Source organism: Ambystoma mexicanum, chromosome 10 (assembly GCF_040938575.1).
Source record: "Ambystoma mexicanum isolate Mex_15411 chromosome 10, UKY_AmexF1_1, whole genome shotgun sequence".
In the NCBI taxonomy this organism is placed as follows: domain Eukaryota; kingdom Metazoa; phylum Chordata; class Amphibia; order Caudata; family Ambystomatidae; genus Ambystoma; species Ambystoma mexicanum.
In genome coordinates, this window is record NC_090932.1 from 88665194 (window position 1) to 89818626 (window position 1153433).

Here is a 1153433-nt window from a genome sequence, read left to right on the forward strand (position 1 = left end):
GCCACTCGTCACTGTCTTTGATCACTTTCTGGAATAGCGAAGTGGTTTATGGACCACATGATTGCCTGTAATTACTTTTAAGGAAAGAAAAAACTCTTTTCATTCAGGCAATCTCATGAAATACTCTCGCAGCTGTTGAATCTGCTCCACAAGTTCCACAAGTAGCTGGCTGATTGCAGGACAATTGATAGGATTTTGAATGAACACAAAAGTGTTATTCTTGCGCCAAACAAAATAAGGATGAGCTTCAAGCAAATAGCAAAAGATCAGGGCCAGTAAATTGTGAATATCGTCACTCGACAGAACCATTTGTGCACTCAAAGAGATGTTCAGGTAATTGTCTAATCTGGTCTAGAATTGCTGCCAGAAGACGTCTAATCGCTGAAAGTGCGCACATCAACGCTGCAGCCAACAAAAGCAGGGAAAGCTCTGAGTATAAAAATAAAGATAGCAAGAAGTAGTCTGTGTACGTCGACATCAGTGAGCACCATATGGCCCACCAAAGAGAAACTTGGTTTGAAATGAGTCTTTCAACTGCTCTCTCTTCCAGTCGTCAAACACGAAGTCCAAATCTGGTATCCTTTGCTTTTCTTTTGCACTCCAAAGTTCAATGTCAACACACTTCTTTGGCTTAAGAACAGTAACTTTCTCTCTCCTTGCTGTAGCAGCTACAAAGAGTGCTTTCATGGAAGCCACAGTCCAATGTCACCGAATTCCTGTGGCTCAAGAACGGCTGTTTTGCACTCCTACCAAGTATTAATAAGAGTGCCTGCGAAGTAGCCACAGTCCAAAATACTCTTTGCCTATCTATTGGATAGTCTCTGCGTCCTTCTTCCTCGTCATAGATCTAGTCTGAACGTGCTGAACTGCTTCATCTTGTCTTGCTTCCGAAAGGGTTTGGGGTGTGGGGGTCTCTACAGCATAGATTTTCACATCACCTTGATGAATCCAGGCTCGTCTTCCTTGGACTTTGACTGCTAACGGTGTGATGTTTTCCATGAGGAAAGGGCAGTATAGATAGTTCATGTTGCTGAATGTGTGCTCTTGAGACAGACACCCCGTCCGCTTGACTTGATCTGAAATGACAGAGATACTAGCCGTCAAACATGCCAAATATGCATGTAGCTCATCTCGTAACAATTCTGAAGTTGTCTGGGCATCACTCCTAGTCCTCGATGGAGGAGTTAGAGGCATTCTCATTCACATCCCTGTGACTACCTCGTGGGATGTGAGGTGGTGTTCTGACCCAGGCTGATTTCTGAATGCATATAATGCAAGGGGCAGGCAATGCAGCCACCCATTTTTCAGTGTTAGCTTCAATTTGGCTATCCTCTTTTTTGAGCAGACAGTTAAGTCTCTCACATATTCCATTCACTTGCGGGTGATAAGCAGAAGAGAACTTGTGTTTTATGCTGAGCAATAAACTGATTTGCTTGAATACTTCATTCAAACAATGGGGGCCATTATCTGATCTCAGCACCTCGCATACTCCCCATCTAGGAAATACTTCTTGGACTAAAAACTTTGCAGCGCAAGTGGCATCAGGGTGTGTGCATGGACCGGCCTCGATCAGCCTAGAGAAGGGGCACACTACCACTATCATATACCTATAACCCTTACAGACCTGCAGCATATCAACATAGTCAATATGTAAATGCTGAAATGGACCATTTGGTCAAGGAATAACTCCTCTGACTGTTTGCAGCGTGTGCCCAGCAGTAAACATTTGACCCATGAGGCAATTTACAACATAAAAAGCAATGTGTTCTAACAGGTTCAGCACGAACCAGTCCTATGCAATGGTTGCTGCCAGGCTTTCCCTAGTGACATGCGCAGGGTATTGTAGCTGTTCTAATATGGCTACAAGTATCAACGGTTTACCAGTGCTGTCTTGTCGCCACAGTGCTTCAGTAGAGGATAAAGAAAAACCCCTTTGTGCCCTCAGTTCTTTCTCTTCCTGTGGAGCTCCACCTTGAATTTCCATTAACTGAGTCTTTGGCAAATGATTTAAACCTTCGTTCATTATCACAGCCATAATGTCTACTTGCTTGCATAAGGAGAATCAAAACTCTAAATGTCTGAAGAAGTTGCAACTCTTTTGGCTTCTTCATCCGTGGCTTGGTTTCCGCATGAAATAAAGTCAGTTCTCTTAGTATGTGCTGCACATTTAACTATTGCTATGGCTGCTGGGAGCTGTAGTGCTTTTATGAGTCTATCCAATAGCGCATCATGTTGCAGTGGAGTGTTGTCTGCTCAGAGGTAGCCCCTCCTTTTCGAACGTGCCAATCCTGCGTGCACGGTTGACGTCACATAGGCAGAGTCACTGTACACCGTCACTTCATCTCCTTCGTATTTCTCGAGCGTGATAATAAACGCTACCAATTCTGCACCCTGTGCTGAAAAATGAGATAGCATCCTTATGGTTGCCACTATTTCAAATTCTCAATTTTCTCTGTACCTCACTACAGCTGAATCAGTAAGTTTTTCCCCATTACTTTGATAACTTTTCCAAGAACCATCAATAAAGAGGGCCTCTTATCAGGTAACGCATTCTTTTTTACACGCGGTACGTCTTCATATGACTCTTCATAACTAGCACAGTCATGCACATGCTCATCTTCTGCCACAGGTTCAGCTACAAACTTGGCAGGGTTCACTATTCTGCACCTGATTATTTTAATGACAGGATTCGATATAACCACCTCGTAAGCAGAGGCTCTTTGAGATGTCAGTTTACCTTTAGGTTTTTCCAAAACAGCAATTAAAGCATGCTAAACAAACAACGTCATAGAACACTCATTACTATGCTTGCAGACTTTTCAATGGCAAACACGGCTACTTCCAGCAATTGTTCGCAAGGAAGTGACCCCTCATTACTGGGTCTAAAATCCCACTGTAATATTCTTAGGGCTTGTACCCCAATGTAGTTCTCTGTGTCAGGACTGCTTTCATGACTGTTCCATTCGTGTTAGAGAATAAAAAGAACTCCTCAGAATAATTGGGGGTCCTAAAACTGGAGCTGTACAAATTGCTTTTTTCAACTCATCAAACCCCTCCTCCATCTCCCAGTCCATTCAATATTTTCCCTGTTTCCCTGTGCCTTCTTCAGGGCCTGCAACAAGGGTCTTGTGTTTGAACTGTAATCAAATACCCATGCTCTTACATAATTACACAGTCCCAAAAACTGCTGCATGTGTTTTATTGTATGCGGTTTCTGCGTTTTCATAATCGCCTCAACTCTTTCATGTGTAACCTTGTTTCCTTCATGCGAGATTAACTGGCCTATGTATAGCAGTTCTGTCTGACAATACTGTAATTTCTCTTTATCCACTTTATAGCCTTTGTCTGCTAGGATAATCATTAACTGAATTGAGCCTCGTCTGCAATCTTCCTCTGTCGTGCTGCAAACTAAAATATCATCTACGTACTGCAACACAACACTTGGCAAATCAATATTGCTCAGGTCCATCTGCAGGACCCTATGAAAGATCAATTGAGACTCACAGTACCCCTGGGGAAAACGTGTGCTTTTCAGCTTAGTCTGTCTAAAGGTAAATGACGTAAAATCCTGGGAATCTTTATGCAACAGGATTGAGAAAAGCACATTTTTCAAGTCAATCTCCGTGAAATAGCGTGCTTCTGGAGGGATACTGCACAGAATCATTGCTGGATTTGGAACTAGAGGGAATCCTGCCTCTACAATCTGGTTAATTGGCCTCATGTCTTGAATTAAATGCCACAACCCACCTTTTGATTTCTTGATAGGGTACACTGGGGTATTGCATGGTGACTCTGACATCACTAAGATGCCTTGATCCATCATGGCTGATATTGTCTTTAAAATCCCCTCATCTGCCGCTCTAGACATAGGATACTGCCTCGCTTGAGGTAAAGTTGCTCTTGGCTTTAATTAATCTTGACTTCTCCCACCCCCTTCAACAGGCCTACGTCATAAGGGCCAGTAGTCCATAAGGAGATTGCTATTTTCTCCATGTCGTCATCAGAAAATGTGGGTCACTGCCACACTAGCACCATTCGCTGTGGGACTTCACGCCTCTCTGTCTTAATCCAATAAGTGATGTTCATCTCAAACACTACTTTGTCATCTGACGGGTTGTCTCTAAACATATCCTCATCAGTGACGTCAGTCAATCTATATCCTTCGCCAATGGTGATTACTGTTCTTCATGGCCTGCCCTTGTCATCGAATCCTTAGAGGATGGCCAACTCCCCTTGCACTATGGCTGCCTGTAATTCCAAGGGAAATATCTGTCACCCCTCTTCGTCCATAGGTATCTGTGGTCTGACAAAAAATTCATCAGGTATTCTCATAATCTTACCCACTAGCCCAGATAGCAATGTTAACAAAATCCGTACACCATAATGAAAAACCTCAGGCTCTAGCAGCTTTCTTCGCAAGGCTATTTGCCAAGTAAATGCCATAATGAATTCACTTGCATTCAACTAATGTTTTCCTGGTGTAGAACAGACTATGCCTTCATCAATGAAAGAAATTGTCATATTTAGCTTCGTCATTAACTCTCAACCCAGTATAATAACTGGCATCTGTTTTTAATACAATAAAGGAACAGACATATGACATTCTCCTATAGAGACTGGCAATTCCTCAATAAAAGGAACTCTACTTGTAGCTCCTGAGAATCCTTGAGCATTCATGGCATCACCCGACAGTAAAAATGTTCCCTCTCGTATACATGAGCGAGTTATTCCAGTGTCTACTAAAAAAGAAAAGGATTTGCCTCCTATTGTGACGTCAACCCTTGGTTCCTCTTGAGGATTAGGCATCACAGACAGTAGTGAACACATCAAGTCACACAGTCAGCTGTCCTATTGTGGGTACATACGTATTCCTGTGCCCGTGAAAGGATTCCCACCCTCGACAGTGACACCCCCAACTCTAGGAGTCAATAACTGTCCTGTGTTTTATTTCTGCTGTATCTAAATGGGTGTGTGCTGTGACTTCCCTTGTGGCTGATTCAATGGTGCTTGTTGTGGTTGCAAAGCCTGTTGTATTCTCAGCGCTTGTGTCTGATATACTATCTGATCTTGGGTGAACCCGTATCTGCTTTGTGGGCTATATGCTGGAGGATACTGCCCCCCTTGAGAATTGCCCATTCTGTACATACCCTTGGCTCCCACATGTTCGCACTATATGTCCTGTCATTCCACATGTCCAACATATGATATATGATATGATATGGCATTTATAATGCGCTTATACACAAGTTTTTCAAGGCGCGACGAGGCAAGGGAAGGGAACAAAGGGAGGACGGACAATGATCCTACTAGGCCATGTCTCATTCAGATCGCACATGTGCGTGGGAAGGGGGCAGGGAAAGTGCAGTACAAGGCAAGATAACAATAAGTAAGTAGCTGCCAGCATGTGGCAAGTGCATGGGTAAGTGCAGACATCAGGTGTTAGGGCTGGGCGAGGGACTGTAGGGATACAGAGACAGTCCCATGTGCGGGGGTTGCCAGGTCGGCAGTGCAGGTGTGAAACGCTGGTGGGGAGAGGACCTGGTCCCGAGATCAGAGGGTGTCCACGTAGCCAGTTTCCAGTTGCACTAGGAGGTCAGGAGAAAAATCAGAAGTAAAGAGAAAGGTTTTGAGGAGCTTCCGGAACCACAGATGGTTCTTCTCAAGTTTAAGGGAGGCAGGGAGGCTGTTCCAGAGGGAGGCACCAGCCAAGGAAAAGAGATCTACCACCAACTCGTTGCTTGGAGAAGCGACTGATCCTGAGGGAGTTGGAAGCGGATGAGCCAAGAGCTTGAGAAGGGAGACATTTAGGAAGAGAGAGTTGAAGGCATTGAGGCCCCAGGCCCCAGAAGTCCTTGTGGATGATGCAGAGGGTTTTGAACTTAATCCTCACAGCCACTGAGAGGCAGTGCAGAGATTTCAGTCCTGGAGAGATACGATCCCTGGGCTTGAGGCCAAGGACAAGTCTTGTAGTCCTGTTCTGGATAAGTTGCAGAGGTTGGAGAGTAGAAGCAGGCAGATTTAGAAAGAGGCTGTTGCAATAGTCCAGCCTAGAGAGAACCAGAGCTCTGGAGACAGTGAGCTTCTGGGGGAAGGAGAGGAAATGAAGAATACCTCTAAGGGGGTGCAGCTGGTAGTGTGTCTTCTTAGAGACGTCAGAGATGTGAGGAGAGAAGGAGAGTGTGGAGTCAAAGATGACCCCAAGGTTCGTAGCCTTGCAGGTGGGAGCAGGAAGAGGGCCAAGAGAGGCCGGGATCTCCATACAGGAGGGAATCTCCTAACCTGTCCTCCCTGCATGCGTTGGTTATCGTTTTACACATTTTGAAAACCACCTTGATTATTCTGAAAGCCTCTCTTTCCCCTGAAACCTGTTCCGCTGCCTCTAAGCATGAATCCGTTTCATCCTTGATCTGACTGCCGTTGGTTATTCACCTGCAGCATACCTGATGTCTGTTGTGATCCTGGCCCTTCTCCACTAGTCAACATTGCCCCTTCTATAGCATATTAGGACAATTTCTTCTGTACTCACTTAGCTTCCTCGATCTTCCTAGTGTCCTCTTTCTTCCGATTTTTCTCTTGCAACAATCGGCAATGTTGCGCGATGGTCAGTTGTATTTCTGGCCATGGCTTCGCCTCCATACCCACCAGCTTTTTAAGCTGTCTCTGTACCTGTTCTGGCAATCCCTGACATAGAATATGATAGAATACCAGTATAGATTTTCCCCACGGTTCCTGTGTTTCCGAACACCACTGCTCTTGAAAATTCTGACGTATCAGGATATTGTACTCTAAGCGCTTTCCAGATTTCTGCTCTACAATTATTAAGTGTGTGTGCTGTGTTTTGTGCTGTGTCACTCGATTATCCTGCTCTCGTGCAAATGTCATCAGCCATCTCAGCAATGATAGCTGCTAGAAGACCCTTAATGTCCCCTATGGTGAACATATTTCCTCCCGTCATCTTCTCTAACTCATATATCCATTTTGGTGTACCCAACGTTAAGCTGGGTAACTTGCATCTTAAATTGTCCTTGTCCATTTGGGGCCATGGTATATACTGTGGTCTGGCCCCTCCTTTTTGTAACAGGAAACTGCGAAATCCCAAAATCACATCTGGCTTCCATCATCTGCCTATCCATAGTAGGTACAATGGTTCCTGATTGCCTTCTTCCTGGCAATGACCTTAGTCTGCTCAAGTATGTCGGCGACTACACCCTCACACTATGGGATTGCCCTTTAGGTCGATCTGGCCATGCCAGAGGCTCTGGCATCCTGGATTTAGGTAGGTCCAGATCTGACCAACTACCTTGTCTGGCTGAAAACACCCCTCAGACCTACATGCACCAGCTCCCTCCTCCACACGGAAGGTTTCCCTTTCTTTGTCTGACACATCTTGTCCCGAACTCGTATGGCTGTCCTCTTTCTCATCCCTGTTTAGAGTCAGCCTGTCCAAAAACAAAGCTCGGTGCTCAAGACTGAATGGACTTCCCTCCTTGCCTCATGACTGGGAAATCTCAACTTGATCATCTTTCCCCTCGTTTTTTAATTACCTTTTTGTTCTCATCTGGTGATATGCTTTTGCGATTCTGTCGCCTATAGTTCCTACCTCAAATTCCTCCACTAGATTTACCTTAGAGGTCCATGGCATCAGTTCCTGTGACGGGCCCTTGGGGGACCCTCGTGCATGGAAACAAGGCACAATCACCACACACAAACTGATACGCCAGACATAAGGTTCAATTCCCAAAATCTAGGGTTTATTGCAAAGCAAATAGTCTCAGTCGGCTGACCGGATCTCACGTCCCGCAACGTGTGTTACCCAGACCTCGTGGGACGCAAGAGAGAGAACATTTTACATCAGTTACATATATACAAAAAGACCATCATACTATCAGTAGTGATACATCAAAAAAACGCCCATAATGTATCTTCTTTAGCAAGGGTTCGGTGATTGAAAATATGACTAATATGACACCTTTAAGACATTTATTCAGCAATAGTTGCAATCTGCAAAGGTGCAGACACCATTCTTTGTTATAAGGAACATAGTGCTCTTGTTCTGCAAGCAAGCTGTGTTCGTAGGAGAGACAAATTCCAAGCCCTATTATCTCTGGGTTTCTATTTGTGGGCTAGAGGTCAGCTTGATCTACAGGGGCCCAGGAAAGGGGGGCCATAAAGCAGAGCATAATTCAAGCCATTAGCTGTCTATTTCTACAGTTTCTGCCATTTCAGCGAGACTAGCTGGCGCCTGCTTGGTGATTAAATGCATTTCTGCTTACTTCCAAGGACTTGAGAGGGAGGGAGAACAGTGTGGTGCTGTTGAGGCTGTCTGGGCTAGTCTCTTGGCATGTAACTTGTGGCCTTGCTCTGTGCATGAGCAGAACAAAATAGAATTCACTTTTAGCACAGCATTAGAGCAGAAGAGCAAGAAAAAGCAAAATTGCAAAATGGCGAATTCTATTGTTCCAAAATGGACGCTCTATGGTTATGCTGGCGATTCTGTACTGACAATGCTAGACATATGATGCGGTTGGTTTTCGGCCAACATAATATACTGTCTATGCTATGGTACGGTTTTTTCTAGACTAACACCTGTGATGCGAAGAATTCCTCTATGTCCTCCCATGCTACTACTGGATTCGGTTCCATTAGCTCTTTCTGAATGCAATCAATATCGCGTGCTCTCTTTCTTCTCTTTCGTTCCATTTCCTCATCAAATGCCCTTCAGTTCTTTACTTCTTTTCTAACTCTCTCTTCCTCCTGTCTCTTCGCTTCTTTTCTCTCATTTGCCCTACAAACTTCTTCATCTCTGCGTCTTTGCATTCTTTATCTCTCAATTTCTGTTCTTCCTCTTCTCTCTTCTTTTCTAGCCTGTCCCGTTCTTCAATTGCTCTCTACCTATTGTTGTATTTTCTTTGCTCTTCGGCCCTTTCTTCCTTTCTTAACTGCTCTTCCTGATACATTTCTTCTCGTCTTTGTTTATTCTTTCATTTAGACTCGTCTTCTGTCAATCGTTTCTCTCGTTCCCTGTCTTTTTTATCTTGTTCGTCCTGATCTTCCCTTTGCTGCACTTCCTCAATGCTCTTTCCATCAAGTTTGAGCAATATCTGACCGCCCATCCACTCATTCTGTATTTGTGCTATTTCGTCAGTTTCATCTTTCTCTCCTTTCCATCTCTTAATTTCTCTTTCTATGTCCAGGGTCACAACTGGTTGTTCACTTTTCTCTTTGTCCCGTGGGACATAGAGATCACATCTTTTTCTGGAGCCCTCTCTGGGCTCTTGTCACTGCTATAAGCAGGGGCTCATACGTCAGATTGCTATATCCTGCCGCTGCTTTAAGCTCTCTGAGTGGGTACGCTCCATCATCTTTTGTACTATCGCCATTTACTTCAGGACGGCAGGAAGAGCAGAAGGCTCAGCACCCCGCTCTTTACGCTTGTTAAGCATCCAGTCTTCAGGAGGTGGGTCTTCCCTTTCCTCCTGGTACATTTTCCAGAGCTCTTAGCTAGCTAACCTCTTTTCCAATTTCTTTCCTTTGTACGCAGCGTGCAAGTATGTGGTCATATGTTTCAAAACTGCTTTTGACAGCGATCCCCCTTGTGGCCATGGCATGAACATTTTATCTGATGTACCCTTAACCCATTCTGCACTGTATTGCTTAAGCTTGGGTTCGTGTTTTGGCAGCTGTTTGCACAGTTGTATGAGTGGAGTAACCTCCTCCATTATGACAAGTCTCACTCGACTGTCAATACTTACCATCCGTTACACAGAAAATACTTGTTCAGAAAAATAATACAATATGAGCGTGTACCAATCGTCGCAGCTCCAAACCTATATGTCTCACGTTACTTCAATCTACCTACTCAGTCAATAGTCTCGATGACTAAATAAATAAATCATTTTTTACTCATCTTTTAAACACAATTGCTATTTGTCGATCTTCAACAATTCACTTTTTTCCTTTACACATAAAAATATATAACATACAATACACATAGACAAACTGGCTGGCCCACATATATCTCTGCCAACGCTCCTCGTGGCTACTCTCTTCCCCTAAGTGACTCCTGATAGGGAGTTTAGATTGTTTCCTTTAACAAAATCTATTTTGTTTGTCACCTAAATATAAATATCAGCTTCGGATTCTGAAACAATCTCTTTGGAAGTTCCTGAACCCAGAGCTCTGGGCTTGTCTTATGGATCGCTCCTCCTCCATATACTCTTACTCAATACTCTTTCTCATTAACCTAATACCCAACCAACCCTCTGTTACTTTTTCAAATGCAATTATTCTTTTGCCACATTTCTCAATTTACTCACTATTTGTTTTTCAGCTCGTGCCACGCAGGATCGTGTCCTCCTTAACCGTCCACTTCAGCCTTCAGTCCGCTCAGCTGCCTGTAGAAACCGGGAGGGGATTCCGTGAAATGAGGGACCCGTCCCACCTGTCTTCAGTGACTTGGAAGTTTTTACTAGTGGCCGCTATCCACAGGGAGCTTCACGTTCCTCCAGCTAAATGGCGGAGGACGTCCGATATTTCCAAAACTCTTAAAAGCTTACTAGGTCGATGGGGACTTTAACCATCACCTCTGCTACCACGTGAACTCATAGACCTAGACTTAGAGACCTTTAAGACAAGGTAGCAATACTTAGAGGTGAATGGGGATGCAGAAGTTACTCAAACATCAATAATCAAAACGACTCAGGAAGTTGTCAAAACTGCATTCTGTTTTATTATTAATTGTCTAAAACAGGGAGTACAACGGACATCATCCGACGTCGCACAGCACGATCTCCACACAATTTAGAAAAAACATAGCTTATTTATCAAAAAATCATCATTACTGATGTCACACTACGTGGCAAACTACAAAACCTGTGGGTAATTGTGGTTGGTTTACAAGGAACATCTAAGTATACGTTCCATACTGATGGGGGTTGTAATTGGGTATCTATGTCAGGTGGGCAACTAAGCCCATCCCAAGTAAATGGTCATCTTCATCGTCACTAAATACACTACAATTAATTGGCTACACAAACTATAGTGCTCCTAACTATGTGGCCGTCTACAATTGGTTTGGCACACTTGTACCCTTCTGGAATATTCCACACGCTAGCAGCATGCAGGCTACCATCCCAGGTGCATGGAGGGTTGGTGTGGTCTTGCCTCGCCACCAATTAGCCCAACATCCATCATCACTCCTAAAGTCTGCAAGTCAATTAAGACTTTCAACTTGGCCTTGCAGTAGCTGTCTGTGCCTGAGAAATAAAGGGAGTGTGGCATTGCTCTGTCTCCTAGTTTCGGTGTAGCTTGACCCAAGCTATTTCGATCTCGACCATGTGACTGAATACCACCCTTTTGAGCCTCTTTTTCTGCATTTAATACCATTAAATGATGAACTCTTGAAGCCTTCAGTGTTTTTTCTTTGGCTTCAAACAGACGTTTGTTATTTTCTTACGTTCGTTGTAGCCTTTTTGACAGGCGCCCAACTCACTGTGGCCTTGTCTTCTTGGTGCTGGGCCAGCCAAGCCTTTCTCAAAATTCTCCTTCGCCATCATCTTATTTCCAACTTCGTCACACTGAAATCCTTTCCAATCATGGGGTTCCAAGCCTTGCTAAAGTGCATTGTGGAATATCCATGTTCTGTACATTCCTATATGTATAAATTGGTGCATTGCCTCAATCCAATTCACTTCTAGGCAGCCTTTAAGATTACTTTACCCTACTTGCATTGCTGCATCTGTTCAAATGTAAAACTACTTTTTCATTTTATTCAGTGCTTCTTTGCACAAGCATCTTCATTTCAATCCTGAAATGTTGCATAACCTCGACACTTCATCTTCAACTTATAGAGTGTCTATATCTGTTCATCTTGCGTGTTATTTCAAGGCATGTCAGTTCTTACTTCGCATGACGTCACCAGTCTCCTTTTCTGTTCCAATGCACATTTCTTCTTGCACCCCAGCCAGAAAGGCACCATTTCTTGGTGCATTTATATATGGTTTTCTCAATGGGTACCTTGTCTCGAATGTTCTTTGTGGTGCAGGCATTCTTACTGGCACTGCTCATGTAGCAACATATAGTCAACATGGTGGCAGAGCTTTTGATGGGGGCACTTGGCTCCACCTCTACAAAGGAATCACTCTTCAGTACGTAGTGTTTACCATCTTTTGAAATGGTTAACCTGTAAGAGATGAGCTAGATTAAGCCTTCTCCAAGCATTTCCCATTTAACTAATACTTGTTCAGTAAAACCACTCTTTCCTCCAAAATCGGAGTATAAATCATTCCACTAATGTACTCTCACCAATCCTTCATTGCAGCCTCCAAATGAAACAAGAAATCTTCTAACATAAAAGATACACGCAGGAAAAATAAAAATTGTCATTGTATCTACAAATACTCACGGTGTAAACCACACCTCAAATCCTAGATTGTATCCCTCATCTACCACTGGGGATGTGCATGGATGCTAGTGGTAGATGAGGGATCAAATATGGGTTTGAGGTGTGGTTTACACCATGAGGAGTGTTTGTAGGTACAATGATAATTATGCTTTTTCCTGTCTGTTTGTATCTTTTGTATCTTTTATGTTGGATGATTTCTTGTTTCAATTGGAGGCTGCAATTAAGTATTGGTGAGAGTACATTATTATGATGATTTATACTCTTCTTTTGGAGGTAAGAGAATTAGTTCAATAGGAATTGCTTGGAGGTGGCTTAATCTAGCTCATCTCTTACAGGTTAACTGTTTCAAAAGATGGTAAACAGTATGTACTGAAGAGTGATTCTTTCAATGAAATCAATAACAGGTTAGTGACAGTGCCTCCCATATCTAAATTTTTAGGATAATGTAATTATTTAGGAACATGTAGCTAATATTTGAGGTGTGGTTTACAACGTGAGTATTTGTAGGTACAATGACAATTTTTCGTTGTCCTGTCTGTTTGTATCTTTTATGTTAGATGATGTCTTGTTTCAATTGGAGGCTGCAATGAAGGATTGGTGAGAGTACATTAGTGGAATGATTTATGCTCCGATTTTGGGGGTAAGAGTAGTTTTACTGAACAAGTATTAGTTACATGAGAATTACTTGGAGGTGGCTTAATCTAGATCATCTCTTACAGGTTAACTGTTTCAAAACATGGTAAACACTATGTACTGAAGCGTGATTCCTTCAAAGACATCATTAACAGGTTAGTGACAGTGCCCCTCATATTGATATTTTTAGTGTAATTTAATTATTTTAGAAAATTAAGCTAATATTTTGTGTGCATTATTTGGTAGGAAGGTAGTTTAAATTCTCCTGAAGATGGGACAACTGTCCTGAAACGGGTTGAGATGTTCCCAGGGATTCAAGTGGAACTTCAATTTTGGAGAATGCTTATAAATTTCACAACAAGGATGTCATTGAGAAATTGAATTCTTGAATTGACAATCTTTTCTATGATTATATATGTAGATCAAAATTATGCTAAGGCAAATGTATGCACTTGAGACATTTTCAATGTGGAATTGTTTTTGATGATAGATGAACATTTTTTATGAAGCTAATATAAAACTTTATTTTGCTTTATATAACCAAAAGATATTTGTCTTTTGATTTTTTTAAATTGTATTTGTATAACATTTTATTTTGAATATTGTTTGACAAATCACTTGAACTTAAGTGAACATTTTTTGTGAATTATATGTGAATATTGGAATATTTATATGTTTGATTTTGAATTATATGAAGGGTTTTAAACCTGATAGGAGGGAGTCTGTGATCCTCCTTCTTGTTAGGAGGAAAATGTTTTGTCTTAGTTTAGGGTACCAACTTCGGCCTAATTGCTGCTTCCCACTCAGACCAGAAGTTAGTTAACGTACAGGTACATATATTATTTGAAGGGTATATATTTAATTTGAAGGTCGTGTGCCACTCCCATTTGTTCTGTTTTGATGACTTAAAAAGCCACCACAGGGCTGCATATTATATGTCATGCGTTATCAAGACAGCACAAGGCTGCACATTATATGAGATGCTCTAACAAGCCAGCAAAGGGTTTCATATTATATTTCATGCTCGACAGGACCACAGGGCTGCACATTACATGAGATGCTCTAAAAAGCCAGAACAGGGCTGCATATTATATGTAATGCTCTATCCAGGCACCACAGGGCTGTACATTATATGAGATGCTCTATCTGGATGGTGCGGAGCTGCATATTATATGAGATTCTTTATCTGGGCAGTAGAGGGCTGCGTATTGTATAAGATGCTCTATCTGGGATGTGAAGAGCTGCATTTTATATGAAATGTTCTAACTAGGTAGTTGACGGCTGTACATTATAAGAGTTTCTCCCTCCAAGCAGTGTAGGTGGAACTTTATATCAGAAACTCTCTCCAGGGAGGCCGGGGTTGTCTATTACATGCCAAGTCCTTTACCAGCAGTGCATGGCAGCTGCACGTTTATATTAGTCCAGGAAATGCAGGGCTTTGGTAGTGCAGGCTTTATATTATACCCAATGCTCTAACTGGGTAGTGGGGGGCTGCACATAATATAAGATGCCCTATTTAGGTAGTGCAGGGCTGCATATTATATGAGGTGCTCTATCTGGGTAGTGCAGGACTGCATATTATACAAGATGCAATATCTGGGTAGTGTGGGGCTACACATAATATTAGATGCCCTATTTGTGTAGTGTAGTGCTGCATATTATACGAGATGCTCTATCTGGGTAGTGCAGGGCTGCATATTATACAAGATGCTCTATCTAGGTAGTGTGGGGCTAAACATAATTTTAGATGCCCTATTTGGGTAGTGCAGTGCTGCATATTATATGATGCGCTCTATCTGGGTAGTGCAGGGCTGCATAGTAAAGAAAATGCTCTATCTGGGTAGTCGAGGGCTACACATAATGGTAGATGCCCTATTTGGTCAGTGCAGGGCTACATATTATACAAGATGCTCTATCTAGGTAGTTAAGTGTAGAGGAGGAACCAAATACCTCTACCGGAAGTCCTGCCTCAATTCTTCCTATATGTTGGAAGCCGAAAATTGCGACATACATTACGCCAGTAATGGTACCTATCCCACGAAGAATCCTTGAAGCAAGGTATCCATTCAGAAAGCCTTATATAATGTACCCCCAAAGAAATGACACCCTCTTAAGGGAGGTCCTTGAAGAAGTCTGAAGCAGTGAATGCAAGAGCCTGGTGACGTCACATGAAGCGAAGAAGAAATGCCAAAGAAGAAAGTATATAGACCTTATAGATTCAGATGACGAAGTAAAGAATTGAGTGATATTTTATGTGCGGAACGAAGACTGCATGTACGAAAAGCACTGAAGAAAATACAAGCCATTTTATAAATGTACAGATGCTGAAACGCAAGTAGACTAAGTAATCATGAAGGCTGGATACACATAGTGAATAGACTGCAGGCGGTGCCGCCATTCTATGTATGTGTATAGAATCTAGATGTTCCACATCGTGTTTTAAGCAAACTAGGACCCCATGAACAGAAGGGCTAAAAGTGTGGCGCAGTAGAAGAAAATCGCTGACAATGAAGGAAGAATCGAGGAGGCTTGTCTGGCCCATTGTCAAGTGTTGGGGCAGCCAAGAAACTGGTTGTCTATTCGAGAAGATACAATGAACGTGAGAAGCGAGACGAGCTCCTGTTCAGGTGCAATGGAAGGGCATTATGATGCTGGCTTTTGTCATTTAATGGTATTAAATACGAAGCAAGAAGCACAAACACGGCCTTCCGTCACATGGTCTTGATGGGAATAGACTTTGGGCGAGCTGCACCGAGACTTGAAGATAAGACCATGCTCGCACTCCCTTCTATTCTCAGGAGCATTGTTACTTTGCAAAGCCGAGCTCAAAGACATATCCTGTGGCAGATAGTAGAAGTGATGATGTATGATGGGCTAATTGAGTGGGGAGGCATGATCAAGCCAATCCTCCAGCACCTGGGGTGCCAGCTTGCGTGCTGCTAGTGAGTGGAATATTCCAGAAGGGTACAAGCGTGCCAGCTAGTTGTGGATGGCCACTTGGCCAAGGGCCCTGTAATTTGAGAGCTGGTGAGACGTTGTGTATTTTATGACAGTGAAGATGATTTGCACTAGGGTTGGCCATAGTTGTCTACCTGATTAGAGAGACCCAATCACAATCTTATTCCCCGTAGAAAGTATACCTAGATGTTCCCCATAGACCAATCACAGCCCCAGTTACGTTTTCTTATTTTGGCATGTAGTATGACGTCACTTATGATTAATTTTTAGTATAAAGTCTGTGTTTTTTATGAAATGCATTCAGTGTGAGTTGAGGAGACTTGAGCGAACGTCTGTTGATGTTTGTTGTACTCCCTGTTTTAGACAATTGCAAATAAAACAGCTATGTCTTGCTAACTTCCTGAGTCGGTCTTATTATTGGTGCGAGAGTAACTTCTGCATCTCCATCCATCTGAGATAGCGCTGCCTCGCTTAAAGGGCCTACCGGTTCACATTGCAGCTGAGAATGGTTCAGACCCATCGACCAGTAGGTTTCCAGTGTTTCGGATAATCGGACACCCTCTGCCATCTAGCCGGAAGATCGCAAGGTTTCCTGTGGAGAGCGGGTGACATAGAAAACTTGCAAGAAAATCAATATAGGTGGGACGGATCCCTCTTTGACGAAATCCCTCCTGGTTTCCACAGGCGCTGAGCGGACGGAAGGCAACGGTGGTTGATTAGAGGAGGGGAGATGATGCCGAAGACCTGCAACTGAAGAGCGAATGGTGAGTAGATTGAGGGGAATGGCAAAATAAGGGAATGGGATTGTGGTAACATAGAAAAGTAACAGGGGGTTGTTTAGTATGACCGAAGACCATTCAGTATAAGACGAGGAGCGTCTAGACGAAGAGCGTCTGTAGAGCCCGGTTTCCTACCTCAAGGCAGGTTTAGAAGGAGTCATTGCAAAACCCCGAGGGGGTAAATAGGCGGCACATAAACAGGTTTATGATAGGGAATTACTCAAACTCCAATCAGAGTATTTTAGCGGCTAGGTGAAAAGGAGTACCATGGTATATGGACGTCCTATGTTGATTTGTGATTGGTGGTCTGAGTCGGAAGCGGCTGTGCGACGAAAGCATGTCTTACCGTATGTCTTGATTCAGTTATGTTATGTTTGAGTTCCCTAAGTCCTTTCCTCTAATTGCTTGAGAGGAAGATGAGAGGAAGACGAAAGGTGCCAGCAGCGGTCTGGCAGTGGTGTGGAGCTGCCTTGGAGCCTTGGAGGTCTGTGGACCCTCCTTGGTGAGCTGTTGGAGTTCCGTGTTGGGAGCGCCCGCAGGCAGGTACCTGTCTTCTTATAGACAGAAAACTCCATTTGCACCCGCAGTGTACACAGTGCACATAGTACACAGCTCAGCTGAATTGTCCAAAAAGCTTCCACAGCGTAAGTGGGAGCCCAAGCGGGAGTAGCATTAGAAACAATTTTAGCACTGATAATAGTGTGGGGCGTGCTGCGGTGCAGTACGCTTTGGAGGAGTGGGAGACTCTAATGAGCTGTAAGTTGCTGGGCAAAGTTGTTGGGCCTCAATGCTGGAGGGGTTAGGAGGGCCAGTTGCAGGAGCTTATAGGCATAAAATTCCAATTCCAAGTACCAACTACCAACTACTTACTCGCTGGTCATATGTACAGTCATATGTACAGTAAATACTAAACACTTTCCTGCCCGTAATCTGCCTATATTTGCACCGAAAGGACCCAGACCACAGCTCGGGCAGGCAGCCTAAGCCTTAGAGACATAGAGCCTCATTACACGGTAGGTGCTAAAAAAACGGGATTTACAGGCATGGCGCTATTAGCGTGTCCGCCCTCACAGGAGACCGCCAATAGCGTAACATTACGAGTAAGCGGACACGCGCATAGGGCCATGCCGGTAAATGACCCTACCGCCATGCCGCAAAAGCACCTTACCGGGCCCGCCCAAAGTGCTGATAGCACCTCCGCCCTCACTGTACATGCTATTAGCGGTCACCGCTATTAGCGGTGACCGCTATTAGCATCGACCGTTAAATTGCGGAATCGGAAATAGCGTCATTGCACCGGAACGGGAAAGAACACGGCGGCCATCTTTAAAAACACAATCCATTTCCATCCTCTGCCCCCTGGACCATTTTGGAGTTGGGAGCTGTGTGAAATCATCCGTGACACCTGCATCATGCCCAAGGCCTTGAAGAAAACCTGTGACAGGCAGCGGAAGGAAAGGTATACTAACGAGGAACTGGTCATGTTGACACAGACCCTTGCAGAGCATGCAGAGGTAGTCTTTGCCAATGACATGCGCCGCGCCACCTTGCTCAAGAAGAAAGCCATCTGGGAGGAGGTTGCTGTCAAAGTCAGTGCCGTGGGCAGCAGCACGCGCACTGTGCGTGAATGCAGGAAGAGGTGGGACGACCTCAGGCTGCGGGTGAGGGGCATCCTGGCGGAGAACCACCGCATTGCCAGTGCCGGTGGAGATGGCTCCCCAATACGCCTGAAGGAATGGGAGGAGACATGCGCCAACATGATTGCCACCGAAAGCATCGAGGGAGTGGGCAGCATGGAGGTCGGCGTGGCTACCACTTCCGATGCAGGTGAGTGTACACATGACAGGATGCGGTGTGAATGTACAGTCACCCCCATATGTGAGCACAGACCCCACTCATGCATGGACACACATCCACACATGCATCCATCCATCACCATGTCAGTGTCAGACCCAAACACACACACATGCACACATCACCAGAGACAAGTCCCAAACTCAACCATGCATGGATGAGGCACTGAACTGGCACATCACCTGCATCCACAACTGCTAAGTCCCAATGGCCACAACTGCATCATTCCTGTAATTTACATTGAGTATATTGAAACGCAACCAATGCCATCCCCCTTCTCGTCCCTGACAGGCTCACATACAGATGGGGAGGATGCCGCTGATGCATCAAAGGCACCACCTACATCCAAGAGGCCAAGGGCACAGGAGCCGAAGGAAACCCCTGCAACATCCAGGGGCAAGGGGGGAAGGCCACACCTGAAGAGTGGCAGCCTACGTCACAGTGCCACTGCCATGGCAGCAGTAGCTGCACCACCAACTGTGGCCCTACCACCGGAGGCAAACCCACTGTCAACAATGCCAGACACCCAGGGCCCACCATCAGCTGCGGCAAGCTCTGCTGGTGAGGCAGCCGCCACTGGCCCCCAGTCCGATCCAGAGGACACCCTACTCCAGCACATGGAGATGCACACCCCAAGCCCCCCAGGAAGCCCAGAGCCCGTGGCATCCCAGACCCCTGGTTCTGATGGGACTTACGAGGACACCAACCCTGCAATAATGTCACCCATGCTACCATCACCTGTTGCATTGGAGCCATCTGAGGGCACGGCATCCAATGCACGGTCACCCGGCACTGACCTCCAAATTTCCGCCATCCTGCAGCGCCAACAGGAGCTGACCGTGCTGGTTGGCCGCATGTCACTGAGGCTGCCAATCTCACTGAGAACATAGTCCAGACGGTGAGGCACTCCACTGAGCGCATGGACGCCAACATGGACAGGATATGCAATGAAATTGCAAGTCTTAGGGAGGTGCTTGTCCACATGGCAGACACAATGGACCGCCACTTTCACCAACAAAGCCAGTCTGCCCCATCCTCGACTTCCGGGTCGACACAAACAAGCCCCCTCAGGCGCTCGATGCGAACCACCAGACGCACGTCTGGCAACCCTCAAGATCCTTCCAAGGACAATTGCAATTAGGGGGTTTATGGGGATACCTCGGTGTGCATTGGCCATGGCAAAAATGGCAGAGACATGAGGGACTGTTGTGGGGGGTGGGGGGAAGGGTGTTATGGGTCTGTTGTGGGGGGTGGTGGGAAGGGTGTTATGGGTCTGTTGTGGGGGTGGTGGGAAGGGTGTTATGGGTGGGTCTGTTGTGGGGGGTGGTGGGAAGGGTGTTATGGGTCTGTTGTGGGGGGTGGTGGGAACGGTGTTATGGGTCTGTTGTGGGGGTTGGTGGGAAGGGTGTTATGGGTCTGTTGTGGGGGGTGGTGGGAAGGGTGTTATGGGTCTGTTGGGGGGGTGGGAAGGGTGGTGGGATGTTGTGGGGCTTGCACTTCTTCAACTTTATGTTAGTCAATACACTGGTTTCTGATGAAAACACAGCCTTGGACATCTTCATTGTGTGTGTGTGTACTTCATTGGCGACATTGCGTGCTCTGAGACATACACCAGTGCATTCCTCCCCATATCCATGTGACAGTACGAAAACATTTTCTGCAGATTGATTGGCTGATCAGATGCTGTCTCACAGCACGTGCCTCCTGGCCATCCCCTCTTGCAACGCCTGCATCCCCTTCACCTCCGTCCACATCAACATCATCATCCTCATCATGTGCTTCTATCCCAACGTCAGGGGGCAGTGGGCCATTCCGTCTGTCACACATATTGTGCAGCATGACACATGCCATGGTGATCTTGGCCACCTTCTCATGTCCATACAGGAGAGCAGCACCAGACCTGGTAATGCACATTGAACGTGACTTCAAAAGTCCAAAGGCCTGCTCAGTCACGATGCGGGTACGGGTATGTGCACGATTGATTACCTCCTCGTGCCTGTTCTGTGGTCTCCATACAGGTGTGAGGAGCCAGGTTTTCAGGGGATAGGCCGCATCACCTGTATGGGGGGATGAATGGGGTCCTGTTACTGTTCACCTCAAGGGCGGCCTGTTCACATCACACAAATTGACATAGCATTGTGATGCAAGTGCTAAAATGAGCGCATACATGCAGATGGTCTGTGTGACAGCAACGTGCAAGTGTGTGGCCGACCCTGCAAGTAGAAATGGCACAATAATCGCTACAACAGTAGTTTTCACATGCCCTGGGTGTGGCCAGGTCTTAGATGTCCCTGGCCCAGGCAAATTTTGTAGCACACTGCTTGTGTACTGACATTCTGACACCAATGTTGCCATGCTGTGAAGCATCACTTCCGTGGTGCTATAGGTGTGTGGTTCAGTGCCATGTCTAGGGGTGTTCCCTTTGCATGCATTCAAGGGTACATTGCTGGATTGATGCTGTGATGCGCTGCTTCTGTATTACCATCTTGACGCCATGTTGCTGATTTGTGTAATATGTGGCGTGGCATGATGTGCAATGGGGATGGATGTGTAATATTTTGCAGCCTGCATTGTTCTCACAGTCGTGCACCTTCAAATTGCATGTGGATTCTTCTCAGGTACATCGTGGCCTTCCCTGAAGGACATTGGCGTACATCTGTATGTCCATTTTCCCTACGGACGCCAGTCAACACCCAGTTGGAGTATGTATCTCTCCCCCCCATTCACACCCAGTTGCAGTATGTATCTCTCCCCACCCCATTCACACCCAGTTGGAGTATGTATCCCCCCCCCCATTCACACCCAGTTGGAGTATGTATCCCCCCCCCAAATCACACTGCCATGTGCTTGCCCTGCTACTCACCAAGTAGCCACGAACGTTGTCTGGTGTGTCGCTCCATGTAGCGTGGCATACTTGAGTCCCGCAGAACCATGGAATCATGTGTTGATCCTGGGAATCTGGCACAGCAATGTGTGATTATCTTGCTGGCGTCACATACCATTTGGACATTGATAGAGTGGAATTGCTTCCTGTTTCGGTACACTGCTTCATTGTGATGTGGGACCACCAATTCCGCATGGGTACAGTCGATGGCCCCGATGCAACTTGGAATGCCTGCCAGTGAATAGAAGCCAACTTTTGTGTTTGCAATCTCCTGGGCAGTCTGTGGCATGGATATGTGTTCAGGTGCATGCTTCAGGAGTGCATCGAGTACCTGGTTCAGCGTGCGTTAGGATACTGGTTGTGAGATGCCATGCATCTGTCCCACTGTATGCTGATGGGTGCCTGTGGGCAGGAAGTGGAGCACACTCACCACCTTCAGTAGCGGGGGGATGGCAGTTCTGATGTCTATGAGGCTCGCAATGTTGTCGTGGATCATGTCCACGATGCTGGTGATGGGAGCCCTGTCCAGATGGTACAGGGTGTGTATCTGCTCAGGGGTCAGGTTGAATGGACTGGCTCTGATCCTGGGTACTGGTGGGTGCCTCTGTGGTATGATTAGGTGCCGTTGTGGTGCCTGCTGTGCCTGTCTTGCCCTCCTCCTCCTCCTCCTGCGTCTCCTTTGTGCTGCCTGTTGTTGTAGCAGCTGCGCTGCAATGAGGTCCTCCAGGCCATGTAATGCTGCCAGAATCGGAACCATCTTGGTGTGGGGAGGGGTGTGGGAAGGGGTGTGGTGTGCTCCTTTTGAGCTGCCACAGTCTCCATTGCCTTCACCTGTGCTGATTTGGTCCACCTGTGGCAGGTAGGAGCACTGCCCATTTCCCTTAACGGGTGGTCCGCAATGCCGGTATTTGCACCATGGCGGAAAGGGGTTTGGGGGGATTTACCATGCCGCTATTAGCATGTGCACTGGCCTTGTGATGCTGTGCTAATAGCGGCATGGCGTAATTAACGGAATGGAGGGTCGCGCGCACGCGGCCTGCCCGCTATTAGTGGCACCGTAATTAGCTGTGCCGCTAATAGCGGTGTGCCGGGTTGTGATCCACATGGGGATTTAACATTACCAGTAATTCATTACCGGTAACGTTAAATCAATACCGCCTTCTATGTAATGAGGCCCATAGACCTTTAAGTTAAAAGACAGAAACTGCCAAAGACAGAAACTGCTGTGTTCGTAAAATTTGCACACACTTGTTAATTCTTGAGGGTGAACTTAAGATTGGTGCCTACGACCCACGTGTCTCTGCAGCTCTACTTGGTTAATCAACTATCGAGTGGAAACATAAGAGGGCGCAGGCAAGAAATTAAGTTGCGCTGTACAGCGCTCATAGACACCTAAGAACCCCAGAAAGGGATGGGTCATATGAAGAGTTACCAGCTATGCCTGGAAATCCTTCCTTGGCAGTCAACACAGTTAATTCCCTCTCCAACACCCCCCTAATGATCCAAGCCCAAGTCCACGGGCAGAACCCCCACTTTACCCCTCGAGTGGGGGGTGCCTGATAAGGAGACACAATCTGAACTGGTCCATTGTTGGAAACGTGGGCTGGAATATACCACCAACACAATCCACAAACAAATCAAGGACCATTTTGTGTGGAAAAGGAATAAGAGCATGAATGACGTAGAAGTGGAGGCGAAATCAGAATGGTCCCTGCCCCCAATAGAACAAGACCTACTGGAGGGTGAGGTAGAACATTCGGCAATTAGCTTGGAAAGGAGCGTAATACAAGAACTGGGCTCCCGAGAGGAGCTCCTCAATACGCAACACGATACTACTCCAGAACAAGAAAGGAGAATGGACAATGCAAGTAAGAGAATGGCCTCATCAGCCAATAATGAAAAGCTTGTATAACCACAAACCAACAAAGGAACCCTTTCAGTGCTAAATTTTGTGTTGAATTCATTGGTTTCAATTTTTGAACTCCTCAAAATGGAGGTTCAATCCCAAGCAGGGATACTCCTTGAAATACTAAAGAAACGGCAAATTGCGAATCAGCAATGGTGGGTTTTAGCAACGCCATTAATTCGACAATCATTCCCACCATGAAAGATGTTAGGCTTGAGGTGACCAAACAAGGGCTGCACATTTCTGCAATTCAAGGATCTCTTCAAGTGAAAAAGAAAGAGGAAGAAGACTCTTACCAGCTATTACAAGAGATGCTGAAACACTTCACACTGCCACCAACCTCACTTGAAGGAGAAAGGGAGGTGGGGAGGGACAATAATTCAAATTATCCATTTGATGACCCCCCTCTCAGGATCCACATTTGTAGGAATTCAGAGGACTAGCCAATGTAGTGGAGGGGGCTGTGGAAATGGGTTCAGACTCTCAGTAAATTCGAATAGAGGCAACCTCATTGGAGTTGGAAGAGGCTGAACTAGACTGGACAGATGCAGGTCATCAGAACTCTAGAGGAGGAGGAAGAAGAAGAGTAAAGAGAAGAGAGGCAAGCAAAAAGAGATCGGGAACACCCCCCCCACCAACTAAGAGAGATTTGAAGAAACCTAAGAACCAGAAGAATTCAAGGATCAAGAAATCAGAGGCAAATTATTTTTTTAAGAAACAGAAAACCAAACTTTTAGAAACAACTAAGGAGGTCATGCAAGAAGCAAACTCTAGAGAATGTAAGCTGGTAAAAATAGGAAAAAAGCAAAATATCGCAAACGACAATCGAAAAGGAGCACCACAACATGTGATTGAAATCATAAATGTGAGTGTGGGTCTACAAACAGATTTACAGGAGCAATCCCCAAAGAGACAAGATGCAGTGGCTAACAAAGAAAAGCTAGAGGAGATCAAAACAACAGAGAAGGTCCGTCAGAAGAAAATTACATCTCTGGACTAGTTAGGCCCTTCAACAAAAGGGATACCATGGGCCCCAATGTTCCTTAAGAAAAAATGCCCCGGACAAAATCTAAGGATGTCTATTGACAAGGCAAAATGCTACCCACAGGGGGAAAGTATGAAATTGGCTCCAATTTTCTTAAAACCAAGGAAAAAGGTTAATACAGTTGCTGACGTGCCCGGAACATCTACCACTGCCTTAGAAGTGGGGTTCGGCAAAGGAAATCAATCCGCTATTCCTGGAATGTGGAATGGCAGTGGAAAATCAACAGTGATTCCTGCATCAACGGAAAAAGATAGCACAGCTCATTGTGTTCAGAGCAGTCAGCCACCGCCTATGAAGAGTAACAATGAGGAAATATCTGCCTTTGAAGTCCCGAAAATCTGGCTTAAACTACTTGCAAAGAATACACAATGCAAGTCTTTTTGCAGAAGCGTGATCCTATCCTAGTTAAAATAAAAGTGCCAAACCAGTATCTCCTATTGCCGAGGACATAGGGCCTCATTACGCATCAGACCCAGTCCATTCAATCTAACCCCTGAGCAAATCCACACCCTGTACCAGTTGGACCGGGACACCATAACCACCATAGTGGACATGATACACGACGACGTTGTCAGCCTCATAGAAATCCGCACTACCATCCCTCCTCGACTAAAGGGGCTCTCTGTGCTCCACTTCCTAGCCACAGGCACCTACCAGCAGACAGTGGGGCAGCTGCATGGCATATCACAACCACTCTTGTCCCGCATGCTGACCCAAGGGCTTGATGCCCTCCTGAAGCATGCAAGCATCCACATTTCCCTACCACAGACTGGCCATCAGCTCGCTGACACCAAAGTAGGCTTCCATGCACTGGCAGGCATGCCCAATTGCGTCGGTGCCCTCGACTGCACCCATGTAGAATTGGTGGCCCCTCATGCCAATGAGGTGGTGTACCGCAATCACAAGCAATACCACTCCATCAATGTGCAGATGGTATGTGACTCCAGCAAGATCATCACACATTGTTGCGCCCGATATCCCGGATCTACACATGATGCCATGGTGCTGCGTAACTCGAGGCTACGCCGCTACATGGAGCGACATGCTAGACGACGTGCCTGGCTGCTCGGTAAGTTGCCTGACTGGGCCATGGCAGTGCATTGGGGTTGCGAGGTGTGGGGGATGCATACTCCACCTGGGTGGGGTTGCGGGTTTGGTGAGATGCATACTCCACCTGGGTGGGATTGGGGGGGATGCATACTCCACCTCGGTGGGATTGGGGGGTGCATACTCCAACTGGGTGGGATTGGGCTGTGAGTGGACAATGCACTCAGAGCTAAACACTGTTGTCCTGAACATCCCAACCTGAACATGACATATCAATGCCATACATAAGACCAATGCCGCACATCAATGACAACATGCCAGACGCACAAGCAGGCCACCATGGGTATGTCAAGCGATGCATGACTAAACATGATTACAACTGTGCCAATGCCGCTAGTGTGATTAGTTACAGAGTAACATTCACTGCAATAATGGGTGGCAAGACATTGTTCCGCATCCACAGTACATCCGCATCAGCATGCAAGTGAACACCCTGCATCATCTGTACAACGCATTCCACACTTTTAGACCATTGTGCAGTACACAATGCATCAAATGAACCTGTGTGCATACATCCAGGGACATGTGCATGTCAACACCAAATAGCTGCAGCCCTGGCTGTTAATCCTAAAGGTATCAGCTCAGATTGACTCACACATACCTCTTTGTGCTCCCATGGAGGCTATCCCTTGAAGCCGTGGCTACTTACCGCTGTACAGACCCCGCATAACTGGCACGAAGAGGAGTACAATCGGGTTCATACCCATATCCGTGTTGTGATTGAGCACACCTTTGGCCTGTTGAAGGCACGGTTCCGCTGCCTAAGCAGGTCTGGTGGAGCACTCCTTTATGGCCCTGAGATGGTGGCAAAGATCACCATGGTCTGTGTCATGCTGCACAACATGTGCATCCGGAGGAACGTACCACTGCCACCTGACATTGACATGCATGCACTGGGTGAGAATGATGATGAGAATGATGATGGAGGAGAAGCAGCACCCCTGCCAGTACGTCATGCACAAGATGACCGTGATGTACGCCAATCACTGATTGACGATTACTTCTGAACCACAGGGACGTTTATGGTTATGTGTCAGTACTACACTGAGCACTGGACCGTGTGGACATGGACACAGGGTGCATGGGGAGTTGGGCACTGTGTGCTGTCATGAATAGAATGAACACACACAAAATGAACAATGCCCAGGCATGAAATGATTTTGAACACAAGGGGTGTATTAAGAAAAATAACAATATAGTGCTTGCTCCCTCCACCACTCACACGCCCTCCCTCTCCCTTCCTAAACACTCAAACACCTCATACCCCCCAAACACTCCATAACCCCCCAAACGCCCCATACCCCCCAAACAACACATACCCCACAATAAACACCCCCTTAATCCCCTCAACACCACCTCCCCCCTAACCCATTGTCATCCCACACCTGATGTGGTTGGACCGGCTATTTCCATACATTTTTTGTGTCAGAGGGTAGCATTTCTGTGTGCCTTGCACTGCGCCTCGTCATCCGCACAGGGGGTTGAGGGAGTCGAGCTTGCAGGTGTGGTCGATGGGGTGGAGGTGGATGGGTTTTGCACTGCCGGTGCAGGTCGTTGGTGCTACATGTGTTTCAGCATCCTGTTTAGGACCTGTGTGACTGCCCCCCAAACTGTCACGTATGATTATGGCACTCGAATTGATGGCCGCAATGGTTCCGCTTCTTGTGCACGCGGGGGTAGTCTTGCTGGTAGCCTTGGACATGATGGATGGTATGGCCCTGCTCTCTCCTCTGTAGCACTGCTGGATTTTGAGGATTGCAATGGATTGTGTTTTTAAAGATGGCCGCCGGCGCATTTCACGTTCCGACGCGATGATGTTACTTCCGGGTCCGGTATTAGCATGATTTATTAAGGGGTTGCTCCTTGGCGGAGGCGGTATCGGTGGGTGCCGTGATGGTGCTATCGGAGGGTTGGAGGGCCTTTAGCGGCATGGCGGTGCAGCCTTTACCGGAATGGGTGTTCGCGCGTGCTTGCGCACTCGTAATCAGCCGCTATTTGCGGCATTAAGGGTGCGCAGACGCACTATTACCTCTATGCCTGTAATGACTGTTTTTAGCGGGATTCTCATAATGAGGCCATAGAGTTTGTGCGGTTCCCCAGAAGGCAAAACTCTTACATTGTGGAAATTGGCCTTACCTCAAGAAAGGCACAAAAGGCTATTTTTGGTGCCTCAAGAGATCTAGAGAGACAGGGAGTAAAAGTGTTCTCCACATTGCCTGCGGAAGTTAAAAAGGGACGCCACTTAGACTCAAGATTGGATAAGCTGGAACCCTTGGGGGCAGGGAAATGCTTGAAGGAGGCAGGTTCCAGCGGGATGAGAAGGGATGTCGGAGAACCTAAACAAGAAATCGCCCTTACTCTCCTCCCAGAAATACTGACCCAAGTACTTCAGAAACTGGCAGTGGGAGTTCAATTCCTTTAGACAAAATGAGTACCGTCTGATAAGTTGGAACACGCAGGGTTCCAGTTCCTTCAAATCTAAAAAAATTAGAGAACATCTATTTGGAAATACCGACATTATACTCTTTCAGGAAACATGGCTTGTCAACCCAATAGAAATCAAAGGCTATACAGTACACACTCTACATGAGGGGGCCTGCTGATTGCATTTAAGAATTCTACAAGAAAAGAAATAATTCCCATACTTAACAGTTCAATGGGAATTCAGGCCTGTAAAGTCTGTTTACTATCTGACACGCCAGACTCTGACTTTGTCGTTATCAATGCTTACTGGAACCCTGCCTGGATTGAACTGCAGGCTTTTTTTGTAATTCTGTCCACTTTGCTGGAAAAGATCAAATTAGAACTTGGGGGAGTTCACATAATTTTTGCAAGAGATATGAATACTTAATGTGTCCACTTGATAAAGACGAAAGAAACAACGAAATTGCAAAGAATTTCCAGAAGGAGACAAAATTGGGTGGACTTTTTGGACTCATGGGGGGTCATTACAAGTAGGGAGCAAAGGGATACCGGGCACCGGTAATGACACCGGTGCCGGTAATCCCTTTGCGCCCTACTACGAGTTCCCTTTGTGGGTCCTTTTTTACGGTACCGTTATTGCCGCCTGCCCCCTTCCCAGGACAATTCCCCATTCCCAAACGGGAATGGGGAATAGCCCTGGTGAATGGGGAATTGCCGGTCCCTCCGACCTCGGAATGGACCAGTAATTACTCCATTCACCAGGCCGGAGTCGGAACGATTTTGGAGGCAGCCATGCCGCAAATAGCGGCGTGGTTACCTCCAAAATCGGAATGAGGCCCATGGTGTCTGAAGATGACAACGGGTCTATTGGGGTTGACATTCCCTCTGTCTCGACCTGGCATCGTGGGCATTCATCATCTACTCTGGATTTCATATTTCTGTCGGCAGGCCTATTTTCTCGCTGTTCATCACTCTCTATAAAACATGATGGGGGGAGTGATCACTCCCGTTTAGAGCTGCTGTTCTCCGATGTACCTGTAACAGTATCAGATACACAGTCACAAGGAATAACAACTTAAAAGGGGAAAATACGGCTCTCGAAATACAGATTAGAGGGGAAAAATTACCAGGTTACTCACCGTAGTGACCACCTTACTCCTAGTCCATAGTCCCCTTTCCTCCATACTTATGGGACATCTCTCCGTCCTGTGGGATGGGACTGGAGCACTTTGTAAAAAGCATCCACATTTTTTAAAAAAATGTATCCCTCCTCTCTTTCCTGCGCGGGGCCCGGCACGTGGCCGTAACCCCGCCCACCTTGGCTCCGCCCCGCGCATCGCCCATCAGTCCTTTTCTATCGCAGGGTCAAAGACCCATTAGCAATAACAGAGGAACCTTATTAGAGGGGACGGCGGGCGGGCGTATGGAGGAAAGGGGACTATGGACTAGGAGTAAAGTGGTCACTACGGTGAGTAACCTGGTAATACTCCTACGTCCCGTCCCCTTTCCTCCATACTTATGGGAGATTTCCAAGCACTCCTTACAGGAACTATGGGTGGATGGAAATACCCCTTACTGAAACAGGTTCTTCAGCACAGCCTGGCCAAACTGAGCGTCAGCTCTAGAGCTCATATCGAGGCAGTAATGCTTACAGAAAGCAGATGGGGAGGCCCAAGTAGCCGCTTTAGCGATGGACTCCCAGGGAATATACTTCTGAAAAGCAACCGCGGCTGCCTTGCCTCGCACCTGGTGTGCATGGATACCTTTAGGAGGTTTCAGCTTTTGGACGGTGAAAGATTCCGTGATACAGGTGGTAATCCATCTGGAAATAGATGCCTTAGACGCCGGCCTGCCCTGAGGCTTACCGAAGGTCACAAACTATTGGGAAGAGCTCCGAAGCTCGGAAGTCCTGTCCAGGTAGAATTTAAGAGCTCTTTGGACAGGCAGGGTTCAGAAAAAAGACCGGAAGGGAAATTGACTGATTCAGATGGAATTCGGTCACTACCTTTGGTAGGAAAGCTGGTTTTGTCCGAAGGACTATCTTGTCCTTGTGAAAGACCAAGAAAGGATGCTCCACCGTCAATACCTGGAGCTCACTCACTCTCCTCGCTGACGTAACGGCTACCAGAAAGGACACTTTCCAGGACACGTACTTGAGGTCAACCGTAGCCATGGGCTCAAAGGGTTTATGGCACAGCGTTGTCAGGACTACATTTAGGTCCCAAGGTGGGTGCGGACTACGAACCGGAGGGTAGATGCGTGTCAAGCCAGCAAAATGTCTCTTCACCACCAGGTTAGTTAAAGAATAAGAACCCTGGTCTGTAGAGAGGTAAGCGGAAATCGCAGAGAGATCAGTCCTGCAAGACAGAACATGAACCCCTGACTCTGCTAGGGAGGATACAAAGGACAGCACTGTGTCAATCGTTGCCACCCTCGGGTCCAATTCTTTCTCAAAACACCAATGAAAGAACCTGAGCCATTTACTCTTGTATTGGGATCTGGTCGAGGGTTTCCTGGCTGCCTGGATAATGCGCATGTTATCCGCAGACAAACCCAAATGCTCTAGAGACGTGAACTCAGGCACCATGCCGCCAAGTTGAGCGATTGTGGGGAGGGTGCCACATCTGCTGTTCCCCTTGGTGAAGAAGATCGGGAGTTACTGGTAACCTGATCGGCGGACACACCGACAGGTGTTGAAGTTCTGAGAACCAAAACCTGGCCGGCCACCACGGAGCTATCAGTAGAAGAGAACAGTTGACAGAGCTCTTTAACTTCCAAATTGCTCGATGAACCAGGGGGAGAGGCGGGAAGGCGTAAGCTCTCATGTTGTGCCATGGAATCTCGAGTGCGTCCCCCAGAGAGGAGGCCCCCAGACCCCCTCTGGAGGCGTACTGAGGAAGCTTCTTGTTTACCGCCATGGCGAAGAGGTCCACCTCCGGTGTGCCCCAAAGTGAGAAAAATCCATGAGAGGATCTCCGCCTTCAACTCCCACTCGTAGCTGACCACTGTCCGCCGGCTGAGGGCATCCGCAGTGACATTCAGCTGGCCCGGAATGTGCACTGCAAGCAGCCAGATCCCATGAAGCACGGCCCACTCCCAAATCTGGATGGACAGGTCCACAAGAGGGGGAGACTTCGTTCCCCCTTGCTTGTTTATGTAATACATTGATACCACATTGTCCGTTCTTATGCGGACCACCTTGTTGACAATGAGAGGTCTGAACGCCTTGAGCGCCAGAAAAATCGCCAGAAGCTCCAAATGGTTTATGTGCAGGAGCTTGGCCTGAGGTGACCAGAGGTCCGAGACCTGAAGAAGATCTAACGTCGCACCCCACCCCAAAAGGGAGGAGTCTGTTGTGATCGTCACCATAGGGGCTGGGTCCTGGAATCCCGCGCCCACTGACAGGTTGATGAGAGATGACCACCAGTCCAGGTCCACTCTCATGAAATCCGGAATCATTATCCGCTTGGAATCCGAGTCCATAGCCTGACGCCAGGAACTCCGAAGAGCCATCTGGGTCCATCTCATTTTGAGACGAGCAAGAGGAAGAGCCAGTACACACGAGGCCATGAGGCCCAGAAGCCTCTGGAACCACCAGGCTGACATGCTCTCCAACTGCACAAACATCTGACACGTGGCCAACAGATCCGCTATTCCGTCCCCGGTCAGATACACTCGGCAGTCGATCGTGTTCCAACGAAAACCAAGGAAAGTCAGGTCCTGTGAGACCGTCATGGAGGATTTCCTCCAGTTCACCGACAGCCCAAGATGGAACAGGAGCTGAAGGAGAGACTGGAGGTTTTCCGCTGCTGCCAACGGACAAGGGCTGCGTAGGAGCCAGTCTTCCAAATAGGGATACACATGGATACCCTGGAGACGAAGATAGGCCGCATTCACCGACATCATCTTCGTGAAGACACGCGGCGCCGAACTGAGGCCAAAAGGAAGCACCCGAAACTGGAAGTGCTCCTCTCCCAAAGAGAAGCGGAGGTATCTCCTGTGTGGATTCCAAATCAGGATATGCATGTACGCATCCTGAAGATCCACCACGCTGAGCCAATCGCCCATCTGCAAAAAGGAGCGAATATGGCCGGGCGTGATCATCTTGAATTTCTCTTGGGGTAGGAAAAGATTGAACTGGGAAAGGTCTAGGATGGTGCGCAGGCCAGCCTGGTTATGTTTTGGCACCGTAAACAGCCGGGAGTAGAAGCCCTCCCCTCGCTCCCCAAGGGGAACGGGTTCCACAGCTCTCAGGTGCAGAAGTTTCTGAATCTCGGCCTTGAGGGAGGGTGAGCCCGACAGCTGAAAAGGAGGGTTGAGGGGTGGGGTAGGGGGTAAAGGTAAGCGGAAGCCCGCTCGAGCGATTGACAAGACCCATCTGTATTCTGTGATGGCCTGCCATGCCTCCCAATGAGACGCAATGCGCCCTCCCAGCGGGGTCTCATGCGAGCGTGGAAAAAAACCCTCATTTGGCAGGCTTATCGGTGGCGGTGCCACCTGAACCTGATGAGGCTGAGGAGCGGGAGAAAAACCGTGTACGCTGTTGTCTACGGCGGTTATTCCCTGCAGGAGCATCCACTCTGCGAGATTTGCAGTTGAGGAAGCCCCTAAAACCAGAGAAAGGTCGACCTTGCGACAACGGCCTTTGAGACTTGAAGGGAGCTTTAACCAGAACAGACAATGATTTAGCCGTCTGAGTGCTATCTTTGGTTTTGGTGAGCTCTACATCAGTAGAAGAGTGAAAAAGCTCCTTACCATCAAATGGAAGGTCCAGAACCTTGTCTTGCACCTCCTTCGAGAACTTAGTGGCATGCAGCCACGCTTGCCGCGAGGTATCAACCCCAAGCATCAGACCCCGAGCCGAGGTGTCTACGTGATGAGCCGCAGCCTCCAGGAGATCCTGGGCCAAGACCCTGGCATCGGAAAGGCCTCCTCTGAAATCCTCCAACTTCTCAACCGGAATGTGCTCCTCAAGCTCTGACAGACCTCCCCACATCCGCATGTTAGCTCCCGCCAAAATCAATTCTGCATTGGCCTGCCTGAGCTGCAAGGCCGAATTGGCAAAGATTTTCCTCCCTAGGGAGTCCAGGAGCTTGTCCTCCTTTCCCAAGACCTAAGTAGCCGTCGCGTTGGAGGATGCTGCAGGCCTGGATTGCAACGGAGCCGCAGCCACCACTGTGGAGGAGGGAGGCGGACAAGACGACAAGGCCACTTCCTCCGAAAAATGCAGCCTGTACCTCGCGTCAATCTTTTTATTGATAAAAAGTCCCGAGTGTCACCTTTCCCAAACTCTTCGGACCTCGGCCAGAACGTCCTTCTGCAAGAACAGGCCGGTACGCTCCAAAGGAGACAAGGTGAACGCCCCAGAAAGCATGCTCGGGCACCGGAACATCTAAGAAACTAATCATGTCCAGCACCCGGTCATGGAAAGCTCTGATAGAGCGGGGAAGGTCCTCGTAGTCCTGATCACCTTGAGGGTCATCTGACAGGTCAGGATCCTGCTGAGCCGTGTCAGGCACTGCCATGTCCACTGGGGACAATGGTGGCACAGGCGGAAGCGCAGGGGGAGGCACCACGAGCAAGGGAGGCGCCGGCTGACCCACCAGCGGAACGGGTGGAGCCGGAGGCACGGGTGGACATATCTCCTTGAAAAGCACTTTGAAATATTCCCTCATGGGGTCGGTGCGCATAAGCGCTTGAAATGTACCGAAACAAGCATCCTCAGGAGATTGTTTCGGAACCTGAGGAGGCCTCTCATGTGGTGGACCAATCCAGGGATGTAACGGAGAAGGGTGCCACACCGGCCCCTCCACCGACGAATCCACATAAATCAAGGGAGCCGCCCCCGCGGGCAACGTAACATTGTGCGGAAGAGGCATCCGGGCGTTCCAATCATAAACCGGCCGGTAAGGATGCGCACAAGGGACCTTAGGTTCACCCGAAGGACCAAACCCTACACCAGGGGCCGATGGTGTAGTTGTAGGGGTAGTACCTAAAATGGCTGCCGTGGTCGTGGTGGGAACGGCCGCCATTTTGTCCTCATCTGAGGGGAACTGCGGCACGTGAGGAAGTGAGGCAGGGGTCCCCGTCGATGGGTCAGGGGTCTTAATTTTAGCCTTAACGTAAGGAACCTCGGCAGAGCTGGTACTATGAGGCCTGGAATGTTTCTGCGGCATACCAACCGCCAACTGAGCCTTTGAAGGAAGGGCCTCGGCACTGCTGGTAAAAGAAGAAACTTTCTTCTTTGCCCCCTCAACAGGTTTGGTGTCACCACAAGAGCGGGAACGGTGCGCGTTCACCGACAGGGCCTTGCCTGGCCCCTCAGAACTGTTGGTATCCTTAGCCTCTGTACAAGGGACCTCGGACCGAGGCCCGGTAGGAGCCTTATCGGCACAGGCATCGAACATCCGTTCGGTAACCTCAAGCCCAGCCAAGACCTCGGGGCGCACCCCGGTTTTGTCTTTGAGGGAAGCTGAAAGAGCGGCCTCAGAGCAAGCTCCGATACCCCACGACTCAGTAGAACTGGGTCTACAGACAGCCCCCACAGGAGGGGCCTCGGAGCATACTCCAGTGGACACAGGCCCCTTACGGAGACCCTCAGAGAAAACTCTGGTAGAATTATTAGGCCCGACAGGCACCTCAGGGCGAACCCCGGTAACAAAGCGATCAATGCCCCTCCCGGCTCGAGAGGAACCCGGAAAGGTATCCCCCGGCCGGGGTGCTCTGAAAAGTAAAGAACTTACCAGGCGTTATTTCTTCTCGTCGATGAACGCCTGAAAATGAGAAGGAGGAGTCCGTCCGAACACCTCCTCCCACCACTCCAACCGACGTTGAAGTGCCCAGACCGAAAGGGAGTCACAGTAAAAACAGGAGTCCCAACAGTGTTCCGTACAGAGAAAAGGACTGATGGGCGATGCACGGGGCAGAGCCAAGGTGGGCGGGGTTGCGGATGCACGCAGGAAAGAGAAGAGGGACACATTTTTGAAAAAAATGTGGATGCTTTTTACAAAGTGCTCCGGTCCCGTCCCACAGGACGGAGAGATGTCCCATAGGTATGGAGGAAAGGGGACGGGACATAGGAGTAAATAAATAACAATTTAGTGAGAATCCCCAAACATATTCAAATAGAAAACGGTCAGCTGGCCAAATTTGTAAAATGTATCTGGTCCACCCTTCCACCTAGTGTGGCCAAAGCTGGGGGGAAACAACTGCTTTACCACATATTTGATGAAGAAACCTGGGCGAAAAAAAAAGGTGCTTAGGCAAAGGCTGCGAAAGCTGAAGAGATTGCAATATAGTCCTGAGAGCTATAAAATAGAGTCCAAGATATTAAATCAAGAATATCAGCACTGGTCACTAGGTCGAAGAATGCTGCGCCTGCAACAAGATGGAGAGCTGATGTTGCATTTAGTTAATAAAAAGAACTCTAGAAACTTCTAGTTGGTTATCAACCAGCTGGAATCTCATCCCAATAATACTCAATGTAATTTGGTGTCAGAGTCCAGGTGGGTTGAATACTTGACAATAAACTTTGAGAACCCCCAAAGATACCTACATAGAGCTAACTTAGATGCTCCCTGGCATCTGTCTTTTGACGAACAGGACATAGTGGACATAATATCCAAGTCATCTGTCTCCAGAGCGGCTGCCCGAATGGGCTGACATACTAAGTTTTAAAGAACAACTTGGCTCTATGGTCCAAGTTGATAAATTGGCTCTTTAAAGAGATACTCAAGCGACAATTGTTTCCCTCTTCATGGAAGATCACAATAGTTATTCCATTCTTCAGGGGGTGGGGGGACGATGGGATACAACTGGCGAACTATCGCCCGATCGCCCTCCTTGATATTGTAAGCAAAGTGTTTAGGAAACGTTTGTTAAGAGATCCTGTATATTTTGTTTAGCCATCAAACAGGGTTAGGATGAGGTCTATCTACTGCTCTGAATGGGTTAACATTGAGCCTGATTAGTGAGAACACTATGGGAAAAGCAGATCCGTCGCTATACAGGGCTTGGGTGGACCTCTGATAGGCCTTTGACCAGGTTGACAGGGCTCACCTATGGAATAAACTGAGGAGCTGGGGGATACCTGAGGGCATGCTGTCACTGTTAGTTGAACGACATAGGGACACCACGCTGAAAGTGAGACTTGATGAGCAGGGACACTTGTCAGAACTCATCAGAGTGGAGAGAGGAGTGAGACAGGGATGCTTGGGTGCTCCTCTTTTCTTCAACTTGTATCTGCCAAATATGGGCATTTTTCTAGAATTGTCAGGGTTGGCCAGCCCAGTGATAAATGGAAGGAGGATCCATTGGCTGGCCTACGCTGATGATATTGTTCTGTTGGATAAAACAGCAATAGGGTTGCAGATTCTGCTGGCCCGGTTAGGTGGGTATGCCAAGATAAATGGATTGTCCCATCAATCCAACAAAATCTAGGACCCCTTGCTCACTATTCTTAGAGAGGCACAGCTACACCCTACTGATGAGGTTCAACCAGACTGAAACACGTGTCTGGGGTTGCTGTTGGTACTCTTGTTCAGAGGAGAATTGCCTAGCATTTCGGTGCTGGACTACCCCAGGGCAGGACAAAGACTGATATGTTTGGGATATTTCTTCTCTGTGAAAGATAGTGAGCTAAAGACTCTGGGTAAGGCTCTTGTAACCAGGACTCATGTCTGGCAGAGAGTCTCCCAGGACCCCCCTTGTTATCTGGTAATGAAAAAAGGAAGGTGGAATGGCATTACCGGCATCGTTAACGGGTCCGGGCCATTACGAGCCGACAACCCGCCAATACCACCACCGCCCATACCGTGCCCCTTCTTACCTTTCGCGGCGCCAGTACCGGGATGCCGTTAACAGGAGGACATTACAAGTTACGCCGTCATGCACTTACCGGCATCCTGAAGGCTGTAATCGGGGCCTGCACAACGGCGGCAATACAGGCATCGTGGACCACCAACGGTAAATAGCAACCTGCAGTGCAGGCAACTGCCACAGGTGCACACAATCACCACAGGTGGAGTCAATGGAGCCTGTCCCAGTACAAAAGGAGTACACCCACACACCACATCCCTTCCTACACCAAAATGATTCCACTAGCTGTTGCAATCATGGGGCTGGAGGACATGCCTGTACTACTGCAACGACATCGACAAGTGAGACAGGCCCAGCAAGTTCCACCATTGCTGCCAGTGGTACCACGTAGGCAGCCACCAATCCCTTGCATCAGACCCAGTCCATTCAATCTAACCACTGAGCAGATCCACACCCTGTACCGCTTGGACCGGGACACCATCACCACCATAGTGGACATGATACACAATGACATCGGCAGCCTGATAGAAATCCGCACTGCCATCCCCGCTCTACTAAAGGTGGTGTCTGTGCTCCACTTCCTGGCCACAGGCACCTACCACCACACAGTGGGGCAGCTGCATGGCATATCACAACCACTCTTGTCCCGCATGCTGACCCAAGGGCTTGATGCCCTCCTAAAGCATGCAAGCATCCACATTTCCCTACCACGGACTGGCCAGGAGCTCGCTGACACCAAAGTAGGCTTCCATGAACTGGCAGGCATGCCCAATTGCGTCGGTGCCCTCGACTGCACCCATGTAGAATTGGTGGCCCCTCATGCCAATGAGGTGGTGTACCGCAATCGCAAGCAATACCACTTCATCAATGTGCAGATGGTATGTGACTCCAGCAAGATCATCACACATTGTTGCGCCCCCGATATCATGGATCTACACATGATGCCATGGTGCTGCGTAACTCCACGCTACCCCGCTACATGGAGTGACATGCTGGACGATGTGTCTGGCTGCTCGGTAAGTTGCCTGACTGGGCCATGACAGTGCATTGGGGTTGTGAGGTGTGGGGGATGCATACTCCACCTGGGTGGGATTGGGGGGGATGCATACATACTCCACCTGGGTGGGATTGTGGGGGGGGGGAATGCATACTCCACCTGGGTGGGATTGGGCAGTGAGTGAACAATGTTGTCCTGAACATCCCAACCTGAACATGACATCAATGCCATACATTAGACCAATGCCGCACATCAATGACAACATGCCAGACGCACAAGCAGGCCACCATGGGTAAGTCAAGCGATGCATGAATAAACATGATTACAACTGTGCCAATGCCGCTAGCGTGATTAGGTACAGATAGCATACACTACAATAATGGGTGGAAAGACATCGTTCCGCATCCACAGTACATCCGCATCAGCATGCAAGTGAACACCCTGCATCATCTGTACAACTCAATCCACACTAGTAGACCATTGTTCAGTACACAATGCATCAAATTAACCTGTGTGCATACATCCAGGGACATGTGCATGTCAACACCAAATAGCTCCAGCCATGGGCGTTAATCCTAAAGGTCTCAGCTAAGATTGACTCACACATACCACTTTGTGCTCCCATGCAGGTGATGGAGGCTATCCCTTGAAGCCGTGGCTACTTACCCATGTACGAGACCCGCATAACAGGCATGAAGAGGAGTATAATCGGGTTCATACCCGTACCCGTGTTGTGATTGAGCAGACCTTTGGCCTGTTGAAGGCACGGTTCCGCTGCCTAAACGGGTCTGGTGGAGCACTCCTTCATGGCCCTGAGAAGGTGGTAAAGATAACCATGGTCTGTGTCATGCTGCACAACATGTGCATCCGGAGAAACGTACCACTGCCACCTGACATTGACATGCATGCACCGGGTGAGGATGATGATGATGGAGGAGAAGCAGCACCTCTGGTAGTACGTGATGCACAAGATGGCCGTGCTGTACGCCAATCACTGGTTGACGATTACTTCTGAACCACAGGGACATTGTTGGTTATGTGTCAGTACTACACTGAGCACTGGGACTGTGTGGACATGGACAAAGGGTGTGTGGGGAGTGGGGCACTGTGCACTGTCATGAATAGAATGAACACACACAAAATGAACAATGTCCAGGCATGAAATGATTTTGAACACAACGGGTGTATTAAGAAAAATAACAATATATTGCTTGCTCCATCCACCACTCACACGCCCTCCCTACTCCCCCCAAAACACCCAAACACCCCATATCCCCCAAACACCCCATACCTCCCCAAATAGCTCATACCCCCCAATAAACACCCCCTTAATCCCCTCAATGACACCAGCACCATCTCGCCCCTCACCCATTGTCATCCCACACACGATGTGGTTGGACCGGATATTTCCTGACTTTTTTTGTGTCAGGGGGCAGCATTCCTGTGTGCCTTACACTGCGCCTTGTCATCCGCACAGGGCTTGAGGGAGTCGACCTTGCAAGTGTGGCCGATGGGGTTGGAGCCGGATGGGTTTTGCACCGCCGGTGCAGGTCGTTGGTGCTGCATGTGTTCCAGTATCCTGTTAAGGACCTGTGCGACCGCCCCCAAACTGTCACGTATGATTATGGCACTCGAATTGATGGCTGCAATGGTTCCAGCATTCGCCTCCGGGATCTCACAGCGTATTTGCTCACCCTTGGCCACATGCTGTTGCACCAGTTCGATCATCGAGTCCTGCCGGGCCTCTACCCTCGACAGATGTGCCTCCATGTCAGTGGGGGCTGTGGAGGTGGAGGGTGCTGCGGCTGGGTGTGCCATTGCAGAGCTGGCCTCTGAGGTGCTTGTCAGATGCGGACTCTGCAGTTGAACTGCTGGTTGCTGCATGGGGCTGGACGGTGTGCCCTGTGTGGAGTGGTGTGGGGTGGACGGGTGGCTTGGTGTGTGGGGACATTCGACATGGATGGTGCCATCAATGTCCTTGTATTCCTCCGCGTGCACATTCACATCGCTGAGGGGGGCTGTGGCTGCTGCCTCACCCACTGAACTGGTGGCAGCGGACTGCATGTCATCAGCCTCGCCTTCAGCAGTTGTTGCCAGCTCAGTATTTGCAGTCTCGTCCGCTGCTGTTATCTCCTCCTCAGCCGGCCTGGCCTGTACAGGTGCCCTGGGTTGCACTCTGGCCCGCGGTGCTGCCCCGGAGGTGGAAGCCCAGTGCCCGGTTGTCTGGCCCTGGATGTTGATGCCCTTGGGGCAGGGTCCTGCCCTTCACCTTCTGCATACTGATGCAGAAGGTGGGGGAACAAGAGATGCAGGGCATCAGTGATGGTGTTACATTGAAGATGCATGAGTTGGTGCTATACAGTATTTAATTTCTCATGCATTGCATTCTTATAGATGTGTCACACAGGGTACTTTCAAGGGCGGGGGCATATTGGCATAAGCCGTGGCGTCTCCATTCGGCACTGATGTGTACCAGGTGGCATACCTTTGTATTGCGGTTTGTGTGATGTGTGACATGCGAATGGTCCTTATGTGTTGGGTGTCTGTTGGTAATTGGATTGGCACACAGCATGCATTTCATTGTGCCAGGGTTTAGGCCTCTATCTTTGTGTCATGGTTTGGCCTACTGGGGTTTGCAGGGTCACTCACCTCCATCTCCTGATGTCACCGGACCCGTCTCCATTTCACCAAAGCCCTCTATGGACTCCATATGTATGGTCGTGCTGCAGGTCTCTTGAAAGCGCATAAGTTTTACTGGTGAGTGGGCACCCCCGCCTGTGGCCATGGCCTTCCTGCGATTAGATGCCAGGATGTTATGGACCCGGAGACATAGGTCATCCCATCGTTTTTTACAGTCTTTAACCGTGTGGGGGGTGGTGCCAACCGCTTACACCTTACGTGCAACCTCCTCCCATATTTCTTTTTTTCTTAGTTGGACTTCCCTTTTGAGGTTGTTTGCAAACACCTCATCTGCATGGGCTGCAAGAGTATCAGCCAGCATATTGAGCTCCTCATCAGAGAAGCGCTTCTTGCGCAGGCGGGGGGTACTCTTGCGGGTAGCCTTGGACATGCTGGATGGTATGGCCCTGCTCTCTTGTCTGTAGCAATGCTGGATTGTGAGGATTGCAATGGATTGTGTTTTTAAAGATGGGCACCGGCTCATTTCCCGTTCTGACGCGATGACGTTACTTCCGGGTCCGGTATTACGAGCCCGGTATTAGCATGATGTTATTACCAGGTCATTATTAAGGGGTTGCTCCTTGGCGGATGCGGTATCGGCGGGTCCCGTGATGGCGCTATCGGGGGGTTGGAGGGCCTTTAGCGGCATGGCTGTGCAGCCATTACCGGCATGGGGGTTTGCGCGCAATCAACCACTATTAGCGGCATCAAGGGTGCACGGATGCGCTATTACCTCCATGCGGGTAATGACTCCATTTTTAGTGGGATTCTCGTAATGAGGCCCTATGAATTATCTACTATCCACACTGTTTAAGAAATGTGTAGTGTATTTTTGTGGTCATAATTTAAGGAAAAATATATTGGGCCTCATTACAAGGTTGGCGGTAAGGCAAAAACGATGCCGGTATGGTAATACTGGCATCGTTTACCGCTCCGGTGTATTCCAACCCACAAACCCGGTATTAGCGGCACCCTAAATAACGGTGCAGCTAATAGCGGCATAGGCGCGTACACGCGCCCCTTCGGGGAGCAAATACCGGCATGCCGGTAATAGGGGGACATCCCAACCCACGCAGACATGCAAATACCGGCATTGCAAAGCCGGTAATCACGGGCTGCACAATGCCGGACATACAGGCATCGCGGACCACCCGCAAACAGCAATCAGGATACAAGGCAACTGCCACAGGTGCACACAATCCCCATTGGTGGAGTCAATGGAGGCTGGGCCAGTATAAAATGAGCACACCCACACACCACACCCTTTCCAACACCAAAATGCTACCACTAGCTGTTGCAATCATGGCGCTGGAGGACATGCCCATACTGCTACAACTACAGCAACAACAGCAACAAATACAGCAGCAACAACAACTACAGCAGCAGCAACAACAACAACTACAGCAGCAACAACAGGCAGCACAGAGGTGATGCAGGAGGAGAAGGAGGGTGAGACAGGCCCAGCAATTACCACCAGCACAGGCAGCAGTGCCTCGTAGGCAGCCACCAATCCCTCGCACCAGACCCAGCCCTTTTAACCTAACCCCTGAGCAGATCCACACCCTGTACTGGTTGGACCGTGACACCATCACCACCATAGTGGACATGATACAGAACGACATTGCCAGCCTCATTGAAATACGCACTTCCATCCCCCCACTACTAAAGGTGGTGTCTGTGCTCCACTTCCTGGCCACAGGCACCTACCAACACACAGTGGGGCAGCTGCATGGCATTTCACAGCCACTATTTTCACGCATATTGAATCAAGTGCTGGATGCCCCCCTGAAGCACGCAAGCACCCACATATCCCTACCACGGACTGCCCAGGAGATACCCGACACCAAAGTAGGCTTCCATGCACTGGCAGGCATGCCCAATTGTGTTGGTGCCCTCGACTGCACCCATGCGATACCACTCCATCAATGCTCAAATGGTATGTGACTCCAGCAAGATCATCACACATTGCTGCACCCGATTTCCCGGATCAACACATGATGCCATGGTACTGCGCAACTCCACGCTACCCCGTCACATGGAGCGACATGCTGGACCACGTGCCTGGCTTCTTGGTGAGTTGCACAACTGTCCCATGGCAGTGCTTTGGGGTACTGATGTGTAGGGATGCTTAAGGCGGGGCATACTCCACCTGGGTGGGAAAGGGAGGGGGCATACTCCACCTCAGTGGGAAAACGGGGGACATACTCCACGTGGGTGGGAAACGGGGGGTATACTCCACCTGGGTGGTAATTGCCGGTGATTGGAGAATGCATGCAGAGCTAAATATTCCTGACCTGAACCAGCCAAATGGAACATGACACATCACTGGGCCACATGTCACAAATTATGCATATCGATGGCAACAAGTAAGAGGCACAACCAGGCCACCATGGTGATGGCAAGCAATGCATGAATGAACAGGATGGCAACTGTGGCAATATGGTCAGTGTGACCATGCACAGTGAGGAATGAACAGCATGAATTGGAGGCTAAACATTGTTGCACTACCACAGCACATCTGCCTCAGCATGCATGATTACACCGTGCATCATCTATTGAACGCCATCCAGACTATCACACCTCATGACAGTATAGATTGCATCTAGGTGACACATTTGCATGCGTACAGGGACATGTGCATGGCCACACCAAATAGCTGCCGCCATGACTGTGCTCCCTGAAGGTGGCAGTTCAGAGTGACACACACCTATGTGTATCTGCTTGCAGGTGATGGAGGATATCCCTTGAGGCCGTGGCTGCTTACCCCTGTGCGGAACACGCAGAACAGCCATGAAGAGGAGTACAATCGTGTGCACACCGGTACCCGTGTTGTGATTGAGCAGACCTTTGGCCTGTTGAAGGCGTGGTTCCGCTGCCTCAGCAGGTCTGGTGGGGCACTCCTATATAGGCCTGAGAAGGTGGCGAAGATCACCATGGCCTGTGTCATGCTGCACAACATGTGTGTCCGGAGAAATGTAGCACTGCCACCTGACATTGACATGCATGCCCCGGGTGAGGATGATGAGGATGGAGAGGGAGGTGAAGTAGCCCCCCTGCTAGTACATGATGCATGGGATGGCCATGCTGTACGCAAAGCACAGAATCATGAATACTCCTGACCCACAGGGACTATGAAAGACATGTGTCAGTCAGACACTGGGCCAATGTGGACATGCACACAGGGAATGTTGGGAGTTGGGTACTGAACACCGTAACACATTAAATGGATGCACACGAAAATAACCATGTCCAGCCATGGATTTTTCTTATCACAATGTGTGTATTATTTACAACAGCACAAATGTGCCCACTCCCGCCTCCCTAACCCCCCCAACAAACTCCCAGACCCCCCCAACAAACACCAATACCCCCCCATAGACTCCACAAGATGCACCCCTTCACCCCCAACCTTGTGTCCCACTCCCATTGTCCCCCCACACTACTTTCGGGACTTCTTCCTGTGCGGAGGCGGCATTTCAGTGTGCCTTGCACTCCTACGTGTCTGGCGCACTGGGCTGGTGGGGACAGATGAAGCTGGTGTGGAGGTAGTAGGTGAGTCGCTGGCAGGTTCCACACCTCCTGCAAGCCATGGCCACTGCATATGAAGCAGCATTGAAGTCAGCACCTGTGTCACCACCCCCAGACAGTCCCTCATTAGCCGAGCCGATGCATTAACAGCGGCTGTGTTTGCTTCGATGGCCGCTGTGGTCCCGGAAATTGCTGTGGTAATACCCCAACTGGTTTCCTCCCCGTCCGCTATGTACTGGCAGAGTAGGTCTAACATGGCCTCCTGTTGGGCCTCCACCATCGACAATCGTGTCTCCAGGGTTTTGGAGGGGGCTGGAGTGGTGGGTTGTGCAGTCACGTGGACGGCATTTTCAGGACTGTACTCCTCAGAGGTGGGTAGGTCACAGTCACCTAGGCAGGGATCAGCTTCATTGCAGGTAGGTGACTGCAGGTGTTGGGGCGAGGGGGTGGGCACAGGGCTCGGGGTGGCCGGGCATGTCACCTTGGTGTCTCCCTCAGGCTCCACACTGGCATCAAGTTCTTCCCCAGTGGAGGCAGGTGCTTCCAGGGACTCCCCTTGGACAGGTGTGGGTGTGGCCTGCTGGGTCAGTAGTGTGTCAGGCACACTGGCAGCAGGTGTTGCTGGCTGTGTCCCAGCTTGCACAGGCACACTGGCAGTGGCTGTGGCCTGCTTGCCTCCAGCGGAGGTGGTGGTGGTGGTTGCCCTCTTCTTAGGGTGTGAGGTGGATGCCCTTGCGGTGGTCTTCTGGGTTGCTTCTTCCTCATCGGTGCCTGGGGGGGTAGAAGAGATGCAGGGCATCAGTGATGGTGTGACATGGCAGAGGCATAACATGGTGCTGTTCATTATTCATTTGATCATGCATTCATGTCTTACAGGTGTGTCACGCAGGGTATTCAGAGGGGGCATGTTAGCATTCACTGCATGGCAGGTGGAATGCCATTGACTTTGGGTTTGTGTGATGTATCACATGGGCAAGGTCCAGGTGTGTTGGCTGTGTGTTGGTTATGGGATTGGCACTCAGCATGCATTTCAGTGTGGCAGCGTTCGGCCCGCCATCTGGACTTGCATATGGTCATGTGGGTGTTGGGACATGCATTGCCTTGCCTAGACTCTCTACCACTTCACTTGTGCTACGTCATGGTCTCCCCTACAGGGATCTGCAGGGTCACTCACCTCCTTCCGCGGTTGATGCCGCTCCCGTCTCCTAATCCCTCGATGGACTCAGTAGTGATGAATCTGCTAGCTGTCTCCTCCCAGAGCATCAATTTGGCAGGGGGGTGGGCACCCCCGCCTGTGGCCATGGCCTCCCTCTGATTGCTGACCATGATATTGCGTTCCCTCAACCGGAGGTCATCCCACCGGTTCCTGCAGTCCCTCACACTGCGCGGGGTGGAACCTACGGCTGATACCTTGCAGGCTGCCTCCTGCCAGATTTGCCTCTTTTTTTGCTGCACCTCCCGCTACTTGTCGTGGGATTGAATTATGTCTGCATGTGCAGCTAGAGTGTCCGCTAACATTGTCAGCTCTGCGTCTCAGTAACGCTGTTTCCGCAGCCGGGGGGGTGGTCTTCCTGGTAGCCTTTGACATTCTCGATGGATTTCCACTGTGCTCTCCAACTATCGACTGGTGGTTAGGGAGGATGGCAATGGATTGTGTTTTTAAAGATGGCCGCCAGCCCATTTCCAGTTCCTGCACGATGACGTTATTTCCGGGTCCGGTTTTGCGAACTCGGTATTAGCATGGTGTTATTACCGGGCCGGTATTTAGGGGTTGCTCCTAGGCGGTGCCGGTATCGGCAGGTCCCGCGATGCCGCTATTGGGGGGTTGGAGGGCCTTTAGCAGCATGCCAGTATTTCCATTACTGGCATGGGGGTTCACGCGTGCTCGCGCGCTCATAATCACCTGCTATTAGCGGGTTCATACGAGCACGGACCCGCTCTTACCGGCATGCAGGTAATGAACCAGTTTTTACCAGGCTACTCGTAATGAGGCCCATTGTTTTGTTGTTAGAATGCTTTCATTATGATTATTTCTGTTTTTAATTTCTATGTAACTTTTTTTGTAAACGGTTCTTGAAACCATATACAAATAAAAAAAGAAAAATTATAAAAAATATATGTGAAAAGTTGACTAGTTTGTCTGTGTATTTTGTGTCTGAAGAGGTGCCGAAGAGCGACAAGAATAAGTTGTATTAGGTTGAAGTAGACATAAAAGTTTACTTATTTTCAAAGTCATTGTCGGCGCTGACCAGAAAAGTAGATTGAGATAATTGAGAAATAGAGGTTATGAGCTCGAAGGTTGGAGCACGCTCATATTTGTTGTTTTTCTGAAACGTAGCTCTGTAAACAGCGGTACGTATTGACAGTCAATTGAGACTCGTCATAATGGGAGACATTACTCCACTGATGCACCTGTACAAGACGCTGCCAAAACGTGCGCCTAAGCTCAAACAGTATAGTGCAGAATGGGTAAAAGGTACAGCAGACAAAAAGTTTAGGCCATGGCCACAAGGGGGATCACTGTCAAAAGTGGTATTGCAACACATGACCACATACGTGTACGCTTTGCACGCAGGGAAGAAATTGGAGAAGAGGTGTAGAGAAGGAGCCAAGTACCCTCATCTCAACCACGTCGCCCATATTGCCTATATGTTGGGAGCCAGGGTGTGAGACACGTGCGGTACCAGTAAGAAAACCATATCTGCATACGAGAAAATATGATAGCCATTTTAATGAAATCCCAGAGGAAGCAGAGCAAATGAATGGCCAAGATGAATGGTGACGTCATGCTGAATCGAGCAGACGTACATAGAAAAGATGCAGAGACAAGAGAATGTAGATATTCTATAAGGCATCAAGAAAGAATCAAGGATAAGTGACATCTTGGGACCAAGGTGAAGAAGCTTATGCCACAGAAATGATGAAGATATCAAGCTGTTTTACACGTGTACAGATGTAAAGAAACGCAAGCAGACAAAGTATTCTTGAGGCTAGCTGTATAGTGAATAGATTGCAGCATGCGCTAATATATACATAATGCATAAATGAGTAAAGGATGGATGTTTCCACTACGTGTTATAGCAGAGTTGGACTAAAAAAGGAAGGCCTCATTTTCAATGTGTCGCAGTAAGAAAACAAATGAATTAAAAGTGAATCTCAGAAAGGCGATGTTGGATGAGCCATGATGCTAAGCCAAGAAACCAAGGTCTTATCAGGCTGGAGTGAGCTGCTGACATTAGATACAAAATCATGTGAAAGAACAAACTCCTGTTCAGAAGGCATGAACAAAACAAGGAAGATGTCAGAGGTTTATTAGAAAATAGTATTTTAATACACGAGAAGCTTGAAATCATGGTCTACAGTCACGTGGACAGGTGAAGTTGGACGAACACGACTATCACACCTACGCATGAGGGCAGAGCGTGCCTTCAATCTCCTGAATTCTCCAGAGCTAAGAACACTCCCAAGGACCAGTTCAAAGTCTTAATTGCCAGCAGACAACTGAGCTGATGATAGATGGATATGCTAATTGGTGGGAAGCTCTGTTTTAGACAAGCTCACCAGCACCTGGAGGTCCGATCTGCATGCTGTTAGAAGTAGGTGGAAAAGTACTGATGGAGGTTAGAGTGCCAACCAATTGTAGGGGACCACATAATTAAGGGTCCTATATTTTGTGTAGCCATTGGGACGTTGTGTATTTAGTGACGTTCATAGTGGCCATTTTGAAGGGAGGGCTTAGTTGCCCCACCTGATGTTAAGAAACCAATTACTTTCACTCACTTCCCTAGACTAGTAAGCATCATATACTTAGGTGATCCCATAGAACCAATCACTTTCTCCAATAGGTTTTTGTAGTTTGCCACGTAGGATGACGTTAATAATACATAGGTTAACGTCACCAATGACGATTTTTTGCTATATTAGACTGCTTTTTTTGGATTGCATTCAGGGATTTTGTGCTGAGATGTCCGCTATACTCCCTGTTTTAGAAGTTGAACACACAAATGGTAAGTAGAACTGAGAGAGGTGGCAAAATTGTGTATGGGCAGTGAATGGAGAAAGTGATATGGGGAAAACGAGTAACAGAGGGAGGCTGGGGTAAAAGTAACGTGAGAATAATGAGTGTTAAATATTGAGGGAAATTGGCTTGAGGAGAGGCCAAGCAATTAAGAGGTATCGTGATGGCTGTCCACGATAAAGAGTATTCCTAGATACCTGCGTTTTAAAGAATGTAACAGAAGGAGCAACGCCTAAAATCCCATAGTGGATGGCGTAGGAGGCAAACCCGGTTAAAGACGGGTTTAAGGAGGTCAGTTCAAACTCTGTAGCAGTATTTTTAGAGGTAGGAGAATTCTTGAGGAAAAAGGCTAAAATATATGTGGCTGGCCGAGTACGTTTGTTTGTCCGTCTGTTTTATGTGATTGTGTAATGATGACGAAACAATAGACGAAATTGATAAATGTAAAGATGTTATTTTTAGCAGATTAAAGTAAAAAACGCGATATAGAGGGTTTGGAGCCTGTGACGATTGGTGCTTGGTCATATTGTTTTGTTTTCTTGAAAAGTATTATTGAAATTTGCAAAGAGTAAAATGGTGAGTATTGATGGTCAAAGAGTGACGTCAAAATGGGGGATATTACTCCACTTATACACCTTTGCAAACAGCTGCCGAAACACGCACCTAAGCTTGTACAGTACAGAATGGATTAAAGGAACCGCAGACAAAATGTTCGTGCCACGGCCACAAGGGGGGTCACTACCGAAGGTAGTGCTGCAGCATATGATGACATATTTGCATGCTGCATATACGGGGGAAAAGCTAGACAAGCGACTAGCGAGCTTAGAGCTTTGGAAGATGTATCAGGAGGAGAGAGAAGGGCCACCTCCTCTAGATTGGATACTTAATGTATGCAAAGAGGGGGGTGAGAAGCCTTCTGCTCCACCCGCCACGCCTGAAATAGATGGCAATAGTAAGAAAGATGATGGGCTATACCCATTGAGGGAGCTTAAGGGTATAGCAACTCGGCATATGAGTCACCTGCGCAAAGCGGCGAGAGCCCAGAGAAAAATACTGAGAGAGATGTAATCTCTAAGGTCCCAAGGGACAAGGAGAGACGCGATAAAGAGAGAAGTGATCGACCAAGTACATCCTTAGATATGGGACGAGAAATAAATAGATGGAAAAGGTGCAAAGGAGAAAAGGATAAGGCTGAGTTAGCTCTTATACAGAACAAATGGATGGGTGGTCAGATTTTGCTCAAACTCAATGGTAAAGGCATCAAGGCTGTAAGGCAAATGGAAGATCGAGACGAGCAGGATAACAAGGATAAAGAAAGGGAAGAAAGATTGAAAGACGATGCAGCAAAAAGAAAGGATAGATAAAGACAGGAACAATTGCATCAGGATGAAGAAACAGGAAAGAGCAGAGGTGCAAAGAAAATATGAGAATAGAAAGAGAGCAATCAAAGAGCGGGAAAGACTAGAAAGGAAAAAAATGGAAGAAGAAGAACAGAAATTAAGGGAAAAAGGAATGCAAAGACATAGAGATAAAGAAATACGAAGGGCAAATGAGAGAAGAGATATGAAAAGAAGAGAGGAAGACAGGGTATGAGAGGAAGCGAGGAAGCAAAGAGAGTTTGACGATGACTTAGAATGATAGAGAAGACAGAGAGCATGCTATCTTGATCGCATGTAGAAGGAGGTAATGGATCCTGATCCAGTAGTGTCATGGGAAGATTTAGAAGAGTTCTTCCCAGAACAAGAGCCAAAAGCAAGTCTGTCTAGAGCAAATCTAGAGGATGAATTTGACTCTAGAAGCATTGGAGATGCTATCGATGATGTCTATCATGATATGAAAACTAAAAAATCTTCCAGGGGAAGGGTAACAATAATCGACTTGAGAGTGCACAGTTGTACAGCAAAGAGCGAGCCTCATGTAATTTTGAGCACAAAGAGCTGTCTCTATATAGACTGACTCGAAGCAGAGAGAGGTCACACAAGTTGGGCACAGGAGATGTCAGACGAAGACAGAGAAGCCTTCCGTGAGGGGGAGGGAGGTAATGCATATGGACCTCAGGGATGTTTCACAATCGATAAGGAAGTAAGAAGGTTGTATTTAGACCTACTTGCGTCTCGGCGTCAGAAGCATTGACGCAGCTAGATCTACCACCTAAAGGGCAGTCCCATGGGCAGAGGGGGGACTCGCCACCTTATGTGACCAGGTTAAGGTCATTACCATGAAGAAGGCGGTGCAGAACCATTGTCTCTGCTATGGATAGACAAACAATGGGAGATGAGAGCGAATTTGGGCTCTCACAGGTCCTTTGTTAGAGATGGGAGGGGCCTGACCACAGTTTGTACCTTGGCCACAGATGGACAAGGATAATTTATGGTGCAAACTCCTGAGTTTAACTTCTGGTGATGGGGAATGGATACATGAATTAGAGAAAATGACAGGAGGTAACACTTTATCTATAGGGGACATTAATGGTCTCCTAATTGTTATCCTTGGGGAAAGAGCTGATGACGTTTGGTCAAGAGCAGGATATTCTGGTGTTACCACGGTAAACACTGCTCATGATGCAGCACCGTTCAATAATTGCAGAGCGTCAGTTTGGAAAGCGCTAAGAGTGGTGTATCCGGACATGTCAGATATGGGAGCTATAATGATGAAAAAGATGCAGGAAGAAGATGAATGCCTTGTGTACATTCTGCATTTCTAAGAGCAATGGGCTTTGGAAACACGGGAGGCTTGGGGTAAATCTATACCTGTGTTTTATCATATTATGTCGGGTTGCCAGACCCAGTACAAAAACAGCTCAAGACGTTAGTGGATATGAAAGCCAAACGTGGTCGGAGACAGAGCTGACCATCCCCCGTTATTGCACACTCTTGCAAGAAAAGAATCGCAAGAAAGACAATATTAGGAAAGGCTAAGAGGCAAAGTTAGTGCAGAACAAATCTCCAAGTACGCCATTGAAGGGGCAATGTTAACTAGTGGAGACGGATCAAGATTGCAGCAAGCAGCAAACATGCTGCAGTTGAATAACCAAAGGCAGTTTGACCAAGGTAATAATGGGTTTATACCACGGGGAGGGGGAGGTTTTCGAGGAAGAGGCTTTCAGAATAATCAGGGGAATTTCCAGAATAATCAAGGTGGTTTTCAGAACATGCAGAATGATAATCAAAACATGCAGGGAGGACAAATGGGAAGACCTCCGCCTATATGTTGGACTTGTGGTATGACAAGTAATTTTGCTCGCACATGTAGAAGTGAAGGATTCATACAGAATAATCAATTTTCGAGAGGGGGGACTTCAAACCCGCCTTTGTACTCGCAGCAGAATGGAGATGGTTTTGCTCAGAATCAAACAGTGCAGCAGACACAAGCGCTGAGAGTGCAGCAAGATTTACAGACACAGCATGCAACAATGAGTCTACCAAAAGGGCAGTCACAGCATTTGCCCATGCAGATACAGCAAAGTACGAGCACAGGACAGTTAATGACTCCAGGGGTGGGGGTGTCACTGTAGATGGAGAGAATCATTTCACAGGCACAGGGATGAGGCTGTATCTGCAGTAGGACAGCTCACTGGGAGACTTGATGTGTTTGATACTATCAGTGATGCCCAATCCTCAAGAGGAACCGAAGGTTGACGTTAAATATAGGAGGCAAGAACCTTTTAGTAGAGACGGGTGCAACACGCTCATGTATACTAGAGGGGAAGTTTTTGATGTCTGGAATTGCCATGAATACTCAAGGTTTCACAGGAGCAACAAGCAAAGTTCCTTTTACTAAAGATTTTCTAGTCTCTATAGGAGATTGTGAGATGTTGGTGCATTTCTATATTCAAGGCATATATATTCACCTGTTAATGTATTGGGTTGAGATTTAATGACCAAGTTAAATATGGCAATTTCGTTTACGGATTAAGGCAGAGCGTGTTCAACACCAGGTTTGCACTATTTAAATGTGAGTGAATTTATTATGGCATTTGCAGGACAAGTGATCATACGAGGAGTGCCGTTAGAACCAAAAGTGTTTCACTATGTTGTATGCATTTTGTTAACATGGCTGCCAAGCTTAGTGGGCAGGACTATGAGAATACCTGATGAATTCTTATTCAGGCCAAAGATACTCATGGATGAAGAGGAAGGGCAAATCTTTCCTTCAGAATTACAAGCAGTCATAGTGCGGGCAGAAATGGCTTTGCTTGATGGGAATGATCATGATGGCAGACGATGGTGCACAGTGATTTCCATTGGGGAGAGTTACAGATTGACTGACGTCACTGATGAGGATTTGTTTGGAGATCATCCATCAGATGACAAAGTGATATTTGAGATGATTATTACTTTTTGGGTGAGAGCAGTTAAATGAGAGGTTCCTCAGAAAATAATGTTAGCACAAAAACGACCCGAGTATTTTGAGGAAGACATGGCAAAAGTGGCAGCTTAATTATGGACAACAGGCCCCTATAACATAGGCCTATTGAAGGGGGTTGGAGAAGGGAAGATTAAATTGAAACCAGGAGCAATTTTACTTCGAGCGCGACAGTATCCCATGTCTCGAGAGGCAGATGAGGGTATTTTCAATACAATATCAGCTATGATGGAACAAGGCATCTTAGTGACGTCAGAGTCATCATGTAATACTGCAATCTATCCAATCAAATAGGAATAGGGGGTTGTGGCTTTTAATTCAAGATTTATGCCCAATTAACCAGATTGTAGAGGCAGAGTTCCCTCGAGTTCCTAATCCTGCAACAATCTTGTTTAATATACCCGTTGAGGCACGATATTTCACTGTGATTGACTTGAAAAATGTGTTTTTCTTGATCCTATTGCATAAAGACTCGCAAGATCTGATGTCATTTTCATTCAGACAGACTCACCTGAAAAGCACTCTTTTACACCAGGGGTACTGTGAGACTCCATCGATTTTCAGTAGAGTCCTGCAGATGGACTTAAGCAATATTGATTTAGAAAGTGTTGTGTTGCAGTACGTAGATGATATATTGGTTTATAGCACCACAGAGGAAACGCGCAGACGCAATTCTGTTCAGCTAATGATTATTCTTGCTGATAAAGGATATAAAGTTGACAGAGTGAAGTCATAGTATTGTCAACATGAAGTGTTGTACATTGGCCAGTTAATTTTACATGAAGTAAGGAAGGTTACTCCTGAAAGAGCTGAGGCTATTTTGAAAACAGAAAAGCCACAGACGATAAAGCGCATGCAGAGATTGTTGGGGCTATGTAATTATGTGAGAGCATGTGTCTTTGATTACAGTTCATACGTAAGGCCCTTATTGCAAGCTCCAAGGAAAGCACAGGCAATGCAAGAGAAAATTGTTTGGACTGAGGAAATGGAAGAAGGGCTTGATGAATTGAAAAAGGCAATTTGCACCGCTCCAGTTTTAGGTATTTCCAGTTATGCCGAGGAATTCTTTTTGTTTTCGCACACGGATGGCACTGTTATGACAGCAGTCCTCACGCAGAGAACCACGTTGGGGTACAAGCCCCTTGCATGTTACAGTGGGATTCTAGACCGAGTAATGAGGAGGTCAGTTTCCTTGCAAACTGTTTTTGGCAGCCACCGCATTCGCCATTGAGCAGGCTGCCAGTATAGTGATCGGGTGTTCTATGACGTTATTTGTTGAACATGCATTATTTTGACATTTTGGAGAAACCTAAGGGCACGTTGACATCTCAAAGGGCTTCTGCCTATGAAGTAGTTATATCGAATACAGCGATTAAAATAGTCTGATGCAGAATAGTGAATCCTGCCATGTTTGTAGCTCAACCACTGGCAGAGGACGAACATGCACATGAATGCTTGAACTATGAAGTGTTCTATGATGAACTCCCAAGAGTAAAAGAAATGCGTTGGTAGCTGGGGAGATTCTTTTTATTAACGGTTCTTCGAGAATCGTTCAAAATGATGGACAAAGGTATACATGTGCCGCTGTGGTAAAGTACACAGCAAATGGGGAGTTTCAGGTACTGATAAGTGCACGACTACCATCTCATTTTTCGGCACAGGCTGCAGATTTAGTTGTGCTGATTGTAGCGCTCGGGAATCACGCAGACCAGGAAGTAACAATGTATAGTGACTCCGCCTATGTGACTTTGATGGTGCACACAGGGCTAATGCGCTGGAAAAGGAGGGGCTACCTCCGAGCAGACGGCAGTCCAGTGCAGCATGAAGCTTTATTGGACAGGCTTATTAAAGCACTACAACTCCTAGTATCCATCGCAGTCGTTAAATGCGCAGTGCACAATAAAAGGCCAGATTTTATTTCACCACGGACTCAAAAAGCAGATGAGGAAGCTAAACGTGTTGCACACCGAATCTGAATGAAAGCATGGTGGTGATAAGTGTGTCCGATTGTTATAATAATCTGTTTATAACTCAATTGAATGAAAGACATCCAGGGGGAAGCACCTGAAGATGAGAAGGACTTGTGGACGCAGAGAGGGTGTTCTTTAAACCCCTCTGAAGTGATGTGGCGACAAGACAGTACTGGTAAACCAGTGATGCCTGTAGTCTTATTAAGGGTGGCGTTGGACCAGCTACACTACCATGCGCACACAACTAGACAGAAGCTTGCAGCAACTATTGCAGAGGATTGGTTCGTTCCAGATTTGGTAGAACACGTTGCAATTTATGTAGTAAATGGTATTGTATGTCAAATGTTTACTGCTGGGCACACATTGTGCACAATAAGGGGAGTTATTCCTACTCCTAGTGCCCCCTTTCAGCCTTCGCATATCGACTATGTCGACATGCTGCAAGTATGTAATGGATATAGATACATGATCGTAGTGGTATGTCCTTTCTCGAGGTGGATTGAGGCTGGACCGTGTACACACCCAGACTCCACCTGTGCTGCAAGATTTCTAGTACGAGAAGGTTTTCCCAGATGGGAATATGTGAAATATTGAGATTAGATAATGGCCCTCATTTTGTTAACACAGTCTTTGAGCAAATAAGCTTATTGCTTGGTATAAAGCACAAGTTTTCATCGGCTTATCACCCGCAAGCGAACAGTGTCTGTGAGAGACTCAGCGGCTTGCTTACAGAAAGAATAGCCAAATTGAAGCTTACCTTGAAAAAAGGTTGGTTGCATTGCCTTCCACTGGCATTGTACGCATTGAGAAATCAACCAGGTTCAGACCGCCATCTTACCCTGCACGAAATAGTGCCAGGGAGGCGAATGTGGACACCTCTCACACCTCCGGCTAGGGTAAGAAGTGATGCCCAGTGATCTGCAGAATTGTTAGGAAAGGAGCTACATGATTTCATTATTTGTATGACTTCAAGTATCTATGTACTTTCAGATCAGCTCAAGCGAAAAGGGTGTGGGGAAACGCAGAAGACAGAAGGGGATGCTTCAACAAGTGGAACTAAAGAGTTCTGTCTTTCCAAACTTTTCCCTGGAGATACGGTCCTAATCAGCAATTCCACTAGAAGGTGGCACAATCCTCGTTTCAATGGCCCTTTCTTTGTGGAAGACATCACGCCGTCTGCAGTCAAGGGCAAGGCAGACGTACTTGGACTTTCCTTGGTAATGTAAAGGTCTGTGCTGGAGAACCGCCTTTACACCAAAACCCCTCGGAAGCAAACATCGGGGAAGAACCACAGCACGTGCAGACTAGATCTATGGGGAGGAAGAAGGATGCAGAAGCTGCTGAATAAGGATAAATAGTTCATTGGACTGTGGCTTATTTCGGGACACTCTTTTCAGTCATTTAAATAGGAGTTAAGGGAAGTTATTTTGTTCTAGAGCCACAGGAGTTTGTTGACATTAGACTGAGGCATGCTTAAGCCTTGATTGAAAAGAAAAAGATATGCCAAATCTGGAGTTCATTTTCGACAACTGGAAGAGGTAGCAGTACCTAGATTAATTTCTCACTGAGTTCATGTTCAGAAGCACGCATGGTGGTGCCCATTGACAACGTTTCACGGGTCATTCTTGTAGTTTTTGTGTTCATATTGCGTGCTTACCCTGCGCTTGTGGGGAGAACTACTAGTGTTCATGTTTTCTTTGCAAGATCATAAGAATGGTCCAATTGTGAAGAGATTGCTCATAGCAATTGTTGAACAAATTCTCCAGCTTCCTCAGTTCAGTGGAGAGAACACAAATGCCCCTGTCTCCGGATAATGCACATAGACTGGTCAGTCAAGTGTTCTACTACCTGATTGAAGAGTGCCCACATCTTGTTGGGAGGCAAACCGACGTCTGAACATTCCTCAGAGACCCGAGAAAAAATGCAGCGCTCAATGAAATTCTGAGAGATATTATAATTAGGCTTTCCTGTTTTCAGTGAAATCTGATAAACACTGGAAAAACACCCCGGAAGAAAAAGGGGCTCCCAGGTTTAAACCAAAAAACACTAGTTCACCTATCCCAGTGGTGCCTTTGTGTGATCAGGGATGGGAGGAAGTATGGGGGTGTTGGGGTGGTTGGAGACGAGGTTTGGCATACAATAGGAAAAGGGCCCTACTCCCTCCATGTATGCTTGTTTGCTTTCTCCAATTGCTTTCACTCCTGTCCCCTGACCTTATTAAAAACCACTGCACATTCAATTGTACAGTGTTTTCTTTATTCGTATATATGGTCAGAGCTATTTTGTTTCAGTCTCTGTGATTGTGGCCACAGATTCTCTGCGTATGTCTATCTGCCTGGATGGGTGCTGAAAAGTGTCAGCTGCCTTTTGGCTTTAAAAGGAAAGCCACGTGAGGATTCCATGTATGAGGCTCGCTTGAGGCAACGGTGTGAGGGTCGCCTCCCAATCTCCTGTGGCTCTCTTGAGCACCCACACCCAGCGGCCCATCAGAAGATGCAGGCCCCTTAATTGCTGCTTAGCACTTTATTTCTTCAAGGAGAGTTTTAAATTTAGGAGTGATGTATAAATGATGGCTCATTTAAGGGTCCATTGTTTTGGCCAGGACGCTTGTATCTTTTTTGTGTGAAAAAATGCAAATGGGCATTTCATTCTGAAAGCACAAAGAAAGCACAAGTTAGCTGCCTAAATCTATGCTGTCTTCCAGGCCAATATCACACAGAACAGTAACACACTACATTATTTTCGGATTTACATATTTAACACCAAAACGTGTTTATTTTTGATTGAATGTAATATTTTTATCACATCATAGAAATCCTGCATTTGTCAAAACACAAACCAGTAACTCTTTCACACATTACATTTTGTGATAAGCCTTTGAAAACCCAAAGACCATTATTTGCCTTTTGCTGAATTGCATTCTGGTATTTGTATCTCCCAGTCAAGATTGGGGGAATAATGACACAATTGTACACATTTTCCCTAATATAGTTCTACAAGGATTTTTATATTTGTGCGAGTAGCTTACATTTTTTCAGAGGGCAGACACAACCCCTTGGTCTTTTTTGAGGTTGGCAAGTTTGCTCAAGTATTTGGCTACCAGGATTTTACCCAGGCTGCCAAGTTCCTAGAGCAGACGCTTATCCACAAGAAAACAAGCACTTGTCTCGTATTGGGATTTTGTTTTCCAGGGAATATTTCACACAGATTGCGTAGTTTAAAAGGTGAGCACTTTTTATACTTTGCCAGCATATTTATTGGAACATTTCCTCTCTTAGGTTATTCTTCTGGTGTTCATTTGTTTTTTTAAGTCCATTGCTCTTTTGTCTTGCACATTATCTTCCAAGGGGAAGGTCAATTGAACTACATTTGTACATTTCACTTTAAGATATGTTCACTTACTGTGTGTATATTCATGGATGCCAGCTTTTGATTTTTGCTATGGGGACGAAAGTTCCCACACACAGTGAAGTGAGAGAGATGTGCTCATCCCCATTCAAAACAGCACATTTTACAGCACATGTTGTAATAGGAATAGGAAAAAAGCCATATGATTTACAGGAAAGTATAAACATATAACATCTCAGCAACAATCACCTAACCTGCTGAGTAGCCTTTCCAATATTCTGCTATAGAATGCCCTGATATTCCCACACCCAGCAAACAGTTTTGGCCTGATCACCCCCTCCAATCAAGTCTCAGGGTGTACATTAATAATACTCCCTTCTCATTTTGTAGTGAGGAGCACTTGATAAACTGTTATTATCTTCTTGCAGTTCATTTCTTTTGACAGGCAAAATAATCCTTTTCTCCATGAAAGTGAGTGCTCCCGGCAATATCCTTTTACCACACTATGCCTTATCTGCTAAAATTAGAAGCCTCTACAATGTGGAAATTTTATTTTTACAAATCAAAGTCTTCATGGAAAGAAAAGAAATGTTAGATATTACTGGATTAACACATTCATCTTTATTCTCCAGAAAGTGTTCATAACATCTTACTCCAAGAGACATTACCCTACCTATGCACGCAATGAAACAATTAAAGAGTATTTATGTGTTTACACTGGAAAAATCAGTTATCTGCAATTGTTTGAAGAGGGCAAAAGGGAAAACAATGATAGACACAGATTCTGAAATGTTTTGAAAATACTGGAAAAACACTGCCTGAAGGAAAAGAAAATAAACCCCTAAAACAGGAAACCCTAATTATAATCCAAGTGAAGGGGTACTCTGCAATAACATTAATAACTAAATGAGACTTTCTTTCGAGGGACAGATCCGAGATCTACTGGTTAAAGAACTTTTGTTTCATGCTGAAAGAAAATCATCATGTGGTCTGGTGAAAGTGCAATTCGTGGCATTTATTGGGAATTTGTGTTCCTCGTTCAGTGAGCAGTCTGCTGATCGAGGAGATTTACAGAGCTGATTCAGCAAATTCCAGAAGTAGTGCATAATGTTGCCCCATTAAAAAGTGTTTTTCCTTCCTTAAAAAAGAGAAATGGGTGGTATTAGTAGCAATATTGCCATGTCAGATCCTGAGTGACGTCCACGATGTATAAAATGTCGTAGTTGCAAGTTGATGTATCGCTGCATGATTTATGTTTGCATTTTGTTCATAGTGATATTGCTTTCACTTAAAGTGTGCACATCTTATTACACAGATGTAAGTGGAGCAAAGACTCCAGTGTATCCTCCTGTACAAGAGAAGGGTACCAATGTGGCAACTACAAAGCAGCCAAGACCTTATGTGATTATTCCTACTTTAGAGATACACACGAGAGCACCTGGTCCTGTGATGAATAAGCCTGGTTTACCGTTTAGAAAGCAATCATGTATGGAGATTATGCAAGACATCTTGTTGTCTAAAATGTATGTTGATAGGATGAAACTTCTAGAACTTTCTCCTACACAAGTAGTACACGTAAACACACCCAGTCCACTGACGAATGTGTCTATAAGTGGTCTAGTAAAGAGGAACTATGCTGACATGTTACATGATATGGTCAAAGAAGTTCATAAGAAAATAACCAGACCTAAGAGAAGTGCCAGGGAGGATGATTACGAGCTCCAGCACACTTGGAGAATAACATATGGTATCAGCAAATGAAAGAAGTGGGAACAAGGACCTCGAAGGAGGAATGCTTTGTATGTGCACTCCTGTCTTATAGCACAGGGAAGTCTAAGATCTTCATAGCTATTAAAATAGACGTCCAGACAGCACATTGTCTATCACACATAGCACTTTGCTGCACTAGAGGCAAGTTCATGGGTCAAGATGCCTATCTCAACTGGGCAACTGAATGGACAGATCAGATGAAGATGACTATGTCCAGGACACAAAGACAATAAATAGGGCGCATACCATGAATCATGTGATCAGATATGAAAAACCTGGAATAAAAGGAGCTGGAATCAGATGGGAAGTAAACAGAAGACCTGAGAGTCCAGGAAAATCTGCAGAAGAAATTCAAAGATGGAAGAACAGAGGCCAAATGCAGATTTGGGTATCAGTGCTATCAACTGTTGGATGGGATGAAGGAGTGGTCATCTGCAGAGCCTGGGTGGTCATTGGTTGCTATCAGCCAGTCATTGATATAGTTCAAAATTAATGCAAACCATTGTGGCCGAAACTTGCTAAACTACTGACCTGGATCGAAGATAGAGGAGGACCCTTGCAGATAGTGCCTTTGGAAAGTCCAAAGCCATGCTTCAGAAATAATGGCACACGAAAGGTGGGAGAGAACCAGAATTGTGGCTGAATCTTTGATGTACCAGGAATGAAAATTGGTGCAGTGATCATGGATCATTATTGGGCTTGTGGATCCAGAGCATATATGAGCCTACCCAAGGATTGGGGAGGACGATGGTCACTGGTGAATGTTCATGTTCCAGCGTTGGTGATTCCTAAAAGTGACCTGAATCTTTACAGTTTCACGAAAGCAGATGCACATCTGAGGAAGAATAGATATGTGGAGCTGATTAATCGAATGAAATGGGGAAATTATTTCTCTACCAAGTCAATAGAAGCTTTTGACTCTATTCCGTATGAGCACAGCCGAGAATCCAGGTTGGAGAAAATACCAGATGGCTGCAAGTTACCAGATGGGAATTGCTGCAAACAATCAACACAATCATAAAGGGATTCAATGCTATCAGAGAGGAGATGAGCCATACGACTGCTGACTATCGAGAGCAGATATGTCTTGGACATGATCACAGCTATGGATGGAGGTGTTTGTGCAAAAATCGGAGAATCATGTTGACCATTCATACCTGCTCATGACGACGAGAATGGAACCTTGAAGGAGGCTACAGAGTTGCTAACAAAGCTACACGTCCAGATGATAGACAAAGTAGAGGACATTGCTGATGACAGTTGGTTTGGATCACTCTTTTCATGGGTTCCACAATGGATGGCAGATATGTGCAAGTTTCTTGGAGCACTGATCATATTGGTGTTACTTGGATTCTGTGTGATAAAGATAATAATCACACAATGCAGGAAGACAGAGAAGAAAGTTATAGGGAGAACATCATGATTGATGTTGAATCAGGGTAGAAGGCCAGAGACTTGACAGATGAAGAAATCAGAGGCTTCGTGAAGGCCAGTATCCATGCTCCTGAGGGAACAGAATTCCTGTATCCAAAGAACCATAAGAAGTATGTGGGAAGATGGATCTATTGCAGTCCAAGTGGACAGTGCATGCCCATGACATCGAGCAAGGATGAGCATGTGAAATCAGCTGGATGCCTGAAGGGAGTCATAAATATATGGATCCTTAAGAAGCATTTCTTCAGACAAGAATGTCTAGATGTAAAGTATGATGGGAGAGTGGGGAGTGTATAGAAGGAACCAAGTACCCCCACCTCAACCACATTACCCATATTGCCTATATGTTGGGAGCTAGAGTGTGAGACATGTGCAGTACCAGTAATAATACTGATACCAAAGAGAATCCTGGAAGCAAGGTTCCCATTGAAAAAACCATACCTGCATACGAGAAAATATGATGGACATTTGAAGGAAATCCTGGAAGAAGCAGAGCAAATGAATGGCCAAGATGAATGGTGACGTCATGCAGAATCGAGCAGATGGACATGGAAAAGATGCAGAGTCAAGAGAATGTACATGTTCTATAAGGCATCAAGAAAGAATCAAAGATAAGTGACATCTTGGGACCCACGTGAAGAAGGGTATGCCACAGAAATGATGAAGATATGAAGCTGTTTTACATGTGTACAGATGCAGAGAAACCCAAGCAGATGAAGTATTATTGAGGCCAACTTTATAGTGAATAGATTGTGGCATGCACCAAAAATATACATAATGCATAAATGAGTAAAGGATGGATATTTCCACTACGTGTTATAGCAGAGTTGGACTAAAAAAGGAAGGCCTCATTTTCAGTGTGTAACAGTAAGAAAACAAATGAATTGATATGATATGATATAGCATTTATAACGCGCCTTTACGCAGATGTTTCAAGGTGCGACGAGGGCAAGGGAGGGGGAACAGAGGGAAGACAGACAGCGATCTTACTAGGCCAGGTGTCATTCAGATCGCACACGTGCAAGGGAAGGGGGGAAAGGAAAGTGCGGGGGGAGGGGAAAGTGCAGTACATGGGATAATAAATAACAAGATAAATAAAAGAACGGCCAGCTGGTGGCAAGTGCAGTTTGGGTGACATAAGTGCTGGTGGGGGGACTGTAGGCATACAGAAAAACAGTCCCCAGGAGCAGGGGTTGCCAGGGAGGCAGTGCAGGCATGCAACTGGCAGGGCATGGGCCCGGGATCTGAAGGGTGGCCATATAACCCTGCAGTATCGGTATCAGCAGGACTTCAGCAGGAGAGAGGGGGAGAGAAAGCAGAAGCAAAGAAGAGTGTCTTAAGGTGCTTCAGGAACCGAAGATGGTTCTACTCAGGGAGGCAGGGAGGCTCTTCCAGAGGGAAGCCCCAGCCAAAGAGAGAGATCTACCACCAACTCGTTGCTTGGAGAAGCGACTGACCCTGAGAGAGTTAAAGGCGGATGAGCAGAGAGCTCGAGAGGGAAGATATTTAGGAAGAGAGAGTTGAAGGTATTGAGACCACAGGCCCCAGAAGGCCTTGTGGACGATGCAGAGGGTTTTGAACTTAATCCTCGCAACCACTGGGACCCAGTGCAGAGATTTCAGTCCTGGACAGATACGATCCCTGGGCTTGAGGCCAAGGACAAGTCTCGCAGTTCTGTTCTGGATGAGTTACAGTGGTCGTAGAGTGGAAGCAAGAAGATTTCGAAAGAGGCTGTTGCAATAGTCCAGCCTAGAGAGAACCATAGCTCAAGAGACCGTGAGCTTCTTGGGGAAGTAGAGGAAGGGAAGAATACCTCTGAGGAGGTCCAGCTGGTAGTGTGCCAGAGATGTGAGGAGAGGAAGAGAGTGAGGAGTCAAAGATGACCCCAAGGTTTTTAGCCTTGCAGGTAGGGGCAGGAAGAGGGCCAAGAGAGGCCGGCCAGAGAGCTAAAGGAAACGGAGGAATGGGTGTGCCGATTAGGAGAATCTCAGTCTTATTGGCATTAAGGCAGAGTTCATTGGTGGTGCACCACTCCTGGATAGCCGACAGACAGTCAGAGATTAAGGACGGAGAAGAGGTGGTCGAAGGTAGCCGAAGATGAGCTGAGTGTCATCCGCATAGCACTGAAAGTTGGGGCAGAGAGCGGCAATGCAGTGGGCAAGGAGTGCCAGGTATTGGTTGAACAGCCAGGGAGAGAGGTTAGACCCATGGGGAACACCACTGGTAGGGGAAAAGATAGCAGAGAGGAAGGACCCAAGTTGGACCTGGGAGGGTCGGTCATAGAGGAAGGATGTCACCCACGCCAGGGCCTGATCAGTGATACCTAGGTTATCACAGAGACAATTAAGCAGGGTGGCATGGTTGACAGTGTCAAAAGGAGAAGAGAGATTGAATTGATATTTTATTTATATCACGCTCATACACAGGTGTTTCAGAGCACGACAAGGCAAGGGAGGGGAAACAGGGGAGAACCAAAAAAATAAAAATAAGTAGAAACAACAATCTTACTAGGCCCAGTGACATTCAGAACGTGCAAGTGCATGGGAGAGAGGGAGGGGAAAGTGCATGGAAGGGGGAGAAGTGGAAAGTGCAGAGCAAAGGAGAAACAGAATAAATAATAATAAAATAAATAAGAGGCAACAGTGGTAGTGCAGCCAGCAAGTGGCAAGTGCTAGGTTTATGGCAGCAGACAGGGTAAGTCTGATAAGTACAGGAAGAACAAAGGGGGGAACGTATGGGTACAGATACAAACCCCAGGGCCAGTGCGGGAGGGTGGCAGCGTGAGCAGGTACCTGGGCCCAGAGGACAGAGGGTGGCCAGGTACACAGTGCCAGGAGAGGAGAGAACAAATCAGCAGGGGAGAGTGGGAGCGAAGGCAGAAGCATAGAGGATGGTCTTGAGGTGCTTCCGGAACCGGAGATGGTTCTCCTCGAGTTTTAAAGTGGCAGGGAAGCTGTTCCAGAGGGAGGCCCCAGGTGCAGACAGTGATCTAGCCCCAGATTGTTCCTTTGAAAAACGGCAGACCCTGAGGGAGTTAGAGGTAGAGGAGTGAAGGACTTGAGAGGGGAGGTATTTGCAGAGGGATAGCTGAAGGTATTTTGGACCCAGGCCCCAGGAAGCCTGGTGGACAATGCAGAGGGTTTTGAATGTAATCCTTGCATCCACTGGGAGCCAATTGAGTGATTTCAGAGCTGGATATGATCCCAGGGCTTGAGGCCAAGGACAAGTCTCGCAGTCCTGTTCTGGATTAGTTGCAGAGGGCGGAGAGTAGAGGCAGGTACCTCTGAGGAGGTGTAGTAAGAGGTTTGACTTTTTAGAGACCTCAGAGATGTGGGCGGAGAAGGAAAGTGTGGAGTCAAAGATGACCCCAGTGTTCTTAGCCTCGCAGGTGGGGGTCAAGCAAGATGAGGACACAGTGGGTGTTAGACTCAAGGTTGGAGAGCAGGTCTTCACAGATATTCAGGAGAGCAGTTTCCGTGCTTCTGGCAGCTCTGAAGCCAGACTGATGGTCGTGAAGACAATCAACAGAATAAAAGTGAATCTCAGAAAGGCATGGTTGGATGAGCCATGAAGCCAATCCAAGACGCCAAGGTATTATCAGGCTGGAGTGAGGTGACATTGGATACAAAATCGTGTGAAAGAACAAACTCCTGTTCAAAAGGCATGAACAAAACAAGGAAGATGTCAGAGGTTTATTAGAAAATAGCATTTTAATAAATTAGAATCTTGAAATCATGGTCTACAGTCACATGGACCGATGAAGTTAGATGAACAGGACTATCACACCAACACATGAGGGCAGAGCATGCCTTCACACACCTGAATTCTCCAGAGCTAAGAACACTCCTAAGGACAAGTTCAAAGTCTTAATTGCCAGCAGACCGCTGAGATGATGATAGATGGATATGATTATTGGTGGGAAGCTCTGTTTTAAACAAGCTCACCAGCACCTAGAGGTACAATCTGCGTGCTGTTAGACGTAGGTGGAAAAGTACTGACTGAGTTTAGAGTGCCAAACAATTGTAGGGGACCACGTAATTAAGGGTCCTATAGTTTGTGTAGCCAATGGGATGTTGTGTATTTAGTGACATTCATAGTGTCCATCTTGCAGGGAGGGCTAAATTGCCCCACCTGATGTTAAGAAACCAATTACTTTCACTCACTGCCCTACACTAGTATGCATCATGTACTTAAATGATCCCATAGAACCAATCACTTTCTCCAATAGGTTTTTGTAGTTTGCCACGTAGGATGACGTTAGTAATACATAGGTTAACGTCATCAATGACCGTTTTTGCTATATAAGACTGCTTTTTTTGTAATGCATTGATTGATTTTGCACTGAGACGTCCGTTGATGTCCGTTGTACTCCCTGTACTCCTACGTCCCGTCCCCTTTCCTCCATACTTATGGGACATCTTTCCGTCCTGTGGGACGGGACCGCAGCACTTTGTATAAAGCATCCACATTTTTTCCAAAAATGTGTCCTTCCTCTCTTTCTTGCGCAGGACCCGGCACGCGGTCGTAACCCCGCCCATCTTTGCTCCGCCCCACGCATCTCCCATCAGTCCTTTTCTCTGCTCGATTGGGGCCGGACGCACTTGCATCCACGGAAGATTTTCTTCCCTTTTTACCTCTCTGGCTCTCGCTAGAGTTCGTTTATTAGCCTGTCTATGTCTTTCAAGTTAGACTTTCCAGATTGTTCATCGTGTCACCGTCGCTTCGCGAGGGCGGATCCCCATCCTCTTTGTTTAGAGTGTTTGGGTCCGGAACACCGTTGTGACTTCTGTTTTTACTGTGACTCCCTTTCGGTCTGGGCACTTCAACGTCAGTTGGAGCGGTGGGAGGAGGTGTTCCGATGAACTCCTCCTTCAAATTTTCAGGCGTTCATCGACGAGAAGAAAAAACGCCCGGTAAGTTCTTTACTTTTCAGAGCACCCCGGCCGGGGGATACCTTTCCGGGTTCCTCTCTGTCCGGGAGGGGCGTTGATCGCTCTGTCACCGGGGTTCGCCCTGAGGTGCCCGTTGGGCCTAATAATTCTACCAGAGTTTTCTCTGAGGGTCTCCGTAAGGGGCCTGTGAACACCGGAGTACGCTCCGAGGCCCCTCCTGTGGGGGCTGTTTGTAGACCCAGTTCTACTGAATCGTGGGGTACCGGAGCTCGCTCTGAGGCCTCTCTGTCGGCTTCCCTCAAAAACAACACTGGGGTGCGCCCCGAGGCCTTGGCTGGGTTTGTTGTTACCGAACGGATGTTCGAGGCCCGTGCAGATAAGGCTGTTACCAGGCTTTGGTCCGAGGTCCCTCGTTCAGAGGCTAAAGCTACCAACAGTAGGCCGGACAAGGCCTTGTCGGTGAAAGCGGTTGCTCACCGTTCCCGCTCTTGTGGTGACACCAGATCTGTTGAGGGGGCAAAGAAGCAAAGTTCTTTATTTACCGGCAGTGCCGAGGTCCTTCCTTCGAAGGCTAATTTGGCGGTTGGTATGTCTCAAAAACATTCCAGGCCTCATAGTACCGGCTCTGCCGAGGTTCCTTATGTTAAGGCTAAGATTAAGACCCCTGATCCATCGACGGGGATCCCTGCCTCACTTCCTCACGTGCCCGTTCCCGCCACGACCACGGCAGCCATTTTAGGTGCTACTCCTACAACTACGCCATCGGCCTCTGGTGTAGGGCTCGGTCCCTTTGGTGAACCTAAGGTGCCTTGTGCGCATCCTTACCGGCCGGTTTATGATTGGAACGCCTGGATGCCTCTTCCGCACAATGTTTCGTTGCCCGCGGGGGCGGCACCCTTGATTTATGTGGATACGTCGGTGGAGGGGCCGGTGTGGCACCCTTCCCCGTTACGTTCCTGGATTTGTCCACCTCATGAGAGGCCTCCTCAGGTTCTGAAACAATCTCCTGAGGACGCCTTTTTCGGTAAATTCAGGCGCATATGCGCACCGACCCCATGGGGGAATATTTCAAAGGGCTTTTCAAGGATATATGTCCACCTGCGTCTCCGGCTCCACCCGTTCCTCCGGTGGTTCCACCGGTGGTTTTGCTGGTGCCTCCCTTGCCCTTGGTGCCTCCCCCGGCTCTTCCGGCTGTGCCTCCGTTGTCCCCAGTGGACAAGGCAGTGCCTGACATGGCTCAGCAGGATCCTGACCTGTCAGATGACCCTCAAGGTGATCATGACAACGGGGACCTTCCCCGCTCTATCAGAGCCTTTCATGACCGGGTACTGGACATGATGAGTTTCTTAGATGTTCCGGTGCCCGAGGCACCCACTCCGCAGGAGGGTGTTCTTTCTGGGGCGTTCACCCTGTCTCCCTTGGAGCGTACCGGCCTATTCCTGCAGAAGGACGTTCTGGCCGAGGTCCAAAGAGTCTGGGAAAAGCCACACTCGGGACTCTTTGTCAATAAGAAAATTGACGCGAGGTACAGGCTACATTCCTCGGAAGAGGTGGCCCTGTCGTCTTGTCCGCCTCCCTCCTCCACAGTGGTGGCTGCGGCCACTTTGCAATCCAGACCTGCAGCATCCTCTTCCACGACAGCTACTCAGGTCCTGGGTAAGGAGGACAAGCTACTTGACTCCCTAGGGAGGAAAATCTTTGCCAACTAGGCCTTGCAGCTCAGGCAGACCAATGCTGAGTTGATATTAGGGGGAGCTAACATGCGGGTGTGGAAAGGTCTGTCGGAGTTTGAGGAGCATATCCCGGTCGAGAAGTTGGAAGACTTCAAGGGTGGCCTATCCGACATCAGGGTCTTGGCCCAGGATCTCCTGGAGGCTGCGGCTCATCACGTAGACACCTCGGCTCGGGGCCTTATGCTGGGGGTTGATACCTCACGGCAGGCGTGGCTGCATGCCACTAAGTTTTCAAAAGAAGTGCAGGACAAGGTGTTGGACCTTCCATTCGATGGTAAGGAGCTCTTTCATTCTACAACAGGTGTAGAGCTCATCAAGACGAAGGATAGCACGCAGACAGCTAAGTCATTGTCTGTCCTGGTTAAGGCTCCTTTCAAAACCCAGACACCGTTGTCACAAAGTCGATCCTCCTCTGGCTTTAGGGGCTTCCGCAACCGCAAATCTCGCAGAGTGGATATCCCTGCGGGGAATAACCGCCATAGGCAACAACGGACGCGTTTTTTCTCCCGCTCTTCACCCTCCTCCTCAGGTTCAGGTGGCACCGCCACCGATAAACCTACTAAATGAGGGTTTTCCACGCTCGCACGAGACCCCGGTGGGAGGACGCATTGCGTCTCATTGGGAGGCGTGGCAGACCATCACAGAAGAAAGATGGGTCTTGTCAGTTGCTCGAGCGGGCTTCCGCTTACCTCTACCCCCTACCCCACCTCGCAACCCTCCTTTTCAGCTGTCGGGCTCGCCCTCCCTCAAAGCCGAGGTTCAGAAACTTCTGGACCTCAGAGCTGTGGAACCCGTTCCCCTCGTGGAGCGAGGGGAGGGCTTCTACTCCCGGCTGTTTACGGTGCCCAAACCCAACCAGGCTGGCCTGCGCACCATCCTAGACCTTTCCCAGTTCAATCTTTTCCTACCCCAAGAGAAATTCAAGATGATTATGCCCAGCCAGACATGCTCCTCCTTGCAGGCGGGCGACTGGCTCAGCGTGGTGGACCTTCAGGACGCGTACATGCATATCCTGATTTGGAACCCACACAGGAGATATCTCCGCTCCTCTTTGAGAGAGGAGCACTTCCAGTTTCGAGTGCTTCCTTTTGGCCTCAGCTCGGCGCCACGCGTCTTTACGAAGATGATGTTGGTGATTGCGGCCTATCTTCGTCTCCAGGGTATCCATGTGTATCCGTATTTGGACGACTGCCTCTTACGCAGCCCTTGTCCGCTAGCAGCAGCGGGCAATCTCCAGTCTCTCCTTCAGCTCCTGTTCCATCTTGGGCTGTCAGTGAACTGGCGGAAATCTTCCATGACGGTCTTGCAGGACCTGATTTTCCTGGGTTTCCGCTGGAACACGATCGACTGCAGAGTGTACCTGACCGGGGACAGAATGGCGGATTTGTTAGCCACATGTCAGATGTTTGTGGAGTCGGAGAGCATGTCAGCCTGGTGGTTCCAGAGGCTTCTGGGCCTCATGGCCTCGTGCATGCTGGCTCTTCCTCTTGCTCGTCTCAAGATGAGACAGACGCAGATGGTTCTTCGGAGTTCCTGGCGTCAGGCTGTGTACCCGGATTCCAAGCGGATAATGATTCCAGATTCCATGAGAGTGGACCTGGACTGGTGGTCATCTCTCAGCAACCTGTTGGTGGGCGCGGGGTTTCAGGACCCGGCCCCCATGGTGACGATCACGATGGACTCCTCCCTTCTGGGGTGGGGTGCGACGTTAGATCTGCAGGTCTCAGATCTCTGGTCGCCTCAGGACAAGCTCCTGCACATAAATCATTTGGAGCTTCTGGTGATTTTTCTGGCGCTCAAGGCGTTCAGACCGCTCATTGCCAACAAGGTGGTCCGAATACGCACGGACAATGTGGTGTCAATGTATTACATCAACAAACAAGGGGGAACAAAGTCTCCCCCACTCGTGGACCTGTCTATCCAGATATGGAAGTGGGCCGTGCTTCATGGTGTCTGGCTGCTTGCAGTAAACATCCCGGGCCAGCTGAATGTCACAGCGGATGCCCTCAGCCGGCAGACAGTGGTCAGCTACGAGTGGGAGTTGAAGGCGCAGGTCCTCTCATGAATTTTCTCGCATTGGGGCACACCAGAGGTGGACCTCTTCGCGACCGCAGTAAACAAGAAGCTTCCTCAGTATGCCTCCAGAGGGGGGCTGGGAGCCTCCTCTGTGGGGGATGTTCTCGAGATTTCATGGCACAACATGAGAGTTTACGCCTTCACGCCTCTTCCTCTGGTTCACCGGGCAATTTGGAGGTTGAAGAATTGGGTGAACTTTTCCCTTCTGCTCATAGCCCCGTGGTGGCTGGCCAGGTTTTGGTTCTCAGAGCTTCAACACCTGTCGGTGTATCCGCCGATCAGGTTACCAGTAACTCCCGATCTTCTTCACCAAGGGGAACAGCAGCTGTGGCACCCCTCCCCTCAATCGCTTAGCTTTGCGGCATGGTGCCTGAGTTCAAGTCTTTAGAGCATCTGAATTTGTCTACGGATAACATGTGTATTATCCAGGAAGCCAGGAAACCCTCAACCAGATCCCAATACAGGAGTAAATGGCTCAGGTTCTGTCATTGGTGTCTGGAGAAGAAGTTAGATTCAAGGGTGGACACAATTGACACAGTGTGGTCCTTCGTGTCCTCCCTAGCAGAGTCGGGGGTTCATGTTCTGTCATGCAAGACTTATCTCTCCGCGTTTCCGCTTATCTTTCTATGGACCAGTGTTCTTATTCCCTGACTAACCCAGTGGTGAAGAGGCATTTTGCTGGCTTGACACGCCTCTACCCTCCGGTTCGTAATCCGCACCCGCCGTGGGACCTAAATCTGGTCCTGACGGCGCTGTGCCATAAACCCTTTGAACCAATGGCTACTGTGGACCTCAAGTACTTGTCCTGGAAAGTGTCCTTTTTGGTCGCAGTTACGTCAGCAAGGAGAGTAAGTGAGCTCCAGGCATTGTCGATGGAGCATCCTTTCTTGGTCTTTCACAAGGACAAGGTAGTCCTTCGGACGAACCCGGCCTTTCTGCCGAAGGTTGTGACTGAATTCCATCTGAATCAGTCTATTTCCCTACTGGTCTTTTTTCCGAACCCTGCCTCTGAGGCTGAGTGGGTTCTGCACTGTCTTGATGTCCGAAGAGCTCTCAAGTTCGACCAGGACAGGACTTCCAAGCTTATGAGTTCTTCTCAACTTTTTGTGACCTTCGGTAACCCTCAGGGCAAGCAGGCGCCTAAGGCGACTATTTCTCGGTGGATCACCGCCTGCATCACAGAGTCTTTCACCGTCCAAGGGCTGAAAACTCCTAAGGGTATTCATGCACACCTGGTGCGGGGCAAGGCAGCCACGGTTGCTTTTCAGAAATATGTCCCCTGGAGGTCCATCGCTAGGGCAGCTACTTGGGCCTCCCCATCTGCTTTCTGTAAGCATTATTGTCTCGACATTAGCTCAAGGGCTGACGCTCAGTTTGGTCAGGCTGTGCTGAAGAACCTGTTTCAGTGAGGGGTATTTCCATCCACCCGTAGTTCCTGTAAGGAGTGCTTGGGAATCTCCCATAAGTATGGAGGAAAGGCGACGGGACGTAGGAGTATTACGAGGTTACTCACCGTAGTGACCACCTTACTCCTAGTCCATAGTCCCCTTTCCTCCATACGCGCGCCCACCATCCCCTCTAATAAGGTTCCTCTGTTATTGCTAATCGGTCTTTGACCTGGCGATAGAAAAGGACTGATGGGCGATGCGCGGGGCGGAGCCAAGATGGGCGGTGTTACGGCCACGTGCCAGGCCCTGCGCAAGAAAGAGAGGAAGGACACATTTTTGGAAAAAATGTGGATGCTTTTTACAAAGTGCTCCGGTCCCGTTCCACAGGACGGAGAAATGTCCCATAAGTATGGAGGAAAGGGGACTATGGACTAGGAGTAAGGTGGTCACTACGGTGAGTAACCTGGTAATTTTAGATAATTGATATTAAAACAATTTTCCTTTTTGCCAAATATCTGAGTCGTTTCGATTATTGATGTATGAATAAAATCTGCATCCCCATCCATCTCCAGGGTATTGCTTCTCATTTTAAAGGGCTGGAGATCAACCAGTTCAGAGGTTAGCTATTTTAGAGATTTGGAAGATGTACCAGGAGGAGCGGGAGGCTCTGCCTCCTCAGGATCGGATGCTCAATCAGTGTAAGGATGAAGGTGTTGAGCATTCTGCTCCCCTTACCTCACCTGAAGTTAAAGGCATTGACACAGAAAGCACAGGATTGTATCCATTGAAGGAACTAAAAGTGCAACAGGGTATAGTAACATGATATATGAACCACCTGCTTATAGCAGTGACGATAGTCCAGAAGCGACTAGAAGAAAGGAGGAGATCTTTAAGGTATTACAGGACAAGGAGGAGAAAAGTGAACGATTGAATGTAACCACAGACATAGAACGAGAGATTAAGAGATGGAAAGGAGAAAAGGATAGAGCTGACAAGGTCAAGTTCACACAGAACGAATGGATGGGTGGACAGATATTGCTCAAGCTTGATGGGAAAAGTATTGAGGAAGTTAGACAAAGGGAAGATCAAGATGAAGAGGATAAAAAAAGACAGGGAACAAGAAAAAAGACTGAAGGAAGATGAGCATAAGAGAAAGGGCAGGCAGAGACGGTAACAGATGCATCAGGAATAGCAGCAAAAGAAAGAAGACAGAGCAGAGGAGCAAAGAAAGTATGACAACAAAGAGCAATTGAAGAACGAGACAGGCAAGACAGAAAGAGAGAAGAGGAGGAAGTGCAGAGATTAAGGGATGAAAGAATACAGAGACGAAGGGAAGAAGAAGAGTTAAGGGCAAATTAAAGAAGAGAAGAAAAGAGACAAAAAGAGGAAAGAGTTAGATGGGAAGCGAGAAAGCAAAGGGAATTAGATGAAGAAATTGAGCTGAAAAGGAGACAAAGGGAGCGCAATATTGATCGCGTTCAGAAAGAGTTAATGGAGCTGAGTCCAGTGATATGATGGAGCGATATAGAGGAGTTCCTTCCATCACAAGAGCAATGTCAGGGCCATCTAAAGTTCCAATAGATGAGAACTTCGAGACAGGGAGCATCGAAGATAGGATTGATAAAGCCTATAAGGATATGAGAGCAAGAGGTGAGACAGGAAATAGAGGAAAGGAAGATCGATCTATAATCGCCAAATCATGAGGCGAAGAAGGAAGCCCACTTGGTCTTGAGCATAGAGATATGTCTCTTAGCAGGTAAACTTTAGATAAGAGCGAAAGAGAAGAGAGTCATAATAGTTGCGGACTAGATATATCAGACAAATAGAGAGAATCCTTCTGTGAGGAGGAGGGAAGAAGTGCATGCAGTCCCGAGGGATGTCTGCAGACAGACAAGGAAGTACGATGGGCTGATCTAGAGCAGCCTGAAGATAGAACGCCAGATCCTATAGCATATCCAGAATGACCGAAAGATCGATCGCATAGCGAGAAGGGAGAGTCGCCACCATATGTAAGCAGAGTGAGGTCATTACCAGGTAGAAGGCAATCAGGAACCATTGTTCCCACTATGGCTAGACAGACAATGGGAGCCGATTGTGGCTTTGGGTTCACGCAGTTCCCTTTATTGGAGAAAGGAGGGGCCAGACCGCAGTATATTCCATGACCACAAATGGATAAGGACAATTTAAAATGTAAACAGCCCTGTTTAACGGCGGGCGTGGGAAAATGGATTTATGAGCTAGAGAATATGCCAGGCGGAACTACCTTAGCAATATGGAACATTAAGGGTATCCTAGCAGCTATTCTTGGGGAAAGGGCTGATGACATTTGGAAGATAGCAGGATGTTCAAGTGTCACAGTACAGAATAGAGCGCACGATGGAGCTCCATTTAACAATTGTAGGGCAGAAGTTTGGAGAGCACTCAGGGTGCAGTATCCTGATACATCAAATATGGGTGCAATCATTAATTTATTATTTTTTAAATTGTATTACTTGGTTTAATTGACATGCACATTTTACAAGTTTACTTTCCATTCCTTCCAGTCTCTCTGAAACAAAAACAAATATACAAAGCACGAAGGCAAATCAAATCAATTCAAGATCAAAATCAAGTCTTTCATGATTACTATCCGTATCCGTACAGAGGAAGACTATTTCCTCAAGTCTCCATATCACAGAGCTCCAGTTTTTGAAAGAACTGTGTAACTGCTATAACAAATGATGCTTCGTCATCTTCAATTAAACGAGACCACCAATCCTCCTCGTTCCAGATCCGCAGATCTTTGAATAGGTGGCTCATATGTATATTTCTTGCGGTAGTTAAACCAACACATGATAATAGCAAATGTCTAATTGTTTCTTTGTGTTCCTTATTCTTACAGAAACAACACGCATCTCCGGACAACAGCCCTCTTATCGCTCTTATTTCATTTGTCATCAGAAGATTCAATCGTATCTGCAAAAAAGGTGTTTCTCATTGTTTTGTTTGGAAACTTCTTCATTTAGTTGGGAAGTTTGTTTATTTTTCTGGTCACTGGAGGCAGATGACTTATCAATTTACTTCTGGAGGTCAGAGAGATGGTCTGAGTCCAGTCCCAATGTAGTAATTTTCGTTTTTTGTCTTATTGGGGTTTTGGATTAGTTCATTTTCCGTGCTGTTTATCACCTCTAGAATCTTCGTATTTCTTTCTACCCAGCTCAGCACTAGATTGCTCCTTTTTTCTGAGATTTCTGTATTTACAATGCCTAGAACACTTGCACGCTTGCTTGTAATTGTTTTTCTGTATAACATTAACAATTTAGTATTTGCCATGGATTGCAGCGATGGAAGGCATAATTTGTGGGGTATTGATGTTGCCGGTGTTGATGTTGGTAAGTTTAGCACTCCCCGCCAAAAGAAGCCTTCCAATCGAGGCCAGAACTCATTTGGAATCATTGGCAGGGCATCTGAGCCATATATCAGTGATGGAACAACCTTTCTGTTACAGAATTGTATGATTGGATCATAGTGAAACGGCCATATTTTCTATCACTCGGTCTGGCTTGTGATACACATCTCTTTGTTTTTTCCATTAAGTTAGTTTGCATAGGAACTTCACGTTTGCTATTGCTTAGGATCACCCCAAAGTATTTAAATTCTTTTAACTTGTTTGATTTCTTGTCCTTCTAATTTCCAGCGGAAGGGCTCCTTTTTCTTTGTTGGTTTCTCCACAATCATGATCTTAGTTTTTGTTTTGTTAATTACTAAGTTGTTTTTATTGATTTAATCAGCCAGTTTGTTTAGCTGGTGTGTAGTCCAATCGATGTATAGTCCAGTAAGATTAGATTGTCCGCGTAGAGAAGTTGGGAAACTTTTACCTTCCCTACTGTTGGAGGGAACTATCTAATATTGGTTTCTGTACCTTTGATGTCTGATAAGTACGAATTGAAAAGGGTAGGTGCTAGGGGGAATACTTGTTTAACCCCTCTTGCTGTGAAGATTTCTTTTGACAGTCTACCTCCCTTATTCAAACGTACTCTCATTGATGTATTTTGATGTAGTACTTTAATTGGTTCCAAGATGTTATCGGGGCAATTTTGTACTGATAGTTTCTCCCAGAGAATTTCTCGGTTGACCTGGTCAAACGCCTGTACCAGGTCAACGAATACCAGGAAAATTCTAGGGCTTCCTCCTAGAATCTTACGCTTTAGCGCACTCAATAAGAGGATGTTTGATGAAGTTCAAGCGTCTTTCACAAACCCTGCTTGAAAAGGGTCTTTGGTACCAGATGTTCTTGCCAGGATTGGAAACTATCAAGCATTAGGGACCCATAAACCTTGCACAGAACGTCCAGTAATGCTATGGGACGATAGGCTTTTTGCCAGGTCTCTCGGTCCATTTTTGTAGTTGGGCACCACAATTGATGTCCATGAGGATGGCATAGTTCTTGTTTCCGTCATTTCCTGATCACTCTGTGGATGAAAACAGCCCATTCCTGCGGATGTTCTTTTAAAACTCCGTTAGTAATTCCATCTGCGCCAGAGGCCCTTGAAGTATTCAGTTTTGACATTTTCCTCCTTATGTCTTCCATTTCACAAGGCACTGTCCACGTTACGTTGTTCTTATTCAACGTTGTTATCAGAGAGTCCATTGGTTTATGAAATAGAGCTGTGAAATGGTCCGTCCAGACTTTTTCTCCTACACTATTTTCTAGAGAATTGTTTTTGTCCTTTGCAGTTGTTTTTATTAAGGTCCAAAATTCCCTGGATTTCCGGCTACATACTGTTTTCAACATTTCAGCGGCATCCACTTGATATAGAATCACTCTTTGTGGCTTCAGCCAGTTCTTATACAGCTTTGTTGCTGCCATAGCCTGCTCATGATATTCGTAGGAGTTTGTTGTCTTGGCTAGACACTTGATCTTTCTAAGATGTCTTTCTTTCTATAACGTGTTGTTTATTGAATTTATCAAAAGCGCTGGATGTTCAATGGAACCTATTAATCCTCCCTTGCTACTAATACTGGTGGTATAATAATAAGTAGTGGTTGGCTCTGTGATTGATTCCACACTTAATCTGAGGCATCTACCGTCATTTCAGTTGCCATTTTCAATCGAAACTCACAGATTGTGGTCCATCTAGCCCTCAGGAGATTATGAGAAAGAAATGCCAAAGCATACAAAGAGATCCAGGACATTGCGCCTTTATCGAGGTAAATGCAGATGTCTTTTATTCTCATCTCTAATATGAAAATTGCCCTTTTAATTACACGTGTTTCGGCCCTTATTGGCCTTTTTCAAATTAGGGCTGATATAATCAAACCACACCAGGGGTCTCTGGTTTCTCAAATGTATTGGTTCAAATCCCATTGTTATTTGACAAGGAGAATCATCTCTCGCATCGGCTCACTATTTTTGGCAGATTTGTTGTGGCTTACCGTCGGTCCAGTGATCTGCGACAAATTATTGAATGTGAGGAAGAGAGGAACAGAGGGTTGATTCCTGTCCCCAGTTTGGATTTAGCTACAATTATATATAGACTCTCTGCACTTAATTATCGTTGAATGAGTCGCCCGACAGACCGGCTGTAACCCCAAGCCCAGCACTTGTGCCTTAACCTCAGGAGATTATGGTCGCTGTTATGGGTTCTAATTATTTCAAAATCACTCTTTCTCGAGAGCAGTTCTCTGGATACAAATGTATGATCCAAATTTGCACGCTGTCCATTGCTTTCCAAGCTGGAATTTGGTCGGTATCTTTAGTTGATAAAATTTGAAGATTGTGTATATCTCGAGAGGCCATCAAAGATGACCAAAAGTAGCCTTTCACCATATTCAGTGGAAATCTTTTGGGGTTTCTCTTTGTTTCCTTCTATGTCGGGCAAATAGCCTTCAGATCCCCACATATTATGATACATTTTGGTTGACAAGTTGTATATACTTCATCAAGGATGTTCTCGGCCATTTCCAAAAATGTATCATTTGTGATTGTCGAGGGGTTCCAATATGTATTAATCAAAATCAGTACATTTCCTTGGTCAATCTTGTTTTGGCAGTTTGGTAATGTCCAGTTCAGAAGCGACACTTGAAAGAACATGTTTGTGGTCAGTGGCTTTATGTATTGGAATTCGCTCCCCAAATGTATAGCTGTCAAAAGTTCGGATGACGGACGTCCTCTTAGACCCTGTTCCCGCCAGTGATAAGTAGGTTTCAAAGCCGTCCAAATATGGCTTTTTGGTTAGCCAAGTCTCCTGAAGATACAGGATGTCAAAGGCTCCCAGGTTGACATCAGCTAGTTCCAGGAAGGGACCAAAGCCTCTGGTGTTCCAGGAGCCCATAGTTATTTGTTGTTCCGCCACTGACCTATCTGCAACCTCCATTTTGAGTTCCCATGGTGTTAGAAGCCTTTTGATTGGCTATCTTCTAGATGTCAAGGCTTGTGAGATCCAGGTCCATTTGAATTGTTCATTTACTTGGGCTTCTTCGCCTTGGACCTTTGTATTCTTCCCTGTTTGTTGATAAGATTTTTTCCTGCTCAAAGGTTACTGTTAACTTTGGAAGTGGGCCTCTCGGTACTCATCCAATCTCCAGTGGGTCCTTGAAGATTGACCTCTCAGTAACCATTTTCCCCCCACTTCTTCCTCCTCAATTCTTAGGGGTCTCAGCCCAGTCTCCTTTGCCCAATCTTTACTAGGTTTGCCATTTCCGCCTTTAATTTTAGTGTTCTCTACCCCTTATTTCTCTTATTGTGTTCTCTGGGTTCTTATTTGACTTGGGTCTCTGTCGTTGCTCTTGAAGATAACTGGTTGATCTATTTTTATAGGTAGGCTGGTTTTCTTTTTGCTTGCTCCCATACCCTTTACCACTTGGATATTCAGTTAGGTCATATCCTAACATTTGTAAACTTTCCAATGCCGCAATCAGCCTAGTACGAATTATCGGTGAGGGTTTGTGTGAATACACACAATCCCGTCTTCCTGATGTACCAAATTTCATTATCTTGACGTCATCTGTTTGGGTCTGTCGTAGGTTGGGGGTACACTGAAATAAGATCATAACGTTCTTCCTATTTAGGATTATCTCGTCATGTTTATTTCCTATTCGCTCCAGCTTAAAAGAGCATTCACTTTTTAACTTTTGACTATAAGGAACGTGTCGTTCTTTCTCCCTCTCTTGCCTATGACTAGATCTCTGTTTAGAATTTGCTGTGGTCCTGCTACTAGAGGTATACAATACGTTTTTTTTTTTTTATCTGTGACTGCAGCGAATGCGGCCTTGATCTTTCTATTGGCTTACTTCTGGCTCTGTTATATTTTGATCTGACTATCATTATTCTTTCTAGATAGATTTGCTGCCTTCTTAGGAGTGTCCTTGGTCTCCTCATCTCGTGATGGTTGTGACTTAACTCTCAGTTCAAAAGGTCACTGATCCTTTGAAAGTTTTACACATCCCTCAGCCAGAGTCATAAAATTCCAAATTGTTTTTCCTCTACTGGTTTGTCAGAGCCATACATGCTTGTTTTCGGTGGTGTCTGTATGTTGTTAGGTAGCATTTGGAGTTCTGATTCAGAAGCCTCCACCGAGAACTCAGATAGATCAATCAGGTCTATGCTACCCTCTGAGTCTTCAAGCAGAATCTTGGCAGAGTTACCCGATTCCTTTTCTCGTTATTGTAATTTAGGAACCAGCGTTTTTTTCTGAAAGTACCACTGTCCGTTTTCTTATAGCTGATGTTCTCTGTGACTTTTTAGTTTGTTTCTTCTTTGAAGGGGTGTCACGATGTTAGAGGCATCCACTGAAATCACTACTCTTCTCCCTTCAGGTCGATTTGTTTTCTTTCTCTTTTACAAACAGTGGGTAATTAACAGTTTTTCCGTTCATATTCTCTTCTGGACAACCCTAGTGTAAATTATCTAAGCTCGGGACAACTTCATGCAGACTCAGGACCACACATCCATTTGCAACTTTTCCTTTTCCAGCTGCAGGTGGTTGGACGGAAGCAACTTATCTTTGTAGAGTATTTGCTGTCAGTTTTGCATGATATATGCTGATTGTAGGCTTGGTTGTGATCCTTGATTTTATTGGGTGTTCCTTCCAGACAGTATTCGTGGATTCTGATCTGAAAGTCTTTTTTAACTCCTTTTCAGTCTGGGAAGCCACAGAAGTTGTTGACAATACCCAAGGTCCTGCAGCTGGTTGGTTGCGTGATGGAGTTACTGATTGTGCAGTTTGATAAGGATTACTTAAAGTTGAGTCCCGCCCTCTCTTTGTTTCCAACGCTGTGATATATCCTCCTAGATATATCATTTTTGTGTGTAGCATTGCTGCAAGTGTTGTATGGTCCTTAAGTGTATAATTTAAGGATTCGTACAATTTGCTGAACGGTGCCAGGGCTATAGTTACTGCCGACATTATGGCAAAGAGATCTGGGGTTTTTGATGGTGTCTCTTTGCCACTCTGTGACTGGAGTGTGGTTGATCTCCGATTTGGCAATGGTGAGCGAGCCAAGAAGTTCTCACTAATGCTCGCCGATTGGTTTGAGCTCTTCTTTGAATGTATTGACGATTCACCTCTGTGTATTTCTTCTGACTCTTGGGAGTTACTTGTTTCAGTCCGTGGAGATATGCATTCTCACATCCGAGGAAAGACTGGTAGGTCTGGGACAATTGAGGCAGCTTCTTTTGTAGGGTTTAAGTCAAGGGCCCTGAGATCATCTGTCAAGTTAGAGTCACGGCCATTTTCCTTACTACACCTCATGCTTTCCCGGATATCAAATATATGTCTCAGTTTCGTCCAAACCCTTGTTAATTTCACTCGGAAACAAGGGAGATGTGGGATTAATCTTCTGTGAAGAAGCCTTTGCTTCACAGGTCCAAAATGCCCCCCACACTCTAGTCACATGATCCATAGAATTGGTCAGCTTACTTACGCCTATAACATTAGACATTATAGCTCTTAAGCCGGAGCAAACAAAACCATGATTCACTTGGAGCGTTTCATTACTAGGAATAGAAGCCCCTTCCAAGATCTCAGCATCTGATAATTCGTCTGAGGGTGAGGATGGCTGTTCTTGGGGTGTTTGTTTTTGGAAAAGCGGGCCACTGTGCCCGCAGGTACAGATGTTGCAGTTCTTAATGGAATAATGTTTTGTAGTGTTCTCTTTTTTCTTGTTGTTTAATTGCTTTATTGCTATTTCTCATTTGTATAGATTTATGGGTACCTCTTTATCTTAGGTGCTGAATTGGGTATGCCGTGTTTTTGAGAATTCCTGACTTTCTGTTTCTGGTCTGTTGCAGTTTCCCTTGGCACAGAACTTGTTGTCACTTCCAATGTAGAAAGGTCCCCCTGTTCCATTGAATTCAAGGGGTCCTGTAGCCGGTCAGTGGGATCCATAGAGTCATTAGAATATTCTCTCTCTTCAGAGGAGTCATTCAGTGTCTCTAGGCATTTTTCCGCGAGATCCTCGATAGAATTCACAGCTGTAGGGCTGGCTTCTGAAAGAGCTTTGTTTCTTGGGCTCATGCAGTTAATTGGACTCGAGGGGTGGGGGGTAGTTGGGCTTATTAAATCGGGCCCATTCGGCATTGGATAAACTTCTATGTGGAGCTGAGGTGTTTTAGGTACACATATTATTTCAGCCGATGTTTCTTCCAGTATTTTCTTAGATCCGTTATTTGCGTTTGTCAAGTCAGTTTCACCCTCTTTTGCTGCCGGGGAAACGTGAACAGAAGTGCGCATGCCAGGCTTTGATGTTTCTCGTGAGGCAATAGACTAGATGAGAAACCTAGTCACACAACCGCTCTCCGTTTGTACCCAGTCTGGGCAATTTTGTTTGAAAAAACAGTTCTAAATGGTGTAGGTATTGTTCATAAGAAATAAGTTCCAAGACTGTGTTTGTGTAATGTATATATTTCTTTATGAAAAGAATCAAAAGAAAAATCACTAATCAAATCTTAGTGAGGACGCAGCTGACATATTTCATTATACAAGTCGACTTAAGATGCCAATGCATTTCGGAGTATAAACTCCTTCATCAGGGCAAGTCTGTGTTGTTAGGAAACAGTAACATCAACAAAAACATATGTAAATGTATATAAAACAAGAGATACACAATGAAATGTAATGGTAATCGTAAAGCACATAAACAAATAATGGTTACATACCCCAATAGGAGAATTCAAGTCAAGGTGTAATATGTAAAAAACAATAGAAAAAATAGAGATCAGTACAAAAATCATGGTGGCAACCATTCAATTATTGTCATGTGCTCGAGAGGAAAGGAATTTACCTTGCTTAAAGAATGGAGTCAGGCGCGGTGAAAAAGTAAAGAACAATATCTGACGTATGTTTCCACAAAGAAAACGATCGGGAGCTGGAAAGTATCCAGTATACGCTCTGTAAAAACTAAACCAACTTTAGTGGGTGCGGTTAAAGGAGGTAAGTAAACGGAGTAGAATACGCCACAAGAAGTTTGGTTACCTGGGTTCACAGAATGGTGTCGGCGGTGAACGCAGCGAGCAGTTGTGCATCGCTGACTGAAACCGTTGTTAGGGAAACGGTGAATAAAATAGACACGTGACCGCAACACGCTGGGTGAACCCGCGCAATGCGGCATACAATTCAAGAGGCAGCAAACTGCCGTTAGGGACATCAATAATACAAAAAAAGAAATTAAGGAGGCTGTGGGGGCTAAACCATGAATACTAAAAAGAAAAAATGTAAAAATTATGCATGACATAGACATAGAAAAAATACTATTATCATATCCAAGAGAAAGCCACATTGTAAACCAAACATAGCCTGTGAATGAGAAAAGTAATCAAAATTCATCATATTAACAAAGTGTTGCACAAAACTGTAACTCCTTGAGATAAAAGGAAAATCAAAGCTATTTTAAAAAATGTTCTTGCGAACACTAAAAAATACCTAAGATGTCTAAACTGATAAATGTATACAATAACATGATGAACATTAAGAAAAGCATAAAAAATGTATAGATCGATCTGCAAGTGGTGGTGCCGGGTGGCCCCACCTTGGGTCCCAGTCGGATGACCAGGAAGAGCAGACTGGTTGTGGTAAACCATAATGTACCTCATTAGCAAAATATAGGTGGAACGCTAATAATAACCATGTGTGTCTACGCTTGTTCACATGTATAACAAGCACTCAGGGCAACGTGGGCAAACATGCAACAGGACTGTAAACGGTGGTACGGAGAAGTACCATCCTGGGACACAGTCATGTGACCAGGAAAAGCAGACTTGATGTGATGAACCATGTTAACGGTGATACGGAGAAGTGTCACACTGGGACACAGTTATGTGACCAGGAAAATCAAACTTGATGTAATGAACCATGTTATACCTTATCAAGAGAGTGAAAAGATACATCGACAAGATAACCTGTGCATGCCAATGGTAACAAATATACTGCAAGTTGAAACATTAAATATAGCAATGATAGTTAATCTCATCGTTGAGACCATTGGGATACAGACTCCCAAGTTTATCGATCCAAAATGTTTCTCTTTGGTTAAGGCGAAGACTCAAATCCTCATCCTCACCTTGGAATGAGAAACGGCATAGTTTGACACAAATCAGGTTCTTGATTTTGGAAGTACTGACCAAGGTTAATCCTCATGAGAATTTGAGTCTTCGCCTTAACCAAAGAGAAACATTTTGGATCGATAAACTTGGGAGTCTGTATCCCAATGGTCTCAACGATGAGATTAACTATCATTGCTATATTTAATGTTTCAACTTGCAGTATATTTGTTACCATTGGCATGCACAGGTTATCTTGTCGATGTATCTTTTCACTCTCTTGATAAGGTATAACATGGTTCATTACATCAAGTTTGATTTTCCTGGTCACATAACTGTGTCCCAGTGTGACACTTCTCCGTATCACCGTTAACATGGTTCATCACATCAAGTCTGCTTTTCCTGGTCTCATGACTGTGTCCCAGGATGGTACTTCTCCGTACCACCGTTTACAGTCCTGTTGCATGTTTGCCCACGTTGCCCTGAGTGCTTGTTATACATGTGAACAAGCGTAGACACACATGGTTATTATTAGCGTTCCACCTATATTTTGCTAATGAGGTACATTATGGTTTACCACAACCAGTCTGCTCTTCCTGGTCATCCGACTGGGACCCAAGGTGGGGCCACCCGGCACCACCACTTGCAGATCGATCTATACATTGTTTATGCTTTTCTTAATGTTCATCATGTTATTGTATACATTTATCAGTTTAGACATCTTAGGTATTTTTTAGTGTTCGCAAGAACATTTTTTAAAATAGCTTTGATTTTCCTTTTATCTCAAGGAGTTACAGTTTTGTGCAACACTTTGTTAATATGATGAATTTTGATTACTTTTCTCATTCACAGGCTATGTTTGGTTTACAATGTGGCTTTCTCTTGGATATGATAATAGTATTTTTTCTATGTCTATGTCATGCATAATTTTTACATTTTTTCTTTTTAGTATTCATGGTTTAGCCCCCACAGCCTCCTTAATTTCTTTTTTTGTATTATTGATGTCCCTAACGGCAGTTTGCTGCCTCTTGAATTGTATGCCGCATTGCGCGGGTTCACCCAGCGTGTTGCGGTCACGTGTCTATTTTATTCACCGTTTCCCTAACAACGGTTTCAGTCAGCGATGCACAACTGCTCGCTGCGTTCACCGCCGACACCATTCTGTGAACCCAGGTAACCGAACTTCTTGTGGCTTATTCTACTCCGTTTACTTACCTCCTTTAACCGCACCCACTAAAGTTGGTTTCGTTTTTACAGAGCGTATACTGGATACTCTCCAGCTCCCGATCGTTTTCTTTGTGGAAACACACGTCAGATATTGTTCTTTACTTTTTCACCGCGCCTGACTCCATTCTTTAAGCAAGGTAAATTCCTTTCCTCTCGAGCACATGACAATAATTGAATGGTTGCCACCATGATTTTTGTACTGATCTCTATTTTTTCTATTGTTTTTTACACATTACACCTTGACTTGAATTCTTCTATTGGGGTATGTAATCATTATTTGTTTATGTGCTTTACGATTACCATTACATTTCATTGTGTATCTCTTGTTTTATATACATTTACATATGTTTTTGTTGATGTCACTGTTTCCTAACAACACAGACTTGCCCTGATGAAGGAGTTTATACTCCGAAATGCATTGGCATCTTAAGTCGACTTGTATAATGAAATATGTCAGCTGCGTCCTCACTAAGATTTGATTAGTGATTTTTCTTTTGATTCTTTTCATAAAGAAATATATACATTACACAAACAAAGTCTTGGAACTTATTTCTTATGAACAATACCGACACCATTTAGAACTGTTTTTTCAAACAAAATTACCCAGACTGGGTACAAACGGAGAGCGGTTGTGTGACTAGGTTTCTCATCTAGTCTATTGCCTCATTTGTTTTCGGGTCAGGGTGACTCCAGACCCATCACAGCCTGCTCCTGTAAGTGTTTTGATTCTTTGGACGAAGGACACCAAATAGCATTTATCTTGTGGTGCCCACTTATTTCTCTTTTTCTTGCCCTTTTTTTTTTTTTTTTGATGTTTCTCGTCCCCGTTCCCTTCCCACCCTCTGAGCCATTGAGGGCCGCCTCTTCAGGGTTAGGCGCATCCCGCTCCGAGTAAAATCCAAGAAGTGTGCCCTCTCCTTCGTCCGGCACATTTCCTCTTGGAAGAAGCACAGTCCACTGCTCCCTCACTGTTGATGAGTTAGGCAGAACCACTTCCACACACCGACCTGCCCCCTGAGGGAGCTCCTCTCTCCATGCTTGCTCATCAACCCTCATGGGGGGCAGCTCTGCCATTCTGCAATCTTCCTGTGACGGAGGGGGCCAGTCCCGTCCAGCGTCCTGCTCCTCCTTATCTCGGTTCACCGCCTCCGAGGCTCACCCCGCCCCACTGTCTGTGGAGCCATGTTCCCCCTCCCCCTTGCTCACGGCCCGCCAGCCCGCCCCAATCGCCACCAAAGCAGCTCCGCTCCCCCAACCCCAAGAAGGTAAGTCCTGCCTCGGGTGCAATGTGGTTAAGGCGCGGCAAGCAAGCTGATTGGGGAGTTTCTCGAGTCCGGGGCACTAGAGACACTAAGGGCAGGAGGGGTTATAATAGATAGTCGGTTGCGTGGTGAAGTTGAAGATATGTTGACATTGTCCAGTTTGTTCATACCTGTTTCTGAAGTAGTTCTAATATTTGAGAGTGTGGGTGCCGATGTAAGCCTTTTTATTCATAGTGGAGTTTTCAGAGGACTTCATAATTCCATACCCAGGTCATCTCATAGGGAGCGCTGACTTTGGCAACATCTCCACTCTTCTTCCATTCTCCTTTCTGCGCACTGCAGCAGACTGCTGCAGACTGCAACCAGCTCCGTGGCGCAAAGGGGTTTTTGTAGGAAACTCCTCCTTCTCTGTATGTAAAGGTAGTAGACAGACTACCAGAGGCTTCCAATGCAGGACAGAATAACGAACTGCTGCAGACTACAACCACCTCAGCAACCAGCTGTGGGTGCAATTATGGCACGGGAGAAGATGAGGATCCGCTTGCTTATATTCAAAGCATTCAGGAATGGTGGACTCTTGAAATGCGGGAGCCATGGGGAATGACAGTGGCAGTATTTTACCACATTTTATGTCAGGGACTACCTGAACAGGTACAAAGGAAGCTCAATAAATTAGTGGGAATGGAGGCGAAGCCATGGGCAGAAATACAGTTGACTATAATGCATCACTGTCGGCTGCTGCAAGAGAAAAACAAGAAGAAGGAAGAGGCTAGAAAACTTGAGGAAGCCAAGTTAGTTCAGAAACAATGTTCAAAGTACTCCATAGAAGGGGCAGTATTAACAAGCGGAGAAGGATTGAGGACACAGCAAGCAGTGGGTACATCGCAGGCGAACAATCAGCTACAAATGGATCAAGGAGGAAATGGGTTTATGTCACGAGGTAGAGGAATGGGATTCAGAGGAAGGGGTGGTTTTCACAATACCCAAGGTGGTTTTCAAAATGTGCAGAATGATAATCAGAATATGCAAGGGCGACAAATCAGAAGATTTCCTCCTGTATGTTGGACAGGTGGAATGACAGGACATATTGCATGAACATGTGGGAGCCAAGGGTATGTACAGAATGGGCAATTCTCAAGAGGGAGGACAACTTATCCTCCAGCATATAGTTCACAGGCTGGGGATGGGTTTGTCCAAGATCAGATGGTGTATCAAGCACAAGTGCCGCCAATGCAACAGGCAATGCAACCACAGCAAGAACCATTGAATCTGCCACAAGGGCAGTCACAGCACGCACCCATGCAGATACAGCAGAATGCAAATACAGGACAGTTATTGACACCTAGATTCGGGGTGTCACTGTAGTGGGAGGAAGTCCTTTCACAGGTACCGGAATAAGCATGTGCCCACAATAGGACATCTCACAATGCGACTTGATGTGTTCAGTACTATTTGTAACACCAGACCCCCAAGAGGAACTGACGGTTGATGTAACGATGGGAGGCAAATCTTTTTCTTTTTTAGTAGACACTGGGGCTACTTGTTCATTATGCGAAAGGTCAAATATCCAGTGTCTGGAAAGGCCATGAATGCGCAAGGGTTCTCTGGAGCTACAAGTAGAGTTCATTTTACTGTTGAATTACCAGTCTCTGTAGGAGAGTGTGACGTGTCTGTTGAATTATTGTATTTGAGGCAGACACCAGTTAACATTTTAGGACTAAATTTAATGATGAAACTTAACATGTCAATTTCTTTCACTGATGAACACATAGTGTGTTCTACTCCAGGGATACATTATATGAACTTGGGTGAGTTAATATTGGCATTTACAGGGTAAATGGCTCTGCAAGGAATGCCACTGGAGCCAGTAGTTTTCCTTTATGGGGTTTGCATTCTGTTGACATGGCTACCCAGACTAGTGGGAAAGGTTATGAGGATACCTGATTAATTTTTGTTCAGATTGCAGATACCTATGGACAAAGAGGGGAGACAGATTATTCCCCTAGAATTAGATGGTGCCATAGTGCGAGGGGAAATAGCCATTCTCGAAGGAACGGATGAGGGCAGGCCATGGAGAACAGTGATTGCCATTGGGGAAGGGTATAGATTGACTGACATCACTGATGAGGATATGTTTAGAGACAATCCATCAGATGATGAAGTGGAATTTGAGATGAGTATCACATAATGGATCAGAATAGGGAAAAGAGGAATCCCATAGTGAATGGTGATAGTATGTCAGCATCCAGCATTTTTTGATGAAGACTTGGAGAAAGTGCCAAGCGCTTTATGGACTACAGGCCCCTGTGATGTAGGACAATTGAAGGGGATAAGGGAGGTTAAGATTAAGTTGAAACCAGGAGCAGTTTTACCTCTAGCCAGACAGTATCCTATGTCTCGAGAGGCTGATCAAGGTATTTTCAAGACCATTTCAGCCCTGATCGAACAAGGTATTTTGGTGACATCAGAGTCACTGTGTAATACCGCAGTGTATCCTATCAAAGAATCGAGAGGTGGGGGCATGGAGATTCATACAGGACATGAGACCGATTAACCAGATTGTAGACGCAGAGTTTCCTTTAGTTCCAAATCCAGTGACAATACTGTGCAGGATCCCAGCAAAGGCACGATATTTCACTATGATTGACCTGAAAAATGTATTTTTCTCAATCCCGTTGCATAAGGACTCACAAGATTTGACGTAATTTATGTTTCGTCAAACTAAATGGAAGAACACTTGTTTGCCCCAAGGGTACAGTGAGTCTCCATCGATCTTTAATGCGAACACCATGCCAGCACAGCTTCGGTCCGCCTCTACTACGGAAAATGATGAGGAGATGTGGAACACCCCCCCTGTAACTATACCGGATTGTACGGAGCCTTCTTCTAATGCGGCAGACATTCAAGAGAAAATAGAACATTCAATCTTGTTCTATTCTAGGAAACAGCAACGGCTGACTAGAAGAGCGGCCGCAGGAAAGTACTGTGCATGGTGGCCTCGCCTTTACTTGATACTGTGGTACCGGCAAAGAAAAGTAAAAAGGCAAGGAAAAAGGCAGTATGTGCTAAGAAACGTTTGCTCAAGGGTGCTGGTACATTAAGCAGCTGGATCTTACCTGAAAAGGAAGATGTAAGATCCAGTGTGAGTGAGGACAATCAGGACTTAGTTAAAATCTCATGGAAAAGAAAAGAGTGGGACGACAGATGAGTCGCCGGAACCTAGCCCTGTAAAGGCCCCTGTAGAAAGCAAATTTGCAACATCGAAATCTTAAACCAAAAATCGCGAGGCAAAGGGTTGGCCAGAACTGCTTTACTCACTAAATTGCACCTGGTGCCACAACTTCGGGTATTGTTGTCCAACGACTTCCGTTTTGTTGAACCCCTTAAAACTATCAACCCGTATGTTACTGCTGTTTATTGTAAAGTATTGGCAATGGCCCAAATGATCAGGAAATACCGCAAAAGCCTCCATCAAATTGGTGTGGAAATTGACGCTAATCCTGATCAAGAAGATCTTAAATTGCAAGCGACAGAAAAAAAGGCCAACGGGGGAGACCGTATGGTGGTTTGATAATTGGGGTCGACATCTCCATGAAATCCAGGAGCATTTGGTCCTCGCTGGAGGATTATATCAAAGCAATCGAGGTTGATATGTTTGTTAAACATCGTATGGAAAAAGTTGTGTTAGTGAATATATACAATGCTCCTATTGAGAATTTGAGAGGTCTGTTACAGGATGCCTTACATTCTCAACTTAGCAAATGGATTTTTGATTCCAAAAGTAATGACATCATTATTGGGGAGGGGAATATCATCCAACCCCTTCTTACAAGATAAGAGCGTAATGGAACACACTGTGGAGGACCAGGAAGGGCGAGCGTGGTTTAATTTTTTCAATGACTTGGAGCTGGAAATTGTGAATGGGGTGACTGTTCGGGCAGACATACGTGGAATTATACTGCTGCCCACAGTACCCTCAACTACATCTTTGTGAGTAGGGAAATAGCTTTGCTTGTTAATAACATGAGTATTAGGGGAGATGATTGGAGTGACCATCAAACATTAACACTGAACTATGATAGCTGTGCTCACTTGGTCACGATGGTAAGGCTAGATGACATGTTAACTAACCATGCCTTGACACGTAGTATATGGTCAGAGAAGAATGTACGCAGTGCCGTAAACGTTGTAGATAGCCTGAATGATGACAGTCTGCAGTCATTTAAATACCTGAATATAGATGACATAATGAGATGGATTACTTCTTTTACCGGTGCCCATGCAACTTCTAACGTATGCCATATTTTAAGAGAAGACGGCACACAAGCGACATTTTATAGAGAAATCAGAGATGCAGAACGATTTCTAAGATGTAAAGCCCAAAGGACTAGCAAATCTCGTTTAGCTTTCTCTATTATTTCCAGAAAATTAAAACAACATTATAGGCATTGGTTAACCCATTAAGTGCCAAGGACAAGATATCTTGTCCTCGGAAGTGCATGCACAGTGCCAAGGACTAGATACCTTGTCCTTTTTTGCACCTTGTTTTGTGTGATCCCTGCAAAACAGTAATCCAACCCCTGGGCTATGTGAGGGGGAGGTCCCCCCTCACTGCCAGGGGGCTGGATTACCTTCAGGTTCACGTCAGCGTGCATAATGCACGTTGGCGTGAAACTGAAAGTAATTTTCACCGCAGCAGCCATTTCGGGCTGCTGCGGTGAAAATAGAAGGTGATTGTTCACCTTTCTCCCCCTCGATCTCCAGCTGTATTTCAAGCCGGAGATCGGGGGAGGTGTCGTGGAAAGGGGAGATCCTCCCCTTTCCAACGACACCCTGTGTGACAGCATTGCGGCCGCGGATCGGGCGCAGGGCGCTCGATGCGCGGGCAGCAATGCCCACTAGACACCAGGGAAACGTTTGTGACGTGGGGGGAGGGGGGTTGCTTACAGTAAGCATCCCTCACCCCCCGCCCCCGAAAGTATGGGGGCACATATATAATGACCCCTGGGGGCAGACAGGTGACCATCTGCCCCCAGGGGTGGGGGCATAACAAAAAAAAAAAAAAAGCAAATTAAAAAAAATGTGATGGGAAGGGGAAGGGGTTTTGGGGGCCCTAGCCACCATGGATTTTGTCGGAAATGGTGTCATTGGAAAGGGGAGACTCTCCCCTTTCCAATGACACATTTGTGACAGCATTGCTGCCCACGGATTGGGAGCAGGGCGCTCGATGCGTGGGCAACAATGCCCACTAGACACAGGGATGTCTTTGAATGCGGGGGCTGACTTACAGTAAGCATCCCTCACCCCCCCAAGCCCCCACAGCATGGGGGCACATATATAATGACCTCTGGGGGCAGACAGGTGACCATCTGCCCCCAGGGGTGGCGGCATAAAAAAAAGCAAAAAAAAAAAACGTGATGGGAAGGGGGAGGGGTTTTGGGGGCCCTAGACACTACGGATTTTGTCGGAATTGGTGTCATTGAAAAGGGGAGACTCTCCCCCTTCCAATGACACCCTTTGTGACAGCATTGCTGCCCGCGGATTGGGCATTTCCCAAAAGAGGACACCCGTGGGCATGCACAGAGGTCTGACTTGCGCGAAGCGGCCCAGAATTTATTACCCAGAACCCCAGACAAAGTGAACATTGTCTTTTTTGCCACCAAATATTACACTTTGTCGGGATTGTGGCTAATTAAAACTGGGGCAATTTGCGCAAGGCAGACCTCTGTGGATTCCCACGGGTGTCCTCTTTTGGGAAATGCATTGGGTTCCCTGTTTTCCTTGCTGGCTTCGACACCCTAGGCCCAAATCTGTAGGTTGCCCACATGAACAAAATGGTCAGTGGCGAAAGGCTTGGGGTTACCAGTGGATTACCCTTTTCCTTTTGCTCCCCCAGTAGGTGCACCCAAACATGTGAGGTACCATTTTCATCGGGACACGTGTGGGGACGCGGGAAGGTAGGCCATGTGTTGTTGGCGGTGTGTTTCGGTGGGTGGCCAGAGCGAAATGTCTGAGAATTGTCTTCATTTCCAGCCAATTTCAGAGACATTTCCCTGTTTCCACTCACTGAAACACGTCGCCAACAACAGATGTCATACCTTCTCGCGGAACCCGGCTAAGCTTCTGGAGAGGCCCCAGTCGATCTCGGAGTAACCGGCCGAGGGTGAGCGAGGCGGTGACCCTCCCCCTAAGGTGAACGCCTTGATTCACCCAGCTAAGGCCTCTATCGAGGGAGTCGCTGCGGCCCTGGCAAAGCCTGTCGAGGCTATCCCAGTGGAGGTGACCTCGGGGCCCAGAGTTTCCCTGCCTCCGTGGAGGGAATCCTCTTTTAGGCCCATCGAGAAGACCCCTGTGAAGACCCCAGTGGAAAAAGAGGGGGGGGGTGGTGGCTGTCACGGACACATCCCCTGAGGAGGAACTGGCTGAGAATTTGGAAGAGGCCCAATCCCACGGGAAGAACCCTGAGGAGGGGGACGACGAGAGCGAGGGTGGCAATGACGACATGGTTCCCGTGGAGGAATAACCGCTGCTCCCGGCATGCCCGTCGCAACCCGAGCCTCAGGACAACTCTGTGGCCATTTTGACAGCAATCCAAGCCTTATGCACAGAGATAAGGACGAGACTGCCCCTGCCCCCGACGGACGACCCAGCTGCACCGGGTCCGTCGGGAAGCCCTCCGAACAAAAGGAGGAGAATTCATCCAGTGCCCCTTCAGCCCTCATGGCCTTCTCAGCCTTTGTCGCCTTCCCCGATCCCGAGGGACAACACGGGAACGGACACAGCCACGACAGGGACGGATGACAACGACGGCGGTGACGACGGGACTGGCCTCCCGTCTCCGATTCCTCAGGCGTCCCCGCCCAACGAGATTGGCTCCTTCCATGATTGCCAGGGCATCCGAGCTTTTTCAACTCTGCCCTGAGGAGAAGAAGAAGGAAGGCTTCCTCTACCAACGGCGCGAGGCCAAAAGGAAGACGGTCCTCGTGGTGCCGTTGCTGGATGACATCTGGGATGAGGGACTTGCCCTCCTCAAGAACCCGTCCACGACACCTGCCAAGAGGGACCGGTACGAGAAGAAGTACCGGGTCCCCGACGCCGCCCCGTTGTGCCTTAGGGCGCAGCCGACCCCGGATTCGGTCGTCTCAGCGGCGGCCAAGAAGAAAGTGGGGGGGGCATCGGCATCATCCTCAACTTCCCCACCGGACGGCAAGGGAAAGAAGATGGATGCCATGGGACGACGAGTCATCTCGTCGGCGGCGACGACGATTAAGGCGGCCAACGCCCTAGCGATTGTGGCCCGCTACAACAGGGAATTGTGGTACAAGATCGCCCCCCTGTTGGATTTCCTCCCAGACGACAAGAGGGCAGAGGCCCTGGCGATCTTACAAGAGGGTGAGGTGGCGTCGGACCACGCCATAACTGTGGCCACGGACATTGCCGACACCGGTTTCCACCAGTTGGGCAACGGCGTTCGCCTTCGACGGCGGGGTGGCTCAAGGCGACGGATTTCTGCCAGGATATGCAAGCCAAGGTTTTGGACATGCCCTTCGATGGGAACAATCTGTTTGGAAAGACTGTGGATGAGTCGCTGCAGGCCATCAAGACCGATATGGAGACGGCTCGGGCCTTGGGAGTTCTGCAGTAGCGGCGGCCGCCCTTTCGGAACTCCGGAGGCAAGCAAGGTGCCTCCAAAGGATTCGGCGGTGGCTCCTCGACCTACCGTCAGGTGGCCCGCTCCTTATCGCAAGACGCCTACAGGGGACGAGGCAAGTCCGGTGCATCTCGCTGTCATCATCAGGGAGGCCAGGGCGACAAGGCTGCTTCCAAGCAAGACTGAACCGGCCGTCGCGTCGGGCCCCCACCGAAGCAGCCCGGTGGGAGGCCAGCTGACAAGGTTCGTCAGCATGTGGAAGTCCATCTCCACCGATGGTTGGTTGCTGGATGCCCTGGCCCACGGGCACACTCTGGAATTTCTAAAGAAGTGCCCCCAAATTCCTCCCGTGGCCTGGAAGGAAAACCACATCCCTCAACCACTGTTAGAGGTAAGAGCGATGCTCAAGAAAGGAGCCATTGAGCTCGTCCCAAAGAGGCTCCGGGGCTCCGGAGTATACTCAAGATACTTCCTCGTCAGAAAGAAGACAGGAGGTTGGCATCCCATCCTGGACTTGCGTCAGCTAAACAAATACATCAAGGCACAGAAGTTGCGGATGGTCACCCTCCAGCACATGCTGTGCCAGCTGGAGGAGGGCGACTTCCTATCGTCGTTGGATTTGGAGGATGCATACTTTCACATCCCCATCCTAAAAGGACACCGAAAGTTTCTCAGGATCGTAGTCCAAGGGCGGCACTACCAGTTCAAGGCCCTCCCATTTGGATTGAAGTCGGTGCCCAGGGTGTTCACCAAGTGCCTAGCACCAGTGGCTGCACCTGCAGTGGATCCACATCTACCCCTACCTGGACGACTGGCTCATCCGAGCAGGGACAAGGGAACTCGCCGTAGAACACAAAGCAAAGACCGTCCGGCTGCTCACGGACCTGGGATTCTCCATCAACTTCCCCAAATCCCACCTGGTCCCGTCGCAGGTCGCGCTGTTTCTGGGAGCCAAGCTAGATACAGTAGCGCAGTTGGCCTCGCCGTCGGAGGAAAGAACGCAGGCCATCCTGGGCGTCTGCTGGCCACGGACATGGCCAGAGTGAGGTCCATCAAATCCCTTCTCAGGATGATGTCCTCTTGCATGTATCTGGTGCACCTGTACAGGCTTCGGATACGCCCTCTGCAGGAGTTCCTCGACGCACATTGGACGCAAGCGACGGACAGCTTCGAGGACAAGATCTCGCTCAACTAAGCATTCTGCCATGCAATTCGATGGTGGGGCACCCGCGCGCATCTCGCCGCGGGCATGGATTTTCAGACTCCAGCATACCAGGTGACGGTGATGATGGATGCCTCCCTGGAGGGGTGGGGAGCGCACACCGGAGATCTTCACGTGAGAGTCCTGTGGCTCCGGGAGGAGAGGCCACTCCACATCAACATACTGGAGCTCCGAGCAGTGTTCTGGGCCCTCAAGTCATTCCTCCCATCCCTCAAGGGCAAGGTGGTAAGGATCTTCACCGACAACACCACCACGATGTTCTACATCCGGAAGCAGGGAGGAACCAGATCCCCAGCCCTGTCCAAGGAATCCCAGGATCTGTGGTACTGGGCCGTTGCCCAGGGGATGTTTCTGGTACCTTTTCATCTGGCAGGGATAAAAAACACCATCGCCGACTCACTCAGCAGGGAGCTGCGCTCGTGCCACGAGTGGGAAGTACGCCAGGATCAAGTGGATCGTCTCTTCCGGCGATGGGGCAAACCACAAATCGACCTGTTTGCGACGGATACGAACTCCAAGTGCCAGAAGTTCGCCAGCAGGTTCCCCCAGCCGAGGAGCATGGGCGATGCTTTCTCGTTTGCCTGGGACGGCCTGTTCCTGTATGCGTTCCCGCCGTTGCCATTGCTGCTCAGGCTCATTAACCAACTCAAGAGGTCCCAATGCAGGATGATCCTCGTCGCACTGAGGTGGCCGAGACTGTTATGGTTCCCGTACCTTCTGGACTTGTCAGCGTCCCCACCAGTCAAACTGTCGACGGACGCAGATCTTCTCCCCAGAGAAGGAGGCGCCATTCTTCATCACGACCCGGAGTCGCTGAACTTGCAGGCCTGGCTCCTGCAGCACTAGAGTTTGGAGGGTACGATATCCCAGCTGACTGCAGAGAGGTTCTTGCAAAGGCCAGGGCGTCCTCAACTCTCAAGTGCTACGGACACAAGTGGAAGAGGTTCTCTGTCTGGTGCCATGCACAGAAGATCAACCCTCTACAGATTACAGCCCCTCAAGTGCTACCGTACTTACTGTCACTGGCCAAAGCTGGACTAGCGCACGCTTCCATCAAGATACATCTGGCAGCGATTTCCCGATACACCAGAACTGCAGGACAGCCGTCCCTGTGGTTCCATTGCCTGGTGAAGGAGTTTATGAAAGGACTGTTCCGTTCGTTCCCGCCAGTGAAGGCTCCAACCCTGGCGTGGGAGCTCAACGTGGTGCTGACCAGGCTCATGGGCCCGCCATTCGAGCCCTTGCATTTGGCTCTGTTGAAGTTCCTGTCGTGGGAGACAGCGTTCCTTGTGGCCATCACCTCTGCACGACACGTGGGAGGGATTCAGGCCCTTTCCTGCAAGCCTCCATACTTGACTTTCCACGAGACGAGGGTGATGTTGAGGACGCACCCCTCCTTCATGCCCAAGGTGCCGTCGGACTTCCATCTCAACGAGCCCTTGGTGTTGCCAGTCTTTTCCCGTCGCCTTCGTCGCCGACCGAGAGGACTTTGCACTCGCTGGATGTAGCTAGAGCGCTGAAGTTCTACGTGGACCGAATGAAGAGTTTTCGGAAGACATCACAGCTGTTTGTGAACTTTGGACCTGTGAACCAAGTGAAGGCTCTCTCGAAGGCTTCCATTTCCAGATGGCTCTCCGGCTGCATCATGCACTGTCATCGGTTGGCAAACCGACCGTTGTCCGGCCGTCCGAGAGCCCATTCGACCAGAGTGATCGCTGCTACCACGGCGTTCTTGTCTGGTGTGCCCCTGCTGGACATCTGCAGGGCTGCTATGTGGAGGTCGACGCACACCTTCACGAGATTCTACTGCGTCGACCGGGATTCCAGGGAGGAGTCCAGAGTCGGCCAGGCAGTGCTGCGCAACCTGTTCGCTTAAGGTGAGCCTGGTGAGGAGGTAAGAGATGCTTAATGTTGAGTTTTATGTAATGCTTAGTGTTGAGCCTTGCCACCTCCCGTGGTTGTGCATGTATGTACTGCTATGTATTCTTATATTCATGAGCATGTGAATCTATGCCAGACCCCATGCTGGAGAAGGAACAAGTTACTTACCTGTAACTGTTGTTCTCCAGCATGGGTCTGGCATGGATTCACATGCGAACCCTCCCTCTGCGGCTCTTCACTTGGTCATATTGCCACATTACCTGCTACCAAATCTGAGGATGGCTGCCAGGGGCAGGGTTTAGGGAGAGGGCAGTCATTGGCTGGGGGCAGTATGACCCAGAGACCAGTGATTGGTTACTACTAAGAAATACAGATCAGAAACGAAACTGATACCGATTTTTTCATTACCGAGGATTCCCAGCCTGACGACGGGGAATATTCAAGAGCATGTGAATCCATGACAGACCCATGCTGGAGAAAAACAGTTACAGGTAAGTAACTTGTTCCTTCCTCTGCCCTATGACGAAGGGGAGGCGAAGGGAATTGATGATCCCGACGCTCACAACGAGCCTGCTTTGATCGACACTGAGGGTGTCATGAAAGCTCTTCCTGAGCCCGTGGGGCATGGGGAGATTGTTGCTTCTTCTTCAATTTCTTCTTCACCGTTGATCGATCATTTTTCTGCTTCTTCATCTTCTTCAGGACATGACGATGCTTTCTTCATTGATCATTCCGTACCCGGAATCACAAGGTACGATCTGCGACCACAGAACCGGATTTAGATTTTGCTAAATTACATTAATGTAAATAGGATAGGAAAATACAGCTAGGCTGTGCCCACAAGAAACCCAGAAGAAACCACTGTTGAGCCAGATGCTCGTCATTCCTCTACTGCATATACTTAGAGGCAGGGACCGGCAAAGGGTCAAGTGCCACCAACGGGTGAACTAAAAAAGCCTTACAGTGAGGCTTCTTAACGGACACTGAGAAACAATGCCTATTTTAGAGGCCACTCGTACTAAAAAGGATCTTGATCGTTTTGTTGATAATTAATCCGTTCATCGAGAGTCATGGTCCCGTAGGATCAAATGGATACTTGTCACAATAGCAGCTTGTATTACAATTGCATTTACATTTGGCTTTCGGTATCTGGAAAATGCACATTGTTTGATGTATTATTGCCAACTGCAAGTATCTCCACTGTGCCTCCTCCTTTTGTGCATTTGCACACGCTTCATCCTCGAGACCCCCAACATAGAGGGGGTTATCATAACAACGCACTCTTAATGATCATGAATGCAACCCATGCCATTTTAAATAAGACCAATTGCTGGGTATGTTCACATCTGCCACAACATGGGGAAAAGGGACGGGGCTGGTATATACATCCTCCCCCTTTAACTACGCTTGTTATGCTTCGCTTACGACATTATTCTTTGGCTGATTGAACGATAGCATCACTGGGAATTTTGATGGAACTAAGCATCGCTAGGAATTTTGATGGAACTAACCTTAACGAATTTGAGAAACAAGTCTTAACACCTTTAGGATGTTCTCTGTTTGTGAATAGGAGCAAGCTAAATGTTGCTTCTATCAGGCCTTCTGACAGACTCTCTAGACCTTTCCAATCAATGATTACCTTCAAAATAGCTCATGTAGGTAATAGTGATGCAATGCCTCCCTCCTATACCATCAACCATAGTCCAAACTCCGTTCCATTCTGCATTTAACGAGAAGGTTCCCAACAAATGGGTACACTTGAGGGTTGTACGAATGATGTTCAGACGATGAGATATGGTTTTCGGATGATGCTAATGTTTAATGCTCTTGGCTTAGGCCACAAGGAGTGTTTGTAAAAGCATATTTCGCATAATACTACCTGATAATGAACATTGGCATAAGCACATTCGCATTGTACTGTAAATCGCATTTAAATGAACTTGCACTAAGTTGTCTACGCCACCATCTAAAAGTTATCCGCCATTTTGATTAATTCCTGCTTTCTGCCCCACGCTAGAAATTGTGTTTTTGGCTCCAGCAGAGCAAAATGAACTTTGTACTATGTCAACGTAGATAAGCATGTTGAAGCTGCTAAAGTGGAATTGTTTGTCCTGCACTAAGAAACCTTGGAGCTAAACAAGAGCCGTATTTAAACAGTAATCTAGAGACCATCTGTTTTAATAGTGTCTTCTCCATTCAAACAGCAAAACAGAATGTTAAATAGCTGAATATGTGCTTTTGCAGAAATCTGTGTTTGACTAGTGTTTGAGGAAAACATTGAACAATGTATAGTTGTTTGAATCTGTATTAGTTATATGAACTGGCCAGGAACCCTAGTGAATGGATGACACGAAGATGGCCTGGACGATTTGTCAGGAATTGTGAGAGAAATGTATAAATATGCATGCTTTGTAATGTCCAGCACTCTCTCGTCTCACAGTGTCCACCATCCAACAATTTGCGAGGTGTTGAGAGAACAGACAGCTGTTCTGCAAAATAAGTGTACTTGTACCATTGTACTCGTGCCTGGCATATTTCTATTAAGTGGTATTAAGCCTTGATATTTCTTTAATCTTTCAATAAGATGATCTATCTGGGTAGTGCAGGCTTGCATATTATATACTATGCTCCATCTGGGTAGTGCAGGGCAGTATGTTATAAAATTATCTATCTGGGTAGTGCAGGGCTGCATATTATATACAACGCTCTATCTGGGTAGTTCGGGACTGTATGTTATAAGATGATCTATCTGGGTAGTGCAGGACTGCATATTATATACAACGCTCTATCTAGGTAGTGCAGGGCTTTATGTTATAACATGATCTATCTGGGTAGTGCAGGGCTGCATATTATGTAAGATGATCTATCTGGGTAGTGCAGGACTGCATATTATATACAACGCTCTATCTGGGTAGTTCGGGACTGTATGTGATAACATGATCTATCTGGGTAGTGCAGGGCTGCATATTATGTAAGATGATCTATCTGGGTAGTGCAGGCTTGCATATTATATATTATGCTCCATCTGGGTAGTGAAGGGCAGTATGTTATAAAATGATCTATCTGGGTAGTGCAGGGCGTCATATTATATACAACGCTCTAGGTACTGTGGGGCTGTATGTTATAAAATAATCTATCTGGGTAGTGCAGGGATTCATATTATACAACGCTCTATCTGGGTAGTTTGGGACTGTATGTTATAAGATGATCTATCTGGGTAGTGCAGGACTGCATATTATATACAACGCTCTATCTGGGTAGTTCGGGGCTGTATGTTATAACATGATCTATCTGGGTAGTGCAGGGCTGCATATTATATACAACGCTCTATCTGGGTAGTGCAGGGCTGTATGTTATATACAACGCTCTATCTAGGTAGTGCAGGGCTTTATGTTATAACATGATCTATCTGGGTAGTGCAGGGCTGCATATTATGTAAGATGATCTATCTGGGTAGTGCATGGCTGCATATTATATACAACGCTCTATCTGGGTAGTTCGGGGCTGTATGTTATAACATGATCTATCTGGGTAGTGCAGGGCTGTATGTTATATACAACGCTCTATCTGGGTAGTTCGGGACTGTATGTTATAAGATGATCTATCTGGGTAGTGCAGGGCTGCATATTATATACAACGCTCTATCTGGGTAGTGCAGGGCTGTATGTTATATACAACGCTCTATCTAGGTAGTGCAGGGCTTTATGTTATAACATGATCTATCTGGGTAGTGCAGGGCTGCATATTATGTAAGATGATCTATCTGGGTAGTGCATGGCTGCATATTATGTAAGATGATCTATCTGGGTAGTGCAGGGCTGCATATTATGTAACATGCTCTATCTGGGTAGTGCAGGGCTGCATATTATGTAAGATGATCTATCTGGGTAGTGCATGGCTGCATATTATTTACCATGCTCTGCCTGGGTAGCACTAATCCCAGTCCCATGCCCATAAGCACATCAAAACCCATGTGTTCCAGGAAAACTCCACATTTCCCCTGTGGTGAAAAACCACGAGGATCAAAGTGGGCCTTCCTGGCATTAGCTGACCTTTGCACGCTTGATCTGCAGGAGCATTAACCCACTGAGCTCTCTTGGCTAAAGCGTATCCATGGAGTGTCCACGAGAGCATTATATGTCCCGGGGAAGGTCGTCGTGTTTGGCCTTATCCAGCGTTCTTGCCTTCGCCGATGTGTCCTCGAGGACATAGGTTTTACAGGCCACGGTTTCCTGCATGTTGTCTCCCAACACGTATCTGAAACCCTCAGAGCAGAGGCAGACAATCCCCTTTAAAGCGCATCTTTCTACGATCTGAATGTATTTAGTTTCCGTGCGCGTTTGGCCCTGCAGCTGAATAGCCACGATGTGCGTTTTTGGTGAATAAAAAAGGTGCGCACCCTTTTTCCTGTACAATTCCCCCCACAGCTAAAGCAGGTCTCCCTCGCGGTTTGAATGCACATTGCTAGTGAATAAACTCCTATGGGTCTAACCTAATGTGATTCACTTCAGGCCCAACACGCGGCAATAGCGCCGAATGAAAATGCACGCGTTTCAAGGAGCTATAACTTGGATGGGTAACAGTGGGAGGAGTCATAAGACATCACGCGTAAAGATTTCTGAAATGCTGGACATTTAAATAAGTGCATAATGTAGCTAAATAAAAACACCAAGACACTAGTGTGGTTATGGAACAAATGAAGGCCGTGGGCTTTATTCTTGACAACATATTAGGAGAAACCACTCGTACTGTGCTTTTGGGCATCTCGTGGTCTGGAAGAGTAGCTCCACTTTTCGCCAGCCCATCTCCAGGCTTCACAGAGCGGGTCCTCCTTTTCTCTGGTGATTTCTCAGCTGGTGGTGAGCTCTGTTTAGAGGTGCATCCCCCCTTTAGCGTAGAGCAAGCGGCTCAGGGCCTTGAACACGTTGCTCGTAGACACGGCCATGCCTGCTGTGGGTTCAGAGCTAACCCTCTAAAAACATGCGCAGGTAGCCATGCGCTAACCCCCCCCTTCCATGCATCTGCCGCCCGCGTTGCCGGTAAATTCTTGTTTTTATGACCCCAGGTATTGGGGATGCCCCCGGCTAAAGTCCACTTCAAGGGAGGGTCGTGTGCCGGTGGTGCTCTGTGATGACCTCGGGGAGCGGGGGCGCTATGACGGGCTGGTCATTCGGTGCCTGAACCTGCATTCGCTACCCCACTTGCAGAACCCCTTAGCGAAGTACCAACACGTGTCTGTTCCCCATCCCCGAAAACGCGGGTGCCTGTTCCGCCGCCGCTTGCTGGCGCCGTATGTGCGGGAATTATTGCTCTCATCTCTCCCAGAGTTAACTGGCGTGGCATGCTGCCCGTGTTCCAATAAATTCCAGATGTACAGACCGTCATCCTGCTCTTCCCACCCTAACTCGGGGTCCAATTGCATCTTCATCCTAAAATCTAGATCATAACGACGCCACGCCTCTCCTCCAAAAGTGTAGTACAGCTCGAGGATCCTGTTCTGGTGGGCTATTAATGCGGCGCCTTCCTCCGGGGACTTCTCCAACACTATCGTCGCCAAAATATTAAAGGCCCGCAACCAATTAGGAAAGCTCCTCTCCACTGAGGCTTCCGTGGAGTCATCGCTGTCATCTCCCCTGGTTCCGCCAGAGCCCCATTTCCCACATTGCAGCAAAGAAAAGATGTCAATACACTGCCTACTCCAGATCACATTCTTAGCTTTGTCCCCTATGCCCCACGCTAGTGGGAGCTGGAATTTCCTGTGCACCCTTTTACCAACTGAGTAGCTTGCATATTGTGCGCCAAAGCTTCCTTGCATTCCCTCGCTGGTACTTTTAGCTGGTTCTACCGTCAGTGTTTCCTCCTCCTTCTTTATCCAGGCCCCTGCATGCTGCTTCTCCTCTTCCTGGACCGATTTACGAAGTGACATCGTAGCGTCCGTTGCAAAGCCCACAGCGCCTTGGATCTGGCGGGCTACTGGGTTAGGCGCTCTGAAACTCCACACTGTACTCCCGCAGCTGTCCTGTCGCCGTCCGGGGCACGGACACCTCCAAAGGGGTGTGTGGCCTCGTCCAGATGAGCACTTGTCCGCTTCAGAAATTCCACTGGACAGAGCCACGGGCTGCTTTTCCGGGCCCCTCTAAATTGTTGCTTCGCGATTAGACCACCGTACCCGGTTCCACGGAGGGCACAGGTGACCAGATGCGCTGCTGCAGCGGGATTGCGCACTTCGGGTAGTGGAAACACCGGCGAGCCCGGCGAGCTTTACGCAGTCAGATGCAGAGCTCTCCGCTGGCACCGGGCGTTTCTGGGGACAGGGCAGCGCCGCTCTCCGCTTACATGCGCCGTTTCGATCTGGGCCGGTCAGGATATCGCCCTGCGGCCTTCTCTCTCAATCAGGAAGAGCGTCTTCACAGCATCGGACTCCTTGCGGAGACTAGAAAAGTCACTGGCGGGCCCAGCCGCGTTTGGCATCCTTTTATTCCCTAAATATTGCCCGAGGCGCCGGGTCACCCGGGTGTCCCTTCGGTGTAGCACCCCCCTCCCCCTGTCCTATTGGCGTCTCCCTGGCTATCCGCGCCCTCTCCATTGACTGCCTTCCGGCTTTCAAGCTTCTAGGTGCTACCAGTTTCAATGGCCCCCGTGCTGTGCCAGCTAAGTGCCCAGTGCTGCCCCCGCCCCATCAATTTCCTGCCGCTCCTGTTACGCTTCCCCATCTGCATTTGCAAGGGGGCGGGTGGGGATTGGGGTGGGGGTGGAGGGGGGGGGGGGGGGGGCTCGGCGAGCCTGCGGCCATTCCGGGCTCCAGGACCGTCTTACCTAGATTTGGACGTTGTGGTCAGAAAATATAAATGTGTACAAACGAAAGACCAACGACTTATTTATTACATGCAGCTAAATGCTGACCGGTGTGTCAGTGCCCTTAATTGAGGCAGATGCGGGGGGAGAAGAATGAGTAGGCGGGACTCTGCACAAGATCACACAATGTGCTCGAGCGTAGAGCTGGGTTTAAAACGCGGGTCACTTGCGTGAGCGCCAGCGAGGTCAGCCAGGGCCGCATAAATTAGAGCGGAGGGCGCCGCTCCCCATACCTTTTGGGAATTGTGGGCGCTACAATTCCCGGGGGCACAGTGCCAGGCGCTCTAGGGCAGGGCACGGGAGCTGCACTTGCATAATAACACCCAGGACTGATGTCTCGGGAAGACCTGTGCACCTGTCGCAAGGGTATGCCCGATCAATGTGCGTTAATTAGTGACCGGCCAATCGATGCCGGACGCTGTGTTTTCTTCACAGACGAGATTCGTTCAAAAGGATGTGAGGTGCTTCTTGATGCAGCTAAGGGGGGCGGGTGACATCATCGCCCCCGGTCCCCACAGCCTGACTGGGGTGGAATAATATGGACCGTTTTATATGAAGCATGTCACACACTGAATTGTGAGAGTGTTTGGTAAACAGGTGTTCACCAAGCACTCCCTGGCTCAAGGCGGCTTAACCTATGGACTTCAGAAATATGAAAGGATGAGTTGGTCCTGCAAGGAGACAAGCCAGTGGCCAATAGGTTGCACTTAGATGGCTGCAGGAGGTGCACAAAGCAACTGAGCTAACTTGCCGAAGGGGTGCAAAGACAGCATCAGGAAAAGAGGTGAAGTATTCCAAAATTCCACAGAACCTCCAAGCAAACTGAACTGTGATTTAGCCAACATTTCTCCCCTACCCAGTGGCAGAGCGGGAATGCACAAGGCTCATTTCCTACAGACAAAGGGACACATTGCTGCAGCTGACGCTCAACAGACTGAGCTATCTCACGATTACAAGGTATAAGTAGGCCGGGGCCTGCCAGGGCTGAGCCCCGGCAGTCTCCAAAAAGTGAGGCTGAGCCGGGGCCTTGCCGGGCCCTCCGGTACCACCACTTGACGGCGGGTCATTGTCCCTCCACTCATCAAGTCAGGCAGCTGTGACTGACAGAAGTGCAGGGGAGTCACAGCTTTGCTCAAACTAGTTTGCAAGAAGCTGTGACTGGCTGGCATTTGTGTTGCAGCTCAGGAAACGCACCCCACCATTAACACCCCTTTGTCTCCACTCCCTGTTGTGCCTTTTACAGGGTAAGGCTGAGAGTAAGAATTCTATTACACCCATGCACTGTAACAGGCACAGGTGTTAATGTTTGACCCATTTACCCCATGACAGAGACCTGCTTTTAGTTTTCCTCATGGCTCTCCCTTCTTCAAGGCTGGAAATGTTATGCTCTGGGCCAGTGGGGTGGGTTCATACAGAATTAAAAGGGTGGAGGTTTAACGCGTTTAGTTCAAAGTATGAATCAGAAGGATTTTCAAGTGATTTGGATGCCAAGTGTACCCTATGCATGTCTCCCTTCCTTATGCTTTCTTCAACCTTAGTTTAATGGACAGTTCCTTGCTGAGTTGCACTCGGGAACCACCACCGTGACCGTTTGAATGCTAAACTTTCTATGGAAAGGTTGGAGGGTGTTGAATGCTTTATTTATGAAGAAGCCGCTCTCACTTATTCACATTTTGAAATTAATTTTATGTAGAGTTGTTAGCACCTAGTGTAGTCCCAAAATTGCTCATTATCAAAGGGTGCATGTACAAGAAATGCACGAGGTATGCTTGCCGTGTAGCCTGCTTTGTGAAAGTCAATTCAGCGTTTGGACCTTAATGCTTCAAAAAGCTGATGGATGCTAGATTCTTAAGTCATACATGACTGGCAGCTGCCTGTGGCAAAGTCCCCTGGTGAAGTCTGGGTGGTGGGCACTGTACTGGGGTGATTCTGGGAGGGAGGGCAGGTGCGTCCAGGCTTGGAGAGGGTACACAAGGGCTCCCCAGGCCCCCAGTCCGTCACCAGTGCAAAGCCATGTCAGTAGGCCTCCTCTTATTGCATCAGCAGTGTTGCATAACCTGGGCATTTGTCCATTAGCTATGCCATTTGCATAAAACATTTCTCATTTGCAAGCCCCCTTTCTTTTCCCCTCCAGTAAGGTGCTGCATGAGACATTCCTTTTAGTTTGGCATAACAAAGCCGCAGATTTATTTTTACATATACACAACCACTGCAAACAGATATTAAAAATAGCTCCAAAAAGTGTGGCGACTGCTCCTCGTCCTGCTTCCTCCTTTACCTCCATGTCCATTGCAGGCACAACTCCCCCAAGGCCTTCGAGTCTGAGAACCGCCTGCTCTTGCAGGTCTTTGCGGACTGGGGGAGCGCCGTTTGTTGGGGGGAAGTTGAGCCCCAATTGCAACCGCCAGACACCCCCGCCGTTTAGGCTCCCAGGAGGCGCTGTCTAGACTGGGCTAAGCCCCTTCCGGTTTAGCAATGGCTCATTCGGAGTCTTTGTCTTATCCTAGGTTGCCATAACCCGTCCCTGGTCGTCCTGCGACAACGACGTCCAGGCTCTGCCATAACTGTTGGGTGGGAAAAAGAAATCCTCCGACGTTGACATACACTAGAAGCAAACTTAAACATGTTCCTCAGCAATGGGTGAGCCAAAACAGCTGCACTGATCGGGATGAAAGGCTGAGCCAGTTGTGTTATGTTTCAAACCAATGGCCTGCAGCCTCCAAGCAAACACCCTGTAGCAAGCGCACAACCCACTAGGCTAATTTACAGGCTTGGGTTGCCAGCTGGCAGGAGACAGAAGAAAAACATACACCGTGGCAAAGAGCGAGGGAAGAAGGGGAAGTGAGTGAGAAGGTGAGTGGGTGTAGTATGAGTGTGTGAGGAGACGTGCACCTCGCAAATCCACACACTAAATCTCGTTTTTGGCGGGTGCGTGTTTGCAAATATATGGCCATCTTATAAGATGGTGATTTTGGGAAGTGAATATTCACAAACCAAGGCGCGTAAGAAACGCAACCAAAGACCGAGCTGAGCACGAGCTCCCAGCCCGAGATCAGTTCATTTAACAATACACCCTTTATATAGCGCTTAAAAACGTTACTGTGGCTTCAAGCACCGTAATATAAGATATCACCACCCACTGACACAGTGGCCTTCATGTTACCCATAACGGGCCGAGTCAGCTAATCCATGGTTCAAACCACTGCTCTGCATGTGTACGGCACACACGCCTCTTGATCTGACACCTAACCGACTGAGCTATCTTGCTTCTCTCTAGTCGCTTGACAATTTTTCGACTCTGTTTAAACAGAGAATAATGTGGAATTATGAGGGGGCAGGGCACACATGTATGCACACCTGTGTTGTAGCACAGCTAAGCACATACGTGTGTGCATGGGATAATGCGCGTGTGTATGTGCACGCGCACCCATCCATGCAAGCTGGATGGTTGTGCAAAACTGTGTGAATACATGACGCTGGCAAGTCTTCGGAGGACCACTGTATGTTGTAATCTGTAAGTAAGATGACGTGTGCATGTATCTGGGTACGTTTGAAGATGTCTGCATTTGACTGCATATATGTACCAGGTTGCGTCCACGTGTGCCTGCATTCGATGTGCAAGCCGAGTGAACTGTGTGCACATTTATATAATTCAGTGTGGACTGTGCTGCACATAGTGCGGTGTGCATGTGGATATGCCTCAGGGGCTGAGCCAGACTCAACGTTTTGGTGGGCTGGGTGGGAGTTTTGAAAGCTGGTAGTGAGTTTGGTCCTTACCTACATGTCCCTCTTCCTCGTCCCAGTACTTACATTTGAGGCCCGCCTCCTTTTCAGGAACCCTTCTTCCAAGCTTTCTTCTCATAAGCCCTGCCCCTCCTGGGAGGAACAATCTGTCTAGTGGCCAAGAGTGGCCAATGGGAGCCAGGCTGCATGATAATCAAGCCCACGCCCCAACCCCAGGTCACCAAGACGTCTTTAACCCTCTGCAAACCTGGGGGCTCGCTGATCTAATCTGCTCTGTGCAAGCGCACACAGAGCAGATTACATTACCAAGCCCCCAGTTTCTCGTGTATCCCCAAGCTTCACCTAGGGACCAGGTTAACACACGCAAGCTGGGGGCTCTTGATCAGTGCCCTTTCCTTGAAATGGATTTTGCTATTTGTAGTCTCTCAAGATGCGGTGGGAGGATTTCACAATTGTAGACGTTTTGCCTAACATATTTCTATGTTTATAAAAGATGGCTTGAAAAGTACAAAAACTATAGTAAGGTCCGAGCACAAATATATAAATCTGTATATTTATATATTCATGTGCGTACCTTACTATGGTTTGTGTACTTTTCAATCCATCTTTAATAAAGCAGGTCATTGTTGAAAGCCATACAAGGTGGTCAGTAGGGGAGATGAGGAGGGTGAGTAGCAGATATTTGCCCAGGATGTCATGTGGCAAGATTTCTTGCAATCCTGGAGACTGCACCTCATCAGCTGATGGGACCCCAAAGAGATTTTAAATTAGCAATGATAATATATTTTTGAGTTAAACCTCGCTCTCACAGAGACGTGGTTCACGGCCAGCTCTGTAACAAGGTTTGACACTCTCCTCCCTGAGGGCTACAAGATCCTGTGTTTTATTACTTGGGACACTCCAGCCAGGGACTCCTTCCCCAACAATGAATGGCGTACAATAAAGTGCTTTTTAAAAAAAATAAATCCCAGGTTCTTTTATTTGAGTAAGCCTCCAACCCGTCTCGCACCCAACCTCCACAAACACCCTGTGTCACAATGGACCAGGAATCAGGCTGCTGTGTATCAATACGATATTTATTAATTTATTTTTTAATGGAAAAGGAAAATCAAACAAATGTAAAGCCACTACTGTTGTGGTACACAATTGCCCTAATCTCTACAAAACAATTCAGTGGAGATATACTGTTGCAATTCTTACAATATTTAATGGCAACACAGAAAAAGAGGACTTTTTAGAAAGAGATAACCCCAATGGTTTAGCACTCCCCCTGCAACACTCACCCCCCAAACATTAGCTAACTTGATTCCTTTGAATGGAAGGCAGTGGCATGGAGTAGGGATAGCTAGACAAAATAGGATTTTGAGTTCAGCCCACCACCCCAGGATGGGAGGCCTGCTAAGAAAGTGAAAACCTGTTTTTGGAGCAAAACGGCAGAATCGGATTTGGATTATTACTCACATGGCTATGGGACAGAATGAAAGGAAATTTGTGTTGCTACACTTGAGGAGATAGGGAAGCTTAGAGACTCCTAATCAGCACACCAGGGCAACGTAGCAATAAAGTAGGACATTGGTTTTGGGGAGAAAGCAACTGCAAAAGGAAAAATACAAACGGCAAATGGAAATTCGTTATACACTGGATTTACGATGACAGGCAACTCAGGGAAGGGGTGTAGCTCAGAAAAGAAACGTTTTTCATTAACACAGACAGAGACACTTGACGGATAGATTTGTAGGCAAAAAGGATTGCTCTCAATGGGACTACAGTTTGGGACAGATGCAAATAGGAATTTGTAGGGTAATGCACACAATGCACAGGCAAATTTGGTTTTCAGTTACAAGGAGTCTAATTCTTTGAGGCAACACTTTAATGACTATGATCATTAAAGAAAGACACTAGGGACAAGGGGATTAATTTCAAATTTTAACTGACTTGTACAGTGAATTTCAATGGGGGAATTAATTGATTTACTTAAGAATATGCTAAGGATTTACACAGCACTGAGAGGTTTACCAAAGGGAATATGTGAACATATGCGAACATACACAGGCTAAACACAGATTCTTCTATGGAAAGGTGACTGAATTACACTAGCAATGTGAGGTTTTCAATTGGGGTTTCAATGGGTGCAATGCTACAAAAGGAAGGGCTCATGCAATTTAGGGCTGGGGTTATTTGCTACTTACAAAGTAAGCATTGGTTTGGGATTCTGGAAAGTCAGCTGGATCTCAGAACCCTCTGCACAGCTAGGCAAGTGGTCTGGTCACTGCACTCTCCTGGGTTTGGGGTTCTGGTCAGCCAGCTGGATCTCAGGACACTCTGGACAGCTAGGCAAGGGGTCTGGTCACTGCACTCTCCTTGGTATGGTTCAGCTGCCTCCTCTCCGTCCTCCTTCTCCTGTCTCACCCAGATTTGTTTGTGTGTCCCCTGACTTAGTTCAGTCCCCCATATATAGCCCAAATGACATCATGCATTTTACAATCTAGGGGGAGTACTCTATAATGACCCCTACCACTCGGATATGACAGTTTACCATTCCTCTCTCCACCCCCTGGCATGATTGGTCCAAGGGAAGAGAGCACCATCTGTCTATTGGCATTATATTACCATTCTTTGTTCTCTTGGCCACTTTTTGACAAAACCCAGTTATGCCTCATAACTTCATATTTCTACTAGCCCCTGACATATGCATTAGATATGTGATTTGAGGGGGTCATAGGAAATTAGGTAAGGTGATCTCCAGCTCCGTACGAGGTAGCATGGCCCTTTGGCACATTTTTGTTGTTTTCTTAAAATATATAATAGTTATGACTTTGCAAATGATCAACCATATTCCTAATTTCACCTTCCATCTTTCCATCAAATCTCATAATTTTCACATCTTCTGAGCAGCCAGAAACTAGTTTTAACTGGCCATTTCAGTCCCCAAAGTCCTATGAAAATGCACTATAGCTCTTAAAAACCTGCTGGAAATTACATAAAAACACAGCATACAACAAAATGATTTCTCCTTATAATTGCTAGAAAAATGCCTAAAAATGGACTCAGTCCTTTAATGTGAATTTGGAGAATCTGTCCCCCTCTGTGGGATGGGCGCGTTATCCCCCACAGCCGGTGACCAGATATTGTTATTATCCCCTTTAAAGTTGTCAGTTTGTCCTTGGTAGTGGGTGCAGGAGGAACTCACACTTCCCAGTCATGTTTTTAGCCGCACTTGCTTTCCTTAAAATTCCTGAGCCCCTGCCTTCAAGTCTGGAGGAGCAGGGAATTATAACACCCCCAGTACATCACATGTCCTTGCAGGCTGATTTACTAGTAGGTGCAACTTTCAGTGGAGAGCAGGGCCCTCAATTGAGAAGTTTTCTACCTGAGCCCAAGAAATGTTTTTTCCGGTATTGTGAGCCTCTTCCAAGGTGATCGAAGTCTTGTGGATGGAAACATAAGGTACATTGCTTAGTCAACCCCCCACCCACTGCATTTCTATGCGAGCAAAGCTATCCTTTCAGAGTGGCTTTTTAAAGTAATTTCTTAATTTCTTTACACATGTGCAAGCCGTTCCTGCGTCTGATGTTTGAACTCCTATCTTGTTTGTCACAGGATTGTTTAATTTGTCCTTTTTTGAGTGAGTTGGCATTTGCTGTTGGTCCATTGACAATGAGGGGTAGGCCCCTCCCAAAGGGTTCTTTGATTTGACACTGAATAAAAGAGAAAGCCAAGCCATGTTTTATGTGCAATGTTTTAAAGGGAAGATGTTCAAGAGAAATGGAAAGCAAAAGCCGTGTCTCATTGTAGGATTGCAATTCTTGCCCCTCATGTGAATGAAAAGTACAATAAGACCGGTTTTGATGCAGTGCATGACTTCATGTCATTCAAGTGAAACAAAAACCATTCAGGGACGTTTTTGGATTGCAGGGTTCAACTGCTTGCCACTCAAGTGACAGGGAAAGCAAAGCACAGCCATTTTTGGTGCAGAGTTTCAATGCATTTTTTTCAAATGATGGGGATTTCTGTTTGGGCTTTAACAGAAAATAGGTAACCATCTTCGTAAGCCTGCAATTCCTGCAACCATACTCGTAAGCATGACTTATCTTTTTTCCGTCATAATGTCATTCTTAACTCCGTGAAGATTACTCAACAGCACTGCACTTTAAAATGTATGTTGCTAAACACGAGATCTTTACCAAAACATGCTACAAAGCTAGCAGCCATTATTCAGAAACTAGACATGGAAATATGTGCCCTCATGGAGACATGGGGCCACGAGGCAGCGGACCCTGTTTTGGAGTTAGCTATCCCAGAAGGTTACTATATAATTAGGCAAGACAGAATGCTGAACAGAGGGGGAGTGTAGCCCTCATTATTAGGTCCAAGCTTAAATCATGGGACATCAAGATCGACATCATACCCGGCACCAAACTTCTCTTGGTCAAACTAGCGGTTAGCGCTGAAATCACATTGAACATTCTCTTATTATATAGAGCCTCCACATCTGACGCAACTTTCCCAGCCATTTTGAATAGCCTTTTATTATCCCTTCTAAAGCCTAATACAAAAGTTATTCTACTGGAAGATTTCATTCTTTGGCTGGGGTGTGCACTGATGCTATAGCAAAAGTTATGGAGAATACCCTGGGCTCGTTGGGCTTCTCTTGTCATATTAGTGTTCCGAACCATATCAAGGGACACACATTAGATTGTGTGACCTCCCTGACTCTGACCCTTACTAACATAGAAGTAAATGCATGTCCTTGGTCTGATCATTCTTGTATATGTTTTCAAATGCAGATTGATTATTTTCAAAAAAGAGCTATCTTGCCCAAGCTCTTATTAAAGCTGAGAAATCGCAAAAAGTTGAATCTTACGAACCTTACCGATTGGGCTTCTGCTCTCAATAGCAAGATTTGTACCACAGATGATCTAGAAGAAAGTTCCACTACATTTATGAATTCTCTAGGCGCAGAAGAAGAAGCTTGCGCCAGCTAAAAGTAAGATACAATCTTCTGTGGTGCGCAATCCTTGGTTCAACGATGACCTTAAGGAACTTAAATCTAAGAAATATATCAACTTGTTTATGCTTGGCGCCAACTTAGAGATCTGCTCAGTCTTGCAGCATACAAAAAAGTATCAGCAGATTACAAATTGGCTATATACACTGATAAAAACTGTCTTTTAATACAAGAATAATGAATGGCAAATCTGACAGCAGAGAACTTTTTTAAAATCTTAAAAGAGCAATCTCATACACCTGGCCCTACCCAAGATGTCATTCTTAAAAATGAGTCATGGTGTACGGAAAGTCAGCAGTCTCTGTCTAATAAGCTGGAAACTTGTCATGCCAAAACAAGTCATGAAGTTCAACCTACACACTGTAAATAATGTTGAGGACCAACCCACCTTCAGTTTTCAGCCAATTTCGGAACAAGAACTGGCTAAGGTTATCACTAAGCTCAAACGTACAAGCTGTAAAGGCGAACCGTGTTCATCCATCATTATAAAGGAATTGGCGGGGTAATTTCCCGGGGGCCGGCAATGCTGTCCGCGGACCTCCAGGGTTGGGGAGGCCCCAACTCCTCCCACGTCCCAACAGAGTATGAGGCACAGACAAGAGCAACAAGTTACTGCTGTTTATTGCATAAAACAGGCAGGGACGGGCTCAGTGGTCATAGGCATCCGACAGACCTCTTGCTCATGGTGGGCTTGCAGGCTCTTTTTCTAGCTGTATGACGTGGCTACGTGTGCCCCCTAGGAAGACTGGCCCAAAAACCTAACACCATCTCAGGTTGGCTCCCCGAGTGGTAGGGTCAGTATAGACACATATAGAGAAGACGGTTAGTGGTGGAGAAAGGATCAGGTGGTACGCTTGGGCCGTCCCTAATAATTGTTACAAGAAGATTGTTACAAGGGGACAATTAGTGATTGGCTAAACTATAGTGGGGTCATGGTGAGCCCCTCGTATTCTGATTGGTTCATCCGCGATCCCCCAAGCCTGGGACCATCGCTGTTTCAAGCTTGCGGTGTACCTGGTGCTGGCAACAAAGTATGACTGTGTGTCAGTGGCAGAAATGGACAGGTCTGTCTATTAGCTGGTGTGCATGTCTTTCCCATCGCTGTCGGTGTCCAATTTATCACTTCATTGTTGCAGTCTGTGTCCCAGACGTGAGACCCCAGGGCTCCTCTGTCCCGTAGGGCTTGGCATCATATCAGGTCAGCCTGGTCACGTGTTGTGAGACTGTGGCTGGAGCAGAATTATGAGCATTTGATTTGTATTTCGGCTCCAAGGAGCGCTTAGCAGTGGCAGGTGTAACCTTGGCGCGGGGAGCGCGGCCTGTAGAATGCAACATTGAGGCCTTGGCTGTGGGGCTCTCGTCGGGGCTCGATGTGTGATCAGCACCTTGCAGCTTTGTCTGTGATGCTCCGGCCTGGGGACTCTTGCTTTGCGGCCTACCTTGGCCTGGCTTATGGTTGGCGGTACATGGTCAATAATATGCGGGTCGCGAGGGGCGACAGAGATTCATATGCATTAGTCCATATATGAGGTTACATCTACAAAGTTTTAGTGGCGAGGAAGCGTCTGTAAGCATGTACACGAGCTCTACTGGTGACTTGCGTTGCTGCAGTGCTGTAGGTGGCCTATGTGAAACATAACAACGATGCATGAGTGGGTGTAAGTGGTCCTCTATGTCATAGCACTGAGTATGTTCTTCGTGTGGATTGGTGTGTGGGTGTCCAATGTGCTTGGTGGCACGTGTTTTCTTGTCCGTTGGCTATGTCGTCATGGCATCTCTAACAATGGCAGTATTTTGTGGTTACTGTCTAATCGAGTTGATCCATATGGTCGATGTCAGTTCCACCAGAGGTTCCCGCACATGGTTTGATTGACGGGCAGGTTCCCTGGCTGTATGGGGCATGTCTACAGTGGATCTTGACATCTGGGGCGGCAGTGAGCAGGTCGAATGCCTCTCGCTGGGAGTGCTTGGGTCATGACGCCCTAGGCCATGGTCTGGATGAGAATCGGGGAAGGGGTCATCCCATTTTCCCTCTTCAGGCCCCTCTCTGGTCGACTTGTCGACCACATAATTATCCACTCTCTTATCTCCTCGTACTCGCCATACCTTCGTTATTCCTGCCAAGTGTCCGTACCGGTCGACATGATCTTCAAATGACCAGTACATGTAAACACATCCGCCACCGGGTTTGCAATAAACCCATTTTCCAATGTAGCTTTTCAGGTTCCTTGGGTTCTCGACCTTTATTGATGGTGGATACAAGTCTGCTTCTACTATCTGCTGGTGCAACCGTTCACGTTCCTTAATAATGACGTCTGTGTGTTGGTCGTCTTCAGCTGGCATTAGGACATGCATACCGATCATTTCCTCAGCAGTACGCTTTGATCTTTCCTTCCATACCTTTATCCCATCATAAAAGCCACTCCTAAAATTATGCATCCTGCCACAATTTTAAGACCATCTGAGAGCCATGATGGCATCCAGGACCAGATGTAAGAGAACCAGCTACCGTCCTTCTTCACTCCCTTTGCTTCTTCTTCCATTTTGGCATGCATCTTGGCCAGCTATGATACTGCCTCAGACAGCGTGCCGTTGTCCTCGTCTTTGGCAGGAATAAACGCGCAACACGATCTCCCAATTTTTGCGCAAACACCTCCTACCATTGCTGTCAGGAGGTCCAGCACATATCTGTTCTGTAGGGCCACCATCCTTATTGCCCTTAGTTCTTCCTTTATCATGTTGAATCCGTTAACTGTAGAGTTTATTGTCAACATTAGCTCCCAGCTTGTTATCTGGACCCACTTCGCATTTGCATATGCCTGCACCCCTGGATGTACGATGGAGGAAAAGAACGTCGGCACTCTGCTGAATAGCCGGTGTGCTGGTGGAATGTCACTCAGAGCTGTTTCTGACTTTCACCATAGATAATTTCCTGTTAGTGGTTCTCCTTGTCTTTTTACTCTGGACAGGTGGGTAGTGTTGTTCTGTTGCTTGCTTCCTCCCATCTTTAGTGACCTTTTCTTCCTTTTATTCCCTTTGTCGATCTTAGGGAAGTTCTCCACGTTGATGTGTTTTTGCGGTACTACAAGGGACGGTACGTTGATGTGTACCATTGTGCATACTCCATTCCACAATGGTGGCAAGCTGTAGTATGCCTTCGCTCCGCAGGCCCAATAGTAATCCATCAGAACTGCTGTTCCTGCACCCCCCTCAGGAATCATTATCGTTCTTTTGCAATTATCTTTTCTCCCAACATCAACTTCTCTGTCATGCTGATAACACAGTGTTGGTGCAGTGAGTGGAAGTTTTGTTATTGGTTCCTCCTCCTTATCCAACCATGTGACCAGTGCTGCACTCCTTGTCCATTCATTGTAACATTTGTCGTTTTCTTCTGGAACTGGCATTACTGATTACTTTACCAAAGTCAACATTTTACTTCCTTCAACTCCGTCCACCCACCCTTCTTTAGTGTATACTTTGCCATATATTAATATTAGTGGTCTTTCCCAGCATCCTTCTTCACCAGCAACTTCTTTTGCGTGCCACTCGCATGGTAGGTAGTTCAATGTAACCTCCTTTGTCGGGTCCATCTGTTATGTACTGGAGCCCTTGTGTCAGCTGCCAGTAATTGTCATACATTGGTAGTGTTTTGATGAAGTTGTCTTCATAGGGGTATGTTGACCTTGATTTCCATCTTAGTGTTGCTTTTCCCCCTTGAACTCGGCCTCGTGTTTGGAACAATGCTAGGTATATCAGGCAATCCACTGATGTTGCAGGTACCTCAGTTGCCAGGAAGGTTCTTGAGGCGCTCATGGTGTATGGGATCAACAAGCACACATAGCAGTTGTCCATAGTCATGTCCTTACCAATTTTGGACATATGCTTGTACCAGATGTTGTTGGCAACGTGTGCAGATTCTGTAATGTATGTGTCCACCCCATGTACGTCAATAGAAACACTAGCTTTATTCTTCTTTATTTTGGGCCCTGTATCACTTGTACCATGTGATGCCGTGCACGTTGCAGCCATTGTAGGGGAGATGTTAGTAGAGGGAGATGCCATCACATAGAAAGCATAGTAGGCCTGCCAGACAGCAGGAGTAATCAAACCAGTGGGGAAAAATATCCCTAGCATTTTTATTACAGTTGCTAATACCACTGGCATATCAGTCTTACCTGTGCTGCGGTCCTGCAGTTACTTTTCTTTAGATGATATAGGTGCCCGCCTGAAGACCTCTCAATATATGCGTTATTATTGTTAGTATTTTTATTCAAGCCCTTCTTATCAAATAATCGTTCAATGCCCAGGCGAAAAGCTGTTCCCACACTTTCCTTACCGTCCTATCCCTTAGGGCGGGTAATGCTGCGTCGAGATGTGGGAATGATTGGGCTATTATCATAAGGAACGTGTTATAATATACATGTATTCTTCTTCTTCTTAAGTGTTTTGGCCTTTTTATAACGTATACAAACTGATGTGACAGTGCTTCTGGGGTGTTATCGTCCGCGGGTAGCATTTACTCCTGGGCAGTGACGTATATTCCTTGTTTTTTGTTGCATACACAATAGCAATGCGCAATACCTGCATGTGCGAGACAAAAAGAGAAGAGAGCATGCATGTGGTGTATATTGCAGATTGTTTCACAATGTTCTTCATTAACTGGTGGTTGGTGGGGTGGGGGTTAATTATTTTGCTCACTTATTTGCTTTGTCCGGGATCTCATGATCATGGGGTGGGCTATCAGTGGTTGGTCCTTTATGTTCTTTGGGGTATCTGGTGTCTGTACTGTGTCATGTTGTTAGTTGTCATTGCTGAAGCGTTGGCCCCTTCGCTGAGGTGAGGGAGGGTCTGTGTTTTGTAGGGCTTGATGTTGCGGATGTATGTCCATACGTCTTTGCCTTTTATCTTTATGGCTCTAGGAGCTACTTTGTCCACCACATGCAGGCCTGTAAATCTAGGATTGTTCCATGTTCGTCGATAATTCTTCAGGAGAACCTGGTCTCCCTCTTTGACTGTCCACTCTGCTGGTTGCTCCTGTTCCTCGTTGGTTGCTTCTCCTTGTTGATTGTTCTTCAACCTGCCCTGTGTCCGTTCGATCTGTTGAGAGATAAAAGCGGCACTAGTAACCAAGGAAGAGGCATACTCATGCATTTCTTCACCAAAAACAGTACTTGTGGCATGGCAGTCAGTTGTGGCCCTTGATGGTATTGTGAGTGGAAGGTGCATTTGGCGTCCAGTCACCACCTTGTGGGGTGTGAGGTGGTGGTCCGACCCTGGCCTATTTCTCAACTCAAATAAGGCCAAAGGGAGGCAGTACAGCCAACTCTTTTTGGTTGTTTGTCGGATCTTTGCTATCTCTTCTTTTAGGAGGCCGTTGAGGCGTTCGCATACTCCATTTGCTTGCGGGTGATATGCGCATGCAAACTTATGTTTGATTCCCAAAAGGGCAGTTACGTGCTGGAACAGTTAATTGGCAAAGTGTGGGCTGTTGTCTGACCGCAACACTTCGCATACTCCCCACCTCGGGAACACCTCCCTCTCCAATAATTTGGCTGCTCTGAACGCATCAGCATGGGAGCATGGACCAGCCTCGATCCACCTTGAAAATGGGCATACTAGTACAATCATGTATCTGTAACCTTGACATACATTGATCATGTCAACGTAGTCAATGTGTAGGTGCAGGAAGGGTTCTTCAGGCCAGGGTATTGTACCTTTGATCACTTGCAGTCTGTGACCGGCCATAAATTGCTGGCATGTGAGGCAGTTGCTAATGAAATTTGCAACATGTGAGTTTAGCTCGGGACAGAACCAAGATTCTTTTATTCATGCAGCAATTACTTCTTTCCCTGTATGCATGGGACAGTGTAATTGGGTCAGGGCTGTTTTCAATAGGGCAGGGGCATCACAACTTTTCCTGTATTATTCTGTCACCATAATGCATCTGTGGGGGACATGGAGCATCCTCTTTTGAGCCATAGTTCCTTCTCTGCCATTGGTGCTGCTGCCTGTAATTCCATGATCTGTGTCTCTGGGATGTGTGTTTACCCATCCTTCATCAACATCTGTCTAACCCCCACTTATTTTTTGTTTTTCTGGGAGGGCCCATGTCTCGCCAAAATAAGCAGCATGTTTTGCATGTGCGTCTGCTGTTTCGTTACCTCTTGATATTGGGTCATCCCCATTAGTGTGGCCCTGACATTTTACCAATGCTACCTCTTCCAGGTAATTAATTACTTCAATTAGTTCAGCCAGTAGGAGAGCATGTTGTACCGGGGTACCGTCTGCTCTTCTTAATCCCCTTCTTTGACATTTTATTAGTCCTGAGTGTACTGTTGATGTAACATATGCACTGTCAGAATATATAGTTACTTTTTTCTCATTGCTTTCTTCTAAGGCCAAAATGAGTGTTACTAGCTCTGCTGCTTGCACAGAATAGTGTTGTGGTAATTGTACACATTTCACTGGAACCTAAGTCCAGTCTTCCCTCAATCGTACTACTGCTGCTCCTGTCCTTCTTACCGCATCGCTCTGATCAATCGTTGATGACCCATCTATGTACATTATCTCTCCTCCCACTAGGGCATTGTCTTCCACTCTCCTGGTACTTGAGTACATTTAAATTGCCTGTGTGCAGTCATGTGCGTGCTCTCCATCTTCCACTTCTTCTGCTATAAATCGGGCTGGGTTAACATTACTGCATCTTACTATTTTCAGCTCCGGTCTCGAGAGTATGATCATGATCTCGTAACCTGTAGCCCTTTGAGTGGTCAAAGTGGATTTTGGCTTGTTCAGTATTGCAAAAAGGGTGTGCTCCACGTATAGCGTGGTTGGGCATCCCATGGTGATTGAGGAGGATGTTTCTACCGCAAATGCTGCTGCGGCTAGGCTCTGTTCGCACGGGAAATGACCCATCATTACAGGATCCAAATGGCCACTGTAAAATGCCACTGGCTTGTGTCCCATGCTTGTTTTTTGTGTCAGTACTGCTTTCATTACTGCAGTATCACAATGGAGAATATGTAGAATTGCTCTTTGTAGTTGGGGCTGGCTAGTACTGGTGCAGTTGAAATGGCGTGTTTTAATTCGTTGAATGCCTCTGTCATTTCTCTTGTACATCCCAACTTCCTTTCTCCCATCTGTGCTTCTCTAAGAGCCTCGAGCAATGGTCCTATGTATGAGCTATAGTCAAAGACCCACGCCCAGCAGTAGTTGCAAAGGCCCAAAAATTGCTGCAATTCTCTGATTGTCTGCGGCTGTGGTGTATTTGTTATTGTTAAGACGGATTTCTGAACTCTGTCCTGGTGGCACAGAAGTTCAGAAGGCCAACCTAATTACTTGGAACAGGGTAACCTCTGGACAAGCCAGACCAATCAAGGTAGCGATCGCGGCGGTCAAGACTAGGTCTCAAGAGGGGTGAGGGTGACTGAAGGCCCGCAATGAGCACACAAAGCAAGAGCGCTAACAAACTGCTCCAAACAGTTGTTATATCAAAAATAGATACACATTTATTTTAAGGCCTTTAAAATAATGACCGTAGCGAGAAAATCACAATATCACAATATTAAACCAACACATACCATATCAACACAATATATATACAAATACACAGTCGCAAGCGTTTAAAGCACGAAATATGTAGTCCACCTGCCAGGGAAGGAAAACAGGCAGTGCGATAATGCTTTCGACTCAGTTCGCCTTCATAGGCACCTAACTAGATGGAAGTCCAAGCCCTGCGAAGAGTGGAGCCTTGTGCTCAAAGTACCTGCCACGCCGGTGCCGACGGGCACAAGGGGAAGCTCTTCGGAGGAAGTCAGGCGGTTCACGTTATTGCACAGCAGAAGAAGAACAGGTTCCGCAACTCAAGCGCAGCCTCCACAGCGGGCAGAAGCAGAGCGCGAGCGCGGCAAAAGGGTGCTGTTTTTACACAGCAGGGAAAAGCAATGGGATACTGCAGGAGGGCGACCAGATCCTAGATATACTACTCACCGGTCCCCGAAGCAAGCAGACCCAGGCTTCTCCACGATAGTTTCAGCAGCTGGCAGGTTCAGAAGAGCAGGGAACGCTTTGTAGTCGTGTAGAGCAAAAAGACGTCCCAATCGACGAAACCGGCACAGTTTTGTTGCCGCACAGGACAACGGAGCGGCCGTGTGTATTCGAGCCAAATGAACCCTCCTCCCTTCAGACCTGGGAACGCCAAGTGCACGAAGCGTGGGAGAGGGACAAGGACTCGCAATACAACACAACCTGGCGGCGGTTGCAGAGCCAAACTCCTTTGTAAGCTGGTCAGTCAACTGGATGGCCCAGAGACGCTTCCGAAGGCTTACTTGGCAGGGGATGGTTGAAGATGCCGGGAATAGCTGTTCCTGCTATTCCAAAGGTCGAAGCACCAGTACAGGCCTTCTGGTTCGATCAAAGGAGGACAGGGGCGCTCCGGACGACAGCAGTGCAAAGGAGGATTCCTTCAGCGGGTCACCAGCGATTCCTCGGTCCAGCCTCTTGGTTGCAGGATACTTGGCTCCTGTATTCCTTCGTTCGTGAGAACTCAGGAGATCGACATGGTAGTGGTGTTTTCAGCCCCCTCTTATCCACGGTTCCCTTCGCGCCAAAACGGAGGGGAGCCAATGGGAGATCCGCTCATCAAAACACATACCATACGTGGACCAATCACGGACCACGGTGGTCCCAGGCATTCACACCACCCTAGACTCTCTGGCACCCATGATGTGTATTGGGACCAGACATCCCAGCCCACACCCTGGAGGCACACAAACGACATGTAGAAGCCCGCGAAAGCAACTGCGTTTCGCGGGAAAGTACATGCCCAAATAAGGAAGGCCCCGGGTCGCCGGACCTGGGGAAGGTGAAGGGAGCAAGACGGACAGTGGACAGGACAAAGGAGCCTCGCGGCCTGGCCATTTTGGGAGCCAGGCCACCATTTTGGGTTCAGTGCAAAAACGTGCTCAGAACGCCAAAAGGAGCTCAAAATAAACCAAACGATCGCTGCCACCATTCCAGTCCCTGAATGACTTGCACCGATCAAATACCATCCTAAAAGAGTATCTAGGGCCTGTAGAAGGCTAGAGACCCAAGAGAGCTGTAACTTAGCTTACAGTGCCCTCTTGTGTCGTGTTGCACTAAAGCTGCGACACGATAAAAGAAACTACGGGAAACCATGTTCCCCGGTACTGACTGTCTTAAGGGCATGTCAGTTTCCCCATAAGAAAAGGAGCGAAAGCCCAGAGGAGTGCGGCAGAAGGCTGCACTTCTCTGGCAAAGTCAAGAACAAGGTTAAAAACAATAGCAAAATGTTTAGGGGTTGCCACATGGAAGGAAAATTCCCTACAATTACGAAATCTTTCCTAACACTCGCCCCTCCCAGACTATGGACAGGGGGAACTAATCCACCCCTGGATGAGTCTCTTGTTCAGGTCGGTAAAACATTCTGGACAACCCATCAGCATTGCTATGTTGGACACCTGGCCTATGCTCAATGGTGAAGTCGAAGCCTTGTAGACTTATGGACCACCTAAGCAACTTTGGATTCTCCCCCTTCATGTTCATTAGCCACTTTAACGGCTTATGGTCAGTTTGCACAGTGAAGTGGGTCCCATAGAGGTAGGGCCTCAGCTTCCTTAGGGCCCACACAACAGAGAAACATTCTTTCTCTACCGTGGACCATCTGAGCTCTCTGTCCTTAAGCTGGCGACTAATAAAACCGATAGGGTGTTCCTTACCCTTCTCATCTACTTGTGATAGTACAGCTCCTATCCCAGTGTCAGAGGCATCCGTCTGCACGATAAAAGGTCTTTGATAATCAGGGGCCCTTAGGACAGGGGCCTGGCACAAGGAGTCTTTTAAGCCATTGAAGGCCTTCTCACACTCGTCGGTCCAAGTTACCTTCTTGGGTTTCTTCGGAGTTGTGAGGGCAGTCAGAGGAGCAGCTATGGTGCCATAGTCTGCCACAAAATTGCGGTAATACCCCGTGAGTCCTAAAAAGGCTCTCACCTGGGTTTGCGTAGTGGGGGTAGGCCAGTCTTGTACTGCTTGTACCTTACTGGGTAGAGGCTGTCTCCTCCCTCCACCTACTTCATGTCCAAGGTAAACCACTGAGCCTTGTCCATTTTGGTGAGGGGCCACTCGGACACCCTCAAAAGAGCTTTCTGAAGGACTGCTTTTGAACAGGTCGGGGAGAGGTTCAGACTCCTCTTCCTCAACGTCTGAAGCCAATAGCAGTGCTGCGATTTCGCCGCTTGGGACGAAAGCCTTCAGCCTATTCACGTGAAACACTTTTGGAGCCTGTCCAGGCCTTCCAAGGTCCACTGAATAGTTAACCTCACCCAGGGGCTCCACCACTGGGCAAGGGCCTGACCATTTGTCCTGTAAAGCTCGAGGCCTTATGAGATTCATGATCAGGACTTGCTGACCAAGTGTAAAGTTGATGAGGGAAGCTTTCTGGTCGTACCGATGTTTCACCAGCGCTTGCCCTGCCTTCAATTTATCACTAGCCAAGCCCACCAGAAGTACCATCCGTTTTCTGAGCCCTAGCACATAATCAACTACATTGGTAGTAACAGGGGGAGTGGGCATCTCCCATCCCTCTTTGACGATGGCTAAGGGTCCCCGTACGGGATGACCGAACAGAAGTTCGAAGGGGCTGAAGCCAACACCCTCCTGTGGTACCTCTCGGTAGGCAAACAGTAAGCATGAAACAAGAAGATCCCATTCTCTTCTCTGAGGCTCCTCCAGAGCCCCAATCATGCTCGTTAACGTCCTGTTGAAACGCCCCCCCAGACCATCTGTCTGGGGGCGGTATGCAGAAGAGAACCTGTAGGTGACCCCACATTCTTTCCACATAGCCTGCCTATACTTCGACATAAAGTTGCTGCCATGATCCGACACAACTTCTTTAGGGAAGCCAACCCTAGTAAATCTGCCGAGTAAAGCTTCTGCAACTGACTTGGCAGTTACAGTTTTCAATGGGATGGCCTCAGGATACCTGGTTGCATGCTCGACCAGCACCAGGATAAACCTATTGCCTGAGGATGTTTGCAGGTCAAGGGGACCAACCATGCCGATCCCTACCCTTTCAAATGGTACCCCCACAACTGGGAGCGGTACCAACGGAGCTTGGATTGTCGCGCCAACCTTACTAGACAACTGGCAGGAGGCACAACTCCTGCAGTGACTTTCTACTTGCACCCCCATCTTGGGCCAGTAGAAGTGCATGGATAACCTTTGCTTGGTCCTCTTCATACCAAGGTGACCAGCAAGGGGAACTTCATGCGCCAACTGCAGGAGGAAGGGCCTAACAGCAAGGGGAACCACCAACCTCCTATGGTCTCCTTCTGTAGACTCTGTGGGCTCACTATACAGGAGTCCACCTTCCCAATAAATCCTATGCGTCCCAGGAGGTTCACCCTCAAGCTGGGCGCAGGCCTGTCTCCTTAGGCCTTCCAGAGATGGGCACTCACGTTGGCCTTTACTGAATTCGTCCCTATCAGGACCACCTTCAACTAACAAGTCTTTTAGTTCAGGATGATCGTTGGGGTCGAATACTTCAGGCATCGCCACCTCCTCGTCAGGCTCGGGCGATTGACCAACTTCCTCCACCGCAGTGGTAGGCGATCTCGGGGGAATATTCTCTTTCCCCCGTCTTGACTTGTAGACTCCTTTCGCCTTGGGTTGCCCCTTCGGCTGGGGCGGCGTATTGGACTTGGCCAATGCTGCCCGTGCTTGAGACCGTGTGTAGGGTCGTTCGGCAGTGTCTCCTACGAGCCCTAAAGCTCTGAGATCATTACCTAATAAGACCTTTCCCGGGACGTTTCTCTGAATGCTCACTGGAATCCTGACTGCTGTACCATTTAAAGTTAGATTAACAGGGATCACGGGAAACATACGGAGGGGGCCGTCAGCCAACTTAGTGGGCATCAGAGTAGCTCTGGCAACTTCCTCTGAGTCTACCAAGGTAGAATCCACTACAGTTCGACTGCACCCACTATCCCTAAGAGCTGGAGTATCCACTCCATTGATCAGCACACTGTCTTTAAAGTAGTGCTTGGTATTATCCGGAATCCTAGCATACGCCTCTGCGACTTTAGGCTCCCAGGAACCCAGGGACACTAAAACTACCTCTGCCTCTATTCCGCTGGGAAATGAGTCCGAGGAGAAGGATGCTCCTGTAATCTCTTCTTCCTCGTAGGAGGAGAAGGCCAGATTAGCGGAGTGGACCCCCAAAGGTCTAACCTTACAACGGGGATCCCCCTTCACATGGTCAGTTGCTCCACAAGAAAAACAAGCCCCAGTGGGTCTGTTTACGTAGGGAGGCTTATTGTAACCAGAGTTCTGTTTCGGAGGCGCACCTCCACTACCCTGTGAGTTCTCTTGTGTCTTACCCTTGTTTTTCTTTTTGTGGCCCTTTTGGGAAGAAGATTTAGCAGATTCCCCACCCTCCATATCTTTGGACTTTTTCCCCTCCTCCTGCTTACCAGGATGAGTTTTGTCCTTATGGGACACTCGATGTGACACCCATAAGTCTGCTGCAATGGCCAGCTTCTTAGGATCTATCTCCTTCGAATCGGCCAAATGCTGCTTAAGCTCCGGGGAAGAAGAAGCAAAAATGTGTTCCAGCATGACAAGATTTATCATGCCGTCGAAGGTAGAAACCTTATAGCCTTCGACCCAGCCAGTTAAGTTTTTCAAAGATTCAGCGACATAAGATACCCAAGTACCACCTTCCTTTTTCTTATACTCTCAAAAACGCTTTAAATATTGGGCCGGAGTCTTCCCAAACTTTAAAATGAGAGTCTGCTTTAACATTGCGAAATCAGCCCGCTCAGCCTTCGACATTTCCATAATGGCACTACAGCCAGAATGGGGCAGTCTACTGAGCAACCACGCAATCTTATCAGCATTGTCAACTTCCTGGACCTCGCATGCATACTCAAACGCATTCAGCCAGTCCATAATGTCATTCCTCTCTTCATACACACTGAGCAGATCTTTTGGAAACCGTGGATGAGAGGAGGCCCCAGACCCATGTCCAGGACCCTTGGATCCCTTTGCAACCTGAAGCTTGGCCAGTTCCAACTGGTGATCCCTGTCTTTTTGTTTTTCTGCCTGTTCGATTTTTAGTTTGGCTATGCTGAATTCAAGCTCCTGCTGCCTAAACCGCAGCTCTTGCTTCTTGAATTCAAGCATAGCCTCCCCATCAGCACTGGCAGAGGAAACATTAGACATTACATCCTCCCTGTCCTCGTGGTCGCGATGGATCAGTGCAGCGGCAGAACCGTCGGTTCTGCCAGTGAGAGCAGCCCCACCACCTTCTGCACTGTCCTCGGAAGTTATAGCGTCAAGCTGCGCTTCCTGCCACGCCACGATTCTCTGGATCATTTCCAATTTAGTGCCTTGAGAGGAAACACCTCTCTCCGCACACATCTTTTTCAGCGTTTCTGATTTGGAAGCATTTAAAGTTAACAACGTATTTGTTTCCATACTGTTTGATAGGACTATGGCCTTTTTAAAGTTATATTACAACAATTCACTACGTGCACTGTTTGGAATAACCTGAAATGCCTTAGTTCGAGCGCAACACTGGATACCTTCAGTCGTATCCCACCGCTGTACACCAATTTGTTAAGACGGATTTCTGAACTCTGTCCTGGTGGCGCAGAAGTTCAGAAGGCCAACCTAATTACTTGGAACAGGGTAACCTCTGGACAAGCCAGACCAATCAAGGTAGCGATCGCGGCGGTCAAGACTAGGTCTCAAGAGGGGTGAGGGTGACTGAAGGCCCGCAATGAGCACACAAAGCAAGAGCGCTAACAAACTACTCCAAACAGTTGTTATATCAAAAATAGATACACATTTATTTTAAGGCCTTTAAAATAATGACCGTAGCGAGAAAATCACAATATCACAATATTAAACCAACACATACCATATCAACACAATATATATACAAATACACAGTCGCAAGCGTTTAAAGCACGAAATATGTAGTCCACCTGCCAGGGAAGGAAAACAGGCAGTGCGATAATGCTTTCGACTCAGTTCGCCTTCATAGGCACCTAACTAGATGGAAGTCCGAGCCCTGCGAAGAGTGGAGCCTTGTGCTCAAAGTACCTGCCACGCCGGTGCCGACGGGCACAAGGGGAAGCTCTTCGGAGGAAGTCAGGCGGTTCACGTTAGTGCACAGCAGAAGAAGAACAGGTTCCGCAACTCAAGCGCAGCCTCCACAGCGGGCAGAAGCAGAGCGCGAGCGCGGCAAAATGGTGCTGTTTTTACACAGCAGGGAAAAGCAATGGGATACTGCAGGAGGGCGACTAGATCCTAGATATACTACTCACCGGTCCCCGAAGCAAGCAGACCCAGGCTTCTCCACGATAGTTTCAGCAGCTGGCAGGTTCAGAAGAGCAGGGAACGCTTTGTAGTCGTGTAGAGCAAAAAGACGTCCCAATCGACGAAACCGGCACAGTTTTGTTGCCGCACAGGACAACGGAGCGGCCGTGTGTATTCGAGCCAAATGAACCCTCCTCCCTTCAGACCTGGGAACGCCAAGTGCACGAAGCGTGGGAGAGGGACAAGGACTCGCAATACAACACAACCTGGCGGCGGTTGCAGAGCCAAACTCCTTTGTAAGCTGGTCAGTCAACTGGATGGCCCAGAGACGCTTCCGAAGGCTTACTTGGCAGGGGATGGTTGAAGATACCGGGAATAGCTGTTCCTGCTATTCCAAAGGTCGAAGCACCAGTACAGGCCTTCTGGTTCGATCAAAGGAGGACAGGGGCGCTCCGGACGACAGCAGTGCAAAGGAGGATTCCTTCAGCGGGTCACCAGCGATTCCTCGGTCCAGCCTCTTGGTTGCAGGATACTTGGCTCCTGTATTCCTTCGTTCGTGAGAACTCAGGAGATCGACATGGTAGTGGTGTTTCCAGCCCCCTCTTATCCAGGGTTCCCTTCGCGCCAAAACGGAGGGGAGCCAATGGGAGATCCGCTCATCAAAACACATACCATAGGTGGACCAATCACGGACCACGGTGGTCCCAGGCATTCACACCACCCTAGACTCTCTGGCACCCAGGATGTGTATTGGGACCAGACATCCCAGCCCACACCCTGGAGGCACACAAACGACATGTAGAAGCCCGCGAAAGCAACTGCGTTTCGCGGGAAAGTACATGCCCAAATAAGGAAGGCCCCGGGTCGCCGGACCTGGGGAAGGTGAAGGGAGCAAGACGGACAGTGGACAGGACAAAGGAGCCTCGCGGCCTGGCCATTTTGGGAGCCAGGCCACCATTTTGGGTTCAGTGCAAAAACGTGCTCAGAACGCCAAAAGGAGCTCAAAATAAACCAAACGATCGCTGCCACCATTCCAGTCCCTGAATGACTTGCACCGATCAAATACCATCCTAAAAGAGTATCTAGGGCCTGTAGAAGGCTAGAGACCCAAGAGAGCTGTAATTTAGCTTACAGTGCCCTCTTGTGTCGTGTTGCACTAAAGCTGCGACACGATAAAAGAAACTACGGGAAACCACGTTCCCCGGTACTGACTGTCTTAAGGGCATGTCAGTTTCCTCATAAGAAAAGGAGCGAAAGCCCAGAGGAGTGCGGCAGAAGGCTGCACTTCTCTGGCAAAGTCAAGAACAAGGTTAAAAACAATAGCAAAAAGTTTAGGGGTTGCCACATGGAAGGAAAATTCCCTACAATTACGAAATCTTTCCTAACAGTTATTGCTTGTGCCCTTTGTGGTGCAATGTTTCTTCCTTTTTGTGAAATGATCTGCCCGATATACAGCACCTGTTCTTGACAGTACTGCAGCTTTCCCTTGTCAACCTTGTATCCTTTCTCAGCTAGCACTGTGAGCATCTTTACAGAGTCCCTTCTGCACTGTTCCTCAGTGATGCTGCAGATGATGATGTCATATACATATTGCAGCACCGTACTCGCCATCTCTATATTTCCTAGATCCATTTGTATTACTCTGTTAAAAATCGATGGTGACTCGCAGTACCCTTGTGGCAGTCTAGTGTGTTTCCACTTTGTGTTGCGGTATGTGAAACTTGTTAAGTCTTGTGAATCAGGGTGTAGGGGTATTGAGAAAAAGGCATTTATGAGGTCGATCACAGTGAAACATGATGCCTCAGCTGGTATTCCGCACAGTATGGTGGCTGGGTTAGCTCCTATTGGGTACTCTGCCTCTACAATGTGGTTGAGAGGCCTGAGATCTTGTATGAAATGCCAGGACCCTCCCTTTGCCTTGCGCACAGGATACACCGCAGTGTTGCATGGTGATTCTGATGGTACTAATATCCCTCTGTTCACTAGGGCAGTTATTGTCTCATATATCCCTTCATCAGCATCCTTGGATAGTGGGTATTGCTTTACCTTGGGCAGCATTGCACCTTTCTTTAGCTTTATTCGTACTCCCCCAATGCTCTTTGCACAGCCTACGTCATATGGACTAGTGGTCCATAGAGAGGCGTGTACTGCCACTAAATCTTCCTCGTAAAAGGGTACCTGGGTAGTGGTTGGTGTTTCTTGTGTCATTGCCATTGTTTGTGCTACCTCTTTGTATGTCACTCTCAACCAAATATAGACGTTCACCTGGAACACCATCTCCCCATCTCTTGCTTCATCTGAAAACAGCTCCTCATCTGACACCTGTGTTAGCCTGCATCCTTCTGCCAGTGCTATTACTGCTCTCCATGCTTTCCCCTCCACATCCCGTGTGTGAACTGCAATGTAGTCTGTGGTTGCCACAGTGCTTTCTATATCCACTTATATTATAGCGCCTTCTGAAAATGTCAATCCTGGGCCTGGGCGTTTTCCCCCACTGTCACTGTTCCTAAGTCTATGTCTGTGTACTCACCTGCCTTTCCGCGCCCCTCTGTGCCGGTGTTGTTGCTACCTCCTTATTGCTACACGTGTCTGTGGCTACCTCCTTATTGCTACACGTGTACGTCTTGGCCCCGTGTTCCTTGCACGTCTCTCTTTGTGCTGTATTGTTTTGCTTGCCTACTTCACCACCTACTTCCGTTCGGACTCTGCAAAGCTCATGCATTATTGCGTCGCTTACCTGTTCTAATATCTTTTCCTCTTCCTCTTTGTTGCCCCATATTCCGCCCTCCCTTGCCAGTATACTTTCTATAACCTTCCCCTCCTCATATTTGCGTGCGCTTTCTGATATAATCTTCTTCCTCCATAGTCCCATTTACCTGTCATTTTCTTCTTGTTCCTCTTCTTTTCTCCTAAACTCCCGCTGCTTCATGCGTGCCACCCTTTCTGCGATCGCCTTTATGCAGTCCTCTTCTCATTTCCTCTGTTCTTCCTCTTGCTGTTTTAACCCTAGCTTGCCCCCCTTGCTTCCCTTCCTCCTCTCCTTCCTTTCCCGCTCTTCCTGCTCGAACTGTTTGATCAGTGCGCTCCATGCTTCCCTCAATTCAGCTAACCTTACCTCCAACATCTCCTCTTCCTCCTGTGTCATTCTCCCTTCCTCCTTTCTACTTACCTTGCACCCCCTCTATGTATTCTGTTTCTTCTTTACTTACCTTCTTTACCGCCTCTTCCTTATCCCCTGTTAATGTCCCTCGAAGCTTCATTAGCACCTGTGCAGCTATCCATTCATCTGATCCTATACTTGCTAAGTCTAGCTGCACCCTTTTTTCACCTCCGGTGCTTACCTCTGTTTGTTTTGTATCTGCTGCACTCCTCGCGCCGACCCCCTTTTGGTAGCTGTCTGCTGGCGCATAGGGTGGTGGGCTGTATGCTGGGTTGGAATATCCCTCTGCAGCTGTTAATTGTGATTGGGTAGCTTCCCTCAATTCCCTCATTGGATACAGCCCTTCTGCCTCCTTCTTCACTTCTTTAGTTACGGGCGTCTCGCCTTCACCTTCCTTTTTTATCTCTGCAACTGTGAATGATTCTTCTGATTCTTCCTCACTTTCCTCAGTACTGGGTGTATTTTGGGGTGCTTTGCACCCGCCCTCTCCGCTCACCTTTTCCTCCTTTACTCCCTACATGGTGAACATCCCTGGTACATCTGGTGCGCACCCCTGGAACATTTTCCAGAGGTCGAAAACTTCCAAGTGACCTGCTAGTTTCTTCCCCTTTTATGTGTTATGTAAATATGCTAACAGCGAATGTTGGGTGCACATGTCAAAACTGCTGTTGGGCAGCCAGGTTATCCTTATTTTGTTGTCTGTCCCTTGTGTCCATTCAATACTGTACTTTACTATTTTATCTCTATGGCGGTATTTTGTGGTTACTGTCTAATCGAGTTGATCCATATGGTCGATGTCAGTTCCACCTGAGGTTCCCGCACGTGGTTTGATTGAAGGGCAGGTTCCCTGGCTGTGTGGGGCGTGTCCACAGTGGATCTTGACATCTGGGGAGGCAGTGAGCAGGTCGAATTCCTCTTGCGGGGGGTGCTTGGGTCGTGATGCCCTAGGCCATGGTCTGGATGAGAATCGGGAGTAGGGGTCGTCCCATTTTTCCTCTTCAGAATGTTCTCCCATTCTTATCCCAGCACTGACAAAATTTGTTAACTCTTCCTTTACCCTCAATAGGGTTCCAGATAATATTAAAATTGCGTGGATTACTCCACTTCTTAAGAAGCACAATCTTTGTCTCAAGAGTGCATTGAATTATAGACCTATCACAAACACCAAAAATCTAGGACAGAGTAGCATACAATCAGATCTCAGTTTTTCTGGAACAGAATCACATTTTTCATGATTATCAATCGGGTTTCAGAATAAATCATGGAACCGAGACTGCGTTGCTGGCTCTAAAGTCCCATCTGCTTCGCAGGATGGATGGGGGTCACATCTCTCTTCTTATGATTATTGACCTTTTGGCAGTTTTTGACCTGGAGGACCATTCCATCTTGTCCACCAGGTTAAAGAATAATGCCAAACTCTCCAAGGCAGCCACCGACTGGACTAGCGTGTTTTTGGAGGGGAGGCAAGTTAGGGTAGCTAGTGACAGCACAGAAGCAAAACCCATTACTCTTATGTACAGTGTCCCACAGGGAGACTGTGTGTCGCCCTGCTTCTACAATATCTTTATGATCCCATTTTTTCAGATGTTGGAAAAGGAAGGGATCATATTTGCGAACTACGCGAATGACGCACATACATGGAGGATGAAAAACAAATAATAAAATGTATCAAAAAACTCAGCATTGGATGGTGGCTAATGGTTTACCCATTAACCTCTCCACAACTGAGCTTCTATTAGTTGGGTCAGAGACTAAACTCGAGAAGTTGTGACCCAGCTATAAGAATTTTAATATAGACAATTGTAAGATCAATGTCATGAGTAAAGTGAAGACCTTGGCCATCTATTTAGATGAAAATCTGAATATGAAAGCACAGGTCAACAGCTTGATATCCTCTGCATCATATTTCATTAAATTGTTTCGCTGTCTCAGACCGTTTATATCTGAAAAAAACTCAGACACTGGCAAGGGCAATCATAGACTCTAAAATAGATTATTGTTGTAGCCTTATGGTAGGCCTGCCCTATCAGAATTTCACCATCTCCAGGTTATACAAAATGGAGTCGTAAGAGTTGTTAAACATCTTACGAAAAGAGATCATGTGTCGGAAGCAAGAAGAAGTCTGCACTGGCTTCCCATTCAGGCCAGGGTCTCCTTTAGGCGGTTTCGTATCACCCATAAATGTGTGCAGGGAGTAATGCCTTTATATCTGAAAGAAGTTATCATCCTAAATCAGAGCACTAGAGCTCTCAGATCAGATGGGTCGAATCTTCTTACTCTCCCCCGCTGTAAGACCAAGAAGTCCAGGGATGCTGCTTTTGCATGGACAGCTCCCCAGGCATGGAACACTCTAATGCCTTCATTAAGAATTATTGCATCCCCTTTATTCCTTCCCTTCCAGGTCCCCGTGGTCCTCTCCAGGCTGGAATTTAAGGATGTTAATTCTCTAATAGAAGATTTAAAAAAAACAAGTTTCAATACTTTTTATAAACATTTTTCCTGGAAGATTTACTAAGATTTTACAACAAAAACAACTTGCAATGTTTATAAGACATCAACCTTTTCTATTTTCTCTCAATTTTTACAATAACACCAAGAGAATATATATATACATATATATATGTATATATATGACACGGGCCGCGGTATTGGGCGTGTAGTTATGGTTAAGTTGCTAAACTCATAGGAAGAGCACTTTTTCGGTGGCTTATAACTTCGCTGCCCCTGGACGAATCCTCACCAAACTTTGCAAAAAAAGTATATGGCCAGGTCTGAATTTTTTACACCAAGTTGGGGGAGGGAAGTTATAGGGTGAGTCCCACATTTCCCCCCCCCCCCATAGACTGAATGGGTCAAAACTTTGCGCACAACTACAGGCCGAACGGCTGGATGGATTTTCACTAAAACTGCAGCAGGAGCGGGGGTTTGGGACAGAAAGCGTGCTTTGTGTGTTTGGTGGAAATCGGACTGGTACATTTCTTGCTAAACACTGAAATGCACATCCCCAAAAAGTAGTGATATCTGGGTCTGCTCCGCGGACCCATTTCCCTGTTCGCTCCGCGGACTGATGTCTCATTGGCCGGCGGTACGCCGTGCTGTCGGCGAAGAGTGGATGCGGCCGGTGGTTGGCTGGAGGGAAGCGTGCTGTACGTCAACGTTTTAGGGAGATGCTGCCATGGTGTAGCGGAGGATAGTGGCTCGCCGAAAGGCATTGGAAAGAATGGTTTGCAGGATCGGCCGGGTGAAAGAGGGGGAAGCAACGATATTGGCAATGTTATGTGCTGAAGGCTACGGCTGCCAGTGGTTATGTTGTTGACGTCGTGCTTTGCGTTAGTTTGCAGCACTTGGTTTGTGACAAAATATTAACCTGCTTCTTTAACTTGGCTTGCTATAGGTCAGGGTAAGGCATACCATTTTCACTGCATGGCCATGCCATGTAGAAAGAGCCTAGGGCTTGGGTACCACCCCCGTAATGTAATGGCTGTATGCTTGCGAGAGCAGTGAGGCACTAAGCTATCAGGTAGGCGGGCGAGTTTGCTCACACCGTTGCTGCAAGGGAGACCATAGAGACACAGAGAAAAAGAAGGATTGTTTGGCAGCACAGTGTTGCGCTATGGACCATTCTTGCAGCTTCTGACATGTAGTACGTGTAGGCAGGAAAGCACTGTGGGAAATGTTAGCATGCATGCCTCTATTGCCTTCCAGTGGGTGTGGAGTAGGACTAGGCAATTGTGTGCATGAGGGGAGGCTGTAGGCCTCCGCCTATGTACCGAAGAGCTTCGGCCTTGGGCACAGGCTTGCATTATGCAGGGCAGTTAGACATTGACAATATGACGATATTTGCAGTTGGAGTGCTATGTACAGTGCTTTTGATATGTAGATGGCACTCATATGTTCCAAAGGTAGCGTAGGTGTTGGGCACACTACCTGAAATGCATTGTAGGCATGTATGGGAGGACTGTGAGAATGGTGTGTGAAATGCACACATGCATAGGAAGAGTGCATTGAGTCCAGGTAGACTGCATTCCCGCAGCTACTGACATACAGAGGATTGGTGGTTAGGTCCACAGGGGACTATGATATGTTGGTCACTGTAGGCAGACTGTATAGGGGATGGGGAGTCCCTTGGAGATAGTATGAGGATACTTGCAGTCGATGTACTATGTTGTGTTGTTCCTCCAAAGGGCCTACTGCCTTGTGTGTATGGCAATGGCCCTTGCCTGTTACAGTGTAGGCACTGATTGAAAGGAGGTGTGCGAATGTTGCTTTGGTTGGCTCCTTCAATGTAAGTGTACGTACGTGTAGGCAGGAAAGCACTGTGAGAAGTGTTAGCATGCATGCCTCAATTGCCTTCCAGTGGGTGTGTAGTAGGAGTAGGCAATTGGCTATGTCTTCGGCACAGGCTTGCATTACGAATGGCAGTTAGAAATTGACAATATGACGATATTGGCAATTGGAGTGCTATGTTGTCTTGTGCTTGCAAAAGCCCTAATGGCTAGTGTGCATGGCTGGGTCCCTTGGACAAAACGGTGTGGCCACTGGTTGGAAGTAGGTTACAGATTGCTCCCTTGGGCTCTTGGGCATACCAGGGTGAACACTGTTTAGAAGTAGGTTACAGAATGTTGCCTTCATTGCATTAATTACTGTACCAATATGTACCTGTGGACAGGAAAGGTAAGTGGTCACATGTTTCAATGAATGGTTCCATTGCTTTGCAGTGGTTGCGGGGAAGGAGTAGGTTGTTGGCAATGAAACCGCAATGAAATGCGGCAATGTATGGGAGTACTATGCTATTGGTATGTGGATAGTACACATATGTACAAAGAGTAGCGTAGGTGTTGGGCACACTACATGAAATGCTTTGTAGGCATGTATGGGAGGACTGTGATAATGGTGTGTGCTTTGCACACATACGTAGAAAGAGTTAATTGAGTCCAGGTAGTCTGCGTTGGGGATGGGTAGTGAATTAGAGATAATATGAGGGTATTTGTAGTTGATGTTTGACGGTGTGTTGTGCCTGCAAAGGTGTACTGGATTGTGTGCATGGCCAGGGCTATTGGATGTAACAGTTTGGCCAGTGGTTCGAAGTAGGTTGGAGAATGTTGCATTGTGTGACTTCGTTACTGGACCCACACGTACCGGTAGTCAGCAAACGTACGTAGCCACATGGTAGTATGCATATCTATATTGCATTTCAGTGGGTGTGTTGAAGGAGTACGGTATTGGGTGCATGGGTGGAGGCCGTACGCCTCCTCATATGTAACGAAGACTGTAGGGCTTGGCACAGCCTTGTTTTAGGGAGGGCAGTTAGTCATTGGCACATGGAAGGAATTTGTATGCAGGTATTCACATGTACTTTATCGGTGGGTAGTTGTGGAGGCGAGTATCATTTTTTGGTGAGTGCAGGCAGACTCTATTGGGGATACGGAGTGCGTTGGAGACAATATCAGGATATTTACAGTGGGAGTGCCATGTTGTCTTGTGCCTGCAAAATCCATACTGGCTTGTGTGATTGGGTACGGCCCTTGGCCGTAACAGTGTGGGCTCTGGTTGGAAGTAGGTGTGAGAATGTTGCCTTATTTGAGTCCGTTGCTGTATCTATATATACTTGTAGGCAGTAAAGCACCGTGGGAAATGTTACCATGTATGACTTTATTGCCTTCCAGTGGGTGTGTAGTAGGACTAGGCAATTGGGTGCATGGGCAGAGGCCGTAAGTACTATGCTTTGAACCAGTGTACTGTTCAATCAGCACAGTTCCTGTGGTTCTGTGGATAATCATTGGGTCTGTGGGGAAAAAAATCCATGCTGGATTTAAAAAAAACGGTACTCTTGAAGTAGGAGGAAATGTAATGGTGTACGATTTCTGGACTATACATGTTGGTAGGATGGGTGGCATTCTATAGCAGGTGGTAATTTGTGAATGTTTTATTGCTTCCTTTTTGTACCATTGTTTCTTTATGCATTTGGTTTGTGCTGATGGGTTGCAAGTATTATGACATTATTTTGTGGTAATGCAGTATTATGACTGTAGTTACGTAGCTGTTGGCGTATTGTAACTGCGTATATTTTGGAAGTTTTTGAAGCTATGTTTGTAGCACAGTAGTTGTTGACGGTTGAGTTGGGTAGTTGTGATGCTGCAAATACCATTATTCAGGTTGCAGTTAGATACCAGGTGGCGTATTCTAACTGTTTACAGTGTCCTGTTTGTGAAGGGTACGTTGAGTAGCTTGTGCATTTGTGTGGTTATTTGGACATCTGTGTACATTGTGAAGTGGAAAATACTGGTGCTGTGCTTTGTGTAGACGTACTGTTTGCGTGAATGTACTGCTTGGGTTTATTGGGGATAAAATTGTCCAACACACACTGTAGTGCATTTCATCAATGCTACCAGTATGGTACGTTGCTTTAGGTCGATAGTGTGGAAGGAAAAATATTTTTTGTCCACTTACGAAGGTAGTGGTTGGTGCTGGGGAGTAAGGTATAGTAGGTTTATACATCTATGATTAAAGTTTGGCTACCAGAATATTAAGTAGGAATTTCCAAGATTTGCAGGTAGTCTGTGCTTTGAACTGATGGAAGTTTCATTGCATGCCCATTATGACTGTTTACGAATGTATGCAGTATAGCGGACTCCATTGGTGGAGTCTCTGCTAGTGCAGAATTTGGACGGTAATTACGTACCTGTTGGCCTACTGTAACTGCTGATACTTTGGAAGTGTTTGATGCTATGTTTGTAGCACAGTTGTTGAAGGTTCAGTTGGGTAGTTGTGATGCTGCAAATATCATTGTCGTAGTCTGGTTGCAGTTAGATACCAGGTGGCGTATTCTGTTTACAGTGTCCCGTTTGTAAAGGGTACGTAGAGAAGCTTGTGCATTCCTGTGGTTACTTGGACATCTGTGTACATTGTGAAGTGGTACAGTCCATTTGCAGATTGACGTGCTGATATGTCCATATGTGTTGGAGTTGTACAACTATTCTTGGAGAGCTGGTGACTGATTTGCATTAGTGGTGATTTTAGAGGTTACAGAGGATGATTTTGAACCCTCACGCTCAGCACTTTCCCTTCCACGTATCCAGTGGAAAATACTGCTACTGTGTTTTGTGTAAACATACTGTTTGTGTGACTATACTCCTTGGAATCATTGGGGGTAAAATGGTCAAACATATACTGTAGTGAATTTCGCAAGGCTTCGTGTATGGCACAGTGCTTTAGGTCTATAATGTGGAAGGGAAAGACATTTTGTCCACGTACAAAGGTACTGGTTGGTGCTGGGGAGTAAGGTATAGTAGGTTTGTACATCAATGAGTACATTTTGGCTTCAAGAATATTAAGTAGGCAGTGGCAAGATTTGCAAGTGGTCTCTGCTTTAGACTGATGGAAGCACCATTGCATTCCCACCATGACGATTGCTTTCTAATGTATGCAGTATAGTGGCCTCCATTGGTGGAGTCCCATGTGTGGTAGATTATGGCAACAGTTGTGAAGGTTTTTTTTTCCAAGTGATACCTGTCCGTGTGTGAAGGCAGTAAGTTTGCAGTTGTTTTTGGTACTGTTGGCTTTGTATCTTAAGAACATTAATATCACATATTGACTATGTGAGTGTATATGTAGCGTCGAACGAATATCAGAATTGCACAGCGTACACAACATGCTATGGTTTGCATTTTGCATCAGTTGCTGAAATGGAATGGAGTCACAGTTAGGTATTGATACACACACAAAGCATTTGTTAGGGACTTTTTCCTGAACTATGTGGTTGCACAGAGTGCATGTATGTTTCCACATGTAGGGAATGTGAAAGATTTCATTTTTAAGTAAGTATGTTTTTCTTTCCAGTATTTGTAGTAAGTACATTAGAAATTCATGAGGATCTTCTTGTCGGTTTAAAGTGAATTTTACCATTACAGTCAGTGGCGCTGGTGAGTTTGAAACCGGGTGGGGCGTATATTTCCCCAGGGCAATTTTCGAAAAATAGCCTCCAAAATGTGCAATTTACTGTCCAAAAAACCCACCGAAATATGAAAAAAACACATTAGGTTTTACATTCTAATGGTGGTACATTATTCTTATGTGTGCAAGTGTGTGATGGTGTATTTTACAGCAGCTTGTATTGAGAATAGCTGGTACTATGGTGTATGCATAAAGACATTCATTATATAGTCAGTAATGATGGAAACATATATGTATGTCATGCTGTTACTGGCATTCATATGTCTTCATCCTCTTGCTAAGGTGGGATTTTAGGCATTTTTTGAAAGGGGAGAAACTAAGCTAAAATATGACATTTAAATGAAAGTCCCCCCAGCCCCTGCCAAATGAGGGGGACAAAATGGTGTGCTACAAAAGTTAGGGGTGACAAACACCTTTGTCCCCCCTGAAATTACTCCCATGAATTCAAGGTGTTCAGACACTGAAATTGTCTTCTCCCTGATACTAAAATGATGCACACAGAGCCAATGAATATATTCACCTTCCAAAGGGCATTCAACCTACCAGCGCTTTGAAGTCATACCAATGATACATAAGGCGCTATATAAATGCCAAGTAACATAACATACCAACAATTATGAGACATTTTCTTTGAAAATCATATTCTCTCTGGCACCAAAAAGACGTGCACTCAAGTCTTAAAGAACTATAAGGTTTGCTATTTGCATCTTTGCAAGCAACAAGAGCTTGGTATGGCCACTGAAAATAATCCACATCTGCCGACCAAGAATTTAGTGACTTTTCCTATACATTCAACAAGTTTGCTCTGTCAAAGTGAGCATTGAGGAGGCCTGTAATGGTTGCGAGCTGTAACAATACGTTTTCCATTATAATATTTGATCTCAGTCACCAACATGATATTTTTGCCCTGCTTGATAGCTCGATGGATGGCTGTGTCGCAGAGCCTCCAGGGCCAGGCTCAGTCCAACAAGCCTACAATTTATTGGACTCAATACTCTTTGCAATTGCAAGTACTGTGGCAACAAACACGAACAGTCACGCTGTTCTTTGTAAAGTAAAAAGGGTCTGCATCAATGCAAACAGCGTGAGCGGATCAAAACATAATGCAGCAATTCACTTGGGCGCGTGCCTGCTTCCAACAAGCAATACATTTCCCAAGCTTAATGGGACGCCTACAATTTGCAGTAAGAAGACGAGGCAGTATTATTTAGCCATTTTGGTGGCAGTGGATGGAATTCCCCCTCTGCAGAAGGGCCAGGTTACCCGTGATTGTATTCACAGCATGGGAGGCCAGTAGTAGGCTGGGCCTCACTTCATTACATTACTAAAGGGAGGCAGCTCGTTTTCTTTGTGCTGGAGCCAGCGCTTGCCTTCACGGTGTTGGGTACCCGTCACTAGCTCAGGCTGAAGATCATACCGGAAGCACAATCTGAGCGAAACAGGTTTCTGGAAAAGGTTGCTGTATTGCAACCGCAACAGTAGATCTCAGCTGTGCAAACCTCTGGGCCTTCTGGGTGGGCCACCCTGAAGTCCGAGAGGGTTGCACAGCTGAGATCTACTGGGGTGAGTAACTTCCAGGAAGCAGTGTTCAGTACTCACTTAAACAGTGTAATATGGTAAAAGAAGACGACAAGCGCGCGTGGTTCTTTGGTGCAGCTCTTCAAATTTATGGGAATCAAGGAAAATAGCTGTCGTATGACTTCAGGCACACGAGGACCCCACCTGGACACAACTTCTTCCATCCCCTTTGTGGCAAACATCTAGAAACAAACCCAGAAACAGAAATCTGACATCCCTGTACTGCATGCACAGGCCAACTCCCAGAGACATGCTATTAAAGTGGCATACAGGTGCTATACATGACTATTCTATGTTACATTATGAACTCTACACCTCCAAAACTCACACCCATTTATCCTACTGCCACTCCAACCTGTGCACCCTATCACCATGCGCACAACAGGCTCCTATTTGGACACAAATGCCTCTATATGAGTAATAGGGCAAACCACGGCCCTCTGGACATTATGGGGGGCCGTGCCACTCCCATCAGCCCTAGCTAGCACAGTCAATGGGTCATCGAATCGTAAGAATTGTGAACCAGAGTATATGGGGGACTGCAGTTTGCCCACCGCTGCTTTATTCACTCGAATTAAACCACACAAATAGACCAACAATACCCCGTGACTCCCGAACTGCTCACATCAATACAGCAGCAAAGCTACCTTGCTTTTCCCTCTTTCCCCACAGAGCTAACCCACCTCCTCTTGGAGGTGCGCCAGAGACCCCAAGACCGAACCTTGCCCAAGGGCGCCTCGGCCACATTTAAAACAGTAAATGAGCACTATTTATTTCAAATACATAGTGGTCATTTACTGTTTTAAACTTGGCCTTCACCAGGATTCCAATCCTGGTCCAGGTCAGGAGGACATGATTGCAATCCTGGTGAAGGCCGGGTGGAAGGCCAGAGGCACAACACAATGGTCAGCGGGCCGCGGTGCAAGCTGTGACATGCAGCATCTTGCATTCGCAAGAAAGCTGAGTGCTGCAGTCTGCGGCCCGCAGCCGCTGGCCACGCCACACACAACAAACCTCTTAGTCTTCACCATGCAGCATGTCGCATGGTGAAGACTAAGAGTTTAGCAGCAGCATGCAAGTCCAACAGGCCAATTATAACACGACTTGTGTTATAATGGGCCTGTTGGGCTTGCATGCTTTACACAACGCCGGTTACGGTTTGTTTCACTTACCTCAAATCACTGTTGGTGGAGTTGGTCTTCGCCAGATACTCTGTCGGCATAGGGCGGGCAGCAGGCAGCAGGCACAGCAGCACACATGGATGGGCCTACTCGGGAGGGACAGCTGGCACGCACACGACCACCACACCAGCAAGGCCCTGTCGAAAGAACGAGAAAGAGAAGGTGAGGCACCTTGTGCCCACCTAACTCCGCCCACACTAGTCCACACACGGATTGTCATTGGCTGGCAAACAGCCAATGACAATCCAAAACTACCTGTTGCAATGCTGCATGGCCTGCCAGCATACAGTAGGTAGGAGGGGTTTGGAATCACTGGTGGTGCGCTGTTTGTGCACAATTCCAAGAGTGCAGGGCCACCCCTCCAGCGCCCCGCCAGCCTCCTGAATGGCAGAGTGGCAGAGTAGTTACGTAGAGTGCGTGGAGCTACGAGCTCCACGCACTCTACATTACAGATTTTTAACTAAATCGTGACGCGCCCCTCCGGGCCTCCGCAGCAGCAGGCCAGGCCCAGCCAAACATCACAGCATTGCAGAGCGGCAGATTTATAAATACATTATTAATCTGCCGCTCTGCACAAATTTAATTTGCATTTTAGTTGAGAAGAAGATAAATACTCTCTTCTCTTCTTCTCTCTCTGTGGGGGTGGGGGTGGTGCCCCCCCGCCCATTGTAAGCAGCCGCCACTGATTACAGTACTGCAGTCCAATTCTTACCTTATTCCTGAGACACTGTAAATGGTGTCAGGATTACTTACTGCATTTCTGTGAAGGACCAGCATTTGCAAACACAAATGGTTTGTGCCATTTAAATACATTTTGTCAACAACTGATGGTATTTGGAATAGAACATTGATTGTTACATTCGCATAGCAATTAACAACGGTTGTATTGGAAAATCGGAATGGTCCAGATACTTCTGTGTCTGAGCCCTTTGATGAAAGGGTAGGTGGCTTCTTTGCTGAGGCATTTTTTTTGTGGGTGGAGTTGGACATGGTTTGTCTATTTTACTCCTTTTGTATTTGCTTTTGGTAGTTGCTGTAGTATCAGTTTCTTTTAATTTCTTTGATGGTACTGTGCTGAAATCATTTAGTACTTCTGATGGAATGAGCCTTCTTTTGAAAGCTTTTGGTTTTTGAGGCATATGGTACATTTTTAGATGGGGTGTGTACAGTGCACATAGTCTATAGCACTCCATGATGCAAGGAATGTCTGCCCTAACTGCAGTTGTTTCAAAATTAACTAGATACAGTCCTTCAAGTGTACGTAGTCGTGACAGTGCTACGTAACTCATGCCTTCTTTGAAGACTGTGTTGCCAATATCAATCAATGCTTGATCTAAGGTTAGACCTTGCGATTTATGACTAGTTACTGCATAAGCTAGCGACAGAGAAAACTGCTCTCTGCGTACATACATGTCTTTGAAAAGAAAGACCCTCGCAGTTGTGCCTGCTATATTTTTGATTTCTGAAAGTTTATCAAACTTGATGTTTACAAACTGAATGCTGTTGTCCCGTGGATGTGTCTGGAAGCCAACAACTGTACCAAGCGCTCCATTCACTAAACCTTGCTCTACGTCATTGTTACGCTTTAGCATAACTCTACAGTTGACACATACATTTAAAATGTTCTCCAAACCTGCTCTGTTGGAGATGGAGTTTTCCAAGGCTTATAGTCGTGCTAAGCCTTGTTGACACATAGATATTGTCATACCATGTGCGTCCAGTTTGTCTGTGGCATGAATTTGCACTATTGGTTGTTTTTCTTTTTGCAGCATTGTTGCATTAAATTGTGCACAGATTGCTATAGTTGGCATTAAGGCCATACAGCTGACATTTTTCTGATTTAATTGTTCCATGACATCAATGGCATATGTTTTACAGCCATACAGCTCATTGATGCGTCTACTATTGAGGGTAGACTGGGCTTCCTTTGAAAGTACACCAATCCGTATGTTTCTTTTTAATGTTGGCATAGGTGAGAGCTGCAGACAGATGCATTTTTTGAGTTAGTTCTCTGTATTGGAAATGTTGCCAAAAATGTACATTCTTGATGCTTCCTAGACTGTTATGGCACTGTTTGTGTCCTAAGGTTTTGAAGATAGGTTCACCCTTGACTGGTGTCAATTGAAGGAGATCTCTGAAAACAATGACATATTTTCCTCCAAAGAGTTCTTCGTAGTCTGTTTTGAGTACCTCTTGCACTCTGAGATGAATCAAAGCCAACATTAGGTCGGAAACCATGCTCACTTCATGTATTAGGAGCATTTTCATTTGTTTTAAAACTTTGCGTGGCTCCATAGATGATTGTGGTGAATGTTTGTAGTACTCTGATTTGTTTTGGTGTTCTACTGGAAGGAGTAGCAATCTGTGTACTCCACCTATGTTGTAGGCAGCCAAACCTGTAGGGGTGGTTATAACCGCAGAAAGGTTGTTGTTTGTTAATTGTTGGACGTATTTACTGATTGTTTTTATTAAGAATGTTTTACCTGACCCAGCTTCACCACTTACATATAGCAGTACAGGTTTGTAGGTTTCACGGGTGCAAGTTTTACTTTTGTGCTGTAGACCATGTTCAATGGTTTCACTTACTTCTACAAAAATGGTACGCTGTTCATCGTTTAGTTGGGATTTAAGTACTGCCAACTCTTCTGTAGAGTGCTCATACTGAGCATAGTGGTGGTTACCTCCATAATGGCTAATTCTGCCTCATTTGCTATGAGTGGCTCTCCAAGCGGTTCCTCAGAAGTGTCTACAGTTAGTTGTAGTTGAAGTTCTTCTTCGTGTTGGCGTTCATTGTCCAATCTGGTTGTGTACCCTTTAAAATATTAATCTGTAATTGTACATTCAGTGGCTTTGAAAGCATCTTCATAGGATGTGTAGGTGGCTAATAAATCTTCTTCATTTCTCCATGGTTTGAAAAGTTGGAGTAGAGCCATGTAATACAGATCGTTGTGTTGAGGAGTTTTTAAGGACAATGTTTTATGATTCATTAGGCTGCATTTGGTACGTCTCACCCTTTTCCTCATTTGATGTAATGTTGTTTTTGTATGAGACATTTTGGGCTACTTGGTACAAGGACAAGGCTTCTAAAGTACTACTTTGTTTGGGTGGTATGCGTCCAATAAGTTGTTCTTCAAAATGTCCTGTGGGGATAGCTTTTGGCTATTGTTTGTATGTCTTTGTACGATTTAAGTATTCTTCTTCTGGATGCAGCAGGCCCAAGGCTTAGCCACACTATGTTGTCAGATTTCCCAGATAAGGCTGTGCCGGTTAAGCGGTCAGTGGCTTCGTAGCTGCCACATTCTCTATGGCAAAGCATTTTAATACCAAAGCTGTACAATTGTTGTGCCCGTGTTTTGTCAAAGGATATGTCATCCCAGAGGTTTTACAGCTCTGTTTTCTCTGCTTTCGTTAAGTAGGTGGTGACACATCGTGCAACAGCAGTGGAGTTGTCTGCAATGTACTTTACATCAACATTGGCATTCCATAAGAGGGCAATAATTGCATTGTAATCATTTATTTACATTCCTTTTTATGCAGTATGTGTTTTTATGAGATTTTGCTTTCACACTGTGTCGAACCGAAGACATGAAGCTGTTTACTTGGCCTGTTGTTGAAACTGGTCTAAGGAAAACAAAGCAGCATTTGGTGTAGTATTTGCCTCTGTTCTTATATTTGCATCGACAATACTTGCCACCCTTGTGTCTTTGGAATTGCAGAATTTGTGCTCGTAGGTCACTATAGGTACTTTCCGAAGGGATTTAGCAAGTGGCATATTTGTGAATGAACTGCAAAACAGTTTCATCACTCTCGCCAAATTTAGGAGCATTTTTAATCTACAAATCATGTTGATGTGTGGTGCTCCTCTGGCTTGATATTCTTTTCTCCATAAGATGTGTTCCACTTCTCTGAGGGGAGGAAGTGCTTTATTGCAAATGAAGTGCAGCATGGCAAGCAAGCAATGATGAAAGTAGAGTGAAACATTTACTGGATCGATAGAGCACAGCTCTCCAGGTGTTTTCATGTCTACACCTGTTTTGTTTTTGTTTGCTATGTTTAAGAAAGTGTGCAAGTCTTCCCATGCATACCCAGCACAACTTAAAGTGACAAACCATGTGGGAGGGCCAAGGTTGCATAGCATACACTGTACATCTGCGTGTCGTCGGAACCAGTACTCTTTCGTACCAAGCATGTTTGCCTAGAGATTTGTAACACTTGATTGTAAAACGTTGTCCTTCTCTTGCACCTTTCTTTTGAAGTAGTTGTGTAGCAGACATGTTTTGGAAATGGGAACCTGTTTTTAATATGTGCGTAACTCCATAACATAGCGTTGCTAGTTCACTTTCAAAGAGCAGTTGGAATATGTACTCCACGTTCTGTCTAACTCTAGGGTCTTCAGAATACATTTGTAAACAGCGGTATTCTTATGCTGTCATGTGTGTGCATCTTTCATCATATCTTCCACCATATCCAGTGGGGAAAATTAGAGGAAAGGCTCGTGCTCCAACACTTTTTTCCCATATACTTATTGGGGCTCCTTTGGCTTGCCACATTTGATGTATTTCTAGTGCATCGTCTATGGTGTCTTTGGAGTGCAGTGGGTGAATTGTATAGTGCTCTAAAATACTGGAGGCTGCACTAGGATCTAGATGTTCAAATTGCCCACTTGTTGAGGAGTCCTGAATCATTTCGGTTGTTTCTCTCAGGTTTTCCTGAATGTTTATTTCCTTCTAGTATTCACTGTTTTCTTTAAGGTACTTCAACGCCTCTCTAACTTTGGTTAAGTCCACTAGGTGTTGCCAATTTTTTTGTCTTTTGTAGGTATACCATTTACCAGGATAATCAAAGATTTTTGTATTGGCCTTTGCACTCTACATTGTGTCTACATCTTCTTTGAGATCTAATAGTAAATAAACTACTTTACCATGAATGCCTTTCAGTATTTTGGGGGGAGGTAATTTTGCAGTTTTTGGTTGAAGACGTATTATTGCTTGAAATGGGTGCACTGTTTGTATTATGTTCTCATACAAATGAAGCTGCTGCAGTGCGTTTGGCAGTGGAAACAGTTCCAAATTATTACTAATTTCCCGTGAAGGCCTTTGGTTATTGTCAAGTTTTGCATTGCAGTATGTGCACAGTATGGAGGTGCTGGTAATGTCGTAGTTGTTTTCTGCTAGAAGGTACAGAGCTAATTGAAACCATTGGGATTCCTCATTGCCTTCTATTTTCTGCATTATATCAACAGTTTTGGTGCTCTTTTTATAGAAAGTTCTACGACAACACACACATACTTGGTTTGGCATTTCAGCAGAAGTGCTTTTGAACTTTTGTATTTCTTTTCTGTATGTGTGATGTAAAATGTTGATAGCTGCACAGTTGTCAGTATTGTTGTCTGGCAATGTTGGAGTGGGTAAGTGTGCTTCAGTTTCACAGTATTTCTCCTTTGGATGTGCTCAATTTCATCAAGCACTTGTTTGGCTGTACCGTGTAGGAGAACATCACTTAAATGTTGGAGTGCTAAAGCTGGAGTTTTTGCATAGTACAGTTTATACACTAGATTTCTAATTGTTGAATAGTGGGTTGCTAACATTTTAATACAGTGGAATGTGCTTTTGCAAGCTGCTCCAGAAATGCAGGCTAAGGAATGTCCTCATATTCCAGTGTACTTGTGCGTGCAATGGACAGGAGTCCATAGTTTGTAGTATTTTTATTTTTCTTTTGTCAGTGCCTTTGACATACTGATTGAGGAATTGCTGCAAATGTTTTATTAGGCATGGGCGAACGTTGCACATTGATGTGCAAGGCCATTTGTAGGTGAGGAGTGTTGGATCGGTGGATCTAAGTTTGATGGGGATATTTCTGAAAGAAGTGTTTCCTCTTCTATTATGGTATTCTCTATCTTTTCATACCCTTGTCCACTCTGATGGAAGGCAATTTGGTTAGTTTGTTGTTGTTTGTATGATTCTTCATTGAAGTATGGCTCTGCGTTGGTGATGTGACTCCACTCACCTGTACATATGTGGCCAAAGGTATCTATGGTCACATTGCGTTTGTTTCAAAGTAGTGCTTGCAATTTACCAATTAATCTTGTTAGTTGTTTCCTTCTCTTCAAAGTTACTAAAAACAATGTCCGCTTCACACTTATAGCAGTGTCTACAAGAGCTTCTAGGATGTCTTTTCTGCGGTAGGTTTTGAGGGTTGAGCGTGATTTCTGCCCTCTAATTGTAAGGTTCTGAAGGACTCTGTTGTGGATTTTTTTTTTACACATGTGTACATGCTCTTTTAGGAGTAGTGTGCGTTGGACTGTATTTTGTGGTTTCCTGAACATTCGCACATTTTACCAGATCACCTACACTGTCTTCACTGGTAGATGAATATGTTTTCTTTGATGATTGCATTACCTCTTCTCCTGCACCTTTCTGTTTAAGTTGACATTGCAGTGGATGGCTACTTTCTGTGTTTGTAGGTTGCGTGGTTCTCTTTCTGCGTTGCTTTCTACGGAATTGCCATTTGGTAGGCATTGTGCAGTAGCTGTTGGTGAAGAAAGGGAAGTGTGGGTGTGCACATTTTGACATGTATATGTGTGCAATGTGTGTTAGTGGGTGAATGGGAGGGTAGGCAGCTATTTAAGTGCAAGTGTGTAGCTGTGCAGTGGTGTGTAAGGTTAGGTTGGGTACACTATGTTAGTATGTGGGTATTATTCTAATGGTGGCGACATAACAAACACTTAGCACCTGTAGTGGTGTGATCAGTAACAATGAAGTACATACTGCTGGATGGGCACACATCTATATGCTACAGTAGAACATTAGTGCACTAATTTAGTAAGACATACAAGAGTATGCTATTATTGTACTTACTTTGTTGATTGCAGAGAGTCAGTGTTTTCTAGTCTGTATTTTGATGTCTACACTCCAGTAGCTTTCCAGAGACAGATGGGTACTGCTCCTGTATAAGAAGACGGTAAGAAAATATGTTGGCTAATGGAATAGTGCTTACATTTGCAAATTACATTCTTCAGAACTGTAGGGGGATGTCTTGGCAGGAAGACAAAGTGTGTGTGTATAAATGGAAGGTGTACAATATGAAGGGCGCTTGGGAGTATAAGCATGTTTGTTAAGGGAGTAGGTGGGCTACTTGGGAGTTTAGTGTATCACAGGTTATTAAAAACGTGTGTGTATTAGTGTAGGCCTATTTCCTTGACAAATGCAGTACTGCGCAGTGTGGAAGGATGAGACAAAGGCGCGGAAAGATGTACAGAGTGGAACGCACAATGTTTGTGGGCGTCCATTTGCATGCAGTTCTGTGCATATGTATGCTTAGTACATGAGTGTAGACATTGTTTCGGGGTTTTCATTTGATTATGCACATTTACGTATGTTAGTGTTTTGCACGTGGTGATAACTTTTTTTGTTGTTTAAGTGTTGTTATGTATGACGTACGGGTGGAAACTGTCGTTATGCTTGAAATGTATGCATTTTGCACAGTTTGGTGGAAAAAGGCTGCCTGGTAGTTGTGTTTGTGATTTGTACAAATTTGCTAGGAGATGGTGTAATGGGGGAAGCAATGTAAAAAAAGACGGAACAAAAGAACACAGTAACCTTTTTCGTCTACCAATGCATGTTGTGGCTAAATGGAACCTTTGCCACCACCTACCACTATGGGAGCAATTTAATGGTAGGTTATGGAAGGCACAACAATACAAATTTTGAGTACATTATGGAGATTTACTCCTAGGTACATTGTTGCTACGCACTGGGATGTATAACACAGTTGGCACTGTACTGTAGAAAAAATAGTAATACCTACTGGGTGGGCTGATGGGTAGTGATGCTGATGTTTATGGGTGCAGAACGAGTAGATCGTTGATCTGTACATTCTCGTGGAGGTGCTTTTGATTTAGAAGATATGTCACCTCTGCGTGAGTAACGGCTGTTATACATTGTTCATTAGATGTGATAGAATTACATGCACAGTTCTTGGTTGTAATCGTTGGATGCGTATGTAATACTTTAACAGTAGCCAATCAGAGAGTGCTGCTGAAAGACTACTTGAAAGGAAAGAAGGACTGGCCCTGCTCTACTGGGCCGCGGCCCTCGCGTTAGTTGGTGAAATCGCACGTGCTAAATACTGTTCTGCGTAATGTGCTTGGTATGGAAATGGGACTACGGTTGAGCGATTCACGTGTATGTCTGCTTTTGTGTTCCATGGTAGGATGTTTTTTTGTGGCCATGATAACGTTAGTGCTTGTAGTGTGATGTTTGTTAGTGGCAGTGAATTTTGTTTTCCTCTATTGCAATTAGTAATCTGTTGCTGTATATACAATGTACGCTGCAGACACACATCTACTAATGTACGGAGCACAAGCCGAGAGTGATCCATAACAAGGAGTACAGAAGAAGATGTTTCTTGACACGTCCCTTTAGCAAAATTAGAAATAAACACTTTGCATAACTTCTACGAAGAATCCCATTTTTAATTATGCTTAAAATGTGTTTGTGTAGCCCCGTACAGAGGGCAATATGTTGGCAAAAGCCGCGCCTTTTGGGGGAGTGCACATGCTACTTCCGGGTACTGTGAGGGTGGCTGCAATGGAAATGGGACTGTGCAGGAGTTGGGATTGGTCAATATGATTTTGTGGGTGTGGTGTGTAGCAACAGATTGTGCCAGAACGTCTGTTTGCTAATAGGAGTGGACATGGCTACGGGGCAGGTGTGCCGTTTAGTAGGTGGATGATATGGCTGTTGGGCAACTCGTGGATACATTGGGTACAAGTTTACGCAGAGCGTTGTGCACTAGCAGCACACCTAGGTTTCAATAATCTTGCTGTGCACTGGTAAGGAATACGTGGAATGCAGTGGTTCCACGTGGGTCCTTTTTGTGCAAGTTTGCTGACGCGTCCTCATCCAGACATTATTATTATTCATTGTGGAGGGAACAGCTTAGGTCATGTTAACGGCATTTCACTGCAGTTTCCAATGAAGGAGACATTTCGGCAAATAATGGAAATGTTTCCAAAATCAAACATAATCTTTTCTCGCATTGCCCAGAGGCAGATGTGGCTGCGTTCTTCCTTGTGTGGCCCACAAATGGAGAAAGCGCAGTGCAATGTGAACAAGGCTGTGTGCGCTTTTCTGCGCAACGTTGGCATGTTCTCCTTCCGCAATGAAAACATTACCTTTCGTAGTAGGAACATTTTTATTTCAGATGGAGTTCATCTGACTAATGCTGGCAATTATATTTTTCTGCGTAATATCAAAAATGCCGTACAGCGCCTCCGGCAAGTGTAGGATGCATCTTCCCAGTGGTCATTCACCAATTTTAACGTTCAAAATACAAACAGTACCAAAAAGGCTCTTTTCAGAGCCACCACTTTTTTGGGGGAAAAATGCATACAATGCGTTTGATGGCGTCCCACTGCCAATTGGTGCCATCTTTGTACGCAGCGCTTATCGACAGCGTCAACGCCTGCATGTTTGAATTGAACTTCTATTTTTAATGAGTGCAAGGTGGCTCTGAAAAGTGCCTTTTTGTTCCCCCCATCTTCTTGCTGTGTAGCATTCATCCTGGTGTTATAAGAGATGCCAGAAAAGACAGCAGTGGAAGTGGGATTTGACAAAGAGTACCAACCACAGGCATAAGAAATCGTACGTGGAGAGCAGATGATGTAGGGTGCACCTTACTTGGGTAGGGGGCAGTGTTTGCCATGGTCCCGGACCACAGCCTCAAAAGTACTTTGCAAATGTTCTCCCCTACACAGTACCGCATTGCAGTATATGCACAATACAGTGACCTTTGAAAGGTAGAGGTCTGTTGTACTGGGCATGTCCTCCAAGGTTGCTTGTTGGATGAAGTGGCCCACTGGAGTGTCCCTAGTGGTGGTAGCAGCAGATGCAGAGAATGCTGTAGAGGACAATAGCCTACTGCCTGCTTGGAAGGGGACAACCCTCCAAATAGCTGCCTGGTGGTTCGCTTTCAGGTGCCGACGCATGGAAGTGGTGCCATAGCTGTTGCACTCAGTGCACTGTACTTTGTTAGCACAAGATTTTGGCACATTTCCAACAGTCCTAAATAGTTTCCACACCCAGGATTTCCGCTGTAAGGGTGCACTATCACTGTAACACTCTGTACATTGCAGAGAAATGTCTTCTTTCAATGTGTATAGATCTGGCTTGTGTCGCCAAATAAGGGACAACGGGCACCGTTGATAGGTTACCATGGTGACGTCGCCATTGTTCTCTATTTGCAAGCTTGTCTGCTGTATGTACATTGGATGTTACACTTTGTGGCACGTGCATAGTTCTCCTACCGATACGTTTGCCATCCCCAGCCTACTTAAACATATGGCTCACGTACATTACACATTTCGACCTACGCTTGCTGTGAGCACTATACAGTAGGTGGGATGTTTACGTGGAATATTACTCGCAGAACGTGGGTGCACGCTTCCAGCTAGTACAACTATACCACACGTTTATTCCATTATGTTCACCACGAAAAGTGTTACAAGGCGACACGGCGCAATATACGTATGTGCACAGTTGTGCTACAGATAAATGGACGCTCCTGTTACTATTTACAGATGGATGTGTGCCTGAAAATATGCGTCCCGTAGTGGCGTCCTATGGATGATTGTATTGTGATTGCGCATAGGGCAGCCAGGTGTGGCGGTAGTCCTCTTCCTCCATTTTTGTCACTTGCAATAATCCCCACTCGTGCTGTGCCCTTCTCACTTACAATGGCCTTGTTAAACAAACAAAAAAAGGGACATACACAATCTGTACAAATTAACAATTCAATCTTTATTAGCACACATTCATAGCGACCAATCGGAAAGGAAAGGGGGACAAGAAACAGATACATATATTGGGGATGTTTCCATTTCAACAAGCTGCTGCTGATGGGAAGACGGGATTGATCTCTCATCGAAGCATATAGCATATTTCATGACACTGATTTTGTGGGGAAGGGGGCCTTGGAAATGGGGAAGGAGGACATGTGCAAGTTCGGCAGTGATATCTTATTTTGCCCCTTATATGTTCTTCTACAAATGTTCTCAAGGCAGCAAATTCGAGGAGCAACTGCTCGATTTTGGCATCCATCTGGTCAATTTTCATTTAATTCAGTTTCGCTGGCCGTGTGTTCCTGTGGAAAAGGTGCGGCTTCTGGTGTACAGCTTGCTTCCGGTATGTTCTGTTAAAAGAAAACAAATGTGGTTATTTGATATGCATTTTTACATTGTGATTGTGTTCTTCTTGCCACTGCGTTTCCTACCTATGGGGTTACTATGCTCACTCATTTGGTTATGCAGAAAATTCTCCTCCAGCCATTCCAGGGTATTTGCCCTTGCCGTAACTCTTTCCCTTTTCACAGTGCAGCAGGTAACAATGGGCCTATTGTCATCACTAATTTCTTCAAGCTGAAAATACTCCTCCAGCCATTGTTGCACACAAACAGAAAACATCATGCTTTCATATTATTGCACATTACCGGACCTGTGCAATTACAACATAAACTTTCATGTACTTACCACGTTGCTCTGACGCTCTGTTCTCGGCAGTTGTTGTTTGCTCCTCTGCCCCTTCGCTCTTTGGATGATTGTGGAGCAGGTGTGCTGTAACATTGATGAAGGCACACGTTACTTCTCTTGTTGGTGCTTTCCATTATGTTGCATACCCTACGCCTTTGTGCACTAGGTTGCAAAAGTACAGATTTTGTACAGCTACGCATTTTCCTTTCCCTTTCACACACTTGCTGCTGTTTGTATATGTTTTTTGTCTTTGCTGCATGTTACTACTTTTTATGACCACCCCTCCCTTTCTGGGCACGTTGGACTTCACCCGATCTGCACAAATGGACGCTGTGTTCCCAACATTTGTGCCTATTACTATCCAGTCACAGGTTTCAGTATTTTGTACAATACATGTTTACAAAGTAAGTGTATCCTGTAAAAAACTAATGCAATTCACTGAAAGACACATTATTACAGGGACACTATGGTTCACTTGTGCAAAGAATTGGCTAATCCAGCAAGGACGTAAATTGGAGGCGTGGAAGGTGTCTTCGTCAGGTTCTCTTACCATCAGGGCGGGCAACGCTCTGGCCATGACCGCACCGCTGGACCGTGAGCGAATACTTCACATGTCTAAATTAGCCAAACACTTACCAGCAGAATTTCAGGAAGAAGCTAGAACAATCCTATCGGACGATGGAGCTACTTCCGATCATATGATTGACGCAGCAGTGGACGTAGCAGAATCAGACTTTTGGCAAATATCCCATGGTACTGTCCTGAGAAGACAAGCCTGGATGAAGGCAACACACTTTAGACCAGAGTTCCAAGCACAAACATTGGATATGCCTTTCGATGGACACAACCTCTCTGGGAAAAAGATTGACGACCATCTCAAAGGAATAAAGACAGCCACTGATACAGCGGAGCCGTCAGTTCTCTTAAAGACAAGGACAAGGAGCACAGACGCTTTCGACCCTTTCGAAGTTCATCATCCAAATACAGAGGCTTCAACCACCCTTCCTAAAGTGAGAAGACCGAGGGCAACACTTTCAAGACAACAGATACCATCAGTCAATGAGTAGGTACACCCAAAGGGGGAGACGTGGCTCTAACCAAGCCAAAACCCAAGGCATCGGACAAGTGAGTGTTGCAAGTGATTCGCGAGGATCACACTATTGAATTTCTGGATCAACCTCCATCTCTTGCTCCCACCTCATGCAAGGTGCATCTCATAAAGCATATCATGTTGGAAGTTCGTAAGCTGCATCAAAAATCAGCCATGGAACCGGTCCCAGATCAACAGATGGGAAGAGGCTTCTACTCCCGGTTTTTCCTTGTGAGGAAGAATGGTGAGTGGAGACCAATACTGAATTTGAGAGCGCTCAACAAATTCATCAAGCGCATCAAATTCAAGATGACATCCCTGCAGAATGCCCTACCTTGGTTAAACCAACACAACTTCCTAACCACTCTGCACTCGGAAGACGCTTACTTCCACATTCCCATTCATCCTGCCCAGAGACAGTTCCTCAAGTTCGCAATAGGGGAGTCACATTTTCAATTCCGCGTCTTCCCGTTCGGACTGAAGTCAGCACCAAGAGTTTTTACCAAGTGTCTTGCCCCGGTAGCAGCAAAACTCAGACGAACAGGAACCGAGGTCTTCCCATACTTGGACGACTGGTTAGTAAGGGCAGGCTCGTTCAAGCTAGAAAGCATGGTGGTTGCAGAAGCGATAAACCTCCTGAAGGGGTTAGGCTTCTCAATAAACAAAGCAAAATCCTGTCCAGTGCCCAGCAAGACAGTGCTCTTTCTGGGAGCAGAGCTCAATACCAGCATACACAGGGTAAGGCCCTCAGTAGACAGAATATCAGCATTACTCCATCTGAACGCATTGTTCCATGAAAACGTGACAGCCATGGTACGCTCTTTCAAATGTTTCCTGGGCATGATGTCCTCATGTATATTTCTCATACCAAATTGCAGACTTCGCATGAGACCAGTTCAAGAGACCCTGGACCTCCAATGGAGACAAGCACTCAGGTCGTGGGAAGATACCATCCAGCTTCCAACAACCTTCCACAAGGCTCTCCAATGGTGGAGTACACCTCAAAGTGCTGGGATATAATCAAGGCCTCCAGGGCCCCGTCCACGCGGATCACATACATTCCGAAATGGACTCGTTTCACCAAGTGGTGCGAAACATCATCGGTGAACTCACTCGCTGCATCTGTCGAGCAAGTACTACCTTACCTATTGCACCTAGCTAAAGCAGGGCTCTCCCTATACTCCATCAAGGTGCATTTGTCCGCCATATCTGCATACACGACAAATCCAGATCAATCATCCTTACTCACCAAATCAGCTATCAAGATATTCCTGAAAGGATTGATGCGTACTTACCCACCAACACCAGAGCCGGTCACTTTGTGGAGCCTGAACACGGTCCTGACAGTGCTCATGGAGCCACCTTATGAACCGATGACATCACATTTTTATCCTGGAAAACGGCTTTCCTGGTAGCCATCACATCAGCCAGGAGGATTAGTGAGCTTCAAGCCCTCTGGTCAGAACCTCCATTCACTTTGTTGCAAAAGGACTGAGTCATCCTGGGGACGTACCCTAAATTCCTACCCAAGGTGCTTTCAGAAATGGCACTCATGGAGCGCATCGTGTTTCCGACCTTGTTCATGAATCCCACATCTAATGTAGAGAGATCATTACAGTCGCTGGATGTAGCAAGGGTCCTAAAATTTTATATACAAAGAACCAAGGAGTTCCCCTCCTTGACGAGACTTTTCATTGCATTCCCTGGTCGCACAAAAGGGCAGCATATCTCGAAACAGAGCCTGACACGTTGGGTAACCCAATGGATCAGCCACTGCCATCAGTCTAAAGGTGATCCTCTCGCCAGACCTCCTTCAGCTCACTCCACCAGATGGAGAGCTGCTTGGGTTGCATTTCCCACAGGAGTGCCATTAAAGGACATCTGCAGAGCCGGCGACCTGGAGCACTCTGCATACGTTTGCCAAGAATTACTGCCTGGCAGAAGATACCAGGAGAGAATCAGCAGTTGGTCAGGCGGTCCGCCACCACCTCTTTGCGTAAGGTAGGAGCAGCCTTCTTTTCCCACTTTTTCCAAGTAATGTTACTGACTGAGTTGCTGTATAGTAAGGCACACAGAAGGGTCTGCAGAATATATATATATAATGTTTTAGGCATGTTTTAACTGCTTGGTATTCTATTCAAGCATCTGAATCTTTGAAAGATACAATACTGGAGAAGTCTTAGTTACTTACCTGTAACGGTATTTCTCCAGCATTGGTATCTTTCATAGATTCACATGCGCCCACCCGCCTCCTCTAAGAGGCTGCTCCTACTTCCGGCATTAATCATACATGTAGTCTTCTACGGCTCAAAATCTTAAGATGGCTGCGTGGGGCGGAGCTTAAACCCGGCCACCTCATTGGTTAGGGTAAAAAATGACCAAAGTGAGGTGGAGGGACTACACAAGTGTTTTCCTCATTGGGCATAATGGGCGATCGACATACACTTTCCTATAGAAATAATGTATATATATTACCTTTTTTAAAATAATTATTTTTTATCACAGAGGATTCCTGGTCTGACGACGGGCAATATTCAAGCATGTGAATCTATGAAAGATACCAATGCTGGAGAAATATAGTTACAGGTAAGTAACTAAGACTTCTTCCGGAACTTCCTTCAGAAGGTCATCATTTCTTCGTGGATACATATAGGGTTTTCTCAATGGACACCTTGTTTCAAGGCTTTTTCTGTGGTATTGGTATTCTCACTGATATTGCGAATGTTGCACTTTCCCGTTGCCAACATATAGGCAGAATAGGGGCGGAACTCTCCCATCAGTCTTCACATCTAGACATCCTTGTTTGAAGAAATGTTTCTTTGGGGTCCATATCTTTACTACTCCTTTCAGGCATCCTGCTGACTTCACATGCTCATCAATATTCCAGGTCAAAAGACTGCACTTTCCATTGGGACTGCAGTAAATCCATCTTCCCACATACTTTTTGTGGTTTCTCGGATACAGGAACTTTGTTCCCTCAGGTGAATGAATACTGGCCTTTACATAGTCGCTGATCTCTTCATCTGTCATCTCTTTTGGTTTGAATCCAGACTCAAAATCAATCATGATTTTCATTCCTGTCGCTTTCCTTGCAGTCTTTCTGCACAGTGCGATTATAATTCTAACCACACAGAATCCAAACATGATCATCACTAACAGGGCTCCAAAGAACTCGAAAATGTTCGCCATCCATTGTGGAACCCATAAGAAGATTGACACAAACCAGCTATCATCAGCTATGTCTTCTACTTCGTCCTCCATCTTGACATGCAAGTTTGTCAGCATCATTATGGCCTCTGTCAAGGTGCCATTCTCGGCATCGTGATAAGGTATGAGTGTGCGACATGATTCTCCGATTGTAGCACAAATACCTCCATCCATAGTTGTAATCATGCGAGAAAATATCTATTCTGAAGAGTCATAAGTCGTATGGTTCCCAGTTCTTCCTTGATAGCATTAAATCCCTTTATAGTAGTATTGATTGTTTTCAGGAGCCCCCATCTGGTTATCTGTAACCACTTGGCATTTGCCATCGTCTCGATCCTAGGCATTCTGCATCTTAAAACTGTATCACTGCTAGATAGTATGGCATAGCGACTATGAATTAGCACTGAAAGTCTGTATCACTGTGCACCTGTTCCCCGTGCTGTTGCCATGTATCTATATCCCCCTATACACCCTATATATTTGTATATCTGTATCCTCATATATACCTGTATTTGACCCCTGTCGCTGTATATCTGTTTGTTGCTATGTACGTCCCCACATTCCTGTTCTCGGGCCTGGTCTCAGGCGCTTTACAGATAACCACCATATCACAACACTATGCTTACTCTCTACTATACATCATCATTCAACTAGAACACAGCTATACCCCTGATAATTCGGCCTAGCTGCTCACATACGAATACAACCCCATGAACACCTCACCACCCTGCTAAAACGCAGCTAGCTGAGCATATTCCAGCCTAGCTGCTCACATAGGCTTTCCTCAGGCCTAACGCAGCCAGAACCCAGTCTGGGTGTCTACCCACCAGACTGCACACATCCAACTGATATCCTCCGCACCACACCTATCGCTAGGAAGCAGCTATCATCAGACAACTACACCAGCTGCACACATATCCGGTGCACCCACGCACCATACAACATTATCTCTCTCTACTGACCTGAACTACGGTTCCCGAGGGCGTTCAACCTACCAGTGCTTTGAAGTCATACCAATGCTATATAAAGCGATATATAAATGCCAAGTAACACAACATAACATAAAGATAGCAGTAAAAATGGAAGCAGTTTTGCTGAATAGTCTGTGCTCTTACGGAATAGCATCAAAAGCTTCTATTGACTTAGCTGAGAAATAATTTTCCCTCTTCATTCAATCAAGGAGTTAAACAGATCTCTTCTTTCTCAGGTGAGCATCTGCTTTTGGAAACTCACCAATGTTCAGGTCACTCTTTGGAATCACTAATGCTGGAACATGAATAATCACCATAGAACATAGTACTCCCCAATCACTGGGCAGCATCATATATGCTCTGGATCCGCAGGCCCCGTAGTGATCCATTATCACTACTGTCCCATCCTTCATTCCTGGTACTTCAAAGATTTGCCCACATTGTTGGTTTTCTCCAACTTTCCTTGTGCCATTATTTCTGAAGAACAGTTCTTCACTAGCCAGAGGCACTACCTGCAACGGGTCTCCTTTGTCTTCGACCCATGTCAGCAACTTCACAAGCCTTTGCCAGAGAGGTTTGCATCCTTTTTCCACACAGTCTATAACTAGTTTATGATGTCTAGTTACTGCCACATCTCTTCATACGACTATGCCTTGTTTCCAGCCATCTGGGGAAAGTTGTGTTCCCCAGATCTGTGTCTGTCCTCTTTCCTTGCATATTTGTATTTCTTCATCAGTCTTTCCTTGGTAATCGAGCTTTCTATTTATTTCCCCTCGGATTCCTTCCCCTTTCATGCCTGGCTGTTCATATCATATCACATGATCTTGGGTGGTCTTTCTCTTGTCTTTAAATCTTGAACATAGTCGTCTTCTTCTGGCGCTGTCCATTCAGTTGCCCAGACCAAAGATGCTGTTCGACCCTGGAATTGACCTCTTGTATGGCAGAGTGTAAAATGAGTTAAGCAAATGGCTGTTTGGACATCTATCTCTATAGCTATGAATGTCTTAGACTTTCCCATAACATAAGGTATAAGAGCACAAATATAACAATCCTCTTCAGGGGTCTCTTTCCTACCTCTTTCATGTGTTGATACCACATGTCATTCCCCAAATGTGCTGTGCTTTCCAAATAATCATTTAACTCATAATCATCTTCCCTTGCACTTCTCTTAGGTCTCTTTCTTTCCAAAAGAATACGTGCAAAATGCTCATGAGGTACATTTGTCAGTGAAATAGGTGCCCTTACATGTGTCACTGGTGTAGGGATAATCACATATGGTCTTGGATTCCTTACAACCTCTAATTCTGCATAAGTCACTGGAGTGGGGAGAATCAAAGGGACTTCTATCTTTCTGGAACCAACAAGATATGCAGCATGAATTAGCAAAAATAGAAAAACAATAACAGATGCTGCTGTGCATATATAAATTATGCACCAATACATAAAGCCACATCATTGATGTCTCTCCACACGTTGTTGAGTCTGCTCACTTTCTGGAACCACATTATGCTCAATAAATCTCATTGAGTCTGTATACTTATTTTTTGAGGAAAGAAAAAACCTTTTTAATCATGCAGCCTCGTTAAATGCTCAGGTAGCTGCCATATTTGCTCGATTATTGCTGCCAATAATCTTCTAATCGCAGGGCCCTTTTTTCGGATCCTGCACAAAAGTGTGCACATCAGTATTGCAACCAACAAGAGCAGGATAAGCTCTCACTATAAAAACAAAGACAGTGAGAAGGAGTCTATGGACATCAACAACAGACAGAATCATTTATCTGGCCCAAAAGAAACTCAGTGAGAAACGAATCTGGGAACTGCTCCCTTTTCCAATCATCAAAAAGGAATTCCCGATCGGGCATTTTCCATTAATTTCAGCACTTCCTAAGATCCAATTTAATGAATTCTGTGGCTCAAGAACACTAGCGTTCTCACTTCCTGCTATAATATCTATAATAAGTGTCCATGGGAGCCACAGTCCAAATGCACACTTGCATTTATGTATTCAGTAATGTTTGCGTCCTTCATCCTCATCATCGATCGAGTCAGCACGCGCTGAACTACTTCTTCTTGCCTTGCTTGTGAATCGGGTGGGGGTGTTCCGGTCTCACCAGCATATGGCTTCACTTCATTAAGATGTATCCAGGCACGTCTTCCTTGAACATTTATTGCAGATGAAGTAATATTCTCCACAATAAAAGGACCACTAAGACGGGTCTCATGCCACCTCCTAGTGAAGTTGCAGATTAGCACAAGATCTCTGTTAAATAGTTTTGGTACTGATAAAGGATTTCTGACTCGGTTGCTGAATGGTCTTCATCTGTGTCCTTAGATCAACACCCCTTACGCCTGAGTTGATCTGAAATGACAGAGATACAAGCGGTCATACATGTTAGTTAGTGTGTTTTTATCACCACGAGGAGACTCCCACTCAGTGGCTGTATGCACACCTTCATAAAGATGGCCGCCACCATGAACTGCAATTTTGTTTAGATCTGTTGCCTAGCAACAGGCACCTATGAACTTCATTATCCTATTGGGGTCTGCCGGAAGGCGGAAGCCAGCCCCCACGCCTAAAGCTCACAGATCAAGGCCCCTCCTGTCTGTGTCTATTGTCCATCCTGCAGAATAAGGTCAGGTGTCCCCTCTTACTCACACACTGCTGGAGAAGCTTTTCCTCCCTTACTCCGAAGTGCGTCGCTGCAGGAGCAGCTAGACTTCTGCTCCCCGACATGTCTGCCGAAGTCCGTCGCTGCAGGAGCAGCTAGACTTCTGCTCCCCAACGTGTTTGCATCCAGCCCTAACGACAAAGAACTTACTTAATCCCAAGGTACCCCAGCATCTAATCCTGCTAATAGAAGTGCTCTTGCATTGTGCCTTGCCACTAAAAGCACCTTTTTACTCAAAGTACGTTTTTATCACCACAAGGAGGATTCCACTCCGTGGCTGTATGCACATCTTCATTCAGAAGGCTGCCGCTGTGATGTGCAATTTTGTTTAGATCTGTTTCCTAGCAACAGCCTCCTACCAAATTCATTATCCTATTGGGGTCCGCCGGAAGGTGGAAGCCGGCCCCCACGCCTAAGGCCCACAGATTAAGGCCCCTCCTGTCTGTGCCTGTCCGTGGCGGATGTGGTCCATGTCCCTACCCCTTACTGCCAACTTCGTAAGTCATTTTCAATACTTTGTTCCCTTATGCTGTTTCCTTAAAATCTCTGCCGAGACACGCTTGCAGTGTTGTCTCTCTACCAATTGCCAACACCAGCCGCCAGCAGAACGTTGAGCACCCGCTTTTTGGCCAGTGACATAGTGTTGTCATACGTGTGCATGGGTTACCATTATAAACATTTCCCTGCGGGCTATTCTTCCCATGCTGACTGCACCTGCTGACTAACTTCTACTGATTGTAAAGAACGTATTACACTTACAAAAAGTATTTGCTATGCTTCCAGTGCCCGCCCCGTTAACTCACCCTACCTGCTCTCACATTACTGTTGCTACATCTCATCTAACAATCACCACTCCCACTCCCCAGCCCCTCAGCACTACTACCATGCCACAAGCAAATGTCCATGTGTTGTATGCCTATGCCTACGCGCTCCAATCCTGCTTGCTGCTCGGCGCCTAATGCACTGAAAACTTTGATTGTGCACCCCGCCAAATGTACTGAATATCTTGATTGCGCACCCTGCCCAGTTTACAGAACATTTTGAGTGCTGCACCCTGCCTAATGTACTGAATAACTTAATTGCGCACCCTGCCCAATTTACAGAAAATGTTGCGTGTCGCACCCTGCCTAATGTACTGAATATCTTTATTGCGCACCCTGCATAAGTTACAGAAATATAGAGTGTCGCACCATGCCTAATATACTGAATATCTTGATTGCGCACCCTGCCCAATGTACTGAACATTTTGAGTGTCGCACCATGCCTAACGTACTGAATATCCTGATTGCGCACCCTGCCCAATTTACAGAACATTTTGAGTGTCGCACCCTGCCTAAAGTACTGAATATTCGGATGGCGCACCCTACCTAATTTACAGAAAATGTTGAGTGTCGCACCATGCCTAATGTACTGAACATTTTGAATGTCGCACCCTGCCAATGTACCAAATATTCTGATTGCGCACCTTTCCCAATTTACAGATAATTATGAGTGTCGCACCCTGCCTAATGTACTGAACATTTTAAGTGTTGCACTCTGCTTAATGTATTGAAAAAAATGATTGTACACTCTGCCTAGTGTCAAGACTAATCATGGCCGTGGACCAGCCTTGCTCATTAGGCTCATTCATCCTGGTAGGGAATGGCCTCCCCCGTTTATGGTGTGTGCGTCACCACCCCCTCCCCTGGCCTACCCCCTTCCTCCCTAAAACTTCCCCTTTTCTTGCAACAACACTTCCACCCCAGATCACTACACCAGCACACATTAGCGAGACATCAGGCTTCACCGTCTCAGTCAGCTCTGACTCCACATGCCCCGTCATTGGACCTATAAGAAAATCTAGACTATCAGCTCGGACTAGCCCTCATCATACCCAAAGGTATACTCCAGCCCCTACACTACAAACACCTAAAATACCACAGATGCTGGACACTCCAGTCGTGATGCCAACTACACCTCAGCAATCCCATAGATCACCTCCTCCTATAAGGTTGAACCCTTCCATTCCAGTTCACCTAATGTCACACACAAGGGGAAACACATTAAGAACCACAATACTAATATTAAGAAACTTGACCACACTGATTCTGTGCTACATCTGAAAGCTACCCTTAACAATGCTAGATCTGTTACAGCACACGCATTAGACATTGCAGACCTTATCAAAGTTAATGATCTAGATATTCTGGCAGTCAAGGAAACATGGCTCCATATTGCCTCAAGACCATCCTATCACTAGGCATCCCAGAGGGATACACTATTTATAGGAAGGACAGAACCACAGCTAAACGAGGCGGAGTAGCTCTGCTTGCTAAAAATACCTTCGACATTAGAATATCAGGAGAATTCCCCATCACCTCGGGGGAAGTAATCACTTTCAAAGTTGAACGTACACGTACGTGCACTTGTACCATCAACAGTGTCTATAGACCTCCAGGTCCCTTATCCACCTTCGAAGATGACATTACCTCTCTCCTAGCCTTCAATATGAAACAACAATCCAAAGCCATCATCCTAGATGACATTAACCTCAGCTTGAACGATCACGATCCCTTGGACACCCATGCAGGCTTGCTAGCCAAATCCATGAAATCCCAAGGATTCTCTCACCGCACCTGCTCACTGACTCATGAGAAAGGACATACCTTAGACTGGATTGCTGACACTAATTGCATCACGGACATCCTATCTAACACCCCTTCACCACTATAATGACCAAACTTACCAAACCCTCCTTACTCAAATCCATGTTACCGTCTAGAAGCTTAAAAAATATAATCTGGGACAACATGCTCCCTCTCTTATCACTAATAACAAACTCCACTTACCCTGACGCTGATCCGTCCTTACTAGTCAATCAATACAACAAAATAATGCTAACATCCATTAATAAAGTTGCTGCATTGAAACCCAAAAAAGCGAAAACCGCAAGTACACACCAATACCTGGTTCACATCAGATTTGCAATCCTTGCGAGCGACCAAAAGGTCTGCCGAATGTAGTTGGCTAAAATCATCAACACCTGAACAGAGCCCTCTTTCAGACTCTAGCCAACAATTACAAGGAAGCTATTATCAAAGCCAAAAGTGACTCTTACAATCAGAGTATTCAGAATACCCAATCAAGCTCCAGAGAATTATTCGCCATTCTATGTGAGTTGGAATCACCAGCTCCAACCCCTGACCATTCCATCAAAGATCAGCAATGGTGCACTAATGTGCAACAGCCTCTAGCAGACACAATCACCCTTTTTCAAAGTAGAATTGAAATAAGAAATACTAAACTTAACTTAGACCTTGCCCCCAAACCACACTTTCGACCTTAGAACCACATGTGATGAATAAATTACGTTCAAGCCTGTGTCCATAGCAGAAACCAGTAACATCATCAAATGATTAAAACCTTTGAGATGCAAAGGCGACACTTGCCCTGCCTCCTTTAAATAGAATGTGCTAATGAATTGGCACCATTTTATCACCTCCATCATTAACAGCGCATTTGCCTCCAGCTTAGTACCCAATGACTTAAAAGAAGCCTGGGTATTAGTTTTGCTAAATAAAAACACCTTGGACCCACATATCCCAACTAATTTTTGACCTATCACTACAGTCCCATTTTTATTAAAAATCCTTGACCGAGCAGCCTGCCTGCAGATCCAACAATTCTTGGAAACCACCAAACATTTAAGACTGAGACAATCCGGGTTTAGACCTCGTCATGGAACCGAGGCGGCTCTGTTGGACTTAAAAACACAAATTGACCAAGTCAAGGACAAGGAAACCCCTGTATCCTTCTCCTAATGGACCTCTCCGCAGCTTTTGATTTGGTTAATCACAAAAACGTATGCCACCACCTTTAAACTGCGGCTCACTTCTCCCCTGAAGCCATCAAATGGATTGAATCCTTTTTGTCCAGCCATACAATGAGGAACTTCTCTACAACATCAGCAGCCTCACCAGACCCAGTAACATGCAGATTACCTGTGTTTCACCGGTTTCATGTGTTAATATACCCACAAAAATATTGCCATACAAAAATATTGCCATGTTTTTGCGGTGGTATTAAGGCATGGAACCTGTGGGTGACACCGACGACACCCCAATATTATTTTAAAGAGGCGTGGGACACCCCCGCGCCCAAAAACCCCACATATCCCCACTAAAAATATCACCTATAGCCGTTCCCGATTACCATATATACGGCGATATTTTTTGTGGGGATAATCTTACCTGATACCGTTTCACCAACATTGTATAACACTTTCATATAGTTACTATTCGACAAACTAGACAAAATGTGTATTACATATACAAACAATGCAGATGATACGCAAATACTCTTACCTATCAATCACAGTTTGCTATGCCACTGACGCTGACAACCTCAACAAAATCTACCTTTCCATTCAGGCCTGGATGGCTGAAAATGAATTATGCCTCAATGATGACAAGACTGAGGTAATCTGAATAGGAAACAAATCCAAGTTAAATAACCTCCCAAAACAATACAAATCTTTCAACATCGATGGCAATACTATCAATGTCGCCAACTAAATAAAAACCCCAGGGATCTACATTGACTCCTCCCTCACTCTTACCAGGCAGGTCAATGCCATAGTCTTGTCGGCAACGTCTAAACTTAATAGACTGAGTAGACGTATCCTCTCGACAGATAACACTATTACCGTAGCAAGAGCTTGGATCCTCTCAAGGATAGACTATTGTAATTCCCTATTTGCAGGATCTAGCACCAGAAACATCAAAAAACTCCAAATAGTACAAAATAATGCTATTAGATCAGCGCTGAATATACCCAAGAATGAGCATATGTCGTCAACCAGACAAGACATTCACTGGCTTCCTGTTCAAGATAGAATCAAATTTAAAATCCTTATCTTCATTCACAAATGTCTTACCAACAATGCACCAGTTTAGCACAGTTATCAAATTGTCAAAACTCAGTCTAATAGACCTACTCGAGCCTCATACGCTAACCTCATTGCTACACAGAGATTTAAGAAACAGAAAGCAGGTGGGTCCAGCTTCCCGGTAGAAGCAGCCAAATTGTGGAACACCTTGCCACCCCAACTAAGAAATGACCCATCGCTCTGGTCATTCCGAAAATGCCTGAAAACTAGACTTTTCAGCCTAGACTCCCAACATTGAGTCACTAGGCCTATACTAGACAGTCCAGCCCCAGCCAACCACCTAACTCTACAATGAAGGTTTGCAGGTACACTTACCCACGTATCAATACTCGTTACTTCCAGTACCAGTTGCCATGAATAATAATTACCTAGGCGGTATCTAGTTTAATCATACATGTCATGCCTGCTTTGTATATCTGCATACCTGTATTATGTAAGTCTGTAATTTACATGTCAAAGTGCAACTGTAACTGGAAGTTCTCTTATGTAACCAATTTCTTAAATTCTAGCACCTAGATATCTCTGGGCTATGTGCGCTTTATAAATGTCAAAATAAATAAATTAATAAATACGCATGTAACTCATTTACTAACAATTCTGCAGTTGTCTGGGCATCACTCTAAGTCCTCGAGGGAGAAGTCAGAGGCATTCTCATTCGCCTCCATGTTACTAATTCATGGGGTGTGAGGTGGTGTTCCGACCCGGGCTGATTTCTCATTGCATATAATGCAAGGGGCAGTCAATACAGCCATCCCTTCTTCAGAGAAGGCTGTTGAGTCTCTCACATATCCCATTCATTTGCAGGTGATAAGCAGAAGAAAAGTTATGTTCTATACTAAGCAATAGACTAATTTGCTGAAACACCTCATTAACAAAATGGGGCCCATGTTCAGGTCTTAGCACCCCACATACTCCCCATATAGGAAATACTTCTCAGACTAAAAACTTTGCAGCGCAAGTGGCATTTGGGTGTGTATATGGACCATTGGTTTTCCCCCCTCGCCCCACCAGGACAATATTGTGCTTTTGGAGGGGAGTTGGTTCCTGGTTACCAAAAACAGACTACATCTACCAGAATTCCTTGAGACCAATTGAGATTAATTTGTAACACCTGAAAAGACTGCCTCTGTGAAGATTGTTAGAGACGTGAAAGCGCTTGGAGGAGAACAGCAACTTGAAATGCAGCAGGTATTCAACACTGGGAACTAGAGTGCGCGCCTCACCCACCCTCTGTTTCTCTACATATTGGTTCAGATGTCCCGGGCTTTAGAGGCAGTGGTTAGAGACAGCGGCACCGGGGTCACCATGCCCTACCCAGGAGAGTCACATCATTGGTTTTCTCCCCTTCCCCCACCATGTAAAAATTGTGCTTTTGGAGGGGAGTTGGTTTCTGGTTACCAAAAACAGACTACAGCTACCAGAATTCCTTGAAACCAATTGAGATTAATTTGTAACACCTGAAAACACAGCCTCCCTGAAGATTGTTAGAGACATGAAAGCGTTTGGAGGAGAACAGCAACTTGAAATGCAGCAGGTATTCAACACTGGGAACTAGAGTGCGCGCCTCACCCACCCACTATTTCTCTACATATGTGTATATGGACCAGCTTAAATCCATCTCGAAAAGGGACATACCACCACTATCATATACCTATATCCACCACATAAGTGCAGCATATCAACATAGTCAATATGTAAATGCTGAAAAGGACCATTCAGTTGAGGAATCACTCGTCTAATTATTCGCAATGTGTGCCCAGCAGTAAACCTTTGACATACGATGCAATTTACTACATAAAAAGCAACGTGTTCTAACAGGTTCAGTACGAACCAGTCTTCTGCAATAGCTGCAGTGAAACGCTCCCTAGTTACGTGCGCTGGGTAGTGTAGTTGTTCTAATGCTACCCTTAATAAGGCTACAGGCATCACTGCTTTACCAGTGCTGTCCTGTCACCATAACGTTTCAGAAGGGGATAAAGAACAACCCCTCTTTGTCCACAGCTCCTATTCTTCCTGCGGAGCACAACTTTGAACTTCCATCAATTGCGTTCTAGACAAATGATAAAATCCTTCGTTTACAATCATAATTGTGAAAAAAAATGTCTTTCACATTAGGAGTATCAAAACTAAAAATATCCGGTGAATATGCAACCCTTTTGGCCTTTTCGTCTGCGGTTTGGTTTCCGCATGAAATAAAGTCAGTTCTCTTAGTATGTGCAGCGCATTTAACTATAGTGATGCTAGTGGGAGTTGTAATGCCTTAATATGCCTGTCCAATAATGCAGTATTTTGCAATGGAGTGCCACCCGCTCGGCGGTAACTCCTCCTTTTCCAATGTGCTAACCCTGCATGTACGGTTGACGTCACATAGGTGGAGTCACTGTACACCGTCACTTCCTGCCCTGCGTGATTCTCGAGCGCGACAATAAGCACCACCAATTCTCCAGTCTGTGCCGAAAAAGAGACGTAGTCTCGCACTTGCTACCACTTCAAATTTCCCATTAGCTCTGTGCCTTACCACAGCTGAACCTGAATGCCTTTCTCCATCGTTTGATCAAGACCCGTCAATAAAGAGAACCCCCCCGTGCCAGAGCATTTTCCTTTACCCTTGGGATTTTGTCATAAAACTTCTCATAATTCGGGCAATCATGCACTTGCTCGTCCTCTGTCACAGGTTCGGCTACAAACGTGGCAGAGTTCACTATTTTACACCTGACTATTTTAATTGCTGGATTCGATGTAACTACCTCGTATGCAGAAGCCCTCTGAGACGTCAATGTACCATTAGGTTTCTCCAAAACAGCAAACAAAGCATGTTCAACAAATAAAGTCATAGAACACCCCACTATAATATGCCACAGGTTTTTTTACTCAACTGTGGTTCTCTGTGTCAGTACTGCTGTCATAACTGTTCCATTTGTGTGCGAAAGCAAAAATAACTTGTCAGGATAACTGGGAATTCCTAAAACTGGAGTAGTACAAATTGCTTTCTTCAACTCCACAAACCCCTCCTCCATTTCCGCAGTCCATTCTATTTTCTCATTGTTCACTTGGGCTTTATTTAAAGCTTGCAAAAGAGGTCTCGTATAGGAACTATAATCAAATACCCATGCTCTAACATAGTTACATAATCCCAAAAACTGCTGCATTTGCTTTATCATGTGCGGTTTTGCAGTTTTCATAATCGCCTCATCTCTTTCAAGTGTAACTTTGTTTCCCTCATGTGAAATCAACTGACCTATGTACAACACCTCTTTCTGGCAATATTGTAGCTTCTCCTTATCTACCTTATATCCTTTGTCTGCCAAAAAAGTAATCAATCGAATTGAATCTTGCCTAAACTCATCTTCTGTCATGCTACAAACTAAAATATCATCTACGTACTGCAGCACTACGCTTGCCAGATCAATATTTCTTAGGTCCATCTGCAGGACCCTATTAAAGATCGATGGGGACTCGCAGTACCCTTGTGGCAAATGAGTACTTTTCAGCTTAGTCTGGTGGAACGTAAATGACATGAGGTCTTGAGAATCCTTATGCAACGGTATTGAGATAAACACATTTTTCAAGTCAATCACTGTGACATATTGTGCATCTGTAGGAATACTACATAAAATTGTTGCAGGATTCGGAACTAAAGGAAACTCTGCCTCTACAATCTGGTTAATTGGTCTCATGTCCTGGATTAAATGCCATGACCCTCCTTTAAAATATTTCGCAGGATACACAACAGTATTACACAGTGACTCTGATGTCACCAAAATGCCTTGTTCCATCATAGCTGATATAGTCTAAAAGATACCTTCATCTGCCTCTCGAGACATTGGATACTGCCTTGCTCAAGGTAAAATTGCTCCTGGTTTCAGCTTAATCTTAACTTCTCCCACCCCCCTCAAAAGGCCTACGTCATAAGGGACTGCAGTCCATAAGGAGGTCGGCACCTTTCCCATTTCCTCATCCCAAATTCAGAGCGCTGCTGCGCAATCACCATTTGCTGTGGGATCTCCCTTCTCTCTATTCTGACCCAATATGTAATACTCATCCTGAATACTATTTCATCATCTGATGGATCATCCCTAAACATATCTTCATCTGTGACGTCAGTCAATCTGTATCCTTTCCCAATGGAAATTACCGCTCTCCATGGCCTTCCTTCGTCATCCAATCCTACAAGCATGGCTAATTCCCCTCACACTATAGCTGCCTGCAGCTGTAAGGGCAAAATCTGTCCCCCCCTCTTCGTCCATAGCTAAATGTGGGCTGAACAAAAATGAATCAGCTATTCTCATAATCTTTTGCACTAAGCTAGGTAACCATGTTAACAACATTCGTATCCCTTAAAGAAAGACTTCTGGCTCTAATGGCACTCCTCACAGAGCTATCTGCCCTGTAAATGCCATCATAAATTCACCCATGTTTAAATAATGTATCCTTGGGGTGGAACACACTATTCCCTCATTAGTGAAGGGAATTGTCATATTTACTTTTGTCATTAAGACTCTGCCCAGTATATTAACTGGTGTCTGCCTTGAATACAATAAAGGTACAGACATATCACGCTCTCCTTAGAGACTTATAATTCTTCAGTAAAAGGAACTCTACTTGTAGCTCCAGGGAAGCCTTGAGCATTCATGGCATTTCCTGATAACGAAAACATTCCCTCTAGTATACATGAGCGAGTTGCTCCATTGTCTACTAAAAAAGAAAAAGATTTGCCTCCTACAGTAACATCAACCCTTGCTTCCTCTTGAGGATTTGGTGTCACTGATAGTACTGAACACATCAAGTCACCCTATGAGCTGTCCAATTGTGCTTGCTTATTCCAATGCCTGTAAAAGTAATTCCTCCCGCAATAGTGGCACCTCCTACTTTAGGAGTCAATAAATATCATATATTTGCACTCTGCTGTATTGGCATGGGTGCATGCTGTGATTGTCCTTGCAGCGGATTCAATGGTGCTTGCTGTGGTTGTAAAGTCTGTGCGTTTGCGGCATTTGTGCTTGATACTCTGTCTGATCTTGGGCAAACCCATCCCTACTTTGTGAGCTATATGCTGGAGGATAAGCTGTCCCCCCTCTTGAGAATTGCCCATTCTGTACATACCCTTGGCTCCCTTGCAATGTGCCCTGTCATACCACATGTCGAACATATAGGAGGGAATCTCCTCAATTGCCCTCCCTGCACATTTAGATTATCATTCTGCAGATTCTGAAACCTGCTTTGGTTATTTTGGAAACCACCCTGATTATTCTGAAAACCCCCTCTTTCTCTTACACCTGTACCTCTGCCTCTCGGCACAAACCCATTTCCTTCCTCGATCCAACTGCCATTGATTATTCACCAGTAGCAAACCCGCTACTTACTGCATCCCCAGCCACTCTCCACTTGTCAGTACTGCTCCTTCAATGGCGTACTTTGATAATTGCTTCTGGACTAATTTAGCTTCCTCAAGTTTCCTAGAATCCTCCCTCTTCTTATTTTTCTTTTGCAGCAATTGGCAATGATGCGCGATTGTTAACTGTATCTCTGCCCATGGCTTTGTTTCCATTCCCACTAGCTTCTTGAGCTGTCTCTGTTCTGGCAACCCTGACACAAAATGGGGTAAAATACTTGCACAGATTTCCCCCAAGGTTCCCTTGTTTCCTAGGTCCATAGTTCCTGAAAATGTTGAATATAAGCAAGCAGATCTTCATTTTCTTGCATCTTACGTGCCATAATTGCACCCATATGTGACGTATCAGGATACTGTACTCTAAGCTCTTTCCAGTCAGCCAACCTACTGAACCTGTAGACCTGGGCCCTTTAACACGAGGCAGCAATACCTAGAGATGGATGGGGATGCAGAACTTACTCATACATCAATAATCAAACTGACTCAGGAAGTTGGCAAAACTCAGTGCTGTTTTATTTGCAACTGTCTAAAACAGGGAGTAACAACAGACATCAACAGATGTCGCAAAGCAAGATCTCGATAAATTTCATAAAAAACATAACTTTTATAGTCAAAATTCTTCATCATTGACATCACACTATGTGGCAAGCTACTTGGGGATGCGATAGGCTTACATGGAACATCTAAGTATACATTCCATACTAACGGGGGTTGTGATTGGGTGTCTAACATCAGGTGGACAACTAAGCCCTCCTCTAGTGCAAGTCATCTTCATCGTCACAATATACATGACGATTCATTGGTTACACAAACTGTAGGGCACTCTATTAAGTGGCCCTCTACAGTTGGTTGGCACGTTTGTACCCTTCTGGAATATTCCACACGCTAGCAGCACTCAGGCTGGTAGCCCAGGTGCTGGGAGGGTTGGTCTGGTCATGCCTCTCCACCCAATTAGCCCAACATCTATCATCACTCTTGCTGTCTGCCATTCAATTAAGGCTTTGAACCTGGCCTTGCAGAAGCTCTTTGTGCCTGAGATTAAAAGGGAGTGTTGCATGATCTTCCTTCTGGTTTCGGTGTAGCTCGACCCAAAGTCTATTTTCATCTGACCATGTGACTGGAGACCACGTTTTCGAGCTCTTCGCTGCTTATAATACTATTAAATTATTAACTCTTGATGCCTTCAGTGTTTTTTCATTCCACCTCAAACATATGTTTGTTTCTTTCTCACATTCATGTATCTACTTGACAGACAACCAGGCTCACAGTGGCCTCGACTCTTGGTGCTGGGCCAGCCAGCCTTTCTTGACTTCTCCTTCGCCATTAGCTATTTTCCAATTGCGCCACACTGAAGCCCTTTCCATGTATAGGGTTGACGTCTTGCTAAAGAGCATTGTGGAACATCCAGGCTCTCTACATTCCTATGTTAATACATTGGCTCATCACCACAATCTATTTACTACATAGCCAGCTTCAAGATCACTTTGTCTACTTGTGGTACAGCATCTTTACAAGTGCAAAATGACTGCATTTTCTTCGCACAAGCATCTTCATTTCGATCCCGAAATGTTGCTTATCCTTGACACCTCCTCTTCAGATCTTATAGAATGTCTATGTTTTTTCGTCTTGTGTATCTTTTCAGGGTGTGTCAGTTCTGCTTCACATGACGTCACCAGTCTTTTTTCTCATTCGTTTTCACAATTATTCTGGGACTCCGCCCAGAAGACCATCATTTCTTCATGAATGAATATAGGGATTTCTCAATGGAAACCTTGTTTCAAGAATACTTTCCGGTACAGGCATCCTCACTGGTACTGCACATGTCACAATTTCTGGTTCCCAGCATATAGGCAACAGGGCGGCAGAGCTTCTGGTAGGGGTATTTGCCTCCTCCTCTACACTCCGCCCTCTGGGCGATTCTTATAATACTATTAAATTATTAACTCTTGATGCCTTCAGTGTTTTTTCATTCCACCTCAAACATATGTTTGTTTCTTTCTAACATTCATGTAGCTACTTGACAGACAACCAGGCTCACAGTGGCCTCGACTCTTGGTGCTGGGCCAGCCAGCCTTTTTTGACTTCTCCTTCGCCATTAGCTATTTTCCAACTGCGCCAAACTGAAGCCCTTTCCATGTATAGGGTTGACGTCTTGCTAAAGAGCATTGTGGAACATCCAGGCTCTCTACATTCCTATGTTAATACATTGGCTCATCACCACAATCTATTTACTACATAGCCAGCCTCAAGATCACTTTGTCTACTTGTGGTACAGCATCTTTACAAGTGCAAAATGACTCTGCATTTTCTTCGCACAAGCATCTTCATTTCGATCCCGAAATGTTGCTTATCCTTGACACCTCCTCTTCAGATCTTATAGAATGTCTATGTTTTTTCGTCTTGTGTATCTTTTCAGGGTGTGTCAGTTCTGCTTCACATGACGTCACCAGTCTTTTTTCTCATTCGTTTTCACAATTATTCCGGGACTCTGCCCAGAAGACCATCATTTCTTCATGAATGAATATAGGGTTTTCTCAATGGAAACCTTGTTTCAAGAATACTTTCCGGTACAGGCATCCTCACTGGTACTGCACATGTCACAATTTCCGGTTCCCAGCATATAGGCAACAGGGCGGCAGAGCTTCTGGTAGGGGTATTTGCCTCCTCCTCTACACTCCGCCCTCTGGGCGATTCATCGACCACTCTCTCATCAGTCTTCACATCTAGACATCCTCGTCTGAAGAAATGTTTCTTCGGAGTGCATACCTTTATGACTCCTTTCAAACATCCTGCTGATTTCACATGTTCATCAATACTCCAGGTCATAAGGCTACATTGTCCATGTGTACTGCAGTACATCCATCTTCCCAAATACTTCTTGTGGTTCTTCGGATTCAGGAACTTCGTTCCCTCAGGTGCATGAATGCTGGCTTTTGCAGGGCCCATTACACGGACGGCGGTGGACCAAGGTGGTATTAGCACCTTGGTCCATGCCGGTAAAATACTGGCACCGCCTTGGTGGAAAGGGGAATTACTGCCCTATTCCAAGGTTGGTGGGGCGGTAATTCCCCCTTCCCCCATTGCCCTTCCCCATTCCCATTTTTGCCCCATAGGGCATAATGGGAATGGGGAAGGTGCTAATTACGGCACCGCAAATTGCGGTACCGTAATTAGCTCCCTGGTCCCTTTGCGGTTTGGTTTTTAACGCCTGCAAAAAGCAGGCGTTAAATTCTCCAACCTGAAAAGGGACCTCGTAGTAAGGCGGTAAGGGTTTACCGGTACCGGTAAAATACTGGTACCGGTAAACCCTTACCGCCTACCGTGTAATGAGGCCCATAGTCTCTGATTTCTTCATTTGTCAGCTCTTTATGTTTGAATCCTGATTTGAAATCAATTACAATATTCATTGCTACTGCTTTCTTCGCAGTCTTTTTGCATTGTGTGATTATTATCCTGATCACACAGAATCCAAACATGATCATCACCAGCAGGGCTCCAAGGAACTTGAAAATGTTTGCAATCCTTTGTGGAACCCATGAGAAGATTGATGCAAACCAGCTGTCATCAGCAATGTCTTCCACTTGTAAGTTTGTCAGCATTGTTATGGCCTCTGTCAATGTGCCATTCTCGTAATTTAGAGAAGGTATGAATGTGGAACATGATTCTCCGATTTTGGCACAAACACCTCCATCCATAGCTGTAATCATATCTAAGGCACATCTGTTCTGCAGAGTCATCATTAATATGGCTCTCAGCTCCTCCTTAATACCATTAATCCCTTTCTGGTGGTGTTGATCGTCTGCAGACGCTCCCATCTGGTTATCTGTAACCATTTAGTATTCGCCATCATCTGGATCCCAGGCATAAAGATAACAGTAAAAACTGAAGAAGTCTTGCTGAACACTCTATGTTCATATGGAATAGAATCAAAGGCTTCTATCAATTTGGATGAGAAATAATGTTCTCTCTTCACTCGATTTAGGAGTTTAGCAGATCTCCTTTTCCTCAGGTGAGCATCTGCTTTTAGAAACTCTCCAATATTCAGATCACTCTTTGGAATCACCAATGCTAGAATATGAACGATAACAATGGAACATGGTCCTCCCCAGTCTCGGCAGCTTCATGTATGCTCTGCATCCGCAGGCCCAATAGTGATCCATTATCACTACTGTACTGTCTTTCATTCCTGGTACATCAAAGATTCGACCACACTGTTGATTCTCTCTAACTCTCCTTGTGACATTGGGCCTCATTCCGAGTAGGGCGGTACCTTGGAATGGACCGGTAATTACTCCATTCACCAGGGCGGAGTCGGAACGATTTTGGAGGCAGCCATGCAAATAGCGGCGTGGTCACCTCCAAAGTTGGTATGAGGCCCATTGTTTTTGAAACATAGTTCTGCACTAGCCAAAGGCACTATCTATAATGGACCTTGTCTGTCTTTGACCCACGTCAGAAGCTTTGCAAGCCTCGGCCAGAGAGGTTTGCATCCATTTTCCACTTGTTCAATAATTGCCTTGTGATGACCAGTTACTGCCATAGCTCTGCACAATACTGTCAATACTTACCATTACTTCACACAAAATACATTTCGGAAAAACAATCAATATGAGCGTACACCAATAATCACCGCTCAAAGCCTCTAGTTCACCATTCACCATTCACAGTACATGTAACGGCATAAAACAGGTGAATACCGGAGTGAACGAGTGCCAGAGTGAACGGACGTGTTGCGTAGAGCGGACGAGTTCGTAGAACCAACAAGCACAGATTGCATCCAATACTGATGAGTGCATAGAATAGATGAATACGTAGAGCTGCCGAATGCGTAGGGCATGGGGCAGACAGGAGTGCATGCGTGGGATGGACAGGAGTGCATGCGTGACGCAGACAAAAATGCATGCTTGGGGCACACAAGAGTACATCCGTGAGGCAGACAAAAGTACATGCATGGGGCCGACCCGAGTACGCATGTGGACTGGAGCGCGCGGAGCGGACCTGAGCACGAGCCGGAATGCATAAGTACCTGGCACGGACCGGGTGTATGGAGCAGACTGGGATGCATGGAGTGGATAGGAGTGCATGGAACGGACTGGAGCGCATAGAATTGCATGACGTACATAGTATGGTTTAGAATGCAGAGAACGTTGGAATGAGCATATAACCCATCATATCACACCACCACGCTTACTCTCTACTTTACATCACCACTCAACTAGAACACAGAGATACTATGACACCATTCGGTATAACTGTTCTCATACCAACATCCGCCGCTCACTCCACATCACTCTAAGTAATCACTGCTGGTTACACACCCCCCAGCTAGGCATTCTCCTCAGGCATAACGCTGCCACCTCCGGCCTGGATAAACCCAGCCGGAACGAACACATACTCCTGATCTCTCAACCACCACACCTACCGCTGAAAAGCAGCTATTAGACGGATACCGCACGAGCTGCACACATACCCGGTTCTCACACGCACCTTTTTGACTCTCGCTACTCTCTCTACTGATCTGAACTTCGGTTCCCAAGGGCGTTCAACCTACCAGCACCTTCAGATCATACCAATAGTATATAAGGCGCTAAATGAATGCAAAATAACAATAACAATTCTACTCCAATCTAGCTACTTTGATCGGCACCAATAATTACCAAAAGAGATAGATAATACCATTTTGATCTCTACTCAACACAACCTGTCCTTGTCGTTCTTCGGCACTTCACCGCTCCTATACATAAAATATGCAAACAGACAAACTAGTCGACTTTCAACATATACTTCCTCAACGCTCTTCGCTGCTATTACATGCCCCTAAAACACCCTGATAGGAGTGTGAATTATTCCCTCTCACAGACCTTGTCCGTGTGCAGCCTAGTTTTACCCACTTGGGTTTTGGAATAACTCCTTCTAAACACTCCTTGATCGTAGGACACTGGGCTCATCTTAGACGCTCTTCGTCTCTGACGCTCCTCGTCATATATATATTTACTCGATCAGCCCCCCGTTACTCTTCACTACTAACACAATCCCCCGTTCTCACATTTGTTTGCCACATCCTTCAATCCACTCACCATTCGCCTCTTGACAAGTGGGATCGTCTCCTCGTCCAACCGGCCACTTTCGCCTTCGGTCCGCTCAGCGCCTGTGGAAACTAGGTGGGATTTCGTGAAAGAGGGGCCCGTACCACCCCTGTATCTTCTTTACTTGCAAGTTTGTCTATATTCGGCCGCTCTGCAAAGGAAACCTCGCATTCTTCCAGCTAAATGGCGGAGGACGCCCAATATTCCGCAGTCTCTAACAGCTTACTGAGATCGATGGGTCTGAACCATCCTCTCTGCTACCAAGTGAACCCGAAGAGCGAGTCCTTTAAGACGAGGTAACAGTATCTGAGAAGGATGGGGATGCAGATCTTACTCATACATCAATTATCAGATTGACTCAAGAAGTTGGCAAAAGTTAAAGCTGTTTTAATAACACGTCTTTTAAACAGGGAGTACAAAGGACATCAACGGACACCGCACAGACTTATCTCGACGTATTTCATAAAATCATGCCTTTGTACTAAATATTCATCATGAGTGACGTCAGGATACGTGGAACAATAAGAAAACCTTCTAGGGATTATGGTTGGTCAATGGGAACATCTACATATACTTTCTATGGGATACAGGGACGTGATTGGATCTTTAAGATCAGGTGGGCAACTAAGCCCATCCCAAGTGCAAGTCATCTTCCATGTCATGAAAATATACAACACACTAATGGCTTCTCAAACTAAAGGATTCATTAATATGGAGCCCTCTATAATTGTTTGGCAAGCTCGTACCCTTCTGGAAGATTCCACTCGCTAGCAGCACACAACTGGGACTTCAGGTGCTGGGGGGGATGGCCTGGTCATGCCTCCCCACCCAATTAGCCCAACATCCATCATCAATAATGCGGTCTGCCATTCAATGAATATCTTTGAACTCTGACTTGTAGAGGCTCACTGCGCCTGAGAATAAAAGGGAGTGAAGCATGTTCTTATCACCGCGCCTGAGAATAAAAGGGAGTGAAGCATGGTCTTATCACTGCGCCTGAGAATAAAAGGGAGTGAAGCATGGTCTTATCTTCTGGTCTCAGTGTAGCTCGCTCCAGAGTCTATTCTCATCCGACCATGTGACTGGAGACCATGTTTTCAAGCTCTTTGTTGTATTTTTATACCATTAAGTGAGGAAATCTTTGCACCCTTGATGGTTTTCATTACACCTCAAACAGGAGCTGAACTTGCGTCTCATGTTCTGGTATAACCAGGCTCTCGGCGGCCCTGACTCTTGACACTGGGCCAGGCAAGTCTTTCTCGAATCTTCCATCACGCCAGCTATTATTCTGCTGCATCACACTTGCAGCCCTTTCATTCACGGGTTCCAAGTTTGCTAAAGTGCGTTGTGGAAAATCCAGATTCTATATATTCCTATATGTATACATTGGCACATTGCCACAATCTATTCACTACATAGCAAGCCTTATGATTACTTTGTCTACCTACCTTACTGCGTCTGTACAATTGTAAAATAGTTTTGCATTTTCTCTGGTGCTTCTCTGCACGTGCAATCTTCATTTCGCTCCAGAAATGGTGCATACTTCATAACTTCATCATCAGGTTCAATACGGTCTGTATTCTTACTTTTTTTTATATCTCTTCTGTGTGCGTCACCTCAACTTCACGTGATATTTTGTGTGTATGATCTGATAGGAAGGTAGTTTCAATTATCCTGAAGATGGGACAAATGTCCTGAAAGGCGTTGAGATGTTCCCAGGGATTCAAGTGCAACTTCAAATTTGGAGAATGCTCTTGAATTTGACAAGGATGTCATTGAGAAATGTGATTCTTGAATTGACACACTTTTCTATGATTATATATGTGCATCTACATTTAAATGTGTGTGTTTATGCTAAGAGACATGTATGCACTGGAGACATTTTCAATGTGGAATTGTTTTTGATGAGAGATGAAAAATGTTTGGTGAAGAAATTATACACATTTATTTTGCTTTATATAACCAAAGATAGCTCTTTTTTATTTGTTTTAATTGTATATGTATGAAATTGTTATTTTGAATATTCTTTGAAAAATCACTTGTACTTAAGTAAACATTTTTTGTAAATATTGGAATATTTGATTTTGTATAATGTGAAGGGTTTTATACCTGATGGAACTGTGTCTGGGATCCTCCTTCTTGTAAGGGGGAACATGTTTTGTCTTAGTTTAGGGTACCAGCTTCAGCCTAATTGGTACTTTCCACTCGCACCTGAAGTTAGTTAACATACAGGGACATATATTATTTGATGGGTAGATATTTAATTTGAAGGTAGTGTGCCCCGTACATTTGTTTTGTTTTGAATATTTTAAAAAGCCACCACAGGGCTGCATATTGTGTGACATGCATTGTCAAGACAGTACAAGGCTGCACATTATATGAGATACTCGATCTGGGTAGTGCAGGGCTGCATATTATGAGATGCTCTATCTGGGTAGTGCAGGGCTGCATATTATGAGATGCTCTATCTGGGTAGTGCAGGGCTGCATATTATGAGATGCTCTATCTGGGTAGTACAGGGCTGCATATTATGAGATGCTCTATCTGGGTAGTACAGGGCTGCATATTATGAGATGCTCTATCTGGGTAGTGCAGGGCTGCATATTATGAGATGCTCTATCTGGGTAGTGCAGGGCTGCATATTATGAGATGCTCTATCTGGGTAGTGCAGGGCTGCATATTATGAGATGCTCTATCTGGGTGGTGCAGGGCTGCATATTATGAGATGCTCTATCTGGGTAGTGCAGAGCTGCATATTATGAGATGCTCTATCTGGGTAGTGCAGGGCTGCATATTATGAGATGCTCTATATGGATGGTGCGGGCTGCATAGTATGAGATGCTCTATCTGGGTAGTGCAGGGCTGCATATTATGAGATGCTCTATCTGGGTAGTGCAGGGCTGCATATTATGAGATGCTCTATCTGGGTAGTGCAGGGCTGCATATTATGAGATGCTCTATCTGGGTAGTGCAGGGCTGCATATTATGAGATGCTCTATATGGATGGTGCGGGCTGCATAGTATGAGATGCTCTATCTGGGTAGTGCAGGGCTGCATATTATGAGATGCTCTATCTGGGTAGTGCAGGGCTGCATATTATGAGATGCTCTATATGGATGGTGCGGGCTGCATAGTATGAGATGCTCTATCTGGGTAGTGCAGGGCTGCATATTATGAGATGCTCTATCTGGGTGGTGCAGGGCTGTGTGTGGGTAGTGCAGGGCTGCCTATTATAGACGATGCTCTATCCGGGTAGTGCTGGTGTGCACATTCTATGACATGCTCCCTCCAAGCTGTGTGGATGGGGCTTTCTATCAAACACTCTCTGCAGGGAGCCCGGGTCGTGCATTACATGACAGGTCATTGTATCGCAGGTCCGCTGCACGTTATATGGACCAGGAAGTGCAGTCTGCATTACGGGACGGTCTTTGGACACTGTCTGGGCAGCTCAGGGTTGCTCCGGGGTGTCTCATTCGCGGAGGGGCGGTTCCTGTCAGTGGTTGCTGTTGTGTGCTGAGGGTGGGGCTGGCTGACTCCTCCGCCCCCTGCAGGAGCTTCTTAAAGACGCCGCTCTCCGCTCTGCTCAGCGAGAGTTCAGCCTGGAGAGGGCTAGCTCTGCCTTACAGCGCAGCGCAGCGCGGCACTGGAGAGGTCTGCGCGGCATAGAACACCGCTGCACTGGGGCTCTGCATCTTGTTGATTTGCACTGGACTGCCCCGCGCTGTTCTTGGAAGCTCTCTGCTGGAGACCCTCCGCTGCACCTGCACCTCCGGCCCTGGAAAGCAGTGCACTGCTCTTAGTGGAAAGCGCTCGGCTGCAAGGCTTTGCACTGCGGAGCTCTGCGCTGGAGGTTACCCGCTCTCTCTAACACTCATCTGCACTTCCTCGCAGCTGGCGCTCTCACACGCGCACCCAGGACTTGCTGGTCCCTTGTCACCCACCCACCCTCGCGCTTACCTGGACCCGCTGAGCCCGCTGCTCGCTCCGATACGAACTTGGAAATACCCACTCGCAGCTAGAACTGGCAACCGACCCTAGCTGGACCTGGTCCTCTCTGGTACTCACTGATAGCCCGACTGCCTGGCACCCAGACCTCGGCCCCTGGACTCCTCGCTGCCTGGAGATGCTGTTCACTCGTTGCTGGGATTGCTGACACTAGTTGCTGGAGCTGCCCCTTCGCATATGGACCCGGCACTCACTCGTATGAGGCTCTTTGGGACGCTCACCCTTTTCTGGAGGTGCTCCCTCACGCTTAGGGGCCCGAGATGGCGGGGAGCTCTCTGTGGATCCCCCACACCCAGAGCCTGAAGTTCGGGAGTGAGGAATCTGAGGGCGCTGAGGCACTCGCCGTGCACTGAGGTAAGCTTCACTCTAGACGCGTTGAGGGCAGGTGTCTGAGTGTGATCATCCAAGTGAGGGCCCGCTTCTGAGCTCACACGGGTGCCCCCTGCGCATAGTCTAGGTCCGGGGGGACCTTCTGTGTCTCCCTGCACCGCTCGGAGTCTCCCCAAATGTATGGCAATAGCGCATTTAGCCCCCCTCCCCACCCTCCAAACACTTCCCCTAGAGCGCTAGAGACTGTGCTCGGTGTGTTCTGGGCACTGGCAGTTCAGTAACTCTGTAGCGATCGGGTGATGAGGAGGTCACAAGGGTGCACATTTTATCCACTAGTGGTGAGGAGCCAACACACTCCTTAAATGCCAAGTGACGTATGGAGTTTCCAGTTACTCCGGTTAATCTCCAGCTCTCCAGCGAAGCCAAAACCACCTGCAGCAAAATGCACCTCCATGTGTCCTGTCAGGTGACCTCAGAGTGTGGCCCCCATGACGCGTGAGCGTGACATGCACCTCCATGTGTCCTGTCGGGTGACCTCAGTGTGTGGCCCCGCGACGCGTGAGAGTGAAATGTCCCCTCCATGTGTCCTGTCGGGTGACCTCAGTGTAAGGAAATGCCCCTCCATGTGTCCTGTCAGGTGACCTCAGTGTGTGGCCCCGCGACGCGTGAGAGTGAAATGCCACTCCACGTGCCCTGTCAGGTGAACTCAGTGTGTGGCCCCGTGACGCGTGAGAGTGAAATGCCCCTCCATGTGTCCTGTCGGGTGACCTCAGTGTGTGGCCCCGCGACGCGTGAGAGTGAAATGCCCCTCCATGTGACCTCAGTGTAAGGAAATGCCTCTCCATGTGTCCCGTCAGGTGAACTCAGTGTGTGGCCCCCATGACGCGTGAGAGTGAAATGCCCCTCCATGTGACCTCAGTGTAAGGAAATGCCCCTCCACGTGCCCTGTCAGGTGAACTCAGTGTAAGGAAATGCCCCTCCACGTGCCCTGTCAGGTGAACTCAGTGTGTGGCCCCGTGACGCGTGAGAGTGAAATGCCCCTCCATGTGACCTCAGTGTAAGGAAATGCCCCTCCACGTGCCCTGTCAGGTGAACTCAGTGTGTGGCCCCATGACGCGTGAGAGTGAAATGCCCCTCCATGTGTCCTGTCAGGTGAACTCAGTGTGTGGCCCTGTGACGCGTGAGAGTGAAATGCCCCTCCACGTGCCCTGTTAGGTGAACTCAGTGTGTGGCCCTGTGACGTGTGAGAGTGAAATGCCCCTCCATGTGCCCTGTCAGGTGACCTCAGTGTAAGACCCCGCGACGCGTGAGAGTGAAATACCCCTCCACGTGCCCTGTCAGGTGAACTCAGTGTGTGGCCCCGTGACGCGTGAGAGTGAAATACCCCTCCATGTGTCCTGTCAGGTGACCTCAGTGTGAGAGTGAAATGTCCCCTCCATGTGTCCTGTCAGGTGACCTCAGTGTGAGAGTGAAATGTCCCCTCCATGTGTCCTGTCAGGTGACCTCAGTGTGAGAGTGAAATGTCCTCTCCATGTGTCCTGTCAGGTGACCTCAGTGTGAGAGTGAAATGTCCCCTCCATGTGTCCTGTCGGGTGACCTCAGTGTGTGGCCCTGTGACGTGTGAGAGTGAAACGTCCCTCCATGTGTCCTGTCGGGTGACCTCAGTGTGTGGCCCTGTGACGTGTGAGAGTGAAACGTCCCTCCATGTGTCCTGTCAGGTGACCTCAGTGTGTGGCCCTGTGACGTGTGAGAGTGAAATGTCCCCTCCATGTGTCCTGTCAGGTGACCTCAGTGTGAGAGTGAAATGTCCCCTCCATGTGTCCTGTCGGGTGACCTCAGTGTGTGGCCCTGTGACGTGTGAGAGTGAAACGTCCCTCCATGTGTCCTGTCAGGTGACCTCAGTGTGTGGCCCTGTGACGTGTGAGAGTGAAATGTCCCCTCCATGTGTCCTGTCAGGTGACCTCAGTGTGAGAGTGAAATGTCCCCTCCATGTGTCCTGTCGGGTGACCTCAGTGTGTGGCCCTGTGACGTGTGAGAGTGAAATGTCCCCTCCATGTGTCCTGTCAGGTGACCTCAGTGTGAGAGTGAAATGTCCCCTCCATGTGTCCTGTCGGGTGACCTCAGTGTGTGGCCCTGTGACGTGTGAGAGTGAAACGTCCCTCCATGTGTCCTGTCGGGTGACCTCAGTGTGTGGCCCTGTGACGTGTGATGTCCTGTCAGGTGATGAATGTGCGCCATGGTTGGGTGCCAGCCGGGTGGAGAGTGTCCCTTGCACGGGGACCCAAACACTCTAAGGAGGTTCGCTGTGTAATCAGCGTCTCCCTGCTCTTTCTTTCCCACAAGCCTCCCAGCCTAGAAGAAGGGGAGAAGAACAACGAAAGAAAGTGTCCCGTGTCCACAACAAGTCGTGGGACAAGGAATGCGGCACAGGCCAGAGGGGGTAACCTCAGGACCTGGTGCCCAAAAGTACAATATTATTACAATATGTGATATATCCATATCTGTATTAATAAAAACCTACGGCCTTTTATTGCCAAAACTTGACCAAATTGTTGTCATGTAAAATTTCATGGGAAGGGCAAATGCCGTTAGATATGACGACATGACACACACCCCAACACAACAAAGGTAGGTCTGCTGCATATGGGTCCAACAGTTACCTTACAGGCGCATTTTTCTCCGATCTGAATTCATTTAATTTCCAGTGCGCGTTTGTCTCTGCAGCGGAATGGCTACGATGTGCGTTTTTGGTGAATAGAAAAGCCGCGCCCCTTTTTTCTGTACAATCCCCCACAGCTGAAGCAAGTCTCCCTCGCGGTCTTAATGCACATTGCTAGTGAATAAACTCCTATGGGTGTAATCTCCTGTGATTCACGTCCCGCCCAACACGCTCTAATAGCGCCGAATGAAAATGCATGCGTTCCAGGGAGCTATAACTTGGATGGGTAACAGTGGGAGGAGTCAATACATCACCTGTAAAGATTTCTTAAATGCTGTACAATTTAAACAAGCGCATAATGCGGCTAAATAAAAACACCAAGACACTAGTGTGGTTATGGAACAAATGAAGGCCGTGGGCTTTATTCTTGACAACATATTAGGAGAAACCACTCGTACTGTGCTTGTGGGCATCTCGTGATCTGGAAGAGTAGCTCCTCTTTTCGCCAGCCCATCTCCAGGCTTCCAAGAGCTGGTCCTCATTTTCTCTGGTGATTTCTCAGATGGTGGTGAGCTCTGTTTAGAGGTGCAGCACCACCTGTCTCTGCTGGGACCTTGAACATGTTCCTTCGTAAACACCGTCCTCCCTGCGGTGTGCAAATGCGCCCCATCTTGGTGAAAAGGGCCCGGGTTGCTCGGTGTTCATTACCCGTGCACCCTCCGCAACATGCGCAGGGAGCCATGTGTGAACCCCCTTCTGCCTGTGGTTCTCTGTGATGACCTGGAGGGGGTGTGGGGGGGGGGGCGCTACGACAGGCTCTGCGTTCGGTGCCTGAACCTGCATTCGCTACCCCACTTGCAGAACCCCTTAGCGAAGTACCAACACGTGTCTGTTCCCCATCCCCGAAAACGCGGGTGCCTGTTCCGCCGCCGCTTGCTGGCGCCGTATGTGCGGGCATTATTGCTCTCATCTCTCCCAGAGTTAACTGGCGTGGCATGCTGCCCGTGTTCCAATAAATTCCAGATGTACAGACCGTCATCCTGCTCTTCCCACCCTAACTCGGGGTCCAATTGCATCTTCATCCTAAAATCTAGATCATAACGACGCCACGCCTCTCCTCCAAAAGTGTAGTACAGCTCGAGGATCCTGTTCTGGTGGGCTATTAATGCCGCGCCTTCCTCCGGGGACTTCTCCAACACTATCGTCGCCAAAATGTTAAAGGCCCGCAACCAATTAGGAAAGCTCCTCTCCACTGAGGGTTCCGTGGAGTCATCGCTGTCATCTCCCCTGGTTCCGCCAGAGCCCCATTTCCCACATTCCAGCAAAGAAAAGATGTCAATACACTGCCTACTCCAGATCACATTCTTAGCTTTGTCCCCTATGCCCCACGCTAGTGGGAGCTGGAACTTCCTGTGCACCCTTTTACCAACTGAGTAGCTTGCATATTGTGCCCCAAAGCTTCCTTGCATTCCCTCGCTGGTACTTTTGACTGGTTCTACCCTCAGTGTTTCCTCCTTCTTTGCCCAGGGCTCTGCATGCTGCTTCTCCTCTTCCTCGCTACTGGGTTTTGGCTCCTGGCTGGACTCTTCTTTCGACTCAGAAGAGCTTTCGGCGTCAGTACTTTCATCAGAAGAGCTTTCGGCGTCAGTACTTTCATCAGATGAGCTTTCGACGTCAGTACTTTCATCGGCGTCAGTACTTTCATCAGAAGAACTTTCGGTGTCAATACTTGCATCAGAAGAGCTTTCGGCGTCAGTACTTTCATCAGATGAGCTTTCGGCGTCAGTACCTGCATTGTCTGTATCGCAGCTCTCCCTCTTGGCTGCCTTCTCGGCCTCAGCTCCCGAATCCTCTCTTTCACCTCTCCCCATGCCGCCCTGCCTCTCGCAGCAGTCTCATCACCCACTCTGCTATAATTGCATTCCTTTCGGACTTGACCGAATTTGACATCGTAGCGTCCGATGCAAAGCCCACAGCGCCTTGGATCTGGCGGGCTACTGGGATAGGCGCTCTGAAACTCCACACTGTACTCCCGCAGCTGTCCTGCCGCCGTCCGGGACACGGACACCTCCAAAGGGCTGTGTGGCCTCGTCCAGATGATCACTTGTCCGCTTCAGAAATCCCACTGGACAGAGCCACGGGCTGATTTTCCGGTCCCCTCTAAATTGTTGCGTCGCGGATAGACCACCGTACACGGTTCCACGGAGGGCACAGGTGACCAGATGCGCTGCTGCAGCGGGATTGCGCGCTTTGGGTAGTGGAAACACCGGCGAGTCCACGTGCTGGGCGTTAATGATCCCTTAGAGCCCGGCGAGCTTTACGCAGTCAGATGCAGAGCTCTCCGCTGGCGGAGCGTTGGAGTCCTGGCACCGGGCGTTTCTGGGGACAGGGCAGCGCCGCTCTCCGCTTCCGTTCGCCGTTTCGATCTGGGCCGGTCAGGATGTCGCCCCGCGGCCTTCTCTCGCAATCAGGAAGAGCGTCTTCACAGCATCGGACTCCGTGCGGAGACTAGAACAGTCACTGGCGGGCCCAACGTTTGGCCTCCTTTTATTCCCAAAATATTGCCCGAGGCACCGTTCACGGGCGCTGGGGGTCCCTACGATCTAGCCCCTTCACCGTCCCTCTGGCGTCTCGCTGTCTATCTGTGCCCTCTCCATTGACTGTCTTCGGCCTTTCAAGCGTGTAGGTGCTACCAGTTTCAATGGCCCCCGTGCTGTGCCAGCTAAGTGCCCACTGCAGCCCCCCATCCATTTCCTGCCTCTCCTGTTACGCTTCCCCGTGTGCATTTGCGAGGGGGCTGGCCGGGATATGGGGTGGATGGCGAGCCTGCGGCCATTCCGGGCTCAAAGACAGTCTTACCTAGATTTGGACGTTGTTGTAAAAAAAATACACAATGCACAAAGTGCACAAATGAAAGACCAACGACGTATTTATTACATACATCCAAATGCTGACCGGTGTGTCAGTGCCCTTAATTGAGGCAGATGCGGGGGGAGAAGAATGAGCAGGCGGGACTCTGCACAAGATCACACAATGGGCTCGAGCGTAGAGCTGGGTTTAAAACGCGGGTCACTTGCGTGAGCGCCAGCTTCCTAAGCCTGGACCGCCTATGCTCCATCGAGAGAGGAGCCGGGCGCTACATACCTTTTTGGAATTGTAAGCGGTTGAATTCCCGGGGGCACAGTGCCAGGCGCTCTAGGGCAGGGCACGGGAGCTGCACTTGCATAATAACACCCAGGACTGATGTCTCGGGAAGACCTGTGCACCTGTCGCAAGTGTATGCCCGATCAATGTGGATTAATTAGTGACCGGCCAATCGATGCCGGACGCTGTGTTTTCTTCACAGCCGAGTTTCCTTCAAAAGGATGTGAGGTGCTTCTTGATGCAGGCAAGTGGGTGGGGGTGACATCATCGCCCCGGTCCCCACAGCCGGGAAGGGATGCAATAATCTTGACCATTTTATATAAAGCATGGCACACACTGAATTGTGAGTGTTTGGAGAACAGGTGTTATCACTCCCTGGCTCCAGGCGGCTTACTCTATGGACGTCAGAAACATGAAAGGCTGAGTTGGTCCTGCCAGGACTCAAGTCAGCTGCCAACGACTTGCACTTAGATGGCTGCAGGAGGTGCATAAGGCAACTGAGCTAACGTGCGAAAGGGGAGGAAAGACAGCACCAGGAAAAGAGGTGAGTTATTCCAACCTTCCACAGAACTTCCAAGCAAACTGAACTGTGATTTGGCCAACATGTCTCCTCTACCCAGTGGCAGAGCGCAAATGCACAAGGCGCCTTTCCTACAGGCAAAGGGACACATTGCTGCAGCTGACGCTCAACAGACTGAGCTATCCCATGATTACAAGGGATACACTACAAACAAACAAAAACATGTTCCGCAGAAATGGGTGAGCCAACTCAGCTGTACTGATCGGGATGAAAGGCTGAGCCAGTTGTGTTATATTTCAAACCCATTGCCTGCAGCCTCCAAGCAAAAACTCTGTAGCAAGCGCACAACCCGCTAGGCTAATTTACAGGCTTGGGTTGCCAGCTGGCTGGAGACAGAAGAAAAGCATACGCCGTGGCAAAGAGCGAGGGAAGAAGTGGAAGTGAGTGAGAAGGTGAGTGGGTGTAGTATGGGTGTGTGAGGAGACGTGCACCACGCAAATCCACACACTGAATCTCCTTTTTGGCGGGTGCATTTTTGCGACTATATGGCCACCTTATAGGATGGTGATTTTGGGAGGTGAATATTCACAAACCAAGGCGCGTAAGAAATGCAACCAGAGACCGAGCTGAGCACCTCATTTAACAATACACCTTTTATATAGCGCTTAAAAAACGTTACCTTGGCTTCAAGCACTGCAATAAAAGAAACCACCACACACTAACACAATGGCCCTCATGTTATCAAAATATGAAGCATAACGGCCCGAGTCAGCTAATCCAGGGTTCAAACTATTGCTTTGCATGTGTACGGCACACACTTGATCTGACACCTAACCGACTGAGCTATCTTGCTTCTCTCTAGTGGCTTGACGACTTTTCGACTCTGTTTACACAGATGATAATGTGGAATTATGAGGGGGAACACATGTGTGCACACCTGTGTTGGAGCACATACGGTGTGCATGGGTTAATGCGCGTGTGTATGTGCACGCAAGCTGGATGCAAGCTGGATGGTTTTGCAAAACTGTGTGAATTGATGACTGGCAAGTCTTCGGTTGACCACTGTATGTTGCAATCTGTATGTAAGATAACGTGTGCATGTATGTGGGGACGTTTGAAGATGTCAGGACATTTGACTTCATACATGTACCAGGTGGCATCCATGTGTGCCTGCATTCAACGTGCAAGCCGAGTGAACTGTGTGCCCATTTATGTAAGTCAGTGTGGACTGTGCACATCTGTGCGTGCTTGGGTGCATAGATGTAGCTGCAAACGTCTTTCAATGCTCACAATGTGAAGGACGTGGAATCCGGGACTGTGCACAGCCGCTAGTGTGTATACTGCACACAACATTTCAAAAAAGGTAGCAGGCACTCCTCTCCAGAAAGAACATGGCATGATAACCTGTTCTGAGATGAGAGTTTGCAGCACACGCTTTCTGCTCACTGTACCTTTCACAGATGGGAAATATCCATTTGCATATCAGTCTTTGTCCCGCCCACATGGGCAGCCCAGCATCCAATGCTATGGCAATTCCTCTCTGAACAAGAGTACCAACAGCAGCCCCATACACGTGTTTCAGCCTTGTTGGGCCTCATCAGTGAGGTGAAGCTTTGTCTCTCTGAGCACAGTGAGCAGAGAGTCCACGTCTGTTTGCCCCCAGGTAACTCATGGTGATCAACCCCAAGTTCCTTTCAAATATTACAAAAAAGGTAGCAGGCACTCCTCTCTAAAAAGAACATGGTATGATAACCTGTTCTGAGATGAGAGTTTGCAGCACACGCTTTTTGCTCACTCTGCCTTTTTAAATGGGAAATACCCATTTGCATATCAGTCTTTGTCCCGTCCTATGGCAGTCCAGCACCGAAATGCTATGGCAATTCCTCTCTGAACAAGAGTACCAAAAGCAACCCCATACACGTGTTTCAGCCTTGTTCGGCCTCATCAGTGAGGTGAAGCTTTGTCTCTCTAAGCACAGTGAGCAGGGAGTCCATGTCTGGTTACCCCCAGGTAACTCAAAACATTTCAAGGAACTTGGGGTTGGTCACCCTGAGTTACCTGGGGGCAACCAGACATGGACTCCCTGCTCTCTGTGCTCAGAGAGGCACAGCTTCACCTCACTGATGAGGCCCAACAAGGCTGAAACACGTGTATGGGGTTGCTTTTGGTACTCTTGTTCAGAGAGGAATTGCCATAGCATTTTGGTGCTGGACTGCCCATGTGGGCGGGACAAAGACTGATATGCAAATGGATATTTCCCATCTGTGAAAGGTACAGTGAGCAAAAAGCATGTGCTGCAAACTCTCATCTCAGAACAGGTTATCATGCCATGTTCTTTCTAGAGAGGAGCGCCTGCTACCTGTTTTGAAAAAAAATTCAAGGAACTTGGGGTTGGTCACCCAGAGATACCTGGGGCAACCAGACATGGACTCCCAGCTCACTGTGCTCAGAGAGGCACAGCTTCACCTCACTGATGAGGCCCAACAAGGCTGAAATACGTGTCTGGGGTTGCTGTTGGTACTCTTGTTCAGAGAGGAATTGCCATAGCATTTCGGTGCTGGACTGCCCATGTGGGTGGGAAAAAGACTGATATGCAAATGGATATTTCCCATCTGTGAAAGGTACAGTGAGCAAAAAGCGTGTGCTGCAAACTCTCATCTCAGAACAGGTTATCATGCCATGTTCTTTCTAGAGAGGTGCGCCTGCTACCTTTTTTGAAAAAGAATTGCTGCACACAATACAGTGTGTATATGGATATGCGTCACGGGCGTAGCCAGACTCAACATTTTGGGGGGGCAGAATGGGAATTTTGAAAGCTGGGAGTGAGGTGGGTCCTTATCTCCATGTCCCTCTTCCTTGGGGTGACCAGATACAAAAATAAATAAGTGACAGTCCATAGACATAGAGATAAACACAAATAAAACTGTTGTCCTACTTCTATGTTGCTGGCCTATTGTGGGAGGGGAGTGGGGGGGTGCTCACAGGCGCACTTCTCTCATTGGAGGAGAACGGCCGGAGAGGGCAAGGGGGAGGAAATGGGGGCGTGAAAAGCATTCACTCCCCCATACACACGCAGGAAGAGTCACGCCGGGCCTGATGTTGGGATTTCCAAATCGGGTCCTGACAAAAACCAGGACTGTCGCCACCCACACTTCCAATCCCGGGACGGGGTTTATAAAATTAAAAAACTCCCTGGACGGGGGACGACTTCCCAGGACTGTCCCAGGAAAACCAGGACGTCTGGTCACCCTATTCTTCCTCCTCCCAGTACTTACCTTTGAGACCCGCCTCCTTTTCAGGTTCCCTTCTTCCAAGCTTTCTTTTCATAAGCCCCGCCCTTCCTGGGAGGAATAATCTGTCTACTACCTAGCGCTGGCCCTCTCTACGGTCCCAGATCCGGCATCAGATGTCTACCTGATCTCGGGACCCGGCCTGTATGATAATCAAGGCCGCACCCCCACCCCAGGTCACCAAGACGTCTTTACCAGTCGGCAAACCTGGGGGCTCGGTGATCTAATGTGCTCTGTGGAAGCGCACACAAAGCAGATTACAATATGGAGCCCGAGTTTCACGTGTAGCCCCCAGCTTCGCCTAGGGTCCAGGTTAGCAAAGGCAAGCTAGGGGCTCAGTCATCAGAGTGCCCTTTCCTTGAAATGGATTCTGGTATTTGTAGTCTCTCAAGATGGGGGCGTTGTCACAATTGTAGACGTTTTGCTTAACATATTTCTACGTTTATAAGAGATGGCTCTAAAAGTACACAGACTATAGTAAAGTACGCACACAAACATATAAATACTTATATGTGTACATTTGTGTGTGTACCTTAGTATGGTTTGTGTACTTTCAAGCCATCTTTCATAAAGCAGATCATTTTTGAAAGCCATACAGCAGGGTGAGGAGGGGAGATGATGAGGGCAAATGAGTCACAATATTTGCCCAGGATGTCATGTGGCAAGAGTTCTTTCAATCCTGGTGACTGCACCTCATCAGCTGATGGGACCCCAAAGCGATTTTACAGTAGCAATGATAATATCATTTTGAGTTCACCACTGCCATGGGAGTGATTTAAACCTCGCTCACACCGAGACGTAGTTCACGACCAGCTCTGTCACAAGGTTTGACACTCTCCTCCCTGACGGCTACAAGATCCTCTCAGAGCCCAGAACCAACCGGCCCAGAGGTGGAGTGGCTCTGATCTTTCCTGAGTGGATCCCTGCTTCCGTTATCCCAATGCAGGCCTACTCTACCGTTGAATGTCTTGTCTGCAGGCTCTCTATCTCTCCTGGCCTCTCTCTGACTGTGGCCACTACCTACAGGCTGCCTGGCCAGGTCACACTTCCTCTCGGAATGGGCGCACCTCCTTTCTTCTCTTCTTGTATCTTCCTCTCGACTTCTCCTGCTCGGAGATTTCAGCATCCACCTGGATGCCTCTGACCCCTCCTCCGGGCTCTTCCACAACCTTTGCGACTCTCTCTCCCTTTCCATTCTACCCTCTGGTCCGACACACTCTGCCAGGCACACCTTGGATGTTCTCATCTCCTCAGACACTCCCCTCTCTAACCCTCTCCCCATTCCTCTCTCTTGGACTGACTACTTTCTGCTCTCCTATTACCTGAAACTCTCTGCCCCTCAGGAAAAACCCACCCCAGCCCTGCCACATTCCTTCTCGGTCATTCGGCCCATGAAGCAAGTGACAGTTGCCACCTTTGCCTCCACTTTTTCTGCTCCTCCTTCTCCTGCTGCTGACTCCCACTCTGACACAGCCCTCACGAACCTGCATTTTTCTATCTCCAACACTCTGGACATCCTTGCCCCTGTCATGAGGATCCACCTGAAGCCTACCTCCAAGTGTATTTCTTGGTATGACTCTGGCTTGGCCGCCCTGAACTTAAGTGCAGGATAGCTGAGCTGAAGTGGAGGACATCAGGCGCTTCCTCTGACAAACTGGCCTGCTGCCTGCTCCAAAGGCAATACAGACTCTCTGTCTTCTCCAAGAACAGAGTCCATATTCAAGCCCACATCTCTGAGGCCTCTAACAACACATACAAACTCTTTAAAATCTGCAGGGAGCTGGCGAATCCTACTGCAGTCTCCCCCTCTCCTATTCCCTCCCAGGCCCTCTGCTCGGCCCTCACCTCTCATTTCACCACTAAAACTCATGACATCCTGTCCTCGCTCTCCTCTTTCTCCCTCTCTCCCTCTACCTCTCACAGGCTTCCTTTGGCCACCTCTCCCCCTCCTCTCCTTCCTTCCCCCTCTCTCTGGTAACACCTGATGATGTTTCTACACAAGTCCGATCTATGAAAGTGTCTTCCAAGCACAAGCTCCCCTGCTTCTCCAGAACTATCAAGCACCACATTGCTTCCCTCGCTCCAACCTTGGCCGATTTCTGTAATCACTCTTTCACCACTGGATCTTTCCCCTCTCTCCTCAAGCACTCCCTTGTGCACACCCTTCTAAAAAAGCTTTCTGCCAATCCTTCCTGCCCAGCAAACTATCGCCTGATCTCCATCACTCCTTTCCAGGGCAAGCTCCTGGAAAAGCCGACCGTCTCCCAGCTAACCTTCACATTGAATCTGTTGGTTGTTTACATGACCATCAATCTGGCTTCAGGGCAGCCAGAGGCACAGAAACTGCTCTTCTAAACCCCTCTGATGATCTGCCCTCTAACCTTGACTTCAGCTCTCCCGCTGTCCTCCTCCTCCTAGACCTCTCCTCTGCCTTTGGTACGGTCAATCACGCCATCCTGATTAATCGTCTCTGTGAGAACCTGGGCATCACGGATCAGGCTCCGGTGTGGCTGACCTCCTTCCTCTTGGACCGACCCTCCCATATCCAACTTGGGTCCTTTCTCTCCACCACATCTCTCTCCACTTGTGGTGTCCCTGAAGGCTCTATCCTCTCACCCTGGCTCTTCAATGTCTACTTGGCCCCTTTGGCCCACCTGATTTCCAATTCTCCTCCAACTTCCATTGTTATGCAGATGACACATTTCTCTCTTTCAGGCTTCCCTCAGCCTCCTCTCTTTCCTCACTAATTTCTGACTCTCTAGCCGTGATTCAGAAATGGTGCATCTCCAATGACCTCTGCCACAATGCCAGTAAGACTGAGATCCTGCTCATTGGGACTCCCGCTTTCCTGCTCGCACTTTGGCCGCCGTACTTCAGAGGCAAAAATTCTTGGGGTAAGCTCCGATTCCACTCTCTCCTTCTTTCCTCACATAATGGACCTTATCAAGAAGGCCCACTTCCAGCTGCACCTCCTCAGAGGTATTCTACCCTTGCTTACTTTCCCCCAGAAGCTCACTGTTTCCAGAGCCCTGGAGCTCTGATAGTCTTCTAGACAGTGTTACGGAACCGGGCGAGTGCGGGCTAAAATGCATCCAAAAGCAACCATCAGTAGGTGGATCAGAACCACCTTTCTTCTCCAGCATTGGATCTTTCATGGATTCACATGCTTAGAATATTCCCCGTCGTCAGACTGGGAACCCTCGGTACACTTATAAAGCCTTTTTCCATGGGAAAACTTTTTGACACTTTTGTGTCCTATCCACGTCGTTTTTGGGCGCTCCCGCATGCCCCAATAGGACGTGGTGGTATAAATGGCCCGCCCCGAAGTAGTGGGATCACCTCGCGTCATCTACTATTTTGTCATGGTTGTTCGTTGTGGTTTTTTCCTGATGTCTGGAAAAGCACTGTTCCGCCCGTGCGCTACATGCGGGCTGAAGAAAGTGTATGAGGGGGATGGACATATGGACTGCATATATTGTCTACACCCTCACCACTCGGCAGACAAGTGCGACATATGTAAGGGCTTCTCCCAAAAGACTCTTAAAGACCGGAGTCAGCGGTTGGTGGCCTGGTTGAGCGATGGAGCGGGTGCGTACCCGCCTTCGGAGGTAGGCTCCACGCGCAGCGTGGCCTCGGCTTCAATATCCGCAGGGGCCCCCCGCCGTTCGGCATCGGCTGAACCCCCGGTGAAGAAACCACGCCCTGCGGAGAAGGGGTCTTCAGGAAATCATTCCGCAAGGGAATCTTCACTGAAGAAAACCTCATCATCATTGTCATCATCGAAAAAGGAAAAGTCGAGATCCTCCTCAGGTGATCACCATAGATCATCCTCGATTCGAGAGTCTGAGAAGCACAGGTCAAGTGCAAAAAAGGCGGGAACGCCTCAGGGAGCTGCGCAGATAACACCGTCGTCGACAGCAGGGCGATCGTCGACTTCCGCACTACCAATGACGCAGTTGGCTTTGTCTATTGTTATGCCGCAGGTGGTGGCTACAAGGACGGCTGGCCCAACTTTAGCCTCGTCGATGGAGATCCCGCAGGAGGCCTGGCGACTGGAGGTATTCGACCCGGTTTTACCGGAATCCTTGCTGCAACAGGAGGCAGCCTTGTCTGTGTCCTCTGTGGACGAAGAGTGTGAGAGGATATCTGGGCCTGCAGAGCTCGGTTACAGGGGGTTAGCAAGCTGACTCTTTTCAGCGGGACTGATATCCCGGTTACAACCCCTCTTCTTAACCCGCAGTCTGTTCTATCACTGGAAGTTCTATCCACGTTGCAGTCCTTGTTAAAGAAATTGGATGAAAAATTGCCTCAAGTGGCAGCTCCGACCATATCGACCGTTGACGAACCTGGCCCTTCCAGTCGGCCAACTCGAACGATGTGGACGACTGTACCGGCACGTGATGACCTCACAGGTGCACGCCCGGAGGAAGGAGAGCTGCTGGACTCAGACTCAGACAGAAGGTCCTTATCGGATGTTTCGTTATCCCCCTCTAGGGATCCAACCTGGGAGTCGGAGGCAGAATTCGAAGCCCCAAGGAGCCCAGCTCCGCCGTCTCCCCGGACGACATTGGGTCATTCCATGCCATGATGAGCAAAGCCTGTACCGAATTCGGACTGGCCCAAGAGGAAGAGAAAAAAGACTGTTTTCTATTTAAACACATGGGAAAGAGAAGGAGGTCGGTGTTCTCAGTACCCATCCTGAATCATGTGTGGCAGGAGGTTCTACAGACGATGCGTCATCCTTTCTCGGAGCCCGCAATAAAAGGTAGGCTAGAGAAGAAATGTAAGGCTCCAAAATCCACCCCCAAATGTCTGTCCTCCCAACCAGCCCCAGAGTCGGTGGTGTCAGAGGCTGCAGCGAGAAAAGCAAGGTCCCAGCACAAATGCACGACTCCTCCGGAGAACGAGGCCAGGAGACAAGATGCCTTTAGCAAGAAGGTGTTGTCGGTGGGTGCAACGACGGTGAAGGCGGCCAACTCTCTGGCTATAATGGCCAGGTATGATAGAGAGATGTGGCACCGGTTGGCACCCATTCTAGAACATCTCCCAGAAGAGCACAGGAAAGCAGCGATGTTACTCGTCCGAGAGGGTGAAGAGGCCTCAAATCATTCTATAAACATTGCTGTGGACCTCGCAGAATCAGGATTTAAGCAAGTCAACAATGGGGTGGTTCTACGGAGACAAGCGTGGCTTAAATGCACCAACTTTAGACCTGAGGCGCAATACAAGGTGCTGGATATGCCCTTTGAGGGAGACCTTCTGTTTGGCAAAAAAGGTGGATGAGGTCTTAAAGGGCATGAAGGAGGACTCTGACACAGCACGTTCTTTGTGTGCCCTCCAGAGTGGAAGGAATTTTCGTCTTCTTTTCGCCCCTTTAGGGGAGCATCAGGGAACTCCCGATTCTCAACATCAAAGGACAGGTCTTTCAATAGGCTGGCGTACTCCTCGCAGGGCTACAGACGGGCTTCTCAAGCCGCGAAACGACACCAAGAAAACCAGACCTCCAGGAAGAAGACGGGCTACTCGTCGTCGTCAAGAGATAAGCAGGCCAAAGACCAGCAATGACAGGCGTCAGAAAGTCCTGGGAGGCAGGGTATCGCATTGTGTCGACGAATGGGAGCAAATAACCACGGATCAGTGGGTGCTGGACACTGTAAGGTTTGGGCATTCCCTGCAATTCAAAAGCAACCCTCCGCATGTTCCACCAGAGTTTTTGGCTCAACCACACCTGAGCGTGTTGCAACAGGAGGTGATGCTTATGCTACAAAAAGGGGCTATAGAATTGGTTCCTGCATCGCAGAGGGGTCAAGGGGTTTATTCCCGATACTTCATAGTGAAAAAGCCAAAGGGAAAATGGCGTCCCATTCTCGACCTTCGAGACCTCAACAAAACGTTGAAAAGCCTAACATTCAAGATGCTCACACTCCAGGAAGTGATCCGGTCTGTCCAAGAAGGGGATTTTCTAGCATCGCTGGACCTTCAAGACGCGTATTTCCACATACCAATGTGTCGGCGACACAGAAAGTTCCTAAGATTTGTGGTAGGACGGACTCAATACCAGTTCACAGTGCTTCCTTCTGGACTAAAATCCTCTCCCAGGACGTTCACGAAATGTTTAGCTCCAGTTGCAGCATGGTTGAGAAAGCAAGGCCATCACGTGTACCCGTATCTCGACGACTGGTTGGTAAGGGGATCCTCCCCTATGGCAAGTCAAACAAGTCTGAAAGCCACCATTCAACTTTTACGACGGCTGGGATTTGCAGTAAACTTCGAGAAGTCTTTGTTGACTCCGTCGAGAAGCTTAGTGTTCTTGGGCGTGCAGTTCGAAACCCAGTCAGGGTTGGTGAGGCCATCCGTCGACAGAATCCAAAGACTCAATCAGCTAGCAAGTCAGTGGAGGATCAATACCAGAGTATCAGTGAGGAAATATATGTCGATACTGGGCACTATGGCGTCGTGCATTCCTCTGGTGAACAACTGCCGCCTTTTCATGAGGCCAATTCAGGAGTTCCTGGCGGACCGGTGGACCCAGACCCAAGGACTCTGGTCGGACAAACTGGTCGTCGACAACAACAAGCTCCTACGAGCTCTTTGATGGTGGCAGAGCTTTCAGAACCTATCCAGGGGGGGTACCCCTGCAGGAACTGGAATTTTGCGTGACCATAGTGACGGACGCGTCGCTGACGGGCTGGGGAGCGCATATGGGCACTCTCCAGACGCAAGGTCAATGGTCTATGAGAGAGTCGCTCCTGCACATCAACGTTCTAGAGTTGAGGGCAGTGTGCTGGGCCCTGAAATCTTTCCTACCACACATAAAGGGCTTGGTAGTGAGAATATTGACAGACAACATGACAGCAATGTTTTATTTGAGAAAACAAGGTGGCACGCGGTCCAGAACCCTTTCCACCGAGGCTCAGAAAGTATGGTGATGGGCTCTGAAGCACAATATAACCATCGTAGCTCACCATCTCCCTGGAGTAAGGAACGAGCAACCGGACTTCCTCAGCAGGAAAATGGACGAAATACACGAATGGGAGATAGACAGTCTTCAGTTATCGAAGATCTTCAAGAAGTGGGGGCAACCTCCTCTGGATCTCCTTGCAACAAAGGAGAACAAGAAGTGCGAACTGTACACCAGCACGTGGCCACAGAGGGGCTCGCTGGGGGAGGCGTTCTCCTTCCCGTGGACGGACAAGTTTCTCTACGCCTTCCCCCCGTTTCCTCTGATACGGAGAACCCTGCAATGTATTCTCAGATACAGGTGTCGAGTCATCCTAGTGGCTCCGTATTGGCCGAGGCAGGCGTGGTTTTCCGACCTGCTTCAACTATCAATAGAGCAGCCGATAACATTTCGGAAAACCCCGAACCTCCTTTCCCTGGACAAAGGGACAGTGTGGCATCACGACCCGGACAGTCTCAATCTCACAGCTTGGCTCCTGACTTTTCGGAGTTTGGTACCCTGAGCATTTAGTCGGATTGTCGGAGAATCCTGCAGGCCGCATGGGCCCCCTCCACGAACACGTCGTATGCATGCAAGTGGAGGAGATTCTGTGGGTGGTGTCAAAGTCAGCCAGGATTGCACCCCTTGCATATAACTCCGGAACAACTTCTCCCATATCTGCTGCATTTGGCAGAGAGCGGAATGTCCTTTTCGTCGATAAAGGTACACCTGGCGGCCATCTGAAGGTTCACGAGGAAAAGGCAGTCGTCTCCCTTGTTTAGTGATAGGCTGATAAAGCACTTCATGAGGGGTCTATTCCGTACATTCCCACCTATGAAGCGCTTTCCACCGACATGGAGTCTTAGCTTGGTGTTAGCGGGGCTAAGGAAAGCTCCCTTTGAAACCGATGGCTTCCTCGTCTATGAAGTTCTTATCGTGGAAGTTGGCTTTTCTTATAGCTATTACGTCAGCTCGACGGCTCTCGGAGATACAAGCATTGGTCATACATCCGCCGTACTTGAGGTTCTTTAAGGACAAAGTGGTGCTGTCGACTAATCCTCATTTTATTCCAAAAGTTCCTACTGTTTATCATAAACATTCGTCAATTGTTCTACCTACCTTTTTCGCAACTCCTTCATCGGCTGCGGAAAAGGCTCTCCATACTTTGGACATGAAGAGAGCTCTGAAATTCTACCTTCATCGGTCTCAGCAAATCAGGACTACGCAACAACTGTTTGTGGCTTATGGTCTGTCGACGAGAGGAAAGGCAATCTCAAAACAAGGACTAGTTAGATGGTCTCGTCGACGATTGCTTTTTGTCACTCCAAGGTGGGAAAACCGCTAGAAGGTCGTCCGAGAGCTCATTCCACAAGATCAACTTCGTCCTCGGCGGTGCTGTGGGCAAGGATTCCGCTGACAGACATTTGCCAAGCGGCGTCCTGGTCGGTGCTACACATGTTTACCCGCCATTACTGCCTTGAACGGCAGCATGCGGACGATGTGCAAATGGGAAGAGCAGTCTTGCGCCATCTGTTTCAGTGAGGTAAGCCCTGTCCAGGGGAAATGACCTTTTATATATACATTTCTGAAGCTTGTTGAATCTGCTTAGATCACATGCTGTGCATAGGCCGACATCTAGTGGAAGCTGCAGAGTATTACAGTTTGTTTTTCGAAACTCAAAAATGGGCGTCGACACAGGGCGTGCCAGTAATACTATCCCTAGTGTGACGTCCACTGTACCCATGACCCCTCATGCGTCTAGGACCCTCAGATTGTTTTTTTCCGCCATACTGGTCGGAAGCATTCCGCGGAGTTCCCTGTCTTTAGCCATACTTTTGCTAAAATATTGTTATATTTCCCCATTTCTCCACCCCAACGTCTAGTCACCGAACATCCACACTAGACGCCGGCACGGAGAAAGAATCGACCGTCGAGAACTGCACGACGGATTTGGGCCTCGGAAGGCCTCTGGCCTCAGCCCGGGCCTAGGAAGGCCTCTGGCCTCGGCCCTCCAAGTAGGGAGAGTGGGGGGTGGACATACTCTACACTCTTTTGGTATATAGGTACATTCTTATAGCGGAGGGCCTTGGTAGCGGAGGGCGCCTTCAGCGATGGCAGCAACGCCATGCTTTCGGACGGCGAGGGCAACGTGGCGTCAATTGACAGCCAAGCACAAGTCCCTGACCTCGGAAGGTCGTCCGGGAGGGCGGCTATGGGGAAGACCCCCGGCGACACAAGCGCTACCCACAGCACTTCCACAAAACACATGAAGTCCAACCGAGATTCGACACGCACGCCAAGTACTCGGAAAGAGGCACATACAGAACGGTCCGATTCGGTGTCCTCTGGGAGTTCTCGATCTAGATCTCCGCATGACTCCAGCAACCATCCACTGTTGCCAGAAGTGCCTCGCTCCCCAAGGTAACAGAGGTTCGATCGTCAGAAGACGAAACCGACCTCTATCCCCAGTCCGCACTTTAGGAGTCGGTGTCAACAGGCCGCGCAACCGCTGCTCCCGAGTCCCAACCTCCACTACACAGAGATAGGGACACTACCCCTGAACCTCGGCGCCAGGCGTCGTAAGACTCCGGAGGGGCGAAAAAACAGGGTAAACACTATTCCACACACGGGGAAGGTGAAAAACAACAGATGAAGCAGTCTCAGCCTACTACCACACCTCAAAGACTTTCTACCCCACTTAAACAGATGGACAAGTCTCGGTCTTCTGTTATCCCAAAGACCCCTGTTCAAACCAGTAGGTCTAGTTTAGATAAGACAGGGAAAGGCCTTCAAGAAAGAATCATTCCCAGTTCAAGAGAGTGGTCTACTGATTACATAGACAGAGTCATGTCAAGGATCATAATTGGCAGATTTCTACGCCAAAAACCCTGAACACTTTCTCTCTTTTACCCCAGACGGGTCAACTCCCTGAAGCTCTAGAGATCCTATACCCCCAAGTAAGAAGTCCCGGGTTGAAGCTCCTACTTCAGACCCCTTCAGTATACAGCCCTATTCTCAATATCAGGGAGATCCATCCCTTTATGAGGATCCAGATTTGGGCATGTTGGAAGAACAAACTGGGACAGGCTACTATGGGGATGACAAGGACCAAGAGGAGGAGGAGGACAACCCAGAAACCTACAGGCTAGATTCCCCGGTAGATAAAGAACCCCCGGTTACTGACTCCCCTATCGATAACCAGCCTCTTTTGAATAAAGTGCTGTCCAGAGCGGCAGAAAACCTCCACATTGACACCCAGGGTGCGCAGGAATAGAGGGATTTTGCCGAGGAGTTAGTGGGAGAAAGGAGACCTGTTGCCCAGGCCATCCCTATCCTTAAGTCTATACAAAAGAGGATATACCCTTCCCTTGTTAATCCCTATCTCACAAGGGCGGTAAACCCTGAGTTGAGAAGCTTTTCAGGGCAGCCCAAACAGACCCACTGTACATAAGAGGGCATCTGAAACCGGACTCCCTGGTAGTTACTAACACCCGTAAGAGGGCGGGAACACCCTTGTCATCGTCGGAAGCTCCTCCCGACAAGGAGAGCAGGAAGATTTATGGCTTGGGCAGGAAAGTAGCCTCCACTTCCGCCTGCCAGGCAAGGATTGCCAAATCCACCGCCCTACTGGCGAGTTACAACTGCCACCAGTGGGAAGAAGTCGCAGCACTCATAGATTCCACCCCAGAACCCTTAAAAAGCCAATTGGCACGAGTTTCGGCGGAAGGAAGAGCCGTGTCCGGTTGCATATTAAAAGCAACCTTTGATGCCGCGGATAAAGCTGGAAGATTGATAGCAGAAGGTACTGTTATCAAAAGGCATGCTTGGTTGCGACAGTCTGGGTTCAAAGCCGAAACCCAGGCTTCATTGATAGACAAACCGTTGGAGCCGGATCTATTGTTTGGAAAGGCGGTCGAGGACGCGCTGAAAAATGCAAAGGACGAGAATGAGACACTCAAATCCCTAGGCCAACTAACCAATAAACCCCCTAACCAGAGAGGGAATGGCAATTTTCGTCACCAACGCGGACAAAATTCCCAGAGAGGGTCTAACTATTCCCAGGGGCAGGGTACACAATGGAACAACAACAGCCAGCAGTCTACCCAGGGTGATGGCAGAGGTAATAATAGAGGGCATGGTAAGGGTAGAGGCAGCCCCAGTAGAGGCGGCGGCACGCCTCCACCAAAACAGTGACGTTCTGTTCAGGGTCCCTTCTCACACATCCCCAGTAGGGGGACGCATTTCCAACTTCACCCAAGCTTGGGAAGGGATCACTTCAGACAGATGGGTGCTGTCCACAGTGTCCGCAGGATACTGCATAGAACTGTTAGAGCGTCCCCAAAACCACCCTCAACGACAAAGAATAGATTCTTTGGACCACCAGAAGATCCTCCTCGAGGAGATTGTCAATCTTCTAGCAAAGGACGCGATAGAACTCGTCCCGGGACACCAGGTAAACAAGGGTATTTATTCAACTTACTTCCTTGTGCCAAAAAAAGATTTGACTATGCGCCCAGTATTGGACTTTCGGCCTGCAAAAGTATGTCAAGCCCCAAAAACTTCGCATGACTACTCTCCAGGAGGTAATCACCCTCCTAAAAAAGGGGTATTACATGGCAAAATTGGACATGAAAGATGTCTATTTTCATATTTACATGTTCCCAGCGCACAGAAAGTACTTGCGCTTCAAGGTGGACAGTCGGCACTACCAGTTCAAGGTACTGCCCTTCCGGATAGCCTCGGCTCCAAGGGTATTCACCAAGGTACTGGCGGTGGCGGCAGCACACCTACGCAGGGAGGCAATTCCGGTGTACCCTTACCTGGAAGACTGGCTCATCACGGGGGATACCCCAGTAATCTGCAGAACAAACATTCAAAGGACGATCGACCTCCTCTTCGAATTAGGCTTCTCAATAAACGAGAAGAAGTCAAGTCTGGTGCCAAGCACCTCCAAACAGTTCCTAGGAGCTATCCTAAACACGCAAGAGGGGTTAACCTTTATATCAGAGGAAAGAATTCGGAATATACTGCTGCAAATTCCGCAATATCAGGCCGGTCGACAGATAACGGTACACAAAGCAATGTGTTTGCTAGGCATGATGGCGTCATGTATTTACCTGGTCCCCCACGCCCGCCTGCGCATGCGTCCCATGCAGGAATGGTTGGCGTACAAAGCCTTCACTGGTGGACAAGAGAAAATCTGTCCAAGGGGAAACCCTTTTACGATCCAGAGATACAGGCGGTAGTCACAACCAATGAAAGCCTGACAGGGTGGAGAGCTCACCTCCTCCACCACACAGCTCAGGGTCTCTGGTCTCACTCATTGGCCAAGAATCACATCAACCTGCTAGAGCTTCTGGCAGTATTCAGAGCGCTTCAAGCGTTCGAGCCCTACCTGCTGAATCTGTCAGTGCAGATCCGGATGGACAGCACTACAGCCATGTTTTACATAAACAAGCAGGGAGGGACTCGTTCGCCAAATCTGTCCAAGCTTGCCCAGAAAATTTGGATATGGGCACTCAGACGGAAGATCTTCCTGTCATCTCAACATGTTCCAGGGGATCTCAATTCTCTGGCGGATGCTTTGAGCAGAGATCCCCTCCCAGAGGAACACGAATGGTGTCTACACAGAGAAATCGTAGAAGATATCTTCTCTCAGTGTGGTTTCCCCACTATAGACCTATTCGCCACAAGCGAAAATAGACAGTGCCCAGGATTTGTATCCAGGTTCCCCCAGCCAGAGTCCCAGCGGAGCGCCCTGTGGATGAACTGGTCAGGGATGTTTGCGTACGCTTTTCCACCAACACCTCTCATCAGGAAGGTGGTCAACAAGATGAACAGAGAGTCAATGACGCTCGTCCTAGTTGCTCCCATGTGGGCGAGACAACCGTGGTTTCCACACCTACGCAGACTAGCGGTGTGCGTACCCATCAGACTCCCATTCTGGTACAACCTACTGTCCCAGCACCGGGGTCAAACAGTGCATCGTCAACCCAACTCAATGAACCTAGCAGCATGGCTCATGAGGTCATAGAGTTCGGACATCTCAGATTATCTCAGAGGTGTATGGACATCCTAAAGGAATCTAGGAAGCCAAACACGAGGCACTGCTACTTTGACAAATGGAAACGATTTGTTATCTGGTGCCAGAACAAGCAAGTCAACCCAGTTGATTGCACTCCTTCCACAATTGTCACTTACATGCTCCACCTGCTGGATGCAGGACTGGTATTTAACTCACTGAAGGTACACCTGGCAGCACTGTCAGCATACACCACATCCCATAACAAGGTGTTGTGGTGGAAGATACCAGTGGTTAAAGCTTTCATGGAAGGAGTAAAGAGACTTCACCCTCCTATTTCAAACCCACCACCAGGATGGGACCTTAACCTGGTGCTATCTAAACTCATGGGCCCCCCATTCGAACCCATGCATAAAAGCAGTCTCAAACACCTGACTTATAAAACTGCCTTCTTAGTAGCAATAACATCTAGAAGAAGGGTCAGTGAAATTGAGGCTCTGTCAGTGCAGGATCCATTCTTTACAGTTCATAAAGATAAACTGGTTTTACGTACACACCCTAGGTTCTCACCTAAGTTTATTTCTAAATTCTACGTGAACCAGTCCATCGAGCTTCCGGCTTTCTTCCAAGACCCACAAAGCTCGGCTGAGGTGAAACTACACACCCTAGATGTGCGCAGGGTGGTCCTCTACTATTTAAACAAGACCAGACCGCTAAGGAAAAGAGATCAGCTGTTTGTCTCCGTAGCTACAGGAAGAGAGGGAGATCGCGTCTCTAAAGGTGCCATCTCTAAGTGGATTGTTAACTGTATCCAGCTGTGTTATTCTCTTTCTGAAAAAACTCTGCCTTTCACACCAAGAGCCCACTCTACTAGAGGCATTGGGGCCACTCTGGCTTTAATTGCAAATGTACCCCTTGACACGATTTGCAAAGCAGCTACTTGGAGCTCTATTCACACTTTTACTCAGCACTACTGCATTGACACCCATTCCAAGACATATACTCAAGTGGGAAAAGCGGTTTTAAGACATTTATTTGCTCATGACCCTTCTCACATCCCGTAGGGAATACAATGGAGAGAGCCCAAATTCCACAAGTGTGGAGTCCTATCTTGTTTTTGGGACTTAAGACTACACAAGACTCGAAAAGATAGGACTTGGTCCTTTATCAACAGTTATCCATTCATCTGAATGCCATCAATTAGTTCAAAAAGTATAAATTTTAATAGAAATTACAAAATTGTCTAAAAACATGATTAGACCCTCTAAAAAGATACATTTGTATCGTGTTAACAAAGACAAACATCATGCACAATCAATTCTAAAAAATCTTAGAGATACTGACGTTACTGATCTCTAATTAAATCCCTGTTGTGTAGTGCTTCTAGATCAGAGTTACGATTATGATTCATCATTATCTTTTCTATTCTTCTATTCTAATTCTATTCCATTATTAGAATTAGAACATACCTTCACTGGAATATTCAATTCACTCAGACAGTTTAATTAATTAGACTGACAAAAACATTCTCAACATGTTTCAGTCCTCTATGTGGGTCTTGGGACTTTCTTCAGGAGTGGTCAATGTGAGGGGTTACAAGTGGGCTTTGGCCAAGTTAGGAATCCTCTGGCCTTCTCTTAGAGATGATAGTAACTGTTGATAAAGAAACAATAAAAAAGAATCAATTTATGTTTCTTCCGACATCTTTAAAAGTGTCAAAGAAGACTACAGGGTCCTTTTGGTTACCTGGTCTTCTTAGTGTGCGGGCTTTCTTGATTAGCAGGTGAAAATTTATCCACATAGGTTGGGCATTATTTTCTTACGAGGAAGGATCTTCCTACGGAATCTGCAAACAAATAAAGGTTTTATTTGCAAGAAAGTTTCTTACAGCCTTCAGGTTAAAAAACGCAATGCATTCTGGTGATCGTAGTTCCTTTGAGGGGTCATTTAGTTAAAAGAGGTGTAGTATCCTTTCAGTAGTGATAGGTACTAGTTTATATAGATTTCTAAACATTGTGGCGAGACCTTAGTGGCATTTCCATTGTGCATAAGCTCTTAGAAAAGGTCGCGTGTTGTCCGCTTACCATTAGGTTTAGTCCAAAAAGCTCTCTTCGTGGTTTTCCTTGCCGCAGGGTTTTGCGTATGTGCTAATAGTTTTCTAGCTTCTGTCTTGCGGCTTCTACAGGTGGTTTCTGAAAACAAACCACAGGGAGTATGTCCATTAGTTATAAAGGGATTCCTGTTTTCCGTTACTGCAAACAGATCGAAAAAGGCTGCAGTTCAACCCTTCTACAGCTGTTCTCAAGCTAAAATTTAGCAAATCAAATGCTGTGTTATATCTTACTTCTATTTAGCTCAGTATTCGGAGCGGGTTGCTGCGTGTGTAGTGATTTACCTCTCACTTGATCTCTTGATATACCCAATGGTGCCGCTGAGGGGTGAAATGGTATCCCTGTGAGCTGGTGTATTATAGGAGCTGCAATTGGCTCCTTCTGCACGATCCTACTTCATAGGAGCTCGCACTTGTTGTGGTTCGTGTCTACGTTTCGGCCGCCATTTTAGGAGGTCTAAATATAGCTCTCTAGTTGTCCTTTTTTAATGTTGTTATAATTAAAGGACCTCTAGTCTTTCTAATCCTCTAACTCTGCCACTGACAGACGAAAAATGATTATAAATTGAGACGGTCAGATTTTTAACCAATCTATATACTCATTGAGTCCTATTTTATCACTTTTTGCTATAAAAATGAGTCTCTGTTCTTTTTCAAGCAGAATTCTCCTTTTTGTATTATGCTCTCTCCCTTGTACCATTAATAAAACGGTCCAGCTGAAAGTTTCATAACCGTGTTGTGCTTCTCCAAAATGTTTTACTAGAGGAGGATTGATGACTTTATTTTTCAAACAACTTTTATGTTCCAGCATCCTGGTTTTAACCTTCCGGTTTGTTTTCCCTATATAGTGTTTATTACACGGACATGTAATCATGTATACTACATATTCAGAGTTGCAGTTAGTCATTAGCTTTTGTTTCCAAGGGGTGGGTAGCCCTATGTCTATTTTTTTGGTTTTGTGGGTTAATTTACACATTGCACAGTTGGTGCATGGGTAATGTCCACTTATAGGTTTTAGTCCCCAGGTTTCGGTAAGGCTCAAGGTTTTGAGTGGTTTTTCTTTAAGTTTGTTGCTGCTCACTCTGTTCCCAATTGTCTTGGATTTTTTGTATGCAAAAAGAGGAGCTGGAATCCCTATTTCACTCTTCTCAAAAATTTTCCATTGGGTTTTGACTATTTGACTGATTTTCAGACTCAAATTCGAGAAGGTATTGACACATACTAGCATGTCTTGTTGAGGTTATTTAATTTTTACTTCTAGGAGGGCTTCCCTGTTGTTATTCGCCGCTCTTTTGGCTGACTTTTTAATCCGTTTTTTAGGGTATCCTCTCTGTTTTAATTTGGCCGTTAGATTTTTTGCTTCTGTTTCAAAGTCTGCATTTTGGCTACTATTTCTCTTGAGTCTTAAAAATTGGCCATATGGAAGGTTATCTCTCAAGTGTTTTACGTGATGGCTGGAGTAGTGTAATAGTGAATTTTTTTCTGTCTTTTTATGGTAGGGTTTGACCAATAGGCGCCCATTCTCATGGAAAATAGTGAGGTCTAGAAAGTCGATAGAAGTTTTTTGAATGTTCATGGTAAATTGTAAATGTGGATTACAATTGTTTAACCGGATTAAGAATTCCTCTGCTTTTTCTACTGTTCCCGCCTGTCATGCACAATAGGTCAGTTACACACTCACACAACACCTTGCATAACACTCCGACACAAAGGACTGTCAGGCTCCCCGGGTCACAGTCAAACCCTCCAGTTGTCCCATCACCTAGGGTGCAGGGGAGTCACCATCACCGATGGTTTCAGGTCACACGCAGAGGACGACGTTGTTTGTTTCCTCATCTCCAATGGCAACTGCCATGGAGATTGCAATCGGGCTGGAACAGCCGATCGCGATTGCTTCCTGGTTTCACATCAACTTCCCGATCACGTGCATGAAGCCCCGCTCACGTGATCAGGAGGCGGCTCACATAAAAGCCGGGAGCTTTGAATCACTCGCCGCTTCACAGCTGTTTCACAACACTGTTCGGCGTTCTTGACTCTTGTTTTTGACCACATCGGATTTCGACTTCAGGCTTACACATCACAGATTTGGTTAACTCTTGCTCCTTGGATACGGTTGCTGATACTCTGCACGGATACTGGTACTTTGGACCTTTGGCTTACGCATAACGGACTGCTTTGGATTTTCCCTATCTGCTCACTTGCTACAACCTGGATTTTGACCCTTGGATTGTTTACGACCTTCCTTCCGTTCTTTCTTGGAAACCATTACGTGCACCTTAAGGGTTACGGGTGGTCAGCCCGTACCTGCCTCCAGGTACTTGACTGTTTGAATCGTTGGCGCTCCCTTGCACCAATATCTCAGGCTCCCTTCCACTGAACATAGGTAAGAGAGTATCATTTATTTGCATTTAACTAAAGCACTGTCTTTGCCTGTATTAACCCCGACTTCCTTCCAACAGCCTCTGGGGTCCTCGGCGCCATCTGATTCAACAAACCAACAACCACCTGTGGCCTCAAAGCTCGCACAGGGAGTGTTTATCTTTCTCTCCCTGTGGGTGATTTGTGGACAGAGGCTCAATACTCTTCACTTCGTGGCAAGTCACGACAGACTGTGAAGCCGTTGCGCTGTGTCGAGTATGGAGCCTGTAGCCGAAGACCCCGTGGCTGCATTGGTACAAGCACTCACAGTACTGAGGGCAGACATGACAGCCGCCAATGCGGCTATACATCAGAGATTAGATTTGATCCAAAGTGTACAACACCCGTTACCCGCTGATGTAGAGTTCGGGGAAGCCGCCGCTCAACCCCCAGTTGTCCAACCTATTGTTCCCCCTGTAGCACCACAAGTTCCTGTACTCATGCCTGCGCCCTTTACCCTGGCCGCCCCAGAAAGATTCCACGGAGACCCCAGAAAGTTCCGCACTTTTGTAAATCAATGCAAACTCCATTTTCTTTGTAGACCTCAGGCCTTTCCCGACTCCACCACAAAGGCGGCTTTCACCCTGTCTCATCTGGCCGGCACTGCTGCAGCATGGGCCAATCCCCTACTGGAAAACAACAACCCTGTCCTATATGATTTCGAGTTATTGGTCACAGAAATGTCTCATGTATTCGACACACGTCATAAAGCCCAATCCCGGGATCTTGAGCTGTTAGATCTGACTCAAGGAAAGGGGTCACTCATAGAGTACATTGCCCGATTTAACCAACTGGCTGCTGAAACATCTTGGCCCGAACCCAAAAGGGCAGTTGTGTTTTACAGAGGGCTCAGTAATACCATGAAAGATGCTATGGCCGTCGTTCCTTCTTTGCCCACATCTCATACTGACTTAGTGGACCTCGCCCTACAGATCGATGCAAGGCGTTCCGAATGCAAGTTCGAAACAGGGTTCCCTACTACTAGTTTGGCCTCCCCCTCCTCTGATACAGGTGGTGAACCTATGCGAATAGGCGGTATTCGTAGCCCGATCACACAACTAGAGAGGGACCGCAGAAGAACCGACCACGCCTGCTTCTACTGTGGCCTGAGTGGGCATTTTGTAAAGTCCTGTCCCAGACGCCCCAAGTTAAAAAATCCGGTTTTTCAGAATGCTCGACCCTAGATCTGGGGGCCGGATCGAGCAATCCTTCAATTCCCTCGGACAAGTTCCCCACCTTTGGCAGGATCAGGCCGGTGATGGTAAAGGCTACGTTAAAACCCACACCCGACATCGTTCATGCCGTTTCGATCTATATCGATTCTGGTGCCACTGGCAATTATGTCGATATAAACCTGGCCGGGTCATTGAATCTGCCCCTGATTACCAAACAGCATCCGGAATCAGTACAGGCGGTGGATGGCACAGCACTGATTTCTGGCCCAATTCAACAACAAACTGCCCCGATCACCCTGACTATACAGAAAACACATCAGGAAGTCTTATCCTTTGATTTAATTACGATGCCCCAATTCGGGATTATACTAGGGCTCCCATGGTTACACCAACACAACACTTTGATCGATTGGAAGTCTGGGCAGGTTCACTTTGAATCAGAAATCTGTCAGAATTTTTGCCGCACCGCACCTGACGACACTGAATCTCCCTCACGTGCCTTGGGGGCCGTCGCACAACTTACACTATACGAGGACGCTTCCACGTCCTTGGAGCCTCACATGGTGGGGGCGGTTGCAGCAAGTATCCCTATGGAATATAAGGACTTTCATGAGGTCTTTGACAAGGGTTCTTCGGAGGTACTACCACCACATTGTTCTTACGATTGCCCTATTGACCTCATCCCTGACTCCAGCATCCCTTCGGGATGTATTTATTCCCTGTCCCCCTCAGAGGAACAGGCATTGAAAGAATACATTCAAGCGGCTCTGAAGGTTGGCCATATACGCCCTTCCACCTCTCCGGCGGCTAGCCCTATTTTTTTTGTCCCCAAAAAAGAGGGTGACTTACGTCCTTGTGTGGACTACCGCCGCTTGAATGCTATCACCATAAAAAACGGTATCCGATTCCCCTGATTACACCATTGTTGGACAGGTTGAGTCACGCCAATATCTTCACGAAACTCGATCTCCGCGGAGCCTATAATTTTATCAGAATTTGCCCCGGAGACGAGTGGAAAACAGCTTTTTGCACTCGTTACGGACTGTTTGAATACGTAGTCATGCCCTTCGGGCTTTGTAATGCCCCCGCTACGTTTCAACGTTTCATGAATGAGATTTTTCATGACTTGTTGGACATCTGTGTAGCGGTATATCTCGATGACATCCTGATATTCTCACAGGACCTGAAGGAACATGTACTACACGTCCGCGAGGTATTGTCTCGACTTCGCCGTTTTTCACTCTATGCTAAGCCAGAAAAATGTCAGTTCCATACTGAGAGTGTGGAATTCTTGGGATTCCACATTACCCCTGGGGGTTTAGCAATGAACCAATCCAAGGTTCGGGCAGTTTTGGACTGGCCAAAGCCCTGTAATATTAAGGCATTACAATCATTCCTTGGGTTTTCAAATTTTTACAGGCGCTTTATCCAGGATTTCTCATCTCTTGTAGCACCTCTTACTGCCTTGACCAGCCCCAAGTTACCTTTTATCTGGTTGGAAGAACACCAAACGGCTTTTGATGCGCTAAAAGCTGCATTTACTACTGCTCCTGTACTGAAGCATCCCGACCCGGAACTCCCCTTCATTGTAGAGGCGGATGCATCCTCCTTTGCTCTTGGTGCGGTATTATCCCAACATTGTCCTTGTTCAGGTCAGCTACACCCGGTGGCGTTTCATTCCCGAAAGTTTACTCCTACGGAAACGCACTATACGGTCACGGAGAAAGAATTGTTGGCCATCAAGGATGCCTTTCAGGTCTGGCGGCATCATCTGTTGGGGGCAAAACATGCAGTCACAGTATTCACAGACCACCGTAACATCCAAGACTTGGCCTCACCCAAGTGCATCAATAGTCGGCAGGTGCAGTGGCATTTATTCTTTGCAGCCTTTGACTTCCAGATAAAACACCGGTCAGGTCTGTCCCACGGGAAGGCGGACGCTTTGTCTCGTTCTCCTGGTGGGGTATCCTTGCCTGTTTTCCCTGAAAAACTACTAGATCAGCACGTCATTTGCCTCTGTACTCCTCCTTTGCCACTTCTAGAGTCCATTCGCACATGGGTTTCGTTACATCCCGAACAGGCCTCCGAGTGGGATCCGGTGTTTCATGATGGGCTGCCATTTATACAGAACAAATTATGGTTACCAACAGCCGACACTCGCAATCTTGCACTGGAATGGTCCCACGACAGTGCCATTAATGGTCATCCTGGACAGAAGCGTACGCTGGACCTCCTCAGACGGTGGTGTTGGTGGCCCTCCATGAAACGCGATGTTGAAGGATATGTCAACACGTGCGCTGTATGTGCCTAATGCAAGCATCGCCGAGGACGTCCGGTGGGGCTCTTACTCCCATTACCTATACCTCCTAGGCCCTGGCACACAGTGTCGATGGATTTTGTGACAGACCTACCTCGAACCAAGGGCTTCGACACCATTTGGGTGGTGGTCGATTCCTTCTCCAAAATGGCCCGTTTCGTTCCCTGTTCTGGCATCCCATCATCACCGGCTCTGGTCGACCTTTTCTTTAGATCAATCTTCTGTCTTTTCGGGTTACCCACTATTATAATCTCAGACAGGGGACCCCAGTTCACTTCTCGGTTCTGGCGGGCGCTCACAGGCCTCTTGGGCTTGATTCCCATTTTTCCTCCACATATCACCCGGAGACAGATGGCCAGACGGAGAGGGTGAACCATGCAATGGAGCAGTATTTACGTTGCCTCATTCTACAGCACCAACGATCCTGGCTGAGTGTACTGCATCTCGCTGAATTCTCATATAATAATGCTCTGCATACTTCTACTGGCTTTTCTCCCTTTTTTGTCTTGTATGGCCAACACCCCCGCACCTTGCCTGTTCCAGACCTTACACATTCTGCTAACCCTGCCGCTGTTACCTGTGCACGTGACCTATCGGCCGTTCATGCCCAGACTCTCGCTCACCTTCGTGAGTCCCAAGTCTCTGCTAAGTCTGCGGCTGACCGGCGGAGGGCTGTGGCACCTTCCTATGTAGTGGGGGACAGGGTTTGGCTTTCCTCTCGTCACCTTCGGCTGCCTGGTTGTCGCAAATTGCTACCCCATTTTGTGGGCCCTTGTAGGATATCTGCTGTGATCAACCCTGTGGCTTATCGCCTCTCAGTTCCCGCCTCCTGGCGCCTTCACCCTGTATTCCATACATCTTTGCTAAAGCCTTGTCCTGCCCCTACCCGTCTCAGGTCTACGCCTAGCCCCGTTTCTGTGGGTAACTCTGTGGAATATGAAGTGTCGGGTATACTGGGTTCTCGTATGGTTCGTGGTTGTCTCCAGTATCTGGTGGACTGGGCGGGTTATGGTCCGGAAGAACGGTGTTGGGTCCCCGAGAGTGACGTCCATGCCCCGAGGCTTGTCTCCCATTTTCATTTAGACCATCCCACCTGCCCACGTGGTCGTGGGCCATTGAGGGGGGGCTCTGTCATGCACAATAGGTCAGTTACACACTCACACAACACCTTGCATAACACTCCAACACAAAGGACTGTCAGGCTCCCCGGGTCACAGTCAAACCCTCCAGTTGTCCCATCACCTAGGGTGCAGGGGAGTCGCCATCACCGATGGTTTCAGGTCACACGCAGAGGACGGCGTTGTTTGTTTCCTCGTCTCCAATGGCAACTGCCATGGAGATTGCGATCGGGCTGGAACAGCCGATCGTGATTGCTTCCTGGTTTCACATCAACTTCCAGATCACGTGCATGAAGCCCCGCTCACGTGATCAGGAGGCGGCTCACATAAAAGCCGGGAGCTTTGAATCACTCGCCGCTTCACAGCTGTTTCACAACACTGTTCTGCGTTCTTGACTCTTGTTTTTGACCACATAGGATTTCGACTTCAGGCTTACACATCACGGATTTGGTTAACTCTTGCTCCTTGGATACGGTTGCTGATACTCTGCAACGATACTGGTACTTTGGACCTTTGGCTTACGCATAACGGACTGCTTTGGATTTTCCCTATCTGCTCACTTGCTACAACCTGGATTTTGACCCTTGGATTGTTTACGACCTTCCTTCCGTTCTTTCTTGGAAACCATTACGTGCACCTTAAGGGTTACGGGTGGTCAGCCCGTACCTGCCTCCAGGTACTTGACTGTTTGAATCGTTGGCGCTCCCTTGCACCAATATCTCAGGCTCCCTTCCACTGAACATAGGTAAGAGAGTATCATTTATTTGCATTTAACTAAAGCACTGTCTTTGCCTGTATCAACCCCGACTTCCTTCCAACAGCCTCTGGGGTCCTCGGCGCCATCTGATTCAACAAACCAACAACCACCTGTGGCCTCAAAGCTCGCACAGGGAGTGTTTATCTTTCTCTCCCTGTGGGTGATTTATGGACAGAGGCTCAATACTCTTCACTTCGTGGCAAGTCACGACACTGCCCAAATTAACAGGAAGAGGAAACCCTAACTACAGACAGAAAAGGGGAAACAGGAACCAAGGGACACGGCCTTCTTTATACCACGGGCACAATCGGGGCCAATGGAATGGGGACCAGAGATACCTGAGGAGCGGAAATCAATTCTAGTGAACCTCTCCACATACACACCTACCAATATGGAAAAACAAGTTCTGGAAAAGGGTCTAGGTTTCGTAATTTCGAACAAACATGATCCCTTTCTGTTCCGCACAGATTTCTTTAAATTTATGCGTAAAATAAGACTTAAAGAATTAACGAAACGAATAGAGAACCCAACATGATTAACCACTCAGGACTAAAAAATCCCTCTACTTTCTGTCCTCCCTCATACACATACTCGCCAGAATCAATAATTTTTTAAAAAAGAGTTCTGGCGGAAGTAACTAAGTTGGAACAACAAAATATCCCTATGTATCAAAACTTGACCACAAATGAAAGAACAGCGATCGAATCATTAGCGTCCAACGAAAAGATCGTGATCAAAAGAGCAGATAAGGGTGGAGCTATAGTGTTGCTAAACAAGAAAGAATACATAGAAGAATGTCACATACAACTAGAAAATGAGAACTATTACAAGAGATTGTCTGTAGATCCCACAAAAGAACTGGAAAACCTCATTGAAACCAAAACGACCAAAGCTTGTGACAGAGGATGGATTAGCAAACAGGAATGTGCCTTTTTAAACAAAATGGAACCAGCTACACCCAAATTCTACTGTCTACCCAAAATCCATAAAACGCTACACTTGAAACGATCAGCAAAATTCTACTCAATAGACTTGACAACGACCCAGTACCCAGCTCGTTTATTATGTGGTGTATAGAAATAGCCCTTACACGAAATTATTTCGAGTTTCAAGGCTCTTACTTTCAACAAATAGAAGGGACAGCAATGGGGGCTATGATGGCCCTGAGCCTAGCCAACCTTTTTGTAGAATTCTTCGAGAAAAAACACCTGTACACAATAAATCCTTTTGAAGCGCATATTCATTCATGGGCGAGGTATATTGATGATGTCGTGTTAATTTGGGCGGGAACAGTAGAAAAAGCAGAGGAATTCTTAATCTGGTTAAACAATTTAATCCACATTTACAATTTACCATGAACATTCAAAAAACTTCTATCGACTTTCTAGACCTCACTATTTTCCATGAGAATGGGCGCCTATTGGTCAAACCCTACCATAAAAAGACAGAAAAAAATTCACTATTACACTACTCCAGCCATCACGTAAAACACTTGAGAGATAACCTTCCATATGGCCAATTTTTAAGACTCAGGAGAAATAGTAGCCAAAATGCAGACTTTGAAACAGAAGCAAAAAATCTAACGGCCAAATTAAAACAGAGAGGATACCCTAAAAAACTGATTAAAAAGTCAGCCAAAAGAGCGGCGAATAACAACAGGGAAGCCCTCCTAGAAGTAAAAATTAAACAACCTCAACAAGACATGCTAGTATGTGTCAATACCTTCTCGAATTTGAGTCTGAAAATCAGTCAAATAGTCAAAACCCAATGGAAAATCTTTGAGAAGAGTGAAATAGGGATTCCAGCTCCTCTTTTTGCATACAAAAAATCCAAGACAATTGGGAACAGAGTGAGCAGCAACAAACTTAAAGAAAAACCAATCAAAACCTTGAGCCTTACCGAAACCTGGGGACTAAAACCTATAAGTGGACATTACCCATGCACTAACTGTGCAATGTGTAAATTAACCCACAAAACCAAAGAAATAGACATAGGGCTACCCACCCCTTGGAAACAAAAGCTAATGACTAACTGCAACTCTGAATATGTAGTATACATGATTACATGTCCGTGTAATAAACACTACATAGGGAAAACAAACCGGAAGGTTAAAGCCAGGATGCTGGAACATAAAAGTTGTTTGAAAAATAAAATCATCAATGCTCCTCTAGTAAAACATTTTGGAGAAGCACAACACGGTTATGAAAATTTCAGCTGGACCGTTTTATCAATGGTACAAGGGAGAGATTATAATACAAAAAGCAGAATTCTGCTTGAAAAAGAACAGAGACTCATTTTTATAACAAAAAGTGATAAAATAGGACTCAATGAGTCTATAGATTGGTTAAAAATCTGACCGTCTCAATTTATAATCATTTTCCGTCTGTCAGTGGCAGAGTTAGAGGATTAAAAAGACTAGAGGTCCTTTAATTATAACAACATTAAAAAAGGACAACTAGAGAGCTATATTTAGACCTCCTAAAATGGCGGCCGAAACGTAGACACGAACCACAACAAGTGCGAGCTCCTATGAAGTAGGATCATGCAGAAGGAGCCAATTGCAGCTCCTATAATACACCAGCTCACAGGGATACCATTTCACCCCTCAGCGGCACCATTGGGTATATCAAGAGATCAAGTAAGAGGTAAATCACTACACACGCAGCAACCCGCTCCGAATACTGAGCTAATTAGAAGTAATATATAACACAGCATTTGATTTGCTAAATTTTAGCTTGAGAACAGCTGTAGAAGGGTTGAACTGCAGCCTTTTTCGATCTGTTTGCAGTAACGGAAAACAGGAATCCCTTTATAACTAATGGACATACTCCCTGTGGTTTGTTTTCAGAAACCACCTGTAGAAGCCGCAAGACAGAAGCTAGAAGACTATTAGCACATCCGCAAAACCCTGCGGCAAGGAAAACCACGAAGAGAGCTTTTTGGACTAAACCTAATGGTAAGCGGACAACACGCAACCTTTTCTAAGAGTTTATGCACAATGGAAATGCCACTAAGGTTTCGCCACAATGTTTAGAAATCTATATAAACTAGTACCTATCACTACTGAAAGGATACCACACCTCTTTTAACTAAATGACCCCTCAAAGGATCTACGATCACCAGAATGCATTGCGTTTTTTAACCTGAAGGCTGTAAGAAACTTTCTTGCAAATAAAACATTTACTTGTTTGCAGATTCTGTAGGAAGATCCTTCCTCGTAAGAAAATAATGCCCAACCTATGTGGACAAATTTTCACCTGCTAATCAAGAAAGCCCGCACACTAAGAAGACCAGGTAACCAAAAGGACCCTGTAGTCTTCTTTGACACTTTTAAAGATGTCGGAAGAAACATAAATTGATTCTTTTTTATTGTTTCTTTATCAACAGTTACTATCATCTCTAAGAGAAGGCCAGAGGATTCCTACCTTGGCCAAAGCTCACTTGTAACCCCTCACATTGACCACTCCTGAAGAAAGTCCCAAGACCCACATAGAGGACCTAAACATGTCGAGAATTTTTTTGTCAGTCTAATTAATTAAACTGTCTGAGTGAATTGAATATTCCAGTGAAGGGATGTTCTAATTCTAATAATGGAATAGAATTAGAATAGAAGAATAGAAAAGATAACAATGAATCATAATCGTAACTCTGATCTAGAAGAACTACACAACAGGGATTTAATTAGAGATCAGTAACGTCAGTATCTCTAAGATTTTTTAGAATTGATTGTGCATGATGTTTGTCTTTGTTAACACGATACAAATGTATCTTTTTAGAGGGTCTAATCATGTATTTTAGACAATTTTGTAATTTCTATTAAAATGTATACTTTTTGAACTAATTGATGGCATTCAGATGAATGGATAACTGTTGATAAAGGACCAGGTCCTATCTTTTCGAGTCTTGTGTTGCCTTCTCACATCCCACCTCCTTCTTCTAACACTGCTCGCTAATCTATGCACAGCATGTGATCTAAGCAGATTCAACAAGCCTCAGAAGAGACACATTACTCACCGTAATCGTATTTCTGATGCTTGTATCTGCTTAGATTCACATGCAACCCACCCTTCCTCCCCTCTGAGAGAAGGCGCATGGATGCTTGTAGTCTTATCTATCTATCTGCTTGGATTATCTGTACTCACGCTACTCCTCATGCTGCCTCATGTCAGAAAAAATACAATCTGAGAGTCCTAGACGCGTGAGGGATCATGGGTACAGTGGACGTCACACTAGGGATAGTATTACTGGCACGCCCTGTGTCGACGCCCATTTTTGAGTTTCGAAAAACAAACTGTAATACTCTGCAGCTTCCACTAGATGTCGGCCTATGCACAGCATGTGAATCTAAGCAGATCCAAGCATCAGAAATACGATTACTGTGAGTAATGTATCATATATATATATATATATTGGTGTTTATATATGTGTAGATATGTGTAAAGATATGTAGATATATACTTGTACCTAAGCGCATATAGTGATTATGATGGTTACTGTTGTGGTCGTTCTGTGAACTGGCCATTTTTATTTATATATTTATATATATATATATGTATATATATGAAGATGAAAGCAAACAGAGATCGCAAAGTACTGTTTCTTTAGAAGCTGCACTCCAATCAAAGATTGAAATCCAAAAAACTATATCCAGCAGTAATTGCTCGCAAAAAGGTTCAAGCGTGGGACAACAACAGCAAACGACTGCACAGCAACAATTTTGCTTTAAAAGTTGATGTTTTATTTAAGAAATCTTGCAGTAAAAAACGGCTTCCCAGTGGCAAGGAGGCTAACTAACGCGTTTCGCCACACTCCTGTGGCTTGTTCACAGTAACTCCACCCTGTTGTGGGAGCTCTTTTAACCCATGACACACCAATAGACACAGAAAAGGTAACTTACAAAGATGTGATTTTTTGCATTTGGCCATCTTATAAGGTGCAAAAGTGCATGTGTATCATAATATCTACACGGATTACATTAATTCCCCTTCTATTAGGTTTCACACAAGGATCTCTAATGTGTATTCAGTATAATTAATGTTACAATTTTATAATAATTTATAAAATATAGAATAAAATCTTCAATGTTGCCCGCATGGACTATTCGAGCAATGAACAAGAAATCACTGTCTTAGTGACGCTGTCTATAATAATATAAAGATGGATAAAATACACGTTCTCAAGTTCTAAAGAAGCCAGTAAAAGATGTAATAGTAAAGGGCAATGTTATGCAATTCTATATATATAAAAAACATTTTATAATAAAGTGCAAAGTGCTACATAGCAGCCTAATATGATGACCAAAAAATTGAATTTCAATCATCAATTTAAAGTGCAAGTGCTTTACTAAAACCAATGTTTCTACATAGCATAACATTACCCTTAATCTGCAAAAGCTCGAAGGCCCTCATGTGGCTACAGTCAGATCACCATGTTAGAAAGGGTATTTAGCTGATATGGCACCCAGCATAAAAATGCATCTCAGTTAAATTATTCAATTATAAACTGTGTATATGGGTGTCATATAGGGAGAAAAAAATAAGATAAAAAAATAAAAAATCAATACCGCAAAAAACCCATAGCGGAAAGGAAGGCAAGAAAAGGCAGAAAGATTTATAAGGAAAGGAAAGGAATCAACATCCAACTTCAAGGCAGAGACGATTTGTCTCCCTGATCAGTGAAAATCATAGACAGAACAGCCAACAAATATAATGGTTTGCTGGGCCAGGCAACATAGAGAGCAAAAGTACATAGTAAACAACATGGGTGATGATTTGAGGAGCAAAATAACACATTTTAAGTTCCCAAAAAAGTGTACAGCTCCTCGTCGACATTGTGACCCGTCAGGTTTTTGCTCTCAAAGTCTATGATATATCTGGTCTCCTCCTGTCGTAGAAGTTTCTCATTATCGCCTCCTCTCGGGCCACTGATAACTTTATGGACACCAAAAAACCTCAGAGTACTAGGATCACCATTATGAAACACTGTGAAATGTTTTGCCATGGGATATGCATGGTCCTTATTGACGATTGCTCTGATGTGTTGCAAAATTCGTATTTTTAATTTACACTTGGTGCTGCCACATACCATTTTAGGCATGGGCACTTCAGGACATATACCACAAATTCAGACTCACAGGTGATCCTACTTGCAATTTGTATTTGTGTCAACAGAATAGGATGAGTATAACTGTTGCAGTTGGACGCGTATTTGCATGCTTTACATTTGCGGCATTTAAGGAAGACTTTTTGTCCGTCTGAAAGCCAATTGCTGACTGTGGATACCTCTTCAGAAGCGCTGTAACTTTGAACCACTAAGTCTTTTATGGCCAGGCTTTTGCGAAAAGTAATATCTGGTCGTGCATTTAGCATATTGCCTAGGAAAGATTTATAAAAAGTTGGTACAACAATGTTTTATTGAGTATTGAATATAAAAATTAAAAAGATTTAATGTCAAAAAAGTTTTGTGTTATAATCCTAGTCCATTTTGTCAGGACTTAAAGGTATGGGTGATTATTGGTCATCCTTTTTCAGACAGATGAGCATTCCAACTATCTAAGGTTTCATACCTGATCTCCTTTGTGTATACATATTTATCGTCTACCCCGGAGAGTGGAGCTAGGTCTTCTACGGGGCAACGCAATCTTATGTATAATGAATATATACATAGGTATACATATTGGTATAGAAAGTGTGTGCTCATAATAATGTTGGTTGCATTCACACCGCCATATCAGAGTTACTGCTGTGCGATCTATTCTAAGCATGTGAATCCATGAAAGATCCAATGCTGGAGAAGGGAATAGTTTCTTACCTGTAACTCCATTTCGAAGGGATTGTGTCCTCCGACGTATTCCTTATCTTTGATAATACGTTTCCAGCTTGCTGGCCTCGGAAATGTTTTCTGTAGAGGGCGCTGCGCGTCGACGTCTGCCGAGTCGATGTCCCTCGACGGCCACCGTATCGGTGCCGACGTCACCATGCCCATAAATAGCCACGCGCGGCGTCCGTTGCTCAGTTCCGTTTTTCCGCGCTTCGTGGGGCCTCGGAACATCGTTGCTCAGTTCAGTCAGATAATCTAATCTACATCTACTCGAATATACCAACTCGTTCTCGATGGCATCTTCATCGGAACCGACAACGCCGCGATCCGGTTTCAAAAAATGTCGAGACTGCGGTAAAAAAATGTCAATAACGGATCCTCACAGGATCTGCTTGTGGTGCTTGGGAGCCGAGCACCATTGTTCGGAGTGTGAGGATTGCATGTCCATGACGGCGAAAGCCTTGAAGCAGCGCAAGGGGAAGTTCGAGAGAGGTAAGTCAGTCAAAACCTCCTCGAAAGTTTCTTCAGCTGAGTCGAGGCATCCGTCTCCTCGCCGTCGAAAACATTCCCATTCTAGATCTCGAAGTAGCTCCCACCATTCGTCGATATCAAGACACTCAAAGAAGAGACGTCGAAGATCCCCTTCCTCGTCATCTTCTGTTTCCCCAGAAAGGGTCTCCTGCCCCACAAAACACAGCTCTCAGGCTGAGTGGGAGTAATTCAGGAAGAAAATGTTAAGCGTCTTCGAGAAAGCGGCCTCGACCCCCTCGAAGACAGCCAAGAAAAAACCCAAAAAATCAAAACGCCGCGAGTCGCAGCACCCGGCGAAACATTCCACCCGAGAGCACAATGGGCCATCGGGTAAAAAGGCACCGACTTCGACGCCGTCGTCGAAGATCCCTTCGACGCAGAGATCGGCGGCATCAACGCCGTTGTCGAAGGGGTTCTTCGACGCATCGGTCGATCGACTCGACGCCATCGTCAACGCCGACATCGACGCCAATGAAAGAGAAGACCAAGGCTACTCCACAGCCAACGGTGATTCCAAGAGCCTCCGGCACGACGCCGAGACCGTCATCGATATCCTCGAGTAGGATCCCGATCCTCTCGAGTTCTTCAAAACCTCTTCTGGTTCTCTCGACGCCGTTCTCGGCGCCTTCGAAGCCTGTCACATCGGCGTCGACGACATCGACGTTTTCTTGCCTAATAATGACGAGTTTGGCTCCTTCTGCCTTAGAAATGGGTTTTATACCATTTCAGAGGTCAGAGTACCCTGGATTATCTTCAATTTATGAAGGAAGATTCTGACCAGGAAACCTTCGGTTTGCAGACGACCACACTACCTGTTTCAGAGGATTTCACCTCTGAGGAAAGAAGGTTGAAAGACCTACAGGAGTCATTACATGAGGCAAGTGGGCTGGACACTTCCCCAGAAGTGGATTTTGTTAAGCCAGACCCAGGGGAATATGCCAAAACACCCTATAGAACCCTGATGGCAAGAATTATTGAATTTATGGGTTGGTCTGCGCCTTCGCCTGTTTTTCAACAGGATGACCTGACAGACATATTAGACAAAGGTCCACCGGAGGATCCTGTGGTCCCCTTCCATACAGCCTTACAAAGAAAGATTGCATCTAACTGGGAAACTCCTGAAGTTATCCCTGCTGTCAATAAAAGATTATCAGCCAAGTATAGGGTAGCTGCAGCTGACCCTGAATACTTATCGAAACTCCTGACTCCAGAAAGCCTGGTGGTCCAAGCGGCAATTTCATCAAGCAGCAGGACCGCTTACCCTACTGTCCCACAGGATAGAGATGACAAGAGGTACGATTCTATGGCAAAAAAAGTCTTCTCTGCTTGTAGTATGGCATTGAAGTCCATCAAGCCACCTGTACGCTCGCCAGGTTCAGTCACACACTGTGGGAGTGTGCTTCATCAGCGGCTGACTACATACCCGAAGGAGAGGAAAAGGAAGCCTTCCTTAACATTATTAAAGATGGCAAAAATGCCATGTGCGAGTCACTTCAAACTGGCATCGATTCCTCTGACAGTATCAGCAGGGCCATGGCGGCAAGTACAACAATCCGCAGGCATGCGTGGTTGCGAAAGTCTGGCTTTGCTCCAGATGTACAGGCCAGACTTTTGAATATGCCCTTTGACGGCTCTTCATTATTCGGAAAAAAGGCTGATGACAGTCTGGAAAAGTTGCAGACATCTAAAGCAGCAGCAAAATCTTTAGGAGCTGCTATCCGCCAAACTCCTTTTCGCGCCTCAGGAACCGCTGGGAGAGGAAAGTCCTTTCACTATTATTCCACATTCGGGAAAGGCAGAGGACAGCTGGCTCAAAGAGGCCAAAGGAGATCCACCTGAGGTGGACGGGTCAAAAGTACTAAGGCCACAGCAGCAGCAGGTGCCTCTTTACCCTCGGCATCTGCATCAGCCGCCCCCAAACCACTCTGAGGTCTTTCCACACAAGACACCTGTAGGGGGCAGGTTAACTCACCATCTGACGGAATGGCAGGCTATTACGTCAGATGCTTGGGCATTGGAGACAGTTGCCCAGCATTACTGCCTACCCTTTCTACACATCCCTCAGAGTCATCCACCGGGGAACAGCTCTCTAAAAGTTCCAGATCCGCTCCTCTTGCAGGAAATTATAGACCTGATAGAGAAAGGTGCCATAGAACGGGTACCTGTAGCGTACAGGAACAAGGGCTGGTACTCCCCCTACTTTCTCATACCAAAGAAGGACGGAGGACTGAGACCCATCCTGGACTTATGAGAATTGAACAAGTTCCTCAGGAAGGACAAGTTCAAGATGGTAATTCTCTCTCAGATCCTTCAGGCCCTCCAGCTCCAGGACTGGCTGGTATCTCTGGACCTCCAGGATGCTTATTTCCATGTGCCAATCCATCTCAAACACAGGAATTACCTGAGGTTCGCAATTGGCGACTCTCATTATCAATTTCGAGTTCTGCCATTTGGGCTGACCTCCGCCCCGAGGGTCTTCACCAAGCTAATGTCGGTAGTGGCTGCGAGTCTAAGGAGGGAAGGGATCCACGTCTACCCCTACCTGGACGTTTGGCTGATCAGGGCTGTATCTTCGGAACATGCTCAGACCCAGCTAGATTATGTCTGCCACTTCCTTCACAAACTGGGCTTCTCCCTCAATTTAAAGAAGTCACAGATGATACCATCACAGAGACTCCAGTTCATTGGAGCGTTCCTGGACACTTCCCTGGGAAAAGCCTCGCCACCAGAGGTGAGGGCTCAAGATATTCTGCAGATGGTCAACAAGTTTCAAAATGCCCAACGTCTCCCAGCCTTCAACTTTTTGAGGTTGCTAGCCCTTATGGCATCCTGCATCTTCCTTGTGCCAGAGGCTCGCCTGAGAATGAGATCTCTTCAGTGGGCACTGAGAACTCAGTGGTCGCAATTCTCAAGGAGAATGACAGATCTCCTCCGGATTCCGGACAAGGTAGCCCGCGACCTTCAATGGTGGGCCTATCCAGAGAACATCTTGAAAGGAGAACTGTTTTGGCAACCATGACCGGAGATAACAGTAGTCACAGATGCCATACTCACGGGGTGGGGAGCCCATGCCAACGACTTGACCATCAGCGGTCGTTAGTCTCCATCGGAGTCCAGACTACACATCAACCTATTGGAGCTGAGAGCGATCAGACTAGCGCTGAAAGCTTTCCTGCCATCAGTACAGGGGAGAAATGTCCTAATAATGATGGACAACACGGTGGCCATGCACTACCTCAACAAAAGAGGAGCCGTAGGGTCACTGCCACTGTGCAGAGAGGCAATGCAGCTCTGGTTTTGGCCAATTCGGGAAGGAATCTCTCTATCAGTAGTCCACCTAGCCGGAGGGAAGAACTTGACAGTGGACGCTCTGAGCAGGAAGAGCACAGTCTCCCACGAGTGGGAGCTAGCTCAGGAAGTCCTTCAAGAGATCTTCGCCCTTTGGGGAACCCCTCAGGTGGATCTGTTTGCCACAAGCACCAACAGGAAGTGCGATCTGTTCTGTTCAAGGGAATTTCCCCCGAGAGGAGCTCTAGGAGACGCGTTCGTAGTGGACTGGGAGTTTCCACTCCTTTACGCGTTTCCACCAGTCCCTCTCATTCCTCAAATGATCAGGAGGTTGAGAAGATTCCGGAAAACCATGATCCTAATTGCCCCAGACTGGGCCAGGAGAACGTGGTACCCTGACCTTCTAGATATGTCCATCTGCCCTCCAATCTGTCTTCCACTCAAAGAGAATCTTCTCTCGCAGAAGGGAGGTCAGGTTCTCCATCCAGACATCAGAACCCTCAACCTTCACGCTTGGCTTCTGAAAGGGTGAGGTATAAGGATTGGGATCTCCCTGATGACATCATGGAGGTGTTGCTTACAAAGTCTTTATACCGCTGCCGTTGGAACAAATATTGCAGCTGGTGTAGAGAAGAGAATATCGATTCTTTTTCATGTGGTACACCAACGGTGTTATCGTTTCTACTCTACTTGGCAAACTCAGGCCTTCAAGTTGGCACTGTAAAAGGCTATCTCACAGCGCTTTCAATCTTCAAGCGCACTGCGGAGGAACCATCGTATTTCAAACTACCTCTAGTGATACAATTTCTCAAGGGATAATGTTTATCCTCCAAAACCATTCCAGGTTCCCTTATGGGACTTAAATTTAGTCTTAAACTTCCTAATTGGCACTCCATTCGAACCACTTCACTCTTGTTTGTTGAGATTTCTCACGCTTAAAACTGTTCTATTGGTAGCACTAACATCTGCTAGGAGGGTGAGCGAGCTACAAGCTCTCTCCTGTAAACCCCCACATACAATTTTCCACAAGGACAAAGTTGTCCTACAGGTGAAGCCTAATTTCCTCCCAAAGGTGGTTTCTGAATTTCACATTACTCAGAAAATTACCTTACCTTCGTTCTACCCTCCTCCCCATCCGGGGAAAGAGGAAGAAAGGCTACATAGGCTGGACCCAAGGCGAGCTCTAAGCTTTTACATCAGCAGAATGGCTAGGATCAGGGAAGCAGACCAACTGTTTGTAGGATACTCAGGTCACAAATTGGGATTACCCATAACAAAACAAACCATTTCCAGGCGGATTATTTTGGCCATTCTGGAATGTTACAAACTGGCAGGGAAAGAGCCACCCCAAAATCTTAGGGCTCATTCAACCAGGGGTATCGCAGCCTCTTCGGCCCTCTAAAGAGGGGTACTGGTCAGAGACATATGTGCGGCTGCCACATCGTCGTCCGTACATACATTCACAAAATTTTACAACCTGGATTCCTCCACTAGTCAAGAGACCAGATTTGGCAAAGCTGTATTACATTCGGTCCATCCCTAAAGGGATACATAACATTCTCACTCCCACCTCCAATTACATGCCACTGCAATGGGAGTCTATCAAAGATAAGGAATACGTTGGAGGACACAATCCCTTTGAAGAACAAGGTACTTCTTACCTTGTAACGTTCTTTCGATGGGATGTTCCTCCGACGTATTCCTTATCGCCCCTCCCAGCCATCCCCGCAGTAATACTTCCCTTGTGGTTGCAGCTTACGCTCCTTCAAGGTCAATAACCAATTCAGTCATGACTTTTCTTATGCTACAAAACGGAACTGAGCAACGGACGCCCCGCGTGGCTATTTATGGGCATGGTGACAACGGTGCCGATACGGTGGCCGTCGAGGGACATCGACTCGGCAGACGTCGACGCTCAGCGCCCTCTACAGAAAAATTTACGAGGCCAGCAAGCTGGAAATGTATTATCAAAGATAAGGAATACGTCGGAGGAACATCCCATCGAAAGAACCTTACAAGGTAAGAAGTAACTTGTTCTTCTCCAGCATTGGTATCTTTCATGGATTCACATGCGCCCGCCGGCCTCCCCTGAATGCAATGTACATGCTGTATCCCCCCATGCTACTTTGGAGGGTCGAAGTTTTCCTATGGAAAAACGGCTTTATAAGTGTACCGAGGGTTCCCAGTCTGGCGACGGGGAATATTCTAAGCATGTGAATCCATGAAAGATACCAATGCTGGAGAAATGGAGTTACAGGTAAGAAACTATTCCCTTACGGCCCATGTGATAGTGGAACTGCAGCCCAGGGGCCCTATTCAGGGTAGATCTGCGAGGGGAATAGCCCCCACACGGGTCATCTTGCAATATGCATCATCGCTGTACATCTGCAGAGCTGCTACATGGGCCAGTTCCAATATGCTTATTCAGCACTTTATGTTGAATGTAGGTGATCCAAGGTCTACCTACCTCATTTGGTGTGTGGGTGCTGCAGGCTGGGGCTCGCTGAATCCCTCTTCATTGTTCCTTGGAAACTCATCAAAATGGTGGTGGTGGGCTACGCATTCTATTGGTGTGTCCAGGTGGTTTGTCATAGGACCCTTCCCCATCAGCTTGGATTTGGTAATTCTCAAAAGTAAGTATTGGGACGAGCAAAGTGGAGGTAATCATTAGATTTCTATTAAAAATGTATTTATAGGTTATTTATGAGGTCACTATGCATCAAAAAAGGTGTCAGATTACATAATCTTCATTACTTTTAGTCCTACTCTTGCTCGTCCCAGTTCCTCCCAGTTGCTCCGCTCCTTCCCCATTGGGGGGAGGTCCCATGATTTCGCTTGATATTCTAAAACTGGTTAGGCATGGGTAACAGGGAGGTTATTCCTCCCAACTGCGGCAGGGCCAATGAGAAGAAAGCTTTATAAGAAGGGTTCCTGAAAGCGATGGCGCATAGGTAATTAAAGGGACGAGGAAGAGTGGGTCTAGGAGTAATAAAGATGACTGGTAAGTAATCCAATCATTAAACACATTGCGATGTTGACTCCACATCCCACGCTGGACACCCCTGCTCCAGAACCCCTCCTTCTTCTGAGCCCAGGAGGTTGAAAAGCTATTTCAACTTTCTTTGGCCTATAATATGCATATTTCAACTCTTTTCAGTGGGTATTTAATTTCACTAAAATGCTAATCATTGGAAGTGAGGGCCAACAAGAAGCTGTGACAAGGCCTAGCCCGGAAGCCATTGGCTTAATCATGGGGCCTCTGTTTACATTTATATGCCCTGGACAGGCTTTTGTCCTCTGCCACTGAGAACCCTTTGCTGGTGCCGCCCATGATAAGAGTGTGCAATAGACACGTGGGCGTGGGGGTACCAGAGACTGCGGGCACATACAAGTGTGCCCCCTGGCCTGTTTGTATAACATAAACATGTGTGTGTATGAGAATGGACTGTGCACGTATATGTGGCCGAGAAGCTGTGTTTCTTACACTTTCTTTGAGCAGGTTGATGGAATCTTTTGCATGATTCAACTTGACTCTGCACTGCTGAAAAGTGACTTTGCACTGCTGAAAAGTGACTGTGCACTGCTGAAAAGTGACTTTGCACTGCTGACACAAACCCTGATTCATGGAACTGTGCAAAGTGTATTTTTGCAGTATAAAGTCGGTACAAAGTCATTTTGTACTGCAAAAATGACCATGCACTGATTTTGCACTGCATAAATACAAGTGTGGTGCAGTCAAGAATAGACTGTGTGTAAAGGTGGGTGTTGTTGGAGACAGAGGTTAAGGGAAATATAGTGATCAAAACGAATGCTATAAAATTGAAAAGGCCTTACACTTTAATATCAAAGCAATTGTTAGGAGTGTGTTCTTTGTTATATCACGCTAGACTTCATCTTAGGTCACAGTCTGACAGTGCAGTGCCTGTGTTGTGAGCAGGCTATCACAGTACAATAATACTCATATTTTGTGAGCTATCTGTGCAGGCTGTGTGCATTAGACTGTGAGAAAGGCAGATGTGGATGTAAGGCAAACAGGATGGGGGTGCGCAAGTTGCCTGTCCTCCTGTACGCAGTAGCAGCCTATCACCTTTTGTGTTAAACAATGATCTATGTGTTTGGCTCAGGCGCAGTCAGGCTTTTAAGCATTGCACAACACCAGGGTATCATTGTGAGTCTTGCTGGACAAGGAAACTGGAGAGGACATATCCTTCTACTTCCTCCCTAGCACCCAAATGAGCACGAACAGCCAGGCTCGATGCCTATCAGGACACCTGCCCCCCGTTTCCCTACTGCACTCTGGCCATCCTCTATGGGCTCTCCTCCTTCTCCTTCCACTGAGGCCAGAAGCCTCGGGGTCATCTTCGACTCCTCTCTCTCCTTTACTCCTCACATCTTGGACCTTGCCAAGAATGCCCACTTTCAACTTCATCTCCTCAGAGGCATTCTCCCTTTCTTCACCTTCCCCCAGAAGTTCACTGTCTCTAGATCTCTGGTCCTCTGGAGGCTGGACTACTGCAACAGCCTCTTACTTAATCTGCCCCTTTCCTCCCTTCACCCCTTCAACTGATCCGGAATAGCTCTGCGAGACATATCCTTAGCCTCAAGCCCAGGGACCATATCAATCCAGCCCTAACATCTCTCCGCTGGCTCCAGGTTGTTGCAAGGATCAAATTCAAGACCCTCTGCATCATACACAAGGCTTTCTGGGGCCTGGGACCCCGCTGTCTGCAGCTTTCTCTCACTAAATACTCTCCTTCCAGATCCCTTCAATCTTCTAGCTCCAACTCTCTGCTAATCAAACGCTTCTCCAAGCAGGTGGCTGGGGCAGGTCTCTCTCCACAGCTGGCTCCCTCCTCTGGAGTAGCCTCCCTCTCTCTCCGTCTAAAACTGGACCACCTCAAGTTCTGCGAACAACTCAAGACCTTTCTTTTCTCTACCTCCTTCCCTCTCTCCCTCCCTTGCTAATCCCCCACTGCCGCTGAGACTGGCGGTCTGGTTTCTCCTTCCTCCAACAGGGTTCAGGCCATTTGCCCAGTCATCTCCAGCACCACCGCCTGCACTGCCCTCTGGGCCCCCACCTGACCACCGGGCGGCAGACATCTGCCACCCTGGATCATCCCCGCCCTTGCACTTCCAGCCAGGAAGCAGACCTCCCCCTCCTCCTCCAGGGACATCTCAGCCCTCACACTTACCCGTTGCATCCCCCACAGGCACTTCTGTCACTTCACCCACCCAGGGGACTCCTCCACCACTACCCCCCCAGTGTACATCCTGTGACGAATCAACTTCCGGGGCACCAGTGGTCCAGGGATGAATATCGGTCTTTAAACCATCTCATAATCCCACACCTCTAGTACACCAGAAGGGATCCAAACAGATTGAAATACAAGTAAATTGTAAGACCTCCTTGTCCAATTCTGGTAACGTGGACGGAACGGCAGGCTCATCTCCGCAAGGTCGTTGATCGTTGTTCAGTTGCAACACAGCGAATATACAATTATTACCCAATGATAAAAGGGACTGTCCAGTCAATGTTGTATAAAACATATCTACTTTATTATTGCTACAACAGACAGTTCTAGCACACTACAATTACAACCCACCCTGTAAAGGAACACAGAGGACAGGCAGTTTCACAAAGGAAAGGGATACACTCTGGATACTGACAGGAGGGTATTTGGTAAAGTAATCAGTCTTAAAGTTCAATGTTATTGGTTTCAACACCAAAGGGGCAAAGGGTCGTAACTGTCTCTAGGGGCCTTCAGAGACGGACCAGGAGGGCAGGACCACAATTTACCTGGTGCTGAAGAAGTTCTTGGTGCTCGACAGCGTCGAGGCGGTTCCAGGCCGCTTCCGCCCAAGAGACAGAGTTAGTGGCAGGAGACAGCTGCGGGCAGGCAGCAGGCAGTTCGGCAAGCAAGGCTGCACATATGTCTGCAGGCTGTCCGGCGTGGCTTCTCAGGGCCAAGAATCGTCTATGTGCTGGTTGGTGGATCTGGAATGCTGGTCGAGGCGTCTCAGATGGATCTGCTGACTGCGTCGTGACAACAGTCAGCGGTGCAGCCAGATGCGGTTTGAGGACTCGACTGTCTTGAAATTGTCCTTAAAAAGATGGACGCTGGGTGATGCTTGTGAACTGGAGACTTCCAGCCCTTTAAGATGAGTAGCAATACCCTGCAGATGGTTGGGGATGCAGATTTTAATCAAACATCAATAATTCAGATGACACAAATAGTTTAGCAAAGGTTTGTCTGTTTTCATGCAAATAACTAAAACAGGGAGTACAACGAACATCAGCAATCGCTCGATACTCAACTCTCAATCATTTCATTAAAAAACTGGGTTCTTAAACCCAAAATTGGTCATAGCTGACGTGTTGACCTGCGCCACTACCAATGTCATCCTACTTATCAAACTACAGAAACTTATCGGGAAGCAGGATTGGCTCTAAGTGAATAACTAAGTATAGGTGTTATATCTATCTGGAGTAACAGAGAGAAATAATTGGATACTTAAAATCAAACGGGGCAACTAAGCCCTCCCTTCAAAATGGCCACTATGAACGTCACTAAATGTACGACGTCCCATTGGCTACACAACTATAGAACCCCCAACTATGTGGTCCTCCACAGTTGGTTGGCTTCTAACCCCCTTCAGTAACTTTCCACCTACATGAGCAGCATGGGTACACTCCATCATAACCTCAATGGTTCAGAGTCAATTAATGTTTGAAGTTGGCCTTGAGTCTGTACTGTTCTCTGGAACTTTTTTAAGGAGTATGGGTACTGTCTGCCTTCCGCGCGTAAGTGTGATCTTCTCATTCGTCCAACTTCCTTCCATCACGTGACTGGACACCACGATTTGAGCCTTTTCGTGTATTTGATTTTATTCTTCAATAGTCCTGTGAAGTCTTTTGTTTTCACTTGACCTTCTTCAACAGGAGCTTCTGTTCTTTCAAGCTAATTTTATCCATTGTCAGTCAATTCCAGTTCTGATAAGACCCTGGCTTTCGTGGCTCAGCCAACTCCTTAGCTGAAATATATTTTGTTTAATTTGATTGCTTTTGTAACTGCGACACTGAATTGAGGCCTTCCTCATTGTTCAAGACTACTATATACGCAGTGGAAACATTCATTCTTTATTTAATCCACATGTATCTATAAGGTATATATGTATATGTTGGCGCTTGCCGCAATCTTTTCACTATAAGCATTTGGCTAACTTCATGATTGCTTTGCTGCTTGCGTTTCGTTGTATCTGCACACGTTTAAACTAACTACACATATTCATCATGTTTATGTTATGTTATGTTACTTTGCATTTATATAGCGCCTTATGTGCCATTGGTATGATCTCAAGGCACTGGTAGGTTGAACGCCCTTGGGAACCGTAGTTCAAGTCAGTAGAGAGAGAGAGAGAGAGAGAGAGTCGTAAGGTGCGTGTGTGCACCGAATATGTGTGCAGCAGGTGTGGCAGTCGTATGATAGCTGCTTCTTAGCGGTAGGTGCGGTGGTTGGGATATCAGGAGTATGTGTTCGTTCTGGCTGGGTGATAACAGACTGAATCTGGCTGCGTTAGGCCTGAGGAGAATGCCTAGGCAGGCGGGTGTGCACAGCCACATGTGTTTAGTTAGGATGATGGGGAGTATGAGGCAGGTGTTGGTATGAGAACAGCTATACCGAACGTGTCATAGTATCGCTGTTTTCTAGTTGAGTGGTGGAGTATCGAAAAGAGTAAGCGTTGTGATGTGATATGGTGGTCTTCAGTGGGTGCTTGAGATCGAGTGCCTTCATGCTCCATGCATTCCATGCACTCCAACCGTTCCATGCACTCCACCATTCCATGCACTCCTAACCATTCTTGCACAATGCGCATTGCATGCCCTCTATCTGTTCCATGCATTCCATCCATCGCATGTACTCCCTCACTTCTATGCACTCCATCTGTTCAATCAGTTCCATGCGTTCAGTCCGTCCCATGCACTCCATCCGTCCAACGCACTCCATCCGTCCCACATGTTTATGGCATATGTCTCTTTATCTTGATCCCAAGATGTCACTTATCCTTGGTACTTCTTTGTTCTTCATAATTCGTCTGCCTCTCTGGTCTGGTTATCTTCTCGTATGACGTCACCATTTATGCTGGTCATTCAGTTTCTTTGTTTCATCAGGAATCGCATTCAAATTACCATCATATTGGGCCTCATTACACGGACGGCGGTAAGGGTTAATCGTCACCGTTAATGGTACCGGTGACTGTTAACCCTTACCGCCTTACTACGAGTTCCCTTTGGGGGTTGGAGACTTTAACGCCTGCTTTTTGCAGGCGTTAAAAACCAACCCGCAAAGGAACCAGGGAGCTAATTACGGTACAGCAATTTGCGGTGCCGTAATTAGCACCTTCCCCATTCCAATTATGCCCTATGGGGCAAAAATGGGAATGGGGAAGGGCAATGGGGGAAGGGGGAATTACCGCCCCACCAACCTTGGAATAGGACGGTAATTCCCCTTTCCACCAAGACGGTGCCGGTATTTTACCGGCATGGACCAAGGTGCTAACAGCACCTTGGTCCACCGCCGTCCGTGTAATGAGGCCCATTGTCTTGTATGCAGGTATGGTTTTCTCACTGGGTACTTCACTTCCCATATTCTCTTAGATATCGGTATTCTTATGGGTACTGCACAGAGTTGTTGCTCTGCTTCTTGCTTTCTTATTGGTGTAGTATACGTCACATACTTTGGTTCATACATCTCAGTTAATGTAGGAGGAGCAGGTGGATTGGGGGTACTTGGCTCCTCCTCTACACTCTCCCCTCTGGGCGATTTATCGACCAATCTCACATCATCTTCTATTCAACAATTGTGCAACTTTAAATATAGTGCATTCAATGCCTTTTATATTATATTTGAGAGTGTTTGATCGGCATGTACAATGTTCTTGTCTATTTGCACAAATCAGGATGTAACTGGCAATTTCTTCTCTAGCATAGTGTGTGTTTTTATTAATTGTGGGAAATTTCTACTTTGGCATATTGTATGCTTTCAACAAGTGTGCAACTTGAAATATAGTGTATTCGATGCCTTTAATATTTGAGAGTGTCTCTTTTTTGGCATGTACGATATTTCCTAGGTTATTTACACAAATCAGGATGTCACTATACTAACAACAAACCAAAGATTGTTTTTTACATTGCATCAAGACGTAATATTGGTTTATTCTTAATAGACCTTTTTTGTATATGGTTGTTTGATTTAATTCTCTTGATCTAAATCCTTAGGTTATGGTAACTAACTGTGTCTTTTCTTTGATTCCGAATGAGGAGCGCTTGTCTGTAGGGTTTTCCAGATAAAAGAAAAATCTAGCCTAGTCTGTTAGGCTCCTGCCCAAAACTAGCTACCCAGGTTAGAAACTTGGCTATCCTTTGGGATTCGAAATTGACGGTTGGATTAGCTTTGGTAATAAATTGGCCTGATTATGACAATGGATTCTATTTGGGTTTGTCAGATAAATTATTGACCACACTTCCAAGATTACAAAACACTGCATCCTGCGAGCTTACACAGACAACTAAAGACACATGGGCAACCCAATTGCTTGGTTCGATGCATAGGTTTCCAGCTGAAAAGACAATCATACATAAAGACATGTGTGTTCCACACTTAGACGTAAGTTCCTTCAGAGCAAGTACTCTCCAGCACATCAGCTCCCTTCTTCTCAACATTCACTGTTGCTTCAACCATAGAGATTTACAAGACCCAGGATAGGCGGCTGTGGTTTCACAATTGGGAAGTATAGGGGGCAGGGGGGCAGGTCGTGTTTGAGTTGGGGTTTGAAGAGTTGCATGTTGGGCTGGTTCGGATGGCCAGATGGAAGACATTCCAGTGGAGGGTGGCAAGTAGGGAGAAAGAGCAGACACGGGAGGAGGCACAGGGGGGTCAAGGAGACCAGAAAACCTAAGAGAAAGAGAGAAGGAGAGTAAAGGGTGATGCAGTCAGTGAGGAATTGGGGGAGCGGGCATGGATAGATTTGAAGGCAAGGAGTACAAATATGAAGAGGAAACGATTATGCACCCCGCTTGGTGTCTGTAGGTGGAGGTGGGGGAGGTTCTGGGTAGATTGTGCGTGGAGAGACATCCAGCTTGGTGCCTGTAGGTGGAGGTGGGGTAGGCAATGGGTAGATTATAGAGGGAGTGATTGTGCATAAAGCGGTAGCGATTGCGTATGGAGAGGCATCCGGCTTGGTGTTACTCTGGGTAGATTATAGAGGAAGGGATTGTGCGTGCAGAGGTATCCAGCTTGGTGTCTGCAGGTGAGGTGGGGGCGGCTCTGGGTAGATTATAGAGGGAGTATTTGTGCATGGAGAGGCATCCAGCGTGGTGTCTGTAGGGAAGCTGGGGGAGGCTCTGGGTAGATTATAGAGGGAGTGATTGTGCATGGAGAGACATCCAGCCTGGTGTCTGTAGGTGAGGCGGGCGAGGCTCTTGGTAGATTATAGAGGGAGTGATTGTGCGTGGAGAGGCATCCATCTTGGTGTCTGTAGGTCGAGGTGGGGGAGGCTCTGGGTAGATTATAGAGGGAGTGATTGTGCATGAAGAGACATCCAGCTTGGTGTCTGTAGGTGGAGGTGGGGGAGGCTCTGGGTAGATTATAGAGGGAGTGATTGTGCATGGAGAGGCATCCAGCGTGGTGTCTGTAGGTCGAGGTGGGGGAGGCTCTGGGTAGATTATAGAGGGAGTGATTGTGCATGAAGAGACATCCAGCTTGGTGTCTGTAGGTGGAGGTGGGGGAGGCTCTATTATAGACGGAGTAAAGCCGTAGTGCTTGCGTATGGAGAGGCATCCGGCTTGCTGTTACTCTGGGTAGATTATAGAGGAAGGAATTGTGCATGTAGAGGTATCCAGCTTGGTGTCTGCAGGTGAGGTGGGGCGGCTCTGGGTAGATTATAGAGGGAGTATTTATGCATGGAGAGGCATCCAGCGTGGTGTCTGTAGGGGAGGTGGGGGGGGCTCTGGGTAGATTATAGAGGGAGTGATTGTGCATGGAGGCATCCAGCTTGGAGCCTGAAGGTCGAGGTGGGGGAGGCTCTGGGTAGATTATAGAGGGAGTGATTGTGAGTGTAGAGGTATCCAGCTTGGTGTCTGCAGATGAGGTGGGGGCGGCTCTGGGTAGATTATAGAGGGAGTGATTGTGAGTGTAGAGGTATCCAGCTTGGTGTCTGCAGATGAGGTGGGGGCGGCTCTGGGTAGATTATAGAGGGAGTGATTGTGCATGGAGAGGCATCCCGCGTGGTGTCTGTAGGGGAGGTGGGGGAGGCTCTGGGTAGATTATAGAGGGAGTGATTGTGCATGGAGAGGCATCCAGCTTGGTGTCTGTAGGTGGAGGCGGGGGAGGCTCTGGGTAGATTACAGAGGGAGTGATTGTGCATGGAGAGGCATCCAGCTTGGTGTCTGTAGGTGGAGTCGGGGGAGGCTCTGGGTAGATTACAGAGGGAGTGATTGTGCATGGAGAGGCATCCAGCTTGGTGTCTTTAGGTGAGGCGGGGAAGGCTCTGGGTAGATTATAGAGGGAGTGATTGTGCAGGGAGAGGCATCCAGCTTGGTGTCTGTAGGTGGAGGCAGGGGAGGCTCTGGGTAGATTATAGAGGGAGTGATTGTGAGTGTAGAGGTATCCAGCTTGGTGTCTGCAGATGAGGTGGGGGCGGCTCTGGGTAGATTATAGAGGGAGTGATTGTGCATGGAGAGGCATCCCGCGTGGTGTCTGTAGGGGAGGTGGGGGAGGCTCTGGGTAGATTATAGAGGGAGTGATTGTGCATGGAGAGGCATCCAGCTTGGTGTCTGTAGGTGGAGGCGGGGGAGGCTCTGGGTAGATTACAGAGGGAGTGATTGTGCATGGAGAGGCATCCAGCTTGGTGTCTGTAGGTGGAGTCGGGGGAGGCTCTGGGTAGATTACAGAGGGAGTGATTGTGCATGGAGAGGCATCCAGCTTGGTGTCTTTAGGTGAGGCGGGGGAGGCTCTGGGTAGATTATAGAGGGAGTGATTGCACATGGAGAGGCATCCGGCTTGGTGTCTGTAGGTGGAGGCAGGGGAGGATCTTGGTAGATTATGGAGGGAGTGATTGTGCATGGAGAGGCATCCAGCTTGGTGTCTGTAGTTGGAGGCGGGGGAGGCTCTGGGTAGATTATAGAGGGAGTGATTGTGCAGGGAGAGGCATCCAGCTTGGTGTCTGTAGGTGGAGGTGGGGGAGGTTCTGGGTAGATTGTGCGTGGAGAGACATCCAGCTTGGTGCCTGTAGGTGGAGGTGGGGTAGGCAATGGGTAGATTATAGAGGGAGTGATTGTGCATAAAGCGGTAGCGATTGCGTATGGAGAGGCATCCGGCTTGGTGTTACTCTGGGTAGATTATAGAGGAAGGGATTGTGCGTGCAGAGGTATCCAGCTTGGTGTCTGCAGGTGAGGTGGGGGCGGCTCTGGGTAGATTATAGAGGGAGTATTTGTGCATGGAGAGGCATCCAGCGTGGTGTCTGTAGGGAAGCTGGGGGAGGCTCTGGGTAGATTATAGAGGGAGTGATTGTGCATGGAGAGACATCCAGCCTGGTGTCTGTAGGTGAGGCGGGCGAGGCTCTTGGTAGATTATAGAGGGAGTGATTGTGCGTGGAGAGGCATCCATCTTGGTGTCTGTAGGTCGAGGTGGGGGAGGCTCTGGGTAGATTATAGAGGGAGTGATTGTGCATGAAGAGACATCCAGCTTGGTGTCTGTAGGTGGAGGTGGGGGAGGCTCTGGGTAGATTATAGAGGGAGTGATTGTGCATGGAGAGGCATCCAGCGTGGTGTCTGTAGGTCGAGGTGGGGGAGGCTCTGGGTAGATTATAGAGGGAGTGATTGTGCATGAAGAGACATCCAGCTTGGTGTCTGTAGGTGGAGGTGGGGGAGGCTCTATTATAGACGGAGTAAAGCCGTAGTGCTTGCGTATGGAGAGGCATCCGGCTTGCTGTTACTCTGGGTAGATTATAGAGGAAGGAATTGTGCATGTAGAGGTATCCAGCTTGGTGTCTGCAGGTGAGGTGGGGCGGCTCTGGGTAGATTATAGAGGGAGTATTTATGCATGGAGAGGCATCCAGCGTGGTGTCTGTAGGGGAGGTGGGGGGGGCTCTGGGTAGATTATAGAGGGAGTGATTGTGCATGGAGGCATCCAGCTTGGAGCCTGAAGGTCGAGGTGGGGGAGGCTCTGGGTAGATTATAGAGGGAGTGATTGTGAGTGTAGAGGTATCCAGCTTGGTGTCTGCAGATGAGGTGGGGGCGGCTCTGGGTAGATTATAGAGGGAGTGATTGTGAGTGTAGAGGTATCCAGCTTGGTGTCTGCAGATGAGGTGGGGGCGGCTCTGGGTAGATTATAGAGGGAGTGATTGTGCATGGAGAGGCATCCCGCGTGGTGTCTGTAGGGGAGGTGGGGGAGGCTCTGGGTAGATTATAGAGGGAGTGATTGTGCATGGAGAGGCATCCAGCTTGGTGTCTGTAGGTGGAGGCGGGGGAGGCTCTGGGTAGATTACAGAGGGAGTGATTGTGCATGGAGAGGCATCCAGCTTGGTGTCTGTAGGTGGAGTCGGGGGAGGCTCTGGGTAGATTACAGAGGGAGTGATTGTGCATGGAGAGGCATCCAGCTTGGTGTCTTTAGGTGAGGCGGGGAAGGCTCTGGGTAGATTATAGAGGGAGTGATTGTGCAGGGAGAGGCATCCAGCTTGGTGTCTGTAGGTGGAGGCAGGGGAGGCTCTGGGTAGATTATAGAGGGAGTGATTGTGAGTGTAGAGGTATCCAGCTTGGTGTCTGCAGATGAGGTGGGGGCGGCTCTGGGTAGATTATAGAGGGAGTGATTGTGCATGGAGAGGCATCCCGCGTGGTGTCTGTAGGGGAGGTGGGGGAGGCTCTGGGTAGATTATAGAGGGAGTGATTGTGCATGGAGAGGCATCCAGCTTGGTGTCTGTAGGTGGAGGCGGGGGAGGCTCTGGGTAGATTACAGAGGGAGTGATTGTGCATGGAGAGGCATCCAGCTTGGTGTCTGTAGGTGGAGTCGGGGGAGGCTCTGGGTAGATTACAGAGGGAGTGATTGTGCATGGAGAGGCATCCAGCTTGGTGTCTTTAGGTGAGGCGGGGGAGGCTCTGGGTAGATTATAGAGGGAGTGATTGCACATGGAGAGGCATCCGGCTTGGTGTCTGTAGGTGGAGGCAGGGGAGGATCTTGGTAGATTATGGAGGGAGTGATTGTGCATGGAGAGGCATCCAGCTTGGTGTCTGTAGTTGGAGGCGGGGGAGGCTCTGGGTAGATTATAGAGGGAGTGATTGTGCAGGGAGAGGCATCCAGCTTGGTGTCTGTAGGTGGAGGTGGAGGAGGCTCTGGGTAGATTATAGAGGGAGTGATTGTGCATAAAGCTGTAGTGATTGCGTATGGCCAGGCATCCGGCGTGGTGTTACTCTGGGTAGATTATAGAGGAAGGGATTGTGAGTGTAGAGGTATCCAGCTTGGTGTCTGCAGATGAGGTGGGGGCGGCTCTGGGTAGATTATAGAGGGAGTATTTGTGCATGGAGAGGCATCCCGCGTGGTGTCTGTAGGGGAGGTGGGGGAGGCTCTGGGTAGATTATAGAGGGAGAGCTTGGTGTCTGCAGGTGAGGTGGGGGCGGCTCTGGGTAGATTATAGAGGGAGTATTTGTGCATGGAGAGGCATCCCGCGTGGTGTCTGTAGGTGGAGGCGGGGGAGGCTCTGGGTAGATTACAGAGGGAGTGATTGTGCATGGAGAGGCATCCAGCGTGGTGTCTGTAGGTGGAGGTGGGGGAGGCTCTGGGTAGATTATAGAGGGAGAGCTTGGTGTCTGCAGGTGAGGTGGGGGCGGCTCTGGGTAGATTATAGAGGGAGTATTTGTGCATGGAGAGGCCTCCAGCGTGGTGTCTGTAGGGGAGGTGGGGGAGGCTCTGGGTAGATTATAGAGGGAGAGCTTGGTGTCTGCAGGTGAGGTGGGGGCGGCTCTGGGTAGATTATAGAGGGAGTATTTGTGCATGGAGAGGCATCCCGCGTGGTGTCTGTAGGTGGAGGCGGGGGAGGCTCTGGGTAGATTACAGAGGGAGTGATTGTGCATGGAGAGGCATCCAGCTTGGTGTCTGTAGGTGGAGGCGGGGTAGGCACTGGGTAGATTATAGAGGGAGTGATTGTGCATGGAGAGGCATCCGGCTTGGTGTCTGTAGGTGGAGGCGGGGTAGGCACTGGGTAGATTATAGAGGGAGTGATTGTGCATGGAGAAGCATCCAGCGTGGTGTCTGTAGGTGGAGGCGGGGTAGACACTGGGTAGATTATAGAGGGAGTGATTGCGCATGGAGAGGAATCCAGTTTGGTGTCTGTAGGTGGAGGCGGGGGAGACTCTGGGTATATTATAGAGGGAGTGATTGTGCATGGAGATACATCCAGCTTGGTGTCTGCAGATGAGGTGGGGGCGGCTCTGGGTAGATTATAGAGGGAGTATTTGTGCATGGAGAGGCATCCAGCGTGGTGTCTGTAGGTGAGGCGGGGGAGGCTCTGGGTAGATTATAGAGGGAGTGATTGCGCATGGAGAGGCATCCGGCTTGGTGTCTGTAGGTGGAGGCGGGGGAGGCTCTGGGTAGATTATAGAGGAAGTGATTGCGCATGGAGAGGAATCCAGCGTGGTGTCTGTAGGTGGAGGTGGGGGAGACTCTGGGTAGATTATAGAGGGAGTGATTGTGCATGGAGAGGCATCCAGCCTGGTGTCTGTAGGTGAGGCGGGGGAGGCTCTGGGTAGATTATAGAGGGAGTGATTGCGCATGGAGAGGAATCCAGCGTGGTGTCTGTAGGTGGAGGTGGGGGAGACTCTGGGTAGATTATAGGGGGAGTGATTGTGCATGGAGATGCATCCAGCTTGGTGTCTGTAGGTGGAGGTGGGGGAGGCTCTGGGTAGATTATAGAGGGAGTGATTGTGCATGGAGAGGCATCCAGCTTGGTGTCTGTAGGTGAGGCGGGGGAGGCTCTGGGTAGATTATAGAGGGAGTGATTGTGCATGGAGAGGCATCCAGCGTGGTGTCTGTAGGTGGAGGTGGAGGAGGCTCTGGGTAGATTATAGAGGGAGTGATTGTGCATGGAGAAGCATCCAGCGTGGTGTCTGTAGGTGGAGGCGGGGTAGGCACTGGGAAGATTATAGAGGGAGTGATTGTGCATGGAGAGGCATCCAGCTTGGTGTCTGTAGGTGAGGCGGGGGAGGCTCTGGGTAGATTATAGAGGGAGTGATTGTGCATGGAGAGGCATCCAGCGTGGTGTCTGTAGGTGGAGGTGGAGGAGGCTCTGGGTAGATTATAGAGGGAGTGATTGTGCATAAAGCTGTAGTGATTGCGTATGGACAGGCATCCGGCTTGGTGTTACTCTGGGTAGATTATAGAGGAAGGGATTGTGAGTGTAGAGGTATCCAGCTTGGTGTCTGCAGATGAGGTGGGGGCGGCTCTGGGTAGATTATAGAGGAAGTGATTGTGTGTGGGGAGATATCCAGCTTGGTGTCTTTATGTGGAGTTGGGGGAGATTCTGCGAAGGTTATGAAGAGCATATTTGGCAAAGTTGAGGACTTTGTTCTGAAAGGAGAAAGAGTAGGTGGGGGGTGAGGATTATGGTTGAGCAGTAGTCCTGTTTGCTGAGTATTAGGGTTGAGATTAGAGTCTTGGCTGAGTGGTGGGCGAGTAAGCTACCTGTTTGCCTAAAGGTGACATATGACCAAATGGCATTTGGCAAACTGCTAAAAACACATCTACCTGTAGCCATCTGGTCTGCCATTAATGGTGTTTCTTTTTAATCATACTGTACATGTTCTCTTTTTCGCTGTAAGTGTTTGCTCTGCAAATTCTTGATAACGTGATATAACATACTAGTTGCACACAGAGGCATATCTACCAGCACATCTAGTATATCCTTTCTGCGCCCTGCTACTTCAGGGTCTGGTGCGCATTAGAAATTCAATAAACAAACAAACAAACATCATGGGGGGCTTTATTCCTTACTCCCCTCCCACATTCCTGACCCGTAGGATGTATTGTATGGGTTGTACTTTAAGGTATTCGCTGCCTCTCAGTAGCAGCACTTCAAATTGTGTATCATATTAAGTGCCCATGCTTTTCCAAGCTCCAGTAGAGTGCAGGTATTCAAATATGCAATGCTGTGCATGATGTTACAAATTCATTAAATCATACCACTATTAACGAGTATGCTCGTCCTTTTTGCATAGACTTGCATAATAGCCCGGCATTTCACTGTGGGAAGATGCGCTCCTTGCTTCCTCCCTTCTCCATCAGCCACTTCACCACTGCATTCTTCTCTTTCTTTCATACAGAAGAAAACAAAAGGAGAGCCAACCAATCTGGTCTGCCTTCGCGCTCATGCGGCCATCCATCAAGCGAGTCAAGGGCCCTTACAGCAGACAGTGCTTCGAGTCTCTGAATGAGAAGGCTCTGCCAGGCAAGCTATTAGCCTTAAATGGCTGCACACTGGGTCAACATCATCAACTCCTTTCTCTCATATGGCACCATCCTCTCAGCACCCCAAGCAGGACAAACCTCCTTCCTCCCCAATAAAGCATCCATCGATCCTGCACTTTTTAAAAACTACCGTCCCAGCACAATCCTGCCACATCTCACCAGAGATACACTTTGTGCCACAAGCCAAACGTAAAAACACATCATGACAAAACAAATCCTCAACCCCTTTCAATCAGGTTTCCAACCTAGCGACAGTGTGGGGACTTCAGAACTTTGCATCCTTGATGACCTCCACAACATCCATAACATCACTGGCAAAGGAGACAGAGCCGTGTCAGTCCTCCTTGACCTCTCCTCACCGTCCGCCTCTATTGACCTCATCATCCTCCTAAACGTCCTCACCGACAGAACACACTCAGTCTACATGACCCCTTATAGATCAAATTCCACCCTGTAAAATATGCCCCATCTCCCTTCCATTTCAAAGCATGTGTTGAATGCCTCGGGAAGACTTTTAGCACCCACAACATCCCCTTTCACCAGTATTCAGACAACACGCATTATACGTCCAAATTACCTTCTCCTAATTACTCCACTCCCTCTGAAACAGTCACTCTACCATCATCAACTGAATGCCCATTCACTTCCTCAAACTCAACCCACCCAAAACCGAGCATCTCCTCATCTGCCCGTTGGTGCTAATTTGATCTCAACCCCTAGATCAAAGAACTCACTACGGACAACCCACACATATCTCCCAGGTCCCTAGGCTTCACCATCAACCCCGCCTAACCTTAACACAGCACATATCTGCTGTCACAAAAACATGCAACTACGCAAGATCAGACACATCCTTCCTCTTGACGACATCTGTACCGCTGTCCAAGCACTGGTTCTCTCCAAGCTGGACTTTGAAAATGCTATCCTCACTGGACTGCCGAGCAGCACCCGCATCCCCCTGCCATTCAGAATGCAGCAGCAAGACTCATTCTACAGCTACCTAGACAGTCACACATCACGCCAGCTCCCTCCAAGGATCCACTCACTCCCACTCACTCCCAAACCCTAGATAATTGCTTTCAAAGGACTCTGCATCATATACAAGGCCATCCATTCTACTTTCAGAAGAATCTGAGAGCCATCACCCACACAAACACCAGACAAGATTATCAACATCCCCCACACATTCCACCCTGCAAACTAACCTTCACACAAAGCAAGCCTTCAACCAATGGGCACCCAGAGCCTTTAACACCCTCCCATCCCATATCCCACTCTGCAAGCTAACCTTCTCACAAAGAAGCCTTCAACCAATGGGCACCCAGAGCCTTTAACACCCTCCCATCCCATATCCCACTCTGCAAGCTAACCTTCTCACAAAGAAGCCTTCACCAATGGGCACCCAGAGCCTTTAACACCCTCCCATCCCATACCCCACTCTGCAAGCTAACCTTCACACAAGAAGCCTTCAACCAATGGACACCCAGAGCCTTTAACACCCTCCCATCCCATATCCCACTCTGCAAGCTAACCTTCTCACAAAGAAGCCTCAACCAATGGACACCCAGAGCCTTTAACACCCTCCCATCCCATATCCAACTCTGCAAACTAACCTTCACACAAAGAAGCCTTCAACCAATGGACACCCAGAGCCTTTAACACCCTCCCATCCCATATCCCACTCTGCAAGCTAACCTTCACACAAGAAGCCTTCAACCAATGGACACCCAGAGCCTTTAACACCCTCCCATCCCATATCCCACTCTGCAAGCTAACCTTCTCACAAAGAAGCCTCAACCAATGGACACCCAGAGCCTTTAACACCCTCCCATCCCATATCCCACTCTGCAAGCTAACCTTCTCACAAAGAAGCCTTCAACCAATGGACACCCAGAGCCTTTAACACCCTCCCATCCCATATCTGTGCCACATCAGCCACCCTCACCTTCTGCAAAACCCTTAAAATATACTTCTTTGCCTCACCAAGTCCAGCCAGATCACTTCCTCTACTTTCCTTTTCCTCTCCTAATCATCCTATCCTCTAACATTGTAACATCTTTTTCACCCCCCCACCCACCCCTTTGACCTTTGTAAGGTGCTCTGCGACCCTTTGGGTAGAGTCAGTGCTTTATAAAAATTCAAATAAAAAAAAAAAATATTCATGACTTAGAAAATCAATTTTCTCTGATGGAAAATCTTCAATGCAGCTCTTTAGAATGAGCTGCAACTTGCAGCCTTTGCGTCTTGCTATCTCAAGGAACTCACCGGATCCTGGTGCCACGTGCTGAGGCTCCATTGAAAAGACAGACATACAGCGAGTGAGAAAAGTGTGTGGAAACGAGAACAACTGAACGTGGAAAAGAAAGAGGGTAAGAAGTGGAAAAGAGACGAGAGCGATAATGATGAGGAGAGAACAAAAGACAGTGAGTGTGAGAGGCAAAGAGCAAACAGATGGACACAAATAGTGAGTCAAAGAGACATTGAGAAAATAGGTAGCGAGACAGAGAGGAGCATGACAATAAAGGACACAGTGAGATAAATGGTCAGTGAGAAAGAGAGGGACAACAAAACAAAGATACAAATAGACAGTGAGACAGAGAATAACACAAACAATGAACCACACAGATAATAAGAAAAAGAGTGAACAAGATACAGTGAAAAAAAGACATGAAATAAACAGACAGTGACAGAGAGTGTGACACACACAGTGAGACAGAGAATGACACAAATAGACTACGCAAAGATACAAATAGAGGGTGAGACAGATAATGGCACAAATAGACAATGACACAAAGATACAAATAGAGAGTGAGACAGAGAATAACAAACATAAACAACGAGCCATAGAGACCGTGAGAAAAATAGGCAACAAGACACAGTGGAAAAAAAGACAACAAAATAGACAGTGACAAAGAGAGGGACAGAAATAGCGAGGCAGAGAATAACACAAATACACAATGAGCCATGGAGATAGTGAGAAAAATAGGCAACAAGACAGAGTGAAAAAAAGACAATGAAAGAAACAGTGACACAAATAGCGAGACAGAGAATGACACAAATAGACAATGAGGCAAAGATACAAATATACAGTGAGACAGAGAATAACACAAATAAACAATGAGCCACAGAGACAGTGAAAAAAAGGCAGCAAGATAAAGTGAAAAAAGACAATGAAAGAAGCAGACAGTGAAAAAGAGAGGGACACAAACAGTGAGACAGAGAATGACACAAATAGACAACAAGGCAGAGATACAAATAGATAACAAGGCAGAGAACAACACAACAAACAATGAGCCACAGAGACACTGAGAAAAATAGGCAACAAGACAAAGTGAAAAAAGACAACGAAAGAAATAAACAGTGACAAAGAGAGAGACACATATAGCGAGACAGACAATGACGCATATAGACAATGAGGCAAAGGTACACATAGACAGTGAGACAGAGAATAACACAAAGAGACAACAAGGCAGAGTTACAAATAGATGGCAAGGCAGAGAACAACACAACAAGCAATGAGCCACAGAGACGCTGAGAAAAACAGGCAACAAGACACAGTGAAACATGACAACGAACGAAACAAACTGTGACAAAGAGAGGGACACAAATCGCGAGACAGACATTGACGCAAATAGACAATGAGGCAAAGATACAAATAGACAGTGAGACAGAGAATAACACAAATAGACAACAAGGCAGATACAAATAGATGGCAAGGCAGAGAACAACACAACAAACAATGAGCCACAGAGACGCTGAGAAAAATAGGCAACAAGACACAGTGAAAAAAGACAACAAAAGAAACAAACAGTGACAAAAAGAGGGACACAAATAGCGAGACAGACAATGACGCAAATAGACAATGAGGCAAAGTTACAAATAGACTGTGAGACAGAGAACAACAAAAATAGACAACAAGGCAGAGATACAAATAGACATTTTTCCTGTGTATTGGTTAAACAAAACAGTCAACCTTAACAATACATAACAGTATCATTACAATAATGTGATTTCCATATAAGGGTACTCAAAGAGAAAGGAAAGAAAGAAGGAGAAAACTCCATAACATTGCTCTTGTTGTCCATATAGCAATATAATAAAAATGGGCTTCCCATGCCCCAGGTCTATTCCTCTACTAAAAACAAATCTGTCCAAGTAATACAGCATACAATGTACAGCACAATCGTGTAGGAACGTGCAAGGATCTGATTAACCATAGTAAAATACATACGGTTAAAACAATTATGTAGAAATGTGCAAATCTCGAAAGGGTGCAAAACAGCATTTGAGAAAATGCAATAGTATCATGTGCAAAAATGTGAATACAATTCAAGTCATTCCAACTCATCCATCAAATGCAAGTAGCGAATCAAATACAAAACCTCCATACCACTTACCCTGTGTTACATTCTTTATACTATCTGCTGTTGCCTCGTGACCAACCGGCAATCCGCCCCGCAGTGTTGCAAGCATAATGATCTAAAAAAATGTGCCACTGCGCCAACCATGGAGGGTAAGTAGCCCCTGAGACATGCATGCCAAAGTTCAGTCCTGTCCACTGAATCCCCATGTTCTAACCATTTAGGGAAATGCACTGATCTCCTTTCAATCCGTGATGGGCAAGAGACCAGGAGATGTTCCAAGGTCTCTAATGTTTCCCCATCTTTGCAGTACCTACAGTTGGCCTCTTCTTTGGTTATTTCTTTTTGTCTCAGGGATACTTTTCCTGCATGGTGGAGGTTCCATCTAAACCTCATAAATCCACGCCTTTCCTTAGGATTTATACTCAGTTTCAAGTATGTTGCTAATTCACCCAAGTTCTTATGCTCCCCTTCAAGTTGTCTCAAGCCCACGTGCCCTTCCAAAGCTGGTGAAGTATGGCACCAATCATTCAGGTACAAAAAATGTTGACCTTTGATGGATCACTAATTAAGTCTATTTTGGTCAAATTACAATGAACCAATATTCTGTTAGATTTGTACGGGTACTATAGCTCAGTGGCAATGTGCTCGTCTTGGAAGCAAGCCAACGCACAGCAACACAGGTTTGAATCCTGGGTCTGCCCGTAGAAACCTCTTCGGTATCAAGTGCGTTATAAATAACCAATAAAAATAATTATTTTATAGTAAAATCTTGTAACACCTTCATTGTTTCATTATCGTTTGATTGTCCCCTTGGAAACAAGATGACACGACACAACACAGGTTCGACCCCCGGGTCTGCGCTTAGAAACCTCTGGGTAATACGCGCATTATAAATATGCACCTGAGACATATTCCTGTAACAGCGTCTCGATGCCCCTGGGCTGTGTGAGCGCTTTAAAAATGCAAATAAATGACTGAGGTCATGGTAGATAGTAATCATGGTGGGACAGAGCATTTTGCAATATAATGATAGTACTCTCCACTGTCAGTTTGATTTTAATGAGTACCCAATTCAAATCTAATGGCAACAGTGGGCACCGCATTTGAAACACTCAAAACTCTCCTCCATGCCATTTCCTCTAAGGTGTTCATATACTCCAATACCCTCTCCGAATATGATTCAACTCCATACATTGATGTAGTAACGCATTTCCCCACATACAACTTGATTAATGGCAACAGCGTATACTCGCATTACTTATTTTCTTTTATATATTTCATCTGTTTGATGAGCCCAGTTCGTTTTTGCATGAATAACTCCTTAATTTAAGGCTTATCTGACTTATTAGACAGTGAGAATCCCAAGTAGACCAGGTGTTCCACCTTCTCCAATGTCACACCTTCTATTACACATTATTTTAATATTCACTCTTTTGTGATAGTCATGGCCATCACTTTCATCTTTATTTAAATTGATTTTTAGATAACGTTCTCTTGCGTATTTTCTAAGTGCAACTAGACGTTCTCGTAGCCTCACACTGGCACAGTCTACGAGTATAAAATCATCTGCATAAGCCAGCCATTTAATGCCAAGGGTTCCAATCCTGGGTGGGGCAAATGCAACTGCCTAGAGACAGTCACTTCAGCAGAAACATAAAGATTAAAAAGGCAGGGGGCCAAAAAGCAGCGTGCCTCAGTCCATTCCGAGCAGAAATCTTTTGGGTGAGAGCCCCTTCCTGATTTAGGCGCACCTGCACATTCGAGTTTACATGAAGCCGCATAAGCAGTTGCAAAAGTCCCTCTGGTATCCCCCAGTTCCACAATTTGAACCATGAGCGATTTCCGTCCATCAGGTCAAAAGCACAAGATACACCCACTGCAGCCAGGTGGGTCGTGTCACATCGTTTCACTTGCATCATTTGATACAGACAATTAATTATAAAGGCGTTCTGGCAGGTCCCATGGCCCTTTATGAACACTTTTGGGGCTTTGTGTATCCTGTCCGTTGTTATTGGCCAATCCTATATGCCGCAGCAAATAGACAGTGAGACATAGAACAACAGAAATAATCAATGAGCCATTGAGACAGTGAGAAAAATAGGCAACAAGACACAGTGAAAAAAAAACAACAACCAAAAGAAACAGACAGTGACAAAGAGAGGGACACAAATAGCGAGACACAGAATGGCACAAACGCACAATGAGGCAAATGGGACGGTGAGACAGACATTGTCACAAATAGACAATGGGCCTTATTACACATATACACTAGTAACCCTGCTGGTGCGACCGGAAGGTTGCTACCGGACCCATACAAATTTACCGGCGCCTGCCCGGTGCCACCGGCGCATTACGAGTCCGGCACACAGGAAGTCAGGCGCCTGTAAATTTGTTTATCCCTATTCCTATCCATGGAAGCACCGGCACCATTGCTAACGGTGCTGGTGCTTCCGTGATGGGTTTTGCTTACCGTGACCGCTGCGCCCTACAGGCATACCTGCCTAACCTCCGGAATTTTTCCAGAGACTCCGGAATTTTAAGCCTTTCTCCGGGTCTCCGGAAAAGTCCCTTGAATCTCAGAAATGTTGAGATTCTTTCCCGGTCCCCTCATATTCTCCACCTGATTGGCTGCCGCCAGTTGCCAATCAGGTGGAGAATATGACGGGACCCGGAAACGGCGCGAAATGTTCGTACCCACTGCCTGCAACACTATAATAATAGTGCTTTCAATCCATGTCATTGGATTAAAAGCAGTATTATTACGACGGTGGTGCTACGTTCATTTTGCTTACCACAGCACTGAAAATCATTCATTCAATGCTATAGTAAGCAAAATGAAGGCGGCGGCGCTGCCGAAATAATGCTGCTTTCAATCCAATGACATGGATTGAAAGAACTATTATTTCGGTGTTGTCGCTGCCTTCATTTTGCTTACTATAGCATTGAATGAATTATTTGCAATGCTATAGTAAGCTAACTGAAGGCTACAACAACCGAGTTTATCTTTTTGACAGGTGGGCGGGGCGTGTGGCGTAGCCGTGTGCAAATGGGCAGATTCTTGTGTGGCTGTGGGCGGGGCATACATCTCAGGAATTTTGATTTTCAAATGTAGGCAGGTATGCCGGCAGGGTCAGACCTGTCGGGCACAGCGGCTCTGGCAGGCAAAAACACGTAGTTTGCTGGTCCAGAAACAAGGGTGCCGCTGAGCTTACCGGCACCCTTATTTCCGGACCGGCAAACTTGTCTTGAGGCCCAATGAGGCAAAGATGTAAATAGACATTGAGACCAAGAATAACACAAATAAACAATGAGCCGTAGAGACAGTGAGAAAAATAGGCAACAAGACACAGTGAAAAAAGACAATGAAAGAAACAGACAGTGACAAAGAGAGGGACACAAATAGCGAGACAGACAATAAGGCAAATAGACAATGAGGCACATATATGAATAGACAGTGAGACTGAGAATAACACAAATAAACAAGGAGACATGGAGACAGTGAGAAAAATAGGCAACAAGACACAGTGGGTAACAAATAAAAAATAGTGACAAAGAGAGGGGCACAAATAGTGAGAGATGAATGACACAAAAGCACAAACAGGCAGTTATAAAAAAAGGACAGTGAGAGAGTGAGAGAGACTGACACAAATGAGACCAAGGGACAGAGAAAAAAAAAAGATGCCTTGAGCGACAGAGTTACACAAAAAGACAATGAAACAGACACGTGAGATAAACAAAAAAAGAGAGAGGCATAAATAGCCAGGCAATAGGATCTAGTAGAGAAGATAATACTGATGCAGTGAGACAAATAAACAGTGAGAGACATAGAGAGGGCAACACATATACAATGAGCAAATATTTGGTGAATTCCACATATAAGCATATGTGAAGCAAAGGTATATTTCAGACCACTTTGGCAGCGGGGGGTCAGGCGGGAACACCATGCACACTTATCCAGCAGGCCCAGGTGGCTGCGGAGACAGCGGCCCTGCAAGCTCACTCAAAGGTAACTCTAACATGGCACATATTTAAAGCTTTGAAGGTGGCAATTGAACATCGTAGAGGTACTTTAGATCTTAATACTAAAAGAGTTGCAGCCAGGGTACGACAACCCTATTATTAAACCAATGGAGCAAGAACCAATCAATGAACCTGAGCCAGGTCGCCCATTGAAGAGACCAATCCCTGGCCAGTTTAGAAAAAACACTCCAACCCAGATATAGAACAAAGGCACAGGGAAATCAACTAAGGCGGGAACAGGCACATGTGCTACACCCTGCTCCCTGCACTGCATCCAGGAGGGGTGCGCTACCTGCGCTGAAGTAACAGACACAAGACAGAGCACAGCACGAGGACCAGTGATATACAGAAAGAAGATTCCAGAGCAAGGTTCCACCACAGACGCATGAAGGGAAGAGGACCGTGCTCGTTCACGAGAACCTTGAGCTGAAGAAGGGGTGACCTGGCAGAAGGGTTACAACATTATCTACCTGAAAAGGACCCTGTTTTAAGGCTGAGTATTGCTATTTATATCTAATGGGCATAGTGTGCAAAGACAGAAGACTGTGGAGGGGTCTAAGAGCACTTTGTGCTGAGGAGCAGAAGAATAGACTGGAACGATCTTACAGATATCTGCACCCAGAGATGGTGGAGAGTTCTGATAGAAACTTGCGATAAGAAAAGGAATATTGTGCTGAGAAGAGGAAGAGACCGTGGAGATAATCTAGAGAAACCAAGAGACTGTTCAGAGGTCAGAACTGCGAGCACCCCTGGAGGGGATTGCCAAGTGCATACCACTTTTGAGGAAAGAGGGCACAAAGACGTCAAAAGACTGCAGAGAGATCTAGAGAAGACACAGAACTGTGGGAAAATCTAGCGGAACCCTCTCTGGAGGGGACTGCGTAGGGGTGCATGTTTGATAGTTGTTTTCAGAAGTACAACTGAGTCTGTGGTTGGCTGAAGGAAGCCACTGACCAGACACAAGCAATGAGTACCCTTCCCTAGAAGAAAACCATACAGAGGAGAAACCAAGACAGACTGTGGAAAGGTCGAGAGAAAACAACAACCTTGGAGATGTCTGGAGAAGGAACTACAGAGCTCTGTATAGGCTTGGCAAGTAGACAGTCTACGAATGTCTGCAGAAGGAACAGAAGGCCCCTGTATAGGCCTGGAGTGTGGACAGACCTTGGAGAGGTCTGGAGAAGGAACTGCAGGGCCCCATATAGGCCTGGAGAGTGGACAGACCTTAGAAAGGTCTGCAGAAGGAACAGAAGGCCCCGTATAGGCCTGGAGTGTGGACAGACCTTGGAGAGATCTGGAGAAGGAACTACAGGACCCTGAATAGGCCTGGAGAGTAGACAGACATGGGAGAGGTCTGGAGAAGGAACTACAAGGCCCACTATAGGCCTGGAGAGTGGACAGAGTTTAGAAAGGTCTGCAGAAGGAACTACAGGGCCCTGTGTATATCTGGAGTGTGGACAGACCTTGGAGATTTCTGGAGAAGCAACTACAGGGCCCAGTATAGGCCTGGAGAATCGACAGACCTTTGGGGGGTCTTAAGAAATAAAATACCCTGAAAAGTTCAGTACTGTGAATACTTTCTTACCAAAATATCCTCTGTGTGTTTGCATGCAGAGTAGTGCTGGGCATTTAAATGACAGGTGTGTGGAAGTTCAACGTGCCCAAGGCGTGGAGCATTTCTGTTTGGAAGCACAGGGCTTTAGTCAGAAGGCTAAAGGACCTGCTAAGAATAGGTTTGAACATTTGTGTTGGTCACCTTTGAATCTTTGCTTAAGAGTGTAGGATGGCCCCACAGGGACAAGAGACTGGTTAAGGCTAGGTTTAAGAGTTTCTGCATGCTCGACTCAGTTCCTCCAGGTGTAGACCTTATTATTTTTATAATCTTCCCCTCGCTCCTCTAGGCATTTTTCCAACCCAAATCACGAGCAATCAGCATTGAATATATGCTGCTTAATTTAGCACATTATGCCCTCGCTCTCAGATCTGGGCATCATCACCCAAAATGTTCCTGCCATGGCTCAGTGACACCACTGCATGGCTCTTCCAAACACTGAATTGCATCCCGAGCTAGAGGTTTGGGAAATCAAAAAGGGGATATGCCCCAAAGTAGAAGTGCTGTGGCCTGAGCAACTGCCTCACAGTGGGAGCATAGGCATCTCACGCCAGGAAATTGAGCACCGTCAACACCGGAAAGCAGAGCACCCCTTCAGGTGTCCCTTTCCTTCAGGTCTAAAAGGTGAAGGAGGGCATCTGGTCTTTTGAACACTCCCTCTTTCTCTGTGTCAAATCCAGGACCAACAGATCTTCCATAAGCACTTTAAGACCTAAGTATGTCCCAGCTAGCTTAAAGAGCTCACCATGAAACGAATCAACAAAGCACTTGTATTGTAAGCTGTGCTACACAATATCACTTATCATAACAAACCTTCTCCAGAGCTGGTACTGGGTACATCACACACCTGCTGGCAATGTCCTCAGGTGACTCCGTTGGCAGTGCAAGCTCATGTGTACTACATAAAATAACACAACATAATGGCACTAAATAACTTAGGGATGGGTGGGACACTGATTGTACTCACACTACTCTGTGGCATGAGGCTTTAGACTATGTCACGTCTGCGAACTACAGCTATCTGTATGTTTCGGACTACGGCTCCCATGATCCCTCACCATTGACTAAATTGACTAGGGTTGATTGAAGATGTTGTACAACATACCTGGCCAACGATTTCATTCATACCCCGGCGGCATGTTCACAGTCAGTCACTCTGAGTAGCTGTAACACAGTCATGCCAGTGACACGAATCCCTCACTCCATTTCAGGACCGCAGATTGCCCAGGTCACGGGCTACAAGATTCATTACTAGAGAATGGATGACCTCGTCACAGTCCATTTCCGTTTGATGGCGTGGAACGCGCCGACTTTGCATGTGCCACTCTCTGTGGGGGGACGTGTTTTCAGTGAATGCAATAACCTTGGCCTGGGGAGAGACCCTCACTCTTATCATCAATCCCCTGTAATCAAGTTACTGATGACGCCGTGGGCCCCGCATGGAGAGAGCAGGCTGCACCCCCCTCCTGTGCGCCCTCCCCCATCAGCTTACTGGCAGCACAGTATACAACAGGAGAGTGTGTGGGGTCGCATTAATCCTTTCTAATGAACTGAGGGTGATACTTTTCATGTAGGCAGCAACTTGGACTGCGAGCTCCAGCTGATAAACACAGAGGCTCTAGGAATATGCGCCATGGACATTGGAACGTGCCAACTCACACCCGAATGTGTACGCCACACACATGAGCACGAATACACACACGCACAAATACACGCTACCGGTGGACAATGTCACACACGTGCACACATAAACACAACGTAGCATTCCCTCCTGAGTGGAACCATCCCACAGAAGACGTCATTGTTTGTGTTCTTTCTCACGAGAGAGGCTTCCACAATTTTGCAAACCCAAACGTTCCCATAAGGATACCACCAAGCACATGCACACACATTCATGCACATACTATGCATGCAAACAACATAGCTATCGCACCGTCTACACATGCACATATTACACACACACACACACTACAGAAATACATACCACACATGCAGATGCATAGCGCATTCAGATGCAACAAATCTCCACACCACACCCACATGCATATACTGCAAGCACACACCAGGAAATATATCGTACTCAGAGACAAATTTACACACAGCTCCATCCCCCATATGCACACACCCTGCAAAACATGTACCACGTGCATACTAAGGGCCCGATTCATTGAATGTTGTGCACGGTTCAAAGTGACTGTGCATCGCTGAAAAGTGACTTTGCACTGCCGACACAAACCCTGATTCATTGAACCGTGCCAAGTGTTTTTTTGCATTGCAAAGTCATTGCATAGTCATTGTTGCAGTACAAAATGACTTTGCACAGCAAAAATACAATTTGCACGGTTCCATGAATCAGGGTTTTTTTCGGCAGTGCAAACTCACTTTTCACCAGTGCAAAGTCACTTTGAACCGTGCAAACATGAATCGAGTCCATAATATACAGACAAACTGCACCAAGGCCCAGCCTGGTGAATATCCGCTCACGGGGTGCAGCTGCTGTGCAAGTGACCACCCATGGCGCAGGACGCCTTGCCTCCAGCTCAATGTCATGTAAACAGCGTCCAATAGGCGCTATTTACATGACACTGGGCTGGCGGCAAGGCGCCCTTAAACACATTTGACAAGAACAGCAGGGGGGTCCGTTCTATTTTTTAGCCGAACAACAGAACTGAACCCCCTGATGCTCTGCACTTGTGGTGGGCGAGAGAGGGAGTGGGGGTTTGAGGGTGGCGCACATGGTGCTGGCAGACCTAGGGCCGGCACTGCCAAGGCCTCACACAAATCTGATAAACTGATAGCAGGCCCACGCATATACTGCATAAACCCACACAACACAAACAGAATAACACATCACATATACTACAGCTATTGCGTGCACACATAAAAGGCGAAGGCCAATGTATGGGGCATCCCCTGAGTCCCATTGGGGCACCGGGTAGCAGGAGGTTAACTTTGGCAGCAGAAGGGGGCAGCAGACCGACCTTTGACTTTTCAGCAAGGCACGGTTTGATGCACGCACTTCGTGACACGACTAAGCTGCCCCTTTTCCATCTATTTCTCCAAAGACTCCCACGTGGCCCGCAGAGGCATACATCTGTTATGGGGCCCAGGGGGTGGCTGTGTGCTGCATGCCTTCACTGGTGACCTGGCATCACTGCATGCCTTGCGGCCATGTCTCCTGCGGGTGTCATTGAAGCATTGAGACATTAGTGGGGCTCCCATCTAGGATAGACTGAGTAGTGTGGGCTCACTTTGCTTCTCTTACCAGATCCCTACCTAAGTAATAAATCGCAGACAACTTATGTGTATGGAAAAGTTGTAGGCCGTAGGCATTTTATTTTCTTACAGAAAATACAACACAACAAAATATTTACACTGCCATATGCTTTTGAGCACATTGTGTCCAGTTCCGAAGTTGCCCAAGGCTCCTCCTGAGTCCTTGTTATCCCTGAGCCTTCGTTTCTGGGCACATGCCGCCACACCTGAGTGGGTGTTCCTTACGCCCGCTCAGGTCCCCCCCAAAAGCAGCTTACCTACAACCCCGTTCCTGGAGTGCCCTAAAAATGTTGTTGGAAAAACCCCCCATCCCTTCCTTTGATGGGTGCACCCCCTCCCAGTGAAACATGTCCAGATTGTTCCGGTGTAAGCCATGTCTGTGCTCTTGCAGTACTTTTCTACTGATTTATTTAGTTTCTTCCTGGCTGTTTCAATTGCGTGCCTCTTCTGTGCCCCATACCAGACCCTTCTTGGTATTATCTCTGACATAAAAATCTCGGTTTTCCACCAGCTGCGGGCTATGCTATTCAGTGACTCGCAGATGTTTCTTTGTAATTTACCCCTGTTTGTACTCACCAGGTTGTTCCCCCCGAGATGTATAACCAGGTACTCGGGGGGGTCCCTGAAAGCTATCAGGTCCGACAGCCTGTCGTGGATGTCCTCCCAGTGCATCCCCAGGAGGCCCCACCATGACGTAATTGTGTTCCTGAAATGTAGTCCTTGCTTCACCTCTTCCAGCCACCTGCCCGCCCGGGACACGAAAGAGTGCCCCACTATCCATGTCGATTTGTATGGTCCGGCCTCTGTGGAAACGGGGGAGATAAGTGTCATATCAGTTCCTCCCTTATGTATTTTTTAAAACATTGCGACTTCCATCCCCCAATTCGTCTCACCCCCTTTGCTCCCAGGCCCCCTGCCCACGCAGAGGTTGCTGCCCCTATCCTGAAAGAGTGTGTCCCAAATTCGGCTGGATCCCATCCTGCTTTTGCCACCGCCTGTTTTAATACTGCCTGAAACTGGTACCTGCTGAGTGCGCTGCCGTCCCTATGAATCAATAACTGTCCATCGACCTCTGGTCACAGATCTAGGAATTCTTGGGTGATGCATCTGGGACAGTGGTCCTTTTCTCTGATGCAATTGAGATCTATTGCTCTCCCCTTCCCCATTTGGTCTGTCTTAGATTTCCTTAGCATTATAGACATCCCCTTGATACCCATACTAATGTCTTTCCTTGCCAGGCCGTCTCCTGCCCCCGTATTCCTGGCCACCAGTTCCCCTATTCTGAAAGCTCCATAGTATGGTAGCACAAATGCTGCCCTGAACAGCGCGGTTTCGTACGTGCTGCTGCATGTGTCTTGCAGCACTTTTAACAGAATTATCAATTTCCCAAAATTTACCCTCCTTCTGCTATCTGGTTTCTTCCCCTCTAACTTCGCCCATCCCCTCATAGCGTATTTGATCTTAGCGCTGTCAGTCGGGTCCGGTATGCCCGCCACTTTTGTGGTATATGCCACCGCCGCCAGGTGCGCTGCTGCCCAGATTTTCTTTTTCCCTCTGGCAAATGCCCCTTCGAGAAATTCACAAATATTTTCCGTTGACATTTTTTCCACCTTTTTTACACCTGTTTCCACCAACACATCTTTCACATGCTTTTTGTACTACTTACCCGTTTTGTACGTCAGGGCATTTCTGGTCAGCTTGTCGATGACCCTTTCTTTTCTCTGTTCTTCTCCCACTTCTTTTGAGTCGACCTTGTGGCCAACCGTGCATTCCTTTCTAGTGCCTCCAACGGGACCCATGCCTTACGCGGCGTGGGCGTTCTTTCCTTGTCGGCGTCCGGTCTCAGCTCCCTGAATTTCTCCCACTGAAAGCGAGAGATTGCATCAGCCACCACATTTTCTTCCCCAGCGATATGCCTCGCCTTTATGCATGTACTCATCTTTAGGCTTTCCAGTGTGATTGCCCTCATTAATTCTAATACTATCGTGCATGACGCATTTCCTTTGTTTAACACGTGCACCACCGCCATGTTATCTGACCATACTGCCACTCCTTGTTCCCCAGCTCTTCCCCCCGTACGCATAACGCGAACCATATCGGGAAGAGCTCCAGCAGCGTTATGTTCTTTGTCCATTCCGCCACTTGTCACGATTTTGGCCACTTGCCTGCACACCATTTTTTTCCCAGTATTGCGCCAAAACCAAAGCCACCTGCTGCATCAGTGAACAACACCCTTTTACCTTCCTCGTTCACCGGTGAGCGCCATATTACCGCCCCTTTGATGTTTTTCAGAAATTCTGCCCATACTTCCAGATCTCTATTGATTCCTCCCCCTAGCCTGACTCTGTGGTGCCCTTTGGTAGCACCTCTCGTTTTCAGCTCGATACTTCTCTGGAACACCTTCCCCTGCGGTATGACTATTCCTGCGAAGTTCCGTTTTCCTGCCAGCGCTTGCAATTCTCTCACAGTTGCTTTGTTTCTTCCTTGTATAAACCCACACAACACAAACAGAATAACACATCACATATACTACAGCTATTGCGTGCACACATAAAAGGCGAAGGCCAATGTATGGGGCATCCCCTGAGTCCCATTGGGGCACCGGGTAGCAGGAGGTTAACTTTGGCAGCAGAAGGGGGCAGCAGACCGACCTTTGACTTTTCAGCAAGGCACGGTTTGATGCACGCACTTCGTGACACGACTAAGCTGCCCCTTTTCCATCTATTTCTCCAAAGACTCCCACGTGGCCCGCAGAGGCATACATCTGTTATGGGGCCCAGGGGGTGGCTGTGTGCTGCATGCCTTCACTGGTGACCTGGCATCACTGCATGCCTTGCGGCCATGTCTCCTGCGGGTGTCATTGAAGCATTGAGACATTAGTGGGGCTCCCATCTAGGATAGACTGAGTAGTGTGGGCTCACTTTGCTTCTCTTACCAGATCCCTACCTAAGTAATAAATCGCAGACAACTTATGTGTATGGAAAAGTTGTAGGCCGTAGGCATTTTATTTTCTTACAGAAAATACAACACAACAAAATATTTACACTGCCATATGCTTTTGAGCACATTGTGTCCAGTTCCGAAGTTGCCCAAGGCTCCTCCTGAGTCCTTGTTATCCCTGAGCCTTCGTTTCTGGGCACATGCCGCCACACCTGAGTGGGTGTTCCTTACGCCCGCTCAGGTCCCCCCCAAAAGCAGCTTACCTACAACCCCGTTCCTGGAGTGCCCTAAAAATGTTGTTGGAAAAACCCCCCATCCCTTCCTTTGATGGGTGCACCCCCTCCCAGTGAAACATGTCCAGATTGTTCCGGTGTAAGCCATGTCTGTGCTCTTGCAGTACTTTTCTACTGATTTATTTAGTTTCTTCCTGGCTGTTTCAATTGCGTGCCTCTTCTGTGCCCCATACCAGACCCTTCTTGGTATTATCTCTGACATAAAAATCTCGGTTTTCCACCAGCTGCGGGCTATGCTATTCAGTGACTCGCAGATGTTTCTTTGTAATTTACCCCTGTTTGTACTCACCAGGTTGTTCCCCCCGAGATGTATAACCAGGTACTCGGGGGGGTCCCTGAAAGCTATCAGGTCCGACAGCCTGTCGTGGATGTCCTCCCAGTGCATCCCCAGGAGGCCCCACCATGACGTAATTGTGTTCCTGAAATGTAGTCCTTGCTTCACCTCTTCCAGCCACCTGCCCGCCCGGGACACGAAAGAGTGCCCCACTATCCATGTCGATTTGTATGGTCCGGCCTCTGTGGAAACGGGGGAGATAAGTGTCATATCAGTTCCTCCCTTATGTATTTTTTAAAACATTGCGACTTCCATCCCCCAATTCGTCTCACCCCCTTTGCTCCCAGGCCCCCTGCCCACGCAGAGGTTGCTGCCCCTATCCTGAAAGAGTGTGTCCCAAATTCGGCTGGATCCCATCCTGCTTTTGCCACCGCCTGTTTTAATACTGCCTGAAACTGGTACCTGCTGAGTGCGCTGCCGTCCCTATGAATCAATAACTGTCCATCGACCTCTGGTCACAGATCTAGGAATTCTTGGGTGATGCATCTGGGACAGTGGTCCTTTTCTCTGATGCAATTGAGATCTATTGCTCTCCCCTTCCCCATTTGGTCTGTCTTAGATTTCCTTAGCATTATAGACATCCCCTTGATACCCATACTAATGTCTTTCCTTGCCAGGCCGTCTCCTGCCCCCGTATTCCTGGCCACCAGTTCCCCTATTCTGAAAGCTCCATAGTATGGTAGCACAAATGCTGCCCTGAACAGCGCGGTTTCGTACGTGCTGCTGCATGTGTCTTGCAGCACTTTTAACAGAATTATCAATTTCCCAAAATTTACCCTCCTTCTGCTATCTGGTTTCTTCCCCTCTAACTTCGCCCATCCCCTCATAGCGTATTTGATCTTAGCGCTGTCAGTCGGGTCCGGTATGCCCGCCACTTTTGTGGTATATGCCACCGCCGCCAGGTGCGCTGCTGCCCAGATTTTCTTTTTCCCTCTGGCAAATGCCCCTTCGAGAAATTCACAAATATTTTCCGTTGACATTTTTTCCACCTTTTTTACACCTGTTTCCACCAACACATCTTTCACATGCTTTTTGTACTACTTACCCGTTTTGTACGTCAGGGCATTTCTGGTCAGCTTGTCGATGACCCTTTCTTTTCTCTGTTCTTCTCCCACTTCTTTTGAGTCGACCTTGTGGCCAACCGTGCATTCCTTTCTAGTGCCTCCAACGGGACCCATGCCTTACGCGGCGTGGGCGTTCTTTCCTTGTCGGCGTCCGGTCTCAGCTCCCTGAATTTCTCCCACTGAAAGCGAGAGATTGCATCAGCCACCACATTTTCTTCCCCAGCGATATGCCTCGCCTTTATGCATGTACTCATCTTTAGGCTTTCCAGTGTGATTGCCCTCATTAATTCTAATACTATCGTGCATGACGCATTTCCTTTGTTTAACACGTGCACCACCGCCATGTTATCTGACCATACTGCCACTCCTTGTTCCCCAGCTCTTCCCCCCGTACGCATAACGCGAACCATATCGGGAAGAGCTCCAGCAGCGTTATGTTCTTTGTCCATTCCGCCACTTGTCACGATTTTGGCCACTTGCCTGCACACCATTTTTTTCCCAGTATTGCGCCAAAACCAAAGCCACCTGCTGCATCAGTGAACAACACCCTTTTACCTTCCTCGTTCACCGGTGAGCGCCATATTACCGCCCCTTTGATGTTTTTCAGAAATTCTGCCCATACTTCCAGATCTCTATTGATTCCTCCCCCTAGCCTGACTCTGTGGTGCCCTTTGGTAGCACCTCTCGTTTTCAGCTCGATACTTCTCTGGAACACCTTCCCCTGCGGTATGACTATTCCTGCGAAGTTCCGTTTTCCTGCCAGCGCTTGCAATTCTCTCACAGTTGCTTTGTTTCTTCCTTGTAGTTCCTTTATTGTGTTCAGCAGCTCTGTCACCTTGTCCTCCGGGATCCAACACCTCCCCTTGTTTGAGTCAATTTCTATACCTAGGAATTGGATAACATGCGTTGGCCCCATCGTTTTCTCCTCCGCCAGAGGAAAACCCCACTCGCTTGTTATTTCCACGAATTTGTCCAGGGTTGCCCTGCATAGTTCCGCACCTTTGGGGCCGAAGAATAAAAAATCGTCCAGGTAATGTACCATCATGGACTCCCTCATCTCCTGTGTTACTGCCCATTGTAAGAATGAACTTACCCTCTCGAAATATGCGCACGAGATGGCGCACCCCATCGGGAGGCATTTGTCGATGAAGTATTCCCCCTCCCAATGCATGCATAACCATCTTTGTGATCCGCTGTTGACTGCCAACAGGCGAAATGCCGATTTAATGTCTGCTTTTGCCATCCATGCCCCTTCCCCCGCTTTTCTGACCAGTTCCACTGCCTCCTCAAAGTCTGAATATGCTACCGTCGCCTCGCTCTGAGCGATGCCGTCGTTCACCGAGGCACCCGGGGGGTAGGATAGGTGGTGTATCAGCATGTATTCCCCATCGTCTTTTTTCGGCACCAGCCCTAGTGGTGAACATATAAATTCTTCGAATGGTAAGGCCGTGAACGAGCCCTCTACCGTCCCCAGTTCTACTTCTTTCCTGATCTTACTGGTCACTATATCCCTGTTTTCGATTGCCGATTTTAGATTCCTAGGAATGTCTTGCGCTCCCTGCCCGGTAAACGGGATGTTAAAACCTTCTCTAAAGCCTTGCCTGATTTGTTCTGCCACTTCTTGGTCTGGGTATTTCTGGAGCCACCTTTCCATCCTCTCAATTTTTACCGGCTTGGCCCCTTTCCTGCCCCAGTTCTTATTTCCGTGTCTCATCTCTTCTGCTGCTTGGAGCTTCAGCCCTTGTGCACTTGGAGCTGCTGTGGTCACCCTTGCATCTCTCGCACTTGTGGCTGAACTTGCACTTCCATCCCCAGCTACAGGGCACCCCCTTTTCAAAGCTCCTGCATTGACCTGGTTCCGCTTGTGCTGCCCCCGTGCTCCCACTGCCCCCCCTCCCTGTGTTGTCAGGGGAAGGCTGCTCTGCCACCCTCTCTGTGACCTGTAATTTCTGCTCCGAAAACTCTGGTCTCTATTTCTGTCATAGCTGGATTTGTACTTTCTGCTATTGTATCTATAATCCGCTTTGTAATCGCTCTGGCAATACTGCCTTCTCTGCTGTCCCCCTGTGTCCGCTCCTTGGAATCCGATTTCTCCTTTAGCAGGTTAAAAATGTAGAGGTTAAAGTTTTCTTCATCCCAGCACATATCCGGAAAGCAGTCCATCTCCTTTCTGAACTCGTGGTCATACTCCGGCCATGCATCCCCTCCAAACGCTGCGTGGACCTTCAGCACCCTCTGTTGATACGCAACTAATGCTACCCCGTCTTCCGGGAATTTTTGTAATATAATTGTAGACATTATGGTGAAGGCCGCGATCCAGTTGTCAAAGCTCCTCACTACTGGCCCCTTTCTTAGTAAGCTTTTCTCGTCCTCCTTCATGTCCTCTAGGGCCACATTCATCCCCCTCTTTTGACAATGTAACAATGTAAAGATATCGGTCAATTCCTTCCTCCAGATTTTGTCTTTTACTTTGTCATTTATGTACCAAGCCATCGCTTTCATCGACCTGCCCTGTGCGTCTTTACCCATGGTTGGCCTGCCATATTTCGTCATGAGTGGCCCAGCATTTTCTGCCGCTGCCACCGTCGGTGCTGCCCCCGGTGGTGTGGCCCCTGCCCCTATGTTTGGCCCTGCCGGTACACCTTGTGGTGTCGGGATCATTGGTGCTCCTTTCGGCACTGGGAGAACTGGTGCCCCTTGTGGTGCCGGGACCGGGGTTTCCCTGGGCTCTGCTGGTGCCCCCTGTGGTGCCGGGACTGGGGCTTCTCTGGGTTCTGCCCCTGCCCCCCCTGCCCCTCTCTGTCTTTCCTTGTTCACCACTCCTCTCCATTTTACCCAAGCCCTTAGATGATCCCTTTCTTCGTCATCACTGCTTGATTCATCTGATGAACTCCCCTGCTGCTCCTCCCTGGATTTCTTCCCCCGTCTGCTCTTCTTGTCATTGGTTCTGGGCGACTTACCCGAAATCATGACGCGATTTTTTAACATTTTTACTATTTTATTCCCCACATTATTATTCACAGTACCTTTCTTTTTATCTTTTTTCTTTCTCTTGGTCTGTGCCTCCGTCTGTCCCTCTGCTCCCTTCGACTCCGCTCTTCCCCTTCTCTGTCCTTGCGGTACCTCGTCTTCTCCTTCGCTGCTGCTGGGCTCTATGAACAGCAGCGGTGACGTTGCCTTTGCTCTTTCCTCTTTCTGCATTACTTCCAGCACCCATTGTGCCCCACACTCCTTCTCCGCCTTTCTTGCCCATTCTGAGAACTCTTGGGCCCTTTTCGCTCTTCCTTCCGCCATCCTTCTCGTCTGAATTCTGTCGGTCACGCTTCTGTTTGACCACGGCGAAAGTCCTTCGTTCGTTCGCAGCTGGTACTTCTGGGTTGCTCCTGCTCCGGCACCGTTGTAGCCACTGCGATCAGTATGAACTCTAGAGAGGTAGAAAAATGCGTGAGCCCGCAAGAGCAAACGTTTTTCCTTCCCCTTGTCCAGGTACTAAGAGCCTACCCTTAGCCTGCTGTTACATTTCGCACCTTCCCAGGTGCTGTTTCCTGGCCTTCCTGGGCTTTTGTTTCTTGTGGCGCCATTCGGACGCCCCTCCCTACGCTTTTGCACCGTTTTCCCCCACCCCGCGCCTAAACTCCCAGACTCTCTATCATCCCGCATTTCATGCGACCCGGGGCCTGGGTCATAGGCTGAGTAGTGTGGGCTCACTTTGCTTCTCTTACCCAATCCCTACCTAAGTAATAAATTACAGACAACTTATGTGTATGGAAAAGTTGTAGGCCGTAGGCATTTTATTTTCTTACAGAAAATACAACATAACAAAATATTTACACTGCCATATGCTTTTGGGCATACTGTGTCCAGTTCCGAAGTTGCCCAAGGCTCCTCCTGAGTCCTTGTTATCCCTGAGCATTCGTTCCTGGGCACATGCCGCCACACCTGAGTGGGTGTTCCTTACGCCCGCTCAGGTCCCCCCCAAAAGCACCTTACCTACAACCCCGTTCCTGGAGTGCCCTAAAAATGTTGTTGGAAAAAAAAAACATCCCTTCCTTTGATAGGTGCACCCCCTCCCGGTGAAACATGTCCAGATTGTTCCGGTGTAAGCCATGTCTTATGAAATGCAGCCCTGTGCTCTTGCAGTACTTTTCTACTGATTTATTTAGTTTCTTCCTGGCTATTTAAATTGCGTGCCTCTTCTGTGCCCCATTCCAGACCCTTCTTGGTATTATCTCTGACAGAAAAATCTCGGTTTTCCACCAGCTGCGGGCTATGCTATGCAGTGACTCGCAGATGTTTCTTTGTAATTTACCCCTGCTTGTGCTCACCAGGTTGTTCCCCCCGAGATGTATAACCAGGTACTCGGGGGGGGGTCCCTGAAAGCTATCAGGTCCGACAGCCTGTCGTGGATGTCCTCCCAGTGCATCCCCGGGAGGCCCCACCATGACGTAATTGTGTTCCTGAAATGTAGTACTTGCTTCACCTCTTCCAGCCACCTGCCCGCCCGGGACACGAAAGAGTGCCCCACTATCCATGCCGATTTGTATGGTCTGGCCTCTGTGGAAACAGGGGAGATAAGTGTCATATCAGTTCCTCCTTTATGTATTTTTTAAAACATTGCGACTTCCATCCCCCAATTCGTCGGACCCCCTTTGCTCCCAGGTCCCCCGCCCACGCAGAGGTTGCTACCCCTATCCTGAAAGAGTGTGTCCCAAATTCGGCTGGATCCCATCCTGCTTTCGCCACCGCCTGTTTTAATACTGCCTGAAACTGGTACCTGCTGAGTGCGCTGCCGTCCCTATGAATCAATAACTGTCCGTCGACCTCTGGTCGCAGATCTAGGAATTCTTGGGTGATGCATCTGGGACAGTGGTCCTTTTCTCTGATGCCCCCCCGGCCTTTTGTTTCTTCCTGGGGGCGGCCGGGTTACCCCCTGACCCCTTGCTGTTACATTTCGCACCTGTCCAGGTGCTGTTTCCTGCCCTTCCTGGGCTTTTGTTTCTTGTGGTGCCATTCGGACGCCCCTCCCTACGCTTTTGTGCCGTTTTCCCCCACCCCGCGCAAAAACTCCCAGACCCTTTAACGTCCCGCATTTCATGCGGCCCGGGGCCTGGGTCATTGGGCCAACGGGAACATACTCCATAGTAAGAAGTTGGGCAGGTCATGCAGCCAATCCTCATGAGACACTCTAGGCATGCAGCCGTGCCCGATAACAAGGGATGGACTGAGAAGCTGCTCCTGTCCAGGACTAGAAGACAGCTCACCATACAGGGCAGGGCCAGCTCAGTGCAGGGCCAGCTCAGACCAGGGCCAGCCCAGTGCAGGGCCAGCTCAGGGCAGGGCCAGCCCATTGCAGGGCCAGCCCATTGCAGGGCCAGCTCAGGGCAGGGCCAGCCCAGTGTAGGGCCAGCTCAGGGCAGGGCCAGCTCAGGGCAGGGCCAACCCAGCACAGGGCCAGCTCAGCGCAGGGCCAGCTCAGGGCAGGGGCAGCTCAGGGCAGGGCCAGCTCAGGGCAGGCCCAGGTTAGGGCAGGGCCAGCTCAGGGCAGGCCCAGCTTAGGGCAGGGTCAGCTCAGGGCAGGGCCAGCTCAGGGCAGGGCCAGCTCACTGCAAGGGCAGCTCAGGGCAGGGGCCAGCTCAAGGCAGGAGCAGCTCAAAGCAGGGCCAGCTCAGGCAATGGGCTGCTCAGGGCAGGGGCAGCTCAGGCAAGGGGCAGCTCAGGGCAGGGGCAGCTCAGGAAGGGCCAGCTCACTGCAGGGGCAGATCAGGGCAGGGGCAGCTCAGGCAAGGGGCTGCTCAGGGCAGGGGCAGCTCTGGCAAGAGGCAGCTCGGGGGAGGGGCAGCTCAGGGAAGAGGCCGGGCAGGACCAGCTGAAAGCAGGGGCAGACCAGGGAAGGGGCCAGCTCAGGGCAGGGGTAGCTCAGGGCAGTGGTAGATAAGGGCAGACCGAGCTCAGGGCAGGGGCAGCGCAGGGCAGGGACAGCTCAAGGCAGGGGCTGCTCAGGGCAGGGTCAGCCCAGTGCAGGGCCAGCTCAGGGCAGGGCCAGCTCAGGGCAGGGCCAGCCCAGTGCAGGGCCAGCTCGGGCAGGGCCAGCTCAGGGCAGGGGAAGCTCAGGCAAGGGGCAGCTCGGGGAAGGGGCAGCTCACGGAAGTGGCAGTTTAGGGCAGGACCAGCTCAAAGCAGGGGTATATCAGGGAAGGGGCCGGCTCAGGGGAGGGGCAGCTCTGGGCAGGGGTAGCTCAGAGCAGGGGTAGCTCAGATCAGGGACAGCTCAGGCAGGGGCAGCTCGGGGATGGGGCAGCTAGGTAAAGGGGCAGCTCGGGGAAGGGGCAGCTCAGGAAAGAAGCCGGGCAGGACCAACTGAAAGCAGGGGCAAACCAGGAAAGGGGCCAGCTCATGGCAGGGGCCACTTATGGCAGGGACCGCTCAGGGCACAGGCAGCTCAGGGCAGAGGCAGCTCAGGGCGGGGCCAGCTCAAGGCAGGGGCAGCACAGGGCAGGGCCAGCCCAGTGCAGGGCCAGCTCAGGGCAGGGCCAGCCCAGTGCCTGGCCAGCTCAGGGCAGGGCCAGCTCAGGGCAGGGGAAGCTCAGGCAAGGGGCAGCTCGGGGAAGAGGCAGCTCAGGGAAGTGGCAGCTCAGGGCAGGGCCAGCTCAAAGCAGGGGCAGATCAGGGAGAGGCCGGCTCAGGGCAGGGGCAGTTCAGGGCAGGGACAGCTCAGAGCAGGGGCAGCTCAGGGCAGGGGCAGCTCAGGCAAGGGGCAGCTAGGGAAGGGGCAGCTCAGGGAAATGGCAGCTCAGGGCAGGGCCAGCTCAGATCAGGGGCAGATCAGGGAAAGGGCCGGCTCAGGGCAGGGGCAGCTCAGAGCAGGGGCAGCTCAGGGCAGGGGCAGCTCAGGGCAGGGGCAGCTCAAGGCAGGGGCAGTTCAGGGCAGGGCCAGCCCAGTGCAGGGCCAGCCCAGTGCAGGGCCAGCTCGGGGCAGATCAGGGAAGGAGTAAGCTCAGGGCAGGGGCAGCTCGGGGCAGGGCTGCTCAGGGACAGCTCAGGGCAGGGGCAGCTCAGGAAGGGCCAGCTCAATGCAGGGGCAGATCAGGGAAGGGGCAGCTCAGGGCAGGGCCAGCCCAGGGAAGAGGCCAGCTCAGCGCAGGGGCCGCTCAGGCAGGTGCTGCTCCGGGCAGTGCCAGCTGGCCAGATGCTAGGCGTGATGAAGCAGAGAGAGGACCCTTTCCTGGCAAGATGCTGTCAACCTGCTTATCTTTACGAGCTATGTTTATTATTCTGGCTAGAAAGAAATGGAATTCTGTAGCTTAGATATAGCACCACGAAAGTGTACGGAATTCTCTAGCTGGGATATAGTGCCACGAAAGTGTATGGAATTCTCTAGCTGGGATATAGTGCCACGAAAGTGTATGAAATTCTGTAGCTTAGATCTAGTGTTGTGGATGTGATGGAATTGTGTAGCCTGGTCACAGTGCTTTAAGTGGGCTGGGGGCTAGCCGGGGCCGAGCCCTGGCATACCTTGAAATTTCGTTTTGAGACGGGGCCCTGCCGGGACTCACTAATCTCCCCTGGCAACTCCGGCCACTACATGAAAAGGCATTTTTTCTAAAGTCTGAAGCTCTCGCTTGTGTGCGAGAGCTTCAGGCTTCAGAAAGAAATGCCATAATGGTGGCGCCGCATCTGGGAGGAATCCCTTCAAGGAAGAGATGCCCGTGGACGGGCACCACCAGTATGGAGAGAAATGTGTGGCCGCTGGAAGCAGAGGCCTTGCTTTCTAAATCCTGAAGCTCACGCAGATTCGCGGGAGTTTCAGTTTTTGGGTAAAAAGGCCTCTGCTTCCAGCCTTAATGGTAATGCTGCCCCTCCCCAGCTGGCAAGGGTCAGCGCCGTCATTAAGGCGCTGTCTCCCCTATAGAAAATAAGTCCAGAGATCAGCACCCTCCCTCTCCCCTGCTGGGGAGAAGGTGCTCATCTCTACAAAAGTCTGCCTGGCAGGGGTGCCTGTAGCCCATTGAGGCGGGGCGTCAAGGGGCATGGCCTAATGAGCCAGCAGGTGACCCCGCCATTAGGCCACGCAACCTTGATGAGCCCCCGCTCATTTTGCAATGCATCTTAAGGCACTGAGCCTGGATGTAGTGCCGCAAAAGTGTATGGAATTCGGTAGCCTGGATACAGTGTCACGAAAGTGTATGGAATTCAATAGCCTGGATATAGTGCCAAGAAAGTGTATGGAATTCTGTAGCCTGGTTATGGTGCCATGAAAGTGTATGGAATTATGTAGCCTGCATATAGAGTCACGAAAGTGTATGGAATTAAATAGCCTGGATATAGTGCCACGAAAGTGTATGGAATTCTGTAGCCTGGTTATAGTGCCCCGAAAGTGTATGGAATTCTGTAGCCTGGTTATAGTGCCACGAAAGTGTATGGAATTCTGTAGCCTGCATATAGTGTCATAAAAGTATTGCCATTTTTAGCTTGGATATAGTGCCGTGAAAGGGATACAAATATGTAGCCTCGATATAGCGTTCTAAAAGTGATGGCATTGTTTAGCTTCGATGCAGTGCCACTCTTCCTATTCCCCGGAAAAGTGGAAGAAGGGTTTGTCAAAAGTTTCTTGACACAAACAAACGTAATAATTCTTAACAACTCCATGGTATAATGTTTTACTGTAAGACACATATGAAGGTTTAGAATTAATGTGTTCTGTTTTTAGACTTGTTCACAAATGGTGTGTTAAAAGGTATGGCACTGTGTCTTCCAAGTAGAGGCCTGGCATTCTCCGGCATGGCGTTACACCTTCAATGCCAGTCTCTCATTGACACAGTGAGTCTGTGAACCCCCACGATTTTATCGAAGTGATGCCACTATCCAGGGCCCCCACTATCAACATTGTTCCAGAACCACAAACATAGAAACAGTACTCCTGGGCAGAATGCTGTATAGGACCGGCAGGAACAGAATAGCGACCGGTTCTTATTCTGGAAACAGGGCCCAATCCACCCTGAACAGATGTGGTGCTCGAGACAACATCCAGGGGTTAGACAAAGCCAGGGACAAGAGAGGGACTGATGGGGGCCACGGGAGTCAACTGCTTGACAAACAGACATATAGGCAGGAGAGGACAAAACAGAAGCACCAGCTGCCACAGGAAAAACCACGACAAGCATTAGCAATGCCAACAGTGTTGGTTTTTGTGTAGGCACGCACTGGAAAGGAACTTACCAGGCACTGCCATAGTCGTAATAATTGCCCATTGATGGGAGCAGCTGCAAAATGGTGTGCGCACCTGGGCATCTAAATAGCAGTGCCTGGTAAATGCCTAATACTTTTACACAAGCCAGAACTGTTGGCATTGGCAATGCTTGTTTATAACAGTACTACTTGAAGGATACACTTGCTGCTTACGAGATATTTTTATTACACCAGTAACGCATTTACAGCTCTGATTAAGTCATTAACTCTCTGAAGACTGCTTTGCTAAAACACTGGCAGGCAATTTGAGCACACCGTTTGATTGTAAGGCCTGATAAAGCTAGCTCAAAGAGGGGCAGGAGGGGAGTGGGAATGGCTAGTGAACGAATAACCAAACAACACCTGCAGGCTTTCCGTACCTTCTTCCAGTACTCGAATGCCATCGTTTTGGTTTACAGTAGCCAAAAAAAAGAACAGGAAAGGCTATGGCACCTACTGGCTTACTACGATTGAAAACATGACACAGGGAGGGGAGGAAGAAATACAAGACAAGAAAAGAGGTCTCCGGCTAAAGAAATAAGGAAAAGGAGGGAGCAGGAAAGCAGGAGAAAAGCAGCTACAGCAGCAGCAGACTGGTGCAGCAGGTGCACTGCAGATGCGAACAGAAGCACTGAAACTGGGAACTAGAGCGCTGCCAATGGGGAATAAGAGTACTGCAGTCTGGGAACATGAGCGCTGCACACTTTAATTGGACTTTGAGCACTGCAAACTGGTAGCAGGGGCACTCCGCAATGAGCACACAACCACTGCTGTTTGGGGACAACCAAACAGATCTATCCTCCCGAGCAGTGTCTCGGGAGGACAGCTCAGAGGCAACGTGCTCTCCTTAGAAGCAACACAACACGGAGCAACACAGGTTCGATCCCCGCGTCCGTGCTTGGAAACCTCTGTATTATACTCTATCATATCATATCACCAGCAATGCAAAGTGAGAACACTGCACAATGGGAACACCAGCCTTGCACACAGGGAAAACGAGCACTTCAAACTGGGAATGAGAGCACTTCAAACTGGGAATGAGAGCACTACAGTTTGGGAACCAGAGCACTGAACACTGGGAATAAGAACACAGCAGGCTGGGAAGCAAAAGCAGTGCACTCTTAGTTCTGAACCCAGCAAAAGGGGCTTTGGAGACTGAAGACAAAGGCACTAAACACCCGCAATGGCTCATCCAGAATAGGTGATGAGACTCCGACACACCACCAATTCTGGATGAGTCATGCCAGCCCAGAAACACTGTGCCTTCCCACAGCTGCAGCAAGCACAGTTCTCCTGGAATAGTCAAAGGAAAACTATGTTTTGCTTTGACAGTTTCTGTTCCACAGCATGTATGCCAATCCACCATGCAAGGCCCAGGCTGGCTTGCTTCCCCAGTTTTGAATGGCCCATTGAGGATGACGGCTGTGAAACTGCAGTTCTGAAAACTGCAGGTCTGAATGTGTGAAGGTGGTGTTCCTGCACCTCCGTTAAGCTATGAGTGCTCTCGCTCCTCCTCACATGTTCAGAAACCATCAAACTCTCCCTGATTCCTGTTCAGTGCTGTCCGGGATACCAAGGGCCTGCATGGCAGTTGGCGTGAGGGCAGGTGAGCAGAGTCTGGAAAATGGCTGAGGGTAAGGAAAAAAGGATGCAAGTTTGCGTGTATGTGTGAGTTTGTGTCTGTAAGCACATGTGTGAATGAGGGCATGTATGGTGTAGCCTTCTCTGAGAGAAACCCTCTCCTCTACTATGAGAGTTCTGCCTGTACACAGCCAAGCAAGCAACAACTCCTTGGAGCGACATTCTCTCCTGTACTATGACTGTATCCTTACACAGCCAAGTACAGACTCCTTGGAGGCCTGTACCTGTGCACAACCAATTAGAGTCATTGGAGGCCTGTACCTGTACACAGTCAAGTGAAGAGTCATTGGCGGGAATTTCTCCCCTGTACTATGTGGACTGTATCTGTACACAGCCACGTACAGACTCCTTGGTGGCCTATACCTGTACACAGCCAAGAGCCAAGTACAGAGTCCTTGGATGGCCTGTACCTGTACACAGTAAAGTACATAGGTCTCAGAGGGAATTGTTCTCCTGTACTACGAAGACTGTACCTGTACACAGCCAAGTACAGACTTCTTGGAGGCCTGTTCCTGCACACAGTTAAGAGCAGAGTGGAGAGTCCGCAGAGGGAAGTCTTCTCCTGTAATATGAGGACGGTATAGGTACGCAGCCCAGTGCCGACTCTTTGGCAGAACATACTCTCCTATTCTATGAGGAATGTACTTGTACAGAGGCAAGTACAGACTCCTTGGAGGATGGCTGTACCTGTACACAGCCAAGTGCAGACTCCTCAGATAGGAATCTTCTTGTGTTATTAGGCCTGCATTTGTACACACCACGGTGTAGCCTAATCCGAGGGATATTCTCCCTTTTATTTTGAGGACTCTACCTGTACATGGCCAAATACAAACTCCTCAGAGGATAACCCTCGTCTGTACTCTGAAGACTGTAACTGAACAGGGTACAGTGCACCCACCTCAGAGCAACAACCTCTACAGAGGTCCTTGCAGGGAATCATTCTCCTTTACTGTGAGGACTATACCTCTTCACAGCCAAGTACAGACTCCTTGGAGGCCTGTTCCTGCACACAGTTAAGAGCAGAGTCCTTGGAGGACTGTACCTGTACAGCCAGGTGCAGAGTCCTCAGAGGGAAGTCTTCTCCTGGAATATGAGGACGGTATAAGTATGCAGCCCAGTGCAGACTCTTCGGCAGGACATCCTCTCCTATTCTATGAGGAATGTACTTGTACAGAGGCTGAAAGACCAAAGAAATATCGAGGCTTAGTACCACAAAATGAAATACACCAATCACGGGTCGAAAAGATACAAGTATCTTTTATTACTGTACAGTTACAAAGCAAAACAGATAGCTATCTGGCTCCCAACACCTCGCAGTGTGTACCAGCACACACAGTGAGGGGTGAGAGTGGTGGACATCTTAACACAGGTTCTTTTATACAGTTTTGAATCATTGTCCAGTATCTCTCCAAACGAATAAGTTACATGCTAGTGTTCGTGCCCAGTTCACGTGTCAAATAATACAATATTGTACAATGGATTTAACAAGTTTGCATGTCCATAAAGTTTCAATGAAGCCGATTGTTCTCTGATCCACAGTAAGCCTTGTTTCAAGAATCGCTACAATGCAGTTCAGCAAAAACTCACGATCTGAGTTTGTTCTTCATTGTCTTGTTGTTTATATGAGGATGAGGCTTGTGAGCGCAGACAACACTTGGATTGCAGTTCATACAAGTCACAAATTTCTTTGCATTGAACAAACAGTCTGCTCTTGGATGCCTAAATGTTGACACAACTAAAAGGTTGTTCGGCTCGGCTGCAAGTTGAAAACACAGTCCACCATTTTAGAACACAAAGCAGGAGTTGAAATCAAAATGGCGGAGGAGTCTTAAAATGGCGGCGAAGTTGAGAAAAAATCGGAACATTTTGATTGCGGTTTCCCGTGCAACGCGAATGGGTTTAGGCCAATATTTATAACAAGGCGGTTTTATATGAATACAGTTTAACAAGCCAAGTACAGACTCCTTGGAGGATGGCTGTACCTGTACACAGCCATGTGCGGACTCCTCAGATAGGAATCTTCTCCTGTGCTATTAGGCCTGCATTTGTACACAGCCCAGTGTAGCCTAATTCGAGGGATATTCTCCCTTGTATTTTGAGGACTCTACCTTTACACGGCCAAATACAAACTCCTCAGAGGATTACCATCTTCTGTACTCTGACGACTGTAACTGAACAGAGTACAGTGCACCCCCCGCAGAGCAACAACTTCTACAGAGGTCCTTCCAGGGACTTGTTCTTCTGTACTGTGAGGACTGTACCTCTACACAGCCAAATACAGTCTCCTTGGAGGCCTGTACCCGTTAACAGTCAAGTGCAGAGTCCTCCGATGGAATCGCTTTCCTGTACCATGAGGCATATACCTGTACACAGCCAAGTGCAGAGTCCTTGGAGGGAACTGTTCTCCTGTTCTATGAGGACTGTACCTGTACACAGCCAAGTACAGACTCCTTGAAAGCCTGTTCCTGTACACTGGCAAGTTCACAGTACTTTGAGGGAACTGTTCTCCTGTTCTATGAGGACTGTACCTGTGCACAGCCAAGTACAGACTCCTTGGAAGCCTGTTCTTGTACACAGGCAAGTGCAGTGTCCTTTGAGGGAACTGTTCTCCTGTTATATGAGGACTGTGCCTGTAGACAGCCAAGTACAGACTCCTTGGAAGCCTGTTCCTGTACACAGGCAAGTGCAGAGTCCTTGGAGGGAACTGTTCTACTGTACTATAAGGACTGTACCTGTACACAGCCAAGTACAGACGTCTTGGAGGCCTGTTCCTGTGCACAGCCAAGTGCAGAGTCCTTTGAGGGAACTGTTCTCCTGTACAATGAGAACTGTACCATGCTAACTCTTCAGCCTGGTCTTATTTTCCTGAGTTCTCCATGGAAGATGTCTCTAGGGCAGCTAGTCTACTGAAATCGGCAGTATGTTCTAATCCGGTGCCTCTGAAGGTACTTCAAGATAATATGCCCTCAATCATCTCCCGGGTCACCACAGCAGTTCATCTTTTTTGTCAATTAGGCATCATTCCTATTAATCCTAAGCAGGCAATGCTTATCCCCTTGCTCACAGAAATGTCACAGGAAGCCTCTGTTCTTGCTAACTATCATCCTGTCTCACTTCTTCCATTTCTCAAGAAACTGCTGAAATCTTTGGTCTCTCCACTACTGTCTTCTTTTCTTGAGTCTTCTCTCCTCTTTGACTCCTTTCAGTTAGGCCTCCGATCGGGACATGTAACAGTGAATGTCCTGGTGTCAGTTGTTGATGATCTTACCATGCTGGTTGACCATGGTGGAGTGGGTGTCCAGATATTGCTTGATTTGTGAGCAGCCTTTGACACTGTCAACCACTCCATCCTTGTGTCCAGCATGGAACCAGCAGGCCTCTGTGATCCAGTCCTAGTGTGGTTTACATCCTTCCTGTCTCATAGGGGCCAATTTCTTTCTCTTCCCCCATTCTATTCTTCTTCCTCTTCTCTTTCTTGTGGAGTTCCTCAGGGCTCTGCCTTGTCCCCTATACTATTCAACATCTATGTTCAGCCACTGATTTGTCTCATCCACTCCCACAGCTTTTGGTGCTACACCTATGCCGATGACACCCAGATTTTGGTCCGTCTAGATCTTCACCATTCTGAGGTGTCCTCCCAGCTATGTGAGTGCCTATTGGCCATGAGGGGCTGGATAAACAGTAATTGGCTGAAACTGAATGGGGACAAGACTGAGATCCTGGTGGTGGGCTCTCTCCTTGACTCTGCTCCTTGGACTTGCTCTTTCTGGCCCATTCGGTGTCTTACCTACTCCAGTGACGGTATTTAAGAATTTGGGGGTTTACCTCTCTGCCTCACTCTCGATGTCTGCTCAGTGAATGCAGTATACAAAACGGGCACTTCTTGTTACGTGTACTCTGTGGAGTACTACTGTATCTACCTATCCAACTTCGTCCTTGGGTGGTTGCCTCGATCCACCTTCGTCCTTGGGTGGTTGCCTCGGTTATCAGCCAAATTGACTATTGCAATGCCCTGTTTTTGGGTCAACCACTTGGCCTTATTCATCGGCTGCAGCGCCTTCAGAATCTGGCAGCTAGGGTAGCCACCTCTACACCTCATGGGGTGCACATCAGTCCTGTGCTCGGTTCCCTTCACTGGCTGAAAGTAGCAACAATGATTGAATTTAAGTATCTGTGTCTGGTGTACAAAGCATTCTACCACCAGGTGCGGAATATCTTCAGGATATTTTTTAGCTTTATGTGCCTGGTCAGACCTTTCGTTCCGGAACCGCACATTTAATGGTTATCCCCAATTTCTGCTGTTTAAGGACTAGGGGCGTGCCTTATCATTCTCTGCGACTAAATCATGGGATAATCTACCTGTCGCTCTGAGACAGGTCGAGAACAACTTACATTTTCGCCATCTCTTAAAAACTCGACTCTTTTAGGTCATTGTTATCCTTTTGCCGACTGTGTCCTTCGCGCTATGATGCCCTTGGGTGACTGTGCGCGTTACAACTTTTGATAACATAACATAACATATGAGGACTGTACCTTTAAACAGGCAACTGCAGAGTCCTTGGACGGAACTGTTCTCCTGTACTATGAGGACTGTACCTGTACACACCCAAGTGCAGAGTCCTTGGAGGAAACTGTGCTACTGTACCATGAGGACTGTACCTGTACACACCCAAGTGCAGACTCCTTGGAGGCCTGTACCTGTACACAGCCAAGTTCAGAGTCCTTGGAGGGAAATGTTTTCTGTACTATGAGGACTGTACCTGTACACAGCCAAGTCCAGAGTCCTTGGAGGAAACTGTGCTACTGTACCATGAGGACTGTACCTGTACACAGCCAAGTTCAGAGTCCTTGGAGGGAAATGTTTTCTGTAGTATGAGGACTGTACCTGCACACACCCAAGTGCAGACTCCTTGGGGGGGGACTGTTCTCCAGTACTATGAGGACTTTATCTGTAAACAGTCACGTGCATAGTCCTTAGAGGGAACTGTTTTGCTGTACTATGAGGACTGTACATGTACACCGCCCATCACAGTCTCCTTGGGTGCACGAGGAGACAATGGCTGTACACAGACCGGAGCAGTCTCCCTGGTGCCGGGAGAGGTGGCACCCGCCTCTATTTGCTTAGTTGTCTGCACACTCATGACCTTTCCTGCTGCACTATGTGGGCATTATCGTGGGCAGCCCCTGCGCTCTTTCGTGGAGGCCGGTGCCAGGCCACGCTGGGTAGATACAGCTCTTTCATTTGTTGTCAGGCACAGGCCGTGAACCGACTACGATAACCGTTCACTTGCCAGCAGGCAGGCCGTGCCACGGGGAGACAGCAGCTTTGAAATAAAGCCCGGCCGTCGCATGCATCAGTGCCCTCCCCGTTCCTCCCTGCGCGCGCCGCTCCTCTCATGCACTCTCCACTCCTTCTCCTCCAGGTTGCTCGGCGTTCTGCTCCTCTTCTCATTGTCTTCTCCTCTCGATTACCCTCCTCTCCTACGTTCGCCTTTGCTCTGCTCCCCTCTCTTCACCCCCTGTCACCGGCTCCCCTTGTCTCCTTAATGTCCCCCTTCTTTTCCCATTCTCCTCTATTCTTCTCTATTTTACCCTCTTTTACTCTCCTTTCTCTTCTCTTTTCTCCATTCTTCTCCCTCCTCCATTCCTCACCCCCTCCTCTGGTCTCAATTGACTCCCCACTTCTCCATTCCCCTCTTCTTCTGTCACTCTCCCCTGCTATCGTCTATTCACCTCTCATTCCACTCCTTTATTCCCCCCCTTTCTCTTCTCCTTTCTCCACTCTATCCCTTTCTCCACTTATCTCCCCCTTCCCCTTGTCTCATTCGCTCCCCACATTTTCATTCCCCTCTTCTTCTGCCACCCCCTCTCCTCTCGTCTATTCACCTCTCATCTCCTCTCCTTTACTCCCCTTTCTCTTCTCCTTTCTCCACTCTTCCCTTTCTCCACTCATCTCCCCCTTTGCTTGTTTCATTCGCTCCCCACTTCTTCATTCCCCTCTTCTTCTGCCACTCTCCTCTCCTCTCGTCTATTCACCCATCATCTCATCTCCTTTACTCTCCTCTCATTTCCTTTCCCCTTTTCCACTCTTCTCTTTTCTTCACTCCTCAACTTCCCCCTCTCTTATCTCCTTTCACCCCCCTATTCCCCCTCTCTTATCTCCTTTCATCCCCCCTATTCCCCCTCTCGCCTCGTCTCCAAAAGCCCCTTCCCTCCCCCAATCTCCCCTCCCTATTCTCACCTCCCCTCCATCTTCTTTCTTTAACATTCTCTCCTTTCGTCTCTGCTCCACTGCTACTGCCACCCCTTATCCTATCCTCACTTCTGCTTTTCTGTACTTTTATGTCCTCTGCTCTCATACCATCGTTTTCCTCACAGCGCTTCCCTTCCCTTCTCTGCTTCTGTCATCCCTTATCCTCGTTTCTCTGCTCATCTCTACTCCCCCATTTACCTTCCTCTCCTCTCTTTTCTCTTTCTGCCCCCTCTTTCCTGTCCCCCTTTCTCGCCCTCCCTTCTTCTTTCATCCCATTAGCTTCCTTTATACTGTTGTTGCCCACCTGCTTTTCTCCCCTCTCTTCTCCTGGTTGCCTTCTCTGTACCTCACATTCCAGCCCCTCTAATCTATCCTTTCCTTCTTCTTTCCGTCTTACTTCCTTTTACTCTTCTTCTCTCATGTCTCTTCATGTCCACTACTCATTTTCTTCTTATCTTCTCTTTCATTGAAGATAACCTCTTCTTCATTTCCATCTCTTCTCACCCGTCCCCCTTCTTTCTCTTCTCCTCTCCTCGTTCCTTATTCCCTCATACCACTTTTGTTTCGCATTTAATTTCTCCACTCCTGCTTTTGCATATAATTTCCCTTGCCTTTCACATACCCCTACTCTTCTCCTATTCTGCTCCTCGTTTTCCTTCTGCTTATTCTGCTCCTCGTTTTTCTTCTTTCTTTCTTATCTCTTTCCTCCTCCTGTCTTTCATCTTCATAGTGTATCTTCTCTCTCTCTTCTTTTCTCTTTCTTCCTCACCCCCTCTTCCCCCTCTTCTTCTTCGACTCCCCTCTCACCTCTTTCTTTATTCTCCCTGTGCCCGACCTGTACCCGAGTGTCACTTTTGCGCTGGTAACCTCACTTCTTTTCACCTGCAATCAAGAACAAGCAGAGTCTGTGCCCGTGCATATATTTTTTTCGGATCAAAGACAACACATAATCATGCTTAGCACACGCGCGCACAAACACACGCACGCACGCAGAGGCGCACACAAACACACATGCACACATGCACACGCACATGCCACACACACACGCATGCATCCCCGTTTCTTGGCCCAGGCAGACCGGGCGACGGCCCAGTGTGCAGAGCTAAATAGCTCAGGAGGTGGGTGCAGTAAGGAGATCCACCCAGAAAGCTGCTTCTGACTTGCAGGACAGCATATTTAAGCAGCCTTCCATGCCGGTGAGTGCCCCTCTGGGATGTGCGGCTGGCCACTCGACTTGTGGATGACTGCATGCGGTTCGGAATATGCAAATAAAGGAAGGCATATTCCAAACGCAGCACGTGAGGTGCTCTGGAGTCGCACACCCTGTGACCCTCATTCTTTGTGCTGACAGCCTTTCAAGTGTGGCAATTTATAAGTGAAGCTCACTTAACAAGCCGTTGTTCAGGGTATCTTCCTAACATTTCAGTGTTAAGACTTGAACATGGGGCATTTTTATTCACGAGGCCAGCACAAGTATCAGGAAGATGATCAAACCCATGCATTCTTCAAAGAGAATTAATTTGCCACACAGAAAGGTTTTAAACTATTTTCTTTACGTTTATTTGACACACCAAAACTTTTTTTAAAAAAAAAAAATATATATATATATATATATTACTTTTTAGTTACATATGGCGCATCTCTGGGAAGATTAACTCTGATTTTCTTGCTTAAGTATTCTAGTGGCTGCTTTGGGACATGAACTAAATGCATCTGCTCAGTTTCAAAGGTCTTTTAATTGTCTAAGCAAGCCAGCTGCTGCCTAGTGCACAACAGATGGCAACGCAATGTCACCTGGCACCGTGATTAGGAAAGTAGAGTTCATTGTGTGTCACCGTGCAGGCAGTAGTCCATGGCAAATCAATGCAGTGATATGTGTGCAGCACAAGTCACCACCCTGTTGGTTAATGGCGTCTATGTGGTGCTCTCTTATGTAACAGCACATATACCTTGTTTTTGTCTGATGTGTCCAATGTCCATACAAGAGCACACTGGAATGTTTTGTGTATGTAACTTTGACGAGCATGCCATACTGTGCCCCCACTTAAACACATAAAGCAATCAAAGAAGTTGCCTCAAGTTGTACATCCACTAGGCCAAACACCCTTTCTATACTGCTACACCATCAATTTCACTAGCTGCAGGCCAGCACCAAGAGATGCTAATGTCAGCCCTGTTAGATAAAGCATGGGCCTGCTCTTTTTTTTTCCAAAATAACCCCTGACGCCTACGCAATAGTGTAGAGGTAGTGGTTGAGGAACTATGGACACTTTACCATGCATTAGATGCAGGTTTTGTTTAAAACGCTTCATCAGCTTATTACAGGCAGCTTATTACTGGTCAGGCTAAAGCTTGAAAGGGGTACAATCATTTCTGTGTAGCCTTTCTGTGCATTGTTTATTGGGTCCCTCTTGTGGGGTATCCTGCCCTGTCTGTAGGTATAATTCCCTAAAGATGTTTCTGTATTGAGGTTGGGCATACCCACACTGAGGCCCAGCCTTTCCTCTGCTAAAATTCTTCAGAAACAAGAAGCAAAAGAGCTCTTGTACCCCATTTGAGTGGCTGATGTTGCAGCCATTTTAAACTCGCATCCAAAAATGTAAGCTGTCCAAATGAGCATGTATGGTTCATGGTAACAAACATTTTAATGTTAAGGTGAGTATTGTGAACGTGATGTGAGCACCAAAGCATGAATCAGTTATGAATTTAGAGATTCACACATACAATCCTTTTTTCACAGACTTGTTTATCAAATGTATACATCTCTGATCACTGTTATAGTCCTGAAATGCTCTGTGATTTAATGCAAAGCATACAGGAATCCTCATTGGTGCTATTTGTCCCCTTTCCCACTCTCAGAGAGGTATTTTGAAAAAGTACAATAAGAGTGTACCAGACTGTCCATCTTGGAATGATAACCTTCTATCAGAAAATAATTAATATGGTTAGTCTAGTATTGCCCCTTGTGAAATACAGGTGAGGTGGTACGGACAAAACACCTGCAACACAGAGCCAGGTCAGTGGGCCCTTAGACCCCGGTAGGCTGTTCACACTGCAGTGTGCCAGTACAGACAGTTTGAAACTGCATTCAGGCAAGGCCTTCCCTAAGAGCCAAATAGTAGGTGACAAAAAACATTTACACATGTACGTGCACACATGGACAGATGCACACGAATGTGTGCACACACACCCATGCACACATGCACATATGCACATGCTCACACTCTCACACACACACATGCACACACACACACACACCAACACACGCACACAAAAACATCCACCCAGGCACATGCGCGCACACACACATGCACACACAGGCACACACAGACACACATGCACATGTGCAGAAGCACACATGCACACAGGCGCACACAGACAGTCCCAACGAAAGTATAGGGACTTTTACACAGATGGCCTTTCCTGCAGAGGCTCGGGCCTCGGAGCACCTGCGTACTGGGCAGACCTGCACACACAGCACTGTGTTGCCACTAGTGTGTGTGTATATAGATGGATAGCTGTTGGAAATGATAGCCAGATGGCAGCAGGGTGGGTACTCATACAATTACCAGTGTATTTCATGCTTTGCACGTCATCCCAGTGTGACATGTTGGCGTTGATAGCAGATGCTTATTGCTACCCAACAGACTGGTAGTCATTTTATGGACTACATATGGATGAGGGGGTGGACCAGGCCTGCCAGGATTGGAACCTGTGAGCGTGAGGCCAAACACATATCATTATAGTGGATGCATTAGCCCACTGAGCAACATCCCCTTGCTCTCTGTGATGAACGAGGAGGGGGCTGCACAGTTAAGGAAGGTTGCAGATGATCTGACAGTTTGACAGCCCCACCACAGTGGGATAATCCGGATGTGTTTGAAAGCTCTGGTGGGTGGAGTCCTTTGGCTGTTCTGCAATGCCTGGTTCAGGTGTGTCCTTGTGTTACCTCAGACATGATTCTGCCGTTCAGAGGCCCAGGATCAAATTTAATTTCAAGAAGAAGGGGATTGAGGCTTGGACTGCAGATGCTAAGTAGGACGGGGAGTGATCTCCCGGGTAAATGGAAGAGAGTTCAGTGGGAGGGCAGCTGCAAATGGACATTTGTAAGGCATCCACTTCATGTCCGGCAGAATTTCTCGAGCTTGTTGGTTGGGTTGCTGGTGTTCCCACATGACCTTCTGTGCTGCCCACCGTGTTGCAATCCATGTTATCATTTTGTGCCTCCAGACCTCTTTTGCACAGGCGTAGATTTGATGTCTTAAGGGTCACCACGGTGCCACCCGGGCGCTCCTAGGCTGGGGGCGCCCTGGGTGGACTCATTGAATGTTCTTATTGTACCACTAGTCCTGAACATGCCCTCTGGTTCCCAGGGATGTTGTTGGACCAAAATGTCAGAGGTGGCGTTCGACAAACTGATGCCATATCACTAGAGTGATCTTGCAAGTGTGAGAACGACCTACAAATGCCCAAATAATACAATAATAGTTCCTCAAAGCAGACAAAATATTGTTTTAGTTACTAATCATTTTTTAACTAGGGTGCTGGCTTGCTATGCCATGGGTGGGTTTATGATAGGTCTGGAGTGCACCCAGCTGAACTAGTATAGGCTTGTGGCATTGCCTTCAAACACAAATACATCCTGTTCTAGCCAGTTAATGTCATATTAAGGTAGCCACTGCCCCATAAGTAAGGTATATTCATGACATGCTTAATGCAGTCCCACATGCCCAGGTACTTCCATGTTATGCCAAGTATAGCTTACTATGTGCGGATACTACTATTTATATAGCCTCACATGCCAGGTATGCGATTATATATAAGGTAGATCCGGTTAGGGATATTTATGTGGCAACAATCAGTACAGGGAGTTCAGCCCTCCACCCACAATCAAAAGCGCCACACTAATATTCCTTTTCATTTTCAATCTAGCCCTGTCTGTGATTCATATAGAACCACATACGCCCCTCACCCCTGTGCCACAGATAAGTGAAGAAGCAGGCCGCTATATCAAAAGAATGTATATTGATTACAGCATTGGAAAATTAATATTTGTATAAAATCACTGCTCACACCACCTCATTCTGTGTCCCAGATGCTTTTCTTTCTTAATAATTTTTTTTTCTCACAAACTGAAAACACCAGTTGGTTCAGGATACACAGAACACAAACCCTTTAGCCCCACAACATGTACAGTCAACATTTTGCCTGGGTTTCACTTTTAATAGCGTATAGAACCTTGAAACATGACAAGATCATAAACACTCTACTTTATAGAAAGTTCAATTTAAATATCATGCAATGCTTTTCTTTTGGCAAAAACTATTTCACACATACAACCCTCTGTCTTTTTAATCTCCCTGTGCAATTGGAAGTGCTAGCAGTTTTGTTTAACTTAATCACATGTAAAAAGAATTTTGACTAGTGTGGCACTCTTAGCAATGCTGACAGTCTTATAGCAGAACACGCTTTTCAGAACAAACACTTTTTACTTATATTTGAAACCCTTTTGTTCTTTCACCACTATGAAAGACAAAACCACCTTCTCTAATGAGCCGCTTTCTCACTTTCAGTCGAAGGTATGCTTTTAAATCAGTGACTTCACTCTGTTTAACTTTGGGAAGACACTGTTCTGTTTCAGCACAAAAACACAGGTATTCGGTTGATCATTTGGAACCCCTCTGCCTTAATGCAAGGTTCAGGGGAATGGGAAGCAGTAGGGAATTTCCTTTTTAATGCACCATTCCCTTTAGGGAATTTTGGGGTTGGTATAATAAATAGGAGTACCCAATTACTTTACAGACTATATTTCTATCCACACTGGGAGCAATATAGTTAATTTCGAATTTCAACAAAATCACCATTTGTAATTTTGCTATGTGGGAATCAATTAATTTGTTGTTTAGTCAAAATACTAAGGATCTATTTTGTGTGCCCACCCAATCAATAATAGGAAAACTATTCAATCATACAGATCCCCACCATGTGGGGTTCGGTTGAACAAGTTTACTTACATAAATATCTCTGGGTTTATGCTCAGGAAAAAGGACATCAAGGCTCAGGTCACCTTTCAGGTACAGGACAGGGACCATCAGAATCCAACATCAGTCATGGATATTCTCCAGGCTCAATCCCTCTATTTTGTGTATCCTTGTTCATAGATCCCAGTCTTTGTCCCCTCTCATGGGTTCCTCCAGCAATTCTGTCATCAGTTCCAACCCAGGTAATTTCAGGCAGTCTCGCTGATTTCCATTGTTTGTCTCCTTATGAATCTTTCACCACTTCCACAAAAATGCCTAAATTATGAGATGCCAGCTTATTGGCTCTTGACAGAGATTGGACAACTATCATCCATCCCCTTATCCAAGGCTGACACTCTTTTCTTTGATTGTCCTGCTCAGTTGCTAAGCCCACATTTTGGGAGGGATAAGGCCACCCACGTGAATTTACATTTTTATACACTCCAATTCTGTACTTAAAAACTCTAACGTGGCAAATATCTTTAATTTAAAGTGAAGCATGCCTGAAACAGTCTGCCCATGATGGACCTAATGAAATAAGTTGTGTGAATGCATGAGGTTGCAGGTTTGAACAAGGGGTTTTCTTGATTTATTCAACAATTATAACAGTTATCAACCCAAAATATTCTATACAAAAATATAATTAATTAAGCCATCTCTCAAAATCTCTGTTTCGTGACATATTCTGGGTAGTCATAACTACGTTTCAGGTTGTAACTCTTGTTCCAAAACTCAAATTATTGTGAGAGTTAAATCAACAGTTCCGCCTGTTCATCGGCTTTTAATGATACTTGAACCATTACTGTGCGACTTATGGTTCCTGAGAAAATGAAAAAAATATGATTGTCTAACTAAACTAATGGCAATCTCTAAACATTTAACAATATAATAAAAGGCCAGATGTATGTTTATCCTTGTATGTTTGTCCGATATATAGATTTGCCTGTTGTCGCTGTTAGAGGGAGCTGTTGCCTTATGATTTATAGTGGTCTACCTATGTTAATGAAAACCTGCACTTTGGCCCATGTACATGGGCTGTTTTACTAGTGTATGAATATTTAGACTTCAATTGCACATTAAGTTTCCTTTCCCCACTCAACATGAGATCTGTACACCTGCTTTCTGTGTTGGTTTTGCCTGCAATCAATCCATTAGCATTCTTTCTTCCAGTGATAATGGATGATTTGTTGAATCATCTTTGAGAGCAGGCCCCACCCCACCATACATTGCTTCTTGGTCACTGCTATGGCTCCAAAAGATGATAGAAATCAATGATAGAAGACAGGGGGGAGGTCACTGCTTGAGTGTGCTGATTAGAAAATGGAAAAGAGTTCAGTGGGAGGGCAGCTGCAAATGGACATTTGTAAGGCATCCACTTCATGTCCGGCAGAATTTCTCGAGCTTGTTGGTTGGGTTGCTGGTGTTCCCACATGACCTTCTGTGCTGCCCACCGTGTTGCAATACATGTTATCATTTTGTGCCTCCAGACCTCTTTTGCTCAGGGGTAGATTTGATGTCTTAAGGGTCACCACGGTGCCACCCGGGCGCTCCTATGCTGGGGGCACCCTGGGTGGACTCATTGAATGTTCTTATTGTACCACTAGTCCTGAACATGCCCTCTGGTTCCCTGGGATGTTGTTGGACCAAAATGTCAGAGGTGGCGTTCGACAAACTGATGCCATATCACTAGAGTGATCTTGCAAGTGTGAGAACGACCTACAAATGCCCAAATAATACAATAATAGTTCCTCAAAGCAGACAAAATATTGTTTTAGTTACTAATCATTTTTTAACTAGGGTGCTGGCTTGCTATGCCATGGGTGGGTTTATGATAGGTCTGGAGTGCACCCAGCTGAACTAGTATAGGCTTGTGGCATTGCCTTCAAACACAAATACATCCTGTTCTAGCCAGTTAATGTCATATTAAGGTAGCCACTGCCCCATAAGTAAGGTATATTCATGACATGCTTAATGCAGTCCCACATGCCCAGGTACTTCCATGTTATGCCAAGTATAGCTTACTATGTGCGGATACTACTATTTATATAGCCTCACATGCCAGGTATGCGATTATATATAAGGTAGATCCGGTTAGGGATATTTATGTGGCAACAATCAGTACAGGGAGTTCAGCCCTCCACCCACAATCAAAAGCGCCACACTAATATTCCTTTTCATTTTCAATCTAGCCCTGTCTGTGATTCATATAGAACCACATACGCCCCTCACCCCTGTGCCACAGATAAGTGAAGAAGCAGGCCGCTATATCAAAAGAATGTATATTGATTACAGCATTGGAAAATTAATATTTGTATAAAATCACTGCTCACACCACCTCATTCTGTGTCCCAGATGCTTTTCTTTCTTAATAATTTTTTTTTCTCACAAACTGAAAACACCAGTTGGTTCAGGATACACAGAACACAAACCCTTTAGCCCCACAACATGTACAGTCAACATTTTGCCTGGGTTTCACTTTTAATAGCGTATAGAACCTTGAAACATGACAAGATCATAAACACTCTACTTTATAGAAAGTTCAATTTAAATATCATGCAATGCTTTTCTTTTGGCAAAAACTATTTCACACATACAACCCTCTGTCTTTTTAATCTCCCTGTGCAATTGGAAGTGCTAGCAGTTTTGTTTAACTTAATCACATGTAAAAAGAATTTTGACTAGTGTGGCACTCTTAGCAATGCTGACAGTCTTATAGCAGAACACGCTTTTCAGAACAAACACTTTTTACTTATATTTGAAACCCTTTTGTTCTTTCACCACTATGAAAGACAAAACCACCTTCTCTAATGAGCCGCTTTCTCACTTTCAGTCGAAGGTATGCTTTTAAATCAGTGACTTCACTCTGTTTAACTTTGGGAAGACACTGTTCTGTTTCAGCACAAAAACACAGGTATTCGGTTGATCATTTGGAACCCCTCTGCCTTAATGTAAGGTTCAGGGGAATGGGAAGCAGTAGGGAATTTCCTTTTTAATGCACCATTCCCTTTAGGGAATTTTGGGGTTGGTATAATAAATAGGAGTACCCAATTACTTTACAGACTATATTTCTATCCACACTGGGAGCAATATAGTTAATTTCGAATTTCAACAAAATCACCATTTGTAATTTTGCTATGTGGGAATCAATTAATTTGTTGTTTAGTCAAAATACTAAGGATCTATTTTGTGTGCCCACCCAATCAATAATAGGAAAACTATTCAATCATACAGATCCCCACCATGTGGGGTTCGGTTGAACAAGTTTACTTACATAAATATCTCTGGGTTTATGCTCAGGAAAAAGGACATCAAGGCTCAGGTCACCTTTCAGGTACAGGACAGGGACCATCAGAATCCAACATCAGTCATGGATATTCTCCAGGCTCAATCCCTCTATTTTGTGTATCCTTGTTCATAGATCCCAGTCTTTGTCCCCTCTCATGGGTTCCTCCAGCAATTCTGTCATCAGTTCCAACCCAGGTAATTTCAGGCAGTCTCGCTGATTTCCATTGTTTGTCTCCTTATGAATCTTTCACCACTTCCACAAAAATGCCTAAATTATGAGATGCCAGCTTATTGGCTCTTGACAGAGATTGGACAACTATCATCCATCCCCTTATCCAAGGCTGACACTCTTTTCTTTGATTGTCCTGCTCAGTTGCTAAGCCCACATTTTGGGAGGGATAAGGCCACCCACGTGAATTTACATTTTTATACACTCCAATTCTGTACTTAAAAACTCTAACGTGGCAAATATCTTTAATTTAAAGTGAAGCATGCCTGAAACAGTCTGCCCATGATGGACCTAATGAAATAAGTTGTGTGAATGCATGAGGTTGCAGGTTTGAACAAGGGGTTTTCTTGATTTATTCAACAATTATAACAGTTATCAACCCAAAATATTCTATACAAAAATATAATTAATTAAGCCATCTCTCAAAATCTCTGTTTCGTGACATATTCTGGGTAGTCATAACTACGTTTCAGGTTGTAACTCTTGTTCCAAAACTCAAATTATTGTGAGAGTTAAATCAACAGTTCCGCCTGTTCATCGGCTTTTAATGATACTTGAACCATTACTGTGCGACTTATGGTTCCTGAGAAAATGAAAAAAATATGATTGTCTAACTAAACTAATGGCAATCTCTAAACATTTAACAATATAATAAAAGGCCAGATGTATGTTTATCCTTGTATGTTTGTCCGATATATAGATTTGCCTGTTGTCGCTGTTAGAGGGAGCTGTTGCCTTATGATTTATAGTGGTCTACCTATGTTAATGAAAACCTGCACTTTGGCCCATGTACATGGGCTGTTTTACTAGTGTATGAATATTTAGACTTCAATTGCACATTAAGTTTCCTTTCCCCACTCAACATGAGATCTGTACACCTGCTTTCTGTGTTGGTTTTGCCTGCAATCAATCCATTAGCATTCTTTCTTCCAGTGATAATGGATGATTTGTTGAATCATCTTTGAGAGCAGGCCCCACCCCACCATACATTGCTTCTTGGTCACTGCTATGGCTCCAAAAGATGATAGAAATCAATGATAGAAGACAGGGGGGAGGTCACTGCTTGAGTGTGCTGATTAGAAATAACTGAAGCCATTTCTCCTGAACAGAAGCTGATGGCAATTCTCCTGAACAGAAACTGATGGCATTTCTCCTGAACAGAAACTGATGGCAATTCCCCTGAACAGAAACTGGTGATTTTACATGTTACAATGTCTTGTACACAGGAGGCCTTTTAATACTTGCCCCCAAATCATATGTAGATTTCCCCTGCGCCAAGCCATAAATGCTCATTTTTAAATTATACTTTATATTAAACTGGTACAGGCACTGGAGTGTCACTGGTAAAAAGTTCCCTTCAATCCCAGATGCAAAAGTCTTTATTTTTCCATGCTGCTCGCTTTTTGCGAAAAAAGTGCCTTTCATTTTTTCATACCGTAGTGAAAGGCAGGCCTCTGATTGTAGTTCTCTGTCATTCATACATATAAGACACTTAAATGTAGTCTTACTTCTTGCAGTTTCTTTCAAAACAGTTGTGACAAGCCACTCATTTCTTTAATATAATCCTTTAAATTTTACTTCTGCAGTGTCATTTCATTTTCCATGTTCCTGGTTTCAAGCTGCAGAATGCACACATTTTCCACGGTCTCTCAGTTTTATCAACAGAAACATCGTTTTCCTGTTTTGCAGTTTGAAAATTAATTGCTGGCCTTTCAGTCTACCATTTAAAATTGTGCTTTCACATTTCCAAGACATTATTTCTGCATTTTTAGGCCCATTTAATTTTTGCTTCTCTGGAAACAGCATTTTCACTGTCATCTCTGTGTATTTTTAATGCCCTGCTATTTAGGCCCTAAGTAGCCAAATGCAGTTTCCTTTTAGTCTGGGGGCTGTCTTTAAACTCCACAATCCTGACATGTCCACTTGCTGCCAACCTATGCCAAGCACTGCCACTTAATAACACAAATCCCTAGTATGATCGCTGTATAGAAAGTGCGGCGTCACATGTGCTTGTGCTGTCATCATATGCCAGGTCCACCCTCACAAGCTCCAGGAAGGCCATCTAAATACAGCAAGCATATTCTCAAATGTCTATGAATTTCCATCTTATGCAGGTTAATGTCTGGTATTGTCATCATATGCAAGGCACAGCCTCACGTGCAGTTGCTGTGAACAATTTCCAAATGCAGACTTGATTGCCCGTTTAATGCCATTAATGTATTTATTTATTTATGCATTTCTAAAGTGCCTTAGGCCCAAAGGCAAATGGACGTGAAGACATTCAAAAACTAGGAACCAGAGCACAGAGATACAACAACTATGCAATAAAACAGATCGGTCAGAATAAAAACTCTAAAAGACAAAGGACCTCATCAGGAGTTGGGCGGTTTCCCGGCGGTAAATCTGCTGGGATACCACACAACGCAATTACCGTTACTGCAACTTGGTCTGGTGCTATTAGCGCTGGATCTCAAGTTGCAGTGGCGGTGTAAGGCCCCATTTTCTTTCAGTCCATAGGGCTCAATGGGGCATTTTCTGTGCAATTACAGCGCAGCAGTAATTGTGCCACGTTAATTGCACCGAAAATGGGCGGAAAGTCAGCACATTAACCTCCAGCTCAGAGCTGGAGGTGAATCCTCTGAGTTTCTCCCAACATGGGATTGGGCAGTGCGGTAATGCCACAGTAATGGCATTACCGCTGCATTTTTACCGTACCGCCCAACCCCTGATGAGGCCCAAAGAAATGAGCCATCAAGTAAAGAATACTAAAAACAGTGCATATTAAACCGTGTTAATATGCAGACACACAAGATAGCAAATGGAAGAGAACCCGGCTTTAGGTAAAATAAAATGTTTTGTGCATTTTTTTAACTGTTCAATGACGACCAGAGATGAAAGGGCAATCCATTCCAGAGATTAGGGATACGATAGTCAAATTAACATTTGCCCCCTTTTTCAAGTTTGAAAGTTTGGCACAGAGAGCATGTTGCTATTGCTAGATCGTAACACAAGATTACATTGGCTATAGCTCAATATTTGCTTCAAGTAGCTGGATTGTTGCAAAAGAGGCATTTGTGCATAGTTGTCAAAAGCCTGAATTTCATGTGTTCTCTAACAGGAAGTCCATCTAGGGCTCTCCTTGCTGCCGTAACACGTTCTCTGTGCTTTAAGCATGCAACTGTTCTCACTGCTTGATTCTGAATGACTTGTAGCCTTGAGAAATTGTGTTCCAAGGTCCCAACTAGAAGACTCCCGCAGTAGTTAATCCTGGCTCCTACAACTGCCCGTGCAACAACGGACTGTTATCTTCTGAAATGAAAGGCCAGATCTTACGAAGTAATTGTAAATAATGAGCTGAGGAGGAAGTGACAGAATTTACATGATCCTTCATTGACAATGTGGTGTTGAGGTAAACCCCCAGGGGTTAACCTTCAAAAGTACCTTTATGAGACAGCCAGATATGAGGAACGTCTTGTAGGAGCCAGAGAGGTTATTCAGTCGTTGTTGAGTACCAACCAGGAGCAGCTCCGTCTTTGATTCATTAAGGGCCAGTCCATTGTGCACCATCCATCTCTGGATGATATCAAAAACAGAGTTAATCCTGGCAGTGTCATCATCATAATTACCCTACAGTTTAAACAGAATGTGCATGTCATCGGCATAGCTTGTATAGTGGATGCCTTCCTCGTCAAGCACGTCAAAAAATGGTTTCATAAAAATGTTAAAAAGTGTGGGAGAAAGACACAAAACTTGAGAGACACCACACTGAAGATTAAAAGGATCAACTGGCACTTGACAATTAAACAATCTAGCCTTTCTGTCTGTTAAAAAAGATAAAATCCAAGAGGCTTCTGATCTAGATAAGAAGGCTTCAGATAGAACTCTGGTAAAAAGAACATTAAAATCCACCAGGACACATGCTGCCAAGAGATCTAACAGTAAGAGCAATGACACATGGCCCTGATCCATATTCATGGACAGATTAGCTTTTAGATCAAGGAGGGCCAACTCAGTGCTTTGATATGCTCGGAAGCCCGACTGTCTTCGGCCTATAAGATTGTGTAATTCCAAATGTGCTGCATTTGCAAATATTCTACACGGTCTAAGAGCCTTAAAAGAAACAGCACATTAGTGATCGGTCTGTAGTTCATCGCGATATTCAGATTCAGAGATGGTTTCTTCAACAGGGGATTAATCCTTGCCTGTTTAACAGCTATAGGAACCAGCGTAGTCTTGATAGATGAACTAACAAACAGAGAAATTGCTGGAGCAAGACTTGAAGCACACTTTTATATCACTTTTGAGGGGAAGGGATCCCCTGGGCAGCTAGTTGGCTTAAGACTCTTCAGTATTTCCATTATTTCACTATCTGTCACATTTTACAAAACAAAGTGGAGGTATGGCGTTGCTGGTGGGAGAACAAATGTTAACGGGTGCCATCATGTTGGCTTTTTGAAGAGCTGCAGCCTTCAAACTGGCTACTTTGTTGAACATGGCCTGTTGTATTCTGACACACCAATCTTTGTCCTTGACCACAAGATCCATTGGAATAATATCAGGATTTTCCAACTCTTTCAAAATCTTAAACAGCTTCTTTGAGTTAGAAGACGCATTACACATTCTAGAGAACCCTCACTAACTGAGCTGGGAGCAACATGGAGCTCTCCCCAACTCCACCAAAGGCACTCTTTCCATATACCTGAGGCTGCCTGCAGAGACCAGGGGACACCAAGGACAAAATCAGGAAGACCAACCACTGATAGACTAGGGGATCAAGTGACGAGAGCCTGCAGCATCATTTCTGAACTCCCTTGCGGTGTCCAGCCAGGGGCGTCCCATTGAAGGATGAAGACCAGCCATTAACTGGCCTCTTTGTCTATGAGCCTATGGTTTTGCCTTCCTACCTGCTGCACCTGTGAGTACCCTAAGTTTGTTAATTACTGTGCTGTCTCTCCACACTGCAGCGCTGGCCTATAATGCATTCGCTCGGCTTTGCCGGCTCCTACTCACCCCCGCCCTGTGCTTTCTCCAAAGCCTGCTTGGGCTACCTAACTTACATCCTCAGGCATTACCTGATCTGGTAATGCCCCCCAGCTTGTGATGTTTTGCTTGATTAGCACATGGAGATGGTAACTGTCCTCCTCATAGACAATATTCTGTATACCAATCTATGGTAGGTTTTCCCCTTAACCCTTCTCACCGGGGATAGATAAACTAAATACAACAAGAATTGTTGTCTGAATGAATAGATTAAACACATGCAATGCACTATAATGTACTATAACGTTTAATGAATCAGGATGCTTAAAAAGCTATCCCTGCAAGAGTAAAGTCACATTCTCCTTAAACAATCGAATGTGTAATCCACATAAAGAGAATAATGCACTGCCGTTAATACAACATAAAGACGAATACACTGTTAAAACAGTACGACGGATAAAGTGCATGGTCATGAATTAATATAATTATAGTGAAAGGTCTAAAGTGCTAAATGTTGAAATATAACTCTCTCACAACAATAATTAAAATAACCTTATAAACATCATGGGGTATGTAGTAATTAAAGGTTTGTTTTAGAAGTCGTTGTAAAAAAAGTTTTTTAGAATTTTTTTTTTTAGAAGTCTGCTAGTCGAGAAAATTGGGAATTCTTAAGTGGTGTTCTAAAGGTTGGAGCTCAATGAGTTGTAGCTCAATTACAACTCAATAACTAGTTTCGACATTATAAATCTCCATTTTGTAGGGATGGACCTTCTTCAGGACTTGCATCTATAAACATGAAAAAACTAAGTTTTGTTTCAAAGAGTGTGTGACCCACATCTGCTTACTTTTTAAATTGTTAATATCAAGGACAAATGTACTAGTGTTGCAGAAGACGATTGTTTCAATACTTAGTCTCATGGCCCTTAGTGGCTGAGAAGATACAAAAGGAACAAATGGTTTTGAGCACATCTACCATGTTCCTAGATCAACAATCCCTACTACTACCAAAAACAAGAATTGCTCTCACTTTTGTATTTTCTCAACAAGTACTGTCCCTGGGTATAGTAGAATAGTGTATGCATCACAAAGTTTTTAAAGCAATACACAAACAAGTTGTAATTAGAATAATGTGGCTGGAGACGCAATAACAACACCAAAAATGTTGTGTGCCATTTTATCTGCTGATACTGTGATTAATATATGCGCTCCACCAGACCGTTAATTTTCCTGCGTGTCATAATGGGATTTTGCTGAAAAGTGCTTGGCGTCCTCCAATAAGGGTGTGTTGTCTGGGTACATTCTTTGCATAAGGTGTTACTCGCTCCACAAAAACAGGGGGGACCTAGAAAGCAGCGATGTTCCTCCCATGAATTTGTACAATGCACCATAAACATGCTGGAGCATCATAACGTAAACTAAGGAATGACGTAAATTGCGTACAATTGTGCAAGCAAGTAAATCACATGTTCAAGGTCAGGCATAACAGCTAGAGTGACCAACACAGTTTTTTGAGTTCTTTATTGAAGGAAGAGATGAACTCAAAGCGTTTGAGTTACATTAACAAATATTTCCCATCACTAAAGAAAACAACTCATACGATGCCATCCCTCCTTGTCATTGAGGCGCTAATCTTTCTTCCACTGTTTGGTTGTCTGTAGCTGTGAACCTATCAATGACCGACCATTGTAGAACATCTGAACTGTGTCCCATTGTGACAAAATGGTCCACTAATGGAGCTGAACGAGTTTGAGTTATTATCTTACAACGATGTTGTGTATTGCACGTCCTAATTTGTCTTGATGTTTTGTCTATGTCATGGGCATTCAACAATGTAAATTACATTGTTGCTTTTGCAAGTGCTGTGGAAATTGAGTATCCAGTCTGTTTCTCTAAATCTGAAACTGTTTAACAAACGTGAATTTACATACACATGAATTTCCACATGGGAAGTGCATGGCTGCATTCTTTTTTTGTTTTTATTTAGTTCTTGGTGAGCTTCAGCGAAAGCTTTTCACCCCAACATTCAAATTAATTACATATACATTAGCATAAAATGATTGATTTATCAGCATAACAACACGAATGAACACAACAAACTACGCCACCTTAGCAATCGACAAAAGTTCATGTAAAAAAAGTGCGATCTTTCCTATTCGTAGCTGTTACAATAAAAACGCTTTTAAGTCATCGTACAAATTCCTTTCCTATATTTCGAACGTTGATATAAAACGATTCGATCAGCAGAGAACCACAAGATAAATGTGCACGAAAATACACGCAACATTAATTGGACATAATCCTTAGAGTATTAATAATACTGTCCTTCCTACTATACAGCTCATTTGTAGTTCTTAGTGAGCACAACTTAATTGTTTATACCGATCGCCCTAGTGGCATCCGTTATCAGGGAAAGTGTAACTTCCCAGACATTCATCACTGCAACTGGTACCGCCGGTGTAGGGTCTGCCAAACAACAGCCACAAAACATCCATGTTGTCCATGTGTTGCTATTATGCACAAAATGGCCTCCGAGTTCAGTGAGTTTATTATCCAGTATCGGACACTGGGTGAATATATACCTTAGTGTTTCTACTTCGCTTTTCGCTTGGCATAGACGGCAAATGTTCCCATCCCTCAGCGCATACAGGCAAGCGCCCATGACTGCTAGGTATGGGAGCTGGTTCAATCTTGCCAACATCAATACCCGCCTAATTCTAAAGCTAGGGAATTTGAGTAAATAGGGCTGAAGCGTACCTGGAAAACGTTCCTGAGTGGACCAGTAGACTTTTAACAGGTCTATGTTAGTGCAAGAATCCCAGCTGGTGGCGTTAGCATGTAGTTGGGAAGTAAGTTTGTAAAGCTCTAATGCCCAGTCGATGGACCATTCAATTCTCTCTGTGAAAGACATAGAGGAGTCTCTGAACCCCTTTCGTGCTTTATTACCTCTTTCACTCAACTCTTGGCCCAACAAAGCAAATATCGGAATTGTGGGTTGTTTAATGATTTTAAGCCACATAACATCCTTCTGTTGTTAGGCATGTTATCAGTTGCGTAACACAAGATCTGGTGGGCCCCCTGCAAGCCATGCTGAGGGGGCCCCCCCTCAACTCGGCAACAAATCACGAATAGCGCCACACTCAGGGCCGCCCTAGATTACCACGCTTGTGCAATACGCACAAACGTGTTGATGAAGGGGTATGCCACACACTGCACTAGGAGAAAGATATAAATATGTGTTTTAATGCAATCTACAGCACACTTTCAGAGAAAATTGGCTAAAAAGCCAGAGTGTTTGCTATTGTTCTGTAGGGTAACAGCAATCCAATACATGCAAGTCACCAACAGTGCACATGAACATTAATGCTTTGCTATTAAAATTGCCATGCCACAATGAAAACATGTCCAACTGGCTGCACAATGTAGCCCAGAGTAGACACATAATAACATTACAGTAAAGCATGCCAGGCCACATTAAGACATGCCTAGACTGGTTGCACCAAAATGCCAGTCGAAGCAATAAGACTCATCAAGAAGAGAGCACGCATTCAAGCCTGCGTCTATGTGGCCTCTAACAACACAGCCAAACTCTTTAAAATCTGCAAGGAACTGGCCAATCCTGTTGCGGTTTCTACCTTTCTCCAGCATTGGATCTTTCATGGATTCACATGCTTAGAATATTCCCCATCGTCAGACTGGGATCCCTCGGTACACATATATAGCCTTTTCCCATAGGAAAACTTCTGACACTTTTGTGTCCTATCTACGTCCTTTTAGGACCCGCCTACGCATGCTCCGTAGGCCGTCCCAGTATAAGAGGCCCGCCCCCGCGGCTCCCCTTCAGATTTCAACCGTCTCCAAAGTAGTGGGATCTCCTCGCGTCGTCTTACTATTTTGTACAAGGTTGTGTACCTGGAGTTGGAGTTAGGGGAAATTTTCCTCCATGTCAGGAAAAGCGCTGTTCCGTCCGTGCGCGACGTGCAGCTTGAAAAAAGTTTACGAGGGGGATGGACATATGGATTGTATATACTGTCTCCACCCTCATCATTCGGCTGATAACTGCGACATATGCAAAGGGTTTTCTCAAAAGACCCTCAAAGACCGAAATCGATGGCTGGTGGCATGGTTGAATGATGGAGCGGGGGAATACCCCCCTTCGGAGGTAGGCTCCACACAATCGGCAAAAACATCACACCGCGCTGCCTCGTCGGAACCACCAGCGAAGAAATCTCGACCGACGGAAAAAGAGTCATCTCGGAGTCATTCAGCTAGAGAATCCTCGTCGAAAAAATCGTCATCTTCATCAAAAAAGCATGACAAGGAAAGGCCAAAATCCTCCTCGGGCGATCACCATAGATCGACCACGAGTCAAGAGTCGAGTAAAGGCAGGCCAAGTGTGGAAAAGGCGGGACCGCCTAAACCACCTGCTAAGCCACCGTCGTCGACGGCGGTCCAGTCATCGGCCTCCACCCTGCCACTGACGCAGGTGGTATCCACCGTCCCACCGACAACGACTGCGACGGTGGCCTCGTCAACAGAGGTTCTACAGGAAGCCTGGAGGCCTGAAGTTTTTGATCCGATCCCCCCGGATACTTTACTGCAGGAACAGGCTGTGTCGCTGTCCTCGGGGGAGGACGAGAGCGGGAGAATAGCTGGCCCGGCAGACCTCGGGCTACGAGTGGTTGACAAGTCGTCGACGAGGGGATCCGGAATTCCGCTGTCTGCCCCTCTTCTCAATCCTCAATCTGTTTTGTCGTTGGAGATTCTGTCCACGCTTCAGTCTTTAGTACAGTCGTTGGACCAGAGACTACCTCAGGTAAACCTGCCACAGTCACCCGTCGACGAGCCGGGCTCGTCCCGTCCACCGACGCACTTCCGCACGCCAATCTCAGCACCACTGGCACCCCAAGAGGAAGGTGAGCTGCCAGATTCGGAGTCTGACAGGGGAGCCATGTCGGATATCTCATCATCCCCCTCCAGGGATCCAACCTGGGAGTCAGAGGTGGAGTTAGAAACCCCAAGAAGCCCAGCTCACCCGTCTCCCCCGGACGACATTGCATCATTCCATTCTATGATGGAAAAGGCGTGTAAGGAATTTGGTTTGTCCCAGGAAGAACAGAACAAGGACTGTTTTTTGTTCAACCACATGGGTAAGAGAAGGAGGTCAGTGTTCTCAATACCCATACTAGACCACGTGTGGAAGGAGGGTTTGCAGACAATGCGTCACCCCTTTTCGGAGCCGGCAGTGAAAGGACGCCTTGAGAAGAAGTTTAAGGCTCCAGAGTCTACCCCCAAGTGTTTATCCTCCCAACAAACGCCTGATTCAGTGGTGTCGGCAGCAGCGGCGAGGAAGGCGAAGGCCCAGCACAAGTGCACGACTCCGCCTGAAAACGAGGCAAGACGTCAGGATGCCTTTGGCAAAAAAGTGCTATCCGTGGGAGCAACTACAGTAAAGGCCGCAAACTCTCTGGCTATTGTAGCCAGATACGACAGAGAAATGTGGCACAGGCTGGCATCGTTGTTGGATCATCTTCCGGAAGAACATAGGAAGGCAGCGATGTTACTTGTCCGAGAGGGTGAGGAAGCCTCCAATCACGCAATAAACATTACGGTTGACCTCGATGAGTCGGGCTTCAAGCAAGTCAATAATGGGGTCGTATTACGACGACAGTCATGGCTTAAGTCTACCTACTTCATACCAGAGGTACAATACAAAGTATTAGATATGCCCTTTGAGGTAGACCTTCTATTCGGAGAGAAGGTAGACGAGGCCCTTAAGGGAATGAAAGAGGACTCGGACATGGCACGTTCATTGGGTGCCCTCCAGAGTGGCCGAAGCTACAAGCCTTTTCGTCCCTTTAGAGGGGCTTCAGGTAATTCCAGATTCTCTGCGTCAGGAGACAGATCCTTTGGCAGGTCGGCTTACCCCTCCCAGGGATACAGGCGTGATTCCCAAACTGCAAACCGACGCCAGAACTTCCAGACGTCCAGGAAGAGACCATCCTATCCGTCGTCGTCGAGAGACAAGCAAAATAAAGATCAGCAATGACGAACAACACACCATTCTGGGGGGAAGAGTATCAGCCTATGTCGACGAATGGGAATGAATAACGACGGATCAATGGGTGCTGGACACTATAAGGAAGGGGCACTCTCTACAATTCAAGCACAGCCCTACGCACATTCCACCTGCGTTCACCTCTCATTCCCATCTGAGGATACTGCAACAAGATGTAACACTCATGTTAGCAAAGGGCGTGATAGAATTAGTTCCAACATCACAGAAAGGTCAAGGAGTCTACCCAAGATACTTTGTCGTAAAAAAGCCGAACAGCAAATGGCGTCCCATCTTAGACTTACGCGATCTCAACAAGTCCTTAAAGAGCCTGAAATTCAAAATGCTCACGCTGCAAGAAGTGATCCGAGCCGTTCAAGAAGGGGATTTTCTAGCGTCCCTGGATTTACAGGACGCGTACTTCCATATTCCAATGTGTCGGAAACACAGGAAGTTCCTGAGGTTTGTAATAGGGCGGACTCACTACCAGTTCACGGTTCTTCCCTTCGGGCTCAAGACCTCCCCCAGAACGTTCACGAAATGCCTGGCCCCAGTAGCGGCCTGGCTAAGGAAACAAGGCCACCACGTATACCCATACCTTGACAACTGGCTGGTAAGGGGATCCTCCCCAGCGTCGACCAACACAAGTTTGCAAGCCACCATGAAGCTTCTACAACAGCTGGGATTTGCCATAAACTTCTAAAAATCATCTCTGCGGCCATCGAGAACGTTGGTGTTCCTGGGGGCACAGTTCGAGACCCAGTCGGGGCTAGTGAAGCCTTCCCTCGACAGAACCTCAAAACTCAATCAGCTGGCGAGCCGACTACGACGAACCACCAGGCTCTCAGTGAGGAAATACGTTTCGGTCCTAGGAGCCATGGCATCCTGCATCCATCTGGTGGCAAACTGTCGCCTATTCATGAGGCCAGTCCAAGAATTCCTCGCGGACCGATGGACACAGGCCCAAGGATCGTGGTCAGACAAGATAACCATCAACGACGACAAGCTGCTTCAGACCCTTCAGTGGTGGCAGAGTTTCCACAATCTGAACAACGGTGTACCCCTACAGGAACCGGAGTTCCAGCGAACCATAGTCACGGATGCGTCCCTAACCGGATGGGGAGCTCACATGGGTACTCTTCAAACGCAAGGTCGTTGGTCTCAAACGGAGTCACTCCTACACATAAACGTGTTAGAGCTCAGAGCAGTATGATGGGCCTTGAAGGCATTCCTACCACACATCAAGGGATCGAGAGTACGAGTGCTGACGGACAATACGACGGCCATGTTTTATTTAAGAAAACAAGGAGGGACGCGATCAAGGACTCTTTCCATAGAGGCCCAGAAAACATGGCACTGGGCATTAAAGCACGAGATTTCCATCGTGGCTCACCATCTCCCGGGAGTGAGAAATTCGCAAGCAGATTCCCTCAGCAGAAGGATGGCCCAGATACACGAATGGGAAATGGACACAGTTCAGCTGATGAAAGTTTTCGAGAAATGGGGTCACCCCCCACTGGACGTTTTCCCAACCAAGGAAAACAAGAAATGCGAGAAATTTGCAAGCAGATGGCCTCAGGAGGGTTCCAGGGGGGAGGCATTCTCCTTCCCATGGACGGACATGTTCCTTTATGCTTTTCCTCCGTTTCCCCTCATACGGAGGACAGTACAGTGGATACGCAGATAAAGTTGCTGGGTAATTCTAGTGGCACCGTACTGGCCGCGGCAACCGTGGTTTTCCGACCTACTTCACCTGTCGCTGGAACATCCAATAGTGTTTCCGAGAGTCCCGAACCTACTGTCCCGGGAAAAAGGCACGGTGTGGCATCACGACCCGGACAGTCTCAACCTTACAGCCTGGCTCCTGACTTTTCGGAGTTCGGTGCCTTAGACGTTTCGGAGGATTGTCAGAAAATTCTGCAGGCGGCTCGGGCCCCTTCTACCAACAAATCTTACACCTATAAGTGGCGGAGGTTCTGTGAATGGTGTCGAGGACAACAAGGCCTACAGCCGTTGAAGGTGACTCCGGAGAAAGTTCTACCTTACCTGCTTCTCTTGGCAGAGGGGGGTTTATCTTTCACATCGATAAAGGTGCACCTGGCAGCCATCTCTAGGTTCACAAGGAAGAGACAGTCGTCTCCTCTAGTCAGCGACAGACTTGAGAAACACTTCATGAGGGGTTTATTTTGAACCTTTCCCCCGGTAAAACGTTTCCCACCAACATGGAGTCTCAACACAGTGTTGGCAGGCTTAATGAAACCACCCTTTGAGCCTATGGCCACGTCGGACATGAAATTCATATCGTGGAAGTTGGCATTCTTAATTGCTATCACATCAGCTAGGAGAATCTCGGAACTGCAAGCGTTGGTCGTAGACCCGCCATACCTAAGATTCTTTAAAGACAAGGTGGTCCTGGCAACTAATCCTACGTTCGTCCCAAAAGTTCCTACAGTGTATCACAAACACTCGTCCATTGTTCTCCCTACTTTCTTCGCGACCCCATCATCGGCAGCAGAAAAAGCTCTTCATACCTTGGACGTTAAGAGGGCCCTGAAATTTTACCCACATCGTACACAGGGACTCAGGTCTACTCGACAACTGTTTATCGCATATGGTCCGTCGACAAGAGGAAAAGCAATCTCTAAGCAAGGATTGGCTCGATGGGTCTCATCGACGATTGCGTTTTCCCACTCCAAGGCCGGAAGGCCGCTGCAAGGGCATCCTAAAGCCCATTCTACGAGATCAACGTCCTCTTCAGCAGCATTATGGGCAGGAATTCCGCTAACGGACATATGCCAGGCTGCGGCATGGTCAGTGCCCCACACGTTTACCCGCCACTACTGCCTTGCCAGGCAGCATGCGGACGAGGTGCAGATGGGAAGAGCAGTCCTGCGCGGGTGGTCCTCTTATACTGGGACGCCCTACGGAGCATGCGTAGGCGGGTCCTAAAAGGACGTAGATAGGACACAAAAGTGTCAGAAGTTTTCCTATGGGAAAAGGCTATATATGTGTACCGAGGGATCCCAGTCTGACGACGGGGAATATTCTAAGCATGTGAATCCATGAAAGATACCAATGCTGGAGAAATGGAGTTACAGGTAAGAAACTATTCCCTTCCTGTTCCCTCAACATGCCCTCTGTACAGCTTTGGCCTCTCGCTTCTCCGCTAAAACTCAGGACATCCTGTCCACTATCTCCTCTTTCTCTCCCTCTTCCTCTCTTTGCCCCCTTTGGCCATCTCTCCCTCTCCTCCTCCTTTCTCCTCTTTCTCTCTAACACCTGGCGAGGTTTCTAGACAAGTCTCATCTATGGAAGTGTCGTCAAAACAGGTGCTCGCCTGCTCCTCCAGAACCATTAAAGACCACATTGACACCCTTGATCCAGCCTTGGCCGATTTCTGTAGTCATTCCTTTGCCACTGGAACTTTCCCCTCTCCCAAACTCTTGGAAAAGCTGGCCAACTGCCAGCTTACTCTCCATACTGAATTGGTTGGTTGTCTCCATGAACATCAGTCTGGTTTAAGAGCTGCCAGAGGCACAGAAACTGCTCTCCTGAAGATCTGATATCTGACCTTGATTCCAGCATTCCTTCTGTCCTCATCATCCTGGAACTTTCCTCTGCTTTCGATACGGTCAACCACGCCATCCTGATCAATTGACTCTGTGAGAACCTGGGCATCATGGATCAGGCCCTGGAGTGGCTGACCTCCTTCCTCTTCGACCGCCCCTCCGAGGTCCAACCTCTCTCTACATGTAGCGTTCTCCAGGGCTCTATCCTCTCACCCTGGTTTTTCAACCTCTACTTGGCCCCTTTGATCCACCTGATTTCTACCTTCTCCTCCAACTTACAGTATTATGCGGATGACACTCAGCTTTCCTTCAGGCTCCCCTCAGCCTACTCTCCTCTCTCGGTCATTCCTGGTGTCATCTTCAAGTCCACTCTCTCTTTCTCTCCTCACATCTTGGACGTCGCCAACAAGTCCCACTACCAGCTGCACCTCCTCAAAGGGACTCTTCCATTTCTCACTTTCCCCCAGAAGCTCACTGTCTCCAGAGCTCTGGTTCTCTCTAGGCTGGACTACTGCAACCGCCACTTTCTCAATCTGTCTTCCTCTACACTCCGCCCTCTGCAACTAATCCAGAACAGGACTGCAAGATTTATCCTTGGCCTCAAGCCCAGGCACTGTATCTCTCCAGCCATGAAATCTCTCCACTGGCTCTCGGTGGCTGCAAGGATCAGGTTCAAGACCCTTTTCATTGTCCACAAGGCTTTCTGGGGCTGGGATCCGCACTACATCCGACGCTATCTTCCAAAATACCTTCCGCCTAGCGCCCTAAGGGTTAGATGCATCTCCAGGCAGAGAGTGGGGGGGTAGATCCTTCTCCCCTGCAGGTGCCTCACTCTGAAATGGGCACCCTTACCCTCCAAAACTTGAACCAGACCACCTGAAGTTCTGGAAGCTGCTCAAAACGTTCCTCTTATCCTCTGCTGTCTCTCTCTCCCTCTCCTGCTCACCTACCTGTCCGCTGTACCAACTGGTTGCTTGGCTACCCTCTGTCTCACTGAGTCCAGGCTCTTTCTTGATCAGTCACCCTTGCACTGCCTCCAGGCCTACCACGCAGTTAGGGGCTGTAACTGTAACCCTACAGTCCCTTGTTCTCCTTTCACTACCCAGAGCCGTGCTGCCCTGGCGGCACCTACTCTGAGCATTGCTGCCCTGTTTTCCCCTCCCCTCTCCCTTGCACTTCCCCCTTCCCTTTCCCCTTGCATTTCTCGTTCTCGCATTTGCACGATCTGAATGACACAAGGCTTAGTAAAATCATTTGTCTTGTCCTCCCTCCGTTTTCCTTCCCTTGTCTTGTCGTGCCTAAAAACACTTGTGTACAGGTGCGTTATATATGACTTATCATATCATAACATATCATTTTATCCCAGATGCCCAGAAAAATATACAGTGCCGCAGTAAGAAACGGCTAGACTGGCAGAACCCAAACACCAGTCCAGCCAGGTAATTACACTTAGCAGGCCTGCTTTATCAGAAATGCCCAGTTAAAAAAAGTCATACCAAACTGAGAAATTACTAGATTGGCTGCACCAAAATGCCTCTCTAGCCACTAATACCACATATCATGCCTACTTAGCATGGATATGGACGACCATTATGATTTATTGCATAACCCCACCCCTCCACACATCCCTTCTCCCTCCCATCCCCATACCCCAACCTCCAAAATCAGCTCATTGGCCCAGAATTACCTCCTTATCCCAGTGCTTACGCATGAGGCTCCTTGCCTCACTGGCAAGTACTGGGATGAGGAACAGTGGGACTAGGAGTAATGAAGATTACCGGTAGCTAAATCAGGCATTACCTTCATGTACCTCTACCGTATCCCAGTACTTGTGTATGAGGCATAGTGCCTCATACACAAGTAATTCCTCATTCACAGGTACTGGGATGAAGAAGAATAGGGCTAGGTGTAAAGACGATGACCAATAATTAATCAAGGCATTAAACATAAGTAGTGGTCCAACACCATTGAGCTGACTGGGCTTCAGCACTCCCCCCCCCCCCATTGAAATTGTGGGCTATGTTGACTTGACCCGGCAAAGCAGTTGCCGGACAGAAAAGGACACAGATGTTAAACGGCACCTGGGTTTTGCCGTTAACAAGGGCCCGGCTCAACAAATACTAATGTACAGCATTTCAATGTTAGTACCTGCATTCAAATGCCAAATGTTTTAAGCAATTGAAATTGCGATGTGGGTTTAGTACTTGCATGCCAGGGGAGTGATTGGGAGGGTAGAGAGAAAACAGAAGACCAGTCATTCTCACAGCAGCCCATAAGTGGGTGCTTTCAGACCTAAAGGAGAGAGTTAACTGCTTGAAACATTGAAGATGCACTAGAATAGTCTCATTAAAATGTGTAAAGAAGTTAGATACCCCCACACAAATAAGTTTGCTCCTCCCCACCACATGTGAAGTTAGTGCCTCTCGCCAACATTCGAAGGATTAGCCCCCCTGATATGTAGGTTTTGTTGCGCCCCTGAACACAAGCACACACACCATTCACCATATATACACACATACGCACACACACATACACCCAGCCATCCATCCATATATTTAAACGTGCACTCTTTCACCCTACAGGAACACCCAGGCAGCCACCCATACATTTAAGTGTGCACCCTTTCACCATACAGGCACACCCAGGCAGCCACTCGTACATTTACGTGTGCAACCTTTCACCACACAGGCACACACACCCAGGCACCTACCCCTACATTTATGTGGGCACCCTTTCACCATACAGGCACACCCAAGTAGCCACATACATTTAAGTGTGCATCCTTTCACCGTACATGCACACCCAGCCACCCATACATTTGTGTGCACCCTTTCACCATACACTCACACAGGCAGCCACCTATACATTTAAGTGTGCACCCTTTCACCATACCCTCACACATTCACCTATACATTTAAATGTGGACACTTTCACCATACAGGCACACCCAGGCAGCCACCCATACACTTAAGTGTGCATCCTTTCACCGTACACACGCATACCCAGCCACCCATACATTTGTGTGCACTCTTTCATCATACACTCGCACACGTCATCGGTTGAGGGGAGCCATAATACTTCAAAAAGACATTGGGCCTCATTAGGACCCTGGCGGTGACGATATGAATGGTAGCGGTAAGGCACTGGCACCGTTCATACTCTCCCGCCACATTACGAGTTCTACTCGCGGGTTCCTGACAGCCTGCCAGGTCTTACCTGGTGGGCTGTACAGCACCAGCGAGCATAACTCGTAATTGCGCCGGCACCGTTATCAACGGTGCCGGCGCAACCATGCTCCCCACTCCCATTCTGGGGCAGAATGGGGATCGGGAGCCCGGTAATACCGCCACCCACGAATGGGCAATTACCGGCCCATTCATCTTGTAATGGGCCGGTTATTGTCCAATCGCGGGAGGCGGTGCCGGTAGCGAGCATGACGGGCTACCGCCATGCTCGTAATGAGGCCCATTGTTTCTTTTTGAAGTCACTCTGACTTCATAAAGAAATTATTTCCGTTAAGGACTGAACCATAACGGAAATCATTTCTTTATGAAGGCAGAGTGACTTCAAAAATAAACTATTTATTTTTGAAGTCATAGGGCTTCCCCAACCCCATGACATGGAGGCCTCCAGCCTAGGGTCTTCATGTCATAGGGTGGGGGTAGCCACCAGACTTTTTGTATTCACTCTGCCTCCATAAAGAAATTATTTCTGTTACAGAAATAATTTCTTTAGAAATGCAGAGTGAATAAAAAATAAAATGTAAAAAAAATGCTGTTATGCCAGTGCATGTTATGTAGGGAGGTTAGGCCTAGTTCTTACCTTAGCATGCACACGGGTACGCATCCTTTCCTCTTTTCACCCCTGATGAGGTTACTAAACAAGTCTGATCTATGAAAGCCTCATCAAAACAGGTTCATCCCTGTTCCTCTAAAACCATCAAGGACTACATTGATACCCTCCTGCCCTTGCTGATTTCTGCAACCTCTCCTTTGCCTCAGGATGCTTCCCCTCCCCTCTTAAGCACTCCCCTGTGCATCTTCTTCTAAAAAAAAACACCGCTGATCCTACCTCTCTGGCTAACTATCGCCCAATTTCCATTACTCCCTTTGTGGGTAAACTCCTTGAAAAGCTGGCCATCTCTTAGCTAAACCTTCATTCCGATTCTGTTGGTTCTCTCCACGACCACCAGTCTGGCTTCATAGCTGCCAGAAGCACGGAAACTTCTCTCCTGAACAGCCGTGAAGATCTGCTCTCCAACCTTGACTCTAACGTTCCCTCTGTCCTTATCCTACTCAATCTCTCTTCTGCCTTCGACACGGTCAACCATATCACCCTGCTGAACCATCTCTGTGATAACCTGGGTATCCCCGATCAGGTTCTAGCCTGGCTGACCTCTTTCCTCTCTGATCGACCCTCCCAGGTCATACTTGGGTCCTTCCTATCATCTATCTCCCTCTCTAATTGTGGTGTCCCCCAGGGGTCTAACCTCTCGCCCTGGCTTTTCAATCAATACCTGGCAACTCTCGCCCACTTCATTGCTATTTTCGGCTCAAATCTTGAGTGCTATGCAGACGACACTCAACTCATTTTCGGGCCTCCCTCAGCCACCTCCTCTTCTTCCTTCATCTCAGATTGCCTATCTGCCATTCAAGAATGGTGTGTCACCAATGATCTTTGTCTAAATGCCAACAAGACTGAAATCTTCCTCATCGATGCACCGTCATCATCCTTTCCCCTTACTCTCCGGCCAGTCTCCCTTGGTCCTTGTCCTACCCCCACCTGCGAGGCGAAGAACCTCAGGGTCATCTTTGATTCCACACTTTCCTTCACCGCCCACATCTCTTATGTCTCTAAAAAGTCAAACTTCCTACTGCACCTCCTCAGAGGTACTCTGCCCTTCCTCTCCTTCCCCCAGAAGCTCACTGTTTCCCAAGCTCTGGTTCTTTCTAGGTTGGACTATTGCAACAGCCTCTTTCTAAATCTTCCTTCCCCCTGTCCGCCTTTTACAACTTATCCTGAACAGGACTGCAAGACTTGTCCTTGGCCTCAAGCCCTGGGATCATATCTCTCCAGCTCTGAAATCCCTTAATTGGCTCCCACTGGATGTAAGGATTAAATTCAAAACCCTCTGCATTGTCGAAAAGGCTTTCTGGGGCCTGGGTCCAAAATACCTTCAACTATCCCTCTGTGAATACCTCCCGTCTCGAGCTCTTCGCTGCTCTCCCTCTAACTCTCTCAGGGTCAGTTGTTTTTCAAAGAAACGAGCCGGGGGTAGATCTCTGTCTTCGGCTGGGGCCTCCATTTGGAACAGCCTCCCTGCCACTCTGAAACTTGAGGAGGACCATCTCCGGTTTCGGAAGCACCTCAGGGCCTTCCTCTTTGCTTCTGCCTTTGCCCCCCTTCTCCCCTGCTGATCTGTTTCTCTCTCGGCACTGTGCACCTGGCCACCCGCTGCCCTCTGGGCCCAGGTACCTGCTCACCCTGCCACTCTCACTGCCTCCGGGCCACCGCCTGCACTGGGGTCTGTATCTGTACCCATACAGTCTCCGATCCCCTTTCTTTTCTTCTGCACTTATCAGACATACCCTGTCGGCTAAACCCAGCACTTGCCACTTGCTGGCTGCGCTACCACTGTCTATTGCCTATATTATTTATTGCCTTTAGTATTTATTTATTTTACTTATTTATTATTATCTGTTTCCCCTCTGCCATGCACTTTCCACCTCTCCCCCCTTACATGCACTTTTCCCCCTATTCGATTCCCATGCACTTGCATGTTCTCAATGTCACTGGGCCTAGTAAGATCGTTGTTTTTGTTCTCCCCTGTTCCCCTCCCTTGCCAGAAACACATGTGTATGAGCGTGATATAAATAAAATAAAATATCAATTCAATTAGGTATACCTACCATACAAGGTTGTCCAACTCAAAGCCTCAAGGGCCTGATCCATGTCGGGTTTTCAGGATATCCCTCATTAACATTCATAAGATGAATTTGCATGCATGATTCTAAATGTACACACATTTCTTGCTACAATATATATTAATGAAGGATATCCTGAAAACCCATCAGGATTCTGGCCCTCGAGGCCTGGAGTTGGACAACTTACATTTGTCGTGATTTCTTTTGCTAAAAGTGGTGTTTCGAGATGCATCCGAGAGAGCGTGCTGTGGGTAGGCATCAGTGATGAGATGCGCAGTGATGTGTGTGTGTGTGCGTGCGTGCTGCCAGATGATATGCCCAGGTGGTCAGGTTGTGAGCTGCTGGTAGCTATCCAGAGACCTCATCCCAGGTGGAATGTGGCATGTTGCTCAGTGTGCAATGTGAAGGTTGAGGAGAGCAAGATGGAGTTGTGAACTTGATGCAGTTCAAGGGTTTAACTGCATTAGGAGGGTAGTGGGTGTTACTGCAGAGGGGCATGCAAGGTTGAGAGGTAAACCTTTGTTTCTGACTAAAATCTCAAGTCTTGAAGAAAGTTGCAACAAAATTACAAACACTGCCTCATGTTGCAGGAACGGCATCAAGTTGTAATGTCTGTCCTTAAAGCCATGAGTGGCTCTGAGAGCTGCGATGAACTCAGAGGTTACCTGTCATCTTTCACGCGGATATCTGGTGCAAACTACAGACTGTGTTAACTAAGTCCCACACTGATATCTGGTGCAAACTGCAGACTGTGTTAACTAAGTCCCGCACTGATATCTGGTGAAAACTGCATACTGTGTTCACTAAGTCCCTCACGGATATCTGGTGCAAGCTGCAGACTGTGTTAACTAAGTCCCACGCTGATATCTAGTGCAAACTGCAGACTGTGTTAACTAAGTCCCACACTGATATCTAGTGCAAACTGCAGACTGTGTTAACTATTTCTGAGGAAGTCCCCCCTTTTCCACCTGGCCAACCAGAGCATTATGAGCTGTACAGTGTGTGGCAAAAAGAAGCAGGGCAGTGCAATGTGAGCACATCTACTTTATCTTTCACGCGGATATCTGGTGCAAACTACAGACTGTGTGAACTAAGTCCCTCACTGTTGTCTGGTGCAAACTGCAGACTCTGTTAACTAAGTCCCTCACTGATATCTGGTGCAAACTGCAGACTGTGTTAACTAAGTCCCACAATGATATGTGGTGCAGACTGTGTTAACTAAGTCCCACACTGATATCTGGTGAAAACTGCATACAGTGTTCACTGAGTCCCACACTGATATCTAGTGTAAACTACAGACTGTGTTAACTAAGTCCCACACAGATATCTGGTGAAAACTGCATACTGTGTTCACTAAGTCCCTCACTGATATCTGATGCAAACTGCAGACTGTGTTAACTAAGTCCCACACTGATATCTAGTGCAAACTGCTGTCTGTGTTAACTAAGTCCCACACTGATATCTGGTGCAAACTGCAGACTGTGTTAACTAAGTCCCTCACTGATATCTGGTGCAAACTGCAGACTGTGTTAACTAAGTCCCACACTGATATCTGGTGCAAACTGCAGACTGTGTTAACTAAGTCCCGCACTGATATCTGGTGAAAACTGCATACTGTGTTCACTAAGTCCCTCACGGATATCTGGTGCAAGCTGCAGACTGTGTTAACTAAGTCCCACGCTGATATCTAGTGCAAACTACAGACTGTGTTAACTAAGTCCCACGCTGATATCTAGTGCAAACTGCAGACTGTGTTAACTAAGTCCCACACTGATATCTAGTGCAAACTGCAGACTGTGTTAACTATTTCTGAGGAAGTCCCCCCTTTTCCACCTGGCCAACCAGAGCATTATGAGCTGTACAGTGTGTGGCAAAAAGAAGCAGGGCAGTGCAATGTGAGCACATCTACTTTATCTTTCACACGGATATCTGGTGCAAACTACAGACTGTGTGAACTAAGTCCCTCACTGATGTCTGGTGCAAACTGCAGACTCTGTTAACTAAGTCCCTCACTGATATCTGGTGCAAACTGCAGACTGTGTTAACTAAGTCCCACAATGATATCTGGTGCAGACTGTGTTAACTAAGTCCCACACTGATATCTGGTGAAAACTGCATACAGTGTTCACTGAGTCCCACACTGATATCTAGTGTAAACTACAGACTGTGTTAACTAAGTCCCACACAGATATCTGGTGAAAACTGCATACTGTGTTCACTAAGTCCCTCACTGATATCTGATGCAAACTGCAGACTGTGTTAACTAAGTCCCACACTGATATCTAGTGCAAACTGCTGTCTGTGTTAACTAAGTCCCACACTGATATCTGGTGCAAACTGCAGACTGTGTTAACTAAGTCCCTCACTGATATCTGGTGCAAACTGCAGACTGTGTTAACTAAGTCCCACACTGATATCTGGTGCAAACTGCAGACTGTGTTAACTAAGTCCCGCACTGATATCTGGTGAAAACTGCATACTGTGTTCACTAAGTCCCTCACGGATATCTGGTGCAAGCTGCAGACTGTGTTAACTAAGTCCCACGCTGATATCTAGTGCAAACTACAGACTGTGTTAACTAAGTCCCACGCTGATATCTAGTGCAAACTGCAGACTGTGTTAACTAAGTCCCACACTGATATCTAGTGCAAACTGCAGACTGTGTTAACTATTTCTGAGGAAGTCCCCCCTTTTCCACCTGGCCAACCAGAGCATTATGAGCTGTACAGTGTGTGGCAAAAAGAAGCAGGGCAGTGCAATGTGAGCACATCTACTTTATCTTTCACGCGGATATCTGGTGCAAACTACAGACTGTGTGAACTAAGTGCCTCACTGATGTCTGGTGCAAACTGCAGACTCTGTTAACTAAGTCCCTCACTGATATCTGGTGCAAACTGAAGACTGTGTTAACTAAGTCCCACAATGATATCTGGTGCAGACTGTGTTAACTAAGTCCCACACTGATATCTGGTGAAAACTGCATACAGTGTTCACTGAGTCCCACACTGATATCTAGTGTAAACTACAGACTGTGTTAACTAAGTCCCACACAGATATCTGGTGAAAAATGCATACTGTGTTCACTAAGTCCCTCACTGATATCTGATGCAAACTGCAGACTGTGTTAACTAAGTCCCACACTGATATCTAGTGCAAACTGCTGTCTGTGTTAACTAAGTCCCACACTGATATCTGGTGCAAACTGCAGACTGTGTTAACTAAGTCCCTCACTGATATCTGGTGCAAACTGCAGACTGTGTTAACTAAGTCCCACACTGATATCTGGTGCAAACTGCAGACTGTGTTAACTAAGTCCCGCACTGATATCTGGTGAAAACTGCATACTGTGTTCACTAAGTCCCTCACGGATATCTGGTGCAAGCTGCAGACTGTGTTAACTAAGTCCCACGCTGATATCTAGTGCAAACTACAGACTGTGTTAACTAAGTCCCACGCTGATATCTAGTGCAAACTGCAGACTGTGTTAACTATTTCTGAGGAAGTCCCTCCTTTTCCACCTGGCCAGCCAGAGCATATGAGCTGTGCAGTGTGTGGCAAAAAGAAGCAGGGCAGTGCAATGTGAGCACATCTACATTAATGCACGTGTAACATGACGAGTGTCCTTAGAATAACCATGTGCATGGTGTCCCATCAGTCGGCCCAACGTCTCTTTACAGGGGCCCATGACCCTACTGGGGTCATAATGTCTTCTGTTATTTAAGCGCTCTGAGACTTATGGGCGTGTAGCGCTATATAAGGAATACTTTATTATGACCTTTGTGCTGCCGGCAAGGGCAGGTGCACATTAAATAATGATGGCCTTGTTGGATACTAGTGCATAGAACTAGACACTTTGCACAGCCTCACTAACATCATCAGATGACAGGGCACTGCTGGGGAAAGTGATGTCCCTGCTTCTGGAGTCAGGCATGGGCTATTTAAACCATATGACTTGTTACTCGGGGGTGAAGCACAAAGCGTTAAGGTGACTGTCTCACATTTTTTGGATTGCATGTGTTTTCAAGGCAGGCGGCATGCCTCCTCCACTTATCGGGCAAACCCATACAGTGTCAGACAATGTTAGGTACAGTGCATCAGGGTACAGTACAAGGAACAGTCGCGATGTGTGCAGCACCTAGCAGGGGGTTCCCCCTTTGTACTTAGTTTCGTGTAAGGTGGAATTGCAATGGCTGACACACCAGTGCACTGAACCGAATTACTTTTATTTTTTATGTTTATTTATTTATTGTATTGGTTTATTTAAACCTTTACAAAAAAAGATTTAGAATTCATAATACCGAATTGCATACGCAATCAATCTTTGAACGAATCTAAACACAAACCTACATTTACAATATTATAAAATATAATTTTTTGTACAAACTTAATCATTAAAAATAACAAGAAAATTACTATTCAGAATCTAAAGTAACTAGTAACTAATACAATGTCAATCTATTCCAGGATGCTTATTCATGTTAACTCGCATACATTTACCGAATTACTTATGCGTTTGCCTATGTACGACCACTTATTCCTGTTAACTTAACATACAGGCTTCCCACCCCGCCCCCCCACACCAAACTCGACTTGATAAGCCATGACTTTTTTCTGCAATGCTGACCTGACAATGCGGATGGTGCATATGGCAATACTGTTGGTGTGTGGCCTTTTTTCTTTTCTGTATAGATGTTTTGGGGCAAGAAGGGGCATAGTGCACTCATTAAGATAGGCCTATACCTCTGATATATTTTACTGCAACTCCCAACAGTGCAACCCGGGGTATCCAATGTGGGGGGATGTTGGTAGTTGTAGTCTGAAACATTTTGTAAGCCACGTGTTGCATTTGCACACCTTGCATTCCATGCTTTAGCAGGTGTCTGGCTGTATATGATCTGTTCAGTACTGTTACTAATGTCAGTTGACTTGTGTGGCAGGGTCAGTTATCAGAATCTGTTAAAAGGGGATGGGGACCTCTTCCAGCCTCTGGCGGGAGGCCTACCAGGGTGGAAGCCAGAGCCAGTCCTACTCCAGCGGGGGAAGGTGGCAGTTGGACGGGCCTCCGTTCACCTCTTTTCTCCCTGTGCTTTCATGTATGAGAGTAGTAGCCCTGTTGATTCCCCAACACCTGTCTCACATGATGCTGGCCAAGCTTTCTCTCTCTCTTGGCGGGAACCTCTAATATGATACCAGCCTGCCACGCAGTGAAGGAAGAATCATGCGGCCGGATCGGGGGAGAGAAGGTGGAGAGCTATTGTGTTGGCACGGAAAAAGAGAACAACAAGCTGGCAGATCATCCACATTACGCGACTCGGAGGAGTGGTCCGTGCTGCATTTCCACCCATTCAGCACGTACAGCCCGAACAAAACAGAGCCAATTATTACTTCTGACAAGGCTGCGGAACACAGCCACCCACTCTGCTCTGGATGACCCTCACATTGGACGGGGGACCATGAAGAGAGAACCAATGGAACTCGAGAGGAATATACAAGAGCACACAGGAAACAAGAAGGTGTGGGTTGTTGGGATGAGTTCAGAGGAGGTGGAGGTGGACCAAGAGACCAGAAGGAGAAAGGACAGTGTAGAGGAGCATGGAGGCAGTGCATAGACAAGGTATGGTATTAGTTGGTGAGCGAAAGTGGTACTATGTTGTGAGTGAGCATGTAAGGTGTGGGAGTGGAAGTCGTAGCAGGCGAGTAGGGAGTGAGTGAAGGGTAACTGATGGCATGAAAGGAGGGTGACTGAAGAGAAGGTGGGGTGGAGTAGTATAAGTATGCAGGTGGTAGTAGTGTTGTTGTGGGAATAGTAGTAGTAGTGTGTCAGTGGGAGTAGTAGAGTATTAGTGGTGTGGAGGTAGGAGTAGGAGTGCTGAGGAGGAAGGGAAGTGGTGTAGAGTAGAAAGAGTAGTAGTACAGAGAGGGGGTAGTAGAGTTTGGAGAGGGGAGTGGCAGGTGTGTGGAGATAGGAGGTTAGGAGAAGTAGAGAGCAGGGAGAGTGTAGCACAGAGTAAGATCAGAGTGTGACGGTAGAAAGTAGAGCGAGGAACATTGGAGATAGAGAAGAGGAAGTGGCAGGGAGAGTGAGAAAAGGTGGTAGGTGCAGTAGGAAGGAAGAGAGCAGGAGAAGACCAGAGGGACCAAAATACTGGAGTAACAGGGGATGCCAGGAATATCCAATTACTGTGACCTGGCCTGGGAAGGATCAGCACAAAAATAACGTAAGGTCAGAGTAATAAAGTGTTCCGGTGGCTACTGTTGGTGTAGTTACAAAAACCTACAAACTAATACTAAATTATGAGTACATATAACAACCATCAGGTACAAGCGTCTGTCATATAACAATTCTTATGAGGTGAAACAATTCAATTCAACACACTAGACGCTCAATCACTTAAGTATTTGTTCTTTATTAATCATTTATTAAAGGAATCACTAGAAAAAGTCACAATTTAATAAAAACAAACTCCTACATAAGTATCAACAGTATTTCATGTGGAACAGTCCCTACAATTCATTACGGGACTGATCTGATACATAATTCTCATCCATAAATCACATCCAACCACACTACAACCATACCGCATACATACACTAAGCATCCAAAACAACCAATCACTAACCGTACTATGATAAAACAATTTATCCTCAGTAAAATCTCAAATATAAAACATCATTATACCGCATCTAATCGCATATTAGTGTGAACCATCAGTATAACAAAAAAGAGAGAGCCTGTTTCCATGTTATTATGGACTTTCTTGGCTCAGGTGAATTTGATTTTTTGGTTTTGCTAACAAATAACAAAACATCCCCGCCCCGACATGTTTCTTTCTGTATATCATCCAGTAGACAGAAATTCTTCAGGGGTACTATGGTCCAGCGGAGTCAGATGGATTGTACATAGAAAAGGAGGGTTTTTGTAGAATACACCAACAGAGTACACCTAAATGTAAACAAAAGAACACTAAGTCAATCAAGCTAAAAATGCTCAAAGTGAATGATTGACCATTACTGCCATCATAATTTCAATAAGCATGGCGTAGATAAGGTTATTAATACCTCTTCAACTCTCTTAAACAATGGAAACAGAAAACGGACGAAAGTCCACAGATCGATAGAAGACACCATACTAAATTGGGACCTCTAAAATCTGTCCACCATCACCAACACCTCGTGGCACCTCTCGGACATTCAGACTCAACCACGCAATACCTCACCGAAAAATAAAACCTCGGGTTACAGAAAGAATCTGAAGAGCCCAAACAACCAGGGATAGAAGAGATGAAAAAGATCCCACAGTGAAAGTCATCGTTATAAAAACACTTACATTTCGTGTTCTGTAGTTTTGTGATGGGAGTGCCCGACATGGGTGATTCACAACATCACACCGATGGGAACACCACGTCACAACGGGATAACTCGGCGTCCAGAACTAATTTCTTAGAAGGAAAAGCCTCAACCTGTACTCATAACATGAGTGACGGCAACTTGATACCTGTCTATAAAACGAGAAGCGAAAGATACAAACCCCGACAGAATGAGAAGCCGTACACCATGTAAATCCGTAAAAGTTAACAAATACAATCGTGTGTGTTGGCGTGATGTCTGACGGGCAGCTAAGTTAAACTGTACCACATCAGGGATGCCAGTACATACAATACATTTCTTTTATACATACGTATCTCAGCGGAAAACTAGCTCACCTCTGTAAGGTGGTCAGCCTCTTTTCAGCCTCTGTATGAATCTTGACCGTGTCATGAAAAAATTCTTATAATTCAATAGTGTAAATCACGGTAGCAAGGTTAGTCGTAACTATAAAGATATAGAATTCTGGAACAAAGAAGAGAGACAAAGAAAAAGGAGAAAATCACAAAGAGAAATGGACCAGAGAATCAAGGTTGATCTGTCACGTGTCCCTAAAGTTACGGATGCCAAAGACACATATCTACTTGAAACGCCCAATACATACAAAATAACAAGAATATGCACACGTACAGAAGCACCCTCTGTCCCGTATATACGCTCATCATTAAAAGGTCTAGAACGAGGGATAGATCACACAAGAGTAAACTATGAACATATGTTGTGAGTCCAGTATTTACAAGTCTGTACGGCTGACAAAGTAGGAAACAAGATATAACATGATATCCGCTCGTGAGCGGAAACAACTAATACATGGAGAGGGGAAACAAAGGGAACTGTCCCTGAATCTCCTCTGACCTCGATGGCTGTTAGATGGCAACAAATCAAATGAGACCGTAACTTCCGCATTCGAGCCAGAGTCTCATACTCGTACAGCGGCGTTATAAAAGGGAATAATCCCTATGGTCACTCGTACCTCTATGACTAACTTCCAACGGAAATTCAGGGTGGCCGCATCGGTCCAATCGGCTGGTGTATACACCAGTACAGCCCAAAGGATCCGATTTAAAAAGGCCTCCCCGTTCAGTCATGTGACGCACGCGTGACTAGCACGCAACGTGAGCCTTACCGGCTAGAAAACCCCCGGCACGCTCAAAGGGAGGCGTGACCAGGGAATCGGCCAATAAGTTGCTGATGGTCAAAAAATGACCAGGAACCTTAATTGTAAAAAACAGACCCGTGAGTGTCAACAAGAGGAAACAAGAGAAAGCAGAGGCAGAATAGTACATGGATGACCGAGAGGAATAGCATCAACCCGTATTAGGTACCATTGTGTGCATGAAAAAAGCTCTTGTAATACATTGTAGGGTGTAGTCATGACCCGTCCTGTCAAACCCGGAAGAATATAACCGGTGTCACAAAGTCATAACTGTCAATGGGGGCAGCCGGGCAACCATCATGACTACCGGGCTGTGACGCGATCGGAGTTAGTGTTCTGGATTAAAAATTCCAGTCTATCGCGTCGTTCAAGCCCACCATATGGCTTTTACTCAAGAAAATGAGTTTAGTCTCTTCCTTCGATAAAGTCTGTTTGTCCATAGCAGCATTGTTAGTAATCCTAATCTTCTTTAATATGGTCCATCTCAGGTCCTCACAATTGTGGTTCCGCATTATAAAATGCCCTACCATCGGGGCTGATAAATTCTTAAGTCTGATGCAGCTCTTATGTTCGCTGATACGGACTTTAATTTTGCGCTCGGTTTTCCCGATATAGATTTTTCGGCAAGGGCACCAAATGGCATATATTACAAAACTAGAATTACAATTCGTGAAGCCTCTTTGTTCCCAGAGTCTGGGAAGTCCAATATCCACCTCGGTGGTACGTCTAGTCAGAGGACAACACACACACATGCCACACGGGGCATGTCCCCTCGGTTTCGGTAGCCCCCACTGCTGAGTAATGGTGGCTTGTTTGTCAAGTTTGTTACTGATATCATTTCTGCACACCATCTCCTTAACATTGCGCCCCCTTTTAAATGCGCATCGTGGAGTAGGCACTGGTATCTTAGCGTGCGCCAACAGGTGCCAGTGTCTCTTAACAATCTTCACCACCTGATTGGAAAGATGATTAAAAGTGCTCACGAAAACTAGAGGGTCTGACTTAGAAGAGGTGGTTTTCGGTCTGTATTCGAGCAAGGCTTCACGATGGTTATTGGAAGCCCTTTTCAGTGATCTCCTTACAATTTTCGTGGGATAACCGCGATGGATCAGATTATGACTCAAGGCTGAGGCTTCCGACTCAAACCTTTCTTTCTCACTGCTGTTCCGCTTGAGTCGGAGAAATTGTCCAAAAGGGAGATTATCCCTCAGAGCCTTAGGATGAAAACTGTCATATCTGAGAAGGGAGTTTCTATCCGTGCTCTTATGGAAAGGTGAGAAAATCTATATGTTCCCTATGAAAATTCATAGTGAACTTCAAAAAAGGATTAATCCCGTTCAACCAATTAAAAAAAGAATGTAGGGTAGTTTCATCGCCATGCCATATTAACAATACATCATCAATGTACCTACGCCACACCAAGATGCATTCTCTGAAAACATTTTGTTCGCTATAGATACTCATGTGCTCTACAAAATCAACATAAAGGTTGGCTAAAGATGGTGCCACCGCCGAACCCATGGCGGTGCCATGGACCTGTTGGTAAAACCGGCCGTCAAATTGAAAATAATTTTCAGTCAGAGCTAGCTCTGTGCACCAGAGAATGAAAGAATTAGGTGTCATTCCTGTGCTACGTGTAGTCACCAACAACTCCTCTATAACATCCAAAGTGGACGACTGAGGAATTTTGGTATATAAGGAAACAATGTCCAGAGTTACAAGAATATCCTCATGGGGATTGTAATGTGAATTTTCGATCAACTTAATGACAGCCATAGAGTCTTGGACATAAGATTTCATTTTGCTAACATATCCTTTTAAAAAGGAATCAGCAAATTTGGCCAAGGGTTCCAGTACTGTATTAGTTCCTGAAACTATTGGTCTACCAGGGGGTTTCACTAATGTTTTGTGAATCTTCGGCAAGATATAAAACAAAGGGATACTCGGATCTTTCTTAACCAGATACTCAGCTTCCTTTCGAGTTATCCAATTCCTTTCCCTGGCCTTTTCGACTTTATGAGTAATAATGTTCATCAGGAAGACCAGAGGGAGCAATATCAAGACCCAGGGGAATAAATAGAAGGGTGTCGAAGATCAGGCAAGTGCCCAGAGTGATTGAGAGGCACTATCCAATCAGGGCCCCCAATGGATGTCACCTAGGTTGTTAACAAAAGAAGTATAGATAGATAAGACTTTTGCCTTTAGGCCATCAACAATAGACGGATGGCTTTTAGTTAGTAGAGATTAGTGATCACTAGTACTAGTCCAGGTTAGAGGGACGACTGGGTTAGGGTGAGAATGTTTGTTCCTAAATTAGAGAAAGAGGGGCAGCGGTTTGGCCCTTATCTGAGATGAAAATAAAAACCTGTGATCCTGATCGGGCAGTTGCTGTGTTCTAGGGGCCATCTGTGACACTTGTATTGTTTTCATTTTTCTTATTCCCCAGAGCTACAATTCAGACCACCGCTGCCCTTATTCTCTGCAACTGTTTCACAAATATTTTTTACAACCACTCCCATCTGCCGTGGCCAGGATACTCAATAAAAAGGGGAAATGGTTTTATGGAAGTGGGGGTCCAAAACATTTTGTAAGATTCAGAGTGTATTTGCATACCGTGATTCGCCTGCTTCAGTATGGATCTGACAGCATACTGTAGTAATGTACATTTTTTAGTAATGTTATTTAATGTCAACAGACCTGATCTTTTTTAAATTTCTATCTGCCCCTGCGCTACAGGCATCCAGTTAAGGGACGCCCTGTCTCTGTAATTGTCCCCCACGTGTTTTGTACAACACCCATCAGTTCCACCCAACATAATGTGAGTGTAGTCCAAAACATCTCGCAAGCGTCAAGTTGCATGTGTTTACCCTGCTTCCCCTCCTTTAGTGTGCTGCATCAGAATATCGTCATTATTTACTGTACTGTCTTTAGCAATCTTTAGTAATGTCAATTCATGTTTGTTATTCCTTATTGGTCAATATTGATCCATCAAGAATCCATATAATATATATGTAATGGGATGCATGAGGAAATGTCACTCGGGGTGGGGGTCTGTTTGGGGTGAGGGTTTGGTGTGACTAGGAGTGTCATTTTATATTTGACCCTGGTGGATGCAAGAGCCACTTGCCTGATCAAAGGGGGTAGAAATGAAGCTGGCAATTGGGGAGGCACAACTGGCCAGGCATGTCAGCAAGCACCAACAAGAATCTGTATATCTTGTCGATAATGCGTTGGGTGTGAGCCCCTGTGAAATAAGCATGGACAAAGAACAGTGTTGTGGTCCCCAGATAATGTGGAAGCAGATGTGGGTTGTTCGGGTGAGTTCAGAGGAGGTGGAGGTGGACCAAGAGAGCAGAAGGAGAAAGGACAGTGTAGAAGAGCATGGAGGCAGTGGATTTACAAGGTATGGTATTAGCTGGTGAGAGAATTAGCTCATCAGAGTTGACTTTGTTTTAAACCATTCTTGGTACTGTTCACAGGTGACCATGTGTTTGAACAGTATGCAGACCATATCGCCTGGGTGATGTTTGCAAATGCCAATGATGGCTTGCAATGGGTAATCAGGCAAGGGGGCACCAGTGCTCTTCTTCCCTGTAACCATCATGCAAGGGTCAATGATCCATGCTATCACAAGGCGCAACCATGGCAATGGGCTGCAAATTGAAATCAGTGTTAAAGGGTTGCCGATGGCCGGAAGACAGGTGTGTGGTACTTTGGGTGAAGTTGCTATAGGTGATGCTGATAATTGTATAGATGTACTGATGCTTATCAGGGGGTGGGTGTTATAAGGGAGCAATAGCCATGTTGGCTCGGCAGGGCAAGGAGGAGAAGATGAGATACTGGATGGTTGGTAGGGGTGCGGTTGGGTCAGCAATAACCAGATCACTGGCAGTGTCATTTGATTGTTCTGAAGCCCTGGAGCACTAGTCATGGAATGCCGGGGTTCACCAGATGGTCGTGGGTCCTACATGCTGGGGCTGTTCCGCAAAGATATATTGCACATCTATCATAAACAGTCACGTTTTCCTTTTGCACCACCCTCTGTAACAGGTGCACATTGTTCCGTTAGAGCAGGAGAGTACAAGTGATTTTGCCAGAGGACTGAATGTACCTTACACGCTGCCTACAGTGGGACGAAATGTAAATGTGTGTGGGGACGGACAGTAGGCATGCAGGGCTGTGTGGCAGGAATCTTTTCCAACCCACAAATTGTATTAAACGCATGTCAAACAATAAGTATTTATCCCCAATCTTTACCCCTTTCTGCTCTGGACCTTGGTTTCCTTTCTCGTTCACCCCTCCATCTACTCCACCCACCAAACAGCATGGCCATGGTTCCCTTACTCTCCACCCCACACCAAAAACATTGTCTGGTCCATCTCCTCCCCTCCACCAAATGGCATGTCCCATGTCCACAGAACCACCGCACCAAAAGGCATGGCACTGGTCCCCCAGACCTCCTCACATACCATCAAATGGAATATCCGTTGGCCTCCAACCAAACAGCATGTCCCTTGAACTTGACCCCAACCACCCACCCCCACCAAATGGCATTCCCCTTGATCCACCCGCATATCACCAAACTGCATATTCTAAGGCCCCCCACCACCACAGCAAATGGCATGGCTATGGTTTCCCCCACTTCTCACCAAGCAGCATATGCCTTGTCCCCTAACCCCTAACAAACATCATGTTCTTTAAACCACCACCTCCCACCAAATGGCATGTCCCTTGACACTCTCCACCCCAACCAAACAGCACCTCCCTTGACCTCCTCCATCGCCACCTAACAGCATGTTCTAGGTCCCCTCACCAAACAGCATGTTCTAGGTCCCCCCACCAAACAGCATATCCCATGTCCCCCCACGAATTTGGGTTGTTACCGTAACAGAACAAACCACAGCCGAAAAGACTGTAGTGCTTTTGCCTGAAAATACAGTTTGCCTATTACGGTAAAACAACCCAAATGAAATATATTAGCCACTCCCATGCACCCCCCCCTTACCTTGCGGTGGCACACTTAGCTGCGTGCCGCCGACTCGCTGTGTCCCTGTGATGCCTGTTCTCATTCACTTCAGTGATTGGGAACCAGTGCTGCAGGGTCCTTTCCTTTTCTTTTTTTTGATGCTTCACGCGAACAGCTGCTGGGACACCTGCGCAACCGCTGCAGCCATTATAGTGCACAAGGGTGTGTGGGACACCCCCACAGGCTCTGCTGCCCTTGTTCACTATAATGCCACCCAATGGGGGATTTGGTCTAAATGTTCCGCTCTGCAAATTTTTCGTACAGCCGAAAATCGACCAATTCTCCCATTCAGTCATTTCTTTTCGGTCATTTTGGCCACTCCTCCCCCCACACCCTTACCAAATGGCATGTCCCTTGAGCCCCCACCAAGCGGCATGTTCAATGTCCCCCTGCCAACACACCAAACAGCATGGCCCTGGTCCCCCCCCCCCCACAGCTCAGCAAGCAGCATATGCCATGTCCCCATCCCCCAACCAACAGCATGTTCCTTAAGCCCCCCACTCTCAACCAAATAGTATGTCCCTTGTCCCTCTATACCCCCCACAAAACAGCATGTCCCTTTAGCCCCTCCACCCCACCTAACAACATGTCCCCTGCCCCCCAACAAACAGCATGTCCAATGTCCCCCCACCAACACACCAAATGGCATGGCCCTGGTCCCCCAGCACAGCACACCCCATCAAATGTCATATCCCATGTCCCCCCACACCCGACATCAAACAGCATGCAGCGTGTGCCCCCACCCCACACCAAATGGCATGTACTTTGACACCCCACCCACCACCCCACACCAAATGGCGTGTCCCATGTCCCCCCAACCAGCACACCAAACGGCATATCCCTGGTCCCCCACTGTCCTCCACATCCCACCAAACAGCAAATACCACTTCCTCCCACACCCCCACCAAATGGCATGTCTCATAACCCACCACCATGCACCAAACAGCATGTTCCTTGATCTTCTTGGCCCTCCACTAAGCAGCATGCTCTATGCCCCCCAGCCCCACCAAACAGCATATCCCATGTCTCCCACCAAATGACATGCCCTTTGTACCCCCGAAAGGCCACCAAATAGCATGCTCCATGTCCCCCACCACCACGCAAAATGACATGTTCCATATCCTCCTCCACCACCACACCACACAGCATGCCCCTGGTCCCCCACCTCCCACCTAAAGGCATGTACAATGTCCTCCCCACTACCACACCAAACGGCATGGCCCTTGAGCCCTTCACCCCCACCAAACGTCATATACCTTAACCCCCCACCAAATGGCATGTGCTTTAACTCAAACTCCCCAATACCTCACAAAACAGCATGTCTATTGACCCTCAGCCACCACCCCCTTCCTAGTGGCATGCCACCTGTCCCCCCAGCCACCACCATATGCCATGTTCTATGTCTCTTTACACCCGCCAAATAGCATGTCCCTCTACCCCCCACGAAACAGCATATCCCAACATCCCTAACCCCACCAAACTGCCTGTCCCTTGAACCACAAACCAAACAGCATGTCCCTTGACCACCCACCAAGCAGCATGTCCTTTGATGCCCCCACCCTCCACCAAATATCATGTCCCTTGGTCTCCACCCACCACCACACACCAAACAAATGGCTTGTTCTATGTCCCCCACTCTCCCACCCACATCCAAATGGCGTGCACACCCTCTTGTTCCCCGACGGACAAGAACTTACTTACCTGGCTAGGTCGGTCGGGAGGGCAGCAGGTAGGCAGGCTTGCTGGCTGGAGAGCAGCAGGTGAAGATACTCCCCAAGGTTGGCGAACATCGGGAGCACCTCTAGATAGACTAGTAGTGTGGCTGGCCTAGCGAGGCTGAATAGCCACGTCACCTGCAGTGCTGGCACCCTATTGGTCCAGCACATGCACTGCGTGGCACATAAGACATACATCCACAGAGTGCATGCACTGAATCTTTGGAGGGCCAGCATGTTCCTGGCAATGAAGACATGGGGACATGTTTAATGGAGGGAGGCTCGTTGTTGCTTGCAGGCCGCACTCCACTATGAACATCTGTTACAGTGGCGGGTTGGAAAAGACATCACGGTGGGCCACACTTGGCCAGCAGGCTGTAAGTTGTGCACCCATGCTCTAGAGGTACACATTCCACTTCTGGGCTGAAGGTCCTAAGTAAATCCTATGCCTCCAGGAGAGCAGGGAGTGAGGAAGGCCCTAACTGTCACCTGGTTTGTTTTGTCGGTCCCAAAATAACTCAATCATGTGACTTGCAACCCTGCACCTGCTGAGCATCAGCCTTATCCACGAGTTCCACTCCTTGCACCTCCACCGCATCGCTGAGATCATAGGTAGGTCTGACCTTTCTCCAAGTCGGTGGTGTTGTGAAGTCGGCTGTCCAGACCAGTCGTCGACTGTAAATTGGTCGAAAGACAAATGGTCGACGTAATTTGGTCGAAAACCAAATGGTTGAATTTTTTATCTTATTTATATATGTATTTTTTAGGTTTTCGTTTAGGGAAAAAAAGGGTTTTTTAGAAAAAAAAGGGGGTTGGGGGGGACCCGCCCAAAAAAAAAAAAAGGGGTGAAAATAAAATTCAAAAAAATTCGACCATTTGGCTTTCGACCAAATTGGTTCGACCATTTGTCCAGTTGACCAAATTTTTTCGACCAAATGTCTGGTAACCGTGAAGTCGTAATGATTCATTCAAGACTATGTCCATTACTCGCAGATCGATGGGTGTTCAAGAAAAGAAATACAGACCATGTTAGTACCACGTGATCTTACAATTGTGGAGAACACAACAGACTTCACTGTACTACGTGTGCTGTGTCAAACCCTTACCATGCCTTGAGAGATTGAATGAGACACCTGTAATGGGAAGGGCCGTAATGGTTTGTAATGGAAAGAACAAAGCAAATTGTACTGTGCTCCTCTTCAGTGTTAAACCGTCCAATTCTAATAGTGACGGAATACGACAAATGCAATGGGTTATGGTGGAAAGACCACACCAGACAGTGCTGTTCTCCAATACAGTATCGAATGAATACTTCAAATCGACATTGAAAGAGATATAATGGGCTCTAACAGGAAGAACACAACAGACAGCACTGTACCCTTATACAGTTTCAAAGCCTTCCAATGTCAATACAGAACATACTAGTTGCAATAGGGAAGAGACAGGAAAGAGACACACTATACAGAACAGTAAAATGCAGTAACCCACCCAGGGCAGTGAAGCGGGCCTTGTTCCTCACTGGAGATGCTCAGGTTTCTTGCTCTTTGATGGTACAGTATCCTTAACCTTCTGAGGTATCTTCCCTTTCTTGGCAGGCACATCATACTCCAATGTTCCTTTTGCATGGCCACTTGTTATGGTTCTATGTCATTATTTCGATTTTTGTAGGTCACCTAACCAAAAGACTGATTTCGAAGGGATTGTGTCCTCCGACATATTCCTTATCTTTGATAATACGTTTCCAGCTTGCTGGCCTCGGAAATACTTTCTGTAGAGGGGGCTGCGCGTCGACGTCCGCCGAGTCGATGTCCCTCGATGGCCACCGTATCGCCACCGACGTCACCATGCCCATAAAAAGCCAAGCGCTGCGTCCGTTGCTCAGTTCTGTTTTTCCATGCTGTAGTTCTCGATGGCTTCTTCATCAGAACCGACGACGCCGCGATCCGGCTTCAAGAAATGTCAAGACTGCGGTAAAAAAATGTCAATAACGGATCCACACAGGATCTGCTTATGATGCTTGGGATCCGAGCACCATTGTTCGGAGTGTGAGGACTGCATGTCCATGACGGCGAAAGCCTTGAAGGAGCGCAAGGGGAAGCTCGAGAGAAGTAAGTCAGCCAAAACCTCCTCGAAAGTTTCGTCGGCTGAGTTGAGGCATTCGTCTCCTCGCCGTCGAAAACATTCCCATTCTAGATCTCGAAGCAGCTCCCACCATTCGTCGAGATCAAGACACTCAAAAAAGAGACGTCGAAGGTCCCATTCCTCGTCGTCTTCTGTGTCCCCAGAAAGAGTCTCCTGTCCCACCAAACACAGTTCTCAAGCTGAGTGGGAGGAATTCAGAAAGAAAATGTTAAGCGTCTTCGAGAACGCAGCCTCGACCCCCTCAAAGACAGCTGAGGGTGATACCCCGGGTGAAAAACCCAAAAAATCAAAACGCTGCGAGTCGCAGCACCCGGCGAAACATTCCACCCGAGAGCGCCATTAGCCATGGGGTAAGAAGGCACCGTCTTCGACGCCATCGTCGAAGATTCCTTCGACGCACGGATCGACGCCATTGACGCCGTTGTTGAAGGGTTCCTCGACGCATGGGTCGATCGACTCGACGCCATCGTCGACGCCGACGTCGACGCCGATGAAAGAGAGGACCAAGGCCACCCCACAGCCAACAGTGATTTCAAGGGCCTCCGGCACGACGCCGAGACCGTCGTCGATGCCCTCGAGTAGGATCCCAATCCTCTCGAGTTCTTCGAGACCCCTTCCAGTTTTTTCGACGCCTTCGAAGCCTGTTACATCGGCGTCAATGACATCAACGTTTTCTCATCCAATAACAACAAGTTTGGCTCCTGCCTTAGAAATGGGTTTTACTCCATTTCAGAGGTCAGAATACCCTGGACTTTCTTTAATTTATGAAGAAGGGGAAGATTCTGACCAGGAAACATTCGGGTTACAGAGGACAACACTGCCTACTGCAGAGGATTTCACCTCTGAGGAAAGAAGGCTGAAGGAACTACAGGAGCCACTACATGAGGCAAGTGGGCTGGACACTTCCCCAGAAGTGAAATTTGTTAAGCCAGATTCAGGGGAACATGCCGAAAAACCATATAGAACCCTGATGGCAAGAATAATTGAGTTTATGGGTTGGTCTGCGCCTTCAACTGTTTTCCAACAGGATGACCTAACAGATATATTGGACAAAGGCCCACAGTAGGACCCGGTGGTCCCCTTCCATGCAGCCTTACAAAGAAAAATTGCTTCTAATTGGGAAACTCCCAAAGTTATCCCTGCAGTCAATAAAAGATTGTCAACCAAGTATAGGGTAGCGACTGCTGAACCTGAATACCTGTCAAAACACCCGACCCCAGAGAGCCTGGTGGTTCAGGCGGCAACTTCATCTAGCAGTAGGACCGCTTACCCTACTGTCCCACATGATAGACATGACAAGTGGTACGACTCTATGGCAAAGAAAGTCTTCTCTGCCTGTAGCATGGCATTGAAGTCCATCAACGCCACCTGTTCGCTCACCAGGTTCAGTCACACACTATGGGAGTGTGCTTCATCAGCGGCTGACTGCATACCCGAAGGAGAGGAAAAGGAAGCCTTCCTTAACATTATTAAAGATGGCAAAGATGCCATGTGCGAATCACTTCAAACTGGCATCGATTCCGCTGACAGTATCAGCAGGGCCATGGCGGCAAGTACAACAATCCGCAGGCATGCGTGGTTGCGAAAGTCGGGCTTTGCCCCTGATGTACAGGCCAGACATTTGAATATGCCCTTTTGCGGCTCTTCATTATTCGGGAAAAAGGCTGATGACAGTCTGGAAAAGTTACAGACTTCTAAAGCAGCAGCAAAATCTTTAGGAGCTGCTATCCGCCAAACTCCTTTTCGCCCCTCAGGAACCTCTGGGAGAGGAAAGTCCTTTTGCTATTATTCCGCATTCGGGAAAGGCAGAGGACAGCCGGCACAAAGAGGCCAAAGGAGATCCACCCGAGGTGGACGGGTCAAAAGTACTAAGACCGCAGCAGCAGCAGGTGCCTCTTTACCCTCAGCATCTGCATCAGCCACCCCCAAACCACTCTGAGGCTTTCCCACACAATACACCTGTAGGGGGCAGGTTAACTCACCATCTGATGGAATGGCAGGCTATTACGTCAGATGCTTGGGCATTGGAGACAGTTGCCCAAGGTTACTGCCTACCCTTTCTACACATTCCTCAGAGTCATCCACCGGGGAACAGCTCTCTAAAAGTTCCAGATCAGCTCCTCTTGCAGGAAATTATAGACATGCTAGAGAAAGGTGCCATAGAACCGGTACCTGTAGCGGACAGGAACAAGGGCTGGTACTCCCCCTACTTTCTCATACCAAAGAAGGACGGAGGACTGAGACCCATCCTGGACTTACGAGAATTGAACAAGTTCCTCAGGAAGGACAAGTTCAAGATGGTAACTCTCTCTCAGATCCTTGAGGCCCTCCAGCTCCAGGATTGGCTGGTATCTCTGGACCTTCAGGATGTTTATTTCCATGTGCCAATCCATCTCAAATACAGGAAATACCTGAGGTTCGCAATTGGCGACTCTCATTATCAATTTTGAGTTCTGGCATTTGGGCTGACCTCCGCCCCGAGGGTCTTCACCAAGCTGATGTCAGTAGTGGCAGCGAGTCTAAGGAGGGAAGGGATCCACGTCTACCCCTACCTGGACGAATGGCTGATCAGGGCGGTATCTTCGGAACAGGCCCAGGCCCAGCTAGATTATGTCGGCCACTTCCTTCACAGACTGGGCTTCTCCCTCAATTTAAAGAAGTCACAGATGATACCATCACAGAGACTCCAGTTCATTGGAGCGGTCCTGGACACTTCCCTGGGAAAAGCCTCGCCACCAGAGGTGAGGGCTCAAGATATTCTACAGATGGTCACCAAGTTTCAAAATGCCCAACGTCTCCCAGCCTTCAACTTTTTGAGGTTGCTAGGCCTCATGGCATCCTGCATCTTCCTTGTGCCAGAGGCTCGCCTGAGAATGAGATCTCTTCAGTGGGCACTGAGAAGTCAGTGGTCGCAATTCTCAGGGAGAATGACAGATCTCCTCCGGATTCCGGACAAGGTAGCCCGCGACCTGCAATAGTGGGCCTATCCAGAGAACATCTTGAAAGGAGAACTGTTTGGCAACCATGGCCGGAGATAACAGTAGTCACAGACGCCTCACTCATGGGGTGGGAAGCCCATGCCAACGACTTGACCATCAGCGGTCGTTCGTCTCCATCGGAGTCCAGACTACACATCAACCTTTTAGAGCTGAGAGCGATCAGACTAGCGCTGAAAGCTTTCCTGCCATCAGTACAGGGGAGAAATGTCCTGATAATGACGGACAACACGGTGGCCATGCACTACCTCAACAAAAGAGGAGGCGTAGGGTCACTGCCACTGTGCAGAGAGGCGATGCAGCTCTGGTTTTGGGCAATCCAAGAAGGAATCTCTCTATCGGCAGTCCACCTAGCCGGAGAGAAGAACTTGACAGCGGACGATCTGAGCAGGCAGAGCACAGTCTCCCACGAGTCGGAGCTAGCTCAGGAAGTCCTTCAAGAGATCTTCGCCCTTTGGGGAACCCCTCAGGTGGATCTGTTCGCCACAAGCACCAACAGGAAGTGCGATCTGTTCTGTTCAAGGGAATTTCCCCCAAGAGGAGCTCTAGGAGATGCGTTCGTAGAGTACTGGGAGGTTCCACTCCTTTACGCGTTCCCTCCAGTCCCTGTTATTCCTCAAATGATCAGGAGGTTGAGAAGATTCCGGAAAACCATGATCCTAATTGCCCCGGATTGGGCCAGGAGAACGTGGTACCCGGACCTTCTAGATATGTCCATCTGTCCTCCAATCTGTCTTCCACTCAAAGAGAATCTTCTCTCGCAGAAGGGAGGTCAGGTTCTCCATCCAGACATCAGAACCCTCAACCTTCACGCTTGGCTTCTGAAGGGTTGAGGTACAAGGATTGGGATCTCCCTGATGACGTCATGGAGGTGTTGCTTTCGGCCAGAAGACCAGCAACAAAGTCTTTATACCGCTGCCGTTGGAACAAATTTTCAAGCTGGTGTATGGGACCAGAATATCAACACTTTTTCATGAGGTACACCAACGGTGTTATCGTTTCTATTCTACTTGGCAAACTCAAGCCTTCAAGTGGGCACTGTAAAAGGCTATCTGGCAGCGCTCTCTATCTTCAAGCGCACTGCGGAGGAACCATCGTATTTCAAAATTCCTCTAGTGGTACAATTTCTCAAGGGACTAACTAATGTTTACCCTCCAAAACCATTCCAGGTTCCCTTATGGGACTTAAATTTAGTCTTAAACATCTTAATGGGCACTTCATTTGAACCACTTCACTCTTGCGCGCTGAGATTTCTCACGCTTAAAACTGTCCTATTGGTAGCACTAACATCTGCTAGGATGGTGAGTGAGCTACAAGCTCTCTCCTGTAAACCCCCACATACAATCTTCCACAAGGACAAAGTTGTCCTACAGGTGAAGCCTAATTTCCTCCCAAAGGTGGTTTCTGAATTTCATATTACTCAGAAAATTACCTTGCCTTCATTCTGCCCTCCTCCCCATCCGGGGAAAGAGGAGCAAAGGCTACATAGGCTGGACCCTAGACGAGCTCTCAGCTTTTACATCAGCAGAATGCTAGGATCAGGCAAGCAGACCAACTGTTTGTAGGATACTCAGGTCACAAGTTGGGACTACCCATAACAAAACAAACCATCTCCAGGTGGATTATTTTGGCCATCCTGGAATGTTATAGATGAGCAGGGAAAGAGTCACCCCAAAATCTCAGGGCTCATTCAACCACGGGTATCGCAGCCTCTTCGGCTCTCCAAAGAGGGGTACCGGTCTGTGACATATGTGCGGCTGCCACATGGTCGTCCGCACATACATTCACAAAATTTTACAATCTGGATTCCTCCACTGCTCAAGAGACCAGATTTGGCAAGGCTGTATTACATTCGGTCCATCCCTAAAGGGATACATAACACTATCACTCCCACCTCCAATTACATGCCACTGCTATGGGAGTCTATCAAAGATAAGGAATACGTCGGAGGACACAATCCCTTCGAAGAACAAGTTACTTCTTACCTGGTAACGTTCTTTCAACGGGATGCTCCTCCGACGTATTCCTTATTGCCCCTCCCAACCATCCCCGCAGTGATAACTTCCCTTGTGGTTGCAGTTTACGCTCCTTCAAGGTCACTAACCAATTCAGGCATGACTTTTCTTATGCTACAAAACAGAACTGAGCAACGGACGCAGCGCGTGGCTATTTATGGCATGGTGACGTCAGCGCCGATACGGCGGACGTCGACGCGCAGCGCCCTCTACAGAAAAAAATTCCGAGGCCAGCAAGCTGGAAACGTATTATCAAAGATAAGGAATACGTCGGAGGAACATCCCGTCGAAAGAACGTTACCAGGTAAGAAATAGCTTGTTCTTCTTTTGGTCGATTTTAGGTGGCCTACAAAAATGGAAATAATGACATTTCCTCCCCTTCAGTCCCCCACCCTCATTTCCCGATTTTTAGTCGAAATCCAAGGGATTTCATCCACCCAACCCTCCTCCCTCAGCCCCCGCCGCCTTCCTCCCCTCACAAGCCCCCCAAAACGCACACTAACACACACACATACACGCACACCAAACACAGACACACACAGGCGTACCCGATCTCTGTCGAGGCCGCATCCGGGTCCTGGCATGCCTTTCAGCCCTTGCACGCAGGGGCTGACAGTTCGATGTAGACAGGGGCTGACAGTTCGATTTAGAAAGACCGCTCCGTGTAGTCAGAGAGCGGTCTTTCTAAACTGTTTTATTTTCTTCCGATTTAAAAAAAAAACGTCTATTGACCTAATACCCTTGTTATAGAATCTGCTGGTTTCTAGTTAGAGATCCATGCCCTTGGATAAGATTAGTAATAAGTAATAATCAACATTTACAATATCGTCCAACGCGAAATGCAGCCTTGGCCAAGAAAGAAGATTCTTTGTCTGGATGAGTGCCCCCCCCAGGGAATTCATTGTATTTCCCATCGACAGTAGCAGCTAAAATGTGCACCTTGATTGATTTCATGGAGCTGGGTCCCCATTTCAGTGTTGCAGTGACACTGGGAAATAGAGTACTTCACACAGTAACGGCGTTACATGGTACTCTACTGTATATCATGCAAACCAAGAAATTTTATATACATTGATAACATTTTGTTAACACAAAACACGCAACGTTGTGCAGTGTTGACTACACAAGGTGGCAAAAGAAAATTGGTAGTGTGGTTTTAAAACTCGTGCCCAATTGATGTTATCATTATTATTTATTATCAGTGATCGAAGTGAGTGGGAACGGTCGGGAGCGGTGTTCCCCTACTTTTATTTTTTTCTGTTTACCCATTCCTCTACTTTTTACAACCTTGTTCACCATTCATCATAGAGGATTTGTCCATTCATGTCCCTGTGCAAGTTTACAGTTGTAATAGGAGCTTTGGTTACCAGTCACTTAGACTATTGCAATGCCCCGGCCGCAACACCTTGTCACATGTTGCACATGCTTCCGCCTAACCCCTACCCTGCCGAGACCACAGTTCCACTACTTTTTTCGGTACACTTCTACCACTCTTTATTATTTGTAATAGTGCCACATTCCTTGGGCCTTAGAGCGCTAAAGGGGGAAGACAATAACACAAGAGGGGAATCGTCACAGGACATAAAGAGGTAATCAACGAGGTCAGGCCAACAAGCAGAGAAAAAACTTAACCAGGAAAAAATAAGAAGGTCTTAAGGGCTTTTTTCAAACATGAGGTGGCGGGAATGCAACAGGGGGAGATAGGCAAACTGTTCCAGAGAGTTGGGGTAGCAAAATCAAGCCTTTCATTGCTAGTACGCTGCAACTTAAATCGACCAATGTCCAGTTGAAAAGAGTCACTGGAGCGAGGACATCTCCTTGGAATATAACGTTTAATGCAACTGGCGAGACAAGTTATAATCTTGTGTTTGAAACATGCCAGGACTGGAAGCCAGTGAAGAGACTGCCTAGCAGGAGTGACATGGTCCCAACGAGCAAGATCGCAAACAATGCGAGACACGCTGTTCTGGATATCCTGCAGTTTAGGAAAGTTCACTTGTGAAGTGCCTATAAGTAGACCGTTCAAATAATCCTTTTCTGACCTCAATTGCCCCGGCTAAACAGCAGCACTTGTGTCAGAGAGGCAAAGTCTATGATAATATACACAAGAGGATCTAAGCTGGTTTATATGAGGAGTCATAGAGAGTTCGGAATCCAAGATGAATGCTAATGTCTTAACTTTGTCAGCTACTTTAATGGTGCAGCCAGAGATTGGGAAAGAGCAGTAGTGGGTGTCTAGTTTCTTGATACGTTGACTAGTACCAAGGATACGCAGCTTGGTCTTCGTGTTGTTCAATGTAAGAGCGTTGGTAGCCATCCATGGCTGAATACCAGAATAGACTTGATTAATGGGCAGGGAGTCCTTGGGCCTCAGTATAAGTTTGGCGGTAGCCTTGCCGGTAAAACCAGCAGACTTCCGAAAAATTCTGGCTCACGTGAATGGCCAATTACCGGGTCATTACGGCCCAGCCGGACCGAGTAATTGCCCATTCGCGGGCACCAGAATGAAATGCTCCCTATTCCTATTTGAGCCCCATGGGGCTCACTGGGAATGGGGAGGTTGGATACACTGGCACCATTGTGGATGGTGCCGGTGCATCCGGCATGCTCTGCTCGCGGGTTCTGGTATGACCGATAGGACAGACCTGGTGGCAGTAAAGGCACCCACGAGCAGAACTCGTAGATTGCCGGTCTGGGAACTACAGTACCGGCAAGCTTACTGGTACCATAGTTTCTGGACCGGCAAACTTGTAATGACCCCCCCCCCCTTGTCATAATCACCAGATAGTTGTAACAGTATCTGGGTGTCATCAGCGTAATTAGTGTACTTCACACCCATGTGGTCAAGAAGATCAAACGGGCTGAGTATAAATGTTGTAGAGGGTAGGAGCTAAACACGATCCCTGTGAACGCTGCAATCAAGGGAAGTAGGAGATGTCGAAGCATCATCAACAAAGACTTAAGCTTATCTATTGGAAAGAAATGAGTTAACCAAGGCAGAGGCAGTTTGAGAAAAGTTGGCAACAGCAGCAAGGCGATCAACCAGGATGAAATGATTAACCAGGTCGAAAGCGGCCGATAAGTCCAGTAGCATGAGTGCAGTGTGACCATGATAAATGATGTTAGAGATGTTAGCTTTGAGATCAATGTTGGGATTCATCCAGTTGATGTGGGGTTCAAAACGCTTGAACCCTGGTCAGCATTCTAGAATATTACGGGTATACCAGGCAGGAACTTAATATAGCATCCTCCAAAGTTACTGGGAAACACAAGTGTCTTAACGCTTATGTGCTTGTAATGATGTCTATGTCACACTCTCTTTCCTCTCACGGTGCGGTTGTGGCCAGGCCCAGGCAACCAAGAGTGGGTGCTTTGACTCCCTTGGAATGAGAAGGAGCCACCTGGTGGTGAAAAGATAAACAGCACCTCAGATGGCTGTGTCCAATGTGTGTATCTGAGATAAACTGGGCAGAAAATAGTGTTAAGATGTGCTGTTGAGATAGACAAATGGTCCGATGAAAAAGAGCATTGAGTACACATGTCATCATCAAGTACAGTATACGCGTTTTGTATAAACATGTTTAGACAGATTGTTATGTGAGCGATAGGGGTGAGCAATGCACCATAATTGTAGTAGTGTGCATTTTTTGTGAGGGTGCTTTATGAACTTCTTTGGTGTATTTCAAACTTTGACCAATAGGGATTAAGTGAGTCCTCTTGGCTTCTCCTACCGAGAATGACCAGGGAAAAGGAGCAGGAGATGACATCATAGAGCATATCTCTTCACTCCATGCGCATGAGTAGCGGGGACGTCTATGGTGGACAGGCTCAGAAGTGTGCACCTGGGATTGGTGGATACGTGTTGGTTGAGGGCTATACGTGATAAGCAGTTCCTTCTCAGATGGATAGCAAGGAGGTCCATAGTTTCCAGGGCTTCCCTGCGGCACAGTGGAAGCAAAGCCCTCCTACACAGCTGTCAGATTTAGATGATGCCACCCTCCCACCGACGATTATCTTCATCCAGGCTTGACCGTGGGTGATCATTTTTATTCCCTCTTTCCGCGTTGCGGAGTCCAGCACTACAGTAATTAATTTGTGGGGGTGTTTGCCAAAGCTCAGCCCTGGCACTTATTTCTGAGCCTTCGCACTTATTGTCTCTGACTCAGTAATGATAGTCAGAGCATCCATCAATCCCAATAAACAGGTAATTGTAATTGGTTATTTATAACGCGCTTAATACCCAGAGGTTTCTAAGCGCAGACCCGGCGATCGAACCTGTGTTGCTCCTGAGCTATCCTCCCGAGCCTAGTGCGAGCTGTAGTTTAACACCAAATGTGTCCACACTGTGGAAAGCAGCTGTGGGTGGTGGCAACAGGGGTGTGGGAACTGCCTACCCACAGTGTCACAGGCGTGCTAGAACATATTTGGGCACTGGCATTTATTTTCTTAAAAATTAAGCAATACCGACACGCAAGGGGGAATGATAATTTGCATATGGGTGAGATCCTCAATAAAGGGGAAAGGGTGGAAGGAGGAAGTGACGTTTGAAGATTAATACAATGGGAAGCAGAAGGTAAAATGTGAAGAGTGAAGGCAAACGTTTGAGGTGGAGGGAGCAGGAGTGCAAAGGAAATGCAAAGTCTCAGAGGTCACATCTATTCTGCATGAGTCCGCATGCTTCCAGAGACGCGTTTATGCCTTCTTAACAGTGAGGTGTAGATTGGGAATTTAGGCACAGTGAGCTCCGCCCTTCATCTGCCCATAACTGTGTCACTTGGGGAATCTGTGCACCACTGAAGAGTGATGAATGGAAACAGGGGTGTTGCTAGGTCTGGAAAAGACCTGGGGCTACGCTGATGTCGGAAATGTCGGGACTGGGGGCTAGCTAGCCTTTTGGGTGTAGCTCCCAAGATTCTATCCGGGGCTACAGCCAAAAGACCAGGGGCTATAGCCCCCTTAGCCCCCCCTAGCAACGCCTCTGAATGGAAAAGCTGGAAATTAATCATTACCACTGGCTGCTGCTTCCATTGCGATGTTCTTTAGTCAGCTGCACCAATACAGAAAGGAAAACAAGAGGAAAATCAGCATTGGTACCACCTTAAAAACGGTAGTCGATACCCCCTTGCAAGGACACATCCCTTCTGCATAGGACCACAAGCATTCCAAGCGGGTTCAGTCCTATTGGGCACCATTGGTGAGGTCTACAGTAGCTTGAGACCTTAAGCACAGCGACCTCTGCACCTTTGTTGTGACATACCCGTACCATTTTCACTAATTTTGCGATGCTAAAAAGTGATTACTGGAAAGCTTTGAATTAATCATAGCCACTGGCAATTGCTTCTGGCATCCTTCCTTTCCATCATCAAAGAGTGTCCATCATCCCTCTTGAGTGTTCCTAATACTACAAATCATCAGCAGGATATTGCAGGGACCGCTCTTCAGTCTCTTGGATTCTAATGTGTTATTTCTTGTTTTAGTTGGTTTCTGCACATTAATTTCTTTTCGTTTTAGGTGCCAGGTTTACCTGGGCCGTGGAGGTTGACTGTACACACTTATTTATTTATTTAATTGGTATTTATGATGTGCCTATAAAGCAAATGGTGTTTCAAGGAGCAACAAGACAAAAAGGGGAGGGGGGAACAGGGATGAAATCTAACAAAGAACAGTCTTACCAGGCCTTGGGTCTCATTATAAGTCCGGCGGTAACCCTGCCGGTGCTACTGGTGGGCTGCCGCCGGACTTGCAATATTTACCAGCATCTTGCTTGCCAGTAACACCGGGAGATTACAGCCCCGATGTTTCGGGAAGTCAGGCACCGGTAAATTGTACATCCCCATTCCCATTTGGAATGGGAACCACAGAAGCACCGGCACCGTTAATAAAGGTGCCGGTGCTTCTGTGAAACTCTGCGGGCGGGTGCCGTTCTGCCGCCATGTCTGACCCTGGTGGGCAAGATTACCGGCACGTTACTAGACCGGCACCGTTGTAATGAGGCCACTTGTGTCATTCGGATTGTGCAAGTGCAGTAACAAGAAGTGCAGGGGGTGGGGAGGCGGGGGAGTGTTAGGGCAATGCAGGGAGTCCAGGGAATGAAGGTCCACATACTAAGGGCGAGAACGGGGCTGGACTGGGCTCAGTAGGGGTGCAGGCCCACCAGGCTAGTACAGTGGGAGGGAGCCTGGTAGGGCAAGTGCAGGTATAGCAGGGGTCAGGGGAGACCAAGGTGCTGGGGTAGACAGGGCAAGGAGGTCCTGGTGCCCTGTATGACTCAGAGGGAACCAGGCAACCAGTGAAAATGCAGCAGAGGGTGACATTAGCAGGGGAGGGGAAGAAGATAAAAGGAGGATCTCGAGAAGCTTCTGGAATTTAAGGAGGTCTGACTCAAGCCTGAGAGGGGCATGGAGGGAATTCCAGAGGGAGGCTCCTGCAGAAGAAATAGATCTACCGTCACGCTCTGCTTGGAATAGCATCTGATCTACAGAGAGCTGGAGCTAGAAGAGCAGAGGGCTCTAGCAGGGAGGTATTTGGAGAGAGAGAGAGAGTGTTGGATTTAGCAGGGCCCCAGGCCCCAGAATGCCTTGTGGATGATGCAGAGTGTCTTGAACTTGATTCTCGGAATAATCGGGAGCCAGTGGAGAGATTTTAGGGCTGGAGAGATGTGGTCTCTGGGCTTGAGGCCAAGGATAAGTCTTGCAGTCCTATTCTGGATTAGTTGAAGGGTGTGAAGTGAGGATTTAGGCAGGTTGACGAAGAGGCTGTTGCAGTAGACCAGCCTAGAGAGGATCAGAGCTCTGGAGACATTGGGCCTCATTCCGAGTACGGCGATAACCAATGGCGCTATTAACGCCTTGGTTGACGCCGTACCCGTACCGGCAGCGCCTTGGTGGATGGCGGAATTACCGCCCCATTCCAAGGTTGGCGGGGCGGTAATTCCCCATTCACCAAGGCTCTTCCCCATTCCCAAATGAGCCCCCATAGGGCTCAATGGGAATGGGGAAGATGCAAATAACGGTGACCGTTCATTACGGTCACCGTTATTGGCTTGGAGGCCCCTTTACGCCCTCGACTTTAACACCTGCGTTACCGGTGGCCGCTATCCCTATCCGCCATACTCGGAATGAGGCCCATTGAGTTTCTGGGGGAAGGTGAGGAAAGGGACAATGCCTCTGAGGAGGTGCAGCTGAAAGTGGGCCTTCTTGGCAAGGTCTGCGATGTAAGGAGAGAGAGGAGTTGAAGATGACACCAAGGTTTTTTGCCTCACAAGAGGTTGAGGTGAGAGGACCCATGGAGGGCGGACAGAGAGTAGGAGGGAAGGGGGGAGCTCGGGTCCCAATGAGATGTATCTCACTTTTACTGGCATTAAGGCAGAGATCGTTAGCAGTGCACCATGCCTGAATAGCAGTCAGACAGTGAGGAATGAGAGAGGAAGAAGAGGAGACAGTGGAGGGAAGCTTGAAGGAGATCTGCATGTTGTCTACATATCACTGGAAGTGAGGAGAGAAGGCAGAGGTCAAATGGGCCAGAGGGGCAAGGTAGATGTTGAAGAGCCACAGCGAGAGGATAGAGCGATGACGGATGCCACAGGTGGAGAGTGTGATGGAGGAGAGAAAAGGGCCCGTTTGAACCTGGGATGGTCGCAGATCAACCAATCCAGTGCCAGGTCCATGATGCCAAGGGTATCACAGATCCGATTTATAATGGTGACATGATGAAGCATATCAAAGGCAGAGGAAAGATCAAGAAGGATGAGAACGGGAGAGTTGGAATCGAGATTTCAGAGCAAGTCTTTACGGGTGTTCGGGAGAGCAGTTTCCGTGCTGCTGGCTGCTCTGAAGCCAGACTGGTGGTCATGGAGACAACCAACAGATTCATTTTGGTGGATCAGCTGGGAGATGACAAGCTCCTCCAAGAATTTTTCCAGGAAGGGGGTAATGGAGATAGGATGGCAGTTACTTGGGCAGGAGGCTTTTTAAAGAGAGGGTACACAAGGTAGTGCTTGAGGGGTAGCGGGAAGGAGCTAGTGGCAAAGGAGTGATTGCAGAAATCAGCCAAGGCTGGAGCAAGGGATGCAATGTTGTCCTTGTTCATTCTGGAGGAGCAGGGGAACAACTGTTTGGAGGAGACTTTCATAGAGAGGACTTGCGTTGGGCTCTCATCCATTGGTATGGGTGAGAAAGAGGAGAGTAGAAGGGAAGGGGAGAGGGGTGCCAAGGGAGGCCTGAGAGCGGGTGAGGGAGAAAGGAGGGGTGTAGAGAAGATTGAGGGCAAGATGTCCTGCATTTTGTTTATGAAGTGAGAGGCCAGTGCAGTGCAGAGGATATGGGATCCTAACAGATTTAGAACAGTTCAGCCATGTTGTTAGTGGCCCAAGAGATGCAGGCTTGAATATAGGCTTTCTTCTTCGTGTGGATGGAGAGTCTGTATTGCCTTTGGAGCAGTCGTCAGGCTAGTCTGTCAGAGGATGTGCTTGAAGCTAGCCAGTTCCACTCAGCAACTCTGCACTTTCGGAGAGGCTAGGTCAGAGTCAGACCAGTTGTTGTGCTTGGAGGCAGGCTTCATGTGGATCCTCATGACAGGGGCAATGATGTCTAGGATGTTGGAGGTGGAGAGGTGAAGGTTTTCAAGGGCTGTGCCATTGTGGGAGTCAATGGCCGTAGTGGGAGGGGGAGTGAAAGTGGCAGCAAAAGCAGCTGACACTCTGCTGACACTTGCTTCATTGGTTAAATAACGAAGAAGGAGACTGGGCATGCGGGCAGAGGCTTAGCCGAGGGACCCAAGAGATCCATGTGAGCAGACAGGAGAGCATGGTCAGACCAGGAAAGAGGTGTAGTGAGAGAGTTGGAGATGGGGTAGTTTGCTGAGATGAGAGCATCCATGGTGTGTCCGCCTGAGTCCCTCGGACCGGAGGGAAGAATGGTGAGGGAAAGACCATCAAAGAGGCTGAGAAAGAGTTCAGAGGCTGCATCAGGAGAGTCAAGGTGAATATTGAATTCTCAGAGGAAGAGAAGCCTAGAGGTGGAGGCCAGGAGAGAAGAGGTGAGGTCAGACCACTCTGAAAGGAAGAGAGAGACTGGACCAGGGGTCCTGTAGATGGTGTCAAGAGTCAGAGAGGATTGGAGAGACACCAAGCCTGCACACTAGACATTCGAAGGAAGAGTGGGTATGATAGTAGCAGGTACCCATTCAGGGAAGATCAGGTCCACTTTGCCCCCAAACTGGTTAGGCCGGGGCTTAGAGAGGATCTTGCAGCCCTCCGGGAGGAGTGTGTCAATAACAGTGACACAGCTGGCAGTGAACCACGTCTCGATGAGAGCAAGGGCATCAAGGTCGAAATGTTTAAGGAGGTTACAGATGTCAGAGGAGTGTTTAAGCACAGAGAGTTGGGGGTAGCTAAGTGGAGCTGGTTGCCACCTTTGAAGGTCTTCCGAGGAGGGTACAGGAATGTGGGACGCCCATCACTGGTGGTAATAGGGCCCGAAGGGTAGCAGAAGGAGGAGTGACAGGAGAAGGGAGGAAGTTGATGAGAGACAGAAGACATCTGTCAAGAAGGAGGCGGTCAGGATGAGAGCCCTGGACCATGACAATGCCATTCTGGTAGACATTAATGATAATGTAGAGGAGCAGATGTCTATATCCGCAGGAGATCCTACCCCCCTACCTACCCTGTATTGGAGCCATGAGACCGTGCCTTGTCTAACCTCAGCTACAGTACCAATAATATAGCAAGCATATGGAAGATGGTACCCATTAAGACAACCATATTGAATATACCCTCAAGTTGATGACAGCCTACAGGAGGAGCTCCCTGAAGGAATATGAGTAATAGCTAAGAAAATGAACTGATGACGTCATAATAAAGTGTGCATGATATCTTGAGATAATGAATGAAGACGATGTATGGATCATAAAGGAGAAATTACTAAGTGGAGACAAGTGAAACTTAAAATGGAAAAGGAGAAGATTACACGGTAAAGGTGTTGTAGAAATCAGAAGTTTAATGAATGTACAGACGCTGAAAGATAGATCAAGTCATCATATAGGCTAGCTATAAGTAGTGGATAGATTTCCGGCGAAGCCGCCATTGTATAGAAACTGGACATTGGTATCATGAAATAGTAAGCCAAAGAATCACTGAGAAAGAATGAAAGGCTGTGTCGCAGGCAGTAGAATAGCAGGTTATTGGAGCTGTGTTGGGTGGCTTCCTAGTTCTGAAGTCAAGAAGTGAAAAGTCGAGGTCAGCGATTTACTCTGAAGAACAACGTGCGCGTCGAGGATGAATCCTCTCACATTAAGAAGCAAGAAAGAACAAAAAGAACGCTAAGTCTTAATTCATTTAAATGATTTAAAAGCTTGCAGAATGAACAGAATCGTGGTCTCTTGTCACGTGCGTCAAGGATGGAAATAGAGTTTGAACTTGGAGTCCCAGACACGATAGCGAGTGCCCTCCCTCCCATACAATCGAGGGACGAGAATACTCTGCAAGGTCAAGTACAAAGAGAATTTCATGCCAGAAGTCATGGGTGATGAGAGATGCTGGGCTAATTGGGTGGTAAGGCAGCCTCATGTCCTATCTACTTGCACCTTGGTCTTGGCTTACGTGCTGTTAATTGAACTGAATGTTCCAGTTCTACTGTATTGCATAATGAATGTGTGAGCACAGTGACAAGTTGCTCCAAGCACAAATGACGCATAGTATCAAAAAATTGAGCAGCCACAGGGGAAATAGGGGCACTGAATTTAAAATTGAAATCGCCTACAATTAACAGATTAAAACAGTTTGTATTTCAATTAGCTTCCAATTCCAAGAACTGGGCACAACAAAAGTTCATCAGGCCCAGGAGGGCGATACACTGCAAGAATATGTACTGCTAATGAGGCCAAGATTGTAAAACTAACTAGCAGGGCCTCCAATTTAAAGCCATGAAGAAGCGATACAGATGTAGCACTGAAATGGGAATGATAATTAACAACTGGGGTGAGCTGACACACAATCAAGGTAAATTATGTCATAAGAGTCTAGAAGAGTCTGGACGATTATAGGACCAGACAGTTGAACTCAGAATGAACTCAGTAATTAGGTCATAACAGGAAGCCGAGTGTGCAACCAGGGAACATGCGTTAACTAACAAACAATTATATGAACAGTCTGCTAGTGTATCAGGATAGGAGGAGGGTCTCAGCAAGAAAGGTAGTGTAATGTCTGCAGGTGCTAAAGCCAGAATTTCCTCTATGGACAGGTTAGGGGAACTAGTGGGATAATGTGGGGGAGCGGGTGGCCATGCCCATAGCCCAGTCTGCACACGACAATCACAGACAGGTTTAACCTAGGTGCAACTTTGGCACAATGAGTTTGTTTCCGCTGCGCTTCCTTGTAGTTGTTTCCAATCCAGTGATTCTGCCTGATGGACAGCAAGGAAAGACTGCCAGCACTCGATGCGTGCAGATCTGGAAATAGAAATAAAAATAACAGTGCTGCCGGGCGTGACCCCCGGTGTGCTGATAGAGTCCAGGCACCCTAAAACCTGAACGGCTACAAGGAATGCAAAAAAGTAGCTAAAATAAATAATGAAAAAACAAAAATGAGAGCAAGTATGTACAACAACAACCATTTTCAGCAACCTCTGTGACTCCTGGTGCCACGCCTCTCCCCTACTACTGGGAGATATGGCGGATCTACTCCAGCACTAGATGGCCGCTCCTTTAGGCTGAGGCGGCCCACTCATCGACCCATGTCCTCTGAGGAGTGAGCTGCGTCCTGATTGGCAAGTTTCTGTTTCATTAATAATGATCTAAAACAGGGAGGTTACAGCGAACATCAATGTATGTACACTCAGTCTCTCAGTGATTTTCACAGAAAATACAATTATACACTTCTTTATGCGTCAGAATGATCTCATACTACGTGGCAATAGTAGAAAACCTATCACGGCTTCGGATTGGTCAATGGACACATCTAGATATACAAACATATAGGAGCTAGGTTTGTTATTGGCTGTCTGATGTCAGGTGAACAATTTATTTCTACCTCTTCGTACTTGCAATTTTAAGACAAATCAATTACACAGTGTTTCAGTGGTTTTTCACGCTATAAGATTCTTTGTTGTATGGATTAATACAATTGGTTTGGCACTCCTTCTCTCTTCCTCTTCATTGCTGATCTCCTGTCTGATACTGCACTGGTCACCTAGCTACCCTCTGAACTTCGGGTCCAGAGCCCCGCTCGCCCTGTTGCACACCTTCACTGCCTCCTGGCAACCCTGCACTTGGGTCTGTATCTGCAACCCTACAGTCCCTGTACCTGCACTTATCAGACACGTTTTGCCTGTACTTAACCCTTGCACTGCCACCTGCAGCCCGCACAACTTGTTTTTGATCCTGTGTCCTGCACTTGCCCTTCCTCCCCTTCCCCTGGCACTTTCCCCCTCACCTCTCCCCTGCACTTGCACAATCTCAATTTTACTAGGCCTAGTAAGATCGTTGTCTTTGTCCTCCCTTTGCTTCCCCTCCCTTGCCTCGTTGTGCCTTAAAACAATTGTATAGGTTTGTTATAAATGTCATATCATATCATATCTAGTTTTTCAGTTGGACTGCTTACTACGTTTTTTCCTCTTTTTCCGATCACGTTGTCTGACCGCCTTGTGGTTCCTTTCCTGAGTTATACGCAGGCCACATGGCCGGTTTTGGTTGCTAAGGATGCCTATAAATGTTACTGCCATACAGTAGCTAAGGAGGACATCACAGCTTCTATACAAGATAACTCTCTTTCCGCGATAAAGTTCTGGAAGCCCCGTCATCGCCCTTCTGAACCTCAGTTCAATGAGGAGTTTAAATCTCTTAGGGCCTCATCACGACTTCGGCGGTAACCCTTAAATCCGGCGGTAGCGCTATTACCGCTGGATTTAAGGGTCCGCCGAATCAGGGCTTCGGCGGATTTCGTCCCAGCTCTGAGCTGGGGGGAAATCCGCTGAAAATTTGCGCTATTACCGCCGGCGGATTTCTGCCGGCGGTATTAGCGCGAAGATTCCCCATTGAGCCCAATGGAGAATGGGGCATTCCCGAATGGGCACAGTGGGGAATGGGGACTTACATTACTGCCGAACTCGTGATCCGGCGCTATTAGCGCCGGGGAGTTCGGCGGTAGGGCTAATACCGCCTGCGCTAATAGCGTTACCGTTACCGCCCAAGTCGTGATGAGGCCCTTAGCCTTAAATGACGACAAGTCGAGCACAAATGGCCATCCACCGTTGATAAGCTTAAATTTCAGCAAATTACCAAGCAGTATCATGCTGCTGTTCATGAAGCGAAACACGCTTTTTATACTACCAAGGTGGAAAGCACTTTGAATCAACCTAGAGAGTTGTTCTCCCTGGTACCATCACTTTCATCCAATACCAACTCCATGGCGGAGGTGATTCCTTCACAGTCACTATATGAATCTCTTTATTCAGAAGATTGAAGATATTCGGGAAAACATCATGTCGTCTGGGTTAAGAAACAATAATTATAGTGTTAATGCCCAGCCGACTGATTCCCTTCATGTGTGGTCCTCTTTTCCTTTGCTTTCGTCGGATGATATCTTAGTAGCTCCAAGGCACCTCAAATCAGCTTTGCCTTTAGACCCCATCCCTTGGGGTGTCGTGAAGGCGATCATGCCGGAGATTGCCTCTTGGTTGGCTCTAGCTGTAAACTTCTCTTGCATCTATGCCGCTACTCCTGTTGCATTAAAGAGCAATCCCTTACCATTCTTCTTCTGAAGAAGCCTTCCTTGGATCCTGCTGCACCTGCTAATTTTAGCCCTATCTTTCCCCCCCCTTTTTTTTACACTCCTTTAATCTCTAATTTCAAATCTTCTCAGTTGCTTCTTAGAAAAACTCTACATTTTTTGACCCATTTCAGTCAGGATTTCAACCTGGCTGGGGCACGCAGTGTTCTAGTCTCTGTTATGGATGATCTCACCCAACTGGTTGATCAGGGGGGTAGGTGCGCTGATCCTTTTAGATCTTTTGGTGGCATTTGATATGGTCGACTACCCTCTTCTACCTAGCCGCCTGTCCTCAGCCGGACTCTCCAGGCAGGTCCTGTCATGGTTTGCCTCTTTCTTGGCTGACAAAGGCCAAATTCTTGCACTCTCCTCTTTTTACTCTCAATATAATACTCTTTCCTGTGGGGTTCCCCAGGGTTCCACCATGTCCCCTTCTCTATTTAACATCTATAATAATATTAATAATAATAATCATAATAATAATAATAATTTAGCATTTATATAGCGCTATGAACCCTCAGTTATCTGAGCGCTGCTTATTATTACCCACGGTGTGTGGTGCTCATTTATCGATACTCAGCCTCTTGTCTTGCTCATCCACTCCCACGGCTTTGCTTGCTTCTCCTATGCTGATGATATGCAAATCATCGTCTGTCCCTAGATGCTTAGCCTTTCACAGCATCTCGGTTTAGGGGTTGCCTGGCAGCAGTGGGATCTTGGATGAGTGACAACTGGTTTAAGCTGAATGGGGACAAGACTGATGTTATGGTGGTTGGCCCCTCCTCTACTTCTCTCTACTCTTCTGCCTTCTGGACTCCCTCTTGCTGGCCTTCTGATTTAGGTTATTTTCCCACACCAGTTTCCATGGAGAAAGACCTTGGTTTCAAAATGTCCGCCTCCTTGTACACAGAGACGCCAATCAGCTGAATCTGCCAAACTGGCTATTTTCAAATAAAGTCCTACATAAGGTTCTCCCTTTTCTCCACTCTCATCTTTGAGCTCCAGTTGTCGCTTCCCTTATTCTGAGTCGTATTGACTACTCCAATTATTTTTTCCTTGCCCAGCCATTGTACCTTTTCCCTCAAAAGAAGCTTCTTCAAACCCTGGCAGCACAGATCGCAACTGGGACCCCTTATGGTTCCCATATCTCCCTGATACTCTGCTCTTTGCATTGGCTGACTGTTCTAAATGTTTATTTTTGTAAATCTCTCTGCATAGTTCATTGGGTATTCAATAGCCTGGGTGCAGAATATCTACAAGGAAAGTTCTTGCCTTATTGCCCAAGACAGACAATATGTTCGCAGATACCCATTTGCTTCCCATTCCCTGGTTTCATCTAACCAGGGTGAGTGACCAATCTTTTTCCATTGCTACAGCCAAACTGCGTAACTCTCCTCTGCTCCTCCTCTGGGTTACTGAAGACTATCTTATGTTCAGAGCTCTTTGAAGACCTATCTTCTCTAGGCCTCCTGACTGTCTATCCTGTTGTACTCCTTTATTGTCGCGATGCCTATGGTGAACATGTGCTTTCCTAGTCAGCGATTCATATATAGATGTGCTCCCAGAGGGATCCTAGGTTTCCCAGGTTCAGGGTTCATCATGTGATCTGCTGTTTATCTGCAAGTCCCCCAACACAAACGGTTGTGATTGCACCTTTTTTAGTGACCTAATGTATCAATGTGTACTGGACATTGTATGCATCTAGGGACAGCTTCTCTTCTTATGCTAGTGGTGCAACAGATAAGGAGGGGGCCACACATGGGCATGGTGCTGGTGATGTCTGGCTTTAAAGCTGCACCAACATCCTGAGAGTTTGCTAGGGAAGAAACCTGCACACATTGACTGTGTCGAACTCCACTCCTGTATTGGATAACCAGAAGAACGACTGAAGGGTTGCAGCCTTCTATTCGGGGCTTGGGACTCTTGGCCTGGCCTCCACTCTCCTAAATAGGAAGGGCCTGCTCCATTTCTGGTAAAACATTCAGAATCAGGAGAACTGCTGATGTGAAGACTGGGATCACTGCAAAACTCTGTTGGAACACTCCAAGACCCTTCTGATGGCAAAGCAGTGCACATTCATTGTGAGAACCAGCCTTCCAATATACCAGTGTGAGATTGAGCCTGGTTCTCACTCACCTTATCCTGGAGTGACTGCCTGCTACAGTGCCTCAACCCTTGTGTTTACTCGAAGCCTTGCTTGACCTAGCGGCTGATCTGACCTAGATGATGAAGATGCACAAGCAGTCGCATCAACGTGCCTGGTACCTGACGGCGAGCAGTTATACAGCTAGATTTAGGGTACACCCCATTGAGGCACCCAGTTTAGGCTCCTGGTTGTGATCTAGGGGCCTAGGGCAGAATGGCTCGATAACTTCTGCCGTGTACTCAAAGGCATCCACTATGTCCAAAGCTTTGTAGAGGAACAGTCGCCGCCTCAGAGACTAAGGGGGTCATTACGACCCTGGCGTTAAGGGTTTAACGGCGCTGTAAAAGGTGTCAGCGCCATTAAACCCTTAACGCCTGATTACGAGGTCCCTTTGCGGGACCCAGCCGTTAAAGTAGGGTGCCGCAAAGGGACCTCGGTGCTAATTACGGTACCGCAATTTGCGGTACCGTACTTAGCGCCTTCCCCAGTCCCATTGAGCCCTATGGGGCGAAAATGGGAATGGGAAAGGGCCATGGGGCCATGGTATTACCCCATTCCACCATGGCGGACTCGTTACAACAATGGCACCAACCATGGTGCTAATAGCGCCATGGTTTAGTGCCGGGGTTGTAATGAGGGCCAAAGAAAGGCCTTTGCACAAGTGCTAATGCAAGTCAGCCTTGAGCTTACTGTCCCAAGACTGAAACATGTCACCTTCTGCAGAAGCCCTGATCTTGCCTACGCCTGTACCAACCATTCACAGCCAGCAGTGAAGAGACGCAGCACAGGTAATGCCCCAGTGTTTGATGCAGCCTTCACTGGGAGTGAAAGCCAACAAAGTCGTGCTCATGCCCCTTTCAGACTCGTTGCAGCAGAATGTTGTGGAACCTGAGCTAACACCAATCCAAAAGCTTTAAGTGTCCAGGGGTCAGCCCTGGCAGTCTCCAAAAAGCTCCCCGAATTGACTTCCTCTGCCTAATTTGCACATTCAGTGAACAACCGATGAGTAGCAATACTGCTATTTAGATGTAAATCACAACATCAGTTACAGATGGAAATAGATTGTTTTCTAAAACTGGAGAGAAGAGAAAGTGTAATGTAGGGAATATTGAAGTCTTCTCACTCGAATTAATTAATGCAATAAAAACATAACAATCATGGGCTTCCTTCAATAGAACTGAGGGATTATTTATTTATTTTTACATTTGTAAAGTGCCTAAACCCGGGGGCATCAAGGCGCTGTCGTGAGCCAGTCACGTATTGCGTATACTTGCAGAAATAGTATATTGTGTCAGGAGTAGAGCCTCTCAGAGGCTGATTGCTGAAGTGAGTCAATGATTTAGGCAAAGAGCCAAGTCTTTAATGCTTTTCTGAAAGCCCTGTGGGATCTTTCCGCTCTTAGCGATGTAGGAAGGGCGCCCTATCCTCTGGCTCTTTTGATCTTTGGTGGTGCGATGCTGTATTCGTGGACCGACCTTACAGGTCTGAGGGTGTTGGATCTGATGATTCTTTGTGCCAGATACTCCAGGGCTTCATTCGAAAGGCATTTGTGTGTGATCGTAAGGTCTTTAAAGATGATCCTCTCCTGGATCGGTAGCCAATGTGCCACCTTTCTTGCTGCTGAGATGTGGTCCCTTCTCGGGATGTTGACAGCTGAAGGTAACACATTGTTCTGGATTACTTGCATTTTGCTAATGTTCTTCTTAGATGTGCCACCAAATAGGACGTTACAGTAGTCACATCTTGCCCCCGTTACTGCTCGTGCAATAGTGAGGCAGCTAGCTGGTGTGAGGAATTGGGAGCTTGGCGGTGTAGGCCCCTGAAGAGGCAATGGCATTGACTTGTTTTGTGAGGGAGAGCGTGGCATCTACGTGCACTCCTAGAGCTTTAACCTAGGCTGAGACCAAGATATTTATGCCATCAATCATGAACGAAGAGTAGTGGGGGGATTAGACAGTGCATTGACCGGTTTGATTTCGACTTTATATTTGAATATCTTAATTGCAGGCAATCTTAGGACTGCTTTGTATTTATATTTGGACCACTTTCTAAAATAAAATAGATGTTGCTCCCTTCCACGTGAAGTAGGGAAACTGCACGACTTTTGAAGGTTGTTTAGCTATTTGAGATTCTGAGGCTGTGATAGATGCTTCTTAGGCTGTGCCCCCAAATGGTGCTGTGCAGTGTGCTGGCGACCCCCTCTCGACTTGAAGCACTGTTCCCTCCAGATAGTCCCTTTGCTCAGGAGTCTGAAACTTGCACAGGTCTAGATGTTTGGACAACGAGTTCCAAGATCACTCACCATTGATAATGCTGGATAGGGCTGATGGGAGTTGTAGGCCAACACATCTGGAAATCTATAGGTTGCACATCCCTGCCCTAGTTAGTTAAAGGGTTGGCTGGAAGAACTGGAATGCCTCATTAGCACCTCACAACCATGCCACCATATACCAATGCCATCCTTGAGAGGCGGATCCCCCGGCAGTGCCTGGGTTTGATATGTACTAATTTGACATTGGTCATGTTGTGTTGTCATGGCACATCATGGAACTTTTTCTAGTATCTTCAACTGACCCATTAGGTGTGAACAAAGATTCATTGCTGCAATCTGACTGCTTATTCTCTTCCAATTGAATGGGTGTCCAGTCATTTGTTTGATTAGAAAAGTTTCGAAAGGCAAACTTTTGAATCTTTTTTTTCGAAATACAAAAGTTTTGAATGACAATTTGATCGAAAATAAATGGGATCGAAAATGGGGTTAGGGTTAGGGTTGGAGCTTGGGTTAGGGTTGGGGGTGGGAGGGTGGCGTGGGGGGGCTGGGGGGGGGACCCCACTCTCCTAAAACAGTGGTCTTCAAACTTTTTGACCCCGAGCCCCCCCTAAGAAAAATGTCTCCGGCCCAGGCCCCACCATACACATGGACTCCAAAATTGTACTTGGTTGCGAACGGTTATCGCGCGCTGGAGAAGAATGGTGCCCCTAATGAAGGAGTGAATGCCAAACACCACATTGTTTCAAAATCATTGCTTGCAATGATTCAAATCAGATTAGAGGACAAATATTTGTGAACAAAGCATTCAGATTATTTTGCTATAATACAGAGGACTCAACTAAAAATAGTGTTGGATATTTATTTCACACAAATGAAAACAGCCAATATTGCTGTCCTGTAGTAACATTTGCTATGCAAGTGCTGTAACAATTTGTTTCTCAAGTACAACGTACTGTCAACGCTGTCACTTGCAAGTTGGATAGTGGCATACTGGAGAACTAGTGTGAAGGGTGGGCCTGCCTTTCACCAGCCAGCCTGTCAATATTGGGTTCTATTTTTGCAATAGCCAACCGCAAGTTTTCTTCCACCTCCAGCTTGTTGCCAAAATCCACCCAATGACAATTTTCTGAATTGGCTCTTTACAGGGAAAATAAATCCTTACCTGTGTGACTGGGGCAAGTGCTTCACTGAGTTTTTCTTGCTGGAACACAGGTGGTTTGGTTGATAGACTGACGCTTGGAGCAATCCTGCTGCAATGAAAACAGAACAGTTAGTCAAGGATACATGTAGCAATGCTGCTGCAATGAAAACAGAACAGTTAGTCAAGGATACATGTAGCAATGCTGCTGCAATGAAAACAGAACAGTTAGTCAAGGATACATGTAGCAATGCTGCTGCAATGAAAACAGAACAGTTAGTCAAGGTTACATGGAGCAATGCTGCTGCAATGAAAACAGAACAGTTAGTCAAGTATACATGGGTCTGCCCCAGACGCCCTTCCTACCTATTCTCAAACAGCACTGGCACCTACCTGGGAAATACAAAGATCAGATGACAGGCAGGAAAGACCCGTCAAAGTATGGGAAGGTGAAGGTCTTCTGGCACAAGTTCTGTAGGTATGGGGGTCGGAGGGGTAAGGTGTTAGAGCAAAGGTGGGGAGGCATCACTGTTAAAGACTAAATGGAGTAAGCCATGTTGGCATGCATATTGCACCGTGTATGCATGCATGGGATGGCAGGCGCTACAATTGGCAGATTTAAGAGGAGCTATGCATTGGTGCCAACTTTTGACTTTCGTTACGGGGCAGAAGCAGATTTTTGATTTTTGCTACAGGGCAAAAATACTCACACCGAGGAAAGTGGGGGTTGGATCCAACTCCAGGTGCAAACACATTTCACAGCCCATTTAGACCTGAGAGCTACGTGACTCTGTCCTGCATTCTTGCTGGTACAACCCGGTGAACCGCCAGTGAAGGCAAGTGGCAGAGTGTAACACCATCACACAGCATTTGCCTATCAGACTGAAGGAGGTATCAGTCTCCATGTCATTCCTAGGCATAAAATAAGTGGTGTCGCATAGCAATTTGCTATGCAATTCTGTAGGTTTGCTAATCAAATGGACACTTGTGTAGCAAAGTTAGCTATTTAAGTTGCCCTCTTCAATGAAAGCACAGCTTCCCCTGCCTTCCTCTCTTACCCTTGGTGCTCTCTTCACCCTATTTTCTCTGTGCACTTCAAATGCTAATGGAGACAAAGTGCAGCAGTAATAGTCTCCTCCACTCTTGAGTACCAAAGGCATGTGTGGGAGTGGTAGGCAGGACATTTTATTTTCAAAGAATTGCAATCCTTGTAATCAGGATGATAAATTCATTAAGCTTTCTATATCCTGTCTGGAAAAAAGATGTATGTGTCAACTTTATCTTTTTTTAAAAGATAGTTATGCAATTACATTCCTAAAATGTAAGTTGTTACATAATGCATAATTACGTATTGATATTGTAAAACACTGCATCATCTCCATGCTTTATAGTAATGTTTAGGTTAGTGTTTCTAAATGTCATAGTGTCAGTTATATTTCATTTTGTTGGGAAAGATCATATTGACGAGTGAACACTTTTGAAAATGGACATGATCAAATGCTTTTGATGACAAACCATGTTCTGTTACCTGCAGGTTGCATACATCTTGCAACTGGTGCTCAACCCATGAGCGAACCCATACTCCTTTACATTCTATATGATCACCCTGTGGCTTAGGTACCCTGAAAGTGAGATGACCACAAACTGCAATATTCCACCTAGTTTGCCCAGTTTCTGCCTGCTAAGCAATCCACTCTGCTTAGTCTCTTTCTTGCCTCTTACATAGTGAATACACAAAGCAAACTAGATGCTTATGCAAAGTAGTGATTAGTAGTACCATCCAGTCTGTACATCTACAGATCTACTGCATAACCAAACACTAAAGTTAGCCTCCAGAGCACGCTTTGCTTTAAGCTTATGAAGCATATTATATATTACCACCTGTGGGAGACAACTGGCCAAACTGTTTTCAGAGCCTTTTTTATCACAACTGTGTACATTCATGCAGCTAACCTTTTACATTTTACAGACTCATCTACGGTTCACAAAGTCTTTTCACCCACTCGAATAGTCAAGTAGATTTTATGAAGGGCGAGTAGCATTTAAACTTTTAGTTAACATTTAGTTTCTTTGCAGTAAATATCAAATAACATTTGCACTGTGCATGGCTGACCTCTGGGGGGCAGCAGTGTGCCAAACATAAAGGGGGTTTGAAAGAACATGCATCATTTGACAGGAATCAAATTTTAAATTTGTTGTCCTCCATTCCAATGGGTTGAGTGCATTTCTCTTAGGCTGAATAGGTAAACCAAGTTACCCGACCTGCAGGTCTAGCTGAAATTTAAATCCTCTCACTAATGTCTTATTTCAGCGGTACGCATAACTGCGGTATCATGTCTTGGGTACAAATAACGTCTTGTGACATTAACAATATTAGGACAAAATTGCTAATCAAATGGGTCTGTTTGCTAATCAAAAAACAATTAATTAGCAAACTCTGCTAATCAATTTTTGAAAAGTAATTTATGCCTTGCATTCAGTGTTGAACTTGCACTGCAGGAATAAATATGTACTGAGCGGGCTGCTGAAAGAGAGCAGTAGCAAACGTTGCCTACCAGCTCGATTACCTTCTGTGAAGTTAGGTAATTAATTTGGCGTTAACTTGTCATTCAGATTTGTACTTTATAACATTTGAACATCTTTCCATGTTGTGCTGTTTGATGGGTTGTGTATTTTAGAATGCTTCAATGGTTCCAACAATGTATGTTTTTTATTTTCCTGTGATGTTAGTGTTATGCAATTTATTATTTTTGAAATTTAAAAATCCTACATCTTTTTGGAAGATGTAGGCAAGTATGGCGCAGGGGGGACCGGTGCTGTATTCATAATGCAGCTCCCCCGTGGCAGATTGCTGGAACCCAGCAATCTGCCACGGGGGAGCCGTGTTATAAACCCAACATCGGCAGAGCAGTTCCGGTCCCCCGCTCGCCTCCTCTCCTCCATGCCCCCTAATGTGAGGGTCGCAGAGGGAGAGGGGCGCAGGGGGGACCGGTGCTGTATTAATAATATGGCTCCCCCGTGGCAGGTTGCCACGGGGGAGCCGTGTTATAAATAAACAAAGGGGTGACTTACCTCTCACAGGCGGCAGCAGCAGCAGGGAACACAGGACACCACAACGCAGCCTGGACGCGCGATCCAAATGCAGGAAAGCGCACGTCCAGGCTGCGTTTATTTCCTGTTTCATGGCCACGCCCCCACCACATCGCACTGGCTGAGCATGTGCATTGGGAGCAAGTGGCTCCCCATTGCACATGCTCAGTTCAGTGCAGCAGAAAAAAAAAAAAAAGAAAACAACTTGTTACTCGTTTTTGAAGGCATCACGCGTCCCCCCAGGCATGCCCCACAGATTGAAGACCTCTGCACTAAAACCTTGCAACGTTGCATGGAGCTGTCCAGTGCTGACATTACAGGGCTGGACAGCTCCATGTAACGTTTCAAAGTTAAAAAAAGGCATTTAAATAACAAAATACACAAAACACTTTGGGCCTCATTACGACCCAGGCGGTAAGGGGTTAACGGCGCCGTAAAAGGTGTCGGCGCCGTTAAACCCTTACCGCCTAATTATGAGGTCCCTTTGCGGGTCCCGACCTTAACGGCTGGTTTTACCAGCCGTTAAGGAAGGAACCCGCAAAGGGACTTTCGAGGCTTTCGAGGTAATTACGGTACCGCAATTTGCGGTACCGTAATTACCGCCTTCCCCATTCCCATTGAGCCCCATGGGGCAAAAATGGGAATGGGGAAGGGCCAATGGTGAATGGGGAATTACCGCCGCGCCAACCTTGGAATGGGGCGGTAATTCCGCCATTCACCATGGCGGAGTTGGTAAAATACCGGCATCAACCATGGCGCTAATAGCGCCATGGTTAACGCCAGGGTCGTAATGAGGCCCATTGAAACGTTAGATGGAGCTGTCCCGTCCTGTAATTTAAGCACTGGATAGCTCCATGTAAAGTTTCAACGTTACAAACGAAAAGGCAGTGAAATGCTACTTTTAACATGTAAAAGTGCATTTCAGTTGAAACCAATCCATGACTATTGTGGATGGATTGGTTTCGAACGAAATGCAATTTCCATGTTAAGCATAGCATGTCGTAGCTTTTGAAACTTTTGTTTTGAAAGTTTGACTGTTCGAATCTTATGATTCGAACAAATGACCCTAAACCATTGAATGCATAGTCAATAGTGAGGGATTATGGGAGTTGGTTTCTAGAAGATATAGTGCACTTATGTAATGGCTTTCCAGGCTGACCAATGATCTGTAGGGTTTCCCAAGGGTATGCCAGCAGTTAATATCAGTTCTAAACATTCCAGCCATCATCTCTTTCATTTTGCTTGGTCATCTTGAGTGGTAGGTGTATGCCCAGACATGGCTCCTTAGAATACTCGGCCTAGAGACCCAGGCTACTCCTCTCTGATGACACCCAATGAGGCTGACACATGTCTTGGGTGATTGTGGTCTCGTGCAGAAGGGATGTGACCAAGAAGTTCGGCCTCGACTGCTCCTTGTGGGGTGCGTCTGCGCTTGATTCGGATACAGTCTTTCCCCTTTCTATAAGGGCTTGCAAGACGAAAGAACGATGTCCTGGAGAGTTTCCCAGAGCTGCACCAGTGGTTATGATTAATTCTAGACCTTCCAGTCATCACCCCTGTTGTTTTGTTAAAGTATTCAGTGTGGCAGACCGCAGAGCACTTTACTAGGGTGATGATGCATTCTCCAAACCCACCCCCAAATAAAAATCCAATACAGGTTCACACACGCACACATATTTTATTCCTTTACTGTACAACTCCTGTTTCCCAACCCTCATCCTTGGGATACTGCCAGGGGAAGAGGGGCATTACTATTGGATCTGCTATTCCACCATTCCTGACTTTACAAAAAAAAGCCCACCTACATGTTTATTCTACAAGGAGCAACGTAGCATTTGATGTATACATAAATGCACCGTTAATCGAGGGAGGTGGACCCGCCCATATATCTGGGTGGGATTTCCTAGAAAATGTGGCCAGGGGGCATAGTGCTTGAAGGCCCCACTAAAGTAACGCTAGTTTGGGAATATCCACCATTTGCTGACACGATTCCCTACTCAGATGCACTTTGGTTTCTGGTGTGCTCGAGGCCACTGAAAAGTGTGCTTGGAGTCTCATGTTGCACCACATTACCACCCACCCTCCAAAATCAGGAATGGCTCCCTGTAGGAGTCCTTCCTGAGATCCCCGTAGCCTGCAAAAGATGACTGGGGGGCGTGGAGAGGGGTGGGGGGAAGTGGGGAGGACGCCCTGCTGATCGATAAGCCAGGTTGGCAGAAAATAACTGACTGGACGAAGACACCCCATCCTTCTGCTGGTGCCCCCTGAGCCGTTTTCCAGCGCCTTGAAGAAGCTATCAGGCGATGTAAGTGTTTTGCCGAACACCTATACGTGTTCATCAAAAACACACATGCCACCCAGGGGCGCCGAGTACGGGGGGGCTCCGGGGCCCGAGCCCCCCCCGGCAAAATCGAGTGGGGGCTGAGCTCCCCCCGGGCCGGAGAGAAGTGATGCAGTATCGATGGCCCTTTCCATCGATACTGCAGCACTTCAATCTGGCCCGGGTAAAAGCGCGAGAATGTCGGATTAAGCCCTCCCCTCTAGGACTCCTATTGGTGTATGGTCCTGGAGGGGAGGGTTTAGGGGCGAACCGGAAGCTTCTGTGTTTTGCTTCCGGTTCGCCCATGTTTAAAGCAGGAGCGGCAGCGGCAGCAATAGCAGACGTTTCCATCCAGAGAAGCAGAGAGAGCAGAACGTTCGGAAAACGGCAGCAGCAGGTAAGTGATTTTATTTTTATTTTGTTGCCATGGTTAGGGGGTGGGCGAGGTTCCAGGGCACACAGTGCTCCACTAGGGTAGCATCAGGGGCCCACAGCACCCCAAAATGAGAGGAAGCGGGCACTCAAAGTCCCCCAACTAGGGAGACATTTAGAATCTGCAGCGCCCCAAGAGTTGAGGTTCACAGGAAAGGCCCCAGTGGCCCACAGTGCCCCAACCACGTCGGTTCCAGGGCCCCACTGTGCTCCACTAGCGTGGCATCGGTGGCCCACAGCACCCCAATATAAGAGGAATAGGGGACCGACAGGACCCGCACTAGGAAAGATGTCAGGGGCCTAAACTGCCCTAACTAGTGAGGTGGACCCAGAATGCACGAACTAGGCCGGTATCAGAGGCTCCTAGGGTCCCAATTAGGGAGATATCGGGGACCCACAGCGCCCTAAGAAGAGAGGGTCCAGGGTCTCACAGGGCTCTAAAGAGGGAGGCTCCAGGCGTTCACAGTGCTGCGACTATTGTGATATCAGGGGCCCACAATGCTCCAACGAGGGTCGCATCTAGGGCGGACAGTGCTATTACGAGGGTGGTAACAGGGGCCCATAGTGCTCGGAGTAGGGTGGCATCAGCGGACCACAGCACCTTAACTAGGGAGATATGGGGCCCAATACGCTCCAAGATAGGAATCAGGGACCCACAGTGCCCTAGCAAGAGCAGAATCAGGGACCCACAGCACCCTAGCAAGAGAGGAATCAGGGACCCTGAGCGCCCTAGCAAGAGCAGAATCAGGGAGCCACAGCGCCCTAGCAAGAGAGGAATCAGGGACCCACAGCGCTCTAGCAAGAGAGGAATCAGGGACCCACAGCGCCGTAGCAAGAGAGGAATCAGGGACCCTCAGTGCCTTAGCAAGAGAGGAATCAGGGACCCTCAGCCCTAGTACGATAGTTATTGTCCGTTTCCTCCCCCCCCCCCCCTCTAGGACTCCTATTGGTGTTAGGGGGTGGGCGGGAATGTTTGTTGATTTTGCCGGGGGGGGGCTCGGGCCCCGGCCCCCGTAGCCCCCTGGGCCCCGGCCCCCATAGCCCCCCCCCCGTACTCGGCGCCCCTGGTGTGCACCAGTTACATTACCTGCCCCAGAAATGAGAGCTCCAAGGATGGACTAACTTCCTGGATTGAGCTTGTACCCAGAGTTAACCTGCGAGTAAATTCCCTCATTCTTAAATCCGAGGATGCAGGGACAATCAGGGAAAAGGCTATTCTGCTGGTTTTCTCTGCATCCTCATGTTCTGAATGTAGTCTTAAGGAGTACACTTTGTACGTAAGGCATCTCCCGTCTGCAGGCGTTGAGACAAATATGCAGGCAATCCGCATATGCAAATTGTGATCAATACGGAGAGATGGAGGAGCTATGAAAGGGCCCAAATAGGCAAACGCACCACAAACGTTGGCCATAGACGGAGCAGCAGCGTCGTTCGTTGCAGCACAACCGATTCCGCTATTTTTGGCAGTAGCGCAGACGTTTGGCTGGGGGAAGGGGGGGGTCCTCAGTACAGCCTCAAGTGCACAGGCCTAGGCTGTCACCTCATGACTAGCAAGTGCCCTTCAATGGTGACCTGCGTTAGATGTGTATTGCGTTAACGTATTTAAACATTGTTGATGTAGAAATATAAAAGGACAAGTAACTGTTACAAGATTCATTGAATTGCATGCAAGAAAATTCAGAGGCACAATGGCCGACTAATGCAGTGGTGGAATACAGGGGGGCAGGAGACTAATGCAGTGGTGGAATACAGGGGGGCAGGAGACTAATGCAGTGGTGGAATACAGGGGGGCAGGAGGGTTTGTGCCCCCGTCCAGTCCGGCTCCACCCTTGTTCCCGGTTCACCCACCTTGCCTTGTGTCAAATGTGATGCAACTTGAGAACATTCATTCAGTAACACTGGTCAAAACGACTAGACGCCTGTGCCATGAGTGGCAGTCCAGGACAGACTGTGTATAAAGGTGAATGATGTTGGTAACAGGAGGCACGGGAATGGAGTGGCCAATCAAGTGTGTTTATATCATGTTAGGCTGGTTATGTTGGTTGTACAGCACTCGCACAGTGGTAGAGCAGTCTCATAGCTCTGAGGTTAAGGGTAAGAGCGGGTGCACAAGAGGGAGGATGAAAGCAACAGGGGAGGGATAGACTGAACCAAGAGAGGAGCGTTCTGCTTTCAAATGCTCCAAGAGACTGCATACATGCAGAGCTCATGCACCCACATGGTGTAGAAGGACCGTTTTGTGGTTGATGAGTTCCGCTGAGCCCATGAAGATCTGGCAGCTAGCGCTTGCAGTAGGGTGTTGTGTGGAGTCCAGTCAGCCTGCTCCCCCTCCCCTCATCTGCCTATTCCCAGTGTAAACTCTGTGTAAGAGAGAGATGGGTAAGAGAGAGATGGCGATATGGGGCCTATCTCTAGAGACCAATGCTGGGAGGGCAGGCAGGGGGTCTTTTTTTACGGCCTTGTTATGCCTGCATGCTTTGCTGTGAATGATGCTTATGTCTTGTAGAGAAAACATTCTATTTTACGGCTGTTCAGGTCCAGATGTTCTCTGATGCGTTCTTTGAACACATTCTATTTTGTTTGTGAGACGTTTTTGACCGAGGAAGTGGGGAGGGGAGGGAGTTTTATGGATATTTCCCCACAGCCCAGCCGAGTGGGGTGGTGCAGTGTTATGATGGTGCTTCCAATATGGCTGGACATCGACATGGTTTGCAGACATTGGTGCAGGAGGTGGCACCACGAGCTATTTATGTGCACTGCTTTGCACACAATCTGAATTTAGTAGTTCAGGATGCAGCTATGGGCACTGCCAAGTTCAGGGATCTGTTGGTTTTTGTAAGGGAATTGATTGGGTTCATTCGAAATTCCCCAAAACGGCTTGCTTGTTTTGAACGTTGTCAAGAAGAAGGGAGTGTCAAACTGCTTCCATTCTGCCCTACCCGATGGACCGTTCGAGCAAAATCTTTGAAGACTGTACTAGCTAACTACAGTTCTGTAATTGAATTTCTGGGACTTGCAGCCGGTGACCACAATGAAGCGGGAGCAAAAGCCCATGGGTTGCACTTGCAGCTCCCTAAACTCGAAACCTATCTAGGTCTTAATCTTCTGTACTTGGTATTTTCCCGTGTTGAAACTGTGAACACTGCTCTACAGAAGGTCAATTTAAGGTTCCATGAAGCAGCGGTTATGATTGAAAACCTTAAGACCATAGTTGCACAACTGCGTGAGGGATTTGAAGACTTCTTCTCAAAAACCACATCAGCGGCCAATGATTTAGATGTGGAACTAGAGGAACATTTTGTGCAAAGAAGGGCCAGGAAAATCCCACGGCGCCTGGATGAAGGGTCAGTTCCTCATGTTTTTGAGTCTCCCAAAGACCTCTATAGACAAGGTTATTATGAACTCATGGACCTTACATTGGTAGCTTTGTCAGAACGTTTCAATACAACTGCATGTGACCATATGGTTAACATTGAACAATTTGTTACAGGGAAGGCCTCCAGTGATTATGTCATGAATTTTTATAAGACTGACTTCCATGAATGCAATCTAGAGTTGCATAGAAATATGTTCCTTGAACTTATACAGAGGGATAAGACTCCGGTTATGTGTTTTCAGGATGTCTTTGACTTGTTCCAAGGTGAAAGGGGTCGTCCTATGCGCAATTTGTTCCCAGAACTGGCACGACTGCTTCAAATTGCAGTAACCATCCCTGTATCCTCTTGTTCTTCGGAGCGTTCATTTTCATGCCTTCGGCGCATCAAAACCTACCTGAGGGCTACAATGGGCCAAGCTCGATTAAATGCTGTTGCTTTGCTGCATGGACACAAAGATGAAGCTGCACATCTGGATGTTGAGGCCATTGCAGATGAATTTATTCAACGAACTGTTGTCCGTAAAAATACATTTAGCCTGGGGAAGGTGCTGAAATAAAAACAGTTCACCTGTTCTCCTCTACAGCAGCACTTGCTTGGTAGTTTTTAATCGGTAAACGTCTTTACTTCTCGTTTCCCTTGAATTGGGAACTTTTTTTGTGGTGGTGGTACTCCACCTTGCAGCTGTACCTTCTGTTTAGCAATCATTTCATTCTCCCATGTTGCTCTGCCTTTTGAGGGAGGGCTACTACAACCTGGATGATTATAGAGGGGTGGAGTAGGGGCAGTGATAGCTTACTGGAATGCAACTTGAAGGCTTAAATCTCCTTCTTTCTTGACTTTAGTATATGCAGTACATGCTAGCCAATGTTTCCACTGTTCTGCACTGCGCGCGACCCCACCTCTGCGCGCCGTTGCACGAAGTTGGCGACAATATGCAACTTTTCGGTCATGGCCAGTGATGTCACTTCCTATATTTGAGCCCCCCCCGGGAAATTCATAAGTCGGCTCCCCTGATGCCACCTGTCCCACAGACCAAGAAGCATACTTGATATTTATTCCACACAGAGGAATCAGCAGAGGGTCGTATGAGCGGGTGGGCCGATTCTTGGGGCAACAGTAGATCTCAGCTCCTAAAGGCATCACTAAAGCAAGCCCATTTCTTCCAAAATGTCGCCCAAAAGGAAACGACCATCGAAGAGGAATAGCTCCTGGGACACCGACGGTAATGGAATTGCATTTATCTGCCCTTGGAACAAAATAATGGTAATTTCTGAAAGGCTGAAAGATTGCCAAGTCTTCAAGCTGAAAAAATAGTGTACTGCGTTAAAAGCCCTTTCCCAATCTCCTTTCAAAATCCCAAACTGATGTGCACTGTTTTTAAGGACCTACCTTACGGCTGTATAGCTGATCCTTCTAAAACTCTGAATTTTCTATTCTGTTCTCTAAAAAGCTTATCTTTAGGTTATTTCACAGTAAATAAATCAATAAAAGCCCTTTACTGAGTTCTGTGTGTAATCTGCAGGTCACAGAGTCAAAATCAGGCAGGATTTACTACAAGCTTTATATAGCATCAGATCCAACCAACGAGGGATGTGTTGCCTGGTAATGTCCTTATCACAAGTACACCTCACGTCAACAATGATGGGGCGAGACATTAAAGGTTCAGCTAGCCCGAGGCAGAAGGTTGATACTGTTTGTTCAACAATCTAACCACTGAAGCAAGAATGCTCTGTTTGAAAGAGAGAGAGACGAGGCGAAACGCTGAAACATTGGTACCAAAACCTTACACTGGCCATTATTGACTTCTGGTGGTGCATTGTCTGTGTTTCATCTGCCAATATTCCGACGTCATCACTATAGCATTAACACCCCATTCCAAGGGTTGGAACGGGGTAATGGCCCAGCAGCCAAAGTTCACGAGCATAACGCGGGCACTGGGATGTTACCCCCCCCCCCATTCCAGTCCTTGGAACAGGGTGGTAATGCTATTAGCAGCCCAAGTTATCAAAGCATTAACCCAGAGTGTTAACAAAAAAGTATTTTCAATCAAAGAATGGGACGCTGCACGTGTCCTGTTAATTGAATGAAAAAACTGTGCCACAGTCCATAAGGAGCCCCTCTTCCATTTCCATGGCAGCTGCAAACAGAGAAGGAGGTAAACTGATCAGGCGGCAGCAGTAAGCGCACCGCCACAATCAGGTAAGAGGGTCTGAGGGGGGGTGTGTGGTGGGCTAGGTTTAAAAAAACAAAAACGGGAAAGTGCGGGGAGAAGATGGCGGCTTGTGGCGGGGGAGGCAACATGCAGGTTCCATGAAACGTGTGCGGGGATCAGCGATTTCTGCCTGCGATTTGCGGAACCTGATAGGCTGCACCCCCCGCCGTGGGTGCTAATAAGCTTTGTATACCACACCTGAGGGGAACAGTGGGATTATACAGGCGCTGAACACTGAGTCAAAGGCCCGAGCACAGCAAGCACATTTAGCATGGTGTATGGACCCATGAGACCCGTTGTGTCCTTATAGTGGGGATTGTAATGGTTTTAGAACATCACTGAAAGGCAAATAACCGGGGCTTTAAGTGGCCCAGAGCCAGCCGGGGCTGAGCCCCGGCAGACTCCAAAATCTTGTTTTGAGGCGGGGCCCTTCTGGGGCTTACTAGTCTCTCCTGGCAGCCCCAGCCACTACATGACAAGGCATTTTTTCCAAAGTCTGAAGCTCTCGCTCTTGTGCGAGAGCTTCAGGCTTCAGAATAAGATTCCTGGCAAAATGGTGGCGCCGTACCTGCGAGGCATCCCTTCAAGCAAGAGATGCCCGTGGGCGGGCGAAGAGGCTTTGTTTTCTAAATCCTGAAGCTCCCATGCATACGCTGGAGTCTCAGTCTTTAGGAAAAAGGCCTCAGCTTGCAGCGGCCTCACCCTTTCAGCCTTAATGGTGATGCTGCCCCTCCCCAGAGAAGGGCAGAACCAGCATTGAGGCTGAATAGGCGAGGCACTGCCCCCTACCAGGCAAGCCTATACAAAATTAAAGCAGATATCAGCACCCTTTCCCACATGGGAGCGGTGCTGATCTCTACAAAAGGCTGCCTGGCAGGGGTGCCAGTAGCACATTGAGCCGGTGCTCGTCAAGGGGACGTGGCCTAATGGCCTAGCAGGCGACCCCCCCACTGTTAGGCCACACCCCCTTGATGAGCCCGGGCCCATTTAGCAGTGCCACTTAAGGCACTGGGGATGACCTAAAGACCAACACAGAATCCAACTCAAACTCTGCACTGATACCACTTGACCTCTCTGCAGCGTTCAACACAGTCAGCCACAACATCCTCATAAAGAGACTGGAAGAAATAGAGATCGTTGACATGGCACTGCTCTGGATGACATCTTTCCTGTCTGAAAGAACAGAAACAGTATGTATAAAATCATTCAAATCCACGCCGCGGGACACCACCTGTGGAGTACCACAAGGATCCTCCCTATCCACACTCCTCTTCAACATCTACATGACTCCACTAATCAACTTCATCTAAAGTCACCCCCTCACCTGCTACAACTACCCGGATATACCCAAATCATCTACAAGAGTGAAGATGTGCAAGAGGAGACCACAACACGTGCAGACTGTCTCAAAGAACTCTACGAATGGATGAACACAAACTCAACCCGGGCGAAACAGAAATCATGATTACAAAAACTAGGAAAGCAACCAATACATGTCATGGGACACAGAACAGCAGCCACACCATCCAAAATAGCAAAAAACCTTGGAATCCTAATGGGCAACGAGCTTACCCTAGAACCACAAGTAAAGGCAATAATAAAGAAATGCTGCTTCCACCTGCACACAATCAAAAAGAGTCTACCATTCCTCTCCTTCACGGACAAAACACTGGCCATCATCTCCCTCATCATTTCCAGGATAGACTACGCCAACTGCTTATTCCTCGTAATGCCAGATTATCAACTGGAAAAACTGCAATTCATACAGAACGCAGCGGCCAGACTTCTCCCCAAACTCTCACAAAGGGACCACATCACTCCTGCGCTAAAGATGCTACATTGGCTCCCAGTCAAAAACGAATCACATTCAAAAGAATGTGCATAACACACAGAGCAATCCACGGCCAGGAGCAGAATTCATACAAAAGAAAATCACCATTTACCAGCCGACCATAACACTCAGATCCGGCAATGACTTCCGCCTGGAGCCAAAACAGTACACAAGTAAAAAACTTGGTGGATCAGCATTCTTTTGCCTAGCCACTAAAATTTGGAACTCCTCCCGAGAGAAATACGAAACATGAAGGACCATCTAAAATTCTGAAAACTCCTAAAGACCTGGCTCTTCAACTCAGAACTGGACGAAAACGAATGAGCAACACCCACACCCCTCGGAATGAACACACAAATGGCAAGACAGAGGATTTGACCGAACCATGACAAAGTGCAGGGAGGTGGTGAGACGTCCTCGGGGAATGGAGAGCAGGGTGCAACTGTTCCCAGGGAGGGCCCTACCCGAAGCTAGGGAGGGATATAGGAGCGTCCTAGGTTGAACCACAGACTCACAGTATTAGGGTTGAAGGGGAAATGGTGGCAACCAAACAGAGAAACCACAGGGCCCAGGGTGCTCAAGGGCACAGGGAAGAGGTCCCCCCCAAGGGGCCCATGAAGGCGATGGTGGCTGCACACCTGAATATGCCAGGGGACAAAGCGATGTATACACCCATTAGTCTTAACAATGGGGTGGTGGAGGAGGCATCACCACTAAACAGCCCTACGGACAACCCACAACTAGGCACAGGCAGGGATATGTGCCACAGGTTACCAAAGCAGAGGGGGTACGATGGAGCACCACCACTAACCAATCCGCAAATAAACTCATCCCTCTGCTTAAAGCTTTCAAACTCTAAACAAATACAACCATACCTATACAGCACTTCAAACTGCACGCTCTTCATTACACTGCAATACCACACATAGCCACGCACAACAGCACATGACACCTACCGACCGATAAATCACACCTACGCTTAGCGAACTGTGTATCGGAACTGAAGCTGCCAACAGCACATAACAACTGTCCAGTGCTTTTTTCCCACTCAGTCCCGATAACTCACACTACCCTCTTGCTTTTCCGATCCGCCAGAGCGTCTGGGGACCACTCAGGTGGTGATAGTGCGCGTTATAAATATCCTTTAACATAGCATAACATATCCTCCAATTTGTTTATCCACTGTGTACATTTACATCTGTTAAGCCAAACCTGCCTGAAGGTTTTTTTTTTCTCCAGCATTGGATCTTTCATGGATTCACATGCTTAGAATATTCCCCGTCGACAGACTGGAAACCCTCGGTAAGCTTTTAAAGCCTTTTCCCGTAGGAAAACGTTCGACACTTTTGTGTCCTATCTATGTCGTTTTGGGCCGCGCACGCACGCCTCACTAGGACGTAGTGGTATAAATGCCCCGCCCCCGCGGCTCCCTTCAGATTTCAACCGTCTCCAAAGTGGGAACACCTTGTGTATTTTCTACTTGGTTAGGTTGTGCTGTTGCAGATTTTTCTCCTAATGTCGGGGAAAGCACTGTTCCGCCCGTGCGCTACGTGCGGACCAAAGAAGGTCTACGAGGGGGACGGACATATGGACTGCATTTACTGTCTGCACCCTCATCAATCGGCTGACAAGTGCGACATATGTAAGGGCTTCTCCCAGAAGACTCTTAAGGATCGGAGTCGCAGACTTGTCGCATGGTTGAACGACGGAGCGGGGGCATACCCGCCTTCAGAAGTGGGCTCCACATGCAGCACGGCGTCATTGTCAAAATCTTCAGGGGCCCCACGCCGCTCATCGTCATCGGAACCACCGGTAAAGAAGTCGCGACCGGTGGACAAGGAATCGTCAGTAGGCCATTCCAGGGACTCTTCTTCAAAGAAGGCCTCTTCGTCCTCATCTTCAGCGAGGAAAGACAAAGAAAAATCTAAATCCTCCTCGGGGGATCGTCATAGATCGACCTTGAGTCGAGAGACAGAGAAACGCAGGTCAAGTTCGGAAAAGGCGGGAGCAACGCATAAGTCTGCGCGACCACCACCGTCGTCGACGGTTGGGAATTCGTCATCTACTTCTCTGCCGCCGTCGCAGTTAACATCAACCGGTCCTGGATTGCAGGCGACGACGACGTCAATGGTGGGGCCAACTATTGCTTCGTCGACGGACACCCCTCAAGAGGCCTGGCGTCCAGAGGTCTAGACCCAATTTTGCCGGACACTCTTCTACAGCAGGAGGCTTTGTCGGTATCCTCGGGAGACGAGGGTGGAAGGATAGCTGCCCCTGCAGACCTGGGGTTACAACTTACTACACCTTTCCCCGGGAGCATTCCGGGTTCTACCCCCCTGCTCAATCCGCAGTCATTTTTTTCATTGGAGGTTTTTCCCACGCTGCAAACGCTGCTGAAGACACTGGATGACAGACTGCCCCGAACAACTTCGGCCAGGTCGGTCGTCGATGACCCGGGCCCGTCTCGCCGTTCTCCACCTTCAACCCCCGCGGCAGAGCCTCCGGTGGCAAATCTCTCAGCCCCATGCCGCGAGGAAGGGGAACTGTTGGATTCGGAATCAGGCAGCAGAGCGTCGTCGGTGGTCTCCCTTTCCCCCTCCAGGGATCCGACTTGGGAGTCCGATGCGGAATTGGAAACCCCGAGGAGCCGTCTCCCCCAGACGATATCGGGTCATTCCACAACATGATGGCCAGGGCTTGCACGGAATTTGGCCTGGCCCAAGAGGAAGAAAAGAAGGACTGTTTTCTTTTCGACCACATGGGTAAAAGGAGGAGGTCGGTGTTTTCAGTGCCCATCCTAGATCATGTGTGGAAGGAAGGTCTTCAGACCATGCGTCACCCTTTCTCAGAGCCAGCGATGAAGGGTCGCCTAGAGAAAAAATTCAAAGCCCCGGACTGTACTCCCAAGTGCCTTTCCTCTCAACCAACACCTGACTCTGTGGTATCGGCGGCGGCGGCGAGAAAGGCAAGGGCTCAACACAAGTGTACGACCCCTCTGGAAAGTGATGCTAGACGCCAGGATGCGTTCGGCAAAAAAGTCCTGTCGGTAGGTGCTACCACAGTGAAGGCGGCCAATTCGCTCGCCACAGTTGCTAGATACGACAGGGAGATGTGGCATCGGCTGGTGCCCATACTCGAACACCTTCCAGATGAACATCGAAAAGCAGCTATGTTGCTGGTCAGGGAAGGTGAGGAGGCTTCGAATCACGCCATTAACATCGCGGTGGACCTTGCGGAGTCGGGGTTTAAGCAAGTGAACAACGGCATCTCCGGGTTCACAAGGGGGAGGAAATCAACGCCCTTGTTTAGTGACAGGTTAGTGAAACACTTCATGAGAGGTTTATTCCGGACGTTTCTGTCACAAATTGCTGGTTTGTCAGAAATGTCCAAATCACTTTCGACTTCAGTTTCCTCCCCTTCCTCCTCACCTGAAGATAATATCCTGGAGGACTTCTTTCTTCTTTCCATGATTAACAATTTCTTTTTTAGTAGGTATGGTCTGCCACGGAATGACGCCACCCTGGTTGCGGAAGTATTCCGGGAACCAAGGGCCCAGGACCGTGACAGCCAAAAAAGGGGAAAAAGCCACCCAGGCAAAAAACCCTGAATCCTCCGGCCGCGGAAGGATCCTCGGAACGGACACTGAAGATCCAGATGGAGAGTCGATCGGAGCGGAGTATCCTGGAAGGTATCCGACGAGGCTCCAAACAAGTAAAGAAACCAAAGGAGAACCAGGTGAAGAGAGGAAGGTGAACCAGGGATCAAGGATACGGGCAGGAGGCAGAGCGAGAGTGTGCCGTAAACCAGGAAACGGGAAGGAGGCAGAGCGAGACACAAGGAAGCAGGGAGGAAAGGAGAAAGGCAACGGAAGAAAGCAGGGCTTAGCAAAGCCAAGGGAAATAACAGGAGCGTAGCAACAAAGGGAGAGAGCAAAGCTCACAGTTGAAACACGAGGAGCCGGCGGCTACTGTGCACAGATAAACAGTGGGCAGCCATATTGGAAAAAGACTAGACCGCTGCTTCTGAGCGTATCAAACGTGACGGAACGGTTAATGGCGGCTCATTTTCCATCTGTCCCAATGTCTGATGAAAAAGTGGCGCATGACAGTTTCCCCCGGTTAAGCGGTTTCCACCGACGTGGAGCCTTAACATGGTACTTGCAGGGTAATGAAACCACCCTTGAGCCGATGGCCACGTCGTCGATGAAGTTTTTATCATGGAAAGTGGCTTTTCTAATAGCCATAACATCGGCTAGACGGATCTCAGAGTTACAGGCATTGGTCATAGACCCTCCATATCTCAGATTTTTCAAAGACAAAGTGGTCTTGTCAACGACTCCTCGTTTCATCCCGAAAGTTCCTACGACTTATCATAAACATTCATCCATTGTCCTGCCCACCTTCTTCGCGACTCCCTCATCAGCTGTGGAAAAGGTCTTGCATACCCTGGACGTCAAGAGAGCTCTAAAATGTTACCTTCATCGAACTCAACAACTTCGATCTACGCAGCAACTCTTCGTTGCATATGGGCCTTCGACAAAGGGGAAGGCAATTTCAAAACAAGGACTGGCCCGATGGGTCTCGTCGACGATTGCCTTGTGTCACTCAAAAGCGGGGAAACCGCTACAAGGACGTCTGAGAGCTCATTCGACCAGGGCGACTTCGTCGTCGACGGCGTTGTGGGCGGGGGTTCCACTGACAGACATTTGCAGGGCGGCAGCATGGTCAGTGCCCCATACATTCACCCGCCACTACTGCCTCGACCGACAGCATGCGGACGAGATTCAAATGGGACGAGCTGTCTTGCGACATCTTTTTCAATAAGGTAAGCCCTTCTCTTTGAGGAGGGTCTATGCTGGTTTGGATATGTATTTGTATAGGCATATAAATATATATATATATAGATATATGTACGAATATTCATGGAGGTAAACGCGTGTGTGTTATGTATGCTTTTTTGGCTTATATAAATGTTACTCGGTGCAGTACTGTGGCATATTGTTAGTTTCGAATCCTATTTGATTATGATTCACCTTTTGCAGGATGGGGTGGGTGCTGGATTGCATTTACACCTCCTCCATTGTTTCAAGTTCACTGCTGTGCATTCTATTCTAAGCATGTGAATCCATGAAAGATCCAATGCTGGAGAAGGGAATAGTTTCTTACCTGTAACTCCATTTCTCTAGCATTGGTATCTTTCATGGATTCAGAAGCGCCCTCCGGCCTCCCCAAAATGCAATCATCTTGTAATTTTTGTTTCACCCTATTCCACTTTGGAGGGGTTGAAATCTGAAGGGAGCCGCGGGGGCGGTGCATTTATACCACTACATCCTAGTGGGGCGTGCGTGCGTGGCCCAAAACGATGTAAATAGGACACAAAAGTGTCGAACGTTTTCCTACGGGAAAAGGCTTTATAAGCTTATCGAGGGTTCCCAGTCTGTCGACGGGGAATATTCTAAGCATGTGAATCCATGAAAGATACCAATGCTGGAGAAATGGAGTTACAGGTAAGAAACTATTCCCTTTTGCACCATCTTTCTTAAAAAAGTTTACCTGTTCTAATTCGTCAGTATTTGGGAGATTCGAGCTTTGCCCTGTTTAGGACGAACTATGAAACTGTGTGTGTGTACATATGTATGTGAATATACATATAAATGCAACTTTATCAGAATAAATACGCCGGGGAAGGTGTCCATCTATGGCCCCTGTCTGCCAAATGGGACAGTTGGCCGCACATTAGCCCTAAAATAATAGTCAAGGAAAGGGCTTTAAGTAGGACTCCAGAAAGGGCCACCCCCAACTATCCCCAGCCACATGGACACCTCAGGCAGCCTGTGTAGCCGAAGCGCTGCACGGTTACATGCTGTCTGCAGGTGTCAGCACTTCAGATTATAACAAAAGAAAAGGCACGGCCCTTTCTTTTTTCTAAACTGAAGTACTGACACTTGCAGACAGCCTGTGTAACCGACCGACGCCGTGCAGTGCTTCAGCTACACAGGCTGCCTGATGACTCTATATTCAGAAACAGGAAGGCTGGAGGGCCCGGCTCTCCTATTGTTTCTGAGTAAAGGGTCATCACAGAGCATGAAAGCACTTTAACCATGCGGATAAAGGGCTTTCATGCTGCAGCATGACACTTTAATCAGAAGCAATAGGTGAGCCGGGAACTTCAGCCCTCCTCCTGTTTCTGAGTTAAGAGTCATGAGCAGCAGAAAGATCTTTCACTGAAGGTACTTGTGGTCATTAACCACTGGGCTCCTTCAATGAAAGGGCTGCCTACTGCAATGAGAGCTGAGGCATACTGGTGTCACGCCTTTAGTGGGCCCACCCACTCCTTTTCTTTAAAAGGAGGGGCTGGGCGCACCAAAGATAACAATGTCAGTGCGCCCCAGCTCCCCGGCTTTGACCACCCCCCCCCTTAGGCGAGTTGGGGTACTCTCTTTGGGGGCGTGGCCTAGGCCACACCCCCAACGAGAGTACACCTCCTCAATTTAGTATCCCACTTAAAACACTGGGCAAGGCACTACATATATGATATGTGCTGGGTAAAACCTAGGGTTTTCTGGAAAAGAACACAACAAGGGCTACATTTGAAATGCCACCGTGTTTGGAATGACCAATGTAGAAAAGTGGACATTTGTCGAAATATTTAAGAAAACTACAACAGATCTTGGTACCACCTTCAGTGACAGAAGTGAGGCTGAATGAGCAGCACTAGTTACAGAAACGTAGGGAGTTGACCCTGTTCATCTCCTGCCTTGTCAGAGAAGTAGTGAGCAACTAATAACGGGGAACATTCTGACCGGTTGAAATTTGGGGAGGCTTTGCATTGATCCTCAAATTGTGGAAGGATATGAAACTGGCGACTTCAAACTGTTAATACATGTGTGAGTGAAACATGGCAAGATGTTTGATAATATTAAAATCCCTTTTCCTTGTCTTATTTCTCAGCAGGTATAAAGCGCGGGCCCTTCTGCAGACGAGCATGGCTTCATCGCAGGAGTCCGGGGTAAGTGTCATTGCCAGGCCAGGCCGGCCTTCGACTCCTCCTGTGTGACTGATCTACATGTCTCCAGCATTCCCCTTGCTTCCTCTGTATGTGTGTGTGCGGTTTGCCTGCACACCCTGTGAATGTGGTTACTTGTGATGCACTCACCCCTCCTGGAAGGCAAACCCATGCATTCTCTTTGTAGTGAAAGGAACGGTACAACGCCCTTTCGTCGCGGGATGTTTTTTCACGGGGTTTTTTTTACCGCGATTTTTTTTTCTCGAAAAAACCCATCGAAAAAAAATGCAATGTTTTTCTTCGAAAAAAAGATCGCGGTAAAAAACCCCGCGAAAAAACATCCCGCGATGAAATGACATGGAACCGAAAGGAACATATGTGGCTTGTCTTGAGCGCCCCACTCCTTCCACTCACAAGTTAAGGACTCATGCTCGCTGTATTTTCTTCTGCCAAAAAACACAGTCCTTATACTGTGTCTGTTCTTTCAGAGATCCGAACACCTCTTTCAAATCTCCCCATCTCCCCCCTAACCCCCCCGTCCTCTGGTGTGCCTGTTATTTCAGGGATCCGAACACCTCTTTCCAGTCCCCCCCTCTCTCCTCCTCCCTGTCCTCTGGTGTGCCTGTTATTTCAGAGATCCGAACACCTCTTTCAAGTCTCCCCCTCTCCCCGTCCTCTGGAGTGTATGTTCTTTCAGAGAGCCGAACACCTCTTTCATGTTTCCCCCCTCTCAACTCCCACTGTCCTCTGGTGTACCTGTTCTTTCAGAGAGCCGACCACCTCTTTCAAGTCTCCTCCCCCTGTCTTCTGGTGTGCCTGTTCTTTCATAGCACTGAACACCTCTTTCAAGTCTCCCCCCTATCCCCTCCCCCTGTCCTCTGGTGTGCCTGTTCTTTCAGAGAGCCGAACACCTCTTTCAAGTCTCCTCCCCCTCCCCCTGTCCTCTGGTGTGCCTGTTCTTTCAGAGAGCCGAACACCTCTTTCAAGTCTCCCCCCTATCCCCTCCCCCTGTCCTCTGGTGTGCCTGTTCTTTCAGAAAACCGAACACCTCTTTCAAGTGTCCCCCTGTCCTCTGGTGTGCCTGTTCTTTCGGAGAGCCGACCACCTCTTTCAAGTCTCCTTCCCCTCCCCCTGTCTTCTGGTGTGCCTGTTCTTTCATAGCACTGAACACCTCTTTCAAGTCTCCCCCCATCTCCCCTCCCCCTGTCTTCTGGTGTGCCTGTTCTTTCATAGCACCGAACACCTCTTTCAAGTCTCCCCCTGTTCCCTGCCCCTGTCCTCTGGTGTGCCTGTTCTTTCATAGCACCGAACACCTCTTTCAAGTCTCCCCATGTCCCCTACCCCTGTCCTCTGGTGTGCCTGTTCTTTCAGAGATCTGAACACCTCTTTCAAGTCTCCTCCCTCTCCCCTATCCTCTTGTGTGCCTGTTCTTTCAGAGAGCCGACCACCTATTTCAAGTCTCCTCCCCCCCCCTCTTCTGGTGTGCCTGTTCTTTCATAGCACTGAACACCTCTTTCAAGTCTCCCCCTGTCAGCTGCCCCTGTCCTCTGGTGTGCCTGTTCTTTCAGAGATCTGAACACCTCTTTCAAGTCTCCCCCCTCTGCCCTCCTCCCTGTCCTCTGGTGTGCCTGTTCTTTCAGAGATCTGAACACCTCTTTCAAGTCTCCCCCCTCTGCCCTCCTCCCTGTCCTCTGGTGTGCCTGTTCTTTCAGAGATCTGAACACCTCTTTCAAGTCTCCCCCCTCTGCCCTCCTCCCTGTCCTCTGGTGTGCCTGTTCTTTCATAGCACTGAACACCTGTTTCAAGTCTCCCCCTGTCCGCTGCCCCTGTCCTCTGCTGTGCCTGTTCTTTCAGAGATCTGAACACCTCTTTCAAGTCTCCTCCCTCTCCCCTATCCTCTTGTGTGCCTGTTCTTTCAGAGAGCCGACCACCTCTTTCAAGTCTCCTCCCTCTCCCCTGTCTTCTGGTGTGCCTGTTCTTTCTGAACACCTCTTTCAAGTCTCCCCGCTCTGCCCTCCTCCCTGTCCTCTGGTGTGCCTGAGTCCACATCCTTTAGTCTCTTCTCATATAGTGGTTGTGCCTTGATCCAACCTCCCTTGTGGCCCAGCCCTTTCAACATGTTTAGACTCCTGGGCGGATGAAGACGGGTGATTTCACTTTGGGCGGGCGAGAGCCCATTGAAGTGAATGGACGCGTGGGGAGCTTGGCATGTGAGAGAACTGATTCCATGTTGGGTGACACCCGCCAAAAGCAGAATACGCCTGAGGGTCCTGCTGCATTGGCCCATGCTAAGCACTAATGCTGCACACCAACAAAAAAAAATCAGCATGTTCATGGCCCTGAGTTTTTCCCCAAACCATGGACTAACATGAGCGCATGCATTTCACACCCACTAAATTCGTGCATGACTGACTTGCATCATGTTTGCCGGTTGCACATTTGTCAGCACCCCAGTTATGCATAACCCAACTTGTGACTATTCCAAATGTTCAAAAAGCATAAAGGCTGTTATGGGTTTAAACAAAAAGTATGCACACAACTTTTCTGCATGACATTTGAGAGTAAACCAGGATACTTGGGCAACAAGCCATACTTCCAGTTCTGAACCACTGAGCAATGCACTGTGGGTATGCAAATTAGCCAAAAAACATGCTGTTTTCCTTCATGTGAGAAAACAGTTTTTGTCTCCTTGTGGCAGGTACCACTATTTGATACATAGCTTTGTCAACCTAAGACAGATCTGTATTTGTTAACGGAAATTGCAAACCCACCATAACTTTGATGGTGTTTGGTAAACATGCCCAAATGTTCCAAGGTAGTCACACTGCAGCACACTGCCAATGAGGGTGATATGCGTATATGTATTTTTGAGTGCTTTTTGTTATGGGGGTGATAAAGCTATTTATAAAATAACCCTTCCTGTAAAACAAAGACAATTTTCTGGAGCAAAAATGCATGGTCGTGGGTAATTTGCATACCCATAATGCAATGGTCACTGGCTCTCACCTGGAGGTGAGTTTACATCAATGGTTACTGGGTGGTGCTGTGGCATGTGTGCTTATTAACTGAAATGGCCTGTTATAGTTAACATTTTCGAATTAATAGTCTGGGCTCAGGAGTACATTAGCAATTATGTAACAGCTACTGTGCACTGGGAGGCTATGACAATATCTGGCATGTATATCTGCAGTCACTGTCGATAACTGCAGGGTCGATCTACAGAAAGCAATCCAGGAAGACCTTACAGTGCAGTATTTCAATCATGACTTGAATCTTTGAAATCATTATTTGAGTGAATTTGACTCGGTCAAAAGTCCAAAGCGCTTACTCCGGCCCTAATTATGGGTTCAGTGGTAAAGTTACAAATAGACAATATCCGAAATGCCATCATGTGTCTAATTAATTACTGGTCATCAGGTAATTACTTGACAAGGTTTTCCATCAATTCCACAGTTGTAAATACCTCATGATTATGAGGTTGAATTGGACCTCATAATACAAGACATTATTTACCCGAAGGTAGCAGTACGCACATTCCCCCGCTGCCCTGCAATGTATTTATGTGCCTTGGGTGTACCAGGACATCCCTAAACCAAAACCAGGCAGTGGAACCCACTAATAGACTTCTCATAATGTGGGCATCTCTGATACCCACATCTTCACCCCACACCCTTTATAGATGGGTCAGTAGTGAGAAATACACTTTGCACAGTTCCATGAATTAGGGTTTGTGTCGGCAGTGCAAAGTCACTTTTGAGCAGTGCAAAGTCACAGTGCAAGGTCTCTTTGAACCGTGCAAAACATTGAATCGGTCCCTTGATTTTTTCTTTGAGTCTCCCTAATTAATTAATCTTGTATGACGCACTTACACTGGAGGCGTGGGACCGAGGTTCGAGCCTGTGCTGCTCTGACAAACGCGTTGCCCCTGAGCTGTCTTCCCGGCCCTAGCAAATTGTTTTAATCCTAGTGGACTCTATTTTCATTGGTTAAGGCTAAATATTTCATGCGGAAATCCATGTCAAAATACCCCATCTTCATGAGGGCCTCGGTAAGGGATTCCAACAAATCCTAAAACTGCCAGATTGTCCTTGTTTCTGGTTCAATTTGGCTCATACCACATCCAGCTGTAAGCACTGGCAGGCTTAAAAAAAGGCAGCCGTGCCTTAGTATGTGCACCTAAGTACCAAGAAGGCATCAGTAGACGCATATGTCACACATCTTTGATTGTTGAAGGATCCGAGCCTGGCCGTGTGTCTCTCTAAAACGAGTGGGAGGCCAGAGATTCAGGACAGGCGGTGCAGCCACATGGAGGATCCCAGGAGCTTAGACAAACTGTGACAGGTGATGGGTATCAAATCCTTGATCATGTCACCACACACACTGGACTCTAAAGTTCCAGCATGCATCGAAGGGATGGAACTCTGGTCACAGAATGGCTCTGCCAAGATGGTGGACCAGAAGGAATGCCTGGACAACTGGTATTCCAAGGACTGATTGCCCGGACGACACTTTAGAACAGGAAGCAAGAGGCCACATACCACCGTGATAACCCACTAGGGCATGCCACCACCCTCATACCAGCACCACCACACCACTTCATGGGCAGGGTAGATGTGGACCTCTGACCAAAGACCAAAGATGCAGAGCTTCTGCCGTGATCGCTTAAGCTAACACTCATTGTGGCACTATAGATTCCCAGGTTTGACTCCTGTGGACAAATGTGGTAAGGAATAAAAATGTTGTCTCAAGGCCATGTTGTAGATATTGATATTAGGTATGGTTTGGGTTGCCAATGAGGTTTTCAGACACTTGTGCTGTGCTGATGGATTAGTGGGTTCCTGTAAGGATTTTCAGCACGACTTCAGGTTGTTTGGTTTTACTGGAGAAATTGTGAGCAGGATCTTTGAAGATTTACCTGCACAAATATGGTGACAGGTTGAGGAATATCAGAGAGTTCTTGGCCCCTTCAGCCTGTGTCCAAGCCCAACTGACTGCTATGGTGGATTCTGTCAAGAACACGTCAAAGGTTACTCAGACTCTATGATTGCGGCTTGCCACTGGCCCTCAATAATTTCCAAGCAAAACAGTTTTTCAGGATTTTGCTAGATCCATATTATCCTCAAACTCTGCATCTCTTGAACTAACCTCATAATCTTTGATCACAAAATATTTTAATTGACCAAATACAACAGCCAGTCTTTGACTTTTGATCCACAAATATCCTTCAAAGTGCATCTCAATTCCACTATCTCTCAAGGGCATTTTTCCCAGAAAGGCCTCTGAAACATTTTCCCACAATGACCGTACACTCATTACTTTTGACTCTGAAGCTGGAGAACCGCAGGAGCCTATTGGCAGGTGGAAGTATCTCACTTCTCTTCAAATTACAAACTTTTCAAAACTCTGTTCCCAAATACATTTCCATTATTGCTTAACGAGTCTACCCAAAACCCCTTCTCTAGTCTCCCGATTGGCTGCTTATAGATTTTATTGATTGGACAACTTTTGACTAGCTGCCTCTGTCTACACAGACAACATTACAATATAGAACACAAAATAAAAAACTACAAAAATTGTGCAATTTTTTAAAAAGGTTGTTGTCAAAACCCTCATCCCAAAATATTTCATGACCCCCTACAACTGCTTGTAAATGTGCCCCAGCCCCCAGTACCATGGCTTAGAGGTCCTTCTTTACTACCGTGCTACAGTGAACAGCTACAACCTGCTGCACCCCCCTTAGTCCAATGTCAGTTTCCTTTGTCAAAACAAAGTTTGCATTTCATAGTCTGAGCCTGTTTTTACAGTATAACACTTGTACTTGTTTTATTTAGATTGACTATTCAGTCATTTCAGGGTGTTCTTTTGAGCGGTTTATCCATCTCCTGCCCCTCCCCACTGTTCATACAGGCTGAAAAGTCTATTAGACCCAGAGTGTCCTAGACGAAGTTCTTATTCAAAGAGTTTAACTACTTTCAAGACAAGACCGATGCAAATGAGTGCTAGAGATTTCCACTGGAGAACATTGCCTGTCTCCCATGTATTGATATCTACAGGGCAGTTCAACAACCCTACCTGAGAACTCTGACCAGGTCAAAAGAAAGACATCTTTTTACCTTGGCGAGGTGCAATAAACTGCCTTTGGCAAGTACCTTGAAAAGATGGAATCTGAGTTCTTGGTTGCCTCTGTGAGTTTGAAGATCTGCAACTTTTGTTATTGATGGGTCCATGATGCAGTCAGCAGAGGCTCATCATTTAGACTATTGACAAGCAAGGACTGACCAAGTACTGACCACCACTCTTAATATCTTGCCCTAGCTCCTAGAAGACTGGAATTCACAAGTGACACGATTGGTGGCCAGCTACCTAAACCCAACGTGGAAGATCAGGGAAAAGCGTGTGACTTCAAAAAAGTCCATTAAATGGTGAAGAAAGTGGGGGTGGTGAGGACTCTCTGAGTCCTCTCACTTACATTTTAAAATCTATTATTAAGAATGTCTTCTCTTCTAGCCCACATGGACAGATTCTATTTTTGTGTGATCAAGCTCCCAGAATTTCATTTAGTAATCCAGGGTAAAGAGTGCAAGAGGAGAAAAGGTTATTTAATTCAGGTTCTTAGGCTGCAGTAACTACTCTTTTCTCAAAAGTTGGAATTTATTTAGGCAATAAACCCCGAGCCGAGCGGGTGGGGGGGCATTACTGTGTCACGTAATGCTGCCCCGGGGCCCATAGTTAAAGGCCTGAGTGTAGCAAGGTCCTTAACGAAGGCCCCAGGGCATTACCTGATGTGGTAATGCCCCCCGGCAAGGGGCTTATTGCTATTAGTTCTCCAGCCTGTTAGACCAGGGAACTAATAGTGTTTTTTTTCAGCTGTGATACACTTGCGTTTCGCAACCAAAAGAAAAAAAAATGCCCATTGCAGATCGGGAAACATAGTCCGTTCTCCCTTTCATGGTGGCCCCAGTAAACAAAGAAGATGGCCGCCATGGAAAGGGAGAAGGGACTACGTGTAGTCCCATCTCCCTTTGCTTGGCGGCCTGATGGGAGAATGAAAAGGAACTGCCAGTCCTTGTCTGCTTGTTAATGCCCAGCATGGGCTAATGAGCTTGGTTGTTACAAGCTTATTGACCCTCGCTGGGTACTCAATTGTTATAAGTTTATTGTTGAACTAGAGATCATATAGGTAGATAATGGTGTCAACCCAGAGCTTTTTAGATTGCTAATCCGACTTGTTCTTATATTGCATTTTACTTCAAGGAATCTTTTTTATGTCTTTTTTTTCTTTATAGTGTTGGGTATTTTATTTGTCCATCACTTAATGCTCATTGAGCTGAAAGTGCTAAGTAAACCCAAACTTATACAGTTTGCTTTTATTTTAATTTTTTATTAGTTTTATGTCATGGCTTATTATAAACCTTTTGCAGAATACATTAAATCAGAAATATAGTAATTTCAAAATTACAAAATACAAACAAAAGTATAAAACTCTACCTTCCCTTCCGCTGCAACAACAGCTGTAACTGCTCATCAGAGGGTTCCAAGACAACGAACCATACGAGGCACACGGAATAAAGTGCACAGAACAGGAAAGTGCATGAACCTGTTCACTGATTCATACAAATGCATGCACGTAATGCATGAGATTTATGTGCAAATAGCAGGAAAGTGCATGAACCTGTTCACTGATTCATACAAATGCATACACGTAATGCATGAGATGTATGTGCAAATAGCAGGAAATTGCATGAACCTGTTCACTGATTCATAGAAATGCATAATAATGCATGAAATGTGTGTGCAAATAGCAGTAACGTGAATGAATCTGTTCACTGATTCAAACAAATGCATACATGTAATGCATGCGATGTATGTGCAAATAGCAGGAAAGTGCATGAACCTGTTCACTGATTCATACAAACGCATAAAAGTAATGCATGAGATACATGTGGAAATAACAGGAAAGTGCATGAACCTGTTCACTGATTAATACAAATGCATAATAGTAATACAAGAGATGCATGTGCAAATAGATACATTGCATGCACCTTTTCACTGATTCATAGAAATGCATAACAGTAATGCATTAGAATTGTGTGCAAATAGCAGTAAAGTGCATGAACCTGTCCACGAGCACCATAGCACCTCGTATAATACCCAAGTACGAGTGACCGACCACCAATGGAAACACACTCATTAAACATCTGATAACTGCCAAGCATGTCCTTGTAACGAAAGAACTCAAAAATCATCCGGGCTTAACTAATTAAAATCCTTTGTAAACCGTGCAAAACAATTCTCACTTTCTAAAAGAAGCACGTGGGCAAAGAATCCCCAGATGCCCCAGGAATCCAGTCTCAAGTGGGCATTTAAAAATCTGCACGACACATCTGGATCCGCGAGCCTTGCCCGAATTCCCAACATTTCTTTGGTAGGGAGAATATGTGATCTAAATCTTTTTAAAAGTTGCTGCCTACTAAGATAAGGGAATAAAATTAAATACTTTGGCAAAACTCCGAGACCTTTTTCCGTTAACAGAACTGATTTAAAAAGTGTATATTTCCAACATGTATAACACCAATTTGAGAACCAATGTTTTCTTTTAATTAAATTCGGAATACTAATTCAGACAACCTCACTAGTGTTTTATGTTCCACCTACAGGTAGTGTTGACCAGCGTGTTCCGTAACTTACCTGGCACCGTAGGTAACAACGTTGTGGTAAATAACAGAGGGCTGCTCTTTGAGGGACCGTCAGTGGGAAATACGATGGCAGCACCAACGTCCTCTCCCCAGATGCACTCATGCTGATATAACCCAGCTCTCACGAACTGCTTGACACAACCATAGGCTGAGCATTGATGAGAGCCAGTTCAGCCAGGTGGCTGAGAGCGCTGCTTGTGTCTGGGAATGCACACACATGTATACCATGTGACCCTGAGGTACTCTTATAAAAAAGAAAGATTTTAGCACGACAGGCAGATGAACGGGAGAGTAAAGGTGTAAAGGTGAGATAATGTGGGAGTAAAGGTGAGATAATGTGGAAGCCAGGGCTGTGCAAATGGAACCTTCATGGCTGGGCTAACGCCTGCTGAAGCCCACAAAACATTGGAATACATCACATCTTATCACAAATTGTTCCCTTAAATAAGTTTGACAAATACCCCTTGTTGATTGGAAAAAATACATGATCACTTTATTGGAGTCATCCTAAGGGGAGGTCCTAGCCCTGCTCAGACCACAAGTAGGCCTGCCCTACAAATACTTTTCCAGCTGGCCCTGCCATTCCCGTGTTTTCTTAGTTCATTTCAAAACCGGTGAGTGCTCCTAACTTCGCTTCCCATTCTTGCGAGAACGGCCGTCCCTGGTATCCGACTGCCAGTTCAGTCACTCTCCTATCAGTTCATTTTAAAACCAGTGAATGCTCCTCACTTTGTCTCCATTCTTGCGAGAACGGCCGGCCCTGGTATCCGACTGCCAGTTCAGTGACTCTCATATCAGTTCATTTTAAAACCGGTGAGTGCTCCTAACTTCGCTTCCCATTCTTGCGAGAACGGCCGGCCCTGGTATCCGACTGCCAGTTCAGTCACTCTCCTATCAGTTCATTTTAAAAGCGGTGAATGCTCCTCACTTTGTCTCCATTCTTGCGAGAACGGCCGGCCCTGGTATCCGACTGCCAGTTCAGTGACTCTCCTATCAGTTCATTTTAAAACCGGTGAGTGCTCCTAACTTCGCTTCCCATTCTTGCGAGAACGGCCGGCCCTGGTATCCGACTGCCAGTTCAGTCACTCTCCTATCAGTTCATTTTAAAACCAGTGAATGCTCCTCACTTTGTCTCCATTCTTGTGAGAACGGCCGACCCTGGTATCCGACTTCCAGTTCAGTCACTCTCCTATCAGTTCATTTCAAAACCAGTGAATGCTCCTCACTTTGTCTCCATTCTTGCAAGAACGGCCGACCCTGGTATCCGACTGCCAGTTCAGTCACTCTCCTATCAGTTCATTTTAAAACCAGTGAATGCTCCTACCTTCGCTTCCCATTCTTGCGAGAACGGCCGGCCCTGGTATCCGACTGCCAGTTCAGTCACTCTCCTATCAGTTCATTTTAAAACCAGTGAATGCTCCTCACTTTGTCTCCATTCTTGCGAGAACGGCCGGCCCTGGTATCCGACTGCCAGTTCAGTGACTCTCATATCAGTTCATTTTAAAACCGGTGAGTGCTCCTAACTTCGCTTCCCATTCTTGCGAGAACGGCCGGCCCTGGTATCCGACTGCCAGTTCAGTCACTCTCCTATCAGTTCATTTTAAAAGCGGTGAATGCTCCTCACTTTGTCTCCATTCTTGCGAGAACGGCCGGCCCTGGTATCCGACTGCCAGTTCAGTGACTCTCCTATCAGTTCATTTTAAAACCGGTGAGTGCTCCTAACTTCGCTTCCCATTCTTGCGAGAACGGCCGGCCCTGGTATCCGACTGCCAGTTCAGTCACTCTCCTATCAGTTCATTTTAAAACCAGTGAATGCTCCTCACTTTGTCTCCATTCTTGTGAGAACGGCCGACCCTGGTATCCGACTTCCAGTTCAGTCACTCTCCTATCAGTTCATTTCAAAACCGGTGAATGCTCCTCACTTTGTCTCCATTCTTGCAAGAACGGCCGACCCTGGTATCCGACTGCCAGTTCAGTCACTCTCCTATCAGTTCATTTTAAAAGCGGTGAATGCTCCTCACTTCGGTTTCCATTCTTGTGAGAACGGCCGACCCTGGTATCCGACTTCCAGTTCAGTCACTCTCCTATCAGTTCATTTTAAAACCAGTGAATGCTCCTCACTTTGTCTCCATTCTTGCAAGAACGGCCGGCCCTGGTATCCGACTGCCAGTTCAGTCACTCTCCTATCAGTTCATTTTAAAACCAGTGAATGCTCCTCACTTTGTCTCCATTCTTGCGAGAACGGCCGACCCTGGTATCCGACTGCCAGTTCAGTCACTCTCCTATCAGTTCATTTTAAAAGCGGTGAATGCTCCTCACTTCGGTTTCCATTCTTGTGAGAACGGCCGACCCTGGTATCCGACTTCCAGTTCAGTCACTCTCCTATCAGTTCATTTTAAAACCAGTGAATGATCCTCACTTTGTCTCCATTCTTGCAAGAACGGCCGACCCTGGTATCCGATGGCTAGTTCAATCACTCCCATATTCTTTCAATGGAGCGAACCGGGCCACTGCATTCAGTTGTTGAGGAGTCCCAACTGTCCCTAGTAGTGTCAGTGCCATCTCACCTCATCCTGGCTCATGCAGTCAGCAGGTAAAGCTTGCTGCAGGACTGCAGCATACCTCCTTTTCTAGGACCACCCTCATAACTCCCCCATGCTTTGGGGGTGGGCCCCCCACAATCCCCAATGCCCCCACTAGATCCTGCCCCCTTACTTCTCCTACTGCCAACACCCTATACTTTGTAACCTGTCACTACTACTCCCTTGGGTCTCATGAGAATCCTTACCTTTTCCGTGCTCTGAAAATACCCCTCAAAAGGCCAACGTTGCCCTTGTCACGCAGGTGAACCCCCATCCCTAGAAAAATGCAATGGGTCCATAACACCCAACCTCCTGTTCCTGAAGCAGCCAGCGGTCCAAGTGCATAAACCTCTCCATACCACCGCCGGGGACACCTCTTTCTCCCGATATTATCATTTTCTGAGTGGCCCATGAATAGTCTCTCGTGCTTTTTTCCGGGTGACCCCCATCCGTTCCCGAGCATCCCGGGTGGCCCGTTGCAATTACTGTTCATTCATGTGAGTGGCGCTTTGCCCATTACCACGGCCCATTTACCTTTAGACACCACATACCACAAAGTAATGCATCTATGCCGGTACTTGGACCTACTCCTGGCACGAGCGTTTGCTTGCAGTGGTCCCAGAGCGTCTGGTCCATGTTGACAGCACCCAGGGCCTCATTAGGAGTTTGGAGGTAACCATGGCGCTATTAGCTCCATGGCTGCCTCCAAATCCTTACCGACTCCGCCCTGGTGAATGGAGCTATTACCGGCCCATTCCAAGGTTGGTGGGGGTGGTAATTCCCCATTCACCAGGGCCCTTCCCCATTCCCATTTGAGACCCAGTAGTGCTCAATGGGAATGGGGAAGGCACTAATAACGGTACCGCAAGTTGCGGTACCGTTTTTAGCACCAAAGTCCCTTTGCGGTTCCTGTCCTTAACACCGGGTAAAACCAAGAGTTAAGGGAGGACCCGCAAAGGTAACTCGTAATAGGGCGGTAAGGGATTACCGGTACCGGTGCCCTTACCGGTACCGGTAATCCTGTACCGCCCACCTCGTAATGAGGCCCCCAGTCTTCCTTCTGCAACTGCCCCCCTTTCTTGCATTGTTTTTCTTTTTTATTCTTCTTTTAACTGAGCCCTCTTCACTTTGCATGCACGAGTATGATGAATCAGCATCCGGGGCACCAGTGGTCGAGGGATGAATATCGGTTTCTAAACCATCACTCACCCCACACCTCTAGTACACCAGGAAGGGATCCAAACAGATTGGAATACATGTGAATTATAAGACCTCCTTGTACAATTTTGTTAACGTGGATGGAACGGCAGGCTTATCTCTGCAAGGTTGTGGATCATAGGTTAGTTGCAACACAGCGAAAATACAATTATTACCTAATGATAAAAGGGACTGGCCAGTCTTGTATACAAATCTCTACTTTAATATTACTACAACAGACCGTTCGAGCATACTACAAAAAACAACCGACCCTGTAAAGGAACACAGTGGGCAGACATTTTCACCAAGGAAAGCGATGCACTCTGGATACTGACAGGAGTGTAGTTGATAAAGTAATCAGTCTTACTGTTCAAGGTTATTTAGTTACAGCCTCAAGGGGGCAAAGGGTTGTAACTGTCTCAAAGGGCCTTCAGTGAAGGACCAGGGGGGGCAGAATCATAATGGTGCTGAAGAAGTTCTTGGTGCTCAAAAGAATTGAGGCTGTTCCAGGGTGCTTCGCAGCCCTTGAGACAGAGTTAGTGGCAGGAGACAGCTGCGGGTACCAGGGCACAGGCAGTTCGGCAAGCAAGGCTGGGCGGACGTCTGCAGGCTGTCTGGCACGGCAGCTCTGGGCCAAGAATCATTGTCTCTGTGCTTGTTGACGGATCTGGAATGCTGGTCGAGGCATCTTGAACAGCTCTGGTGACTGCAGCGTGACAACTTTCAGCGGTGCAGCCGGATGTGGTTAGAGGAGTCGACTGTCTCAAAAATGTCCTTTAAAGATGGACGCTGGATGATGCTTGTGTGGCACTCCTCCTAGCTTCTAAGAAGGGCTTGTGTCCTTTCAAGGCAGACCGCCCAAAGCTCAGAAGAGTTTTTGCAGGCAACGGCCTTGTCATTAGTACAGATACTCTCTGGCACTTCACACTTAGGAAGCTTGCTGACAGAACTTAGCAGGGCATGCTGTGTGCTGGCTGGGTACAGGTTCTGGAGGTGCTAGACGGGTCCTCTGAGTCTGGTATCTCCCTTTGTTCCGTGGGAGATGTTTAGGGGAGGCATCTTGCTTCCCTCTTGGAACCTCTGACCTTCCTTCACTGGCGAAAGATGCAAGGTAGACTGTACCTTCAGCTTTGGTCCAAATGAGTCCTTCTTACTCCTTTCAAATGCTTCAGATGATCTGCTAAGTGAGTGGTTCTGCCCTCTTTTACAGCCAAATGGGCTCCAGTGATTTGTGCAGGCTAAACCCACTTTAATGAATCAATCCTGGGTCCCGACCAACAATCTTCTGTTATGCATGAGGCCAGGACAAGAGTGCTCTGCAACAGGACAGACAAGGGGTGACAACATATACCCAAGTCCCAATCATCTTCCTGTCTGTTGTTGATCAAAGTGTCTCTCTGGTTAACTGAGCCCTCTGTGACGCTTGATTAAAGTGCAGGGTTTCCTTGAAGTTTGTGCTGGGAGCAGACTTCCTGTCTCCCCCAAACCACATACTTCTCCCCTCTGAAAGGGGTCAGCTCTGCAGGGGTTTGCCTACGGTAAATAGTGGACCCAGACATGCATTTCACTGACTTTCATACAGAGGGGTGGGAACTAGCTTCAAGTTGACACATTGCATACCAGAGGAGTGTTAGCCCCACTTTTCCTGTTGTCTTTTCCGGCAACCAAGCCCCTTCAGTCTTGCTTCAATTATCTCTCATTAGTATGCACTGCCACCAGTCGGAGGATAAAGAAAAGTAGATCCATGGGGCCTTTGATATTTAAATTAGACTTCCCATGCTGGACAAAGGTGTGCCATCCCCCTTCCTGAGATGCTTTGATGTACCCAGCTGAATATGACGGGGGAAGGTGGCGCATGTAGGCTCTGCCTTGACGGAGTACATGTGACTATGCATTTTGTGCGGGAAGCAGATGGACTGTGTTTAGAATGGTCTCACACAGTCCTCAGAGGTTGGTCTCCCATCAGTCCTTTTCATTATTAAAAAATGCAAAAAGCCCAGGCGAGTGCACTCTGCCCATGCAGATGGTCGAATTCCTCACAACGAGCCCACCTTACCAGTGATGCTCTTCATCTCTTCTCGCCAATCTGCACTGGGTTGCTGCTTGACTTAGCCTTTGTCAGCCTAGCCTCTCCTGGTCCTTTGTTCCTGTGACATAGCTGCCAAAATTAGTAGTTTAAACAATAAATTCACAACCCCAATCTTATGGACAAAACTCTCCATGAACTACATCAAGAGCATGTCATTTTTGTCTCATGACCCTACTGATAATCCTTCCGGCACTTCTTTTGGCAATCTGCATGTCTTTCTTCGGGAACGGCGCATACACCCGCCTTCTGGTACACAATGTTTACCAGAGCATGCAGATATCTTGATGCCACCTGCTAACACCGTAAACATTGATGTGGTAAACTCCATGAACTGTCTGACGTCAACCCACTGCAGCCTGTGGTGTCCTAATTATGTATATATATATATCTATGTTTTTTTTAAAAATACATCCCTTCTGCGCCTTGGCCACTAACAAATATGAACCCGTTGTCTGACGAACCATTCGCCAGTCCTTTTGCCTGTGGCCAAACATACTCAATTAGCGATCCCCTTAATCCAACCATGAAACCATGGTAACTTCTCATTACCCTCCTGAGCCAATCTCTTCCCAGAAATGTGCAAACGGTACCCCATTGTGTCCCTGAGCACCAATCGCCAACATTAATACCTAATCACTACTAGCCCTCTATTATTCGAAATTAAGGTTGGATAACCGGGGTTAAAAGCAGTGTACAGGAGGGCAGAGCGTCCTCTGGCGGGCCCATAGGTCAGAGCTCACCCTCTAGTACCTGTAAGACAAGATAGCTGCACCTTGAGGAGGTTGGGGTGCAGGATTCTCTTACTCCGACACAATTCAATAAGGACAACTCAAATGTTTGGCAAAGGGAAGTCCGTCTAATGACAAGTACAAAAAACGGGGAAACAAATGGTAATCAACAGAGTCACGATCGCCTGTGCTCGCTTCAACTCCCAAATTCTTCATGCTGACAATAACTTTTATAGCAAATTCGCTTCATCATTGACGTGTAAAACTCATAAGTTTGACATACAATTCTATTGGTTGGAAAAGGTAACTTAAGTATAGGTGCTATATCTGTATATGGTAACAGAGCATGCGGATTGGATAACTCTTATCGGGTGGGCGTCTACGCCCATCCCTCTACATCACTTGTGATAGACGTCACTACAACTACGATGTCTGATTGGCTCTACAAACTATAGGACCCTATATTATTTGGTCCATTGTGATTGGGTGGGTTACACCCCTAGGCATAAATCTCCACTTTAATTAGCAGCATGCAGAATGGACACCCAGATGCAGAGTGCCCCAAAATTCACCCATCCTCCCTTCCATCAATCAGTACCTTTAGGGCTATGTGTCACTTAGTTCGCTGAGGATGGCCTCAAAACTATAGTTTCTTATCCGGAAAAGTTATGGCATCCTCGGGTTCTGGGTGACATCAGGCGTTGGTACCTCTTTGCCCTTGGCTAGTCACGTGTCCGTTCACTGTGAATCTGCTTCATTTTCCTTCTTTTCATATATTTGATTCTTTGTTCAGTCTAGCTACCTGCCTGGGGCCTCCTTATCTCGACCTTCACTGGCTGGCAGTCCTGCTCGGACATTTTGGTTCTTCAGGGTTGCCGCTCTCCTCCCTTCCAGGAGTTGACCTCGAATTCCCAAGCATGAGCTACTTCTTGCTAAGTTTCGATTCCGCTCTTCCCTTCTGGCTTTAGCTGGAAAATGAATCTCAGCCTTGATGGCCCTTTGTAGCCTAGGCTTAGTTCTGCTTTACAAAATGGAGTCACACTTGTATAGCGTGCTTCATTGAGGAAGATATATAATTGGCGCATGCCGCTCTATTCTTCTACTAAGCATTGCAAGCAGTACCGTTTTCTTAGTTTCTTGCGTTCCAAGCCTATTTACATGCATTCAGTTAGTTGCATATTTTCATCTTACTTCATGATTACATTTCTTTTCGTTAACATGGTTTCTTCTTATATGTCCATTAAATCGTTATTCTTTATTTTTCGCCCTTTGTGTCAGTTTTCGTTCGTCGTTTATGTTCAATTGTACGTCTGTCTGGGTTCTTTTGTTGTCACCATTTGCCCTCCATTAGGGCTCTTTGGGTCTCTTTAGGGACCGTTTGTAAGTAATCTTCGTTTCGTGTCAGCTGCTGGTATGGTTGTCTCAGTGGGTACCTTGCAGCCCACGGTTGTCTGGTTATTGGTGCTTCAATAGGTATACATGTCATTCTGATGGGTACTGGACAGAGCCCCACTGTGGCTCTCTTTTGGTTCATTTGCTCCTTGTACGTCACATATCTTGGTGAGTATGCTTCTGGCATCTTGACATGGGTGGCTGGAGTGCAGGCCATATTTGGGACCTCCTCTACACACCCCCCTCTGGACGGTTTATCGACCACCTTTTCTTCTTCCTTTATATTATTCTTACTTGGTTCTTCTATATCCAATTCTTCGTCTTCTGGGTTTGTACATGATGGTGTGAATGTGTGCATCTTTGGAGTCCATATTTTTATCACTCCTTTCAAACTTCCTGTTGTTTTTACGTGTTCGTCTTTGTTCCAGGTCATTAGCTGACATTGCCCATTTGGGCTGCAGTAGATCCATTTTCCTTCATACCTTCTTCGTTTTCTGGGGTATGCAAACTTTGTTCCTTCTGGCGCAAATTCGCTGGCCTTCACAAAGTTTCTTATTTCTTCATCACTTAGGTCTCTGGGCTTCCATCCTGGTTCGACATCAACCATCATTTTCATCCCAATGGCTTTCTTTGCAGTTTTCTGGCATTGTGTTACGATTGTCTTGATAACACAAAATCCTAGTAGTATCATTACCAGCAGGGCAGCCAGAATTTTGAATATGTCTGCCATCCATTGTGGGGCCCATAGAAACAGTGTTCCAAACCAGCTGTCATCATCAGCTTCGTCAGTTTCATCGATCATCTGATTCTGCAGGTTTGTCAGCATACTTAAGGCTTCTGTTAAGGTTACATTTTCTTCATCATGTGAAGGTATAAAAGTGCAACTTGATTCTCCGATTTTTGTGCAAACACCCCCATCCATCGCAGTGATCATGTCGAGTACATATCTGTTCTGGAGGGTCATCAATCAGATTGCTCTTAATTCTTCTTTGATTGCGTTGAATCCTTTTATGGTGGTGTTGATGGTCTGCAATAACTCCCATCTGGTTATCTGCAACCATTTCGTATTTACTCCAACTTGGATGTGTGGCAAGAGCAGTGTTGTGAATACTGATGATGTGAGGCTGAACAGCCTGTGTTCATATGGTATTTCATGAAATGCTTCTTCTGATTTGGCAGAAAAGTAGTTCTCTCTCTTCATTCGGGATACCAGTTCCACAGACCTCCTCCTTCTCATGTGAGCATCTGTCATTGGGAAGCTGTCAATGCTCAAGTCACTTTTTGGGATCACTAGTGCTGGAACGTGGACGTTCACTATCGTGCATATGCCTCCCCAGTTTGTTCAGCAACCTTATGGATGCTTTGGATCCACATGCCCAGTAATGATCCATAATTACTGCGGTTCCATGAGTCATACCTGGAGCTTCAAAGATCCGTCCGCAGTTCTGATTCTCTCCCATCTTCTTTGTGCCATTGTTCCTAAAGCACAATTTCGGGCTTTCCAGTGGCACTATATGCAGGGGTCCTCCTCTATCTTCAAACCATGTTAGTAACTTCACCAACTTTGACCATAGAGGTTTGCACAATTTTTGAGAGTTTTGTATTGCTTCCTTGCAGGTTCCAAGGACCATCCATGCTCGACATATCACTACTCCTGCTTCCCATCCGTCTGGAGAAAGCACTGTTCCCCATATCTGCATCTGGCCTTTATTTTTCCAAATTTGCGTTTCTTTTGGAGTTTTTCCTTGGACGTTCAGTCTTGGGTTTATCTCCCATCTTGTTCCTGCTCCTTGTGCTTCTGGCTTTGCATACCTAATCACGTGATTCCTGGTGTGAGCTCTGTTTCTTGTCTTGATGTCTTGGATATAGTCATCTCCATCATGGTATGCTGTCTCTGTTTCCCATATCAGTGAGGCATCTCTCCCCATGAATTGCCCTCTGGTGTTGCACATTGCTACCTGTGACAAACAGTGTGCTGTCGGGACATCAATTTCTACAGCCAGGAAGATCTTGGATTTTCCCATGCTGTACGGTAGGAGTGCGCAGACGTAGCATTCTCCTTCAGTTTTTCTTCTTCCGACCTCTCTCATGTGTTGGTACCAAATGTTATTTCCTAGATGTGCTGTCCAGGTAATCCTTCAGTTCATTGTTGTCTTCATGTGGGTTTCTCTTGATGTCTTTTTGTAGTTAGCTATAACTACGTCTCTAAATGCGTCTGTGTGACTTTTTCTTGCTGGAGGCTTCTCGGGCATGCTTGTCGGTAAAGTAAGTCTCTTTGTTCGAGGTTCTGCAGCCATTGACTCTTGCCCTTGTTCGTGTGCATTCAGTGTTTGTGTGCGTGCCGTGGTCAGTGCTGTATTTTCATTAATTCCGTGCTAACCCTGTCTCTAGCTTTTCTCTTCATTTGTTACCTCAAGTGTATATGAATCACTGCTAATTACATTCAATTTTAGTTTGTTTACCTTTTCAGCTTTTCTTGGAATTGGAATAACTATATAGGGTCTGGGTGATTTCGTGGGATTCATGCGTACATTATCTGGTGGGTGCACTGAAATTGGAGTGCTTATTGCACCAATAAAGAATGCAGTTCTGATAGTTAGAGACAGAAAAACAATAATAATCACTATGCATATACACATAAATGTACAATATGACAACTTGCAGCACTTTCTTCCAGGAAAGTGGGATCGCCCCTCTGTTTGTGGGAGGACCAGGTTACTGTTTTGGGCCCCCATTTCAATCATGACTCAATTGTCAGAGTTTTAGTTCTTTTCGCTTGCTCTGTTATTGTCTCTCAGAAAGTCTATAACATAAAGTGTCTTGTGCTTCGTAAGTGTCCCCCCTCTTGTGGGTGAAGATTGTCTTGGATTACAGGATGCAGTTCCCTTGCTAGGCTATGAAAAAAGGTTAGACTAACACCTCTTTGGTGAGGCACGTTCATTATGCATATTCAAAATAGGTCAATTCCCAGTCCACCCCCCGAATTTGCTTCAGTCCTGAGGACATGCTGGATATTGTTCAATGTGAATAATGGAAAGATGGTAGTCAATCAAAGTCAAAGTCAAAATAAAAAAAAATAAAAATAAAAAAATAAGGAAATAAGACAGTGAAGTTCTTGCCTCGACACTCGATCTGTCCCTCGGCGGAAAGATGAAGACTGCGTCTTTGCCTCCTAGATCTGTCCCTCTGTGGAAAGATGAAGAACTGTGTCTTTGCCTCCTGGATCTGGCCCTCGGCGGAGAGATTCACTGGAATCTCTGAAGATATTCTCGCTGAATGTTGGACAGCTCCACCTGGAGCATGATACCATGGAGGAGTGTTCCCATGTGTGCCATGTTAGCTGGATCTCTTAGGAAAGTGATGACGTCAACCTCTGCAGGTCTTCCCACCATTTGTGGATAGTCAATGACTAGACGAAACAGGACATTATGAGCCAGCCGGCTCTCCTCGTGCGACAGAGACATTGTTCTGCTTTGCTGGTTTCGAGATCACAGGCCTTTCTTTTTACGTGAACAGTCGTTACACTTTCCTGCTGCGTGTATTGTGACCACGTAATTGAGTTTGGTCCAGAGTTGGTTCAAATGTTCTGTGTTTCTTGGGTCTCTAATGTAGGTGAGTGTATCCGTAGTTCTCCCCACGAGTCCTGGGCATTCCTCTATGATACGAAAGAAAAGCATGTACGTGAGCTCATCGATGATCACTTGTGGTGGAAGCATCTGTGTCCTTATCACCGTATTCGGGCAGTACACTGAAGGCTTCCGCGATGACAGTCAGTAGTTGCCTGATTACTTTCTTGTTGGCAGGATCTTGGACAAAGTCTGTGATACGGGTAACTATCCCTACAAGCAATGGATATGTCTCTAGTTCTAACTGAAAACAGGACAGCACATCTCTTGTGATATTCCTGTTGGGGGATGTCATAAGTTCTGCAAAGCAAAGTCTGGGTGTTGGTTGATTCAGGTGACTGTGTGATGCTCTTAACTTTTGCTCTTAGTCTACCAAAGTCTTGTTTACCAATAATGCTTGAATATGGCCTGATTCAAAAGTTCATATTATCAGTGTGTTGTGGCTTAGATGCGCGATTCTCTTCTTCATCCTGCAACTAGAATGTTCATTCAAGTTTTAAGCCACAACTTGCAACCGGGTTCTTTGTCTTTGTTTTCCTGCTCATGCATCCTTCTTCCTCATCATGGCTCTTGTCTGCACGTGCTGAGGTTCTTCCCTGTTGTCTGTAGGTTCTTCGCGGTGGGGTGCAACTAGAGGTATCTTGCCAATATAGGGTTTAATATCATTCAGGAAGATCCAAGCTCGTCTGCCTTGCAGCTTGACGGCTGAGGGAGTGCAGTCTTCTACGATGAACGGGTCGTTGAATCTTGGCTCGTCCCACCTTTTCTTTGTGTGATTTCTCACCAGTACTGCATCACTAGGGAAGATGATTGGTGCACATAGACCTTGAGCTGTGTCTGTTTCAGCACCTCCCTCTGGGTCTGGTGTTGTTCTGCACCCTTTTCATCATCGCTGCAGTTGGTCTGAAATGACAGCGAGGCTTGATGTCATGCAGTTCAGATAGTCTGACAACTCGTGACCATCTCGTGCGGCGTAAGATGATGGTCGGAGCCTGGTTGGTTCCGAAGAGCATACAATGCCAGTGGTAGACAGTGCAGCCATCCCTTCTTTAGAGTAAGCTTCAACTTGGCTATCCTTTCCTTTAACAAGCCGTTGAGCCTCTTGCATATGCCATTTCCCTCTGGATGATACGCCGACGAGAACATGTGCTTTATACCAAGCAACAAGCTAATCTGTTCAAAGACTGCATTTACAAAATGAGCCCCATTATCTGACCTCATCACCTCACACAATCTAGGGAACACTTCCCTCACCATTACCGTAGCAGAACAGGTTGAGTCTGGGTGTGTACAGGGACCTGCTTCTATCCTTCTAGAGAATGGACACACCACTTCAATTAAGTACCTGTACCCGTTACATACTTGAATTATGTCCACGTAGTCAATATGCAAATCCTGAAAAGGCCCATTTGGCCGGGGGATGACTCCTCTCACTACTTCTAATGTGTGCCCAGCGGTGAATTGCTGGCAGACTATGCAATTCACCATGAAGAATGCAACATGCTCCGCTAAATTCGGTATAAACCAGTCTTCTGTGAGTGTTGCAGCAAGATTTTCTTTGGACATGTGTAATGGATAATGTAGTTTCGCCAATGCTATCTTTAGTAGGGCTACAGGCATTACTGGTTTACCAGTGCTGTCTTGCCTCACAATCCCTCCAAGGGGTTTAAAGAACACCCTAAATGCTTCCACAGGTTCTTTTCGTCCTGTGGTGCCTCCCCTTGAAGCTCCCTCAATTTAGTTTGTCCCATATTACTATAGGCCTCTGGTATGGCCTGTGCTATCATCATACGTTCATGGGTGCGTGCCACTTCTACTTCCATGATTGTCTCATTTTTGGATGCCATACGCTTGGTTTCCGTGTCTGCTGCGTGATTTCCACGTGACACGAAATCTGTCCCGTGTGTATGGGCGGCGCATTTCACGACCGCTATGCCCACTGGGAGCTGTAGTGCCTTAATCAGCCTGTCCAATAAGGCTGCATGTTGCACTGGCGTGCCGTCTGCTCGGAGGTAGCCCCTCCTTTTCCAGCGCGCTAAGCCTGCGTGCACTGTGGACGTCACATAGGCGGAGTCACTGTACACTGTTACTTCCTGGTCTGCATGATTCTCAATGGTGAGTATCAACGCCAATAATTCTGCAGCCTGTGCTGAATAATGAGATGGTATTCGCGCACTAACGAGTACTTGAAATTCTCTGTTTGCTATGTGTTTTATTACGGCAACGCCTGTTTATCTTTGTCCGTCTTCGTGGTCGATTGTTGAAGAACCGTCAATAAAAATGATCTCACTTCCCGCCAGGGAATTTTCTTTCACCCTGGGGTTTTCATCATAGAATTCTTCATAGTTTGCGCAGTTATGTATCGGCTCACCTTCAGTGATTGGTTCAGCTATGAACGTGGCTGGGTTCACTGTTTTACATCTAACTATTTTGATCGAAGGATTAGATATAATCACTTCATAGGCAGAAGCCCTTTGAGATGGCAATGTACCTTTTGGTTTCTCTAATATGGAAAATAATGAGTGCTCGACATATAACATCATGGAGCATCCCATTACAATTGTTGTCGCTTTCTCTATGGCGAACGCTGCGGCAGCTAAGCTTTGTTTGCATGGGAACTGGCTTCTCATTACTGGGTCCAGATTCCCACTGTAATACGCCAAGGGTTTGTACCCCAACAAGGTTTTTTGAGCGAGTACTGCCGTCATAAAATTGCCATTCATGTGTGAGAACAGGTAGAATTCCTCTGCATAATTAGGAATCCCGAGAACTGGAGCCGCGCAAATTGCTCTCTTGAGTTCTGTGAACCCCTCTTCCATCACTTCAGTCCATTCAATTTTTTCTTTTGTCGCTCGGGCCTTCTTCAGGGCCTGGAGCAAGGGCTTGGTATACGAACTGTAATCGAAGACCTATGCTCTAACATAATTGCACAGGCCTAGGAAGCTCTGCATTCGTTTTATCGTGAGCAGCTTAGCCGTGTTCATGATAGCTTCAGCCCTTTCTGGGGTGACCTTTTTCCCCTCATGCGAGATTAGCTGGCCTATGTATAGCACCTCTTGTTGACAATATTGTAACTTTTGTTTGTCAACCTTATATCCTTTCTCAGCCAATATAGGCAGTAGCTGGATAGAATTGCACCTGCATTGTTCTTCAGTGGTGCTGCAGATTAGAATGTCATCCACATACTGCAAAACAACACTGTCTACTGTAATGTTGCCTAGGTCCATTTGCAAGACTTTTAGGCGCATTTGTTTGAACGTGAAGGACCTCAAATCTTGTGAGTTGCGGTGCAGCGGGATTGAGAAAAAGCATTTTTCAAATCAATCACCGAGAAGTATTTCACCTCGATCGGTATGTTACACAAGATCATAGATGGATTAGGGACTATAGGGAACTCGGCTTCAACAATATCGTTTAATGCTCTTAAATCTTGGATTAACCGCCACGGCCCTCCTTTTGATTTCTTGACGGGATAAATCACTGTATTACAGGGTGATTCTGATGTCACTAGGATGCCCTGCTCCATCATAGCGAAAATTGTCTTCGCGATCCCTTCATCCGCTTCTCTGGACATGGGATATTGTTGCGCTCTTGGTAAAATTGCTCCTGGTTTCAGTTTAATTTTCACTTCTCCTGCCCCTTTCAGGAGGCCTACGTCATAGGGTCCTGTAGTCCATACTGAGACAGGCACCTGGGCCATATTGTCATAAAAGTATACGGGCGGTTCAGCGCCAACATCATTCTCTGATGCACTTCTCGTCTGATCATTTTGACCCAGAATATGAGACTTACTTCTATCCTGGTCTCTTCTAAGTCAGGGTCTTCTTCGACATATCATCATCGGTGACGTCAGTCACTCGGTACCCTTCTTCAATGGCGATAATTGCACACCATTGTCTGCCTTCATCGTCAAACCCTTCGAATATTACTACTTTTCCTCGTACTGCTGCAATATGTATCGATAAGGTCAATACTTGTCCCTCTTCTTCATGAATAGGTATTCTTGGCCTGAGCAGAAACTCATCAGGGGTTCTCATAGTTCTACCTGCGAGGCCTGGCAATCCCACCATAAGCACACGCATGCCATATGCAAAGACTTCTGGTTCTAATGGTATAGCTCTCATGGCTATGCGTCCGGAGTACGCTCTGATCATTTCGCACACGTTAGAATAATGCATTCCTGGAGTGGAGCATACTATGCCCGCCTCTGTGAATAATACAGTCATATTCAATTTGTCATTAAATCTCGACCCAAAATGTTTACTGGGGTCTGGCGTGAATATAATAAGGGTACATTCATCTAAAAATCCCCTACAGAGACTGGGAGATTGTCCGTAAAGGGAACTCTACTGTGAGCTCCTGTAAAACTCTGAGTATCTATGGCCTGGCCGGACAAGGAAAACTTGCCTTCTTGTATGCACAGGCGTTTTGCACTTGTGTCAACTAAGAAGGAATATTCTTTCCCCCCTATGATGACATTTACCCTAGGTTCCCTGTCAGGGTCTGGTGTCACTGAAAGGATAGAACACGTCAGGGTTCCCAGCAAGCTGTCGTATTTCATGTATAAGTTTGGTCCACTGTATACTTGTGGATTTCCTCCATTTCCAGGGTTGATTCCCCCTCCGGAGTTTGTTCCCTGTGATATTTGCAGCGGTGCCTGTTGGGACTGCCCCTGTGGCAAGTTCCCCATGTTCGAGGGTTGAACCCCTTGCTGCGCACCTTGCTGCACGCCCGGTACTTGCTGCTGCACTGTGTGATTCTGTGCACCGCCCTGTTGCGGGAAGGCAGGTTGGTTCACCATGCCTGTTCCCATTCCTTGTCCATTTTGCCACGCGCCTTGGCTTCTGCATGCGCGTGCCACATGTCCTGTTATTCCACACAGCCAACACACTGGCGGTGGCCAGGCCATCTGTCTATTTGGCATATCTGGACTGCCCATCTGCATGTTTTGAAGACCCCCTTGATTATTCTGGACACCTCCTGGATTACCTTGAAACCCTCCCTGATTATTCTGCCATCCTCTTCCTCTAAATCCCCTTGCCCTTGGGTAAAATCCTGCATTACCCTGGTTATTATGCGATGGGTTAGTCACTTGTTGTGCACTCGGTTCAGCTGGGTTTTTCAACATGGCTCCTTCGAGAGCATACTTTGAGAGTTTCTTTTGCACCAGCTTCACTTCCTCACCCTTACGAGTTGCCTCCTTTTTTGATTCTTTTCTTGCAACAATCTACAGTAGTGTGCAATTGTCAACTGTATTTCAGCCCATGGTTTAGCTTCTACTCCTACCAATTTCTTGAGCTGTTTCTGCACTGGTTCAGTCAACCGTTGGCACAATATATGGTAGAATACAGGGATAGATTTTGACCTAGATTCATGCGTTTCGAGCACCCACGCGTCTTGAAAATTCTGGATATAAATCAACGGATCCTCTGATTCTTTTATTTTTTGAGTCATTATAGCTCCCATATTGGAAGTGTCTGCGTACAGCACTCGCAGCACTTTCCATACTGCTGCTCTACAATTATTGAATGGTGCTCCGTCATGGGTAGTGTTAATTATGGTTACCCCAGGGTACCCAGCCCGCTTCCACACATCGTCTGCTCTCTCACCAAGTATGGCGATCAGGAGACCCTTAATGTCCCCTATAGCTAACGTGACACCCCCTGTCATTTTTTCTAACTCGTGTATCCACTTCCCGGCTCCCTATGTCAGCATTGGAAGCTTGTTTTTCAGGTTCTCTCGATCTATGTGTGGCCATGGAATATATTTTGGTCTCGCGCCCCCCCCCCTTTTCTAGCATGGAAATTGAAATGCGCAGTCTTCCTTCTCATTCCCCATAGCTCTCCTGTCTATCGCTGGGGTAGCATTCCCACATCGCCGTCTACCTGGCAATGTCCTCAATCTGTCTACATAGGCAGGTGCTGGTACCCCCCTCTGACCACGGGGTATTCCCTCATTTCGGCCAGGCTGCGCGGCGGACTCCGATACCCTACGTGCGGACTCGCTAGCATCTGACCATCGTACCCCTTAGTCCCTTGGGAGCCGCTTCTCACGCTGTCTCCCTTCTTCGTGTGTCTCGTCCTCCGTTTCCCCAATGGAGTCGGACGCTGATTCTTCCCAGTTCACACAACTCCTTGCATCTTCTTCCTTCTTACTAATTTCTAGCCTGTCCAGAAACAGTCCCCTGCTCCCACTACTTCGGGTGACATCCTCGGTGTCATATAGTTGAGTGCTTTCCAAGCACTCGTCTTCCCTTCCGCCTTGGGGAATTTGTTCCAGCCCCATTTCATTGTATATTTTATCAATCGTTTCCCCAATGCTTCTGGTGTCGAAGTCATTTTCAAAGTTTGCCCCATTCGTGCCTGATACTGACTCATTTGCAGGGAAGAATTCTATGATGTCTTCCCATTCTACAACAGGATTGGGTTTTTTTAACTTCCCGCTCCAAATATTCAAGATCCCGTGTCCTCTGTCTACGTTTGCATTCTATATCATCATCGACTTCCTTGCACTTCTTCGCTTCTTCTCAAGTCTTATCTTCTTCTCTTCTTCTTTCATTTCTACGTTCATTTGCCCTTCTAATTTCCTCATCTTCCCATCTCCTTATTCTCTTTTCATGTACTCTTTGCTCTTCTTCCAACCTTTGCAGGTTCTGTCTGTACTGCTCATGGGCTATGCATTGTTTGCGATTGAGCGTTTTTCCTTGCTCTTCGCGATATAGCTGTTCTCGCCTCAGCCTATCTTTCGTTTTTATTCTCTCGTCCCTTCTTTCCTTTTCCTTCTTCTTTTCCCTTCTCTGTGCCTCATCAGACTTCTCTCTCGGTCTCATATCATCACTTCCTTCACCATCAAGTTTCAACACTATCTGTCCTCCCATCCATTCATCCTTTGCAAAAGCTATCTCATCAGTTCTGCCTTCGCTTCCTTTCCATTTCTTTCTCTCTCTCTCCTTAATGAGAGGTGCACTAATCTGTGCCTCGTCTTTCCTCTCCTCATCGCGTCTCTCCTTGTCCCTCAGGACTGCGGAGGTAAGATTAATTTCCTGCTCCTTCTCCTTCATTTCGTCACTACTGTACGTAGGTGACTCATACGCGGGGTTGCTGTACCCCGTAGCTGCCGTAAGCTCTCTTAACGGGTAGAGTCCCTCTGACTTACTCCCCTCAATCTCTGGCTCAGGCGGGGCTGGCGTTGCGGTAGGTGTCTCACCCCCTCCGTGCATACGTTTAGTATCCAGTCTGCAGGAGGCTCTTCCTCCTTTGGCTGTTCGAACATTTTCCACAGTTCTAGAACAGCAAGACGTTTCTCTAGTTTCTTGCCTGTGAATGTGGCATGTAGATAAGTCATCATATGCTGTAAAACGGCTTTAGATAACGACCAGTTCTGTGGCCACGGCATAAAACATTTGTGGGCGGTACCCTTAACCCACTTCTCCAGCATTGGATCTTTCGTGGATTCACATGCTTAGAATATTCCCCGTCGTCATACTGGGACCCCTCGGTACACATTCGGTACACATATATAGCCTTTTCCTATAGGAAAACTTCCGACACTTTTGTGTCCTATCTACGTCCTTTTAGGACCCGCCTACACATGCTCCGTAGGCCGTCCCAGTATAAGAGGCCCGCCCCCGCGGCTCCCCTTCAGATTTCAACCGTCTCCAAAGTAGTGGGATCTCCTCGTGTTGTCTTACTATTTTGTACAACGTTGTATAGCTGGAGTTGGAGTTAGAGAAAATGTCCTCCATGTCAGGAAAAGCGCTGTTCCGTCCATGCGCTACGTGCGGCTTGAAAAAGGTTTACGAGGGGGACGGACATATGGATTGTATATATTGCCTCCACCCTCATCATTCGGCGGATAACTGCGACATATGCAAAGGGTTTTCTCAAAAAACCCTCAAAGACCGGAGTCGACGGCTGGTGGCATGGCTGAATGATGGAGCGGGGGCATACCCACCTTCGGAGGTAGGCTCCACACAATCGGCGAAAACATCACGCCGCGCTACCTCGTCGGAACCACTGACGAAGAAATCTCGACCGACGGAAAAAGAGTCATCTGGGAGTCACTCATTTAGAGACTCCTCGTCAAAGAAATCATCTTCATCAAAAAAGCATGAAAAGGAAAGGAAATCCTCCTCGGGCGATCATCATAGATCGACCACGAGTCGAGAGTCGAGCAAAAGCAGGCCAAGTGTGGAAAAGGCGGGACCGCCTAAACCACCTGCTAAGTCACCGTCGTCGACGGCGGTCCAGTCATCGGCCTCCACCCTGCCACTAACGCAGGTGGCATCCACCGTCCCACCGACAACGGCGGCGACGATGGCCTCGTCGACGGGGGTTCTACAGGAGGCCTGAAGTTTTTGATCAGATCCCCCCGGATACTTTACTGCAAGAACAGACTGTGTCGCTGTCCTCGGAAGATGAGAACGAGAGAATAGCTGGCCCAGCAGACCTAGGGCTACAAGTGGCTGACAAGTCGTCGACGAGGGGATCTGGTATACCGATATCTGCCCCTCTTCTCAATCCTCAATCTATTTTGTCGTTGGAAATTCTGTCCACGCTTCAGTCCTTGCTACAGTCGTTGGACCAGAGACTACCTCAGGCAAACCTGCCACAGTCACCCGTGGACGAGCCGGGCCCGTCCCGTCCACCGACGCACCTACGCACGCCAATCTCAGCACTGGCACAAGAGGAAGGTGAGCTGCCAGATTCGGAGTCTGACAGGGGAGCCATGTCGGATATCTCATCATCCCCCTCCAGGGATCCAACCTGGGAGTCAGAGGTGGAGTTGGAAACCCCTAGAAGCCCAGCTCACCCGTCCCCTCCGGACGACATTGCATCATTCCATTCTATGATGGAGAAGGCATGCAAAGAATTTGGTTTGTCCCAGGAAGAACAGAAAAAGGACTGTTTTTTGTTCGACCACATGGGTAAGAGAAGGAGGTCTGTGTTCTCAATACCAATACTAGACCACGTGTGGAAGGAGGGGTTGCAGACAATGCGTCACCCTTTTTCAGAGCCAGCAGTGAAAGGACGCCTCGAGAAAAAGTTTAAGGCTCCAGAGTCTACCCCCAAGTGTTTATCCTCCCAACCAACGCCAGACTCGGTGGTGTCGGCGGCAGCGGCGAGGAAGGCGAAGGCCCAGCACAAGTGCACGACTCCACCTGAAAACGAGGCGAGGCGCCAGGATGCCTTTGGCAAAAAAGTGCTATCCGTGGGAGCAACCACAGTAAAGGCCGCAAACTCTCTGGCAATTGTAGCCAGATACGACAGGGAGATGTGGCACAGGCTAGCTCCGTTGCTTGATCATCTTCCGGAAGAGCATAGGAAAGCAGCGATGTTACTTGTCCGAGAGGGTGAGGAAGCCTCAAATCACGCAATAAACATTGCGGTGGACCTCGCTGAGTCAGGCTTCAAGCAAGTCAATAATGGGGTCGTATTACGACGACAGTCATGGCTTAAGTGTACCTACTTCAGGCCAGAGGTACAATACAAAGTTTTAGATATGCCCTTTGAGGGAGACCTTCTTTTCGGTGAGAAGGTGGACGAAGCCCTAAAGGGAATGAAGGAGGACTCGGACACGGCACGTTCATTGGGTGCCCTCCAGAGTGGCCGCAGCTACAAGTCTTTTCGTCCCTTTAGAGGAGCTTCAGGTAATTCCAGATTCTCTGCGTCTGGAGACAGATCCTTTGGCAGATCGGCTTACCCCTCCCAGGGATACAGACGTGCTTCCCAAACGGCAAACCGACGCCGTAATTTCCAGACGTCCAGGAAAAGGCCATCATATCCGTCGTCGTCGAGAGACAAGCAAAATAAAGATCAGCAGTGACATACAACGCACCGTTCTGGGGGGAAGAGTGTCAGCATATGTCGACGAATGGGAACGAATAACGACGGATCAATGGGTGCTGGACACTATAAGAAACGGACACTCTCTACAATTCAAACACAGCCCTCCGCACATTCCACCTGCGTTCATCGCTCATTCCCATCTGAAGATACTGCAACAAGAGGTAACACTCATGTTAGCAAAGGGCGTGATAGAATTAGTTCCAACATCACAGAGAGGTCAAGGAGTCTACTCAAGATATTTCGTCGTAAAAAAGCCGAACGGCAAATGGCGTCCCATTTTAGACTTGCGCGATCTCAACAAGTCTTTAAAGAGCCTAAAATTCAAGATGCTCACTCTGCAGGAAGTGATCCGCGCCGTTCAAGAGGGGGATTTTCTAGCGTCCCTGGATTTACAGGACGCGTACTTCCATATTCCAATGTGTCGAAAACACAGGAAATTCCTAAGATTTGTAATAGGGCGGACTCACTACCAGTTCACGGTTCTTCCCTTTGGGCTCAAGACCTCCCCCAGAACGTTCACGAAATGCCTGGCTCCAGTAGCGGCCTGGCTAAGGAAGCAAGGCCACCATGTATACCCATACCTCGACGACTGGCTGGTAAGGGGATCCTCCCCAGCGTCGACCAACACAAGTTTACAAGCCACCATGCAGCTTCTACAACAGCTGGGATTCGCCATAAACTTCGAAAAATCCTCTCTGCTGCCATCGAGAACGCTGGTATTCCTGGGGACACAGTTCGAGACCCAGTTAGGGCTAGTGAAACCGTCTCTCGACAGAACCTCAAGACTCAATCAGCAAGCGAGACGACTACGGCGAAACACCAGGCTCTCAGTGAGAAAATACGTTTCGGTCCTAGGGGCCATGGCATCCTGCATCCATCTGGTGGAAAACTGTCGCCTATTCATGAGGCCAGTCCAGGAATTCCTCGCGGACCGATGGACGCAGGCTCAAGGATCGTGGTCAGACAAGATAACCATCGACGACGACAAGCTGCTTCGGACCCTTCAGTGGTGGCAGAGTTTCCACAATCTGAACAACGGTGTACCCCTACAGGAACCGGAGTTTCAGCGAACCATAGTCACAGATGCGTCCCTAACCGGATGGGGAGCTCACATGGGTACTCTCCAAACGCAAGGTCGCTGGTCTCCAACGGAGTCACTCCTACACATAAACGTGTTAGAGCTCAGAGCAGTACGATGGGCCTTGAAGGCATTCCTACCACACATCAAGGGTTCGTGAGTACGAGTACTGACCGACAATACAACGGCCATGTTTTATCTGAGGAAACAAGGAGGGACGCGATCAAGAACTCTTTCCATAGAAGCCCAGAAAACATGGCATTGGGCATTAAAGCATGACATTTCCATTGTGGCTCACCACCTCCCAGGAGTCAGGAACTCCCAAGCAGACTCCCTCAGCAGAAGCATGGCCCAGATACATGAGTGGGAAATGGACACAGTTCACCTGATGAAAGTGTTCGAGAAATGGGGTCACCCCCTTCTGGACGCCTTCGCGACCAAAGACAACAAGAAATGCGAGCAATTCGCAAGCAGATGGCTTCAAGAGGGTTCCATGGGGGAGGCATTCTCCTTCCCATGGAAGGACATGTTCCTTTATGCTTTTCCCCCGTTCCCCCTCATACGGAGGACAATACAGTGGATACGCAGATACAATTGCCGGGTAATTCTAGTGGCACCATACTGGCCAAGGCAACCGTGGTTCTCCAACCTGCTTCACCTGTCGCTGGAACATCCCATAGCATTTCCGACAGTCCCGAACCTACTATCCCGGGACAAAGGCACGGTGTGGCATCACGACCCGGACAGTCTCAACCTTGCAGCCTGGCTCCTGACGTTTCGGAGTTCGGTGCTTTAGACGTTTCGGAGGATTGTCAAAAAATTCTGCAGGCGGCTCGAGCCCCTTCTACAAACAAATCTTACTCCTATAAGTGGCGGAGGTTCTGTGAATGGTGTAGAGGACAACAAGGCCTACAACCGTTGTTGGTGACGCCGGAACAAGTTCTACCTTACCTGCTCCTCTTGGCGGAGAGGGGGTTATCCTTCACATCGATAAAGGTGCACTTGGCGGCCATCTCAAGGTTCACAAGGAAGAGGCAGTCGTCTCCTCTATTTAGCGACAGACTTGTAAAACACTTCATGAGGGGTTTATTTTGAGTTTTTCCCCCGGTAAAACGTTTCCCCCCAACTTGGAGTCTCAACACACTGTTGGCAGGTTTAATGAAACCGCCTTTTGAGCCTATGGCCACGTCCGACATAAAATTCATTTTGTGGAAGTTGACATTCTTGATTGCTATCACATCAGCTAGGAGAATCTCGGAACTGCAAGCGCTGGTCGTAGACCTGCCATACCTAAGATTCTTTAAGGACAAAGTGGTCCTGGCAACTAATCCTACGTTCGTCCCAAAAGTTCCGACAGTGTATCACAAACACTCGTCCATTGTTCTCCCTACTTTCTTCGCTACACCATCATCGACAGCAGAAAAAGCTCTTCATACCCTGGACATTGAGAGGGCTCTGAAATTTTACCTGCATCGTACATAGGAACTCAGGGCTACTCGACAACTGTTCATCGCATATGGTCTGTCGACGAGAGGAAAAGCAATCTCTAAACAGGGATTGGCTCGATGGGTCTCATCGACGATTGCGTTTTGTCACTCCAAGGCCGGAAGGCCACTGCAAGGACATCCTAGAGCCCATTCTACAAGATCAATGTCCTCCTCAGCAGCTTTATGGGCAGGAATTCCGCTGACGGACATATGCCAAGCTGCGGCATGGTCAGTGCCCCACACGTTTACCCGCCACTACTGCCTTGCCAGGCAGCAGGCGGACGAGGTGCAGATGGGAAGAGCTGTCCTGTGCCATCTGTTTCTGTAAGGTAAGCTCCACGCTGTGGAGAATCTGTTTTCTACCTTTTTGATGACAGTATACTTTATGTGGGTAATGTTATATGAGTTAACTTATTCCTACTGTACATATGCATTGTGTAGTATGGTGAGGGTATATTACATTACATTCTCACCGCCGTCTCAGGTGTTACTGCTATACAATTTATTCTAAGCATGTGAATCCATGAAAGATCCAATGCTGGAGAAGGGAATAGTTTCTTACCTGTAACTCCATTTCTCCAGCATTGGTATATTTCATGGATTCACATGCGCCCGCCAACCTCCCCGGAATGCAATGTATTTGATTGATAAGTTTAACCCTTCCTACTTTGGAGGGGCCGAAATCTGAAGGGGAGCCGCGGGGGCAGGCCTCTTATACTGGGACGGCCTACGGAGCATGCGTAGGCGGGTCCTAAAAGGACATAGATAGGACACAAAAGTGTCTGAAGTTTTCCTATAGGAAAAGTCTATATATGTGTACCGAGGGGTCCCAGTCTGACGACGGGGAATATTCTAAGCATGTGAATCCATGAAAGATACCAATGCTGGAGAAATGGAGTTACAGGTAAGAAACTATTCCCTTCTTAAGCTTGGGTGTGTGTTTCGGCAATTGTTTGCACAAATGGGCAAGTGGGGTAACCTCCTCCATTCTCAACTTTCGTTACCAACAATATTTTATGCAGTTTTCACACGTCCAACAGTATGAGTGAGCACCAAATACTCAAGCTCCAATCCAATCTTTCCCGCCAAAATTCTGTATCATCAATTTACTCAAGAGCATCAATCCATTGGCGATTCCCTCTTAGATACGCAATTGCGTAAAGCCCAAACTTCATTTCAAAACAATCAATGATACAGTTCTTTACGTTCGACATGTAACAGGACACGCATGACAGACATTTGACAGACTAGACGGACACTAGCTGGACACACATATACCTGCCTTCTAATCAATACCTCGACATGGGGTTTAAACGAACCCCTTTAGTGCCGTCTTTAATCGTCACCGTAGTCTAATCATCCCCCATTATGTGGGCTCTGAGTTCTGAGTTCACGTTTCTTCTGACCGCTGTATTAAAGCACAGGAACAAGGCGAATCCTCTTACTTTTTTCTCTCGGGTGCCCTCCCGGTAATCTACTTTTTCCTCTCGGGTGTCCTCCAAGTAACCTACTTTTTATCTCGGGTGTCCTCCCGGTAACCACTTTTTATCTCGGGTGTCCTCCCGGTAACCACTTTTTATCTTGGGTGTCCTCCCGGTAACCCCTTATATATATATACAGTCTTCTCTACTTCTGACTATTTTTATTTTTATCCGCCACCCTCTGTTACCTTTCCCATACTTGTTCTAATGTCTACAAGACATTTGCCAAAGTAATGAGTTTATTGTTTCACTCACCGCTCGCATCTTTTCCTCTCTGGAACTTCGGGATCACCAGCCCCTCCGTTGATACCGCCTCTTGTGGTCTTTTCGTCCGATCTGCTGCCTGTGGGAAGGAGAAGGGTTATGCTTGGAAAGGCAGGTTCCTTCAGACCCACTGCAGATTTGATGGAGATATACTATCATTGTCCACGGGAAGCTTCTCAGTCTACTCAGCCGAATGGCGAAGGACTTGTGATATTGCCGTAGGCCTAGAGTTACTTTGTGCCGTCAGTCTATGGGTGTCTTAGTATTAATTAATCAATAGTTGATGGTCAAACCATCCTCACGCTACCAAGTGTACAGGAGGACGGAGCATCCTCTGACGGGCCCATAGGTCAGAGCTCACCCTCTTGTACGTGTAAGACAAGATAGCTGCACCTTGAGGAGGTTGGGGTGCAGGATTCTCTTACTCTGACACAATTCAATAAGGACAACTCAATAGTTTGGCAAAGGGAAGTCTGTTTAATTAAGTACAAAAAACGGGGAAACAAATGGTAATCCACAGAGATGTGATCCCCTGTCTCGCTTCAATTCCCAAATTCTTCATGCTAACAGTAACTTAGAAGGGATTGTGTCCTCCGACGTATTCCTTATCTTTGATAATTCGTCTCCAGCTTGCTGGCCTCGGAAATTCTTTCTCTGTAGAGGGCGCTGCGCGTCGACGTCCGCCGAGTCGATATCCCTCGACAGCCACCGTATCGGCGCGGACGTCACCATGCCCATAAATAGCCACGCTCGGTGTCCATTGCTCAGTTCCGTTTTTCCACGCTTCGTGTGGCCTCGGAATATCGTTGCTCAGTTCAGTCAGAATAAACCTTATATTTACTCGATAAAACCAACTCGGTCTCGATGGCTTCTTCATCCAAACCGACGACTCCGCGGTCCGGCTTCAAAAAATGTCGAGACTGCGGAAAGAAAATGTCGATAATGGATCCTCACAGGATCTGCTTGTGGTGCTTGGGAGTCGAGCACCATTGTTTGGAGTGTGAGGACTGCATGTCCATGACGGCGAAAAGCCTTGATGGAGCGCAAGGGGAAACTCGAGAGAGGTAAGTCAGTCAAAACCTCTTCGAAAGTTTCTTCGGCCAAGTCGAGGCATTCGTCTCCTCGCCTTCGAAAGCATTCCCATTCTAGGTCTCGAAGTAGCTCCCAGCACTCGTCGAGATCTAGACACTCAAAGAAGAGACGTCAAAGATCCCCTTCCTCATCATCTTCTGCTTCCCCAGAAAGGCTCTCCTGCCCCACAGAACACATCTCTCAGGCTGAGTGGGAGGAATTCAGGAAGAAAATGCCAAGCGTCTTCAAGAAAGCGGCCTCGACCCCCTCGAAGACAGCTGAGGGTGATACCCTGGGTGAAAAACCCCAAAAATTGATACGCTGCGAGTCGTTGCACCCGGCAAAAGAGTCCACCACAGAGCTCCACGGGCCATCGGGTAGGAAGGCACCATCTTCGACGCCGTCATCGAAAATCCCTCCGACGCATAGATCGGCGCGATAGACTCCGTTGTCGAAGGGTTCTTCGGCGCATCGGTCAATCGAATCGACGACATCGTTGACGCCGACATCGACGCCGATAAATGAGAAAATCACGGCTACTTCACAGCCAATGGTTATACCAAGAGCCTCCGGCACGACGCCGAGAACGTCGTCGACATCCTCGGGTAGGATCCCGATCCTCTCGAGTTCTTCGAGGCCTCTTCCTGTTTTCTCGATGCGTTTCTCAGCGCCTTTAAAGCCTTTCACATCAGCATCGACGACATCGACGTTTTCTCACCCAATAATGACGAGTTTGGCTCCTTCTGCCTTAGAAATGGGTTTTACACCATTTCCGATGTCAGAGTACGCCAGATTATCTTCAATCTATGAAGAAGGGGAGGATTCTGACCAGGAAAGACCCTTCGGGCTGCAGAGGACCACACCACCTGTTTCGGAGGATTTTACCTCTGAGGAAAGAAGGTTGAAAGACCTACAGGAATCATTACATGAGGCAAGTGGGCTGGACACTTCCCCAGAAGTGGAATTTGTCAAACCAGACCCAGGGGAACATGCTGAAACCCCCTATAGAACCCTAATGGCAAGGATTATTGAATTCATGGGTTGGTCTGCGCCTTCACCTGTTTTTCAACAGGATGACCTTACAGACATTCTAAACAAAGGTCCAGAGGAGGATCCTGTGGTCCCCTTCCATGCAGCCTTACAAAGGAAGATTTCATCAAATTGGGAAACTCCTGAGGTTATCCCTGCAGTCAATAAAAGATTGTCAGCCAAGTATAGGGTAGCTGCGGCTGACCCTGAATATTTATCAATACACCCGACTCCAGAGAGCCTGGTGGTTCAAGCGGCAATTTCATCAAGCAGCAGGACCGCTTACCCTACTGTACCACAAGATAGAGATGACAAAAGGTATGATTCTATGGCAAAAAAAGTCTTTTCCGCTTGTAGTATGGCGTTGAGGTCCATCAACGCCACTTGTACGCTCGCCAGGTTCAGTCACACACTGTGGGAGTGTGCTTCATCAGCGGCTGACTGCATACCGGAAGGAGAGGAAAGGGAAGCCTTCCTTAACATCATTAAAGATGGCAAAGATGCCATGTGCGAATCTCTCCAAACTGGCATCGATTCTGCTGACAGTATCAGCAGAGCCATGGCGGCAAGTACTACAATCCGCAGGCATGCGTGGTTGCGAAAGTCTGGCTTTGCTCCAGATGTACAGGCCAGACTTTTGAATATGCCCTTTGACGGCTCTTCTTTATTCGGTAAAAAGGCTGATGACAGTCTGGAAAAGTTGCAAACATCTAAAGCAGCAGCAAAATCTTTAGGAGCTGCAATCCGCCAAACTCCTTTTCGCCCCTCAGGAACCTCTGGGAGAGGAAAGTCCTTTTGCTATTATTCCACATTCGGGAAAGGCAGAGGACAGCCGGCTCAAAGAGGCCAAAGGAGATCCACCTGAGGTGGACGGGTCAAAAGTACTAAGGCCGCAGCAGCAGCAGGTGCCTCTTTACCCTCGGCATCTGCATCAGCCGCTCCCAAACCACTCTGAGGTCTTTCCACACAAAACACATGTAGGGGGCAGGTTAACTCACCATCTGACGGAATGGCAGACTATTACGTCAGATGCTTGGGCATTGGAGACAGTTGCCCAGGGTTTCTGCCTACCCTTTCTACACATCCCTCCGAGTCATCCACCGGGACACAGCTCTCTAAAAGTTCCAGATCCGCTCCTCTTGCAGGAAATTGTAGACCTGCTAGAGAAAGGTGCCATAGAACCGGTACCTGTAGCGGAGAGGAACAAGGGCTGGTACTCCCCCTACTTTTTCATACCGAAGAAGGACGGAGGACTGAGACCCATCTTGGACTTACGAGAATTGAACAAGTTCCTCAGGAAGGACAAGTTCAAGATGGCAACTCTCTCTCATATCCTTCAGGCCCTCCAGATCCAGGACTGGCTGGTATCTCTGGACCTCCAGGATGCTTATTTCCATGTGCCAATCCATCTCAAACGCAGGAGATACCTGAGGTTCACAATTGGCGGCTCTCATTATCAATTTTGAGTTCTGCCATTTGGGCTGACCTCCGCCCACGAGGGTCTTCACCAAGCTAATGTCAGTAGTGGCTGCAAGTTTAAGGAGGGAAGGGATCCATGTCTACCCCTACCTGGACGATTGGCTGATCAGAGCTGTATCTTTGGAACAAGCTCGGATCCAGCTAGATTATGTCTGCCACTTCCTTCACAAACTGGGCTTCTCTCTCAATTTAAAGAAGTCACAGATGATACCATCACAGAGACTCCAGTTCATTGGAGCAGCCTGGACACTTCCCTGGGAAAAGCCTCGCCACCAGAGGTGAGGGCTAAAGATATTCTGCAGATAGTCAACAAGTTTCAAAATGCCCAACATCTCCGAGCCTTTGACTTTTTGAGATTGCTAGGCCTCATGGCATCCTGCATCTTCCTTGTGCCAGAGGCTCGCCTGAGAATGAGATCTCTCCAGTGGGCACTAAGGACCCAGTGGTCACAATACTCGGGAAGAATGACAGATCTCCTCCGGATTCCGGACCAGGTAGCCCACGACCTTCAATGGTGGGCCTATCCAGAGAACATCTTGAAAGGAGAACTGTTTTGGCAACCAGGGCCGGAGATAACAATAGTCACAGACACCTCACTCACGGGTTGGGGAGCCCATGCCAACGACTTGACCATCACCGGTCGTTGGTCTCCATCGGAGTCCAGACTACACATCAACCTATTGGAGCTGAGGGCGTTCAGACTGAAAGCTTTCCTACCATCAGTACAGGGGAGAAATGTCCTGATAATGATGGACAACACGGTGGCCATGCACTACCTCAACAAAAGAGGAGGCCTAGGGTCACTGCCACTGTGCAGAGAGGCAATGCAGCTCTGGTTTTGGGCAATTCAGGAAGAAATCTCTCTATCGGCAGTCCACTTAGCTGGAGAGAAGAACTTGACAGCGGACGCTCTGAGCAGGCAGAGCACAGTCTCCCACGAATGGGAGCTAGCTCAGGAAGTCCTTCAAGAGATCTTTGCCCTTTGGGGAACCCCTCAGGTGGATCTGTTCGCCACCAGCACCAACAGGAAGTGTGACCTGTTCTGTTCAAGGGAATTTCCCCCGAGAGGAGCTCTAGGGGACGCGTTCATAGTGGACTAGGAGTTCCCACTTCTTTACGCATTTCCACCAGTCCCTGTTATTCCTCAAATGATCAGGAGGTTGAGAAGATTCCGGAAAACCGTGATCCTAATTGCCCCGGACTGGGCCAGGAGAACGTGGTACCCGGACCTTCTTGATATGTCCATCTGCCCTCCAATCCGTCTTCCACTCAAAGAGAATCTTCTCTCACAGAAGGGAGGTCAGGTTCTCCATCCAGACATCAGAACCCTCAACCTTCACGCTTGGCTTCTGAAAGGGTGAGGTACAAGGATTGGGACCTCCCTGATGACGTCATGGAGGTGTTGCTTTCGGCCAGAAGGCCAGCAACAAAGTCTTTATACCGCTGCCGTTGGAACAAATTTTGCAGCTGGTGTAGAGAAGAGAATATCGACCCTTTTTCATGTGGTACAACAACGGTGTTATCGTTTCTACTCTACTTGGCAAATTCAGGCCTTCAAGTTGGCACTGTAAAAGGCTATCTCACAGCGCTAGCAATCTTCAAGCGCACTGCGGAGGAACCATCGTATTTTAAACTACCCCTAGTAATACAATTTCTCAAGGGATTAACTAATGTTTATCCTCCAAGACCATTCCAAGTTCGCTTATGGGACTTAAATTTAGTCTTAAATTTCCTAATGGGTACTCCCTTCGAACCACTCCACTCTTGTTCGCTGAGATTTCTCACTCGTAAAACTGTCCTATTGGTAGCTCTAACATCTGCTCGGAGGGTGAGCGAATTACAAGCTCTTTCTTGTAAACCCCCCCCATACAATTTTCCATAAGCACAAAGTTGTCGTACAGGTGAAGCCTAATTTCCTCCCAAAGGTGGTTTCTGAATTTCACATCACTCAGAAAATTACCTTACCTTCATTCTACCCTCCTCCCCATCCGGGGAAAGAGGAAGAAAGGCTACATAGGCTGGACCCAAGGCAAGCTCTAAGCTTTTACATCAGCAGACCGGCTAGGATTAGGCAAGCAGACCAACTGTTTGTAGGATACTCAGGTCACAAGTTGGGACTACCCATAACAAAGCAGACCATTTCCAGGTGGATTATTTTGGCCATTCTGGAATGTTACAAACTGGCAATGAAAGAGCCACCCCAAAATCTTAGGGCTCAATCAACCAGGGGTATCGCAGCCTCTTCGGCCCTCCAAAGAGGGGTACCGGTCCGAGACATATGTGCGGCTGCCGCATGGTCGTCCGCACATACCTTCACAAGATTTTACAACCTGGATTCCTCCACTAGTCAAGAGACCAGATTTGGCAAAGCCGTATTACATTTGGTTCATTCCTAAAAGGGATACATGACATTATTACTCCCATCTCCAATTACATGCCACTGCTATGGGAGTCTATCAAAGATAAGGAATACGTCGGAGGACCCAATCCCTTCGAAGAACGAGTTACTTCTTACCTTGTAACGTTCTTTCGATGGGATGTTCCTCCGACGTATTCCTTATACGTATTCCTTATAGCCCCTCCCATCCATCCCCGCAGTAATACTTCCCTTGTGGTTGCAGCTTACGCTCCTTCAAGGTCAATAACCAATTCAAGCATGACTTATCTTGCTACAAAACGGAACTGAGCAACGGACGCCACTTCGGCGCCGATACGGTGGATGTCGAGGGATATCGACTCGGTGGACTTCGACGCGCAGTGCCCTCTACAGAGAAAACATTTCCGAGGCCAGCAAGCTGGAGACGAATTATTAAAGATAAGGAATACGTCAGAGGAGCATCCCATCGAAAGAATATTACAAGGTAAGAAGTAACTTGTTCTTTCCTTTATAGCAAATTCGTGTCATCATTGACGTGTAAAACACATAAGTTTGACATGCAATTCTATTGGTTGAAAAGGTAACTTAGGTATAGGTGCTATATCTGTGTATGGTAACAGAGCATGCGGATTGGATAACTCTTATCGGGTGGGCTTCTACGCCCATCCCTCTACATCACTCAAAATAGAGGTCACTACAATTACGACATCTGATTGGCTCTACAATCTATAGGACCCTAGATTATTTGGTCCATTGTGATTGGGTGGGTTACACCCCTAGGCATAAATCTCCACTTTAATTAGCAGCATGCAGAATGGACACCCAGATGCGGAGTGCCCCAAGATTCACACTGCCTCCCTTCCATCAATCAGTACCTTTAGGGCTATGTGTCAATTAGTTGGCTGAGGATGGCCTCGAAACTGTAGTTTCTTATCAGGAAAAGTTATGGCATCCTCGGGTTCTGGGTGACATCAGACGTTGGTACCTCTTTGCCCTTGGCTAGTCACGTGTCCGTTCCCCGTGAATCTGCTTCATTTTCCTTCTTTGCATATATTTGATTCTTTGTTCAGTCTAGCTACCTGCCTGGGGCCTCCTTATCGCGACCTTCACTGGCTGGCAGTCCTGCTCTGAAGTTTCGGTTCTTCAGAGTTGCCGCTCTCCTCCCTTCCTTACAAAATGGAGTCGCACTTGTATAGCGTGCTTCATTGAGGTAGATATATAATTTGCGCATGCCGCTCTATTCTTCTAATAAGCATTGCAAGCAGTACCGCTTTCTTAGCTTCTTGCGTTCCAAGCCTATTTACATGCATTCAGTTAGTTGCATATTTTCATCTTACTTCATGATTACGTTTCTTTTCGTTAGTATCGTTTCTTCTTATATGTCCATTACATCGTTATTCTTTATTTTCCGCCCGTGTATGTCAGTTTTCGTTCGTTGTTTATTTTCATTTGTACTTCTGTCTGGGTTCTTTTGTTGTCACCATGTGCCCTCCGTTAAGGCTCTTTGGGTCTCTTCAGGGACTGTTTGTAAGTAATCTTCATTTCGTGTCAGCTGCTGGTATGGTTGTCTCAGTGGGTACCTTGCAGCCCACGGTTGTCTGGTTATTGGCGCTTCAATAGGTATACATGTCCTTCAGATGGGTACTGGACAGAGCCCCACTGTGGCTCTCTGTTGGTTCATTTGCTCCTTGTACGTCACATATCTTGGCGAGTATGCTTCTGGCATCTCGACATGGGTGGCTGGAGTGCAGGCCATATTTGGGGCCTCCTCTACAGCAGCTCCTGGGAATCCCTCATCAGCCTGTGACCAATGGAGACCTCTGGGGCATGTGCCACTACATAGTGTTCTGCATACCTAACTTCCACATACTATGCAAGCACATCAATTAGTCTGCTATTTGTTACCGCTCAACCCTTAAATGTTGCATGGTCTGTCCTAATGTTTATTTCTAGATAGTCTCAAATGCACACAGTTAAATTCACACAGGTGTGTATATTTAGTCTCCATCGGTGTGGGTGGCCCCCAAACTCGCTCCTGGTGGCTGTTGGTATGTAGCTAACCAGGCTCTTCTAGTATACCAGCAGGAGCCAAATAGCTCCCAGCTCCCCCTCCACTTTGAACCCTGCCCGCTCATGTTTGCAGCTAATTCAGGGTGAGACATCATCTTCTCAAGTTCGCAAAATATGGCTAAACCATGGAGCGGGTAATTTATCCTGCTATGCGATTGACACACTCGCACTTACACCTTCCAAATGCTCCTTTTTTAAAAGTATTTCCTTCCCACCTTTCAGACCTATCCGAATCCTTCCAAAATTGCGTTGCATACCCACTTTTGCAGCAACGTGAGACCCTGTAAATCCTTAATATGCCAAAATAACCATCAGTGTATTTTCTTTTTCTAAAACATCCTGTGAGGACACTACGCACTTCAAATCACAGAAGTAATAAAGCAATGCCAAAACAAAAATACGAATAGCGTTAAACCCAGGAATGTAATACTTCCCCTTCTTTGATTTTATTCTTTAAGTATTGGGAGTACTGTGACAAATGAACTTCTGGGGCACCTGTGCTCCAGAGATGAATATCGGCTTCTAAACCATCAATCAGCCCCACACCTCTAGTACACCAGAAGGGATCTGAACAGATTGGAAACACCAGTCAATTATATACCTCCTTGTCCAATTTTGGTAACATGGACGGAATGGCACGTCTATCTCCGAAAACTTGTGGATCGTTGGTTAGTTGTAAAACAGCGAAAATACAATTACTACCCAATGATAAAAGGGACTGTCCAGTCAAGGTTGTTTACAAATATCTACTTTATTGTTATCACAACAGACAGTTCTAGCACACTACAAAATACAACCCACGCTGTAAAGGGTTGCAGAGGACAGAGTTTCAAAGTAGGAAAAGGGATGCACTCTGGATACTGCCAGGAGGGTAGTTTGTATAGTAATTAATCACAATAGTTCAAGGATACTTGGTTTCAACACAACGGGAGCAATGGGTCGTAAAATGTCACTAGGGGCCTTCGGAGAAAGACCAGGGGGACAGAAACACTTTGTACCTTGTGCTTGTAGACGTCCTTGGTGCTCAACATTGTAGAGTCAGTGTCAGGGTGCTCTGCAGCTTCTGCGACAGAGTTCAACACAGGAGACAGCTGTGGGTGGCAGGCAGTTCGGTGTGCGAGGCTGGATGGACGCTGCAGGCTGGCCTACACGGCGGCTCGGGGTCAGGAATCGCTGTCTCAGTGCTGGTCGGTGGTTCTGAAGCGCTGGTCAAGGCGTTTCGGACAGCTTTAGTGACTGTGGCTTAACAACAGTCAGCGGTGCAGCCAGTTGCAGCTCGAGAGCCTCGACTGGCTCGCAAATGTTCTTTAAGGCAGACGTCAGTAGATGCTTCCCAATGCACTTCTAGCTTCTTCACTGGGCTTGTGTTGTCCTTTAAAGCAACAGCCCAAAGATGAGGAGAGTGTTGTAGGCAGCTACCTTGTCCTTGGTTTGGTTCTGATACTCTCTGGCATTTCCCACAGAGGAAGCTTGCTGCAGAGCCTAGCAGGGCATGCTGTGTGCTTGGTGTGTACCGGTTCTGGAGCTGTTGGACGGGTCCTCTGGATTCGGTATCTCCCTCTTTCCTCTGGAAGATGTTTAGGGGAAGGATCTTGCTTCCATCTTGGAGGTCCTGGCCTTCCTTCACTTGCGGAAGATGTAAGGCAGACTGTACCTTCAACCAGGGTCCAATGCTGAGTTCTTTCCCATTTCTGGTGAAGCCTTCAGATGATCTGCCCAAAAGAGGGGCTCAGCCCTCTTTTAAAGCCAAATGCGCCACAGTGATTGGTGTAGGCTAAGCATACCTTAATGAACCAATCTGGGACCCCCACAAACAATCTCATGTATGCATGAGGTCATAACCAGAGCTCTTTGCAAAAGAAAATGTAAAGGGGTGAAAACATGTAATACTAAGTCCCACCAATCTTGCTGTCTGTTGTGTATCAAAGGGTTGCTCTGGTTAATTGAGCTCTCTATGGTTCCTGATTAAAGCAATAGGTCTCTCTTAAAGCCGCACCGTGACAGGATGTTCTGGCTTCTACAAACCACATTCTCGTACCTTATGAATGGGGTTCCTCTGCGGGGAGGACTACTGTAAACAGCTGTCCCAGACATGACAGTTCACTGCCCTTGATACTGAGAGGCGGGAGCTGGCTTCATGTTGAGACAGATGCATATCAAAGTTTGTTGGGGTTTCCTGACTCCTTTGTTTACCTCTGCAGCCAGGCCTCATGTGGGCCTTTTTGAAGTGTACTCTATTTAGCACGCTAATTATGTTAATCTGTGCCACCATTCTCCAGGGCTCAACAAAAGCGGAGGGCTGATCCATGGGGCCTTTGGTAGTTAATTAAGCTGGCCATGGCAGGAGGAAGGTTGTGTGCTCCCCTTCTGAGAGGACAGGGTGTACACTCTCAGCTGTCATATCCCAACTAAATATGACAGGTGGGACGGCGCCTGTAGGCTGTGTCCACCCAGAGTACACAGTTCTTAACTGATAAACAGAAATACCAGCTCCTCCTGATCGGTGACACGCCACGTTGCCCGTTGTTCCCCAGTTGAAAATATCTGCCAAAGTTGTTCATGCCCTTGATGCAAGTTGCACCAAAAATTCACTTACACACATTAGAGAAAAAACAAAAAAACAAAAAACCATCTGCAATACCATAAAGAAAGGCCAGGTGACCGTGAGTCACCTTTAGAAAACGTCAGCCCTTCCTTTGCTACAATCCATCATCGTGTTCTTGCGTCAAGTTCCCTTCATTTACCTACACAAAAGCCGTCTTTCTGACAACTTGTAAACAAAAATAGCAACCCTCTACATAAAACGCCACCAGAGACACTCCTTTTAAACCGGCATTTAATGATAGCACCGCTCTTAGCACTTAACATTCAGCAGTATGAAAGGAACTCGCAGTCAGCAGAGGTGATACCAGGCCAGACGAGAACACCTAAGCACATCCATCACGCTGCTCCTAGCATGTATTCCATACCAGTATCCCACCATTATCCCCAGAACTGTAGTTGTTATTTATTTCATAAACCTCGAAACGTTCAAATTCTCTGTCAAATTATCACCCAACTGAAGTTGGAACTCATGTATGGACTTTGGAAGGAGGAAAGGCTGCGCCTGTAGACCCCGCTCACTCTGCAGCAGCAAGTGTTCAACCCGCGGATCTATTTTAACATGCGAATCTTAATTTTCATTGTGAAGGCCGTGGTTCGTAGTAAAAACCTCGTGCACATCTTAAATTACCTTAAACATAAATTCATACCATGTGGCACGGTTACGGCCGCTATAAGACATGAAAAGAAAATGCTGTCACCACAACTACAGCATATTGATGAAAAAGCAGCAAATGTTTGAAGGCAGAAAAATTGCAAGGATCAGTTATCCGAAAAACAGTGAAGACGCATTTATTCTTTACAAGATGGAGTGCTACCTTTGCACTTCCATTTGAAAAACTGAGCATGGTATATATTCTGTCTTTGTAAAATCGCATGAACAAAACCCTTAGTAGGCATTTCGGATGCCCTTCAATAATACACAAAGGCCCTGTTTCATGGAATTATTTGCGTGTAAAACGGGGATTTGCGTACCATTCTTGCCGCAAATCCTTGTTTGACGAATGGGGATTTGCGGGCAGAAAGGCCCGCAAATACCCGTTTTACACGCAAATAATTCCGTCAATCAGGGCCTTAGCATACATATTAAATGTGTCATGTCAAACGCCAAGCTCTTAGTCCACCTGCTCAAAATGGCAGCAATGTAAGGCCTGCCCTGGTATTTAAATGGCTTTATGCACATCAATTGTTCTTTGTTTATTTAACATTCCCATCCAAATATCCACAAGCTAACGTTACGTGTGCATGACTACACGTCCCAGAATGCAAAGCTCTGCCCAAAACTTGACGAATCTACCCCTAATGAAATGGATAATGGTAATGTTTGCTACACTTACACAAGTGCCCAATGAAACCGTCAGCCACATCAGAGCTTTAACAAAACATACTTAGCTCTTCACAAGGTATATCGAGCGAGAGCGTTACACTTGAACGCGATGCTGATAACGATTTCCATTTAAAGCAAAAACACAACTAAAATAATCTAACACTTTTGGTACTGGTGTGCTTGAAAACTGGGATCACATTTACCACCGAGGCAAATAAGCACTTGTATTTTATATTCGAATTTATTGTGCATTTGTAAGGCGCCTATGCAACAGAATGATGTTTTCAGGCGCAACAAGGCAAAGTGGGTAGGGGACAAGGGGATTAAATAACTATGGCAAGAACAGTAAATATACAATAATGGTCCTACTAGGCTCTGTGGCATTCGGACGTGCAAGTGCAGTGAAGAGAAGTGCAGGAGATAGGGATGGTGTGAGGGGGGTGGGGAGGAAGGAATGGGCAAGTGCTGGTGGGTGCCTGGGAGGGAAGTGCCAAGGGGAGCCAGGGAGGAGTGCTAGGGCGGACGAATCCCAAGGGAGAGATGCAAAGCCGCCAGACAGGGGGCCCGCAGGGGGCAGTGCTGTGGGGGTGGAGGGAGCTGGTGTTCGACTGGGTAGAGGGCCTGGTATCCTGTGTGATTCATGAGAACCAGGCCACCAGTCTCAGCGGCAGTGGGGTGATTAGCAAGGAAGGGAAGGAGATAGAGAAAAGCAGAGTTTATAAACGTTTCCAGGAAACTTAAGGAGGTCTGGCTCAAGTCTGACAGGGGCAGAGAGGCTGTTCCAAAGAGAGGCACCAGCTGAAGAGACAGACCTGCCCCCACTCTCTGCTTGGAGAAGTGTTTGACAGGCAGAGAGTTGGAGTTAGAAGAGTGGAGGGCTCTAGCAGGGGAGTATTTTTGGAGGGAAAGTTGGAGATAGCATGGTCCCAGGCCCCAGAAAGTCTTGTGGATGATGCAGATGGCCTTGAATTTGATCCTTGTGGCCACCAGGAGCCATTGGAGATATTTTAGGGCTGAGATATACGGTCCCTGGGTTTGAGGCCAAGGATACATCTTGAAGCCCTATTCTGGATTTGCTGAAAGGGATGTAGGGACAAAAGGGGTAAATTGAGGAAGAGGCTGTTGCAGTAGTCCAGCCTGGAGAGGACCATAGCTCTAGAGACTTTGAGCTTCTGGGGGAAGGTGAGGAAATGGAGAATGCCTATAAGGAGGTGAAGCTGGAAGTGGGCCTTCTTGAAAAGGTCCAAGATGTGAGGGGTGAAGGAGAGAGCGGAGTCGAAGATGACCCCAAGGTTTTTGGCCGCAAAAGATGGTGAGGGTAGAGGGCCCAAGCGGGGCAGCCAGAGGGTAGGAGGAAAACAGGGTGCAGGTGTCCCAATGAAAATGATCTCTGTCTTACTGGCATTAAGAGAGAGCTTGTTAGCCGCACACCATGCCTGGATGGCGGTCAGGAAGGATGAGAGAGGAGGAAGAGGAGGTAGTGGAGGGAAGGTTGAAGGAAAGCTGTGTGTCATCAGCATAACACTGGACATGAGGCGAGAAGGAGGAGATCTGGTGAGCAAGAGCCCATTTGCAACTTGGATGGCAAGTTAGTGAGGAAAGAGGTCAGGCATTCCAGTGCCCGGTCCGTGATGCTGAGGGTATCACACAGTCGTTTTATGAGGATAGAATGGTTGACCAGGTCAAAGGCAGAGGAGAGATCAAGGAGAATGAGAACAGCAGGAGAGTTTGAGTCAAGATTTGCCAGCAGCTCTCCACGGGTGTACAGGAGAGCAGTTTCTTGCATCTGGATGCTCGGAATCCAGATTGATGGTCATGGAGGCAACCAACAAGTTCCGTGTGGTGTGTCATTTGGGTGAAGGCCATCTTCTCCAAGAGTTTACGCAGGAAGGGGGTCGTGGAGATAGGGCGATAGTTAGACGGGCAGGAAGAGTCAGCAGACAGCTTTTTTAGGAGAGGGTGCACAAGGGAGTGCTTGAGGGATAGAGGGAAAGAGTCACTGGTGAAGGAGTGGTTGTAGAAGTTGGCAAGAGGCTGGGCGAGAGAGGAGATGTTCTTAATGGTTCTGGAAGAGCAGGGGACACCACCTGTTTGGAGGAGACCTTAATAGAGCTGACAACTTTAGAGATCTCATCCGGTGCAATGGGCAGGAGGGAGGAGAGCGCGGGGGTGGAAGGAGGTGAGCCAAGGGAGCCAGGGGCCAGGGACAGGAGTGGGGATGAGGGTGGAGAGTGAGGACAGGACGTACTGCATTTTAGATCTGAAATGGGAGGATAAAGTGGTGCAGAGAGCCTGGGAAGGAAGGAGAGAGGTAGATACTGCAGTTGCATTGGCGAGTTCCTTGCAGATTTTGAAGAGCTCAGCCGTGCTGTTAGTGGCTCTAGAGATGCGGGCTTGGATATGGGCCCTCTTCTTGGAGCGGATAGAGGAAAGATATAGCCTTTGGAGCAGGAGACAGGGCAGTTTGTCAGAGGATGAACCCGAGGTCTGCACTTATGTTTCAGAGATGCTAGATCAGAGTCATACCAGCCATTGCGCTTGGAGGCAGGTTTTAGGTGGATCCTCATTACAGGGGAAAAGATGTTGAGGGTGTCAGAGATAGAGAGGTGCAAATTAGCAAGGACAGAGTCAGAGGGAGAGTCAGAGGCAGGCAATGCAGGGGGGTGAAGGTGGAAGCCAAAGCAGCGACTGACACACACTTCATCGGTCAAATGACTGCAAAGGAGGCTGGCAGTGCTGGGGGTGGCTCAGATAGAGGGCCAAGGGGCGCCAAGCAGGAAGACAGGAGAGAGTGGTCAGACCTGGAGAGGGGGTGGTGACCGGGCTAGAGATAGGGATGTCCCCAGAGATGAGGGCATTAACAGTGTGTTTGGCTGAGTGGATCAGACAGGAAAGAAGAATAGTGAGAGAGGGAGTCACAGATGATACAGAATTGTGAGGTGGATGATTGAAAGGAGTCGAGGTGGATGTTGAAGTCACCAAGGAGGAGAAGTTTGGAAGAAGACGTTGAGAGGGAAGAGGCAATGTCGGCCCATTCAGAGAGAAATAGAGAAATAGGGCCAGGGGGCCTGTAGATGGTGGCAACTGTTAGAGAGAGCGAGAGAGAGAGATTAGGCAAAATCCCGAGCCTACAGATGAGGCTTTCAAAAGACGAGTATGTTTGAGTAGGTATGAAAGAAGCAGGGACCCACTCTGGAAAGGTCGGGGCCACTCCATTTCCAGGCCTGTTGGTTCTGGGTTTGGAGAGGATTTTGTAGCCCTCAGGAACGAGAGAGTCAAGAGCAGTGACAGAGCTGGCATTGAACCAGGACTCAGTAAGGGCGAGGATGTCAAGGTCAAAGTCTTCAAGAATGAGACAGATGTCAGAAGAGAGTTTGACAGCAGAACAAGCATTCAGGATAGCTAGATGAAGCTGATTACCACCTTTGAACATGTTCCAAGGAGGGCTACGGGGGCGTGGTACTCCCGTTGACAGTGGTGGAGAGGTTCGCGGGTAGGTGGAAGGAAGAGTAGCAGGAGAAGGGAGAAAGTTGATGAGAGAGGGCAGGCGCCGTCAAGGAGTACAAGAGTAGGTTGAGAACCTTGGGCCATGATAGTGCCATTGTGATAGACATTAAAGATTCACCTAGAGGATGAGAAGTATGCCAAGAGTACTTCCCATCTAGTGCCCTCATTAATGGATAAGAAAAAAAGGAAGAGAGTGGAGACCAGGTGAGGAGTCCCCAGGTCTGGGCAGGGGACAGTAAAGAGGATATCGGTAATAGTCTGCCTGGAAGTAGCATCGATGTAGGTTCCAGCAATAGGTAGGCCTGGGTCAGAGACAAGGAGAGCATATCGCATAGCTAAGCTTTTTTCTTCCAGACTTCATGAGAGGGATAGGGTCAGTGATAGAGTAGCAATTAGAATAGATAGGGGAGATGGAGAGTACCATAGGAGTGATGGGGGTTGGAGAGAAGAGATGAATAGGGGAACTGCAAAGTGCACGAGTAGGCTCACCCGACGGCATAGCAGCCAGACAGGCACAGGTGCAGGTGGTGCTTTAAGCAAAATGTGCACAAAGGTGGAGGAGTTTAAGAAACCAGACAGACAAACAATGCAGAAGTTTAGAGGCACATATAGAATCGGCTTTTGGCTAAACACTAGAATGCAGCAAAACACAGCAGTGTGTAGGTTGAGAGGCACACCCAGATTCGATGTTTGGCAAAACACTACAATGCAGCAAAACAGACAGTGCACGGGTATAGTATACAGTGGGGTTCAAGTTACAAGTGGTGCAGAACTGCAGGAGTAAAGGAAGGCTTCAAGAGTCAGGAGGATGAGGATGAGAGATATCTGTGCAGAGGGCAGAGGGCCCTGGAATGGTGAAGATTGCTTCGGTCAGGAGAGTATTCTGTCAGCTTGAAGTGATATATTGAGTTCAATGAGCAGGCAGGAGGAGGCGGCCGACGAGGGATGGAGCAGAAAGGGACCCAAGTAAGTTGGGCCATGGTGCAGGCCCTCTTCGTGGGCATGATGAGTGCTGCAGAGGGTGCCAAAGGGGTGAAAAAGGAGCGCGGATTAGCAGGGCATCAGGAGTGCCCCAGCAGCTATCTTACCCCATCGGCAGCAGAGGAGAGGGTGAGACTAGAGACATCAAAGGCATGCAGTGGTGGGGGCCGCACCTTTGTTGGGTGCGACCGGCTCACCCTGCCGGCTCTCTTTATTGGTTTAGCTGGAATTGGATGGTCAACTAGGGGTGCAGGAAGGTTGGACTACCAGGCACTCCGGTGCCTGAGTCTGAGGCGGCCATGTTGGAAAATGTAGAGGCTGCAATAATAAAGCACACAAGGAATGATTGTGCGGGATAGACAGCAGCATTTCTAGCTGCTGCAGTGAGTAAAATCCCTGGGGGTGGATGCCCCCACGCAGCACATGCAGATGGTGCTGCAGCGCACTGTGCCTCGCATATAGCCCACTCGGGATTACCTAAATCATGGCCTACACATGGAACACATGCAACGCGGCATCGCTTCCTTCCTGGTTAGGGTGACCAGATTTCCCAAACGAAAAACCAGGACGACCAACAACATAAAAGAGGGACTACCCCATCGCAGCCCACCATTACCGCCCCTCCCCCAACACGCCCCCACAACCACCACCCAATCATATTTCCAGCACTTCTCCTTTCTATAAACTGTATATGATCTCATTTGTGCAGTTTTGTCTGTGAATCATGGCATGTTAATTCAAAACAGGCGTTTGCTCTAATTGATATGACATGGGCTGCTGTTCGCTCGTTTCCAAGCCAGTCTCTGTGGTACAGTCAGTAAGTGTTGTGATTTGCCCCTGAAAGGATGGGGGTTCAAGCCAATCCTCCGACTTCAAAATTCTGAAAGTGTTGTGAAAAAAAATGACAATTTTAATAACCGTAGCCACCCAACCATGCAAACCCCGGACGGGGTTTCTAAAATGAAAAAACTCCTAGGACCCCGGGACGGAGGGTGAGATTTCCCCGGACTGTCCCTGGAAAACCGGGACGTCTAGTCACCCTATTCCTGGTCCTGGTCCATAGATGAAGTATCCTGTGACCAGATGCAGGCGTGGAGACGAAGAGCAGGCTTGCTTTTAAATAGTGCCAAATGTAATACTTTACATTACCTATTGTAGCAGCAAGTACGCCGAGTAATGGCACACCGGCCCTTCATGTGTTCCCAGTGTACCCGCATGCCCTGCACAGTGACTTCACCTTCGTTTCTTGCTGTGCAGGCATCTCTGTGCATGAGCCCGGTCTGCATGGAGCTGCGGCCCTGATTTCCCTCCATGTGGCCTTTCTAGTATGGCCTCTGTGTTACCCTTACAGACTGTGCACACCCCCTGTGCCTAGGAGATCGCCTGATTGGCTGCTTTTACATCATATTGCAGCAGTCCAGGGAGCTGGCAGGTGACACCACCCCCCTTCTAAGGCCCACTTCTAAGGAGCCTTTCCGGGCATGGTAGGGCTCCATGCCCTGCTTGTTGCTCTGGTGTTGCCATATTCTTACCATTGCCCCTACACACCGTGATTGCGGGTAAGCACCCCAACCCCTTCCTATTCCCCTCTCTTCATCTAGTCTGGAAATGGTTATATTCAAGATTCCGCACCTGCCGAGTTCTTCAGTTAAGCATTCCACTCCTCCCACCCGCTTGAGGCGGCCTCTTCATCTTCCGTCCTGGGGCTGAGTCCCAGTATTGTCCGCGTGACTTCCAGGCTCCTCCTCCTTCATCGTAGACTCAGTACTCACGTTTCCTCTGCCCGGATGACATCTTGTCCTTGCTGAGTTCCTTTATTTCTCTGCAGTCTGGTGACTCTCCTTGCTTTTAACCGCACCATTATCCTTGCACAAATCACGTTATTGCCTAGTTCTGAATTGGCTACAACCTAAACCTCCTAACTTTGTACAAGCCACGCCACTAATGTCTTCTACCTAAGTGACCTCTGTGGATGGCCTCATTTCTTCTTGAACAGTGGCCTGCTACTAACTGTTAACCTGTCTCCAAACGTTACTACTGTTTGGTAGGCTAAGTGTTCCACTGCCGTGCTTCCCACTCTGCTTTACCTCCTCCTGCCTAACTCAGTTTGTATTTGTTCTAAGGCCTGCAATAACCTATGTATGTACTATTGAGCAAATTCCTGCTTTGTTACAGTTTGGCTCTGTAACGCTTTTTTTGAAAACCAAATCTGGGGTCTGACTCTATTGGATATGTTTAATCATTAGGCCATCCACCTTTATTTCCGATGCCAAATCTGGATTGCCTGTATGGCTGCTGTGCTATAATCTTGGTCTCCTCTACCCTATTGAAAGTCTAATGTGGGTTCCTGGCACCACTAGTAATACTTATAAGTTATACCCTCATCCTATTTTAGTAGTCAAATCTATGACTTTAACTCGCCTGTAGGAAAGTCGAATCTGCCCATCTACTCATTGCTGGTTGTGTTGTGGTCTTGCACCTTTGCGATATATGTAACCCTTGCTTCATCCCTTCCCTCTTGGTCTGATCGTTCATTGCCTTGAGGCTAATGGATCGTGCTCTGCAGTCCCCCCTCTCGCCTCCCCCAGTCTCCACAATGGCGCTCTCAATCTCCCCCATCTTTTCTAACTGCTTCTCTATCACCTATCCTACCCCTCTGGCAAAGACTGGAATGAAAACATTCAAGAAGAATCTCCTGGTCTCCAACCCTGGCCTGCCCATCGCTGACACCTATGTCAATGCTTCTTCCAGGCAGACCCTCACCAATACACAGACACATGTTAATTGCACCACTCACAGAAAAAGCATACTGGAGCTCAATTAAGCATGCTTTAACATTGGTGTAAGATACTCCTAACACAGTTTCCCGGCACCACACTACCATTATGTGCCCCACTTCATTTGGATTTAAAATTGTCATTATATTATACCATCACAATGTAACATAACACCACGCAAGCACTTTGCACTCAATTTCTGTATAGTAACCTTTTTTTTGTTCCACCTGTTAAAAAAAACGTTTTCACATTCAAATATATATAGAGCCATATACTTGTCACCTACAACATTAATCTCAAAGTAGCAATTCACAATAAATGTCAATCAGAAACAAAAACCGCTAAACAGTATGTGTGATATCTCAGTCACATATCCACCAATTTTTAACTGCACCTCATGCTCAAATTATTGTAATCTGAAAATAAAATAGGATTATCATGATCCTGCTCAATATTTGTTCCTTTTTGCATTCATTAAAATTCCTATGAGAGCTCCAGCAGACCCTATAAGCTGTAACGCAAAACATGCAGAGTCATAAACCCCAATAAATGACTAAACGCTCCCATGAGCGTATAGAATGTCATGAACAAAGTCGGAGGAATACATTTAAGCTATCTTTGATAATCCTGCATCTGTACACTGTGAGTGTGAAACTGTTGTATCAGGTATTGGTATCTTTGTTCTTTAACATGTTTTATTAATTCATACGTTCTGTACATGGTGCCCTGCTTGCATCTGCCTGCTTAGAATGTTTATGTTAGAAACTGCCGGGGGTTCCGACAGAACATAGTGTGCAGAGTGAGGGTTGGAAGCGGTGGCTGATGGCGGTGGATGCAGTGCGGGGCGCCGGGAACTTTATATAAATAAAACCTTTCTTGCCTGCATCTTGAAAGGACTTAATTTTGGCGACGAGGATGGGATTCGAACCCACGTGTGCAAAGCACAATGGATGAGTAAATTTAATAGGTTGGAGGGATCAAGCATTGCTACGAATAAGACTGGATCCGTGTGAAGAAGAACAAGTGCTGATCATGAGCAGCAGTATTGAACAAGTCAAGAAAACAGAATCAAAACCAGATGATGTCTTTCAAGCAAGATTGGGGTTACTTAAGAATTTCGCTCATAGAATAAAACTACAGCGAGGGGTGCTACCAGTGACACACACAAAAGCCAGGCCAATACCATTTGCCTTGGTTGACAAGGTAGAGCAAAAACTAGCAAGACTTGAAATGGAAGGGCTCATTGAATGATAGAATCATCACAGTGGGTGAGCCCGATTGTTGTAGCCATAAAGAACAAAGCTACCAATACCCGATACAACAGAAACACTGTAATTGAGGTAAACCTCCATTGTAACTCATACATGAGTTAATCCGTTCCTGTATAGTTGCCCATGACGCCCTGCCCAGACATGCGCACAGCAGAGACAGACATGCTGCACCGCAGAAAATAAACAATTCCGTTCCAGGCAGTAGAGTTCCAAGCCTTTCATATTTCTGCACTGTCGGTAAAGTACACCGTCAAGGAACAGTAGTCAAACTTGACAAGTCGCAGGCATTATTTCGCACTTACTCGCACGGCGAAAGGATGTCACCAAACAAAACACTAGTTTCCTGCATCAGTGACCAGTTGATGCCTTCCTTTTCACGTAGATCAGGACATTTCACTCGCAGACACAAATGGAATGCACATGACGGCCCAAACACGATCAGATAGTGCGTGACGTGATGATGGACGAATGTTTATCCATAATCCACTCAGAACGTTCCAGCTGTCATCAGGGTGGGACTGCGACAACAAATAGGCCCGGTCACCCCAAAAAAGTGGTCCACCCCTCGCCTCAAAAAAGTGGCCCACCCCTTGCCTCACAGCCCTTGACCTCTGAGGACATTACCAGAAGTGATGTCATTTGACCACACCCCAAAGAGACATCCTGTGAAGCGATGAAACACGACCTTTCACACCTTGACAAAACAGGAAGTGCCATCAAATAGCATTGTTCCTAAGTACACTAAATTACTGGGTATCCAAGCAGGCGTCCAAGGCCAAATTATATGTTATTGTATAGCACTGACGCTTAAGCTCTTTTTTATAGAACAAATATGCGTTCAATATCACCCAACCTGTGTTGGTACTCATTTATCGACCTAAGAAGGATGAAAGGCTTTTTTTCCCTTCCAAACCGGCCCAGGCATGGCCAGAAACTGGCCCCCACCCCCCAGGAACGATTTCGGCCCGGCCACGGGCCGAAAGGCTGAGGGGTCAATCGGACACTGGCTGTCATGGCTGTGCATGTCGGCAACACGGTCGCAGTGGAATGCATAGCGCTGACAAAGTAAGCCCTTAGGAATTTCCTTCATTTAAAAAAAATGTCATTTCTCCTTGCAGCATTACCCTGGAGTGAGGGTTAGACATGGTACCTCGTCCATCAGAAAGTAAGGCTCATTGCCCTATGCAGACATGGGATTTAATTATGGGAACCACAACTCCAGGAATACAGCGCTCTCAGTGCAATTACACTTATTCAGTCGTGCACCAATGAGTACACCGAAGCGCAGTATTGTATAGATAGGCACTGACCCGCCACATACCTTTGGTGCTCCCATGGCACCGGTGCCCCTCACAGCACAGGGCTCCTGCTCTGGGTAACTTTCACTTTCTCTCTTCGCAGTGGAGCCGTATCTGGGGTATCATCACATCACGGCTCAACATATCATCATTGGCACCGAATTTCATCATTGCCTTCACATTTCATCACTTGCTCTGCATTTCACAATGGATTAGCCACCATCAGGGGACCCCTCTCACAAGCTTTCATACATTCTCAAGTGGGTTCCTCATTGCCAAATTGTAGTGTCTGGATCCAGGAATGGTGGACGTGGCAGAGAGAGCACATAGGAGCCAGCAGGTACAAAAGGTAAGTACGCTTTATTGCAATTTCATGGTTACAAGTTAGAAATGAAGAGAGAGCATAGGTAGAGTCAACTATCTCCTATTCTTAATCCCCTTACTGTAATCAGTAGAATCCTGAGGGAACACAATGTTCCAACCTGACCAGCATTCCATGGCTTGCATTGCCATATAAAATGCAAGCCCACACTACAGTCGGTTTGAAGGAGGAGTCGATAGCGAAGGCTTTGAGTCAATTAACGATTGTAAGTAGACTACGGGAAATGGCAATATAAAGAGGCGAGATTGTGATTTTTGAGTAACAGGAAATATTGTGAAGACAAAGACAGCACCTAGAAATCCTAGTTCAAGGGAGTTGGAAGAAGACATTTCAAACTCCAACGGAAGTAGTGATAATAGAGAAAACGCATGGTCAGGACAGTGAAAGGTGATGTCTTAAAACGTGTCTAGGGTAAAATAAGTAGGGGCGGGAGTAGTATACCCCTTATTATAAATGGTTAATAATGAAGGGAATGTCATCAAGGGGGTTATTAATGTGTAGTGTGTGATTAGTCTAGCTATTATTTGTTGTGTGAAATATCAAGGAGCTATAAGACTGTAAAAGGTTGAAAGTAACAGTGTTTGAAGTTAAGGTGTATTAAACGATTGGCACCAATCAAAAGATAGATAGGTCACTGAAATAAAAGTGGATTGAGCAGTGATTGATGGTGCTTTCTCATATTTATTGTTTTAAAACACGAAAGGTGGCGATTTCAGTTGAATGTAAGGTTTATTTAATGATCTGGTAAGTATCGAAGGTCAATTGAGACTATTCATTATGGAGGACACTCCACTCTTGCATCTTTGTAAGACACTGCCAAAACACGCACCCAAGCTCAAACAGTACAGTGCAGAATGGGTAAAGGGCACCGCGGATAAAGTGTTCATGCCATGGCCACAGGTGGATCATTGTCAAAAACGGTACATACGTACACGCTGCATACAGAGGAAAGCAATTAGAGAAAAGACAGGTAATTTTAGAACTTTGGAAGATGTACCATGAGGAAAAAGGGGACCCGCCACCAGAGGAGTGGATGATTAATCAGCAAAAGGGAGAGGGTTTTGAGCCGTCAGCTCCTCTTACCTTGCCCAAAATTAAAACTATAAATACAGAAGAGATAGGAGTTTATCCTTTAAAGGAGTTGGAAGCAGCGGCGGGGTATAGTAATCCAACACATGAATCCCCCGCTTACAGTAGTGACGACAGTCCAGAAGAGAGTTAAAGAAAGAAAGACGTGTGTAAGTTTATACGAGTTAAGGAAGAAAGAGGTAACAGGTCGGATTTATCGACACACATAGACCGAGAAATCAAGCGATGGAAGGGAGAAAAGGATAGGGCTGACGAGGTAATGCTCGTACAGGACGAATGGATCAGAGAACAGCTACTACTCAAATTAAATGGAAAAAGCATTGAGGAAGTTAAGCAAAGAGAAGATAAGGACAAGCAAGAAAAGAAGGACAGGGAACAAGAAAAAAGATTGAAGGAGGATGAGCAAGGAAGGAAAAGCAGGGGTCGACGAGAAAAGATATACAGGGAGGAACAAAATATGGATGAAAAACAGGCAGAGGAACAAAAAGTATGACAATAGATGAAGAGTGATAGATAAAAGGGACAGGAAGGAAAGAAAGAGATAAGAAGAACAACAAGTGTGTTCTCGAGGTCCTCTGGCCCCCATTTTGCTCCTCTGCACCTCTGCTGGCTTTTCTAGGCTCTGCTGGGCACTCGACACTCAGAAAAATACTCAGACAGCATACCATGAGACGGAGACATGCTTTGTTCATTGACATCAGGTTTATTCATGCCAGACTGACACACACACCGCATCGTTGTCAAGTACAAGAACTCAACCCCCGTGCTGAAGACAGAGCAGTATTTATACGATTTCTGAGAGTGAAAGACAGCCCCAACCTGTTTTCTAATACATGTCAAGGCAAAAGCACTCCATTGGCATTAATCTCACACCTGACGCTTAGTCATTCTGTGCTTGACCTTCAAATTGAGATATATTTTGGCACTCGCCACTGGATTTACCGGTTAAGCTACTCTTATTTGGTCATGCAGCTGTGTCCTTTTGCTTAAGAAACCCAGACACAGCATTGTTATCTGTCTGGTCCCAGGCTGCTATCTGATTCCGCAGGGAAAACTGGCAAGATTAGGGCTCTGTGGCCTTGAAACTTATCCGCACAGGAGGCTGACTCATGCCACCACTGTCTACAGAGATCTCCTTCATTAAATACATTATATTTGCTATTAAAGGCAAGGTTTGGAATTAAAGGGGTGGCTATTATACAAAAGAATTAATATTTTTATGTCTGTTCATATTTAAACACTTGGTTACAGTACATTTCTATATCCTGCCTTTCTCAATACATCAGTCATGATTTAAAGCATTTAACACATTTATGATTTTATAAACACAACACAGTTTAAAGCACCACATTTTTAAGCAATTTTGAAGACCTAGATCACCCCACACCGATTTCTATGCCTAGTTTAAGTGGGGGGGCTGCCCCTACTGCATTAAGTTGTCGGTTGCTCCTCTTCATATCGGTACCTACTCTACATTCCCCCATATTGAAAGTTCTTGGTTGCTACACAATTACTTTTAACCATACCCATGTCCTCCCTCCTTGATAATTATTTAAAAAATATTCTATCATAATCATACAATTTGTCAATACTAAAACATTATCCTTCTTAAAACAAAAACATGTGTATCCCTAAACTTCCTTTATCTTCTTTTATTTGAACCCCACCTCCATTTCTCAATGTATTTTAAACTAACTATATGTTTCAAAAAAGGTTATAGCTGTTATGCATTTTTTGAGAGATAGTCATTAACTTGAGGCAACCCAACGGTCCCATCATACATTTTAGCCATATTGCGGCTTATCGACCACTTTTTTTCCTGCTACTCCCCGCTCAAGACATCATATTTGCTCCCATCATGCTTATCCACACATTTGTTCCCACATGTGAGAGTTCATTTGTTATTCTCTTGCTGTTGATGAATCTTCCACTTGACTCATCTCGGTTTGGCATCTGTGGACCGTCCATGTCCTGTCGCATTTGTCCTTTCTTTTGAGCAGTTTCGCAGCCAGTCTCCCAGGCCCTTTTCATGCTTAGGTCAGGAGTCCATTGTCTCTTTTTTTTTCTTCACTTTTTTGAGCATTAACTACGTGAGCATGGAACACTCACAACTGCACCGGAGACACACGTATGGGGGAGTTTCTGCAGGTTTTAGCACAATGTTTTTGTATTTTTTGGGCGCTGGGTGGGTGTCTCAATGACATCACTCTGCTCCGACGGCCAACTTTTTGTGCTCCATATTTTGTGCCCTCATTGTCAATCTGCAATATGAACTGAATGAGTTTCCTTTGCAAATTAAGCATGTCTTTTATAATATCACATTTCCTACCAAACCATCCCTTAAAATCTCTTTTGTTGCACATTCTAGCAACCGTACCCTACCTCTTTAACACACTACAGCCCATCATGTCTTTTGAACTTCCCTGCCTCCTAGAGAAACTAGTTTTTTCTTACATGTTTCATTTGAAACATTGTATGGGTCATTCCTGCCTCCTAGACAAGCTACACCCACATCATTTACTGTGTGTCAGCCGGCTGGAACCTGGGTTTGTTTTCAATAACATACATTACACTATTTGTTCTTCGTGGGACACATTTTTCTCCTGAGGGTGACACATGCACCCTAAGGAAATAAAAATAACAATTAAAGAAAGATGTATTCTTCTTTTCTTGTATTCTAGGCACATCCGTAGTAGATTAAGATCTTCCTTGAGGATCCGCGTTGTCTGTAGGAAATTGACATAGAGACAAAAGTAATTTGGGGACTGGCAAGGGGGTCAAGTTTTCTTCCTAACTTAAACCCCTTACTCCTTTTTCTGCTAATAAAAAATACTTTCTGGATCATGGTCTATTTTCCTTCGCCCTTTGTATGCACAGGCCCTCCCTTATTCATTGGTGCACATAAACAACTACTTTTCAATACTCAATGTTCAGGCTTGGTTCTTTGTTCAGCTTAGCTGCATGTGTTTCCAGGTTAGCTGCACGTTCTTCATCAGCTCAGCAACACCTTCTTGCAGGTTAGCAGTAAATACGTCATTTTTTTCTTGATTTTGTCGGACCATGGTCTTACCTTCTTGTTCTTTACTTACATCCTGTTGAGACAAACAGAGGCATTTTGCTGCACACCGTCCCTGCCTAACTTAATCTAGTCTACCCCTGTTTTTCGAGACTATGGCACCAATTCTTACTATGTGCCTCCAGTTAGTATCGTACACAACAGTGTTTGCTTATTCTAAATAATTGTATACCCCTGTCAAATCAACCTTTTTTGGCATTATGAACACAAAAATAAATACCCACCTTCAATTTGACTTCTGTTTCTGCGGTTGTCTGAAATGGCCATGCTGTCATCTATTCGCTACTCTTTCCACATCTGATTGCACCTATCTTGGGAAAAATAGCTACACACCTGAAGACATTTTGTCTCTTACTACCTCTTTTCCTGTTACTCACCTGGATCCTCTTACTTTTAGTACTGGTCAACTTTGTGTTCACACCCTTATAGTGTGAACCAGTACTTACCTTATTCTTTTCTCCCTAATTAAGGCCATGCAGACATTTCTCGTGCTTCCGTGCAAGATCCACGACTGTTATCTCTAAAATAAATCAAAATCGTTACAGGCACTCAAAAAATTGTTTTTTACTTACCTCAATATATTTTCTTATATTGGCTTTGTGTACAATTATCCTTGTTTGGTTGACCCAATTCTGGGTCAACATTCTCCTTTTCTCTGTCCTCATGGTCACTGATGCTTTTTATTGCCTTACGCTCTTTTTTTCTGTTGGCCAGGAAACCTCATTAGTGGTATTTGTTTTCAAATATTTTGATTTTTTTACCCGTTTTATGCTTCTAGGTTTATTCCCCATCCCTTTATTCATTTGTCCAATCGTACCCTTCCTCCATTTCTCTTTTATTCATTTTTTATTTAAGATAATCAATCATTTTCATCTTTTCCCAATTAATTTTTCTGGTCTTGTGCCAAAAAGGCCAAAAGTCTACCTAACATGTTTAATCCTTTTTCTAATCGTCTTTTATTTATGAAATTTGTATACATTTCCACTTGCGACTCCCTTTAAAATATTTAAATTCTTATGAGTGTCAAATAATTTTCTTCACACTTGGTTACTTTTTCAAAATCCTTGGTGTATTTATTTCATATAGAGCACTTTTTTCAATTTTTTCTCTCTACACGTGTTTCACCTTTGTTAATTTCACAAGGGAACTTCAGGAGAGATATTAGTCTTTTATTTATATTGAGTACTGATTTCATTTTTGTCATGTATACTAAAACATACTTGCTTTCTTTTTACTGCGTGCTGCTTTAAGGAAAGTACCACTTTATTCCATTAAGCCCTGTCTAGGTATACCATCATCAGTGACGTTGTTTAACCTAAATCTTTTTATCTGAACCATTACTGTGCTTCATGATTCTTATTTCATTTTGTTTGCTCCTTAATCATTCACCACATTTCCCTACTTTATGGCTGCCTCTAATTACATGGAGGTCATCTGTCTCTTCCTCTTGTTCATAGATGTTCATGGCCGGCACCTGAATTTATTAAATATTTTCATTATTTTCCCACTAGGTCACACAGCTGTCTATATTACCGCACCTTTGCCACAATAATAAAATCCTTTCGTTTTTACCCAAACCATCTCATGAGCCTTCTGCCTTTTTCATACCTTCAGAATTATGCCCATATCTAAATGGTGCATGTCCCAAAATAAACAAAACATGCTTTCCTTGATAACCTAAACAACATCATTATGCTTTTAGGCTTTGCCATTCAATCCTTTCCTCAACCATCTGAATCCTATAATAATAGAATCTATTAATATAATAGAATGTTAGTTCTGAATCATTTTTTCAAATAATGTTCTCCATGCCAGCCACCAAGACCTCAATAAATCATAAAAGATCAACCCTGGTGCAACACTATACAGTTTGTCCTACTACGCAAGGTGGAGCTCCTGTAAAAAAAATTTTAAGAGCACTCCAAAAATCCTCATTCAGTACATTATGCTATCTTCAAAACTCCCCGAAAAAAAGAGGTCACAAAGGACCCAATAACACCTTTCAACTTCAAGAAGTCTCTAAATCAGAAGTAATAGAGATCATGCATAAATCAGACCGTTCAGCTGCAAAGGCGATGCCTGCACCTGCCCATACGCTAGTTTAAAAGACTGTGTAGAACCACTTATGTTGTTTCTCATGACGTTCACCAATGCCTCCTTCAATCCCAGCACTGTCTCTGCAGCTGTAAAACAACCCCTAGGAGTGTTCCTTGTCTCACCCCTGTCCATGGCATGCCAGGTTAAATGCTACAATCTCTTCCATTGGACTTATCATTAAGTACCATTTCCTCAGCCTCACTACCAAGCTCATTAATGCCATCAAACCTTTCCTTTCCCCACAAAACTGCTTATCCATCACCCGTGCCATTATCAGAGTTACGTTGGACTACTACACTGTCATCCTTCCAGGCACCTTAACAAAAAATCTCAACAGGCTCTAATTAGTGCAGAGCAATGCTGATTGCAGCTCTTGGCATTCTCAAAAGAGTACACATTACTCAAGCCAGGCAAACAGCTCAGTGTTTCCCTGTGAAGGAACAGTTAATTTCAAACTCCTAACCATCACACACAAATGCATACAGCACCAGCATATCTAACTGATGCTATCAACTGAGTCAGTTCAACCTGGCCCAAAGAAGTCACCATGCCAATCAACTGCAGGTCCCACTAATTGAAAGAGCTATGCAGGAGGTCTAGGCTTCCCCCACATAGCTCTCAATCTATGGAATGCTTTCCCTAGCAAACTTAGTGCAGAACCATCCCTCCTTATTTTTTGCAAAACCCTCAAAACTACCCTGTTCAACTAACCCTCTTCTACTGTATCGAATGTAAGCTAAACATGTAACTAATCCACTGTAACTACATTGTATATTTTTTGTCCTATAAACATAAGCGAAGCTGTGGCATGCAACCACTCTGTATTCCACTTTCTTTGTAACCTGCAAGTCTCTTCTTTGTAACAGCACCACAATGCCTAAGGGCTGCTGTGTGCTCTATACATTCTATAAAAGAAATAAATGAAAGATTATCCATGTGTTTAAGCCTTTCCTCTCTACTAGGAATTGCCTATTCATTGCAAAAAATACAGTAGGCACCAATAGTGGTTTACTGCAATGCCCTTGTCCTGGGCATCCATGCCCAAAACCTCAACAAATTATAAGTCACACAGAATAGTGCCTCTAGGGTGATACTGAATATCACCATAAGGAAGCCCCTCATAGGCTGGGAAAGAAGCACACTTGCTATCAGTAAATGAATGCATCCTTTTCAGACCCATGGTGATCACACAAAGATGCCTTTTTGTTGACGCTCCTTCATACTTATCAGAGTGAATCATTCTCATTAATCCACCAGACCCATCAGGTCTCACCTGGTTAGTCCAATATATGTGCCTGCGTTAAAAGAACCAAAGCTGGGGGGTCCAGCTTTCAACACCTGGCTCCTAAAAGCTGTAATGCACTGCCCATAACACTAGGAAATGAAAAATCCTACACTGCCTTCCTCAAAATGCTGAAAACCTTCTTGTTCAACCAAACTTCTTCGTAATCTCACCACGATGAATAGCTAAACTGGCTAAATGCTACCTACTAACCTATTTAGCATTTCAATAATGCCATCCATGTGACGAGCGCCACAATGCCCCTGGCCTGATGTGCGCCTTACAAATTTAAATAACCACCACTGTTAAGTGCCTATTGCAATTATACCACGGCTAACACATTCTCCTAAAAAACCGCTGAAACAACACCACATTTGTAACCTTAAAAGCCGTCTTTGCTCTATGGACACACAGTCCCAGTGTCTATAATTAGACCAAAAAATAGTTCTTTCTTTGCCATGTTTCTCCTTGCATTCTAAAACCCTAGGGCAACTTAACACTTCTAAACACATCAGGTCACCATATGAGGCTGTCCTACTGTGAACACATTCATTCTTCTGTTTTGCAAAAGTACTTCTTATTTTTAGGTTGAAACCTTTTATTCCCATGTGTCTCTGTGTATCCTGTGTATACATATTGCTGAGCCTACATGTAAGCTTACTTACTCGTCCTCTGCAACAAATTCATTTAGCATGTAATGCACTTTATCTTCACAATAAATGCAAAATATAAAAACACAACTTGCTGAGCACCTTCCAGCCTATATGCTCACATAGGCGTTCCTCAAGCCTAACACAGCCAGAACCCAGTCTGAGTGTCCAACCACCTGACTGCACACATCCAGCTGACTTCTCCAGCACCACACCTATCACTAGAAAGCAGCTCCCATCCACCAATTACACCAGCTGCACACATAACTGCTGCACCCATGCACCATACAACACCATCTCTCTTTACTGACTTGATTACTTCTCAAAAAACCATCAGAAAGGACAATCGTCCTTGCTGTCCTTCCGCTTATGGAATTCATCAAACAAGTTCTCAAAATGCCAACATTAATGAACTTGCTTATTGTCTGACAGTGCATTTTCTGCTACGCCCCTGGCAGAATTCTCATTATTTTATGTCTTCCCATTTGCTCGTCAGTTTACTGCAATCCCCTCATAGACAGCAGCCTTTGGCAATGTCATTTTACCCCCATCTTTTCATTATCAGAAACAATCCTTATATATCTAGTACATTGTGTCACAAAATCGTTTAGCTCCTAGAAAGCCTGACTCATGCAGCGCTTATGCGCATTTTGCATTCCTTCAACATGGACCAATTTCCTGAACTCAGAAATGTTATCTTCAAGGCTGACATTGTGCATTTCCTGTCTCTCCGTCCCTTCGTCTGAGCTCTTATGTTTTTTATCTCAATCCTTGCTTCTGAGGAAAATGAAAACATAATTGCTATTCGTTTGCCAGTTTGCCTACTTCAAAATCACGTCATATATTTCTGTATTTGCTTGAGCTTGGTCCAAATACAATCCATTAACACATTCACAGGCCGATTCATGGAATAATTTGCGCGGCGCAAGTGGGCAAAAACGTGCGAATCGCAGTGGAATAGCGAAAATCGCAGTGCAAGTGCGAAAATCGCACGAAAAGCAGCGCACGTCGATTCATGGAAGTCCGTGCGCGAGAAAACCAGCGGATGTGCGATAAAAAAGTGCGCCGCGTAAGTTGGCGCACAGGCCATCTAACAGCGTGCGCCAGGTCACAGCGAAAATCACACACGCCACAGTGAAATTCGCACATAGCGCGGCGCACGCAACAAAAGTAGGCAGAACACGGGCGTAACACTCGGAATGGGGAACAACTTGCAAAAACGTGGGCGTCACGGGGGAAGTACAGGGCACAAGTGCGCGGAACGCCCATACGCTCGCCTACAACACGTATTCATGGAATAGAATAGGGCAAAAAAGCGCACGCTCAAACCAGCGCACAGGCACAAACACGACCGCCACAAGAAAGCAGGCGGTAGCGTCTCTGCGGCTGTAAGAAATGTGCGCCAAAAGGTGCGCCAACAAATAGCACCTATATACTGCCATGATGAATGTCCTATACTGTGGCCCTCCAGGACAAATGACGTGCAAAGGGGTACCCACAAACACAGACACCTGCTGACAAAAAATACGTGTGCGTGTATACCGGGGTGCGCGGGAAGTCTCACACGCGATTTGGCCGGGTACGTGGATTTCATGGGTGCGCGGGAAGTTCCACACGTGATTTCAGCAGGGTACGTGTATTTCAGGGGTGCGCGGGAAGTTCCACACGCGAATAGCCTGGGCGCGTGTATTTCAGGGGTGCGCGGGAAGTTCCACACGCGAATAGCCTGGGCGCGTGTATTTCAGGGGTGCGCGGGAAGTTTTACACGCGATTTCAGCAGGGTACGTGTATTTCAGGGGTGCGCGAGAAGTTCCACACACGAATAGCCTGGGGCGCGTGTATTTCAGGGGTGCGCGGGAAGTTCCACACGCGAATAGCCTGGCCGCGTGTATTTCAGGGGTGCGCGGGAAGTTCCACACGCGAATAGCCTGGCCGCGTGTATTTCAGGGGTGCGCGGGAAGTTCCACACGCGAATAGCCTGGGCGCGTGTATTTCAGGGGTGCGCGGGAAGTTCCACACGCGAATAGCCTGGGCGCATGTATTTCAGGGGTGCGTGGGAAGTTCCACACGCGAATAGCCTGGGCGCGTGTATTTCTGGGGTGCGCGGGAAGTTCCACACGCGAATAGCCTGGGTGCGTGTATTTCAGGGGTGCGCGGGAAGTTTTACACGTGATTTCAGCAGGGTACGTGTATTTCAGGGGTGCGCGGGAAGTTTTACACGTGATTTCAGCAGGGTACGTGTATTTCAGGGGTGCGCGGGAAGTTTTACACGCGAATAGCCTGGGCGCGTGTATTTCAGGGGTGCGCAGGAAGTTTTACACGCGATTTCAGCAGGGTACGTGTATTTCAGGGGTGCGCGGGAAGTTTTACACGCGATTTCAGCAGGGTACGTGTATTTCAGGGGTGCGCAGGAAGTTTTACACGCGATTTCAGCAGGGTACTTGTATTTCAGGGGTGCGCGGGAAGTTTTACACGCGAATAGCCTGGGCGCGTGTATTTCAGGGGTGCGCGGGAAGTTCCACACGCGAATAGCCTGGGCGCGTGTATTTCAGGGGTGCGCGGGAAGTTCCACACGCTATTAGGCTGGGTGGGTCCTCACAGGTGTACCCTGTACACCCTCGACGGCCCCTGCAGGCAGCCCACAAAACAGGGGACTACCCTGCACACCTGCTCATGTCCCCCTGCACCCCCACCCCCCAGCAGTGCAGGGGCAGCCTCCACCAGGCCCCCACCCATGTCTCCCACCACCCCCACCCCCCAGCATCCAGGGGCACCCTCCACCAGGCCCCCACCCATGTCTCCCACCACCCCCACCCCCCAGCCACCAGGGGCAGCCTCCACCAGGCCCCCACTCATGTCTACCACCACCCCCACCCCCCAGCATCCAGGGGCACCCTCCACCAGGCCCCCACACATGTCTCCCACCACCCCCACCCCCCAGCCACCAGGGGCAGCCTCCACCAGGCCCCCACTCATGTCTACCACCACCCCCACCCCCCAGCAGTGCAGGGGCAGCCTCCACCAGGCCCCCACTCATGTCCCCTATCACCCCCACCCCCCCGCCATCAGGGGCACCCTCCACCAGGCCCCCATCCATGACTCCCACCACCCCCACCCCCCAGCAGTGCAGGGGCAGCCTCCACCAGGCCCCCACTCATGTCCCCTATCACCCCCACCCCCCCGCCATCAGGGGCACCCTCCACCAGGCCCCCATCCATGTCTCCCACCACCCCCACCCCCCAGCAGTGCATGGGCAGCCTCCACCAGGCCCCCACTCATGTCTCCCACCACCCCCACCCCCCAGCATCCAGGGGCACCCTCCACCAGGCCCCCACCCATGTCTCCCACCACCCCCACCCCCCAGCCACCAGGGGCAGCCTCCACCAGGCCCCCACTCATGTCTCCCACCACCCCCACCCCCCAGCAGTGCAGGGGCAGCCTCCACCAGGCCCCCACTCATGTCTCCCACCACCCCCACCCCCCGGCATCCAGGGGCACCCTCCACCAGGCCCCCACCCATGTCTCCCACCACCCCCACCCCCCAGCCACCAGGGGCAGCCTCCACCAGGCCCCCACTCATGTCTACCACCACCCCCACCCCCCAGCAGTGCAGGGGCAGCCTTCACCAGGCCCCCACTCATGTCCCCTATCACCCCCACCCCCCCGCCACCAGGGGCACCCTCCACCAGGCCCCCATCCATGTCTCCCACCACCCCCACCCCCCAGCAGTGCAGGGGCAGCCTCCACCAGGCCCCCACTCATGTCTCCCACCACCCCCACCCCCCAGCATCCAGGGGCAGCCTCCACCAGGCCCCCACCCATGTCTCCCTTCACCCGCACCCCCCAGCATCCAGGGGCAGCCTCCACCAGGCCCCCACTCATGTCTCCCACCACCCCCACCCCCCAGGGGCAGCCTCCACGAGGCCCCCACTCATGTCTCCCACCACCCCCACCCCCCAGCCACCAGGGGCACCCTCCACCAGGCCCCCACCCATGTCTCCCACCACCCCCACCCCCCAGCCACCAGGGGCAGCCTCCACCAGGCCCCCACTCATGTCTACCACCACCCCCACTCCCCAGCCACCAGGGGCACCCTCCACCAGGCCCCCACCCATGTCTCCCACCACCCCCACACAATGGTTGCAATTGAATGGGAAAACACACAACATGACATGCATGAAACCAATGAGATGATACCACACAGTGAAGTATGGAAACAAAAATTGTATTGAAAAAAATAAAGAATGCTAAAGAAAGAAAACAAACTACAATGTGAATGAGAAAAAAAAAGCTGCATGTCCGTATAAAAACACAAAACTGAAAATCAGAATCCAAAAAATATTTGCCCAAAGTCAAAAATTAAAAAATCTCCATGCAATAACGAACTATGTAAAAAACTACCAAGGGTCCATGAGCCAGGCCCCCATCCATGTCTCCCACCACCCCCACCCCCCAGCCACCAGGGGCAGCCTCCACCAGGCCCCCACTCATGTCTCCCACCACCCCCACCCCCCAGCAGTGCAGGGACAGCCTCCACCAGGCCCCCACTCATGTCTCCCACCACCCCCACCCCCCAGCATCCAGGGGCACCCTCCACCATGCCCCCACCCATGTCTCCCACCACCCCCACCCCCCAGCCACCAGGGGCAGCCTCCACCAGGCCCCCACTCATGTCTACCACCACCCCCACCCCCCAGCAGTGCAGGGGCAGCCTCCACCAGGCCCCCACTCATGTCCCCTATCACCCCCACCCCCCTGCCACCAGGGGCACCCTCCACCAGGCCCCCATCCATGTCTCCCACCACCCCACCCCCCAGCAGTGCAGGGGCAGCCTCCACCAGGCCCCCACTCATGTCTCCCACCACCCCCACCCCCAGCATCCAGGGGCAGCCTCCACCAGGCCCCCACCCATGTCTCCCACCACCCCCACCCCCCAGCAGTGCAGGGGCACCCTCCACCAGGCCCCCACCCATGTCTCCCACCACCCCCACCCCCCAGCCACCAGGGGCAGCCTCCACCAGGCCCCCACTCATGTCTACCACCACCCCCACCCCCCAGCAGTGCAGGGGCAGCCTCCACCAGGCCCCCACTCATGTCTCCCACCACCCCCATCCCCCAGCAGTGCAGGGGCAGCCCCCACCAGGCCCCCACTCATGTCTCTCACCACCCCCACCCCCCAGCCACCAGGGGCAGCCTCCACCAGGCCCCCACTCATGTCTCCCACCACCCCCACCCCCAGCATCCAGGGTCACCCTCCACCAGGCCCCCACTCATGTCCCCTATCACCCCCACCCCCCCCGCCACCAGGGGCACCCTCCACCAGGCCCCCAACCATGTCTCCCACCACCCCCACCCCCCAGCCACCAGGGGCAGCCTCCACCAGGCCCCCATCCATGTCTCCCGCCACCCCCACCCCCCAGCAGTGCAGGGGCACCCTCCACCAAGCCCCCACTCATGTCTCCCACCACCCCCACCCCCCAGCATCCAGGGTCACCCTCCACCAGGCCCCCACCCATGTCTCCCACCACCCCCACCCCCCAGCCACCAGTGGCAGCCTCCACCAGGCCCCCATTCATGTCTCCCACCACCCCCACCCCCCAGCATCCAGGGGCAGCCTCCACCAGGCCCCCACCCATGTCTCCCACCACCCCCACCCCCCCAGCATCCAGGGGCACCCTCCACCAGGCCCCCACTCATGTCTCCCACCACCCCCACCCCCCAGCATCCAGGGTCACCCTCCACCAGGCCCCCACTCATGTCCCCTATCACCCCCACCCCCCCGCCCCAGGGGCACCCTCCACCAGGCCCCCACTCATGTCTCCCACCACTCCCACCCCCCAGCAGTGCAGGGGCAGCCTCCACCAGGCCCCCACTCATGTCTCCCACCACCCCCACCCCCCAGCAGTGCAGGGGCACCCTCCACCAGGCCCCCACTCATGTCTCCCACCACCCTCACCCCCCAGCAGTGCAGGGGCAGCCCCCACCAGGTCCTCACAATCCCCAATCATGTGCGTAATGGACAGCCACCACAGCCAAAAAGCCCTACCAAGTAACCCATTCACCCACATGGAAATGGAAATCACATGTTACACCCCCAATGTTCATTAAGCTAATGAACCCATGTCCGTCACACACAATGGTTGCAATTGAATGGGAAAACACACAACATGACATGCATGAAACCAATGAGATGATACCACACAGTGAAGTATGGAAACAAAAATTGTATTGAAAAAAATAAAGAATGCTAAAGAAAGAAAACAAACTACAATGTGAATGAGAAAAAAAAGCTGCATGTCCGTATAAAAACACAAAACTGAAAATCAGAATCCAAAAAATATTTGCCCAAAGTCAAAAGTTAAAATATCTCCATGCAATAACGAACTATGTAAAAAACTACCAAGGGTCCATGAGCCCAACTGAACAAAGGAAACCTACTAAAAAACCTACCCAAAAATCAACTATATACAAAAAGTGGAGCAGTGTCCGTCGACTCCAAATCATAATAAGAAAGAAAGGAAACCTAAAACTAAAGAACTATATACAAAGGCGGCGGGCAAGTCCAGCGGCTCACTTCGTGGTGTCCCGGGCCAGGGCATCATCTAACTCCTGTTCGATGTCCCGGAGGCGGTCCAGTTCCATGGCCCCGAGTGTCCGCAGGGACAACGCCGTGTCCTCCTCAAACCCCCTGCGGATTGCCTCGAGGCACTCGGCCCGCCTCAGGGCCCTCCGCATGGAGTTCTCCGCCCTGACCAGTGTGAGCCGCGCCTCTTCTGCCCGCCGCCGCTCCGCACCTAAGGCGTGGCCCAACCGCTGCCACACGGAAGACACTCTCTGTCCTGGGTCCCCCTGCCCTCCGGCCGATGCCTGCCCCTCCGATGTCGAAAGCCCCGAGCCTTCATGTCTCCCACCATGTTGCTGCTGCTGCTGCTCTGCCTCTGCCCGTGCACTGCCTCCTGCTGCCTGCACATTCTCCGCCGGCTGGGGTGCAGTTGTTGATGTGGCCACCCCTGCTGGACCTCCGACTCCCGACTGTGGCAGGGATGCCTCCTCCACCAGCCTGGCCGCACCGTCAGAGGCAGCTCCACAGGGCACCCAGATGACTGATGGGTGGGAAGATGGCACAGAGGACGACTGGCGCGTAGGGGGTCCAGTTGAGGAGGGGGTCGGAGCAAGCCCCATCAGATGGAGGAATCCGGCCTGGGTGACCTGTCCCAGCAGGCTGACGTGGTCAACGAGCCATTCGAGATGACGTGCAGTCTCTCCATGAAAAGACTGCAGGTCACCTCGCATGGCCCGTTGATGCAACGCCACACCAGCCAGGACAGGCTCAACCCGGACCTGGATGGCCACGTCCGCAGGCAGAGGAAGGCCAGTTGACGTCAGCTCATCCCCTGCCTGAAAATGGGTCTGGACGTAGGCATCCCTGCTGGTGCAAGATGATGCAGGGACAGGATCGGGGACAGGATTGCACACAGGCATCTCCGCGGCCGCCTGTGCTGCCTCCTGTCCCTGGTCCTGCACTGCACCACTAGCACCAGTGGGATCCCCACCTCCAGACCCCGTCTCTGGTGCTTGCACGGCCCCCTCCTCCACCAAACCCCCCACCAACCTGGATGACTCCGTGCCATCTTCCCCTGTTGGGCCCTGTGGGGTCCCAGCTGCCCCTTCTGCTGCCGAGGAGTCCAACTGCAACCTCCGCCTCTTGGACCTCCTCCCGGCAGCTGCGGCCTGGGACGTGGCACCGGACTCCTCACTCCCCGACGAGATGACAACACGGGAGGGGAGCCGGGCCTTGCGTCTCCGGCTGGCGGTCGGATCCCCGGCGCTGTGCTCCACAGCACCTTCTCCGCCCTCTTCATCAGTTGACGCTGCAGACAGGGAGAAACAAAACACAGGCATCAGGGCACTGTACAATGGACACATACATGCATGACAGTTGCACATGAGTGGCATTGGCAAACCTCAGACATGTCATCACAATCCCCAACACACATGTCATTGCAACTCACACACATGAGCCATACCACAGCCATATCGCAACTGCCACCACCATCCCTACACATACAACAGCATCAACAGCCAAAGGGGAGCCAGACATCACATGCAACACAGGAAGTGCACCACACATGTACACACAGCACCACACTTGCATGCATGTCTACACCTCTGCAAAGTGTTGCACTGTTCAGACGGGAATCCATGTCACATCTGCCAATCAGGCTTCCACATACCGCTGTCACATGCATCCATGTTGCATCACTGTTGCACCCTTGACAAATACACACACATGCACATGTACACAGTGCTCATAGATGCAGCCGAAAACAACATACATGCCTGACATCACGGACATGTCTACTTACATACACATTCATCCAAACATGTGTGCACGCACAACTGCATTTGCCATGCAAGCCCACACACACAAGCACCATCCATGCCTCACACATTACAGCCCTCGCATGTGTCACGGCCCTGTACACCCCCAACCATACTCGACCCCATACAAACAGATGTGCAACCGGCACAATGCCGAATAATCACCACATGCACTGCTCACAATCAGGATGCATGTACACTCACCGCTCGACTCCAGACGGGTCTGCTTCTCTAGGACCTGGACGTGGAGGGCTGGGGATATGCGTACCAGGACCCCCATCTGTTCTTCCGACAAGTAGCCCCGGCGCCCCTTGGCATCCGCTGCCTTCAAGAGGCGCCGGGCCTTGTTCAGGGTCCTGGACCTGAAGTCCTCCCAGCGCTTCCTGACATGTTGTAAGTCCCGGACTGCCACCCCCTCCACGTTGATGGCAGTCACGATGTCCGTCCAGATCCGAGTCCGTCCTTCCTTGTCACCGCGGGAACTTCCGAAGAGGGCATCATACTGCCCCAGGACTTGCTCCACCAGGACACCAACTTCGGTGGCACTGAAGCTGGTGCCCCTTTGCCTCTCTTGCTGGGGGTTGTCAGTGGTCACAGATGGTGTTTGCCCCGACATGACAACCCCAGAGGCAGGAGTGGGTGGGCAACTGGGTCCTGGGGCTGGGCTGTGGAGCGATGGAATTCCAGTCGGGAGTCTTCGGTTCCAGCAGGGGTGGTCACAGCAACAGCACCCCTGGCTGATGTGCAGGCAGCAAATGGCAGTGCACGTGGGCAGCAGGCAGTCAGGCAGCAGCAGATGGCAGGTGGGAGCGTGCTCGGGGCTCTGGGGGGCAGAAGTCCGGCCTTCTGGGCAGGAGCGTGGTCTTCCGTGTGCTTACGCGTGGCCAGCTTGGTACGGAGTGATTTGGCACGTGAAAATCCTGCACGTCAGTGTGAAAACCGAGGAAAGGCCCTTAGCGCGTAAGTGCGTCAGCACGCATACGCGAATCTATTGGACCAAAGGCCCTCAGCGAGTAAGCGCGTCTGTGACGTGACCCGCACGGGTGTTTCCCACACAGCACATGATGACAGAGCACACGTGGAAAGACTGCACGTCAGAGTGTCATCGCGTGTAATTGGACAGCACGGCAGAGTCTCATTGCGTGTAATTGGACAGCACGTCAGGGTGTCATCGCGTGTAATTGGACAAAAGTGCGCGTACACGCGATTGTCCTATGTACGTGTATATCAGGTGTGCGCGGACACTTACACACGCAAGTACGTCAGCGCACCTGTATCCCGGTGTGCGCGGGAATTTCCACACGCTATTGGACTGGGTACTGGATTTCAGGGGTGCGCGGGTCACACGCTCGCCTACAACACGCGCGACGCATTAATTTGCGCGCTAAAAAAATAACAAGCTCAGACCCAGGATGAACATACCGTTCCTAGCAGCAGTGGGCGTGGCCTACCAAAGGAGGAGGAGGAGGAGGATAGTCAGGGCCAGAATATCCACACCCAGAACCAGCCTTTTCGGGATGCCTGATGACCAGGTGCATGGGAGGTACAGGTTTCCACCACACATCATACTGGACCTGGTGAGTGAGTGGGAGGATGACCTCACATCACCCACCCTGTGCTCCCAAGCACTCAGCCCCCTGGAGAAGGTCCTCAATGTACTGCACTTCTTAGCCACTGGATCATTTCAGCGGACAAGTGCCATTGTGGGTGGTGTATCACAGGCCACCCAGTCACGCTGCCCACACCAGGTCTTGAACATCATCACTGCACGCCCATCAGTCCGCAGGCACATATACCTGCCCAGAACCCCTGCAGAAAGGCATGCTGCCTCCCTGGATTTCTACGCTGTGGCACGATTCCCCAAAGTGCTAGGTGCCATCGACTGCACCCATGTGGCTCTACGTCCCCCCAGGGCATCTGAGCACATCTATAGGAACCGCAAGCACTGGCATTCCATCAACGTGCAGGTAGTATGTAATGCCAAGGGAATCATCACCTCAGTATATGCCAACTATCCCGGGTCCACCCACGACAGCTTCATTTACCGAATGTCCACCCTAAGCCGGGACCTAGAAGCTGGGCGGCATGGCGATACATGGCTGCTTGGTGAGTATGAATGCCACTGCACATGCATGCATGTCAGATACTGAGCAAGATCACAACCCCACCAATGATACCAATAACCACCTCCACAGGGGACAGTGCCTACCCTCTCAGCCCCCACATGATGACGCCAATTCGGAACCCCACCACGCCACCCCAGGTAAGATATAACGCAGGCCACATTACAACCCGGGGCATAGTGGAGCGCACATTCGGAGTGCTGAAGTCACGCTTTTGCTCCCTTGACCGTTCTGGCGGGCAGCTGTTGTACGCTCCCCCAGTAGTGTGCAGGATCATAGTGGCAGCATGTGTCCTGCACAACGTTGCAACACGCCGGGTGCCTGGCCGTGGACATGGTGGTGCCCCCCCAACCACATGCACAGCCGCTGCGCATGGGAGGGGAAAGGGCACGGGGGGAGGCAGCCCGTACACAGCTAGTGGCTAATTACTTCACATAGAAATCACACCCCTGTGGAGTGCACACTGCCCTGCCACATTCCATCTGACAATCAATGATGACTCAACCTGACACTGAGCCTGAATGTCTGGAGAAAGAACCGTGAAAACCATATCAGCCTGAGATTGTTCACCTGGAAGTGTCACAATGTGTGCATCCCTACCCACACAGACACCACCAATGCAGTTTTGTGAAGTTGCACATTCAAGCAGCTAAAATGAATACCCACTTGCAAAATGCAACAAGAGGACAGTGCCATGTCAGCCAACCCAACCCCAGCACCGCCACACCACACACCGTGCCATGTCATGCTATTTGCAGGTAAACAAAGTAATCCACACAACATGACACTAGTGTCACAATGTACAGTGTCCCTATTAGATACTTGCAACACCTGAAATGCTCACAGTAATGCCGGACCAACAACAAACTTGAGCACGTACTACCATTAACATGACATCACTAATGTTAAATATTAGTAGTCTCACCACCTGGAAATGCCTGCACTCCCACCACTACCAACTGTGCAGTGTTGGCGCCATGTAGAGTTGTAGGTGCACTGCTGCCAACATGGACCACATCTCCAGACTAGAGGTCCTTGTGTAGACATGAGGAAGGGACCTGCAAATTGGGAGGTAGACACAGAAGATGAGTTACACATCAATGCAACATGCAGTGTACAACACAACAGCAATATGCACTAGGAATGTATACACAGTATTGACTACAGACTGCCCACACAGCTCATGGGAGTCCAACGTCACTGTGTAATTCACTGTCACTTGGGCACACCCTTTGCAAGCCCATGGAAACGGGAAGCAGGAGGGGTGTGTGTGACTCCAACCCAAGCATCTGAACCAAATACATTACAAGCCTGCATGTGCCCAGCCACAATGCAGCGTATGCCCACAGGAACCACGGAAGCCAACAAATCGTCCCAAAAAAATAGGGAATAAAATAAATAAAAATAAAAATAAAAAGAAATCAAAAATGGCCATTGATGGGCCCGGGGGGGTTGGGGAGGCCACCCAGGAGGTCCGAGGACAGGATGCACACCAGAACCCACCTGCGTGGATCCTGGGAAGATAAAACACCTCCATGGGCTCATGGCCCACACGGCTACCCTATTGTGGGAGTATCACTGCTGTCGCTATTATCACCCTGTGCAGCTGCATCCGGAGGTGGTTGCACTATAGGAGGCAGCCCACGCAAGGCCCTAGTCTGCTCCTCCATGGCTGCAAGCATGCGGGTGTGGTAGGTCTGGTTCTAGAGGATGAGTGTGCGGAGGTCCCCATGCAACAACTCACGGGATGCCCGGACCTCCGCCCTCGTTGCCTGCATCTCAGCTGAGAGCGTACGGGTGAGACGCTCCAGCTGCTGTTCTGTCCTTTGGTGTGTTGAAGCCTCAAGCTCAACAAGAGTCGTCCTGAGGTGAAGGAGCTCCTGCCTCAGGGCTTCCCTGTGGCCCTGGGACTCAATGGAGATGGCCTCCTGCAGAGTCGCCAGTGCCGCCCGCCTGTCCCTGTTGGACCCCAACATGTCCTCCCTGTGTGACTGGCAGATGGAGTCGGTTGCCTGCTCTAGTCGCTCCATCAGCCTTTCAGGGGGGATAATGGAAGTGGCCACCCTATCCATGGCCTGAGCCATCATCTCGGATGATGCTGCCTGTTGGGTTGCCATACCGTAAATGGATTGCTCCCATGCGGTATTGCCAGGTGGCGTACGGCCACCACGTCGGCGGGCACCACACCTGTCTGGGGCAAGGCGAACTGCGCCTTGCTGTGCCGGCACTGCCTGAGGCTGCAGGACTGCATTCCCCCTCTGATCTGCTGGCCCAGGAACAGGATCAGATGTCGCGGAGTGTGACCCTGCATCCGTAACCACCAAAGGCGTAGCTGCCAACACTGACATCCCCATTGAGGGTTCTGACCCTGGTGCAGGTGGGTGAGACAGAACAGAATCCCTCCCTGGAACACTCACCTGCGACGGCACGTAGGTCTCATCCGAATCAACACCTGAGTACAGCTCGGGGGAGGTGCAGCCAGAGACACCCCTTGAGAGCAGGACCTACAGCATTTGTGGGTTCTCACCCACCACCACACCACGTCCCTCACTGGTGGTTGGTCGGCCCTCGGACCCCTCCTGGGTCTGCACCATCTCCACAACCCCAGCAGTATCAGGTGCGTCTTCCCCTGCAAAGACATTAAAACAAAGAAATGGAAACAGGCATTAGCACCATGGCACACAATGAGGGCTGAGAAGCAAGAGAACCAGTACTTGTTTGACACATGTCCCACATGACTAAAACCCTCCCATGCATGCACCCTCACTGCGTATGAAGGGCAGGCAAATGGCACACACTGATGACACCAAGATGGAAGATGAACACATTTTCTGCATGCTGCCTGGCAGTGGCATCACACATTGGCCTGTGATTGGCAGGTGAAACACACATGCCATCACACAGATGGCATGTACCATTGCTATTGAGTGAAGATGGAGAGGAGGGCAGCACCTATTAATTCAGTCCAGTTCCCGCATGTAATAGCTTTTCTAATTCAAACAGGTCAGATTCTTCACCTGGAGCTGCCAGTCCGAAATGGTGCAATTGCACAGGGACATGTTTGTACAAATGATATCCAGGTAACAAAGTCACTCCACTTTACCATAGCCATATCAGACATGTGACTAGAGGACTGCGACATGCCTAGTAATAGTGGTGGAATGCAAACAATCTGACTAAATGAACAATGAAAAATCAAGCAACAATGTTGTGGCAAGGTGACACTTCAAGGGCAACTTGCGTGCAGTTGGGCTAGATGTCTACTGTTGGCAGAAGGGATACTGCTATGGCCAAATGCAGCTGCGCAGGATGTATTGCATGAAGCACATGGCTGACCCATACGACTCAGGCGCACACACTCTCACCTGTCACACAAACAGAAGCCCTCACACACACCATGCACATGGATGACACACACATGCATGTGCACTCACCGGACAATGCCTCGTAATCAGCCAGATCTCCCACGCCTTGGATCTGTTAGTCCGTGACGTAGGTCCCAGCGACTGACTCATGTGGAGTGAGTTCCATGTCTACTACTGGAGACCCACCTCCAGTCACTAGAGTTGCGGCATGACTTGAGGCCAGCTTACTCTTTGCCCTGCGCTTTAGGTCATTCTAGCGCTTATAGCAATCATTGGCTGTGCGCCTCACGATTCCAAGGGCACTTACGATGTCCGCAACGGTCTGCCAGTGTGCCTGGCGTTGTGCAGGTGTGGTCTTGGATCCTGCCACAATGACCATCTCGTTGTCATGTGCGGACACATACTCGACAAGTGCATTCAGTTGGTCATCCGTGAAGCTGGGCTTCCTGGATGGGCCGGACTGTGTAGCCGTGTCTGGGGCATCAGCCTGTGCCGGACGAGCACTCTTCCTCTTCCGCTTGGAAGGTGGTGGTGATCCTGAGTGTCCTGCGCCGCTCTGGACACTAGGGGCAGGAGCCCTGGTGGACTCTGTATCAGGAGTGTGGGATTGCACACTCAGCATGGGAGTTGGTGCAGGCATTGGCTCTAGTGTGATGGTGTCAGGGGGAATGTCAGCAGCATGGACTAGGACCGACACTGTCTGGGCTGGGTGTGTGAGGGCTGGGGTGGATGGAGCCGCAGCTGCCCCTGCAGCCTCTCCGCCCTGCCTACTTGGTGCAGCAGATGACCTTGCTGCCCCAGATGCACGTGGCATGGTGACATCAACGTGCACCAGCGCACGTGTCATAGGCCTGCTGACCTGCAAGTCAGCCATGGAGTCAGCCAGGTCTGGTGCCACAATGGGCTGGTCCAACAAGGGCTGAGCATGGATGGTGTCAGCCACATCAGCCTCAACAGGAGGGGGGGGGGGATTATGGGTGCCCTTGACTGGTCCTCCACACATGGGGGGACAGGCTCACCCTGCAAGTAACGACCACGTCCCCTACCGGATCCACCACGGCCACCACTTGTGGCTCTTCCACCTTTGCCACCCTTACGGAATCCTCGCCTCCCAGCCATGGCACTGATGTTAATGTGCGTATGGGAGTGGCTGTAGAATATTGTCCTGGGCAATTGGGGGTCAAAGGGGTTGGGTACCAGATGGTAATTGTACCCTAGTGCTCTTGCAAGGCTGATTGTAACCCCTGGGGAAAGATGACGGGTCACGCTACGCACAGGAGCCCCAAAAAAGGGAGATGACGTGCACGCAACCCCTCCTAGACCACGTGTGCAGAAAGAAAAACCTGCACTACGCTGTGGCACCCAGTAACACAAGAATGAACGTATGCATGTCACACGCAGCCTAGAATGACCTCTGAAGGGGTAGGCTACACACGGGGCAAGCACAGATGTTAGATACGTGCGTGACTCACCGTCTGCCAGGTAAAAGAGCGTGAAAAAAGAGCGCGTTTGGTTGGCAACACCCCCGCCAAAAGAAGATTTGTACGCTGTCTGAGGAGACAGGACAACAGTAGAAGGGAACACTGTTTGAGGGAACAGGCCCAGGTAAACCAGTAAAAGAGAAAAAAGAGAAAAAGCTGTCAGAGGTAACAGGGAATACGAACTTGAAACGCTGTGAAGTAAATCGCGTGTGAAACGACAAGAAGTACAGAATTCACCCACTCGCTCTCCACGAAAAGCACGTACAAGGAAATGGTGTTCTACGCGTACCTTTTATACAGTTACGGGGCGTGTACGCGCTAGGGCCATTTCCACCAATTACACGCTTTGTCACTTCTGCGTGTAGGGCCATTTCCACCAATCACACGCGATTACACTCTGACGTGCAGTCTTTCCACGTGTGCTCTGTCATCACGTGCTGTGTGGGAAACACCCGTGCGGGTCACGTCACAGACGCGCTTACGCGCTGAGGGCCTTTGGTCCAATAGAATCGCGTATGCGTGCTGACGCGCTTACACGCTAAGGGCCTTTCCTCGGTTTTCACGCTGACGTGCAGGATTTTCACGTGCCAAATCACTCCGTACCAAGCTGGCCACAAATACCACGCTCCTGCCCGGAAGGCCGAACTACTGCCCCCCAGAGCCCCGAGCACGCTCCCACCTGCCAACTGCTGCTGCCTGACTGCCTGCTGCCCCTGCACTGCTGGGGGGTGGGGGTGGTGGTAGACATGAGTGGGGGCCTGGTGGAGGGTGCCGCTGCACTGCTGGGGGGTGGGGGTGGTGGTAGACATGAGTGGGGGCCTGGTGGAGGCTGCCCCTGCACTGCTGGGGGGTGGGGGTGGTGGGAGACATGAGTGGGGGCCTGGTGGAGGGTGCCCCTGGTGGCTGGGGGGTGGGGGTGGTGGGAGACATGGGTGGGGGCCTGGTGGAGGCTGCCCCTGCACTGCTGGGGGGTAGGGGTGCAGGGGGACATGAGCAGGTGTGCAGGGTAGTCCCCTGTTTTGTGGGCTGCCTGCAGGGGCCGTCGAGGGTGTACAGGGAACACCTGTGAGGACCCACCCAGCCTAATCGCGTGTGGAACTTCCCGCGCACCCCTGAAATACACGCGCCCCGGCTATTCGCGTGTGGAACTTCCCGCGCACCCCTGAAATACACATACCCTGCTGAAATCGCGTGTAAAACTTCCCGCGCACCCCTGAAATACACGCGCCCCGGCTATTCGCGTGAGGAACTTCCTGCGCACCCCTGAAATACACGTACCCTGCTGAAATCGCGTGTAAAACTTCCCGCGCACCCCTGAAATACACGTACCCTGCTGAAATGGCGTGTAAAACTTCCCGCGCACCCCTGAAATACACGTGCCCAGGCTATTCGCGTGTGGAACTTCCCGCGCACCCCTGAAATTCACGTAGCACGCTGGGAGACATGAGTGGGGGCCTGGTGGAGGGTGCCCCTGGATGGTGGGGGGTGGGGGTGGTGGGAGACATGAGTGGGGGCCTGGTGGAGGGTGCCCCTGGATGGTGGGGGGTGGGGGTGGTGGGAGACATGAGTGGGGGCCTGGTGGAGGGTGCCCCTGGATGGTGGGGGGTGGGGGTGGTGGGAGACATGAGTGGGGGCCTGGTGGAGGCTGCCCCTGGTGGCTGGGGGGTGGGGGTGGTGGGAGACATGGGTGGGGGCCTGGTGGAGGGTGCCCCTGCACTGCTGGGGGTGGGGGTGGTGGGAGACATGAGTGGGGGCCTGGTGGAGGGTGCCCCTGGATGGTGGGGGGTGGGGGTGGTGGGAGACATGAGTGGGGGCCTGGTGGAGGCTGCCCCTGGTGGCTGGGGGGTGGGGGTGGTGGGAGACATGGGTGGGGGCCTGGTGGAGGGTGCCCCTGCACTGCTGGGGGGTGGGGGTGGTGGGAGACATGAGTGGGGGCCTGGTGGAGGGTGCCCCTGCACTGCTGGGGGGTGGGGGTGCAGGGGGACATGAGCAGGTGTGCAGGGTAGTCCCTGTTTTGTGGGCTGCCTGCAGGGGCCGTCGAGGGTGTACAGGGAACACCTGTGAGGACCCACCCAGCCTAATCGCGTGTGGAACTTCCCGCGCACCCCTGAAATACACGCGCCCAGGCTATTCGCGTGTGGAACTTCCCGCGCACCCCTGAAATACACGTACCCTACTGAAATCGCGTGTTAAACTTCCCGCGCACCCCTGAAATACACGCGCCCCGGCTATTCGCGTGTGGAACTTCCCGCGCACCCCTGAAATACACGTACCCTGCTGAAATTGCGTGTAAAACTTCCCGCGCACCCCTGAAATACACGCGCCCAGGCTATTCGCGTGTGGAACTTCCCGCGTACCCCTGAAATTCACGTAGCACGCTGGGAGACATGAGTGGGGGCCTGGTGGAGGGTGACCCTGGATGGTGGGGGGTGGGGGTGGTGGGAGACATGAGTGGGGGCCTGGTGGAGGGTGACCCTGGATGGTGGGGGGTGGGGGTGGTGGGAGACATGAGTGGGGGCCTGGTGGAGGGTGCCCCTGGATGGTGGGGGGTGGGGGTGGTGGGAGACATGAGTGGGGGCCTGGTGGAGGCTGCCCCTGGTAGCTGGGGGGTGGGGGTGGTGGGAGACATGGGTGGGGGCCTGGTGGAGGGTGCCCCTGCACTGCTGGGGGGTGGGGGTGGTGGGAGACATGAGGGGGGCCTGGTGGAGGGTGCCCCTGCACTGCTGGGGGGTGGGGGTGCAGGGGGACATGAGCAGGTGTGCAGGGTAGTCCCCTGTTTTGTGGGCTGCCTGCAGGGGCCGTCGAGGGTGTACAGGGAACACCTGTGAGGACCCACCCAGCCTAATCGCGTGTGGAACTTCCCGCGCACCCCTGAAATACACGCGCCCAGGCTATTCGCGTGTGGAACTTCCCGCGCACCCCTGAAATACACGTACCCTGCTGAAATCGCGTGTTAAACTTCCTGCGCACCCCTGAAATACACGCGCCCCGGCTATTCGCGTGTGGAACTTCCCGCGCACCCCTGAAATACACGTACCCTGCTGAAATCGCGTGTAAAACTTCCCACGCACCCCTGAAATACACGCGCCCAGGCTATTCGCGTGTGGAACTTCCCGCGCACCCCTGAAATACACGTACCCTGGCTAATCGCGTGTATAACTTCACGCGTATCCCTGATATGCACGTTACCCGCTTTGCGTTCCTTGTTTGGCAGCCCTGTAAACTGGTCCAGGGTTAGCGCAGCCCTTTGCGATGATTTAGCGATTTTGATGGCTTTTCCTTGCGCGAGGGCTTTCTTGGGGGCGTTACTGGCGCTGCTGCAGGGTCGCTGCGATACTCTGCGTCACGGCTGGTTTGGGAGCCTAAAATCCATGAATACGCTGTGCGCGGAAATCGGTTTTAGCGCACGTGCCTGGCGCAGACAATCGCACGCGGACACTCTGCGCCAGCCACTTGCGACATTTTTCTGCGAAATTCTATGAATTACCCTGTGACTCTGTTGCATTCTGGACATAGCAACACTGTTTAAATCTCACATGTCTCTGAACTGTGCGCTCTTAAGCAGTTTTCTCTAACTTTATATTCACATGCTTTTTCAATTTATAAACAAAATGCCAACTGAGTTTGCAAACACTGCATTTTGCTTTAACAAAAAACACAGCCTCAAACATGACCAGATTTTTTTTCTCTGTGCCTAGTGTTCCTGAAGCACAGTTTTTTTTCAATCTACAAGACAACCGTGTCTACACTTAAAGTTCATTTGCTAAAGATACGCTTAGTTCCAGAAACATAACCAGGCTGGAATTTCACAATGCCTCGCTCCTTATCTGAAAATCATTAAATCATTCCTTACTTCAACAGTCAAATGTCTTTAGCACGGCACACTTCACATTCTCAGTTAAATTCCTTAACCGTAAATCACTGTAAATCCAACCCAATTCTCTGTTCGCACAAAGTTTCTAAAGGTCCTGACCTCTCATTCTGTCTTTCAACTCTGCACAGTTTCAGTGAGCTCATGTACGACAGCCCTTCCCTAAATCACTATAACTCAGTTATTTGAATGCGAACCTCTGTCGTTCCTGACTCGATTCATTAATTATCTTGCCTAGTTTTAGGAAGTCAAAAATGTAACTCCGTAGTTGTTGGCCTTAATTTAATTACAATGGCTTAAAAGGATAACAGTTCTTTTTCATTTATTTCAGACATGCTTGGCTCTTTCGAAGTGGGACCACCACAATTTTGTTCACCTTGAATTATAGTATCTAGCCCTCTGAATTCCTTTTAATTTTGAGCACTTAAAAATGTTGGCTACAAGCCAGGTTTTTTAGATCATCTTGAAAATACATTTTATATCATAAACAATATCATACAGTGCACACAAACAATATGACACATAAAACGAAATCAAACAAACAACATGACATATAACAAAATCAGATAGACTCGGCTAGCCACATAAATCTCATGCCCCTATCATTATTCCGACATGGAATGTAAGCCCATTTCTTTCTAAATGTCTTTAATACTTTTGGTCTCTTATAGCACCCTATTTTATTCAGGGCTTTAAATGCAGGCTTCTTCTAGCGCTATATTAAAGCGTAGGTATCTGGGCACATCCTCTAGCTCTAGTATCCTCCCGGTATCTCTCTGCTCGGGTATCCTTCCCGGTATCTCTCTATTGCTTGGGTACCCTCGAGTCAATATTTTCCCTTTATGTATATATTTTACTCTTAGTCTGATGTTATTTTTGTCCCTCCTCCCGCCGTCACCTTTTAAAGGGGTTCCCCATGAATGTTACAGTTGTTTCTGAAAAGCTGTTAAAACTTTAACTGAAAATACTTTTCTAAAAGTGGTCTCCTAATGATTTCTAAAAATGGCCCCCAAAAATGACCCCCCAAAAATGTGTACCCCAATAAATGTATACCCCAAATTATGTACCCCAATAAATGTGTACCCCAATAATTTCTGTGGGGGTACCCCAACATCTTGCATGAGGGTACCCCAATAATTTCCTCCCCTATTCCCAGATGGCAAGGCCCTCTGTCATGCTACCAGGCCTGCAAGACCCTCAGAGTTTTTCCTCATTTTTGGATTTCTTGCCTTTTTTCCAAATCTGGACTCTGACATTATTTTTCCCTGAAAAGTTGCCAAAAATCTATAGTCCCCTTCTACCATACTGTTCTGCCTCACAGTCCCTTCTTTTCAATCGGCTAGGGCAGCTGCAGACTGTCCTAGCCCTATCTGATTTCCTACCCCCTTTACTCCACTCTTATCTTGGGCAGAACAGCATAGCTCACCTTAATCTTGAATGTCCAGGTTCTTTTGGGCTTGAAGAGACGGTCGTTCATCATCCTGTCCCTCTTGGACTGGCTTGCCATGTGTTCTCGAGGTCCTCGGATCCCCATTCTGCTCCTCTGCACGTCTGCTGGCTCTGCTAGGCTCTGCTGGGCTCTCGACACTCAGAAAAATACTCAGACAGCATACCATAAGACAGAGACAGGCTTTGTTCATTGACATCAGGTTTATTCACGGCAGACTGACACAAACACTGCGTCATTGTCAAGTACAAGAACTCAGCCCGTGCTAAAGACGGAGCTGTATTTATATGTTTTCTGAGAGTGAAAGACAGCCCCAACCTTTTTTTTAATACATTTCAAGGCAAAGGCTCTCCATTGGCATAAATCTCACACCTGGCACTTAGTGATTATATGCTTGACCTTCAAATTGAGATACATTTTTGCACTTGCCACTGGATTTCCCAGTTCAGCTACCCTTATTTGGTCATGCAGCCGTGTCCTTTGCTTAAGAAATCCAGACACGGCATCATTATCTGTCTGGTCCCAGGCTGCTATCTGATTCAGCAGCGAAAATTGGCAAGATTAGGGCTCTGTGGCATTGAAGCTTTTCCGCACAGGAGGCAGACTCATGCCACCACTGTCTACAGAGATTTGCTTCATTAAATACATTCTATTTGCTATTAAAGGCAAGGTTTGGAATTAAAGGGGTGGCTAGTATACAAAATAATGAATTCTTTCATGTCTGTTCATATTTAAACACTTGGTTATTTTCTACCTGATTTTTTATAGTACATTTCTATATCCTGCCTTTCTCAATACATCATTCATGATTTAAAGCATTTAACACATTTATGATTTTATAAACTCAACACAATTTGCAGCACTCATATTTTTAAGCTATTTTGAAGGCCTAGATCTCCCCAAACAGATTTCTTTGCCGAGTTTAATTGGGGTGGGGATGCCCCCTACTGCATTCAGTTGTCGGTACCTCCTCTTCATATCGGTACCTCCCCTTCAAGTGAAGGACAAAAGGTTACAGAGAAGGAGAATAAGAGGAACGAAGACAAGGAGTAAGGAGGGAAGAACAAAGGCAGGAGGAAGAAAAAGCGAGAAGAGATGCAAGAAGGAGCACGGAAGTAGATGAAGAAACAAAACAGAATAGGAGGCAGCGAGGTCTGGATGCCAGTCTCATCCTTAAGGAACAAATGAGGTTGAGCGCAGAAATATAGTGGGATAGACTAAGAGAGACTCTCCTGACAAAGGAAGTACTGCCAGAAACACCTAGAGTAGCACTAGAAGAAGAAAGATATGATGCGGAAGTTATTGGAGAAAAGATCGAAAAGATCTATCAGCAAATAAGACGAGATAGCGAGTATGGAACTCGAGGGAGCGGTAATCGATCCCGGTATCACAATCAAGAATTGTGGAGGAAAACATGTTTAGTGATGAACGCTGTGCACTATCTTTGAGCAGATTAAATCTAGATAAAGGCAAGTGAGATGATAGTCACACTAGATGGGGTCTGGAAATGTCAGACAAGGAAAGAGAGTCAGGTCGTGAGGCAGAAGGAGAGGGTGTGCGCTCCCCCTGGGAAGCCAACCGATGGATAAAGACGTAAGATGGTCAGATCGGGAACATCCTATAGAAAGAACGCCAGATCCCATAGCCTATCCTGAGCTCCTCCGAAGACGATCATATAGTGAGAAGGGAGAGTCTCCACCATATGTAAGCAGGTCAACGACGCCACCCGCAAGAAGGTGGATAGGGACGATTACCCCTGCCATAGATAGAATAATAGTGGGATTGACAATGGGATTCACACCGTTCCCCCTGCTAGAGAAGGGGGGGCAAGACCACAATACATTCCATGGCCACAGATGAATAACTTAAAATGTAAGCTCCCTAGTTTGACCTTGGGGCTGGGAAATGGATATACGAGTTGGAGGAAATGACAGGAGGAAACACACTGGCCATAGGAGACATAAACGGTCTCCTGGCAGCCATTCTTGGGAAGAGGGCTGACGACATATGGAGGAGAGCCGGATACTCAAGTGTGACTGCACAAAATATAGCGCATGATGGAGCATCATTTAATAATTGCAGGGCAGATGTTTGGAGGGCTCTCAGGGTACAGTATCCCGACACATCGGATATGGGTGCAATTATGACACATAAAATGAAGGAAGATAAATACCCTATTGCTTATACTCAGGATATTCAGGAGAAATGGCAGTTTGAAACTTGCAAGCTGTGGGAAAAGACAGTGGCACTATATTACCATATTTTATGTCAGGGGTTACCAGAACCAGTGCAAAGATAGATGAAAAAACATGTGGGGATGGAAGCGAAGTCATGGGCTGAGAGACAGTTGAATATAGTACATCACTGTCAGTTATTACAAGAGAAGAACAAAAAGAAGGATGAAAATAGAAAAATTGAGGACGCCAAATTAGTTAAAGAAAGTTTAACTAGAACCATGTTAGTACGGGAAGGGTTTAATATGCTGTCAATAACTCAATTAATAGAGATTCAGGGAATAGCCGCACAGGAAGAGGAAGAGCTATGGAAGCAGAGGGGGGTGTTCTTTATGCCCCATGGAAGCTTTACGGCAACAGGAAAGCACTAGAAAGCCAGTAATGCCAACAGCATTATTACAGGTCGCACTTGAGCAACTGCATTACCTTGCACATATAACCAGAAAAAGGCTTGCTGCCACTATTTCAGAAGACTGGTTCGTTCACAATTTACTGGAACACGTTTCACAGTTCATGGTGAATTGCATCGTGTGTCAAACGTTTACTGCTGGGCATACACAGAGAACAATTAGAGCAGTAATACCTCAACCAAATTGTCCTTTTCAGCATGTACATATCGACTATGTCGATATGCTGCAGACATGCAATGGATACAGGTATCTATTAGTGGTGGTGTGCCCCTTCTCTAGGTGGATCGAAGCCGGTCCGTGTGCACACCCTGATGCCACTTGCATAGCAAGTTTCTAGTACGCAAAGTCTTCCCAAGGTGGGGTGTGTGCGAAGATCCGATAATGGTCCACATTTTGTCAATGAATTATTTGAGCACATAGGGCTTCTATTAAGTATAAAGCACAAGTTTTCTTCTGCGTATCACCCACAAGCGAACAGGATATGTGAGAGACTCAATTGCCTCCTCAAAGAGAGGATCACCAAGATTAATTGACTTTACAAAAGGGATGGCTATATCACTTACCCCGAGCCTTATGTGCCCTTCGGAATCAGCCAGGTTCTGACCACCACCTCACCCCACATAAATTAGTGACAGGGCGTCGTATGAGAACACCTCTTACACCTCCATCCAGAGTAAGGAGTGATGCCCAGAGTGCAGCGAAGACTCTAGGTGATGAAATGCACAATCATTTAACATGAATGACTATCAGTATTTCTTTCATTTGAGATCAAGTCAAACATCGAGGGGAAAGGTCTAGGAACACAGAAGAGGACAATCCAGCGACCAATCCAGGTGAACTATTGCCACCACCAAAGTAATATGTTGGGGAACTGATCCTAATAAAGAACTTCCCTAGAAGGTGCCACAAACCTAGGTTCAATTGCCCCTTTATTGTTGAGGAAATCTCCCCTTCCGCAGTTAAGGTATCAGGAAGACGAGCTGGCCTGCAGTTAGGTGACGTGAATGTTTATAAAAGCGAGACCCTCCCTCCAACGGTTGCTGACCCAGAAGCAAGACAAGAAGAAGAATGACTGTGTGCGCAGACTCGATCGATGACCAAGAAGGACAATAAAACAGCGAGTGATTAGCACATATTTCTTTTGGATTGGAATGCAATGCACACTGCTTATATTTTAGCAGGAAGTGCAAGGAGTTGCAGAGAAATTACATTGGCTGAAATTAAATTTATAGTCATTTTTGAAGATTATATTTGTACTGGTGTTATGCCTAAATGCCAGTTCCTGATTAGAAATTGGAAGAGAGATCAATATCCAGATTAATTTGTGGAGAATATCTATTTTAATTGATCAAATACATGATACCTTTTGGCAGTAACACAACCAGTTTTGTGGTTGCTATTTTTGTGTTCATACTTCAGTCCTACCCTGTCATTGTTAGGAGAGACATTGATATTCACACCTTTTTACATGATCCCAAGAATGGTCCAGTGATAAGGAAACTATTGACAGTGATCATTGAGCAAATTCTACAATTACAGATGCAAAATTGAATACTTGCAAAAAAAAATAATTTGAGAAGAGGGCAATGTGATCATAGAAAGGACACTAGCTCAGCAAGCATTAGGATGGCAAAACAAATGGTTCTCCACACTCTTATACATTATATACATATGCATGTGTATTTTAGTTATCTTGCTGTATCTTACATTTCTGAAAATCTATTTTCCTGCTGATAAAATTGAAAAAAGATTGTCTCGGATTCAAATGATGATAATTTTGCTAATCTCTATGAGCATTTTAAAAGACACAAGAGAGATGCAGAAGACGATAAGCAGGGGATACATACCTACCTTGATAATCCAGCTCACCTGGGGAATATGTGGTAACAGCACATGGAAAAGGTGGGGGAAAGAGCATCTGATGAGAAATGCTATGCATGCTCTCTCATCTCCTATGCCATGAATACTGTCGAAACCTTCATTTCAAAAGAGATGCCGGCGCAAGATGCAAAATGCCTCAGTCATCTAGCAGCATGTATTAATAGATGGCAGTTCCAAGGGAGTTGGGCGACATTGCAATGGAGATCAAGGCAATTGTTTCTATATTTGGATGATTATATCAAAACAACACAAATGGAGAAGGAACCTGGATGGACAGACAGGATGCTTGTGTATCCTGCTGCAGGCCAGGACAATGGGATTGTTGAAGAAATGAAGAGAATGAACTGTTCTGACATGACGGAGAAGACTGGAATGCCTGGATGCTAGGAACGATTGCAGCTGCAGATCTATGGGCGAGTACACACCAGTAAAGGATGGGAAGATGGAATGATGTCATGTGCAGCTCATCTACTAAGAAAAGAAGCAGTACAAGGAGTGCAGAAAGCGAACGATGAATGCTTGAAGTCATGGTCTAAGGACGCTAAACTACTAACATTGGTGGAGGATGAAGCTGGTCCAGTATCTGTAGTCCCATTGATAAATGCAACCATGTGCTTTCACAGCAAGGGAAATAACTATTTCGGACATAATAAGGGGTATAAAAACACCATGGACGTCCCAGGAGTGAGGAGAGGGACAGGTGTCCTAATGGATCGTTATTGGGCCTGCGTATCTCGAACATGTATGAAGTTATCCAGGAATTGGGGTGGAGTGTGCTCTCTTGTATACATACATGTTCCAGCATTGATGATTCCACAAAATGACCTGAACATTGAAGAGTTCCCAAAAGTAGATGATCACCCGAGAAGAAGATCAATGGAACTCCAGCGAAGAAAGAGATCAAATTACTTTTCAGAAAAATCAAAAGGAGCTTTTGATAATATTCCTCATGAGCACAAATTGTTCAGCAACACACTGCAGTGTTGTTCACATCCATGTTCAAGCCTGGGGCTCAGACCGCTGTAAACGCCAGGTGGTTACAAATCACCAGTTGGGAGCTGTTCTAGACAATCAATGCCACCATAAAACGATTTACCATGATAAAAGAAGAATTGAGGGCCATAAAGCTGATGACCCTCCAGAACAGGTAAATCCTCAACATGATTACAGCCATGGAAGGAGGTGTTTGCGCCAAGATCGGGCCATCATGTTGCACATTCATACCATCTCATGACAGAGAGAACGGGACGTTGACAGAGGCCATATCGATGTTGACAGATTAACACATAAAAATGGTGGACGAGACATCAGCTATTGAAGATAACAGTTGGTTCGCATTCCTGTTCTCATGGATTCCTTATTGGATGGCAAACTCATTCTTGTTCCTTGGAGCAATATTAGAGATAATCATATTTGGATATTATATGATACGGTAATAATCGCAAAATGTAAGAAGACTGCCAAGAAAGCAGTCGGAATGAAGATCATGATTGATGCTAAGGATGAACAAGTAGCAAAGGAGCTGACTGATGACACCATCAGAGATTACATAAAGGCCAGCATTGTAGCACCTGAGGGAACAAAGTTCTGGTATCCAAAGGATCACAAGAAATAAGTGGGATGATGGGTCTACTGTACCCGAAATGGACAATGTAATTACATGACCTGGAGTGTGGATGAACACATCAAAACAGCAGGCCACCTGAGGGGGATGACGAAGATATGGACACCAAAGAGACATTTCTTCAAGCGAAAATACAAGGACACCGAGAGAATTGAGGACTCAACCAGAGTAGGGAATATAGAGGAGCAACTGTGTACATCTGCAAGTGATCCTGCCCCCCTACCTCCCCTATATTGGTGACATGAGAGCATGCCGTGCCTAACACCAGCCATAATACCAATACCACGAGTGTTTGAAGATACCCATTGAGACAATCCTATCGAATGTACCCTTGACATTATGATAACCTGCAAGAGGAAAAGCCTGAAGGAGTATGAAAAGAAGCTAACAAAGGAATTGATGACATCATAAAGAAGTGTTCACAACATCCTGAGATACCGACTGAAGATGATGTATAGATCCTGAAGAAACTAATGACAAAGTAAAGAATCGAGTGAGTTTTCCAATATTAAGGAGGAACATTACACATGTACGAAGTATTGCAGAAAACAAACATTCAATAAATGTACAGCTGCTGAAATGCAAGGTAGATTAAGTCATCATATAAACTAGCTATGAGTAGTGAATAGAATGCAGGCAGAGCCGCCATTGTATAGAAACGGGACATTGATATCATAAATTGAGTACGCCAGAACCCATGAAGCTGGAATGGAAAACTGTATCACAGCAAGTGTAATAGGCTCATGAAGCTGCAATGCAAGGCTGCCTGGCCTGGAGTCAATATTCAAGAAGCAAGGTCAACTATCTATTCTGAAGAAGAACAAGTATGCAGAGGATGAACCGTCTTGCATTAAAGGTGCAAGATAGAACACAAAGAATGCCAAACTTTAATTCAATGACATGTTTTTAGAGCTAGGCACAAAGTTGTCCACCTGATACCGAACACCCAGTAACACTCCTATCTCCTATAGAAAAGTATGCTTAGATGTCTCCCTTAACCAATCCAGACCCTTCATAGGTTTTTTCTCACTATTGTCACGTAGTATGATGTCACCCTGATGTATTTTTAGTATAAAAAACATATTTTGTGTAGAGATCATTGAGAGACTGAGCAAACGTCCGTTGTTGTTCGTTGTAACCTCCCTGTTTTAGATAATTGTTAATAAAACAGTACTTTACCATCTTCCTGAGTAGGTTCTGTTATTTGGACTCAGAATTACTCTGGTGTGATACCATCCATTCCATATGCATGTTCCGAAGGGCCATATGCTCAGTCTTACAGGGCACCAAGCCATCCCCTGCCAGTCTACCTCTGCACTTATTCTCCCATCCCTGCCCCTCACTCTGCACTTGCCTTCACATGCCCCCCACCTACACTTAACTGGTTGGCTTGCAGCTCTTGTAGCCTTCCAGCCCCTTGTTTGCACTTAGTTGTGGACCCCGTTACTCCCTTCTTCCCCTGGCCGTTTCCACCTTACCTCACTGGGACACTCCTTTGCATGGGCCCTCCACCCAACTCCTGTGCATCTCCAACTCCCTTCCCCATGCACTTCTCGTTACCACACTTGCACAATCTGATTGTCACACGGCCTATTAGGATCGCTACTTCCCCCTTTCCATCCCCCCATTCTGCCTTGCTGTGCCTCAAAACACTAGTGTATAGGCACATTACATCACTTTTACATCACCATGCTTACTCTCTACTATACACCATCATACAACTAGAACACAGCTACGGCCTAGCTGTTCACATACGAATATGACCCCATGAACACCTCATCACCCTAATAAAACACAGCTAGCCAAGCACATTCCGGCCTGTTGCTCACATATGCGTCCATCAGGCCTAGCGGAGCCAGGGCCCAGTCTGGGTGCCCACCCAACAGGCTGCACACATTCAACTGATATCTTCAGCACCACACCTAAGGCTAGGATGCAGCAATGCATCAGCTGCACACATAACTGGTGCACCCATGCACCCTACGACTTTACCTGTCTCAACTGACCAGAACCATGTTTCCCGAGGGCATTCAACCAACCAGCGCTTTGAGGTCATACTAATGATATATAGAGCGCTATGTAAATGCCGAGTAACATAACATAACATAACAAATGAATAATAAATTAAATAAAATAAAGGCACATGTACTTTGTGTTAGCGTGCACCCTTCTTCCACTGCCGAAATGGGCTGCATGGCTGTCACACAAACTGCAGCTCTGCTAAATCTGCACTGTGTTGACTCCATCTAGAGGGGAAATGCCTTTAAAAATGCTGTCTTCTCACCTATGTTATTAAATATGCCGACCTCCAACTCCTCTGATGCTAAAACACATTTGATAACGTGCCATCAAATCAAAGCCATATTGATGGTGGCAAACATCCCGCAAATAACGCAAAGGCTGCCGATCCATAGATGCACTCATTATTATATAAAAACCCCACCTAATTCTACCATTTACCTATTTACCTCTCAGAAACACATTTCTTCTGCCAATGAGAAAATCTGCCATTTCTTCTTGAAACACCAGACGCGTTTCCATTTTCATGTCAGGTACTCCGATATCTGAGCGTGTGCCTCCGGACGCCCTTCAGAGCGAGCAGCACCAGCATGAGGACTGCAGCGGAGGCCACAAGAGGAAAACGAGAAGCGGAGCCCATGCCAAGGAGCATAAAACCCCACCATTGTGCAACGCATAAAACGCTGCAGCTACCATGTGCCAGGACCACGGCGAGGTCTGTGTGCAACAAGCACGTAACATGTCCTATTCCAGGCTCGGCGGGTTAATTCGCCCAGGCATGTCAGATGATGCCGTGTCTGTGCACCTTCTGTGGAGATCACAGCTTCCCGCTTTGGCAGCTAACTCAATGGGACGATGCTGCAGTGGGAGAGATCCCTGAGAAATGCAGTATTATTCGGAACATACCAGTGATATAAAGAAGCTGAATGGCTAAAATCACCCGCTGCAGGGATCACTGCTTAACCCGCAGTTGTCCTGCCACTTCCACCCATCTTCTCTTCCTAGGTAAGATCCTTGAGAAAGCAGAAGCCACGCAACTCCCCCAACACATAGGAGCACACAACCTCCTTCAGTCCCACCAATCTGGTTTCAGACCCTGATGCAGAATAGAAACAGCTATCATCAAGGTGACTGACGATGCCCATAACATCTTTGGTGATGGCCATTATTGCCTCCTTGTTGTCCTAGACCTCTCAGCAGTGCTCAACACAGGAGACCACCAGACACTCACCGACAAGCTACATCACCACTTGGGGATCAGTGAGATCATCCTCAGCTGGTTCAAATCCTACCTTGCTAATCACTACCAGTATGTACACATAGATTCCCCCAAATCACCAACTTTACCCATCACCTGTAGAGTCCCGCAAGGATACATCCTCTGCCCATGAACCTGTGATCTTTAATCTTCTCACAGAGCCACTCAGAAACCTCCTTGCTCCACACAACCTACACATTCACCCATCCCTACAGATGAGAGACGTATCGGCCACTTTTACTCCGTACAACTCTGCAAATACTCCCAAAAAATGAAAATAGGGAGTAACAATTCTCCTATCAAAAAATGGGGAACAGCCATCTAGGACCTTGTGCCCCTACATTCACTCAAACAGCCCCATGGTTATGTTTGGACTAGTATTACATGTAGAATAAGAGGAAGACATTACTATAATTACTGCCTGATTAGAAGTAAACATGTACCCTTTGATGTACATGAATAACAAGGTGCAAAGAAATCATTATTACAGAAACATTTCCGTTTTCCTTTTAAAAAGAATTGATTCACATTTTTACTCCCCGAAAATAATTTTACTCTCAACTTTAAGAAATAGGGAGTCAAATACTCCCACTTCAACCAATACGCTGATGACACGCAGCTCTCGCTCAGATATCCTCCATCAAAGACATCCACGGGTTCAAGGCCTGCCTCGCAATAATGCAGTCATGCATGTCCAGTGATCACCTGAAACTAAACGCCTCCAAGATTGACTTCCTGCTGCTGATCAACACCACCAAACACCCTGTCATCCAGACCTGGCTCTCTGCTATGAACCTCAAGGGCTTCACAGCCAACTTGGCTACCTGCGCGATGTCCCTTGAGTTTGACGTCAACAGACACCACTGCTTCAAACAGCACATAGCAAGGAAGACACAAAGAGCTTGGTGTCAATTTTCTGTGCTGCAAAAAATCAATCCCATCATCCCAGATAATAAATTCAGATCTAATGTCCAAGCGTTGGTCCTCTTCCACCTGGATGGAGGCAATTCCCTATTAGAAGGCCTCCTGACGACTACCAGAAGTAAAGAAATGTGCAGACTTGAATTACACCGGTGCAGAAAAGAAAGAACCAGAAAACAGGTCCTCTCTCTCTACTCACCAAAACATTGGAACCTCCTCCCAATCTCAGGCTCATCTGTCACTTTAATAGCTCAGGAAGGAGCTCAAAACCCTCCCTTTCAAGGAATGGCTCCTCCCTAGGACCTAGGTCCACAAACCCACAACCATACACCCCACCGGGGACTAGGTGATCTGCTCCACCTGTTTCCACCCCTGGCTGTTTATAGAATGTGGACATAAATCCACAAACCCACAACCATACATCCCACCGGGGATTGGGTGATCTTCTCCACCTGTTTCCACCCATGGTTGTTTGTAGAATTCTTGCTGCCAAATTGCCCTCCCTACCCCTGCCCTGTTGTTCTGACTGAACTCGCTTTTCCTCTGCTTCCTCCTCTGTGTTCATCCCTATATGATTGCAAAGCATTCCGTGTTCACACTCAATAAATACCCTAATAATAATGATCATTATACCAGGTTTTCCATTGGACCACTTAGTCAGATTTGACTTCAAGCGAAGAAAGAATTTCTCCCAAATGCTTTTGTTGCCCAAGCGCAATATGACGCTCCTAGTAACGCCTCTTTCTTCTGTAGTCTCTACTCACCCAATATAAATCTGGCCATAGTATGGTTTGTTCCCTTAGAAAGCGAGGCTATTTCACAACTCGTATTGTGGTTCACAAAGCCCTCCATGGAAATGCCCCCCCAGTAGCCCTGAGACATGGGGGCCTATCTCTTCCGTAAATATAAAGCTAATAAAGCACCACCCCCAACTTAATGGCGTCCCACACTCTGTGTTGGAATGTTTTCACTTCAACAGTGTATTCTTTGGAACTCCTTCCCCTTTTCTCTGTAACCACCTAGCTGTATCATTTCCATACATTCATTATGCATGGCTTTTCTCTTGCTTATAACTAATCGTTCAGTATCTGCATTTGGAAATTTGAATAAGCGCCCTGGGGCTTTTCTGTCTAGAGTTGCATGAACATCTCAAATAAATAACAACAGGGGCAGAAGCAGAGCAGAGACAAAAAAACAGGCATGCAATGGAAATGAGAAGACAAGGAAGCTGTTGGAAGAAAAAAGGTTGTAGGCTGTATTACAATACAATAGGATTGTCAACAAAATCAATGCTTTTGGGCACCACGTGGTCCGTAAGAGGTGAGCCCCACCAAACCACCAAACTTAGCTTGATACCGGGGAAAACCCCTACTTTTGTACCACCCATAACCCAGGCATGGATACAACGATTTCTTTCCCAGTCAAAACAACCACAGACACAATGTGCATTTTTGGAAACACAAGATCACATTTATTGGAGTCAAGCAAACAAATCAGGTGGTGGTCCCAGCCTCCTAAGCAACCCAATGTCCTAAAGCACCCTTTTACGGTGGCCCTTTTGGATTTCCTGTGCTTGCAGCGAGATTTATTGTCCACGGGTGAAATGTGTCACTTCCGGTTTGCCAGGTAGCGGACTTCCGCCTCTTACTCAGGTGACAATTGTCACTTCCGGTTTGCAAGGTAGCGGACTGCCGCCTTTTCCTTGGATGACACGTTTCACTTCCGGTTTGCAACATAGTGGACTTCCACCTCTGGTTAGCAACTGCCAGGCAGTAATAAACCCGGGACCACTGCATTCAGTTAACGAGGAATCTCAACTGTCCATAAGGGAGTCAGTCCCCGTCAAACCCTGATCATGGCTTGAGTGTGGCCATCGAATCCCGCTCGTGGCCGAAATCGCAACGTCAAAACTCCTCCCCGGCTAGCACCGCCCTGTAACTCTGCCTGTGACAGAAAAAGAAAAGTTAGCAACTAAGTTACACAATTTGTTAACAGAAGCAATTGTAATCACATTGTAACTTCATCTGTAACCGCACATAAACGTTAGCACAAAATTACACAATCAATTAAAAAAAAGAAATTGTTAAAACATCACAAAATTAACTCAGTTTCTCAACCATCCCCTTCATGTAGCCATCAGGTGGGACATAACCTTAGGGTGCTCCTCCAGGCATAATCTGTCCCAGCTGCCGGGTGCATGAAACAAGGGAGAGGGTGGGAGGGACTTTGTGTAGGGGCTGGAAAAAAGTGGTTTAGGCCCAGCAGCCCCCAGCCATATGAGTGCTCATTATCTTGTTCACCCTATACAGCCTGCCTGACTGTGTCCGATTTCCTGCCTGACCTACGAATGCATGGGGCAGATCCGGCTGACCCTAGGAGGGCGCCCACTGTCGCCTCCCTCAGGAGAGGTGAGGAGTTGTGTACCCCGGGTGGGTGTCCAGAGGGACGGCCTGCTATGCAGGTTGTCCCTCTAGTGCCCCCTTTAGGGGCTGGCCATCCACTTAGCGGGGCCAACCCCTACTTTTGCCTCCGATATCCCAGACATATATGCAATGATTCCTTTCCCAGTCAAAATAACCAAAGACACAATGTCTATTTTTGAAATACAAGGTCAGATTAATTGGAATCAAGCAAACAAATAGGGGGGTGGCCCCAGCCTCCTAAGCAACACAATGTCCTAAAGCACCTTTCGAAGGTTGCCCTTTTTGATTCCCTGGGCTTGCAACAAGATTTATTTTCCTCAGGTGACACTTGTCACTTCCGGTTTGCCATGTAGCAGACTTCCGACTCTTCCTCAGGTGATACATGTCACTTCCGATTTGCAAGGTAGTGGACTTCCGCCTCTTCCTTGGATGACACTTTTCACTTAGGTTTTGCATCTCACCACGAACGCAGAGGGAAGAGGGCAGGAGCCCCTTCCCCTCTCCTGAAGTCACACAAAGCACACAGTGTGCATCAAGCCGAGCAGCATCGCCACACCTCCGACCGTTATGCAAGCTGATCCCTCGATTCATCTACCACAGTAAGGTCAACTGGAGAAATTCTTTATATTGCACTCTTCATCTTCACGGCTTCTTATACTGGGTAACAGCCAATCTCATTATCTTGTTCACCCTATACGGCCTGCCTGACTGTGTCCGATTTCCTGCCTGACCTACGAATGCTGGGCGCTTCGCGGCACCATAACGAGGCTGAGCCTCGTATTTACACAACTATATATTTTCAAAACATCCGCCGGCAGGCAGATACACCGGCGCCCCGATAATAAGGCCATACAAAGGCCCTGTTTGTGCCTGTTAGCGCGCTGGTGTGCGCCCTACACTCTATATCTCATATCTGAGGCCCTCACTGCAGAATCTTCTCCTTGCTCCATGCAGACCCATTCCGACAATTACCTGCTAGCTCCGTGAGTTTACCGTAGTAATATACTCAAACTTCTGCCGGCCGGCCACCTCCAAGGACACTATAAAGTCTTAGCCCTGTTTTGGCCCCGTTCACACCTGGCGCACCCAACCATGCTGACTCCCAAAAAACCTTGCTCTGGCCTATTGCTCTTTATTGTATGTGCCTTATACTGATTGGGACTAGCCTACTGCTCACTATTGAATATGCCCTATGCTGAATGGGACTAGCCTACTGCTCATTATTGTATGTGCCTTATACTGATTGGGACTAGCCTACTGCTCACTATTGAATATGCCCTATGCTGATTGGGACTAGCCTACTGCTCATTATTGTATGTGCCTTATACTGATTGGGACTAGCCTACTGCTCACTATTGAATATGCCCTATGCTGATTGGGACTAGCCTACTGCTCATTATTGAACGTGCCCTAGGCTGACTGGGACCAGCCTACTGCTCATTATTGAATGTGCCCTATGCTGACTGGGACCAGCCTACTGCTCATTATTGAATGTGCCCTAGGCTGATTGGGACTAGCCTACTGCTCATTATTGAATGTGCAGCCTATTGCTCCCTACTGAACGAGCCACCTGTTTTAAATGCTCTGAACTGCTACCCATTGCACCCCTTACGATTGTGTCCTCTTCCTCCACACCCTCAGACCTCCGCATCTAAGGGTTCCCAGCACACTCCCACTGTGTAAATGGCAGCCTTTTGTAGATCCACACTAATCCTAGCCATGAAACTTCCTCTACTCAATACCGACTCATTATCCCAATTCACACTCAAATATCTCACCCCACCAATACCCCAACCACCCCCCACACTCACCATAACCTTTGCCCATGAAGTCCTTAATCAGGAACTCATGCACAGCCAGCCACTCAGCCCAGTATAATGGATTTTCCGATTTGCTGCACCTCCCACCCCATGGAACCCATGCCCAGTGAAGGACAGAAACCTGAGACTTGGTTCCTGGTTCCTACCTCCCAGGACATCCAATACTAAACACCCCCATCACTCTTATCCCAACCAACTACAAGCCAGCCCTATGCACATCCTGGACAATACCCAAAAAACCCCATCAGCATAGTTAACACCCCCCGATCAGAAGTGTTCTCATCAATGCTCGGTCACTGGTCGCCCATGTGCTTGACATTGCTGACCTTATCTCTGCTAACAACCTTCACTTTCTGGCTATTAATGAAACTTGGCTGCATCAGGCAGCAGGCCCAGCTCTGTCCCTTGCCATCCCTGATGGCTACTCTATATTAAGGAACGACATGGCTTCAGGTAAAGGAGGAGGAGAAGCCTTTATCGCCAAAACAACCCTTTGCCTTAGAGTGACCCCTTCGTCCAGCTTCCGGTCTGTTGAACTTCTGTCAGTAAAGTTCCAACTCTCCGCTTTACAAACCATACTTATGCACCTCATTTATAGGCCACCAGGCCTCATCTCCTCATTTGAAGAAGAGATCTCTGACCTCTTGACTAATAATACCAAAACAGGATCACAAATCATCCTACTTGGGGATTTAAACGTAGGCCTCGGCGATCCCAATGATGCTAATGCACTATCCCTGGAAAATACTATCTCTCAACTAGGGTTCAAGCACAGGATCACAGCCCCAACACATAACAAAGGCAGAACCTTGGATTGGTTGGCGGATCACAACTGCTCCACCTCCATCCTTAATAATGAACCAACCGCCTGGTCAAACCACCACGTCATCACCTTCTCCATCCAAGGGAAGGAGCTGCTGAACACCTTACCGGCTACCATCCCGCAAACCCTCGCCAGGAATAACCGCAATATCACCTTGCAAAGCCTTCGCCCTCTAATCCACAAAAACCTTGCCCTAGTAAACTAATCCAACCTAGATGTGGATAAACTTGCTGACCTCTATAACAAAACACTTGAATCAGCAGTTGACATCATCGCTCCCATCAAACTTACTAAAGCCAAACCGGCAGCCCACCTGAACAAATGGTTCACTCCTGAGCTTAAAATCCTCAGGAATGCCAAAACGAGCTGCGGAAGCAACCTGGAGAAAAACACCTAACCCAGACAACAAAGCACTACTCACGGTAGCGGCCACCACCTACAAAACTTCCATCCTCAAGGCCAAAAAAGAGACCTATGACAATAGAATTGACAATGCTAAATCAAGAACAAAAGAGCTCTTCATTTTCCTCAGGGAACTCGAGTCCCCCTCCACACCTACAGAAACCTGTGTGAAAGATGCAGACTGGTGTGAGAGAATACATAAGGCTTTTGCTGACAAAATTACCATGCTACAATCCAAAATCGAACTTAAAAAGACCAGCCTAGCCAAAAAAGCAAACTCCCCTCTATCATCCACGCCTAAAATTCCAACCTGCCCTCCTTTCTCTTTCACCCCTGTCACAACGAAAGAAGTGGAAAGCATCATCAAAGGCCTCAAGCCTTCCAGATGCCAAAGGGACTCCTGCCCAGCCTCCATCATTCAGGAAGGCGCCAAGGATCTGGCCCCCTTCATAACAGCCCTAATCAACGCCTCTTTCTAAATGAATTCAGTCCCCACCAGCCTCAATGAGGTATGGGTCAGGCCCCTCCTAAAAAAACGAACCTAGACCCCAACAGCCCCACTAATTATAGGCCTATCACCACTGTCCCCTACATCCTAAAGATCTTAGACAGAGTGGCCTACCTGCAAATCCAGAAGCACCTGGAAGAGAACAACCTTTTGGGCCTCAGACAATCTGGTTTCAGGCCAAGGCACGGAACTGAGACAGCACTTCTGGACTTAAACATCCAGATGGACTCGGCAAAGGACAAGGGCAAGATATCTATTCTCCTGCTGCTTGACCTCTCGGCAGCCTTCGATTTCATTGACCACCAGATCCTCACGGAACATCTGACGGCTTCAGCTCTATTATCCAGCCAGGCGACTGCCTGGCTCCAATCCTTACTCGCCAACTGAACCACCCGGGTCTTTTCGCCGGGGGCTTCAGCCCACCCCATCCCCATCCTTTGTGGCATCCCTCAAGGCTTGTGCATCTCGCTGACCTTATACAATATCTTCACAAAGCTATTGTTCGACTGCCTAGATAACCTGGGTGTCACATACACAAACTATGCTGATGATACCCAGGTTCTAATCACCCTATCAGGTTGCTATGAAGAGGACTCCACATGGATTAACAACCTCTACCTGGAGATCCAAGCCTGGATGGCAGAACATGGCCTATGCCTTAACGACGAGAAAACGGAGCTCCTTCTCATTGGCTCTCAACCACGGCTAAAAAAACTGGACCCCTGCTACGCTTCTATCTACATAGATGGTAACCTAATCACAGTGGCCAAAGAAATCAAAACCCTAGGGGTTTATTTAGATTCCACACTCTCGCTCAAAAAACAAGTTAACGCCACAGCCTCCTCCATGGCTTACACAGATAAGATCATCAATGCTTGCAAAGCCTTCCTCTCGCCTTCCGGCTGCATTACCCTAGCCAGAGCGCTAGTGCTCTCAAAAATCGACTACTGCAACACACTCTTCCTTGGCACCTCTGAACGCAACCTGAACAAATTGCAAGTGTTGCAGAATAATGCCCTCAGAGCCGCTCTGAGTATCCCACAGCACTCTCACATCTCCAGTTTCAGACAAGATGCCCACTGGATCCCGGTACAAGACAGAATCACCCTTAGATCTCTTGTCATCATCCACAAATGCCTCTCTAATGACGCCCCCAAGTGACTGGCAGACAAGTTTAACAAACATATAACAGCCAGACCTAATAGAACGTTGTATTCTCACTGTCTATCCATCCCTAAATTCTCCCTCAAAAAAGCAGGTGGCTCCAGCTTCCCAGTCCTAGCTGACAAACAAAGGAAGGCCATACCTGTGAACCTTAGAGCAGAACCATCCTTTTGGACCATCAGGGCAAAAACCAAGTCCTGGCTTGCCAACAAGAACTTTCCTTCTGTCTGTCATACTAACCTTGTGTCTCAACACCGTATTTCTGCCAATGCCTGCCCCTTGATCACCATGTAACCAGGTCATATGCACTTATTCTTATTATCTTGTATGTCTATAATATGTTGTAACCTGCTCTAAGTCTCTGCCGCACAGTTACCTCAGGGTTCGGCGCACGGTATAAATAAAGAAAAAAACAAACAAACGTAGCAGAATTCCACCTCTGCTTAGCAACTGCCAGGGAGTAACAAACCCAAGACCACTACATTAAGTTGATGAGGAGTCTCAACTGTCCGTAAAGGAGTCTGTGCCTGTCGAACCTCGATCATGGCTCGAGTGCGGCCATCGGGTCCCGCTTGCGGCCGAAACCACAGTGACAAAACTCCTCCCCGGCTAGGACCGGCCTGTAACACTGCCACACTTTGGAGGTGGCCCCCCGCAAACCCCAATGCCCCCAAAACAGTAAATCATCCTGACCAAGACAACCCCTCACACCCCACCTTTCTTAATGCTTAATCTCCTTCTAAATTGTTTTCTAATCCAGCGACGGAGAGGGCTCCATACCACTGTTGCCAGGGCGTAATTATTAGCCCGAACCAAACCTCTGCCCTAGAATCCATACATCTTCAGCTGTCAATAAAACAAAATGTGTCACAAATCCCTAAACACCAGGCACAATAATCAGTACATCAATTCCTAATGCGGTGAAGCGCAGGTCGTCAGTGTAAGCTCCATGCTATTTAAAATTCATCTGTAACTCCCTTTGTTCCTCTTTGCAATGGTGAATAGGGCTGCCCTCTGGCCTGTAACCTTTTGCCGCTGGGTGTCCTCCACCACACTCAGAACATTTATGGGTAAATCAGTACTTTTTACCCCAACTGTACAACCCCCAGTTAAACATCCTGTAAGCGCTGTCCATAAATTGTTTGTCCTCTGTGCCTCTCGTCCCCTGACAATACCCATTGTTCTTGAGTGCTTGTTCCTTTCATGGGGGCTCAATGGGAATGGGGATGTGCCGGGTCCCGTGATAGGGAATTACTGGGCCCTCCAAGGTCGGAATGGCCCGGTAAGTCCCCTTTTGCGGGACCCAGACGCGGTAACCGGTTTGGGGGTAGCCATGCCGCTAAAAATGGCATGGCTACCTCCAAACTCGTAATGAGGCCCATTGTGTTATTTCTCAGCCCAAAATGTGGTGCGCATGAGTGTTTCTTCAAAACACATCCCACACGCCACATTTAGCCCTTTTTCGGGCCTGCTATTTGTTGGTGAGCATCCCGTGCGGCAAAGGCCATTGATCCAACCCTATTTGCTGGTTTGTAATTAATTTCAATGTGGAGAGCAACATCGAGGCTGCTGGACAAAGGGCGTGATGCCCACCGGTAACGGTCAAGGCTTTGCACTTGGTGCGAAATCGCCAAGACCCTGTTACCTTTACGGCAATGCCGAGATAATGCACCCTATGAGGCGCGAAAAATCAGCCAGCTTAAAAACCATTTCCCTTCCTGATTGCGGTTACGTAGAGCCAAACATCGGCATCACAAGTGCGCTACCAGTATCCTAATAACTTCAGTAGCACGATAATACATGCAAATTCATAATAACAACACCAGCCTGCCCTGCACCTGCTTTGTGAACTTTCTATCTATCTATTTAATGTTTAATTTGCGCCACTCGCTCGCAGGCCTCAGGGCACTCACAAGACAGAAAAAACCTATGAAACATAAAAATGGCAAGCGTTCAGACAGTGGGCCTCATTACTGTTTTACAGGCACGGCTACCACCAAACTCGCTACCGGCACCGCCACCCACGATTGGGCAATAACCGGCCCATTACGAGCTGAATGGGCCGGTGATTGCCCATTCGCGGGTGGCGATAATGCCGGGCTCCCGAACCTCATTCTGCCCAATAGGGTAGAATGGGGGTGGGGAGCATGGTTGCACTGGCACCGTTAATAACTGTGCCGTTGCAATCACGAGTTCTGCTTGCGGGTACCACACAGCCCGCCAGGTCAGACCTGGCGGGCTGTCAGGTACCCACGATCAGAACTCGTAATTCGGCGGTACGGTATGAACGGTGCCGGTGCCTTAATGGCACAGTTCACACCATAACCGCCAACATTATAATGAGGCCCAATGTCTAGTTGGCAGGAAGAAAAAAGGAGAGAGGTGTTATCTAATATGTCCCTCCGTTAAACAATATTGTTTTTGACTGTTTTTTAAAAGAACAGCAGAGTCACAGCTCCTGAGATCAAACGGAAGGTAGTTCCAGTATCCTTCTTTCACACTACACTTTCGACAATTGTCTTTGCCGTAAACCCTGCGAGTGATTGGGCCCTGGTATGCCTAACCTACAAACCTTTGGCAGTACATCCATACCATCATAAGTGTGAAGCTTATGTTAGTTATTTTCAATTTAATTCTAAATAAATATCTTTTTCTTTTGTTGGGCATGGTACTTGGCGGTGTGCACCTCGTGGTTGCATTGAGCAAATGCAATTAGCAGGTGATCACTACATTTGTAGTCTGGCGAAAAAAAGCAGGACAGATATACGTCACCCTTTTGCAGGAGCACAGCACACATACAAATTGCTGGTGTTCCACGCGGTCCGAAATAAACCGTTTGATCAAGCAGAAAACGCACAGCAATGCAAGCATCCATGCCACCCAAAAATCACCATTTTGTAAAGAACCGGCCCAGGCACACAAATCGAGCATCCGTGGCGCGAAAGCCGTCGACTTAAACGGGAGCAGCCATGGCACATAGTAAAGCATATTCATAACGGCCCTCTGACCTTAAAGGATAGTTCTGGGACTTTTTTTTTATTGTCCCTACGGTTCGGCCATGTGTTTTTAAGCATAAATCGGTAGATCGTAGAAAACTTTCCTATGGACCTTACCCGACTTTTCGTCCATTAACGCACTCGAAATCAGCCGCCATTTTCTGATAATCCTATCATTTCCCCCCATCGACCTGGCTCACCTGCTTTTGCGGCACTAAATCAAATCCCCCGCCCCTGAAACAGACTTTATCAAAACATTCATATTCCCCACCTCTATCCGTGACGTGACTGTGCTGCGTAGGCAAACGCGCCCAGGCGTCTTCTACGCGACTCCACACAGAACCCGGAAACCAACACAGATCAGCTCACAACACAGCGCGCCACAATTCGGAATATGAAACTGTACTTTTAAATCAAACCGCAAGATTGTAAATTTGGTAAAGTACATTTATTTCACATCAAATGTTTAGAGAATATTCAGAGATTTGCATTTTTCTTTGCTCTCGATCCAAAATAGTTCGTCTTGAGGCAAGCGATGTTCCTTTGCTGTACACAGGGTCTTAGATCATCTCACAATGCAGCGCCACAATTCGGAATATGAAACTGTGGTTTAAAAGCAAACGGCAAGATTGTAAATTTGGTAAAGTACATTTATTTCACATCAAATTTTTAGAGAATATTCAGCGATTTGCATTTTTCATTGTTCTCGATCCAAAATAGTTCGTCTTGAGGCAAGCGATGTTCGTGTGCAGTACACAGGGTGTTGGTTTACGATAAAATAAGCTCTTCGGTCGCACTGATAATCGCATGGCTGTTCCAACAACGAGGCACTAGGCCACCACAACGGTCTGTATGTTGCATCTAGCCGTTAGTACCGCGTAAGGGCATACTTGTACTTGGCGATCGTCCCATAAAATGGTCAGGGTGGTAACGTTGTTCACGCGGAGAAGCAACTGGCGGTTATAAAAGCCATCCGCCGGTGTCTGGTACTCGTGACACATACAATAATGAAGGATGTACCTGTTTTAAAAACATAAAAAATGAAATTAGTCTCACCATCAGATCTTTATTAAAATTATTCATTTTATATATTAGGTCGGGAAATTATTTCATAGCTAGGACAGTGCAACTGGGTATTATACGTCATTTGCAGTAACCCACCCCCTCTCCTCCGCCTTTTTCAGAGCCGCCTGAGCGCCAGTGGACCACTTCGTCACTGATATGATATAATATGGCATTTGCAACGCGCCTATACACAAGTGTTTCAAGGCGTGGCGAGGCAGGGAGGGGGGGGGAAGAAGGAGAAGACAGACAACGATCCTACTAAGCCAGGTGTCATTCAGATCGCGCAAGTGCAGGGGTAGGGGGAAGGTAAAAGTGCAAGGGGAAGGGGAGGGGGGAAGTGGAGTACAAGGTAAGTAGCATAAAATAATAAATACATAGGGCCAGCTGGTGGCGAGTGCAAGGTAAGTGCAGAACAAGTGCTGGGAAGGGGGGGCTGTAGGATACTGAGACAGTCCCCCAGTGCAGGGGTTGACAGGGAGGCAGTGCAGGTGGAGAGTGGAAGGGCCCAGGACCGAGGTCGCAGACAGTGGACCAGTTGTAGCAGGGGAGAGGGTGAGAGAAAGCAGAAGCAAAGAGGAAGGTTTTGAGGTGCTTCCGTAAAAGGAGATGGTTCTCCTCAAGATAGTGCGCGGTACAAAACAATATGCCACATAGAACGAACAAGTACAACTTAACCCGTCTTTAAAGCTACTGTATAGTAATTAAATTGCGGTATAAACTCATCTAAAGAGTTACTTACATTATATTTGCATTTTCCATTGTGTCTGTGCGTAGGGCAGCCCCGAAATACCACTCCTTCTATGCCGACGTTATTTCTTCTAATGAACGAACATTAAATGGCTATCGTTTCTGAAATTTTATTCATTATCGTTTCTTACGTTATTGCACCACACCCCCAAAAAGAAGTCTTTCGGGATGGTCTCGGCCTGTCAAGGTCAAATAACAATAGAACCTTATACTGAGTCGTGGGCCATTCCGGCACCCGAGCAAAAAATCAAAGCAGCTGACCTTCACTTTGAACGAGCACACATTCCTAGTTAGCTACATTCAGTGTAAGGCCATCTCACAGGACTTGAAATTTACACTCCATCTTTGCATTTTGTCTGCGTGCTTTGCAGCCCCAGAGAACCATAAATACGGAGACATTCTATATTTTTTGAAAAATGATTTATATTACTGTTTGGTTTAATTTAATGCGCAAATGAACAAGGTTGGATAGACACATTGCATGTACACTGAGCAATCACTTTTATTTACACAATACATAGCTACACATATTCAATGGGCCTGCGACATGAGGAGACTCGAGAGCAAAGTCACAGGTCACACCCGGGTGGTTCGGACTACTGCACGGTGAAGGGAGGGGCAAGGGTGGAGAGACACATTGCATGTACACTGAGCAATCACTTTTATTTACACAATACATAGCTAGACATATTCAATGGGCCTGCGACATGAGGAGACTCGAGAGCAAAGTCACAGGTCACACCCGGGTGGTTCGGACTACTGCACGGTGAAGGAAGGGGCAAGGGTGGAGAGACACATTGCATGTACACTGAGCAATCACTTTTATTTACACATTACATAGATACACATATTCAATGGGCCTGCGACATGAGGAGACTCGAGAGAACAGGCAATCAAATTACAATCATTTAAACCATGATGTGTATTTCTCAATGAGCTCTGCTTTAGGTGGACATGGAACATAGGCAATGTTGGGTGGCAATGCAGTTGTCCCCTGCACAGGTTCGTTCACAACTCCATGTATGTGCCTATCTAGGACATCAACAATAAGTCTCTCAATAAACTCATATTGCATATCCTCAAACACTGGTTTGATCACCCATTGTTTACTTCTTTTAGTGAAGGCCTTATTGTAGCGAAGCGTCCCTAAAGTTCCGGTCGTCCTACTTTGTTGACGGCCAACATTATGGTTATGTGCCAAGACCGCTAGAAGAGTCCGATTTATCATGCCCTCCATGCCAAAATGCAATCGTTTTGGCCTGTACTTTAGGCACATATTGTGGAACACCTCCAAATCTCCTGTGTGGCAGAATTCCGTGAGTCCCCTCAAATCTCTTGTTATAGTTTTATCAAATACAATCTTTTCAATGGCTTTGTGAGTGGGTGATGAAGGAATCAACCACTTCTTCTTCCGTGCCTCCTCTGTGGACAAATGGCCATGTTCACAATTGTGGAAATGTTGGTTTGTGGTCCAGCGGTGAACGTTGCTGCAGTGTAGCATTACTGACCGCCATTTTTCCAGTAGAATTTCCAACGACCCTCCACATGTTTTTGAGCTCCACCAAAGATGGTTGCTGATTGACTTGGACCACTGTGAAATACCTTGCATATCTTTTTTTTTACCTGCAGCCGACATTTTTTTATTGATTGTTTTTGCAAGATGCCAAACGTCAAATTGGTGATTTATATTTTTGTACTCTTCTCTCATTGTCTTGGCAATTGAAACGTGTCTGTCCGTGGCTATCAGGTCGATCACCATTCCCCGCGATTGTAGTTCTTGCAATGATGCTACAAAGCCAACTTTCTCCATGGCCACTGAGGATGTACTTTGTGACACCTGCACGACCACCGAACTCACAATTTTCTTACTTTCCATGTCCTGAAAGTGGTAGGTGCAGTACTTGGCTGAAAATCCTGGGCTGTCGCACTGTCCATCACCGGCTAGCCTGAACCGTTTGCCCGCGAATGTACTATCAATAGACATTTTTTCCATTCTCCAAGCTTCGCTAATGGCTGGAAATAGATAATCGGTTTGGTATTTGTAGAACTGAGTTTTCGCAATGAAATGGATTCCCACAAACTGAAAGAAAGACTCTAACTTTTTAAAACTTGAACCACTAAAAAGTGCAGCCGCTGCACAAAGTAGATTGCCTGCTGGCAGTTGCCCCAGCATGGGTTGTGCAGACCATGAGAAAGGATGATATTTTGTACAGGTGGCATGTATTTTAAGGTTAGTGCCTCGAATTGCACGAGTCACATTAATCAATGGCTCCCCACATACTTCCCCACCAACCGAATGCCCACATTTCATCCGAATAATAATATCAATCAAACAACTATCGAATACAATGAATTTGGCCTCTTTCCTTATACTGTCACTCTGCATCCCAGCTGGTTCGGCCTGTAACGTTGAGGACATGTCACTCACATGAAAGGTAGAATCTCTGATATCGTCTTCCGCTATGTTCAGTGATATTGATGGTGTTTCATTGTCGTCCACTTCATTCTCTTCCATTGCAACATCTGTTCCTTCTCCGGCGATGGGTGAATAAAACAATTTCTTCAACTTTCTCGCGGTCTTAGTTTTTGCGGGTGTGGATTCTGTGAATTGATCTCCGACTGCATCCGAACTACCAGGAGGACATTCACTATCAATGGCTGGTGGTGGTATAGCTCCGTTGTCAATCACTTCATATTCTTCCCATTGGCACGATGCATCTCCAGTCTCAAGTCCCTGCCAAAAGGTTTGACAAGCAACATCTCTCGTTCGCTTCACTGTCTGTGTAGATCTAGTTCGTACACCCACTTGCAACTAGAGGACAGATTGGAAAAGGGATGTTCAGTTTAAACACAACTTACAGTATTGAACTATTAACAGTGAAAAACAACATAATATAGTGACCAGGACACTAACCTTCTTTTGCTTTCTTTTCTTTGAAACTTTCTTGCCTCGAACTTCAACATCAGGACGCTGTTGCTCCGACTCGTGTGTGCATGTCTCCACTTCCTCTTGCGCTGCAACGACTATATTTTCATGATAAGCACATCCATCACGCACTGACGCTCCATCGACTCCCTGAAACATAGAACTTTCATTAGTATGTATAATAATATTGAAAACACAAAATGTACTTGGGGACCAATACCCACGTACATCTCAATAGCAAAACACGAATGAACGCTTTGTGTAGAACATTCAAACGACAATTATTCACGCATTGTTGATCTAGTTAGATGGAACTGTCAAGATCCATACCTCGGGCTCCTCATAGACTTCCATTGATGATATTATTGAAGATGATGCTTCAGTAACTCCCTGAAACACAGTAATTGCATTAGTATGGTTTTCTATTTTGTTAAAAAGAACATAAACTTTGTGCAGGCGTCAACGGCTCATCTAAATAGACCTGCACAAATGATCAGTTGTCTAAAATAAATAATGGATATGTAAATATGATTCCATTTGCTCGATCGTTGGAAGTGTCACCACCCAGAGATCTGCATCAACTACTAGGGGTGATGTTCTTGTAGAAGAAGCTCCGTCATCTCCCTGAAACATAGTACTTGCGTTAATAAAGAAGGAAGTATAGCGGATGTAATCACGTCATATGATTTCGCTTGATCGAACTGTCAGTATCCATACCTCGAAATGCATAAGAACATCAAGGGACGATGTAACTGCGGTGCACACTTCTGCAAGCTGTTGCGCCGACCCGTAACTGCATGCTCCCCCTTCTTCTTGGACTAATGCTCCATCGACTCCCTGAAACATAGGACTTTCATTTGTAATGAACACAATATTGAAAAAAGAAGACACATAGGAGGGCGACGACAGAAGGACATATCAATGGCTAAAAACGAAAGAAACATTGTGTGTAACAATCACGCTACAAGAATGCAAGATCTGATGATCTCCATCGATGGAACTGTCCGGAAACGTACCTCGAGCATCTGAGTGACATCAACGGTTGTCGTCAATACGTTGGACTCCTCAGCATCTCCCTGAAAGACAGTACTTGCATTATTTTGGATAACAATAATTATAACTGAAAACAAAGAGTAGAGGACGAGTACAAGGGTGTACCATTAGGTAAAATAATTACACGATAAATTAAAACTATTGATTTACATGCCTAAAACAAGTCAGTGGCAGAATAGCCAAGTAAGATTACCCGATAGGCGCTTGAAGTGGCTGATGACTGCAATAACGACACGGATGGAGAATCTTCCGCCTTCATATTGAGTGGATACATAAATGGGGAAATTATTGTTAGCTAATGCTACACACTACCGCAAGGCCGAGAGATAAATACGTAAACTTGACTCACCAGTGGAGGGATGTGGACGAATAGAGTGGGAATAGCGGTTGAGAGCAATTTTCGCCTCGCTCGCGGTGTGTTCTTCTTTATTAGCAATGATGTGGAGTACATGTCTGAGCTAAAGTGCCTGCTGCAGATGCGGTATCGATCACCCCTCTTGTCCGCAAAGACTTCTAGGACTCTACTTTCAAGCTCAGACGGTGGATATCCGCAATATCGGACCCATTCTCTTATCTGATCTATTGTCTTAGAGAAAACATGCATTATAGTACCCTCAGATTTATTATGGGTCTTCGAAGGGCAACCGCCAATGGAACAGGTAGGCATTGTGGAAAGTTCTGAAAAGTAAAGATCAACAATTCTCTATGAATACCAATGTGTTAAAAAATTAAATGACACATAAAAGGTTCAATGCAAGGTTCGTTTTGGTTCTTGGAACTATACACGTTATTCACATGCGGATAAGTATTTGAATAACTTTAAAAAAATAGAAAAATAATTTGACTAAACTCAGAACATGTGACTAGTTCCTTGCATGTACTGTCTTGAACGAAAAGAAATTGGACGCAAAATGATTATGGTACATGGCCTTACCTTGACGAACAAACAGTTAGATGCAGGGATCAGAGTAGTTTCTTGTCGTAGAACAGGGAGCAGTTCACAGGTTGCAAACTGACGAGTTTCCTCGAAGTGGTCACGGAAGTTCACAGAGACGAAGAGCAGATAACCAGCACCTTCACGGGTTGACTAGCAAAGCGCAAAGAAGTTCTCATTAGAAATATGAAGTGGGTTATAAAGAATTCGAAACAGGGGTGTGTTTGTGAATGAATGACGTGTATATGTCGTGGCATTATGCGGTTTGCAGGGGGCCGTCCAGCGTGAGGGGGGATGCTTGGCAGGAGACACGGGGTCTGGAGGTAGACATGGGAACAACAACCCATGCTCTATAGACCACTTTGAAGTGTACATGGTCTTTGGCACCTCTTGGCCTTTATCGCTCCCTGACAGCTCCACTTGCCAGCGCAAGTACCCTGGTGCGAACTGCCTTTGATAGGGCGGGGGGTGGATTGGGGCGGTGGTCGTGCAGACAAGACACAGGAAGACTCGTGAATGGAGACACACTTATGTGGATTGCAGGGGGCCGTCCAGCATGAGGGGGGATGCTTGGCAGGAGACACGGGGTCTGGAGGTAGACATGGGAACAACAACCCATGCTCTATAGACCACTTTGAAGTGTAAATGGTCTTTGGCACCTCTTGGCCTTTATCGCTCCCTGACAGCTCCACTTGCCAGCGCAAGTACCCTGGTGCGAACTGCCTTTGATAGGGCGGGGGGTGGATTGGGGCGGTGGTCGTGCAGACAAGACACAGGAAGACTCGTGAATGGAGACACACTTATGTGGATTGCAGGGGGCCGTCCAGCGTGAGGGGGGATGCTTGGCAGGAGACACGGGGTCTGGAGGTAGACATGGGAACAACAACCCATGCTCTATAGACCACTTTGAAGTGTACATGGTCTTTGGCACCTCTTGGCCTTTATCGCTCCCTGACAGCTCCACTTGCCAGCGCAAGTACCCCGGTGCGAACTGCCTTTGATAGGGCGGGGGGGTGGATTGGGGCGGTGGTCGTGCAGACAAGACTCGTTTGCCGCAGGGCCTCACCAAGGAGAGGCCATCTAACTGCATGTAAGAGGCAGGCTGCAGGATCTAGTACATGGAAGGCAGGGGGGTGAGTTTATAAATACCTCACCCTCCCAGGAGAATATATGGGTGCAGTTCACCCTGGAGACCCTGGATGCCTAGGCAGTTAGTCAGCAGCAGGCTGGCCTGTGGTGGCAAGGCGGCACGGGCCAGAAGGGGTCATCTCTGTACCCGGTGCCCAAAAGGATGATTTATTATGATCAACCATATTGATTATTTACCTATAACCATGTTTTGTATCAATAAAATCAAACGGCCTTTTATTGCCAACGCTTGAACAAAGTGGTGTGGTAAGTATTTTTGGGGGAGGAGGCAAGGCCGGGAGGCTTGATGCCAACCCGCAAAATAACATATGTATGTCTGCTGCATATGGGTTCAACGGTTATGTGGATTGAAGGTGGGCGGCCAGCGTGAGGGAGGATGCTGGCCGGAGACATGTGGTGTGACAAGGCACAGGAAGACTATTCAATGGAGACACACTAGATTCATTTAAAAAATCAAAACAACCATTGTTAAAATATATGTTGGGTTTTATTTTAGATCTTAATTTCAATTGAACATAAATAATAAACATTACACATTGTAAAGTTCCGGTTGCAGCACATCCAGGGAAAATCCGCGGTATTGTCCACTGTCGCTGGGGAAATGTTGTCTAATGGCAAGTACCGCACAGGCAGGTATTACTCTCCGAACGCGGTGTCCGAGCCTCCCTGGAAGCCACCAAGTGAAGCAACGATAGGCCACCAGCCTGTACCACCTGTGAAAATGAAAGATGCAAACTGTATTAAAATGACAAAACTTTCTTATCACTGTCGATTCAGGTAAAAAATGTAATTCTGCTTTGAAAAAAATTCTATCTAGAAAATGCACAATATGGAACCAATTTACATGCATTCGAATGATATGTAGATGTAATTTTATATGTGGGAGACGACCATGAAATAGTAGTGGCATCACTGACATCACAACCAGAGTATACTTACTCGTTACTCGGATTACGCGGACGAACAGTGCCGCGAAGTTTGTGCATAAGCACCATCATCATCCTCAACACGGTCCGTGAGAGGCAGGCTTCCCTGAACTCTGGCAGCTCGGTGATGCATTGCGGACTTGGCTCGCCTTCCGAAATGTAGGCCAAGCACCCGGAATTTTCACGGCAGCAGCAGTTCTCCTCCTCAGTTGGCATTAGCTCGCACCGATTGCACGTGCACCAGGTGGAGACGCCGTCCATGCGACATGGTCCAGGCTCTTCATCCGTTGACTGGTCCTCCCAACTGCCGTCCGAATCCCCATCGTTTTCGCGTGCTTGCCTTTCCAGTAGTTCTTCCTCGGTGTACTTGGGCTCGTACATATACGGCATTATTGTAGCCATTGTGTGGTAAAGAAAGTAAAATAATTTACAGAGATGGTACAGGTGTTCACAAGGCCTAGAAGCGGCGAAGGTAGCTGACCAGAGCACAGAAACGAGTCACAGAATACTCAAAGTAACACAGAGAGAGTAATGGAATCGAAAATCTGCTGCGTGTGTTGTGAAACGGTGTGTTTATACTTATTGAGGAAAGAGGCGTCCTGCCATTTCCATGGCGACACTTCATTAGCTGAGGCGCAGCGATTGTTGACACGAAACGTGCTTTGGCGTTGGGAAATGGGCGGTACGCGTCTGCTGATGTCAGGCTCAGGGGCGGGGGATTTGATTTAGTGCCGCAAAAGCAGGTGAGCCAGGTCGATGGGGGGAAATGATAGGATTATCAGAAAATGGCGGCTGATTTCGAGTGCGTTAATGGACGAAAAGTCGGGTAAGGTCCATAGGAAAGTTTTCTACGATCTACCGATTTATGCTTAAAAACACATGGCCGAACCGTAGGGACAATAAAAAAAAAGTCCCGGAACTATCCTTTAACAAGCATATTACTACAGCAACCTTGGGTGATGAATGTTTGCAGCACGGCGACTGCCCCTATTGTAATCTGCGAAGAGCCCCAAGGTGTGCGTAAAGTGAAAATTCAACTCAGCAATACCCTAATGAGGCAGCACAGCGACTGCATCGTAATGCAAAACATTTCCTGCACGGAAATCGCCCATTTGCGCGGCGACTCGCCTGTGCAAAACATCCACACTTGTGATGGAACTGTTTTGTTTAGAGCAGCACGGACAAAAGCAAATCAATACAACAAAGAACTCTCTACAACAAAGAACTCTCTACAACAAAGAACTCTCTACTGACACAATGTCAGCCTTCACTGAAAGTACCCATGAGGTGGGGTGACCGCATGGGGCCAAATACCCCTGACTGCCTCACATAGGACACTAACTCCCAGCCAACAATTTGGGGCGACATACCTCATAAAGGTACAACGTGAAAGAATACTGCAAACTACGGGGAAGGCCCCACAGGAGGAAACACTGAAGGACTAGTCGGTGGTGGCCAGCGACAACGCCTGGTCCCATCAACCCATGGCCAGCTTACCTCATCACAAATCCTCTCACTAAAAAAGCAACTCCTTCCTCCATCTAGATTGATAGTTCTCTGCATCCTTTGTGCGTGGACTGCAAAAAAGTGTGTTAAGACCAGCAGCCTCCAGCCTTAAGAGCAGCGTTGCCAACTCCTCAGTAAGGAAAGTAGATATTGTCTGTCCTGAAAGTCACCAGAAGTAGCTAAATGACATCATCACCTAATTTGCATAATTTACTGTGCATGTTGTGTAATGGACGTCGTATGAGAGAGGACTAATGACATGTGAGAGACAAAACGTGAGTAAACCCCCTAAACCGCCCTAAATATGATAAGACAGCAAAAATGACCGAAAAATATACACAGATTGTTTTTTTATTTTAGTTTTCTTAAGTTTGGTTTTTCATCGTATGGTGCAGTTAGGAGCTCTCAACAAGTCACAGAAAACATGAGCATTTTTAACCATACATTTTTTATTAACAATTTAAATGGAACGAACAAAAATACAATGTAAAAAAATGTCCATGGCAATGTGGGAAAATAGATGGTAGTTTGGCCCTAATTCAAGTTCATTGTTTTGTTCTCCAGACCCTCCTCCACACACACATGCTGTTCTGGCTCACATAACGAGTGGGTCGTCATCATCATCACCATTTGGGCCAAGGCACTCTATGGCAGATTCAGAGACTGAGGGAGCTGACTTAAGCAGCTGATGTGCCAAAAAGCTGTAAAACATTGTCAGGCAGCTGGCACTCATAGCAGGCCTCACCAGGCAGCTTCCGTCCATATCGGATGTACAGAACGGAGTAAAGGGTCTGTAAGAGCACCCGATTTCAAAGTTTGGTTTTTATCACACTCATCTGGCTGAATACTCTTTCGACTTCAGCATTCGAGTGTGGCAAGGACAACACAGACACAGCAGCCATGGCAAGTTCTTGAAACTGGTTAATATCCGCTGCATCCCTGAACTTTCAAATCTCACTCCAGAAGACTCGAGAATCGCAGTATGCTTTTAGTCTTGTTCCATTTACTAAGATGGATGCCACCCCATTGCTGGACAATCTTGTCTATCTCTGCAGGGGAGTAGCCAATGAGCTTGGTTATTCTTCTACTTCTTCAGGCTATTATTGTGCTTTAGAGTTTCCTGCACATTGAAAACAGACATCTACTGCAATGTTTCAATGTTGTCCGGCAGTTGCACCCTCAACTCATTGGTACGAGAGATGGTGAAGGATACACACCGCTTTCGGGCATTGTTTGCATCATCTGGCACAAGGTGGAGCTCAGCTGCCTTGGATTCAAAAAGGTAACCAAGGTAAGGTTTGGGACAGAAGTAAGCATCGATTGGCCCTTTGAGTACATCAACATTTTCCAGTGGATTCTGCACCCTGCTGCTCACAGACTTGATCAGGCTAACCAAGCTGTCAAGTACCTTAAGAGGATCTACCTGCTCTCTGTCAAAAGCCTTGATGGAAAACTGTACCTCGCCCAGCACTGACTTTAAAAAAGTCAGATATAATCTGTTTTGCGGATCACTCTACATGAAGTATAAAACCTCGGCCATGTAGCACTGTTCACTGGACTTGGTGACTGAGAAATGCAGCCTAAGCTCCTCCCACTGGTCCAAAATGCGTGAAACCGCAGGTTCAATAGAGAGCCAACATATGGCACACACCTTTGTTATCTGTAAAGCTTTCTCCCCACAGTTGATGGCCTCATATATGGCCTTGTAGGCCTCCCTGCGCTTTGGAGACACTGAAAGCCAGTTATAAGTCTTCGGTACCAAGTACTACAAACTACAGGGGATGGTGTCATTGTAAGCATGACTTGTAGCAAGCTGCAGAGAGAGGCACACACAACGAATAAAGACTAGATATTTGATACCATACTCCTCCTTCAGCACTTTCTGGACCCCATTGTTAATCCCCATCATAACAGAGGCATTGTCAGTCCCTACCCTCAGGAGTTTATCTTTTTTGAGACAATGCTTCGAAGAAAGCCACAACAGCATGGGCTTTAGATCTGGCATTTCCTCCTTCCAACTCAACAAGCCCCAGAAATGTTGACACAATTGTCTTCTGGGTGTCACTAAGGTACCTTATCACAACCCCAGGTACTTAGAAACACTTACATCCATGGACTCATCGAGCAGGAGGCTGAAACGCTGGTCACCCACATCTGAGAGCAGCTTTTTCAGAATGTATGTTGCTAGAACACCATGTATCATTTCTGTGCCCTTTGTCCTGTGCATTTTGAAGTGGGGAGCAGCAGTGGAGTCTAGGAAAGAAGCTCTACACGCTTCTCCAATTTAATCACATGCCAGCATGGAACGTGTGATAGCTAATGCCTTGATGGCCTCAGCCTTTTTTTAACCATAAATGGCAGCTTGTTTTGGGTGAGACTGTACGGCTTTGCCTTTAGAATTTGCTTTTGAGTCGCCATGTGTTTTTTGACATCACTAAGTTTGGCGCAGAAATCAGCCTTATAATACAGGCAAGTATGCCCGGGTATCACTGCCAATAAGTGGCTTCGACCAGCCTTTGAATGCAGGGTTTAATTCACACTCCTTCCTGGACTTTTAAGTGTACAGTTTAGACTGAGACATGATGAGCTAGGCAGCTAGATGTTTAGCTTATGTCAGAAAGGCGCACCCACACAGTAGACGAAGTAAGTGACTGAGCCGGTGTGAGTCAAATGCAGCGATTTATATTTGTGCAGTGATTATCGTAGACACAACAACATGTAACATTTACAGTGAATGTAAGCCAGGACGGGATCAGCCAGTGGAGGGATCAGTCACTAAGGGTCGCAACAGACCAGAGGGGACATCAAGAAACCTCGGAACCCAATAGAAGCTACATGAAAAAGGAGGGCAAAGGTTATGTTACAACTAGGCTGCAAAATGTTATGTCACAACTAGACTGCAAAAGGTTATGTCACAACTAGGCGGCAAGTCCATGTTGCAATAAAAGAGCCAACGAAAATTCTGTTTACAAAAAACATAGTCTGGCCTGATTGAGGTGCTACCCAGTGGTGGGAATGGAACACATAAAAAGGGGTATCACACAATGGCCGGGGTGGGGGTGGAGATTGGAGGAGGCAGAGCTGGCACCGGCAGTTGGACTCCGCTCCAAGGAAATGTTCTGCCCATGTAGTGAAAATCAAAAGTTGGCATCCATGAACCCACAGCTTAATTTCCAAATAACTGCTGTCAGCACAAAAGCAGCATTTGGAATTTACTAGTATGACAAGCATTATATAACATCTCCATAACTATTATCTTTAATAAAAACACAAATTCCTACAACCCATGAGCGTCTTAAACACCTAGCAAACATCGCTCGCTAGCATGTCTTCACTCCCTCCCCCTCATCTATCTACCTACAATCCATTTGTGAGGGACCTCGGGCACAGTAGCCCCCTCCCCCTTATGCGACTGCAGGCCATTGGCCATTGAAATAAGACCTGCATTCGGGATTCACCAGACAAGTATTATATAACAGCTCCATTAATATAATCTGGAATAAAACACAAAATCCTACCACCCATGAGCGTCTTAAAGCATGACTTCAATCCCTCCCCCTCATCCATCTACCTACAATCCATATATTTGTATTGTTTGATTCTCAAAGAATGTTAACAAAGTTAAAAGTTAAAAAGGATTTAAAAAACATCTTAAGTGTGTACAGCTTTCCCCATAAGTGTGTCCAGCTTTTCCCAAAGACGGCGGGGATGTACAGTGCAATTTCATGTTACAACATAAATCGGTTAACACATCTAAAATACAATGCCATATGCAATCTACTACAATTCCGAACATATTTAATAACAAAGCAACCATAATTCCTGTTAACGTTGCTTCATGAATTCATCCGGCGAGTAGATGCACAATCAACAGGGTAGTCGGTCAACCTATAAAAACACTTTGTGAGGGAGTTCTGCACAGTAGCCCCCTCTCCGTTATGCGGCTGCGGGCAGTGGACCATTAAAATAAGACTTGCATTTGATATTCCAACATTACAAACAAAGCCCCTTAAACCAAACGTACACACATCATTCACAGGCATACAGCACTTACAGTAATGTGGTCAAGACTTGCAGCTGTGCAGCAGTGGCAACCGAACGAAGGATTCAAGGTAGGCCAGGCACCAACAAGATTCACTCGAGTTTATTCAGAGGACTACTGCGGTAACTGTGGCAGAGCAGTGCATGTTCAATGTCACGGACTGACGATGACAAAGAAAGGAAAGCAGTTTAGTGTAGTTTTGCGTCCGTACAGCAAGAATAATCTTGCAGGCCGGGGATCGAAATGGCTCCTTCTTGTCAGTGACGTCATGTCACGTGTGTGCCGAGGTCGAGAGTATTGGTTGGTCCGCTCTGGTTCTTGGTTGCACCTCACGGCAGCGCGGGCCAACGTAACATTACTTCTATTGTTTTGGAGAAAAAAGTGTATGTTACCAAACCAATAGAAAAAAGTTGCTAGATATGTCGCTAGCTGCTGTTTTACCACAAAGTTGCTAAGGGCCGTGATTTCTCGCTGAATATAGCGACAAAGTCGCCAAGTTGGCAGCACTGGTTATGAGTGCTTCCTGAGCACGGGGCCGGATACGGCTGGCCCCAGGAGGACGCCCACCACTGCCTCCCTCAGGAGAGGCGAGGAGTTGTGTACCCCCAGGTGGGTGGAAAGAGGGCTGGTCCACTATGCAGGCTGTCCCTCTAATGCCCCCTTTGAGGGCTGGCCAGCCCCTGAGCTTCTATTGTAGTCCATCCCGGTATGTTTTTTCCCACCGGTTGCAGCTCTGTTGTACGGCCAGGTCCCCTCCATCATTCTTTAGGCTTACTTATTTTGTCTTCCTTTGTGGCTGGCCATTCTTCCTATCAGTTGGGCTTACTCTGTACTGACTCAGGTCGCTACTAATAGCCCACGGTGGTAGGGCCTACCTTCATACATTTGGCATAGGAAAACTCTGAGGATGACATTATCAGCTCCCCGTCCCCTTATCCTGAGACCTGCCCACATTTTTGCAAGCTGGAGACTGGTAATCTACTTTTTTAATACATTTGGAAGAATCTCTTGCATTGCCCCTACCCTATACAATATCTTTACAAGGCCACGCTTCAATACCTTGGACTCCCTAGGCGTAGCTTTCACCAACTACGCTGACGACACCCAAATACTGATCCCAATCTCAGGCAACTATACAGATGACTCAAACATCCTCAACAATATCTACTCCACTCTACTTTGTGTTCGATAGTGGAGTGAACATTGGTGGCATGGGACTTGCGTCCCATGCCCCTGGTCTGAGCCCCGGGGCCCAAGAAATGCAACATGCCATTAGGCATCTCCAAGTTCATGGTTTGTGATTATGTCTTCAGAGCTTAAAGCATAGTGTTGTCAGTAGGCAAGGGACCACGCCTGGGTGTACCCCATTTCAGCATTTATTCTCTATTTCTTTGGGAAAGCGGAGTGGAGCTCTTGGGCCACATTCTGCCCCACGGCAGATATAAAGGGCTGTTTAGGGAGCCAGGAATGGGAAGATCAGTGGACCTGCACAAGGTCTTCTAGGCACCCAATGCCCACATCCCCAAAAAGTCTTGTTTGTGTTATATAGTGGAGTGCACATTGGTGGCATGGATCTTGTGCCCCTGGCCTGTGCCACATCACCCAAGAAATGCAAAATGGTATACACGACTTCAGAATTTACTCTGTTCTTTTGGGAGGTGGATTGGAGCCATTGGGACACATTCTGTCCCTGAAGGGATTGGAAAGGCCATTTAAAGAACCAGGTATGGGTTGAAGGGGGGGATGGGTGCAAGGTCTACTAGACACCCAACCCCCCACATCCCCAAAATGCCTTGTCTTGTGTTCTATAGTGCACTTTGGTGGCCTGGGACGTGCGCCCCATGCCCCTGGTCTGGTCCCCCTGAGAAACACAAAATGCCATCAGGCCCTGATTCTACTCGACCTCTCGGCAGCATTCGACACAATAAGCCATGACATTCTCATCAAGAGATTAGAAGAAACAGGTATAACGGACCTAGTACTACTCTGGATAAAATAATTCCTAGCAAACAGAACAGAGACTGTCTGGACAAAGCCCTTCAAATCTGCTCCACGAGTGAACGGCTGCAGAGTACCACTAGGATCCTCACTATCACCACTGTACTTCAACATCTACCATACTCCACTAATCAAGATCTTCCAAAAATACAATCTTATATGCTACAACTACACAGACGACACTCAAATCATCTACAAAATCGAAGATGCACAAGAAGAACAGTCAACTCTAGGAGAATGTCTCAAAGAAATCTACGACTGGATGAACGCCAACAACCCAAATATCAGCCCAGGAAAGACAGAAATGATGATTATATCCATAAACCAAGAGAGCAACACTTACATACTGTGCGCGATACTGCGCCCACACCATCAAATATAGTAAAAAACCTGGGAGTCCTAATGACCAACGCACTAACATTAGAACCACAAGTAAACGCATTAATTAAGAAATGCTTCTACCTCCTTCACTCAACAAAAATAATCCTGCCATTCCTGTCCTTTACCCACAAAACACTGACAATCATCACCCTCATCATGTCAAGAATCGACTACGCCAACAGCATCTACCTCAGAATGCCGGAATACCTGCTGAAGAAAACTGCAATGCATCCAAAACACAGCGGCCAGACTCCTCCTCAAACTATCTAGAAGAGACCACATCACACCAGTGCTAGTAATGCTACATTCGCTTCCAATCAAACAACATATCACTTTCAAAACAATGTGCATAACACACAGGGCAATCAGCGGCCAGGGAGCAGAATTCGAAGAAAACATATCACTTTCAAAACAATGTGCATAACACACAGGGCAATCAGCGGCCAGGGAGCAGAATTCGTAGAAAAAAAAATAACCATCTACAAGGCGTGGCAAAGTCAGGGACAAGTCGGCCTCTGTTGTCTGCGGCTGTCCGCATCTGAAACGCAACCCATGGCCCTGTAGCCATGTTGCCTTGCAACCTCCTTTCTTCCCCAGTGCTCCCGGGCGAATCATCACCCGGTATCAGGAACTCCATCAAGGTACTGGCTTGCATTTTCATGACCGTAACAATACCAACTTTTTTATCCTCTGATAGCCTTCAATCAGACGCTAGGTTTACATATACCGGTCCTAATTCCAACCTCACCTATCCATTGACTACTAAAACTTCTGCTGCGATAGACTTGGACCTCTGGAATAACAGGTCACTATGTAATAAAACATCTGCAGTACTGGACTTCTTTTTAAGACTACACTTTCACTTTCTATGCATCACTGAAACCTGGATTTCACCCCATACTACGACTGTTGCTGATGTCCCCTGAGCCTACAGTCACGGACAATGGACTGGCATACTTTATCGCTCTTCTTATTTCTCCATTCCTCCGCCAGTTACTATACCAGTCTACTCTTCTTTTGAATTCATTTATAAGATCTTCACCACTCACCATGCTATCTCATTCCTCATTGTTTACCATCCCCCTGGCCCACTTGGCTACTTTTACGATGATATTGATTATCTTCTGTCTCATATCCTCCCTAGTCAAACCCCACTTGTACTATTAGGAGATTTCAATCTTCATCTTTCTTCTATACACTCGGCCTCTCCTTTTCTTTCTATCTGTGACTCTGACTTGCTCTCACCCCTTCCTTCTCCTCCTACTCATATTTCTGGTTCTTCACTAGAATGAATCTTCCTCTCTACTTTCACTGCTTCTTCTGTACTAGCTCTACTTGTTTACCTATCTAACCACTCCTTAGTCTCTGTATCACTTATTTCCTCTACTCCTCAGATCTCCCCTACTTCTCTTTCACCAAAAATAAAATGTTCGGCGTGATCTACGCAATTTCAACTCCTCGCTCTTTCATGACACATGCACCACTATACTTCGTTCTTCCTGGAAATTCTCTTCTCTCAGTGCTGACGAGGTAGCGTCTGGTCTCTCATCATCCCTTTCCCTGGGTCTCGACCAACTCTATCCTCTGTCTCCTTTTCAGCCTACCCATACACCCTGTCAACCCTGGCTTTCCTCTGATCTCTGTGCTATGTAACATCTTCTCCGCCGACTGGAAAGATGCTGGCTCAAAACAAGATCTTCATCTAATCACTCTGCCTATTTCTCTTATTACACCCTCTACGACAACTGTATAATCTCTCCTAAACGTGCCTATTTTCAGATCTTCTTCACACCCAATCTACCCATCCAAAGTGCATTTTTCAAACTCTAACATGGCTCCTTTCCCCTCCTTCTCTCGATCACTCTATTAATTATACTCTCTCTGCATCTGATTTTGCTCAATTTTTCTCCTCTAAAGTTCACACGCTGCGTCAAGCCATTGTAAACTCTCTCTCCCCAACCACCTTACTCTCATCTCCTCCTTTCCCCTCTTAATTCATCTCCAGCTTTGCTCCCGTTTCCAACTCTGATGTGCTACTCTTGCTAGCCAAAGTTCATCCTACAGCAACTCCCACTGACCCAATTCCATCTGCTCTTATTCCTAAGGTTTACCCTCTTCTCATACCATATCTTGTCTCTTTCTTTAAACACTTGTCTCTGTACTTCTGTCTTTCCTACAGCCTTTAAACATGCAATTATCATTCCTATCTTGAAAAAACCAACATAAAATCCTCTTATTGTTTCTAATTTCCATCCTATCTCCCTCCTACCCTACCTCTCTAAACTCTTAGAGTGTCTTGTATATTCTCAGATTTCATCCTTTGTCACTGATCTAGCTCTTCTTCCTCGCGTTCAGTCTGGTTTTCGTCCTCTGCCCTCGACTGAGGCTGCTCTGATCTGCGTGCTTAACTCTCTTCTCTGAGATCGCTATTCCAAATTCTCTTCTGTTCTTATTCTTCTCGGCTTATCTGCTGCTTTTGACACTGTGGATCATTCTTTGCTCTTGGAATCTCTCTCTTCCTTTGGTCTCAGAGGTTCTGTCCTTTCCTGGTTCTCCTCTTATCTGTCTAACAACTTTTTCCATCTCCTGGGCTGTCAAGAGCTCCTCGTCTTTCCCCCTCAATGAAGGAATCCCCAAGGACCAGTCTTGGGTCCTTTTCTATTCTCATTGTACACTTCTCAACTTGCTGCCATAATCTCTTCTTTTGGTCTGTCTCATCACTTCTACGCCGAAGATACACAACATTTTCTATCCTTTTCACCACATTCTCCTACCTCTCGTTACTGTCATTTCCATCTCTATAATATACGTAAAGTTTGTCCTTTCCTCACTTTTCAAGCTACTTATCTCTTCCCTAATTTTATCTTGACACTTTTACTGCTCTAACACTCTTTTTGGTCTCCCAAGCTCTTGTCTTGCTCATTTAAAATCATTCTATAATTCTTCTGTTCGTCTACTTTGTCTTCTTTCTTATCGAGACTCTATTTCTTCTTCAATTGCCTCACTTGGCTGGTTGTCCTTTCATTCCCAACACAAATTTAATTTCCTTTGCTTAGTCTTTAAATATCTCTATGGGCTTGCATCTGACTATTTTACCGTACTATTATCTTTCTTTACTCCCTCCCGTTCTCTCCGCTGTTCTTGTTTCTTTAGACTGAACGTTCCACGTCCTCCATGCGCCCAGTTCCGTTTCGATCTTTTCAGCTTCTTGCTCCCTTACATTGGAATGCTCTCCCACTCTTTCCCCGCTCTATCACTGTTTACTCTCTCTTTAGTCTCTCTCTGAAAACTCATCTTCTTCATTGACCCTGATTGCCTGCTACCACAATTGATTGATATCTGATATGTATTATCTATCACTATTTTTGTACCGTGCCCTGTTTTTAAAAGGTGCAGTGCTTTGGATTAAGGAGCTATATAAAATTCAATAAAATACAAATACAAGACGACAAGGTTCCTTAGATCAAGCAATCCGCCTGGAACCAAAGCCACATTCTCCCACCTGGCGGCAAAAACCTGGAACAACCACCCAAAAGAAATAAAACACACAAAAAACCACCTAAAATTTAGAAAACTACTCAATCCCTGGCTCTTCAAGACCTCAGAACCAGACAGAAACAATAAAACCGAAAATGCAAAGGGAACCAGTTTACAAAAACCCATGACGGTACAGATAACACTGAGAAGTGACAGAGAAGGGGGCCACCCGAAAGAACTAAAGTGACAATGCAAGGCTGAACTGACCACAAGCAACAATCCAATCAGAACAGAACAATAGCTAACAAGGCAGACACAAACAGGCACAACTATCAACCTTACCCACTACCAAGCATCCCCCTGACAGACATGACAACATGACCCATGTGTAAACCCCAACCCAATGCAACTGTACATCCACACTATCCAACTATTACCTCACGCTCACAAGACAACCATCCTCAAACCAACCCCTCCATATAAGCTAACCCGCCAGCCAATATCAGACCACTAGCACTACACTAAGAAACCCATGCCCTAGCTAGTTAGTAGAAGATGGAATGCACTAGACTGACATACACAAATCCCTAGCAGTATTCATGGAGATGTACTGACTTCATAAACTACCAACCCAACACACACAACAAAAATCATTGGAGACATAGGTATGGTGATTCCTGTGCGTCAATAAAGACATACTGGTAAGGACTGAACTGTACCCCGTCACACAAAGACAGAGCTATGGGTGTGGGCATAGGTCACAACTAGATAGATCCATGGGGACCAGTTTGCATCAGGCACAGATTGGGATGTAAGGGCTGGCCTGAGTAACAACAAACATAGAATTGTAGAGATTGAATAGCGAGACATATGGACAGAAAGATGAGAGACAGCCGTGTGTCATGCTGAAACAGGATCACTGCAAGGAAGAAATTCATCTAAATCTTGAAAGACACACAAAATGAGTGTGTGTTTCTTCAGACAACAGTGCTAATAACCAACCCTACTAAAACCTCACCCCTCCTCATACTCCTCTCAAACCCTAACTAAACACAACCATATCTCTTAAACCACAGCAACCTGCATGCACTTTACTACTACACCACAACAACAAACACACCACACAGAGCCCTACACAACAGCACATGATGGATTCGGACCGGATACCACACCCAAAAGCTCAGTGAACGATGTTAACCTAACTGAAGCTGCCAACAGCACATCACAGCTCCCTTGCTCTTTCTCCAAACTTTGTCCTCTAACGTGCCCTAAGCCACCCACCTTTCTTTGAGATCCACCAGAACACCAGGGGACCACTACGGTGGTGATAGTGTGCGGTATAAATATCCTTTAACATTAACATTAACAATACAGGCCCGGATGGCAACAAACCATCTTTGCCTTAAAAGCGGCAAAACAGAGATCTTAATTGTCAGCACCCACAATGCCCTCAAGTCCCTCAACACTCATTACACTGCAATCCAGATAGACAACTGCTCAATCCCGGTCACAACCACTGTTAAGACCCTAGGAGTCTATCTTGTCGCCTCTCTCAGCATTACCAGACAAGCAAACGCCATTGCCTCCTCAGCAGCTTATGCCACTGAGGTCCTCAATGCCGCCAGACCCTTCCTCTCCAAAAACAACTGCCTTACCATTGCCTGTGCTATCATTGGCTCTAAGATCAATTATTGCAATGCCTTATTCACAGGCACCTTCGCGGGAAACATCCACAAACTCCAAGTCATACAAAACAACTCCCTGCGAGCAGCTCTGAATATCCCAAAAAGAGAACAGATCTCAAAGCCAGGAGAGAAGCGCACTGGCTCCAAATCCAGGAGCGCATCACCTTTAAAACACTCTCCATTGCCCAAAAGGGCCTCTCCAATACAGTGCCCCAATACCTCACCCAAAGAATCACTAAAGTTCACTCCACTAGACCTACGAGGGCCCCGTACACTGATCGACTCATCATCCCCAATGTAAAGAGATGCAAAGCCTTGCAGCAAAACTCTGGAACTACCTCCCTCCCTCATTGACGGTTGAGGAATCCTATTGGATATTTCGTAAAGCCCTCAAAAAACAGCTCTTCACCTAATCAGCCACTTCAGATGAGCAACCCCACAACTCCACCATAGTGCATGTCATCATGCACAACCTTGTACTCTATGACACGCAACCATATTACTCACCTATCACATGCCTGTTACATGACTCACAATGATTGCATGACACAACTCCACTACTTGACTTGCTCTGTAACAGTGCCTCGCTGCCTCGGGGTTGTTTGCACGCTTATTAAATGAAATACATAAATAATAGACAAGGCTGATTGGAATGGTTGCAGAGTTAAGACTAAGCAACTCAGGAAGCTGTAAACAGGCTATATTGTTTTTGTAAGTAAAATAGCTGCCGTTTTCTTTCGAGTTGTTTGGCTTTTATTATTCTGCAGAGCCGCTCTCCCATTTGCTGCTCTCGCCTTCATCAATACACTTTTGAGAGCCCAAACATTCCATTAAGGAGGGGGGGCACCCTGAGAGCTGGGGGTGTCTTCATCATTTTTTGCAATTTGACTGTAATCTGGCAGAATATTGCATAAAGGCCCAGGTACTTGCCCCAGTGGTGTGGCCTCTGGGCTGGCTTGGGAGTAGAAGGTGTTCTATTGTTATTGATAATGTTTGGCACAGTGGGGTGTTGAGGGGGGTGACTGATAACAATGCATAACAATGAACCCCATCAGTAAGTCAGGAAATGGACCGGAACCCTGAGAGAGCAGAAGAGAAGGGGTTTCTTTCAATTGGTCACCTTGAGGTGCACGATTGATGCTGAGAGTAAAGTGGCCACTGGGAGACTTGCATACCTACATTTGCGCCGTGGGGGGGGGGGGCAATTCCTTTGCTCCACGAGCTACGTGTGTATTACAGACGCCAGCCTGTCTCCCCCGTTACTCAGGGCTTCGCTTTGGCTTTGAAGTCGCCGCGTTCTTTCTGGCAACTTCCCGCCTCTTTGTAAAGCATCCCCCCACCCCGGCCCTCGAGTTCGTCGTTTTGCATGCGGCTGCATTTGGCTGTAACTGGCGTGCCCCCAGACAATTGATCGCTCGGTGCTGGACACTACCTGCGCTATTGCCGTGGTGCAAGAAAAGGGGGTTCATGTTCCAGATGTCTCGCCCGCTTAATGCCTTAGATTTTGAACACCCGGCCTGCAGCCAGTCGAATCTAAGGAAAATTAATTGGTGGCTGGAGACAGCAATGATAGAAGCAGGAACTAATTGGTGGCTGGAGACAGCAATGATAGAAGCAGGGGCAATACATTGGTGGCTGGAGGCAGCAATGATAGATGCAGGTGCAATACATTGGTGGCTGGAGTCAGACATGACAAAATCAGGGGCAATTAATTGGGGGCTGGTGTCAGACATGATAAAAGCAGGGACAATTAATTGGGGGATGGACACAGCAATGATAGAAGCAGGGGCAATTAATTGGTGTCTGGAGACAACAATGATAGAAGCAGGGGCAATTAATTGATGGCTGCAGTCAGACATGATAAAAGCAGGAGCAAAGAATTGGTGGCTGGAGTCAGACATGATAAAAGCAGGGACAATGAATTGGGGGATGGAGACAGCAATGATAGAAGCAGGGGCAATTAATTGGTGTCTGGAGTCAGACATGATAAAAACAGGTGCAATGAATTGGTGGCTGGGGTGGTCAGACATGATAAAAGCAGGGACAGTGAATTGGGGGATGGAGAGAGCAATGATAGAAAAGGGGGCAATGATCTGGTGGCTGGAGGCAGCAATTATAGAAGTAGGCGTAATACATTGGTGGCTGCAAACAGCAATGATAGAAACAGAGGCAATTGGTGGCTGGAGTCAGTATTGATAGAAGCAAGAGCACTTCATTGATAGCGGGCGCAGCAATGAGAGAAAAGGGGCCAAGGAATTGGTGATTGGAGACAGCAATGATAAAAGCAAGGGCAATGAAATTGATGGCTAGACAGAGCAATGATAGAAGCAGGGGCAATGAACCAGTGGCTGGAGACAGACATGATAGAAACAGGTGCAATTAGTTGGTAGCTGGAAACAGCAAGGATAGAAGCAGGAGCGATGGATTGGTGGCTGAAGACGGCAAGTATAGCAACAGGAGCAATACACTGGTGGCAGGAGACAGGAAGGATAGAAACAGGAACACTGGCATGGTGACTGGAGACAACACTGATAACAGCAGGGGCAAGGAATTGGTGGCTGGAGAAAGCAATGATTGAAACAGGAGTTATGTATTCGTGGCTGGAGATTGCAACAATAGAAGCAGGAGCAATAAAATGGTGGCTGGATATAGAATGATAGAAGGAAGAGCAATGAATTGGTGGGTGCAGACAACAATTATAGAAGCAGGAGCAATACAGCATGCAGACAGCAATGATAGAAGCAGGAGCAATACAGCATGCAGACAGCAATGATAGAAGCAGGAGCAATACAGCATGCAGACAGCAATGATAGAAGCAGGAGCAATACACTGTCGAATGCAGACATCAATGATAGAAGCAGGAGCAATACACTGTCGAATGCAGACATCAATGATAGAAGCAGGAGCAATACACTGTCGAATGCAGACATCAATGATAGAAGCAGGAGCAATACACTGTCGGGTGCAGACAGCAATGATAGAAGCAGGAGCAATACACTGTCGAATGCAGACATCAATGATAGAAGCAGGAGCAATACACTGTCGGATGCAGACAGCAATGATAGAAGCAGGAGCAATACAGCAGCGGATGCAGACAGCAATGATAGAAGCAGGAGCAATACACTGTCGAATGCAGACATCAATGATAGAAGCAGGAGCAATACACTGTCGAATGCAGACATCAATGATAGAAGCAGGAGCAATACACTGTCGGATGCAGACAGCAATGATAGAAGCAGGAGCAATACAGCATGCAGACAGCAATGATAGAAGCAGGAGCAAAACACTGTCAAATGCAGACATCAATGATAGAAGCAGGAGCAGGAGCAATACAGCGGCGGATGCAATAAGCAATGATAGAAGCAGGAGCAATTCATTGGTCGCTAGAGACATCAAGGATAGAAGTAGGGGCAATTAATTGGTCGCTAGAGACAGCAATGATAGAAATAACTACTAGATGCGGGTGACATCTTCACAAGCCTAGTAAAATTGGCAGAATCTTCCGCTGATCTAACTCTGGCAGCGTTATTAGGAATCCCCTCTGTATGTCTGCCATAGGTGGGCACTCACCAGATGCACACTCATTTTAGCCAGTCACAAGCCTAGAATGTTCCGAGAGCTCTGATTGGCTTGAATTTGAGTCATTTTAGCCAATCAGAGCACTGAACATTCGTGTGTATCCCTATTGAGCAAAATATATCCACGTTCCTATTGGCCAGAACTGCCCTCACAAAAATGCGCCTCACCAACATCCACTTAATCTGAGAGGTCAATGGGAGGCACCATCAGAATATGGCACCACAGGCGGATTTGCAGAGAGTGTAAGTTTCACATTTCCTTTCCGGACCACAGTAGAGGAAATATGATTTGTGCCACTCCTTGCTGCTGAAAAGGGCTGCACCATACTGCGAGTTCTGCTGCACCGCACAATTCTTTTAGCTGGCCTAATGTACAATTCCTGCTCTCCCTATTCCAATTACCCCTTAGTAATATTTCCTAAATGGTTAAAGTGAGCTAGTTACCCAAACTTCAATAAATAAAATACCTGAGGGAAGATTTGACATGCCCTCTTGCAATGAAATGGTGTTGGTCCATGTAATGTAAAATGAGGCGATATGCCCTGAGGCGGTGGGCCGACCGCTGTGAGTGTCCCTTAACGAGGGCAGCATTGGTGTTACCTACATGGAAGGCCTGCTGGACGAGCTGCACATCGCCATTAGCACCCATGTTATTATCAACATGGGTGCTAATGGTGTTTACATAAAAAAAGTACCTTTGAAGCACGACCTTTGGAACAGCAAGTCCGTTTTCAATGATCATAACGTTGGACTTCATCGACGTTGAAAACGGACTTCCTGGATGATAGCACAGCAGGGTGCCAGGTCGTGGTTCAAAGGTTAAGTTCGTTTTTTTTTAACACACTCTTCACACCCAAATAGGAAACTACACAGGTGCTAAGAGAGGAGGTGGGAGGGGCAGGGGAAGCAGAGAAGGTGGCGCTGGCTGCCCAGGCAGCTAGTAATGCGGCTTGTACCAAACAGTACAGCCTGCGTTCCGAGCCTCCTGATTGGCTGGTGCCCCCTGCAGGGTGCTAATGTAACGTTTTAGAGGCTGATGTCACCTCATTCTTGTGTGGTTTTTCTACGGAAAGGTCAGAGTAAATCTACTATGAATCGATCCAGAATCATAAGAACAGGATGCTCAATGCAGTAAATCGCAATTATGAGAGAAGTTAAGAATGCCAATCCATTGACAATGGCAGGCACCCTTGGCAGTGGCGTGACTCAAAGTCATTACGGCTAAAACCAATATCCATGCCATAAACATGACAACTCACTTTGCAACCCGTGATTGTTGATCAATCTAAGGCGTTTTTACACCAAGGCGATGCAATCATGGGGTATGTGGCTCTGGTTGATAACATGCTCTTATTGGCTAGACCTCAGAAGTTGTGGATGGGTCCCTTTATGGAAAGATTGTTCACATTGTAGAGGGGTTTCTACTTGTGCTTGAATAGTCCTTATCCTATGGATGGGGACCTTCTGTGCAGGGGAGCCGACTTATGAATTTCCCGCGGGGCGGGGCAAATACAGGAAGTGACATCACTGGCAGTTATAGGACCGCAAATTTGCATGTAGTCGCCAACTTGGTGCAAAGGCGCGCGGGGTGGGGTGGAGGCGGGGGTGGAGGCGCGCGGAGTGCAGAACAGTGGAAACATTGGCTAGCATGTACTGCATATACTAAAGTCAAGTAAGAAGGAGATATAAGCCTTCAAGTTGCATTCCAGTAGGCCATCACTGTCCCTACTCCACCCCTCTATAATCATCCAGGTTGTAGTAGCCCTCAAAAGGCAGAGCAACACAACTAAGATGGGAGAACAAAATGCTGTCCCATCCTGTGAGTGTGTCAAACGTCAGAGCAAAGACTGTGCGTGTGCCTCCTACCTTGGAGCACAATCTCACTAATTTGGTGCACATCTCGCAAGTGGGAGCATGGGAATCCCCTGCGTGTGTGTGGGCTGCAGACCCTGGATCGCATGCTCACTTCTTCACTGTGAAACTCTGGCAAAGGCTCTTTGGGCAAGCATTCAGGATGGGTCTCACACCTCAATTTCTAAAAATCGTTTTGGGTTGGGTGTATTTGTACATCTGTGCACCCCTCTTGGCCAGAGGGGTGAACAGATGTAGAGGTACACCCAACCCAAAATGATTTTTAGAAATTGAGGGACAGACTTGTTTTGCATCTGCACCTCCATTTCTAAAAATCGTTAAGGGTTGGGTGTACCTCTACACCTGTGCACCCCTCTTGCCAACAGGGGTGCACAGATGTACAAATACACCCAACCCAAAATTATTTTTAGAAATTGAGGGACAGACTTGCTTTGCATCTGTGCCTCCAATTCAAAAAATCCTTCTGGGTTGGGTGTACCTCTGCATCTGTTCACCCCTCTTGCCAAGAGGGGTGCACAGATGTACAAATACACCAAACCCAAAATGATTTTTAGAAATTGAGAGACAGACTTGTTTTGCATCTGTGCCTCCATTTCTAAAAATCGTTTTGGGTTGGGTGTACCTCTACATCTGTGCACCCCTCTTGCCAACAGGGGTGCACAGATGTACAAATAAACCAAACCCAAAACTATGTTTAGAAATTGAGGGACAGATGCAAAACAAGAGCCTCTTGCTTTGCATCTGTCCCACAATTTCTAAACATCGTTTTTCCCCGGCTTTTACCCGGGCCGCCAGAGAGAGACACAGTATGGATGGAACAAAGGGCCATCCATACGGCGTCTCTTCTCTCCGGCCGGGGGGGGGTGCTCAGCCCCGACTTCATTCTGCCGGGGGGGCCCGGGCCCCGCAGCCCCCCCGCCCCCGGTACTTGGCGCCCCTGCTTCTGTGGTGTGAACACCTGATCCAGCGAGCAGAGTGAGAGCATTTAAAGAGGGCCCCAGACCAATAACACCTGATCTGGCCCACTGGAGTGGGTGTTAAGGCCCTTAGCAGCCCTAGGTTGTCAAAGCAGCAAACTGGGGTGCTAAAAAAAAGTATTTTCCTTCCTACAACGGGACGCGCATGGAATCCCGTTGTACAAAGGAAAATCCTTTACAAACATGGCCGCCATGGAAAGGGAAGGGGAAGCTCCGTACGGAGCCCCTCTTCCCTTTCCATGGCGGCCGTTCTGTGCAGAGAGGAAGGTGCGGCTGTGGCACCTTCGCAATAAGATAAGTTGGGAGAGGGAGGAGGATTCCAAATTTTAAAAAAGAGGTTAGGGGAAGATGCCGGTTGTGGGAGCCGGCCATCAGGTGGCTTGGAACGCAGGTTTACACCGGCTTACGCCGATTGGCTGGCTAACCCCACCCGGGTGCTAATGATGATGTTGACCAGAGATGATGATGCTGTTGTCATTGTAGAGGGGATTCTCCTTGCGCTTGGATAGGTAGTCTGTATCCTCTGGACGGGGATCTTCTGGTGGTTATGATGATGCTGACCAAAGATGATGATGCTGTTGTCATTGTAGAGGGGATTCTCCTTGCGCTTGGATAGATAGTCTGTATCCTCTGGACGGGGATCTTCTGGTGGTTATGATGATGCTGGCCAGAGATGATGATGCTGTTGTCATTGTAGAGGGGATTCTCCTTGCGCTTGGATAGATAGTCTGTATCCTCTGGATGGGGATCTTCTGGTGGTTATGATGATGCTGACCAGAGATGATGATGCTGTTGTCATTGTAGAGGGGATTCTCCTTGCGCTTGGATAGATAGTCTGTATCCTCTGGGTGGGGATCTTCTGGTGGTTATGATGATGCTGACCAGAGATGATGATGCTGTTGTCATTGTAGAGGGGATTCTCCTTGCGCTTGGATAGGTAGTCTGTATCCTCTGGGTGGGGATCTTCTGGTGGTTATGATGATGCTGACCAGAGATGATGATGCTGTTGTCATTGTAGGGGGGATTCTCCTTGCGCTTGGATAGATAGTCTGTATCCTTTGTACGGGGATCTTCTTTTGGTTATGATGATGATGTTTATATTGCTAAATGTTTGGGTGTCCCCTATGTTTACATTTTTCTATTTTATTTTCAGTTGGGTGGAATACCGAAGATGATGCCTTTCCACACCAACTGCTCCAATATGGAGTTTCTCCAGCACCACCCAGACCTTCCCCATAAAGTAAACCACCCGGGCAGGTGCAATCGAAGCCACCAGGAAGCCCCGTTCGGCTTTGGCTTCTCCAATGAAGAGGATTATAATCTGACGATAGAGGAGCTGCAGTTCAAATACTTGGGCCCGCGGAGGTCCAACTTCTTCATGCCAATTTGCATCGTCTATCTCGCGATCTTTGTGGGTGGTGCCCTCGGGAATACCTTGACCTGCATTGTGATTTTCAAACACAAGATCATGAGGACTCCCACAAACTACTATCTGTTCAGCCTGGCGGTGTCTGACCTCCTGGTCCTCCTGATGGGGATGCCCCTGGAGCTGTACGAGCTTTGGAGCAATTACCCCTTTCTATTTGGCAAAGGTGGCTGCTACTTCAAAACCCTGCTCTTTGAAACAGTGTGCTTTGCCTCCATTTTGAATGTGACTGCACTCAGTGTGGAGCGATACATCGCTGTGGTGCACCCGCTCAAGGCCAAGTATGTGGTGACCAGGAACCACGCCAAGAGGGTCATCATCAGCGTGTGGCTTCTCTCCATCCTTTGCGCCATCCCCAACACCAGCCTGAACGGGATCCTCCACGTGGAACTGCCAGGCAGGGGGGTGGTGCCAGACTCGGCCACCTGCACCATCGTGAAGCCACGTTGGATGTACAACCTCATTATCCAGATCACGACCATCCTGTTCTTCTTCCTGCCCATGGGGACCATCAGCATCTTGTACCTGCTCATTGGCCTGCAGCTGAAGCGAGAGAAGCTGCTGCAGGTGCTGGAGGCCAAATCGGGTGCCGACTGCGACAGCTACCAGAATGTCAGGCTCCAGCAGGAGAAGAGCCGGAGGAGGCAGGTGACCAAGATGCTGTGTAAGTCAAAGGGGGCGGGGCAGGTGACCAAGGTGCTGTGTAAGTCAAAGGGGGCGGGGCAGGTGAACAAGGTGCTGTGTAAGTCAAAGGGGGCGGGGTAGGTGAACAAGGTGCTGTGTAAGTCAAAGGGGGCGGGGCAGGTGACCAAAGTGCTGTGTAAGTCAAAGGGGGCGGGGCAGGTGAACAAGGTGCTGTGTAAGTCAAAGGGGGCGGGGCAGGTGACCAAGGTGCTGTGTAAGTCAAAGGGGGCGGGGCAGGTGAACAAGGTGCTGTGTAAGTCAAAGGGGGCGGGGCAGGTGAACACGGTGCTGTGTAAGTCAAAGGGGGCTGGGCAGGTGACCAAGGTGCTGTGTAAGTCAAAGGGAACAGGGCAGGTGAACACGTTGCTGTGTAAGTCAAAGGGGACGGGGCAGGTGACCAAGGTGCTGTGTAAGTCAAAGGGAACAGGGCAGGTGACCAAGGTGCTGTGTAAGCCAAAGGGAACAGGGCAGGTGACCAAGATACTGTGTAAGTCAAAGGGAACAGGGCAGGTGACCAAGGTGCTGTGTAAATCAAAGGGAACAGGGCAGGTGATCAAGGTGCTGTGTAAATCAAAGGGAACAGGGCAGGTGACCAAGGTGCTGTGTAAGTCAAAGGGAACAGGGCAGGTGACCAAGATGCTGTGTAAGTCAAAGGGGCGAAGTAGGTGACCAAGGTGCTGTGTATGTCAAAGGGGGCGGGGCAGGTGACCAAGGTGCTGTGTAAGTCAAAGGGAACAGGGCAGGTGACCAAGATGCTGTGTAAGTCAAAGGGGCGCAGCAGGTGACCAAGATGCTGTGTAAGTCAAAGGGGGCGGGGGCAGGTGACCAAGGTGCTGTGTAAGTCAAAGGGGGCGGGGGCAGGTGACCAAGGTGTTGTATAAGTCAAAGGGAACAGGGCAGGTGACCAAGATCTGTGTAAGTCAAAGGGGCGCAGCAGGTGACCAAAGTGCTGTGTAAGTCAAAGGGGGCGGGGGCAGGTGACCAAGGTGCTGTGTAAGTCAAAGGGAACAGGGCAGGTGACCAAGATGCTGTTTAAGTCAAAGGGGGCGGCGCAGGTGAACATGGTGCTGTGTAAGTCAAAGGGGGCGGGGCTTGTGACCAAGGTGCTGTGTAAGTCAAAGGGAACAGGGCAGGTGACCAAGGTGCTGTGTAAGCAAAAGGGAACAGGGCAGGGGACCAAGATGCTGTGTAAGTCAAAGGGAACAGGGCAGGTGACCAAGGTGCTGTGTAAGTCAAAGGGAACAGGGCAGGTGACCAAGATGCTGTGTAAGTCAAAGGGAACAGGGCAGGTGAACACGTTGCTGTGTAAGTCAAAGGGAACAGGGCAGGTGAACACGTTGCTGTGTAAGTCAAAGGGGACGGGGCAGGTGACCAAGGTGCTGTGTAAGTCAAAGGGAACAGGGCAGGTGACCAAGGTGCTGTGTAAGCCAAAGGGAACAGGGCAGGTGACCAAGATACTGTGTAAGTCAAAGGGAACAGGGCAGGTGACCAAGGTGCTGTGTAAATCAAAGGGAACAGGGCAGGTGACCAAGGTGCTGTGTAAATCAAAGGGAACAGGGCAGGTGACCAAGGTGCTGTGTAAGTCAAAGGGAACAGGGCAGGTGACCAAGATGCTGTGTAAGTCAAAGGGGCGAAGTAGGTGACCAAGGTGCTGTGTATGTCAAAGGGGGCGGGGCAGGTGACCAAGGTGCTGTGTAAGTCAAAGGGAACAGGGCAGGTGACCAAGATGCTGTGTAAGTCAAAGGGGCGCAGCAGGTGACCAAGATGCTGTGTAAGTCAAAGGGGGCGGGGGCAGGTGACCAAGGTGCTGTGTAAGTCAAAGGGGGCGGGGGCAGGTGACCAAGGTGTTGTATTAGTCAAAGGGAACAGGGCAGGTGACCAAGATCTGTGTAAGTCAAAGGGGCGCAGCAGGTGACCAAAGTGCTGTGTAAGTCAAAGGGGGCGGGGGCAGGTGACCAAGGTGCTGTGTAAGTCAAAGGGAACAGGGCAGGTGACCAAGATGCTGTTTAAGTCAAAGGGGGCAGCGCAGGTGAACATGGTGCTGTGTAAGTCAAAGGGGGCGGGGCTTGTGACCAAGGTGCTGTGTAAGTCAAAGGGAACAGGGCAGGTGACCAAGGTGCTGTGTAAGCAAAAGGGAACAGGGCAGGGGACCAAGATGCTGTGTAAGTCAAAGGGAACAGGCAGGTGACCAAGGTGCTGTGTAAATCAAAGGGAACAGGCAGGTGACCAAGGTGCTGTGTAAATCAAAGGGAACAGGGCAGGTGACCAAGGTGCTGTGTAAGTCAAAGGGAACAGGGCAGGTGACCAAGATGCTGTGTAAGTCAAAGGGGCGAAGTAGGTGACCAAGGTGCTGTGTAAGTGAAAGGGAACAGGGCAGGTGACCAAGGTGCTGTGTAAGTCAAAGGGAACAAGGCAGGTGACCAAGATGCTGTTTAAGTCAAAGGGGGCGGCGCAGGTGACCAAGGTGCTGTGTAAGTCAAAGGGGGCGGGGCGGATGAACAAGGTGCTGTGTAAGTCAAAGGGGCGGGGCAGGTGACCAAGGTGCTGTGTAAGTCAAAGGGGGAGGGGGCAGGTGGCCAAGATGCTGTGTAAGTCAAAGGGGGCGGGGCAGGTGACCAAGGTGCTGTGTAAGTCAAAGGGGGCGGGGCAGGTGAACAAGGTGCTGTGTAAATCAAAGGGGGCGGGGCAGGTGACCAAGGAGCTTTTTAAGTCAAAGGGGGCAGGGCAGGTGACCAAGGAGCTTTTTAAGTCAAAGGGGGCGGGGCAGGTGACCAAGGTGCTGTGTAAGTCAAAGGGGGCGGGGCAGGTGAACAAGGTGCTGTGCAAGTCAAAGGGGGTGGGGGCAGGTGACCAAGGTGCTGTGTAAGTGAGGTGGGGCAGGGGTAGAGAGATGGCCAAGATGCTGTGTAAGTCGAAGTGGGTTGGGGCAGGTGACCAAGATGCTGTGTAAGTTAAAGGGGGCGGGGCAGGTGACCAAGGTGCTGTGTAGGTCAAAGAGGGCGGGGCAGGTGAACAAGGTGCTGTGTAAGCCAAAGGAGGCAGGTGACCAAGGTGCTATGTAAGTCAAAGGGGCGGGGCAGGTGACCAAGGTGCTGTGAAAGGGGAGGGGCCAGGTTACCAAGGTACTGTGTAAGCCAAATGAGGCAGGTGACCAAGGTGCTGTGTAAGTCAAAGGGGGCGGGGGCAGGTGACCAGGGTGCTGTGCAAGTGAAAGGGGAGGCGGCAGGTGACCAAGTTGCTGTGTAAGTCAAAGGGGGTGGGGGTAGGTGACCAAGGTGCTGTGTAAGTGAGAGGGAGGGGGCAGGTGACCAAGATGCTGTGCAAGTGATATGGGGGGGGCAGGTGACCAAGGTGCTGTGCAAGTGAAATGGGTTGGAGGCAGGTGACCAAGATGCTGTGCACGTCAAAGGGGGCGGGGCAGATGACCAAGGTGCTGTACAAGTGAATGGGGAGGGGGCAGGTGTCCAAGATGCTATGCAAGTATAAGGGGGGGCAGGTGACCAAGATGTTGTGCAAGTATAAGGGGGGGCAGGTGACCAAGATGTTGTGCAAGTGAGGGGGGCAGGGGTAGATAGGCGGGTAAGATGCTGCGCAAGTGAGGGGGAGGAAGCAGGAGACCAAGATGCTCTGTAAGTAAAAGGGGGTGGGGGCAGATGGACAAGGTTCTGTGCAAGTGAAAGGGTGCGGGGCAGGTGACCAAGGTGCTGTGTGAGAAGGAGGAGGCAGGAGACCACTATGCTGTATAAATGAGAGGGAGGAGGCAGGTGACCAAGGTGCTGTGCAAGTGAAAGTGTAGGGGGCAGGTGACCAAGGTGCTGTGTAAGTGAGAGGGAGGAGGCAGGAGACCACTATGCTGTGTAAGTGAGGGTTGAAGGCGCAGGTGACCAAGATGCTTTGTAAGTGAATGGGGGGGGGGGGGGAGGGGACCAAGGTGCTGTGTAAGTGAGAGGGAGGAGGCAGATGACCAAGATGCTGTGTAAGTGAAAGGGGTTGGGGGCAGGTGGTCACGATGCTGTGTATGTGAGAGGGAGGAGGCAGGTGACCAAGATGCTGTGTAAGTGAAAGGGGGTGGTGGGGTAGGTGACCAAAATGATGTGTAAGTGAGAGGGGCAGGGGTTGATAGGTGTCTAAGATGCTGTGCAAATGAAGAGGGAAGTGTGGGGGGTGATGGTCAAGATGCTGTGCAAGTAAGGGTTGAGGAGGCAGGTGGCCATGATACTGTGTAAGTGAGGTGGGACAGGGGTAGATAGGTGACCAAGAAGCTGTGTAAGTGAAATGGGATAGGGACAGGTGACCAACATGCTGTGTAAGTGGGGGGGAGCTGGAATTGGAATGCAGGAAGACAGTGTTAATGTTAGTTACTGGAATATAATTGTCCTTGTTCATTTAGCCATTATTTCCTTAAGCATGTATTAAGTCACATTTTCATAAATGTTTAAGGTCATCATGTTTGACTAGGATAATAGCAGAACACAAAGCTCCTATTACAGATTTATTTGTGCATTTACACAAAAATCCACCATCAAGTACCAGAAGAGCTATTTTTAAAACTAGGAAACCACTATCAGCATATGTACAATTAGTCAAACTGATCTGTTTTTATTCCATATTAATCTGTGTCAGGGACATTTTAAGGATTTGTGTTGTTTGAGGCACAGACACATTTTCTCCCTCCCAAACTAACAAAAAAGAAGGGATCACATACCTCTGGCATGTTGCCACTACCATCATTGTGGTATCACTTACCTTTGGCATTCTGTCACTCCCATCAATGTGGGGTCACACAACTCTGGCATGCTGTCACTCCTATCAATGTGGGATCACATACCTATGGTGTGCTCTCACTCCCATTATTGCAGGATAATTTACCTCTGGCGTGGTGTCACTCCCATCATTGCAGGATCACATACCTCTGGCATGCTGTCTGCTGTAACTCCCATTGTTGTGGGATCGCATACCTCTGGCATGCTGTCGCTCCCATTGATGTGGGATCTCATACCTCTGGCATGCTGCCACTCCCATTGTTGCTGGATCACATTTATCTTGCATGCTGCCACTCCCAGGGTTTCTGGATCATATTCACCTGGCATGTTGTCACTCCCATCATTGCAGGATCTCATACCTCTGGCATGCTGCCACTCCCATTTCTGCTAGATCACATTCATATTGCATGCTCCACTCACATTGTTGCTGGATCACATTTATCTGGCATGCTGTCACGCCCATCATTGCAGGATCACATACATCTGGCATGCTTTAACTCCCGCCATTGCAGCTTCATAAACCTCTGGCATGCTGTCACTCCCACTGTTGTGGCATTACTTACCTCTGGCATACTGCCACTCCTATTGTTGCTGGATCACATACCTCTGGCGTGCTGTCACTCCCATCATTGCAGGATGACATTTCACTGGCGTGCTGTCACTCCATTCATTGCAGGATCACATACCTCTGGCGTGCTGCCACTCCCATCATTGTAGGATCACATACCTCTGGCGTGCTGTCACTCCCATCATTGCATGATCACATACCTCTTATGTGCTGTTACTACCATTGGAGATGGCTCGCATACCTCTGGCCTGCTGCCACTCCCATTGTTGCTGGATCACATTCATCTGGAGTGCTGTCACTCCCATCATTGCAGGATCACATACCTCTGGTGTGCTGTCACTCCCATCATTGCAGGATGACATACCTCGGGCATGGTATCACTCCCATCATTGCAGGATCACATACCTCTGGCATGATGTCACTCCCATCATTGCAGGATCACATACCTCTGGCGTGCTGTCACTCCCATCATTGCAGGATCACATACCTGTGGCATGGTGTAACTCCCATCATTGCAGGATCACATTCATCTGGCATGATGTCACTCCCATCATTGCAGGATCACATACCTCTGGCGAGCTGTCACTCCCGTCATGGTAGGATCACATACCTCAGGCATGCTTACACTCCAATCATTGCAGGATCACAAACCTCTGGCGTGCTATCACTCCCATCATTGCAGGATCACAAACCTCTGGCGTGCTATCACTCCCATCATTGCAAGATCACAAACCTCTGGAATGCTGTAACTCCCATCATTGTAGGATCACATACCTCTGGTGTGCTGTCACTCCCATCATTGCAGGATCACAAACCTCTGGCGTGCTATCACTCCCATCATTGCAAGATCACAAACCTCTGGAATGCTGTAACTCCTGCCATTGCAGCATCACATACCTCTGGCGTGCTGTCACTCCATTCATTGCAGGATCACATACCTCTGGCGTGCTGTCACTCCCATCATTGCAGGATTACAAACCTCTGGCATGCTATCACTCATATCATGGTGTTTTAGGATCATACTTTGGCGATGTGAAGGTATGTGTGATACCTATCCATGCTGCGTGCCTTCTGCCTTTTTCTCAGGAGTGCCCTTGCTAATCACCATATGACACCCTGCCGGCTTTCCACTTTGTGCCCTTTTTTATTCCTGCCACCTATACCTATCCCCTACCAAGAGCCTTCAAGGTCACCCCAACACCATGCCAGTTCCTCAGCTGGCAGTCTCTACTATGATCCTTTGATGATTAAGGACCGGTGCATGTTTTCTCTCTTGACTAGGTGCTCAAAATTGAGAAAAGTGCTCTCATTTCGATCAATTCGATCAATTGCATGTAGAAAATAAAGTAGATCCCCTTTGCATATTTCATCCAGCAGGTAATATACAGGACCTGCAAATGAATTCTGTCTAAATGAACACGGGGTATCAAGAAATTATTTTGAATGTATTCTTACAATCCACAGGTGTAAGGCACACCAACCTTAACACCAAATGGCAAATCACAAGTGAATGGTGGCAGTCAATCCAGTCCATAATCAACACGTATTTGAACATGTGGGAGGTGATAGCTGAGTGGGCATATATCTTGGCACATGTCCCAACGTGCGCAGGAGGTGATAGCTGAGTGGGCATTTATTTTGGCACATGTCCCAACATGCGCAGGAGGTGATAGCTGAGTGGGTTTATATCTTGGCACATGTCTCAACACGTGGGAGGTCATAGCTGAGTGGGCATATATCTTGGCACATGTCCCAAAATGCCGGAAGTGATAGCTGAGGGGCATTTATCTTGGCACGTGTTTCAACGTGCGGGAGGTGATAGCTGAAGAGCATTTATCTTGGCACATGTCTCAACGTAAGGGAGGAGATAGCTGAGTGGGCATATATCTTGGCACATGTCCCAACATGCGCAGGAGGTGATAGCTGAGTGGGCATATATCGTGGCACGTGTTTCAACGTGTGGGAGGTGACAGCTGAGGGGCATTTATCTTGCCACATGTCTCAACGTGCGGGAGGTGATAGCTGAGGGGCATTTATCTTGCCACATGTCTCAACGTGCGGGAGGTGATAGCTGAGGGGCATTTATCTTGGCACATGTCTCAACGTAAGGGAGGAAATAGCTGAGTGGGCATATATCTTGGCACATGTCTCAACGTAAGGGAGGAGATAGCTGAGTGGGCATATATCTTGGCACATGTCCCAACATGCGCAGGAGGTGATAGCTGAGTGGGCATATATCTTGGCACATGTCCCAACATGCGCAGGAGGTGATAGCTGAGTGGGCATATATCTTGGCACGTGTTTCAACGTGAGGGAGGTGACAGCTGAGGGGCATTTATCTTGCCACATGTCTCAACGTGCGGGAGGTGATAGCTGAGGGGCATTTATCTTGGCACATGTCTCAATGTGCGGGAGGTGATTGTTGAAGAGCATTTATCTTGGCACATGTCTCAAGGTAAGGGAGGTGATAGCTGAGTGGGCATATATCTTGGCACATGTCGCAACATGCACAGGAGGTGATAGCTGAGTGGGTATATATCTTGGCACATGTCCCAACATGCGCAGGAGGTGATAGCTGAGTGGGCATATATCTTGGCACGTGTTTCAACGTGCGGGAGGTGATAGCTGAAGAGCATTTATCTTGGCACACGTCTCAACGTAAGGGAGGTGATAGCTGAGTGGGCATTTATCTTGGCACATGTCTCAACGTGCGCAGGAGGTGATAGCTGAGTGGGCATATATCTTGGCACATGTCTCAACACGTGGGAGGTTATATCTGAGTGGGCATATATCTTGGCACAAATCTGAGCGTGCGGAAGGTGATAGCTGAGGGACATTTATCTTGGCACATGTCTCAACGTAAGAAATGTGATAGCTGAGTGGGCATTTATCTTGGCACATGTCTCAACGTGCGGGAGGTGATAGCTGAGTGGGCATATATCTTGGCATGTGTCTCAATGGGAGGGAGGGGATATCTGAGTGGGCATATATCTTGGCACATGTCTCAACGTAAGGGAGGTGATAGCTGAGTGGGCATATATCTTGGCACATGTCCCAACATGCGCAGGAGGTGATAGCTGAGTGGGCATATATCTTGGCGCATGTCTCAACATGTGGGAGGTGATATCTGAGTGGGCATATATCTTGGCATGTGTCTCAACACATGGGAGTTGATAGCTGAGTGGGCATATATCGTGGCATGTGTCTCAATGGGAGGGAGGGGATAGCTGAGTGGGCATATATCTTGGCATGTGTCTCAACACTTGGGAGGTGATAGCTGAGGGGCATTTATCTTGCCACATTTCTCAACGTATGGGAGGTGATAGCTGAGGGGCATTTATCTTGCCACATGTCTCAACGTGCGGGAGGTGATAGCTGAGGGGCATTTATCTTGGCACATGTCTCAACGTGCGGGAGGTGATAGCTGAAGAGCATTGATCTTGGCACATGTCTCAACACATGGGAGGTGATAGCTGAGTGGGCATATATCTTGGCACATTTCCCAACATGCACAGGAGGTGATAGCTGAGTGGGCATATATCGTGGCACATGTCCCAACATGCGCAGGAGGTGATAGCTGAGGGGCATTTATCTTGCCACATGTCTCAACGTGCGGGAGGTGATAGCTGAGGGGCATTTATCTTGGCACATGTCTCAACGTGCGGGAGGTGATAGCTGAAGAGCATTGATCTTGGCACATGTCTCAACACATGGGAGGTGATAGCTGAGTGGGCATATATCTTGGCACATTTCCCAACATGCACAGGAGGTGATAGCTGAGTGGGCATATATCTTGGCACATGTCCCAACATGCGCAGGAGGTGATAGCTGAAGAGCATTTATCTTGGCACATGTCTCAAAGTAAGGGAAGTGATAGCTGAGTGGGCATTTATCCATTTATCTTGGCACATCTCTCAACATGCGCAGGAGGTGATAGCTGAGTGGGCATATATCTTGGCACATGTCTCAACGTGCGGGAGGTGATAGCTGAGGGGGGCATATATCTTGGTATGTGTCTCAATGGGAGGGAGGTGATAGCAGGGTGGGCATATATCTTGCACATGTCTCAATGGGAGGGAGGTGATAGCAGGGTGGGCATATATCTTGCACATGTCTCAACGTGGAGGAGGTGATAGCTGAATGGACATATATCTTGGCACATGTCCCAACATGCGCAGGAGGTGATAGCTGAGTGGGCACATATCTTGGCACATGTCCCAACATGCGCAGGAGGTGATAGCTGAGTGGGCATATATCTTGGCACATGTCCCAACATGCGCAGGAGGTGATAGCTGAGTGGGCATATATCTTGGCACATGTCTCAACATGTGGGAGGTGATAGCTGAGTGACATATATCTTGGCATGTGTCTCAAAACATGGGACGTGATAGGAAAGTGGGCATATATTTTGGCATGTGTCTCAACGTGGAGGAGGTGGTAGCTGAGTGGGCATTTATATTGGCACATGTCTCAACACATGGGAGGTGATAGCTGAGTGGGCATATATCTTGGCATGTGTCTCAATGGGAGGGAGGTGATAGCTGAGTGGGCATATATCTTGGCATGTGTCTCAACACACGTGGGAGGTGATAGCTGGGTGGGCATATATCTTGGCATGTGTCTCAACACGTGGAGGTGATAGCTGAGGGGGCATATATCTTGGTTTGTGTCTCAATGGTAGGGAGGTGATAGCAGGGTGGGCATATATCTTGCACATGTCTCAACGTGGAGCAGGTGATAGCTGAATGGACATATATCTTGGCACATGTCCCAACATGCGCAGGAGGTGATAGCTGAGTGGGCATATATCTTGGCACATGTCCCAACATGTGCAGGAGGTGATAGCTGAGTGGGCATATATGTGGGCACATGTCTCAACATGTGGGAGGTGATAGCTGAGTGGCAAATATCTTGGCATGTGTCTCAACACATGGGAGGTGATAGGAAAGTGGGCATATATCTTGGCATTTGTCTCAACGTGGAGGAGGTGGTAGCTGAGTGGGCATTTATATTGGCACATGTCTCAACATATGGCAGGTGATAGCTGAGTGGGCATATATCTTGGCATGTGTCTCAATGGGAGGGAGGTGATAGCTGAGTGGGCATATATCTTGGCATGTGTCTCAACACGTGGGAGGTGATAGCTGAGTGGGCATATATCTTGGCATGTGTCTCAACACGTGAGAGGTGATAGCTGAGTGGGCATATATCTTGGCATGTGTCTCAACACGTGGGAGGTGATAGCTGAGGGGCATTTATCTTGCCACATGTCTCAACGTGCAGGAGGTGATAGCTGAGGGGCATTTATCTTGGCACATGTCTCAACGTGCGGGAGGTGATGGCTGAAGAGCATTTATCTTGGCACATGTCTCAACACATGGGAGGTGATAGCTGAGTGGGCATATATCTTGGCACATGTCCCAACATGCGCTGGAGGTGATAGCTGAGTGGGCATATATCTTGGCACGTGTTTCAAAGTGCGGGAGGTGATAGCTGAAGAGCATTTATCTTGGCACATGTCTCAACGTGCGGGAGGTGATAGCTGAAAAGCATTTATCTTGGCACATGTCTCAACACATGGAAGGTGATAGCTGAGTGGGCATATATCGTGGCATGTGTCTCAATGGGAGGGAGGGGATAGCTGAGTGGGCATATATCTTGGCATGTGTCTCAACACGTGGGAGGTGATAGCTGAGTGGGCATATATCTTGGCATGTGTCTCAACACGTGGGAGGTGATAGCTGAGGGGCATTTATCTTGCCACATTTCTCAACGTGTGGGAGGTGATAGCTGAGGGGCATTTATCTTGCCACATGTCTCAACGTGCGGGAGGTGATAGCTGAGGGGCATTTATCTTGGCACATGTCTCAACGTGCGGGAGGTGATAGCTGAAGAGCATTGATCTTGGCACATGTCTCAACACATGGGAGGTGATAGCTGAGTGGGCATATATCTTGGCACATTTCCCAACATGCACAGGAGGTGATAGCTGAGTGGGCATATATCTTGGCACATGTCCCAACATGCGCAGGAGGTGATAGCTGAGTGGGAATATATCTTGGCACGTGTTTCAACGTGCGGGAGGTGATAGCTGAAGAGCATTTATCTTGGCACATGTCTCAAAGTAAGGGAAGTGATAGCTGAGTGGGCATTTATCCATTTATCTTGGCACATGTCTCAACATGTGCAGGAGGTGATAGCTGAGTGGGCATATATCTTGGCACATGTCTCAAGCGTGCAGAAGGTGATAGCTGAGGGGCATTTATCTTGGCACATGTCTCAACCTAAGAAATGTGATAGCTGAGTGGGCATTTATCTTGGCACATGTCTCAACGTGCGGGAGGTGATAGCTGAGGGGGCATATATCTTGGTATGTGTCTCAATGGGAGGGAGGTGATAGCAGGGTGGGCATATATCTTGCACATGTCTCAATGGGAGGGAGGTGATAGCAGGGAGGGCATATATCTTGCACATGTCTCAACGTGGAGGAGGTGATAGCTGAATGGACATATATCTTGGCACAAGTCCCAACATGCGCAGGAGGTGATAGCTGAGTGGGCATATATCTTGGCACATGTCCCAACATGCGCAGGAGGTGATAGCTGAGTGGGCATATATCTTGGCACATGTCTCAACATGTGGGAGGTGATAGCTGAGTGACATATATCTTGGCATGTGTCTCAACACATGGGAGGTGATAGGAAAGTGGGCATATATCTTGGCGTGTGTCTCAACGTGGAGGAGGTGGTAGCTGAGTGGGCATTTATATTGGCACATGTCTCAACACATGGGAGGTGATAGCTGAGTGGGCATATATCTTGGCATGTGTCTCACTGGGAGGGAGGTGATAGCTGAGTGGGCATATATCTTGGCATGTGTCTCAACACACATGGGAGGTGATAGCTGGGTGGGCATATATCTTGGAATGTGTCTCAACACGTGGAGGTGATAGCTGAGGGGGCATATATCTTGGTATGTGTCTCAATGGGAGGGAGGTGATAGCAGGGTGGGCATATATCTTGAACATGTCTCAACGTGGAGGAGGTGATAGCTGAATGGACATATATCTTGGCACATGTCCCAACATGCGCAGGAGGTGATAGCTGAGTGGGCATATATCTTGGCACATGTCCCAACATGCGCAGGAGGTGATAGCTGAGTGGGCATATATCTTGGCACATGTCCCAACATGCGCAGGAGGTGATAGCTGAGTGGGCAAATATCTTGGCACATGTCTCAACATGTGGGAGGTGATAGCTGAGTGGCATATATCTTGGCATGTGTCTCAACACATGGGAGGTGATAGGAAAGTGGGCATATATATTGGCATGTGTCTCAACGTGGAGAAGGTGGTAGCTGAGTGGGCATTTATATTGGCACATGTCTCAAAACATGGGAGGTGATAGCTGAGTTGGCATATATCTTGGCATGTGTCTCAATGGGAGGGAGGTGATAGCTGGGTGGGCATATATCTTGGCATGTGTCTCAACACGTGGGAGGTGATAGCTGAGTGGCAAATATCTTGGCATGTGTCTCAACACATGGGAGGTGATAGGAAAGTGGGCATATATCTTGGCATGTGTCTCAACGTGGAGGAGGTGGTAGCTGAGTGGGCATTTATATTGGAACATGTCTCAACACATGGGAGGTGATAGCTGAGTGGGCATATATCTTGGCATGTGTCTCAATGGGAGAGAGGTGATAGCTGAGTGGGCATATATCTTGGCATGTGTCTCAACACGTGGGAGGTGATAGCTGAGTGGGCATATATCTTGGCATGTGTCTCAACACGTGGGAGGTGATAGCTGAGGGGCATTTATCTTGCCACATGTCTCAACGTGCGGGAGGTGATAGCTGAGGGGCATTTATCTTGGCACATGTCTCAACACATGGGAGGTGATAGCTGAGTGGGCATATATCTTGGCACATGTCCCAACATGCGCTGGAGGTGATAGCTGAGTGGGCATATATCTTGGCACGTGTTTCAACGTGCGGGAGGTGATAGCTGAAGAGCATTTATCTTGGCACATGTCTCAACGTGCGGGAGGTGATAGCTGAAAAGCATTTATCTTGGCACATGTCTCAACACATGGAAGGTGATAGCTGAGTGGGCATATATCTTGGCACATGTCCCAACATGTGCAGGAGGTGATAGCTGAGTGGGCATATATCTTGGCACATGTCCCAACATGCGCAGGAGGTGATAGCTGAGTGGGCATATATCTTGGCACATGTTTCAACGTGTGGGAGGTGATAGCTGAAGAGCATTTATCTTGGCACATTTCTCAACGTAAGGGAGGTGATAGCTGAGTGGGCATTTATCTTGGCACATGTCTCAACGTGCGCAGGAGGTGATAGCTGAGTGGGTATATATCTTGGCACATGTCTCAGCGTGAGGAAGGTGATAGCTGAGGGGCATTTATCTTGGCACATGTCTCAACATAAGAAATGTGATAGCTGAGTGGGCATGTATCTTGGCACATGTCTCAACATGTGGGAGGTGATAGCTGAGTGGGCATGTATCTTGGCACATGTCTCAACGTGCGGTCGGTGATAGCTGAGTGGGCATATATCTTGGCACATGTCTCAAAGTGCAGGAGGTGATAGCTGAGTGGGCATATATCTTGGCACATGTCTCAAAGTGCAGGAGGTGATAGCTGAGGGGCATATATCTTGGCACATGTCTCAACATGTGGGAGGTGAGAGCTGAGTGGCACATATCTTGGCATGTGTCTTAACACATGGGAGGTGATAGGAAAGTGGGCATATATCTTGGCATGTGTCTCAACGTTGAGGAGGTGGTAGCTGAGTGGGCATTTATATTGGCACATGTCTCAACACATGGGAGGTGATAGCTGAGTGGGCATATATCTTGGCAAATGTCTCAAAGTGCAGGAGGTGATAGCTGAGTGGGCATATATCTTGGCACATGTCTCAAAGTGCAGGAGGTGATAGCTGAGGGGCATATATCTTGGCACATGTCTCAACATGTGGGAGGTGATAGCTGAGTGGCACATATCTTGGCATGTGTCTTAACACATGGGAGGTGATAGGAAAGTGGGCATATATCTTGGCATGTGTCTCAACGTTGAGGAGGTGGTAGCTGAGTGGGCATTTATGTTGGCACATGTCTCAACACATGGGAGGTGATAGCTGAGTGGGCATATATCTTGGCATGTGTCTCAACACGTGGGAGGTGATAGCTGAGTGGGCATATATCTTGGCATGTGTCTCAATGGGAGGGAGGTGATAGCTGAGTGGGCATTAATCTTGGCATATGTCTCAATGGGAGGGAGGTGATAGCAGAGTGGGCATATCTCTTGGCATGTGTCTCAATGGGAGGGAGATGATAGCTGAGTGGGCATATATCTTGGCATGTCTCTCAACACGTGGGAGGTGATAGCTGAGTGGGCATATATCTTGGCATGTGTCTCAACATGTGGGAGGTGATAGCTGAGTGGGCATATATCTTGGCATGTGTCTCAACACGTGGGAGGTCATAGCTGAGTGGGCATATAGCTTGGAATGTGTCTCAGCACGTGAGAGGTGATAGCTGAGTGGGCATATATCTTGGCATGTGGCTCAACACATGGGAGGTGATAGGAAAGTGGGCATATATCTTGGCATGTGTCTCAACGTGAAGGAGGTGGTAGCTGAGTGGGCATTTATATTGGCACATGTCTCAACACATGGGAGGTGATAGCTGAGTGGGCATATATCTTGGCATGTGTCTCAACACGTTGGAGGTGATAGCTGAGTAGGCATATATCTTGCATGTGTCTCAATGGGAGGGAGCTGATAGCTGAGTGGGCATATATCTTGCATATGTCTCAATGGGAGGGAGGTGATAGCTGAGTGGGCATTTATCTTGCATGTGTCTCAATCGGAGGGAGGTGATAGCTGAATGGGCATTTATCTTGGCATGTGTCACAAAGGGGGGGGAGGTGATAGCTGAGTGGGCATATATCTTGGCATGTGTCCCAACATACGCAGGAGGTGATAGCTGAGTGGGCATATATCTTGGCACATGTCCCAACATGCGCAGGAGGTGATAGCTGAGTGGGCATATATCTTGGCACATGTCTCAACATGTGGGAGGTGATAGCTGAGTGACATATATGTTGGCATGTGTCTCAACACATGGGAGGTGATAGGAAAGTGGGCATATATCTTGGCATGTGTCTCAACGTGGAGGAGGTGGTAGCTGAGTGGGCATTTATATTTGCACATGTCTCAACACATGGGAGGTGATAGCTGAGTGGGCATATATCTTGGCATGTGTCTCAATGGGAGGGAGGTGATAGCTGAGTGGGCATATATCTTGGCATGTGTCTCAACACACATGGGAGGTGATAGCTGGGTGGGCATATATCTTGGCATGTGTCTCAACAAGTGGAGGTGATAGCTGAGGGGGCATATATCTTGGTATGTGTCTCAATGGGAGGGAGGTGATAGCAGGGTGGGCATATATCTTGCACATGTCTCAACGTGGAGGAGGTGATAGCTGAATGGACATATATCTTGGCACATGTCCCAACATGCGCAGGAGGTGATAGCTGAGTGGGCATATATCTTGGCACATGTCCCAACATGCGCAGGAGGTGATAGCTGAGTGGGCATATATCTTGGCACATGTCCCAACATGCGCAGGAGGTGATAGCTGAGTGGGCAAATATCTTGGCACATGTCTCAACATGTGGGAGGTGATAGCTGAGTGGCATATATCTTGGCATGTGTCTCAACACATGGGAGGTGATAGGAAAGTGGGCATATATATTGGCATGTGTCTCAACGTGGAGAAGGTGGTAGCTGAGTGGGCATTTATATTGGCACATGTCTCAAAACATGGGAGGTGATAGCTGAGTTGGCATATATCTTGGCATGTGTCTCAATGGGAGGGAGGTGATAGCTGGGTGGGCATATATCTTGGCATGTGTCTCAACACGTGGGAGGTGATAGCTGAGTGGCAAATATCTTGGCATGTGTCTCAACACATGGGAGGTGATAGGAAAGTGGGCATATATCTTGGCATGTGTCTCAACGTGGAGGAGGTGGTAGCTGAGTGGGCATTTATATTGGCACATGTCTCAACACATGGGAGGTGATAGCTGAGTGGGCATATATCTTGGCATGTGTCTCAATGGGAGGGAGGTGATAGCTGAGTGGGCATATATCTTGGCATGTGTCTCAACACGTGGGAGGTGATAGCTGAGTGGGCATATATCTTGGCATGTGTCTCAACACGTGGGAGGTGATAGCTGAGGGGCATTTATCTTGCCACATGTCTCAACGTGCGGGAGGTGATAGCTGAGGGGCATTTATCTTGGCACATGTCTCAACACATGGGAGGTGATAGCTGAGTGGGCATATATCTTGGCACATGTCCCAACATGCGCTGGAGGTGATAGCTGAGTGGGCATATATCTTGGCACGTGTTTCAACGTGCGGGAGGTGATAGCTGAAGAGCATTTATCTTGGCACATGTCTCAACGTGCGGGAGGTGATAGCTGAAAAGCATTTATCTTGGCACATGTCTCAACACATGGAAGGTGATAGCTGAGTGGGCATATATCTTGGCACATGTCCCAACATGTGCAGGAGGTGATAGCTGAGTGGGCATATATCTTGGCACATGTCCCAACATGCGCAGGAGGTGATAGCTGAGTGGGCATATATCTTGGCACATGTTTCAACGTGTGGGAGGTGATAGCTGAAGAGCATTTATCTTGGCACATTTCTCAACGTAAGGGAGGTGATAGCTGAGTGGGCATTTATCTTGGCACATGTCTCAACGTGCGAAGGAGGTGATAGCTGAGTGGGTATATATCTTGGCACATGTCTCAACACGAGGGAGGTGATATCTGAGTGGGCATATATCTTGGCACATGTCTCAGCGTGAGGAAGGTGATAGCTGAGGGGCATTTATCTTGGCACATGTCTCAACATAAGAAATGTGATAGCTGAGTGGGCATGTATCTTGGCACATGTCTCAACATGTGGGAGGTGATAGCTGAGTGGGCATGTATCTTGGCACATGTCTCAACGTGCGGTCGGTGATAGCTGAGTGGGCATATATCTTGGCACATGTCTCAAAGTGCAGGAGGTGATAGCTGAGTGGGCATATATCTTGGCACATGTCTCAAAGTGCAGGAGGTGATAGCTGAGGGGCATATATCTTGGCACATGTCTCAACATGTGGGAGGTGAGAGCTGAGTGGCACATATCTTGGCATGTGTCTTAACACATGGGAGGTGATAGGAAAGTGGGCATATATCTTGGCATGTGTCTCAACGTTGAGGAGGTGGTAGCTGAGTGGGCATTTATATTGGCACATGTCTCAACACATGGGAGGTGATAGCTGAGTGGGCATATATCTTGGCAAATGTCTCAAAGTGCAGGAGGTGATAGCTGAGTGGGCATATATCTTGGCACATGTCTCAAAGTGCAGGAGGTGATAGCTGAGGGGCATATATCTTGGCACATGTCTCAACATGTGGGAGGTGATAGCTGAGTGGCACATATCTTGGCATGTGTCTTAACACATGGGAGGTGATAGGAAAGTGGGCATATATCTTGGCATGTGTCTCAACGTTGAGGAGGTGGTAGCTGAGTGGGCATTTATGTTGGCACATGTCTCAACACATGGGAGGTGATAGCTGAGTGGGCATATATCTTGGCATGTGTCTCAACACGTGGGAGGTGATAGCTGAGTGGGCATATATCTTGGCATGTGTCTCAATGGGAGGGAGGTGATAGCTGAGTGGGCATTAATCTTGGCATATGTCTCAATGGGAGGGAGGTGATAGCAGAGTGGGCATATCTCTTGGCATGTGTCTCAATGGGAGGGAGATGATAGCTGAGTGGGCATATATCTTGGCATGTCTCTCAACACGTGGGAGGTGATAGCTGAGTGGGCATATATCTTGGCATGTGTCTCAACATGTGGGAGGTGATAGCTGAGTGGGCATATATCTTGGCATGTGTCTCAACACGTGGGAGGTCATAGCTGAGTGGGCATATAGCTTGGAATGTGTCTCAGCACGTGAGAGGTGATAGCTGAGTGGGCATATATCTTGGCATGTGGCTCAACACATGGGAGGTGATAGGAAAGTGGGCATATATCTTGGCATGTGTCTCAACGTGAAGGAGGTGGTAGCTGAGTGGGCATTTATATTGGCACATGTCTCAACACATGGGAGGTGATAGCTGAGTGGGCATATATCTTGGCATGTGTCTCAACACGTGGGAGGTGATAGCTGAGTAGGCATATATCTTGCATGTGTCTCAATGGGAGGGAGCTGATAGCTGAGTGGGCATATATCTTGCATATGTCTCAATGGGAGGGAGGTGATAGCTGAGTGGGCATTTATCTTGCATGTGTCTCAATCGGAGGGAGGTGATAGCTGAATGGGCATTTATCTTGGCATGTGTCACAAAGGGGGGGGAGGTGATAGCTGAGTGGGCATATATCTTGGCATGTGTCCCAACATACGCAGGAGGTGATAGCTGAGTGGGCATATATCTTGGCACATGTCCCAACATGCGCAGGAGGTGATAGCTGAGTGGGCATATATCTTGGCACATGTCTCAACATGTGGGAGGTGATAGCTGAGTGACATATATGTTGGCATGTGTCTCAACACATGGGAGGTGATAGGAAAGTGGGCATATATCTTGGCATGTGTCTCAACGTGGAGGAGGTGGTAGCTGAGTGGGCATTTATATTTGCACATGTCTCAACACATGGGAGGTGATAGCTGAGTGGGCATATATCTTGGCATGTGTCTCAATGGGAGGGAGGTGATAGCTGAGTGGGCATATATCTTGGCATGTGTCTCAACACACGTGGGAGGTGATAGCTGGGTGGGCATATATCTTGGCATGTGTCTCAACACGTGGAGGTGATAGCTGAGGGGGCATATATCTTGGTATGTGTCTCAATGGGAGGGAGGTGATAGCAGGGTGGGCATATATCTTGCACATGTCTCAACGTGGAGGAGGTGATAGCTGAATGGACATATATCTTGGCACATGTCCCAACATGCACAGGAGGTGATAGCTGAGTGGGCATATATCTTGGCACATGTCCCAACATGCGCAGGATGTGATAGCTGAGTGGGCATATATCTTGGCACATGTCCCAACATGCGCAGGAGGTGATAGCTGAGTGGGCAAATATCTTGGCACATGTCTCAACATGTGGGAGGTGATAGCTGAGTGGCATATATCTTGGCATGTGTCTCAACACATGGGAGGTGATAGGAAAGTGGGCATATATATTGGCATGTGTCTCAACGTGGAGGAGGTGGTAGCTGAGTGGGCATTTATATTGGCACATGTCTCAAAACATGGGAGGTGATAGCTGAGTGGGCATATATCTTGGCATATGCCTCAATGGGAGGGAGGTGATAGCTGAGTGGGCATATATCTTGGCATGTGTCTCAACACGTGGGAGGTGATAGCTGAGGGGCATTTATCTTGCCACATGACTCAAAGTGCAGGAGGTGATAGCTGAGTGGACATATATCTTGGCACATGTCCCAACATGCGCAGGAGGTGATAGCTGAGTGGGCATATATCTTGGCACATGTCCCAACATGCGCAGGAGGTGATAGCTGAGTGGGCATATATCTTGGCACATGTCTCAACATGTGGGAGGTGATAGCTGAGTGGCAAATATCTTGGCATGTGTCTCAACACATGGTAGGTGATAGGAAAGTGGGCATATATCTTGGCATCTGTCTCAATGTGGAGGAGGTAGTAGCTGAGTGGGCATTTATATTGCATGTGTCTCAATCGGAGGGAGGTGATAGCTGAATGGGCATTTATCTTGGCATGTGTCACAAGGGGGGGGTGGTAGCTGAGTGGGCATATATCTTGGCACATGTCCCAACATGTGCAGGAGGTGATAGCTGAGTGGGCATATATCTTGGCACATGTCCCAACATGCGCAGGAGGTGATAGCTGAGTGGGCATATATCTTGGCACATGTCTCAACATGTGGGAGGTGATAGCTGAGTGGGCATATATCTTGGCATGTGTCTCAATGGGAGGGAGGTGATAGCTGAGTGGGCATATATCTTGGCATGTGTCTCAACACATGGGAGGTGATAGGAAAGTGGACATATATCTTGGCATGTGTCTCAACGTGGAGGAGGTGGTAGCTGAGTGGGCATTTATATTGGCACATGTCTCAACACATGGGAGGTGATAGCTGAGTGGGCATATATCTTGGCATGTGTCTCAATGGGAGGGAGGTGATAGCTGAGTGGGCATATATCTTGGCATGTGTCTCAACACACATGGGAGGTGATAGCTGGGTGGGCATATATCTTGGCATGTGTCTCAACACACATGGGAGGTGATAGCTGAGGGGGCATATATCTTGGTATGTATCTCAATTGGAGGGAGGTGATAGCAGGGTGGGCATATATCTTGCACATGTCTCAACGTGGAGGAGGTGATAGCTGAATGGACATATATCTTGGCACATGTCCCAACATGCGCAGGAGGTGATAGCTGAGTGGGCATATATCTTGGCACATGTCCCAACATGCGCAGGAGGTGATAGCTGAGTGGGCATATATCTTGGCACATGTCTCAACATGTGGGAGGTGATAGCTGAGTGGCATATATCTTGGCATGTGTCTCAACACATGGGAGGTGATAGGAAAGTGGGCATATATATTGGCATGTGTCTCAACGTGGAGGAGGTGGAAGCTGAATGGGCATTTATATTGGCACATGTCTCAAAACATGGGAGGTGATAGCTGAGTGGGCATATATCTTGGCATGTGTCTCAATGGGAGGGAGGTGATAGCTGAGTGGGCATATATCTTGGCATGTGTCTCAACACGTGGGAGGTGATAGCTGAGGGGCATTTATCTTGCCACATGACTCAAAGTGCAGGAGGTGATAGCTGAGTGGACATATATCTTGGCACATGTCCCAACATGCGCAGGAGGTGATAGCTGAGTGGGCATATATCTTGGCACATGTCCCAACATGCGCAGGAGGTGATAGCTGAGTGGGCATATATCTTGGCACATGTCTCAACATGTGGGAGGTGATAGCTGAGTGGCAAATATCTTGGCATGTATCTCAACACATGGGAGGTGATAGGAAAGTGGGCATATATCTTGACATGTGTCTCAATGTGCAGGAGGTGGTAGCTGAGTGGGCATTTATATTGGCACATGTCTCAACACATGGGAGGTGATAGCTGAGTGGGCATATATCTTGGCATGTGTCTCAATGGGAGGGAGGTGATAGCTGAGTGGGCATATATCTTGGCATGTGTCTCAACACGTGAGAGGTGATAGCTGAGTGGGCATATATCTTGGCATGTGTCTCAACACGTGGGAGGTGATAGCTGAGGGGCATTTATCTTGCCACATGTCTCAACGTGCGGGAGGTGATAGCTGAGGGGCATTTATCTTGGCACATGTCTCAACGTGCGGGAGGTGATGGCTGAAGAGCATTTATCTTGGCACATCTCTCAACACATGGGAGGTGATAGCTGAGTGGGCATATATCTTGGCACATGTCCCAACATGCACTGGAGGTGATAGCTGAGTGGGCATATATCTTGGCACGTGTTTCAATGTGCGGGAGGTGATAGCTGAAGAGCATTTATCTTGGCACATGTCTCAACGTGCGGGAGGTGATAGCTGAAAAGCATTTATCTTGGCACATGTCTCAACACATGGAAGGTGATAGCTGAGTGGGCATATATCTTGGCACATGTCCCAACATGTGCAGGAGGTGATAGCTGAGTGGGCATATATCTTGGCACATGTTTCAACATGTGGGAGGTGATAGCTGAAGAGCATTTATCTTGGCACATGTCTCAACGTAAGGGAGGTGATAGCTGAGTGGGCATTTATCTTGGCACATGTCTCAACGTGCGCAGGAGGTGATAGCTGAGTGGGCATATATCTTGGCACATGTCTCAACACGAGGGAGGTGATATCTGAGTGGGCATATATCTTGGCACATGTCTCAGCGTGCGGAACATGATAGCTGAGGGGCATGTATCTTGGCACATGTCTCAACATAAGAAATGTGATAGCTGAGTGTGCATGTATCTTGGCACATGTCTCAACGTGTGGGAGGTGATAGCTGAGTGGGCATATATCTTGGCACATGTCAGAGTGCGGAAGGTGATAGCTGAGGGGCATTTATCTTGGCACATGTCTCAACATAAGAAATGTGATAGCTGAGTGGGCATTTATCTTGGCACATGTCTCAACGTGCGGGAGGTGATAGCTGAGTGGGCATATATCTTGGCACATGTCTCAAAGTGCAGGAGGTGATAGCTGAGTGGGCATATATCTTGGCACATGTCTCAAAGTGCAGGAGGTGATAGCTGAGGTTCATATATCTTGGCACATGTCTCAACACATGGGAGGTGATAGCTGAGTGGGCATATATCTTAGCATGTGTCTCAATGGGAGGGAGGTGATAGCTGAGTGGGCATTAATCTTGGCATATGTTTCAATGGGAGTGAGGTGATAGCAGAGTGGGCATATCTCTTGGCATGTGTCTCAATGGGAGGGAGATGATAGCTGAGTGGGCATATATCTTGGCATGTGTCTCAACACGTGGGAGATGATAGCTGAGTGGGCATATATCTTGGCATGTGTCTCAACACGTGGGAGGAGATAGCTGAGTGGGCATATATCTTGGCATGTGTCTCAACGTTGAGGAGGTGGTAGCTGAGTGGGCTTTTGTATTGCACATGTCTCAACACATGGGAGGTGATAGCTGAGTGGGCATATATCTTGGCACATGTCTCAAAGTGCAGGAGGTGATAGCTGAGTGGGCATATATCTTGGCACATGTCTCAAAGTGCAGGAGGTGATAGCTGAGGGGCATATATCTTGGCACATGTCTCAACATGTGGGAGGTGATAGCTGAGTGGCACATATCTTGGCATGTGTCTTAACACATGGGAGGTGATAGGAAAGTGGGCATATATCTTGGCATGTGTCTCAACGTTGAGGAGGTGGTAGCTGAGTGGGCATTTATATTGGCACATGTCTCAACACATGGGAGGTGATAGCTGAGTGGGTATATATCTTGGCATGTGTCTCAACTCGTGGGAGGTGATAGCTGAGTGGGCATATATCTTGGCATGTGTCTCAATGGGAGGGAGGTTATAGCTGAGTGGGCATTAATCTTGGCATATGTCTCAATGGGAGGGAGGTGATAGCAGAGTGGGCATATCTCTTGGCATGTGTCTCAATGGGAGGGAGATGATAGCTGAGTGGGCATATATCTTATATATCTTGGCATGTCTCTCAACACGTGGGAGGTGATAGCTGAGTGGGCATATATCTTGGCATGTGTCTCAACACGTGGGAGGTGATAGCTGAGTGGGCATATATCTTGGCACGTGTCTCAACACGTGGGAGGTCATAGCTGAGTGGGCATATATCTTGGAATGTGTCTCAACACGTGGGAGGTGATAGCTGAGTGGGCATATATCTTGGCATGTGGCTCAACACATGGGAGGTGATAGGAAAGTGGGCATATATCTTGGCATGTGTCTCAACGTGAAGGAGGTGGTAGCTGAGTGGGCATTTATATTGGCACATGTCTCAACACATGTGAGGTGATAGCTGAGTGGGCATATATCTTGGCATGTGTCTCAACACGTGGGAGGTGATAGCTGAGTGGGCATATACCTTGCATGTGTCTTAATGGGAGGGAGGTGATAGCTGAGTGGGCATATATCTTGCATATGTCTCAATGGGAGGGAGGTGATAGCTGAGTGGGCATATATCTTGCATATGTCTCAATGGGAGGGAGGTGATAGCTGAGCGGGCATTTATCTTGCATGTGTCTCAATTGGAGGGAGGTGATAGCTGAATGGGCATTTATCTTGGCATGTGTCACAAGGGGGGGAGGTGAAAGCTGAGTGGGCATATATCTTGGCATGTGTCTCAATGGGAGGGAGGTGATAGCTGAGTGGGCATTTATCTTGCATGTGTCTGAATGGGAGGGAGGTGATAGCAGAGTGGGCATATATCTTGGCATGTGTCTCAATGGGAGGGAGGTGATAGCAGAGTGGGCATATATCTTGGCATGTGTCTCAACACGTGGGAGGTGATAGCTGAGTGGGCATATACCCTGGCATGTGTCTGAACACGTTGGAGGTGATAGCTGAGTGGGCATATATCTTGGCATGTGTCTGAACACGTGGGAGGTGATAGCTGAGTGGGCATATATCTTGGCATGTGTCTCAACACATGGGAGGTGATAGGAAAGTGGGCATATATCTTGGCATGTGTCTCAACGTGGAGGAGGTGGTAGCTGAGTGGGCATTTATATTGGCACATGTCTCAACACATGGGAGGTGATAGCTGAGTGGGCATATATCTTGGCATGTGTCTCAACACGTGGGAGGTGATAGCTGAGTGGGCATATATCTTGCATATGTCTCAATGGGAGGGAGGTGATAGCTGAGTGGGCATTTATCTTGCATGTGTCTCAATGGGAGGGAGGTGAAAGCTGAATGGGCATTTATCTTGGCATGTGTCACAATGGGAGGGAGGTGATAGCTGAGTGGGCATATATCTTGGCATGTGTCTCAACACGTGGGAGGTGATAGCTGAGTGGGCATATATCTTGGCATGTGTCTCAATGGGAGGGAGGTGATAGCTGAGTGGGCATTTATCTTGCATGTGTCTCAATGGGAGGGAGGTGATAGCAGAGTGGGCATATATCTTGGCATGTGTCTCAACACATGGGAGGTGATAGCTGAGTGTGCATATATCTTGGCATGTGTCTCAACACGTGGAAGGTGATAGCTGAGTGGGCATATATCTTGGCATGTGTCTCAACACGTGGGAGGTGATACCTGAGTGGGCATATATCTTGGCATGTGTCTCAACACGTGGGAGGTGATAGCTGAGAGGGCATATATCTTGGCATGTGTCTCAACACGTGGGAGGTGAATGCTGAGTGGGCATATATCTTGGCACATGTCCCAAAATGCGCAGGAGGTGATAGCTGAGTGGGCATATATCTTGGCACATGTCTCAAAGTGCAGGAGGTAATAGCTGAGGGGCATATATCTTGGCACATGTCTCAACATGTGGGAGGTGATAGCTGAGTGGCACATATCTTGGCATGTGTCTAAACACATGGGAGGTGATAGGAAAGTGGGCATATATCTTGGCATGTGTCTCAACGTTGAGGAGGTGGTAGCTGAGTGGGCATTTATATTGGCACATGTCTCAACACATGGGAGGTGATAGCTGAGTGGGCATATATCTTGGCATGTGTCTCAACACGTGGGAGGTGATAGCTGAGTGGGCATATATCTTGGCATGTGTCTCAATGGGAGGGAGGTGATAGCTGAGTGGGCATTAATCTTGGCATATGTCTCAATGGGAGGGAGGTGATAGCAGAGTGGGCATATCTCTTGGCATGTGTCTCAATGGGAGGGAGATGATAGCTGAGTGGGCATATATCTTGGCATGTCTCTCAACACGTGGGAGGTGATAGCTGAGTGGGCATATATCTTGGCATGTGTCTCAACACGTGGGAGGTGATAGCTGAGTGGGCATATATCTTGGCATGTGTCTCAACACGTGGGAGGTCATAGCTGAGTGGGCATATATCTTGGAATGTGTCTCAACACGTGGGAGGTGATAGCTGAGTGGGCATATATCTTGGCATGTGGCTCAACACATGGGAGGTGATAGGAAAGTGGGCATATATCTTGGCATGTGTCTCAACGTGAAGGAGGTGGTAGCTGAGTGGGCATTTATATTGGCACATGTCTCAACACATGGGAGGTGATAGCTGAGTGGGCATATATCTTGGCATGTGTCTCAACACGTGGGAGGTGATAGCTGAGTGGGCATATATCTTGCATGTGTCTTAATGGGAGGGAGGTGATAGCTGAGTGGACATATATCTTGCATATGTCTCAATGGGAGGGAGGTGATAGCTGAGTGGGCATTTATCTTGCATGTGTCTCAATCGGAGGGAGGTGATAGCTGAATGGGCATTTATCTTGGCATGTGTCACAAGGGGGGGAGGTGATAGCTGAGTGGGCATATATCTTGGCATGTGTCTCAGCACGTGGGAGGTGAAAGCTGAGTGGGCATATATCTTGGCATGTGTCTCAATGGGAGGGAGGTGATAGCTGAGTGGGCATTTATCTTGCATGTGTCTCAATGGGAGGGAGGTGATAGCAGAGTGGGCATATATCTTGGCATGTGTCTCAACACGTGGGAGGTGATAGCTGAGTGGGCATATACCCTGGCATGTGTCTGAACACGTGGGAGGTGATAGCTGAGTGGGCATATATCTTGGCATGTCTCTCAACACGTGGGAGGTGATAGCTGAGTGGGCATATATCTTGGCATGTGTCTCAACACGTGGGAGGTGATAGCTGAGTGGGCATATATCTTGGCACGTGTCTCAACACGTGGGAGGTCATAGCTGAGTGGGCATATATCTTGGAATGTGTCTCAACACGTGGGAGGTGATAGCTGAGTGGGCATATATCTTGGCATGTGGCTCAACACATGGGAGGTGATAGGAAAGTGGGCATATATCTTGGCATGTGTCTCAACGTGAAGGAGGTGGTAGCTGAGTGGGCATTTATATTGGCACATGTCTCAACACATGTGAGGTGATAGCTGAGTGGGCATATATCTTGGCATGTGTCTCAACACGTGGGAGGTGATAGCTGAGTGGGCATATACCTTGCATGTGTCTTAATGGGAGGGAGGTGATAGCTGAGTGGGCATATATCTTGCATATGTCTCAATGGGAGGGAGGTGATAGCTGAGTGGGCATATATCTTGCATATGTCTCAATGGGAGGGAGGTGATAGCTGAGTGGGCATTTATCTTGCATGTGTCTCAATTGGAGGGAGGTGATAGCTGAATGGGCATTTATCTTGGCATGTGTCACAAGGGGGGGAGGTGAAAGCTGAGTGGGCATATATCTTGGCATGTGTCTCAATGGGAGGGAGGTGATAGCTGAGTGGGCATTTATCTTGCATGTGTCTGAATGGGAGGGAGGTGATAGCAGAGTGGGCATATATCTTGGCATGTGTCTCAATGGGAGGGAGGTGATAGCAGAGTGGGCATATATCTTGGCATGTGTCTCAACACGTGGGAGGTGATAGCTGAGTGGGCATATACCCTGGCATGTGTCTGAACACGTTGGAGGTGATAGCTGAGTGGGCATATATCTTGGCATGTGTCTGAACACGTGGGAGGTGATAGCTGAGTGGGCATATATCTTGGCATGTGTCTCAACACATGGGAGGTGATAGGAAAGTGGGCATATATCTTGGCATGTGTCTCAACGTGGAGGAGGTGGTAGCTGAGTGGGCATTTATATTGGCACATGTCTCAACACATGGGAGGTGATAGCTGAGTGGGCATATATCTTGGCATGTGTCTCAACACGTGGGAGGTGATAGCTGAGTGGGCATATATCTTGCATATGTCTCAATGGGAGGGAGGTGATAGCTGAGTGGGCATTTATCTTGCATGTGTCTCAATGGGAGGGAGGTGAAAGCTGAATGGGCATTTATCTTGGCATGTGTCACAATGGGAGGGAGGTGATAGCTGAGTGGGCATATATCTTGGCATGTGTCTCAACACGTGGGAGGTGATAGCTGAGTGGGCATATATCTTGGCATGTGTCTCAATGGGAGGGAGGTGATAGCTGAGTGGGCATTTATCTTGCATGTGTCTCAATGGGAGGGAGGTGATAGCAGAGTGGGCATATATCTTGGCATGTGTCTCAACACATGGGAGGTGATAGCTGAGTGTGCATATATCTTGGCATGTGTCTCAACACGTGGAAGGTGATAGCTGAGTGGGCATATATCTTGGCATGTGTCTCAACACGTGGGAGGTGATACCTGAGTGGGCATATATCTTGGCATGTGTCTCAACACGTGGGAGGTGATAGCTGAGAGGGCATATATCTTGGCATGTGTCTCAACACGTGGGAGGTGAATGCTGAGTGGGCATATATCTTGGCACATGTCCCAAAATGCGCAGGAGGTGATAGCTGAGTGGGCATATATCTTGGTACATGTCTCAAAGTGCAGGAGGTAATAGCTGAGGGGCATATATCTTGGCACATGTCTCAACATGTGGGAGGTGATAGCTGAGTGGCACATATCTTGGCATGTGTCTTAACACATGGGAGGTGATAGGAAAGTGGGCATATATCTTGGCATGTGTCTCAACGTTGAGGAGGTGGTAGCTGAGTGGGCATTTATATTGGCACATGTCTCAACACATGGGAGGTGATAGCTGAGTGGGCATATATCTTGGCATGTGTCTCAACACGTGGGAGGTGATAGCTGAGTGGGCATATATCTTGGCATGTGTCTCAATGGGAGGGAGGTGATAGCTGAGTGGGCATTAATCTTGGCATATGTCTCAATGGGAGGGAGGTGATAGCAGAGTGGGCATATCTCTTGGCATGTGTCTCAATGGGAGGGAGATGATAGCTGAGTGGGCATATATCTTGGCATGTCTCTCAACACGTGGGAGGTGATAGCTGAGTGGGCATATATCTTGGCATGTGTCTCAACACGTGGGAGGTGATAGCTGAGTGGGCATATATCTTGGCATGTGTCTCAACACGTGGGAGGTCATAGCTGAGTGGGCATATATCTTGGAATGTGTCTCAACACGTGGGAGGTGATAGCTGAGTGGGCATATATCTTGGCATGTGGCTGAACACATGGGAGGTGATAGGAAAGTGGGCATATATCTTGGCATGTGTCTCAACGTGAAGGAGGTGGTAGCTGAGTGGGCATTTATATTGGCACATGTCTCAACACATGTGAGGTGATAGCTGAGTGGGCATATATCTTGGCATGTGTCTCAACACGTGGGAGGTGATAGCTGAGTGGGCATATACCTTGCATGTGTCTTAATGGGAGGGAGGTGATAGCTGAGTGGGCATATATCTTGCATATGTCTCAATGGGAGGGAGGTGATAGCTGAGTGGGCATATATCTTGCATATGTCTCAATGGGAGGGAGGTGATAGCTGAGTGGGCATTTATCTTGCATGTGTCTCAATTGGAGGGAGGTGATAGCTGAATGGGCATTTATCTTGGCATGTGTCACAAGGGGGGGAGGTGAAAGCTGAGTGGGCATATATCTTGGCATGTGTCTCAATGGGAGGGAGGTGATAGCTGAGTGGGCATTTATCTTGCATGTGTCTGAATGGGAGGGAGGTGATAGCAGAGTGGGCATATATCTTGGCATGTGTCTCAATGGGAGGGAGGTGATAGCAGAGTGGGCATATATCTTGGCATGTGTCTCAACACGTGGGAGGTGATAGCTGAGTGGGCATATACCCTGGCATGTGTCTGAACACGTTGGAGGTGATAGCTGAGTGGGCATATATCTTGGCATGTGTCTGAACACGTGGGAGGTGATAGCTGAGTGGGCATATATCTTGGCATGTGTCTCAACACATGGGAGGTGATAGGAAAGTGGGCATATATCTTGGCATGTGTCTCAACGTGGAGGAGGTGGTAGCTGAGTGGGCATTTATATTGGCACATGTCTCAACACATGGGAGGTGATAGCTGAGTGGGCATATATCTTGGCATGTGTCTCAACACGTGGGAGGTGATAGCTGAGTGGGCATATATCTTGCATATGTCTCAATGGGAGGGAGGTGATAGCTGAGTGGGCATTTATCTTGCATGTGTCTCAATGGGAGGGAGGTGAAAGCTGAATGGGCATTTATCTTGGCATGTGTCACAATGGGAGGGAGGTGATAGCTGAGTGGGCATATATCTTGGCATGTGTCTCAACACGTGGGAGGTGATAGCTGAGTGGGCATATATCTTGGCATGTGTCTCAATGGGAGGGAGGTGATAGCTGAGTGGGCATTTATCTTGCATGTGTCTCAATGGGAGGGAGGTGATAGCAGAGTGGGCATATATCTTGGCATGTGTCTCAACACATGGGAGGTGATAGCTGAGTGTGCATATATCTTGGCATGTGTCTCAACACGTGGAAGGTGATAGCTGAGTGGGCATATATCTTGGCATGTGTCTCAACACGTGGGAGGTGATACCTGAGTGGGCATATATCTTGGCATGTGTCTCAACACGTGGGAGGTGATAGCTGAGAGGGCATATATCTTGGCATGTGTCTCAACACGTGGGAGGTGAATGCTGAGTGGGCATATATCTTGGCACATGTCCCAAAATGCGCAGGAGGTGATAGCTGAGTGGGCATATATCTTGGTACATGTCTCAAAGTGCAGGAGGTAATAGCTGAGGGGCATATATCTTGGCACATGTCTCAACATGTGGGAGGTGATAGCTGAGTGGCACATATCTTGGCATGTGTCTTAACACATGGGAGGTGATAGGAAAGTGGGCATATATCTTGGCATGTGTCTCAACGTTGAGGAGGTGGTAGCTGAGTGGGCATTTATATTGGCACATGTCTCAACACATGGGAGGTGATAGCTGAGTGGGCATATATCTTGGCATGTGTCTCAACACGTGGGAGGTGATAGCTGAGTGGGCATATATCTTGGCATGTGTCTCAATGGGAGGGAGGTGATAGCTGAGTGGGCATTAATCTTGGCATATGTCTCAATGGGAGGGAGGTGATAGCAGAGTGGGCATATCTCTTGGCATGTGTCTCAATGGGAGGGAGATGATAGCTGAGTGGGCATATATCTTGGCATGTCTCTCAACACGTGGGAGGTGATAGCTGAGTGGGCATATATCTTGGCATGTGTCTCAACACGTGGGAGGTGATAGCTGAGTGGGCATATATCTTGGCATGTGTCTCAACACGTGGGAGGTGATAGCTGAGTGGGCATATATCTTGGCATGTGGCTGAACACATGGGAGGTGATAGGAAAGTGGGCATATATCTTGGCATGTGTCTCAACGTGAAGGAGGTGGTAGCTGAGTGGGCATTTATATTGGCACATGTCTCAACACATGGGAGGTGATAGCTGAGTGGGCATATATCTTGGCATGTGTCTCAACACGTGGGAGGTGATAGCTGAGTGGGCATATATCTTGCATGTGTCTTAATGGGAGGGAGGTGATAGCTGAGTGGGCATATATCTTGCATATGTCTCAATGGGAGGGAGGTGATAGCTGAGTGGGCATTTATCTTGCATGTGTCTCAATCGGAGGGAGGTGATAGCTGAATGGGCATTTATCTTGGCATGTGTCACAAGGGGGGGAGGTGATAGCTGAGTGGGCATATATCTTGGCATGTGTCTCAGCACGTGGGAGGTGAAAGCTGAGTGGGCATATATCTTGGCATGTGTCTCAATGGGAGGGAGGTGATAGCTGAGTGGGCATTTATCTTGCATGTGTCTCAATGGGAGGGAGGTGATAGCAGAGTGGGCATATATCTTGGCATGTGTCTCAACACGTGGGAGGTGATAGCTGAGTGGGCATATACCCTGGCATGTGTCTGAACACGTTGGAGGTGATAGCTGAGTGGGCATATATCTTGGCATGTGTCTGAACACGTGGGAGGTGATAGCTGAGTGGGCATATATCTTGGCATGTGTCTCAACACATGGGAGGTGATAGGAAAGTGGGCATATATCTTGGCATGTGTCTCAACGTGGAGGAGGTGGTAGCTGAGTGGGCATTTATATTGGCACATGTCTCAACACATGGGAGGTGATAGCTGAGTGGGCATATATCTTGGCATGTGTCTCAACACGTGGGAGGTGATAGCTGAGTGGGCATATATCTTGCATATGTCTCAATGGGAGGGAGGTGATAGCTGAGTGGGCATTTATCTTGCATGTGTCTCAATGGGAGGGAGGTGAAAGCTGAATGGGCATTTATCTTGGCATGTGTCACAATGGGAGGGAGGTGATAGCTGAGTGGGCATATATCTTGGCATGTGTCTCAACACGTGGGAGGTGATAGCTGAGTGGGCATATATCTTGGCATGTGTCTCAATGGGAGGGAGGTGATAGCTGAGTGGGCATTTATCTTGCATGTGTCTCAATGGGAGGGAGGTGATAGCAGAGTGGGCATATATCTTGGCATGTGTCTCAACACATGGGAGGTGATAGCTGAGTGTGCATATATCTTGGCATGTGTCTCAACACGTGGAAGGTGATAGCTGAGTGGGCATATATCTTGGCATGTGTCTCAACACGTGGGAGGTGATACCTGAGTGGGCATATATCTTGGCATGTGTCTCAACACGTGGGAGGTGATAGCTGAGAGGGCATATATCTTGGCATGTGTCTCAACACGTGGGAGGTGAATGCTGAGTGGGCATATATCTTGGCACATGTCCCAAAATGCGCAGGAGGTGATAGCTGAGTGGGCATATATCTTGGCACATGTCTCAAAGTGCAGGAGGTAATAGCTGAGGGGCATATATCTTGGCACATGTCTCAACATGTGGGAGGTGATAGCTGAGTGGCACATATCTTGGCATGTGTCTTAACACATGGGAGGTGATAGGAAAGTGGGCATATATCTTGGCATGTGTCTCAACGTTGAGGAGGTGGTAGCTGAGTGGGCATTTATATTGGCACATGTCTCAACACATGGGAGGTGATAGCTGAGTGGGCATATATCTTGGCATGTGTCTCAACACGTGGGAGGTGATAGCTGAGTGGGCATATATCTTGGCATGTGTCTCAATGGGAGGGAGGTGATAGCTGAGTGGGCATTAATCTTGGCATATGTCTCAATGGGAGGGAGGTGATAGCAGAGTGGGCATATCTCTTGGCATGTGTCTCAACGGGAGGGAGATGATAGCTGAGTGGGCATATATCTTGGCATGTCTCTCAACACGTGGGAGGTGATAGCTGAGTGGGCATATATCTTGGCATGTGTCTCAACACGTGGGAGGTGATAGCTGAGTGGGCATATATCTTGGCATGTGTCTCAACACGTGGGAGGTCATAGCTGAGTGGGCATATATCTTGGAATGTGTCTCAACACGTGGGAGGTGATAGCTGAGTGGGCATATATCTTGGCATGTGGCTCAACACATGGGAGGTGATAGGAAAGTGGGCATATATCTTGGCATGTGTCTCAACGTGAAGGAGGTGGTAGCTGAGTGGGCATTTATATTGGCACATGTCTCAACACATGGGAGGTGATAGCTGAGTGGGCATATATCTTGGCATGTGTCTCAACACGTGGGAGGTGATAGCTGAGTGGGCATATATCTTGCATGTGTCTTAATGGGAGGGAGGTGATAGCTGAGTGGGCATATATCTTGCATATGTCTCAATGGGAGGGAGGTGATAGCTGAGTGGGCATTTATCTTGCATGTGTCTCAATCGGAGGGAGGTGATAGCTGAATGGGCATTTATCTTGGCATGTGTCACAAGGGGGGGAGGTGATAGCTGAGTGGGCATATATCTTGGCATGTGTCTCAGCACGTGGGAGGTGAAAGCTGAGTGGGCATATATCTTGGCATGTGTCTCAATGGGAGGGAGGTGATAGCTGAGTGGGCATTTATCTTGCATGTGTCTCAATGGGAGGGAGGTGATAGCAGAGTGGGCATATATCTTGGCATGTGTCTCAACACGTGGGAGGTGATAGCTGAGTGGGCATATACCCTGGCATGTGTCTGAACACGTGGGAGGTGATAGCTGAGTGGGCATATATCTTGGCATGTGTCTGAACACGTGGGAGGTGATAGCTGAGTGGGCATATATCTTGGCATGTGTCTCAACACATGGGAGGTGATAGGAAAGTGGGCATATATCTTGGCATGTGTCTCAACGTGGAGGAGGTGGTAGCTGAGTGGGCATTTATATTGGCAGATGTCTCAACACATGGGAGGTGATAGCTGAGTGGGCATATATCTTGGCATGTGTCTCAACACGTGGGAGGTGATAGCTGAGTGGGCATATATCTTGCATATGTCTCAATGGGATGGAGGTGATAGCTGAGTGGGCATATATCTTGGCATGTGTCTCAACACGTGGGAGGTAATAGCTGAGTGGGCATATATCTTGGCATGTGTCTCAACACGTGGGAGGTGATAGCTGAGAGGGCATATATCTTGGCATGTGTCCCAACACGTGGGAGGTGATAGCTGAGTGGGCAAATATCTTGGCACATGTCCCAACATGCGCAGGAGGTGATAGCTGAGTGGGCATTTATCTTGGCACAGGTCTCAATGTGCGGGAGGTGATAGCTGAGTGGGCATATATCTTGGCATGTGTCTCAACACGTGGGAGGTGATAGCTGAGTGGGCATATATCTTCTCATGTGTATCAATGGGAGGGAGGTGATATCTGAGTGGGCATATATCTTGGCACATGTCTCAGAGTGCGGAAGGTGATAGCTGAGGGGCATATATCGTGGCACATGTCTCAACGTAAGAAATGTGATAGCTGAGTGGGCATGTATCTTGGCACATGTCTCAACATGCAGGAGGTGATAGCTGAGTGGGCATATATCTTGGCACATGTCTCAGTGTGCGGAAGGTGATAGCTGAGGGGCATTTATCTTGGCACATGTCTCAACGTGTGGGAGATAATAGCTGAGTGGTCATATATCTTGGCACATGTCTCAACGTACGGGAGGTGATAGCTGTGTGGGCATATATCTTGGCATGTGTCTCAACACGTGGGAGGTGATAGCTGAGTGAGCATATATCTTGGCACATGTCTCAAAGTGCAGGAGGTGATAGCTGAGTGGGCATACATCTTGGCACATGTCTCAAAGTGCAGGAGGTGATAGCTGAGGGGCATATATCTTGGCACATGTCTCAACATGTGAGAGGTGATAGCTGAGTGGCATATATCTTGGCATGTCTCTTAACACATGGGAGGTGATAGGAAAGTGGGCATATATCTTGGCACATGTCTCAATGTGCGGGAGGTGATAGCTGAGTGGGCATATATCTTGGCATGTGTCTCAACACGTGGGAGGTGATAGCTGAGTGGGCATATATCTTGGCATGTGTCTCAATGGGAGGGAGGGGATAGCTGAGTGGGCATATATCTTGGCATGTGTCTCAACACGTGGGAGGTGATAGCTGAGTGGGCATATATCTTGGCATGTGTCTCAACGTGCAAGAGGTGATAGCTGAGTGGGCATATATCTTGGCATGTGTCTCAACGTGCAAGAGGTGATAGCTGAGTGGGCATTTATCTTGCATGTGTCTCAACCCATGGGAGGTGATAGCTGAGTGGGCATATATCTTGGCATGTGTCTCAAATTGGAGGAGGTTGTAGCTGAGTGGGCATTTATCTTGGCACATCTCTCAACACATGGGAGGTGATATCTGAGTGGGCATATATCTTGGCATGTGTCTCAACATGTGGGAAGTGATAGCTGAGTGGGCATATATCTTGGTATGTGTCTCAATGGCAGGGAGGTGATAGCTGAGTGGGCATTTATCTTGGCATGTGTCTCAACACGTGGGAGGTGATAGCTGAGTGGGCATATATCTTGGCATGTGTCTCAATGGGAGGGAGGGGATAGCTGAGTGGGCATATATCTTGGCATGTGTCTCAACACGTGGGAGGTGATAGCTGAGTGGGCATATATCTTGGCATGTGTCTCAACGTGCAAGAGGTGATAGCTGAGTGGGCATATATCTTGGCATGTGTCTCAACGTGCAAGAGGTGATAGCTGAGTGGGCATTTATCTTGCATGTGTCTCAACCCATGGGAGGTGATAGCTGAGTGGGCATATATCTTGGCATGTGTCTCAACACATGGGAGGTGATAGCAGAGTGGACATATATCTTGGCATGTGTCTCAAATTGGAGGAGGTGGTAGCTGAGTGGGCATTTATCTTGGCACATCTCTCAACACATGGGAGGTGATATCTGAGTGGGCATATATCTTGGCATGTGTCTCAACATGTGGGAGGTGATAGCTGAGTGGGCATATATCTTGGCATGTGTCTCAACACGTGGGAAGTGATAGCTGAGTGGGCATATATCTTGGTATGTGTCTCAATGGGAGGGAGGTGATAGCTGAGTGGGCATTTATCTTGGCATGTGTCTCAACACGTGGGAGGTGATAGATGAGTGGGCATATATCTTGGCATGTGTCTCAACACGTGAGAGGTGATAGCAGAGTGGGCATAAATCTTGGCATGTGTCTCAACACGGGGGATGTGATAGCTGAGTGGGCATATATCTTGGCATGTGTCTCAATGGGAGGGAAGTGATAGCAGAGTGGGCATTTATCTTGGCACATGTCTCAACATGCAGGAGGTGATAGTTGAGTGGCATATATCTCGGCATGTGTTTCAATGGGAGGGAGGTGATAGCAGAGTGGGCATATATCTTGGCATGTGTCTCAATGGGAGGGACGTGATAGCAGAGTGGGCATATATCTTGGCATGTGTCTCAATGGGAGGGAGGGGATAGCTGAGTGGGCATATATCTTGGCATGTGTCTCAACACGTGGGAGGTGATAGCTGAGTGGGCATATATCTTGGCATGTGTCTCAATGGGAGGGAAGTGATAGCAGAGTGGGCATTTATCTTGGCACATGTCTCAACATGCAGGAGGTGATAGCTGAGTGGCATATATCTCGGCATGTGTCTCAATGGGAGGGAGGTGATAGCAGAGTGGGCATATATCTTGGCATGTGTCTCAATGGAAGGGAGGTGATAGCAGAGTGGGCATATATCTTGGCATGTGTCTCAACACGTGGGAGGTGATAGCTGAGTGGGCATATATTTTGGCATGTATCTCAACACGTGGGAGGTGATAGCTGAATGGGCATATATCTTGGCATGTGTCTCAATGGGAGGCAAGTGATAGCAGAGTGGGCATTTATCTTGGCACATGTCTCAAAGTGCAGGAGGTGATAGCTGAGGGGCATATATCTTGGCACATATCTCAACATGTGGGAGGTGATAGCTGAGTGGCGTATATCTTGGCATGTGTCTTAAAACATGGGAGGTGATAGGAAAGTGGGCATATATCTTGGCACATGTCCCAACATGCGCAGGAGGCGATAGCTGAGTGGGCATTTATCTTGGCACATGTCTCAATGTGCGGGAGGTGATAGCTGAGTGGGCATATATCTAGGCATGTGTCTCAACACGTGGGAGGTGATAGCTGAGTGGGCATATATCTTGGCACATGTCTCAAAGTTCAGGAGGTGATAGCTTTGTGGGCATATATCTTGGCACATGTCTCAAAGTGCAGGAGGTGATAGCTGAGGGGCATATATCTTGGCACATGTCTCAACGTAAGAAATGTGATAGCTGAGTGGGCATGTATCTTGGCACATGTCTCAATGTGCGGGAGGTGATAGCTGAGTGCGCATATATCTTGGCACATGTCTCAGTGTGCGGAAGGTGATAGCTGAGGGGCATTTATCTTGGCACATGTCTCAACATAAGAAATGTGATAGCTGAGTGGGCATTTATCTTGGCACATGTCTCAACGTGCGGGAGGTGATAGCTGAGTGGGCATATATCTTGGCATGTGTCTCAACACGTGGGAGGTGATAGCTGAGTGAGCATATATCTTGGCACATGTCTCAAAGTGTAGGAGGTGATAGCTGAGTGGGCATATATCTTGGCACATGTCTTAAAGTGCAGGAGGTGATAGCTGAGGGGCATATATCTTGGCACATGTCTCAACATGTGGGAGGTGATAGCTGAGTGGCACATATCTTGGCATGTGTCTTAACACATGGGAGGTGATAGGAAAGTGGGCATATATCTTGGCATGTGTCTCAACGTTGAGGAGGTGGTAGCTGAGTGGGCATTTATATTGGCACATGTCTCAACACATGGGAGGTGATAGCTGAGTGGGCATATATCTTGGCATGTGTCTCAACACGTGGGAGGTGATAGCTGAGTGGGCATATATCTTGGCATGTGTCTCAATGGGAGGGAGGTGATAGCTGAGTGGGCATTAATCTTGGCATGTGTCTCAATGGGAGGGAGGTGATAGCTGAGTGGGCATATATCTTGGCATGTGTCTCAACACGTGGGATGTGACAGCTGAGTGGGAATATATCTTGGCATGTGTCTCAACACGTGGGAGGTGATAGCTGAGTGGGCATATATCTTGGCATGTGTCTCAATGAGAGGGAGGTGATAGCAGAGTGGGCATATCTCTTGGCATGTGTCTCAATGGAAGGGAGATGATAGCTGAGTGGGCATATATCTTGGCATGTGTCTCAACACGTGGGAGGTGATAGCTGAGTGGGCATATATCTTGGCATGTGTCTCAACACGTGGGAGGTGATAGCTGAGTAGGCATATATCTTGGCATGTGTCTCAACACGTGGGAGGTGATAGCTGAGTGGGCATATATCTTGGCATGTGTCTCAACACATGGGAGGTGATAGGAAAGTGGGCATATATCTTGGCATGTGTCTCAACGTGGAGGAGGTGGTAGCTGAGTGGGCATTTATATTGGCACATGTCTCAACACATGGGAGGTGATACCTGAGTGGGCATATATCGTGGCATGTGTTTCAACACGTGGGAGGTGATAGCTGAGTGGGCCTATATCTTGCATATGTCTCAATGGGAGGGAGGTGATAGCTGAGTGGGCATTTATCTTGCATGTGTCTCAATGGGAGGGAGTTGATAGCTGAATGGGCATTTATCTTGGCATGTGCCACAATGGGAGGGAGGTGATAGCTGAGTGGGCATATATCTTGGCATGTGTCTCAACACGTGGGAGGTGATAGCTGAGTGGGCATATATCTTGGCATGTGTCTCAACACGTGGGAGGTGATAGCTGAGTGGGCATATATCTTGGCATGTGTCTCAACACGTGGGAGGTGATAGTTGAGTGGGCATATATCTTGGCATGTGTCTCAATGGGAGGGAGGGGATAGCTGAGTGGGCATATATCTTGGCATGTGTCTGAACACGTGGGAGGTGATAGCTGAGTGGGCATATATCTTAATAATAATAATAATAATAATTTGGCATTTATATAGCGCTACAAACCCTCAGGTATCGGAGCGCTGCTTATTATTACCCACGGTGTGTAGTGCTCATTTATCGACCTCGGAAGGATGAAAGGCTGAGTTTGGCCCCGCCGGGATTCGAACCTGCGTTAGCAGGCTCTGCACGGGTGTCAAAGCGAGCGCTCTACTGGCTGTGCCACTTGACCGGCGTAGTGTCTTGACATGTGTCTCAACGTGCAAGAGGTGATAGCTGAGTGGGCATATATCTTGGCATGTGTCTCAACGTGCAAGAGGTGATAGCTGAGTGGGCATTTATCTTGCATGTGTCTCAACCCATGGGAGGTTATTGCTGAGTGGGCATATATCTTGGCATGTGTCTCAACACATGGGAGGTGATAGCAGAGTGGACATATATCTTGGCATGTATCTCAAATTGGAGGAGGTCGTAGCTGAGTGGGCATTTATCTTGGCACATCTCTCAACACATGGGAGGTGATATCTGAGTGGGCATATATCTTGGCATGTGTCTCAACACGTGGGAGGTGATAGCTGAGTGGGCATTTATCTTGGCATGTGTCTCAACACGTGGGAAGTGATAGCTGAGTGTGCATATATCTTGGTATGTGTCTCAATGGGAGGGAGGTGATAGCTGAGTGGGCATTTATCTTGGCATGTGTCTCAACACGTGGGAGGTGATAGATGAGTGGGCATATATCTTGGCATGTGTCCCAACACGTGGGAGGTGATAGCAGAGTGGGCATAAATCTTGGCATGTGTCTCAACATGGGGGATGTGATAGCTGAGTGGGAATATATCTTGGCATGTGTCTCAATGGGAGGGAAGTGATAGCAGAGTGGGCATTTATCTTGGCACATGTCTCAACATGCAGGAGGTGATAGTTGAGTGGCATATATCTCGGCATGTGTCTCAATGGGAGGGAGGTGATAGCAGAGTGGGCATATATCTTGGCATGTGTCTCAATGGGAGGGACGTGATAGCAGAGTGGGCATATATCTTGGCATGTGTCTCAATGGGAGGGAGGGGATAGCTGAGTGGGCATATATCTTGGCATGTGTCTCAACACGTGGGAGGTGATAGCTGAGTGGGCATATATCTTGGCATGTGTCTCAATGGGAGGGAAGTGATAGCAGAGTGGGCATTTATCTTGGCACATGTCTCAACATGCAGGAGGTGATAGCTGAGTGGCATATATCTCGGCATGTGTCTCAATGGGAGGGAGGTGATAGCAGAGTGGGCATATATCTTGGCATGTGTCTCAATGGAAGGGAGGTGATAGCAGAGTGGGCATATATCTTGGCATGTGTCTCAACACGTGGGAGGTGATAGCTGAGTGGGCATATATCTTGGCATGTGTCTCAACACGTGGGAGGTGATAGCTGAATGGGCATATATCTTGGCATGTGTCTCAATGGGAGGGAAGTGATAGCAGAGTGGGCATTTATCTTGGCACATGTCTCAAAGTGCAGGCGGTGATAGCTGAGGGGCATATATCTTGGCACATGTCTCAACATGTGGGAGGTGATAGCTGAGTGGCGTATATCTTGGCATGTGTCTTAAAACATGGGAGGTGATAGGAAAGTGGGCATATATCTTGGCACATGTCCCAACATGCGCAGGAGGCGATAGCTGAGTGGGCATTTATCTTGGCACATGTCTCAATGTGCGGGAGGTGATAGCTGAGTGGGCATATATCTTGGCATGTGTCTCAACACGTGGGAGGTGATAGCTGAGTGGGCATATATCTTGGCATGTGTCTCAATAGGAGGGAGGGGTTAGCTGAGTGGGCATATATCTTGGCATGTGTCTCAAAGTGCAAGAGGTGATAGCTGAGTGTGCATTTATCTTGCATGTGTCTCAACCCATGGGAGGTGATAGCTGATTGGGCATATATCTTGGCACATGTCTCAAAGTTCAGGAGGTGATAGCTGAGTGGGCATATATCTTGGCACATGTCTCAAAGTGCACGAGGTGATAGCTGAGGGGCATAAATCTTGGCACGTGTCTCAACGTAAGAAATGTGATAACTGAGTGGGCATGTATCTTGGCACATGTCTCAACGTGCGGGAGGTGATAGCTGAGTGCGCATATATCTTGGCACATGTCTCAGTGTGCGGAAGGTGATAGCTGAGGGGCATTTATCTTGGCACATGTCTCAACATAAGAAATGTGATAGCTGAGTGGGCATTTATCTTGGCACATGTCTCAACGTGCGGTAGGTGATAGCTGGGTGGGCATATATCTTGGCATGTGTCTCAACACGTGGGAGGTGATAGCTGAGTGAGCATATATCTTGGCACATGTCTCAAAGTGTAGGAGGTGATAGCTGAGTGGGCATATATCTTGGCACATGTCTCAAAGTGCAGGAGGTGATAGCTGAGGGGCATATATCTTGGCACATGTCTCAACATGTGGGAGGTGATAGCTGAGTGGCACATATCTTGGCATGTGTCTTAACACATGGGAGATGATAGGAAAGTGGGCATATATCTTGGCATGTGTCTCAACGTTGAGGAGGTGGTAGCTGAGTGGGCATTTATATTGTCACATTTCTCAACACATGGGAGGTGATAGCTGAGTGGGCATATATCTTGTCCTGTGTCTCAACACGTGGGAGGTGATAGCTGAGTGGGCATATATCTTGGCATGTGTCTCAATGGGAGGGAGGTGATAGCTGAGTGGGCATTAATCTTGGCATGTGTCTCAATGGGAGGGGGGTGATAGCTGAGTGGGCATATATCTTGGCATGTGTCTCAACACGTGGGAGGTGATAGCTGAGTGGGCATATATCTTGGCATGTGTCTCAACACGTGGGAGGTGACAGCTGAGTGGGAATATCTCTTGGCATGTGTCTCAACATGTGGGAGGTGATAGCTGAGTGGGCATATATCTTGGCATGTGTCTCAATGAGAGGGAGGTGATAGCAGAGTGGGCATATCTCTTGGCATGTGTCTCAATGGAAGGGAGATGATAGCTGAGTGGGCATATATCTTGGCATGTGTCTCAACACGTGGGAGGTGATAGCTGAGTAGGCATATATCTTGGCATGTGTCTCAACACGTGGGAGGTGATAGCTGAGTGGGCATATATCTTGGCATGTGTCTCAACACATGGGAGGTGATAGGAAAGTGGGCATATATCTTGGCATGTGTCTCAACGTGGAGGAGGTGGTAGCTGAGTGGGCATTTATATTGGCACATTTATCAACACATGGGAGGTGATAGCTGAGTGGGCACATATCTTGGCATGTGTTTCAACACGTGGGAGGTGATAGCTGAGTGGGCCTATATCTTGCATATGTCTCAATGGGAGGGAGGTGATAGCTGAGTGGGCATTTATCTTGCATGTGTCTCAATGGGAGGGAGTTGATAGCTGAATGGGCATTTATCTTGGCATGTGCCACAATGGGAGGGAGATGATAGCTGAGTGGGCATATATCTTGGCATGTGTCTCAACACGTGGGAGGTGATAGCTGAGTGGGCATATATCTTGGCATGTGTCTCAACACGTGGGAGGTGATAGCTGAGTGGGCATTTATCTTGCATGTGTCTCAATGGGAGGGAGGTGATAGCAGAGTGGGCATATATCTTGGCATGTGTCTCAATGGGAGGGAGGTGATAGCAGAGTGGGCATATATCTTGGCATGTGTCTCAACACGTGGGAGGTGATAGCTGAGTGGGCATATATCTTGGCATGTCTCAAAACGTGGGAGGTGATAGCAGAGTGGGCATATATCTTGGCATGTGTCTCAACACGTGGGAGGGGATAGCTGAGTGGGCATATATCTTGGCATGTGTCTCAACACGTGGGAGGTGATAGCTGAGTGGGCATATATCTTGGCACATGTCCCAACATGCGTAGGAGGTGAACGCTGAGTGGGCATTTATCTTGGCACAGGTCTCAATGTGCGGGAGGTGATAGCTGAGTGGGCATATATCTTGGCATGTATCTCAACATGTGGGAGGTGATAGCTGAGTGGGCATATACCTTCTCATGTGTATCAACGTGCGGGAGGTGATAGCTGAGTGGGCATATATCTTGGCACATGTCTCAGTGTGCGGAAGGTGATAGCTGAGGGGCATTTATCTTGGCACATGTCTCAACGTGCGGGAGGTGATAGCTGAGTGGGCATATATCTTGGCATGTGTCTCAACACGTGGGAGGTGATAGCTGAGTGAGCATATATCTTGGCACATGTCTCAAAGTGCAGGAGGTGATAGCTGAGTGGGCATATATCTTGGCACATGTCTCAAAGTGCAGGAGGTGATAGCTGAGGGGCATATATCTTGGCACATGTCTCAAGATGTGGGAGGTGATAGCTGAGTGGCATATATCTTGGCATGTCTCTTAACACATGGGAGGTGATAGGAAAGTGGGCATATATCTTGGCACGTGTCCCAACATGCGCAGGAGGTGATAGCTGAGTGGGAATTTATCTTGGCACATGTCTCAATGTGCGGGAGGTGATAGCTGAGTGGGCATATATCTTGGCATGTGTCTCAACACATGGGAGGTGATAGCTGAGTGGGCATATATCTTGGCATGTGTCTCAATGGGAGGGAGGGGATAGCTGAGTGGGCATATATCTTGGCATGTGTCTCAACACGTGGGAGGTGATAGCTGAGTGGGCATATATCTTGGCATGTGTCTCAACGTGCAAGAGGTGATAGCTGAGTGGGCATATATCTTGGCATGTGCCTCAAAGTGCAAGAGGTGATAGCTGAGTGGGCATTTATCTTGCATGTGTCTCAACCCATGGGAGGTGATAGCTGAGTGGGCATATATCTTGGCATGTGTCTCAACACATGGGAGGTGATAGCAGAGTGGACATATATCTTGGCATGTGTCTCAAATTGGAGGAGGTGGTAGCTGAGTGGGCATTTATCTTGGCACATCTCTCAACACATGGGAGGTGATATCTGAGTGGGCATATATCTTGGCATGTGTCTCAACACGTGGGAGGTGATAGCTGAGTGGGCATTTATCTTGGCATGTGTCTCAAAACGTGGGAAGTGATAGCTGAGTGGGCATATATCTTGGTATGTGTCTCAATGGGAGGGAGGTGATAGCTGAGTGGGCATTTATCTTGGCATGTGTCTCAACACGTGGGAGGTGATAGCTGAGTGGGCATATATCTTGGCATGTGTCTCAACACGTGGGAGGTGATAGCAGAGTGGGCATAAATCTTGGCATGTGTCTCAACACGGGGGATGTGATAGCTGAGTGGGCATATATCTTGGCATGTGTCTCAATGGGAGGGAAGTGATAGCAGAGTGGGCATTTATCTTGGCACATGTCTCAACATGCAGGAGGTGATAGCTGAGTGGCATATATCTCGGCATGTGTCTCAATGGGAGGGAGGTGATAGCAGAGTGGGCATATATCTTGGCATGTGTCTCAATGGGAGGGACGTGATAGCAGAGTGGGCATATATCTTGGCATGTGTCTCAATGGGAGGGAGGGGATAGCTGAGTGGGCATATATCTTGGCATGTGTCTCAACACGTGGGAGGTGATAGCTGAGTGGGCATATATCTTGGCATGTGTCTCAATGGGAGGGAAGTGATAGCAGAGTGGGCATTTATCTTGGCACATGTCTCAACATGCAGGAGGTGATAGCTGAGTGGCATATATCTCGGCATGTGTCTCAATGGGAGGGAGGTGATAGCAGAGTGGGCATATATCTTGGCATGTGTCTCAATGGAAGGGAGGTGATAGCAGAGTGGGCATATATCTTGGCATGTGTCTCAACACGTGGGAGGTGATAGCTGAGTGGGCATATATCTTGGCATGTGTCTCAACACGTGGGAGGTGATAGCTGAATGGGCATATATCTTGGCATGTGTCTCAATGGGAGGGAAGTGATAGCAGAGTGGGCATTTATCTTGGCACATGTCTCAAAGTGCAGGAGGTGATAGCTGAGGGGCATATATCTTGGCACATGTCTCAACATGTGGGAGGTGATAGCTGAGTGGCGTATATCTTGGCATGTGTCTTAAAACATGGGAGGTGATAGGAAAGTGGGCATATATCTTGGCACATGTCCCAACATGCGCAGGAGGCGATAGCTGAGTGGGCATTTATCTTGGCACATGTCTCAATGTGCGGGAGGTGATAGCTGAGTGGGCATATATCTTGGCATGTGTCTCAACACGTGGGAGGTGATAGCTGAGTGGGCATATATCTTGGCATGTGTCTCAATAGGAGGGAGGGGTTAGCTGAGTGGGCATATATCTTGGCATGTGTCTCAACGTGCAAGAGGTGATAGCTGAGTGGGCATTTATCTTGCATGTGTCTCAACCCATGGGAGGTGATAGCTGAGTGGGCATATATCTTGGCACATGTCTCAAAGTTCAGGAGGTGATAGCTGAGTGGGCATATATCTTGGCACATGTCTCAAAGTGCAGGAGGTGATAGCTGAGGGGCATATATCTTGGCACATGTCTCAACGTAAGAAATGTGATAGCTGAGTGGGCATGTATCTTGGCACATGTCTCAATGTGCGGGAGGTGATAGCTTAGTGCGCATATATCTTGGCACATGTCTCAGTGTGCGGAAGGTGATAGCTGAGGGGCATTTATCTTGGCACATGTCTCAACGTGCGGGAGGTGATAGCTGAGTGGGCATATATCTTGGCATGTGTCTCAACACGTGGGAGGGGATAGCTGAGTGAGCATATATCTTTGCACATGTCTCAAAGTGTAGGAGGTGATAGCTGAGGGGCATATATCTTGGCACATGTCTCAACATAAGAAATGTGATAGCTGAGTGGGCATTTATCTTGGCACATGTCTCAACGTGCGGGAGGTGATAGCTGAGTGGGCATATATCTTGGCATGTGTCTCAACACGTGGGAGGTGATAGCTGAGTGAGCATATATCTTTGCACATGTCTCAAAGTGTAGGAGGTGATAGCTGAGTGGGCATATATCTTGGCACATGTCTCAAAGTGCAGGAGGTGATAGCTGAGGGGCATATATCTTGGCACATGTCTCAACATGTGGGAGGTGATAGCTGAGTGGCACATATCTTGGCATGTGTCTTAACACATGGGAGGTGATAGGAAAGTGGGCATATATCTTGGCATGTGTCTCAACGTTGAGGAGGTGGTAGCTGAGTGGGCATTTATATTGGCACATGTCTCAACACATGGGAGGTGATAGCTGAGTGGGCATATATCTTGGCATGTGTCTCAACACGTGGGAGGTGATAGCAGAGTGGGCATATATCTTGGCATGTGTCTCAATGGAAGGGAGGTGATAGCAGAGTGGGCATATATCTTGGCATGTGTCTCAACACGTGGGAGGTGATAGCTGAGTGGGCATATATCTTGGCATGTGTCTCAACACGTGGGAGGTGATAGCTGAATGGGCATATATCTTGGCATGTGTCTCAATGGGAGGGAAGTGATAGCAGAGTGGGCATTTATCTTGGCACATGTCTCAAAGTGCAGGAGGTGATAGCTGAGGGGCATATATCTTGGCACATGTCTCAACATGTGGGAGGTGATAGCTGAGTGGCGTATATCTTGGCATGTGTCTTAAAACATGGGAGGTGATAGGAAAGTGGGCATATATCTTGGCACATGTCCCAACATGCGCAGGAGGCGATAGCTGAGTGGGCATTTATCTTGGCACATGTCTCAATGTGCGGGAGGTGATAGCTGAGTGGGCATATATCTTGGCATGTGTCTCAACACGTGGGAGGTGATAGCTGAGTGGGCATATATCTTGGCATGTGTCTCAATAGGAGGGAGGGGTTAGCTGAGTGGGCATATATCTTGGCATGTGTCTCAACGTGCAAGAGGTGATAGCTGAGTGGGCATTTATCTTGCATGTGTCTCAACCCATGGGAGGTGATAGCTGAGTGGGCATATATCTTGGCACATGTCTCAAAGTTCAGGAGGTGATAGCTGAGTGGGCATATATCTTGGCACATGTCTCAAAGTGCAGGAGGTGATAGCTGAGGGGCATATATCTTGGCACATGTCTCAACGTAAGAAATGTGATAGCTGAGTGGGCATGTATCTTGGCACATGTCTCAATGTGCGGGAGGTGATAGCTTAGTGCGCATATATCTTGGCACATGTCTCAGTGTGCGGAAGGTGATAGCTGAGGGGCATTTATCTTGGCACATGTCTCAATGTGCGGGAGGTGATAGCTGAGTGGGCATATATCTTGGCATGTGTCTCAACACGTGGGAGGGGATAGCTGAGTGAGCATATATCTTTGCACATGTCTCAAAGTGTAGGAGGTGATAGCTGAGGGGCATATATCTTGGCACATGTCTCAACATAAGAAATGTGATAGCTGAGTGGGCATTTATCTTGGCACATGTCTCAACGTGCGGGAGGTGATAGCTGAGTGGGCATATATCTTGGCATGTGTCTCAACACGTGGGAGGTGATAGCTGAGTGAGCATATATCTTTGCACATGTCTCAAAGTGTAGGAGGTGATAGCTGAGTGGGCATATATCTTGGCACATGTCTCAAAGTGCAGGAGGTGATAGCTGAGGGGCATATATCTTGGCACATGTCTCAACATGTGGGAGGTGATAGCTGAGTGGCACATATCTTGGCATGTGTCTTAACACATGGGAGGTGATAGGAAAGTGGGCATATATCTTGGCATGTGTCTCAACGTTGAGGAGGTGGTAGCTGAGTGGGCATTTATATTGGCACATGTCTCAACACATGGGAGGTGATAGCTGAGTGGGCATATATCTTGGCATGTGTCTCAACACGTGGGAGGTGATAGCTGAGTGGGCATATATCTTGGCATGTGTCTCAATGGGAGGGAGGTGATAGCTGAGTGGGCATTAATCTTGGCATGTGTCTCAATGGGAGGGAGGTGATAGCTGAGTGGGCATATATCTTGGCATGCGTCTCAACACGTGGGAGGTGATAGCTGAGTGGGCATATATCTTGGCATGTGTCTCAACACGTGGGAGGTGACAGCTGAGTGGGAATATATCTTGGCATGTGTCTCAACACGTGGGAGGTGATAGCTGAGTGGGCATATATCTTGGCATGTGTCTCAATGAGAGGGAGGTGATAGCAGAGTGGGCATATCTCTTGGCATGTGTCTCAATGGAAGGGAGATGATAGCTGAGTGGGCATATATCTTGGCATGTGTCTCAACACGTGGGAGGTGATAGCTGAGTGGGCATATATCTTGGCATGTGTCTCAACACGTGGGAGGTGATAGCTGAGTAGGCATATATCTTGGCATGTGTCTCAACACGTGGGAGGTGATAGCTGAGTGGGCATATATCTTGGCATGTGTCTCAACACATGGGAGGTGATAGGAAAGTGGGCATATATCTTGGCATGTGTCTCAACGTGGAGGAGGTGGTAGCTGAGTGGGCATTTATATTGGCACATGTCTCAACACATGGGAGGTGATAGCTGAGTGGGCATATATCTTGGCATGTGTTTCAACACGTGGGAGGTGATAGCTGAGTGGGCCTATATCTTGCATATGTCTCAATGGGAGGGAGGTGATAGCTGAGTGGGCATTTATCTTGCATGTGTCTCAATGGGAGGGAGGTGATAGCTGAGTGGGCATATATCTTGGCATGTGTCTCAACACGTGGGAGGTGATAGCTGAGTGGGCATATATCTTGGCATGTGTCTCAACACGTGGGAGGTGATAGCTGAGTGGGCATATATCTTGGCATGTGTCTCAACACGTGGGAGGTGATAGCTGAGTGGGCATATATCTTGGCATGTGTCTCAATGGGAGGGAGGGGATAGCTGAGTGGGCATATATCTTGGCATGTGTCTCAACACGTGGGAGGTGATAGCTGAGTGGGCATATATCTTGGCATGTGTCTCAACGTGCAAGAGGTGATAGCTGAGTGGGCATATATCTTGGCATGTGTCTCAACGTGCAAGAGGTGATAGCTGAGTGGGCATTTATCTTGCATGTGTCTCAACCCATGGGAGGTGATAGCTGAGTGGGCATATATCTTGGCATGTGTCTCAACACATGGGAGGTGATAGCAGAGTGGACATATATCTTGGCATGTGTCTCAAGTTGGAGGAGGTGGTAGCTGAGTGGGCATTTATCTTGGCACATCTCTCAACACATGGGAGGTGATATCTGAGTGGGCATATATCTTGGCATGTGTCTCAACACGTGGGAGGTGATAGCTGAGTGGGCATATATCTTGGCATGTGTCTCAACACGTGGGAAGTGATAGCTGAGTGTGCATATATCTTGGTATTTGTCTCAATGGGAGGGAGGTGATAGCTGAGTTGGCATTTATCTTGGCATGTGTCTCAACACGTGGGAGGTGATAGATGAGTGGGCATATATCTTGGCATGTGTCCCAACACGTGGGAGGTGATAGCAGAGTGGGCATAAATCTTGGCATGTGTCTCAACACGGGGGATGTGATAGCTGAGTGGGCATATATCTTGGCATGTGTCTCAATGGGAGGGAAGTGATAGCAGAGTGGGCATTTATCTTGGCACATGTCTCAACATGCAGGAGGTGATAGTTGAGTGGCATATATCTTGGCATGTGTCTCAATGGGAGGGAGGTGATAGCAGAGTGGGCATATATCTTGGCATGTGTCTCAATGGGAGGGACGTGATAGCAGAGTGGGCATATATCTTGGCATGTGTCTCAACGTGGAGGAGGTGGTAGCTGAGTGGGCATTTATATTGGCACATGTCTCAACACATGGGAGGTGATAGCTGAGTGGGCATATATCTTGGCATGTGTTTCAACACGTGGGAGGTGATAGCTGAGTGGGCCTATATCTTGCATATTTCTCAATGGGAGGGAGGTGATAGCTCAGTGGGCATTTATCTTGCATGTGTCTCAATGGGAGGGAGTTGATAGCTGAATGGGCATTTATCTTGGCATGTGCCACAATGGGAGGGAGGTGATAGCTGATTGGGCATATATCTTGGCATGTGTCTCAACACGTGGGAGGTGATAGCTGAGTGGGCATATATCTTGGCATCTGTCTCAACACGTGGGAGGTGATAGCTGAGTGGGCATATATCTTGGCATGTGTCTCAACACGTGGGAGGTGATAGTTGAGTGGGCATATATCTTGGCATGTGTCTCAATGGGAGGGAGGGGATAGCTGAGTGGGCATATATCTTGGCATGTGTCTGAACACGTGGGAGGTGATAGCTGAGTGGGCATATATCTTAATAATAATAATAATAATTTGGCATTTATATAGCGCTACAAACCCTCAGGTATCTGAGCGCTGCTTATTATTACCCACGGTGTGTAGTGCTCATTTATCGACCTCGGAAGGATGAAAGGCTGAGTTTGGCCCCGCCGGATTCGAACCTGCGTTAGCAGGCTCTGCACGGGTGTCAAAGCGAGCGCTCTACTCGCTGTGCCACTTGACCGGCGTAGTGTCTTGGCATGTGTCTCAACGTGCAAGAGGTGATAGCTGAGTGGGCATATATCTTGGCATGTGTCTCAACGTGCAAGAGGTGATAGCTGAGTGGGCATTTATCTTGCATGTGTCTCAACCCATGGGAGGTGATTGCTGAGTGGGCATATATCTTGGCATGTGTCTCAACACATGGGAGGTGATAGCAGAGTGGACATATATCTTGGCATGTGTCTCAAATTGGAGGAGGTGGTAGCTGAGTGGGCATTTATCTTGGCACATCTCTCAACACATGGGAGGTGATATCTGAGTGGGCATATATCTTGGCATGTGTCTCAACACGTGGGAGGTGATAGCTGAGTGGGCATATATCTTGGCATGTGTCTCAACACGTGGGAAGTGATAGCTGAGTGTGCATATATCTTGGTATGTGTCTCAATGGAAGGGAGGTGATAGCTGAGTGGGCATTTATCTTGGCATGTGTCTCAACACGTGGGAGGTGATAGATGAGTGGGCATATATCTTGGCATGTGTCCCAACACGTGGGAGGTGATAGCAGAGTGGGCATAAATCTTGGCATGTGTCTCAACACGGGGGATGTGATAGCTGAGTGGGCATATATCTTGGCATGTGTCTCAATGGGAGGGAAGTGATAGCAGAGTGGGCATTTATCTTGGCACATGTCTCAACATGCAGGAGGTGATAGTTGAGTGGCATATATCTCGGCATGTGTCTCAATGGGAGGGAGGTGATAGCAGAGTGGGCATATATCTTGGCATGTGTCTCAATGGGAGGGACATGATAGCAGAGTGGGCATATATCTTGGCATGTGTCTCAATGGGAGGGAGGGGATAGCTGAGTGGGCATATATCTTGGCATGTGTCTCAACACGTGGGAGGTGATAGCTGAGTGGGCATATATCTTGGCATGTGTCTCAATGGTCGGGAAGTGATAGCAGAGTGGGCATTTATCTTGGCACATGTCTCAACATGCAGGAGGTGATAGCTGAGTGGCATATATCTTGGCATGTGTCTCAATGGGAGGGAGGTGATAGCAGAGTGGGCATATATCTTGGCACATGTCTCAGCGTGCGGAAGGTGATAGCTGAGGGGCATATATCGTGGCACACGTCTCAACGTAAGAAATGTGATAGCTGAGTGGGCATGGACCTTGGCACATGTCTCAACATGCAGGAGGTGATAGCTGAGTGGGCATATATCTTGGCACATGTCTCAGTGTGCGGAAGGTGATAGCTGAGGGGCATTTATCTTGGCACATGTCTCAACGTGCGGGAGGTAATAGCTGAGTGGGCATATATCTTGGCATGTGTCTCAACACGTGGGAGGTGATAGCTGAGTGAGCATATATCTTGGCACATGTCTCAAAGTGCAGGAGGTGATAGCTGAGTGGGCATACAACTTGGCACATGTCTCAAAGTGCAGGAGGTGATAGCTGAGGGGCATATATCTTGGCACATGTCTCAACATGTGGGAGGTGATAGCTGAGTGGCATATATCTTGGCATGTCTCTTAACACATGGGAGGTGATAGGAAAGTGGGCATATATCTTGGCACATGTCCCAACATGCGCAGGAGGTGATAGCTGAGTGGGCATTTATCTTGGCACATGTCTCAATGTGCGGGAGGTGATAGCTGAGTGGGCATATATCTTGGCATGTGTCTCAACACGTGGGAGGTGATAGCTGAGATGGCATATATCTTGGCATGTGTCTCAAAGGGAGGGAGGGGATAGCTGAGTGGGCATATATCTTGGCATGTGTCTCAACACGTGGGAGGTGATAGCTGAGTGGGCATATATCTTGGCATGTGTCTCAACGTGCAAGAGGTGATAGCTGAGTGGGCATATATCTTGGCATGTGTCTCAACGTGCAAGAGGTGATAGCTGAGTGGGCATTTATCTTGCATGTGTCTCAACCCATGGGAGGTGATAGCTGAGTGGGCATATATCTTGGCATGTGTCTCAACACATGGGAGGTGATAGCAGAGTGGACATATATCTTGGCATGTGTCTCAAATTGGAGGAGGTGGTAGCTGAGTGGGCATTTATCTCGGCACATCTCTCAACACATGGGAGGTGATATCTGAGTGGGCATATATCTTGGCCTGTGTCTCAACATGTGGGAGGTGATAGCTGAGTGGGCATATATCTTGGCATGTGTCTCAACACGTGGGAAGTGATAGCTGAGTGGGCATTTATCTTGGTATGTGTCTCAATGGGAGGGAGGTGATAGCTGAGTGGGCATTTATCTTGGCATGTGTCTCAACACGTGGGAGGTGATAGATGAGTGGGCATATATCTTGGCATGTGTCTCAACACGTGGGAGGTGATAGCAGAGTGGGCATAAATCTTGGCATGTGTCTCAACACGGGGGATGTGATAGCTGAGTGGGCATATATCTTGGCATGTGTCTCAATGGGAGGGAAGTGATAGCAGAGTGGGCATTTATCTTGGCACATGTCTCAACATGCAGGAGGTGATAGTTGAGTGGCATATATCTCGGCATGTGTCTCAATGGGAGGGAGGTGATAGCAGAGTGGGCATATATCTTGGCATGTGTCTCAATGGGAGGGACGTGATAGCAGAGTGGGCATATATCTTGGCATGTGTCTCAATGGGAGGGAGGGGATAGCTGAGTGGGCATATATCTTGGCATGTGTCTCAACACGTGGGAGGTGATAGCTGAGTGGGCATATATCTTGGCATGTGTCTCAATGGGAGGGAAGTGATAGCAGAGTGGGCATTTATCTTGGCACATGTCTCAACATGCAGGAGGTGATAGCTGAGTGGCATATATCTCGGCATGTGTCTCAATGGGAGGGAGGTGATAGCAGAGTGGGCATATATCTTGGCATGTGTCTCAATGGAAGGGAGGTGATAGCAGAGTGGGCATATATCTTGGCATGTGTCTCAACACGTGGGAGGTGATAGCTGAGTGGGCATATATTTTGGCATGTGTCTCAACACGTGGGAGGTGATAGCTGAATGGGCATATATCTTGGCATGAGTCTCAATGGGAGGGAAGTGATAGCAGAGTGGGCATTTATCTTGGCACATGTCTCAAAGTGCAGGAGGTGATAGCTGAGGGGCATATATCTTGGCACATGTCTCAACATGTGGGAGGTGATAGCTGAGTGGCGTATATCTTGGCATGTGTCTTAAAACATGGGAGGTGATAGGAAAGTGGGCATATATCTTGGCACATGTCCCAACATGCGCAGGAGGCGATAGCTGAGTGGGCATTTATCTTGGCACATGTCTCAATGTGCGGGAGGTGATAGCTGAGTGGGCATATATCTTGGCATGTGTCTCAATAGGAGGGAGGGGTTAGCTGAGTGGGCATATATCTTGGCATGTGTCTCAACGTGCAAGAGGTGATAGCTGAGTGGGCATTTATCTTGCATGTGTCTCAACCCATGGGAGGTGATAGCTGAGTGGGCATATATCTTGGCACATGTCTCAAAGTTCAGGAGGTGATAGCTGAGTGGGCATATATCTTGGCACATGTCTCAAAGTGCAGGAGGTGATAGCTGAGGGGCATATATCTTGGCACATGTCTCAACGTAAGAAATGTGATAACTGAGTGGGCATGTATCTTGGCACATGTCTCAATGTGCGGGAGGTGATAGCTGAGTGCGCATATATCTTGGCACATGTCTCAGTGTGCGGAAGGTGATAGCTGAGGGGCATTTATCTTGGCACATGTCTCAACATAAGAAATGTGATAGCTGAGTGGGCATTTATCTTGGCACATGTCTCAACGTGCGGGAGGTGATAGCTGAGTGGGCATATATCTTGGCATGTGTCTCAACACGTGGGAGGTGATAGCTGAGTGAGCATATATCTTGGCACATGTCTCAAAGTGTAGGAGGTGATAGCTGAGTGGGCATATATCTTGGCACATGTCTCAAAGTGCAGGAGGTGATAGCTGAGGGGCATATATCTTGGCACATGTCTCAACATGTGGGAGGTGATAGCTGAGTGGCACATAGCTTGGCATGTGTCTTAACACATGGGAGGTGATAGGAAAGTGGGCATATATCTTGGCATGTGTCTCAACGTTGAGGAGGTGGTAGCTGAGTGGGCATTTATATTGGCACATGTCTCAACACATGGGAGGTGATAGCTGAGTGGGCATATATCTTGGCATGTGTCTCAACACGTGGGAGGTGATAGCTGAGTGGGCATATATCTTGGCATGTGTCTCAATGGGAGGGAGGTGATAGCTGAGTGGGCATATATCTTGGCATGTGTCTCAACACGTGGGAGGTGATAGCTGAGTGGGCATATATCTTGGCATGTGTCTCAACACGTGGGAGGTGATAGCTGAGTGGGCATATATCTTGGCATGTGTCTCAACACGTGGGAGGTGATAGCTGAGTGGGCATATATCTTGGCATGTGTCTCAACACATGGGAGGTGATAGCTGAGTAGGCATATATCTTGGCATGTGTCTCAACACGTGGGAGGTGATAGCTGAGTGGGCATATATCTTGGCATGTGTCTCAACACATGGGAGGTGATAGGAAAGTGGGCATATATCTTGGCATGTGTCTCAACGTGGAGGAGGTGGTAGCTGAGTGGGCATTTATATTGGCACATGTCTCAACACATGGGAGGTGATAGCTGAGTGGGCATATATCTTGGCATGTGTTTCAACACGTGGGAGGTGATAGCTGAGTGGGCCTATATCTTGCATATGTCTCAATGGGAGGGAGGTGATAGCTGAGTGGGCATTTATCTTGCATGTGTCTCAATGGGAGGGAGTTGATAGCTGAATGGGCATTTATCTTGGCATGTGCCACAATGGGAGGGAGGTGATAGCTGAGTGGGCATATATCTTGGCATGTGTCTCAACACGTGGGAGGTGATAGCTGAGTGGGCATATATCTTGGCATGTGTCTCAACACGTGGGAGGTGATAGCTGAGTGGGCATATATCTTGGCATGTGTCTCAACACGTGGGAGGTGATAGTTGAGTGGGCATATATCTTGGCATGTGTCTCAATGGGAGGGATGGGATAGCTGAGTGGGCATATATCTTGGCATGTGTCTGAACACGTGGGAGGTGATAGCTGAGTGGGCATATATCTTAATAATAATAATAATAATTTGGCAAATTTTATAGCGCTACAAACCCTCAGGTATCTGAGCGCTGCTTATTATTACCCACGGTGTGTAGTGCTCATTTATCGACCTCGGAAGGATGAAAGGCTGAGTTTGGCCCCGCCGGGATTCGAACCTGCGTTAGCAGGCTCTGCACGGGTGTCAAAGCAAGCGCTCTACTCGCTGTGCCACTTGACCGGCGTAGTGTCTTGGCATGTGTCTCAACGTGCAAGAGGTGATAGCTGAGTGGGCATATATCTTGGCATGTGTCTCAACGTGCAAGAGGTGATAGCTGAGTGGGCATTTATCTTGCATGTGTCTCAACCCATGGGAGGTGATTGCTGAGTGGGCATATATCTTGGCATGTGTCTCAACACATGGGAGGTGATAGCAGAGTGGACATATATCTTGGCATGTGTCTCAAATTGGAGGAGGTGGTAGCTGAGTGGGCATTTATCTTGGCACATCTCTCAACACATGGGAGGTGATATCTGAGCGGGCATATATCTTGGCATGTGTCTCAACACGTGGGAGGTGATAGCTGAGTGGGCATTTATCTTGGTATGTGTCTCAATGGGAGGGAGGTGATATCTGAGTGGGCATTTATCTTGGTATGTGTCTCAACACGTGGGAGGTGATAGATGAGTGGGCATATATCTTGGCATGTGTCCCAACACGTGGGAGGTGATAGCAGAGTGGGCATAAATCTTGGCATGTGTCTCAACACGGGGGATGTGATAGCTGAGTGGGCATATATCTTGGCATGTGTCTCAATGGGAGGGAAGTGATAGCAGAGTGGGCATTTATCTTGGCACATGTCTCAACATGCAGGAGGTGATAGTTGAGTGGCATATATCTCGGCATGTGTCTCAATGGGAGGGAGGTGATAGCAGAGTGGGCATATATCTTGGCATGTGTCTCAATGGGAGGGACGTGATAGCAGAGTGGGCATATATCTTGGCATGTGTCTCAATGGGAGGGAGGGGATAGCTGAGTGGGCATATATCTTGGCATGTGTCTCAACACGTGGGAGGTGATAGCTGAGTGGGCATATATCTTGGCATGTGTCTCAATGGGAGGGAAGTGATAGCAGAGTGGGCATTTATCTTGGCACATGTCTCAATGGGAGGGAAGTGATAGCAGAGTGGGCATTTATCTTGGCACATGTCTCAAAGTGCAGGAGGTGATAGCTGAGGGGCATATATCTTGGCACATGTCTCAACATGTGGGAGGTGATAGCTGAGTGGCGTATATCTTGGCATGTGTCTTAAAACATGGGAGGTGATAGGAAAGTGGGCATATATCTTGGCACATGTCCCAACATGCGCAGGAGGCAATAGCTGAGTGGGCATTTATCTTGGCACATGTTTCAATGTGCGGGAGGTGATAGCTGAGTGGGCATATATCTTGGCATGTGTCTCAACACGTGAGAGGTGATAGCTGAGTGGGCATATATCTTGGCATGTGTCTCAACACGTGGGAGGTGATAGCTGAATGGGCATATATCTTGGCATGTGTCTCAATGGGAGGGAAGTGATAGCAGAGTGGGCATTTATCTTGGCACATGTCTCAAAGTGCAGGAGGTGATAGCTGAGGGGCATATATCTTGGCACATGTCTCAACATGTGGGAGGTGATAGCTGAGTGGCGTATATCTTGGCATGTGTCTTAAAACATGGGAGGTGATAGGAAAGTGGGCATATATCTTGGCACATGTCCCAACATGCGCAGGAGGCAATAGCTGAGTGGGCATTTATCTTGGCACATGTCTCAATGTGCGGGAGGTGATAGCTGAGTGGGCATATATCCCTCAATAGGAGGGAGGGGTTAGCTGAGTGGGCATATATCTTGGCATGTGTCTCAAAGTGCAAGAGGTGATAGCTGAGTGTGCATTTATCTTGCATGTGTCTCAACCCATGGGAGGTGATAGCTGATTGGGCATATATCTTGGCACATGTCTCAAAGTTCAGGAGGTGATAGCTGAGTGGGCATATATCTTGGCACATGTCTCAAAGTGCACAAGGTGATAGCCGAGGGGCATAAATCTTGGCACATGTCTCAACGTAAGAAATGTGATAACTGAGTGGGCATGTATCTTGGCACATGTCTCAACGTGCGTGAGGTGATAGCTGAGTGCACATATATCTTGGCACATGTCTCAGTGTGCGGAAGGTGATAGCTGAGGGGCATTTATCTTGGCACATGTCTCAACATAAGAAATGTGATAGCTGAGTGGGCATTTATCTTGGCACATGTCTCAACGTGCGGGAGGTGATAGCTGGGTGGGCATATATCTTGGCATGTGTCTCAACACGTGGGAGGTGATAGCTGAGTGAGCATATATCTTGGCACATGTCTCAAAGTGTAGGAGGTGATAGCTGAGTGGGCATATATCTTGGCACATGTCTCAAAGTGCAGGAGGTGATAGCTGAGGGGCATATATCTTGGCACATGTCTCAACATGTGGGAGGTGATAGCTGAGTGGCACATATCTTGGCATGTGTCTTAATACATGGGAGGTGATAGGAAAGTGGGCATATATCTTGGCATGTGTCTCAACGTTGAGGAGGTGGTAGCTGAGTTGGCATTTATATTGTCACATGTCTCAACACATGGGAGGTGATAGCTGAGTGTGCATATATCTTGGCATGTGTCTCAACACGTGGGAGGTGATAGCTGAGTGGGCATATATCTTGGCATGTGTCTCAATGGGAGGGAGGTGATAGCTGAGTGGGCATTAATCTTGGCATGTGTCTCAATGGGAGGGAGGTGATAGCTGAGTGGGCATATATCTTGGCATGTGTCTCAACACGTGGGAGGTGATAGCTGAGTGGGCATATATCTTGGCATGTGTCTCAACACGTGGGAAGTGACAGCTGAGTGGGAATATCTCTTGGCATGTGTCTCAACATGTGGGAGGTGATAGCTGAGTGGGCATATATCTTGGCATGTGTCTCAATGAGAGGGAGGTGATAGCAGAGTGGGCATATCTCTTGGCATGTGTCTCAATGGAAGGGAGATGATAGCTGAGTGGGCATATATCTTGGCATGTGTCTCAACACGTGGGAGGTGATAGCTGAGTAGGCATATATCTTGGCATGTGTCTCAACACGTGGGAGGTGATAGCTGAGTGGGCATATATCTTGGCATGTGTCTCATCACATGGGAGGTGATAGGAAAGTGGGCATATATCTTGGCATGTGTCTCAACGTGGAGGAGGTGGTAGCTGAGTGGGCATTTATATTGGCACATGTATCAACACATGGGAGGTGATAGCTGAGTGGGCACATATCTTGGCATGTGTTTCAACACGTGGGAGGTGATAGCTGAGTGGGCCTATATCTTGCATATGTCTCAATGGGAGGGAGGTGATAGCTGAGTGGGCATTTATCTTGCATGTGTCTCAATGGGAGGGAGTTGATAGCTGAATGGGCATTTATCTTGGCATGTGCCACAATGGGAGGGAGATGATAGCTGAGTGGGCATATATCTTGGCATGTGTCTCAACACGTGGGAGGTGATAGCTGAGTGGGCATATATCTTGGCATGTGTCTCAACACGTGGGAGGTGATAGCTGAGTGGGCATTTATCTTGCATGTGTCTCAATGGGAGGGAGGTGATAGCAGAGTGGGCATATATCTTGGCATGTGTCTCAATGGGAGGGAGGTGATAGCAGAGTGGGCATATATCTTGGCATGTGTCTCAACACGTGGGAGGTGATAGCTGAGTGGGCATATATCTTGGCATGTCTCAATACGTGGGAGGTGATAGCAGAGTGGGCATATATCTTGGCATGTGTCTCAACACGTGGGAGGGGATAGCTGAGTGGGCATATATCTTGGCATGTGTCTCAACACGTGGGAAGTGATAGCTGAGAGGGCATATATCTTGGCATGTGTCTCAACACGTGGGAGGTGATAGCTGAGTGGGCATATATCTTGGCACATGTCCCAACATGCGTAGGAGGTGAACGCTGAGTGGGCATTTATCTTGGCACAGGTCTCAATGTGCGGGAGGTGATAGCTGAGTGGGCATATATCTTGGCATGTATCTCAACACATGGGAGGTGATAGCTGAGTGGGCATATATCTTCTCATGTGTATCAATGGGAGGGAAGTGATATCTGAGTGGGCATATATCTTGGCACATGTCTCAGCGTGCGGAAGGTGATAGCTGAGGGGCATTTATCGTGGCACATGTCTCAACGTAAGAAATGTGATAGCTGAGTGGGCATGTATCTTGGCACATGTCTCAAAGTGCAGGAGGTGATAGCTGAGTGGGCATATATCTTGGCACATGTCTCAAAGTGCAGGAGGTGATAGCTGAGGGGCATATATCTTGGCACATGTCTCAAGATGTGGGAGGTGATAGCTGAGTGGCATATATCTTGGCATGTCTCTTAACACATGGGAGGTGATAGGAAAGTGGGCATATATCTTGGCACATGTCCCAACATGCGCAGGAGGTGATAGCTGAGTGGGCATTTATCTTGGCACATGTCTCAATGTGCGGGAGGTGATAGCTGAGTGGGCATATATCTTGGCATGTGTCTCAACACGTGGGAGGTGATAGCTGAGTGGGCATATATCTTGGCATGTGTCTCAATGGGAGGGAGGGGATAGCTTAGTGGGCATATATCTTGGCATGTGTCTCAACACGTGGGAGGTGATAGCTGAGTGGGCATATATCTTGGCATGTGTCTCAACGTGCAAGAGGTGATAGCTGAGTGGGCATATATCTTGGCATGTGCCTCAACGTGCAAGAGGTGATAGCTGAGTGGGCATTTATCTTGCATGTGTCTCAACCCATGGGAGGTGATAGCTGAGTGGGCATATATCTTGGCATGTGTCTCAACACATGGGAGGTGATAGCAGAGTGGACATATATCTTGGCATGTGTCTCAAATTGGAGGAGGTGGTAGCTGAGTGGGCATTTATCTTGGCACATCTCTCAACACATGGGAGGTGATATCTGAGTGGGCATATATCTTGGCATGTGTCTCAACACGTGGGAGGTGATAGCTGAGTGGGCATATATCTTGGCATGTGTCTCAAAACGTGGGAAGTGATAGCTGAGTGGGCATATATCTTGGTATGTGTCTCAATGGGAGGGAGGTGATAGCTGAGTGGGCATTTATCTTGGCATGTGTCTCAACACGTGGGAGGTGATAGCTGAGTGAGCATATATCTTGGCACATGTCTCAAAGTGCAGGAGGTGATAGCTGAGTGGGCATATATCTTGGCACATGTCTCAAAGTGCAGGAGGTGATAGCTGAGGGGCATATATCTTGGCACATGTCTCAAGATGTGGGAGGTGATAGCTGAGTGGCATATATCTTGGCATGTCTCTTAACACATGGGAGGTGATAGGAAAGTGGGCATATATCTTGGCATGTGTCTCAACACGTGGGAGGTGATAGCTGAGTGAGCATATATCTTGGCACATGTCTCAAAGTGCAGGAGGTGATAGCTGAGTGGGCATATATCTTGGCACATGTCTCAAAGTGCAGGAGGTGATAGCTGAGGGGCATATATCTTGGCACATGTCTCAAGATGTGGGAGGTGATAGCTGAGTGGCATATATCTTGGCATGTCTCTTAACACATGGGAGGTGATAGGAAAGTGGGCATATATCTTGGCACATGTCCCAACATGCGCAGGAGGTGATAGCTGAGTGGGCATTTATCTTGGCACATGTCTCAATGTGCGGGAGGTGATAGCTGAGTGGGCATATATCTTGGCATGTGTCTCAACACGTGGGAGGTGATAGCTGAGTGGGCATATATCTTGGCATGTGTCTCAATGGGAGGGAGGGGATAGCTGAGTGGGCATATATCTTGGCATGTGTCTCAACACATGGGAGGTGATAGCTGAGTGGGCATATATCTTGGCATGTGTCTCAACGTGCAAGAGGTGATAGCTGAGTGGGCATATATCTTGGCATGTGCCTCAACGTGCAAGAGGTGATAGCTGAGTGGGCATTTATCTTGCATGTGTCTCAACCCATGGGAGGTGATAGCTGAGTGGGCATATATCTTGGCATGTGTCTCAACACATGGGAGGTGATAGCAGAGTGGACATATATCTTGGCATGTGTCTCAAATTGGAGGAGGTGGTAGCTGAGTGGGCATTTATCTTGGCATGTGTCTCAACACGTGGGAGGTGATATCTGAGTGGGCATATATCTTGGCATGTGTCTCAACACGTGGGAGGTGATAGCTGAGTGGGCATATATCTTGGCATGTGTCTCAAAACGTGGGAAGTGATAGCTGAGTGGGCATATATCTTGGTATGTGTCTCAATGGGAGGGAGGTGATAGCTGAGTGGGCATTTATCTTGGCATGTGTCTCAACACGTGGGAGGTGATAGCTGAGTGGGCATATATCTTGGCATGTGTCTCAACACGTGGGAGGTGATAGCAGAGTGGGCATAAATCTTGGCATGTGTCTCAACACGGGGGATGTGATAGCTGAGTGGGCATATATCTTGGCATGTGTCTCAATGGGAGGGAAGTGATAGCAGAGTGGGCATTTATCTTGGCACATGTCTCAACATGCAGGAGGTGATAGCTGAGTGGCATATATCTCGGCATGTGTCTCAATGGGAGGGAGGTGATAGCAGAGTGGGCATATATCTTGGCATGTGTCTCAACGGGGAGGGACGTGATAGCAGAGTGGGCATATATCTTGGCATGTGTCTCAATGGGAGGGAGGGGATAGCTGAGTGGGCATATATCTTGGCATGTGTCTCAACACGTGGGAGGTGATAGCTGAGTGGGCATATATCTTGGTATGTGTCTCAATGGGAGGGAAGTGATAGCAGAGTGGGCATTTATCTTGGCACATGTCTCAACATGCAGGAGGTGATAGCTGACTGGCATATATCTCGGCATGTGTCTCAATGGGAGGGAGGTGATAGCAGAGTGGGCATATATCTTGGCATGTGTCTCAATGGAAGGGAGGTGATAGCAGAGTGGGCATATATCTTGGCATGTGTCTCAACATGTGGGAGGTGATAGCTGAGTGGGCATATATCTTGGCATGTGTCTCAACACGTGGGAGGTGATAGCTGAATGGCCATATATTTTGGCATGTGTCTCAATGGGAGGGAAGTGATAGCAGAGTGGGCATTTATCTTGGCACATGTCTCAAAGTGCAGGAGGTGATAGCTGAGGGGCATATATCTTGGCACATGTCTCAACATGTGGGAGGTGATAGCTGAGTGGCGTATATCTTGGCATGTGTCTTAAAACATGGGAGGTGATAGGAAAGTGGGCATATATCTTGGCACATGTCCCAACATGCGCAGGAGGCGATAGCTGAGTGGGCATTTATCTTGGCACATGTCTCAATGTGCGGGAGGTGATAGCTGAGTGGGCATATATCTTGGCATGTGTCTCAACACGTGGGAGGTGATAGCTGAGTGGGCATATATCTTGGCATGTGTCTCAATAGGAGGGAGGGGTTAGCTGAGTGGGCATATATCTTGGCATGCGTCTCAACGTGCAAGAGGTGATAGCTGAGTGGGCATTTATCTTGCATGTGTCTCAACCCATGGGAGGTGATAGGTGAGTGGGCATATATCTTGGCACATGTCTCAAAGTTCAGGAGGTGATAGCTGAGTGGGCATATATCTTGGCACATGTCTCAAAGTGCAGGAGGTGATAGCTGAGGGGCATATATCTTGGCACATGTCTCAACGTAAGAAATCTGATAGCTGAGTGGGCATGTATCTTGGCACATGTCTCAATGCGCGGGAGGTGATAGCTTAGTGCGCATATATCTTGGCACATGTCTCAGTGTGCGGAAGGTGATAGCTGAGGGGCATTTATCTTGGCACATGTCTCAACATAAGAAATGTGATAGCTGAGTGGGCATTTATCTTGGCACATGTCTCAACGTGCGGGAGGTGATAGCTGAGTGGGCATATATCTTGGCATGTGTCTCAACACGTGGGAGGTGATAGCTGAGTGAGCATATATCTTGGCACATGTCTCAAAGTGTAGGAGGTGATAGCTGAGTGGGCATATATCTTGGCACATGTCTCAAAGTGCAGGAGGTGATAGCTGAGGGGCATATATCTTGGCACATGTCTCAACATGTGGGAGGTGATAGCTGAGTGGCACATATCTTGGCATGTGTCTTAACACATGGGAGGTGATAGGAAAGTGGGCATATATCTTGGCATGTGTCTCAACGTTGAGGAGATGGTAGCTGAGTGGGCATATATCTTGGCATGTGTCTCAACACGTGGGAGGTGATAGCTGAGTGGGCATATATCTTGGCATGTGTCTCAATGGGAGGGAGGTGATAGCTGAGTGGGCATTAATCTTGGCATGTGTCTCAATGGGAGGGAGGTGATAGCTGAGTGGGCATATATCTTGGCATGTGTCTCAACACGTGGGAGGTGATAGCTGAGTGGGCATATATCTTGGCATGTGTCTCAACACGTGGGAGGTGACAGCTGAGTGGGAATATATCTTGGCATGTGTCTCAACACGTGGGAGGTGATAGCTGAGTGGGAATATATCTTGGCATGTGTCTCAACACGTGGGAGGTGATAGCTGAGTGGGCATATATCTTGGCATGTGTCTCAATGAGAGGGAGGTGATAGCAGAGTGGGCATATCTCTTGGCATGTGTCTCAATGGAAGGGAGATGATAGCTGAGTGGGCATATATCTTGGCATGTGTCTCAACACGTGGGAGGTGATAGCTGAGTGGGCATATATCTTGGCATGTGTCTCAACACGTGGGAGGTGATAGCTGAGTAGGCATATATCTTGGCATGTGTCTCAACACGTGGGAGGTGATAGCTGAGTGGGCATATATCTTGGCATGTGTCTCAACACATGGGAGGTGATAGGAAAGTGGGCATATATCTTGGCATGTGTCTCAACGTGGAGGAGGTGGTAGCTGAGTGGGCATTTATATTGGCACATGTCTCAACACGTGGGAGGTGATAGCTGAGTGGGCATATATCTTGGCATGTGTTTCAACACGTGGGAGGTGATAGCTGAGTGGGCCTATATCTTGCATATGTCTCAATGGGAGGGAGGTGATAGCTGAGTGGGCATTTATCTTGCATGTGTCTCAATGGGAGGGAGTTGATAGCTGAATGGGCATTTATCTTGGCATGTGCCACAATGGGAGGGAGGTGATAGCTGAGTGGGCATATATCTTGGCATGTGTCTCAACACGTGGGAGGTGATAGCTGAGTGGGCATATATCTTGGCATGTATCTCAACACGTGGGAGGTGATAGCTGAGTGGGCATATATCTTGGCATGTTTCTCAACACGTGGGAGGTGATAGCTGAGTGGGCATATATCTTGGCATGTGTCTCAATGGGAGGGAGGGGATAGCTGAGTGGGCATATATCTTGGCATGTGTCTCAACACGTGGGAGGTGATAGCTGAGTGGGCATATATCTTGGCATGTGTCTCAACGTGCAAGAGGTGATAGCTGAGTGGGCATATATCTTGGCATGTGTCTCAACGTGCAAGAGGTGATAGCTGAGTGGGCATTTATCTTGCATGTTTCTCAACCCATGGGAGGTGATAGCTGAGTGGGCATATATCTTGGCATGTGTCTCAACACATGGGAGGTGATAGCAGAGTGGACATATATCTTGGCATGTGTCTCAAATTGGAGGAGGTGGTAGCTGAGTGGGCATTTATCTTGGCACATCTCTCAACACATGGGAGGTGATATCTGAGTGGGCATATATCTTGGCATGTGTCTCAACACGTGGGAGGTGATAGCTGAGTGGGCATATATCTTGGCATGTGTCTCAACACGTGGGAAGTGATAGCTGAGTGTGCATATATCTTGGTATTTGTCTCAATGGGAGGGAGGTGATAGCTGAGTGGGCATATATCTTGGCATGTGTCCCAACACGTGGGAGGTGATAGCAGAGTGGGCATAAATCTTGGCATGTGTCTCAACACGGGGGATGTGATAGCTGAGTGGGCATATATCTTGGCATGTGTCTCAATGGGAGGGAAGTGATAGCAGAGTGGGCATTTATCTTGGCACATGTCTCAACATGCAGGAGGTGATAGTTGAGTGGCATATATCTCGGCATGTGTCTCAATGGGAGGGAGGTGATAGCAGAGTGGGCATATATCTTGGCATGTGTCTCAATGGGAGGGACGTGATAGCAGAGTGGGCATATATCTTGGCATGTGTCTCAACGTGGAGGAGGTGGTAGCTGAGTGGGCATTTATATTGGCACATGTCTCAACACATGGGAGGTGATAGCTGAGTGGGCATATATCTTGGCATGTGTTTCAACACGTGGGAGGTGATAGCTGAGTGGGCCTATATCTTGCATATGTCTCAATGGGAGGGAGGTGATAGCTGAGTGGGCATTTATCTTGCATGTGTCTCAATGGGAGGGAGTTGATAGCTGAATGGGCATTTATCTTGGCATGTGCCACAATGGGAGGGGGGTGATAGCTGAGTGGGCATATATCTTGGCATGTGTCTCAACACGTGGGAGGTGATAGCTGAGTGGGCATATATCTTGGCATGTGTCTCAACACGTGGGAGGTGATAGCTGAGTGGGCATATATCTTGGCATGTGTCTCAATGGGAGGGAGGGGATAGCTGAGTGGGCATATATCTTGGCATGTGTCTCAATGGGAGGGAGGTGATAGCTGAGTGGGCATATATCTTAATAATAATAATAATAATTTGGCATTTATATAGCGCTACAAACCCTCAGGTATCTGAGCGCTGCTTATTATTACCCACGGTGTGTAGTGCTCATTTATCGACCTCGGAAGGATGAAAGGCTGAGTTTGGCCCCGCCGGGATTCGAACCTGCGTTAGCAGGCTCTGCACGGGTGTCAAAGCGAGCGCTCTACTCGCTGTGCCACTTGACCGGCGTAGTGTCTTGGCATGTGTCTCAACGTGCAAGAGGTGATAGCTGAGTGGGCATATATCTTGGCATGTGTCTCAACGTGCAAGAGGTGATAGCTGAGTGGGCATTTATCTTGCATGTGTCTCAACCCATGGGAGGTGATTGCTGAGTGGGCATATATCTTGGCATGTGTCTCAACACGTGGGAAGTGATAGCTGAGTGTGCATATATCTTGGTATTTGTCTCAATGGGAGGGTGGTGATAGCTGAGTGGGCATTTATCTTGGCATGTGTCTCAACACGTGGGAGGTGATAGATGAGTGGGCATATATCTTGGCATGTGTCCCAACACGTGGGAGGTGATAGCAGAGTGGGCATAAATCTTGGCCTGTGTCTCAACACGGGGGATGTGATAGCTGAGTGGGCATATATCTTGGCATGTGTCTCAATGGGAGGGAAGTGATAGCAGAGTGGGCATTTATCTTGGCACATGTCTCAACATGCAGGAGGTGATAGTTGAGTGGCATATATCTCGGCATGTGTCTCAATGGGAGGGAGGTGATAGCAGAGTGGGCATATATCTTGGCATGTGTCTCAATGGGAGGGACGTGATAGCCGAGTGGGCATATATCTTGGCATGTGTCTCAACGTGGAGGAGGTGGTAGCTGAGTGGGCATTTATATTGGCACATGTCTCAACACATGGGAGGTGATAGCTGAGTGGGCATATATCTTGGCATGTGTTTCAACACGTGGGAGGTGATAGCTGAGTGGGCCTATATCTTGCATATGTCTCAATGGGAGGGAGGTGATAGCTGAGTGGGCATTTATCTTGCATGTGTCTCAATGGGAGGGAGTTGATAGCTGAATGGGCATTTATCTTGGCATATGCCACAATGGGAGGGAGGTGATAGCTGAGTGGGCATATATCTTGGCATGTGTCTCAACACGTGGGAGGTGATAGCTGAGTGGGCATATATCTTGGCATGTGTCTCAACACGTGGGAGGTGATAGCTGAGTGGGCATATATCTTGGCATGTGTCTCAATGGGAGGGAAGTGATAGCAGAGTGGGCATTTATCTTGGCACATGTCTCAACATGCAGGAGGTGATAGCTGAGTGGCATATATCTCGGCATGTGTCTCAATGGGAGGGAGGTGATAGCAGAGTGGGCATATATCTTGGCATGTGTCTCAATGGAAGGGAGGTGATAGCAGAGTGGGCATATATCTTGGCATGTGTCTCAACACGTGGGAGGTGATAGCTGAGTGGGCATATATCTTGGCATGTGTCTCAACATGTGGGAGGTGATAGCTGAATGGGCATATATCTTGGCATGTTTCTCAATGGGAGGGAAGTGATAGCAGAGTGGGCAATTATCTTGGCACATGTCTCAAAGTGCAGGAGGTGATAGCTGAGGGGCATATATCTTGGCACATGTCTCAACATGTGGGAGGTGATAGCTGAGTGGCGTATATCTTGGCATGTGTCTTAAAACATGGGAGGTGATAGGAAAGTGGGCATATATCTTGGCACATGTCCCAACATGCGCAGGAGGCGATAGCTGAGTGGGCATTTATCTTGGCACATGTCTCAATGTGCGGGAGGTGATAGCTGAGTGGGCATTTATCTTGGCATGTGTCTCAACACGTGGGAGGTGATAGCTGAGTGGGCATATATCTTGGCATGTGTCTCAACACATGGGAGGTGATAGCAGAGTGGGCATAAATCTTGGCATGTGTCTCAACACGGGGGATGTGATAGCTGAGTGGGCATATATCTTGGCATGTGTCTCAATGGGAGGGAAGTGATAGCAGAGTGGGCATTTATCTTGGCACATGTCTCAACATGCAGGAGGTGATAGCTGAGTGGCATATATCTCGGCATGTGTCTCAATGGGAGGGAGGTGATAGCAGAGTGGGCATATATCTTGGCATGTGTCTCAATGGGAGGGACGTGATAGCAGAGTGGGCATATATCTTGGCATGTGTCTCAATGGGAGGGAGGGGATAGCTGAGTGGGCATATATCTTGGCATGTGTCTCAACACGTGGGAGGTGATAGCTGAGTGGGCATATATCTTGGCATGTGTCTCAATGGGAGGGAAGTGATAGCAGAGTGGGCATTTATCTTGGCACATGTCTCAACATGCAGGAGGTGATAGCTGAGTGGCATATATCTCGGCATGTGTCTCAATGGGAGGGAGGTGATAGCAGAGTGGGCATATATCTTGGCATGTGTCTCAATGGAAGGGAGGTGATAGCAGAGTGGGCATATATCTTGGCATGTGTCTCAACACGTGGGAGGTGATAGCTGAGTGGGCATATATCTTGGCATGTGTCTCAACACGTGGGAGGTGATAGCTGAATGGGCATATATCTTGGCATGTGTCTCAATGGGAGGGAAGTGATAGCAGAGTGGGCATTTATCTTGGCACATGTCTCAAAGTGCAGGAGGTGATAGCTGAGGGGCATATATCTTGGCACATGTCTCAACATGTGGGAGGTGATAGCTGAGTGGCGTATATCTTGGCATGTGTCTTAAAACATGGGAGGTGATAGGAAAGTGGGCATATATCTAGGCACATGTCCCAACATGCGCAGGAGGCGATAGCTGAATGGGCATTTATCTTGGCACATGTCTCAATGTGCGGGAGGTGATAGCTGAGTGGGCATATATCTTGGCATGTGTCTCAACACGTGGGAGGTGATAGCTGAGTGGGCATATATCTTGGCATGTGTCTCAATAGGAGGGAGGGGTTAGCTGAGTGGGCATATATCTTGGCATGTGTCTCAACGTGCAAGAGGTGATAGCTGAGTGGGCATTTATCTTGCATGTGTCTCAACCCATGGGAGGTGATAGCTGAGTGGGCATATATCTTGGCACATGTCTCAAAGTTCAGGAGGTGATAGCTGAGTGGGCATATATCTTGGCACACGTCTCAAAGTGCAGGAGGTGATAGCTGAGGGGCATATATCTTGGCACATGTCTCATCGTAAGAAATGTGATAGCTGAGTGCGCATATATCTTGGCACATGTCTCAGTGTGCGGGAGGTGATAGCTGAGGGGCATTTATCTTGGCACATGTCTCAACATAAGAAATGTGATAGCTGAGTGGGCATTTATCTTGGCACATGTCTCAACGTGCGGGAGGTGATAGCTGAGTGGGCATATATCTTGGCACATGTCTCAAAGTGCAGGAGGTGATAGCTGAGGGGCATATATCTTGGCACATGTCTCAACATGTGGGAGGTGATAGCTGAGTGGCACATATCTTGGCATGTGTCTTAACACATGGGAGGTGATAGGAAAGTGGGCATATATCTTGGCATGTGTCTCAACGTTGAGGAGGTGGTAGCTGAGTGGGCATTTATATTGGCACATGTCTCAACACATGGGAGGTGATAGCTGAGTGGGCATATATCTTGGCATGTGTCTCAACACGTGGGAGGTGATAGCTGAGTGGGCATATATCTTGGCATGTGTCTCAATGGGAGGGAGGTGATAGCTGAGTGGGCATTAATCTTGACATGTGTCTCAATGGGAGGGAGGTGATAGCTGAGTGGGCATATATCTTGGCATGTGTCTCAACACGTGGGAGGTGATAGCTGAGTGGGCATATATCTTGGCATGTGTCTCAACACGTGGGAGGTGACAGCTGAGTGGGAATATATCTTGGCATGTGTCTCAACACGTGGGAGGTGATAGCTGAGTGGGCATATATCTTGGCATGTGTCTCAACACGTGGGAGGTGATAGCTGAGTGGGCATTTATCTTGGCATGTGTCTCAACACGTGGGAGGTGATAGATGAGTGGGCATATATCTTGGCATGTGTCCCAACACGTGGGAGGTGATAGCAGAGTGGGCATAAATCTTGGCATGTGTCTCAACACGTGGGAGGTGATAGATGAGTGGGCATATATCTTGGCATGTGTCCCAACACGTGGGAGGTGATAGATGAGTGGGCATATATCTTGGCATGTGTCCCAACACGTGGGAGGTGATAGCAGAGTGGGCATAAATCTTGGCATGTGTCCCAACACGTGGGAGGTGATAGCAGAGTGGGCATAAATCTTGGCATGTGTCTCAACACGGGGGATGTGATAGCTGAGTGGGCATTTATCTTGCATGTGTCTCAACCCATGGGAGGTGATAGCTGAGTGGGCATATATCTTGGCACATGTCTCAAAGTTCAGGAGGTGATAGCTGAGTGGGCATATATCTTGGCACATGTCTCAAAGTGCAGGAGGTGATAGCTGAGGGGCATATATCTTGGCACATGTCTCAACGTAAGAAATGTGATAGCTGAGTGGGCATGTATCTTGGCACATGTCTCAACGTGCGGGAGGTGATAGCTGAGTGCGCATATATCTTGGCACATGTCTCAGTGTGCGGGAGGTGATAGCTGAGGGGCATTTATCTTGGCACATGTCTCAACATAAGTAATGTGATCGCTGAGTGGGCATTTATCTTGGCACATGTCTCAACGTGCGGGAGGTGATAGCTGAGTGGGCATATATCTTGGCATGTGTCTCAACACGTGGGAGGTGATAGCTGAGTGAGCATATATCTTGGCACATGTCTCAAAGTGTAGGAGGTGATAGCTGAGTGGGCATATATCTTGGCACATGTCTCAAAGTGCAGGAGGTGATAGCTGAGGGGCATATATCTTGGCACATGTCTCAACATGTGGGAGGTGATAGCTGAGTGGCACATATCTTGGCATGTGTCTTAACACATGGGAGGTGATAGGAAAGTGGGCATATATCTTGGCATGTGTCTCAACGTTGAGGAGGTGGTAGCTGAGTGGGCATTTATATTGGCACATGTCTCAACACATGGGAGGTGATAGCTGAGTGGGCATATATCTTGGCATGTGTCTTAACACGTGGGAGGTGATAGCTGAGTGGGCATATATCTTGGCATGTGTCTCAATGGGAGGGAGGTGATAGCTGAGTGGGCATTAATCTTGGCATGTGTCTCAATGGGAGGGAGGTGATAGCTGAGTGGGCATATATCTTGGCATGTGTCTCAACACGTGGGAGGTGATAGCTGAGTGGGCATATATCTTGGCATGTGTCTCAACACGTGGGAGGTGACAGCTGAGTGGGAATATATCTTGGCATCTGTCTCAACACGTGGGAGGTGATAGCTGAGTGGGCATATATCTTGGCATGTGTCTCAACACGTGGTAGGTGATAGCTGAGTGGGCATTTATCTTGGCATGTGTCTCAACACATGGGAGGTGATAGATGAGTGGGCATATATCTTGGCATGTGTCCCAACACGTGGGAGGTGATAGCAGAGTGGGCATAAATCTTGGCATGTGTTCTAACACGTGGGAGGTGATAGCAGAGTGGGCCTAAATCTTGGCATGTGTCTCAACACGGGGGATGTGATAGCTGAGTGGGCATATATCTTGGCATGTGTCTCAATGGGAGGGAAGTGATAGCAGAGTGGGCATTTATCTTGGCACATGTCTCAACATGCAGGAGGTGATAGTTGAGTGGCATATATCTCGGCATGTGTCTCAATGGGAGGGAGGTGATAGCAGAGTGGGCATATATCTTGGCATGTGTCTCAATCGGAGGGACGTGATAGCAGAGTGGGCATATATCTTGGCATGTGTCTCAATGGGAGGGAGGGGATAGCTGAGTGGGCATATATCTTGGCATGTGTCTCAACACGTGGGAGGTGATAGCTGAGTGGGCATATATCTTGGCATGTGTCTCAATGGGAGGGAAGTGATAGCAGAGTGGGCATTTATCTTGGCACATGTCTCAACATGCAGGAGGTGATAGCTGAGTGGCATATATCTCGGCATGTGTCTCAATGGGAGGGAGGTGATAGCAGAGTGGGCATATATCTTGGCATGTGTCTCAATGGAAGGGAGGTGATAGCAGAGTGGGCATATATCTTGGCATGTGTCTCAACTCGTGGGAGGTGATAGCTGAGTGGGCATATATCTTGGCATGTGTCTTAAAACATGGGAGGTGATAGGAAAGTGGGCATATATCTTGGCACATGTCCCAACATGCGCAGGAGGCGATAGCTGAGTGGGCATTTATCCCTGCACATGTCTCAATGTGCGGGAGGTGATAGCTGAGTGGGCATATATCTTGGCATGTGTCTCAACACGTGGGAGGTGATAGCTGAGTGGGCATATATCTTGGCATGTGTCTCAACAGGAGGGAGGGGTTAGCTGAGTGGGCATATATCTTGGCATGTGTCTCAACGTGCAAGAGGTGATAGCTGAGTGGGCATTTATCTTGCATGTGTCTCAACACATGGGAGGTGATAGCTGAGTGGGCATATATCTTGGCACATGTCTCAAAGTTCAGGAGGTGATAGCTGAGTGGGCATATATCTTGGCACATGTCTCAAAGTGCAGGAGGTGATAGCTGAGGGGCATATATCTTGGCACATGTCTCAACGTAAGAAATGTGATAGCTGAGTGGGCATGTATCTTGGCACATGTCTCAACGTGCGGGAGGTGATAGCTGAGTGTGCATATATCTTGGCACATGTCTCAGTGTGCGGGAGGTGATAGCTGAGGGGCATTTATCTTGGCACATGTCTCAACATAAGAAATGTGATAGCTGAGTGGGCATTTATCTTGGCACATGTCTCAACGTGCGGGAGGTGATAGCTGAGTGGGCATATATCTTGGCATGTGTCTCAACACGTGGGAGGTGATAGCTGAGTGAGCATATATCTTGGCACATGTCTCAAAGTGTAGGAGGTGATAGCTGAGTGGGCATATATCTTGGCACATGTCTCAAAGTGCAGGAGGTGATAGCTGAGGGGCATATATCTTGGCACATGTCTCAACATGTGGGAGGTGATAGCTGAGTGGCACATATCTTGGCATGTGTCTTAACACATGGGAGGTGATAGGAAAGTGGGCATATATCTTGGCATGTGTCTCAACGTTGAGGAGGTGGTAGCTGAGTGGGCATTTATATTGGCACATGTCTCAACACATGGGAGGTGATAGCTGAGTGGGCATATATCTTGGCATGTGTCTCAACACGTGGGAGGTGATAGCTGAGTGGGCATATATCTCGGCATGTGTCTCAATGGGAGGGAGGTGATAGCTGAGTGGGCATTAATCTTGGCATGTGTCTCAATGGGAGGGAGGTGATAGCTGAGTGGGCATATATCTTGGCATGTGTCTCAACACGTGGGAGGTGATAGCTGAGTGGGCATATATCTTGGCATGTGTCTCAACACGTGGGAGGTGACTGCTGAGTGGGAATATATCTTGGAATGTGTCTCAACACGTGGGAGGTGATAGCTGAGTGGGCATATATCTTGGCATGTGTCTCAATGAGAGGGAGGTGATAGCAGAGTGGGCATATCTCTTGGCATGTGTCTCAATGGAAGGGAGATGATAGCTGAGTGGGCATATATCTTGGCATGTGTCTCAACACGTGGGAGGTGATAGCTGAGTGGGCATATATCTTGGCATGTGTCTCAACACGTGGGAGGTGATAGCTGAGTAGGCATATATCTTGGCATGTGTCTCAACATGTGGGAGGTGATAGCTGAGTGGGCATATATCTTGGCATGTGTCTCAACACATGGGAGGTGATAGGAAAGTGGGCATATATCTTTGCATGTTTCTCAACGTGGAGGAGGTGGTAGCTGAGTGGGCATTTATATTGGCACATGTCTCAACACATGTGAGGTGATAGCTGAGTGGGCACATATCTTGGCATGTGTTTCGACACGTAGGAGGTGATAGCTGAGTGGGCCTATATCTTGCATATGTCTCAATGGGAGGGAGGTGATAGCTGAGTGGGCATTTATCTTGGCATGTGCCACAATGGGAGGGAGATGATAGCTGAGTGGGCATATATCTTGGCATGTGTCTCAACACGTGGGAGGCGATAGCTGAGTGGGCATATATCTTGGCATGTGTCTCAACACGTGGGAGGTGATATCTGAGTGGGCATATATCTTGCATATGTCTCAATGGGAGGGAGGTGATAGCTGAGTGGGCATTTATCTTGCATGTGTCTCAATGGGAGGGAGGTGATAGCTGAATGGGCATTTATCTTGGCATGTGTCACAATGGGAGGGAGGTGATAGCTGAGTGGGCATATATCTTGGCATGTGTCTCAACACGTGGGAGGTGATAGCTGAGTGGGCATATATCTTGGCATGTGTCTCAATGGGAGGGAGGTGATAGCTGAGTGGGCATTTATCTTGAATGTGTCTCAATGGGAGGGAGGTGATAGCAGAGTGGGCATATATCTTGGCATGTGTCTCAACACGTGGGAGGTGATAGCTGAGTGGGCATATATCTTGGCATGTGTCTCAACACGTGGGAGGTGATAGCTGAGTGGGCATTTATCTTGGCATGTGTCTCAACACGTGGGAGGTGATAGATGAGTGGGCATATATCTTGGCATGTTTCCCAACACGTGGGAGGTGATAGCAGAGTGGGCATAAATCTTGGCATGTGTCTCAACACGTGGGAGGTGATAGATGAGTGGGCATATATCTTGGCATGTGTCCCAACACGTGGGAGGTGATAGCAGAGTGGGCATAAATCTTGGCATGTGTCCCAACACGTGGGAGGTGACAGCTGAGTGGGAATATATCTTGGCATGTGTCTCAACACGTGGGAGGTGATAGCTGAGTGGGCATATATCTTGGCATGTGTCTCAACACGTGGGAGGTGATAGCTGAGTGGGCATTTATCTTGGCATGTGTCTCAACACGTGGGAGGTGATAGATGAGTGGGCATATATCTTGGCATGTGTCCCAACACGTGGGAGGTGATAGCAGAGTGGGCATAAATCTTGGCATGTGTCTCAACACGTGGGAGGTGACAGATGAGTGGGCATATATCTTGGCATGTGTCCCAACACGTGGGAGGTGATAGCAGAGTGGGCATAAATCTTGGCATGTGTCCCAACACGTGGGAGGTGATAGATGAGTGGGCATATATCTTGGCATGTGTCCCAACACGTGGGAGGTGATAGCAGAGTGGGCATAAATCTTGGCATGTGTCCCAACACGTGGGAGGTGATAGCAGAGTGGGCATAAATCTTGGCATGTGTCTCAACACGGGGGATGTGATAGCTGAGTGGGCATTTATCTTGCATGTGTCTCAACCCATGGGAGGTGATAGCTGAGTGGGCATATATCTTGGCACATGTCTCAAAGTTCAGGAGGTGTAGCTGAGTGGGCATATATCTTGGCACATGTCTCAAAGTGCAGGAGGTGATAGCTGAGGGGCATATATCTTGGCACATGTCTCAACGTAAGAAATGTGATAGCTGAGTGGGCATGTATCTTGGCACATGTCTCAACGTGCGGGAGGTGATAGCTGAGTGCGCATATATCTTGGCACATGTCTCAGTGTGCGGGAGGTGATAGCTGAGGGGCATTTATCTTGGCACATGTCTCAACATAAGAAATGTGATAGCTGAGTGGGCATTTATCTTGGCACATGTCTCAACGTGCGGGAGGTGATAGCTGAGTGGGCATATATCTTGGCATGTGTCTCAACACGTGGGAGGTGATAGCTGAGGGGCATATATCTTGGCATGTGTCTTAACACATGGGAGGTGATAGGAAAGTGGGCATATATCTTGGCATGTGTCTCAACGTTGAGGAGGTGGTAGCTGAGTGGGCATTTATATTGGCACATGTCTCAACACATGGGAGGTGATAGCTGAGTGGGCATATATCTTGGCATGTGTCTTAACACGTGGGAGGTGATAGCTGAGTGGGCATATATCTTGGCATGTGTCTCAATGGGAGGGAGGTGATAGCTGAGTGGGCATTAATCTTCGCATGTGTCTCAATGGGAGGGAGGTGATAGCTGAGTGGGCATATATCTTGGCATGTGTCTCAACACGTGGGAGGTGATAGCTGAGTGGGCATATATCTTGGCATGTGTCTCAAAGTGCAGGAGGTGATAGCTGAGGGGCATATATCTTGGCACATGTCTCAACGTAAGAAATGTGATAGCTGAGTGGGCATGTATCTTGGCACATGTCTCAACGTGCAGGAGGTGATAGCTGAGTGCGCATATATCTTGGCACATGTCTCAGTGTGCGGGAGGTGATAGCTGAGGGGCATTTATCTTGGCACATGTCTCAACATAAGAAATGTGATAGCTGAGTGGGCATTTATCTTGGCACATGTCTCAAAGTGTAGGAGGTGATAGCTGAGTGGGCATATATCTTGGCACATGTCTCAAAGTGCAGGAGGTGATAGCTGAGGGGCATATATCTTGGCATGTGTCTTAACACATGGGAGGTGATAGGAAAGTGGGCATATATCTTGGCATGTGTCTCAACGTTGAGGAGGTGGTAGCTGAGTGGGCATTTACATTGGCACATGTCTCAACACATGGGAGGTGATAGCTGAGTGGGCATATATCTTGGCATGTGTCTTAACACGTGGGAGGTGATAGCTGAGTGGGCATATATCTTGGCATGTGTCTCAATGGGAGGTAGGTGATAGCTGAGTGGGCATTAATCTTGGCATGTGTCTCAATGGGAGGGAGGTGATAGCTGAGTGGGCATATATCTTGGCATGTGTCTCAACACGTGGGAGGTGATAGCTGAGTGGGCATATATCTTGGCATGTGTCTCAACACGTGGGAGGTGACAGCTGAGTGGGAATATATCTTGGCATGTGTCTCAACATGTGGGAGGTGATAGCTGAGTGGGCATATATCTTGGCATGTGTCTCAACACGTGGGAGGTGATAGATGAGTGGGCATATATCTTGGCATGTGTCCCAACACGTGGGAGGTGATAGCAGAGTGGGCATAAATCTTGGCATGTGTTCTAACACGTGGGAGGTTATGGCAGAGTGGGCATAAATCTTGGCATGTGTCTCAACACGGGGGATGTGATAGCTGAGTGGGCATATATCTTGGCATGTGTCTCAATGGGAGGGAAGTGATAGCAGAGTGGGCATTTATCTTGGCACATGTCTCAACATGCAGGAGGTGATAGTTGAGTGGCATATATCTCGGCATGTGTCTCAATGGGAGGGAGGTGATAGCAGAGTGGGCATATATCTTGGCATATGTCTCAATGGGAGGGACGTGATAGCAGAGTGGGCATATATCTTGGCATGTGTCTCAATGGGAGGGAGGGGATAGCTGAGTGGGCATATATCTTGGCATGTGTCTCAACACGTGGGAGGTGATAGCTGAGTGGGCATATATCTTGGCATGTGTCTCAATGGGAGGGAAGTGATAGCAGAGTGGGCATTTATCTTGGCACATGTCTCAACATGCAGGAGGTGATAGCTGAGTGGCATATATCTCGGCATGTGTCTCAATGGGAGGGAGGTGATAGCAGAGTGGGCATATATCTTGGCATGTGTCTCAATGGAAGGGAGGTGATAGCAGGGTGGGCATATATCTTGGCATGTGTCTCAACACGTGGGAGGTGATAGCTGAGTGGGCATATATCTTGGCATGTGTCTCAACATGTGGGAGGTGATAGCTGAATGGGCATATATCTTGGCATGTGTCTCAATGGGAGGGAAGTGATAGCAGAGTGGGCAATTATCTTGGCACATGTCTCAAAGTGCAGGAGGTGATAGCTGAGGGGCATATATCTTGGCACATGTCTCAACATGTGGGAGGTGATAGCTGAGTGGCGTATATCTTGGCATGTGTCTTAAAACATGGGAGGTGATAGGAAAGTGGGCATATATCTTGGCACATGTCCCAACATGCGCAGGAGGCGATAGCTGAGTGGGCATTTATCCCTGCACATGTCTCAATGTGCGGGAGGTGATAGCTGAGTGGGCATATATCTTGGCATGTGTCTCAACACGTGGGAGGTGATAGCTGAGTGGGCATATATCTTGGCATGTGTCTCAACAGGAGGGAGGGGTTAGCTGAGTGGGCATATATCTTGGCATGTGTCTCAACGTGCAAGAGGTGATAGCTGAGTGGGCATTTATCTTGCATGTGTCTCAACCCATGGGAGGTGATAGCTGAGTGGGCATATATCTTGGCACATGTCTCAAAGTTCAGGAGGTGATAGCTGAGTGGGCATATATCTTGGCACATGTCTCAAAGTGCAGGAGGTGATAGTTGAGTGGCATATATCTCGGCATGTGTCTCAATGGGAGGGAGGTGATAGCAGAGTGGGCATATATCTTGGCATATGTCTCAATGGGAGGGACGTGATAGCAGAGTGGGCATATATCTTGGCATGTGTCTCAATGGGAGGGAGGGGATAGCTGAGTGGGCATATATCTTGGCATGTGTCTCAACACGTGGGAGGTGATAGCTGAGTGGGCATATATCTTGGCATGTGTCTCAATGGGAGGGAAGTGATAGCAGAGTGGGCATTTATCTTGGCACATGTCTCAACATGCAGGAGGTGATAGCTGAGTGGCATATATCTCAGCATGTGTCTCAATGGGAGGGAGGTGATAGCAGAGTGGGCATATATCTTGGCATGTGTCTCAATGGAAGGGAGGTGATAGCAGGGTGGGCATATATCTTGGCATGTGTCTCAACACGTGGGAGGTGATAGCTGAGTGGGCATATATCTTGGCATGTGTCTCAACATGTGGGAGGTGATAGCTGAATGGGCATATATCTTGGCATGTGTCTCAATGGGAGGGAAGTGATAGCAGAGTGGGCAATTATCTTGGCACATGTCTCAAAGTGCAGGAGGTGATAGCTGAGGGGCATATATCTTGGCACATGTCTCAACATGTGGGAGGTGATAGCTGAGTGGCGTATATCTTGGCATGTGTCTTAAAACATGGGAGGTGATAGGAAAGTGGGCATATATCTTGGCACATGTCCCAACATGCGCAGGAGGCGATAGCTGAGTGGGCATTTATCCCTGCACATGTCTCAATGTGCGGGAGGTGATAGCTGAGTGGGCATATATCTTGGCATGTGTCTCAACACGTGGGAGGTGATAGCTGAGTGGGCATATATCTTGGCATGTGTCTCAACAGGAGGGAGGGGTTAGCTGAGTGGGCATATATCTTGGCATGTGTCTCAACGTGCAAGAGGTGATAGCTGAGTGGGCATTTATCTTGCATGTGTCTCAACCCATGGGAGGTGATAGCTGAGTGGGCATATATCTTGGCACATGTCTCAAAGTTCAGGAGGTGATAGCTGAGTGGGCATATATCTTGGCACATGTCTCAAAGTGCAGGAGGTGATAGCTGAGGGGCATATATCTTGGCACATGTCTCAACGTAAGAAATGTGATAGCTGAGTGGGCATGTATCTTGGCACATGTCTCAACGTGCGGGAGGTGATAGCTGAGTGCGCATATATCTTGGCACATGTCCCAGTGTGCGGGAGGTGATAGCTGAGGGGCATTTATCTTGGCACATGTCTCAACATAAGAAATGTGATAGCTGAGTGGGCATTTATCTTGGCACATGTCTCAACGTGCGGGAGGTGATAGCTGAGTGGGCATATATCTTGGCATGTGTCTCAACACGTGGGAGGTGATAGCTGAGTGAGCATATATCTTGGCACATGTCTCAAAGTGTAGGAGGTGATAGCTGAGTGGGCATATATCTTGGCACATGTCTCAAAGTGCAGGAGGTGATAGCTGAGGGGCATATATCTTGGCACATGTCTCAACATGTGGGAGGTGATAGCTGAGTGGCACATATCTTGGCATGTGTCTTAACACATGGGAGGTGATAGGAAAGTGGGCATATATCTTGGCATGTGTCTCAACGTTGAGGAGGTGGTAGCTGAGTGGGCATTTATATTGGCACATGTCTCAACACATGGGAGGTGATAGCTGAGTGGGCATATATCTTGGCATGTGTCTCAACACGTGGGAGGTGATAGCTGAGTGGGCATATATCTCGGCATGTGTCTCAATGGGAGGGAGGTGATAGCTGAGTGGGCATTAATCTTGGCATGTGTCTCAATGGGAGGGAGGTGATAGCTGAGTGGGCATATATCTTGGCATGTGTCTCAACACGTGGGAGGTGATAGCTGAGTGGGCATATATCTTGGCATGTGTCTCAACACGTGGGAGGTGACTGCTGAGTGGAATATATCTTGGAATGTGTCTCAACACGTGGGAGGTGATAGCTGAGTGGACATATATCTTGGCATGTGTCTCAATGAGAGGGAGGTGATAGCAGAGTGGGCATATCTCTTGGCATGTGTCTCAATGGAAGGGAGATGATAGCTGAGTGGGCATATATCTTGGCATGTGTCTCAACACGTGGGAGGTGATAGCTGAGTGGGCATATATCTTGGCATGTGTCTCAACACGTGGGAGGTGATAGCTGAGTAGGCATATATCTTGGCATGTGTCTCAACACGTGGGAGGTGATAGCTGAGTGGGCATTTATCTTGGCATGTGCCACAATGGGAGGGAGGTGATAGCTGAGTGGGCATATATCTTGGCATGTGTCTCAACACGTGGGAGGTGATAGCTGAGTGGGCATATATCTTGGCATGTGTCTCAATGGGAGGGAGGTGATAGCTGAGTGGGCATTTATCTTGAATGTGTCTCAATGGGAGGGAGGTGATAGCAGAGTGGGCATATATCTTGGCATGTGTCTCAACACGTGGGAGGTGATAGCTGAGTGGGCATATATCTTGGCATGTGTCTCAATACGTGGGAGGTGATAGCAGAGTGGGCAAATATCTTGGCATGTGTCTCAACACGTGGGAGGTGATAGCTGAGTGGGCATATATCTTGGCATGTGTCTCAACACGTGGGAAGTGATAGCTGAGAGGGCATATATCTTGGCATGTGTCTCAACACGTGGGAGGTGATAGCTGAGTGGGCATATATCTTGGCACATGTCCCAACATGCGTAGGAGGTGATAGCTGAGTGGGCATTTATCTTGGCACAGGTCTCAATGTGCGGGAGGTGATAGCTGAGTGGGCATATATCTTGGCATGTATCTCAACACGTGGGAGGTGATAGCTGAGTGGGCATATATCTTCTCATGTGTATCAATGGGAGGGAGGTGATATCTGAGTGGGCATATATCTTGGCACATGTCTCAGCGTGCGGAAGGTGATAGCTGAGGGGCATTTATCGTGGCACATGTCTCAACGTAAGAAATGTGATAGCTGAGTGGGCATGTAACTTGGCACATGTCTCAACGTGCGGGAGGTGATAGCTGAGTGGGCATATATCTTGGCACATGTCTCAGTGTGCGGAAGGTGATAGCTGAGGGGCATTTATCTTGGCACATGTCTCAACGTGCGGGAGGTGATAGCTGAGTGGGCATATATCTTGGCATGTGTCTCAACACGTGGGAGGTGATAGCTGAGTGAGCATATATCTTGGCACATGTCTCAAAGTGCAGGAGGTGATAGCTGAGTGGGCATATATCTTGGCACATGTCTCAAAGTGCAGGAGGTGATAGCTGAGGGGCATATATCTTGGCACATGTCTCAAGATGTGGGAGGTGATAGCTGAGTGGCATATATCTTGGCATGTCTCTTAACACATGGGAGGTGATAGGAAAGTGGGCATATATCTTGGCACATGTTCCAACATGCGCAGGAGGTGATAGCTGAGTGGGCATTTATCTTGGCACATGTCTCAATGTGCCGGAGGTGATAGCTGTGTGGGCATATATCTTGGCATGTGTCTCAACACGTGGGAGGTGATAGCTGAGTGGGCATATATCTTGGCATGTGTCTCAACACGTGGGAGGTGACAGCTGAGTGGGAATATATCTTGGCATGTGTCTCAACACGTGGGAGGTGATAGCTGAGTGGGCATATATCTTGGCATGTGTCTCAATGAGAGGGAGGTGATAGCAGAGTGGGCATATCTCTTGGCATGTGTCTCAATGGAAGGGAGATGATAGCTGAGTGGGCATATATCTTGGCATGTGTCTCAACACGTGGGAGGTGATAGCTGAGTGGGCATGTATCTTGGCATGTGTCTCAACACGTGGGAGGTGATAGCTGAGTAGGCATATATCTTGGCATGTGTCTCAACACGTGGGAGGTGATAGCTGAGTGGGCATATATCTTGGCATGTGTCTCAACACATGGGAGGTGATAGGAAAGTGGGCATATATCTTGGCATGTGTCTCAACGTGGAGGAGGTGGTAGCTGAGTGGGCATTTATATTGGCACATGTCTCAACACATGTGAGGTGATAGCTGAGTGGGCACATATCTTGGCATGTGTTTCGACACGTGGGAGGTGATAGCTGAGTGGGCCTATATCTTGCATATGTCTCAATGGGAGGGAGGTGATAGCTGAGTGGGCATTTATCTTGGCATGTGCCACAATGGGAGGGAGATGATAGCTGAGTGGGCATATATCTTGGCATGTGTCTCAACACGTGGGAGGCGATAGCTGAGTGGGCATATATCTTGGCATGTGTCTCAACACGTGGGAGGTGATAGCTGAGTGGGCATATATCTTGGCATGTGTCTCAACACGTGGGAGGTGATAGCTGAGTGGGCATATATCTTGGCATGTGTCTCAACACATGGGAGGTGATAGGAAAGTGGGCATATATCTTGGCATGTGTCTCAACGTGGAGGAGGTGGTAGCTGAGTGGGCATTTATATTGGCACATGTCTCAACACATGGGAGGTGATAGCTAAGTGGGCATATATCTTGGCATGTGTCTCAACACGTGGGAGGTGATAGCTGAGTGGGCATATATCTTGCATATGTCTCAATGGGAGGGAGGTGATAGCTGAGTGGGCATTTATCTTGGCATGTGTCACAATGGGAGGGAGGTGATAGCTGAGTGGGCATATATCTTGGCATGTGTCTCAACACGTGGAAGGTGATAGCTGAGTGGGCATATATCTTGGCATGTGTCTCAATGGGAGGGAGGTGATAGCTGAGTGGGCATTTATCTTGAATGTGTCTCAATGGGAGGGAGGTGATAGCAGAGTGGGCATATATCTTGGCATGTGTCTCAATGGGAGGGAGGTGATAGCAGAGTGGGCATATATCTTGGCATGTGTCTCAACACGTGGGAGGTGATAGCTGAGTGGGCATATATCTTGGCATGTGTCTCAATGGGAGGGAGGTGATAGCTGAGTGGGCATTTATCTTGAATGTGTCTCAATGGGAGGGAGGTGATAGCAGAGTGGGCATATATCTTGGCATGTGTCTCAATGGGAGGGAGGTGATAGCAGAGTGGGCATATATCTTGGCATGTGTCTCAACACGTGGGAGGTGATAGCTGAGTGGGCATATATCTTGGCATGTGTCTCAATACGTGGGAGGTGATAGCAGAGTGGGAAAATATCTTGGCATGTGTCTCAACACGTGGGAGGTGATAGCTGAGTGGGCATATATCTTGGCATGTGTCTCAACACGTGGGAAGTGATATCTGAGAGGGCATATATCTTGGCATGTGTCTCAACACGTGGGAGGTGATAGCTGAGTGGGCATATATCTTGGCACAGGTCTCAATGTGCGGGAGGTGATAGCTGAGTGGGCATATATCTTGGCATGTATCTCAACACGTGGGAGGTGATAGCAGAGTGGGCATATATCTTCTCATGTGTATCAATGGGAGGGAGGTGATATCTGAGTAGGCATATATCTTGGCACATGTCTCAGCGTGCGGAAGGTGATAGCTGAGGGGCATTTATCGTGGCACATGTCTCAACGTAAGAAATGTGATAGCTGAGTGGGCATGTATCTTGGCACATGTCTCAATGTGCGGGAGGTGATAGCTGAGTGGGCATATATCTTGGCACATGTCTCAGTGTGCGGAAGGTGATAGCTGAGGGGCATTTATCTTGGCACATGTCTCAACGTGCGGGAGGTGATTGCTGAGTGGGCATATATCTTGGCATGTGTCTCAACACGTGGGAGGTGATAGCTGAGTGAGCATATATCTTGGCACATGTCTCAAAGTGCAGGAGGTGATAGCTGAGTGGGCATATATCTTGGCACATGTCTCAAAGTGCAGGAGGTGATAGCTGAGGGGCATATATCTTGGCACATGTCTCAAGATGCGGGAGGTGATAGCTGAGTGGCATATATCTTGGCATGTCTCTTAACACATGGGAGGTGATAGGAAAGTGGGCATATATCTTGGCACATGTCCCAACATGCGCAGGAGGTGATAGCTGAGTGGGCATTTATCTTGGCACATGTCTCAATGTGCCGGAGGTGATAGCTGCGTGGGCATATATCTTGGCATGTGTCTCAACACGTGGGAGGTGATAGCTGAGTGGGCATATATCTTGGCATGTGTCTCAATGGGAGGGAGGGGATAGCTGAGTGGGCATATATCTTGGCATGTGTCTCAACACGTGGGAGGTGATAGCTGAGTGGGCATATATCTTGGCATGTGTCTCAACGTGCAAGAAGTGATAGCTGAGTGGGCATATATCTTGGCACGTGTCTCAACGTGCAAGAGGTGATAGCTGAGTGGGCATTTATCTTGCATGTGTCTCAACCCATGGGAGGTGATAGCTGAGTGGGCATATATCTTGGCATGTGTCTCAACACATGGGAGGGGATAGCAGATTGGACATATATCTTGGCATGTGTCTCAAATTGGAGGAGGTGGTAGCTGAGTGGGCATTTATCTTGGCACATCTCTCAACACATGGGAGGTGATATCTGAGTGGTCATATATCTTGGCATGTGTCTCAACACGTGGGAGGTGATAGCTGAGTGGGCATATATCTTGGCATGTGTCTCAACACGTGGGAAGTGATAGCTGAGTGGGCATATATCTTGGTATGTGTCTCAATGGGAGGGAGGTGATAGCTGAGTGGGCATTTATCTTGGCCTGTGTCTCAACACGTGGGAGGTGATAGCTGAGTGGGCAAATATCTTGGCATGTGTCTCAACACGTGGGAGGTGATAGCAGAGTGGGCATAAATCTTGGCATGTGTCTCAACACGGGGGATGTGATAGCTGAGTGGGCATATACCTTGGCATGTGTCTCAATGGGAGGGAAGTGATAGCAGAGTGGGCATTTATCTTTGCACATGTCTCAACATGCAGGAGGTGATAGCTGAGTGGCATATATCTCGGCATGTGTCTCAATGGGAGGGAGGTGATAGCAGAGTGGGCATATATCTTGGCATGTGTCTCAATGGGAGGGACGTGATAGCAGAGTGGGCATATATCTTGGCATGTGTCTCAATGGGAGGGAGGGGATAGCTGAGTGGGCATATATCTTGGCATGTGTCTCAACACATGGGAGGTGATAGCTGAGTGGGCATATATCTTGGCATGTGTCTCAATGGGAGGGAAGTGATAGCAGAGTGGGCATTTATCTTGGCACATGTCTCAACATGCAGGAGGTGATAGCTGAGTGGCATATATCTCGGCATGTGTCTCAATGGGAGGGAGGTGATAGCAGAGTGGGCATATATCTTGGCATGTGTCTCAACACGTGGGAGGTGATAGCTGAGTGGGCATATATCTTGGCATGTGTCTCGACACGTGGGAGGTGATAGCTGAATGGGCATATATCTTGGCATGTGTCTCAATGGGAGGGAAGTGATAGCAGAGTGGGCATTTATCTTGGCACATGTCTCAACGTGCAGGAGGGGATAGCAGAGTGGGCATATATCTCAGCATGTGTCTCAATGGGAGAGAGGTGATAGCTGAGTGGGCATTTATCTTGCATGTGGCTCAACACGTGGGAGGTCATAGATGAGTGGGCATATATCTTTGTGCCCATTTGATTCACAGTTTGCTATACAATCCTGTTTTCAATATATCCCTGCCCCGTCTCTTCAGGGTTCCAAGATACTTATGGGAAATCCTAAAACAAAAAAAGAACACGTGTGACTACTTTATGCAACAACAGAATACACAACTTGGGCCATTTAAGTGCAATTATATTCATCTTAGTTGTCCACAGAACCCAGACCACAAGTACTTAATGAAATAACTCTTGTATCATTGACCCTTCTTGAGTAGGAGTGTAATAGTGGCAGGGGAACTAATATCAGTCTCCCTGTTTACATGCAAGGGGAACAGGGCCCTGGAAATCCCCTGCCCCAAGAATGGAAGAGCCAGCCATGGATCAAAGTTCACTGTCTTTATTAACAATTGGATGACAGGGATAGCAGCGTGAGCAACGCAAAATTATCCAAGCGCTCTCAATCTCAGGCACCTGTCGTCCAGTTTTTTTACGGTCTGATGCCACAAAAATGAGGTTACCTCCAAAAACTTAACAGGAGAAGGGATTGGTTAGCGAGGTGAACTACTTATACGTTCTATAACGGGTTAGTGTGATCATTCAGTAAGCCTCCTCCTGAGACCACCTCACCTCTATGTGTTATGAATACAAAATTGCAGGTCAGCTTAAGGTGAATGGCCAATGCAACACAGTGTGAAACAGTGTGAATTTAGCGTGAAAGGTGATTAGGGATTGGGCAGAAAAGGTCGGGACCAGTTTTTTGGGACAAAATGGCACACTTTGTTGACTGATGTGGGCCACTTTTTCATTTTACCTGACAAAATGTTATGCCCCAGTCCGGCTCGCGCACCCCTCTCCCACAAATATAAAATCTGAAGGCCTGCATTCAGGTGACCCAATTGGACAGCGCCACCACTGCACAACCCGGCTGTTCCCCCTTTCAACCAAGTCACGAATCAGAAAATGGGAACCATATGAGGACCACCTGACACATTCCTGAAGAAAGGGCTTTTGACTGACTCATTCCTTCACTGTCTGCAATTTCACGTTCTCTCACTAGAGAAAGATCTTTCAGATCAGTGGGGATTGGGAGCTGCAGTCTACCTGGGCTAGGATGACTACGGCACTGTGCGAAGGCAGGGCAGGGGGGCGGGGTGGGCAGAAGCATAGGGGGTGGTCTGCTGAACTGGGCACTGAAAGACGATAGGCTGCAGCAGGGCAGGGCATGTGCTGCTTCAGCCTATTCTTAGTTTGTGCTGTTAGGTGGTGCTTAATAAAAGCCCAAACTATTGCATTGAAGTTCAGCTAGGGAGAAATGGGATATGAGGAGGGACACACAGCTTGTATGTGGCGTTTGGTTATTTGCCCACCCATTGACTGCCCACGGCCATGTTAATCCTGATGGCCATTCACACCCAGTTCCTGCCCCTGCCCACCCAAAAACACCTCCTCATGGGAACTCCTTGAGCTTGCTTTATTCGAGCCTTCCCATCAAACTTTGACTGTCTGTCTGCCATCCAGGAATGGTGTGCCGCCAATGACCTCTGTCTTAATGCTAGTAAGACTGAGATTCTACTCATCGGCACACCCACCCCCTCCTTCCCTGTAGCTCTCTGGCCAGCCTCGCTTGGCCCTCCTCCTGCTCCTACCTGCAAGGCAAAAAACCTCGGGGTCATCTTCGACTCCACACTCTCCTTCTCTCCTCATATATTTGACGTCTCTAAGAAGTCACACTACCAGCTGCACCTCCTCAGAGGTATTCTTCCCTTCCTCTCCTTCCCCCAGAAGCTCACTGTCTCCCAAGCCCTGGTTCTCTCGAAGCTGGACTACTGTAACAGCCTCTATCTTACTCTGCCTGCCTCCACTCTCCGCCCCCTACAACTCATCAAGAACAGAACTGGGAGACTTGTCCTTGGCCTCAAGCCCAGGGACTGTATCTCTCCAGGACTGAAATCTCTACACTGGCTCCCAGTGGCTGCAAGGATTAAGTTCAAAACCCTCTGCATTGTCCACAAGGCCTTTTGGGGCCTGGGGCCTAAATACCTTCAACTCTCTCTTCCTAAATATCTTCCTTCCCGAGCCCTTCGCTCATCCATCTCCAACTCCCTCAGGGTCAGCCGCTTCTCGAAGCAACGAGCTGGGGGTAGATCTCTCGCCGTGGCAGGGGCCTCCCTCTGGAACAGCCTTCCTGCCTCCCTGAAACTTGAGGAGAACCATCTCCAGTTCAGGAAGCACCTCAAAACCTTCCTCTTTGCTTCTGCTTTCTCTCTCCCTCTCCCCTGCTAAATTCTCGACTGAATCTGCACCTAATCTGCAACTGGGCCACTCTCACCGACCTCGGTCCTGGGCCCAGCCACTCTCCTCTTGCATTGCCTCCCTGGCAACCCCTGCACTGAGGGACTGTTTCTGTATCCCTACAGCCGCCCCCTTTCCCAGCACTTGTCTGCACTTACCTTGCACTTGCCACTAGCTGGCCCTATTTATTTACTTTATTCTACTTACTTGTACTGCACTTCCCCCCTCCCCTTCCCCTTGCACTTTTCCCTTTCCCCTCCCCCTGCACTTGCGCGGTCTGAATGACACCTGGCCTAGTAGGATCGTTGTCTGTCTTCCCCTTGTTCCCCCCTCCCTGCCTCGTCGCGCCTTGAAACACTTGTGTATAGGCGCATTACAAATGCCATATCATATCATCAAGTGCCTGGCAGTGTTTTCTCAAAGCAGTCTTCAGAGAGTTAATGAATTAATTGGAGTTGTGAACTCACTACTTGTGTAAAAAAAAAAAATGTCTTAACAGGTCTAGCTTCAGCCACTCTATTTATAAGCAGTATGCATGTTCTTCACTGAAGTCCTGTTTAAAACAAGCATTGGCAAAGCCAACAGTTTTGGCATGTGTAGAAGTATTAGGCATTGCTATTAGCTGCCCATGTACTCGCACCATTTTGCACCTTCTGCCATCGATAGCGAGTAAACACCACTACGGCAGTGCCTGGCAAGTGCCTTTTCCATGCCTACATAAAATTACAAACTGTAAGCATTGCCAAAGCTTGTTAGTTTGACCACCTGTAAGCCGAAACTATAGCATTGGAGTACAGCTAGGAGGGAGATGACTTGTGAGGAGGGAAACACAGCATGAAGAAGTTGTTTGATTATTTACCCACCCATTGATGGCCCATGACCATGCTATTCCCTAGGGTCATTCCTACGCACTACCTCCCCTCCCTACCCTAAACACATTCTCCTGGGATCTCTTTGAGCTCTCCCTCCCAAGCAGTAATACCAAACGTTAGCCTGCCACTGTTTTTCTAAGCAGTCTGCTGAGGTTTAATGGCTTAATTGCACCTGTGAATGGCTACTGATGTAATAAAAATGTCTTAAGCATGTTTGGCTTCAGCCACTTCAATTATGTCTCTTCCGTACACTGAAATCCTGCTAAAAACAAGCAATGACAAAGCCAGCAGTTTTGGATTGAGGTATTAGATAAGCATTTTCCAGGTGCTGGCATCATTTGCCCAGGTAATCAATCCATTTTTCAGCTGGTGCATTTTAATGGGCATCTAGTACCATTGTATCAGAGTCTAGAAAATGCCTACCACATGCCTACCCAAAAGCCCAAACTGCTGGCTTTGCTAATGCTTGTTTAACCTTGTGTTTTGATTGACTGATAGGATAAGGTAGGGAAAGGCAAGTCAGGAATGGCTGCATACGTCGGTTCAAATCAGCATACCCGAACCGATTGCTTGTCAATCGTTAGTGCTTTCAGTGTGTTGCCATGTTTGAGGGGGGCTCTAAGAAGGGTGCATGTCCTAAATAATTCAGGGCATAGCTTAAAGGGGGGCAGAGCACCTGCCCCAAACACTACATCATTATGAGACCCTGCAAACATGCATTTTAGGTCTCTCAGCAGGTCTCTGGCACTTTTGTTTGCATAAGATCAGCATATTGTAAATATCCCACTTTGGGCCTGATTCATGGAATTCTTTGCACGATGCAAAGTGACTTTTCACTGTCGCAAAGTGACTTGGCGCAAGTGAAAAGTCACTTTGGATTGTGCAAAAATATTCCATGAATGAGGCCCTTAGTCTCGGTTTGTAGATAGATGGTGGTCTTTAACCCCTTAAATGCCAAGGACGACTATGCTCGTCTTTTTTGCATAGACTTGCATAAAGCTCTCTCTCAGTATATAAACAATTCCGTCGGTTAGTAAACACTTGCTCTATAACTAAGCATTTTGAGACCATAAGACCCACCACGCATTTGTTTGTGTCAAATATTTCTGTGATATTGATTTTAAGAATGAAATCCTTTTGAAAATTTAAACCACAATGGGCTTGGTGCTCAATTCGTCTCTCAGTCACATCACTCACGCTAACAGTGAAATGGCTTCTAAGCATGAGGCAAATGCCATCCACTTTGGAGAGATCCACTGTTCGGTGTGGGGTTTGTGCTGCTGCGATGCAGAAAACAAAGTCTTTAGTCAATGCCTGCTCATATCACAACACATTTCTGAACCTTGGTCCCTGCACATCTGCTGTAGAGCTACACATGCATGTGAAAAACAGACTAAAGTGCTCAGTAATTGGGGGGTCAGAGGAAGGCCCAGATCAGGAGCCAATCTTTGAGACTGCCGAGACATCGACCAGCCCACTTAAAGCCCTGGCGTCGCCCACAAGTCTATGTCTATCCCAGCGACAACTTTGCTTTTCTGGCCTGGTGTGTTGGCTTTGCTGGTTGGTGCTGTGGTGATGGGCCTCCAGCCCTCTAGTGGAAAGTTCAGTCAGCGCTGTGCAGGCTCAGCCGGGGATGGGCTCTATTAGGGATTTTGTCAGAGAGCTATTACATCATTTTGTGATATTTTCTTATGGTGGTATAGTTGTCTTGCATTATTCTGATGATGCCTCTATGATGTGACAAGACTTCCCTATGGTACCTGTATTCTATGTGGGTTCACTCTAAATACAGACTTCTGGACCTAACACACTTGACATGTTGACAGAGCTACCTGTCTCTCCAGCAACTTATTTACAGGGCTGGACTACTGTCTTTGACAGATCTGCTCAGCTATAAGCATGCACAGTCAAACATCACACTCACACAATCTGTCTATCTATAAAAACCCACAGTATACAAGTGGCATCACCCAAGCACCATAAAGAATGTATTAAGACATGTGGTAACTTTTAAAGCATGCATTTATAAATAAACTTGCCGATTGTAAAACAGCAACATTAAATAGCGATATAAATACTCATGGGAATGTAATTCAGTAAAAATAAGCAGAAAGAGAGAATTTCAACATGAGCTCAGCTCAATGACACAATCTGAGTTTCACCCACTTCAACCTTGGCTTATGAATATTTGGCAAGAACTGCGCTTTGTACAAAGATGCAATTTCTCCAAATAACATTGGAAAGGTGCTGAATTCTTTTACATAATATACAACTTCCCTGGCTGTCTCAGAATACATTCACATGAGTGTGCCTCACTTATCACAGATATACTCACATTAAATATGAGCAAGGTTTCTGTGCTATTATCATGGAAGTCCCTTCTGAACTGCATTATCAGCACACGAGAGTATCGAAGATTCTGCAAAGCCCAGCAACCCATGAAGGCCTAAGCTTCCTAGAAACTCCTGCCTCTCTGCACTGCACAATCCCAGCCAGTCACTCGCTCATCTGTCGGCAGAACTCCTGCTCTGCAATTCTGTCAGCTGAACTCTCCAACCCCCTCTGTTTCCTGAATGTATATGCTAACCTTGTCAATTTCACTAAAACCTGCCTTTTTCATGATGTATGCACATCACCCAAGCTGGTTTCTCTGGAAGCATAGCTTTATGAAAAGATTTGTAACAATCATTTCCTCTGGTACAATAGCGCTTTCACCAGAGTGCATATTTTCCTTCACAGTTTGTGCAATGAAATCACAGCTAGCAAACTGCCTGCACACTTAAACTCCACTGAAAAATAATTTTGACAGGTCATCTGAAGCATTTTGCACTGCTTTGTTGAAGATTAATGGGAAGAGGTGTTAGGTGGCTAGTATGGGTTAATATATATAGTGCAAACTGGACAGATGACCTATGCAACCTGAAGTGGATCATTTTAACATGCTTGCTACAAGACTGTGCATTTCCATTTGTAATGTAAGCAACTAATGTAGGCTAGCTATGTGTTGTCTGTATTTTGTTTACTGCCTCCTCTGAATATAATGTCATGGCCCACTTACTGACCCTCATCTACAGTATCCCTACCTCTACAGCGTCTCTCCTACTCTCTCCTACAACTCGGATGCCAGGAGCAGCCTGGGCTACCCACCTCAAAAACTATTCAAATATTCTCCGCCACGCACACCACTGTGAACAACGTTGCACTCAGGAGTGCTGCCACCCAGTGATGGATTAATATTTATTATTATAATAGTATTTATTGAGCGTGGACCTAGCTTTGAGAAGCAACAGGCATACAGAGTATAGTTGCATAATGGAGCACTTTGCAGTGGTATACAACAGAACAGATAAACAGCGGGGGTAGGATACAGAGGGACACAGAGAAGGGGTACAGCTGTATAGGGTGGCGAAGAGGAGAGGGGCAGGTGGCGTCTAGCGAGTCAGGGTCACGGGGGGACACCTGATGACACAGGTTTGAAATATTCTCTTCCAAACACTTTGATCTGAATAACAAAAGGTACTCAGACGCTGTGCTTGAACCATGGTACATGTAATCAAAACCAATAATAGTTTTGGTTTTTATATAGTGCGTACTACAAGACTTCACAACATCAGTGACAACAGGAACCCCATTTTAATGGTTCAGAATGTGTCATCTCCAGAAGAATAAAAAAAAGTAGTTTGTCATTCTGGGACTTGGATATGTGATCTACAGTGTGAACACAGCTATCTGCAGCAAGTACCTAACTCAGTGAGCTATTCATCATGCATGTGAAAATGAGCTGTAAGATATTGATGACTAGTCACCAGCCATTTGTTTATAATGATGGCTGTGTTTGGGGCGGAACTACAGAAAGTGAAATAGGACCATTAGTTATGCCAATGTGTGATTGTTTAGTTTTGTCTCTGCATCAGGCAGCCTTTGGCTTTGTGGAGGTGGGAGGAGGGTGGCAATCACAGGCAACACGGCGGCCATAATATCAGCAGTGGACCAGCCCTGAAGGCTTTGATGCTGCACTGCTCACTTTAATGGCCAATCCACCTCTGCGTATATCCATAAGCAGTGCAGGCCTTCTCGCAGGGCGGACTCCTGGGTATCTGTAGAAAAATGTGAATGAGAACAAAATCGAGGTAGAAAAGATTGAGTTTTTTGTCGAATGTTTTCAAGACGTTTGTACATTTAAAAAAAATAGATGGTGGGTGGAATAAGGGTATAACTTGAGTTAGGAGGAAATGGATGTGGGGGTCAACCCCTGCATTCTTTTTTTTTAAGTGCAAAAAAGCCCAAAACAATTTGGTAAATCGACCAAAAAAAACGGTCTTTTCTACCTCCATTTTTTTTAGGTTTTTCCACATACATCCGTAGTCCTGGAGTACATGCCCATTAAGTCATCTCTGTGTGGGGCACATCAGGAAACGAATGTCACAAAACCCTTACCTGAGTCATGTACTTTGTAGTAAAAATACTTATCTTTCAACTATTCTAGCTACCAATGGTAAGTTGGAAGAACAGTAGTTTTTTGCCATGTACTTTTTTTGGGAAAGAATATATTTTTTATTAAAATTGGAAATCTATAGAAAAACAGAATGTTCCCATTTCTTTTATTTATTAATGTATTTACTGTATCAAAAGAAACTTTTCACTATTGCGTATACATAAACAATTGACACTAATACCTTGATAAAATCCTCGCACAAATGCTAAGAACTTTTCCATGATTATCCACACATATACGACCAATAAAACAAATTTAATTCGAAAATACACTCTAAGAACACAGTAAAACCACCATGTCATAAACTCATATCAAAGTTTTTTTCTACAGACAAATATCAACACATATCAGAAATACAGCAGCTTTTAGCATAAAGTGCATAACGCAAGATAATATCAATTGTCCTAAATGACTCAGTCACAAACCCCAACCTGGAGTGATGTGCTTATTCATTGCATTTTTCCTTTCATCTATCAGCTTAAAATTGCTAGATTTCTTGTCATAATAGATATAAAGTGACAAGTGCAACAGGTCATTCAAAACAGAGATATACAAATTAAGTATAAAACAAGAAATGAAATGACCCTAAACATTATGTTTATACATCTTTATTTATCTCATTATGGCTATAGACAACATGTCCCCTGGGTTTATTAACAGACGATGCCACATATTCTCCCAGGAACAGCCTCCAAACTGTGTCCTATAACTACCAAATGCTTCAACACGAGTTACCATCAGACCGCTACACGCGATTATCCGAAGTTTCAGTGTCTCAATATCCAAATGACAGAAGGGAAATACTCGCTTCTTTCTTGTGAGTCCCACTATTGCCCCAAGAACATAATTAGTCGGGTACAAATTCAATTTAACTCTCAGCAAAACAGTTCTGCATGTTTAAGTAATGTGTTTTTCCAGGTACGGTGGTAGCATCTTAAAAGGTTTTACATCTTCATAAAAATGGCCATAAACATTATAGGTCGCCAACAAATTTCTATTTGGTATCCAATCGTTTACTAGGAGTTTTTTCTTTACCCTATATGGATTGAATAGCAACTCTGCATCATTGGAGCCAATTTTGGACAGCATTTTAAGACACGGTTTTACCGAGTCAACCAACACTTTACAAATGCTATTGCCCCAAAATTCATTAAGAATAACAAATAAAGTATTCTCTGGAGGTTGCAAGATCGCTCTTAATATCTGTAAACATCGCCAGTCAATACGTACCTCTACCAAGATTAGAACCAATTCGTGGCAAATTGCCGTCAATGGTGTACTCAAAGGGAGGCCCAAAAATCTCTTCCAGATCCTTGATTCAGATTTTATCCAATCCCAACCTTCCTCCATTGTCTCTGCACCATGTGTCAACCTTGGTATTATCTTCTAGTTATACATGGTAACTATAGGAGCCAGTGAAAATCGTCCATATTGTTTATCAAGTAATTGCAATTGGGCTGCAGCACTTAGAATAATAACTGTGTTATTGGCTAAATATACTTGTTGAGATTCCCTATTGCCAAATCTAATACTTACATATTTAAAATGCTGCACAACATCCAATTTCTGATCACAAAATACCCAAATAAACCATTTCCCCCTTAAATTGTTCTTCAGAGGATTCCTGACTAAAACATTGGACTTAGGGATATTGACTTCAAGATCGAGTCCTTTGAAAAAGAGATTAACCACCTCCAAGGAACGTTGGAGTCCAATTTGAGTATAATCCACTAACACAAAATCATCCGCGGAAAGGAGATAATCAAGCTTGTGCTATGCCAGTCTGGGAGGTTAAGACTATCCCCCAGATTCAAAATATATGCGTTAAAAAGAAAGGGGGCCAACACACAACCATGGGGCAAACCTTGCTTGCTGACGACCCAGTTGGATAGGTTATCCGGCTGGTCAAATTTTATCTGAAGCCTTGTATCCAAATGAAGTTCATGTAACATGGACAACAGAAAGGGAGGACAGGCCTGTGATTGCAGAATTTCCCAAAGTTTAGCTCTGAGGTCACAATCGATCGAAAGCCTTGCTTATGTCCAGAAAGGCAAAATATAGGTGTCGATTTGTCCCCCTGGCCTGATTGGCAGGAGGCGATGCACAAGACAATTCAGAGAGGTGTTAGAGCCTTTTTAAAACCCAGATTGTTTATTATGTAAGCATTTTGCTTTCTAAGGACAGATATTAAAGGCTTGCAGGACTGATATCGGACAATAATTAGATGGATTCATCCGATCTCCTGATTTAAAGATAACCACCACAAATGCATGCTTCCATGAACTCAGGAAAATACAATGGCTCAAAATATTATTGTACAGATCAAACAGGACCTTTGACCAAAGTGATGGGTCTGATTTAAATGTCATATTGGAAAAAGCCCATCAGGGCCAGGAGCATTAGAAATGTTTGCTTTCGATATTGCATACTGGGTATCTAATAAATCAATTTCAAGACTTTACCAAGCAAACAGCTCACTATAAATCCCAATAGTTAACCCTGCATCATAGCAGTACTTAAGACTCTGATAAAAGGTCCTAAAAGGTTCTTCCCACACAGAGGCTCCTATTGGTTGGGCTTGCATAGCGCCCTGCTGGTCAACTGATTTTAATAGAGACTAAAATTGTGAGCCAACATTAGTTTGAGGAGTCTTAAGCATTGCCTCTGCACCATCCTGGTACATTATGTGCCAATACAACTTTACCCAATTAGTGTATGCCTGCCTCCGTTTTTTGACCATACAAGTATTGACCTGACCATACTTCTTACTAGTTTGCAATTTAGCTCTCAATCTCTCTTTACATACTGCACCCTAAGGTCAAATTTGTGTGAGTGACTCACTGTTATCGCACCCTTGGTGATTTTTCTTGTTGACACCAGAACCGTGACGAGATTTTGAAAGGAAAACCCACATTCAGAAGGCTCCATATTAACAAACGTTCCATCATCATAGTGCTTATCAACCCTGGAATTAAATTTTGAAGATATAGCTGGCCTCCATATTATAACATTGTCTCTCGGCCTAACTTCCATACACAGATTTTCCAGCTTTCATGTATCACTGTGGGTGTTCACAGCCAATGTCAAGACAACCTGGCTATCATATCTACCCTCTTGATATGATATGATAAGGCATTTATAATGCACCTTTGCAAAAGTGTTTCAAGACGCGAAGCAGCAAGGGAGGAGGAACAGAGGGAAGACAGAGCCAGCGATCATACTAGGCCAAGTGTCATTCAGATCGCGCGAAATGCAGAGGAAAGGGGAAGAGGAAAAGTGTGAAGTGGGAGGGGGGTGGGGACAGTGCAGTACAAGGGGTAATAGAATGAATAAACAATAAGAGAAGTAAGGCCAGCTGGTGGCAAGTGCAAGGGTAAGTGCATACATCAGGTATCAGGTGCTGGCGGGGGAATATAGGGATACAGAAAACAGTCCCCAAGTGCAGGGGTTGCCCGGGAAGCAATGCAGGGGTGCAGCTGGCGGGGAAGGGACCTTGGCCCGAGAACAGAGGGTAGCTAGGTGATCAGTACAGATTCAGCCAGGAATACAGCAGGGGAGAGGGGGAGAGAAAGCAGAAGCAGAGAGGAAGGTTTTGAGGTGCTTCCGGAACTGGAGATGGTTCTCCTCTAGTTTCAGGGAGGCAGAGAGGCAGTTCCAGAGGGAGGCCCCAGCCAAAGAAAGAGATCTCCCACCAACTCGTTGCTTGGAGAAGTGACTGACCCTGATGGAGCTGGAGGTGGATGAGCGAAGAACTCGAGAGGGAACATATTTAGGAAGAGAGAGTTGAAGGTATTGAGGACCCAGGCCCCAGAAGGCCTTGTGGAGAATACTGAGGGTTTTGAACTTAATCCTCGCAGCCACTGGCAGCCAGTGCAGAGATTTCAGTCCTGGAGAGATGCGATCCCTGGGCTTGAGGCCAAGGACAAGTCTCGCAGTCCTGTTCTGGATGAGTTGCAAAGGGCGGATAGTAGAGGCAGGCAGATTTAGAAAGATGCTGTTGCAATAGTTCAGCCTAGAGAGAACCAGAGCTCTGGAGACGGTGAGCTTCTGGGGGAAGGAGAGGAAAGGAGGAATACCTCTGAGGAGGTGCAGCTGGTAGTGTGACTTCTTAGAGACGTCAGAGATGTGAGAGGAGAAGGAGAGAGTGGAGTCGAAGATGACTCTGAGGTTTTTAGCCTCGCAGGTAGGAGCAGGAAGGGGGCCAAGAGAGGCCAGCCAGAGAGTGACAGGAAAGGAGGGAGCGAGTGTGCCGATGAGGAGAATCTCAGTGTTACTGGCATTAAGGCAAAGATCATTGGTCGAACACCACTCCTGGATAGCAGACAGGCAGTCAGAGATGAGAGACGGGGAAGACGTGGCCGAAGGAAGCCTGAAAATGAGCTGAGTGTCATGCCCAAAGCACTGAAAGTTGGGGCAGAGAGCAGCAATGCGGTGGGTAAGAAGTGCCAGGTATTGGTTGAACAGCCAGGGATAGAGGTTAGACCCCTAGAGGACACCACAGGTAGAGGTAGAGATAGAGGTGAGGAAGGACCCAAGATGGACCTGGAAGGGTCTATCAGAGAGGAAAGAAGTCAGCCACACCATGGCCTGACCAGTGATACCCAGGTTATCACGGAGACGGTTGAGCAGGGTGGCATGGTTGACCGTGTCAAAGGCAGAAAAGAGATCAAGTAAGATGAGGACACAAGGGGTGTTGGAATCAAGGTTTGAGAGCAGGTCTTCACAGATGTTCAGGAGAGCAGTTTCCGCGCTACTGGCAGCACTGAAGCCAGACTGGTGGTCATGAAGACAACCAACATATTCAGTGAGAAGATTAAGCTGGGAGATACCCAGCTTTTCCAGGAGTTTGCCCAGGAAGGGAGGGATGGAGATTGGGCGATAGTTAGCAGGGCAGGACGGATCGGCCGAGGGTTTATTAAGAAGAGGGTGCACAAGGGAGTGCTTCGGGGGGGGGGTGGGAAGACTGCAGGGGCGAAGGAATGATTGCAGAAATCGGCCAGGGCAGGAGCCAGGGAGTCAATGTGGTCCTTGTTGGTTTTGTAGAAACAGGGGTGAACCTGTTTTGATGAGACTTCAATGGATTGGACTTGTCTAGAAACCTTGTGTGGGGAGAACAGGGGAAAGGCAGAGAAGGAAGGAGGAGAGGTGGCAGAAGAAGGGCCAGGTGAAGAGCAGGGAGTACAGGCGACAGGGGGAGAGGAAGAGAGAGAGGACAGCATGTCCTGAGTTTTAGAGATCAAATGAGAAGCAAGAGACGTGCAGAGGGGCTGGTAAGGGACAGGAGAGGTAGAGACTGCAGCAGGATTGGCCAGTTCCTTGCAGATTTTAAAGAGTTTGGCCAAGTTGTTAGCTCTCTTCTTGGTGCTGACAAGAGAGCCGGTATAGCCTTTGGAGCAAGCGGCAGGCCAGTTTGTCAGAGGATGTACCAGAGGCACGCCATTTCCGCTCAACCACCCTGCACTTGCGTTTGAGGGTGACGAGGTCTGAGTCGTACCAGGAATTGCACTTGGCTTTGGGCTTTAAGCGGATCCTCATGACAGGGGCAAGAACATTGAGAGTATCAGATATAGCAGTGTGGAGCGTGGAAAGGGCTGTGTCAGGGTGTGAGTCAGCCAAAGGGGAAGGCGGAGGGGATGGAGAGAAAGTGGCGGCAAAAGCCTCAACTGGCACACGCTTCATGGGTCGGATAACCGAGAAGGTGGGTGGCAGTGCTGGAATTGGCTTGGCCTGGGGGGAAGAGAGGGTGAGCTGGGAGGAAAGGAGAAAGTGATTACTCCAGGAGAGAGGGGTGGTGAGAGGGTTAGAAAGGTGAAGGTCTGAGGAGATCAGAGCAGCCAGAATGTGTCCTGTAGAGTGATCCGGGCCAGAGGGGAGAACAGGAAGCATCCAGGTGGATGTTCAAGTCTCCAAGAAGGAGGAGTTGAGTGGCTGAGACAGGAGGGAAGAGGAAAGGTCCGCCCACTCGGAGAGGAAGAAGGAGATCTGACCAGGTGGCCGATAGATAGTAGCACAGTAAGGGAATGGCTAGGAGAGAGAGAGAGCCTGCAGACGAGGCATTCGAAAGAGGAGTAGGCTTTTGTAGGGATGACAGAGGTAGGAATCCATTCGCGAAAGATCAGGTCTACACCGCCTGCGGGGCAGTTGGACCTGGCCGCGGAGAGGATCTTGTAGCCATCAGGGAGGCGAGTGTCGAAGCTCATGACAGAGCTGGCTGTGAACCATGTGTCAGTGAGACCGAGGACATAGAGGTCAAGTTCTTCAAGGTGGTGGCAGATGTCTGAGGACTGTTTAACAGCTGAGCGAGAGTTAAGAGTGGCAATATGGAGAAGGTTGCCGTCCTTGATTTTTGGGAGGGGTACAAATCAGAGGTATGCCCTCCGGAGCTGTAGAAGCGGAAGGAGGCGAGGGCAAGGTAGCCAATGAGGCAGACAGCAGGGGAATGCGAGGAAGCCGTGGAAGCCGTGGAGGGAGGAGATGGGACAGCAGGAGAAGGAAGGAAATTGATGAGGCGCGGGAAGCATCTATCAAAGAGGAGAAGATTGGCCTGAGGGTCTTGGACCATCCAAGTAAACATTAATGATGACCTTAGAGGAGTGGAAGGAGGCAAGGAGGGCCTCCCACCGGGTGCCACCATTCATTGGAGAATAAGAGAAAGGAGAAAGCACAGAGACCATATGAAGAGTCCATAGGTCTGGTGAGGGAATGACAAAGAGGATGTCGGAGAAGGTTTGCCTAGAGACGGCACTCGTATAGGTGTCAGCGATAGGGAGGCCTGGGTTGGAGACCAGGATGTCCTTTTTAAACTTCTTCCTACCAGATTTAGCAAGGAGAGCAGGATAGCCAATAGAAAAGCAGTTGGAAAAGATAGGAGAGACAGAGAGCACCATAGAGTAGGTAGGGAGGTGAGAGAAGAGGAAGTGAGTGGGAGGGGTGGGGGAGAACACTAGGGAAGGAGATGGGGCAGGGTGCAAGCAGGCAAGATAGAGAGAGACGGGACAAGTTGACAAATGGACAAATGGGACAGGATGGCAGGCACTCAGACAATGGTAGACAGTTGCTAGTTCAGGGCTTAGCTAACATGTCGACCACAGAATACTGTCATAGTGATATTTAGATACTGGAGAAACACACCTATGTCTGAGAGTCCTGTAAGGGGGAAAAGGCCTAGGTTTCATAGTGCAATTTAAAAAACTTTCACAATGACATTTTGTATTAACACCCCTAGAAAACACACCTAAATCTGAGAGTCTTGTAAGGGGGGGAAAGGCCTAGGTTTCACAGTGCAATTTTAAAACTTTCACAATGCAATTTTGTATGAACACCCCCAGAAAACACACCTATGTCTGAGAGTCCTGTATGGGGTCGAAGGGCCTAGGTTTCGCAGTGCAATTTTAAAAAACGTTCATAATGCAAGTCTGAAGTTTGCAATGGGGTAGGGTTGACAGGGTAGAGTGCAGGCTCAAAGACAAACCCTGGCCTCTCCTACCATGTTAAGTCGCTGCTGGTTGACGGCTGGCCGCTGGCTTCCCCTGCGGACACCGGCAGACACCAGCAGGAGCTGCTTCATTGGGAGCAGCCCTTTGCCTTGGGGTCCTTAGCCGCAGGGGCCACAGGGGCTGCACAGGCAGAGGGCTGCCCTAGGAAGGTGCCCTCTATTTCTTGCAGCCACTGCAGCCATTCTTCCCAGGTTCATTTCATAGCGATGCTCCTCAAGGCACTCACTATTGAGATCCCCCAGCAATATAACCCCCACTCCCAACTCTGGGACATATTTCTCCAAAATGTCAGACACGTTCTTTAGAAAGCATCCCAGGGTGCTCAGTGCGGGCTTAAAATACACATTTAAAATAATACAAGCTTTAAACGTTTTCCCATTTGGTTCACACCATTTAGGTCTAACCCCCAAAATATACAAAAAGGTCTGAGAGTACCTCTACCAAGAACGAACAGGTACAAATAACCTGTTCTATGGGAAGGGGCCCACTCAGGAGGGTCTACAACCACGTTCTAAAATATTACTATATCCTATGTCTAAATTTGTGATTGAGGTACCCCTTGAAAGACACACTGCACATAGCAAGCCCCCATAAGGGTGCCCGTTTACACCCCTACGTGCTGGCTCGACACAAATCAAACACCCATCCATAATTGGAGTATCAGTGAGCCCTGTTTCATGTAAACAGATTATATCCATCGTAAACCAAATATCATTATCTGATGCCAAGTGCTTACAGCCCTGTGTGTTCCATGTTACCGGGGTTATTTGTTCATTTCACCTATTTCCTTGCACCGTGTAACCTTTTGTGTGCAATACACTCAAAATCTGAGCCCAGTCGTAGGACACTGTGCGCTTCTCTGATGTACAAAGTGTACCCTCATGAACGTTTACTGATGCTGAATTTACAGTCACAACCAGAGGATCGCGCACAGTAGAAAGATGGTTTGGCGATGGTAATTCCATGTCTAGGGCAGTGGTCGAAGCGTAAGAAAAGAAGTAGTGGAACTATGTTCCCTGTTAGCCTGCCCTGCTCCTCACAAACCCCATTGCTCTGCCCCCTCCCATACACAATACAAACCCCCCAAACACAGTTGCCTGCTGTTTAAGGGAATGTTCAGCACAGTGCACTGAAAGTGCAAGTTTCAACTCCTCCCTACACTGTTATTTTAAAACGAAACCGTTCCGGTGCGGTTTCCTTTTAAAATAAAAGTACAGGAGCTGTAAAACATAATTTAAAAAAGTAGAGGAGCACCGCTCCCGCTCACTTCGACCACAGGTCTAGGGCCGAATAGCCGAGCTTTTACAGACTTAATGATTCTCTCATAACCAGGCTCTTTGCCAGTTCTGAATAGGAGCCCAACATAACAAGATCAACTCTGGCATTGTCGGTGAATTGTATTCGAGCTAAGCCCTTTGTTGTTATACATTTGAGGCATGATAATTCCCCAAATAAGGTCAGTACATAACGTCTATTGAATATAAAGGGGCTTCTAACAGAAAAATGTTCGTTCCAGATCAATGAATGATAGAACATCCTCCTTTTGACCAGTAAAACATTCAACATTTGAAGTTCAGGCCCTGAGGGCACATCCCCAATTTTTGGAAGTGAAAATTGACAGGGTAATTCATAGAAAATCGCACAAAAGTGGCGCACGCGACTGGCGCACAGCATGCCCGTGCGAATGTCTGCGCCAGCCGCGTGCGCTAAAATCGATTTCCGCGCACAGCGTATTCATGGATTTTCGCATCCAAAACCGGCCGTGGCGCAGCCTGGCGCAGCGACCCTGCAGCAGCGCCAGTTACGCCCCCAAGAACACCCTCGCGCAAGGAATAGCCCTCAAAATCCCCAAATAATCGCAAAGGGCTGCGCTAACCCTGGACCAGTTGACAGGGCTGGCAAACAGCAAACGCCAAGCGGGGACCGTGTATTTCAGTGGTTCGCGGGAAGTTCCACACGCGATTGTCCTGTGTACGTGTGCATCAGGGGTGCGCGGGAAGTATCACACGCAAATTCAGCTGGGTACGTGTATTTCAGGGGTGCGCGGGAAGTTCCACACGCGATTGGCCCCGTGTGAGCAGGGTACGTGTATTCCAGGGGTGCGCGGGAAGTTCCACACGCGATTCCATCAGGGTACGTGTATTTCAGGGGTGCGCGGGAAGTTCCACACGCGATTTCAGCAGGGTACGTGTATTTCAGGGGTGCGCGGGAAGTTCCACACGCGATTGGCCCCGTGCGAGCAGGGTACGTGTATTCCAGGGGTGCGCGGGAAGTTCCACATGCGATTTCAGCAGGGTACGTGTATTGCAGGGGTGCGCGGGAAGTTCCACACGCGATTTCAGCAGGGTATGTGTATTGCAGGGGTGCGCGGGAAGTTCGACACGCGATTTCAGCAGGGTACGTGTATTTCAGGGGTTCTGGGGAGTACTACACGTGAATTGCTGTGTGGGTCCTCCCAGGTGTTCGCTCTACAACCTCCACGGCCCCTGCAGGCAGCCCACACCACGGGGGACTACCCTGCACCCCTGCCCAAGTCCCGCAGGCAGCCCATCCACCATGGGCATGCCCCCCAGCCGACCCACATGTCACCTTGCACCACTGATCAACAATGCATGTCTCCCACCACCCCCACCCCCCAGCCACCAGGGCCAGCCTCCACCAAGCCCCCACTCATGTCCCCTATTACCCCCACCTCCCAGCAGTGCAGGGGCAGCCTCCACCAGGCCCCCACTCATGTCTCCCACCACCCCCATCCCACAGCCACCAGGGGCACCCTCCACCAGGCCCCCACTCATGTCTCCCACCACCCCCTACCCCCCAGCAGTCAGGGGCAGCCTCCACCAGGCCCCCACTCATGTCTCCCACCACCCCCACCCCCCAGCCACCAGGGGCAGCCTCTACCAAGCCCCTACTCATGTCCCCTATTACCCCCACCCCCCAGCCACCAGGGGCAGCCTCCACCAGGCCCCCATTCATGTCTCCCACCGCCCCCATCCCACAGCCACCAGGGGCAGCCTCCACCAGGCCCCCACTCATGTCTCCCACCACCCCCGCCCCCCAGCAGTCAGGGGCAGCTTCCACCAGGCCCCCACTCATGTCCCCCTGCACCCCCACCCCCCAGCAGTGCAGGGGCAGCCTCCGCCAGGCCCCCACTCATGTCTCCCACCACCCCCATCCCACAGCCACCAGGGGCACCCTCCACCAAGCCCCCACTCATGTCTCCCACCACCCCCTACCCCACAGCAGTCAGGGGCAGCCTCCACCAGGCCCCCACTCATGTCTCCCACCACCCCCACCCCCCAGCCACCAGGGGCAGCCTCCACCAAGCCCACACTCATGTCCCCTATTACCCCCACCCCCCAGCCACCAGGGGCAGCCTCCACCAGGCCCCCACTCATGTCTCCCACCACCCCCATCCCACAGCCACCAGAGGCAGCCTCCACCAGGCCCCCACTCATGTCTCCCACCACCCCCTACCCCCCAGCAGTCAGGGGAACCCTCCACCAGGCCCCCACTCATGTCACCCACCACCCCTACCCCCCAGCAGTCAGGGGCACCCTCCACCAGGCCCCCACCCATGTCTCCCACCACCCCCACCCCCCAGCAGTCAGGGGCAGCCTCCACCAGGCCCCCACTCATGTCCCCCTGCACCCCCACCCCCCAGCAGTGCAGAAGCAGCCTCCACCAGGCCCCCACTCATGTCTCCCACAACCCCCATCCCACAGCAGTCAGGGGCACCCTCCACCAGGCCCCCACCCATGTCTCCCACCACCCCCACCCCCCAGCAGTCAGGGGCAGCCTCCACCAGGCCCCCACTCATGTCCCCCTGCACCCCCACCCCCCAGAAGTGCAGGGGTAGCCTCCACCAGGCCCCCACTCATGTCTCCCACCACCCCCATCCCACAGCCATCAGGGGCACCCTCCACCAGGCCCCCACTCATGTCTCCCACCACACCCTACCCCCCAGCAGTCAGGGGCAGCCTCACCCAGGCCCCCACTCATGTCTCCCTCCACCCCCACCCCCCAGCCACCAGGGGCAGCCTCCACCAAGCCCCCACTCATGTCCCCTATTACCCCTACCCCCCAGCCACCAGGGGCAGCCTCCACCAGGCCCCCACTCATGTCTCCCACCACCCCATCCCACAGCCACCAGGGGCAGCCTCCACCAGGCCCCCACTCATGTCTCCCACCACCCCCTACCCCCCAGCAGTCAGGGGCTCCCTCCACCAGGCCCCCACCCATGTCTCCCACCACCCCCACCCCCCAGCAGTGCAGGGGCAGCCTCCACCAGGCCCCCACTCATGTCCCCTATTACCCCCACCCCCCGCAGTGCAGGGGCAGCCTCCACCAGGCCCCCACCCATGTCTACCACCACCCCCACCCCCCAGCCACCAGGGGCAGCCTCCACCAGGCCCCCACTCATGTCTCCCACCACCCCCACCCTCCAGCCACCAGGGGCAGCCTCCACCAAGCCCCCACTCATGTCTCCCACCAGCCCCACCCCCCAGCCACCAGGGGCAGCCTCCACCAGGCCCCCACTCATGTCTCCCACCACCCCCACCCCCCAGCACTGTGGGGCACCTGCCAGCAGGCCCCCACTCATGTCAAACTCATGTACCCCTGCACCCCCACCACCCAGCACTGTGGGGCACCTGCCAGCAGGCCCCCACCATGTCCAACTCATGTACCCCTGCACCCCCACCCCCAGCAGTGCAGGGGCACCCTCCACCAGGCCCCCACCCATGTCCCCCTGCACCCCCACCCCCCAGCCACCAGGGGCAGCCTCCACCAGGCCCCCACTCATGTCTCCCACCACCCCCTACCCCCAGGCAGTCACGGGCACCCTCCACCAGGCCCCCACCCATGTCTCCCACCACCCCCACCCCCCAGCAGTGCAGGGGCAGCCTCCACCAGGCCCCCACCCATGTCTACCACCACCCCCACCCCCCAGCCACCAGGGGCAGCCTCCACCAGGCCCCACTCATGTCTCCCTCCACCCCCACTCCCCAGCCACCAGGGGCAGCCTCCACCAAGCCCCCACTCATGTCTCCCACCGCCCCCACCCCCCAGCCACCAGGGGCAGCCTCCACCAGGCCCCCACTCATGTCTCCCACCACCCCCACCCCCCAGCACTGTGGGGCACCTGCCAGCAGGCCCCCACTCATGTCCAACTCATGTACCCCTGCACCCCCACCCTCCAGCACTGTGGGGCACCTACCAGCAGGCCCCCACCATGTCCAACTCATGTACCCCTGCACCCCCACCCCCCAGCAGTGCAGGGGCACCCTCCACCAGGCCCCCACCCATGTCCCCCTGAACCCCCACCCCCCAGCCACCAGGGGCAGCCTCCACCAGGCCCCCACTCATGTCTCCCACCACCCCCATCCCACAGCCACCAGGGGCACCCTCCACCAGGCCCCCACTCATGTCTCCCACCACCCCCTACCCCCCAGCAGTCAGGGGCAGCCTCCACCAGGCCCCCAGTCATGTCTCCCACCACCCCCACCCCCAGCCACCAGGGGCAGCCTCCACCAAGCCCCCACTCATGTCCCCTATTACCTCCACCCCCCAGCCACCAGGGGCAGCCTCCACCAGGCCCCCACTCATATCTCCCACCACCCCCATCCCACAGCCACCAGGGGCAGCCTCCACCAGGCCCCCACTCATGTCTCCCACCACCCCCTACCCCCAGCAGTCAGGGGCACCCTCCACCAGGCCCCCACTCATGTCTCCCACCACCCCCTACCCCCCAGCAGTCAGGGGCACCCTCCACCAGGCCCCCACCCATGTCTCCCACCACCCCCACCCCCCAGCAGTGCAGGGGCAGCCTCCACCAGGCCCCCACTCATGTCTCCCACCACCCCCATCCCACAGCCACCAGGGGCACCCTCCACCAGGCCCCACTCATGTCTCCCACCACCCCCTACCCCCCAGCAGTCAGGGGCAGCCTCCACCAGGCCCCCACTCATGTCTCCCACCACCCCCACCCCCCAGCACTGTGGGGCACTTGCCAGCAGGCCCCCACCATGTCCAACTCATGTACCCCACGACCCCCACCCCCCAGCACTGTGGGGCACCAGCCAGCAGGCCCCCACTCATGTCCAACTCATGTACCCCTGCACCCCCAACCCCCAGCACTGTGGGGCACCTGCCAGCACGCCCCCACTCATGTCCAACTCATGTACCCCTGCACCCCCACCCCCCAGCACTGTGGGGCACCTGCCAGCAGGCCCCCACTCATGTCCAACTCATGTACCCCTGCACCCCCACCCCCCAGCACTGTGGGGCACCTGCCAGCAGGCCCCCACTCATGTCCAACTCATGTACCCCTGCACCCCCACCCCCCAGCACTGTGGGGCACCTGCCAGCAGGCCCCCACCCATGTCCAACTCATGTTCCCCAGCCAAAATGTCATCACAATCTAGATCCCTGGTTCCTATGGTCAGCCTCCAAATGCAAAACACCCACCTGAGTATTGCATCCACCCACTCATAATTGGCAATTACATGACAGAACACCAATTGCAAGTTCTGAAACAAACACATTTCCCTCACATACACCCAATGGGTGTCAGTGAATCTCAAAAGCCATATCATGATATGCATTAAACCAATGAGATGATACTACACATTGAAGTGTGATAAAAAAAATATGTATTGAAGGAAACATAAATAGAATCAAAAATAAAGGGGGGCGTGGCCAGCAGCCATCCGATGAGGACGTGAGCCCGCGCTGCTCCCGCGCCACTGGCCTCATCCTGTTAAAATCCTGCTAAAATATATATCCGAGCTGAACCCTGAAATACTCCAGCGGTGTGTGAGACTCTCCTGCACCGAATCGCGGTGCTCCGAAGCAAATCCGTAAAAGGAATCGCCGTCCAGATCGAGTGGAATTTGCAGGAACCGTGACAAGCGCTGAGCCCAAGATGGCCGCCATAACTGCGAGCGCGCACTAACTGTCGGCCGGCGGCCGGCGCACGCTCCACCGGGCCCTGCAGTCAACATCCTGACCGCGGTGGCGGGGGCGGGACTGTGGTTGCAGGCCCAGGCCACCTGGCGAGAACCCAACCGAACCGGGGCCTGAAGAGGGCCCCGAGCGGGAAGCTTGGCGTGTCAGTGTTGGCGCAGAAGAAGACGCACGGCGTACCGGCTGGTGATCCGACTAGTGCGCCCCCTACAACCGGAGACGTGGACCCGCTGCTCTAGGCCTGAAACATCCGGCGATGTGGTAAGGAGAGGGGAAGGTGGGATAGAGAGAGAGTGCTGGCGAACCGCCTTCCCTCCCCCCACGGGCAAAGGGCCTCCAGACGGAGCCGCGATCCCCACCTATGCCTGCTGAGGCTACTACCAGGGGATAGAACCACAGAACTGCTGAAAGTCTGGCTAATAGATATTGTTTGGTCAAGGGAACGGTTAAGCCAGCACAAGCATAAATATCCGCCGGTCGCAGCGGGCCCAGCACCACCATTAGTGCCTACCCCCAGCACCGGCCGGACCCCCCACCCCCGGGACCAGACACCAGCACACTGCAACAGTACCACGCCAAACAGAGAATGGGTAAGGAGAAACCCAGGAAAACATCCACACAGAGCAGGATCGAGCAATATGCAGCGACGCCAGCACCCCGCTCACCAGAGAGGCCACCACCGGTCGACCCGGACCATGCGGATAATATTTCCTTAAGAGATATCATGAGTGCCATCACCAACTCCAGGACCTCGATGGAAAAAAAGATGGACAGCATCGGTGCAGACGTGTCCCTGCTACGCCATGATCTGCAAAAGCTGACCTCCCGTACGAGAGAGGCAGAGGCGCGGATCTCTGAAACCGAGGACGGCCTGCGAGGCGTAAATAGGCAAGTGGCGAGTATGCTGGCACGGATAAAGACCCTGGAGGCAAGTGTGGACGATAGCGAGGGTAGATCCCGGCGCAATAATATCCGCATAATCGGCCTGCCGGAAAAAGCCGAAGGGGAATGCATGGAACTCTTCCTTGAGGACTGGTTGACGAATATTTATGACGGAGAGGCATTTTCTAAATTCTTCTCTATCGAGTGGGCCCATCGCATCCCAGCTGGCAAAGTGATACCAGGAGCTCCACCACGCACAGTAATTGCCAGGTTTCTGAACTATAGAGACAGAGACACGATACTCCAACTGGCAAGATCGAAGGGCACGGTCACATTCAACGGATCCAATATAGCCTTCTTCCCCGATTTCACCAGGGAAGTTCAGAAAGCACGACAGTCATTTGACCCGCTTAAGAAACGTCTACAATCAGTGGGTGTCAAATATGGACTGCTCTTCCCTGCCCAACTCAAGATATTCCATGGGGGCACGACCGTGCACTTCACCGACCCCAGAGAGGCGTGGAACTGGGCCGAACGGCACATAGAAGGAGACTGGAACACGGAGGGGAGAAGGAGAGATAGACGCAATAGTCCTCGCCCAGAACGTCCGCCAGAGCAGGGCCAACAGCAGCATCCACAACCAGGAAACCCGCTGCGGGAAGAAATATGAACTGGGAGCAGTTTTGGGCAGAAAGCCAAAGCTATTGAACCTAGGAGCACCACAAATCTCTCACCCCCCATGCCGATCTACGCACGGAATACAACCAGGCCAGTGGCCGAACAGCCACCCGCCCCACGAGCGAAGACTAAAACCAAAGAAGTCCGCGACAGCACCACGGACAGTTGTGTAATCTAAGAAGTTCATATGCCACTGAGAGTGGCTTAGTTAAGGTTTACTTGTTCTGTTTAAATTTCGGGCGACAGATACTCCAGGTTGGGTGGGAGTATAGGGAGGGGGGTTAGGTAACACTACCGGGGCAGTAGATGCCTTCAGGGGAACAAGAGATGGAGCTGGGGGGAGGGGGAGTATTTACGCTTGTTCTGGGTTTCGTCTTTATCTTTGTTCATGTATGGTCCGACAACACTAAATATTCACTCCTACAAACCTGCATCACACGGCGAAACAATAGTTTGTGCATCTTACCGGAATCCCACATATACTGCTCAACAGCAACCCACCCCCCAACCAGATGACGAATGCTAGATTTGATACGAAATCATTACGTCTCCTGACTTGGAATGTCAATGGGCTGGGTAGTGGGATAAAACGCAGACTTGTCACCCAAGCATTAAACATGCAAGCGCCGGATGTGGCGTTGCTCACAGAAACACACCTAGCGGGCACCACATGCAACCTATTTAAACGTGGTTACTATCGTACAGCACTGCACTCGGGTTTTACTTCAGGCTCCATAGGGGTCCTCATACTGATCCATAAGAAGCTGCCGCTGACACAGTCCAGTGTGTCACAGGACACAGGAGGCAGATTCGTGCATATGACAGGAACCCTATGGAATCAAACCATAACAATACTAGCTGTGTATGCACCACCCGCGCTGTTGCCAAATCTCATAGAAGAAATAACCCCCCTAATAGTACAAGATTCCTCAGACACACTAATCCTTGGTGGCGACTTTAACGATGTTATGAACCTGGATATGGATCGTACACACCTAAGGGGCAGGAATCCCGACACGCACACTAGGCTAGCCACCTTTACATCAGCATTGGGACTGAGGGATGTATGGCGTGACCTTCACCCAGAGGGGCGAGAATACTCTTTCCACTCAGGCGCCCATGCTTCCCTCTCTAGACTGGACTATTTTTTCGTTCCAACCACAGAGGTGCATAGAGTACTTAGTGCCACACTACTTCCATGCGGCATCTCCGACCACTTGCCCCTACTAATAGAACTATCAACGTCAAGGCCAATCCCTCCACCTTCATGGCGCCTTAACAACTATTACCTAGGCTTCCCGGAGCTTGTAGAGCGTATTCAAGAAACCACAACCAATTACTTTGAACTAAACGCTGGGTCAATTGATGACCCAAGACTGCTGTGGGAGGCGTACAAGCCGGTATTGCGGGGAGAGATTATCTCCTGGACAACGGCGCACAAAAAGGCTCAAATGCAAAAAGTAAATGAGGCTGAAGAACAGGTGGAACGTGCAGAGCGCGCACATCTGGCGCGAGACCTGCCTGAAACGAACCGAGCACTGGTCCTTGCCCAAAAAAAAATGCACAATGTAGCCCTAGACAACGCTAAACAGGCGCACACCCCGATGCGCGCCAGACGGTATGAGGCTGGAGATAAGGCGGGTAAATTGTTAGCCTGGCTGGAGCGCAGGGATGAAGGGCACAAACAGGTCAGGATGATCAAACCCGACAATTCGGAACCACTGTGGACAGATCAGGCTATCGCAGAAGGCTTTGCAGCCTACTATGCAACGCTCTATGGGTCACCGGAAGCCCCCACTAACCTCTCTGTGTTGAACGGGTTCACCCTTCCCAGCCTAACGGACACACAGAGAGATCTACTGGAGGCAACCATTACTGAAGAGGAACTAGGGTTGGCCATGTTACAACTACATCCCGGGAAAACACCGGGGCCGAACGGCTTCCCGGTGGAGACATGGAAAAGGATAGAACCAAGTGCGATACTTCCACATCTCCTGCAAATGTACACACACTCGAGGGAGCAAGGACAGCTTTCCCCAGACCTAAGGAGAGCAACTATAATAGTGATCCCCAAGCCAGATAAGCCTCCAGAGAAATGTAGTTCGTACAGGCCGATTTCGTTAATCAACACTGAGACCAAAATCCTGGCGAAAGCATTAGCAAATCGACTGCAGAAAGTTATCCTGTCACTTATACACCCAGACCAGTGCGGCTTTATGCCCCAGAGGTCTACGCGTATGAACATACACAGACTGCACGCTGCACTCGAAAAATCCTCCCTATTGCGGGGTCCCTTGGCGCTTCTAGCAATAGACTTTGAAAAAGCCTTTGATTCGGTGCACTGGCCAGCACTGTGGGAAATAATGCGTCGAGTGGGTTTTGGTGACCAATTCCTGGGATGGGTGCAGCTGCTATACAAGTCCCCAGAGGCCGTGACCAGAGTAAATGGGTGGCTCTCGCAGCCGTTTAAACTGGGTAAGGGGACGCGACAGGGATGCCCCTTGTCTGCAATGCTTTTCGCGCTTGCCATAGAGCCGTTGGCGATTCTATTAAGAGAATCACAAATGTGGAAGGGCTTCCGGTGGACAGAAGACTGGGCGGATAAGGTCTCACTGTATGCGGACGACCTGCTCCTGTATCTATCAGACCCCATAACCTCTTGTCCTGCAGTGGTACGCTTACTGAAGGAATATGAATCCTTTAGTGGCTTGAAGGTAAACTGGTCGAAATCCACACTGTTCCCACTGAGAGAGATGGGTAGCGTAGAGATACAGAACTGTCCCTTTCGTATAGAAGTTGACCAGTTTCGCTACCTGGGGGTTCAGATAACGACGAATGTAAACGAGTACGTAGAGAAAAACCTCCACCCAATCATAAACCGCTTTGCAGAGAACGTCAAACACTGGAACGCCCTGCCACTGACCCTACTGAGGAGAGCAGCACTATTTAAGATGATGGCACTACCTAGATTCCTGTACATACTCCAAAACGCCCCGCTACACATCCCCAGACGGGAGTTTCACAGAATCGACAGAATCCTCCGGAAACTCCTGTGGAACAATGGACACCCGAGAATAGCGCTCCACATCCTGCAGCGCTCCATTTGGGAGGGAGGCATAGGATTGCCGCGTATACAGATGTACTACTGGGCGAGTCAGATGGCAGTGATAAATGACCTACTACACGGCAACCCCTCGCTACCTCACATTAAATCTGATACCCTAGATGGAGCAAGCATAACTCCACTAGAGACCCTATTTCAGAAAACTAATAGCAACACCACCAAAACAATGGCTACTCACCGGGCATTAATCTGGGCAGAGGCGCATAAACACATAAACTGGGAAGGGAAAACCATGCCGGTACAGCCACTGTGGGTAAATAAACACATCCCTGAGCTGGACAGGCTCCCAAAATGGCGGAACTGGATAACTGTGGGAATAACAAAAGTGGGAGATGTGATTCGGGACGGGGGAATTGTGACATTCGAGAGGTTGGTGGAGGAATTTAACCTCCCTGTCACTGACCGATACTGGCATATGAAATTAAGTCATGCTCTACAGCGGTACTTGCCTGACCTACGGGACATGGCAGACTGCACCCCCATAGAGAGGAACCTGGTACTAGATAGCATAGACGCCAAAATCACCTCAGTGATGTACAATGTTCTCACCTCGTTCGCCACACCGGAGCTATCAAGTCTAAAATCTAAATGGGAAAGGGATGTGGGAGAAATACTGCCTGAAGACTGGATAACAATCCTAATGTACCCGAGGGAAACTGCCATTTCGGCCAGACTACGCCTTGTCCAGCTCAAAATACTGCATAGAGTCTACTATCCACGGGTTGCATTGTACAGATGGGGCAAAACCACAGACCCGAATTGCCTGCGCTGCCACCAGGAAGAGGGCACCTTTTTCCACATTATGTGGGACTGTCCACACATCACGCTATACTGGCAACTCTGCTGCGACACACTTAGTAAGGTACTGGGTCGGACTGTGCCCAGAGATCCGAAATTGATGTTGCTGGGTGTCGAGGAAGAGGGTGAGATGTCTCGCACCAACAAGCTACTGTTTGCAACCACCACGGCACTGATCAAGCGCAACATTGCCAAGCTATGGGGCCCAAATGTAACCCCTGAGCATGCACAATGGTTAGATGATGTAGAAGCATGCATTGCGATGGAGCGAAGAGTATATGCGGCCAGAGGATGCCCCGAGAAAGCGGGGAAAATATGGGAAAAGTGGGAGAACGCACAATAAAACTATTGTATGACACAGGCCGGTGGCCAGTATGTAATGGCAAAGCAAGAGTGTACAAGTATTTGTTAACATATCCTTAAGTTGTTGAAAGACGGACCTTATTTTCTCTTATGATGTTATTGGTGGTTGGACCCCCTCAGGGTCACTGTTCTTTTTGTGTATTATGTAATAAAATCAATAAAATTGTTTGATCAAAAAAAAATAAATAAAGAAACAGAAATGTGAATGTACAAAAATGAAAAGAAGCATGTCCGTGAAAAAAAGCAAAACCAAAAATAAAAATCCAAAGTAATGGTGTCCAAAGTCACTGTCCAGAAAACAAAATCCAATGGGAAAAAAAATAGAAAGCCATTGCTCCATGGTGAAAATGCGAAAGAAAAATACAATCCAACAGTGAACTATGTACATACGAACAAGCCAGGGTCCATTATCCCAACAAAAGAAAGGAAACCTATCTAACTACACTGACTAATAAAATAAAATATATACAAAAATGTGGCCAATGTCCGAAAGGTCCAAAATAAATCCCCAAAAAAATGAAACCTAACACTACCTACATAACTATGTACAAGGGCAGCGGGCTAGTTCGACGGCTCACTTGTGGATGTCCCGGGCCAGGGCATCATCGAACTCCTGCTCAATGTCCCGGAGGCGGTCCTCCTCCATGGCCCCGAGGGTCTGCAGGGCCGTCGACGTGTCCACCTCCAAACCCCTGCGGATTGCCTCGAGGCACTCGGCCCGCCTCAGGGCCCTCCGCATGGAGTTCTCTGCCCAGACCATTGTGAGCCGTGCCTCTTCCGCCTGCTGCCGCTCCGCATCTATGGCGTGGCCCAACCGCTGCCACACGGAAGACACTCTCTGTCCTGGGTCCTCCTGCCCTCCGGCCGATGCCTGCCCCTCCGATGTTGAAGGCCCTGAGCCTTCATGGCTCCCACCACGTTGCTGCTGTGCCTCTGCCCGTGCACTGCCTCCTGCTGCCTGCACATCCTCCGCCGGCTGGGGTGCAGTCGTTGAAGTGGCCACCCCTGCTGGACGTCCGACTCCCGACTGTGGCAGGGATGCCTCCTCCACCAGCCTGGCTGCACCGTCAGAGGCAGCTCCACAGGGCACCCAGGTGACTGATGGGTGGGAAGATGGCACGGAGGACGACTGGCGCGGAGGGGGTTCAGTTGAGGAGGGGGTCGTAGCAAGCCCCATCATACGGAGGAATCCGGCCTGGGTGACCTGTCCCAGCAGGCTGACATGGTCAACGAGCCATTCGAGATGACGTGCAGTCTCCTCATGAAAAGACTGCAGGTCACCTCGCATGGCCCGTTGACGCAACGCCACACCACTCAGAACAGGCTCAACCCGGACCCGGATAGCCACGTCCGCAGGCAGAGGAAGGCCAGTTGTCGTGAGCTCATCCCCTGCCTGAAAACGGGTCTGAACGTAGGCATCCCTGCTGGTGCAAGATGATGCAGGGACAGGATCAGGGACAGGACTGCACACAGGCACCTCTGCGGTGGCCTGTGCTGCCTCCTGTCCCTGGTCCTGCACTGCACCACTAGCACCAGTGGGATCCCCACCTCCAGACCCCGTCTCTGTTGCTTGCACGGCCTCCTCCTCCACCAAACCCCCCACCAACCTGGATGACTCCGTGCCATCTTCCCCCGTTGGGCCCTGTGGGGTCCCAGCTGCCCCTTCTGCTGCCGAGGAGTCCAACTCCAACCTCTGCCTCTTGGACCTCCCCCCGGCAGCTGCGGCCTGGGACGCGGCACCGGACTCCTCACTCCCCGACGAGATGACAACATGGGAGGGGAGCCGGGCCTTGCGTCTCCGGCTGGCGGTGGGATCCCCGCTGCTGTGCTCCACAGCACCTTCTCCGCCCTCTTCATCAGTTGATGCTGCAGACAGGGAGAAATAAAACACCGGCATCAGGACACTGTACAATGGACACATACACACATGACAGTTGTACATGAGTGGCATTGTCAAACCTCAGACATGCCATCACAATCCCCAACACACATGTCATTTCAACTCGCACACATGAGCCATACCACAGCCATATCGCAACTGCCAGCACCATCCATACACATACAACAGCATGAGCAGGCAAAGGTGAGCCAGACATCACATGCAACACAGGAAGTTCACCACACATGTACACACACCACCACACTTGCATGCATGTGTACACCTCTGCCAAGCGTCGCAGTGTTCAGATGGGCATCCATGTCACATCTGCCCATCAGGCTTCCACATACAGCTGTCACATGCATCCATGTTGAATCACTCTTGCACCTTGTCAAATACACACACATGCACATGTACACAGTGCTGATACATGCAGCTGAAAACAGCATACATGCGTGACATCACGGACATGTCTACTTACATACACATTTATCCAAACATGTGTGCCCACACAAGTGCATTTGGCATGCAAGCCTACACACACAAGCACCATCCATGTCTCACACATGACAGCCCTCGCATGTGTTAGCCCCACAGGCCTGTACACCCCCACCCATACTCGACCCCATACAAACAGATGTGCAACCTGCACACTACTGAAAAATCACCACACGCACAGCTCACAATCAGGATGCATGTACACTTACCGCTCGACTCCAGACGGGTCAGCCTCTCAAGGACCTGGACGTGGAGCGCTGGGGATATGCGTTCCAGGACCCTCATCTGTTCTTCCGACAAGTGGCCCCGGCGCCCCTTGGCATCCGCTTCCTTCAAGAGGCGCCGGGCCTTGTTCAGGGTCCTGGACCTGAAGTCCTCCCAGCGCTTCTTGACATGTTGGAAGTCGCGGACTGCCACCCCCACGCGTTGATGGCAGTCACGATGTCAGTCCAGATCCGAGTCCGTCCTTCCTTGTCGGCGCGGGAACTTCCAAAGAGGGCATCATACTGCCCCAGGACTTGCTCCACCAGGACACCAACTTCGGTGGCACTGAAGCTGTATGCCTCTCTGGCCGGGGGTTGCCAGTGGTCTCAGATGGTGTTTGCCCCGACATGACAACCCCAGAGGCAGGAGTGGGTGGGCAACTGGGTCCTGGGGCTGGGCTGTGGAGCGATGGAATCCCAGTTGGGAGTCTTCGGTTCCAGCAGGGGTGGTCACAGCAACAGCACCCCTGGCTGATGTGCAGGCAGCAAATGGCAGGGCACGTGGGCAGCAGGCAGTCAGGCAGCAGCAGATGGCAGGTGGGAGCGTGCTCGGGGCTCTGGGGGGCAGTAGTTCGGCCTTCTGGGCAGGAGCGTGGTCTTCCGTGTGCTTACGCGTGGCCAGCTTGATACGGAGTGATTTGGCACGTGAAAATCCTGCACGTCTGCGTGTAAATCGAGGAAAGACCCTAAGCGCGTATGCACGTCAGCACGCATATGCGATTTCATTGGACCAAAGGCCCTTAGCGCGTGAGCGCGTCTGGGACGTGAGGCGCGCGGGTGTTTCCCTCATTACACGTGATGACAGAGCACGCGTGGATTTCCACCAATCGCGTGTGGAACTTCCTGCGCACCCCCAGTAATACACGTACCCACGCCAATCGCGTGTACGCTCACTTCCCTTCGATTACACGCGATGACACTCGGACGTGCAGTTTTACCACGTATGCTCGCATTTGCGATTTCATTGGCCCAAAGGCCACCATGCTCAGATGTGACGTCACGCGCATGGCCGTAGAGAACGGTGCGTGTAAAAATGAAGAGATACACGTCCGAGTGTCAAAGCGCGTAATTGGTGGAAATGGCCTCATTGCGTATGCGCGTCTGTGACGTGTGTATAAAAGGTACGTGTAGAACGCCATTTCCTTGTACGTGCTTTTCGTGGAGAGCGAGTGGGTGAAATCTGTACTTCTTGTCGGTTCACACGCGATTTACTTCACAGCGTTTCCAGTTCCTACTCCCTGTTACCTCTGACAGTTTTTTCTCTTTTCCTCTTTTTCCTGGGCCTGTTTCCTCAAACAGCTTCCCTACTACTGTTGTCCTGTCTCCTCAGACAGCGCACAATTCTTCTTTTGGCGGGGGTGTTGCCAACGCGCACACGGGCATATTTTTCACGCTTTTGTTCCTGGCAGACGGTGAGTCGCGCACGTATCTAACATCTGTGCTTGCCCCGTGTGTCGCGTACCCCTTCAGAGGTCATTCTAGGCTGCGTGTGACACGCATACGTTCATTCTTGTGTTCCTAGGTGCCACAGCGTAGTGCAGGTTTATTTTTCCACGCACGTGGTCTAGGAGGGTTTGCGTGCACCTTACTTCCCTTTTTTGGGGTGCCTGTGCGTTGCGTGACCCGTCATCTTTCCCCAGGGGTGACATACAGCCTGACTAGAGCACTAGGGTACGATTACCATCTGGTACCCAAGCCCTTTCACCCCCAATTGCCCAGGACAATAGTTCACATCAACTCCCATACGCACAATAACATCAGTGCCATGGCTGGGAGGCGAACAAGCCGTAAGGGTGGCAAAGGTGGCCGAGCCCCAAGTGGTGGCCGTGGTGGATCCGGTAGGGGACGTGGCCGTGACTTGCAGGGTGCCCCTAGCCCCCCATGTGTGGAGGAGCAGTCAGGGACACCCATGCCCCCTCGCCCCCCCGGTTGAGGTTACCGTGGCTGACACCATCCATGCTCAGCCCTTGTTGGACCAGCCCACTGTGGAACCAGACCTGGCACAGGGTGACTCCATGGCTGACTTCCAGGTCAGCAGGTCTAGGCCACGTGCGCCGGTGATTGTGTGCCATAGTGCTAATGCCTGTTTCCATTTGTTTTCTTTTATGTCTTTGCAGGGGAAGACGCACCTGATACTGCTGGGGTTGTGGAGATGGTGCAGACCCAGGAGGGGTCTGAGGGCCGACCGACCACCAGTGAGGGACGTGGTGTGGTGGTGGGTGAGAACCCACAACTGCTGCAGGTCGTGCTCTCAAGGGGTGTCTCTGGCTGCACCTCCCCCGAGCTGTACTCAGGTGTAGATTCGGATGATGAGACCTACGTGCCGTCGCAGGTGAGTGTTACTGGGAGGGATTCTGTTCTGTCCGACCCACCTGCACCAGAGTTAGAACCCTCAATGGGGATGTCAGTGTTGGCAGGTACGCCTTTGGTGGTTACGGATGCAGGGTCACACTCCGCGACATCTGATCCTGTTCCTGGGCCAGCAGATCAGAGGGGGAATGCAGTCCTGCAGCCTCAGGCAGTGCCGGCACAGCAAGGCGCAGTTCGCCTTGCCCCAGACAGGTGTGGTGCCCGCCGACGTGGTGGCCATACGCCACCTGGCAATACCGCATGGGAGCAATCCATTTATGGTATGGCAACCCAACAGGCAGCATCATCAGAGATGATGGCTCAGGCCATGGATAGGGTGGCCACTTCCATTGTCCCCCCCGAAAGGCTGATGGAGCGACTACAGCAGGCAACTGACTCCATCTGCCAGTCACACAGGGAGGACATGTTGGCGTCCGACAGGGACAGGCGGGCGGCACTAGCGACTCTGCAGGAAGCCATCTCCATAGAGTCCCAGGGCCACAGGGAAGCCCTGAGGCTGGAACTCCTTAACCTCAGGACGACTCTTGGTGAGCTTGAGTCTTCAAACCGAAGGGCAGAACAGCAGCTGGAGCGTCTCACCCGTACGCTCTCAGCTGAGATGCAGGCAACTAGGGCGGAGGTCTGGGCATCCCGTGAGTTGTTGCATGGGGACCTCCGTACACTCATCCTCCAGAACAAGACCTACCACACCCGCATGCTTGCAGCCATGGAGGAACAGACTAGGGCTTTGCGTGGGCTGCCTCCCATAGTGCCACCACCTCCGGATGCAGCTGCACAGGGTGAGAATAGCGACAGCAGTGATACTCCCACAATAGGGTAGCCGTGTAGGCCATGAGCCCATGGAGGTGTTTTTTTTTTCCGCAAGATCCACACAGGTGGGTTTTGGTGTGCACCCTGTCCTCGGACCTCCTGGGTGGCCTCCCCAACCCCCCCGGGCCCATTAATGGCCATTTTTGATTTTTCTTTTTTTTAAAATTTTTCTTTGGGACAGTGTGTTGCCTTGTGTGGCTCCCATGGGCATACTCTGCATTGTGGCTGGGCACATGCAGGCTTGTCATGGATTTGGTTCATATTCTTGGGTTTTTGTCACACACACCCCTCCTGCTTCCCGTTTCCATGGGCTTGCAAAGGGTGTGCCCAAGTGACATTGACGTACATGGTGACATTGGACTCCCATGAGCTGTGTGGGCAGTCTGTAGTCAATACTGTGTATACATTCATAGTGCTTATTGTTGTTGTATTGTACACTGCGTGGTGTATTGATATGTGCCTCTGCATCCATCTCATCCTCCATATTTGCAGGTCCATTCCTCATGTCTTCACAATGCGGTCCACCTTGGAACTGGAGTCCATGTTGTAAGCAGTGCACCTACACTCTTGCGTGGCGCTAACACTGTATACTTGCAAGTGTTCGGAGGGCTGTCATCATCAGGTGGTGAGGCTAGCTAATTTTTAAGTCTGTAATGTCATGTTTAAGGTAGGTTGGAGGTTGTGTAGGTGATTGGTATTCTTGGTAAGTATTTGGTAATGTGGGCTGTAGGTCCTGCATTACTGTGAGCATTTCATGTGTGGACATGTTTCCATTAGGGACACTGTAGCTGCTGACACTTGGGGCATGTTGTGGGGATTCATTTCTTTTCTCTCACATTGCATGACATGCCATGGTGTGTTGTGTGGCCGTGCCGTGGAGGGGGTGGGTGACATGGCACTGTTTTCATGTAGTATTCTGCAAGTGGGTATTCATTTCTCCAGCATGGAAGTGTCTTTTCATGACACTGCATTGGTGGTGTTTGTGTAGGTAGGGATGCACACATTGTGACACTTCCACACGAAAAATCTCAGGCTGCTATGGTTCTGACAGTTGACAGTCCCTTTGTTCGTCTTAATTGTCAGGTCGAGTCATCATTGCTTATCAGATGGTATGTGCCAGGCCTGTGTGCACTCCACTGGGGTGTGATTTCTATGTGAAGTAATTAGCCACCAGCTGCGTACGGGCTGCCTCACCCCGTGCCCTCTCCCCTCCCATGCGCAGCGGGCGTGCATGTGGTTGGGGATGTGGGGGCACCACCATGTCCACGGCCAGGCCCCGGCATGTTGCAACATTGTGCAGGACACATGCTGCCACTATGATCCTGCACACTACTGGGGGCGCATATAACAGCTGCCCGCCAGACCGGTCAAGGGAGCGAAAGCGTGACTTGAGCACTCTGAATGTGCGCTCCACTATGCCCCGGGTTGCAATATGGGCTGTGTTGTATCTTACCTCTGGAGGCGTGATGGGGTTCCGAATTGGCGTCATCATGTGGGTGCTCAGAGGGTAGGCACTGTCCCCTGGTGAGGAGGTGATGGGTATCATTAGTGGGGTAGTGACATAACTCTGCATCTGACATGCATGCATGTGCAGTGGCATTCATACTCACCAAGCAGCCATGTAGCGCCATGCCGGCCAGCTTCTAGGTCCCGGCTTAGGGTAGACATTCGGTAATGCCAGTGCTTGCGGTTCCTATAGATGTGCTCAGATGCCCTGGGGGGACGTAGTGCCACATGGGTGCAGTCAATGGCACCTAGCACTTTTGGAAATTGTGCCACACCGTAGAAATCGAGGGTGGCAGCCTGCCTTTCTGCAGGTGTCCTGGGCAGCTATATGTGCCTACGGACTGATGGGCGTGCAGTGATGATGTTCAAGACCTGGTGTAGGCAGCGTGACTGCGTGGCCTGTGACACCCCACCCACTATGGCACTTGTCCGCTGAAATGATCCTGTGGCCAAGAAGTGCAGTACATTGAGGACCTTCTCCAGGGGGCTGGGTGCTTGGGAGCACAGGGTGGGTGATGTGAGGTCATCCTCCCACTCACTGACCAGGTCCAGTATTATGTGTGGGGGAAACCTGTACCTCCCATACACCTGGTCATCAGGCATCCCAAAAAGGCTGGTTCTGGAAGTGAAAATTCGGGCCCTCACTATCCTCCTCCTCCTCCTTTGGTAACCCACGGCCACTGCTGCTAGGAATGGTATATTCATCCTGGCATATGAGCTTGTTTGTTGTTTGCGCGCACTTTTATGCTGCACGGGTCGACGTACGCCTGCTTCATGCTGGCGTACGTGTGTCAGGATTGGACCCTTTTTCGGCACGTCGTAGGCGAACGTGTGAATCTTCCCGCCCACACCAGGAATACACGTAGCACGCTCTCACAGGCACAGTCGCGGGTAAATATTCCCGCCCACCCCTGGAATACATGTGACCCACTCTCACAGGCCCAATCGCGTGTGGAAGTTCACGCGCACCCCGAAGTACACGTACCCAGGCAAAACGCCTGTGGAAGTTCACGCGCACCCCGAAGTACACGTACCCAGGCAAATTGCACGGCTGGGGGGTGGTGGGAGACATGAGTGGGGGCCTGGTGGAGGCTGCCCCTGACTGCTGGGGGGAAGGGGGTGGTGGGAGACATGGGTGGGGGCCTGGTGGAGGCTGCCACTGACTGCTGGGGGATAGGGGGTGGTGGGGGACATGGGTGGGGGCCTGGTGGAGGCTGCCCCTGGTGGCTGGGGGGTGGGGTTGGTGGAAGACATGAGTGGGGGCCTGGTGGAGGCTGCCCCTGACTGCTGGGGGGTAGGGGGTGGTGGGAGACATGAGTGGGGGCCTGGTGGAGGCTGCCACTGACTGCTGGGGGGTAGGGGGTGGTGGGGGACATGGGTGGGGGCCTGGTGGAGGCTGCCCCTGGTGGCTGGGGGGTGGGCGTGGTGGGAGACATGAGTGGGGGCCTGGTGGAGGCTGCCCCTGACTGCTGGGGGGTAGGGGGTGGTGGGGGACATGGGTGGGGGCCTGGTGGAGGCTGCCCCTGGTGGCTGGGGGGTGGGGGTGGTGGGAGACATGAGTGGGGGCCTGGTGGAGGCTGCCCCTGACTGCTGGGGGGTGGGGGTGGTGGGAGACATGAGTGGGGGCCTGGTGGAGGCTGCCCCTGGTGGCTGGGGGGTGGGGGTGGTGGGAGACATGGGTGGTGGCCTGGTGGAGGCTGCCCCTGCACTGCTGGGCGGTGGGGGTGGTGGGAGACATGAGTGGGGGCCTGGTGGAGGGTTCCCCTGATGGCTGGGGGGTGGAGGTGGTGGGAGACATGAGTGGGGGCCTGGTGGAGGCTGCCCCTGACTGCTGGGGTGTAGGGGGTGGTGGGAGACATGGGTGGGGGCCTGGTGGAGGGTGCCCCTGGTGGCTGGGGGTGAGGGTGGTGGGAGACATGAGTGGGGGCCTGGTGGAGGCTGCCCCTGTACTGCTGGGGGGTGGGGGTGGTGGGAGACATGAGTGGGGGCCTGGTGGAGGCTGCCCCTGACTGCTGGGGGGTAGGGGGTGGTGGGAGACATGGGTGGGGGCCTGGTGGAGGGTGCCCCTGATGGCTGGGGGGTGGGGGTGGTGGGAGACATGAGTGGGGGCCTGGTGGAGGCTGCCCCTGACTGCTGGGGGGTAGGGGGTGGTGGGAGATATGGGTGGGGGCCTGGTGGAGGGTGCCCCTGGTGGGTGGGGGTGGGGGTGGTGGGAGACATGAGTGGGGGCCTGGTGGAGGCTGCCCCTGGTGGCTGGGGGGTGGGGGTGGTGGGTGACATGAGTGGGGGCCTGGTGGAGGCTGCCCCTGCACTGCTGGGGGGTGGGGGTGGTGGGAGACATGAGTGGGGGCCTGGTGGAGGCTGCCCCTGACTGCTGGGGGGTAGGGGGTGGTGGGAGACATGGGTGGGAACCCGGTGGAGTCTGCCCCTGGTGGCTGGGGGGTGGGGGTGGTGGGAGACATGAGTGGGGGCCTGGTGGAGGCTGCCCCTGACTGCTGGGGGGTAGGGGGTGGTGGGAGACATGGGTGGGGGCCTGGTGGAGGCTGCCCTTGGTGGCTGGGGGTTGGGGGTGGTGGGAGACATGAGTGGGGGCCTGGTGGAGGCTACCCCTGACTGCTGGGGGGTAGGGGGTGGTGGGAGACATGGGTGGGGGCCTGGTGGAGGCTGCCCCTGGTGGCTGGGGGGTGGGGGTGGTGGGAGACATAAGTGGGGGCCTGGTGGAGTCTGCCCCTGACCTGACTGCTGGGGGGTAGGGGGTGGTGGGAGACATGGGTGGGGGCCTGGTGGAGGCTGCCCCTGGTGGCTGGGGGGTGGGGGTCATGGGAGACATGAGTGGGGGCCTGGTGGAGGCTGCCCCTGGTGGCTGGGGGGTGGGGGTGGTGGGAGACATGAGTGGGGGCCTGGTGGAGGCTGCCCCTGCACTGCTGGGGGGTGGGGGTGGTGGGAGACATGAGTGGGGGCCTGGTGGAGGCTGCCCCTGGTGGCTGGGGGTGGTGGGAGACATGAGTGGGGGCCTGGTGGAGGCTGCCGCTGGTGGCTGGGGGGTGGGGGTGGTGGGAGACATGAGTGGGGGCCTGGTGGAGGCTGCCCCTGGTGGCTGGGGGTGGGGGTGGTGGGAGACATGTGTTGGTGATCAGTGGTGCAAGGTGACATGTGGGTTGGCTGGTGGGCATGGCCATGGTGGATGGGTTGCCTGTGGGACATGAGCAGGGGTGCAGGGTAGTACCCTGTGGTGTGGGCTGCCTGCAGGGGACGTGGAGGGTGTAGAGGGAACACCTGGGGGGACCCACATGGCCAAATCACGTGTAGCATTCCCCCGCACCACCGAAATACGCGTACCCAGCCAAATGGCGTGTGAAACTTCCCGCGCACCCCTGGAATCCACGTAACCAGCCAAATCGCGTGTTGAACTTCCCACGCACCCCTGAAATCGACGTACCCGGCCAAATCGCGTGTGGAACTTCCCGCGCACCCCTGAAATCCATGTACCCAGCCAAATCGCGTGTTGAACTTCCGGCGCACCCCTGAAATCCACGTACCCGCCCAAATCGCGTTCGAAACTTCCCGCGCACCCCTGGAATCCACGTACCCAGCCAATTTGCATGTGAAACTTTCCGCGCAACCCGAAATACATGCACACGTTATTTTTCAGTCAGCGGGTGTCCGTGTTTGCACATCATTTGTCCTGGAGGGCCACAGTATAGGACATTCATCATAGCTGTATATAGATTCTATTTGTTGGCGCACCTTTTGGCGCACATTTTTTACAGGCGCAGGGACGCTACCGCCTGCTTTCTTGTGGCGGTCGTGTTTATGCCTGTGTGCTGGTTTGACCGTGCGCTGTTTTGCCCTATTCGATTCCATGAATACGTGTTGTAGGCGAGCGTGTGGGCGTTCCGCGCACTTGCACCCTGTACTTCCCCCGTGACGCCCACATTTTGGCAAGTTGTTCCCCATTCCGAGTGTTACGCCCCGTGTTCCGCCTACTTTTGTTGTGTGCGCCGCGCTATGTGCGATTTTCGCTGTGGCCTGTGCGATTTTCGCTGTGACCTGGCGCACGCCGTTAGATGGCCTGTGCGGCAACGTGCGGCCGCGCACTTTTTTAGCGCACATCAGATGGTTTTTTCGCGCACGCCCTTCCCTGAATCGATGTGCGCTGCTTTTCGTGCGATTTTCGCACTTGCACTGCGATTCGCACGTTTTTGCCCACTTGCGCCGCGCTAATTATTCCATGAATCGGCCTGTGAATATTCCCTTTCCCTTGAAATTATGTACAACAGAACATCACATAATCACATGAAACAGATGAAACACATTCTGAACCATATAATACCTGGTCATCCCGCCTAAAGCACACCCTCCAGGGATCTCTTTGAGCTTGTTCTATCAAGTAGTAGCATCACACTTTAGCCTGCTAGAGTTCCTTGGAAGCAGTCACCTGAGAGTTAATGACTTCATTGCAGTTGTAAATGGCTACGTGTGTAATAAAAATGTAAGTGTTCTAAGTAGAGCTCATCGTGGGATTGAAAGTGACCTAACTAGAGCTTGTCATGGGATTGTTAATGTTAAGTAGAGCTCGGTTTAGGATTGTACATGTTCTAAATAAAGCCCACCATGGGAGTGTAAATGTACTAAGTAGAGCTCGGCATAGGGCTGTACGGTTTAAGTTGTGCTCTCCCTGGTCTTATATATGTGTTTAAGTAGAGCATGGCATGGGATTGTTAGTGTTCTAAATACATCTTTGCACGGGATTGTACATTTTCTAAGAAGAGCTTTGCATGTACTGTATGGTCCAAGTAGAGCTTTGCCTGGTATTGTTAGTGTCCTAAGTAGAGCTCAGCATAGAGTTGATAGTGTTCTAAATAGAGCTTGGCATGGGCTTGTATGTTTTTTAAATCAAGCTTGCCATGGGACTGTAAAGTTATAAATAGCGATCCGCCTAGTCTTTGTATGTAACTGTAAGTGTCCTAAGTAGAGCTTGGCATGTGATTGTAAATGTCCTAAGTAGAGCTCGGCATGGGATTGTAAGGGTTCTAAGTAGGGTTTGGCGTGGGCTTTTAAGTGTTTTAAATACAGTTTAAGAAGGAACTGTGAGTATTCTATTTGCAGCTTTCCATGGGATTTTACGTTTTCTAAGAAGAGCTTGCCATGGATTCTAAGGTCCAAGTAGAGTTCAGCCACAATTGTAACTGTTCTAAGTAGAGCTCGTTGTGGGATTCTAAGGGTTCTAAATAGAGCTTGTTGTGGGATCGTAAGGGTTGCAAATAGAGATCATCATTGCATTGTAAAGGTTCTAAGCAGAGCTTGCCATGGATTCTAAGGTCCAAGTAGAGTTCAGCCACGATTGTAACTGTTCTAAGTAGAGCTCGTTGTGGGATTGTAAGAGTTCCAAATAGAGCTCGTTGTGGGATTGTAAGGGTTGTAAATAGAGATCATAATGGCATTTTAAAGGTTCTAAGCAGAGCATGCCATGGACTCTAAAGGCCAAGTAGAGTTCAGCCACGATTTTAACTGTTCTAAGTAGAGCTTGTTGTGGGATTGTAAGGGTTCTAAATAGAGCTTGTTGTGGGATTGGAACGGTTGTAAATAGAGATCATCATTGCACTGTAAAGGTTCTAAGCAGAGCTTGCCATGGATTCTGAGGTCCAAGTATTCAGCCACGATTGTAAGTGTTCTAAGTAGAGCTCGTTGTGGGATTGTAAGGGTTCTAAATAGAGATCATCATGGCATTGTAAAGGTTCTAACCAGAGTGTAATAACGTAGGAAACAGGTAAGAGTATGTCAGCTTTATTCTTCAACCCGAACTCCGTAAACATCCATCCCCTCCCAGCTCCTTCCTTTCAAAACCCAACCGCCGCCCGAGCGTGGAACTCATGAACATTCCACGCGCCTGGAACCTTTGACAAAGGCTCGCGGAAGCGCGAGCAACTACTACACATCTCCCCCTGTAAACCTCAAAACAAATGAAAATATACTCAATATGAACATCAAATAGGGAAATTGGGAAATAGGGAAGAAACAAAGTAATATGCAGAAAAGACATATATATAGAAGATTGCTAATTATCTACAGTCCAAGAATTAATCATCTGCAAATTCTAAAACATAATCCTTGTACTTTGCTGGAATCTTCTTCATTCTGGTCGGGCGATTATTCACCTTGTTGGAGGCTTCCGCTAAAGCAGAGTCCTCACATAGTTCCCTTCCGTGTGGAACCAAGACCAAATTATCTGACACAAGCACAGAAGACTCCTCTGCAACCCTTGTTTCCACCCCAGTCGGGCAAAGAGCACATTTACCCGAATCAGACTCAGAATACTCATCCGCCCCCCTTGCACAAGGTGCTCCATATAATGGCGCAACACCATCACTCCCCGAGGCAGACACCTCCATACCTCCATGCACCACCCGAGTAGTCTGCCCAGGAACTGCCACAGCACTACTGGAACCCTTATCACTCTGTAGGGGAACCACACACTCAAACGCGCACTCGGGGCCACCTCCAACTGTAGCTCCACCTTCCTCACAACAGTGGTCCTTAGTATCCGCCAGCTTTCCTTTAACAAGGACCACCCGCCTCAAACTCCATCTGGTACCATCTTGCAGTTTAACGTAACCATGACCTACTTTGGTCACAACACATGGCTTCATAAATTTGGACAAACCCTTAGCTACAAATCTTGGATTTTTCACTACCACCAGATCACCAACTTGCACACGCAGGGGTTTCCTCTTGGCTAGCTGAGATTCCCAAAAACGGGATTGTTTAATGCGCACCTTGTCAAGAACTTCCTGCATGTTGATGCAACTTTGCACACCACCCCCAAGAGCGGCTACCCGGAGTTTAGAGCCTGGTTTCCTACCTCGCATTAATTCAAACGGAGACACACCAGTAAATGATGATGGTGTGACCCTATAAGCCTTTAGGGCCTCAGTCACCACACTGCACCATGGCAAACCATTTGCGAGGGCCAACTGAACCGCCCCTTTCACGAACCGGTTCATCCGCTCAACTAATCCATTGGCCTCTGGATTGTACAAAGCCACCCTATGGTGATGAATCCCTAGTTTGGAGAAGAATTCTTGCATGGCGACTGACACAAATTGGGGACCATTATCGGTGACTACACCAGCAGGAACTCCCTCCCTGTCAAACACTGCCGACAAGAAGTCAATCACCTTCTCAGTGGTGATCGAGGATAAGGCCGTGGCCTCCACCTACCTAGATGTGTAGTCAACCAACACTACAAAATATCTGAAACCTCCACCCAAAGTGTCCATGGGACCCATAATGTCTACGGCCACCTTTGACCACACGTCTTGCGGCACTTCTACAGGCTGAACGGGTTGGGGCGACGTTGTCCTACTCTTATCACTGACTGAACAAGCCACACAATCCTTAACTACTTTCTCAACCTCCTCATCCATCTTGGGCCACCAATACCCTTCTATAAGCCTTCTTTTCGTCATAGATCTACCAATGTGCCCTTCATGAGCCAACTCCACCAACTTGGCCTTAAGAGATTCAGGTGGTATTAACCTGGTACCCCTGGCAATGCCCCACAAACCCACAGACAGTTCAGACCATACTTGTCCGAACGATTTATCCAATTCATGCATGCCAGCACCGGTAGCGAGAGCTGCCTTGATGTTGTTCAACACGGGATCCATTGCACACTCTCTACTCCATTCCTGCTCATTGACGGCCGGAAACACCTTGGCCACCAACACATATTCATCACTCGACACAGCCTGTGCTGAGTCTTCCACACTTACATCATGGCGAGGAAAACGAGAGAGACCATCCGCAACCATATTTTTAGTGCCAGGTAAATACTCCACCTTAAAATTATACTCACTCATGTTTGCCATCCAGCGCATCACTCTAGAGGATGCCTGGAACAATCCCTTAGATGTCAATACATGCACCAGGGGTTTATGATCGGTGCGTATAGTGTATTCCACCCCCCACAAGAATGTTCTAAAATGTTTGGATGCCCAGATAGCAGCCAAGGCCTCCCTCTTTATGACAGCATATCTACGTTCTGCCTCACTAAGAACCCTGGACGCAAAAGCAATAGGGCGGTACGATCCATCAAAACACTGCTCGAGAACTGCCTCTACACCATACTCACTGGCATCCACTGTCAAAACTGTCTTCCTTGATGGAGAAAAGGAAGCTAACGATGGAGCCTGGTCCACCTGAGCCTTCAAGCCTTCAAATTCAAGTTGGCACGACTCTGACCACTCAAAACGTACACTCTTTTTGAGCAAGGCTCTCATGGCCACTGTCTTGTCGGAGTACGTGGGAATAAACCTGCTGTAATATTCAGCCAATCCCAAAAACGACCGTAATTGGTCTTTACTGGTGGGTGGAGACACTTCATATAACGCCTTCACCAATTCAACCTTGGGATGTATCCCTTTGGCATCCAGTGTGTGTCCTAAATAAGTCACACTCTCCACCCTTATTTCACACTTACTCAATTTGACCGTCAGACCACTCTTCTCCAAAATGCCAAAAACTCGTAGAATCCTCTCATCGTGTTCCTCACGTGACCTGCCCCACACCAAGATATCGTCCTGGAAATACTCCACACCATCCACTCCACAAAACAACTTTTGCATCACTCGCTGGAAAACAGCGGAGGCAGATGCCAAACCAAATGGCATACGCCGGAAACGGAAGGCTCCAAATGGCGTAATGAACGAAGTAAGAGGGCGTGATTCGACGTGTAGATCCACCTGGTGATAGGCAGAGGACAAATCTAAGGTGGAGAAACAAGATGCCCCTCCCACAAGTGAAAGCATTTCATGTATATTCGGTAAGGGATGCCTGTCTATCCAGATGCTTGAATTTAAATCTCTTAGATCAACGCACATCCTCATACCACCATCGGATTTACGTGCCAATACAACCGGGGCTAACCATTCTGAAGATTCTACCTCCTCTATTACACCAGCTTCCATCAGCTTTTTAAGTTCTGTCTGGAGACTTTCACGTGCCATGATGGGCACACGCCTAACTCTGTGCACAACGGGAACAGCACTCCTCTTGAGCACGATCTTGTGTGAGAAACCCCGCAACTTGCCCAGGACAGAGGAGAAAACCGACGGAAACCTCTCTTGGAGAGTATCGGCTGTCAACGCACTCCCTTGACTCAAACCACCTTCTTCTCCCTTGCTCACACACAAAACAGGGACAGCTTTGCCAGGGCGAACCTCCATTTCCAGGGCAGCCTGCTCATCCCACCCAATAACTGGATCACCCTTACAAGCTACATAGAGTTTTCCTCTGGTTTTCCGGCCATGAAATTCAATATCAACCCACTCGTATCCCAATACCTTAATCGGAACACGCCCATACGCACATGGATTAATGTCAGACGGATTCAAACTAGACACCTCCTTATGGAACTTAGACTTGTACATCTCAGGAGAAATCATGGTGTAAGGAGAACCCGTGTCAACCAACACACTGAGGGGAACTCCATTCACACTAAGGGTAGCCCACGCACTCTTTTTTGACGGTCCCACACTCAACAGCGCACCTTCTTTTGGAAGCACATCCGCCATAGCAGAGGGACTAACATATCCTACAACCGTTACATTACTATCATCTTCTTCAGGGTCCACCATCCGCACAACTTCCTTCTGTGGAGCAACCTTACACATCCGGGCAAAATGTCCCCTTCCCTTGCATTTTCTGCACACAACAGCGGAAGCAGGACACTCCCTAGCTCCAGCAACATGACCCCTCCAACCACATTTCTTGCAGAAATCTCTGCTATTTGGCGTCGCTCTTTGATCCTTGTCCCTGGCCCGATTTTCTTCATACTTGCGTGGCTGAACCATGTGTACAATGTCCGCCTTTTCTGTCACTTCCTTGACGCACTTCCTTGATTCCTCCAGGGCACGAGCTATTTCTATCACTTTCTCTAACGGAGGATCCTTCTCTGTCCATAATCTCTCCCTTACTTTTGAGTCACTAGTCCTCATCATGATCTGGTCACGAATGTATTCATCCGCCATGCCCGTGAACTTACATGTAGAAATGAGAGTGCGCAGTGCCGTCACATACGAATCAATGTTCTCGCCAGTACCCTGTGCCCTTGAGAAGAAATGATACCTCTCAAGCACAATGTTAGCTCTCTTGCCAAAGCGTGTCTCTAGCTTCTTAAGAGCAGTCTCAAATGCCAAAATCACAGCCTGCCCCCCATCTCCATCCCCTTCGCCTGAAGACAAGGCCAAAACATCCTGACCAGGAAGGTGCCTGAAGACCCTCAAACCCTCCGTACCAAGGCAATTGAGCAGAGTCGCTTCCTTGTCATCATCAGACATTCTGGAACCACCTGACGCTCTCAGGTATACCTTGAAAGTGTCCACCCAAAGCTCCCATGCAATGGGGGGCTCCCCAGGATTGGGGAGGAAGGCTGGAGGTGGGCGAGCATTGCTGCGCTGCATGGTCAATGGAACCGACATAGCCACTGACTGAGGTCAACGCAATGGAACAGATGAAAATGTCTGCACAACTTCCTTGAATAACAAGGTGCAATCACATACACCCTGTCCTAAAAAGCAGACTAGTATGATGAATTACTCCACTTAAAACCCTTTACTGGCAGAGAACACGTGAAATGGGTTGCACAATATGGTTACACAGGCAGGCACTAGTCACTTCCCTCCTCTTTGAACAGATGTGGCCAACAGAGGCGTGCAGTTCCTGTGACGTCCGCACTCAAGGAGTTAACACTCCTCTCCTTGAAGTCAATGTAGATCAGACACACCCACCAATGAATCGGAAGCTTTCGGCTCACTTCCTCATGTAATGGGCGGAGCCGAACAGCGTGACACCCGTGGTCTAATAGAGCGCCTTTCCGGCTATGAAGAGCGCAGGGCTGTGCCCCCTCCCAGGGTCCACCTCTCACCTGCTCTGCTCTTCAGTCCCCGACTTTTATAAGCTGCAAGGCGTCAGCCGCACACACTCCCTCGAGCCGCGTTCGACCTCCTCCGGGAGCGCGGCTCGGCCGGATCTTCGGCGAAAGAACAGCGGCCGCTCAGCCGTAGACAACGGCTGCACTCCCCGCCGTGTGCCGCGCTCGACCTCGTCCGGGAGCGCGGCCGGCCGGATCGCTGAAAGTGAAGGTAGCGCTGGCCCAGCTGAAACCAATATCGCCGGGGGCCGCGCTCGACCTCATCCGGGAGCGCAGCCCGGAGGACCAGCTGAGGCACTAGACGATGTTTACGGCTTGACAAGGCGCGTGGGTCAGGGTTGAAGAACCCTCGTCGCCAGTGTAATAACGTAGGAAACAGGTAAGAGTATGTCAGCTTTATTCTTCAACCCGAACTCCGTAAACATCCATCCCCTCCCAGCTCCTTCCTTTCAAAACCCAACCCCCGCCCCGAGCGTGGAACTCATGAACATTCCACGCGCCTGGAACCTTTGACAAAGGCTCGCGGAAGCGCGAGCAACTACTACACAGAGCTTGCCACGGATTCCAAAGTCCAGGTAGAGTTCAGCCACAATTGTACTATTCTAAGTAGAGCTCGTTGTTGGATTGTAAGGGTTCTAAATAGAGCTCATTGTGGGATTGTAAGGGTTCTAAATAGAGCTCGTTGTGGGATTGTAACGGTTGTAAATGGAGATCATCATTGCATTGTAAAGGTTCTAAACAGAGCTTGCGATGGATTCTAAGGTCCAAGTAGAGTTCAGCCACGATTGTATCTGTTCTAAGTAGAGCTCATTGTGGGATTGTAAGGGTTCGAAATAGAGCTCGTTGTGGGATTGTAAGGGTTGTAAATAGAGATCACCATGGTAAAGGTTCTAGAGTTTACCATGGATTCTAAGGTCCAAGTAGAGTTCAGCCTATGATTGTAACTGTTCTAAGTAGAACTAAACATTGGATTGTAAGGGTTCTAAGTAGAGCTCGTCATGTGATTGTAAATGTTCTAAGTAGAGCTCATTGTGGGATTGTAAATGTCCTAAGTAGAGCTTGGCATGCGATTGTAAGGGTTCTAAGTAGAGCTCCTCATATGGGTTTGTAAATGTTCTAAGTAGAACTCATTGTGGGATTGTAAATGTCCTAAGTAAAACTCGTCATGGGATTGTCAGTGTTCTAAGTAGCGCTCATTGTGGGATTGTAAGGGTTCTAAGTAGAGCTCGCCATGCGATTGTAAGGAGAGGCCGCCTCCAATGAGGATGATGTAGGGGTTGACGACTCGCGTGACATGGCATCTGCCAGTGCTACGGCAAGGGTGGACTCGGCACGAGTGGAAGCATTGTAGAGACTTAGAAGCCACCCGAGGACTGTGAAGTAGGAGGGAGAGCGTGTACCTTACCTCCAAGTAGACAAGGATTGTCCCCGAGAAACTAGTATTGAAAAATAGAAGAATTCGAAAAATAATTGGTAAGGGCGTAGGTTTGTCATGACACCATTATTAACCTTGTAAAATAGAAGTGTAATCCATAATCCTGAGATCATTCCCCCTGCCTTTTTTTAAGCTTAAATCTGGGCATAACTAGGCGTGCTGACTTAATGATGCTGACCCTTGGACCATGGAGAGTAGAGGGTTAATCAGTCTGCATACTTTGCACCAAATCCAGTGATCATTGAGTGATAACTCATCAACTAGTTGTTAACTGTCTCTCTGTTTCTCTGGACACCTACTAAAATTGTGTAAGTCTTGTCCACCTCCTCGCGAGCTCAGGGAATGAGTAATGGTGGAGGAAGCGCACGCCAAGTGTCCACTACAAAATGTCAAGCAGTGAGTTATTACAGCGAGTTTACTTAAATCTTCTTTTGTTTTTCTTTAGTGTTGGAAGAAGGCCCTCCAACATGATCAAAAAGCTAAATAGCGGCCTGGACCACAGCACTGCAAAAAAATACTTCTTTCTTTTTAAATATGTCCTATCATATATATCAGGCTCTGGGCATCCAAGTCATCTTCCCCTTTCTGACCCCTCCCCTCTGAGATTCTAGAAACGATGCCCCCAGAGCCGAATTGACTGGTAGATGTCACAACCATCTTCTCCGCACATGTACACCCGAAAGAGTATGTATTGTTCATGAAAAGGAACATAAGCGGGAGTGTTGTGAAAAACGAAAAATGCCGCGAGCATTATGCACTTAGTGATGCAAGCATACATCCCTATCATCACAGACACAGTTACCAAATATCGAAGGCAGGCTCCCACAGTGCTCCTGTATTTCGTACAGAGCAGCCAGGAACCCTGGTTGGCTCTTTGTGTCCCTTTTTCACAAATCTATTTCAGAAGAGTGCAATATGAGTGCACCAGGTCATCCATCATCCAATCTCTCTTGGCCCTCTCCCTGCTCCCACCTGTATGGCTAAAAACCTCGGGGTCATCTTCGACTCCACACTCTCCTTCTCCCCTCACATCTCTGATATCTCTAAGAAGTCACACTACCAGCTGCACCTCCTCAGAGGTATTCATCCTTTCCTCTCCTTCCCCCAGAAGCTCATTGTCTCCAGAGCCCTGGTTCTCTCTATGCTGGACTATTGTAACAGCCTCTATCTAAATCTGCCTGCTTCTACTCTCCGCCCTCTGCAGCTCATCCAGAAGCGGACTGCGAGACTTGTCCTTGGCCTCAAGCCCAGAGACCGTATCTCTCCAGCCCTGAAATCTCTGCACTGGCTCCCAGTGGCTGCGAGGATTAAGTTCAAAACCCTCTGCATCATCCACAAGGCCTTCTGGGGCCAGGGGCCTCAATACCTGCAACTCTCTCTTCCTAAATATCTCCCTTCTCGAGCTCTACGCTCATACGCCTCCAACTCCCTCAGGGTCAGTCGCTTCTCTAAGCAACAAGTTGGTGGTAGATCACTTTGGCTGGGGCCTCCCTCTGGAACAGCCTCCCTGCCCCGCTGAAACTTGAGGAGAACCACCTCCGCTTCCGGAAGCACCTAAAAACCTTCCTCTTTGCTTCTGCTTTTTCTCCTCCTCTCCCTTGCTGACACTGAAACTGCACTGGTTACATGGCCACCCTCTGATCTCGGGCCCAGGTCCCCGCCAGTCGTACTCCTGCACTGCCTTCCCGGCAACCCCCGCTCTTGGGGACTGTTCTCTGTATCCTTAAAGTCCTACCACTAGCACTTGACACCTGATGCCTGCATTTACCCTTCTCCCTTGCACTTGCCACCTGATGCCTGCACTTACCCTTCTCCCTTGCACTTGCCACCTGATGCCTGCACTTACCCTTCTCCCTTGCACTTGCCACCTGCTAGCCATACTTTACGTTGTTATTATTCTATTATCCCATGTTTTGCACTGTCCCCTTCCCCCTAGCCCCCCCCGCACTTCCCCTTCTCCCCTTCCCATGCACTTGCGCGATCTGAATGACACTTGGCCTAGTAGGATCGTTGTCTGTCTTTCCTCTGTTCCCCCTCCCTTGCCTCGTTGCGCCTTGAAACACTTGTGCATAGGCGTGTTATAAATGCCATATCATATCATATCTTGGTATTCTTTGGTTTTAGAATGTGCTTTGTTCAGTAAGACATGTTTAACATTCTCATGAGGACTGCGATACATACTGGAAGTGATCCTTGGAAATTAACATTGTAAAATGTAAATGGAGCCTGGTTTCCAATGAAATAATTTCATTTTTTTAAAAAAACTTATTTTGCAGAGAATGCACTCCTGAACCTGTGCGTTTATTACAGTGTGCACAAACACTAATAAAACACACAAACAAGGCCTATTCGAGCCCCAGCATCCAAGCACATCCTATCCACCTCCCACCCCACCCCCCGCAACTGCACAGACAGTGCACCCTCAGTGTGAGGGCCACATTCCAGAAGGACACAGGTGATGACAGTGGTGAATACTGGGCGTGATTCCACCTTTGGGGATGCCTCTGTTGCTGCTGCTCCCATTCGACTTTTAACCGTATATGACACATCCCTCAACATATCTATTTTTTTTTCTCTGGTTGCACTGCTGTGAGCAAAGCCTGGTTGGGCACAAGCAAACACCCGCCTGACAATGTGACTCTTGCCCAGAGAACTGACTACAGAAACAAATATATAGACAAAGAGAGCGACAGAGAACAGGGACAAGAGAGAGAGAGACAGGAGAGAGAGGGGAGAGAGACAGGAGAGAGAGGAGACAGAGGGAGCTAAAAGAGAGAGATAGAGAGAGCGAGAGAGACAGAGAGAGAGACAGATAAGAGAGACAAAGGCAGAGAGAGGAGAGAGAGATATAAGAGAGAGAGAAATGGGGGAGAGAGAGAGAGAAGAGAGCGAGAGAGAAGAGAGAGAGACAGAGAAGAGATTGACAGGAGAGGAGAGAGGGAGATAAGAGAAGCAGAGAAAGAGAGAGAGAGAGAGAGAGAGAGAGAGAGAGAGAGAGAGAGAGAGAGAGAGAAACAGGAGGCAGGGGAGAGAGACATAAGAGACTGGAGAGAGAGGGAGAGACAGAGAAGAGAGATTTAGCAGAACTGGGCAGTTCATTTTATGCAATGAAGGGAATGCATAGAGTGGCACACTAGAAAAACAAATAATATTCACAATTGATCTCATGTTGTATGACATCACGCACTAGCCAACGTCATCTCTTTGCTTTAAAACCAGAAAATAATCCGTCTTAGAGAGATAAAAAAAACAAATGACTGAAACATATTATAGCTAGAGCATTTGACAGCTGTCCATCTTGTGAACGTGGACATCATTTAGGGGTCGCCAGAGGTCGCAACTGCGACCTCTGAAGTCTCCCTTGCGACCTCTGTGGTCACCCTTGCGACCTCTAGAAAAAAGAAAAAAAAGGTTTCTTTTTTTTTGTAATGCAAGCTCCTGGGCTGTGGCCAGCACCATGTGGCTCTTTACTTCTGGGGTGGCTGGCTTTCTTGTTAAGGCCCCTTAAAAAAAGAAGAAAAATAAGAACAGGAGTGCCACAAGTCTAACACTTTCAGCACTAACCCTAAATAAGAAAGAATAGGAATACTAAATAATGTGTCTTTCTGGAATTCTATACAATAATTGCTAGACTTATTAAAGGTTTATTTCAGGCAAACTTCAGAAGATCAGTCACTGATTTAGTCTGTTCTTAAATACCTCAAGTCAGCCTTTCATCCTTCTGAGGTCGATAAATGGGTACCAACACAGGTTGGGTGATATTGGGTGTATATTTTTTTCTATATAAAGCGCTTAATCGTAAGTGCTATATAATAACACATCATTATCATTTGGTCATGGACGTCTGCTTGTATTCACAGTAATTTGGTAATATGGGCCTATACACACTGGTCTTAACAATACATATGGCGATCCATTCTTGTATGAAATGTGCATCACATTATAGTGATATCGTAAACATATCTTTTGTTGTGTACAATGCTATGTGATAGCACTTCCTGTTTTGTCAACAGGTGAAAGGTCGCATTCCGATATCACTTCGGGGTCGGGTCAAATGACATCACTTCCTGTGATGTCACCAGGGGGTCAAGGGTTGTGTGATGTCACTTCCGCTACCCCTGGCATTTTGGTGACATGACGTCCCTGCTGTGTACTGCGACGTGTTTTGACCCACATCATGGGTGCGAGAACTCATCTCCCCAGAGTGGGAGTGTGTGCAGCGTGCAGGTGGAGTGCCCGGTATGGGGGCCAGTAGATCTGTGCCACCGGCGGTCGGGTGTGCTGTGGCTCCACAACCCCACACCCCCATCACAAAAGAGGGGAGCCAGAGTCTGTCCTGAGCCTGCCTGGATCTCGCCCCACCTCCATCTTCCCTTCATAGAATTATGGTCACACGATTTAAGCCCGTATTTTGAAGCAGTTAGAACGTTTCACATCGAGAGTGCCATTCAGAATCGGCATCTGTGTGTACCTGGAACGTTTTGGAGATTGCTGTGAATCGGTTTAACAAAGATTTTTAATCTTATTGTAAATTCCGACTCCTTTGACCATTCTGATTCTAACTTGTGAAACTGACTCAGAAGGTGTTTTCCCATGTCCTACACGGGAGGCGCTTCTATCAGCCCTTTCCCTGGTGGCTCTGTCCTGAAATGGCTTGGAACCATGAGTACTTTTCTGGCTAAAGGTTGCTAACTAAAGCGCTTCATGGCGCTACTGTTCTCTTAGACCAGCAGACACTAGGGGCCTGATTCATGGAATGTTTAGCGCAATACAAAGTGACTTTGCATTGCCAACAAACACCCTGATTCACAGAGCGGTGTAAAGTGTACTTTTGCAGTGCAGAGTCACTTTGCACTGCAAAAGTACTCTTTGCACCAGGAATGAGGCCCATTTAGCCTGATGCAAAGAGTACTTTTGCAGTGCAAAGTGACTGTGCACTACAAAAATACATACTGCACCGCTATGTGAATCAGGGTGTTTGCTGGCAGTGCAAAGTCACTTTGCACCGCACAAAAAATTCCATGAATCAGGCCCTAGGCATTCTATATTTCAAAGACAGCACCAGTGGTGCAAAGCGCACAGAGGGCGAAAGAGCTCTGCCCCTCCAATTTAAAATGGTCCGAATCTTCCAGGGTCCTGTGACACTGCCTTACACATCATGGGCCCGATTCATGGAATTTTCTGCGTGGCAAATAGGGACTTTGCGTGCTAAACCGTGCGTAAAATCACATTTGTGGATTCATGTAATCAACTGCGCTGGACTTTTTTTTTTCGTACTTTGCGGGGACATCGCGCCGGCTCAGCACGTCAATGCGTGAAGCCTATCGCCCTGCGTGAGACACCTCGCAGAGTGTGGGCATGGCCTGCACAGGGACTGGAGTAGGGGGCAGAGCATGCAAAATGAGCAACAACGAGGCAAAAAGTGGGCGTTACGAAGGACGTGCCGCTGGCAGACCATAGCACACCCATAAATACGCATAACAAAGCATATTCACAGATGTGACCACGCAACATCTCGCTTGCAAAATGCACACGCAAAGCTCTTGATCTTCACACCACTTGAAAGCAGGTGTACAGACTTGAGTGCAGGATTTCCAACGCACAGGTGAGTTCGCCTGACGGTTTTATGGGTGTGTGCACGCAGGCAGGGATCTGATACGACTTAGGAGTGCGCGTATGCAGCGCAGCAGGTGCTTGGATGGTTTATGGGGGTTCACACGCAGTTTTACAGGAAAATTACATGAGTTACGCAAAACTTTACGCATGTTCTCTGGGTGCCGTTTACAGCTATGGCGGACCCCACGTAGTGTCGCTGTGGTACTTGCCTGGTTGTGGGGGTCCCGACGCACTTTTTACAGGGTGCATGCATTTGCGCTGGGGGAACCTGCAAAGTTAGGTGTATGTGCCTGTTTTTGCTTTGCGTGGGGGCGTGTCGGGGCGTTCTGGCCGCAACTTGCGGATAGGCCTACTTTGCAGGAACAATTCCATGAATACGCAGAGCGCGCATCTTTCCTTATGCGCGCAGGCTCGCGCAGAGTCATTCTCGGCACGCAGGCTTTGGGGGTTCTATGCGCAGATTTCCATGAATCGGGTGCCATGACTTTCTGGCATGCATTCTTCACGCAAAAATATTATTTTCAAATGCAAAGAATTGTGGCTCCCTGACATCCTGCACTGCGCTATGTGTGGGTCAATGGCTGGGGAGAAGTGAAGCGTGGTTCCACTTTTGACCCTTTTGCAGCACAACACAGGGTGCCAGGGGCCCAAGGCTACTAGACCATGGCCTCGGTAGCCCAGTGGCCAGCGCCAGGCTTATGATTCTGTGCTGAAAGGAGGGGAAGGACTTCTTCGATCCTCACTCTCAGCTTTCACAAGCTGGTGGCAGGCACTTTTTATTAGCCCCAACCCAGCACAAGAATTGAAAGGTCAGAGGGAAGGGTAGCACCCACTGCCAGGTACCCTCCTTCTTTCCCCCTCTTGAGGGGGGACTGAATTTCCAGCTCTGAGCCTTGCTTGACCCTTTCTGCTAGACCATGGCACATGGGACGGCTTTGGCATCAGTCAAGGAGGCAGCTATAATCGAGCAGTAATGTGAAAGGGGCATGAGGCACGTTAAGGTGCAATAAGTGTCCTGGGGCCGTTTGGATGGGAATGTGAAATATGCTTGCAACACGTCTGGGGCAACCAGTGGCAAGGCAAACATGCGTGAAAATGGCACAGGGGAAATCTGTCAGCAACACGTGGACTAAGAAAGTTTCTCGGCCAACGTGAAAATATCACAAGGAAACTATGGGTGCAGTAAGTGGCAGAGGACAATGCTGGTTGCAATTGATAAGAATCATGTGGAATGTCTCAGCCCAGTTGTTGCCACTAAGCAGATTTGGTGGAATTGTGATCCTGGCGTGGCGCAGGTGTGGCAAGGTGCAGGTCTGGTGGCAGTGTGAAAGAGGTCTGGGGAAATGGGTGGGTGTGGACAATTCCAGGAGCAATGGGACAGTGGGATTGGCCAACTGTGTAAGGCATGGGGTAGATTTGCTGGCAATATAATAGAGGTACGGTCAGCTCATTGGGCAATCTCGAGATGTTGGACGAGCATCTAGCAAAGCTGAGCAAGAACTTCTGCCAAGGACTGGATCAGAACCCTCTGGTCGGAAGACTCACTGCCACCATTGCAAACCCTTTCGACTGCTACCCGCGGCCCTTCACGGCGAAGTCCCAGTGAAACCAGCCCTACTGTGACAAGACCACACAGACCAAGAAGAATACTAACCCACGACTGCATGCTCAACCCGAGAAGATGGAGTAATGAGGCTCAAGCCTCGGTATCCAAAAATCACGGCTGATGGATAAAAATCTATCAACAAGAAAAAGAAAGACAGCCTTGGCCAATCGGTGGCATGAAAAGTTCCAACGCCACTCGGATGAGGCATGGGGGAAATCTTGGAGCAATCAATTGGGAAATATCTAACCACTGCTGGACTTAAAGGGCCCCTGTGTCTCCAAGGCCTCAGGAAGAGTGTGGCCAGCATGAGGATTGTGCGGCCTAGTCGACTCACAGTCATTAGCTTTCTTAGCCCACATGGCATGGAGAGCCGGAGTTGACAACCGGGAGCCAGGGTTTACGCTCAGAGCGTGGCACATAGTGGAGATTGCAAATGCTGGTGTGACTGAGGGCAAGTCCAACTTGAGGTTGTGCGGTCAGGCAATTTTTCTTATCCTTCCTTATTATGCATATTCCGTCCCCTACTCTGGTTTATGCGCAGGCCACTCCCATTCTCTGCGAGGTGTCTCACGCAATGCAATCTTCTGCACGCAGGGAGTACTGATTTTCCCAGCGCAGTCCATTCCATGAATCGACAAACGGGGTTTTGTGCGCAGTGTGGAGCGCAAAGTCCCTATTAGCCACACAATAAATTCCATGAATCGGGCCCTGTAAGTGTATGGGGTTTCTGCAGCGCTTGAACCTGGGTGTTTTTAACCTTTTTAAGCCCAGCAAAAATCAGAAAACTTGCAAACAATACACGTGAGGAAGTCAAAGACTTTCTTAAATTGCAGTGTGTTTAAAGGATATCTTCCAGTCCTAACGGACGAGGAGTATTCAGACATGCGGGTGGACTGCCTAATGTCATTACAGTACTTGCTGGACCCCTCAATACATCCCTTGGCACTTTGCAAATCCATCTGTTTCGTTGTCCAGGTTTTTCTTCTCAAACTACAAAAACAGCAGGCAGGAGGTCACGCGCTGTCTTCTTACCTAACTATATATTTCTCAATGTGTTTTGATCATGCACGTCCTTTAATCCCTACTTTCTAATCATGGCAGACTTCTGGAAGTGAAGCACAGCTCTCCCCCTCCCTAGAAAGGACATATTCATGGCACACCAGGGGCCTCAGAGCCAGTAGAACTAGTTCTGCTCGCGCAGGGGAGTGCTGCAACCTGTCCTGACAGCTGATGCGCGCTGCTCAGAGGCAGGGCAGTGGAGACAGGCCCCAGACAGGCCTCTGTGACAGCTCAGCCTGACAGGAGCCAGCAGCAGCGCCACCTCCACTGGCCCGCGACCTTCTGGGGATCACAGCACATTCCACCTGTCCACTGTCGGGAGAATTGATGCATTTCCGGTCCACCAAAAACAAAAAGGCGCTCCTAATTCACACAGTCCCTTTGTTCTCCTGCCTTTGCTGTCAGAGGCGTTTGGACATTTCTGGTGTGAAAATTGAAATGGAAAGTCTGGTTGCATTTGTCAAGGTCACTGGCAGCAGACCTGCCCAGGATCACGCGTTGCAATATTTGGAAAAGTGAACAGAGTCTGAATTCTGTCATGGGGAAGCAGGAATAACTTGCTGGAAGGAACGTGTGCATTTATCAGGTGGGGATTATCTCTCAAGTCATTTTTACTATAAATAACTGGCAATTCAAATGGCATGTATGGGGGTTTGGGTCCATAACACTTCTCTGTGGAAGCCTTTTAAAGAAATACTTGAGTAATGTTATAGTGCTATAATGCCTCTGTGCCAAGTTAGGCACTAGACATGCAGCTCTTCCCGAAACTAAGTAGACTCATGGCATGGCCACAGGCTATGCCCAGTGGGCTTATCAAATGCCTTGGGCGTTATTGGGGTCTGAACGCCCCCTTCCCCATCAACTAATGGGCTGTGCTGGATATGGCTCCTCTAGATATGATATTGTGCTCCGAGACCCCCAACCGGCCCAGAGAGTCAGGGTTTGCCCAGAAGCACTTTAAGACAAGATAGCAGCACCTGTGAGATGGATGGGGGTGCAGATTATATAGTCCAACAACAAATCAATAATGACAACTCGAAGGTTTGGCAAAAGAAGTCCGTTTAGTGACAAGTACAAAAAACGGGGAGTTGTGAATATCAGCAGTGGCGCAATCTTCCTTCTCGTTTCTACTCCAACAAACTTCATGAAAATCATTAAATTTATACTGAAAACTCGACAACATTGACGTGTAATGCTTAAAAGTTGGCATACAATTTTATTGGTTCAGGAAAGGTAACTTTAATATAGGTACTGTATCTGTATATGGTAACAGAGTGAGGGGATTGGGTAAACACTGTCAGGTGGGCCTCTTAGCCCTTCCTTCAAAATGGCTACTGCAGACGTCACTAAAAGTATGACGTCCTATTGGTTCTACTAACTATAGGACCCTAGATTACTTGGTCCTTTGTGAGTGGGTTGGCACCAACCCCATGTATACTTTTCCACTTTGCTTAGCAGCACGCAGAATGGTCGGCCAGGTGTGGGGTTCCCCTTGGTTTCCCGGCCTTCCTTCAACCATTGTTACAATCAATCATCTCTCTCTTCTTCTTGCTCGGCTGGTCACGTGATTCAGACACTGTGAATTTGCTTCTTTTCCACATCATTTGTGTATTTGATTTTCGTTTCACCCAACACCTGTCTTCGTCTTCTTATCTTGACCTTTCAGAAGCAGGATATTCTGTTCTTAGTTTCAATTAATTGTAGCTACTGTGCATCTCTTGTACTGATACAAACTTGGCTTTCCTGGCACGAGGTGCCTCTGCTGAGTTTCGTTTCAGCCGCTTCTTCTCGATTTTGCTAAATATGAAACTTTCCTTGTGTGGCCTTTAGTAACCTTGGGTTGATTCTGCTTCCTGTGCAAAGTGGAAGTATACTTATAAAACATACTTCTTTTGAGGTAGATTATGTATAGTGGCGCTTGCCGCACTATCTTTCTACTAAGCATAGCAAGCTGCACAGTTTTCTTAGCTTCCTTGCGATTCCAAGCATATGTACATGTATAAACTGGTTGAATATCTCCGTCATGCTTACAGCTTAAGCTTCTTACATTTGACATCGTCCTTTCACTTAAGGTACACGATATCCTTGTTCATGGCGTTTGGTCTCTTTACGTCATTCTCTGGTCATCATTTCTTCTATATGTGAGTCAGTCTGGGTTCTCGTGACGTCACCATTCGTCTTCCATTAAGACCTTTTTGGTTTCTTCAGGGACTGTACTTAGACGATCTTCATTTCGTTTCATTTGTTGATAGGGTTTCCTCAATGGATACCTTACTGTCAATGGTTTCTTTGGTACTGGTACTTCAATAGGCATTGTTCTTCTGCTGGGCAGTGAGCAGAGCCCCACTGCGGCTCTCTGCTGATTTATTTGCTCATCATACATCACATATTTCGGTGTGAACGTTCCTGGTACTTCAAAATGGACGGTTGGAGTGCGGGCTGTATTTGGGACCTCCTCTACAGCATACTTAATAAATCATCACAATTCAGTGCACAAACTGTGTGGTTGAAAGGACATTAAGGTTCGTTAGCACCCTTGGCGGGGGAACCAGCCAATCAGGAGGCTACAAACCCGGGTTGAATCTCCCGATGTAAGACCACGTTCCAAGCTGCCTGATAGCCGCTTCCCATGCCCGCCATCTTACCCCCACACCCGGGGCCCCTTTTGAACTAATCCTCCCTCCCCAGTTACCTCATTGCGGTGGGTTAGTCTTCTTCATGTGTGAGCCTGCGAGGAAAAGGGAAGAGGGGCTCCGTACGGAGCCCCACCTTCCCTTTCCATGGGGGCCATCTTTAAACAGTCTTTTCGTTCCTAAAACTGGACGCTGCGAGGTGACCCGTTCATGGAACGAAAAAAAAAATTAAATTGGCCCCGTCCCAGCAAATGGGGCGGGTGTTAATGGCATTAACTACCTGTTCCAAGGGATGGAATGGGCAGTAACGTCCCGGGGCCGATACCACCATAGTGTATCTTAAAAAACAAGCATTCAAAGTAATTGAAAACATTTTGTTATGGGTGCAGGACAAAACAACAAATAGCCTTAAAAATTGCTAGTTATTGTTTCTAACGCAGCCAAAATTCTGCCTCAACTTTCATAAAATATCCACTCCCCCTTCCTTCTCAGACCCGCCAGAGCGCCTGGAGTCGAATTTGTTTTCATTATCGCCCCAAACCCCTGTTTTTTTATTTACACTTTTTTTTACTAACTAAACCGAAAAAAAAATAACATTAAAAAAAACACATTCGGAATTTTTTTTACGGCAAATTTGTTTTCGACAAAATGGCATTCGAAAATATGCATTCGACAATTTAACTGGATACCGTGGTGCACAGTATAAATCACAATAACATAGCATACCATAACCAACACAAAGCCCTGCGTATTGTAACGGTTTATTGAGAGTCCACCCTCAACACGGGGAGTTCCTTCTCTCCCCACTCAAGGTGTCTCGCAACAAACTGTTTAACAGATTCTTTTATTCAGCCCTATCTCAGACTCATAGCATAACCCTTGGATCCCTCCCCCTGAGCTAACAATGATCCAAGAAACCAGGCAAGTGTACAGGAAATATATTGGTATGTATTTAAATTAAATTATTTATTTAAATAAAAAGTAGCAGCTGTTTTGGGGGACTTGAAGTCTTTGGCCATGCCATGGGCAAGATGGACATTAGCTATGGGCACATTTCATGGCCAGTGGCCCATGGACTTGCAAAGTGGGTAGAGTACCGACCGGGCTTGGTTGCACACCTGGCCATGTAGATATTTGGAAAGGCTTAGCAGGGCCAGTGGTATGGCTGGATGCCAGGACCCTGGTAAACTGGTCTATGGCCCACATATTTACAATGGGGAACGTGGACACTTCAGTGACGCCATTTTCAACCAACCCATATGTGATGTGATTTAATCATCCAAACACAGCGTATGTTTATCTGATCTAGATGGGTACGTGTTTTATAGGAGATGAAGTAAGATCCACCAGGTCCTGATGAAAGCTGACACTTAGATGCAGCAGAAACCAGTCTACAAATTTTAGGCAAAAGCATCCAAGTAACGTATGATGCTCAGGCCTATTGGATTGTATATACAGTTTTCTTTTAATACGTCATAACATGTCCCTGCTTAATTAACGCACAAAAGAGGTCCCACCAGGACCATTTTTACTTTCTTTTTTTCTTGATTTCTTTTTACATTTTGTTTCTAAATTGGCAGTACAAAAGCATAACGGGTGAGAATACTATATTTGAAAAAGTGAGATCCAGATAGGCGCAGTGATACAACAGGTACATTTAGGGAGCCGCACCCCAATGCACTTTCCTAAGGTCGTCCACCTCTTGTGAGTGGGTCAGACTTTATCGTCGTCACTGTCATAGATGCATTGTATGGTAGACAGGGTTTCTGCCTCGGTGAGTGACAGATTTGGAACCTTAGCTTTTGCCTGGAATCATTGAACCTTAATTTTATGGATTTCTCAGTGAACATGAGCCCGCCCAGAGCATCTGCTTTGCCTTGATTCTGGGGTGAAATTCCAGGATGAAGAAATGCTTGTGGTTTGTGATGTGCAGATTATCATCTGAAATCCGTTGTGTTCTGGCCACATATGGAGAGCTGATTTGCGCTGAGTGGCATAGGGCAGATGGGTATCAGAACAAAATACCGAACAAAAAAATACCGAATTTCGAAGTGCACATATCCACCCAATTATATGTGGGATGGGTGGGATGGGGTAATGCAAATATAAGGGGAGTATGACAGAGGGCTTTGGGGAGGCCTTACCCCTACATATAATTGCGGTGAAATGTGCAAAGAAAAAAAAAATCTGTGTTCAGGATTAATTTTTCGTCGCAATCACACAGATCTGTGCAGATGAAAGTGTTGCCCACACTCAAAACAATGAAACACACACGTCACACTTCACAATTGAACACTCATTTTTTGTTTTGTGCTTGTGGTAGTGCTTTAGCTCATCCCTCTGAACAAAACAATGTGAAAGGAAGCAAAGAAGATGTAGAGGGGAGTTGAGAATCCAAATATTTGGTTGCCATGGCAACTGACAACACTTTGGACATACAGTGATGAATCTGTACAGGAGGGCGGAGCATCCTCTGACGGGCCCATAGGTCAGAGCTCACCCTCTAATACCTGTAAGACAAGATAGCTGCACCATGTGAGGACAGGGGATGCAGGATTCACTTACTCCAACACACTTCAATAAGGACAACTCAATAGTTTGCGAAAGGGAAGTCCGTTTAATGACAAGTATAAAAAACGGGGAAACAAATGATAATCATCAATGATGCGATCGCCTGTCTTGCTTCAATTCCCAAATTCTTCATTCAGACAGCAACTTTTATTGGCAAAATTCATCATCAGTTGACGTGCAAAACTCATAGGTTTGTCATGCAATTCTATTGGTCGGAAAAGTAACCTGAGTATAGGTACTATATCTGTATATGGTAACGAGCATGCAGAATGGATAGCTCTTATCGGGTGGGTGTCTATGCCCATCCCACTACATCACTCGTGATAAACGTTACTGCAACTACAACGTCTTATTGGTTCTACTAGCTATAAGACCCTAGATTATTTGGTCCATTGTGATTGGGTGGGTTACACCCCTAGGCATAAATCTCCACTTTAATTAGCAGCATGCAGAATGGACACCCAGATGCGGAGTGCCCCACGATTCACCCTGCCTCCCTTCCATCAATCAGTACCTTTAGGGCTATGTGTCAATTAGTTGGCTAGGGATGGCCTCGAAACTGTAGTTCTTATCAGGAAAAGTTATGGCATCCTCGGGTTCTGGTTGACATCAGACGTTGGTACTTCTTTGCCCTTCGCTGGTCACGTGTCTGTTCACTGTGAATCTGCTTAATTTTCCCTCTTATTCGTGTATTTTATTCCTCCATCGCCTCGCCACCTGCATGGGGCATCCTTATCTTGACTGGCTGGTTGCTATGCTCTGAAGTTTCGATTCTTCAGAGTCGCCGCTCTCCTTCCTTCCTGGAGTTGACCTCGAATTCCCAGGCATTGAGCTGCTTCTTACTGAGTTTCGATTCCGCTCTTTCCTTCGGTTTTGGCTGGAATATGAATCTTGGCCTTGTTATTCCCTTGCATCCTGGGCTTAATTCTGCTTTTACAAAATGATGTCGCACTTGTGTAGCGTGCTTCATTGAGGTAGCTATATACTTGGCGCATGCCGCTCTATTCTTCTACTAAGCATTGCAATCAGTACCGTTTATGATAATCATAACACAATGCCAGAAAACTGCGAAGAAAGCCATTGGGATGAAAATTATGGTCGATTGAACCAGGATGGAAGCCCAGAGACCTAACAGATGAAGAAATATTAAACTTTGTGAAGGCCAGCGAATTTGCGCCAGAAGGTACAGAGGCTGCATACCCCAGAAAACAAAGAAGGGATGAAGGGAAATGGATTTACTGTAGCCCAAATGGGTAATGCCAGCTAATGACCTAGAACAAAGACGAACTTGTAAAAACAAAAGGAAGTTTGAAAGGAGTGATAAAAATATGAACTCCAAAGATGCACACGTTTACACCATCATGTACAAACCCAGATGACGAAGAATTGGATATGAAAGAACCAAGCAAGAATAATCTAAAGAAAGAAGAAAAAGTGGTCGATAAACCGACCAGAGGGGTGTGTGTAGAGGAGGTCCCAAATATGGTCTGCACTCCAGCCACCCATGTCGAAATGCCAGAAGCATACTCACCAAGGTTTGTGACATATAAGGAGCAAATGAACCAACAGAGAGCCACGGTGGGGCTCTGTCCAGTACCCATCAGAGGGACATGTATACCTATTGAAGCGCCAATAACCAGACAACCGTGGGCTGCAAGGTACCGACTGAGACAACCAAACCAGCAGCTGATACAAAATGAGGATTACTTACAAACAGTCCCTGAAGAGACCCAGAGAGCCTTAATGGAGGGCAGATGGTGGCAACAAATAAACACAAACACATAGCTTTGCATCTTGCGTTCCAAGCCTATTCGCATGCATTCAGTTAGTCGCATATTTTCATCTTACTTCATGGTTACATTTCTGTTTGCTAACATCGTTTCTTCTTATATGTCCATTACATCGTTACTCTTTGTTTTTAGTCCTTGTGTGTCCGTTATTCGTTCATTGTTTGTGTTCATTTGTTGCCACCATCTGCCCTCCATTAAGGCTCTCTGGGTCTCTTCAGGGACTGTTTGTAAGTAATCCTCATTTCGTGTCAGCTGCTGGTATGGTTGTCTCAGTGGGTACCTTGCAGCCCACGGTTGTCTGGTTATTGGCGCTTCAATAGGTATACATGTCCCTCTGATGGGTACTGGACAGAGCCCCACCGTGGCTCTCTGTTGGTTCATTTGCTCCTTATATGTCACAAACCTTGGCGAGTATGCTTCTGGCATTTCGACATGGGTGGCTGGAGTGCAGACCATATTTGGGACCTCCTCTACACACACCCCTCTTGTGGGTTTATCGACCACTTTTTCTTCTTCCTTTAGATTATTCTTGCTTGGTTCTTTCATATCCAATTCTTTGTCATCTGGGTTTGTACATGATGGTGTAAACGTGTGCATCTTTGGAGTTCATATTTTTATCACTCCTTTGAAACTTCCTGTTGTTTTTACATGTTCGTCTTTGTTCCAGATCATTAGCTGGCATTGCCCATTTGGGCTACAATAAATCCATTTCCTTTCATCCCTTCTTCGTTTTCTGGGGTATGCAGACTCTGTTCCTTCTGGCGCAAATTCGCTGGCCTTCACAAAGTTTATTATTTCTTCATCTGTTAGGTCTCTGGGCTTCCATCCTGGTTCAATCGACCATAATTTTCATCCCAATGGCTTTCTTCGCAGTTTTCTGGCATTGTGTTACGATTATCTTGATAACACAAAATCCTAGTAGTATCATTACTAGCAGGGCACCCAGAATTTTGAACATGTCTGCCATCCATTGTGGGACCCATAGAAACAGTGTTCCAAACCAGCTGTCATCATCAACTTCGTCAGTTTCCTTGATCATCTGATTCTCCAGATCTGCCAGCATACTTATGGCTTCTGTTAAGGTTCCATTTTCTTCATCATGTGAAGGTGTAAACGTGCAACATGATTCTCCAATTTTTGTGCAAACACCTCCATCCATTGCTGTGATCATGTCAAGTACATATCTGTTCTGGAGGGTCATCAATCGGATTGCCCTTAGTTCTTCTTTGATTGCGTTGAATCCTTTTATAGTAGTGTTGATGGTCGGCAATAACTCCCATCTGGTTATCTGCAACCATTTAGCATTCACTCCTATTTGGATGTGCGACAAGAGCATTGTTGTGAATACTGTTGAGGTGAGGCTAAACAGCCTGTGCTCGTATGGGATTGCATGGAATGCTTCTTCTGATTTGGCAGAAAAGTAATTCTCTCTTTTCATCCGGGATACCAGTTCCACAGACCTCCTCTTCCTTAGGTGAGCATCTGCTTTCGGGAAACTGTCAATGTTCAGGTCACTTTTCAGGATCACTAATGCAGGAACGTGGACGTTCACTATTGTGCATATGCCTCCCCAGTTTTTCGGCAGTCTTATGTATGCTTTGGATCCACACACCCAGTAATGGTCCATAATTACTGCAGTCCCTTGCATCATTCCTCGGGCTTTGAAGATTCATCCGCAGTTTTGATTCTCTTCCATCTTCCTTGTGCCATTGTTTCTGAAGCACAGTTTCTGGTTTTCCAATGGTACTATTTGCAAGGGTCCTCCTCTGTCTTCGACCCATGTCAGCAGCTTTACCAATTTCAGCCATAGTGGTTTGCATAACCTCTGTGAATTCTCTATTGCTTCCTTGGAGGCTCCAAGGACCATCCATGCTCAGCAGATTACAGCTCTTTCTTCCCATCCGTTTGGGGAAACCACTGTTCCCCAGATCTGTATTTGGCCTCTGTTTTTCCAAATTTAAGCCTCTTCCGCAGTCTTTCCTTGGACGTTAAGTCTCGGTTTTATTTCCCAACTTGTTCCTGATCCTTTTACTTCAGGCTTTTCGTACCTGATCACGTGATTCTTAGTGTGCGCTCTATTTCTTGTCTTGATATCCTGGACGTAACCGTCTTCATCGGGGTATTCCTTTTCAGTAGCCCATATCAATGAGGCATCTCTCCCCATAAACTGTCCTCTGGTGTTGCGCATTGCTATATGTGACATACAATGTGCTGTAAGGACATTGATTTCTACGGCCACTAAGATCATGGATTTTCCCATGCTGTATGGTAGAAGTGCAGAGACGAAGCATTCACCTTCAGCTTTTCTTCTTCTGACCTCCTTCATGTGTTGGTACCAAATGTTATTATCCTAGATGTGCTGTGCTGTCTAGGTAATCGTTTAGTTCATTGTGGGTTTCTCTTGATCCTTAGTGTCTTTCTGTAGTTTGCTATAACTATATCTTTAAATGCGTATGTGCTGCTTTTCCTTGGTAGGGGTCTCTCAATCATGGTTGTCGGAGGGGCAGGCTTCATTTCCTGTATCGCTGTGGTGCGAGAAGGTTTTGTGTTTCTCTTCCTCTCCCCTTGTATTCTCTCGTAGAGCTCCTTTTACACCACCTGTGTACCCTCTGTCCAACGTGAGGCCACATCGTGGGCCTGGTGCTTGTAGGAACTGATGTGCTTGCTGCGATAGTCAATGTGGTTCTATTATTCAGTTCCTCATACTGTTTCTTTGCTCTAGCTATAACCGGGAACAAATGGTCTATCAGCTTTTGTGTCTTTGCAGTGAATTCTTTTGTAGCAGTCTCTGTCTTCTTGAGTGCTTTGGTTATATCTTTTTCAGTTGGCCTTTCGCTTGCTTCCTCTTGGTTACTTCCACTATTTTCTGGAACTGGTTGTTCGGTAGGCAGTCTCTTACTTTCTGTTGCCATCGTTCGAGGTTCTCTAGCCATTGACACTTGCCCTTGTTCGTGTGCATTCAGTGTGTGTGTGCGTGAAGTGGTCAGTGCTACATTTTCATTCATTCCGCGCTGACCCTGTCTCCAGCTTTTCTCTTCATTCGTTACCTCAAACGTGTATGAATCACTGTTAATTACATTTAATTTTAGCTTGTTTGCTTTACCATCAACTTTTCCTGGAACTGGAATAACTATATAGGGTCTGGGTGCTTTCGTGGGATTCGTACGTACATTATCTGGTGGGTGCACTGAAATTGGAATGCTTCGTCCACCAATAAAGAATGCAGATCTAATTGTTAATGACAAAAAAACAATATAAATAACTATACATATGCACATTATCGTTCGATAAGACAATTTGCAGCATTTTCTTCCAGGGAAGTGGAGGCGCCCCTCCGCTTATGGGAGGACTAGGCTTACTGTTCTGGGCCCCCATTTCAATCATATCAATAGTTAAAGTTCTATAAAGATCTCTTCTTTTCATGTATTCCATTATGGTCTTTCAGGAGGTCTTGGACGTAAAGTGTCTTGTGCTTAGTAAGAGTCCTCCCCCTCGAGGGTGACCATTGTCTCTGGTTGCGGTATGTAGTTCCCTTGATGGACTATGGAAAAAGATTAGACTAGCCTCTTTGGAGAGTCCCATTCATTGAGCATATTCAAAATAAGTCAATTCCTAGTCCACCCCCGAATTTGCTTTAGTCCGGAAGACATGCTGGAATCTTGTTTTAATGCGAAAAAAGGTGGGAAAAATTGGAATCAGTAGAAAAAATGGAAAAATTGAAAAAATGGAAAAAATGGAAAACTGGGAAAAAATGGAAAAAATGGAAAAAAAATTGTACCGTTCAAAATCAAATCATAAATGGGAGTCAAATAACTATAAAAAATGAAAAAATCAAATAAAAATACAAACAAGTGGTGTAGTTCTCTTCCCTGCTCTTCTCGATCTGTCCCACGGCAGTAAGATGAAGAACTGTGCCTCTGTTCCCTCGATCTGTCCCACGGCGGAAAGATGAAAAACTGTGCCTCTGTTCCCTCGATCTGTCCCACGGCGGAAAGTTTCACTGGAATCTCCTCAGGTACTCTCGCTGAACATTGGACAGTTCCACCTGGAGCATGATATTGTGGAGGAGTGTGCCCATATGAGCGACATTAGCTTGGTCTCTGAGTAATGTGATGATGTCAACATCTGCAGACCTCCCCACCATTTCTGGATAGTCAGTGACTAGACGAAACAGGACATTATGCGCCAGGTGGCTGTCCTCGGGCGACAGGGTCATTGTCCTGCTTTGTTGGGTTCTGGATCACAGGCCTTTCTTTTGACGAGAGCAGTCTCTGCACTTTCCTGCTGCGTGGATTGCAATCACATAATTTAGCTTGATCCACACTTGTTTCAGGTATTCATTGTTTATTGGATCTCTGATGAATGTTAAGGTATCCGTGGTTCTCCCGATGAGTCCTAGGCACTCCTCTATGATGCGAAAGAAAAGCATATAAGTGAGTTCATATATTATCACCTGTGGAGGAAGCATCTGTGCCTATATTATCGTACTCAGGCAGTACAATGAAGGCTTCCGCGATGACAGTCAGAAGTAGCCAGATCACCTTCTTGTTGGCAGGATTTTGGACAAAGTCTGTGATGCTGGTAACTCTCCCTACAAGCGATGGATATGTCTCTAGTATTAACTGAAAACAGGACAGCACATCTCTGGTGATATTCCTGTTGGGGGATGTCATTCGTTCTGCAAAACAAAGTCTGGGTGTTGGTTGATTCAGGTGACTGTGTGATGTTCTTAAATTTTGCTCTTAGTTCATCAAAGTCTTGTTTACTAATAATGCTTGGATATGGCTTGATTCAAAAGTTTGTATCATCAGTGTGTTGTGGCTTAGATGTGCGATTCTCTTCTTCACCCTGCAACTAGAATGCACAGAGTGTTCGTTATGTCCTTATCCCCCTTTGCTTGGAGGAACTGTCCAGTTTTAAGCCACAACTTGTATCCGGGTTCTTTGTCTTGGTTTTCCTGCTCATGCGTCCTTCTTCCTCGTCATAGCTCTCATCTGCACGTGCTGAGGTTCTTCCCCGTTGTCTGTAGGTTCTCCACGGTGGGGTGCAGCTAGAGGGATCTCACTGATGTAAGGTTTAATGTCATTTAGGAAAATCCAAGCTCTCCTGCCTTGCAGTTTCACGGCTGAGGGAGTGCAGTCTTCTACGATGAATGGGCCGTTGAATCTCGGCTCATCCCACCTTTTCTTTGTGTGATTTCTCACCAGTACTGTGTCACCAGGGAAGATGATTGGCGCATGTAGCCCTTGAGCGGCGTGTGTTTCAGCATCTCCCATTGGGTCTGGTGTTGTGCTGCACCCTTTTCGTTGTCGCTGCAGTTGGTCTGAAATGACAGGGAGGCTCGATGTCATGCAGTTCAGATATTCCAACAACTCGGTTCCCAGGATCTCTCGGGTAGACTGGGCATCACATCTAGCTCTAGCTCAATGGGTAAGGGGGGTCCTCATTCTCCTTCCCGTGACTATCTCGTGCGGCGGGAGATGATGGTCGGAGGCTGGTTGGTTCCGAAGTGCATACAATGCCAGTGGTGGACAGTGCAGCCATCCCTTTTTTAGAGTAAGCTTCAACTTGGCTATCCTTTCCTTTAACAAGCGTTGAGCCTCTCGTATATACCATTTCCCTCTGGATGATACGCCAACGAGAACTTGTGCTTTATACCAAGCAACAAGCTAATCTGTTCAAAAACTGTATTTACAAAATGAGCCCCATTATCTGATCTCATCACCTCACACACCCCCCATCTAGGGAATACTTCCCTCACCAGGAATTTGGCAGCACAGGTTGAGTCTGGGTGTGTACAGGGACCTCCTTCTATCCATCTGGAGAATGGACACACCACTACAATTAAGTACCTGTATCCGTTACATACTTGAATCATGTCGACATAATCGACGTGCAAGTGCTGAAATGGTCCATTTGGCCAGGGGATAACTCCTCTCACTACTTTTAATGTGTGCCCAGCGGTTGGCAAATTATGCAGTTCACTATAAAAAATGCAACCTGCTCTGCTAAATTCGGTATGAACCAGTCTTCTGCGAGCGTTGCGGCTAGATTTTCTTTTGTCATATGGAACGGGTAATGTAATTGTTCTATTGATATCTTTAGTAGGGCTACAGGCATCACTGGTTTACCAGTGCTGTCTTGCCTCCACAATCCGACCGAGGGGTTCAAAGAACACCCTCATCGTTTCCACAGGTTCTTTTCGTCCTGTGGTGCCTCCTCTTGTAGCTCCATCAATTGAGTTTGCCCCATATTACTATAAGCCTCTGGTGTGGCTCGAGCTATCATCATACGCTCATGGGTGCGTGCCACTTGTACTTCCATGATTGTCTCATTTGTTTGATGCAATATGCTTGGCTTCCGTGTCTGCTGCATGATTTCCACGTGACACGAAATCTGTCCCGTGTGTATGGGCGGCACATTTCACGACCTCTATGCCCACTGGGAGTTGAAGTGCCTTGATCAAGGCTGCGTGCTGCACTGGTGTGCCATCCGCTCTGAGGTAGCCCCTCCTCTTCCAATGCACTAGTCCTGCGTGCACTGTGTGCGTCACATAGGCAGTGTCACTGTACACCGTTACTTCCTGGTCTGCATGATTCTCAATGGCGAGTATCAATGCCAATAATTCTGCAGCCTGTGCTGAATAATGAGATGGTATTCGTGCACTAACGAGTACTTGAAATTCCCTGTTTGCTATGTGTTTTATTAAGGCAACGCCCGTATATATTTGTCCGTCTTCTTGGTCGATTCTTGAAGAACCGTCAATGAACACAATTTCACCACCTGCCAGGGCATTTTCCTTTACCCTGGGGATTTCGTCATAGAATTCTTCATAATTTGCACAGTCATGTATCAGCTCTCCTTCAGTGACTGGCTCTGCTATGAACGTGGCTGGATTCACTGTTTTACATCGAACGATTTTGATCGATGGATTTGATATGATCACCTCATAGGCGGAGGCCCTTTGAGATGTCAATGTACCTTTTGGTTTCTCTAATATGGCCAATAATGAGTGTTCAACATATAACGTCATGGAGCATCCCATTACAATGGTTGTCACCTTCTCTATGGCGAACGCTGCAGCAGCTAAGCTTTGTTTGCATGGGAACTGGCCTCTCATTAGTGGGTCAGATTCCCACTGTAATACGCCAGGGGCTTGTACCCCAACAAGTTTTTTGAGTGAGTACTGCCGTCATAACATTGCCATTCGTGTGCGAGAACAGGTAGAATTCCCCTGCATAATTAGGAATCCCGAGAACTGGAGCCGCACAAATTGCTCTCTTTAGTTTTGTGAACCCTTCTTCCATCGCTTCAGTCCATTCAATTTTTTCTTCTGTCGCTCGGGCCTTCTTCAGGGCCTGGAGCAAGGGCTTGGTATGTGAGCTGTAATCGAAGACCCAAGCCCTAACATAGTTGCACAGGCCTAGGGAGCTCTGCATTTGTTTTATCATGAGCGGCTTAGCCGTGTTCATGATAGCTTCAGCCCTTTCTGTGGTGACCTTTTTCCCCTCACGCGAGATTAGCTGGCCTATGTACAGCACCTCTTGTTGACAATATTGTAACTTTTCTTTGTCAATCTTATATCCTTTCTCAGCCAATATAGTCAGAAGCTGGATAGAATCGCACCTGCATTGTTCTTCAGTGGTGCTGCAGATCAGAATGTCATCCACGTACTGCAAAACAACACTGTCTACTGTAATGTTGCCTAGGTCCATTTGCAAGACTCTGTTGAAAATGGATGGGGACTCACAGTACCCCTGCAGCAACCTCATACTTTTTAGGCGCATTTGTCTGAACGTGAAGGACGTCAGATCTTGTGAGTCACGGTGCAGTGGGATTGAGAAAAAAGCATTTTTCAAATCAGTCACCGTGAAGTATTTCTCCTCGATCGGTATGTTACACAAGATCGTAGATGGATTGGGGACCATAGGGAACTCGGTTTCAACAATATCGTTTAATGCTCTTAAATCTTGGATTAAACGCCATGACCCTCCCTTTGAATTCTTGACGGGGTAAATCACCGTATTGCAGGGTGATTCTGACGTCACAAGGATGCCCTGCTACATCATGGGGGAAATTGTCTTTGCAATCCCTTCATCTGCTTCTCTGGACATGGGATATTGTTGAGCCCTTGGTAAAATTGCTCCTGGTTTCAATTTAATTTTCACTTCTACTGCTCCTTTTAGAAGGCCTACGTCATAGGGTCCTGTAGTCCATACTGAGACAGGCACCTGGGCCATATCGTCATCAAAGTATGTGGGGTGGATCAGTGTGAACATCATTCTCTTTGGCACTTCTTGTTTGATCATTTTGACCCAAAATATGAGACTCGCCTCCACCCTAGTCTCTGCTGAGTCAACAGATCATCATCAGTGACGTCAGTCACTCGTTACCCTTCTTTAATGGCGATAATTGCACACCATTGTCTGCCTTCATCATCGTACCCATCGACCATTACTACCTTCCCTCGTACTGCTGCAATATGTATTGATAAGGGAAATATGCGAAGACTTCCCGTTCTAATGGTATAGCTCTCATGGCTATGCGTCCGGATTACGCTCTGATCATTTCGCACACGTTGGAATAATGCATTCCTGGAGTGGAGCATACTATGCCCTCCTCTGTGAACGATATAGTCATATTCAACTTTGTTATTAAATCTCGACCCAAAATGTTTACGGGGGTCTGGCGTGAATATAACAAGGGTACATTCATCTCACATTCTCCCACAGAGACTGGGAGATTGTCCGTAAAGGGAACTCTGCTGTGAGCTCCTGTAAAACTCTGAGTGTCTATGGCCTGGCCGGACAAGGAAAACTTGCCTTCTCATATGCACGAGCGTGTTGCACCCGTGTCAACTAAGAAGGAATATTCTTTCCCCCTATGACGACATTTACCCTAGGTTCCCTTTTAGGGTCTGGTGTCACTGATAGGATAGAGCACATCAGAGTTTCCTGTGACCTGCCCTATTGTATATATAGGTTTGGTCCACTGTATACTTGTGGATTTCCCCATTGCCAGGGTTGACTCCCCCTCCGGAGTTAGTGCCCTGCGACATTTGCGGCGGTGAGTGTTGGGATTGCCCCTGTGGCAAATTCCCTATATTCGAGGGTTGAACCCCTTGCGGCGTACCTTGCTGCAAACCTGGCACCTGCTTCTGCACTATGTGATTCTGTGCACCGCCTTGTTGTGGGACGGCAGGCTGATTCACCATGCCGGTTCCCATCCCTTGGCTATTTTGCCACATGCCTTGGCTTCTGCACACGCGCGCCACATGTCCTGTCACTCCACAGAGCCAAAACACTGGTTGTGGTCGTGCCATCTGTCCATCTGCCATAGCTGGACTGCCCATCTGCGCATTCTGAAAGCCACCTTGATTATTCTGAAAACCTCCCTGATTACTCTGAAACCCTCCCTGATTACTCTGCCATCGTCTTCCTCTAAAATCCCTAACCCTCGGGTAAAATCCCGCGCTACCCTGGTTATTCTACAATGGGTTGGTCACTTGTTGCGCACTTGGCTCAGCTGGGTTTATCAGCATGGCTCCCTCGAGAGCATACTTTGAGAGTTTCTTTTGCACCAGCTTTGCTTCTTCACCTTCACGAGTTGCCTCCTTTTTTCAGTTCTTTTCTTGCAACAATCTACAGTAGTGTGCAATTGTCAACTGTATTTCGGCCCACGGTTTAGCTTCTACTCCTACCAATTTCTTGAGCTGTTTCTGCACCGGTTCTGGCAACCCTTGGCACAATATATGGTAGAATAGAGGGATAGATTTTGTCCAAGATTCATGCGTTTGGAGCACCCACGCGTCTTGAAAATTCTGGATATAAATCAAAGGATCCTCTGACTCTTTCATTTTTTGAGTCATTATAGCTCCCATATCGGAAGTGTCTGGGTACAGCACTCGTAGCGCTTTCCTCACTGCTGCTCTACAATTATTGAATGGTGCTCTGTCATGGGTAGTGTTAATTATGGTTAGCCCAGGGTACCCAGCCCACTTCCATACATGGTCTGTTCTCTCACCCAGTATGGCGATCAGGAGACCTTTAATGTCCCCTATAGCCCACGTGACACCCCCTGTCATTTTTTCTAACTTGTGTATCCATTTCCCGGCTCCCGAAGTCAGCATTGGAAGCTTGTTTTTCAAGTTCTCTCGATCCATGTGTGGCCATGGGATATATTGTGGTCTTGCGCCCCCCCTTTTCTAGCAGCGGGAACTAAAATGCACAGTCTTCCTTCTCTTTTCCCATAGCTCTCCTGTCTATCACTGGGGTAGCATTCCTGCATCGCTGTCTACCTGGCAATGTTCTCAATCTGTCTACATAGGCAGGTGCTGGCTCCCCCTTCTGACCACGAGGTATTCCCTCATGGCTGTGCGGTGAGCTCCGATGCCCTAGCTGTTGCCTCGCTAGTGTCTGACCATCGTACCCCTTGGTCCCTTGGTAGCTGCTTCTTGCATCGTCTCCCTTCTTTGTGTGTTTCGTCCTCTGTTTCCCCACTGGAGTCGGACGCTTATTGTTCCCAGTTCACGCAACTCCTTACATCTACTTTATTCTTACTAATTTCTAGCCTATCCACGGTCAGTCCCCTGCTTCCACTACTTCGCGTGACATCCTCAGTGTCATAGAGCTGAGTGCTTTCCAAGCGCTCATCTTCCCTTCCCCCTTGGGAAATTTGTTCCAGCCCCGTTTCATCGTATATTTTATCAGTCGTTTCCCCGATGCTTCTGGTGTCGAAGTCACCTTCAATGTTTGCCCCATTCGTGCCTGATATTGACTCATTTGCAGGGAAGAACTCTTCAATGTCTTCCCATTCTACAACAGCATTGTTTTTTTTTTAACTTCCCGCTCCAAATATTCAAGATCCTGTGCCCTCTGTCTATGTTTGCGTTCTATATCACCATCGACTTCCTAGCGCTTCCTTGCTTCTTCTCTAGTCTTATCTTCTTCTCTTCTTCTCTCATTTCTACATTCATTTGCCCTTCTAACTTCCTCATCTTCCCGTCTCCTTATTCTCTTTTCACAAACTCTTTGCTCTTCTTCCAACCTTTACATGTTCTGTCTGTACTGTGCATAGGCTACACATTGTTTGCGACTGAGCGGTTTTCCTTGCTCTTCGCGATATAGCTGTTCTCGCACCAGCCTATCTTTCTTTATTATTCTCTCAGCCCTTATTTCCTTTTCCTTCTCCTTTTCCCTTCTCTGTGCCTCATCAGACTTCTCTCTCAGCCTTATATCATCACTTCCTTTACCATCAAGTTTCAGCAATATCTGTCCTCCCATTCATTCGTCTTTTGCGAATGCTATCTCATCAGTTCTGCCTTTGCTTCCGTTCTATTTCTTTCTCTCTCTTTCCTTAATGAGAGGTGCACAACTCTGTGCCTCATCTTTCCTCTCCTCATCGCATCTCTCCTTGACCCTCAGGACTGCGGAGGTAAGATTAATTTCCTGCTCCTTCTCCTTGATTTCATCACTACTGTACATAGGTGACTCATACGTGGGGTTGCTATACCCCGTAGCTGCCTTAAGCTCTTTTAACGGGTAGAGTCCCTCTGCCTTACTCCCCTCGATCTCTGGCTCAGGCGGGGCTGGTGGCACCGTAAGTGTCTCACCCCCCTCTGTGCATACGTTTAGTATCCAATCTGCAGGAGGCTCTTCCTCCTTTGGCTGTTCAAACATTTTCCACAGTTCTGGAACAGCAAGACGTTTCTCTAGTTTCTTGCCTGTGTATGTGGCATGCAGATAAGTCATCATATGCTGTAAGACGGCTTTAGATAAAGACCCGTTCTCTGGCCACGGCATAAACATTTTGTTGGCGGTACCCTTAACCCACTCCGCACTATACTTCTTAAGCTTGAGTGCGTGCTTGGGTAATTGCTTGCACAAATGGGCAAGTGGGGTAACCTCTTCAATTCTCAACTTTCGTTACCAACACTACTTTATGCAATTTTCACACATTCAACAGTATGAGCGAGCACCAAATACGCAAGCTCCAATCCAATCTTTCCCGCCAAAGTTCTATATCATCACTTTATTCAAGAATATCAATTCATTGGCAATTCCCTCTTAGATACGGAATCCGTAAAGCCCAAACTTCATTTCAAACAATCAATGATACAGTTCTTTACGTTTGACATATAACAGGACACATATGACAGACATTTGACAGACTAGACGGACACCAGCTGGACACACATATACCTGCCTCCTAATCAATACCCCGACATGGGGTTTAAACTAACCCCATTAGTGCCGTCTTTAATCGTCACCGTAGCCTAATCGTCCCCTATTATGTGGACTCTGAGTGCACGTTTCTTCTGACCGCTGTATTAAAGCGCAGGAACAAGGCGAATCCTCTTACTTTTTCTCTCGGGTGCCCTCCCGGTATCCTGTACTTTTTCCTCTCAGGTGTCCTCCCGGTAACCTACTTTTTATCTATTATACTCGAGTCATTAACCCCTTATATATATATATACAGTATTCTCTACTTCTGACTATTTTTATTTTTCTCCGCCACCCTCCGTTACCTTTCCCTTACTTGTTCTAATGCCTACAAGACATTTGCCAAAGTAATGAGTTTATTGTTTCACTCACCGCTCGCATCTTTTTCTCTCTGGAACTTCGGGATCACCACCCCTCCTTTTCCCACCTCTTGCAGTCTTTTCCTCCGATCCGCTGCCCTGGGAATGAGAAGGGTTATGCTTGGAAAGGCAGGTTCCTTCAGACCTACTGCAGATTTGATGGACTTACTTCTATCATTGTCCACGGTAAGCTTCTCATTCTACTCAGTCGAATGGCGAGTTACTTCGTGCCATCAGTCTATGGGTGTCTTAGTATTAATTAATCAATAGTTGATGGGCGAACCATCCTCACGCTACCAAATGTACAGGAGCGCGGAGCATCCTCTGACGGGCCCATAGGTCAGAACTCACCCTCTAGTACCTGTTAGACAAGATAGCTGCACCATGTGAGGAATGGGGGTGCAGGATTCACTTACTCCAACACACTTCAATAAGAACAACTCAATAGTTTGGCAAAGGGAAGTCTGTTTAATGACAAGTACAAAAAACGGGGAAACAAATGGTAATCATCAATGATGCAATCGCCTGTCTCGCTTCATCTCCCAAATTCTTCACTCAGACAGCAACTTTTATGGGCAAAATTCATCATCAGTTCACGTGCAAAACTAATAAATTTGTCATGCAATTCTATTGGTCGGAAAGTTAACTTAAGTATAGGTGCTACATCTGTATATGGTAACAGAGCATGCAGATTTGATAGCTCTTATCGGGTGGGCGTCTATGCCCATCCCACTACATCACTTGTGATAGACGTCACTACAAGTATGGCGTCTTATTGGTTCTACCAGCTATAAGACCCTAGATTATTTGGTCCATTGTGATTGGGTGGGTTACACCCCTAGGCATAAATCTCCATTTTAATTAGCCGCATGCAGAATGGAAACCCAGATGCGGAGTCCCCCATGAGTTGCCCTGCCTCCCTTCCATCAATCAGTACCTTGAGGACTATATGTCAATTAGTTGGCTAGGGATGGCCTCGAAACTGTAGTTCTTATCAGGAAAAGTTATGGCATCCTCGGGTTCTGGGTGACATCAGACGTTGGTACTTCTTTGCCCTTCGCTGGTCATGTGTCTGTTCACCGTGAATCTGCTTAATTTTCCCTCTTATTTGTGTATTTGATTCTTCCATAGCCTCGCCACCTGCATGAGGCCTCCTTATCTCAACCTTCACTGGCTGGTTGCTATGCTCTGAAGTTTCGATTCTTCGGAGTCTCTGCTCTCCTCCCTTCCTAGAGTTGACCTCGAACTCCCAGGTATTGAGCGGCTTCTTACTGAGTTTCGATTCCGCTCTTTCCTTCGGTTTTGGCTGGAATATGAATCTTGGCCTTGTTAGTCCCTTGCAGTCTGGGCTTAATTCTGCTTTTACAAAATGGAGTCGCATTTGTATAGCCTGCTTCATTGAGGTAGATATATACTTGGCGCATGCCGCTATATTCTTCTACTAAGCATTGCAAGCAGTACCGTTTTTCTTTGCTTCTTGCGTTCCAAGCCTATTTGCATGCATTCAGTTAGTCGTATATTTTCATCTTACTTCATGGTTATGTTTCTGTTTGCTAACATCGTTTCTTCTTATATGTTCATTACATCGTTACTCTTTGTTTTTAGTCCTTGTGGGTCAGTTTTTCGTTTGTTGTTTGTGTTTATTTGTTGTCACAATCTGCCCTCCATTAAGGCTCTCTGGGTCTCTTCAGGGACTGTTTGTAAGTAATCCTCATTTCGTATCAGCTGCTGGTATGGTTGTTTCAGTGGGTACCTTGCAGCCCACGGTTGTCTGGTTATTGGCACTTCAATAGGTATACATGTCCCTCTGATGGGTACTGGACAGAGCCCCACCGTGGCTCTCTGTTGGTTCATTTGCTCCTTATATGTCATATACTTTGGCGAGTATGCTTCTGGCATTTCGACATGGGTGGCTGGAGTGCAGGCCATATTTGGGACCTCCTCTACAAATCAACTTCCGGGGCACCAGTGGTCCAGGGGTGAATATCGGTTTCTAAACCATCAATCAGCCCCACAGGCTTATCTCTGAAAAGTTGTGGATTGTTGGTTAGTTGCAGCACAGCCAAAATACAATTATTACCCAATGATAAAAGGTACAGTCCAGTCAAGGTTGTATAAAAAGTATCAACATTATTTATATCACAACAGACAATTCTAGCAACTCTACGAAATACAACCCACCCTGTAAAGGAATGCAAAGGACAGACAGTTTCAAAGAAGTAAAAGCAATGCACTCTGGCAACTGACAGGAGGGTAGTCGGTATGGTTAATGACCACAACAGTTTAAGGTTTCTTGGCTTCAGCAAAAAGAGAGCAATGAGTCTTAAAATGTCTATAGGGGTCCTTTGGGAAAGACCAGGTGTTATGCACCAACCATGGAAGGTATGGTATTGATGGAAATACACCTAACATGGATGCCATTTGTTTCCAGTAACGGTCTAGTCTTCCACCAAGATGGCGTCCAGAGCGCATATACGTTCACGCACCGTAACATTGGTGCGTGGTATCATCGTTTACTCGTAACTTTGGTCGCTGCCCATTTGCTTGTGTTTCTCTGTTTTCTGAAGCCTTACTCAACCTTATCTTTCGCATTTTCCATCTGCAGTCACTCGCGGTGCTATTTCCTTACAGGTTTTTCCTTGTTTAGCGGTGTCTATCTGGTAAGATTCACAAAGGTTTTTTGTTTGCTCTGCTCCTTCTTCGGTTCTCTCCCTTATCTTTCTAACTAGTGTCTTAACCTGTCTTTCGGGTCTACGCCCTTCATTCCTCTTCTTGTTTTCTAATTTCCACCTGATCTACTTTGCCTCTTTAATTTTTCTTCTCTCTATTGTCTGTGTGTCTTAGGCTCTTACCTTCTTTCAGGGCAATCTGTTCAGTTTTCCTCACGGCTGCCCTTCTTTCTTTGCTTCGGTACCGACTTCTTTGGTACCGCCAGTTCTACGGTGTCGCCTAGCCTACGGCACTGCCTGTTCCTGCGGTGCATGCCGGATATTGCAGTTCCCTACTACACCGTTTGTTTCCTGCGGTGCATACTAGATATTGCAGTTCCCTATGACACTGTGTGTTTCCTGCAGTGCATGCTGGATCTTGCAGTTCCTACCAATACTACTAAAACTGTTCTTATCATCAGATTGCATCGAATTCTCCAGCAGAACTACAGCTCCTTACTTCCTTTCATCATAAGTTGGAACTATTAGTTTAGACTCATTCTACTGGTACTTTATTCAAGATACCACCCGGCAGTACCAAGAAGAACATCAACTAAACAGGGTTTTCTCTGCCAACGGCTTTTTCCCTGGAGTTTTGGGACTGACTCCTGGGAGATCCCCGGATTTGGTACCCATCCGGTCACGGTGGCCTCCGAGGAGCCACGTCCTTAATACATCAAAAGAAATCCAAAAAGAAGAAGGACTCAAAGAAGTACCGAAGGAGACAAGATTGGGCAACTTCTACAAGCTCAACCGGAGATTCAGGTGAGGAGGAGTTGGTTGAAGTTAAAGGGGAGGTTGTGAGTTTTGACAGTATACAACGCCAAAAGAAGATTCCAATGGCTACTCCGGAACAGATACAAGAGATGTGTAATGCCATTCAAGGCCCACGAGTTGATATGCAAGCACTCCAGGCTGAAAACCAAGCATTACGTCTCCAGGTCTCTGTTAGAGATGAAGGAAGAGGTGAATTACCGGCAATGCCATTCTCCATGCCCAAGTACGACGGAAACCCTAAGGGTATAAAGGAGTTTCTTGACGCATGCTCAGTATACTTTTCTTTCAGAAAGAAGTCTTTCGAGTCTGGAAGAGCATGTGTACGATTCTTAATATCCAACCTGACAGGTAATGCCTTAAAATGAGCAACACCTTTGGTAACGGCGGAAGATCCGTCAGTGAACGACTATGACTTGTTTGTTCGCAATTTACAGATACGGTTCAAGAGACCAGAAGTTCAGTACTCAACATATGAAGCACTGTTGGAGGCAAGACAGGGGAACCAAGATGTGCAATCCTACGTATCCCAATTCCAAGGGTTGGTTAACTTGGCCGGATGGCCAGAAACAGCTCAGCAGACCATATTTCGTAGAGGACTCCAAGAGGAGATAAAGGATGAATTGGCTCGAGTGGCCAAACCAGACACTTTTGCTGAACTAGTAACTTTGGTTCTAGGGATTGAATTCAGATTAAACGGGAGACGCCATGAGGGGAAGAGAGTCAGAGGAGGTCAATCGAGCTACAACCCTCCTTCAATTCCTAAGGACAGATCCTTCACTGAGGAACCTATGCAGATTGGCGCTTCCCGTGGACCTTTGACATCTGAAGAAAGAAGACGCAGGCATGAACTGAACTTATGTATGTACTGTGGGTCCTCCAAACATCAATTGAAGGACTGTACGGAGATCCCTTCCCGGCGTTCGGGAAACGCTCAACCTCGTCCCTTTGCAAGGGAGGTAACGGAGAGAGTAGCACAAATCCTTGCAACCCCACAGGATCAGGAGAAGGAGAAGGAGTAGAGGATAAAAATGTAATGGTTTTTCAAGTGTCATTAAGCACTACAACAGTAAGTAATATTTCGGTCTTAGCCATGTTAGACTGCGGAGCAGCAGGCAACTTTATTGATATCTCCTGGGCTAAAGACAATCAGATCCTTCTTCAACCCAAGAAGAGGATGATACCTGTAGAAGGAGTAGATGGCCATCCATTATCCTCTGGACCTATCACCATGGAAACATTACCCATGCAGATATCAATGGGTAACCACCACGAGAAGGTTGTTTTTGATGTGATTAAAGCGGCACACTTTCCTCTTATACTGGGAATACCTTGGTTGATGCTTCACAACCGTGTATCAATTGGAGTGCCAACCGTTTGAGTTTTGGTTCAGAATACTGTGGTAACAATTGCATCAAGGTCCACAACCTGAGGTACAATCCAGCTACCTGGTAGCTCAACCTCAGCTGACTATTTCAGCGATTCCGGTGCAGTACAAAGAATTCGAGGACGTATTCGAAGATGTTATACCCAAACTCTGTCCACCTCATTGCCCTGAAGACTGTTGCATAGAGCTTAAGGAAGACGTACCCTTACCTTTTGGGAGGATGTATCCATTATCCCAACTAGAATGGAATGCACTTAAGTAATATCTCGATTCCAACCTCAGCAATGGGCTAATTAGAAGGTCAAATTCCTCAGGCGGTGCATCTTTGTTTTTTGTAGCAAAGAAGGGTACCAAAGAACTCCGTCCTTGTATCGACTACCGCGGTTTGAATAATATTACTGTTCGGGACAGATACCCGATGCCCTTTATCAGGGATATCCTAGAAGCGGTTAAGGACTCACAAATCTTCACTAAGATTGACCTACATGGTGCCTATCATTTGCTAAGGATACACCATGGCGATGAATGGAAGACCGCCTTTTCGAACACCATTGGGGCTGTTCGAGTATTGTGTAATGCCTTTTGGTTTAGTAAATGCCCCAGCGGTGTTCCAGCGATTCATGGACCGGGTGTTTTCAGATATGCTCAACATTTCTGTTGTGGTATATCTGGATGATATTTTGATATTTTCCAAGTCTCTACATGAACATCGTACTCAGGTTAAGGAGGTACTTCGCAGGCTAAGAGAGAATGATCTGTTTGCCAAGCCAGAAAAGTGTTCTTTCGAGGTTACAGAGTTACCCTATCTTGGATTCATAGTCTCTTCTACAGGTATTCGGATGGATCCAGACAAGGTTAAGGCCATTCTCAGATGGCCAGTACTCTCCTCTGTCAATGTCATGAGCACTGCTCCCGAGAAGCCAAGTCAAGCCCAGCATCCCCAGAAGCAGGCTCACGACCCTCGTCCCCGGCTCCAGCAAACCCCTATTGGGGCCCTTTGGACCATGTCCTGGCGCCTCTGGCACCAGGCTCATAAGGAACCTCAGTCCCGGCGCCAGGGGCGCCGGGCTCATAATTCTTGCAAAGGTGCTTGGGTGGACCTACCTGTAGCAGACCATGCTGCATACTCACCTTTGCAAATGCTGGCAGGATGAAGTCCCCAGCCTTCTGCTGGGAGGAACTATTCCCTGAACTGGGACTACTTTCTTACCTGGGTGCGGCTGGTGCCACTCCTTAGCTCTGGAACACAGGAACTCTTTTACCTGGGCGAGGCTGAGGAAGAAGACACCCAATCACTCCAACACTATTTAAACCACACCCGATTGGGAAAACGTGCTTCGCGTTATTCGGCATCTGCAGCAGGACGCTCACCGAGTTAGCTCCAGCATTCCAGTGACATCTCCAACTTCAGCTCAGCAACCTGTGGAAGAAAGACACGAGAACTATACTTACCATCCAGTAATCCAGACACCGGCAGAACCTGCAAGCAAAAGAAACATAAGGTTAGCAAGTTGCAACACGTTCGCAGCCGCGCTCGCTTACCTGATCCATCTGTGCTTTCACAGATTCTTTGCGGCCTTCTCTTCAGCAGCCTAACGGCACCTGTAAAGACAAAGAACATTGTTAAGTAGGAATCGGGTGAAGGCGGCCGCATTTACTTTTCTTACCTGCTTTTGTGCGCGTATTACGATCTCTTCAACCGCAGCAGCCCGGCACCTGAAAACAAGAAAAGACATTATTTAAGTGCCATTAAAGACTGCAAGAAAGCCTAACACTTACGTATTTCCCCTCGTGCATCCACGACTGGGAAAACGCCCGCAAGGTCCCGACACCTGCAAATAAGAAAAGAACATTGTGAGAGGTGCTATAATAAGGTCACAGATCATTATACTCACGTACTTCGCACGTGCAACGGCAACGGACGAACAACGCCCGCAACATCTCAAGACCTGAAAACAGAAAACAAGGGACATTATTGAGGTGTCATTGAAATTCCCATACCTACGTACAACCGCACGTGTCGCGCTCTCAGTGACCACGCCCTCAGCATCCAGGAACCTGAAAAAGACAATGCAAAGACTTCATTAAAGGTGCCCATCTCTTCAAGACTATAAACTCTTTATACCTACTGGCATCCGCTCGTGCAGTAACGGCGGCATCACCTTTTGGCATCTCAGCACCTGTGCCACTTCTAAGGCCGCAAAAGACTTTGAGGACCTCCAGTGACGTAACTGGAACCCACGCACCCCTGCATAAGTCACAGGATGGAGAGCCCAGCATTTATATGCCTAAGGTGAGAGCTCACCAGGACATTGGACTTTCGGGGAGTTGGCGATTAGTGAGGAGGAAGTCCAGCCAAACGGTCATTAACCCTTTTTTCTTCCGCCTGCAGAAACCTTACCCTGCAAGCCAGACAGTCAATAAGAGGAAGCCCAGTCCAGAGAGTCATCCAAGCTCTACGCTTCTCAATTGAAGAGACTATAACAGCTCAGCCGGGACCAGTGCCTCCGTGGGAATCAGGTGAGCGTTACAGTCAAGGAGATCCAACGCTTTCTTGGATTGGCGAATTTCTACCGCCGCTTCATTCCCCATTTTTCAGAGATAGTGTTACCCTTAACCTCGCTCCTTAAGAAAGTACTTGAGCGAGAATTGCTGGCCATGAGAATGGCGTGTGAGGAGTGGAGACACCTCTTACAAGGAGCAACCAATCCATTTCTCATAAGTACCGACCATAGGAACCTAAGAGTTCTCCAGCAGATGGAGTGTCGTAATTCCCGCCATGCCCGCTGGGCCTATTATTTTTCAAACTTCGATTTCCAGATTACCTTAATTCCGGGTACGTTGAATGGGGTAGCTGATGCCCTTTCCAGAAGTTGGCCTGAGTCCGGACAAGGGAAGGCAGTCTTGATCAATGAAGAGAGGATATTACTTACCCAAACAAAGGTTCATAGCCGTGATCAATCACTATCTCCAGAAGGTACAGGAGGGGTATAAGTCCTGCACGAAACAGACTCCTGCAACCAAGGGCCTACAAGAGAGAGAAGGGCTATGGTTTTACAAGTCAGCTCTTTTTCTACCCACTCCAGAACTTCAAGAACAAGCTCTCATCTTATGTCATGATCTTCCATTGGCTGGGCATAGAGGACAGAAGGCCACATACGACTTGCTAACCTGAAGCTTTTGGTGGCCTTCGGTAAGTTTGGACCTTAAATCTTATGTGGGGTCTTGTTCAGTCTGTGCCAGTGCCAAGGTATCTAGACAGAAGCCTATTGGTCTATTACAACAGCCTGACCTACCCACTCGCCCCTGGGAAAACATCTCTGTGGATTTTATTGTGGACTTTCCTCCCTCTCAGGGAAAGACAGCTATAATGGTAACTGTCAACTCGTTTTCAAAACAAGCCCATTTTTCTTCATTAAACGGAGTACCCTCAGCAGCAGAAACATCCTCATTGTTTCTCAGAGACATAGTAAGGCTACATGGACTGCCAGGTGTAATCATATCTGATAGGGGAGTTCAGTTCACTTCAGAATTCTGGTCCATACTTTGTAAGGAGCTAGGTATCTATAGAGCAATGTCATCGGGTTACCACCCGCAGTCCAATGGACAGACGGAGAGACTAAACGCTACTCTTGAAGAGTACCTCCGTTGTTTCTGCAATAAGGAACAAGACAATTGGGATTCTTTGATCCACATGGCTGAATTTGTATATGACAATACTAGCCACACAGCTATTGGTATGAGTCCTTTTTTGTGTACCTGCGGCTATCACCTGCACTTTTTTCCCAAGATCGGATCCAGCGATACCAAGGTGCCATCTGTGCACACAATATTGGCTGAGATTCAACAGATACATACTTCTGCTCTACATACTTTGGAGCAGAGTAGAAAGAACCCCAAGAGATATGCTGATATTAAAAGAAGACCAGTTCCTCAATGGGGTCCAGAGTCATGAGTCTGGTTATCCACCAGATACTTACCAGGTGGGCACAGTTAGGTAAATTTACCCCGAGATACATTGGTCCTTTCCAGATAGAGGCTAAGATAAACCCTGTAGCGTACAAGCTAAAATTACCTGCTAGATTCAGTAGAATACACCCTGTATTCCATACCTCCTTGTTGACGAACCATATTGAGGATCCATTCCACAGAAGAACCAGGAAGAAGGATATCAAGACTCCCCCAGTTCCAGAAGACTATGAGGTAGCCAGATTGATAGATTCACGCTACAGACAAAGAACATTACAATATCTGGTTCATTGGAAGGGTTACCCAATTTCCGAGAGGGCTTGGGAGCCCAAGTCGCACATACATGCCTCGGACCTAATAAGGATATTTCACAGACTGTTTCCCAGTAAACCAGGAGGATTCCGACATAGAAGGGGCCATACTAATATGCACCAACCATGGAAGGTATGGTATCGATGGAGATACACCTAACATGGATGCCATTTGTCTCCAGTAACGGTCTAGTCTTCCACCAAGATGGCGTCCAGAGCGTATATACGTTCACGCACCTTAACATCGGTGCGTTGTATCATAGTTTACTCGTAACTTTGGTCACTGCCCTTTTGCTTGCGTTTCTCTGTTTTCTGAAGCCTTACTCAACCTTATATTTCGCATTTTCCATCTGCAGTCACTCGCGGTGCTATTTCCTTACAGGTTTTTCCTTGTTTAGCGGTGTCTATCTGGTAAGATTCACAAAGGTTTTTTTTTTGTTCTGCTCCTTCTTCGGTTCTCTCCCTTATCTTTTTAACTAGTCTCTTAACCTGTCTTTCGGACCTACGCCCTTCATTCCTCTTCTTGTTTTCTAATTTGCGCCTGATCTACTTCGCCTCTTTAATTTTTCTTCTCTATTTTCCGTGTGTCTTAGGCTCTTACCTTCTTTCAGGGCAATCTGTTCAGTTTTCCTCACAGCTGCCCTTCTTTCTTTGCTTTGGTACCGACTTCTTTGGTGCCGCCAGTTCTACAGTGTCGCCTAGCCTACGGCACCGCCTGTTCCTGCGGTGCATGCTGGATATTGCAGTTCCCTACTACACTGTTTTTTTCCTGCAGTGCATACTGGATATTGCAGTTCCCTACAATACTGTTTGTTTCCTGCAGTGCATGCTGGATCTTGCAGTTCCTACCAATACAACTAAAACTGTTCTTATCATCAGATTACATCGAATTCTCCAGCAGAACTACAGCTCCTTACTTCCTTTCATCATAAGTTGGAACTATTAGTTTAGACTGATTCTACTGGTACTTTATTCGAAATACCACCCGGCAGTACCAAGAAGAACATCAACTACACAGGGTTTTTTCTGCCAACGGCTTTTTCCCTGGAGTTTTGGGACTGACTCCTGGGAGATCCCCGGATTTGGTACCCATCCGGTCACGGTGGCCTCCGAGGAGCCACGTCCTTACTTACATCAAAAGAAATCCAAAAAGAAGAAGGACTCAAAGAAGTACCGAAGGAGACAAGATTGGGCAACTTCTACAAGCTCAACCGAAGATTCAGGTGAGGAGGAGATGGGTGAAGTTAAAGGGGAAGTTGTGAGTTTTGACACCAGGGGCACAGAAGAACCACAATGTACCTTCTGCTGTAGATGTTCTTGGTGCTCCCAGGGTCCAGTTGGCTTCAGGGCACTTTGTAGACTTCTGTGACAGAATTTGAGAAAGAAGTATCAGGTGGTAAGCCAGTGCTGCGAGCAAAGCTGGACGAACAGCTGCAGACTGACTGACACAGCGGCTCAGGGTCAGGAATCACATTGTCTCAGTGCTGATTGGTGGTTCTGAAGCACTGGTGGAGACACCTTGGATGTCTTCAAGCGACTGCGGCTTGACAATGGTCAGCGTTGCTGTTGGTTGCAGATTGATGTTCTTGACTGGCTCGAAAATGTCCTTTAATGCAGACGGCAGTAGGTGCTTGTCGAAGAACTTCTTCCAGCTTCTTCAATGGGCTTGTATCATCCTTTAAGGTGGACCGCCCAAAGCTGTGGAGTGTGTTGCAGGCAGCTTCCTTGTCCTTGGTTGTAGGTTCAGAGACCTTCTGACAATTCCTATCCCGGAAGCATGCTGTTGAGTCTGCCAGGGCACGCTGTGTGCTGGCTGGCTACCGGATCTGGAGTGGCTGGAGGGTCCTCTGAATTGATGTTTCTTCCTCTTTTCCCTGTAGGATGTTTAGGGGATGGATCTTGCTTCCCTCTTTGTATCTTCTGGCCTTTCCCCACTGGTTGAAGCTGTAAGGCAGACTGTACCTTCAGCCAGGGTCCAAGGATAAGTTCTTCTTTCTGCTTCTTGTGAAGCCTTCAGATGAGCTGCCAAAAGAGGGTCTCAATCCTCTTTTAAAGCCAAGTGTGCCACAGTGATTGGTGTAGGCTAGCACAAACCAATCCTGGGGTACCTACCAACAATCTCCTGTATGTGTGAGGTTATAACCAGAGTGCTTTGCAACAGGAAAGGTAAGGGGGTGAAAACAGGAACAAGGTGTGCCCCAGAACTAAAATGGCGGAAACCTCTCCGCAGAAAGGTCTCTGGCCTCTGGCCACACTGCCTTGTGATATGAAGTCCCACCCATCTTCTTGTCTGTTGTTCATCAAAGAATCTCTCTGGTTAATGGCCCTCTCTACAGCAAGGCCAGAGTCTCTGGCTCCTGCAAACCACATTCTCATACCTCATGAACGAGATCCCCTACCGGGGTGGCTTACTGTACACAGCCGTCCCTGGCATGATAGCTCACTGTCATTGATACTGAGGGTGGAGGTGGATTCAGGTTGACACGGTTACATATGAAAGGTTGTTGGGTTTCCTGTCTCCTTTGATAACCTCTGCAGCCAGGCCCCATGTGGGCCTGTTTCAAGTACCCTATATTGGTATGTTAATCACTGCCACCAGCTGCAGGGCCTAACAAAAGAGCAGGGCAGAAGATCCATGGAGCCTTTGTTAGTTAATCAGGCTGTCTGTGGCAGGGGGACGTTTGGCCCTCCACCTTCCTGGAAATGTCATTGTGTACTCCTGGCTGTCACATTCAAACTAGATATGACAGTCCGGACTGCAATTGTCGGCTCTGTCCATGCAAGAGTACACAGTTCTATGCTTTTGTTGTGGTGTGAGCATAGGGAAATGTTTGTGGATTAGCCCCTCACATTTTCCTGAGAGTAGTATACCATCATTCCATTCAATTAAAATTTGTTTAAAAAAAAAACATGTTTCTGTTCTTGCCATTCCTCCCTTGCTCACAGCCTCCCTCTGCTACCCTCACTGCTGGGTGCACTCAGGCTGTCATCAGATACCTCCTGCCACCTGTTTGTAGTTAGGCATGGAGCCCTTTCTTTGCCTCGGATCTGCCTCCTGAACCTGACCCTTCCCTATAGCCTAAAATGGGTGCTGAGGCATTGTCTCTCCTACTGAGATAGGCCTGGCCGCACTGGCCCTACTGAAGCAGGTGGTAACAAGGCTGCAGGCCAATATTGCTTGTTTTCATTTGTGTGTATTTGGGTTACAAGTGCCTGTGTTATTTCGTTGTTTCTTTCAAGACTGAGCCATTGCTGTGCTTGCAAAACTTCTTTTTGACATATTAAAACCTTCTATTGGGACAGGCAGTGTGTGCACTGATAAGGAGGGTAGAAGCTGGAGGCCGTGTACGGTCGAAAGGTGAATTGTGGGCAGGTAAATTGTCAACCTGAAAGAGGCTGACTTCTTATTTATGAAAAAAATGGTTAGAAAGCCATACAATTTACAATGGGTTTGGAGGTTAACATAGGAAAACATCTACTTGCTGTCTGTCACAAAAAGCACACAGGTGAATTTACCAGCACATTTTAATGATGCCGTTCCACACAATATATGCCAGTATTTTGCTGGTGTAAGAAGACATTGTCATGCTGGCTGTGCCCATTTGGGCCAGTATCCCTGCATAAGAACAGTCACTTTTGTTTTATCCATAATGCCACTAATAATGTTAGTGTACTTGCAAAGCGCAGCTTTCACCCAAAGGTATCTTGGCGCTAGAGAGGAGAGACTCTGCCAGTATGCCAGGCGGAGATGGCCAAGGGGCTAAAACAGAAGGGTTTTAAGTGCTCTCCTGAACTCTAAGTGATTTGACACGTTTATAACTGTCCCTGGCAGGTCGTTGCATATTTCAGCGTCCACGACTGAAAAGGCACGTCCTCCAATGCGTGATCTGCGAAAACCTTGGGACAACCAGAAGGCCAGAGGAAGCAGAGCGAAGATGGCGGGCAGGGAAGTAACGAGTACATTTAGATTGAAAATTCTCGGCCTCCTGCACATGTAGTGCCCTGTGAACAATGCACATGGCCTTAAACCTAATCCGCTGCATTACAGGGAGCCAGTGGAGGGTGCGTAGCACAGGGGAGATGTGAGCCCCAAATGGGGACCCTGTGGCCAACCGAGCGGCTAGATTGTGAAGACTTTGTAATCGCTGGATGGTGCACTTGGGCTGAGCCAGATAAAGAGCATTACAATAATCAAGTCTGCTCAGCACCAAGGCAGCCACCACAGGTATCAGAGGGAGAACCTTTTTTTAAAAAATGTATGTGGAAATGACCAGCTTTACAAACCGCGGCACATGGTCTTTCATCGAAAGAGAGGATGAAAGAATTACTCCCAGATTCCTCACCGTGGACACAGGTATAGGAAGAACAACAAGTGAAGACGACCAGAAAGAGGAGACCCAGAGAGTAGGATCAGTGAGAGCTCCAACCACCAACACCTCATTCTTGTCCCCATTCAATTTTAACCAGTTGCGACTCATCCACTCAACAACAGCGGTCAGGCACTTATAAAGGCATGACAACACCTCAGTCCGATCAAGATCTAAGCATATCAAGATCTGAGTGTTGTCGGCACAGGAATAGCACCTGACGCTGAGGGAGCGAATGAGATGGATCAACCACCAGATATATATTTTGAAAAGAATGAGGGACAGGGCGGATCCCTGCGGGACACCGCAGGAGTAGCAGTGGTGGCCCGAAAGAAAAGAAGCAAGAGAGAGCACCTGAGTGCGAACGGCCAGAAAAGAAGAGAACCAAGATAGTACATGGCCCGAGATACCAATTTGAGACAGGCGAGTGAGCAAGGTGGGGTGGTCTACGGTATCAAATGCTTCTGATAGGTCTAATAAAATCAGAACACCCAACCCACTTTCATCTACCAGTCTAACCATGTCATCCAAGACTGAAACCAATATGCTTTCAGTGCCTCTCCCAGGCCTAAAGCCAGACTGTGCTTAGTCAAGAAGTTTAGAGGATTCCATGAACGAAGATAGAAGAGAAGAGACCAAAAGTTCCAGCAATTTCATAGGGAATGGTAATAGAGAAATAAGCTGAAAATTCGATAGAAGGGATGGGTCCAAGGAAGGTTTTTTCAAGGGGGGGTAAGACTGTAGCAATCTTCAGTTAAGCCGGTATAACCCCTGACTGGCAGGAGACATTTACGGCCAAAGTAAGTTCAGGGAGAAGATCTCAAGACATATCCTTCATAATGGCTAAGGGGACCACATCACTGGGAGAACCTGATTTAATATGTTGTATCGCCTAGCATACCATCTCCTCAACAAAAAAAAGACAGGAATGACGACCATTCTTTGACAGTAGATAAGTTACAAAGGTCAGCATTAAGTCTTTCAGGCGGGAGTGAGAAGGCAGACGCCAGAATATTGTTACGGATCGTCTCTATTTTAGAGATGAAATATTGAGACAGAGCCTCACAGCGGGCTTTAGATGGACTGAGCATAGGCGAGAGGTTGTCTGACTGAGATAAGGACTTCAATAGCGCAAAGAGGGCTTTAGGTTGACATAGAGAAGCCTCAATTTTCTGAGCAAAGTATAGTTTCTTAGCTGCTGTTATGTCCAGAAAGTAAGCAGCAGAACATGCTCTATTCTCATCTTTATAGTTGCAGTCATAGGCTTTGCGCCATTTGCGCTCAGATTGTTTAAGCTTAAGACGGGCAGCTCTAAGATGTTCCATTAACCAGGGAGCAGAAGGAAGATGGCTTGGTTGGATAAGCCGTCGGGGGACAATGACATCTGTGGCTTCAAGGAGCAGATTAGACAATGTGGCAAGAGAAATATTAACAGTTTGTTGACACTTGGCTCTGACAAGAGTAGCAGTCCCGATAGCTCAGCCGACCGCCAGCCTCTCAACCATACCCGAGGAGGGGGATGTCTTACAGGTGCCAAGCCAGATTTAATAATACAGGTCACCAAAAAATGTGTCAGACCATAGAACCGGCTCTGTAGCAGAAACAGATAGCAAAGATTCTCTAGCCAGTATAAGATCCAAAGTGTTACCCAAATAATGGGTAAAACCGGTTACTAGCTGTGGGAGATCCAAATCCAGCAAACTAGTGAAGGCTAGGTCGAGAGCCGGGGCACTGGGTTAATTGAATTTAAAGTTAAAAGCACCCAGAACCACAAGGTGAGTATATTTCAGGGGATGTCCGCAATCGGGTCAACCAGGGGTTCAACCAACCCAGTGAAGAACTCAGGAGGGCGATAGATTTAAAAAAGTGACATATGAGAGTGGGCGATATCACAAACCTAAGCAGAAGCACTTCCATTGCTAAAGAATGGGGGCGGCAGACTTTTGTGACCACCAAGGCCGATATAAACATAACTGCTAAGTCCCCCCCCAACACAAGGAAGCAGGCGGTCAACATGGATAATTCTAAAATCTTCTGGCATGGCCTGTACCAGTGAGGGTGCAGAGCTCTCCTGGAGCCAGGTCTCTGTAAGAAAGAATAAATCAGGGCTGCGGTCTGCCAACAAGTTGGAAATATTGGCCGCATGAACCGGCAGGGATCTAGTGTTAAGTGGCATCAAGATGAGATTAAAGGCTAACTCATCCTCCCAGGATTGCAGTTGGGGACTGGAAAACATAGCAGGTTTGGATAGACTAGTCCATCCCAGCGGGAATATCACATTGGGAGGGGCGAGAAACAGAAGTTGCTCCCGTGTAAATGCTAACCTGCGGTCCTGCACATCCGTTGCACTGATGGGCACAGACAGGCTTGCCTTAAACGCGCAGATGACCGCTGTCGTACATAGATGCCAACACGGCGATAGAGGCAAAACAGAGCCCGCTCCACAGGGAAGGAGAAAGTGGACTAACCGTGTCTACGGCATCCAACAAGCAACTCCTGCATTGCTAAACCAATGAATAGCCCTACAATCACATGTTATGATTTAAATGATCACAAATCATTTAGCACAATTTACACAAAGTAATGCAGCCAAAGTTAAAAATATATAAAATGCGACCAATAAGAGTGGCTTTAAAATGGCAGGTTCAGCCTGTCAGCATGAACAGCCTCACCTCTCCATTCACGTCGAGTCTGCTGTGGCACTAAATGCTGACGAGGCGAGGGAGGCGAAACAGAGCCCGCCCCCTCAGAGAAGGAGAAAGTGGACTACGGCGTCCAACAAGCAACTCCTGCATTGATAATGACACAGCAAAGCAAGAAAATATGTCTGTGATGGTTGTGCACATGACAGTGTCCCTGTGCAAGAATACTTACTTTGCCTTTGAACATAATGAGTGTAAAAATGCAATGGCACCTTAACAAATCATGTCCATTCTGTGGCTATATCCATTAGACTAGTTTCCCATATCCATTAGACTAGTTTCCCTACATAAGAACACTCATGATAGTGTTTCCCATAAAGGCAGTAAAAATGAAATGCGACTGTAAGAAAACATGTTTATTCTGGCTGCACAAATGTAGTTTTTTTTTTTGCGAAAATGTCCCGTGGGAAAAAGTTTCCAGATAGGTGATTTTTTTTCCCTGCACCTCTAAAAGCCTTCCCCCACATATTCTAGGATGGAAAACATTTTCTATTCTAACTTCAGTCCTAGAATATTTGGGTAAAGTGCTTGATTTTCTTGGGAGTGCAAATTTCAGGAAATATTGGCCTCAGGGACCTATTCCCAGGCAACTTTATCACTGGATACTGAATGTAGACTAGTATGGCCACGTAAAAACACTTATCATTTTGCCTTTGTCCATAATGGCAGTAAAAGACACAATACCACTGTAAGAAAACCATCCCATACTGGCCGCACCAATGCAGGTCAGTTTGGCCACAAAGGAACACGCACTCTGGCTTTGCCCTTAATGTCAGTAAAAAATGCCATTAAGCTGCAAGAAAACATGTCAATTCTGGTAGGCCAGAATCCCCGTGTTAACATTCACTTTTGTTTTGAACATAATGCCATCCCAGTTCAGTGTGCCCCACTTCCCTCCTTCCCCCAGGTGCCGCTCATCATTGGGAGACCCACACCCTCATCAACTGCATTCACATACATCCATTCACATTCAAAAAACATTCTTTTACTGACCTGCACTGGGGACTTGTCCTCTGGGGATCACAGCTGCACGCAGGAAGCAGGAACTAGAAGCATACTGCACGCGTTGTTTTGGTAACCTCATTCTGAGCCCCTCCCGAAAGATCAGAAAGAGGGGGATCAGAAAAAGGGGGATCAGAAAGAGGTTGCCAAGCAACTCCCCCTGCACCACCAGCTCGACTCCAGTAGTCATTGCAATACAGGCAAATGCAGGCATTGCAATGACTACTTGGATTATGAAGCGCTCCAGAGGAGGGCACCAAGGGGGGGACTACGCCCTGACCCTCCCTGTCTCTGCCACCACGCCATGGCAGCTGCAGTTGGAGGAAACCCCTGTGTTCTTCAGGTGCACGGATTCAAACAACTGAAACTGAGTGTGCACGCATATGGGCTGCCCACACTATCTAAGAGGAGGGGCTGCCAGAGTGGCAAGTGTATCCTGGATTCACAGAGGGTTGGGAATGTGCCAGCTCCTGCAGTCATTCGCCTGCCCATGGCCTTGCCCAGAATTTCTGTTTACATTTTAAGAGCTATTAATGTATAGATGTTTTTTATAAACCTTATTGTTCTTGATATTGTCCTTGTTTCAGGGGGTTGGCTGTGGGCGCTTTGTGCTGCCTGTATCGTTGTTAACAGTCTGAGTGCTACAGTAGTTCATATGGACAGGGGCGTAGACTGGGTTGGGACTGTGCAAGCAAGCCTCCAAAAATGTAAATGCTCACTCATCCGTACAGAGTGGGGATTTACAGGTAAATCAGTGGTTGAACTGCATGAGTTCTCGACTCAAACGGAGGTGAAAATTTTAACGTAGCAGGGACGGTCCCTTTAATACCTATTTTTAAAGCAGAGGAGGCGTGCCGTAATGATGTCTCTTGGTGTTTTCCACAAGGAGCATAGTTCGGGAAAGGTGGAGAATGCGGGGGAGAATTGCCACTAGGCAATGGTTTAAGAGTTCCAATCAGGGCTTTAAGTGGACTGGGGCTAGCCATGGCTGAGCCCCTGCAGGCTCAGAAATATAATTCTGAGGCGGGGTCCTGCCGGGCTCACTAATGATGTCCCCTCGTGTGCGAGAGCTTCAGGCTTCTGAAAAAAATGCTTTTAATCCATAATGGCGGCGCCGGCACCTGTGAAGCATCAATTTAATCAAGAGATGGGCCGGTGCCACCATTATGGAAGAAAACGTGTGGCTGCTGGAAGCCGAGGCCTTTTTGTTCTAAAGCCTGAAGGTCCTGCTCATTCATTTCAGCCTTGTCCCTCCCCATGCATGATGTCTGATGGAGGGGCAGCGCCTCCTGGCTCTAAGGCTGAAAAGGCGAGACACTGCCCCCCCCCATGCATCCTAGTAGGTAATAGATGCAGCAATCAGTTCCATCTCCCGGGGTGGAGGGGGGGGGCTGCTGATCTCTACAAAGGGCTTTAGCCCTTTAAGCTGGGGCTCATCAAGGAGGCGGGGCCACCATTAGGCCACGCCCCCTTGATGTGTCCCCGCTCATTTCCCAGTGCCACTTTGTTTGTTTGTTTGTTTGTTTTATTATTTATAATGCGCACATAACCACAAGGATAACAAGGCGCGAACATAGTAAGAGGTTTGTATAGCTTAGTTGCATACAGCAAATTAAATAGCGTCCCGTGGAGTTACAATAGGGATACAATGGTAACATGGTATTGGTTCCAATTGACCAGTTACAAACAGTTTCCTCTAGATCCCCTCGCACCCCATGGATTTCTTGGAAGTTGAACTGAAAGTGGCCATCGAAAGAAACAAGGGATATTTTACTGATGACCTAATAAGTCTGCACCTGCTTCCAGTTCCAACTTTTAACTGGAAATTGGGAGAGATGGACAGCCTCCTCTTCCTTCTCCTTTTTTTAAATATTTAGATTCGCTGCAGCTGAGAGTGCTGGACCGCGCCGCGTAGCCAGGTGCTGTCTTGTCACAAATAAGACACCTGCTTGTCTGTTCGAGGCGCACGTACTTGGCTAGAACAACGCCTACTTCATTGATTCAAATAAATACAACTGCTGGAGCGCCATCCGTTTACATCCCAGTCTCCACGGTGTTTGGGATTGTCGACGGGAAATGCGTTCCTTTATCCATGTGTTTTAAACTGGGAAAGATCAATTAATAGTTAAGGACTTTACACTTCACATTGTCTGTTCATTAGGCATTTTTACCTTCACTCTTTTAAATCCCTCAAACTCTGATCCAAGCTGCCAGATCTTCCCATATGTTGTATTGGACCCTTATCCAGAGCTTTAAGTGGACCGGTGCTCTCAAGGACTGCTGAACCCTGGCAATGTCTAAAAATCGACCCTGAAGCCGGGGCTGTGTCATGGATCCACAGCCTGGTTTTCTGTAAAGCTAGGTCGAAAAAAAGACGACCCGGAAATACTGCTCTTGCCCAGTAGATGTCACAGTTACCCCTTGTTTAGAATGACATCATCGGTTTAACATGTTTGGAGTTCGATTATGTGTTTGGTAATATACTCTGAAAGGAAAATATAACATGGAATGTTATATTGAAGTCTTACTGAATGATTGAATAGCATTACTTAATTCATATGAATCAGTCACTGAGAGAATGGGGTCTGGGATTGATCTGCTTTGATTTGATTTCGATTTTGCATTTGAATATATGTGAGGCTTTTTTCAGTATTGATTAATGATATTGTCTTCAGCAAACCCTTTGAAATGGATTGCACTGCCTTTCCTGCCTGGTGCTCGGCTGCATCTGTTAGGCCACTCCATTAGTTCCCTACAGCCAACATGTCTTTTAAAGGTTCCGTAGCTACTTGCGATTCTCAGGCCGCTGCCAACACTATTATGGCCACCCCACAAATGTAGAATTGCTCAGTGCAGCACCACTACAAAAACGTGCTCAAAAACCTCATCAGTGCACATGAAAAGTGGGAACCTAGGAAATAACCAGCCCCCAAATAAATTGCATTCTCAGAAGAGAGAACCCTCTGGGCACACAGGCAGCACATGGTCCCTCCCATATGATCTGACCTCAGCGGTGGCCTTATGGACAGGAGAACTAACCAGGCTACCGTGTCTTGGCACAACAAAATAATTGCCTAAACATTCCACTTGCCAAAATAAATGCTGAATCGGCCTAGGACCACACGGGGCCTTTTTGGGATCAGTCCGAAGGGGTATAGTCATTTTATGTGGTTGATGTACCATAACATGTGTGGCAATCGTCCACATGCCTCCCTCTTCCTTGAGTTTTTCCCTCGCTCTTCTCTAGTTGATGTCAACATCTTCTCTCTTCAGACCCCGCCACTTGTGTAAAGGTGCACCATCTGATGTCCTCAAAGTGGTGAAGGGGCTTCTTCCCGTAGGCGCCTGGCCCCCTCCTCTGCCTGGTCCCACCACCCTCGTGTGATTGGCCATAGCACTGAAGTAACGGTGTCCCCTGCACAGTTGAGGCACTCGTGTACAGTGCCCCTGCACAATTGAGGCACTCGTGTACAGTGTCCCCAGCACAATTGAGGCACTCGTGTACAGTGTCCCCAGCACATTTGAGGCACTCGTGTGCAGTGTCCGCAGCATAGTTGAGGCACTCGTGTGCAGTGTCCGCAGCATAGTTGAGGCACTCGTGTTCGAAGTCACGGATCACTTTTGTGGATGACCATGGCGTGAAAGCGCAGGACACCCTCTTCTGGCGCAATGGACCCTTTAAGAGAAGTCCAACCTTCTTCTGCATGGGGCACCTTCTGAAAGGAAGTACAAGGCACTGGCAGCTGCTGGTTATGTGGGCGGCCACTACCGGCATTGTTGGTACTCCCAGTTTAATCACAAATACACGTTCACAGTTCTCATATAATGTAATGTTATGTGAAGTGGTGTGGCCTAGTGCCCCTCTTTGATTTTGGTGGCTCTCTGCCACTTGACTGTGCAATTAAAGAGGTAAGATTAGTGGGGGAGGAGGGAAGGCAGTTGCAAACCTGTGTAATGCTGATGAGTGCAGGCCAAAAGTACCCGACTTCTGAGTGTGATTATGTGTGATTTGTGGCAGTGACATTGGGGGGGCATGTTTTATTGGGAGGGGAACCGGAAGCTGTAGTAGATGACAGCGCTGAGCACTGGGTAAGCCACTGGGGTGGAAATGGGAGGCGTTAGGGGGGGTGATAAGCTGTCCTCTGATTGACTCAGCCGAGTGCAGAGGGGTAGAGGGGTGCTAGCAGGTATGTAACTGCCATCTATTTGGTGTCTATGTGTAGTGTAAGGGTGATAGTAGACTGAAAGGTGAATTGGTTAGTTGGGGGAGGGGGAGGTGCCTTGCTGCTTTTCAGAAGTCCTGCTGTTTGGGTTTTAGGGCAAACTTGAACCGGTTGGGTTCTCGATGTTTGACTGATAGCAGAGTTTCTGTTGTGTTGTTATCCATCAGGGTGAGTTGTAATGACTTTCCTTGGAGTTGCATTGTATGATGAGTTGTGGGTTGGTGCTGGTGTCGTATATCTCTTTGGCATTTGCTCCAATACTCCAGAATAAGAAGGCATTTGGGTATGGAGTTGGGGAGGATGACCCAAAAGAGTCTGATGTCACAGGTGCTCTTTATTTGCATTTTGTGATGGGTGCTGTGTGGGCCGCAAGGGTTGCTTGAATGGGTCCTGTTTGTACTTCGTCCTAGTTTGCCTCATTGATGCACCGATCAGTCTTGGGTTCCTGCTTCATGATGTGTTCGAATGGGTGTTATTTTATTAAAGCCTGTGAGGTCCCCCATTTGGGGTTGCAAGTCCTAATGGCTTGCCTGATGATTCATTCTGTTGGCTCTCTGAGTCTCAGACTTGCTTCAGTCTTTTCAGGGTGCCGTGTTAGCATGCCTATTGTGGTCTGGTGAACAGCCAGACTTTAAGGGGATTTTCTGAAATTGAGGTGACCTTCCCCTGTGCAGAGATGCCGGCACTATAACTTGGTTGTCAGACATCCAGAGGATGTCCCTCCGTGGCATTTTCGGTTGAAGCGCGGCATCGCTACTAAGGACGCGTTTCTGAAACGAAGAGTTATAATCGACTTGTTAGGGATGGATTTCTTCTTGCTGTATTCTGGGCACATGCTGTGGAAGGTGTGGTGTGTGAGGCAGATGGGTTTGAATTGTATCTGTTATTTGACCACGAGCCAATGAAGTTTTTGGAGAGCCAGGGTGGTGTGTGTCTTTGGAGTCATATAAGTCAAGGTGCCGCATTTTCAGTTCTTTGCAGGCAAATTAGAGGGTATTCTGGGAGGCATGAGCTGGGGGCTGGTGATGAAAGCAAGCCTGGAGAGTACATGGGTGAAAATTGCCATCGTTTTTAGGGAAAGTCAGGGGTGGCATGACCTTCCACATTGACCACGATCGATTTCTCTTACGGCGAGATACTATTCCAGCGCGTCTTTCAAACCATCCATCATGTAAGTGCCACATTTTTTTATTGGTTCCACTCACCATTCTTGAATTGTCGTTTTCTACATGAGAGTGGCTATTTCCACTCATACATCTACCTATGAACCCATTCCACAGATGGATTATCCCAGGAGTTACAATAGTGAGCGTAGAGCCTTTTGGGTATCGTGCATGCAATGGATGGGAATGCAGAATAGGTCTTACACCAAATAATCGAACCAACACAGGAAGATGGCAAAGTTTGCTGTGTTAATATCAATTGTCTAAAACAGGGAGTTACAACGGACATCAACGAACGTTCGCTCGAGCTCTCAGTACATTTCACATAAAACACATTTATATACTAAAGATTTGTCATAAGTGACGTCATACTACGTGGCAAATGAGAAGAACCTATGCAAGGTTGTGATAGGCTCAAGGGGAACATCTAAGAATACTTTCTATACGGGGTGGGCTTGTGATTGGATATCTACTGTCAGGTGAACAACTTATGCCTACCTCTAAAATATGTCATTTCCAACAATATTAAGTACACAGTATATTATTGGCTCTCAAACTATAAGGCCCTTTGTTAGACGGCCATCTACAATTGGTTGGCATGCTTGTGCCCTGTTTGGAACATTTGATTCACTTAGCAGCATGTAAGATGAAACCCAGGTGCTAGGAGGTGGACTTGACTTTACCTTCCCACACAATTAGCCCAACGTCTCATCACCCATGTGTTCTGCCATGAAGATTGTCTTGGAACTTGGACTTGCACTGTATTCTTGTATCTGGGAATATAAGGGAGTGCGAGCACGCACTATAGTAGTTCTAGGACTCCATGCCCAACTCTATTTCCATCCTTGGCTTATGTGACAGGAGACCAAGATTTGGTCAATTGTGCAGAATTTAAATGTCTTAAATGAATAAAACTTGGCATGCTTGGTGTTCTTTCTTTGCACCTTAACAAGGGATGATTCACCTTCTTACGTACACTGCCTTTGAGAATAGATAACCAACCTTGGCTTGCTTCAGCTTTGACACCAGGCCAGACAGCCTTGCAATTCGTATCCGCGATCTCAGCTAATTCTTGCTGCAACACAGTTCTCGGCCTTTCCTCTCCATGGGTCCAGGCTTACTAAATTCATGACACTGATGTCCAGATTCTATACAATGGAGGCTCTGCCTGCAGCCTATTCACTACATATAGCCAGCTTCTAAGATTACTTAGTCTAGTTGCGTTGCTGCATCTGTACAGTTATTGAACAGCTTGCATTTTCTGCAGTGTGTCACACACGTGTAATCTTCTATTCGCATATGAAAGTTTACTTGATTCTTAACTTCCTCATCAGTTTCTAAAAGGTCCATGCATTCTCTTCAGCCAGTATTCTCAGGGCATCACGCTCATCTCTTGTGATGTCACCAGCTCTTCTTTCACTTGTTTTCATAGGAGGTAGGGGGCGGGATTTCCAGCAGAGGCATGCAGCTGCTCCACTACACCGCCCCCCCCTGGTCGATTCATCGACCACCTCTTCAATAGTTGCCACATCTTGATATTTTCTCTTGAAGAAGTGATTCTTTGGAATCCAGATTTTCATCATCCCCGTCAGGGTGCCGGCTGATTTAACATGTTCATCCACACTCCAGGTCATGTAGTTACACTGTCCATTCAGATTACAATAGACCCATTGTCCCACGTACTTCTTATGATTCTTCGGAAACAGGAACTTGGTTCTTTCAGGCGCTACGATGCTAGCCCCTACATATTTTCTGACTTCTTCATCAGTCAACTCCTTGGGTCCAAACCCTGATTCGACATTGATCATGATCTTCATTACTACTGCTTTCTTTGCTGTCTTCTTGCACTGGGTGATTATTATCTTGATCACATAGAATCCAAACATCAACATGATTAATAGTGCTCCAAGAAACTTGAAAATATTTGCCATCCACTGCGGAATCCATGAGAATATGGAATCAAACCAATTATCATCTATAATGTCCTCTGTCTCGTCTTCCATCTGGTTATGCAGGTTCGTCAACAGCGTTATGGCCTCTGTCAAGGTCCTATTCTCGTAATTGTGAGAAGGTGAGAATGTGCAACATGATGACCCGATTTTGGTGCAAACTCCTCCTCCTGTGATCATGTCAATGACATATCTATTCTGCAGGGTCATTAGACGTATGGCCCTCAGCTCTTCCTTGATAGCATTGAATCCCTTTATGGTAGTGTTGATTGTCTGCAGAAGTTCCAATCTGGTCATTTGTAACCATTTGGCATTGGCCATCGCCTGGATCCCAGGCATGAAGATAGTCGTGAAGATTGAAGCAGTCTAACTGAACAACCTGTGCTCATAAATAATGGACTTGTATGCTTCTATTGACCTGGCTAAAAAGTAATTCCCTCTTCTGGTTCGATTGAGAAATTCAAGCGATCTTCTCCTTCTCAAATGGGCATCCTTTTTTGGAAATTCTCCGATGTTCAGGTCACTCTGAGGAATAAATAATGCTGGAACATGAATGAGCACCAAGGTACACGTTCCTCCCCAATACGTAAGCAGCTTCATGTAGGCTCTAGGCCCACAAGCCCAATATCGATCCATCAGGACGGCTGTCCCTGCTCCCATCCTGGTAACATCAACTATAGTTTTGCAGCCTTGCTTATCTCCCACATGATTCTTTCCATGTCTTCGGAAGCATAATGTTGCATTCGCCAATGGGATCACAACCATTGGACCTGATTCATCTTCTACCCATGTCACCAGTTTGCCATGCTTAGCCCGTGACTTCAAACATCCGTTGTTCACTCTCTGCATCTCTTGTACATATTCTGACTTTAGTAGATGAGCTGTGCAGGACATCAGTCCATCTTCCCATCCTTTCTTGGATTTCACTCGACCATAGACTAAGTCTTGAGTTTGTTCCCAACATTCAGGCCATCCAGCTACTCCTGTTTTATCAGGGCAGTTCATTCTCTTCATCTCTTTAATGACTACCTCTTCCTGTCCTGTTGCATGATACGTAAGCATCTTGCTCCTCCATTCAGGTTCCTTTTACATCTGTGTACTCTTGATATAATTATCCTGGTATGGAAACAACCATTTTGATCTCGATCGAAAAGTGGCCCAACGTCCTTGAAATTGTCCTATTGTTGTACATGCTGCAAGATGAACAAGACACCTAGCATTGCGTTCTGAAACCTCTCTGGAGATGAAAGTTTGCACTGTGTTCATGCATAGGGTATGAGAGCACAGACGTAGCAACTCTCCTTAGATGTTTTCTCTCCCACTGTTCTCATGTGCTGATACCACATGTTATTAACCAAGTGTGCTGCATTTTCTAGATAGGTATTTATCCCCTCATTATCCTCCTCTGAATTTCTCTTATATCTCACCACAATTTCAATGCTCGTATAGTACTCATGAAGCAAATCAAAAACAGTTCTCACAGCAGGGAGAACCATAGGAACCTCTACCTCAGTGGAAGTAAGCTAATTAAAAGCAATTCCATAGTGGGGGGAACCATAGAGGTCTGTGTCTCAGAGGGAGTACTAGTATTCGAGAGTCTGTGAAAAAGAAGGAATAGAAAGACAAAGGCCCTCATTACGACCCTGGCGGATTTTTTCCGCCATCGACGGACTTTTCCGCCATGGCGTAAAGTCCGTTTACGCCATGGCGGATGGCGGACTTACCGCCCCATTCCGAGGTTGGCGGGGCGGTAAGTCCCCATTGACCCATTTACCCTTCCCCATTCCTATTTCGGCCCCATAGGGCTCAATGGGAGTGGGGAAGGCGTTAATTACGCCACCGTACATTACGGTGGCGTAATTAACACCAAGGTCCCATAGCGCCATGGATTTTTACGCCCGCAAAAAGCGGGCGTAGAAGTGACCATGGCGCTTTGGGAACTCGTAGTTGGCGGTAAGGGGTCGGCGCAGCTAACGCTGGCGTAAACCCCTTACCGCCAGGGTCCTAATGAGGGCCAAAGAGTGTAATTGTGCAGGCATATAGTATACACCAAAACATAGACCACCACCTTTTGCGCCATCCTGGTACTTGTTGTTCATGCTATAGAACTGTGCCAGCTTCCAGCTTTCTCATCTTTAATACAATTTTTCAAATTTCTTTACACCTGTAATTGTAAAATCTGCTCGATGATTGCAATTAGGAGCCTTCTAATCACAGGCCATTCTTAGGATCATGTAAAAACATGTGAATATCAATGTCTCTTCTGACAAGAGCAGGATAAGCTTGAAGTATAAATACAAAAACAGCAAGCACAAGCCGATTCACATCACTATCAGTCAGTACCATATGTTTAACTGTTTAAAACAGGTCTGCACCACGAAATGAATCTGGATACGGATCTCATTTCCAATTTCTGATCACAAATTGACGTTTAGGCATAATTCTGATGCTTCAATGTGTTTCTAAAGTTCATTTTTGGCCTACTTTTGATTCAGGGATGTATGACCGGAGAGCAACTTGAAACATTGACATGAAGTGGCCTTTCTTATTAAGGTTGCATGTAAAAAAAAAGGTGGTTTTTTTAAACCTCATGCCCTCATCCTTCTGCTTGCCTTTCCTAACAAGTTGCTTGCTCCCCATTTGCTAGGAACACCCTTTCCCCTGCAGGCATCTTGAAGGAGAGGGGAGGGGAGCTGCTGCTTTCTTTAATGGTTAAAAGGAGAATGAGCAATAGTGAAGCAAAAAGGGCTTCACCCGAGGTAGGACGGCCTGGATTTTAGAGACATACATTGGCATTGCATGTGTCCTGCAAGAATGCTGCCATCACTCTGAGGGTCGCTTTACTGTGCATGTGTATATAAGGGAGGGCTGGACAAGTTGTGTATCAGATGCTGGGCTTCTGACAGGCCTTGTAAGAGTCTAGATGGCCACGTTGTCAGATCTGCAAGGGTTTTTGTTATTTAGTGTTTTTGTATACTTTATCAAATGCACATGTAAGCAGCACTACAAAACAATCAGTGGCCAGCATGTAAAGAGAATCATCGCCTTGGTAGTCACAAAATAAACAGATCAATGTGTTTTATCTGAGCACATACCTTTCCAAAAAGGTGTGTATTGTTTGCAAAATAAGCTTTAAAAAAGATAATTATTTAATTGTACTAATATTGAAAACTGGCAAATTTTTGAAATACTACCGTGTTTCATTCTAATGACATATTTTAAGTCATAATGAAAATGTTACACTTGTTTATTGAGCAAAACCTAGTATAACGACCTGACTTATTTAACCGCTATGAGAAAGATGAAGGGGGCAAATGGCACCATTAAGGCTTCCCTGCTCCTTTACATAGTATAAAAATGTGTTTTGGCATTATAAGAATGACCACGGACCTTTATAAATGAGAAATAAATCTGATAAAAGGGTGACATGGTGGAATTACTAAGTACATATGCACACTGGGGTACGTGCTAATTTCATTTTCCACAACACTTACCCAACATTAAAGTGTATGTAACCATGAACCATATATGCTCAATTGGACACCGTCAGGATTTGCATATGAGGGTGTTATTATTTATTATTATTACCTGAACTTGTAGAGCGCACGGTCGCCCAGGGGCATCATGGCGCTGGTGAGGAAGCTATCAAACAAGAGGAACAGTAATAGTCAGAGAGTTAGAATAGAGTAGTTTTGAGGGCTTTCCTAAAAGCCAAATGGTTGGAGATAGACTTGAGTGGCAGTGGGAGGGTGTTCCACAGCCTTGCCGCAGCAATGGAAAAGGCTCTGCCACCGAGTCTTTCCCGGTTATACTTAGGGACCACCAAAAGATTGGTGTTCAGGGAACGAAGGTTGCGTTCTGGGATATACCGAACAAATTTGGTTTGAAGAAACTCAGCACCTAGGCCCTGGATAGCTCGATGGACAATACACAGTGACTTGAACTTAACTCGCTGGGCCACTGGGAGCCAGTGAAGTTGGCGAAGCACTGGCGAGATATGAGCTCCATAGGGGGAACCTGTGGCCAGTCTAGCTGCCAGGTTCTGTATACGTTGGAGGCGTTGGAGAAGGCCCGTCGGCTGAGCGAGGTATAAGGAATTGCAATAGTCCAGCCGTGAGAGGACTAATGCAGCTACCACAGGAGGACGCATAGCCTCTGGGATCATAGGGAGGACCTTCTTAAGTACCCTAATCTGGTGATGGGCGGATTGACAGACCGTAGAGACCTGATTAGTCATGGACAGGGAGGTAGAAAGAATGACTCCTAAATTCTTTACTTTGCCCACTGGACAAGGCAGAGGGCCCAGTGAAGTAGGCCAAAAAGCAGGGGTCCATAGTGACGGGCAGGGAGGACAACCCACCAACATCACCTCAGTTTTATCGCCATTAAGCTTGAGCCAGTTTTGGTCCATCCAGACACCAACTGATGTCAAACAGTCATGAAGAGAAGCTGAGACCTTGATATGATCCTGATCCAAACGGATCAGGATTTGAGTATCATCCGCGTAGGAATAACAATTAAGTCCATACGAGCGGATAAGGCAGACCAGCGCCCATATGTAAATATTGAATAGAATAGGGGAAAGAGAGGATCCCTGGGGAACACCGCAGGTGAGGGCACAAGGGACGGAAAGGAAAGGGGGCATAGCAAGGGTCTGAGTGCGGTCTGCAAGAAAAGAGGTGAACCAGGCCAGGACTGATCCAGAGATCCCGATTTGTGCTAGACGTGAGAGGAGAATAGGATGGTCCACTGTATCAAATGCAGCGGACAGATCCAACAGAATCAAGGCTCCAACTCCACCTGCGTCCGCAAGTCTAGACATGTCATCTTGCACTGAGACAAGCACGCTCTCCGTTCCCCTTCCTGGCCTGAAACCTGCCTGGGCAGGATTAAAGATCTTAGAGGATTCCAGAAAGGAGGAGAGAAGGGGTGTGACCAGAGATTCCAAGAGTTTAGACAAGAACGGGAGCAGGGATATGGGGCGAAAATTAGAGGGGATAGTAGGGTCAAGGGACGGCTTCTTAAGCAGGGGAATAACCCTAGCAGATTTGAGTTCCGGCGGAACCAGGCCAGACTGGCATGAGTTATTTATAGCCACTGTGACGTCAAACAGAATGTCTGGGGCAATAGACTTCATCATACTTGCTGGAATGGCATCCTCTGGAGAAGAGGACTTAATTTTAAGAATCGCTGCTAGGACCTCTGCCTCAGTGAATAGAGGAAAGGTGGACCAGCTGGCAGGGGGGTCAGTGAGGGTGAGTGGCAAAAAGCTAGTAGTGCCGGAAGGTTGCATAGCGAGAGATTTGGCAATGTTAGATCGTATCACATCGATTTTCGTAATAAAAAACGATGCCAGGTCATTGCATAGCTTTTGCGATGGTTTAACCATCGAGGTGAGGGGTTCAGAAGAGGAGAGTGATTGAACAATAGAGAATAGTGTTTTGGGTTTACATAGAGCACTTTCAATTTGTTGAGCGAAATAAGTGGCTTTAGCCAGCTTGACCTTGGCTAGGTAGGTGGAAAGACTGAGCTTGTACAAGTCTTTAAGCAAAGGGTCATAGCTAGCCCGCCATTTGCGTTCGGCTTGTCTGAGTAGCAGGCGGGCGCTTTTTAGCTGATCAGTAAACCAGGGCTGGGAGAGTAATCTCCGACTCTGGGTAAGTTTAGATGGGGCGAAAACATTAGCGGCGAATAGCAGCGATGTTGAGAGCGTGGATAAAGATACCGGTCCCAAGGAGGCGCACTTAGCAACGATACAGGCACCAAGTGCCTTAGGGTCAGCTGATCGCCAAGAGCGGAGTAGCGGAGTGTTCACTTACTGGGAGAACTGTTGCCAAGGAGATGTACTATTTCCCCATCCCCTCTGTTTTTTTACATCATTCTACTGTCTAAATAACTTCCTTTACGTGATACGTGTTCGAATAGACTTTCATTTCAAAGTCTGCATTTTGTTCATGTACCTTTGGTCGAATCGACTAATTACATCGACGTACATATGCATATGTGTATGTAGGGGACGGGTAGTGGTGAGGTGGTTTTTGGGTGACCCCGTGGGATGGGGGAGAGGGCATCCATTAAAAATAAAAACCTGGTTGAATTATGGTCGACCACGGAACAAAATTCAGACTTTGAAAACAAGTAGAACCCTACAGGGACCTGACATCTGACCATTGGCATCAAAGGCCTTTTGAACAGTGGCACTTGATTGAGGATCCAGGGCAGGCCCACTCCAGTTAACCCTCTAGAGACCTGTGTGTCTGTAGACAGAAAGGGAGGCCACGCCATGTTACTTAACATTCAGTCATTGACCGGCAAGAGTATAAAGGAAAGGTTCCTGCGGCCTTTCATGCCAGCGATTGGATTTCTGATCCCGGTGGGGAAAGGTTCAAAGGCTGACTCAGCAAATGCAAAACATTAAACGGTGCACATCCCACAGCATGCATGATTCACTGCACGTCTTCTTGCAGCACGGGAGGGCGGGATCACCCCTGATTAAGATGCAGCATGCCACCCAGGAGATGGTGATCCAGGCGTGGTTTTTTTTCTGCCTGCAGGGTCTCGACCTGGATTTTAGAAAGAGGAAATCTGGGACTAAAAGTCCCAGAATGGCAAGAAAAAAAAACCCTGAAATTGACTACCACATCCTGATCAGAATGGGGCGTGAAGGTATTTAGTCACTTGTGTTAGGTGACTCAGTGTGTTTTCTTGCGTAGTTTCTAAACACGTAATTGCTTTTTAGGCTGTGGACATGATGCTTTGGGAAGGTGCTGGAGGGTGAGAAGTGGCGCATAAACTCTGCCCGTGGTTGGGTAGAGTGTTCATGAATGGTGGATACATCACACATCACCTGCCAGCCTCTGACCCGGGACACGCCTGAGCTTGGCATGCTCGAATCCTTGCAGGGCCGACTCAGCCCATCAGCCTTCCAAGACTGATAACCTGGATAATAACAGCAGCGACTATTAAAAGGTTTGGCGGCGGGGGTGATCCTGCGCAAAGTGCTCTATGCAAGCCTCATATCATATATTATTATGCACTGATGGTCACCAGTGTGAGCAAATATGCCTAAGCGGGTGATAAGGTAGCTTGCACTCCATGGTTGGCCTATCAGCCGAGAGTGCCAGCAGGGGTGGTCCAGAGTCCTCGCGGTCAATGTAAATGGCCAGGTGTTGCTATGGTGGTCAAGGAGGGACGGTGGGCTTCGAACCCGGTTACATGAAGCTTATGTTACCTAACATCCACATGGAACCTCTGGGAGATCTACAGCTGGGTCCAGGTGGCTCCTCCCCCAGGGTGCCACTGACCCTCAGTGGCCCTCAATTACCCAAATATCCACTACCTGATGGACTACCTTGCCCCATGAGTTGGGAGGAATCCCCTCCTGCAAACACCCGACTCAACTTTTCCAAGTTCGATTGGTTGGCTACTTACAGGTAGGATAGCTCAGCAGGTTGAGTGCTTGCTCTTGCGATCTGTGTGTGATCTTCAAGTCGCAGGTTCAAATCCTGACAAGGGCAGCTCAACCTTACAACCTTTTGAGGTTGATAAATGAGTACCAACTGCGCCTGGGTGATACTGTATGGAAATGTATTGGAGAATGCGCTATATCTGTAACACGTCATTATCATTATTACCCTAATTTCAGGTTCGTGCTCTCGTGCCTTCACTTTCAAATAAGCTATCACCAGAAGAAGAAAAAAATCAAAGTGTTTGCCAATTTCGTCCTCCAGATCCTAGTTGCAGCTGGAATTCCTTCACCCCAGATGCCAATATTATTTATTCCAGGAGACACTCGTCCAGTCATGGTTTTATCTTTGCGTTCTTGGTCTTGTAGTCCTGAATTACCACATTATAAACCCAGAATGCAAGTCCCAGAGTGCAAAGTTAAAACTGGGACTGGGCCAGGGTCTCCAGAATGGAATGGATCACGTTGACATGTATGCCTTCAATGGCTTCCTGCATCATCCCGCCCTACTGTTGGGTCCATGCTTAGTCCACGTACCTTTAATCATATCACATCTATTTTGTTGGGGTTCAGGGAAAGCACTAACCACTCACTTGCCAGGGCTGGACTGGCCTATAGGGAACTCTGATGATTTCCCCGTAGGCCTCTGCACACTGGGCCTCTTTTATCTGGTAACCTATTTTATTTCCACATTTTCCCACAGGAAAAGGGCTGGCCTTGCCGAAAGTGTGTAATATGGGACCACTTTTGAACATTGTTTCCAGGGCTTCTTTTGGTTGCCAGTCCACCCCTGTCGCTTGCCCAGATGCTGCCAACAATGACTTTGTTGTATGTGATTTTCCATGCAGTCGCTTTATTTTCCTTTCTAATATGGGACTGCAATTGACACCACAGTCATTAATGAATTGTGGGAGAGATAGTATTTGTTAACAAGTGCCAACTCGGTTACGTGTTAATGCTTGTTCATCGGTGCTTCCCCCAAGGTGAATTGAATCACACAATACTCTTACTTTTAACCTTTGGAAAACTGGGATGTCTGTGATGTTTGGTGGATGAAGTCACAATTATATTCCCTTTCTGTGGCATTCGACATGTAATTCGACATGTAATTCATATAATTCATAGCAACAAGTTGCAAACCTGTGTCAAACAATGACTACAAACAGACGACTATATCGCACAGGCTCTTCCGGCCTCCATTTTGTTCTTCCTGGAAAGTGGAATAGCCCACGAGCCAGTCCACAGCATTCTCAAGCTGTTCTTTATGTCAGTTGTGAAGTAATCAGCCAACCTTGTCTTTCAGGCCCACTTCGAATTGCAGTCTGGCTGGTAGTGGCAGTCCTGGTTTTTACAATGTGGAACCTACACGCGTGGTACAAGAAGGCAACCTGAGTTGGGCTACAAAACAATGACACCTGCAGAATCGGACTTCCGGGGTTTCCAGTGAGCGGTTTCATCACCACTGCTCCTCATTTGAGGTTTGGTGAGAACGTGGGCAAAGGTCTGCTGGCATTACAAGTATGCTCAGGCGATGTGCCAGCCTTCTCCACACACAGGTTATTGCTGCGACACATTTACTACTGACAATGAAATTGGATCATCCGATCTCCAGAAATCTGTGCATTCATCCTTTCACAGAGAATGAAAGTTTCTAGACAGAGTTGGTGAATTGTTTGGTGGTATGTACAGCGCCATGAAGCAGCAGAACTGTGGCAGCGTGCATACTGCAAAACCAAAACAAGTTTGTATTCACTGAAATCAGTGGAGGAAAGGGCTGTGGGGCGGGATCACTTTGAGAGATGCGCAGGGTTGGGTGTTTAAAGTGTCACAGAGGTGATGAAAGGGTGTGACATCGATTTGGTTTCAGAGTGGGTGAGGGGCGGCGCCCCTCTCCAAATCTCTTGGCCTGCGCACTGCAAACCCCTTACAACACTCTTGCGCTCTGCTCCTGAGTTCTTGGGCAGTCCAAAGAGAGTGGCAGTGGGGCAGGAGCATAAGTACCCACTTCCTGGTGATTGGGGCACAGGTTGACTTCCATGAACTATCCTGCTGGCCCCCAGATGTGTTGGCGGCAACTCCCACACGCGCTGGCAGTTACTGCTAATGGCGAGCGGTCATGGGGGTCATAAGCTGAAACATCTGTGCAGCTGCAGGTGCCCTACCTCTGGGAACTCTCCTGGTGGGGTTCAGGATGGGGTCCAAGTGCCTGGTTCACTGGGGCCAAGTTTGGAGAGGTCTGGGATGAGTGAGTAGGTGGCTTGCGCTGGAAAAGATGTTTCTGGTGCGGTGCCAGGCCAAGCAAGGTGCTCCCTGCAGTTAGGCAGGCGGTGAGGTACCAGCAAGGGAAAGACGTCTCTGGGTGCTCTGGCCCAGGCTAATAATGTGTGTATTCTTAGGAGCGGGAGAGGGGGTGCAGGGGTGGTGCCAGCGGTTGTGCTGGACTGTACATACAGAGATAAAGCAGAAACCTAGCAAGGGGGTATCACTGCATCAATCGCTAAAATTAGTAGTCGTGTTTAAAAGATCCAATTGTGAGGGATGACTTTTAGGAGCTAGTCAGATAGATTAGTAAATTAAATACTTGACGCTGAGATGCTTGTTAAATGTGAAGTTGACTAGTTCAAAAAACAGATGTGCTGGCTCAGCATTTCATCCTCCCATTGTCCATGCTATCCCGAGTGCGATTAAATTGGCAAACAGCAGCACCTGCAGGAGAACGTTATTATTACTGTCACCGTCAGATGAACTGCCCGTTCATGTCTCCGGCGCCTGGAAACGGGCCTTGGATGGCATCTGTGTGCTTTATGAAAAAAAAAAACAACACCGATGGACAATGAGGCAGCGCATCTGCCGAACTGCAAGTGCAGTTAAGCTCACGTTGCCCCCGCTCTTCTGAAAGCAGTTTATTAACAGAGAAGTGCGTGCACTTCATTAGCACTTCAGAGCCTTGACTTGTATTGGAATCTGATACTGAGGGTTATGGGCCTGGCACACGAAGAGGCAGAGCAATACTAATCTGTTTAGTATTTTTTCCATAGACTGCCGATTTGGGCCCGGAGTAGAGTTGGCCCCCCTCTGTGCACCAGGCGCCCCACTAACCCCACAAATCCAGAGCACAGCACTTTACTTTGTAAACGCCAACATGAGTCTCGGGAGGATAGCTCAGAGAAAATGCTCTTGCCTTGGAAACTAGGCGACGCGGAGCAACACAGGTTAGATCCTGGGTCAGCGCTTAGAAACCTCTGGGTATTAAGCACGTTATAAATACCCAATTATAATATAATATTATGACAGAAGAGCAGCTGAGTGGCAGTGGGGCGAGTGCTGCACTGTTTTGAGGCATGTCCTGACTGTGAAAGGGTCTGGTGTGAGATTGCAGTCCCTGGTGTGGGCGTGTCCGGTGAAACCTTATGCCCCTCTATCCTGCCCGAAGGGCACCTTTAGGTATGGCACAGTATGTTCTGAATGCCCACCACCTCCTTGAGGGTCACGGGAAGGCCCTGCCCCCAATGCCGCATTACCTGCATGCGTACTTTGCCCTTATTTGCGAAGGCCATAGTGACACAATGGGCCTCATTCCGAGTTTGGCCATAGCCGTGGAGCTATTAGCTCCATGGCTGCCACCAAACCGGGCTCCTTTACCGGGTTTCCTGAATGGGGAATTACCGGGCCATTCCGAGTTCGGAGGGCCCGGTAATTCCTCCCTCAGGGAACCCAGGCCCGGACCTTCCCCATTCCCATTTGAGCCCCCATAGGGCTCAATGGGAATGGGAGAGGGAGCTAACAACGGGCCGTTGTTAGCTCCCTCTTCCCCTCGCGGGACCCGGTAACGACGCCTGGTTTCACCAGGCGTCCTTACCGGGTCCCGCGAGGGGACCTCGTAATCAGGCGGAATGGGAATAACGGGTCCGCACCCATTAGCGGACCCCGTTAAACCATTCTGCCTGAGTTGTAATGAGGCCCAATGACTTCTCTGAAGGAGCACAGGGCTGAGTAGAGTCTGAACCACCTTCCCTGCCCCACACTACTAGTGAACCAGCAGTGATCCCGATCATTAAGGTGAACAAGGCGCAAACGGAACAGTATATGTTATGTCATGTGTGGGTTTTATTGAACTCAACAATCACCCAAAAAGTTATCTCGGCGCTGTCCAATAGTGAGTCAAGGACCAGAGGCAAAACTTACACTGACAATGGCAGGTTAAAGATTACAGAGATGTGTCTTCAGTCTTTTCCTGAACATCAAAAGATTGTATTCCTTCCGCAGATCTTCAGGGAAGGCGCTCCATAGGCTGATGGGCCACACCAGTCGTCAGGTGTATTCACTCTTCTCTTCTGGCGTAATCTCTACGACTGTAACTTGGTGTAGGTATGGAGATTCGTTGAGAGGGGAGATGATGTTTGGTGTTGCAAACATTTAAACATGCTTCTAAAAATGATTTACAGTGTCGCTGTCAGCCGTGTAGCGAGCGGATCACCGGGGAGATGTGTCGAAACTTCTTACACGTACTTAGAAGTCTTGCTGCCGTGTTTTGTACCTTTTTTAGCCTCTCAGTAACGTATTCTGGTAGGCCCAGGCATGATGAAACAAGGGCATTACAAACTAGCAACCGATGGGATTGTGCTAGATAGGGGAGGATATTCTTTAATTTCCTGATAAAAAACATGATTTTATTACTGCTGAACCCTGTGCATTCAGTGTCATGCTTCCATCAACGATGACACCCTAGGGCAAGGACATAGCCCAAACGTGACGGCCAACAGTTGGGGCACCAAAGATTGAAATTATTATTTATAATTAAAGCCTCTGTTTTGTCAGGATTAATTTCCACATGGTTCAAATCCATCCAAGCCTTGATTGAGACCAGGCAATTATTGATCTTACTTGATAGGTGTACCAGGATCTGGGTGTCATCTGCATAGTTGAAATAGATCACCTCTGCCTGTTGAAGAACGTCGATCAGTGGTTGTGGCTATAGGTCGGAGAAGAGAGGGGACAACGCCGATCCCTGGGGCACTCCACAGGCCACGGCGGCGAATGATGAAGCTGGATCTGCCAGGTGTGATCTTGTAGGAAGGATTTTATCAATTTACACACTGTGCCCTGGAAACCCATGTCATGGATCCTCTCCAACAGGATATGATATGCTAGGTTATTTATAACGTGCTTAATACCCAAAGGTTTCTAAGCGTGGACCCGGGGATTGAACCTGTGGTGCTCCGTGTCGTCTTGCTTCCAAGGCGAGCATGTTGCCCCTGAGCTACCCTCCCGAGATCTTTTGATTAACGGTGTCGAAAGCCACCGACAGATCGAAGAGTATCAAGAGTAATAGAAAAGAGCGGGAGCCCTCTGTGTTCCAAGATATCCATCTCAATGTCTTACTAGTGACACACTGGGCCTCATTCCAAGTCCAGCGGTAACCGAGCTAGAAAAACCATCAGGTTGCTGCCAGACTTGGAATGAACTACCGCCTCTGTGATTGCCAGAATCACCAGTGCATTACAACCCCAGTGACCCGGTAATTCTGGAGGCGGAATTCCGTAAATTCCCATTTCTATGGGGTCCTATAGGACTCCATGGGGATGGGGACAATGGAAACACTGCTTCCGTCTATGACAGAGCCGGTGTTTCCATTTCCGTCTGCAGGCTGGTGGCGTTACTCCTGCCAGGTCAAACCTGGCGAAAGTGACACCACCGCCTGCCGAACTCGTATTCTGCTGGTCCGGAAACAATGGTGGTAGCGGGTTTACCTCCACTGTTGTTTCTGGACCGACAGGGTCATAATGAGGCTCATTGTCAGTTTTCCCAATTTAGAATTCTTTCAGAAAGCCAACAGTCACTTTCCTTAATGTTGTTTACTGCTTTATCCTTGTTTGTTTAAAGGGCACGTACAGCTGCTCTCTCTGTTATGTGTCCAACCAATGACGATGTTACTTGCCTGGTTTTGTCTTTTATCACTTCTCCATGGATGAACATCTTACTTTTTCGACAGAGGATGAGTGACAATCCCAATTGGATATAAGTAGCTGCATGTATTTTAAGGAGGACTATCGCCAGTACTGATGAAAATTTAATTAGAGCCCAGTTGGCAATACTTCCCATTCTAGGTAGCGCGACTCGTTTTATATCCGAGAACCCAATTTGATTTAATTGCATTATCTGTTTGAAAATAGTCAAAAGGTCGGACTGATTCAGAAAAGGGCTGTCCTTGGTAGGGTTTATTTCCTCCAGTATAGCCCATGTCCCAAGATCATTTAAAGCACCAATATCCAAAAAGAATTTATAATCTACTGAAACATTTTCTTTTAGGTTTGTCTGTTCCAAACATGAAGGTTTAAAAACGGTAGTTATTATATCGGATTGACTTTTCTGTTTGGTATTTTTTTAAACAGATATTTGCTTAGGGTTTGCGGTTGTCTGTATCGGCCCATTTAATACAACCTGTCAGACCAAACCATTCGAAAGGGTATTTGTCACTCTTTTTCTCCCTTGTGCGACCTCCTTGGTAGAGCAAGTCCCTATTTCCCTGGATGTTTTCACTTTTGGTGGGTGTTCCTTTTTGACACTATTCTGGGCATTTGAAGTTGGCAAGAATGTGACGGCTTTAGTTGCTTTTTCTGACTGCATATTTTTTTGTGTTAATGGTTCAAGTTCCACTACTGATGGAACAAACATCTCCACATAGTCCCAGTCATCCTCCAAGTCCTCCAGTTGTAGTGCTTGGATGTACGGACATGGGGCTAGGGAGGGCGAGACTGGTCCATCACGTAGCAAGGCAGATGAGGTCCTGCCTATTATTGTAGCTGGTTTGTATTTTGGGACGCTTTATGACTGAATGGTGAGAAGACTGATTTTTCAGTCAGTTCTATCACCTTTGCAGGAGATTTTTTTTTAATCTCAACTTGTTCCTTTGCCAATATGGCTATGAACATAGAAAGTGTTTCAATATTTGCATTATCATGTTTATTCCGTTTATTATTTGCTTTTCTGGGACGCCCGGCTCACAATCCAATTCCCAATCACTTCCGTTTTCATCCTCACTGCTGGCCTCGAAAAGGTCAGGTGTGACCGAGAGCGATGTTCGAGCCGTTAGATCTGGTGAGTTAGATAAGTCAATCTCGATAACATTGTGGGCAAGATTTTGGGCAGAATACTTTGTTCCCCCACCTAAGGAAGCGAATCGCAGACCCACACACATCTTTAGTAGTGAATTGTTTTTGTGTATGGACCGTGAATGTGAGAGCTTCTCGGTGTCGTCAATCGCGATCATTGATTTTTGATCGCATCCTTCTGTTTTCCCGACATGAAAGAAATCGTTAATGTCAGCATGCATCTGAGTTGTTTCGTAGGGTTGTGATTTTTGCTTTATATAGCATGCATGTTTTTTCCAGGAAAAACAGACTTTGGTTTTTGGCGTCAGTCTCGCTGCGTAGTGCAGTTCTACGGCTTGGTAAAGATTTCAGTTGCAACGCTGACCTATGTCGCATTTTTGATAAACAAGAAATCTTACCTAAGTCCAATGTAGCGGCAAACCAGACTCCAGTTACACACGAAAACGGGGCACGGACACTATGAGGCACTCCTGGTGCACAGCACAATGATGTTGAAGGACCCGCGTCCGGCCATCCACTGACCCACGATAACACACAGCAGCACAATGCTGTGCTCCTCTGAACGGCAATTCTTTATGCAATAAGCCGCCTCCTTCACCAGTAGCACTGTAGACAGACTCGAGAAGAGTCAATGGCACTGTAGTGGTAACACAGCACACAGCAGCACACCGCTGTGCTCTGCCGACTGGCAATTCTTTATGCAATAAGCTGCCTCCTTCACCAGTAGCACTGTAGACAAACTCAGGAAGAGTCAATCACACCACAGTGGAAACACAGCAGCACATCAAAGCAATGATATAGTCACCTAAAAGAACTGCATCTCAATGACAAGAACATTCACGATAAGGCTGTGCTCTGAAGATCCAGATAATGGCATGGGAACAGTCTTCCTGCACACAGTACAAAACAGCTGTAAAGACGTTGGTTGGTGGTCTTTGTGGTCCTTTTATTACCTGTTAATGAACAGACCTTTCTTGATTCAGGATCTTTACCGGTCGGACAGGCTGACGGTGTCAATGGAAGACCAGCACAGGAATGTGACATCAAGATATAAAAAAGTTCTGGTAGCCATCTTGGTTTGGGTTCATGCCACCTATCACTGGGGCAGGAAGTATTTCAGTATCTTGAGGTTAATGGCCAGAAGAAGGAAGCTTTTGGGGCTTAGAGCAAGAGAGGGAGGTCTTTGCCCAAGGCACTTCCCCGAACCCTGATTCCACCATTTCGACCCTCTTTCAAAGCGTCTCATCCTCTGGCATGTCCTGTGCCCCCAATGAGAAACATACTGACTCCTATTTTTGAAAAAAAGTACTGGAGAAAAAAGCAGCAAAGCACATTCAATTGTTCATAGAAGGAAAATTCCTGCTTCATTATCAGTGGGTTGATTTCTAGCCAATTTTAGCACAGAATCAATTTTGAAATTGCGCTGGTTTGTATCAGAGAGATGGTTGATTCGGGATATAGTGCACTATTAATATCCTGGGTCTCTTAGTGGCATTCAGATTGTGGGGCACAGAAGGCTTTAGGCCAACTGGACTTGCTGGCTTCTGCAGTGTTAAAATGAATGATCTCTTACCTGTTGATTCAAACACAGGGGACCTGAGGGTCACATGGAGGCACATTGACCTGTGGTGCCCCCCATGGCTCTGCCCTTTCTCCACTACTATTCAGTGTCTACTGGCACATTCGATTTATGTGGGCGTATGTCGGTTTTACACATATGTGGACGACATGCAAATAATTGTCTGGATGGAGATGTCAGCAGCTGTGACAGCTGACAGATTGTGAGACTGTTTGGTTTCCATTCATGAATGCACATGTTAGAATTCTTTTAAAAGTAAGTGGGGCCAAAATGGAAATGCTGACGTTTAATGGCACATTTGACTTGTACTCCCAAATCTGCTTGCCTGTGCGTATGGGGTCCTCTCCTGAAAATGTGCACACAGTGAAAAATACAGGGGGGCTGACTGACACCTCAATTTACCTATCAAAACATATTACACACGAGACTAAGACATTTTTTTTCAACATGTTTACGTTTTTGCATCCAACTCCCAGACCATTCTGCTCAATGCATTGATTTCCTTGTGCCTGGGTGACTAGAATGGTATTAATTTGGAGGTTCCAGAGTGGGAAATTCAGATGATTTAAAGAGATTAAAATCTAGCAGCCAATGTGCTTTGCAGCGTGGGTCAATGACAACATATTGCAGCCATTCCCTCTCTCCTGTATGATGTGAGACCCTCATTGATTCAAATAAAACGTCAATGGTTTAGTCCTAGTACAGCCACTTGAATGTAGATTGGCCATCTTGTGCTTGCCTCATTGGCTAGTGTAGAAGGTTCTCTTTTCAAGTTAGCAGGTTATGGAATTCTCTGTTCTGATGTGGCAGGAACATGTCTGACCTGGTATGTTTTTGAAGGTTGGTGAAGAACTGGTTGTTTGCCTCATGGCAGTACAAAGCTCAGAACGTAAAGTAATTAACATGAGCAGGTTTAGCCCCTAGATGTTCTTACGATTAGGTTATTTAGTGAGTGTGGACCTTGCTTCAGGAAGCAACCAAGTGCTTTACAATCATAGGGGGAAGAACCCAGTGAGGGAAGCAAGGAGCTAAGAGGGGAGGGGAAGGTTGGTCAGTTTGGTAGCAAGGGATCTAGAAGCAATCAGCAATGAAGCAGTGGGGATCAGATCCCCCAGTCGCAGGTAGTGCGGGGAGTTGAGGTTGTGTGGACCTAGGTGTTAGGGAGGAGCCAGTCATTAAAGAGGAGGGTCTTGAGCTTCCCATCATGAGTGCTATGTTTGTGCTTTAGAAATGTGTATAAAATATAAATAAAGAAAAGGCAGACTGGTGAGGAAGTCAGTTGGATGTGTTCAGTCTCGAAGGTGGACACCCAGACAGAGATCTAGCTGCGTTAGGCCTGAGGAGACGCCTAAGCTAGCGGTATGTGCTCGGCTAGCTGTGTTTATTTAGGATGATGCGTTTGTGGGGTTGTGTTAGTATGAGAACAGCTATACCGAATGTATCATAGTATAGCTGTGTACTAGTTGAGTGATGGTGTATAGGAGAGAGTAAGCGCAGTAGTGTGGTATGGTGGTTATTAGTAAAGCGTTTCAGACCAAGCACTCCATGCGTACCATCTATTCTATTTGTTTTATTTACTCTATTCTGTTTGTTCCATCCACTTCCTCTGTTCCATCCACTTCACCAGTTCATCCATTTCATCTATTCTATCCAGTAGTCTCTACCATCTACTCAATCCACATGATCCAGACATCCATTCCACCTACCCATTCATCCTTCTCATCCGTTCCATCCATTTCATCCCTTCCATCCATTTCATCTGTTCGATCTGCTTCATCCGTTCCATCTGCTTCATCCGTTTTATCCGTTCATCTGTTCCATTAATTCAATCGATTCCAACTGTTCCGTCCACTCCATCTCTTCCGTCCACTCTGTTCACTCCAATCCGTTCCAGCCACTCCCTCCGTTCCATCCACTTATCCGTTCGGTCCACTCCATCCTTTCGTCCATTCCATCTACTTCATCTGTTCCATGTACTCCATCTGTTCCATGCAGTCCATCTGTTCCATGCACTTTATCTGTTCCATCGACTCCATCCATTCCATCCATTCTATCCATTCCATCCACTCCATTTGTTCCATCCACTCGATTCGTACCATCCACTCCATTCATTCCATCCGTTCTATCCATTCCATCCACTCCTTCCGTTTCGCCCACTTCATTCTTATCATCCATTTTATCCGTTCAATCTACTCCATCCGTTCATTCCATCTGTTCTTTCGTTCCATCCACTCCTTCAGTTTTGTCCACTCCATTCTTTTCATCCGTTTCATCCATTCAATCTACTCCATCTGTTCCATCCACTCTCTCTGTTCCATCCACTCCATCCGTTCCATCCACTCCATCCGTTCCATCCACTGCATCCGTTCAATCCTCTCAGTTTGTTTCATCAACTCCGTTCGTTCCATCCACTCCATTCATTCTATCCGTTCTATCCGATCCATCCATTCCTTCCTTTCCGTACATTTCGTCAGGTTCCATCCCCTCCATCCTTTCCATCCGTTCCCTCCGTCCATTCGTTCCATCCGTTCCATCCGTTCTTCTGTTCCATCCACTTAATATGTTCGATCCACTTCATCTGTTCATCCGCTCCAACCGTTCAATCTGTTCTGTCTACTTCATCCGTTCTGTCCACTCCATCCGTTCCGTCCACTCCATCTGTTTCATCCACTCCATCCGTTCCATCCTCTCCATCCGTTCCATCTACTCTATCTGTTCCATCTACTCCCTCTGCTCAATTCATTCATCCCCTCCATCGACTTCATTTTATCCACTCCGTTATTCCATCTATCCACTCCATCTTTCCCATCCGTTCCATCCTTCCCATCAGTTCAATCCACTCCATCCATTCCTTCTACTCCGTCCGTTCTATCTACTCCATCCGTTTCATTTGCTCATCTGCTCCATTTGTTCGGTCCGCTCCATCCGTTCCATCCGTTCCGTCCGTTCCGTCTGTTGCATCCATTCCATCCACTCCATCTATTCCGTCCACTCCATCCATTTCACTTGTTCTATCCACTCCATCCGTTCTATCCACTCCATCCATTCCATCCACTCCATCCATTCCATCCACGCCATCCTTTCATCCACTCCATCTGTTCCATCTACTTCCTATGCTCAATTCATTCGTCTCCTCCATCCACTTCATTTTATCCACTACGTCATTCCATCTATCCACTCCATCCTTCCCATCCGTTCCATCCTTCTCATCCATTCGATCCACTTCGTCCGTTCCGTCTACATCATCCGTTCCATCTACATCATCTGTTCCATCTATTCCATCCGTTCCATCTACTCTATCCGCTCCATTTGTTAGATCTGCTCCATTTGTTCTGTCCATTCCATCCTCTCCATCCTTTCTATCCACTCTGTCCATTCCACCGTTACATCTGTTTCATCTGTTCCATCCGTTCCATCCACTCCGTCCACTCCGTCCGCTATATCCACTCTATCCGTTCCATCCACTCCATGTGGGATTCCTCAAGTCCTATTAAAGTGATAAGGAACGTAGAACATATTGTACAACGCATGCATACATTTGGAGAAACTTCCATTGTGGGAAAAACAATTTAGTTGTTTTTACTTTCTTCATTTACCATGCCTTAGTTATATTTTTTGAATGACTTAACAAGCATTGGCAATGTCAATAGTTTGGGATTTTGTGAAGAGATGGGAAAGGCATTTGTCAGGCACTAGCGTATTGGTACTAACTGGCCATTATTGTTAGCAGCTGCAAAATGGTGGAAGTACCTGGGCATACAATTGTGCCTGGCAAATGTCTGTCTAATACCTACACACATACTTAAACTGTTGGCTTTGCCAATACTTGTTTTTAGTAGGACTTCAGTGAAGGAAACACATACTGCTTATAAATCAAGTGGCTGAAGGCAGACCTGGTAAAAAAAAATGTATTACACCAGTAACGTGTTTACAGCTCCAATTAAACAATTAACTCAGAGAAGACTTCTTTGAAGAAACACTGGCAATCACTTCCAGTGCAAACTTTGATGTTAAGGATTGATAAAGTGAGCTCAAAGAGATGTGTTTTGGGAAGTGGCTGGGAATGGCCATAGGAATTAGCATGGTCGTGGGCAGTCAATGGGTGAGTAAATAACCAAACAACACCTACAAGCATTATGCCCCTCCTAATGGCATCTCCCCTAGCTGTACACTAATGCAATAGTTTCGCCTTATAGGTGGCCCTAAAGCTACAACGTATGGCCAAAACTTTAAAAAGCAAGTCATTTGCTTCGTGTTCAGTCTGGCTATATTATCCTGGGAAATCTTTTACATTGCATCCTCTCCTCTGCCTTCTGACATTCCTAACTCGGCATCCACCCTATTGATGTACCCCATGATGTAATTGTGTATGTCATTGTGAATCTCTTCTGGGATGTCACGTATGTGCTCATGGGCTTATCAACGGGGATGGCGCTGAATGAGATTCTCATCACTTCCCCCACCCTCTGAATGTCATTGGTTTTGGTGCGATAAATCAGCTCTCCTTAACTCTCTCTCTCAATTTAAGGTTTATTTCATTGAATTTCAAAGGTTTTGTTATGCTATAGTTTCTTCAGGGCCTGCTAGCCATAGCCTATGGTCTTTGGCCATGGCCAGCTGCCCTGGCCTACCAGCTGAGGCCCATAACCCCTTAGTGACCTCAGGGCGCACTGTCCTTCGGCCATTTCCAGTGGTCCATTAGAATCCACTTGCCATAGCTTTTTCTGTTATATTCTACCTACCACGTCTTTGTCCATTGTACTTGTTGCACAAATTATTCCCAAATCCCCATTTTCCCCTGCTTAGTAAATGTGATCTGTGCAGGTGTTAAAGACTGTGCAGGTGATTTTTCCCCCTCTTCCCATTCCCACGAGAATCTTGCACGATTCCTGCAGGATTCCCCCCGATAACATTTGAAAATTAAAAAGTCTTCCCCAAACTCATTGGCACACACAATTTGTCGCCCTACCCTTTTCACTTGCCTGCATTGTATTTTTCTGCCCTGACGCTCTCACATTACCCCCTTTCACTGTTCGGTTTGTTTGACGCACTTTCTTGTCTAGGTGTGTTTTGCGACATTACCGCAGTAATCTGCCAAGATTCCCCTGGTTTTCCCCCGATGAGCCAAAAATGGTGTTCCCCAAACAGCCACTTCAACTCTACCACTTCACATGATGTCCTCTTTCCCACTCCCCACTTCTAATCTTATGTAATAGCAACCTTTTTCCTCTTCCAAATAGCATTTTCAGCACTTTTCATTTTAGGATCCGCAGTATTATTGCTGGAATCGCTTGCATCGAGCAAAAAAAAAATGGAGGTTTTTTATTTCTGAAAAGTCTCTCAGCCACTCTGCTGCAAAGCACCCTGGGAGATATGTACACGTTTTTTGGGAGCAGGGGGCACCCAATTATTCATTGAACATTTTAAAAACTACTGGACGCGGAGTTGTGAGGTGAGTTGGAGTCTGCTGGAGTCCCTATAGTCTTTCTCCCCTGTCTACCACTAGTGTGGGAGGACTTAAAAACTCCCACCCAGAGCGAAGCGGTGAGCAGAGTTGTGGGGAGAGTTGGAGTCTGCTGGAGTCCCTACAGTCTTTCTCCCCTGTCTACTACTAGTGTCGGAGGACTTAAAAACTCCCACCCAGAGCAAAGCGGTGAGCAGAGTTGTGAGGAGAGTTGGAGTCTGCTGGAGTCCGCGGGATCCGCGATGAGCAAGGGAGGAATGGACCTTAACTTGAAATCCTCACGGCACACTAATTACACAGAGAGGAAGTCTGCAAGAAAGGAGCGGCCTGAAGATGCAACCAGTGAAATAGACGCGGACCAAAGCCGCCGCAGGCTTAGAAGCACCAAAATTACATCAAATGTGCCTAACACTAAAGACCTCCTCAGCGACGACATGACCCAGACAAGTCTCGTGCAGACCCTAAGCCAAACGCCCCATGGCGTGCACATTACTGAGGAAGAAACTCAAGAAACTCAAGAAATTCAAGAAGTGCAAGAAAACAGATGGGATCCGAGCCACTCACCCTCACGTGATGCGTGCAGCGCCCAGCCAACCGCTGGCATGGCGAGTGGGTCTCCGACGGGGGCGGCCGAAGGGTGGCCTCGGTCAGACCCTGAGCGGCAGCGCTGCACAGAAGAAGAGGACGTCAGTGGGGGGGCCAGTAAACCGGCATCCACATGCCCTGAACCTCCTGGTCCCGCGCTGGAGTCAGCGAACACGCCGTCGAGGGGGGAGGAGCCTGTTCCCTATGAGAGCCGAAGCGCTCCGAGCGCAGCCGAGCAATGGACGAAAAGTGTCAAAGCGGCTTGAAGGAAGGAATTAGGACCGCAATCAGATGATGCGGTCAGCCCTAAAACAAGTCACGAAACGGCAAATCGAAACCAGATCTCTGAACACCACGCAGAAAACAAGAAAATGTGCATTACGGCATTAGTACACACGGACCCCAGGTCTCCACATAACACAGCACCCCTGTGCACAGAAAGGAGCCTACAAGATTCAATAAAGTCCACAAGTGACAATCAAGACAAGAAAAAAGACAGCTCTGTCACTATGCACAACAGTGAGGAGAGTGATAAAGACGAGGAAACCAATGAGGGAGAAAATTCGGAGTCTGACTCGGAACCAGAGGCGAGGCAGTCTTCTGTAAAAAAGAAAAAAAAAAGAATGCCACTAATATTATGGTACAAAGAAAAGTGCAAGCTAATGCCACCAATCTGAAATTGCACAAGAAAAAAACAAGAAAATGGTGACACAAAACCGACTAAGGGCAAAACAGAAGCAAACAGGCATCAGAAACCATATACAAGGAGTGCTGCACAGCTGAAATGGCTACTAATCCCCCTGATGTCGGGTACCCTAAAAGCATTTTTCTGCAACCATCAATAACGCAAACTAGACACAGAATCAGAATTGTCTGACACAGAAATTCTAGAAGCTGTCCAGGAAATGACGCCAGCTAACAAACTTCGTAAAACTGATCCAGTGCGGGACCAAGACCTAAACCAACCTCCAAGTGAAGCCCGAACCCCCCCCTCAGAGTTCACCGTCAAAAAGAAAAAAACAAAGACGAGAACCAAGTACAAAGGGAGATTAATCTGCCGCCTACTCCCGCAAGGAAACAACTAGACTCGGGCAACCAAGGTGATGAGAAGATACCGCCAAACAAAGCAATCCAGCAAACAGAGAGACAGCAGCAGGAGCAGGAAGAGGGATGCTTAAAGCTCCGGGAGGAGGTAACAAAACAACAGGACCAGATGCCAAGAGTCGGAATCCCTCCACCAAAACAGATGGATAGAACGAAGGACTCACAGACGAGCGACCACCGCCTTGACTGGACCAAAATCCACCTCAGCACGAGTTTAAAAACATCTACCCCAGCCTAAACGGGGGACCAGAACCCTAAGAAGCACCTGGGTCAAGCGAGAAGAGGATCATTAACACTGAATATGTCAGAGTACGAACAGTGTGGAAATCACTCAAGTGACAACGCGATTTTTGAGGTGCCAAGAACACCGGGGAGACCAGTGACAACAATACCGTCACCTAAGAACAGACGGTTGAGCGAAATATCCATAACAACTCAAAAAGATTCACCAAGTAAAAAACCGAACATGTTAACGGTCATGTCAGCTATTATGATCGCCTTAGCCCCATTCTGTAAACTCTACGAGGCTATAAAAGATGGAGTCCAAGACAACACCTCGATTCTTGCAAGCTTAACAACAAAAATTACCTACATCGAAGATCTGGAAAGCTGGTAGAGTCACTCCAAGCAGAGAAGAAAAATCAAACGACAACGGCGAAAACAAATCAAGGCCAGAGTTATGTCAGTGAAACGGTGAAAGAACCAGATGCACCGCGTGAGGCAAAAGAAAAGATCGGCGATATATCCAGATTGAGCACCATGCTATCAGTGAAACCGGGAGCTTCAAATCACCCACCCATAAGAAACCCGGTGGTACTAAAATTAGCAAGCAAAGGACTAGCGACCAAAACGACAGGAACACTCACCAGACGCAACCGAGAACCAAAGAAGGCAAACCAGAAAAAATCAATCCAAGAAAATGAACCTCTGGAAGCCGCGAGGCCAAGGAAAAAGGTAGGAAACACTAGCAGCTCCCCAAGATCAGTAGAAGACTTCTTGAAAGATACGGATTTGATGAACCTCTCGCAGCATTGGGAAGCCACCCCCATAGATTTTGATCAAGAGGTGTTCATCATTGAACCTGAAAAAAAAAACAACGTCAATACAAGATCTAGCCACCAGCAAAAAAGAAGTGGGTGAAGACCATGGAAAGAAAGATCAAGCGGCCGCCAAAGAGCCTCAAGAGTGAATGTCACCTATCCACGAAAAAAAGAAACTGCAAAATAGTGAGGCAGATATAAAAGAAGATAGGCGAAGACCAAGTAGGCACGTAACTCCTGAGCAGAAAAGAGAACCTAAAAGAGGAAACGGACAGCAAAGTAAAAATACAAGGGCAGGAGACGAGGAACGTATATTCAAAGTAGAACAATCAGAAAAAATCGAAGGCTGCATGATTCTGAATAGGAAAACAATCCTAAAAATAACGAGTAAAACAACCACATTGAAAGGTATGAAGTCAGAAGACATCAAATTAGTCAAACTATATCATAGAGGAAATACAGCAAAAGCTTACCTCCATGTCAAGGCAGTCGGAATCCAACAAATAAACTCGAACGCAATCAGAGAAATGGAGCAAATCGGCTTCAAACTGTCGGAAATGAACCCTCCAAGCACAAAAGAGGACAAAGCGTGCCATTCAAAAGGTATGGAAGAACGGAAATATCGATATACATCTAGAACGGAAGAGCTCTACCAAGCGAAACGGCTAAGCAAAGGGCAGGGGGAAAAGACAAACTTCCCTGCAAACAGGCACTGCCCTTGAAAGTACCAACACCACCGACATCGCCAATCCAGCTACGAGAACGAAAGTAAGAAGCTACAGGAAAGGAGTGAAAGACATGAGAAAGGACAGCATGATTATACTTTGTGGTCCAGACCAGAGGATCAGCATAGTCAACTCCTCCACAGTCCCAAGAACTCAACACGCAGGCAGACAACCGACAAAAGTCGAGATGGAAACTCAAGACAAACAAAAGCTGCGACAACATCTCAAGGCCCGTGGTCATGGCTCAAATAAACCCTGTACCCGAAACCAGAGAGATAGCAACAAAAATGGACCCCGGAACCCACTCCCATAGGATCTGCCAACACATCTACCGACGCAGGTATTGAAAGACACACCTTGGTATCATGGAACACAAGAGGTCACGCACATCTTACTATTTTGGACGACGTATGTCTAGGCCTATTGGACATCGTATGTCTCCAAGAGACATGGCTGTCAGAAAAACCGACCGTAGATGGTTTTGTAGTTGAAATATCTCCGGCAGTATAGGGCCTTCTGGGTCGCCCATCTTCGGGACTCTTGACAGCAATAAAAATGGGTTCACGTTTAACTACACCGAGAAAGCTAAAGGAATCATATGAGATGCTGGTCATTTTGACAACAAGGACCCACCAAACTGCACTGCTGGAGCAGGAACACACGACCCAATTAATAAATACATATTGGAACCCCCAACGGACGACAACAAAATCCAACTGCATGAAAATGGGAGAAACAATAGATTGGATTTATGTGGAGTTCGAAAAGATCAACATCATTGTGTGTGGCGACCTGAACGCCAATTGCACCGGACCCCACGACAACGAAAAGGATCGGGTGACACAAGGAACCTCAGACGAACGAGGAAAGGCCTAGAGGTCTGTCGCCAAACCAAGGAACCTGCATAACATCGCAGCACTGTTCCCTAAACAAATTAACATCCCAACTTGGGAACACCTGTATTCTAAAGCCACCTTGGACTACATCTATGCTTTCCAAGGTCTTCTGCCCAATTTTCTGGAATATAAAGTCCAAAGAACTGCGCACAGTGATCGCAACCTTCTGATTTGCGCATGGCAAGTAAAGCAGCCAGCCAAGCAGACTTACAAGTTCAACGTGGAGGTTAACAATCAACAATCCAGGTTACGCCTGACAGAAGCCGATGTCATAAAAATAACTGTAAAATATGGGCTGCCCAATGAAACACACAGATCCTATGGTGTGGTAGAGCGCCCAAACTATCTGCCCCTACTACTCCCATACAGAAGACCTGCCCCAGGCCAACAGAACAAGGTGACACGACCAAAGCATGTCTACTACAAATTTGTGGCCGAAAAGAGGAAAGTGGTACGGAAATGGCAGAGAACAGCAAAAAAAAACGAATATTAAAGAAGCATGGGAAAAATGGCAAATTGAAACAAAGGCGTATAAACACTGGCTAAAACATCATAGACTTCTCCTTTGCCAAGAAGACGCCGAAAAGATGCTGAGAAGCCTAAGCCCAAAAAAATCGAGCGACTTCTGGGCGCTAATTAAAACAATGAACTCGCCCTTATCCACAGAAATCGAACGCTGTGTCAGAAGAAAAATGGGAAACATACTTGGCGGCCCAATTCGACCTCCCACAGGGAAGAGCACCTGAGGAAGACGAAGAGACCATCGCACCATGGGTTGATGTATCGAATGTGGATGATATTGAAAAAGCCATTAATAAACTCAAAACATCGAGAGCCCCCGGGCCAGACGGCCTGACCAACTTAGATCTGAAACAATCACCGAAAGCATGGGTGGGGGCAATCAGCAAAATCTTCAGCCATTGCAAAAATACAAAAATGATTCCTGAAACCTGGCTGAACGAACGCTATAATTGTCCCAGTATATAAAAAAGGTGGCAGAGAAGATCCGGAAAGCTACAGACCCATACCACTCTTGGACATTGTGGGTAAAATCTTTGCTACACAGCTGCTAGACCACTTCAGAAGCTGGGCCAAAAATGCTCCTTGCAGTGACATCTTTCAAACAGGTTTCCAGAGAAACGGAAGCACTGCCATAAACATCTTACTGATAAACCTCTTGAAGGCTAAAGTCAGAGAAGGAGCTCCAATAGTGTATCTTGCATTTGTCGACCTATCAAAAGGCTTCGACAAAATAGACAAGGCAAAATTGTGGGCCAAATTAAACAACTGGAAATGTCCATCGCCGATTTTGAGTCCAATAAAAGCTCTGCACGCCGAAACGAAGATCTGGGTGAAATTAAACAAACAAGGAGTACTGTCTGAGGAGATCCCAGTCAAGCGAGGCGTCAAACAAGTATGCCCCTTAGCTCCAGCCCTTTTTATTGCTTTCCTCAGTGACTACCAAAATGACGAGGAGAAAATAAGAGCCTTCCACCAAAAATCGGGAAAGCGACTATATCTCGACTCCTTTACGCGGATGACGCCATCATCATCGACCAAACACAAATTGGCCTACAACGGAAACTAACTAATATGGCGAGATATACGAAAGAGAACATTCTGGAAATTAACGTAACAAAAACAAAGTACTGGTCCTGGACAAATCAACCAAGAAGACGCCTAGACCGCCCAAATGGTTTCTGGACAAAACAAAAATTGAAGTTGTCAATCAGTTCAAATACTTAGGGGTGACCATCGATGGGTCGGCCAAAGACAAAGCGATGGAAGAACAGCTATGGATCAAGGTGAAATGACTAACAGCACAAACAAGATCGGTGGACACTAAATTTGGGAAATTTTCGCTTTTGCCGTCTATCAACTTCTATAAGGCTAAGGTCGTCCCATCTACAATCCATGGCATGGAAGCATCATTAAACATCTCAAGCACGATTTGACAGAAGCTGGAAGGCCATGTCTGGAAATCGGTACTGGGCCTACCTAAGTCGACATCCATGCCCGCGATCAGACGTGAACTGGGCCTCGTTTCCTTGGCATCGTTGGTAGAGCAAAGCAAGATGAGAATATTCCGAAAAATCCTGATGGCGGATACCTTGCCAATTTATAACATCATTGCAGAAGAGCTCAAGAGCAGTACATGCAAGGCACTCAATAACTGGGCGTCAAGACAGCAAGAAATCCTGAGGGAAATAGCATGCTCGGAAGAAGATCTGAAAACCAACCCAGACCGAGTAAAACTGAAAATGGAACTGATGGATTGGATCATGACTACTGACACAGCTAGCGCCAACAAATTATTGACTCATCTCCCACCGACGTTTAACAAAGTAAAACAAACCTCAGAACTACTGCATGTAATTTACAAACAAACGTAAGCGAGGTATGTTCCTAAAAGTAAGACTCAATTTGCTGACGACGCACAAAATCCTGGCGATTTGCTCCCCGTTGATGGACAACAGTTGTCATCTGTGCAAAAAAAAAGATCAAGTGGAAACACTGAAACATTTAGTGTTGCAGTGCCTTAAGACACAACAAAACAGAGACATATATCTGCAATCTCGCTTGCATGGGGCGGTAACGCTGGACGAAGATGCAGTCTGGAACAGGCTAATTTCGGGAGAGACAACGAGATGGACACTGACAACGGTGAAGTTAATAGAACTCGCTTTCAAAATGATAAACCACCTATTGATAGAGGTGGCTGCATTATCAGATAACACAGAGAGAGCAGGCTCGCACACCTAGAGGGCCATTCTAGGTCGGACAAAACTCTGGCCAATATGCACCAGTTGAAGAGCGAGTCGATTGTACACTAAGAATCTGGAAGGCGACAAGACGAGACACAATAAAACACGCTTTGTTTCGCGGATCCTCAAGTTTTGAAGACCCTTGTAAAATTCAAAAAAACCTTTTGATTAAAGCTCAAGAATAAAAATAAAAAAAATAAAAAAACTACTGGACGGATTTACTCCGAACCAACAAAAGGTACACCAGTGACACTTTGTTACCAAACTGTTTTTTTAAATTTGGTCCAAGTCTGCCTAGTGTTTCTTTGCGTTACTGGTGTTCAATTCATTCACTTTCTGATTAAGGGGAAATGAAAGGGAGTAGGCCAAAATCAGCATTTTTTTGTTTTCTTAATAACCTTTAAAACTGTTAAACAAAGGATCCCCAAAGGTTGAGTTTTGGAATCCAGTCACACAATTTGTTTTGGAAAAATGTCATTGAAATCTGTCCAATGAGTTAAAAGCTTTTAGCAATAGAATTTTGGGAAAAATCTATATAAATATCGGTTCATAGTCATTCTGTCGAAAAAAAAAGAATGACATACCAAAGCATCTAAAAAAATTCATCGTATGCCAAAGCATCGCCAGTCTATCTTTAATATGGAAAAGTGCATTTCCATCTAAACCAGTCCATAGAAAATATAAATGGACTGGTTTCAATGGAAATGCACTTTTGCATGTAAAAGACAGCATTTCAATGCTTTTTTTGGAACTTTAAAGCGTTACATGGAGCTGAATTTTGTATATTGGGGGTTCCCCCAAACCCCACGCCCACCCCCTACCCTAAACCTAACGTAACCCTTAATCTAACCCTAGCCCCAACCTTAATGTAACCCTAATCTAACCCAAGCCCCAGCCCTATCCTTAGCCCCAACCCTAACCCTAGCCCCAACCTTATCCCTGGCCCCAACCCTAACCCTAGCCCCAACCCTAACCATAATGTAACCCTTAATCTAACCCTAGCCCTAACCCTAACCCCAATCCTAATGTAACCCTTAACTTAACCCTAGCCCTAACCCTAGCCCCAACCCTAAACCTGATGTAACCTTTAATCTAACCCTAGCCCCAGCCCTAATCCTAGCCCCAACCCTAATGTAACCCTTAATCCAACCCTATCCCCAACCCTAACCCTAATGTAACCCTTAATCTAACCCTAGCCCAAACCCTAACCCCCAACTCTAACCCTAATGTAACCCTTAATCTAACCCACCCTAGCCCCAACCCTAACCCCTAACCCTAATATAACCCCTAATCTCACCCTAGCCCCACTAATTTCGATATATCCATTGAATTACATACAACGAAATGGCTATTCAATGGAATGGAATTTCGTTGCATATAATTTGATGGTTTGGTATTAGATGCTTTGGTGTTCTATGGATTGACCAGATACCTAAATATGCTTCAACTTAACTACACTATGGGCCTCATCACGAGTCTGGCGGTAACCCTTAAATGCGGCGGTAGTGCTATTACCGCCGCATTTGAGGGTCTGCCAGATCATGGCTTTGACGGATTTTCCCCCAGCTCTCAGCTGGGGGGAAAACCGCAGCAAGTTTGCCGATTTTGGGCGCGATTAATGCCGGCAGGAAATCCGACGGCGGTAATAGCGCACATTTTCCCCATTGGGCCCAATGGGGAATGAGGAATTCCCTATTAGGCCCAATGGGGAATGGGCAATAACCCTTCCGCCAAACCCATGATCTGGCGCTAATAGCGCCGGGGGTTTGGCGGTAGGGCTATTAGCGCTGGCGCTAATAGCGCCGGCCTTACCGGCCAACTCGTGATGAGGCCCTATGTCTGTATGTATCTGGAGAGAGAGAGAGAAATGCATGCAGGAAGCCTTATTACAACATTTAAACATTTAGCAGAGTTCCCCCTACTGTACATTTTCTGCTGAAAAATATTTTGGTCAATTTAAACGAATGTGTTTGAAAACTGGTTTGTTGGTTAAAATAAATGATAGAATGCAGATTAATTCCTGTTCTCTTTAGTTAAAGTTCAGCAAGTGCACAGAATAAACACACTATCATAAACATGTCCTTATCAATGAATGGCAGTAAAGTGTGAGTAGAATGGTGTTGCTGTATGCGGTGCACTTTATTTTTATTTATTTATGTTGTCATTTATAGAGCGCACCAAACCCGGAGGCATCTAGGCGCTGAATGATATTTCAGAAGAAAGGAATCTGAAAAGCCACTTCTTTAAGAGCTCCAGTGGCAGCTGGAATTCTGCTGTATGCTGACTGGAGGGCATTGTGATGTCACAACAAAACCTTAATAAGTTATTACAGTTGAAGTAGTGATCATTTAGGCAATATGACCCAAGGAGGGGGGGCATAGTTAGAAGGCCGAGGGAAGCAAGGGCTTTAACGGAGCCCCAGGGCATTACCCGAATGGTAATGGCCCCCCATCCGAGTGACATATTGCCATTAGTACCGGGGTACTAATTACAATTTTTCTCGAGTCAAGTAACAGCAGGTTCTTGATTCGAGAAAAAAAGCAAAGAAAATGGCGGCCAGGGATCAGGGACATGTAGTCCCTTCTCCCTTTCCATGGCAGCCATTAAAATAAATGTGAAAAAAGTAAACTAAATAAATGGCCGGCATGGAAAAGCCGAAGGGACTACACTGTCTCATTTCCCTTTCCATGGCAGCCAGAAACGGGAAAAACTCTGGATGCTGCAGAGCTCTGAGCCTTCTCTGGCAGGTAAGGCCCAGGCATGGGCTAATGAGCTTGCGTTTTACAAGCTCATTGACCCTCGCCGGCTACTCATTTCTTGTAACAGGTGGGTTTTTCGTGCCAATTCTATAATGCAATAAAATGTATGTACTGGTTTCTATGCAGATATTGCACACTGTCATATATTATACATGCTATTATGTGCCCCCTACAGTATATTATTAGGATATTGTAAGTCACCAAAGAATTGTGTGTGACCAAATAGAGGAAGGAGTCCGAAGGCCGAGTTTTTCTGTAAGTTCACGGAACTCCAAGGTGACTTTCAATATGCTTTTTATGTATGATATGGGGTATTTTTTATAATACATGGCCACACAGTCTCATTCCCTTTAATAGATTGTCTCTTGATTAATATAATGTAAGAGATCTTCCATTTGCTGATCCATATAATCAATATAGTATTTGTTTCAATTTAAAAAAGCAAAAATGCAGCTCCAAATGTGTTGTGGAAAAATAGCTTGAACATTCTACCATCATTTGTATTTGTATTTGTATTTATTTGGTAAGCAGCTGCAATGTGTCACATAAAAGTACTCTGCAAGCAAGGGACTTGAAAAGCTTTTCACAGCTTTAATTAAGCACTTTAATTAAGCACTGAAGTGACAGCTGAAATTCTCTCTGCTAGCTGAAGCAGCAGTCCCTGAAGTGTAATAACTGATTACAGAGCGATTGTGATGTAATTTTCTTTCTCAGGGTCAGTTGTGATGTCACAACTAGCCTGTAATCAGAACATCATTTCCAGACTTGTTTACAGATATTGCAAGCTGCCATGCATACACTAACGCTTTCATGCAGAACTACACAACTTCCCACAGCTTTGTGAAGTTTGCAAAGTTTTTAGGTAGTGTTTAGTGGCAAAGTCCACAGCTTTGCACAGCCCTAGGAATATGCCTAAGTAGGCCCCAAAAATGGTTAGATCCACTCACACTGACGAGGACACATAGCAAGAAAGTTTAGAAATGGATTTTGGCCACGTCCACCTCCAGCAACACGACCATGACAAGATTTTCAAGGAAGAGTAATGGAGTATAGAGAAACGGGGCATATGCAACTGCATGTTCTAACAAGGTTCTCAGTTCCAATTAAGCCCATGTTAATTGAAATCCATCTTCATATTTTAGTCAAATACTGGTTTTTCAAAAATAACTGGGTGGTCTTAGTCAATCATCCACTGGCCTGGTGCTGTCTCCGCTACAGATTAGCTGCATTGACTGGTATGTTATTGGCACTTTCAGTAGAGATGCTTAAAGCTACATAGACACAGTATTTGAGCAACAGTTTCCCCATGCAGAGAATTCCTTCCAGGTCAAAGGTTAAAGCATAAAGGGTACCGCATTTTCTAGGGGCCTTGATGACGGAGCTTTAGATACCATGGAAACACCCCTTCTATTAAAGAACCGGGGCATCTATTGCCTCTGCATTGTCCAATCAGCATTGTTCTTAAGGTGAACACATGACTCCATCTCACCGCAACCCCTTACGTACAATCCTAGCTTTTCATTAAACAAAGGAGTGCATTCTGGGAGTCCGAGATTTCATTGTTTTGGATTGGACATAAGGTTGCTACGGTACTGGTAAGCATGCCGGTACCGTAGTTCCCGGACCAGCAAACTACGAGTTCTGCTTGTGGGTGCCATTGCGGCTGCCAGGACTGGCCTGGCGGCCGTACCGGCACCCGCGAGCAAGCATTTCAAATGCACAGGCACCATTCATGACGGTGCCCCTGCATCTGGCTTCCCCATTCCCATTGGGGCTCAAATGGGAATGGGGAAGAATTTTTTCGGGTGCCCAAAAATTGGGAAAAATCAGGTCCGGCAAGGCTGTATTGACCCGGTAATTGGCCATTTCTGGGCGCCCGAAAAAAATGAATACCGGCGGCAGCCGTGCCTCTTGTACAGTCACGGCTACCGCCAGGGTTGTAATGACCCCCATTGGTCCTAGACAGCAGCAGATATCAATGAATTTTAAAATGAAAGTCCAGAACAGGGAAAGTGGTGTGTTTGTGTGCAGTCATCGGGGAGCTTCTAAGCGCACTAACCTTTCTAGCTTATTAAATGTGCATGTCTCCCTGAAATGAACCTGTAAGTCTTCGTGTAATAATGTATGCCTAGTGTCCTGCCACTGAATCTTTGGCTTTGGCACAGTAGTGACTGGTCCTTTTTGCTTTTTTTGCAGTTATCCTGGTGGTGGTGTTCGGGATCTGCTGGGCCCCATTCCACACCGACCGGCTCATGTGGAGCTTCATCGACAACTGGACGGTCGAGCGGCACGAGATGTTCGGCTACGTACACATCATCTCGGGCGTCTTCTTCTACCTGAGCTCCGTCGTCAACCCCATCCTTTACAACCTGATGTCCACCCGCTTCCGGGAGATGTTCAAGGAAGTGATGTGCCGGGGCCGGCTGAAGAGGGCGGGCTCCCGGAAGTACTCGCCCAGCGTCACGCGGGTCACCATGCGCAGCAGCGTGGCGTGCGAGCATGCGCCCGGCAACGGTCTGCCGCTCTCCGACGTGGAGGAGTACGTGGAGTACCTGGAGTGCGAGAACGCTAATGAGAACGAGGCCTCTTTTTCCTAACACTTCCCCCTGGGAAGGGGTGGTCGGGGTGCAGAGAGCACAGAGAGGCAGCACGGTGGCGGACTTTCCCGCTCCGTAAACATTGGCATCATGTGGTGCCGTTTTAGCTTGGTGGTCCCCGATCTTATTTATTTATTTATGTATCAGTCTCAACGGACACATATTAAAAGATGGACCCGGGACCAGAACTCTGCAACTAACTGGAACAGATGCCCATCACTCTGTTTTTTTGGGAACTAGCTCACACGCATCTCACGCATGCTGCATATAGGTGTTTATTTATGCTACCGACCAGCGACGTTTATTGGAGGGATTTTGGATCACCGCCCAGTTCTGCATTCTTTTGACTGAAATATTGGTGTTCTACATGTGTGTCCTGTGAGCAGTGCATAGCTATAGCTGTGCCATCACCTTGCACAACACTGTGGACGTGTGACACATGGTCAGTTCTGCATGGATGTTGGTTAACGGAAAATAAAATCCTGTGTCAACAAAGCGTTAATTAGAATGATGGCAGCACATGTCATGATTTCACAAAAGCAAGTCATTAAATACTCATTACCTTACACACAGTGTCCCCTAGACTTGGACACTTCTAGACTGTCAGCGGGGCTGTCCCAGTATTCATTGTATTCTCAGCCTACAAAAGCCTCCACGCTTCAAAGGGTCACGTCAGCACATCTCAAATCCATCATGCGGCCAAACACTGCAATTTTCAATGCTCACATTAAACCTACCGAGTAACTTTATCTACAGACAGCGTGTAACTTATTCTTAACTTTCTGCACGCGTCTCTTTCATGTGCCAAGCTTCTTGGAGCAGCGTGCGTCCAAGCTTCCGCACACATGACCCCTTTCCTTTTGCCTATTAGCTTATGTCTTTCCCTGTTTGGCCTTTGTTTGGTGCCTTCTGCTTTTCCTGTTCGCCATTTTCCCTCTCCCCCAGTCTACGATCTGGGGACCCTGGCGTTAGCCCAACATGTCACTTTCCGGACAAGACTGGGCGCTCTGAGGCTATGTCAGTGTTGATTTCACACGGTATAAAAACGTTATGAACATGATATGATATGGCATTTATGGCGCGCCTGTACACAAGTGTTTCTAGGCACGGCAAGACAAGGAGTGTAGAACAGAGGGAGGACAAAACAACGATCTTACTAGGCCTTGTGTCATTCAGAACGTGCAAGTGCAGGGAACTGGAAGGGGAGAAGTGCCGGGGAGGTTGAAGGGGGTGTGGATGGGACAATTGCAGGTAACTCAATAAGTGCAGCCAGCGAGTGGTTCATAAGTGCAGAGAGAAGGGACTGTAGGGTTACAGATATAGACCGTTAAGTGCTGGGGAGCCCGGAGGTAGTGCGAGGGAAACTGGACATGCAGGAGCCTGGGCTCGAGTTCAGAGGATAGCCAGGTGACCAGTGCGTGGAGCAGTTGGGACATCAGCAGGGGAGAGGAAGAGAGAAAGCGGAAGCGAACAGGAAGGTCTTGAGTTGCTTCCAGAACCAGTGGTGGTTCTGCTCAAGTTTGAGAGAGGCGGGGAGGCTGTTCCAGAGGGAGGTCCCAGCCGAGGAGAGAGATCTGCCCCCAACTCTCAGCTTGGAAAAGCATCTGAACCTCAGACAGTTGGAAGTGGATGAGCGGAGTGCTCAAGAAGGGAGATGTTTAGGAAGAGAGAGTTGGAGGTAGTGCCCAGCCCGGACCCCAGAAAGCCTTGTGGACAATGCAAAGGGTCTTGAACTTTATCCTTGTCTCCACAGGGAGCCATTGAGGAGATTTGAGAGCTGGATAGATATGATCATTGGGCTTGAAGGCCAAAGACCAGTTTTGCAGTCCTGTTCTGGATAAGTTTTAGAGGTCAGAGAGTAGAGGCAGGCAGATTTAGAAAGAAGCTGTTGTAGTAGTCCAGCCTAGTGAGGACCAGAGCTCTGAAGACAGTGAGCTTCTGGGGGAAAGTGAGGAAAGGAAGAATACCTCTGAGGAGGTGCAGCTGATAGTTTGACTTCTTAGACACGTCAGAGATATGAGGAGAGATGGAGAGGGTTGAGTTGAACATGACCCCAAGGTTCATAGCCTCACAGGTAGGTGCAGGAAGAGGGCCCAGAATGGTCGGCCAGAGATAGAGAGGGAAGGAGGGAGCTGGTGTTCCAATGAGGGGGATCTCAGTCTTACTGGCATTAAGGCAGATATTGTTGGTGGCACACCATTCCTGAATTGCAGCCAGACAGACTGGTATGAGAGAAGGGGAAGAGGTGGCTGAGGGAAGCCTGAAAGAGAGCTGGCTGTCATCCGCATAACAATGAAAGTTGGAGCAGAAAGTAGCGATGCAGTGGACGGAAGTGGTTGAAAAGCCAGGGAGAAAGGTTAGACACCCAGGGAACACCACAAGTAGATAGAGAGATAGAAGAGAGGAAATACCCCAGTTGTACCTGAGAGGGACGGTCAGTGAGAAAGGAGGTTAACCAGGCCAGGGCCTGATAAGTGATACCCAGGTTATCATGGAGGCAATTGATCATGATGGCATGGTTGACCGTATAAAAAGCAGAAGAAAGATTGAGGAGAATGAGGACAGAAGGAAGGTTAGAGTCAAGGTTAGAGAGCAGGTCTTCACAGGTGTTTAGGATAGCAGTGCCCATGCCTCTGGCAGCTCTGAAGCCAGACTGGTGGTCGTGGAGACAACCAACAGATTCAGTGGGGAGATTTAGCTGGGAGATGGCCAGCTTTTCCAAGAGTTTGCTCAGGAAAAGAGTGATGGAGATCGGGTGAAAGTTAGCCAGAGAGGAAAGATCGGCTAAGGGCTTCTTTAGAAGTGTGGGGGGGGAGGTTACAGTGGTAAAGGAGTCATTGCAGAAATCGGCCAAGGCTGGAGCGAGGGTGTCAATAAAACAGAAGAATCACATTGTTGGAACTGGAAAACGTACATACAGGTTGTTATATTTTTGTTAAACTACCGCTAATCAAATAGATGATTTGTTGAAAAATAAAAGTATTAATCAAAATCTTTGCCGATCAAGTTGCAAAGGACGATAAAAGATTACTTCCTTATATATCACAGTCATAGCAATTAATGATCACCTCTAAACATCTCGAGACAATGTAGTATTTTCCAATGCTGAAGTTCCCTCCCTCATCACTGGCAGTGCTAATGTCAGGTGTGCTGAGATTATGCTTCACTGGGTTTGAATCTTGGCACTACTGCAATTATGCATTACTCCTGGTGTCAGGGAAATTCCACAATCAGTAGTGCTGGTGGTAATTGTCATGAGCAGTATCAATTTAGCCAAAAAAAACAATTGTTTCCTCCTTTTTTAAATTGTGTTTAGCCTACAAAAGTAAGCTTTTCACAAAAGAGAAAAAACAAGTTACAAGGATCAAACTTACAACAATGATAATACAGCATTTAAACAGTAGTAAAACAATGTGAAGCTTACAAATTCTGTTTTGCCCAAGAAAACACATAAAAAAGCATACACCACCAAAAGCAGTTTCACCGAATGACCCCACATAAGCCTAAACCAAAACATATCGGTCAGTAGCACTTCACCCAATTAACGCAACCTCAATTCCCCAAATCCGGGGCAGGCCAAAGTGATGTTTTTAAGGGTTTCCACTGAGCTGCTCTTGCAAAATCTACAGTTGTTACTTGTTAGTGACTTATCCCACTTTGACCTCCTTTCCATGGTTGCAAATTAATAGACGCCCGGAATCCTTGAGCAAGGGAATAAAGACACATACATCAGATCAACCCCTCACTTCCTTCTGAACCTTGCGTATTCCCTGTAGAGCAATAGATTTCCCAATAAATCAATAGATTTCCTCCTTTTCCAGCTGTTAAAGACTCCCATGGAAAAGAAAAAGAAAAAAAACACAGCCGATGATAGATAACCTGTTCAAATTTCTGGGGCAGTGATCGGGCATCTCTAGCAGAGCCCCTCCTCCATCATTACCTGACTGCAGGGAAGTCCCACGGTACAGACGCTCCACATTGCAGCAGGTGGTTCTAGCTATCTATTTCACACGTATGAAGCACAAACTTACACCAAAGGTATCCTGGCGCTAGAAAGATGCAAAAACAGCCAGACCAATAGAAAGTGCAGTAGTTAGGCAAAGAGATAAGTCTTCAGTTTCGCTCTAAAAACGTTAAAGTCTGAAAGGAGAGGCCTGGAGAGAATTCCAGAACTTGGGACCAGCCACCGAGAACGCCCGACCGCCAACACTTTCAAAAACGATACCGGGGAACGAGGTAGTTATGAGGTATGGACTTCCAAGGCAGTTCAGAGTTCACTTCTGTTTGAGCTGGGCATTGCCAACTTTTTCCAATGATATTTGCGACTGCCCTCTGTAATTGCTGTTGGTAATGTGTTTCCCACAGCAACAATTTGACCACTGGAACTAGGCCGGTAAGTAGTTTTTCCTACCAAGTGATATTTTCCCTTTCTCTGATGGGTGGTGCTTTTTTACACCATTCTGCTTTGAGGCTGTTTGTTGGTGCGCAGTTTGGAAGATAATGGATCTACCCTACCAGCATATCATTCTCATTAGCTAAGTATCTGAATTTGATAAACTGTTGTACCTAAACCCAAGCTATAAACAGAAAAGGCCCCTTCGGGAGAACTCATAGTACAGTTGTGCCTAGAAAAAACCTTTCTGCGAAAGTACAAAAAACATGAAAAGAAAGAAATGTGCGAAGGAAAATAAAAGGGCTCATTAAGAAATTGGGTCTAATCGCAAGGGGCACATTCTAAGAAAAAGAAAAAAAAAGCGCAAGAAATAGATTAACATGAAAAATCAAATAATAAAATAAAAGGGATAAAAAAGGTCACGTGACAATCTTGTAGAAGGGGCGTTTGACGCTGTGGTCCCAAAAGGTTGGGTACCCCAGAATCAGGAGCAGGCTGTCTATATTTCAAATCTTTGTGCACACGTGTAATTGGTGAAATAATTGCATTTTGTAGCCTCCTGCCTTTGCAAAGTCTCCACTTATAGATAGATGGTTTTGCTTTTGCACCATGCACTTGTCTTTGCATGTCACTTTTTGAGGAAAAAATGCAGCACAAAACATAGGGGTGGGGGCTTGTTTTCTGGCCTCAGTGTGAAACAGGGCAAAGTTTGCTGTAGTGCTACTCCAATTCCATATTAGCCCTACGGAAACTTTGTCTAGGTGCAAAAATGCATTGAAGGTTTATGCTTTTTTCACTAGGGTATGTTTTGGCCTAGTGCTTATACCATGGAAAACTGCACTTGTCATGGTGAAAAGGTTTCCTAATTTGACACCAATGCTATTTGCACTAGGGCAAACTTCGCCCTAGTACTAATACCGTGCAACATTGTACTTGAACCAATGAAAAGTTTCTGTAATCTGGCCCCTGGAAAACTAAACTCCCTGAAAGGTTGATGTTTCTCAAAGTTCGGTAGGGCTTGGGTGGAGTAAGTTGGCTGACTGTGCCCTAGGTCCAGTGATCAGGGAATTTCTGTTTCATGAAATGCCAGTCCTACTCTCTCGGCGTCACAGTGAAACATGGCAACCACTCAGTGGTGAAACATTACAAGATGTCTGTAATTACAACACAGTGCATTAATTGAAACACATTGGTATAGATACACCGTTCCTGTACTCTCCTCTTTGCATCAGGTTCACATTTACACAGGTAGCCTAGTCCACCCTCCCCTTCGGACTTGATTCAGACTGCAACTCGGACTCTCTGACAGTGAATCCAGGGATTTGAGCAGAAAATTGCTTCTTTTCGATTTCCCCTTGGCCCTAAAATGAGCTAAAACTATAATCCACCATCTCACGAGTGGGCCACTGTTCCTGGCACAAATCCTGTCCCCCTGTACCTAGGGCTGGTCCTCACTTCTCTATTGACCTCCTTGGACCAAGAGTACCTGTTTAAAACAGTTCATCGTATATCCCACCGCTGACACCACATGTTATGGCTAATCATTTGTTATTGATTTTGTGCTGACTCTGCCTCCAAACTGATCTAAATTGATGGGAAATTACACCATAAACGTTCATACTTATACCCTAGAACTCTACCAATGAACCAAACAGATAACCCTTATTATAGTTTGATCAATCACAGCCAAGCTGCTGCTTTTAGGGTTCCTGTTTCACAGACACACCACAACATCAGTATCTCTCCTAAGAACATACAATGACGTGTTGAACGTGTCTACACACCAGTTCTGTTTAAAGGCTCTTAGTCTTCTAGGAAAGCCTTGTCATATGTCAGAGACTATTCCGCTATGAGGGACACCCTGGTTCTGTAGGGGATACAGCACGTTTATTTTGTTAAACGAGTACAACGTTTCACAAAGTGCAAGTTTCCAGCAAGATAATTCATGTCATTTCGAATAAATTGGTAGCTGTACCTGTTAATTTGAATAAAAAGTACGCCGACTCGTTGTGATAGTCTAAAAAAAACAAATGGCATAAATCAGACCCATCACCGACCACCGGGCTCTATTCAATTTCTAAGGGCTAGAAAGAAAAAAAGGATAGACTGCACAGGGCTCCTAAACATCTGTCCAGCTGTAAAAGGCTGCAGTCCATCTGTTAGAAACTGCTCGGATCACAGGCAATGGTGTTGCCTGAATGAGTTTCATGCTTTCCTTGGTCCTATGGGGTCAGCTGGCGAAGGCAATGATGGATTAACTGAGAGCCGCAGTGCATAGGCTTTGTACGCCCACCTTGACCCCTTCGTGTTACATTATATGTGGAGCTACAAGACATTGGCAGGCCTGCCAAGATAACCACGGCTTTCAACATGAGCTCGAAGCGTATGAGACATATGCCATGCTGCATAAAACCAGCAAGTGCACTTTGCAACATTCTACAATTCCCAGCATGCCACTGGGCAACGGTGAAATGCGAAAGGGCATTTCAACTGGGGAGCAGAGGTTCTTAGGTTCACTCCATGGCTCCAGTGTGACACCCTGGCAGAAACTGGGCATGTCATTTCACCTCAATGGATGATTGAGTGAAACATTAATCTGAAGGTCTCTCACCATACAGACTCCTGAAAGTCCATCACCAAGGAGGCCACTATCACATTACAGCACCCTGGTTGGCAATCACTAAGGGTAAGGATATCACTGTACAGACCAGCGAGAGGACATTGCTAAGAAGCACCAGTATCCCCATAGAAACAACGGGCACACCAAGACTAATGCCCTCATTACGGGTTTGGGGGTGCAGTAAAAAGGTGGCAGTAATGGAATTACCATCGCCTTTACTATACTGCCAAAAATTCTGACCTTGGAGATGAAGTGGAGGAAAAAAGCCTCACACACTTGGCTGGAGATGCTCCCTCCATTTCACCTGCAAAAAAGGTAGAAATCACCACCGGCAGAATTGCCACTGGCGGTAATTTCTGCAAACCCCAGTGGATTCCTATGGTCCTCCAACATGGGGAATAACCCCCTCGGAATCTGGAGGATTTTGTTCCAGTTCTGAGGTGGGGGTTTAGCAGTGACTGTGATTCCATTTGGCATATTTACAACTGGTAAATGAGGTCCAAAGCGTCTGGATATTACCACTGATAAGCCACCACAACTAGTGTTGACCTAACCACTCAGAGCGCTGGCAGACCATGACCACGCGTGCTTATATCACATCGCCAAGGGTGAACATATCTCCACACAGACCAGAGAAAGGTCAAGAGCAAGGCTGCTGATGCCCACGCCTGTCAAGATAAGAGGTCTTGGAGTTGCACTGGACAAGACAGGTACCTTCTGTGTATGACTCCACTGCATCCTATAGAGAGTCTCCTGGGTATCCCCTTTGGGTTCCGGCTACATGGGTCTCCCCGCCGAGGCTGTGAACCGTGCACCTCCGACGCTGAGTGATACCATGGATCACAATGAAGTACACACCCTCAGAAACAGAAATACACGGGGAGGCTTATATACATATTGGCATTTATTGAGAACAAGTATGAATGCCTCTGTCCACAGATAACCTTCTCTACTACACCCACCATTGGGGGCAGTGTGCCAGATAAGATTTGGAAGGGGGCGTATTTTACTCCCTAGTTTTTAAAATTGAGAGTAAACTGATTTTTTAGAGGGTAAACATGTTTGTCCAATTCCCAGGGGGAGTGTTTTATAAACAAGCAAAAATATTTTTGACTGGAAAAACGAAAATGTTTTTGTAACCTAATTATTCATGCACATTAAAAGATACATGTTTAATTCTTTCAATCAGGCAGTAATAATAGAAGTTTCTTCCTGCGGTACTATCTGCTCTACTGGTCCAAACATATCCCTGGAGCAGTGTTTGCAAACTCAGGGGCACAGGGTTCAACGTGTCAGTTTCCCATTTTCTGTCAGGAATATTTCTACTCCTTATTTTTATTTTTTGGGAGTCTTTTCCTATTTTTAGGACGTAAAAGAACCAATACACCCCTTATCTGTAGTGTTGATTGGGGGTGACTTAAGCCAGTCACCGATCTGGAAATGACATGTACAGCTGAACTTTAAGTTGGACCCCCAGAGCCCTGCAAGCATCTCCGCCATCTGAAGGAAGTGTGCACCCTTGACTTCTGAAAGGTGCAGTGACCTTTAGCAGCACACGTGCAAGGCGCACAAGCCCCTTTCTAAGCACTCCACCCTTTTTGTTCACCCCCTCAGATATTCTCATTTTCGTTCTTATTCCCTTCGTGTCTGTTCCTCTTACCTTGAGTCCGTGTTGTTCTCTTTGTCTCATCCCCTCTCCCGTGGTCTTCATTTCTATATATTTTGCTTTCCTACCAGCGGGATCCATATGTCCTCCCTTACTCCTTTGCTTTCTCCCCACTCTTTGCCTTTATTTATTCCCACTATATCTTCTGTCTCCTTTTACCTTTCCCATTTAGATGTTCTGTTTCCCCTTCTCTCTCCTCTTTCATTATTTCGTCTCATTTTCCCCTTCTCCCTGCTCAGACCCCTCTTGACATCTCCCTCTTGTCTTGTTCTGGTCTCTCGCTCCTCTTCTGCTGCCAGTGCCTCTCCATTTCCCTCTTCTCGCTTCCCACACATATCCTCTTCCCCCTCCTTTTCCCACCTCCTATTGCATCTATTCAACCTGTTCCATCATCACTCTCTATGATCATTTTACAATCCTGTTTTTCTCTTCTCACTTTTCCACATGCACTCCTGTTCTCAGTCTTCTCCAGTTCTCCCCTGGCTCCATGCACTCACTCTGACCTTCTTCCTCCACACCCTTCGCTTTCCCCCCTACTCCTACTTTCTCTTCCTTCATCTTTCTTGCTTCCTCTTGGCCTTGACGGTTCTTCTAGCAGATGGACTGGGTGATCTACCACGATGAAAAGCCGTTATTGTTTTTGGTTCCCTACTCTTTCCATGCATGGTGTGAGGTCCCTCCCATGCAGGGCCTTCTTACAGGAAAAGGGGATGATGGAGAATCTGTGACTTCCGGTCTCGTGTTCTCTAGTAAAGAAATGGCATAGATGCGGGTAGCAATCTGACACCCACCTGCTTAGGGTGCTGATCAAGGAAGTGCCATGCTGGCCTTACAGCTGAGATAAAGGGCTGGCAGCTCTCTTTCTCCAGGAGAGGGCTCAGAGTCACTGATGACACCTCTTGTCATCTTGGCCAAAAAGAGAGATCAGGCGGACAGACGACCTCTCCCAAAATCTCTTCCATAAGTCCCATCCCCTTTACTTGATGGCTGAGAAGGCACCCTGCCCTTCAGTGAAGTGACAAATGCCTCTGACAAGATCACGTCGAGCTTACCTCAGCAAGTGCCCGCCCACCCCTAGTGACCTAATATCCCTTGGGCAAAGGGGGGCACTTGTCCTCCCTCTAATTGTGTGAGCTTTGCCTTGGATGTCACCATGCCTACCCAGACTGCCAACCTAACTTGCATGGCACAACTTAACTCTTTCCCCCAGCATCCTTGTGAGTTGGCTCGTGGAGCTTGGCAAACTAAATGCAGCTGTTTCTGTTCAAACCCAATGGCTATGGCAACAGAACTGCTTCCTCTTCCCGGGCAACACCCAGGCCCAGGGGGTGTCTCTAGGCCTCCATTGGCCCCACAAACCCAGTCAGCCTGCTGTGGATATTCATTAAATACAGTGGTTTGAGTCCCTTCAGCCCTCACTGACATGCAGAGGGCTACCCTACCTTCGTGAAATGGGCCCAGGTGCAGTACTGTAGACGTGCCCCAGCTCACTTTGGGGCTGTGCCGTAGAGAACTGCCTGTGCCCCTCCTCTGCAGCCTTCAGAAGGAGGTAACCGAAGATGCCCTGGACCTCCCAACCAGGCGGAAGCTCCCCAAGTTAGACTGGTGCCACATGGGTGCACAGAGCAAGGTCTGCCATTTGGAACCCTAATGCTTCCTGGTGGCTTTGCCCCCCTTACCCAGAATCATGGAAACGCTTTGAGAAGAGGTGTTGGCCCAGCAGAGTCCGGAATGTGTGTGAATTGGCCGGGTGCTTCTTCTGGTGGCAGAGAAGGTGGCAGTCAACAAAAAGGAGCGGCTTGGATTGGTGGCAGTCATTGCCATGGACTGGGATGCCTGCAAGAACTGGGACACCACCCTGTCAAGTAGTCCACATAATATTTTAAAGAGAACCCTAGCGCTCTTTTCTTTAGTCCTAAATCTAGCCCCCCTTACCCCCATCTCCCCATCGTACTTATTTATTTTTCTACATTTCCTTTCAAACTCATTTTTTTGTTCACTCTTACACCTTCAATCTCATGGCTTTCCGTCACTGCAGAGGAAATTAAATGCATATACAAGTCTACGTATCTTGTGGGACCCTTCAATTTCATTCTATAAGGTTATGTGCCAAGATTCTGCATTTATATATCCAATAAAAACTATGTATACTTACCAGAGGCTATGTTTTCCAATTATGGAGGGGTCACCGCTGTGATTTTCAGGTTCACATTGTGGCAGGTGTAATATGCACCGTATTGCATGGGATCAGTAGAAATATTGCCTGCACCTGTATCTCCCAGAGGTGACTAGAAATGGCACAACGTGTGTAAACAGAACCACTATTAGATTTGGAGCACTGTATTTGAAAGATGAAAGGCTGCGCCACTCCCATCGACGATGCAGGTTGCACACGGATCTAAGGAGTACTTGCTTCAACCAACTGAGGATTCATTTTGAGTATGATGGTAACACTAAAAACGCGGTGTTTTAAATATGCCCTATTGATAAAATAACACCTTATTATGATTTGGGATCCGATGGATATTAACCACAGGGCCTAACAATAAAATACTGCTTGGGGTAAATAACACATATTAACCCAATGTTGTGCAATGTAGGCTATAGAAAATATACAATACCATCTCATCATAAGATGGCATTTTAAAAACAAGTGGTACTTAAAATACTGCATGTGTATTCCAAGACAGCGCCTAGTAGGGGGCAGACGAGAGCTCCGGCAGTCCGCCGGGCACACCACCCAGGAGGGCAATGAGGTGGCTGTGATGAAGCCCTCTGCGCACTGGCGGATCCAGCGTGGATCTGAGGGGACTTTGTAGAGTCTCTGAACTCACAACGGCGGCTCTGAGAGGTTGGGCCCATCACCCGAAGACGTAGTGGGATGGGCGCGGCCGCCATTGCGGTGCCAGTCAGATCTGGCAGGAGGTTCCGCCCTTGATCAGGGAGGAAATAGTCTACCAATCCGGACAGGTGTGAGAGTCGGGGTTGGCTTCGATCCCGGCTATGTGGCAGCTTCTGCCCTGAAGATGGACTCATTGGTGTGACCTGAGAGGGAGGAGGGGCGAGAGAGGCGGGCCGACGGATGGGCCAATGGATTTCCTCGATCAGACCCATTGGTGAGGGAGCGAGGTGCGGCCTGCCCGACGGTCCCTGGCTGGACCCGAAGGCATGGTGAGCATGGCGTGGCCCGCACCCCTATAGCCTGTCCTGACTAGGCACAGAGCTGTTCTGTGAGAACCACACAATGGTACCCTGAGGATGAGCTCGTGGGAATCCGTTTACACAGGGACTGGGTAGACTTCCTTGACATCTTGCACGGAATGGCTGGGAGGGTCTTGTGCGGAATAAGCCATCTCCCAAAGTTCTGAGGAAACTGAAGGAAAGCGCTCCATCGCAAGATATGCGGAGTTAGATGTTTACAACTAGAGGTTGCAAGGCTATTATCAAAGGACAAACCTCAATTGCTACTATCACAAGCACTCATCAGAGGGAACGCTAGTTCAGCCATCCACCCAAAGCCAAAGGGAAAAAAAAGCAACCTCCACCCCAGGTGCAAAACTGCAGTGCCCCTCGGCCGGGGATCTCCAGCATTGCTGGGGTCAGGGAAGAGAATCAACGAGCCGTAGAATGAGCGAGGACAGAGCTTCTGGGACCCAGGGCCAGGCGGCCCAGGAGAATAGTGTACTTTCAAAACAGGATTAGCAGCAATGCCTCTCCACAATTCAGGGCACCTTTGTAGCAATTTTTCAGGACCAGTTCAGGTCCCTCAAAACTGACCTAGAAGGAGCCTTAGCGGATGTAAAAGGAGAAGTACCTACCAATACTAACGAAAGGGACCTGCAAGATGTGGTGGAGGAAGTACATAAAAACGTCAAACATCTTGAGCATCTGAACAAGGCCTCCCAGAAGATCTCGAGAATCGGCCCGGAACATCCAGATTAACAACCACTCGGAAGAAGTCACAGAACAGGATCTGAGGGTCAGCGTCCATGACCTCCTGGGAAACTTGTTGGATGGTATACCGCCCGATATGATAATGGTGGATAGAGTACACCACACAGGTCCTAGACGATCGGAATCAAATCGGAGACCAAGAGATGCTCTTGTGGCCATGTACTTATATTCCCAAAAGAAGGTCATTGTGGTGCCAGCTAGAGGAAAATCCCCCATCCTGGTAATGGTCAGGAGCTGCAAATATACTAAGATATTTCTATGCCCACTCTTCAGAAGCGCAGTGAAATGGGGCCAATAACTAGGGAACTCACCAACAGAAAGATCAGGTACAGATGGGCCTTTCCATTCGGCCTCCTTTTTACCCGGGACGGTGCAAAGTCTAGGATTACCACGGTATAAGCGGGACTGAACCTGATGGGGTTGGACGACGATGTCACTGAAGGGTCTGCAACAACCTCAAAAAGACCCCGACTGAAAAAAAGGCCTTGGGCTCGGTCCTGGGTCCCCTTACACACACCGAAAAGGATGGAGGGCAGCCCCGTGCTGGTCAGAGCCAGGTAAGACATGTTCATTTTGGCTGTCAGCGGATCGATAACATGACCAAGCATAACAGCCCTCGGAAGGTCACGGAGTAGAGGGCCTCCCCAGCAGGGAAGCATTTAGTGCATAACTCATAAGGTTAGGAGCAGCGTGCTGGACACACCACAGCCGGATGTAGTCTGAGATGGTGGTTGGGCAGGCGGAAAGGACAGGAGGACTGGGAACTGGAATCATTTAGAGGGTCTACGCGCACCTTCTCAAGCTATAGGGTAATTTTAGCCACTAATCAAGATTTAGCATACTCGGGACCACCTGGTGGAATGGCCACGGCCCCCTTTTTGATATTCAGTTTTACATTTGTTTGGTTATGTTTGTTTAGTATTTTAGAGTATTGGTTCATGGTTGTATGGGGAGGGGTGTGATGGATTTTTTAGGAAATCATGTTTTGGGCATTGGTCAGGAACAATACACGCCTGTATTTTCAGTACGATATCTGGAGCTCCAGACAGGAAAACCTTGGCATCTGAGGGAAATTCCTACTTCTGGCACAAAATATTACGGACCTCTACTCCCCACTGAAAAGTCCAGGGAATTTCCAACAGTGTTTGAAGGCCGGCATCATAACACTCCAGGAGAACCACATACAAAGAGGTGGCAGAAATAGGGTTGGTTCCGGCACTTTCCCTATATCCTTCAAGCCACAGAACACACTAAAACGAATGGGGTCCTACTGGCATTTAGACAGGGGCTGGATGTAACACTTCTCGACCACAAAGAGGACAGGGAGGGCAGCTTCCTAATTGTAAACGTACAGTGAGGGGTGCCCTGCCTGACGGTAGTCACTATGTATGGCCCTAACTCTATCCAATATGGATTTTCCGGAATGTCTTACCACTCCTTAGTGATTTTGTGACAGGAGACATCATTCTAATAGGGGACTTATATCAATGAGGACACGACCCACGATAAAAGTCAGAGCAGGGCCCCGGGTGACAGGTCCCCCTCTAAATCCTCAAAGAATAGCATGGAGCAATTAGAATTTAGGGAAACATGGAGGGAAATTATAGGAACTGAGAAGGGGTTCGGGTTCTACTCCAATTTTCACAGATCCCATTCACGCATAGACTACATCTGGGTGGAGTCCCCATTATTGAGTACGTTGACGGGGTGGAGATAGGCAGTATCTTCTTGACCGACCATGCCCCGGTTCAAGTAACACTAAAGCTGCCAAAAAGTGGAAATGGAATGTGAAAATTGACTTTCTCCTCCGAGCTTCTCAAGGATGCAGTTATCACTGAACGGATTGAGGAAGTGATACGTCATTATTTTGAGAAAAACCGACAGAGATAACCTCATACAGTACAATTTGGGATGCTTTTAATGCTGTCTTCAGGGGGCCGGGATTAAATGCAATAAAAACAGAGTCAAACAACTTCGATCCCTAGAATAAGAACTAGAAGGTGAGTTGTTGTCCCACAAAAGGAACCTGGACAGAGCTCTGTCCAAGGCAAACCTGAAAATGTACAGATGGGTGACCGGCCAGCTCAACTTATTTTTGCTTTCCCAGTGGGCGAAGCAGGCTTTTCTCTGCATAAGGCACCAGTACTATATGCAAGATAATGGATCTGATTAACTCTTGGCAAGGACACTGGGTAATCGGTGGGTACTTATGATCGTTAAGGTGCTGATTATAGGCAAGGGAGACAGGATCACAAAAACAGAAATTAATAATGGAGGAATTTACCAAATACTATAAGGCAATGTACAGGTCCGAATCACCCAAAGGAAAGCCTCAAAACTAGTATTTAGACTAACTACACCTACCTAAACCCTCCCCCCGGAATAATTAATATTCGAAGCAGACATCATGGAAGAGGAGGCTCAAAAGACCATAAAGACTCTGTCGAGCAATAATGCCCTGCGTCCAGATGGCTTCTCTGCATTATTTTATAAAACGCTTAGGAAAATAATGATCCCTAAATTAGCAAGCTGCTGTAACTCTTTTTGCAATTCAGGACATATCACGCCCACCATGGAGGAAGTGCAATATTCATTCTCATCCCACAACCAGAGAAAGATCTGGCAAAATGTGGATCAGACCGTCCCACAGCCCTAATTAATATTGCTGCAAAAATATACACAAAAATCTTGGCAAACAGGTTAGACCCCTTATTACCAGAGTTGGTGAGACCAAACCAATTTGTTTTTGTAAGGAACCGCCAAACCTTTGACAATATTAGGCAGGTCACTCATTTTATGGAAAAGGTGGAGAAAAGTGGCCTTCCCATGGTGTTCCTATCTTCAGAGGACAAGGCGGCATTTGATATTGTCGAATGGCCCTTTCTGTTTACCACCCTTGAGCAGATGGGCTTTAGTAGCTCTTTCCTGCAGAGGGTGAAAGGGAATTACGTCTCTCCATCTGTGAGAATAATTGCTACCTTACCCCAGGAAATTCAACTCAGTAGATGCTCACAACAGGGTTGTCCTCTTTACCTCCTCCTATGTGCGATTTACGTAGAACCGTTTCTGACTATGCAGCGAATGGAGGGAACTGTTACGGGCATTCTTTTCGGGGGAGAAGCGTAAGGTTTCTGCATTTGCAGACAACATGCTCTTAACCCTATTGCATCCATTTAATTCCATCGTAGCTATTCAGAATGAACTCAAAAGATGCAGAGAAGTGGCAGGCCTGAAGGTGAATACAGAGAAATCAGAAATCCTCAACCTTTCACTGATGGACCCAACATTGCACCTGGCCAAGAATTCCTCACCCTTTAAGTGGTTGCTAGAGGGGATCTGGTAATAGGGGTGAACCACAAGTATTGAGAAACTATACGCAGCAAACTTCCCCCCACTGTTACAGAAAGTCGAGGAGGATCTTAATAGATGTGGTTCCCTGTATATTTCATGGCTGGGCAGAATGGCTTCTATTAAAATGGTGGTTCTCCCGAGGGTGCTCTATTACTTTCAGGCCCTGCCAATCCTGATGCCGAGATCCTTTATCGTAAACCTAAACACTGAAACCATGAAGTTCGTATAGAAAAATAAGAGAGCAAAAGATTCCCTTCATTACCTTAGCATCTCAAGGCCGAGGGGGTGTGGAGGGTGCCACTCCCTGGCTTCACTGCATATTACAATGTGGCACACATTTGAGTGATAAGGGAATGGTTCTCAGGGGACTTTAGCAAAATCTGTGTGAAATGGATAGAGTGTTAGAAGGTATGTCGCTGGATGAGGTCCTATGGCTACCCAAGACGGACAGGCTGCGCGACATGTACTTGAGCCAAATTACACAATGAGTTGTGGTCAAATGGGACACACTAATAGGCAAACACAAGGTCTCCACTAACTCCTTACCCCCATCTTCAGAAACCCACAAGTCTACCTGAGTTTAGATGCAAAAGTCTTCGGAAAATGGGAAAAAGCAGGATATCGTTTCAGTGTTTGGAGGTGAAATCATATGAGGACTGTAAACAGGCATTCCATATCCAAGATGGAAGACGTTTGTGCTATCTTCAATTGAGGCACTGGCTCTTGGAACAGGAGAACAAGAAGGCAGCCTCGCAGGCAATTAACCACCTTTGAAAGGTTCTCTTTTGCAATATGTGACCCGCAGGCGGCTTCCATAAGCATAACGCGGTGTGTGAAGCGCACTTGGGGGTGCGGCTTGAACCTTTCGCAGACGGTGAGCAGTGAGGCAATGAGTAAGGAAGCAGGAAGTCACACGGAGCTTACAGTCCTTGCAGTACGGCAGTTTTGGTGCGAGCAGATTCCCAGTCAGCAGCCAGCCCGGTTCAGGGTGATGTTGCAGACACCTGGAAATGGTAGAGCCCAGTAATGTTTTCCCTATGGCTTTGCTCTGTTAAATCTGCTAAATCCGAGCTCACCGGAAAAGGGCAAGCAAGCTTGCAAGGGGGGAGTACGGGTTGGCTGGCTGAGTGGAGTGGCTGGTGCATGGCTCATTCAGCGGGAGAGCTGGTGAGTGCAAGCTGCAAGCTGCACCCCACAGCATACCGCTGGTAGTAATTGAAGGTGTATATATTATAATGATAATGATGTGTTATTTATATAGCACCTTTATCCATTACAGAGCACATATTTACAATTTACATACACTATCACCCAACCGAAATTGATACTAATTTATCGACCTCGGAAGGATGAAAGGATGAGTTGGCCTTGCTGGGATTCGAACCTGCGACCTGCAGATCATGCTCAGATCGCAGCAGTGAGCGCTCAACCTGCTGAGCTATCTTACCGGCATAATTATATGATTATAATGATGAGATAAATCCACCTAACTAACCTAGCCATTCTGGTAAACATGCATAGTGCCCGAAAGTCTGATCAGTACAGAAGGTGCGAGCACCTGATCAGGGGTGATGTCTGTTGAGCTAGCCTGTGTGTGGTGAAAACACAAATAAGGCACCTAACTGATTGTAATTCGATTACAATGGCCCTCACCCCTAAATTGAAGAAAGACGTAACAACAAAGATGGAGAAGAAACCGCCTAATCATCAACAGAACATGCTCGGGAGCAGTGACCTAATCAGCAATTTAACAATCAGTGATATCACATTATTAAATTTAGAAAATCAGCCTAATCTGCCGTGTCATTTGCCATTCACAAACCCAATTAGGCTGATTGAGGTGGCTGACATGGGGCAGGCGATAGGGGAGGCCCCACAAAAATTGATGATTGATGTCAGTTCTGATGAAGGAGTAGTGTGCATATGGCCGGTCAAGTGGCACAGCGAGTAGAGCGCTCGCTTTGACATCCGTGCAGAGCTTGCTAACGCAGGTTCGAATCCCGGCAGGGCCAAACTCAGCCTTTCATCCTTCCGAGGTCGATAAATGAGCACCACACACCGTGGGTAATAATAAGCAGCGCTCAGATACCTGAGGGTTCGTAGCGCTATATAAATGCTAAATTATTATTATTATTATTATATTAAGTGACCCAGGAGTCCTAAGTAACATCTCACAAGCAAATAAGGGAGTCGGAGATGGAGTACCAGGAAAACATTGGAAACAAGGGAATCTCCCTGATAGCCCGGAAGCACTGAACTGAAGTGGGAATATGATAGAACTAGCAGCGAGCGCAGGTGAAGCGCACGAAGCAGCACTTGAAACCCTTTCGGATAGAGCTATCCTGGAAGCACTTGAGTGATCTATTAATCGGTTCTATGCTGAACATTATGCGCCAGAGGTAGCACTTCTGGAGGGGGATGGGGAGTGTGGAAGGTATGAGAGGATTGAAGAACACATCAGCCATTTCTATCATGAATGAAAGAGGCAGCGTCATCAAGCCCCCAAAATATACTGAGAAGTTCTCTTTTGCTCCAATTCCTCTGGGGAGCCATATATTTAAGGACAGGATGGCCACAAGGGGATTGACTGAGGCTGTGAATAAATCCCTGGTAAGGGTATGCAATAGGCACCAAGGGCACTGCAGGGAAACCCGTGATAGAAGAGGGGCCGAGGATGACATTGTTGAGAAAGACTCTGACCATGGGATAGCTGCCCAGGGAACCTAACCTCTCAATCAGGATCTGCTTTTCCGACCATGGGTTAGCTGCCCAGGAGACCCAAGTTATCAATCAGGATCTGCTTCTCTGACCATGGGTTAGCTGTCCAGCGGACCCGAGCTATCAATCAGGATCTGCTTCTCTGACCATGAGTTAGCTGCCAAGCGGACCCGAGCTATCAATCAGGATCTGCTTCTCTGACCATGAGTTAGCTGCCCAGCAGACCCGAGCTATCAATCAGGATCTGCTTCTCTGACCATGGGTTAGCTGCCCAGGGAACCTAAGCTATCAATCAGGATCTGCTTCTCTGACCATGGGTTAGCTGCCCAGGAGACCCAAGTTATCAATCAGGATCTGCTTCTCTGACCATGGGTTAGCTGTCCAGCGGACCCGAGCTATCAATCAGGATCTGCTTCTCTGACCATGAGTTAGCTGCCAAGCGGACCCGAGCTATCAATCAGGATCTGCTTCTCTGACCATGAGTTAGCTGCCCAGCAGACCCGAGCTATCAATCAGGATCTGCTTCTCTGACCATGGGTTAGCTGCCCAGGGAACCTAAGCTATCAATCAGGATCTGCTTCTCTGACCATGGGTTAGCTGCCCAGCGGACCCGAGCTATCAATCAGGATCTGCTTCTCTGACCATGGGTTAGCTGCCCAGCGGACCCGAGCTATCAATCAGGATCTGCTTCTCTGACCATGGGTTAGCTGCCCAGGGAACCTAAGCTATCAATCAGGATCTGCTTTCCTGACCATGGGTTAGCTGCCCAGGGGACCTAAGCTATCAATCAGGATCTGCTTCTCTGACCATGGGTTAGCTGCCCAGAGGACCCGAGCTATCAATCAGGATCTGCTTGTCTGACCATGGGTTAGCTGCCCAGGGAACCTAAGCTATCAATCAGGATCTGCTTCTCTGGTCATGGGTTAGCTGCCCAGCGGACCCAAGATATCAATCAGGATCTGCTTCTCTGACCATGGGTTAGCTGCCCAGCGGACCCGAGCTATCAATCAGGATCTGCTTCTCTGACCATGAGTTAGCTGCCCAGCGGACCCAAGCTATCAATCAGGATCTGCTTCTCTGACCATGGGTTAGCTGCCCAGCGGACCCAAGCTATCAATCAGGATCTGCTTCTCTGACCATGGGTGGCTGCTCAGCAGACCCGAGCTATAAATCAAGATCTGCTTCTCTGACCAATAGTTAGCTGCCCAGCGGACCCAAGCTATCAATCAGGATCTGCTTCTCTGACCATGGGTTAGCTGCCCAGCGGACCCAAGCTATCAATCAGGATCTGCTTCTCTGACCATGGGTTAGCTGCCCAGCGGACCTGATGTCAGACCCTTGTCCTCCTTCCCAATCCTCCTTCTCACCTGAACCTTCAGAGGACTTGTCCTTGGTTGTAGAAGTAGTCTTCCTGCGGAACTTCCTCTTGTTGGTAGGTTGTTCATCCTTGGACCTTCGTTCGTGTAGGTAGGGTCTGGCTCCCTCGGAGGCCACCTTGGCAGGGATTGGCACCTACCCTTGGGGGACCCCGAGGAGCCAAACCCCAATTCAGGGAAAAAGCCAATGGGCAGAAAAAACCCCGATCCAAAGTGTACAGAAGAATGTTTGAAGAATGGGCTATCCGGATCCTGTTGATGTCAGCACAAACCTGGAATCCCAGCATAAGGAGACTTTAAAGGATAAGGCACTTAAGAGTGGAACAACAGCAGAACATAGAATAAGGTAAGTAGAAGGCGGACACTAATACAGAAAAGTAAATCCTACAAGTAAGGGTAGCGGAGACTACAAGGTGAAAACACACAAGGCAAAAGGTAAAAGGGTGTAATAGTAAGGGAAAGAAAAAAGCGTACGGAGGAAACCTAAAGGAAACCAAAAAGGCTAGGCAGGCACCTGAGAGACTGTAAGGTGCCCCGCCCGTTTCCACAGCAGTAGTCGCGGAGAGCCGTGGGAGAAACCCAAAACGAAGGATGCCTCAGGTAAGTATGAAGGGCGGTAGAAGCCAAGAGATAGAAAGAAAACACGCCAGTGTCCTTCTAAAAGACGCTGACGCTTAGCCCAGTGGTGTCACAGAGGCGCCGTGAATTAAGTTAGCAGAGGCTCAGTCGAGCGAAAACAAATAGCAGCGGAACTAAGGTAGAACCGCTAGGCACAGAGCGGAACTTCCCCATGATAAAAACCACACAGAAAAAGCACAAAGAAGGCGGAAAGGCACAGGAAAGTGTGAAAGGCACTGGTACGTGTACCGAGTACAAAGCGGAGCACTGAAAGGAGAAAACAGATACAACGCACAGACCTGGGGGAGGGGTCTGTTTAAATATGGACATCCACCATCTTGGATGAGGACTAGAGCGGGGAATGGTTCCTAAGACTAATGCTTCCAGCTATGCCACAGCTTCCACCTCTGATTCCTGACAGTATACCCCCTTCCCCTCGGGGGACCCCCCGGCCTTCCAGGGTGTAACCAGTGGAACTTCTTCACCAATAGTGGGGCATGAATGTAACTCACTGGTTCCCAAGACCTTTCTGCCGCTGGATATCCCTCCAATGGACCAGGCATTGGACTTGGCCCTTGCGATATCTTGAATCAACCAGATAGGCGACCTCATATTCGTCTGGGAACTGAACAGTGGGTGTTTGTGCTCGGCGGTAGCGTCTCTGATAGGGGTCTTCCTTGTATGTCTTCAGCAAGGAAGTGTGAAAGACTGGGTGCACCCTCAGGAGATGCTGAGGCAAACTTAGTTTATACGCAACTGGGTTGACTCGAGATTCTATGGGATATGGACCCAAAAATCTTGGGGAAAACTTGCCAGAGTCAACCCATTTAGGTAGGAATTTGGATGATAACCATACCATCTGGCCTGTCTTCCAGTCAGGATTGGCACGTCCTTTCTTGTCTGCCCATCTCTTCTGCGACAGTTGACTGGCCTCATGGGCTCTCTCAGCTAGATTATGGGCATCGTGTAAGTCTGAGAGTACCCTGTCCAGAGCTGGAATACTTGTGGGTTGCATGCTGGACCAAGGTAGGTGTTGGGGATGGTATCCGTAAGTGCAATAGAATGGGCTCATCTGTATGGATGTATGGAATGAATTGTTATAGGCGAATTCTGCCTGAGGTAAAAAGCTAAACCATTCCTCTTGTTGGGAGCTGCAGAAGCATCTTAAATATTGTTCAAGGCTGGCATTAAGCCGTTCGGTCTGCCCATTGCTTTGGGGGTGATAACCTGATGATAGGGCTCTGTGTATACCTAGTAACTGAAATCGGGCAGACCAGAATTTAGAGGTGAATTGGGTACCCCTGTCAGACACTATGGTCCTGGGTAGACCATGGAGTCGTAAATCTCCCTTAAAAAGGTGGTCGCAGTTTCAGGGGCTGACGGGATCTGAGTGAATGCCCCAAAGTGGGCCAGTTTACTATGGGAATCCACAGTAACCTTTATAACTGTCATGCCATAAGATCTTGGAAGGTCAACGATGAAGTCCGTGGATATGTGTTCCCACGGACGTCCTGGTAACTGAGGTTGTTGTAACAACCTGATAGGTTTACCCGTTTGATATTTACAGGATGCACAAATGGGGCAAGAGGAAACATACTCCTCTACGTCCTTCCTGAGCTTGGGCCACCAGAACCCTCTGCTGAGTAGCTCCTAAGTCTTCCTTATTCCTGGGTGTCCTGATTAGGTCGAATCGTGACACCAGGAGAGGACTCGTTCCTGTAGCTTTTTTGTCGGAACATACAGTGCAGAGTTATGGTAGTAGAGCCCATCTTTTCCTTGTATGACCAATGAAGGAAGGTTTGTCAGACCTTGATAAATTGGAACCAGTTCTTGGAGAAATGGGGTGGCTGCAGCAATTATTCTCAATTATGGGAATCGTAGTTCCTGGCCCTGGTAGACCCCAGAATCCTCACCATGACAACGTGATAAGGCATCAGCCTTCTTATTCTCAGAACCAGGAATGTAGGTGATGAGAAAATCAAATTGTAAAAAAAAATAAGCCCATCTGGCATGGCGTGCATTAGAACATTCCATCTGTTGCAGTACACGAAGGTTGCGATGGTCCGTTCGAATGAGAAACTTGTGAGTCACTCCTTGTAGAAGATGGCGCCATTCTTGGCAGGCCAACTTGATGGCCAAGAGTTCTCTTTCGAGAACTGAGTAATTGCGTTCACTGCTGGTCAACGTCTTGGAATAATAAGCCACCGGGTGCTCCAGACCATCGGTTAATTCTTGAAGTAGGATGGCTCCAACAGCTCCAATCGCGGCATCTGTCTCTAGGATGAATTGTTTGCCTTGATTCGGTTCTACCAAAACTGGTGCTGAAGTAAACAACTTCTTGAGAACTTGGAAGGCTTCTCTGGGTTCCTGGTTGAATGCGAATTTGGCTCCCTTCTTGAGTAGGGATGTAATGGGTAACACTATTCCGGAGAAGTTAGGGATGAACCTACGATAAAAGTTCACTAGTCCAAGAAATCTTTGTACATCCTTGACGTTCTGGGGTTCTTTCCATTCCAGGATCGCCTTGATCTTGCTGGGATCCATCTCGATGCCCTCTTTAGACAGAACGAAACCCAGGTAAGAGACTGATGTAACCTCGAACTGGCACTTTTCAGGTTTAACTAGTAGTCTATGTGATTGCAGGCGGTGTAATACCTTCCTCACCTGATGGCGGTGATCCTGTAAGGTCTGGGAAAATATTAAGATGTCATCAAGATAGATTACTATGGATATGAACAACATGTCAGCAAATACCTTGTCCATAAACCGTTGAAAGATAGCCGGGGCGTTTACCAACCCGAACGGCATCACTCTGTATTCAAACAGAACCAACGGGGTACGGAAGGCCATCTTCCATTCATCCCCATTCCTTATTCATAGCAGATGGTATGCCCCTCTTAGGTCAAGCTTAGTGAAGTAGACTGCACCCTGAACTGCTTCCAGAATGTATCGTATCAAGGGCATGGGATACCGGTCACGCACTGTAATCTGATTTAGACCTCTATAATCTATAAATGGCCGAAGTTCAGAGGAGTCCTTCTTGGGAATAAAGAACAACGAGGACCCACAGGATGACTTAGATTCCTGGATGAGGCCGTTCTGCAGGTTGGCATCTAGGTATTCCTTTAAGGCACGTCTTTCTGGTAACGATAAAGGATACATGCGTCCAAAAGGTACCGTAGCCTCAGGAATAAGGTCTATGGCGCCATCCTCAGCCCTGTGAGGCGGTAACAATCTGGGTAAGGTATCTTGGAATTCTTCGGAGTATTCTTGATACTGAAGAGGGACCGCCGAAATCATCATGGTTCCGCAAACGCTAGTCTCTTCCTCTTTTGTCTTCTGGAATGAAGGATTCATAGAGTGGGATCCACAATATTGGGAATTAAAACTCACTCGGTTGGAAGACCAATCTATCTGAGGGTTGTGCTTTCTCAACTATGGGATTCCGATTACCAGAGGGAAGTGAGCCGCCCTGATCAAATCGAAGATCACGCTTTCCTGGTGTTCTCCCAACTTCATCTTCAATGGTAACGTCTCTCTGGTTATGGGACCAGACGACAGAGGGGTTCTGTCGACTCCTTCTACTGGGATGGATCTCTGCTTGGTTTGAGAAGGTACTAGATTCTCTCTGGCCCAGTTTACGTCCATAAAGTTGCCGGCGGTACCACAGTCTAACATAGCCAACACTTCCTTGGGTTCTGAATCAGGCACCCAAAGTAAGACTCTGAAAACCATCAGTCGACTGTCCTCAGTGTTCTCTGTTGGTGTTGAAGTGTTGCAAGGGTTGAAGGTAGCTCCCCCGATACTTCCCTTGCAGTAGATCGGGGGCTGGAGTTTTCCTTCCTCCTAGGTGGTACTTCAGGACAATTTCTTAGTAGGTGCTTGGAGGAACCGCAGTACATACACAGGCCTGCTTCTCTACGTCTACTTCGTTCTTCCGAAGTCAAAGGTCCTCTTGTACCACCAATCTACTTTGGTTCCTCGGCTGCTTGGCTGTTTCTAGGAGATTGGGAAGGTAGGTTAGTCACCTGAGGAGTGACTCGAGGTCTTTGTCTTTCTTGACGTCGTTCCTGCAATCTGAATTCTATCTGAAGAGACAAAGTCATCAGGTCTTGAAAGGATGCTGGTCTTGCAACCCTTGCCAGTTCATCCTTTATATCATCATGCAGACCACGTCTGAAGATGGTTTGTTTGGCTGAGTCTGGCCAGTCCGTCTTAGTAGCCAATCTCAAAAAGCGGGAAATGAATGTCTGTAGGTCTGTAGTTCCTTGACACACATCCAAAATAGCTTCCAGAGAGGTGTATAAGACCTCAGGTCAGTCAAATCGTTCTTTAAGAGATCCCATAAAACGGTCGTAGTCGTTTAAGGAAGGATCGTTGCCAGTCACCAAAGGAGTAGACCAAGTTAGGGCGTTTCCCATCAGATTAGCAATGATAAACCCGACTCGGGATCTTGCCGTCTCGTAAGCATGAGGTCTGAAGGTAAAGTATACCTGGCAAGCATCAAGAAAGTCCTTGAGTCCTCCTGGATGACCATCGTACTTGCCGAAAGATAGTGTCATGGGTGGTAAATCCCCACGGTTGTCCCGATGTAGAACAACCTGTTGCCGAAGTGCAATGTTCTCTGTCCTCAATGGCTGGACTTCCACAGTGAGGTTCTGCATAGCTGCCACCAGCTCCTGGTACTGCTCCAAGGATGCCATGGTTAATTTCTGGCGTTGTATGCTGTCAGACCCTTGTGCTCCTTCCCAATCCTCCTTCTCACCTGAACCTTCAGAGGACTTGTCCTTGGTTGTAGAAGTAGTCTTCCTGCGGAACTTCCTCTTGTCGGTAGGTTGTTTATCCTTGGACCTTCGGTCATGTAGGTAGGGTCTGTCTCCCTCAGAGGCCACCTTGGCAGGGATTGGCACCTGCCCCTGGGGGACCCCCGAGGAGCCAAACCCCAATTCAGGGAAAAAGCCAATGGGCAGAAAAAACCCTGATCCAAAGTGTACTGAAGAATGTTTGAAGAATGGGCTATCCGGATCCTGTTGATGTCAGCACAAAACCTGGAATCCCAGCATAAGGAGACTTTAAAGGATAAGGCACTTAAGAGTGGAACAAAAGCAGAACATAGAATAAGGTAAGAAGAAGGCGGACACTAATACAGAAAAGTAAATCCTACAAGTAAGGCTAGCGGAGACTACAAGGTGAAAACACACAAGGCAAAAGGTAAAAGGGTGTAATAGTAAAGGAAATAAAAAAGCGTACGGAGGAAACCTAAAGGAAACTGAAAAGGCTAGGCAGGCATCTGAGAGACTGTAAGGCGCCCCGCCCGTTTCCACAGAAGTAGTCGCGGAGAGCCACGGAAGAAACCCGAAACGAAGGATGCCTCAGGTAAGTATGAAGGGCGGTAGAAGCCAAGAGATAGAAAGAAAACACGCCAGCGTCCTTCTAAAAGACGCTGACACTTACCCCAGTGGTGTCGCTGAAGTGCCGCGAACGAAGTTAGCAGAGGCTCAGTCGAGCGAAAACAAATAGCAGCGGAACTAAGGTAGAACTGCTAGGCACAGAGCGGAACTTCCCTGTGATAAAAACCACATGGAAAAATCACAAAGAAGGCGGAAAGGCACAGGAAAGTGTGAAAGGCACTTGTACGTGTACCGAGTACGAAGCGGAGCCCTGGAAGGAGAAAACAGATGCAACGCACAGAGCTGGGGCGGGGTCTGTTTAAATATGGACGTCCACCATCTTGGATGAGGACTAGAGTGGGGAATGGTTCCTAAGACTAATTCTTCCAGCTATGCCACAGCATCCACCTTTGATTCCTGACACCCGAGCTATCAATCAGGATCTGCTTCTCTGACCATGGGTAAGCTGCCCAGGGGACCCGAGCTATCAATCAGGATCTGCTTCTCTGACCATGGGTTAGCTTCCCAGCGGACCCGAGCTATCAATCAGGATCTGCTTCTCTGACCATGGGTTAGCTGCCCAGCGGACCCGAGCTATCGATCAGGATCTGCTTCTCTGACCATGGGTTAGCTGCCCAGCAGACCCGAGCTATCGATCAGGATCTGCTTCTCTGACCATGGGTTACCTGCCCAGCGGACCCGAGCTATCGATCAGGATATGCTTCTCTAACCATGGGTTAGCTGCCCAGCAGACCCAAGCTATCAATCAGGATCTGCTTCTTTTACAATCCCCTGGTATAATGGACTCCTTTATTTCTGATTACGACCCAATTGATAACAGAGACCCAGAAGGAGAGATACCAGGATCATTCCTGGCATAGGCGGTGAGATTGGACAGTATGTTTAGGCTCTTGAAAGGAGAAATTCAGGCCTTGACCAAGCACAGGACTAATGACCTTACAATAATGCATAAGTGCGTTGGCATTATAGAGAATTTGACATCTGCTCTGGTAGATCGTCATCTTGCTGCTCAAGGTAGGAGGAACGAGAAATCTGTTTCCCCTCCAAAGGATGTATCTGTCCAAACAGATATAGATCTAAAGGGGTCGTGCTCAGAGGTTTTGAGGCAGCACCAAGTGGGCTTACATAATACAGAGGATAGGGCCCAAGGTGATATGAATATATGAATAGATGGACAAATATGACGCCAGCCAGACTTATGTCAGCCCATAAGGCAATCCAAATGTAGGTTCTACAATGCAATGAGGAGGTCCCTAGAGCGGCAGAGGATAAGGGCTTGACAGAGACTGTACGAGGAGTGACAGACTCCCGTCAGAAGATGATGGTGATATCCTCCTTAGATGGACTGGAGTGCCCCAGCAGGAATGGCAGGAGGCAATCAGTGGATGTATTTAATACATTCAGCGGGGCTCCTGTTTATCTGGAGGACGATGAGGCTGATCCCCTAGATGGGTGGAGGAAGATGAATTTGGTATGCACATTTAAGGGAAGAACGCACGGTAATAAGAACTTGTATAGGAGAACGTTAGTGAAAGAGCTGTACACTCTATAATAGATGTCAATGATTTCTCATGCAAAATGTTCTTGCGTGTGAGGATATTATCCAAATGTATGTTTTGTGGAAGGTGCAGTGTCCGTTGCCGTTTTGGAAATCCTTTTATTAGATTGTAAAGTAAAGTAAAGTCTCTGAGGATAGCTCAGGGCAACATGCTCGCCTCGGAAGCAAGACAACACGGAGCAACACAGGTTCAATCCCTGGGTCCGTGCTTCGAAACCTCTGGGTATTAAGCGTGTTACAAATAACCCATCATATCATAAAGAAGAACTTTCAGTAAGAGGGATAATAGTAAATGAGGACTGCCATTCTAAGATTTGTCTGTTGCATGATACCTGGCATAGTGCGCTAACGGGTCCCTTGATAGAGTTGATGGGTACCTGTATAACTAGCCAGCAGCCTGTCCAACAACGTCATTGCTACACTGCTCAAGGAAAGAACTTGAGTGCCTTCTAAAGGAGAATCCTGGATGAGCCCCCTTTACACGCCAGGCTTTGGAGATGGTCTATCGCTCTATGGACCAAGTACGGCCGAATAATCCCTAATGCAGGATTTATGTTATGTTATGTTATGCTTTTGGGCAGTTGTATAGCGCCTTCACCATTGGTATGTTTCCAAAGCGCTGTGGGTTGAATGTCCTCGGGGACCAGGTCAGTGAAGAAAGTAATGTAATAAAACGTGCTTGGGTGCACCCGGTATGTGTGCAGGTGGTGTGTAGCTGCATGCTAGCTATAGGTGTGATGAGGTGGTTGTGTGAGATCAGTAGAATGTGTGCAGCAAGACCAATGGGCTTGGGTATATGCATTTTGGCAGTGCTGGTGTTTGAGAATGAGATTATGTATGCAGCTAGGCCGAATTAATCGAGGGTGTAGCTGCATTCGATTGTTTGTTGGTGCAGAGGATAGAGTTAGCATAGTGGTGTGTTTGAGTGTCTGGGTGATTTCCAAGGGGACATTGTTCCTGTTGAGCATCCAGTGCATGTCAAGGGGGTGCTATCTCCTTTGGGTTCGGGATGTTAGGCTAAGGTCCTCCCTGTGTCTTGTTCAGTCAAATTGCTTTGACAAAGACTGACAGGTGGTGACAGGCAGGTCTGTCCCAAAACGCATGGTGTTGCTGCATAGGTGCTAGAGATGTCCTCAGTCGGTAGTTCCGCTAAATGGATTTCCCGATAGGTAGTTCTACTCGGACATTCCCAGATAGTTGGGATTAGCAAGTAATAAGTGCTAGCAGGTTCCTTTGTATATCGTTTTCAGGATTCTCCAGATGATTAGGATTAACAATCAAGTGCATTTCCTGGACCGATAGAGCACGGCATATTTGCAGGGCAAGATCAAGTTCATAAGTGCTATTAGTGCTTGGGTTGGTAGTTCTGCTAGACAGATACCTGGTAGGTAGTTCTGCTAAATACATTCACTGGTAGGTGTGATTAGCAAAATAACTGCACAACGCCCCCCGGTATTTAGTTCTGCTCTTGGATTTCCAGATGCATAGGATTCGCAGGCCTGTGTCTTCTTGTACTGATTGTGTAGTGCATAATTGCATGGCCTCGATCAAGCTCATGAGTGTTGTTAGTGCTTAGGTTGCGAGTCTAGCATGGTCAGTCCAGATTATTGGCGATAGATAACTCTAGCCCTCAGATCATACGGTAATCCTGCAGATGAGGTAATTAATCAATTCCCTCAAGTACATGGGTGTCACTACGATTCAGGTTTTAGGTCTGGGGCCAAGGCTCTAGGTTACGGAGGTAGATATCGTCTGGCCTGAGAGTCTATGGAAGAGTCCCTATTGAGTGGGATACCACAACCTGTGCCGGCCGTGGCGGTCGAGTGATTCACTGCGTTCTCTTATGTGTTTTTAGGCGAAGAGCCAGCTTTTGAGCACCTTATGGAAAGCCATGTCGTTTTTAGCGGTGTCTAATGCGGGCTTGCAATGAGTTCCACAAAGTTGGCGCCAGGTTTGAGTAGGCGGACCCTCCTATCCTGGCTGAGTTGGAGGTGCAGACCACTAGGAGGAGGGCAGTGCTTGACCTTAGGATGTGAGTTGGGTGGTAAGGGGTACTCTTTTCTTGTAGGAATTTGGGACCTGTTTTGTGCACCGCTTGGTGCATAATACATCGGAATTTAAAGGTGGCCCTACGTCCAATTGGGAATCAGTGTATGGTGTGCAGAGCAGGTGAGATGTGGCCCCTTAGTTCCAATGCGAGAAGCAGTCTGGCAGCTGAGTTTGTACTGTTTGGAGTTTGTTTAAATATTAGGCCGGTGCACCTAGGTAGAGGGAGTTCGCATAGCCAAGCCTGGACATGACAATGGACATAACTGCAGCCAGTCTGTTGGGGTAGATGAGATAAGGGAAGATGCGCTTCCGGAGCCTAACGTGGAAATGACAGGATTTCGATGCATTGTTGATGTGGTGAGACAGAATTAGGTCAGAGTCCCTTGTGCTTTCGAGATCTTTGACAGTGGAGGTGGTCGGGGGGACGAGGGTGGCAAGGGAGTCGGTTGGGGAAACAGAGCAGTTTTGCTGCATAACATGATCTCCGTTTTACCTGGGGTCATAAGGAGATGGTCAGTCATCATGCAGCAGCCAATGTCAGTGAGACAAGCTGCTAGGTCAGGGCGAGGATAGGTGGTCGATTTAGGAATTGTCAAGAAGATTTGTGTGTCATCTGCATAGTTATAGCAGGTGAGATTGTGGGAGCGGATAATCCTGGGCAGGTGTGTCATGTAAAGGTTGAAGAGAAGGGGAAAGAGGCAGGTGCCTTGGTGTACTCCAGTGTTCACTGGGCATGCAGCGGACAGAAAAGGGGGGAGATGGGTGATTGTCTGCCTATTAGTGTGGAATGAGGGGATCCAAGTGAGCGCTGAATCACGTATTCCTAAGGAGAGCAAACTGCCAAGGAGTATCATGTGGTTAATGATGTCAAACGCTGCTGAGAGGTCAAGAACAATCATCGCGCATCCTTCTGGGTCTGCTGTGACATTGAGGTCATACCAGAAAGAGATCAGCGCGGGTTCTGTTCCGTGGCACGGATGGAATCTGGATTGTGCGAGGTCTAGGAGATTGCTAGATTCCACAAAACCATTGAGCTGTGAGTAAGCAGTGCGGTGAATGTGTTTTGCCAGGAATCTGGTGCTAGTGATCGGCCTGTAGTTGACTGGTATGGTAGGGTATGAGAGGGTCGAGGGATGCTTTTTTAAGTAGAGGTTTGAAATGCACAGTTTTGAAAAATTCTGGGAAGTTGCACGAGATTATTATTATTATTATTATTATTATTATTATTATTATTATTATTATTATTGTTATTATTATTATACATTTTTATAATGTGCAACACGCCCAAAGGCCTCAGTGTACAGGAAGACCTAACCAAAGAATAGGAAAGGGCAATCCAAATCCAATCAAAGGAAACAGAACAGGAGAGACAAAATCCTTATTTAGTCATCAGAATTAAACAAGTAAGTTTTAATGGATTTTTTTTAAATGAAGACGATCTGGGATATTTATTAGCTCAAGCGGCAATGAGTTCCAAAGGCCTGGATCTCATACGTCAAAGCTAGTGCCTCCAAAAGACTGAAGCTTATGACGAGACTGAAAAAGATTATTGTGTCCGTTGGAGCTAAGAGATTGTACGACGGGATTCCTATGAAATCTATAAGTAAGAGACACAGGGGCTTGATGGTGAAGACATGTATGGGTCAGAGAAAGCAATTCATGAGAAATCCGATGTCTCACTGGAAGCCAATGCAGAGAACGTCAGACCTGGGATTCATGAGTCCTGCGTGTTAGACCACATACTGCTTTTACAGCATTGTTTTAAGCAGTCTGAAGAGTTGCCAGGTCATGTTTTGTAGCAAGGAGGCTATTACAATAGTCAATTTTGGAATTTACAAGTGTTGTCGATAAGGATGCAACATCGCCATCACTCAAATATGGTTTGATCTGCCTGATGTGCTTGGTGTTGTAAGCACATGTGGATTTAATATGAGGGAGTGTAAGACGCTTTGGAACGTGCATATGGAATGGATGGGATTAGACCGTAGAGCCAGTTGCGCTGTAAATGCCAGTATAAACTCTCCTACATTTAAATAGTGTATTCCTGGAATGGAGCACACCATTCCCTGATCAGTGAATGAAATCGCTATGTTAAGTTTCATCATTAAATATCTTCCCAAGATGTCAACTGGCGTCTGTCGTGAATATATCAAGGGGACAGACACGTCACATTCCCCTCTAGAAACAGGTAATTTGTCAGTAAAAGTAACTAAATTCATACCTCCATAGAACCCTTGCGCATTCATTGCAATACCTGACATTGGATATTTTTCCTCACTTATACAAGAGCGAGTCGCCCAGTGTCTACAAGAAAAGAAAAGGATTTTCCTCCTCTTGTCACATCAACCCTTGGTTCCACTTGGGGGTCTGGTGTTACTGATAGTACTGAACACATCAAGTCACCCTGAGAGCTGTCCTATTGAGGGTATAAATGTATCCCTGTCCTGTGAAAGGGTTTCCTCCTACCACAGTGACACCCCCTATCCTAGGTGTTAATATTTGCCCTATATTTGCAATCTGTTGTGTTTGCATAGGTGCTTATTGTGATTGCCCTTGTGGTGGGTGCCTTTGCATCGACCCCTGTTGTTGTGCCTGTTGTGCTTACTGCTCCTATGTCTGATAGGATGTATGATCCTGGGCAAAGCCCTCTCATGTTTGTGTACTGTATGCTGGTAGATAAGCTGTCCCCCCTCTTAAAGGTCACATCTGATAAAATGTTCATGCCATGGCCACAAGGGGGATCATTGTCAAAAGCAGTATTGTGTTGCACGTTTCCTCAGCTTCTACATTCACATGCAATATGCGCCGTCATCCCACAATTGCAACATACTGCGGGTGGCCCTCTGGCAAACCCTCCTTGAGTATTCTGACTTCCACTCTTGGCATTTTGAAATCCACCATGGGTGTTCTGAAATCCACCTCCTCTTCCTCTGAAGCCTACACCTGTACCTCGTGGCCAAAACCCATACCCAATTTGATCCACTAGGTGTACATTATTAACCTGTGACGTACCCATTATTTCTTGCGTACCTTCTCCTTCTCCACTTGTCAATACTGCCCCTTCTATAGAAAACTTTGAAAATGTATTCGGAACTAACTTGGCTTGCTCAATCTTTCTGTTCTCATCTTTCTTTTTGTTCTTCTCTTGTAATAACAGACAATGATACACGATAGTTAACTGTATCTCTGCTCATGGCTTCGCTTCCATCCCTACTTGTTTTTTCATTTGCTCTGTATCTGTTCTCGGAATCCCTGACGCAAAATATGAAAAAACAGTGCCACTGTTTTTTCCCACGGTTCACGAATTTCAAGCTGCCATCTCTCTTGAATATCCTGAATATAAGCAATAGGGTCTTCATCTTCTTTCATTGTACGTGTCATAATTGCACCCATATCTGATGTATCAGCATACTCTACCCTGAGAGCCCTCCAAACATCTGCCCTGCAATTATTTAATGGCACTCTATCATGCACTGTATTTTGTGCTGTCACACCTGCATATCCCGCTCATCTCCAAATGTTGTCAGATCTCTCTCCAGGAATATGTGCCAGTAGACCTTTTATGTCTCCTATGGCCAGCACGTTTCCTCCTGTCATTTTCTGTAATTCGTGTATCCATTTTCCAGGCTCCGAAGTCAAACTAGGGTTCTTGCATTTTAAGTTAACCTTATCCATCTGAGGCCAAGGAATATATTCCGGCCTTCCTCCCCCCTTCTCTAGCAAGGGGAACTGTGAGAATTCGATCCCATAGTCGCATCCCACTATTTGTTTACCTAATTCAGGGGTAATCATCCCTATTCATCTTTGTGCTGGTAACGATTTTAACCTACTCACATAAGGTGAAGATTCTCCTCTCTCACTACACGATTGTCTTCGGGGAAGCTTAGGATATGGTATAGGATCTTGTGTTCTCTCCTTAGGGTGTTCCAGATCTGACCATTTTACCTCTTTATCCATCTGTTGACTTCCCAGAGGGACACATATGCCGTCTCCCTCTGTCTCACGACATGACTCTCTTTCCTTGTCTTAAATTGCTAGACCCCAACTGGTGTGACTACCATCCTCCTCTTTTCTATCTAAATTTAATCTGCTCAAGGACAAGGATCAGCGTTCATCACTAAACATGTTTTCCTCCACAACCCATGGTTTATGTATTGGGGATCGGTTACCGCTCCCTCGAGTCCCATACTCGCTGTCCTGCCTTATTTGCTGATATATCTTATCAATCCTTCCTCCAATACTTTCTGCATCATATCTTTCTTCCTGTGCTACCTTTGGAATCTCTTGACTCTTTTCTCTCATGGGGAGGATGTCACTTATCATGTCCCATTGACCCTGTATTTCATTGTTTGGTCTTATTCATTCTTTAAGACTGAGACTGGCATCAAGACCCAGCTGACTTCTATTCAGTTTATTCGCTACATCCACTTCCATTTGCCTTCTTGCCTCCCTTGTTGCCCTATCTTCTTCTTGCCTCCGTTCTTCCCTTCTCACTTCATGTCTTCATTCTTCTTCTTCTTCTTCTCTCCTTGTCTGTAATCTGCTTTCCTTCACTTTTTGTGCTTCTTCTTCCTCTCTCTTTCTTTCTCTCCTATCCCTTTCTTCTATCTCTTTCATCCTAGTGTCGTACTTCCTTGCCCATTTGTAGTCTTTTTCTTGTTCTTCTCTACATATCTGTTCCTGTTGTTACCTGCTTTTTCTTCCTTGCTCATCCTCCCTCAATCTCTTTTCTCATTCCTTATCCTTCTTTTCTTGCTCATCCTTATCATCCTTTTGCCTGACCTCCTTGATGCTTTTCCCATCTAACTTGAGTAATATCTGTCCTCTCATCTATTTGTTCTGTACGAGTGGTACCTAATCAGCCCTATCTTTTTCTCCTTTCCATCTCTTATTTTCTGTGTCTATATCTGTTGATATGTTCGATCTCTCGCCTCTTTCTTTATTATCTCACGTGAACTTGCATGCACCTTCCTTCCTTTTGCTCTCTTCTGCACTGTCATCACTTCTGTAAGCGGGGGGCGGTTCATATGTTGGGTTACTATGCCCGCCGCTGCTTTTAATTTCTTTAAAGGATAAACTCCTTTCTCTTTGGCATCTACTCTCTTAATCTCAGACAAAGTAAGAGGAGCTGAGGGCTCAATGCCCTCCCTTTTATGTTGATTAAGCATCCACTCCTCCGGTGGTGGGTTCTCTTTCTCCTCTTGGTACATTTTCCAAAGTTCTAAAATTGCCAGTCTTTTCTCTAATTTCTTTAGCTGTGTACACATCGTGCACATATGTGGTCATGTGTTCTAATACTGCTTTTGACAATGATTCCTCTTGTGCCAATGCATGAACATTTTATCAGATGTGCCCTTTACCCATTCTGCACTGTACTGTTTGAGCTTGGGTGCATGTCTTGGTAATGTTTTACAAAGGTGCATGAGAGGAGTGTCCTCTAGAATGACAAGTCGCAATTGACTGTCAATACTTACCAGATCGTTAATAAATCTCTGTCTACCTCAAGGCTTATTGCCGCCATGTTTAATCTTAAAACAACAAATATGACCATCAATCGTCACTCAATCCTCTTGTTTCAACAACCTATCTGTTTTCTGATTGGCACCAATCGTTTACTACACCTTAACTAAAAACGTCACTTCCAACCTTCACAGCTTATTACCTCTCAAGACTTCACACAACAAATAATACTTAAAATAATAACGCAATACACATTAATAACATTTGTGATGACCTTCCCTTTTCCCAATAATTATCAATAGCAAGAGGTATTCTCTCCTTGCCTCCAATTATATTACCCTGTATGGAGTTTAAGACATCACCTTGTACAGTCCTGACTGTGCATATTCTATTTCTTAACATTCCGACTGGAATTTGAGACATCTTCTTCTAGCTTCCTTGAAATATGATTACTTATATGCTCGTTTAGCTACACAAACTTTCCCTTACCCAAAAATATCACAATCCCGCCCCTTTATGTTGCCATTTCCCTTCGTCTACTTACATCCGTTAATCAACTCAAGGCCTTCGGTATTGACTCCTCCTCCAATCCGACCACTTCGCCTTCCATCCACGGAAAGCCTGTGGAAACCGCGCAGGCATATCTTCAAAGAGGGACCGGCCCATCGTCTCAATTATTCTTGCAAATTTATTTCTATCGGCCGCTCTCCACAGGAAACTCCACGGTCTTCCAGCTAATGTTAAAGGATGCCCCAATCGTCCGAAACCCTGAAGCCAAACTAGTTTGGATCTCAAACCATCCTCTGCTACCATGTGGATGGGATTACACCAGAATACTTCCAAATAACCAGACAAACTCAAGAAGATGGCAAGTTACTCTTTTATTAAAAAGTGTCTAGAACAGGGAGGTTAGAATGAACATCAATGGACGTATGCTCTTTCCCTCAATGATTTCCATAAAAAATACAATTCTTATACTTCATTATGCGTCAAAGTGATGCCATACTACGTGGCAATAGTGAAAAACCTATCAAGGGTCGGGAATGGTTAAGGGAAACATCTAGATATACAATCATATAGGAGCTAGGATTGTTATTGGCTGCCCTTTATCAGGTGGACAACTTATGCCTACTTCTTCAAACATGTAATTTCAGAAACATCAGATGCACAGTTCCTCATTGGTCTTCTAAACTATAAGATCCTAAGTTATATGGACTAATAATTGGTTGGCACACTTGTGCCATGTCTGGAAAATTTGGTTCATTTAGCAGCACGTAAGCCCAGACTCAGGTGCACGGAGATAGGACATAGCTACCTCATTACCCAATTAGCCCAGCATCTCCCATCACCCATGCCTTCTGCCATGAAATTGTCTTTGTACTTGGCCTTGCATAGTATTCTTGTCTTAGGAATGTACGGGAGTGAGGGCACTCGTTATCATGTCTGGAACTACAAGTTCAAGCTCTATTTACATCCTTGGCTCACGTGACAAGAGACCACGATCTGGTCCATTCTGCAGCTTTTAAATGCTCTAAATGAACTAACACTTGGCATCCTTTGTGTTCATTCTTGCACCTTAATGTGAGAAGATTCATCCTCTGCACACTCATACTTTTTCAGAGTAGATAGCTGACCTCAAATTCTAGGAACTTGACTTCAGGCCAGACAGCCTCGCCACACAGTTCCACTAGCCTGCTATTCTGCTGTGACACATCTTTTCATCCCCCTTCATGGTTTCTGGGTTATTTATTTCATGATAGCAATATCCAGTTTCTGTACAATGGTGGCTTCACCTGCATTCTATTCACTACTCATAGCTACCCTATACGATGACTTGATCTACCTTGTGTTTCAGCGTTTGTACATTTATTGAACTTCTATTTTCTACAGCAGTTTGTTAATGTGCAATCTTCTTTTTCCAGGTTGGTAGTTCACTCGAATCTTTACTTCAACATTTGTCCTTTAGGATCCATACATTATCTTCAGTCAGTTTCCCGGGAGGTCGTGCACACTTTCTATTGATGTCATCAGTTAATTTTCTTTGCTCTTTCTCATATTCCTTCAGGGAGTTCCTCCTGTAGTTTGTCTTGACTTCAAGGGTACATTCAATAGGTTTTTCTCAACGGATATCACCTTCCAAATACTCGCTGCGCTATTGGCACGATAGCTGGTGTGAGGCAAGGCACTGTCTTATGTCTTCAATACAAAGGCAGTAGGAGGGCGGGATCTCCTGCGGATGTATACATCTGCTCCTCTAGATGAGTAACATGCTTCTTCTTATTAAGATTAGAATGTAGATATATACCATGGGTTTTTACTCAAGGGCATGTTTTAATAACGCATTCTGCGAAGGTGAAGTGGCCATATCTAGAACTTAATTTGGACAATCAGTGGCTGGAACGTGCAGCATGATCTCTGTCTTACTGCCATTTAATGCAAGTGAGTTAGTGTTCATCCATTTTTGGATGACTTCATAGACCATAGTGATGGTATGAGAATCCCTGTCATAGTCCCCAGTCAGCTCCATGACCACCTAGATATCGTCGGCATAATTGGTGTATTTAATACCACGAGCATCCAGGAGGTCGAATAGCAGGCGAATGTAAAGATTAAACGGAGTTGGCGAAAGAGAGGCACCCTGTGGGACACCACAAGTTATTATTTCAGGAGAGGATTGGAAGCCATCTGCTGCCACCCAGGCAGATATAGGTCCCAGGAAAGAGGCAAGCCAAGATAGTGCAGTTTCGGCACAATTAGCTATGCTATTCAGTCTCTCGAGAAGTATTGCGTGATCAATGAGATCAAACGCTGCCGAGCAACATAAGAATGGCTGCACGTCCTGAGTCAACAATTCTTGCCAAGTTAGCTCTGAGATCAAGCATGGCTGTCTACGTCTCATGCTTGGCATGGAAGCCAGATTGCGAAGAGCTCAGTAAGTTGCCTATTTGTATATGGCCTTGGAACTACAAATATGCAGCTCTGTCTAAAATCTGTTTAGCAAAAAGATAATATTGGTAATGGGTCGGTAATTGTTCACATCCATTGGATCCAAACATTTTTCAATGAGGCCTGTACTGTAGAGTTAAGGAACGAGGAGTTGACAATGTTAGTAATAAGGGCAGCAAGACAAATAAGACCCTTCTTAATAACACTAGCTGGGCATATGTCACTTGTGACAGGATGTAGGTTTAAGGACACTAACAATTTTTATCAGATCTTCTTCAGTTATTTCACAGAAGCAGAACTCAATAATGATCCAAGTATTGGCAGATGAGGTGCTCTAAACATTCTTGAGGGAGTCGTTAAGAATGGACCTTGCCAGTTCTCCTGCCCAGGTGAAAGTGAAGATTTCTTTGAGAAGAGAGGCTGGACAAGGGTCGAGGGGAGAGCCTGAGGGTCAGTTTATGGATAGTAGTTTTGTGAACTCCTCGCTTGAGATCGGGTTGAAAGAGAAGAAAGATGGGTTCTCGAGGAGCGGGGGGGGGGACAGTTGGGTCTGGTAGAGCAGTAGAGCAGGTTTAGGGTAGGTGGACAAGATGGAGTGTTTGACGTTGAGGCTGGCCGTCCTGTCCAGGGCTGTTTTGTGAAAGTGTTCAGACAGGGAGTTGCAGAGCATTTGTGATGAGGCAGTCGCGACTGCGGTGCAGGGCGGGTTCAGGACTTGTGTGATGATCCTGTAGAATCTTTGCCGTAGCTATGGCACTTCAGGATCTTTTTAGTATAATAGGATTTATTGATCTTTCGGATCACGGATTTTGTAATTTTTATGGTGGTGAGCGATTTCCTTTACGGAGTTCTGGGAGCTCGCTGTTTGCACTCAAGAGAGCAGTAATGGGTTTTTGGAGTCTTCAGGAGGGGGGTCAACCATTTGGGGTAGGTCCTTTGTGGGAGTAAGCAGACTTAGAGGTAGTTAGGGGAATGAGGGAGTCATGTATCCAGGAGTCGAAGATCTCTATTGGTGAGGGTCTTGCTGTGGTCTGCATTGAAAGGAGGGCACTTTGCAGCACCTCAGCCAGGTCCGGTAGTACATTGACCTTGTTCCAGCACCTGAACTGAGATGTAGGGGTAGAGGATGGCTTGGGGGTGGTGGTGGTGTGAAGAGGTAGAAAGGTATGCCAGAGTAGTCTGTCCAGATGAGGGGTGGGGGGTGAACGTGGAGATGAGGTTGGAAGAGATGACAATGGCATTGAGGGTGTGGCTGGAAGTATGCGTGGGTCCTCTGATATGCTGGGTGAGGTTGAGTGCCTCTAGGCTGTCTTGCAGGGGTAGAGGATCAGAGTTGTTGGGTAGGTCAAACCAGATATTGAAGTCTTCCATTAGGGTGAGTGCTGGGTGGTTAATTTGAATGGCTGCTAGTGAGTCACATAGGCAGTTGAAGAAGTGTCTGTCATAGCCGGGGGCCTGTAGACAAAGAAGAAGCTGTGTGAGAGAGTTGGCAAGCGAGAGAGTTTGACTAGGAGGGATTTGCAGTTAGTTGTGCTTGGTTGTGTTCAGTGGAGGTAATAGAGATGTGAGGTTTGTGGATGATGGCTAATTCGCCTCCTCTAGAATATCTGTTGTGGGTGATGAGTGAGTAGTCAGGTGGGAATGCTTTGTGAGCGATAGGCTTGAGGTAATCTGAGAATCAGGTTTCCGTGATGAAGATAAGATCAGGGTTCTCAGAGGTTAGGAAATCATAGATGCTGTGTTTGTTCTTGGCAACAGAGCGGGCATTGAAGAGGAGGCAGGTGACTTTGTGAAAAGTAGTGGGCGGTGTTTTCCCGGGTGTTTGTGGTTCGCAGGGCTGGGATGGTCAGGGTTGCTGGTAGGTTGGTGTTGGTGGAGGGGAGATGGTCAATTGGGAAGGCAGTGTAATAGGATGGATGGAGGTGGTTGCGGAGGGATACTGTAATGGGTGCATAGAGGGTCGCAGGAAGAGAGGCCGGGCGGTCGCAGGTCTTCGACTGAGTAGTAATTGTAATTGTTTATTTATACAGCGCTTATACACAGTTGCAGTGCTTCAAAGTGCTTCAAGGCGGGAAAGGAACAAGGGAATACAGTAATCATTCTTACTGTTCTGAATGATTTAAACAGATAACTAGCATAAAAGGCGTGACAGCATTTCTCCTAGTGCAAGTGCATGACGTGTTACAGTTTTGACCCAGCTAGGATGGAGGGGGACAGAACAAAAGGTGGAAGTGGGGGAGACAGGACAGATGAACTTACTGGTCCTAGTACCTTTAGGTAATGCATGTGTACAGAACGGAGGTGCTAGGAAGAGGGGGTTGGAGGGAACAAACGCGTCCTGTCCAACAGGGCCCTGGGTTAATTGCAGAGAGGTTGCCTCGCTCATAGAGCGTAAGCTGAAAGTGCAGTAATGCTGAGCATAGAGCAGTTGCCCAGAGGCAAGTGCAAAGATTGGCGGGAGGCCTGGGACTTGTAGGGCTCTGGAAATGAACCAGACAACCAGTCAGCAAAAACTGAACAGAGTAAGGGAGGAGGAAAAGAACGCAAGTTAGCAGGGTAGATGGAGAGAGAAGGAGGAAGAGAAGAGGAAGATCTTGAGGAGTTTCCAGAACTTAAGGTTCTCCGGCTCAAGACGAAGAGAGGCAGGGAGGCTGTTCCAGAGGGAGGCACCTGCAGAGGATAGAGATCTACCCACAAATCTCTGTTTGTGAAAGCGGTTCACCCGAAGAGAGTTGGAGGAGGACGAGCAGAGGACTCTAGAGGGAAAGTATTTAGGAAGAAGGTGTTGTAGTTAGTGTGGGCCCCAGCCCCAGAAAGCCTTGTGGATTATTCAGAGGGTCTTGAACTTGATCCTTGCAGCACAGGGAGCCAGTGGAGTGATTTAATCACCTGAGAGATGCGGTCCCTGGGCTTGAGGCCAGGGATAAGTCTTGTGGTTCTGTTCTGGATGAGTTGTAGAGGACGTAGAGTAGAAATAGGAAGGCTGAGAAAGAGGCTGTTGCAATAGTCCAGCCTGGAGAGAACCAGGGCTCTCGAGGTGGTGAGCCTCTGGGCGAAAGTGAGAAAAGGTAGAATATCTCTGAGGAGGTTCAGTTGATAGTGGAATTTTTGGTATTACCCAAATTGTTCGTTTACAATTGTTCGAATGAACAATTGACCGAATTTAAAGGGTCACAATTGACTGCACAAATATATATATATATATATATATATATATATATATATATATATATATATATATATATATATATATATATATATATATATATATATATAGGGTTTTGGGCGGGTTTGGGTTGGGTGGGGGGTTGCGGGGGGTTTCCCCCGCATATATGTTACAATTGACCTTCACAATTCGGTCAATTGTGAAAAGGTCAATTGTCATTCGAACAGTTGTAATACGAAAAATTCGTATACAACCAAATTTTTTAGAGATGACTGAGATGTGTGAAAAGAAGGAGAGAGTGAAGAGTCGAAGATGACTCTAAGATTTTTCACTTCATTGGTAGTTGAGGGTGCAGGGCCAAGGGAGGCCGGTCAGTGTGAAAGTGGGAAAGCGGCAGCAGGGGTCCGAGTGAGGACAATCTCTGTCTTAATGGTGTTCAGGCAGAGAGCATTAGCAGCACACCAAGACTGAATTGCGGATAGACAGTCAGGGATGAGCGAGGAGGAGGAGGCTAAGGGTAGACTGAAAAAGAGCAGAGTGTCATCTGTATAACAGTGAAAGTTAGAGGTAAAGGTAGTGGCCTGGGATGGGCAGTTCAGTTGATAGAAAAATGCTCATAGGGTTGAGGCATGGTGGTGAGAGGTGGTGGGTCGTTTAGAAGTATCTGGCTAGGTGTTATTACAGATTGGTGCATGGGGGATGGGAAAGGGGGAGAGGATGAGGGTTCAAGGACAGGGAAGGGGTGCTTTATTCAAGGAGGGAGGTGGGAGGCATGGGTGATAGAAAGGACATGGTATTGAGGGTAGGAGAGGCGGGGTGGATCGAGAGGTTCAGGGCAGGTGAGGCATGCAGAGGTGAGGGTGAGGGGAGTCTACCTCTGATGTTTGTGCATTTGAGTGCTGAAGGACTGTGGGAGAGGGTGGGCGGGTCAGCGGGGAAGGGGGTTGAGGTGATGGTTCAGGGAAGGCTAAGACACGCAATGCACAGGGAGGGGAAGGAGATGGCCCGGGGTAGGCCTTTTGGAGGTGGTCAGTGTGATGTAGATGGTGATAGGTAGGTAGGCAATGCTTGCTGAGGGAGGTGTGGTCGGGGCGAGGGAGATGGAGGTAGTGCAGGATTTGGCAGAGCGGGTAGGCCTGGACAGGGGAGGGGTTGGGCGTGAACTGTCACAGCACTTTCCTCTGGGTTGGTTGTGGAGTATGGGACAGTTTGAAAGTGTCTGTGAGGGAGGGTGTCTTTTTGGATGGTGTGGGAAGAGAGGAAGGGCAGTTGCGCTGAGGGGAGCCTCTGCTCGTGTGAGAGATAGGCTGAGGCCAAAGTGTGGTGGTCCCTGGGTTTGTAGCTGTGGGGCGAGAGACAGGGGCACAGCAAGAGAGGTGCAGGGTGTGTTTCCGGAAGTAGGCGCAATGGTTCAGCTGGCAGAGGGGCAATGTTTTTTAGAGTGCCAGAGAGGTCCACTGGTCTGAGAGTTGGATGCAGGGTGGTGGGACGCTTTGGGAGGAGGAAAGCCTTCTGCCTGGGGAAGCAGAGAGGGGGGAAGGGGGACAGGGTGGGGTTGGGCAGGGATTGAGGAGAACATTGCAGGGATCAGTTGTTTCTGGGCGCACCAGAGTGTCCCTCTGGTCTGAAAGTTGGTGTGTCAGCATTGAGAGGATGTGGGAGCCTGTGGGTTCTCAGTGAGGGATGGTGGAAAAGAGGGTTTGGAGGTGGAAGGATGGTCAGCAGCAGTAGTTGGGATGGGGGCAGGTGGGGGCCAACTCATGGTCGGCCTGGGAGCTCCTCTGGCAAATGAGTTGCAGGGTGTGTGGTGATTGGTGGTTGCAAAGGTTTGGTATTTGTGTGTGGTTCGAAGAGAGAGCTCCGAAGAGAAGAGGTTTTGTGGAGTGTGATGTGGGTTCAGAAATGAGGGTGCAAGGGTGAAGGATGTAGGCCAGATGGAGTGTAATTGGGAATGTCTGAGAGCTCTTTGTGTATCAGAGTGGGGTGGTGTGTGGTGAGAGGCAGTGTGTATGTGAGGGATTCTGGGTGTGTGAGGTACTGGGTTTGGGAAGCAAGGTGCAAGGGTGAAGGTTGGAACGTAGATGGAGTGTTTTCTGGAAGGTCTGAGAGCTCCTTGTGTATGTGAGTAGTGGGATGTGTGGTGAGAGGCGGTCTGTGTGTGCATAATTCCAGGTGACTGAGGTAATGGGTTTGAGAATGAGTGTGCGAGGACGGGTAGTGTATCGTGGGTGTGCTGTTTTCTGGAGTGCATGAGAGCTGCACTTGTATGAGGGAGGGGAGGTGTGTGGTGAGTGGCAGTGGTTGCATGAGTGAGTCTGCGTGAGTGCAGTAGTGATGTGGGGTTTGGGGGGTGGAGATCAAGGTTGTCCGCGTGTCTAGCTGGAGAGTGTGCTGATCAACATGGTTGTGTAAGGGAATGACTGGAGGTGGTCGGGTTGGAGGCACTAGGGTAGATGTGGTTGAGATACTACTGTAGATGGGAGGGATTGATTTGAGGGAGTCTGATCTGACCAGTGCGCGAAGATGGCCAGATTTGAGGACACAGCGGCTAGTATAAGCAGCTAAATTAGACACAACATTGATAAGTGTAACTGTTTTGACTAGAGTTATCTGGCAACCTGGGAAGAGGGAGAAAGCGCCTAAAAGGGGGCAAGACAGTAAGTGCAGCAGTACCACGCCTGGGTCACCTGGATAGAGGGAGAAAGCCCCTAAAATGGGGGCACAGCAGTAAGTGCAGTAACAGCTAGATTTGGGACACCTGGATAGAGGGCGAAGGGCATAGAATGGAGGCACAGCAGTACATTTATTTTATTTATTGGTCATTTATAATGTGCACTATACAGCAACTTGTGTTTCAAGGCGCATCAAGACAGGAGGGAAGGGATAAAAGAAAAACAAAAACGTTCTTAAAAGGTCATGAAACATTTGGAACGTGCAAGTGCGAAAGCACGTGAGCGGGGGGAGGGGGGCGAGGGGAAGTGTAGGAGGGTGTAGGGCAGAGAACAAAGCACAACATTCTAACTAGGTCATGAGACAATCTGGTGCGGGCAAGTGATGAACATGAAAAAGGGGGAGAGGAAGAGAAGTGCAGGAGGGGAAGGGGTAGCATGTTAAAAAAGTGCAGGGACAAGTAGGTAAAATGCATTAAGGAAAACCAGACATGCAATTATGATAGACAGGTAAAAATGACTGCATCCTGGAAAAGTCACTCCTCACAGAATGAGGGGCAACATGAGACATGCAGGCATGCAGTGGTAAAAGCAGGTAAGAATGATTTCATCTTGGAAAAGCACACCTCATGGAATGAGGGGCAACATGAGGCAGGCAGGCATGCAGTGGTAAAAGCAGGTAAGAATGATTTCATCTTGGAAAAGCACACCTCACGGAATGAGGGGCAACATGAGGCATGCAGGCATGCAGTGGTAAACTCATTCTCAAACTCATTACCTCAGTCACCTGGAATTATGCACACACAGACCGCCTCTCACCACACATCCCACTACTCACATACACAAGGAGCTCTAAGACCTTCCAGAAAACACTCCATCTGCGTTCCAACCTTCACCCTTGCACTTTGCTTCCCAAACCCAGTACCTCACACACCCAGAATCCCTCACATACACACTGCCTCTCACCACACACCACCCCACTCTGATAAGAATGATTTCATCTTGGAAAAGCACACCTCACGGAATGAGGGGCAACATGAGGCATGCAGGCTTGCAGTGGTAAAAGCAGGTAAGAATGATTTCATCTTGGAAAAGCACACCTCACGGAATGAGGGGCAACATGAGGCATGCAGGCATGCAGTGGTAAAAGCAGGTAAGAATGATTTCATCTTGGAAAAGCACACCTCACGGAATGAGGGGCAACATGAGGCAGGCATGCATGCAGTGGTAAAAGCAGGTAAGAATGATTTCATCTTGGAAAAGCACACCTCACGGAATGAGGGGCAACATGAGGCATGCAGGCTTGCAGTGGTAAAAGCAGGTAAGAATGATTTCATCTTGGAAAAGCACACCTCACGGAATGAGGGGCAACATGAGGCATGCAGGCTTGCAGTGGTAAAAGCAGGTAAGAATGATTTCATCTTGGAAAAGCACACCTCACGGAATGAGGGGCAACATGAGGCATGCAGGCTTGCAGTGGTAAAAGCAGGTAAGAATGATTTCATCTTGGAAAAGCACACCTCACGGAATGAGGGGCAACATGAGGCATGCAGGCTTGCAGTGGTAAAAGCAGGTAAGAATGATTTCATCTTGGAAAAGCACACCTCACGGAATGAGGGGCTACATTAGGCAAGCAGATGAAATGCAACACACAACAATGGTTTCAAAAGTCAATCAGTGGTTCCAGGAATAACCAATCAGGGGAGGGGGCGGGCAGAGAGGCGGGAGTATGGATTGGGAATCAGGAAGACGGTGTCGCAGATCGCACAGCACCGCCAAGTAACTAAAAATGCCCAAAATGAGTAAAATAAAGTTACAGCACAAGGGATTGAATCAGAACACAAGCCTCGCCTCATGCCATGGACAAAGTGTGCTGGGAGGGCAGCCAGGGATTTCTTGCCTGTGGGTTAACAGCAAAGACACAAGTACCACACTTAGAAGGGCTCAAGATGAATCATGGAGAGGGCGTTAAGACGAGCCCCCTGAGGATGATTGGCTGGAATATAGCATGTGTAAAGAGCAAGACATTTGATATTGGATGGATCCAGTGGCTAGGCTCCTTTAATATACGTTGTCTTCAGGAAACTTGGCTAGAGAAACCTGGGCTACTTGAGGATGTTTTCCCTGAGATTTTAGTAAATGCATGCAAGTCTCAGAAAGGCAGATGGAGAAGGGGGCTAGCCACATTGGAACACAAGCAATCCCCAGGGCCGGTCTCAGAATGTATGCAGGCAAATGACCTTGCACTGTATCTTGTTGTCTTTGCACGCTAGAAAGGGATAAGCAGTTTCTCTCTATTATAAATGTATATATTCCTCCAAAAGCTCCGGAGATAAGTACGTTTGGGAAAGGATGCCCCGTAAGAGCTGCTATCCAATCGGTGCCGGAGGGTAGTTTGCTGTTAATGGGGGATTAGAATGCCAAATTAGGGGCTAACTCAGTGGCAGCGATGATGAGATGCCAGTAGAGGACATTTTAGGCATTCCGAGAAGGAAGCTAAACAACCAAATACATGATCATTGAGGAAAGGCTATTGCACAGTTAATGTATTCCTACCTGCTAGTTATATTAAATGGCCGCTGTAAGGGAGATATCCCATCAAAATGTACATTTCAGTGTGGGGGTCGGAAATCAACCATTGACTACGCTATTGTGAAGTTAATAAAGTTAAATAATTATTTAAAATAGTTGAGAGGACGGAGAGCGGACATAACCCTATGGTGGAATTGTGACAAAGAAATGATAAAAAGGAGATATGCCCACAGCAACAGCCAGGGGTGGTTGCGATGGAAGCATAAGGAAAGTTGGGAGAGATGAGCTGGATCTCCTTATACAGAGCCCAGAGGTGCAAGGGTGAGAAACGATCATGTTTAATGAGAATGTTCTAAGAAGGATCATTTTATATTATTAAGGCCTTGCAGAGTGTATCCGAGGTAAACTAGTGACGCCCCGGGAAAGGTGTATAGCAGGGGAAGAAGAAAGGCAGGGGATGCCACATGGTTTGATGCAGAGTGTAGATATGCGAAATGGAAACTGAATCAGGGTGTAAGGGGAGGCTCTCCGTGAACAAAACTGTGCCTTAAAAAAACTGTAAAATGAAAGGAAATATCAGTTTACAGAAAAACAGTGGGACTGCTTACATATGGTCGCCCAAGAAAATAATGTTAAAGCTTTCTGGAGATTGGCTGCAAAGGGATTTGGGGAAAATGAAAAAGGGGATATTGGTTCTATCCCTCCTGAGAGTGGAGTACACACTTTGAAGGAGTGTTAAATAATTCAGAGACAGATAAAATGGGTGGGAAATATGTAGCCCAGAATAATGTAGAGGAACACATTTTTACTCAAGAGGAAATAAGGATGTACATCTCCCGACTAAAAATAGCTAAAGCCACAGTCCCGCAGTCCCGGATGGGCTAAGAGCAGAAATATTTGTATGGATGGCAGAATCGTGGGTGCCTGTCTTGACATAGCTTTTTAATGCAATAGTGGCCACACGGAGCCTATTGGTACCAATCTTTGCAATGGGTAAAATAATGGCTACCCACGGTTATCGGCCAATTTCCCTTCTAGACATCTTAAGTAAAATCTTCACAGGATGTCTGGCAGCTCGGTTACTGACGTGGACAGCAGAGCATAATGGGAAACTATCAGATAATGAAGCGGGGTTCAGGAAAGGATTCTCGGCACTGGATCAATGCTTTCTTCTACAAACTATTATTGAAAAATATACGAGGGATCAAGGGGGTAAAGCAAATGTAGCCTTCCTCGGGTATGCAGTGTTTATATCGGAAACGTTATGTTGAATTATTTTATAGCGAATGCATTTAGGGGCGCTGTAAAGGGTTAAATATTTTTGGGAAACGACCCACCCAAAAAATAGTGCATTCAATATAAACATTTTCATTATAAAAGATTTGAGATATGATCTTTCAATGTAAAAGTCCTCAATATAAAGACATGTAACCCCTTCCTCGATTTAGCCAAAGCGTTTGATTCAGTCGACAGGAATCTTTTGTGTGGAAAGTTGTCTAGAATAAGGGGTGCCGACGGGCTTGCTACAGATGATGCAGTTGGTACATGGTGGTACCTCAGTTGCAATCCGGTGTGCAGTGGGAATAAGTACTCGAAGGATATTTCGACAAATATAGGTGTTAGGCAGGGGGTGTCCTCTGTCCCCTCTTTTATTCTCCCTGTTTCTATTTGGTTTTAATCCACATGACTCTTCTGCTAAAGTCATGCCAGCAAAATTAAATGGGGTCTATTGTAGTGCCTTGCCCTATGCCAACGTCACAGCACTGATAGACCTCACAAAAGGGGGACTGCAGCAGAGCTTGCAGTATGCAGATCATTTTCTAAAGAACCTCAGGCTGACACTGAACTTATCTAAAAGAAAGATTGCAGTGTTCGGAAGAGGTAGGCTGCAGGGCAGGTGGTGTATTTATCAAGAAAGAATAGAAGTCGTGGCATCATATAAATATCTTGGGGACGTCTTTGCGAAGGAGCCACAATGGTCCATCCTTGTAAATCAGACAGCTAAATAGATGGAAGTAAGCCTAAGGGGACTCCAACGCTTTTGTCATTTGTATGGTGGGGAAAGGTTGGATAAGTGTATAGAAGTGCTGAACCTCAAGACGAATACAGCTGCGCTGTATGGAAGTGAGCTGTGGGGCTTCTCGACCTGTGTAAAATTGGACGTGGCACAGAATGTTTTCCTGAGAAAGCTGGTGAGTATTTCCCCAGCAACCCCTGGGGATGCGCTGCATCGCGATCTTGGGGTACGTAGCATGGGACGACAGGCCCATAGTTCATTTGTTCAGTTCTTCCTGAAAGTACACCTTGATGCTTTTATGAACCCCAATGTACAGAATGCATTAATGGAATTGCAAAGCTGTACTGTAAAGGGCAAATATCAATGGCTTTATGAGGCGGTGGCTCTGTTGGAATAATGGGGGTTGTGTAATATAGAGCATTTACGCATATTGTCGAAAGAGCAAAGGGGAAGACTGGCTTTAGAAGGTGCTGATGAAGAGGAATGGGCTCACACTCAGGGGCGTATGTTAAGGCTTCCCGTCAAGGAAAGTGTATAGAAAGAGTTGTGCTGTGAGGACCCCCTGAAATGTAAGTACAAAGGTAAACTGTCACGAGTGCAGGAGAATTATGTTAATGATCAGGTTAAATGTCTTCTCAGTGCATAGAAGACCCTTATTGTTAGGTGTGAAGACCGAATGCCCATGTGGGATGGGAATACCCTGGAACCTTTTACATTTCCTGTTGTATGTAAATTTAATATTGGACCAAGAAGAAAATGGTTAAGACCACATTTTTTAAAGAGTAATGTTAGAAACTGTGCAGAGGCTATTTTTATAATAATGCACTCAATAGATTTATGTTTGACATTTTATCGTATGTGAAAGAATCTTTGGGGGGGGGCATATGTGAAGGTTTGGATAGGACAGTATTTATAAGTGTAATTTTATATTATGTGTTTATTTGTTTTAATGTTGTATGTTAATGGTATATACTGAATGCACGTTCATTGACTGACTGAGAGGTTCTTGGTGTTGCAAAATAATTCTAAGAACCTTATTTCTCTCTGTATAAGCTGTTTACAGAGAGGAAGTCGGAGGAGATATAGCCTTATATAAGTAAATGGGAGGCTACGCTGGGGCCCAAGGCAGGGTGGGAGCATCTATGGCAAAGCATACCAAAACTGACTCGAGCCATACCGCTCAGAGAGATGTGGTATACAAGAATGGTTCAGTGGCATTACACACCGCCAAGCTGCAGAGTATGTTGCCTGGGTCCTCCCTGGCGTGTTGGAGGGGATGTGTGCTCACGGGGTATTGGAAACATATCCAAACATATTATGGTGGGTTATGTTGCTAACAATCTTGTTTGCACTGCAAAATAATTGCCTACATGCATATTCATGTCATTTTCTTAAACTGCCAGACAATCACTGGCAAGCTTTAGACATGTTTAACTTGCAAAGTATTGTGGGTATGCAAATATCCCAGTGAGTGTTTTACTTCTGCAATCCCTCACATTTTACAGAGCCCTTCCAACTAGTATTGGAGGCTGGCAGAGGAGCTGTGAAGGGCCGGACGGATGGACCAAAGAGAAGACTCCTTGGGGGTGAAGAACACATTTGCAACTTTCAAAAATCAAGTCATATGTTTCAGCAATACAGCACAGTGAAGGAAGTGTGTTGTTTGTTTGCTGAAGGATAGGAAACTGTAGTAGGAGTCTAGGAAACTGCACCTTCTCTTTCTTTCCATGCTCATTAGCTGAGGGCTTTTCAATATACTCACGTGTTCTGTGTTCAGTGCCCTTAGCATCCCCATGCATCTTGTTTAACTGATAAGAGGGAATTGCAGAAGAGAGGTCGCTAGTTCAGAAGATGGAGCTCACACTGTTGTACCTCTGAGAATGCTGCTCTTAACATGAAAAGAAATGTGCACATGCTTTTCGTCCACAGGCTTCATGAGAAACCTCAGTAAGGCTCTTTGTATCTAGACTGTAGTGAGGAAGGGATGGCAAAACCATAGGCTGTATTGTGTGCCCTGTCCTCTCACTTCCTATGTCAAGGTTGCAAGTAGGGCTCTGATGAGATTTTACTCCCTACATGGATTCAAATGATTTTTCATAGAGTCAACGTATTTGCTTTGCCAATTGGGATACTTTATGCCTATTAAAAGATGCTCTTTCCCCTCATGATTCCTCTTGAAATCAGGCAGTGATATTAGAGATCCTTCCAATGCAACTGCTCTGCTGGCCACTGCTTCGAACATATCAATGGAGCTTTGGGGGTGGAAGAAAAGTGATATATGAATATGTTCATTGTTTACCATTTTTGTTGGGCACAATTTCCTGTTTTTATGGAGTAAACATCAGTGATGGTATGCCTCTTAGCTGCAAGACTGGTTTTAATTAAGTGTTGTCACAGCTGCATACACAGGACAATGTAGTGTGAATGGTAAGTAGTGGCACAGGAATTCTTGTCATATTCTGTGGTGCAGTTATTCTGATGAAATGTTCCTCCTTACATAGATTAGGTTCTCCTGGCCTTTGAATTACTTCATTATAGTGGAGGCTCTTTTTAGTTGGCATTATTCCATCTGCAAATATTGTATCCTACATGAATTGTTTGCCAGCCACATCAGTAACGATGAGTGATATTTGTTTTATATAATACAATTTAGTACAAATTCGTTTTTTTTCCAAGGGAATAAAACACTTAATGCAGTGGCCAAAATGTCAAGTTGCAAGCTACTAGCCAGCCATAAATAAAGCCACTCACCATCTCATGTCTACACATACACACAGCACACCATTTCTATCAAATACAACTAGCCAGGGCTTCTGGCGAGTGCACGTTTGTTTGTGCTCTGCTTAATGCATTGTCTCAGAAGGAGTACTTTTGCTATATACTGTGGCAGATCCTTAAGTCTTAGGCTGGTTGACTCTTTATAATCATATATAAAATAAATCATGTTTTAGTCTATCTGTGGAAAAGGTATGCAAATTACACTGTTTACACTGATTTGTAAAGAGTTGCAGTAGCTGGAAAGGAGAAACTCCCTTACAAACGCTATGGGAATGATAGCTCACTAACTATGCATGCTCACAAGGTGTCTTACCTAGTTAGGTGTGCACATGGAAATTAATAAGTGCACAAAGGCCAGCCATTTCTGCACGTAGAGAAAAATAATTAGAGGGAACATTGCTGGTGGCAGTGCCCAAAGATAAAGCAATTTTGGGATTCTATAGTGAAGCAGATAAACCAGATATTTGGCTCTGGTAAAACTGCTTTGCATGACATCTGCCTCCTGGGTCTGGGTAAGCCAGAAGAGGAGTACCTGGGAAAACCGAAGCCAAAGCTGATGATGATGTTGCCCAAACCGGCTTGGTTGCTAATAGCACAAAACTGGAAAAGGAGCGATACCCTGACTTTTCATGACTGGATCCTGCACAATGTGGGACTTTGTGGTGTTGAAATAGGTCACAGATTCACTTAAACAGGAGCTTGCCACTTTCCATGCAGATTGGGGTATGGTACTTGACTACCTGAAGGAGGACTTTGTTTTACCTCTCTGCCCACAAAGTCAGAAACCTTTGAATATTGTTTAGGAATTGTATGCTTAGGTTTGATCCTATTTTCAAAGCTCTTTCTTTGTTGATTTATGTTAAGATATGAAAATGCAAAGAAAAAGAAATACTGCATGTATTCAGAGTTATCCCAATTATGTCCTTATTGTTTTGAGCAAAAACAAACATGCAAAGCTCAAAGCCTTATTCATGGTCTTTCTCTAGCATTTCGTCTATAACCTCATGTGTGTCCCCCCGCCCCCACCAAGTTGCTTATTCACTAATTAATCCCCCATACTTTCAACTCCTATAACCTCAGCCCTTCTTTTATATCCACACCATGATCTGATGACACCCTGGTGGGGTCACAATACGCTACGTCTCAGACAAGGTTAGGCGCCATAAGTCCACTACTGTGGTGCTGGGCGCAGTATAAGTCGTGAATAATATAACATAACATGACATTACATAATATAGTGGATCCTGATACTCTTTCCCCTGCCCTGACATTGATGTATTGTGCTTTCCCTTACCTTGTACACCGGGGTGGACTGGCCTGTAGGGAACTCTGGAGATTTCCTGGTAGGCCTTTGCACCATGGGCCTCTTTCTTGTGTTAACCTATTTTATTTCCAAATGTTCTAATAGGAAAAGGGCTGGACTTGCTGAAAATGTATAATATGGGACCACTTTGAAAATTAGTTCCAGTCCATCCTTGTTTGTTATTGACTTCCAATGTTGAAATATTTTTCTTTTTGCCAGTTATTGTCCTAAGCAGAGGAAGAATGGACTACCACCAGCAGCCAAGTCATTATCTATATATGTAAAACTAAGAAGTCCTGACTGACTGACTGACTGGCTGATTGACTGAGCAATGCCCAGCTCAAACCAATTAACCTAGGAACGTCCAATTTGAAAGGTACATTGTTTACATGACGTGGGCACACACTAAGGGGGTCATTACGAAGTGGGTGGTAAGGGATTACTGGCACCGGTAAGGACACCGGTGCCAGTAATCCCTTACCACCCTATTCCGAGGTCCCTTAGCGGGTCCCTCCAGTAACACCTGGTCTGACCAGGCGTTATGAACGAGACCCGTTAAGGGACTTCAGAGCTAATAACGGTACCGCAAATTGCGGTACCGTTATTAGCTACTTCCCCATTCCCATTGAGCCCTATTGGGGCTCAAATGGGAAGGGGGAATGTTTTTTTCAATGGGGACTTACCGGTCCCTCCAAGGTCGGAATGGACTGGTAAGCTCCATTGAACCAACCCGGAGGCGGAACCGGTATGGGAGGCAGCCATGGAGCTAATTGCTCCATGGCTACCACCATACTCGGAATGAGGCCCTAAGAAAGGATTTCTAGACATTGGGCCTCATTACACGGTAGGCGGTAAGGGTTTACTGGTACCGGTAAGGGCACCGGTACCGGTAAACCCTTACTGCCTTACTAAGAGGTCCCTTTGCGGGACCCGACCTTAATGGCTGGTTTTACCAGCCTTTAAGGAACGGGCCTGCAAAGGGACCTTGGTGCTAATTACGGTATCGCAATTTGTGAGACCGTAATTAGCTCCTTCCCCATTCCCTTTGAGCCCTATGGGGGCAAAAATGGGAATGGGGGAAGTGCCTTGGTGAATGGGGAATTACCGGCCCTGCTCACCTTGGAGTAGGATGGTAATTCCGCCATCCACCAAGGCGGACACGGTAAAATACCGGCGGCAACCATGGCGCTAATAGCGCCATGGTTACCGCCTACTGTGTAATGAGGCCCATTCTGACACTAAGGGGGTGAAAATGGGTGGGGACTTATTTTTCTGAGTATTTCTGAGGATACCTATATCTCAAAAACCAAATACGTTACAGACGTGAACATTGGTATTTAGATTCTTCTTCAAAAATAGTCAAACACATGTTTTAACATTTTCCGAAAATCCAGTTAAGGGAGGTGGAAAAGGGGGGTGAATGTGGCTGCCATAATCAATAAGATACTTATTCATTCTTTCGGAGGAGTCCAAATAGATTACAAATCTGTACACTCAGTGTTTCAAAGCGATGACACAGTCCACAACCCCTGTTGAGTTCTTGAACACTTTAATTCCTCCTGGTTTTACCGAACACAAACTTCTTCTAAAAGTGGGAGCACCTGTGATATTATTGCGGAACCTCAACCTACCCAAGCTCTGTAATGGCACCAGATTGTGAGTGAAAGCTCTCCACAGAAATGTGATTGAGGCTTCAGTGCTAACTAGTTCTGGCCAGGGGGAGTCTGTGTTCAAACCACAAATACCTCTTATAGCATCACAATATCTGTTTGAATTCAATAGACTTCAGTTCCTCTTAAAGGTTTGTTTCTCATGACCATCAACAAATCTCAATAGCAGATTTTAAAGATAGCGGGGATTGACCTAAGGGAAGACTGATCGTCACATGGGCAGGTGTACATGGCCTTAACTCACCTAACTCTCTGGCAATCCTAGCACCTGAAGGGAGAACCATTAATGTAGTTTATAAAGAAGTACTCACACATGTTTTTTTGTAGGTTGCAGATGCCAAATAAGTCATTTTCATTTTTGTGTCTGTCTCGTTGTCTGTAATTACAACACGACCTATTGTACAATTGGGCAATGAACTCAGATCATAACCTGCAATAACATTCACAAAATCAGCTCATCTTCTTACGTGGCTATGTCCCACCTTTCTACAAATAAAATCCTTGAAACCTTTTTGGATACCATCTAAACTGAATGGATCCTCCAAATATGGTTTCTGCAACATGTGCAAATTATCTAAAAATAACACAATGGCCCTCATTAGGACCCTGGCGGTAAGGGGTTTACGCCAGCGTTAGCTGCGCCGACCCCTTACCGCAACTACGAGTTCCCAAAGCGCCATGGTCACTTTTACGGCCTCTTTTTGCGGGCGTAAAAATCCATGGCGCTATGGGACCTTGGTGTTAATTACGCCACCGTAATGTACGGTGGCGTAATTAACGCCTTCCCCACTCCCATTGAGCCCTATGGGGCCGAAATGAGAATGGGGAAGGGTAAATGGGTCAATGGGGACTTACCGCCCCGCCAACCTCGGAATGGGGCGGTAAGTCCGCCATCCGCCATGGCGTAAAAGTCCGTCGATGGTGGAAAAAATCCGCCAAGGTCGTAATGAGGGCCAATGTGTTTTCAATATGGATCATCTAGAGTGTTCCAAAGTAAACAATTAATGAATTGTCAAGCCACATATACTATTTATTGTATTGACTGGATCTTTAGACAATTTCACATTCGACATAGAATATGTCGATTACAAACTGGAATTCATGGACGTAGTCGAGCCATACGTCATTTGGGTTCCAGCAATCCCTTTGCAGGACATTGGAATTAGCAACCCTCAGACTGCAACATTGAAGCAATATTTCTTATGTGAATTCAGCATCTGACCACACTGTCAAAAGGGAGCAAGCAGGTCGTGAAATTTAGAGTATCTCAGCCAGATTAGGTTCTTAAGAGTGACTGAAAGAGGTAGCAGCCAGCGTACAGAACTGTACGCATGCATCGTCAATTTGACTTGTCACTACTACTGTAATCAGACTCCACATAATATGAGAAATATGAAAGTAATATATGGTCTAGACTAATTCAGGTGCAATGTCTCCTCCTACATGGCCTCTATGTCTTCGTCTCTTACCACTTTCTTCGATGTTTTGCTTTTAAGGTGGTTTATGTACTTTGTTATTGTTGTGGCCACCTCACAAAATGTAATATGTTTTTATTATACTTCTGCTATAATAGTATATTCAGTTTGCATTTACACTAATCAGTGAAGTGTCTGGTCCCTATAATATGCCTTGCTGACGTAACATTTGCTGTATGTATTGTGTTTTATTTCATTGGATAATGAATGACATTCATTGTATATTCTGTGATCAAATCATTCTAAATGAGCATGAAATTCTGTTTTCACACTTCGTAATGGTCACCACAATTGAAATGGTTTAGGGACTTGTCATTTTAGTTTGGTAATGCTGAGGCTATAACATTTCAAAATGGCCACTATAGCAGTGTGAGTTATATACTTACTTATAAAGACCTCAATAACAGGAGGAAGTCAACCTTGTTAGGCTTTTTGAGTTCTCTGAAAACGGCTGCCATAATAGCTACAAATTTAGGAGGTGTCCATGTATTTTGACTATAGATATAGCCGCCATAGAAAATATAAAACAGCTGTGCACATGTCTTTTGTTTTATTTCCCTGGAAACAGCCGCCATAATAGACCAAAAATGTTGGGCAAGTTCCTGGTAGTTCGACTAGAGGTATGGTGTAAATTGTCAATTTGTTTTGTAGAGTGATCTGATACCCCGAAATGCTTCCTAGCACACATCCACATGGCATGTCTTGCACAGACCCTATTTAGGCCTCAAAATCGAAGAGCCAGGTTTTTAGCTTCTGGGGAAAGGCAATCCGAGTGCAACACATGTTCAGTTCTCTGTGAAGTGTATTTCATATCTCGGAGGGCCAGGGCAGCGACAGAACGTGCAACCCTAAATATGTCTATATCTAGCATGCCTAAATCAAGAAACTGACAAAAGTGTTTGACCTGCCTAAAGGAGATTTCGACCAGAAAGGTAGAGTTTAAAAAGTCTGCATGTATGAAAAGAAGGTCCAGTTTTTCTTAAGTAACAAAAAAATGCAATACGTTGTTGATAGGGAGACAGTGCAGTTTTAAACAAGCATTGGCAATGCAACAGTTTGGACGTTTGTGTATGCATAGAAAATGCTCTTGCTAGGCGCTGCCGTATTGGTATTATTTGGCCATCGATACTAGCAGCTGCAAAATGGTGTGACTACCTGGGCTTTTAATAGCAGTGCCTGTTGCATGTCACCGATTCTGGGGAACATGGTACCTTCTGGTGTTGGTGTCATGGTCACATGGGGTAACCATATGACCATGTTAATAAAAGAGACGAGCCACTTCCGCCTCGCCAGTCGATGCGAAACGGACTCCGGTGTCGTTATTTGGGTGCCCCCTGCTGTTGCAGCACCGTGTGGAGTAGGCCCAGGGACGGGGCCCTCCACGAGGTTGGCGCCCCTGCTGGGCAACGCCGCCCTCTCTGTTGCCTAGCCATGTGATCATGGCTGAACGGTGCAACCCCGGCCTGGGTGCCCTCAGAACCGGGGCTGCAGTGCGTTGGGTGCTCCCAGCCACGTGGGTTGCTCCGGTACTCCCGAGCGAGTGGGGTGATCCCGACTCCTTTGTCTGCTGTGTGAGCGCAGCACCGATGGTCCGTGTCGGGTGCTCCCGACATGCACAGGGGCCTGCCTGGTGACCCGGACGGCCCCCCTAACAGTCCCTAGCAAATGCCTAATATTTATACACAACCCAACGCATAGGGGGTCATTCCGAGGTTGGAGGTAAAGGATTACCGGCATCGCTTACCGCTCTGGGCTATTCCAACCAGCCAACCCGCTATTAGCGGCACCGTAAATAACGGTGCTTCTAATAGCGGCATGGGCGCGGGCACCCGGCCCATCATACCGGCAATAGCGGAATGCCGTAAACTGGAGGACATCACAAGTCAAGCGGACATGCAAATACTGGCATCATGAAGGTGCTAAAAGTGGATACCGGGATCGTGGCCCAACCGTAAAATGCCATGTGCAGTGTTCCCAACTGCCACAGGTGCACACCATCAGCACAGGTGGAGGCAATGGAATCTGGGCCTGTACAAAAGGAGCACACCCACAAACCACACCCCTTTCCACACCAAGATCAATCCAATAATAGCATCAATACTTCAGCTGGAGAACATGCTTGCATTGCAACACCAGCAACAGCAGGCACAACAGAGAAGACGCAGCAGGAGAAGGAGGGTGAGGTAGGTCCAGCATGCCCCACCAGTGCAGCCAGCGTAACCACTCATGCAGGCCCCAATCCCAAACATCAGAGCCAGTACTTTCAACCCAACTCACGGAGCAGAACCACACCCTGTACCGTCTGGACCGGGACACCATCAATACCATCGTGGACATGATACACGATTGTCAGCCTCATTGAAATACGCACCGCCATCCCCCTTCTACTGAAGGTAGTGTCGGTGCTACACTTCCTTTCCACAGCCACCTACCAGCACACAGTGGGGCACATGCATGGCATATCACCACCCTTATTGACTCCCATCCTGAAGCAAGTGCTGGATGCCCTCCTCAAGCACACAACAGAATACATATCCCTACCACGGACTCCCCAGGAGATTCATGAAACAAAAGGTGGCCTCCATGCACTGGCAGGCATGCCAAATTGTATAGGTGCGCTTGACTGCACCCACGTGGAGTTGGTGGCCCCGCATGCCATGGAGGTGGTTTACCGCAATCACAAGCAATGCCACTCCAACAAGGTGCAGATGGTATGCAACGCCAGCAAGATCATCACACACTGTTGTGCCCGATATCCCGGATCAACCACAGAAATGCTGCATGTCACCATGGGAAAATTCAGTGCAGAGTGCCTAACATTGCAGAGCCTACTGCCAATGCTCCCGATCAGAAAATCCTACAGAACGCTACACATCACTAAATGGACACCGACACAGCAGTATGCATACACAATGCATGAGCAACAAGACGGCAGAGCACACCGTGTATCATCTTGAAGATGCAACCCACACCATTATTCTATGGCACAGGACACATTGAGGGCAAAAAAATGGCATGCATACAACCAGGGACATGTGCATGTGGGCAACGATAATCTGGCGGCATGTGTATCCGACGCAACGTGCCCCTGCCCCCTGACATTGAACTGCAACCACCTGGTGATGATGAAGGGGATGAAGAAGAAGTGGCTGCACATCATTGCGGTGCTGATGCACAGGAGGGGCGTGCTGTGGGTCAGTCAGTGATTGCACAATATTACTGACACACATGGCTGCAGAGGGTGACACGATAGTTTGACAGAGGGCACTGGGTGTGGGGGTACATGCACACTATGCACTGTATATGAATAAATGACACATGCGCAATTATGAATGTCCACTCAGGTCTTGCTTTTGACACAGCGGGTGTATTGAAATTACCAATGAAAATTAGCAATAACCCTCCACTACCCTCCCCTCTAACCCCCTCCCCCACACACCCTCACCCTCCTCCACCTCCCCCCCCACAATTCCCCCACACACTGTCACCCCCTCCCCACCTCCCCAACTCCCCCACACCCTCACCCCCTCAACCTCCCCCCACAACTCCTACACACATGTCCCAACAAGTCTATAATGCCTTCATCAGGCTGCCAGACTATTTTTTAGCACTCCCTGGACCTGGTGGCTGCATGTCCGGCCGGCGCAGGGTGCGCAACGACTGACAGAGTAGGCTGGTCTGGGTAGAGCTTGATGAGGATGGTGTGGCCTCCTCCTCAAACTAGGTTGCCGGACGTTCTGACTCCATGGCATCTTCTAAGTGGCTGAGTACCTGCCGCAGGGCGGATACCTCCTTGCACAGGCGGCTAGTATTCTCCCCAAAATTCTTGCCCATGGAGGCGGTGTTGTCTGTGATTGTCTTGCCCAGAGAGGCAATGTTCTCCCGACACTCCTGCCTTGCCTGGGCGTTGTCCTCCACGAACTGCCACACAAGGGCATTCAGCTGCTCAGAATGCTGCGGCCCTGCGGGTGCACCTTTGGAGGTGGACGGTGCCTGGGTGTCATGCTCGGCCTCACTGCTCTCCACTATGGGACTAATGGCCCCTTGAATAACTCCCCCCAGACTGCTCTGGGGTGGTGCCGTGGTCTGACTCAAGAGATGTTATTTGGGGGGATGGCAGTGGACCAGGCATATGGGGCAGTTCTGAGGAATTGTCCTCCGCAGGCACCCATACCTCTTCCTGTGCCTCCTCCTCAGCCTGGGGTGCTGTGACTGCCACCTCCCCAGCCAGACTGAACACTGCCGATTGTGGATCCTTGGCTGTTTCCTGTGGCTGTGGAACAGGTGTTGGCGCTTCCGCCTCAACGGCCCTTGGCAGCACCTGTGCCCTGGCAACCTGAGGTGTTTTCGATGGTGGTCCACGGCGGGCCTTGGGTTGGCCCTTTGAGGTTGAAGGCCAGTTGGCCTCGTCCCGGGCCCTCTTCCGGGGTGTGGTTTGCTGTGGGGTTGAGTCCTGGGCATCGCTGTCATGGTCTGAGCCTGTGGGGGTCGAAGAGAGGGACGGCAGGAGTGATGTTTCGATAGGCATCATACATGCATTTATACAATTGATCATCCACACAATCGAGGGTAATAGGCATTTGAGTTTGGATGATCCCGTTGTTCGATACATGGGTGGGTGATGCAGGCATATGTCAGGGTCACTCATGTTGGGCAAGACCTATGGTATGTGACATGCATATTTGTTGGGGCCTGCATGGAGTGTGACTTATGGCATTTACATTTTGTGTTGTATGTGTCAGGTACGGCATTGCCTTGCTGCAGGCATCTGCATGTGTCTGTGATGCGTCCGACAACTTTGCTGGGAGTGTGTGTGTGTTGGGCCATGGCTTGCCTCTTTGGACAGACATATTGGTTGACTTTCATCAGCCTCTGCATTACAGTGTTTTCTTAGGACACTCAACTCCATCCGTTGATGTTGTGGCGCCACACTCCATATCTCCGACACCTTCTATGCCCTCAATGCCAATCAGGCTGGCACAGATGTCCTCCCACCGGGACAGCTTGATGGGGGAGCTGGCTCCTCCGCCTGTTGCCATTGCCTGGCTCCTGTTGGCAGAGAGTATGTTCCATACTCGCAACCGCAAGTCGTCCCACCGCTTCGGGAAGTCTTTTATGATGCGTGGGGTGTTCCCAACTGTGCTCACTTTCTGCGCCAAAAGTGCCCAGATCTCTTTTTTTCCGAACGATGGCCTCCCTCTTCATGCTCTGGGCGAACACGATTTCAGCATGTTCCTGCAAGGTCCCAGCTAGCATATCCAACTCGTGTTCATTGAAGAGCTCCTTGCGCTGGCGGGAGGCGTCCTTCTTAATTGACTTTCGCATTGTGGTGTGTTGGAGGATGATTTTCCACGAACAGCAGTGTCCCACAGGCCCTGTGTGCTGAGGATAGCAATGGATTGTGTTTTTAAAGATGGCCGGCGTGCTCCTTCCCGTTCCTGTGCGATGATGTTACTTCTGGTTCCGCTTACTACGGTGACCGTTATTAGCGGTCACCGCTAATAGCGGTGACCGCTATTAGCAGTGGCCGCTAATGCCGCATTGGTTCATGCCGGTAGTGCTATCTGTGCTATGCATGATGCCACTAAGGGCATTTTTCATGCCTTTAACGGCATGGCGGTAATGCCCTTATCGGCATAGCGCAAAGCTTGTGCCTGCAAAGTCGTAATACCCTCTATTAGCAGGCTCTTGACTACACGGACATGCTATTTGCGCCATGCTGGTAAGGACAGTTGCTTACCTCCAAATTCGGAATGACCCGCATAGTGTTTATAAATAGAGTGACTGAAGGCAGAGCCCGTTAGGGCATTTTAATGGCACCAGTAGCGGATATCGAACTCCAATTAAGTCATTAACTCTTAGAAAGAAGACTGCTTGGAAAAATCACTGCCAGACCCTTAAAGTGCAAAGTTTGATGGTACGGCTTGATTAACGTGAGCTCAAAGAGTTCCCATGAGGAGGTGTTTTGGGTGGGGAGAGACAGGAACTGGATGGGAATGGCCATGGGGATTAGTCTAGCCATGGGCCAGCAATGGGTGGGCAGATAGTCAAACAACAGCTACAAGCTTTGTGTCCCTCCTCATATTCATTTCTCCCTATCTGTACTCCAATGCAATTGTTTTGGCTTAAAGGGGGCAAACAGCATAAACTAAAAATAAGGGGACATTAGCATTACAACCAGTTGAGCTACAGGATTCTGAATGGTCTAAAGCCTCTTCAGGAGATAATGAAGAGGTCCAAGGTACAGCGAGTTGCCATGATCCATCCTCGATTGGGCCAATGTAGAGGTACTGTATGTTTAGCTGAAAATATGAGACAAGGAAAAATGTGCTTTACTATGTGAAATTGAGAATAAAAATAGGAATCCACTGCCTGGTTCACTTATGAAGTAAGTCCCTATGAATTCTAGAGCCAGGTTCATGACAATGTTCACTGGGATCAGACAGGTGTCCTTAGAGGTGGGCAGAACCGATCAATCACTCCTACCTCTGTTTTTTTTCAATGTTAATGTGCAGTGAATTTTTAGAAATGCTCCTGGGGGAGACTTCCCCTGAACCTTCCCAAATGTTTTGGGCTCTCTGGCTGCACTCTGTCACTTCTGCTAAATCGGGGAAAATAGGAATACAGCTGAAATGTGACTAATTGCAGGGATATTACGGGTGCTGGAGAGATGGTAAATTCCCATTCCCATCCGTGGGAATGGGAATTTACCGTCTCTACGTCACCCATAATATCCCTGTAATATCAGGACTTCGGGTGGCAGAGATGGTAAGTGCAGTTTGCCGGTATCCCGCAGGTAATACCGGCAGGAGACCGGAAAACCCTTACTGGTGTTGATGCAATTAGCCCTGGCAAGTCTATTTCCTTTTCTGCATCATTGTCCCAATCCAATCTCACATTGACAACTAAAAGTAATCGATAAGGCAGAAAAGAGTCACTTTTACGGGGTGCAGTCATCTTCTTACGGATGCGACACGTAATGTTTCAACTGCAACAAGATTACTGAATAGACAGATATCAACTCATCATTGTACATATTAATAACCGCTGCAGGTGATTTAATACTGAAAAAGCAGCAAACATTTTCAAAACAAGGGGGCTCATAATAAGTTGGCCGGTGCGTTAATAGTAATACGGTGCAGCTAATAACGTTTACAGCACGTTAACGCACAGGCCAACTACAAGTTTGCTGGTGGGGCACGTGATTTACTAATCTACGAGCTAAGAGCTGGAGGTAAGCCAGGTGCCTTAGTGGCAAAAATCGCCGGTATTACTGGCACCTTAATACCGGAAAATCCCCCCCCCCCCGTGGAGTCCAATTGACATTCAATATGAAAATAAACAAATGGACCGGGACTAAATAGTGGAGATTGGCAGGCCAGATACATGTATAGATTAAATCGAGTTAGAGCTGAATCAGAACAGTGACTTGGACTCCAGAGCCAAACCAAATTGACCCCTTCTGCAAAGTTGGCTGTGCAGTTGTACTGGACACCAGAGTTATTGCTTTCTCTCTGGACCTACATTTGACCTTCCACCCTGTAAAACAGCTGGCAACTTACTTATTGTGCACCAAGGGCCAAAGTTCATCCTAGTGCAGGGATGATTTAAGGCTTGTGGCATGTGCATTAAAATAAAGATCACAAGAACTCATTTTGGTAAAAGGAGACAGACAATGAAATACATTATACATCTGTTACACATAATCACAGTTCTTTTTATAAACAGAATAGTATTTCTTTGGGCTCTTTGCAGACATATGTTCTCACCTCCTTCGATTCTCGCCAGCTCCAAACACTCTGCCCACCCCCCCCCCCCGTTTTCTCATAGAAGGAGGAAACTGACCCTCTCTCCTAGGCTGAGCACTTCATCAACCTTGCTCTGACACTGAGGAGGAATACCAAACACCTTTTGAACGACATGAAACAGTTTCATTGACGCCAGTGCAAGGAAGCACACTCTATGTTCATGGCTCTGAGCTCAGGCCCCACAGTGAACTTCATGCATGGGCAAATGGGACGCACATACAAATCAACATCCCCATCCCATTGAGGAGATGGTAGTCCAGTCCTAGTCTTTTCTCTACCATGTTACACTCTTAGTGAGTACCGGTTATATAACGGGGGAAATCCAGGATTCCAAGCCCCAGAATGGAAACAAAAACCAGAACTGGGCCACCATCTCCAGAATTGAATGGGCATGCTTCTTGGGCACCCACTTTGTAGGGGCCCCCAATCTGATGAGAACATATTTCTAATGAATAGGTCAAAGGTTGATTGCACCCTCCAGTCAGGCATGCAGCGGTACGCCTTTGTTTGCACGTCGGTATAATTCGTGAGGCATGAAGAAAGTTGCCAAATAGGGCACATTTTATATCACTGCTTTGTATGTAGTATGACCAACATGTGTCATACTTGCTGCGGAACCCGCAGCGTCCTTATTCAGGAGCTGATAGCAGTTACCTTGATCTGAAGATTGCTTCCAAGATTTCATTGTAACCCAGGCTGTAAGGCAAATATGAGAAACACCCACTGGGCATCAGTAATGAGGGTATTCTCATAATTGACCTAAAAACATTTGACCTAAAACATTTGATCACATGTTTTAAATCTTTTTATTCGTCAAATTTAATGACATATATATATATATATATATATATATATATATATATATATATATATATATATATATATATATATATATAGGGGTGGGTAAGGGTATATATTAGGTTGAGGGGAAGTGCGGGAATGCGGTGGTCTCCCCCTGCATTTTAGATCAAAAAAAGGTCAAATGTATTCGATAAAATGTAATGAGGTCAAATATTTTAGGACAAATAGACCCAAACCTTAATGAGTAAGGCAATATTTCCAGAGGAAATGCTGGCGTATTCCTTTACTGTTACCACCACGTTGTTAAGTGGTCTGCAGTGTGGTAGACAAGGGGGAGAAGACGGGGTCCACTTTCCAGTGTTCTCTACTTGGTATTCTCAACTGCAGAAGCAATGGTTGGACAGCCGGCCCCCAGCAAGGTGGTATATGAGTTATAGGGAGGCAGGCAAATCCCTTTTAAATTTGGTGGATCAAAGTGATCTATCCAGCCTTGTGAATTGTATAAAATAAATCTGTCAAGATCAGAGTGGATAGGCTAGCCCAATTAACACAAGATCTGGTTTAAATTACAAATCATATCTTCCACCTGGCACGTTTAACATTTTTATTATCTGACATTTCGATTGATGGGCTGTGTATGGTATTTGTCATTGTCGCCACGCAGTTAGGATTCATATTTAGCTGAATATATAAGAAGGGCTCTTCAAACGGGAAGTGGCCACAAACATCGCACACACGGATATCATTGTTTATTATAACCTTGTGCAATGACTTTTTAATAACACTGGAATTATTGGAAATGTTGGATGGTAAATATCCTCATATCATGACCAGGCAAAATCATGGATTTGATGTGTTATGTGCACGGGTTTTATCTTGTCAGGATACAAATGTAGGCCAGTCGTGAGAGTGGGAGCCCAAACGGGATGGAGTGAAATATAATAACTGCATCTTTCTTATGTGCAGCTTTGTTATTATGTACTCAACCATTGTAAACTATTTAGGAAGGGGTTGCAGAGTCTGTCATCTAGAACTTTATATGGGGAGACATTTCGAAAGTGTGTGATTTTTCAATGTTACTGATGATTTGGTGAATGGACTGCGGTCCTAATAAACAATATGTTGTCCCGATGATGAACTTTAGTAAAAGGTCAAGGCAAGTGGTAAACCAAATAATAACTTCTAAATCGCATTACTTCGGAAGAATGAAGGGAAAGAGTGGCCTTGTGAATGTAGGTTACAGGCAGATAATAGACAGCAAAGAGCACTTAACTTGTCCAGTCACCTGACCATCTTCCGGGTAACACACTAATGAGAAGCAGTATTAACTCAACTCCACAGAAGTGGAATTGAATTAATCGTGGGAAAGTGTTTGGGCCTCATTACACGGGTGGCGGTGGACCAAGGTGCTATTAGCACCTTGGTCCATGCCGGTAAAATACCGGCACCGCCTTGGTGGAAAGGGGAATTACCTCCCTATTCCAAGGTTGGTGGGCGGTAATTCCCCCTTCCCCCATTGCCCTTCCCCATTCCCATTTTTGCCCCATAGGGCATAATGGGAATGGGGAAGGTGCTAATTACAGCACCGCAAACTGCGGTACCGTAATTAGCTCCCTGGTCCCTTTGCGGGTTGGTTTTTAACACCTGCAAAAAGCAGGCGTTAAATTCTCCAACCCGCAAAGGGACCTCGTAGTAAGGCGGTAAGGGTTTACCGGTACCGGTAAAATACTGGTACCGGTAAACCCTTACCGCCTACCGTGTAATGAGGCCCTTAGTCTGAAAGCCCAGGTAAACCTTTGCCTCAACAAAACATTAAATATATAGAAGACGTGAAAGGAACATATCTTTTGTTTGAAACATCTTGTGACTGAATATTCAAACTTTATAAAAATAGAGAAACGTAAAAAACAATTCTGCAGTGGGTTCTCCGAGATAAAACATAAACTGAAGGAATAGGATTATATTTACAGGGAATCTGTGTGCAAGCCAGTGTGTGTTTTACTGTTCTATCCACACACAAAAAAATACAAAGGATTTAGATTAGTAGTTTGATTAAAGGATATCAAGTTATTACTCACTATTGAATCTTCTTTGGCTAGAATAGAGGAAATGTATTATCCTTGATACATTACCTAACAGTAGTACATCTGACTAAAGCATGGTGCAGCACGGTATTGGAGCCATCTGCTTTAACACAATTAGATTCATTGGTGAAAGAAGGAATGGCCGGTAGCTGAACTGCGCTTGCGGTTATTATTTACAAATGCTGACGCTAGTGACGTCATACGTAATGTACGTGTGAGGTCACTGCCTCATATAAATATTGAACAAAATGGCAGTGATACGTGAAATACACGCAGGGGTGAATCCATACAGGACACCCCGAGGAGGAATATTTAAGGAGTGGAACTAACCACGTTATAGTGAGTGTGCCCAAACATTATAGGTCAGGATGGAATTAGTTACTTGAAATCCTCATAGATTAAATTCTAACAAAACAACGCATACTTATTATTTATTTAAGAGAGGATGACTTGTCTACCTTCAAGAGGACCTTAAGAATCTATTTATGAATGGAAGATGTGATAGCACACAGCTTACAGAGGGTGAGGAGTTTATCACATTACTGACGGCAATAATGGAATAACTCGATGGATATAAGTTTATGTAATTAACACTTGTATATAATTATAATTATGAACAGGTTAACATTGGAGGAACATATACATTAGGCAATACTGACGAAAGAATCAAGTAGGGTGAGTTGACCTGACCATAACTTAATTAAATACGCAAGGCATGTCACAGTACTACAATTTTGGCTATAAAAGCATGATTAATTCACTTGCACCCTGTGATGTGACAGCACAGCTTTGCCTACTATACCAATGTAAGCGATACACCCAGTACAAAGTGGTTGTGGTGATGGAATTAGATGAGCATATGATTAATTTATGATGATGTACAAAGTACGCAGGAGAATAATGAATACTTCTTTCTTTTTCTCTCTCTCTCGCTTTTGCGCTTGAACTGTGTCATAACTTTTCCGTGAAACTCCTCTTTATAATTTGCAATGACCTTTATGTATTTTTTATTTATTTTAACTCTATGGTATATGAAATGTTGGAAATTGAATGGTCATATTGGGATTAATAGTTTATAAATATATGTATGATTTAGCAGCCCATGTTTACAGCCTTGAAGATGTGCAGTGGTTGAAACACGTGTCGGCTGAGCGCATTGATTAATAAATTACAAACCTGATCATTACCTATTGAAGATGAATGGGATTAATTAATTAGGACAAGCACTATAACAATGTGAGACATTTAATTTTCAGTGGTTAGGAAAGAAGGCAATAGCGAAAGATTGAGAGACTCGTGACATACAGCCAGCTGGGAGCCATGCTACGTTGAATGAAAGTACCCTGCAAAACTGAGTATTTATTTTTTTGGAAGGGCCCAAGAGTGTTGCCAACCAAAGTTAAAAGTCTTAACCCTTGTCCACTGATTTCATATTCTGGAGTTACCCCACTACAAGGGTCTGCAACCTGCAACTCTGCAAATGTTTTCGACGACGACTCACACGATACCTCACCATTGAGTATGCTGGGAAGGGCTGATAGGAATTGTAGTCCAAAACATCTAGAGGTCCATAGCTTGCAGACTCCTGCCCTTCTATATGAATGCACACATGCAGTGTTCCCTACTGATGTGGGAGTCGGCTACTATCTCCAGGGACTTAATCTGCATTTTCTTTAGTTTTACTTATTTATTTACACAGCGCTCCTAAGCCGAAGGTATCTGCGCACAAGGTTACAAGTGAAGTTCAGGGAGTTTCATTTACCATGAACACAATACATGCAATGATAAAGGGAAGCATATTATAATGCACGCAGTTACAGTGAGGTAGATATAGTTATGGTACAAAGCTTAGGACAGTTACAGTGTGGGGGTAGATTAAGTTCCCTACATATGTTGATAATATGGTACTTGAATGCTTATTGTTCTTGTGCAAACAGCCATGTGTTTAGTTTTCTTTTCGGAAGACCCAGTAAGCTGGCTCATTTCTTAGGTCTGACAGTAGGGAATTCCAAAGTTTGGAGGCTAGGACTGGAAAACTCTTACTCCCTGTTTTTTCTAGTTTGTATCTGGTTGTGATCAGTTGGTTGACCTGAGAGGCTCTGGTAGGTCTGTTTGATTGGTTCTTGGTGAACTTGCAATTTAGGTATTTGGAGGCTTTATTTGGAAGGCAATTGTGGGTTAGTGATAACGTTATAAAGGCAAATCTGTTCTTCACTGGAAGCCAATGAACCATTTGTCTGGCAGAAGTGATGTGGTTAACTCTTGGAATGTTGAGTGCCGCTCTTAATGTATTGTTCTGTAACACTTGTAGTTTGTTTAGATTACGGCTACTAGTGCCGATATATAAGGCATTGCAGTAGTCCAATCTCGATAATATGAGGGCTTTTAACTCGACCAGAGCTCTTTCCATTGTATTCACATTTATTTGTGTTTTTAGAATTGATTTTATTTTCTTCTGATAACCATTTTATGTTTTAGATACTTCAATATAGCACTTGCGTTTTATACCATGATTTCAATCTATGTTATTGAATTGTTGATGTACATAGAAGATCTGAAACAAGTTACCAATGCAGATAAGACTGGCCCCCTCCATCCAACACTTCAGGGAGGACATGAAAACCCTACTTCTTCAAAGAACATTTTACGCTGATTGCACCACTCAACCCAAGTTCTGTGCCGCTGGAGCTCCCCCTCCTCTGGTCCTCTGTCCCCCATCCCACTTCCTCTGCTCCCCTGCACCCTGCACGTACCCCCTGGGTGCATCCCCTATGCACAGAGCTCTGTGGCTCGCCAGCTAGATTCATGCTTTATAAATCCCATGCATGCATTGACACATGCACAGGTGATGTTGGTGGCGTTTGGGGACAGTAAAGTGCCAACATGTCATTTTGTCTAGGGTGGTAATAATCCTCCCACCGGCCCGATTGCAGTGTAAATCCTGGGGGATGACGGGGCTGAAAGATGTCCAATTATCTGTCTACTGACTCGTTACATCTGCGTCTCTATTCCTGAATGATTTCATGATTCACCAGGGATCTGAAAGCGACAATAACACAGTTCGCCTTCCCCTTCTGTGTTTCCGAGCATGATAATTGAGATATCAGGCTGTGCATTTGCCAAAAGGACCGGGGAAATAAGAGAACAGAAAAACAGCAGCAAACATATGATCCTGCAGCTTTGATCTAAGCAAAGGACTGCTTGAGTGTCAATTTCTGTTTTTTCTTTTTTTTATAACATATTTGATCGGTTTCAAACATGGAATAACAATTAGTACAGCACAGAAGAGAGATATAAGTCACGACATGTATCAAGTAAGCAGATCCAGAGTCCGCCTCGGTGTCAATTTCAATTAACCTGTGAAAATGTAGGTAATAATGAGGGGTCCAATCGAGGAACTGCAAAAACAAGCTCATGTGCAACTACAAAGATGTGAAAATCATTTTCGTTAACCCTCGGAAGAACATGAACATGCCACCTGCACTAGTGACGGAAAAATGGCCATGAAAGTGCAGTACAAACACCCGGAGGATATGTGACTTAACCAAAGCGATGACAGCATATCGGCAAGCCTACTGCGCGCCTCCACTAATCCAGCCCCTTCGCATATCCCCATGTATTGTCCATGAGGGTGCAACATCGTGGCTTCCTCCAGGCAACACGGATGGAACAACAAGACAAAAAGAAAACACACTACCCAAGTGTAAAGCAAGAAACACGCTTCCATGTGAGCCATGAGGCTCACACGCTCCAGCACTCTCAGACGCACAGAGGCCAACAATCTATTTTTATTTTATTTTTTGATTGTTCTTGGTTCACTTGAACCTTTAACATATACTTTTCCATATTACATAAAAAGATATCCAATTCGTCAAAATATCAAAACATTTACTAAGGATAATACCACATGCACAAATGAGAGTACAGTGCTGTAAACATTACACAATTAAAAAAACTAGAATTTCATAAAATCATGAAAGCGCTGTTCTCCAAAAATTGATTAAGTGTAGTCAATCCAAAGATGAGACACCCATACAACTCACAACTGCCAGCACATCAGACGTGACCGCACCCCCTTAGACATCGGTCCCAAAAACATTAATCATCAATAAAATCCATGGAGTTAAAAAACGGCTTAAAATATCTAAGACGCAGGGGTCTTAAAAAAGTACATTCAGGTACTAAATGGAACCATGTTTCAGGATCCGCCTTGCAAAAGCTACACATGGCTTCATCTAACGGAATACCCTTGTATTTATATAAAATTATCTTAGACAAAATACAGTTCCATCTAAGACTCATGAATATCCTAGCGGCGTTGATGGCTTCCAGCGTATACATATTAGCAAACAGTTTACACGTTTCAGACAAGGTAGAAGGAAGGTTATTATTCCAAGGAACAGAAAATAAGTAGCAGCCCGAGACAATGACAACACGGACTGGCACAGACCGGCTGGTTCCTCACGCGCCGGCGCTCACACGTCTGATATGCAAATATATAATCCCCAGAACTACACGCCTTGTGGGAAGCGTAGGTCAGCACAGCTTGTCTCAAAGGAAATACGAAAAGTAAAAAAATTAGACAGAGTGCTAAAAATAAGTTTGTAAAACCCTATCAATCCTAACTCTAAAAGTCTTTTTATCCCAAATTCATCTCGCTACAAGTCATTAATGAATAAGTATTTCTAACTGTGCAAAAAGCAAATTAGCAGCAAAAGTTGTAAGCAAGGGAGTTAGCAACAGAACAACATAGGAGGATATACAGAAACAGTACGCATTCATGCACACTGAGGAGAGCAGCCCTCTTGCCAACAGCCGCTCATGTATGCAGTGGTACAATGACTCCTTCTCTTGATAGACTTGGCATCACCGAAAACCCATGCCGCACAACTCATGTCGCACAACCCATGTCGCATATGTTTGCCAGTCACAATCCTCATAGCTCTGCCAATAAACAACATTTTACAAAATGTAGGCCATGCAGCACCAGAGCTGCCAACTAAGGGCCCCCCACGTATACAACAAAGCCATCCACATACATCCGCTGATGCCCGATTCACAGGGCATGCTACCAGAGGCGCATGAGGACATTTCCATATTCTTCCCATGTGCAGCTTTGCCAATTGATCCAGCACCTCAAGCCATCAGGAACGACCTGCCTAGAACATCAGCGGCCACAGAACTACTGGCATTCAACACGTCAACCTTGCCAGCCTGGCTGTGCACCATTGAAACCATTCAAAAACCTTGAAGGCCTGCACCTCAACCACAGCGCCACTAGCAGCCTATCAGCAATCGGGTCAGTACAGTAAGAAACTACAGCGTGCATGCCCACACTCAACGGACCATGTAGTCCACAAGCAAACCCTGACTGCACTCAACTGACCTCGCTAACTGCCTCAGAGCCATCCTCCTCTATATGTAGCGAGGACAGCATCTAGCAACACCCGCAAATCATTACTCAGAAGGGTAGAAATGAGAGCAGACCGTGCAGCATCAGTCCATGTTGAGCAGCATTGCATGCCGTATTGGGGAAACGCTGCCATGCTACTAGTAGCTTAGAGGAAGCACTGAGGTGAAGGCCCAGTGGAGGACCACTGGGTAAATCGAACTGAAAGTGCCAACAGAAAATCACAGCTCTCTTGCGCTTTTTCCTGCTCAGTCCTACTAACGTCCTGAACCCTCTTGCATTTCAGATCTGCCAGAGTGCCAGCGGACCAGTCAGGTGGTGATAGTGTGGATATGGGGTGTTTGACCTAAACAACTTCACCTACTGCCGATTTGACCAAATTCTTTTGGTCGAATTTTCTTTTACCTACTGCAGAGGGAGAACCCCACGACTCCCCCTAATGCGGGGGAAGACCACCTGTACCCCCTGACTTCCACACGCCACATCCTTTTCCCTTACCCCAGCCCACAACTATTTTGTAATTAAAATATACCATTTGACCTACCAAATTCGATCAAAAAGATGCAGTCAAATCTGAGTAGGTCAAGTTGGCAATAGGGCAACTATTCCAATACTAATAGTGCGCTGTATACATGTCCTTTAACATAACATAACATAACCTAACTTCATGAACCCTGCTTAAGGCAGAAAGAAAGCCAGACAGTCAAACATTCCAAGACAAATCATGCAATGCGCAGGAAACGCCATATTCGTGACTCACACAGACAAAATCATGGAATTTAGCACAGACCTCACTGTTAAGCAATGGATCATGGTGAAAGAGGATGCAGCAAGAGCGGACAGTAATATGGCTAGGTATGGGATAGATTATTGAGGTGCACTTGGAAGGTCATTGAGAGAGGGGAAACGGAGGGCTACAGGCAGAGGCTAAAGGTCAGGAAGGCAATGGTGGATACAGTTAAAAAGGAAGTGATATAGAGAAGAGTAGCAGTGGTTCACATCCCCTGATTGGTGAGGGTGCGAGCCTCTCATCTATAGCAGGGGACGTGTTCAGTAGAAGGCCCCTCACCGGGACTGGCTGCTCGTTTCTCCCTGTCGGCCCTTTTGTTTTTGTCGTTGCTGCTTAGCAGGGTTTCAAGGTCGTCCAGCCTGTCTTGTACGGGCTTGGCACCTTATAACACATCTTCCATGAGAGATTCTTCTAACACTCTTTTGTGAGGTCTTTGGGGCTCATTACAACTTGGCCGGTGCGGAATTAACGTACCGGTATTACCACATACTGCCATGTTTCTGCACAGGCCAAGTGCAAGTTTGCCAATGGGTTGGAGGAATTACTTCAGCTCTTAATAGCTAGAGGTCATTGCACCACCCTACCGGCAATAATTGCTGGTATTACTTGCACCGGTATTACCGGTAAAGCCACGGAATGCGGATTTATCACTGCCACCGGCACTCGTAATTCAGCGGTAATTCTTCCGGACGGAGCGCCGGTAACAGTATTTCCATTTGCCGGTATCCTGTAAGAATTAAGCCAGATGCCAGCAAAGTTGTAATGACCCAGGTTGTCTTCTTCCACCAGCAATTCTACATGGCTGCCCTCACTCCACATGCTTTGGTCTTCCTCCTTGTTTCTCTGATATTCCATGATTCTCAATCGGGCAGTTTGTCCTGCAATCTTCTAGCAGGCTACACTGTGAGTGTGCTGTAATTGGATATGCACGTGTGAACGGATGAATGCTGACTTTGTCCGTATGTACTTTTAATGGGATGTGCTCCATGTGAAAAGGGACCATTCCCTCTGCTCGCTGCATGAATGTGAATGCTCTAAACTTACTGCCACAGTCACCGTAAAGAGTGCCCTTCCTCTAATGAGCACGCCCCCGTAATGAGACGTCCCTCCGTCTCGCTGTGCTGGCCCGCCTCATATGGGCTACCAATTTCTATTCTTAATAGTGAGAGAGAGACGCCGGTCCAGCCCCCCGCGTGAGTGCGTTCGCTCTCGGACCCAGCTCACATCTCTCCCTTGATCTTGCGGCACCACTCTTCTAATTACCCGCTGTGCAGCCATCGTGCTTGTTAACGTTCATTCGCCTGTGCTTTCTACGCGCTACGTAAAGTTAGATAAAGCACATCTTGAAACGTATAACCACAACACTATACATATAAACACAATACTATGCATAATAGTCTCAATTTTCCTGAGATATTTTAAAAGAACTTATCTGCTGAGAGCAGCAAAAAGAAAGAGGAAAGAACCCAGACAGGATGTGACGTAGAAGAAAGAGAAAGGTCTGGACTGGTAGAGATTTCAGGACAGTAAACTGCTTGGTAGAGATTTCAGGACAGTAAACTGCTGGAAGGGGGAGATCCAGAGGGGCGGTGGGTGTAGTTGTCTCTTAACAGTTTTCTAGATTGTTTAAAGAGGTGCTTCAGGGTAGCATTAAAGAGTAAAGGCAGAATGCTTGCCTCTGGTCTTGACCTTTCATCTGTCCCAGCTCATGATGCTGCCTGAGTGTTCCGAGTGGTAGAAGCATGGCATTAGCAGAAGAGTTACATTTTGCAGAGGTTTTCTTGTGACGTGTGTGAAGTAGAGCGGACCGTGCTCTACTGGAAACGGGCCCGGTTACCAGGGCACCATCATGCACAAGAACCAGAGACACACCAAGGCCGGTAGAACAGAACCTTCTTTATTCTGTGCCAGTGCAATTCTGCATTACTATCCCTTGCCCCCAAACCCTCATCCCGCACCCTCCCTATTCCAACGTCACTTCCCCTAGTGTTTCCGGGCCAAATGTGGGACATCCCACATAATGATGCAGGAGGGCGTGGAGCTTGCCTCGTCATGACGTGACATTGTGCACCAGGTAATGAGGACGACACTGAGGTGTGTAGGGCCATGGTATGAGACTGAGGTGTGAAGGGCCATGGTTTGAGACTGAGGTGTTTAGGGCCATGATATGAGACTGCGGTGTTTAGGGCCATGGTATGAGACTGAGGTGTGTAGGGCCATGGTATGAGACTGAGGTGTGAAGGGCCATGGCATGAGACTGAGGTGTGTAGGACCATGGTATGAGACTGAGGTGTGAAGGGCCATGGTATGAGACTGCGGTGTGAAGGGCCATGGTATGAGACTGAGGTGTGTAGGACCATGGTATGAGACTGAGGTGTGTAGGGCCATGGTATGAGACTGCGGTGTGTAGGGCCATGGTATGAGACTGCAGTGTTTAGAGCCATGGCATGAGACTGAGGTGTGTAGGGCCATGGTATGAGACTGAGGTGTGAAGGGCCATAGTATGAGACTGAGGTGTGTACAGCCATGGTATGAGACTGAGGTGTGTAGGGCCATGGTAAGAGACTGAGGTGTGTAGGGCCATGGTATGAGACTGCGGTGTTTAGGCCCATGGTATGAGACTGAGGTGTGTAGGGCCATGGTATGAGACTGCGGTGTGTAGGGCCATGGTAAGAGACTGCGGTGTGTAGGGCCATGGTATGAGACTGAGGTGTTTAGGGCCATGGTATGAGACTGAGCTGTTTGGGGCCATGGTATGAGACTGTGGTGTGTAGGGCCATGGTATGAGACTGCGGTGTTTAAGGCCATGGTAAGAGACTGCAGTGTGTAGGGCCATGATATGAGACTGAGGTGTGAAGGGCCATGGTATGAGACTGCGGTGTGTAGGGCCATGGTATGAGACTGAGGTGTGTAGGGCCATGGTATGAGACTGCGGTGTGAAGGCCCATGGTATGAGACTGAGGTGTTTGGGGCCATGGTATGAGACTGCGGTGTGTAGGGCCATGGTATGAGACTGCGGTGTTTAAGGCCATGGTAAGAGACTGCGGTGTGTAGGGCCATGATATGAGACTGAGGTGTGTAGGGCCATGGTATGAGACTGCGGTGTGTAGGGCCAATGTATGAGACTGAGGTGTGTAGGGCCATGGTATGAGACTGAGGTGTGTAGGGCCATGGTATGAGACTGAGGTGTGTAGGGCCATGATATGAGACTGAGGTGTGAAGGGCCATGGTTTGAGACTGAGGTGTGTAGGGCCATGGTATGAGACTGAGGTGTGTAGGGCCATGGTATGAGACTGAGGTGTGTAGGGCCATGGTATGAGACTGCGGTGTGTAGGGCCATGGTTTGAGACTGAGGTGTGAAGGGCCATGATATGAGACTGCAGTGTTTAGGGCCATAGTTTGAGACTGAAGTGTGTAGGGCCATGGTATGAGACTGAGTTGTGTATGGCCATGGTATGAGACTGAGGTGTGTAGGGCCATGGTATGAGACTGAGGTGTGTAGGGCCATGGTATGAGACTGCGGTGTGAAGGGCCATGGTATGAGACTGAGGTGTGTAGGGTCATGGTATGAGACTGAGGTGTGAAGGGCCATGGTATGAGACTGAGGTGTGTAGGGCCATGGTTTGAGACTGAGGTGTTTAGGGCCATGGTATGAGACTGAGGTGTGTAGGGCCATGGTATGAGACTGAGGTGTGAAGGGCCATGGTTTGAGACTGAGGTGTGTAGGACCATGGTATGAGACTGAGGTGTGTAGGGCCATGGTATGAGACTGCAGTGTTTAAGGCCATGGTAAGAGACTGCGGTGTGTAGGGCCATGGTATGAGACTGAGGTGTGTAGGGCCATGGTATGAGACTGAGGTGTGTAGGGCCATGGTATGAGACTGCGGTGTGTAGGGCCATGGTATGAGACTGCGGTGTGTAGGGCCATGGTATGAGACTGAGGTGTGTAGGGCCGTGGTATGAGACTGAGGTGTGTAGGGCCGTGGTTTGAGACTGAGGTGTTTAGGGCCGTGGTATGAGACTGCGGTGTGTAGGGCCGTGGTATGAGACTGCGGTGTGAAGGGCCATGGTATGAGACTGAGGTGTGTAGGGCCATGGTATGAGACTGCGGTGTGAAGGGCCATGGTATGAGACTGAGGTGTGTAGGGCCATGGTATGAGGCTGCGGTGTGTAGGGCCATGGTATGAGACTGCGGTGTGTAGGGCCATGGTATGAGACTGAGGTGTGAAGGGCCATGGTTTGAGACTGAGGTGTGTAGGGCCATGGTATGAGACTGAGGTGTGTAGGGCCATGGTATGAGACTGCGGTGTGAAGGGCCATGGTATGAGACTGAGGTGTGTAGGGCCATGGTATGAGGCTGCGGTGTGTAGGGCCATGGTATGAGACTGCGGTGTGTAGGGCCATGGTATGAGACTGAGGTGTGAAGGGCCATGGTTTGAGACTGAGGTGTGTAGGGCCATGGTATGAGACTGCGGTGTGTAGGGCCATGGTATGAGACTGCGGTGTGTAGGGCCATGGTATGAGACTGCGGTGTTTAAGGCCATGGTAAGAGACTGCGGTGTGTAGGGCCGAGGTATGAGACTGCGGTGTGTAGGGCCATGGTATGAGACTGAGGTGTGTAGGGCCATGGTATGAGACTGCGGTGTATATGGCCATGGTATGAGACTGAGGTGTGTAGGGCCATGGTATGAGACTGAGGTGTGTAGGGCCATGATATGAGACTGAGGTGTGTAGGGCCATGGTATGAGACTGAGGTGTGTAGGGCCATGGTATGAGACTGAGGTGTGAAGGGCCATGGTTTGAGACTGAGGTGTGTAGGGCCTTGGTATGAGACTAAGGTGTGTAGGGCCATGGTATGAGACTGAGGTGTGTAGGGCCATGGTATGAGACTGAGGTGTTTAGGGCCGTGGTATGAGACTGCGGTGTGTAGGGCCATGGTATGAGACTGAGGTGTGTAGGGCCATGGTATGAGACGGCGGTGTGTAGGGCCATGGTATGAGACTGCGGTGTGTATGGCCATGGTATGAGACTGAGGTGTTTAGGGCCATGGTATGAGACTGCGGTGTGTAGGCCCATGGTTTGAGACTGAGGTGTGTAGGGCCATGGTTTGAGACTGAGGTGTGTAGGGCCTTGGTATGAGACTAAGGTGTGTAGGGCCATGGTATGAGACTGAGGTGTGTAGGGCCATGGTATGAGACTGAGGTGTTTAGGGCCGTGGTATGAGACTGCGGTGTGTAGGGCCATGGTATGAGACTGAGGTGTGTAGGGCCATGGTATGAGACTGCGGTGTGTAGGGCCATGGTATGAGACTGCGGTGTGTATGGCCATGGTATGAGACTGAGGTGTTTAGGGCCATGGTATGAGACTGCGGTGTGTAGGGCCATGGTTTGAGACTGAGGTGTGTAGGGCCATGATATGAGACTGAGGTGTGTAGGGCCATGGTATGAGACTGAGGTGTGTAGGGCCACGGTATGAGACTGAGGTGTGTAGGGCCATGGTATGAGACTGAGGTGTGTAGGGCCATGGTATGAGACTGCGGTGTGCAGACCATGGTATGAGACTGCGGTGTGTAGGGCCATGGTTTGAGACTGCGGTGTGTAGGGCCATGGTTTGAGACTGAGGTGTGAAGGGCCATGGTATGAGACTGCGGTGTGCAGACCATGGTATGAGACTGCGGTGTGTAGGGCCATGGTTTGAGACTGAGGTGTGAAGGGCCATGGTTTGAGACTGAGGTGTGTAGGGCCATGGTATGAGACTGAGGTGTGTAGGGCCATGGTATGAGACTGAGGTGTTTAGGGCCACGGTATGAGACTGCGGTGTTTAGGGCCATGGTATGAGACTGAGGTGTGTAGGGCCATGGTATGAGACTGAGGTGTGAAGGGCCATGGTATGAGACTGAGGTGTGTAGGGCCATGGTATGAGACTGCGGTGTGTAGGGCCATGGTATGAGACTGAGGTGTGTAGGTCCATGGTATGAGACTGAGGTGTGTAGGGCCATGGTATGAGACTGAGGTGTGTAGGGCCATGGTATGAGACTGAGGTGTGTAGGGCCATGGTATGAGACTGAGGTGTGTAGGGCCATGGTATGAGACTGCGGTGTGTAGGGCCATGGTATGAGACTGCAGTGTTTAGAGCCATGGCATGAGACTGAGGTGTGTAGGTCCATGGTATGAGACTGAGGTGTGTAGGGCCATGGTATGAGACTGAGGTGTGTAGGGCCATGGTATGAGACTGAGGTGTGTAGGGCCATGGTATGAGACTGAGGTGTGTAAGGCCATGGTATGAGACTGCAGTGTTTAGGGCCATGGTATGAGACTGCGGTGTTTAGGGCCATGGTATGAGACTGAGGTGTGTAGGGCCATGGTATGAGACTGAGGTGTGAAGGGCCATGGTATGAGACTGAGGTGTGTAGGGCCATGGTATGACGAGGTGTAAGAATCCTGAAATCACTGGCGACATCACCAATGGTTAGGCGCGTCACCAGCTATTTATGTACTCCAACACCTCAGTCTCAAGTGTGGGATCTTCATTATTGTCAAGGAAATCCTTTTCCCACATGTTGGATCATTTTACGTAATAGGATCTCTAGAGTAAGTAAGTGAAGTACATATAAGAGAAGGAGCCACTGGTACTCGCCACCCAGGCTACATCCTCCAACTGTCTCCAGTGGAACGCCCCGGGGAAGCAATCTCCATTCACGCAGACACTCCACGCGTGCCGCCACCTATGCTCTGACATCACCCAGAGACTGCATTATTCTCTCAGGCATAGGATAAAGAATGTAGAGACAACACAACTCCCTTCTTTACACACACACACACACAGCCACTCACACACCCACACACACCCACACAGCCACTCACACACCCACACACACACACACACACACACACAGCCACTCACACACCCACACACATGCAGGCAACAGACAAAGCATGGTTAGAACCCTGAGCGAGATGGCAAAGGTTGTGAATAGGAGCAAGGCAGGAACAAATCATGAGTTGTGCGGTGCAGGTAAAATGCAGCAGTAATACCGTTACCGCTGCACTACCGCACAACTACAAGGATGGCAGTACGGTGGAGGAAAAATCTCCAGAGAAATGCTGGTGGTAATTCTGCTGCCTTACCATCATAGTGCAGCCCTCTCAGCGGTATTAGATATTAGCACCAGCTCTAATACCATCGGAATCACCATGGAGTCCTGTGGACTCCATAAACAGGGAAATGTGAGCAACTGAGCTGTGTCATTGGGAGCCCGGGGTTGGCTCTGTCTGTTGAAAGTATTGTTCTAACGCAAGCAAGAGCACACGACATCTGAGTGGGGCTGAAGTCCAGCGGGTCGAGAAGAGCTGACCATTTCCCTCGCCCACCACAGTGACCGTAATTAGAAGACACTCTGCAAAGCTCCTGAAGGCTCCATGGTTTCAGACGGACACGAGGAATATTAGAGGGAGCACCCAATGGGCAGCCTACTGTCTTCGTCACCTGGCAACTCCAGTGACGTATTTGCTTCCTACAGCCAGGTGAGTGGGGCGCCCATGGAGGGGGAGGGTGAGGGCTGGGCTAGCCCCCGGCATCAAGCAGAATTTGCTTAAAAAGAATTGATGAAAAAAGATCTTTCTATTTCAACAAGTAGAAGAAATTCACAACTAAAACTTTCCGAAAAACTCGAAGTGTAAACAAAAAAGGCCGTCTCTGGAGAACTTTGAGCCTCATATGAGAGGAACTCATCGAGCCAAACCAGTGAAGAGCTGAAAAAGAATTGCCCGGGAGCAACTCGGGCTTTGATCAGCGCCCTCGAATGCTGGGCTGGGGATTATCGGCGCCGGCGCTCCCCTGGGCCTTCTGTTCATCTCAGCATCTTCAGAGGGGCGCTGATCGATCGATCCACGGATTTAGGACTTTCTTGATCACCACAGGAGACCAGCTCCTGATGATTAAAAACACATTGATCCCTCTCAAGTGAGTGAAAAGGTGACTTCGTTCAGCAGACTCCCGGCCAGAGCACCTTCACGTCCATCCCAGAACATCTTCCTGCTAAGGACGTCTGTACACACGTGGCTAATATCTTAAACATGTACACCTACAAACAAACACTGCTCCTTTCAGAGGGCGTCCCTCCTCTCTATAGATTCAAATACACGGGGCTTCTCTTGGAATCCCACTGACCCGGCGGCATCAAGCAAAGTTAGCGAAGGTGGAGAATCTTTGGGCTCATTGCAAGTTTGGCAGCGTGGCAAAAAAGCAGGTGGTCATTCCATTACCGCCACTTGTTTTTGCGATAGCGGAATTACCACCGTTTTTTCCGCAGCACCAAACTATATGTTTGATTTTTATCATCATGCTGGAAGTAAATCCGCCACTTTAAGTTAAAAAAAACAGCAGAATTACCGCTGGCGGTAATTTTGCCGAAATCCACACGGCCCCCAAAAATGAGGATTAACACCACCCTACCACCACTTGTAATGTCGAGGCAAACCCATGGGGCCAAGTGGTGTTAACGGTAAGTGAGTTTAATGGTAATTCAGTGGATTTACTGCTGAATTACCACCAAACTCGTAATGAGGCCCTTATATAGCTTTATTGCCAAATTTCAATAAAAATTGGTAAATTAATAAAACAAAGTTTCTCTACCCTCCATTGCTTAATCATGATTGACTGAAACCCGTCCATTACCATCATTAAAAGCAAAGCAACATTGGAATAGTCCAATTAGACACATACTCATTAGCAGAGCCTCCAGCTTATAGCAATGTTGCGATCCCGTAAAATGCCGCAAAAAACGCTGTTTTAAAAGAAAGTTCAAAAATGTCTGTTTTTGCAAAAACACCTGAGAAAATAGCTGTTTTTGCAAAAACAACCATTTTTTAAAAAAAAGAAAAAACTCAAGGGCTCAGTTTCTCAAAACGTTCTTTTGATCCTAAACCAATGCCTTACTGGCAGAAATATGCATCCAAACGAATGCAAAACCAGAGCAGCACATACCCTAGACAACATATAAAATCATTAAAACTGTCCAAAGCAACACTTTTGAAAAGAAAATGACACTGAAATATTTGTTACAAAATGTGAGCGTGTAATTTAGTTGTGTTCATGCCTTAGCTATTTCTAATGTATATTTGCCATTGTATACATCTTTAAAGTTTCCCCTTGTTGCATACAGGCACCACTCTTCCTCAATATGGGCATTCCTTCTGTTGCATACAGGCCCCACTCTTCTTCAATATGGGCATTCCTTCTGTTGCATACAGGCCTGCTCTTCTTCAATACGGGTGTTCCTTCTGTTGCATACAGGCCCCGCTCTTCTTCAATACGGGCGTTCCTTCTGTTGCATACAGGCCCCGCTCGTCCTCAATACGGGCATTCCTTCTGTTGCATACAGGCCCTGCTCTTCTTCAATACCGCGTTCCTTCTGTTGCATACAGGCCCCGCTCTTCCTCAATACAGGCGTTCCGTCTGTTGCATACAGGCCCGCTCTTCTTCAATACGGACGTTCCTTATGTTGCATACAGGCCCCGCTCTTCTTCAATATGGGCATTCCTTCTGTTGCATACAGGCCCCACTCTTCCTCAATACGGGCGTTCCTTCTGTTTCATACAGGCCCCACTCTTCATCAATACGGGCGTTCCTTCTGTTCGATACAGGCCCCACTCTTCTTCAATACGGGTGTTCCTTCTGTTGCATACAGGCCCCACTCGTCTTCAATATGGGCGTTCCTTCTGTTGCATACAGGCCCCACCCTTCTTCAATACGGGCGTTCCTTCTGTTGCATACAGGACCCACTCTTCCTCAATATGGGCGGAAACAGGCACCACTCTTCTTCAATATGGGCGTTCCTTCTGTTGCATGCAGGCCAAACTCTTCTTCAATACGGGTGTTCCTTCTGTTGCATACAGGCCCCACTCTTCCTCAATACGGGCGTTCCTTCTGTTGCATAAAGGCCCCACTCTTCTTCAATACGGGTGTTCCTTCTGTTGCATACAAGCCCCACTCTTCCTCAATATGGGCATTCCTTCTGTTGCATACAGGTCTGTTGCATACAGGCCCCACTCTTCTTCAATATGGGCGTTCCTTCTGTTGCATACAGGCCCCACTCTTCCTCAATACGGGCATTCCTTCTGTTGTATACAGGCCCCACTCTTCCTCAATATGGGCGTTCCTTCTGTTGTATACAGGCCCCACAGTTCCTCAATACGGGCGTTCCTTCTGTTGCATATAGGCCCCAATCTTCCTCAATATGGGCGTTCCTTCTGTTGTATACAAGCTCCACTCTTCTTCAATACAGGCATTCCTTCTGTTGCATACAGGCCCCACTCTTCCTCAATATGGGCATTCCTTCTGTTGCATAAAGGTCTGTTGCATACAGGCCCCACTCTTCTTCAATATGGGCATTCCTTCTGGATCCTGTAAATGCTGTAGCTGTCATTGGGGTGGATTTGGAGTGAATTAGTGGCACTGCCTGGACTCGAGGCTCTTATGTACTCGAGTGATGGCTCAGTCTGGACTTGTATAGAGAGAAAGATTTTACTATAAATCCTGCTGTCTGACGCAAGACAAAAACACATCGCTTCTTCTGCATTTATGAAAGCCAGACCCATTGACTTTGCCAGGCTTTTTTTTACAGCTCTTTGTGCTTATATTCCAAACCCTTCTAACTTCCTTCTCTGTATACACCCGGTAACATGTTCATTCTTTTGATGCCCTATAATTTGCGATTCACATATTTTCCTATAATAATATATGCAAAACAGTAACCCACACATGTTGGTGGTTATAACCAAAACACAAGAGGTGATGGTTGGAAGGTTTAGAATTAATCTTAAACTTGGCATTGCTCATGGCAACGCTCCAGACCATCTTTCTTCGCCTGCCAAGCCATTACAGAAGGGGGAAGACCATATGCAAATCAGGCTTGGTCCCACCCCCATTGCAGAAAGGGGAAAGCCATATGCAAATCAGGCTTGGTCCCACCGCAAAAGGGGCAGTCCAGCCCGAACTGCTTGGTCACATCCCTTGGCAGGACAGTCCACCATCTGCATCAAATGTTCTGCCTTGCTAATTCCTTTGGGAAAAATCGATATCTGACATCAGTGTGTTAACATGGCATTTAAAAAGGATAAGCATGCAGCAATTATTTTTTTATTTTATTTAATACTTATATAGCGCCAGATGCAAACAAGCGCATGGACATCAGGGCACCTCCGGACCACAGACAAGACACAGAACACTATTCTTCAGTTCAGCCATACGAAAATGGAAGATCACGTTGAGACAAAGCCTAAAACAGCCTCAGGCAAATAGATGAGTTTTGAGGGCACGTTTGAAAAGAGTCAGTGATTTACACCCCCTAATATCCGGTGACAGAGCACTCCAGAGTCTAGGCGCTATACAGTTGAAAGCACTCCAGTCAATTTAATTCTTTGAACAGACAGAAAATTAGTATTGTTGGGTATCAAAGTCCTTCTGCTGGGTACCCAGGAGAGCCTTTCAGACGGGTACCAAATAGGCATGTGGGTGCCAAAGAAAGAAGCGGAAAGGACATCCTGGCATCCACTGGAAGCGGGTGCAGTGCTCGTCTGGCCTGTGAGATAAGCGCTCTTTCCCCAGCACTGGGGACATGCACGCTGCATAGTGTTTGCTGAGATTACATTAGGGATCTGCATGTCTGCAGTTCTGTCTGAGGGAACTATCAGGACGCCAGAGATTGTTTAAAAGAAAACCTTCCATGAAAATACAGTGAGGTGGACCTGAGCAAAATGTTTTCTATCCAGAATGGCTTTCAAAACACTAATACCACTGGTCTCCTATAGTAAAGCAAGTTTAAAAAACCACAGATGGAACTTTTTTTTACTTGTGTGATTCAAAGAAATGTGCAGCTTATCTCATTCACATGGCTTTTCCCGATGGCTGTGCACCAGTGCAAATGATGTGCTGAGAAGCCCTTTGCACACCAATGTGCGGAAGGTTCTGAGAGTTTATTAGAAAGCGACAGTCCCTAGTTTAGGGAGGATAGCGCATGGGCAACGTGCTTGTCTTAGAAGCAAGACAACAGGAAGCAACGCAGGTTCGATCCCCGGGTCCGCACTTACAAACGCGTTATAAATACATATCATCATATTAAAGGTCCTTTCATTTTGAAATGTTAAAAAATGCATTCCGATTTGTTTTTGTGGGATAGAAATGCAAACGGTACAGCAGCGGTTCATGTCAAAAGCACCCCATTATTTTTTTTTAAACGCTGAAAGAGGGGGAAAGTGCCTGTGACATGCGATGTAAGCCCCGTTCTGCCTGTTCCTAACAGACTGGAGGGAGGGTAACTTTTCTCGCATTGTAAAGCATACATTTTTTGTGAATTTTTTCTGTCCCTGTAAATGCAAAAAAATTCCACCCTTTTCCTGACTTCCCTGGGCTCATTACGAGGATGGTGTTGCAGTGAAAAAACTGGTGGTAACGGAATTACCGCCACTTTTCCCACTTTGCCATACTACGAGTATGTCCCTGGAGCGGGGGCTTTACCTCCAGCATCATGCAGGAGGTAAATCCTACCACTTTCCACTGAAAATGGGCAAAATCGGCAGAATTACTGTGGGATTAATTCTGCCAACGGTAATTCTGCCACAAAAATGCCCCCTAGAGTGCAATGGAATTTAACAAAATGAGGATTAAATCTGCCCCTACTGCTTGTAATCCGGTAGTAATTCCGCCAGACCAAGTGGCGGTAATGGTAATTCCATTGGGCGGTATTCAGGTGGATTTTCCACCGGAACACTGCCCAACCCATAATGAGCCGAGAGAAACATGGCATGTGAATGTATGCATGAATGATGGGGACGTTCAGAGGCACTTTTATGACTTGGGCTCAGCACTTCAGATGCACCCCAATACATTTGATATTTTTCGTCACCTCTCTTTTTAAAAACGATAACCTGTATGTTTAGCACAAGGGACAGGAACATGGCCAAATGCGTCCATGTCATGTGCTGTTTGTGCGTAGAGGTTTTGCCTACATTTGCAAGTGATTTCTTGGTGGTTGGTGGGTGGAATTAGACCAGCAAACGAGAGAACCTTATCAACAATCACGAGTTGGGCTGTAGCACTTAAATGCAGCGGTAACGGTATTACAGCCGCATTTAAGGGTTGGCCCTATCACGAGCTGGGCGCTAAATGGGCTGTTTTACCTCCAGCTTTTTCTGGAGGTGAAAAACCCATTTCACGCCCCGTTTCTGGCGGTATTACTGCCGGCTGTATTAGCGTGCAGTATTAGCACCGAAAATGCCCCATTGAATCCAATAGACCCAATGGGGAATGGGGCTTTACCGTTAAAGCCCAAACCGTGATCCAGTGGTAATACCACCGGACCGGTGGGTGCTAAGGCTATTACAGTCGGGCGGTATTACAGCCCGGATACAGCCCAACTCGTGATGAGGCCCTTTAAAGTATGCATAATGACCGAAAAGAGGGGAGGAGTGCCATGAGATGAAGCTTGCAGAAGAATACTCTGGGGTGGCATGCGGGCATGTCAGCCTGCCAGCTGGACCACAGAATTTATGATGTAGGAAAGATACGTTTATTCTAATGCGTGTGGGATTAATTGGAATGCATTACAAGGCAGATTTGGAGAATAGTTAAAATTAGCGCACTACTCTTCTCTTTACCCAGCACCTGCTCGTTACCCAGACTAACGTCCGGGTACCCCTGGTGGTGGCAAAATACACCAACGTTTGAACAAGCCTGGGAGCTCCGAGACTACTGCGATGGTGATTTGGTGCCGTATGATAAATACTGCGGTGGTGATTTGGTGCAGTGTAAAAAACTATTAAGAAAGGATTACGTACATCGTGGGAAATTGCCCTAGAGGTCACTTGGGCTGATTGCACCCGCCAAGCACCAGGATTGTCCCAGGGGACTTGCTGTGCCGTTAACGGCCGTAGCCACGCCCACTCCCCTTAAGGTGTCTTGGACCCAGCCTGCAGGGTGAAGCCCGTGGGAAAGGACACAGGTGTTTGGCGTCTGCAGGGTGTTCGGTGCCTAAACGGGGGAGGAAAACACTCCAAGACGGTGGTGAAGGAACAGGTGAAAGCCGTGTGTGCAGCTCCTGATCAGGTGACAGTTTGGGTTGGGAGACGGAAACCTTGCATTGCTCCCCTCACTTCCGTGATGGCCAATCCTCATGAAAATCTCCCCCCCCCGGCCGGAGAGAAGTGATGCAGCATCGATGGCCCTTTCCACCGATACTGCATCGCTTCTCTCCGGCCGGGTAAAAGTGCGAACATGTTCGATTAAGCCCTCCCCTCTAGGACTCATATTGGTGTATGGTCCTGGAGGGGAGGGCTTAGGGCAGCGGCCCCTCTGGTGGGCCTCAGCCTCATGCCCAGGGGGGAGGGCATCCACAGTTTGAAAAGAAAAAAAAAAGAGGATAAATTACCAAAGGATTGGGCTGTTGCTTCATCAACAAGCAGCAGCCCGATCCACGGCCCCTGCCACACATGCTTAGTGCGACAGGGGCCGGGCCTTTGTGAGGCCTGGGGCTCCATTAACAGCCTATTTATGAAGACAAAAAAAGGGGTGTGCTTTTTATTTTCTTCATGAATAGGCTCCTAATGGAGCCGGAGGCCCCACAAAGGCCCGGCCTCTGTCGCACTATGGGTGGTGGCAGCAGGGTAGTTTCTAGCCCATTTGGTGCCCAGGGTGAAACACTAGGAATGCGCCCCCCCACCTCGCGCCCCACTCCCACCGTACCCCACTCCCACCGCACCCCGCGCGCCACTCTCAAACTCAATATAACACTGCACAACACGGGGGACCAGTGGGGCCACACATTGGGACATGGGGACCAGTGGGGGCACATATTGGGACACAGGGACCAGTGGGGGCACAACATTGGGACAGAGGGACCAGTGGGGGCACAACAGTGGGACACAGGGACCAGTGGGGGCACAACAGTGGGACATGGGAACCAGCGGGGGCACAACAGTGGGACATGGGGATCAGTGGGGGCACAACATTGGGACACAGGGACCAGTGGGGGCACACATTGGGACACAGGGACCAGTGGGGGCACACATTGGGACACGGGGACCAGTGGGGGCACACATTGGGACACAGTGGGACACGAGGACCAGTGAGGGCACACATTGTGGCACGGGGACCAGTGGGGGCACACATCGTGACACAGGGACCAGTGGGGGCACATATTGAGACACAGGGACCAGTGGGGGCACACAGTGTGAAAAGGGAACCAGTGGGGCAGGGGACCAGTGGGGGCACACATTGAGAGAGAGGGACCAGTGGGGCAGGGGACCAGTAGGGGCACACACTGGGACACGAGGACCAGTGGGGGCACACATTGGGACACAGTGGGGGCACACATTTGGACACAGTGGGGGCACAGTGTTGGCACACAGTGGGAAAAGGGGACCAGTGAAAACACACACTCTCATACTTTCATGCTGACACAAACACACACTTAGTACACGCACACGAGAGCAATCATGCATAGTACGGCTCCGACAGGGAAAACACAAACAAAGGGGTCAAGGACTTAGAAGAACAAAGCATAATAAAATAAACATGGCACCTACCTTCTTTCTGATGAAGCGGTGCACCATGCACACAAACAAGCCCGAGCTGCAAAGAAATGTTTCTGCCAGGAACGCTGCAAGGAAAGCAGTGAAGTCTTTGAATCGTAGGGTCCAACACCGGGAAGCCAGGAACGCAGAAAAGACAGCAGCTGTCTGGAGCACAGGATACAGCCAGCAGCAAAGGTGGGCAACCATCAGGAAAGGCGCGTTTTTATGCCCCCAGCCCACCCCCACCCCAAGTGGCGTGAAAGTCAACGGAGGGGGTGGGCTGGGAGCCAGCCCTGACTTCTGTAATGTCACGTAGTACTTCTGTACTACGTGACATTACAGTCAGAAGAGGCAGCGCCAGCACCTGCTACGGCGCTGCCGAACTCTCTGCCCTCGGCAATCGCCGCCACAAACCCAGACATGTGAACCCCTCCAGCCAGGGGCAGGGACCGGGGCAATTACGCCTCCGGGGCAATTACACCCCGGGCAGCTGCTCGCCTCGCCCGATCCAAGAAACGGGCCTGGGTGGCAGCAGTGGTGTGGAACTGCCCAAGTGTTCGCAATTTGGAATATTTCGGTGAATGCTGTTTTTTATTTTGCACACTTTAATTCTCTCTTCATCCGTCTACAGTAACCTCAATGCCAATCGTTTGGGCTTTTGTGCAGGCAGGGGAAAGGCACTTGCCAGGCACAACCATAGTGGTAGTAACTGGCCATTGATTGTAGCAGGTGCAAAATGGTGCGAGTACCAGGGCCCAGGGCCGGTGCAAGGAATTTTGCCAGATTAGGCAAACTGTCAGATTGCCGCCCCCACTCCAGATTCTAACCATTCTAAATCAACTGTCCTCACACAACCCCCTCCCCCCACAGCCTTGTGTTCACGAGATGTGTATTGCCCTGCAGGAGGGGGTGACTTCTAGGCCAGCATGCATAAAAAGAAATCAACAAACGAATGTGGGGCAGCTCAAAACAGCAGCTCCAGGTGCCCTGACAGATTTGGCACCATACCACGAAAACAAAAGAAACAAGCATTGGCAATGCCAATGGTTTGGGCCTTTTTGTAGACATGGGAAAGGTATTTGCCAGGCACTGCTGTAGTGGTATAAACTGGCCATTGATGGTAGCAGGTGCAAATGGTGCGGCTACCTGGGCATATAACTGCAGTGCCTGGCAAATGCCTAGTACCTATATACAAGTCAAAACTCTTGGCTTTGCCAAGGCTTGTTTTAACAGGACTTCAGTGAAGGACACTGTATTGCTTATAAATTGAGTGGCTGTGGGCAGGCCTGGTAAGACATTCTTATTATATCAGTAGCACGTACAGCTCAAATGAGTTAAGTGAATAACTCTGAGAAGACTGCTTTGAAAAAACATTTGCAGCCACTACAAGTACAAAGTTGTCTCAAAATCATGGTATGGTAATGTTTATTTATAAAGCGCCTATACACAAGGCAAGTGTTTCAAAGCGCTCAAGGAGGGTGGGAACATGGGGACAAAACAACAGTCGTTCAGAGCCCTTGAAATTATGAGACAATAATAGTCTTCACAGGCAGAGTAAGTGCAAATAACACAATTAACAGTTGAGACACAGCAAATAGGCCTGCCGACGATTCTGCAGTTTTACCAAGTGTAATTAAGGGGAATAGACAGGGGAGAACAGACAGACAATCTTCAAACACGGTGCATTTGGATCGTGGAAGTGCGCAGACAGTTCCAGGGGGGGAGGGTCCAAGTGCACCCAGTCGGTGGATACTAGGGTAAGTGCAGAGAGAGACACTCTCTTGGGTCCTTTCTCAAGTGCATTGAGGGTGGGGTGAGTGCAGGGCGCTGAGGCAAGTGCAAGAGAGGACTGGTGGGGTGCCAGGGACCTGTGAGACTTTGAGGTACACCAGGCGGACAGTCAGCAAGCTGTAGAGAAAAGGAGGGAGAGAGGGAGAGAGAAGGAAGAGGAGAAAAGGAAGGTCTTAAGGAGTTTCCGGAACTTAAGGAGATCGGGCTCAAGACGGAGGGTGGCAGGAAGGCTATTCCAGAGGGAGGCCCCTGCTGAGGATAAGTATCTCCATCCAAATCTATGCTTGGAGAACCGGCTCATTCGCAGAAGGTTGGAGGTAGATGAGTGGAGGGCTCGGGAGGGACAGTATTTAGGTAGGCAACGTTGCAAATAGGTAGGTTCAAGGCTCCAGAAAGTCTTGTGGACAATGCAGAGGGTCTTCAACTTGATCCTTGCAGCCACAGGGAGCCAGTGAAGGGAGTTCAGTGCCAGAGAGATGCAGCCGCTGGTCTTGAGCCCAAGGATAAGTCTTGCTGTTCAGTTCTGGATGAGTTGCAGAGGGTGCAGGGCAGAAGCATGGAGGTTGAGGAAGAGGCTGTTGCAGTAGTCCAGCCTTGAGAGAACCAGGGCTCTGGAGACAGAGAGCCGCTGGGGGAAAGTGAGAAAAGGTAGAGTACCTCTGAGGAGGTCTAGCTGATAGTTAGACTTTTTAGCGACGTCAGAAATGTGAGAGGAGATGGACAGAGTGGAGTTGAAGATCACTCCAAGGTTTTTAGCCTTGCAGGTGGGTGCAGGCACAGGGCCAAGGGAGGCCGGCCAGAGTGAAAGTAGGTAGGTGGGAGCAGGGGTGACTGAGTAGCGGACAGACAGTCGGATATGAGCGAGGAGGAGGAGGCGACTGAGGGTAGCCTGAAAGATAGTTGTGTGTCACACGCGTTGCACTGGAAGTTAGAGGTGAAAGTGGCAATCACACGTGCCAAGGCAGCTATATCGACGTTGAAGAACCAGGGGGATAAGTTAGATCCCTGGGGTAGGCCACAGGTTGAGAGAGCGATAGGTGAGAGAAAGGCTCCGAGTTCCACCTGTGATGGGCGTCGGAGAGAAAGGGGGTTAACCACACCAGACCCTGAACTGTGACTCCCAGGGTGTCACAGAGCCGTGCAATCAGGATGTTGTGGTTAACTGTGACAAATGGGAGAGGCGAGGTCAAGGAAAATGAGGACAGAGGGAGTGTTAGTGTCAAGTTTGAGAGCAGTTCTTCACAGGTGTTCAGAAGAGCAGTTTCTGTGCCTCTGGATACTCTAAAACAGACTGACGGTCGTGGAAGCACCCAAAAGATTCAGTGTGGAGGGTCAGCTGAGAGATAGCCAACTTCTCCAGGAGTTTGCCCAGGAAAGGAGTGATAGAGATCGGGCGGTAGTTTGCCAGAATGGAGGGGTCGACAGAGGGTTTCTTGAGCAGAGGGTGCACAAGGGAGTGCTTAAGAGCCATTGGGAAAACTCCAGTGGAAAAGGAGAGATTGCAGAGATCAGCCTAGGCTCAGGCGAGGGAGTCAATGTCGTCCTTAATGGTTTTGGAGGGGCAGGGGCGACCTCTTTGGATGAGGCCTTCATGGACCGGACTTGTCTGGCGACCTCAGCGGGTGAGATGGGTGAGAGGTAAGAGAGGGGAAGTGGTGGGGGGGCAAAAGAGGCTCCAGTGTAGGTGTATGTTGTGGTGTGGAAGGGAGGGAGGAAAGGATGTCTTCGGTTTTTGTGATGAAGTGTGCAGCCAGGGCCAAGCAAAGGTCCTGGGTGGGTGTGACAGAAGAAGAGGCTGCTTCAGAATTGGTCAGTTCCTTACAGACTGAAAAGGTTGGCGGTGTTGCTTGATACCACAGAGATGCAGGCTTGAATAAAGGCTCTTTTCTTGGTGCATATGCAGAGTCGATATCACCTTTGAAGGAGGCGGCAGGCCAGTTTATCAGAGGGTTCGCCCGATAAATTGCATTTCCGCTAAGCTGCCCTACACTTGAGTTTTAGGGCTTCCAGATCGGAATCGTACCAAGAGTTGAACTTTTTGGGAGACTTCAGACGGACCCTCATGACATTTTGTAAAGCTCAGGCAACATTATGTCACCACAGGTTGACAGAGCCTTTCAGCCACATATGGAAGTACTGTGGTTTAGGCGGACCTGGAGCGCTCGCTCCTGGGAAGCAAGCGGTAGAGCCACCCACACTGAGTGAGGACTGCAGTCTGCAGGGGGGGCCATAGGCTCCATGCTGACCACTGCCCCCCACAGTAGTTCCGCTCTCAGCCCCTGATGCCCTGCGCCCCCAGCCATGGAGCCCCGGGAAGGGGTGACGGCGCTGAGCCTGGCACTGGGCCTCGTCTCGCTGGCGGCGGAGCTGCTCGTCACCGACACACTGCCATCTTCAGCAACCACACCCCAGTCCCCCACCCCCAGTCTTGCTGAGATATCTCGCAGGCACTGACTCTGGCTTTGTTGATTTGAATAGTCTGCTTGGGGCTTGATGTGGAATCCATTCTTGAGCCGCCACATAGCCCTTCAATGCAGTTTTTCAGCATGTGTGTTCTGCAAGTAAGTAAGCACGTTTAACGTGGGTTTGTGCACTGGTACATCTACTTGGTTGGCAGTGTAGTCGGCACGGCACCTCGGTCCAGGGGTCCTCCTCACCTGTCCTGACTCCTGCGTCTTGGTCGTCGCACTGCACTGCAGCATTCATACCATTGAGTTGACGATCGGATCGGTCAAGGGGGCACTTGTGGTGCTTGGTGGCATGCTAATGCACATTGCACAGGTGCCAGCGCTGCCACCACGCCCATTCACCCATCGTGACCCTGACCCGGCTCCACGTCCCAACCTTCACTGCGCCACCTGGTCTGCAGACAGTAACTAACAACAGGACCGGTGCTATCACCAGGCAAGGCAGTAGAGTGGGGGTGTTAAAAAAAGCATTTTGCAGCTCTAACATTTCCAACATATAGGCAAGCGCCTAACCTTGCCTAGTGATAGCACAGGCCCTGCCAGGGCCTCTAATAGCAGTCCCTGACAAATGAGGTGTATGCTTGTTTCTTGGAAGGTAAGACGTTATTAAGCACAAGTGGGGTGTACTTTTTTTACTGACTCCTTCATTTTTTGAATAAGGGGTGTTTCAAATGAATGTTGAAAACCAGGAAAGTGGGAGTTTTTAAAACATGGAGACAACCATGGCTACAACATTTAGACGCGAGTGCTTCCATCAGTCCCAAACATCACTTGGGTGCGGGGTGAGCCTGGGTAACTGCTTTTTAACATTGTACACTACTTTACAAGAATTTCTGGTAAACTACAATGTAAAAAGCAGTTAACACTCTTCCCCCCAAGTCTGAAACCACACTTGATTGCATTATACTTCAGCCAGGATTGCATTATACATCAGCCAGGATTGCATTATACTTCAGCAGCACATCTGATGTGTCCACTGAAAGGTTTAAGATTAAGCTACATCCCTAACTCTATCTGGTTACCCAGAGGTAACATTTTAGCAAATGTCACTTTTGGCTGGCCAATCTACAGCAGCACTATTGTAAGTTTGAATTGTTGATGTTTTACTGAACAATGGCACCACACACGTCTTGCTTGGTAGTTTTTAATCTGGAAACGTCTTTACTTCTCGTTTCCCTTGAATTGGGAACTTTTTTTTGGTGGTGGTGGTGGTACTCCACCTTGCAGCTGTACCTTCTGTTTACCAAGCATTTCATTCTCCCATCCTAGTTGTGTTGCTCTGCCTTTTGAGGGAGGGCTACTACAACCTGGACGATTATAGAGCGGTGGAGTAGGGGCAGTGATGTCTTACTGGAAGTAGGGGCAGTGATGTCTTACTGGAAGTAGGGGCAGTGATGTCTTACTGGAATGCAACTCGATGGCTTAAATCTCCTTCTTACTTGACCTTAGTATATGCACTGCATGCTAGCCAATGTTTCCACAGTTCTGCGCTGCGCGTGCCCTCGCCCCCCTCCCCGCGTGCCGTTGCACCTGGTGGCCGACTACATGCAAATTTGCGGTCATATAACTGCCAGTGATGTCACTTCCTGTATTTGCCCCCCTGCCCCCCGGGAAATTCATGAGTCGGCTCCCCTGCCTCACCACACTTATCACCTCTCCTCCCACCAAGATATGCCAGGCAATGCCAATGCCAAAACGGAAAATACTGACTGTAAAGTGGAGAATTCCAACACAAGTCTCTTTACTTGGCGGTGAAAAGACACAGCACTGCAACCCGATAAGATTTGCGGGGGAGGCATACACCCTGATCAATTGCATCAATCTGTTTGTTGATGCCAACCAGGACGTATGGGGGTGGGGGGCAAAGACAAAGACGTCCAGGGCAGCGTATGCAGCAACACCAGCAGCAGAGCTGACACCTGCAGCCCTGTGTGCCGGGCTGTAGACATTACCATAGACAACGACACAGATGACCCCACCAGCGCCTGACGCCCTGCTCACCACAGGGGGGTCTATCTTACATGTGGGGAGTGCAGGGGGTGACATTGACACTATTTCAATCGACCCACGTGTGGAGACCCTGCTCTCGAACAAGTACCTGGCGATCAGCTCTGATGACGACCCTGTGGCAAGGAGGGCCAGCACAGCCCAGAACCCAGAGAATAGTGTGTCCTCAACTAGGCCACAGGGGGGACCACTGGCCAGGAAGGGCCCCAAAAGAGTCAGAGAAGACGACGCGATTCCAACATTGCAGGCGCTTTAATCTGATGTCACAACGCTGGCATTGCCTCTGGCCCCCAAGAATCTTGCTGAACCCATGGAGAATACGCACAATGAAGGTGAGGAAAAACACGGTGCTGCTTACGCTGCAAGCCCCTCCCCCGAGGGGCACAGACTCAACCAAGAAGGGGCTGGATAAACCCACAGAGAGTGACTCTATTCTGCGTAACAGTCTCGACTGTTACCCACCACCCCCTGCTCTACCCGGTGTGCACACCCCGGAACCAGCAGCCAAGGGGGTACCTGTGGTCGGTGGGTGGGAATGCAGTCCAGCTGAGCCTGAGCTGGCAAGGGGGTACCTGTGGTCGGTGGGTGTGAATGCAGTCTCGCTGAGCCTGAGCTGGCAAGGGGGTACCTGTGGTCGGTGGATGGGAATGCAGTCTTGCGTGCCTGAGCTGGCAAGAGGGTACCTGTGGTCGGTGGGTGGGAATGCAGTCTCGCTGAGCCTGAGCGGTGGGTGTGAATGCAGTCTCGCTGTGCCTGAGCTGGCAAGGGGGTACCTGTGGTCGGTGGGTGGGAATGCAGTCTCGCTGTGCCTGAGCTGGCAAGGGGATACCTGTGGTCGATGGGTGGGAATGCAGTCTCGCTGAGCCTGAGCTGGCAAGGGGGTACCTGTGGTCGGTGGGTGGGAATGCAGTCTCGCTGTGCTTGAGCTGGCAAGGGGGTACCTGTGACCAGTGGGTGTGACTTCAGTCTCGTTATGTCTGAGCTGGCAAGGGGGTACCTGTGACCAGTGGGTGTGAATGCAGTCTCGCTGTGCCTGAGCTGGCAAGGGGGTACCTGTGACCAGTGGGTGTGACTGCAGTCTCGTTATGTCTGAGCTGGCAGACCTGAAAAGTATACTCTTGGCTCTTCTTGAAGCTCACGGAAAGTGGGGGGACTTGGCGGAGCCATCAATTAGACCAGACGATGTGGTGGGGGCCCTAAAGGCAGACCCCATAACCCTGCAAATATGATTAGCATTAACATGGATGGGCCGGGGACCAGCAGTGAACTTATATAGAATATAGGCCCCAATAATGTGTTGCCGGACAGGGTGCCCCAGTCCCAAATTCACTGAGGCTCCCCTTGCCCTCATCCCAAGAACACTGAACCATACAGTGCAACCCTCACTGCAGATTCCTAACTGGCGGTAGATTGTATTTTTAGCACTAAACCCACGGCTGGTTACCCGTCGGGCAAGGCAGGCTATGTAGCACCCTGCTCTGCCCAGGGCATGTAGAGCTCCCTGTGGGCAGGGTATGATAAACAGCAAGGTGAGAGAGGGACGTGCGGAGGGTAGGGGTGGGTGTAGTATTCTTGCACAAGGTCCCCACCTTGGCTCCTGACGCCTTGGAAACCAGGGACTCGCTTACCAAGAAATGTATCCACTGGCGCCCTGCTGCTCGTGCTTGTCTTTTTGGAACCTGTGAGGGCATTTACAAACGGTACTAGATTGCCCTATCACAGGGTGAGTGCCCTCGATTATATTCAGATTGATCTCAGGGGGCAGGGATTAGTTGGCGGCAGCTGCCCCTCACAAAACAGCATGATTGAAATTAGACCCCACTTCAGGCATAACAATGTTTACCCCTCTGACACCAGGCCACCGTATTCTGCACTGTCAGGCGCCAATGCAGCCCCGCTGGGGAAAGGACTGGAGGCAATTTCATTAGAACAGTGGAAACTGTATTCTGGCTGAGCTGCTGGCCACCAGCCGGGGCGTGGGTCTCAGTAAAGGGCCTCATTGCATTATGCAAGGATGTCTATTCGTTTGTTTTATTGTCTTTGTATGTGTTAGGATGTATGGCCCCAAGGCCGAAATAGAGGTATTGACTGTCTGCCTGACCACATAAGGCAGTGGTGGGCAATCAGAGGCCCTCCAGATGTTTTCACCTAATACTCATATCCGCCAAGAACGCTTAAGCCATGATAAGGGACTATAAGGGTCTCAGGATAAAACATCTGGAGTGCCGCAGGATGCCCGCCATTGTCACAAGGTCTATCTACCCCTTCTCTAACCCAACTCCCACTCATCCGAGCCCCTCTCTAGCCCATGTCCTGATACTGCGGTGCACTGGTAAAGCTCCTTCGGTCCTCATCTCTTTCGGCGTGGAACTTAGGTTACGTAGAAGGGAGTCCCGTCACCCATGTGAACCTCTGCCATAGGCTCCCACTGACTAGGGTGGTGTTTCATGCACATGAAGGTAGCCCTCCTCCCCTAGAGCTGGCCCAATGCCCCGGGCTGCCCTTCCTCTCTACGGTTCCGAAGAGCAGTCCAAAGCTATGTACCGTGGACTCAGGACCCTCTGTGTCCACTGTACCCTGCAATGTGACCGCTGCTATGCAAACCCCATGCAGCCAGCAGAGGTGACTGACATTCATGTCCACCTTGAGGCCCACACATACTACTGTGTGATGCATGCGTTATAGTCCCTCTGCCTGCCCTGTCGCAACCTATTCTTGCGTGTCAGTAAGCAAGCCCATCTCACAGAGGAAGGGCATAGCAAGGCAGTCGGCAGGTACATGATCATAAGCAGGCTCCAGGCCCCTCTGCCAGGCTCAGTCTTGCGTATCGGGCAATAGACCCATGGCTGAACCAAAAATGCAAAATGCTGCTGTGGGCCAGGATTTTTGGTCAAAGTGGGCCACTTTTTTGGCCAATGTGGGCCAGTTTGATGAGTTACTTCACTATGCAGCTATAATCATTTTGACCAGTGTTGCTGAATACATTGGGCCTCATTTTGAGTTTGGAGGTAGCCATGTCCTTAATAAGGGCATGGCTACCCCCAAACCTGGGTCCGGGTCTGGGTCTAGGTCCCGCAAAATGGGACTTAACGGGCCATTCCGACCTTGGAGGGCCCGGTAAATCCCTTTTGCGGGACCCGGACCCGGTACGTCCCCATTCCCATTAGAGCCCCCATAGGGTTCAAAGGGAATAGGGAGGATGGCAACAACGGCCCGGTGTTAATGGGGCTGTTGCTGCCATCCGGTACTGTTTTTGGGTGCCGCTCTGCACGCCTGGTCTGACCAGGTGGTCCAGAGCGGCACCCGCAAGCATACTCGGAATGTTGCCGTGAGGTAACAACAGCACCGGTAGCACTACCGGCACCCTTGTCGCCTTACGGCAACATTCCAAATGATGCCCATTATCTTTAAAATGCACAATTTGCATCACATTTTATAAGAAAACTCCCCCTTGGGTACTTTTCAAACAGTGTCACAAAAGGAATGAATAGCCATTTGCAACTTTGTGCCACTTTTTTCTTGGTGCCCGCTGCAATTTTGTGGCCCAGTCTGACCCTGCCCTCTGCATGGGAAGATCTACCATTGAGTGAACATGTGTACTGTTTGTCTAAATAATAATATTTAATTCAAAATCTTTCACCACAAATGTGCACAAAAGTACTTAGAAGTGCACAGACAAAAGCCCAGACAAAAGAATACATGGCCTAAATAAAATGAACATCCAGTACTTAAAATATGCTAATCCATAGGCAGGTGCTGTAACATACAGTGCATTCATCTTCAAAGATGAAAACAACTGGACAAATACTAGAGCAAAACTAACAATTTGATGTAAGCGCCAGGCTATTATGCAAGTCTATGCAAAAAGGATGAGTATACTCGTCCTTGGCACTTAAGGGGTTAAGACACTAAATGCTATGAAATTCAAATGATTCCTTGTGCAAATTGACTCGTTGGACATTAATCAGTGAAATTAATTTATAAGACATTGAGCATTTATTTTATTTATTTTTGTTTAAAGCCTGAGCCTAGCTCGAGAGCAGAGAAGCACTGTACAGAGTGTGGGCAGCCAGCATTTGGGACTTAGCTCGAGAGCAGTGGAGCACTGTACAGTGTGTGGGTAGCTGGCATTTGGGACCTAGCTCGAGAGCAGTGGAGCGATGTACAGTGTGTGGGTAGTCGCCATTTGGGACCTAGCTCAAGAGCAGTGGAGCACTGTACAGAGTGTGTAGCCGGCACTTGGGTCCTCCTCGAGAGCATTGGAGCACTGTACAGAGTGTGGGTAGCCGGCATTTGGGACCTAGCTCAAGAGCAGTGGAGCGCTGTACAGTGTGTGGGTAGCCAGCACTTGGGACCTAGCTCGAGAGCAGTGGAGCGCTGTACAGTGTTTGGGTAGTCAGTATTTGGGACCTAGCTCGAGAGCAGTGGAGCGCTGTACAGTGTGTGTATAGCCGACATTTGCACTGATGTCTTTGAACAGTAGTGCAGTACTTTGAGCTCTGTGTATCGGTATGTCCGTCCATTGGAATTAGTCCTTGGTCGGGTGTTGTGGAAAGAGCCTTATTTGGAGAGATTTGCGAAATTTTAGAATTGCATGCATTAGTCTTGCTTGGTGTCCCAGAAGGGGCTTCATGTTAGTCCCCATCATTGGCTGCTTTGATGCATTGGTTCTGTATACATATATTCTTTTGGCTTTTTCACCCCTGCAATGGAGGTGCTGAGATGAAGATAAGGTACCAACAACTGAATGCAGTAGGGGGCAGCACCCCCCCACCACTTAAAGCTAAGAAGATACATTTGTATTGACTGATTTAGTATTGTAATTATGTGAAAATAGTATTCATATTGGTAAGGGATATTAGTATTCTAAAGGGTGTCATGTTTATAAAGTTGAAAATGCATTTATCATGGTTTAGTAAGTAGGCAAGGTACAGAATGCATATTAAGTTTTTCCTATACACAGACAGAAAATAACTCTGACAATGCCTTTTACTGGAAATGCCTGTAATTGACAATGCTGCTAAAATGAGTGAAATGAAGAAATGCTGCAGAGCGTGTTAGCATGAGGTAATCCTGAAGTTGAAACATTCAAGGCTACCGTGCCTTCAGAAATCAGACAAATGCGCTGAAACCAGACAGTTAATTGGGCCGTGTCTGGAAACTTAGCTAAAGAAACCAGCTGCATGAACCATATTTGGGGCAGAGCACCGGGAAAAAGCCAGAATGTGTGCAGAATGTATTTCATTTTTGAAGGATTAAATAGATAACAAATAATTGCCCGGTGGGCGAATGCTCAACGAAGAGTTTTGCCTGGACATGTTTAGAGAAGGTAGGGGCTGAATTCTCTCTCTCTGACAAGATATAAGAGAGAGCTCCATGTTGAGCTAGAAGGTGGGTTTTTGTACTTGACAACAATGTTGTTTTGTGCTCTGTGTCAGCTTGGCATGAAAGAAAACTTGTTGAACGTGACGCTGTCTGCTTGCCTGCTGTCTGGTCACCTTTGCTGAAACATCAGAGAGCTCCAGAAAGCTTCTGAGAGGGTTCCAGAGAGCAACAAAGGGCCCCAGACTGTCCAGGGGGGGCCTGACAGAATGGAAAAGGTAAAAACGAGCACTATCGGGGTCATGACACCTCCTCTACACACCCAGAAGGGAAATGGGAGTGGCACTAAGCACATGGAAGCAGAGGAGACTTTGGACTTCTACACTTTCACCTGGAGCTCGCCAAAGCCACAAGTTCCCCACATGCCCTTCACTCTCTCCCCCTTGACAACACTCCCACACTCCATGCATGTGCAGGATCATACACCATGACAGTCCATCAAAGGGCTGAAATGTGCTGTGCACCATCATTTTACATTTCAGTGCAACACAATATGACACTTCATTTCACTCTTACATCACTCACTCTGCGACCCGAAAGTACCCGATTTCACTGATTTCACTGTGTCCACGTGTGTCAGGCTGTTGAGTGGTAGGAGTCATGTATATGACCCAAGTGTAATGATCATGATATCTGAAATGCTCCCTACATTGCAAATTATGAAAGGCATGGCTATCACCATGGAGATTGCTTTTCTGGCTGGTTAAGATATACATACACTAGAAGATGGCCCTTTGCATTCTGGGGATACTAGTCCCTTCCTGCTCTCTTGTGACCATTCTGGCATTTATAATCCTGGTTTGGAGATGAGTGACCTCAGGTGTACAAGTCCCAAAATGATGTCATGTGGTCAGCAGTACCATCTTATATATGGAAAGTGGCATGTCAGAATGTACATGCATGAGCTGTGTGTGAGTGTGAGTATTCCAGTACCCATCTCCAGGGATAGCCTTTTCCCCTCCTGTTGCCACGGTCTCCCTCCAGTGCATTGAGACCAGGGCCCTGGATTGCTCCTTCAGGTCTGTCCACCTCTTGTGGACTTCATTCACGGCGCTGGGCTGGTCAGACACTGCTGCTACCTTGCCAGCTAGACACTGACAGACATGTCATCTTAAGGTCCTTGTGTTGTTGGAGAAGGCCCCCAAAAGATGGGGTCCACCAGATCTGCCTAGTCTCCGGGTTTAGCCTGGAGACTCTGGTTTCCAGGGTCATCTCCGGGTCTCCGGGGAAGAGCTTGCAGTCTCTGGGTTTCAAGAGTGCCAGTAACCCCTCCCATAGCTTCATGTGATTGGCTACAAACATATTGGTAGTCACCAATCAAATGGACGTGTGGGTGGATAGAAAGGACAACGAGCAAATCTAACCCACTTTTCTGGCACCATACTGTTGTGTTTGCTTTTATTTTAGCCATGTGGGCACGGCTGTGGGTGGGGCAAGTGGGCATGGTCTTAGGTGAAGTGAGCAGGGCATCTGGTTGCATGGATCTCTGGGTTTTTCATCTTTAAATGTGGGCAAGTCTGGGGTGCACCGTGATAGTTTCACCAGCAAGAGTGATTTTTTCCTCGTTGAAATTTTTTTTTATCTGGTGGCCTTCTCTTTTGTAGCCCCCAGTCCACTTGTTTGGCTAATGTTTTACAGGTGGCAGCCAGAAAGCAGGGATGCAGGTGGAGTCTGATTTTCGAAATGGCCACCACAGTGGATGTTGCTGTTGTGGCTGCGAAAACAGTATATTTGAATCATATCCTGGCAATGATGTCATTTCTTAGCAAAGGCCATCGGCAGTGACGGTAGTTATTTACTTATCTACAATATAAAAGGTATTTACATCACCTTTACAGCCGCCATAGAAGTAATGCTGTAATCAGGTTTGGCTCCTAAAATGACTGCAGGCAGGGCCGCCATTTTGCCCCCTAGCAGTATTCATAATAGAATACCACAGGGACTTTAATGGCCGCCTGAGTCCTCATTGTGAACAGTCTTTGGGTCAAGGCAGAGGTTGACTGGGAAAACAAAAGAGGCCCTGGAAATAATTTTCAAAGTGGCCCCATATTACACATTTTCAGCAAGCCAAATCCCTTTTCCTATGGTAAAATGTTCAAAGACCACAGAAAAGAGACCCATGGTGCAGAGGTCTAGTGGGAAAATCTCCAGAGTTCCCTATAAGCCAGTACACCCCTGGGTCATGGACCACAGCGAAGACAGTGAGGTATTCTGACTCTCGCCCACATCCGCTGTTTGTTTATTTTCTAGAGTTTTCAAGTCATAACTTTAATGTTGTCTTGCCCTACTGTAAGTGTGGTTTAACGCAGTTACAAGCATAGGCCCTGATTCATGGTATTATTTGCATGGTAAATAGAGACTATGCGCGCCAAACTGCATGCAAAACCCTGTTTGTCGATTCATGGTATCGACTGCATGGGACTTTTTCGTACTGTGTGCAGACTTCGCACAGGCTCGGCACGACTCTGCGTTCGGCCGAGTGCCTTGCGCGAGGCTCCACGCAGGGGGTGGGCGTGGCATGCACAGGGGGTTCGGAGTTGGGGGCAGAACATGCAAAATAAAGAAGGACAAGGGAAAAAGTGGGCGTTGCGAGGGATGGGCCGAAAGCGCATTCATGGATGTGACCACACAACATCTTGCATACTAAATGCCCATGTAAAGCCCTCGATCGTTCCGCCACCGGAAGGTAGGCGTACCGACACTTGCACATAGGATTCGCTGTGCGGAGGTGTGTCCGCATGTCAGATTTAGGGGTGCGTGCATGCAGACGGGGTTCCGACCGGACTTAGGGGTGTGCGTACGCTGCATTGTGCGATGCGGAGACGGTTTAATGAAATATGACATGAGTTACGTGAACCAGTACTCATGTTCTTGGGGTATCGGTTGACGTTATGGGCAGAGGTGTAGACAGGGTAGGGCCTGAGCGGGCAATGCCCACCCAAAATCCGTAAATGCCCACTCAGCAGCACTGTGGGCACAGATTTACAGATGTTAATATCACTATGGTGGGCCCAACTACATTAGCTTCAAGCCCCACTTGTTAAACAATCCTGGCTACACCTCTGGTTATGGGGGACCACTTACAGTTTTTACAGGGTGCGTGTGTTCGCGTACGGGGAGGTTGCAAAGGTAGGTGAATGTGGCTGTTGTGGCTTTGCGTGGAGGCGTGTCGGGGTGTTCCGGATGCGGCTTGCTGATAGGCCTACTTTGTGGGAACACTTCCATGAATACGTGGAGCGTGCAGATTGCCTTCTGCGCGGAGGCTCGCACAGTCTTATTCTCGGCACGCAGGCTTTGCCGGATCTCTGCACACTTTACCATGAATCGGGTCTATAGTATTAATGTGCCATTTGCGTGAGAGGACTTGAATGCAATGTGTTCGTAATGAAGTCTAGTGCAGGCAGCAATTCCTTAATTTCGCGGCTAGCGGTGCATAACAGCTCACACTTTGGGTTATTCTTTGCAAACCTCAAGAAACAAATGACTTAAAAAAGTTCTCCACCTGCCTGGAAACTGGTTCAGAGCCCTGGGCTCAGCCACGCGGCAGCGCATTAGTTCACAGCCTTTTCAATCATCTTTCCAAATGCCACAGAATGCCACCCTGAGCGCGATTACCCAAATGTCCCCTGGACTTGAAGTTTCAATCCATCACAGATCAATAACTCGCCAGCCTGCTTTTCCCCTGGGCGCTGAGCTCCGCGAGAAAGGAGGCAGCATGCGTGCTTAGTGCCGCTACCTTGGGCGACCATGCCAGCTGCAGAAAGAAAGGCAGCCATGCCAACCTGCTCTCAGTGCTGGCTGATGACCTACAAGGTGACCATTCCGTCTAACTGGCAGGGCTGCCCAGGGAATGCCCATGGGGCATTGCCCGATTTTCCGGGGCAGTGTTGTACTTGCATAACTGTCACCAGTTGATTTCCTTGAGATAAAGTGCCCAGTGACTATTGGGGCACATGTTGTTTTTTTTATTTTTATGTATATAGTGCTTACGCCTAAACAGCGCTGTACATAGAACATATTTACATACAGTGATCGTCCCAATCGAAGTTGGTACTCAAATATAGACGTCGGAAGGATGAAAGGCTGACTTGGCCTTGCCGGGGAGTTTAAAACTGCGACCTGCAGATATCACATAGATCGCAGCAGCGAGTGCTCAACACGCTGAGCTATCTTATCTAAACAGCTACCCTCTGTGCGCACAATGGCCTGGCACGACTGTCTACTAATTAGCGACATATGTTATAATTTCATCCTTTTCCAGAGTTTGCATCCCACAAATGAAATAGATTAAACCTACATCTTTGTTCGGGGTCTCCTTCACCGCGGGAGGTCAAGCAGCTCTTATAGATTATGGGAGGGTGTATTAATACCCCCTCACCATCTGTAATGGCCTATCACCACCTATATTCTATATTGCCAACCAATCATGATGAAAATGATACCAGAGGGAGAAGGTTAATATATGCAAATATAAACCCACGCCCCGACATATACAACTAAGACTAAACTAAAAAATACAGAGCTACATATAAACACCCTGAAAACACACCTCTTTAAAGGAAAACACAGGGGCACTCAGAGGGCAGGGGGCAGACAGGCAAAGCCATCACCAGCAGGGTAGCCCAGGGCCAACGTGCTGGCCTTGGAAGCAAGACGACATGGAGCACCACAGGTTCGATCCCCGGGTCCGCGCTTAGAAACCTCGGGCGCTTAGAAACCTCGGGCTATTAAGCGCGTTATAAATAACCTCTCATATCATATAAAAGGTTCCAGTTCAATGAACAATATGTCTTTGGTAAATGGTAGAGAACGGGGTCTCAAAAGTTACTCATGCCATCAAAGGCAGGCTAGGGGTACATGACCACTACAAGTACCTTTTAGTCTTTTTCTTGTGTCACAACTGCATCAAACTAGGTGTCAGGTGGCGGTGGTCTGGGGTCAGTGTGGTGAGCTGGGCGACTGAGTCTAACATACAGTGCAGTTCACAAGCAGCGACAGCACGTGGCATGAAAATGCCATGAACCGGCAGGCGATGTCCAGGTCGATGTTGCTCACAAGCACTTTGAGGCCGGCATCAGGTTCAGGGTGGTTCCTTGACTTCTGGGCTACTGGGAGGCTCTGCCCAGGTTCTCCAGGGACAAGGTGAGTCCTTTTCTCTGCACTTCCACTCCAGGAAGATTGGCTGAGACCACCTGCAGGGGAACAGGATCCTGGTTTCGGTGATCAGGCCTTGGTTCACAGCCAGCAGATCACCACTAATGTCTCCTTGGGAAGGGTAGGGAGAAGAAGTCTCTGGTCTTCACTATCTGGCAGAGGACTTTTCTCCCGACCAGGTTCCTCTGAATCCGTCCTCTTCTTCTGTGAGTCCAAAGATGAATCAACTAAGAGGAGGGTCTCCCCACTTGCATAGGAAAATTGGAACAGCTGATTGGTTCCCTTCTAGCCTTCTCTACGGCCTCCAATCATGGCTGCTGTGTGAAGACTGTGTTGTCTAGTGGTGTCATAACCAAGTTGCACGGGGGTACAGGAAATGTAGTGGCCTGAGTAATACCATAATGGTGATACCCTTTTCTTGCAGGTGAGCTCTAATCGCTTCCCTCTGTCTGCTTGCATAAGAGGGACTCCAGTCATTCCCACCCCGGTGAGAACTCCCATTGTCCTGACCTGGCTCTCTTTTGAAGCACTTGCCCCACCCCCAATCCCTAGGGAGTTTCCTAACTCCTGCAGAAGGCGACAGACCTTTTCCAGGGGGGACCAGAGGGACTTCAGATCTTGACAAAATGATTCGTGTTGGGTGAATCTCAGACGTAGACAGTTAGGGGTCACTGAAATTAAGCTGACAAGGAAACTACAATAAGCAACCTTTGGCAGTATAATTGCATCAGCCCAATAGCCACCATGCCAAATGAGACATGGCTTATATTGGTAGAATGCCTCCAGACTTTTGGGATTAAACAATTATGTAATTTGAAAACCGCTTGTTCACGTTCAGTGGTATTCCTGTTTCTAATGCAAAATAAGCCAAAATGAAAAATAGAATAACTTGAGTTGTGTACAGTTTTTTTAGGGAGCATGTTCCGATTGTATTTATGAATGATCCTGCCAAATTGCTGTCTTCTACCACGTCTTTAGCAAATTTTGCAACCAAAATCATGCTTACACTTTTTGTGAACAAAATTAGCTTGGCACTTACTAAAGGTCAAGCCCCTTTGCAGCTACTCTTGCAGCTGATATGCAAAGAGCTCATTGCCAGCACCAGGATGCAGGGGGGTCTTGGGTGTGGATGCTGATCACTTGAATAATGCAGCCAGTGGCCAAGGAGGCCCACCTCGGTAGACAGTAGAACACAGAATGCTGTCTGAAGGTGAACCTGTTTAGCAAATCTGACTTTTGTGGCAGAAGCCATTCATAACAGCTACTAAATATGTTTTTGAAAGTGTCCGATTTCCACTAGCAGATGGAAATCCGTTGCAAACCTTCTATCCGAAAATAATTGATTTGGTTCTTTTGCTTGATGATAATGTGCTTACAGGGTCGGATTGGCCCAAATCATGTGTAGACCCTGGGGCCATTTTTTATTTTTGTTTGGAAACAAACAAAAGCACCCGCAACGGCATTATGTTACCTTGCTTTGATGATTGATTTGCATGCATGATGCATGCATCATAAATTATGATGCATGCATCGTTCACATGCTGCTGCAGCATGCAGCCAACTTTGCACCAGACCTGCAGATGAAATTAACTGGTCTGCTGTTAAATCTCAGTTGCCAGTTTAATGGTATCCACTCCAGAATAATTGCTCATTTTACTATAGCCGATATGCCAACTCAGTTGGTTGAGCGCTCCTTGCTGCAATGTATGTGTGTGATCTGCAGGTTTCAGGTTTGATCCCAGCAAGGTCATCTCATCCTTCTGAGGTCGATAAATGAGTACCCATACAGGTTGGGTGATATTGAGTGCATATTTGTTCTATAAAAAAGAGCTTGGTAGGCATAACGCAGGAACCAAGGAGCAAATGCCGGGACAGTCCCAGCAAAACCAGGACGTCTGGTCACCGTAGCAAAGTGGGTGGGGAAACAACTCTCACAGAACCGATCAGTCAACACTCACCCTGGCTATCCTATCTGCTGGGGGGACAGCAAAGCCCTTGTGTGGGCTACGCCCCACTGTATTCCTGGTCACAAACAAGAAGAATGCTCAAAACGGTGGCGTATATGGGAGTATAGCTCAGAGGCAACAGGCTCGCCTTGGAAACAAGACAACACAAAGCAACACAGGTTCAATCCCCAGTCCATGCTTAGAAACTTTGGGGTATTAAGCGTGTTATAAATATGCAACTAAGACATATTCATGTAACAGCGCCTCGATGTTCCTGGGCTGTGTGAGTCTTTAAAAATACAAAAAATAAATAATGCGAGTAGTATGCTCAGAGAGATCAATCGAGGGAGGACGATGAACCCAAGCCTAGTGGAGCCATGGTCAAAGATGGTGCTACTATGAGGCCAATCCTTAAGGCATCTCCAGGTCCCCTCTGCCTCCCTCGCCTTTTTTTTATCAAACAGAACACTTTTTGACCGCCTAAACAGCAGCTGAGTCATTCTTGAACATTTCATCAACACTTCCAGTAGTTTTATATCCGAACACAGAATGTTCCGTCTTCCCACGGACTATCTCATTAGGATCTCGGCTCTGCATTATATTAGGAAAGTGTGCCCTGAATCCGGGCTGCTGAATCGGCATCGTGGGAAAAGACATGCTTCCTGTGGAATGAGCGAGCCGGGCATCCATCCAGCATAGACCAACATGAAGGGTGCTCGCTGGGCCGGATTAGGGCGCAGCCTGCTTTAACGAAAAGCCTTTGGCCTCGTGGGATAGGACACTTCTGCAACACGGCCTTTGTGAGTCTAACTCTTCTGTCACGACTGTGAGTGACTCAATATTTAGCCTTAGTTACTCACAGCCGCAGGGTCGTTTCTAGACAATATTGTGGACGGTTACATGTCTTTATAAGAGCACATTTTATGCAGAAAGCATATATACTGAAAATTGCACAACGAAAAAACATAAGGAATAGTTTTTTTGGGGGGCCCGAAACCCCCGTTTCCCACCCCTAAAAACCCACCCCAACCGTTTCCCCACAAGATTTAATCCTTTACCCCACCCCACATACATTTTTGTTATATTTCTCGTTATAAATGTTTGGTTATATGTACATGTCTACATACAAGTTTTGTTATAGATTGACACAGATTTTGAGGGCTGATAGGCACATTTTCGGAAGCTCACCCATGCTCCGACAGCTGCCTTCTACCTGATCTACTAACCACCCAAAACCAACGAGGCCTTCCTTGAAGAACAAAAAAAGGGGGGGTGTAGAGGTGCACACTGTAAACGAACAATTGGTTCAATAGTACTTAAGATACAAACTAAGAGGGATTTCAAAATATTGTATATCGCCCCCGGTTGGACCTTTGCTACAAGGCCAATAATGTAGTGATTGGGTGCTCCTCAGGCACAACTGCCTGATAAAGCTCATGAACAATTATTAAAAGTTACTAAATGGTATAGTGTTTAATGCAGAATTGAGAATCCATTGCACTTTTTTTAAAATGTATTTATTTTCGAATCATGCTGATTCCCTTACATTTGTAATGCCCATTCATTATTTTTTAAAACTTTCTTTATTAGGTATTTTCCAAGGTTAAACCAAAAAACAGGCCATGCACTGGCCGTAGCGATACACCTTTCCCCGCCTCCTCCCCCACCCCCTCTCCCTCCATCCCCAAACCTCTCGTCGCTTTCCGTATTCTTTGTGCAATTATCCTTGTTACGCCTTCTCTCCTTCGTTGGTGTTCTGAACTGGCTGGGGGCCTTGGCTTATGTTTGGGGATCCGGATTGGGGGACCCATGCATCTGCAGTGGTCAGTAGATAGTTTATGTAAGGGGCCCCAAATGTTAGGTGGGCGTGCATGTAGCGGCAATGTTTTTATAAATTTTGTTTCGACGTCCTGACAGTATGTCACGTCGGTCATCCAACGTTGCAAGTTTGGTGGGGGTCCTCGGCTCCAGTTGATTGCGACTCTTTTGCGCGCCAGGACCAGGAGTAGGTCTGTAAGTTTCTGCACCTCCTTTGGTAGGTGTTTTGTTAAGCCTATGAGTGTGAGCATGGGGTCAGGTTCCAGTCTCGCTCCAATGATCGCTGAGACTTTTTCCAGTATTGTGTTCCAGAATATCGCTGTGTTGGGGCAGGTCCATGCTAGATGCATAAAGTCTGCAACTGGTGCTCCGCACCTGTTACACTCTGCTGATGTCGTTGGTTTTTGGGCATGTAGTTTTGCTGGCGTGTGGTACACTTGAAGATAGTTGAAATGTATCTGCTTATATCTGGTGGTAAGTGTGACTTTCTGGGTGAGACGTAGTATATAGATCCAATCATCGTCAGTTATGGTGGTCTGTAATGCTTTTTCCCATCTCCTTTTTGCTTTAGCTTGTGATGGATCTTTTTTTCTCTTGAGTGATTTGTATATGTTAGTCACCAGCTGCCCTTCCCCTTGGGCTTGTATCACTCTGTGCAGTAGGTTCCAGGTTGGCGGCTGTTGAGGGAAGGTGGAGATGTAGATTCGGAGAGCCTGTTGTAGTCTAAAATAAATGAATATGTCTAGGGTGTTGTTTCCCCCTTTGTCGCGGCCTTGCTGGGGTGACAGGAAGGTGTTCTCCAGGAAGAGATCTCCCAGGGTTTTCACTTGCAATTTGTCGGTCCAGTGTTGAAAAAATCTTTTCCGAGGTGATGGGTATCCCAGGTATAAATCTCGCTGGGAGGAGGTGGGGGAGTATCTGACTTGGATCTCTGCCATTTTCCTCCAGATGGCGTATGTGGTTGCGACAATGTTCATTTGTGTGTGTGGCGTCTGTAGTTGACCAAAAATCACTGCGTCGAGTAGGAAGGGGGATGCAAGAGCTCTCTCTATCTGGATGTGGGGTCTGGTGAAGTTCATGGCGTACGAGTGACTTATGAATTGTGCTTGAGCAGCTCAGTAGTAGAGTTCCAGGTTGGGGAGAGCTAGACCGCCACGTGTTACTGGAAGAGTCAGTGTGGTGTATGCTACCCTCACCGCCTTGCCTGCCCACAGTAGTTCAAGGACTACTACTACTTTTAATGTGATGTAGAAATCGCTGTGTTAGCACTAGTGGAATGTTTGAGAACAGGTATAGTAATTTGGGAAGGATGATCATCTTGAACCGGGAGGCTCTGCCCCAGAGTGTTAGTGGAAGAAGTTTCCATCTGTTTACTTTGTTGTGGATGTCGTCAACCACTTTCTCTTAGTTGTCTCGCATGACGTCGCGGTTGGATCTGGATAGGAATATCCCCAGGTACCTGACATTTGTTTGTTGCCACTTAAATCCGAAGTCGTCTGAAAACTCGTGGGTGTTGGTCGTCAGCGGGAAGATGATGGATTTTGTGTTGTTGATCTTTAATCCTGAGAAGTTGCCAAATTTTAAGACAGCTCGCATTGTAGGATTCAGGTTTTCTTCTGGATCGAGTAAGAACAGGGCAACGTCTTCGGCATATAGAGAAATGATCAGCCTGTGTGGTCCTATGGAGAGGCCTCTATGGAGGTGGTGTAGCCGTAGATCAGAAGCTAAAGGTTCCATGACCAGGGTGAACAGTAATGCTGACAATGGGCATCCTTGCCTTGTCACCCTTTGTAGGTGGATGTCGTCTGATCGCGTGTTTCTGAGGATAATGTTCGACGTTGGATTTTTGTACAGGAGTGCGATCCACTGGATGAACCGCTTCCCAAGGTCCATGCGTTCCAGCACTGAAAACAGGAAGGGCCACTCGACTGAGCCGAAGGCTTTTTCTGCATCAAGGAGTGTCGCGATTGCCTGGCTTTCTGGTTCGAGGGCTTCCATGACGCTGATCATTCTCCTGATACCGTATGAATCTCGCCTGGTTGGCCAATACCATGGCGGGCATCAGAGGAAGTAGTCTTTTTGTCAGGATCTTTGCCAGTATTTTATTGTCCAGGTTTATTAAGGAAATGGGTCAGTATGATGCGCATTCCTCTGTCGATTTCCCTTGTTTATGTGAAAGAATGATGTTGGCTCTGTAGAGGGTGGGTGGGTGGTAGTTCCCCTTTGCTGAGAGCTTCGTCGTATACTTGTAGCAGGAGTGGGACTAGAAGAGATGCAAAATGTTTATAGAATTCGCCGATCAGGCCGTCAGGGCCGTCTGCTTTTATGTTTGGTAGTTCTTTAATTGCCTCGTGAACCTCTTCTGCTGTGATGGGCTCATTGAGGGGTTCACAAAGATCTGAGTTTGTCCAGCACAGTTCGAGGTCATCTAGGTAATGGGTTAGGTCGGCAGTGGAGGCGGTGTAGTGTGAGTCTTCTAGTTTTTGATAGAATTTGCGAAAGGTTTCGACTATTCCTTCTTCAGAGTATATAGGGTTACCTGATTGATCTAGTATTACGTTGACTGTTGTAGGCTCTCTTTCTGCTGACGCTAGTCTGGCAAGGAGGGCGCCGGGCTTCTGCCCTTTGCCGTACTGGCGTATTGTATGGTTCCTGGGAAGGAATTTCGCCTCCCTTTCTGCTGTGGCTCTGAACTTTTCGAGTTCGGTTTTGAGCTCTGCCATGACTTGAGTCTTTAGATGACGCGAGTGTTCATCAAGTTCTTTCAGTCGGGTTTCACTTTGGGTCAGTTCTCTCCTTATTAGTTTTAGGATCCCATTTTCTTTTGTTAGGCATATCCCCCTGACGTATCACTTTAGTGTTTCCCAGAGAACACCAGCGGACGCCACCGAGCCTTGATTGATCTCGATAAAGCTCAGTATTTCAGCTCGGAGCTCATCTGCAAAAATTTGGTCTTTTAGAGCGTCTGGTTTGAATCTCCAGTGAGGTTTAGTGTTCTTGGCGAGTGATGTGTTGTATTCGAGGGTCACTGCTGAGTGATCAGATAGGGTTCTGGGGAGAATTCGACATTCCCCCCATTGGAGCTGGCTGTGTGAGGACACAAGGAGATAGTCCAGTCTCAAATTCGTTTTGTGAACCCAGGAATAATATATGTATTCTCGTTCTTCGCAATGTTTGCATCTCTAGCAGTCGCTCAGATCGTAGGCTTTGCATATTTCTGTGATTTGCATGGATGCCTTGGTGGGGGCTATCGTTAGGTTGTGGGATTTGTCTTTCGTGGGATCTAGTGGTGTGTTGATGTCTCCGCCCCAGATTATTGTGGCACTTCTGCTTAGTTCTAGACAGTGGCATAACACGAAATATGGGGGCCCCCCTGCGAGCCATTCTAAGGGCCCCCCCTAACTCAGCAACAAATCACGGTTCGTGCTACACACTGGGCAGGCCTAGATTATCACGCTTGCACAATACGCATGAACGTGCTGCTGAAGGGGTATGCCGCACACTGTACTAGGAGAAAGATATAAATATGTGTTGTAATGCAATATACAGCACACTTTGAGAATAATTGGCTAAAAAGCCAGAGTGTTTTCAATTGTTTTGTAGGGTAACACCAATCCAATACACGCTAGTCACCAACAATGCACAGGAATATGAATGCTTTGCTATTAAAAATGTCATGCCACATTGAAAACAGGTCCCACTGGCTGCACAATGTAGACCAGTGTAGACACGTCCTAACACTACAGTAAAGCATGCCAGGCCACATTTAGACATACCTAGACTGGTTGCACAAAAATGCCAGTCGAAACAATAACACTCATCAAGAAGAGAGCAAACACTGAAGCCCGGATCTCTGCTGCCTCTAACAACACGGCCAAACTCTTTAAAATCTGCACGGAACTGGCCAATCATGTTGCGGTCTCCATCTCTCCTGTTCCCTCCCAGGCGCTCTGCACGGCTTTGACCTCTCACTTCTGTGCTAAAACTCAGGACATCCTGTCAACTATCTCCTCTTCCTCTCCCTCTTCTTCTCTCGGCCTCCCTGTGGCCATCTCTACCTCTCCTCCTCCTTTCTCCTCTTTCTCTCTGACAACACCTGACAAGGTTTCTAGACAAGTCTTATCCATGAAAGTGTCATCCAAACAGCTGCTCCCCTGCTCCTCCAGAACCATCAGGGACCATATTGACACCCTTGCTGCACCATGGGCGATTTCTGTAATCAGTCTTTCATCACTGGAACGTTCCCCTCTCCCAGTAAGCACTCCCTTGTGCACCCACTCCTCAAGAAGCCATCTGCCGATCCTACCTGTCCGGCAAACTATCGCCCAATCTCCATCACCCCTTTCCTTGGAAAACTCTTGGAAAAAAGCTGGCCATCTCCCAGCTTACTCTCCACATTTAATCTGTTGGTTGTCTCCATGACCATCAGTCTGGCTTCAGAGCTGCCAGAGGCACAGAAACTTCTCTCCTGAACACCTGTGAATATCTGCTCTCTAACCTTGATTCCAGCCTTCCTTCTGTCCTAATCCTGCTTGATCTTCCCTCTACTTTCGACACAGTGATCCACGCCATCCTGATCAATCCACTAGGTGAGAACCTGGATATCAGGGATCAGGCCCTGGAGTGGCTGACCTCCTTCCTCTTGGACTGCCCCTCCCAGGTCCAACTTGGTCCCTTTCTCTCTGCCACCTCTCTCTCTACCTGTGGCATTCCCCAGGGCTCTATCCTCTCACCCTGGTTTTTCAACCTCTTTCTTGGCCCCTTTGGCCCACCTGATCTCTACCTTCTCCTCTAACTTTCAGTGTTAAACGGACGGCACTCAGCTTTCCTTCAGGCTCCTTTCATCTCTTGCTCATTCCTGACTGTCTATCCGTGATTCAGGATTGGTGCACCTCCAACAATTTCTACCTTAGTGTCATTAAGATGGCGATCCTTCTCATTGGGACCCCTGCCCCTGCGTTCCCTCTCTCACTCTGGCCGCCCACCTTGGGCCCTCTTCCTTCGCCATCCTGCAAGGCAAAAACCCTTTTGTCATCATCGACTCCACTCTCTCTTTCTCTCCTCGCATTTCGGACGTCGCCAAGGAGTCTCACTACCTACCAGCTGCTCCTCCTCAAAGGGACTCTTCCCTTTCTCACTTTCCCCCAGAAGCTCACTGTCTCCAGAGCCCTGTTTCTCTCTAGGCTGGACTACTGCAACAGCCTCTTTCTCAAGGGATCATAGGTCTACAGACCTGAAATCTCTCCACTGGCTCCCCGAGGTTGCAAGAATGAAGTTCAAGACCCTTTGCATTATCCACAAGGCTTTCTGGGGTCAGGCCCACACTACATCCAACGCTCTCTTCCAAAATACCATTTTTTTCTAGCCCTTCCCCCGGCTACCTCCAACTCTCTAAGGGCTAGATGCTTCTTTAGGTAGAGAGTGGGGGTAGATTTCTCTCCTCTGCAAATGCCCCCCTCTGGAATGGCCTCCCTGCCCCTCTCAAACATTAGCGGACCACCTGATGTTTTTGAAGCAGCTCAAAACTTTCCTCTTCTCTGCTTTCGCTCTCTCCCTCCCCTGCTGACCTACCTGTCTGCTGTACTGACTGGTTGCTTGGCGAGTCTCACTGAGTCCAGGCTCTTTCTTGATCAGTCACCTTTGCACTGCCTCCAGCCTACCACGCACTTAGGGACTGTAACTGTAACCCTAGAGTCCCTTATTATCCTTGCACTACCCAGAGCCGCACTGTCCTGGCTGCACTTACTAGGAGCCTTGCAGCCCTGTTTTCCCCTCCCTTCTTCCTTGCACTTCCCCCCTCCCTTTCCCTTGCATTTCTCATTCTCACACTTGCACGATTTGAATGACACAAGACCTAGTAAGATCATTTGTCTTTTCCACCCTCTATCTTCACTCCATTGCTTGTCGCGCCAAGAAACACTTGTATACAGGCGTGTTATAATAGACTTATATCATATCATTTTATCACAAATGCTCCAAAAAATATACAATGCTGCAGTAAGAAATGGCTAGACTGGCAGCACCCAAATGCCAATCTAGCCAGGTAATTACACTTAGCAGGACTGTTCAGTAAAAAGAAAAGTCATACGAAACTGAGGAATAACTAAACTGGCTGCACCAAAATGCCTCTCTAGCCACTAATACCATATATCACGCCTGCTTAGCCTGGACATAGACAACCATTATGATTTATCGCACAATCCCACCGCCCACCGCTCCGCTCTCCCTCTTATGCCCTACCCCAACCTCCAAAATTAGCTGCTTGGCCCAGAATGACCTTCATGTACCTCTTCCTTGTCCCAGAACTTACGTTTGAGGCTCCTTGCCTCATAGGTAAGTACTGGGATGAGGAAGCGTGGCATTAGGAGTAATGAAGATACAGGTAGCTAAGTCAGGGATTACCTCCATGTACCTCTACCTCGTCCCAGTGCTTGTGTATGAGGCATATTGCCTCATACACAAGTAGTGCCTCATACACAAGTACATGGACAAGGAAGAATAGGGCTAGGAGTAATGACGATTACCAATAAGTAATTAAGGCATTAAACGCAAGTAGGGGCTTAACAATATTCAGTTGACTGGGCTGCAGCACTCACCCCCAGAAATGTTGGGCTATGCTGACTCAACCTGGCTGACTTTCAGAGAAGTTGCCGGACAGAACAGGAGACGGATGTTAAACGGCACCTGGGTTTCGCTGTTAATAAGGGACCATCAGTTACTAACGTAAAGCATTTCACTGTTAGTACCTGCATTCAAATGGCACATTTTTTAGGCAATTGAAATTGTGATGTGGGCTTAGTACTTTCATACCAGGGAAGTGTAGAAAGGGAAAAGGGGACGTTCATTCTCACAACAGTTCATAAGAGGGTGCTTTCACACTTAAAGTAGAGAGTTAACTGCTTGTAACATTGAAGCTGCACTAAAATAGTCTCATTAAAATGCGAAAAATAAGTTAGATGCCCCCACACAAATAAGTTTGCCTCCCCCACCACCCGTGAAGTTAGCGCCTCGCCCAACATTTGAAGGATCAGCCCCCCGAAATGTAGGTTTTGTTGCGCCCCTGAACACAAGCACAAACACCATTCACCATATACACGCATACACACCCAGCCATCCTTCCATTCAAGTGTGCACTCTTTCACCATACAGGCACACCCAGGCAGCCATTCATACATTTAAGTGTGCACCCTTTCACCCTGCATGCACACCCAGACAGCCACCCATACATTTAAGTGTGCACCCTTTCACTGTACACGCACACACGCACACCCAGTTACCCATATATTTGTGTGCACCCTTTCACCATACACTCACACAGGCAGTCATCCACATTTAAGTGTTCCCTCTTTCCCAATACACTCACACACGCACACGTCATGGGGTTGAGGGGAGCCCTATTACTGCAAAAAGAAATTGGGCCTCATTATAAGTTTGTCCGTCCAGTAACAACAGTACCGGTAAGCTTGCCGGTGCCATTGTTACCAGACTGGCAAACTACGAGTTCTGCTCGCGCGTACCGGCACCCGCGAGCGAGCATGTTGGATACACCGGCAGCATTCTGAATGGTGCCGGTGCATCCAAGCTCCCCATTCCCATTGGAATATGGGGATCAAATGGGACTGGGGAGCATTTCTTTCCTGGCGCCTGTGAATGGGCAATTACCGGGTCCGGTGGAGCCGTAATGGCCCGGTTATTGCCCATTATCCTTCTGGGACGACCTCAAAACTAACGCAGACTCAAACACTACTTCAGCCCTTATTCTGCTCGACTTCTCCGCAGCCTTTGACACAGTTAGCCAAAAGACTAGAAAACATAGGTATAACAGACACAGCACTACGCTGGACCAAATCATTCCTAGCAGACATAACAGAAACGGTATGGATAAAACCTTTCAAATCCACTCCACGAGTTAACGATTGTGGAGTACCACAAGGATCCTCGCTATCTCCACTATATTTCAACATCTACCAGACTCCGGTCATCAGAATCTTCAAAAAATACAACATTACATGTTACAACTACGCAGATGACACTCAGATCATCTACAAAATCAAAGACACCGATGCCGACTACTCAACCCTTACCGACTGTCTGCCAACAACCTGAAAATTAACCCAGGAAAGACAGAAATCATGATCGTACCCAAAGACCAAGAGAACGAAACCACCATTCCATGGCCTACGGAAATGGGAAACGCACCAACACCATCGAAGGTAGTAAAAAATCTGGGAGTCCTAATGGACAACAACCTAACCCTGGAGCCACAAATAAAGGCAACAGTGAAGAAATGCTTTTTCCTCCTCCGGACGGGGAAGAAGAATTCTACCTTTCCTCTCCTTCGCGCACAAAACACTCACTATCGTCGCCCTAATCATGTCTAAAATAGACTGTGCAAACAGCCTCTACCTCGGAATACCTGAATACCTCCTGAAGAAACTGCAACAGATCCAAAATGCAGCAGCAAGACTACTCCTCAAACTATCCAGAAGAGACCACATCACTCCAGCCCTAAAAACACTACACTGACTCCCAGTAAAACATTGCATCACCTTCAAAACAATGTGCATAACGCACAGGGCAATCAGCGGACAAGGAGCAGAATTCCTACAAAGGAAAATAACAGTCTACAAACCAACGAGACCCCTCCGATCGAGCAACGAAATCCGCCTGGAACTCAAACCATACCTTAAGAAAAAACTTGGAGGCACCTCCTTCTACCACTTAGCCGCAAAAACCTGGAACAACATCCCAAAGGAAATAAGAAACACTGAAGATCACCTAATATTCAGGAAATCACTAAAAACTTGGCTCTACAACACCACAGACTAAACCTGGAAACCGAAACTGGAAAAAAGGATAACTAAACCGGAAAGACACAGACATCCCTGACCCGGGAGTGTAAAGCCCACGGCAACTGGACGGGTGACACCGGATAGTCAGGAACACAGGCGGCACGCACGGAGACTGAGTCAACTAACCCAGACAATCCCACCAACACTTTCACCCACCCCTTAATTTAATTACCGCCAGGTTCCACATTGGTGTGGAATTATCGAGATATTGGCAATCACCCCACCACCTGAGAGGTTGTCATTGGCAGATGCACTGGCCACAGGAGTAGGAATGGAGGATAAGGGGAGCTATGAGAGAGCATGTTAGAGGTGGGGGCTAGAGGAGTAAGGAACCTTTATGCCAGTCAGACCCAGATCAGGACAGAGCCGCAACAGGGAGAACACGCAAGCCGAGCGCTTCAATTCAGGATAGAGACGCAAACTAACCAACCTTATTAACAATTTCCCTTTCTGCATACACCTAATTCCAAACCAAACACAACCAAAACCTACAGCACAACAAACCGCACAAACATCACTACATTGCAACAATAAAACAAAAACACACATAGCCTTGCACAACAGTACACAATGACTACCGGCCGCAAACACCCCAAGTCCAGCCAACGGACCCACTGGGCTGAGGCCGCCAGCAGCACATCACTGCTCTCTTGAACTTTTCCTGCTTCCTCCCACTAACTCATCCTCGCCTCCTCTTTCAGAGCCGCCAGAGCGCCAAGGGACCACTCGGGGGTGATAGTGCGTGGTACAAATGTCCTTTAGCATTAACATTAACATAAAGACTGTATAACATTGCACCCAGGGCGAAACACCAGAATACAGCCCCCAGTATTCCCCTACTGTTATCCCGCACTGCCCTCCCTCTCCAAAATAATGGAACCATTTCAATTTAAACACTGTTTTATTGACTTGTGCTTATACAATATTTTAGAAAGGAATTAATTTTCTATCTCATGTTTTTGTTCATTGTCTGAATGAATGGCCCTCTCCTAGTTACTGCCGTAAAAGCGTCTTCTGCTGCTGCGTGATCTTTCCAACAATTTCGCTCTCAATTCAGAGTGTAGCAGGAGGTGATAGGGCTCTGCACTTGGTAAACAAAGCGCTTAGAGGCTGTTCCATATGCTGAGGAAGAAAGGAAGCTGGGTGTGAAGTAAAGGGAAGGAGGTGGTGGTGAAACAGATGGCAGTGCCTGTCAATAGTACTGAACGTTAGGTCATAAAGAGTGCCTTGAAACGACTTCTCGGGAGGATAGCTCAGGGGCAACATGCTCGCCTTGGAAGCAAGAGGACATGGAGCAACACAGGTTCGATCCCCGGTCCGCGCTTAGAAACCTCTGGGTATTAAGCGTGTTATAAATAACCTATCATATTATATCATACAAAGGAAGGCCAGAGAAGTAGGTAGGCTATGAAGGTGAAGCAGTCATGTTCCCATATGATCTGACAAAGTACAACAATGCTTGCAAAATGGTGTGAGTGCATGACCATTTAAAGGGAAAACCGGGTGTATGGTGGCTGAACCTGCATATAGGATGGCAACATCTAGAACATGGCATGAGTCCTGAGACATGTGATGGCAACAGCCACCTAAAGGGATGAGTTCCTGGGCATTAAATGCTGAATTGTGGCAAATAGTTGCATGCCGGATGGGTAGCTCATGTGATGTGCAGCGGGCTGGTTTCAGGAACGGGACGATGCCATGCGACAAGTTTGAAACCCTGGTGGCATCGACAAGGCCTTTCTTCATTCTGAGGGCGATCGATCGAGTAGAATCAGTGGGAAATAATAACGCACATTAATAAAGAGGTTAGAAGTGTTCCATCTACGTGAAGCTCTATAAAAACGTCCAATTTATAATATCGGATGACAGCGCAAGGCCAACTGGTGAAATGCCGTGTGAATTGCGGTAGTTGCTGTTGTCCGATGGCAAAAGCCGGACATTTGTGTGAATACCTGCCAATGATGCAAGTTTCTTACTCTATGGGGACAAGGCATGCAGTAGGTTTTATGTTAACATATCCTGGCAAAACCAATGAAATAGTGGTAACTTTGACATGCAATTGTAACGCGAAGCAAAGCAAGTACATGGGCACGTGAACTCAATAGCAAGAAGGAAAACATTTTCACTGGGCACAGGTCAAAACTGTTGACTTTGTCATGAATTGTTGCTACAATCATTGTTTTCAACTTTACACAAATACGTGTTTGCACAGTAAATAAAAATACACATACACACCACCACAAACACCAACGTGCCATTCCCTCAGCCTTCAACCATTCCATTTTACAACTCTGGGCCCCTTTGCAAAAACTGAAAAGAGGCAGCAACAAACGTCATGTGCACAAAGCTTGCTTTTGCATACTTGCTCAAAGTATTTTTGCCCAGAGTTCAGAGCATAGCTTGGAAAGGAGATACAATTTGACCTGGACACATGTTTCCAGTCCTGGCCTTTCGTACAACAGATCAATGTACTATGGGAGTTGTCTTTTTTTCCAACTGGTTTAACATACCAAAAAACAATGATTTTCAAGAGAAACCTTTTAGATCATGTGGAGTCGCTCATTTGATAGCCCTAAAACATCCCACAAACAAGAGCATGAGCCTACCTACCTGTTAAAATACCATAAACAAAGGCCAGTTCCACCCCTTCTCATATAACAGCTTCCTTTTGCCATTTACTGGTTGCATGTGATAATGTTGCCATGCTAAATTTGCGAGGTACGCAACTTTTTTTTTCCCTTCCCACTAAAATTATTTCCCCAAATATTGTAGGATGGGTATAATTATATATTATCACTGCCAATCCTAGAATATTTGGGGAAAGTGATTGGAGGGTGCATGTTTAGGGAAATGTTGCCACCTGGTGGCCATTTTCACGGCAACATTATCATTGGATACCCATTTGCTTTGGTCTCCCACTCTTACAGGCTATCTTTGGCCCTTTTGATTAAGCCAGAAAAAAATAAATAAAAGCAACCCTTTCAGTCCATCATAAACACCCATCCCGGCATTCTCACAAGCCAGTGCTTTGCAGAAAATATCACCGGGAACGTCATTTCACCAAAATGCCAGGGGTAGCAGAAGTGACATCACTCTAGTTTAGTTTAGTTTATTATTTGTAGGGCGCGCCAGGCCCTGGTGCATCAGGGCGCACAAGACAAGAATATGCTCAGCTTTGTTACAGGTACAATTACATAAACATAATACATTCTGCCATAAATAAAATATATACAGGTACATGTGCATGGTCATAATGCAGTATACAATAAGCAAGAATGAGCAGGGCTGGAGCAAGGTCGAGACAGGAGGTGATCAAAGTACAGGAATATTCACAATGTGGAGGTGATATACAGTGGAATAGGTACAGTAATATACAATGGAGTAAAATACAGAAAGTGGTATCAGAACTGGGGCATGCAGGTGGAAAGCTAGTAGGGACAGTCAGGTCAAGCAGGTCGGATTAGTTAGATGTCATTAGCTCTCAGCCACTTGGTCAAATTCTGCCTCAATGTCACAAAGGGCTGGGGTTCTCTTATGTCATGTGGTAGGGAGTTCCAAAGCTGTGCTGCTTTGACTGCGAAGCTATGTCCTCCAATAGTGGCACGTTTAAAGCGAGGGACATAGAGGCAATTTGCATTGACCATTCTTGTTGGTCTAAGTGAAGTTCTTAAGTGTAGCCTGTCCATGAGGTAGGGTGGTGCCATGTTATTGAGGCACTTGTGAGTAAGGGAGGCAATTTTAAGTTGGATTTTGTCCTGAGTGGATAGCCATTTATATTCTCTTCTTATAGAGGAGATATGCTCTTTCCTGTTGATCTTAAGCGCGGCTCTCAAGGCATTATTCTGAAGGACCTGGATTTTTTGGATAGTCTGTTTGTTAGCCCCAATGTAAAGACCATTACAGTAGTCCAGTTTGGACAGAATAAGGGCTCTGGCAAGCGTGATGCAGCTGTCTGTAGAGAGGAATTGCTTGCTGGCTCTAATGAGTTTGCAAGTATATGCTGTGGAAGAGGCTAGGGAGTTGACTTGTTTGCCAAAGTTTAAGGTGGCTTCAAGGTAAAAGCCTAGGGTCTTGACTTCCTTTGCTACTTTGATATTGTTCCCATCGATAATGAAGCTGGCATAGTCAGTGTTGAGTTTAGTTATGTATGTCGGGGTGCCTAGGATTATGAGCTCAGTTTTGTCGTCGTTCAGGCATTAGCCGTGTGTGGCCATCCATGCCTGAACGATGCTGTACATTTTATTCACTAAAGCCAGATCCACGACGTAATCTCCTGAAAGCGGAAGGAGGATCTGGGTATCGTCTGCATAGTTGGTGTAGGCGATACCCAGATGATCCATTTCGTCAAAGAGCAGCTTTGTGAAAATGTTATAGAGGGTAGGTGATACACAAGATCCCTGGGGTACACCGCACGTTATAGGGATCGGGTCAGCTGAGGCTGATGGAGAGAAGACTCTAATGGTACGGTTATTCAGGAGGGATTTGATCCATAATATGGCCTCTTTAGAGAAGTGAGCAGCAGAGTCTAGGTGGCTGCATAAGACTGTATGGTCGACTAAATCGAACGCTGCTGAGAGGTCTAGCAAGAGGAGTAAGGCTGCTTGGCCATTGTCCCTACATTGATCTATTTGGGCCTTGAGATCGATAAGGGCGGTCTCTGTACCATGCTGGGGCCGGAATCCAGATTGGCGGGTTCCGAGCAGGTGGTTGGATTCAAGGAAATTTTGTATTTGCATGTATGCCACTTTGTCTAAAATTTTTAGAAGAAAGGGCACAGTCGTGATAGGCCTAAAATTGGTAGGAATGGCAGGGTCGAGGGTTTGCTTCTTTAGGAGTGGCAAGACCCACGACTCTTTAAGATTTTTCGGTACAATGCCGGTAGAGAAGGATGAGTTGATGAGTTTAGCTATGAATGGCGATAATTCTCTTGCAGCATCCTTAATTAATTGGGCAGGGCATTGGTCACCTTTACAGTTGGACGGTTTAAGTCCCAGGAACACTTTTTCGACTTCAATGGTAGAAACCTTGGAAAAGCAGAAACGTGTTATTTGTTTAGCTTTAAGTAGGGGTGCTGGGGTCAGGGCGTCCTGAGGTGTGAGAGATGCTTTTTTTAGGGCGATTTTGGTTTGTAAGTTGACTACTTTGTTGATAAGGGCATATTGAATGTCTGAGCACCATTTTTTGTCCTTGGTGCAGTTTTCTTGGGGAATGATGGGTGTTTCCAGCTCTTTCAACAGTTCTCTGACACTTGATTTAGATTGGGATATTCTGGTATTGTATGTTACCTGTTTGGCTAGTAGGATATCTTTTTTGTATTGGGATGATATCTTTGCAAGGTTTAGTTTGTTTTCAACTGTAGGAGTAAGTCTCCATTTGGATTCTAGTTTTCTTTTGGTTAACCTGAGATTTTTTAGGTGGGGGGTGAATCATGAGTTGAGATGTTTTTTCGGTTTACTAGTCCGTAATTTGAGCGGTGCTATGTGATCAAGGGCTGAGTTCATAGTTTCATTGAATTTATCAACTAGCATATCAGGCTCCGTGTTAGCTGGGAGCAAGTATAGTTGGGGTAGTATGATTGGCAACAATTTTTCCATGGTTATTAGCTTTTTGTTCCTCGTGGGTATAGGAGGGGCAGGTGTGGGCTTGGCTGTGGCTAAGTTAGTATCTACTGTTAATAGAAGAAGAGAGTGGTCCGTCCAGATCTGGGGAACAGTGTCTGTAATGGTTACTCCACAGTTGTGATCAGCTATCCAGTCAAGGATGCGACCTTTATTATGAGTGGGACAGGTGACTCTTTGGGCAAAGCCCAGCTCTTTTAGGATCAGAGCAGTGGCTGTGGACTGGGTGTCTTTAATATCATTGTAGCCTAGGTTGAGGTCTCCTAGCACTATGGTTTGGGAGGTGTTTTTCAAATTGTTGGACAAGGTGGTGGAGAGGTCCTCAACAAAGGTTCCAATAGGACCAGGAGGTCTGTAGAGCAGGACAATGTTTAATGTTTGGGAGCTGGCGGTGGCCATTTTGACCGAGAGGCATTCACAAGATTTTGTGATGGGGGATGTGGAGACTCTTATGTCGAGACTGATCTTGGCAATAATGGCTAGACCCCCGCCTCGGGAGGTGTGTCTGTCAGCTCGTATGATGGTATAATTGTCGGGAACTGCTAAGGAGAGGGCGGGACCCGCTGCATCATGAAGCCATGATTCTGATATGGCTAGGAAGTCTAGGTGGTGTCCGAGAATAATATCTGAGATTTCTGTAGCATGAGCGACTAGGGACCTAGCATTTATGAGTGCACCGTTGAGGTGATGTTTAGTGAGCATGGTGCTTGCTATAATGGTAGGTTTGGAGCATTTTTGTGTGGGTCTTTTAGGGATATGAGCTTTCCTAGTGTGTTCTGCAGTGGTTTTCGGCAGTATGTTCATTTTTAGGAAGTTGATTTGTTCAATTTGCTTTGCTGGAAGTTCGTACAATTTTGGTAAGCGAGCACAAAGTTTGAGGTTTCTGTCTATGGTACTACAGGCCCTGTATGTGGTAGTGTCATCTTGATATTGGTTTACTATAGGTCCAATGGTTTGTTGAGGAATAGGCATGGTCAGGGAGGAGAGTGATAATACCACTAATATGATGAGGGAGGCAGCGTAGAGAGGTAATTTAGCTGTCCTATCTAGTGCAGTGATACTTAGTATGTTTGGTTTTGGAGAGTACATGCTAGCTGACTAAGTCAGGTGCGCAGATAGCAGCACAGTTAGATATAGCTTTCGCTATTAACCTGAAGATAGGGAGTTGCGGCATGCGAATCGAGGCACAGCTAGATTCAGCTTTACACTAAAGGTATGCAGTTATAGAATGCAACTAAAAAGATAGCAGGGTTCTAAGTTCCATTTTAGCGACTAAAAACATATTCCTAAATGCAATTTTAACCTGCAATTGAATGGTCTGTAAGCAACCTTAATGCACAACACAATTGAAATGGTCTGTAAGCAACCTTAATGCACAACACAATTGAAATGGTCTGTAAGCAACCTTAATGCACAACACAATTGAAATGGTCTGTAAGCAACCTTAATGCACAACACAATTGAAATGGTCTGTAAGCAACCTTAATGCACAACACAATTGAAATGGTCTGTAAGCAACCTTAATGCACAACACAATTGAAATGGTCTGTAAGCAACCTTAAGGCACAACACAATTGAAATGGTCTGTAAGCAACCTTAATGCACAACACAATTGAAATGGTCTGTAAGCAACCTTAATGCACAACACAAGTGAAATGGTCTGTAAGCAACCTTAAGGCACAACACAATTGAAATGGTCTGTAAGCAACCTTAATGCACAACACAATTGAAATGGTCTGTAAGCAACCTTAATGCACAACACAATTGAAATGGTCTGTAAGCAACCTTAATGCACAACACAATTGAAATGGTCTGTAAGCAACCTTAATGCACAACAAAATTAGGTTGCTGCGGCAAGGTCAATTAAAGAAATAACCCCAGAGAGGGCTGACCTAGTGCGGCTTGGAGAGTATGCATAGCAGGCCAGTAGCATCGTAGCAGGATCCTATGAGTGGCTGCAGATGGTTCAGGTCTATAGACTATAATCTCGGGCAGCACACAAGACATTGATCATGGGGGACCATAGCAAGGTGAGGTAACAATAGGTACAGCCACCTAGGTTCAAGAGTTAGCGAGTGTCATAGTGTAAGGCTAGTGGTAAAGGCAATACAGAAGTTCAATGGAGAGCATGTAGAACAGGTTGGGTAGAGAGGTAGGTGCGGCCAAGCATGCAGAGCATAAAAATGATGGTAAAGTGGTGTTTAGAGTAGAGAGTGATGCACCGTTGCAAATATAAACCTACGGGCGGCGTTGTCGACAGAATGGCTGCGAAGGAGGGGAGGACAGAGGTATGTGTGGAGTTGCGCTTGATGCTGTGCATGGATTAGGAGCAAGGGGAGCAATATATGCAGTGCGAAGTATCTTTGGGCACAGATACATCATACAATCAGGCATGAGTGCACGAAAATGGCATTATGAAAGTTTGTGGTAACAAAGCCATTTCAAGAATCAAAGCAGTTCAATTTATCCACGGGCTGCGTAAGGGAAGTGGCGTTTACCTTTGTGGTTGGTCTGGAATCCGGCAGGGGGTCCGGGCGAATGGCGAGGAAGGCTGAGGACAGGTGAAGACAGGTATTGGCCTTGTTATCCTGGGCCTTGCTGGGAGTGGGCCGGCTTCGCCTACCGGCTGGTGATAGGCTGCTTAAGGTGGCTCAATGGCCAATCGGATGTGAGGACAGTCGGCTGTGCTCTGTTAGGCACTGGGGTTCCTTGAGACATGGCGGGCGGCCATCTTGGAAGTGTAAAAACCTCATGGTGGCTGATGGTGGCAGGGGCAAACACAGCAGCTGTTGGCATCAATTTTAAAACATGCAGGCTGTGTAAATATTCTTGCAGGTCGGCGGATCAGTGGTGCAATTAGCAGCGAGAAAAAACGAATCTCGCACGGAATAATGATGCTTACCCGAATTCGAGGGCAATTCAGGATGGATCCAGGAAAAGGAGACCACTGCTCCTGCAGGGTCCGGGGGAGCTCCTGCTCCTCTGGTGAAGGAGGGGGTCTGCTCCACGGCTGGGACAGGTGAAGACAGGTATTGGCCTTGTTATCCTGGGCCTTGCTCTACCCTTGACCTTTGATAACACAGGAAGTGATGTCATTTGACCCCACCCCCAAGTGGCATCACGGGAAGCGATGGAACACGACTTTTCACCCCTTAACAGAACGGGAAGTGGCATCACATAGCATTTTGTAAGTACACTTCGAAAGATATGGTTATGATATCACTGTAAAGTGATATACATTTCATAGAAGAATGGATCACCATATGTATCATTAATATCAGTGTGTATAGGCCCATATTACCAAATGGCTCTGAATGCAAGCAGACTTCCAAGGCCAAACGATAATGATGTGTTATTGCCAGAGGCGTTGCTAGGGGGCGGCTGAGGAGGCTATAGCCCCGGGTCTTTTGGTTGTAGCCCCGGAAAGAAGCTCAGGGGTTACAACCAAACAGGCTAGCTAGCCCCCAGTCCTGACAGTCCCAAAATGAGCATAGCCCTGGATCTTTTCCAGACCTAGCAACACCCCTGATTATTGCAGAGCACGTACGCTTAAGCGCTTCAAGTAGAACAAACGCATCCAATATTACCCAACCTGTGTTGGTACTCATTTATTGACCTCAGCAGGATGGAAGGCAGAGATGACCTTGCCGGGAGCCAAACCTGCAACCTGCACATCACATGCACATTGCAGAGGCGAGCGCTCATCCCACTGAGCTACCTTGCCAGCTATAGCTATCAGAAAACCAGCCACTTCACAGCCCAAGAGCCTCAATTTAAAAAAATATATACGTAAATATATATATATTTTTAGGGGTAGCAAGGGTGACCCCTGGCGACCCCTTAATGATGTCCCTGAATATCACACTGTTTAAACATGATTAGTTTAGAAACGAGATGCAAATGGCAGCGGGGGACTTCTTAAAAAGCCCATCAGCAGAGTACTACACTTTTGGCTGAATCATGGGAGGTACATGGGTGTGGGCAGGGCAAGCTTGTGTCACAGCCTCTGTGCGTGTTGTGCTGAATGATGTCAAATTTCGCAGCCCCCTCCTCTCTCAGGACAGAGATAAATAGGCTGCCTGCTGCGCCTCTTCCCTCCCAACTGTGCCCCCATGGGCTGTCGCCCGGTCACTCGGTCACCCGTACGCCCGGTCGCACCCGCCCCAAGAAATGAAGTTTTACAGGGGTGCCTTTGCTACACGATGACAGTAGCATGTGGCTTTCAAAGACACCACCAACAATGGGGATCTGGTGATGCCATTTTGGCTGTGAAAAGTTGGTGCTGAAAACATAAAATTAGGCTTCCATAAATGTAAATTCTGACGTACTTTCGGTAGGGCAGTGCCGAATAGCATATTTAGTTTTCGGCTGAATACCGAATAGTTTGTCAACTATTCGGCCGAAGCCGAATATGAAGCCAAATAGTTGCTTTATTTAATAAATCATGTTCCAAACTTGAAAAAACACACTTATTAAAAATCAAAAAAACACCATTTTAAATGCATTCTATACTTTTATTTCTCTTCATTGTAATTAAGGTAGCATCTTTATTTAAAGTATAAAAGTCAGAAAAAATCAGAATTAACGAAAATGAAGGGATCAAATGTACAGAAGGTTGTTGCATATTCAAAACCAGTGGCAGTTAAAGTAGGAGGCTTCACAAATGCAAAAGGACTAGGTTGCAGTGAACAAAAACGATATTGCTATTTGCAACTGCCTTTGTGAATCAGATGCATTGCAATCTCTATCCAGTTGCCAAGTCGATGCGGTCGAGTTTCAAAACTTCTTTGCAGGTCACATAGAAATCTATTAAATGGTTCATGTCGGATCATGCAGGCCGCAAGTCAAGAGGAAATCTGAAATGTGTCATCTCCATCTCACAACTATTCACCCCACCCAGACAAATGCTGCTCACTTTTCACTTATCCTCACCACTCCTTCTCACCAATACACAAACATATGCACCTTATCATTCCTGATAAAATTTCAGATAATGTTAAACTCAGGACTCAAGGCCTAAAAATAGAAAAGGGGGGACTATGACATACACGATGGGAATTGACATGACAGGACCTGAAAGTATCTTAAAGTGAAATATGCACATTTTTTTCAGTTTCTTTTCCAACTGAAAAAAGTGCACATTGCCTATAAACATTCACCAAAAGAAAAGATTTTCCTGTATTTTTGCAGGTTAAGTATGAAAGATTAGCACCTTTTATGTCTAAAAATCTGTAACAAACCATGCCCTAAAGAGCAGATTACAATATAAGATATTTTTCAGCTGTGTGATAGCAATTTTTCTGGTCTTTTGAGTAAGTGTCTGGTCTAATTCTTTTCAGTTTTGCAAACTGAACTCTATATTTGACTTTCTGAGTTCTTTTTGCATTGTATTCAAATGTGAATGTCAAAGTATTCGGCAAGAGCCGAAAAGCACGAAACTATTTGGCCGGAGCTGAATAGCTTTTTTTCAGCCGGAATTCAGCTGAATAAATGCTCGAAGCCGAAGTTCGGTACACCCCTAACTTTTGGACGAAGTTCATAATGTTGTACTTAGTGAAATATATGTATGTAATATGGAAAATAATCTGTGTATTAACAAAACAGATTCATGAGTTCATTCATCGTCAAACTAATTGGAAAAGTCGACTTAAGATTTTTCACTTATTTTGCAAAAAACAGAATACCCCAAAAACAAAATTTTGTATTTTGCAACGTAAGTGCAAAGGTCTAGTAATCTAGAAAATAAAAGCTGAACAAATTGTTGTATATTTTATCAGTAAAATAAGGGTGGATATTTAGTAAAGAACCACCACTTATTTTACTGAGAAAATCTGAAGCAATGTGTTAATGACTTCAATCAAGCACTCCAACTAAGTCAATGCCTTGTCTGGGATGCGCAAGGGAAGCCCTTATTTATATATTTTTATGACAAGTTATAATCTGGATGATAAACCCTTATTAACGCCCCTCTCTTTGACTCCCCCTGACCTCACTGAGCCAAGAAGTAGGTTTGTTTTGCAAATTAAAGATCTATTGGAAAAATTAAACAATATATATATCACACTTTTATAAAAAATGTATATTTGATAGTACACTTATAAATATAATGTTGATCAACAATGGGTAATGTTACAATTTCACACCCTTTTCAATTACTTAGGAATGAGTATAGAAAGGATAAGGTAGCAGAGAATACTTTTATGGTTTCAAGGAAATGCAATGATGGAAAAGAATGCAACACAGGAATAACCTTGATATGATTTCAGCAAAAGACAATGTAATCACTTTTCCCCCTTTTGGCAATTCACCGCCCCCCCACTCTTATGCAATATTAAAAGATGGAAAGGAGAGCATACAGTTCTCAGGAATACAATCAAATATAGTTCAGTTCACGTTCCCCCAGCAAGCTGAGAGAAACAGGGATGATTTTAAATACAGGCAAAAGTATTTTTAAGTGTGGTAGGCAAAGAAGGGAAAAATATGCTAAAAATGATTTTACTTCCCTATAGGAGATTCAGGGTAGGTGATAGCTACTTAAGATTGGTTCAGGTCAACACTATCAGTGATTCATGAGGGATTATCAGGTTGAAAACGGATTTCAGCAGTTGCAAGCAAAAGACAGCGTTTTTTTTACAAGTGGTGAAATGAGCTAGTTGCAATTCGTGGCACATTTTCCAAATGCGTCAAGCGCGATTACAGAAGAACTATAAGGAGTAGTGCTCATTGGAAAGCTGAGATTCTTAGCTTTAAAATGAAAGTTAAGTCTCGTTCCTAGCACATACGGATCGAAAGATACAGACGTTTTTTGTGAAGGTAGTTTCTCGAAATTAAAGTAAACTTCAGAATGACAAAATTACACTTTTACAGGTTTAATCAGAGAATGGACACACGATTTCTATGATGCAGTTCTAGGCAAGTTGAATTGGATGGGATAAGCTTATTTCAAACTGATAGATGACTATGCACAGTTCTGGCTGGGTACTCACACTATAAATTTGAAATAGGCCGTCAAGATCTGGTCAGGTTGGCTGCGGTTCTCTCGCCACGGGACGGTCTCTGGCACTGGTTCTGCTCACAGTGATCTGGTCTGGGTCTGGTCTGCGGTTCTGGATCTCTGGTTCTGGTCTCGCCACTGGATACAGCTCTGCTTTCTGGGTTCTGGCAAAGGGTTCTAGCCAGAATCAAACAGCACAACCCGGCTGTTGAAGAGTCAGGTTGCAAACGATTTTGAGGCCTGCTGAAAAGGATTCAGCTTGTAGTACAGGCCCCTCTGCTTTAAAGTTCTGGAGTCTGCAGTCTAAGTTCTGGATGGTCCTTCTTGATATTGTCTGGTGCGGCAGAGTGCTTCGCAAGAAATCAGTTTGAAATGGAAAATGAATGTCCCTTCCTGGGTCCTAGTGGCTCTTTTTATGTCTTTTGAAAGTGGGTGGGGAGGCTGACTTTCTATGCCCCACCGTCTCATGATTTGATAGGCTATAGACTTTTCTGTCCTCTGACTGGAGAACGGAGTAGTGAGTCAGGATGAGTCAGAGTGATGCTATTTTTATGGCTGGCTGAAGTCCCTCCCCTTTGCATTTACTTAGAAAAATGATTTTTCATAACCACACATGCTTCCCAGATACACAAGTTGTTGAAATTACATGTACACATCACAGATGAATGAAGGTACATTTGTGGCCAACTCTGATCTTCCTAAGAGCTTGGGTTCAGAAATGACAACCTATTTTCATTTTTAGTGGGTTTTGCCATATTGGACTTTTACCCAAATTTACACAGAGGTACACCCCCCTTCTGGGCATATTAATATAAGTTACCATGTCTCTAGCATAAACACAGTGTCTACAGCATGAATAATTTGCAGGGTTCGGTCCCAGAACATTGTACGGAATTGAGTTTAGACTCAAATTGTAGGTGCATTTTTCATATTAAGGATCTCCAAATTGTACATTTCTGTCATCTGGTTACAATTAGTTATCAGTATTCTTATAAAACATATATTTGCCTTCAATTCAATTCACAAAAGTGTCTGGGTCCACCCCCAGAAACTTGGTGAGTCAGAGATCACATGTCTTGTTTCTCCCAGAGCAGTGTTGACAGTTAACACCCAAATCAGCACATCCTATTCTGTGGAAAGAGGCTATTGTTCCTTTCTGCCAGGCAGAAGGAAACTCTCCTCCCATCCTAATTTACATGTCAAGGCGATATCCTGTACTGTTGGTGGTAAGAGCAGGTGTGAAGACTTCCCATCCTCTTGAACCTTTAATTGAATCAGGCTGCCTTCTTGTGAGGGCCTGGGAACAGCAGGGGTTGAGAATTCTAATTAATCAGCAAGCCTTTGAAGTCCCAGCTAGCTCAGGATCCTTTTGCAACTCCTGAAATACAGTTCTCCTGTCAGAGTTTAGATCGCTAGCGCCGGTTAGTGTCAAATGCCGGTACTGCACCCATTTTTGACAGCTGTCTTGAATTAATGTCTTTCAAAAAGGGGATTTAGCTTGACAGCATATGATTTTAGCTGACATCGTTTTGGATCCTTGCAGTAGAGTGATGTAGAACACCCCACCAGAGGTTGGATCGTTATAGTGGTCTTGTGGGCCATGATTTTAGCAACTTTTGACACCAATGAAACACATTTTTTGAACAGCTCTGGGTGCAACCAAAGGATGGGTCTGGGAATTGTCAAAAGTGGATGGTGGCTTATTTGTCAGGTTTTCACTGTGCTTTTTCTGGTGGGCAGCTTTGCTTTTTCTAAGTGGGCAGCATTGCTTTTTATGCTACCAGCAACGCACAGTGATGTTGTAGGGCTCGGATGCGTCGGTGAAAACATCCCACAAATGTTTTATCTCCAGGTTTTCCAGCAAAGTAAAGAGAAAACTGAAGCAGTTTAAAGACGATTTATTTCTTATTTTATCCCATAAAACAAGGGAGGATAGCTCAGGTGCAACATGCTCGCCTTGGAAGCAAGACAGCACGGAGCAACCAGGTTCGATCCCCGGGTCCGCACTTATACATCTCTGGGTATTAAGTGTGTTATATATAACCAATCATATGATTTAGCAGAGGATAAAACCTTCATGCAGATTTTCTCTGTGCATTTAGCAAAAACCGTGTTGCCTAATTTGCAGAGGAAATCTGCAGAAACTATGTTTTTACTGACTATATTGGCAATCATTTACTCCTCAAACATATATTTGTAGTATTTATTTGCCACATATGTATTGACTGCATTTCCTTGTAATTTCTCAAATGTTCACTAATTTCAAATAGCGGGAAGATTTTTATACACAATTTCAAGACATTGGTAAAATCAAAATAAATCTAGCCTCAGCGTACGATGAGGTGGGGAGGCACCAGAATGTCACTTCTCGTGTGGGAGCATACAGTATTGGCCTTGCTCGTAGGTCAAGGTGCAAGGAGACCCAGCTGCCCTTTGCCCTTAACATGTGCAAGCCACTCCATAGGCCCTGCCATACCACTTGCCAAATGGCATCCATACACTAAAGGCTGGATTACAAAAGTCTAGGACCCAGGCGGATATGGCCCTTTCAGACAGGACCCATTTCCCAGCGGCTTCCTAATTCATCCACTCACTCTCGTTACAGAGGTATGATTTACAATAACCCCCTGTGGCAGATGGGAGGTTTGCAGCCCCCATTCGAGGAGTTTAGCACCAACCTTGTCTAATATATGTCAGTAATTGAGCCATAATGAGGATTGCTTAACCAAGTGCCACAAGTAGGTGGAATTATGAAGGTGAGCAGGTGCCACACTCAGACAGAACTGTGAAAGTTAACATATTCAATGTCATATAACTCACTAACCAAAAAAGCTCGAACTTTCTGCATACCTATCTCACTCAAAAAACTCACGCAATAATCTTTTGCACAACAAGCCGCACGCACTTCACCACACCGAAACAACACATAAAACGCACCAACAGCACACAAGGGGCCTCATTATGACCCTGGCGGAAGACCATGGTGCTGTTAGCACCATGGTCCATGCCGGTAAATTACCGACTCCGCCATGGAGAAAGGGGGAATTACCACCCCATTACAAGGTTGGCGGGCGGTAATTCCCCCTTCCTCCATGGCCCTTCCCCATTCCCATTTTTGCCCCATAGGGCTCAATGGCAATGGGGAAGGCGCTAAGTACGGTGCAGCAAATTGCGGCACCGTAATTAGCACCAAGGTCCCTTTGCGGGTCCCTACTTTAACGGCTGGTCTACACCAGCCGTTAAGGTCGGGTCCTGCAAAGGGACTTCGTAATTAGGCGCTAATAGGTTAACGGCACTGCAGCCTTTTACGGCGCCGTTAACCCATTAGCGCCTGGGTCGTAATGAGCCCAAGGACTGACTCAGATACTCGCACCAAAGCTCAGCACCCAGTGTATACCGAGTTGAAGCTGTCAACAGAACACCACTCCTCTCACTATCCTGCTCCCTCTTCACCTTACTAACCCATCCCACCTTCTTGTTTGCAGATCTGCCAGAGCACCTGAGGACCAATTCCGTTGGTGACGGTGCACGGTACAAATACCTTTATCATAACATAACATAACATAACATAACAAGTGCTTGAATGGTTTCGAGTGATGTTAGAAATGCTTACAGACTTATGGGCGTATTTGCTTTTCGTTCCTTCCCAGGGGCGAATGGGTCGCATAACCGTGCTCCAGCCTAATCTCTCAGTGATGAACCTCAGGAACCTAAAATGCTTTGTGGTCTATCGTCACTTCAACATGCACATGATTGCCATGTTGGAAGTCATGTTGATGCCTGGAGATTGACCAGTCCATTTCGACCTCAAGGATGCCCATATTAAGGTCTGCATGTGTGCAACACCGATTTCACCAGAGGAAATAACTCAGTTTCCAGTGGCAGGGGTCTCCTTTCTAGTTTTCCCCAGTAGCACCTGGTCTCCTTTCGGCTCCTTGGTGTTTTACCAAATTTCTGAGGCCTTTGGCAACCTTTTTGAGGGGAATGGGAATCAGGCTTCTGATTTACCTCGATGACATTTTAATCATGGCCAGATCATGTGATCAACCCAGATCCCACTCTCGCATAACAATTGGTCTCTTGCAACTTCTGGGGTTTATCATAAACTGGGAGAAATCAGAGTTGGTTCCTTCTCAGCGCAGGCAGTTCTAGGATTTCAGGCAGCCCGCAGGACTGTTTCCCTCATCCTCCAGTATCAGACACTGAGGGTGATCAGGAGGTATTACAAAAGTCTTTGGGCCTCATTACGAGGTAGGCGGAATGGGTTTAACGGCGCCGGTCATGGTGCCGGTGCCGGTAAACCCATTCCGCCCTATTACGAGGTTCCCCTGCATGACCCACTCAGAACGTGTGGTCAGACCAGACGTCCTTTGCGGGTCCTGCAAGGGGACCAAGTAGCTAATAACGGGCCCGTTATTAGCTCACTCCCCATTCCCATTTGAGCCCCATGGGGGCTCAAATGGGAATGGGGATGGGTTTTTTGAATGAGGAATTACCCGGTCCTCTATGGTTGGAATGACCCAGTAATTCCTCATTCAAGGAACCCGGACCCGAGTTTGGAGGCAGCCATGGCGCTAATAGCACCATGGCTACCTCCAAACTCGCAATGAGGCCCAAATGTCTCTCTAAGTGATATCTCTGTGGCAAGGAGCATGATTCATTTGTATTTGTTCATTATTTGTAACTTATATAGCGCATGACGGCAACGCGCTGACCAAAAAGGACATAATTCTCAGTACAATAAAATGCAATATTAAAAACTGAGACAAAAAGTATACAGAGTTGTGCTTCTAGATGAAAGAGATTGTTCTTAAGAGAAGTACGAAATAAGGAATAGGAAGTAATAGAGCGGAGGGAGAGAGGAAGAGCATTCCAGTGAGATGGAGCTAGCAGAGTGAAAGAACAAAACCGTGATTGGTCACAAGGGGGGGCGAGGAACTGATAATAGAAATTGATACTGAGAGCAAAGCACATGAGTAGGAGAATAACAATAGACAAGAGTAGACAGGTAAGTAGGCGCAAGGCCATAAACAGACTTGAAAACAAGAGAGAGAAAATGGAATGTGAGGCGAGAGTGAAAAGAAAGTCAACCAAGAGTGAATCGATAATGAGATATTGAATCACAAGATCAATGAATATATGAGAGATGAACAGAAGCATTAAAAATGACTTTAGAGGACCCAAGCTAGAATCAGGAAGAATAGAGTTTAACAGAATATTAGAATAGATGAGAAAAAATGAGTGAAAAAATTAAAAATGTAGAAGCATAAAACATAAGAAAAGATCAGGATTTACGAATGTTGAAAAGATGATCGCGACAAGAAAGCAAAGAAATAGAAATATGATGCGAGAAAGACAAGTAAGTGTCAAGATAAAGACCAAGATTATGAGCAGAGGATAAAATAGGTAGTTGTGAAGGCGGAAATGAAACAAATGAAGGAGGAGAAGGAGAAGGGATAGTATGAGCAGGAAAGAAAAGAACTTCAGTTTTAGTGGCATTTAAAACGAGAAAGTGATCCGACAAACACAATTTGATCGCCAGGAGACAAGAAGCAAGGTTGTCATGAATAGAAAATGAAAAGGACAAAAAAGACAGAAAAGGTAGGGTATCATCCATATAGAATTGATGTGCTATCTCAAAAGACGAAATTATAGCAGCAAGAGGAGATGTATAGAGAGATAAAAGAAAAGGTCCTAGAACAGAACCTTGGGGAACATATGATGAAGATGTAAAGTATCAGATGAGTACCGAATATGTTTGGTTGGATAGATATGAGCTAAACCAAGATAAAACAGAACTAGAAAACCCCAAAGAAGAAAGAGAAAATAGAAGAGGGGTATGATCCACAATGACAAAAGCAGCCGATAAATCCAATAGAACCAGAAGAGAAGAGTGTTTAGAGTAGCGGAGAGCAAAGAATCACAGACAGAAAGAAGAGCAGTTTCAGTGTAATGAAGAGGACAAACACCAGACTGAAGACTAGGAAGAATGGAGTTATAAGTGACAAAAGTAGAGACCTGGGAATGAAGAAGACATTCCAGAAGCTTTGAAAGATAGGGAAGAAGAGAAATAGGTCAAACATTTGAAGGAATTGAGGGTCTAGAGAGAGTTTCTTTAGGATAGGAAGAATCGAAGCGTGCTTAAATGAAGAAGGAAAGGTTGAGGTGCAGAGAAATATTGAAAAGAGAGGCAAGATAAGAAACCAGAGAGGGATAAACCTTGGGGATGAGTGAAGAGGGAATAGAATCGGAAGTAAAAGCGGTAGAGTGGGCTTGGGCAAGTAAAGAAGAAGTCTCTGAAATAGAAATCTGTGAAAAGGTTGAAATGACCGAAGTTGGTGAGGAGAGTTAAGAGGACAAGAGAACTGTAGAAGAGGGAACAATGGCTGCTTGAAGAGTGGCTACCTTAGAAGCAAGATCAGAAGCAGTTAAAGTTGTCAAGAGAAGGGGGAGAAAGAAGACAAGATAATGATTAAAACAGTTGCCCCGGATGAGTAGATTTGGATTGTAGAAGATCAGAATAATATGAACTTTTGGATGAAAGAATAACATCATCATATAGTGTGTGATAAGAGGAAAAAGACAAATGATCTACGTCAGAAAAATAACAGTGCCCCTGTATCTCCAGACGGTGAAGAACTCTATGCATGGAGTGAAGATCGGGATAAGCCATGGCTGAGCGATTTGCGAGGGGGACTGAATGGGGTAGTAGGGTAAACAGAATCAAGGGAAGTAGAAAGAGACGAAGACAGTGTAGTAGCCACGTCATCATCAGAAAGAGCATCAAATGAAGGATGTGAAGGGAGAGTATAAATACAAGAGGAAACAAACAAAGGAGTGTTAAAAGCACAAAGATCTTGGGAAAAATATTTTGGGACTTCGGAACCAGGGGGACTAGTCAGAAGAAGAGAAGGGAGAATCGAGAAGAATAAAAGATGATGATCAGAAGAATAAACAGGGTGTAGAGAAGCAGAAGTTGTAGATAAAGGTGAAGTCAAAATAAGATCAAGGATCAATAGAAGAACTAGAAAAATTTTGAAGGTGGAGAAGAAAGAGTAGACAGAACATACAAATCAAGAACAGAAAGAAACAGAAGAGATGCATGAATAGAAGAGAGATGAAGATTGAAAACACCCAGGAGTATAAATGGGGTAGAACAAGGTAAAATAACCGCGAGCAAGAGATCAATACAATCACACAACGTTCCAACAGGGCCAGGAGGACGATAGACAAGCAAACAAGTCAACAGATGGGGATAAGAAACAGAAGTGAGCGTTCAAATAAAGAAAATATAGGAATGGACAATGAATGTGGAGTAAAATAAATATGAGAAGTAGGGAATACCAGTTCCATCCCCATGGGCCAATGGGCCAAAGGCAGAGGCATGTGAAGAAAAGCTGTGTCAGAGGTAGAAAGGGAAGTAGGAACAGCAAAATTATAAAATGAAAGCCACGTCTCAGTAATACACAGACAATGCAGGTTCAGACGGAGGAAAGCATCCAAAACAGAGTGAGATTTATTACAGAGTGATCAAGCAATCCAGAGGGCCAGATTAATGGGTGGCGGGTGACTGGAGCAAAGAGGATAGATACGATTTGAATAGGTACAAAAACAAGAACTAGAAACAGAGCAACGAGGAATACAAGGGGTAGAATTTAAAACAGACACATCAACAATACCAAAATAGCAGAAACAATCAAATCGAACGAGCAAAAATGTAGCAAGTACTATGATGGTCAAGGAGCATAAACCGGCAAGTGAGAGAGCTGGGTGTTCTGCAGCGAAGCAAGCAGAAGCGGCTGTTGAGGGTCGCATTGGGGCTAAAGATGATGAGAACAGAAACTTAGAAGCAAAAGATAGAAAATAAGAAGTTAGCATCCAACTGTGGACAGCTGCAAACAGCAGTGGGCAGACCTCGCTGGACTTCGCCATGTCTTCACCCAGGAAACGTTCTGGGGCAGATGGGTAGGCCAGAAGAGGCATGGCCAGAATCCAGAGCTCCAGGCGATGCAACGTCGAGGAGGGGCAGGTGAGTGGGCTGCACACCGAGGTGCACAGCAGATGCAAAGGTTCATCCCTCTCACAACCAGGATGACAGCAGGTGTTACACAGCAGACACCAACAGCTGATGCTGGAAAGGGAGCATGGCAAGGCCAATGCACGCAGACTCCACTGCAGACAGCAGCGAACAGACCTGCTATGTAGGTCCGTGTGACTACTCTCTTCCTCAGCTCTGGACGTTTTTCTGGGGCCACTGGATCACGGGGCCCTACAGAGAGAGATTAAAGATAAAAGCTCTGCATCACAGTGGGATCCATTTTCCATAGATGCAAAAGACAAGCGAGACTGATGGCTCACTCACATGGATGCCTGGAATGGCAGAGCTGTTTTCGTTTCATCCCCAACACTTCAATTAGAATCAGATGCAGGTCTGAGGGGATTGGGCGCCAGACGTGGCTTGACCTTGGCTAGATGGTGTTGATTGCCACAGGAGTCCCTTTGGCCCTTTTTAGAAATGCTTGCCGGGCGCCTTGCGATCAGGTGGATTGCATGACGGCTCTCCCATTGCATGGCAAGATTGCTGATAGACAACCTCATAGACAATATGGTGTATCGGCAATTGGGAGAGGGGCATGATCTAGTTAGTTTTGCTTCTCTTACTACAACAAAGTTCAAGAAGAATTGTTACACCAATCTGGCAGAACATTGTTGCGCCCATGAACGATTTAATTAAAGAAACCTCTGATTGCAGGTCTCCCTATTTCTGAGTCTCCAAGTATCATGGGTGCCATTCCAAGTGGAACCTTTTGCACCCCAGCTGAAATGCTGCTGAGATTTTTCAGCTGGGGACTTTCCCTTTTCCAGGGCCACAGATGCGTTCTCACACAGTTGGGAAAGGGGAGTCCAATTTACCTTTCCCCCATTTGTTCATGGTAGTGCAGCTGTTTCTTCCATTCTTTGCAAGGTGCAGGACGGGGGCCCTCACTGGCCTGGTAGCTGGTGGAGGATATTAGGGCTTGTGATCTTTCTGGATGCTTTCTCTTCCATGAGTGTGTACTTTTTCAATGTTCACAGAACAGAGGCTAGTTCTATAATGATTGAATGTCCATACTTCCATGATACCCCTCGCCTTTGCATTGCCAGTTAAATTTGGGTATGCGAGTCTCAAATTACTAAAATAAGGGATCATCTGACCAGTTATCCATCTCAGTTCCATTGCCTTGTTCCCCTATTTTGGCTTGAGGGGTCCTGCATCGGGCAAGGGTAGATTTGTCTTTACTTGGCACCCACTCTTTCAAAGGGACGATGGTCACCAAAAGTGTCTGGTCAAGGGCCAGTTTGGATGAGATTCTTAGTTGGACTAGTCAAATGATCAGGTGTTTCATGTCTTCTATCGTAAACATGAATTCATTCATCCAGGGCGCTTTTGAATGGTATATAAAGGTGCATACTAGGAAGTCTCCAGGTTATGGCATAGAATGTTGATTATTATTCCTAGTCGTTGATGCGGGGGACTTGGGATTCGAATAATGGAAGAGAAGTATTACCCAACCCACTATCACCCTTACTGGGTTGGTTCTTTTTGTCTTTCAGCACCAGAGTGATTCTGAAAATAGTAGGTGTTCTCTGAGACGTTGAGGTCCAAGAGTAATGTGTCCACTTTCACAAGATTGATTCTTACCATCGTCGGCTTCATTTTGTGGCAGTCCCAAGGTGGCACTTCTAAAAGAAGTTTGGGGCTTGACCATGGACACTGATAAATGATATGGTGATTGGTTATTTATAACGCGCTTAATACCCAGAGGTTTCTAAGCGCGACCCGGGGATCAAACCTGTGTTGCTCCTTGTTGTCTTGCTTCCAAGGCGAGCACGTTGCCAATGAGCTATCCTCCCGAGACGAAGGACTTATTGCAGGAGGGCGGCGCCATGGGCATCAGCTAAAGTTTTAAAGTGTTTTTTATCACTGCTTTTGAAAGGAATACAGATGAGAAGTGTATAATGCTTGCTTCAATGCCATTAATAGAATCCCGACTCTCAGCCGTAAATTGCTAGGAATAATCAACATGGAACCTCACTTCACTGAGTCAGCCATAATCAACATTCTCAGTGTACATATCAGGGCTGCAGGGCACAGAAGAGGTTTGCAAAAAAAATATATATATATTTATGACACATCCTTAAGTTATGTTTAAGATGCCCAACGAATAGGAAGAGCACTTTATGGGCGGCTTATAACAATTGCGCTGTTTGACCAATCCTCACCAATCTTTGCCAAGAAAGTAAATGTTCAATTCTGAGTAATTAAACAATGTTTGGTGTGATCTTGTCAAGGGGGGAAAAGTTAGAGGAGGGCTCCTAAAACATTTGAAATCCTTATAAATATAATGGAAAAAATGTTTTGCTCGCACCCACAGACCAACCTGCTGGACGAATTTGCACCAAACTTGCACAAGGAGCGGTGGCTTGGTCCCGAAAGCGTGCTTTTGCTAATTTGGTGTAAATCCAGCCAGCATTTCTTTTTTTTAATGGCCAAACAGTAGGTCCGTGGACTCACTTCCTGATTCGGTGTCCGCGGACAACTCTCGATCAATCAGAGAGCTGTGTGATGTACACAGACATCGTACGCGTCTGCTGATAGACCAATTAAAAATGTGAGGTTCGTCAAAACATTTGAAACGGGTGCCACATTGGATTCACGGATTGCACCTGTAGTCTGCGAACATTGCAGTAAAAACATATTCGAAAAAACAATATTACACTTGTCAAAATAATGAAACAATCTCTGGGGAGGTTAGGGGTGATGAGGATGAATGGGATATGTACATAAAAAGCCAAACAATTGGTGTTTTTCTTCTCCGAAGTCCGTGACCATCCAAGATGTTCGAGGATATTGGTGGGATGTTCCCGTGCTTGACAAATGTTCGAGAACATCCATGCATATTTCTGCATTATATGGTCGGGGATAAGCAGTTTTTGGAAAAGCGAGTGGCCAAACATTACCAAAACGATATAACTGTATATACCCCTATCACATGCATATATGTCAGTCTGCTTTCAGTAAACATGCTTGCTATTTTTATGATATTGCCCGATGATGTTGTCCATTGTAACATATGTTCCCAACCATTGGACTGCAGCAGGTGGTGAAAAGGGTCCCCTACAGAAGTTGGTCCCTCCAGCAGTAAAGCACCTGCCAAATGGGGTCCCACTCATTCTCACCTTGCATGCACAGTAAATGCTGGATCTTTCTCTTCGTATGTGGAAACAAAGAAACTCCTTGTGCCCTATAAACATCCCAATGGCCTTGTTTCACCTATAGAGGGAGTTGAGGGGGATTCCCTCTTTCTCCCTTTATGTGCTGAATTCCTCAATATTTGAAACATATGGCCCTCATTCCAAGGTTGGCGCAAAGGGATACGGCACCAGTAAGGACACCAGTGGCGGTAATCCCTTTGCGCCCTATTCTGGGTTCCCTTAGCGGGTCCCTTCCTTATAGACGGGACCCGTTAAGGGAAATCAGAGCCAATAACGGTACCGCAATTTGCGGTGATCAGGTTTCTATCCGTCAGTCGGTTGCTCCAAAGAAGATCATTCTTGGTTTTATTTTGAGCAATGATCTTATGTCTTCGGGTTGGACTGCAAATGTATCTCAGCGAATTCTCAGGTATCAAGAACATAGTAGTTCAACCCATCTACCAGGTCTTTAAATACCACAGGCACTGCGTGATTTGGACTATTATAGCATTAGTAACTAATGGCCCTGCAGTCCCAGTTAAGGGCACGAGCGAAGTGAGGGCATTTAAAGAGGGCACCGGGACTTTACCCCGCCCCGGTACAGCCCATTGAATGGGTTACTAAAGCTATTAGCACTCGGATTACCAAAGCGATAACACGGACTGTTCACATTTTTTAATTTTTATTCAATGAACAGGATGTGCGCTGGGTCCGGTTCATTGAATGACATTACTGTGCAAAGATGGCCAGCAGGGTTGGGGAAGGCGGGGTTCCATATGGAGCCCCTCTTCCATTTCCATGGTGGAAAAACGGCAGGATGAGAGAAGTTGTAGGAGCTGCGACAGCGGTTGCCACCGCAGCAGCAAACAGGTAGGTGGGAATTGGGGGGTGAGGGTCAAAATTACTGCGCTGGTGGGTTAAAATGGCGGGCTGGGGAGCCAGCGATCAGCTGGTTTAGAATGAAGGCTAGATCGGGAGAATCAGCCCACATTTCTGTCCTCCTGATTGGCCGGCTCCCACCCACTGGGTGCTGATAAAATAGATATTAGCATTGATGTGATGTAAAAGTTTTGTGCAACAAATTAGTAATAAAAGACTGAGTTAAGACAGCTCGGGCGTTGGCCCATATGCACAGCCAAAGAAGCTTGCAGTCCAGAATAAGCTCATCTTGTAAATAGTTTAGTCCCAGTTATGTTTGGCGAAGTGTGGGGCTGATTTCGGTAAGCTCAAGAGACTTTTCAGAAAAAAAGTGTTCTACTATTTGGACCTTTAAAAAAAATTGTGGTGGCCACGAGGAAAGTATTTTCTTTCTGTGAACGGGGCGCCTTGTGGCTTTCCTTTCATTGAAAGAAAATACTATGCAAAGACGGCTGCCTTGGAATCGGAAGGCGGGGCTACGTACAGTGCCCTTCTTCCCTTTCCAGCAGTGGGGGCAAATATTGCTGCTCTTGTCCATTGTTTCAGGAATGCTTTTCAAGCAGGTCGGGTCGGGTGTATCGCCTTTTTTAATAGATTCTAACGTTGACTTTCCTGCACAATTTGGGGTAGGAAAAAGTGATTGGGGTCAACCACGGTGACCGGATGAATCCATTTTAATTCATAACCAACGGGGTCATGCTCAAAATGGAGGCATCTAGGCCACACAGCTTTGGTTACAAAAACAAAATGGCGCGACATGATGACATGTTTGTGAAACTCTGCCCTAATCCACTCCTTTGTCTTGCGGGCCCATCTTATGACTCAAGTACCTGCCATGCGGGCTAACTCCCAGAAACCGTACCTAATAAATGTTGCCCCAAAATATTTTGGGTTTCAGAGAATGACATCAGGCTATTTTCTTGTCGATCGGCTTGTTTCTCTTCTTCGAATCTACAAGCTCATCCGAAAAAATAGTAACAGGGTCATATTAAGCAAATTGGGCCTAGAAGATTATCAACAAGTTATCCTTGCCCAGTGTCCAGAGATCTGACTCACGTCACGGTCCAAGGATCAAGGATTAAGGGTCAGGAGTCCAGTGGCAGGCGCAGTCATAGATCTGATGAATTATAAAGGGAGCCGCCATGGATTGGAATTTGAGGTCTTAATTCCCTCTTCAAGTTCAAAAATCACAATTTTGTCATCTTGTATTAGAACCCTGAAGGGGGTCGGATCATACAGCCTCTCAGCCAATCAGGGAGCTTGGAATGCAGGTTTTCCTTATTTATTTATTGTATTTATTTGTATAGCACCTAAACCCGGAGGTATCACACTGCTTGCACATGGTTGTTGCATGAGGAATAGTAACACAGTGAGTCAAAGCAGGTTATACATATCGGTTGAAGAGCCGCGTTTTGAAAGATTTTTTGATGGTCACGAGAGATTGTTAATTTTTGATGTGATCAGGGAGAGTGTTCCAAAGGGTGGGTGCGGTCACGCAAAAACTGGCGCCCCTTGCTCTCTTGCGCTGGTATCTGGGTATGAGTAGTATCCGACTGGTTAATGAGTGAAGGCACCAAGTCAGAGATTTTTTAATTTTTTTATTATACATATATCCAGTTAAGGATGTATACGTATACAACGACAACATACATAAAAATGAAGCCAAATCAAACATTAAATCCAGATCCCTCCAAGCACATGAATTAAAAGTAAATTGTATCAAGTGATAGTTCCCTTAACATGTCAATAACATAGCCATAAAATGCCATCATATTAAAAATTAGATTGGCATCATTCCCTACAAAGAAGCGCTCCCGCGTAGCACCAGTGCCATTTTTGTCAAAGCTATTACAATAAGCCTTTAAATGGTTCATTCTTCATGCGTCCAAACTAGCACAATAACACATAATATGTCCAGCAGTTTGACAAGTTGATTCACCATACAGACGATATAGTCGCAGATTACAGGGTAAACCTTTTTGCGCACCCAACGTATCCAACACCTGTGTCTGGTTACATTTTAGCAATAAATAGTTGCGTATGATAGCACTGTTTGGAGATGCCTCAATGTATTTCGGTTTAGTACAGCGATCCAGCCAGTAATGACTGAATTGGCCACTACGCGAATTGGATGCAAGTTGTACTAAGTTACTCTCTGACCAAAATGCATTTGTTGACTCCCTTACCCATAATGTAATACGTTTCCTGGACTGCGACCGACAGTGCAGATCATAACCTGCGGACCAGCGCTGGTATTCAGAACAGATTTTGCCTAGGGTTCCAAAATGTTCATAGTTGTCAAGTGTTTTATAAGCCTGAAATGCATCAACAATCACAGTTTTATTATCGAGTTGGAATACATTATTGTAGCATAAAGTTAATTTACTAGCAATGATTGCATCTATTGGTCGGATGTTGAATTCGAGCAGAACGAACTCTATGGGCAAAGATTCAGGCAAACAGAATACACAGAATCTTATTTTCAAGTCGCACAATTTTTGCAGTCAAAGGGTGACCCCATACCTCTATGCCATAGATCATACAGGGGACAATTTCTGCAGCGTAAAGGAGAGTTATGGTTTTGTAAGAGCAACTACCCTGTTTACCGATAAACACACTCAAGGCCTGGGCGATTTGCAAACATTTTGCCTTATTTTCCTCCCAGTGTGGGGCCGCTTTAATCTATTGTCAATCAACAGGCCCAAGTATGTATAGCTGTCTACAGTTTCTACAGCCAGATTATTTAATTTCCATTTAAATTTAGTGGCGATATGATGCTTATTATTTCCAGAAAAAGCTACGATTTTGGTTTTTGTGATGTGGATCCGCAGACCATTAAGCGAGGCGTAAGTGTCAAGGGCATTTAACATGAGCTGGAGTCCCCTTGGAGTGTAATCGAGGAGGAGTAGGTTGTCAGCGTATGCAAGCCACCTGATCCTCGGTGTGCTGGTTTTAACAGGGCATGCACCACATGGTTGTAATACATCACATAGGTTAGCTAGAAACAGATTGAATAAGGTGGCAGCCCTGCTTGACACCCCTAGAAGTGGGGATTAGATTGAATGCTCTGCCGTTGCCGTTGAGTCTGACTCTCACATTGGTATCATCACGGAGCAGCTTGATCATATTAAGCAAGCCAGACGGAATATTCCAGGACTGCAATTTATTGCATGGTCTGTTTCTCATAACGGTGTCAAATGCAGAGCTAAAATCTATGAATGCTCCATAAACAGGTAATTGGCGTTTGTTCCAGGCATATTCGATTGGGTTAGGTAGGGTGAACAGATTATGGGTTGTGCTGGCTTTACTTCAGAACCAGGATTGATTAGTGGGCAACATTTTATTATCGAGGATCCATTTGTTAAGTTCAATTAAAAGGATTCTTGCAAAGATCTTTGCTGGTAATGTGAGGCGTTTTTCTAGGAAGCTTTTTTAAACATAGGGAGAATGGTACTCTCTTTCCAAGTTGGATGGATTACTCCAAGCTCACTAATATTGACAAACAAGGCATGGAGGTTAAGAGCCCATATTTCAGGGGATTTTTTAAGTAAGCCGTTGCAGGAGCCATCTGGCCCCATGGCTCGCGAGGATGGTAATTTGGAAATAAGGGTGCAGATATCTGTTATGGACACAGGGCACGTGCATTTAGCTAGAGTTGGGAGGTGTGTATCATCTGCTGGAGATGTAGAGCCTAGTGTTTATCATCATGATCAGCCCATCTGTCTTCTGCAATGCTGTTTATAGGTAGATTACATTTATCTCAGCCACTAAATATCGCCCATATGCCTCTATAGTTATTTGATCTGGCATTATTAGCTAATTTCAGCCATAGTTTAAATTTAGCGTTTGCAAAGTAGTGAAGCAACCAAGCTTGATAGTTCAGTTTGAGTAACTTTAGATTAGTTGCAAGTTCTTCATCATGTACTCCGTGTGACTTGTTTTTAATAAGTCGTTTAATTAGCGTATGCATTTTTTTTGCAGATTGAATTTGCATGTCATACAGTTGTCTAGACTCGAAAAGAACATCCAGAGGATATAAGTTAAATTTCTTGCATATATATATGTATAAGAATTGGAATGTGAATTAATTGTGATGTTTCTCATGTGTTTTTAACCTGTATTTTTTGATGTTGTGTATGAATGGGTAAATGTATGGTGTACGACTGAGGACAAATGTGTGAATGATTCAAGAGTATGAATTTTATGGAATTATGATGAGCCTTTTAACAATTTTTCTACTATGTTAAATAAATAATTGTTTGAGTGCAAAATAAATCTGTGATTAAACTCACACAACAAGAAATGTATTAGGTCTAATAAAATCCTTAATGCAAGAAATTTAAATTATATCCTCTGGATGTTCTTTTCGAGACTAGTTTCTGTTGCTAATACCCTCTTCCGGAGAGTGGGGTTTCCTGTGCCTTTCAGAGAAATATACAGTTGTCTAGAGCCAGATTTGCAATTCCTTTTTTTTTTATTTTTTTTTTTTTTATTCTTTTTTTTTGACGGCAGAGGTTCACAAAGCACACACAAAAGGCAGCAAGTAAATATAGAAGTTATAACATGGAGCAAGACATTAGACAGCATCAACAAACACAGCATTTGCAGCAGAACATCTCATAAGAAGAGAGGATATAGGGTCTCGCAATGTACGAGCAGATCCCGACAGAGCAGGGGACAGTCCAGACTCGGGTGTATCCTCACTCTGTCTGTTGAGATACGCGTTGAACTCAGCCCATTTGTTCTTGGGGCGAGAATGGGCGGGAAGTGTAGTCAGGTATTCTTCCTCACAATTACGTGACCAAGTGAACAGGCTCAGCTATTTTTGAAAAGCGGGTGGGGGGGGGGAGCTTTTCCAACTCTGGAGAATACAGCATACATTTAGAAATTTAGCCAGGCGTCTAGTTTCAACAGTTTTCCAAACCCCAAAGAAAACTGCCAAGGGGTCAGGGTCCATCTCAGTTTCAATTATTGCGGTGAGTGTTTTAAAGATGCTTTCCCAGAAGTCGGATAGCCCACTACAAGTCCAGAACATATGTTGGTGATCTGCCTCTTCTGCACTACAACGAGGGCATGGGTGCACCGTGGTTTGGGTAAACCTTGAAGTCCTGTGTGGGGTGTAATAGAGCCAGTTTAAAAGCTTGTACTGTATAGCGCGATGGCGGAAATTGAGGGAGACTTTTTGGGTGTGTAGGCACATTTCCCCCCAGGCCTCATCGGATATTTCTAGACCCAGTTTGTTTGCCCATTCATCGTGTGCTCTGAGAGATGGAGTCGTGGAAGTGTCCTGTAGGATCTTGTATAATGAGGAGACGACGCCACGGGCGCCGCCAGAGTTAGCGATGTAGGCGATCGCCGGGTTATCTGGGGGCTCATCTGGAAATGAGGGCCATCTACCGTGGAATGCAGCCCAGTGTCCGTAGTATTGGAGGGTCTCTAAGGCAGATCTGGTATGCCCTTGTCTCCATGTCTGGGGATCAATGAATCTACCTTCGGGGTAGAAGTAAGATAGCGCCTGGTATCTCAGTGACCCCCAATGACGGGCCAAAGCTGAGTCATGTGTGGGTTCTAGGCCGGGGAAGGCCCACACCGGAAGCCATTTATGGTATGGGAAGGGCTCAGTTGTTGGATATAGTACGCGTGTCCAGGGGTGAATGGTCGCATTGATTGGGTCAATGGGAGAGTCAGGTGCATAGTGACAGTGCAATATGAGAGACATGATGTTGGTGCCAGCGGCTGCAAGTCGCTCTAGCTTGACGTGCGGTCGCACCGGAGAACCAGGGTACCAATGAGTGGCGTGTTGGGCTTGAGCCGCAGTCCAGTAAAGTGTCAGATCCAGGGCTGTGAATCCCCCTTGTTTATATGGGAGCACCATGTCCGACCACTTCTTACGCACTGCACCGGAGTGCCACAGGAACTGTGCGCAAAGTGTGTGTAGTTTGGCGAAGTATTCGGCTCTATTGCCAGCGTGAAAAGATTCGGGGAGAAGGGACATCCCTGCCGGGTGCCCCTGGAGCGTGTGAACAGGTCCGACGTCAGTGAGTTAGCTCTTACATGCGCCACAGGTGAGGTGTATAGTAGTTTGATGAACCCAATCATATTTGGGCCAATGCCCATTGTCTCAAGCACCAGCCACATGTATTTCCAAGAGACCATGTCAAAGGCCTTCTGGGCATCTAGGGTGACTGCAGCCGCCTGGATGCCCTGATCAAAGTGGGATATAACATTAAACAGTCTCCTGATATTGTGGGAGGTGGACCTGCCAGGGACGAAGCCCGCCTGTTCCGCGTGGACCAGATATGGCATGATGGGCAGAAAGCGGTTCGCTATGATCTTTGCAAAGATTTTTATGTCGAGATTCATGAGGGAGAGAGGCCTATAAGAGCCGCATTCGTCATCCGGTTTACCAGGCTTGAGCAGAACCGTGATGACAGCTTCACGCATGGAGGGGGGGGGAGGATGGAATCATGGAGCGCCTCAGCCCAGACCTCGAGTAGTTTGGGGGCCAGTATGGCAACGTGCTCCTGGTAAAATTCAGTGGTAAATCCATCCGGGCCCGGCGCCTTGCCTTTGGGCAAGTCCGAGATGGCCGTCACCACTTCGTCTAGCGTAATTGGTGAGTCAAGCTTGTCCGGAGTGGAAGGGGAGATCTCAGTAGTGGGGATCGGGCAAGCAACTCACGTATGTGTTGTTCAGTGTGTTCGGTTGGTTGGGAGTAGAGGGACCTGTAGAACTCCGCAAATATATCTAGAATGTGCTGGTCCGCCCACTGCGTGTTGCCAGAACGGTCTTTGATAGAGGTGATCTGAGTCTGGCAAGACCCCCTCCCCACCAGTGCTGCTAGTGTTTTCCCCGGCCTGTCGTCCTCGCCATATTTCCTGGTGGCCCGTGGACGGCTGAAGTACTGAACTTCATTGGCAGCCAGCGTATTGTATGCCTGAAGTTCGTCACTGATTTGGGCGAGTATAGCGGGGTCAGCACCTGTGGGGCTTTGCAGCTCCAATTGCTTCAGTTTAGCCTCGGAACGGTCAAGGGTGGATCTGATTGCTTTGAGAACCCCCACCTCACGGGAGATAGCCATGCCCGTAATTTATACTTTGAAGGCCTCCCACCTAACCGCAACCGATGTACCCTGAAGGGAGTTGTGCTCGAAGAAGGATTCGATGTCTGCCAGGATTTCGGCCTTGAACACTATGTTCTTAAGGGCCTCAGACTTGAAGCGCCAGGTGCCAAACGTCAGAGAGGGCATACCCAGTCTCACAGATAGTGTAATTGGGGCATGGTCTGAGAATGTACGAGGTAGGATCCAGGACCCCTGCACCCTGCCCATAGTTTCACTAGACACAAGGAACAGGTCGATCCTGGATGAACTGTCATGCACGGTAGAATAGTAAGTGTACTCCCGACGCTGGGGGTTTAGTGTCCTCCAGACATTGCACATGTTAAGTGTCTGCATGTGGCCATGCAGTCTGCGTGCAGCACTAGACAGGGCTTGAGTGGCAGCGCCAGTTCTGTCCAGAACAGTGTCCAATATAAGATTCAGGTCTCCCCCACCATATGATCTGGATTCCCACGTACCCCAGCAGTATGGCATCCACAGCATCGAAGAACTCAGGGGAGTCCACGTTGGGGCAGTAGGTATTGATAAGTAGGTATTCCCTATTGACCAGTGTACGGTGCAGTATGACATAGCGTCCTTCAGGGTCTACATAGTTTTTATGGAGTATAAATTTAATGGATTTATGGATCATTGTGAGGACACCCATGGATTGGGAGGAGTAGGAAGTGAAGACTCTGGCCTGGCCCCACGCCGGGGCCATAGTACTCGGAATGTGGCCATTGGAGTGAGTTTCCTGTAGAAATAGTACCTTGCAGCTGTGCCTGTTAGCGAAAGCCATTATCTTACGAGCCTTGGTGTGATTACTTAGCCCCCAGACATTCCAGGACATTATAACGGCGGACATTTCAAAAACAGATGTCTAGACCCATGGTGCACGTGTCAGTGGACATCCCAGGTCCAGCAATGGTGTGCGCTCCCAGATTCTGAGTCAAAAGTAAGCACTCGCCCTTCCCGTGCGTGCGCTGCGGAACCTCAAATGCCTTTTTTTTCAACACCCCGTTCCCACCCACCACCCTCACCACCAACCCAAAATCAGCAGTGTAACCAGCACCCACCCTAACCTGTACACAGCTGAGCCGTCCCCAACTTGGCCCAGTCTGCACAGAAGCCCAACTGGGGCTAACCCACAACAAAAGAGCATACAAGAACATTGCAATCGCAGTGGGGTGCGCCATTGCCGTGCACAAGCACGCTTGGAGCCAATGGACTCTGTTACCAAACGAGCAGTGTAGGCGGTCATATAGTAACTGTCCCTGTTTTCCTAAATGAGAACAGGGATCTGTATATGGACCATAGTGATCCCGCTGTCCAGCAGGTAGATTTAGCAGTTATTTGATGTCCATCCCCGCAGCCGCAGATGAGAAACAAAGGCCCACCAACAGGAAATAAGTGACTTACATCTTGAACAACCAGAGGTTATAAGAGTGAGCGGATAGGTGAACCAATAGTGCATTAACTCCCAGATGCACATGCATGTGTGGAATTCCAAGTGGAATATGCACAGTGGAGTAATGCACCAGGGTGAGCGCAAGAGCAGGACGGGCCATGGATACAAACAGTAATCATTGGCAATCAAACAGCAATTAAACTTTGACGGTTAGACTTAACATATAGATGGCACAGGAAGCATAAGATTCAGTCATTGCCCATAAGGTCGACCGCCGGAGGCTGGAGGGGGTATATGCGCTTCTATGAATTTCACAGCCTCGGACGGGACCGTAAAAAAATACAGTTTGTTGTGGAACGTGAACTTCAAGCGTGCAGGGAATAGTATGGCGTAGGGGATGTTTCTCTCTCTGAGGAGTTTCTTCACTCTGAGAAATTGGCGGCGTTCCAGCTACGCTCCAGTGGAGAAGTCCGGGAAAATTCTGATCACCTGCGAGTCCAGTCTTAGCTCACCCCTCTCCCGTGCAAGGCAGAGAATGAGATCTCGATCCTTGAAGCTCATGATCTTCGCAATGATGGGCCTCGGGAAGTCTCCAGGTTTGGGTCGCGGCGACAGCGCTCTGTGGGCCCTTTCAATGGTGAAGAAGGGGGACATGTCGGGATTGCCCAGTAGATCCTTCAAGAGGTCTTCCACCGCCAGTTCAAGTCGGCCCTTCAGAGCATTCTCGGGGACACCAATAATACGTATATTATTTCTACGTGATCTGGATTCGAGATCATCACATTTGGCCTTGACCGCCTTCATGTCCGTGACCAGAGCAGACACAGTACTCTGGAGTGTGGCTATATTGTCTTCGTTGGTCCCAATCCTGTTTTCAGCCTCTGTGATTCTTGATCCCTGCTGGTCTGGTTTGGCTCTGAGTGATGCAACGTTGGCATTGATGTCATCTAGCTTTTCGTGAAAGGCCGCGAAGTTCCTAGCCATTGACTCCATCATCACCGTCAAGTCTGTGGCAGGTGTTTCGGCAGGGGGCGTGACATCAACTTGGTCGCCGGATGTGTGAGCTGAGTCGGACCTCGGGGTGGCCATAGCGAATTTATCCATGGCCCCAGTTCTATTAGCAGATTTGGATCTGTTGGGCATCGTGAGGGATGATATCGGAGTGTGCAACGCTCAATGTAGAGTTCCGTACAGGTGTTTTACCCTAGGAGGCCGTGTGGCGAAGGATGGGTGGCCCCCTTGAACACCCCAGTTGAGGAGAAACAACCCAGTGAAGCAGATCACCAAGCCACGGTGGCGTAGACGGATTTTAGGCGGGGGCGGCAGGGCCACAGGCACATGGTGGCCAAGAGTATGGCGCTGGGATGGTGCCGTGGATCTCCCGCAGTGAACAAGGCAGAAAGTAAGAGTACAAATTCCAATAGGCTTGTGCAGGGGAACACAGCTTGGGAACCCTGTCCAGTGTCAAGTATCGCCCTAGTGGTCGCGCCAGTGTGGAGATGAAAATGTGTAAGGCAAGTACAGTGGCAGGCAGAAGGTGCCGTGGCCAGGCTCCCCCAGGGCAGGGCTGCACCCCCATTAGTTGACCAGCTGAGGAAGCTTATTGAATTGGATCCAAGGGCCAGCGGAGCCAGGGGCCAGCGGGGAAAGTGCAGGCCCGCTGCGAGTCAGCCGCATGGTGATGGTTATGCATGCGGCCACTGCCAGCAGTCTGTGAGTCTGGGGATGCCACTGGGTTTCAAGGCACAGGGACCAAAGGGGCAGCCGACGTCCGTCAGGGGGAAGGGGACAGCGGAGACAGGTATGCAGCGCTCCCCGCAGCCCCTCACCTGTGCCGCGGCCGGCAGCCGGGCTCTCAGAGAATCCACAGGGTCCTGGGACGCCGACCACGGGAGACGGGTGGCGCGCCCTGCCCCTCCGATGAGGCCACTCTGCCCGGATGGCCAGATGACACGGCGCCCAGGCAGCGGTGGTGCGGTGCAGGTGCAGGACAGTTGGGGCCTCCCGTGGTCCCAGGCGTCTCCAGGTGCAAACCAGGCACAGCGCCACTGGGAGGCCCGGCAGGGGTGTGGAGGGCAGCGCGGATTCGGTGACACGCAGCCCAGGCCGAGGACGCGGGCAGTGCGGAGGCGGCCTAGGCGGGGCACGGGCCGCGCACAGCACCCGCAGCTCGGGACTCGAGGAAGCAAGGTCCAGTGGACACAGCAGGGGAATCAGGCCGGCAAGCAGTTCAGGCCCCAGCAGCAGGCCAGCACAGGCAGGGGCGGGTGTCCTGCTGGGCCGTGGCATGGCCCGGCAGCCTTGAGGGAGTGCTACGCAGCAGTGCGAGCCGCGCAGGGCGTATGTCGGCTCCAGAGGTCCGATTTTCTCACTGGTTTTGTTGGCGGGTGGCCCCGATATTCAGCAAGGCAGGGGGACAGAGATACAGGCACTTAAAGGAAGCTGACCGCTGATGTCCTCAGATGTGTAGCGGCAGTGCATGGAGCTGCAGAGCTAAGCAGCCATCTTGACGGCTGCTCAACAGCGCCTTCCCAGATTTGCAATTCCAACGTTCACTCGCTCAAGTGTGTGTGTGTGTATTTGGAGTGTAAGTACCCACATTTCTGCCATTAACTCTGTAAATTCAGGTGTTATGGAAATCTTTTGTAGTGTCCTATCATTTGCTCAGCGTTCAGTGAAAGTAGGCAGGTCTCGCTTGCAGACAGATTTAACACATTCAAGGTTGGTTGCATTCTGTTGTATCCTATTAGCACACGGGTTCAAGAAGATGTCACCATTCCGTTCATAGGTGGGCTCAGCGATGGAAGCAGTGAGTAGAATACAGATTGGCAGGTGGTCGCTCTCATCGCAGATCAGGAAAGGCATGTCTTTCACCAGATGTAATGCTGCATTATTAACAAATATATGATCTATCGTAGATGCACTTTTATCACTGATCCATGTGTAAGCTCTGTATTAGTCACCTTCACAGTGGCCATTGTGCATGGTCATAGAACGAGAGTAGAACACCTCGGTCCAACCTAACCCTTGTCTGTTGCTCTCATGGTGTTGGCACAGAGTTGACTTATGTAAATCAAAGGATGTCTCTATATTGCTGCCAATTTTACCATTGAAATCACCCATCACTAATATTGATATCTCATTTTGAATCGATTGTAGTATTTTATTTACGGTTGTAGTATTAGATGAGTGTGCAGCAAGATTCGGAGGATCATATATATTGATCAAGACAATCTCCTTATGGTTAATCATCTTGCATTTAATGCTAACCGCTTGTACCATTAGGGTAGATTGTAACACATTTTCAATGATCCAAGGATGTTTAACTGAAATCAAGAGCCCACCTTTAGTATGTCCTTTCGGGCCCTTAGTGGCCAATATTTGGTGGGTGCTGCGACCATCAAAATCACATTCACTCGTTAGCCATGTTTCTTGCAGAGCTGCAATGCTGAAGCGATCAACGTTTGCTAATAAGCTATCTTCATCAGTGTAGTGGGGGTATGCTCTGGTGTTCCAAGAGCAAACAATGTTATGTTGTAGCTACTGACTATTGTTCACAAAGTACGATTTAAAGACTTTTCTTAGCCATTGACAATAGCCATCAATGTCAACCTGGGGAGCTTTGGCACAGCTAGTTTTAATTCATTCCATAGTTGTTGTGCAAGTCAGTGCCTTTTCACTTATGGTAACCGGGGTAGTTCTGGTGTTGTTCGGTTGTATAACCTCTGTATTAGACACTGGGGGGATTTTAGGTTTGATGTAGTATTTGATAGTACTCATTGAAGTGTCAATACAGCAATAAACCAGTTTAAAGAGGTTGTCTTCATAACGTAAAATATAATTGATTGCACATTCAGAAGTGAACCATTGGTTAGATGTGACATTTTTGTGATCTTCGAGTAGGTCAACTACCACGATGTCTTCTGAAGTAATTGTACGAAGAGTTACCAGTTTGTGCAGGATTGCCAAAGCTGCAGCTCTTTTTAATCGTGGATGTAAATCAATGCCATATATCAATCTAAATTGTAGAACCCTAATCCTTTCAGCTGCTTCTTTGGGTTTATTCACCTGCTCTAAATTGTCTTTCACAGTTCTGCTTGCATTATATCTCAAGGTTTGTGTTTGAAAAGCAGCATTTACTATGCAGGAATCACCATTTAAGCCTATGTCCTTGCCAACCACTCTCTCCATTGGCGTGTTTATGGCAGTGGAAGAGTCTTTATCATTTCCGATACAGGTCTTAGTTTCCAATAAACAGTGTACCGCCTCCAGAACACAACCTCGAAACCCCGGGTTTTGGTTTATGTTTGGTTTTCTTATTTGTCTTCAGCCCGGTAAGATCAATTGTAACTCGTTTTTTCATCTTGGCTTCTGTCGGGATGTCACCCAGGTGTTGTCCAATATCAGTTGTTTACAACATGATATTGCTTTTAAGTAATACTGTTTTGATGTTAGGTATTCCAACTGTACGCACAGCACTTTGATAATTGTCAAGTAGATTAGTTGCGTTTGTATGTTCAGATAGATCGATTAGGTCCACTTCATGGCTGTTGCAGCCGTTAATTTGTGCCTGTTGCTTCCTACATTTATAGATTGTTGTTTGAGATGTTGATTTTTTTCTTTTTTTGCTGTTTCTTTGTATTCCCATGAATGCTAGAATTAGGTGATTTGTCGTTAATATCACTATTCTTATCAGAGTTTATAGGTGTTACCATGCTCACTATGCAAGCAGTTTTGAGGATGTTGTCATCAGCTGCAGCCTTCTTTTGGGTGCTGTTCAGTGTCACAATTACAGTCGGAACATATGTGTCAGACTCCAACATTTGATTTACTCAGTCATTCATACTGTTATCCTTAAGATAGGTCATAATTTGTTCAGTATTGGACTCACAATCTCTGTAGGTTTTCATCTGATGATTTGTGGATTTATGTAATAACACTGACTGTATATCTAATTTCCTTTTAAGTCGCTCACAGTTATTAACAATGTCGGTTAACAGATTCTCAAAAATCTCGAACATGGGCGAGGAAGATAAGCTCGAATTACTGTTGTTGTTACTAAGAGTAGACATATTGAGATTGTCGTGATCATTATCTTCAGGGAGGGACTTGTTATTCATGCCATCATTCGTCAGGCAATTCAGGGATTTAGGGAGTTCCTTCCCCATCATGATTGCACAATTTAGTTGTTTTACATTTGAAGAACTTGCGTGACTTTCTTCAAGCACTATGTTAGGGGTGCTATAAGAGGCTGAGCGGCAAGTTGGAAGCAGAGACATTGTTATATTTGTGGTGAACATTTTGAGCAGGGAGATCTCTTGATCAAGCTTTCTGGCATCCATGAATTCTGGCTCAGAGACAGGAACAAAAGAACAGGCGCCCAGGTGGTTTCCACAGCAGTCTTTATTGATTGTAAGTTCAAGACACTTCGGGTAAAGCACACAGCATTATTTTGCGTTTAACCTGCTTATATCGGCTTATTTGGATGAGGCAACACCCTCATGCAAATGACTACTTGGTCAAAGTATGCTTCTGATAGGTCCTCTTAGCCAGAGCAAAACACTCACTTGTCTGTGATAGGGTGACTTATGTGGTGCACCCCAAGCCCACATTAGCATACCTGGCATTAACACTTGTCTGACATATAGACCAATCGGCTATTTTAAACCTGGCTCAACAAAATTACAACATTCTTCATGTTCTGCCAAAAACTATTTCATCACATCATTGTCAATCCCTTATCTGCTTCTCGAGGCATTGCCAAATTTAGTTAGCCTTTATACCATGGAGAAAGGAATATAAGCTCAATTATGATGCCAAGTAATGCAGCTGTTGTGTTCAAATGGTAATTTCCCTTGCCCTTATCTGACTCCATCATCAATTTTGTCTGATTTTCCTGCCAAGATGCAAGATTAACCTTCCAGACATACTTATCTCACAGCGAGATGATGCCAAAGACTGTATTGCTTATCAGCATGAGTCAGGGCTTACATACGAGACACCAAATTAGCTTGAGGTATCCATTTTGAAATATCTCTGAGTATGCCACGGTGGTACCCTTCAGGAAGTCATTATTATTAATTTAAGCATTTCTCACTTTGTATCTCTTTTTCATAATGTATTTGTACATATTCATGGTATATGTGTGATATTTAAAGCACCCTTCACTTCCTGGGTCATTTTAACACAGATATTGCAGCGCCATATGCACCTTTTACCTTTAATGAAAGGCATTATAACCTTGATTCTATAATAATGAATAATGGAACCATTGGTCTGCCTATCATGTTATCTGTACTCAGTTGAGGAAGGTTGAGGAGGGGTCGGCACTCCTATACAATTTCCAAATGGTTAGTATTATGGGGTGTCTTTAAAGTTGCATCACAATTTGTAGCAGTGGTGTCTGTAGACACTTGCTTACTAGTTATTGAGGACAGACTGATAGTATTATGTACACTCTATTTTATTTAATTTGTCACTATTGCCCCATTCCTGATCTAATTAACATTGTTGTTTGCGCAATTGTATAGAGATGAGCAGATGCAATTTAGTTTATTTTCACTCTTGTGTTTGAGCAGACAATTATCACATACTTCGTTGTCTAAGGTGTCATTGATTGTAGCATCAACATGTGTCGTATGAGGCACTCCATGTGGTTCTGTGATTGGGTAATCTCGACTCCTGTTTCACAATCAGTAGTACTGTACTCCTTTGGTTTACTAAGTTTACTTAGAATAGAAGGTTTAATAACTGATTCAATCATTTTTGACCCCAGACACGAAAGTGAGGCATCTAACTCACTTGTAATTGCCTTTACTGCAGCTTCTTCATCAATAATTTGAAGATTAGGGGTGGTTATTGTCTGGTAAAATTTGGTGATTGGCATCAGGTTTTTTGTTGGTTTCAAGGTGGGTGCAGATTGTTTGAGTTCTTTGAGAATGGATAATAGCTCCTTAGGGATGGAGCTAGCTTCATCGATTCTCGAGTTGAAGGAATTGGCCTTAGTGAGGATCAAGGTATTTCAGAAGGATTTCGAAGCGGAACGGAAGGCCTCAAGGTTCAGTTGATTGGGGTTGCTTCTCCAGGTCTGTTCAAGGGAGCACATGGTTCTATGCAGTGTAGCAAGTTCTTCTGAGAACCAGGTGTTGTTTTTTTTTTGTCTGTTTTAGGAATGCTGGGTTTTAGTGCCGCATGTTGGTCAATGGAAATGAAGAGGGCCGTGAAAATCTTAGAAGCTTGGGCATGAGGGTAGTCCTTTGCTGGTGTGATTTTGGAGAGGTGGTCTACTAAAGTTGGTGTGAAGCTGGCTTCAGTAAGTCTGCGTGTATTGTGTGGGAAAGTAGGTTAGCCACTGAGGAGCTGGCTGGTGGGGAGTGTGTGAGGCTGAAATGTAGGACTGCGTGGTCGGACCAGGACACAGGTGCGATGGAAATATTAGAGATAGTGGTATTCAGTGTTTGGACCCAATCCAAAGTGTGTCCTTTAGTATGGGTAGGGGGGATGAAGTGTTGGGCGAAGTTAAGGTCAAGAAGGACCTTAGCCAGGTCTGAGGCTTTAGAGTCAGAGGCATCATTAAACCCGAGGTTGAAGTCCCATAGTAGAAGGAATTTGGTGGCAAGTTTGATAAAGGGTGCTAGTCGCAGTGGTATGTCAATTTCAGGGTGGGATTGTTGGTTAGGTTGGCAATAGATAATGAGAATATTAATGGTGGTTTGGAGGTTGATAAGGAGTTTGGTCATGAGTAATTGGTAACCAGGTTTTGGGGAAGTGGGATCTCTCTGATGGCTAGTGAGGTTTTGGAGATGATAGCGACGCCACCACCTCTTCTGTCAACTCTGTCTGTTCTGATGACAAAGTAGTTGCTGGTTAAGGAGATCGATGGGCCAGCAGTGCTGTGTAGCCACGTTTCTGTTACTGCCAAGAAGTCAAGGGAATGTCCCTCAATGAGGTCATGGATGTTGGTTGTGTGGGCTCAAGTGAATGGGCATTGGTTAGGGCCGTGTTTAGTGCAATGCTGTTATTCAAAGTGACTTTGGAGGGTGTAGTGAATAGGTCTGGAGAATGGGTTTAGAGGGAAGGATAGGGTGCGGGCAGAGAGCTGTGTGGTTCTGACTATCCCAGTGATGGGGCAAGCTGTGGATTCATGGGCAGACGATGTGAGCCGTAGTGTGGGGGCTTTGGGTTTGGATAATCCTGAGTATCCAGGACAGGGTGAGGTGCGTTGTTGATTGGTCCTGGTATTGTTTGTCAGTGGGGTTGTGGTAGGCCAGAAGCCATGAATGGGTTGGGATGGGTAGGTTTTGGCTTTGGGGCAAATGCTTTTGGTGTGTGTAGAAAGTTGAGTTTGCTTGATCTGTGGTTTGGAGGTGGATGTATCAGCTTAGAGGAGCAACATGGGCAGTGTAGGTGCAGGATAGGGCAGTTGTAGGTGAGGTAGGAAGGGGTGGGGGAGACCAGCTAAGGTTTTTGAGTGCCAGGTTTAATTGGGAAAGTACTGGCAGTCTCTGGGCATTGTTGGTGAGGTTGCAGCTGGGTAAGTGGGTGGGGGGGTAGAGTAGATGGGTAGTGTGAAGCATGCTCTGTTTAAGGTGAGGGTGGAAGTTGTGGGGCAAGTCGCTATTGTAATTTGGCGGAGGAGGACTGGGACAGGGAGGAATGGCGGGTGATTGGGTAAAGCGCATTGGTGGGATGCGTGTCAGGCACGACAAATGTTGACACATGGAAAGCTCCCACACGGGGCAGCCTACCTAGGAGAGCGTGCTGGGGCAGCTTGAATGCTTCCGAAGTGGGCATAGGGGCAAGGTGGTGGAGTGTGCCACAATGGGGCTGGCGAGTTCGAACATGAAGCAAAGGGCAGAGGATGGGTGACGTTGCGCAATATGCGGGATACTACGATCAACGGGGCAAGGAAGCACATGGGAAGAAGTAGGGCATGAGCATCTAGAGCTTTAGTGGATAGAGAAGAGATGTTACTGCTCTTACTTTGCAGGCAGACAGGTGGTTGCACAAGCAGAGACAGGATTGTTGCAGAGTTCCGAAAGTAAGTGAGGTCATATTGTAGGGATGTTAATAGCTGTTCTGGCTCGTCCGTGAACGGACAGGCACAGACAGGTGCAATCCTTGTATCTCTTCCTTGCTTCTGGGATGGCACTGTCTGCTGGCTGTGGATGCCTCGTGGGGGTTGGTCCTCAGCTGGCCAATAATGGCCCAGAATGGGCCCAGCATCATCGGTGGTCGTGTGGGGGCTACAGGAGAGTTCGGGGGATGGTGGCAGCCATCTTATCATGGGCAGCAAGCCCATTTTGCATCATGTTGTTGCCAATGGGATGTCCCTCACTCGTGGAAGTGAGCCGGCACACAGTGGGCACAGATGCAGCTAGATGGTGTTTAGCTGCTGCTTCTGAACAGACAGGTGCAATCCTTGTAATAGGTCCTTCTTCTGGGCCGGCCTGCCGACTTTGGATGCCCATCGGGGTTAGTCCCCTTTGGCCAATCATGGCCCAGAATGGGCACAGCATCATCAGTGGTCGTGTGGAGCTGGAGAGGAGGGCAGGGGACAGCAGTGTCCACCATTTTCCCTACCAGGCATCAGGTAAGTAAGGTAAGTAAGTCTGCCTGCCCTTCCACTTGTGCACGCCATCCACAAACTCCATCTCCATCTCCCCGCCCACTCATCCCCTCACCAAAACCGTGCCCCATTTACCTGCAGCTCTTTCATCACTCGGCTACGCCGGCAATACTCGATGTTCAAGCGCTTCCTCACCACAGCGATTGTCACCATAGAAAGGGAGAAGGGACAAAGTATAGTTCCCTTCTGCCTTGTCCATGGTGGCCATCTTGTTTTGTAGTTTATTCCATTTCAGAAATGGCAACCATGCCTTTTTTTGAACTTAAAAACAAAACTATTAGCCACCCGGACAGCATGCTGGTTTGCTAATATCAATAATCCTTTCTGTGCGTGAGCGTTACCGGGTAAGGTATTGCTGTGGTACTCACGAAAAAGTGTGTATGGCTTAATTATCACATGGAATCCTTTATAGGTCTCCTCTTAGCCAATTACAATGCTTAGAATGCAGTCTATAAACTCTGGTATCGCTTCCTCATTCCTAACATTCTGAAAAGAGTGGCAGACTGACAACCACCAGAGAAAATAATTGTATTTAGCGGTACAAAGGCAAGAGGAGCATGTGCAGGAAATGTCCCAAATTATCAAACGGCAATAAGCCGTTTACCCCATTACAAGTTTGGTGTTATTTCGGTGGTAGATCTGCTGAAATGTCACTGTAATGGAATTACTTTTACCACAACTTGGTCCTATGATTTTACCACAGGATTACAAGTGGTGATAGGTGGTGAAAGTCCCAATTTGTGTACTCCTTTGGACTCCATGGGGATTTCAATGGAGTTACCACTGGCAGTAATTTCCGCCCGCAGTAATTCCACCAATTCTGTTGTTTTTTGGTAGTAAGGTGGAGAATTTACCTCCAGCATTTTGCTGGAGGAAAATTCGCCACATTACCACCAAAGTTGTAGTATGTGGTGCGGTAATGCAGCTGTAATGCAGTGGTAACAGAGTTATCACTGCATTACCACTGTTTTCCCCCCATACCGCCATTCTCTTAATGAGTCCCAAAATGTGTAAAGTTTTCTGTGACTAATTCCATGTTAATGAAATTGGCATTACAAGTTACTTGTGGGTGCTCCATTTTTTCCCCCTCTATAAAAAAGTCTTGTTTAGTTGCACAACTTCATGTGATAATAACCTTGGTGGGGGGTCATTTTCACTTGGGAGTTTGGCCCTTTCCAAACACACAGCCCTCTGCTTCGCCTGGGGTAGTCACTTGGAGTGGATCATTATCCTGTGATAATGACCACTGCCTCAGTCTATGAGCCTTAATTATAAGGTAGTGGATAGGGAGCCAGGGATAAAGGGCCTGCCTCAGAGGTCTGGCTCAACAGTTGGGGGATCAGTGATTAACAAATGGAGGTCAGGGATCACGGATGGCAGACCAAGAGCCAGTCTGCATCCGGGATGAAGGCAACAGATCCAGCCTCTCGGGGAGGGGGTGGGTGGGGTGTCGCTCTGAGCCGCCACAGTGAACACCTCAGGAACAAAGCACAGTCGGCGCCGCGGCAGAAACCGACCAGTCTCGACACAATGGCGTGAAAATCCAATAAGGCTCATAAGATGGCGTTCTTGCAGACTCCACTGGGCCGAGTAATTCTCTCAAAGTTCAGGGGTTTCTCGACGGAGCAGCAAAAGCCATTTACCAGGCGGTGGGAATACATGAACCTCAGAGGATTAACCGGTCTGGTGGGATCTGTGCACAGCAAGCCTTCTCTATAGCTCCTTAAATGTGTGCGGCATTTATTCCGCCAGTGTACATCTCAGCTGAGTCCTTGCTCAGCTGGGATTGGCCGCCAGTGATGAGGTCACACTGGAAGGAACCTGTCTGGATTCGTCACACATTTAATTTCTTGGCAATGTCTGATTGGGGGGCATTTGGGGAATTTTACACATGTTTTTACATGCCCTCGGCATTCAGTCTCCCAGGAGGACAAGTATCCATCTTCCTTGGAGCCTCCTTAATCTATGACACTCTACCCAAGGACGCTATTTTCATCGTTTTTATTTAATCGGTTATGTTTGATATGAACTGTTTATTTTAATTTTGCGTCTTTGTTAAGTGCCAACCTAAGAACAGGGCACTGTTGCATGCATACCTTGGAGGGCTGCAGGGCGGACGGGCCTTTCAGGGCGGACAGGTCTCAGGAGGATAGCTCAGGGGCAACGTGCTCGACTTGGCAACAAGACGACACAGAGCAACACAGGTTCGATCCCCAGGTCCGCGCTTAGCTCTGGGTATTAAGCGCGTTATAAATAACCTATCATATCATATCATAACATAGATTTGTTGCTGGCATGCCATCATTTAGATGGGCAGGGAAGAGTTACCATTTCTAGTTAGTGGGGAACATGCAAGAGTGCTGAAAGGGGGGGGGGGTAGCGGGATGAAGAGGGGGTTGGACGTTGAAGGTAGTCATCAGGAGAGATACTGGGCAGGGTGGATTTGGGGGGGGGTGTCTTACAGGGTGGGATCAAGGTCCTCACTGAATTGGAGGGTTTTGATTTCTGTCCTGAATTGCATGAGGGCGAGAGAGGGTCTGAGTCTGATGTTGATGGGTAAGAGGTCCCAGAGTCTTGGGACGCAGGCCAAGAATGCTTGTTTGCTGGTTCTTTCTTCTTGCCACCTTCTTACTCCAGGTGATGTGTTGGCTTCCAGAGATGGGGACTTTGTCTGCCAGGTTAAGGCAGCGTGGATGATGGCAGCTTTGTATATGATGCAGCTGGGTTTCAAGGTCGTGTGGGCCTCTGGGGCTAGCCAGTAAAGTCTGATGAGTGAGGGAGCTATGTGGGCCTATTAGAAAGTATATTTCATGAAGAAGGCAGCAGCCTGGGGGTGGTGGTGCTAGGGTGATGGTGTGTAAGCGTGTGAGTAGAACAATGGGACCAGGGTCTGTACAGTGGATGTGATGCTGGTGTCTCGTAGGAAGGGCTTGATTTTCTGCAGGTAGGATCGTTTTCTTCGCTATGTGTGTCTTGAACCTATGGGGGCTGTCTGTGCAGAACCCAATGTCAGTACAAATGCCATGACATTCGGCTGCCGAGATGAGCAAAGGTTGGTATCAGGGATATTATTTATTTATTCGCATTTGTATAGCGCACTTGCAGCCCGTGGGCATCGAGGCTGTTACAAGTAATTGTAAATGTAAATGTACAGGTAAATGTTGGATTCTTAATTCAGCGGTTATGCAGGTGACCAGAGGTCTTATGGATACACAACTACAGGCATAGTTACAGGTGAAGCATGATATTCATCGTACAGTTACAGAATGCAGTCAGGTACGTTTCATACAAAGAGCTTGGTTTTAACAGCTTTGCGGAAGGCTTGGTGGGATTCAATCATTCTTATGTGAGGTGGCAGTGCATTCCAGTGGGTGGCAGCCCGTGTGGGAAAGCTGGCACCACCGGCGCGCACCTTGCGTGATTTGGGCGTGACAATCGTGTTGGAGTAGCACATTCTTAATGGTCTGGTGGCATAATGCTTGGTGATTCTTTGGGTCAAGTAGGGTGGAGCAAGTTCATGGAGGCATTTGTGGGTGAGGGCGAGTGTTTTGAAAACAATCCTCTCTTTCACCGGGAGCCAGTGTGCCTGTCGTCTGACTTCGGAGATGTGGTCTTTTCTCGCGGTACCTGTGGCCGCCGTCAGTGCATTATTTTGAACTAGCTGACGTTTGGCCAGGTTTTTATTGGAGGTCCCAACGAGCAGGGCATTACAGTAGTCTAGCCTGGATCCAATTATTGCCCTGGCAATGGTGAGGCAAGTCTGGCGTGATAGGAAAGGTCTGGCAGCATTGAGGACTTTAAAGTAGTAGGCTGAGGAGAAGGTGATGGCATTGACCTGTCTATCCATTGACAGGTCGGAGTCTAGGTAGACTCCGAGTGTCTTCACGTGATTGGAGACCTTGATGGGAATGTTGTCAGTAGTGAAGGAAGCGTACTGTTCACCGAGGTTCCCCAGGGTGGAGGGTGCCCCTATGAGGAGGAGTTTGGTTTTTTCACTATCGAGGCATAGCCAGTTATCTGCCATCCATGACTGGATAGTCGAGTAGATGGTGGTTAGTGTTTTTGTATCCGCCAGGTAGTCGCCCGTGAGTGGGATGAGAACCTGTGTGTCATCAGCATAGTTCGTATACGAGATGCCCAGGGAATCAAGGATGCTGAACAGGGGCCTCGTGAAGAGGTTGTATAGCGTGGGCGCGATACACGAGCCCTGAGGCACACCGCAAGTGATGTGGCTATGGGTTGCACAAGCTGAGTCAGAGAAGACTTTCATGGCCCTTTCTTGGAGGAAGGAGGTAATCCATTCACAGGCTTTGGGGGAGAAGTTAGCTTGGGTGGCTAGATGGTGGCACAGGGTGTTGTGGTCCACCAAGTCAAAGGCGGCGGATAGATCCAAGAGCAGTAGGAGAGCAGGTTTCCCTGCGTCTCCTAGATCGTCCATTTGGTTCTTTAAATCCAGGAGAGCCGCTTCGGTACCGTGTCGTGGGTGGAAGCCAGATTGCCGCAGGCAGAGGAGACGGTTTTCTTCAGGGAACTTTTGGACTTGCAGGTCAGCTGCTTTGTCCAAAATTTTCAGCAGGAAGGGTACAGTGGTGATGGGTCTATAGTTCCCCGGGATCGTTGGGTCCAGTGAGGGTTTTTTGAGGAGTGGGCGTACCCTGGCCTCCTTAAGTCCAGTTTGAACATGGCCCGACTGGAATGATGAGTTAATGAATGCTGTAAGGAATGGTGCTAGGATGTGGGCTGAGTCTTTAATGGGACTAGTTGGACAGGCATCTCCCTTACAGTTGGAGGGTTTGATGGACTTGAGGAGGGTGATAACCTCATGCTCAGTGATATCTTTGAAGTCAAATGGTGGAGAGGGATTGGTGATGGAGGGTGTGGTGGTTTGGCTATGTAGGTTAGCTATGAGGCGGGAGAGGGCTTTTTGATGGCCACGTATTTTAGTTTGAAGGGTGTTAAGCTTGTCTAGCATTGCGGATACTATTGCACCAGTTATCATCTTTGATGAGAGAGGGAGGAGGAGTGGATGGTTTTTCCAATTCCCTAAATATGGTGAAGATTTCCTTTGACCCCGATTTGGCGTCATAAATCCTGGCGTTGAAGGAGGCAGCTTTGGCTACGGTGATGTTGGTTTTGTAGGATTTTGAGATGGCTTTGAATGCATTTTTGGTGGTTTCAGATGGGTTGGCCTTCCACGTGGAGAGGGCAGTCCTCTTCTGCGCCCGTTGTTCAAGGAGTTCTTTGGAAAACCATGAATTAGCGTGTTTGGTTTTCTTGGCTTTTTTGAGGGTCAGTGGTGCAACGGCGTCAACTGCTTGGGTGATGACTTCTTTGAATGTGTTGGCTAGGGTTTCTGGGTTGTTGGAGAATGGGGCCTGCAAAGCTGGGTTGTGGAGGTAGGGTGCTAAATTCTCAACTGTGAGCTGGCAGGAGCTCCTTGCGAAAGTAGCTGGGCATGGGGCGGGAGGTGAGATGGTCTCTTTTTTGGTGCAAAGGTTGAATTGGATGTAATGGTGGTCAGACCATGGGATTGGAGTGTTGTCAGTGACAAGTAAGGAGCAGTTATGGTGACTGATCCAGTCGAGGGTGCGCCCTTTGATGTGGGTGGAGTCAGAAATGGATTGCGCAAAGCCCAAGGTGGATAGGGCATTCTTGAGGGTTTTGGCATGGGAGTCCTTAGGGTCGTTGAGCCCTAGGTTGAGGTCGCCCAGGAGTATGACCTGGGAAGTCTTTTTGATGTTATTGGATAGTGTGAAGATGAGGGTGTCATGGAAGTCAGTGTAGGGACCCGGAGGTCTGTAGACAATGTGCACTTTTATGATACAATTAGGGGAAACATTAATTTTGAGTGGGAGGTAGTCACTATTGTGGTCAAGTTGCCCTGCCACTTCTCTGATGGCAAAGGTTTCCCTAGCGATGAGGGCCACGCCACCACCTCTCTGAGAGGTGCGGTCTTTCCTGAATACGGAGTATCCAGAAGGAATAGCCAGAGATAGTGCTGGGCCTGAACTTTCGTTGAGCAAGGTTTCTGTAAGGAATAGGAGGTCAAGATTGTCCTTGATGTTCAGGTCGTTTGATGTCAAGGGCGTGGGCAGGTACGTAGCGAGCGTTGAGCAGGGCGCAACTGAGTGTGTGAGCCATTAGAGGTGTAGAGGTGGGTGGCTTGGAGGGCGCAGTAGGTGGGTCAGGGATAGGGGGTAATATGATTTTGGACTTGGTCATGGGGGCAACACTAGGCATAGCAGGCAATGCAGAATCAGCATTGGACATAAGGGCAGCAGTGTCAACAGTGTCAACAGTATCAGCATTTGGCATGGGGTCAACACTAGGCATAGCAGGCAATGCAGAATCAGCATTGGACATAAGGGCAGCAGTATCAACAGTGTCAACAGTATCAGCATTTCGCATGTGGGCAACACTAGGCATAGCAGGCAATGCAGAATCAACATTGGACATAAGGGCAGCAGTATCAACAGTGTCAACAGTATCAGCATTTGGCATTGGGGCAACAATAGGCATAACAGGCAATGCAGAATCAACATTGGACATAAGGGCAGCAGTGACAGTAGTAACAACATTGGGCTTAGAAGCATCACTTGGCCTAGGCAAGAATGGTAGTGCCGAGACAGTGTTGGTATTGGGCATTTTGATTAGGGCGTCTGATGAGTTCGGGCGGAGATAAGGTGGAATGGCTTCAGTGTACAATGTTGCCATGGCGCAGGCAGGCCTGTGGGGCACAAGAGTGTCATCAGGGTAAGTCCAGTTAGTGTTGTGCCTGCGTGACGGTGGCAGACATCTGAGACCTACCTTTAGGTTGCGTTCTGCTATACTAGGGGTGTAGGTGTTGGAGATAGTGGGGCGGGTGCGCGACCGGAGTCGTGCGTTCCTGAAGCTGCACGGCACTGTGCGCAAGGTAGTAGGGTGGGCCTTCCTCCGGGATGGGTAGGACATGCGGGTACTAAGGCAAGTAGCCTTACCTTGTGTGGAACGGCATAGTGGTGCCTTGCGCGCCGTCGAGCAGCGGAGAGCTGCAGAGAGCAGCGTCGGCCTTTACCAACGGCCTTCGCCAGACTGCGGCTTCGCCTGCCGGTCTGCCTCCTCTCGCTTTAAAGCGGGAGAGGAGAGGCTGGCGGGCGCAGCAGTCGCATCAGCTGAGCAGGAATCAGCTGTGTAGGATCTCGTTGTGTGGGAGGGGCTCTGCTCCTCCAAGTGCACCGCGGGCCCGGCCGCGTGCATCATAATGGCGGCGGGGTGGGGGCTGCAGCTGAGGTTCCTGGTGTGGCTGGAGGTTCCTGTGGGAGGCCCTCGCAGCGGAGCTGCGGAGAGCAGTGTCAGCCTTTCCCAACAGCCCTCGCCAGACTACGGCTTCGCCTGCCGGTCTGCCTCCTCTCCCTTTTTGGTTGCAATGTCGTCCAGTTTTTGGAAATATTTCTCCAAAGCTTTACTCGTCTCCCAGTGTAGGGCTGTATTGATTCTATTTATATCAATACAATCCCTCAGATCATTGGTCTGCTGCTCAAGAGAAGCGAGAAAATGCTCCAATCTCAGGCGTCCAAGCGAAGTGTGGGGATTGCTGTAAAACCTGTTGATCCGCTGTGTCACATCCCTGAGTGCAAGGACAGCAGTTTCCACCTCTGTCGTATTGTAGACGTTGTCGACGTTTGAGTTGCCTTTGAGTCCCTTCCCTCGTTCCCGTACGAACGTAACTCAGCAGTATATTTATTTTATTTGTATGCAGGGAGGAACAATATGGCTTTGGCGAGGGATGTTTGATGTTACCACCCACGTCTGACCCCCCTCCCCCCACGGCATAAAAGCCATTCGCACCCCAGGGTTTTTCCAGTGTGCAAAAGGTTTCTTTTTCCCCTTGGGCGATCCGTACTGCATGCGCAGCCAATCTCCTGAGGGAAGAAAATGAATAAAATATGGACTTTGCCAAAGGGAAAAGGGATGCCTTTTCCATTTCTATGGCAGTGGCTGGGATCGGAAGGAGCATGGGGTCTGGAGCTCAAAGCTCTGGTTTCGCAGCTAAGTTAGGAGGCGGTGAGGAGGAGGGGAAGAGGTTTTATTGGTTTTGGAGGTGAGGGGAGGTGGGCTAGAATAGAACTTAAAGAACTTTTCATAGTGTACAACTAATTGTATGGTCATGCTGCCTCTTTTGACCTTAAAGGCATGGTCTAGTAAAAAATGTTATTGTCCCAACGGGTCGGCCATGTTTTTTTAAGCCTAAGTGGCTCGATTTTAGAAAACTTTCCTATGGACCTTACCCGAGTTTTCGTCCAATAAACGCACGCGAAAACAAGCACCAGGGAGCCGCCATTTTCTGATAATCCTATCTTTTCCCCGATCGCCCTGGAGGACCTGCTTTTGCGGCACTAAATCAATTCCCCCGCCCCTGAGCCTGTCATCAGCAGACTCGTACCGCCCATTTCCCAACGCCAAAGCACGTCTTGTGTCAACATTCGCTGCGCTTCAGCTAATGACGTGTCGCCATGGAAATGGCAGGACGCCTCTCTCCTCAATAAGTATAAACAGACGGTTTCACAACACACAGCAGCAGATTTTCGATTCCATTCCTCTCTCTGTGTTACTTTGAGTATTCTGTGACTCGTTTCTGTGCTCTGGTCAGCTACCTTCGCCGCTTGTAGCCCGTGTGAACAGATATCAGTACCACCGCTATAAATTATTTTAGTTTGTTTAACACACAATGGCTACAATAATGCCCTACATGTACGAGCCCGAGTATACCGAGGAGGAACTACTGGAAAGGGAAGCACGCGAAAACGATGGGGATTCGGATGGCAGTTGACAGGACGAATCAACAGATGAAGGGCCTGGGCCTAGTCGAATGGACGGCGTCTCCACCTGGTGCACATGCAATCGGTGCAAGCTAATGCCAACTGAGGACGAGAACTGCTGCTGCCGAGAAAATTCGGGATGCCTGGCCTACATTTCGGAAGGCGAGCCACGACCGCAATGCATCACCGAGCTGCCAGACTTCAGGGCAGCCTGCCTCACACGAGCCGTGTTGAGAATAATGATGGTGCTTATGCACGAACTTCGAGCAACTGTTCGACCTCGTAATCCGAGTAACGAGTAAGTATACTCTGCTTGTCATGCCACTCCTATTTCATGTTCTTTTACTATATCCAAAATTACATCTACATATCATTGTAACGCATGTAAGTCATTCAATAGTGTGCATTGTCTAGATAGCATTTGTCCGTGTAAAATGTATTAGTTACAAGAATTGTCATTGACAACAAAAGTTTATTAAACTTATCTGGGTCATTTAAAAACAGTTTGTTTCATTCCTTTTCACAGGTGGTACAGGCTGGTGGCCTATCGTTCCTTTACATGGTGGCTTCACGGGAGGCTTGGACACCACGTTCGAAGAGTGATACCCGCCTGTGCCGTTCGTGCCATTAGAGAAACGTTCCCGAGTGACAGCGGTCAGTACAGGGGATTTTCTCTCGCTGTGCTGCAACCTGACCTGTATAATCTTTAAAGTCTTGTATTTTTGTGTCATGAAAATAAGATACAAAATAAAACACCACATATATTTTAACAACGTTTGTCTCGATTTTTTAAATGAATCAAGTGTGTCTCCATTCAAGGATGGACGTCAGACACATGTGCAGGGTGGTCACTATCTATCTAAGCTAACATAATATATTGTCGATAATGCATGCACTAAATAACACTTGTTCAAAGTCTTTCAGTAGGTTATGTCTCTATAAAAGTCACACATATATCTATACTAACAATTACCATTGGATTATACAGGCCCTAGGGTCTTGGCCACTATAATACACCGGTTGAAGTGTGGGTCTGTGCTCACAAGAATCTCCGGTATGTGGCATTTGTTATTGATAAGCAATGATATACTATCATTGATATAAAGGCGATATACTGTATATTGATATAAAGGCGGTTCGCGCCAGTGGATGCGCGCTGGCATGGGGGGCTGTGACGGGCGCAAACGGCCAAGGTGCCAAACTACATGTACACTTCAAAAGGTGTCCCACGCCAAGGGGCCATCGGTCACATGGCCTCCTCAGACCCCGTGTCTCCAGGCAGGCCTCCCCTGAGGCAGGCCGCCCCCCTGCAATCCACATAAGTGTGTCTCCATTCAGCAGTCTTCCTGTGCCTTATCTGCACGCCCCAGGGCCATCCATCCCACCCCCCTCTATCAAAGGCGGTTCACACCCGGGGATGAGCGCTGGCATGGGGGGCTGTCCGGGGCGCGAAAGGCCAAGGTGCCAAACTACATGTACACCTCAAAAGGTGTCCCACGCCAAGGGGCCATCGGTCACATGGCTTCCTCAGACCCCGTGTCTCCAGGCAGGCCTCCCCTGAGGCAGGCCGCCCCCCTGCAATCCACATAAGTGTGTCTCCATTCAGCAGTCTTCCTGTGCCTTATCTGCACGCCCCAGGGCCATCCATCCCACCCCCCTCTATCAAAGGCGGTTCACACCCGGGGATGAGCGCTGGCATGGGGGGCTGTCCGGGGCGCGAAAGGCCAAGGTGCCAAACTACATGTACACTTCAAAAGGTGTCCCACGCCAAGGGGCCATCGGTCACATGGCCTCCTCAGACCCCGTGTCTCCAGGCAGGCCTCCCCTGAGGCAGGCCGCCCCCCTAATACCACGACATACATACGTCATTCATTCACAAACACAACCCAGTTTCTAATACTTTAAAAACCACTCGATATGTCTCATGAGAACATCTTTGTGCTTTGCTAGTCAACTCTTGAACGTGCTACCTGGGAACCACTGAGATCTATGCTAATCTGCTTGTCGTCGTGCTATCCGTGAACTCTGTGACCGACCACTTCGAGCATACCCATCAGTGCGCTACCTGCGGCCATCCACCTATTCTCCCGCAACATACTGCTCTGCTTGCTGAACCCAACTGTTTGTTGGTCAAGGTAAGGCCATGTATCCTGGTTATATTTCGCAGATTTTTAAATTTCTATCTATTTTCCAGTAGAGTACAAAATAGTGCTATGTTCATTGGTCTCATTGGTATTGACTTCAGTTTCCATTGCTATGCTATCAATAGATCTATTTATTTTCATCTGTGACTATTGTGATTGAATTGCATCCTTCGGGGGTCCAGTCAATAATGTTAGCATGTTTCCTTCTCGTGCAAGACAGAACATCCAAGGGACGAGTCACATGTTCAGATTTCAGTCACATCAATTATACATTTCTGCAATTTATGCAAATACTAAGCAGCACATAATGAACTGGTATAGTTCCTGCGACCAAAACAAACCTTGCATTGATCATTGTATGATTCATTTACTTTTGTATCAAATCTTTACTCTTGAAGATTGTATAATAATGTCGATATTTACTTTTCAGATTCATCAACAATGCCTGCCTGTTTGATTAGCGGTTGCCCTTCGAAAGACCCATGCGAAATCTGAAGGAACTACAATGCATGTATTCCCGAAAACTGTTGATCGAATAAGAGAATGGGTCAGACATTGCGGATATCCACTGTATGAGCTGGAAAGTAGAGTCCAACAAGTCTTAGAGGACAAGAGGGGTGATCGATACCGCATCTGCAGCCGGCACTTTTCCTTGGACATGTACACAACTTCTTGGGTAACAAAGAAGAATAAACGGCGAACGACACGGAAATTGCGCGAAAACGCTATTCCCACTCTATTCGTCCACATTCCGCCACCGGTGAGTCAAGTGTCCGGATTTAGCTTTAGGCCTTGCGGTAGTGTGTAGCCGAATGGATTAATAGATATTGTAGGTGCTCTATCCCTTGTAATAATTTCGATATTGATATGAGTGTATACTTTTTTGAATAATGACATTTATCAATATATTCTTTTTCAATTTCATAACCCACAAACGCAATGTATATATATATATGGGGACAGGGAACTGTGCTGTATTGAGCATTTTTCAAGTATTCTGTTGGCTTACATGGCTATTTTTAATATTGGCATTTCATTATCAATCATTAATTGACCTTTACAACTTCTTGACTATCCCTTGAATCTGAAGCAAGAACATTCTACATCCTTGACGTGGTCGCAGTTATCAACCACTTCTAGCACGTATCAGGTAATCTTACTAGGCTAATCCGCTACAGACTTGTTTTATGCATGTCAAGTAATAGTTTTATTCTATCGTCTAATTATTTTACAGAATGTTTGGTTACTGCTTTCCAATTAATATACACCTTAGTTATCGTCCACTGGTGTTTGTTTTCAGTTATAATTAGTGTTATCCATACTAATGCAAGTACTGTCTTTCAGGGAGATGCTGAAGCGTCCGCCACATCTACAACGTTTCTAGATGTTCCTCACCAGCAGGAGGTATGGATACTGACAGCTCCATCGAGCGTCATCATCAGAGCTGGAATTCTTGTCGTTTGATTGTTCTACACAATGTTTCATTCGTGGTTAGCCGTTGATATGTACCTGTGCTGTCGACCCCAGGTGTATTTTATGTTTTCGCAATTGTAATCCTCACTAATACAAGTACTATGTTTCAGGCAGTTGATGGAGCGTCAACCCCTGCACTTGATGCAGAGCCTGGCATTCAAGTATACGAATCGGCGCAACAGCTTTCGGAAGTGCGCACTACATTTGCAACATCCATAGATATTCTTCAGCAGCACGAGGTATGGATAATGACAGCTCCATCATGCGTGATCATATAACGTGATTCCATTTGCTATACTTTCTTCCCTATTAACGCAAGTGCTGTGTTTCAGGGAGACGACGGAGCTTCCACCACAATCACAACATCTCATTTAGATGATGCAGATGTAAAGGAATCGTTGAAATAAGTCGATGAAATGTGATCATATTTGGATTTTCCTTGATTCTTTTGGACAATGCATCTTTCGCGGTTATCTCTTTATATGTACCTGTGCGTTTGACCCCAAGTGTGTGTTATGTTTCCAATATTGAAAACCATACTAATCCAAGTGCTGTGTTTCAGGGAGACGACAGAGCTTCCACCACAATCACAACATCTCATTTAGATGATGCAGATGTAAAGGAATCGTTGAAATAAGTCGGTGAAATGTGATCATATTTGGATTTTCCTTGATTCTTTTGGACAATGCATCATTTGCGGTTATCTCTTTATATGTACCTGTGCCGTCGACCCCAAGTGTGTGTTGTGTTTCCAATATTGAAAAGCATACTAATGCAAGTACTGTGTTTCAGGGAGATGCGGATGCCTCCTCTCCAATACAACCATTCATGGCAGTCCATGCAGAGCCAGAGGTATGGATACTGACAGTTACATCAAAATAGATCATCACTGGTCGAATACTTGTCCTTTGATTGTTGCACACAATGTTTAAATCGTATTTGGCTATTGAGATGTACCTGTGTGTTCGTCCTCACGTATGTTTTATGCTAACAATATTTTGATACATAGTAATGAAAGTACTATGTTTCAGGGAGACGATGGAGCCTCATTCCGTGCTGTCTATGCGGATACAGAAAATATAGTCCTTGCAGCGCAAGAGGAAGGGAGGACATGCGGAAACGAATCGGAGCTACAGCGTGCAGATGTTGAAGGTCGAGTCAAAAAAGTTGCAAAGAAAAAAAAACAAAAAAAGGTTAGTTACAAACAGTTCATAACTTTAAAAAAAAATTTGTGTTGGAGACTATTTTATGTTTTTTTCCAGTCAATTCTACTACACTCCATCTTGTGTTTAAACTGAACATCCCTTTTCCAATATCTCCTCCAGTTACCCGTGGGTGTCAGAACTATACACACACAGACAGTGAAGCGAATGAGAGATGTGGCTTGCCAGACCGTGTACACTATGGAGGAACTATTAATTCAGGCGATGCGTGTTCAGGCTCGAGATACTCATGTCCAATGGCCAGAACATGAATTAACTGTGTTTGGAGACTACAGCAAAGTTGCATCGGACCATAGCTACAGTGCGACCGGACCACAACAAGAAGATGTTATTGAATGTATTGAAGATAGCTCTGAAGTAGTTGCAGATCAATTTACACAATCTACACCCGCCAAAAATTTGCCACCGAAAAGCCTGTCGACATTGTTGTGTTCTCCCATCAATGTTGAAGTAATAGATGTTGAAATGACAGTGAATGAACCAGCCGCAGCATCCATAGACGCATCAGAACTTGATATCAGCGATATTACTTTCCAATGTGTTGAAATCGCCACAACGTCACAGGCCGAAACAACGTTGACGCAGGATGACAGTCTAATGAAAGAGAGCAAATACATTGTATTCGACAGTTGTTTGATGGAAATTATAAGTATGCTGAAATGTGTGCGTTCCATTAGAGGGAATGTATGTGGGAAGCCATTGATTAATGTGACTCGTCAAATAAAAGGCAGTAACGTCAAAATAAATGCCGCCTGTAGATTAAATCATAGGTTCTCATGGTCTGCACAACCAATGCTGGGGAAAATGCCAGCAGGCAATCTACTGTGTGCAGCTGCATCACTTTTTAGTGGCTCCAGTTTTAGAAAGTTAGAGGCTTTCTTTCAGTTTGTGGGACTCCATTTCATTTCTAAAGCGCTGTACTACACATACCAACGTGATTATCTGTTTCCGGCCATTAGTGATGCTTGGAAAATTGAACAATTGTCTCTAGCAAGTTCATTCGAAGGCAAACGATTCAGGCTAGCCGGCGATGGACAGTGCGATAGCCCTGGATTTTCTGCCAAGTACTGCACCTACCACTTTCAGGACATGGATAGTAAGAAAATTGTGAGTTCGGTGGTCGTGCAGGTAACACAATGTACATCGTCAGTGGCCATGGAGAAACTAGGATTTATAAAATCAGTGGAACATCTACAATCGAGGGGGATGCACATCGACCTCATAGCCACGGATAGACATGTTTCAATTGCCAAGACAATGAGAGAGCAGTTCCCACATATTAAACATCAATTTGACGTATGGCATCTTGCTAAATCAATCAATAAGAAAATCTCGGCTGCAGGGAAAAAAAAAGGTTTTGAAAGTATTTTGCAGTGGTCACATTCTATCACCAACCATCTTTGGTGGAGCTCAAAAACTTGTGAGGGGTCAGTGGAAATACTACTTGAAAAATGGCGGTCACTGATGCACCACTGTACCAACGTTCACCGCTGGACAGCAAATGAACATTTCCACCAATGTGAACATGGCCCTTTGTCCCCAGAGGAGGCACGGAAGAAGAAGTGACACACAAGGCCATAGAGAAGATTGTTTTCGACAAAACTCTATCAAGAGATTTGAGAGGACTGACAGAACTCTGTCACACAGGAGATTTGGAGGTGTTCTACAATATGTGCCTAAAGTACAGGCCAAAGCGCTTGCATTTTAGCTTTCGGGGCATGAAACATCGCACTCTACTAGCGGTCTTGGCCCATAATAGCAATGTCGGACGTGAACAATCTAGGACTAGGGGTGAAGTAAGGATGCCTCGCTACACTAAGGTGTTTTCAAAACGAAGTAAGCAATGGGTGATCAAACCAGTCTATGATGAAATGCAGTTCGACTTTGTGAAAGGCCTTATTGTTGCTGTGTTAGAGAAGCACAGATATGGAATTTTGGACGTTTCTGTACAGAGCAGTGATCCATTGCCACCGAACATTGCGACTGTGCCATGCCCATCCGATGCACAGCTGATTGTGAAGTACAAATCCCGGTTTAAATAATTGCAATACGATTGTCTTTTTGTAAATAAATGTTATTGTACAGTGTACCTGTAAACCTAACCCCTAACTTCACCATCATGGGTGGCGAACAAGCTGGGTGTCATCTTTGAATTCTCTCTATTCACCTCACATATGTGTATGTATATATTTTTCTCATGTCTCATCTCATGTAAATGTAAATGCTGCGCACTGTTAACGGAGGGGAGGCTTGCGTATTGCAAATAATAAAACAAACAAACAAACAATAAATCTCACTTTTAACTCAACTCCTGTGGTACTTTATACTTTCCCTGACCTTCCGCCAAAAATTAAATGTCTCAATTTGGGCTGCAAAGCTCGCAGACAATGGTGACAAAATTGGGGCACTTAGAACGCGCCAGCCAAGCGGGCCGTGGCATTTGGGAGAGAAGCCAGTTCCCATTTGCACATTGAGGCGCACTACATAGACGGATTCTAAACTTCAAGTTTTCATAGATGCCTATACTACGTGATGTTGCAAATAAAGAATGCGAAGGACAGCGCCCAGATGAGGCCCACAAGTCGCACTGGAAGTATAAGGGTTTATTGTTTTTTGACCTTGAGACAGGGACCATGCCGAAAGAACTACATTTGAAGGGAGTGCGCAATAACGTAAGAGACGATAAGGCAGAAAATTCAGAAACTAGACCGAGTTTCAGTTTTAGGTCAGTATACGAAAAATCATTGTTAAGAGCATGGTCCGTTTTACAGACTGCATTACGAAGAGACACAATGGAAATTTCAAATATAATGTAAGTAAATCTTTACACGCTTTTATACCGGAATGAAGATTTAATGAATGGATGAATGAATAAATGAATGAATGAAGAGCTAGGAAAAGCAAATAAAACTGTTCGTAGTGGGCACATGGGCATGCAGGTCCACTGGTCTCACCGATCTCGCTCCATGGCCCAGCCACTTTTCCCTGCACTACGGGACTGTCTCTGTATCCTTCAGCCCCTTCTCCCGGCATTTACCTTGCACTTGCCACCAGCTGGCCCTATTATTTAATTTGTCTTCAACTAACCTTGTACAGCCCATCCCCATACGCGATCAGAAAGACACCTGGCCTAGTAGGATCGTTGTCTGTCTGCCCTTGTTCCCCACCTGCCACGTCACGCCTAGTAACACTTGAGTATAGGCGCGCTACAAATGCCATATCATATATCATATCATTCCTCATGCATGTAGGCTGTCGTTTATCATTGTGTGTTGGCCTCGATTTATCTTGTTACTTTTCGCATTGATTTTAGAGACGAACATACTCCATTGAACTACCCTTGCAAGCAAATAGTTTCTGATCGGCCGTAATAAATAAAATGAGTAATATTAATGAAATTCGCCTAGCGAGACTAATTATCATTTTTTTGTTTTCATAACAGGTATTTGATCCCTTACTGCCACTGCCATCTGTTTGAGACACCGGCGGATGGATTCTTCAGCAGACACCTGCAGCTTCGTGTCAACAACTGGAGCACGATCACCATATTATGGGACGATCGCCAAGGGCCCACATGCTCTTACGCTGTACTAGTGGCTAGAAGCAACATAACAACCTTTAGGCTGGACTAGTGCCTAGTTGATGGAACAGCCTTGCGGTTCACCGCGCTTCCAAAGTGATTCTTTTTACGAAAATGAACACCCTGTGTACCATAAAGGAACACCGCGTGACTCAAGATGAAACGGAACAGTTATTGCGGATACAGATAAAAGAAAATAAATGGCTTCCGGAGTTCATATGGCAATTGCTGAATATTCTCTAAACATTTAATGTCAAATAAATGTACTTTACCAAATGTACCGTGTTGCTGTTTCATTGTAAAGTACAGTTTCATATTCCGAATTGTGGCGCGCTGTGTTGTGAGTTGATCTGTGTTGGTTTCCGGGTTCTGTGTGGAGTCGCGCAGAAGACGACTGGGCGCGTTTGCCTACGCAGCACAGTAACGTCACGGGGAGAGGCGGGGAATATGAATGTTTTGATAATGTCAGGCTCAGGGGCGGGGGAATTGATTTAGTGCCGCAAAAGCAGATTCGCCAGGGCGATCGGGGAAAAGATAGGATTATCAGAAAATGGCGGCTCCCTGGTGCTTGTTTTCGCGTGCGTTTAATGGACGAAAACTCGGGTAAGGTCCATAGGAAAGTTTTCTAAAATCGAGCCACTTGGGCTTAAAAAAACATGGCCGACCCGTTGGGACAATAAACATTTTTACTAGACCATGCCTTTAACTGGTTGTGTCATTATATCCCCTGAAGGACGGTAAGGTCATCCACTGGATTATGTGTTGCGGAACCTATCTGTTACAGGACATGCACAAGGCGGGATCTTTGATTTCCTAACTCGCCGCTTGTGGACTTCCCTCCCAGACAACCGCAGATAAGTCACTTCCTTCCCAAGTTTCAGATCTAAACTCAAAACCTTTCTTTCTATCAAGAACTGTGGCTCTAAGTTGGCGCAGTGGCGCACAATTCAACCAGTGCAACATATCCTTGCGCCATGAGGCCCCGGGGAGCGTGTGCTCTGTAGTTATCGGGCATGAAAAGGCACATGGGGCCTCATTACGACTTTGGAGGTAGCCATGGCGCTAATGGCGCCATGGCTGTCTCCAAAATCGGATCCGGGTCTGGGTTCCCTGAATGGGGAATTACCGGGCCATTCCGAGTTTGGATGGCCCAGTAATTCCTCCTTCTAGGAACCCGGGCCCGGTCCTTGCCCATTCCCATTTGAGCCCCCATAGGGCTCAATGGGAATGGGTGCGGGTGTGGAATCAGAAAAATACAATATTAAGGCTGTTACACCATGCAAAGGAAAATACACCGACACGGGCTTGTAAAGATTCCCAGAATCTTTATTACAAAAACTGAACAGTATCGAACAAGGTACACAAATAGCTATTTGGCTGTCAATACATCACAGAGATCACCAGCAGGGTTCAATGTGAGCAGTGACCAGAATTTGCTAGCTGGACATCAGCGTATTATACAGTTTGTTATAATGATGTCCAGCCTCTTACAAGTTAATTATACACTGGGCTAGGGTCGCGCCAGGTTCATTTCCTAATTTTCATATCTTGTGCATGCGGTTTACTTTTAAATACATTTACTAACAAACATTTTTATTCTCTAATTTAACGTTACACTCTTTACATATTGCTTTAATACAGATCAAACAAATGTTTCGCATGTCGTATTTGGATAGCATCATTGTTCTTGTATACTTGTAGGTTAACATTGCTGATTCAAGTAATCCCCTGATCCCGAGGTCAATGAAGGACAAGGTCTACATGGCCCTAACCTGTAGAATGAAGGCAGGTTGGGCATTAACCCTCCTACAGAGGTTGAAGAGGTTAAGGCAAGAACAAGAGCACACGAGATGGCCATTTTAGACTACAGGGTGACTTTGAACAATAAACTAAAATGGCGGTTCTAACCCAAAATGGAGGCTCGATTCACTTGAGGTCACGACCTTGTAATACGGATTTCCTCGCAAAGTGACTGGGCATAGGCCAACATATATAATGAGGACGAAACAATATTATATCAGTTCTAACAAACCCTCCTTTTGACCTATGCCAAGCGCTAAACTACCTTCAATCACTTTGCGACTAACTCCACATTTCAACATCTATACATCCCAAATCATTGTCTGACATATCTATTTTCATTAGATCAGACACCAGAGTTTCTTTTAACACATACTCTTTGGAAACCTTCTCTGGGGCATATATTTATGCCCTAATACACTTGTTGCTTGCATGCAACATCCCCCTAATACTGAGCATATACCAGGGAGACACTGTATACAACAGCAAAGAAACAGAAAACTTCCCAAGATAATCAGCAGGGCTGAAAACAACTTCCATCCCCATGACAGTAGGAGGTCCCAAAACCATGCACTAAGTTCCCAGTTTCCCTCAGGAACATGCACTTCTGAACTAAGAACATGTAGATTTTGGATAGCCCTAAAGATCGTCGGAGAGGAGTCTGGTATGTAAACGTAGCAAGCGGACCCCATTATTTTACATACTCCTCCACGCTCGGCCAGAATGACATCTAATGCCATCCGGTTCTGAAGAGCCACTAATCTTATCGCTTTCTGTTCTAACGTCATATTATAGAGTATGTCAGTGGTCCGATTGATGGTTCTCTCCAATACTCTAGCTAGTCCCCTGATTTCTTCTGAATTCGTAATTTGGCCAAAGAATGGCACAAAGGATTTGTCAGGAGTGGCACTCTATTAAGAGTGGCACAGGACACCCAAAAAGGGTTTGGGTGGTTGTGCCAAATAAAGTGGACAGATAAGAACACACACAGCGGAAAGGAAAGAGAACGAAGAGTAAGCAAGAGTAGCAAGGGAAAAGATACAGAATGAATACCCTCTTGGGGTGTATGCAGATATAGGAAAAGAGTATTCCACGAACCTTGGAAATACTCTAGCCTTCTGCACAGTTTGCTATAACAGAGGCCCACGCTGATTGCTCATGACTTGGAACAGCAGCTCTGGGTGTCTGTAATGTAGAAACAGGACAAGGGAAGGGGCAGAGGTTGACTGATGGGAACCAACAGACAAGCTCTGTACAAAAGGGTCTACAAACAGTACAAGAGAAGATACTACGGACAAATCCAGTAAATGAGGTGATAGCAAACTAGCAGAAGGAAACGAAAGGAAAGTCGTGTAACAGGATAGGATAGCAGAGGACAGTAAGGAACAAGGTTGAGAGCTCAGAGGAGCAGGAAAGCAATGAGTAAGCCCACAGGGGTAGGACTGTAAGGTAGAACGCCCAGAGGAAAAGGGCTTAGGGCAGCAGAGTAAAGCAGACTACACGGCAAGGATCCCGTAAGGGCCGGGCAGTAAGGAGTGAACCCTGAGGGACAGGGCCGATGAACGTAGAAGGTAGCAGAGGACTGTAGAGAGCTGCTAGGCCGAGAACCCAGCGGAAAAGGTAGGTAGTAGACAGCGAAGCGGGATAAGCTGCAAAGTAGGAAGGCCCAGAGGACAAGGGCTGTAGGTAGCCAGAGAGAGGTAGGCTGCAGAGCAGGGAGCCCCAGAGGACAAGGGCTGAAGGCAGCCGGAGTGAGGCAGGCTGCAGGGCAGGGAGCCCAGAGGACAAGGGCTGAGGCAGGAAAGCAGCAGAGCGTGATCAGCTGCAATGTAGAGGGTACGCAGGGCAAGGGCGGAGGCTGGAAGGCAGCAGAGCGTGATTGGCTGAAATGTGGAGAGCCCGGCAGGGCAAGGGCGAAGGCTGGAAGGCAGCAGAGCATGATCCGCTGTAATGTGGAGAGCCCGGCAGGGCAAGGGCAGAGACTGGAAGGCAGCAGAGCGTGATCAGCTGCAGTGTGGAGAGCCCAGAGGAGCAGGGCTGTGAGGCAGGGAGCCTGGAAGGATATGGCTGGAGGCAGCAGGGTGGAGCAAGCAACAACGCAGGGTCCAAGCAGGAGTGAAGGTAAGCAGCATACAAGATCTGTAGGAAGATGCAAAAGGTGGAGGAAGGACTCTCAGATGCAAGAGGCTGAGCCACTGCAGGCGGCAGCCTTTATACTGCCTAGCCCAGCACAGAGGCAGGCTAATTGGTTGCACCTGGCTAAGCACACCTGCAGGCAATCGGCCACCTCCCTTTCTGTTCCTGGGCTGGTGGAAGCAGGGCAAGTCTCTAGGGCTTCTGGGGGGTGTAGTTCCATTGATAACCAATAGGAACAGCCAGGAATCAATGCTTGTAGCCAGGTGCATTATGGTATGCGTAGTTTGTTGGAAATAATAATTAAGGAAATAAAGTTTCCAAAGTAAATATAGATAGATCCAAGAGTCTGTTGTAAATAAATGATAAACATATAGTCCAAATTGAGCGTAAATGGATGCGCCCATGGCGCAGGCATGACAGGATTTCATGATATCTCCTAGAGTTTGCGCTGGAGTATCCCCTTTCACACCTCGTCATGGACGAGTTTTCGAAACATCTGCAGTACTGGCAATAAATACCCCAGGTAGTAGAATCCCTAAATAGCAGGTTCCTTGCCAATCCCTGGGCATCCATGGAAATGCCACATCACCGCAAACAAAATAGACAGGTTCGCCTACGTACAAAGGTCTGTTCTCACTAGTCAAATTCGCAACATTGGCGCACTTTCTAAAATTACCCATTGACCGTGTTCCATTCCTCTGTATGCAGAAGGACACTGAATCGGGGCTATGTTTAACAGAATAAAATGGAGGTGTGGCATCCTTATTGCCTATAGGAGCCATTTTGAAAGAGATTAAAGACTGAAAAGGACGAGACAATCAATCAGAGGGCCTAACAGAAGTAACGTTTGGCTTACTTCTATTTGAAAAAAGCGAGCATCCGAGGGGCATCAAAACATGCTTTTCAAAACTATTTAAATTTGTACCATCAAAGTTCCCTGAGATGCTGTCATTCCATCGGCCAAAGAATAGTGCTCTAAGAGAAGCGTAACAGGCAATTGTCAAAGGTAAAGGATGAATATACCAACCTAGCCCCTTATCCCCATGTTGCGGTAGATGTGAACAGATCCAACAATTGGTTCTATTTAAAATTGCATGAGTGGCATTCATGATTAACAAAAGGGTATTATTCTGATAGTTCTGTCTATGCGAAGAATCTCTAGGTGATAAAGTATGCAATTGCACGGAAGGAGTGGGGATAACAGATACATTTTCAATAGGTAAAAAGTCCTCTAGCGGATATGCTTCCTCCAGATACCATAACCCGAAACAAACAGTTACTAAAAATCCAGTAATTAATATAAAAAGGCAACAATACATTTTGGGGGTCCCCTTACATGCTTGATCATTGTCTCTGATAGTCACGTATTTATCTAAAAGTTCGGTACAAGCGGTAGCGGGTGCAGGCATTGTAGTCTTCAACTGAAAAAACACCAATTGTACGTTTGCTGGCGACTCCAGTCGCGCGTCTTCTTAATGTCTTTCCCACAACCCTTAGCCAACAGAATCTTCCCGTACAGTCGGGCCAAAAGACAAGCCCTCAAATGATTTTACCCAGTCGCACAGTCAGACCATGCTGTACGTTTACTTCCTTGGACGCAAATAATATTTCACAGTTTCTGGTGAGGACAAAGTGTCGTCACTTCCTCCTGAAAGTGGCGAATGAACAGAAATGGGATCAGAAAACGATTGATCCGGAAGTTCCACTGTTGGGGAGTGCGGAGACAAGATGGCCGTTTTGTCTGGCCTTGCGGATTCTAGAGCGGTCTCCGATTCTCCCTTGTTGGTTTTGCTGTTTCAGGCACGCTAGTTACAGCAGTGGAAAGGGATTCTGAATCTTCTGTATCGTATGGCACGGGCTGTGGGATCCGTTTGGTGTGCGTCGCATGGATCCAGTTCTTACGACCCGCTACCCGCACAGCAGTCTGAGTGACTAGCAGGACTTGATAGGGACCCCTCCACGGAGGTGCAAGGCAAGACGACCTCTCAAAAACCTTCGTGAGGATCCAGTCCCCCGGTCGTAGACTGTGACCGGGTCCCTCGTAACGTACAGGTAATGCCTCTCACACATGGTGATAAATTGAAACCAGAGATTTTTAGTCTACTGGTTACAGTAATCTGAAAGAAGCACATTTTCCATATCCCGCAAAGAATTGCTTGCTGGCAAACCCCAAATATTAGCAGGTCTCCCCCATTACCACCTCAAAGGGAAAGAGCCCAGTCTTAGTTTGAGGGGTTGTTCTCATCGACAGCAACACGATCGGTAAGGCGTCCGGCCATTTTAACTTGGTGCCAGTGCACGTCTTAGTGAGCTTGTTCTTTATAATGCCGTTATGTCTTTCCACTAATCCGACACTTTGAGCATGTCTGGCCGAATGGAACCGTTTATCAATCTGTAATCCTTTGCAAATTTGTAGGATTACAGTAGCGATAGAGTGTGGCCCATTATCCGACCAGATGACTCTTGGCAGCCCGAACCTAGGAAAAAACTCTTTAAACAGAGTTTTTGCCGTGGTTATGGCCGTTGCATCTCTAACCGGGAAGGCCTCAACCCACGTACTAAAGGCACAAATGACAACCAACACATATTTAAGATTGTTACAACGTTCCATTTCAATAAAATCAAACGGGACAGAAGGTGGAGCGAAACTTCCTCTAGGAGTAGAGGTACCTTTTCCTACATTGTGCTGCAAGCAGACCATGCACCCTTGGACAAAACGCTCCGCAGTTTTGAAAATCTTATCATTGGCCCATAAACTGTGTAGCATTTTAGTCAATTTACGCGCACATCATTGTAATGTAGGCGTCAGGGAGTAACCTTTTCCCTTCAATATTGTCCACCCAACACCCATAATCATCCAGTCTCCCTGCACCCTTCGTCCATCTCTTAGTTTCCTCTATGGTAGCACCTGCTTGAATGTCTTTTACAGAATCGATACTTTCCCCCAAAGTGAAAATATTTACAGTTTCTCTTACAGCATACATTTCTGAACTGAAATCAGTGGCAGTTTGTTTAGCTATCTTATTAGCAAAAGCATTCCCTTTTCCTACATCATCTGTAACCTTTTGATGTGCTGAACATTTTATAATAGCTAACTGAACAGGGAGTGCGAGTGCTGAAAGTAATCGCACTATTGAAGTGCCATGCTAAATTTTCGTTCCGTGCAATGTCAAGAAACCTCGTTCTTTCCAAAGTCTACCGAAGTTGTGGACCCCCCCAAAAGCATACTGACTATCGGTATATATATTTACTGTAAGCCCTTCAGAAAGTTCACAAGCTCCAGTTAACGCTATCATTTCTGCGACCTGCGCGGAATTATGCATAATTCTTTTGGTTTCCACAATCGTGTTTAAAGTAGTGACGGCATAAGCAGCCGTGGATGTACCATTCGGAAGTTTAAAACAAGAGCCATCACAAAATAGCTCTCCTTGTGGGCTATTCAAAGGCGTGTCTTTCAGATCGATTCTGCCTTTAGTCTCTTGTTCTGTCACATAAAGGCAATCGTGTGACGTTTCGTCACCATCAACAGTGTCTTGCGGGACAGGTAAAAGTTCAGCCGGATTTAATACACAACACCTCTGAATTTGAATGTGGGGGGCAAACAAGATTAGTTCATATCTTGTCAATCGTGCAGAAGTGAGGTGTTGCGTTTGAGTTCTATTAAATAAAATATCTACAGAGTGAGGTACCATTAGGGTTAATGCATGACCCAGGACCATTCCCTCACTCTGGTTTACAGACGCAGCAGCAACAGCTCTCAAACATCTCGGCAAAGCGCATGCAACAGGATCAAGGGCGGATGAGAAATAGCCACATGGCCTATTCTTCCCTCCATGTTCCTGCGTTAACACAGCCAAAGCACATCCATCACATTCATGCACATACAACACAAAGGCCTTGTCATAATTCAGAGTTCCTAAAACCGGCGCTGAACACAGTGCGGATTTGAGCAAATCAAATGCTGTCTGGTGTTCCAAAGTCCATGGCAATGGCAAAGAAATGCCCTTCTTTGTCAAAGCCAGCATTGGTTTAATCGTTAACGAAAAGTTAGGGATCCACAATCTACAGTAAGAAGCCATACCATACCGTCTTCCCTCCTTTGACAGGAGGTAGCCTAAATAGGCAACCTCCTGACAACAATATTGGAATTTTTTAAGTGAAGTTTTGTGGCCATGTGTCGCTAGATGACAAAGCAACAACACGGTGCCTTCTTTATAGGCACTCTCAGAATCAGCAGCCAAGAGGACATCATCTACATACTGTAGTAATGTGCAAGTAGTAGGCAACTCGAGAGTATCAAGCTGCTCTTTCAATGCCCTACTATAAATACTTGGACTCTCAGTGTATCCTTGTGGTGCACGAGTGAATGTAAATGAGCGTCCACCTAGGGTAAACGCGAACAAATATCTGCTATCCTTGTGTATGGGAATACTGAAAAACGCGTTTTTAAGATCAACAACGCTAAAAGGAGTGGCAGAAGCCGGGATCATGGTTAGTATCGTTGTAACATCAGGTACAATAGGAAATTGAGGAGCCACAATTTTGTTAATAGCACGTAAATCAATTATAAAACTAAAGGGAATCGCATTATCACCTTTTTTGTATACTGGCAAAATGGGGCTGTTACATAGGCTACCCGTAATTTCCTCAATTACTCCACGAAGCACAAAGTCAGAAACTATACATTTCAAAGCCTGCTCGCCTTCAACTGAGATCTTATATTGCGGGATGCGAGGCAATTTTATTCCATGTTTCAAAATAATTTTAACAGGCTCAATTTGAAGAATGCTCACATCATTATCATCAATTGCCCATAAGCATTCTGGAACATTACTGAATTCTGGCGGTAAAGGTCGAGTCAAAAACTGAGAGGCGAGTGATTGCTGAGGTGAAATTGTTAACCGAACTCCGTCCGGAGAACAATGCCTTCAACAAATTTAGCCCCAGCAAGTTCTCCCCACAGTTTGTGGTAAGTAGAAATGGACACTGTTCCGTGAAGGGACCCAGTGTTATCGGTACCGGCAAAGAGACCGGACAAACTACAGGTGTGCCTGAAAACCCTACGGAAACGTTGGACTGCCCTGACAGGGGAATATTTGGAACCCGTGAATGATCAATGCAACATTTCTGTGCTCCCATATCTACTAAAAATTGATGCTTCCTATTTCCCACCGCCATCTCAATGTAGGGGCCTTTCTGATGAACGGGAATAGGCGTAGGTTCCAAATCCTGCTTCAGGCAATCCTAGCGAAACAGAATATTATCAAAAGGAAGTTCTTCAGAGAGGTACGCGGCAGAAGGGTGATCAAAAATGCTTCTATTATCCACATTCGAAACTTGCTTATCTTGTGAAGGAGGTTGCTGTGATTCTGGTGCAAACTGACCTCTGCCAGGGCCCCCTGCACCTGGGCGACCTCTGGATCGTCCCCATGTTCCCAAATGACCTTTGCTGCAAGGTCGGACATTGTGCGCGCCAGTGGCCTTCCTGCCGACAATAGGCACACTGGTTAATGGTTACTGGAGTCAAAGGCGTACTTCCCTGTGGAAAGTACTGACCTTTAAATTGATTACCCCCTCTAGGGCTTCTAACAATCTGTTGTAATAAAACATTTGTTTTCAGGTCACCTTTTTTTTTCTCAAGTTTTTCCTTTTCAGTATTTACACGATTTTCATAATACTGAGCCATATGCAGTACTTCTGATTGAGACTTCGCCTGCCAAGTGCTTTCAGAAGACATAATCTGTAACTGGACGTCAGGCAGCAATCCATGTACAAATTTGTCGACAAACAGCCTTTTCCCGGACTCTGTGCCTAAGTCTTGTCCACTGAAATCTGAAAATACCTGCTCGAACCGATTAAAGAAATCGGTAGCACCCTCAGACTTTCCTTGGACACAGGCCGTAAGCTTGTCCCAAATGATTCTTTTTTCAGGAACTATAGTTTTGAATTTTACAATAATTCTATCAGGCAAGGTTAATATCACTTGAGGCGGTCGTTCGCCAGCTGGTCTTTCTCTATCTAGCCTAACCATGTTATCCCATGTATCTCCCAACCCAGGTACATCATCTACAGTCCTAATCTGTTTCCATAAATCAACTGGCAGGAGTACGGGAAATAATAAATCAATATCACTTAAGGTGAATACCGACGACTGTAAGACCGACTGAATTTCTTTATAGAACCCGGTCGGATTCTTTCTTACATCGGGAATAGATTGCTTTATGGTGTTCACTTCCTGTCTTGAAAACGGGACGTGGACAAACTGTGATACGTAATGTGCAGGAATTTCTCCAGCAAGTATTCCTCGTCCAGCATCGGCCGAAATCTCAACTTTCGGGACAAATGTCGGAGGGACCTCTCTCATAGGCAACTGAGAAGTAGGCAGCTCCGAACGCTTACTTAGCAACAGAGCCAAATCAAGCGCTAGGGCAGTCGAAGAAGTATCAATCGAAAAGCTCTCTTATTAACACTCAACAATTCTGTGGGACAACAAATCTTCCTTTTTACACACTCATTCTGCAGGTACTCTACCATCACCTGTATCACCTTTTTTTGCATTTCTAACATATACTGACTATATGTGTCATATACTTCATCTGGAGTTATCGACATATCCGAAATCCATCTTATCGCATCCTTTATACAAATTCGCGCTTCCTCACCTTTTAATTCACGGCGAAGAGAAAACGGTTTCTGTAAGTACATAATACCTAAACTACCACCATCTGCTTCCTCACTCTGTAACCCTTCCAACTCCTTCTTATACTCAAAAATCCTCTCAACGTGCTCATATACGTTCTTCGCAGTATCTCTGGACAACGCTAAGGCATTCAAATCCCGTAACCCCTGTAGGAAATCTTCATCATTTAATCTATTCCACATTATACTCAAATGAGTCCCTAATCCTTCAATAAAAACATTTTTCTCAGGAATACCTTTTAAATTTTTGAGTGTGGAAAAGACATCAGCTTGTTCACCCTTCTCCATACAATGTTTAGCCCAAGCAATCAATTCATTCTTTTTGTCTGGGCAGACAGTATTACGAGTCACAACCCTTGGTCTCGCTCCCTGGTCTCCTACAAGCGATACAGAATAACTTGGAAGAAGAAGAGTAGGCACATTCTGAATATCAACAGGTGGAGGCAAGGGGGCAGGCAAAGGAGTGACAGCTGGAAGAACAACAGGAAGAACAGCAGGGAGGACCGGAGGAACTATAGGAGGGGGAACAACAACGGGAAGGGGCAAAGCGCCGGGAGGAGGGACGTACGGAGGTGGCGCGGAGGCATCGGGCCTTTGTTCATGCAAAAGTTTATTAATCAATTCATCTGACGTATGAACATCTTTTGAAGGGTAGATTTTATGAATGCCTTATTGAAACGCCCTGTCCGTGTTCCTAACTGACTCTAATTGTGTATTTTGGTCATATAACCGTGCCTTTTCGACACTTGTCATATGTCTACGCATATGTTTCTCTCTACTCTTTTGTTGCTGCAAAGCTTCTGTTTTCCAACTGTGTAATGCGTCAAATGCTGCAGGTCTAGCCTTTTTCTTTACTAATACAGACTCTAGATATTCTATACGAGGGATTTCAAAACTACCATTGGTTGGCCACCGAAGGTTACAATTATGTCTGGTCTGTCTGTGCCAAATGTCATTAAATGCTATACTACCAAAGCCTTTCTTACAGTACATAGTACATGCCGGCGACCCCTCCTGTGGTGCGGGACGGCTATCTTCCAAAGATTGTCTGTCGCTGCGGAATAATGCCCTAAAGCAGGCAGACAATTTCCCAGGCATATCAAAGTTCTGGTGTTACCTGGTCAAGTAATTGTGCTCGCGAGTACAATGCGCCAAATTCAAATTGTCAGGGTAAAATTAAGAATCGGGACACGATTCACCTGACCAAAGGACTGGGAGGCCCGATCGGGTTACTAAGGACAATGCTAAGGACCCACGTGTCTGGTGATTTTCGGCAAATTTACCCACCTCAATATATGGACCCTTGTCAAGACGTCGTCTCGGGCTACAGCTCACCGTTCAGGGATCGCATTCTGCAGTTTTGTCGAGGAATTTGCTTCTCGTCTAGTATGGCCGTTTCTGTTGGCACCGTCCAATCCCGGTCCGATAGCCGAGCCAACCTTCAACGAGACGAAGTCGATCTTGAGGGTCCCTATTCGGGCGCGATCTGTGGAATCAGAAAAATTCAATATTAAGGCTGTTACACCATGCAAAGGAAAATACACCGACATGGGCTTGTAAAGATTCCCAGAATCTTTATTACAAAAACTGAACAGTATCGAACAAGGTACACAAATAGCTTTTTGGCTGTCAATACATCACAGAGACCACCAGCAGGGTTCAATGTGAGCAGTGAGCAGAATTTGCTAGCTGGATATCAGCGTATTTATACAGTTTGTTATAATGATGTCCAGCCTCTTACAAGTTAATTATACACTGGGCTAGGGTCGCGCCAGGTTAATTCCCTAATTTACGTATCTTGTGCATGCGGTTTACTTTTAAATACATTTACTAACAAACATTATTATTCTCTAATTTAATGCTACACTCTTTACATATTGCTTTAATACAGATAAAACAAATGTTTCGCATTTTGTATTTGGATAGCATTATTTTTCTTGTATACTTGTAGGTTAACATTGCTGATTCAAGTAATCCCCTGATCCCGAGGTCAACGAAGGACAAGGTCTACATGGCCCTAACATGTAGCCTGAAGGCAGGTTGGACATTAACCCTCCTACAGAGGTTGAAGAGGTTAAGGCAAGAACAAGAGCACACGAGACGGCCATTTTAGACTACAGGGTGACTTTGTACAATAAACTAAAATGGTGGTTCTAACCTAAAATGGAGGCTCAATTCACTTGAGGTCACAAACTTGTAATACGGATTTCCTCGCAAAGTGACTGGGCATAGGCCAACATATATAATGAGAATGAAACAATATTATATCAGTTCTAACACGGGAGCTAACAACGGGCCTATTACGATCGGTCCGTTGTTAGCTCCCTGGTCCCCTCACGGGACCCGCTCTGGACGTCTGATAAAACCAGACGTCCACATCGAGTCCCGCGAGGGGACCTCGTTATATTGCGGAATGGGTTTAACGGCACTGCCACCATTAGCGGCGCCCGTTAACCCATTCCGCAATGAGGCCCATAACATGTTGAGGCCACAGCAACTCAGGGTATACTGAAAGAGCAGAGAAGGGATGTGCAAGGTCTGGAGAAAAATCGTATTGTTTTTAAACACATTTCAGAAACGGAAATGTAGGAAAAGTTGTGATTATGGACGAGAGAACTAAATCGGTCAATTTTGTCGCATCTTTGGCTGGAAGTCACCCCAATTACATCTTAAGAGGAAGGTGTGAGGACAAAATGGCCGCGTCTTCTGTCACTCCAGTGTGGTCCCAGGGTGGGATGGCTTCTTGTTTCCCAGAACTGTACAAGAGCAGGGGCTGGGTGAGCCTGTGAGCCTGCCCAGTCCCCAATGCACAGATATCCATAGGGAGTAACATATACATATCTAGGAATATGAATACTTTGGTATGGAGTCTTATTAAGCCTTCCTCGTTTCACACTTCCTTAAGACCAGGGGCCAAATCCTAAAAAAAACAAGTGGTGGACTCACTAACATACCGATTGAATGTGGCATCACCAGAACTTAGCTTTTGAAGGTGCCCTCTGTAAAAAGTGTGGGGGGGGGGCTCCTGAAAAAAGTGGGGACACAACGTCCACCCACATGTTCCCTTGACTTGACCCCTGCCTAAGGCTCCACTTGCAGTGACAGTCTAATTTGTCCTAACAGCCAGACTCCCCGTGCAGAACCGTGCAGAGCTCGCTGGGGTCTGAACAAGATGATTTGAGAGCAGGACTTGGTTTGTACACAGTAGGGGTTAATATTACAGTGTGGAAAAATGCTGTTATTTCCAAGAAAAGCAGCATTTTGGGTGGAACACAGGCTGCTTTTCAAAGGACTGTTCATGACAGATTGGCCGCACCTTGGGAAAGTGCAGATGGGGCCGGTCATTTTCTAACATGCTGGACATTTGAGGGATAGTCTCTGTGATCGCAGAGGAGAGTGGGACGGCGGGCGTGGGGGGGGGGGGTAGACGCGATGAACGTCCCTCTGCAGCCCGCTACCTCATTATCTGGCCGCATCAGCCCTAGCCAGTAGGTGTCAATGGTGAAGGATCATGGGTGTTGTGGTCCAAATATCTGGAGGGCTATGGAATCTTTACACATGAGTGTCTGGAATATTGCAAATATTTGCAAATGGGGACAGAACAGTAGGGGCGAAGCGCACATAAACTGCCCCCCCCATGCGACAATAAGTGTCCAGGACGCGCACCCGCCCATTAGTAGGAGTAGCTATTGTCATTTCCTTGCTGTTTCTTGGTCATCAGTGTAGTCGTTTCACAGGTGTTGGGTGGTTGTCTGCACCCCCTGGCAGCTTCCTGCCATCTGGCAGCTGTCCTGGTGGAGACTCAACCTTCCCTTCTTTCATCTTGCTAGTTGTGCTGTTTTACTCGTTTCGACTCTCGGTTATGTGAGGATTGTTATTTGTGCGGTTTGGCGTCTGCATGATTTTTGGGTGGTGGGATCATTTGTGAAGTAATATTGGAAACCGTTTCCCAAAAATATTTAACCCCTTATCCCACCCTAAATACATTCACTATAAAGGACTACAAGATAAAAGATTCGATATATGGGGATTCAATATACAGGATTCGATATAAATACAGTATACCGTAATAGTGTCTTGTTATATGTCTAAAGATGGTGGAGTGAGTCCTCCTGCTGGTAATGTGTATTTGCGAATGTTGCCTGCGGTGCAGAGGGCTGGGCTTAATAGGCTATTTATAGGCCTGATTTGGGAGGTCCAGGGCCATGTTGAGTGGGTTTGATAACCAAATGTAATGTCTTTAACGGAGCACTTGTGCCATTCAGGTGGCCCTGCTCTGCATGGCCATGCAGGAAAAGAGAGAGATGGTGGGGTTGCTAGTGGGATAGAAGGAAAGGCAGGTGTACGGCATGTTGTGCTGATGCTTGCAGACCGGAAATGCCCGAATGCTGTGTGCCACTGCGGTTCTTCATGGGTTGTGTCGTTTTAAAGGACCTGGGCTGTGTTTCACCCGGAAGGGAGAGCCCAAGACTGATTGATCTAGTTGGCCGGTGGTGTGGTGGGATGTGAGAGGGCTAGTGAGGTGAGTAGTGGTGTTGCTTCGTTAGAGTGGTGTGCAAGTAAGCAACCTCCTGCGGTGCGGGGGTTGATTGTGTGAGGCGTGTAAGGTGGAGACAGGTGAGAATTTTAGTTGGAGGAGGAGGAGTGGGTAACGTGAGAGGGAATTGTCATGATCAGTGTGTTTCATCTGGTGTTTGGGTATTTGGGTTGTGGTCTCTGTCAGAAGGATTCTTACCGTCGTGAATTCTAGCTAGAAGGTGCACAGGGAAATTGACGCAAAAGAGTCCAACCTCCCATATTCCTGGGCTGAGGCTTTGTGTAGTGGCCCGATGCATGTTCAAGGCAGTATAGGTCCAGCTCATTTTAACAGGTCACATAAATACTGACTGGAATTAGTATGATCTCCCAGAGTCCTTTGCCCTTTGTTCTTGAGTGGAGCATTGATTCATGGTATTGTTGAATAAACGTGTATAAAAAAAAGAAAACATCTTTATTTCAGATAATAAAAACGGATCCATTAAAGCATTAGCATAAATACATCTTCAAATGTTTATAATTCGCAGAAAGAATTGTGCGTCTTCTAATCCTAAAAGCAGCTGAGCACACACAACGAGAAGATGACATTTGGAGGAACAATATTGCTGCACAGCATTGCCTAAGATGCAAATGCGTACATTCTAAGTAAAGGGTTCTTGCTCTCACAAGGCACCATATAGGACAAAATAGTATAAAATGCAATAGCTCTTCAGGTCCACCAAGAACGCAAAGAGAACACTTTAGACTACAATATGAGGCCTTACATTTGGCAACAATAGCATTTAATGTCAACAAATGAATCTTAAAGTTATCTGGAAGGCACTTACAATATATACTATTAGAACTAGTGAAGAAGAACCCAAGATTGCCGGATGTTGTTAGTTAGAAGAGGTTTGGTTAGTGTCACGGGGAATGGGTGCTTGTTAGTTGAGGTTTTGTTTGGTGTTGAAGTCATTAAGATTGCTGGTCCAGTGTTGTTAGTGATGGTTGTGGCATTGCTGTAGGTGTTTGCTGCAAAGTGAGTGGGGTTCAGTTCCTTTATACGGAGCTCGAGTGTCTTGAAGTGAAAAATGTTTGGGGACTTTTTCATTCTTCGTCGCATCAGGGTTGATCTTGGAGGCCACGCTTTTGACCACGCAACTAGGGTCACCTCGAAGGTCAGATATGGCTTGTTCTTGGGGAACATATGGAAATGTTGTCCGAAGCTTCATGCAATTCTGTTGTCCGAGGCCACATGAGAGTCGTGTCCAGGGTCACCTGTGGGCCTTGCCTGGTCGGGGGGGGCAACCAGTGGGCTATGTTGAAGGACACCGGAGGGCCGTTTCAGATGACGCCTGTCAGGAACATCTTCTCAATGTTTTCCAGGTGTGTTTGAAAGTTTCAGGACTGTTACCACGGCGTGCCCTTTCATGGGGGACACCACCAGTGGTGGAAGTGGGTTGGAGCGGTTGGGAGCGGTGCTCCTCTACTTTTATTTTGTAAGTTTTACTGTTCCTATACTTTTTTTTTTTTAAACATTCCGGTATGATTCTTTTTTAAAATAAAAGTGTAGGAAGAAGTTGAATCTTACAGTTTAGTGCAGTGCACTGAACATTCCTATAAACAGCAGGTGTGTTTGTTTGGGGGTTTCGATTGCCCGTGGAAGGGGGCGTGGCTATGGGGTTTGTGGGGAGCGGTGCAGGCCAGCAGGTAACATAGTTCCACTACTTCGTTTTGTACACTTCGACCACTGGTCACCACCCTGTCCATCTTCTTTTTTTTTAATGCACCCAAGAGGGACACCCCTGTGACTCTGATCTTTTTTCTTTTACAATTAGCCTTTCTCGGTTTTAGTGCCACCTTTCGTAAGTAACGTGGAAACGCCCTGCTCCCTTTGAAGACATGTCAGTGTGGAAAACGTGTCCACAGAACCCTCGGAGCGGCAACGTGACCCACTCTCCCCACTAGCTCTATTAGGATTCAGAAAAGTGTGAGAAGAAACAGAATGCTTCATTACCACCATTCATGAAGGCACTGGACCAAACACATCTCCTTCCCCATGGACTCAGTCCCAGCAGGTGTGTTTGCATTCTTCTGATAGTCTAGTTCATAATCCATACTACTGAGATATAACTGTCTCGACTTCTGTGTTTCACATTGTCAAGCAAAGGGACATGTCTTGGCTGTGCATTCCCTGGCGACATGGCACAGACTAACAATCACAAAGCTCCTCTGTGCCGACACCATGAGACACTGAGTGGAGGCCATGAGCTCTAAGCTGAGAATCCTGTTTAAAGTGTAAAGTTTATGCCTCAGTAGATGATCCAGTTATGAGCCAAATTCATCGAATATTTGCACTGCTGAAAAGTGACTTTGCACTGCTGAAAAGTGACTTTGCACTGCCGACACAAACGCTGATTCTTGAAACTGTGCAAAGTGTATTCTATCTAATCTATATAGGGCAGGATTAGTAAAACCCTTATAGCTAAACACGTCCCAATGCTCCAACCACAAGGATGCCACACTCTACTGCACAGGTGACCCCTACTGAGCGTGAAATGGGTGTGTAATTGTTGCATCCTTGAGAGATGCCTGTCTTGGGATGATAAAGTTCTGTCTGAAATAAGGCTGCCCTATAAGTTAAACACACATTTCTGGGGGGAAACATGCTTTTCGGCTAATTTGCATACCCAGAATGCATTGCTCAGTGAGTGTGAGCTGGAGACGAACTTATAGCGATGGCAAATGTGTGGCACTGGGCATGTGGCCTCTAAGCTGAAATGGACTATTCTACTTTCACATTTTATATAAAAGGTTTTTTTGTCCATGCTTTTATAAATTCATCATAATACAGATGGAGTTTGCTACCTGTGTTCACCACCATAACTTCCGAAAGGTTTTGCTTGCACTTGTCTCCCAATAGCAATTGGTTGTATAAAGCGGAGAGGCTGAGTCAGTCAGAAAAATTGGGATATGGGGCACAGGATTGGTAAGGGGTGATAGACCAAAAAATGAATCTCTAGGAAAAAAGTGTCACGTCTGCAGCCTGTGGTACACCGGAAAATAGTAACAATGTTAAAACTGGGCAATTCTGGCATACACAATGTTTCTTCGGTTGAATCGCGGAACCCTGTAGCCGAGAGAGCATGAACAACTTTACCTGTAATTTAGGTGGCAGACTCATTCTGTGGAAACACCTGGCAAACACTTCTCTTTGTCGGTCGAAGATTCAAATCAGTGCACAGCTGTTCTCATTCAGAAGCTGTTTTTTCTTCTCATGGACAGCATCCAGTTTTCTCTTCGCTGCTGAACTTGGCTTCCCTGGTTTTAGTAATGCCTAGCCATTGGGCCCACTTCTAAGCACTTTCACAGCTGCTTTGTTGGTTTAGGCAGGTTACAGCATTAAGTAAGGACATTTTTTCCCCTCCAATACCTCTTAATTCGTTGCGAATGTCACTCGCTTGGCAGCGCTGGATGACCCTCAAGAGAAACACTTCGGGAAAATGTCTTGGTTACCGTAGGACAGCAGATTTGAGTTTGCAAAATGCGTCAATGGTGCAAAGAAGTCCAAGATTGTCAATTTCACCCTCAAGCAGAGTGTTGACTGGGTACATAGGCTCTCAGTTTTAGGGTTCCAGGATACAGCAACACCCACCTGTGCAGAGGAAGGACGTGTTTTTGTCTTTTCTTTAATAAGATTGAGTCAATTTTTCTCCAGGACCACAATTTATAATGGTTATTTGTGTAGTTATTATCTCTGGCTCTTAGGGTCATCATTTGGGGCTTGCCAGAGGTAGCAGGTGCTACCCCTGGGTCCCCCTCTGCTTCCCCTAGACCTGTCCGTGCAACCCCTGGGCCACTGGACAAAGAGGCAGTGCCAAGAGCAGATATCTGTGTTGCACGTGAAAAGGGCGGTTGTAAATGATGTGCCACAGCTTTTTCACCTGGAATCTAGATCTCGTTAGCTCAGAAATAGCAGGGATGCAGGAAAAACCACAAAGCCACTATCACTAACAGGTTGGCAGTTCATTAGTGAAGAATGCCTGAATGGTTGGGTTCAGATGCGGGGCTGTCTGTGCTGCTCATACCCTGTATTGTGGCAACAGGAAGGGTATGGGGGCTAGGTCTAGCTAGCTGGGAATGGATAAGAGCAGCCTGCAGTACTCAGTGACAGCACAACATGAACAGAAATCACATCATTGTTTCTCATTGTCTATTAAGCACATCCAGTGAGCCACTGGGCCTGTGGTGAGAGGGGTGTGGCCCAGTGGCTTCTGCCACCAGTCCTGCCTGGGCACTGTGTGAAGACCCAGATCTGCCAGACCTGCATCACAGGCACACTGTAGATAGACACAAGGTGAGATCATTTACATGAATGTGCCCTCCGCCTTTGAAGTAAACCATCTGTTGCTTCCCCCAGCAACAGAAAATATGTATTTAGAAGGATTGCTCAGGGGCAACACACTTGCTTTGGAAACAGGATAATCCAGTACAACATGGGTTCAGTTCCTGTTCCAGTGCTTAGAAGCTGGAGGAGGCTGGCAATAAGCAAGATATAAAGGACCAAAGAAAATAAAAAACATGGGCCTTTTCTAGGGGTGATGTCACAGAGCTGCTGCTGCTGCTGTTTACATTTTAAAGTAAAAAACAACTGCAATTACTGTGACCTGCAACACATCCTTCCCCTCTATCTCCCATCTAACACAAACTGTGGGTTACTTACCAAATAAGCAAAACAGACAGGTGATGGCTAGAAGATTTCAAATTATTCATAGCCACTGGTACAGCTCTGGGCAACCCTCCAGACCAGCGTTCTTCAGCCTGCCAAGCCATTACAGAAGGGGAAAGACCATATGCAAATCAGGCCTGATCCCACCCCAAAAGGGGAAGTCCAGCCCGAAGGGCTAGGTTACATCCCTTCTGCCCGAGACCGCAAGCATCCCCAGACATGTTTCAGACTCATTGGGCATCATCAGTGAGGAGTAGCTTGGGTCTGTAGGCCCAGCAGGATTTTCTAGGGGTGATGTCGTGGAGCTGCTGCTTACATCTTAAAATAAGAAATTCAGCAATTACTGTGACCTGCAACACATCCTCCAACACGTGCCTCTGTCTCCCATTGAACAAAAAGAAATGTGGGTTACTTACCAAATAAGCAAACCAGAATGGTGATGGCTGTAGGTTTCAAATCATTCATAACCACTGGCACTCTCCAGAACATCGTTTTTCTGGTTGCACTTGTGTTTGTCAGTTGCTGTTGGCAATCTCTGGGCAGACACTTAGTTGGCACTGGATGTCTGAGGTTTGGGTTGTAGGCTTCTTCGAGATGCTCTGTCTGTTTACCATTTAGCCCGAGGGATGTACAATAGTCCAAGTTGTTCTGCTGGACATCTGCTTGCATTCACAGTATTTGGTAATATGGGCCTATACACACTGATATTAACACTACATATGGTGATCAAGTCGAGCATTAAATGCATATCATATTACAGTGATATTGTAAACATACTTTTCTTAGTGTACTAAGGAAAAATGATACCTAATGCCGCCTCCTGTTTTGTCAAGGGGTGAAAGGTCATGTGCTATCACTTCCTGTGTTGTCACTTGGGGACGGGGTCAAATGCAATCACTTCCTGTGATGTCATCAGAGGTCAAGGGCCGTATGATGTCACTTCCGCAACCCCAGGCATTTTGGTAAAATGACGTCTCTACTGCCTTTGTCTTTGTTTGGACGCCTTTCATCCTTGTGGCCATCTGGCCTTCATTTGAGTTCCTCTTCCCAGAGACTTCCTTTCCAGTGTCTGCATCCGTCGGTGTCTTTGGTCAAAGGCACCAGCAGCACCGTCTCTTTCTTTCCTAGTCTTGCTCGGAGCAGCTTCCGGTGACCCTTGCCCGAGGAAGCAGGTCAGCAGTCTTGCGAGTGCAGTGCACTTCCCTTTTTATAACGTCTGGTAAACAACTTGAGGCAAGCAAGGACTGGTTTCCCGAGGAGTACATGATTCCGCTATAAAAATGAGGTTTCTCGAAAATGTTGATTTGATCAGCTGGTGGACATTTCCCGTGCTTCGCCATCTTCAACACGGTGCTATGCTAAATCTACAGCCAACATGTCTTGCATGCGAATAAGGAATGCACGGTGCAGTCCATGGATGTCTTTCACATAATCAATCACACGTGCTGTGGATGTCAGGGCATAGACATTGTGCAAACCCCTGTGCGCGACTCGGAGACCGCATCGCAATGCAGGGTAATGGACCGCAATTTGAATACGACTTTCAATAATAAAAAAAACTCATTAGAACCATTCTCTCCTTTGCTTTCTGTCAGGGCTTCATGCGTGTAGAATATGACAGAGGGTGGGAGCTAACAGATTGTGTCATGTATCAAAGGCCCAGCAGAACCGCATGTTGCATGTCTCAGGTGGGTCCAGGGCATACCTGCCTACAGTTGAAAATCAAAATTCCTGAGATGTATGCCCCGCCCACAGCCACACAAGACTCCGCCCATTTGCACATGGCCCCGCCCACACGCCCTGCCCACCTGTCAAAAAGGTAAACTTGATTGTTGTAGCCTTCAGTTTGCTTACTATAGCATTGAAAATAATTCATTCAATGCTAGAGTAAGCAAAAAAAAGGCGGCGCCGCCGCCGAAATAACAGTGCTTTCAATCCATGTCATAGGATTGAAAGCACTATTATTGCGGCGGCTGCGCCGCCTTCATTTTGCTTAGTATGGCATTGAATTAATGATTTTGAGTGCTATGGTAAACAAAATGAACGTGGCACCGCCGCCGTAATAACAGTGCTTTCAATCCAATGACATGGATTGAAAGCACTATTATTATAGTGGTGCAGGCAGTGGGCACGAGCATTTCGCTCTGTTTCCGGTCCCGTCATATTCTCCACTTGATTGGCTGCTGCCGTAGCCAATCAGGTGGAGAATATGACGTGATCCGAAAAGAATCTCAAATTTCATGAGATTCAAGGGACTTTTCCGGAGACCCAGAGAAATGCTTAAAATTCCGAAGTCTCTGGAAAAATTCCGGAGGTTAGGCAGGTATGGTCCTGGGCTCAAGTAGCGGGCGCACGCAGGTGGACTGAGTTTTACATTATACTGCATACTCACAGAGGGCCGATGCTGCAGATTCAAACCACTGTTTCCAGGTTCCCAGGTCTGCCAATTCACCACTACACAGTGGTGGAAATGGAAAAAATGTGGTGGGGGATCCCATAAGGGCCAGGGTTGGGGCGGAGTTTGGGGGTGCGGTGCCCGAGGAGGCAGGGTTTAGGAGACGGAGCTGGCAGTTGACCTCCGATCAAAGAAAATGTCCAAAATAATAGTTTTAAACGGCACTATTTCTGTCATGCCGCTTCTTTTGCAAACTAAATATCAATTCCATTTGAAGCCACTTCCGTGACACTGGTGATGAGTTACTTTATTGTGTGGATAATAGTTTTGACCAGTGTTGCTGAGTAAATATTATTCAAAATACACAATTTGCATCCCATTTTATTTCAAAAATCTCCCCCTTGTGTACTATTGAAACGAGGCGATTTATGTTCGCCATAAGCAACGTTTTCTTTTACTTAAGCACACCTGGCACAGCGCCTGCAGCTCCCCTCTGAAAGCAGTTGGGTGGCTGTATCGTGTGGGATAGTTTCAATGTTAATGGGGGTAATTATTTATTTATGCAATGTTTGTCAGATACATGTATTTATTCATGCAATGTTTGTCGGATACACGTATTGCACGGGGTCACCAGAGGAAGTTACAGATTGCGTGTCCTGCAACTGTGACCTGTATCAAAGTCCTGCTGTGTACATATAGGGGGCGGAGCCAGCAGAGCACTCATGGCGGCAATGAGCTGCTCCTGCTCCGCCCCCCCTACTGCGTGCCATCATGGTTTTTTTTCTCCAAATTTTTATTTTTTCAAATTAACCCAGCACAGAGCATCGGTTTGGGGTTTGCGGGGGCTGACTTTGGCAGGATCCGGAGATCCAGCTACACATCTGGTACCGGATCGCGGATCTGGCGAGAGCCGGCCCAATGACCAGCACTGCCACTACACCAAATGAGCCTCTGAATCACAAAGGGCTGGCGAAGGCCCTGCAAAGGTGCCCTTCGCACAAGCTACAAACATCACTACCTCAGCGAGCGGGTGTATGCACCGAGAGGGAAGCAGACAAGGAAATGTGGACACAGGAAGATGACCACGAGCCAAGCCCTGCCTGAACAGCTGTTAATAGGCTGTCAAAACTTTAGTTTGCAAGTTGCCCTTTTATGTTTACATATGCCAACTATTTAAAGAGATGTGAATGTAATGCTTTGAACTTCTCTCAAGCGGGTGTGCCCTGGTAACGTGGGTAGACCGTGTCCCCCTGTTTGTAAGAAATATTTAATACAAAAAATAACACTGGCTGTAGTGCGGTGGCCGGGAATCGAACCCTGTACTTGCACCTTTGAAAGGAGACACTAAACCACAAGACCACTGTAATCACTCGCTACTGACGAATTTAATTAGAGAGAATGCTGTAATAACTAATATTTTATAACTATAAAAATATCTAGTTTTTTAAAAAAACATACATTTTGGAGGGTGCCCAACCCCCCATTTCCTTATACTTTTAAACCCACCCCAAACCTCTCCCCACACGTTTTAACCCCTTTCTCCACCCGCCATATATATTTTAAACAAAAATGTGACATTTTTTCATCATAGCATTTTAGTTATTACAGCATTCTCTGTAATTTAATTTGTTAAAATCACTGCATACTGCATCTTACAGCACAGCATGTTTTCTCTCTTAGATTTAAAGTGTGAGCAAATGTTATACTTCAACAGCAGGGTAAAACGAATATATGTTCTCTTTGCAAAAGCTTTGTTTGTCCTGTGTAGCTATTTTCAATCGTGAAAGACAAGCTGAATGAAATTTGCATATTTCACTTTGATGTCCTGTGACGCCACTTCCCAATGTGCTTCAGACCCCCCCCCCCACTTTATCCTTTAGGACTAAAGCCCTGCAGGTGACGGTCAATTTGTTCTCGTAACTGCATTTGTCATGTGGATTACACATAGACCAAATATCTGTCGTGATCCCTTAAGCACTAGTGGCACTCGGCTCTCAGTCTGGGAATATCCAGGGACGATTTATCGGTGATACTCAGATCTCTAAGGGAGCGCAGCAGCTGATGGGAACATCATTTCTGAACTGTGTGGGGGATCTCATTTGAGTTTTATTAACACATGATTCGAAAATGATTTCATGGGATCTATGAACCCCAAATTAGTTTAGCACCACTTCTATGGGGTTAGGGGACTCAACAGTACCTCTGCCTGGATTTATATTTATTTATTTATTTGAATTTTTGTTTAGTGCTGGTCCTACCCGAGGGTTCAGAACACCTTACATGGTTCAAATATTGAAAAGGTGGGCGTTGAACAAAGAAGTTTCAAAATGTTTTCAGGAAAGGATAGGAAGCTTAGGATAGACAAGAGGGTCGTTCAACAGAAGTCAATTATCTAGAATTGATTCCACTACTTGTCAATAACGCCCATGCGCCCCGGTGTGGGTTCAGTCCCCTGATCACCATAAGAGCCTTGGTGTCTCTGAAGACTCAGAGTCCCATAGCGGAATCCATGTCCTTTACTCGGCCAGGTCTTATGTGCTGTTCAGGGCTATGCATGTCTGTGCAAACTGCAGTGTGCATTAAATGTGCGGGCACCCCTCCCCCCCAAACAAGGATAGAGCCCCAGAAAGTCTTGGAAGGAAGGACCCTATTCTAGGGTTCTACTGTGTTACAATACTGCCTAGGAGTAACAGCAAACCCGCCTGTCAGCGAATCCCACGCTCTGAGTAAATTGGTGCCTACAAACAGCTTAAGGGTGTAACTCCTCTGTTGTAAAGTGGAGTGTTGTTGCCCCTCACTTTGACCACTTAGATCACACCACATTTCTAAGAAGCATTGCTGTGAAATCAGGATGTGAAGACCCAGAGTAAGTGGGCTTGTATGCAACTTTGGCAAACAGGTGCTCGGATAATGTGTTATTCAAGAAGTTTTGGATGGTCTTGGATAGTGTGTCCTTCAAGAAGATCCGGATTCAATTGGATAATGTGTTCCTCAAGAAGCCCAGGCTGGTCGTGAATACTGTGTTCTTCAAGAAGCTCGGGATTTGCTTGGATAGTTTGTTCTTCAAGAAGCTCAGGCTGGTCTTGGATAGTGTGTCCTTCAAGAAGCTCAGGTTTTTCTTGGATAGTGTGTTTTTCAAGAAGCCCAGGCTGGTCGTGGATACTGTGTTCTTCAAGAAGCTCGGGATTTGCTTGGATAGTTTGTTCTTCAAGAAGCTCAGGATTTGCTTGGATAGTGTGTTCTTCAAGAAACTCAGGCTGGTCTTGGATAGTGTATCCTTCAAGAAGCTCAGGATTTTCTTGGATAGTGTGTTCTTCAAGAAGCTCAGGCTGGTCTTGGATAGTGTTTCCTAAGCTCAAGATTTGCTTGGATAGTGTGTCATTCAAAAAGCTCAGGCTGGTTGTGGATAGTGTGTTCTTCCAGAAGGTTGGTGTTGGCCTACAGTGACTCCCTAATTAAGCTTGGAATGCATTTGTGGTGCATTCTGAATAGAGTCTACTTGGATTTGAGGTGCAAAGGGTGTGTGCTGTGAGCATACATGGACCTTGGTTGAGGAATGCTGTTGTGAGTGCAGGGATTTTCGTCGAGGGGTTGCAGGTTCCAGGAGCTGAAGTGTGGTTTGCAACATTGGGCAGTAACAGGTGCAGCTCAGTATGGCGAATTAGAAATGGGAGCTTATATCTTAGCCCTAGATAATTGGTGTCCTTTAGACTTTGAGAAGAAGAAGCAGAGAAAATGCAACAAAAAACGAAATGACACAGGACAAGACATGCCGACAAGGTACCCAAACCGTTTGAATTGCAGAACCTAAAGATTAGCCTTTAGAAGTAGTCAATTATCCAAAAGGTAATGACAAAATGATGTACATTATTGAACGTTGCCTACTGGAATGAAGGATTCATGTCCCAAACAAAAGCAATCAGAATTCTTTTTCTTCTTTAATGGAGTATTTGTGGTGTGGGGAGGGATACTGAACACTGTGTGCTCCCACATCTGCCCACTATTGCATCACAGATGTTGGGGGAGGTGCTGAATTAGTTATGGATTCCAAAACGTTGCATTTACTGGTAGGTAAAAGAGTGGCAAAGGGATGATTGATATAAAAGAGGGGCATTGTCCCCAAGGGTTTGGGAATGTCACGGTGGGAGCGCTGGGATCTTCTGGTGAGAGGAATCAGTTTGTATCCAGCATACATGTATGAGGCCAGGTATAGTGTGCCTTTCGGAGCAATTTTATCACTCTTTTCTTGAAAAACAATCTGTTTAGATTTTCTCCTTGTAGTTAGGAGCTACAGTGCCGGCCAGTGGGACAGGCTATTGTCGGTGGTTGCAGATGGAAGGCAAATACATAGTAATCACTAATGGCACCCCTTAAACACAACTTAATTTTGAACAGCTCTGCTTTGTTTGTGAGCTCATGCTCTCAAACAATTGTCCAATAAAGATGAAGCTTTTACTCCGCAGGAGGGCTCGCATGACATCAATCAATCTGTGTTGTTATGCTTTATCAAATCTTTACTTATTCTTTCAAATGGTGGTTGTTGTTGTGTAATTCCAGACAACCATTTGTCACATTTTTATCCAAGAACAATTATAACTTTAGCATCAATACCACTCAATGTTTCGGTGTAAAACCTTCAGAACACAAAAAAAAAAATGGTGCAGGTCTAAGAATTAGTTTCAAAATAAAAGTTTGTCAAACGCAGTTAAACTTTTTTTAAAATAAAATTTGGTTTAATCGCTTATAATGCCAAATGTTATTTAGAAAAAACATGCCTAAAACAAACCAAATACAAAATACACATACATTTATGATCAAACTGGCGACACACAAACAATACCCAGCTCAAAGAAGCCAGAAACAGCAGAGCCAAAGAGAAGATCCCCACCACAGAAATGCCAACCAGAAGCTGTGCCCCAGATGAACAATCTAGGGTAAATTTTGAATATTAAAAGAAAGAGCCAAATCCGCCAACCATGCCAGAAAATATATCTTAGGCCACACTTGTGTGTTGGCCCACCACCTATAAAGGTGTCTATGATATCCCATCCACTGTCATCCGCAGCTTAAAACAAATGCATTTACACAGAACGCAGTGCCACCAAACACAATGCCAACTCGAGTTTCGGCTTACAGCAGCCTGACGTAACTCACACTGCCGAGCCTTCCTCAGGGCAAAAAGAAAGTAGGAGGCACACTTGAGCAGGTGTTGTACTCCTACAGTCAACACGTGACGTCCATCCCCGTCTGCAGGAAGCCTTCAGATAAAGTTTGTGGCGAGTGCTGAAAGGGCACACGTGTTGTGCGCACTGTAAATGTTTGTCAAGAACACAAGTACAAACGTACTCTAACACTGTATTACACCGTGCTAAAATCTGGCTTGCCGCAGTGGAAACAGAGCTTTTAGATAGGAGCTACAGGGCCGGCCAGTGGGACAGGCTATTGTCAGTGGCTACAGATGGAAGGCAAATGCATATTAATTACAAGTGGCACCCCGTAAACACAACTTAATTTTGAACAGCCCAGCTTTGTTTCCGAGCTCATGACCCCAAACCATTGTCCAATAATGATTAACCTTTTCCTCCGCAGGGCTCTCATGACATGAATCAATGTGTGTTGTTATGCTTTATCAAATCTTTACTTATTCTTTCAAATGGTGTTTGTTGTTGTGTGATTCCACACAACCATTTGTTAAATTGGTATGCAAGAACAATTACAACTTTAACACCAAGACCACTACACATTTCGCTGTAAAACCTTTACCGGGTGTGGCTGGTGGAGGCAAATAGACACATTCAAGTACTTCCTTCGATTCGAAAATGGAATCAATGTTTTCTTGTAATATGTGACACCAACAAACATAATCACTTACCTATGGGCTACAGCCTTTTGTTCAGACGTGTTCTAAATCTTTCGGGGTTTCCGCAAATGGTAGCTATACAACTTCAAGAAAGTCGAATTTAACTTACTTCAAACTTAGACATGGAAAACAGAACAATCCACTTGCGTTGCTACAACTTCCGGTTCGTGGAGTGACACGCTCAGTGATTAGCAATCCACTCAATTATTTCTCAATTCACTTTAGAATGAACCTCTGTTCTTCTTTTTCAAGAGTTGATGTAAATATAGAATTTGGATTCTAGCAAAAGGGGGGCCCCAGGGGGAGCGCGAAGCGTTTCCCCCGGGGGATTATTTTGGTGCTGCACACGGCCAGCGAGTGGCCGTGGGGGGCAGAGCGCCTCCTTGGGTATTTAAGGTTCCAGGGAAGGTTCGGGAGGCAGGCGACGGTTGGACTTGGAGATTGTTCAGTCCTAGTTGCCTCCTCCCGAGCCTTCCCTGTTCTTGGGCCTGTGTGGGGTTTGTGAGTAGAGGTGAGGAGCAGGGTAGATTAGTACCAGCGGGTTGTTTGGGTAGGCAGTTTAGTAAATAAAAAAAAATAAAAAAAGTTTGTTGGGAATTTAGCGGAGGTACCGTAAATAAGGTACCTCCAATTTCTTACCTTGGCGTGGCCAGGGCGTTCAGCGGTCTTTCTTCTGGAGCCCTGCCGTGGCTCGGGGGGTTGCATTTGTCACGAATTAGTTGTTGGTTTGGAAGGAAAGATTTCTTCCGTACCCGGGGGAGGTGTTTTGTTTAGGGCGGGGTGCGAGCAACGTGTCAGGCTCTTTTAATTTGTCCACAGCAGACAGTAGTGCGTGTTGTTTTCCCGGCGCCTGCTTGTGAGTGCGGGCGCAGTAGCAGCTCCGTGTCATAGGGGGCAGTGCAGCTCCCTTAAAGGGACCACTTTGTTTTTCTGGGGGAGCGGTGCGGTACTGCTTGTTCGCCGCTAGGTGGCAGTGTGTACCGCAGTTTATTTAGCACTATTTTGTGCTTGTGGTTTGGGGATTTTGTGCTCTGGGGAACTTATCAAGGGAGGAGGGAGGGGGTGTTTACAAGGGCAGGCTATTCTAATAAGGTTTAAAAAAAAAAAAAAGATAATAATAATTATAATAATATTAGCCATAATATAAAAATTCAATAGGCAAGCATAATTCTGGGGTAATATTTGTCTGTTATTGATAACTGAATCTATTTAGGATAGCTTTATTGCTAAGCTCCCCCCTTTGCATTTTGTTTCTGGGATTTTCATTTTCTTTCAGGTACACAGTTCTAGGGGTACTGGTCCACGGGTAGGTACTGGCTCGGGGGCTTAGGGTAGCTATTTTAGCTTCAAGGGGCATATTTTAGTGCACATTAAGAATATTTAGTGCACAATGGTGGGACAGGGAGCAAGTAGGAAGGGTCTGGTGGATGCTGGGGCTCTGAGGGAGGCCCTGGAAATTATTAGCAGAGCATCTAAGGCCCATTTGGAAGGGGCGGTAGGGGAAGTAACGGGAGAAGGGGAGTTAGGGGGGGATAGGTCGCAGTGTAGAGCAGCGGCAGATGGGGCTCTCGCGGCAGTGGTGGCTTGCACCCCCGCGGCGGGGAGAGGTGAGGTTTGGGAATCCAGGGGCAGGAAGATGAGGAGGGAGATAGATAGGAGTGCGTCCGGGGGAGGAATGATTTCTGGTGGGGAGCCAGAGAGGGAGGGAGTCAATGATAGCCGAGGGGAGGTTTGGAGTGCTCAAAAAGAGGTGGGTCTAGGGAAACGCGGTGGGGGCGGTGATGGGGCATGGAAGGGGGTGACAGGGCAGAGGGGAAAAGGGGGTAAATACCTGCGGAAGAGTGCAGGTGGGAGTAGGAGAGAGAGGTCCCCATCAATTGAGGAGGTTAGAGAGGGGCGCGGGACGGCCCCCCCGGGGTAGGAGGAGTGAGGGCGGAGGGCGCTGCACAGCCCCCGCTGTTCAGGTAGAGGTAGAGGGTTTTAGAATGGCCCCTCCTCGGTCAGCGCAAGGAGAGCCTAGAGGGTGCTGCAAGGCCCCTAGCGAGGAGGATTACAGGGTGGAAGACGGCACGCCTCACCCGAGAGAAGAGGACCAGGCAGGGGTGTCTGCGGCCCTGCCGAGAAGATGTCAAAGGAGTGGCGGGTCGGACGCCCCAGGCTCGCAGAAAGAAGATCAACTCAACTCGGGCATGAGCTCGCATCCACAATGGTATTTAAGGGGTGATGAAGTTGGATTGGAGGATTACGTGGGGCAGTGGGAGGAAGAAGGTTATAGGGCTGTAAAGGAAAGGGGGGAGGAGAGAAGGAGTTTGAGGTGGGATTGGGAAAGACAGGTGCAGGGTGGTCGGAGGGCAAGAGGTCGGGGGAACAATTGGCTGGGTGAGTCTGCTGACATGTTTTGTCCCCGTAGTAGCCCTCTGAGAAAAGAGATGAGGAGCATTGGTGTGGACGCCAGACCACAGACGGGCTGTGTGGAAAGAGGTGAGCGGGAAAGGGGATGGTCATCTGCATGGCAGAGAGGGGACACGAGAATGGGGTCAGGAAATGAAGGGTCTGAGCTGCAAGGGGCAAGGAAAGAAGTTGGTGTACAGGCCATGGGAGCCTTGGGGGACGAGAAGGGTATTTGCTCAGTGGAGATTCAAACGGACAAGGTGGTGGAGCCATTGGTGCTCGAGGTGCAAGTTGCAAAAGAAAACGAGGTTGAAGTGAATGGCAAGGAGAAAATGGGTATCACAAAACTTTTGGGGGCGCACTTGATGGCAGCGACCAGGGAGAAGATTCAAGCGGGGGAATTTGTAGATGTTTTTAAGCTGCTCCATAGGGAAGTGAGAGCAAAGGAGGGATCTAAGGAAGAAGAGAGGGAACTGGCTTCGCGCCCAACGGTCCCAGTGTCTATTGAGAATTGGACGCCGGCATTTATCATTTATGCCAGCGTATATTGTGAGAAATTCCCGGAGCGATGCGTGACGCTGCTTAAATATATGGACGTAATTAGGAAGGCTTTCACGAGTTTTGGGGGTTTCGCATGGGTACGCTATGATGAGGAATTCAGAGCAAGAATGGCGGAGGACAGTCAGGCTGTTTGGGGGGAGATAGACATGGATCTTTGGCTGCAATGGATGGCTCCAACGAGGCCTGCACCGACATTGCACACAGCAAGTGGGCTGTCTGTGCCTTACCGGCCCTTTCTTGGTCGCCCCGCCCATGAGGGGGCAGGGAGAGGAGGCAGAGGACAGCCCTCAACATCATGTTGGGCGTTCAATAAAGAAGGCTGCACGAGGTGGATGTGCAAATTTAAACACGAGTGCAGCAGGTGTGCAGGTCGACATCCGGTTACAGATTGTTTGCAGGCAGGGGATAGTGGGTCAGGGTGAGGAGCGGGGCAAGGAGGTGGGGGGAAGGACTGCATGCCAGGTAAATTGGATGAACACACGTAGGGGAGTCCCCCGAATGAACCATTCAGCAACTAATTTAATAGTCCAGTTTTAGCTCATACTAGGCCCCATTCCATATGCTGTTTTAACCACCACACAGAATGTAAAATATAATACACAGTGTTTGTCATTTTGTACAAAAAAGTAATAATTTATTACATAGGCCATTGGTCCTACGTTTACACAAAAATATAAAAAAAAGCCACATGAATACATATATCAATATGGGAGATGTATATATACATCTGATGGCATTTTAATGATTTAATCATGAAACAAAAGGTGACACAAAGACAATTCCATAGTATGGAGGAAAGAGGGCACAAACCACTGTCTTCCTGGTCCTATCTGGCTAATAAGTCACAGAAGTCCTCCAAAACATAGTGTCACCTAATACATATTCTAAAATTGATTAAGAATTGTACTTGACTAAAAATACACATCCCAGGTCGACGTCCATAGTGGCGATGTTGAACCACATAGCATAACTCGTTGGTACAGAGTGATGCAAAGGACGTTTCGGCAGGACATCAGTTATACTGCCTTCGGCAGGACCCCAAAGGAGATGGAGCTCTGTAGATGTGATAAAGATTTAGCTTTACTATCAAATGAATAAAAAACATGTTGTAAAATCAGTGCCTATAAAAACGGCTGTTGAAGAAATGAAATTATCGAAACGTGAGGCTAAAAGAAAAAACCTCCACCAACGCAATACCAAACTACTGTGTACAGAGAAAAAAAACACAAAACCAACACCTACCCAGTGTGGTGATATCTACATTGAGAGCACCCTCCACCTGAAAACGGTGAAGGGCAAGAGAAAATTAAAACAACCAATGAAATAAGATCCCCAACAAGGTTGTGTGTGGTGATCCTGTGCCCAAAGACTGGTGTGTCGAGTGCCCCAAAAGACCGAACCCAAGGCTAAAAGCCCCGTAGCGCCCCAAAGCAGTGTATATGTAGAAAAAGAGAGGAGGAAGGGGCTGAATGGGCCCTCAACTTACTTAGAGAAAAGAAACGGTCCTCCAGAAGTGAAGTTGCTGCCACCGAGGCGGTGTAAAGGGAAAAGAACCTCCTGGTCTGCAGACATAGGGACAAGAAAAGCATAGAACATTGACGCCCTAGTCAAAGGGGGAAATATCGACCCAAAATGGACTACAAATCTAACCCTGAGCCCTGCAAGGAACCCCACCCATGCTCACCTAGATGGGGGGACTGGGTGTGCCCTCAACGGGTATGCCTCTGTTGACTGTCATGTGGATCAAACGTCCATGTAGCCAAATTCAGTGGTCCGGGGCAACTGTATAGTCGGGCGTCCTCCCGTAAACGTTCCTAGGCTGGAAACAAAGGAACAGAAAAAGCCAGATTAACTTGGCTATGCAATCATGAATAGAGGAACTATACGTGCCAATCGCTCATAGTTAATGAACATTTCACAGCTTGGAAATACGTGTAGAGCCGTGTGCATGGGTGTTTACATAAAGCGCGTGGTACATGCCCTTAGCAACATGACCCATATATCGGGCATACGGACATGGTGACTCGTAACTTTAGAATGCGGCGCCTGCCTGGGAAACGCTGCTCAACTCTGCGAGAAAGGCGCCGAACGTGACTTTGTAGAAAGCCTTCCACTTGATACCCCGTGTCCGCGGTGTTATATCATCCGCATAACCCAGCACGGGAGAAGCGGTGAACGCGCGCCAACTGTGGGTCCATAGAAACAAAGAAAAGACACCTGGTAGTCTAGAGTACTGGTGTCTATATGCAGAGCCCATGCATAGACAAAGAAATGGGACTAGAAACTGAAACCCACGACCAGGGATACATTGCAAAAGTGTTGATGGAACATTTACTAAGCCCCACACTGAGGGGCTAGTTAATCCCAACGTCACGCCGTGAGATATAAAATAATAAGGGGTCATAAATCAGGCTATAAAGAATGCCCTCAATCTCGTACCACTAAATGGGTAAAAGGAATGCCTAAGCAAACCTAAAACTAAAAAGTAAAGAATAATGATAAAGAGAGTAAATAAACATATTTAAAGTGAAAAGCAGCAAAGAGATGAGCCAGATGGCTCGAACCTAATATGCAAAGGCGGGATTACCCTAGTTCACGGACGGGGGCCCACAAAGGAACCGAGACCAGGTAAATTGGGGCATGCTGGTAGGTCGGGCTCAGTTTATCGGAAAAGGAGGGGGGGCCACAAGGTTTGATGAGAAGTTTTGGGGGTGATCCAAAGGGGGTAGGAGAGGGGTGAGGAGGAAGACGCTTAGGTAGGGTAGGGGAGGGCCGCAGGGGGATGTAACTGTGGAAATTGTTAAGGGGTGGTGGCCGTTGTTTGGAGGGCATGGACGACGGTGGCGAAACCCTCACGCTTGCCGCACGACAAGGTGAGTAAGCTTTAGGCTGCATGGACGGAGGTGCGGGAGCGCCTCTGGTGCAGCAGGGGGAAGTGATGAGATGGGTCTGCATGGACGGGGGTGCATTAGGGCCCCTGGTGCAGCTAAAAAAAAAATAAAAAGAAATAATGGAGCAACAAGGAAGGTGCTGGAAGAGGAATTTATATGGAATGGACTGCATGGACGGGGGCGCAGGTTTGGCCCCTGGTGCAGCGGTGGAGAGGAGTAAGGCAGAAAAGGGACCTGCATGGACGGGGGTTCACTAGGGCCCCTGGTGCAGGTGGGAAACAGGTGGTAATGGACGCAAGGAGCTTGAAGATTAGTGATATGGAATGGACTGCATGGACAGGGGTGCAGGTTTGCCCCCTGGTGCATTGGTGAAGAGGAGTAATAAAAAATAAATTAAAAAAAAGGGCCTGCAGGGACGGGTGTGCACGTGGGCCCCCGGTGCAGGGTGGGCAACGCAGGGCCATATTAGTAAGGTGAGTGAAGGTGGGGGCAAGGGTGTGCAGGAGGGTAATAGGTTAGAGGAGAAAGGGGGTCCAAGTGGGTTTAAGGTATTGTTTAAAGGTTAGGTGAAAGGTGCGAAATATAGGGGGACAGGTAGGAGAGGGCCAGGGGTGTTTCCGGAGAGGGATAAGGAGATGGCCAGGAAGGATAGGGTACTGAGGAAGGTGTAACTAGTGGGTGGGAAAGGTTAGGAGGTTGGATCTCATTCATTGAGGAGGGGTGCAGCATCTGAAGGTAGCAGGCTGGGCTATTCAGAGGAGTAGGTGAAAAGTTTGGGACGCTGGAAGTAAGGGAGTTACAAAGGGTATGTCAGGGACCGGGGCAAACGGGATGTCTTTAAAGAATTTTTCAGTAGGCAGCAGGAGTGTTGCATTTATTAGGATGTTGTTTGATTTGTAAGTGATTTTGTAATTTCTTTTTCAGATGCTGCTAGGTCGGGTCAGATGTCAGAAATCTGGTTTGTGGGACATTGTATGGTTAAGGGGGCGGGGAAAGAAGCTGAGAAATGGGTGGTTGGCAGGCAACCGGGTTGCAGCTATAAATATGTTGTGGTTACATGGTCCGGGTTTGGGGGGCTGCGCTGGGATTAGTTGCTTCCTATGTTGGCTGGGTTGAGGGAAAGCCATGGGCCTCCAGTTGGGTTGATTATTTATGGTGAGGAAAATGATCTGGTAAGGGATACGGGTGTGGCTCTTCTTAGGAAAATAAAAAGGGATTTTGTTATGGTTCCAAGAAGCGTGGCCTCAAGCATCTGTAGTGGGGACTAAGTGGTTGCCGCTGAGAGTTTGGAGGGGAGCGAGAAGTGAGGGAGCGATGAAGCGGGCTAGGAAGGGGATAAACAGAGAGATGGTAAAGTTTTGTGCCTCGGTGGCGGTACAGGTTATGGACCATAATGAAATAGTTGTAACGCTCCCCTGATTCCCGTAGAGACGCCGGTCTTGACTGGGCGTATACCGTATCTTCAAAGGTGATGTGTAACACACGGCTGGCTCTTTGGGCTGGACCTCTGTGCACTGTATGTCTGACTTGAAGGGTAAGATGTCTTAGGTAAGTGAACGCCGTGCTCTCCATCTGCCTCGGGGCAGGGTGCTGTAACCAGTTTCTTCACTGGATAAGGGGAGCAGGCCTCTTGACTTCAGAGGACTGCTGTCCGTCGTTTACTGCACGAACGGTAAGTTTCGAGTAATTCTAATGTCTTTAAAGTCTTTAGTAATGATGTTTCTTGTTGTGCAGGGTTCCGGCGATGGCGGATGACGGGCTGAAGTGAGTTGAAGATGGAGCCCGTGTGATGAATAGAAGCGCCTGGAAGCACGTAAGTAAGCGCTTGTTGCCTGCTTCACGATGCGCTCTAACTGTCTTTTTATTTTGCAGGTACAAGTTCGGAGCGGCTGCAGGGTGCCGGAATACCCACTGGGTTAGATGTGGAAAGGAGTAATGGCACGTGAGTATTAAAGTTCCCCAATGTCTTTAAACGCACCTTGTTTTGTCTTTCAGATGCGGGATGCAGCGTCGAAGGCCTCCGGAGCGTGCGAAGAGTTGGTAAGCTTTTGTCTTTCAGATGCCGGAATGCAGTGTGAAGACCTCCGGAGCGCACGAAGAGTAGGTAAGCCTTTGTCTTTCAGATGCCGGAATGTAGCGCGAGGCGTTGGTGACAGCCGATGGACCAGGTAAGTGAAGAGCTGTCACTGAAGACCGTAATGCTAACCTGTTCTTTCTTGTCTTTATAGGTGTTGCTGAAGACTGGATTCAGGATGGTAAGCCTTTTTCCTTAGGCCCAGGATCAGATGCAGAAGACACGATGAGCGTTCTGCTGCAGAGGATGCAGAATAACGCAAAGCAAGATTCATCCATCGGGTGAGGTTTAAATAGCCTCCTGTAGTGCTTAGGTGTCTCCTTCCACAGCCACGCCTAGGTAAGAAAAGAGTTCCTGCTTTCCAGAAGAGTTCCAGTGTTCTGAATCTAGGGAGTGGCTCCTGCCCCACCCAACAGGAAAAGTAGTTCCAAACAGAAGAGGATCAGAGGCTCAACTGGCAGGCAAGTAAGCAGCATGGTCTGCTGCAGGTAAGTCCACCCAAGCATTATGAGCCCGGCGCTTCCAGTGCTGGGAATGGGCATATTTATGAGCCTGGTGCCACTGGCGCCAGGACTGGGTCCAAAAGGTCCCAATTGGGACTGGTTGGCACTCGGAACCTGGGTTATGGATCTGCTTCCAAGGGAGTTGGGAAAACCCTGACCTTTTGGAAGCAGAGATCATGACAGTACCCCCCCTCAAGGCCCCTCCCAAACCGGGCTTCTCCGGGGGTTTTGGCTTGTCAGGAAATGTTCGGTGAAATCTTTTGATTAGGCGAGGAGCGTGGACATATTCAGCAGGTTCCCAGGATCTCTCTTGGGGGCCGTAGCCTTTCCAGTCAATTAGGTAAAATAGTTTAGATTTGGAGATCTTGGAGTCCAGAATGCTTTTGACTTCAAACTCGAGTTCTCCATCAACTAGGATAGGTTTTGGAGATTTAGTTAGTCGGGTTTGAGGTTGCACGGGTTTTAATAGAGAGACGTGGAAGACCAGATGTATCTTCATGTGCGGGGGCAAATCCAACTTGACCGCTACTGGGTTTACTATGGTAGTGATGGAATAGGGACCAAGGTATCTTGGGTTGAATGTGCGTGGCCCTTTTAGAGGTAGATATTTGGTGGATAACCAGACTTGATCCCCTACTTGATATTGAGGGGCTTCCTTCCGATGTTGATCTGCTCCTTTCTTGTATTGTTCTTTAGCCCTTTGAAGGTGAGAAACAGCTTCCTTAAAGGCTTGGGTGATTGTAGAATGCAGGTAGTCTACTGCTGGTGTTTCAAGATCTTGGAGGGGATCCAACTCCGAGGTTCGAGGGTGACTGCCGTACAAAAGAAAAAACGGGGTTTTCCCAGTTCCCGAATGGACAGAGTTATTGTAGGCATATTCGGCTATCCAAAGGATGTCTTTCCAAGTTTTTTCAGTTTGTTGCAGCATGCAGCGTAAATACTGTTCCAGAGTTTGATTGGTCCTCTCGGTTTGTCCGTCGGTCTGAGGGTGGTGACTGGTCGATAGTCTCACATCAATTTGAGCCGACCGACAGCAACTTCGCCAAAAATGAGAAATAAATTGACTACCTCGATCGGAAATTAGAACCGAAGGAAAACCGTGCAGTCGGACGATGTTTTCGAGAAATTCTCGGGCCAGAGTTGCTGCTGTTGGCAAGCCTTTGAGCGGAATGAAATGCGCCATCTTGGAGAATAAGTCCACGATTACTAGAATCGTATTGTATCCGGAGCATGGAGGTAGATCGGTGATGAAGTCCATAGAAAGCGTATGCCAAGGGCGAGGTGGGATGTCAATACGGCGTAAGAGGCCTGCTGGTCTTTCCTTTTGACTCTTGTTTTGGGCGCATACTCCACAGGACATTATAAAGTCTCTGATATCTTTTTTCCAAGACGGCCACCAGAAGTAGCGCTTGATCTTTTCTGAGGTCTTGGCCATACCGGGATGTCCTTCCATTAAAGAATCGTGATAACAAGAGATTACTTTTTTCTGTAAATCTGTGCTGGGTAGGTATAATCGTTCTTGGAAATACAATAAGTTGTCCTTTACTGCAAAGTCCTTTCCCTGCAGATGCCAATTCTGTATGTCTGCTGGAGTTACAAGTTGCCTGGCTTTATCCTTAACTTCCTCTATGGATTCTGTGGCGATTACACCCAGAATTCTTTGTTCGGGAATGATTGGTACAGGTTTAGGGTTGATCAAGTGTTCTTCCACTCCCATCCGAGAAAGGGCATCAGCTTTACCGTTCTTTGTACCAGGTCGATAGGTAATTATGAAGTCAAACTCGGCAAAGAATAATGCCCAACGGAGTTGTCTAGAGGATTGGGCTTTTGCAGTTTTCAAGTATTGCAGGTTTCGGTGATCCGTAATCACAGTAACGGTGTGTCGGGCCCCCAGCAGATAATGCCGCCAAGCCTTAAAGGCAGACTTGATAACCAGAAGTTCCTTGTCAGTAATCGTGTAATTGATTTCAGGAAGCGAGAATTTGCGGGACCAAAATGCCACGGGATGCAACTGATTGGTTACCGGGTCCTTTTGTGATAGAACTGCCCCCATGGCAAGGCTTGAAGCATCAGTTTCCATGATGTAGGGGAGTTCGGGGCGAGGGTGTTTTAAGATTGGTGCAGAGATAAATTTAGTCTTCAAATCCTGGAAAGCTTGTTCCGCCTCGGTAGACCATTCAAAACGTTTGTTTTTCTTTAACAAGGCAGTGATGGGCTGGACTATTCGAGAGAATTCGGGGATAAACCTGCGGTAAAAGTTAGCGAAGCCTAACATGCTTTGCACACCTTTTACGGAGGATGGTGATGGCCATTTGAGAACTGCATCGACCTTCTTTCAATCCATACGCACTCCGCCAGGTGATAATATGAATCCCAAGAATTCAACTTCAGTCACGTTGAAAACACATTTTTCCAACTTAGCGAAAAGTTTTTGTTGACGCAATCTTTCGAGGACCATTTTCACGTGTTTCCGATGTTCAGATTCCGATGAAGAATAAACGAGGATGTCGTCAATGTAAACAACAACACACACATCTATGAGCTCTCTGAGGACATTGTTCATAAAATATTGAAAGGCGGCCGGGGCATTGCAAAGTCCGAAGGGCATGACCTGATATTCAAATAGCCCATACTTGGTGCGGAAGGCCGTCTTCCATTCATCGCCCTCTTTTACTCGTACCAAGTGGTAAGCTCCTCTAAGATCCAGCTTTGTATATATGCATGCTTTTCTGACTTGGTCCAGGAGTTCAGGGATCAAAGGTAACGGATATCTATTCTTAACGGTGATCTGGTTCAGGGAGCGATAATCTATACAAGTTCTAAGGTCTCCTTCCTTTTTTGGAACGAAGAACAAAGCTGAAGAAGCAGGGGACTTGGAAGGACGAATAAACCCATTTGCCAGGTATTGATCCAGGTATTGTCGAAGGTGAAGGTTCTCAGGCTCGGTGAGGGCATAAATTCTACTACAAGGAGGAGTAGATCCAGGTATCAGGTCTATCTGGCAGTCATAAGACCTATGAGGAGGTAGAGAGTTAGCCTGATCCTTCCGGAAAACATCTTGGTATTCTAGGTATTCGGGAGGTAACTGGGGAGTCTCTGAAGAAATTGCTGCCAGTGCAACACCAGGTGGAGGGTGACAAGTAGAGACACATTCTGGAAACTGGACCGTTCTTGCTCGCCAATCGATCAGAGGATTGTGTTTCTCTAACCAAGGTATTCCTAGAATAATCTGAAACTGAGGGGCCTTGATCACATCGAACACGATCTTCTCATGGTGTCCATCTTGACTTACTAGCGTCACCTCTTGAGTGGTATGCGTTACTGGCCCGGAGGCTATCTCCGTACCATCCACCGTAGTAATGACGTCCTTTACAGCCTTGGGACAAAGAGTTAGATTCATCCTCAAAACCATTTCATGATCCACATAATTGCCGATGGCACCGCTGTCGACGTAAGCTTCAATTGCATGTAATCGATCCGGATTATCAGGGCTAATGAGGACCATAGGTATCACGAAATGCGAGGTCACGGAACTGGTTTTCACGCTCGGCAAGAGGACCTCTATTCTTGTCGGGCGAGGTCGTTTCCCTGCTCAGAGTTTGTAACTTTGGTAACTGCAGCTCCTACTGCCTTCTTGGCAGGTTTCACCGGACAGTCTCGAAGAAAGTGCCCTGAGTTTCCGCAGTAGAGGCATAATTGCAACTGTTTTCTCCTTTCCCGCTCCTTTTGTGTTAGAGGACCTTTCAGACCCCCTATTTGCATGGGTTCCCCAGAGTCTACTCCTTTGGAAGGAGTTGGCGGTTTGGAAAATACTCGAGCATCAAACTTGGAACGATGGGCCTTCCTGTTCTGCAGTCTGTGATCTATTTGAACGACTAAGTCTATATAGTCCGAACAATCTTGTGGGGGATTCACTACTTGGGCTAACACATCTTTGAGCTCTCCACGTAGACCTCTATAAAACAGCGTAATCCTTTTGTCCTCAGGCCATTGAGTTTCCACTATCAGTCTGTTGAAAGACGCAATATAAGCCAAAAGGTCTTGATTACCTTGTCGCAATGAAAGAAGCTCATTGTCCAAGGCCTGCCCCTGTGAATGTCTTGCGAACAGTTTTTCCATACTGAGCTGAAAAGCTTGAAAATCATGGAGGACCGGATCATCTTGATTTACTAGAGGGATCGACCAGTCTGCCGCATTGCCACTAAGGTACGAAAGCACGAAAGCTACTTTAGCTTGATCAGTTGGAAAGGCTGCTGGCCGGCATAAGAAATGCAACCGGCACTGATTGATAAATACTGCAAACCTCTTTGGGTCACCAGAAAATCGTTCGGGCGGAGCCAGAGGTACATTCCCAGGTAGGTTGATCTGCACTGGATTCATAGAGGATGTAGAAGGAAGATTTCCCCCAGATGTGGGTAACGGGGTCTGTCCGGCTTGTGACTGTAGCAATTGTCTAGCGAGATCATCTGTTTGCTCCTTGGAAATAATCAGTTCCCTTCTTAGAGCGTTCGTTTCCTGACGGGCTGCAGGCACTTCTGCCCTTAGTTCCCCAAGTAACTGGGCTAGCTGGTCGGTATCCGAGGTTTCCATAGCGCCTGGACGGGAGTTTTGTGGTAGGCTTTGCGTTCTGTAACGCTCACCTGATTCCCGTAGAGACGCCGGTCTTGACTGGGCGTATACCGTATCTTCAAAGGTGATGTGTAACACACGGCTTGCTCTTTGGGCTGGACCTCTGTGCACTGTATGTCTGACTTGAAGGGTAAGATGTCTTAGGTAAGTGAACGCCGTGCTCTCCATCTGCCTCGGGGCAGGGTGCTGTAACCAGTTTCTTCACTGGATAAGGGGAGCAGGCCTCTTGACTTCAGAGGACTGCTGTCCGTCGTTTACTGCACGAACGGTAAGTTTCGAGTAATTCTAATGTCTTTAAAGTCTTTAGTAATGATGTTTCTTGTTTTGCAGGGTTCCGGCGATGGCGGATGACGGGCTGAAGTGAGTTGAAGATGGAGCCCGTGTGATGAATAGAAGCGCCTGGAAGCACGTAAGTAAGCGCTTGTTGCCTGCTTCACGATGCGCTCTAACTGTCTTTTTATTTTGCAGGTACAAGTTCGGAGCGGCTGCAGGGTGCCGGAATACCCACTGGGTTAGATGTGGAAAGGAGTAATGGCACGTGAGTATTAAAGTTCCCCAATGTCTTTAAACGCACCTTGTTTTGTCTTTCAGATGCGGGATGCAGCGCCGAAGGCCTCCGGAGCGTGCGAAGAGTTGGTAAGCTTTTGTCTTTCAGATGCCGGAATGCAGTGTGAAGACCTCCGGAGCGCACGAAGAGTAAGTAAGCCTTTGTCTTTCAGATGCCGGAATGCAGCGCGAGGCGTTGGTGACAGCCGATGGACCAGGTAAGTGAAGAGCTGTCACTGAAGACCGTAATGCTAACCTGTTCTTTCTTGTCTTTATAGGTGTTGCTGAAGACTGGATTCAGGATGGTAAGCCTTTTTCCTTAGGCCCAGGATCAGATGCAGAAGACACGATGAGCGTTCTGCTGCAGAGGATGCAGAATAACGCAAAGCAAGATTCATCCATCGGGTGTGGTTTAAATAGCCTCCTGTAGTGCTTAGGTGTCTCCTTCCACAGCCACGCCTAGGTAAGAAAAGAGTTCCTGCTTTCCAGAAGAGTTCCAGTGTTCTGAATCTAGGGAGTGGCTCCTGCCCCACCCAACAGGAAAAGTAGTTCCAAACAGAAGAGGATCAGAGGCTCAACTGGCAGGCAAGTAAGCAGCATGGTCTGCTGCAGGTAAGTCCACCCAAGCATTATGAGCCCGGCGCTTCCAGTGCTGGGACTGGGCATATTTATGAGCCTGGTGCCACTGGTGCCAGGACTGGGTCCAAAAGGTCCCAATTGGGACTGGTTGGCACTCGGAACCTGGGTTATGGATCTGCTTCCAAGGGAGTTGGGAAAACCCTGACCTTTGGAAGCAGAGATCATGACAATAGTGTATGGGGGATTCCTGATCTTTAGAGAGGATGGTGTACACTTGTCGCTTTAGGGAATAATCATTATCTGGCGGACTTGGGCTCTTGGCTGGGAAATTTGTTAAGGAGTGGAAGGTAAAGAGAACTGGTGGGGGGGTGGGGCAGAAAGAACACCTCAGTGGAGGGTTTTTCTGGTGCCGGGGGCATGGCCCCTTTAGATGTGGGGGGAGGGAAGCACAATGGGGGAATGGCACGGGAAAGGATGGGGTGGTGCTGTTTGCACAAGCGGGCCACCCCGGAGGAACAGGTATTGAGCCTGGAGGGGCATGGCCCCGGGGAGAAAGCGGGACGCCTGGAAAAGGGGTAAGGAGACGGTAGGGTCCAAGGGATAGTTAGGGAGGAAGTGGCTTTATTTAATTATTTATTTGTTAGGGGAAAATGAAAATGTTTAATTATTTAATTGGTTGTTTAAAATAGTTCTTTAGTCTGTAAGGCCATGGAGCCAGGTAAGCGTTTAATTGTAAGCTTTGGCCTGTCACATTAAAGCGACCTTTTCCACTTTTAAATGAGTCTGGGTTTTTGTGCAGTAAGCCAAAACGATCCATTTTACTTCTTTTCGTAAAACACACCTTGTCTACTGCCTCTCCTTGGGTGCTTACATTTTAGTTCTATAATCTGAAACCTCGGCTACCACACATACGGTGCTGACTCCACAACATGTCTCGCTACAGGTGATGTTTAATGAGTTTGGACGTTGGGTCGGTGGATTCTATAGAAAAGGTGTCTTATTCATATAACATTGTCCCATCTATAGTGCCAAGAAGATACTTGTGGCAGGCATTGCATTTCACAAATGAGTCACCCTGACCATAATTATAACAACCCTGTATAGACCATGCCACATTGCACGTTTAGTGAGTTCAGAAAGCCAGTGTCTGGCGGGCATAGTCAAATGCATACCGGCATGTACGTTTTCACCAAAAAGAGCGGAGTGGTGGAAATGCACAGAGACATCACAGCGCTTATTTAGAGACCTATATGGTGATTCTGCATGCCCTATACCTCGCCATTCCACGTACGGCCATTGCAAATGTGTACTGGACACAGGCATTGGCTGTGACCCTTGTGTGCAGTGGAGGAAGACAAACAAAGCACCCCTTTCAGAAAATCTGAGGATTTAAAAATGTGCCGTCCATAAACGGGGTCCTGCTGTAACCAACAGGCCACCATCAAAGACCTCAAAACCAGAGAATATGCCAGAGTGGGGGGGGAGGCTGGCTTCTCCATATTCCGAAGGGGCAACCAAGCTAATAGGAGAATATGTACATAATTCTTGTTCTCTGGTCACCCAGTCATAGCTGCCCAACTCAGCTTGAAGTGAAAACCCAGTAGCCAAGATCAAGAATATGGGTTTAGTGAATCTGTAGTCAACTGATGCATTGAGAAATCAGGCACCAGGTATCAGGGAGCCAGGAGTTAAGGAGTCAGATGTCAGGAATCAGTGAGCTGAGAATATTGAGTAATGTACTCAGCCAGGGATTCAGGGGTTAGACATTAATTCGGATGGATTGCCAATCTTAGACCTGGAGGCCTGGGTTGGGTCATAGATACCGGGTTTGGAATGACCGATCAGGGGCTAGAATTCCGGCATGGTGGCCTAGGATCAAAGGTACTATGAGCAAGGATCAGTTATCATTGAAATTGAATTGGTGCTCATGGGGCAGGACTGCAAAAATCAAGGACTCGGCACAATGAACATCACAGACGAGATACAATGTCGACAGGGCAGCCTTCAAGAGCAGTCTGAATGCTTTTCAAATCCTAGGCCACCATGCATGCAAGGTGACTCAGCGAGTTAAGCGCCCACCTAACACATCCGTGTTTTACCTGCTGCACAGGCTTTTTATTTTATTTTATTTTATTTTATATATTTTATTTTGGATTTATAGAGCGCACTGTAACCCAAAGGCATTGAGGCGCTAAAAGGATACTTAAGAAGGCTTGCTTGCGGTTTACAGTAAGCAGCCCAGGAAAAATCTTACAAACAGTTGCTTACAGACTTTTGAATCCCCATGGGACTGACTCAGCCCTTCATCCTTCGATGGCTGATACATTGAGTACCTTTAAACTGGGTAATAATAACAGCTGTTGTCACAAACTCTGCAAGCAGAGGAATTCGGCTTGAAGCACTATTTAAAAGTACAATATTATAATGCTGTAGCTCTCAACCCGATTTTCATTGCCTAACCTGTTTTCCTTGTCTCCAACCCTCTGTATCCACTCTATTTTTTATTTTATTATTCATTTGTAACACACTTAATACACGCATGCGATTGGGATTTGAACCTATGTTGCGCTACATTGTCTTGCTTCTAAGATAAATGCGTTGCCCCTGAGCTATCCTTCCTCCCCAAAGGAGAAGCAAGGGAGAACACTCTATTAATGTTCTGGTTTTGTTCCCTTAATAGTCTGTAGAGACGTTCAGGCACTAGGCTTTGACTCAACTTTGTGCAGTGCTTTAGCATTTCTAATATAATAAAGTGTATTTGCTGCAAAGTCACAGGTAGGGGAGGTGGAACCCACACCTTGTGCTGGGACTTGGATGTAGTTGGGCTCGAATACCTTGTGCTTAAAGAATTACTCTTCGCATTCATGTCTGCAGTGGCTTGTGTGCATTTTATTTGCGTGAATTAAGTGGTCTGCCGAAACTTGTTTCGACCTCTCTAGGTCTTTATCAAGGCTAGTAGCGGATTGTCGTTGCCTGCTAGCGGAGGACAGCTTTCACTGGTAATCTCTTGGGACTTTGAAGCTATCCACGCAATTGGGTAGGATTCTGGCCAGTCGGCCCCGTCTACTCCTGGACGGTTGTCCGGATATCAAACTTAGGCAACGACAATATTGCTGTCCTCCTAAATTGTCTGGCCTTCTACCTGTATGAATATTATTGCAGCCGTTTACGGTATCCCCTGGTTGTACAGCGCTCTGTTGCTTCCCAGCTGGCTCACTCTATAAAAACCCCAATACATCCATCCATGCGAAGCATGCATAATATGAAGACTAGCAGAGCTATTTCAGATGCTGAACAACCTTTTACAGCTCAGCTGTTCTGATGAGCAGTGTAAGGGTCGCCCGTCTTATTTTACTAGGAAACTAGAGCGGCTTGGAGCCATGTCTGTTACATGAGCTCATCACAATCCAAGGCTAGACCTCATGGGAACTCATGTCCTAAGCATGTCTCTCTGATTCTGTCATCTGCAATCATGTGGATATGAAGTCCTCCCCACCCCCACCTCCCCATGGGTTAATTGGGCGTATTCTCGTCCAATAAGCCCTTTGGCTATTTCGGGCAGTAATTTGGACCAACGGTCAGCTCCTCCATCTCGGAAGTACTGGTTCCCCGTCCAACAAAAAAGCTGTGCACGATCTCTGATGGACTAGCCTGTGTTGGACTCTCACCTGTTTGCCAACTTGCATCCAATTCACGATCCTTAATTTTTAGGGAGGGTGTTGTACAAGGTCATGAATAGGCCTCCAGTGTCTCAACTCAGAAAGGGTGACTTCTGCTCCTTTACTCTACCAGGTTTTGGTGTTTAACATGCAAAAGAGACATCCTGGTAGTGTGCTGGATTACCTTCCAATGGTCATTGAAAGGGCAGGACTGTCATGGTCATTCTCGATTCTTCAGATGCCTTATGTAGTGTTGAGCATAACTTCTTGGTGCACCCGAGAAGCCTCGCTGGGGCGCAGAGAACTACTTCTCTATGGATTTCGGGTTATTTGTCTGTAGGCTGCCCGTTGAAGGCTGCATACCAAAAAGGCTTTATTTTTAGGCTGGTTTTTTACAGCCTTCAAAAGGCTGGTGGGGGGAACGGGCTGAACCTTCAGCCTCGAACCCCATTTTCTCCTGCGTGGGTGGGATTTACTTAATATCGGGTGTTACGCTCTCCCTTCCTCGCCGCAAACAGTGAGCTTCTCCTCCAGTTGGACACACACAGGCCCCCTGCCCCCACACAGACAGTGGACCCCACCCATACACACACAAGCACATGCTTACCTGCTGTCCACACCTAAATGATTTGTATATGTTGTCAGCAGTTTGTTGATGACACAGACGTCAATGCCACTTTCACGGCAGCCTCTCAGGCGCCAGTTTAAGCACTGGCAAATGCTCGTGTGTCAGAACTCAGAAACTATAATCCCAAATCACACTTGTTTTCAAACAGTGCACAGCTGCATCCATCGGCACCAGTAGCCAATGTCAAAACAATCAACGGCACAGTCTCTTGGCTGCACTCTTTTATGGGGAGCCCTTCACTATATCCTTTTACCATTATAATGTAAAGTGATTTCTGTTATTTTAAAGAACAATTTTTTTTAAAAAAAATTTTTATTGCATTTGGTTTTTCAACTAAAGACTTTGAGCAAAAAAACAGTATTCACATACATTAATTGTTTAAAAGATTCATAAAAAGGAATAGAAAGGTATCAGTTAGCGAACTGTGATACAATTTAATTCCATCTAGATTAAATCAATTCACAATAGAAGCAAGAAAAAAGAAACTTAAGTTCAATAATAATAGGAAGAAGATAAAATATAAAAATATAAAATATAAAGAAAGTAAAGATGATTTAAAGCACCATTTTTGCATTTCCTTCAGGCATTCATCATTCAAGGCGCTAGAAGCAGCTACATGTTTTGGCTAAATGCACTTCTCCAGCTAGCATTGCGGTGGAAAAGGTTCAGCAGTCTTTTGGTTGACCCCCCCCCCCAACTGGTCAAATGTATTTTTCTATTTTAGTTTACGGTTTATTACCACCATAATGAATATGGTAGGTTGGGGCCAGGCAATATTTATTGGGTAGGAGACGGGTGAGATGGCTTGGGGTGAGGGGTAGGGGGTCTCTCCCTGCTTTCTGTGGTAAAAGAATTCAGCAAAAGCTGGTTAAATTTGATCAAAAGACATAGGGCCTCATTACGACCCAGGCGGTTAGGGGTGTACGGCAGCGTAAACAGCGCCGACCCTTACCGCCTGATTCCGAGGTCCCTTAGCGCCATGGCGGATTTAACACCTGCTTTTAGCAGGTGTTAAAATCCATGGTGCTAAGGGACCATGTTGTTAATTACGCCACCGTAATTTACGGTGGTGTAATTAACGCCTTCCCCACTCCCATTATGCCCTCTGGGGCAAAAATGGGAATGGGGAAGGGTAAATGGGGATTGGGGATTTACCGCCCCGCCGACCTCGGAATGGGACGGTAAGTCCGCCAACCACATGGCGTAAACGTAGTTTACGCCATGGTGGTAAAGGTACGACCCAGGCGTTAACTTACCGCCTGGGTCGTAATGAGGCCCATAGTGTGTTGGAGGTCCTGAAGACCCCCTGATTTAGGCATCTTCAAGTCAGGAAGGGACACTGGAACAAACAGGAGACTGAAGCAGGTTTTCAAAAGACATCAGGTTTTTTTCTCCAACAGGCCGGCCCACATCATACACCTTGGACAACTCAGGAACTCTGCTCTTCTAACACTGTATTCAGTCCCCCTTATATAAAGTTTCCAGGGAGGTGAGCCTAGCACCCACCTTTTACCCTCTACATGACTCCTTTATAAAAAAGACTCTTCATTGACGTCAAACCCACACACCTTGGTTTCCTGTCCCAGAGGCCATAATATGGGCGTCAGCTGCGCTCTCCTTTTTAATAAAACCAACCAAATGCGTCATCCACATTCCACCCTTGACTCCTACCTCACTCCTACAATTCATTAATGTCAAGATTAGAGATAAGAGTCCGGGAAGTCCTGTCTCTGGCTTCTGAACTCTCCTTGAACTATCAAGAGGTAATTCTTTTTTCATTTCAACACCATTCTACAGAAATTCACTTAAGTAAATGCACAACATCCATCTTAAAGGTGCTTGCCTTAAAGGTGATGGTTTATCACAAAATGGTGGATTACCCTATTTCTATTCATATCTTGACACCTAGTCCATTTCAAACCTAGTTTTTTGTACAGTATATTTAGCATGTACTACTTAATAAGTCTTTCATTATTTAAACATTCTGACTTTATAAACATAACTTGTTTTTTACAGCGCTTTGGCTGCAAGCAATATGATTTCTAGTTTTCTGCACATTTGAAGCCATTAATCACCCCACCAAGATTTCTACGCTTGGTTTAAGGAGGAGGGGGTCTTTCCCCACTACATTCAGTTTAAGAGAGGGGGTTAGTCATGTTAGGATATTCACGGCATTGCTCACGTAGTGTAGGCATATAATTCCTCAAGGCAATATTTCCTTGGTGTAAGGCATTAAACCAGAAACACCACTGAGGATATTGTCCAGAAGAAAGAGATCAGAAGAGGACTGGATCTGCACCGGAATGACACCTCTCAAATGGACTTCTGGTGAATTCTCAAGAACTGGTATCCTGGAGCACAGCAAGATGCTGTCCAAGAAATAAGGATAAGAAAACAACCAGATGTTCAAGAACCAGAATCAGAGTTCCAATGTGAATAGTAGTGGAGCAACACTGGTCTAGGTTGAACCCGACGACACGAGGACGGAAACCTGAGGTGACCAGTCTCTAGTCCACAGGGTCACCCGACTCGACGGCACGAGGATGCCTAAACTGAGGTGGCGAGTCTCTAGTCCACAATACCATCGGACCCGACGGCACGAGGACGCCTAAACAGTGTAGACCTAGACCAGGGTATGAGGAAGTTGCTTTGTGGTTGTTCTGGTAGAGGCAGGAATTCCCAAGCACTGCTAGTAAGATGGTCCAAGTCGTCCCCAAAAATGGATGCAGGTGAATGTTCTGATCCCTCGAAGAAATAGGTGTCGTTGCGATGAGTAGAATAAGAAATCCAAAAGGTACCAATACCGAGTCTTACCCAAGTATTAATATTGAATATGCATGACAGTACAAAGTAGCAGGAAAGAAGGTAATTCAGGGAAGAACCAAGCAATCCGTCAGAATCTAAATTGGCCACTGTGGCAACAAGACAGAATAGGGGAAATCCAACTCAGTCCATAATCCATAACAAAGGTTCGGCAACAGCGGGTAATAAGACAAAAATCAGAGGGTTCCTAAAGCAGTCCAAAAAACCATACCAGAGCTCAGCAACAAGCGGACAAGAACAAAACCAGGGGTCAAGACTAATGCAATCTGAAGGGTAAAAAACAGGTCAGGATACCAAGAATACAAAACGTTGGAAAATACAAAGAACGAAGCTTACTTCAATTAGAAGCGCCGATCCGCTTCTCCTTCCGGCTTTTGAACCTGATGTCACGTGATCCTGAGTCACGTTGCATATGTTGCATGTGACCAAGACGCTGGGTAGAATTACCTAGTTTCCACGCAACCGTATGCACTCCAGCACCAGGTCTGTGCCGTAAGGAATACACGTCGCAGAGAAGGTTTGCTGTGTGCACGGGAAAAACTGTTGGTAAGATATTCGGAACGTACCGCCTTAAGACCCCGTGAAGAACATGAATCCTGTAATTTAGCCACCTTAACGTTACGTTTCTTAACACTTCCCTCACCCAAAGAATGCCCCTCCCCCCTGGAGGTCCAAAATTCTGCAACCAACTTGGGGGCTTGTATGTTACCAATGGGTTCCCTTGTACGATCCTCGGGACCATAGCCCTTCCAATCAACCAAATATTAACGAACACCTCGAGACACACGAGTATCCACAATCCGATGAACCTCGTACTCTTCGGAGCCTTGAATCACAATAGGGCATGGCAGAACCTGTAACCTTGTGGAAGGGGGGCAAGGTTTAACCAATGAAACATGAAAAACCGGATGGATCTTCCAATGAGCCGGTAACTCCAAACAAACTACCACAGGGTTCATTACATCAAGAATCTTATAAGGACCCACAAAACAAGGCCTAAGAGCTTTACGGCCAGAGATCTTCAAATGTTTAGTGGAGAGCCAGATCCGAGAACCCACCTGATATTGAGGCACCCCAGAGCAGTGCTGATCATAAGCTTTCTTAGCCGCGGAATGAGCGCCGTGCAACTGTTGCTTGACTGTATCCCTTACCTTAACCATATCCCGCACACAAGTGGAGGCCGCCGGTACGGTCAAGGGAGGAATCAAAGACAAAGGTAATGAGCGTGGATGAAAACCGTACACGGCAAAGAACGGATAAACAGCTGCGGATGTGTGCAAAGAGTTATTATAAACAAATTCAGCCATTCCTAATACAGAAAACCAATTGTCTTGATATTGCAGAGTAAGGCAACATAGGTATTGCTTCATGGTCGAATTAAGGCGTTCTGTCTGCCCATCTGTTTGTGGATGATAAGCAGACAAATATCTATCATCAATCCCCAAAGCAGATGTAACCGCCTTCCAGAACTTGGAGGTAAACTGTGATCCTCTATCAGAAACGATTATGGCAGGCAATCCGAAAAAAACTGAATATGTTTTGCAAAAACAAATCCGTTAGAACCGGAGCAGTAGGTAACCCTTTACAAGGAATAAAACGGGCTCCCTTCATAAAATAGTCAATGACCACCCATAGAGTGTCATATCCGTGTATAGCAGGTAACTCTACAATAAAATCCATAGATATCATGGTCCAGGGTATATCTGGACAGGAAGAGGGTGTAGTAGACTCATAGGTTTGGAACAAAGGCCTTTTCCTTGAGCACATATAGTGCAGGAATAAAGATATTGGTGGACAGTTTTACTCATAGAAGGCCACCAACACCACCTCTTCAGGAGTTCCAGAGTTTTCTGCTGCCCAGGATGAGCTGCCACTTTGGAGTCATGGCAACAGTTTAATGCCTTGACATGAGTGTCCTCGTCCGGCAGAAATACCCGACCCTGAACATAGGGCAGTCCATGTACAATATCCAGGTTATATTCTTTAATCTTGATAGGATCAGACCGCACCTAGTTCATCAACTTGGTTTTCATGGAAGGCTGCAAAACACAACCGCATGCCACCTGATGGGGTAACACAAACATATTTTCTGGAGGTGTTATAATGTCTGGAGCATGTAGACGAGAAAGTGCATCAGCGTTGGAATGTCACACACCAGGATGATACATAATCACAAAGTTGTACGCGGCAAAAAACTCATGCCAACGAGCATGTCTCGCTGTGTTGCACTTCACTGAACGTAAGGCCATCAGATTCCTATGATCAGTGTATACTTGTACTGGCGTAGTAGTACCCAGAAGGTGGTGTCTCCAGACGAGAAATGCATCACGTACTGCCAAGAGCTCTTTTTCCGTGACTGAATAATTCTTTTCATAGGTCGTTAATTTCTGTGAATGGAATGTGACAGGATGAAGGACTCCGGTATCCCGACATACTTGTGACAGGATAGCACCTACGGCTATGTCTGAAGCGTCTGCTTCCACGACAAAAGGTAATGTCGGTTCCGGATGTTGTAACACAGGGGTGGTCGTGAAAGCCTTTTTCAATAGATCAAAAGCAGTTTAAGCTGCTGGATTCCACACAAAACGTACCTTATTACTAGTCAATTCCGTCAAAGGTGCCACAATTGTTGAAAAGGAACGTATAAAACGCCTATAGAAATTAGGGAATCCCAAAAAGGACTGAAGCGACTTTACATTGTGGGGGATAGGCCAATTGGGAACTGCTTCAATCTTGGTTTCGCTCATACGGATTCCATGATTTGTGATGATATACCCTAGAAATTCTACTGAATGTACATGAAAAATGCACTTTTCTAATTTGGTAAAAAGGCAATGATCCCGCAATCTCTGCAGGACCGATGATACATGTTGAATGTGGGTTTCCAGATTTGGTGAGTATATAAGAATATCATCCAAATATATTACCACAAAACATCCAACATATCCTTGAAAATATCATTGATGAAATGTTGGAAAGTGGCCGGAGCATCGCAAAGCCCAAATGGCATTACGCAATATTCAAACAAGCCATACCGTGTCTTGAAGGCAGATTTCCATTCGTCTCCTTAACGAATTCTCACAAGATTGTAGGCTCCTCTTAAATCTAGCTTAGTAAATATTTCTGAGGAACCTAATTGATCCAAAAGTACAGAAATGAGAGGGAGTGGATATTGGTTCCTGATAGTGATTGCGTTCAATTCACGATAATCTATACAAGGCCTTAGATCCCCTTCCATTTTGGGTACGAAAAACATAGGCGAGGCCACTGGTGACCGTGAAGGTCGAATAAAGCCAGACTTGAGAGATTTATCGATATATTCTTTCAAGAGAGCGTCTTCCTTGACAGTTAAAGAATACACCCTGCCGACCGGTAATTTGGAACCTGGAACGAGATCAATTGGACAATCATATTGTCTACGTGGGGGTAAGATCTCAGCTCATTTAGGATCAAATACATCCTAGTAAGTGGCATATACTTCTGGAAGTGAGGTTGTAGCGGCTACCCCTACCACAGGGGTAGTCAGCAACAATGGTTGACATGGATTACAGATTTCAAGGTTAGAGGAGAAACATGTTTCTTCACAATAAGAAGAAACAAAACGTACACCACTAGACTTTCAGTCAATGCTGGGGTTATGTAACGACAACCAGGGTAGTCCCAAAATAAGACGAAAATGAGGCACAGCAATGACATCGAAAGAGATATGCTCCAGGTGTCCGACACCAGTGTTCACAACTAAGGGCACAGTACTTTCTGTAACCATACCGGAAAGAAGAGTGGTACCGTCTACTGCATTCACTAATTCAGGTTTGTCTTTAGCAACCAAAGGTATTTTCATATCATGAGCGTACCTCATATCAATGTAATTTCCGGTAGCACCAGAATCAATGACAGCCATGGTGGCCCATGAAGAGCCAGAATCAAGAAACAATTGGGTCTGAATGGCAAACAAAGTGGGAAGTGCAGGGTCTTGGGAATTCAAGAACAGCAGTAGGACCCCTTCTACTGCTGGGCTTTCAGGTTTCCCGGCTTTTTTGGTTTACGGGTACACTGTCGTAATAAGTGGTCAGAAGCCCCACAATAGAAACATAGGTTGTCTCTCTTGCGTCTTTCCCGTTCTTCGGAAGTAAGAGACCCCCGGACCGCCCCTATTTGCATTGCTTCAGTGCCCGCCGATGGTATAGAGGGTATAGGCACAGGCGCCCGGGTCTTTCGTTCCCCTTTACGTTCTGAGCGCCAAGAATCTATTTGTAATACCAAGTCAAGAAGATCAGGAAATGCAGTGGGTAATACAGGTACAGTGGCCATTATATCTTTCAATGGATTGGACAACCCCTTGTAGAACAAAGAGGATTTCTTCTCCTCCGGCCAATTAGTTTCAGAAGCCAACTGATTAAATTTGGCCAGATAAGCGAACAGAGTCGAGTCTCCTTGTACAAGACTTAATAATTCCAAATCTGTAGCTTGTGTTTTATATCTGGTGTCAAACACGCGACTCATGGCTTCCAGAAGCGCATCACAGTAATATAACAAGTGACTGCCTTCCTCTAAAAAGGGTTGGCCCATGCATCCGCAGTACCTCCCAAATGTGAGAGAACAAAGGCTGCCTTGGTCGTGGAATTGGGAAATGAATTTGGTCGACATAAGAAGTGTAGGCGGCATTGATTGACAAACGGTCTAAACATCTTGGGGTCCCCAGTAAATCTTTCAGAGGGAGCAAGGGGGAGTTGGGCCGTCACATACACAGCGTTTGAACCCTGGGTACTTGATGCCGATCCAGGGGCTGATGGTCCTGGTACCGATGCCCCGGAAGGGCCAGCCACTGGAATGGCGACTTGTAGCTCGTCCTTTCGGCGTTGCGTAGCATTGTGTGCTGCTGCCATATTGGTGCGCAGATCTGCCACTAACTGCATGATCCCTGCCAGATTTTCACTGATCTCCATTTTTTTTAGGCTTCTAATTCTGTTAGGATATTCACGGCCCTGCTCACGTAGTGTAGTGTAGCGTAGAATTCCTCAAGGCAATATTCCCTTGGTGTGAGGCATTAAACCAGAAACACCACTGAGGATATGGTCCAGAAGAAATAGATCAGAAGATCAGATATATTATCTGGCAACATTCAAGTCAATATCTTAGTAACTCCTTAACACTCAACGTCTTGGGTTGATTCCCATTCTCTGTTACTTTTTCTAAACTACTTATATTACACCTTTTTTAAATAAAATTACTCTTTTAAAAAACAAAAATCCTTATGGAGGTTCCTTACAATTGGTACACCTTGTGTTTGAAAGACTTTCAACAGATAATCTCAAAATATTTTTCTTAGAGGGGTTCCCCATGAGTGCTTTAAAGTTGTTTCTAAAAGTTGTTATAACTTTAACTCAAAAATACATTTCTAAGAGTTGTCTCTCAATAGATTTATAAAAATGGCCCCCCAAAAATGGCCCCCCAAAAGTGCCCCAAAGGGGGTACCCCAATAATTTGTAGGGGGTACCCCAACATTTTCCAGGGGGGTACCACAATAATATCTAGGGGGGTACCCCTACATTTTCAAGGGGGGTACCCAAATCATTTCTAGCATTGTCCTCCCCTATCCACAGATGACAAGGCCCTCTGTCTTGCTATCAAACCTACAAGACCCTCCGATTTTTACTAATTTTTTAAATTTCTTTGAATTTTTCCAAACCTGGACTCTGACCTAATTTATCTTTGGAAATTTGCCAAAAATAAATGGTCCATTTCACTGGCCTAGTTCCAAAGCCTTCTGCCATGCTATCATGCCTGCACGTCCCTTCACTTCTACATATCAAACAAGCTCTACAATCAATTGGCTAACTTGGCTAACTTCTATTGGCAAACATAATTGTTTTCCAGGACCTGGCCATTATTCATAAATACTACCACCCTCCCATAAGCTGTGATCTGGAATTTATGCTAGAAGTTGTCTATCTTTGTTCAACCAAAAGCACTACACCCAACAAACTCAACCCAAACAACCAGAGCTTCATCATTGATGGCAATACTATCTCTGTAGCCAAAGAAGTCAAAACATTAGGCTTCTAATAGACTCTACCCTGTCATTTAACAAACAAGTCAACTCCATGGCCTCTGCCACAACCTATACATACAAGTTAATCAGAGCCGCTAAACCATCCCCCTCCACTGACAGTTGCACTACACTGGCCAGAGCCCTTATCCTCTCCAAATTGGACTACAGCAACGCCCTCTACCTCGGAGCAAACAAAAATATTATTAATAAAATTCAGATCCTGCAAAGCAACGCCCTTATAACAGCAGTGAGCTTGCCCAAAAAAGAACACATCTCACAAACTAGAAGAGCTAAAAACTGGCTTACCACAACTGACAACATTTTACTGAAAACAGCCTCTATGACTCATAAATGCTTGAACAACACCGCCCCCCGCTACCTCACAGATAGAATCAATAGACGTCTATCCAACAGGCCCACCAGAACTGCTAATGCTAACCTCCTCACAGTGCCAAGATTTAAACAAGCCAAAAGAGATGGCAACAGTTTCCAGGTGAAAGCCGCCCAGCATTGGAATTTCCTCCCGCCCCACGTAAGGGCAGACCAAACCTATCCACAATTCAGACGCAAATACATCCACTGGGACAAGGACAATGACCACTTAACCCCCAACGGCCTACACTTTGCCTCTGTACATATTTGTTCTCTCGCCTCCGTCATTTTTAACTGTATATACCTGTACTCTTGCTTGTAAACTGTACCATGTCTCCTGTATATATCTGTACATTTCTGTACAATACTGTAACCAAGCTTTGAATATTCCTGTTTCCTGCTCCCTGTTACCCTTGGGTCTGGTGCGCAATACAAATAAACAAATGTAGAGGAGGTGCCAGATATGACCTGCACCCCGCCCCCCATTGCGAGTTGCCAGTAAGGTACTCGCCAAGGTATGTGACGTACGAGGAGCAGCTGAACCAACAAAGGGCTGCAATGGGCCTCTGCCCTGTGAACATTAGAAGATCAATACCTGTTGAAATGCCCATAACCAGGCAACCCTGGGCAGCACAGTACCCAATCAGACAACCGTACCTGCCATTGGTACGAAACAACTAGTATTTACAGACTGTCCACGAGGAGACCCCGAAGGCCTTAATGGAAGGCCAATGGAAATAGACTAAGAGCCTAGGCAGCCCCGAGAACAACCAGAAGCGGCTACTGAAAGCTATGCATGCCAGTGCCGACAACTGCGAGGAGAATTGTAATGGACGTAGGGGAGAGACACTGTGAAAACGTATGAGAATGGTGCCATGAGACAAGACGGAAGCAACCGCCTTATTGAATGTGTGTAAATAAGCTTGAAACGCAAGATGCTAAGTAATCGATACCGCCTGCATGGCTTAAGTAGAAGAATAGAGCGGCATGCGCCAACTATATATGTCTACCACAATACAGCACAAAGTACACGTGCGACTCCATTCTGTTTGAGCAGAAGAAAGCCCAGGCGGCCCAAGTGGCTGAGTTTCACATCTAGGTCCAAGCTCAGGAGGCTCCAACTTCAGAGTATGCCAGCCCGCCCGTGAAGGTCAAGATAAGAGAGGCCCATGCTGGAGGCCAAGCGAACACAGAACCAAATGCACGAAAAGACTGAGAACTGAAGCAGATTCACGGTGGACCAACACCTGACCTGACAGGTGCGAAGATGTACCACTGCCTGATGTCATTCAGAACCAGAGGGTGCCATAACTTTTCCTGATAAGAGACTACAGATCCGAGGCCATACCCAGACAACTAATTGACACACAGCCCTAAACCGCTGATTGATGGAAGGGAGGCAGGGTGAATCTTGGGACACCAGGCACCAGGGTGTCTATTCTGCATGCTGCTAATTAAAGTGGAGATTTATGTTTAGGGGTGTAACTCGCCCGATCACAAGGGACCATGTAATCTAGGGTCCTATAGAGACTGTAACCAATAGGACGTCGTACTTTTAGTGACGTCAATCACGTGTGTTGTAGAGGGATGGGCGTAGACGCCCACCCGATAAGAGTTATCCAATCCGTATGCTTTATTTTCATATACAAATATAACACCTATACTTAAGTTACCTTTCCCAACCAATTATATTGCATGATGGTTTTTTATAAGAAGTGTACGTCAATGATGACGAAGTTTGCCCATAAAAGAGGCTGTTGTACTGAAGTGCGAGGAAGTCGTGGCGAGACAGGTGTTCACGATGCTGTTGATTTCCACAAGCTGATGTATGTATTAAATGGACTTCCTTTTGGCAATTTACTGAGTCCCTAGAATGTATTTGTGCTGGAGTATGTAAGTCCTGCACCTTGTCCTCACTCGGTGCAGCTATCTTGTCTTACAAGTTTTTGGGGGTTGAGTACTGACCAATGGGCCCGTCAGTAATTTCCTCTCCCCGAGAACACTTGGTAGCAGAGGATGGTTTCGGCCATCGATTATTGATAATCGATTAATATAGTCACAAGACACCTTTAAACCGACGGCGCGAAGTAACTCTGGATCTTCGGTTACATCGCAAGCCCTTTCGCTATTCCGGCTGAGTAGGCCGAGAAGCTTCCCGTGGACAGTGATAGTGTATATACTCCCAAAAAATCTGAGTGGGTCTGAAGGAACCCGCTTTTCCAAGCATAACCCTTTTCATTCCCACAGGAAGCGGATTAGACAAAAACCATAACGCGGGAAGAGGAAGGGGCGGTGATCCCGAAGATCCAGAGAGGAAAAGAGACGATCGGTGAGTGAAACAACGAAACTCGTTACCTTGGCAAATGACTCATAGGCATTAGAGCAAGTTGGGGAAAGGTAACGGAAGGTGGCGGAGAAAGATACATTAGTTAGAGGTAGAGAAGACGGTATATATATATAGTGGTTTAATGACTCAAGTATAAAAGGAAGACATATATAATAGGATTCCAGGGGGGCACCTGAGCTAAAACATAATAGAATACCAGGGGGGAACCTGGGAAAGGTAAAAACGTAAAAGTATACCGGGGGGCACCCGAGACTAAAAACTGCAAGGAATAACGGGGGGAGGGGGCACCCGAGATTAAAAACGGTAAGGAATACCGGGGTGGCACCCGAGAAAAAACTGTAAATTCGCCTTGTTCCTGCGCTTTAAAGAGTAGTTAGAAGGAAATTGAACCAAGAGCCCACAGAGAGGGGGGCGCGAGGCTACGATGACGTTTAAAGACGTCATAAAGGGGTTCAAATCCTATGACGGGGTAATAATTAGAAGGCAGGTATATGTTGACCAGCTGGTGTCTGTCTAGTCTGTCAAGCTTCTGTTATAAGTGTCTTGCTATATGTGAATGCGCAATAAATGTATTGATGCGAAAAATGTGTTGATGCTTGAGTGAAATGCATTTTGGTTCTTGTGATTCTGTAAATGAGAGAGGATCGCCAGTGAATTGGTGATTTCTGTTGAGTAAATTGATGGTATACCGTTTGGCAGGAAAAAGTGGATTGGAGATTGCGGTTGTGGTGCTCACTCATATTGGTGGAGAGACTTAAGTTATTGTGTAAACATTGTGGGTATTGAAGTGAAAAGTTGGAGGAAGTCACCCCGCTTATGCATCTCTGTAAGAAATTGTCAAAACATGCAGCAAAGCTGAAGAATTACAGCCAGGAGTGGGTTAAGGGCACCTCAAATAAAATGTTTATGCCTTGGCCCCAGAATGGGTCATTGTCTAAGGCTGTCTTACAGCACATGACCACGTTCCTACATGCCACATATAGTGGGAAGAAACTCAAGAAACGCCTTTCTCTTCTCAAGTTATGGAAGATGTTTGAACAAACAAAGGAAGAGGAACCACCTGCAGACTGGATATTAAACGTATCTACAGAGGGGGGTGAGATGCCTACTGCGCCACCGGCCCCGCTAGAACCAGTCATTGAGGAAAGCAGGTCAGAGGGTCTTTACCCGCTACGAGAGCTCAAAGCAGCCACAGGTTATAGCAACCCTGCATACGAGTCACCTGCGTGTAGTAGTGACGAGACAAAAGAGAAGGAACAGGAAATTGACTCGGCCTCCACGATCCCGTGGGACAAAGAGAGGCGAGATGAGGAAAGGAAGGACCAGGCACAAACGAGTGCATCTCTCGATAGAGAGAGAGAGGGAAAGAAGCGGAAAGGAACTGATGAGGTAACATTTGCAAAGGACGAATGGATGGGAGGGCAGATACTATTGAAATTAGATGGAAAAGGAAGTGATGACGCAAGGCCGAGTGAACGGTCTGCTGAGGCGCAAAGTAAGGAAAAGAAGAAAGAAATGGCTATGAGAGATGAGAAGGCAAGAAAAAAGGATAGGTTGAGGCGAGACCAACTATATCGCAAAGAGCAGGGTACAACGCTCACTCGCATGCAATATGCAGCCTATGAAAAGTGCAGGCAGAACATGCTAAAGTTGGAGGAAGAAAGGAGGGTGCACGAAAGGAAAGTGAAGAAGAGAGAAGATGAGGAAAGTAGAAGGGCAAAAGAACGTAGAAATGAATGGATGAGGGAAGTAGATAAGGCTAGAGAGGAGGTGAAGAAGCGAAGAGAAATGGATGAGGAAGCAGAGCGTAAGCACAGGCAAAGGGCGCGAGATTTAGAATATTTGCAGCAGGAAGTGAAAGAACCCAATCCTGTTGTAGACTGGGAAGACATAGAAGAGTTCTTTCCAGCAAGTGATGCAGTACCAGGGTCAAGCGGGACAATTATTGATGATGACTTCGACACCAGAATCATCCCGGGAAGCGATTGATAAAATATATGATGAAATGGGACTGGAACGAATCTCCCAAGAGGGAAGGGAAGATGAGCACTTAGAGAGCACTCAGTTATATGACACTGAGGATGTCACCCAAAGTAGTGAGAGTAGGGGACGTTCCCTAGATAGACTAGAAGATAGGCAGAACGAAGATGATGCAAGAAGGTGTGCAAACTGGGAGCATTCGGAGTCTGACTCCGATGGGGACGCGGAAGAAGCGATGTATGACGAAGGGAGACGGCACGAAAGGCGGCTCCCAGGGAACCGAGGGGTACAATGGTCAGAGGCTGGCGAGTCCATAAGTAGGACATCGAAGTCAGCTGGACAGTCCAGCTGACATGAAGAAACACCCCACGGTCAGAGGGGGGCGTCGGCACCTGCCTATACAGATAGGTTAAGGGCGCTGCCAGGTAGAAAGCAAGGCGGGAACGCCACCCCAGCAAGAGACCGAGGAGGTAAAGAAAAGGGAAAGGAGGATTGCGCATTCCAATTCCCACTGCTAGAGAAAGGGGGAGTAAGACCGCAATATATTCCATGGCCACACATGGACCGAGAAAATTTAAAGAATAAGCTTCGAATGTTGACATCGGGAGCCAGGAAGTGGATACATGAGCTAGAAAAAATGACGGGGGGAGTCACTCTAGCCATAAGGGACATCAAGGGTCTCCTAATTGCTATACTCGGAGAAAGAGCAGACGATGTGTGGAAGAGGGCAGGCTACCCTAGGGTAACCATAACTAACACCTCTCATGACGGTGCGCCATTTAATAACTGTAGAGCAGCAGTATGGAAAGTGCTATGCACGCTATATCCAGACACATCTGATATGGGAGCTATAATGACTCGAAAAATGAAGGAGTCAGAAGATCCATTGCCGTTTATCCAGAATTTTCAAGACGCGTGTGTGCTCGAAACGCAGTCTTGGACGAAATCTATCCCTGTATTCTATCATATATTGTGCCAAGGGTTACCAGAACCGGTGCAAAAACAACTAAAAAAATTGGTAGGAATAGAAGCTAAACCATGGGCCGAAATCCAGTTGACAATTGCCCATTATTGTAGGCTATTGCAAGAAAAGAATCGAAAGAAAAAGGCAACGCGTAAGGGAGAAGAGGCGAAGCTAGTGCAAAGGAAGCTCTCGAAGTATGCGTTCGAGGGAGCTATGCTAACAAGCCCAGCCGATTTGAGTGTGCAATGTGCCACTAACCCGCCGCAAAACAATCAGGGTATCGCAAATATTATCCGAGAGGAAGGGGATTTGGAGGAAGAGGATGGCAGGGTAATCAGGGAGGCTTTAGAGGTAACCAAGGAGGTTTTCAAAACGTTCAAGGTGGTATCCAGAGCGTACCAATGGGCAGTCCAGCTATGCCAGATGGACAGATGGCCCGACCACCGCCAGTGTGTTGGCTGTGTGGCGAGACAGGACATGTGGCACGCATGTGCAGAAGCCAAGGCATGTGGCAGAACAATCAATGGATGGGGGCAGGCACGGTAAATCAACTGGCTACCCCACAACAGGGCAATGCACAAAACTATACCGTGCAGCAGCAGGCAGCTGGCTTGCAGCAAGGTGCACAGCAAGGGTTTCAACCCTCGAACTTGGGGAACTTGCAACAGGGGCAACCCCAGTAGGCACCGCCGCCGGTACCACAAGGGATGAACAATGGGGGTGTTCCGCAAACTTATAGTGGGCCGAACCTATACATAAAATAGGACAGCTCACGGGAAACTCGGATGTGCTCTATCCTATCGGTGACACCAGACCCTAATAGGGAACCAAGGGTAAATGTCACCATAGGAGGAAAAGAGTATTCCTTCTTAGTTGACATGGGCACGACGCATTCGTGCATAAGAGAAGGCAAGTTTTCCTTGTCCGGCGAGGCAATAGACATGCACATTTTCACTGGAGCTCATAGTAGAGTTCCCTTTACAGACACTCTCCCGGTCTCAGTGGGAGAGCATGGAATGAATGTGCCTTTACTGTACTCACATATGTCCCCAGTAAACATCATGGGTCGAGATCTAATGACAAAACTGAATATGTCAATCTCATTCACTGAGGATGGCATAGTGTGCTCCATGCCAGGAATGCATTATTCCAACGTATGCAAAATGATCAGAGCATACTTGGGACGTATAGCTATGAGAGCTTTACCGCTGGAGCTGGAGGTCTTCGAATATGGCGTGCAAGTTCTCATGGCGGGATTGCCGGACCTCGCAGGCAAAACTATGAGGACCCCTGACGAGTTTCTTTTTAGACCAAGAATACCCATGCATGAAGAAGAGGGACAAATATTTCCTTTGGTAATACAGTTTGCCGCAGTAAAGGGGAAGGTGGTTTTAGTGGAAGGATACGATGACGAAGGAAGGCAATGCTGCGTAGTTATCACCATTGAAGAAGGGTATCGAGTGACTGACGTCACAGATGATGATCTGCTCGAAGAGCACCCTGACTTAGAGGAGACGCGGGTGGAAGTAAGTCTCATATTTTGGGTCAAAATGATCAAACGAGAAAAACAAATGCAGAGCTTCTTAGGCCTATGCAATTATGTCAGAGCATGGGTCTTTGATTACAGCTCATACACCAAGCTCTTGCTCCAGGCCTTAAAGAAAACCCAGGCAACAGAGGGAAAAATCGAATGGACTGAAGAAATGGAAAAGGGGTTTGCAGAACTAAAGGGGGTAATTTGTAAGGCCCCAGTTCACGGGATCCCCAATAATGCAGAGGAATTCTATCTCTTCTCTCATACCGATGGCAATTTTATGACGGCAGTGCTCGCTCAGCGAACATCGCTGGGGTACAAGCCCCTAGCGTATTACAGTGGGAGCTTGGACACGGTCATGAGGGGCCACTTCCCATTGAGCAAAATTTAGCAGCCGCTGCGTTTGCCATCGAGAAAGCATCATCATTTGTGATGGGATGCTCCATGACATTATATGTTGAACACTCATTCTTTGCCATATTGGAGAAGCCAAAGGGCACCTTGACGTCACAGAGATTATCCGCATATGAGGTGATTATCTCAAATCCATCAATCAAAATAGTGCGATGCAAAACTGTGAATCCTGCTATGTTTATTGCTGAGCCAGTCACAGACGGAGAACCTATGCATGACTGTGCCAATTATGAAGAGTTTTATGATGAAATCCCCAGAATAAGAGAGAATGCTCTGCCAAGTGGAGAAGTTGTCTTCATTGACGGGTCATCGAGAATTGACCAAGAAGACGGGCAAAGATACACAGGCGTGGCCTTGATCAAACATATGGCAAATGGAGAGTTCCAAGTACTTGTCAGTGCACGAATACCATCCCACTATTCAGCACAGGCTGCAGAACTAGTGGCATTGATACTCGCCATTGAGAATCACGCAGACCAGGAAGTAACAGTGTACAGTGACTCCGCCTATGTGACGTCCACCGTGCACGCAGGCCTGGCACGATGGAAAAGGAGGGGCTACCTCCGAGAGGACGGCACGCCAGTGCAACATGCAGCCTTGTTGGACAGGCTGATAAAAGCACTACAGCTCCCAGTGTACATAGCGGTCGTCAAGTGCGCCGCTCACACCAAGGGAACAGATTTCGTGTCACGTGGAAACCATGAAGCGGACACGGAAGACAAGCGCATGGCATCCAAGGGTGAGACAATCATGGAGGTGGAGGTGGCACGTACCCATGAGCGAATGATGATAGCCCGAGCCACTCCAGAAGCCTACAGTAATACGGGGCAGACACAGTTAATGGAACTCCAGGGGGAGGCACCTCAGGATGTGAAGAATTTATGGAAGCGTCAAGGGTGTTCTTTAAACCCCTCTGATGGGTTATGGAGGCAGGACAGCACTGGTAAACTAGTAATGCCTGTCACCCTCCTAAAGGTAGCGTTAGAACAGCTCCACTACCCTTTCCATATGTCAAAAGAAAATCTTGCTGCAACACTCTCAGAAGACTGGTTCGCGCCGAATTTAGCAGAGCATGTTGCGTTCTTTATGGTCAATTGCATAATTTGCCATCCATTCACTTCTGGGCACACATTGAAAGTGTTGAGAGGCATCATTCCCAGACCTGAAGGGCCTTTCCAGCACCTGCATATCGACTATGTCAATATGATTCAGGTTTGTAATGGGTACAGGTATTTAATTGTCGTGGTGTGTCCATTCTCTAGATGGATAGAAGCAGGGCCATGTACACACCCTGACGCTGCCTGTGCTGCAAAGTTCCTGGTGAGGGAGGTTTTCCCCAGCTGGGGGGTGTGTGAGGTTATGAGGTCAGACAACGGGCCCCATTTCGTAAACTCAGTATTTGAGCAGATTAGCTTGTTGTTTGGTATAAAGCACGAGTTCTCGTTGGCGTATCGCCCAGAAGGAAATGGCATATGTGAACGGCTCAACGGCCTGTTGAAAGAGAGGATAGCCAAACTAAATCTCACATTAGAGAAGGGATGGCTGCACTGCCTACCACTGGCATTATATGTGCTTCGGAACCAGCCAGGCTCCGACCATCACCTCACGCCGCACAAGATTATCACTGGTAGGAGAATGAGAACCCCTCTTACGCCCCGAGATAGGGCTAGATGTGATGCCCAGGCTGCTAGGGAGGTTCTGGGAGAAGAAATGAAGAATTACCTTGACTGCCTTACCTCTAGTACATCTGTCATTTCAGGTCAGCTGCAGCGACGGCGGAAAGGGGACAGCACAGCACAAACCACAACAGACAATGCTGATGCAGGTGCAGCTCTCAGCCTAGGCACACCCATTGTCTACCCGGGGGAGAGAGTTCTAGTGAAGAACTTTACAAGGAAGAAATGGGACGAACCACGATTTAATGGCCCTTTCATCGTAGAGGACTGCACCCCGTCCGCTGTCAAGCTCCAAGGAAGAAGAGCCTGGATCTTCCTGAATGACGTCAAGCCCTTTATAGGAGAAGGCGCTCCTACTGCATCCACCATGGAAGCTACAGACAACGGGGAAGGACCACAGCACATGCAGACAAGGTCTGTGGTGAGGAAGAAGGACGCACATGCTGTCTTGATATGGGCAAAATCTTCCTCGGGGCCAGCCCTTTGAGAGCAAAAATACCCAATTCAGCCCAAAATACAGGTTCTATTGTGCTGAGCAGTGATCTCATGCTAGTGACAAATGACACCCTCAAAGTTTTAGCATATTTATTCTAAGCAGTGAATTTCATATACATTTGGGATTCAAGTTAAAGAATATTACAAAGCATAAACTTAGAACAATGCAAAATATAGTGAAACATGGAACTTAGATAAACATAGAGAAACATAGAGAAATATAGAGAAACATAGAGAAACACAGTCTTACGTCCCTTTAATCAGCACTGGGAGACCTTGGCTTTTCATAAGCTAGCTGTAAAAACAAGCCCCGCTCAGAAAAACAATGCTGGAGGACACCGTCAGAGCCAATTCCGGGCACTTGACCGTGCATGAATCAAGTCCACAGGACGATCTCCCACCGAGTCATGTGTGCATGGATATTTTATAATCTCGTGCTGTCAGTCACCATGACGCATAGTTCCAGAACGTTCCCTGTGCAAAATATGGCTGGCTCATGGAAAAAACCCAGCTCTGTTAATTTCCACTGCTCCGTCTGAGCCCCTCCCTGGCCCCATCTGCGAACACTGGAATGTCTTATCAGTGCCTTCCCAGAGAAAAGCAAGATTAGCTTGGAGCCAGGGCTACCGTTAGTGAGGCTGAATATTCTAAGGGAAGCAGGGATGTATTAACCCCATCTGCAAGCTCTAAAAGGCATGCACTCATAGCTTAGTGTTTATAGCGCTTAAGACTGGCTATCTAAGCGCTATATAGGTGCCATGATGTTCCAAACACTCCAAAAATACCTATTAGCTACAGAGCTAGGGGCCCTCTCCCTGCCTGTCTATCAACAATGCATAATGTGACCTATTTCATACTAGGCCTGCATATTCCTTGTAGCTCACTACTGCATAATGGAAGTGCTACAACAGACTACTGTCAGCATTTTTAGCACATACTTTGAATACACTATTGGCTTTCAGCGGCTAATGCTGTCATCTAAAGCCCTGATTGGCAAGGTTGCAATTTCGTGTATCACTACACATGCAGAAAAGACAGAGTGAAGAATTTGCTGTGAAAATTGTGGCTATACATTGAACTTTTTCCCTAAGCACTGAACGAGATGCAAGACTTTTCAAACAAATGCAATGTGCAGCTGAACTCGCAGAGCAAAAGAAAAGGTTGCATACTTTGAACCTGCAGTGACACTGGTAACGAAAACACCTAGGGCCACAGAGTAGTGAACAAAGAACTCTAAGACTCTGATAAGCAGTAAAGGAAGGACACTCTTATAAGCTGAAACTGTTATCCTGAAAGCATCCAGTATCTAGACTTTGTTCACAAACTTATGGTACACCCTAGCAGAAGCCTTAAGTGGTATGTACTCACCTACTTCCAATTAGTGACATTGACTTATCCATCACTCATAGGGAGAGAAACAAGTGTCACAGAATTCATCCGAGATCCAGAAAATAAGAAGGTAATCAGGCAACTATTGACTGTCATCGCAGAGGTCTTCGCCGACTTGCCTGCGCACAGTGACTCAAAGACCAATGCTCCTGCCTCAAGCAGTCATTGACGAAGTGACCTGCACTTTATTCTTTCGAATTATTGAGGAGTGCCCAGAACTTGTCGGGAGGACCACAGATACACGGACGTTCATCAGAAATCCCCGAAACAATCATTTTCTAAACCAGATATGGAATAAACTAAATAATGTGGTAGCTATCCACGCAGGAGGCAAGTGCAAAGACTGCTCAAAGCAAAAGCGAGGCGTGTGATCGGGACCCAGAAAGGCGAAGCAAATGCCGCTGTCCCCCGCAGACACGCAGCTAGCCCACAATGTTCTAATTAGACTTGTTGCAGACTATCCAGAAATGGTGGGAGGATCTGCTGACATTGACGTTGCAACGTTTCTCAGAGACCCAGTCAATTTCCTACACATGAAAACCCTTCTCCATGGAATCATGCTCCAGGTGGAGCTATCTAACTTCCAGCAAGAATACCTCAGGAGGTTCCAGTGAGACTTTCCGCCGTGGGACAGATCGGGGAGATAAGCAAAGAAACTGTTCACAACAGCAAAAAACCTTGTGATTGAGACTCTGCAAAATGAATAAATGTCCCTGTCCCCTGAGGACAGCCTACTTGCCCACAACGTCCTCTTCGGCTTAGTAAATGACTTTCCGGAAATGGTAGGGAGACCTGCCGAGGTTGACGCCCTCACCTTCCTCAGAGACCCTGCCAACGCGAGAAAGATAGGAGCACTCTTCTATAGCATACAGCTACAAATGGAACTGTCCAGCTTTCAAAGGGAATTTCTGAGAGAATTCCAGTGAAACTTTCGGCAAGGGACAGATCGAGAAGGCAAGGACTGATCCCGCTGCAAAAAGACCGATGACCGAAGAGACAGAGAATCAGAGCTAATGTCACTGTCACCTGAAGACAGCAGAATTGCCTTCACAGTCTTCTTTCACCTCATCGAGAACTTTCCAGAACTAGTGGGTAGACCAATCACTGTCGACGTGCCCACGTTTCTCTGTGATCCAGCAAAAAATGCACAACTCAACAGACTCCTGAGAGCTATTGCATCACAGCTGAGAAGCAACCATGGACATCCGCTGATGAGAAGGGCTCTAGAAGGGGGAGGTCCAAGATAAAACTTTTTCATCAACCCCACATGGGCAGAGCACAGAAATAAAGACACAGTTCTCCATGCTTTTAACGGAGGACAGATCAAGGAAAGCAGAAACAAGGATATCAATATTGTGATTTTTATTTTTCTGGGTTTTCTATTTCTCATCATCATCCCGACGTGGAATAAATGGGGGGTGGACTTTTCAGCAACTCGACCTCAAAGAACCAGGCGAAAGGAGCACAGCAACGAAATTTCACTGCCGTGTTTACTTTTTTCAGCCTTTTTCTTATTCTTTCCTACTTTCTCATATGTTCCATGTTTTTTTTATTTTTGTTTTTATTTTTTCAATGGTTTATCTATGTGTGATGTGCAGCGAAGCCATCCTTTTATGGTGTCACTGCAAACAAATTCCTGCATGTGCTCAGGGCCAAGACGAATTGGGAAGGGGCCCTGGAAATGCGTTGTATACACAAACGCAGGAAGAATGTGATGTGCTAAAAACGGTAGTCTAACCTTTTTCCATAGTCTAGCAAAGGATCTGTACTCCATAACTAGAGACTTCCGTCATCACTCGCAAGAGGGGGGACATTAAACTCCACCCGCCATTTTAGTGTTTGAGGAACTTTTAAGTAACGAAAATCAAGATAAGAAAATAAATAAAGTATTGACCATGGACTTGTTCGAGATGGGGGCCCAAAACAGTAATTTAGTTCTGCCACCAGTGGAGGGGCGCCCCCGGTTTCCTGGAAGGAGATGCTGTAAGATGTCTTTCAAGGCCGTCATATGTAAATGCATAGTGATTGTTGTAGTATTTTTGTCTCTAACTGTCAGAACTGCCTTTCTTATTGGTGCACAAAGCATCCCAATGTCCGTGCTTCCACCAGGTAATGAACATCTGGGGCCCACAAAAGCACCCAGACCTTATATTGTCATCCCTGTTCCAAGACAAACTGATGATAAAACAAACGATTTACAGTTGAATGTAATTAGCAGCAACACGTACACACTTGAAGGAATGAATGGTGAGAAAAGCTGGAGACAGGGTCAGCACGGAATGAATGATAACATAGCACTGTCCACGGCACGCACTCATACACTGAATGCACACGAGCAAGGGCAAGTTTCAATGGCTACGCAACCGCAGGCCGGAACAACCGAAAAAGAAAATATACCTGTGAAACGAACAGCTTCAGAGAACAGAGAACCAAGCGAGAAACAAGACAGAGATTGCATGACAAAATCCCTCAAGAGAACAGAGGAAGCTACAAAAGAACTTACTGAGAAAACACACGCGGTAGTCAAATATGTGTTTCCGCTCATACTAAGAGCAAAGAAACTACATGAGGAGCTGAGCAAGAAAACTGCAAAAACTGTGATAACAAGTACACCGGCTCCAACGCCAGAAGTAACTACCAAACCCACGACACTGCCACGTGTTGGAAGGATGACTAGCCAATGGTGGTGGGAGCAGGTCTACAAGAGAACACATGAGGGAAGGAAAAGAAATGCAAGACCTCCCCCTATTACTGCAGGGCAAGTAGTGAGACCTGCCCCACCAAGGATAACGCCTGAGAGACTGCCTGAACGAAAGAGCAGCACAGACGCATTCAGAGACATAGTAATGGCCAACTACAGAAAAACGTTAAGAATCAAGAGAAGCCCATATGAAACAGACACTGAACTAAACGACTACCTGGAAAGCACAGCCCATCTTGGAAGCAACATATGGTACCAGCACATGAAGGAAGTTGGATGAAGTCAATCAGAAGGAGAATGTTTCGTCTGTGCACTCCTGCCATATAGCATGGGCAAGTCCAAAATCTTTGTTGCAGTAGAAGTTGACGTCCCCACGGCACACTGCATGTCACACATAGCAATGTGCAACACCAGAGGGCAGTTTCTGGGAAAAGACGCCTCACTGATATGGGCCAACGAAAAAGACTTCCCAGATGAAGACGGTTTTGTCCAGGACATCAAAACAAGAAACAGGGTGCACACCAAGAATCACGTTATTAGATATGAAAACCCTGACGTCAAAGGATCAGGAAGTAGATGGGAAATAAACCCAAGCCTGAACGTCCAAGGAAAAACTGCAGAAGAGGCTCAAATCTGGAAGAACAGAGGGCAAATGCAGATCTGGGGATCAGTAGTTTCCCCAGACGCATAGGAAGAAGAAGTAGTAATCTGCCGAGCTTGGATGGCCCTTGGAGCCTGTAAAGAAGCAATATAGAACTCTCAGAGACTATGCAGAGCATTGTGGCCAAAATTGGTAAAGCTTTTGACATGGGTCGAAGGCAGAGGAGGACTCTTGCAGATAGTACCGCTGGAAAACCCGAAACTGTGCTTTAGAAGTAATGGCACGAGGAAAATGTGGGAGAATCAAAACTGCGGACGGATATATGAAGCCCCAGGAATGACACAAGGAACCGCCGTCCTAATGGATCACTATTGGGCATGTGGGTCCAAGGCACATATAAGACTAACCCGGAACTGGGGATGCATATGCACACTGGTGAACGTCCACGTTCCTGCAATAGTGATTCCAAAAAGTGAACTGAATTTGGACAGCTTTCCGAAAGTAGATGCTCACCTGAGGAAAAGGAGGTCTGTAGAGCTGACATCCAGAATGAAAAGAGAAAACTACTTTTCAGCCAAATCGGAAGAGGCATTTCATGCGATTTCATAGGAACACAGGCTGTTCAGCCTCACTTCAACAGTATTCACCTCAATGCTCCTGCCACACATCCAAATTGGAGTGAATGCTAAATGGTTGCAGATATCCAGATGGGAGTTACTGCAGACCATCAACACCACAATAAAAGGATTCAATGTGATTAAAGAAGAGCTGAGAGCGGTTAGACTGATGACTCTCCAGAACAGATATGTGCTTGACATGATCACCGCAATGGATGGAGGTTTTTGCGCAAAAATTGGAGAATCATGCTGCACTTTTATACGAAGAAAATGGAACCCTCACAGAGGCCATAAGCATGTTAACGATCCTGAAAAACCAGATGACTGAGGAAACAGATGAAGTAGATGATGACAGCTGGTTTGGGAACCTATTCTCATGGGTCCCGTAATGGATGACAGACATATTCAAGTTTCTGGGAGCCTTGCTAGCAATGCTGCTGCTAGGATTCTGTGTTATCAAGATAGTCATCACACAGTGCCAGAAAACTGCACAGAAGGCCATTGAGATGAAAATTATGGTTGACGTCGAACCAGGCTGGAAGCCCAGAGACCTGACAGATGAGGAGATAAAGGACTTTGTGAAGGCGAGTGAATTTGCACTAGAGGGAACACAATTCACTTATCCCAAGAAACGAAGAAGGTATGAAGGCAAATGGATTTACTGCAGTCCAAATGGACAATGCCAGTTGATTACCTGGAATAAAGATGAGCATGTGAAAACAGCAGGAAGCTTGAAAGGGGTGATAAAGATATGGACACCAAAATTGCATACTTTCACTCCTTCTTGTGTAAACCCAGGAGACGATAAGCAAGAAGCTGAGGAATCAAAGAAACTGAAATTAAAGGAGGAAGTAGGAGTGGTTGATGAACCGACCAGAGAGGGGAGTGTATAGGAGGTCCCAGATATGACCTGCACCCCCGCCCCCCTTTGCGAGTTGCCAGTAAAGTACTCGCCAAGGTATGTGACGTACGAGGAGCAGCTGAACCAACAAAGGGCTGCAATGGGCCTCTGCCCTGTGAACATTAGAAGATCAATACCTGTTGAAATGCCCACAACCAGGCAACCCTGGTTAGCACAGTACCCAAACAGACAACCGTACCTGCCATTGGTACGAAACAACTAGTATTTACAGACTGTCCACGAGGAGACCCCGAAGGCCTTAATGGAAGGCCAATGGAAATAGACTAAGGGCCTAGGCAGCCCCAAGTACAACCAGAAGTGGCTACTGAAAGTTATGCATGCCAGTGCCAACAACTGCGAGGAGAATTGTAATGGACGAAGGGGAGAGACATTGTGAAAATGAGAATGGTGCCATGAGACAAGACGGAAGCAACCGCCTTATTGAACGTGTGTAAATAAGCTTGAAAGGCAAGATGCTAAGTAATCAATACCGCCTGCAAGGCTTAAGTAGAAGAATAGAGCAGCATGCGCCAATTGTATATGTCTACCTCAATACAGCACAATGTACACATGCAACTCCATTTTGTTTGAGCAGAAGAAAGCCTAGGCGGCCCAGGCCCAACTGGCTGAGTTTCACATCTAAGTCCAAGCTGAGGTAAAGAGCGGGATCAAAACTTAACAAAGGATGGCTCATGCCGGGGAAATCGAGGTCAACCAGAGAAGGGGAGGTGAGCATGAGCTCACGAAGCTCCAACTTCAGAGCACGCCAGCCCGCCCGTGAAGGTCAAGATAAGAGAGGCCCATGCTGGTGGCCAAGCGAACACAGAATCAAATGCACAAAAAACCTGAGAACTGAAGCAGATTCACGGTGGACCAACACGTGACCTGACAGGCGCGAAGATGTACCACCGCCTGATGTCATTCAGAACCAGAGGGTGCCATAACTTTTCCTGATAAGAGACTACCGATCCGAGGCCATACCCAGCCAACTAATTGACACATAGCTCTAAACCACTGATTGATGGAAGGGAGGCAGGGTGAATCTTGGGACACCAGGCACCAGGGTGTCTATTCTGCATGCTGCTAATTAAAGTGGAGATTTATGTTTAGGGGTGTAACTTGCCCAATCACAATGGACCATGTAATCTAGGGTCCTATAGAGACTGTAACCAATAGGACGTTGTACTTTTAGTGACGTCAATCACGTGTGTTGTAGAGGGATGGGCGTAGACGCCCACCCGATAAGAGTTATCCAATCCGTATGCTTTATTTTCATATACAGATATAACACCTATACTTAAGTTACCTTTCCCAACCAATTATATTGCATGATGGTTTTTTATAAGAAGTGTACGTCAATGATGACGAAGTTTGCCCATAAAAGAGGCTGTTGTACTGAAGTGGGAGGAAGTCGGGGCGAGACAGGTGTTCGCGGTGCTGTTGATTTCCACAAGCTGATGTATGTATTAAATGGACTTCCCTTTGCCAATTTACTGAGTCCCTAGAATTTATTTGTGCTGGAGTATGTAAGTCCTGCACCCTGTCCTCACTCAGTGCAGCTATCTTGTCTTACAAGTTTTTGGGGGTTGAGTACTGACCAATGGGCCCGTCAGTAATTTCCTCTCCCCAAGAACACAAACAAACAAACAAACTACAGTGGCAAGATTCTGAGCAGAGCAGACCCAGCTGCAGCAGGACCTCTTGAAGTTCCAAAAGGCCACGTCTTATTAGTGTGAGAGATATACTTTGCAAGCTGCCCGCTGGTCAAGAGGGCATGCTTGATCTCTCCGGACCAGCATCACAGATTCACAAACGAGCCTAGCAAAGCATCTTCATCTAGACATATTCTAATCCTGGTGCTGGTGGGATGCTTCCCGACTATCCACAGTGAATGAAGTGTGTCCTTATCGCTCTGCAAATATGTCCTTGTTTTTCTCATAGCTCTCCTTCTCAGGTCTCTGCCCTCTTCTTCTTCCCACTCCTTGTACACTTGGTCCTCTGAAATGGATGTCAAGCGTGAGGTGCATTACTATATATGCAACAGCTGTGAATGAATCATAATCACTGACAATTTCCCTGGTCAACCATGCAAAACGTTTTTCATCCACTGTGCTATTATAAAAGGGGAAACCAATCTATAAATCAGGCTTGGTTCAGCCCTAAAAATGAGTATGCAGCCCGAACTGCTAGGTCACAACCTTTCTGCACAAAACCCCAAGCAACCACAGACATCTTTCTATTTCCTTGACATCATTAGTGAGTTGCTGCATGTATCTCTAGACCAGTGGTATTCAAACTGTTTTATGCCGAGCCCCCCCCTTGACTAAACATATCACTGGTGTAGAGGAGGTCGCAGACATGGCCTGCACCCCTTCCTCTCATTTCGAGGTACCAGGAGCGTACTCGCTAAGGTATGTGACGTATGAAGAGCAAATGAACCTACAAAGAGCTGCACTGGGACTCTGCCCAGTATACATCAGAAGATCCATACCAGTTGAAGCGCCCATAACCAGACAGCCCTGGGCAGCACGGTACCCTATCAGACAGCCATACCAGCCGCTGAGACGAAATGAAGAGTACCTACAGACGGTCCATGAAGAGACCCAAAAAGCCTTAATGGAAGGCCAGTGGAAATGACACAAGGGCCTGAACAGACCCGTGAATGAATAAAAGCAGCTATCGAAGATAACACGCCAGTGTGAGTAACTACGAAAATGAATGGAATAGACACAGACAGGAGACAATGTTACAACGTGAGGAAACTGCTACGAGACAAGATGGAAGCAGCCGTCCTGTTAAACGTGTGTAAATAGGCTTCAAACGCAAGATGCTAAGAAAGCGATACTGCTTGCAATGCTTAGTAGAAGATAGAGCGGCAAGCGCCAACCATATATCTACCTCACTAAGGCACATTATACAAGTGCAACTCCATTTTGTAAAAGCAGAAATGTCCCCAGGCGGCCAGAGGCCTGACAGGCCAAGTTTCGAAAAACCCAGCCAAACGCAAGAGAGGAGCAAATCGAAACTCAACAAAGAGCGGCTCATGCCTAGGAAATTGAGGTCAACCAGAGAAGGGGAGGAGAGCGTCAACTCACAAGATTCCAACTTCAGAGCATACCAGCCTGCCTCATGAAGGTCAAGATAAGGAGGGCCCATGCAGGTGGCTAGGCTGACACAGAATTAAATGCACTAAAAGTTGGAAACTGAAGCAGATTCATGGTGAACTAAGACGTGACAAAGCCAGGCGCGAAGAAGTACCATCGCCTGATGTCATCCAGGACCCAAGGATGCCATAACTTTTCCCGATAAGAGACTACAGTTTCGAGGCCATCCTTAGCCAACTAATTGACACATCGCCCTAAAACACTGATTGATGGAAGGGAGGCAGGGTGAAACTTGGGACACCAGGCACAGGGGTGTCCATTCTGCATGCTGCTAATTAAAAGTGGAAATGTATGTCTAGGGGTGTAACCTGCCCAATCACAATGGACCAAGTTATCTGGAGTCCTATAGATATTGTAACCAATAGGACGTTGTATTTGTAGTGACGTCTATGATGCGTAATGTAGAGGGGTGGGCGTAGACTCCCACCCGATAAGAGTTATCCAATCTGCATGCCCTATTATCATATATAGATATAACACCTATACTTAAGTTACCCTTCCTAAACAATTATATTGCATGATGAGTTTCGTAGACTAAGACGTCAATGATGAGGAGAATCAACTATAAATGTTACTGTTTGCATGGAGAAGTTGAAAGTTGGAGCGAGACAGGCGATCGCAACGATGCTGATTCCCATTTGTTTCCCTGTTTAATGTACATGTCATTAAACTGACTTCCCTTTGCTAAATTACTGAGTCCTCGTTATTGAGTCGTGTTGGATTAAGTGAATCCTGCGCCCCCTATCCTCACATAGTGCAGCTATCTTGTCTTACAAGTTCTGGAGGGTGAGCGTTGACCTATGGGCCTGTCAGTGAATTCCTCTCCTCCTGAACACTGGTTGGCCCTCTAGATATCATTTCTGCTTATATTTTCTAATAATATCAGTCACTGTACTCCCTTTTAGTAGAGCCTTGCGCCCCCTCTGGAGAACCCTTTCGGCCCCCCCGGGGGACCAGCCCCACAGTTTGAAGGCCACTGCTCTAGACCAAGCAAGCTCGTAATCCATGTCGGGTCAAACCTTGGCACTTAGAACTAGTTACTTTGAAAATGTGATAAATTATGAGTAGACCCATTTTAAAATACTCACTCCTGTTGGCCATTTTTCTGGGCAGTCTTCCACACTGGAGTTTTTCAGTTCTTTCAGTATCTAGAGAAGGTTAGAAATCATATGTAAGTCAGACTTGTAAAGGTGTTAACCACATCAAACTGCTGGGCCACATGCCCCCTTTACTAGACGCGTTAATTCCTTGTTTAGGGTCTTCAGTGAGGTGTAGATTTCAATAATAAGCACAACAATCTCAGGGATCATGTCTGGACATACCGAAGCCACATAGGGAAATAATCATAACCACTGGCAGTTGCTTTGACCAGCTTTCCGGACCACTTCTTTCAGGCGACTGCGCCGATACAAAAGAGAAAAAATAATTCGCAAGCCAAGAATGCTCTGTCCTAAAGCGCCCGTCTAGCCCAAGCTAGTAAGTAAAGTTCCTTTCCAACTGAAGACATTTTTCTGCCTTTTTCGGGGTGCAGTTTATGTCTCCACAGCAATGTCAGAGCCATAATCTGGATACATCCATGCCTCTTGAGCTAATCCATAAATAATCATGGCCTCCTCTTCTAGTGCACTTTTGAACCCAGTTCAAGAAAGCCAACTTCATTTACCAACAGTGCATCAGGGAGGCAGCTCTTCCACCCGCCAACCCCCTTCACATTGCAGAGTTACTGACCCTCAGAGCACCTGGGCCTGAGAAGCTTGCTTATGCTGAAAGGCTAGGGGGCATCATGAAATGAAAACGTGAGATCGTGTGTGTGTGTGGGTGCATGTGTGTGTGCAGGCATGCAATGGTTGATTGATTGATTGTTTATTTGTATAGCGCCTATACACAATGTGTTACAAAGCGCTTCAAGGCAGGGAAGGGAACATGGGAGAACACATTGACATTCTTACAAGTCCTTGATACATTCATACATTCAGAATGTGAAAAATAACTATCATAATCAGCCTAGCGACATTTCAGATAGTGCACGTGCAAGTAACATAGAAGGTAGATTGGGGGCGGGAGGGAGAAGGAGACAGACACCCGGATACATTACTATGCCTAACAACAATTGTTGTAGTGCGGGAAACTAACAAGAGGAGGGAAGGGTTGACGAGGTGTTGAAGTAAGGGAGAAGGAGAAGAACAAAACTAGCTGTTATCATGACGAGTCAGATAAAGCTGGGGGGGTGGGAGGGGAAGAACAAGGAGGGAAAAGGGCGGGGGCAGTCAAGCTGCTATCACACAAGTCAAGACGGAGTGATAGAGTAAGCGCTATTAAAAAAAGAAAGGGAGGGGGAAAGGGAAAGATGCAGACTGGCGGTTACATTACTATGCCTGACGGCAATTGAGGTAATGCGGCAAAAAGAGGAGTGTGGGGGGGGAAGAAGGGAAAGAGGGAGAAGGAGAAAAAAACAAAGTAACCAGACAGGGGGCAAGGGAGGAGGATAGGGGGCACAAACAAACAGCAAGAGGGACATGGGGAGGCAAGGGAACACAAACGAGCAGCAAGGGGGTATGGGGAGGGAGGAGAACACACACGAGGGGCATGAGGGGCATTGGGAGGGAGGGGAACAGAAACAAGGGGCATGAGGGGCATGGGGAGGGAGGGGAACACAAACGAGGGGCATGGGGAGGGAGGGGAACACAAACGAGGGGTATGATGGGTTTGTGTATGTTGACACAATGCAGACGTGCACAGTAAGACGCACCAATACCGGTGAAGAACTCCAGTTTCACTGTTGGAGCCTGTAAGAGTTAGAGGATTGACCTGTGTATGCTTCGGGATGTGCCCACCAATCACCTCACTGGGTCCTGGCTTCTTTTTTGAAGCACGCACAGTTGAGACCCTGTCCTCAATCAGCCAACAACCACCACGACAGCGCGGGGTAAGTACAATAGAAGTACATTTAAAGCTGTGAAAGGGACTAATGTCAAATGTAAGGGATGTGTGTGGGTGTGTGTGTACGCATGCATGTGTGTGTGCATGTGTGGGTACTTACATGTTGTGTGTGTGTGCACATGCATGTATGTGTGTGTGTGTGTGCATGTGTGGGTACTTGCATGTTTGTGTATGTGTGTGTGTGTGTGTGTGTGTGTGTGTGTGTTTGTGTGGTTGTGCATGTGTGGGTACTTGCATGCTTGTGTGTGTGTGTGTGTGTGTGTGTGTGTGTGAACGTACATGCACATGTTTGTGTGTGTATGTGGCACAGAGTTAAGCATCGACAGACCAGGATTCAGGGGGATGAATGACATCACTCAGGAGTTAGGCATCAAACGTTAGTACTCAGTGATCCGTAGTGTGAGGTCAAGGCTGAGCAGTTAGGGAACTCAGATCAAGAGCCAGAGCAAGTTGAGAATAACAGAAAAGGAACTTGTCTCTATCTGAGGGCAATATCTCCCGAGCTTCCCTGAGGGCAATATCTCCCGAGCTTCCCTGAGGGCAATATCTCCCGAGCTTCTCTGTGGGCAATATCTCCCGAGCTTCTCTGCGGGCAATATCTCCCGAGCTTCGCTGTGGGCAAAATCCCAAGCGTCCCTGAGGGCAAAATCCCAAGCATCCCTGAGGGCAATATCTCCCGAGCTTCCCTGAGGGCAATATCTCCCGAGCTTCCCTGAGGGCAATATCCCCCGAGCTTCCCTGAGGGCAATATCTCCCAAGCGTCCCTGGGGGCCATATCTCCTGAGCTTCCCTGAGGGCAATATCTCCCGAGCTTCCATACAGCTTATAGTTGATGTAATGTTTATCAGATCTGCAAATGGGACTTGAGTGAGAACAACAGTCTGCTCTGATGGGGGTCACCCTATGGAACCAGAAAAATAAATTACACACCAGAATTTCTTTGGCAAAATTGAAATTGGTGGCAGTTGTATGACAGCAATGTGGAACTTGTGTTACCATTGGAAAATGTGGTTATGCCATTGAAAAGTTTGAGAAACTATTATGCAGCCTAATGAACAGTACAATCCGTGGCTCAGCCGAACCACGAAGGAGTCACTGATGCGAACATATAATAAATAGCAGAAGACGGTGTTCATGCAGACTCCACTGGACCAGACGCATCTCTCAAAGTTCAGTGGGCTCCCGGTGGAGCAGCAGAAGCCGTGTAACATTCGCCGGGAATTGATGCGCTGACCCGTGTGAACCGGCGCGGATTACCTGCTGCCGTCGAGTCTGCAGTTCTGGACCTGGTTGTGCTTTATTGAATTTGTGCATGACTTATACCTGCTGTGTTTGCAGAGTGGAGATCTTCTCTTGCCTTCTCTTTGCTCTTTAGCTAAAGCTGCCGTTGCCCTCCCCTCCCCCACCTGTTCACACCAGACGGTGTAAATATGATTAATAATGATGGAGGTGGTGGTGGGATCAGGCAGGGAGGCTTGCCATCAGAAGTGCCATTGGCAGCAGTGGATAGGCTATGTGAGGGGTTCTGGAAGACAACGTGAGAGACCAAAGGACCAAGCTGGAGACACTACCACTGTGTTTATTATTTCCTATTTTTTTTTAATTGTTGATGTGATACAGTAAAAAGATTTTTACACATCATGCTTAGTGCAAATGAAAGCAAACCAAAGTATAAAACGTTATGAAATCAATTGCCAATTAAAAACATAAACGAATTAAATTGCATTTCCTTTCAGAATTGTATTAAAATTCATGATTCTAGTAGTTAAAATAGTTTACAGTAGTTCAATAAAAATGCTTTTCCACAGCATGTGAAGTGCTTAGGCAGTAATTAGAATCACCAGCATCATATTATCCTTTATTGCATGTAAAATCTTCAGGTTACAAAAGCAAATCAATATCCCATCAAATAGAATAATCTAAAATAAAGAATAAAATAAAGAGTTTTCTTAAAAACATCCAAAATGCAGCTTTTAAGAACACCATGGCTGCCTCCAAAACCCTTCCGACTCCGCCCTGGTGAATGGAGTAATTACCGGTCCATTCCGAGGTCGGAGCGACCAGCAATCCCCCATTCACCAGGGCCATTCCCCATTCCCATTTGAGCCCCCATAGGGCTGAATGGGAAGGGGGAAGGCGGCAATAAGGGTACCGTAAAACGGTACCTGCAAAAACCAGGCGTTAAGGAAGGACCCGCAAAGGGAACTCGTAGTAGGGCGGTAAGGGATTACCACACCGGTGCCCTTACCGGTGCCGGTAATCCCTTACCGCCCACCTCGTAATGAGGCCCATAGATCCAATCAAACCATGCAATTAAAATGTAGTTGACTCCCAAATTCCACAAATGTTCCAGCTAAGTGTCCTCAAGCAACTGATTCATCAAGGAGTTCCTCTTGAGCCAAGCTCGGTGAACATACGTAGCCCTCTGCAAAAGGACATCTTAGTTCTCAATTGTTTTAAAAAAATCAAAGACCTGAAAAGGTCGAAGGAATACAACACGTATTAAAAAGAGGTTTCAAATATTGTATCCCTAAAGGTTTCAAGCCATCACATAATGGCGTAAAGTGCATTCAGGATTCCTCTTGGGCACCACAAATCAAGCAGCTACTGCCTAATAAATTGTTCCAAGAATTTGTACATTTCTGGACCGTCAGACATCCAATGGAAATCAGACATAAAGTGCCCGTGCAAACATGGGGCAAATGGCATCAAGACAGCTGTCAAAAATAAAGGTGGAGCTACAGACAAGGTGCTGTGAGCTCAAAACCAGGTTTAAACACACATTTACCATAGGTGCTCCAACATACTTCACGTGGGATGTATATTTGATCGAACTTTGAGTGGGATTATCGCACATGCTTGTCAGATCTAGCATACTAAGCCATTTCCTAACATGGCACAGCCAGGGGATTGACCTGCCCCCATCCAAGAACATAACAGGGGTCAAAGACTTACGATATGTCTTCAAACCAGGAGCCCCCCAAATCCTAATGCAATAAAAGACACATGTTAAAGCTATCACGACGTCTATTGGCCACACATCGCGCACTCCATCCGGATGGAGAATGTTGCAGTGCTTCGTGGAAGCAGGAAAAGCCCTTTCAAAAAGGTATTTTCTGCTACCACGAGGCTCCGCGTTTACATAGCTCTAGATTTCATCTCCATATAGGACCGCCGATTTTACTTGACACGTGTAGACCTATAAACCAGGTGCCACAGCAGCCCCCGCCCCCAAAGCTTAAAATGGCATTTTTTCCCACTCCAGGATGGCATTTGCTTTCGTCAGCGGACCTACCCGTGAACAAGTATCCAAAAAACGAATACCGATATAATCGCAATGGGCGACTTGCTCGAGTTCTTCGCCATCCACAACTGTGTGCAGTGTTGAATGCTTTCAATGTCCGGGTCTAAAATCCACTTAGCCTTCCGCACGGAAATTATAACATGTCTGTTTATCTGAATTCTCCGAAGGAACTTGCCATACGTTTTACTATGCCACCCGTGTTCTTGTAACCTGTTCCATCATTGTTACGCCTCCTGTAACCAGTAAGCAATGGCGTAACATGTAACTAAGTCAATTTGATGAAACAGCGCCTGGATGCCCTTGGGCTGCCAGTGCGCTTTATAAATACAAATAAATAAATAAAATACATTAGGCCTTGCTAACATTTATTTGGAGCCTCGTTTCCTTGCATTCTTTGGAATGAATCCCCAGCGAAGCCCTAAGGCCTACTGGAGCGGTAGATAACAAAGTAGCATCATATGCAAAGAAAATGGCAGGAATCTGTTCAAAACCCATGCGCGGGGCTTCTGAGCAGTGTTTCACCAACTCTTCAATAATACCATTAATACAAATACTAAATAGGAGAGGGGCTAAGACGCACCCTTGCCTTGCTCCACCACGTGCAACTCCTATAGGCCGAGACCCCTCACCAGAAAGGCCCCACCCACCATATATAAGAATTGCACAAGATTCAATAGGTGGGCTGGAAGGTTTATCTCTCTTAAGGCTTGCCATAGCAACTTCACTGGTACACTACCAAATGGGTTTATAGCGATTGTTTATAAAAAAAATTTAAAAAAGTTTTGAATCACTAAACCCTCGAAACAAAAGTTTCAAAACAAAAGCTTTGAAAAGCTATATTTAACATGAAAAATGCATTTCTTTCCAAACCAATCCGTCAACAATAGTCATGGATTGGTTTCAACTGAAATGCACTTTCACATGTTAAAAGTAGCATTTCATTGCTTTTTTTGTAACTTGAAAACGTTACACGGAGCTGTCCAGTGCTGACATTTCAGCACGGGCCAGCCCCCTGTTACGTTTTAAAGTTTTTTTGTATATTGGGGTGGTCCCCCCAAACCCCCAACCACCCGCTACCCCTCCCTCCCCCAACCCTAACCCTAAACCCTGACCCCAACCCTAAGCCCAATGTAACCCTTAAACTAACCCAAACCCCAACCCTAACCTTACTTTAACACTTAAACTAATCCTAGCCCCAACCCTAACCCCCAACCCTAACCCTAATTTAACGCCCCAATGTAACCCTTAAACTAACTCAATCCCAACCCCATCCCTAACCCTGGCCCCAGCCCTGCACTAATACTTACCTTCATTTAGATACCATATTCGATTTTTTTTTGGAAGAATGTCTTTTCATACGAATGGCTTTTCGAAAAGATGTATTCTCAGGATTTACATTCGAAACTTTGAGCTTCGAAAAAATGACTGGATACCATCAAATGCAGTCCTCAATTGTATGTAGGCTCCGTAAAGCTGAGGATTCGTCACTGCCACATGTTCTTGAACAATTAAAAAGAACCTAAACCCTTGTTTCCACTTTTTCAGTCCAGCATGGAACCCCGGCTGAAAATGGCTTACTAACCCCGCTGAATGCACCCATGCCTGGATGTGTTTTACTAGAGCTTTTGCAAAAGTCTTCCCAGTGGCGTCCAGTAATGATATTGGTCGGTTATTAGCATGTAAACATAATCAATCTGTAATTATGAGAATAACATTATTATAAGGTAATTCAGCAACAATAATGTTCCACAATATGTAAAGTGTGCCTGTCAAAGAAAAGTATCTGCTGGATTAGCAATACTCCCAAAAGAAATGTGATGTTATCTGTTCAAGCTTATGTACATATTGGCACACAATTCTTAGATATACTAAAGAAAATTGCATTCAGTGTGTTAGAAGATGTTCAGAGGTTTCCAGAACCGCTTTACTAAGACAGCCCCTGCAAATCCTCCCATGTTTCAGAATATTATTTCAAGCTCCAGTTATCATGAAGGAAGAAAATGTAATCGTAGCAACATTTATTAAGAGTAAAAGATGGCATGCCACATTAAGAAAGTAGTCCCTGTCTGCATATGCTTTCTTAATGTGGCATGGCATCTTTTACTTGGCATTATGGGTACAGCAAACAAGTTAAGTGTTGTTACGTGGCTAGGCCAGCCTACGTTTAATGCAAACCAGTCTAGCAAACTTAAACAACACTTATCATGTTTGCTTTACCATTGGTGCGCAGTACTCAAGGGTAAAACAAACATTTTTTGTGTTTTTATGTGACTAGACTGGTTTGCATTGAATGTAGGCCAGCCTAGCCACATAATAACATTTACTATGTTTGCTTTGTTCTTGACGATAAAGTTTACTGTGCATCAAAGGTAAAGCAAAAAAGAATGCCATGCCCGCAGCAGCCCCCACCACTAAATTTAGTGGCCAAGGGGGTATCGCTAAATTTAGGGGTGAGGGCTGGTGCAAACACTCACATATTGCATTTTCACCCATGTATTCACACAATATTCAAACAACTCCTTGCATACATAAAAACAAACACACCAACATGCGCACATACATACACATATACATGCACACTCATTATATAAAAACACTTAGCTGCTCTCACATGCAATGTAAACACGCTGACTGACAGGAGAGGACTCCTGTGATGTCAGTCTGCATGTCCGTCCAAGTTAGTGCAATAATGAGAGGCAGCGCGGCCTGTGTTTCACCACCCTGCCACCTCCCGTTACTACACGCTATGTTTGTTGCAGAGGCGAAAGGGCAAACAAAATAAACATGTAGCGGGGGACACGCCCCTACTCAGAGGCAGGCAGCACAGTACCCCAAGCAAAGAAAGCACACAGGTGGACCGTGCTGCCTACTCCTTAGGGAAACCGGCTCCCTGCCACTCAGGCGAGGGTATGGCACCCTCCACCCATACTTATGGGCCATCACTGTCCTTTCACCTATGACTTTACGACTCACTTGTTTCAAACTGATTATTTGATGTTTGCCACTAGAGCTTCTGGGAAGACTTCCCTAGGCCTTTTATGTTCCTCCAGAAAGGAGTGCCTGTTCCCAACATAGCATACATGTGCAGAACTCAGATGTGTGAATGGTAGGTAACATCCAGGGGCACATGATTATATATATGGGATAAAATACCACCAAACGTTTGTTATATGGATATTGCAAGTCCCTGCATGTTCCTTGGACATATAAAGGCACAGGGCCGCAGACTTCCAGGCCTCATCAGGAGTTGGGCGATAAGTGGGTGGAAATAGCGTTACCGCTGTGACCCGTGGTGCAAATAGTGCTGCATCACAACATTGCAGGCTCACGCATCGGGCTCCGGTGGTAACACTATTTGCGCCTGCCGCAAATAGCGCTGAAACACGGACTACCGCTGAAAAACCTGTCATAAAAAGCACTATCGCCAATTGCCGGTCCTATTAGCGCTGGGGGAAATGCGTCATTACCGAAATAAGAAGCGCAAGCAGTGGCCATTTTGGAAATCACAATCCAATAAATATCATAGTTTCCTGTAGCCATCCAGACCAGCAAACCAGACAGAATGTCACAGGAAAGGGTCAGGGGCAAGGCTGCCCAGGATTGAATCTGCAAACCCAGATTCAGTGAGGGGGTGGCTGCTGGTGCTCGATGATCAGGTGGTAGCACACCACGATGAGCTCTATCGGTCAAGGCAGCGAAAGACATCTGCGCAGTGCCAGACAGCCACCTGGCACGTGATCAGCGACAAGGTGACAGTGGTGACCAGTGTCTCCTGGGACGGCGAAGACTGTCACAAACGCTGGAATTACCTGCGCGTCAGGGCCCGGGGACTGCTGTCTGACCACCAGCAGATGAGCATGGCCACTGGCAGAGGGACTGGGGCGCCACTTGCACTAACCGCATGGGAGGAGAAATGTAGCTCTGTACTGGACATGGAGGCCATCAAGCGAGTTGGAGGTGCGGAGGTGGGTGCCGGCAGCCAGGAGGAAGATGGTGAATCAACCCCCACCCCCAACACATGTGCATGCAACAATGACAGCCTATCACAGGATGCCCCAGTGGACAGACCCATGAGCCGGGCATGGCGACATGGTGCTGTGAGTGGGTGCCACATCATCCAACTATCGCAGCATCCAGACACCAGTGCACCAAGCCCACCTCTCTGTGTCAGAGCAGTGGTGAATGAAGGCAAGGGTCCCATCTAAGTGCCATGCACCACACATCCATGGTGGGAGCACAGCAGTGCCCCCAGGGACCTGCCAGTGCCATGTAGCGAATTGCACCTGCGGAGGCAACGTGGGTGCATGGGGATCAGAAGCATGTATGCCAGACAATAGCTGCCCCCGCACTGACATCTTGCCACCCCCTCACAGAGGCCAAATGCAAACACCCTATGTGACACCCCCACCATATCTGTACCCGTCACCATCATTGTGCATCCACTTGCAAACACCTGTGACCAACCATGTCCATCAGCCCAATTGGCCGGGGCCCTTCTCATCACCATATAATGAATAGCATGCATGCCAAAACGTGTGGGGTAATGAGACCTGATGGCATTTCGTATGTCCCCTACAGGCGCACAAGCAATGTGAGAGGCATCTGAGGACAAAGAGGTGGCTGCCCCGAGTGTGAGTGTGATCTCCCGGGAAAAGGACACCACCACCGCCACAAAAAGACCGAAGTCACAGCAAGACACTCCTCATCGAAGCAGGAGCAGGCTCACACCCCCCACCCAGCCCACCAGCAGCACGCCAATCTCAGCCGCACACACCTCTGCTGCTGTGGACACGGCCACAGAGGACAACAAACCACCCAGTCCAGTGACCCTGGAGGCACAGGGAGAGAGCAGCCCTGATGCAGATCATGCAACAGTGCCACCAACCGCTGGGTGCATTCTCCACCAGCAGAACTGCACCACACCTGAGAGCCCACCATGCAGCTGGCGCATGCATATGCCAGAGCCATAAACTGACAAACCATCACTTGGCTCCCCTGTTGACAGTCGATGCCACCAGCACACCCCCCGACCACAACAGCCTACAGCTACAATCGCCAAGCTGATGCAGAGGCTGTGGCATGGAACAAAGACAGAGGGAGATGGTGGCCACACACACTCCGTGCATTTGCAGGCATTAACCGATAGCATAAATGGGGCAACACGCAGGATGGCGAGGGACAATGCAAGGACCCAGAGGGTCACAACCGCCAGTTTGGTTGCACTGACAGCATTTGGGCAAAGAGTGTGGGAAATGACAGAGAGCATCTCTGCTCCTGCAAAGGCCATCAGGCAAACCCATGAGCTTCAATGCCAACAGCTCCAGGGGGCCTGCTCAGTCCCTTCTGAGTCGACAACGCCAACAGGAGAATAGGAGGAGAGCACACCTAGGTGCTAGTCACTGCACCAGCTGCGTGCCACATCCCTGGGTGCTGGGAGTCAGGGGAAGAGGCCACGGCCATAGTAATAGACATGACAACAATTGGCCTGAGTGGCCATGTGGGGGGAGGCAGGATAGTGTGCTGGGGAGTTGGTGGTGGGCAGGGGGAAGGGGGCTAGTGTGCTGGGAGTTCGTGGTGGGCGGGGCAGGGAGATAGTGTGCTGGGAGCTGGTCGTGGGCGGGGCAGGGGGATAGTGTGCTGGGAGTTGGTGGTGGGCGGGGAGGTTTGACAGTCGGTATGCAAAGTAAGATTAAAGTTTGTTGAAAATCATTCATATGTGGACATCCCTGATTGTGCACATGTGCATTTTTTTCACAGTGCTGGAAGTGGACGGAGGCAGGGTACTGTACTACAATAAATTGTCTATTAGTGCCTGCAGGGACAGTCTCCGTTCCCGCACATCATCCCTGTGAGTGGCTTCTTTGGCTCCTACCTCATGCTCTTCATCTTCGTCTTCCTCTGGGTGTGGCATGTCCACATCGGGGGGTAGTGGCACATTCCACCTCATGCAAATGTTATGTAGCATTGAACACAGCAGCACAATTTTGCCAACTTGTCAGTTGTCCTCTGTGCCTCTCCATGTATCCTGGCAGTGTGCTGTTGCATAGGGCCATGGAATCCTGGGTGGAACCCGGGTAGCATGCACAGCAGTGGGTGATGATGAGCTCAGGGCCGCAAGTCACCTGCACGTTGAGGGAGTGGCAGTGCTTCCGGTTCCTGTATACAGCCTCTTTGGCTTAGGGTGCAACCAACGCCACATGGATGCAGTCAATGGCTGCAATGACATTAGGCTGTTGTGCAGTGGCATAGAACCTTGCTTTCATGTCATTGACCTGGGCCAGGGTGGCGGGGAGTGTGATATTGTGGTTCATATGCCGCAGGAGGGCATCTATCACCTGGGCCCGGATATATTTTATTTATAGCGTGTCCATGCACAAGTGTTTCAAAGCACACCCGTACACAAGTGCAGTCATTGTGGGCTGTGCCTTGCTGCGCATCATGGCCACAGAGTGCTGGAAGGTGCCTGTCCCCAGCAACTGCAGGATTGCCACCAGCTTCAACAGTGGGGGCACAGCTGTCAGGTTATTGATCCTGCTAACAATGTCTTCCTGGATTGTGGCCAGAAGCTCAGTGATGGTCTCTCTGTTAAGGTGGTACAGGGTGACCAACTTGGTGTTGCTGAGGCATGGGTGCTTGCCTTGCTTGGACGGTGTTCCTCCTCCTCCTCCCTCCACTTCTTGTGCCCTGGCCTGGTTGTGCAGCATCTGAAGGTCCAGGCACAGCATGAGCAGCTGCCTTTCCCAGCTTGCAGCAAATAATGGCAGCATGGTGTTGGAAACAGTGTTTGGGGCATGGGTGTGTCTTATGTAGACCTCTGGTGTGCATTGTGTGCACCCTTGGCTTCATTTCTGGCACCTGGGTTCATTTACCTCCAGCTGGAGGCTGGAGGTAATTCTTGGCTGTATTAGCGCCAGTTTTCGACACTAATACCACCATACATTAACTTGTGATACGGCTGTAGTTGCGCTATGTGTTGTCCTCGTTATTTGCACTGGCTGTGACAGCAGCGGCTGTAATAGCGCTGGTACATTTTGTGTCCGGGAGTATTTACGCCGACTTGTAATCCGGCAGAGCGTTATTGGCAGCTCTAATTCCATTACCGCTGGATTTTAGGGCTACCGCCCAACTCCTGATGAGGCCCATTGAGTTAAAATGTTACTCTTGGAGATTCTATACAGCAAAGAAAAAGAAAATGATTTTTTTGGCATTTTTATTTTAATATTCAGTACTCGTGCACAATGATGCACGACTTGATGCTGCATACAAAATGTGATCACATTATGAAATCAGTATTCTGTAATAAGGAACACAGACATCCAGGGAGGACATTTCTTTTTGGGGAACGGCAATTGGAAGTGTAGGGGTTGACTGAGGCGGGACTGATTGGTTCAGACAGCAGGAGAACTGGTGACTTCCACAGCTCCATAGTTCTGTGTTCTTAGCACTTGGCATTTAAAGAGAACACGTTCTTGGGTAAGCAGCGGATTTTAAATGGTTCCTATTTGTCTTGAAATGTCACAATGTTGCTTCCTCTATTGGACCATTTCCTCCCCAGAGAGACAAGGCCCTCCCGCCAGTCAATGTTGCCCGGAATCTGCAGCTTCTAGTTTATGTATATTGTGTGTATTTCCCAAAACATAGGCACACATCCTTGGATTTTAAATCACCCACCAGAGCAGGGTGACCAGATGACTCTATATCACCATGACACAAAGTTTGCACACTTGTGCTTCACTTTTATGAATAACTAAACTAGCACCGTGCACCGTGCTCTCAGCCAATCCCCTTTCTCAGATTGCGGGGTTCCCCTGATGGTAGAGGCTAGGGTGGCCAGATTAAAAAAATGTTTTTTTAAAAAACGGGACAGGCCATAGACATAGAAGTAGGACTAATGCCAATACAGATAAAACGGTAGTTCTACTTCTATGTCGCTGGCCTGTTGCGGGATGCAGGGAGGAGGTGTGCTGACAAGCACACTCCTCTCATTGGAGAAGAGCGCTGGGGAGGGGAAGGCGGAAGAAATGAAGGCGTGAAAAGCATGTCACGCCATCATTCGCGCAGGAAGAGTCGCGCAGAGACCCGATTTCGGGATTTCAAAATTGGGTCCCGGCAAAAACTGGGACTGTAGCCACCCACCCTTGTAAACCCGGGACGGGGTTTGTGAAATTAAAATACTCCCAGGACCTCGGGACGGAGGGCGAATTTCCGGGACTGTCCCAGGAAAACTAGGACATCTATCTCACTAAAAATCCGACTAAATGAACTGAGAGATTTACATCAGAGACCCTAAAAGGAATCCGGGCTCCTGCCTATGGCTGGCCGGTGGTGCAAGGCCACGGCCAGACTCTACACCGGTGAGGTGTTTACATCTGGCCCTCTTTCAATTCTGTTGTGGGGTTCTCGTGAGGTCACAGCGTCACATTCAGTGAATCTCAAAGTGGAGCCTACCTCTGATTTAGAGATAATTGTTTATCAAACAATGCGGGCGGCAAAAACGCCAACCTCATCATTCCTGTTCCTTCTCTGCACAGGTGGTAACGGGGGGAAAGAAGGAGATGGGCGATCCCTTTCCCCGTCTTATGAACTCCAAAGTTATTCTCCATTTTGAGTTGCATTGGACTCAATCAGTGACATGCAGTATTACTGCATGCTGTAAACCTGCGTGGGCAGCCATGCATCTGCTAATGCATGGGTGTTGCTGTGGTAATGAAAACCTTAATACTGTGGTGCAAGGAAGGAGAGCCCAGTATCCACGTGATGATCATGTGGGCACCACTGTGCCCACTGGGAGAGAATGAGTTCAGTGACCTGCCCAGAACTGGCATGGTGGTCGTGGCTTGTAAGGTCCTATGCTGGAGGGCTTTCTATAGATTGCCTCCTTCACACAGCTTTGGTGCCCCATTGAGTATTTCCTCCTGCACTGCCTTTTAGCTATGGAGTGTGGGTGTGCACAGCTCCTGGCGAGTCCTCTACATGGACTGTTCAGCTTGGTAAGAAAGGCCACAACATCCTTTCACTGACTTTGCAAGCGCATGTATCTTCTGTGTGTTTGAAAAGAAGGGAATACTTACCCATGTGATTAAATGAACCAGTGTTCCTGGATTAGGTGCTACCTAGGAAACACCTTGCAGCTTTGTCTTGTACCTCTCAACCTCTGCAGTGAACTTGAGCATCTTTTAAGAGACTAGGGGGGTCATTACGAGGTTGGAGGTAACCATGCCGTAATTTGCTGCATGGTTACCCCCTTACCGGGTACCGGGTCCAGGTTCCTTGTATGAGGAATTACCAGGCCATTCCAACCTTGGAGGACCCGGTAATTCCTCATTCGAGGAACCCGGCCCCGGTACATCCCCATTCCCATTCGAGCCCCCATACGGCTCAATGGGAATGTGGAGGGGGCTGTTGGCTCTCTGGTCTGCTAGGGGGACCCGCTAAGGGCGCCTGGTTTTACCAGCCACCCTTTGCGGGTCCCGCGAGCAGACTCGTAATAGGGCGGTAAGGGGTTGGCGGCGCAGGCACCTTCACCGGCGCCAATAACCCCTTACCGCCCACCTCTTAATGACCCCCGAGGCCTCCTGTGTCTTGTAAAAGGGGAGCCAGCTGCACCTGGAGAAAAGATGAAACGGTGCTAATTTAAGAGTTGCATTGTAATGTTCGCTTAAGGAAATTGGCTCAAATCCATGTGTAAAATACACACCCGCGCACCTTAAAGGGTACAGGTACTGTGCAGTGTTAATATAATCTGACAGTTCTTTGTGTGGCATTACCCCTCAAAAAGCCAGCTACTTACTGTATATGTCTCGCGGAACAAAACATGCCTTTTCCTGCTTCGTGCCCGGTCTCTGGAACAAGTTACCAGGGTAGATAAAACTGCCCCTATCCATCTTGCTTAACCACAAGTTATTTTGGCCCTGGCCTGGCGGCCTCACGCCTGCCCCTAAGCTTGGGCGGGGCCATTATGTAACCCCAACACCCTTCCCTGACCAACTGCGAAGAGAAAGGCTGCTTCAGACAACGTGCAACACTAAGAGTTCGAACCACTTCACAGGACATTGGCTACGATCCTGAGTTTTCCAATCATAAGTAATCACGTGACATGAGAATGATATTTCAACCCATAGAGGGAGTCTCTGCTAAAGCTGGGAAGTAACAAACAACTTAGTACAAACTTATAGATAATATCATATCCCAACCCGCAGACCTAGGAACATTCTAGACATTCTCATGTTGCCTTTCCAGCTCCAGAACCCTGCACCATGAGCACTGCTGGAAGAGAACACCATTGGCCATGTGGCGGGGGTTGACCTGGATGCCCCCATGACTTACAAACCTTTCTCCTATACCTACCCCACCAAAGGTGCCAACCCAGAGACAGACCCCACTATGGCGAGCGTATAGGTAGTTCAAATGAGCCCCAGGGTGTCAGACAGTCCACCCGTGTGAGCAAACAAACTCAGCATATAGACCGCCTGTAGCCCCAGCCGTGGGCAGCTGCAGACTGCGGCAGCCATCTTTAATGTCTCATGAGTCTCCCGGGAGCTCCCTGGGGAATTGACTGTGGTACCCTCTTCTTCTGTACCGCGCTACTACTAGCCAGCACGAGTGGCTCATTGCAGGACCCACCTTTCTTGCGCCTGAGCAGCACTTGAACGGGCAGGCTCATCCTCGGCAGGCCGGCACTCAGTTCCTTTCTGCTGGCCCAGGTACACACTCACAACAGGGTGGCTGATCTTCTCGGCACATGACTCCAACACTAAGTTGCCTGAGCCTAACATGTAGGGGCCATCAGAGTCAGTACTACTCGTTCTCCTTCTGTGGCAATGGGCGAGTCCTACCTTGGACCTAGCACACGTCCGCAGTACTCAACACCACCTCCTTGTCTGGGCTGCGCATCTGACATGGCAGCCTGGAACTTCCTGCATCGCTGGCTCTCTGGACTTACACCAACATCCAGGCATACTCAGCACCCCTCCTCCAGACTGCCCATCCATCTGTCTTGGGGCAGGGCGATGCCTACTGTGCACCGCCTCCTCGCCAGGCCGCACTTCTCATGCGTTCCGGGCTCTCTCCTCTCACTGGGCCTCAATGTTTGGCACCTGCACCGCCCGGGCCTCCCCAGTGACACAGCGGCCCAAGGCTTTCAGTCCACTGTCCCCACTCTGCTTCCCCACCTGGCCTTAGGCCTTGACAGAAGCAACCCAGTGTCCTACAGCCTCCAGGGAGTAATGACACTGCTTGGTCTCAATTGTGGTAGGGACGGCTAGGGTCAGCTGATGGTAAACATGGCAAAGCCCCCATTAAAATCTCCAAAGATGGTGTGGAGGCAAACATTAAATACAGTATAAACATGCAAAGTACCCCTCCAATCCACCATCTTGCATAACCATGTATTCAGCTTGCGTTCACCATGTTATATTATGGTTCACAGACACACAACGCAAGGCACTAACCACAACTGTGCATGTCACTTTCGAAGATGCCCCCCCTCCCCTTCCCTCACCCAACAGTATTCAAGAATGCTCACTTTCCACCTATCCACGCTTCCGGCGCATATTCTGTTTGGCCCTGGTGTTGTGTCCTAGATGTTGTGTCCTATTTCCATGGACACGTTATTCACAGTTACTGTTTTGTGTCCGTTCTTGTTGTTTGTGTAGAGGTTGTGGCGTAGCCACGGGAAGAGGAAGAGGCGGGGCTACCGCCTCCGACGCGAGTTCTGGCGCTGACAATAAAGAGAAGAGCATCGCATTACCCCGGCTCCCGCGTCTCATTGTGTGCCTCGATTTATTTAAATACTTCGGATTGCCTGAGGTTCCGAACGTCTTCGGAACCTAACATTGGCGACGAGGACGACTCACTCACGCCCACCTGCAGGCAGCTCCAGCGTCGCGTGTGGGCCGCGGAGCACCGCCGCTGCCTCCGGATCTGCTGCACATTGTCGGCCCGCCCACGCCCACCCGCAGGCAGTTTCCAGAGTCGCGTGTGGGCCGCAAAGTAACGCCGCTGCCCCAGGCTCGGACGCTTTTCATTTTGCTTGCGTGCCGTAGAGGCGGTGGAAGGAAGATCCTGCCAACTCACACACACACACCAGGAGGGAAGCTCTGCAGCCCAACAACTAAGGGCCACCTGCTATTCATGACGCCCCCATGCAGCCCAAGTCACCGCTAGCCCCTACGTTCAGCGGGCGAGGCCGTGCTGGTGAAGGAAGCGGTGAGGGACCCTCAGCACACGCCACCCCAGTGAGTAGAGTGCCACAGCAGCGCAGCCCAGCCATATCCACCAGCATGTCAGCAGACAATATTGACAGTGGCTTACAGAGCCCCCAAGCCAGCTCCACCCCGAGAGCAGCCAGTACTGGAGAGGACAATTCCTCTGAATCTCTGCAGCTACAAGCAGTCCCTCACTTTGACATGACGGACACCAACAGCCTGGCACCCAGATGGGCTCGCTGGCTGAAAGAACTCCACATCTACATCGATGCCTCGGGCGTGCGAGAAGAACGCCGTTTGAGAGGCATCCTGCTTCACTCTTTGGGTCCCGTGGTGAGGGACATCGTGTTCGAAATGCCCGAGGACAACACTAACTCTTTTCAAGGCATAATTGACTCATTAAATGCATACTTCGCACCCTTACGGAACGTCGACTACGAGAGACACGTGTTCCACACAACGACGCAAGACAAAGATGAAAGCATGGACAATTTTATTATGAGGCTAAGGAAAAGAGCCAAGTACTGCGACTTTGACAAATATTCCACTGAAGAGGCACTAAAATCACAAGCCATCGCAGGGTGCGGTTCCCATGACTTTCGTAGAAAATTGCTACAAAAGAGCAGGACGCTAGAAGAGATTCTTCAAATTGCAAGAGCAGACGCTGCACTAACCCTACAAACGGAGTCTCTAGGCAATATTTCCATCACGCAAAATGCCAAATCAGCCTCTCTCTGCCCCATCCGCACGCCTGTTGGCCCGTCAGAACAAAAGAAGTGCTATCGATGTGGTTTCCGTTTTCCTCATGTAGGTCCATGCCCTGCGATTGGACATCAGTGTGATAAATGCGGGGGGGACAACCATTTCCAGTCCGTCTGCAAGAACATCAAATTCCTCCAAAACTCAGGAAGCACCAGGGAAGCCGGACGACAAGAAGGTGGACGCTCTAGGCGGGAAAGCCCGCGCAGAAACTCACATCGAGGCTCCACGCATGGAAGGAGGCGCTCTCACAGCTCAACCAAAGAACAAGCGCCCTCGTCGAGGAGGCGAGAAGAAAGGAGAGAGAGAGAAACGTCTAACCACCGAGAGAGCAGACGTCACTCCCCGCATCATAGACCAAGACATAGGATCAGATATGTGGATGATTCGCCTCAGGACAGACTGACAATCAGGTCATCTTCATCCAGTGGAGAAAGAAAACGAGCATACGTACATGCCATTGGAAATGCCACAGCGACTGAATACAGTCCGACCCTGCTACTCCAACTGAATGGCCAAAATCTAGAATTTCTGATAGACACAGGCGCCACTGTGAATGTCATCAATGACATAATATATAAATCGTTGGAAATCAAGAAAGACTTAAAGAAAGCCGACACGCTAATATACCCCTACGGGTCCAACAGACCGCTAGACTGTATCGGGATGTTCAACGCACACTGTAACTACAAGGAGCAGAGCCAGAAAGTAAAAATATATGTAATCAAAGGCGAAGTTCCGGGAGGAAGCATCTTAAGCTTCCGCACAGCGATACAAATGGGCCTCATCAGCATCATGTATCAGATCATGTCTGCATACACCTCCAGCGCCAAAGACATGATACAAAAGATATTTCCGTCACTCTTCAAAGGACTAGGGTGCTTAAAGGACAAGCAAATCAAACTGCACATTAATCAGCAGGTAAAACCCATTGCTCAACACTATCGGGGCATTCCCCTCAACATACAACGGCAAGTTGAAGATGAGATCCACTCACTACTCCAACAAGGCATAATCGAACCAGCGTCAGGCCCGACTCCATGGGTTTCACCAATAGTACCGGTACCCAAGAAAGATGGCACCTCCAAGATATGCATCTGCGTAGACATGCGTGCTCCAAATGTGGCCATTGAAAGAGAGCGACACTTGGCTCCACGTATGACCGACATGATACACCTTCTACATGGGGCCACCGTCTTCTCGAAGCTCGACCTGAACAAGGGTTACCACCAACTTGAACTTCACCCGTCTTCTCGATATATAACCACTTTCTCAACCCATCTAGGACTCTTCAGATACAAGAGACTAAGCTTCGGTGTGTCATCTGCAGCTGAGATTTTTCAGAATGAGATACATCAAATAATTAAACACATCCCGCACTGTTTGAATTACAGTGATGACATTCTTATCTTCGGCACTTCCCAAGAAAGCCACGATGACACGCTACGAAGGGTCTGCATGGCGCTAGAAAACGCCAATCTCACGCTCAACCCGGAAAAGTGTGAGATCAACAAGACCACACTCAAGTTCTTTGGACATATATTTTCAAACAAGGGCATGCGTCCAGATCCTGAAAAGGTGCAAGCCCTGGTGGATGCCCCCACTCCCACTTCATCATCGGGCATACGATCATTTCTGGGCATGGCAAGTTATTGCACGAGGTACATTCAAGACTTTGCGTCAGTGAGCACCCCGCTAAGAGTCCTCACTGGGAAGGACCAGGAATTTGAATGGACTACAGAATGCGAAAAAGCATTCCAGGAAATCAAACGACGCATATCATCAGCGTCATGCATGGCTTATTACGACCCTGATTATGACACGGAACTTACCGTGGACGCCAGTCCCGTAGGCCTGGGTGCCATTCTAGCTCAATCCAGACCGGGAGCGCCACCCAATGCACCCAAGCGCATAGTAGCCTATGCCAGTCGGAGTCTATCAAAGGCAGAATGCGCGTACTCGCAACCCGAAAAGGAAAGTCTCGCAGTTGTATGGGCGTGTGAGCACTACCATCTCTTCTTATATGGCCGACCATTCACTGTCGTGACCGATCACCAAGCAATAACCACGATATATGGCAAACCCACTGCCAAAATGCCACCCCGAATTGCCAGATGGGGTCTACGCTTACAAGAATATTCTTTCAAGATCATACATCGCCCAGGGAAAGAAAACAACCCAGACGATTTTCTCTCCAGATACCCACTACCAGCTCAAGTGGAACGACAATCCATAAAAGCAAACCAATACCTTAACTTCCTAGTTAACAATGCACTCCCTAAGCACGTCTCCGTTGCTCAACTCGTGGAAGCCACATCCACAGACAAGATGATGCCCATCATAAAAGAGTGTCTGCGAACGGACCGGTGGCATGTCAAAGAACTGACAGAAGCAGAAAAGGCTCAACTTCGTGTTTTCAAACTGATACGCCACACGTTATCCGTGTCTCCAGAAGGTTTGCTTCTCAAAGAGAACCGAATTGTAATCCCCTCCAGCCTGCAGAAGCAAATACTGGACATAGCTCACGCTGGCCACCGCGGAATAGTGTCCACCAAGAGACAACTGAGAACAAAGGTCTAGTTCCCCAAACTGGATGAACAAGTAGAACAGATCCTAGGTAACTGCCTCACCTGCCAAGCGGTGGGTCCCCGAACATTCCCGGCACCCCTACAACCATCAGAGATGCCTCCGCAAGTGTGGGACCGAGTGGCTGTAGACATGTTTGGACCCCTGGCAAACGGGAAATACGTGCTGGTAATTGTGGACGAAATGTCACGGTTCCCGGAGGTGCATCTCATTCACTCAACAAGTGCCCAAGCGGTTATACCTGCCCTAGACAAGACCTTTGCTGATTATGGTATACCATCGATAGTAAAGTCAGACAATGGCCCACCATTCAGTGGACATGACTTCGCAATGTTCGCGGAACACCTTGGCTTCCAGCATAGAACAATCACACCGCTATGGCCACAAGCGAACGGAATGGCTGAGAAGTTCATGAGCTCTCTCAAGAGAACCCTCCAAATATGTTCTATTACAAACCGGTCATTCATGCAGGCCATCTGCACCCTCCTACGTGAGTACCGGAACACTACACACAGCACCACAGGGGTGTGTCCGTCCACGCTAATGTTCGGGCGCATCATACGAACGCAACTGCCCCACAATCCTCATGCCCGTTCGTCGCCAACAGCTGTCGGTGACGCCATCAAAAGAGACAAGCGGAGCAAAGAACTAACAAAAGCCTACACTGATCAAAAGAGACAGGCCAAGCCTTGTCACATTCAAGTGGGCGACGTGGTGTTGGTAAGGCAAGAACAAAACACCAAGGACACCCCAGCGTTCAGACCTGAACCGTTAGAAGTGACTCACGTCAATGGCTCCATGATAACAGCTGCCAGCCCCACAAGGACCATTACGAGAAACTCGTCATTTTTCAAGAACTTTGAGGGACACTCCGAACCGATCACTGATCGCTCGAGGTCTGACCAGGAATCCTCAGATGTGGAGTCAGAGTATCAGATGGAAGTGCGAGATGCGGACGACAGCGACAGCGACACACCCGTGCGCTGGGAGAAAACACCACGGAGAAGTCCGTCCAAAAGGACTATTCGTCGACCCCCTCGGTGGATAGAAGAGATGTAATAACGTGAGCCCCTCAGTTAAGTGGGGGGGAGATGTTGTGTCCTAGATGTTGTGTCCTATTTCCATGGACACGTTATTCACAGTTACTGTTTTGTGTCCGTTCTTGTTGTTTGTGTAGAGGTTGTGGCGTAGCCACGGGAAGAGGAAGAGGCGGGGCTACCGCCTCCGACGCGAGTTCTGGCGCCGACAATAAAGAGAAGAGCATCGCATTACCCCGGCTCCCGTGTCTCATTGTGTGCCTCGATTTATTTAAATACTTCGGATTGCCCGAGGTTCCGAACGTCTTCGGAACCTAACACCTGGAAAGTGTGCTTCTGAGTCTCGCCTTCTGTGCAAAGCAGCGCTGGCCAGCGTACGTCATCACGTACAAGACCTTTGGCCTGCCCTGAGGCGAGAAAGAGATGTTTTGGGGCGTCTCGTCACCTTGAAGACTTGCTTTCTCCTGTGCCGCCCTCTGCAGATAACACTAACCCTTCAAATCTGAGGAAAGCCTTGGACTGTCTGATATGAATGGGGAAATGTTAGTTAATAATGGCCACAATCGTGTACAATGGAATCCCACAAACTTAGTAAAGGCTCGGCTGGTCGATGTAAGAGAAATTTCCCTGTATATTATTGACAGATGGTTGCCCAAGCAAGATTGTAATGGGTCTTCCCTTATCTAGGATTTTGCAGCTATGCTTAAGTGTATTAAAGAAGCAATAAATAAAAAAAGAAATCGCAGGAGCCCATGTGAACGATGGAATGGGGATAGCTGTCAGAGCCGAAGATATGATAGCAGAAGACAAACTGCGACACGATATTACCCGCTTCCTTAATGATGTGTCACTTGGTAGACCAGCCTCAGTAATCAATAAGGACATTTAAAAAAAAAACTTAAGCGAGTTATCGTCGATGGCTGACGGGTCATGGTTTAAGGTGTGATACTGAAGTCTGGCTCTGCATGCGAGGGCTAATGATAACACGGGAATTTGGTTGGGTGTTAGGGGAATGGTAAAGAGAGTTCTTCCCATTAATAGTGTATATGTTGATGATTGATGTACACGTATAGGAAATGCCCTGGGGGCTGAGCAACCTGTTGATTTAGGTCATTTGAATATTGTTGAACCCTAGACCGGCAAAGTCACGGTGCAGGATATTTTTGGGATAATAGAGAAGCTGCATTCCTCCTGTGCCGCTGGCCCCGATGGGACCTGTAATGCGCTGGTTAAACTGTCTTCATGGGCATGGACACAAGCACTGCATAGACTCTCTCAGAGTATTGGTAAATGAGGGTGTGTTCCTCCAACATGGAAATAGAGTAATAGCCTTCCTATACCACTACATGCTAGTGATGCTTGACATACCGGCTAAAATATTTGTCAGAGTCCTATTGAATGAACTGAACCAATGGATTGAACAAAATAAGATCTTGCTGCCCAATCCTATTGGCTTTAGAGGCCAACGTAGTATTATACATAATCTTCTTACTTTGGCCACTGCCGTGGAATATGGGTGGACTAGACGTCATCTTCTGGTATATGGTACGTTCATTGATATTAGTGCAGCTTTCGACACGGTCATGAGGAATCGACTATGGACTAAATGAGTTGCCTGGAACATCCCTCATGGCCGGTATTGATGATTATGCTTGCGCACCGGGATATATATTTTTAAATTTGTCATTTATAACGCGCTTAATACCCAGCGGTTTCTAAGCACGGACCCGGGGATCAAACCTGTGTTGCTCTGCATCGTCTTGCTTCCAAGGCGAGTGCATTGCCCCTGAGCTATCCTCCCGAGACCAAGTGTAAGAGTGTGAGGATACCAGCGTAAGAGTACATTTGGATGGACAGGGTAGAGTGCTCTTAAGCAGAAATTAACAGAGTATGGCAGCTATGAGGCTGATATTGTGAGGTTGGCTTCTAATGTTAATAGTGGTCCTTTCTTTCATTATAGGACTGAGTCGAATCAGTCTCCAAAATATGTTGATGCATTCCCCAATATTAACAGAGTCAGGCTATATCTTTTGGTTAGGTTTAATGGCACTCAGGTATTGGAGATAGAGGGTGCAAAACTTGGTATCCGAAGACGCAAACGTTTTTGTAGGCTCTGTGGGGAAATGGACATTGAAACCACACAACATATCACGTTCACGTGTGCTAGTCTGAATGTGATAAGATATATGGAATCTTATACCAATAAGAGGGAAATGATGTCAATTTTATATATCAGATGGTTACATTTTATAATGTATGTTTGGAAATTTTAGGCGAGATATCGCAGGGGATTTTATAATGACAGAATGAGGATTGGATCTCTACAATGAATTATTTTTTGGGAATACAAAGCCAGTTAACTTCAGATTCGTTAAACACTAAATCAACAAGGGGCCTTGCTTCATAGTCCATACATTGATCTACTACTGCGAGTCCATGGCCAGCATGGGTGGTGCTATATAAGCCCTTGAAATAATTACATCAGACTTCGGGATGGATAGTCATTGATATTGCACCAAAGCCCTTTTTATCAAGACCATAAGAAAGCCTTTTGGGCTTTACAAAGGGTTGGATCTTTGAGTGATCGCCATGAATTGTCAATAGATATCGTCTGCATATATTGCACTAACATTTTATATTCTCTCCTCATTCTAAAGATCTCATTGGGGCTGCAAGGTTGGCTGTTCAATTTCATTGAGCTCTTTTACATTGCTCATCGTATCACGTAATAGTATAGTTTGATGCACATGAATTTATATTACAACAAGTAGCAAATGGCATACTAGCCTGTGAAATATTATCAGAACTCAAATCAATATTGACATTATTACTGAATAATTGTGAATCAAAATTCTCCAAAACTGGTACCAATGGGGGGAGCGGGCTAGAGGGCTGTCGGCAGTAATGGCTGCCTAAATTGTGAGCTCTGCCCGGAGAACTTGCAATCCTTTCTCATTTGCTAAGTGGGGACCATCTGTCACAACTATATGTGGAGCGAAGGTTGCCCAGGGTCGCTGCTCCGCCTTTGTAGCGGAAAACTGCCTGTACTCAGCTGTTGGGAAACTTTGGGCCTGGACAGCCCGAGAGAAAAATGGCACCTGCCAGCGCTACCCATTTGTTTGTGACTCACTGCCTGTGTTCCGAAGCCACTCAGAGGCGTTGAGGGCTGCAGTCCCTGGACCAGGGCAGCGGATCTGTGACTAGGGAGAGGAGGAGCTGAGCGCAGGATACGGTGCTCTGTCATTCGTCGGCATCGCTCCTTCCTGATATTCATTGGAAGTTTTGTTCCTTGGAGTACTGTGCATGGTGAGTTGGGCGAAATAAGCCCTGCAATACTCCAGGAGGGGAGGGGAGGTGGAACACAGCTCGGGCTGGACCTGAGGTTTCGTCTCTATGCTAACTGCAATGAGGGACGCAATTTTGATCCCAGCTGGACATTTTAAAGTTCCCCCCTGCCGGTGCAGCCGACGGAGAGAGGAACAAACAGGGCCTGCATCAGTGGCCCAGCTGAGGGAATGCGGGAGCACACAAAGGACACGCCACGCCTGTGTGATGTGCCTGGAACTGCCTGCCTTCCGGCAGGACGGGCCCTTCATTTCTAGTGCACCTCAGGTCACCACACATGCGGGACGTGAGGCGGATGCAACAGACATCTCTAATACGTTGGACTCTGTGGCGGTGAGTGATCTACACTTCTTCCTATATGCTTTATCGACACCTGGGCAGACTCTTTGATTTCTGTGATAACTAGCTCCTTTGTGGAGGTTTGTAGCCAAATAAGAGCATGCTGGCTTCTCCCTCTTGTCGCCTCATAGCTCTTTGCTTCAGGGATCTGCTGAACTCACGCATTCATTGAACCACTGGTGGCAGCCCTTTGTGCTGTCCCCCTCATTCACCGTGCCCAGCCATGACTGCGGCTCTCCTGTGACTGCAGAGGCCCTGGAGTGTAGATAGTCCCTGCTCTGGTGCAGAGGTGCTGCATACTGCCTGCTCCCCCCAGATGCTACCCACGAGAAACCCTGACTGGCTGTTCTTTCTGCCTGCTGCACCTCCACACTTCATGATATAATAACTGGGGTTGAGAAGTGACCTGTCACTGGTCTGCAGCCGCGTTCTCTCTGACACCCTGACTCTATGAGTGATGCGTTCAATGAAGCAGCCTCCAACATGATGGAGGAAATGCCTGGCCCTCAAAACAAAGCTGACTGGATGCGTTTGCCAAGAGCACCTCTAACACGAAGGATACATCTATGACGGCTTCACCCTCCCTCCCCCCACGCTCCCTCTGACGTCTTATGGAGCAGCAGGCCGCTGATTTACATACTATCATGCTGGAGATGATTGGCACCCTGAGTGCGCTGGACCAGAAAAAGTCTGGAGAGCTTGTAGCAAAAGATTGAACTGCTCTGTGGTCGAATGTCAGAGGCAGAGACCCGTATTGGCCTATCTGGGAACTCTGTGGGTATACTGGAAGGGGACGGGGAGGGGGCAAGTCTGAAGAAAGACATGAAATTGGTGCAAGAAGAAAAGGATGACTTGGAGTCCTGGGTGCACCGCAGTAATATATGCATTGTTGTCCTGCTAGAGGCGGCTGTGAAGGGATCGCTGAAAAACAGCTGCCACTGATCCTGGGGCACCTTGTCTTTTCCAACCACTTCCTGATTGGAAGATCACATCATATGTCTGGCCCCAGATCTGCCCTGGGGTGCCCACCCTGCAAAGTTTTTGCCAAGGTCCTAAACCACAGGAACAGGGATTTAATACTCAAGGCTGGCAGCGAGAAAAGGGAGCACCGTTTTGAAAATGCTTGTATCTCTATATACCATGGCTTTAGTGTAGCTGTCCAGACTACTCAGGAAACTTTCTTCGACGTCAAGTGCAGGCTGAGAGAGAAAAACATGAAATATCAAATGGTGTGTTATCGAGGGGGACAAATCAGATGTATTTGCATCCCACGGAAGAGAGCTCAATTTATTTAGATTCATTGTGAAGTGTTCCTGCTATTTTGATACTCTCTGCATGAGGCGGTAACTCCTCATGGCTGTGCCAGTTGTGGCTGCCAATGTTCAGATCACACAGTATTCTAATTCATTGCCTCGCATTAAAGAGGCTCGTGCTCCCTTCTGGGGTTCGTTTAAGAGGAACCAAGAGTCTGTACTTGGCTGCATTGCACACACTACTTCTCAGCTAATTGCAGGTTGGTCTGGAGTGTGTCAAGCTCAGGAGTACAGAAAACTCTTCACTGAATCCATGCCTTGCGTAGGAAGGTGCATAGGGCAGGCCTAGATGGCAAGCACTGGACTGCTGTCCATGAGAGGTATATGATACATTTTATTTTATTTTTTATTATTTAATGTTGTTTTGGTCAAGAGATTAATCCGACCTTTCAACATTAGTGTACAAAAAATAAATAAAACATCCTGATAAAATGATGTTACAGCACGTACAATAATTACAAAATTTACATTTTGATTACATTCATTGCATTTGGGCTAATAATGACAGTATATTAACTCTTATTAGATCAAGATTAAACAGCCTTGTTATCCGGGCCAAAATTCTCATAATTACCACTAGGTTTAATCTTCAGTTGATTTAGATATTTTACAACAGCATATCTTAAGCGTTTAGAGTTGCCCATGAACATTCTTGACCATAATTCATCCAAATATAATGCATGATTGGTGTCAAACAAATGCTTAAAATGAAAAAATCCGTACAGACAACAAAGCTTCACACTCAACCAGTAAGTGTTTCAAGGTTTCACCCATTTTCTTGCAAAATCGACATTCGTGGTTATCCTCCGAGATTCTTCCCCATTTGGCCAATATTTCTTTTGTTGGCCAGATGCTCAGCCTGAATCTCAGAAAATCAGAACGTTGGGACGGATTGGGAGATTGGGTTGGATATTTTTCAACCTGGCCAAAAACTTTGAGAGCAAATGGATTTTCATAAAATGTTTGTATTGCCAGACATGCCATCCTTGTTTTAATCCAATCAAACCTCCAAAGTTTAGTTTTAGCTTTAGCTGGATTTGCTATTAATAGCTCTTGAGTTATATTAGCACTTGTCAAAATTTTGCAAGCAAAAGTACGCCAACTCTTGGCAAATAAGTCATTAGATGTTAACAGGTGATTGGACAGCATCAAGAGCAAACCATTGTTGTTTTCCTTCATGATACATTTTCTAAACAATTGGCAGATTTTCCACTTATAGATTGCGTAAATAGATATAAGTCCCATTTCATGTTTGATTACACATATTGATCCAGAAATGGGTAACACCAGCGACTTCTTCCAATAAAGGCTTTCAAATTTCGACCAATATGAGTAGGTTTGACACTTTTTTGTCTCAGAACCACAAAGTATTGTAGGTATGTATTTTTGTTTAAAGTATACAACCAAGGGACTAATAGAAAATTTACAATTTTTCTTGTGAATGAGACTCATTTGAGACAGGGCCGTTTTCTGTTTTAACTGAAGGTGCTCATCATATGGTCTGTCAGAGAAGTGATCATTGACACAGATAGCCAGATAGATGTAACTATGAACTACCTGTAGAGCAATGTTTTGTAAGCTCCATTGATAGCTTTTTTGTCTTTTTTTGCCCCAAATTGCATGACTAATAGATTAATACTAATACAATTTTTAGCAGCATAGGCATCCAGAACATTCAACATATTACGCAGACTGACAGGTGTTTGGGATATAAGAACCATATCGTCAGCGTAGAGAAGCCAGTTGATACTTGAACCTTGGAGCTTCACAGAATCTGTGATTACACTACAGAATCCGAACCCCACATCCCAGATGGAAAAATTAAATAGGGCAGATGTCAAGAGGCAACCCTGTTTCAGGCCCGAGTAGTTCTTATAGGTATATACAAAAGGCCAAGGTTATTCGACCTAATTTGAATGGATGTGTTCGAGTGAAATGCTACAATCCATTTTAATATGAACCAATGACATTCTAGATCTAATAACTTTTTGAAGAGTAATTCCCTTGGAACAAGGTCAAAAGCTGACCTAAAATCAACAAAGGCAGCATATATTGGTTGTTTGTTCCGTCTCCCTTGCATAATGATGGCATTCAAAATCGTTAAATTAATTGCAGTACCTAAACCTGGAATGAAACCAGTTTGACAGGGGTCCCGATAGTTCAATTTATCTAGCCATTTGTTAAATTCTTTCAGGATCATTTGGGCGAAAATCTTGCCTGGGCAGTCTAGAAGGGCATTTGGTCTGTAAGAAGTTGGCTTGGAACGATAACCTTTTTTAAATATGGGGAGAATCACAGATGTTTGCCATGATGGAGGCAAGTTCCCCATTCTCATGATCTCCTTAAATATCAGGTATAAGATGTCAGCCCAAATATCCTTATTCTGTTTGATTAATAAGTTATGAAGGCCGTCTGGCCCTGATGCTCGACAGGTACTTAATTTAGATATACAATGTAGGATGTCATCTTGATCAAATTGTACTATATGATCACGATCAACTTTATCCCACTCTACACAGATATTTGGCAGTGGAGTACGATAGATGTTACTGAAATGGGATTCCCACTCGCTTTCCGAGATAGAGTTGGTTTGGACCGTTGCCTGATGCTGGTGACATGCAGTATTCAAACGCCCCCATATGCCCCCTGATGATATCAAGATAATCTGTTTCAACATGGCTTCACCGTCGCGCTGATATTGAAGGGCACGATGACTGAAAAGCCATCTTTTATATGTTTTTTTTAACCGATTTATCTGTTCCCGGTTTATTACTGAGAATTCTTTAGGGGCTCTTAATAGCATTTTTACATGGTTTTTTAAGTCCCTCTTTTTATGTTTTACCTCAATGTCAAAGGTATGAGGATGTTTTAGGCGAGAGCCTGAAGCAATTGAATTTGTAGATGAAAATAATTGCATGGCATGAATATAACAAGGGCTGTCGGCTACAGTAGGATCACCATAAGAATCACTTAAATTTTGCTTAAAAAGAAGCAATTTAGCTTTTGACCATTTTATACGATTCCCCGAGTTGTTAACTTGGAGATTCTCTAAATTTGGGTTGTAAATTCTAGATAACAATGTAGGCCAATTACAAGTCACAGTTAATTCACTGTGGTTGCTCATTATTGTAGATCGTATGTTAAGAGAAATAATATTGGAGAAAAGCTGGCTATTGACAAATGTAATCCAGTGTAGAATGACAACCATCATTATGCCATGTGGTCCCATGAGGAACATCACCTGGGACTGAACCATTCAACATTACAAAGTTCCTATAATTCATTAACTTCAGCCAACGTCGTTCATCAATTGTGCGAGGTGTTGTGGATGCAGAATCCACTAATACATGCATATTCAAATCACCCATTATAAAAACTTCCAATATTGATTTGTCAAGTGATAGTTGGTCCAGGATGTTATTAAGATGGTCAAAGAATTCATTTGAAGTTAAATGTTTCTTTCCCCAGTAGATATTAACAATTGCACAGTAAATTAAATTCTGTTTGAATTTCGTAATTTGAAAGCAGGGCGATGGAGATTAATGCCAAATAACTACAAAATCCCGGTCCTTACGAAAGGCTATCATAAAACCTACCATTGGTCTGCCAGTAAGCGTGACAATGGCAGGGACTAGGTACATTTTGTATAAATCCCAGATGGGAGGAGTTCATAACCAGGTCTCCTGGAGAACAATGATGTCATATTGTATAAAATCTGAGTTACTATTATTAATAAGGTGTTTAAAACCCCTGGTGTTCCAGGAGACCAGGCTAACAAACTCATTCCTCTGGGACTGTTATGATGTTCCATCACGATTTCGGTTCACCCATGCCTCATAGGAATCTGGTTCCGAGTTTATCTGAGCAACAGTTTTATCTCCATAGATTCTAGATTGAGGCAAAATAGAGTTAACCGTCATCTGCTCTTTCATGGGTGCATCTTGATTCAAAATAAAGCCTAGATTATAGAAGGCCGTCCAGGCTAGCCATAGAGTGTTAAGTATCACACCCGACCGAATGTATAGGCGAGCCTCAGATAGTTCGGGGAGAGTAGTAAATTCAACAATATCGATGTCAGCAGAAGTGAGATCCTCTAAAGCTGTTATTTCCGAAACATATGTTTAAGATACTGGCGCTGTTCAGATCGTACTTGGCAAAAGGATGACCTCGACATTTAATTAATAGGCGATGGTGTTTTTTGAGTTGCACTTGTTCTTACAATGGGAGGTGAGGGTCTAGACTCATCATTATGCACTAAAGTTGGTCTCCCATCTACTGTTTTATAAGAACTTGTATTCGCCAAAGTTTCATGATCTCGACTTGGCAAATTCGATCCTGTCAAGAGAGATTTAACATTGGGATGAGATCTTTGTAGCATGTGACTAGCATCATTGGTCAAACCAGGCTGCGATTGCAGCATAAACTGTTTGATATTTTCATTTTCCCTGTTGTAATTCGCAAAGGAAGCTCTTGTAAAGTATATTCTGCATTTAAGACTGTTGCATCTTGTGACTGACAACTGTCAGAAGACAAGTCAGAAGACAAGGAAGCTCATTGTCTTTGGATGGCATTTGCAATGACAGATGATGATGTACCTGAAAAAGCCTTTACTTGAGATTTATTCAACGTTTGTGTGGATAGCAAAGAAGTTGTCGAATTTGAATTAAAAGTAGAGATTGGATCTTTCACGAATGATGTTGAGGCAGAAATCGCCAGGAGATCATCTAGTGGTTTGTACGCTAAAGGCTCTTTTGTTTGACGCTCCATATCTTGTTTGAAGTTCAACCGTCTTTTTTTCTTCGCTGCTGTGAGCAGTCTTGAAGCTTTCTTGTGTTTGGCACTGGGAGGCAACTTATTGGGGATTTGTACTGATTTAGATGTAGGATTACATCTTATGATATTTGAAAAAACACTTTTGGTACTAAGGAACATCGGAGCCAAGGTGGTTGCCGATTTTTGCTCGGAAATATTGATGGTAGTTGATGGACCATCATCCAAAATTAATTGTAGTGCTTCTTGAGGACTATCAACAACAACAATATCATGATGAGAAGTGGAAAACGCAGGCTCATTTGCAACAAGGTGCGTTGGAGGAGCTATATCTGCGAAGTTAGTTTGAGTGCTCTGATTAATATGGTTGGATGAACAATTAAAATTACATTACACCTTTAAACCTATCTCACGGATGATATATTCATGTGATTGTAGCATGCGATCGGTTTGATTTTTAATTTTCTCATCTAACATTTCACATAGCTTAGCCAATGAAAGTAAAGCTGTGTTCATAGCTGTTAAAGTGTTATTGAGAGCTGGGGCTTTGGGAAAAGAGAATCTATTATCCCTATGCATGGTCTGAGGATCTTGAATCAAATAAGGATGACCACCTACAGGTTCATGAAATTGAGATCATCTGGGGGTGCGTGCTACAAAGGAGAGGGGCCGTTTTTTGACACACTGGATGATTTGTCGAACATAACTGGTGATTTATACAGTTCTTATTTTTCTTTATACTCCGGCTTATCTAATAAAGCTGGATTGGATGTATCATTGTGAAGGCTCGGTCTGTGAGATCTGTCATTGAGTTGGATCAAGTCACCAGTATTAGAACAAATGTATTTCACATCAGGAGTAGAGGGTTCATGGGGACTTGAAGAATTGAATAGTCCGGTCGCCTCTACGTCAATTTCACCAATTATAGTAAGTTTCTCATATTCTTTTCTTAGCACATGCTGAGCCGGTACCGAACATAAGGGAGGGTTTTGAGATGATGGTTCAACTAATAGCTGAGGTAAAGTAGCAGTTTTTTCAGGAATCTGGGTAACACATATCTCTCCTGATTTACACCCTAAGGCAATGGAAGCATCAGCAATTTCCTTGCAGGACCCATTCACAGGATTCACATTTGGGTCAAGGGCATCACCCCGAACTATGATTTTCTTCAACGGTGCTTGAGTGGACAAAGCGCACAAAGCTTTTAACTTCGGAATGGTGTTTAAATTCATAAGGCAGGTTTTATGATTTTTTGCACCATCAAATTGACAAAAGGAGCGAATGTCAACATTCAGAGAGATTGATCGTTTTTTTTTTCTCTTGGTTCTCTTTTTGTCTCTTTGCAAGGAAGACCTTGCGAGATTCCAGGGGTGAGATGTCACAAGGACCCACACCAATATTAGGCATTCCTGATTTTAAAGACATAGTTGATTTAGACATGTTGCAAGGAGAAACCATAAACAATAATAGAATTTAAATAACACGTATCTAAAATATCAAAATAACAACACCTAATCCGCCTAAAAGCGCTGTTAGGGTGAATTCCCCTTCCTTCCCTCCCTTCCTTCTCTCCTTCCCTCCTCCTTTCCTCCCTACTTAGTTGTACTTGGTGCGCCAAGTGAGGTATATGATAAAGCACACCAGAGGTAGGCACAGTGCAGTGGAAGCACCCAAAGGTACATGGTGAGTTCCCGGATGCCAGTGGTGGGTTCCTCCTAATGGTACAACGTTCAATTTTCGGCAGCCATTTTTTCGATGCCAAAATTGTTCTCTCGAAAAAAGTCCATTCAAAAACATAGTGGGCTGTGGGGAAGGCTATATAACGGATGAGGCAGGGTTCGGGAATACAGTTGCATTCATAGGGAATTGGGGTTTAGGGGGAATCGCCCGAAAAGAAAAAGAAACATTTTTCAATGGGTTCCCCCCCTGAAAATAATATATCAACAAAAAAAACATTAAAAAATGACTGACGAAAAATGAACATAGAACCCTCCTGACAAACAAAGTAAGGATCACCTGATTCTGTAAATGCCCTGTAATCTGGAGTACTCATCAAGGAGGGCCAAGACCACCCTGGCCAAGCTAATTCCACTTATGACTCGCTAAGCTCCAAAATGAGGAAAATATGTTAAATATACCCGCTAACTACACACCGAGCCATAGGCTTGATACCTGCTGCGGCGATGCATCAGAACCCCTTGAGATGTGGTGACTGCTCTGCATAGTTAGATTTAACATCAAGGTGCCCACACTTAAGAACATGACACACGCATGTTTGATTACATTAAAATGTGTGTGTGTGTGTATGTATGATGCACACATCTAGCTTGGAAGCAACAGAGCGCTGTATATATGGGAGTGTTAGAGGAAGGCTTCCGGAGGGTAGCAGAGATTGACAATGTGGGCTGGTAGAAGCTTATACTGATGGGATAGTTTTCCTCAAACCTGGCAGTATCCACTGTATGCGTATCCACTGTATGCGTATCCACTGTATGCGTATCCACTGTATGCGTATCCACTGTATGCTCATGGAGATGTGACATACGGGTCTCACACACCCCTTTATACAATCCCACCCCACAATTCTGGGCAAGGAAATAGACCGTCTGGTTTTCAAAACTCGAAGTTTATTAAGAGAATCAAGTAACTTCAATTAAAGCGGTCTCCAGCTTTGCCCTGGAAAATAACTAACATGCACGACGTATCCAAAAGCAATAATAAACAAAAAACGAACTTCCCTGTCTAGAGGAATCTCACTATTATCAGTCGATACAAGCACTCATTCTAAAAGACGACATATAGATACATCGTATTCTAAAAGATACGTGGCACTCTAACATTTCCTTTCAAAATGTATTTATTTACATTTATGTAGCGCCCAGCGGCCCTGGGGCATCGTGGCGCTGTTACAGACAAGATTACCTATATAGGTTAAAGGGGTAACAGCAAATTCTATACAGAAAGGTGGCATAGAGAGATATGCATGTTCTGTGGTTACAAAAGTGCATCATGACAGGCAGGGGAGAGAAGCAAGTGGCGAATAATACACATTTACACTTAATTGAACAGTTTGGTTTTCAGCATTTTGCGGAGGACGTGGTAAGATTTTTCATTTCTGAGAGCCGTGGGGAGGGAGTTCCAGTTTTTGGGTGCTAGGTGTTGAAAGCTGGAGCCTCCTGCTTTTGTTCTTTTGAATGTAGGTACATAGATTAGATTAGAGAGATGTGCTCTGATGGGTCTGGTCGAGGTGTGGGTGGTGATTCTGTCGGAAAGGTAGGGAGGGGCATTGAGAGACAGGCATTTGTGTGTAATGGCCATGGCTTTAAACAGAATACGCTCTCTGATTGGCAGCCAGTGTGCATCTTTCCTTGCCTGTGAGATATGTTCCCTTTTGAGAATATTCAGAGCTGCCCTGGGGCATTATTTTGGGTAACTTGGGGCTTGTTAATGTTTTTGGCGGAGGTGTCTAGGAAGAGGGCATTGCAGTAGTCAAGCTTGGAGCCTAATGTGGCTCTAGCAATAGACAGGCAGTTTTTGATTGAGAGGAAAGGCTTAACAGCGTTGATGATCTTAGTGGAGAGTGAAACGCATGAGGCTATGGCACTGACCTGACGTGTCGTGGACAGGTAGGCGTCAAGATACACTCTAAGGGTTTTTGCTGCTGACGAGTTTTTATTTGCTTCATTCTAAATGACCATGTCTTCAATGATAACATGATTGTGTTATTGTCCTGGTGAACAAAAAACCCCTCTCCATTTCTCTTCTGGACAAAGCATTGATAAGAGGAAAGGCTCGCTGCTGTGTGTCACAAAACAAGCCCTTTGCAGCACTCTGTGGGCATTTCATCTCTGCCTTCCTGTAAGGAAACGTGTGTTTTTAGTACAGATAATGGTTTCACAAGATTTTTTAGAGTGATGAATGTACAAGGCCGCATCCATAACGCTTTCCAGCTATGAATCTTTTTTAAAAGATTCCTGTGATGATGAGGGATTTGATGGATCTTCTTTCTGTATACAGTGATAAGCTCTTTCATCCCTCTCTTATGATGCATGGAGATGAAGAGGACATCATTCAGCAAACTTGTTACTAGAAGTTGCAAATGTGTATAAACACGGGATTCATTATTTGAATAGACAAATCAGCAAAGCTTTGGTCTGATCAATTACTCTTCCTCGCTGAAAAAAGAGTGATCAATTCACAGAGATTAAGTTTCACAAAGTATTTTAATGATATACTCTCATCCAGGGCCGGCCTTAGGAGCAACAGCGCCCTGGGCGAATTGACATCCCCACATCCCCGCATGCCCCTGGTCACCACGGGGAGGGGGAGGAGCAGGGCCAGGATGTGCCACTTTTTTTTTTTACCAGGTGGTAATGATGTGAATAGTGTGCCTCACCACCCTATTGTTATTAAATTCGCTCCTCCGCCACGTGCGCATTTCATAACAAAGGGGCGCATGCCACGCCTTCTGACACTATGCCAGCTCGGGGGAGCCCTTAAAAGACTGCTGTGACCTCGCTTGGGGGGGGCTAATGGCACACTTTAGTTATTAAATGCACCCACAGGAGCGGGCGCATTTAATAGTAAAAGGCCGCCTGCCGCGCCTTCTCCCATAATGCCAGCTCAGGGGAGCCATTGAAAGACTCCCCTGAGCTGGCGTGGCAGGGGCTAATGGCGCCCCCTGGGGGAGTGTGGCGCCCCAGGCGGTCGCCTGGCCCCCCCCCCTAAGGCCGGTTCTGCTCTCACCAACATGTGTTTCGTGTTAATCTTGTGCTTCATCCGGGAGGAGTTACTGCAATGACATCTGTAATTAATGTAAGCAAATCCTGGACGTTTCTCGGTTGCAGTTCTGTTTCTGGACAGTCAAAGGGATGATTGGCCCGGGCTTAGTCGAAGTGCAACATTAGGGCAACACACCTACTGCCATGTGTGGCCTCAATCAGGGGGGCTATTAAGAAATATCCCACTCCTAACGAAACCCTGGCAGAACATCACAGGGCAAGAAGAACAAACTCATCCTTCTAAGCTACTTACCGGGGAACGTTTGAAGGAAAGGCTGATAATCACCAGCCCAGAGCTTCGGAATTCACTCACTGTGGAACTAAGATTAGAATCCAACCTCCTGATGGTCAGGAACTCATTGATAAACCTTCTTTTCAGGGTAGCATGTTCGCAGGAATGAATCATGGAGCTTGCCTCAAGGTCAACCAGCTTTTCTGATGCACTCAACCCCGTCCCACGCGGATACACCCCATCACACGTGGGTATCCCCTCCCCCATTAGCTAGTATAACATGTTACTCGGCCACAAGGCAGCAATATGATGCCCAAACAATGCGTTTAAAGCTTTGCCCCTGTTTTTCTAATTGTGTTTTTGATGGCCAAACCTGTGAGGTTGGCCATCAGCTGTATCCCTCAAGTTTCAGCCCATGCACCTCCTCTTATCTTCTCTATCACCAAAGCCCAAATCTAGAGGAAAGCACTTCTTAAAAGTAAGGAAATTGCCTTAATGTAATCCAGGCTGGAATTCATAAAACAGATTTCACAGCAATAAGGATTGTGACAAAAACATTCAAAAGAAAAACCTAAGCGACCAAATGATGGAGACAACTTTCTATCAAAGTAGCACTTTTTTGCTGGAATTCCCATGAACCCAACAAACCCCAATGGGATATCCAGAAAATGTGTCTACATTCACAAAGAAATCAGATTGATTTAAAGATGACCAGCCCTCTCCATGAGGGTATGATCAGAATACAAAGTGCTATATTGATTTCAGTAACACTATGCTGTACTTCAACTGTAAAACAACCACGTGGTTCGGGAGGATAGCTCAGCGGCAATGCGCTCGCCTTGGAAGCAAGACGACACGAAGCAACACAGGTTCGATTCCCGGGTCTGCGCTTAGAAACCTCTGGGTATTAAGCGTGTTATAAATAACCTATCATATCATATCATGCAATCTGGGGGTTATCACAGGACAATTCTTTCTAACCAAGTGAATACGCCACGTTCGGATCAGCTGATCGGTCCACGCAATCTTTGTTTCACCTATATGGCTTGTATAGAAATCATTTTGAAAGACAGTGGTGCAATGCTTAGTGCGTGCGGCTCAGCTTTCAGCGGATCTTCTTTAAAAAGGATACACCCGTAGATCCATGTCACTACACCAACCCCTCTTTTGACTTCAGGGGGTGCCCCCGGTACCTTATGTTCTTCCCTTTACTCTATTCAAAGTAGCTCACACCAATGCTGCAGGGGAAGCTAAACCTGCCCAATGACAATCTTTGATATGATTGATATGATATGATATGATATGATTGTTTATTTATATAGCGCCTATACACAATGTGTTTCAAAGCGCTTCAAGGCAAGGGAGGGAACAAGGGAAAATACAACCACATTCTTACAGGCCATGAACAGTAAAGATGTGAAATTAACTATCGTACTCGGCCTGACGACATTTCAGACAGTGCAAGAGCTAAGATATAGATAGGGAAGGGAGGGGGAGAGTGGGAAGGAAATGGAAACAGACAGGCGACTACCGTACTTGGCCTGACGACATTTCTGGTAGAGCCGGAGAAAAATATAAGGTGAGGGAGAGGGGTGCCGAAACGGAGAGGAGGAACAAAACAAGCGACTATGATACTAGGCCTGATGACATTTCAGATAGTGCTGAAGGGGTGGTGGGGAGGAAAAAAACAGTAATGGGAGGATGGAGGAAACAGACGAAGTTGCTATCATATTAGGTCCAGGGACAATTCTGATAGAGGAAGTGCATAGAAGAAAGTAAGGGGAGGAGATAGGAAAAGGGGGAAGGGAAAGGAGGAGAGAAAAGAGAGTAAGCAGTCTAAAAGAGTGGAGAAGCAAGAGTGGAGAGCGAATACAATTGCAGAAGTCAGTAGTAACACATAATGTTGCAAGCCAGGATACAAGATGAAGATGGGAACAGCATGATTCAGGGCCACCATGAGTACAAGATGCAAAGGAAGTCCAGCATGAGAGTTGAGAAAGAGTGACGCACCGTGAATGAATGAAGTCCATAAAAGTCAAATCCAGCATTGGCCACAAGACGGTGATGGTGAAGGAAGGCACCAGGTGGGCGGGGCTTGCTAAGTGGTGAAAAAGAGCAGCAGGCAGGAAGGTACCAGGTGGGCGGGGCTTAGGCCAGGTGACCTAGATCCACTTGCACCTGCTCCCCATCTGCAAAGGAAAAGAAGCTGGAGGGCTCCTTAAGTAGGGAAACAGAGCGGCAATCGGGAAGGCACCAGGTGGCCGTGGCTTGCTAAGTGGTGAAAAAGAGCGGGAAGCAGGAAGGCACCAGGTGGGTGGGCTTGCTAAGTGGTGAAAAAGAGCAGCAAGCAGGAAGGCACCAGTTGGGCGGGGCTTGCTAAGTGGTGAAAAAGAGCGGCAGGCAGGAAGGAAGGCACCAGGTGGGCGGGGCTTAGGCCAGGTGACCTAGATCCACTTGCACCTCCTCCCATGAGCTAGAGATCCTCATATAACCATGAGGACAAATTGGACCTCACCTGGTATAACCTTTTCCTATGCTGCAACCCACACCTCTCGCTAGACCTTTCCCTGCCCCTGCCCCCTTGTTTGCTGTTTATTAACATATACTTAGGTCTCAGCCACATCACATGCCAGCGTCACATGCTATGATCACATGCCAGCATCACATGCTATCATCACATGCCAGCATCACGCACAACTTGGTCCTTGGATGATGATGATGTGGTTTTAGGGAGAGCGCCTTTTGACCTCTGTCCACAGTCAAAAAGTAGCCACGCTAGATTGTTTACAGAAGGATTTCTGTCTTCATCAAAGCTCTTTGTTTTAATTGTAAGCATAATACAATTAAATTAAGCAGAAATAATTATGAAAGATGTTGACTCGGTGAGGATGCAGGTGCATTTTCTGTGGAGTCAGCCTTTTCATGAGGAGTCAACAGGGCGCTCCTCATTACGCTGAGTAATGTCTGGGCGTTGCTGCTAATGAGCAGCGCTGAATAACCTTACACACTAGCCAGGCTGGAGGTAATTAGCACTCTGGGGGAGCAGAGAATTCAACCAGAAACACCTCTTTTGGAGTCTGATGATCGCAGTGGAGTAACTTTGCTGAAAATGTTGGGGGGGGACATGACATCTGAAGAAAAGGTGCCCCAGCCAAATGAATGGGGACAAAATGGTGTGCCAGGAAAGTTGGGGGGGACAAACACCCCTGTCGCCCCTAAAGTTACGCCTGTGGATGATCAACATTGTGCCCATGATTCTTACAGCTGTAAATGCTCTTCTTGGCATTTTCCATGGCAGACCTTGTGACCTGACCTGTACACTCCTTTGCCATAGATGGGCAACTAATAACTGCGGGGATATGTTCCACTGGCAGCTGATAGACAGGGCGGAAGCTTGAGTGCTCCGAGAATTCAGTCAGAACTCACCTGTAGCTGAAAGCGGCCCACTTCTAATTGACTGTTGCGTGTGGATCCCTGTGTCTCATTCGCACTTCCTGTGCTGTCCAGAGGGAGCCCCCTTCTATATCCCCTCTCTATTCACCCCATTGTCTCTCTCATTTCATTTCTCTGCCCGTTAAAACCCTAATCTCTCCTCTCCTTTCCACTCACCACAGCTCCTCTTTCCTTTCTCGGATCACGGTCTGGTTCACCCTGGAAGGGGGTATAAAATGTCAAACAAGCTTCGGCGCCAAAACGTTTCAGCGCCAAAAAGTTACTTGTGATATGCGCAATAAAAAATCAGTTTGACATGACATAGCATGAAATAACATGACATAACATAGCAAATGCAAGAGAGAAAATGTCAGGTCCCTGCTCCTTTGAGCAGACAACAATCCAAAAAGAAAATCAGAAATACCTGCCAGAGAAACTGCGGAAACCCTGGCGTGACGTCACGGCAGTGGATTATAAATTCCATAATCCACAAACTAGAGTAAGAGAACACAATATTTAGAAAAGGACAAACTTGCAGAACAAACCCATTCTGATATTGAATTCACAGCTGATCATTGGCCCTTCCCTTTGATACGCTGGACATCCTCCTTGCTAAAGTACTTGGAACTGATGGGCAGTGGAACAACGTGTCAGCGGGTGGCCAGCCCCAGCAGGGGGCGCTAGAGGGACAGCCAGCATAGTGGTCGGTCCGTCGCTCTGCCCCATCCCACGTCAGGATCAATCGCCTTGCCTCTCCCGAGGGAGGCGGAAGGGGCGTGCCCCCTTGGCCGGCCAGCACCGGCTCAGGGACCAGGGGGATGCTTAAAGCTCTGCGGCTGAAGAGACTCTGCCCCTTTGCAGCCCTGGAGAGGTTGTCAGTTTTATTGGGCCCTAAGGTGTGTGTGTTTAGGTAGCTGGCCATGTATTTTATTACTGACAGGGCAGTGTGTATTTGGTAGGCCGCAGGGAACATATATTAACCACGGGCTCACAGGTGGAACAAGTACTGGCCCAATGGCAAGATGGCAGATTGATTACTATGGAGTTACTAAGGGAACAATCGAGCAGAAGGGCTGGAACTGGTGCAATGGTACTAAGGTTGCAGGTCTGGTGCCACCATTGGCTGTAAGCACTGGAATGGGCACAACACACACACCACACATTACCGTGGAAAAGGGAGCAACTTTGCAGACTACAGCAAAAGTGTGGGACGCTTAAGACATAAGAAAGGATAAGCAGTTGTTACGGAATGGGAACTGGTATTGTGCGGGTATTGCTTAAGGATTCTAATTTAGTAGGGTGGGGAGTGCTTTTATACTACGACATGAGAGGGATCTAGTTAACACCCGGTTTTTTTTGGTGGCCTGGGAGACCCTGGTTAGGTGATGCCAATCTGGTGTACCCAGGCAAATTTGACGTATCTATGGGGACAATCCAGCATAAACACTGGGATGAATATCTACGATGGATAAAGTGGGAGTAATAAATACGCGTGCATCTTTGGTGAGAGTGAGCGCTATGTACTAACTCCTTGTTACCCAGAGGTGGTGCTTGGTTGCTTGTTAATGCTGGTTACCTAGGGGCTGCCTTTGGCTCCTGCATTTTCTAATTTCAATTGAATCCTTTGCATAGGAAAGCAAGCAGGAGAGGTAAAGGTTATACCAGGGCACAGGTTGGCATGGCACGCTGCAGACGCACAGTGCGTCTGGATGGGTCTTCAGGTTTTATGGTGTTTGGTATGGTGATCGTTTATAAGGTTTTTGCAGGTCTTATATCACGCGATCCAGGTGTTAAGGAGAGGTTACCATGGTTTTGACGAGTTGTATTAACGGTAACGCTAATTTTCGTCCGTTTGGCCCGAGGAGAAAGGACTGGCGAGAGGTTCGGCAGACAAAGGGTTTGTACCAGGTAAGGGCCGGGTCGCAACGCTGCCACCAGCTCTGCACTAGCAGGGCGCAGCTCGGTGGTGGGAGATATGACTAGTGTGGCACCGCTTCCTGCGGATGGAATAGATTCTACGCATAACGGGGCCTGGGCTGAGGTTCAGGGGTCAATTGAGGATGCAACGAATTTCAACAGATGACATTGAAAGGATCCGTCAAAAAAAACAAGAAAAAAAAATAAAACTCTGCACATTACAGCCTGAAGTGGGGCGATGTCAGTTTGTGGAGACTGCCACATCAAGCTATGCTGTAATAGCAGGTTGCATTGGGGTATCCGCATGGCCCAGGTGAACATGCCTACTGCAAAGAAGCGTGCATTTGCAGTTTTGAGGTATGACATGCGTATTGCAAAGGGACATTCCAGAAGTCCTATCCGTAGGTTTGAGAGACAAGGGAGCAGTTCAAGATGGAATGGTGGCAGCTGGTGGCGAGGACCAGATGCTGTGGGAGGGTTTGCTCGCGCCAGGGGTAAGGTCCAGGTATCAGCGTAGCTGCATTGCGGCCTGCAAAGTGGTGCCTGAAAACTGAACGACTTGTTAAGCAATGCCGGGAATGGAAGGGGTTGACAGTAAAGGGAGGGGCGATCCCAGCTGAAGAGGAACGATACCCTATGGCGATAAGTGCCAGGGAGGTGTGACGGGCACTATAACTATAGGGGTAGTTGATCCCCCGTCAGCTGCGTGGCAGCCCTGGGACAGCCTGGTCAGGGGTAACGAGTGGGACTGGAATCGCCCACTATTTGACTATTAAATGGAGTGACCCCCTTTTTAGAGCAGGTGGGTGACCAATTTTACGGCAGGTATGTGTTGTAGCAAAGGGCGCCATGCCCATCCGGGATACGCAAGTTACTTTCCGGAAATGGTAAAGGGCCACCTGGAAGGAGGTAAAACCGGAAGAGACAGGTGCCCCCGGTGGTGAATCAGAATGGCGAAGGGCCACCTGGAAGAAATGACTAGGATGCAAGGGGTACCCCGAACATTTTGTGGAGGATGGGGTTCACCTGACAGATGAAGGGCATGCCGTTTTTCTCTCATCCATATTGGGGATTTGAAGATGGTTGTCTGCGAATAAGGTTCCATGGTGAGTATTAGGGACTAAGGTTTCAGGCATTGGAGACAGCAGGTGGGCCAACCCCAAAGCATGGCAGAGTTCCTGGGTGGTCCTACCCAGGGAGGAGTTCCACTGTGGTTCCTGACGTGAGTGGCACCCGCTGGCCGCACAAGCCAGGTTCGGGGTTAGATGGGCAATGACTCCTCAACAAACAAATTCAGTGAACCCGGGGTTATTCGCCCCATGCAAGAGCGAGGGAGTTACTGTCTGGCAGTTGGTAAGCAGAGGCGATCCTCCGCTATGTAATAACTGGAAGTGACAAGGGTCACCCAAGGAAATTAAAGACTAAGAATACTGGTGAAAGCCTGGGAATTAGAAAGGGCCACCCAAAAGTTGTTTGTTGTAGGCCATTATGCTGAAGGAATCTGGAGCTGCCCCTTTTGCTGCCTTGTTTGTTCCAAAAAATATCACTGTCCCTGTTGTCTATTTTTGTAAGTGCCTGTGGTCTGTGGTTCTGGGGTGTGGGGCGCAAAGTAGGGGATGGCCCCGCTTTGACCGTATGCGAGGTCTGGTCACTTCCCCTTCACATCAGGAAGAGACAAGAGTCAGTCCCCACTGTATCGCTTGTTTTCTTTTACAAGCAAATGAACCAGCCTTGCCTGAGCTGAAAGAGGGCACAGTCATCGTTCTCCGACTGATGACATTTTGTTTGGAAAGCTTACATTACTGTCAGGCATGGCTCTTGAACATGTCACATTAAAAATACTTCATGGGCAGCTAGTAAAGACGCACACCTGGTGCCAGATCAACCGAAGATACACGCACAGAGGCTCTGCACATGTCCTCTTGAACAGCATAAGTGTGCGTGACTCCCTGTCACCCGTGCTATTATTTCATAAATATCTTGTCATTACCAATCGTGCAATTGAGAGGGTATTATCATGTATGTGTAAAGTGGGTAAGCAGCGCGTTAAGTGCGTGATCGACAGTCTCTCCTAAATAATGTCATGGGAATGTCTTTTTCATAAATTGGTTTATTTTACTTGAGGGAATAAAAAGAAAAGGAGTACTTTGTTTTCACAATATTAGCTGCTGTTTCTTTAAAACCTCTGCTGCGTTATTAAACTGCAAACCTCAATACCTGTCAAACTTTAAAAGAAAACTAGGATACAACACAGGAATCTAACCCAATAACTCAAATACTGCCAACAAGCCTTCCCAAACCGTGCTGCAGCAAACTGGAACAAGCTCCCTCTTAGCCTCAGGCTGGAGACCAAACATCTTGCCTTTCGACAGCGGCTGAAAACCTTCCTCTTTAAATAAAATCACTCGCTTAACTCTTTAGTTTAACGTCCTCTCCTGCCACATTGTACTGTTATTTGTGCTTCTCCTGTGCCCATTGTTTGTCTTTTCTATCTGTCCTTGTCTTACTGCATGCGCAATACAAATAAACAAATAAATAAATAAAACACGCACGGTACCAATACATATCTATCAGCCACTCCACTGGGGATCTTTTCCTTTCGAAGAGACAGAATTTAGCAGTGAATTCATAGCAATTTGGAAGGTTTACTTTCTGCAAGGAAACCTGGTAGGCTGTGCACAGTCAGTCTCATGTTGGACTGTGCCTGACACGAGAACACAATGGAAAAGTGAAGAGGCACGTATGTCATCCAGTGTCTTCTGTGTTGCTTGTCATATCATTTGAGGTACAGTGGTTTCAGAACAGGTCGCTAGACGCAGCGCGAGAGCATTGAGTAGTTGTAGTTAAGAGTGAAATGTGCTGGAGCTTGTTGGCTGGGATCGGCCCCCTGCACACAATGATGGACACGGAGCCGGAGGAACGTATAACAGGACTTTCTTTATTGGGAATCTTACAGGAACTAGCTGGCGGGCTCTCACTCCCCTCCCTCTGCCCGCCGTCAGCAACTACGCCCACGTCACTTGGCGGGCTTTTGCCTTAAAGGTGCAGTGGACGGCAACAGAGCCCAATCTCATCTTCCAACATTCAAAAGCAGGGGAGTTGCTAGGTCTGGAAAAGACCAGGGGCTACGCTGATGTCAGAACTGTTGGGACTGGGGGCTAGCTAGTCTTTTGGCTGTAGCTCCTGAGATTCTATCCGGGGCTACAACCAAAAGATCAGGGGCTATAGCCCCCTTTGCCCTCCCCAGCAACGCCCCTGTTCAAAAGACTCTGACACACAGAAAGTCTTGACAAATGCAGGTAGCGCAGCTGCATCTCCTGAGGACCAATAAAACAGCACATGCACGCTTCGATTCCAACTTACATCTGTTACTTTTGTAATAAAACGTGTTCTTCATTTGAAATGCCTCAACCACTAAAATACGCGACGACAGATAATCCAGTGGCAGTCTTTTTTTCAGGGTGCTGTTCTTGGGTGCTGAATCATCCGTTACGAACCCAATCCAGACTTGTCCCGGGAGGATAGCTCAGCGGCAATGTGCACGCCTTGGAAGCAAGACGACACGAAGCAACACAGGTTCGATCCTCGGGTCCGGGCTTAGAAACCTCTAGGTGTTTAAGCGTGTTATAAATACGCAACTAAGACAAAAACAATTATGCAACCAAAATACAAACAATTCCTGTAACAGCGCCCTCTGTGAGCGCTTTAAAAATAGAAAAACAAAATGACTTCTAAGCAGCGACCCGGTGCTGAAAAAAAAAGGCAGATCAGAGGGATAGTAGCAGCTCTGAAGGTGGAAGACAGACATCGCTCCCTTCTGCTGATACTTCTGTCCAAGCACGCTGCCTGTGCTGAAAACGTTGCAGCTTGCTTGTGTTTCTTCCATGCAGTAGAGCGTCTCGCTGCCCATGCGTGCCATGCGTGCCATGTATGCTAGGAGGAAGTTACGTGACCCAGTTCCACACGCCCTTTCTTCAGTTAGCACCAGTCTCCATCCGCATTAATAAATTATGAAAACATGAAAACGAGAGCTGCTCCTCTGGAATTTTCTGCTTTAGGCCTGGGCCTAGTCAGGCTTATTGTAAGTACGTCACTATCATTCCCACATTTTCAAACATCGTAAGTGAAATTACTTAGTAAATGAACAGTTGGAAGGCTGTTCAGATCAGTATGTGGGATGTATATGGTTAATTCGACCTTCTGCCACAAGGTGGCATTAGTGGTTAATGTCATGTCAGTTCCAATAGCTTGGTGCAACAAGGGCTGGGAGAATAAATCATTGGCAGTGCATCGGTCTTATAAACAAGACAACGCAAAACAACAGCAGTTCGAATCCCGCTCCCCCCGCAATTATCAGATTTCACAGAATTCCGGAAACCCTAGTTACACTGTAAGAATACCACAGCACATCTTTTGGGTAGGGACCTCCTGAGCAAGCTTAACATGTCGATTACGTTTTCAAAAGACAGCATTGTATGCTTGACTCGAGGATTGTACCCGGTGAGAGAAGCAGCACTTTCCCCTGCGTATTACAGTGATACCGCGACCAGGGGGGTGCCAGTACATTCAACATTGTTTCTGTACGGGGTGATGATAGTGTTGAGTTGGCTCCAGGGAATAAAAGATCAAACATGGAGTATAGCTCTTGAATTTTTGTTTAGGCCTGCTGAGTCACACGATATAGCACGGGGACTATTGTTATCCTTCAGTTAGAAGCAGTGGTTGTCAAGAAGGATAGGGTGGTTCTTTCAGGCACCAAAGAGGAAGGAGGTGAATGGCACACAATGTGGTGTATCGATCCGACCTCATCATTAAGAGACATGTCCGGCGAGCAATTGTTCGGGGATGTGGAAGACACAAGAGAGATGGTCTTTGAGATTGGGGTGCTTTGCCAGGTAATGATCGAGCAAAGGCAAGTACCACAGACTATCCTCGTCGTTAGGAAAACATTGCCATATTGGATAGAGGATTTGGAGAAAGTGTCAGACTACTTGTGGATCAGCAATCCTCATGATTTGGGCTTGTTGAAAAGTGCAGGAGCAGTACAGATTAAATTAAAATCAGGAACAATATTGCCACGAGTTAGGCAATACTCCATATCTAGGGAGGCAGACGAAGGGATTTTTGAGACCATTATGGCATTGTTAAAACAAGGCATTATACAACCATCTGTATCCCCATGTAATATGGCCATCTTTGAAGAAAGCAAAATGGTCCAGTTATAGGTTGACCCAGGAATTGCGACCTCTGAACAACATTGTTGAAGCAGAGTTTCTGGTCTTACCAAATCCTGCCACCATTCTCTGTAACATCCCTACTGGGACGACCCATTTTACAGTAATTGATTAAAAAAACGTCTTTTTCTCTGTCCCCTTGCACCCTGATTCCCAGTACCTCACATTGTTTGCATATGGTGGCCAGAGATTTGAGCACACAAGGTTACCCCACGGGTACTGTGAATCCCTGAGTGTTGTTAACAGGGTCATTCAAATGGATTTGGGAAGTATGTGGATGACTTATTGGTCTGTAGTGCTTCAGAGGAGCATTGTCGAGGAGATACAATCAAGCTCCTCACCCTGCTCGCGGAGAAGGGGTAAAAAATGGACAAAGATACATTGCAGTATTGCCAGACAGAGGTAGTATATTTGGCACAGGTAATATGGCCTCGGGGAGAAAGGTGATGCCTGAGATAGCCACTGCAGTTCAGAATACGCCTCAGTCAGTTACGGTAAAACAGATGCAGCAGTTTCTGGGGATCTGTAACTATTGTAGGTCCTGGATCTTTGACTACTCTAGTTACATGAGGTCCCTACTTCAAGCACTCAAGAAAGCACAGAAGGAGAAGGGGCTGATATAGATGGTCAGAGGAATTGAGAACATGTTTTCGGGAACTCAAGAATGCAATCAGTAATGCTCCAGTTTTTGTGACCATGAATTACCAGAAACCGTTTTTTCTATTTTCACATGCAGATGGGAAGGTAATCAGCAGTCCTGGCTCAAAAAACATCATTAGGTTATAAGCCCGTAGCTTACTACAGTAGACTTTTGGATTCAGTTATGCAAGGTCAGTTCCTGTGTGAACAAACTCTTGCGGCAGAAGCTTTTGCGATACTAAAGTCTTCAACCATTACTATGGGCTTCCCGGTTACGCTGTATGTGGATCATGTATTTTTTACCATATTGGAAAAGTCTACGTCCACTTTGATAACCCAAAGAGTACCAGCATATGAAGTTATTTTGTCAAATGCTTCCATACATCCAGTAAGGTATCACATAGTCAACCAGGCAACATTCTTATCTGAACCAGTGAAACCTCATGACGTTGTCCACAACTGTGCAACTTATGAGGGAGAAGAAGAGAGGGCGAATGTTAAGGAAGATGCCTTGGAAGAAGGCGAGGTACTCTTTGTTGATGGGTCATCAACAATTGATCAGGACACTGTTGAGAGTCAGAGAGGGGTGGCTGTTGTAGCTCTTGTGGATGGGGAACACTGGGTTGGAGTGGAGAAATGAATACCTCCCCATTACTCCGCACAAGCAGCGGAACTAGTGGCACTCATCGAGGCGCTAGAGATGAGTAAGGAGAAAGCAGTCACTATCTAGTCTTACTCTTTGTATGTCACCTCCACAGTACCTTTTGGGTTATGTAGATGGAAGTAAAGTGGGTTTAAAAGATCTGACAGGACCCCAGTCAAGCATGCCATGCTGCTAGCTCGACTAATCAAATCACTAACATTGCCATTGGAGGTAGGAATAGTGAAATGCACGGTGCATACTAATAGAACTGATTTAATAGCACTTGGTAATGATGCCACAGACAGAGCGGCAAAGGAAGCAGCATATTTACCCTTTTCAGAACCTCCAAAAATGGAAATGGTGCCAACAGGTACAATTGGCAGTCCCATATACTGCAGTCCCTTTGCTTCCAATAGTAGAAATGCAGGGAAAGGCACCTAAAGATGAGAAGGAACTTTGGGCAAAGAGGGGATATATGCTCTCGCCTACAGACCTGTTGTGGGGACAGGAGTTGATGGGGAAGGTAGTAATGCCCGTAGAGCGGCTTCTTGTGGCTCTAGAGCAATGACATTACCCGTCACATATGTCCCGGCAACAAATAGCAACAGAACTCGAGGAGGAGTGATTTATACCAAACATTCATGAAGTAGGTTCATAGGGAATTATTTCATTTGTAAAAAATTCAATATCAGTTTCAACATGAAAGCAGTGAGAGGGGTAATTCCCTGGCCTTCAGGTCCTCTCAGAGAACTTCACATTGGGCCTCATTACGACTCAGGCGGTAGAAGGTTAATGGCGCCAGTAGATCTGCTGGTGCCGTTAACCCTCTACCACCTCATTACAAGGTCTGCTCACGGGTCCCGCTAAGGACGTCTGGTAAAACCAGGCGTCCTTAGCGGGACTCGCTAGCAGACCAGGATGCTAACAACAGGCCCGTCATAACCGGGACCGTTGTTAGCATCCTCCCCATTCTGATTGAGCCCTATGGGGGCTCAAATGGGAATGGGGATGTACCAGGTCCGGGTCCCGGGAAAGGGAATCACCAGGCCCTCCAAGGTCAGAATGGCCGGGTATTTCCCCATTCCAAGAACCTGGACCCGGTACCCAGTATGGGAGTAGCGAAGCCGCTAAATCTGTTAAATCCAGTTACTTACACATTTTTCTCTGTGTTTTAACGGCGATGCCATGGTGTCTGTATACACAAATCGAAACTGAAGCATCACGCTTCACATTGCTGATCTGGCTGGAGATACGGCAGCACTTCTCAACTTTTACTGGTCCTGTGGACCCTTCTCCTACTAGCAGTTACTTCCGACCTGGCGAGGTATTTGCAGTCTCACCAACCTGCATGTGCCCATCCTTGTAGTTCCTCAGAGCCACCTGATATTCAAAAATTCAAAATATGAGCCTCCATTTTTGACCCCTTTTTCCCCGTGACCCTTGCATCCCTTGTGCCATCAGATATGGACAATTCAGAAACTATTTAGACTTTTGTAGAAACTGACTCCTTGAAACGATCAAGAAGATAAAACTACATCTCATCAGCATCCACTGAGGCTCTTATGAACTTTTCTGAACAATTTCGACTATTTAGCCACCAGAAATATTTATTTACTTCCCTTTTGGCCCCTGGCATACAAACATTAGTGAACTCAAAGTGGTTACAAATTGTTCACTGTGAAGTGTTATTATTTATGAATTCCTCTGAATCAGCATTTAGTGCAATTAAAGAAGAGCTCAGGGCCTTGAGGCTTTTAGAGTTGTAGAATCAGTATATCCCAGACCTCCTAACGGCTATGGGGGGGACAGGGTTTGCTAGAAGATCGGGTGTACATGTTGCACATACATAGCTCGCAATGATGTGGACATTGGAACTCTGGCCTGAATGATTGCTGCATTGCACAACCTGACTGAGGCCATGAAAAGGGAGGCAGGATTTGGTTATGACTCATTTTTTCACTCTCTTTTTTCTTGGGTGCCTTCATGGATGAGCATAATTATGTAAATTCTCATACCTATTTTTGTCTTTTTTTAATTCTCTTTTGTTCATTTCAACTATGTCTACAGTGCTGTTCTGCCCAAATGCCTAGAGCCATAGCTATGATGGCCGTGACCCTGTCTAAGGCTTGGGCCACTGCCTTTCCATCTCACATGGGTACTCAAACTGATTCTGAAATAAACACAGGAGTAGTCTGTCTTGTGTCCTCCATCAGGTTGGGGTGAATATGTAGAACAACAGTTAGATTGCGGAATTGGTGGAAGGGTGAATTAGGATTGTCCAGCGGGGGAGAATGGGTCAGAGGGGACTAGTATGAGAGATGGCTGTAAGGTTTAATTCCCCCAAGAAGGTGAGAATGATTAGCTGGAAATTGGTTTGTTAGTTATGTTATGTTATGGTATGTTATTTGGCATTTATACAGTGCTCTATATATCATTGGTATGACCTCAAAGCGCTTGTGGGTTGAATGCCCTCCGGGACCGTAGTCCAGGTCAGTCGAGAGAGTAGGGTATTATAGGGTGCTTGGGTGCACTCAATATGTCAGCAGCTGATGCAATTACCTGATGGTAGCTGCATCCTAACATTAGGTGTGGTGGTATTGAGAGATCAGTTGAATGTGTGCAGCCTGGCGGTTGGTCTCCGAGATTGCATTCTGGCAGCATTAGGCCTGTGTAGGATGCTTATTTGTGCAGCCAGGCTGATCTTTCGTGGGGTATAGCTGTGTTCTAGTAGGATGTTGAGGTGTTCATGGAGTATTGTTTGTATGTGAGCAGCTAGGCCAAAATTAATCGAGAGGTGTAGCTGTGCTCTATTGTGTGTTGGTGTAGATTAGAGAGTGAGCATAGTGACAGGAGAGGTGATTGCCTGCAGTGGATTTGTTATTCTTACCAGCCCACTGTTTCGAATTACATTCACGCCTTTCGCGATAGCTGCACTCAGAGGGAGATGGGACAGGAGGCAGCAAGACATGTGTAGTAGACTCAGGAAGCGGATAGTCGGCAGTAATATATCTAGCGCCTACAGGATGCTAAGGTTGTCATCATTTCCTGATTCTGTCTTGGTGACTTATTAGTCGCTTTCAGTGGTTTCATTGCTCGGTATCTCCTGGAACATTTGTCCGCAGGCTGTGGTTACTTTCCACTGTAATGTGATTGAGGTCCGGGTCCATGGTGTTGTAGGGTTTCAGCTGCCTCAGATGGTCTTATTGAGGGTTACGGAAAAAGACAGGTTTTGGTGCGTCAAATGTGTGGGGGAGTGAGTTCCACAGAGTTGGTGCCAAGGTTGAGAAGGCGGATCCTCTAATCCTGACTGAATTGGTTGTTGGAATCCCTAGTAATGGGGCAGTGCTTGATCTTTAGTTAATGTATTAACTAAAGGGGGGAATGTTGGGGTAGTTGATAAGGGTCCCATGGGTAAAGAGAAGTTTTAATTGTGCGTGGCATATTGGTGGCTCGGGTGACAGCGATGTGGACATAGTGTGGGAATTTAGCATGAATCCAGTGCAGCTAATGGGAATGAGGTATGCGTTATTTTTTGTGTTGTTTGTGTTTTAGTTGATACATTTTCTAATTGCATGTTCGCAGCATGATAAATGTCAAAACTGCTGATAGAATATAAACATAATATAGGTGTGTCAGGCCACATAGTGCTTAACAACCAGGCATCGAGGAGCTCTACATGTGCATGCGAGATAGGAGACTTACAATGGGAAAATCAGTGTGAGGAGATGCAGTAGTCCTGAACATACATGTATAGATACACATACATGGGGGTCTCTAGGTAAATAGGTTTTGGGCAGCATGAATAAACAGATCTGTTTTGCTGCAGAGTTCACTGATAAATTAGGAATTGTGCTGGCTGAAAACCTGGGTTGGTCAATTGAACTCTGTGTGAATGAGAAACTAGTTATACAAGGTTGGGGAAAGACAGTCGCAGCTGCGATGAGTATCAGATGGTCAGTTTCGGCCAGGTCTTTTTTATGGCCTTTGTGCATTGTGAAGGGGAGATGCAATCTCTGTAAGTATATAGGAGTCTGTTATTGAATCGCGGGAGGATTCCGGCCATCTCGTAGGACTGGATTTTAGGGCCAGACGATTAAACCTGATGCGGGTTGCTTGCAGGGAAAGGTGCGCCGATTGATCATGGATTTTCCATAGAGTTATCAAAGTGTGGGTTGGGACCATGTGGGCTGGAATGGGCAGTCGCATGGTTTGGAATGAAATGTGGACACCAACATGTTTGGGTGATAAAACCAGCAACGATAGATCAAAAGGAAATTTGTTTACTCTCCCCTCTTCACATCAATGGTACTTTCATAGAATAGCTGTGTGCATGACAAGTAGGGGTAAAGGTTTATAACCAGATGGAACCTGTAATAATTCAAATTGTTTGTAAGTTGTGTAAACTGTGCAACTAGGAGATGAGGCTATGACCAAATAGGGAAAGGCCTCAGAGAGGGGTGTTGTATAAATATGAAACATGCAATTATAAGTTGAAGAGGATGGTGCTTAGATCAATGTATCCAATAAGAGGTGTGGAAACTAAAGGCAATATGGTTACATTGTATAGGTTTAACAAATCATGTGTGGGGGGGGTTGATGCTGTAACAAAACCTTTGGGAGTGTTTTAACTGTTGCAAATTGTATAAAATGTGTGTTCTTTGTGTAGTTCGGGGAGACAGGTTAGTTTGACTCTTTGATGTTCTGTAATCCCACGTGGTCATTTGTAGAATAAACTTGCTTTACGGACAAAGCGTATACATACTCTTTAAGGGTGGGCCTGCTTTTGGTTACAGTGATCAAAGGGCCCACTCCTACACACTTTAGCTTCTGATCGTTTCAGTTCTTGCTGGGCTTGATTCAAAATCTCAGCCTGGTTTGCCCCACTATTCTGATGTCTTTCTTCTACTATCAACAAATAGAAGTACATATGTGCTATTAGCTGAACCATTTTAATTTGAACATCTCTACTGGTTTGTGTCATTATAAAAGTCTATTAGAGCTTGATGCAACAGAACATTATCCTGCCACATGTCAACATTTGCAGAGGTAACCTCCTGAATCATTCTGGCTTGCCATATTTCATGTTTTTCCTCCACGTATACACCTTTAATAAATAATTTGTATAGGAGGTACTTCCTGGACATATTGGCCCTCATTACGATACTGGCGCTAAACCATGGCGCTATTAGCACCATGTTTGCTGCCGGTATCGTAATGAGTCCGCCAATGTTCAATGGGGAATTACCACCCCATTCCAAGGTTGGCGGGGTGGTAATTCCCCATAGAACATTGGCCTTTCCCCATTCCCATTTTTGCCCCATAGGGCTCAATGGGACTGGGGAAGGCGTTACGTACGGTACCGCAAATTGCGGTGCCGTACTTAGCACCAAGGTCCCTTTGCGGGTCCCTACTTTAAGTCGGGTCCCGCAAAGGGACCTCGTAGTAAGGCGCTAATGGGTTAACGGCGCCGCAGCCTTTTACGGCGCTGTTAACCCATTAGTGCCAGGGTCGTAATGAGGCCCATTGATTACTACAGTGCTCATTTTGAAATATGTTCTGCAACCTCATATACTTTCTATGCAGAGGCAACATCTCAACCTATTTGTGCTTAGTTTCTATGCACAATATCAATTCAAAATAGTTCTCTTCAATCTTCTGTTTTCTCTATACACCTTCCAGGAAACCAGGGTACAAGTCTGAGTGGCACCTTAACAATGCAAACACAACTTTCCATCCACTGCAATGCAACTACACCCAAATGAATAGTCTGCTGCTACTGTAAATGTCACAAGTGAAAACTCTCAACCAATTCCCGGTCACGAGCCCCCAATTTTGTCGCAGTTTATTGGATGGTCGCTCTCAACTCAGGGAGTTCCTTTTCCCCCCCAATGAAGTTGTCGCACAACAAAGCGCTTAGCAGAATCAAATTTGGTTAGGCTTCCAATCTGTATAAAACCATTCAGCAGATACCCTCTGTACCACCAGTAAGCTAGAAACCAGGCCAGTGTATAGAATTAATAGTGTATACTCATTTACATTTCCACAATGAATAATAACTCATGATAACACCAGCCACTAACTCCATGGCACAACACAATAATCATAATTGCAAATGACTTGCATCAATTGACTGACATGTATTTCTTAATAGACTTTCAGTTATCACAACAAACATGAATTTGAAGATTTGAAATCAAAACACACGTAGGATTTCTTTGCACATTAAGAGATAGGACATTTTAAAAACACACAGTGATTGCTTGCGTTATCACAATGCTCTTCTCTCCCAGCAACCCACTCCAACCCTAGGCATCAGTTATACATGACCCCTTTGGTTTGGAGACAAGCCACATGGAGGGGGAATATAATGGGAATTATTTGGCTTTTTATTTGAAATGCAAGGTCTGGGAAATTAATTCAATGGGGGAAATCTTTTGGGGAACAAGCATTCAAACCAAATGCAGGGATTGGAGAATTTGGAACGAATGGGAAAATGTGTTTGGAGCAATTTGTTTTCACAGGGAATGCAGGGTATGTTCATTTTAGGAGAACTGGCACATTGAACAGCAGGGTTACCCAATTACATTAAGACTAGAGTCATTTACTGTGCACTCGGATAATCTTGGTCAATTTTGACAAAAACATCACCCTGTGATAGCTGACCCTTTAGGAACTAATTACATTTTATTTTTTGTTAACTAAGCTAAGGTTATAACATTTTTACCCTCTTCCCACTAATGGAAGAGCACCCAATAATGAAAAGGAATGGGTTAAAACAGACAGCTTCCCCTCACACTTACGGTTAAAACGGATATGGTGTTTTTTTCTAAGGGAATTAATTAAGTGATATTTTTTGTCAAATATGGCTAGGGTCTACTCAGTTTTGCCCCATCCACTAATGGAAAGGGATTAAGGCAGGTAGCTCCCCACACAATTGATAGTTTTTGCATTTATATATTTAAATGTTCTTAGCTCAGGGGGGCAGTCATTTTTCAGACCATCTTTCAAGAATATGTATTTTTAGCACACCTTGTTACTGCGCCACAGTTATATGTAAATAAGTTCCAAAATGCCATCTATTGGTGATCCAAATAGGCTTATTATTGGCCCTTTCTGATTACACGTGTTTCGGCATTATCTATGCCTTTTTCAAATCAGGGCATATCTGTAGTCTTCAATAGTAAGTCAAAACATAATAGACACATTTTCAAATCCATCATATTGTCATCAAATGTTCATGGTAACAACCGAAATTAGGTGAGAAAAACAAGAAAATCCCCAATGGGACCAAAATGCACAAGTATTATTCAAGTAGTGATGAACAGCAAAAATAACAATAAAAGACCGAGATATGGGGTGGGGGATCAGGAAGGTGAGTAAGGAATTGAAAAAAGAAAAAAGAAATGGGGAAAAAAAACATTCAGTAAGAAATAACTAGTCAATTGTCTCTATGATTGTAGAGTACAGAGAGTACATATTGCCATAATGCATGCATTTCAATATATTATTTAAGGCAACAAAGATTGGGACTGGCTTTTAAAAAGTATGTTGCTCTTGGTATCCAAAATACCTTGTCCTAGAACATGGTATAACTGGTTGGTGTTACGTTTTAATTGCATTTATGTAGTTCCTGACATGTTACATTTTACATTTTACATTTTTCAAAAAGTTCTCTTACCTTTCGCCGTTTTTCATATATGCATAGTTGCAGAAATGGTGGATTAGTACTGGCCCAGCCGATGCCACTAAGAATGGCACTAAGAATCCCACCAGTCTGCCCACTGCCAGCCGATTGGGCAAGAAGTTTAGAGGTCTGTATTATGGATAATGGGGGAGGAGGAAAATGCATCCTTTCAAAATGACATGTTTTAACATTTTTTTTGTTTTCTCAAAATCTGACTACATGGGAACTACCTCCACTTTTCAGAAAACTGCATTAACATATATATTCTTAATTCTACAATGTATGGCTAATCGGCTAACACTAATTTTATTTCGGCACAACCTTTATGGGAGAAGCTATAATTGTTTGTGGTTTGTTCCTGAGCTGAAATAGTTAAAATATGACACTTCACAATCCAAACATTAATTTTGCATTCTATCTGTTCACCAACTTTCGAGTTCCTCTGAATTATGAGAAGGCCAGGATCATGATTTTCTTCCTAACCCAAAGTCTATCCATCACATATGGTTAATATTTACACAGAACTGACAGTCAGTTTGTGATCTTTAATATGGGTGCTGGATGAGCTCACTAGGATGCACAATTCTCGTTTTAATAAGGAAAAGAAGTCCAATGTTAATCAATGCCACATCTCACTGACCCCCGATCAGTTCCCATTTCTCTCAAGTCACATGACATAGACATCTGCCTGGCTCGATGTTATTCCAGCGCTGCCATTAAGTGTCTTCAAAGATCTCTGTTTGCAGCTAGTGCGCAGTTTAATGGGAGAAAGGTCAGGCCTTGATATTTCTTAACTGAACCCCTCCATGGATTCCATCTCAAATGCTGTATTTCTTAGCATTTAACAGAAACAGACGTGCTTTCCTAGTGGGCCTCAGCCAAAGGTTTTCAGATGCCCAGACCTTTCAGTTCAGCGGGGAAAACAATCTACATACACCATTCTAACAGAATAGCATTTTAAATTGAAAAGATTTGTGTAACATGTAACATTTTGTATTGCATCTGGGCCTACTGTCCAGTAATGAAAAATTAAAAAGATATGAGTCTCAATTTCAGTATTTTTCACACATAGGCCACAGTTAACATAGGAAATGAGTGTTCACTTCTACAACAAGTAGGCCTCTCCTTTTAAATTATGTCATTTTGAATGTTGAAAAGTGTTTTATTTGTTACAAATGCAAAGTGCTTGACTTCACTTTAGATTTCTGGATCACAGTCTTGTGCTGCATTGAAGTAAATTGTGACTTGCAGCTATCTGTCTCTTTAAGTGAAATAGTAGCTTTTCATATTTTATGAAAACAACATGTTCAGCCACAACTGTCTTTTGCAATGTTTTGGGCACATCCAGCAGTTTTCTTTTCTCAGGCACATTTTCCTTCACTTGAGTGCCTGTCCATTTTGGGAAAGTTGAACTAGGCCCATTTTGGTCCCTTCACTAGGCCTTATGTCCAAAGTCAATGTTTGAACTGGCCTGCATATTTCAATGGGTTTCCACATCAGCCAGCGTCATTCTCACAATAGGGCCTTGCATGGCCTCCCAGTCTCTGTCGCTTGGAGGCTGAATGTACACCCCACATTGTGTTACATTTCCTACTTTAGCAAGCTTCTTCATTGTCTTATCTACCATGCATTGTGTATATACATCAATTACATCGCTTATGACTTACCTTATTAGTGTATATGGTTTTCTTCATATTCACATATATGTTTACTTTGTTGCTTCAATTACATCTTCATTCTTTGATCATTCATATATCAGATTCAGTGCGTCTATGTATCTTCTCTCTTTGTGATGTCACTTCTCTTGTGTCAGACTTTGCCTATAGTTCTTCTATATCCAGTGGTGCCTGAAAGCTCATGTCTACCGCATCAGTTCCAAGGTACATTTGATATGGTTGTCTGAGTGCATAACATCTCTCATACCTTCGAATGTGGTATTGGGATAATACCTGGTGTCAGGCACAGTGTTTTCTTGCTGTTCTTTCAGTATGATGGAGGTGAGGGGTGGACCCTATAGGTGACGTGTACATCTGCCTACCTACACATGTGCAGCATGGGCAGGGCAAATGCAATCTTCCCCCACTTGTGTACATCTACAGCATAGGCAAGTCCAATGTAAGCTTCCCCCACAGAGCCAACGTGTACATGTACAGTATGGGCAGGGCCATTGCAATCTTTCCCCACTTCTGTACATGTACAACATGGGCAGTGCCAATGCAAGCTTCCCCCACAGAGCCAATGTGTACATGTACATCATGGGAAGGGACAATGCAAGCTTCCCCCACAGAGCCAATGTGTACATGTACATCATGGGAAGGGACAATTCAAGCTTTCTCCACAGATCCAACGTATACATGCACAGCAGGGGCAGGGCCATTGCAAGCTTCCCCCACAGAGCCAATGTGTACATGTACAGCATGGGCAGGGCCAATGCAAACTTCACCCACAGAGCCAACCAGTACATGTGGCATGTCCCCCCACAAAACCAACGTGTGCATGTACTGTATGGGCAGGGCCAATGCAAGCTTCCCCCACAGAGACAACATGTACATACACAGCATGGGTAGGGCCAATGCAAGCTCCCCCCACAGAGCCAATGTCTACATGTACAGCATGGGCAGGGCCAATTCAAGCTTTCCCCACAGAGCCAGTGTGTACGTGTACAGCATGGGCAGGGCCAATTCAAGCTTTCCCCACAGAGCCAACGTGTACATGTACAGCATGGGCAGGGCCAATTCAAGCTTCCCCCACAGAGCCAGTGTGTACATGTACAGCATGGGCAGGGCCAATTCAAGCTTTCCCACAGAGCCAACGTGTACATGCACAGCATGGGCAGAGCCATTGCAAGCTTCCCCCACAGAGACAATGTGTACATGTACAGCAAGGTCAGGGCCAATTCAAGCTTCCCCCACAGAGACAATGTGTACATGTACAGCATGGGCAGGGCCAATTCAAGCTTTCCCCACAGAGCCAACGTGTACATGCACAGCATGGGCAGGGCCAATTCAAGCTTTCCCCACAGAGCCAACGTGTACATGTACAGCATGGGCAGGGCCAATTCAAGCTTTCCCCACAGAGCCAACGTGTAAATGCACAGCATGGGCAGGGCCAATTCAAGCTTTCCCCACAGAGCCAACGTGTACATGTACAGCATGGGCAGGAACAATGCAAGCTTTCCCCACAGAGCCAACGTGTACATGTACAGCATGGGCAGGGCCATTGCAAGCTTCCCCCACAGAGACAACGTGTACATGCACAGCATGGGCAGGAACAATGCAAGCTTTCCCCACAGAGCCAACGTGTACATGTACAGCATGGGCAGGAACAATGCAAGCTTTCCCCACAAAGGGAAAGGGTACAGCATGGTAAGGGCGAGTGAAATGAAATGAAATTAAATGATATTTTATTGATATCGCGCTCTTACACTAGTGTTTCAGAACGTGACTAGGCAAAGGGAAGGGAACAGGGGAGAACAAAAACAACGATCTTACTAGGCCCAGTGACATTGAGAACGTGCAAGTGCATGGGAAAAGGGGGAAAGTGCATGGAAGTGGGGAGAATTGGAAAGTGCAGAACAGAGGAGGGACAGAATAAATAATAATAAGTAAATACATACATAAATAAAGGTGATAAATAGTGGTAGTGCAGCCAGCAAGTGACAAGTGCTTGGTTAAGCAGATAGGGTATATCCCAGTGCAAGGGGTGGCATTGAGGCAGTGCAGGAGGGTGGCAGGGTGAGCAGGTACCTGGGCCCGAAGGACAGAGGGTGACCAGGTGCTCAGTGCTGAGAGAGAAAAACAGATCAGCTGGGGAGAAGAGGGGCAAAGGCAGAAGCGGAGAGGAAGGTCTTGAGGTGCTCCAGAACCAGAGATGGTTCTCCTCAAGTTTCAAGGTGGCAGGGAGGCTGTTCCAGAGGCAGGCCCCAGCCGAAGACAGAGATCTACCCCCAGCTTGTTTCTTAGAAAAACGACTGACCCTGAGGGAGTTAGAAGTGGAGCAGCGAAGAGCTCATGAAGGAAGGTATTTATGGAGGGAGGGCTGAAGGTATTTTGGGCTCAGGCCCCAGAAAGCCTTGTGGACAAGGCAAAGGGTCTTGAAATTAATCTTTGCAGATACTGGGAGCCAATGGAGAGATTTCAGGGCTGGAGAGATACAATCCCAGGGCTTAAGGCCAAGACCACATCTTGCAGTCCTGTTCTGGATAAGTTGCAAAGGGCAGAGAGTAGAAGCGGGTAGATTTAGAAAGAGGCTGTTGCAATAGTCCAACATAGAGAGAACCCGGGCTCGAGAGACAATGAGCTTCTGGGGGAAGGAGAGGAAAGGTAGAATACCTCTAAGGAGGTGCAGTAGGAAGTTGGATTTTTTGGAGAAATTGGAGATGTGTGCAGAGAAGGAAAGCGTGGAGTCAAAGGTGACCCAGAGGTTCTTAGGAAAGACGATGAGGAAGGTACGGTATATGGAGTAGAGGGAGAGGCAAGATAATGGGTAGAGGAAGGTATGTGGAGTAGAGGGAGAGGCAAGATGATGGGGAGGGGATGGTATATGAAGTAGAGGGAGAGGTAAGATGATGGGGAGGTGAAGGTATATAGAGTAGAGGGAGAGGCAAGATGAATGGGAGGGGAAGGTATGTGGAGTAGAGGGAGAGGCAAGACGATGGGGAGGGGAAGGTACATGGAGCAGAAGGACGGGCAAGATGATAGGGAGGAGAAGGTATATGGAGTAGAGAAAGAGGCAAGATGATGGGAAGGAGACTGGATATGAAGTAGAGGGGGAGGCAAGATGATGGGTGGAAGGAATTTGGAGTAGAGGGAGAGGCAAGATAAATGGGAGGGGAAGGTTTATGGGGTAGAAAGAGGCAAGATGATGGGGAGGGGACAGTATATGGAGAAGAGGGAGAGGCAAGATGATGGGGAGGGGAAGGTATGTGGAGTAGAGGGAGAGGCAAGATGATGGAGAGGGGATGGTATATGGAGTAGAGAGAGAGACAGATGATGGGGAGGGAAATGCTTATGAAGTAAAGGGAGAGGCAAGATGATGGGGGAGGGGAAGGTATATAGGGTAGAGGCAGAGGCAAGATGATGGGAGGAGACAGTATATGGAATAGAGGGAGAGGCAAGACAATGGGAGGGGAAGGTATTGGGCTAGAGGGAGAGGCAAGATGATGGGGAGTGGAAGGTATATGGGGTAGCAGGAGAGGCAAGATGATGTGGAAACACATTTATATGGACTAGAGAGAGAGGCAAGACGATGGGAAGGGGAAGGTATATGGAGTAGAGAGGGAAGCAAGATGATGTGGAGGTGACGGTATATGGAGTAGATGGTGAGGCAAGATGATGGGAAAGGGAAGGTATTTGGAGTAGAGGGAGAGGCAAGGTGATTGGTAGGAGAAGGTGTATGGCGTAGAGAGAGGCAAGTTGATTGGGAGGAGAAGATTTATGGAGTAGGGAGAGGCAAGATGATGGGGAGGGGACAGTATATGGAGTAGATGGAGAGGCAAGACGATGGGGAGGGGAAGGCATATGGAGTAGAGGGAGAAGCAAGATGATGGGGAGGGGCAGTATATTGAGTAGAGGGAGAGGCAAGACAATGGGAAGGGGAAGGTATGTGGAGTAGAGGGAGAGGCAAGATGATGGGGAGGGGAAGGTATATGGAGTAGAGAGAGAGGCAAGATGATGGGGAGGGGACAGTATATGGAGTAGAGGGAGAGGCAAGATGATGGGGAGAGGAAGGTATATGGAGTAGAAAGAGAGGCACAATGATAGGGAGGTGACAGTATATGGAGTAGAGGGAGAGGCAGGATGATGGGAAGGTATTTGGAGTAGAGGGAGAGGCAAGTTGATTATGAGGAGATGGTTTATGAAGTAGAGAGAGGCAAGATGATGGGGAGGGGACAGTATATGGAGTAGAGGACGAGGCAAGACGATGGGGAGCGGAAGGCATATGGAGTAGGGAGAGGCATGATGACAGGGAGGGGAAGGTATGCGAAGTAGAGGCAGAGGCAAGATGATGGGGAGGGGGAGTTGTATGGAGTAGAGAGAGAGGCAAGATGATGTGGAGGGGACAGTATATGGAGTAGAGAGAGAGTCAAGACAATGGGGAGTGGAAGGTATGTGGAGTAGAGGGAGAGGCAAGATGATGGGGAGGGGAAGGTATATGGAGTAGAGAGAGAGAGGCAAGATGATGGGGAGGGAAAGGTTTATGAAGTAAAGGGAGAGGCAAGATGATGGGGAGGGGAAGGTATATAGAGTGGAATGAGAGGCAAGATGATGGGGGAAGGTATATGGAGTAGAGGGGGAGGCAAGATGATGGCGAGGGGAAGGTATATGGAGTAGGGGGAGAGGGAAGATGATGGGGAGGGGACGGTATATGGAGTAGAGGGAGAGGCAGGATGATGGGGAGGGGAAGGTATTTGAAGTAGAGGGAGAGGCAAGATGATGGGTAGGGAAGGTATATGGAGTAGGGGGAGAGGGAAGATGATGGGGAGGGGACGGTATATGGAGTAGAGGGAGAGACTAGATGATGGGAAGGGGAAGGTATATGGAGTAGAGGGAGAGGCAAGATGATGGGGAGGGGGATATATGGAGTCGAGGGAGAGGCAAGATGATGGGAAGGGGAAGGTATATGGAGTAGAGGGAGAGGCAAGATTATGGGCAGGGGAAGGTTTGTGGAGTAGAGGGGGGGCACAATGATGCAGAAGGGAAGTTATATGAGTAGAGGGAGAGGCAGGATGATGGGGAGGGGAGGGTATTTGGAGTAGAGGGAGAGGCAAGATGATGGGGAGGGGAAGGTATATGGAGTACAAAGATTGGCAAGATGATGGGGAGGGGACGGTATATGGAGTAGAGGGAGAGACAAGACAATGGGGAGGGGAAGGTATATAGAGTAGAGGAAGAGTCAAGATGATGGGGAGGGGAAGCTATGTGGAGTAGAGGGAGAGGCAAGATGATTGGGCAGGAAGGTATATGGAGTAGAAGGAGAGGCAAGATGATGGGGAGGGGAAGCTATGTGGAGTTGAGGGAGAGGCAAGATGATTGGGCAGGAAGGTATTTGGAGTAGTTGGAGAGGCAAGATGATGGGGAGGCATGTGGAGTAAAGGCAAGATGCTGGGGATTGGGAGGTATATGGAATAGAAGGAGAAGCATGATGATGGGAAAAGGAAAGTATATGTATTATAGGAAGAGGCAAGGTGACAGGCGGTATATGGAGTAGAGGGAGAGGCAAGTCGATGGGGAGGGGGAAGGAATTTGGAGTTGAGGGAGATGCAAGATGATGGGGAGGGGAAGGTATATGGAGTAGAGGGATAGGCAAGAAGATGGGGGAGGTATGTGAGTAGAGGGAGAGGCAAGATGATGGGCAGGGGAAGGTATATGGATTAGAGGGAGAGGTAAGATGATGGGGAGGGGGAGGTATATGGAGTAGAGAGTGAGGCAAGATGATGGGGAGGGGGACGTATATGGAATATAGAGAGAGGCAAGATAATTGGGTAGAGGAAGGTATATGCAGTAGCAGGAGAGGAAATATGATGAGGAGAGGAAGGTATATGGAGTAGAGGGAGAGACAAGGTGATAGGGAGAGGAAGATATATGCCGTAAAGGGAGAACCAAGATGATGGGTGAATGTATATAGAGTAGAGAGAGAGGCACGATGATGGGTAAGAGAGGTATGTAGAGTAGGAGAGGCAAGCTGATGGGGAGGGAAAGGTATATGAAGCAGATGGAGAGTCAAGATGATGGGGAGGGGTAAGTATATGGAGTAGAGCGGTGGGCAAGATAATGGGGATGGGAAGGTATATGGAGTAGAGGGAGAGGCAGGGTGACAGGGAGGGGACGCTCCATGGAGCAGAGGGAGAGGCAAGATGATGGGGAAGGTAAGTAGAGGGAGAGGCAAGATGATGAGGATTGGAAAATATATCACGTAGAGGGCGAGGCAAAATGCTGGGAAGGGATGGTATATGGAGTAGAGAGAGAGGCTAGATGAGGGGGAGGGGACGTTATATGGAGTAGAGGCAAGATGAAGGGGAGGGGAAGGTATTTGGAGTAGAGGGAGAGGCAGGATGATGGGGCGGGGACGCTACATGGAGTAGAGGGAGTGGCAGATTGATGGGGCAGGAAAGGTATATGGCATAGAGGGCGAGGCAATATGATGGGGAGGGGGAAGGTATATGGAGTAGAGGGAGAGGCAAGATGATGGGGATGGGAAAGTATATGGAGTAGAGGGAGGGGCAAGATGATGGGGAGGGGAAGGTATATGGAGTAGAGAGAGAGGCAAGATGATGGGGAGGGGGGAGGTATATGGAGTAGAGGGAGAGGCAAGATGATGGGGAGGGGGAAGGTATATGGAATAGAGAGAGAGAGGCAAGATGATGGGGAGGGGGAGGGGGAAGGTATATGGAGTAGAGGGAGAGGCAAGATGATGGGGAGGGGGAAGGTATATGGAATAGAGAGAGAGGCAAGATGATGGGGAGGGGGAGGGGGAAGGTATTTGGAGTAGAGGGAGAGGCAGGAATATGGGGATGGGAAGGTATATGCAGTATAGGGAGGGCCAAGATGTCATGGAGGGGAAAGTATGTGGAGTAGAGGGCAAGGCAAGATGATGGTAAGGGAAAGGTATATGGATTAGAGGGAGAGGAAAGATGATGGGGATGGGAAGGTATATGGCATAGTGGGAGAGGCAAGCGGATGTGGAGGGGAACGTAGAAGGAGTAGTGGGAGAGGCAAGATAATAGGGATGGGAAGGTATATGGAGTAGAGGGAGAGCAAGATGATGGGGAGGGGAAGGTATATGGCATAGCGGGAGAGGCAAGATGATGGGGAGGGGAAGGTATATGGAGTAGAGCGAGAGGCAGGATGATGTGGAGGGGGAGGGATATGGAGTAGACGGAGAGGCAAGATGATAGGGATGGGAAGGTATATGGAGCAGAGGGAGAGGCAAGATGATGGGAATGGAAAGGTATGGGGCGTAGAGGGATAGGCAAGATGATGGGGAGGGGAAGGTGAATGGAGTAGAGGGAGAGGCAGGATGATGGGGAGGGGACACTACATCGAGTAGAGGGAGAGGCAAGATGATGTGGATGGGAAGGTATATGGAGCAGAGGCAGAGGCAAGATGATGAGTAGGAGAAGGTATATGGAGTAGAGGGAAAGGCAGGATAATGGGAGGGGACGCTACATGGAGTAGAGGGAGAGGCAAGATGATGTGGATGGGAAGGTATATGGAGCAGAGGGAGAGGCAAGATGATGAGTAGGAGAAGGTATATGGAGTAGAGGGAAAGGCAGGATGATGGGAGGGGACGCTACATGGAGTAGAGGGAAAGGCAAGATGCTGTGAAAAGGGAAGAGTTGATGGAGCAGAATGCAGGAAACCATTTCCTGTGAGCTTATCAGTTTCTAGGTGAGTTGCAGTGAGGGTTCCTGGGCTATGTGTATCTGGGAGGGTGCTCCAGGTGTGTGCATCCTGCTAGGGTTGCTCATAGCAATGTCTGCCATGGGAGGGATGATGTGTTAACAGGCGATTGGAGGACTTTGGGTGACAAGATCGCGGGAGAGGTTCATGTGGTATTAATGTGAGGAGGAGAGGGTGTTTGAGGAGGTGTCCGCCTGCAGTGTGTGGGTGGCTAGTCAATGTGTGTAATGATGAGCAGGCTAGTGAGGGGCACAATGACAAGGCTCACCTGGGATGACTCCATAGAGAGCATTATTGGCCCCTCACGGGGATAGACATAAAGCCCTGCAGAAATAGCGGAGTCATCTGTTGCCACCTGCGGCACGGCGCAGACTTGGAAATATTCCCTGTTCCTCTATTGAGAAAATGGTAATTGAGGGCTGGGATCGCCCCAAACAAGATGGCAGAAGGGAAGTCACTGGGTTCTTACTCAGCCAGTATGCAGGTATTCCACTTCCGGATTAAGGCAGGAATATCAGCACTAGGGGATTTAGAGGGCCGCTCCACGGAACGTTACTGAGCCTCAATGTGTCTATGTGGGTTCTGGGACCTTACCAGTTTGACTATCATCCCTCTCATTTTGCCACCTGACCCGGCCTCCTCCATCAGCTTTCTCTCCTTCTATTCCCTTGGCCTCCATCTAACCATTTCCCCTTGCCCTCTGGCTGCTGTCTGCTAGTCCTGGATTCCAATTATTTGGGCGTTGGATTTCTGATGCGTCTGAGTGTGCTATGGTGTCATAAGGTGGGCACACAAAAGAGCAACAGGCGCAAAATGCAGACATATGAACGTCGCCATCTATATCTGACTGAGACCGATATGAAATAAGGAATGACAACGATGTGATTGGGCTTCAAAAGAGAAATGGGGGGTGAAAGCCCCAATATAAACCCAAGCCAATCTTAATGAAAGCGAAAATATGAATATTAGTGTGTATTTCATTGTTTTTCAGTTTATCTAGTGTTGTATGGGAAAAGAGGTGGAAAGGACTTGCAGGGTGGTTGTGAGGGCTGACATCCCACACACCCCATATTAGACATGTCAATCATTTAACCTGATGGTATTCACCATCAAAATGTCACTTTTTTTTCTAATGGGATGTCGGACTTTGTAGTAGTTACTGTCCATCTTTTGACACGTGGATATTTTAATGTAGAATAAAAAACAAGCAACCTCTGAATATTTGAGATCTACCCTCTAGTAACAGATTCAGGAGGTGTCTTCCAAGCCTCATCATAAGGATTGTTCCCTGGCTGCGGTTTTTCCTTTGAACAGCAGGGTCCTTTTCTCTGAGTCCATTTGCACTGTAGCCAACCATTGTCCACTGGCAACAATGCACATGATGGTGTGATGAAGCTCCCGTTACCTAATAAGATACAACGTTGCCAGGAAACTAGCGTGCCATTCATATTGTTCCGCTTCAAGATGCAGCAGCTCCACTAGATGGCTTTCACAGAAGTAAAAGAGTGTATAACCAAATCCAAAATGGCCGACAATGTTACTATCACCAGACCATCAAATGTCATATGACGTTGACAAGGAAGCAGAGCATACTGGGAAAAACAACAGAACACAAACCTCCAGAGCAACATAATTGTTAGCAAAAGAGAGGGAGGCTCTTTGCCATTTAGGACTCAAGAGGAAGGGAATAAGAAGAGCAGGATGGCTGAAGGAAATAGAAGGAGGAAGCATCAACCTGCTGCCCATTTGGGCCTATGACTTTCGTACTGGACTGTCACACAGAGATACTGATGCTTCAAGACCCTCCTGAGACCCAGGATGTTACTTAAAGTCTGAGTGGCACTGAGAAGGATTAGAAGCACCTAGAATCGGATGGCCACTGAGAGAGAACTCTAGGTAGCACCGAAAGCCTGATAGGTGCTGAAAAGCCTGATATAGCACCTAAAGCCGGAAAGGAGCACTGAGAAGTGTGAAAAAGACTGGGAAGATGAGAGGGACTTTGCAAAGTTTCAGAAAGCATATAAAGCCAGAGATGAGTACTAAGTAACCTGCAAGATGCTTAGAACCTTAGAGGGCCAATGAGAAGTTTTAAAAAGCACCCACTTCCCGAGAGGCATGTTGAGTTTTCTGAAAGTTGAACCTGAGAGCTGTGTTGAGAAGTTTTTAAAAGTGCCTTGACCCTGAGAGGGATGCTGACATGTCTAAAAGACACCTAGAACATGGGAGGGCCATTGGGGAGGTTTAGATAGAACCAGGAGAGCCCATGAGATGCTCGAGAGATGCCAAGAACTTAGAAAAGGGTTTTGGGAAATGTAGAAAGAGCATATAGCCTGTGAGTGGTGGTACAAAGCCTCACAGTATGTCAACCTGAGAATAAAAATGAACACAGAGGTTAGAGGTCAGACTCAAATAGACTATATAATCCTGAGAGAGCAAGGAAAAATCCTAACTATATGGGAGGTACTTAATTCTTACAAAATAAAAAAGAACAACACTTTGAGACACAGTAACTGTGCCATAGTGTTATTGATGTGACTCTGCCTCATATGGTGTCAGAAGTGGAATTCAAGTAGCTGACCTCACTTCCAAAGAAAGCATCGAAAAGCATGAACTCAAGGAATCACTAGCACAGTGACTGTTTTATTAGAGAACTTGGAAGATTGGTTGAAATAATTTGAATGATCCGTTCCACCCTCAACAATCACAAATAATTCTACATAGATAATTGAAAATGACACCAACAAGGGCTACTACTTCATGCAGAAGCCAAACAGCGCTTTGAGCATGGGAGGGCTGCTGAGAGGTCTGAGGGACCCATAGACCCTGTGAGGGTCATTTAGAACGTTTAGAAAGTGCCTACAACCCACAAGAGCCCAGGGACGTCATTTAGGGGTCGCCAGAGGTCGCAAGAGCGACCGCTGCCGATTGGCCAGTGACCTCTGTCAATCTCTTGCAACCTCTGGCATTCCTCCAATCAGAGGGAGGGGGCGTGGCCACAGCTAGCTACGCGGCTGTGCCACATGCCCTGGTTCCTCCATTTTGGGAGAGCAGCCAGCACTGCACGTGTGTTTTGGTTTATCGGCGTGCCCGACTCCTGTGTGTCTGCTCCCGCTGCTGCAAGTGCAAAAAGCAATGCCACTGACAGAGATCTCTGAATGATGCCCAGAACCAGAAGAGAGGCGCTTGCTAATATCTGAACTTCAGGACATTGGGAACCTTAGAAGGACTGAGAATTATGAAAGACTTAGAAACAACCAGAATGGCAACCTTGAGAAGGTAGTAAAGAGGTGGAGGCGTGGTCTTATAATTTATTAAAGGACACCACTTTGAGAAAAAAGTATCTTTGTTCTTGTGTTATTAATGGCACTCTGTGACAATAGTCTCCTCTCCCACCTTATCACTGTCCTCTGTAGAGTCCACCCACCCATCCATCTCTCTCCCTAACACACTTACCCCACCCCCAATAGGTACACTGTGCACTTTCTGCTACATGGGTCATGGAATGGCATCTTTGGGGTGGGGGCAAACTTGGGGCTCCACTCATTATCCTAAAGAAAGTACTTGGGTTTCTGGGAGACATGAACCTTTTGGTTCAGAAAAGAGGTGCCTGGGCTATGGAGGCCTCTGGCGCTCACGTCACGCTCCTTAGTATGGTGGCTGGAAAGTTGAGAGCCGCCTCAAACCTCACTCTGACATGCTGAGGCGCTCAGTGGCGTCTACTGGGACTGTTTACCTTCAAGCAAATAATGGGGTTCGTCAGTTGATTGTATCTTTGAAGAAAAATCCACAATGTTCAAAAAAGAGAAAGAAATGGGACAGGGGGCACTAGATGAAAAAGTGTCCTCATTTACAATCCTGTGGCCCCTTTTCTAAGAAGGACCCTCACTTCTATTGTTCACTGACTTGCATTTACTGCCTTGTTTGACCCCTTCATGGGCGGTAGCGGCGTGGTAACAAGAGTGTCACCAAGTTGTGTGTCGTGCCAGCAGCAAAGGCCCCCACTTCTGCATTCTGCCTAACCTACGCCCCTTGAACATAACGCCTCGGCACCCAACTGCGAGGCTTAATTTATGACGGTGCCTGGGCACGGATCAACATAGTTGTCGCCCTGCTTTGTCACAAATGAGCTCATGGTTGTTCAGTGGCAGATGGATTTTAAATAGGTCACATTCAAAGGTGAGCACCTCTGCCTCGAGAGCGCATTGTAATTGTGATCCCCCACGCCACCCTGCCACAGGCTTTCAGCAGGACGACGGTCAACGACGCAGTGATGTTCCGCGCATATCGATTGAATCGACAGTGTACATCACATTTAAAATGGCCGCCCTTGTATAGCAAATGGCGCCCCTCGCTCTGCAATCATTTTACTCAACCTAGCCCTCTTCCAGAGAGCCCGACAGTTAGTGTACTTAGTAGAGTGCACACTTGTTTCTGAAATTGATGCCTGTGGTCTGGCCACACACTGTCGGTATTCTGATTGTTATCTTCGATAGAGGTATGAACGGTAATATTGCATTTTTCACACTGGTTTAGATCAAGGCAGACAGTGTATGCAAATGGAGCATCACATCTCTATGTAAATGCACACCAGGTTTCCAGATGTGTGCTTGCTGTTGAAATATTCTAATTTAATTCAACCTGTTGCCCTGAAATTAAACTGTGTGGGCTCATCCATTAGGGGGTTGGGCTAGGCCCTACCACGAGCCCACCCGGCCACTGCGGGCACTTATATGTGCAAATGAGAGGAGCCATATCCTTGGCTTATGTCGCAGCCTGTTCATTGCTCTGTGTATGTATATGAGTGCACTTCTGTGCTGCCTGTATACATGATTCAACGTTATTTTAATGAATGCAATACTTTGTGGTAATTTGCTTCGCTGTCATTACTTCAGGCAAAAATGATTATTGCGGTTACCCTTCATGCCCTGTTCCCCCTTCACTACAACCCCTTCCCCAACCCTTCCCCACCCCCTTGTAACTCCTAACCCTTAATTACATCTACACAATTACTTCCCAAACAAGTAATTCAAAGCAATGACAACAAAGTAAATTAACCCGAGGAAATTGACTTTGTTGAAACAACGAGCTGCCGTATTACACGTGCACAGTTAGCTTCATTACTAGCAGGGAGAAGGGGGCACCTTTGGGTTTCAATGGGGCATTGGGGATCTGCAAAGATTGCCCCAGAATCTACGCGTAGAGTCCTCGACATGCAGGCACAGCAGTCACCCAATATGGCTCACTCAAGGATATTGCTCTACCTGGCCCACAAGATTGTACTTTAAAAGCTGTCATTACTTTCCCTTCAATAAGCCTGGTGGTGGAATGTCCAATGTTTTGGGGTCTGTCCTGTGGGAGAGGTGGATCTCCTTCCAAGTGACCAACCACAGCACAGCAAAGGAGCGGCATTGAACAGTCCTGATCCCATGCTCCCTTCAAGATCCTTGGCACACTGCGACTCTGCCAAGGTATCCCAAAGCCTTCAGCCATAACCTTTGATGCCCAGGTATTCCCGACTTCTAGCCGGGTGCTGCTTGAAATGTTTAACTGGCACATGAAGGTGTTCTCAGCATATGACAATGTCACATGGTCATGAAAGGTGAATTGGGCACTTGAAGCTGTTCCTGGCACATAATAACTGCACACAGACATTCAAGGGTGAACCGGGCACTTGAAGTTGTTCCTGGTACATAAAGGCTGCACACAGGCCTTCAAGGGTGGACCGGGCACTTGAAGCTGTTCCTGGTACATAATGTCTACACACAGGCATGCAAGTGTGAACCAGGCACTTGAAGCTGTTCCTGGTACATAATGTCTGCACACTGGCATTGAAGGGTGAACCGGGCACTTGAAGCTGTTTCTGGTATATAATGTGTGCACACAGGCATTGAAGGGTGTACCGGGCGCTTGAAGCTGTTCCTAGTACATAATGGCTGCACACAGGCATGCAAGTGTGAACCAGGCACTTGAAGCTGTTCCTGTTATATAATAGCTGCACATGCATGCAAGGGTGAACCAGGAACTTGAAGCTGTTCCTGGTATATAATGGATGCACACAGGCATGCGAGGGTGAACCGGGCACTTGAAGCTGTTCCTGTTATATAATAGCTGCACACAGGCATGCGAGGGTGAACCGGGCACTTGAAGCTGTTCCTGTTATATAATAGCTGCACACAGGCATGCGAGGGTGAACCGGGAACTTGAAGCTGTTCCTGGTATATAATGGCTGCACACAGGCATGCGAGGGTGAACCGGGAACTTGAAGCTGTTCCTGGTATATAATGGCTGCACACAGGCATGCGAGGGTGAACCGGGAACTTGAAGCTGTTCCTGGTATATAATGGCTGCACACAGGCATGCGAGGGTGAACCGGGAACTTGAAGCTGTTCCTGGTATATAATGGCTGCACACAGGCATGCGAGGGTGAACCGGGAACTTGAAGCTGTCCCTGGTATATAATGGCTGCACACAGGCATGCGAGGGTGAACCGGGAACTTGAAGCTGTCCCTGGTATATAATGGCTGCATACAGGCATGCGAGGGTGAACCGGGCACTTGAAGCTGTCCCTGGTATATAATGGCTGCACACAGGTTTTCCTGAGTGAACTTGGTCATACCAAGGGTTGCCTGGCATATGGTGACCCTGCATGCATGTCTGATCTCAGGCATATGAGGGTGTTCCAGACATACAGGGCAGCTCATGGGTAGGGGAGGGAGTATGTGTTCGTCATGTAGAGCAGTCATACACGAGCATGCCTGATGATAACCGGAGGTTCGGTAAAACAATTATTTTATCTTCTAAAATTAAAAGCCTGTATTCACAAACAAAACCAAACATTTTACAGAAATCATCACCATGCAGTTTGGAGACAAAGGCTGTTTGCTTACGAAAATGAAAAAAAATGGTTATGACGAAAAAAGGAGTATTTTTTTAAACGGCATTCTTGCAGAAAAAAAGAAATGCAAGTGTTTAATTTGAAAATACGTTTATTGCATTGGAAAGGGATACCGCACTTTGAGAAGTGCTTCCGAAATATTTCAGGCTGGTATTTGAGCGGGAGGTGTTGACCACCGAATTGCGAATGTGATTGGGTGTGAACATCGAGGCCAAATAGCACACAGGGAAATGAGTGAAGCAAGGGAGCTTAATGCCCAGGGAAGACGCCAGGGGTTCCCCAGACAGGAGCACCCAACACCCAGATGTGTCTCTCACGCACCCTCACAGACTCTCACTCCCTCAGGCTCTCGGCCTCCTTCTCCTTCTTGCTTCCTTTCCCTCTGTCTATGCTTGTTTAGTGCGAGAGCCTCCCTCGGCTCGCGCTCCCTCTCCCAGGGTCTTTAGTATCACGTGATGCTGGGGAAGGAGGGCTTTAGTGCGAGAGCCTCCCTCGGCTCGCGCACCCTCTCCCAGACGGTATCACGTGATGCTGGGGAAGGAGGGCTTTAGGGCGAGAGCCTCCCTCAGCTCACGCTCCCTCTCCCAGACGGTATCACGTGATCCCAGACGGTATCACGTGATGCTAGGGAAGGAGGGCTTTAGTGCGAGAGCCTCCCTCAGCTCGCGCTCCGTCTCCCAGACGGTATCACGTGATGCTAGGCAAGGAGGGCTTTAGTGCGAGAGCCTCCCTCGGCTCGCGCTCCCTCTCCCAGGCGGTATCACGTGATGCTGGGGAAGGAGGGCTTTAGTGCGAGAGCCTCCCTCGGCTCGCGCTCCCTCTCCCAGACGGTATCACGTGATGCTGGGGAAGGAGGGCTTTAGGCCGAGAGCCTCCCTCAGCTCACGCTCCCTCTCCCAGACGGTATCACGTGATCCCAGACGGTATCACGTGATGCTAGGGAAGGAGGGCTTTAGTGCGAGAGCCTCCCTCTGCTCGCGCTCCCTCTCCCAGACGGTATCACGTGATGCTAGAGAAGGAGGGCTTTAGTGCCAGAGCCTCCCTCGGCTCGAGCTCCCTCTCCCAGACGGTATCCTGTGATGCTGGGGAAGGAGGGCTTTAGTGCGAGAGCCTCCCTCGGCTCGCGCTCCCTCTCCCAGACGGTATCACGTGATGCTAGGGAAGGAGGGCTTTAGTGCGGTATCACGTGATGCTGGGGAAGGAGGGCTTTAGTGAGAGAGCCTCCCTCGGCTCGCGCTCCCTCTCCCAGACGGTATCACGTGATGCTGGGGAAGGAGGGCTTTAGTGCGAGAGCCTCCCTCGGCTTGCTCTCCCTCTCCCAGACGGTATCACGTGATGCTGGGGAAGGAGGGCTTTAGTGCGAGAGCCTCCCTCGGCTCGCGCTCCCTCTCCCAGACGGTATCACGTGATGCTGGGGAAGGAGGGCTTTAGTGCGAGAGCTTCCCTCGGCTCGCGCTCAATCTCCCAGACGGTATCACGTGATGCTAGGGAAGGAGGGCTTTAGTGAGAGAGCCTCCCTCGGCTCGCGCTCCCTCTCCAAGACAGTATCATGTGATGCTGGGGAAGGAGGGCTTTAGTGCGAGAGCCTCCCTCGGCTCGCGCTCAATCTCCCAGACGGTATCACGTGATGCTAGGGAAGGAGGGCTTTAGTGCGAGAGCCACCCTCGGCTCGCGCTCCCTCTCCCAGACGGTATCACGTGATGCTAGGGAAGGAGGGCTTTAGTGCGAGAGCCTCCCTCGGCTTGCGCTCCCTCGGCTCGCGCTCCCTCTCTCAGACGGTATCACGTGATGCTAGGGAAGGAGGGCTTTAGTGCGAGAGCCTCCCTCGGCTCGCGCTCCCTCTCCAAGACGGTATCACGTGATGCTGGGGAAGGAGGGCTTTAGTGAGAGAGCCTCCCTCGGCTTGCGCTCCCTCGGCTCGCGCTCCCTCTCCCAGACGGTATCACGTGATGCTAGGGAAGGAGGGCTTTAGTGAGAGAGCCTCCCTCGGCTCGCGCTCCCTCGGCTCGCGCTCCCTCTCCCAGACGGTATCACGTGATGCTGGGGAAGGAGGGCTTTAGTGAGAGAGCCTCCCTCGGCTCGCGCTCCCTCGGCTCGCGCTCCCTCTCCCAGACGGTATCACGTGATGCTAGGGAAGGAGGGCTTTAGTGAGAGAGCCTCCCTCGGCTCGCGCTCCCTCGGCTCGCGCTCTCTCTCCCAGACGGTATCACGTGATGCTAGGGAAGGAGGGCTTTAGTGCGAGAGCCTCCCTCGTCTCGCGCTCCTTCTCCCAGACGGTATCACGTGATGTTAGGGAAGGAGGGCTTTAGTGCGAGAGCCTCCCTCGGCTCGCGCTCCCTCTCCCAGACGGTATTACGGGAGGGGCGGAGCCTTTCAAGCCTTATTGCACTGAATTGAATGGACACTCTTCGGCTGCATGGTTCCTCCAGTCTGCCTGGTATTTGGGGACGTGTGCAGTAAGGGAGCCGCTCAGAGCAGTAATACGAAGGGTTCTATGTGGGGAAGTGGTAGTTTCCGCAGACCCCCAGCAGATAATTATCTACACCCCCCTAACATAACACAATCGGCCTGATTTGTATAATTTTTGCGTGGTGCAAGATCTTTACACTGCAAAAATACGCTTTGCACCGCTCTCTAAATCAGGGTGTTCTTGGCAGTGCAGGCATTCTGCACCGCGCATAAAATTCCACCAATCAGGCCCACGGCTTGCTCCGCACGTGTAAGAGAAACTCCAGCAATTACTGACAGCAGTACAACTATAGAGAAAACACAGTTATTTCGATGGCAGTGTGTTGAGATCATTTCACGATTAAACGTAGAATGAGAGCAGCTGTGACAGAGGCATCTCTGAGCGGGGGGATCGGCCTGGAGACATGCACTAGCATTGCATTTGTTTTCAAAGAGTGTCGTCATCGCAGGTGAGGGTGATCCGGATAGGCTCTGCAGGGTTGATGGGGTCCTGTCAGACAATGTAAGGGACCGGAGGAACAGGCTGCAGGAGCTACAACTGTATTTGTTATTTCCTGTTTGTTAAAGTGAGTAGTGTTGGTGCATACTGTAACACATGTGCGGATCCAGCAGCACTACCACCAACTCAGTGCTCAGCACGCAAACAAACCTGCCTTTAGTTCTCAAAGAAGAAACAGATTATGAAGCGTAATGTGAGAGAACACATGGTGGTTCTCAACAATCGAAGCTATACAAAAAATATTATGTTTAATTGCACCAACATTGTGAATTGGCTCATTTAAACAATGTACAATGTTTATTTATTTATTGATTGTGACATTTGTATAGCGCACTTAACCCAGAGGCATCTAGGCATGTTCATTTCTACTGAGCGCTTCCAGTATGTGTTCTAGTCCTAACAAGAATGTTGGATTTGTCTGAGCAAAACACATGATCAAAATCCAGATGAGCAACATACATTTGTTTCCTACAGCTCTCTTTTGAAATATCTGTATAAGAAAGGGGGAGAGGACAGATAGCACCAATGGAGATTCCTGGCTGCTTTACATAAAATCAAAGTGTAATTTCAGAGCATATGAATGACCATAGTTTTTGTTTATATTTGAGAAATGTTGCAGTAATAAAAGGATTGACTGCTTGAATTAGTAAATACATAATGCAAACTGGGATTGGTGCTTATTTCATTTGTCACAACAGACACCCTAACATTACAGTGTTTGCAATTATGAACCATATGTATTCATTTGGAGAGCATCAGGATTCAGTTGTGAAGATGCAATGGCTTCTATGTCTGTAACTCCATTGGTCTTCCTTCTTGTTTGACACAGTTTAAAGAGTGTATGTGAGGGGAAGTCTTTACTCAGGGTAAAGATGTCTGTGTATAGCTGAACAGACATTAGGGGATAATTGTATACTTTTTATAGGATTAACTGATTTTGGTGTGTTCTGAAGGGCCCTTCATCAGATGTACCTCAATCTCAAAGTCTGCACAGTGAGCTTGGCCCTGCGCAGGGATACAAGGTGCTGAACATCGCAGTTGACGGCACAATTTCCCATGGAATTTGCGTAAATGACCAGGGGGGTAATTCATAGAATTCAGCGCACAAGTGGCGCACGCGGCTGGCGCACAGAGTGCACGTGCGGCAGACTGCGCCAGCCACGTGCACCAAAACCCATTTCAACGCACAGTGTATTCATGGATTTCAACATCCATGACCAGCCGTGGCGCAGAGCGGCGCAGAGACCCTGCAGCAGCGCCAGTAACGCCTCCAATCCCGCCCCGTGTGCCAAAAACATCACACAAATCTCCTACATGGCGCAAAGGCCAGGGGACCAGCATACAGCCCCCCCAAGCACAAAAACGCGTGTTAATGTCCACGCGCACCCCTCGGAATACATGTACCCCTCTCGCGCTATCGAAAATGCATGGAAAACTCCCTGTGCACCCCTCGGAATACACGTACCCCGCTCGCGCTATCGAAAACACATGTAAAAGTCCACGCGCACCCCTCCTAATACACATATCCCTCTCGCGCTATTGAAAATGCGTGGAAATCTCCACGCGCACCCCCCACAATACATGTACCCTGCTCGCGTCAGCGAAAACGTGTGTAAAACTCACTGTGCACCCCTTGGAATACACATACCGTGCTCGTGCCAGCCAAAACATGTGGAAAAGTCCATGCGCACCCTCGGAATTCACGTAACGCATCCTACAAAGAGCACATACAGAGCAATGGAAACCCACGTGGGACCTTCAACCCGTGGCGAGGGAAACACCGGCGCATGTAACGTCACAGACGTGCTTACACGCTAAGGGCCTTTCCTCGAATTACACGCTTATGTGCTGTTTTTTCACATGCCAAATCACTCCATATCAAGCTGGCCACTTGACAACACACGGAAGACCACGCTCCTGTCCAGAAGGCCGAATTACTGCCCCCCAGAGCCCTGAGCAGCCTCCCACGAGGCATCTGCTGCTGCCTGCCTGCCGCCACCGTGCCCTGCCATTTGGTGCCTGCACATTTGCCATCTTCAGGGGTCCAGTTGCAGTGACCACCCCTGCTGGAACAGAAGACTCCTGACTGAAGTACCATCACTCCACAGCCCAGCCCCAGGACCCAGTTGTCCACCCACACCTGCCTCGGGGGTTGCCATGTCCGACACAACACCTTCCGGCACCAGTGGCAACCCCCAGCCAGAGAGGCAGAGGTCTACCAGCTTCAGTGAAAAGGAAGTTGGTATCCTGGTGGAGCAAGTTCTGGGGCATTATGATGCCCTCTTCACACCATCGTGCACCGACAAGGAAGGACAGAAGAGGATCTGGAAGGACATAGTGGGTGCCATCAACGCAGATGGGGTGGCACCCCGTGACATCAAACACGTCCAGAAACTCTGGGTGGACTACAAGTCCAGGACCCTCAAGAAGGTCCGGCGCGTCTTGGAAGCAGAGGATGCAGTGGGGTGCCGGGGTCAGCTTACCACCCAGCAGATGAGGGTCCTGGAGCACATTCGCCCAGTGCTTCACCACCAGATCCTCAGGATGCAGGCCTGTCTGGAGTCGAGCGGTAAGTGGCCATGCACTCACGTTTAAAAAAGGGCATGTTGCAGTGTGCTGGTAGTTAGCTACTTTATATTATATGATATAATAGTTTATTTATATAGCGCCTATACACAATGTGTTTCAAAGCGCTTCAAGGCAAGGGAGGGAACAAGGGATAATACAATGACATTCTTACAGGCCATGAACAGTAAGGATGTATAATTAACTATCGTACTCGGCCTGACGACATTTCAGATAGTGCAAGAGCTAAGACATAGGGCCTCATTACACGGACGGCGGCAAGGGTTTACCGATACCGGTATTTTACCGGTACCAGTAAACCCTTACTGCCTTACTACGAGGTCCCTTTGCGGGTTGGAGAATTTAACGCCTGCTTTTTGCAGACGTTAAAAACCAACCCGCAAAGGGACCAGGGAGCTAATTACGGCACCGCAATTTGCGGTGCCGTAATTAGCACCTTCCCCATTCCCATTATGCCCTATGGGGCAAATATGGGAATGGGGAAGGGCAATGGGGGAAGGTGGAATTAACGCCCCACCAACCTTGGAATAGGGTGGTAATTCCCCTTTCCACCAAGGCGGTGCCAGTATTTTACCGGCATAGACCAAGGTGCTAATAGCACCTTGGTCCACCGCCATCCGTGTAATGAGGCCCATAGATAAGAATGGGAGGGGGAGAGTGGGAAGGAAATGGAAACAGACAGGCGACTACCGTACTAGGCGTGACGACATTTCTGGTAGAGCCGGAGAAAAACAAAAGGTGAGGGAGAGGGGTGCAGAAAGGGAGAAAGGTGAGAAAGGGAGAAAGGTGCATACTTGGCTGCATGTGTGAAATGGGTCATGTTTGGATGTGTGTGTGCAGGGACATTCTGGTGCCACATGTGAGTCCAGTCAGGCGTGACCCACATGGATTGTGCATGTGTAACAATGCATGATGCGGAGCAGCATGTGGAACACACACATGTATGCATGCCTGTGTCTGTAATTTGACATGTTTGGGGTGTGAGAGATGCGTGCTGTTGTCATGGACATGCATGATGTACATGTCCATGTGTTTGAGTAGTGTGTGCGCCATGGATGCATGACACATGTTGGTGACGATGTGTTTATTCACTGATACAGCCTAGTCATCCCTGTATCCACTGTGTCCGGGGGCACAGGGGGCCAAATGCATAACCCTCCGGTGACGTGTGTGCATGTGACCAGCATGTCCCATGGTGCATGTGAGAATCAGCTCACCATTGGATACAACTACGGTGCCTTGGACATGGATGCCTATGTATGTTGCATGTGCCATGCCTGTTCCTGCATGTGTGTTTTGCCTGCACTGACCCATGTGTTGTGGAGGGACATGATGGAAGTGGCGTTTGACAGTGCCACTCATGTGCCATTACTTTGTGTCTAGGGGACTATAGTTAAGTACCCTGATGGTTGTGTTCAATGTCTCCCTTTACACAGCGGCGAGTGAAGAAGTGGGCGGAGACGGCGCTGTGGAGGAAAGCGGCAGGGATGCCTCCACCAGCCGGCGACACAAGGCCCAGTCACCCTCGCAGGAAATACCATCATCCGGGAGCGAAGGGACGGGTGCCGCGTCTGCCACTACAGCTGCAGCGGAAAGGGCGGATGAGCCCCCACAGGGGCTTGCAATGGCGGAAGACGGTGTGGAGCCATCCAGGTTGGTGGTGGGCATAGAGGAGGAGAAGGCTGCTACAGAGCTGCACATGGGGCCTGGTGGGGTGGTACCACTGGTGCAAGTGGTGCAGTCCAGGGGCAGGAGATAGCACAGGTCGCCACGGAGGTGCCTGTGCATGTCTCTGTCCCTGACACTGTGACTGCATCACCATGCACCAGCAGGGATGCCCAGTCCCAGGCCCGTCCGCAGGTAGGGGGGAGGTCCATGTCATCTGGCACTCCTCTACCTGTGGACGAGGGGACCCGTGACCAGATGGAGTCCGTCCTGATTGGTGTTGCGTTGCGCACATGTGACATTCGTGATGACGTGCGTGGTTCCCGGGGGGACCAAGCACGTCATCACCAAGAGCTGTGTGCCAACATGGCCCAGTTGGGAGGGTCCATGGTCGGGGGTTTCCTCCATGGGTCGGCCACACTTGCAGCCCTCTCCTCCTCTGTGCACACCATACGCCAGTCGTTCTCCGTGCCGTCTTCAGGCCCAGATGCCACCAGGGCCCGCTGTGGATTTGCCCCAACCAACGGAGCTAGCCTGGTGGAGATCTCATCCCTGCCACAGTCAGGAGTCGGAGGTCCAGCAGGGGTGGACACCCCTCCAACTGGACCCCAGTGGATGGAGGACACCTGCACGATGGCGCCGGTGGATTCCATCATCCCGGATGCCGTCGTGGTGTTGGCAGAGGCAGTTGCGTCGGAGACAGAGGCAGGCTCAGCGCAGGAGGCATCATGGCTCGGAGCCATCAACATCAGAGGGGCAGGCATCGGCCGGAGGGCAGGAGGACCCTGGATTGGGAGTGTCTTCCGTGTGGCAGCGGTTGGGCCAGCGGATAGATATGGAGCGGCAGCGGGCGGAGGAGGCATGGCTCACTATGGTCAGGGCAGAGAACTCCATGTGCAGGGCATTGAGGCAGGCTGAGTGCCTCGAGGCAACTCGCAGGGAGTTGGAACAGGCCATCACTGCATCCCTGCGAGACCTTGAGGCCAGGGAAGAGGCCCGCCTCCGGGACATCGACGTGGAGTTCGATGATGCCCAGGCCCCAAACATCAACAAGTGAGCCGTTGGACTTGCCCGCCGCCATTGTACATAGTTCATTAGCGTTAGGTCTCCTTAGTTTTTTTTTAAAGTTTGGAGTACATGGACATTGCTCCACTTCGTGTATATAGTTTATTCTTCATAGGACTTTTTTGTAGGTTTCCTTTTGTTTGTGGACCATGGACCATTTGGACTTCCATTGTATATAGTTGCAGACTTGTACATACTTTCTTTTTCAATGTTCCCATGGATCAATGGTTTTCTTTAATTTGGATTATGTTTTTCTAATAGACATTGGCAATGGACCACTTTTTCATCCAACATGACGTATTATTTTGTTTCTTCATTGGATCAACAATTTATTTTTTTAATTTCTCTCATTGGACATTGATGTTTCATTTCGTCAATGTCAGTTCATAATGTTTTTAATACATTTTTGCTAACTTCAAGATTGGTGTTGTATTCTATCGTAGGTTTTGTGCATGTCTCAATGAACATTGCCTCAGTCATGTATTGCTACTGTGTGGCTCCGTTGTGCATTTCTGCTTGGGCATGGTGGTCCATTTAAGACTGTCATGGCATGGGTAATTTGGGAGTGGGTTCTGTGGATGGTTGCATGCTTGTACTGGGGGGCAAGGGGAATAGGGTTGGCATAAGGGACATGGGTCTGTTTTGTCTGGACATGTTGTTTGGTGGGCCATGTGTTGGGGCCTGCTGGCAGGTGCCCGTCAATGGTGGGTGGGTGGGGGTGCAGGGGGACATGAGTCGGGGCCTGCTGGCAGGGGCCCGCCAATGGTGGGTGGGTGCCTGGGGGACATGAGTTGGGGCCTGCTGGCAGGTGCCCGTCAATGGTGGGTGGGTGGGGGTGCTGGGGGACATGAGTCGAGGCCTGCTGGCAGGTGCCCGTCACTGCTGGGTGGGTGGAAGTGCAGGGGGACATGAGTCGGGGCCTGCTGGCAGGTGCCTGTCACTGATGGGTGGGTGGGTGCTTTTGGTTGGGTGGCTGTGGGACATGAGTCGGGGCCTGCTGGCAGGTGCCCGTCAATGGTGGGTGGGTGGTTGGGTGGCTGGGGGACATGAGTCGGGGCCTGCTGGCAGGTGCCCGTTACTGCTGGGTGGGTGGGTGGTTGGGTGGCTGGGGGACATGAGTCAGGGGCTGCTGGCAGGTGCCCGTCAATGTTGGGTGGGTGGGTGGTTGGGTGGCTGGGGGACATGAGTCGGGCCTGCTGGCAGGTGCCCGTCACTGCTGGGTGGTAGGGGGACATTTCTTGGGGCTCACAAGTGCATGGTGCCATGTGGGCTGCCTACGGGGCATGGTCAGCGGTGTAGGGTAGTCCCCTGTGGTGTGGGATGCTTGCAGGGCATGGTCAGGGGTGTAGGGTAGTCCCCTGTGGTGTGGGATGCCTGCGGGGCATGGTCAGGGGTGTAGGGTAGTCCCCTATGGTGTGGGATGCCTGCGGGGCATGGTCAGGGGGGAAAGAGCACACCTGAGGACACACACTGCATGTAATGCACTGAAATGCATGTAAAACTCGATGCGCACCCCTCGGAATACGTGCAGGCAGTCCATCCTCCCTCCCCAGGCCCCACAGGCAGCCCATCCACCCTCACCATGCCCCACAGGCAGCCCAAACCACAGGGGGGACTTTTTCCACGCATTTTACCTTATGCGAGCGGGGTACGCATATTCCGAGGTGTGCACGGGGAGTTTTACACGTGTTTTCGGTAGCCGGGCGGGGTACGCATAGTCTGAGGGGTGCGTGTGGACTTTTACACGCGTTTTCGCTAGCCGGACGGGTTACACGTATTCCGAGGGGTGCGCGTGGACTTTAATACGCGTTTTTGCTAGCCGGGCGCGGTACGCGTATTCCGAGGGGGGGTGGGGACTTTTACACACATTTTTGCTAGCACGGGTGGGGTACGCGTATTGCCAAGGGGTGCATGGGGAGTTTTACATGTGATTTGGCAGTGTGGTACCTCGGGTGTGTCCTTTCCCCCTCCCCATTCCTTGCAGGCAGCACATCCACCATGACCATGCCCTGCAGGCAGCCCACACCACAGGGGACTGCTCTACACCCCTGGGCATGCCCTGCGGCCAGCCCACATGGCACCATGCACTCGGGAGCATGTCCCCCAACCAGCCACCCACCCAGCAGTGATGAGCAGCTGCCAGCAGGCCTCAACTCATGTCCCACCAAACAACATGCCCTAACAAAACTGACCCATGTCCCTAATGCCAACCCTGTTCCCCCTTGCCCCCCAGTACAAGCATGCAACCATCCACTGCACCCACTCCCAAATTACCCATGCCATGAGAGTCTCAAAAGAACGACCATGGCTATGCATAAATGTACAACAGAGCCACACAGTGGCAACACATGACTGAGTCAATGCTCAACGAGATATGCACAACACCAATGAGAGTAGACCACTCCAATAATGAAGATATATGAAATGTATTAAAAATCGTATTGAAAAAACATATTATGAATTCAAACTTGTAAATTTAGAGACAATGAAATCAGGAAAAAAGAAAAATCCAATGTTGAACAAAAATCCACAAGAAATCCAAATAAAGTACATGAATAAATCCAAGAACAATCATTGATCCATGGGATGTTAAAATAACCAAAGTATGTACAAGTCAGGAACTATATACACTGCAAGTCCAAAGGGTCCATGATGCCCAAACCAAAGGAAACCTACCAGAACTCCAACAAAGAAACTACATACATAAAGTGGAGCAAAGTCCATGAACTCCAAAATAAAAAAATAAACAAAGGAAACCTAACACTAAAGAACTATGTACAAAGGTGGTGGGCATGTCCTAGGGCTCACTCTTTGATGTTCCGGGCCAGGGCATCATCAAACTCCTTTTCAATGTCCTGGAGGTGGGCCTCTTCCATGGCCTCAAGGTCTCGCAGGGATGCAGCCATGGCGGCCTCCAACTCCCTGCGAGTGGCCTCGAGGCACTCAGCCCGCCTCAACGCCCTGCGCATGGAGTTCTCCACCCTGACCATAGTGAGCCGTGCCTCCTCCACCCACCGCCGCACTGCATCTATTTGCCGGCCCAACCGCTGCCACACGGAAGCCACTCCCAATCCAGGGTCCTCCTGCCCTCCGGCCGATGCCTGCGCCTCTGGTGTAGATGTCCCAGAGCCATGATGCCTCCCACCCTGAGCCTGCTGCTGCCGTGCATGTGCCCTGCTGGTCGATGCCTGCACATCCTCCTCTTGCTGGGGTCCAGTTGTGGGGGTGGCCACCCCTGCTGGACCTCCGACTCCCGACTGTGGCATGGATGTTTCCTCCACCAGCCTGGCCGCTGGTTCAGGGTCAGCTCCATAGTGTGCCCAGGAAGATGGCATGGAGGACAACTGGCGCATAGGGGGTTCAGTTGAGGAGGGGGTCGCTAGAAGATCCAGCACACGGAGGAACCCAGCTTGGGTGACCTGTTCTAGTGGGCCGATGCAGTCAATGAGGTATTCAGAATGACGTGCATTGTCCTCACGAGAACCCTGCACATCATCCTGAATACCACATTGACGCAATGCCACCACAGCTAGGACAGGCTCAATCCAGTCCTGGATAGCCACTTCCGCAGGGAGAGGAAGGCCAGTTGTTGTTCGCGCATCCCCTCCCTGAAAATGGGTCTGGACGAAGGCATCCCTGCTGGTGCGGGATGATGCAGTCACAGGATCAGGGACAGGATTACACACAGGCACCTGCGCGGCGGCCTGTGCTGCCTCCTGTACCTGCCCCTGCACTGCACCACTAGCACCAGTGGAATGCCCCCCTCCAAGGCCCAATGTGTGGGCCTTCCACGGCCTCCTCCTCAACCAAACCCACCACCAACCTGGATGACTCCGTGCTATCTTCCTCCATAGGCCCCTCTGTGGGCTCAGCTGCCCCTTATGCTGCTGAGGAGTCCACCTCCAACCTCCGCCTCTTGGGCCTACCCTCAGCAGCTGCAGCCGCGGACGTGGCACCAGCCTCCTCACTCCCCAAAGAGATGACAACCTGGTAGGGGAGCTGGGCCTTGCGTCTCCGGTTGGCGGTGGGATCCCTGCCGCTGTGCTCCACAGCAACGTCTCCGCCCTCTTCATCAGTTGACGCTGTAGACAGGGAGAGACAGAACACAGGCATCAGGGCACTGTATAATGGTCTGGTACACACATGACAGTTGCACATGAGTGGCAGTGTCAAACTTCACAGATGGCATCACACTCACCAACACACATATCATTTGAACCCACACACATGTGCAAATTAACAGGAATGTTGAAGCAGGCAGCAACTTCCATACACATACAACAGCATTAGCATCCAAAGGTTAGCCTGACGTCACATGCGACACAAGGAGTGCCGAACTCATGCACCCACACCACCAGACATACATGCATCTGTACATCTCCACCACCTGTCACAGTGAAATCATTGGCAACTATGTCACATCTGCCAATCAGCCTCCTACATGTCTGTGTCACTTGCATCCATGTTGTATCACATTCGCACACATGTCAAACACACACACGCACATGTATGCCATGCACGTACATGAAGGTGGAACCAGCATCCATGTGTCACACCACAACCATGCCACAGTACATACACATCCATACATGGGGCTTTCCAGACATATGTCCAAGCTGCACACTCCTGGCACACCTCAACATGCACTGCATCCAATCAGTACCCATGGACCCTTACCGCTCGACTCCAGATGGGTCTGCCTCTGAAGGACCTGGAGGTGGAGCGCTCGGTGTATACGTTCCAGGACCCTCATCTGGTTGTTGGTAAGGCACAACCGGCACCCCTCTGCATGCGCTGCCTCCAAGAGGCGCCGGGCCTTGCTGAGGGTCCTGGACCTGAAGTCCTCCCAGTGCTTCCGGACGTGTGGCATGTCACGGGCTGCAACCCCCTCCTCGTTGATGGCAGCCATGATGTCCTTCCAGATCCTCTTCCGTCCTTCATTGTCGGCGCATGGTCTTCCACGCAGGGCATCATAATGCACCAGGACTTGCTCCACCAGGATACCAACTTCTGAGGCATTGAAGCTGGTAGCCCCCTGCTTCTCTGGCTGGGGGTTGCCAGCGGTGTCCGATGGCGTTTCCCCCGACATGGCAACCCCGGGGCAGGTGTGGGTGAGCAACTGTGTCCTGGTTCTGGGCTGTGGAGCGATGGAACTTCAGTCGGGAGTCTTCTGTTCCAGCAGGGGTGGTCACAGCAACTGGACGCCTGCAGATGGCTGACGTGCAGGCACCAAATAGCAGGATACGTGGCCAGCAGGCAGGCAGGCAGCAGCAGATGGCAGGTGGGAGTCTGCTCGGGGCTCTGGAGGGCAGGAAAATGGCCTTCTGGGCAGGTGGGTGGTCTTCCGTGTGTTGACGCGTGGTCAGCTTGATACGGAGTGATTTGGCATGTGAAAAAACAGCACGCCAGCGTGTAATTCGAGGAAAGGCACTTAGCGCGTAAGCGCGTATGTGACGTGATACGCGCAGGCGTTTCCCTCAGCATGGGTGCATCCGCATGTGCAAAAAATCACGTCCGCGTGTGAATGCGTGTAATTCGAGGAAAGGGCCTTAGCGCGTAAGAATGTATGTGACGTTACGCACGCAGGTGTTGCTCTCAGCACGGGTTAAAGGTGAGTGCAGGCCAGCAAAGCATTGTGCGTGCTGTTCGTGGAGCTCGAAGCGTGTGTTTACTCTGCTGGAATCACACGTGATTACTTCACAGCGTCTGAAGTCCATACCTCTTCTTTTGGTGGGGTGTTGTCTACGCGCACAAGCGTGTGTGTTTTTTTTTTCCACGCAAGGCAGACGGTGAGTCACATTCGCTTTTTTCCCACTGTGGTTCCCCCTGTGCATGCGTATCTTTGAGAGGTCATAGTAGCCTGCGCTTTCCACGCGTACATGTTTTTTGTGTTCCTGGGTGCCACACCGTACTGCTGGAGGTAATATTCATGCACGTGGGCTACCGGGGTCGCGTGCACAGATTTTTTCTTTTCCTATTTCCTGTGCTTGAATTATATTTTTATTTATTTATTTTTTTATTTTCTTTTTGGGGGTGCCTGAGCGTTGCAGGACCCGTCATTTCTCCCCAGGCGTCACAGACAGCCATGCAGGGGCACTTGGGTACTTATACTATCAAGTACCCTGCCCCCTTCTAGCCAATTGCCGAAGACAATTGTTGAGTGAACCTCCCATAGCCCATATTCCATCGGTGCCATGGTTGGGGGGCCACCAAAGGCTAAGGGCGGCAAAGCTGGGCGTCCTCCCAGGGCTGGACGTGGTTGGGCACGTGGGCGCAGAGACCAGGGAGGACGGGGAGTCCAGGGTGACCAGGGTGGCTACAGGGGTGGAAGAGGCAGGGGTGCCCTCTGGGATGGGATGCCCAGCCATGTGCTGGTGCAGACATGCCACCACCTCCTGTGGTTCCTGTGATGCAGCTGTTGCATCACAACCTGGTGCCCATATCAACCAACAGCAATTTACATCTGCTGTCACAGGCCCACTGGTGGGGGTACCTGTAGGTGCAGCTTTGGACACCTCCACCCAGGCTCTGGGTCAGGAAGCGCATGTTGCGTTGTGTGAGGAGGACTCCCAGGACGATTTCCATCTTGTCCGGAGAGTGGGCTCATGTGCATCCACTGTGGCTGTGGCACACATATCTGGGGCAGTTATGACATCTGCTGCACCAAGCAGCCGGGTGGTGGTAACTGCATTTGCAGATGCAGCCAACACTACCCCGGCAGTGACTCAGACCAAAGCAAGACCTTCTGTCCTCATACCAACACCCACTGCCTTGGTCCAGTCAACCAGCGCCACTGCCCCCACTGATCAGGGCCACATTGCCCCCTCAGGGTCAGTACCACCATCCAAAAGGAGGAACCGTGCTCCTGCACCAGCGGCTGGGACCCCAGACAAGGCTCCAGCCTCCGACACATCAAGGAAGAAGCCTTTCTGCAATCAGGAGCTGGACTTCCTTGTGGACTACGTGTCGGAACACCAACGCGATATGCTTGTGGGCCCACAGTGCCATACAATGCATCTCCAGCGTTGGGTCCACTGTCAGCATGTTGCGGATGGATACAAGTGCTGGAATGACCTCCGACGCAGTGCTAAGCAAAAGCGTGCCTCCAATTACACCATGTCTGTGGTGACTGGTGGTGTGCCACCACCAGAGGAGGATGAACTCACTCAGCATGAGGAGATCGCTTCAGAGTTCATCCCGGAAGAACAAATCTGTGGAGTGGGAGAGAGGATGGATTATGATGCATCATCTGGTAAGTATTGATGCGTGTAAATCAATGATATGTGTGTTTGGCATGTGTGACCCGCCCAGCTACAAGTAGTCTCGTTCCTATCTTCAATCTCCCTCACCACCTGTGTTGTTCACCAGGGGTCTGACCTCTCGGCCCCAATTCATGGAGAGCAAGTGGCAGCTCTTGACTACTGCATTATCATTTTTTGTACAAGTTCCAGATGCTATGCTGATGACAACCAACTCATTTCCTGGCTGACCTTGGCCACCTCTTTTCCCTCCCTTATTTCTGATAGCCTCATGGCCATTTGCTTTTGGTGTACTGCCAACGGTCTCTGTCTGAATGACAGCAAGACTGGCATCCTCCTCATCGATGCACCTTTGCCATCCTTTGCAATCAATCTCTGGTCAGCCCCACTTGGCCCTCCTCCTGCCTCCACCTGCAAGGCCAAGAACCTCAGGGTCACCTTTGACTCAACACATCCCTTTTACACACACATTTGTGACGTATCTTGGAATAGATTAACTTCTTGCTCTGTCTCCTCAAGGGTACTGTGCCTTCCCTCACATTCTCCTACATGCTCACAGTCTATCAAGCTCTGGTTCATTCAAGGTTGGGGTACTGTGACAGTATCTTTCAATGTTTGACCTTGCCCCACCCTCCACCACTAATCCAGTACAGGACTGCAAGACCTGTCCTTGGCCTCAAGCCCTATCTTTCCAGCTCTGTGACCCCTTCATGGGCTGTCAGTGGATGCAAGGATGTTACTTCAGACCCTCTGCATTGTGCACAAGGTTTTTTTGGGACTGGGTAGAAAGTACCTTCAACAATCCCTCAACCAATTCCACCCCTCTTGAGTCCTTTGCTCCTCTACCCGACACTCCCTCAAGGTCAGTCGTTACTTGAATAAATAAGGTAGGAGCAGATCTGTGTGTACTGCTGGGAGCTCACTTTTGAACAGCCAACTGGCCACGTTGAATCTTGATGAGAGGAATATCTGCTTCCGAAAGCCCCCTCAACACCTTCCTACTTGCTCCTGCATTAGCCCCTCTTCTACCCAGCTGAACAGTTTCCTATGTTGGCACTGTGCCCCTGCACACACTCTGTCCATTGAATCAGGTACCTGCTCACCCCGCCTCTTTGCTGCACTGCCTACAGGCCTCCCACATCAATGGGTCCAGTGCGTGCCCCCATACAGTCCAGCACTCTTTGTCTGCACTCATCAGATTTGCCATGTCCAAAACATCTTGCACTTGCCACTTGCTGGCTGCACTCCCACTTTTTGAATGGACATTCTCTCAATGGACTTCATTTTCCATCTTTGGTCTCCTCTGTTTGGCACGTTTACCTTCTCCCCCTTTCTGGGTCTTCAACCCTTTATCCCTTCTCCATGCACTAGCGTGTTCTGTATGTCTATGTGCCCAATTTGATAGTTGTTTTGAATTCCTTTTCTCCTTTGTTCCCCTCCCTTTGATTTTTTGAGCTCTGAGCCGCATGTGTACGAGTGCAATCTTGATGGTGCTGTGTGATGTTGACCTGACATGTATGTACCCATGTCCCTCCTATCACAGTATGGGAATGCACTAGCGGAGGTGCCTCCTATGACACATGTACTGTGCATAGTTGATTGTAGTTGAGTGCTGCACATGAACAGGCATGTTACATGTATCATGGTGTGTTCGGTTACATTTCTAGCTGTGTCTATTTGTGTGTTAACATTTGCTTATGCTAGGTGCTGCCTATTTGTTACCATCTCTCATTTTGGCATTGGATGTATGCCCTCTTGAGGTTCTGCGTGGTATAGGTGATGTGCAACATGTAATACACGTGTTGCATTCACATTTTGCACACATCCTTTACCGCTTTTGTGATGGCCCTGCATTGCAATGCTACTGGATGCATGTTGGGGTTTGATTTGCCTGTGACATGGCTGTTTCATTATTTGTCTATCAATGTTGTGAACTGTATGTGTGTGGTATGCGCTACTGATATGCATGTTCTTGTTTCTCTTTTTATGTTGCAGGTGATGACGCACTGGTGACAGAGGATGAAGATGTCAACCGAGACAAGGTGGTCAGTTCACATGACCAACCAGGCACAAGTGGTGGTCGTGGGGTGGCAGCCCACGAGAACCCACAGGTGCTCCAGGCCATCATGTCCAGAGCTGACGCTGAGTCAGGCTCTGATGTATCCTCTGACCACTATGTTGAGCTGGATCTGCATCATGACGTGTCGTCACCGGTAGGTGATGCTGTGTCGGATGGTCTTCTGTCTGCAACACCTGCAGTAGGGGGCCAGGCAGGGTTGGAATGTCCGCCTGTGGTGGTTACAGGTGCACGGTCACACTCAACACCAGTTGGCCATGTTCCTGGGGCATCAGGAAGGGATGCAGTCCTGCAGTCGCGGGCGCCACCAACCCAGCAAGGACCACGGCTCCTTGGGCCCAGCAGGTGTGGTGTCCGGCAATGCGGTGGCCGTGTGCCACCAGGGTCAACTGAGTGGGAGCGTTCCATGATTGCCATAGCACAGCAACAGGGGGGAGCAGTTGAGATGATTGCTCCAGGTATGGAAAGTGTGGCCCATTACATCCTCCCCTCTGTAAGGCAAATGGTGCTCCATCAGCGGGCTACACAGTCCACGTGCAGCTCACTCAGGCTGGGCATGACGGTGTATGACAGGGCGCGCCGGGCTGAAATGGTGGCGCTGTGTGAAACACTTAATGCTCAAGCAGAGGCACACCGTGAGGCCCTGAGGGTTGACCAACAAGCCCTCCAATCTACTCTAGCTGACCTCATAATGGAGCAGAGTAGGCGGACAGAAGACAGGTTTGAACAGCTTTAAAGTACCATCTCTGCTGAACTCTGTGCAAGCCGGGAGTCACTACGTTTGTCATGTGAGGCGATGCAAGCAGAATTCCGTCTCACACGTCAGTCCCTGCAGGAGGAAGCACGTGTGACACATGAGGTAATGCATGCTGACCTCAGTCTCATTGCCCGCCAGGACCTGGCTTACCAGACCCACATACTTGCTGCTATTGAGGTCAAGGCGTGGCTAGGCATGGTGAGTCAACTGCACCATGTCCACCTTCTGATTCAGATCTAGAGGGTGACGATGACCAGCTATCTCCCACATAGGTCGGGCCTTGCAGGCGCTGAGCCCAGTGAGTTTTTTTTACCTCGACATCTACACATGTGGGTGTAGAGGTGCACCCTGTACCTCCGCCCTCCCAGGTGCCTCCCCACCGCCCGTGTCATATATGGCCATTTTTGATGTATTTATTTTTCCTGCAAATTTTTTCTTTTTTCTAGCAGTTTTTATTCTGATAATATTTTTGATTTTCATCTGAATTGTATGGTTTTTAGTAAGTATGTTATCTTTTTATTTTCATTTTTCGTTTTATTTAATTTTGCCGTTATTTTGTTTTTCTTTTTCAATGATTTCACTTTGCTTTTTATTTGTTCTTTTTTTCTGGTTTTCTTCTATTTTATTGATTTTGCTTTTGTTTCTTTCATTACTCTTTTCATTTTTTATTTCAATTGATTATTTGATTTCATTTGTATTTTCTTTAGAATTTTTTTTCAATTTTATTTTGTCTATTGTGCATACATGTGACAGTGTGGTGCTTTGTGGCTTCGGAAGGCATCCGCTGTGTGTTCCTGCTGGGCTCATTCAGGCTTGTCTTGTGTATGTGTTTTGCTTGGGGTCCTGACACATATGCTACTCCTGCTTCCCTTTTCCATGGGCTCGCAAAAATGGCTCGGTGTAACAACATATCGGCTTCCGTCATATCTGTGGCCAGCTTGCAGTTCTACTTTTGTGTACACCCCTAGTGGGTATTCCAGATGGGTTCTCCAATGCATGTCTGCACTTCACTTTGGTGAGTATTAAGCTGACTTTGCATTTCATCATGTTGCCTGAGATGTTTGTTATGTATTGAATGTCTATGTTGATGCACTTCCTGCTGTAGCTGGTACCATGCACCCTTTGGCTGCATACAACACACTGATGGTGGGAGGGGTCCATGTGCTGAGAATGTTGAATTGGGACAGTTTTCCCACAGTGATTTTGATAGGCCACATGAAGGCTGCACGCTGAGTTACCCCTGTCACCACGCATTTCAACAAACACCCATTCCTTGCTAGCACCACTTTGTACATTTTCCAGCCCTGGCTGGTGTTTGGATGTGACATCTGAGTTATGACTACATTGTTTGTCATTTAAATTTTCAGTTTGTGTCCTGGACATGCTCCCCCCTCCCACTGTTTGCACTTGGCCCTTGTGACAATCTGGACAACCAGGATGCTTGAGCCTGCCACCACTATCAAAAGCCCACTAAGGTGGCCCTGTCTAGACCTGTCCACATGCCTTCTCAGTCACTTGAATACCCCCCTGTCTCCCCTGCCCCTGTCAGTGTCCCTCTGTCTCCCCCCCTTCATCATCACATCCCCTACTCTCCTGCACCGTCAGGTTTCCCAATGCCCCCTTTGTGTGATTTCTTTAACCATCTTCCCCATTAGTCATTTAGAGCTTGGCCCCCTCCTCCCTTTTTCTCCTCCCTCTCCCTCTCCACCACAATTTGGCCTCCTCCTTGTACTCTGGCTGTCATTTGCAACCACTACCCCAATAGCCATTGGCCATGGTGATACCTAGGCGATGGTTCTTTGCAGACATTTGCCCTTCTGCCTCTGTCCTTCCACACCCCACCTTCACCATTTTAAGTATTATTTTGACAGTTTATATGATCATTAGTCCCTCCACCACTGATTACAGGTCATCTCTTCCCCGTTTCCCTTCTGTCTTTCTTCTCTGCCTCCCCAGCACTATGTTGATTCTTTGTAGACCTACCACAGTTTGTCTCTTGTTATGTTACCCTCCTCACCTCTTCCTTCCTCTTCCATCACTCCCCTCCTTATGTGACTCCTGCACTGCGACTATTCCCGTCAGGCATTGGAATGTTGATGCTAGTTTTGTCATCCTACATTCCCTCTCTGGACTTATTGGTCCAGGAAATTGTAATATGTACTTTGCTTTTCCAGTTCATTATCACACTGTGGACTGTTTGAAGGACATGTGGTAATGTACTGTTCTTCTCCCTTACTCACTCCCTCATTGATGCACTTTGATGAAGTTTGTGTGTTGGTCATATTATGGATTTCTATGAATCAGTAATGGGTCACTGTCTGCCATTGCCCATTTGGTGTACTCTGTACTTGATATGTTCTGCTGGTCAATGGCTGATGCAAAGTAGTCATTTCTTTTGAGGTGTCAGGGGATGGGTGTGGTTTGAGGCACAGGGGGGTCCTTGGTGCTATGTTCATATGTGCTCTGTACGGGACACTGGCATTTCACATGCATGTGATTGCCTTCTCATGCATGCTGTGTCACGACAATCCATGTTCACTTCCGAGTCAGTAATCGTGTACATGCATGACAGGGTAATATTTGGTTGAATTACATTTTTTGGAATGATGCAGAAGGGAGTTCACCAATGCAATGCACACTCACTGTGCTGTGCAGTGGGCATTGTTTGATACAGCAATTTACAATTGTCCAGTGTGCATGGCAAAAGGTATTCAGACTTTTGTTGCTTGCACCACTGGTGGCAAGCATTTGTGGCACCGTTTTCAAGGTGTGAGGTTTTGGTCACTCCTTTCTTCCGATTCCATGTGAGGTATAATTGCTGGGTGCCTATTTACATTTCTCATATGGCACTTCATGACTATTGTGTCATGCCTTGAATGTGTTCCTTTTGGTCACATGGGATTGGTTGTGTTTAAGTAGCTAGGGATGCACACACTGTGGCACTTCCGTGGACACATTCTCAGGATGGCAAGGTAGTGACAGTTGACTGTCCCTTTCTCATCATCGATTGTGACCTGGTATGTGCTAGGCCTATGTGCACTCTGCAGGGGTTGGAGTTTTATAGTGAACAATGTGGCCACAAGCTGGGTACGGGCTGCCTCGCCACATGCCCTTTCCCCTCCCATGTGCAGTGGCCGTGTGTGTGGTTGGGGATGTGGGTGCACCACCATGTCCACCGGTACGCCATGCCGTGTTGCAATGTTGTGCAGGACACATGCTGCCACAATGATCCTGCACACTACTGGGGGTGCATATAGAAGCTGTCCACCAGAGCGGTCAAGGGAGCGGGAGCGTGAGTTGAGGACTGCAAATGTGCGCTCCACTATGGCTCTGGTTGCAATATGGGCTGCGTTTTATCTTACCTGGGGTGGTGAGGTGGGGTTCCGTCTGTGGCGTCATCATGTAGGTGCTCAGAGGGTAGGCACTGTCCCCTGGTAAGGTGATAATAGTTGTCATTAGTTGGGCTTGTGTATATGTCTGTGTGTGACATGTATGCATGTGCAAAGGCATTTGTACTCACCTAAGAGCCATGTGTCGCCATGCTTCCCAGCTTCCAGGGCCCGGCTCAGGGCGGACATTCTGAATATGAAACTATAGGTGGACCCAGGGAAGTTTGCATATACAGATGTGATGATTCCCTTGGCATCGCATACCACCTGCACATTGATGGAATGCCAGTGCTTGTGGTTTCGATAGATGTGCTCAGCGGCCCTAGGTGGACGTAGGGCAATCTATGGCACTGAGCACTTTGGGGAAGTGTGCCACCCTGTAGAAGTCCAGGACCACGGCCTGCCTTTCTGCAGGTGTTCTGGGCATGTATATGTGCCTGCGGACTGAGGGGCGTACAGTGATGATTGCCAACACCCGGTGTAGGCAGCGTGACTGCGTGGCCTGTGAGACACCCCCCACTATGGCAGTTGTCCTCTGAAATGACCCAGTGGCCAAAAAATGCAGTACATTGAGCAGTACATTGCAGTACATTGAGCACCTTCTCCAAGGGGCTCAATGCTTGGGAGCACAGGGTGGGCGATGTGAGTTCATCCTCCCACTCCCTGACCAGCTCTAGGACGATATGAGGTGGAAACCTATACCTACCATAGACCTGGTCATCAGGCATCCCAAAAAGGCTGGTTGTTGGCAAAAAAATGCAGGGCCTGGCTATTCTCCTCCTCCTGCGGTGTCCCACGATCAATGCTGCGAGGAATGAGACATTCATATGCATATATGCTTGTTTGTTGTTTGCGCGCACTTTTATGCTGCACGAGGGCGCTTCCGCCTGCTTTTGTGTGGCGGACATAATTGTGTGTGTGCGTGTGTTTTGGTGTGCGCAGGTTTTCCCTATTATATTCCATGAATACGTGTAGTTCGCGTGCGTGTGGGCGTTCCGTGTACTTCCCAGCGGTACTTCCCCAGCTACAACCTTATTTACATGCGTTGTTCCCCATTCTGCATGTTCCGCCCCTTGTTCCGCCCCCTTTTTGATGTGTGCGCTGACGTTGTGTGCTTTTGCTGTGCACGTCGCGCACGGCTTTTGGGATCTGGAAATGACACGTGCGCCAGTGGGCGCCACGCGCGGATTTGGCGCACATCCCAGAAAATATACGCGCAGGGCCTTCCATGAATCGCACGCGTGCGATTCGCATGTGTGCGCTGGCTTTTTCATGCTGGCGCCTGCTTTTCGCCACTGATTTCGGCGCACATTTATTCCATGAATTACCCCGCATATCTTTACCAAGCTATTCAAATAAAATTAATATACAACAGGACATGCATAGCTTCCCTTCATTAAATATGAGCTGATTTCTCTTATTTTAATTTCCCCATCACTCAATTCCCTCATCAGTTGTAATTAAAGTTATAGAGACCGGGGCCCCATTAACAGATGTGTAATGCAGTAAAAAAGTGCCAGTAATCCTGTTCCTGCAAGGTTTTGTGGTGGTAACAGAATTACTGGCACATTTAGTGCACTGCCAAAATCCGAGTATGACCTTGAAGTGGAGGATGTACTTCTAGCATCATGCTAGAGGTACATCCTCCACTTGAAAGAGAAAAAAGGCCAGATTTATCGTATGAACTCTGCAAAAAATCCCCATGGATTCCTAAGGACGCCACAAATGGGGACTGAATCCGCCCTAACACCACTCATAATCCCGTGGTAGCCCACGTCACTGAGTGGCAGAAACGGAAAGTGATTTTGGCAATAAATCTGCGGATTCACTGCCGAGTGACCACCAAACGCATAAAGAAGTCCATGAAATTCCTCACAAATCAATGACAATCCTATTTTGGTGGGCGTGGCGGGGTTCCTTTTCTGTAAATACCTTTGCCGCAAACAGGTTAGTTAACTTAAACCTTGACTGCCCATGGAACAGATACATGCCTCCAGGAAATATGTCCCGTTTTGCCTACTGACGTACAAATGGGACCTAACTTCCAATGGGACTCGGGGGAATTCCCGATAGCCTGAACCCTTCGAGGTGCCATCACTCAATGGGTGAATACAGTCGTCGTTTCCAACAAGAAGGCAATACCTACAGGCCGCAAACAACCAGACGGCACTTGTATCCTCTTTACTTCGCCACATGCACTTACTTTGTCATACATTCACTTTGCCAGACATTTACTTTGTCATACATTTACTACGTCATACATTCACTTTGCCAGACATTTACTTTGTCATACATTTACTACGTCATACATTCACTTTGCCAGACATTTACTTTGTCATACATTTACTACGTCATCCATTCACTTTGCCAGACATTTACTTTGTCATACATTCACTTTGCCAGACATTTACTTTGTCATGCCTTTACTTTGCCATACATTCACTTTGCCAGACATTTACTTTGTCATGCCTTTACTTTGTCATACATTCACTTTGCCAGACATTTACTTTGTCATGCATTTACCATGTCATGCCTTTGTGTTGTCATACATTTGTCATGCCTTTAGTTTGTCATACATTAATTTTGCCAGACATTTACTTTGTCAAACATTTACTATGTCATGCCTTTAGTTTGTCATATATTTACTTTGTCATGCCTTTACTTTGTCATGCATTCACTTCACCAGACATTTACTTTCTCATGCATTTACTTTGTCAGGCATTTACATTGTCATACATTCACTTTGCCAGAAATGTACTTTGTCCTACAAAGATGGTAAGCAATGTGGATAGGGATAGCGTAAGGTTAGGGGTCAAGCAGGAGGACGAATATGGGGTAGAAAAGAAATGGGGGTACAGGAGGACTCCACATGCAATGACAAAGTAAATGCCTTGCGAAGTGTAATTAGAAGTGTAATTAGACAGTGTAATTAGACAGTGTAAATGTCTGGCAGAGTAAATGTGACCAAGTAAAGTCATGCGTCTACGGCTCCAACTAGACATGTTTAAGTCTCCTTACTGAGACACGCATAGCTGAAAGGAAGGTCTGTAAGAAGTTGTGCACACCTAAAGCTACTGCAAAACTGCTGGTTTTATGAGAATGTCATTTGAGCCCCGACCCCATCTGCTTTTGGGACCCCATGCCAAGTGCAGAAGAGTTGTGATGGCCAACCCTCATTAGAAGGATGACATGTTAATGTTAAAGGACGTTTGTACAGCACACTATCACTACCGGAGTGGTCCCCTGGCGATCTGGCAGATGAGTCGTCCAACTAACAATTGATTATGTAGGATGCTTAAGAAACTCTGTGAGCGTTGCAACAAATCAAGAAATATTCGCTATTGAAATATTTAATGTTCTGATGGGACCAGTATCACAGTAGGGGGATTTTCAATTTTTCATTCTTTTGATATGTCAGGACTTAATTGTTTTAAGGTTTAGACATTTCTTTGATTCAATATTGGAGTCATGAAGTTTACTGTGATCTATTTTGCGAGTCAGAAATAATACATTATTTATCTTTCACTCAGGTTAGCAACACCCATGCATTCTCTATTCTTGACATATCTCAGATCTTCATCACTAGTAGGGTGGTGCAGTAAAATGTCACGGTAATAGAATTACTGCCACTTTTACCACACAGCCATACTGCCAATTTGGACGTGACGGTGAGGAACCACCTCTCCCCCAGCAATTTGCCTGAGGTATTTCCTTGGGCGGAATTACCGGCCACGGTAAATGCTCCCAATCCCACTAACACCACCATATCGCCACTCTTCATCTGGTGTACTTACTGCAAGAATGGGGGGCAATTAACCATAACCGAGTTTAGTGAGATCAGCACAGGTAAAACCGTCCAACTGGTATTGAGGCTTTTATACAGCAGTGCTACCCTTCAAGTTAAGGAAAAAATAAAGGGTGCCTGGCGGAGTCCTGATATGCCCAGGAGCGTACTTGTATTGATAACAAAAAATAATCAGGATGTGAGATCCTCACAACAATCCACAGTTTATGGACATATTTATTTCAATCTCAAAAACCAGTGTCTTAAATTATTACAAAGCTTTCGCTAAGCATGAAAGCGATAACGGACAGATTTCAATACAAAAACATAGGGAAGTGCAGTTGTACACCCTATCAAGATGTGGAGGATGAGTCCCCTATTGACAAGCACATATGGTTATAGGAGGTTGGTGAAACAAGTAACTCAAATGAGTGCTGCCCGAGGCTGTTTTTCAACCCGGGTGTGTTTTGAACAAAAACGGTGTACACAACACTAAAATGGAAACATACAACAAAGGGTATTTTCACATTTGTGCCACAAGTGATCGACACAGTTGTGTTTCGGCAACAATGGCTTGGTAGAAGCTTGTAGTTGTGGTGGCCTTCATCAGGAGAGACTAGTTGGGAGAGTCTGTACGTGGGTTTGATCGTCCAACCGGAGTGAGGCGGTGTTGCTGTGCTGTCAGCAATCCTAGGAGCAGTCCTAAGGCTGGTGGTGTGATGAATACACCAGTAAGTGTGGATCTGCCGTGTCGGGGTAAACCGATTCAGACGGCACTGGGCTTATGATTAGCCATCGATATGATTAGCATTCTTTAAGTTCTTGCTGTGTTCACATTTCCAGTGCCGCCGTGAACACAGCAAGAACCTATTGCTCGGCAGCACTCATTTGACTTACTTGTTTCGACAACCTCCGATACTCTTATGTGCTTGTCAATAGGGGACTCATCCTCCACATCCTGATGAGGGTGCACAACTGCACTTCCCTATGTTTTTGTGTTGAAATCTGTCCGTTATCGCTTTCATGCTTAGCAAAAGCTTTGTAATAATTTAAGACACTGGTTTTTGAGATTGAAATAAATATGTCCATAAACTGTGGATTGTTGTGAGGATCTCGCATCCTGATTATTTTTTGTTATCAGGACCTTTCAAGTTAGACATAGCCTGCAGGCTCAGACAGCAAAGCTATCTCTCGGGTTAAACAGATCTTGCAGGCTAAGACACAGGACCTATCGCTAAGGTTACAGAAATGGTAGTGGTGCAGAAGGGAAACATTTATCATGTTATATAGAGAGATAAAAAGGCGATAACAGTTATGGAAATGCATAATGCAATTTCGTCTTCACATGGGTTAGGAAATTGCCACTATTATAGCAGCAGGAAAGGTCCCTCTACACTATGGAAATGATGCCATAACATTAGCAAAAAAATATACCCTCTCACCATGCATCTTACTCAGTGGCACTTTGGAGCGGTGCAGCGAAACACTTTATGGACGTGCGTGGCAACACATGGGCGTGGCAGCCAGTCTATGGCCGTGGATATACGGCGCAGGCCAATCTGAGCTGTGGCACAATGCCCGCCAGGCATAAATGTTGTTATGTTGATTTATACCACGCACCGCTACCACCCAGGTGTGTGCAGTGATTTACTATGATTTAACCGAAGCTGAAATGTTCAAAGGAGAAAAGAGAAAAATGAACTTTATCTAAAATAACTTTCAGTTTTCTCTGCCCTGAACATTTCAGACTATCCCCTTACCCCCCACTGTCCTACTTACCTGTGGGTGGAACACCTGCTTGTGTGCCGCTGTCTCCAGCATGTCTCTGCAACAGCGGTTCCCTTCACTTGCGTGTATGGGAACCGGCGCCGCAGGGCCTCTTTCCTTTTCTTTTTTTTACTTTATTGAGACAGGAGCAAGGGACACTCATGCAACCCCGCTCACATTACAGTGAACAAGGGTGTTGGGCAGGGACGTTTCTAGGTTTGTAAAAGATCCGGGTCTACAGCCCATTGCAAGTTTGGATGTCACATAACTACATGATATGAATGCACGCGCCACGTTTGCGATTTCAAGCGTTAATATTGCAAACTATACTGCTCAACATGCTCGTACTCAAGAGGAAGATTTACCACTCCAAAGCCTGAACATTCATCCAATAGTGCTTTGTAAACTAACCATATGAATTATTTTCTGGTAGAAGGTTATCATTCCAAGATGGACAGTCTGGTGCACTCTTATTCTACTCTTTCAAAATACCGCTCTGAGAGTAGGAAAGGGGACAAATAGCACCAATGAGGATTCCTTTATTTATTTTTTCTTATTGTATATGGTCTACAGTTTCTGTCTAGCAGACATGAAATAGAAACCTTTACAATCTTTTTAAACAACATACTGAAAAGAACAGCCAATAATAAAAAAAAGAGAAGGGATATGATTTCTTCTCTTGAGTCAATTGGTTCAAGTGAATTGCTTTCTAACCCCTCTAAGGGAGGGGAAACAGAATGGCATTTCTAGAGGATTCCTTAATGTTTCGCATTAAATCACAGAGCATTTCAGGACTATAACAGTGATCAGAGATCTCTACATTTGATAAACAAGTCTGTGATAAAAGGGTTGTCTTTGTGAATCTCTAAATGCATAACTGATTCTTGGCTTGGTGCTCACATCACGGTTCACAATACTCACCCTAACATTAAGTTTGTAACCATGAACCATGCATGCTCATTCGGACAGCTTATGTTTTTGGATGCAAGTATAAAATGGCTGCAACATCAGCCACTCAACTGGGGAACAAGGGCTCTTTTGCTTCTTGTTTCTGAAGAATTTTAGAGGAGGAAGGGCTGGGTTTCAGTGTGGCCAACCCCAATATAGAAACATCTTTAGGGAATTATACCTACAGAGAGGGCAGGATACCGCACAAGGGGGACCCAATAAACAATGCACAGATAGGCTACACAGAAATGAATGTCACCCTTTAAAACTTTAGCCTGACCAGTAATAAGCTGATGAAGCGTTTTAAACAAAACCGGCATCTAATGCATGTTAAAGGGTGCACAGTTCCTCAGCCACTACCTCTGCACTATTACGCAGGCGTCAGGGGTTATTTCGGCAAAAAAAGAGCAGGTCCATGCTTTATCTAAGAGTGCTGGCATTAGCATCTCTTAGTGCTGGCCTGCAGCTAGTGAAAATCATGGCGTGGCAGTGTAGAAAGGGGTGTTTGGCCTAGTGGATTTACAATTTGAGGCAACTTCTTTGATTGGTTTATGTGTTTAAGTGTGGGCACAGTATGGCATGCACGTCAGAGTCACATACACAAAACATCCGAGTGTGCTCTTGTATGGACATTGGGCACATCAGACAAAAACAGGTATATGTGCTGTTACATAAGAGAGCACCACATAGACGCCATTAACCAACAGGGTGGTGACTTGTGCAGCGCACAAATCATTGCTGCACACATAGCACTGCATTGATTTGCCATGGACTACTGCCTGCATGGTGACACACAATGAACCCTGCTTTCCTAATCACGGTGCCAGGTGACATTGAGTTGCCTTCTGGTGTGCACTAGGCAGTGGCTGGCTTGTTTAGACAATTAAAAGACCTTAGATGCGGAGCAGATGCATTTAGTCCATGTCCCAGATAAGCCACTATAATACTTAAGCCAGACAATTAGAGTTAACTTTCCCAGGGATGCGCCATATCCAACTAAAAAGTAATATACAAAAAAAAAGTGTTGGGGTGTCAAATAAAGAGACATGAAAATGAAGAAAATAGTTTAAAACCTTTCTGTGTGGCAGGTTAATTCTCTTTGAAGAATGCATAGATTTGGTCAGCTAACTGATACTTGTGCTGGCCTGGAGAATAAAAATGCCCCATGTTCAGTTCTTAACACTGAAATGTTAAGCGCACACTGTGTAAAAACAATGGCTTGTTAAGTGAGCCAAACTTATAAATTGCCCCACTTGAAAGGCTGTCAGCAGAAAGAATGAGGGGCACAGGGTGTGTGACTCCAGAGCACCTCACACGCTGCTTTTGGAATATGCCTTCCTTTGTTTGCATATTACGAACCGCATCGCAGTCATCCATGAGTTGGCAGGCAGCTGCACACCCAGCCGCACATCGCAGAGGAGCACTCACCGGCACAGCAGGCCCACTTAATCTGCTGTCCGGCAAGCTCAGAAGCAGCTTTCTGGGTGGGCCCATTACTGCGCCCACCTCCTGAGCTATTTAGCTCTGCACCGCGGGCCATTGCCCGCTACGCCCGGGCGAAGAAACGGGGGTGCTGGTGAATTACTTACAGAAATAGAGACGAGAACGCCGTCATATGATAGCTGCCGTCTGTGTTTGGCAGGTTGGAGTATTCAGAAATAGAAACCACTTTGCATGTGTACTAACACCAAGCCCTCCTCAGGGTGTGGAGCTAGGTCGCAAGGAGCGAGGACGGGCTGCACACTCACTGAATCATTAGCACCTTTTCAAGAACGTTTCTCCAACAAAGGCACTCCATTGGTCCTTTTTGAATCCATTAACCGTTTACAAGGCCAGAGCAAGGCGCTGCCTTCACCAACAGGCCTGGAAATGACTAGAAAGGCCCCAGACTAAGACAGACATTCAGAGGCAGCAATCAGTCCTTCAGGGAGGAGGCCTCTCCCCCAAGGCAGCCTAGCCCCGAACTTAGTCTGTCAGGATATGTCCTATATCTCCACAGGCAATAATAGCTAGCCTGTACACCCACCTGAAAAGGTAAGATTAAGCGTCCTTATCCAGTAATTTATCGCCTACTGCCCAGTCGTCAAAAGATTTTCTTCAATAATTGAATTCAAGTTAGAGATTAGCTGCAAATCGAATCGTTTTAGAAGTCCATCATTACCAGCAGCGTGACTGAGAGTGTGCACTGGGGCCACTCCCAACCATGTGGTTCCATGTGTTAATTCTGCCGCAAAAATATTGCAATGCAAAAATATTGCCATATTTTTGCGGCGAAATTCCCACATGGACCCTGCAGGGGACACCCACGCAACCCCCGCATCATTTTTTTATGTGCAGGGGACACCCCCGCAGCCCCTGATCCCACATAATATCCCCCCAAAAAATATCGCCTACGGCGAATCATACGGCCATATTTACTGCAATATTTTTGTTGGGGATATTATGTAGTGACATCATGTCTGCCTGATGGACTTCATCGTTATTAAGCGCGTCATTTTTTCAATTTCAACATTTTCAGATTGAGGTTATTATGCATCCCCCGCCCCCCATGCGCAAGTTCTATGGGGGGAAATAAACAAATGGGCATTGCGCATTATTAAAAATATTATATAACCTACCTTCACACGGGGGCCGGGACGGCCACACAGGCAGGTGGCAGCTCGCTGGCAGAGAGAGCACTGTCTGCAGGCACGGCACGGGCATCTCTCACACCTGCTGGCTGCTGCTGCGCATGCGAGAGAGCAGGGGCAGGGCACGTGCGTTTGAGGCCCGGGCGTTGGCCACCTACAATGTGCAAGCTTAGCCACGGACAGCAGCAGCACGAGTAGATGCAGGCCAGGAGGCAGCGATGTTCGTGTGTTTTTCATTCCTATTTCTTTGATCTGTAATCATCACGAACGTTGCTGCCTCGAATCTACCTGTGCTGTGAATATATAATTTATAACTGACGGATCGACAAAAAAGTGCGTCCTGAGGCCTCCAGCCGTGTGGTGTTTATGTGCATCCTGTGGCGTTTATGTGCGTCATTAGGCCTCCGGGCGTGTGGCGTTTATATGCATCCTGAGGCCTCCGGGCGTGTTGTGTTTATGTGCGTCCTGAGGCCTCCGGGCGTGTTGTGTTTATGTGCATCCTGAGGCCTCCGGGCGTGTTGTGTTTATGTGCGTCCTGAGGCCTCCGGGCGTGTGGCGTTTATGTGCGTCCTGAGGCCTCCGGGCGTGTTGCGTTTATGTGCGTCCTGAGGCCTCCGGGCGTGTTGCGTTTATGTGCGTCCTGAGGCCTCCGGGTGTGTTGCGTTTATGTGCGTCCTGAGGCCTCTGGGTATCTGGCGTTTATGTGCCTCCTGAGGCCTTCGGGTGTGTGGCATTTATGTGCGTCCTGATGCCTCCGGGTGTGTGGCGTTTATGTGCGTCCTGAGGCCTCCGGGCCTGTGGTGTTTATGTGCGTCATTAGGCCTCTGGGCGTGTGGTGTTTATGTGTGTCCTGAGGCCTCCGGGAGTGTGGCGTTTATGTGCGTCCTGAGGCCTCCGGGCGTGTGGTGTTTATGTGCGTCCTGAGGCCTCCGGGCGTGTTGCGTTTATGTGCGTCCTGAGGCCTCCGGGTATGTGGCGTTTATGTGCCTCCTGAGGCCTTCGGATGTGTGGCGTTTATGTGCGTCCTGAGGCCTCCGGGTGTGTGGTGTTTATGTGTGTCCTGAGGCCTCTGGGTATCTGGCGTTTATGTGCCTCCTGAGGCCTTCGGGTGTGTGGCATTTATGTGCGTCCTGATGCCTCCGGGTGTGTGGCGTTTATGTGCGTCCAGAGGCCTCCGGGCCTGTGGCGTTTATGTGTGTCCTGAGACCTCCGGGCGTGTGATGTTTATATGCATCCTGAGGCCTCCGGGCGTGTGGTGTTTATGTGCATCCTGAGGCCTCCGGGCGTGTTGTGTTTATGTGCGTCCTGAGGCCTCCGGGCGTGTTGTGTTTATGTGCATCCTGAGGCCTCCGGGCGTGTTGTGTTTATGTGCGTCCTGAGGCCTCCGGGCGTGTGGCGTTTATGTGCGTCCTGAGGCCTCCGGGCGTGTTGCGTTTATGTGCGTCCTGAGGCCTCCGGGCGTGTTGCGTTTATGTGCGTCCTGAGGCCTCCGGGTGTGTTGCGTTTATGTGCGTCCTGAGGCCTCTGGGTATCTGGCGTTTATGTGCCTCCTGAGGCCTTCGGGTGTGTGGCATTTATGTGCGTCCTGATGCCTCCGGGTGTGTGGCGTTTATGTGCGTCCTGAGGCCTCCGGGCCTGTGGTGTTTATGTGCGTCATTAGGCCTCCGGGCGTGTGGTGTTTATGTGTGTCCTGAGGCCTCCGGGAGTGTGGCGTTTATGTGCGTCCTGAGACCTCCGGGCGTGTGGTGTTTATGTGCGTCCTGAGGCCTCTGGGCGTGTTGCGTTTATGTGCGTCCTGAGGCCTCCGGGTATGTGGCGTTTATGTGCCTCCTGAGGCCTTCGGATGTGTGGCGTTTATGTGCGTCCTGATGCCTCCGGGTGTGTGGCGTTTATGTGCGTCCTGAGGCCTCCGGGTGTGTGGTGTTTATGTGCGTCCTGAGGCCTTCGGGTGTGTGGTGTTTGGTGTGTGGTGTTTAAGTGCGTCCTGAGGCCTCCGCGTGTGTGGCGTTTATGTGTGTCCTGAGGTGTGTGGCATGTTAGAAACAATAAAGTAAAGTACTCACTGCCAAAGGCTCATCCGTTTTTCTGTCAGGCCCAGTAATGTGATCTGACACCAAACACTTGTCATAAGGAGACACATATTTTCACAGATATGACTTTGCGGGATAGTGGAACACGCAGAGGGTATTTGAGTTTTTAAAGTTGAAAAAAACTGCTTTTACAACTTCTGAACCCTGTGAAGCCATCAAGAAGTTTGAGTCAATAAACGGGCCAAGATTCCTCGCTGCCTCCCATGTCCCAGGGTGTGGGATGGGCCGCTGCCCCCAGGAGGACTGACCGTGCTAATGGACTCTACCACTTCCTGTTTCCAGGACTGGACAGGAAGTGATGTGTGAAAGACAATGGGCAGATGGTCCAAGATAGGGAAGAGAGAGGACGTGTCGGGAGTAGCTCCCAATAATATAGCAGCACTCCTCTGAACCCAGGTTCGTGTTATAAGCAATACAATGAAAATAAGTAACAGGGGTGAATATAGCATATTCCAATTACCTGGTATCAGGGTTTCCTGGCACCATTATAATCTGCATGCATGAATAGCCATGAACAAGAGAAGGCGCTGCAAAATGATTTTAGCCGGAACATGGACTGCCAGGGGTTGCAACAGAACTTGCCAAGGGCATACTAGACTGCTTTTCAGGAGTGACCTTTATGTTATGTACGGAAGAGTTGCTTGGCATTGCAAAAGCCGTTTGTAGGATCGCGAGAATTTGTGTCCCGGGGAGCTGTACGTGGGCAGAGGTTGCTCTGGGGTGACAGGGGTGTTGTATACACTAACTGTGCACAATCTAGAATAGAAAGAGTGTGGCTTTCATTCCCGCTCAGGAGGGCGGACATGTCCGGTAACGGCCCGCCAACCCAAGTGAAGCAAGGGCCTCAGCTCACGCTGTGGGTTGTTAATGGCCAAGTCCGCCCTCCTGAGTGGGCATGAAAGCCATTTGCACACCGGGGTTCATCCAGGGTGCGAATGGCTCTCATTATTTTTCCTCTGGATATTTGCTCTGCTTGCTCAGCCTATCTTCTGAGGGAAAAAAATAAGATGGCCGCCGCCATATGCAAAAGGGACTGTGTCCCTTTTCCATGTCTATGGTGGCGGACAGGGGATGAGAGGAGCGCCAGGACAGGAGCACAGAACTCCTGTCCCGTAGGTAAGTGGGGATAGAGAGAGGGGGTGGGAATGGGGGTTCAGGGGATTTTGGGGGGAGGGTGGGTTGGTGAGGCAATAGGGAGAGGCTTCCTTTTGCCTCCCCAAATTAACAAACAAAACATAAAATGGCCAGGGAAGGGCCTCGAGTGACTGGGACAGCGGGCATAGAGTGTCTATTCTCGCCCGCTCTTCCAGCCACCTGATTGGCTGAGCATCCTTCCCAGGGTGCGAATTTGCTACATAAGCTCCATCTATTCCCATTACCCCACCCCCTCCTCTACACAAATGCACAGCCAAGCATAAGTAGCATAATAAATCCCCCGATGTAATTCTGCACCGTTAATTTCCCCACCCTCGGAGTTCGGGTATTGATTTCAAGCGGCGCTTTTGCTAATCTATTCTGCATACAAGTGGATTAATGAGCCTGCCACCTGGGTGTGATGAATAGCGCTGCGTTAATCACAATGGAGGCCTGTATATCTCTGGAGGGGAAAGGCACGCTTTGCAGCCGGCGAGTAATATAACATTACTGCCGCAAAGGGGCTCTGTGTAGGGCAATGCTGCATGGGCATCCCACAAGTGAGGCAGGGTAACTGCTGTTACCATCGGCAGCTGGGAGAGGGGCAGCCCCAACCTCCCGCGCCTGCTCCTCTCCTCCCCGCAGCTACGGAGACACGCAGTCTCGGCAGCACAAAAGCCACGGAAGGGTAAGGTGCGAACAGTCATCGCACCCTTCCTCCAAACAGCAAGGTGCTAAGCGCCATAAGGAAAACAACCGTCAGGCAGGGCCCAGGTTCAAAAGATCTGCCCCCACCACGGGGTCAGACAGTCGGCTATCCGGCCGGGGGCTGCGACAACAGCAGCCCCCACCACATACACAACAAAGACCCAGGGCCTCCCTGGGTCCTATAAATGAGAGCAGCATGCTCAGAGTAAACACAATATGTTTGTGGACCCTGAACGGGGACCCAAGCAAACAGGAGGTTCACTGTTTACTCAGTGTCTTCCAAATCTTCTTGCTTCTTTACCACAGATCCCACCCACCCTACAAAAAGGAGAGAAGAACAAAAAGAAGTACAAGGCACTGTACGGTGCCCACAACAAGTCGTGGGACACAAGAAGGCGGCACAGGTCCGAGGGGGTAACCTCAGGACCCGGTGCCCAAAAGTATGATACCATCATGATATGTGATATTGTTATTGCCATAACCCATATCTGTACAATAAAATCCTACGGCCTTTTATTGCCAACACTTGATACAAGTTGTGAGCCTATCATTATGGGTGAGGTTTTGAGGTTCGGCCATTACTAATGCATGCATATGGGTTCAGCAGTTATAAACAGAACATTACGATCAGCGGGAATGGGCGCAATGAGGGGCTTCTAAGCACCCAGTGCTCCTTGCAGTGCACTGGTCTTCTCGGTGGCTCCAGTTTCCACTGCTCCATGAATACACTGCACCCATCACTGGCCTGGCACTGCTCTCAATCTTGCACTTTACAATGCACAGGGCATGCAGTCCTTACTTACACTGTACAGCCTGGACCGTAGACTGTAACTTCAGCTAACCAGCAATGCCAGCGACCCCAAATGAGATCCTTGCACTCGCCTTAGCGACCCCCGAAGCTGCGCGTTCCCATGTGCAAGGGTTACCCTTTCCATCTTATTTGCGATCTCATCTGTGTGGTAAAAATGTGGCGGTAATTCAGTGGCCGCCACTTTTTTGGACAGAAACGGAATGAGCACCACTTTTACCGCACCACCAAATTCTGTGTTTGAAGGTAAAGTGGAGAATCCATGCTGGAGGTGCTTTACCTCTGAAAATCAGTACATTTATCACACAGAATTAACACTCATGCTAAATCTGCCAAAAACCCTCATTTAGTTCCCTGGACTCAAAAAATTGGGATTGACACTGCCATATCACCCATCGTAATCCTGTGGTAAGGCTACGGAACCAAGTGCCGGTAACGGTAACCGATTGCGGTGGTAAATTGACAGATTGGCAGACGAGTTACAGACAAACTCCTAATGAGGACCTTTGTCTTAGTAGAACAAGCGCGCTTTGCTGGTACCAGAGGGAAATCGATGACCCCTACCAATCCGTTCCCATGTTGCCACCTGGGTTCTAATATATCTCTAGGAACACTTGCATATATTTGTGTATGTTTGTATGTGCTGGCTTCCATATCACACAAACCTAGCTGTGAAGCAAAAGAGCATGCTACAGAAAGGGGATCGAGCAATGGGTAAAATAATATGGGTACTGTTAGAAGGGCAGACTGTTAGGGGTACACATGCAGAGAGATGGGGGTGAGGGCATGCACGATAAACATTATGCAAGGCCAGCCTATAAGGGAAATACTGCTGTATGCCACCAGGCTTGCAAATAATGTAATGCATCTTGTCCCTTATAAGTAGGGTGACCAGATTTTTTTCAAAAACCCGAACAGGCCATTGAAATAGAAATAGGACTAAAGTAAATACACATACAACATTAGTCCTACTTCTATGTTGCTCGCCTGTTGCGGGGGGCGGAAGGGGGTGATAAGGAATAGCCTGAAATGTGGCTGAAGTATCTCAATGTGGATTTGTTGAACGCACGTTTCTCTCCTTTAAGTGTCAAGTGAACATCTGCTAAAGCTGTGCACATTCTCTTCAGGGTGGCTTCGTGAGATTCCTGTGACCTGCCATATATGAGGATGTCATCACTGTAATTTATGCAGTGTGGTATGTGATAAATGACCATTCGGATTTCTTCCTGAAAAGAGGATATCCCAAAGTTCTATTGTTTATAGCGGAACAGCCCTATAGATGTGGTTTGCAAATCGTAATGTACGGTGATTCCTCGTTCAGTTCAACCAGTTGATACCCTTTATTCAGGTCCAGCCTGGAAAAGACTGTTGCCCCATTTAGTAAGTGCATCATGTCAGTGATGTGTGGGGATTGGTGGTGTTCTCTCGGAATGGCTTAGGTTGGGGACCCGCATGTCGATGCTGAGCCGACTGTGACCTTCTTGCCCTTTCTTCGGCACTGGTAGCACGGGAGATATCCACGGGGTGGGTCCAGTGGCAGGTTTGGCTACATCCGTCCTGATGAGGGCTTGCAGTTCTTGTTCGACCTGATGCTGTATATTGAAAGGAATGCCCCTATGATGGTGGGCCACAGGTTTTACGGATGGGTCAATGTGCAGTTTTATCTTGCACCCTTTCTATTTTCCAATACCTTGGAACAGTGATGGGAAGGTTGCTTCGATCCTTGCGGCGGGTGACATCTACTTGCCGGCCATCGTGCGGAAGAGGGTGTGTATGAGCCCCATTGTGATGGCTGATTGGAAGCTTAGGATGTACCCACAGGTGGCTTCTGAGTCGATGACATGGACGGTGATACAGTTAGACCTCTCTTTGTGCTTGCAGCAAGTGGTGAATACTACTTTGCATGGCTATCATTTTTTGGCACCATAGTCATGAATGTCTACTTGGGCATTCTTTAGGCGAGGGGTCTGTTCCCGTTTCTTAAATTCTTCTTCCAGCATAGCATTCATTGTGGCCCCAGAGTCTATCATGAAGTCAAATTTAACTCTTTGAATTGTGAGCAGTACTGTAGGACTGTGTGCCATGACCGTCAGGTTGACGGTTTCGTTGTGTGCAGATTGTGGATGCGCCATCGTCCTTTCCGTCACTTTTTCAGGGAAGAGAAGCTCTTTGCCCTGGTGCTGTGCCTTTCACGCATGTGGTATTTTCTCTCTGACTGCCAGTGCCCCTCATCTCTTGAGCGCCTCCACAAGGACTTGATTCTGTGTTACCTCTACTCGTTATGGCTTGTCCTGGGTGTTCTGGGAGTGTGGCACGGGGACCTAAATGGATCCACACCTCTTCATGCTGAGCATTCCTGCCCAATTGCTGGGCACGCACCCTAGTGCAGGAAGCCATATCCACAGCGGAAGCATTGGCGTCTTTGGCTCTTCTCCTCTCGCGTCAGCGCAGGCTGCGTCGGGATTTTGTGCAGCGATTCCTCTTTAATTGTGCTCACAGGCGTGATTTGTACCTTGGTCATGTGGACACTTGGTCTTTCAGCGCAGGGGTCGTTCTGGCGAGGAGCAGGATTTCATTAAGGATGAGGATTTTTTGCAGAAGTTTCTTCTTGAAGGTTACAGATTCACACCAGTGAATGTTCTAGGAGTGTGAGTTGTGACATGAGCTGGGTATGGTAGGATGGCCGGTGGGTCTGCTCCTTTGTATGTAGTGTACTTACCAATCCCTGTCCTTGTCCAGTCATGACTGTCACTGTATATACTTGCGAGTACTCTTCAATGTAAATACTTGAGAGTATATACAGTGTCTTTAAGTCCAGATTTCCTTCACTTTTTGGCTGTCTGAATCAGGTATAAGGTAGCAGGAGCATATCTGAGTGGCTCATGGAGTCTCCCAAAGTAGAAGGAGCAAATCTGTGTGGCTCATGGAGTCTCCAGATTTGCTCCAGTTTTTGGCTTTCTGAATCGGGTACAAGGTAGCAGGAGCATATCTGAGTGGCTCATGAAGTCCAGATTTGCACAACTTTTTGACTGTCTGATTCAGTTATAAGGTAGCAGAAGGAAATCTGAGAAGCTCATGAAGTCCAGATTTGCTCCAGTTTTAGGCTTTCTGATTCAGGTATAAGGTAGCAGCAGCAAATCTGAGTAGCTTATGGAGTCTCATAAGGTGGCAGGAGCAGATCTGAGTGGCTAATGGAGTCTCTGGACTTGCTCCCGTTTTAGACTTTCTGAATCAGGTAGAAGGTAGGAGGAGCAAATCTGAGTGGCTCATGGAGTCTCATAAGGTAGCAGGAGCAAATCTGAGTGGCTAATGGAGTTTCCAGATTTTCTCCAGTTGTAGGCTTTCTCAATCAGGTATAAGGCAACAGGAGCAAATCTGAGTGGCTCGTGGACTCTACTGATTTGCTCCAGTTTTTGGCTGCCTGAATCAGGTATAAGGTAGCAGGAGGAAATCTGAGTGTCTCAGGGAGTTTCCAGATTTGCTGCAGCTTTGGGCTTTCTGAATCAGGTATAAGGTAGCAGGAGCAAATCTGAGTGGCTCATGGCGTCTCCAGATTTGCTCCAGTTTTAGGCTTTCTGAATCAGTTATAAGATAACAGTAGCATATCTGAGCGGCTCATGGAGTCCAGATTTTCTCCAGTTGTAGGCTTTCAGAATCAGGTATAAGGTAATAGGAGCAAATCTGAGTGGCTCGTGGAGTATACTGATTTGCTCCAGTTTTTGGCTGCCTGGATCAGGTATAAGGCAGCAGGAGCAAATCTGAGTGGCTCGTGGAGTCTACTGATTTGCTCCAGTTTTTGGCTGCCTGAATCAGGTATAAGGTAGCAGGAGGTAATCTGAGTGGCTCATGGAGTTTCCAGATTTTCTCCCATTTTAGGCTTTCTGGATCAGGTATAAGGCAGCAGGAGCAAATCTGAGTGGCTCATGGGGTCCAGATTGGCTCCATTTGTATGCTTTCCGAATCAGATACAAGGTAGCAGGAGCAAATCTGAGTAGTTTATGGAGTCTCATAGGTGGCAGGAGCAGACCTGAGTGGCTAATGGTGTCTCCGGACTTGCTCCCGTTTTAGACTTTCTGAATCAGGTAGAAAGTAGAAGGAGCAAATCTGAGTGGCTCATGGAGTCTCATAAGGTAGCAGGAGTAAATCTGAGTGGCTAATGGAGTTTCCAGATTTGCTACAGTTTTAGGCTTTCTGAATCAGGTATAAGGAAGCAGGAGCAAATCTAGTGGCTCAAGGGGTGTCCTGATTTGTTCCCGTTTTAGGCTTTCTGAATCAGGTATAAGGTAGCAGGAGCAAATCTGAGTGGCTCATCGAGTCTTATAAGGTAGCAGGAGGAAATCTGAGTGGCTCATGGAGTCTCCAGATTTGCTCCTGTTTTAGGCTTTCTAAATTAGGTATAAGGCAGCAGGAGCAAATCTGAGTGGCTCATGGAGTCCAGATTGGCTCCAGTTGTTTGGATTTTGAATCAGCTATAAGGTAGCAGGAGCAAATCTGAGTGGCTTATTGAGTCTCCTGATTTGCTCCCGTTTTAGACTTTCTGAATCAGGTAGAAGGAGCAAATCTGAGTGGATCATAGAGTCTCATAAAGTAGCAGGAGCAACTCTGAGTGGCTTATGGGGTCTCCAGATTTGCTCAAGTTTTAGGCTTTCTGAATCAGGTACAAGGAAGCAGAATCACATCTGAGTGGCTCATGAAGTCCAGATTTGCTCCAGTTTTAGGCTTTCTGAATCAGGTGTAATGTATCATGAACAAATGTTAGTGGCTCACGGAATCTCCATATGTGCTCCAGTTTTTAGGCTTTCTGAATCAGGTACAAGGTAGCAGGAGAAAATCAGAGAAGCTCATTGAGTCCAGATTTGCTCCAGTTTTAAGCTTTCGGAATCAGGTGTAATGTATCATGAACAAATGTTAGTGGCTCACAGAGTCTCCAGATGTGCTCCAGTTTTTAGGCTTTCTGAATCAGGTATAAAGTAGCAGGAGCAAATCTGAGTGGCTCATTGAGTCTCTAGATTTGCACCAGTGCAAATGTTTGTGAATCGGCCCCTTGGCCCTAAGAGCTGTAGGCAGCAAAAGCAAGCGAGGGATTCTCGGCAAGGTGCGGTTTTCAAATAGTTATAAGCGTGATGGGGGCTTCATGAAAGATTTCACAGTTTCTGCTTCTGAAAACATAAAAATTGATATGAGGCTGGGAAGCCCAAAGAAACACACCAACACAGGTTACAAAGAACATACAAGTGCTTTATTTAAAAGCTACAACAGTTACCAAAAGTCAATTGACAAACGAATAGCTATTCGGCTCTCAGAGTAACGTAACGAACTTCAACGAAGGTTCGATGCATTAGTAGAGAGACCGTACATTGGAATACTTGGGTTTTTATATTCTTTGTCCAGCCCTTGGCCTACCCCCTCGCGGGTTAACCATTCTTGGGACCAGGCCTAGGGTTCCTTGCCAGGTCAATCCTATAATGTATGCATTTTGATCAGTTCCGCTGATACAGTTGTTCATTTACACATAGGTCAGGGATAGGACAAGGTCTCTGTTCGCGACCCCGACAAGTGGCCTGCAGGCATATCAATTATTTGTGTGTGCAGAGGTCACAATGGCCAGAATTTCACTCAGAATGTTATTCGGCCTCCATTTTGATGTTCAGGGTGACTTCTACTTTACAAGAGAACCTAAAATGGCGGCTAAATCCAAGATGGCGTCTTACACAATTTTTCGTTAAGGTCAAGACCTTGCCGCGGAGTCTATTTACACGATATTTTAGACAACTTGGCGTAGGCCAATACACATTCAAATACTGCGATAGGATGCATAATATCATTTCAATTCCAACATGCTTACTTTGACCACTGTGGTATTTCAATCTTCGGTATAAGCAGGCATACATGAATCCCCACGCCCCATGGTAGCATCAGAAATAATGTGTTGATGTAGAATCACTGTGTTCCCGTGGTGCAATACCCACGAGTGATACTTCTCATTTGCTGAAAATATGCTTATGTCTATTATAAGCACCGGCAAATACATAAAAACATGGGGTACCCCAAGCAGTGAATGAGGCCCGCTAAAACCAGGTGGGATTCAACAGTACAACTGCACTGGAGAGGCAGCACTAGGCCACCTGGCAATCTTCCGTTCCAACAGACGCAGCATTGCTGGAGGCTGAGGAGGAGGAGCTGTCAGCCATGGGACAGAGCCTGCAGAGGAGGCGTCACCAGGAGTCTTTAGGCCCAAGTGCTGACCAAGCAATATATGCTGGCCACCTGCAGAGAATCCCAACCACCATGTTTGCCATTGAGAAGGACCTCAAACCCCGTTGAACCAAAGGGAACCAAGAAGACAGGATATGATATGATATTTTGTTTATATCGCTCTCATTACACAAGTGTTTCATGGCTTATGCTTCCATCTCTGTCCCTGTGCCGTTGAGTCCAAGGCCACAGAAGCAAAGACAATCTCCAGAGAGGTTGCTAGAAGGGGTGGGGGCCTGTAGCCCCAGGTCTTTTGGTTGTATCCCCGGATAGAAGCTCAGAGGCTACATCCAAAGTGCTAGCTAGCCCCGAGTCACGCCATTCTTGACAATAGCATAGCCCGGGATCTTTTCCAGGCTTCCCAACACCCCTGAGAATCCCCATGTGTTTCCTTGGAAATTCACTGCTGATGCAAATGTTGATGGTGTGATTTTTCCAAATGCGCAATTACCTCACATTTACGGTATCGCCACACATTCATCTTAACATGTGACGAATAGTCACAGGAACATAGAACAGCACTTAGCCATCAACACAGGAGTGGAGGCTTAGGCAGGGTCCTTCTTTAGTTTCCATTTTTTAAAGTGCACCAAAAAGTGTCTCACGTGTTAGTCCAGTTTCAAACAAATTGCTGTTGACTTTTGGACATTGGGGGTCATTCCGAGTTGGGTGCTATTAGCACCATGGCTGCCTCCCAAACCGGGTCCGTCTGGTTGAATAGGGACTTACCGGGTCATTCCGACCCTGGAGGACCCAGTAAGTCCCCCTTCAACCAACCATTCCCCATGCTCATTTGAGCCCCCATAGGGCTCAATGGAAATGGGGAAGGCGCTAATAACGGGCCTGCGAATAGCAGGCCCGTTATTAGCACCCTTGTCCCTTAGGGGGACCCGTAAAAGACGTGTGGTCAGACCACATGTTCTTTGCGGCTCCCGCTAAGGGATCTCGGAATTGGGTGGTAAGGGTTTAACGGCACCAGTCTCCTTACCGTTGACCGTTAACCCTTACCGGCCAACTTGGAATGAGGCCCATTTTATTAGAGTAATTGAAATTATTATCCTGAGATGAAAAAATGCATGAACTTTCGAAGTCACATAGATCTTTTTCATCAGGTCAGAAAGAGCAAAAGCGAGGGGACGGGGGGAGGGGGGAGAAACAGCGATGAGAGCTTTACATACAAGGCTACCACGCCAGGAGTGCAGTACTATGACTGCCTTATAACATCTATAAACCAAAGGAACTGTTAAAAACAATGTGATTGTTTTTTTTCTTCCAAAAAATATAAGTGTGCATACAGCATGTTTGAATATGTGCACAGTCTCTAAGAATGTGTGGCTCTAGGCACGCCCACATCATATGGAGGACCCCCGCCCACTGCGAGCGGATTGAACAGTAAAACAGCCTGAATGCATGTGGTTGTGAAGAAAGACCACATATTTCTGTCCACCAATGCAGATGCTGTTTAAAATGGAGAGGGAGTAGTGGGAACCGCTGGCTGCTGTAACGTCTGGGCTATTTTCCATCCCAACTGTCTATTCATTCGATTAGGGCAGTGGTATTCAAACTGTGGGTCGCGACCCCCTAGGGGTCCGCGGGTGCATCCCAGGGGGGCCCTGAGAGCTCAGCATGAAAAAAGATTTTTTTTTTTTTTTTTTTTAGATTGGAAGAAATGGGCAGGGGTGGCCCACATGGGCGGGCTGAAGCATGAAACTGTCTCAGGCAACAATGAAAAAGTGGCCCACAGTTGTAAATGGATATTCATTCCTTTAGTCACAGACTGGGCCTCATTACTACTATGGCGGACCAGTAACAACGGTGCTGGTAAGCTACCGGCACCGTTGCTACCGTTCCGCCATAGTAAGAGTTGTGCTCGTGGGTGCTTGACAGCCCCCGCCAGGTCTGACCTCAGCTCGTCGGATGCACCAGCACCGTTATTAACGGTGCCGGTGCATCCGAGCTCCCCATTCCCATTTGAGCCATATGGGGCTCAAATGGGAATGGGGATCTACCGGCACCTTCGAAAGGGCAATTATCATGTCCGCCTAACTCGGCATGACCTAGTAATTGCCCATTCGCGGGTGCCAGACCCGGATGCAACTCCAGTGGCAGCCGTGCCGGTTTTACCGGCACAGCTACCGCCAGAGTAGTTATGAAGCCCACTGTTTCAATAGTACCCAAAGGGGTGCTTTGTGTTAAAATGTAAGTAAATTGTGATATATTCAGCAACAATGGTCAACATTACTAACTGCATAGTTAAGTAACTCATCAAAATGGTCCACATTGGCCAAAATGGTGGCCCATTTTGATTGGCCCAAACTAGCATTTTACATTTTTGGTACAGGCATTGCCCTATAGGCCTGTCCGAGCCTGGCTCATCCATAATGGCAAGAGGCGCCCACCCAGTGGCCCCTCACCCATTATGGTGGAGCTAAGGAGCCAGCCCAGTGAAACAGTGAGCACTCCCTCAGCTGCTTTATCCAGCTAATGGAGTGCTCCTGGGCTGGCTGAACTGTCAAAGGGAAACACTGTTTCCCTTTGACAGTTCAGTTTAGTTCCCCAGCCGCACATGCTCACTGAGCCATGCAAGTGCTGGGGCGTTTTGCTTCGCCAGCATTGCATAGCTCATTGGAAATGCTGGCTGGGGCACTGCATGTCTGTATGTCCGAGGGGGAGCTCCTGCGCCTCCTCGCACATACGGACAGAGCAGCTGGAGCAGGCCGTTTCAGCACCCACACACAGGCCAATGCAGAAGGTACGTTTATGTTCATTGTTTTTATTTAAACAGGTGTATGGATGCGTTATGAGTGAGTGTATGGTGATGGATGCTCATGTGAATGATAGAGTGATTGCTGTATGAATGTGCAGCGCCTTGCATATACACATAATCATGTTCATTGTGTTAGGACCAGTGGGGCCCAGGGGACAGGGATGGTATCTTTTTACCGGACATCTATCATTCAAAACCCTCTGCCTTGTCCACAAGGCTTTCTGGGGCCTGGGTCCAAAATACCTTCAGCTATTCCTCCGCAAATACCTCCCCTCTCGAGCTCTTCACTCCTCTACCTCCAACTCCTTCAGGGTCAGTCGTTTATCAAAGAAACAAGCTGGGGGTAGATCTCCGTCTTCGGCTGGGGCCTCCCTCTGGAACAGCGCCCTGCCACTCTAAAACTTGAGGAGAACCATCTTTCTTCCTGCACTTATCAGACCTACCCTGTCTGCTGCCTTAAACGTAGCACTTGCAAATTGCTGGCTGCACTACCACTGTTTGTTGCCTTTATTATTTATTTATTGTTATTTATCTGTTTCTCCTCTGCTTCGCACTTTCCACTTCTCCCCCCTTCCATGCACTTTTCCCCTCACACTTGCGCGTTCTCAATGTCACTGGGCCTAGTAAGATCGCTGTTTTATTCTCCTCTGTTCCCCTCCCTTGCCTTGTCACGCTCTGAAACACTTGTGTACGAGCGCGATAGAAATACAATATCAATGCCTGCCCCCTGGACTCCCAGCAACAATTGCAAACTGTTTGGCTATTTACCCATTTTTTGTTAAAAGTATGCTCTACAATGCAACATTTTAACCTATTATTTAAAAAAAAATTCACAGGGGGAAACCCCCCCGAACCTCCCCTTAATGCCCCTCCACTTAAAAAAGATTCACCAGCCGCCACTGGCCCTCAGACTGTGTTGGGAACGGGATGGGGGAACCGAGGGACTATGGTGGGAGCACAATGGGCGGGAACCAAGGGATAGTGATGGGAGCAGAGTGGGGAGAGCCCTGGGTGTGTGATGGGGTGGGGAGAGACCAGCGACTGGGTAGGAGTGGGATGAGGGAGCCCAGCGACTTTGATGGGAGCAGGTGACGGCGCGCAATATATACTGTCCATTTGGCATTTCTGGGGGGTCCCGACCTGCCCAAATTTTGCTCAGGGGGGCCCTGGCCAAAAAAGTTTGAAGACCACTGGATTAGGGGGTGCTAGTGTACACGGATTCGGGAAATATATTCTGTTTAAAAAAGGTTGGCTTTTTTTTATCAACATCAGGTGGCATTCAGTCTGGTGTCCGCTAAGGTCCCTAGACATAGAGTGACCAGATTTTGTATCTGAAAAACTGGGGTGGCCAACAACATAAAAGAAGGACTACAACCCTTGTAGCCCACACCTCAACACTGCCTTCCCCCAAACCGCCCCCACATCCACCCCCCACCCCCATCGCACAGTATTTCCAGCACTGCTCCTGCATATAACTTGCCAGTTTTGATTGTGTATATAGGCATAACACAGAGCTTTTGCTCAGATACATATTACAGGCTTTGTTCTTGTACCAGCTGGCCTGGTGGCACAATCAGTTAATGAGTGAGGCTGCTAACTATCAGGTTGGGGGTTTGAGCCCCTCCTGACATAGCAACATTTTGTATGTTCCTCGTTTTTTGCAAGTGTTAATTCAGTCATGTAGGTAGCGCCAACAGGGGCCTGTTGACCGCTGGTTCCAGGTTCATACCGACCAAACCCAAGTGCCTACTACATGGCTGGATCAAAACGCGCTCTATTCGAGCACTACATGGATCCATGTGTCTAAAGATAGAATTTTCAGGGGGCTGGTAGACCTTTACACAAAGTTGGATCCTCTCCCACTGTGTCTTTGGAAGTCAGGCTGAATTCTGCCCAAGGAAGTCCCAATGTCTTCTTCCATAACAGCCCTTTGAAAGTATCAACAAGTGGCGGACCTCCAAACCATAACAGACCTGGCGGACCTCCAAACCATAACAGACCTGGCGGACCTCCAAACCATAACAGACCTGGCGGACCTCCAAACCATAGCAGACCTGGTGGAGCTCCAAACCATAACAGACCTGGTGGAGCTCCAAACCATAACAGACCTGGCGGGACCTCCAAACCGTAACAGACCTGGCGGATCTCCAAACCATAACAGACCTGGCGGATCTCCAAACCATAACAGACCTGGCGGATCTCCAAACCATAACAGACCTGGCAGATCTCCAAACCATAATAGACCTGGTGGAGCTCCAAACCATAACAGACCTGGTGGACCTCCAAACCATAACAGACCTGGCGGACCTCCAAACCATAACAGACCTGGCGGATCTCCAAACCATAATAGACCTGGTGGACCTCCAAACCATAACAGACCTGGCGGACCTCCAAACCATAACAGACCTGGCAGATCTCCAAACCATAATAGACCTGGTGGACCTCTAAACCATAACAGATCTGGCAGACCTCCAAACCATAACAGACCTGGCGGACCTCCAAACCATAACAGACCTGACGGACCTCCAAACCATAACAGACCTGGCGGATCTCCAAACCATAATAGACCTGGTGGACCACGAAACCATAACAGGCCTGGCGGACCTCCAAACCATAACAGACCGTCGGGATAATTTTAGACTCATAGATTTCAAGCAGTGGCTTTATGGAAAACTCGCCGTGGCGACGATGAAATAGCCTATTTGGTACATCATATGTTTGAACGTAGCAGCCACCTGTTCAATCAAAAGCATCTTCCCCTCACCTCTAAGATGTTAAAACCCAAGAACTGCAGGTTACAGACTTCTTTGTTCTTATGCAAGTTCAACATGCAACTAATGGCCAGCTTCCTATGGCTAGCACGGAATACCGCCAATTGTGATTTTGTTGTTGATGCATAGAGTATTTATCACTGCGTAAGAACCAAAGGCCTTAATAAGACACAAGATGCCGATCTGCTTAATTTAGCATAGTCCAGCAACAAGATGCCATCTGTTGGGAGGGGACCCAAAATATTGCACACGCCAGGATAGAAGTGGGGAACACATGCTGCATCTCCAAGTTCTTCCCTGATATCAGACAGGTAGAGATTGAGTAGGAGGGGCTCCGGAACACAGTCCTGTCACCAGCCATTTAATGTTTTTATCCTCAACTATGTATCCCCCTCCTGCTCAGTCTCTGTCCCTTTGTGCAAACCAACCAGTATGGATAGCAAGTTACTCAGAAGGCCCCATTTCTTTAATTCCATCCGAAGATATTCCGGTCGACTTTGTCGAAAGGCAACGCCAGGTCTAGCGAGACTGCACAGAAGTCTGGGGCTCTTTTTTGCCATACTCTCGGTCATTAATGAATCCCGCAGTGGTGGTCCCAACCTTTTTCTAAAGCTGATCCGATTTGGTTATAGGATGTCTCCACTGACTGCCCATGAAGAGAGCTATGCTAGAACCAACATAGCAAAGACCTTGGACTCTGAATCCAGGAGGGTTATTTGCCATGAATCAGGAAATCTTCATTGTTGAAGGACAGATTTGAATAGCCCACATAACAGAGTGGCCCAGCACAGTGGATCCGTCTTTAGCAGCGCAAAGTCCACTAGGCCCAGAGGCCCTTGAGTAGCTCAGCCGCGAAATCAGGAGTTCGATATCGTCCTGTTCGAATTCAAAATCCCACTCTCCCCTCTCTCTCTCAATTTCATTTGACATTGTAGCAGCACAGGATAACTGAGAGGAATGAGTGGCCCGCTGCTCCTCTGAAATGGGGCATACCTGTAGGAACCCTTGCAAGCTTTCTTTCCCGTTTACAATTCGCCAAATGTTTTTTCCGGACTATCAGAGAATAGTCAACAGGGCATCTGCTCCCATTTTATGATGTCTAAGCCCTCACAGGAACTTTAGCTTGTTTTTGAAGGTCCTTTTTACGACCTCATTGGCCATAGTGCAATTGTCCGGGCTCATGCTTGAGTTTTTAATGCTTTGCATGTCCCTTCTCATTTCACAGTTTAATGCCTGTACTTCTGGACAGTTGGAACTGCTTTATGCCAGCGCACAGAATCCTCTATTCTTAAATGCCATGGTAGTATCCTGTATGACATTAGCAAATAAGCCAAATAAATTGGTGGCATTCCTGTCCCTACTACGCAGAACACAGAAGGCTTCCATAAACAGAGCCGTGAATTTACCCATGTTTCGATCACTCCAAACTAACCTATTTTTGGAGTTGTTGACAACCTCAATAACCACAGGGTCCACTATCTTTTCTCGTGGCATGCCTACAAAACCCCCACATATCAAAGAGCGGTCACTCCGTTCCGCCTTCCTTACAGAAAATTGCTCCCATTGATGGAACAGACCATGTGAGACAAACACAAAATCAATCCTTGAGGCCTGTGCGCCACGGCGCCAGGTGTTTCTGTACTCCAAGTCTCCCCTCACATTTCCATTTAGTGGTGCAAGTTCCCACTGCCTCAAGAATGCCAACCACCTAGAACCCTATTTCCTCAAACTGTTAACTATGCAGTCTGTGTTGAAATCTCCGGCAAGTAATTCTTCATCAGCATTTATATCATTCTGGTTACGAAACAGGATAGATCTCAACTGCTTGATTAACACCACCTGTTTCACTTCTCGGTAGGTAGCATATAGATTAATCATCAACCTTGAGTCCCTCTTCCATCGGGCGGTCACCAACACAGCCTGAATTCAAGGAGGATACGAAAACATGGATATGACTGAACAAGCCCAATCCTGCCTCTCTGCTACTATTCCCCCCTCCACCGGTCTACCCGGGGTGATTTGCCAGGGCCATCTGCTGACATATTAGACATTTATTGATAAAGACCTCATCCATCAGAAGGCATTCCTGCATTAAGATGAGCTCCGCAGCAGGTTACTACACTACAGACTCATTACATCAGGTTGGTCATCCCAAGCATTGCTCATCCGGGTGTCAGGGACCCATATCCAGTTTCCCCTGAACATCCATACCACTCGCTTTTTGATGCACATTCCAAGTGCCTTGCCCCCAGATGAAACTAGGTTCAGGCAGGTGGACTGGGGGTTCATCATGACTTGACACATCGATCCCCCTCAATCTTGACTCATCCGTGCATGATAACAAGTCGCTTTTCACCAGGGTAGAAGGGATGTCTATCACTGCCAATGTCAGGCAATTATATGAAATAAGTTCCGCTGTGGTAATACCTCCTGATGTAATAATTCTCAGAGCTGGAATATCATACAGTAAAGTGAGAATAGTACTCCGGTTCATGATCAGATTTTCTTCATCATGGAACATGTACCCCATGATGAATCGGTTGCTCCGCTCGTGGGTTTTCTTAGGGGGGTCTGCTTGTCCTTGCCCCGAGCATCCTACTCCTCCATCCTTTGGGTCAGTGACAACCACATTCGCTCCCTCTAGTTGGAATTTGTGTGGGCACTCCCATCCGAGTGCATACTTGCGTTAGGGGGTTTTGGTGGCATGGAAACTGTGGTTGCGATGCCACGATAGGAATCATGAGTGGCTGCGCTTCTCCTAACAACGCACGCGCTGCTTCATGTTTTTTGTTCTTGTGAGGGCTTTACTTGAACACCTGTATCCCTTTGGTACTTCTTTTATTTTTCCTTTTTGGGATTGCTGGATCCCTTGGTGATGCAGGTACTGCATCCGGCTCCTCTCTTCTTTCCCTCTCCTCCTTTCCCCCCCATATCACACAGGAGGTGGGCCAATCTCATGAACCCCTCTGAGCACTAATTGTTATAAGTGGCATCATCCCATTTCATAGTTGATTTGTACTTGCACTTTATTCGGTAACTTTTGCTCTCTGTCATCCATGCTTGAATAATTACTAGAGGCTTAGTAATTACTAAATGGGTTGTCAGCTGATTTCATATCTTTTAAGACGGTCGATTCTAGGTTCCATTCTGTTTTATTTTGGCCCAGGGCTACCAAGATATTAAAATGAACTGCAGTCTTTAAGCCTAAAATTGAAGAATCGCAGCATTCAGGCTCCTTAGTAATGTCCAGTAAAATCCCAGAATGAGCCTGCACTTCGTTTTTTAGCAGATCAAAAACGTTTACCAATGAAGTAAGGACAAAGTTCAGAGCCGACTATGTAACCTCCGTAATTTCGTTCTTTTGCTCCCCTTGTATTTCCGTGGGTTTTGGTTGTTGCTTCAGAAATTATTGCTCATTGACCTCTCCCACTTCATTCAAGTACTCAGCTATGGTTGCACTGCCCCTGACCGTCGGTGTCCCTGGAATCGCGCTCAAATTCAAGTCACCTGTCAAATCAATACATGACTTCTGATTTGATCGATGCAGAGACTCCAAATGAACAAAGCCAATCAAATTCCTCATTTCCCTCTGCTACTTGTATCAGGCTGTCAGCCTCAAATCCCCCAAGATCATACTCTGCCCTTTGAGAAGAAATGGGTGATTTTACGCTTAGTAGAGGATACTGAAAAGGAACAGTCATTAATTGCAGGGCTTGGCTGCCTCCCAAGCCCATCACTCGGAATGGTACTGCAACCAATGTTCCGCAGGTGAGCCATTTGATCTATGTGTGTTAGCGATATCAGGCACACAGAGACTACAGAAACTGCTATTTCACCCTTCACCATCAGAGGTTCCATATTAGCCACACCCACCTTGTTCCTGCAATCAATGTGATCCGTCTCTACTGCTTTGGGAACATTATGCAGCGATGCACTGCACAAGCTGTACATTGTTTACTGTTAATACAGGACTGATGTTTAATATTTAACTTAGTATTTTACAGAGCACTTGCCCTCAAAAGCTCATTCCGCCAGTATCAACTACCAGTGGGACTTCGTAAGCAAGAATAAATTAAACGGAGTTCATATTGAAGGTGTAGGGAAGGCATGGTATCACAAGTATTGACACTGACAAAATGGATACAATTTGTAAAACCTTTATTGATAATGTTGGGGTTAGCGAAACTCCTATTCTGCCCTATAACTAAGATGGGAGTAGTCTTGACCATCAAACGATAAACAAAAGAATCCTAGCGAAGTCTGTCAAATCAAAATGGCCTACACTAACAAAAACCTAATGCCTGCCCTATCTCTTGTACAAAAAGTGTAAAAAGGAGAAAATGTATGCAAAAAGGAAAAGTCAGTGTTCCAATTATAATGTGGCCAAAACAGCTCTCCTCCCCACGTTAGACCTCACAAGGTAAGGCAATCCTTGTAGGCAGGATAACACACTTTGGCTCAGCTTCCAACACAGTACACAGTTCACAACCGTGGATCGAGGCTCGCCTGACCTTCCACGTTGAAAGTTCCTCTCTCTGGCTTTCAAAATAATGTTACAACCAAAACGTTCACAAAGGTCGCCCTCTGCTGGGCTCAGACCTTTCACCACACAGTTCCCGTAGGTCCCCCTTGGCCGGGCTCTGACCTCTCCCGATACAGTTCGTGCAAAGTTCGAAGGAGGACTCCCTTCCCCTAGCTCAACATACATCGGGTCTCTCTCAATCGGGCTCAGACCACTTTCGGATGTCGAAGTCTTTTGAATGTGCGTGACTTTCTTTATATAGACCACTGCAGGACTTTGTATCAGGTGTATGCACTTAGGGTAAAGTGCCTGACTTTGCCTGACCCGATTAATGGGACATGTCCAGTACAATGTGAGAGAGTTAGTCTGGTTACTCTCAGTCACCCTCTTCCTCGGCCTAATGTTTGTGTAAAAAGGGGGGAGTTAGGACTTTGGAACATTCTAAAAAAAAAGGATGGGGTAGATTAACAAAAAAGGGGGGAATAACGCGTCTCACAATTGTCTTTCTCACACCCAAATGCCAGAGGCCCCTCACCCAGGGGATCCTCGCACACTGGTCCCACCCCAGGGTCTGGATCCGAAGGAGATGGACGTGGCCTGGCAACCTAAGAGAGAGATCTCTGTGGACTAGCGGGTGAGATACCCTTTGGTTTCTTACATGTCCTTCCCCTATGCGATGTAGCCGCATCTGTTTCGCATCACTCCAGGCTTAGAGTCCTTCCATTGACCTATCCATACTAAAGGTGAGTGGTCAATGACAAGTGTGAACTTTCCCCCTAAAAGATAATACCTTAGATGGATGATTGCCCATTTGATGACAATGGCCTCTAATTCCAACAAAGAGTAATTCTTCTCATGTGGGAAGTGTTTACGACTGGTTAAGAGGATGGGATGTTCCAATCCATTGTATATCTGTGATAGAACTGCTCCTACACCTGTGAGAGAGGAATCTGTTTGTAATACAAATTCTTTTGAAAAGTCTACTACCTTTAAGATTGGGTTCTGACAAAAGGCTTGTTTTAGGTTGTTGACACATGCATCGTCCTCCTCATTCCAATGAATCTTCTGAGATTCAGCATTCTTTAGTTTGTCTGGTAACCTGGGCATTCTGTCTGAGAAATTTGGGATAAACATACAGTAATAACCAATCAGTCCTAAGAATGCCCCGAGATCTCTCTTGGTCTTGGGCGTGGGGGCATCCAGGACAGCTTTCACTTTTTCTTGTTATGACTGGACAGAGTCATTCCCTATGAAGACGTTTAGGTATTTCACGGCCGATTAAGCCAGCTTGCATTTGGATGGATTAAAAGTTAGGCCGGCCTCTCTCAGGGTCCTCATAATAGCAGAAAGATGAAAAAGATGGTCTTCCCAAGTTCTACTATAAATTACTATTTTGTCAATATAGGCCCCAAACAAATCAAAGTAGGGCTGTAATATTCTGTCCATAAGTCGTTGGAACGTGGCTAGGGCCTAATGCAGGCCAAAAGGGAGTACTTTGAACTGGAATAATCCCAGGGGTGTCAAGAAAGCTCTCTTTTCCTTGTCAGGTTGATCTACTGGGACCTGCCAATATCCATTGGTTAAATCTAGGGTTGATAGGAATGTGGCATTTCCAAGTTTATCTATCAACTCATCGATGCGTGGCATAGGATAGGCATCGAAGGCAGAGATGGCATTAACCTGCCAGAAGTCTAAGCAAAACCTCCAAGAATGATAGGGTTTAGTTACCAACACAATAGGGGGGACCAAGAACTTGAAAAGGGCCCGATAATGTTTGCCTTTACCATTTCTTTCACTTCTTCAATCACTATTTCTTTCCCTCCTTCTGGGAGTCTACATGGTTTCAAATGGACCACTTTTCCCTTTAGAGTTCAGATATAATGATAAGTACCAGGTACTCTCCCTGGTTTCTCACAGAATACATCTGCAAATGCTGTAATAAGGTTGTTCAAATCTTCTTGTTTTTGTTTAGATAGGTGAATACGTTCTGAGTTATCTATCTCCTCCGGTAACAAACAAGGCTACATCAAAGAGGGGGTAGCAGAAGGATTTTCTTTCCACTCCTTTAGGAGATTTATGTGGTAAAGGTGTGTCTTTTGTTTTCTATCTGGTTGGGCTATGTCATAGGTACAGGTTCCTGTTTGCTCTAGCACCTCATATGGCCCATGCCACTTTGAGACAAGTTTATTTTCAGAGGTAGGTAAGAGGACTAATAACTTCTGTCCTACGGAAAAAGATATTACATTCACCTGCTTGTCATAGGTGGACATCTGTTGGGCTTGAGCTTTCACCATATGAGTATGGATTAGACTAAGCGCCTCTTCTCTCTCTTCCCAGATCTCTCGGAGCATGTCTAAGACATCTCTTGGTTCTCTACCTAAAGTACTTCAAAAGGAGAGAATCCAGTAGATGCCTGAGGGGGTCTTTCTTATTGCAAATAGGGCCCATGGGATCATGCAATCCCAGTCCTTTCCATCCTAATCTACCAATTTTCTCAAAATCATTTTAAGGGTCTTGTTAAATCTCTCTAAGAATCAGTCCATTTTGGGATGTTAACCCGAGGTTCTTAAAGTGGTAATGTGTAGTAATTCCTTAACTTCACTCATAAGTTTGCTCGTAGAGTTGGATCCCTGATCCATTTGAATTTTCTTGGGAAAACCAACCTAGAAAAGAATGGTAATAGGTGTTTTAAAATGTTCTGGGTGGTGCTGTTCTGCATGGTTAAAGTCTCTGGGTACTGGGTAGCGTAATCAATGATTACTAGAATAAAATGTATTACCTAGTCTAGAGGTTTTTAATGGTCCAATTATATCCATCCCAATTTGGGAGAAATTCACTTCTATTATCTGTAAGGGGTTAAAAGGGGCATGTAAGGGAATATGGGTGCTGGTTTTCTGGCATATCTCACATGTCTGAATGAAGTTCTTTATATCAGAATGGATACCTGGCCAGCAGAATTTCCCACTAATGTGAGCTTGGGTTTTAGATTGTCCTAAATGCCCCCATGTCAAATGAGAGTGTGCAATCTCTAGAACTATCTTGCAGTGGGTTTTGGGTATTACTGAGTTTTACTTAGGCCTTCTCTGGAGGTTTCCTTTCTATATAAAATCCATGTTTAAGGAAGAAAAAATTGCCCCCTTTTCCTAGTTCTTCTTCCTCAAGAATCACTTGTAAGAAGGCCCCTGCAAGTGCAGGATCATTTCACTGAGTTAAGGCTAGATCGGGAAGGATGGTAGGTTCTTCTTCTCTCTTTGCCTCATTGCTCAGTGTTTCATCAGCATCTCCAAAGCCTAAGCTACCTCTCTCAGTTCCCTTTGGTTCATTTTCTTCCTTAAAACGGGGAAATAGAGCATTGCCAGAATTCCCTGTGCAATATTGTCCCCACAGTGTATTTCAAATGGAGTTTCACCATGGTTCTGTAGTAGAACCATTATGCCTCCACGAACGTCTGGGTCTATGATGCCTGCCAGGACATCTAGACCAAACTTCCAGACCAGGCCAGATTTTGGAGCCAATCTTAAATAACAAACCGGAGAGGATATGTGAACTAAGTCCATGGGAATCATCCCTCTTTTCCCTGGAGGGATAGTGGCTTCTCTGCTCCTATAAATGTCAAAGCCTATGGATTCTTTTGTGGCAGTAGAGGGGTCTGAGTCTCGGTGACTATGTTTCTGGAATTTGATGATTGCCCAATTTGTCTCAATTGAGTCACATCCCACCGCTGACACCATGCGTAGGGAAGGCATGGTATCACAAGTATTGATACTGATATAATGGATACAATTTTCAAAACTTTATTGATAATGTTGGGGTTGGAGAAACTCCTATTCTGCCCAATAACTAAGATGGGAGTAGTCTCGACCATCAAACGATAAAGAAAACAGTCCTAGTTGGATCTGTCAAATCAAAATGGCCTATACTAAAAAATAAAACTAATGCCTGCCCTATGTCTTGTACAAAAAACATAAAAAGGAGAAAATGTATGCAAAAAGCAAAAGTCAGTGTTGAAATGATAAGGGGCCTTATTACCCGGTAGGCGGTGAGCCATGGCGCTATTAGCTTGCTATTAGCGCCATGGCTCATGCCGGTAAAATACCGGCACTGCCTTGGCGGAAAGGGGATTTACCGCCCCATTCCAAGGTTGGAGGGGCGGTAAATCCCCCTTCCGCCATTGCCCTTCCCCATTCCCATTTCTGCCCCATAGGGCTCTATGGGAATGGGGAAGGCGGTAATTACGGCACCGCAATTTTGCAGTGCCGTAATTAGCTCAGAGGTCCCTTAGCGGGTTGGATTTTAACGCCTGCAAAAAGCAGGCGTTAAATCCCTCAACCCGCAAAGGGACCTCGTAGTAAGGCGGTAGGGATTTACCGGTACCGGTATTTTACCGGTACCAGCAAATCCCTACCGCCATCCGTGTAATGAGGCCCAATGTGTCCGAACCAGCTATCTTCCCCACGTTAGGACTCATGAGCTAAGGCAATCCTTGTAGACACGAAAACACACTCTGGCCCAGCTTCCAACATAGTACACAGTTCACAACTGTGGATCGAGGCCTGTCTACCCTTCCATGTTTAAAGTTCTTTTCTCTGGCTTTCAAAATAGTGTTTCAACCAAAACATTCACAAAGGTCCCCTTCTGCCGGGTTCAGACCTTTCACCACACAGTTCTTGGAGGTCCCGCTCTACTGGGCTCAGACCTCTCGTGATACGGTTCACGCAAAGTTGCAAGGGGGGCTCCCTTCCCCTAGCTTAATATACATCGGGTCACCCTCAATCGGGCTCGGACGACTTTCAGATGTTGAAGTCTTTCCAATGTGTGTGGCTTTCTTTATAGACCACTGCAGGACCGCTTTGATTCAATGTTCACCATTTACTTTCACTCTTGCTGTTTGTTCGCCCTTTAGTTAAAAACAATGCAACTATCACAGAGACTTTCGAATTGGGCTGCTTCCTTTCACCGGACCCCTCAGTGACTTAGTATCACTTAAATCTTGCAGCTGTATTTCACTCTATAGTTCATTCACGGGTCTGCCTTACTTTGCATTTCATCTAAATACGTACAGACTTCACTTGTGATAAGATTCTGCTAATTCATTCACTTTAACACACACCGTTCTCTCAGGTCGCTTGCCAACTCACCGGCTTTGTGTGCTTCTTTCTTGTTTTGCGTTCTCCGATCGTTGAGTCAAGGTTAGTACCACAGGCTTGACCTCGCCTCCCCACCTTGGCCGTTCACCCGGAAGAGTCACTGTCGCCCTTGAAACACAATGCAATCTTTACTTGTGGGATCTGGCCTTCTCCACACGTCTTTTGCGGCCTGTCAGAGGCAACAACCTCCAATAGGGAAGTCTTGGGGTTTTTGGCCAGCTGCTCTTGTCCCTTGGTAAATTGCTCTGCTCCAGTAGGTTTGCCTTCATCCCGGAAGTTCTGCTTGTTCTCATCTTCTGCCTTGCTCAGAGTGTGTCTTTAGGTGTTGCCTTTTATTCATATGAGGAGAGCTAATTGGCATAAGGTGTATACACTTAGGGTAAAGTGCCTGACTTTGCCTGACCTGATTAACGGGACATGTTCAGTACGATGTGAGAGAGTTAGTCTGGTTACTCTCAGTCACCTTCTTCCTCGGCCCAGTGTTTGTGTAAAAAGGCAGGGGTGGGGGGGGGGGGTTGGGACTTCGGGAAATACAAAAAAATAGGATGGGGTAGATCATGGGTGTACAACTTACGGCCCGCTGGCCAGTTGCGGCCCGCCATGCTGTTTTGTCCAGCCCACCAGCAACAAAAACTTTCCTAATGGAGGGCGGCCCGCAAGCAGCTTCATCCGCCCTCCATTAAGAAAAGTCTTTGGTGTCTTCCGGGCAGGACAAAATACTGACCCTCATTGGGTCAGTGCACACGCACCACGTAGCTCCTACGAGCCACGTAATGAGTGTGCGCTGCACCAATGGAGGGTCAGCACTACGGCTGCCGTGGTCAATAAGGATTGATGCCGGAAGGCATTTCAGCCTTGCAACGCCAGCCGTAGTACCAGACCTCGCCAGCGTTCCAGCTAGCCTGCCTTCCAGCACATCCGGTAAGGACAGATTTTTTTGGAGGGGGGATGTGTGTGTTGGGTCTTTGCCCTGCTTGTATGTTGAGATGCTGGTGTGGGGTGTGTGTCGGGTCTGCCAGAATGTGTTTGTGTGCAAGTGCAGTGTATGTTGAGATGCTGGGGGGTGGGGTGAGTGTCGGGTCTGCCTGAATGTTTGTTATTGTGTGCACGTTCAGTGTATGTTGAGATGCTGGTGTGGGGTGTGTGTCGGTTCTACTTAAATGTGTTTGTGTGCAAGTGCAGTGTATGTTGAGATGCAGAGGGGGGTGTGTGTCTGGTCTGCCTGAATGTGTTGGTTTGCAAGTGCAGTATATGTTGAGATGCTGGGGTGAGGGGGGTGTCAGTCTGTCTGAAAGTTTGTTTTTGTGTGCAAGTTCAGTGTCTGTTGAGATGCGGAGGGGGTGTGTGTGTTGGGTCTGCCTGAATGTTTGTTGTTTGCACGTTCAACGTATGTTGAGATGCAGGTGTGGGGTGTGTGTCGGGTCTGCCTGAAGTTTGTTTTTGTATACAAGTTCAGTGTATGTTGAGATGCGAGGGTGGGGTGAGTGTCGGGTCTGCCTGAATGTTTGTTGTTGTGTGCACATTCCGTGTATGTAGTGATGCGGGGTGGGGCGAGTGTCGGGTCTGCCTGAATGTTTGTTTTTGTGTGCAAGTTCAGTGTATGTTGAGATGTGGGGGTGGGGTGAGTGTCGGGTCTGCCTGAATGTTTGTTGTTGTGTGCACGTTCACTGTATGTTGAGATGCGGAGGGGGGGTTCGGGTCTGTATGGGTGCATGCTTGTGAGTTTGTATGTTGAGTTGGGGGTTGGGGGGTCCGGGTCTGTATGGGTGCATGCTTGTGAGTTTGTTTGTCGGTTGTGTGTCGGGTCTGCCTGAATGTGTTTGTGTGCAAATGCTGTGTATGTTGAGATACTGGGGGCGAGGGGGGTGTTGGGTCTGCCTGAATGTTTGTTGTTGTATGCACATTCAGTGTATGTTGAGATGCAGTGATGGGGGGTTCGGGTCTGTATGGGTGCATGCTTGTGAGTTTGTATGTTGAGTTGGAGGTTGGGGGGTCCGGGTCTGTATGGGTGCATGCTTGTGAGTTTGTTTGGTGAGTTGGGGGGTGGGGGTTTCGGGTCTGTATGGGTGCATGGTGTATGCTTGTGAGTTTGTATGGTGAGTTGGGGTGGTGGTCTGTATGAGTCTGTATGGGTGCATGTGCATGCTTGTAATTCTGTATGCTGGGGTGGGGGTCTGGATGGGTGCATGGTGTATGCTTGTTAGTCTGTATGCAGGGGTGGGGGTGAGTGGGTTGGGGTCTGTATGGGTGCATAGTGCATTGGTGTATGCTTGTGAGTTTGTGTGCTGAGTTGGCGCTGGGGGTTCGGGTCTGTATGGGTGCATGGTGTATGCTTGTGAGTTTGTGTGCTGATTTGGGGGTTGGGGGCTCAGGTCTGTATGGGTGCATGGTGTATGCTTGTGAGTTTGTGTGCTGAGTTGGGGTTTGGGGGGCTCGGGTTTGTATGGGTGCATGGTGTATGCTTGCGAGTTTCTATGTTGAGTTGGGGTGGGGGTTCGGGTCTTTATGGGTACATGGTGTACGCTTGTTAGTCTGTATGCGAGGGTGGGGGTCTGTATGAGTATGTACGCATGGTGCATGCTTGGTGGCATGGGGCATAGTGTTTGGTTGAGGGCTGGGAGCCATGGGTCATAGTGTTTGGTTGAGGGGTGGAAGCCATGGGGCATAGTGTTTGGTTGGGGGTGTGGGTCATGGGGCATAGTGTTTGCGGGTGGGTGTCATGGGTATAGTGTTGGTTGGGGTGGGGGTCATGGGCATAGTGTTTGGTTGGGGAGGGGGTCATGGGGCATAGTGTTTGGTTGACGGGTGGGCTCCATGGGCATAGTGTTTGGTTGAGGGGTGGGCGCCATGGGGCATACTGTTTGAGGGGTGGGCACCATGGGGCATAGTTTTTGGTTGAGGGGTGGGAACCATGGGGCTTAGTGTTTGGTAGGCGGGTGGGAGCCATGGGGCATAGTGTTTGGTTGGGGGGTGGGAGCCATGGGCCATAGTGTTTGGTTGCAGAGTGGGTGCTATGGGGCCTAGTGTTTGGTTTGGGTGGTGGGAGGCATAGGGCATAGTGTTTGGTTGGGGAGTCGGGTCCATGAGACATAGTGTTTGGTTGAGGGGTGGGCACCATGGGACATAGGAGGTCATTACAACCTTGGTGCTAAGTGCACCAACTTTACCACCATGGTGTAAACTCCATTTACACCATGGTGGATGGCGGATTTACCGCCCCATTCCAAGGTGAGTGGGGCGGTAAATCCCCATTTCCCATTTTCCCTTCCCCATTCCCATTTTTGCCCCATAGGGCATGATGGGAGTGGGGAAGGCGCTAATTACGCCTCCGTAAATTACGGCGGCGTAATTAGCACCATGGCGGGTTAGCGCCATGGACTTTAACGCCGGCCAAAAGCAGGCGTTAAAGTGGGAATCCGGTGTTAAGGGTTAACGCCGGGGTTGTAATGACCTCCATAGTGTTTGGTTGAGGGGTGGGTGCCATGGGGCATAGTGTTAGCTTGAGGAGTGGTTGTAATGGGGGAGAGTGTTTGCTTGAGGGGTGGGTGTCATGGGGCATAGTGTTTGCATGAGGGGTGGGTGTCATCGGGCATCGTTTTTGGTTGAGGGGTGGGCGCCATGGGGCATAGTGTTTGGTTGGGGGCCATGGGTCATAGTGTTTGGTTGAGGGGTGGGAGCCATGGGGCATAGTGTTTGCTTGAGGGTGGGTGTCATGGGGCATAGTGTTTGCTTGAGGGGTGGGCGCCATGGGGCATAGTGTTTGGTTGAGGGTTGGGCGCCATGGGGCATAGTGTTTGGTTGGGAGGTGGGGGCGATGGGGCATAGTGTCGCACTCCAAGAGTGAACTCAATAATAAAGCTAAAACAGGCACAGTTAGGAGATGTACATCCTTTGCTTTTTGAGGAAACCTGACTCAACGAAGGCCATACTCCTCTTGGGCAACCCAAACAGCAAAGTATAGCAGTCCAAAATAACGGAATGTCCAATCAAAGATCAATAATATATATATATATAATTTAAACAGACGATGTGCAAAAACTAAATAGAAGTAAATGATAACAATGGAAAATGTGTAGTTCAAAATGTTCAAAATGTTAGTTTGAAATACAAATAAAAATCATTACACCTCAAAAACGTATTCTTTTTCCATGTGTTTAATAAAAATTGGGGGTTGAAAAAGCCTCCTGACACGCCACATCGCGCCGCGCCTACCGCCCCACCCACATTTACTTTTTTGGCCACTATAGCCATCATGTTAGGTACTTTCGGCCCTCTGTCAAAATCAGTTGTGCACCCCTGGGGTAGATGAACAAAAAAGGGGGGAATACTGCGTCTCACCATCGGCTATCTCCCCCCACTCCCTGAAGACCCCCCACCCAGGTGATCCTCCCGCACTGGTCCACCCCCAGGGTGTGGATCCAAAGGCGATGGCCGTGTCCTGGCCACCTGAGATAGAGATCCCCGGGGACTAGCGGGTGAGATACACTCTGGTTTCTCACAACTGTCAGAATCACTGCAGTATCCAATAAGAACCAAAGGCAACTTTGCGCTTGCATTGTTTGTCAAGGAGTTATTGTCCTATCTTTTACTTGACAGTAATGTGACGGCACAATCAGAAAATACAAGTAACTCTGCGTCAGTGTCTGACTTGTCCTTATGACAGGTTACAATTATAATCAAAGCCGCAGTAGTGCATTGGCGAAGGAACAGAACAGCCAACATGTGTTTCAACCTATGGGTCTTTATCAAGGCAAGGCAAATCCAGCTGTTTGTTCAGATATGGTGCCCGCACAGAGAACCAGCCGCTGCACAGATTGAAGAGCCCACACTTGGGCAGCCAAGATCACTTAACAACCATATAGAGATGTGGAGCCATTTTAACGACGTGATGACCGAGCCCCTAAGCAAAAATTGCAGACATTCCTTCAACAAAGATCAAACCACGTCACCTGTTACCCCTTCGAGTGTCCCACAGGTCAGAACAACCTAGTACTTTTAACAAATAGGTACTAAGTCAACACACCTTTTATATACCACAATTTTAATCACATATAAATCACAAATCATTATATCAATTTATAAAAAGCATTTTCTAAAATTGCAAAAATTCCTAAAAACCTTTTACAAAAATGTCTCATAAAACCAATTACCATACATAAAACAACCTGTGCTGTGCTTAACCCTGTGACATCCTGCCTATACAAAGCTAAATCATGTACAGTGCTTAGAAGGAGAACACTCTGCCTCTAGACACACAATGGTCAGTAGCTAACTGGCTCCTTATTATTAAAGGATACCACTAATAACATCTAGCAACCATTCCGTACATTACTACCCCATTCAGTGCTACCCAGGGGTGAATTCCAACTAAATTTGTAATATTTATCCTGTATCATCACTAAATCACAATACCATTAATTGCCCAACATGTTTCGTTCACCAATATAGTTCAACACAATGTTAAAGAACTTCATCAGGGGGACCATCTGTACCCTTCAACCATCTCTCTTCATTTCTGGTTGGTTCAATCCTGTCCAACTCTTCACTCTAAGTGATGTTCACAAAATATAATTAACACTACAACATCTGATTCTTGGCCTGGGAAACAAAAATGAGGGACAAATAACCAGAGACAACAGTCAGTAATGAACAATTCTCTGTTGTCCTACCTAGACAGTAACAAAGTTCACTGAACTAAGGCTTACCGCGTCACTCTTCCACAAAGTCACTTGACAACGGTTACTTAAGGGGAGAGCCCCAAAAGTTATGTCGGACTACTCAATTCCTGAAAAACACAAAATAAACAGAAGACTTGAACGGTGTTCACTCTGAGCATAAATCACATCATATTTCCATACCAGTAATCATGTATTAATTATTTATTATTTATGTATCCTGGTGTTATACCAAGGGCTAAACAAGATAACTCAGTTTGCACATAAACCTATGGAGCAACAACCTTTGGTTATGCTGTCACTGGTGGTATGTTGACTGCTGTCACTTATAATTCTAATCCATCGCTATGCGTCAATGTCTGTAACTGTGTCACTACCAACACTCTCTGCGGGGCACGTTATGTAGTATACAGTACATTTACACAGCATGCTCAAAACTAGATATTGTCTTTACCTACTGTCTATATGGAACTGTTGCTCTTGGAATCTCACTGCTGTATTCCTGGAGCCGGCTAACTTGCCGCCGCATCAGGAAGTAAAGTATCCCATAGTAAAAATGACGCTCCAACTTTGCCGTCCTGTATACGTCACAATAGGGATCCCTATAGTAAAAGATACAAATTTAGACCCCCCATACCCCACTACCAAGCGTCGCTATCACGCACACTATCTTTTTCTAACCCGCTCCTAGCGGAGCGGTATGAAATTGACTTACCCTCTCTGCAGCCAATATCGGTCCTGTCGCTGTCCTGCTTGAGTGCAGCTCTCTTTGCTGGTGCTAATGGAGTCTCCTATATCCTCGATCCAACTCGTCACGTGAACGCTATTTGTGCCACGTGTGTTACAACACGTCACGTGACCCCTACACTTCTCGCGTCTCGCACTTCACGTGTTCCGCGTATACCTCGGAACGCTTGTTGCTGTAACTCCTTCGTGTCTGGTAACAATGTAAATATATCCAGTGCTACGAGGTGTGACGTAATTTATAAACAAATTCCTCAACGGTGAGTGCAAATAATATACTCCCGTGCATATGCCTATCTTGAATAATCATTATTACATGGCTGAATGTCGCGTGACAGTGTCCAATGCGTCACTGTAGTAACTACTTGCTAAAATTATTCCTTAACTGATACCTTCATTGTGTTTGCTAGCTTCGACCATAAAGGACCTCACTGTGCGGATTCCTCGCAGTAGTTCAATATTATAAGGACCACTTCAACTGGATATCTAGTGTGTTATAGGCATGTCAGTATAAGTGAAAACCAAAAAAGAGAAAAACACAGTATACAATGTTGTATGAAGTTGGTATCAAAATGCACACTGACACGTCTAAGTGTCACAGTGTTTAGTGAGTCATAGAAACTCAATCAGTGTTTCCAATTATCAAATTTGTTGAGTCCTTTATTAACTGAGTCAGTAAGAAAAATCAACCATTGTTCCTTATACTGTAATTTCCTTACATCTCCATCACGGTTGCTTGTTCTGTCTAATTGCCACAAGACTGTCCATTTCAGTTTATCTGCATCATGACTCATAATCGAGAAATGGTTTACCATTGGGGCTAATGTGTTGTGGTTGCGAATGCAACTCCTGTGCTCACCTATACGTGTGGTTACTTTACGTTCAGTCATGCCAATATAAATCTTATGGCATGGGCACCAAACTGCATATATTACATGAGTTGAGTTACAATTGGTGAACGTAGTTTGTTGCCACAATTTAGGAAGTCCCAAATCAACCTCTTTTTTTCTGCTAGTGAATTTACAATTTACACATTTACCACACGGGGCATGTCCTACTAATGTAGGTAAACCCCATGATTGTGTAATGCTAATTTGTTCTTTTGGTTTTTGAGAAATATCATTTCTGGTTACTAATTCTTTCAAATTAGGTGCTCTCTTGTAAGCACATAGCAGGCTTTCCAAAGGGCTTTCTCCCCCTGTCAGTACGTGCCAGTTCTTTTTGATGATTTTGATATCTTCATTCGTTCTTTTGTTATAGGTGCTCACAAACACAATATCACTTTTGTTTTGATTTTTAGGACGATATTCAAGTAGAGCCTCACGATGATTATTAATTGATCTTTTGTATGCTCTTATGACAATTTTCTTGGGGTAATCCCTAATCATCAATTTCAATTTCAGTTGTTCAGCTTCTGCCTGAAAAGTGGAATTCAGCCTGCTGTTCCTTTTCAACCGAATGAACTGTCCAAATGGTAAATGTTCTCGTGTATGCCTTGGGTGGAAGCTATTAAAACTCAACAGGGCATTCTTATCTGTCGTCTTGTGAAATGGTTTTACTTGCAATGTGTTCTGTATTTTATCAACCCAGATCTTTATATCTAAGAAGTCAATTTTCTCTGAACTGTGGGTACAGGTAAACTTTAAATGCTGATTCAGTTGGTTGACCATTCTAAAAACTCAACAAAAGGACTCAGAGTGCCATCCATATTATCAAGATGTCATTGTTAAATCTATGCCATAAAGCAATTTTCGAAAAGTAAGGGTTGGTGGTTTGAAAAATATGTTGTATTTCAAAATTCTCAACATAAAGGTTAGCTGCCATGGGTGCCACTGGGGAGCCCATGGCCGTGTCATATATCTGATGGTATAGTTCATTGTTAAACATGAAATAATTTTCCGTTAGGGCCATTTCGGCACACCACAGAATAAAACTGTTGGGTGTAACAGCTGAATTTCTCTTAGTAAGTAATACATTCTCCAACACTTCAAGTGTGTCTTGTTGGGGTATACACGTATATAATGCAACTACATCTAAACTGACCAACAACTGCATTTTAGGATCATAAGTCATGTATTCCACACTATTTATAACATCTGTAGTGTGTTGTAAGTATGAAAACATGTTCAAGACAAACGGTTTTAAGAATTTGTCAGCAAATTTTGCAAGTGGTTCCAATAATGATCCTGTCCCGGAAACTATCGGACGACCTGGTGGTTTGAGCAAAGACTTATGGATTTTGGGCAAAGTGTAAAACTTTGGAACCGTCGGTCTGGGCACTATGAGATAGTCGTATTCCTGCTTACAGATCAATTCTCTCGAGAAAGCTTTATCAACTTTCTCTCTAATGAGGAGGGATAGTCTTTCAGTAGGGTCCTCTGTTAATCTGTGATAGTAAGAACTATCACCAAGCTGCCGCTTACATTCAACAATGTAGGCTTCCCTATCTTGAATGACCACTGCCCCTCCTTTGTCTGCCTTGCGTATAATAATGCTCTGGTTCTTAGCCAAGAATGTTATGGCTTTCTTTTCGACATTACTTAAATTTTGAAATTTTTAAGGAATGTGTTCTTTCTCCAGACAGCTAAGGTCGTGCCATACTCTTTTAGCAAATACTATGGCCTCGGGGGTGTAACTCGCTACCGGGGTGTCAAAATTTGATTTTTTCTTTAGTCCACTTTCATTCACAGTTTTCTCGAACTCTTTATCCATAAAATACTGTTTCAGGTGGATCTTACGGAGCAGCTGTTCTATCTCAACCCTCGTCTGAAATTTGTTGTAATGCGTGGTGGGAACAAAACCCAATCCATTGTTCAAAACTTTACTCTCGATGATACTCAGACTGTAACAAGACAGATTAACTAATAAGGATGATTGCTCCGAGTTCTGCGATCTTCTGATTCCCACTGGTTCATTTCCTCTTGCTCGTCCAAAAAAGAAACCGTGGATGTGGAGGATTGTTGTTGTTGTGGTGGTGGGCCTGAATTATATTGATTATTCATACCTGTTCTCCGTTGTGCACGCCTGATGCGATAGTTCCCTCTCTGTTGTCTGCCCCTATTCCTATAGGGTCTTTGGCCTTGTCCACTTTGAAAGCTCCCGTCATTTGAACTGCCCAAGCTATACGACGTGTACCCTTTCCTATTTTGTTTTTGTTGTCCATACATTCTTTGTTGTTGTTGTATTCCTGGAGGTATATACCCATCTTTTGTGTATGGATAAGCATTTTCATGTGAGAAATGTATCAAGTCCTTTTTCATCCGTGCGATTCTGTCTTTAGTACAAAAACTTTTAAAATCCATCATTTTGCGTGTAATCTCTTCTAGACGATTTTTGTATGTATCTAATGGTACCAATTTTTTGATGGCTTCCACCATTGTGTCTAGATCTCCTGTAATCTTTAATGTAATTTCTCTCGCTGTATCAATTAACAGGATTACTCAATCCCTGCCACATGTATTAGCTATGTAGCTCCATTGTATGATGAACTCCTTGTTATCCAAAAATAAACGTGGATCATTCCGTACAATTAAACCAGTGGGCAGGGTGCCCGACCTTAGATACTCGATCATGATGGATCCATGTAGTTCCGTGCGTATTAGCCTCTTTTTTATTTGCACTAACTCATCCCAATTGCTCAGATTAACCGACAATGGTCCTTCGCCTTCCTCAGAGAAAAAAGATGCTTGTGCCAACAATTCTTCCACATATTTCGTGTCGTAGCTTTTTGTTTTATCCGCCGCCATTGTGCAAGTAAGTCCTCTGGATCTGTTCACATCAACCCGCTCGCAATGTCTTAAAACAAGGGTGAGTCTGAAGTCTATCCACTCAGTTACCACCGTTCTCCTTACTGTCTTTCGTGTTTCTCGACTTAATTGTAAAATACCCTACTAATCATTCCTCACGGGATTACCAGCACTTACCACCCAACAACCATATAGAGACGCAGAGCCATTTTAACGACGTGATGACTGGGCCCCTAAACAAAAATGCGGACATTCCTTCAACAAAAGATCAAACCACCTCACCTGTTACCCCTTCGGGTGTCCCCCAGGTCAGAACAACCTAGTACTTTTAACAAATAGGTACTAAGTCAACACACCTTTTATATATCACAATTTTAATCACATATAAATCACAAATCATTATATCAATTTATAAAAAGCATTTTCTAAAATTGCAAAAATTCCTAAAAACCTTTTACAAAAATGTCTCATAAAACCAATTACCATACATAAAACAACCTGTGTTGTGCTTAACCCTGTGACATCCTGCCTATACAAAGCTAAATCATGTACAATGCTTAGAAGGAGAACACTCTGTCTCTAGACACACAATGGTCAGTAGCTAACTGGTTCCTTATCATTAAACGATACCACTAATAACATCTAGCATCCATTCCGTACATTACTACCCCATTCAGTGCTAACCATGGGTGAATTCCAACTAAACTTTTAATATTTATCCTGTATCATCACTAAATCACAATACCATTAATTGCCCAACATGTTTCGTTCACCAATATAGTTCAACACAATGTTAAAGAACTTCATCAGGGGACCCATCTGTACCCTTCAACCATCTCTCTTCATTTCTGGTTGGTTCAATCCTGTCCAATTCTTCACTCTAAGTGATGTTCACAAAATATAATTAACACTACAACATCTGATTCTTGACCTAGGGACACAGAAATGAGGGACAAATAACCAGAGACAACAGTCAGTAATGAACAATTCGCTGTTGTCCTACCCAGCCAAGATCACTTTCAGTTTAAACAAACAGCAGGATTAGAACCTTTTAGGAACTCGACCAGCGTACCACTGACGTTAAAGCACAAAATCCTGCAACTATTTAAACCAATCGACAACCAGTTATCCAACTGAATGCCACGCGTCTACACCTTGCCCAAAACATGGATCTCAGAAACCATCAGACAAACCCCAAGCACGGGACCAATTATTAAATCCACCTTGCCTTGATAAAGACCAGTAAGTCGAAACCTGTGTTGGCTGTTCTGTTCCTTTGCCAATGCACTACTGCGTCTATGATTATAATTGTAACCTGTCGCAAGGACAAGTCAGACAATGACGCAGCGCTACTTGTATTTACTGTTTGTGGAGTCACATTACTCCCAGGTAAAACATAGAAGAAGAACTCCTTGACAAACACTGCAAGCGCAAAGTTGCCTTTGGTCCTTATTTTCTCCTTATCCCATACATGCCCCCCCTACTTTCAGGTCTTTGGTCTGGGGAAGGGAATATGCTTGAAGAATAATGAAGTTCAAGGTGGGGAGCGTCACTCACCTATTGGGGTTTGAATTAGAAAACCTATTATGATCTATGCATTACACAGCTGCCTCAGAGAGGTCCTCAGCTGCAGGCAAGGGGGGCTCCAATCTTAATCTTGAAACGGGCCCCCACGAGCACCCATGCACATTCTGCTAGCTTTGTTACAGGGTCTCTTAGGCGCAGTACCGCAACAATCCCTCTCCTACCCTCTCTATAAGCGAGCAACAGTCGCTGCAGATCTGGTGGCCCCCAGTCCTTCCCAGCAGCCTATCATGAGAGCAGGCCCTGCACTCAGGCAATTCTTTCCACAGCTATAAGCGCTGATGGTGGCACAGGCCTTGCACCCGCAGGTGGTCTCTGGGTGTCCAGTGATAATGTTGCCAGGGAAATGGCCACCAGGTGGCAACATTTCCCTAAAAATACACCCTCCAGACAATCAAACAATTTCCCCAAATATTCCTCGGATTGCAAGTAATAATATATTACAATACGCCTCCTAGAATATTTGGGAAAAGAATGTTAGGGGTCAAGAAAAAAGTCACCATTTTTTCCCGGCGACATTATCACCTGGAACCGATTTCTGTGGGTGTCTGGGACCCTGAAGAGATTCTAGATTGTTCCAAGGCTAGCCTGGCTGCACTCAAGGGACAGGACCATAAAAGCGGCGGAGGGGAGCTCAAGACACATGAAAGGCAGGCTGCATAATGTGACTGTCTTCCCTGTAGCTCTGTGGGGGGAGGGAGCAATGCACCCTCGTTATCCTGTCCAAATACTGTAGTCCCAGTTCTTAACGAATCACCCAAATTAAAAAAAAATGCAGAGGATGTGGCTTTTCATTTGCACAATTCTAGGAAATGTGTCGGCCATTTTATCCCCAAAGGTACCCTGAGCATTTATGTGGGTGCTCTGCAAATGGTGCACTGCATAAACCTTGAGTGCTTAAGTCTGGGGTGCACGCTCGCAGCACTAATGTGTGATTAGCTCATGTGGGTGCTGAGGAATCATTTGTATCCCTCCATGCAGAATAGAAATGCAAGTGGGGCAATGGCGGTGCATACACACTTAAAAGAAATGCACGAAAGGGTGATAAAGTGCCCTTGCATGCACTGTGCATCGCTCTGCGCCTGGTCCAAAGACCAGCATAGGGTACGAAACCCTTTCTCACCTTACGAAGTGCATATCGTTTGTGAATTTGGGAAGTGCTTCAAAATGTACATGCATTCCACTTTGTACCCCCTGCTTTGTGCAATTTTGCCCAATGGGAGGAAGGAGCATTTCAATGAGTGCACCTATGACATGCACTTTAAGATGTCCTTTCTAATTACAGACAATTGTAAACAGGTGTCAGGTCTTCCAAACCCTCTTCCTCATTTCTATCACCCCCTCATCTCCGGCAGTGCTATTTTTAAAACAGACCATTTTCTCTGCACTGCAGCAATAATTATGCAGGCCCATGCCCCAACAATAGTATTGTGAGCCATCTCTCCTGCCACTGACTTAGCATACACTAGGTGCACTTGCGCGTTCTCAATGTCGCTGGGCCTAGTAAGATCGCTGTTTTTGTTCTCCCCTGTTCCCCTTCCCCTGCCTTGTCGCGTTCTGAAACACTTGTGTACGAGCGCGATAGAAATCAAATATCAATATCAATATAAGCGGCCTGTAAGGTTTGGCTCGCCTGATGTTTTGGACTACAAATCCCATTAACCTTAGCCAGCATAGACAATGGTGAAGGATCATGGGAATTGTTGCCAAATCATCTGGTGAGCTGTAGTTTCCTGTCCTCTGCACAAGGGGGTTTGTCAAAGCCAGCATAACGCAGCACCCAACCCCTGCCTGACAATGCAGGACCACATACAGTAGCAAGTACTGATATGCCTGCTCAGCCCACCTCCTCCTGAATCCCTTCCTGAAGCTCCTTGAAGTTGTCCAAATGCAGCCCTTTACAAATACATCATACCTGAAGCCTGGAATTGAGATGATATGATAGGTTATTTATAACGTGCTTAATACCCAGAGGTTTCTAAGCGTGGACCCGGGGATCGAGCCTGTGTTGCTCTGTGTCGTCTTGCTTCCAAGGCGAGCACGTTGCCCCTGACCTACCTCCCGAAACTTACAAGCTTTATTGGACATGTTAAAAATGCCTGTAATTTGTAACTAGTATGTGTCTTCATATTATAAAACCAGAATACAGCAAACACTTTGATATTCGGCACTTAATTGACTGGTACACAATTGCAGTAATAGAGCTGTTTGGTAACAAGATGCCTGATAAAGTTTCCATGCCACATAATTGAATGACAGGATTGTAGACTGCACGCAAACATAGAAACCATTGATTTCTGGCCTTTGCACACTGGTGGGCGGTGTTCTGCGACCCGGATAATCAACATTCAGTTACCCGGCTCCTTTGCTTATCCGGAGAGTCCCAATGATGCCAGATAACAAAGCTTTTACTATCTATACATTGAAGCTCTGTCGACCGCCATGAGCATTGTGCTCCAGTGTATCAGGGCATTATTTAATAGATGCTGTAAAGCTCCGGCGAACCAAAATGTTCAGCCAGGGCGCAACTACTTCACAATTAGATGTCACTACTTGTAATCTAAGTGTCTATTTTAGGAATCCAGCCCTCAGCTCTATGGGTCAGTGTGATGACTTTCTGCTCCCTGAAGATGGTACATTTGAACAACATTACTTGCCAAAAGTGATTTAAAACACAGCATTTGCACCATGATAATGAGCCCCTAATCCAACAGTTTGTTGTAGATGCAGATGGATGTGGGCAACTGGTCCCCAAGCCTGTTTTATTTTCATAGTACTCCGCTGTTACCCCTATGTCGCTACTTGATTGTGAGTCATACAATCTGACTAAAGGCTCATTACAAGTTGGGCGGTCCGGAAATAAGGTGCTGGTAATAACGTATACCAGCAAACTACAGGTCTGGCGGTAGGGGCTCTGATCTACCGGCAGATACACGCCGGAATCACCGGCACCGTTACTAATGGTGACAGTGATTCGGGCAACCCCATCCCAGGACTCCATGGGATTGGGGAGTTACCAGCCTCTCCACCCCCGTAATATCCCTGTAACACTGGTACCCGCTACCCGCCCATCCAAGTGATAACCTGGACCTACTAGCAATAACTGAGACCTAGCTTCATGAGGCTGCATGGCCGACTCTCATGCTAGCGGTGCCTGACAGCTACCAGATCCTCAGAACAGACCGGCCTAATGCTAGAGGTGGTGGCCTAGCCATTATCTTCAAAACAACCCTTCCCATTAGACTTGCCACGTCAGCACGCTACTCATCCTCTGAAATACTCACAGCCAAATTGCCCCTCTCCAATAACCGCACCCTAACTATCCACCTGATATATAGACCCTCTGGGCCACTACGTACCTTTGAAGACAACTTAACCAGTCTTATAGCCAACAATACAAAAGACCACTCTCAAACATTACTGATGGGAGAATTCAATCTTGGCTTTAACGATACTGACAACAAACACACTGAATCAATTGCAGGTCTGCTAAATGACCATGGTCTTACTCAAAAAGTCCTCTCCCCAACTCACATTAAAGGAAGGACCCTTGACTGACTGGGTATATGAACTAAACTGCAATATTAATATTACTGATATTGTCCCACAACCATGGACAGATCATTATTTAATAACCTTCTCCGCCACACTAGATCTCCTCAGCCCAAAGACCAACAACATGGTACCCCCTCTCCCGACCAGAAGTAAGAAGGATATTACTGTTGAAAAACATATTGCTCTCCTCCTTCCTGTTATCTCTGGACAACCCTGACATTCTAGTAAATACTTTCAATAACGCTATGACCAAAGCACTGGACATGATCGCTCCTGTCAAACTGCGCAAAGCTAGGCAAGAAGCACACTTGAATGCCTGGTTTACTCCTTAACTCAAATCCTTAAGATTATAAAAAAGAAAGCTCCAATCTATTTGGCGCCACTCCTCTACCGAAAATAACAAAAAGAACCTAACTGAATTTGCCAAATTATACAAAAAAGAAATAACCAAAACTAAAAAGAACACCTTCAATGACAGAATTGCGAGAGCTAACTCCAATACCAAATAACTATTCTCCATCCTCCGTGAACTGGAATCACCAATCCAACCGGCAGACAATGCCCCTAAGCACAAAGTATGGTGTACCAACATCCAAAATGCTTTATCGAACAAAATCTCTTCGCTCCAATGCAAAATTGCAAATAAAAAAGCTACATTGCCCCCATCTGATCAACAAACAACTCAACCCCAGGAGACTAGGACAACTTCACCTTTCAGATTTAAGACTATCTCCTTAATTGTCACAGAAAAAATAATACTCTCCCTTAAACCCTCAAACTGCAAGGGAGACATGTGCCCAGCACAAATAATAAAGGACACAGCTAGGGGACCTAGCCCCCTTCATCTCCAAGCTTATAAACTCCTCCTTTAAAACAAACACGGTCCCTGCCAATCTCAAAGAATCTTGGGTCCTCCCCCTACTTAAAAAACAAATCTTGGACCCCACTATCCCCACTAACTATAGACCAATCACCACCGTGCCATTTCTACTTAAAATCATAGATAGAGCTGCCTACATACAACTCCAGGACTACCTGGAAGCCAACCACCTACTTGGCTCAAGGCAATCGGGCTTCCGCCCCCTCCATGGCACGGAAACAGCGTTGCTAGACCTTAAGACACAAATTGAAGAACTAAAGGATAACGGATAAACAGCTCTGCTACTCCTACTGGACTTGTCAGCAGCCTTCGACTTAGTGGATCATGCCGTTTTATGCAACCACCTTAGGTCTGCCGCCAACTTCACTGGAGAGGCTATAGCTTGGGTCCAATCCTTCCTAGCTAACCGTACTATGAGAGTCTTCTCCACCTCAGCTTCCACTAACCCCATTAAAATAACTTGCGGTGTCCCACAGGGCTCCTGTGTCTCCCCTACCATGTACAACATCTTCACCAAGCCTCTGTTGGACAAGTTGGACAGACTGGGTGTCACCTACACTAACTATGCAGATGATAATCATATCCTCATACCCCTTTCGGGCAAATTCGAGATGGACTCAGCCTTGGTAAACAAGATTTACACCCTCATTCAGGCATGGATGGCATCCCATGACCTCTACCTGAATGACGATAAAATGGAGATACTAATCCTAGGTTTTCGAAGCCAACATCCAAAAACTAAGCCCAAACTACGCATCGTTCAACATTGATAAAAACTCTATCAAGGTGATGCCTGTGGTTAAAACTCTAGGATTCTACTTGGACTCTTCTCTCACACTCAAAAAACAAGTTAACTCCCTTGCCTCTTCTACAACTTACACTTGCAAACTAATCCGTGCATCCAGACCGTACATTTCCAGTGCTAGCTGTATCACACTTGCCAATGCTCTTATCATGTCAAGATTAGATTATTGCAATGCCTTGTACTCAGGAGCTAACAAATATATCACCGATAAATTGCAAAGATTGCAGAATAATGCCCTGCGAGCAGCGATGGAAATCCCCTACAGAGAGCACATTACTAAATTCAGGAAAGAGGCCAACTGGCTGAAAATAATGGATAGAATCCTCCTTAAAATAGCCTCTCTCACCCCTAAATGCCTAAACAACTTAGCACCTCCATATTTAGTGGAGAAAATGACTAGGAGACCAGCCACCCGCCCTACGAGATCTGCTAACACATTCATGCTGGAGATTCCTAGGTTTAAACGTTCAACAGCGGGAGGAACTAGCTTCCCTGTGAAAGCGGTGCATTGTTGGAATAAGCTACCTCTTGACCTCAGACTAGAACAAACTTACCCCAAATTCAGACATAAGGTACTCAAATGGTTGCACATTAATGACACCTAACATGACTTACACATCTGCTACTACTCCGGCCCTTACCTGACCTTCGCACCTTTTGAATCACTCTGCACTTTAGGCAAGTGCACGCATGGTTATTTATAATGTTATATATGTATACAGATATATGATGTTGTATATGTGTATGGTTCGTATAGGTGCAATGATAGTTATACATGTCATTGGGCCTCATTACGACTTTGGAGGCAGCCATGCCTTAATAAGGGCATGGCTGCCTCCAAAACCGTGTCCAGGTTCCCTGAATGGGGAATTACCGGGCCATTCCGAGTTTGGAGGGCCCGGTAATTCCTCCCTCTGGGAACCCGGGCCCGGACCTTCCCCATTCCCATTTGAGCCCCCATAGGGCTCAATGGGAATGGGCGCAGGAGCGAACAACGGGCCGATTACGACCGGCCCGTTGTTAGCTCCCTGGTCCCCTCGCGGGACCCGGTAAGGACGTCTGGTAAAACCAGACGTCCACATCGGGTCCCGCGAGGGAACCTCGTAATATTGCGGAATGGGCTTAACCGGTCCGCCACCATTAGCGGCACCCATTAACCCATTCCACAATACTTATAATGAGGCCCATTGTCTCCTGGATTTACCAAGGCTATGTTCTGTATTTGTACTTTTTATGTGTTTATGCATCCGATGTACTTACTTGTGCCCACGTACTGTAACTAAACCATAAGATTTCTTGTGTTCGGCTGCGCCCGGCTACCTAAGGATTTGGAGCTCATTACCAAATAAATAAACAAACAAACAATCAAGGAGCTGCGTGGTTAAAACTCATGTGCTCCTTGAGTGAAAGGTCTGTCTGCTGCGGGATGACTCTGTACTCAGAAAAACGAGGAGGGTTGGAGAGCCCACCTCTCTTATTGTTTCTGAGTAAAGAGTAATCACGGAGCATGAAAGTCCTTTAACCGTGTGGTTAAAAATCTTGCATGCTACATGATGACTCTTTACTCAGAGCCTCCATCCCATCTCTTGTTTCTGGGAACAGAGTATTCAGGCAGCCCATGTAGGAGAAGCCACGGTTACATGGGCTGTCTGCAAGTGTCAGCACTTTGGTTTAGAAAAAAGAAAAGGTGATGCCTTTTTTTTTTACCCGAAGTGCTGACACCTGCAGGCGGCTTTGTAACCATGCAGCACTTTGGCTACACAAGCTGCCAGAGTTGTCGGTGTGGCTGGGGCTAGTCGCGGGTGAGCCCTGGGTACCTATGAAATGGATGTTTTTTTTGTTACCTTTTTGTTTAAAACTAATACAAATTTTAGAACACAAAATAATACGCTGGCTCGGATTGGGGATCAAAGATCATGTGATGTCCCTTCAGGTCATAGGTGTGTTAGATGCCCCTTTGATGTAGAAGAAATTAAGGTACTGGTCCTTGTAAATGAAAGAAAAGTTCACCCATCTGGGGTGATACATTCTGAAGAGGAGGCTCTACTTCTGTAGACCTTACATGTGCGATTGCCTGTGTTTATGAGTAGTGCAGCCCCTGAGGCCTGGGCATCAAACACTTGTGACAGCTGCTCAATTAACCTGCAAAATTACTGTATTTCGGTTCAGCTGCGGAACCAAACATATTTAATGCCGATTGAACGGAAGCTGCAAGCCACGAGACGTGATCGGCCAATGTATCACTTGCCGTCGTTAATGGAAGCATTTTTAACCCGAGAGATTTACCAAAGTATAATTAAAAAGGCATTTAACAAATTAGCTGGTGCCGTCTAATTGCACAGCAGAGCTGTCGACACGCGCTGATTTATACGTATGTACCTGTCCAAGGCTGTTTCGTCACCCGCACGCGCACCCGTCACAACCTTTAATGCAGCGGAGCGCCTGAGAATAGCGCCTGATCCTGCTGCATCTAGGCGAGGCTCGCCCTGGGCTGCTCGGTGCTGGTGTTGAGAGAATGTCTGCTTCCGGGGGAGGAGGGCTGACCAATGACAACCCCTTTACCTCATCCCAGTCCGTCCCTTAGGAGCAGTGCTTTAAATGGACCGGTCTTACCCGGTCCTAACTGCCAGCACTTCTTATTTTAGAGCATTTGAGTACCTGCACTTCGTAACGCCTGAGTGAGTACCGGTACTCAACTATGTTGCCAGGTGAAAAGGAAAGCTTTTCCTTTCACTTGATCGCGACTTAAAGGACTAAGCTTCTGCAGCCTTTGCTGGGGAAAGCAGCACCCTCGTCATCCTCCTCTCTCCACCACCTGCAGTCAGTACTTTAAGTGGGCCGGGGCTGCGGGGCTCCCGGTCCCACCGCAACATTGGCGAGATGCATCATCCCGTCGCGGCCGCAGCCACGACGGGAGATGCGCCTGCCATGAATTCAGGCGAGCTGACAAATGTGCCAGCCAGCCACAGCGATGCTGTGCCTGGCTGCCACTTCCATCAGTCATAGTAACTTTCTCTGGTGACCCCTCGCTCAAGGGGTCACCAGAGACTGTTACTGTCCCTTTGTTTCCCTAGGTCACCAAGGCGTCTTTAACCCTCGGCGAACCTGGGGATTCCTCGACATTTTTCGAGGTTTATAAAAGATGGCTTGAAAAGTACACAATTCAAGCCATCTTTTATAAAGCTTTGCCTACTGACAATTTTTTCCATAGTCAAAGCTTTATAAAAGATGGCTTGAATTGTCTACTTACAAAGCCATCTTTTATAAACCCGAAATGTTTAAAAACATGGCCTGATACTAGGAAAAACGTAAGTTATGCACACAACTATATACATGTAATATATCTTTGTGCGTACCTTACTGTGGTTTGTGTACTTTGTAAGCCATCCTTTCTAAACATAGAAATATGTTACATCCTTTGCAATGTAACATATTTCTATGTTTAGAAAAGATGGCTTGCATAGTACACAAACCATAGTAAGGTATGCATACAAATATATAAAATGTATATATATTTGTGTGCACACCTTACGATTTGCGTACTTTTTAGGCCACACCCCCCCCACAAGTCACTCCCCAAAATGAGGCCCCCCCTCTATTTCTTACCCCACTTAAAGCCCTGTCTGCAGTGCCCATAATTTTTCCTTCAGGGCCCACCCTGCAGAACAAAAGGAGGCACAAACATGCATCTGCTGTGCTCTCAGCACGCCAGATGCAGAAAATTGTTTCGCTAAGTGGGCTTTGTTAGGGAGATTTATCATTTTTATGCTTCATCCCTTCACCTAGTGAGACCCCAGCACTTTTTGCTGGACCTCTGGGCCTTTTTCTTTCAATTCTGAATGAGTGGAGCCTTTTCCCTCTAATTCCCTCTTGTGGGCTCTGTCTTTTGGAATTCTTTTCTCTGTATTTTACCTGTGCTATGGAATCTATTTTCCTCCATAGCGCTTAACGCCATCTGTGTTTTTACTCCTGCAGCACACCGCTCCTTATGGGCAGTGCTGCTGGGGATCCTTCAGGTCCTCCGTTAAGATGACTTTTCTGTATCCTCAAGTAACTGCAGTTAGTCTATAGTCTGAGAGACTGGCACACACCACCTTCAGTGGAGTGCCAAAGGGATACCTAGTATCTCCCTTCTGTCTGTTCCCGTGACTCTTTAGTCACATAGACAATCTCCTAGTTATGGCTGGTGGCAGTGGATGTGTTCTACCAACTTTTGTGTATTTTTGATACCGCAGGCTATGTCCATGGCCTCGGTAGTACACAATAGGGGCACCCAAGTACCAACTCCCTTCTTTTTTCACCATTACTAGCGTGGTTGTTCTTCGTTAGCCTTCCTTCTACCATTCTGGGAGGGGGAGTTCTGTGTGTGTGTTTTGCTTTTGGTGGGAACCAGTCGTTATCCCTGCCTAGGCTCCAGAGTGTCTGGGCCGGCAGAAAGTGGGGGAGGAGCCTGCAACCCCTCCAGCCCTTTGTCTCCCAGAGTGCCTGAATAGGTCCAGCTCCCACTGGGGGTCTGGCTGTTCTGATTGGACAGCCAAACGCTGCTTTCTGTAAAATGCTGAGAGAGATTGCAGAGGAATGTGTGCTGGAACTGTATTAAAGGTGAGGCTTCTGGAGTGAAAAACAAGTTGACCACTGGAAGTGTAAGTAACCAAAAAAGAAGATGACCAGAGAGGCCTGCAGACCCTTTGCAACACTGTGAAGCAACCACTGTGTCCTGCCCCCATTTACAATGCAACAGAGGAGCTCCAGAGAGTATGACTCGTTCCCTTTGGCTGGTGGGAGCAACCAGTCCCAAGACAAACATTAAAACAAGCCATTTCCTGACATCCTAGGAGCTTCCAGAGATGGTTTTGGAGACGTACTGCCCATTTCAAGTGCATCATCGTGGAAAGGCCAAATCTGTCCAAATCTTTGCTGAACCCGTAAGGACACTCCAGAGATCTGATCCAACTCACCCTGAACCCCTCACCAGAGAGTGGAACTGCAGAAAGTGAACAAGATTGACAGAGCGATCCATGTCCTTTGTTGGTGCTGCAGAAAAGGTGCCAAAACCAGTGAACCAAGAAGTTGCTGAAAGTCGTGCTACAGATCACCCCTCGAGACTGCTGCTGAGAGATCCCGTCTATTGTACTGCCTTCAGTCACCAGACCAAGGAATCGAGTTGGGTCGGTTCCAGAGCTGCAACGTCGTGTAGCATCCAGCACGAACATTGTCTTCTAACCTAAGGTACTTTGGGGAAAAGGGTATCGCTTAACTGATTCCAATAAGTCACTCCAGAGCGTTATAGTGCATATAGAGGTATCCAGGGCAACACCCTCTTATCTCAGACCCAGGCCGCTGCTTCTGTCCTCCTCTCAAGTCCTTTTAAGGTCTCCCTTGTTAGTTGTTAACTTGCTGCTTCAATAACTATAGACACTGGAAGAAATCCATAAGAACGCTTCATTATTCGCTGATTGTCAAGATTCCAAGCACACTCTGAACTGCCTTTAGCTAGGGTTGCGTTTTTGGACTTAAAAGACTTGCTAGGCAAAGAAGCTGTCTATAGAACCTTGAACTAGGCTCATGCTACACTAACCATTTCCTTCCTTTAATTGACTTTACTATATGTGTTTGCAGAGTAAATGTAATATTGTATAAACCGTTTAAAACCACGAGTACGCAGTAACTGATACAATAGCATTGTCTTTTCCCTTTCTAACGTTGCCACAAATGTAACCGCAAACAAACATAAAAGTGAAAGTGCCCTTTGAAGTGTATTATCAAGTATTCCTAAGTGTTCTAACGTAAACGTCTGCAGTATTTGTAGTGATTCAGGTGTAAATATACAAAATATTTACTTTTTATATAAATATATGTGTTAGTGCTTCTTTGTTGTGCCTGTCTAGCTAAGATTCACTGTACTTACCTACAGCTCGCATCTTCCTCTTAAGATAAGCCTGACTGCTCTGCCACTCTACCAAGGTCTTCAGCTAGTAAAGACTGATACTAAGAGCTGGGGATCTACAAACCACTCGGATAGCTTACTAAAGCCTTACTGCCAGTAGGACTTTAGGAAAACTCCCCTAACAGGCTTCACCTATTACCATTGGTGTCCTTTGATGAAGCAGGGATTGATTTGGAACACCTGGGAAATTACTATTTCAAGATGTTTCTTTGTTATCAGCAGTGCCTATTCTAATATGCAAAAGCTTAAGTAATTGGAGTTGTGATGGCAGTTCCAGTTAGCTGCCGAACTTCTTATTAGGCAATGAAAGTGAGCAATAGTACAACTCCCCTTCTAAAGCTTAGTTTATAGCTATGACATCTGCTAGTTTGATAGGCAAAAAAGAAAGTACCACTTAATATAGATATTCAAACTTTCACAATGTATAACAACAAACTGGACATTTGTGAGAAAGGACCTCAGATACATTACTTTACCAAAGCCTGTGGCCTTTGGCACATCATTTAATCTCACTGGGAATTGACTGCAAACAGTGTGTGCCTAAAAGGGACCTGTGCCCAAGGTGCACGGCTGGAGCTAAAATCGCTGCGCCGGAATGTCTGGCTTTGTAGCTTGGTGAGTACCTGCACTTCTTTTTTTCCATTTAAAGCACTGCTTAGGGGGCCTCCTGTCTCAAAGACAGGAAACCCCTGTGGTGAAAGGGCTAAATATTCCTCCCGAGGCCGGCTAGCCCTTCCTCTGCCAAGGGAGGGCTAAAGTGCTGGCCAAAGCGCAGCAACTCCTATTTGTTCTGTTTTTTCCTGTCCCCTTGGACAGGGAACTCCGTGACATGGCATGTGAGTATGGGAGCCCAGTGGCTCCACCTTAAATAGGTCCGGCTCTCTAATGGGGATCTGGCAGCCCACACCCTGCCGCCATTGCCAGGTGCCCGCTGCCGAGGATGCGAGTATGCGGCGCTCACCTCTGCCAGCAAGCACCCAAGCTTCCTCGTGGTGCCATCTCAGGGGTGTAGCTGCGTGGCCTGCTGCACACCGGCCGGGATGTGCCAGCCAGCCCCCCACCCACACATGCTGCCACCGCTGCTGCCACTGCAGCATTATGCATCTCTAGCGGAAGTGAGTAGAAGGGTCCACAGGTGGGGTGGTTCGTCTCATGAAAGTCACAGAAGGAGCAATGGGACCAAGTTGTGTGCCGGCCGGTGGGTGAGCCTCCCCCTTCCTCACCTACGAGGCCTCTCCCCAGAGGCATAGACAGGCTCGGGCTTGAGCAGGCAAGGTCCAACCAAAATCTGTAAGTTCCCACTCAGCAGCGCTGATTGGGAATTTACAGATGTCATTGCCACTGTGGTGGGCCCAACTACATAAGCTTCAGGCCTCACTTGCTAGACAATCCTGGCTACGCCTCTGCCTCTCCTGCCCGTTTTCATGTGGGGACGGGTCCCAAGGGTCCCTCCCTCTCACGCCTGCTTCACCTGGGAGCCTTAGGAAGTTGATTGAACTGTCCGTGTGGGACCACCCGAGTTTAAGGGCATGGAAGCACACCCTGCATCTTTAAAAGGTAGGTGCGTTTTGTGGGTCTTTGTATGGTGTATGCGTCTCAGGAGCATACAGCGTAAAAGCAGGAGACGGTCCAGATCCCGCTCTAGAAGAAGAGAAAGAATTAGGGGTCATGGGAAATCCAGGAACAGAGCCCATCTTACAGAAGACAATGTTCTCGGCCTCCTCCCTGGGAGACGCCCAGGGATCCCCTGGGACACAGCCCCACATCCCCACTCAGTCCCCATCACTATGCCAGCAGCAGAATTAGGGCCCCTCATTACTGATACCGTAAATATTGCCATTGGTGCATACCTACCTCTTCCTGTTCCTCTGCACATGCTCCAGTCCTGAGCCTGAGCAGGCTGTGGGGCCCGGCAGCGGCTCCAGATTAAACTAGTGCCAAACCTGAGTGGGACATGTCCGGTAAGTTCCTGAGGAAAGAGTTGTGGAAGAGGTGATGGCCCCCAAAGCTGCACCTCAAGTGGTAGATGAGCACGGCCATGACGCCTACAGACGGTACTTCACTACGCCTCCGGCCGGATTGCCATTCCTGTGGAGCATGACGAACACCATGTCCAGAGGATGGCCGGAGCCGGAAAAGGCTGCCATTCTCCCGGGCTGGTCAAGACCATTCTACCCAAAGTTCCCAGATACCCTTAAGATGGACTGCCCGCTGCCTTGCTTTTCAGAACATACCTCATTGGTCACCCATGATCCGTCTGACCCCACTGGCTGGAAGGTTGCGAGTCCTACATGGGGCCTCTAATGTGCCCTCAGGGGCAACACATGCCTCGGCTACACCACCCAGTCCCTCCTCAAGGATTGCTGCCTTCTGCTCCCACTCTTGCAGGACTGTGCAGGCATTCTGGGTGTACCGGAGGAAGTGATAATGTTCCCGTGATCTCTTCAGGGCCCTAGACCTCGCGTATCTGTTCTTGTTAAGTTATTTCTTTATTTGGTTCTGTTATGACCCTTGCATATGATAACCTTTCTATCAATAAAAAGAAAAGAAAAAAAGAAGCAGAGCAAAATATAAAAAGTGCAAACAAAGAAGGAGAGGTGGGGAAGTGAAATTGATCTAAAGCTTCTATTCAGCGTGATAACCTTCAGGCCCTGATGTAATGTGTTAAATTGGTGAGGTAGTCCTACTGGAAGATGATCGCACCTACATGTTGGGGTGAATAGAAACTGGGGGAGCATAGGATATTATTACGTAATAAATACAAAACGGTAATAGTTTTAATGGAAAACATACTTGCTCTTCATTCATTTACTGTATAGGGAAGTGCAGAGTCAGTGTCTTCAAATAACACAGACGCCATTTCACATGTGCACCAGGTGTTTGGTTCTCGCTTTCCTGTACAATTGAACTAAAATGTATTAGTTTGTTCTGCCGACTTTAGATGAACACCTATTGTAAAGATTAAAAGTATACCTGGGCAAATAAGTTTGTGAGAATCCCGAATCAACTGAATTTTCAATCTATTTGAGATCCAACGATCTTTTGAAACTTTTCTGAAATGTGGTCATTAAATTTAGGCACAGAGATTCACCTCTGTGTAAGGTCTATGTCAGTCACGGCAATCACGGAGATTCACCTCTGTGAAAGGTCTATCTCAGTCACGGTAATCACAGAGATTCACCTCTGTGAAAGGTCTATCTCAGTCACGACAGTCACGGCAATCACAGAGATTCACCTCTGTGTAAGGTCTATGCCAGTCACGGCAATCACGGAGATTCACCTCTGTGAAAGGTCTATCTCAGTCACGACAGTCATGGCAATCACGGAGATTCACCTCTGTGAAAGGTCTATCTCAGTCATGGCAATCACAGAGATTCCCCTCTGTGAAAGGTCTATTTCAGTCACGACGGTCACGGCAATCATGGAGATTCACCTCTGTGAAAGGTCTATCAAAGTCACAGCAATCACAGAGATTCACCTCTGTGCAAGGTCTATCTCAGTCATGACAGTCATGGCAATCACGGAGATTCACCCCTGTGAAAGGTCTATCTCAGTCATGGCAATCACAGAGATCCACCTCTGTGAAAAGTCTATTTCAGTCACCACAGTCATGGCAATCACGGAGATTCACCTCTGTGAAAGGTCTATCAAAGTCACGGCAATCACAGAGATTCACCTCTGTGTAAGGTCTATCTCAGTCACGACAATCACGGCAATCACAGAGATTCATCTCTGTGAAAGGTCTATCTCAATCACGACAGTCACAGCAATCACAGAGATTCACCTCTGTGAAAGGTCTATCTCAGTCACGGCAATCACGGAGATTCACCTCTGTGTAAGGTCTATCTCAGTCACGATAGTCACGGCAATCACGGAGATTCACCTCTGTATAAGGTCTATCTCAGTCACGACAGTCACGGCAATCACGGGAAGGTCTATCTCAGTCACGACAGTCACGGCAATCACGGAGATTCACCCCTGTGAAAGGTCTATCTCAGTCATGGCAATCACAGAGAGCCACCTCGGTGAAAGGTCTATTTCAGTCACGACAGTCATGGCAATCACAGAGATTCACCTCTGTGAAAGGTCTATCAAAGTCACGGCAATCACAGAGATTCACCTCTGTGTAAGGTCTATATCAGTCACGACAGTCATGGCAATCACGGAGATTCACCTCTGTGAAAGGTCTATTTCAGTCACGACAGTCACGGCAATCACGGAGATTCACCTCTGTGAAAGGTCTATCAAAGTCACGGCAATCACAGAGATTCTCCTCTGTGTAAGGTCTATCTCAGTCACGACAATCACGGCAATCACAGAGATTCACCTCTGTGAAAGGTCTATCTCAATCACGACAGTCACAGCAATCACAGAGATTCACCTCTGTGTAAGGTCTATCTCAGTCACGATAGTCACGGCAATCATGGAGATTCACCTCTGTATAAGGTCTATCTCAGTCACGACAGTCACGGCAATCACGGAGATTCACCTCTGTGAAAGGTCTATCTCAGTCACGGCAATCACAGAGATTCACCTCTGTGTAAGGTCTATCTCAGTCACGACAGTCATGGCAATCACGGAGATTCACCTCTGTGTAAGGTCTATCTCAATCACGACAGTCACAGCAATCACAGAGATTCACCTCTGTGTAAGGTCTATCTCAATCACAACAGTCACAGCAATCACGGAGATTCACCTCTGTGAAAGTTCTATCTCAGTCACGACAGTCATGGCAATCACGGAGATTAACCTCTGTGAAAGGTCTATCTCAGTCACGACAGTCATGGCAATCATGGAGATTCACCTCTGTGAAAGGACTATCAAAGTCACCGCAATCACAGAGATTCACCTCTGTGTAAGGTCTATCTCAGTCACGACAGTCATGGCAATCATGGAGATTCACCTCTGTGAAAGGTCTATCTCAGTCATGGCAATCACAGAGATTCACCTCTGTGAAAGGTCTATTTCAGTCACGACAGTCACGGCAATCACAGAGATTCACCTCTGTGAAAGGTCTATCAAAGTCACGGCAATCACAGAGATTCTCCTCTATGTAAGGTCTATCTCAGTCACGACAATCACGGCAATCACAGAGATTCACCTTTGTGAAATATCTATCTCAATCACAACAGTCACGGCAATCACGGAGATTCACCTCTGTGAAAGGTCTATCTCAGTCACGGCAATCACGGAGATTCACGTCTGTGTAAGGTCTATCTCAGTCACGATAGTCACGGCAATCACGGAGATTCACCTCTGTGTAAGGTCTATCTCAGTCATGGCAATCACGGAGATTCACCTCTGTGAAAGGTCTATCTCAGTCACGACAGTCACAGCAATCACGGAGATTCACCTCTGTGTAAGGTCTATTTCAGTCACGACAGTCACGGCAATCACGGAGATTCACCTCTGTGAAAGGTCTATCTCAGTCACGTCAATCACAGAGATTCACCTCTGTGTAAGGTCTATCTCAGTCACGACAGTCACGGCAATCACAGAGATTCACCTCTGTGTAAGGTCTATCTCAGTCACGACAGTCATGGCAATCACAGAGATTCACCTCTGTGAAAGGTTTATCTCAGTCATGGCAATCACAGAGATTCACCTCTGTCAAATGTCTAGTTCAGTCATGACAGTCACGGCAATCACGGAGATTCAACTCTGTGAAAGGTCTATCAAAGTCACGGCAATCACAGAGATTCACCTCTGTGTAAGGTCTATCTCAATCACGACAGTCACGGCAATCACGGAGATTCACCTCTGTGAAAAGTCTATCTCAGTCACGACAGTTACGGCAATCACGGAGATTCACCTCTGTGAAAGGTCTATTTCAGTCAGGACAGTCATGGCAATCACGGAGATTCACCTCTGTGAAAGGTCTATCTCAGTCACGGAAATCACAGAGATTCACCACTGTGTAAGGTCTATCTCAGTCACGACAGTCATGGCAATCACAGAGATTCACCTCTGTGAAAGGTCTATTTCAGTCACGACAGTCACGGCAATCACGGAGATTCACCTCTGTGAAAGGTCTATCTCAGTCACGGCAATCAGTGAGATTCACCTCTGTGTAAGGTCTATCTCAGTCACGACAGTCCTGGCAATCACAGAGATTCACCTCTGTGAAAGGTCTATTTCAGTCACGACAGTCACAGCAATCACGGAGATTCACCTCTGTGAAAGGTCTATCTCAGTCACGGCAATCACAGAGATTCACCTCTATGTAAGGTCTATCTCAGTCACGACAGTCATGGCAATCACGGAGATTCACCTCTGTGTAAGGTCTATCTCAATCACAACAGTCACAGCAATCACAGAGATTCACCTCTGTGTAAGGTCTATCTCAATCACGACAGTCACGGCAATCACGGAGATTCACCTCTGTGAAAGGTCTATCTCAGTCACGGCAATCACAGAGATTCACCTCTGTGTAAGGTCTATCTCAGTCACGACAGTCATGGCAATCACGGAGATTCACCTCTGTGTAAGGTCTATCTCAATTACAACAGTCACAGCAATCACAGAGATTCACCTCTGTGTAAGGTCTATCTCAATCACGACAGTCACGGCAATCACGGAGATTCACCTCTGTGAAAGGTCTATCTCAGTCACGACAGTCATGGCAATCACGGAGATTCACCTCTGTGAAAGGTCTATCTCAGTCACGACAGTCATGGCAATCACGGAGATTCACCTCTGTGAAAGGTCTATCTCAGTCATGGCAATCACAGAGATTCCCCTCTGTGAAAGGTCTATTTCAGTCACGACAGTCACGGCAATCATGGAGATTCACCTCTGTGAAAGGTCTATCAAAGTCACGGCAATCACAGAGATTCACCTCTGTGCAAGGTCTATCTCAGTCATGACAGTCATGGCAATCACGGAGATTCACCCCTGTGAAAGGTCTATCTCAGTCATGGCAATCACAGAGATCCACCTCTGTGAAAAGTCTATTTCAGTCACCACAGTCATGGCAATCACGGAGATTCACCTCTGTGAAAGGTCTATCAAAGTCACGGCAATCACAGAGATTCACCTCTGTGTAAGGTCTATCTCAGTCACGACAATCACGGCAATCACAGAGATTCATCTCTGTGAAAGGTCTATCTCAATCACGACAGTCACGGCAATCACAGAGATTCACCTCTGTGAAAGGTCTATCTCAGTCACGGCAATCACGGAGATTCACCTCTGTGTAAGGTCTATCTCAGTCACGATAGTCACGGCAATCACGGAGATTCACCTCTATATAAGATCTATCTCAGTCACGACAGTCACGGCAATCACGGGAAGGTCTATCTCAGTCACGACAGTCACGGCAATCACGGAGATTCACCCCTGTGAAAGGTCTATCTCAGTCATGGCAATCACAGAGAGCCACCTCGGTGAAAGGTCTATTTCAGTCACGACAGTCATGGCAATCACAGAGATTCACCTCTGTGAAAGGTCTATCAAAGTCACGGCAATCACAGAGATTCACCTCTGTGTAAGGTCTATATCAGTCACGACAGTCATGGCAATCACGGAGATTCACCTCTGTGAAAGGTCTATTTCAGTCACGACAGTCACGGCAATCACGGAGATTCACCTCTGTGAAAGGTCTATCAAAGTCACGGCAATCACAGAGATTCTCCTCTGTGTAAGGTCTATCTCAGTCACGACAATCACGGCAATCACAGAGATTCACCTCTGTGAAAGGTCTATCTCAATCACGACAGTCACAGCAATCACAGAGATTCACCTCTGTGTAAGGTCTATCTCAGTCACGATAGTCACGGCAATCATGGAGATTCACCTCTGTATAAGGTCTATCTCAGTCACGACAGTCACGGCAATCACGGAGATTCACCTCTGTGAAAGGTCTATCTCAGTCACGGCAATCACAGAGATTCACCTCTGTGTAAGGTCTATCTCAGTCACGACAGTCATGGCAATCACGGAGATTCACCTCTGTGTAAGGTCTATCTCAATCACGACAGTCACAGCAATCACAGAGATTCACCTCTGTGTAAGGTCTATCTCAATCACAACAGTCACAGCAATCACGGAGATTCACCTCTGTGAAAGTTCTATCTCAGTCACGACAGTCATGGCAATCACGGAGATTAACCTCTGTGAAAGCTCTATCTCAGTCACGACAGTCATGGCAATCACGGAGATTCACCTCTGTGAAAGGACTATCAAAGTCACCGCAATCACAGAGATTCACCTCTGTGTAAGGTCTATCTCAGTCACGACAGTCATGGCAATCATGGAGATTCACCTCTGTGAAAGGTCTATCTCAGTCATGGCAATCACAGAGATTCACCTCTGTGAAAGGTCTATTTCAGTCACGACAGTCACGGCAATCACAGAGATTCACCTCTGTGAAAGGTCTATCAAAGTCACGGCAATCACAGAGATTCTCCTCTATGTAAGGTCTATCTCAGTCACGACAATCACGGCAATCACAGAGATTCACCTTTGTGAAAGATGTATCTCAATCACAACAGTCACGGCAATCACGGAGATTCACCTCTGTGAAAGGTCTATCTCAGTCACGGCAATCACGGAGATTCACCTCTGTGTAAGGTCTATCTCAGTCACGATAGTCACGGCAATCACGGAGATTCACCTCTGTGTAAGGTCTATCTCAGTCATGGCAATCACGGAGATTCACCTCTGTGAAAGGTCTATCTCAGTCACGACAGTCACAGCAATCACGGAGATTCACCTCTGTGTAAGGTCTATTTCAGTCACGACAGTCACGGCAATCACAGAGATTCACCTCTGTGTAAGGTCTATCTCAGTCACGACAGTCATGGCAATCACAGAGATTCACCTCTGTGAAAGGTTTATCTCAGTCATGGCAATCACAGAGATTCACCTCTGTGTAAGGTCTATCTCAGTCACGACAGTCACGGCAATCACAGAGATTCACCTCTGTGTAAGGTCTATCTCAGTCACGACAGTCATGGCAATCACAGAGATTCACCTCTGTGAAAGGTTTATCTCAGTCATGGCAATCACAGAGATTCACCTCTGTCAAAGGTCTAGTTCAGTCATGACAGTCACGGCAATCACGGAGATTCAACTCTGTGAAAGGTCTATCAAAGTCACGGCAATCACAGAGATTCACCTCTGTATAAGGTCTATCTCAGTCACGACAGTCACAGCAATCACGGAGATTCACCTCTGTGTAAGGTCTATCTCAATCACGACAGTCACGGCAATCACAGAGATTCACCTCTGTGAAAGGTCTATCTCAGTCACGACAGTTACGGCAATCACGGAGATTCACCTCTGTGAAAGGTCTATTTCAGTCAGGACAGTCATGGCAATCACGGAGATTCACCTCTGTGAAAGGTCTATCTCAGTCACGGCAATCACAGAGATTCACCACTGTGTAAGGTCTATCTCAGTCACGACAGTCATGGCAATCACAGAGATTCACCTCTGTGAAAGGTCTATTTCAGTCACGACAGTCACGGCAATCACGGAGATTCACCTCTGTGAAAGGTCTATCTCAGTCACGGCAATCACTGAGATTCACCTCTGTGTAAGGTCTATCTCAGTCACGACAGTCCTGGCAATCACAGAGATTCACCTCTGTGAAAGGTCTATTTCAGTCACGACAGTCACAGCAATCACGGAGATTCACCTCTGTGAAAGGTCTATCTCAGTCACGGCAATCACAGAGATTCACCTCTATGTAAGGTCTATCTCAGTCACGACAGTCATGGCAATCACGGAGATTCACCTCTGTGTAAGGTCTATCTCAATCACAACAGTCACAGCAATCACAGAGATTCACCTCTGTGTAAGGTCTATCTCAATCACGACAGTCACGGCAATCACGGAGATTCACCTCTGTGAAAGGTCTATCTCAGTCACGGCAATCACAGAGATTCACCTCTGTGTAAGGTCTATCTCAGTCACGACAGACATGGCAATCACGGAGATTCACCTCTGTGTAAGGTCTATCTCAATCACAACAGTCACAGCAATCACAGAGATTCACCTCTGTGTAAGGTCTATCTCAATCACGACAGTCACTGCAATCACGGAGATTCACCTCTGTGAAAGGTCTATCTCAGTCACGACAGTCATGGCAATCACGGAGATTCACCTCTGTGAAAGGTCTATCTCAGTCACCACAGTCATGGCAATCACGGAGATTCACCTCTGTGAAAGGTCTATCAAAGTCACGGCAATCACAGAGATTCACCTCTGTGTAAGGTCTATCTCAGTCACGACAATCACGGCAATCACGACAGTCACGGCAATCACAGAGATTCACCTCTGTGAAAGGTCTATCTCAGTCACGGCAATCACGGAGATTCACCTCTGTGTAAGGTCTATCTCAGTCACGATAGTCACGGCAATCACGGAGATTCACCTCTGTATAAGGTCTATCTCAGTCACGACAGTCACGGCAATCACGGGAAGGTCTATCTCAGTCACGACAGTCACGGCAATCACGGAGATTCACCCCTGTGAAAGGTCTATCTCAGTCATGGCAATCACAGAGAGCCACCTCTGTGAAAGGTCTATTTCAGTCACGACAGTCATGGCAATCACAGAGATTCACCTCTGTGAAAGGTCTATCAAAGTCAAGGCAATCACAGAGATTCACCTCTGTGTAAGGTCTATATCAGTCACGACAGTCATGGCAATCACAGAGATTCACCTCTGTGAAAGGTCTATTTCAGTCACGACAGTCACGGCAATCACGGAGATTCACGTCTGTGAAAGGTCTATCAAAGTCACGGCAATCACAGAGATTCTCCTCTGTGTAAGGTCTATCTCAGTCACGACAATCACGGCAATCACAGAGATTCACCTCTGTGAAAGGTCTATCTCAATCACGACAGTCACAGCAATCACAGAGATTCACCTCTGTGTAAGGTCTATCTCAGTCACGATAGTCACGGCAATCATGGAGATTCACCTCTGTATAAGGTCTATCTAGGTCACGACAGTCACGGCAATCACGGAGATTCACCTCTGTGAAAGGTCTATCTGAGTCACGGCAATCACAGAGATTCACCTCTGTGTAAGGTCTATCTCAGTCACGACAGTCATGGCAATCACGGAGATTCACCTCTGTGTAAGGTCTATCTCAATCACGACAGTCACAGCAATCACAGAGATTCACCTCTGTGTAAGGTCTATCTCAATCACAACAGTCACAGCAATCACGGAGATTCACCTCTGTGAAAGTTCTATCTCAGTCACAACAGTCATGGCAATCACTAAGATTAACCTCTGTGAAAGGTCTATCTCAGTCACGACAGTCATGGCAATCACGGAGATTCACCTCTGTGAAAGGACTATCAAAGTCACCGCAATCACAGAGATTCACCTCTGTGTAAGGTCTATCTCAGTCACGACAGTCATGGCAATCATGGAGATTCACCTCTGTGAAAGGTCTATCTCAGTCATGGCAATCACAGAGATTCACCTCTGTGAAAGGTCTATTTCAGTCACGACAGTCACGGCAATCACAGAGATTCACCTCTGTGAAAGGTCTATCAAAGTCACGGCAATCAAAGAGATTCTCCTCTATGTAAGGTCTATCTCAGTCACGACAATCACGGCAATCACAGAGATTCACCTTTGTGAAAGATCTATCTCAATCACAACAGTCACGGCAATCACGGAGATTCACCTCTGTGAAAGGTCTATCTCAGTCACGGCAATCACGGAGATTCACCTCTGTGTAAGGTCTATCTCAGTCACGATAGTCACGGCAATCACGGAGATTCACCTCTGTGTAAGGTCTATCTCAGTCATGGCAATCACGGAGATTCACCTCTGTGAAAGGTCTATCTCAGTCACGACAGTCACAGCAATCACGGAGATTCACCTCTATGTAAGGTCTATTTCAGTCACGACAGTCACGGCAATCACGGAGATTCACCTCTGTGAAAGGTCTATCTCAGTCACGTCAATCACAGAGATTCACCTCTGTGTAAGGTCTATCTCAGTCACGACAGTCACGGCAATCACAGAGATTCACCTCTGTGTAAGGTCTATCTCAGTCACGACAGTCATGGCAATCACAGAGATTCACCTCTGTGAAAGGTTTATCTCAGTCATGGCAATCACAGAGATTCACCTCTGTCAAAGGTCTAGTTCAGTCATGACAGTCACGGCAATCACGGAGATTCAACTCTGTGAAAGGTCTATCAAAGTCACGGCAATCACAGAGATTCACCTCTGTATAAGGTCTATCTCAGTCACGACAGTCACGGCAATCACGGAGATTCACCTCTGTGTAAGGTCTATCTCAATCACGACAGTCACGGCAATCACGGAGATTCACCTCTGTGAAAGGTCTATCTCAGTCACGACAGTTATGGCAATCACGGAGATTCACCTCTGTGAAAGGTCTATTTCAGTTAGGACAGTCATGGCAATCACGGAGATTCACCTCTGTGAAAGGTCTATCTCAGTCACGGCAATCACAGAGATTCACCACTGTGTAAGGTCTATCTCAGTCACGACAGTCATGGCAATCACAGAGATTCACCTCTGTGAAAGGTCTATTTCAGTCACGACTGTCACGGCAATCACGGAGATTCACCTCTGTGAAAGGTCTATCTCAGTCACGGCAATCACTGAGATTCACCTCTGTGTAAGGTCTATCTCAGTCACGACAGTCCTCGCAATCGCAGAGATTCACCTCTGTGAAAGGTCTATTTCAGTCACGACAGTCACAGCAATCACGGAGATTCACCTCTGTGAAAGGTCTATCTCAGTCACGGCAATCACAGAGATTCACCTCTATGTAAGGTCTATCTCAGTCACGACAGTCATGGCAATCACGGAGATTCACCTCTGTGTAAGGTCTATCTCAATCACAACAGTCACAGCCATCACAGAGATTCACCTCTGTGTAAGGTCTATCTCAATCACGACAGTCACGGCAATCACGGAGATTCACCTCTGTGAAAGGTCTATCTCAGTCACGGCAATCACAGAGATTCACCTCTGTGTAAGGTCTATCTCAGTCACGACAGTCATGGCAATCACGGAGATTCACCTCTGTGTAAGGTCTATCTCAATCACAACAGTCACAGCAATCACAGAGATTCACCTCTGTGTAAGGTCTATCTCAATCACGACAGTCACGGCAATCACGGAGATTCACCTCTGTGAAAGGTCTATCTCAGTCACGACAGTCATGGCAATCACAGAGATTCACCTCTGTGAAAGGTCTATCTCAGTCACGACAGTCATGGCAATCACGGAGATTCACCTCTGTGAAAGGTCTATCTCAGTGATGGCAATCACAGAGATTCCCCTCTGTGAAAGGTCTATTTCAGTCACGACAGTCACGGCAATCATGGAGATTCACCTCTGTGAAAGGTCTATCAAAGTCACGGCAATCACAGAGATTCACCTCTGTGCAAGGTCTATCTCAGTCATGACAGTCATGGCAATCACGGAGATTCACCCCTGTGAAAGGTCTATCTCAGTCATGGCAATCACAGAGATCCACCTCTGTGAAAAGTCTATTTCAGTCACCACAGTCATGGCAATCACGGAGATTCACCTCTGTGAAAGGTCTATCAAAGTCACGGCAATCACAGAGATTCACCTCTGTGTAAGGTCTATCTCAGTCACGACAATCACGGCAATCACAGAGATTCATCTCTGTGAAATGTCTATCTCAATCACGACAGTCACGGCAATCACAGAGATTCACCTCTGTGAAAGGTCTATCTCAGTCACGGCAATCACGGAGATTCACCTCTGTGTAAGGTCTATCTCAGTCACGATAGTCACGGCAATCACGGAGATTCACCTCTGTATAAGGTCTATCTCAGTCACGACAGTCACGGCAATCACGGGAAGGTCTATCTCAGTCACGACAGTCACGGCAATCACGGAGATTCACCCCTGTGAAAGGTCTATCTCAGTCATGGCAATCACAGAGAGCCACCTCGGTGAAAGGTCTATTTCAGTCACGACAGTCATGGCAATCACAGAGATTCACCTCTGTGAAAGGTCTATCAAAGTCACGGCAATCACAGAGATTCACCTCTGTGTTAGGTCTATATCAGTCACGACAGTCATGGCAATCACGGAGATTCACCTCTGTGAAAGGTCTATTTCAGTCACGACAGTCACGGCAATCACGGAGATTCACCTCTGTGAAAGGTCTATCAAAGTCACGGCAATCACAGAGATTCTCCTCTGTGTAAGGTCTATCTCAGTCACGACAATCACGGCAATCACAGAGATTCACCTCTGTGAAAGGTCTATCTCAATCACGACAGTCACAGCAATCACAGAGATTCACCTCTGTGTAAGGTCTATCTCAGTCACGATAGTCACGGCAATCATGGAGATTCACCTCTGTATAAGGTCTATCTCAGTCACGACAGTCAGGGCAATCACGGAGATTCACCTCTGTGAAAGGTCTATCTCAGTCACGGCAATCACAGAGATTCACCTCTGTGTAAGGTCTATCTCAGTCACGACAGTCATGGCAATGACGGAGATTCACCTCTGTGTAAGGTCTATCTCAATCACGAAAGTCACAGCAATCACAGAGATTCACCTCTGTGTAAGGTCTATCTCAATCACAACAGTCACAGCAATCACGGAGATTCACCTCTGTGAAAGTTCTATCTCAGTCACGACAGTCATGGCAATCACGGAGATTAACCTCTGTGAAAGGTCTATCTCAGTCACGACAGTCATGGCAATCACGGAGATTCACCTCTGTGAAAGGACTATCAAAGTCACCGCAATCACAGAGATTCACCTCTGTGTAAGGTCTATCTCAGTCACGACAGTCATGGCAATCATGGAGATTCACCTCTATGAAAGGTCTATCTCAGTCATGGCAATCAGAGATTCACCTCTGTGAAAGGTCTATTTCAGTCACGACAGTCACGGCAATCACAGAGATTCACCTCTGTGAAAGGTCTATCAAAGTCACGGCAATCACAGAGATTCTCCTCTATGTAAGGTCTATCTCAGTCACGACAATCACGGCAATCACAGAGATTCACCTTTGTGAAAGATGTATCTCAATCACAACAGTCACGGCAATCACGGAGATTCACCTCTGTGAAAGGTCTATCTCAGTCACGGCAATCACGGAGATTCACCTCTGTGTAAGGTCTATCTCAGTCACGACAGTCACGGCAATCACAGAGATTCACCTCTGTGTAAGGTCTATCTCAGTCACGACAGTCATGGCAATCACAGAGATTCACCTATGTGAAAGGTTTATCTCAGTCATGGCAATCACAGAGATTCACCTCTGTCAAAGGTCTAGTTCAGTCATGACAGTCACGGCAATCACGGAGATTCAACTCTGTGAAAGGTCTATCAAAGTCACGGCAATCACAGAGATTCACCTCTGTATAAGGTCTATCTCAGTCACGACAGTCACGGCAATCACGGAGATTCACCTCTGTGTAAGGTCTATCTCAATCACGACAGACACGGCAATCACGGAGATTCACCTCTGTGAAAGGTCTATCTCAGTCACGACAGTTACGACAATCACGGAGATTCACCTCTGTGAAAGGTCTATTTCAGTCAGGACAGTCATGGCAATCACGGAGATTCACCTCTGTGAAAGGTCTATCTCAGTCACGGCAATCACAGAGATTCACCACTGTGTAAGGTCTATCTCAGTCACGACAGTCATGGCAATCACAGAGATTCACCTCTGTGAAAGGTCTATTTCAGTCACGACAGTCACGGCAATCACGGAGATTCACCTCTGTGAAAGGTCTATCTCAGTCACGGCAATCACTGAGATTCACCTCTGTGTAAGGTCTATCTCAGTCACAACAGTCCTGGCAATCACAGAGATTCACCTCTGTGAAAGGTCTATTTCAGTCACGACAGTCACAGCAATCACGGAGATTCACCTCTGTGTAAGGTCTATCTCAATCACAACAGTCACAGCAATCACAGAAATTCACCTCTGTGTAAGGTCTATCTCAATCACGACAGTCACGGCAATCACGGAGATTCACCTCTGTGAAAGGTCTATCTCAGTCACGGCAATCACAGAGATTCACCTCTGTGTAAGGTCTATCTCAGTCACAACAGTCATGGCAATCACGGAGATTCACCTCTGTGTAAGGTCTATCTCAATCACAACAGTCACAGCAATCACAGAGATTCACCTCTGTGTAAGGTCTATCTCAATCACGACAGTCACGGCAATCACGGAGATTCACCTCTGTGAAAGGTCTATCTCAGTCACGACAGTCATGGCAATCACGGAGATTCACCTCTGTGAAAGGTCTATCTCAGTCACGACAGTCATGGCAATCACGGAGATTCACCTCTGTGAAAGGTCTATCTCAGTCATGGCAATCACAGAGATTCCCCTCTGTGAAAGGTCTATTTCAGTCACGACAGTCACGGCAATCATGGAGATTCACCTCTGTGAAAGGTCTATCAAAGTCACGGCAATCACAGAGATTCACCTCTGTGCAAGGTCTATCTCAGTCATGACAGTCATGGCAATCACGGAGATTCACCCCTGTGAAAGGTCTATCTCAGTCATGGCAATCACAGAGATCCACCTCTGTGAAAAGTCTATTTCAGTCACCACAGTCATGGCAATCACGGAGATTCACCTCTGTGAAAGGTCTATCAAAGTCACGGCAATCACAGAGATTCACCTCTGTGTAAGGTCTATCTCAGTCACGACAATCACGGCAATCACAGAGATTCATCTCTGTGAAAGGTCTATCTCAATCACGACAGTCACGGCAATCACAGAGATTCACCTCTGTGAAAGGTCTATCTCAGTCACGGCAATCACGGAGATTCACCTCTGTGTAAGGTCTATCTCAGTCACGATAGTCACGGCAATCACGGAGATTCACCTCTGTATAAGGTCTATCTCAGTCACGACAGTCACGGCAATCATGGGAAGGTCTATCTCAGTCACGACAGTCACGGCAATCACGGAGATTCACCCCTGTGAAAGGTCTATCTCAGTCGTGGCAATCACAGAGAGCCACCTCGGTGAAAGGTCTATTTCAGTCACGACAGTCATGGCAATCACAGAGATTCACCTCTGTGAAAGGTCTATCAAAGTCACGGCAATCACAGAGATTCACCTCTGTGTAAGGTCTATATCAGTCACGACAGTCATGGCAATCACGGAGATTCACCTCTGTGAAAGGTCTATTTCAGTCACGATAGTCACAGCAATCACGGAGATTCACCTCTGTGAAAGGTCTATCAAAGTCACGGCAATCACAGAGATTCTCCTCTGTGTAAGGTCTATCTCAGTCACGACAATCACGGCAATCACAGAGATTCACCTCTGTGAAAGGTCTATCTCAATCACGACAGTCACAGCAATCACAGAGATTCACCTCTGTGTAAGGTCTATCTCAGTCACGATAGTCACGGCAATCATGGAGATTCACCTCTGTATAAGGTCTATCTCAGTCACGACAGTCACGGCAATCACGGAGATTCACCTCTGTGAAAGGTCTATCTCAGTCACGGCAATCACAGAGATTCACCTCTGTGTAAGGTCTATCTCAGTCAAGACAGTCATGGCAATGACGGAGATTCACCTCTGTGTAAGGTCTATCTCAATCACGACAGTCACAGCAATCACAGAGATTCACCTCTGTGTAAGGTCTATCTCAATCACAACAGTCACAGCAATCACGGAGATTCACCTCTGTGAAAGTTCTATCTCAGTCACGACAGTCATGGCAATCACGGAGATTAACCTCTGTGAAAGGTCTATCTCAGTCACGACAGTCATGGCAATCACGGAGATTCACCTCTGTGAAAGGACTATCAAAGTCACCGCAATCACAGAGATTCACCTCTGTGTAAGGTCTATCTCAGTCACGACAGTCATGGCAATCATGGAAATTCACCTCTGTGAAAGGTCTATCTCAGTCATGGCAATCACAGAGATTAACCTCTGTGAAAGGTCTATTTCAGTCACGACAGTCACGGCAATCACAGAGATTCACCTCTGTGAAAGGTCTATCAAAGTCACGGCAATCACAGAGATTCTCCTCTATGTAAGGTCTATCTCAGTCACGACAATCACGGCAATCACAGAGATTCACCTTTGTGAAAGATCTATCTCAATCACAACAGTCACGGCAATCACGGAGATTCACCTCTGTGAAAGGTCTATCAAAGTCACGGCAATCACAGAGATTCTCCTCTGTGTAAGGTCTATCTCAGTCACGACAATCACGGCAATCACAGAGATTCACGTCTGTGAAAGGTCTATCTCAATCACGACAGTCACAGCAATCACAGAGATTCACCTCTGTGTAAGGTCTATCTCAGTCACGATAGTCACGGCAATCATGGAGATTCACCTCTGTATAAGGTCTATCTCAGTCACGACAGTCACGGCAATCACGGAGATTCACCTCTGTGAAAGGTCTATCTCAGTCACGGCAATCACAGAGATTCACCTCTGTGTAAGGTCTATCTCAGTCACGACAGTCATGGCAATGACGGAGATTCACCTCTGTGTAAGGTCTATCTCAATCACGACAGTCACAGCAATCACAGAGATTCACCTCTGTGTAAGGTCTATCTCAATCACAACAGTCACAGCAATCACGGAGATTCACCTCTGTGAAAGTTCTATCTCAGTCACGACAGTCATGGCAATCACGGAGATTCACCTCTGTGAAAGGACTATCAAAGTCACCGCAATCACAGAGATTCACCTCTGTGTAAGGTCTATCTCAGTCACGACAGTCATGGCAATCATGGAGATTCACCTCTGTGAAAGGTCTATCTCAGTCACGACAGTCATGGCAATCACGGAGATTCACCTCTGTGAAAGGACTATCAAAGTCACCGCAATCACAGAGATTCACCTCTGTGTAAGGTCTATCTCAGTCATGACAGTCATGGCAATCATGGAGATTCACCTCTGTGAAAGGTCTATCTCAGTCACGACAGTCACGGCAATCACGGAGATTCACCTCTGTGAAAGGTCTATCTCAGTCACGGCAATCACAGAGATTCACCTCTGTGTAAGGTCTATCTCAGTCAAGACAGTCATGGCAATGACGGAGATTCACCTCTGTGTAAGGTCTATCTCAATCACGACAGTCACAGCAATCACAGAGATTCACCTCTGTGTAAGGTCTATCTCAATCACAACAGTCACAGCAATCACGGAGATTCACCTCTGTGAAAGTTCTATCTCAGTCACGACAGTCATGGCAATCACGGAGATTAACCTCTGTGAAAGGTCTATCTCAGTCACGACAGTCATGGCAATCACGGAGATTCACCTCTGTGAAAGGACTATCAAAGTCACCGCAATCACAGAGATTCACCTCTGTGTAAGGTCTATCTCAGTCACGACAGTCATGGCAATCATGGAAATTCACCTCTGTGAAAGGTCTATCTCAGTCATGGCAATCACAGAGATTAACCTCTGTGAAAGGTCTATTTCAGTCACGACAGTCACGGCAATCACAGAGATTCACCTCTGTGAAAGGTCTATCAAAGTCACGGCAATCACAGAGATTCTCCTCTATGTAAGGTCTATCTCAGTCACGACAATCACGGCAATCACAGAGATTCACCTTTGTGAAAGATCTATCTCAATCACAACAGTCACGGCAATCACGGAGATTCACCTCTGTGAAAGGTCTATCAAAGTCACGGCAATCACAGAGATTCTCCTCTGTGTAAGGTCTATCTCAGTCACGACAATCACGGCAATCACAGAGATTCACGTCTGTGAAAGGTCTATCTCAATCACGACAGTCACAGCAATCACAGAGATTCACCTCTGTGTAAGGTCTATCTCAGTCACGATAGTCACGGCAATCATGGAGATTCACCTCTGTATAAGGTCTATCTCAGTCACGACAGTCACGGCAATCACGGAGATTCACCTCTGTGAAAGGTCTATCTCAGTCACGGCAATCACAGAGATTCACCTCTGTGTAAGGTCTATCTCAGTCACGACAGTCATGGCAATGACGGAGATTCACCTCTGTGTAAGGTCTATCTCAATCACGACAGTCACAGCAATCACAGAGATTCACCTCTGTGTAAGGTCTATCTCAATCACAACAGTCACAGCAATCACGGAGATTCACCTCTGTGAAAGTTCTATCTCAGTCACGACAGTCATGGCAATCACGGAGATTCACCTCTGTGAAAGGACTATCAAAGTCACCGCAATCACAGAGATTCACCTCTGTGTAAGGTCTATCTCAGTCACGACAGTCATGGCAATCATGGAGATTCACCTCTGTGAAAGGTCTATCTCAGTCACGACAGTCATGGCAATCACGGAGATTCACCTCTGTGAAAGGACTATCAAAGTCACCGCAATCACAGAGATTCACCTCTGTGTAAGGTCTATCTCAGTCATGACAGTCATGGCAATCATGGAGATTCACCTCTGTGAAAGGTCTATCTCAGTCATGGCAATCACAGAGATTCACCTCTGTGAAAGGTCTATTTCAGTCACGACAGTCACGGCAATCACAGAGATTCACCTCTGTGAAAGGTCTATCAAAGTCACGGCAATCAAGGAGATTCTCCTCTATGTAAGGTCTATCTCAGTCACGACAATCACGGCAATCACAGAGATTCACCTTTGTGAAAGATCTATCTCAATCACAACAGTCACGGCAATCACGGAGATTCACCTCTGTGAAAGGTCTATCTCAGTCACGGCAATCACGGAGATTCACCTCTGTGTAAGGTCTATCTCAGTCACGATAGTCACGGCAATCACGGAGATTCACCTCTGTGTAAGGTCTATCTCAGTCACGACAGTCACGGCAATAACGGGAAGGTCTATCTCAGTCACGACAGTCACGGCAATCAAGGAGATTCTCCTCTATGTAAGGTCTATCTCAGTCACGACAATCACGGCAATCACAGAGATTCACCTTTGTGAAAGATCTATCTCAATCACAACAGTCACGGCAATCACGGAGATTCACCTCTGTGAAAGGTCTATCTCAGTCACGGCAATCATGGAGATTCACCTCTGTGTAAGGTCTATCTCAGTCACGATAGTCACGGCAATCACGGAGATTCACCTCTGTGTAAGGTCTATCTCAGTCACGACAGTCACGGCAATAACGGGAAGGTCTATCTCAGTCACGACAGTCACAGCAATCACGGAGATTCACCTCTGTGTAAGGTCTATCTCAGTCACGATAGTCACGGCAATCACGGAGATTCACCTCTGTGAAAGGTCTATCTCAGTCACGACAGTCTCAGCAATCACGGAGATTCACCTCTGTGTAAGATCTATTTCAGTCATGACAGCCACGGCAATCACGGAGATTCACCTCTGTGAAAGGTCTACCTCAGTCACGGCAATCACAGAGATTCACCTCTGTGTAAGGTCTATCTCAGTCACGACAGTCACGGCAATCACAGAGATTCACCTCTGTGTAAGGTCTATCTCAGTCACGACAGTCATGGCAATCACAGAGATTCACCTCTATGAAAGGTTTATCTCAGCCACTGCAATCACAGAGATTCACCTCTGTCAAAGGTCTAGTTCAGTCCTGACAGTCACGGCAATCACGGAGATTCACCTCTGTGAAAGGTCTATCAAAGTCACGGCAATCACAGAGATTCACCTCTGTGTAAGGTCTATCTCAGTTACGACAGTCACGGCAATCACGGAGATTCACCTCTGTGTAAGGTCTATCTCAATCACGACAGTCACGGCAATCACGGAGATTCACCTCTGTGAAAGGTCTATCTCAGTCACGGCAATCACGGAGATTCACCTCTGTGTAAGGTCTATCTCAGTCACGACAATTACGGCAATCACGGAGATTCACCTCTGTGAAAGGTCTATTTCAGTCACGACAGTCACGGCAATCACGGAGATTCACCTCTGTGAAAGGTCTATCTCAGTCACGGCAATCACAGAGATTCACCACTGTGTAAGGTCTATCTCAGTCACGACAGTCATGGCAATCACAGAGATTCACCTCTGTGAAAGGTCTATTTCAGTCACGACAGTCACGGCAATCACGGAGATTCACCTCTGTGAAAGGTCTATCTCAGTCATGGCAATCACAGAGATTCACCTCTGTGTAAGGTCTATCTCAGTCACGACAGTCATGGCAATCACGGAGATTCACCTCTGTGTAAGGTCTATCTCAATCACAACAGTCACAGCAATCACAGAGATTCACCTCTGTGAAAGGTCTATCTCAGTCACGACAGTCATGGCAATCACGGAGATTCACCTCTGTGTAAGGTCTATCTCAATCACAACAGTCAGAGCAATCACAGAGATTCACCTCTGTGTAAGGTCTATCTCAGTCACGACAGTCATGACAATCACGGAGATTCACCTCTGTGAAAGGTCTATCTCAGTCATGGCAATCACAGAGATTCACCTCTGTGAAAGGTCTATTTCAGTCACGACAGTCACGGCAATCACGGAGATTCACCTCTGTGAAAGGTCTATCAAAGTCACGGCAATCACAGAGATTCACCTCTGTGTAAGGTCTATCTCAGTCACGACAATCACGGCAATCACAGAGATTCACCTCTGTGAAAGGTCTATCTCAATCACGACAGTCACGGCAATCACAGAGATTCACCTCTGTGAAAGGTCTATCTCAGTCACGTCAATCACGGAGATTCACCTCTGTGTAAGGTCTATCTCAGTCACGATAGTCACGGCAATCACGGAGATTCACCTCTGTATAAGGTCTATCTCAGTCACGACAGTCACGGCAATCACGGGAAGGTCTATCTCAGTCACGACAGTCATGGCAATCACGGAGATTCACCTCTGTGAAAGGACTATCTCAGTCACGGCAATCACAGAGATTCACCTCTGTGTAAGGTTTATCTCAGTCACGACAGTCATGGCAATCACGGAGATTCACCACTGTGTAAGGTCTATCTCAATCACGACAGTCACAGCAATCACAGAGATTCACCTCTGTGTAAGGTCTATCTCAATCACGACAGTCACGGCAATCAGGAAGATTCACCTCTGTGAAAGGTCTATCTCAGTCACGACAGTCATGGCAATCACAGAGATTCACCTCTGTGAAAGGTCTATCAGAGTCACGGCAATCACAGAGATTCACCTCTGTGTAAGGTCTATCTCAGTCACGACAGTCATGGCAATCACAGAGATTCACCTCTGTGAAAGGTCTATCTCAGTCATGGCAATCACAGAGATTCACCTCTGTGTAAGGTCTATCTCAGTCACGACAGTCATGGCAATCACAGAGATTCACCTCTGTGTAAGGTCTATCTCAGTCAAGACAGTCATGGCAATGACGGAGATTCACCTCTGTGTAAGGTCTATCTCAATCACGACAGTCACAGCAATCACAGAGAT

General features: G+C 47.3%; 1 protein-coding gene across 2 annotated transcripts; it reads left to right on the forward strand.

Moving 5' to 3' along the window:
* Window positions 1-179050: 179050 nt before the first annotated feature.
* NMUR1 (neuromedin U receptor 1) lies at window positions 179051-725007 on the forward strand. 2 transcript variants are annotated; one of them, XM_069617555.1, is made up of 4 exons: window positions 179051-179818; window positions 367442-367499; window positions 502950-503886; window positions 723858-725007. In XM_069617555.1, exons 2-4 carry the CDS (start codon window positions 367476-367478, stop codon window positions 724256-724258), a joined length of 1362 nt encoding a protein of 453 aa, XP_069473656.1. In that variant the 5' UTR covers window positions 179051-179818; window positions 367442-367475; the 3' UTR covers window positions 724259-725007. The 2 variants fall into 2 exon arrangements, with proteins under 2 accessions (XP_069473656.1, XP_069473657.1); XM_069617556.1 differs by having other exon boundaries at window positions 367445-367499.
* The last annotated feature ends 428426 nt before the right edge of the window (window positions 725008-1153433 follow it).

What these genes read in the sequence shown, in the direction of transcription:
- NMUR1 (XM_069617555.1), top strand. Translation starts at nt 367,476, where the DNA reads ATGGCTTCATCGCAGGAGTCCGGG. An exon ending in CTTCATCGCAGGAGTCCGGG is followed by an intron (nt 367,500 to 502,949) that starts GTAAGTGTCATT and finishes TTTTATTTTCAG; the next exon opens with TTGGGTGGAATACCGAAGAT. An exon ending in GCAGGTGACCAAGATGCTGT is followed by an intron (nt 503,887 to 723,857) that starts GTAAGTCAAAGG and finishes CTTTTTTTGCAG; the next exon opens with TTATCCTGGTGGTGGTGTTC.